We start from the raw sequence: 1,153,433 nt of genomic DNA, 5'->3' as shown, positions 1-1,153,433 counted from the left end.
GCACGTTCACGAAATATCGATGCGGCGCTCGCCCCATTGAAAATGAATGGTGTGTGTGTTTTGAATTACTTCAGCGATTAATTATTACCAGCCAATCAGAGGCACTACCGAGCGAACACAGAGACTTACTGCTTTGCATATGGAAAATCTGGTCTAATGTCTACTGGCGAAAAGCACAGTTGTCCCCAGCCAGTAAATCTCCTTTTTAGGAGTTCATGCGTGCGCACCTCATGAACGAGCGTGTACAGAACATTCTTCGTATCCGTTTCAGTTCAAACTGAAAAAACATTACCGAAATCATTTCATTTTCCTGTACATTGCTATCTGGCTGCTCTAGCACCATGGACAGTGCCAGCCCTTTACCAACAAGGTGTTACGCTGGGTCAAGTTTTAAGAAAGAAAGTGCTGACCGCAAATGCATCCAACACAGGTCGGGCGTCCATTACACACTGTGTCCCACCGTGGGACACAGTGTGTAATGGGCGCCCGACTTTCAACACCTGGGAACAGGTGTGAAACGGCCATGACATGTCAACCGCCTACAGCTACTGGCTGTCTTCCTAGCTTTGAGAGCTTTTCATTCCGATATTGTGAATCACCACATTCCGATTCGTTCGGACAACACAACAGTAGTGGTGTATATATGTTGCCATGACACGCTGGCCCACGTATGGCCATCAAAATGCAAGCAAGCACTTCCCCCATTGCGCCTCCACTCTGTCTTCAGCAAAGTCTGGGTGGACATGGAAACAGTTCTGTTAATAGCGCAGAAATGGCCCAATCAGCCATGGTTTCCGTAAATTATAGAGATGTTATCCAGCTCGCCATGGGAAATACCGCTGAGGAGGGATCTCCTCTCTCAGGCGCAAGGCACAATCTGGCATCCCCAGCCCAAGCTGTGGAACCTGCATGCGTGGCCCCTGAATGGAGTGCGCCAAACGTGCCAGAACTGGCGCATTCTGTCATGAACACCATTTTACAGGCCAGAGCGCCGTCCACAAGATGCCTCTACACGCTAAAATGGAATGTGTTCACTGACTGGTGTCTCTCACATGGCAAAGACCCAATAAGCTGCCCCATACACGAAATTCTCATATTTCTTCAAGAGCAATTAGAAGTAGGACTCACTCCATCAACGCTCAAAGTGTATGTAGCGACTATATCTGCGCATCACGCACATGAAGCCGGCGCTACTATAGGCAAGCATGATTTAATCAAAGTTCCTTAAGGAGCAAGACGATTAAACACACATCGGCCAGCTAGAGTCCTGACTTGGGACTTAACTTTAGTCCTAAAAGCTCTCGCAGAGCCCCCCTTCGAGCCTTTCAACTCTGTTGATTTGTGCATGCTCTCCGTTAAGACCGCACTACTGCTGGCTCTGGCCTCTGTAAACGGGTCAGTGACCTGCATGCACTGTCAATCGACAATTCATGTCTGGAGTTTAGCCCAGGTCTTACAAAATCCACTGTCAAACCCAGAACAGGCTATGTGCCTAAGGTCCAAACCACGCCCTTCAGAGTGCAGGTGGCTCACCTTCAGGCCTTCTTCCCTCCTCAATTTAATTTGGATGAGGAACAATCACTGCATTTGTCATGCCCTGTGCGGGTGCTACACGCATATGTTGAACGTACCCACCAGTTCAGACTGTCTGATCAGCTCTTTGTATGCTATGGAGAATGCACAAAAGGAATGTCCATCTCCAAGCAAAGACTTTCTCACTGGACTGTTGATGCAACTGCCCTGGCTTATGAGTCGCAGGGTAAGACTTGCCCAATATGTGTTAAAGCACACTCAACTAGTGGCATGGCCTCCTCATGGGCATGGACGAATGGTGTGTCCTTACAAGACATGTTTTGCAGTAAGATGGTCTTCTCAAAACACATTTGCAAGGTGTTACAACCTAGATCATCTCTCTCTTGACAAGTCCTCTCTGTTTAGAGCTCTTACTATTTCATTGGCCAAATATATATACTTATGCTCCTCCCTTTTAGGACGAGCCCTCCATCTTTTTACACAACCGTCTGCATTCAGGCAGTTGTAATTTACCATAAGTCATGAGCACTTACATTGTAAATAAACTCCATTCCCGACTGTGTTCGCGAAGGAGTTAATTCATACTATATGACTATAGTTCATATATTCATTCTGAGTGATCCCCTCTTGGCCCAACACGAGGGTCACTCACTGCGGCATACTCATGTCGGGCGCCATCCCACGAGACTGCAGCGTCATGTTTCCTTTCTGGGAGGTTATGTCGTGTAGTGCGGCGTGATGGGATTCTGTTCCACATGTGTGTTAATAAATGCAATATCAAGTGTACTGAGTCGTAAGGGAACATCTCAGTTACGTACGTAACCTCGATTCCCTGAGATGAATGCTGGCCGCACTACAAGACTCAGAGTGCTTGAGGTATGAGCAACGCACTCCTCGTTCTCGGTCAGAAATTCTGTGGAAATGGTGTTTGTGCACCTGCTTTTATAGCGGACAGCTTCGCACCAAAACAGGCAGGGCTCAAACACCATAGCCAATATTAGAATACTGCCATTATTGTAGAGAGGTTTCAACTAGGTCGTGTAAGAAGGCACTACCCATATGCGTTAATCAACGCAATGTCTTGTTCCCTTCGTCTCAGGGAACTGAGGTTACGTATGTAACTAAGACATTTTACATTATCAATGCAAATAAAAGTTGCACTGCGTGCCGTGGACAGAACCAGAATAACCTAACGCTGACAGAGCCTGATGTAATTTTCCCCCACAAAAAGCTTAGACTCAAATCATTATGAAATCTGAAGGATAAAATGCATGATATAGACTTGGCTTGGAAATTCAGTTAAACAGTCCTTTCTAAGGTGATTTGGTGTGCAGAAGAATATAAACAGCATGTCAGTTTTACTATATGCATGCAATTAAGATAAAGGATTGAAATTAATACTAGCTTCACGGATACGAAACCAAAATAAAGTGCTTGGTCATTTGAAGTCATTAATCTAATGGGATTCTGGGTTCTTCAGCTCTATTGTAACATAATCCAAGCTTTGTCCCACTTTCAGAGACCCAAGTTTTTTTTTTGTTTTTTTTTTTTGTTTTTTTTCTGTACTCAAAAAAATAAAAAAGTCTCCATGTGAGAGCCACCCCCAAGCCCAACAATCATTTACAAAATTATCTCAGACATTTACAATGTTCTCAGGACAGAACAGAAGTAATCTTCGACCTCCAATTCATTATTTTCATTACATTTGGGTCATGCTCTTAGGGACGGAGTGATGTAACATCATATTTTTGATTTTTAACTCTAAACTTGTACAGTAAACACAGTGTGCATGGTTAAGAGAAGAGGACAAAAGACGGTACATAAAACGATAAGCAAAAACAAACATAATGCTTTGAAAACGACTTAATCATCCAGTCTTCAATCCAATGTTTTACAAAAAAGCCCCAGGACAGGAAAATCTTTTTATGAGCATTCATTTCTCCAAATCCCTTGCAGGCAACAAAACGACTTCTTGAAGAAGAGAAGAGCAAGTAAAGACTTACAGCAAACTGATCATCTAAAAACTCAAGTATCAGTGATTGACTAGTCGCAGATTTGACTAAAATGAGATCACTTTCATTTGACATCACATTTCAATAACATTCCGCCGTGCGTGCATTAAACATTTCAATGACATGCCGGATAAGAAAACATGAATTTTTATGAATTTGAAGAACACTTGAGGAAAGAGTTTTTAATAACGTTACCAATTTAATATTCAAAGAGCAGAAAGTGCAATAAAACACTAAAATGTTATAAAGATGCTACACAAACGAACAATTACAGATGTGCATGTTCTTCTCAAGATCGAAACATAAGAAACGCCCACAAAGGATCAAAATAACCCGTCATGCAGACAATTTACATTCAAAAACTTCAAAGTACTACACGTCCATGGGCAGAGGATGATTATTCTAACAGGCTGACACATCAGACAAAAAAAAAAAAGAGAGCAGACACAGAGCCTTGACTCAAGCACATGCAAAATTCATTACTGCCTATTTCAAATCAAGTCTCTATGGCACGAGCTGGCAGAGCTGCTCGGATATTTCTCTACATTCTTATACAGACTCAATCTGTCCGTAAAGTTTCACAGAAACATTTTAAATTACATGCACTAAAAAAAAAAAAAAAAAAAAACAAGCATCCCACTTTGCTTTTGTCCCGACTGGTTTTGACACTCATACTTACACACGCTTTGCTCCTGTAACCACACGAGAAACGTAAAAAACCAGGAATGCTCTGGTTTGTCAAAGCATAGAGATTTTAATGCTATAAAACACTTGCTGGGGGTGTAGATAAAAATCACAGACCACACGAAACTTCCAACAGAACTGCAAAACTCCCTAAACACCAAACTGCACCGCTTCTTATATAGTCTCCTTCTGTGCTGAAGGTAGTTTTTATACAAGCAACAGAGCTTTGAGACCTACAAATGTCGATGTTTTTAAAACACATTTCTGTTTGTTAACTCAAATAGGTTTGAACCAAGAACATGTTGATAACTCAGATTTTCCTCAGAGCGCGGTTAGCGCGGCTAGCGGTAGCATTTCTTCAGTTCTGAAGAGGAACAACCGCCCTTATTTGAAAGAAATCACAAAACACGACTCACCGATACATTTTTCTTTGATACAGCTATCCGACATGGAACCTTGAAGATTTAGTGAGTAAAAAAAAAAGAGGCGAACTCAATATCTCGTTGACAGCATCACTCTCTCAGCCGCCATCTTCACTCGGCTATGATGCTGATGGCTCGAGAGACGCTCTACCTACAGAAAACTCTGGAAGGAACCAAATCCCTCCTTCCGATTGGGGGAAACCACTGACACATCAAAACTTCACGTGACATTATTTAAAAGTATTTTTAAAACATGAAGTTCATGCTGGATAAGTTGAGGTCTTCCAAGTGAGGCTGTGGAATGCTTAGAGCAAATATATCCCGAATATAAGATGTTAAGAGATAAATCAGTTCACATTAACCCCTGCAACTTGGTAAAATTGGAAAACTTGTTTGAGTGCACCTCCAAACAGCTTTAGGTAGGGCCCAAACGAGGACCGGTGTGAGATTGTCATGCATATTCATTATACATTTGAGTTTTTAATGCACATCCTACCTCAACTTTTGTGTTAGGTGGTTTAACGATCACAGTCTAATAAGTTATGAAAAAGTTGTACCGTGCACCCAAATTAACTGTGTATTCAATATGCAAAGCTTCTAGGCCATGTATCAGTCCCCTCTGTTGAACTGGAATTCGCGTTTGGCCGCCACAAAAAAAAAAAAAAAAAAAAAAAAAAGTGAAACAATTTGATTTGTAACCTTCTAGCGCTCCCAGACGGCAAAAGAATCCTGGTACAACGTTGAACTCTAAAATGTCAATGTTCTCAATGAGGAAGCATTTCTATGCACTGCTTTATAAAAAAAATAAAATAAACAACTACTACCATATACTAAACATTATAAAAGCTAGTAGATAATAACCTATTTTAGTTACAGGCACCTGTGATCTATATTTGTATTGCTACAGGGAGGGACCCAAATCAAACATGAACAGATACAATTAAAAACTATTAAGTGTTTTGATTTATCTTTATTAAGTAAATACTACAATTTTAATATTGCTTTGTTCCAATTTAGTTTTTCTAAATTTTCCCCCATTTATTCTGGATTACAGCCTTTTGCAATCAGCACAGTTTATATATTTATATGTATGTATTTTATGTTTTTTTGTTGTTTGTTTTTTTTTCAACCAAGCTACACTTGAAGAATACAAAAATATCACAGTACATTTTCTACGCAGTCACTCTCCACTTAAGAGTTCCAAAGTTGGGGCTGAGCTGATGCTGGAAACATGGGAATCTGACAGTGACATTTATTGACCACTCAACTACGCTAGACCAAGGGAAGCCGTTAACATTTTACAATGAGAACAAAAAAGCTCATGTGTGAGGCTCGACCAATTCTGGAAATATGAAATTGCACAGATACGAACCTGTATCGGAAATGACATTTCCAATAGCTGGATTTCACATACAAATGAAACCAACTTAAATGACAGGAAGCCCTAATTGTTTTGGACTAGTCTCATTTGTAATTAAAATGTTAAAGCTGTGTAATCTGGTCCAGCCAGACTTCTCTGTTCCAGCACTCAAGCCACCAACAGTTGACTGGAAAAAGGAACTCACAAATCAGTCAGTAATAACATTCTTCCATTCCTCATCCTGCTCTCTGCAGACACACCATACATATACAAAATATTAAAAACAAATGATAAAACATTGAAGAATCCTCACCCGTACTTTGATTATTGTTTCATAATAAATGTCTCTTTAATTCTTTCAATAAAGTTTGTTTTTTCGCATGTTTACACTGCCATCCAATATCCAACATTGAAATCCTTTATGACTGGTGGAGGCTCTGCTCTCCAGGGTAGAGGAATGTTGTAGTAGGAGTCTGACACTTAGTGTTTTTTTTTAATTTTTTTTTTTAAACTGAACCAAATATCAACATAGCAAGTGAAAACCTTTGTCCCCTTATCAACCATCTAAATGAACTCAGGGTGATCACAAAGCACAGAAATCAGTGAATGAAGGATGTTAGGACACAGATAAAACATAGATAGCCATTTAGTTGTTCGACAGTACACACCAAATAAAGAAAAGATAAAAAGACAAATCGGACACAATTTATCAACTCGACAAAGGGGGGACCCATCAACTGGAGTAATTCACTTGCCCCAGTAGCTCTGTACCACATTCTCATGACTTTATGTTCTGTCATGTGAGTGGGCTTGTACAGGAAGTTGGCACGGCTGCACTTCCTACAAAGGGGAACGGAGAGACCCGTGTGGGATTGTGTAAGTGGTCTGGGGGATAGCTGCAGGTGAATGAGTGTTCCTTTCCCATTCTCATCTCTAGAGAGCATTCAAGGTGAGAAGGTTGCCATCTCCAAAGAGATCCTTTGCCATAGCTCCTTAGTCTGTTTGCCCCTCTTCAGGTTCTGCAGCACATCGTTGAACTGCATCATGCCCACTGGTGTCAGGCAAAACGCCCCGCGGGCACTTCGGATGATGTTCACGAAGTCGTCGTAGTCTGCTGGAGTCAGATGAATTAACCTATGGTGGATATACTGAAACACATACAAGCAGACATCGAATTAAGAGGGTAAGTCATACAGTCATTTGATGCTGGAGACATTCCTATCAGGTAATCTACTGTTGTTGCAACTCATTTTGGAAGTTCTAAATTATTGTACATAAATTCACACCATTAACCCATTTAATCCCACCGGTTACATTTGTGACTGAAATTCGTTTGAATTTTGAAATTTTATAATAAAGATAAAAAAAAATACCCCTAAAAAAATATTGTCCCTAAATGTAAAAGTTAATTTCTTACACTGTTTGGTACATATATTGTTTAAAGAGTCTATTACAGATTTATTATTAAAATTGCTCTGGCTTATATAAATCATGCTCACAATTGTAACCACTAGAAAACAGCCTAATTTTTGAATAGGAAACTGATTGAGACCCATTATAAAACTGTGCATGTGCCTGGATTTGACTGTACTAAAGAGTATCACGAAGCAGTCGTAGTACGTATGCACTGAATGCATCTATACAGGCTAGAGTATACTTTGAAAGGCTAAAACACTCACCTGTACATGAGACATAACAGTGAAAAAATAAATTACAAATTGCATACCCTAGACCTCTGCATTAATGTGATGCCTTTTCGTGGTTAAATACAGCAAACAGTCTATTGTCAATGGATGGGTCTCAATCCTTTTAAGTACTTGTGTAAGACATAAGGATGGCTCTACCCTGAGCCTCTTAATAAAATGTAAACAAGTTAGAAAGTGTCATGTCCCTGGATGTTTATAGGGACACATAGCATATGGAGTGCATTTCCCACCAGCGACATACAAAATGACTCTGTGACAGTGAGCGTAGATTTCCGCTTAAGTACTGCCTCTGGATCCCTCATCTCATTAGGCACACATGGAGACAGTGGATTAGAACTGGCACAGTCTCCCTTCCACATTTACCTTACACTAATTTCCGAAGATTTACAGTGGCAGACGCATGGTTCTCTCTCTTGATCTGGGCATTTTTCAATGCAAGACCAATACAACAGTATGGTGGCCACTTGCGTAGACATATGTGTAGTTTGCCATTGCAACAACTTGAAACCTCTCTGAAAGAGCAAAACAGACTCAAAGCCAGCTAGCAGGTACTGTAACTGTGTGTATAAGGGGGAGATGGCATGTGTGTGCTGCTCCTCTAGGAAGCAGCTCTTGGCTTTGGGCTGTCACTGTGTGTTTGATGCTCACTCATCGGTATGCCCTATCCTGCGAACACACTCAGAATCCCTCTCTAGCTTTAACAATCCAGAATTGTTCATGCACAATTTATATTCAGTGTGGGCGACAATGCCGTCATAATCCAGCCCAGGCACCACTCAAAATCCTCTAAAACTCAACTCAAATTCTCTACTTGAAACTTTGAAGTCTAACCGAAAAGAAAACTGATTGATACTGTTGCTGAAGCTAAATCGAAGACATTTTAAAGACTTTAAGACCACCTAGGCCTAAATTGAAATGTAAGAAATTCTCAGAAACATGTCATCATATTGTTTTGATCAACTTTGGCATGATTTTGGGACGGGCTACCTGTTTGTTTAACCAGTGGCAGACAACATTCAGGAAACCTGCTTGAAAATCAGAATTTTTGCAATCCTGTTTGTTGCCACCAATGCTGCAAACTTCAAACTTAACGTTAAAGCTACTTGAATGCAACGAGAAATCAATATGTGTTGCTGTATTCCCTCATGCAACATTTCATGCTATTACATTATAAATTTAAGACTTTAAGGCCTTAATTTTAAAAACAAATAAGAACAAATTAAAACTAAGAATTGCAGAAACCCTGAATACAAGGTCAAAAACGACAAAAAGCTGTCACAGCTTATTCAAGAAGGAACGACTGTACATCATTTGTAAGTTTAATTTGAACTGCTTTTGTCAGTGGAAGAATGTGTTCCTGGATCATCATCAGGGTCCAGATTTATTTCTGTATTTTATCCCATTAGCAACGTTATTAGTAACTATGTCAGCATGATTAGTTCCCCATGGTGAATCTTGGGGATTTGTGAATCTGTACCTGTAAGTAGGCCTGCTGGCAGCGTTGCACAAGCTGTTGGAAGGCAGGAGTGCGGAGATGTGCGTGGATATGTGCAGGGTTTAACCTCTGCAGAGCCTCCATAATGATTTCCTGCAGGACAAATGGACTCAGAACACCTTTTGCTGCCCCAACACAAAACTGGTACACGTGGTTCACACCTGCAGAAAGATGTATGCAGGAGAAAGTTTTAGGAAACAAGAAGTAATCTGATTGAAAAAAAAAATGCTGAGATAAGAGATAATTTTAACACTACTGTAAAAGCAGGTTTTGTTTTACATTTAATGCACTTATGGGGCAGCTGTACAGAAATGCAAATAAACGTTTATAACATAGAATTTTGACACTGTTTTAAAAGTATAATATTAGATGTTAACATGAGACTGGTGTGATAGACTCGGAAACCAACCTCTGATTCCCAAACTAGTCCAACCTCAAAAAGATGATTTAGATCAAATAATAAAAAGTTTAAGTAAGTGCTTAGATTTATAAAAAAATTAAAATAAAAAAAACATATTTCTGCTTTTAAACCCCCCAGTACAATTTACCCTTAGACTTCCATTGTAAGTGCATTACTGTTTTTGTTTATTTATTTTACAAACTGATGGACAAGTCGAAATGTAAATGACAAAGTAAATGTAACAATGCCACAAATGGGGACCATTACGCAAGCAAACAGACAAACCACTTGCTTGATAGGATCTCTAACCTCAACATGTCAAAATCTTTAATCCATTATACTTCAACATTTAGGAGCATAAAATCTAGCCACATGTCTGTGTGTATCTATCTGTATCGGTCTACAGGTGCATCTCAATAAATTAGAATGTTGTGGAAAAGTTCATTTATTTCAGTAATTCAACTCAAATTGTGAAACTCGTGTATTAAATAAATTCAATGCACACAGACTGAAGTAGTTTAAGTCTTTGGTTCTTTTAATTATGATGATTTTGGCTCACATTTAACAAAAACCCACCAATTCACTATCTCAACAAATTAGAATACATCATAAGACCAATAAAAAAAACATTTTTAGTGAATTGTTGGCCTTCTGGAAAGTATGTTCATTTACTGTATATGTACTCAATACTTGGTAGGGGCTCCTTTTGCTTTAATTACTGCCTCAATTCGGCATGGCGTGGAGGTGATCAGTTTGTGGTACTGCTGAGGTGGTATGGAAGCCCAGGTTTCTTTGACAGTGGCCTTCAGCTCATCTGCATTTTTTGGTCTCTTGTTTCTCATTTTCCTCTTGACAATACCCCATAGATTCTCTATGGGGTTCAGGTCTGGTGAGTTTGCTGGCCAGTCAAGCACACCAACACCATGGTCATTTAACCAACTTTTGGTGCTTTTGGCAGTGTGGGCAGGTGCCAAATCCTGCTGAAAAATTAAAAATGAAGTGCTCCAAAATTTCTTGGTAAACGGGTGCAGTGACTTTGGTTTTCAAAAAACACAATGGACCAACACCAGCAGATGACATTGCACCCCAAATCATCACAGACTGTGGAAACTTAACACTGGACATCAAGCAACTTGGGCTATGAGCTTCTCCACCCTTCCTCCAGACTCTAGGACCTTGGTTTCCAAATGAAATACAAACTCCAGTTCTTCTTCTCCTTAGCCCAGGTAAGACGCCTCTGACATTGTCTGTGGTTCAGGAGTGGCTTAACAAGAGGAATATGACAACTGTAGCCAAATTCCTTGACACGTCTGTGTGTGGTGGCTCTTGATGCCTTGACCCCAGCCTCAGTCCATTCCTTGTGAAGTTCACCCAAATTCTTGAATCGATTTTGCTTGACAATCCTCATAAGGCTGCGGTTCTCTCGGTTGGTTGTGCATCTTTTTCTTCCACACTTTTTCCTTCCACTCAACTTTCTGTTAACATGCTTGGATACAGCACTCTGTGAACAGCCAGCTTCTTTGGCAATGAATGTTTGTGGCTTACCCTCCTTGTGAAGGGTGTCAATGATTGTCTTCTGGACAACTGTCAGATCAGCAGTCTTCCCCATGATTGTGTAGCCTAGTGAACCAAACTGAGAGACCATTTTGAAGGCTCAGGAAACCTTTGCAGGTGTTTTGAGTTGATTAGCTGATTGGCATGTCACCATATTCTAATTTGTTGAGATAGTGAATTGGTGGGTTTTTGTTAAATGTGAGCCAAAATCATCACAATTAAAAGAACCAAAGACTTAAACTACTTCAGTCTGTGTGCACTGAATTTATTTAATTCACGAGTTTCACAATTTGAGTTGAATTACTGAAATAAATGAACTTTTCCACGACATTCTAATTTACTGAGATGCACCTGTATATCTATCGCCAAGTTAAAGGAATGGCATTGAAATGTCAATAACTCTGTTAGAGACCTGCTGTTATATCTCCTCCCTCTTCTCAGCTGAAGGCAAGGTAAAATGGCAAGGCATCATTTACAGACGATTTCACCATCTCAGCTATTTTTGCAGATAACAGGAAATAAAACAATTTGAGAAAACCTAAAGCCATATTTATTGCGTGCATACCGAGACGTGCAGCCAAGCCTAACAGCCACTTGACGTCTTCCGTGTATGGCGGACTACGGGAGAAGTTGTTTGGATGATCGTTGTGAGCCCTCCTTCCCAACATCTCCAAGGCCAGCATGCCTAAATGGGGGTGGGAACATTTCACAGTCAGCATTCAGCCACTGTACTGATCAAGTATAGAATTGGCTCATGCACCCAACGTCCTAATCTTCTTTGTGAGTACGGAAGTCATGCCTTAATTAATATTTCTCACTGTGAGAGTTCTTTGTCAGTCCTGCAACATGGACTCAACCGACCACTCCCTCACCTCTCTTGATAATTAATCACCACAATTCAGGACCAGATGGATCCTAATAAGTGCAAAAAAGCAACATAAGGACAGGCAAGCCATGCCCTAAAGGATCTATGTAATCAGAAATCAGCCTTCCTTACCGACTCTGTAGGCTGAGTGTAGATAGTGAAGCCCCTGCTGGCTGATTGGTTGACTATGTTGCTCGTCCTCTATTGGGAAGGGCGTGCTGACCAGTGAGGTGGGCTGGGATGAGAGTCCTGGAAGAGAAGCCCCCTGAATAGCCTGGATGGTAGAGCCCGAATGTACTCCTGCTGGGTAAAACAAAGACAGGAAAATGTTCAGGTGGCTCTAAGACAGGGACTGAAAACGGTTCAAGGGACGAAAATGAAAACAGAAAACAAATGAAATTTTTTGCAGAATGCAACCTAAAACGGGAACAAAGTGATTTTCAATTGTTCCGGAGTGAAAACTTTATTTTTAAATGTTTCTAAGTCTTCACAGAATTATTAGATATGATGCATTGGTACAAGACTAAGAAGCAGATCTGTAATTAAAATTATACCTAATTGTTAGTTAACAGTATGCTTATGATTTCTATACTGATAAATCCTAAAAAGACTTTTTTGCTTATTTTCACTTGTTTTGGTGAGGCAAGTGGCTTATTTTGGGCTTGTTTTTCCAGACCAGTTTGCCCGTTTCTCTTGCGAGATCTGGCAACAATGCAATTGGTATTTCACCTACCCCTTAGCACAGAGTACTGTCCTTTTAAAAAGTACGTTATTAACCGTTCTTTTATTTTAACCGGTTACCATTTGGAAAGGAGGCTGCAGAACTTCTGAACAAAAATTAAAAATAGTTTTTCCTCAAAATGAACAAAATCGAAAAACATTTAATTTGTAGTCCCTGCTCTAAAATAGAATAAACAAAATCCCTTGAAGGCAAATCAGATAACATTGCAGCCATATTGAAAACACCTCCGGACAACCATTTCCAGTTGAGCAAGTACTATCTGCTTTAATGGGGAAAGGCCTAAATCTCAAATTGTTTTCAGACTGGTCTAGGTTATGTGCTTGCACCTTCTAGAGTAAACAAACAGGTGATAAGCTGTAAAACATGTAAGGCAGGACATGCATTCCTACAGCCTCCATACAGTGCATTGCAATGCCTCTATCAAAAAGGTGACTGGCTCTTTAAATGTAAGGAGGGACAACAGCTGCCATATTTAGTGTTACGATTTCTCTTATTCATTTGTATGTACACTTCAGTAGTCCATCTCCTGAGTCCTAAACTTCCTAATGTCTCTGGAATAAAAAGAGTGCTGATTGCCTTTGAAATCGCAAACTACAATTCCCAAAACTAAATAATCTCTTGTAATGAACTGGTGAATTCTGCACTGAATTAAAGGTGCACCAAGTAATTTTAATGCATGTTTCATTTGGTGACAGGACAGTGGTCTTAGTATAAAAAAAATAGCTTTTTCTAGGATAATGATATGACTGAATTCTCATCATTTTAGACATCTGTCAAAAGCTCTAATTATTACTTCACGTCCAAATTGGAACTTAGTGTACCTCAACAGATAGGATGCCCAAACTTTCAGTGAACCTTGAGAGTGAGATTTCATTGACCATTTTTTTTAGACACCTATGCACTCTATTATGTCCTCTTTCCCTCCTTACCTGCCACAGTAGTGCTGAGGGGCAGTGCTGCCTCTGCGGTGTGGTATGGGTGGACGGCAATCTGGGTCATGGACGGCATAGGAACTCCAGGGAAAGTGACAGCGGTAGCTGCCATAGGAGGATGAGGACCAGTGGCCACTGAAAATGGGTACTGAGCCCCGATAAAGGCAGGGTGCATTCCCTGAAAAGACAAACAGATGCACTTAAAGCCAGGTTGATGTGCCTCCCTGAGTCCCTAGAGTTATATATCCATGGCATTACAATCATAAGTCATATAATAAATTTAGGAATAGCGGTAAAGATTTATTATTATAACCATAAAATCAAACTGGTTTGAATCTCTTGTTCTCATTCATTTATATTCTGCCAGGGATGTCTTGAGATACAGAGCTAAGAATCACTGACTGCCAAGCTTCTGCATTAGTGTTTAAATTGAGTAGTTATCACCTTCAGTTAACATGAAGAACACAAACAACATTACAAGCTGTAATAAAAAAATTGTTATAAACAGTATGAGATCCATTAATCATGTCATAAGGAAAGAAACAGACGGCGCTCGTACTTGTGGGTAAGCAGCCCCAGACACGGGGAAGACAGCAGGACGAGGGACATGCTGAAGCGGGTGGCCCAGAAATTGTGGGGTGCAGACAGTGGGCAGATGGGTCTGAATGGTGGTGTAAGGATGCAGGCCTTGAGCGTGCGCCATGGCTGAACCGGGCAGTGCGTGTGACTGGTAGATGGTGGAGCCGACGGAAATGACAGGTAATACAGCAGCCGCTGTTACTGTTGTAGTTACTGCTGCAACACCTGATGAATCCAAGGCTCCGGTGTTTTCCAGGATACCACAGCCTCCCTCTGGGGGCGTTCTCCCAGCTCCACCGTTGGCCCTGCAGCGCCCAGAACCCTCTCTCTGGGCCCCTGAGCCGCCACCCACAGTTTGCTCATAAAGCCAATACCACTGGTGAGCCACCTCAAACAAAACCTCGGGATATACACCTCCTCCCTTTGCTGCCTCCTCAACTGCCATGCAGGCTTTCTCCAACATCAAGTTATCCTGAGGAGAGAACAATGCAGAGAAATGTCAATAGGAAATTATTACACAGTAATGACGTGCAAAAGCAAAGATATGTGCCAAGTGTAAGGATGGTTTCTTTTTCACAAGTACAAAGCGTACTTCATATCTGAATGGTCCAAAATTGTTGTTTAAAGGTGCTGTAAATGATGTTAGCCATTCCAGAACTTCCACCACTTGCCACTGAATTAGACATGCTCTCTTTCCTAAGCCCCCTTCTCCAGAGTCAGGCAGAAAAAACCTAAAGGTGTAATGGTTACCTAAAAAAAAGAATCTGGGGGGGCCTGGGTAGCTCAGTGAGTAAAGACGCTGACTACCACCCCTAGAGTCGTGAGTTTGAATCCAGGGCGTGCTGAGTGACTCCAGCCAGGTCTCCTAAGCAACCAAATTGGCCCGGTTGCTAGGGAGGGTAGAGTCACATGGGGTAACCTCCTCGTGGTCACTATAATGTGGTTCTCACTCTCGCTGGGGCACATGGCGAGTTGTGCGTGGATGCCACTGAAAATAGCGTGAAGCCTCCACACGCGCCATGTCTCCGCGGTAACACGCTCAACAAGCCACGTGATAAAATGCGCAGACTGATGGTCTCAGACGCAACTGAGATTCGTCCACCATCACCCGGATTGAGGAGAGTCACGACATCACCACGAGGACTTAGAGTGCATTGGGAATTGGGCATTCCAAATTAAAAAAACAAAAAAGAAAACAATAAAAGATTCTGGATGCAGCCTGCGTCAATCTTTTTTTTATTAACTTTTTACTGAGTCTAGGACTGTCACAGAGACAGGTGTGATATTTCAAGGCACTAACATCAGTGATATCTAGCAGGTATTCGGGATAGACTTTTTGCATGTCATTTAAAAAAAAAATGCTTGCAGCACCTTTAAAGGTGCACTCAGTAATTTGTTTTCCTCATTTAAAAAGTTTTAATTTTAAAGAAATGAATAGTAATATTGAAAGATACAGTATGTATGAAATCATGACCACTCATGTAAGATGAAGAGTTCAGTCATATCAGTAACCTTATAAAAGATATTTTATTCTACATGGGGCAGGGGCGCCCTCATGGGGGCAGTCAGGTTAGGATCATATGACCAGCTGAATTCTACTCGCTTCATCTCAGTAACTGCCCTGTTATTGGACACTTTCATTCATGGATTAAATTAATCCTGGTTTACTGTGCATAGTGAATTTCTACAAAAGCACTGGTAACTGAAAACTACTGTGTTTGAATGATGCTGCATCCAGGCCACTAGGTGTCACTGGCAGGCACTGAAAGTCACTTCGACATACTCCAAAAAATTACTGAGTGCAGCTTTAAGAGCCACAAAATTATCAAAAGTAGAGGTAGACGATATATTGGCTCAGTGCCGATTGTTGCTTTTTAGCAAAAATCTACATTATACTGATAGTTTTTCATTTTATTATTTCTCTGTGTCCAGCGCTGGAGGATTCTACCATTAGAATGGCTTGGTTCAACAGTGTAACAGCGGCCTCTAGAGGTTAAATAAAAACAAGGACACCTTCTATGAATTTGCTGTATCTAAATCTTTCATCATTGACAATATTAATCTATGTTTTTATTCTCACTTCAGTGCATATTTTGTTATTATTTTAATTAGATAATCAAGTGTCCTACACTGAAGCTAAAGCACGAAAATAAAAATGTGACTATATAGAAATGTATCTTGTCAGCACATACATCTCCAACTTCATATCTTGTGAATAATAATAAACCTTATTCCTCATTAAACCTCATCTGGTGAAATATGTATGCATATATTATTATTTTATTTGTAAAATACAGGCTGTAAAAAGTGTATAGCCTGTATAGCAAAGTCTCCATTATTTTAAAATAAATTCCCTGGTGTATTTTGGGCTTGTTTATAATTAAAAGTCCTGTGTAATGTATCATCATTTTTTTCTTTTTTCTGGTTATTACTGGGATTTTGGTTCAATAGTAAACTGCATCTGGGATTTTATTAATTTGACACTTGTAGCCTCTATGGCTACATTCACACCGCAGCTGAAAGTGGCCCATGTCTGATTTTTTATTTTTTTTTTTTACACACACACGACACAGATCTGTTAACTGGATGACCATGTGACCAGCCAAAAGCACTTTGAATCTGACATGTTCAAATCTGATCTGGGCCACTTTCATGTGGAAATAAATCAGGTATGTATCTTATTTTTTTCCCCAAAGTGTCTTAACAGCCAGGTCAGATTTAATGTGATTTTTACTTCAATCTATCTCAACATTCATAATTTGTGCTCTTGAATTCCGGCATATATAGGTGTGTTATGGTTTAAAACTTTTAATTGCAAGTCATATCTTTTCTAGTTAATGCATTCATTTCTTTTTTGAAGAAAGAAAATTCAATTAAAGGCTCAAGAGTTGCGTTCAGTGATTCATTTGGACTACATGTACTAAAATATGCGCATTAAAAGATGCAGAGATAGATTTATGCAAGTGTTCTACTCATGTCACTCATGCAGAAAACACTTTCTATATTTCTCAAACTGCATCAAAACGTGAATGCGAGCATGTCAATGGAAATCTGAAATAATTATAGACAACTCTTCTTGCATTCATAAACGTTTTGCTGTTTTTCCTGCTGTTCTTTGATTTCGCTCTTAAGTAATATTACACACTGACAATTAAACAGCACCATACAAAAGCAAATTACTTTATTTAAAAATACTTTTTCCATCAAGACGGTATTTCGCCATCATTTGCTGACACATTATTAGATAGGTGGTCTATCCGTTAAAAAAAAAAAAAAAACACAGCTAATTACATTTTTAAATGCAATTTAATAGATTATTCATATTATAATATTTAACATGCCAGAGTTTCATACACATGCTCAGGGTGTGTTATACGCATGCGGATCAGTTAACGAGTGTCGGCTGTTCAGGCCAGTTTCCAATATGGCCTACATTTAAAATGTTGTGTGAACAACCTTACAACAAAAAATAAACCAGATTTGGTCGAAATATCAGATTTGGGTTATATTCAGCTGCGGTGTGAACGTCGCCTATATCTGTGCCTGTCATAGGAAGCTGGATGAAATAATCTTGATAAATAAAAAAAAATAAAAAAACATTACACATAGACTATGCCTCTGCTCTGCTGGTTATGTGCGGGGAACGTGGGCTGCGCTAGACAGTACCTGCTCTTTGCACTGCACCAGAGCTCTTTGTATCTCGTTGGGGTTGAGGGCATGAGCGTGAGGCAGGCAGCTTAAGGCCAGCTCTGCAGCAGCACGCACCATGTTGGGATCCCGTGCTCGTGATGCACGGTCTGCGAGTGATGCCACCTCTGGAGGCGTGAGGTGCCCATCCCAGCATTCCACCAGGATGTTGAGGGCAGCACTCCCGATCTCCATGGCCTGGCCTGTGTAACAAGATGGAATGTAAAACAGAATTTATCCATCTTTGAGGTCAACAGTTTAGTACTTTCATCATAATTCTGAAACGATGCACTAACTCCAACCATTTGTATTTTAATTAACTGTATTTGGATATCAAGGCTTGACAATTTTAGTATCGCTCACTCTCATCAGAACCATAAAAGTCCTCTCACCTGTAATCCAGGATACATGTGAGGAATAAGTCCTTGACAGCCAGTTGGGAGACACGAAATTATGCAGGCCGAGGGCATACAGGCCAATCTCAAAGGCACACAGATGCAGGTTGCGGTGGGGCCCCTGGTGGCCTCCACTGGCAGAGGGTTGGGTGAAGATGGATGTGGAGCTGTTTCCTCCAGCTTTAATCAGCACAGTCTTGGCAAGCTCAAAGTAAAAATGGGCAGCTGCCTCGGATGGCTGGTTGGGCACATGTGGAGCGTGGCATTCAGGCCGACGGCCTTTATACCTAAGAGAGAAAGAGACGATGTGTGTCATAAACTGCAGATATATAGATACATATAGGTCAAAATAGCATAAAAAAATCTTTCAACACTTTTAGCCATTTGATGCTATTTGATACACAGCTAAATATTTATTTATTTACTCTGATATTGGTTCAAATGAACCATAATTTCAGCCAAACAGTCATTATAGCAATTAGTTTTAATGCAAGAAATAAAACAGTAAAAAATCTATTTTGTCTAAAGGAAGATAGATATTTAATTATTTTAATTTACCTGCACTAATATAACAATGCAGAGTAAAATCAGCAATAATATTTTCCAGCATATATTTATACTAAAACATTTCTATTTTACATATATTTTTAAAAGCGCCAGGAGCATTCAGATCTTCACGATGTTGCACAATTTATTTTATTCTTCACCTTTGCAGTCAAAACAAGACCAAACCCTCAAAACGGACAAGAAAAGGGCAAAAACAGTCTAGGCTTGTCTCACCTGCTGGTATCAGTACTCTTTGCTCTGGCTCCTCCTCCAGCCCTGCGTGAGCCACTGGATGACGATGAGCCCAGCGAATCAGAGGAAGAGCTGCTGATGCTGTCACTGTCCTGGCCTCTCCCCCAGGAAGCTGCTGTCCAACCCCCTCGAAGTGGGCGTCGACTGAGAGTTGGGGAGCTGTCTGAGGTGGTCTCTGGAGCACTGCTGTCAATGCTTGCCATGCCTGACAAAACACAGGTCAAATGAAACATGACCTCAACAAATCCTTAAAGGAATAGTTCACCCAAAAATTAAAATTCTCTCATCAAATTACTCACCCTCATGCCATCTCAGATGTGTATGACTTTCTTTCATCTGCTGAACTCAAATTAAGATTTTTAGAAGAATTTCTCAACTCTTTTGGTCCACACAATGCAAGTGAATGGGTGACTCCAGTGGTTAAATCAATGTCTTCAGAAGCAATATGATAAGGTGTAGGTGAGAAACAGATCACTTTCACATTCTTCTTTTTGTGTTTATGGTGATTCACATTCTTCATTCATAGCATCCCCTACTGTGCAGGGAGACGAATTTCTAGCAAAAAAGGACTTAAATATTGATCCGTTTCTCACCCACACCAATCATATCACTTCTGAAGACATGGATTAAAACACTGGAGTCATTAAATACTTTTATGATGCCTTTATGTGCTTTTTGGAGCGTAAACATTTTTGCACCCATTCACTTGCAGTGTATGGACTTAAAGAACTGAGATATTCTTCTAAAATCATAATTTGTGTTCAGCAGAAGAAGAAAATTCTGGGATGGCATGAAGATGAGTAAATGATGAGAGAGTTTTTGGGTGAACTATCCCTTTAAAACCTTACTTTCAAATGTATTTTTGCATACAATAAACAGTAAAAAGAGAAAATATTGCAAGATAAATGGCTGAATTGATGATGTATAAATCCTTCAGATGGTTGATGACCTCTTATGACATAAAGAGCACAGGTGCTGCTTCAAATAAACACTTCTGTATCTCTCTTACCTGTGTGTTTCTTCTTCTGCCGTACAGGTGATCCCCAGCAGCGTGTGCCATATGCCCCACGGCCCCCCAGTGCCAGACGACTAGGCACAGTGCCCTCAGGTTTGAAGGGTGCAGCTTCACTCTGCTGCTCGCAGGGGGTTGACTGTGCACCTTCTGCCAAAACATAAATATGAGAGATATTAATATTAAAAAGGGACACTACAAACACCACAAGGTAAAACACAGCTGTAAATACAACCAGTAGAAGTTGTATTTACACTCAGTTGCACTTACCTCAAACTAATCTAAGATGTACAATATTTAAGCAAGACAGCATTTGTAAATGTCCGTGAGGACAGGTCATTCAACAATGTTCCCACTTCTTTTGACTGAAGAATTTAACTTTTCCAGTTGTTTGTAGTTACAAAAAAAATTTTTTTAAATAATTTTATAGAGATGACACTAACAAAGAGCAATTTTTAGCCAAATGAAATATTTTTAAGGTGAATGTAAAACATTTATATTCACTGTAGAAATATCCATGACTTTTGCCAGCTTTTTATTATAATTACTTCTCCAGGCCTTTCAACATTCCCTAATATTTCCAGGTTTTCTATGACTGTTGGAATGCTAAATCAATCATCAACTATTAGGACTACATGACTATGCTCTTGTTAACAGATCGTGGCGTTGGTTCACCTTGATCTCTATTGTCACCGATGCCCTCTCCCGTTGCTGCACTCTGAACTCCAGCACCCGTTAAACCTCCCTGCTGCCCTGCCACTCCTCCACTGGTCACGCCCTGCACAGAAGCTGATGTTGCTGAAGAGGTGTGTTTTGATACTCCTCCCGTGGTACTGCTGGCACCATGGGCGGCATGTTTGGAAGGGCTCTTCTGGCTGCTGGTGGCTGGTTTGCTCGAGTAAAAAGAGCTCAGAGTCTGAGGCTTATGGGTCTGGCTCTCACGGTCAAGGAGCTTATCCAGAATCTACACAGAGATGAAATCAGACATAAACATTTCACAATATCAAAAACAAGGCATCATTACTACCTTTCAAAGATTAAGTCAATGATGGTTTATGCTTCTTCACAATCAAAATTAGAACCAAGAGTCTCATTTGGCAGTGGTTGCTCTAAAAGGGCTTTTAGCCCATGTCTATTAGCTTAGAAGCCATCTATATGATAGTTTACTCCTTAAAAGGTGCACCAAGTCATTTTTGTGCTAACACTGACACCGAGTGGCGTGGATGCAGCATCATTCAAAAGCAGGGTTCGTACAGATGCTTCAACGTTAAATTCAAGGACTTTCAAGGACTTTCCAAGCACATTTGTATTTGTTTTCAAGGACTATGCTCGAAATGTCATTAAAACTAATTATTTTTGTTAATTTTAAATAAAAATATTTTAACCATTCAGTTAATTATTTTTATAAAACACCACTTATTATAAGTACAACAATAAGCATCTTTACATATTCTCACAGTAACAATTCTTGGTTCATTCATGATGAAACTGATGTGCAATTGTAGTGTGCTCCCTTAAAACGCACTTCGCTTTCCAACAAAAGTGAATAACTGGGTCTGTAAACAGTAGTCCATATGACTCATGTGCTGTGTTCCATGTTTTCTAAAGTCACACAACAGATTTATGTAAGGAACTGACCGAAATTGCAAATGGGTCATTCTCAAAAAAATTTGAATTTCCAACTTACAAAATATTGAAATTTTCCATTTCGTTCAGTTTTTGCCTATAAACGCTTAGGGTAAACATTTTGTAACATGTTGACATTAATTTGTATTCATAAAAGGACAACTTGGCTGTTGTTCTCTCTTTTATTATTTAATTTTGTTTCACGAACGAAGCAAGTTAACACTAAGTTAACACTAATGAGGGTTAAATGGGTTACAACACCACATTTTGAGGGTTCAATGGGGTACAACACCAAATATTTTTGTGTGAAAATGTTAGTTAAAATGTGAATAACTTTTTAACATGCTAGGAAAAATCACTATATGCATATTTAAGCATCCTTTGAACTTGAACCTTAAATTATTTTCTACAACTTTTTGTATTAAATTTTTTTTTTAAACAAAAAAAAAAGAAAAAAAAGTTTTAACATTGATAAAACCGATAACATGAAATCAAGGGACAAATATTCTTTTTAAATTATTAATAAAATAATTTTGTTTTGCTTTTTTGCACAGATGTTTGGCCTTGCACTAATGGTTTTTTTTCATGACTAAAAAAAGTAAAGGGACATGGTCAACATATTTTGATATTGACCCAAATGTTGTCAGAAATAACCTATTTTGTGAGACACAAAGCTTTCTTTACAGAAGGGGGCACTAGACGGCTCACAAAACTGCATCCTCCATTGATCTGCATTCAGATCATTCAAAACATCTCATATAATTTTTTCACCCTGGAGAGTAAATTGTAATTAAAACTGATAGTTGCAACAATTCATATTTGTTAAATCCGCAACAGTAGTATCGATCAAATATATATTTTTTAAATCCTCCAGTAACACTTGATTGTGATTGGCCCATTCTGAACAGCGCTGCCAAAAGTAACATGTGCCACGTGACAGCGCCATCTATGCGCTGCTCGCTTCAGCAGTGGTCTAATGGTCTGTCGTCCTGTTTTTCCGAAAATAACGAAATACATTTCATTTATTAAATGATTTAAGCAACGTATTTTAAGATTTTCTATAATTCAAGAACATTTTAAGCACCTCTTGGTAAAAATTGCTATTTTCAAGGGTTTTCCAGGACTTAAATTTGAAAAAGCCAAATTCAAGTACTTCAAGCACTTCAAGCACCTTGTATGAACCCTGCAAAAGTAATTGTTTTCAGTAACCGATGACATTGAAGGAATTTACTTTTCACAGTCAAAAATGCATGACTGAAAGTGTTCAATAACAGGGCAATTACTATGATTAAGCGAGTAGTATTTGGCTGGTCATGTGATTCTAACATGGCAGCCCCCAGGAGGGGACCTACTCCATGTAGAATAAAACAGCTTTTATGAGGTTACCGATGTGACTGGAGTCCTCATCTCACATGAGTGGTCATAATTTTATATATATATGTTTCAAAATTACTTTTCATTTCTTTAGGAGTAAATCTCTTTTGATGAGGAAAAAAATACTGAGTGCACACCTAAAGCTGACAAAATTTACTTTTAGCAGAAAAACATTTACAATTTTTCTCTTCTGGAAATGGACCACAAATACTGATGACTTTCACTACACACTTGAAAATGAAATGCTCTCTAGAATGAGAATGTTCCTCCCCCCTAATACCACCTGCAACCTAGCAAGTAGCTAATCATGGTTGATGGCTTTGACATGACTAAAGTTTACTGGCCTTTCTAAAATAAGAGATGAGCCCTTTGATATGTCCCACCCAACAACATTCATGTTTCAAGCAATATGACGGTAAGAAAATTATGACCAGATTTAAAAAAAATTTATGGACTATTCCTTTAAAACTTTGCATAGTGAGCAGATGTATAAATTAGATGCATAATTCCAAAGCTCGTGCCTTTTTTAGCTTGCTTTGGTCATCCTTATAGGTGATCATCAGTGCTAGAGCCAGATCTCCTTTCTCTCTCCTTGTGCCTTCACATAACAGAGGATGCTCCGCCTCACTGACGGTTGTCTTCATACCTGAAAAAAAAAAACAGACAGAGTAGAGCAGAACGAGAGAGAAAGAGAGAAGGAGAGACTATTAAAACACAGAAAGAGAGAGAATGTCTTGGGCAACACACAGTAGTGCTCTATAGTTTTGTGTGTTTCACATCAATGGCTCTTACCAAGAGCTGCTACAGCAGCCTCAAATCCCAGCTCCTCATCTCCTGGCATCTCGTTGTTACGATTACGGCTAGGAGGTCGAGAGCCCGTGGGGGAAACCACTGTGTGAAAGGAAAGAATAATGATAGATGTTCATGGGAGAACCAGGAATTTTGGGGCTCTTAAGGAGCATTTTTAATAAAGTGAAAAAAGGGCAGATGGGTGCCTTACCCGGGGTGCAGAGTACATCAAATATGAAGCTAGCCAGCATGAGGGGCAGAACAGGCCGGTAATCACAGAAGTTTCCATCACGGAGCTGCTCGGCTCTGTCCCTTATGTAAGTCATCTCTACAAGACCAAGAGGAATCTTCTTCAGCAGAGCCACTACTTCTGACTCCTGATATGCCAGCTTCACCTAACACAAGAGCACAGAACCTCAATATCCAATATGAAGTTTGGTATAAGCTGAAACTGGTTTTGCCTGTTGTTTCCAAACTAAAGCTCCAATCAAGAATTGTACTGTGTAAAAGTTTTAGGCACTTGTGAAAAATGTTGCATAGTGAGGATGTCTTCAAAAATAATGACATAAATAGTTTTCATTTATCACTTAATGTCATACAAAGTCCAGTAAACATAAAAAAAGCTAAATCAATATTCAGTGTGACCACCTTTACCTTTAAAACAGCACCAATTCTCCTAGGTACACCTGGACACAGTTTTTCTTGGTTGTTAGCAGATAGGATGTTCCAAGCTTCTTGGAGAATTCACCACAGTTCTTCAAACTATTTAGGCTGTCTCTATTGCTTCTGTCTCATTATGTAATCTCAGACTGACACGATGTTCAGTGGGGGGATTTGTGGGGGCCATGACATCTGTTGCAGGGCTTCCTGTTCTTCTATACTAATCTTTACTATTTGCAAAAGTAATGTTTGTGAGTCTAACATTTATATTTCCTATTGACACACTAAAGCTGAAGATATAAATAACCATCTTAAGACAAATGCTTTTGTGAAACATACTATGTGTCCAAGACTTTTGCACAGTAATGTACTTCCTACTTTTAGGTCTAAACAGACATATCCCAACAACAAACTGTACTGTCAAACTAGCAGATGATTAGAAGGATCAGAATAGCATAATAGCCCGTTTTACCTCAAGGGCTTTAGTAGAAGCTGGTGGTCTCTGCAGCTCCAGGGAGAACATGCCAGTGTTGAAAGCCAGGTTATGGAGCTCCAGCCTCTCGCTCAGCACAATCAGCAGGAAGGCAACTTTAGACAGGGTGTTAGTTGCCACCTGGGTCTGTTTACTAGTCGACACCTTAATCTTTTTACTCTAAGCAAGACGGGGATAGATTCAGTTTCAGAGGCGAACATTAACATGTACCTATGCAACATCTGAAATTTCTGGTTTTTGTACCTTTGTCTGTGGTTGCTCCACCTTGAGGTCGGGAGGGTTATCCAGCAGATCTCGAGCAAGTTCAACAGCCAGTCGGCACGCTTCATTACTGTAGCCGTGAGCGTAGAGAGCCTCTGCACAGGCAAACAGCACCTGCAACACACCATTATACCATCGCTTCAATGCTTTGAAGTTCTGCACTATCAAATCAAAATCAGAGAAACTTTAAGTAAATAAAGTTCTTTGAGCTTTTAACAATTTTTTTTTTACCTCCATCCTACCCTCCTGCTCCAGAGGTTTAATCCCAGCAAAGATGTCTGGCTCTTCTTCATGGTTGCCATCTGCAACCCCTCTATCCACTCCCTCTTCTGATGCAGCACTAAGGTAATACGCCTGGTAGTCGTCTTCACCGAGAGCATCTCCTCCAGATGCTGACTCAGCTGCTTGAGGTCCAGGTGCCCCTGAGGCCCCACCTCCCTCACCCTCTCTCTGGCCTCGCTGCACCTTGCTGGTGACTGATGTCGAGGGCCGAACATCGTCTACTGGGTCCTCGTCTCCCCCATTCTCATCCAGGTCTGCCTCCACCTCTTTCTCCATAGCTACAACTACTGTGGTTGGTATGGAGCTCTCCTTAGAGAAGCAGGCATGGGCATTAGCAGCAGAGGGCATGGCAGGGTGTGCCACATGCTTGGTCTCAAATGTGCGGTCTTTAGTAACATTAGCGCTGCTGTGTTTGCGTGGCTCTCGGAGCAGGGGGCTGGGTGAGGGCAGCATCTCAGGAGGGGGAGGAAGGAAATCGAAGGTGTTACTGGCCTCCGCCCCCAGCGCAAGGTTAGAGCCGTCATCCAGACTGAGCTCTGCCATGTCAGGTTCTAGAGAACTGTCCTCACTGCTGGTTCGCCGCTTAGCACTGGGATGCTTTCCGCCGACAGTACTTGAACTTCCACCAGAGCCCTTGTTGCTCTGCGTTAGCTTAGCTTTACTTCCAGTTGATGGGGAGGAGCCACTGGTTTTATACATACCTTTTCCTCCCTCCTCAAGTGAAAGAGAGACTCCACCACCCAGACGAACTAGCACCCCACCACTGCTCACCCCCGACACTCCTTTCCTCTTGCTCACGATTGTCTCTTTGGGGCGGACAGCCACCTCCTTTTGGGGAGGATGGGAGTTGCTCCGTGACTTGTGTTCAGAGGAGGTAGCTTCGGCAGTTCCACTGCGCATTCCTCCTCCAGGCTCCTGAGGGTCCCCGCTAGTCCCAGCTTTAGCACCTCGCTGCTGCTGCACTGCCCTGGCCCAACAAAATGAGGCATTTTTCTTATCTGCGTTGCAATAGGTGATGCCAGGCAAAGGGTAGGCCACCTCCCAGTTGAAGTAGCAGCATTCCACAGCTGATTTGAAGCCCTGGAAGAGTTTGTCCAAGGACTTACGGTGCTGCCCCCGTTTCACTATCTCTATTACCTTCAGGTGCCACTGCTTCAGCTGGGCGGCAAGTTCCAAACGCCTAAAGAATCAGAAAGACCCAGCCAGCAAATGAACATTAATATACCTAAATATGGACAAATATTCCTCAGGGCTTTGAGTGCATAAGCCGAAAGATTTCTCAGATCAAAAGTTACATCATACAAGGATCAGCAGCTCTTTTGAGCTTCACCGGATCTACTGAGTTTCTCACCTCTGAGGACTCATTGTAGGGTCTAGAACTGCAAGTCTCCATAAGACCACCATTTCATCACACATACTGGCACAGGCATGTGCTGCAACCTCTGTCTGCCCATTACTGCGTCCTGTGTGCCCACTGGCACTGCTGTGAGAGGCAGATGTCCTCACACTATACCACCAGCCAATGATCTTAGAAGAAGAATAGAGAGATCATGAAATTGTCATCATTACAGTACAACAATCATTTGAATCCTTAGTTTAAAATGCATCTCTAATCCAGTGCATAGGAGATACAGTCAGTCATCGACAGATGTTTGGGAACACTTTTTAAAAAAAAAATATTTTGAATTCTAATATGAAAATAAATACACTATTATTAATTATGCAATTACTTATGCAAATTAATTTCAGTGTAATGTTAGCCCAAAAATGTACTATTTATAGTGGTATAATGATTCACTCATCTCATGATTCGGTTCACGATACTGAACTCACAGTTCAGTTCGGTTCAAGATTCTTTAAATTAAAGCTACACTAACTAAATGTTATTAATGAGAGAGTGCAACAATAATCTATCTTCCAACCCATGTCTTGTCTTTACCCAAATACACTTTGATAAACCTATAATAATGATTTATATTTTAGAGCTGTCGGGATGGATTTTGCGGGAAATTGCATACATACGACATTCGCCCGTGCGTGTTGACGTCATATCTGTACACAGAGAAAATAAGCTCCGGCTACTGTAGTGCGTGTGTGGGAGTAGCGTGAACCTGAAAGTTTGTTGTCACAACAAACGAGAAAAATTGACCATGGATCATTCAAAACGGCGAACCTCTGTGGAATCACCGGTTGTAAAAACAAAGAAAAACAAAGGGGGGGGGGGGACTTAATACCAAGTGAATAACAGGGAAGTTACAGCCTGTTCTCAATACACAGTCAATGGGTCAACATAAAATAATGTAGGGAAGGTAGCATGTTGTGCGGTGTGACATGCTAGACTCCATCTACATTAAAAAGCATTTAGCTACTTCTTTAATAACGATTACAGACGCAATATAATTGAGAGACTACATGGAATATTTGTACTTTAAAAAAACCCATTTAACACACTGCAGGACCATTTAAAACGAATGACTATAGGCAAAAAGTTGATTAAGTGAAAAACTGCTCCTTAAATCTTCACTTTATCTTCAAGATTCACATAAATGTTAAGCTTAAATATAGATGTTGATTAAAAACAAGTTCATGGATATGTTTTAATTCATCTACCCCATTACAATATTAGCAAGGTCAAAAATTAGAGTGTTTGCAAACATTTGGCTGTAGATACTGCATGTCATGGATCTTCCATTGCTTGACTGTGGGCAGGAATGTGATATTCTTTTGACACGCAAGTGTTCACATAGGAATGATGCAATTTCTTCATGCACATGAAACTCTCACCCTGGGTGTAACGTGTGTCTAAGTGAGATTGTGTACCTGTTCATAGGTGAGACACTGTTCGGTGAGGATCTCTAACAGGGGAGCAGCATTACTGTCTCTCCTCTTAAACATCTCTCTGACAATGGACAGAAGGTTCCAAATGCCCTCTGGTTCTCTTCCTCGCAGAGGCCGCAGCAGACAAGCCCATTCTGCAGCCGCTGGAGGCTCAGTGGACGACAGGTACATTGAGTTCACATCACTGAGAATGACAAGCGACAAACCGAGAGAACAGTTAGTTCGGTCTTGTTGACTCCATGATGGGATATATTAAAGACCCCATTAAATCAAAACTGGTGTTTTGTGGCTTTAAGTCAGTCTATTAGCTTTGAAGCATTCTGTAAGCAAGTGTGCTCATAAAAGGTTAAAATACATCAAACAGAGGACAGAAAACTGTGCCTGTTAAGCTATTTAATGGGGTAGTTAAAAGGTTGCTGCTGAAATAAATCAGTGAAAAAAAATGTGAACAAATCTTAAATGGAAATCATACAATCGCTTTCACACCACAATCAATAAGGAAAGTGCTTTTCTGTAATACCTAAAAATAAATGTATATTAATATCACAATGCTTTAGGGAGTCACGTGACGCTATGCGAGGGTTGATCGCTTAGAGGCGAGCTTTGCTTAAACTTTGCTACACTTATTTTAAGCAATATTAACCAATGAGAACTGTAATAGTTTTGTTTGATAAACTTTGCTGGGAAGGCAGGATGTTGAAAAATTTGAAATCGTCGGCCTGTGGGGACATTAAAAAGCACTTATGTTCTCACGCGTTGGACACCTCGCAGGATCAAGATGGCAGAGGTCCAGTGTATAGTGACAGCATGACGTAGGTCAGGATACCTCGAACATTTATGCAGCAATAACGAAAATCTCGACCGATATGGAGAGCCTTGCAGAAATACATAGAATGGTTACATCTATGGAAGTGAAACTTTCCACCCTGAACACAAGAAGGGATGATATTGAAAAACGGGTCGAGTTACTGGAGGTGGCCGAAAGAGAGCTACAGGCTAACCTGCCTGCTTCCAAGGCTGATGTGGAATGGGTGTGGGAAAAACTAGAGGATATGGAAAATCAGAGTAGACGTTTTAATGTTCGTTTCATTGGAATCCCAGAAGGAAAGGAAGGTCAAGATTTGGTGCAGTTTTTGGAGGGGCTTATTACGAATTTGATCAAGACTGCGGGCTTGAGATAGAGCGTGCGCGCACAGCTCTCGGTCAGCTTCCCAAGGCAGGTGACAGACCCCGATCTATCCTGGCAAGATTATTGCAGTCGGCTGACAGACACTTTGTTCTACGAGCAGCGAGGACTAAAGGCAAGTTGTGCTGGGAGGACCACAACATCATAGTTTTTCCGGACTTTGCTAGAACTACTCAAACGAAGCGGGACGGATTCAAAGAGTGTAAAAAATTACTGCACCAACAGAGAGTAAGCTTTGCACTGCTTTATCCTGCTAAACTGAGAATTGACACCAAGGATGGATGCAAGACTTTTACATGTCCACGACAAGCTATGGCCATTAAATCAATGGTGTGAATGGGTAATTATGTCTGCACTCGATCAACGATACAGGACTACACATTGTGCATTTTACTGATGCAGCCCGAGAGGGTTTGTTGTTCTCTTGTCTGCCCACTGGCTCCTGCCTGACTCTTTTTTTTTTTTTTTCTCCCTCTGTTGACTTGCTGTTGAGCTCATTCGTTCACTTTGTGGGTTCGATGCTATTGTTTACTGGGCCTATTTTATTTTTTATTTTATTGAACACATGTACAGTTTAATGGCATGGTTTATGCTAAGGGAAGAGAAAAAATAGTGAGATATATATATATCTCACCAGACTTGAGCAATTTGGTAGCAACAGTGTCACAGAAAATCTCGTGTGCAACTGTTATGGATGAGGTTGAAGCACACTTTTTTCTTTTTCTTTTTTTTCTGTTCTGTGGGTTAAGGATTTTATGGTTATATCAATGTTGGATAGTGGTCTATATAATTTAGCCTTGAGTACACAATTTTTCTTTGCATGTCAATATGGCACACTTTAATATACTGTAGGTAAAATGTTTCTCTCCACGTGGAATGTTAATGGGCTGGGGCACCCTATAAAAAGGAGGAAGGTGGTATCTTTTCTTAAGAGTAAAAAATCTGATATAGTGTTCCTTCAAGAAACGCAGCTTTCTCCGCAGGAAGCTGAAAAACTTGGCAGGGCATGGGGTGGGCATGCGTTTTGTAGTGCCAGTTCGAGTAAGAGCAGGGGAGTCATCACAATGATAAGCAAGCATTTACAATTTAAATGTCTCAAACAGATCAAAGATAATTTAGGAAGAGTCATTGTTTTGGCTGAAATACAGGTTAAAATCTTATTTTGGCTAATATTTATGCACCCAACGCTGATGAGCAGAACTTTTTTACAGATCTTGAGGTAAAGTTACAAGCAGCTGGGATCCTTCATGATATGGTTTTGGGTGGTGACTTCAATTTTTTTATGGATCCGGTCCTTGAGCATAGTGTGTAGACCCTTTAGAGCAACATTGACACTACAGAGGATATGTAAAAATCTTGGTCTTACAGACATTTGGAGACTTCTGAATCCATCTGGGAGGGACTACACCTTTTTTTTTTTTTCATCAGTTCACAAGATTTACTCTAGAATAGATTTTTTTATATATATCTAAATCACTTATTCCATCTGCCACTGACTGCTCAATCGGGAATATTTTAGTTTCAGATCATGCTTTGGTGTGTTTAGAGATGTTGCCGCATATAGAGAAAACCATATAGATGCGCTTTAATACATCCCTTCTACAGAACCCAGCATTTAAACAAATGTTAAAGACAGAAGGCAATGTTTATGTAGAAACCAATTGGTCCTCAGTGTCCTCTGTGGGTGTGGCATGGGAGGCGCTTAAGGCAGTTCTTAGGAGGCAGTTCATACAATATGCCTCATTCATTAAAAAGATCAAAGCACAGGAATTCATAGAATTGGAAGAGTATTAAAAGTGCTGAAACAGAGCTGAAGTGCTGTATGTCATCCAATGGCCTTAGAGAGTTGAGCAAAGTTCAGCTAAAGTATAGGTACAATACTATTTTATCACAGAAGGTAGAGTTTTGGTTATTCAGGGAAAGTCAGACATACTTTGAGTCGGGGGACAAAGCAGGGAAACAGCTTGCCAGATACATAAAACAGAGAGATTTTTTCCACCATTCATTCAGTGAAGTCTTCTGGAGGCAATATATTTACTTCTGCTACAGATATTAATAAAGCCTTTAAATAATTCTATTTCGATCTTTATAGTTCCACGTCTGTCTACCAATAAGGATATTAGCAACTTCATAGAGCCATTAGAACTCCCTAAATTGACGAGTGAAAAAGACTTTCCTGACTCAGATATTTTATTTTATTTTTTATCCCCTTTTCTCCCAAATTTGGAATGCCCAATTCCCACTACTTAGTAGTTCCTCGTGGTGGTGTGGTTACTCACCTCAATCCAGGTGTCGGAGGACAAGTCTCAGTTGCCTCCGCTTCTGAGACAGTAAATCTGCATATCTTATCATGTGACTCGTTGTGCATGACACAGCGGAGACTCCCAGCATGTGGAGGCTCATGCTACTCTCCGCGACCCACGCACAAATTACCACGCGCCCCATTGAGAGCGAAAACCACTAATCGCGACCAAGAGGAAGTTACCCCATGTGACTCTATCCTCCCTAGCAACCGGGCCAATTTAGTTGCTTAGGAGACCTGGCTGGAGTCACTCAGGACACACTGGATTCGAACTCGTGACTCCAGGTGTGGTAGTCAGCATCAATACTCATTGAGCTACCCAGACCCCGACACGGATATTACTTTGGAGGAGTTTGTTGAGGTAATTAAAGCCTTCCCAACAGGTAAGGCACCAGGGCCAGATGGTTTTGCCGCAGAATTTTTTAGATCTAGTCTCAGAACTGGCTCCACTTATGTTAGAAGTTTACACAGAGTCATTAAAGAAAGGTGAACTACCGCCAACCATGACGCAAGTCCTGATAAGTCTCATTCTTTAAAAAAAGATAAGGGCTCAAATGAATGTAAAAGTTATCATCTAATTTCCCTGATCCAGTTAGATGTAAAAAATATTGACAAAAATTCTGGCTAATCGATTAAGCAGAGTAATTACATCTATTATACATATACAGCTGAAGTCAGAAGTTTACATACACCTTAGCCATATACATTTAAACTCAGTTTTTCACAATTCCTGACATTTAAACGTAGAAAACATTCCCTGTCTTAGGTCAGTTAGGATCACTATTTTAAGAATGTGAAATGTCACTGGGGCCTGGGTAGCTCAGCGAGTACTGACGCTGACTACCACCCCTGGAGTCGCAAGTTCAAATCCAGGGTGTGCGGAGTGACTCCAACCAGGTCTCCTAAGCAACCAAATTGGCCTGGTTGCTAGGGAGGGTAGAGTCACATGGGGTAACCTCCTCGTGGTCACGATAGTGGTTCTCGCTCTCAATGGGGCGCATGGTAAGTTGTGCATGGATCGCAGAGAATAGCATGAGCCTCCCGTGCTGTGAGTCTCCGCGGTCTCATGCACAGCGAGCCATGTGATAAGATGCGCGGATTAAATGTCTCAGAAGTGGAGGCAACTAAGACTTGTCCTCCGCCACCCGGATTGAGGTAACCACGCCACCATGAGAAACTACTAAGTAGTGGGAACTGGGCATTCCAAATTGGGAGAAAAGGGGATAAAATAAAAAATAAAAATATGAAATGTCAGAATAATAGTAGAGAGAATGATTTCAGCTTTTATTTCTTTCATCACATTCCCAGTGGGTCAGAAGTTTACATACACTTTGTTAGTATTTGGCAGCATTGCCTTTGAATTGTTTGTACTTGGGTCAAAATGTTTTGGGTAGCCTTCCACAAGCTTCTCACAATAAGTTGCTGGAATTTTGGCCATTCCTCCAGACAGAGCTGGTGTAACTGAGTCAGGTTTGTAGGCTCCTTGCTCTCACACGCTTTTTCAGTTCTGCCCACAAATTTTCTTTCGGATTGAGGTCAGGGCTTTGTGATGGCCACTCCAATACCTTGACTTCGTTGACCTTAAGCCATTTTGCCACAACTTTGGAGGTATGCTTGGGGTCATTGTCCATTTGAAGACCCATTTGCGACCGAGCTTTAACTTCCTAGCTGATGTCTTGAGATGTTGCTTCAATATATCCACATAATTTTCCTTCCTCATGATGCCATCTATTTTGTAAAGTGCACCAGTCCCTCTTGCAGCAAAGCACCCCCACAACATGATGCTGCCACCCCATGCTTCATGGTTGGGATGGTGTTCTTAGGCTTGCAAGCCTCACCATTTTTCCTCCAAATATAACGATGGTCATTATGGCCAAACAGTTCAGTTTTTGTTTCATCAGACCATAGGACATTTCTCAAAGTAAGATCTTTGTCCCTATGTGCACTTGCAAACTGTAGTCTGGCTTTATGGTGGTTTTGGAGCAGTGGCTTCTTCCTTGCTAAGCAGCCTTTCAGGTTATGTCTATACAGGACTCGTTTTACTGTAGATATAGATACTTGTCTTCCTATTTCCTCCAGCACCTTCACAAGGTCCTTTGCTGTTGTTCTGGGATTGATTTGCACTTTTTGCACCAAACTACGTTCATCTCTAGGAGACAGAATGAGTCTCCTTCCTGAGCGGTATGATGGCTGCGTGGTCCCATGGTGTTTATACTTGTGTACTATTGTTTGTACAGATGAACATGGTACCATCAGGCGTTTGGATATGGCTCCCAAGGACGAACCAGACTTGTGGAGGTCAACAATTTTTTTTCTGAGGTCTTGGCTGATTTCTTTTGATTTAACCATGATGTCAAGCAAAGAGGCACTGAGTTTGAAGGTAGGTCTTAAAATACATCCACAAGTACACCTCCAATTCAGTACACCTCCAATAAGAAGCTAATTGGCTAAAGGCTTGACATAATTTTCTGGAATTTTCCAAGCTGCTTATAAGGCACGGTTAACTTAATGTATGTAAACTTCCGACCCACTGGAATTGTGATATAGTCAATTAAAAGTGAAACAATCTGTCTGTAAACAATTGTTGGAAAAATGACTCGTGTCATGCACAAAGTAGATGTCATAAATGACTTGCCAAAACTATAGTTTTCTAATATTAAATCTGTGGAGTGGTTAAAAAATGAGTTTTGATGACTTCAACCTAAGTGTATGTAAACTTCTGACTTCAACTTTAGATCAAGTGGGTTTTATTTGTGGTCGTAGTTCTACTGATAATATTAGACGTTTTATAAATATTATGTGGTCAGTAGTGAATGATCAGACCCCGACCGCAGCCATCTCACTTGATGCCGAGAAGGCATTTGATAAGGTGGAATGGGACTATCTTTTTAAGATTTTAGAAATGCTTTTATTGTGTGGATTAAGTTACTTTATAAACAACCATTAGTGGCAGTTCAAACTAATATATATATATATATATATATATATATATATATATATATATATATATATATATATATATATATATATATTTTATTTTTATTTATTTTTTTTTTTTTTTTTATACAAGAATCAATAAAAAGTGTTAATAACAATATTACAGTGCTTTAGAATATGGATGAAAACCGTATCCTAGAGTTTAACAGGTTAAACCAGTCTGACTGCTTTTACCTAAACACAACAGGTGAGGGGCCACAGAACTTGTGCAGGGTTTTCTTGATGTTGTCACTGAGGGTGGACTCATCTAAATACCAAGTGCTCTGATCAGAGGCTGAAGGGCCAGCAGTAGGATCTGTGAATCCAGGAAAAGTAGGATTTGACAAGGTAACAACATTCCAAACCTAACATCTTCACAGAAAATGAGACAGAAATAGTTTTAGACATTATAGTGTGGCTATTAATTGCAGTAGGTCAGTGCATACCTGGGGCTCCACACACTGTGTTAATAGCGGTAGACTGAGAGGAAAGGAGCTCATCCAATAGACGCTGAGCAGTCGGCAAAATCTGAAGATACAAAACAATGAATCAGAATACAGTCCGAAATGAACATCAACACCAAATGAGACAAATTAAAAGAAAAAATATTTGTTTTGAGCTCAACAAAGGTATTGAGTAAGAAAAGGAGATGAGATTTGTCCACCTTAAATTTTAAGTGTCTTTGGGTAAGAAGGTTATGAAATTAATTCTAACTCTCCCTTTCCCCAAGGTTTAAATGTCCAATAAATGTAGAGTGCACTTGAAAGCCTGGTAACGTTACCCATATCCAGCAACAAATAACTGCTTTGCACCTATAAGGACAATGAGGCCACTGTGTGCACTTTATCACCATCATTTAGAGTCTTGCAAGACACTTTAATGCTCAAAGAAGCCATGAAAAATGAGACCATCTCTACAATTATAACAGCAAATACATAATGCATGCCTCACCTGCTGTGGGAGTTCACTGATGAGGTATTGTGCGAACTTCTGGAGTTGATCTCGCTGTAATCTGGACAGGGACTCTGACACAGGTGCTCGAAGACATACTGCAGATGCCTATGGCACAACACAAACCAAGAGTCACTCACAATTGAAGTCGATGTCCAACGTAAATAATTCAAAATCAAACTTCAGTGCTTTACTAATGCCAAGAAACCTGGAGCAGACTGCTCATTAACAAACACTCTGTGCATTTCTAATATGTCTGGAGGCATTGATGCCTTCAGGTGGATGTCCCAGTGTGCCCATCACCTGGTCCTCTCCTCCAGGTTCTGACTCCTCCATCATGGGCAGAAAACCCCTCATTTGCAAATGTTCCATGCATAATATATGAGCTCCAGACAGACATGCTTTGAGCAGATCACAGCTAATTCATTCTTTAGCTCATAGAGAGGTTATTAAAGAGAATGCAATGTCCCATGGGTGTCCTGTGTCATGAGCGACTGGAGTGAAATGTGTTGGCCATGTCTGAGAAACCAAGGCTATGTTTGGAATAGAACACTAGCTTACTTCTTACTGAATACTATGCAGTATACTCAGCATATTGCTTACTATATAAAAAAATAAAAAAAATGTAAGTGAAACAGTAGGCATTATTTGATGAGACATATTTAAGTCGTAAGTCAGTAGTAAGCAACACTGTTGTCACATGATCTATTCACATTGCACGTTTAATTCCGTGAGTGGCATCCAGTTATCATCTTGGAAAAACAGTTATTTGGCATTTGTAATCCAAATGTGTGTAAAAATGTTCAGTAGTCCGATCAAATAATAAAGGTGAATTCCAAACGGCATTTCTGCACCCTAGAAGGGCACTGCGGGAAGGGGCCGCCACTCAAAGTGTCGATCAAAACGAAGTATCGAAGTAAGGCATAAGGATGATCACTTTTGATTGGAATTCACCCCAAGTCTTCAAATCATGAAAGAGATCCCTGCTAATATTACTTCCAGTTTATTAGTCAAAGTGGAAATGGAAGATTAAAGCGATAGTTCACCCAAAAATGAAAATGCATTATTTACTCACCCTCCTGGCATCCCAGATGTGTATGACTTTCTTTCTTCTGCAGAACACAAATTAAGATTTTTCAAAGAATATCTCAGATCTGTAGGTCTTCACAATGGAAGTGAATGGGTGAACTTTCATTTTTGGGTGAACTCAAGTAAGGTAGAATATCTGCATACTATATACACTGCAGCAATACCAAGAGAAGTGTGTTAGTATACCATTTCAAACATAGCTTGAGAATGGGGTGTAAAGGAGGTTGGATGAAGAATGGACCTGGAGTTCTGCACTGGGGAGGATAAAGAGTACGGAAATGTTTAAGATTCCTGGTCAACACCCAAGTAAGACACACTGAGCTGGGATGGATTATCCATGTGGCTGAAACACTTCAAAATACTTCCATAATAAATATCAGAAATGACCCATTTGCAGACATTTCACACCAAGCGCACTCTAAATGACCATTATCACTCTTCATTTCTAGCCAAATCTAGGTATTGTGAAACTGCAAGTCGTTTTCCTTTGAGTTCTTTCAATACATGTCAATTCCTGCAAACGGAAAATGTGCATCTGCCAAAATTATAAGCATTATGTCATTAAGACATGATAAAATACAGCATTCTGGTAAAAAGTTAGCCTGTAATTACCTTGGTACTATTCCAAAGTTGTTTTGGGAACATTATTTTCATTATGGTTATGAGAAGGACCATTTCTAGTGTTTACAGCCCAGTTCAGTAAAATGTTTTCTAATGCATGTTCCCAAAGCAGTTTTGACCAGTGCAATTAAGATATTGGGATGCATTGGTGCAAACGGAGCTGTGAGGACAGTCTCGCAGCTCCCTAGATGTGAAAACCACACAAGCCCACTCAACAAGTTAAAGGACACAGCAAATATGGAGATAGAGAGAGGTCTAATGACTGACACACATAAATATACACCTCTATCACTACTACATATCATAATCCAGTAGTGTCAAGTTTGATAAAACAAAAGAGTTTGTTTTTACAAAGTACAGTGTCAGGTCTCTATCTTTGTCATATTCTACTACGACAGATTAGGCAATTAAAAAAAATGCAATAGTGCTGAGGCAGGAATGCATATTACTTTGTGACTCTGGCTTGCTCTGCGATACAGTTGAGTAGGTGGACTAAATGTCAAGCCCCAAGCATTTGAATTTCAAGCTGTGATGCGAGGAAATGATAGGTACCCACCTCAGACACCAGCCTCAGCATGTAAAGCTCAGTATGAAGAGATACTACAGCAAGATATTAAGACACCCAAGCCTTAGGTGTCAATGAATTACTACACGCACACTTAAATACCTGTGTGTGGCTGATAAAGGTGACAAAGAATCTTTTAGCAGTACTAAGCCTATGCTGTTTATTCTACTTGCAATAGCAGATTAAACATCAGAACCTTTCGTAATAGACAGGGCTGCACAATGATGGTAAGTTGTGGGTGAATTAAATATAGGATACATTCTCAAAGCCATTTGCCAAGAGACTGTTCAAGAAAAGACACACCTATCATCTATAACTATGAGTGCGTTTACATGCACTTTAAAAGTCTGATTTCAATCGGATAAAAGCAATAATTCGTCTTTTTAAAATGTCATGTCAATGTCATGCAGACTTTATCATCCACTGTGAGAGCTTTGGAGGGCTAAAAGGTGTGGGGCTCAAACTTAACGTTTATTCGGAACTCACCTTTTCATTAATTTTTATTGGAAATTCTGTTTGTAAAATACATTTTTAAATAAATGTTGAATAAAACAAAACAAAAATTGAAAAATAAAATGTCTTTAATAAAAACAAGTATAAAAAACTTTCATGATCTTACGTGGACTATTTTCACCCATTCCATCATAAATTACAATAAAAGAGGATAACAAATATGGCCAAAGTTGTACAAGGCATGTGTGATGAGGAGGGCGGCATGGCCAGGCCATGAAGGTGCACGGCCGGCGCTGAATCAGATGATCAGTGGGAGAGCAAGATAAAGGGGAGCCGGAGACGCCGGTTCGGGAGAGAGAGAGAGAGAGATGCATGCGGCCGCGCTGCATGCGTGTCTGTGTGTTTTATGTTGTTTTAAGTTGAGTTTTACATTAAACTTTTTGTTGACTGTTCAGCCAGTTCCTGCCTCCTCCTTGCCCGTCCTTTAACTGTTATAATGGTGCCAAATCCCGGGAGGGAGGAGGGATGCGCTGTCGTGGAGACCTCAACACTGCCGTCTGCCAGAGGAGCAGCTGCGGCCGTCTACTACGGGAAGGAGGGGTCGCTGCCCGTCACCGAGTGCCGGAGGAACCGCTGCGGTCCGCCGAGAAGGGGAGGAGCGGTTCCGTCCACCAGGGGTCGGAGGGCTCGCTGCTGTCCACCGGGGGAGTGGTTGAGGGCCAACAGTGTGTCCAGGGACCGGCGAGAAGTTTCTCTCTCTCTCTCTCCTCTCTCTCTGTGTGTCTCCCGCTCGCCCTTTCCCTCTACCCATACCTCCCCTCGTCTCTCCCCCAGGTTCCCAGGAGGCAGGGTGGACCACCGGCTGACAGAACGGCAGGAAGGGCAGCAACAGATTAGAACAGTTTAAGAATTCAGACAAGAAATACCAATGATTGCAAGGAAAATATAGAATACCCATGTTTTCTTAATCGTCTATTTATTCACGACACCTCTCTTCAGTCTAAATGTTATTATTACACTTCACACAGCGATTAGAAGGATGAAACTGAAGCAAAGCAGAGCTCGTATCAGAACAATCCGGGAACAAAATTGCAAAATCTTCATGTCTTTGGACTTCTCCATAAACATAATGGATAATGTACATCTGATCTACACCAAAATCAGCACGTAAAGAATGTAAGAGACGCAAATGGCTGTAAAGTTGTCCATGTTGTTGTGACTGTTGTCACAGTAGTTGACTTCTTAGATGCGCTACTATGATGCAAACGGTAAACCGGAAAACATCTTCATCACCTCCTCAGCTGACATCCATTCTTCAGCGATTCGATTCCGCATGGGGTCATGTATACTTGGACAGAGATTAAGACTGTAGCTCGACAATGCTAAAACCCATGGTAGCTCGATTATAACTGCCCATGTAAACATACTCTATGACTCTTCCATGCCATTCTAGGTTTGTTTTTTTCCCCCTTTTTGTCCATTCCATTTGTGCACAAATTTATATTCATTGTACAAACTTCCATGACTTTTAATATTTAAATCAATTTATTACGAATTTATTATTAATGACTTATAGACATGTGGAAAACAGAGTACAATAATAATACAGTACAGAGTATTATAAAACAGAGTATATAATACAGCGTATGCATTACAGTATAAAGGCTAGGGTGTGCTTCGTATTTCCGTGTGTTGTTACATTTCGCACACAGTCGAGTGCTCAGCCATTCAAAGTACACTCTTTTGACCACAAGCTCATATGGACGCGTACAGCACGTTCATACTCTTTTAGTACAGTCAATGGCAGGCGCATGCGCAGACGACCAAACCATGGGAGTAAAAGTTTATGCAAAATACGTTTGTTACAATTTCCCCTAGTGGCAGCAAACAAAAGACAAAGCCCACATGCAAATGCAAAATGCCACCCACGGCCTGGGCTGCTGGGTCTTTCTAACTGTGGCAGGCCTTCCTATGAGGAGGGGGATATCACAATAGTACAGATCCTTCCCTCCACCCTCCTGACCCACAGGGAGGCTTCAAACCTAATCAAAAGCTTCTCAGTGCTCTCATGCCCAAGGTCACTCTACACAGATAGACGAAACCTAGAGATGGATCATGCATGTGCTGTATGTGAAATCTACCCCACAGATATATTCATATGAAGCAGGCCATTGTGCATATTCAAATGCTTGTGCTTACATTGTTTTAAAATATACTGAGAATCATTGCTTGTTTTTATTTTAATGCTTTCATTTTTTTCAAGTTATCTGTAAAAGTGGTGCAAATGGGTTTGCAGTGTTGGTTCAACAACAGACACATTAAAACTTTATTACAACAATATTAAGAGTTTAATTTCCTTCTGATGTGATTCTCCTAATGTTTTTTTAATTTTAAGCTTCCTAGTTCAATTTAGATCAACATAGGGGGCATTTCCTTCAGTACGTTTACATGCATTTAAAAAAAATTGATGAAATCGCACCAGTCTGATTTTTGCAAAGTCGGACTAACAGACTTGGAATATGCGACTGTAACTCAGCTGTCCAGTATGTACACACGTTAATCAGACCACAGTTGGCCTCGTCATTGCGCACTTGCATGCTCTGACACAATTCCTCAGCTGAAATCCTTCCTTCAAATTTTCTATTATGCATTGTGTCATGAATACTTGGACAGAGAGATAGAAAGACTGAAGCTCAACTATGCAAAACCTTCTGTAGCAATTCTAAATGCGCATGTAAATTTACTGAATGACTGCACTTCAAAGGAAATATGAAAAACCACAAAAAAGGAGAAAGATAAATACTGGAGAACACTTCTCTCATCTAAAATCCCTTACATTGTGAATTCTGAAGAGGCAGAGGGCCACAACGTGGGCACACCATTTGGCTCCCGCTCCACACGTGCAGCTGCAGGAAGTGATGCGGCAGCGGTCAAACATTACGGCCACATTGTAAGCTCCTTTTGATTGGCCAGCCTGAGGTGACACTACTGTGGCGCTGAGGTGGAAACCTGTTTAAGAGAACCAAAGAAGCCTGTCAGTCGGTGTTAACACATTTAGTCACAAAACTAGTTCACAGTTCCTTTACACTCTGAATAAAAATTTCCAAGGGGTTTGGGGAGTCAATGATGGTAAAATACCATTTAATAGAACTAACTTTTTGCTTCGTTTTTGGAGATATTGTTCTGCCAACACGTCCATTTTACCTGCCATGCCCTTTTAAAATAAATCTATGTTTGCATGTTTAATCAAAGAAATAAAGAAATGGGAGCCTACACAAATACACCTTTCCCTGATACGAGGTGGTCTTTAAAATTTTGGGGGAACATCGTTTAAAACACTGTTGTTAGACTGAATGATTTAATAGGTATTACACTGTACAGACCATACAGGAAATGAAAGACATATGAGATAGATAGGAGAGAGAGAGAGAGAGAGAGAGAGAGTGAGAGAGAGAAAGTGTGTGTGTGGAAAGTCGAGTGTGAGGGTTGGCCAAGAGCTTTTACCCACTGGACAGTGGCCAGCACTCCTCTGGCCAGTACGAGCAGAGGTGGGGGCAGTGGGTGGTTTCAGCTTATAGCCGCTGCTCCAAATTCAATGGGCCAACTTTACTACACTGCCTCTTTTTCTTTCAGTCTACCTGTCTGTGCCAAAGGCACCCCTCTACTCTTTTATTCCTGACCTACATTCTCCAGTCAGCCATCCCCACTAAAACAAAAGGTCCAATGAATTTCATAATAAATTCTGTTAAAAAAAAAACCTTTGTAATAAAACAGTGTCTTTCTTAAATGAATGAACAGCTGGCTGGGCCAACAAGCACATCATGACCGCAAATGTCACTGGTTTATAACCAATTATATGTAAATGACAGAATTTATTGTTAAAGGAAAATCTAAAAATGAACAATTCTTTATTTACTCACCTCATGTCTTTGTAAATATGTATGACAGTCCTTATTCCAGAATGTTAGCCTCAGTCACCATTTAATTTAATTGAATCTACAATTTTCAATACAATGAAAGTGAACGGTGACTGAGGCTCACATTCAGCTTCGCATCTTTTGTGTTCCACACATACGGGAACAACATGAGGGTGAGTAAATGAAGAAAGAATTAAAAAACATTTCTGAGTGAACTATCCCTTTAACGATGGTAAACCTGATGCTCCTGAGTGGTATAACTAGAATTTAGCTCATATATACAATGAACAATTAAGTGACTGAATGAGTCTACTTGACAATTATCCCTGCGGGCAATTCAGCAAAGTTTTTTAATAGATTAATAAGTCTGCAACAACAACCAGGGAGTTTTGGGCATGTCAGGTACAGGCTGATCCTTAGAGCTTAGTCTTTTTAGCATTACATTCTCACTATGAGGGTAAACAAAGTGCAAAGGCAACAGTTTTGGAAGCACTTCCTTTTTAGGTGCAGCTGTTCTGTGTAAAGAGTGTTCTGTCTCAGCTCTGGTTGAGTGGCAGAGTATGTTTGATTTGGCCATGAGGGACAGTTATGAGATAATTTAAATGGGTGGCCAATGATTGGCCAGGCCAGCTAGAACTCTTATAAGTCTTTAGTATCATAAAATTGACCACAATCCCCCTCTAAAAGTGTGCTACCGCAACTGTGAACAACAAGCAGGGAGTAAAAACCCACATAAACCAGAGGAACAAAGTCCTAGTGTTGTCAAAATGCAACCAAAAACGTGGAAGTTTGCTTCTGAGAAACAAAGTATTTGGATTTTAACCTTACTGAAAGGTAGATCTGTTTGAACAGCACGTGGTGATTTAGGGTGCTTTCACACTAGCACTTTTGGTGCGCACCCGGTGTGGAATGATGTCAAAGTTGGGTTAGTTTGGATAATGTGAACGCTGTTTTCCGAATTCGGGTGCGCACTCGGGAACCGCACCCGAGTCCGCTTGAAAAGGTGGTCTGGGGTTACGGTTCATGTGAACTCCAGTATGGTTCACTGCTGATATGAATGCTATCATACCAAATCATGGAAGTGAACCGCTTGTGATGACATATCATTTGCATCTTTGCAGGCTTGCAATCGCAAATATTATAATTATTTCTCATTCCTGCTTGTGTCCAAATACACCGCCTTCAGAGAGCACCTCACATTCTTCACGTCTCTTGCAATGCATCCACGTGCTTGTGGCAGAGAAACACAAATATTCATCACATCATTGCATATTCAATGCATCCGCAGGAGACAAACACAAGTGTTGTTCTGTGCATGGTAAGTTTTTGTGGTAAATCCAAAGAGACAAACTTTAATACTTCACTTAACACAGTGACGTCTTCTCGAGTTTTTACCTACAGTGGTAAACAGCTGCCGCTTGTACTCACATTGATAATGTAATCGGACCACGGTTCGGACTCAAATAAAATTATGTGAACAGAGCCAGCGCAGGCAGCAGGAGGGGGAGGAAACGAATTCAGGTTCGGTCCAAGCAATCGAACCAAGTGCGAAAGCACCCTTAATGTATCATTATGCACTTTACTATATTAGTGATGACTAAAGTTACAGTAGATTTTCAAATTGATACGAGGAAATCTATGTGCCAAATCTTAACTTGGCCAATCGAAGACCGACATATCAGTCTATCAATAATCATGACACAGCTCAAAGTGATGTTGTAGCCTTTTAAAAAGCTGGCCGGACTAAAGGCAGTATAAACACTCTGTGAATGGGAATACAGGACGACTCCTGCAGGGTGTGTGCATGTGTGCGGGCTGGGTCAAGCTCGGGCCAGCTACATCATGATGTGCCTCTGCTGTACGGCCCACCGCCTCCAACAATAGCATTCAATTACATAGCCTGTGCTCAAAACACTTACACACACACTTAGCCTTATGTGCAACGCCTCGGATTCCTTCTCAAGCTATATGAAGACTTAGCATTGAACAAGTATCGAGTAAATCAGAGCAAAAGGCCAGCACTTTAGGGGTCAGATGAGTCTAAACATAAGCATGATTTAACAGTGATAACTTTTGTAGGTAAACTATTTAGTCTCTGCACAAAAACAAGTGGGTGCAAATAAATTAAGACTCAGTGCAGTTGAGCAAATTACCTCGAGCAACTTTTATAACCAACTGATCAAAAGCAGCACTTATAACTGGATGATGTATGTGTTAAGTAATGGTAAATGCTTTTGGTGGAAGTGTGGGACGTCTTTGGTTTCTCACCTATCTGCAGAGGGTCTTTCACAGCTCTCACCCTATAGAGCTGCTCACCACGCTGAAACTCATCAGGACTACCATTAGCCAAACATGAATATAATCTGAAAATACAGGGAGGATAAAGAGATTAAACAGAGCAGACATTTAAGCATTCAACAGGTCATCTTGTCATTCTGTAAATCTTAAGTTACTCTGGTAATGTTGTGCTTTCAAAATGAAGCTTAAAATGTAATCAATAAGATATAAAGTTTGGACAAATGAAATAGAACTTGATCCTAACTGAAATCGCCATGGTCACTGGTAACAAATAAAATAGGATTCTAGAGTTAGGAGACTTCTGTAATACACCCCTAGTTGTCCACTTCCATTCACTATGAAAAGCTACATAAGTATAAAAATAAAAAAAACAGAATATAAGAAAATATATGAATTCATGCACACACAAAGCTGTTATAAGGTTTGTAGGGTTTCACCTGATGTCCTCCTCATTTTCTGGGAAGCTCCAGTAGGCGATCCGTAATTGTAGCTGCTCAGGGACAGGAGGATAGACCTTTTCCACCACCTCAAATGGAATATGGAATGCCACCTGCTTGGCTGACAGCTCCACCAGGGGGATGACTTGTCCATCTATGAAAAGGAAGTAAAATCTGGGTATTTGTTTGTGCTTGATGCTCTTGCAGCTGCAGGTGAACTACACTAAAAAGAAACAGTGAAAAGTAACAAAAATTCAAAAGTAGGGGTGGGTAAAAATATTGTTTTTCCCGATTAATTGCGATCTTCATTTGAATGATCTTGATATTGATTCTTAAATCCCAAGATCGATCTTTCACTCAATACGCAACCCTCTACTAAAATGAGAGGAAATCACTTGCATCTGCAACCAAATATTGCACTATGCAACTGAAGTGAATATATTTGGCAACTGGCTGGTAAATGTTTACATTTCACTCAACAGTAATTGTTAAGTTTAGTCGTGAAGTGTTCAGCAGCTAGATCCATTCACAGCGTGTTGAGAGTAAAAGTTGTTCCGTGAAATGTGTGTCCAAGATGAGAATCACGCAACCCATTTGTCATTGAATACTGAATCTCTAGTTAATATGCACTCCTCTACAGATGCTCTTGACAGAAATGCAGTTTTTTTTGTTAAAGAGACAGTACCGGTTTTAGCACGTGTTCAACAAATCAATGTAAACAATTGTAAATAGTACAAATTATGCAATTTAACAATAAATATGTAACAAAAATTATATATGAAATATAATATCTTATTTATTGATTGAATACCTATTTTTAAAAAGCCAAAATGTGAAAAAAATATATATATATAACTAGTCAAATTTATATTTTCCTAATGTACCTTGTTAAACAGTCCACTGTATAATTAACAGCATAAGCTGGGAGAAAATTAATTTTATTTTAAGCAAAAGGGACATTATAACCGAATCAGAATGAGCTTTATTGCCAAGTGTTCTCATGTACACAAGGAATTGTATTTGCTGATAGGAGAAACAAGTGCACACAGAACATTACAGTCAGACACAGAACATAAAACAAGGTAAGAGTATAAATAGACATACAAATAATAGGACATAAAACAGAATGGCGTATGAACATGTGCAAGTGGTAGTGTATGTGCAAGGTAGGGGTATGTACAGTTATTGAATTAAATGTGTGAATTTATATATGTACATGAGATATGTATTTACATTATTGCACAATGGGGGAGTCCTGAGGCAGTTTAATTGCTCGAGGAAAATGGCCTGAGGGTAAAAACTGTTCTTGTGCCTGGATGTCCTGGTGCTCAGTGCTCTGAAGCACCAGCCAGAGGGCAACAGTTCAAAGAGGGAGTGGAAAGGGTGTGTGGGGTCCAGAGTGATTCTACCTGCACACTTCCTCACTCTGGGAGACGTACGGGTCTTGGAGGGTGGGCAGGAGGGCAACAATAATCCTTTCAACAGTCCTGACTGTCTGTTGTAATTTCCTTCTGTCTGATTTGGTGGCTGAACCAAACTAGACCGTTAGATGCACACAGGACAGACTCGATGACTGCCGAGTAGAACTGTGTCAGCAGCTCCTGTGGCAGGCTGAACTTCCTCAGCTGGCAAAGGAAGTGCAACCTCTGCTGAGCCTTCTTCACAATGAAGTCTATGTGGGTGTCCTACTTCAGGTCCTGAGAGATGGTAGAGCCCAGGAACTTGAATGACTCCAGTGCTGTTCAGGATGGTGAGGGGGTTTTTCTCCTGCAGTCCACTATCATCTCCACTGTTTTGAGTGTGTTCAGCTCAAGGTTGTTGTGACCGCACCAGACAGCCAGCTGATCAACCTCCTGTCTGTATGCAGACTCGATACCGTCGTGGATGAGGCCGATGAACGTGGTGTCATCTGCAAACTTCAGGAGCTTGACAGTGAGGTCTTTTGCTGTGCAGTCATTTGTGTACAGGGAGAAGAGCAGTGGAAAGAGAACGCATCCCTGAGGAGCACCAGTGCTAACAGAGAGGGTCCCAGATGTGAGTTTCGCCAGTTTCACAAGCTGCTGCCTATCTTTTAGAAAGCTGGTGATCCATCAACAGACTGGGGTGGGCGTGGAGAGTTGGGTCGGTATGGTTGAGAGAAGATCAGGCATGATGGTATTGAAGGCTGAACTGAAGTCCACAAATAGGATCCTTGCACAAGTCCCAGGTCTGTCGAGGTGTTGCAAGGATATAATGCAGTCCCATATTGACAGCATCATCCACAGACCTGTTTGCTTGGTAAGCAAACGGAAAGGGGTCCAGTGATGTCCTTCAGGTAGGCCAAAACCAGTCTCTCAAACGTCTTTATGACCACAGACGTGAGAGCAACAGGTCTGTAGTCATTAAGTCCTGTGATTTTGGGTTCTTTGGGGACCGGAATGATGGTGGAGCATTTGAAGCTGCAGGGAACCCCACACTGCTCCAGTGATCTATTGAAGATCTGTGTGAAGATGGGGGCCAGTTGGTCAGCACAGACATTCAGACAGGCAGATGAAACACCGTCTGGGCCTGAAGCTTTCCTAGCCTCACTTCCCTCGCATGCGTCTTTTTGATTGCTTGTAGAGCACCACTGCACCTCCAAATAAATGTCTAATAAAACATCTGAATAATCAAACACCGGCAAAAAATTATCAGGTATGCTCTGCTGAATATTCAGCAGTTCAGCCCTGGTGAAACTGATCGGGAAAGAGTGACAAAAACATGACAAACAAAAGTAACAAAAACACTAGAGAGCTCCACACCGAAGCAGCCATCTGCGGCACCATATTTTTTATAACTGAAATAAACCCATATGAATCAATACTGAATCAAAATGGAATCGAATTGAATCGGGAAATCTGTATTAATACCCAGCCCTATTCAAAAGCCCCAAATAAAATCTTAAACTGAAATCAAATTAAGGCTAACAGCAATATCACTCAAAAGCCCAAAGTATACTTCGGTCAGACACAAATGCTGAGCGTCCGCATACAGGAAGTGTGACGCTATTTTCGTCATCAGCGTATGCGAGCACTATACGCACACAGCCCGATTTTTCTAACCGCACATCTTTGAATGCTCAGAACATGCATGTGTCTCTAATTATTTGCACAAATTAGTGTGTCCACAAGGAGGCCACACTCACCGTTGAGCCGTTGCTGACACGAAGAAGCGCTAGAAGTAGATTTAATAGCCGGTAAACAAAAGGAGACGAAGGTGGAAACATCAACAGTGGATGTGCATGTCAGGAGTGTGTGTGTGAGGAGATCAGGAGATACCTGCATTTGTATAACTTGATTCTGAAGCACTATAAAGACATCTTTATGGATCTTAAATTCGGAAGAAAAAAAGTCCGGTGATCCATAGCACGTATGCGCCGACCGCCTGTGAACACATGCATGGTCAAATGAAGTATACTTTGACAGGCTCGCGCTCGACTGCACGTAGACGCTGAGTGTTCACGTCAAAATCAAAGTAAACTTTGGGCTAAAGGCAGTCAGATTAGTAGGTTTAAAATACAGATCAAATATAATGATTTTTGGACCAACCTGACAAAATAATTGCTATTCTGTAACATACATTTCCAAGCCACTCTGTGTTACAATCATTCATTCAACATTCAACTATCTGAAATCATAAACAAATAAATTGTTTAAAGAGCACCTATTATGGTTTTTCAAATATTACCTTCCATGTAGTGTGCTATATAGCTGTTTGTGAATGTAAAAAAGTCTGCAAAGTTTCAAAAAACAAAGAGCACGACAAATGGAGTTATTGGCTGTGTCTCGTTTGGAAGGCTGCATGCTAGGTAGGACGCGTCCTTTGAAGGCTGCAGCATAGCGAGTGTCCTCCTTTAAACAAGTCTCGTTTAAACGAGACGGCCTTTGTAGGACAAACGGAAACATTACGTATCATGGTTGCTATGACAGCACACCACTTTAACAAGCGTGAGCGCTTTGAGTGAGAAGGGAACAAAGTCCCTCTGGAAGGGAATGCATGAGGTACATTTTAGGAGAGTTGTAATGATGTAAAGAGAAAAGAAAATAGATTTTACAGGTGTACTTTTAGTTTAATACTTTAATTATATATTAATATAATTATACATATTATATACTCTGCACCCATCTACAGAGGTACTTCAACTGTTACTTGCGTTTGAACATCATATTTACTGGCAAATTGCAGTTATTTCTTAGACATTTCTGTTGAAGCAAAGAATTGTGGGTTGTGAGTGCCCACGAAGGATACCCCTCATGCATCCTTCGAATTCCCGTGAAAGAAGGTCGCATTCGAAGTGTCCTGCTTACTTTTCTGAAACGAGACAGCCTCGATGACGTATGCGGCTGACAAATGCGACCTCCGGAGGACGCAGCCTTCCCAACGAGACACAGCATTGACTCCCAAAAGAAAGAACCGATTCTGAATACCTGACAAGTCGTTAGTAATTCCAAACTTACTTCCTGTACTAACCTACATAATTTGGCTGCTTGTGAACAGCTTTGACCCTCCCTCAAACTCTACACTAAGTGGTAGACCAATCACAACAGACTGGGACATCTGACCAATCTGAGCAGAGTAGGCTCTCTAAAAGAAGGAGTTTAGAGTTTAAAAACCATAATAGGTGCTCTGTAAACAATAGCCACATAGATGCCTTCAAATTGAGAGAACAGGCCTGAGAAGGAGAAATGAGGTTCAAGACCTCAGGAAACCTATTTTGTTCAAAACCAAACTGTTAATTTACATTTAAGGCTAAATAGAGAGAAAACAGGACCGCTGCCAACTGGGACTAAACACTGTCCGCCTACTGAGGTGGGGGGTTCCGGTATCCTGCAGGGTCCTAGATTCAAGAAACCAATTTCCTCCAGACAGTGATAAGAGCCAAGTAGCCAAGCTGCGAGTATGAAAAACAGACTAAAAGATACTCCTTAAGGAACAACTTCCAACTATTCATGCCTAAAACCTAGAGTGAATTCAGCCACAGGTTTCAGAGGTAGCTTTCATTCGTACAAGGAAAAGTTGTGAGATGAAAATAAATCCCTAATGGATGATTGCTTTCAAGGGATGGGCTGACTGTGTCATGTGGGCTCAATGCTCCCAATCCTACAAATCTTTTCTTTTTTTGGAGGAATAAGAGAGAATTCATTATCAGATATATAACCAAATGTAATTTTCTCTAATGAGCCACAGGGCAATACTGACACATACCCATGTCATTAAATGTTACCAAGCTCCATCTGAAATGAACACCAACAATCCATTGCACTCTGTCACCTTAGAGCTAGATCTCACATTACATTAACAGAGAGAGTGCACTGATACCCAACTACATGCTCTATCATACTAGTTAAAAGGGATAGTTCACACAAAAATGACAATTCTGTCATGTGTTCACCCTCCATGCTGTTCCACACATGTATGACTTTCTTCCATGGAACACAAAACAGATGTTAGGCAGTGTGTTAGATTCAGTCACTCACTATTCACTTTCACTGCATCCTTTTTCCATACAATGACGTAAACCTATCAACTTACATAAAAGACCTTATGAAAGCTTGAAATGAATTTCTATATAATATTTTAGAAGTATAATAAAGTATTAGATCTTTAGTAACGGTGTTGTGGATTATTTAACATAGGGACATATTAATTTTTCGTTTTTTAGAGACTTCTTGATTTTGCGCTACACAGCGCATTATGGTAACTGCATATTCACAAGATACGCATTTAGTGTGCAACTCAAGCCAAACGCACACCACAATTTAATTGTACTGTATAACACTGTTTCTTGTACATATGACAATAAATCCTTAACTTGAAGGTGCAATATGTAACAATTTTCATGTAATATTCACCCTTTTTTTGCCAATGTGTGAACGGCTTGTAATGCAACTTAAAAAATGAGCCCTTCCCAGACTTCCTAGGTTGCCTATAAAAGCCTGTAGACTGATTTTCATGCGAAGGGAGCAGGTCGCTTTTGCCGGGAAAATCCAAAGGATGTGACTTGCCTCAGTGCTTCTCTTCCGCTATTCAACAGCGACAACAAACTGTAACACTAGGTAACGTTATCTTAGAGATGAAATCCAGCAAACGTCTGGCTCCCAGCACAACACCGACTCCTATACAAACTCTGAGTAAGCCAAAAAATAAAAAAAACATTTATCTACTGAATTCAGTCTGGCTAAGCGGGAACGTGATCGTGGTCGAGTGAAAACTAGAGTGAACATCGGCAGGGCATTTGATTCCTGGAGGGAGCTTCGTTTGGTTTTGGGGATCAAAACAGACCCTGAATTGGCGTTCTTCTTATTGGACAGGTAAGCTTACATAACTGCAAAGCATGTGAAATATAGTGCCATAAGGATTGATCTGTGTAATTTTAGCTAAACTACAATAATACATGAAATGAATTCTAGACAATGTTCAAGATAATGCAAAAAGACCCATTCATTAGTGTAACATAACTTGGTTATACAGAAAATATATACATTCTATTATTATAAAATAATAGCAAATCGATATATCAAAATGACAGTTGTGATGGAATCACATCAATACTGAATTGTGTCAACACATTTATAACACAGTCTATTTTATAAACAGCTACTGTCATCATCCACCAAATTTAGCTAACAGCTATTGATAAAGCTGGCTGGCTAGCTAGCTAGCTAACGCCGACATAGACTATCGTATAAATTCAGTCAATGTATCATGCAAAGAAAAGTGATTACTTCAATCTACAGTCTCGCATATTCAGACCTATATCCACACTTTGTTTTAGCCCTGTTCCAGCACTGGAGAGTCAAATATAATATACAGTTTCAAAGTTTATAGTAAAACAATCAGAACTGCGTAATTTTAATTATGCTACCTCATCTGTCAGCATGATGCCGGTGAATCACGTTCAGTCTCTTTGTACGTTACATCATTGTTTTGGCCAATGCTCACTCACTCGCGTCCCTATGAAGTGTGTGCCCTAGTAACAGGTAGCTGGCTGCAGTTCACTTAACGGCCACAGGTGTCATTAATAACAAGCGTTACTGAATCTTACATACTGCACCTTAAACGACTAGGTGTATCAACTACATGTCCATTCGTCCCCAACTGAAGTTACAATTCCTAAATTCCTTCACAAACTAACACACAGGAGAGTTTATTCTTGATGACATGTCAACAAACATTAAAAGAAAGGGCTCATGCCAGAAAATAAACATAAGTTATTAAAAAGCTCTTCTGTTTACCGGGGCTCACACACGGGGCAATCCTCACAATACTCTCTCAAGTTCAGCTGTTCAAACTCTGTTGTGCATTCGCTTCATTGCAGATGTAATTTGTAATAATATATTTATTCTGTTGATGGCTTGTTTATCTCATATATATATATATATAAATATAATATATATACATATCTATGATGCATTTGAAAGTAGGCGATTATAAAAGTGCTTCACCGGGGATCGGCGCTTTCGTCTCGTCTCGACATGCAGCTTAAAAAATCCTCACAATAATAAGACTGGATCATTTGAATAAACAAGGTTTTATTCAACAAGATTTTTCTTCTTCCAAAACATTGTCAGTGCATTGGTGATATCTTGCAGTGTTGTTTATTTCTCGTCATATTTTCGTCAACAATGTCTGAATTAAAACTGTTAAAATTATTCTCATAATCCTGTCTTTGTAAATGGAATCAGCACACACATTTGTGTGTGTAATTTCGTTGATGAAATTAACCGTGTTCTGGATGTGTATTGAGTGCGACTGGCAACATAATTCACAAAAAATTAAAAGCATCTGACAATTGAAAAGCTTTCAGCAAAGGTAGGACTGAACTATTTAATTATAGTCCAGCTATATAGTGATATTTAATCATGTTGAATGTTGGAGTTTAACAACATTAACCGAATCTGACATCTGGAATATTTTTAGTCTTTGAAGTTAGTGGCGTATAAGATCGGCTGTATAAGTCCAATAACAGACAGAAATGGTAAACCAATGCAAAAACTTTTGCATTTATTTTTTATTTATTTTGTTTATTTTTTTTTTTTTTTTTTTTGAGTATTTTGTGATATTTTACAAATTAAAACTTAATTTATATTTTGTGTTCAATGACGCACTTTTTAAAGTTTGATGCGCAATAAATTCGTCATTTGCGAGCACTCCCTCCCAGTGTTGCCAACTAGTTTCAATGGAAAGTAGCTAAAGCCTGCTCGAAGTCGCTAAATGACATCATACGGTAATTAGCATATCCGTGACATCATCGCGTCTCATTTGCATTTTGCAGTGTCCACCCTTTACATTTGTTTGCTTCTCTGTGCTTACCGTACATACTGTAATACCCTATTAATTCCCTATATCTATCAATCACTCAGACAGAAAGTTAGAAGCGACAGAAACTTTCTTTTCTCTCACACAGCGCTCAGCCATAACAAACCACTATTATTTTATTGTCTAAGTAAGTGTCTGAATTCATAGAGTTCAGAAACAGGAATGAACAACTGTCTAAAATCTCTTGTGATTAAGTGCATGAAAAGAATAAAAATGAACAGTCAAATTAAACTCTTTAAATTTAAAACAAAAGGGAGCAAACAATACAGATTCGTCATTGGTCCTTGACAACGCTGTTTGCACACGCGCAGCTCATTCAAGTCTATGTCAGCTGCCGTGCGGTCAACTGTTTGTGCTGCTCCGCCTTCTCAGCTGCTCACCTCTCTCTCTGTCAGTCTCACTGAACAGAGTAGACGCAGAGAGAGGTGTGCCTCCGAGTCCGGGCAGGAAAGCAAGACCACGCACTCGCGGGGCAGTACTGGCGACTTCTACGGAAGGTAGCTAAGGGTTGTCCAAAATGTCGCTAGATTTGTCGCTAGGTGCTTTTTTGAATGAAAGTTGCTAAAGAGGTCTGAAAAGTCGCTAAATCTAGCGACAAAGTCGCTAAATTGGCAACACTGTTCCCTCCCCCGCCCTACAACCACCGCATTACATTGTTCACAGGTGGTGATTGGCCCTTAACCACCATGGTGGTAAAAATTTATTGAAGGCTGCATTTCTCAGAGTCTGCAAAACTATTAAAATTTTACCATTCTCCTGTCTTCACACAATCTGTGACAAGTTTCAGCTGTCAAGCAAAGCAAGGTAATGAATGATGCTCATATAGTAGAAACCACACTTCACCATTATCAGACACCCACATAACCGACTGTCACTTTGAAAAGAGGAGACAGTAAACTACCTTGGTCATGAATAAAACAGACCACAAGAAGATAAAATAATATGTAACACAGACAGTGGGAGTCACAGAGAACGACAACACTGGGCACAGGTGATTCATTAAAGGTACTGCCAACAAACAGCTGCTCAGCAACAATAAGTGTTAGTGAGAGATCCCAATGAATCAGGTGGCACACTCATAGCCAGTTTTGGCTGACTATACACCATGGTGACCAATAGAGGACGAGTTAACATAGGCTGCTAGACAGCTTTGTCTTTTGTTAGCCAGTGAATAGGTGAGACAACATCTCATGCTTGGTCTGACATCCCACTGCTCCAAACCCTACTGCCCGACAACGAGAACAAAGACACCTGGCTCACAGAGTGCTATATAAACAGCCACGTCTGAGTGATCGCGTTCTGTCAGTTCCAGTGCCAAGAAAATGGGCTTTGGGCATGTAAAATACCTCTTATTTACTTTTAGAACTGATCCAGATAAAAAACCAGGGGGATTTGGTGTCTCAAACTGGACTGTGCAAGATCAGCAGCATTATGCAGATCGATCAAATGGGGTTTTTTGTTTAACCACACAACCCTCTGCTCTGAGGCAGTGACCTGCACAAGACAAAGCTCTTCTTACATCCCTCTGCTCTACTCCACCCCAACCCCCCATCATACTCGCTCTCTCTCTTAATCTAAACTCCATTACTAACACAACGCCTCCTTTTCCAAACCTCCCTAAACATAATCCTTAACTCAAAGTTGTGCTGCAATGACCAAGCTTTAGCCGTACTAGTTAGACAGAAATCAGTGTTGAATAATGTAATATTCAAGGTTAAATTCAAGTTAAGCTCAATCGGCCACATTTGTGGCATAACGTTGATTACCACAAATTTGACTTGTCCCTCCTTTTCTTAGAAAAACAAAAAAGAGGTACTTGCAATGAGAATGAACAGAGCTAATTTTTGGAGGGCTTAAAAGCAGACATGTGAAGCTTATTTTATCAAAGCACATACATTAATTCTTCTGTAAAATCTTGTCTATTATTTGAGCTGTAAAGTTGCTTAAATGGCAGTTTTTGCAGGAATGCAGGGTTTACTGCATTACTCGCCATGGCAACAAAGTTGTAAAATTGGATAACTTTACACAAAAAAGGTTAGGAAACAATTTTATCAAAGAAAAATCATATTAACAAACTTTTGAAACTGAGTATTTTAATGTTTACGGATTGGCCACATTAACTTCCATTGTAAGTGCCTCACTTTAACCCAGATTTTTGCTTCTTTTTTTTTTTTTTCTAAGGAGGGACAGTACCAAATTTATTTTTGTGGTAATCAACATTATACCACATATTCTGCCAGCTGAGCTTAACTTGTACTGACCCCAGAATGTTCCTTTAATGTAATAGAATGTTTACAAATGTTCTATAAGTTACAGCGAGATCAATGTGAGTGTAACCAGAAGGGTAACCTGTATTTTAAAATGTCTCTAGTTTACAAAGACATTCAATTGGGAAACGTTTTAGCCTATGTTTTAACTGATATTCACAATAGGGTTATGGGGGAATGTTTTGACTTGGAACCTCAGAACAGGAAAAGTCACGTGACAGTGTCGTCTATAAGTTAAGAATACATTCTAAGGTCAAAAGGGCAGTCAAGACACGGTATGTAGTGATCACGCTACAATAGCAGCACATAAACCACTTCGCTACTCACAAAAAAAAGATATTTGTATTACCTTTAATCTTCACAGTGGGTGAATTTGGACCGGCAGACTGTTTCCTCCATCCTCTCCAGTTCTGGCAGAGACTTTCTGGCTCAGAAATGAATGAGCAAAGAGAGTCCTCCTCAAAACGGTCCGAGTCTTCAAAGGAGAACCTCTCTCCGTCTTCCCACTCAGCGAACATCAGTTCCATTACATTCGCTGTGTACGGTTCTCACACGGAGACCTGAAGACTTCAGCTAAACGTGCCTCTTTGCTTTTGTTGTTTTGAGAGAGTGACACTCGCACTCGGGCGAGTTCCAGCAGGGGGAGGGGAAACTCAAGCTCAACCAAGGAAGTCCCTGCGAAGTCTCAAGAAAACCACTGTGCTTTTTGACTCTTTCTTTCAAAAATATGTCAAAATGGAGCACTTGCACATCACTGCTATCATATTAAAGCTTCAGACGTGCAGTTATGTGTTGGTAATCCATCGTTTGAGAATGTGCTTCATTTGTTGGAGATGGTCAGGTGTCTAGTTTGTGACTAAAGTGACAACTCATATCTAAATATTCAATCAACTCAAACAGTGTTATCAAATATATTTCTTGTGCCAAATAACAGGTGTCTTACATATTTATGTGTGAGTGCAAGTTCATTCCCAACGTAGACTCAAACGACAAAAACACCGCAGAGATATATTGTTTGGACCTTTGATGAGGTATATATCTATCGCATTAGTCGGCGATAAAATAATAAAATAAGCCCCCTCAAAACAAACCAACTCTCCAGTGGTCTGAAGCCTGTCCCACTATTGCTTTTAAGTTGGAAAAACTACACAGCAAATAATATTCTCTGACAGCACGAGCTGTAGTTACTCGCTTGCATGTAAACATACGTTAGTAATGTTTTAGGGGGTTTGTGAGGCAGAAGTTATGTATTTCTCTGGATTTAATTTAACCCTTCACCTCTGTTTGTCCAATCAGCTGAGCTTTGAGTCCCACAGCAGCTCCACGGCTAACAAAACAAGAGAAGGAAAAGGGTCCCTAAATAAACCTGTGACACTCAATGAGTTTATTTATTTTAAATGAGAACAGGTCACAGTAGTAACCCCATTTGAACCCAAAACAACTCAGTTGCTGTAATTTTATTTCGACCCCCCAACACTGTTCGAGGTAGCTCTGCTAACTCTGAGAGGCTAGTCGGTTAGCGTGCTAGCTTTCCGGCTAGCCCGAAATACCAAACACTTTCAGACTACTGCGTTCAAAAACATGACAAAATAAACTGGCAGCACCCGCAGACACGAGCTGTACTGTGCCCTAACATACAACCTGATGGAATAACACTGTTTCAATGTTTTGACACGAACGTCTTGGTCCCTACACCGAGTGTTTTCGAGCCACTGGTTACCCAAAACAAACAAGCAAGTGACAGTGCTCTTATCTCAGCATTGTGTCTCAGTGTCTCTCATAGAAAAGTCAGACGAGCAAAATGCACATCTGACCGCTCGACCAGGCCAGACGTCCATCAACGGCAAACATATTTAATATTCTTTATGCCACATCTAGCTGCCTCTTGTATTTATTTCTTGTCCTTTGTATGTAAAAGCTTGTCAGCCGCTCGTCTTGTTGTGCCACCGGCCGGTTCTTGTCTAGTCCTCCGTTTATAAGTTCCTCTCTCTCTATCCCCACGACGAACTCCCGGCAGCCACCGCTCTCTGGATCCAAAATGTCTTTCTTAAGCCGACAATTCGGAATCGAGATCCCCCTGTTCTCTCCGTCCTGACCCCCCTCCTCTCCTCTGCTCGTGAAGATGGTTCTCCAGCATCAGCTGATCCGCACTTCCGCTCGACATTAAATCCAGACAGTCAAACACTAGTTTCTCCGTTTAAATGATTTGTATTTGCACAATAATGCATGCATTCGTTTGTTCAGATTCAAGTATTAATGTACTAACTCATACATTTGTAATACATTTCAAATATGTGCTTTTTGACCTTGCAAATATATGTAAATATCAACAAATGAATGCATGATTTGTTGTGCAACAGGGTAACCTTGGGTAGCCTGGATAGAGCTTCTCTGAGCAATGCACACCTGAGTTTCTGTGATCATATTTGTTGTATTGGTATGACACAAAAAGTGACCTTTTTTCTTAATTTCACCATTAACAAGAATCTTTTGTGTTCATGTTTTTATTTGTATTTATGTTCCAGTGTAGCTCGTTTCACCAATGCATACATGAATTTTGAACATACAAACACAATGTTGGAGATTAATATAATGATGCTTTAACATTACGCAATTGCTTGTTCATTTTTGCATTCTCATCATCATTCCCAGTTGATGAAAATAAGGAGCATACAAGGACAGACATTCAAATCTTTTTCTGCTATGCTGGGGCCAATTTGATGTCTAAACATTCCTAAGAATGTAAAGTTTTGATAAACATGTTTAACTATACAATAATAATAATAATAATAATAATCAGCCTAATTTTAACATTTACACATTTCAATTATATAACAAATTTCCATCGAACTGAATTGAGTAATCTTCAAATAGTGTACCTATTATGAATTCAAAATAAATGGGAAACATTTGACTAAAAGTAATGAGGAAAATCAACTTTTTAAAACTTAGTAAACAAAATTAAAACTATAGTTTGGTAAATGGAACAGCAACTATCTGTTTTTACATTAAATGAACTAATTTTATACACAAATTTTGTATTTATTTATTCATTGGAGCAATAAGACTACATTTGGCTTAATGCTAAACAGCCATTTTTACAGCAGGGATTGCAAGGAACTGTTCCAACATGTGTCAACATGTTTTACATGACATTATGTCATTTAACATTACTAATCACTAAGGTGGTCTTGTCTTTCTCTCTTATTTCAGCTATTCTAGATTGTAACGAAACAGTAGATTTAACAGCACAACTGATGCACCTAATTTCTTTTGTCATTAAAAGAAAAAAATCTTTTTGTTATGTAAATAAATACCACAACCATATTGCCTGAATACAGAAAAGGTTTAACATTGCAGGAAGCAAATAGCAATGTAATATAACAATTCAAGCCACTTTCAGCTGAGAAGTATGTTAACAGATGACAGGTCACCATCTCTTACTTTAAGCAGCATGTACTGATAATGTCTTACATCAGGTTTTTGCCCATTCTCCCTCATTATATTTTTTTCTCTGGAACTATTGGTTGTACTTTTAGGTTTAGAACATGGTTGTGTTTAATATGCAAGACTTTTATCCTGGATGTTAGTCTGTTGGGATTGCAATTTTCTCTGTGTTATGCATGTACCACATGCCTAACAAAGCTGGTTAACAGTCCAGTGCTTCATATTAATCCAACATTGATATCATCACACCATTTTTTGGGTTGGGGCAATGAATACTTGGGGGGGGGGGGTGCAATCTTTGCACTCCCACATGTATAAATTAAATGAAAATAAATTTTTCTGACACAGATTTTCCAAAATGGCATTCCCCGCCCCACTTCCACTTACTGTACATGGCATGAAGATTAGTGCAAAATGACTTATTTACAAAAGCTTACTCATCAAAGACCTTTCAATAAATGAGAACTCTGTTCACTTAAAGGGATAGTTTACCCAAAAATGAAAATTCTCTCATCATTTACTCACCCTCATGCCATCCCAGATGTGTATGACTTTCTTTATTCTACAATACACAAACAGAGATTTTTAGAAGAATTTCTCAGCTCTGTTGATACATTCAATGCAAGTGAATGGTGGCCAGAAATTTGAAGGTCAAAAAAGCATATAAAGGCAGCATGAAAGTAATCCATACGACTCCAGTGTTTAAATCCATGTCTTCTGAAGCGATTGTTGTGGGTGAGAAACAGAACAATATTTAAGTCCTTTTTTCTTATAAATCTTCACTTTCACATTCGTCTTCTTTTGGTGACTCACATTCTTCATGCATATCACCATCTACTGGGCAGGGAGGAAAAAAGGACTTAATAGTAAAAAAGGACTTAAATATTCATCTGTTTTTCATACACACCTAATAATATATCACTTCAGAAGACATGAATTTAACCACTGGAGTCATATGGATTACTTTTATGCTGCCTTTATGTCCTTTTTGGAGCTTAAAGTTCTGGCCACAATTCACATAACAGAGCTGAGATATTTTAAAAATCTTCATTTGTGTTCAGCAGAAGAAAGAAAGTCATACACATCGGGGATGGCATAAGGCTGAGTATATGATGAGAGAAAGAATTTGGGTGAACTATTCCTTTAATGTAGCTCTCCCTCAAAAACATCTCACCCACTTCTGAGATCTGTGGCTTCAAATTCATGTGCACTTTCATGAATGTTTCTTCAAGTGTACAAAAATGGAATTAAAATGGCATGGTGCAAGTAGTAAAATGTGCAACACATAAAATGGGATCAAACCAGCATTACAGCTATTGGCCGGCTGGCGAACCCTAAGAGGCATTACATAATGTATATACTGTCCAGTACAATGTATTAAGTGGCTTTAATGTCAACACTGAAACATCACACTTTGGCAGGGCTTTGGGTGACTTTCTCAATCCACTTCAGGAACCTGCTGACCCTTGTATAAACACCAGGATAGGTGGGGTCACCACAACCGTGACCCCAAGAGATAATTCCTGTGAGCATCCAGTGCCCACCTTCACCCTGGCACACCAGTGGCCCTCCACTGTCACCCTGACAACTGTCTACCTGGCGATGGTTTGATAAGCTGCCAGCACACAACATGCGGCTGGTGAAGCGACTGCCATAGCGTTTTTTACACTTCCAGGAGGGCAGTATGGGAACCCAGGCTTGCAACAGTGTTCGGGAATACTCAGAGCCTAATGGACACAACATGAGAAGGGGTATTAATTACATTAGAATATTTTCTTTTCTTTTTATCCTCTCCCTTGAAGGTCCATGATATCCTAAGAAATATGAAGTACCTGTAATTCCCCAGCCAGTAATAACACAAGCGATGGGCCTCTTCCCCCTTTTGTTGCTCTGAGCTGGAAGGCAAACTGCATTAGTGTGCGGGTTAAAGGCCACACATTTCCCATCTGTGCCCTTCAACTTCAGCAAGGCAATATCATACTCCCAACCCTGGCTGTGGTACTTCCTGTGGATGACGATACGCTCGGGAGAAAGAGTGCGCTCAAAGTCGTCCCTCTCCTCTGTGTGGTAGTCACCAAGCCGTAACACATAACGGGAGGGATCTGTGCCAAACCTGAAAGAAAGAAAAGGGGAAAGAAAATAAACAGGGAACGAGAAAACAGATGTCCAAAATGTGTAAAAAAAATTAAGAGCACTTAATATGAACTACAGCATGTTCACCAAAAATCTGATATGAATGAAATACTGTACATTGTAACAGTGTAAATTTATTCTCTATATAGACACTAGATGGCAGTAAAGTCTCTCTCTCACCTCTTGAAGCAATGAGCAGCAGTAATAATCCAACAAGAATTGATGAGAGTTGCCCCACAAAGTGGATGGGTGCCTTTTGATTGAGACCTCAGCCATAGAGATACTTGCCATGGCCAGTCCCCCCTGCATGACCAATACAGATGCTTTTAGGACTGTTCAGATTATGCATATGTAAAAAATAATGTTATTGCCACTATGTGCTCTTTACTCAAACCTAATTTGCTGTTTGCACTATCAACACACCGGCTTGTAAGAGAGAAAACAGCTTTTGCAGTGAAGAATAAAACAATTAATGCAGCAATACATTAAATGAACTTTATTGTCATTCTTTCTATTGCAACTGTAAGTAAGTACAGTATATACAGTAGAGTTCCCCTGGGATTACAGTGCAATATAATATAATAACAATGGCAGCTGGCTCTAGATATCACAGTAAGTAATAAACAATAAATATCGAGAGTACTGAATACATTGTTGAGTGAAAAACAATGTAAAAAGTAAACCCTGATTCTAAAATTAAATCAAAATGTGTTTTCTCAATTAGTCTTGTTTTCCAGCAAAATAATTGAAACAACCTGAAACCATCTATTTAGGGTTATCTTTCTACTTGAGAAAGAAAAATAGCATAAGACCTGTTTTAAGAAAAAACATCTTGAATTTAGTTAGTTAGGAAAGTTCACCCAAAACTGAAAATATAAAGGCAGCATAAAGGTAATCCATAAGTTTAATCAATGCCTTCTGAAGCAATCTAATCGGTTTTGGGTGTGAACAGCTTAAAATATGACTCCTTTTCACAATAAATCTTAAGGAAAAGGCTATTTGCACTAAGTGCAAATAACAACAGATGCTATTTACACAAACTTTAATGTTGTGGGGTTGTTTTTCTGCCAGAGGTCCTGGACATCTTGTTCGGATACATGGCATCATGGACTCTATCAAATACCAACAGATAAAAAATCTAAACCTGGCTGCCTCTGCCAGAAAGCTTACAATGGGCCCTGGTTGGATCTTCCAGCAGGACAATGATGGTTCACTGACCACAAAATCAAGGTTCTGCCATGGCCATCCCTGTCCCCTGACCTGAACCCCATAGAAAATGTGTGGCGTGAACTGTAGAGGAGAATCCACCAACATAGACCTCTGAATTTGAAGGATCTGTAGAGATTCTGTATGGACGAATGGTCTCAGATCCCTTACCAGATGTTCTCCAACCTCATTAGGCATTATAAGAGAAGATTCAGAACTGTCATCTTGGCAAAGGGAGGTTGCAAAAAGTACTGAATAAAAGGGTGCCAATAATTATGGCCAATGCATTTAGGAGAAAAATATTTATTTAATAATGAGATATTTCCCCTGTTTCAATTGTTTTACTTCAATTAAAAGTAAGCTACACTACACTTCCTAGCGCCATCTAGTGCTCTGCAAATGTGTCAAGCACTAGGAAATATAATCAAGCTTGAAATCATGATCGTGCCTAGAGACTGCAATGCCAAGATGTACAGTGAAAAAGGAGTTATATTTTGGTCTGTTTTCACCCAAAACGCTTCAGAGACATTGATTAAACCACTGGAGTCTTATTGATTACCTTTACGTGGCCATTATGTGCTTTTTGGAGTTCCAAAGTTTTGGTCACTGTTCACTTGCATTGTATAGACATACAGAGCTGAGATATTCTTCTAAAAATCTTCATTTGTGTTCAGCAGAAGAAAGAAAGTCATACATATCTGGGATGGCATGAGGGTGAGTAAATGATGGGAGAATTTTCATTTTTGGGTGATCTATCCCTTTAAGCATAAAACTAACCCACTAACATTTTCAGAGATGGTGCTTAAAACAGGAATTTGCCAACGCGGTCAGAAAATTCAACTTAATATAAGATGTATTCTCTTAAAGCAAGTCATACATAATTACATTTTGCTTCTCAAGTAAATTTCTCTTATTTTTTATTTTTATTTTTTATCCCCTTTTCTCCCAATTTGGAATGCCCAGTTCCCACTACTTAGTAGGTTCTCTTGGTGGCACGGTTACTGACTTCAATCCGGGTGGCGGAGGACAAGTCTCAGTTGCCTCCGCTTCTGAGACAGTCAATCCACGCGTCTTATCACATGGCTCGCTGTGCATGACACTGCGGAGACTCACAGCACGGGAGGCTCATGCTACTCTCCACAATCCACACAAAAATTACCACGCGCCCCACTGAGAGCGAGAACCCCTAATCGCAATCACAAGGAGGTTACCCCATGTGACTCTACCCTCCCTAGCAACCAGCCAATTTGGTTGCTTAGGAGACCTGGCTAGAGTCACTCAGCATGCCCTGGATTCGAACTCATGACTCCATGGGTGGTAGTCAGCGTCAATACTCGCTGAGATACCCATGCCCCCCAAATTTCTCTTATTTTAAGGATTTTAAGGACAGCATGACAAGACAAAAATACAGATTATTGTTAGCAGTATATTTAAATTTCATTACCGTAGAGACTTGTCTCCTCCAATGATCCTTCTTCGCCGTCTTTGTGTGTTGGGTCTCAGACCACATTCTTGCTGTTTTTTCATGGGCTCAGTAATGTAGTCACAGATGACGCCTGCATCTTCACTGTGTCTGCAATCATGGGCATCTGAGCCTAGAGCTGAACACTCACCCAGCGAAGCCTCTGTCCCAGCACACTTCACATTATCCAGATGGATTGGTCCCTGGCCCTCACCGAAATAAGCCATGGAACGGGCCTTGGAAGCACCACTGATATTGAAAAGTATGGGAGAGAGGAACAAATTAATTGTGTCTGTAGGTTTCATAAGTGTCTTCTTCCTCTTGTATGATCACATGAAACATGCTTACATGAATCCTAGTTGTTTGCAGACTATGCCTGCATTGATGTCATCCCAACCATCGTCACACACACTGCCCCACTCGCCGTTAATAAACACCTCCACACGGCCCTCCTTACGGCTCTCGCCATCCACCAGCCTTACCAAGGGACCTGGAAACACAGTATAGCTAGAAACAGTATAGTAAAGATTTGGACAAGTGGTGAACATTTAAATATAGAACATAGAACATAGAATGAAATCAGTTGAATTTTTTAGTTAAAATTATTGGCTTTTTTAATTTAATTGGCTAAACTGATTCAGAATAGAGAAAATAAGAAGCTGCCAAGCTGCCATTTAGCATCAAATCACTTCTTTATTGCTCTTATCAGAGCAATAAATTACTAAAGTACTTGGAAAATAATTTTCTTTAAGTAAATAAATTACTTAAAGGTGGATTCAACTAACTTTTACATGCATCCTAACAAGGCACGATGCAGCAAAAAGTAATATTCCTGTTTTCACACTGAGAGCAAAAAATGCTGTGCAAGGTGACAAAATCTAAGCTGATTTCTGATGTTTGACATACAGCTATGTGGAGCTGGATTTTGGACAAATGCAATTTCAACATGGCCGGATCTACTCAGCGTGACAATACAATAGTCTCAATAGGTGAATCCATTGAAGAAATGCCCAGGTCAAATTTCACAAAAAAAAAAAAAAAAAAAAAAGAAAGAAATCATATTTTGCATGAAAAATTAAGACTATTTTTAGGACCATTAAATATTATGCATTACAATTAAGCATACAATTTAGCATATTTTCCTCCCAACTTCTCAGTAATGAGAATCTATAATAACAATTAGTAATAAAAATCATTCTGTCACACAATTATATATATTTTTAATTAAAATCAAAATAAATTAAATTCAGACAGACAGACAGAAAGATACTGTAGATAGACAGACAGCCTGATAGATAGACAGATAGATATTTATTAGACTTTATTTTAATTTTAGGGTGAAATACAATGCAGAAATATCTTAAAAGTTTCTGTGCAATTCATTCTATTGCCCGTCACTTGTCGAGGCTGGTTAGGAACACAGATTAACATGAAATCGATTTATTGCTTGTTGCTTTATTGCATCATGTCTGGTTAGGACAACGTGTTACTCTTTATGTCAATAAAATGGATAAAAGTGTTTGCATAGGGTTTATGCACCTGTGACAGGAGGCACTTCAGGAATTTCCAGGAACTCTCCTTCTCTCGCACAACGTATGCCCACATCCTCACTGTGGGAGCAGTCATGATGCCCCCACTCACCATGAGCACAGTCCAGCAGAGAGCTTTCACCCCCTTCACATTTCACCTCATCCAGCAGGATCAGCCCTGTGCCTTCACCATACATCCCATCTGGAACCAGCTCAGCACGCCCTCTGTTGGAAAAATAATAGTATTGCAGAAATAAATCACAGAGCCTGAACTGTGAAGTCATGTTGTGTCAGCTTATGCAGTGAAAGAAACAAAAAATAAAAAAAACTTTAAAAATATATATACTTATATTTATATTTTATTTTGATGACTTGGAATGGATAGTCCAAGGGGGGTACTTTAAAGAAGCTAACATGTTAGCTCATTTTGAACAAGTTTTGAGTCACTGTATATTAAGTCACTGTATATTAATTCCTATGCTTTTTAATAATTCTGATATCTTTATGATTATGCTAAAATCTGTAAAATTTGTATATAAAAAAAATATATTAAGTGTGTCCTACATTTCACTGGTAGTGTATAAAAAAAATGCAATTCACCAAGCAAAATAAACAACCTACCGGTAACCCAGCTGTCGACACACCACCTGGGCATGGCGTCCAGTCCAGTTGTCATCACACACTGTGCCCCACTGTCCAGCATGATACACCTCAAGGCGCCCTTCCCACGGGCTATCAGCTCCCACTAGACGTAACACTCCATCTACAGCAGCATTAGCATTGTTAAGCAATGTACTTATCAACACAAAAACATAAAAAAAGAATAAAAAACTGATAACAGGGCAGGACTTTTGCTCCCTACAGTATTTTCAATGTGTTATCAATAAGGATGTTGATGTTGTTGTCGGACATAGTTCTAATCTTCACCTGTATATGGGTTGCAGGACACTCCGGCATCCTCCATGTGGTCACAGTTGTGCCGGCCCCAAGGCGCATGAGGACATTCCTCAAGAGAGAGCTCATTTCCTGTGCATTGCACCCCATCCAGGAATATAGGCCCAGTGCCCTGCCCAAAGTGTGCCCATGTCCATGCCTTTGGCACACCACTGAAAAAACAAGCACTGCCTGTGATTCATTCCAATATCAAAACCACAATGTAGATACATTTGTTATGAATATAGATTAGGGAAATAGACAGATTGAAAACAGGATAGAACTGCCACACTAAAACAGTGTATGGTAATGTAGAAAGTGAACACAGCAGTTTATTTAGATTTATTTGTGTATGTGTATGATGGTTTAGGACTGCTCTAATCCCAAGAGAAAATAGAACTGAAGGGAGTGTGTTAAAGGGATGGTGGAGGGTCAAATCAGTGTCTCCGAGTGAATCCTGGCACCCCATTAATCATTCATGCACTTCTTCCATTCATCAATATTAATAAAGTTCACTCACAGGGTGTGTGCGTGTGTGTGTGTGTGTGTGTGTGTGTGTGTGTACAATAGGACTGCCCTTTTAGCCAACTGATTTGTGCATTACATCCACAGTAACTCTCAGATCTGGTAAATCCTTCAAAGGGATAGTTCACCCAAAAATGAAAATTCCCTCATCATTTACTCACCCTCATGCCATCCCAGATGTGTATGACTTTCTTTCTTCTGCAGAACACAAATGATGATTTTTAGAAGAATATTTCAGCTCTGTAGGTCCATACAATGCAAGTGAATGGGTGCCAAAATTTTGATGCTCCACAAAGCAAATAAAAGCGTCATAAAAGTAATCCATACGACTCCAGAGTTTTAATCCATATCTTCAGAAGTGAAATGATACGTGTGGGTGAGAAACATTTAAACAATGTCAATATTTAAGTCATTTTTTCCAAGAAATTCTTCTCCCTGCCCAGTAGGTGGTGATATGCATGACGATGTGAATCGCCAAAAACACAATAAGAATGTGAAAGTGGAGACTGACTGTGCAGGGAGGAGAATTTATAGTAAAAATATACTTAAATATTGATCTGTTTCTCACCCACACCCATCATATCGCTCCTGAAGACATTGATTTAACCACTAGAGTCTTATGGATTACTTTTATGCTGACTTATGTGATTTTTGGAGCTTCAAAATTTTGTCACTCATTCACTTGCATTGTATGGACCAAAACAGCTGAGAAATTCTTCTAAAAATCTTCATTTCAGTTCAGCAGATGAAAGAAAGTCATACACATCTGGGATAGCATGAGGGTGAGTAAATGATGACATAATTTTCATTTTTGGGTGAACTAATCCTTTAAGCTAAATTATTTATGGAAAGCATTTCTAAATATCATCTAAACAAAAAAAGCACACAGTAACATCTGATGACATTCTCACTTTATAAAGCATAAAACCATATAAAATAGATTAGAAGAACTTGTAAAAGATCAATGGGCATAGTGTATATTTCCTTGTATTAAATGAATATTTCACCCAAAAATGCCCAAAAATTTGCTCTAAACCCATATGACTTTCATTCTTATGTGGAACACAAAAGGATTTTTTAAAAGTCTTCACAGAGTTTATATGCAATAATGAAAGTGAATAGTGATCCCAGTCTGTCAAGCTTGGAAAAGACAAAAAACTATTAAAATAAATACATAAATAAATACAAAATACAACCACCATAAAATCAAAGTAATCAATATTACGCGATTAGGGTGAGTAAATACAGGTGCATCTCAATAAATTAGAATATCGTGGAAAAGTTCATTTATTTCAGTAATTCAACTCAAATTGTGAAACTCGTGTATTAAATAAATTAAATGCACACAGACTGAAGTAGTTTAAGTCTTTGGTTCTTTTAATTGTGATGATTTTGGCTCACATTTAACAAAAACCCACCAATTCACTATCTCAAAAAATTTGAATATGGTGACATGCCGATCAGCTAATCAACTCAAAACACCTGCAAAGGTTTCCTGAGCCTTCAAAATGGTCTCTCAGTTTGGTTCACTAGGCTACACAATCATGGGGAAGACTGCTGATCTGACAGTTGTCCAGAAGACAATCATTGACACCCTTCACAAGGAGGGTAAGCCACAAACATTCATTGCCAAAGAAGCTGGCTGTTCACAGAGTGCTGTATCCAAGCATGTTAATAGAAAGTTGAGTGGAAGGAAAAAGTGTGGAAGAAAAAGATGCACAACCAACCAAGAGAACCGCAGCCTTATGAGGATTGTCAAGCAAAATCGATTCAAGAATTTGGGTGAACTTCACAAGGAATGGACTGAGGCTGGGGTCAAGGCATCAAGAGCCACCACACAGACGTGTCAAGGAATTTGGCTACAGTTGTCGTATTCCTCTTGTTAAGCCACTCCTGAACCACAGACAACGTCAGAGGCGTCTTACCTGGGCTAAGGAGAAGAAGAACTGGACTGTTGCCCAGTGTTCCAAAGTCCTCTTTTCAGATGAGAGCAAGTTTTGTATTTCATTTGGAAACCAAGGTCCTAGAGTCTGGAGGAAGGGTGGAGAAGCTCATAGCCCAAGTTGCTTGAAGTCCAGTGTTAAGTTTCCACAGTCTGTGATGATTTGGGGTGCAATGTCATCTGCTGGTGTTGGTCCATTGTGTTTTTTGAAAACCAAAGTCACTGCACCCATTTGCCAAGAAATTTTGGAGCACTTCATGCTTCCTTCTGCTGAAAGATGCTGATTTCATTTTCCAGCAGGATTTGGCACCTGCCCACACTGCCAAAAGCACCAAAAGTTGGTTAAATGACCATGGTGTTGGTGTGCTTGACTGGCCAGCAAACTCACCAGACCTGAACCCCATAGAGAATCTATGGGGTATTGTCAAGAGGAAAATGAGAAACAAGAGACCAAAAAATGCAGATGAGCTGAAGGCCACTGTCAAAGAAACCTGGGCTTCCATACCACCTCAGCAGTGCCACAAACTGATCACCTCCATGCCACGCCGAATTGAGGCAGTAATTAAAGCAAAAGGAGCCCCTACCAAGTATTGAGTACATATACAGTAAATGAACATACTTTTCAGAAGGCCAACAATTCACTAAAAATGTTTTTTTTATTGGTCTTATGATGTATTCTAATTTTTTGAGATAGTGAATTGGTGGGTTTTTGTTAAATGTGAGCCAAAATCATCACAATTAAAAGAACCAAAGACTTAAACTACTTCAGTCTGTGTGCATTGAATTTATTTAATACACGAGTTTCACAATTTGAGTTGAACTACTGAAATAAATGAACTTTTCCACGACATTCTAATTTATTGAGATGCACCTGTAGTAAATGAATTAAAATGTTTGTGTGAACCTTTAATGGTATAAAACATACATATGAAGACATGTTCATATTGCTTACCCCCATCTCAACTGTCTACAGACCACTTCAGCATCAATATCATCCCATTCGTCATCACAGATAGTTCCCCATCTCCCGTTATGATACACCTCCACACGCCCCTCAAAATCCTCAAGTCCTCCCACAAGCCTTAGGGGGGCACCATTGCCTAAACAAAACACTTTAATCAATTGAAATTCACTCAGTAAAAACTGAAGTGGAGATTGATGAATTATTAAAAGATGAACAAAGTTCTTAGTATAACATCTATTACAGGAGATGTCACACTATAATCACAGCAGAAGCTATACACATCAGAAGGGAATCCCTTTTAGGTCTTGCATGTATGGCAAAAAGATATGAAAGGTAAGGCAGATGTATGCGTGTATGTGTGTGGTAAAGGATGGGGACATGTATAAGGACCCTTGGCAAACCCCCAGGGCTCTCAGATTGCTTTCTCCTTCCTAATGTTTCTGTGTGAATAATTCACAGCTCTCTCTAAATATACCTGACCCTCTTCCAGAAGCTCCAGCTACATCCCACTACACACACACACACACACACACACACACACACACACACACACACACACACACACGAGCAGTGTTGATATTTTCTGTCTTCATTTAGCTCCACAGAAGACATGTCCACTCTGTTGCAATGATAGACATAGAAGTAGTCTGACCAGATACAAGAAGCTCAGCTGTTGGTTATAAGGTGTAACTCTGAGCAGTGAAAATGAGAACATGTGACAAAGATAACTTTTCCTGACTTGAGAGAATTTCTTCAGTCTGCTTAATTCTCCCAACTTAAATATGCATTTTTCAATATACTGTAAATATGTCAGTGTATGTCTCCTCTGACAAACACAATATACAGTGGCCCCAAAAATCTGTACACTTAATTTAGTACATGTCCATAGGTAATGTGATGAACTACAAATGTGGTTACTCTGCTTGGACAACTGTGTGAATTTGAGGGGAACAGACTTCATACATCCACTAAAAATCACCTTGGGACCAGCTGGAAAGAATAATTGCAAAAATGGCTCCAAACAATAACATTAGTTCTGAGAAAAGGTCTGGCACTGTTTGTTTGCAGATTCCACTTGGTTTTATATACATTTTAAGTGTCCAACATTTTTGGGGGGCTACAATTAATAAGCATAAACCATAAGAAAGAAATGCAATACTAATATATTCTTGGCAGAGTGGGTAAATAAAGACACAGGAATAATAATCATAACACAAATAAAACAAACGTACCCTTAGGTACAGCACACACCACTCCAGCCTCATTGCCATGGTTACAGTCGGCAGAGACATATTTCCGTCTCCGGCACTCCAGCAGAGAATTTTCATTGCCATGGCAGCCAAGACGTTCAAAGTGGAAGAGGCCAGAACCAGGTCCAAAGTAGGAGTGCCGAAGTGCAGTGCCGATTTCACTGTATGATATTAGCAGGTAAAAGATACCATCAACTATGTGTTAATCAGGTAAAAGCCTCTAGCTGATAATGAATAGTGTTTGCAGCTCATACCCGAGCCTCAGTTGTCGACAGATTACACTGGCATCTCGGTCACTCAGGTGGGTGTCACACACTGCTCCCCATTGGCCATTCAGGTACACCTCGAGACGGCCACTCTTATTGGACAAACCCCCCACCAACCGTGCTGCACCTGGAAAGACGAGTGGGGAATACATGCAAAATCAAATGTATTCAGTCATTTAAATCTTGAAAAACTGCAACACTGCAAAAAATCATATTCCTAAAAAGTATCTTGGTCTAAATATCCTAGCACAAGATAAATTCTATGTTTTTGTACAACTCTTTGAAGTAAATGAATCGTGCTCGCTCTCTTCCAATGTTTCGCTCGTAAATGACTGTGTTTTTTGACGAATCAGTTGAATCAATGATTTAATGACTCATTACACAATACATTACACACATTTGTCGCAACCTACTGGTGTAAAGTAATCTACTGAATGTTTCAACTACAATCGAACTAGCGACTACAGTGTAGTCGAGCTACAGTTTTCATCTGTCCAAGAATACATGACACAATATGTAATCAAATATTTTCTAGTTTTTTGGTGACTTTTTTCAAAAGTTTGCCATTCCTTGTTTTTCGTCTGTCCGTGTAGTGATAAAAGTTGCACATCACCACTGTCTTTCGGAGCATGCGCACGATGCAGCTGATTGTGCTTCAATTAACTTGTATGATTAACGTGTATACATGCAGGATGAAGCCGAGCATTATCTAGGTCTGTTAGTCCGATTTAGCAAAAATCAGACTGGTATGATTTCAGTCGGACAAAAAAAGACAAATTATTGTTATAGCCTAGTCCACCTGAAATCAAAAATTTAATGTGCATGTAAACATGCTGAGTAAACGAATCTGAAAGAATCTCTTTGCTGAATGGATTCAAAAGACTTGAGTCAGTGTCTTGCACTATAGTTAAAAACTTAAATGAAGCAAATTAAAGGTGCTGTAAAATTTTTTTATTTTTTATTTTTTATTTTATGTCAGGCAGAAAACGTCCCGATTACCTATACCTATAAGATATCTCTGAAATAGGTACCATGAAATATCACATCAGTCTCTGTAACAGCCCTAGGCTTGGCAAACAGTGGGAGAAAAGATGTCCTCGGGCTGCGGTCAGATCATTTGTTTAGCCGATCAGAAGATTTTCTGCCTGTCAATCATTGTGCACGTTCTTGAGGCAGCCCATATATGCCCATATAAGTGTTGGTACAGTGTTCTGCTCCTTCAAAACACTCAGTGTCGGACAGCAAAATGCTCAGGAGGACCCATCACACTCAATTTGCTCCAACACAATGATCTCTAGTTTTTGTGTGTGTGCACATGTCTTTGGAGTGTGTGGTTTTGGAAAGAGGGGGAGTGGCTAATTCAACAGTTAGTCTGGTGGAAGATCCAGAACGGTTAAAATCGCTTCCAGAACCTTTAATATGTTGCTGCCACATGTAATGCTTAAAGACATGAATTTATAGACAGTATACACACGCTAATCACTTGAGTCTGTAAGCGTGTTTAATATTATTACACCAAAAGGGAAAAGTATGAGGAGTGAGGCAGGCAAAGATAAGCATAGCTCACACAGATAAGGCAAACAGATGTCAGCACCAGCTTCGTATACAACTGCAGACACAGATAGACGATGACAGAGCAGCACAAAGAGATACAGAGACTGAACAGACACTTTCCAAATGGAGGCAAGAGAAACAGCGCAAATGCACACACTATTGTATGTGACATGAATCTGATTGATGATTTGTTAATAAAAGCATAGACAAGCTAAATAGAGGACAATAAAAAGAGAGAACAGACAGAATCCTTGACTGCTGCTAGCTCACTGAAAGACAAACTGTGGATGTCATGCCCGTATTTTCCATGGGAGAAAAGCACCAGGCAGCTGAACAAATTGAAGCAGCAGAGCTTATGTTCACGAGACTTTATCACTGCTTACAGCACACACTGGGCAAGATAAAAATATGTATATTTTTGCGACTGCTGCATGTCATTGACCATCTCACAGAGATTCAAATTGTATTTATTCAGTTCCCTGAAGCCGGGTTCACACATCCTCCGTGAACGGGGCGTGAGCGCCGTGTTTCGTTTCGGCACCCATAATAACAGATGACACTGTTGACACGTTTGCACTGCAAGCGCGAGTTGCGAGTGACGCATCCCAGAAGTGTCCCAGACGCAGCAGTGAGCGGATACTTTTGCCGTTGGGCCTAATTTTGCAGCATGGCTCACGCTGAGCTCAGCGGCTCTGGGTGCAGTACAACACTAAAATAATCAAGAGATTATAGGAAAGACACAAAAGCAAATCAAACTTATTGAAACCGAACCTATAGAACACTACAATTTGAATGTCTGCATGCAAGTAAACTCAATAAAATAACTTAATAAAGGAAAGAATTAATAAACTGCCGGACCTTTTGCCATTCTGTGTATATAGGTGTTCAGTTTAGACAAAACAGTAACTAATCACAACCAAGTGTGCTGATAAAGATTAAGTGCAAGTGACTGCCCACTGTTGTCTTTGAAGCAGCAATAACCTCAGCTTATTACAACCTTATTAAAGAAAAAAATTGGCCCCATAGATAACTTTATTGTCTGCACATAGGCGCTGCTGTTTCTCGCAGAAGAGACGCGGCCAATGTGAACGTCCAACGTGACCACCACGCTCATGGAGAATGTGTGAACCCAGTGTTAAGCACAGTCTGATCTAATTGATCACTCCCACTGATCTATAATATTTCTGTGATCGCTTCCTATTTCCTATATAGTGCATTGTGTGACAATCACAATAGATAATAGTGAACGAGTGAGCAATTTCACATTTTGGCAGAGTTCTATTCATGGTAAAACTATCTTATGGAGAAATAACTCTCTCTTGGAGAAATGTAAACCATTTTATTTATTACATTTTGTTAGGTGTTTTTCTTTTCTTGCCTATCACTTACTGTACACTAAACATGGACCTTGGTGCCCCCTCAAAAGAAATAGGTACATGACGCCCCTGGCAGTAAGTATGCTCCCTTCAAGTGGATGTGAGAAGCTTGTAACTCCGAGTTGGGCATTTGTTACAGCTACTTGTCACGCATTCAAGTGGGAAACAAAATACAGAAGAAGCCAAACATAAACAAATATGCAATTATCGACAGCAAAAGCTATTTTTTTGTTGTTACTGTGAGTGAATAAACCTGCATCACTTATACACAACATGCATGATTTATTAATGTATGGTATGAAATTATTAATTAATTTTCTTATCAAACCGAGAAAGGTCAGAGTCATTAGTTGACTGTCATAAACTGTATAACAAACTAATATTGTTGAAATAAAGTACAGAAGTTGAAATATCAGCAAAATCATTGCTTTCCATCATCTTTCATGTCGACATGCCCTTTCCGATGTCCCAGCTTGGAAACTTGGGTATCATCTAGAGTTCTCAGTTTCTCACTCGTTAATACAGCTTCGCTTGATTATTCATTTGTTTGAAACTCGTAATTACGATATATCCGACTCCACTTGAAGGGCACATTAATGTAACCTAGTTTCCTGTACAAAAACACCTACAATAATCTATGACAGTTATGACACCAATAGACACAAACTTAAAGGGGCCATGACATGAGGAATGACATTGTACTATAAAAACATACTGTAAGTTTCAGATTTCAAAACTTTGTTCTCCATGCAAAAAGAGCATTTGTTGAAACCAAGCTGCCAAAACGACTGGTTCTATTCTTCCTCCACATTGTGATGTCACACTGTGGTAAACATTTGTATTTGGCCGCCTCCACAACAACACATCAATGACAACTTTGCCTTATCACATCCGTAGCCCACCCAGTAGTGGTGAGCAGTGATATGGCGAGGAAATAGCAGGTCAGTCAAGAGCAGAGAGCCAATCATAATAGTGGATGTTTACAAGGAGAAGCTTTACTTTAAAAAAAAAAAAAAAACTTATTTTTACTTATTTTTATAAGTGAACCTCAAGGAACATACAGTATTAAAATAATAAAAAAGGCATATCATGACCCCTTTAAACAAATAAACAAACACCACGGCCAGTGCAATAACAACTTGCATAGGTCAAATGAGTCTAGACTAGAGCCACACGTAATGATAACTACAAGATCACTTTTTTAAGCTGTTGGTTGACTTGTCAATGGCTTTCGTTCATCTCTGACCAATGGTAGACAGGGGGGCTTTTGCTAAAGGCTCAGAAATTATGCACTTCAGCTTTAAATTGAAAGTAAATCTTTTGTAAAATATCTAAAATGTGGAAAGCCACAAAGGAGGACTCACCCTGGTTGCAGTCGCAGTAGGCCCACCCGATGGCTCCTGACCTCTGTCTGAAGAAGCACCAGGGGTTGGACTCACGGTCAGGGTTTCTACAGTAGTTGTGGTCACCCAGCCCACGATTGGGGTATTGCAGCATGTAGTCTGGAAAATCAGTCCATTTAAGACAGGAAGAGCCAGAATCCGTCTGAGACACAGATCCATTGTAATAACCCAGCTCAGTGAAACCCTCAGAGCAGGACAGAGGGACTATGACAAACACACACATACATACACAGTTTATCAGTTAAACTGAAAGGGCATAACAAAGACAACTTTTATTGCCACCAATGAAAAACTACTTTGGCATGAATACATTTAAAAGCATGGACTAAAACGACAGGGGTATCCGTCATGTCAAATCTGCAGGTGTTCTAAAGCTAAGTTGCTCTTATTAGATTTCTCCCATTTTAACTGTCATTCTTTTAGTCAAAACCCCTATAGTCTCTCTGGGCGCAGAGGGTGCAGCACTGCTGGAGACTGCAAGACCTGTGTGTGTGTATGGTTTACAAACAAGAACACAAAAAATATCAGCATTATGAAATTATTCTGATTTGCTACTGTCCTTTTACTTGCATGCATCAGTAAGTAAAATAATCAAGAGGAAGAATCGTTCTTGCAAATGATTCTTATCAAAACCTTGAAATCATTAAACTAAACAAAAATGGAGACCATATTATGTGCTTTATTCAAATCTTCTGCAAGAGAGCATTCTCTCATAAAGTTGATGTTTAGCGGGCAGCCAAAAACAGTTTGGGCTGACAACAATTCGTTCAGCATTCACAACATAGTAAATTAAGTCTAATGCTGTTCCCCATATACTGCCAGTCTGTTTTTTGCATGTCTAAAAATGTGAATGGAGAGGAGGAAGTTCTGGTCTTTGTGCCCTGTCATAGAGCAAGCTTAACAAGAGTTCAAGGTCTATTGAACATTTACGTATTTTCAGATGAGATACGGATGTTAAATCCATCCACCCAGACAACAGAAGAATGCTAAAATACAAGAAGTCCCTTTTTTTGTGTTGTAGTAGCCTTTTAAAAGGGGAATGATCTAAGGTTTTAAAGAGTAAGCATAGGTGGTGTTTTTAAAGCAATATTCTGGGTTCAGTAAAGGTTAAGTTCAATTGACATAATTTTTGGCATAATGTTGAGTACCACAAAAATGTATTTCAATGCATCCATATTTTTTATTTTAAAAAAAAAGGGAAAATTGAAGTTACACTGAAACACTTACAATAGAAGTGAATGGGGCCAATTGTTGGAGGGTAGAAATGTGAAGCTTATAATTATATAAAAGCACATACATTAATTATTCTGTTAAAACTTGTTTATTATTTGAGATGTAAAGTTGTTTAAATCGCAATATTTGCAGGATTAAAGGATTTATGATATTAAGTCGTCATGGCAACGAAGCTGAAAAATTGGACATAACTTAACAGAGAAAAGGTTAGCAAGCGATTTATCACACTAAAATCATGTTAACATGCATATTGTTTAGGTCTTGTGGCTATACCTTTGAAACAGTGAGTATGTTAATGTTTACGGATTGGCCCCATTCACTTCCATTGTAAGTGCCTCACTGTAACTCAGATGTTTCTATTTTTTTTTTTCAAAAGAAAAGTCTATTTTATTGTATTTTTTTATTTTTTTTTTTTGGTAATCAACATTATGCCACAAATGCTGATGATTGATCTTAAATTATATTGACCCCAGAATATTCCTTTAAGGGAATTAGAGATTTGCTAAAATAATATAATTCAATAAATAAAATATAATAATAAAAAAAAGCATATAATTTTTTATTAAACTGAAAATTAATCCAGGCAAGAAACCAAAATTGTACAGAAAGGCAAAGTACTCCACAACAAATAAATGAAAACAAATGAATGTCATGAATGTTCGTCTGATGTTTTTGTGAAATAAGAGCTTGTAAGATTTTATGGGCATGGTATCAGGTTGTATTGTGCTGGATCAAACAGTAGCCAGGCTAGGTGTTAAACCCTGAGTGAGTGAGTGAGAGAGTGTGAGAGAGAGAGAGAGAGAGAGAGAGAGTTGAGAACGTCTCCCACCTTCATAAAGCCCCCTGTACATGCCTCTCATCACATATCCAGAGCTTTATAAGCCAAAATGCATACAGAGGTAATGCCAGAAAAGTACTCACACCTGCGAGCATGCGCTTACAAATTTACACCCAGCGGACACTTAGGCCAACCCTATCTCTGCTTGTTTAGATTACTTTAAGATAGACTTAGTTAGCTGGCACTAGAGTGATGGAGAGAAAGCCATCCTGAATGGCTAAGAATATTACAGCAGAAGCAAAACCATTCTAGCCCAGGAAACTCTATTAAGGCCTCCTCTTCTGTCTATATTATTCCAAATATACTATACTTGTAAACAAACACTGAAAGAAACCTGACGCAGTATAATTTCACATCTTATTAAAAAAGCACTGCATGTTTATCATCAGAGAATTGTATTGGATTTCTCTCCAATGTGAGCTGTTTTTAAAACTCCATCCATTATGATTGTCTTTATTTAAATCAAGAAAAGTGTGCAGAAGAGGATGCCTTGGGTATTTGACATTTATGAAATGAAAAAACAAAACAAAAAAAACTTTTCATTATATCATCGTTTATGAGCTACAGTATAATAATAATATCAAAAGGGTGTCCATGATGGTTTGGTGTTATTTTGTCATTTTAAAGTCTATTTGTAGTTTTAAACCCACGTCTGTTTAATCATATGTAATAAATATATTGTTTGATATTTATTTAGGCCAGTGTCAAAGGAAAATGTCCATTCTATGGCAAACTGAATGGATAATAATGTGTAAACTAAATTAACCTACAGCAGAAGTCTATGAGCAGAAAACAAGAGCAATGGAGAAAAGATTGAATCGTTTGTGTTTCTTTTAATGGCTTTAGGAAGACTGGCTGGCCTTCTGTACACCATTACGACTGTAAATAAGCCCAGCACACCTCTAACAGTTTCAAAAACTTGTTTAGGCATTACATATACTTTCCATTCTTGTACAATCATAGGTTAATAGTTCAGCACAGCCAAATATTGTCTTGCTCATACTGAAACGCGTGACAGCTCAGGTTCTTTGCTGTACATTGGTGTGTACATAAAGCAGTTTGCTGAAATAGTATCAGGGTAAAGTTCCACTCATATTTCCCATGTTATTACGGTTATTGACTACCAACAAGACTCCTGATATCACAATATCACAAGGGACTAAATATTTGAGAGGCTGGTGAATATCACAACTGGCCTATGTAAAATTAATCTACTGATGAGGCAATCCTAGAAGAATCTCACACTGCCCCAGCATGAACTGGGAGTAGGTTGAGGGTTCTATGGAAAGGCTGAGTGTGTCTTAGCGTCCTGCCCTAAGGATGTAAGCTCACAAACCTGTCCAGGCTTGGAAGGCAAGGAAAGCAATAAAGTTCATGGAATAAGAGTATGACACATGAAATATATACAAATAGTGACATTTTCAATATCAAGTTAGCTACTCTTCAGAATCCATCAATGCCACAGTTGTTTCACATCCATTCACTATCATCAGTGAGTGTTTGTGCTTAGGTCATATTACATGCAAATTGAATATTGTGTTACTCCCTGCAGCAATCTTGTCTGAGCGATTGTTGCGGTTGAGTATTTCTTTAACTCTGCCGTAGGGAACCATCAACTTCTTCTGACAGCAGAGTGGCTTTGCATCAGTAAATGCTAGATAGATATAGTGCCAAGCACGGATGTGGTCTTTGGCATTGACAGAGATGCTTTTCACCAGAACAAAATACAGTGACATTTCAGCCACAACCAATATTGAGTACGTGCCTGAATTAAGTGGCATAATTTAATTTTCCAAGCGAATTATCATACAAAAGAGATGCTGGTACATGACCAATTCTTGGGAATTACTGAAAGATAGGAAAGACAAAGGAAATTCTAGACGGATAGTGTCAGGATTCCAGCTTGAACCTTCATTTAACCTCTAACAAATATTGAAATACACAGACAGACTCATCTCTGAGTACCTACCTGAGCTCTGCAGTGTATTCAGGATGACTATGTTTGGTCCTGCCTTTGAAGACAAGAAAACAAAAATCAGCTCACTTCTTTTCAAAAGAGTATCAACTATGGTACTGCCACTACTATGCCAATGTTTATTTGTTTTTCGGACATGTACCATGATAGAATAATCATCATCTTTTTTTCAGTTTTGTTTGTATACGTTATCTGATTTACAGCCGCCAGCCTGGAGGGCTTTCTCCTCAGTGGAAGGCTATCAAAGGTATCCATTGCTTTACGACAGGGAAATGTCACATAAAGACACACGTTAATAAAGAGCAGCTTTGCTATAGTTGTACTTCAACTGAGATCAAAGCATGTTTTCATGACCATCAAGACATTACTGCTACAGTGAGCTGGGTGTGATGAAGGGAATGAGCATTACCCTGATCTCACACCATGACAACAGTCCCGTAGCTTCAGTATGCAGCGTCATTGCTTAAAATGTGAGCATTCTACTTTTGGCACGTCATGTAATAAAAGTTCCTCAAACCTTAAAGAAATAGTTCACCCAAAAATGAAAATTCTCTCATCATTTACTCGTCCTCATGCCATCCCCCCCACACACAAAATATTTTTAGAAGAATATCTCAGTTCTGTTGGTCCATTCAATGCAAGTGAATGGTGGCAACAACTTTGAAGCTCCAAAAAGCACATAAAAGGCAGCATAAAATTAATCCATATGACTCCAGTGGTTTAATCCATATCTTTAGAAGTGATATGATAGGTGTGGGTGAGAAACAGATCAATATTTTAGTACTTTTTACTATAATTTCTCCTCCTTGCCCAGTAGGTGGCGATATGCACGACGAATGCGAATCACCAAAAACTAAAGAAGAATGGCTCTTAAGTGAGGCGAGAGCTCTTAGAACAGCTGGTGAAAGTGGACATTTATAGTAAAAAAGGACTTAAATATTGATCTGGGTTTTTTTTTTTTACCCACGCCTACAGTATCATATCACTTCTGAAGACATGAGTTTAACCACTGGAGTCATATAGATTACTTTTATGCTGCATGTATGTGCTTTTTGGAGTTTGAAAGTTTTAGTCACATTCACTTGAATGGACCAACAGAGCTGAGATATTTTCCTAAAAATCTTCGATTGTGTTCAGCAGATGAAAAAAGTCATGTACATCTGGGACGGCATGAAGGTGAGTAAGTGATGATGAGAGGATTTTAATTTGTGTGAACTATTCCTTTCAGGCTTCAAGTTTGCATGCCACACTTTACCGGTTTTGAAAAAGACTGATGTTCGACTGCACTGTATGTAAACGTTTAGCATATGTCGAAGTCTTGCAGGGTAGTTAAGGTAGGTTTTTTCATAAATATATTCAGTTTTATAAATATTGTATATAAATACAAAATACCAAGGGAATAATCAAGAATTCTAATCTATAGGCTAGCCTATATAATATCAATCAATGCAACATTCAACTGTATGGACGCGGATTAAATGCATCTGCATGGCTCTTTATAAGCAGAAATATAAAAAATATCGGGGCAAAGTCCACTTCTCTGTACACCACAGAAAATGAACAAAGACCTCATGAGACTAATGCCTACTGTAAGAAAGAATACCAAAACACTTTTACTTCACACACGACGTGTCTACTGAAGCTAAAAGCATTGTCATCTTTAAAATTGAATACACATGCAGAATGAGTAAGCTACATGATGGGACATTTCGCAAGTCAGCTTTTACTCGCACTATTATTTCACAGGAAGAGAATGTAAAAATAAATTTAGTCATGTATCACATTTGTCAGCAAGCTTGTGCCGCCTGCAAAGCCTAAACTCCTTCAAATAAATCACAACCAGTTTGACTGTTTGAGCCGAGAAAAACATACACACACTTCTGTCAACAGAGTAAACTGAGTTTTACATACCTCGCCATAGACACAGATAGAGAAATGAAAGACAGTAGCGATAGAGAGAGTCCCACTGATATCCATCTTGTCATTGGCAATACATCCCGCACAACTGTCCCATCATTATCGCTGTCCACGGTTCCAAATTCACCTTCATACAGTGAATGCGTGATGCCTTCTCGCCTCGACGTGTTTTATAAATTGGTGTTACAAAAGAAAGAACAGATGAAATGATGAGACATAATATAATCTTAACTTCTAAAACTCCGACGAAACGACTGACACCCCTCTCATGCTGGGGTCTGACTGAGGAAAGGAGGTGATCCTGAAAAAAAGACACCGCCGCTCCAGCAGCCCACAGACCAGACGCTATACGGACGATTATGCAAAATAAACATTTATGGAGCACTATGCATGCACGGCGAGGTGACCACCCAGCATTTATATTTATTAATATTTACATTTTGATATATGCAATAGGCCTATTTAAGAGTCATAGTAAATTGTTATATTAAATATTTACTCCTAAATGTATACAAATATAAAGGAATATTCCGGGTTCAAACAACAAGCACATACAAGTCCCTCGTTAATTAAAAATAAAAGGCAAAAATCACGTTTACACGAAGGCAACTACAATAGAGGCGAATAGGGCCAGTCCATAAACGTTAGAAAACACACCGTTACAAAAGTAAAGCCACAAGACGAAAACGATTTGTATTAACATTATTTTAGTGTGATATAATTGGGGATTTACCGAGGTTACGGCATTTTTTCAGATTCCAGAGTTTACCTTACGTCTTCATGACAACGAAGTTGTAATAGCCTACTGGATACAACTTTACAAGCTTAATAAGTGATTTTAACACACTATTATCATGTTTACACATACACCGATCAGCCACAACATTAAAACCACCTGCCTAATATTGTGAAGGTCCCCCTCATGCCGCTAAAACAGCGCCAACCCACATCTCAGAGTAGCATTCTGAGATGATATTCTTCTCACCACAATTGTACAGAGTGGTTATCTGAGTTGCCATAGACTTTGTCAGTTCGAACCAGTCTGGCCATTCTCTGTTGACCTCTCTCATCAACAAGGCATTTCCGTCCACAGAACTGCAGCTCACTGGATGTTTTTTTGTTTTTGGCACCATTCGGAGTAAATTCAAGAGACTGTCTTGGGTGAAAATCCCAGGAGATCAGCAGTTATAGAAATACGAAATGGCCATTGTTAAATTGCATTAATGTTAAGCGAGGTTTCAGACAACAAAAAACGTTAACTCACTGCACCAGAGATCTGAACAGATAGTTAGTTAATAAGTTAATACGTTTAAGAATTATAATTTTATTTATTCCAGTCATTATTGTAGAGTTCTCATGGTCAAAACTGATACACTTTGTCCTGGCATGTAATGTGACCCAGCACTGAGTAGTTCTCCCTTGATCTCCATTTTCTGATAACTGAAAATGGCTGGCTGGGATAAATTATATTGCTGGACAGAGCATGAAACAGTAAGAAGATTTAATACAATAAACAGACTGCCTGGCTGAACAGGTTGCACAACTCAATTTTGCAGGGGAGATATAGAAAACGAAGACCAAGACAATGAAATGACAAACATTCAGATTAACAATGGAAATAATGTTGGTACAGATATATATTATTAATCATAATAGTTCCAAAAACTGCCACACAATTACATGCTCTGAAAAAAGGATTAAGAATGCTATATTCTTGGATCTGAGGTTGACGAATAATCCTTCCTTTCCGCTGTTTTAACGGGATGACCTATTGTAGTGCAGTCAGTAAAATCTAGTAATCAACAAAAGCACAGCCTTGTGGATGCAGCTCATTTGCTTTGTGAGCATCTGCTAATGTGGTTGTGACAAACTGCATTCGGCAGTGTCTGAGTCTCAGTGACAAAGTTCTTTGCCTGCTCATTTCCATTGCTGCTTTTTGGAAAACTTTTCCACACACTGTTCTCATCAGTTTGCTAGTCCAGTAAATCCTAGTCATATACTCAGACTAAAGACCCCATATTACATCTTCCATTCTTTGACCGAGCTATGTTTGTGGTCCTAGATTTCACTGCGCAGGTTAGGATATCGCTTCAATAAGTTTGTGGCTTCCTTTGGCAAAAGTCGACCCTGACCTCCCTGCTTTCCTTTGGACTTGTTCTGCGCCTGTAAGAAGTGACATATGGAAACCATGTTAGTTGTGTTAAAGAACTATGGCATGTATTTTTACATTTAGACTCAAGACATTTTTATTTTCTGTAGCTCTTAAGGTGTAATGTCTACAAATAATTTGAATAAATATTATTAATACCACTGGATCTTAATCAAGGGCAGTAGTTTTACACAAGCCATTCCAATTAGCTGATCAATATCAACCTCGCTAGTAAATGTCTAACAGGAAACAGCACTGTCAAGTGGGAAGTGTGTTTGTTACGACTTCGCCATAACCAGGAACCAGCAGACAAAAATGTAGCTGGTCATACGTCCTAATTACCCATTTCCATGTAGTCATTAAAAGCATGTGTAATTAAGGCCATTAAATCACTGCCCCATTTTAACTGCAAATCAGCAGGGTGGGTTACTGAGGAGGATTTCCTGAGGACCATGAGTTGCATGCCTGCAGTACCTGGGTCTTTTCTACACATGTGTAGAAAGCTGAGACTTCTTTAGAGCAGACTGCGTTGTTAAAGTCGTTCTGTTTCCAGCAAGCCATCAGTAATGACATCTCCGTGACACAGGTGGCCTCTGTAAAAGAGTGTATCATAATATAAAGCTCAATTATATTTGCAATTATTTTGTCACAAAGGGATTTCTTAACGTAATGGGTTTCTTGCAATCAGCTGCAGCTCTTTGATGTTTCCTAAAAAGTCTTGATTTAAAGGGCCATGAAACCACAAAACACACTTTGAGATGTTAACAGATACAGTATGTACAGGTTGCAGTATGTATTGATAGCACTCAATGTGTTTATTGTTCAGGGGAAAGTGTTTTTTTTTTCTTCGTGCTACTGGTTTAAAAACGAAAGTTGAAGCAACGCCACAAAAATGAGGTTTCTGCATAAACTCGGAATTATGATTGGTAGCACGCATGTAAGTCAATAGATTCTGAGGGTTTCTCCACAATATTCATGAGAAGGAATGCTTCCATCCAATCACAGTGCTGCCTCATGCATAACCTCACATTACACCAGAGAACTGAAACTCTTGGATGTGAACAGCTGTCCCGGGCAGGCGCAAGACTTCAACAGCACTCGCAGAACAGACATGAGAGGCAACTTTTACACTAAACAACTGATAAGATCGAAATCACTCATCAGAATCAACCACAGTTCATAACTGGCCATCGTGAGTGTTTCTTGGCTGCAGTTCTGCTACTTGTGCTCCAAACATGCTGTTTATGAGCAGAGGTTGTTAGACAGAACGCTGATTCCATCGGTTCTTCTCTGTGTGTCTCATCATGGACAAGATTACCTGACGGTTTGTTCAAAATAGGGAAGTTAATTTTTAATCGAAAATCTATTAATTGTCGTTAATAATTTGATCGATTAAGCTTATCAATCATCGATTCATTAATTTTAGGACAAATGCGTTCAGTAATCATGCAGTCAGGCTGTCTATACAGTCACCCTGTCTAGGCTCTTCAAGGCACTTCAGTGTGACTTTAAAGTACAACATGAAAACAAGCACTGCTGATCTCCTTGTTTCAAGTCAGCAATCGTCGGGAAAGCACAAAGGCATATTCAGCTGATATCTCACCATCACCTTATAAACGGTATGTTAAGGAATGTGTTTATGCAGCGTGTTATGATTTGACTTAATTTTTTCAAATAAAATATACAGTGCATTCAGAAAGTATTCAGATCCCTTCATTTTTTTCACATTTTGTTATGTTGCAGCCTTATGCTAAAATCTACATCAATCTACACTCACCCCATAATGACAAAGCAAAAACCAGATTTTGATAACTTTGCAAATGTATTAAAAAGAAAAAACTGAAATATCACATAAGTATTCAGACTCTTAACTCAGTACTTAGTTGAAGCACCTTTGGCAGCGATTACAGCCTCAAGTCTTTTTGGGTATGATGCAACAAGCTTTGCACACCAATTTGGGGATTTTCTGCCATTCTTCTCTGCAGATCCTCTCAAGCTCTGTCAGGTTGGATGGGGACCGTCGGTGGACAAACATTTTCAGGTCTCTCCAGAGATATTCAATTGGGTTCAAGTCCGGGCTCTGGCTGGGCCACTCAAGGACATTCAGAGTTGTCCCTAAGCCACTCTTGCATTGAGGATATCTCTGTATTTTGCTGCGTTCAGCTTTCCTTCAAACCTGACCAGTCCCCCAGTCCCTGCCGCTAAAAAACACCCCCACAGCACGATGCTACCACCACCATGCTTCACCGTTGGAATGGTATTGTGCAGGTAATGAGCGGTGCCCGTTTTCCTCCAGACATGATGCTTGGAATTGAGGCCAAACTGTTGAATCTTGTTTCTCACAGTCTGAGAATCCTTTAGGTGCTTATTGCAAATTCCAAGCATTCATGTGTCTTGCACTGAGGAGAGGCCACTCTGCCATAAAGCCCAGATCGGTGGAGTGTTGCAGTGATGGTTGTCCTTCTGCAAGTTTCTCCCATCTCCGCACATGATCTCTGGAGCTCAACCAGAGTGACCATCGGGTTCTTAGTCACCTCTCTTACCAAGGCCCTTTTCCCCCGATTGCTCAGTTTGGCTGGGCGGCCAGCTCTAAGAAGAGTCCTGGTTGTTCCAAACTTCTTCCATTTAAGAATTATGGAGGTCACTTAAGACTGAGTTACATTAAATAACTGTAAAAAATAAAATTTAGATCTGATAAATTATTTTCTGTCCAGGGAGTACAGTGTAAATAAATGTGTATTTAAATGGAGATATTGTGTGTGTGTATACCAAATCACTGAAATTAGATCAAATATTATGAATTTTAAAATAAAAAGATAAATTAAATCCTAATAAATTGAATTAATTAAATAATAAAAAATAAAAAAATCCAAAAATTAGAAACCAAGTCCTTTTGAAACCTGACACCCTTTCCAACCTGTGAAAACTGAAAGCTCTAGGAACCTCTCTAAAGGTTCTAGACCTTTCAGTTTTTACAGTTCAATATTTACCTATCATTTACGCAATCTTTGTAAAAGCTATTTATAATAACATGGTATGTGAATCCCCTTACCATTTTATTTAATACTTAAGATAGTTTACTTTTTCCACGTCTAACAAGACATTAGAAATCACGTGTACTTCAATGAAGTACCTCACCTCCTTTTCGCAGCCTGCGGTTCGCGACCTCATTCTTCAGCGCCAGAGGTTTGATGGGTCTCAGCACGGGTCTGCCATGCTGCCTGCTCAACAGTTTGGCAACCTTCTCTTGAATCACAGATCCACTTTGCATCGCCATTCTTTAATGTCAACCCCTGAGACGTTACACTAAATACAAGATAAAAGTGAAAATATATGCTATAACAATATAACATTCAGTAACGAATGTCAGTTAATGTCATCGTCTTCCACTACTTGTTCCATGTCCTCTCATGTAAGTCGCCATGTTTTGTCGGAAAGCATTAACGTCCTGTTGTCATGGTTACTGCTGCTGTCACTGTTGCAAAAGTGTCATTACGACAATTGTAGTGCTGCCTGAATTGTTTTTATTCCATAAACATCAGCGTTATACAATTTATTTGCATGATAAACATGATAAACATTAAGCATTATATAATAAGGTATGTATAAAACTACTTATGAATCTGCTGGAGACATTTTCAAATTACATTAGCTGACATATTGCATTTGTCCAGAGACTATTTATTTAGCTTTTGTCTGATATTGGATTTTGCATCATTTGAAAAGCTTCATAGTCTGAATCTGTACATAAAACCTAGTGCAAACTAAAGGAGTGGTTCCTCTGTAACAAAAACTGGACATGCACTTAATTGTAAACATCAGGACAGGATGCCTGCAGGTGATGCAGGTTTTCCAATAAAATTTTTACTCAGGATATGGTTACAGACACAGCAGGATTCTGTGATAGTGTGCAAGACAAACCAGAACAAACCTGATTTTCAGCTGGATTCAAAAGACAAAAAGAGCCAGTGTAAAATGCATGTTCTTTATATCAACATTTGTCAAAATTAGCTTATTTATTTCCTTCTAATGGTTACCAAAACTTTACAAAAAAAATGAGGCATTAACTTCAATATCAAACTACTTTTTCTACATCAAAACATGTGTATACCAGTACTGCTTCCCTTCCATCCCCATAATACAGGGTGTTAAGATTAGATATTAATCCTTTTAAGAAGCAACACACTGTAAAAAAAAAAAAAAAAAAAAAAGGCAGCTGTGGTTTCCAGAATAACTATGTAATAAAGACAGTAAAAATGTATACAACTTTACAGAACAACCTGTAAATTTCACAGTTTAAAACTATTGTAATTTACACAACCACGATGGCACTGTTAAAAAAAAAATTACTTTATAATGTATTGTTAATCACTGTAAAAATGATAGTAGAGCACATGATGACATGAAGTTCACCAATAGTGGCACTTTCAGGAATAATGACCAATGAACATGTAGAAACAGTGCTCAGTGTCACTCACACAAACACTAAACACCACCAGGGTAACGCATGTGAAATTTAAAAAATGTAATAAACATTAAACTACATTAACTATAAAACAGAACACCCCAATGTATGTAACTGATATTAAAAATAAGAAGAAACATAACTATTCCCATAAAATATAATGAAATATGATGGGTTATGCAGGGAATTGTGGGAATGCCCGATTATTGTTTTTACTGTAATAAAAACATTTTTTACTGTAAAAAGTACATGTACTCTCTTGTTGAACATAATGTACATTTTTACCATTAATTATACAGGAAAATCATACTTTTAAATCTAAAAATTTTATAAAAAAAAAAACATTTATTGTAAAAACTACTGTATCATCTTTTAAAATATATTAAAAAAATGTGCACTGTATATTTTACAGTTAATACTCTTTAATCAATTAGCTTTTTTTCTGTAGTATTTTTTTACAGTCTTTACCATTAAAATTACAGAAATGTTTACAGTGCATATTAAGACTTAATTATCTGAATGAATCTTAGAAACAACAATGAAAAATATCTCGACACTGTTACCATAGCTGCTGACTCCATGAGAAGCATTTGAAATTATGGGACATTTGTCAATCTAAATGTGTGTCAAAATAATTGAGGCTTGTTATTCTAATTCCAATTAGAATTATAATTATTTTAATATAATTCCCTGCAGACCGAAATTCCCCGCTGTGCACAGAGCCCCACTTGCAAAGACTTTGAGTTTTTAATTACTAAATTAAAACATTAGCACAAAGGCATCGGATTATCTCCTCTAATTTTGTTCTCCTGTGCAGTTTCTGTAAATTCAAAATAGCATTCATTTTAAAGAGTGATAGATTTTGTTAGATTGAGGACGAGAGCTTGGCTGAGTCATGCCATAGTAGAGATAAAAGGATTTATGCTCAGCACAGGTGCATAGCCAGGTTTATGTGTAAATATTAATCATTCAGAAAATGGCTTCAACTTGGCTTCAACTTCAACTTCGACATTTAGAAACATCCAGTTAATATGAAGATAAAGGTTTGTCAGGCTGTAAATCTTTCAAAGTGAGTAATGCAACATGGTATGCTTTTAGGAGTATTTGCAAGGCAAGTCAGATTTCTTCATGAAATCTTTTATTTTGACACATTTTCACCTTTCCTTCCCACCACAGGTTTGCTTCAGGGTACTGAAGCTGATGGACCCCAAGAGGTTTGCAGCTTGTACTCAGATCTGCTCTGGTATTCTGACCATGTCTTTGCCTGTCTGTAACCTTGTGTAAAAGCTTAGTTTTCAGCCAGCTGGAACAACTATCTGAATCATAAGCTGGCTGTTACCATTTTTGCACATGCTTAGATTGGGAAGTGTTTCTTGAATGTTAAGGATTATTTGTGATGCAAGTAAATACTGTATACTTTTGCACAATTTTACCAAGGTAAGTAAAAAATAATGGGTGCGCACTAAAGACACAGTGTTTAGTTACACGAGACTACATATTTATAATTAAGAAACGTGGAATTTAGCCATCATATAAGATTTTTTATAATGTAAATCAAATTGCAGCACAGGGCACACAAGTCTTGCTCTGAACTGTGAGTGAGAATTAGTTTTTCTCTCCTTTCGGTTTTTGATGTGCTAGCAGATTCTGTTGACATGGACAATACCTTAAAAAAAGAGACAAAGAGTGCCCCTCCCTGAACCCCGACCTTCCCTGCTCTTGTTTGCTTGACTGAACTAAACTCAATGCCCTGTACACAGAACATTTTTCAAGAATTTTTGTCTTTTTGGTGAGACGCTGTCTTCTCTGAAACTCAATAATAAATCATTCCCTGAAACAGTTTCATTCAAGCTTCATTCAACAAGCCTTACAAAGCTGCTTTTCTCTTAGAACTAGGCCTGGGCTATTGGACTATGGACATACTGATGCAAGTTGGTTTGTATCAGGACTTCATTGTCATTTGCTCTCTCAATGGGGATTTTAGGAAAATCTCTCCTCCCATTTATTTGCTTTCAGAGGAACATGGCGAGTTCTCTAAATGCTTTGTGAAATATATTTTTGTGCCAAGAAATCAAGAAATACATTTTGAGAAGTCTGAACTGTTCTGAAAACCTCAATGTACAATGGTGACCCATAAGTAACTAAGAAGAAAATTTGACCACATGAATAAATGAAATTTTACTTGAACCTTGCTCACCTGATTTACTACCTCCGATTTGGGCTGTTCCCTCTATAATTAATAACTTAACAATTGCTTCATAAATATTACAAACCAAAAAGTTCTGAACTATCTCTGCTTTTTGCCAAAATGTAACCATGTTTATCTCCCCCTCACATAGGTCTAACCATGTTTCCCTGATTCTCTCTCAATTTTCTTTCTAAAAGAGGTGGAAAAACATTTAGCTTAAGTCTCAGTGGCACGCTCAGCTGTGCTTACCCAATGGATTGCATACATACCACAAACATACCAGATCTACTAGAGGTCATGACATTTCCCTCCCTCATTGTTTCGCTGGGTTACAGAGTGGTTTTGACTCTACCTTCCTGCTCTGTAAGGTGACCCTAAAAGAATGCATCTATATCTCCTTTGAGACCCCTTTCCTCACATGATCTCTACAAAATTTAGCATATGTACATGAGTGACATGGGTGGTAATTGGTTAATTTAAGCCTTTGAGTCAATGAGTTGTGTTGATTGTACATAAACATTAACAAAATATACATGGAGCACATTGAAGGAAGCTGAAGATGCTGAATAGATCTGTTCTCGGACTGTATATTCAGTAATGATATGAAAAATAAAAACTGAGGTTGCTGTTGCCATCAAGCTATAGAAGTTTCTTTGGTTTCATGCAATAATAGTTCCCCATTCTAATTTTGGAATGCGTTTAATGGTTGTCAGTGGTTGTGTAATACCAGCCACGGCCCGTGCATTTTAAGTCTAGGCCTTCAGTACGATTCATGCCATTAAGAAAACACAGTTTCACAATGAATAAGACACTGTATGCCTATTATACATTACGTGGCAGTCAACTAATAATACCAATTTACATTTTAAAAACACGTAAACGCACGAAAGACAGAACCAAGGAGGTCTAAGACCAAGAAAAAGCTCTCTAATAATATTTGCGATTTAAATTTTGCTTGCAATATATTTTGTTTCGTCAGGGTACACGGTTACTTTTCAAAACTTGATCCGACACTGAATGCTCAAGCAGCCTAATTTACACTTAGAAAACTCCTGATGTTGCTATAATAATGCAAAAAGCACTTACTAATTTGCTTGAAGTGAAAATCAGTCTTGTTTAATTAATCAATCGCACGATCATGCAGAACATCTCAGGTTTGTAAATCCATAAGGATCTCTTTCTCAATGGCAATACCAGCAGTGATGACAGCCGTCTCATCAGCAAGATCTCGTGCTCGTCGCTTTCAAATTACGTACATCACTTAAAGCGTGATTGCGTCACTCAAGGCCAGCTAGAAGGCCTGGACTGGGACATGTCCTAAAGACCACACCCACAAGAACAAATAAATCAATCTGATTGGCTGATGAATCTGACAGTCTGACTTTAGATGTCTATTCACTTGCACTGTTGGTGGATTCTGTGGAAATTCTGAAGGCCTGACGGGGTGGAGCTCAGACTCACATGCTGCTTCAGCTAAGGAGCTCGGCTTCGGGTATGTGATTTGTGAAACAGTTGTCACACTTTGCTTGTAAGCATCGAGGAATAAATTCTGATTGGATACATTTTTTTGTTTTTTTGCAAAAAACAAAAGAGTGGAAAGCGATTGAAAATACATATGCAAAAAGGTCAATGATTATGAAAGGATGAAAAAATATTTATTTATTAGGCATGTTACGCCAGCAGAGAAGGCTTTGCTGGCCCTGAGAAATCGCCATTCTGTAATACATTGAAAGGCATGTTGCAAAGAAAGAATGGAAGGCTTTATATAATATAATTAAACTCTGTATAACTTGCAGTCGGGTGAAAAGGAATTAACACTGACTTTGAGGATTTAAGAGAGCTTAAGTTTTATGTGCCCTTAGTCTTGTAGTGTACACTAGGCATTAGACCACATTTAAGATGCTTTTCGGGAAGTTCAAACAAAAGTGGTCAGCACTAAATATAGGTGTAAATGAGGTCTAAAATGTTTTGTGATTGGATCACAAAAACCACATACGGAGGTAGTCAAAAACGCAGGTGACCACAGCGCATTTGAGATGTAAACGCTAATCCGTCCAGAATGTTTCCTGGTCAGCAGCAAAGCACCACCCCTCACCTGTCAATCAACCGCAGTGTTTACATTTTGGTTACGAGCGCCTTTAAAAGGAATTAACCGTCCTATCAAAAAATTAAAAAACAGATACAAACACAAGCACGACAACTTCACAGATTTCCTTCTTTGTGTTTGAAATCAACACAGTTAAGAAGAAGAAACATCTGAAGCTCAGATTAATATAGGTAATCCACTAAAATAATGCATAATTCTACTCGAATTGTTGCGTTTGTGCCGAGACACATATTAAAGGGTTAGTTCACCCAAAAATTCTCTCATCATTTACTCACCCTCATCCCATCCCAGGTGTGTATGACTTTCTTCAGCAGAACACATTTGAATAAAATTAAGAAAATACTTAGCTCAGTAGGTCCTTAAAATGCAAGTGGCTGGTGATCAGTCCTTTGAAGCTCCAAAAAGAACAGACAGTCAGCAAAAACATCATCCATACGACTTCAGCAGTAAAATGAATGTCTTCTAAAGCAATACGATTGCTTTTGGTGTGAAAAAAAATCAATATTTAAGTACTTTCTAGCTATAAATCGTAGCTTCCGGTCCGGTAATCATGTTGGTATGTTTCAGATGTTTCCCCTGCCCACCAACTTTGAGCACTTGACTTGCCTGCTCCAAAACTCAGTGGTACCAGCTCCAATACAGGACACCTTTTAAAATGTGTAATATGAGATTTTTTATTTTCTGTTATGTCAGATTTCATTACAATGTCATGTCTTGAAATGAAAGTGCAGTACAAAATTTAAATAAACTGTAACTTTGTCTTTGGGTTGACTTAAAAATGAAAATTCTGTAATTTACTCACCCTGATGTTTTTTTTAAAACCTGTACTATTTAGTTTCTTCTGTGGAATATGAGAATACATTGTTAAATGTAGATGCTGCTAATCAGGCTGAAATGAAAGCGAGGCTGTCAGTCCCTATCATTATTCCTGAGATCTCCTTTTGAGTTCCTCCCACAGAAGAAAGTCAGTCGTTTGGGTTTAGAACAACATGTATATGAGTATAAATTATGACTCATCTCATTTGACAAATTATTTTTTGTCATTTAGTTGACAGATCTTTTATTGAGTTCTACCAGGCATTCTGAGGTAAATAGGTTTTAAAGAGTGTCTGTTTTTTTAACACTTTAAAGCAAGTCTGTTGGCTAGAAGGTATGATTTGTTGCTTACAAATTACAGGTTGTCATGCAGGTAACTACAAAAGACAATAAATTTGAGTACACGTATTTACACACACAAACACTGGAATTTAACATTACAACTGGAGTGCTTGCATTTTGCTCGATTTTGTTGTACATGAACATCTTCATTGCCACGTCATAGTGTTGTATAATTTGTCTGGGACGGATACTCCTAGTTAGGGTAAGAACATTCTGCACAAATGATTGGAAAAAATAACAGTTACACATTAAAGTCCATTACTGTACAGAAAAGAACATGCTACACAAACAAGATTGGGCCATGGAGCTTTGTGATGTCTTACCACCAGTAGCACAAAAGTCCCACAACTGTTTCCATCTTTTTGTGATGTGTAGCAGAGAGCACCAATTCTTCAGTATCTTTGCAACTCTTTTATTATTATTATTATTATTATTATTATTATTGTCTTCCTGTATCTCCCAGCCCATACACTTCCTGAGAAAATAAGTGAAACACGCATTGTTTTACAGGGTTCAAATAATTATTTCTTGTGAGTAACATTGGACTGGTCTGCCATAACAGTAAGTGCTAAAAATATAAATCCTTTGAAATATTACATCAATTAATTTGTATTCTTTTTAATACATTAACATAATGTGAAACCAAATTATTGGCATAGCAGAACTTTTACACTGTGTAATATAGGGTATTGATTTATGGTTTGTGCTCCTAAGATCATCTAATATGATTCATGTTTTATAAAGGCACTATCTGACTTACTGATCTTTTGTAATGTGTAGTAGTGTGTCTGTTTGGATCTGCCATGTAACATTAAGAGTAAAGGTTTTGACGACACATTTCAGTCAAGAAACCTGGTTAAAATTCAAATAGCAGACTCATACAGTCAGCCAGATTAGCAATAAAGCTAATGATCAGGACACTCCACAAATGGGCAATTTTCAGCTGTCGACATTTAATAAGGCACTGCACATTTAAAACCAAGAGAAAATGATACGAATCACAGTATTCCTCTGATGATGTTTGTGGCCTTGGAGCTTATCTGTATGTAATTGATTCCATGTTCATGAGAGCTGTGACTCTGGTTCTGCCCTGATAGTAAAACGAAGCATGATTGGTTAAAGATAGAACGTGCTACAATTGGTCCGAGTAATGTGGCCGATATCTGATTGGCTTGAGTAGACGATGGGTGGAGTCCACCTATTTGTAGATTTTTGTGCACATCTTAACGCTAGATTTGTTTCAAAATCGACAAATGCATGTGGCGATCCGCAAATAAATGCGCAAGATTCACAAATGAATGCTGGACAGTTGTGTTTGTGAGTTAAAAAATATATTTGAATATTTTTGCAAATTTGCATATTTCATTTGCAATTCTCATTTTATTTATTTGTGAATTCACTTTATTTTTGTGAAACTCCTTACATTTATTTGTGGATCTTATTTAATTTATTTGTGAACCAATTTTCTATTTGTGAATCTCTTTCCAATTGTATGTTTATATGCAACAGTTCCATCTCTATACCCATTCAGCTGATGAAAACACACTGCGTGATCATGAGGAAGGATTACATCAAGATGTAGATTGGAATGCAGGTGCGGAATTTATATAAATAAAATAGTCTACTCCTCTCTCGCCGTTGCTGGCATGCCAGTGATTACCCCTCCGAGTGCCAATGCTGGCATGTGTGCCATAGGTTGTCGACCCCTGATTTACTACATACATACTGTATTTATTTTAATATTACTTTTATCTTGCTTTCTTTTAACTATTTTAATTTATATTATTTAATGTGCCAGACTTCACCAGTTTGACATTGATTCTTTCTTTTACAGTATATCATCTGATTTTATAAATTTCTCACCTCTCATTTTAGGCAAATTGATCTCATAAATGTGGTCTTCTCATTATGCAGTGTATTATATTTTATATGCAGCGTTGACTCTGTTATGATAATGGGAGTGTTTTAGAGGAGTCCCTGGGGAGAGTAGGAGCCCTCTGAGAGTATGAGGATGATGAATTTTTGATGAGCTGTCATGGTTGGGGCACTTTTTTCAGATGGCACATGATATAGCACGGACAGATATTGCTCCCTATAGAACATGACACCTTATATGCCGAACACAGAAAACTCAGAGGGAGACAGTTCAGAGGCTCAGAGACATTACTTGCACACACATACTGGATACACACGTTCATTTGTATACAATTTTGAATAGTCTAAAGTGAGTGCTGTATACTGGAAATCAGATATAAATACACACTGTAGGATGTTATATTAAAATTCCTTGTGTTACTCAAATACTGTATACTCCCTAAAGAGAACACAATAACAACATTTCTGCCAGTGATAAAGAGGGTTTTTCATCTTAGAGTACTAAATTAAGTCTTCACCTTTATTATTTATTAATACATTTAACAAATGTATTATTCAATTAATTACATTTAATTCATTAAATTAAGGTTTTGACAACCTGTATGACTTTCTTTTTTTCTCTCTGTAGAACACAAGAAGAGAAGTTCTGAAGAATACTGATGCTGCTCCTTTTTCACTTCAATAAAAGTGAATTTGGACTGACAGTATTTTGTGTTTCACAGAGAGAAAGAAAGAAAGTTTGGAATTATTGGAATGATATAAGGGTGAGTAAACGATGACAGAATTGTCACTTTTTGGGCAAACTATCCCCTTAATATCATACTGGCATTGACAGACATCGTCAGCTAATACCAGAGTTCAGTATGAGAAGAAATTGAAGGTTTGTCCATAGGGAATATGGGGAAATGACAAAAGTGTGTGTGTGTTTGGGTGTGTGTGTGTGTGTGTGTGTGTGTGTGTGTGTGAGAGAGAGAGAGAGAGAGAGAGAGAGAGAGAGAGAAAGAGAAAAGAGAGAAAGAGAACAACACAGAAAAAGAAAGGAGAAGAGTGGGACAGTCTGGTCTCTGGGAGGCTTGTCTGGAATGGTGAATTGATTAATGCAAGGTAGATCCATTAGCTAATGAAGTCTGTCTGGTCAACAGTACATTCTGTAAAGCAATTACTTCACCTCTGTCTCATATCTTTTGACTTTGTTCCTCTGCAGAATTGCTGGGCTATTGCATCATTGATTGGTATTATTTATTTGTTTTAATGTATAATTTCATTATTGCTAATGCACATTATTGTGGCCATTGTTCTTTAGAATCGGAATCAGAATGAGCTTTATTGCCAAGTATGCTTACACATACAAGGAATTTGAAACTTCCAGTGGACAAACAATACAGCAACAAGACATAGATAATAATAATAATAATAATAATAATATATAGAATAAAAATGTATGTACAATATACAAATACAAATCTGTTATATACAGAAGCAAGGGAAAGTAATGGCAGAAGAGGTATGGTATGTTGGATAAATATAAAAAGACTAAGCTGTGTATTGCACATAATTATTGCTCAATGGGGCAGTTTTAACTTCATGAGATGGATAGCCTGAGGGAAAAAAACTGTTCCTGTGCCTGACGGTTCTGGTGCTCTGTAGCGCCGGCCAGAAGGCAACAGTTCAGAAAGGTAATGGGCAGGGTGAGTGGGGTCCAGAGTGATTTTTCCAGACTTTTTCCTCACTCTGGAAGTGTATAGTTCTTGAAGGGAGGGCAGGGGGCAACCAATAATCCTCTCAGCAGTCCGAACTGTCCTTCTGATATCCGATTTCGTAGCTGCACCAAACCAGACAGTTACTGAAGTGCAGAGGACAGACTCAGTGACTGCTGAGTAGAACTTTATTAGAAGCACCTGTGACTTTAAAGGCTGGCCTAACCTATAAGACATTAAGTGAACTTCCATTTTGCTTTCATATTTGTCTGTTAGAAGAGACAGCTACTGTACTGTTCCAGATTGACAAGCCAGTCCTGCCACTGTGTCCATACAGTAAATGAGAATAATATTCCCATTAAATTCCATATGAAAAGAAATAACAATCATCTTTAGGAATGGACATGCAGCTTAATTTTTCAGGACTTCCATTATTGCTTCACTGCTTTTCCTCACATGATCTGATTGTTTTAATTACATTACCAATTATGACAGTCTAATGGTTAACTTAAGTGTTGTCATAAGGGTTCATTTTGCATATATTTGATAGGGAAGCATTCTTTGTTTCTTCTGACTTCTTAATGTGTATGTAGCCTATAACTGGCTAGATACATTTTCTTTGAATTAAAATGATAATATTGTCCCAGGGATATGTGTTCTTGAATTGGCCAATACAGGTGAAACAACACACAAACTGAATGCATCTTTCAGGTCAGAATGGACGTAAATAGTGTGTCATTTGACTTTTTGCCCTAACCCTTATCGTTTCAGGGAATTATTTATTATAACCCTTATAGGCAGGATAGGCCTCAGTAAGAGCTTCAGTAAAGTTGTATAAGCAGATGTAAGCCCTCTGAATGTTTTTTGCTGTCATGTTTTGTCTGTTGGGGTTTCAGATTAGTGGCAGTTCCAAATCACTCAGTAGACATAAACATGCAGTCTATAGAGTTGTTTGATGTCCATGTATGTTTATAAGGTAGAATATGATCTTGAATGACAAATTGTCCCATAAATTATCTTAAAAAGACTTTACAATAAGGTTCCATTAATTCATATCAGTTAATGCATTAGGTGTCATGAACAAACAAATAACAATAAAAAATTTTACAGTAAAATTTAATCTTTGTTAATGTTAGTTAATAAAAATACAATTGTTCATTGTTAATTCATGTTAGTTTATAGTCAAGTAATTTTTATTTGTATAGCGCTTTTCACAACACACATTGTTTCAAAGCAGCTTTACAGAAATCATGCATTAACAAAATGAAACTGTAATATCTATAAAGTCTTAGAGTCATCATTGTGTAGTTTGATTAAATATGATTGTAAATTGTGTATAAAAATAAATAATAAAATAATAATTGTATTTAGAATCCCAGTGAGCAAGCTGAAAGCAACTGTGGCAAGGAACGCAAAACTCCATAAGATGTTGGTTAATGGAGAAAAATAACCTTGGGGGAAACCAGGTTCACTGTGAGGGCCAGTTCCCCTCTGGCTAAACAGCATGAATATAATGCCAATATTAGTTATTTATGTGCAGTTAAAGTCATGGTTTAAAATGAGTAAACCAAGTAAGTGTTAAGGGCCAGTGTTTAAACAAAGATTTTGTTTGAACTATAAGATTAATGACTAATGTCTTTGAAGTTCATCCTGAATTAACTGCAGAAGTTCACATAGATGCATTGTCCTTTGTTAGTTGGCTGATGAAGGCTTTTGTTGGCAATTAATTGATAGTCTATGTATTCCATTTTAAGAGTGTAGTCCATCATTAGACCAAGGTGATCCAGGCAGAGATGAGTAAGGTGCATCGTAGTTCAACCGGCAGGTCATTTCGGTGAGGTCTATCCTAAATCCAAGGTTCAGGCAGTGGCGTATGAATTATCCCATGTCTTATTGTTGGAGTTGGCATCAGGTCATCCTCTGAAGTCCATTGTAATAGACTGAAGTGATGTCTGGCTGGCACCGGCTGCATTTAGTCGTCACCACTCAGAGCAGTGGAGTCCGACACCAAGCAGGAGCATATATAACTTAACAATATTTCTGAGGTGGAAGAATGCTGTTCTACAAACAGGAAATTTGATTTTCAAAGGATAGATTGGTATCAAATATTACACTGTAGAAATCTTCGTTGTAGAAGATGATGTAACAGTACGTCCATCGAGAGTTATATTTTAGTGGCTTGTTTTTAGAGGTTTTTTGTCCAATAATTAGTACCTCTGTTTTGTTGGAATTGAGTAGAAGGAAATTTCTGGCCATCCAATCTTTGATTTCATTGATACACTCTGCTAATTTGGGGAATTGTGAAATTTCGTCAGGTTTCGAAGAAATATAAAGTTGTTTATCATCAGCATAACAGTGGAAACTTATTCCATGATTCCTGATAATATCTCCCAGGGGAAGCATATATAAGGAGAAAAACAGAGGCCCTAACACTGATCCCTGTGGCACTCCTTACTTAACTTTAGTTTGATTTGACAATTCCTCGTTTATGTAAACAATGTGTAAGCGGCCTGCTAAATAGGACCTAAACCATGCTAATGCAAATCCACAAATGCCAATATAATTCTCAAGCCTATTCAAGAGAATGTCGTGATCTATGGTGTTGAAGGCAGCACTAAGATCTAAAAGCACTAGGAGATAAATGAAGCCATGTTCAGATGATAAGAGCAAGTAATTTGTAACTCTGATAAGTGTAGTCTCTGTACTGTGATGGGGCCTAAATCCCAACTGAAATTGTTCATATATACTATTTCTCTGTAGAAATGAATATAGTTGGGAGGACACTACCTTTTCTAGAATTTTTGACATAAATGGGAGATTTGAAATCGGTCTATAATTAGCCAATTCTCCAGGATCAAGCTGTGGCTTCTTAATAAGCAGTTTGATAACTGCCATTTTTAAGTTTCTTGGGACATGTCTTAGGGATAGCAAGGAGTTAATAATATTAAGAAAAGGTTCTGAGATTACAGGGAATACCTCTTTTAAGAGCTCAGTTGGTATTGGATCTAACATACATGTTGTGGCTTTTGATGTTTCGAAAAGTTAGCTCTTCATGACCTATGACAGCGAAGGTTTGAAGTTGCTTGTGTGGAAAATTACGAGACACTGTTTTATGAGGTACTGTGACAGATGATTGCATAATTCCAATTTTATTTCTGATGATTTCAATTTTATTAGTAAAGAAATTCATGAAGTCATTACTATTGTGCTGCTGTGGAATATCTGGTTCAGTTGAGGCTTTATTCCTAACCAATTTAGCCACAGTACTGAATAAACACCAAGGATTGTTGTGGTTATTTTCTATGTGTTTGCTAAAATATGCTGACCTGGCAGCTTTTAGTGCCTGTCTGTAGCTACAGATACTATCCTTCCATGCACCACGAAATACCTCTAGTTTTGTATTCTTCCACTTGCGCTCCATTTTACGAGCTGCTTTCCTGAGAGCATGAGTATGATCATTGTACCATGGTCCGGGGCTTTTTTCTTTAATTTTCTTTAATCGAAGGGGGCAACACTATCAAGAGTGCTAGAGAAGACTGTATTTATATTTTTTGTTATTACATCAGGTTATTCTAGACTTTTTGGCTTACTGAGTATATGAGATAAATCTGGAAGATTATTAGTGAAGCTGTCTTTAGTGGTCAAAAAATACTTCTACCTGAATGATAGCATGTTGTAGACTGAATAACATTAGCTGATCGCAGCATACAAGAGACGAGGTAATGATCTGAGATGTCATTGCTCTGCGGCAGAATTTCTATTGTATCAGCATCAATTCCATATGATAGAATTAAATCTAGCATATGATTATGGCTATGAGTTGGTCCTGTCACATTTTGTCTGACTCCAAGAGAGTTGAGAATATCAATAAATGCTAATCCCAATGTGTCATTTTCATTATCTATGTGAATGCTGAAGTCACCAACAATTAAAGCTCTATCCACAATAACTACTAGATCAGATAGAAAATGTGCAAATTCACCAAGGAAATCAGAATACGGCCCGGGTGATCTATATACTGTAGCAAGTGCAAAAGAGGACAGAGATTTTTTATTTGTATCTGACGGTGTCACATTAAGCATTATTAGTTCAAAAAACATATATCCTGTCCTCTGAGTAACACCAAAAACTGCTTCCTGACCTGGCCCCAGTTAGTCAGATAATATCACTATTAAGACTATGAGCCAAATTACTAAAGAGGAGAGCGGCACCTTCCCTGGCGGGATGGATTCTGTCTCTCTTTAGTAGGTCAGGTCTACCCCAGAAACTCTTCAAATTGTCTTTAAATCCTATGCTATTCTCTGGACAACACTCCAGCCATTCAGTGACACTAATCTACTATAAACCTCGTCACCACGACGAGCAGGGAGGAGGCCAGACATATTACAGTGTCTGACAGCATTTTTGCAAGTTCACACACCTCTTTAACATTATCTCTATAGTGATCTCTGACTGGCGGAGCTGGACATCGTTTGTGCCAGCATGAATAACAATTTTAGAAAATCTACGTTTAGCATTAGCCAGCACTTGTAAATTTGATCTGACGTCAGATGCCCGAGCCCCTGAATGCATTTAACAATAGTGGCTGGAGTCTCTATTTCCACATTCCTTACAATAGATTCTCCTATAACAAGGGCGCTTTCAACATGATTCTCAGTGGGTGCATCACTGAGTGGGGAGAATCAATTGGAAACCCTAACAGGAACAGGAGAATGATGTCGCTTTGTTGAGCAAGTATGCTGCCGAGATGTCACCCAAATGCCCTGCCGTGGAGGCTCTACAGCCAGAACCAAAGTGTGTGTGTTGCTCGCTGTCCTACCCGCATCCGAAACAGTATCTACCGGCTTCTCTTTCTCAATGACCTCTACTAGCATTCGGATGCGTGTCTCTAACTCATTAACCTTCTCCATCAGCCTGACTAATTCCTTACATTTATCACATGTAAATCCCTCACTGATGATGGAAGAAGCTATAGTGAACATGTGGCATGCAATGCAGGAAGCAATAACATGAGCAGATGCCATGACTTGCCGCAATTGTTTGTTGTTGTTATGATTGTTCTTGAGCGGCGAGTGTTTGAGATCAGTATGAATCCCTTCAATATGAATCCCTTCAAATGCAATTGTTTGTTATTATGGTTGTTCTTGATAAGCGGTGCTTTGAGCTTGATGCAATAATCTGTGTAACAGAGTAGAAAACAAGGAAAGATGCATGCAGTTTAATCGCAATAAAAACTGAAAGTGGATGCACGTGGAAAGATGCATGCAGTTATAGTGCATTAACTAATGTTAACAAATACAACTTTTGATCGTTTACATTGTTAGTTCATGTTAACTAATGTTGTTAACTAATGTTAACAAATGGAACCTTATTGTAAAGTGTTAATATTATCTCTAAACTGTATAAACAGTGCATAAACTAACTCATAACATTATAAATGAATGAGCTTTATTTAAAAGTCCTTTCTCTGCTGTTCTGCACTTGCACTTCTCTGCCATGCAAAGGCAAGTTGCAGTTAATTTCATCAAAATTGAGTTAAAATCAGGCTAAAATCATGTCTCTTAGACTATGACATGTCCTGTGGTAGATGGGTTTGGCTCAACTATGCTCAGATTAAGAGAAAACAGTGTGAAAATGACAGTAACTACAAAATCCATGCTAAAACCATGGAAAATCATAATATTTACGGTATTGAATTTGTATGGCAGTTCTGCTTTACGATTCTAGTACTCCAGTGTAATTTTGTGCAGGAACACTATTTGTATTGTTGTCTCTCTTTGATTAATAATAATAATATATTTATTATTATACAATTATATTTACTATTATTTCGCTGCATTAAATGTAGCAATACTTTGAAATCTTCATCATTTTAATCGACCTGTTATATATCCACAATGAGTCTGTATGTTATCCCACTAACCAACTGTAATCACTGACATATTTGCATCTCCTATTAGCATGATGCAAGCCTATGTGAGCCAGTGTTCCAAAATTTGTTCTGGCCATGCAACTTTGTACATCACACGCGCAAAAATGGTCATGCAAAATCATGACAAACTACAATTTTACTGAAGCATTCTATGTAAAATACATCAGCAACATGCTGGAGTTATTTTGGGACTCACTGCCTGATTAGTTTCTTCTAAATGATTGCATATGAATTGCTGTTTATTCTACGCTGTTGCTTCCCTCTGCTGATGGTATGCTACATTTCATTCAGTTCATTTTACTGCAGGGAGAGCCCACATTAAAGGGATAGTTCACCCCAAAATGAAAATCTTCTCATCATTTACTCACCCTCAAGCCATTCCAGATGTGTATGACTTTCTTTCTTTAGCAGAACACAAACAAAGATTTTTAGAAAAATATCTCAGCTCTGTAGGTCCATACAGTGCAAGTGAATGGTGATCAGATCTTTGTAGCTCCAAAAATCACATGAAAGAAACATAAAAGTAATCCATGACTCCAGTGTTTAAATCCATGTCTTCAGAAGCTAAATAATAGGTGTGTGTGAGAAACACACTGTAAAAAGAACACTGTGAAATGTACAGTAACTGGCTGGCAGCAATTAGCTAGTAAGTTGCTGTCGTACATTACACAGTATGCTTAATGTAAATTTAATCACAGTACCTATAAAATACTGTAATTGTTATTACAGTAATAATCACAGTACTGTAATTGTCATAAGAGTAATAGGATGCAGTATTTTTTATGACAGCAAATATTATACTACTGTAACAGGCATTACTGCATTCATTTTAATACTGTAAATTAATAACTGTAAACTAATTACATACTGTAAAATGAAGACACTTTTTTCACAAAAATGACATTTATTGTTTATTTTCAATCAACTTTCAACATTTTTAATTTGAAAATACATAGGCACTAAATAGATTTAATTTTGTATTTTTCATTTTGTATTTTTGATTTTGTAAACATTTTTTATTTTGTAAAAAACAACAATACTTTCCTGAACATACAAATCCTTCCTCTTTGTTCAAGTTACCCTGACAGTGTAAACAGCATGGCCTGAAATTCTTTTGTTAATCTTTCATGCATATTTAGAGAGTTTTAAAATTATTTCAAATTAGTTAATTTGATTACTTCTTGAGTCAAATATAAAAGAAAGAAAAATAAAAAACAAAGGGAAGGAGTTGTTAATCATAAAGATGTGTGCAAGTCCTCTATTGTTTTAAATTTGCTTTCTGAGACTCACTGGCAGTCACATGTATCCTAGTAACATTGATTCAATGTGAAAAAACACACAAAAACATCACTTTAGAAAACTCTGTCACACAAGATATTTTCAAGTAATTCTTTACAAATAAAAAAGGTAAAATCCAAGCACTGGAAGCAATTAAAATGTTCAGTTAAAAGTGGAAATGTATAAAAACACCAATTAAATATGAACAAAAAACTGTAGAATTTTAAACAATAAAATGTCTAAGACTGACTTTATTGTTCCTGAACTGTATTCTTCCTGAACTGGATATTTCTTCCTGGGCTGGAGTCTTCTACCTGCAGTGGAAGGAATTAGTTACTAATGTAGAAATGTATAGGCAAGACTGATGGCTCTATGACAATTTTTGTTGACTCATTACTTCCCATTAGAAATACCACAATATGTTTCTACTACTGACAACACTACATAAAAGGGCAGTAGCATGGTACAACAGTACACACACACACACACACATACATGTTGGTGCAGCTATCCTTATGAGGAATCTCCATAGACATAATGATTTTTATACTGTACGAACTATAGATTCTATCCCCTAACCCTAAACCTACCCCTAAACCTAACCCTCACAAAAAGCTTTCTGCATTTTTACATAAAAAACAAAAAAATAACATGGTTTAGTATGTTTTTTAAGCGATTTAAATTATGGGGACACTAGAAATGTCCTCATAAACCACATTTATAGCATAATACCCTTGTAATTACCAGTTTGTAACCTAAAAAAATTTCCTCGTAAACCACTTAAACCTGCCCACACAACCTTTTTACTCCAGTGCCAAAAAGCAGCGCATCCTCCGTTGCTAGTTCTAATGTCACATTTTCAAATTAGCATGAAGTCTCGGACTGTATTTAAGTAAGAATCTGTGGCAGAAGAAAGTAGTTCCTTTCATAAGAGCGTTTTAGGGACGAAAGCCAGAAAATGTCTTGAGATAAAACCCTGAACGATGTCTTAAGGTGTGGTAACCGTGATATAAGCGGAATAATTGACTCCGGCCCGTTAAATCGTTTCAAAATAATGCACACCTGAGGTGTAACTCCGCTGCATGTCGGATATGCAGCGGAGTTACACCTCAGGTGTGCATTATTTTGAAACGATTTAACGGGCCGGAGTCAATTATTCCGCTTATATCACGGTTACCACACCTTAAGACAATATATATATATATATATATATATATATATTTGGAAAATTATATTAACATGTACATTATATATACAAACTTAAATTGCACAATTAAATTATAGTCAATAAATAAAGAAAATGGCAGAATACCTGCAGATTGCTGCTTGTGCTATTATACATAATTCCTCATTTCAAATTTATCCCTCCCCTCCTAGTTTTCATTGATGCAAAATCATCAATGTCAAATCAGCCCAGCAATCACAAGGTTGATACTTGTTTTCTCAAGACCACTGAGTCGAACCAGTGTCACGGTGTACCTATACTGTTAATTATGGTTATCTTATGTTTGTTCAGAATGTAAGAATGCATTAGGATTATATATCTATAATCCTAACCATTTAGAGCAAAGTTACCTTGCTGAAGTCAAAGGCTGAAGAAAGTGTGGAATCTTGTCAGTAAGCACTTGCAACAAAATAGTGTGGAGAAAACCATGTGGCCATCAGCATATTGTTATACTCCCAACATCTGTGTAACTGTTAACATTATGGAGGACATAAACATGTCGGGTCCTCCTCTGTCTGCGTGATAACAAAAACTAGAAAATGCCTGTTTTGGAAATAATGCAAAGTGTACTATCGGCAAAGACAGATTATTGTTTCTACTGTTGGGAAAAATATATTTACTGTAGAATTCACCCGGCAAAGAAATTTGACCATGATTCTTTGCAGATCTACAGCAACATGCTGTATACAGGTTCTACAGTAAACATTTGTTCATTATACAGTAATAATGCTGTGAAAACTACAAAAATTTGTTACAGTGCAGATCAAAATTGAAGCCCTTTTTTATTCTAAATCTCCACTTTCACTTTCACTTTTACATCTGAATGTCACATGTGGTGCCTGTTTAGTTTCACTTTCACATCTGAAAGTAAAAGTTAAAGTAGAGTTTAAGAGTAAAAAGGTCTTAAATATTGTTCTGTTTCTCACCCACACCTATCATATTGCTTCTGAAGATATGGATTTAAACACTGACGTCGTACGGATTACATTTATGTTTCCTTTATGTGATTTTTGGAGCTACAAAGGTCTGATCACCTTTCACTTGCATTGTATGGACCTACAGAGCTGAGATATTTTTCAAAAAATCTTTGTTTGTGTTCTGCTGAAGAAAGAAAGTCATACACATCTGGTACGGCATGAGCGTGAGTAAATCATGATGAGAGAATTTTCATTTTTGGGGTGAACTATCCCTTTAAGAATGAGCAATTAATAGTTATAAATTGAGACAACTTTTCTATAGATGAAGAATCTTATTAGTGTCCCACCAGCTTGGCTAATTTAGAACATATGGCTATTTTCAAATGAAGTTTCCTAATTAAATGTAAATCATTTAATTGTAGCCATAACAATCTTTGCGTAATTTGTCCAAATGTCATTATTCTTAATTTGCTGCATTGCATCTGATATTCCTTTGCAATATTATTTTATTACTGTCACTAAACACTTATGGATGCATTCCAGTGGGTCATGTCCAGATATCTAAATAAATCTTCACCACTGAGACAGCCCTGGTAATGTCTTGATAGCTGCCAGACCCCCTGGGTCACAGACTCAGTGTTCATATTTTATGTATGCCTGTTGTCATACCAAGGATGGAGGGTATAGAACAGGAATAAAAAACATGGCTAAGAATCTGAGAGTTGTGTGTCAGCCTCAGCGTCTCTCTCAAGCTAATTGTCTACTGATGAGCTTTGAGCAGCTTTAGGATTTAGAGTGTATTATGAGGAGGCAGGAAAGGAGGGAGAGGCAGTAAGAATACTGCCAGAGAGCTGAGGACTGGGGCGGGGAGGATTGCATCTGCGAGAGAGAGAGACAAAAATAATAGGGCATGTGAATTAGCCAAAGTGGATGCAGCGTCACTGAGAGGCACAGAGTGAAAGTGAGAGAGTGAATGATAGCGAGGGTCTGAAGGAATACGCATGTGTGATCAGAGCAAACAGGAAAGGAGCAGAAGAGAGACAGGGGGTCTACATTGATTTCAGGCAATCTCAGCACTGGAGCCTTACGTCCCGCCTCGAGGAGGGCTGCCTCTCTGACCACACACACACACATATAAACAGAGTCACCAAACGCAGCTGCAGAGATACAGACGGATACCGAGAGGCTCTGAGGGAGACTCTGTTGTCATGGCAGATGTAGGTGAGTGATTAAAATCTTTTCTCTGTAAATCCTCTCTGTGCTTTTGCGTTGAGCCAAACAAATCAGCCATACAATTACAAGCAGCATGTGTCCTTCCAGGATGCTGCTGCAAGTTTTAAACCATAAGGAGGAGAAAATCACACGGTATAACTTCGAATAGATGCTCTAAGTGATCTTTTCTTACTGCTTTTCTCTAAAGGTCATTGGTTAAGAGCAGTGGAATTGTGATTAGCCCTCTAGGTGAGTTAAAGTCCCATTGTTTGAGAGGTGTATCCTCAGTGTGTAGGTGTTTATATAAGGACATGCTGGGAGCCAGACACCCAGAGTTAATGAGAGCCTCTGGGTATCCTCAACCCCACCCATCTCTCATACGCACTGCTGCTTTTTACCCTACCCTTTACTCCATTAATAGGAAGGGATAATATCGCAAGAGAAGAGATGTCCATTGTGCCTGTGAATGGATCACAGAGTGTGGGGAATAGAGAGACATGGTTGTATCTGATAGACACCCTCTGTGTCTATTTTCTCTCTGCTTACCAGGGATTATCAGGGTGATTACTTACAGAAGAGCCACAGAATCTCTCGCTCTCTCCTTCAGGTTCTGTTTGGTTCTTATGGGTGCGTCCATCATACTGTGCACAGAGGAAGACTGTAGGCATGACCTATAATGTTGTGTGTTGTATATACCATGGATGAAAGTGGAATCTATGATGGTTTTCATTCACTTCATTGAGTTTCAGTGATGAATATCACAGTAGATTGCAATAAAATCACATTGACATGTTTGTCCACAAGCTAAATTACTCACAGAAAACACATAAATAGTTTTGATTTGATCTCAAAAGCAGGGAAAAATTTTATGGGGTAATGTTATTCATTTTGTGATCTGCATGTTATGCATTGCAAGACTTGTTGAATCCAGATAATCTTTACATGTCTCATTCTCCAGCACATATATTCACTTTATGGACTCTTTTCACATTTTCAGGTTTGGAGCGTGGAAGTAAACTATAGCAGTAAATGGGAGACGACAGGAAAATAAAAAATTTTTGCGTTCCCATTTGCTCCAAAACAAATACACTATTAGGGGAGAGTGGGAAATGATGAGCTGATTTTTACATATGTTGTCCCTATAAAAGGAAAAATTAGAAATGAATAGAGCTACCTTTATTTCAAGTTGTCTGCTATCACTTGATATCATGCAACTGAGGCTGTGACAGTAGCCTGGATATACACCAATATGCGTGATATGTAATTTTGTACCTAAATACATTTGCTTTGGCACAACTGTCAGGAAAACTCAAATGTAAAAAAAAATACTTTGGTCAGCAAAAACACTTTTTGGTATAAAAACATACTTTTACAGTACATCTTTTCCCATGTGCTTCTCCTCTTCACATCCAGATTATGAATACATCCTGCAAATTATGGAGAATTCCTGTTTACAAGGTCACATGACAAAAATGTTGCCTAGATACAGGGGGTGGGTCAACTTACCACGGCTCATCTTACTCCACTTACTCCATTTTGTAAATCTTTTGGAAGTGGGAAAAATGGGGTACGGCAGGTCAGAAGAGAGAGAGAAAAAAATGCCAAATTTACTGTCACTGCTTCAGCAGCTGTATTTAAAACCAAATCACAGCTGTGTTGACTAGTTTTTTTCTAAATTAATGCCAGGGTAATATAACACAAAGAACAATGTTATACATTTACATTAAAATAAAACAAATTAAAAACCCTTGATTTATGATACTATATTCAGGGTTGGAGAGTAACGGAATACATGTAATGGGATTATGTATTTAAAATACAAAATATAAGTAACTGTATTCCACTACAGTTACAATTTAAATTATTGATAATTAGAAAAGAGTTACATTCAAAAAGTATTTTGATTACTGCAGAGATTGCATTTTATTGTCATTTGTTTCATTTAATATTTAGTCCTTTCAGATGGAAAACATTTATACATATAAATGATGCGATCCAAAGTGCATTTGAACAGCGGTGAAACACTTTCTTATGACGTGTTACATTCATACGAGCAGACAGAGAAGTAAGTTTGAAGTACATTTGGAGCAGAAGAAATAGAAATAAACCTTGTGTAAATTGTCAGATTTATGCTAAGCTAAAATGCTATTTCTAGTCATTTTACATGCATGATCATATTTTGTTACCAGGCATGATCACATTTTGTTATCAATAAAATTCACATTGGATCATAATTTTTTTTTTCTAGTAAGACCTTTGATATTAGGGCAAAAAATCATATTCTTGATAATTTTTGTATTGTTTTCCTGTAAAAATATCTAAAAATGCTTAAAACAAGATCAATTAGATTTATCTTGTTTTAGAAACAACACTGCATAAGATATTTCGGTTTTTCAGAGAATGTATTTTTAACGTGTATTTTGTGTTACACTACTGGCAGAGTTTTTATAGTCAAAAGAAGTGAAAAAAATCTACCAGTGCTGAAGAAGTAATCCAAAGTATTTAGAATATGTTACTGACCTTGAGTAATCTAACAGAATACATTACAAGTGACATTTTACATCATGTATTCTGTAATCTGTAGTGGAATACATTTAAAAAGTAACCCTCCCAACCCTGACTGTATTAGGCGAAAACGTGTTATTAAAGTCTGTGAAAAGGGTCCATTTCATAATATTAATGCAAAATTCACTGAATGCATGTGACCATAATATAAAATGTTTAATCCCCATGACAAATAACTCGAAGACAAAATTATATTTGCTTGTTGCTTTTGAATGTAAAGCAGTGTTGTTTGTGATGTGGTGGTGATGCTGTGTGATTTTGTTTCAGAATCTCTCAACGAGGCCCTGAAGGCCATCAGTGTCAGCACAGAGCTGGTGGAGGAGGAGTTGAAGCCCCATCTGGATGTTCTGCTGAACCTCCTATTGGAGAAAAGTGAGTATCTACACCCATACCCATTAACTGCCCCTAGATCTTTTTATATCTCCACCGCTATTTATCTGTCAGCCTATCCATCCATCCATCCATCCATCCATCCATCCATCCATCCATTCTGTTTTAATCTCCATTGCAGCATCCAGTCCTGGTGAAATGATCCATATGAGAGCCTTTAAAAATCTGTTATTACATGTGTAGGTGACGTAGTGTTGTTTGTCAGAAGCTCTTTTGAGTGGGGGCATCATTTAGCACTGTGCTCATGGTGTGAACTGCTATTTGTCTCTGACTCCTTGAAGTAGTGTTTGTTCATGTTAGTGTGTGGAAAGACAATCAAATGTAGGGGGCAGCAGAGAGTCTGTTTATCTTCCGTTTATTGGTGCACAAGAAGAAGACCAGTAATCCATATTTACATTTGAGAGAGAGAAAGAGAGAGAGAAAAGGAGAAGGAGAGAGGGGGAGGGGGAGGGGGGTAATCTCATTAATCTGTCTCTCCCATTCTTCATTTCGTTCCCCATCTTCTGCTCATTCTCGTTTCTACCAGAAATTAGTTTGCACAAGCTGTTCCTTCTTGGCAGATTTCTTGTGCTTTCAGATTGCAGATGCATCTAAAAATGGAAGAGCAGCCCCCACAAAAGAAAACAAAGTCCATGGTACCATGGTAGCTAGGCTTCCTCTGACAGCTTGACCTACCACCCTGGCCTTTGTGGATGTCTTTCTTGAGCAGAACATGCTTTAATGACACATTTCCTCCTACTAGCATCTGTGCTGGATCTCTGTCGCTGTCTCCAGAGCAGATAGCCATCTACCACTTTGAATCTGAGTGGATTACTCTGAGGGCTTGCTGTCAGAGCGAGCATCTCTGAAGTACACAATACAATACATGAATGAGGAGATAAAAGAAAAACTAAAGCAACAAGAAAAATAAAAAGTGGCTTGAAACTGATTTGATATACAGTAGGTGAAATAAAGGTAATTCATGCTAAGCTATGAAGACTCATTCAGCTGGTTTTATTCAATGGTGATATCAATTCTACAAAATTTTATTTCTATAAAAACAGATTTCCTTGCTTTCAATGAAGCATACAAGATGTTCTTTGGTACATTCTCAAATCATGCTGGGATAACATGGAACAATAGATTTTACAGAAACATGAATCCATTCCACCATAAATGCATGCAGTCATTAAAGCAAATGCAAATGGACTTGCCATATATTAAGAAATGTTAATTTTTAAATTAGACTTTTCACTCAAAGTGTTAAGCTGATAATATAATTTTTAATAAAAATAAAAACTGTATTAAATTAGAAAAAGCAAAATAGAAGCATTCTTACAAGTGGACTTTTGAACCCCACTTTTTACTGTATATGACATTCCACTTAAGATATGCACATTACATACATAAATACAAAATAATCAAAAGCTCCATATCTGTTCCCAGAGAAAGGAACAGCAGAGAAAATAGCTTCCAGTGGTGTTCTGCCCATACTGGCTCAAGTCCTGAGGAAGAAGAGTCCCCTCACTTCTCAGGTTACCCTGTTGGTGGCAGAGGTGGCCAGGGAAGGTAAAAGAGATACATCTTTAACATGTTTTACAGACCATTTGATAGATGTGTGTATTTATGTGGTCTGAGGGACTAAATGTTCCCAACATGACTGTACAATTTCAGTAAAAGGGACTATAATGCTACAGAATAAGATAATAAGATTAATGTTTTATTTCACGTTATAATGCCAAAAGGTGTCTATAAGTAGGAATAATATGTGTTATTAACTAATCTGTATAACTAATCTGTTAGTAATTATATGTAGCTTAATTAAAGAACAACAGAAAAGATGGCAAATTTGTGTTTGTGTGTTCGTGTGTGTTAGCTGCTGTGAGGGAGCGCTGCATTGAAGCAGGTCTGGTGACCGCGTTAGTGCCTTTACTGAAGAGCTGTAACCAGGACCAGTTGCTGCACACCGGCCGAGCAATTGGACGTATCTGCTTTGAAAATGGTGAGTGACACTGTTAATGTCCATCGCTGAATTAACAGACAGTTTTAAGTCAGACAAAAGCAAGCATGCAGCGAGCTGGGATAAATCAAATGTATGTGTGGCATCAGGGGCGTGGTCGAGCGCCCATCCGGAGAAAGACACCGGCCCCTACCTCTACAGTGCCCCGCCGCTCTCCCCCTCAGGTGGAAGTGCCCGCCGATGCAGGTGCGGGCATGGCGTCTGGGCCGGTCTGCTGGGGTTGCGGGGATCCGGGGCACTTCCGGGATCAATGCCCGGTGATGGAGCTGGGAACGGTGGTCCGGATCCCTGAAGCCCCGCAGGCTGCCCCCGACCGAGCCGGAGTGTACCGGATACCGGTAAGAATCAAGGGGGGTACTCACCAAGCATTGGTGGACACAGGTTGTAATCAAACCACGGTTCACCAATGCTTGGTTCAACGCGGGGCACTGGGCACAACCAAAAGTGTGAGGGTGAACTGTGTGCATGGGGATATTCACAGTTACCCTGTGGTGACCCTTGTGATTAAATTTCGGGGGACAAAACATAGAGTGGAGGCCACGGTTGGTTCCTGCCTCAACCATCCGCTGCTTTTGGGGACTAATTGGCCTGAATTCAGAAATGTATTGAAGGGAATTTGTGCGGATGGGTCCTGCATAAAAGCACTGAGATGTGAAATGTGCGATGCTCTGGCAGGGGAGGCGGTGCCGGGGCCATCTTCATCAGCTCCACGTCAGGATGACCTGAGGGGGGGAGAGGCTGCAGCCCCTCCCATCCTCAGGGGATTTCCCTTTGGAGCAGTCACGAGATGAAACCCTCAAGCACGCCTTTGACCAAGTGAGAGTGATCGACGGTCAACAACTCCAGCCGAGTGTCGCACTTTCATATCCCTATTTCGAAATTATAAACGAGCTGTTGTATAGAGTGATGCAGGACGCTCAAACAAAGATAGATACAACCCAGCTCTTGATACCGCGGAGCCACCGTGAAATGGTGTTCCAGGCGGCTCATTATAATCCCATGGCAGGTCATCTAGGGGAAAGGAAAACACTAAACCGTCTAATAGCCCGTTTTTATTGGCCGGGCATTGGCGGCGATGTCCGCAGGTGGTGTGCGGCTTGCCGTGAATGTCAGCTGGTGAATCCGCTGGCCACCCCAAAAGCACCATTGCGCCCCCTTCCGTTGATCGAGGTCCCCTTCGAGAGAATTGGCATGGACCTTGTAGGGCCATTGGAACGGTCAGCGCGCAAACATCGCTTTGTATTGGTCCTAATGGACTATGCAACGCGATATCCTGAAGCAGTGCCTCTGTGCAACATCTCATATACGTCATAGTGTTGCGGAGGCACTTTTCAAAATAATCTCCCGGGTGGGAATTCCGAAAGAACTCCTCACCGATCAGGGCACAATCTTTATGTCATGGACACTACACGAGCTTTACGAATTATTGGGCATTAAATCAATCTGCAACAGCGTTTACAATCCACAAACAGATGGCCTGGTGGAGCGATTTAATAAAACCCTTAAAAATATGATTCGTAAGTTTGTGCATGAGGCTAGAAATTGGGACAAATGGCTTGATCCCCCGTTATTTGCAGTACGAGAGGTCCCGCAAGCCTCCACGTGTTTTTCCCCATTCGAGCAGCCGCGTGGCATGCTGGATGTCATATGTGAAGCTTGGGAGGAGGGACCTTCAATCAGTAAAAACGAAATTCAATACGTTCTTGATCTTAGAGCAAAACTCCACACCTTTGGGCAACTAACACAGGAGAATTTGCTCCAAGCTCAAGAACAACAGAGCCGACTGTATGACAGGGGAACTCGGCTGTGGGAATTTGCACCGGGAGATAAGGTACTCGTATTACTCCCCACATCGAGCTCCAAATTACTCACCAAGTGGCAAGGACCCTTTGAGGTCACACGACGAGTGGGGGTTCTCGATTATGAGGTTAAGCGAACCGATAGAGGGGGCGCACGTCAAATATTTCACCTCAACCTCCTGAAATTATGGAGGGAGGCGGTCCCTGTGACGTTGGCTACGGTAGTTCCGGAAAGGGCGGAGCTCGGGCCGGAGGTGAATACAAAACCTAATCATAACACCCCGGTCACTTGCGGAGACCACCTCTCACCATATCAGCTTGCAGGGGTTGCCATGTTGCAACAAGAATTTGCAGATGTGTTCTCCCCTCTACCGGCTCGTACAAACCTCATCCAACACCACATCAAGACCGAACCAGGAGTGGTGGTATGTAGCCGACCAGATCGCTTGCCCGAACACAAAAAGGAAATAGTTCGCAAAGAATTGGATGTGATGCTTGGTATGGGGGTAATAGAGGAATCCCACAGCGACTGGTCCAGCCCGGTTGTTCTAGTTCCCAAGAGCGACGGGTCTGTACAGTTCTGTGTGGATTATAGAAAAGTCAATGCGGTGTATAAATTTGACGCATACCCAATGCCCCGTGTTGATGAGTTGCTCGATCGGTTAGGTACTGCTCAATTTTATTCAACATTGGATTTGACAAAGGGTTATTGGCAGATCCCCTTGACACCAATTTTCTGCGAAAAAACAGCATTCTCCATGCCGTTTGGATTGCACCAATTTGTGACACTTCCGTTCGGTTTGTTTGGGGCCCCGGCTACGTTTCAGCATCTAGACGACATTATCATTTACAGTAATGATTGGCAGCGGCACATGCAGCACCTGAGGGCGGTCCTGAGATCACTGCGGCGGGCGGGGCTCACAGCAAACCCCAAGAAGTGCGCGATTGGGCGGGTGGAGGTACGGTATCTGGGGTTCCACTTGGGTCATGGGCAGGTGCGTCCCCAAATTGACAAGACTGCTGCGATTGCGACCTGCCCGAGACCTGTGGAGTCATTACAGTATGAGATTAGACTTGGACTGCAGTGGCTGTCATTGCTCATGAGCACTGGACCTAGATGGCTTGTATGCGATGGACCTGGATACCTGTGGCCAGGGCTGTTTGTGTGCATTAGACCTCAGTGGCAGAGGTTGGGGCTGCTTAGGTGCATTGAACATGATAACTGTGGTCACGGATGTTCGGGTGTATTAGACCTCAGTGGCAGAGGTTGGGGCTGCTTAGGTGTGTTGGGCCTGGATAGCTGTGGCAGGGGCTGTTAGGGTGCATTAGACTTTGGTCGCAAAGGTTGGGGATGTAAAGGTGCGTTGGACCTGACAGCTGCAGCCAGGGCTTTTCGTGTGCATTAAATCTTGGTGGCAGAGGTTGCCGCTGCTTAAGTGCATTGGACCTGATAGCTGCGGCCACGGCTGTTCGGGTGTATTAGACCTCGGTGGTAGAGGTTTGGGCTGCTTAGGTGTGTTGGACCTGGATAGTTGCGGCCAGGGATGTTCGTGTGCATTATACCTCGGTAGCAGAGGTTGGCGCTGCTTAGGTGCATTGGACCTGGATAGCTGCGACCGGGGATGTTTGGGTGCATTAGACCTCAGTGGCAGAGGTTGGGTCTGCTAAGGTGCATTGGACCTGATAGCTGTGGCCCGGGCTGTTCTGGTGCATTAGACATCTGTGGCAGAGGTTGGGGCTGCTTAAGTGTGTTGGATCTGATAGCTGCAGCCAGGGCTATTTGGGTGTATTGGACCTCGGAGGCAGAGTTTGGGGCTGCTTGAGTGCGGTGGACCTGGATGGTGGTGGCCAAGACTGCTTGGGTATGTTGGAGCTGAATGGCAGCATCGAAGTCTATTCAGATGAGTTGGACCAGGATGGCATCAGCCAGGAATTCTAGTGTACATAGGGCCTGGATGATGATGGCCAGAGCTGCTTAGATGCTCTGGGCCTCAATGGCAACTGTCAGTGCTGCTCGTTTTCCTAGGGTGAAGTAAAAAAGTAAAATCTAAATTAAAATACACTACAACCAGAAATTCTTTTTTTGTGTGGTTGCATTAATTTCAGACTTTTTTTGTCAAGACTCAGCTAGTAATAACCTGGTAATTTTCCTAAATCTTTTGGCTCCAATCATAGCTCCAATCTCTCTATTACTTGCAGCAGTACATTAAACATTTCTCTAGGATCAGATAACATTAGAATGGGTGCACTAATCAGCTTGGCTTTAGATGCCTGAAATGACCTCTAGCATTCTACAGTCCAGAATAATAGGATACATTTTCAGTCAGTCTTTGTAAGGGAGCCAGCTCAGCAAAGCCTTAATTGTTGTAGTCTACTTTTTGTTGCAAGGACTGAATCATCTCAAACATCTAACCCTTAAATGCCTCCACAACAACTCCACTATTCTACCTCCACATCCCTCGCCCTGGAATCACAAGCTAGTTTCCTCTCAAAATCCGTAATAAGCTCTAATAAGCTAATAAGCAGTCACATTTATTGCATGCTCTAACCTGGAGGGGCAGAGTGGATTAAGAGCACGATATAGAAGACCAATGATTAAAAAGCTAGAACATACATAGGAAGAGAACAATGTTAAAAGACAGGAATGTCTTAGCACCAAGCCAACATCACAGCAAGCAAAAATCCAAAGCATCATACATATACTGAGCCCAAATTAACAGCAAAACAACTGCTCTTTTTCCCATTTATATATTTGCATCATCTCTCTTGATGCCTGTCCCTCTCTTGCCGGTCTGTCCCTGTGTGTCCACTCACCTACCTTTCCCATATCTATCTCTCTCTCAGCTGTTCAGCAGACACAGCTGGTGGAGAATGGAGTCATCCCTAGGCTGGTGACAATAATGCAGCAGTATCCCGAGAATGACCTGCTGGTAAACGTCTGCCTGCTGGCACTCTGCAACCTCGCAGATGTGGGTAAGACAAATATAAAGTGAGCGTGGGAGCTCTAAAATCATGTATAATAAAAACACTAGCTGTCTGGATATTATCACACTGAGGCAACTATTTTTATAGCCTTGCCACTGCACTTCATCCCTTCTAGCCTGATAATCTTATTTACAGAAAAGCTTAGATATTGTTCTCACCATATCTCAGTTGGAAATATCAAAAAGGATTTAACATTTTTTTGGTTTTAGTGTTGACTTTGTAGTAATTGCAATTTTCACGCTCCGTTTTCTCTAAATTTGAGCATAGTTAAGCCAAACCCATCTGTTACAATAGGGTCATAATTCAGTTTAAAAAACTTTAATTTGGCAAGAGAGCTCAGAATGTTTGTCCTAAAATCGTGAGTGATTTTAATGTATGTCCAATTTTATATCTCATCATGTGTGCTCAGATGCTGCACGTGAGGCCCTGGCTGAAGTGGGTGTGGCGGAGGTTTTGACCTATCAGTTAAAACGGGCACCAGATTCAGAACGTCGACACCTCATTCTGGAGGTTCTTGGGTCACTCGGAGAGAGTGGTGAGCAAAATGTCCAAAACAGGGCCATATGTGCAACTGGATTTAACCAAACAATCATTCTTAAAGCAAGCTTTGGATCTATCTCGGGCCTCAGTTACCATTGTGTGATGATGTCTAGAAGTGAACTACTATAAAAAGGTCCTTGTGTGTGTCCTTGCAAATGCCTGTGCAACCACATGTACATGTCTCTTAGATGGTCTAAAACTGCAGTTTGTGGAGATGGGCGTGCCTGAGGCTCTCTCTGAAATGATTCGAACTCTTCAGGGTGGCTCTGACACACATGACCTCTGCAGCATCAAAGTGGCTTCAAACCTTATAGTGTCCCTCCTACTGGGAGGTACGTCGCTTACTTCAGCACTATAACTCACCATGGATATTTTTTATATTACTAAAGTCACATAGTACAGCCTATAACCACTTGTGTGTGTTATAGGCTGACCAAATGTCACCGCTTAGATCTTAAAATACTGATATTTTATATTTTAAGCAAACATTAAAGTGGATGAAAGATTGATAAAACTCAGAATCATTTTTTTTATTTAAGTCTTTTCTGCCTTCATCTGCTTTTTGTTACAGATGAATCAATGCAGAAGTGTTTCGGGGAAGGTACAGGGACAGTGTATCAGGATGTTCTGTCTTGGCTGCAGTCATCAAACACTGAGCTGCAGTTGTCAGGAGCTCTGGCCATTGCTAACTTTGCCAGAAATGGTGATGAGATTATTATGGAGTTTTTGTGGAGTGTGGAGGTTTAGTCTGACTTTCAGTTTTTGCTAATGTGTATGATGAAAACAGCTCAAAACAGTTCTCTTTTTTGCTCTTAGACAGAAACTGTGTGAAGATGTTAGAATTAGGGGTCGTTCCTCATATTCTGGACCTGTTGGAGCAGCATGTAACAGAGGGAGATGTATCTGTACAGCACGCTGGCATCAGTGCACTTAGAAATCTCGCCATTCCAGGTTCTTTTCAGTTCTTTTCAATGTAATTAAATATGATAAAACTGCCTTCTGTAAATACATACATTATTTGAGAAACATTGTCCAAGTTCCATGAAAAAACAAGCATGAGTGATCACCAACATGTGTTAGGCTTAGAACGTCGGTCCATCATTATGATGCAGGTGTTCCCCCGAGGCTTTTTGACTAGCTTAACCAGCAAGACTTGCTTGGCCAACCAGCTTTAGCAGAAAGACCATGCTGGTTAAAAGGTTTACCAAGTTTTGCTGGTGAACAGCATTGCATTGCTGGTCCACAAACTAGACCAGTATCAAAACAACACTAACAAGCATAAACCAGTCTAGACCAGAATGGAAACTGATGTTAATCTAAGAGTCTTTTCAGTACGGATATCTTTCCCATTACATTCAGTCGTAGGCCACGTCCACACTAATAGGTTTTCGGGTGAAAATTGATTTGTCTACGTTTATACATCTACACTGAAACAGTGTTGTCTCACTGAAAATGGCATTTTATGAAAATTCACAGCAGCGCCATGTTTAATTTTTGATTGGAATGAAAACTAGGCTGTGAGGGATAGACTTATTGTCTCTTCAAATGGTTGTAGTACTGTTGTTTAAAGTGTTTTGGATTGTTCGATCAGTAAGAACCCCCCCCCCCAGAAAACACAAGTGGAAAATTAGATATGATCTATGAGCTTTATACATCTTTATACAGTGTATTGTGGAGAGGAGGGCGGCAGAAATGGAAACCAAACGGACTTACATACACTCCAAATTCAACCAACTACATCATCCTGGGAATTACCTAGGGAAATAACCCAAAAAGGGTGCACAAGTTTGTTACAAGAAAGAAGGCAAGAGACGTGCGTACAATTACAAAAACAGATGTCTTTATTTCAATTTACACAAGAAATAATAAATAGGTAAAACATTTATCAGCTGAATTGAACAAATATTATGCTCGGATGCCCAAGAGATGCCTGTAATCCACCATCAAAACAAAATAAATAAACTTAGCAGGGTTGAGGCTTACCAGCAGTGGGGTAGGCAAGCTGAGAGCTTTGTTAGTCCCCTAGAATCACATCACTCACACCCATACACACTCAAGTGAGAGATGCAAGATGCACGCAGCAAAACACAGCACTCAGTGATGGAAATACCACTACCACAGAAATGGGGACAGCTAGCCTCCCTACTCCAGGGGCTACCAGCTCCTGAAAGGAAAGGAAAATTAGCCAATGGATATCAAACAATATTCCACACTCATTTTTGTCAGAACAGAGCTTCAGAATGTTAAAAGGGCTAATACAGAGTGGAGCACATCACTACATTGGCTTTAAACACCAAAAAAAAAAAAAAATAAAGAAAAAAAAAAAAAAAAAAAAAAATATATATATATATATATATATATATATATATATATATATATATATATATATATATATATATACAAAATATATTAAACTGAAAACACTGAGCTTATGCTAGAATAACCAAAATCAATACACAAAACAAGGGAAAATTAATAACCAACTAATTTACTCAAAAACAAAATACATGATAACAAAATGCATAACAGAAACAAATAGACAGCCCCGGGCACAACGCCCAAGGAACAAAAGGAAACCAGTAGATTAAAAACCGCAACAAAACGGTGTGAAAGTAAACTAACATGCTCCATTAAGAGCACGTGAAGCACACTGCTGTTTCCAACACTGACGTTGGGTGGAAAAAAAAACTTATATGCATGTATACACACATATATACATGCATATATAAAAAACACACAAAAAAAGAAAACAAATGTGATGAAACAATAGCAAAACAGCAGTGCTGTCACAACTGTAGTGTCATCTGACTATAGGCTATATCCACCCGACCTGGCAGCCCAGACAGAGAGAGGGATAGAAACACCCTCAAGCATGCAAATCATCCTACCAGAAACAAAACAGCAAATTATTAAAAATAAAATGAGCCAAGCACTCAGTGAAAATAAACATTCTAAACATACAAACCAAAGAGTGGTCACTGAAAACGATAATACAGTATATGCGGTTGTTCAGGTCATAGTTACAGCAGCCTGTAGCAGACATGCATTGTACGAACCAAGCTGGAATGTAAACAGAAGCATGAATTGCTGGGCACATCACAGCCTCTCAAAGAAACAGCTTTTAGACAAATAAATCCTCATACCTGGAGGACAAATTGGCAGCCAGCACACAGCAGAGAGACAGAATGGATCTGACACCAACCCAGCTGCACAGGTAAACTAATATTAGCCAATGAATATACACTGGCAGCAAGTTAGACAAAAACCTACCAAAACATACCTTAGGCGGAGCCAAGTGTCACCAAAAAGGGGCTGTAGTAACAGTGATGCATATCCAGGTGGCATGTAGCAACCCTTAAATAGGCAGGCAGTGACTGTTGAAAGGCTGTGACTAGTCATTGTCATGACAATGTCAACGAGCCACTAATCCAGGGTGGCTTTAACATACCCTGCCACAAGTGCATGCCTAGACTGTAAATCTATCCCTTATTCTCAGTTATCTTCCCATCCAAAAATCAAATGACACTGCTGTGAATAAGGTCGATGCTCTCTAGTACTGCATACATTGGTAAATGATGATGTGAGGAATACTATACATATAAGTAACATGGCCTTAGTTTGGGCTTAGATTTGTCATCTTGATCTCTCTGTTTTCCTGATTTTAGCTTCCAATAAGGTGCGTATGTTGGAAGATGGGGTCACTGAGAGGATCAGGACACTTCTGCGCTCTGATATGCCCCCTGTCCAGTTCAAATTGCTGGGCACTTTGCGTATGATGGTGGATGGACAAGGTGATAAGACAGAAAAACAGAATTTGTGTGTACTGTTGGGCCACAGATTGATGAGACTAATTTGAAGCTTATTCAACAATGGTTATGGTTATAACATGGATGGATATATGAACGATTAAACTTTTTAGGGAATGAAATTCTGTCTTAAATCATGTTCACAAGGCAGTGTGCAACTAGTCTTGTATGTTATGATGGCAATAAGTTGAAGAAGAGGAGGACATAAAAACAGCTATGCTATAATTTTAGACAAAAGCTTTGTTAAGATATACAATTACATGCCAACTAACTAAGATAAATTAACGTTTTCTAGAACTTTACACTGTTGTTGAAATGTAGGGTATGTAGAGGCTATAATTTCCAGCCCTTCAATGAAGTGTGTTATTTCAGCGAGAGCCCTTAGACACCTCAGTGCACAGACAAAAGGCCTGCAACAGCTTTGTCACAGTAAATTGCTAGCTACACTCAAGTGAGAATTTCTCTTGACGAAGGTGATCTGAGTAACTAAATACAGGAGTAAATAAGCTCTAAAGCACTGCCACACTGTGGCTATTTTATCTTATTCGTCATATATCATTTTGTATTGTAGTAACAATTACTTTTTCCCATTTCTACGATACTTTTCATTTTGGTTCTTTACTGTCTCTCTCTGTCTCTTAGAGGAAGCGGCTTCAGTATTAGGGAAGGATGAGGTTCTTTTAGCTCGGGTCATGGAATGGTGTGAGGCTAAAGATCATGCTGGTGTCCGGGGCGAGGCCAACCGCCTTTTAGCAGCTCTCATAAGACATAGCCGAAACCCTGTGAGTTTTAGACACATACACACATAGGGTATAATGGTAGTCATTGCCCCAGTTTCTCTAAAATATTCCCCTATCTTGTCTTTACAGGAAGTCATCCACACTGTCATTAAAGCAAATGGAGTTCAACATCTCATCTCAATGGCAACCATTGAGCACGTCATCATGCAGAATGAGGCTTTAGTTGCTTTGGCCATTGCCTCTGCAATAGACATTGGTAAGAGTATATTAACAATTGTGAATTGTTTTAACATGAAATGTTAACATGTTAACATGAACACCAGCAAAGGACTGTTAGCCAGTGGCAAACACAGCTTTAAACAAACAAGACTGAGTGTGGAAAAAGTTGTTTTATTTCATTATTGCACATTTGCATTGAGTTTGTGCTTGCATTTCCCGTGCGGTTTTGATGGAGAAATATAGCAACTGTTGTCTTAATGTACGAGTGAGATGAATCAAGAGCACTGTTGCATTAACTTTCACTATGAATATTAACTTCACAATTAATTAACCAAATTATTACACACAAGCCAATTATTTTGTTTTCCTGGAACTGAGTACATTAATGTATTAATTATGAAAAAATTGTGAGATTTATCCTGTTAAATATTTTAATCGATCAACAGCCCTTATTTATGTACAACATTGGAAAGAAGTAGCACTTGCTCTTTTGTACACTGTGGCTCTATCAAAGAGTAAAATTTAAAAGCTCCTTTACCTCACAAATACAAGACTGTTTGAGTGCTTTATTAGAAGTCTTTTGCTTGTATGTTAGTCAATGAACTTGTATTATATGCTCTCCAAACATGCTTTTTTTTTTTTTATCTCTAACAGCATTGTCCACTTCCCATACTTAATATTACTTTCTCTCCCTTGCAGAGGCAATCCAGGAACCATTTCGAGATGCAGATCTCCTGTCCACCTTGCAGAAAATGCTAGATGACCCAGTTGTGGCTGTGGAGGTCAAATTCAGCGCTTTAGGCCTCATCTGCAGCCTTGCCAACTCCAGTTAGTACCTAGACACTGTGGAAGGGGCAAAGTTAGAAGTCAATTTCATCCTATATTACAGCTTATTAAGAGTTATTAGTACAAGTAATCAAATATTTGTGAAGATTGAAATTACTGTGAACAGAAACCCCTATTTTCTAAACTAAACTATATCCTCCTCTTTCCTCTCTCTGTCCTCTTTGTCCTTCTCTCCTTCCCCCATCCCTTTCTCCCCCACAGGCATGTTAAGGGAACAGATAACATTTCTAAACCTAAAGGACACCCTGTCCAAACTGTCCACTCACACCAGCACAAAGCTGGCTAAGCAGGCGGACACAGTGATGGCTGTTCTTTCTGAAACTAGCTAGACTTTACTAGATGTAACAAATTATTACACATCATAACAATAGCACTACCACAACAGACTTCTGGCACAGTCATCCTTCTGACACACATGCACACGTGTCATTTCTGGGTTAATTTCTGACATTTCATCCCTACAAGGAAAGTGAAACACACACACAAACACACACACGGCTGGTGCGGCTATCCTTATGCCACACATAGATTATATCCCCTAACCCTACCCCTAAACCTAACCCTCACAAAACACTTTTGTGAAAAAAAAAAAAAAACACAAAAAAAAAAAACCACATCTTTTAGTAGGTTTTTTAAGCAATTTGAATTTGGGGACACTAGAAATGTCCTCATAAACCACATTTATAGCATAATACCCTTGTAATTACCAGTTTGTAACCTGAAAAAATGTCCTCGAAAACCACCCAAACCTGCCCACACACACACACACACACACACACACACACACAGCTACTCCATCCAGCTAGGCATAAATCAGACCAAAGCGATATAAATTTATCATGCCTACTTTGGAGGAAGGTGATATGATTTCATCATCTTAAGTAAGGAAAAAATCAGTTTGTACATGATAGAATATGCCATTTGTTGTCAGCTGACCCAGGAACAGGAACACTTGGAAGAACATTGCAGTCTGCTGTTATCATCCATCAAAGAGCAGTAATGAACCTGCTGCCCTCTAAAACAAGCTCTGAAAAAGAATCAGCTCTGTAAATTCCATGGGTTCTTTATCTGTTCTGCTATGTCCATTTGCAAATAACTTAGTAAATATCTGCATACAAACATGCAAGTTATAATGCTAATTTATTGTCCACTGACTTCCATGGTAAGAACACTAGATCTAGCAAAGCTCCTATATCTGTATCTGTGAGTTTAATGTCTAACCCTGGAAATGAATTTAACAAACATGTAATCTTTTGTTTTACAACAATGTACCACACTAGTCAAGCAGTGTTAAAGGGATAGTTCACCCCAAAATTTTAAATTGGTCATCAGTTACTGTACTCACCAATGGACAGCCTCAGTCCCTGTTCACATATATTGTATAGGAAAAAGGAGTAGCGTGAACACGGAAGAAAGTCACACAGGTTTGGAACAACATGAGGGTGATGACAGTGGGTGAACTGTCTCTTTCGTGTTATGTTGTATTTGTCTTGTGGTTTCTTTTATCAGATTAACACTGCTAAACCAATATTTAATGTTTCAGTTATGTATTGATGAATGAAAAAAATAATGGTTAGAAAAGAGAAAATATGTCTCGGGTCGTGATGTCTATTTTCATATCATATAGCTGGCCTTACTACTTTAGTTTTCTGGTGTAGGGCTTTTTGATGCAGATTCTTTGATCATGTTGATCATTATTTTCTAGCTAGCCATGAGCACTAAACACTTCTCAATCTCCATATTGTGAAAGCAATAGCAAGAAATGTATCAAGAACAGTTCTTGAGCTTCCTAAGCATGCATTTAAAAAAAGCAGTTGTCATTAATACCTCTAGCAAGTGTTGTGTAAATACTGTTGTTGTGTTTGCATCTTGTATCTTCAGTACGTCTTAACCTTCACATGTTTGTTCAGTTTCTGTCAAGCCCATACCTCACATAATAGACAAAACATATCAATTTAATGACTATTGTGTAGGGGGGAAGTAATGCTTTGCTTCAACCATGTCTTTGAGTATATGGCCTCTATATTTCCCAGAGGGAAATAGCCCAAGACCAAGGATCAACTTTTATTTTTTAACAAGCTAAATGTGTGCTCCCACTCTGACGGAGCTTGGCCATGGCCAAATAAAGGCTTCATGTAGCTCCGCAGTTCACCAAAATGATTTAGAAAGGCTTTTCACAGCTGGACCAATGGCACAATCTCCATCAGTCCTTTATAGCTGCTAAGCTATTGGGTGTTGATTACATTTTTTAATAAATATAGACTATTTTTGTGTGTTAAGTGGATGGTGTACCAGAACTGCTTGTTTCTGGCAATAAAGTGCAACTATAACAGAGAATGTCTTTGTGTGCTGGGTACTGCTATTTTTTATTGCCTGTAATGATATAAGATGGATGGTAATACCCAATGTACCATGGTACTGAATGATTACCATATTCATATACCAAGGTAATATCACTTTATTCCAAGGTACTTCAAAGTATACCATGGTACTACTATCATGCATGCAAAAATCATGGTAGTACTATAGTACTTCTTGGCACTTTCTTGTATTTCTTAATACTGTGTAATTATTAGATGAAATGTGATTAGATCACAAAGCTATAAAAATTATTCACATCTCATTCTCCTTTGTGACCACTAGATGGCGAAAATACTTTGACCAAAAGAAAGGCTCTTATGACCCTATCTCGTTTCAAAAGGCAAGCTGTCACTGCAGAGAGAGTGAATTAGTTATATATTAATTATAATAATGCTTGTTTGCAAGCACAGCTCTTTCAATAGACTTAGGGAGCAAAATATTGATTGTCTTAATAAAGAAAAATCAGTGTAATGTAATTAACTAAATTTATTTAAAATGTATGGAAATCTAATTTTATGCCAGTTTATTTATAGAATTTGATTACTTGTTATTCATGGTAACACAATAGTTTAATTAACTTGTGTAATCAAGTCTTAAAGGTGCACTCTGTAACTTTTTGTTTGTGTCATCTTGGACTTCAAAATCAATAGATTTCAGTTACAGATACCATTGTAGAAATTCACTATTCACAGTCAGCCATGATTAATTTAATCCATGAATGAAAGTGTCCAATAACAAGATGGTTACTAAGATTAAGCAAGTAGTATTCAGCTGGTCATGTGATTCTTAAATGGCAGCCCCATGAGGGCACCCCTGCCCCATGTAAGTAAAACAGCATTTATAAGGTTACTGATATGACTAGAGTCCTCATTTCGTTTGAGCAGCCGTGATTTTATACATATGTTTCAAAATTACAATTCATTTCTTTAGGAGTAAAACTTTTTTAATGGGGAAAAAATTACTGAGTGCATTTAACTGGGTTATTTAACTGGCTTTCTTGTTAGTCATTCTAGAACCTTCAACTGTTCAACCAATGAGATTTTTAGGCACCCAGTTAAATTGACATCCAGAAAGGTGTAGGGTTCTTTAAAGGATGCCTGAGACACACTGGAGACCAAAGAGGTCTAATATACCTGGAGAGCGCTATCCATTGTTGTTCCTGTTCATCTCAATAACATTGTTTGAATGGTGCATGAAGGATAGGTGTGTTGCTATACTGTATTTGCTTTATAGACACTCAGTTCCAGAAATATTTTTTTTTAATAAGCCATAGGCTAAATGCCAATTGACTGATTACACAGAAAAAGATAAAATATTTCATGTTGACAGAGAAAAACATAAGTCTATTTTACGCTGTAAAGAAGGGCCCTCGAAAATCACAAATATACAGGCAATACTATAATCAGAGTCCGTATAACACCATATATATATGTTTAATCTGTAGATGATCTTTGTCTTATGTAAAGACAGTGTAAACAAACATTTAGCTTTTTAGTTACTGGTCAGCTTGGGGTGTTTATTCATGTGACAAATTACAAAGACGCAGCTACAGGAACCCCTATCTCTGAGGTTTTGTGTACATATTTACATTAAACAAGAGGTGGACATGTTTAACAGAAACTGTGGCGGGTGAAACATATGGGCAGGAGATTGGTACAGTAGGCCACATGCTCAGAGTTCATCCATTCTTATCTCTCCATTTCACACAAGCCACAGCACCCAGCTGAGCCTAATCAGTGTGTTCCTCCAACATACTACAGTACCTCCCCCTCTCTGCTGTTTCTCAGCAGTCCATCACTACCATAAACTTCACAGCTCACCAAATAATCTCACTCACCAGGATAAAAATCACAGGTGTATTTACTATTTACTAAGCAAACATTTAAAATCCTATTTTGAAAATGATATTGCATTAGATAAGAAAATATATAAACCAAGTGGCATCTGTAAATAAATGATGCTCAACCTTTTCTGAGAACTAACTTTACTTTTTTAAAACCTCATTTTCATTTATTTATAATCGAATGGCAGCAAAGTGATTTTTAGTGTATATATGAAGTAAGTTCCCCTCAAGTTCACACAGGTGTCCTAACACTGTAACCACAAGCGTAGTTCATCTCAATAACTATGGACATGTTCAGCTAATGTCGGACAACCAGATATTGTCTAAATACTTTCTTCATTTTGAGCAGTTACAGAAACATTCAAACCAGCCTGTCTGGCACCAACAATCATGCCATGGTCTAAATCACTGAGATCACATTTTTCCCCATTCTGATGGTTGTTGCGAACATTAACTGAAGCTCCTGACCCGTATATGCATGATTTTATACATTAATCTGCTGCCACACGATTGGCTGATTAGATAATCGTATGAATAAGTAGATGTACAGGTGTACCTAATAAAGTGGCCAGTGAGTGTATATACAGTATATATATTCATCATATATATTATAATTAAAACGTAAAATGTTATTTATTTATTTATTTATTTTTTTTGTGAAATGCTTAGCTTTAAAGGTCTGCTTGTGCTGTATGTGAAATAAATGCCACTTGATTAGATATTTTGTTATCTAATGCAATGATATTCACACATTTTTAAGTGTGGCTTAAGTATCCAAATATTTTTTGGGGCCACTGTCTTAAACCAGTTGATGTCTCTTAACACAATTATAAGGTTTCTACCTCCCTGAGATGAAAATCAGAACATACTGTACTGATTTATATTAATCAAGCAAAAGCAGCTGGACTGGTTTTCCTCTTCAACTTGTGTCACAATTAATTTGAGAATTTGCAGCTGTGACACTCATGTCACAGTTATAATCTAGCATGGCCATGCCTTTAAGCAGAAACACCCAGAATCAGACCAAACAGGTTTAAAAGAAAACGGCATTGCTATTTTCAAGGACTTCAAAACAGCAGATACAAAGATTATCGATCCATGCAGCAAGAACAAAGATTTTTAATGTCTTTGTCTTTCAGCAAGTCATCCTATCTCTTTCATCTTCAACTTAATCAGTGCTTGTGGGGTGTCAAAATGTGACCTCCACCGATGACAGATCAGAGAGAGGTTAAACTGTTGATCCTTTGCGTTATCAACTTTCACAAGTCAACCAAAAGTGATGAAAAGGAAAGAAAGAAAATAAAAAATGTTATATATCCACTGGATGTAGACATCTAATCACCACGGGTTTACATAAAATTACAGATTTGGACTCCCAGAATCCCCAGCATAGCTGCAGTGATTTATCTGTCTTCTAAATGTGCTGCAGTACAACTACTGTAATTCACTTCTGCTTTTAATGAGAAGCTGATTGAACACACCCTGCAGTTAAAGAAAACATCATGTCATTCAAAATGGTGGGTGAAATGAGGATCTCTTCACAATTGAAAATTAACTCAAATTAACTAAAGCTAGTTACATGGAACAAAATTTAGAAGCATACTTCTTTTAAGGAAACAGTTTACACAAAAATGTCTTTCTTCAGTAAAAATACAAAAGTAGTTATTGTTTTATTGAGAATGTTAACAGGGCAGTGTGGGTGTGGCTGGAGTTCAGATAGGCGTGGGAACATTGAACAGGAACAATCCTCTGCTCCAAGGGAAGAGAGCGTGGAGGAACAATAGTGCCCTTTGGAACAGTCATGAATCAAGCTTGAAGGACTATCTTTAAAAAGGGAAAGTTCAAAGTCACTTTAAAGGACACCTGTGATAGACACAAAAGACTCGCATAGGACCACCAACGCACTGAATTCACCGTGCAAGGTAAATAGAAAATGATTACATTGAGCTTAAATGATAATTCACAAAGGAAATACTTAACTGACAATCTGTATAATGTGTAACTATGCTTTGCCGCTGGGCCTGCTTTTGTAAATAAAATGTATTGAACAGTGCAGTCTAAATGCAGCTGTTTAAATCTAAATGTGAATTAGTGTTTTTCTGCTTGTGTTGATACATTCTGTCTGATGTGAAGATCATGTACAGTACTTTACAATAAGTTTCATGTAACACTTTACAAAAAGGTTCTATTTGTTAACATTAATTTATGCATTAGCTAACATTAACAATTAACAATGATTTTACATTAGCCTATTTATCAGTCTTTGTTAATGTTCATTTATCCAAACACTGTTGATTATAGTTTGTTCATGTTCATAATGCATTAGCTACTGTTAACATATATAACTTTTAATGTAAAATGAATTCATATATGAAGAAACTAACATGAACAAAGATTAATAAATGCCATAAAAGTATTGTTCATTTTTAGTTCATTTTAACTATTGCATTAACTAACGACATCAAATACAAACTTATTGTAAAATTACCAAAATATCAAAATGTTTGCAAGTGACACCACTTTTTTTGTTTTTGCTAATGTAAACATAACTGATGTGGGGCAAAAAGGTAGGCTACACTTTAAAACAAAGTTTACCTTTAAATATGATGGGTAAGGTAATTTTATTGTGATATTGTGTCAAGAGTTTTAGTGTTACCTCATTCCCTATTCGTTTTCAACAAAATTCGTGGTCCTGCTAGATTTTTGTTACCACACAATCAACCTGTAAAATACAATAAATGTACTTGCTTAAAAATACAGCTGATAGGAGGTGTACATGTAACTCCGTTTAATGTATCTCTATGATAAATTAGAGCTTCTATGAATTTGAGACTCTTGTCTAATTCTCTCTTTCTATTCCTCTCTGCCTTTCATTTTTGTCAAGCTGAATGGTTGTTAGCTGTTTGTTTATTAGACATATTGCTTAAACTTGTTTATATCTGCTGCCCTTTATTGTCAGGCCAGCAGTGTTTTCTTATCAACAATGCAGCTGAGAATGCAATCTCTGAGCATGTAGTGGCCTTTTATTCTGTCATACAGACCAGAATTTGAAATAGCTGTAAATAAGGTCAGACCACTAATTTTGTCCCTGCTTACAGAAGAATAGTATTGTGATTCTATTCTTTAATGTGAATTTTCAGTAAACCTTCCAAATTGTGTCTGCAGCACATGTAAAATCCCCTTATTCATTTGAAAAATGGACATCAATAGAGGCCACGTCCATTTTACTGTAAACACTAACAAAAGGTAGCATTAATTCTCATAAAAGACTGGTAATTGGTGCTGGCTGCATTATGTCTGTAATCTCTCTGCGACAAACTGTTGGTCAGTTTCTGTTTTCTGTATTTAGACAGACAGACAGGCAGACAGATGCTAATAGTTAGATCATGTTAACAATTTGTACTGTGGCAACACTAATTTCCCCTTGAAGTGATTCATTTTTTTTTTAGTAATAAAGCTAATAATAGATTATAAATGTTTATTAATTAAGCTATAAATATAATAAAGCTATATAAAATAAGTAAATATAAAAAGTTTTGTAAAAAAAAAAAAAAAAAAATGATAAAAATAAAGAGAAAAATGAAGGAAGTCATTAGCTGTGTCCCAAATGACACACTATGCACTTGCCACTTACACTGTGCCATGTAGGGAATACATTTTCAAAGGGTAATGCTATTTTCTTAAGGGATTTTGTATAAAACTAGAACAACCCCTAAAGAGTATGCTTGCCCTATAAAAAATACGCCATATAAAGCTCTAAATACTTCAAAGGGGTAACTAGATTATATTTCTCCTGTTAACTGGAACACCCAGAAATCAAATAGTTATTGACTGAAGTAATTGACTGCTTCAGAAATAACATGTTTGTTTTAGTCCACAAATGTGTCTCAGGTTTCCCAGTGTTCATTATTCAGGCTTTACTTTGGTGATCCCATTTTAGTGTGTACATTCAGAGAGATACGTATTATCACAGTTACAAAAAGAAGAAAAAAAAAAAAGATTCATCTCAGCCCCATTGAGAAATTTTGTTTCCATAGCAACAAGGGGAGATTGATGGTTAGGCGGAGAGACCTGAGGAGGGAGCAGCAATTCTTTGTAAAGAGAGGGGTGAAAGAGAGAAATAAACTCCCCACTGTGTCTGTACATAAGAGAAAGTCAAAGGCATTTGAAGAATAGACAGAGAAACAGAGAGATGATTTAACTATACAACTGTACAACCATTGATTTCCTTTACATTCATTCATGTGTTTCCCTTCTATTTTCATTCAGATGGCTAAAGAGGCAAAAATGCTTGTAGCTTAACCATCACTGCACCTCCTCTTCACCATATTCTCCTCCTCCCATCAGTATCCAATCCCCTTCAGCCCTTCTCTCCAGCCCTCCACCACATCACACATATAGTCTTTCCCCACAACATCCACCCACACGCACAAACACAGCCACACACATTTCTTCTTCATTTCTCTCCCTCACTCTCTCTCTTACACACATACACGCCCTCCTGCCTGGAGATTTGAAGATGTGACTTAGGCTGGTTTGTAATCAGATGAAAGAGGAGTATAATCTAGAAGCCATCTTTTGCTCACTGCTGGAGTGGGGATGTTGAAGGCGAGGACAAGGGCCAGGATGAGTGACATGTGATGGAGAGATTGTGAAAATAAGAGACTGCAGACTGATTCTCCCTTTAAAACAACCTGGACTGACGCCACACTCTTGGGAGTCTGAGATGACCGCACAGACCATTATAGAGAGAGTGGGCAGGTAGAGACGAGGCAGAGGAGACAGAGAGGACAAAGATCAAAAAGGATTTCAAACTGCAACTGTGACTGGGACACAAGGTACGCATTTCTTTTGCTTTTGGCAACACTGTCTGGCACCATTTGTCCTGGTTGTGTGTGCAGATGCACAGAGTTGAGATTTCACCTTGCCAAGTATTCTTAGATTTTATATAAAAAAAATTAAAAAATAATAATAATAATACAAAAAAAAACATGTGTGCAGGCCTTGAATGAATGAATAATGAGAGGCAGTGCCTTGTCTATATCATAAAGTAGTACATTCTTTTGGATGGATGACATAGAACATTAATACAATTTTATAAAAGAGTATGTTAATGATCATACATTAAAAATATATATTTGAAGTGACTTAAAGTGTACACTAACAAATTACAAATTTCTGTCTAAAAAGGGTTATATTATAGCTTTTTCTTAATGCCACTAAGAATTTAAAGAGACAATGAGCATGTTATACTGTGTCTTATGCCTAATACAGGAGACTGGACATAATTTTTTATATACTAAATGTATTTTTCCCATCTGTTGGTTACATATGTTACATATCGCTGAAAGTCTGGCACAGTGAATAAAACAGATTTTAATTCACTTCCTTCCCTGTAGTCACCTAGAGTACCAAAAAGTGTTGATTGGGTTGTTGGCTCTATAATATAAATATCTACATTGTTATCTCTCTGAACAACAACACCACACAAACTGTAATGTATTCAAGGGACTGTAGTGTGAGAGAGCAATCCCAGAGGAATTCAGAACCTTGTAGGTGGAAGCTGTTGAATATTCTACCTCTAATGCACAAAAATAGTTCCCATAAATCCCAGGCTAAAACACAATGGTTAAAAAAATGCCATTGACAGTAAAAAATGCTTAATTGACATTATACTGAATAAATTCTCAATGATCTGTACAGCATGCAAAGGTATCCTTGACTTTGTGGACTCTATACTTAGTAAAGTACTTAAAAGTGAAGTATGTGATTTCATTGCCATGGACAGGGCCAAATGAAATTGTAAAAATAGTGATTGTTTCCAAATCGTACTTGTCCTTCCTGCCCCGGCCCTCACCTTCAATTGTTAGGACAAACAGGTTGTACCACCCCTCACGCCATTGGTTAAGAGGTTGACATGTCAGACCACTCAAGCAAATAATGTTTTGATATGCAGAGACTTCAGCAAGCTATCTGTAAGCTGACTTACAAAGAGCAACACAGCATTTTAAAATTGAAAAAAATTAAACACTTCACCTTTAAGCAAAATTCAAATTCAGCATTAAATCCTGTTGTCAATTCTATACATATGGTGACTCTGAATACCTATAATAGACCTTAATCACACTTTATTTTACGGTGTTCATGTTCCTATGAATTTACCTAGGAAATGACTGAGTAATATTAATGAACTACATGTAATTACTGTGTAAAGATTTTGTGCAGTTGCTTGCACTTACATATTATTATTTTTCATTACTTTATTATAGTAATAATAGTAACATGTAATATGTGTAACACGAACACTAAGTAAAGTGTTACCTAGACTTTTTTCTACTACCAATAAGATAAAATGAACCAGTTTACCTAAGTTTTCCATATGCAATAAGATGACTCCAAACATCTAGTCAGCAAAAAATAAATACAAATAATAATAATTATAATAATTAAAATAATAATAATAATAATAATAATAATAATTTCAAAGCTACAAATAGAAATACTATCTTGTCAACATACACTATATGGCCAAAGATTTGTGGACACAATATGAGCTTGATAAACATTTCATTTTAAAACCATAGGCATCAATTCCCACTTTGCTGGTATAACAGCTTCTATTCTTCTAGGAAGGCTTTCCACCATACTGTACTGTATGTAGTAACATGGCTGCAAGGATTTGCTACCATTCAGACACAGGAGCATCACTGAGGTCAGGCAGTGATATTGGGCAATGTGGCCTGGCTCACAGTTGGTGTTCCAATTTACCCCAAAGGTGTTCAGTGAGGTTCAGGTCTGGGCTTTGTGCAGGCCAGTCAAGTTCTTCCAAACCAGACAGAGTAAACCATTTCTTTATGGACCTCGCTTTGTCCACAGGGGCATTGTCATGCTGGTATAGAAAAGGGCTCTCCCCAAACTAGCCACAAAGCTGGAAGCACACAATGCCCTAGAATGCCATTGTACGGAGTAGCAAAATGATTGTTAGTGAATAACAGTTTGTCTTCACTGGAATTAAAGGAGTAACCATACTCCGTAAAATAATGTACTTTTGCAACAGAGCAGCAGGCTGAGTAAAGTAACTCAATCAATTCAACCCATGTTTTATTCATTGAAAATATTCAAGGCCCTTCACATTAAAAACACTCTTCCTTCACCTTCAGCAGATTTCCAATGGCGGAGACTGGGCGCACTGTTTCGGAACGGTTCCAACCTTGGGGCACAATCCCGCCAGAAACTGTTGTCGCAGCTGAGTGCATTGTCTCTCTCTCGAAGACTTCAACAGATGTCAAGGTCTTCCTCCAACCTGAAGAACTACTAAAGAGCTCAACTGAAGCATCATGCTCATCAAAAGACCTAAAAGATAGTAGCCAGAATGCCGCACAAGCTTGCAATACCATCTCTGACTGTATGACTGGCCAACAAGATTCAAGTCGCCACTGTATTCCTGAGCCCCACATGTCTGATGGAGTGGGTTCACAGCCAAGAGACATAACGAGCCATCAGAATAAACGGGCATGTAGAGCATCACTGACAGTGCACAGAGAACATGTCTTATTCCCTCACAAGGACCTGAAAGAAAACAGCCAGTTATCAATACAGAGAAGCCATTCTGACAGTTTGCAGATTTTCAAAGAAAGTGCTGCTCCTCCGCACTGCTGTGAAACTGGTTCATTGTTTTGCCATGGAAAAGACCAGGAAGCTTGTGCACAGTCATTCCCTTCTTTAGTGTGTAAACAGGCCATGCCTCTTCAGCAAAGCAATACGGTTACCATGTCCACCAGAGCAAGAAGTAGTGGATCAGGCAGCCCGACTCAGCCAGCGAAACAAGGCTACATTCAGATCTGCCCATCTGGCCAAATACAAGTGCCTAATGAGATCATTCCAGAGTCCACCTGTCCCAAATGTGAAGAGGCTGTTTGCTGTAACTCACACTTCCACCATGGAGCTGTAGAGGACACATTTGCTGCATACTGTCACCCCCAGCCCATTCCTGCCCCGGCTCAGCTGCTGCCACACTTAGTTGGGATGGAGGAGACCTACAGGGGCCAGGTAGCTGCAGGCAGCTTGCTAACTCTCCCTCGGCTCATCTCCTCTGTCAGCGAGACGGGATTGGATAGAAAGCGACTGCTCCACTGTTGCAATCTGGATTGTTCTTGGCCAGGTCCATTACATCCAAGTGGGACTCATATGGATGGAAAGACCACAAGGGAAGTGGAGACCATGACCTCACAAAGAGAACTGAGGGATATAGGGGTGCAAGTGGGTCAGGACTTAGAGGAACCTCCCCAGCACATGTTCCCAGAGGTGTGCCTAGTTGAGGAGAAAACGAATTTGAGTGGTAAAATGGTGTCAAAGAGTCACAAGTCCCCAGTAAGGGAGGTGAAGTGGGATGCAGAGGGCATGACTTGGGAGGTGTATGGGGCCTCGGTTGACCCTGAAGAACTTGGACATGCAATTCAGCGACATCTGGAGCTGCAGATTAAAGAGACTATGGGAGTAGCGGCAAAGCTCTCGCGTCAGAACACAACAACATCTCAGCACAGCTCAGGATCAAAGCATAGGAGAAAAAAGGGGTTATTGGAATTGATTCGCCGTCCTGGCTGTTGTTCTCGCACCACCAGTGCCGTGGACTAAAGGGCCAGCCATACTTGACTGAGACCTCAAGCAGACATTTATAATGCTCTTGGATAGGGCTTTGAAAGCCAAGTGAAGAACAAAACTTGGTCAGATTACAATAAAATAAAACTGTCCGGGTTTAGACAGGTAAGTAAAAAAGAACAAAAATAGGTAATTTGTAGCAACAGTACTCAGTATTTGTCCTTGAATAACAGAACTGTGTAATAAGTATTTGGAACAATCATGTGCCTATGTCTTCCTTTGATTTCTAAAACCTCACTTAATAGTTGAAGTAGTTTTTTCTCATGCTAATGTTGAATAATTTAGAGAAATTGTGGGTTATTTCATAATAGAGAACTGCTATCCTTGGTATGTGTTTTCCATCATTCAACAAAGTTGATTCTGAAGTTTCTGTCTTTCATCAGTCTATGTGGGTTTGTGTCCATTAAACCAAAAAGTTTTTTTTATTTAATTTTTTGAAAGCCCTGTGATTGAGGTTAGAAAATACATGAACGGTGGCTCCACCTGCTGGTCAAATCATTACAGTAACACTGAAGTTAATGAAAACATGTACATGAGTGACAGTGTTTGAAAATTGCTTAATCCAATCTACAATTAAATATTACAATAGAAGAGGCATCAGAAGTGTTAATTATTAAAAAGAATTAAGCTTGTGAGCACAAAATGTGATCTAAAATGTAATATGAAAAATAACATATAATGTTTTTATTTTTTTTTTCACTTTTAATGAAGAATTAGCATTTGATTAAATGGATAGTTCACCCAAAAATGAAAATTCTCTCATTTACTCACCCTCATGCCATACCAGGAGTGTATGACTTTCTTTCTTCAGCAGAACACATTTGAAGAAAAATACAAAAATATCTTAGCTCACGATTTCGAACGATTTCGCCTCAACGCCATCCGACCAGCTTAAAATAGGGGAAAAATCCTGTCCGGTATTGATTCGATACGGTGACAACCCTAATTGGGAGTAAACAAACATATACAAATAGAGATCTGAATCAAAACCAACAAAGCTTCTGTACAGCGTTCTTTCTACTCAATTGTATACAGCACTGCTCTTCCGGGTGTGTCGCATGTGCGTCAGTTCTCGCGTGAACATGCGTATACTGCTGCTGACCGGAAGTGATGCTTTATAGTTTAAAAGTACTTAAATATTTATCTTTTTCACACCAAAAGTGATCATGTCTCTTTGGAAGACATTCATTTAATTGCTGATGTCTGTGATTTTTGAACCTTCAAAAGAGAAATCTCCATTTACTTGCATTTTAAGGACCTGCTGAGTGATGTTTTTCTATTTTTCTTCAAATGTATTCTGCTGAAGAAAGAAATTCATACACATCTGGGATGGCATGAGGGTGAGTAAATGATGAGAGAATTTTCATTTTTGGGTGAACTATCCCTTTAACTACAGTACAGCATAAAAAGGATGTTGGCATATAATTTTCAAGGTGATCAATTGTTTGTCATGCATTGTGAAAACCCTTGGGCTTCTGGAAAATAACAGAGAGGATTTATACAGTATTCTAAGTAACAAGCTTTAACACTTGGACGTAGAATTGTGTAATAGAACAATGTACATACATTATTTGTCAAAGCAAATCAAATGTGCCACCAGCAGCCTTTTTTTTTTTTTTGGTCCATGTATTCTATTACAATAAAAGCAATACTCCACATCATATGTGATACGAACACTCAGTAGGCTATATGTAATCCTAAACATATTAAATGTTTTTGTGGCTACATTATATCAAGTAACCACTATGCTTGCAAACTGGCTGTACATTGCTTTATATTAACTATAACATGACTTTGCTTGTAGCTTTGAGTATTGTCTACCACTATTGGGAGATTACAATGTTTGAACAGAATTTTGAAACATTTATGAAACAAGAATATCTGGATAATTTATCCCTTATTTCACTATGGTTGCGCTCTCATCATCTCATCATTTCATGATCAGTTTTGGTCTGGTGCTGAACCAAATTTGTCATTACAAGTGTCATGGTATAACTTAAAATGAACTGATCACGTTGTTTAGGCTGTATGTTTGTATTTTATTTTGGCATGCATTAGGCAAATTTAGGATTAGACGAATGGGGTCACACCCAGAGTATCATATCAGAGTTTTCTGGGGAAGATGGATTTGTATACAAAATAGTCATACTCTAATTACAAATCATTAACCTACCAGGTAAAACTGCAATAAATAAACAAACACTGGGCATAATGGCATATAATTATAAAAGAGTAAACATTCAAATTATTGTCACATTTCATAATGTTGACAGTACATTCATAAATTACAAATATTCATAATACGTCATTTCTAAATGTCTAAAATCTGGTGCTTATTTTAGCAGTCAGTGTTTTAAAAACCTGCCGTCAATTTTAAGACTCTATACACTTACGCATCAATCAGATCGTGACTGTAGCTCCTCTAAACTTTGCACATAGCCTTGGTTTCCGACAGTAGTACAGACCTCATCACTAGTACACCTAGCATGGTTTTAATAATAGCTAATTCATCTCCAGCACGCGCAGTGGTGCCTTACATAACAGATGCGTTTTATTTGATCTCACTCATGATAGTGAGATATCGTGAGATATTCTGTGGATACGGGCATAACCGGAGGTAAGTACCCCATTAAGGCTAAAGATAAAAAAGGATTTAATTGACATGCATGACGGGTTGCTGCAGAGGTGTAGAATTTGAGCCACATCGTACAATACAACTAGATATACATCGTCGCGACATTGCATTGAAACGCCTTGCGTTTGAAACAAGGCATCAGTCGACCGACGCCGAGCACAGCTATTGTCTCATATATATATATATATATATATATATATATATATATATATATATATATATATATATATATATATATATATATATATATATATATATATATATATATATATATATTACTCTTATTCGTATTCTTATTATTTTTTACACATAACGGTGTCTGTCAGATACGGATGGCAAATGTTAATTTGGTACATATAATGTGTAGAATCGTGTTTTAAAAAAACAATATAAATTATTGATATCGTTACCATTTTGAATTTGTGACCATGCAAATGATGTGTACAAATCGCATTTTCTCATCATAAACTGTATTAAGCGTCTTCTACATTGCAATACTAGGATTACTATAGGTTAGGAAAATGTATCGTTTGACCTCCCAAGCAGGTATTGTGAACATGTCTGTATTGACCTAGTTGAGCAAAGCCAGTAAGATTTCTATTCATTATTTAATGTTCCATAAAAGAAGGTTATACAAAAACGTTTAGATGTGATATTTTACCGCTTCATAAAACAAAAGACAGTAAATATTGTGATTATAAGGTGAGTATTAAAACTGACAGTTTTAATAGGCTATTCATGAAGGAATGAGATATTAGATATTAACTGTTGAAATTCTATCAAAAGGCTTTTGCGATACAGAAGACAATAATAATCACCAATCAGACGAAGTGAACCTAAACAGGCAAAAAAAAAAAAAAAAAAAAAAAAGAAACCTTGCTAATAGTAACTTGCTTTAATAAGTCCCCCAAACGTATTTGGACTTTTAAAGGGATAGCTCATCCAAAAATGAAACATGTCATTATATACTTACCATAATACTGTTCCAAACCATAAAGTATATAGCCTAATTTTTTTAGATATACATAAAACTTTTGTTTTCCAATGCAATGATGCACTTGTGTTTTATCAAACATTAATATATACCTCGGGTATTTAGCGACCCGGCATGTACTGTAAATCTATTACAAATGGATCTACAAAATTACGCTACACATAACACATAAGCTAGACAAAAGCTACACAGATGTATTTTCTCTGGCACGTTTTGAGTCTAAATAGACACACAACTTACATAAATTCAGTAGTACACCCAGATAACGATAGCCAAATCATACTGTTCATGTGTTACACTTGCTATAGTTTACTTCCATATTGCTTCTTCGTAAAATAGCAATGTCAAATGTAAATCAAGTCGATTACTGAAACATCAGCGCCATCCTGAGTAAGAAACAGCTTGTTTAATATGTACGTATACACGCATATGGAATATTGATAATTCACCACTGTCACATAGAAAATCAATGTGATACAGTCATTTGCATGAATATAGTTCTCATTTATCTTGTAATGAACAAATAAATGGATATCCTGTGATAGTAAACTTATATAGAAATGAAATAATCCATCCATTCATCTGCCTTTCCCTCTCCCTGTCCTATATGTACCATTTGCAGATGCATTCCAAACAGCGAGTCAGAGACCACATCTGTGTTCTTCCACAGTCTTTTAGTTTTTCAAAGCTTATAAACAGTACAATCTCATGCTATTAATGGACGCTTTCTTGATGAGGGCTATGATGAAGAAAATAATTTAGATTTATGAGAGACATATGTTTGTTAAAACACCATGCTTTTCATTCATTCCTAGGGTCTTCCAGAATGAACAGGACTGTAGCCACCTGCTGGATATTTCTCCTGCTTTCAGCATACATGTGCGACCAGGTGATGTCCAAAGGTGGCAGAGGAGGTGCCAGGGGATCAGCACGAGGCAGCGCCCGAGGAGGCCGTTCATCCCGCACTCGAGGCTCCCCTGCTGTACGGGTGGCAGCGGCAGCAGCGGCCGGTGCTGCAGTGGCACTGGGAGCTGGAGGATGGTACGCATCAGCCCAGCGTCGACCGGACGACAGCTCAGAGCGTGGAGATGATTACTATAGCAACAGGACAGACTGGGAGCTATACCTAGCCAGGACATCAAGTGCAACAGTGCATGATTCCATTACCACTAGACTTTACGCTCTGCTCCTGCCAATAAACTTTGTGATGTACTTTGCCCCTTGAGGCAGTTTAAAACAGATTTGACACAGCTTAATAAGCTAGGCTATATACTGTATGTTACTGTGCAACAAATTTATTACACCAATGTTTAATAATGTGTATTTTGTTGCACGACGATAAGCAGATAAAGAAACATTTCAAAACCACTGTATATTTAGTTAGCAACTAAGCATTTTAGTAATAGGATCTGAAAGGTTGGAGTGCATAGTTTGCTTCAATTGAAGCATTAGTAACTATACAATTATAGACTACTTAAATTATGCTGGTTATTACTTAAATCATGCACCGGATGGCACAAATACTGTGTTAATGTTGTGCTGCTGTGGAGAAGCACCACTGTCCTTGAGCATCTGAGATTTACATAATTATAAACCTTTTGTATGAACCTTTGCCTGTTTACCAATGTCTATGTTCACATTTAACTGTAATAACTGTGTGTAGTTTTAAGGATGCTGTAACAATTTGAGAACTCTATTTATCTGTAACTGTACTTCTGTTGCTGTGAAAACATCCATGTTTTTGTCATGCTATGAAATATTGATCTATTTGAAGCATTTTGTATTTCTAGTAGACACTTTTGATAATCCACAAAGCAATGTGAATGCAGTATCTATTAGAGGTGCAAGTGAAGAAATTAAGAAGTGTTTTTATATATAAAGTCACTACACAAGTTCTATTTGCCAAACATTAGATATAAATATAATAATATTAGAAATTAAAGCAATTGTGTGCCAAATATTTCATTAAACGGATGCACTAGTCTGCAAAAGTATATTATCAGCAGATGTAGAACTGGAAATCAAATGATTATAAGTCATTTTGTGTTGTTTAATTGTAATCCATGCTTTTTTATAAAAACTTACACATACAAGGCAACAATGCTGTTAAAATTACACCAGGATATATGAAACCGAATAATTTATTGCAGCTTCAAATCCAGTCAGGAAAAAACACACTCAATTCTCCTTTTCTGATAACTGTAAACACAATACACAATAAAACAAACATGTGTCCAAAATCCCTTGTGCACCCTCTTTTAATTAAAACATTAAAAGTAATGTGCGTATCTTATGTGCTCAGTGTCCAGCCTTGAACATACACACAGTAAAGTTAAGTTGCCATTGCAATAGTCCACCCAATTGCAATGACAAAAAACGTCCATGTGTTTTAGTCAAACATCACTTTTCCAAGTTCTCCTTTCCGGAATGCTCTGATGAAATCATATGCTGCTGCAGTGTAGTCTGGTAATTGGACTGTAATATTACCTAAAGGTTTGATGAGTTTATTATATACATCACAGAAATTATGGTTCAAAAATAAGTGTATGCTTTAAATTAAGGGAGTTACAAAATGATAAAACACATCATACTCTGGCATCAAACAAGATTTAAGTTCTAAAAGTGAACTATTACCAGTGGAAACCATTGAGGTTGATTAAATAATTGTTTGAATTCACTACAATTAAAACTTGAGCGCCTTGACTAAATTAACTCAACAACCCCAGTGATAGCTTTCATACGCTGTCTTGCCCAGCTTCACAGCTATACACCTTACCACATGCTGAATAGCATCACAAGGCTCTTTAAAATCATACTTCTCGACGTAACTTCAGATGCAATTGTCACAAGCATTAGTGATTACTTGCAGCTTTATAAAACACACAAGAAATAATTGTTTACTGATTATAAAATAGTTTTTTTAGAAGCATCACTACACCTACCAAAATCTTTCCAGTCTGTTGAGAGAAACCAGCAGATAATCTGCAGTGATAACCTCACCAACTAAATGATCCAGAATGGTACCTGTTTCAAAAGTAGACACATTCATAATCTTACAATTACTATATTACAGCAATAAAGTTACCGTACACAAAAAATTAATTATTGTTTTGGAACAGTGTAGGCTTACCACATAAAGCAAGTTTCATTCCTGTCTCTATGTTCTCTATTCTAGGTGGCAGAACTCCTGGGGTGTCAAGCAAATTAATTATGGGTCGCTCACAGACCTAGTACAGAACAGGTTTAATTTAATACTAGAGGAGCACATATCAATCCAACTGAATTCACTAATTAAATTATAATTAATACAATAACCTGAATTCTGGTCAAGACAGCTTTTGTAATTCCTGGTTCACCTCCAACTTTGGAAGCTTTGCCTAAAAGCAATACATACTGTACTTCCAGTGTTTACTGTTCATTTGTTAGGATTAATTAATTAGATTTTTTAAGCAGTAAAATCTAATCTTCACTCCAAAAAAAAAGGTATTAATTAAATACCTTTTTTCAAATAAGTTCTTCTTACAGCGCTAATCAGTGATGACTTCCCCACTTTTGGCACACCAATGACCATCAGGCAGTAACTTCTCTCCTGCACACAGATGAAAAAGTCGAATAACTTTATAACAAAATGCAAGCTGCCAAATATATAACTGTAACAATTTTCCAAACTCACCACTTCTCTGTGAAAACTTGACCATCTTTCTATCAACTCTGTCACGAGAGGAACAATCTGAAAAGATCACAGAACATTGATTAGACACAAGGGTTTGATTGAAATTAGAAGATGTGAAAATGTCTCCAGTCAGGCTTTTATAACCAACATCTGAAGTAATGTCTCTCACCTTTTTTACATTCTCATCTCTTTGTCTTAAACAGTCTGTAAACAAAACATTCCTCAAACCTTCCCAAGTCATTTTAGAATACTCTGGTGGCAAAAAAACAGCCAGTTATATTCCATTTTATCTGCATACCACTTAAGTACTTTAAGATCATCTTGCTTAAATTTAAATTCAAAGCAGTAACAAAATGCATAAGATCATGTGACCTGCTTTTTTGATGTGTCTGCCAGATCCATCTTATTCAGAACAAGTAAATGTGGCCAGACATCAAGGCTCTCTTGAAATAATGAATTTCTTCCAGAAAATGGTATGTTGGCCAGTTAAAGAAGTTTTAAGAGGAAAACAATGGGGTTCAAACATTCAAAAGGCACATTCTCTGCAATAAAAAGGATATTCATGCATTATGGATCTCTGTGATGCAGTCAACCTTCGTATACTTGCTTAGCAAGAGAAAGGCACACTGGTGAGCATTTCTATGCAGGACAAGATGGAACAACATGACATATTAGCTAGAAACTATTTAGACATTTACAGTACATGTGACTGACTAAACATGTAACTAAATATTATAACATTATTTCTGCATCTTCTCATGCTATATATAAAAGTTATATTTCTTGACCCCTGCCTCAGAGAACATTAAAAAAAACACGAAACTTCACCTTCTACTGTCCTAACAACTGTAAATCGCTCTTTATTTATTAATTTTATCATGTGATACGCACCTTTAGCCATATGTCCAGGGAACCAATGCGCCACCTCTCGCTCACCAAAGTCAAACACTGTCCTAAACTTGGCAGCACTGAGTAAAGAATGATAAATCCTCATTGTAGCCGCTCGGCCTGTTTTGGCTAAAGACTCTATTTGCAAGGTCAAGACCGCTAGACCTTACATATGAAGACTTCTAACGGATTTGAAAAAGTGTTGAAAACATCTCACTTCTATTACTGAGGCCATTCTTCTTCTGTGATATTACTGTATAGATGGAACAGCAAACACCGCCACCTCCTGTATTGGAATGAGAATTACAGGACGGAATGTTTAATATACGGCTCTGAAAAAAAACTGAGACCACTCCAAAATGATCAGTTTCTCTGGATTTACTATTTATAGGTATGTGTTTGAGCAAAATGAACATTTTTGTTTCATTCTATAAAGTACTGACAACATTTCTCCCAAATTCCAAATAAAAATATTATAATTTAGAGCATTTATTTGCAGGAAATAACAACTGGTCAAAATAACGAAAAAGATCCAGTGTTTTCAGACCTCGAATAATGCAAAGAAAACAAGTTCATATTCATTTTAAAACAACACAATACTAATATTTTAACTTAGGAAGAGTTCAGAAATCAAATTTGGTGGAATAAACCTGATTTTCAATCACAGCTTTCATGCGTCTTGGCATGCTCTCCACCGGTCTTTCATATTGCTGTTAGGTGACTTTATGCCACTCCTGGTGCAAAAATTCAAACAGCTCGGCTTTGTTTGATGGCTTGTGGCCATCCATCTTCCTCTTGATCACATTCCAGGTTTTCAATGGGGTTCAGGTCTGGAGATTGGGCTGGCCATGACAGGGTCTTGATTCAGTGGTCCTCCATCCACACCTTGATTGAACTGGCTGTGTGGCACGGAGCATTGTCCTGCTGGGAAAAAACAATCCTCAGAGTTGGGGAACACTGTCAGAGCAGAAGGAAGCAAGTTTTCTTCTTTTAGGATAACCTTGTACGTGGCTTGATTCATGCGTCCTTCACAAAGACGAATCTGCCCGATTCCAGCCTTGCTGAAGCACCCCCAGATCATCACCGATATTCCAAGAGGCCTTCAAGCCACAGTATCTCGCACCCACTGTGAAATTTGGTGGATGATTGATGACGATCTGAGGGTGCTTCAGTGAGGCTGGAATCGGCCTCAAGCAATCAAACAATGCCGAGCTGCTTGAATTTTTGCGCCAGGAGTGGCATATTCTACAAATAAATGTTCTAAATGACAACGTTTTTATTTGGAATTTGGGAGAAATGTTGTCAGTATTTTATAGAATAATAATAATAATAATAATAAATGTTAATTTTACTCAAACACATATGTATAAATAGTAAATCCAAAGAAACGGATCATTTTGCAGTGGTCGCTTAATTTTTTCCAGAGCTGTATATATATATATATATATATTTAAATAAATTCACGTCAATAAATAAATAATATAATTATTAATATAACAATATAATATACGATTCAGCCAAATTAAATGTACTGAAATTATTAAAAATGTTCTAAAACATGCGTTTAAGCAAGTCTTGTAGTGGGGGCTACATCCTTGAAAAAGTCTCGACGTCTACCACACAAATCTAAAGTAACGCCCTCCACTGCCAGAGTCAGAACAATCAGTAAACTTGCGAAATAGCCTATAAACATTAATTTGATACAATGAGTAGCCTTGCTATTTTCTTTATTTTCCTTTTTGTGGCGATGATACAGATGAAGGGTATGTGTTTTCAATCTCAGAATTATCTGACAAGCAATTGGCATCACACCACAACGCTACGTATTTTTTCTAAACACATTTTCAATATTTTTTTAACTGACTGAAAGTTTTAAAATCCTCCTCTGACTTACAATGAGAGAACGTTCACATTCAAAGTTTGCGATGCCAGCGATAGAGTTATATTTGTATATTAGTATATTTGCATACAGAACTGCTACTACTTGCGACTATTAATTAAAAGTAACCCGTAATTGGGAACTCTCTCAATCAGTCTCTCTCCCCTCTCCCTCCCTCGTGTATTTGTGCTTTCAAACTATTAATTAATCAACTTTAATCTTTATTTTTAACACTGTTCTGTTGCTGCATTGCGTGTACTGGTATTTCATTAAGGAAATGCAACTCTGATTACAGCCTTTGGCAAAGAGCCAGGAGTCATCCAGTCTCCACCATGAATTCCACCCTCTATTTAAATGTAACAGGTGTGCGCACAGGTGTGCGTTTGAGGGTGTGTAGTTAATTGACGGCCGCCCTGCTGTGAGAACAGTAACTAGAGTCGACAAAACGTATTTACCGAATAGTTTTTATTTTTTAATTCCAGACTTTTCACAGGTGAATCGAAAGTAATTGGTGCACGTTGTTCACATCACTCAAAATGAATGTAACTGAATTTCAGCTTCCTCTGACCGAGTATGATTTCGAGCGCCACTTTGATGAGAGGGTTGCCATTGAATGGATGCAAGACAACTGGTAAGAACAATTGTTGTTTGCAGTTTCATTTCGAGACGTAATTGGGTGTTATATATATATGCATGTATGTATGAACTTCTGGTACTTTTAGAAAGTTTTTCATACTCTCACTTATTTAATTGGTTTACTAACAATGTGCAACAGTTTATGTTCATACATCACAGAAGATAAAAAAAAAAAAATTTTTTTTTTTTGTGATGGTCATGAATATTTCCATTGAAATGTCATTTCCACCACATCTCAAATTCTGTATTGGTTTTAATAGACTTCAGTGGTGGAAATGACGGTGATGGAAACTACATTTTTAACGTTTTGACAAAATGTCCATCCCATTTCTTGCTAAGGTGAAATTCAACATTTCATGTAGCCTATCCTAAACACAATTAAATGTTCACTCTTTTGGACAAAATGGTGAAATTACAGCTTGATTGGAAATGACGCACAATGAAAATACTCACAAGTGGTATTTACCTTGAATTTGTTTTCTTCAATCATCTCGTCTCAAGATATTCACTGACAGCATTTGTCAACTTCGTTGGTGGCAAAATAGTTTGGTATTGTGGAAGTGACTTGATTTAAATTCGCATTTGTGTAGAGCAATGCACGGTCCACCTTTTTCTAATGTTACTTTTGTGTGTTTGTGTATTATTATTATTTTTTTTTTTTTTAGGAAAAAGTCATTTTTGTTTGGTGGTGTGTATGTTGTGCTTGTGTTTGGTGGGCAGCACTTTATGAGGGAAAGACAAAGACTTGATCTGCGGAGACTATTGCTGCTGTGGTCCCTCAGTTTGGCCGTCTTTAGGTGAGTAAAAGCTAGTGTTCCGTTTATGTACAGCATCATACTGGCAGCAGAGCATAAACTCACCTCTTTAGCTTTATTAGCGAATAAGGTTTTTTTTCTTTTCTCCAGACACCGTGATACATAATGGAGATATAATACTCGATACAGATATAATACACTTAATAGATAATGCATTGTATCTTAAGTCATGGTAATGTTTATTTAGTGACTTCTTCCAGTTATGCTCTACCCTAAAACATTTAATCTGCAAGATATTGCTCTTGTAGTCATTTTGAATCTGTCTGAATCAGAATCACTTTTAAAAACCTTATCCAGTAATCACATATGTCTTGGAAAAGTCATGGAAAGTCATTGGGGGAAAAGTGTTGGAAGTTCATGAGCTTGTAATTTTATTAACTCTTTCATTTAAATACTGGCCATCCACGATGTAATTTGAACAATAAATAGATGGCTAATTCCTGGGTCACTTTTTTTCTCCATCTTGCGTGGTGCCATGGACCGACTGTAGGTTTTTACACTTCTTATAGGCCCACATTGAGTATTGCATTCCATATCAACCAGTTTTACTCAAAGGACACTATCTATTGTTAACCTGTAAAAAATGTTTTGAAACATGATAATTAAAAAAAATTCATGACAGTGACATATTTGAAGAGGTATTGAATTACAGCATATTTGAAACTATAGTTAGCTCTTTTTTTCTTTTTTTTTTTTTTCTTTTTTTTTTTTTAAATTTCCTTCAGCTGCTATTGTTTTAGGTTGGGTTTTGTTTCACTTGGGAGTTGTTTTAGTCCCACTTCAAAAGAGGACTGAAATGACAGGTTGATAGGCACTACAAAGTAACTGTCAGTAATTGTCCACCAATGGGCATGGTTGCTTTTTGAAAGGAACAAAGAAATATTGTGATTGGAGGGCTCTAGTCACATACTTTCACCATTGAAGTATTTTAGTATTGATTTCAATTTAACACAAACTGAAGCCAGGCCTGCTACCACTAGAGGGCTGACTTGTTGATCATGGATACCAGTGTTTACTTACACTGTCATGATGGATGAAGAAGAGTTACCATGATGCTGTATATTTGTGACAGGAGAGGGTTGCTCTTATGCTTATTTTTTTCTTGTTCTTTCAGTATCATTGGAGCTTTGAGAACTGGGTGCTACATGTTATACGTTCTCAGTACCAGTGGTTTTAAACAGTCTGTTTGTGATCAGAGCTTCTATAGTGGACCAATTAGCAAGTTCTGGGCTTGTGCCTTTGTGATGAGCAAGGCCCCAGAGTTAGGTGAGCTCTGAAGCAGAATGTTTTGTGTCTTTTTACTTCTTAAAGGATTAGTTCACCCAAAAGTAATTTGTAATTTTCTCGTTCAAAACCCATATGACTGACTTCTGCAGAACTCAAAAGGAGATGTTTTAATGAATATTACAGCTGGTCTTTTCAATACAAAAGGTTAAATATAATGGATCACTTTATAGCTTAAAGGATCCAGAAGTATCAAAAGTATAGTCCATGCAGCTTCAACATGATCACACGGGAAGTCAACATGTTGTTTCCTAGAGTTCCAGTACCCTAGGATCGGCCACATTATGCCAACTCGCTGACAAGCACCATCTCCTATCAGACGTTTTTGCATCGGCTCCATTGCATTTACCTCCCCCTGGGGCTCGTTGCACCAGCAGTGTGGGAGACCCAGGTTCGGATACTGCCCTGAAACCAGGAAGTTATCGAGTTTGCATAATCAGTGACAAGTGTGATTCGGAGGCTGCATTTTTCACTCTAACATTGTTATTCCACTGATGGTTTGGTTTGGGGTTTAGATTGGGGGGTACAGTTTATAAAAATATGCATTCTTCTACTACACTGTATTACAGCCTGTACAGCTGAAAACTAGCTTCACTACTCTTTAGGCGCCCCTCAGTGGACAATACACCTGGGAAATGGAGCTCGCATGTGCCCATATGCCCAACAACAACACTTATCGCTTTGGCCATTGGGGGCAGTGTTTCAAAAGGCATATGATTGATTTTGGTGAGCACAATTTCAGACATTTTTCAGCGACAGTCTTGACATCCAATCATGAGTCCACTGCCTTAGTATTTAAAAAAAAAAAAAAAAAAAGTGGTGTAATAGTTGTTAAAATATCTCCAGAGAGTCTTGCAAGTTTAAAACACAAAGGGTTTAATTGCATGTAATTTTGCCAACTTTTTGATACTTAAAAAAATATAAAAAAAATCTTACCTCAAGGCCATTCTTTGAATTCTAACGGTATTTTTACCCATCTATTCACCTTGTCAGGGGACACCATATTCATCGTCCTGCGCAAACAGCGACTCATCTTCCTGCACTGGTATCATCACATCACTGTGCTGGTCTATTCCTGGTATTCCTACAAAGACCAGGTTGCTGGTGGCGGCTGGTTCATGACCATGAATTACATGGTGCATGCGCTCATGTACAGCTACTACGCTGCTCGAGCTGCACGACTACATGTCCCGAAACCCTGCGCCATCATCATCACTTCCTCCCAAATAGCCCAGATGGCCATGGGGCTGGCAGTAAGTGCGCTGGTGTACCGATGGATGCAGGATGGGGATTGCCCTTCTTATGTAGATAACATCATGTGGGCTTCACTTATGTATCTCAGCTATTTACTCCTCTTTTTGTCTTTCTTTTATCAGTCTTACGTGAAGGGTTCAAAGCCCACGGGCATCAAAACTGACTGAGATACAGACTGGATGATTCGAATGTTGTGTTAATTGTTCGTTTAACATGTATGTTAGAGTCTGGTTATATTAAGCTGTTTCAGGGCCTTTTTTATTGTATTGGTTGACCAAAGAATGTAAAGTGCAACTTCATTTTGTGGTTCTGAACAGCAAAATGACTTGCCAAACTTTTTTTTAGGGTGATTTTTAAGTCCTCCGACTGCTCTTACAGGCCAAGATGCCTAATCTTCAAAACTCCATATTTGTTTACTCTTGTAGCAGTCATGCCCTGGGCCTGAACTCATCTGACATGTGTGGTGTTTTTTGGATTATGTGCTAAAATCCCTAATGTTTGTTTTGTATCTGTGTACTTGTGCACCTTTCATTGGGCCACACAATGTAAAAAATGGTATCCATTAAGTAGATGTTCTTCTGTCCCTGTGGGGCGTGTAGGATTAGTGCTTGCATATACCATGCGCTTCAACCTCATGATGTTTTAGAAACTTGAAATATCTGTGCTGACTGGTTGGACAGGTTCCCATAAATTTGTTGGTGGACAGTGTTTAAGCTGGAATTCTCGATGCTCCAGAATGACGACACCCATTTCCCCCTCAGTCCTGAGGTCACTGCAGCTCAAAGTTACTGAAATACCTGTTTGAGGAATAACTGATAATTGGCTCTCACTTGCCCTGGAATAACACATGGGCAGAGTCAGTATGAAATGTTCCTTAGTTCTGAGGTTTACAGGTTTTGTGACTATTGCTGTGACGGTGTCCGAATTTGTGCTTGATGGGGCAGTTATACTTTAGCCATCTGTATGATTATGTTTCTTGCATTAGTCAAATGTACAGTTGTATTTGTCTATTTAACTGATCACATTTGGGAAGTAGATATTAGTTGAAAGATTTATCACCTAAATGGTTAAGGAGGTGTTGTCACATTCCAATGAGTTAAGGTTCCCCCTTAAATGGATATTTTCTTTAAATATTGTATTCTGTACTAGACTCTAATGTCTGATCAACCTTACCTGGTATAATTTGAAATGTTGCTGCTACCCCCTGCAAGATTTGACCAAAAATGGTTTTATTCTTGTTTTCCCTGTCTGTTTCTTAGAATCATCATTTTATTTCAAGTCTGAGGTGGTTTTTTTTTTTTATTTTTTTTATTCCTCCCCTGTTTCAAAGACATTTTGACCATTTTAGAGGTTTTATGACTAATTTTTTACATCTCAATATGTGAAAAGATGTTATAAAATGGCAGCCATAGAATCATTTGTTCACATTGTGTTGTTCGAAACGGCTAAATTGAATGTATGTTGGTGTAACTGCTATGAGCATTTGAAGATGAGTAGCACTAGTCCCCACTAACAACCTTTTTACAGCTGTCTTTTTTTTTTAAAGGAGAAAATTAGGAGCCTAATGCATGGGTTTGTGGGGTTTTTTTTTTTTTTTTTTTTTTTCTCCTTGCTGATCAGGTTTACAAGTTTAGCCAATATAAAGGGCTGTGACGTGTGTCCCCATGATTAATCATTTTAGTGTATTTACTGTAAACGAATAAAGTTTATTTGTCTATGTATACAAGTTGTTGAACTTTCCATTGACTAATACTGTCAGCTAAGAGGCTCCCAACTGAGCTGACATATTATACATTTACACAAGCTTAGTTTGTGACAAACAGGACATTAATATATTGCTGTCAGAGTGAATGAGTTGATTTAGATTAATTCTGTCTGGTCACTAGGGAGTGCTTGCACAAAGGTGGTTCTAACTTGTGGCATTTGATTGGCCTGCAATGAAACTTCTATGAAATGAAAGTTATTTATTTTTTTTTAAAGTTCACTTTTGAAATTGGGCTTGGTACACTTACCCTATTTTTTTTTTCCCCAAGGGGATCTTCATATTAAGGTCCTCTGCATCAAAGTATGCAATCCCATTATTTGGGTGCCAGTTCCCGTCAGAAGTGCCCCTGCTATAACCTGGGATTATGTGACGTGCTCAAGGGCTTTATCAACTGTGAAACAGTGAATCTGAATTCAGTGTCTGGTTCGTTTCTACTTTTTGTAGTAGTTCGGGACAGGTCTTTTATCATGCCTCTACCACCGACCCAGTTCCCAGAAGTAAACCAACAAACATTCATACAGATCTGCTCTCTAAACATAATGCTGAGGGCGGTGCTGTATGCAGTTTCATCCCCCATCATATTGACAGATTTGGACAGCAGAATCTATTCATTACATTTAATGTGCACAATATGTGCCCATTCATTAAGTTTACATTCTTTGTCAAATATGTCTGAAACACTTACACAATTTCAGCCAATCAGGGGAGAGAGGCCTAAAGCTAAATATTCACTACAGCTTATATTTTTTTTTTTTTTTTTTTTTTTTTACATTTAATTATGGAGAGACTCAACAGCCTTCTTAAATTGCTAAACAAAAGTATTAAGTGATTTAGCTTCTCAGAGGGTAAAATTAGAAACCGAACTGCTATAAAGTTGAATACCTACTTTTAACAGGATTTGCAACATGAACATGAATCACCTTTTTGTTTGAATGTGTGATTTTAGGTAGAGCTGTTCATCACAATGAAAAATAATAAAAACAAAAACATGCCACAATCTTAATGCTGCTGAAGGTCACTGCTATACCTACTGTACTGCTTATAGTACAGCTTGATGAGGTTTCAGGGCCAAAAAAAAAAAAAAAAAATCACATTTTAAATATGGACATAATCCAATCCAGAAATAGGATATGCTTTTAAGAAACTTACTCTGAATGGGATATATTTGCTTACATTCTAAAGTGCTGAGAACTCTCAGATTTGCACATTTATCTTAAATCAATGTAAGACCTTTGATGGGATTTAAACCGCAGCAGAACGCAGTATCAGCCAAGAGGGACATGTTTGATTAATTGGGGGGTGGGGGGGTAAATGCTTTGCTTTGCTTTTGTTTGAGATTTTCTGAAAGGATGAAAACCTTATAAATGAAATGCAAACTTACCAAACAAATACAGAAATATGTGACTGGCCCTGCACAGAAGTTTCATTGAAATGTAATTTGAAATCACCTTAATCAAAATATCTGAAGAACATTGACTTAAAAATGATTAATTGCTGATAGCTAACCAGATAATAATAATTACTTATAATTTACTTTTGATAATTTACTTTAGCTTATTGAAATGGATATGTTTATATTGATAGATATGGACATCATTTATCAATTCATTCAGGGTTTACTTGATTACTATCAACATGAACTGGTCATCCACCCCATGTCTTATTGGTTTGAAAGGTCCCTCTGTGATTTTTGGGTTCAGTTTGCTTTAGTCTGGTTTAATTCAACAGTTCATCTGCATTGACAAGCTTGACAGGCACCTTGACTATGAAACAGTCCCCCCTCTGGATCCTCTGCAGTAGAGAGAGGGAGTGACAATATGGAAACCCATGTAAACGTTCCAATTAATCATTCCACAATTCGCTGTCCTTGTTATACTTTTCTTCAAAAATGATTCTTTTATGTTCCATTTGAAAAGAGATCAGAGGACACAGAGAGATGTTTTCATGGCCCTTTGCTTAAACCCACGTTAAGCATGATGCTAATGTCTTTTGTTGGTTAATATTTTTCTTGAGTCCATTGTTGTATTGATTACAATGCATGAATGGAGAGTAATTAGAGGAAAACACACCATTAACACACTTGGCCAGTAAGTGTAATTCTATACAAACTGTTTGATTAATGTGCCTAAACAAGCCTTCTGCATTAACATACAACTTGTGTTAATGATTTTCCATTGAAAAAAAAATTACAACTGATTTTAAAAGCACAAATTCACCTCTCTCTCTCTGTCATATATATATGTGTGTGTGTGTGTGTGTGTGTGTGTATGTATTTTATACAGGGGTTTTAAAAAGGAATTACATTTCATTAGCTAGAATGAAATCAAGAAAGGAAATTGTGTGAGAGGATGTTGTTAAATTCAGTTGGTTTAAGTCACCTTTTTACTGTCTCTGACGACTGTCATGTTTCTCCCCCAGTGGCATTCGTAACCTTGCCATAGAAACATGTTACAATAACAATTTTTGCAAAATGATTTTTATGTGGCCTGTACGTATCGCGAAAGTTTCCTGGTGGAATAAACGCTAGAGACACTAAAACAACAATGACTTTTATGCCCTTTCACTCAAATCACGAGTAAAACAGCAAATTATCAGTTCATAAATACTTCACTCTGTTCCTCACACAATGCTATCTTATGACATATAAACACTTTTACTATAGCACACAACACATTTTAACATTTGCATTATATTACCAACTACACTTACAAGCTTATTTAAGTGTGATCAAATTGCACGGTAAGTCAGCTGATAGAGTGTTGCATATGCGATACAAAGGACCGGGGTATGAGTCCTGAAGAGCACTCGGAGTATGAGTCGATACGTAAGCCCAAAGTGTCATAGAAGCACCACAAAATGATGCAATTGTGTTTTTATCTCACATTTGCTTTTTATGACACTATCGGTTGGGTTTAGGTTCAAGGTTTAGGGTAGGGAGGGCGGTTTTGTTGATTTAAATCTCAATAGAAAATTAACCTTAAAAACCTCATCTCTTTGGGAGAACATTTCACTCGCTTTTAGAGCCACACAGTGGACATTTAACCTCGGAACTGCCCCGAGACGTGTAATGAACCATATAATTTTATTTTGCAAAATTGTTGTCACAGTCACACAATGTTCATTGGATGGGAGAAGGCACTCACGAATTGCGATGTCAGAGCACCCAGCCCCTTGAGAAATAGAGAAAGATAAAAAAAATAAAAATTCAAAATAAGCCTTGAATAAAGTTAGTAATTTTGTTGGTTTTGTGAATTGTTTTGAGGTTTGCTACCAAACCTTGCTGTTGTATAATTAATATTTAATCAGATTCCATAATTTTTTGCTGGTTTTATAGTTATTATTATCATTAATACTTGCCTAACAACAACAGCAATAATAATTCAGCAAATAGGGAGTAGAAATTCATAGATATGATTTAAATATGAAGGCAAGTGTAGAATTAAATGTTATGTACACCATTTATTTACAAAAGCATTTTGTTTTTATATATATATATTTGCAACTTGAATGATTGTTTGACTTCATAACTGTCCAATATGCAGAAGTAGCAGGCATTTAGAATAAAGTTTAAGACAAAAAACGTCTGTGTTTCTCACTTTGTGCTCATAGTTTTGAATGAATTCATCACATTCAGTCAAGTGGTCACATACAATCTAGTCGCACAAATCAGAGATGTTCATGAGTCTTTCATCTGAAGTCCGAGTCGAGTCTCGAGTCACCAAAAATGACAGCTTTCATTAGCCTACATCTTTTTAAATTGATTTTAACATAAAAATCCTATTTGTAAAAATGCACTGCACAGCCAAGAGTAAATACTGACATTTCTGAGAAACTTTAGCTATAAATCTACCAATAATAATCCACTGGTCGCATCATTGTAAATAATAAGAAGGGCTTTTATAGGTAGTTGTGTTTCTGACCAGTAAAATTGATTGATTGTGAGTTTTTTTTTTTCTAAAATAGTTCCATGCATAGGGAATATTAAGTCAAAGTGATTCAGGGATTATATATGATTCACATTAAATGACCTTACAACAGCACTAATGACTTCTAATATCATTCTATTTATTATTTTTTTAAGCTTGTTATTCTTACTAGTTCTCTTAATATAATTGTTACACCATGTATTTATTATTATTATTATTATTATTATTATTATTATTAGAAGTAATAGTAGTCAGGGCAGTAGCTAGTGAGGTGAAAGGTTGTAACGATTCTAGGGGCCCAAAGGTCCAGGGTTTCATTTAATATTTAGTCCTTTCAGATGGAAAACATTTATACATATAAATGATGTGATCCAAAGTGCATTTGAGCAGAGGTGAAACACTTTCTTATGATGTGTTACATTCATACAAGCAGACAGAGAAGTAAGTTTGGTGCAGAAGAAATAGAAATAAACCTTGTGTAAATTGTCAGCTTTATGCTAAGCTAAAATGCTATTTCTAGCCATTTTACATGCACGTTACCAGGCACATGTTACCAGGCACGATCATATTTCTTTATCAAGAAAATTCACGTTGGATCATAATTTTTTTCTAGTAAGACCTTTGATATTAGGGAAAAAATCGTATTCTTGATAATTTTTGTTTTGTTTTCCTGTAAAAATATCTAAAAATCCTTAAAACAAGATCAATTGGATTAATCTAATTTTAGAAACAACACTGCATAAGATATTTAGGTTTTTCAGAGAATGTATTTTTAACATGTATTTTGTCTTACGGCACTGGCAGAGTTTTTACAGTCAAAACAAGTGAAAAAATCTACCAGTGCTGAAGAAGTAATCCAAAGTATTTAGAATACGTTACTGACCTTGAGTAATCTAACAGAATACGTTACAAATTACATTTTACAGCATGTATTCTGTAATCTGTAATGGAATACATTTCAAAAGTAACCCTCCCAACCCTGTGTGTATGGTATGTATGTATGTATGTGTGTGTGTATGTATGTGTGTGTGTGTGTATATATATATTATACAGTATTTATATAAATAAAAAAACCAATCATCTGTGATTAAGTATATTAACTGTTTTAGGTAAACAAGTTCATAAAAGAGTTTTATAATTGTCAGTATTATAACTGCAAATCTGCAAACCTCCATAACGGTTTTTCCTGGTGATAAAACAATGAACAATTCTTCCATTACTCAATAAACATCAGATTGGAAATAATTCATTGATTACACAAAATACTGTAAACTACATGCAGATAAACCAAACAAGATCTGACTAACATATAAAACCTTAAAATCTTAGAAAAGTTACTAATGTCTTGACCACTGATTCTTCACTTGTTTATTTTTGCAGTTTTTGAAAATAATTTTAAAATACAGCTATTAACGTTATATAGTCCTCTTTAAACAGATAATATTCATACTGAGTAACATATCCATCTAAATACAAAAGCTGTTAATGGACACTGTAAAGAGAAGAATTATTCTCACACCCTCGCCTTCAAAGAGTGTCTCCCATTTCTTTCCTATTTTGTACATGAGCACTTCTAATGGGGGAGGAGGGGGTGAAAGGGGGGTCATGGGATAGGTTCTAGAGGACACAGGTATAAAAAACTACTGTAGGGGTCAGAAATCAAATCCCCAAGGAGCATCAGACAAGACAGACCTTCACTCTCAGCCTTGAGAATCCTGTAATCTTACAGGATTACCAGTGAAGACGGAACATGTGGAAAGACAACATTACTGGTATGCATAACATCGAATGGGATTTTCACATTTAAGCTCTTCACATCCTGTTAACATTTTCACTAGATTCTACATTGATTTTATGCTGCATACATTAATGTAGAGAAGTATCTGATCATTACACTTTCGTACAAGTATTCCATGGTGCATTGATGTTTTTTGTATTTACTCTATATATATTATGTCTGTGCAGTTTAGTTTGAACTAAATGAAAAATGGCAGTCTTGACAAGTGATAACACCATGTTTAGCATGATACTGATTTTGATTTTATTCTTTAGATGTATCTGCAAAGATATCTGGAAGTGGCGCTGTATCAAGGAGTGCCAGTCGCAGGAAAAGGACAAGTTTCTCAAAGGAACACGTAGAGCTCCTGCGTGCCACATTTGAGACAGACCCTTACCCAGGAATCAGCCTCAGAGAGAGTCTCTCCCAAACTACAGGACTGCCAGAGTCTCGCATACAGGTGGGTCACGATGGCCCATTATGACATATTATTGAATATGTGCAATCACACGCTGCATTCACTATCCATGCTGAAAAGACCAGCAAATGTTTTGGATGCTGGTCCTTAGTGTGGGATGCTGGAGTGCTGTTTACTTTTTAAACAGACTCACCAGCAAGACTTCCTTGGAACCAGAACTAGCCTCACCAGCATAACAGCTAGTCCACCAGCTAAAAGAGCACCAAACCAGCACTAACTAGCAAAAAACAGCCAGGACCACAATGGAAATTCATACTGGTTTAAGCTGGTCTTTTCAGCAGGGAAATTATCTCTTGCTTTGTCTTTATTGAACATGTACAAAATTACACACACAAAAAAGCAGGTCAGGTGTTATGTTAATAAGGCCTTATGTGAAAATCTAATGTTTGCTGTTGTTGATATCAGTATTGTTATCCCTGTATTATCACTTCAAAACTGAGATGACGTAAGCGTCTCTCTCTGTGTTTATCTGCCATTTAGTTTAGTAGACTGTACAGCCTGTAAACAAAGGACATACCAAGCATAGATAACCATTCTGACTATATTCCACCATGGCGGATGTCATTTAACAATGATTAACCTGAAACCTTAAACTTTTCACAGGGAAGCTCTTATCTGTGTGCACTGGATGGTTGGCTCTAATCTCTCAACTGTATTCTTATGAAGCTGATCCCACTTTATCTTGATGTCTCTGCTCACAATAGGTATGGTTCCAGAATAGGAGGGCTCGCACATTGAAATGCAAGGATGGCAAGAAACCAGTCTGGCAATCCGATGCACCTTTGCCAGCCTACAGTGCCATGCAGAATTCACCGGTACAGCTACACTGTACTAGTGGGGAGGGCAGTGAGTCTGGTACGGTCACTGTGCCTTCTTGCACTCCACCACCAGCATACCCCAATCATATTAAACAGGAGATAGAAAGGGATGGACTTTATGGGTGTGACATTCCATCCTCCATGTCTGTTGGAGATGATTCAGGCTATTGCACCCCTTCATATGGACATCATCAGGGCAGACCTATGAATACTGGCAGTCCTTCTCTTCTAAGCCCAGAGCATCAGATACCCCCTAACTGGGCTGCAAGGTATGACAGGAGGACATCTATGAGCCCCATGTTGTCCTCCTTTCATTTCGATGCTTATGGCTGCAATAAGAGCTCCAGTCAGGGCTTTTACTACTCTCCATCTGAGAAACATCACATGCCCAACAGCCTCCAGCCACTGAACCCTGTTACCCCAGACTCAAGCTGCTGGGAGGGTGATTTGGAGGGCACTACCTCAGCCTCCAGCTCCTTTTGTGTGGAGAACCCAGAAATGGATGGGATAGAGAGTCAAGAGGAAAGGGGCATTCACCATGGCCCTTTGCCTGAGCTGCCGGCCTTGTCCCTGCAGGAGATCCTGGGAGAATTGCAAGGAGACTGGTGGCAAGGACAAGGACTAAACAGCCACTCATCTGAGGATCCTCATGCCTTTTGCTGAGCTAAATTCTGCCTCGTACCATATACTGTATTTAAAACTATTTATTCAATGTGTTTATTTACAGAGGACTTGCCTATATAATATATTCATTGGCTTATCAAAAAATGAGATTTGAAATGTTTTCTGAGTGATCAAATGGGCTTCAAGTGGTTCAGTTGTTAAGGCAAAGAATCATATTTATTTTCATTTTTGCTATTTATTCAATGGTGTAAAATGTAATCACGTGGCTTTGTGTAGATTATTTACAAACATCTTTATTGACTTTATTGAATTGCTGCACTTGCATTGTAATAAAGATGCTTTTTCTCATTTTCTCTCAAATGCCGGATCAATACAATTGTTCTGCATATATTAATTTATTCTATTTTTACTTTAATAATTAGATAACCTCAAAGCCACAAAACCTTGATAATCATGAAAAAGCTTTTTGGGTAATTGCACAATGCAGCATTCCTGTCATTCATGAGGTGAAATATTTGTTTGTGGTGAATTCTATCACTTTTTTGACATGAATCAGTAAGTATATTTAAGATGTAACTCCAAATATTTCTAAAAAGACCACTTTTGATACCATGTACAACTTTGCAACAAAACTTTTGTTTTTGCTAAAAAAAAAAAAATAAATAAAAAAAAGAACCTAATTTTAAAATGTGTATGCACACAGGTGATCTGATCTCTCATCACAATTAGAACAACAGCCATTCATGTTTCTGTGCTAATTTATTTAGTTTACACTCTTGGTCAAAAATGTACCTTACAGCTAAAAATAAAGGTGGTACAACAGCAACCCTTAGTGGATGAATCACAGAAATACATACACTTAACCAATTTTAGAACAGCTTGACTGCAGGCTCTACATCTGAGCAGAGAAAAACATAATCATGCATATATGTTAATGTTTCATCCAGAGGGAGGATATGCTGGAGAAAATTATACTTAAGGGAATTCTTGGTGGAAAGTTGGATAAAAAGGATTCAGCTGCAAACACATAAAGTGCTGTTGCCAGGTAATTGTATACAAAACAAAGCATATTTATGAAAAGTAAAAAAAAAAAAAAAAAAAAAAACATTATTTGATCAAACATTTACATAAAAACTTGATGGGATTTAAACAAAAGAATGACTGCCACTATCAAGTGGGTGTGTATGATTAATGGGTGGTGTGATAGGACTGTCATCCATGAATTTTGTGAAATATATCTTATATATATTCATGAATATATCTGTCATGAATCAGAAAGTGTATTGCTAAAAAACAACACAAAAAAGTTTCTCCACTTATGATGAACTGATTTTAGTTTTGAGGCGATACAACAACCAAAGATTTGTTACATAACTGTCCAAAAACAAAACAAACTAAAGTAAATAAAACAAAACAAAACAGAAATTGTCACTCTGACTGGCTTTTAGAGAAAGCAGTTAACAACAACAACAACAAAAAAAAATCATAATTTAAACAACACTATTACTATGCTTGAAATGTTTAAATACTGTATTGTTTAATTTTTATGAATGTGACCATAATCATTTATATGCCCCAAAAGAGTTTGTTCTTGAATCTTTGAATTAAAAGTTACTCTTTTACTTATATTGCATGAATAATGCAAAAAGCTACATCGAATAGTTGTACATAATAAACTACTGTAGGCCTAAATATTAAGCTCTTGTCTGAGTTTTGGTGTTATCTACCTGCACCAGCTGCTTTTGATTTGTGAACTGTTTACTTTTTGTTTTCAGGGGATAAACTGTCTTTTGTTTACTTCTAGAAAGTTTGATGTATACAGTAAGTGATTTGCATAAAACCACAGAAGGTCTTTGTCTTTTTAGTTCTTGCAGCTCTTTGATCTACCAACAGGAGCAATTTGATTTAAAGTGGGTGGAACCATCACTAATGGGCTTTGGCCACGTGGTAAAAAGGTTTGCAAGATTAAAACATATTTTTATAATATGTTAATATACAAACTCTGAAATTATAGACAACAACAGCAAAGGTATTGTAAGGGCATAAGGTACATACTGGTCTTGGTTACACAACCTCTTTTTTTATATGCTTTAATGGTTCCCTGATGGTAAATGAAATATGTCTCCTCCATCTGTTGGTGATGTCTCCACACTCCACAGACTTTTTACATTTACTAGTATGCCTGCCTGCCAACAACATGTCTCTCTCCATATAGATCTCTCGTCGTTCACAAAATGTGAAAAATGCTGGCTTCTGTCGAGGAAATTATCCAATAAAGAAAGACTCAAGAGAAGTCTTTGTATCTTTTCACAAGAGAAGAAAGTTTATTTCGGTACCTGGTAAAGTTCTCATACACAAGTGCAAGAGGCTTGAGTGGAGAAGTCCCGAAAACAAAATCAACCAAACACACACATTAGAAAACACCTAAATGTCAGCTCAAACTCAACCCAATTGAACCATTATCATCTAATGATATATTTCATTTCAAATACTAAATAGGATTTCAAGTGACAATTGGACAACATTTTTGTAGAAAATGGTAATTCAGTGTATCTCTGAATGCCTGAATGTAATCTAAAAACACACTGTGCTTATCACCCTCACAGTGGTGGTGCAGTGGAGAGAGCTAATCAGACAATTAAACAAAATTGATGAAAGTGAAACAGAACTGGCATGGGCGCAAGCTTTACCTCTGGTATTGATGTACATATGGTGAACAGACTGACAAGTCTCAGTCCACATGAGGTGTTGACAAGGATACCAATAAATATCTTTGCAGGTACAGGGAAAAGACAATTGCTGTCCGAATGTGGAGCCCTGGATGAAGTGATGGTTGAGAAACATGTTGAAAAATCTTTTGAGAAATCTGCATTCACAGGTGAAAGCTGCCCTCCTGGAACCAGGAAAGGGAATGATCCATTAGCTGAACACAGGCGACTGGATCCTTGTCAAGGACTTGAGGAGAAAGGCTTGGCACTAACCACGTTGGATGGGACTGTGGCAAGTGATACTGACCAATTCAACTGCAGTACAAGTGGCAGAGAGAGAAACTTGGATACAAGTGTCACATTGCAAAAAGGTGACAAGGAATAACCAACACGATTGAGGGTTCCAGGTGAAGTGTTATTAACCGCTTCCTGGTTCACCTGCGTTGCTGCTGCAACGGCTCGTAAAGAGACCACCCAGCAAGAAATAAAGTGTTAGCAAGGAGACTGTGATGAGGGAAATTGTATGCTACCTGTGAGTGTATTAAAGGAGGAGGTAACACTGAACAAGAATCACATGATCGTCCAGAAGTTAACAGCAGGATGCAAGGAAGCGGGGTGAGAAAGAGTATTCATTTTTGATAGGGTGTGATCATTACAGTATGTGACATCCTGCATGTGAGATCTGAAGCAGAAACCCATAATTTTTTGTACTGATTCACAATGTGATTGATGTAGCATTTACCTGTAAAGTAAAATTGACAACTGTGGCATGGAAATGTAATATATAGATTTGAAATGCGGTAAATCCCCAGAAAACTGTTTTCAGGAGATTTAACAGAGAGTTCACTTTGCTGACCCAAAGCTGAAGGGGCTATGAGATTTAAAGCTCTGCTTAAACAGCTTAAAGTAATTTGCTGAATGTAAAGAGAATGTTGAGAAAGAAAGGCAAAGTTTGTGTTTTGTTGTGTGTGAACGGTGAATGCAAGAAGGGGATGGTAGGAGTGGAAGAGGTTTTCTGTGATGCTTTGTGAGAAAAGCAGTTTAGAAATATATATTTTTTATAATTATCACTATTCTTACGGTCGAATAATAACTTAAAGTTAGTGTGAGATCCTGAGAAAAAAAGAGAACAACTGATATTTATGGGATATAAAAGGTCATTGAAAAGAATCAGTGTGGAGAGAATTGAAAATACTCTCAGTCTCAATTTGCTCAGTTTCTTCTTGAAATATAACAGCAGTGGAAAAGCGTGTGGAAGCGGAAGCATGTGGATATAAAAACAGAGGGGAGTGGATACAGAAACACCCAGGACAGAGAGGTGCGGCAACATTGGTGTGTGCACATGTTAAGTCACCTGTGTGTTGAGGTTGTACAGAAATGGTTCCACCTCTTAAAAACTAAATTGTGACTAATCGTGCGTTCCATTCATCTCGGAAGTCAGAGGTCCGTGTAATTTTCTGAGTTCCGAGACCGGAACTGACAAATGGAATGCCCCCCGATGTCGGAATTCCTACTCGGAAAGTCGGATGAACTCAGAGGACCCCGAGTTCAGAAAGCTAGATGGCTGCGAAGAGCATCGACTGTAGTATGCTGTGGGTTTAAAGTTTTTTTTTAGCACTTTTGTCTTTTTTGTGTCCAATTTAGTAAGTCGTATTCACAATACTGTATTACCGTTGCCTATAGGCATGTTGCTACGATCCTGTTATGCGTGAATTACCGCGTAATGTGTTGTTTATAAACTGGAACAGCTAAAATTGGCTAGGTCGCTGCTGCTAACAACAACAATGGTTGCTGCTGCTACAAGAACACTGCCTAACGTTACAAACCGTAAAAGTGTTTACACATAAACCCCGTTAGGCAAATTTATATTGCAAATATAAGTTTGCACTTCCATAGGGCATTGCCCTTTGTTTACACCGCTGGTTCGATTAAAACGTGGTTAACATACGTGGAAACATTAACATACCTTCTCCGCTTTCTGTCATCTTCCTCGAGGTGTCTTATGTGAAGGGCATACTTATTTTGTAGCTCTCTGTATTCCAAAAGAGCTAGTGCAACAATTACTTTCCTGGAGGCGTCCATCTTTTTTCCCGACTTGTCGTGTTGTGTGTAATGGAACGCATCCAACTCAGATTTTTTGTTTTTTTTTAATGGATATGACGTTGATCCGAGTCCTGAGCTCCGACTTCCGAGACAAATGGAACGCAGCATAAGACCAAAATGGCAAAATGGCAATTGCGAGTGGGGTGGCCAATGGGATGGCCAGGCTTCGGTGCATGGTGGCCACAGCCACCTCTGGCCACCCCCTAGAAAATTAAACTCAGGGAGGTGTGTGTGAGCTGATAGGGTCAGAATGTTGCATGTTCATTCCAGATGCAAGCATAGAAGTAGAGGATTTGGTAAAGTGGTCCACCAAGAGGATACTCAGACACATGGGATTCTTGGTTTAGTGGCATTTTTAGTTCAGTAGGTGGAGGTTTTAAACATATTTTGAGTTTTTTAGGTGCAATTGCCTTTGCTGTTCTGTTGATTTTTGTTCTGATCAAGATAATCATATTTTGTTGCAGACAGGGAATGAAAGAAGCATGTAGAGATGATCGAGGGAGTAAGAAAGTGGTTGTGAGAGATCCGCTATACATGTGTGAGACTAGTGAATAGATGGAATTGCAAAAATTTAGAGAAATATAAATTGATTCGAGAAATAATTGATTTCATGGGATTTTATTATTTTTATTACTTTCATTGTCGAATGTTCTGAATAATTTTTGCTAATCGTGTGATCCTACTCACTCGTATAACCATTTTTGAGAAATTTGTAGTTTTTAATGAGTAGTTTGAACATTTCGAAATATTACAACCATATAGCCACCTGCTGATTTTATTGATTGTGATTTAATTGATTGAATAAATTTTTTTCTCTTGCAGGTTTTAAATTCATTTTCATGTACTATGACTTCGTTGCATTTATGATATTAATGTTTAGATGTTACCTATTTTGACCCTTGCGATTCTGATAATATGTGTGAATGTACCACAAGTCTTTATGTTATGTTTAGCCACTTGGCACCTCACAGACAGCTCTGAGTTCCTTAGTCAAGGCCAACACACACACACACATGCACACATCAGCAGAATCATAGTCAACGACTCTCATTCTAAAATGTCATTTTAATACCTTAAGGGATTAATATTCAACTTAACATATAAACATTAATATCATAAATGCAATGTAGTCCCATACTTCTCAGGCAGTAAAGCACCAAGGTACGAATCTGAGTCCAATGTTTGTGTGATGCCCCTCTACTGAGATGCCTCCACCTGGATGATTTTTGAAGGCAGCATAGATGAATCCTTTACTGCCTATGGTATATAAAAAATCCTAAAGTGCCATTTGAAACAATACAAATGATATCTGGTGGTCACTGTTTGTTCTGGGGTCTCTCTCTTTTTTTTCTTTTTTTTTTTACTACATTGCAGGGTGTGTGATTTTGAGGATGTCTGGCTTTTCCTGAACATTTCAATTCAAACATCATTGTATACATTCAAAACAAACAACAAGGAGGAAAAGGTTCTTTTGGTTCTTCTCTTCCTCTTGGATGAGACTACAAGGGATGTGACTCATGCTGTTGCCAAGTACAGACTGTTATTTTAGTTAAGAGCTGTATGGAAAGAGATAAAGACTGGAGAGAGAGAGAGAGAGAGAGAGAGAGAGAGAGAGAGAGAGAGAGAGAGAGAGAGAGAGAGAGAGAGAGAGAGAGACGTTTAGTTGGACAGGGCGGGTAGTGATGGAAAGGTCGGATCATTTGACTGACTTGGATCTTTGTGTGTCGTTCAGCAAAATGAATGTTTATTCAAGTCATTTCGTTCATTTGAGTAGAATTAAATTAAAATGTTACATTTTCAATAGCCAAATCCCCCCCAACACGTCTACTTACGCAAACTTTGATTATAGTCCCAATAAGGAAAAAATGATAATGCAGCCAAGGACAAATTATGAGAAACAGAAAGATTATACAGCCGTATACGCTATGTGTCACGTGACAAAAGAACGAACGACTGGGACCAGAAGACTCGAGGGCTGTGTCTCGTTTGGAAGGCTGCATGCTAGGTAGGACGCGTCCTTTGAAGGCTGCAGTATACCGAGTGTCCTCCTTTAAACAAACCTCGTTTAAACGAGACGGCCTTCGTAGGACAAACAGAAACGGAACGTAACATGGTTGCTATGACAGCACACCACTTTAACAAGCGCGAGCGCTTTGAGTGAGAAGGGAACAAAGTCCCTCTGGAAGGGAATGTTTGAGGTACATTTTAGGAGAGTTATAATGATGTAAAGAGAAAAGAAAATAGATTTTACAGGTGTACGTTTAGTCTAATACTTTATTTTAATTATATATTAATATAATTATACATATTTTATACTCTGCACCCATCTACTGAGGTACTTCAACTTGGGAATTAACATTCCTTGCGTTTGAACATCATATTTACGGGCAAATTGGTGTCATTTTTTTTTTTTAGATATTTCCGTTTAAGCAAAGAATTGTGGGTTGTGAGTGCCCACGAAGGATACACCTCATGCATCCTCCGAATTCCCGTGAAAGAAGGTCGCATTCGGAGTGTCCTACTCGCTTTTCTGAAACGAGATAGCCTCGATGACGTATGCGGCCGACAAATGCGACCTCCGGAGGACGCATCCTTCCAAACAAGACACAGCCGAGAGGTGAACTAATAATTTCTGTTTCCTGTGTGAGCAATGCATAGCGTATACGGCTGTCACGTGACAAAAGAACGAACGACTCGGACTAAAAGAGTTGAAATGTGAACTAATCATTTCTGTTTCCTGTACAGCGCCTATGCGGTTTTCACGTAACTAACGAACCGTGGTTGCGCAATGTGCATGCGCGGCCAACACAAAATGAACGAATCACTCTCTGAGACTACTAGTTCTTCTGAGTCACATAAAATATTCAACGACCCATCACTAATGAGGGGTGGGGGTAGTCTGCAGAAAAAAGATGCCTAAATATGTATTAACGTATCAAATTAGTTCGTTATCTATTTCTGCCTGGCTTTAGCACCAGATTAAATATTTGCATGTCTAATAAGTTAACCTGAAATCAGAACAGCTCTACTTTAAAGTGAACTTTCCAAAAGCAGATTGCATGTGTTGTGTAGTGAGTATTCATTTCTCATGCAGGGAGTACCGGGCGTGTCTTTATCACACTCACAGTCTCGCACACAACGTCCTGCATTCGTGTGTGTGTGTTGGGCGGTAGAGTGGAGTTTTCTCAAACTATAACCAATACGGAAGCGTTGTGTGACAAACAAAGAGGTGAGCCTTTTATTATTTCAGTAGTGTATTACTGCGTAATAATTAACATTTCATAACTCGGACAAAACTGAAGGTTGACAGAATCGTAAGCACTTGTAAGTGTTTTCGTCGCGTTTCGAACGCGGAGTGATTCCGCGCGCTCGCGCACTCTCCTCTCAGCACGTAAATAGCTTAAACAGCGGGTTTATTTTCAAATAGTTCATTGAGGAGTGGAAATGTAATAACAAGGATTTGTTGAAGGTCTTATAAGTAGAGAATATGTTTAAACAAGTCGTGAAGCGAAAAATAAATAGTTGGCTAGGAAGTTATACCGAAGTATCTAGCTGCTAGCTTTGTTGTTGCGTTTACCTCATAGACATATTTTATCATATATTATCATCAGTTGTCAGGGAAATTCTTAGAGATTCCCTGCATTAACCTTTTAATGTCCACATTCGTGGCTATAGATTGATTGTTGCATTAGCAACTGCTTCTAAGTAGTGAGCTGGCAACTTTGCTAACCACTAGCCACTTAGCTATCTGGTAAGAGTAAGAAGTAGGAGTGAAAGAGCGTGTGAGCCAATTTGTCTGTGTAATAATCTGTTACTTACTGTAAACTCATGTTGCAGCCACATGTGTTGTTGTCTATAGGGAACTGAAACATCCCCTTTCATTAAGAAAGCGTAAATTGTGCAATGAATTGTGTAATTGTCCAGTGTTTTTAGGATGTGATGCAATTATGTTTATTTCAGCATTATTATTTTTTTAAAACAAAAATAATATAACCGATCTCTCCAAGTGTTTTTAGTTATGAGCTAAGCATTTTCTCCCCCCAATGTCACAGAAGAAGATGCACTATTACAGATATGAAAATGCAGAGGTCAGCTGTTGCTACAAATACCTCATGTTCAGCTACAACATTATCTTCTGGGTAAGTTGATATTTTGCTCATCGGCACACATAAGTGCTCACAAACTGGCCTCTCTCGTCTTCTGTCAGTCATGATTAAATGACCACCCTTCTAGTTTTGAAGTTAGATAACATCAATTGCCAACTTTTCTGTCACTCTTGCTCAGATAACATCATCTTCAGGCCAGGCCAATTTTTCATGTTTATCTGTTCCAAACTTAGTTGCACAGTGAGTTAGCACCCACAGATGAACCTTTATCAAGACAAAGTCAGACCACTAATCAGAATCAGCTTTATTGCCAAGTATGCTTACACATAAAAGGAATTTGTCTTGGTGACAGGAGCTTCCAGTGTACAACAATACAAAAACAGCAGCAAGACATAGATAATAATAAAAAATAAAACTAATAGCTTCTGGGAACGTGACGTCAGCAACGCAATGCATGTTGGGACTTTAGGACACGGAAGCTGTGGTGGATACTGTGTTGTATTGGAAATAGATGGTATAGTTTGTATTATACAGATAAAAATATGTAACAATGGTGAATGCTTGTTGTGTAATTAACTGCCATGATCGCACTCAAGACCGGCGTGGAAACCGTATTTCAAATGGAGTGCGATTGGTCTTCGTTCGGTCCATTATTGTTTTTTTTCCTTTTCTGTTTATTATCGCCGTGTACTAATATCTGATAACTGATAAGCGTGTCCTAAAACATGGCGGCAACTACCCAGAATGCAATGCGTAGGGGCATAGTTTCCCAAGCTCTATTATACACATACGTACAGTCACATACATACACACATACACATGGGTAGTGCAAATCTAATACAATCTGTTATGTACAGTGCAAATACAGATCTGTTATGTACAGTGCAAATTAGGGCTGGGACGATTCATCGACGTAATCGATGTCATCGATTACAGAAATATGTCGATTTGCATAACATGCTTCGGCACGTCACAATGGAGTAATTACAATGGCAGCACCCGGTTTAAGTATGGATTCCCCCGAAGAACAAGCTGCAGCTAAAAAAAACTCGCCTGCGGTCACCTAAAGCGTGGGAGTATTTTAGCCAGAGACCCAACAATGTGGTGCTGTGTAAGCTTTGCAAATTGGAAATGGCTTATCACAGCAGTACAACTGCCATGAACGAACACTTGAAGCGAAAGCATCCCAGAGCACTTTGTCAAGATGGCAGCAAGGCAGCACCGTAAGTCCTGTTTACTTTTTGTCCCCACCCAAGCATGACATATTAGTATTACAACACATGTTTCTGTTAGTAGTAGTCACTTTAAATTGATTTTCTAAATGTTTCCTCATCGCCCCCATGTTAAATGTAATTTCTGCACCGCTACTAACGTGGGGTGACCATACGTCCTCTTTTTTCCGGACATGTCCTCTTTTTCGGACCTTAAAAAAGCATCCGGCCGGGATTTCTAAATTTGCGAAAATGTCCGGGATTCGGCTTTAGTTGCATTATGATGTGCATCTGGTCTAATACTTCATTGTGTGTGCGTGCATATTTGCATTGCTTTAACCCCTCTTTGTAAGTCCCGCCTTCTCGCACAACAATTGGTCAATTATAAGAGGCTTGCAGCAACTATTAGCAAAATTCCTGCCTGTCAATCTCTCTGCGAATGCGCGAAGCACTGTTGTGTTCGGCATCAAACAGTTGCTTGACAGCAGCAGCAAATGACAGCTGAGTGGAAACAATGCCCAAACGAAAGTGCAAATTTACAGAAGATTTGCAAAAAAATTCCCATGCTTTCGTCCAGGTCGAGATCCGTAGGAAGCAGAATGTATGACATGTAAAGCTGGCACTTATGTGTCAGTTGCTAATAAAGGTGCAAGTGATTTAGAAGCACACATTAGCTCTGCAAAGCATAAAGGGTCAGCAAAAGGTGAAAGTTCATCAGGTAAATTAACGGACTACTTTTTGCAACCAGGTACAATTTTTATCACATTGCTTAATTTTCCATGGCCATTCAAAATAATACTAATAGTAAATGAAGGTACACTCATAGCATCAAATATTTTATTTTAGTACATGGACATTCAAAAGAATGTTGGAAATGTTTATATATATATATATATATATATATATATATATATATATATATATATATATATATATATATATATATAAATTTATGTTATGCTAATAGATTGTCTTTTTCACTGTATTAAAGTTTGCATTCATATTATCACTGTTTTTTGATACAGAATAATGCCCTGCAGTGCACACTTTGTTTCTTGTACATTTGTTTGTGTTTTAGAGAAGATGATTTAATAAAATATTGAAATATTAATAAGACAAGTTTTGTATATTTATTTTGGGTTATTTCATTGTTATATTAATCAAGTAATAATTATAAAAAATCTTTAGAATAATCGGCAAATTAGTCATTAGATTAATCGACTAATCGGAAAAAGAATCGTTAGATTAATCGATCAAAAATAATCGTTAGGTGCAGCCCTAGTGCAAATACAAATCTGTTATGTACAGTGCAAATGTTTTTTGTTTTTTTGTTTTCAGAGGAATGTAATGGCAGAAGAGGTTGGATATGTTGGATAAATATAAAAAAGACTAAACTGTGTATTACACATAGTTATTGTTCAATGGGGCAATTTAACTGTTCATGAGATGGATAGCCTGAGGGAAAAAATTGTTCCTGTGCCTGACGGTTCTGGTGCTCAGAGCTCTGAAGTGTCAGCCAGAAGGCAACAGTCCGAAAAGATAGTGGGCAGGGTGAATGCGGTCCAGAGTGATTTTTCCAGCCTTTTTCCTCACTCTGGAAGTGTATAGTTCTTGAAGGGGGGGGGGCAGGGGGCAACCAATAATCCTCTCAGCAGTCTGAACTGTCCTTTGTAGTCTTCTGATGTCTGATTTTGTAGCTGAACCAAACCAGACAGTTATTGAAGTGCAGAGGACAGACTCAGTGACTGCTGAGTAAAACTGTATCAGCAGCGCCTGTGACAGGTTGAATTTCCTCAGCTGGCGAAGGAAGTACAACCTCTGCTGGGCCTTTTTCACAATGGAGTCAATGTGGGTCTTCCACTTCAGGTCCTGTGAGATGGTAGTGCCCAGGAACCTGAATGACTCCACTGCTGCCACAGTGCTGTTTAGAATGGTGAGGGGGGTCAGTCTTGGGGTGTTTCTCCTAAAGTCCACAATGATCTCCACCGTTTTGAGCATGTTCAGCTCAAGGTTGTTTTGACTGCACCAGTCAGCCAGCTGTTCAACCTCCCTTCTGTATGCAGACTCATCGTCATCTCGGATGAGGCCGTTGACAGTGGTGTCGTCTGAAGTGCAGGTTGAATAGCAGGAGGGGAGAGGAGGTGGGTTGCAGGAGGTGTTGGTGTTTGTGTGAAGTGAAGGTCAGAATGGGTGTGGGGTGTGAGATTGGGCCTTTCAAATCTGCAGTAGAACACATTCAGGTCGTCAGCCAGTTGTTGGTCCACCACAGGGTTGGGGGTAGGAGTCCTGTAATTTGTGAGTTGTTTCATGCCACTCCACACTGATGCAGGGTCGTTAGCTGAAAACTTGTTTTTCAGCTTCTCAGAGTATCTCCTTTTAGCCACTCTGATTTCCCTGTTCAGTGTGTTCCTGGCCTGATTGTACAAGACTTTATCCCCACCCCTGTAAGCATCCTCTTTGGCCTGACGAAGCTGCCTGATTCTGAATATTCAAAAACCGGGAAAAGATTGTCTGGTACATGCTGTCGAATGTTCAGCAGTTCGTTTCTGTTAAAACTGACTGGAAAAAGATGACTAAACACACCGGACAAACAAACAAAAACCACAAAAGAACTGAGGAGCTCCACACCGAGGCAGCCATCTGCGGCGCCATCATGATGATGGCGCCATCGTAATGATGTCAGGCTTCCAGATTTATGTCAACAGGAAATATGCCTGTATTTGTGTAGTAAGGTATATTCTGCATGGCGTGACCTTAATGGGGAAGCATGGGAGGAGTTTGAGGGTTCTGAGATGACTGTTCTTAACCCCTGTTTTCCTGTTTTCAATATTTTAACATGGGTTCTGAGAAATGGATGTTTCTAATACTGTATAGTGTATGGTTCTTAATATTTAATGTCATGGTTTAGATATGAATTGTATGGGGAACTGTTCCATTTTTAATTTTTTTTATGAGGCTGTGCTGTGAGCACGTTTTTTTGTAATGCCACACATAAAATACTACTGCTGAAATAGTGTCCTGACAAATCACACCAGTCTCTCTGACAGCACTACTAGGCTCTGTATATGGCAAAAAGAGTCAGGGTCCTGCACTTTTTTTAGCCAATAAGATATGAATAAAGAACTTGAATAATATGATGCAACATTACTTTCAGTAATATGTCTCATTAACCTTTTGTGCACCTCAGCTGGCCGGAACAGCATTCATCGCAATTGGCTTCTGGGCCTGGAGTGAAAAGGTGAGTAGAAATCTGTGTAAAGGCATTTACTAAAGCACATGGGAAAGAGAGAGTGGACTAGACCTGTATTAGTAGAAATTGTATTTTTGCAAATGTTCTGTAATCATCTCTCATATCCACATTTTCTACCTAGTTATTTTTAGTAGGCACTATCCACATACCTAGCAGGCTTTCTAAAAACCTTTGTGAGTTTATCTTAGCAACCCTCTATGATTATGTTGGAGAAAGAATTGGTTAGTACATTTTTGTTTTTACTCACCAGACTAAATTATGCTTACATGTCATTACATTGATGACATGTAAGCATAATGTAACTAAAAAATATATGAAGCAAACTGAGAGAGGGGGCTTCTTCATATATATTCACGCAATATAGTATATTGTAATTTTTTTTCTTTATAATTTTAATCACATTTTAGCTTTTTAAAAATGTTCAAATTTCACATTCTTTCAATTTATATGATGTCATGAAATCACATTTTAAGCTGTTGTCACTGTTTGAAATTTTGTACACATTTTTAACAAAATTCACAAGGTAGGAACCAAATAATGAAAATTAGGGGTCACAATTGTGGAATTTGGCTGACAATTAATTGTCAAACAAATAATTGCGATTATGATGATTAATTGCCTGATTTAGGGCTATGATGATTAATTGTCTGTTTTAGGTGTTTCATGAATATGACGATTAATTACCATACAAACTCACTATGTGTGCTTCATGCACACAACAAAGTCATTTATACAAATTTAGCTGGGTCATATAATAAAATAAGGGTATATGATTTCCTTTTCAGGCTTCAAAAATTTATGAATGACAGTCAAATATAAAAGTATAAAATGTAAAATAATATTTAATTATCAAAATATGTCTAAATAACTAAAATATATGTCTCTTATTTGTCCGATTTACTTTTGATCCATTGGATTTATCAGTGTTTTGTTTTCTTTGCTTCTTTTGTAACCCAGCCAACCTGTATAGATATTATATTATATTATGCAATAGTAAAATATTTCTGCCTTAAATTCTTCACTTTCACACATTATTTTAAGGCTCTCTGATTAACTCACAAGCCCTTATTTCTCATGAAGGAAGACTCTGAGATTCTGTTTCTTGCATTTTATCATCTCCACAGAAATAGAGCAGGGCATCTCCTCTGTCTCACTGCGTGTTATTAACACTACGTGAATAAACAATGACCACGGACATTTGCCATTACATGGCCGTTAAGTGAAACTGGAGCGCTTTGCGTTCACAAAATTAATACGTTTATACCTTGTTTATATTTTCGCGGGAGTTTGGCGCAAGCCTCTGTAGATGGCGTGAACATCAGAGCGCTTGAGAAGTGGTTCATCTTCACATGCTCTCAAGACAGCTGCTCTTGTGACGTCCGCGGTGCGGTTACCTGAGATGCTTGGAATTCAACTGAATGAGACACGAGTGCTTTTTCCTGCGCGTTCATGAGACAGCATGCAGGGAAAGACGAGGCTGAATACAGCTTAATCAACTGCTTTTTATTCAGTAAAAGGGCCTCGGTGCTTCGACACTACACAACTCTATCACTGGCGAGTGAAATGTTAATATTTTGTTGCCAGTGGCTAATAACAGACGTTTTTTGGTCGCATAGTGCGAAATTTACTCGCATATGCGAGTGATTTACTCGCAATGTAGAGGGCTGCTTAATGAGTGCAAAGGTGTTTGAGGGGCTTTGAGAATAACAACTAGTGCTAATGGGTGCTTTGATTTTTTCCACAGGGTGTACTATCGGATCTGACACAAGTAACACGTCTACATGGTTTTGACCCTGTTTGGGGCGTGCTTGTGGTGGGCACTGTCACATTTATTTTGGGCTTTGCAGGATGTGTTGGAGCACTCAGGGAAAACATCTGCCTCCTGAAGTTTGTAAGTACCCATCCTTCCTCTGTGATACTGAGAGGCCATCATATTGTTTTCTTTTCTACTAAGTTATACAAAACACCAGTATTCCTCATTGCAACAGTATGTGGAATTTTATTCAGATTAAGGTCGCTGAGCTTTGATGACATGCTTTTTGTCCAAGTTTCTGAAACGGGCTAAAATAGTTACAATGTTGCATTTTCTTCATGGTTCGTTTGGCTTTCACAAGGTTATATTTTAAAATGGACCAAAACTGTAAAATTTCCATTGTGGTTATTTTTATCCGTCATTAGTTGCTTTCGCATTATTTCTGCGTTGAAAAGTAACTGTTGTCGTGGTCACGGAGCTCTCTCTCCCTCTCGCCAACATACTTGCACACACACACTTGCGCACACTAGGGTTGCGTGATTTACCGTTACTAACAAAGTATCGTGATACCAAAAAATTTAAACGGTACGATATTATCTTGTTGCTAATTTCAGTGCCATCTTACAGTATGCTGTCTTTAGCAAAATAATGAGATGTGACAGTTTTGAGATGAAATCAATGACAATTTGGAAATAAAATAAAAAACCTCTGGATATGGCCAAGTGTGATCATTAAACAGCAGAAGGATGTAATTGAATTAAATATTATGCAGTCACATGCAATGCACGCTACAGAATGAACAAGAGGTGCCACTCTGCTCTGTCATCTTCACAAGCATGCTCACACACTCACACAAATGCAACACACTACTGGTGCTTAATTTTCATGCAGTGTGTTTAGAGTATAAATGGCTGTTAACACTTAAATGAACTATCCGGTGCAGCTCTGAGATTTCAGCTCGAGAGTCACGACAGGATTATCCCAGCATTAATGGGAAGCTTGATATAACTTACCTGTAAAAAACAGGAAGAACTCAAAGGTCTGTCAAAATAAAAGTCCTGCTAACATGAAAGCTCTATTCTACTGGATGCTTGAAATTGAAGACAGAAAAATATAACTACTGTATAAAAATATAATATTCAAAAAGTAGCAATAATACTCATAATAACAATGATATAATATTAAATGCTTGTTTTAATATTATTATTATTATTATTATTATTATTATTATTATTATCTGTAAGCAATATTACAATGCAAGTGCTTTATCAGCATGTTGTGATTAGCAACATAGCAGCCTTGTGCCACAGGTAATCAGAATTTTTTTTCATTAATACTGTGAAGCTCTGTTGTGCAGAATTTTATTTTTTTAGTCTTGTCAGTTCTTCAGTAAAAGAAGCTCATTGGTCACTTGAAGAGAAGACCCTGCCTTGGCAATTGAACGATCTTTTCAAGCAAACCGGATGTGTTTTTTCAGTTTTTGAGGCCATTTAGTCATTAGCTAGTCCTGGCGTTCAAGTGATTAACAACCTCCCTCTGACAGATGCTAGTGCGTGCTTCGTCTCCCTACACCTGGCCGGCAATTATGTTAATGTGGCTCACACGTTAAATCACTAGAAAAATCGGCTAGAGTGCCACCGGCTTTTGGGATGAGAACAACTACAGCATTGATTACACCAGGTGGATATGGCATAATCTGAACAACACATGACTAACTTGCCAAGAAACTGTCACATTGCTAAATGGTGGACAGTGTTTTCAAACATTTGTAGCAGATTTTGAATTACCATAATGTCACTTAAATAGACTCTAATCTAGGACAAGCTTTATCTGTCCATGCCTTCTCCACAATGAAAAAAACTGATTGTGAAATTAGTCCCCAGATCTACTTACAAAATGCACAATTTATGTTAACAGTGTCAAATGCAGTTCTTTTATCTATCTCCTTGTTTGTCTTGCAGTTCTCTGGAGTCATTGGGTTAATCTTCTTCCTGGAGCTGACGGCTGCAGTGCTGGCATTTGTGTTTCAGGGGCAAGTTAGGGGATGGATAAATGATTTCTTCTTGGCCAATGTGAAGGCTTACAGGGAAGACATTGACCTACAGAACCTGATTGACTCCATTCAGAGACTAGTAAGTTTGAGAGAGTTTTTAAGCATACTGTATACCAGCGGTCACCAAAATTCGGACCTCGGCTTGGTTCCATCCGGACCGCGAGACATCTTGACATTTGCTTCCCCATCTCACCGTTTCTATACTTCAAGTGATCAGCACGACAAAACAACGGAGCTGTGTACAACGCAAGCGCTCGGGCACAGACAGCACAGATCTTTCAACGGTGTATCCTCAAATTACAGAACATGCTTCATTTTATACCTTTTCGTGCACTGTGCACAGAGTTGCAGATGCGGTTATTTTAACGACAGTAGACTATAGCGGAGAAATACAGTGAGCAGCAATATAGATGGTTACTGGCATCTTTCGTAAAACACACTGCAAAAAACAAGAATGAAGCAAAGTGAATTCAACTTCATGTGTCTGAAATGAATCCGACTGTTCAGCTAAACCAGGTTTGTGATAGGACAATGTGCTTCTAGAGCGCCTTTAAACTATAGTGTTTTTTTTCTGTCTAAAATTATCAGCATGTTTCGAGCCTTTCACAAACAGATTATTTTTGTGAAAATTAATCATAGATCATCTCTCACATAATTGTCAAGGAAAAACAACCAAAAATGTAATTTTACTAGTAGCATAGTGGAGTTCTCATGAGAACATTTCCATTATTTGATAGTCTGACCATTTATAGGCCTACTTAACTTTAGCTAACAGTATTTTTAAGCTTCACTGTTGTGCTGTACATTGTTTGTGTTTGGTAGATTTTAATTTAAAGGAAAATATAAAAAATGGTCCATTCAGACTTTAACATTTTCAAAATTTTCTCTCAGGGGATACCCCTGAAACCCATACAATATATTTCCTTAATAGTCACAAGGCCTCCTATGCTGCTTGAGTATCTAAAAATATTCAAACACAAATACTGAACAGTTCATTTTATCTTTTAATATTTATAACAAAGTGCTCTTGATTGATGAACTCATTGAAATATTTTAATCTTTTGGTAGAAGATCCCAGAAACCCCATTACTTTGGCTTTGGCTCTGGAGCTCCGATGTGCTAATCCTTGCCCAGTTTTAAAGAGACTGTTTTGACTTTGAAGTTTTTTTTTCTTCTTTTACAAAGTACTATTACTGCCAACTTGGAAATTTACAAAAAGGTCTACTATTTAAAAGAATTAGCATTTCTTATGTAATTTCATAGCTATACTGACTACTAACGCCATGTAGGTTATTGTCCGGACCTTTGCTGTGAAGGAAATTTAGAGACCGGACCTTTTGGAACTTAAATTGAATGACCTTGCTGGATACTAATCCTCCCTCAACCACTAAAATGTGTTGTTGTAAATACTCACTCTGCATTAGGGTTGCTCCGATACCAAAATTTTGCCTTCGGTACGATACCAGCCCTGGTACCTCGGTATTTATACTAAATCGATACTATAATCAAAAAAATAAAAAGTCTCAGATTTTTGATGAAATTACACAGAAAATGACTTGATTAAAAGAACTGCATAAAGTCTTACAGATACAAATTACGTGTTTTTGTTTTAATTTTTCTGGATTCATTGTTAAATGTTTTAATTAAATGTTATGATCAAATGGTGTTTAATCAAATTGATATAAACAGTTTTAATCAAATAAAAATAGAATTATTATTATTTTTTACAAAATAAATGTATTTTATTTTTGGTGAAATAAAATGCTGCACAACAGAGCTTCACAATATTAATGAAAACATTAATGAAAAAAAAATCTGATTACCTGTGGCACAAGGCTGCTTGCATTTGTGAAATTGCATACAGATAATAATAATATTAATAATAATAATGCAACCATTTAATATTACATAATTGTTATTATGAGTATTATTGCTACTTTTTGAATATTAAATATTTTTATACAGTAGTTATATTTTTCTGTCTTCAGTTTCATGCATCCATTTGAATAGAGCTTTCATGTTAGTGGGACTTTTATTTTGACAGACCTTCTTCCTGTTTTTTTTGTTGTTGTTTTTTCTTCTCCGCTTTTACTCCCAATTTGGAATGCCCAATTCCCAGTGCACTCTTAAGTTCTCGTGGTGGCGTAGTGACTCGCCTCAATCCAGGTGGTGGAGGATGAATCTCAGTTGCCTTCGCATCTGAGACCATCTATCCACGCATCTTATCACGTGGCTTGTTGTGCGCATTACCGTGGAGATATAGCGTGTGCGGAGGCTTCATGCTATTCTCCGTGGCATCCACGCACAACTCCCCACGCGCCCCACCGAGAGCGAGAACCACATTATAGCGACCATGAGGAGGTTACCCCATGTGACTCTACCCTCCCTAGCAACCGGGCCAATTTGGTTGCTTTGGAGACCTGGCTGGAGTCACCCAGCACGCCCTGGATTCGAACTTGCGACTCCAGGGGTGGTAGTCAGTGTCTTTACTCGCTGAGCTACACAGGCTCCTGAGTTCTTCCTGTTTTTGATGGGTTAGTTATATCAAGCTTCCCATATGTGCTGGGATAATCCCATCGTAACTCGTGAGCTGAAATCTCTGAGCTGCACCGGAGGAATTTGTCATTGATTTCATCTCAAATTTGTCACATCTCATATCATTTTGGTAATGACAGCATACTGTAATATAGTACTGAAATTAGAAACAAGATGATATCGTACCATTTATATTTTTTTGGTATTGCGATACTTCGTTAGTAACGGTAAACCGTGCAACCCTACTCCGCATGCCATCCACCACATATATATGCACAATTTTGACTCATTGTGCTACTCCACGTGTGCTACAATATTATTTTGTTTACCAACATTATTGACTCCTTTTTATTTATTTATTTATTTATTTTTATTATTTGTTCCTCAGACATTTAGACCTGGAGCTTCTTTAACAAAGACTAAATTTGTCCTAAACACAAATGTTGTTTTGTTCACAGAATCATTGCTGTGGAGCTAAAGACCCCAACGATTGGGACCTGAATGTGTATTTTAACTGCTCAATGAGTAAATCCAGCAGAGAGAAATGCGGAGTGCCTTTTTCTTGCTGCCTCAATGACCCTGCTGTAGGTTTCTCTCCACAGAATGCTTTTACTGTTATACAACATACATTTTCATATTTGATAAGATTAAGTAGTGTGAAATATTTCCTGTGATTTAATTTTCATGACCTATGGCCTTTCGTCACAGGATACAGTGGTGAACACGCAGTGTGGATATGATGTTAGATCATCTGGCACATTGGTGAGTGCACATTGCACAGTTCGACTTATGTAGACAGACAGTATGTTCTTTGCCATTATTGACAAAAGTTCTGCTTTAGTACACATTTAGATGAAATATGAAAGTTGTGGACTGCGTTCCTTCAACAGAAAGTGGGGTAAATGAAAACATTTGTCAGTTTCCACATATTATCGAAAAATGTGGGGAAACAGTTGCTGAAATTAAAGCCAAGTTTTCAAGTTTATGAGTGTCAGTCTTGCTAGTCTTTCAGCAGAAGTGAAAGTGGCAAAAGAGAGAATAATCTTTTGTGTTGTTCTGATGGCAGCTCCAATCTGTCATTTTGAAAAGCCCATTTTCACAAATAGAGTATGTGAATAGTTATTCTGTTCTTCTGCTCTCCAATTGTAATCATTCTCTTTTTGCACTCTGTTCTCCCAGTTGTAATTTCCCTACTGCCAATATGTACACAAACTGAAATAACTTGTTTATGATGTGGTTTTCACTGCAGACTTACTGCTGTGTAGTTCACTTCAATATATGGCTGTGTTAATTGTATAAGTACTCTATTTTACTGTCATTAAGTGCTTACTTATTACATGAATAAACACAAACTGTTTTTATTTTGGATTTACAGTCCCAGTGGAGCAGCACCATTTATGTCAAAGGATGCATTACAGCTTTAGAGGACTGGCTTCCACGGAATCTCTACATTGTGGCCGGAGTCTTCATAGTCATATCACTGTTACAGGTATTGGAAGTGCTTGAACTGTCAGAGTAAAATATATACTGCATGTAAAATATATCTTACAGCTACCCATTCCTTGAACACTCTTATTTCCACACAACAACCAAAAGCCATAAAACAGTAACACTACTGTGTAAATAGAAATATTGAAAATTCTATACTAATTCTGATATAATTATTAGAATGAATAGAAAGTTGAGAACATCTAACATCAACAAATGTCCCGAAGACAGTACTCTAATGCATGCCTTGGTTTTAAAGTAAATCTGAAGCTAATGTTGGGTCTTGTCACTCTGCTATTAGATGGTGGGAATCTTCTTGGCAAGGACATTGATTGGAGACATTGCAAAGGTCAAATTTAATTATTACTGAGCTCTTATAACTGTGGAAGCAACTGGAAAGCAGTATATGGAAAAAGATGTGGACCCTGTTTTATGACTCTGCCTCTTTTTTCTTCTGCATCTACTTTGTGGTGGCCAATCACATGTGTGGAGAAAGGGACTCCATTCACTGGACCACATCTTTATTGTTTCTTAAGACCATTTATTGAATCCGGAGCTGCCTAGCTAATTTGGATACCGTCACAGGTGTGCCTTCGCTCTTCTACAAGTGTTTCTTGGATAATTTAGCTCCAGGTCTCTTTTTTGTTTTTGTTTTATTGACCCACTATTAAGCAAACATTTGTATCTTTTGAAACCACTAATAACCAAACATTATGGAAATAATGGGATCTTCTATCAACAGACCATAACCTGTAATCTAACCTGAGATGTAATTATAATCATGAACAAAAGCGAGTAGGCCAACCAAGCTTTAATTACTGAAACATATCTGTATGGTCCTCTTGCACAGTCTGCTAAACATTGTGTCATGACTTTTCTATTGTCAACAGAATTGAGAATTAGTACAGAAGCACTATAAGAAGATGCTTAAATGTAAATGTACATATTTTTTCTCTGACAAAAAAAAAAAAAAGTTTAGAAGAGAAGGGAGCCTATCTAATGCATCAGTCGATTTTCCGTTTGTGATTCTGTATTTGATCATGAGCACCTCACCTAAACTGTTGTTTTCAAGTGGAGCCTTTGAATGATGTGAGATAATTTTATCCGTGGAACCATTTGAACATGTAGCTTTGCCTGTGATGAATTTGAACTCATTCATTTCATATAAGAGCGGTGAGACCCATAGAAATCACTTAAGTTTGATGGTAGTCACCATATGTTATTTTTTGAAGTACACATGCCATTGCCTTGAGATGTCAACTCTTACCTCATTGTTTCTACTTTTGACAGGTGACTTCATGCACAAACGAAGGTTGTGCCTTTTCATCGATTTAGAAATGTACATTGTTCCTTGCGTTACATAGATCGATTGAAATCAATATTGTAACTATTAGGTTATTGTTCTATTAGAATCTTGGCTCTTTTTATTTTGAAATTGATATAAGGCAATGTGTAAGTCATTCCATATCAGGTAATGTTTTCTGCATCAATTTGGAAACCTAACTGCCATTAGAACAACTCCTACTTACAACACAAACATTAATGCTGAAGTGTGTTATTTCTGTGTCACTCGTGTAGCTAAATAGATTTTATTTCAGAGATTCCAAAATCTGTTCATTGGTTGTACAAAACGATAGTCCCGCCCCAAACTAACACCATTGAGAAAATCTTGCTGCGTTTGGCTGAACAAACCTCTCAAACAGAGAAATGATTTAATATTGACACAGAGCCATAGTCTTAAACTTATATGTGAAATCTACCTACAAATGACTTATTTATAATTGACACTGCATATTAAGCTGGGATATTACATTTTTTTACATAAAAAATTACATCAGCAACAATATGCATTCTGATAGAAATGTGAACACCTGCCTGTCTTTATCACTCTATAGCCCAAAGAATCCTCCTGTGAACACTTCTGGCTTTCCTTTTCACAGTTCTATTGTTGTATACTTCTGTAAAATGACCTCTACAAGAAAATAATGGGGAAAAAAGTTAATCTTCTAAATGCAGAGTGCACTATTTTGTAGTTTTTTTTTCTTTCTTTCTTTTTTCCCCGGAGTGTGTGTATGCCACTGTGTAGTGTTAAAGGTATAATTCACCCAAAGCATGTTCCAAACCCATATGACTATTTCTTCTGTTGAACACAAAAAGAGAAGTTAGGAAAAATGTTCAGTCGTAGTCACCATTAACCACAAAATGTAAGTGAACAGTGACTGGGGCGGACTTAACATCTTCATGTACCATGGAAAAAAAGAAGGTCATATGGGTTTGGAACAACATGAGGGAGAGTAAATGATGAAAATGTTATTTGTGGTTGAACTTTAAGACTTGATAGAGTGTTCACTAAAATGCAGTACAGTTTCTCCTTTTTTCATGAAGGGACTTTTTTTGTTGAATATGTGATTATCTTTGTAAATTTTTTCATAATTCCTTTCATTTTTATATGCAATAAATACATTTGATCTTAGTTATCACCGTCATTGATGTCTTTTAAGGTTTGTGACGCCCATACCAGCTTTGTTTGGGTGTATTATTATGCTGCAAATATTTGTGGTCAGACATTGGTTGTCAGATCAAGATATAAAACATATAAGTTTAAATATGTTTATAAATAGGTTTAATTATGTAAAACTGGTTTCCAAACAATTTTCATAAATACGCATTGCATGCAAACAATATTATTTTGCTTCAGAGATGGTCTATGGGACATAAAAATGTTTTTTAGCAGAGGTTAGACTATGTCCATTTTGTTTTATAATATGTTGCTTAAAAAATAACATTAGTGTTGCTCCTAATTTTGCACAGCTCATTATACAGGGACACTGGGGGTTTTCTTTTGTTTGTTTGTTTTTGCTATAAAAATAGACCATACATTAACCGAGTGTCTTCGAGGAAAATAAAATTATTGTATTATATTATTGTCAAGTTTATGTGTTTTGTTCTTGTTTTCATGTCTTTTATTTTCAAGTTTAGTTCCTGTCATGTCATGTGATATCCTGTTCCCTCATGTGATCTTGTCATGTGTTTCCCCTGTTCATGTGTCTTGTTTTCATTGGTTCATTGTTTGATTTCTTTGTTATTAGTCTTGTCTTTTCATTGGTTTAAGTTCATTTAGTCTTGTTATCTTGTTTATAGTTTATTCTTGTGATTGGTTGTCTTGTTTACCTGTTACCCATGTACTTGTATTTAAGCCCTTATGTTTGTCATTGTCTAGTGTCGGGTATTGCGAATGTAACTTTGTTGTTTTGTTCAAGCCAAGTTCAGTTCATAGTCTAGTCTAGTCTAGTCTAGTCTAGTCATGTCCATGTCCATGTCATGTCCATGTTTAGTTCACGTTTGTAGTCAGGGTTTTGGGATTCTACGTTTGAAAAATAAACTGCACTTGGGTTCGTCACTTCATCATCATCGTCCTCATCATTGTCTTTGCCAGCATCGTTACAGAATACCTGACCGCTCATAATGAACCCAGTAGTTCATCTCCTTCGTCTACGCCAGGGGAGTCGTCCCCTGGAGGAGTATGTGGAGGAATTCTGTGCTCTTGCCTGCAGGGTGGATTTTAATGAGCTGGTCCTCAAGGACTGTTTCCTTTTCGGACTTAATGAGCTGATTTCCTCTTTAATGCCTGACGGTCGGTGTGCCAACGGAATTGCTCGGTATATCGACCTTGCCCTACTGATGGGTGGTTCTCCATTTGGCCGCCACGGCCAACGTGCCCGCCACGGCCAGCGAGCTAGAAGCATTGTCCGTCCCAGAGCCAGCGTTGCCAACTTCGGCCACACGGAGGAGGAGGAGGAGGAGAAAAGCTTCCATTTCCAAGTCCCTGCCCATGTACATGACCACGGAGGTCGTCTCCGAGTCTCTGCCCATGTACACGACCACGGAGGTCGTTTCCAAGTCTCCGTACATGCCCACGACCACAGAGGTCGCTCCCGAGACTCCGTACATGCCCACGACCACAGAGGTCGCTCCCGAGACTCCGTCCATGCCCACGACCACAGAGGTTGCTCCCTAGACTCTGCTCATGTTCATGACCACTGAGGTCTTTTCCCTATCATCCAGGACTCTTAGTCTCGAGCCTGCCACGGTTTCGTCCCTTGAGCCTCCCATGGCTCCACCTTCCATGACTTTGCTCCATGTCATGGCCGCCAAGCCCGAGTTCCACGTCATGGCCGCCAAGCCCGAGTCAGCTCCAGGCTATGTCACCGCCGCACCTCAGCCTGCTCCATGCCATGTCTCAGCCAAGCCCCAGACTGCTCCATGCCATGTCACAGCCAAGCCCCAGACTGCTCCATGCCATGTCACAAGCAAACCTCTGCTCCACAGTCCAGGCCCGCCTCTGCTCCACCGGGGACCTCCATCCCTGCGGCTCCGCCTTGGTCCTCATCCCCATCGGCTCCGCCCCTCGAGCCTCTCAGGGCCCCACTTTCCGTTGGCTTTGCCCTGTCTCGCCAGGCCATGCCCTGTCTCGACAGGCCACGTCTCAAGGTTGTCTTGTTTACCTGTTAGTCATGTCCTTGTATTTGAGCCCTCATGTTTGCCATTTTCTAGTGTCAGGTATTGTGAATGTAACTTTGTTTTGTTCAAGCCAAGTCTAGCCAAGTCACGTTTATGCCAAGTTCAGTCTAGTCTAGTCATGTCAAGTTTATGTTTAGTTCACGTTTGTAGTCAGGGTTTTGGGATTCCACGTTTGAAAAATAAACTGCACTTGGGTTCGTCACTTCATCGTCCTCATCATGGTCTTTGCCAGCATCGTTACAATTATCAATGTGTTCATAAAATAAATAAATAGAAATAGTATCAGTTTTTGGGTGTATTAGAAGTATGGTAGAATTGACTGGAGCAATTAAGTCTAAATAACGTGGTAGGAAGTTAGGAACAATGTCTCCCAAGAGCTCTATTAGAAATTTCCCTGTTGTGTTAATCCTGGTTTGACAGGAGAGTAAGAAAAAAACAACTTGAACAATATAACAGAAAACAATAGGCTTTTAAAATTCAAACTTTGCTGTGTGTTATGACTTCTGAGCTCAACACTTGCAGAAAAGAAAGGGGCACTTTTTAAAGGCCGTTATATTCTTGCAAAAAGCGGCATTGCGGTGCAGTTGCCCACTCTTCCCATTCACAATGTTTTACTTTTTCAGCCAACACAACTAAGCATCTCTCATTTTTTTTTAGTAATTAAATTTTTCCATTTGAATGACTTCCAGTATATGAATTACAAGCACAAAATTATCCTGGAGAAACGTCGGGTCTCTTTCTTAGTGGTGATAAAGCAGGATTCCACTGTCACCTCTACATTAGATTTGAACCCCTTTGACAACCAGTTCTGATAACAAAGGCTCATTATGGCCTTCTCTAGCAAGGTTGAGAGGGTAGGAACATAGTGTGGGATAATAAAAAAATTAGCATTGCCGCTCTGTAGGGTGATGTGCAGGTATTTTGTTGGATCAGAAGATCTAATTCAGTGGAAGGAACAAAAATGCTATCTCGCTCATGGAAAAAGCCCCAATGTGCAAAGGAAAGACTGAGGAAGCAACATTTTCCTGTTTTTGTTTAATCAGAGCTTCCGTAGTCACAGTAAGGTGCTTTGAATACATTGTTCCAGTGGTCACACAGATCACTATTTACCAAGCTATTTGCAACAATATAACAATCTGAAGCACATTCTTTCTTAGGAACACAAAATAAGCATTTGGTTTCAGGTGTGTTTTTGCTTGCATTGCATCAGTGTATTTTGACTTCCATGCATCAAAAGAAGAAAATTAGAATACTATCAGCTTCCACACTTTTGCCTCACGTGTCAGCTTGAGACAAGTGTGTAATTGTAGGTTGGTCTGTAATACAAGCTTTAAATGTGTCATAGTAAAAATGTTTCGAAATTGTAACATGGCAGTGTGAGTAATAGTGCCAAAACTAATGGTTTACAAAGTCGTAATCAGTTGTTGTTGCGCCTATAGTGTTCATTTTCTTCAGAAATCTACTGTAAAACGTAGAACGTGGCACGTAGAGGTCAGATGGTAAAAATGTAGTTATAGTAATGTTCATTCTATGAGACTATGTTGACAAGACCACTCATCTAAGGAAACCGTACAGTATAAAGTTCCTTTTATATCTGGAAAGATTAAGTCCACCTTTCTATTTGTGAAGATAATGCAATGTAAATCCATCCTGGCTTCATGTTAATAATACCTACCAGAGTTAACCAGATGGCAAAATCATAAGAAATCATGCAAGTTGGCTTGTACTAAAAATGTTCAACTTTTGTTCTTTGTGGAGAATAATCAAACAACCAATGAACACAATTTCTAATCGGTACAATTCAGCACTTTTTTTCCTCTGTCTAACCACTAATTTCAAACCTAAACCTAACCATAAAGTCTGACCCCTTACCAAAACTCCAACCATAAACCTAACTAGGATTTAAATTTTAAATCAGTCAAGAAGAGGCCACATTTGTGCTCTTTAAATTTCCATGTAAGTTAATAGGAACCGGGGCTGTCATTTTTTGGTCAAAAAGTACCAATAAAGTAATCGATTCACCATATTCGAAGTCCTCCCAAGCCATAGAATAGCTTTGAAATCTGGTGTATTCAAATCTGCCACTCTTATGATACATGTAAGAACTACTTTGGTTGCATACACCGAAAGCCCTGCTTATTAGAGTAGAAAAAACTGAGCTCAAACTTCACTGGTTCTCGTGTGTAGGGCCAATGTGGTAAATTTTAATGTGCAAGATTTGAAAGCTATCATATGACAAGTGAATTTAAATGTATTGAAATATAGTGCACAATTTGCATAGACTACTTTTATTTTATTTGTACTTTTTATTTTTTTGGGCTCGACAGTCTCATTAACTTAAGACGTTTGCTTTCAGTTTTGGGGAGGAACTACTAAGATTATTAGGAGTTTGTCATGAGACTATGTTGGTAAATCAGAGGCAGGATATTAGAACCAGAAGTCTTTTTTTTTTTTTTTTACTATTTTATTTGAAATGCAGTGACCCACAGTTACCAACTTCCTGCTACATTAGCTGCCCTTTAGTGGTTAGCCTTTGAAGTCTTTAGTAGCATGTGAGAAGTTATGGGAAAAGTCCTCCAAAGTCTACAGAGGGACCAGTCCGTGTGCAGGCCTCCAGCAGCAGTTCTTTCCCTGTAGTTGTGATGACTTCCTCCTAGGAATTGACAGTTGTTAGCATTATGCAATCACACCTGCGTTCTTAAAACAACAGTGTGAGATTTCAGGGATGTTGAACTCAGAAAAATGACAGAAAATCACAGCAAAAAAAAAAAAAAAAAAAGCCTGAGAATCATCATCGTGCTAAAAGAGATAGTTCTAAAATTAGCTTTCTATATGTCAAATGTAATTTGCATATTCAAACGTGTCAAATCTGGCTTGGAATAGTGAGACCAGTCTTTGTAGGAGCACTACTGTGTCTGAAGATAAATCAGAGCTGCTTTCTTTTTCTTCAGGGATTGTTATTGTATTCTTTCTGCATGTTTTTTTCTATCTGAGCTAAAGCCGTTTTAATTTCATATATGTTGACAGGTTCTCTACAGCGTTATTTATTTATATTTTTACCATATTGCAGAGGCGTGAAGCGGGAAAGCTTGTTGACAGTTGTACAGTGTCGCCTGCATTTGCATTTAACTAATGTCAGAGATTTCACAGTTTGTGACTACATCTTTGACAGCTTTCCAGACATTGAAATATGTATCCATGGTTACACAGGGTATGCTGCAAAGATGTGTGGCTTATAAAGATGGCAAAGCAAGCACACAGTTATTGAAAGTTGTCTTAGTGCAGATTATATTACAGTGTTTGATAAAGGAATCAGTTTGACTCCTAATCCATTTCTCAAATATTTTGATGTTAAACCACATTTAGAGCTTTGAGAGACTTTAAGACTGACCAAACTTTAATCCTGCACATTCTGGCATGTATTTGGGCCTCTTTTCAGTGCTAACATTCTGGAGAATGGTGAAAATGCCTTTTCAGGGGCCGTTCACGCTGTTCGGGCAAAAGCGGCACTTTTTTAAATGCTGTGTCAAGTTAAAAAAAAAAGCTTCAAATTTTAATAACGCGTCTCTACATCTGCGTTCTGCTTTATTCATGGTGCTGCATCTAGCTGTTAGCAGCAGATGCCCTAATCCCATCCCCATTCTTAATCCTAACCATGAAGCCTGTAAAGCTGAGTAGCCTGTCAGGAACAATGTATTGCACCTTTCTGTTATCGCAGTGTTTTTGTAAGCTGGAAGCACAGGCATTTCAAAATAAGAGTCCCCAGTGTTTTTTGGGCCCATCAAAGTAAGGAAAGACTAAGAATTCTTTTTAACATTCAGTAAATCTATTTAAAAAACTTCCAGTTAATTGGTTATCTGCCTTTTCCACCACCTTAGTTATATTATCGATACTGGCAAAATCACTATCGGTTGACATCTAGCAAGGATGCGTTCGGTATGAACAGACACTAACCCTAACACTACATGCACAAGAAAAACTGCACAGAAAGTAATCATTTCCTAATTGTTGATGAATTTATATGTTTTTATTGTACATGTTCACTAGTAATACTTTTAACCAATATTTGAAATGCTACTTCTTTTGGTTAGTGTGGAGACATTCTAATACAAATCGTTTGCTTTTTTTGAGGCAAAAACTTCCATTTAAGCAGGAGTCACACATAGGCCTGTCACGATAACTACTTTTGTTGGACGATATATTGTCCCAAAAATAATTGCGATAAACGATATTATTGTCATTTTAAGACCACTTTATGCCACTGATATAATGATAATATAATAGCATAATAATGCAAGTACACCCTTTCAAAGATTAATGATCTTTTAATTCTTAAGAATATTCAGACATTGGAATTGGCCCCTCCCCATCTCCAACTGCGGTATTTGTTCCCAGCTTGGAAACCTGGATGGGATGGTTATGTTTAAGATGAGCGTTTAGGTTAGTTGTATTGCCACTTTTCGTTGCCACTGTTTTTAAACAAAGTCGACATACTAGCTTGTTCACGTTGATGGGCTCTCCTCTCTCATATGGCTTAAAGCCAAAATGTTTCCATACCGGAGCTGTGGAATACGGCTTTGAAACCAAGTCCATTTGGAGTTATTCTTCCAAACTATCTGGCTGGAATTAGTTGTCAGGAAAACACCTATTAAAACGCCTATTACCCTCAAGTAACGCATAATCTTCACCTGTCGCTGTCTGCTTTGTGTGTGTGGAGGAGCTGCCTGAGCCCCGCATCTGACACAGAGAGCAGATGAGAGGACAGAAGCAGCATGACTGGCTAAAATGTTGGTGACATTCATTCTTATGTAAACAAACACATGTAAACACAATGGGCAATATCGAGGTCAGCAAAAATGATCGAGGTCGTGTCCATATATCGTACGATAAGTCGATAATGTAATTATTGTGACAGGCCTAGTCACACACTAGCTTTCTCAAGTTGTTATTCCACTCTTTTACCTTGTGGAAGGCAATAAGGTCAGCAAGGGTGGCATGACGGTTTTGGTCCACACCCAGAAAGCTGTAATAATCCTCAGAGGCATCGATAAGGAAATGCTTGAAACCACTGGCTGTGCGATAGGACAGTGTGTAGCCCCATATCCTCTCACTGACCCGCACCAAGAAAGAGCCCTCAGTAACATTCATAAGTAGCCTCTCTGAGTCCTCTCGAGAGATAATCCCTTTAGGTTAAAATCATGGATAGACATGGTCAGTGGAGAACTACACTTGAAAAGCTTCCATTTATAATGCTTTTTATTTTTTTTATTTTATGTTTTTTTTTTTTTTTTTTTTTTTTATATAAAGTCTACACAAATTCAAACTTACAAAATAATTCACTCAGTTTAATGTTGTTTCAAACCCATATAACTTTTTTTCCCATGGCACATTATAAAACTTACAATTAACTTTCATAGCATTTTTTTTCCCCATACAATGAAAATGAATGGTAAGTGAGGCTGTCATTCTGCATAACATGTTCTTTTGTGTTCCACAGAAGAAAGTCATATAGGTTTGGAACAGCATGAGGGTGAGTAAATAATAACAGAATTAGATTTTGGGTGAACTATCCCTTTAAGTCTGTCCTGTTTATTGACTTTTAAAGAATAGTTGTGTTGGTATTTCTGCCGTTTCCATTGTAATCATGTTATCTCAGTAATAAAGACATCAGGTACCCGGAAGAAAGTGGTATAGCATGTTTTTTTCCATGTATCTGTACCAGTAGTGTTGGTGTAAATCTACACCTTGGCTTGTGTATGTGTATGAATAAGGGTCTGAATGAATGTGTGTTGGTCCCCTTATCTAGATGCCTCTATTCAGAATCAGACTGGCCTATGGTATGTTGATCACGTTCCATTGGAATTTCCAACACTCAGAAACCTATTAATCTGCCCTCTTCTCATTTAACCAGAAGTCACACACTGTAACCCATTCTAACATGACAAAGTTGCAGAACTCACGCCAGTAATTAGCCTAGCAAAGCCTTTGAATTATTGAGGACTCCTCTTGTCTGTCCCTGTGCAAAAGCAGACTCAGATACACACACCACTGCTCTCCATCTGTTGGTTGCCCAGTTTCTAGTTTTGAAAAAAGGGACACACAGTCCACGCTCCATTTCTTCTTTCCTTGTGGATCTGGATGACCGTGTGTACAAGAAGGTGAAAAGGCAGCTCATCTGCTTGAGAGGTGCGAGCAAATGTGTACATGCTAAAACTGCTTGTTTTCCAGGTTATTACTTATGGAACACTAGTCAACCACATTCTGCAATTAATGTTGACATTTGGCAAGCTATTCATGTTGCCTTTGCGCACATGTAATAGGTGGTAATGGATTTTAATGTATCATATCGGATAACAGGAGACACCAAAGAGGTAATTTAGAAACCTTACCGTGAAACCATTGGGCGATAACATTGCTGTTCCTTTCGTATCCAGCATTTTTTGGCTTCTGCTCCTCAGTGAACCAGAGTATAACTGACTCCCTTGAACAGGGTCGTGGTGCTCGCACCCATGAAGGGCTAATGGGAAATAAGGGCACTAATTTACCTTGATATGATGCATAAGTGTTGCATATGTATTAGTTGATTTATTACTAAATTATGTATATTAAATGTGATTAAATGTCAAATGTTTTGATTAATTATGCTCATCAAGACAAGTAGATACCCTGCTAAATTTCCATTCTGGTCCAAGCTGGTTTATGCCAGTTTGGTGCTGGTCTAGCTGGTGAAGCTTTCTGACTTACTTTCTTATGCTTCACGCAAAAGGAGATGTTTAAATGAATATCACGGTAATATTCAGTGCTTTACTTTAAAGATTAAAAAAGGACCCAAAATGTGTAAGTCCATTCGTCTTGTGCATCATGTTCCAAGTCTTTTGAAGGCATATAAAATGTTTTGGTAGGAAACAACCTGTTTACATGCGAGCCACTGAACTAGCTTCTCTCATATCGCTCATTAAGGGCCGAAACATACTCCACACAAGTACATGAATGCAGACACATCTAGCAATGCAAGCTCGATTTCATGTGTCATTGAGTTCTGAAATGTGTCGGACCTCAATTCATAACAACGTAACAGTGTGTTGCATTCTCAGCTTTGCCACAAGGGGCGCTATAGTAAGATTAGTGTGAACTGTCTGCTTATACGGTGAGTTTTCTCTTTCAACTCAACTGCTGTCAGTTCACCTCCTTTTGTGTTCCACATAAGAAAGTAAGTTTGAAACAACATGAGAGTGAGCAAATTATTACAGAATTTGTATTTGTTTGAACTATTCCTTGAAGATGGTTAACCAAGTTAAAAAGCTTGCTGGTTAAACTAGTTAAGAAGCCTGGTAAAAGTACAGTACATAGGCACCCCATGCTGGGGGCCAGTGTCCAAAAGACCACATATGTTGGTGATTAGGAATTTTTTTTTTTTTAAAACAGGGTACTGACAAGTAAGTAGTATAGTTTTCGTTCAAAGTCACGTACTGTTCTCTACAGAATGGTTACCTATCCATTAGTGGTTGTGTTGATGTTGTACTATGTCTGCGGCTTTGTCTGCGCCGATACAGGGGTGGTTCTGCACGCTGAAGGCTGGGCCTGGGTTGGACTTCATTGCTGGAGACTGGACTTGCAGATGGTTCAATGAAAGTGCTTTGTCTCCGGTGGGGGTTGGCTTTATTCATGTGGGTCTGTTTCTGGAAGTGGCCGCTGATGCCAGCCACATGACCTTTCTCGATGGCTCGTAGTGACTGACGCTTATACTCATCTCTGGCCCAACGAGCCTTCCTAGTCATCTCCTCATCAGCTGCTTTGGAGCGGTGCACTAAAGAAGAAGGTGAGGAATAGATGGATGAAGAAAGACTGACTTGAGTGGATTGGAGGAAAGATTTTCACAAATTTTAAATGTACTACTGTCCCTGTGTATCCAAGGTAGGATTGCAACAGTGTTCTTACAGTTTTACTTAAATTGGGATGTAAAGCTCACACTAGGGACTTAGTAACTACTAGTTAGTTTGTAACTAACTTTGTATTTAATTTGGTTGCACCATTTGTTCTTAAAATAAAACTTATTTGGTAGGTCATAAGCTCTCTGTTAAGTAATGTGTAGTCACATTATATGACGTTTACCTTTTTTGATCCAATAAGCAACCTTCAAATTTGTAAACTGTGTTCAAAAGCTGTGTATTAAAGTTTTATCTTGTCAAAAGATAAACAAATGATCATTTATTATACTTCTTTTGCCTGAAGTAAATGTAAACTACAGTATACTCTAAAATTAATTAGGGGCAATTAATAAACGCAATATCAATAACATTATACAATAAACTAGAAGAATTGACATTTATATATTTCAGAATACATTTGTTTTGTTGAAACCTGGTATATAATGACACTGGGTGACGCAAAGAGGGCTGTTTGGAAGTTCACCATTCACAAAGTGGTTTTGTGCTGAAGAGCAGCTAAGAGCCAGTTATTCAGATAATGTCAGCATAATCATATATGTTTACAGGATTGAAGTTGGCCACACAAAATATGGGCTAACTTATGTAATTCAGTGAGTCTGACATTTTATTCCAACCATTATTGGTGGTCGAGGCTTCTGTAATTATTTAGTTCTTACACTGGGTTAAGTCTCAACTAAGTTTAATGGTGCAACACAAATATTTAGCAGTATTTAAGTTGTATATTTTTATGTATTTAAGTACACAAGGCTAAAGGCCTGAGGATACTTTGGTTGTCCGTGTTGCTGATTGGGCCTTTAGTTGTAACTTGTGCACAGCTGGTGCCCCTGGCTCCAGGAGACTAAATGTATTTGTATTGTTTAAAAACTATTAACATGGAAAAAAATTGACTTATGTCATTGGCTGTTTCATGACAGAGAGAAGCTGAAGAGATTTTGATTTTTGCAAAAGCTAAAAAGAAAGATAAGGAATGAATGGAAGAAGGGATTTGAAAAAAAGAAAATTTAGATGAAATGTTTTCATTCAAGAGAGGCACTCACATTGTTCCTCCCACTCTTTGTCACATTGTTCACTTTTTTTCTGTTCCAGCTCAAGGGACATGTACAGCTCCTTGGCTCTTTGTTCCTCTGCATGGCGTATCTCCACTTCTTCCCTATGCTTCTCCTCTTCCTCTTGTTTCTGAGTGAGAGTAACAGAGAGAGAGAGAGAGCTGATAAACCATCACATGCGCCTCAGTCCTTACTTAACCTCAGTATGTTGTTCTAACTCTTGCAGCACTAATGAATTAGCACCAGTGGCTCATTAGCTGTGTTGAAATGGAAATCATTTGGTTGAGTAAATTAATCCTTGAGGACACAAACATGTGGCAGCATGGTTGTTTGAAATTCTTAAGCTGTGTAATTACTGCCATAGGTAATTACCAATGAGGTGTTATCTAAAAACTGACTGGACCACTAGATTCTGCAGCTGCAGTCAAACAGCACAAACGTAGTTGTGGTCATGACATTTAAAGGGATAGTTCACCCAAAGAGGAAAGTTCTGTCATCATTTACTCATGTTGTTTTAACCCCATATAACTTTCTTTCATGGAACACAAAAAGGAGATGAAAGGCAGTTTTTAATTTTAATCCCCATTCAGTTTCATTGTATTTTTTCCCCATTCAACGACAGTGAATGGTGACTGAGGCAATTCTGAAAGAAAATCCATTGTTCATCATATAGCCTAACTGCAGCACACCTAGCTAATGACAAAGTCTAAACCATGTTTGTTCACTTATGAGAGAATCTACCTTCTTTTCACTATTCACCATACTTAGACCCAGTTTTTTCAAAGATTTCCTGAGGAGTACTGTGAGAGGAAACACTAAAGTTTAATGACTCGGCACTTTCCAGTAAGAAGGATGATCTGTGGGCTGTGATAAATGAGCTCTTTAATATTTGACAAGTTTCTTTAGAAGGTCTCATTACCAGACCGCAAATCATCTCTGACCATCAAGGCCTCTTTGGGAATCTGCAGTGTGAATATTGAAAAATGGTCCCACTACCACCCTTGTGCTCCCCAGCTCCTCCCACATTCTTCTGTTTTTCACTTTTTCTCTCTTTTAAAAGATAATACCATCAGCACACCTTCTGAACAACTAATTGTGCAGCATTGGAGGTACTGTTAGGATCTAAACCCCTCTTCAAGATTAATTAACGTCTCCCCTTTTGCTTTAACATCAAAACAATTTCCCATTCTTACTAAGTTGCCATGATTTTGCCCTGTTGAATTACCATGAATCTACATTTTACACTATGTTTCACACCACAATATGATTTCTACTTTTCACTTCATCTGAGGCCAAAAAAAGGCACCAGTTGTCTGTAATTCACCTATAAATTCGCTTAGCCTCAAACCGGGAAAACACATATGACGATCGTGACAAACATTGGAACACACATACACTATGTTGGAGATCTATGAACCCAAAATTCTCAGTCCCAGACTTTGCCATTGAGGCAGTAGGTTTCCCTCCTGTTCGTTTTAGATTGAGTATTGATCGCCTGGTTGCTTTCCTCATTGTTCTCTGTCTCTTAAAGAGAGCAACAGAGGTACAGAGGGCCTTCACATACAGCAGACATTCCACACACTAACCTAAATAATTTAGGTTGGTGGTAAAACAACATCCAGCAAATGGATGTTGGACCCTAAAGGTGGACATCAATGCAAGTCTCTCTAAAGTAATTGATCACTCGGATTGTTTTGTGGTTCCCACTGCTAGGTTGGGTCCCCCTTATTCTCTAGCAGATGGTTTGGATCGGGATGAAACACTGGCAACAATTCTTGTCATCTTGAATGACAAGATGCCAATTAGTGCATTTTCATTTTGCAGCACTGTTAGAAGTTTCAGGGGTTTGTTGATCAGTCACCTTCAGTTTCTCCCGTAGGCGTTCCTCTTCTTGTTTGGCTGCCTTCCTGTCCTCAGCGTCTTCCTTCCACTTTCCTGTGACTAAGCGTGCTTTTTCCTTTGTGATGGCATTTCTGAACTTTTGCTTTATCTCTTCTTCTTTTTTCCGCCTTGGAAAGACCCAAAAAAATAAGGATGTGGAAAATATTTTCCAGCAACTGGGATTAAAAGTTCACTGCTTGATTTAACTTTTATGTCTGTGCATTTTCTTACAAAGTATGCTCAAGTATATTTGAAAGAGTGAAATTACATTTCTGTATGCAATACTACATTGCCAAATCTCTACAGCAAAAGACTGCACATATTATGCTTTTTCTTATGAAATGAGATTCTTATCGAATCAGAGATGTAGAAATCCTCATTCAATTGCTGTACAGTTCACAGTACTCACCAGAGCTCTTGGGCTTCTAGCTGAGCCTGTCTCCTGGCGCTCTCCTCCATCAACTCCTTGACAATCAGCTCATATGGTCGGTCTCCAGTGGCCTCTCCCATCACCCAGACCCACACTTCACCATCAATCCCCTTTAGCCACTGAACACTCTTTGTGTTTTCTAGAGACAGAGACAAAGGCAGAGTTTTTTCTTGAAGATGTGAAAACCAGCCCACACATGTTTAACTACAGTGTTTTTCAACATTAACAAAGGAATTTAGACCATCTAAATGTTTTTACACTGTATTTACATACTACGTAGTATATAAAGTATACTGATTGATCAATACCACGTTCCATGCATGCTAAAATCCAATATATACTAACAGCTATGATGTGAAACTCCTGTTCACCATATAACTGTGCAATACACATAGTGGATCATTATTTTTGTTGCACAGCAATGTTCTGCTATGATAGGGAGGAATTATTTCCCTATACCAAATGGCACACTTGATGTGGACTTGGGGTCTTGTGGACTTGCTATGGCTGCTGTGTGCATAATAATATTTGTGTCATGTAGTAACCTTTTTATAAAAGGAATAAGTTACTCAAAGCCATACTCAAAGCCATTTATGAGCACAACTCCCTTTAGCCATGACTATATTAACAATTAAGCACAGCTTCTCATACAGTATCTTATTGCTTCAATAAAGCATCCCAAGCATGTGTCTTATTATGTAAAACAATGACTTTTTGACCATTTATCTATGAGAAAATAAGTGCTAAAATACAACAAAAAACTTTTTGTAGGCCTGGAAGGGAAGGCTGGTTTGTCGGACCCACCATCTTTTTTCTTGGTCAGGAGGTTCCTTTCCCAGGCTCCTCCTTGGCTCTCACACTCTGTCCAGCGTCGCACCTGCTCTTGACGTATTTTGTAGAAGAGAATTTGTTTCTGCTCCTCGTTCAGTTCAGCCAGAAGCTCCGGATCTACAAACATGTCTCTCAAAATCTGTTGCATCATTCTGGACTGCCAGAATCACCTCACCAGGAGCACACTGGGAGAACTGCCAGATATATTTGGAACAGAATTGTTTAGGGTCAAGCAAGATGACCATGAGTTAAGTAATATTTCAACATGCTTGAAAGGAGCAGCCTGCAACATCTGGCACTTACAAGCCATGAACTGTTCTTTAACAACTGATTTTTATTGTGTTCATGGTAACGCCTTACAATCATGTTCTGTTTGTTATCCATATTAAATGTATTTATCATTAACTAACAATGAAAAATTATTTTTTACAGCATTTATTAAGCTTGGTTAATGTTAATTTATAAATATATTGTTCATTATAAGGGAATGTTAGTTCATAATGCATTAACTGATGTTAACTTATACAACTTTTAATGTAAAAATGTATTGGTGTATGTAGAAATGAACAAAGATTTAGTGCTGTAAAAGTTGTTAATTGTTAGTTTATGTAACTAATGAAGTTATACAGTTTACGAATGCAACCTTAATGTAAAGTGTAACTGAGTTGTAACACTATGTCTTTGGCCTTTATAAATCCTTTGCAAAGCTTTTAACAAGTGTTACACACACACACACACACACACACACACACACACACACACACACACACACACAACAAACAAATAGGTAGCATTCTTTAGCACTCTGTTGTCTGTGTTCCTAGGTCAGTACATTATTCATCTTACTGACCTTCTCCGGCTGCTTCAGATCCCTCTGTGTCTTGCCAGCATGGAGGTTCTTGCTGTGTCATTGAAGAGTAGAACCCAGCCAGGTAATTGCTGGTGAAGACAGTTGCCCAGTGTTATGTTCCATCACTGAAGGTCGGAAGTGTCCCACAGGTGAGCGGACACAGGCTGTTGTCAACTTATATTGAAACTGGATCTCTCTCCCTCTCTTTCTTTTGCTCTCTCTCTCCTCTGCACGTGTGCACACACACACACCAGATAGAGAGAGAGATACTGGTAATGTAATTAGAAACCTCTCTGTTGCCCTATTTTGGGTTCTTCTGGGCTCATTGCTCACTTCATTATGTCTGTCCTCCTGTGATACACTGCTAATGCCTTTGTAAAAGAGGTTTTGAATTATTCTGTAAGCTGTAAGCAGAATTAATGTTGCTATATACTGAGATGCTGTGCTTGCCATGAGGAAATTATTAGTTAGTATTTTTTTCAGTCCTTTAATTTTCTGTCTTAGTAATATCATTTTTAGCATTTCCTCCCTAAATACACAGATTGGGAGAGAACACGGCAAATCCCTGTGACTTTGAAATTGTGTGTCTGTAAGTCTTGGAAGTGTGTTGGTGTACTCCATTTGCATAGTGTCTTAGTCTTCAGTTTACACACATTCAATCTCTCTCTCTCTCTCTCTCTCTCTGTGTGTCCTTTGTTATCTTTGTTTTTCAAGTTTATTGTTACTTTTATCTATATTTGAATTGATGATGAAATAAGTATTTAGCTCTCATTTTTATATAATAACCTATATTTTCATATTCAGATAACAATGTAAACATAATCTAATATTTATAATGTTAAAATCCCCATACATTTTTTTTTAAAGATTTACTGTTGCAGAACACAGCAAGCTATATTCTCCAAAGAAATGTAAGAGCTGATCATAGCAGTTGATCGATAGTATGCCATTGTGAGTTGAATCCAACAAAAGTAATCATAATAATGATCGACACCGACAGTCTAAATGCAAAAGTAGCACTTTAAAATATTTTTTAATGAATTGCTTTAATGAACATTCTATAAATATTCAGTGTTTAACTGATAAGTTAATGCATTCAGTTAGAAAGTTAGAAAGTCATTAAACTTTTATTCATATTTTCATACACGGTGACATTACTACTTGTTTGTTTTTCATTTTCTCTTCTAATGCATGTTACAAATATGAACAACTACGAAAAAAATACAGATGCTGTCTGGCAGTCAAGGTATAAAATTCTGCATAGTTTTCCTCTTCAGTACTTAAAAAGTCAACTTATCTCTCAACAAGCTTAAGCCCCAGGCATCAAGACTGTAATGACACATTAGATATTTACACATTTAATGTGTGTGTGTGTGTGTGTGTGTGTTACCAGATGAGAGTCAACCAGACCGATGTGAAGTGTTTCTCGACTTCTCAATACAGAGGGTGTAGAATAAGAACTCCTAGTAAGACCCCCTGGTCTCAGGGATTTATGCTTCTTATTTTTCCTTTAGAAGTAACTCACAGTATGAGTTTGTTTGATTTGTGCACAGAATGATGGGTGAGAATATGGTTTACAAAATGCATTTGTTACCTTAAATATCTATTTCTACTTGATCAAACCCTTAAACATTACTTTAAATTGTGTGACCTAATGTAGTCAGGTTGACTCATATTATCATATTAAATAATATTTTTGACTTGGAAACCAGTTAAAGGAATAGTTCACCCAAAAATGAAAATTCTGTCATTACTGACTCATCCTCATGTTGATCCAAACTCACATGACTTTCTTTTGTCCATATAACACAAAATTATATGTTAGACAGAATGTTAGCCTCTGTCTCCATTCACTTGCATTGCATCTTTTTTCCATACAATAAAAGTGAATGGTGATTCTGACTACTATCCCCTTTTTTGTTTCACATAAGGTCATATGCATTTGGAAAAACATGAGGGTGAATAAATAATGACAGAATTTTCATTTTGGGGTGAACTTTACATTTCATTTTGATATTATGAAGCACATTTTTTAGGATACTTGACAAAGCATGTTTTACAGTGTAGACAGCATGTGTATGAGCATTTAGTAATTTAATATTTAATTTTAATATGCTATTTCCCATCATTCCTCTGACCTTAGCTATTTTTATTTAGGCTGTATTTTCTTTGTTCCTTTGAAGAATGCACATAATGTCCACACATTACAGACATGTGTGGTATACCCGACAGGGGGCAGTGTTGAGCTAATGTTGAGCAAGCCATTTGAGATGAGTCGGTGTTCAAAACAGCAGCACTAATAAAGAACAAGACTTTCAAACAGGAAGGACCAATCAGAGCCAAGGCTGTCACTGCTTGCTTGGCACTGGTCTACCTGTTGGTCACAGTCTGCTGTCAGGCTTTCACTTATGGTGTTTGCCAGTCTCTTATTCACACTGGCTGTCTTGCTCATTCTGCCTCTATGTCTCCCATGTCTTCCATCTGTCCTTTCACCTTTATGTTTCTTTATTCCTCCCAGTGACTCGTCGGCTCCTTACCCCCCACACACTTTCATATACCTCTATCAGTCTTCCTCCCTTATTTTCTATTTTTTATTCCTTTCTAGTACTATACTGTAAATGGACTAATCAATGAAAATAAATGGCCTTTTTTTTTAAATGATGAACTGTTCAGACCGAATGCATTCCAATGCTAAAAACGCTAGACATAGCACATTGAATAGAACAGAACACAGGTGTTTTGAGACATTTGAAGTTGAAGTTCTTTTTTTAATTGACATGGCGTCCAAAAATGTGGCACTACTCCTCAAAGACATCAGTTTAGTGCATGTTTTCATATAGATACAAAACTGTGTTTAGTGTGAACATGTGATCGAACCCTTAGACATGAAACAAGATGTAATATAAATGCAATATAAATACACTATGTGGCCAAAAGTTTACACCAAAATGTGGCTGTATCTGCTTGCTGAGTGGAAGAGTTTCCATTCTTCTGGGAAGGCTTTCCATTAGATGTTGGAACATAGCTGCAGTATAAAAGCAGGAATTTATCCAAAAAGTATTTAATGGGATTTAGGTCTGGGCTTTGTGCAGGCCAGTCAAGTTTTTCCACATCAGACTCATTAAATAATTACTTTCATGGACCTCACTTTGTGCACAAGGACATTATCAAGCAGAAACAGAAAAGTGCCCTCCCCAAACTGATCGCAACAAAGTTGGAAGCACACAATTCCCTAGAATATTATTGTATGCCGTCGCATTAAGATTTGTTCTCACTGGAATTAAGTGGCCTAGCCAAACCATAGTATTCTGTCTCATATAGCCTCATAGACACAATTTCTACCTTGTTTACAGACCTATACTGACAGCCCACCTGCAATGCTCATGTTGCCTTGGGCTATGCACAGCAGCATATACAATAAATTAACTCAACAATAAGAGCCTTCAACAGACAATGATTGCATCTGTTGCACACTGGGCAGAGAGATGAAGGCTGTGCGGATCAGAGACAACTAGAAGAGGGGAATTAAAGGAGTGGATCAAACGCGCAGTGAGAGAAGTGTGGTAGAAGTTAGCAATCAATCTGGCTGTTTGAGTCACTGAATGATCTTTACTGGTCCAGATAGATAAGCTGGGGCTCTGACAGGTGTCCCTGTTGTGTGATCTCTTTCTCTCATTTGTTCTCACTCTTCCTTCTTATTCAGCAGCATTATAGTTCTATTATAGAAGCTTAAGTGGATGTGTGGAGACATGCGTATTGACATATAGATTTGTGTGAGTGTCAAAGAGATACATTGCCTTTAGTGAAGTGCTAAAACATCTACTGTATATCTCTTTCTAAGCACACAGAGATGCACCATAACATTTAATGTTTGTGTGGTGTATGTGTGTGTATACACACATTTGTGTGATGTTCATAAATACAGCCTCAAACTATCAAGACAAACAGCAGGGGTGCCTGTAATTTGAGTCAAATTAAATTCCCTAAGAAAAAATCCTTCCTCCTGCTGTTAGTGTGGTGAAAGACTCAACCCATTGGAGATTGTTTCTCTGCAATCATGACAATTTGTGGTTTTGAATTTGTGCACCAGAACATGTTTGTTTTATCATACAAGTACCTCGCTACACCTTGAAGATCATTTGACTATATAAACTGCTTTGAAACATTTGGTGGAATCAATGTAAAGAGATAAAACATTTTCCACTGTTCAAGATTTGTGTGGGTGTTTACACACATCATGCTAACCTCTAAACGCAAGTCTCAGCCAAGCTCAAAATGTACAGCAACATTACAACTTATAGAATTCATAAACTTCAGTAAGATACCACAATTGAGCCAGCAATAGTTCATTTTATTATCAAAACTGAGAGTGGAAAACAATGCATCTACTTAAAGGAATAGTTCACTTATAAATTAAAGTTCTGTCACAATTTACTCACTCTCATGTCGCTCCATTGTCTTATGCGGAACACTAAGGAAAATATATGAATGGATATCCTGGTCTGTCTTTTCAGTACAAAGTCAGTTGATAGTGACTCACATTAAAGCTCCAAAAAGTCAATGAATGAGCTTCTTTCATAGTGTTCATGAAGTAGCAACGGTCTCTATCAAATGCCATTGTATTGAATAGAAAGGCCTGCATATTAATGAAAATAAAAATCTTTTTGTGTTCCGCATAAGAAAGAAAGCCATATGGGTTTGGAATGATATGAGGGTGAGTAAATTATTATTTAAGTACTTTATACTATAAATTCTCCTCCATGCTCAGTCAGTCTCCACTGTAACTTTCACATTCTTCTTCTTTTTAATGCATATCGCCCCCTACTCGGCAAGGGAAATCATTTCTACCAAACAAGGACTTACAGTGCATCCGGAAAGTATTCACAGCGCTTCACTTTTTCCACATTTTGTTATTTTGCAGCGGGGGCGTGGTCAAGCATCTCTCCGGAGAGAGAGAAAGCGGTAAGGGCGCTTACACCTGAGCTAAATTATGTCTAACACCTGTCTCTAATTTCAGTGAGCATGGGGAGAGCGGCATAAATAGGGCCACGCAGCACTCAGACGAGAGAGAGAGACTGGACACAAAAAAGACGAGCCAGAACCAAGATTTTGGAATATGAAAGTTTACTTGTGAAACAGTGTGTGATAGTGTTTAGCTTAGTGTTTTAGGAAAGACTGTGTATCGGTGTTGTGAAGAGGGAATAATAAAGCCTCACCCTAAGAAGGAAAGCTGCTTCTCGCCTCCTCTTTTACAGCAGCCTTATTCCAAAATGGATTAAATTCATTATTTTCCTCAAAATTCTACAAACAATACCCCATAATGACAAAAATCACATGTACATAAGTATTCACAGCCTTTGCTCAATACTTTGTTGAAGCACCTTTGGCACCAATTACAGCCTCAAGTCTTTTTGAGTATGATGCTATAAGCTTGGCACACCTATTTTTGGGCAGTTTCTCCCATTCTTCTTTGCAGGACCCTCAAGCTCCATCAGGTTGGATAGGGAGCGTTGGTGCACAGCCATTTTCAGATCTCTCCAGAGATGTTCAATCGGGTTCAAGTCTGGGCTCTAGCTGGGCCACTCAAGGACATTCACAGAGTTGTCCCGGAGCCACTCCTTTGTTATCTTGGCTGTGTGCTTAGGGTCGTTGTCCTGTTGGAAGATGAACTTTTGCCCCAGTCTGGGGTCCAGAGCGCTCTGTAGCAGGTTTTCATCAAGGATGTCTCTGTACATTGCTGCATTCATCTTTCCCTCGATCCTGACTAGTCTCCCAGTTCCTGCCGCTGAAAAACATCCCCACAGCATGATGCTGCCACCACCATGCTTCACTGTAGGGATGGTATTGGCCAGGTGATGAGCGGTGCCTGGTTTCCTCCAGACATGACGCTTGCTATTCAGGCCAAAGAGTTCAATCTTTGTTTCTCATGGTTTGAGAGTCCTTCAGGTGCCTTTTGGCAAGCTCCATGCTGGCTGTCATGTGCCTTTTACTGAGGAGTGGCTTCTGTCTGGCCACTCTACCATACAGGCCTGATTGGTGGAGTGCTAGAGAGATGGTTGTTCTACTGGAAGGTTCTCCTCTCTCCACAGAGAAATGCTGGAGCTCTGTCAGAGTGACCATCGGGTTCTTGGTCACCTCCCTGACTAAGGCCCTTCTCCCCTGATCGCTCAGTTTGGCCATGCGGCCAGCTCTAGGAAGAGTCCTGGTGGTTCCAAACTTCTTCCATTTACGGATGATGGAGGCCACTGTGCTCACTGGGACGTTCAATGCTGCAGAAATTTTTCTGTACCCTTCCCCAGATCTGTGTCTCGATACAATCCTGTCTCGGAGGTCTACAGACAATTCCTTGGACTTCATGGCTTGGTTTGTGCTCTGACATGCACTGTTAACTGTGGGACCTTATATAGACAGGTGTGTGCCTTTCCAAATCATGTCCAATCAACTGAATTTACCACAGGTGGACTCCAATCAAGTTGTAGAAACATCTCAAGGATGATCAGTGGAAACAGGATGCACCTGAGCTCAATTTTGAGTGTCATGGCAAAGGCTGTGATTACTTATGTACATGTGATTTTTTTCGTTTTTTTAATTTTTAATAAATTTGCAAAGATTTCAAACAAACTTCTTTCATGTTGTCATTATGGGGTATTGTTTGTAGAATTCTGAGGAAAATAATGAATTTAATCAATTTTGGAATAAGGCTGTAACATAACAAAATGTGGAAAAAGTGAAGCGCTGTGAATACTTTCTGGATGCACTGTAAATAATGATCTGTTTCTCACCCACATCTATCATATCACTTCTGAAGATATGGATTAAAATACTGGATTCATGTGGATTGCTTTTTTAATGCCTTTATGTGCTTTTTGGAGCATCAAAATTTTGCCACCCATTCACTTGCATTGTATGGACCTACAGAGCTGATATATTCTTCTAAAAATCCTAATTTGTGTTCTTCAGGAGAAAGAAAGTCATTCACATCTGGGATGGTATGAGGGTGAGTAAATGATGAGAGAATTTTCTGTTTTGGGTGAACTATCCCTTTAATAGATGTGTGAAATCTAGACAGAAGATAGCGGAAGAAGATTAGGGCTTTCAAAACATATAGCATAAGATCAAAATCTCACCTTGTCTCTCCGACAACAGACAATTGCTTTCCTGTATTGCTGTATCCCTTACATTCCCTCTTCAGTGGCAAGGCAGTTCACTCCAGAGATTTGACATGCTTCTATAATGGTGCAACTGTGCTTGTGTTCATTTTTGTTATTTGAAGTCTCACCAGAGCTGCTCATTCTGCCCCCACCCTCAATGAAACCAGAGAGGTGCCCCAATTCTGCACATAGAATGCTCTGGATATCTTATTATCAGCTTCTGTAAACCTTGAGGTAGCATGTAATAAGCAAAGCCTATTGTCTTCTTTCTTATCATTTGGCTCATTGAACAAAATATACACCAGGTAGAGGACCGAGTCTGCAGTTCACTCCCTATTCTATCTATTTCAAAAGCAGAAATATAAACAACATTAATACAACAGTGCTATTATTATGCATCTGGGCCACAGAATTAGTGTGTTTGGAGCCACAAGCATGCAGTTATCACAGTCCCAGTATGCAAGGGTATAATTAGTGTATAGGATGCTCTGGTTGACAGTTCTTATCTTGACGATCAGTTGTCAGCTCAATAAAAATGTATGTCTCTCATGAAAAACTTTGGCTGGGTAAAAATCTCTCCCCTGAGAGTGACTTATCCAACACTTAAATTAAAGGCCACAGCTTGAAAATCCCATTTGGACTCCATGTATTTATGCAGTACCAAATTATCATTGCTGGCTACTTGCAGATTATTAAACAAAAATGCAAGTGGGTGGAGTGAAAAATATTGCCTTAAAAACTCCCAGTGAGCAAGACAAAAGTAACAGTGGCAAAGGAAATCTCAATAAGAAGTTATATAGATAAGAAAAAAAAAAAAACACCTTCTTGGACTAAGACAGAGGTTTTGTTACCTGAAAGATTTTGTTGTTGTTGTCATTTTCTGAATTTTAAGAACATTGATGGACGATCCAAACCAGGGTCAGAAATTACGAGGGGCTTAGGCGAAAATGCCACCTAAGTGACAAAAAATGCCCCCAAACTTTTTGCATGGCATAAAACATAAGATATAATTACTCAAATATTTAATTACTTAAAATAGATAATTTATGTTAATAAATTAGTTAAATTGAAGTATTTGACATTATTTTTATGCCCTCATAAAGGTAAAAAAAAACAAACGCAGGGGCAGATATTGTCGTTTAATCGAAAAGTTAATTTCTGACAAGTTTATTTATAAGTAAAATTACATATAAAAACTTTTATTTTAAAAATGAGCTGGGAGAGAGATGCAACCTAACCAAGATTGATAAGTGACGTAAAGGTGTTTTTTATTGTCAGTTCATGTTAACTAATGTAGTGAACTAATGTTAAAGTACACAACCCTATTGTAAAGTGTTTCCTAAAAGTGTACTGATAATTGATTATTGATGGACTTCTGCAAATGCCATGACTTGGTGCTTTGTAGTGGGTGAATAGGAAAGCAGCCAGGACAGAACCTTTTGGTGTTACTGGGGTGTTACTCACCACCGTTGCCGACACACATTCTTGGAGCCGCATGAATGGCTGCCTGCCAGTAAGGTCATCTATGATTCAGTAGACTGTGGAGGCATCCACTTGCATCAACCTGAGCTTGCTCCCAAGTTGAAGAGGCAGAATGATATGAAAGAATGATGAAAAGTCAACAAACAGAATACTGACAGTGGTGTCAGCCTTTGCCAGGTGCGAATATAGGCCCTGTGAAGTATACAGATCAGGGTGTAACTGACATCTGTATATAATGGCCCCCCAAAATGACTTCGACTCATAAACCACACTTGTCATGTAATGCATTAAACTGTCTGAGTGCCATTGCATTAGATGACAAAATATCAAACTAAGAGCCCTCTGCAAGTAAATGATGCCAGTGTCAAGCAATGATGTTTGAAGTCAGTTCCCCGCAAGCTCACACAGGTGTCAGAGTAACCACAGGTGTAGATCATCACATGAATGATGGTCATGTACCACTAATGTTCTAAAGCCAGAAAGTGTTAAAATATTTGTATATATACATACACTGGCGGCCAAAAGTTTGGAATAATGTACAAATTTTGCTGTTTTGGAAGGAAATTGGTACTTTAATTCACCAAAGTGGCATTCAACTGATCACAAAGTATAGTCAGGACATTACTGATTTAAAAAAAAGAACCATCACTACTTGAAAAAAGTCATTTTTGATCAAATCTAGACAGGCCCCATTTCCAGCAACCATCACTCCAACACCTTTTCCTTGAGTAATCATGCTAAATTGCTCATTTGGTACTAGAAAAATCACTTGCCATTATATCAAACACAGCTGAAAGCTATTTGGTTTGTTAAATGAAGCTTAACTGTTTGTTTTTGAGTTGTTACAGTATGCAGTAGACTGGCATGTCTTAAGGTCAATATTAGGTCAAAAATGGCAAAAAAAAAAAAAGAAACAGCTTTCTCTAGAAACTCATCAGTCAATCATTGTTTTGAGGAATCAAGGCTATACAATGCTTGAAATTGCCAAAAACTGAAGATTTCATACAAAGGTGCACACTACAGTCTTCAAAGACAAAGGACAACTGGTTCTAACAAGGACAGAATGAGATGTGGAAGGCCCATATGTACAACTATACAAGAGGATAAGTACATCAGAGTCTCTAGTTTGAGAAATAGACGCCTCACATGTCCTCAGCTGACAGCTTCATTGAATTCTACCCACTCAACACCAGTTTCATGTACAACAGTAAAGAGAAGACTCAGGAGTGCAGGCCTTATTGGAAGAACTGCAAAGAAAAAGCCACTTTTGAAACAGAAAAAACAAAAAGAAAAGGTTAGAGTGGGCAAAGAAACAGACATTGGAACAACAGATAATTGGAAAAGAGTGTTATGGATCTTAACGCCATTGAGCTTTTGTGGGATCGGCTAGACTGTAAGGTGCGTGAGAAGACAGCCACATCTATGGCAAGTGCTACAGGAAGTGTGGGGTGAAATGTCACCTGAGTATCTGGACAAACTGACAGATAGAATGCCAAGGATCTGCAAAGCTGTCATTGCTGCACGTGGAGGTTTTTTTTTTATGAGAACATTTTGAAGTAGTTTAAGAAGTTCTGAATTATTTTTTTTCAAATTGTAATAGTAATTTTTTACATTATTAATGTCCTGACTATACATTGTGATCAGTTGAATGCCACTTTGGTGAATAAAAGTAACAATTACTTTCCATAAGAGCAAAATCTGTACATTATTCCAAACTTTTGGCTGCCAGTGTGTGTGTATACATATATAAATTGCTTGAAAAGTGTTCTTGAAATACGTTTAAATACGTAAATACATCCACTTATTAAAGTTCATAGAGAATTTTCCTCACATGTCCCCACTCTGACAGCCAATTGACCATAGGCCTAAGGGAACTCCTTCACTAATAAAAAATACATCATTCTTTTTTAAAAGTGGGGCTAAAATTGACAGAACTGTGATCCTAATTCCAACCCATCTAATACACAGAGAGGCTCCTTCATCCATTTTAAAAAGCTATTATATAACACTGATTCTTTTAGCAGAATAATTATTTAATACGATGCATTCCTTGCTCACTCTTTGGCTGATGTGTACTGGAAGTGTTATCGTCTAAGAGGTAGAAGCCAGCAGAGGGAATTGAGGACAGGTCCGCATGATTGCTTTTTTAACAGGGTTACCCTCAGGGCCACTGTCCTTTCAAATGCACTCACTGATCATCCTTTTTCAACCTGACTGCAACAGGCACCTTAATATTCTACTCATAATGGTGCTCATTTATGCATGCACATTTTCATTTTGTCATTTATTAATGCTCGCATAGCTACAATTTCACAATAAGCATAAACAGTGTGTATAATTGATTCTATCTAAGCTCACAAAGACATAAACTGAGAAATGTAGAAAATTACTAATCTTCACATTAGCTATTTTATATGGGATATTTTATTTTGGATAATAATATATCAATGAAACAAGACCTCACAGAAACTGAATGACTATGCAATGAAGATATTTGCTGGTCAGAAACATCAGTCTAATTAAATCATGTATGGTTTATGGATGACCATTGAATCCTTCTACTCACTTAGCCATCTATGTGAAAGAGGTATGATAATTCTAGACATAGAGACAGAACTAACTAATTTCATTTAAGCCATGCATGGTTATGTGTGGTCTTTGGACAACAGTGTTGCATTAGGTTTGCGATTCATGTTTCAATATGTGAGAATGCATTAAAATAATTGCATTTAGTTAAATGATTAATTAAAAATGTCACATTGCTGGTGAATAATATATTTTTTTGGAGTCAAAACACATGTTTTTAGAGTGCTTTAGTAATCCCTGTCCAAACTGGAATCCCAAGAACTATGCTTTAAACAGCAATGTTCAACCCTCTGTAGCTTCGAGTAGAGGATCTTGAAGTATTATGGCCTGATGCCTAATGGACTGGCAGTCATTTATTTACAGCTTCTTTTCCAATTAAGCTAATAAGAATAAAGTAATATTGTTTTTTATTGGTCCTAATTCTTTCCAGCAATTTTCCTCCAATTTAATGATCCTTTAATGCTGCACTACATAAGTTTTTCTTGGTTGAAATGAACAAAAATCCATTACTGAGGGACTACATAAATAATATGTGTTCAAAACCCTGTCGTTGGACAAAACCCTTACTCTGATTCACTACGGTATGCATACTGAAGCATATTTTGAGCTGTCAGGTCGAATTTGGTGTTAAATGGCAGACTTACTGTATGTCATTTGTCCTTGCGTCGTTTTTGATGTTTGTAAACATCAAAAAGAAGGGCCAGGTACTGTGTTCCGTGGTTGTGGTGGCTGGGGAAGTTACGGCACTGCAGTTTGAGAACAACAGCAGCAGGCCAGCAGTCTGGAAAGATGCTTAACTGTTAACAGTTTGGCAGAGTTGTTGTTTACTTGCTATAATGCCTGGATATGTATTCTGGTAGGGTTTTTGAAGCTTATAATGAATTGCACATGACTCGAGGATATTGTTTTTACAGGTCACGAAGTGTTTAAAAGGTTTCTTTTTTTTTTCATATTTACTAATACTGCTGACTTCTGAGTATTTTCTCACATTATTGCAGTGAGTGTGTGTGTGTGCATGTTGCTGTTTTCTCATTTATTTTATCCTGGTTGCAGAAATGCACAAGTTGTTTTATCATTGCCCACTGCCCTTATAGCAGATAGTCTGTTTAAACAATGGTCAATTTAAAATTGCATATTAAATGGATGTATGTATTTTGAATGTATTTTTTGTTTTTTAAAATACAGTATATCGATTTCATAGCGCAGTAATGTACATATTAATTTGTTTAGCGTGTATATAACTCTTATAACCTTCCAAAATAACTATAAACTAAATTGAACTTATATCAGCCGTATCACGAGTTTCACCTCTTAAATTTGGGATATGTGTACTACAATATAAACATTAATATGTGATGAATATTACACTTGAAGAATCATATTAAACTATGTAAATTAAAGTGTTGTTTTTCTTTCTCAAAGCATGTAATATCTCAGTTATAGATGTGTAGTTGATCAGCATAATATAAAATTAAAAATAGCACATCATGATGACTCTGGTTCAGCAGGTGAATACATTATCTCTGAGTGATCACATGCAAAGTCCAGGGAACCTCAAACCATGAGGTTCCTCTGCGCAGAAGAGCTGTGCCGAAACAACGGATGTAAAATATTCCTCTGCAAGTGGCTTGCAATTTTAGGTTTCAACCACAGATGTCAATAGAGAGCCCAAAGTACTGTAGTGCAGCTTTAAACTCATTTTATTGGATAGCCATTGGGTGATCAAAGGACCGTGGGTCTTCAGAGTCTGCTTGGTGTAGTTTTGACTTTGGTCATTGATGACAATTTTTCAAGCTAATATACTGTGTGTGTGTGTATACATATATATGGCACTATCTGACCCTATCCTTAGCTATTTGGTCCCCTCAAAATCCAGATGGCAAAATTGGTGTCTGATTCCTCTAGTCTGACATCTTGTATAAAAAGTTCTGCACATCTAGTAATTCTTCAATATCCTTGTCTCAGAATTTGTTACAATTTGGCTGTAAATATGACATTTCACAAACTATAATGCCATATATCTTTTGTGGAATGGTATGGTTCTGAATTCCACAGCTTGCTGTGAGGTAGATCGAGAGCCACTGGTATATCACATATTTTTGAGAAGCACATTCAGATTATTGTAGTAGTGACAACTCAGCAAATCACAGGGGTTGTGCTTACTCTGTTGCAGCCCACTTAGTTTTCAGAGGCTGTTTGAGCTGCTAGAGAGATGTTGGTTGAACTATTCCTTCCAAAACAAAGAGTGAACGAACAGCTAAAAATCCTTTTATTTATTTTATTTGTTATATGTTTACAGTCTTAAATAACATATAACGATACAAATACAAATAAAAAATACATTCTCAAAGAAGTTAAAAGAGAAAAAAATATTTAAAAAATTAGCAAATTGATACATCTATGTGTGATGCTCCTGTTCTACCTGCTTAGTACGGGACTCAAACTGGCGTCTTTGGAATGGGAGGCAGGTGCTCTAACAAGGAGGCTAAAGGCTACAGTCTCTAGTGTCATTCGCTAGTGCACCTTTTGAGGTCAGGAGAGTGAGGTTTATACACATTGCACAGCTATCTATCAGCTGGCCACCGTTACATATGTTATCAGGAGGTCAGGCTGCACAACATGAAGCATTTTCAAAACAGCATTTTTGTGCCCTTGAAGGGCGCTGCGGGACGGGGATGCCATTTGAAGGGTCATTCCAAAAGAAACAAGACTGTTAGTGAGGGGTACGTTCATACAGTAATGCCATGCTCCCTCCAGAGTGCCCACATCAAGAGCTCTGTTCTTCGGAGTGAGTAGGGCATAGGGATGATCACTTTCAATTGGAATTAATCCATGATCATATGGAAAGTTGCTATCAAGTGTTCCAGTACCCTGACATCGGCCATATCATGTCAAGTTAGTGACAAGTGCAGTCTCCCATCAGTCCTTTTTGCATTGTTTCATGTATGTTTAGCCTCTCCTGTGGCACGGCAGTAGGTGCATTGAGTCAGCAGCATGGAAGATCCAGGTTCTTATCCCACATTGAAACCAGGAAGTAATCACATTTACATAATCAGTGACGAGCACAATTCAGAGGTTCAAGGATTCACAAGGTGTTTTTCGAGGTGTTGAATGCACTCAGACTTTTTACAGGCTCACACTGATTTCATGAACATGTGGTTGGACTACATTGATGTCTGGTGTATAATTCAGCCAGTAGCTGAAACAGTAAGACAGAGAATAGAAATATGAATGTACATGGCTGGACCTTTGAAGGCTGATGAACAGGTGGTAGAAATTATTAAATATATATAATCACATATTGGAAGAGAATAATGTAGGGCGATATTTCTTATGAAAGCTCTTTCTACTGCTTTCAAGAACTCTATTAATGGTTGTCTTTGTTTCTGTATAGCAAATCTTAAATGCAGCATAGAGGTACTTAGTGAGACTAACGGGGTTTGTGACAAAGTCCTGATGTTCCCTGTGGACATCTGGTGGTGTTCGTTAATCTGTTATTTATGCATTAAATAATTTTAGCACTTTACAGTACATCATCAGTTTATAAAAAAATTTTTTTTTTGAGGTTTAAACTTTGGGGTTATGCTGTATTAATTAAATGATGTGAATAGATTTTTAACACATAGCTTTGCAATGTGTCTAGATAATAATGTCTGTGTAGTAAAGGTGAAAAAAGGATGCATATTTTAGTGTATTCTTTCAAAAGAGAAGAAGTAGATAGATGTTGATCAGATGAAAATATGGAATGTTAAGAAGGAGCCATAAAAAAAATAAAAAAATAAAAAAATAAAAAAATAAATAGCCAGCAGTTGCTAAGTGAATCTGTTTTTTATGTTTTCAATGAGAGACTGTGAACAACAAGTTTCAACTTCCCTCAGGAGAAATTGATTTGTGAGAGCAGGAACAATGGAAGGAATATTGCCACTTCACCCTCTCAGACAGGACAAAATAAGGTCCCAGCAATTCATACAAATTTTTCCTTAGGCACTGTATGTACTCTGTTAAACAACAGGAATAATATTTTCAACTGGAACAATCGGGAATTTTCCTGGTTCAATACAAGTTTGGCTCAATCGACAGCATTTGTGGCATAATGTTGATTACCACAAAAAATATTTTGACTTGTTCCTCCTTTTCTTTAAAAAAAACAAAAATCTGGCACTTACAATGGAAGTGAAAGTGGCTAATCTGTAAATGTTAAAATTCTCACTATTTCAGAATTATAGCCACAGGAGACAGGATGTTAACAATATGCATGTTAACATGATTTTATTGTGATAAATCACTTACTAACTTACTAACTGATATTTTGGTTTCCGGTGACTTAACAGATCTTGACTACAATTACAGCTGAAATTGCCAGTGCTTCTCCAAGGCACGCTTTTGAATTTGATGCAAAAATGGAACCTCAATCATGGACCACATTATGGGCTTGACATATGACTTTCTGGCTGATAACTTAACACCTGTGTGGTAATTGTGGCCCAGGGGAAGAGAGGTTCATATAACTACTGTAAGAGGTACAATTGTCAGGACAATGATGAAGGGAAATAAAAATGGATGGAACACAGCTCTGCATTTTGACTCTGCATTTATGATCATCATGATGGCGCCGCGGATGGCTGCCTCGGTGTGGAGCTCCTCAGTTCTTTTGTTGTTTTTGTTTGTTTGTCCTGTGTTTAGTAATCTTTTTCCAGTCCGTTTTAACAGAGACGAACTGCTGAACATTCAACAGCATATAGCTAGACATTTTAGTTGGAGGCACAGCTCTGCTGTTCAAGAGACGCAGGCGAGGGAGACGAGCCGGTGCGCTGGTCAAAGTATTTTGATTCACTAAGTATTCACTTAGTGAATCTCCACTCTCTTCCTAACAAAACAGACAAACTACATCTCCTCACCCACACAAACAAGGACTTTTCAACCTCTGCTGCCTTGTGCTTCACAGAAACCTGGCTGAGTGAAGCCATTCCGGACAGCGCGTTACATCTGCCGGGCTTTCAGCTGTTCAGAGCGGATCGCATCGTGGAGTTAACGGGGAAAACAAGAGGCAGTGGAACATGCTTTTATATCAGTGAAAGTTGGTGTACAGATGTAACAATGTTAAAGAGGTTGTGCTGTCCTAATTTGGAAGCACTCTTTATTAACTGTAAGCCTTTGTACTCGCTGCGGGAGTTTTCCTCGTTTATTCCGGTGAGTGTGTATATCGCACAAAACGCGTGTTTGAACACAGCGCTGCAACAGCTGGCTGATCAAATCACAGACACAGAACAACAATACCCGGACTCAGTTATTATTATTCTTTGGGATTTTAACAAAGCAAATCTCACACGTGAACTGCCCAAATACAAACAGCACATCACATGCCCCACCAGAGACAGGAACATACTGGATCATTGTTACACAACAATAAAGGATGCATATCGCTCTGTCCCTAGAGCAGCTTTGGGACTCTCTGATCACTGTCTGGTTCATCTTCTTCCAACCTACAGGCAGAAATTAAAATTAACCAAGCCAGTAGTAAGGACTGTAAAGAGATGGACCAATGAAGCAGAGCGGGAACTACAAGCCTGCTTCGATTGCACAGATTGGAGTGTTTTTGGGACTGCAGCCACAGACATGGACAAGCTCACAGATACTGTTACATCATATATCAGTTTCTGTGAGGATATGTGCATTCCTACTAGGACTTATTTAATGTTCAACAATGACAAACCGTGGTTTATAGCAGAGCTCAGGCAGCTTCGTCAGGCCAAAGAGGATGCTTACAGGGGTGGGGATAAAGTCTTGTACAATCAGGCCAGGAACACACTGAACAGGGAAATCAGAGTGGCTAAAAGAAGATACTCTGAGAAGCTGAAAAACAAGTTTCTGGCTAACGACCCTGCATCAGTGTGGAGTGGCATGAAACAACTCACAAATTACAGGACTCCTACCCCCAACCCTGTGGTGGACCAACAACTGGCTGACGACCTGAATATGTTCTACTGCAGATTTGAAAGGCCCAATCTCACACCCCACACCCACTCTGACCTTCACTTCACACAAAAACCAACACCTCCTGCATCCCCCCTGCTCCCCCCTCCTGCTACTCAACCTGCACTTAAGATCTGTGAATATGATGTGAGCCGCGTCTTTCGGAAACAAAAGACGAGGAAAGCTTCAGGCCCAGATGGCGTCTTACCAGTGTGTCTTCGATCCTGTGCTAACCAGCTGGCCCCCATCTTCACACAGATCTTCAATAGATCACTGGTCCCATGCTGCTTCAAATGCTCAATCATTATTCCTGTCCCAAAGAAACCAAAAAAATCACAGGACTTAATGACTACAGACCTGTCGCCCTGACATCTGTGGTCATGAAATCATTTGAGAGACTGGTGTTGGCCCACCTGAAGAACATCACTGGACCCTTTCTAGATCCCTTTCAATTTGCTTATCGAGCAAACAGGTCTGTGGATGATGCAGTCAACATAGGATTGCATCAAATCCTGCAACATCTGGACAGACCAGGGACATATGCTAGGATCCTTTTTATGGACTTCAGTTCAGCTTTCAACACCATCATCCCAGCTATACTCCAGAATAAATTACACCAACTCTCTGTTCCCATGTCTATCTGTCAGTGGATTACCAGCTTTCTGATGGACAGGCAGCGGCTTGTGAGAGAGGGGAAACTCACTTCTAGCACCTGTACAATCAGCACTGGTGCCCCCCAGTTATGTGTGCTCTCCGCACTACTCTTCTCCCTCTACACCAACGACTGCATCGCAAAGGCCCCCTCTGTCAAGCTCCTGAAGTTTACAGAGGACACCACTGTCATCGGCCTCATCCGAGATGACGATGAGTCTGCATACAGAAGGGAGGTTGAACAGCTGGCTGTCTGGTGCAGTCAAAACAACCTTGAGCTGAACACGCTCAAAACGGTGGAGATCATTGTGGACTTTAGGAGAAACACCCCAACACTGACCCCCCTCACCATTCTAAATAGCACTGTGGCAGCAGTGGAGTCATTCAGGTTCCTGGGCACTACCATCTCACAGGACCTGAAGTGGGAGACCCACACTGACTCCATTGTGAAAAAGGCCCAGCAGAGGTTGTACTTCCTTCGCCAGCTGAGGAAATTCAACCTGCCACAGGCGCTGCTGATACAGTTTTACTCAGCGGTCATTGAGTCTGTCCTCTGCACTTCAGTAACTGTCTGGTTTGGTTCAGCTACGAAATCAGACATAAGAAGACTACAAAGGACAGTTTGGACTGCTGACAGGATTATTGGTTGCCCCCTACCCCCCCTTCAAGAACTATACACTTCCAGAGTGAGGAAAAAGGCTGGAAAAATCACTCTGGACCCCACTCACTTTGCTAGCTACCTTTTTGAACTGTTGCCCTCTGGCCGACGCTTCAGAGCTCTGAGCACCAGAACCGTCAGGCACAGGAACAGTTTTTTCCCTCAGGCTATCCATCTCATGAACAGTTAAATTGCCCCATTGAGCAAAAACTATGTGCAATACACAGTTTAGTCTTTTTTATATTTATCCAACACATCCAACCTCTTCTGCAATTTCATTCCTCTGGAAAAAGAAAAAAACATTTGCACTGTACATATCAGATTTGTATTTGCACTGTACATAACAGATTGTTTTAGATTTGCACTACCATTTGTATGTGTGTATGTGACTGTACGTACTGTATTTGTATAATTATTTTTCATTTTTTATTTTTTATTATTATCCATGTCTTGCTGCTGTTTTTGTATTGTTGTACACTGGAAGCTCCTGTCACCAAGACAAATTCCTTGAATGTATAAGCATACTTGGCAATAAAGCTGATTCTGATTCTGATTCATTTGTTTATCCAAACCTAGATTTTTTCTTAAACCACAGGGTTCAGGAATAAATATTACTATTGAATGATGAACAATTGTTATTGATTCCATGCAGAAAATCACATAGACATAACAGAAAATGCAAAATCAAACCACATGAAATCATAACTTTCCCCCCCTGAACATTAACCCCCCCACCCCCATCCGACACAAACAAGCACTCTAGTGGTCAAAAGCCAACTGACAAAGACACACAAACGGACAATAAAACAGAAAATATTTAGAGACATAAAAAATAAATAAATAAAAAATAAAGAATAAATAAGTAAAAAACAAAAACAACAAAAAAAAAACACCAGTCCCTCTCTGCTGCCCCTCCCCGAGAGCCCTCCAAAAAGGCCAGATAGCCACCCCACTTCCTGATGTAAATATCCAGGTTTCCCAGCCTTCTATACACCATCTCCTTAAACGCCGCCACCCTGCCCAACTGGGCACACCACTCACGTAACAATCCCCTGAGGATTACCCGCCTGCCAATCATCAAGCAGGTCAGGACCCAGCTCTCCATATATCTATCACCCACATTCAGGACCGCCCCATCACCCAAAACACACAGTCTGGGGCAAAACGAAAACTGAGTGTCAACCATGTCACACACGAAGCTCTGAACCCTCAACCAAACTCTTGGATCTTAACACATCCCCAAAAAACATGGGTTGTGTCCCCATCTTCTGATTGGCATCGCTAGCAGGTGTGTGTGTCTTTAAAACCAAGCCTATACAATCTAGAAGGGGTCCAATAGAATCGATGCAAAATCTTAAATTGCATAAGGTGCACCCTTGGGGGTGTATGCTACTCCCAAAAATAGTACAGAGCAGGTGGCGCAGCTGTAAATACCTAAAGAACTGAGATCTGGGAATCCTAAAATGTTGAGCTATGTTTTCAAAAAGCACTCCACTCTCATATAGGTCACCGACAGGGTTGGGAGGGTTACTTTTGAAATGTATTCCACTACAGATTACAGAATACATGCTGTAAAATGTAATTTGTAATGTATTCCGTTAGATTACTCAAAGTCAGTAACGTATTCTAAATACTTTGGATTACTTCTTCAGCACTGGTAGATTTTTCACTTGTTTTGACTATAAAAACTCTGCCAGTACAGTAAGACAAAATACACATGTTAAAAATACATTCTCTGAAATACCTAAATATCTTATGCAGTGTTGTTTCTAAAACAAGATAAATCAAATTGATTTTGTTTTAAGGATTTTTAGATATTTTTACAGGAAAACAATACAACAGTTATTATCAAGAATACAATTTTTGCCCTTATATCAAAGGTCTTACTAGAAAAAAAGAAATTATGATCCAACGTGAATTTTCTTGATAAAGAAATATGATTGTGCCTGGTAACATGTGCATGTAAAAAGGCTAGAAACAGCATTTTAGCTTAGCGTAAAGCTGACAATTTACACAAGGTTTATTTCTATTTCTTCTGCTCCAAACGTACTTAAAACTTACTTCTCTGTCTGCTCGTATGAATGTGACACATCATAAGAAAGTGTTTCACCGTTGTTCAAATGCACTTTGGATCACATCATTTATATGTATAAATGTTTTCCATCTGAAAGGACTAAATATTAAATGTAACAAATGACAATAAAATGCAAAGTAATCTCTTCAGTAATCAAAATACTTTTTCAATTTAAATTGTAACTGTAATTATTGTAGAAAAGCTCTTTTTTCAGGGCAATGGAGGAGTCAGGAGAGAACGAAGCAGGTTCAAGGTCAGTTCTTTTATTAACAGTATTGTTTCACACACACGACGGTAACCGTCGTTATGAACATCAAATAAACTCAGAAGCTCTGTCTGATGTAACTTTCTGGTCACTCTCTCTTCCCCTCTGAAGCTCTGGCGGGCCTTTTAAGTCTCCCTCCCATCGCTATAATGAGAGACAGGTGTTAGAGATAATTATGAGCCAGGTGACGAGCCTTACCGCTCTCCCTCTCCCGCAGACCGACACATAACCACGACCCCCCATGCCACACTTATATTTTGTATTTTAAATACGTAATCCCATTACATGTATTTCGTTACTCCCCAACCCTGGTCACCGAGCATCTTAACCTCCCTCACAATCCACTCTGACCAGCAGAAAGGGGACTTATTAATACGCAATTTTGGGTTCAGCCATATGCTCAAGGCAACATTTAAATAAATGTCCGAATTAAACACTCTGGACACTTTTGTCCACACTGCGTGCAAATGCGAGATAACGGGGTGTGACTTAACTTCTCTGGTTAGTTTAATAGATGGCAAAATAGGGGCAAGGACTTTCTGTTCAGTACAAAACCAGGGAGGGCTCTCTCAGGTGGAAGCGACCAATGAGCCAAATGTCTGAGACCGAATGCATAATAATAAAACAAAATCTTGGGTAGGCCTAACCCATCTTTATCAATCAGCCTGTGTAACCTATTGAAATGTAATCTGGGACATTTACCATTCCAAATGAGGGACTTCGCTATACTATCAAATTAATAAATATTACTATTAAATTGGTTATGATTTATAACCACTGCAAACAGTTTCATATTTTTTGGTACTATTTAAAAATCTCAGTTATGCATTTGTGGAACTTTTATTCCAGACAATCAGATTAAACCTATTCTTGTTTTAAATATTTTAATCCATCTTTTTCCATTTTATTTATTGTACATCTCTACAACATATCAATAAGTTATATTATATTATATTATATTATATTATATTATATTATATTATATTATATTATTCTGTCAGCAATTCTGCTGAAGTCACAAAATTGGACACAAAAAATTACCAAATCTTATAAATGAAAATTCCCCTTCCTGCCAATAGTTTCTTTGCTATTCAGGTTTCTTCAATATACTTTAATGCTGAACTTTTAACATATCTGTACACCCAACCTTAGTGTATTGTCAAAATGTTAAAGAGGAAACTGGCAATCCCCATCAAAACACATTTAGGCCTCATTAAAGGGATAGTTCAGTTTTATGCTCCAAAAAGTACAAAGGCATCATAAAAGTAATCCATATGACTCCAGTGCTTTTTATCCATATTTTCAGGAAAGATATGATAGGTGTGGGTGAGAAACAGATAAATATTTAAGTCCTTTTTTTGCTTGAAATTCTTCTCCCTGCCCAGTAGGGGGCGATATGTATAAAGAATGTGAATCACCAAAAACACAAGTAGAAGAATTTAAAATGTATATTTCTCATAAGGGCTGCAACTAATGATTATTTTGATAATCAATTAATCCAATTATTATTTGAACGATTATTTGACTATTTGGCGATTATTGCAATGATTAATCATTAGCTCTTAACCGATTATTCAGCTTGTGCCCCGACTTAAAATGTTGTATTAAACATGCTTACTAACAATAAAGAGGACAAATCATCTTTTAAAAATACCTCTAAATGACATTCACTGAATTAAAGAAAAAAAAAGACTTTTTATTAAGTTTAATTCAGTACAGAAATTAACCGCAAAAAAAGTGTTTTTGTCTTGTTTTCCATTTAAAATTGTCTAAAAATCCTTAAAACAAGATACATTTACTTGAGAAGCAACATATAAGATATTTAGACTCTCTAAAAGCAAGTCTAAATATCTTATATGCTGCTTCTCAGGTGAATGCATCTTTTTAAAAAGATTTTTAGATATTTTAAAATATTTGTATTTTTAATATTATATTCAACATTCTTAGATAACAATGTTTTCTTCTGCAGTATAGCTGCTAAAGGAAATGTACATAGTATTAAGGGAGTTTTAGATATTTATATTGGAAAACAAGCCAAAACAAAAACAAATCAAAAACGTTTTTTGTTGCAGTGTATAATGGGGTGAACACTACCTCTCTCACCTTTCTGTTCACTTCAATCCATCTTTATCACACACACACACACAAAAAAACTCTCTCTTATTAATAAAGTTGCATATTGCCAATTTCTTCACGATAAGAAATGCACAGTGACACATATATTATGATTCAATTAGTCGCGAGCCATCACGTTATAATATAGCTGCATCAAGCATGCGTGCTCGAGGGATGAGCGTCCCCATGCCAGAGTGTGCCTCAACTGGTGCAGTTTCAATCTCTCTCCCTTAGATTGGGACATTCTTGCAACTCATAGAAGAGGCGCTGACCGCACAGAGAAATGCCAGTTTCAGAGTTTGTAGTTATTTACATGATCTGCTTACATGATTTACACGATTACTTGAACTTTAATAAAGTTATAACGCATTAAATATAACTGCATTTAAGATGTAACGCCGGGGTGTTTCCTTTAAAGTAGCTCGACATGCAAGTTTTGCTTAAGCGGAGCAGCAGCTCCATCTCAACTTATTCTACAACAAGAGTGCTTTTGTATTTACTTATTATGTATTTTTCATTATAATTCCCTCACACTTTGTGATCTACATCACCTGAAGCTGTTTGGAAAGTTTAGAGTGCATCTGGACTGTGAGCTGTGTAATTTTTCCTCTCCTCAGTCAGACGTGAACTGCAATGCTGCTCTTGTGCGTCATCATTAGTGTTTAATGTGATCTCATGTTATGTTAAATGAGATCAAACGACTATTCAACAATGAACATTTTTGTTGACAATTTTTTATTGTTAATGTTGTCGATAACGATAATAATCGTTTCAGCCCTATTTCTCACCCACACCTATTATATTGCTTCTGATGACACAGATTTAACAACTGGAGTCTTATAGATTACTTGGATAATGCGATTTTTGGAGCTTCAAAATTTTGGCACCCATTCACTTGCATTGTATGGACCAACAGAGCTGAGAAAATTCTTCTAAAAATCTTAATTTGAGTTCAGCAGATGAAGGAAAGTCATACACATCTGGGATGGCATAAGGGTAAGTAAATGATGAGAGAATTTTAATTTTTGGGTGAACTATTTCTTTATCACGTATACCATAGAAATAACAAGACATGTCCTTGATCCTGTGCACATAACGAATTAGATCTCACATGAGACATGCATACATTCATCTTCAAGGAGATGTTGTAGAAATGCCTCTGGCTTCTGTGAACGGTAAATTGAAAGTCCCCGTGCCTTGACGAACGCAGTTTTCTTTGGTCTGTTAACGTATTTCCTACTGAAACAAGTCGAATGGCTCCTTTATTTAAAAATAGCCAATAGGTTTAGTTTACATCGCAGTCCCCAACAAAGCCACACGCACACTCACATTCTCCTGCTGCTTCTTATGCAGGAGCCAATGTTCAGCCCTGGAAAGTGAGAAGTGATCTCAATACCGATTCTGACCGTTTTTCCACTGTCTTGAGAACTGAACGATGATCTAACTCACCACGCTGCTACATAACCGATCGACAAACAAATACAGTGTATCACAAGTCTCTGTTTACAACGAGGCTAGAGCCGTTGTGCAAGTCAATAATAATGATAATAATAACAATACGTTTTATTTGTATAGCACCCTTCCAAGTGCTCAAGGTCACTTTACAAGAAAATTACAAATAGGGACAATACAAAGTGTAGAGGAAAAAAAAAAGAAGATAAAAAGTACAACAATTCCAAAAACTTTTGATGGAGTTGAAATGATGGGAGAAAAGATGAGTCTTTAATTGAGATTTGAAAGTGAAGAGAGAGGTGATGTTGAGGGGTTTAGTGGAAGTAAGTTCCAAAGTTTAGGAGATGAATGGGAAACAAGTGAGTAAAAGATCAAATTTGACAATGTTTTGTATCACAATACATTTAAACATAAAGAATAATACACTTACTCATGCTGTACATCCCAAGAAATCTCTGAAAAATGCCTGCATTAAAAATATGAATAAACTCCAGCAACTTTCCTCTCATCCAGTTCCCGCGCTGGCGCTTTTATTCAGAAGGGATCAGCCTTATGCTCTATTACCCTTGAAAACAATTACCCTCTACTATGAGAGCTTCAGAGGGTTGAAAGGTGATAACAGTCATTCAGAACTCACTTTTTAAGTCATTCTCATTGGAAATGCTGTTTGGAATTACAGTACAGCATGGATTGTGCTCCCTTCAAAGTGCCCAAGGTATTATCAACGCATGTGAGGACACAGCCATGTGAGCTGAACAGATGTTGGGAGAGGGTGCGTTTTCATTCTAGAAAGTATTTGATTTGAAAATGTTTCTCAAAAATATTTGACGTTATGTTTTTTCCTGGGTTTTCTTAGCTGAAAGAGAGAGATGCAGATTTTAAATGCTTTTATCTTGTGAAAACGAATTTCGTCAACGTTAAAAAGTACACTAGCATATAGATGACATTAACACTAACAGAGATGGACTAAAAGCAGCAAAACTATCATTTTGAATTCACTGAGTCTTTAAATCCTTCATTTCACAAATGTACATATCAGGCATCACTTACAGCGCTATGGCAAATTGCTGAATGCTGAATTTGTTTTGACTGTAATAACTGGCTAACATTACTGCTTTGAAATGAACAAACTCTGACATTTGTGACTGGGAGGACTTTCTGAATCAGCTGTATGTTTGATTTTGTTGAAGGTTAAGCCATTTTTTTGAGTAGACCATTTCAGAATACTGAATGGACATTTTCTGGCTGTTGCGCACATTGACTCTTGTAATTAGCCACTATGATTGAGGATGGAAATGGAATTTGTTTAGCCTGCACATCTCTTTTTGTGCAACTAACTTTAAGCATTATGCAACATAACCAGAGGTGGGTAGAGTAAAAAGTACAATTACTCAAGTAGAAGTAAAAGTAATAAAGTTAAAAATTAATCGAGTAAGAAAGTATCCAATTAAAAGAATACTCAAGTAGTGAGTAACTAGTTACTTTCACATATAATGCAATGGATGTTTGCTCTCCTATATTCCAGTACATGATACACATTTAACATGCATTACAGAATGATTATTATTATTAATAATAATAATAAGATTTATTAATATTATTAATATCTATTATTAATATTATTGTTAATAATGGAAATTATACTATAGTCCAAAAGAGAGGGGAAGCTTGCACACAATGTGTAGAAAAAGTCTTACAATTTTTTAGTTTATTGAGGCCAAAAAGTGCTCAGTGCAAAGACAAAACATTTTCGATTTACATCATCATCAGTGTCCCATTATTAATAGCACACCTGATTCCATTTATAAAGAGGGGGTATTTACCGTATTTCTCCTAATAGAATTGACTTAAAAATATACAAATGTTTACTAAATGTTATAGACATATATTGCCTCTTTATATGGTATACAGGCATTCACATATATTATACTAAAGTAACAAAGACAAGTTAGAGATAGAGAAGGACACTAATTACATAAAAATTACATATACACAAATTACCCATTATATTATTATATCACAACCATATACCAATAATAGTCATTATTCAAATAATTGTTGTATGCATACAAATCAGTAAGGAATTATATTTTGTGTCATATACATTATACTTCGAGAAATGTCAATTGTCAATACAAATGCTGATCATGCATAATTCAAAAACATGGGCATAGTACAGCAATCACCCGATATTCAAAAATGTCTACACATATTTCCAAAAGTAAACTGTACATAGTTATATTTGCAAATATACCATGATTCAAACCATAAGCATGTGCAAACAGAGATACGTCATAATAAACCTATAGAAAACAGCTGACGGACAAATCTTCATTCATTCCCAGGGGATGTAAAGATTTTAGGTGAAATATCATTTGTATATTTTTTTAAGTCAATTCTATTAGGACAAATATGGTAAATATCTCTCTTTATAAATGGAATCAGGCGCGTTACTGTTAACGGGGACATCAATGAAGATGTAAATCGAAAACCGTTTGTCTTTGCATTAAGCACTTTTTGGCCTCTCAATAAACTAAAAATGTAAGACTTTTTCTACACATTGTGTGCAAGCTTCCCCTCTCTTTTGGACTATAGTATGAGTTTCTGAGCTTACGCACCAAAGCTTCTTGGAAATATAAGCCCTTTCAGTATTTGGCGCGGAGGTCTACAGCTTTTGTTCTGCTGTTGGTTTTCTACTACGAGCCAGCGTCCACAACTGCATACACTGAGTTGGATTACTATGTCATCTTTTGAAGAAATAAGAGGCCTTACGGACATTCAAGCCAATACCCGTTCTTACACAGATGAAGATATCAATAGCATTCTTTTTCCTGATTCGGAACCTCGACAATGCCAGATCCCACTAAGGATGATCTCACTCGAAAATTAAAATATCTGTGCTCTAAGGAAATTAGATTGTAACTCCATGGTGCGCCTCTCAGTGAGTATGTGAGATCTAAGAGAATTCCGAGGGGATGATGCATTCAAAAAGTACACTGTAAAAAATGCTTGTAATTTTAAAGGTAAAAGACTGTAAAAATGCTACAGTAAAAAAGCGTTAATTGGTTAACGTGTAGTTACCTTAAAATATACGGTAATTTTTTTTTTTATTAAGAAAATACATGTAATTTTACAGTAAAATTTGGTAAAAAATTTTTTTAATGTCAAATATGATTTTCTGTAATTAACAGTAAAAATGTATATTATGTTTAACAAGAGAGTGCATGTACTTTTTTACCGTAAATTATTGTTAAAATTATGGTAAAAAAACAAACAAAAAAAAAAAACAATCCGGCGTTCCCAGAATTCCCTGCGTGACCCGGTTCATTTCATTATATTTTATGGGAATAGTTATGTTTCTTATTTTTAATATCAGTTATGTACATTGGGGTGTTCTGTGTTATATTTGATGTCATTTAGTTAATGTTTATTACATTATATTCATTTCACATGTGTTACCCTGAAGGTGTTTAGTGTTTGTGTGAGTGAGACTGAGCACATCTTTATTGGTCATTACTTCAGGAATAGCCTCTACTGATGAACATCATGTCGTAATGTGCTCTTTTGTAATTACTATGGCGATTAACAATACATTATAAAGTGAAAAGCAGATTTGTACAGTTTCAGAAAGTTAATATAAAGTTTATTATATAAAGAATTTAAACGAAGGTAATGCACAGTAAAATATACAGGCATCAAAATTACATCCCGTAAAGCCTGAAACGTGGTTACCGTATTTTTTACGGTGAATTTCTGGCAACCACAGCTGCCAGTTTTTTTTTTTTACCATAAATTTAACAGGATTTTTTAATTGTATTTTAATTTCTTTTCTTATTTTTATTATTATTATTTTTTTTTAACAGTGTACCGAAGTGATGTGTAAAATCCTAAATAAAGCCTCATTGGACCTGATGGTACTCATTATAGAGTTTATGCATCAAGAGTTAATTAATGTCCAGCAAGAAATTGTTGAAACCAGGGATAAGATGGGCACTTCTAGCCACGATGCGTTCTTTTAAAGAAGATGTACAGAAGAAGAAATTAAGCAAGCTTCATCAGAGACACCATTGATTATCATGACGGGAAAGTTTCCCCATGGCGTCTGAACTCTACTTGGTCTAATAAACCCCCCAAAATAGATTTTTTTATGCGAGAAAAAAAGACCATAACGTACCCCAAATGTGAGACCTCCTCAACAGTGACAGTACAACACTCGACGAGGAGGTGCGCGCGGTGGAGGACGCAAGGACCTTGAGTCAGTTGAGGAGAACACGCAAGTTCTGAACTTAGTCTTCAATTTATCCAACACCAGCCTCTACTGCAGAAGAACAACTGCTCAACAAAGGTTTGTCTTATGTCCCTCCAACATCTACGGATCCCTTTCAGCTGAAAATTGAAATGTTTAAATTCTATAGATCCATGAAATTGAAATACTTTTACTATAAAGATGTTTTACAGAGACAAGATCAGCCAATGTCTGGGAATAAATCATTTAGAGCTAAAAGTTATTTTTGTCCTCCTGTTAATGCAGCAGTTGAAACTTTTTGCAATTTGGTTGATGCGGATATTGATAAAACTCTGAAGTTACCCAAGCCCAAGTATTGTGGTTTGAAATAACACAATATAATATGGAAACCTGCCGATAAGGGCGGGGGTTTGGTTCTAATGGATAAAAACGACTATATCGCTGAGATTAAATCACAACTTTCAAATGATATGTTACATGAAATTGGACTCAAATCCAACTTCGCTTTTCCAAAAAGAGATTGATGCCTTTTTGCATGATGCATGTGATAAAGGTTTAATTAGCTCAGTGGAACTGAAGTATCTTATTAAGGATATTCTGGTAACTCCTGTCATGTATGTCTTGCCTAAAGTTCATAAATCTCTGATTCATCCTCCTGTTCGCCCTATAGTGGTTTCCAATGAAAGTCTTTTGGAACCCATATCTCATTATGTTGATCGAATTCTTAAACCTTTGGTGGAACAGCTTCCATCTTATTTGAAGGATACGGGTGATTTTATACAACAGCTAAAGGGTGTTAACTTTGAAGGTTGTGATGCAAATATCTTTCTGGTCACATTAGATGCCGTTTCTTTATATAACAACATCCCGCATGATATGGGTTTGGAAGCTCTAGAGTTTTTCTTTGAATCAAGAATTGATAAAACTCCACCGTATAATTTTATTCTTGACATGATGTCCATGCTTCTTTTTAAGAATTATTTCTTATTTGAGGATCGCTATTATCTCCAGAAACAGGGAGCTGCGATGGGTTCAAAATTCTCCCCAGACTGTGCCTGTTTGTTTATGGGTTTTCTAGAAAAAAAAAAAAAAGAAAAAAAAAAGGGGGAATAATAACCCTCTTTCCAAATACATTTTGATGTGGAAAAGATACAGTATATCGATGACGTTTTTTGCATTTTCAGGGGATTTAAAGAAAACGGAGGACTTTTTGATCTTCCTCAATAACATGACTGATTCTATCAAATTGAATGCTGAAATATTTTTTTGGATACAAGAGTCCGTTTGCATTTAGGATCACTATATACGACATTATATACAAACCCCACTGACAAAAACAGTATTTTGCATGCATCGAGTTCGCACCCATCACATTAAAAAAAAAAAAAAGAGTTTACCATACACACAGTTTTTGAGAGTAAAGCGTATATGTACGACAGAATCGGATTTTGAGACAGAGGTAGTAAAAATTTATATGCAATTTCGCCTCAGGGGCTATCCTAAAAAGTGGCTAGACGATGCTCTCTACAGAGTTACTATTCCTCATTCACCCAAAAGCAATAGAAAAATATCTGTGGTTTGTACAACAACCTTTTCTCGACAGCCAAGAAATTAAAGAAATAATCAAAAAACATTGGTATATTTTAAAGAACGATCCTATTTGTTCCCATCTTTTTCAGGACCCTCTGCTCTTTGCACATTCTAAAAGTTTTTGAGATTTTTTATTTAAAGCAGACACTTTAACTTCATATAATAGAATGATGGGCGATTGGATGAATCCATTGGTTTTTTACCATGATTGAATTGCGCCGCCTGTAAGAATAACAACAGAAAAATCAGCTGTATAACAGACAGCGTATACAGTATAAAACAGTTTGTCACTTGTAGTTCTGAGAATGTCATTTATCTAATTACCTGTCCATGCAACAAACAATATGTGGGGAAAACCATTAGACAAATTAGAACACGTATAATTGAGCATATGAGAGCCGTGAGAAGGAAAGATCAAAAATCTCCAATTGCACGCCACTTTTTAGAAGCTGGTTATTCGGTATCTGCTTTAACTTTTTTGGTTATTGAACAAGTTAAGCGTCCACATGTGGGGGAAATATAGAACGGATACTCCTATAGAAAGAATCCCGATGGATAGTTCACTTAAAATCTTTACATCCCCTGGGAATGAATGAAGATTTGTCCGTCAGCTGTTTTCTATAGGTTTATTATGACGCATCTCTATTTGCACATGCTTATGGTTTGAATCATGGTATATTTGCAAATATAACTATGTACAGTTTACTTTGGAAATATGTGTAGACATTTTTGAATATCGGGTGATTGCTGTACTATGCCCATGTTTTTGAATTATGCATGATCAGCATTTGTATTGACAATTGACATTTCTCGAAGTATAATGTATATAACACAAAATATAATTCCTTACTGATTTGTATGCATACAACAATTATTTGAATAATGACTATTATTGGTATATGGTTGTGATATAATAATATAATGGGTAATTTGTGTATATGTAATTTTTATGTAATTAGTGTCCTTCTCTATCTCTAACTTGTCTTTGTTACTTTAGTATAATATATGTGAATGCCTGTATACCATATAAAGAGGCAATATATGTCTATAACATTTAGCAAACATTTGTATATTTTTAAGTCAATTCTATTAGGAGAAATACGGTAAATACCCCCTCTTTATAAATGGAATCAGGTGTGCTATTGTTAATGGGACACTGATGATGATGTAAATCGAAAACGTTTTGTCTTTGCACTGAGCACTTTTTGCACTTTTTGGCCTCAATAAACAAAAATTTGTTAAGACTTTTCCAAAGCTACTTGGATATATTATCCCTTTCAGGGTTTGGCGCGGACGTCTACAGCTTTTGTTCTGCTGTTGGTTTACTAATAATGGAAATTGTTCATAATTCATGTTGTTCCAAACCCATATGACTTATTAAATTAAAGGGAAAGTTCACCAAACAAATTTAAATGCACTCATTTTCTCACCCTCATGCCATCCCAGATGTGTATGACTTTCATTCTTCTGCAGAACACAAATGAAGCTTTCAAGAAGAATATCTCAGCCCTGTAGGTCCATACAATGCAAGTGAATGGTGACCAGAACTTTGAAGCACCAAAAAGCACATATAGGCAGCATAAAAGAAATTCATACGATTCCAGTGATTTTCAGAAGCAATATCTATAACAGGGGTCGGCAACCTATAGCACGTGTGCCAGCATTGGCACGCGGAGGGTTAATCACTGGCACACCAGCAATGGCGAGAGAGTATTAGACTATTTTATTTATATAAATTCCGCACCTACTTTCCAGTCTACATCTTTATGTAATCCTTCCTCGTGAACATGAAGCGTATTTTCATGAGCTGAATGGGAGGCTAAACAAAAAGTAAAAATGTGACGAGACTGTAGTATACCCAACAGACTCGTGCAGCGTGTTCAAGCAGTTTGCGCATCACAAACCGGCAGCGCTTCACTTTTGATTAATCGCACGAGTCACACTCAAAATTAATTATTTTTTACCCCACACTATGGGGTTCAAAAATCTGAGTCTATTCAAAATATAAATAAACCTGGAAATAAAGTTTTAGGATTTTGCAGGTGCGATTCACTGAAATGGTCTAAATAGTTGATCGGCTTGTGATGCGCAGCCCGAATCTCGCCACACTTTAATAGTGTTTAACCTCCCATTCAGCTGATGAAAACACGCTGCGTGATCATGAGGAAGGATTAGGCTACATCAAGATGCAGATTGGAATGCAGGTGCGAAAACTATTTAAATAAAATAGTCTGCTCCCCTCTCAGTGTTGCTTGCATGCTAGTGATTATGCAGCTCTGTGTGATTTTTAAAAATGTATAACATATAAGAAATATTTAAGATTCCACATAATTTCGTGATCAGTTATCAGAGGTGGGTAGAGTAGACAAAAACTGTACTCAAGTAAAAATACAATTACTTTAAAAAAAATATATAATTACTCAAGTACAAGTAAAAGTACTAACATAAATAATTACTTGAGTAAGAGTAAGAAAGTATTCAATTAAAAGAGTACTCAAGTAGTGAGTAACTTGTTACTTTCACAAATGACATAATAGATGTTTACTCCCTTATATTCCATTACATAATACACATTTAACATGTATTACAGTATTATTATTATTATTATTATTATTATTATTAATGGAAATTCTGTCATCATCACCATCATGTTGTTCCAAACCTGTATGACTTTCTTTCTTCCATGCAACACAATAAGGAGGTATTAGACAGAATGTTTGCCTTGGTCACTGTTTACTTTCAGTGAATGTTTTTTTTTTTTTTCTCCACATTTTGAAAGTGAATGGTGACCGAGACTTTCAGTCCCCAACATTCTGACTAACATATTTTGTGTTCCACATAATACAAAGCATCACACTGGTTTGGAACAACATGATGGTAGGGATATGATGACAGAATATTAAATTATGGTTGAGCTATCACTTTAAAGAGATAGTTTACTCAAAAATGAAAATTCTCTCATCATTTACTCACCATCATGCCATCCCAGATGTGTATGACTTCCTTTCTTCTGCAGAACACAAATTAAGATTTTTAGAAGAATATTTCAGCTCTGTAGGCCAAAATTTGGATGCTCCAAAAAGCAAAAAGGCAGCATAAAAGTAATCCATAATATTCCAGTGGTTAAATCCATATCTTCAGAAGTGATATGATAGGTGTGGGTAAGAAACAGATCAATATTTGTCATTTTTTGCTAGATAGCAGGGGGCGATATGCAGAGAAGAATGTGAATCACCAAAAACACAAGAAGAAGAATGTGAACCTGATCTGTTTCTCATCCACACCTTTCACATCGCTTCTGAAGATACTGATTTAACCACTGGAGTCTTATGGATTACTTTTATGCTGATTTGTGTGATTTTGTTTAGCTTTAAAATGTTGCCACCCATTCACTTACATTGTATGGACCTACAGAGCTGAGAAATTCTTCTAAAAAATCTTCATTTGAATCCAGCAAATGAAAGAAAGTCATACACATCTGGTGTGACATGAAGGTGAGTAAATAATGAGAACTGTAATTTTTCGGTGAACTATCCCTTTAAGGGCTCTTGTCAGATCTGGATGAATTTGTCAATAAGAGAGGTTTGGAAACATTTCTAGTAATTATTACAGTGAAAATGTCCCACAAGGACAAATATAATGCTGAAATATAAACCAAAGCAAGATCATGTTTTATTAATGCCTACTTTCGCTATTTCATAGCTTTTAAAGTCCTGTGCGAATTCTTATTTCAGTTTAGTTACAGTTTTATGTGTTGTAAGTATTTAGATCATTAGTTCTGTACAGCAGTACCTCCGCTCTCTAAACACAGTGTATGCAGCCTGCGTAGGGCACCAACCCCGGTCGTGGAACACTCGCTGTGTCTGACACTGCCCCCATCCACTATATAGTGCATTATTTCGAGTGTCCGCCATTTTGTAGGAGTGTCTGAATTCTGAGTGAGCCATTCGTTCCCTGCTTTTGCTTACTCATTATTACCCACAATGCACTTTAATTTCGAGTGTACATTTGATGTACACTCGACGACGGTTAATTGCCCACAATCCAACACGGGGAAGACGTACGAGCTGGGAGTTTACTGCTTCCTTCACTCCTGCAATGTTTTATTTCATGCTGAATGTATTAAATTACTTTTTGACATATCATTACTTGATTAAAATAAAATAACATATAGAGAGACAAAACATACAGATACATTTTAAAATATACTCTTTATTTGAGTATGTGTTTACTCTTTATATTAACACACAGTATATATAAAAACTGACAAACAGAATGAAGATTTATTGTATTAATATATTATTAAATAAGAATAACAAGTAAGGCCCAAGTATTTTAAAAGTTCATATGTGATGTTGTTTCTGTGACAGCCCCAGAGATCCGACACTTTGTGTATACGTCAGCGTCCGAATTCACTCACTCATTTCGTTCACTCACTGCTGAGATATAGTGCACTAACTGCCATTAACTATATAGGAAACAGTGAATGAGTGAACAATTGCGGACACAGCCAGTCTCTCTTCGCCATACGATCACCTCGAGCCGGCACATCTTTCACGCACGTGCTCCGCGCACCTCGCTGTGCATGCGCATAAATTCTGTCCGTTCGCGCTTCAGTTGTCGATCACGCGAATGGCAGAGCAAAATACATTTATTTACACTTAACTTGGATGTTTACATGGATTTATACAGTTAATCCGCCTGAAGTAGCTGCGATAGTTTCCAGTACCCCCCAGCAGGCGCGGGATAAATGCGTAAATACTGCTCATGACATGCGGGACGTGGGACAAAGCACACTGATATATTGCTGCACTGATTTAAAAATGAACACTTAAAAACTGGTCATAAGAGCCCACTTACATTATCACCCTGAAAATGACCATCTCATTACACAGAAAAGCCCATGTTAGCATTAGAGCCAAAACTTACCTCAGCGTGCTGCCTTAAATTGGAGCAGTGATTTTAATCTTGAAAGATCAGCTTACCTTGGTGTTAAATGAAGGCATTGCATGACGAAACAATTCTTTTTTTTTCACTGTGTGGAGCGAAGAAAGTGTTTCACTGCAGTGATTGAGTGACAGTCTGTGACAGCAGCACACGCAGCTGTGAACTTCCACTTGTCCCATTCAATATTCTCTCAATAAATTACACATGAATTAAAATTAAACTCAGTATTGTAATGACAGGGACGCCACCCATTGTAAAGAAGTAAAAGTAAAAAATATTTAATTAGAAATTTACTTGAGTGAGAGTAAAAAGTACCAACTTTTAAACCTACTCTAAAAGTATTTTTTTTCAAGTAAATGTAACGGAGTAAATGTAGTGCGTTACTACCCACCTCTGTCAGTTATCAAATAAGTACATTTGTGACATTAACTGCGTTAACTCATTTTGTACAAAAGGATAGGTTTTCTTTCATTAAAGATCTTTCAAAAGATGCTTTGTGAATTCACATGTAGGATCATGATTATATAATTTTCACTCAAACTGTTATGCTGATAATATCATTTGTAAAGAAAATAAACGATTAAATTAGAAAAATGGAAAAAAGAAACATTTTCACAAATGGACTTAAACTTCGGAAAATCACATAATGAAAAAAAAAACTATTTCACGGGGTTGGAAGAACATGAGGGCAGGGAAATGATGACAGAATATTAATTCAAGATGAACTTTCACTTTAAGGATGCTTCTCAGATTTGTACGAATCTGTCAATTAGAAGAGAAGTGTGGAAACCTTTTTCTAGTAATTATTACGGTGAAAAACATGAACAATGTCACACAGTCCCAAGTTATATATAATGTTTGATTATACACTGAAGCAAGATCATGCTTAATTCATGCCTTCTGTCGTTATTTCACAGCTTTTTATGTCCTGCATGAATTTAGTTCAGTGTAGCTCCAGCATTGTCAGTGTCTAAATAATTTAGATAATTAGTTCTGTACACTAAGGGTAAATTGCACCTTTTCTCTGTGTTTGGAAGCTTATTTTCCATAAAACAAAGTTGCCCGCATCTGTCAAATGCTGTGCACGCATCAACCTTGGACGTGCAGAAATCTGCACTTAATGTGGATGTTTACAAGGATTTATACAGTAGGCACTGATATAAAAATGTTAACTTAGAAACTGAGTGTAACGTTGTTGCTGGCTGCAGTGATGAAGACGATGATGAAGTGTAGAGAACCCAAGTGCAGTTTATTATATAAGTGAAATCCAAAAACCCTAACCATAAATGTGATCTAACAAAAACATGAACTTGACATAAACTAGACTTGACTATGGCTTGACAACAAAGTTACATTCACATCTACATTCACATTCAATACTTGACAATGGACAATGGCAAACATGAGGGCTTAAATACAAGACATGGGAGAACAAGAACCAATAAACAGATAGAACTGATAACCTAACAAGACAATTAACCAATAAACCAATGAAAACATGACACATGAACATGGAGGGAAAACATGAAATCACATGACAAGGGAACAGGAACTAAACTTTTCAAGTGACCGACTGGACCAAGGAGGAGCCGGAGGGACGAGGGACCCCAGCAAAGCCGACAGGCTGAAGGACCGCAGTGTAGCCGAGGGAACGCCGGGCTGAGGCAGTGTCGAGGGACCAACAGGCCAAGGTGAAGTTCAGGGCTTGGAGGGTCCAGGCGGGGTCGGAGGGCCGAAAGTTCCCCTTGCCTGCTCAGGAGAATTAAGGGTGGGTATAAGTGTGGGAACCATCTCCAGGTCCAACAGCTCAGGTGTGGCTGTGACGTGGCATGGAGCAGGCTGAGGCATTGCTGTGATGTGGCATGGAGCAGGCTGAGGTGTTGCTGTGACGTGGCATGGAGCAAAAGATGGCGCTAGCTCAGCGACCATGACTAGGAACTCTGGTTTGGCGGCCATGATGTGGAACTCTGGCTCGGCGGCGGCCATGTCGTGGAACTCTGGCTCGGCGGCGGCCTCCCCCACAGTGAATGTGGAACCAATGATCTGCAGGGCGAGGTCGATATATTGAGTCAGGCTGAGGGAACTGCGACCGCCAGGCATCAGAGTGGAGATCGGCTCACTCAACTTCACCCTAAAAATGTCCTTGAGGGTGACCACATTAAAATCCACCTGGCTGGCCAAATCGCAGAATTCCTCAACATAACCCTCCAGGGGATGATTCCCCTGACGTAGCCGTATGAGTAGAACTGCTGGGTTCATAGTGAGTCAAGTATTCTGTAACGTTGTTGCTGGCTGCAATGATGAAGATGATGACGAAGTGTAGAGAACCCAAGTGCAGTTTATTATATAAGTGAAATCCAAAAACCCTAACCATAAACGTGATCTAACAAAAACATGAACTTGACATAAACTAGACTTGAGGTCATAAGAGTCCATAGTTACAGATTCACGCTGAAAATAAATGAGTATCACCATGACACAGACAAGCCCAGATTATTTCAATCTCTAAAAATTACCTCAATGTGTTTTCTTAAATTGGAGCTGCAATTTTAATCTTGAAACATATCCTTGTCTTGGTGTAAAATGAAGGCATTATATGAAGTGAAAAAAAAAAAAAATTTGTGCACTTGCTGCTGTAGTGTTGATCGCGACTTGAGTGACAGCGTGCAGCAGCTATGAAGTTCTGCTGTCGTAAGAGTCCCATTCAAAAATCTCAAATTATGCATTTACTAACAATTATTAAATTAAAACCAGTAATGTAACGACAGGAACGCTACCCATTGTAAAGTAAAAATTTTTTATCAGAAATTAACTGGTGTGAAAAGTACCGACCATAAAACATACTCAAAGTAATTTTTTTCCACAAAGTTACTAAAGTAAATGTAACCAGTGGCGATTTTAGGGGGTGGCCTGTGGTGGCCTGTGCCACCCCTGAAATCTCATTGGCCACCCTGTGGCCACCCCAGAACTGATTGGTAGTTCATCATGTTCATCAACACCAGAACGAAGAACCAATAGAAACACCTGTCAATCAAAGATGACATCTCAGGTCATTTGTTGATTTAGAGCCACACTGACCCAGGGTCAGTTTTATATTTCTGACCATTATAGTAGTGGTGGGACTGAAGCTGTGTGAGCTGATCTTTGATCAGTGGGGGGAGGGGCAGGCCGCAGGTGGCCAGGCAGGTGCCGCAGGTCGTGGGCAGCGGGCGCCAGGTCTGGAGTATAATGGTCAGTCAGAAGCACGAAGCTGACACGAGCTAGCGTCTACCTCCAACTTCCAATGAGTTGACGACGTCGATTTGTGGTCAAAAAGAAAGCTGTTATTTGAGAGGTATGTTCATCTAATCTAACGTTTAATTTATCCCGAATTTCCATGTGAATGTGAAAACATTTTTTCATTGTTACAGTAGCTAGGTTAAAGAGTAAGCTAGACCCTACACCACCCATTCAGCATGTTATCTTTATATTGACATGAAATATGAAATGCCACGTTTTCTGATTTAATGACGGAGGTGTGTAAAGCGTTTTACATTTGTATGTGTTCAATAGCTAAAGTTATATTTATGGCTAACCTGTGTGTGAAATGGAATCTCTTATGAGCTCTTTATGTGTATTATTGGTCAGTCAGACCAATAAAATCTTCAAAGTTTTTATACCTTATTTGACATTTTAAATATGCAGAGGCAGGGCAAATTGCACTTAAATGCCACAAATGATTTGACTAACTATTTTATTTGGTAATGTTCAAAGTAATTGAAGCTATCAGAACATGTGGAAAATAAACCTGAGTAGACACTGTAAATAGAGTTTTGTTTTTTACTGTATACAGAGCTCAATCTGCAATTTTGGGGTTTCCAGACAGACACCTATTATAGCCCTCGTAGCCAAATTCACACACTGATTTGTACCCAATTTAACAATATTTCTGCTGGACAGTGCAGTTATAGCTAATAAATGAATGAATAATCGATTGAATGATTGATTGAATTGCGCCTCAATCAGTTATCACCTGTACTTGTATCTTTTTATGATTATACACTATACCTGATATTATACACAGATTAATTCTCTACGAGAATAGCTCTTAAAAATGTGTAACTGACTTTTCCTAAACAATTACTGATTTAAAAATGGATGTTATGTTAAAATAACCAGAGATTCCCAGAAACTGTAATAGGTTGAAATAGAACAGGAATAGAAAACTGTCAAACGTCAAAACAACAGTCTGATATTGAATACAAACAATTCAGTGAATGCTAACATGAGTTTAAGAATTCATTTATTCTGTTTAGGTCTGTGCCCCATCTTGGCCACCCCAGTAAAAATGTCCTGGATATGCCACTGAATGTAACGGAGTAAATGTAGCATGTTACTACCCACCTCTGAACATAATCTTTGAGACCAAGTACCAGTAATGAAGACTTCTAAACAGAGATTGAAAGGATGTTATCCTGCTGCATTCGCAGAGCTAATTGAATGCCTTCCCTTTGAGACACACACACTCAGAATAATTTCCATTATTTTTATTGCCTGTATGACAGTAATGTCAAGGGCTATGTAATGCCATGTTGATATATTCATGAAATAAATTGTTCACACTGTTTTCACAGTAAAGAACGTGTTCCAGATGCCTACTAATTTTTAAATGAGGATGAATATAATGTTCACTGCCAACAGAGCTTAATTTGTCAGATACCTATATATACTGTTCTGCATCTGAATGAATCACGCAAACTGTGAATGCAAAACAACACAAAAACAATATTTGTCATGGCAAGAGACACTGGGACAAATCAGATGATACAGGGTGAGATAAGGTTCTTGCAGTTGGCTCGCTGCTATCTCTGCATTATTGTATTTCAGCAAGGGGGTGCCAATGAAGTGAACCAACACTTTTTGCCATAGATTTAAAATGAGTAATATTTAAACATATCCTAAATATACTGCTATATGCTGTATTTACAGTATGTGCAGCTGATAAAACCTTGCATTAACCTGAAAATCATCCTATATACAGAATAAAATTAGTGTGGTTCATGTCATTTGTCACCAGAGGCCACTGTTTTATTTTTTTTGGCAGATTTGTGTTGAGTTCATGCATATATATCTAATTATATGCTGTTCTTGACACAGTCAATACTTTGTTTTCAAAGTGATGATTTTGTGTCATTGAAAATTCTAGCTTTTTACAGTGTATCTGGAAAGTATTCACATCGCTTCACTTTTTCCACATTTTGTTATGTTACAGCCTTATTCCAAAATGGATTAAATTCATTATTTTCCTCAAAATTCTACAAACAATACCCCATAATGACAACATGAAAGAAGTTTGTTTGAAATCTTTGCAAATTTATTAAAAATAAAAAAACGAAAAAAATCACATGTACATAAGTATTCACAGCCTTTGCCATGACACTCAAAATTGAGCTCAGGTGCATCCTGTTCCCACTGATCATCCTTGAGATGCTTCTACAACTTGATTGGAGTCCACCTGTGGTAAATTCAGTTGATTGGACATGATTTGGAAAGGCACACACCTGTCAAATAAGGTCCCACAGTTAACAGTGCATGTCAGAGCACAAACCAAGCCATGAAGTCCAAGGAATTGTCTGTAGACCTCCGAGACAGGATTGTATCGAGGCACAGATCTGGGGAAGGATACAGAAAAATTTCTGCAGCATTGAAGGTCCCAATGAGCACAGTGGCCTCCATCATCCGTAAATGGAAGAAGTTTGGAACCACCAGGACTCTTCCTAGAGCTGGCCGCCTGGCCAAACTGAGCGATTGGGGGAGAAGGGCCATAGTCAGGGAGGTGACCAAGAACCCGATGGTCACTCTGACAGAGCTCCAGCATTTCTCCTCTCTCCACAGAGAACCTTCCAGAAGAACAACCATCTCTGCAGCACTCCACCAATCAGGGCTGTATGGTAGAGTGGCCAGACGGAAGCCACTCCTCAGTAAAAGGCACATGACAGCCCGCCTGGAGTTTGCCAAAAGGCACCTGAAGGACTCCCAGACCATGAGAAACAAAGATTGAACTCTTTGGCCTGAATGGCAAGCGTCATGTCTGGAGGAAACCAGGCACCGCTCATCACCTGGCCAATACCATCCCTACAGTGAAGCATGGTGGTGGCAGCATCATGCTGTGGGGATGTTTTTCAGCGGCAGGAACTGGGAGACTAGTCAGGATCGAGGGAAAGATGAATGCAGCAATGTACAGAGACATCCTTGATGAAAACCTGCTCCAGAGCGCTCTGGACCCCAGACTGGGTGAAGGTTCATCTTCCAACAGGACAACGACCCTAAGCACACAGCCAAGATAACAAAGGAGTGGCTCCGGGACAACTTTGTGAATGTCCTTGAGTGGCCCAGCCAGAGCCCAGACTTGAACCTGATTGAACATCTCTGGAGAGATCTGAAAATGGCTGTGCACCGACGCTCCCCATCCAACCTGATGGAGCTTGAGAGGTCCTGCAAAGAAGAATGGGAGAAACTGCCCAAAAATAGGTGTGCCAAGCTTATAGCATCATACTCAAAAAGTCTTGAGGCTGTAACTGGTGCCAAAGGTGCTTCAACAAAGTATTGAGCAAAGGCTGTGAATACTTATGTACATGTGATTTTTATTTTTATTTTTATTTCGTTTTTTATTTTTAATAAATTTACAAAGATTTCAAACAAACTTCTTTCATGTTGTCATTATGGGGTATTGTTTGTAGAATTTTGAGGAAAATAATGAATTTAATCCATTTGGAATAAGGCTGTAACATAACAAAATGTGGAAAAAGTGAAGCGCTGTGAATACTTTCCGGATGCACTGTATATGCCCAGTCCCATTCAACACTGATGCATATTACTGAGCATAATTGTACTGATCGGACAGTGTGTTTCTATGTATGTTTTACTATGAGTACATGGTGTGGAGTGTGGACAAATTTCTCAACTTCTTTCTCTTTCTGTCTCATGCTCTCATTTCACTCTCTCAGATCTGGTTTAAGTGGCTATGAATTTTCTGAGGTGGCCCTTGGGTGGAGTCCTTGGACATGACAGGGAAGGAGAGTTCTGTTAAATGGAGCTCCAGCAGAGCACTAACCTCCATTTTTCTCCCCACATGAAAACACCACCATTAGTTAAACACAGAAAATACTTGAGGGAACATCACAGCTCTCAAAAAGACCACTGATTTGTGATTTTTTTTTAAATGTACTGTATTTATATATAATATTTATTTTTACATCCATTAACGGCAACTAAAGGAATACAATGATATAATAAAAAAATTCCAAAAAACGTTTGGTAGTGAAGAACAAAAGACACAAAGATATGTGACAGGGGCAATTCTAGGATTTTAATCTTAAGGGGGTTCAGCTCCCCAATGACACTATAAGATGTGGACATTTAATGTATTACATTCTGTTGCACAGATGTTGTTTTGTTTTTTAAACTGTGTTAACATAATTTAAGCTAGCCAGCTAATATTCATTCAGAATATTGCCATTTTGAATAATAAACATTTATAAAGTTATAAAAATGAACAAAATGCTTGAATAATATAGACAAGCCATTTATTATTATAACTCTCTGTTTATAGGCAAATATGAGCTACCTCAAATAGAGATTAGATTAAGTTTATAACCATCAGAGAATGTTGGTATCTGATTTGTAATCTATATAATAAAATGTGTGTTTTAAAGGCTCACATAGTGTTTAAGAATGATGACACCAATGACACGGATGTTTCATCTTTCACTCATGATAGCCTACAATGGCTCCAAAATGTGTTTGGATATTTAGACCACATTTAAAATGTCTGAGAGGCATTGCATTAGATACAAAATATTGTCATCTGCAAACAAATTATACTAGACGTTTTCTCAGGACTAATCTTTCTCACAGTTCAGAGCCATTTTTGCAAACACTTTTAACCAGTTGGTTCCCCACAAGTTAACACAGCTGCCAAGCAGAGCACCTACATGTGTAGTTCATCATATTAACTATAGACATGTTCTACAAGTTTGACTACTAAGTGTCTAAATTATTTTTGTCTTAATCCCCACTACGAGTACCTTTTGAGAGGAACAACTGTTGATTGTGTCTCCATTGAAGATTAATGATAAAGGAGAGGGAGGAGAGCTGGATGTCTCTGGGAAATGAGCCAGATTCATGCACCATCATGCAACATCAGAGCACATGCATTACTCACTTGTAGTTCCAACTGAATTTTGTAGTTGTGGCCAGGTGTATTGTAAGGGACACTGTGACGAGTAGCCTTTTTGAATACATACTGTCAGTAACAAACACATAATACATTTCTCTTTAAAAAGTGATGTGTTATTATAACTTGTATTGGGTTTGAAACCTATGTTCACTCTTAATGATCCCTCTTGCATTCTAATTTACAAGCTGACCATCACCACATCTATTTATTACACGGATCTCTGGATACTCGATTCTGAACGGTCGATGGCACCATAGCGGTCTGATATTTCTCCGCAACAACCGCAATCCGAGTATTCACGAGCCATCTTCCCTGCTTCTCGATCACTGTGCGTTCTCTACAAGTAAACAAAAAAATAATAATTTCAACTCAGATTAATGTTTCATGTGCATTTATTTATTTGGCAAGAAGTCATAAGTAGTAATAAAAATTAATAAGATGCATAATGTGCAATCAGACGTTCGTTAATTACAAAATAAAAACCAGCAGAACTCTGACGCAAACCGGAGGTAGATTTCAGCTGTTCAGCAATTTATTTCTTCTCACATATAGTAATTACATAATTTTAACGTAAATCAATGTTTCATGTCCATTTATTTGTTTATTTGGCAAGTAGGGTTGTAATAGGCTGAATAATGAGGAGTGAGATGATCATTTTCACAAAATAAACACCTAGAGAACTCCGACGCAAACAGGAGGGGGATCTTTCATTGTCACTGTAAATTTATCTTTGATAAGGTAATTGAAAATAATAAATGGTGCACCATTGACAGCTGTCTCATCAAAAGCAAAGAATAATCACAGACTTGATAAAATAGATTTTGAAAGTCATCATCTTAGAGGATATTTACATCTTTCATATGAAGTAAAAGAGGACAATACATCTTAATTATGTATGATTGACTGTTTATGTTAACAGGACACAAATGTCTGTGATGTGCTATTCTACTTGCACAAGACACTTTTCTCATCCTTAACTGTCAGCAATAATTTTACTGATAGTGATAGACCAATCGAAGAGAATAAAGGGGTAGAATACTTGTGTTAAAAGAAGAAAGCCTTTAGTTAAATGCATCAATTTAGACTAAACATTCATTTGGATGATCGCAGTATACTCAAAACTTCACACCAAAAGCTATTACTAATATTGTCAGGAAAGTGACAAGTGAAATATCAAAATCTCTGTTGTTATTTCCAGTTGGAGCATAGAAACTTTATTGGAAATTCATGCTGGGCATGATTGCTATTTAGACTTTCCTTTCATTGCTTGAAATCTGCAAGTGCAATTTTGTCAGTGTTCTCATGTTTCAGTCAGAATAATAGTTAGAAATGATGACATGGTCGGACAATATAATTGAGAAGACATCAATTTTCCTGCTTAGATGCAACACCTTATTACGTCTGTTACAGAAAGGAAGGCATTGCAGTGTGATTAGGCTCAAAAGCAATTGATATAGCTCACATTTATCTGAAATAAAATAGACACACTGCTGAAATAATGAAGACATTCAGATTTAACTTTTTGCCCAGTCATGCTATTGGGGTATTAATTAGAATTTGCATACCACTGTAATTTTAGATTTATCATATAATACAAGATATGATATGACAAATATAGGTTCTTCTCACTTTTTTTTAATTCTTGACAGAAAAACAGAAAAGTTAATTAAATGCACAGTGCATCCTTACTGTCAATGATTTAAAATAATAAAAACAATATTTTAAATAGTGTCTTTATGTTTACACATACAAAAAGCCATTATGTTTACACATATATTTTAAAGTTTCAGAGACAAAAATGTATCTTTTGGATTTGTAACCTTTGAAAAAGGATCAAAATAAGATTTTGTGCATTTTAAAAAGATAACATCATACATTCCAAGTATTTCGGAAATGAAGTACAAGGATGAAAATGAGCTTATAAGCAAATGGAAATGCTAGATGTATTAGAAAAAAGGGAGAAGCTGAGTGATGTGAGGGAATATTTTAGCAGTTGTTAGACATGGCACACAGTTCCTATAGGACCATGCTTCATTAAGACCGGGATGTGAGGCCAATATATTCTGGATCATATTACTTGAGCATATACACTTCTCTTATCTAACAAATAATTAAATTAGTATGGGCATGTAGCGAATACTTAAATGGAGAAATACCATATAGCACACATATGATAAAACTGATCCATTGCAAAAGTAAGTCTATTTTGTGAAAGAACTGATGAGAAAATTAAACTGCATGGTTGCACTGGTTATTTACATGTTATGCACAGGTTTTTTTCATCTTGTGTTTATGAACTACATTTTTGGTTAATGTCAAGATATGACAAAATAACATGCAGGAGAGGTCTGAGAAATGAATATACAGTATGTGTATAGCTGCAAGCGCAATTAGTGGAATTCAGCATGTATATAAAGTTAGCATAAAGAAGTAAATTAAATGACTTAATAACTTCAGTTTTATAATTGAAAACTGTTGACTTTTATCTATAATATTGCAGCTCAACACTGACACCCTTAAGTTCATATTCAGAATCAGAATCAGAATGAGCTTTATTGCCAAGTATGCTTACACATACAAGGAATTTGTCTTGGTGACAGGAGCTTCCAGTACACAACAATACAAAACAGCAACAAGACTTTTAAAAAATAATAAAAAATTGAATAAAAAATAAATAAATATTGAAAAGAAAAAAGTATATATAGAATACACAATAGACAATATATATATATATATATATACAGTTGTGCTCAAAATTTGCATACCCTGGCAGAAATTGTGAAATTTTGGCATTGATTTTGAAAATATGACTGATCATGAAAAAAACCTGTATTTTATTTAAGGATAGTGATCATATGTAGCCATTTATTATCACATAGTTGTTTGGCTCCTTTTTGGCCCTGATCAAGAGTTTACATACCATTGAATGTTTGGCCTTGTTACAGACACACAAGGTGACACACACAGGTTTAAATGGCAATTAAAGGTTAATTTCCCACACCTGTGGCTTTTAAAATTGCAATTAGTGTCTGTGTATAAATAGTCAATGAATTTGTTAGCTCTCACGTGGATGCACTGAGCAGGCTAGATACTGAGCCATGGGGAGCAGAAAAGAACTGTCAAAAGACCTGCGTAACAAGGTAATGGAACTTTATAAAGATGGAAAGGAAATAAAAAGATATCCAAAGTCTTGAAAATGCCAGTCAGTACTGTTCAATCACTTATTAAAAAGTGGAAAATTCAGGGATCTCTTGATACCAAGCCAAGGTCAGGTAGACCAAGAAAGATTTCAACCACAACTGCCAGAAGAATTGTTCGGGATACAAAGAAAAACCCACAGGTAACCTCAGGAGAAATACAGGCTGCTCTGGAAAAAGACAGTGTGGTTGTTTCAAGGAGCACAATACGACAATACTTGAACAAAAATGAGCTGCATGGTTGAGTTGCCAGAAAGAAGCCTTTACTGCACCAATGCCACAAAAAAGCCCGGTTACAATATGCCCGACAACACCTTGATACACCTCACAGCTTCTGGCACACTGTAATTTGGAGTGACAAGACCAAAATAGAGCTTTATGGTCACAACCATAAGCGGTATATTTGGAGAGGGGTCAAAAAGGCCTATAGTGAAAAGAATACCATCCCCACTGTGAAGCATGGTGGTGGCTCACTGATGTTTTATGGGTGTGTGAGCTCTAAAGGCATGGGGAATCTTGTGAAAATTGATGGCAATATGAATGCAGAATGTTATCAGAAAATACTGGCAGACAGTTTGCGTTCTTCTGCACGAAAGCTGCGCATGGGACGCTCTTGGACTTTCCAGTACGACAATGACCCTAAGCACAAGGCCAAGTTGACCCTCCAGTGGTTAGAGCAGAAAAAGTTTCTGGAGTGGCCATCATAGCCTCCTGACCTTAATATTATCGAGCCACTCTGGGGAGATCTCAAACGTGCAGTTCATGCAAGACAACCAAAGACTTTGCATGACCTGGAGGCATTTTGCAAGATGAATGGGCAGATATATCAGCTGCAAGAATTCGGGGCCTCATAGACAACTATTACAAAAGACTGCATGCTGTCATTGATGCCAAAGGGGGCAATACACAGTATTAAGAACTAAGGGTATGCAGACTTTTGAACAGGGGTCATTTCATTTTTTTCTTTGTTGCCATGTTTTGTTTTATGATTGTGCCATTCTGTTATAACCTACAGTTGAATATGAATCCCATAAGAAATAAAATAAATGTGTTTTGCCTGCTCACTCATGTTTTATTTAAAAATGGTGCATATATTACGAATTCTCCAAGGGTATGCAAACTTTCGAGCACAACTGTACGTTAACATGCACCCCCTTGTTTTGAGCACAAGCCTAAAAGGATGTAGTTCATCCCCACATTGTATTACAGGCATAATTTTGGTCTCTTTTGAAAGAAGACACTTAGAAATTTGTTGTTAAAAAGTAAAAATCAATTAAAGTCATGAAAGTCACGGACATACAATGGGCCCCATCGACCGCTGTTTTTTCTCTTTTTTCAACAGCCATCAGAATATAACCCCAAAAGACATTTTGGTATCCTGTGGTAATTATTTTCAACCCACTGGCTACACAAGCTATAAATGTTGTTGGTTGTGGAATACAATGCCACAATTTGATAATGCTGTCTTTATTACTTATCTCATTAACAAAGATGATTTCAGAATATATCATACAAATTACAGTTTTGGTGAAAGAGATTTCTACATTTTAGAGAGATAAAATTCCTGCAATGCCCCTTAACTAAGTAACACATTAGTTTACGTTATATGTTTTGAATGTAGAAGACCTTCAATTTAGCAATTCAGTCCATCTCCACTGATCAACCGAAGGCATTTACAATGTAAAGTAATTTTAATTTACTGAAAATAAATGAATGCTTTGCTTTGACAATCAAAATCGAGCCAAAATGTATCTCACAATGACAAGGCATAAATAGAATACTTCTTTAACATTTACAGAGCCTCTCCTCTTCACCTGTCATCATTTGAATCTCATCTTCTTTAATGCCAGTGTGGTTTGTGGGTTTGACTGACATGCTGGATTACAAAGAAGCTGCTGTTTTCAAGGTCTCACTGACAGCAAGCATGTAAGCCAGTGAGTTGTTTGTAATAATAACAAACTTCTCTTTGAGGTATATTGTATACAGAAGCAAGTGAATGACAGGTTCACTTTGTAATTTTGCCAATGGAAGAGTAGACTGCAATTGTATTGTAAAATACAACGGCACAACGGAACACAGTAGAGGAGGAGCAGATCTAAATGTAGCATTATTGATAAAAAAAAAAAAATAATATAAATATACAAATACAAATATGGACAAAACTTGATAAGAACTCATGAAACACATGAACAAAAAAAGTCACCAAACATACCTAAACATGAGCATCATTAAAATGAATCCAAATAGAACAGATAAATAACAGGTGATTTATTTCAGTATTTAGCTAAACATTAAAATAAAATAAAAATAATAAGAAGCCCTAAATGCGAAACATGCAGGGGACTCTTGAACTTTGCTTAGTGAATCGGACGTACCAATATTACATATGAGAGGGGACATTTTAGGACAGTGTGTTTGATTATTGTTTTAGGGCACTCTGCAGTAAAGCAGCAGGTGCAGTACGTGTGTCAAAAAATTAAAAAAAACAGCGACACAGTGTTTTGTTGCACTAAGCTGCTATTGATTGGAAAAAGTACTGGAAAAGCTGCACTATTTTGAAAACAGCTGAGCTACTCGCACACTACAGACAAATGTAGTTAAAGGGTTAGTTCACCCAAAATTTTTAACTCTCTCATCATTTAATCATCTTCATGCCATTCCAGATGAGTATGACTTTCTTACTTCTACAGAACACAAATTAAGATTTTCTCTCAGAGAACTCGATAGTAAGGAATAACATTAGTTAATTATAGATACGTTTCCCTTGGTGTAAGCCCCGTCCTACGGTTCGGCGTCAGGATTCTCGCTCGAACCATCAGAACCTGCCAGAAGGTGATGACGGCAGGGTAGAGGAGCTACCCCCCACAACAGGACGGGACCTAAACTGGTGTTGTTGGGGTGGAGGTGGGTGAAGCAACGTGGCATACGAGCAATGAGAGACAACTGTGGGACCTTATAAGGCTTAGGCTAGATAATGATTGGATGAGATTCTGGAATTGAATGAATGAATGACGTAATGCTACTACTAGTCATCTGCGAGAATTATCGCTTAGGATTCCATTTCTCTCAGAACTCAATAGTATGGAATAACATGAGTTAGTTATAGATTCGTTTCCCTTGGCATAAGCCCCATTCTGTGGTTCAGCATCAGGATTCTCACTCGAACCATCAGAACCTGCCGGAAGGCAATGACGACAGGGTAGAGGGGCTACCCCCAAAAGGAAATTAGAACCTAATTTAAACTTATGTCCCCACAAAATGATAACTAAGCTAATAGTTCAACTTAGACGACCAGGTCTCAGGCAAAGGAACGTGAAAGAAGTTAGTTAAGAAGAAATATTAGTACTACCTTGAATATAACCTTATATGACTAGCAAACATGAAACCCTTACAAATGCATGTAATGTGCCATACCCTACTGAAAGATGACTAGCTTTATGAAATGGCATAGTTTTCAATGTGTCTGTGAAAATGGAATGCCCATGGAATGGGTGGCATTGCTTCGTGATGTGTCCATGAAACAGACTGCCCATGAAATTGGTGGCATTGCTTGTGATGTGTCCGTGAAACAGATTGCCCATGAAATGGGCAGCATTGCTTGCGATGTGTCTGTGAAACAGATTGCCCATGAAATGTATGGCTTCGTTTGCGATGTGGAATGGTTGACAATGCTTGACGTGTCCCAGCAAACAGTGTACCCATGCAAAGTTGTGGCAAGCTGTAATATGCTGAATATATACATGTAGATTGATAAATACGATCAAATAATTAAGACATTATTAGGGCAGTGTAACCAACAATGCAAATACCTATACTGGTATGTTGAAATGACATCTTATGAAAAGGAAAACATTGGATAACTGCAATACATGATTGGTACATCCCATATGATTTAAAATATTCTGATTGGCAGCAATTATGCATGCTGTGCTAAGTTTCCTTATTCAGTTATGATGATGTGCAGTTGCCTACCGCTAGATGTCAGTAGGCAAGCAGCAATGATTGATCCTTCTGTTTAAGAGAGAATGCGATAGTAAACATTTTTAGAAATCATGCAAGATATGATGTTAATGTGAGAAAGGGACTACAATGAAAGCATCAGCAGGAAATATAATTAATCAGAGAAACAGCAGTGATAATCCTGAAAATTCTGGCATTCAAACGCAACCACATTCGGAAATAAATTGCAGAGAGAAGTGCCAGGTAACTGTCACTGCCCCCTGAGCATGCCTTCGAGGCATCTGTGGTAAGCAGATCAGCTGTACTGAGAAAAAAGGTGTACGGTGTCGATCCTGCCAGATTGAAAATTAATTTAATTACACTTCCCTAGTTTTCCACATTCACTGAAAATAACACTTAGCTGTTACTACCCTTCATTTGTGTCTCCACACACTGAAGACAACACCTATCTGTAACACTACACCTAGGCCCTTAACCCTGTGCAGATCTGTGTCAGCTCTCTCCCTAGTCTTCCACTAAAGTGTGCCAACATGTCGCTGAAGACTGACTCCACGGACCACTGAAAAGGCTTGGAGGTGGGACTGAGTGTCATGCTGGAAAACAATCACCAGCTCTGTGGCTCACAACTTCATAGGCCAGATGAAACTGAGTGACAACAACGCCACCCATCTGACACAGGAAGTAAATGACCTAAAGCTGCAGTCCACAAAGACCGAAAAGGTGGTAACGCATGCCATGTGCTGCATAGACCAGCTAGAAGCTGAAGCCCAAGATCGCCGCAAGGGTCTGAACAACTGAAACAATCATCAACGAGAGATATCGAAAGGCTCCAGGAAGCCCTGACAGCTGCCAAGCACAGAGAGCAGCAGGCTAAAGCTACCCATGAGGACCTGGAAAAGAAACCCCAGCACCTCGACAAGTCGGCAAGGAACATTGACAAGTTCACACCAAATCCTGCTGAGGGTCACAATATCCATGCTTATCTGCGTGACATAGGCTTCCACCTGCATATGAGGCCTCACATGACTAACAGAGACACTTTCTACCTACTATGAAGAACATCCAGTCTTGAGGTGCGAAGTTTCCTTGACAGACAGCCAGATCACACGAAGTCTGACTACCAACTTCTAAGAGAGGCTCTGATTAAAGAATTTTCAGACCCAGAGTCTGAGCAAGAACTGTTTACTGCCCTGAACACTAAACAGGGTCGAAAAGAGACCATATAAGCCTACTACCATCAACTACGGCAAGCCTACTTCAAGTCCTGGAACGAACCTGAGATGGAAGAAGAAATCAACTTCAAAGCCATCTTCCTCCGAAACCTGCATTCCACAGTGAGCTATAATCTAGGAGGCCCAGCCTGTCCTTGCACTATCACAGCTCAACAACTGCATGACTTAGCATATAAGGCTTATGTTAAACAAAGAATTTCCTTAAGAAAGGCTCCCAAGGCGTCATCAGCCTCAAGCCTTATCTCTCAAAACCCAGGGCTGACATTAGAAGATATGCAGCATCAGAGCAAAGCCAGGTTCTTCAGCACAGAGCGGAGTAAATCCCATGGCGACCAAGAGTGTGACCCCCACATCAACGCCAGACCCAGATGTATGTCCAACCGTTGGGAGAAACCGTGAAACAAACCACATCCCTCAAGCAATCCAAAAGAAAGGACAACATGGGAACCCAGATGGACGTTAAAAGGCAACCGACAATGAAAGCCATTTCCACACTGTGCAGACAGACACAGAACTGAGCCTGCACAAGAACAAGATAAGCCACCAGCAGAAGACTCACCAGAACTGCTGAAGCTACTCACAGCATACTTCGAGCAGAATCCACCCAAGGCAGAACATAAAAACTATTCATACGTATCCAGTCTCGAACAATGACAGGAACGCAGGTGCCAGGCACAACAGTGACTGACACGGCACCGGCTTATGGACCAAAAACTCAGCCATTAGCCTTAACCTCAACCACATCTTAACTCACAACATACAGAAACTCAGTCATACAGAAGCTCATGACGAGTCATATACAGACATCAAGAACTGTGTGAAAGACTTCCATGAACTGTGGCTTTATCAGCACCCACAGTCACCTAGATGATCCAGATTAGCCAAGACACAAAGCGCCAATCTTCAAATGGGTCCACCGAAACAAAGTCGACAGACAAGAGCTCCGAAAGCCCAGAAAAGGGGGGAGCTTGAAAGTCTCACACACAGCTAAAACAGTCTGACATAGTTCAAACTGTTCTTACAATACACCACTAACACATCCAACCACTATAGGAAAATATCAAACTGTTTTCCTCATAGATAAAGCACCCTACACTACCTGAAAACCCTAGCTACCCTACACTAAGTTCAAACAAGTACACACTAACCACTCAGCACTGGTTGTGTTAACTTACCACACATTATGATAGGAAACACTCACATTCCTCTTCAATAGGCAAAATGCTAATGCTAATCCAATTAGCCAGCAAGAAAGTCAGTGGCATTATATCAGGACTGACTCCTTATGCTTTTCGTTTATGAGCCACCATGAATTCATTAAGCATCCAGAAAGCCTTGTGCGAATAAGACATTTGTCTGGGATATGCCATGAGAGTTTGGACCAAAAACAGTCCCAACTAAATTGAAGGAACTTACCATGTTATGCTACACCATTGAACCATGCGGATCAATTTCCATAAGAACGCGATACTTCATTTTTATGATTTAGCCTTTCGGTACTTCCCAAGTTAAGAGCGTCAAAGTAAGCTCAATCTGTCTTGTTTTAAATGGGTACTCCATCACCCTTTGTTCTGAATCACGACAGAAATAAGGTGGACGGAATTCACCTAACTGAACTGACTCTAATCAATTTCATGAACGATCACTCGTATTCACAACGGTTAACCTTAATAAAATATATATTACCCTTTACCGGTTTCCATACCACTAAGGATAATTAAAGTTGAATTTAAAACCCAAGCAATCGTAAGAGTCCAAGTAGCATCAAAACATCTCAAGATTCATCTGAACGCTACAGCACCTACTGAATAATTCATTATTCTTCACCAGTGCTTTAGCTATGATGGAGGTGCTGTCTTGTAGTTTGTTTGTATTTGTCTTTTTCTTCTGCCTATGTTCCAGCAATCGTCATTGCCCACATTTCGACCATTTCTGCTCAAAGGGGGGATATGTAGGATCGGAGCAGCCAGGCAGATGTAAATTAAGAAGAATTAAGACAAAATTACACCAAGATGGCCTATAATTCTGGGAAATTCCTCTAAGCATTAAGAAGCAAGAAATTTTGACTGGTGACAAGGAGTCTGAGCTAACCTGCATTTGGCCAATGTAACTGTCACAAAACAAGGGAGGGTGTCCAGAAAAACCCAACCTTTACCCAAAACCCCCACAACTGGCAAGCACATTCCAGAGAAAGAACTGTAACCATATAAACCTGGGGTTTCCAGAAATCAAAAGAAGCTCCTTTGTTCTGTTCATTCAGTCAGAACACATGAACACTTAAAATTATATACTGAAAAACAATCATGTGACAGTAAGCCATTATACCCATCACATGCTTAAAACTTATCATGCAAGACAGAGAGATTGAACAGACACGCACTGGATCTGAACCATTGAACTGTTTTAAGTTGGACACAAACTTTTGTTTTTCTTATCTCTTCAAAAGACAATTTTTACAGATTTTACAATGCATATACATATATTATGAACTATAACACTATAAAAAGACACCATCGTATCATCATTCTACACTTCACAACACACATAACCTAATTTCATATGCTAAGATGCATCACATGATGCCTAACTGTGGTTAGAATCATAGAATTCATTATTCTGACCTCATGCATACATGATGCTCAATTATACAATGTATAACAATGTATATTCAAATGTTAATGTGTAGAAAGTATGTCATGTTTCATATGTAAATGCTTGCCTGTTTATATAGAGAATGTTGATGTTAACAGATGTCATGTCTCTTGCACTGATTTCATTATATAAAAGTCAGGATAAAAGTATGTTCACTGACAAACCTTAAGAACAAAGACTCATTAATCACCTTCAGGATAAAGAGATGATCACATGGTATCTGAATATCTGCCTCTGATTGGCTTAGAGCCTCTTTTTCTGGATGTGACCAAACAGAAAGTGTTAAAAAGACCAGCCAAACCCTTCCTCGGAAGGAGTTCTCTGCTCTGCTCTACGACTAACACACATGATGGGGAGTCTCGAGCCTCACTTCAAAGCTCCGCCTGATCATTCCAGCACCGAACCATCCAGCATCCAAAAACATCGACGGAGAACAACCAAAACTTTCTACGGACCCAGCCAAAGAACCAAAGCAACACAACGCAATAAACCTCCAGACTTTGCTAGAAAGTGCTGGTGTTTTATTTAAATATTTAGGTAACATGATCAAAATTGACTGTGGTACATTTTGATAAATAATCTCGTCAACTGATTCTAAAAGGTCTACACTCCGTGCTCAAACAATATTTCAACATATTTGTGATATTATTTTCAATGGGCATGAGAATAGTATTACTCTAAAGAGTTAACAGATGCATGATATCATCTATGCATGGACGAGTGATCAGACAGACACCATAATTGTTCCTTCAATATTCCTGAATTAATCATAATTCCCTTCTTGAGCTAAAATTCCTCGCAAATAAATTGTGAGCAGATACAACAGGTCTGTCGTATTACATATTTAATGGTGGAGAATTTTTATTCAGATTTCTAATCTGATCGTTTTCATTCTTCATATAATGGTGGTCGAATGCGGCCAAGATTCCTAAACTAATTTACATATAAATTCTTACATATTATTGGTGATGAATGCTGGCAGTTTTCCCATGCGCAGCTTTCATGCAGAAGAATATAAATTGTCTGCCAGTATTTTCTGATAACATGCTGCATTCATATTGCCATCAAATTTCAAAAGATTCCCCATGCCTTTAGAGCTCAAACACCCCCAAAACATCAGTGAGCCACCACCATGCTTCACAGTGGGGATGGTATTCTTTTCACTATAGGCCTTGTTGACCCCTCTCCAAACATAGCGCTTATGGTTGTGACCATAAAGCTCTATTTTGGTCTCGTCACTTCAAATTACAGAGTGCCAGAAGCTGTGAGGCATGTCAAGGTGTTGTTGGGCATATTGTAACCGGGCTTTTTTGTGGCATTGGTGCAGTAAAGGCTTCTTTCTGGCAACTCGACCACGCAGCTCATTTTTGTTCAAGTATCGTCATATTGTGCTCCTTGAAACAACCACACCATCTTTTTCCAAAGCAGCCTGTATTTCTCCTGAGGTTACCTGTGGGTTTTTCTTTGTATCCTGAACAATTCTTCTGGCAGTTGTGGCTGAAATCTTTCTTGGTCTACCTGACCTTGGCTTGGTATCAAGAGATCCCCAAATTTTCCACTTCTTAATAAGTGATTGAACAGTACTGACTGGCATTTTCAAGGCTTTGGATATCTTTTTATATCCTTTTCCATCTTTATAAATTTCCATTACCTAAAAGACGCAGGTCTTTTGACAGTTCTTTTCTGCTCCCCATGGCTCAGAATATAGCCTGCTCAGTGCATCCATGTGAGAGCTAACAAACTCATTAACTATTTATACACAGACACTAATTGCAATTTATAAAGCCACAGGTGTGGGAAATTAACCTTTAATTGCCATTTAAACCTGTGTGTGTGTCACCTTGTGTGTCTGAAACAAGGCCAAACATTCAAGGGTATGTCAACTTTTGTTCAGGGCCATTTGGGTGATTTCTGTTATCATTATGATTTAAAAAGGAGCCAAACAACTATGTGATAATAAATGGCTTCATATGATCACAATCCTTACATAAAAGACATTTACATTTTTTTTTTTTTTGCATGATCAGTCATATTTTCAAAGTCAATGCCAAAATTTCACAATTTCTGCCAGGGTATGCAAGCTTTTCAGCACAACTGTATGAACATGCCCAAGCATTCTGAGCTACTAATTCAATTTCTGTAATGTTTAGGCACCATACCCTACCACTAGGTGTCACAAGTTACACAGCAACGACAATACTGGCCCTTTTAATGAAGATGTGATTGTAGGCATCTGAAGAAAATCAAAGCAAGAATTTGTGATTTAAAGTGGGATAGGAGCGAATAGCAGAAAACGTGAAGCATCAGCTGAACTTAATGGATATAATCAACCACGTACACTAAAAGTAGTTGTGCATAATCAACATGCATGATTTATGAGTATTTACCCTGATTCCCCGTTACTGGTATATATTTAGGCATACAACGCTGATGTAAAAGATGTAAACTGTGTGACGCAGTCAAATGGCTGAACGTGAAAATCGGTGTCCAATGTGCATAGAATACTTTTGTAATGTGAAACATTTCTGCAAAATGAACATTGCCACTTGAAAAGCGATTGGTGATGCAGATAATGAATATGATTTTCAATGAATCGAGGAACACTGACAGCAAAAAGGTCTACACCCCAAACGCCACCAGCTATTTGTTTGCAATTGTTTGCAATTGTTCTGTCAAAAGATGGATAAACAGAAAACTTACGTGTCTTGTTGGATGAAATCGGGAGTGTGAGCATCGAGGTGAGTAGCTATACGATGTATAATCCAAATGTTGAGCGACTGTTGCTTGATAGTGACCGCATAGCGTGTACTATGCTTGTGTGTTATACTCAGATGCGAGTGAAGCAACACGGCATACAAGCTGTGGGACCTTATAAGGCATAGGCTAGATAATGATTGGATTTGATAGGTCGGCATGAGAAACAGATCAATATTTATGTAAATCCTTTTACTATAAATCTCCACCTTTGACCAGCCCCAACCAGTAGGTGGCTGAATGTGTAATTTAAAGTCACTTCCACACCAGAATGTGAAAGTGAAGATTGATAGTAAAAAAGGACTTAAAGGAATGTTCCGGGTTCAATACAAGTTAAGCTCAATCAACTGCATTTGTGGCATAATGTTGATTACCACAAACATTTCTTTAAACTTGTTCCTCCTTTTCTTTAAAAAAGCAAAAATTGAGGATACAGTGAGGCACTTACAATGGAAGTGAATGGGGACAATGAAAGTGAATATGGCCAATTTTTGGAGGGTTTAAACACAGAATTTTTTTGTATTATTTGAGCTGTAAAGTTGATAAATTGTAATTTTTACAGTCGTTTTAGGGTTTTAGGGTTACATTGCATTACATTGTCATGGTAACAAAGTTGTAAAATTGGCTATACTTTTACACAGAAAAAGTGTGATATTTTATCACACTAAAATAATTTTTACACACATATCCTTTATGTCTTGTGGCTATATTTGTGAAACAGTGAATATTTTTATGTGTGTGGATTAGCTACATTAACTTCCATTGTAAGTTCCTCACTGGAACCAAGATTTTTTCTTTTTTTTTAAGAAAATGATGGATGAGTCAAAATTAATTTTAGTGGTAATCAGTTTTAAGCCACAGATGCTGTCAGTTGAGCTTAACTTGTATCGAACCCGGTACATTCCTTTAAATATTGATCTGTTTCTCACTCACACCTATTATATCACTTTAGAATATATGAATTTAACAACTGGAATGATGTGCATTATTTTTATGCTGCCTTTATGTCCTTGGAGTTCTGGTCACCATTCACTTGCATTGTGAGGACCAACAAAATTGAGATATTCTTCTAAAAATCTTTATTTTTTTCCTGCAGTAGAAAGAAAGTCATACACATCTGGGATGGCATGAGGGTGAGTAAATGATGAGAACATTTTCATTTTTGGGTGAACTATCCCTTTAAGTTATAGCGTCACTGCTTTTACATTAGTTTCTCCCCAACATTGACAGAGATGTATGTACATATGTAGATGATTGTGTGTGAATAGTCAGCAGTTGGTGTAGTGTGTCTTTGATAGATTGTATTTCTGGTTTAGATAGGAGCTTCTGGTGCAATAGCTGTTTGTAGAAAAAACGGCTGATATGTGATTTGTGTAAAGATAGACTCTACCTTTCATCTGCATTAAGGCACTTATTAAAAGGTAGCGATTTGTCTTCTCTTTTAGCTTGTGGAAGAAAGGGAAGGAAAATGTACTCTGGAAAATAATTGATTTAGTAGAATAAATGGAGCTAATGTGCTGTAATATTTATCTCCTCTTGATTAACGAGCCAGTTGGTGGTGGTGGGTAACCTTATTTGAATGCTACCCAACACCTTTGCTCACTTGTATTTCTTGCTCCCTGACTCTCCCAAACCCTCTTTGTCTTCACAACTCTGACTCTCTCTCTCTTTCTCTCTGTCTGTAGATGAGAGATGATGGTCCTTACACTGGGGCAGTATTACTTTCACTGGCATCATTTTGAGTGTCCTCCCACTCACATGAAAAGCGACTGTAATGAATTGATCTGCCTACCTTTAATCTGATCACTAACTTTCTGATTTTCAGTGTGTATTGAGTCTTTCAATCATATGCAGTATTAAACAATTGCGTTCCATTTGAATTCATTTCTATTCAAATCAGGCTGCCTTCAATGTGTCTCATGATCAAAAGACTTTCTGATGTCTTGAGTATGCAACAGATTACAGTAAGAGAAGAGTTGTATTCTACACTGAATATTAAGGCTCAACAGAACATGGTTCAAACTTGATATCTTATATGCCACAGTTATCCAACCATTTTTATGAGTCAGGCTTAAAGGAATAGTTCAAACGAAAAGATAATTCTCTCATCATTTACTCACCTTTTTGTTGTCTCAAACTCATATGACTCTCTTCTGCGGAACACAAATGAAGGTATTTTAATTGAGATATGAGGGTTTTTTTGTCCATACAATGCAAGTTGTCATGGTTACTTGTGTAACCTCTGTTCCCTGATGGAGGGAACAAGACATTGTGTCGATGTAGTGACACTAGGGGTCACTCTTGGGAGCCCGAGACACCTCTGGTCTTTGATAAAAGGCCAATGAAAATTGGCGAGTGGTATTTGCATGCCACTTCCCTGGACATACGGGTATAAAAGGAGCTGGTATGCAACCACTCATTCAGGTTTTATGCTGAGGAGCCGAGACAAGGTCCGGCCATTTCAGCGGGTAGTTCAGCGTTGTGGCAGGAGGGACACAACGTCTCGTTCCCTCCATCAGGGAACGGAGGTTACACAAGTAACCATGACATTCCCTATCTTTCACTCACTCGACGTTGTGTTGATGTAGTGACACTAGGGGTCCCTATACGAAACGCCACAACTGGCTGAACTGTGTTACGTGAACTGTCGGTGTGTGGTGGGCAGACCACTGTGTGCCTCATAGCCAGCACACCAGGTCGACAAGTAACCTCCCCCAACATAGTTATGAGTGTCGAATGGCCCTTTGGGGACAAGTCGTTTACCCAAAAGATAGAGACAGGCTAACCCAGTCGTGGTCTCTTTTCCCCTTCTTTTTTTCCACTCCCTAAAAAAGAAGGGGGATTATCCGACTGGGCCGCCAGGTCTAGTCGGGGAGTGTCCCTCCCAAGGGGAAGACACCGTGGAGACCACACCTCGCCCAAAGAGAGGGGGGGATATTTATGTGGAAAAATATGTCACATGGTCTTTCGGACCATGTGGAGAGTCTTCAAGGTAGATCCTACCCAATGAGGGAGGAGGTACTACAAACATGGAGACTGGGGCAGAGGGGTTCTGCCCAAGGAAGATGCAGTTTGCCAACAGGGAAACGAATTAGCGGAAGATATATATCGCATGGGGTAAGCCTTACAGGGAACCGCCACATGCGGAGCACCTACCCCAGAACAGGACTCTTAGTTAGCACGTGTACTGGGCCGGCAGCGAGTCTCTCCGAAAAGTCGACCGCCACAGGGCTCGGAGGAAGTCAACCAGGGAACAAAGTTTGTGAACACTACTGGGAATTAATGGCACATGACTTGAAGTGCATTAAGTGCACTGAATTCAACAGAATTCACGACAGGCTACACTCAGGGGAGAGTGGAGACTCCACCCCCAGGTGGTCCAGCTGATTTGGAATCGATTCGGTCAAGCACAGATAGACCTGTTTGCTTCCTGGGAATCCTCTCACTGCCCACTTTGGTACGTCCTGACCGAGGCACCCCTCAGTATAGATGCGCTGGCACACAGCTGGTCCCCGGGATTACGCAAATATGCGTTTCCCCCAGTGAGCCTACTTGCACAGACCCTGTGCATGGTCAGGGAGGACGAGAAGCAGGTCGTCCTAGTAGCACCCTACTGGCCCACCCAGACATGGTTCTCAGACCTCACGCTCCTCGCGACAGCCCCCCGGTGAATTCCCCTGAGGAAGGACTTTCTTTCTCAGGGACAGGGCACCATCTGGCACCTGCGACCAGACCTCTGGAATCTCCACGTCTGGCCCTTGGATGAGACGTGGAAGACCTAAGTGGCCTATCACCCACGGTGGTAGACACAATCATTCAGGCTAGGGCTCCCTCTACGAGGCGCCTGTATGCCTTGAAGTGGCATCTGTTCGCTAAGTGGTGTTCTTTGCGACGCGCCAATTGAAGACCCCCAGAGATGCGCAGTTGGATCGGTGCTTTCCTTCCTGCAGGAGAGGCTGGAGGGGCGGCTGTCCCCCTCCACCTTGAAGGTGTATGTAGCCGCCATTTCGGCACATCACGATGCAGTGGATGGTAAGTATTTGGGGAAGCACAACTTGATCATCAGGTTCCTGAGAGGCGTTAGGAGGTTGAATCGTGAAGACGTGTTCACAAGCTGTGATCCCTGGATGACTTTCCTCCTTAGCCCTGGGGCAGACGAGTTTGCGGAGAAACTCGCTGCCGGCCCAATACGTGTGCTAATTAGGCCCTGTACTGTGGTAGGTGCTCCACATGTGCTGGTTCCCCGTAGGTGACCCCATCTTCCGCTAAATCTTTCCCTGTCGGTAAACTGCATCTTCCTTGGGCAGAGGCCTCTCTGTCCCCCATAACCATGTTTGTAGAAACTCCTCCCCCCCTCGGGTAGGACCTACCATGCAACTTCAACACATGACATACTTCCGACAAGACTCGTTATGACCATGTGACGTATTTCCACTCAAAATACCCCCCCTTCTCTGGGCGGGGTGTGGTCTCCGCGGTGTCTTCCCCTTGGGAGTGACATCCCCCCGACGTAGACATTTATGGCCCCCAGTCGGTTAACAAATTCCACTCTTTTTGGGGAGAAAAAGAGGAAAAGAGGCCATGGCTGGGCTAGCCTGTCCCTATTTGTTGGGCAGTCGACTTGTTCCCGAAGGACCGTTTGACACTCATAAGAGCGCTGGGGGAGGTTACGTGACGGCCTGGTGCGCTGACTATGAGGCACACAGCGGTTTGTCCATCTCGCACCACCAGTCCACGTAACACAGTTCAGCTAGTTGTGCCGTTCTGTATAGGGACTCCAAGTGTCACTACATAAACACAATGTAGAGTGAGTGACAGATAGGGAACGTCCTGGTTACTTTCGTAACCTCCGTTCCCTGATGGAGGGAATGAGACATTGTGTTCCTCTTGCCACAACACTGAACTACCCGCTGAAATGGCCGGGACCTTGTCTTGGCTCCTCAGCACAAAACCTGAATGAGTGGTTGCATACCAGCTCCTTTTATACCTGTATGTCCGGGGGAGTGGCATGCAAATTCCACTCGCCAATTCCCATTGGACTTTTTTCAAAAACAGAGTTGTTTGGGGCTCCCAAGATTGACCCCTACACTACACTACATCGACACAATGTCTCGTTCCCTCCATCAGGGAATGGAGGTTACGAAAGTAACCAGGATGTTTTCATTTGCTTTTTATGACACTATTGGTTCAGCTTATTTTTAAGGTCAAGGGTAGGGAGGTAGGTTTTGTTGATTTAATTCTCGATAGAACATTAACCTTCTACCATTAACCATTAATATAAATCATCTTTTCAGAAGAATATTTCACTTGCTTTTAGTGCCACACAGTGGATATTTCACCTCAGGGAACTGCCCTGAGACTTGTAGACAAAACCCAGCCCCTTGAGAAAAAAAAAATTAAAAATAAACTTTGAAGAAAGTAATGTTGTTGGTCTTGTGAATTGTTTTCTGAGGTTTGCTACCAAACCTGGGTGTTGATCATTATCATTTCTGGTTTTATAGTTATTATTATAATTAATACTGTAGTTGTCTAACTACAACAATAATAATTCAGCAAATAGGGAGTAGAAATTCATAGATATGATTTAAATATGATGGCAAGCATAGAAATAAATGACACGTACACATTTAATTACAAAAGCCTTTTGTTTTTATATATATATTTTCTGTGTGAATGATTATGTTTGACTTCATAAATGTCCAATCTGTAGGAATAGCAGGTGTTTAGAATACATTTTAGGACAAAAACTGTCAGTCTTTCTCACTTCGTGCTCATAGTTTTGAATGAATACATCACATTCAGTTGGGCAGTCACATACGGTCTAGTCACACAAATATTTCAACATATCTGAGCTCAAATCAGATCTGAAATTCCGCCTCTGCAGATGGTCGGAACTCCACACGGCCGCCGTGTGACACTCTGAAATGACCTCTGGTCTGTCATCTGTCGTTTTTCGGATGCAATGAAAAGGCGGCTTCAGTCCAGTAAGACAAAAGAAAATTATTGCAAAAATGTAATGAGTACTTTTCAAGTTTAAATGAAATTGTAAGGAGTAAAAAGTACTATTTTTTTATTTGGAAATATAATTAAGTAAAAGTACAAGTATTCAGTTTAAATTGCACTCAAGTAAAGTACAAATTCCAAAAAATAATACTTAATTATAATATTAAAGTATTTTTACTCAATTACTTTACACCCCTGTTGGTAGCCACATAGTTAATAATTGGATTATAGAAACTTAGTGAAAAATATTAACCATTGCTCTTTAAAGAAATGCAAATCTACAAATATGTAATTTAGATATTAAAGTGAAACATTTGACCTCCTGTTATGGATTTTCCTGATCAGTCTGTAAAGGGATATACAGTACAGACTATAAACTGCACAGTATATCATTTTGTATATTCCACCCTCCACTTTCACTACTGTAATTAAATCCATGTTGAGCTTTGTAGGTTGTAATGCCTTGCTCCATAATGTTTAATATGTACAGTGGAGCTCAACAGTTTTCTATTTTGCATTTTTCTATTATTTTTATTACATATTATACAATATTAGCAGCATAACAATTTGAGTGAAAAGTCGAATTTGAAAATGAACAAAAATGACAGAAATAGAGCAGAATCTGAAATATTTCTTATTCATTGTACAGTATGTCATTGTAAACGTTCCAGCAAGAAGGAAGCGGGAAGCGGTGTGGCAGTCCAGGTAAGTCTATTCAGGTTTATTCAGTGTTTTCAGCTTCACAATCAGAGTTTTGACTTTTCAGCTTCACAATCAGAGTTTTGGCTTTTCAGCTTCACAATCGACGAATACATTTTAGCTTCACAACAAACATACGCTTTAGCTTCACAATAAATATACACTTCAGCTTCACAACTTCGTGTTTCTCTGTCACTGACTCTCCCTGTCTCTTCGGCATTCTCGGCAGCCATTTCAAGCCTGCCTCTGTCGTCACTGTAATGAGACACAGGTGTTAAGCATCAGTAATCACCAGGTGATTGCCCTTACCACTTCCTCTCTCCCCAATGACAGACACACGACCACATCCCGCTCCACAGTCATATTGATTCTTTGTTTAAAATCCAACAACTTTTTGTTCATTTCCAGGTTTAAATAAAATTTTGAATCCAGGATTTTCAATGTTGACTTTTGAACCCCACTTTATGTGTGAATAGCGATATTGAGACTGAATACTGATTTGTGCATGACACAAATATCTCTCAGTCTAATTTTAGGTTCAGGTACAAATCATGTATACAAAGGCTACAAGACGCTGAATAACTTTTGTAGTTGTGACATGAACTAGAAGAGAACATGTTTCAGAATTCCATAGGTTAGAGCCAGTCCATCATTTTCAGTAAATTTCACATGCAGCCGTTCCATTAGACTTGGCACTTCTCAGATGGAACTTCGTCTTAAATTTCTCTCTTGTAAATGATGGTAAATGAGTCTTTGATCAATGGATTTTGTCTGGTGCTTGCATTCCAGGAAGGAATTGTTTTAATAGGCAGTATGAGAAATTAATCAATCCTGAAAATAAAAGGCAAAAACTGGAATGAGCCCTTGCCTAAAAGCTTTGATGTTGTCTCCACTTTGTGTCAAAGAGTTCAGTTTACTCAGTATTCCTGTCACTCAGGGTGTATTATGTCTCTCTTTGCTGTTTTCCGATGACTAATCCAGTGATTCAGGAAAGGGAGAATGGGGAAGGCACTTAGGATTTTAGATGAGATTCACTGTCAGGACATTGGTCAATCGAAGGCTCCACTCTGACGTGAGAGTAAGGATGGTCTTCCTTTGTGCAGTTGTAAGCTAGAGTTGCAATGAAAATTTTTATAGAGCATCAGTGACAGCAACATACTCAAACATGTAGTCATAAGGGTTTGTGATTGGTGTTTACACTGCTTGTAGTTAACTCTATCTAGCTCTGTCAGTGTGTACCTTGATCATCAAAAGTGATGCAGGCCTGTTTTAAAAGTAAGAACGTTTTTCCGTTCTTGATTGATCGAATTTAGGAACATATCTTTTTGCCACATCTGTCAAAGGTGAGTAAGGTGAGGTGAGTTTTGGCGGAACCAACCAAAATTATTTCTTACAAGCCAGGAAACTGTATTTTAAATTATTTAATTGTTAATTTGATTGTATTTTTATTTACATTTTTGCAATTGACAATAGAATTATTTAATGTTTTTTTTTAATTTTTTTTTGCATATTGACAAAGAGTGCAAGTCATTGTGTCATTCAACACATCATATGTGAGATGAGCTAGTCTCCGTCTCTTGGATAAACTGCACCTGTCAGGGGTCATAACAAGAGGAATTAAATGACATGTTTTAGTTCATTGTACTATAAAAACATACATGTACATTTTAGAAATCAAAACTTCCTTCCTTAATGCAAAAAGAGCATTTGTTTAAACCAAGCTCTCAAACTCTCGTTCTCTACTTCCTCCACATTGTTATGTCACAATGTAGTAGAAATTTGCATCTGACCACCTTCACAACAACACATCAATGTCTATTTAACCAAATCACTTCCATAGTCCCACCCAGTAGTGGTGAGCAGTGAGATGGCAAGGAGATAGCAGAAGAAGAAGAGCAGTGGGTGTTTAATGTCAAGTCTTAAAGGAAAAGCAGCATCAAAACCGACCATTTCAGACAGAGTGTCTAAAGTATATATATATGACTCAGTTTTGTGCAAAAAACTTTACTAATATTATAAGTGGACCTCAAGGAACATATTAAAATAATAAACAAAGGTATAACAGGACCCCTTTAAATTTTCTTAGATTTCCAAGATTTTCTTTACTTTCAAAATTGTCATCATATCAAGTATAACAGAAACCCAATACATTACAGAGCACTCAGATATTCACTCAGAAGAGATGAACTCTTTGTTATCTGAATACAACTTTAAGGGAGTTTGATGAACGTGTCTTGTTTTTATGGTCCCCAAGTTTCCATCCATAAATCCTTTGATTTCCTCAAGGTGAGATGTTTCCCACAGGATGTGGATCTCATGGTCGAAAACAGTACAGCCAAATGATGCAGAGAGACAAAGACCCTTCCAGGTGTGTGTCACTGTCATTCTATGATGATGATGAAAAGCTTTACTTCATACTTCATCTTCGTTGTTCAGTGTTCTCTCTAAAACATCAAGGCAAGACCTTTTTTTATTACACATATGATCTTGTGTTTTATAATTTTGAATATAACAACTGCTCACAAAAGTAAATATACTGTATATCACAATGATGCCTGTCAGCAATCCAGCAGGTTTGGGTATGTTTACATATTCTCTGTGACAGCAACCATTGTATTATATCACATTAACACTTGCCTTTTAGTTCTATTAATTTGCACATACAGTAACTGTTTCTGAAATTACTTTTAGGCTTGATGAATCAATTTGCTTGTACAATTTAAACCATTTGCTTTGAAACTACCCTTTATTTTGCACTACAATGAAAACATGAAAATTACAAATTACCAAATTACATAATCATTAAAGCTGTGTTAAGTGTGTAATTTTGGCGCCACTGGTGCCACCAAACAACATTGTAAAAGTAAACATTGTTTTAAAACAGCTTTCCAAATACACCCACTGCCCCTAACTCTTGCCATTGCCTGATTCAGTGTAGTTGTATCAGGCTGGACAGGCCTTTAAAACAAAAAGAAGAAATTTTACAGTGCCACAGAGACACAATAAAAAGTTACACACTTCTTCTTTAAGCGAAACACACTAACAAGACTCAGTATTTTGCTAATCTGTTAGACGCAATCTTTTGTAGACCACATTATTAAAACAGATCTGATTTTTTTTTTCTGTGTTATCAAGCTTGCATGTGTTTTTATACCCACAAACCTTTAGTGAATCAGGGCCTTGGTAGTAAAATCTGATATGAGTATTTATACAAAACAAATAGTCTCAAGTATAGTCACTTAATCACTATGTAACTAGAGTAAGTAAAGACTTTTATTGTACCTTCAAAATGTTCTAAGGTTCGAAGGTGCCTAAATGTTCTCTCATATCTTTCAGCTTCAAAGAAAATGTATTTTCCTCTGTTTGCTGAGGCATTGTTGAAAGCACTATTTCTGGGAATTCTGTGGCTCCCTTATCCTTGTATCTTAAGTGCACTAACCAGCACTTTCTTCTTGTCTCTGAAAAAAGTTTCCAAACTGTGATAAGAGCTTGTTTCTCACAGAACAGGTAACACCAGTCGAGCCATTGTTTGATGAGGCTGAGCTAATGGAGTCCTATGATGTATAATAAGACAAATGACTTTGCCTCTCTCTGACTTATCTCTGCTAATTATAGATAGGCCAATATTAGCTTTAGTTTTAATGTCCTTGTTCCACTGGAGTTGCTCTCCATTAATTAACAACCAATTTTTCAGCATGTGTTTCAACATTAAGTTGTTCTCATTCTTTTCAGCACACACATGCCTCTGTTCTATGTAAATAAGGATTATAATAAATTGTGCCTTGAAATAAAAACATTGGTGATATTTGCCTGGCACACTTAACGTTGTGCTATTGTAAACTGAGCTTTATTTAAAAGAGATGTTTCTATATTTTCAAGCAATTACAGTATGGATGTTATAACTGGTGGCAGAATGGCCAGAAGGGCAGCGTCTCCCCTCCAGAGATGGGGGGGTGGAGTAAGCCTGTCCGGATGGCGCCCCGGCCTGAATCGGGCGGTGTAGGAGTGTGACGAGGAGGATGACGTGGCTGGGCCGTGAGGATGCACGCCCGGCGCTGAGTTGCCTAATCAGCGGGAGGGAGATAATGGAAGAGCCGGGGACACCATAGAGAGAGAGAGAGACACACACACACACACACGCAGCCGCTCTGTGTGTTTATGTTGCTGTGTTTTCAGTTTATGTTGGTGTCTCATTAAAGTTTTGTTGATTGTTAAAGCGGTTCCCGCATCCTCCTTTCCCGAACTGTTACAGATGTGTATATAAAATAAACGGCTACTTGATAGCCATTGGATTTGTATCTTGACTAGACAGGATGCACAATGTGGGCCATATGGCAGCAACTTACCTTCTTCATTTACTGTATAGGTAAGATAATTTGACTATCATTAGATCGCCTGCTCACTGGTGTATGACGTTACTTGCCTAGAATGTCTACAATTGAGATCCAAGATCATTCAGATTCAGATTCTTGTTTTTATGATTGATAAAAACATCTTGTCTCATCTTTCTAAAGTCTGATTTGTCTCATATCTTAATGATTGTGCAGATGTTAATATAATTCTGGAATTTATTCTGTTCAGATTCTCATGTAGAATACCAGTCTCAGTCAATAACTCAGTTGCACTGAACATAGTTGTCTGTTTTTCTATATGAAAAGGAGTACTAAGAGATTGAGTATTGTTGGAAGATATGATTTCAAAAGCCCAAGTCAATTTTTCATTTATTTGATAATTTTTGGTAACTATTCTTAGGCCTAAGTCTATAGCTACATGGTACTTTTTAAACACAAAATAGTGTGTTTATTATATATTCCTTGTTATTACTGCTTCAAGGCAAGTGTTATGGAGAAGAAACAATTGAAGCATGAAATTAGCTCATGCCATCTATAAGAAAAAGTCAATATATTACAAAAATTTAACTGGAGGATTGGTCTGGGTTGGCTGAACAAATGCAAGAAGCAAAATGCCCTGATTCCGTTTAAGCACAATTTAAAGACCATTGCTTGAGGAGTTAGAGATTGTACACTTGTTTTCTTATCTCCTGAGCCAAGCAAATGGTCATTACCAGAGGAGCAGTTCACAGAAAGCAGGGAAAATTGTGACGCTAAGGGCAACATATTTGGCATTAACTCAAAATTTATGAAAATCTGTAATCTGTGAATGTGTGGTGAGGGTTTAAAGGTTTCAACACATTTATAAAAAAAAAATATAAAAATATAAAAAAATTCCAATAAGCAGTCAGAAGAATGAATTAGGAGAGTTTTTGGATTTATGTGAAAAAGCATTTATTATATGAATCAGACAATGTATGGTTTCATGGTTACAGAGTGTTAGCAACTTGGCAAAATTGTATATATGACTCAGCCAGAAAGGTATATTGCAATTACTGCTCATTGATTTTGTACTTAATTTTATTCAAATGAATGAAGAGTAATTTTGTACTTCTCAGATGTATACTGAAAAATAAGCAATTTAAGTCAAGAGCATTTGCCACTCTGGCAGCTAACAAAGTTCCACTAAAGGAACTGTACAAAAAATATATACAGATAAATTTATACTTACTGAGCAACATTTTACAATGTTCCAATTTTCTATTACTGTAAAGCCTCATCTTACAACAATAAAGAATCCAACAACTTAATTTAATTACTTATAGACTAAAACCTGTAAGTAATTATATCATTCATTATTGTATAGACTGAAGGGTGGATATTTTGTTTTCTGAGTACAAAACATTGATTATCTGTCAAGCAACTCAATTTAACATGAGCAAGATGGAGATCTTGATTAAAGCGTTGAAAAATGAATCAGGATATTTAGCATGATGTCAATTATAATGCATAAAAAGTACTCAATACTTCTTAATTTGAGTGTCTCAGACTAAAAGTAAATTGATGAATGGATACATATCTGCTTCATCCCATCTGATTTGTTGTTCTTAACGGAATAGCTCACCCAAAAATGAAAATGTTGCTATTATTCACGCATCTTAATGTTCAAAACCTGTTTTCTTTCTGCTGTGGAACACTGAAGTATCTTGCAGCACAATGATTGATCTTAAAAGGAATATTGATCTTAATCGAAATATGGCAGAAAAAAATAAAATAAAAATGCTAGGCACTAATGTATGTTGATCACAGTTCTTAAGCTTGCATTCAAATAGATGTCAATTTGCCCAATGCTAAAAAATTAGAGGGAGCCATGTTGGGGTACTTTACCTGAAAATTTTGAGGACTCCATGTTTCTATTCAGATGAAAGCTGGTTAACTGCAGCTACTTTGGTGGAGATTGTGTTTCAGGAATTGTAGCAGAAATAAAAGCTTAAAGCCCCTCCAATTTATGGACACTGAGTGTCCATACAGGGTCTCTATCACTTGGTCTACTTCTCTTGTCACATGCTCTCTTGCTCTCTCTCTCTCTCTCTCTCTCACTGTGAAAAAATAAATGAAACTTATTCAAAAATGTTGGTCTTTAATGGGTTGTACAGAAAACACAGAAAAAATTAGCTGAATTGGATTGCAATCAGAATTTCGCCCTTGTAATGTTCGGGCAAGGCAGGACAGGCTGAAGACAGGAAGACAGGAATGGACGAGGACGAGACGATGATGAAGTGAGAACCCAAGTGCAGTTTTATTTTAGAAAGTGCAATAAATCCAAAACAAAACAAACATAAATGACAACATTACATCAACAATACTCGACAAAGGACTAGAGAACATGAGGGCTATAAATACACAGACAAGGTAAACAAGTTAACCAATGAAAATACAAAACTGATAACAAGACAATGAAACATGAACCAATAACAAGACTAAACTAATAACAAGATAACAAGAATATAAAGCAATGAGAAAAAGGCACATGAACAAGAGGGAAACAGGATAATCACATGACTAGACAAGGAAGTGAACTAATTTCAAAATAAAAGACCTGAAAACATGAACAAAAACATATGCCGTGAACACTAGCAGTGACAGGGGAATGACCTCCGTGGTCGTGACCACTGGCAGTGACAGAGGAACGACCTCCGTGGTCGTGAACACTGGCAGTGATAGGGGAATGGCCTCCGTGGCCATGAACACTGGCAGTGATAGAGGAGAAGGAGCCCTTCTTCTTTTCCGCTCATGGATGGCTGTGAGCACAGCTGTGGGAGATTCGGAATGCGGAGTCATGGGAGGTTTGAGGGGCAGAGCCATGGGAGGCACGATGAAGAAAGTCTCCAGGACCACCGAGGATGGGGAGAAAGTGGTCTCCGGATGAGGCTTCAAGAACTGGCTCATGGACTGTGGCAGGCGTGGACATTGGCTCGTGGACTGTGGCAGGCGTGGGCATTGTCTCATAAAAAAGAAAAAGAAAGCGTAACCATGCCAACTGGCATGGATCAGCACGGAACTGTGTGGTTTTGCGACGAGAACTGTTTGGCTCAATATTGGAAAAGTGGCTCTAGTGTCATTGGGGGCTGAGCCCCCCTAAGATCGAAATCCTAGAATCGCCTCTGGTGTAGTCGATAAAACACTTTAATAATCATATTAAAATATAATTAAAAGTGTTGTTTATCTTCCTCAAAGTAAGTAATATTGGTTATAAATGTTTAAGTGAATAACATAATATCAACATGAAAATAGCTCGTCATGGCTACGTTCCATTCAGAAGTGATCATCCCTATGCCCTATTCCCTTTGAAGACTTTACCTTCCATTCTGAGAGCTTTGAAAGGCTAAAAGGTGTGGGGCTTAAAAATAAGGGTAATTCAGAACTCACTTTTTAAGTCATTTTTATTGTAAATTCAGTTTGAAGTGATCTTACAGCATGACTATCTTGATTGTTCTCCCTTCAAAATGCCCTTTGGAGGGTGATTTATGCTGTTTGGAACGTAGTCCATGATGCAGCTCTGCAGGTAATCTCTGAGTCTTCGCTCAAATGAGATTAATCCACTACAAGAGCTGACATAAAGTGTTCCTCCGCAAGTAAAATTTATTTGTGTATGTTGTAATTAACATTAACCAAAATTAATTAATAAATGCTGTGAAAGTATTGTTCAGTGTTAGTTCATGTTAAATAATGTTGTGAATTAATATTAACAAATTGGAACCTTATTGTAATGTGTTACAATTTCACAGATGTTGTACAATTCAGCTCATGTATATCATGCTACTAAGTGCCACAGTAACAATTTGTGTATGACTTTCAAAGATTTGATGACACTTACCTTGAAAACTTTGGCAAAAGGTTATTAGTTCTTCCTCAAATATGCTTCTTGTATCAACCCAGTACTTTGTAAACAAGACTTTTATTTCCATGCGGATTTGTGCACTCTGCGATTCCTGGAGGTTGTGTGCTAGAGTGCTGGAGCCGTTTGGGATTTCGGCTTTATGTCTGAGAAGATAGGAGTGCGAATGGACACTGGAATCCTCCTGTTTGTCGCCCTCCCCCTGAGCGAAAGCTTGAATCTTGTCGGACATGCTCTGAGGCCTAGCTTGGCGGCCATTTTCTGGCTATTAAAAAAACACTGTATGAGAGAATTCGTCGTTGGAGGGTAAGGAAAAAAAATGGGTCCCTTTGTCCCTATTGTCTTTTTCTGTGTCGTTCTGGGAGAATGCACATGAATAAGGCAATGGAGGAGCGACCTTGGCCTCTCTCTCTCTCCCCTCTCCATTCGAAGCACTGCTTGCAGCGGAGGGGATCATGCATGGAATGGTGAGCCCGGCCGCAGAACGAGGGTGCTGGAATAAGAAAATATTCCCCAACTGAGTGATGGTGAACCAACGCGCGGAGTGCTTCGTCTGTGCCATTATTCTCTAGGGATTCTATCAGGAGATGCAAGGTATTTTAACTTGTTTTTCTTTCGCCCATTTCATGGATTACGTGGGCATTCTGGTGAGAGAAGAGATGCGCACTGCTGTCTCTGCTCGATTTTTCGATAGTTGCATGGATGTCGCTCTTTTCAGACAGCTGTCGACGATGGTTTTTCAGTCCAACCAAGGGCATCAATAAGGAATGCCTTTGAGTTCACCGGCTCCATTTGGACTTTCCCTCAATTTCCCCTCTGCGGCTCGAGCTGGGGAACGAGTTGGTCAAGGCGATGCTTTTGTTTGTGAGTGTGATAGACAATGGACTTTGTGCCTCCTTCTACTAATCTACTAAGAAAAAGCTCCTTCCTACATGTATCGTGTCTCACAGACGAGCACTTGGTGTTCGTATCGGTGCCGTTCAGAGGACCACAATCTTCTGACAAGCCAAAGCCTGCTAAAGTATTTATTGATGAAGTGGAGTTCACTATTGAGTCAAGTTTGCCATTCTCACACCACGAATGCTTGAAGTTGTGTCTGAATAATGTTTAAAAAAAATTATGTTGAGCATTCTCAACTAAATTTTCTATCCGGTGTGCAAAAACGCTTTGTCTCAAGTACTACACGTTGTTCCCCCATTGTATGCTGGGACCAGTTTAGAGTCTAAACCGTTTTTCAGTTCACCAGTTTAGCTCAGTTTCCCCTGTAATTTGCGCTGGCGAACGAGCATTGAATATTTCAGCTTGAGTTTTGCCTCTGCCTCCATGACCAAGGGTTTCGGAGCACACGTAATATAACTCAATGCACAAGAAAATAGGTCTACACATGAGCCTGAAGAGCATGCTGTGTAATGAAGGGTGAGCCCTCATTCAGTGAATGAAATTGGACCATATAAACATATCCGTTTCTACCCTGTTTGCCCTTCGGTCAGTTTTGGGATGAGTTCACCATTGTACATGCCTCAAATGCCCAACAACCAGAATATAGTTCAGTTTTCCTCTGCAGCTTGCTCTGGGGAGCAAACATTAAAAAAATGCTTCCCGAATTCAGCCTATGTCTCCATGACCAAGGGTCTTGAGACATGCATAACAGAATTCAAAGTTCATTTACATTTATGCATTTGGCTGACACTTTTATCCAAAGTGACTTACAGTGCCCTGATTACAGGGACAATCCCCTGGAGCAACCTGGAGTTAAGTGCCTTGCTCAAGGACACAATGGTGGTGGCTGTGGGGATTGAACCAACAACCTTCCACTTACCAGTTCAGTGCTTTAGTCCACTACACCACCACCACTCCAGTTCATCAAGCACAAGCATACACAAAACACATAATGAACGTAAGCACCACGCATTGTCTCCCCATAAAGAATGCTGGGGCCATTGTGGTGAACCAGTTTTCTCAAATAAAAATTCCCCCCAATGTTCACATACTCTTCCCCATTCAAAATAACAGGGAAAAGGTTTATTCTGTCAGCATCTCTGCTGTAAATGTATTTCAGGGCGCTCATCATTTATGCCTGAATACAAATAAGGAAGAAACATGATTAAATCCCATTCAACCAGCCACAGTAGTAGAGGCACAAAGGCCCCCTCCGCTGTGACACTGATTGTGGGGCAATCTTCAAAAGTAAGCCAAGTGTGCCATATAGTGGTTACATGTCACGCTACAGACAAGAGGCATGCATTAATTCCTCTGTCTGCCCGTCTAGCAGCTTGGCAGCAGTTGCAGGGCATTTCAAACTGGGCACTTCGAACAACAGAGCATGGTTATGCCATTTAATTCAGGTGGGCTCCACCAGTATTCAATGGGGATGTTCCGACAGATGTCTCTGTTCGGGAAACCCTGTTATTGATTCAGGAAATTCACACAGAGAATGCAGCTTTTACAGCAGTTATTTTCTGGTCTTAAAAAATTAAATGTCAATTCAGAATGCTGACGCAGTAACAAATGTCATAAGAACAGCTGGGGGACTGGTTTCTGACAATAGATTTGAAGGACGCTTATTTCCATATTCTGATTGTGCCGAAACAAAACTGGTGTTTTACTCAGATTCACTTTTGGGAGCAAAGCATACCAATTTTGCGTCCTTCCATTCAGACTTGCGCTGGCACAACGCACTTTCAAAAATGCATGGATGCAGCTCTGACACACTTGAAGCTTCAAGGCATCCATGTTTTGAATTATCTCAAAGATTGGTTGGTGTAAGCTCACTCAGAGACTTTGGCTGCCCAACATCGAGATGTCGTCTCAGCCATTTGTGCAATCTAGGACCGCGTGTAAACTTAGACAAGAGCGTCCTGTTGCCAGGGCAACAGACTCTGTTTCTAGGTGTGGAGCTGGACTTGCAGTCGATGTAGATGCGCCTGTCTCCAGCTCGCATTATGTCATTAACCCTCTGGGGTTGACGGACCCGTTGGCGTGTCCTGCTGGATTTTTTCCTCATAACAGCGGAAACAACTTAAAATACTCCATCATTTTTGGGCATACAGATAAGTGTAAGACATCATTAGAGACTATAAAGGGTCTAGTTTTATTTGTATACACTCACAATAACAACAAAACCTTGTGCTTTTGTAAAATAAAGAAAATAAACAGGGTGCGCTTTCAGCCGTCTCTTTCTGAAACACGTCACAAAAATGAACTGAAACTCCGCGAATACTTATCAGACAAACACGAACATATGTATACTTTTAAATAAAACAATTCAAATTTAAAACAAATATTCTCCTGCACTGTAATCTGTATGAAACAAAGCGATGTACAGTTTCTCCTGGCTCAGCTAATTATCACTAATGTGATCACACCCACCAGCAGAGCGCGCTATTCATGCGGTAATGTGCTGAGGCGATCAATGCAAATGGTAAACACCCCCAACAATGCCTTAGAAAACATCAAGTTCATTCACTTTTCTGCACGTTTGGAAGATGGCACACTACACAGGTGAGGAAGCTCCTGGATAGTGACGAAGAGTTCACATTTTCCACAGAAGAAGAGTGGGAATCCGACAAGGAACATTTGCATTTTGAAGAGCGACTTGATCCATCCGAGGATACAATTTCGGATGAGTAAGTCTTTACTTACATATTAGTTGACATGCTATTTTATATAAACATGTACATATTTTACTAGTTGGACTATTTCCAGACTTGCCAGCCAGGATTCAGAGTATTGAAATTTGAAATATGTCCTAATAGGCAAGTTTTAGTTACATTTAAATGTTGTTTCGACAGGTAATTAAATTGTATGCTGTATGATATCAATATGATATGTAATATGATATAAAAATAATATTAATGTTTAGATTATATTTTAACTATTGTTTATGCTGCCTCATTGTCATCAACGAAGCTTGTGCTTGCAAATATCTGTTTGGGTGTAAATGTGTAAAATGTGCTGTATATATGCCCATATTAGAAAATCAGCATATTAGAATGATTTCTGAAGGATCATGTGACATTGAAGACTGCAGTAATGATGCTGAAAATTCAGCTTTGAGCACAGGAATAAATTGCATTTTACAATATATTCAAATGGAAAAGTTATTTTAAACTGTAAAAATATTTCGCAATATCACTGTTTTTGCTGTATTTTGGATCAAATAAACTTCTTTTAAAAACATTAAAAAATCTTACAGATCTAAAAACTTTTAAACAGTAATTTAGATCTAAAGTTTTTAAGTCTTTATGTAAAGAAATTGTATAGTCAGATTACTTCTTTTAACTTAAACTTGATTTTGTGAATAAGCTACAAACAATACATTCAATCATTAAGTCTCCTCACATTCATTCTCTCTCAGGGGAGGGGTCTTTTTCTCCTCAGGTGTGAATCACATCAATATTCATGATCATCCATGCCTTCTCGCATATGGCCTTTCTAACACTAAAAGTGTCTTACAAAAGTTAAATGACTATATTGTTTTGTATGAATGAGTGATCAGGATGGTTTTCACATCATTTTTGTAGCAGAAACTCTAGGCTATAAGATCCAGTTCTCAAAAGTCTTGTGAACAAATGTTTAGTATGTGTTATATGGCCTTATTTCAGTGACTTAAAATTTTTGTTTTTTCAAAAACCACGCATAAATGTTATTTTCTCAAAAATACAAACATGTACATACATGTTGTTCACATATTATTGTAGCCCAGTTTGTGCTGAGTACAGTGTTATCAGACTTTAGCGATTAATATGTTTTTAAGCAACTGAAAAAAGCACAAATGTCAAGGCATGTCAAAACTTCTCCAGGGCCCAAAACACCCTCAGACCCCAAAGGGTTAAGCCAGTGTCTAGCGATGTTCAGAGTGGGACGTGTTCTCCCTGCAAGAACATTTCACAGGCTTTTGGGGCTCATGATCGTGCCGACTACTGTCATTCACCGGGCATGTTGCATGCAGGACGTTTTCAGTGCTGGATGAACTCCACAAAGGGAGTTCAACCACTGATGCACGCGCTTTGTCCCTTCAGAGTGACATGTGGGTGCTACCAAACTCTGCTACCATGGAAACGGACCTGCCTTTTGATGTCGGGCATTCTGTTGGGACAGGTGTGTCACGCAAGGTTATAATGACAAACGCCTCCTCCATGGGTTGGGGCGCTGTACATAAAGGTCATCCAGCCTATGGAGTCTGGATGGGCCAGTGGCAATATTGGCACAAACTGGCCGGAGATACTCACGGTGCTGCTGGCGTTAAAGTTTTTAATTCCGGAGATTCAGGACAGTCATGTCCTCATTCGGTTGGACAATAAGATGGTGGTGTCCTACATCAATCACCATGGAGGAGTGTGCCAGCCTTAGCATGGCACGTCACATTCTTCTGTGGGCATGGGACAATATATTATCTCTATGAGTCATACATGTTCCAGGCCAGTTGAACTTGTGGGTGGATCTCTTGTCCAGACAGGGCCTGATGCTCGGAGAATGGACATTACATCCTCAGATTATGGAACAAATCTGGAGGAGATTCCGCAGAGCGGAAGTGGACCTGTTCGCTTCAAGTGAGATGTCGCACTGTCCCCTCTGGTTTTCTCTCTCACACCCAGCACCACTGGGCATCGATGTGTTGGCGCATCAGTGGCCAAGAGTGCGTCTTCACACGTTTCCACCGATCAGTCTGATGCACACTGTTCTGCAGAGGGTTCGGGAAGATCAAGGCCATCTAAGGTATAGTTTTTGACTCTGGTGTCTCTCCTAGAAAAGACACCTTTGGAGATTTCAGTCAGAGCGAACATGTTGTCTCAGGCATGGGGCAGAATTTGGCACCCCTGGCCGGACTTGTTGAAGTTATGGGTGTGGCCCCTCAATGGGGTGCTCTTTTGAATGATGGGTTATCCCCTGCTGTGGTTGATACCATTCTAAATGCTAGAGCTCCGTCACCGAGGAGGCTATATGTTTAAGTGGCATATTTTGCTTCTTGGTGTACAGTGCAAAGTGAAAATCCAGTTCACTGCCCTGTTGGTACAGTGCTGGAATTTTTGCAGGAGCGTTTCAGGGCCAGGGTTGCCCTGGCAACGCTTAAAGTCTATATTGCTGCTATAGCAGCTGAGAATGCACTTATCAATGGAGTCTCTATTGGCAGACATTCTCTTGTCTCTCGATTTATACATGGGGTACGCAGGTTTAGAACTTTTGCATCAATAAGCCAATGAGACAGTCTTTGCTTGGACACCGAAATACCTCTGTTGCAGCCACCAAAGCACACAAAAAACTGCTCTGACTTATGCCAGTGGCTAGTACGGTCATGTAGGAACAGAATGTGTGTTAGGAATTAAATTAAACTTGTCTGCATTCTACGTCATTATAATGTAGGAATTTTGGTTAATATAGATGTACACTGTACGTATTAAAGTGACGCATACCTCCATCATTATGTAGGGAAATTTATAATGGAATTAGCCGCGTTTGACAACTATTAATAGAAAGATAAATGACAAATAATTAGATTATTTGTCTGAATAAAATTCTCCACAATTAAAATTGTAATACAGTGTCTCGTTGTATCCGCTCACAATTTCTATTGTAAGGAATTAGCTTTAATAAGGGAATTATGATTAATTCACTTATTGGAGTAACATTATTCTCATGGCTAATTGAAAATAATATGACACACATATTTTAGGTATGAACTTTGAAGCAAGATCTTTTAAAATCATGTGACGAGCTTATCAAAATATACCACAGTCAAATTATATTTGAATGCAAACAAGACTTTATTGCTAATCTAAACATAAAAACTAATCTAACACATACAAACATGAAGGGTATTCAAAGGTTGTGTTAAGACCTTGTTTAGGCTATTTGCCCAAGGTTTTTTCTACGTCATTTCACAGGCTTTCTCTCCTCCCCCATTTGAGTCAGAGGAGCATGAAATGATAAATATGCTTTGCCCCTTTGACCATACTAGCCAGTGGCATAAGTCAGAGCAGTTGTTTGTGTGCTTTAGTGGCAGCAACAGAGGTATTTCGGTGTCCAAGCCTGTCTCATTGGCTTATTGATGCAATTTTGAGTGCTTATGAAGCACATGGTTTACCTTCGCCTTCGGGTATTCAAGCCCATTCTACGAGGAGCATGGCATCCTCATGGGCTTTGGTTAGAGGTGCGTAGAGGTGCGTATGATGGCAGAGTGGTCCTCTCTGCATACATTTGTTATATTTTATAATCTGGATAAGGGTTTGACTTCTACTTCCCAGGTTCTCTCTGTTGGAACAGGAGTAAATTCATAATTCCTTTTATTCAGATGCTTTAGCTCACTTTTGTGCTGCTATATGCTTGCCACACGGGCTTAGACAGTTGGCAGCTACTGTTCGCATGACGTGAATGTATTTAGTTCCCATGGCGATCATACACAGCTTGAGATCCACAAAAGGGAACATCTCGGTTATGTATGTAACCTTGATTCCCTGAGGGGAATGAGACACTGTGTTGCTGGCCATACTCTCTAACAGCTGCATAGGATCGTGTCTTTTGCAGAAAATCTGACTTGATGGCATGAAAGCTCCCGACGGGGTCAGATATATGATAAGCTTGAGATGAAAACTGTTGCTTGCAGAATGGGGTCTTATTGTCAGAGACAGTCAGGCCCCTGTAGTGCTGAATATACAGTCACTTGCTGGGAGTGTGTCAGTACATTACTCACCAGACATCTTACAAAATGTATGTACTGTAGCAAATCTCAGCACTTAATAACATAATAATAAATATAGCTGCAAGCAGCAATTCCGGGGGCCAAGCAGACCAATGGCAGAAAATGTGACTGCTGAAAATCAACGCTTGAATGCTATATTCAAAGCGGTTTAAAATCCATGAACCAAATTACTTATAATGAAGTAGAATTTCATTTCACTTTCGACCAACAGGTGGTATTGAGACCAAATTGATATGGTATTGTCAGGCGGTGATTATATCGGCACAATATAAAGTGTTGTGTCGATTAACCAAAGCGTTGAAAAGATACAGCCTCAGATTATGTTTGGCATCTTGGCATAAAATTCGTTGTTGCATTATATGAGAATGGTTTGGTCTATCAAAAAGCTTTTGATTACTTTTTGAAGCATGGTGTAATGATGATGTAGGCCACATTTGGTAAAGGTCCGATGAACAACCTAGGACTAGTCCGCAAATGTAGACATTATTATGTAATCTCAAATATTTCATGAATGATTTTACTGACACCAATGGTTCTTGAGGCGAAGTTGGTCAAAATGAGGACAGCTATAAATATGAATTACTTGTGTTTTTGTGAAACACTGCACTAAACAAAACCGTTAACGCGCATGTAAAATGTAACAGTATGAACCGGTGGCCAATTTAATTGTCAAATTTTGAAAAAAACCTCTTGGGCAAAGAGTCCACTGCTTTTCATTCCGATTGGCCTTTGTTAAACTTGTCTAATAGCTGAATTGTCCAAGTTTACGGCCAATGGCAGCCATGTTCCGCAAGCAGCAATACCGGGGTCAAGCCCATCATCGGCAGCTTGAGCAAACAAAGAAGTATGATCACAAGTTTCAAGTCAAGATCAGATGAATGCTGTAGGAGTTAGCAAAAGTATAATTTCAATGAAATTCAAAATGGTGGACAGGCAATAGGGCAGCCCATGAGAAATATGGCATAATTTTCATAAATATAACACGAGAAACTGGATGAGACCAGTCTCATGAACATAGGCCAAATTATTCGATTATAGGCCAAATTATTCATGATTTTAGGCCACACTTTTAAGTAATTATGAGCAATGAAATCAATTTTTCATATTTCTTGACCAATATGTGGCACTGTTCCGAAACTGCTCAGGTATCATCGGGGTATGATAGCTATCACATGCACCAAGTTTCGTTTTAATAGGCCAATGCATAACCAAGATACAGCCTTGTTTGGTGTGCTCGCCATCAAATTAGTTGATGATTGGCCAATGGTGGCCATGTTCATATATATACATGACTGTCCTCATGGTCAATGATGGCAACTCCCACAAAGACACTGCATGCAAATTTTGAAGTCAATCGGACCAACAATTCCGTAGTTACAGCCACTTTTCACATTGTTTCCTGTTATAGCGACACCAAGTGGCCAAGCCCCGCAACTTTTTCTATGTGTTCTCAGATTGAGCTCTTATATAAGAGTGTCAAATTTGGTGAAAATACTTTATTCCATTTAAAAGTTATATCTAATTACGTAAAAGCGGAGACAACTTTTAAAATTGTTGGCCTGCTTTTGGCCCTTAGAATCTAAATTTTGCCATATTCCTCCACATATCAAAGAACTTGCTTACAGCTATTCTACTGGTTGTGGTTTTATTCTGATCAGACAAACAGCCTAGAAGCAATTCGCTAAAGTAGTTTTGGAATTAATTTTTAAAATGGCAACAGGCCATAAGGTGAACCATTGCAAATATGGGATTTTTTCACTCTGCAAGTCCACATAAAGAGATCAGTCTTGTGAAAATAGACCAGCGCCATTAAAAGTTGTAAGCTCACGGGGGCCTGGGTAGCTCATCGAGTATTGACGCTAGGTCTCCAATGCAACCAAATTGGCCAGTTGCTAGGGAGGGTAGAGTCACATGGGTTAACCTCCTCGTGGTCGCGATTAGTGGTTCTCGCTCTCAATGGGGCACGTGGTAAGTTGTGCGTGGATCACTGAGAGTAGCATGAGCTTCCACATGCGGAGTCTTCGTGGTGTCATGCACGACGAGCCATGTGATAAGATGTGCAGATTGACGGTCTCAGAAGCGGAGGCAACTGAGACTTGTCCTCTGCCACCCGGATTGTCTCTAGAACTTACAGTTCAAAAGTTATTAGCATAAACATGAGTGAAAATTTGGACCGTTGATGGCGCAAGGTTGAGATAAAGACTCCAAATTTGCTATGGTATCACTGCAGACTGTCCTCTACATGTGTGCGAAATTTCATAACTTTCCCATGAACAGTTCTATGGGCTGCCATAAGAACCATATACAGAATAATAATTATAATAAATATAGCCGTAAGCGGCGATTGTCGGGGGCCAAGCACATATGGCGAGATGACCAAAATAATCAAATTTGACAGAAAATATACTGTGGATGCTGTGGACAGCTATTTTGGTGTAACATTTCACATGCTTTGAGCACAGTTGCAAAAATAGGATTTTCTTAAGTTATAGTGCCCCCTAGCATCACAAATGAATGAACTCGGCATGCTTATATCTTTGGAATGAATCAAGGCATCTAAATTCTTTTGATATTTTTTTTTTCAAGAGGGTCTGTAGATGATATATACCAAGTTTCGTGAGAATCGGGCAGATGGCCTAGGACGAGTTCTAAAAAGTAGGTTTTTCAAATAAATCGAAATTGTAAAAAAAAGTTTCTTGTGGAAGTGGAAATTCTAGATGGAAATGAAATCAGATATACATTTTGTAGGGTTTGTGTAGGGGGGTTCCCAGAGGCTTCTGGCCCATGCACCACTGAGCAATGCAATTCAGAATTAGGTTTATTTTTCATTCCATTAGTTTTTTATCATGAGTATCTGTAAAGTTTTAATGAACTTTGCCAAAGATTGTCCTAGTAATTGCTCTTCAATAGTGCATTTTAGTGCAAAGTACAGTGCAACACCCTTTCTACTTGTGCAACATGTCGTCTACAAGCTCACATGCAGTTAGTGATGCGGCATCATACTGCAGTCCCATCAAGATTGAAATGGCATGAAGATGGGTCCTCCCATGGCTATAGTCTCATTAATCTAAAGCAAGGTACAATGCCTGGGGATCAGTGACTGAGCCATTTGGCAATTTTATCAACGTTTAGGTGTTTATATACTGCACATTCATAAAGCTCCTGACAGCATGGTGTGTTTAAAGAAAGAAATAAAATCTCTATATTAATGGCACTCCTCTCGCGAGTAGCTTATTCTCGAAAATACGTGAATGAATAAATGATGGGAAATGGAATGGTTGGAGCATGTTGTACAGTGGGATAAGATAACAGTGAAGGGCCCTGTGGTGGGGCTAATCTATACACTTTAAATTCAGGTTTCTGACAATAGACAGAGTTTAACCAATTTATCAAGTCAGTAAAAACAAATGGAGGAACAAATTGCAATAGAAATATGATACATATAAAGTGATTAACATCATCCCTAAAGAAATAAATGCAAATGTTTTATAGTGTGAGTGTGGAAAGACTGAACTGGACACTGGCTCATACTTTACAGAACTCAGCTGGACATTGATCAGTTTACATCTGTCTGTGGGGTTTAGATCAGTGAGATGCCCAGAATGGAAAGGAAAATAACTATGATTTGTTTTATTCGAACAGTACACAGAACACATGCATCATTTACTCATTACATCTGACTTTTGTTTACAGGTGTCATGAAAAACACAGAAAAAACAGGCCCAGACAATTGTATCTATAGTCACATAGCAAATGTAATGGAACTAATGGAAAATGTTAGACTATTATATTTTTATTTGCAAATATTTTAATTAAAGAATAAAAGTTAACTAAATATATAATCTACATTTTTCCTCAGCTATTATATTACTATGCTTGCGCACACATTTATTTGACTTCTGTATGCTCTAAATCCATATATTATAGCTAATTACTGACTTCATAATGAGACTCCCCATATTAATCATTTTGCCTCTGGGCAAGATCTTTTTCAACTCAATGGATGTCTCTTATCATGGTGACAATGTGTGTTGTGAATGTATTATAGTAATGTATACAAAATTATCTCTTTACTGAGTGTATCTTACAGCTGTGTACCCTGTACTTATGAACAGGTTAAGACTGTTTGATTGTGAGGGTGGCACAATGACTGACCACCGATGGATCTAACATGAACATATTTCTCAGCATAGAAAACTATTGATTTCTTTTTTAACTTCTCTGTGCTTCAATATTGATTCAGTGGCTTAGCTTGAGGGCATTTCAAAAGCAGTTTATTGTGCAACCTTTGTCAAGAGGGTGTTTTATTTAGACAGAATTTCATACCATGTCATCAAATGCCACTTTAAAATCTCAGTGGCCCTCAAAATGTTCCTCAGAGATAAAACTTTGGAAATATTTTTTTGTTTCCTTTGAAAACAAAACTAAACATGGGTGTCAGTACTATTCTCTATTGCCTATTTATCATGAGAACTAAACAACTGAATAAGAAAATTACACTTCATGACATGTTTTGATTTGATTTGATTTAAATGCAAATTGCTTAAAAGATTTGACTTATGCTAGACAGAGGACTTTATTCAATGTCTCTCCAGTTAGATTACACTAACCTGAGTTAGATCAAGTAGAAATAGATCCTTGAGGTAACAACTGCAGGTTACCATTTCTTCCAGTACAGATTTATGCTCCCCCTGTCTTTCTCCATTTCACTCCCTTTCCCTCTCATTCACCATAAGTGTCATGTGTATTTTGTTGATTCATGTCTTTTATTTTGAAAAGTTTAGTTCCTGTTCCCTTGTCATGTGACTTCATGTTTCCCTCTATGTCCATGTGTCATGTTTTCATTGGTTTATTGTTTAATTATCTTGTTAGAGTTCTGTTTGTTCATTGGTTTATGTTCTCCCATGTCTTGTATTTAAGCCCTCATGTTTTCCATTGTCCTTTGTCAAGTATTGAATGTGAATTAATGTAGATGTGAATCTAACTTTGTTGTCAAGCCATTGTCAAGTCTAGTTTATGTCAAGTTCATGTTTTTGTTAGATCACGATTATGGTTAGGGTTTTTGGATTTCACTTATATAATAAACTGCACTTGGGTTCTCTACACTTCATCATTGTCTTCATCATTGCCAGCAGCCAGCATCGTTACACTAAGAACTTGAATGCATAACAAAAAGATATTTACGGCACCTCAACTTCATTGCCTAGTCCACCTATCCAATTTGTCTGCAAAAAATACTCCTAACCATAATTGCATACTGAACTGCATACAAATAGTGACAAATGAAAAAAATTAAAAAGTATGGCAAATTACATATTGAATATACATTTTCATAATATGAATCATGGTGTTACCAGTCTGTGACGTGGAAGCTTGGAATCTTTGTTTAGAGTCCATGTGCAATTTTATTGCAGTAAATGAAATAACAGCATCAGGAGAATAAGAACAGTTTACAGCATGGTTGACATTATGCAGAGATGTAAACAGTTTGGGTGTAGTAACATATTCCGTTACTTCGTTCCAAAATGCAAGCCAAGGTCGGCGCACATACAGAGAGTTCAAACAATAGATAAAGCATGTGATGTTCAGGCACAGGTTTCATATATGTATACAGTCCTGATATAAATCCATAAACCAGGAAACAGGCGAGGATCTTACACAGGCAAACGGTCCACAGGTATATCCACAAACGATAAGATGTGCAGAGGTCAAACACAATAAAGCAGTCCAAGTAATAAACCATAAACGGGTAACAGGCAAGAGTCAGGCACGGAAAGGGAGGTAATAATGTAGACAATGCTCTGTAGTGTTTGCGGGGACAAAACAAGATTTCGCACTGAGCATACGATACACAGTGTTTATATAGCCAAATGCTAATGGACTAACAAGAAGCAGGTGAGTGAACAGTCAATACTCGTGCAAAGGGGACCACTGGTGGCACTCGAGGGAACCAGTTTGGATGGCAGGTGTAACAGAGCTCCCCGCGAGTGGCTCCTGACCAGTCCACCAGGTATTGGAGTGAGCGACCCCGATGATGGGAATCCAGGAGCTTAATGATCAAGAACACCTTCTCACCTTCCACCATCGGGTGGTTTCTGGATTCCTGGTTCGTCATCCCTCCTCAGGCCACCAGCGGGTTTTAACAGGGAAACATGGAAAGTAGGTGAGATGCAATAATTATCAGGGAGAAGTTTAAATGACACTGGTGTTACTTGTTTGATGATTTTGAATGGACCTACATACCTGGGACTAAGCTTGCAGCATGGTAGCCAGAGATGAAGGTCCCTTGTAGAAAACCAGACTCATTGTCCGGGTTGATAAGCAGGAGCTGGACGATGATGACGATCGGCCTGTTTCTTTTGCCGATGTATAGCTCTCTGGAGATGCACGTGGGCTTGATCCCACACTTATTCACTTCGTTGCATCCAATTGTCAATGGCAGGAACATCAGATGGTTCACCAGGCCATGGGAATAAAGGGGGTTGTTATCCTAGTATGCATTTGAATGGTGTGAAACAAGTGGAAGGCTTGATATGCAAGTTCTGAGCATGTTCCGCCCATGGAAGGTACCGGCTGTAATCGGACTGGTTCATTTGACAATTTGTGCATAAGTAGCATTCCAATTCCTGATTGAGGCATTTGGTTTGTCCATTGGATTGTGGATGGTAACCAGAGGTTAAGCTAATGTTGACATTAAACTGTTTGAAGAAGGCCAACCACACTCGAGAGGGGAATTGTGGTCCTCTGTCAGATATGATATCTTCGGGGAGGCCGTACAGTCTGAAAACATAATTAAACAGGGTTTCTGCAGTTTCTAGTGCTGTGGGTAGTTAGGTCAGTGGAAGCAAGTGACCGGCTTTTGAGAATCGGTCGATTACGAAGAGAATAGCTGTATTTCCCTGTGACTCGGGAAGGTCAGTAATAAAGTCAAGAGCTATGTGTGACCATGGGCATTGAGGAAGGGGCAAAGGTTGTAGAAGACGAGCAGGAACTTGCTTCGATGACTTGGATGTGGCACATATTTGATACTCACGTACATGGGTTGTTGCATCAAAAGTGAGTGATTTCCACCAGAATCTGTTTTGAAGGAGACAGATCGTGGCCTGCATGCCTGGGTGACCAGAACACAACGATGTGTGAACCCATTTGAGCACTTGTGGTCGCATGTTGGCAGGAACATAGGTCTTATCGGTTGGGTATTTGGCAGGTGGAAGAACTTGGATATTAGCCTGGATCAAGTCATCTATGATTTCCCAGTGCACAGGAGCTATCACCAGGGAAGAGGGTATTATGGTTTCATTGTTGATGGTCGATTTGTCATGTATTTAGTGTTCTTAGAGGCTGGTCGGAAGGTGATAGTGAAGTCGAATTGGGTAAAGAACAATGTCCACCTGGCCTGACAGGGATTTAAGTGCTTGCCTGCTCGAATGTACTCAAGATTACAATGATCCGTGATTACTTGAAATGGGTGCCTAACTCCTTCCAACCAGTGCCACCACTCATCAATTGCAGCCTTCATGGCTAATAGTTCCCGGTTACCAACATCTTAGTTCCATTCTGCAGAGGAGAGTTTACAGGAGAATAATGCTCAGGGAAATATTTTAGCTGGGTTACCATGTCGTTGGGAGAGAACTGCACCAATACCGATGTCAGATGCATCCACTTCTAGGATAAAGGGTAATGTAGGGTCCAGGTGATGAAGTATGGGCACACTTGCAAAACATTTCTTCAGTTCCTCGAAGGCAGCAGAGGCAGCTTGGTGCCGCTGTAGATGTTTAGTGGCTCCCCGGAGAAGGGAAGTAAGCGGTGTGGCTACTGAACTGAAGTTTCTGATGAAACATCTATAAAAATTGGCGTATCAAGAAATCGTTGTAATTCTTTCACAGTTCTTGGTTGAGTCCAATCCAGGACATATTTTATTTTGGAGGTATCCATAGCCACTCCATCTGGTCCAATTATGTACCCAAGGAATGAGATGGTTTCTTTATGGAACTCACATTTCTCGGATTTGGCATATAGTTGATGCTGGATGAGGTGTTGAAGGACTTGGCGTACCTGTTGAACATGTTCTTCAGGTGTGGAGGAATGTATCAGGATATCATTGATATACACAATAACCCCTTTGTTGAGCATGTCACAGAATATTTAGTTGACAAAGGATTGGAACACAAAAGGACAGTTGGAAAGGCTGAAGGGCATGACCAAATATTCATAGTACCCTGCACAGGTGGAAAAGGCTGTCTTCCACTCGTCCCCCTCACGGACACAAATAAAATTGTAGGTGTTGCGTAAATCCAGCTTGGTAAAAATGTTGGCAGACCTGAGTTGTTCCAGAGCAGCAGGCACAAGGGGTAATGTATAACAAAATTTCACAGTGATGTTGTTGAGACCTCTGTAATCTATGCATGGGTGAAGAATCTTTCTTTTCGATGAAGAAAAAGCCAGCTGCAATGGGTGAATTGGAAGGACAGATAAAACCCTTCACCAGCGCTTCTTCGACATATTCCTCCATCGCTTTGGTTTCTGGCTCAGATAACAGGCAGATGCGTCCTTGAGGTGGAGATGTACTGGGAAGCAGGTCAATAGCACAATCACTAGGACGATGAGGAGGAAGCTGGGCAGCTTTGACCTTGCTGAAGGCTTCGGAAAGATAAGCATATTTCATAGGTGAACCTGGTACTTACTCAACTAGAACAGAAGAAATGTTGGTACTACAAAGTTTTAACGGGGAAACAGGGGTCAGACAGTAATCAAAACAACTAGGGCACCAGCTTGCAATTTGACCATCCCTCCAGGTGACAATGGGGTTATGCTTACGAAGCTGTTGGGCCTCATGTATTCAGATAGAAGACAAAGGCAGGCCTAACACAGTCGTAAAACCTAACTCAGCCCCCACATACCAAGTCATAAATCTTACTGATAAAAACCGTGCCAAAATCAAACAAAGGGAGTCCAAAACAGACTACAAATCCCATGAAGCCTTGCTCACTAAAGGATCAAACTCTCAACTCCTATTGGATGCGGCACACAACAGAACGCACTTCAACCATGACATCATCGGGAGTAGAAATACCTAAAAAATGCTTCCGGGATTTGCTTCCAGCAACTTTGTTAGCCGTGTATAGATGCAGCTCATCGCTGCTCTCAGATGCAACCTCGTGGCACAAGGAAGTAACGTCCAACTTAAATCTGTGGCCATACAATCTCCATCTCGCTGGACGAGTTGAGATTACTCTGTGTTCAACCGAACACTCTAACGGATCCGAAGGAGACCGCCGAGCAATCCGCATCTTCATCCGTTTGCCTGCAGAAGTGAAGAGATTAAAGATTTCTCTTCCATCTTCAATCAAGTCGACATTTCTGATTTCTCCGCCAGTCCGCCGAGAATCAGCAGCCGTACCACCCGCCGACAGAGTGAGGAAATGGCCTCCCGTCATCACCCGAGCCTCGAGGAACCGAGTCTGAGTTAAAGGACGGATGAACACACATTCTGCATCCTCATGCGATTGAAGTAAGAGGTTTACGTCTGGGCAGAGATAGAATATTATAGTGTGTTATTCTTGTGCTTCAACGTTTTTGCTTGTACAGTTTACGGACCGCCATGTCCACTCATTATTAATACTCAGGGTATTAATTATCACAAATTTGATTTGCTGTATTGTGGTCCAACCATCCATCGCGGGTAAGAACAGCAAACTGAGTTTATCCATTAAAGAGTCAAAGAACGTGGGACTGTTTACGAGCCGTCCAACGCGTCTCTAAGTGATAAACTAACAGCTGCTTTCTCTCCCACGATCGCAAAATCGGCTTTGGGGCCGTCACTTAATTCTCTCTCTCTCTCTCGTACTAACCACACACACACACACACACGCACACACACACACACACAACCCCTCAAAAACATTCTGGCACACATTTTTGGCTCGTAGATAGCTTCGTGCTAAAGCTCAGCTTTGTCCCTAAGCTAACGTACAAGCGGATACACGCGGTAACTGGTAGACGCCATTGACTGGTTTCTCTCCGCCCACATTCGCGGCCATATTCCCTGGCCGGAAGTCTCACGTGACATACTCTCCACGAGAGTCACGTCTGCCATTTTGTGTGCGTCCCTCCTTACACACACACACACACACACACACACACACACACACACACACTCGCTCTCACACACACACACACCCTCATGTGTTATAGCATTATTTTGATTTCCATATCTAATCATAGTCTGTAGTTATAAATCAGAAGTTTATTGACTGCATTGTATTAATTATTAATTGATATTACTGCATAAATAAACTTTGTTTATTTTACAAAGAGAAGTGTTTTGGTTTGTTTTGCATATGCCTGTGTCATGCTGACGCGATGTCAGTGCTCGGATTCAAGCCTTCATTCATTGTTTTTTTCCCGAAAATCGATATTCTTCGGATGTCGATTTTCCTAAGAAAACAATCTAATATTGAGACTGTTATACTATCTGGTTATTAGTCCCTGATTCCAGGGTGGTGCCCCGTCAATGTTAATCCTTATTAATATTCTGTTGATTTTTGATAATTGATAATTATCTTTGATGATTGTTGAATTTGAATGATCAATAAGCTAGTGTTAATTTTAATTAATGTTTCATCGATGTTAACCATTAACGATTATCTTTGATAATTGTTGATTTAAAGGATTAAAAAAGCTAACAATGATTCTCATCAATGTTCTATTGATTTTAATAATTAATAATTATCTTTGATAATTATTCATTATTGCTAATAACCAAACCCACTCCTAAACGTAGTGCACTACATTTACTGGAGCCTCATATGAGGTTTTATTGAGTTAGATTCAATTAATTAATTTAAATATTAATTAATAACTAAAGAAATAATTATTAATTATTTCTGATAGTAACACTGATCTAAACAACCAGTAAAGCCCTACAAAGCCAAGGCAAACCAAGGATAACAGGATTTTTGGGGGAATGGATGACTATGAGCTGGATATCCTCTCTATGTAACAGGCCAACTTGCAATTATATGGTTTGAGAAACTTGACATATGGAGCCCGTGCCCAGTGGACAACCATCTAAGGCTGTGACATGTAGAGAAGTACAGTGAGTAACAGGTAACTTATATTTCCCCACCAAATTCTGGTCAATAATATTGTCAGCTGCCCCAGAGTCAAGTAATGCTTGAAGTTCTATTTTTACGTTATCATGCGATATTATAATGGGTAATAGCATCTGACTAGTAGTAAGGAGTTGAGAACAGTTCTCACCAGAGTCTTGTCTGAGGCTAGGTGGTGACCGGAACATCCGCAGTAGAGATATAATTGAAACTGGAAACAATGGGCCTTCTCCTCGGGAAATTTTGGTATGACCAATTTGCTTGGGCTCAACAGGGGTGTTGTCATATACTGGAGGCAAGACTGCAGACACTTTTATGATAGGTTGGCAGGAACGCATTAAGTTGTCCACTCGAATGGCTAATTTAATAGGACTCTCATAACGACAGGCTAGTTTTGCTTGAAGCTCAGCATTAAGTCCTTTAAGAAACAGCAATTTTAGTGTATCATCCAGCCATCCAGTTTGTGCTGCCAAGGTATGAAAGTTCAGATCAAAATCCTCAGAAGCATGGTTACCTTGTATGAGCATCAGTAAGGTCTCACCAGGTGACTGGCCACCTGCTGGGTATTCAAACACCTCCCTAAAGTGTGCTTGAAACTGTTCAAATGAACACTGAATATTGTTCTCGCTTTCCCAGATCGCGGTAGCCCGGTCGAGTGTACGCCCAGTGAGAAGTGAGGTAACAAAAGTGACTTTAGCTTCTTCCGATGGATATAGATGTGGTTGTTGCACGAGAAATAAAAATCTGCATTGCATGAGGAATCCTCGGCAATTATCAATGAAACCATCATTCTTCTAAGGAAATGGTAACCGTGAACTCAACCTGGAAATGCTGGCTGACGTGGAACCGGAACTGTTTGCTTCGGTGGGCGCAGATGGTGTAGTTGTTTGTGTGGGCCGTAAAGATCGCATCAATTCCTCGGTGAGAGGTAAGTTTGCATAACTATTCACAATGTCGGGTTAATGTGGTGGCTTGTGATGTGACCACGGTTTGAAGGTGGTGAAGTTCTGCTGGATCCACAGTGGCTGAAGTCTTCTGCAATGTGGAGGCTTGGAATCTTTATTTAGAATCCATGTGCAGTTTTATTGCAGTAAATGAAATAACAGCATCAGGAGAATAAGAACAGTTTACAGCATGGTTGACATTATGCAGAGATGTAAACAGTTTGGATGCAATAACACATTCCGTTACTTCGTTCCAAAATGCAAGCCAAGGTCGGCGCACATATAGACAGTTTAAACAATAGATAAAATGTGTGATGTTCAGGCACAGGTTTCATACAGGTATACAGTCCTGATATAAATCCATAAACCAGGAAACAGGCGAGGATCTTACACAGGCAAACAGTCCACAGGTATATCCACAAATGATAAGACAGGCAGAGGTCAAACACAATAAAGCAGTCCAGACAATAATCCATAAACAGATAACAGGGAAGTGTCAGGAACAGAAAGAGAGCAATAATGCAGACAATGTTCGGTAGGGTCTGTGGGGGCAAAACAAGACTTTGCACTGAGCATATGATACACAGTGTACATATAGCCCAATGCTAATGGGCTATCAAGAAGCAGGTGAGTGAACAGTCAATATTCAGGTGAAGGGGACCTCTGGTGGTGCTCGAGGGAACCAGTTTGCCAGCTGCAGGTGTAATACAGTCATTTGTTCTCATACTCACTGATCTTCTGTCACTCAAGCATGAGATGACTAGACTTTGAAGTTAGAATGTGCTTTGTCTTAAATCAAAATTACAACTCAAATTCAAATGCTAATCTAAGTGCTGTCATTTTTTAGGCAATAATTTCACAGTGCTGTCATGAAAAATGCCTTTTATAGTAGCCTTAGTGTGGATGTTTTTGTCAAATATCTAATATATGTGCATGCCAGTTGTGTAACGGTTCAAATTTCACATGGTTCGGTTTGTATCACGGTTTTAGGGTCATGGTTTCGGTACGGTTCGGTAATTGTTATGTTCAGGGGAAAAAAAAAATATATCTGCCAAATCCAAAGTAAAAAATTACAGACATTTCAAGAGATTTGCCCTCACTACAAATCACCATGGTTTTACTATAGTAACCATAGTTTAAACATTATATTTGTGGTAAAATCATAGTAACCACAAAATTAACATGGTTACTGTCATGGTTACAATACTATAGTAAAATCAAGGTTACTATAAGGAAACATCATGGTTACTTGTGTAACCTCCGTTCCCTGATGGAGGGAATGAGACGTTGTGTCGATGTAGTGACACTAGGGGTCACTCTTGGGAGCCCGAGACACCTCTGATCTTTGATAAAAGGCCAATGAAAATTGGCGAGTGGTATTTGCATGCCACTCCCCCGGACATACGGGTATAAAAGGAGCTGGTATGCAACCACTCATTCAGGTTTTATGCTGAGGAGCCGATATAAGGTCCGGCCATTTCAACGGGTAGTTCAGCGTTGTGGCAGGAGGGACACAACGTCTCATTCCCTCCATCAGGGAACGGAGGTTACACAAGTAACCATGACTTTCCCTATCTGTCACTCACTCGACGTTGTGTCGATGTAGTGACACTAGGGGTCCCTATACGAAATGCCACAATTGGCTGAACTGTGAACTGGCGTGAACTGGCGGTGTGTGGTGGGCAGACTACTGTGTGCCTCGTAGCCAGCACACCAGGTCGACATGTAACCTCCCTCAACATATTTATGAGTGTTGAATGGCCCTTTTTGGGGACAAGTCGACTACCCAAAAGATAGAGACAGGCTTAACCCAGTCGTGGCCTCCTTTCCCCTTCTTTTTTAGGGAGTGGAAAAAAAGAAGGGAAAGGAGGCCACGGGAAAGCATGTCGTCATCTCCACGTCAGCCTGTGACTGGGCAATCGTCCCCGAAGGGAGGAGCCCAGCTGAGGCTTCCGACTGGACGAGCCCGCTCTCCGATGCTGCGCTCGAGAGCTCATCACTTTCGCTGGCTCCGAATAAGAGGTTGAACTCACTGTGAAACAAGCCGGCGGACTCATCCGGAAGCCTGATTGGGGCAGACGAGCGTGGGATACCCGGCGGAGGCGGTCCCATTGGGGTCCCCAAATCACCCCCAGTGCTAGCCGCGCTGGCCTCATACCCGTGGGTAAAAGGACCGAGGGTTTCTTTCTTACGAAAACGAGCCACGACCGCAACGTTGCCATGGACATATCCTCGCAATGAGAACATGACCATCCACGAATGCTGTCTCCACGTACAGCAGTGCCCAGACACGAAAGACAGTGATCGTGACCGTCAGAAGGCGAGAGATAACGAGCGCAACCAGGAATAACACACAATCGGAAAAGCATCTTTAGAAAGACGCGTCTTTAAAAAGACGTTCCATGTGTGCCACTCTTTTAGAGAAATATACTCTTTTAGAGAAATATACTCTTTTATTTCTGCCGAAGCGCCCAGGGGCATTCTCTGCAGTGCACCAGTGCAGAGGGGGGAAAAGCCGCTGAAATGCGCCGTCAGATCCAGCAGAGGTGAATGAACAGTAGTATTCAGCTCAGTGAGCATGAGTGGTTGCATACCAGCTCCTTTTATACCCGTATGTCCGGGGGAGTGGCATGCAAATTCCACTCGCCAATTTTCACTGGCCTTTTATCAAAGACCAGAGGTGTCTCTGGCTCCCAAGAGTGACCCCTAGTGTAACTACATCGACACAATGTCGAGTGAGTGACAGATAGGGAACTGCAGTATTAATGTTGTAAAACAATGGTTAATTGTATCAAAACTATGATTTCTGCCAAGAAAACAATGGTGACAGCAGTCATTGTTACTTCAATCATGGCTACTACAATATTACTATAGTAAAACCATGGTAAATTTTTGTTAGGGTCCTTAACTAAAAAAAAAAAAAAAAAGATTACTAACTCAATATTTTTACTTTATACTTATATTATTATGCTACATGCATCAACATAAAGTGCATTTCAAATTCAACTCAATGTATATTCAACGTTCAGAATCTGTACATCACTACAGAATAAATAAACTTGCTATTAAAATTAATACGAGAATGGATGTCATAACGCGGCTCGAGTATTTTAATCATATGCGGAAATCCTACATCTTCATCACTGGAGTAAGGGCAACATAACTTTGGCTATGAACACCCCAAGCGCTTTAGTTCTAGTTTCATGTCTGTCCTAACTAGCACCAAGTGCCTGCTTAAAGACTGAAGGGAGTGTGTCTGTGTGCAGTTTAGGGCTCATCTGCGGCTCTGTGTGCACCGCGTGCTATATATCCTCAGGTGATGTCAGTGTAAATAGCTAATCAAATATTGATGTATTACCAGTATACGGCACTTGCGTCAAGCAATGTCTGCGAACAGTGCCTGTTCTGTAAACGTTTTTGTAAACGACCATTGCTGTTGTAATTGACTGCATAAAGAAAAAGTTCCCAGACAGGAGACTTAAATGATGCAGGGGCTTCTCTCTTGTGGCTTGTTTTCTCCGCTTGCCATTTTGCCAACTAACGTTTACAGAACTGTGATGTCATCAACTGATTTAACATGCTAACAGTTAATAGGACAGCTTCTCTCTGTAGAAAGTTGGCCCACATGATACACAGGCAGAGTGTGTCCATCTACAGAGCCATACAGGTGCATTAGCAGAGGTTACAACTGCGCATGTCTATTTGGCGCTTTATTTTCTTCGTCAGACTGTATGATCCAGATGTGTTATTAAACTAGAGATGAACTGCAGAGCAAATGCTTTACAAGAATTGAGCATCAAAAATTTGTGCTTTGGATACATTTTCAGAGGAGTGACTAACAACACACACTGACTGATTGAAAGTCATTTCCTCAACATGAAAACAATGATTGTGCATTTACAATAGGAGACCTCAGGAGAGAAAGGAGGGAGGAGCAGCAGCAATGCCATACTGGCAGATTTTTCTGTTGTTGTTGTTGCTGTTGTTGTTAGTCACTTGCAAAAAGGATTGAACACTTTTTGGGCTATGGCCACAGAGTGACAAGAAAATTAAGGGCATCGAGTGAGGTTTGTATTAGCTCTTACTCTCAGTTCAATAGAGGCAGAAAACCCACTATTGGTACAGTGGAGTTGAAGGAATAGCTAGACACAGATTCAACCAATTACATGACACGAAACTGTGGCTTTGTCACCAAATGTCAGTCATGACATTTTGCCTTTTGACTGGCTTAAAGACCAAATCAAGACAAACAGGAAGACCTTTCAAACAGATACGTGCAAAGATGCTGACATCTAAATGCAAAGACACTGACATTGCACTAAGTGAAATTGCTCTTTAAATAAATAAATTAAATAAAGGAGTAAACTGACAGATAGGCTATTACTTAATCTAAAAGGTATTCCATATGCCTTAAACATACATTATATATAAAACTATAGGTCATATAGTACATTTTCAAATTCCAGTATGATTTGGGAAATATTCAAATATAGTCCTATGTTACAAATCAGCAAAAAACATATATGAACATACATTTTCTAAAAAAGATTTTTTTTTTTTTTTTTACATACATACATTGTATCAGATTTCTGTATGAGTTTAACCTGAAAATTAAATGTAAATGGAACTGACTGGACTAAAAATATGAAAGAAACCCCCAAGATGGCACTCTGCCTCCTCATTTCAAAAGTCCACCACACGCCACTGTATTCTTGTCAGGGGAATTTTCAAAACAGTTTGTAATTCTTACACCATCTAAAGCCTGTTTCTTATGCCAATTTTGATGCCAGTACCACTCTGTGCTTGCAGATGAAGTATTCTTTTGAAACCCAGTCGACAGTAGAAAATGGACATAAACATTTCCATGTCAAAGATACATGAAATTGAACTTAGACCATGTCTTTTCACATAATCAGTTATTTTAATTCCCTGCTGAAAACACCAGCATTGCTGGTCACCAGCTTACGTTGTGTTCTGGGTGCTGGTCCCAAAGTTTGGAATGCTGGTGTGCTGTTGTCCCCAAAAGGCAATTTCTTTTTTCGGGTAATCTCATTCAGATATGAATTTGTACTAGAACCACGTGTCACTCATATATCTTCATTCCTATAAGGCACTTTCTCACCTACAGTCCTGGTACTTTTCCCTTAGTAACTTTCTAGATAAGAACTCTTTATAGGAAAGGGAAAACCATGGAGAATTTCCCATCTTGCATTCACACTCACCAAAGTAACCCCCCGAGTGATGTCATGTAATATCAACCATTTTTCTTGTGAAGTTATTTGCACGTGCGATTCCTTAGCAGCAACAACAACAAAATCAACAATACCAATGGAGGACGCCGGGATCGGAGTTACTCTTTTGTTAGGGCTGTTTTATACAAACTTTGGCTGCATTGGAAAATGTAGGCAGCTGCCTAATCAGTTAATTGTTTAAACAACAGAGTTTTTGGATGAATGGAACTCTGAACAGTTTGAAAAGCACATTATTTCATCCTACCTTCATCCATCCTTATACAGTCTCTATAGGCAGCATTTTCCCATTTTTGGATGCAGCCTGTGTCTTCAAGATACAGTTTAAACTGGGCTTGTGAGCCGTGCGTGCAGTGCTTCATGCTGCAGCTGGAGTGAGAGATGAGACAAGGCAGCGAAAGTACTCTTTAACGACGGAGCACATGCTGAACTCCGCTGACAACATGTTGAAAATGCACTATAAACCTATTTATCTACACAATCTTTTATGATTAAGGCTTTTATGACTCAGCTCGAATTACTGTACAGAAATACTCACTCACAGAAAAACCCACTCTCGATAAACGTCTGATTATTTATATCCGTCATCCCAGGAAAAATTGTATGTAGTAATCACTTCATTTTCTGTATAGTCAAACAGTCCAAACATACAGATGCGATGAAAACTAAAAAAGTGTGTCTTCCAATTAAATCACATAGACACATATGTGAAAAGGGTGATTCTCTTTGGATACTTTGTTTGTTATATGTTATTTCTGTTAAGGTAATTGTAAAATTAATGCAATCCTCTGAGAAGCAGGCTAGCAGCTAGTTTGTTTACAAATGGCGGCTGTGGAGCTCCTCTCCTTTCTCAATGCTTTGTGCATCATAGATTTTTGACCAATCACAGGCTGCAGCACCTCCCACAGTCCCTATAGTACCTACAAAAGTACCTACCCCGGAATTGGAGCTAAAAATGTCCCCTAAAACAGCTTCGAGGAACTATAGTTCCTATAGTAGACCATACACTACAAATATTCAATCTTGAATTAACCCAGTAGACATATCAGTAAGGTCAAATTTGGGCTGTTACTTAGAAACAGCTTCAAACCCTCATGCGAGTCTGTCGAGGTCTCTATATTAGCACTTCTAATCTCGTAATTTTACACATTTCAAGTTTATCAGCCAAAAACAGCTTTAAAAAGAATAATGTCCCTCTGTGCCTACCACCCCTGGCTACTGCACACCTGTTTGCACCTACCTGCAGCCTTAACTAAGGGAGGGACAGCTGGAGAAAATATATAAGAAGCCAGTGTGCCAGCTCTAAATCCTCCCTGAATGGAACTGATAGCACTGCACTATTTCTCAAATTGACAGCTGAAAAAAAATAAATAAAAAAAAAATACAATCTGTATTCAATCTGGCATTGAATTCGAATTCGAAGGCCCCCATCGCCCAGAAACTAGGAGTGTCAATAGATAAAATACTTAAAGGTGCACTCAATAATTTTTTCCTTATTAAAAATGCTTTACTTCTCAAGAAATTAATTGCAGTTTTGAAACATATGAAGGAAATCACTTTTACTCTTGAATTAAATTAACCATGGCTGACTTAGAATAGTGAATTTCAACAATGGCATCTGTAACTGAAAATCATTGATTTTGAATGATGCTGCATCCACACCGCTAGGTGTCAATGGCCATGCACACACTACAAAGTTTTTGGAGTGACAACCACATTTAAATGCAGGAGTGAATCCCCTAAATTGTTGTTCCGTGTCTGCACGGAATTCAGGACTGACTCCCGCAATTGCAATGATTGACAAGTGATCACCATCGCAATGCTACAGCATCTCATGCATTTGAACAGGAAACATACTGTAAATGCCACCAGTTTAACCCATTAATGTTAGACGTATTATCATCCGGCAATATTTAGTTAGCTGCATTCGACAGAACAGCTGCTGATCTTAAACTGGACTGTAATGTACGGGTTACCCTGAGACCGCAGTGCTGATAAGAGAAACTACAGTGGAGAGAGAGAGACTGGAATATGTGATTGAATGAAGACACAATACCTCTGTTTGTGTGATTTACACCAGGAGAAGACGGACACATCTCATACGTGCTGTTGACGTCATTAACAACTAGTTATTGAGTTCGGTTCTGTACACTCTGCGTGGAATTTATGAAAATGCAGTTGTCACTACTTGCATTTTCCGGGAGTTAATTCAGTTGTACAATATGGTTGTCAGTCCTGTATTTTATCAGACTGTGCATGTAGTGTACAGAACAGAATTAGGCACTCAAAGGTGAACTGACAACCCACTTTAGCTGCAGTGTGTACGTGGCCAATGTGTCCAAGATCAAAACAATAAAGTTACAGAGTGGACATTTAATCATAATTAATTTCATTATTCCAAAAGTTTCAGGTGCTGTCAGTTTTACACAGGTACACAGCCAGTATGACAGTGAAGGCACTGATAAATGAATTGAATCAGAATCAGTTTAATTACACCGGAGTACACAGAGGGAAATCAAGTTTATTCAGCGCTTTAGTATTTTAACCTGATCAATGCCCATTACCATGTACCACACTTCTAGCATACTCAGTGATGCATTACTGACCTTCAACACATTTCCTCTCTTTAGCTAAATTTGGTGTGACTGACAGTAAATTTCACTTTTAAGGAGCCACAGACTATCAAAATAACCCTGACATCAACTCCAAATAGTCAAAAAAGCTATTTAGTGTAGCAAAACCTGTGTTGCTATAGTAACCCGTGTGGTCTTCATTTTGAAGAGTAAGAGGGGTGCATTGGAAAACGTCATGGTTACTGGTGTAACCTCCGTCCCCTAATGGAGGGAACGAGACGTTGGTGTCGATGTAGTGACACTAGGGGTCACTAGGGGTCACTCTTGGGAGCCCGAGACACCTCTGGTCTTTGATAAAAGGCCAATGAAAATTGGCGAGTGGTATTTGCATGCCACTCCCCCGAACATACGGGTATAAAAGGAGCTGGTATGCAACCACTCATTCAGGTTTTAAGCTGAGGAGCCGATATAAGGTCCGGCCATTTCAGCGGGTAGTTCAGCGTTGTGGCAGGAGGGACCAACGTCTCGTTCCCTCCATCAGGGAACGGAGGTTACACCAGTAACCATGACGTTCCCTATCTGTCACTCACTCGACATTGGTGTCGATGTAGTGACACTAGGGGTCCCTATACAAAACGCCACAAGGCTGAACTGTGTTACGTGAACTGGCGGTGTGTGGTGGGCAGACTTGCTGTGTGCCTCATAGCCAGCGCACCAGGTCGACACGTAACCTCCCCCAACACAGTTATGAGTGTCAAACGGCCCTTTTTGGGGACAAGTCGACTACCCAGAGACAGAGACAGGCTTAACGCAGTCGTGGCCTCCTTCCCCTTCTCTTTTTCCACTCCCTAAAAAAGAAGGGGGATTATCTGACTGGGCCGCCAGGTCTAGTCGGGGGGTGTCCCTCCCAAGGGGAGGACACCGCGGAGACCACACCTCGCCCCAAGAGAGGGGGGGATATTTAAGTGGAAGAATACATCACATGGTCTTTCCAACCATGTGGAGAGCCTTCAAGGTAGATCCTGCCCAATGGGGGAGGAGTTACTACAACATGGAGACTGAGGGGCTCTGCCCAATGAAGACGCAGTTTTCCAGTAGGGAAATGAACTAGCGGAAGATATAGATCGCATGGGGTTAGCCTTACAGGGAACCGCCACATGAGGAGCACCTACCCCAGAACCGGGCTCTTAGTTAGCGCGTGTACTGGGCCGGCAGCGAGTCTCTCCGAAAACTCGACTGCCACAGGGCTCGGAGGAAGTCAACCAGGGAACAACTTTTGTGAACACTACTGGGAATTAACAGCGCACGTCTTCAGCTCAAAAGGAGGTGGAAGGCGCTATGTGCAAGCGATACACCCAGCCGGCTATCCCGGGCTTATCCGCTTGTGTTGCGTGCCACTACCTGGGATGAAACCGGTTCCACCCGGAGGTTGTAGAACCTTGCAAAGGTGTTGGGTGTTGCCCAGCCCGCTGCTCTGCAAATGTCTGTTAGAGAGGCACCTCTGGCCAGGGCCCAAGAAGCCGCTACACATCGGGTAGAATGGGCTCGTAGCCCTACCGGGGGCGGCATGTTTTGGGCGAGACATGCCATAGTTATGGCGTCAATGAGCCAGTGGGCGATCCCCTGCTTGGAGACAGCGCTTCCTTTCCGCTGTGCACCAAAGCAGACAAAGAGCTGCTCAGAGATTCTAAAGCTCTGCGTGCGATCCAAATAGATGTGTAAAGCGCGCACCGGACACAGCAACGACAGGGCTGGGTCTGCCTCCTCCTGGGGCAGCGCTTGCAGGTTCACCACCTGGTCCCTAAAAGGAGTGGTGGGAACCTTGGGCACATAGCCCGGTCGGGGGTCTCAGGATCACGTGAGAATAGCCCGGACCGAACTCCAGGCACGTTTCGCTGACAGAGAATGCTTGCAGGTCACCTACCCTCTTGATGGAAGTGAGCGCAGTCAGGAGGGCAGTCTTCAAGGAGAGTGTCTTAAGCCCGGCTGACTGCAAAACTCAAAGAGGGCTCTCTGTAGACCCTGAAAAACTACAGAGGTCCGATGAGGGAACAAGGCGTGGCCTGGAGGGATTCAGCCTCCTGGCGCCTCTTAGGAACCTGATGATCAGATCATGCTTCCCTAAGGACTTACCGTCGACTGCGTCATGGTGTGCTGCTATGGCAGCAACGTACACCTTCAAGGTGGAAGGGGACAGCCTCCCTTCCAACCTCTCTTACAGGAAGGAAAGCACTGATCTGACTGCGCACCTCTGGGGGTCTTCCTGATGGGAAGAACACCACTTAGCGAACAGACACCACTTAAAGGCATACAGGTGCCTCGTAGAGGGAGCCCTAGCCTGAGTGAACGTGTCTACCACCGCAGGTGGGAGACAGCTTAGGTCTTCCGCGTCCCGTCCAGGGGCCAGACATGGAGATTCCAGAGGTCTGGGCGCGGGTGCCGGATGGTGCCCCTTCCCTGAGAAAGAAGGGCCTTCCTCAGGGGAATTTGCCCGGGGGGAGCTGTCACGAGGAGCGTGAGGTCCGAGCACCACGTCTGGGCGGGCCAATAGGGTGCTTACCAGGACGACCTTCTCCTCATCCTCCCTGACCTTGCACAGGGTCTGTGCGAGCAGGCTCACTGGGGAAAACACATATTTGCGAATGCCAGGGGACCAGCTGTGTGCCAGCGCGTCTATGCCGAGGAAGGCCTCGGTGAGGGCGTACCAGAGCGGGCAGTGGGAGGATTCTTGGGAGGCGAACAGGTGCACCTGTGCCTGACTGAATCTACTCCAAATCAGCTGGACCACCTGAAGGTGGAGTCTCCACTCTCCCTTGAGGGTAACCTGTTGTTACGGCGCGTCCGCCGAAGTGTTGAGGTTGCCCGGGATGTGAGTGGCTTGCAGCGACTCGGTGCTGCTAACTCCATTGGAGGAGACGGCGGGCGAGTTATGACATACAGCGGGAGCGCAGACCGCCTTGGCGGTTGACATATGCTACCGCTGCCATGCTGTCTGTCCGAACTAGCACGTGCTTGCCCTGGATCAACGGCCGGAACCTCTGCAGGGTGAGCAGAATTGCCAGTAACTCGAGGCAGTTGATGTGCCAACACAGCCGCGGACCCGTCCCAGCCCATTTTGGAGGCGTCTGTCGTGACCACGACACGCCTGGAGACCAGTTCTAGCGGAACACCTGCTCGTGGAAACGAGAGGTCGGTCCAAGGGCTGAAAAGATGGTGACAGACCGACGTAATGGCCACGCGGTGTGTCCCGTGGCGCCATGCCCGTCTCGGGACTCGAGTCTGGAGCCAGTGCTGAAGCGGTCTCATATGCATCAACCCGAGCGGGGTGGCCACCGCCGAGGACGCCATATGCCCCAGGAGCCTCTGAAAATGTTTCGGTGGAACCGCTGTTTTCTGTTTGAACACCTTCAAACAGGCCAGCACCGACTGGGCGCGCTCGTTCGTAAGGTGCGCTGTCAAGGAGACTGAGTCCAACTCCAAACCGAGAAAAGAGATGCTCTGAACCGGGAGGAGCTTGCTCTTTTCCCAGCTGACCCGAAGCCCTAGTCGGCTGAGGTGTGAGAGCACCAGGTCCCTGTGTGCGCATAACCCGTCTCGAGAGTGAGCTAGGATTAGCCAGTCGTCGAGATAGTTGAGAATGCGAATGCCCACCTCCCTTAATGGGGCAAGGGCAGCCTCTGCGATCTTCGTAAAGATGCGAGGAGACAGGGACAGGCCAAAAGGGAGGACTTGTACCGATACGCCTGACCCTTGAACGCAAACCGCAGGAAGGGTCTGTGTCGAGGAAGGATCGAGACGTGAAAGTACGCATCCTTCGGGTCTACCGCCACGAACCAATCTTGATGCCGGACGCTCGCTAGAATGCGTCTTTGCGTCAGCATCTTGAACGGGAGTCTGTGTAAGGCCCAGTTCAGTACTCGCAGGTCCAAGATTGGCCGCAACCCACCGCCTTTTTTCGGTACTGTACCGGCGGGTGGGGCCTCGCGGCGGGGCGGAGCTTGAGGTGCCACACCACATCGTGGCCGTGCTGAGTCCGAGGACATCGAAGCACTTACCTGGCTACTTGTGACCACCCCTGGAACAGCCTGGGACGGGGGAGGAAGAGGCCTGTCCTCATGACCCGTGGAGACTGTCACATCGGGGGCGGATTTGTGCCACATCTGGGCGCTCAGGGCGGGAGACCGCCGCTGGAGCGCCAACCTGCCAAATGGAGTGGTGGACGGTGGTCGTGATGCCAGCCGTACACACCGAATATGTGACCCAGAGAACAAGGAAACCACTCTTGCGGAGCTCTTGAGTACTGCAGCCACTTGGGCATGCAGCGCAATTAAATGCAAAAGGTAACAAAAAGAAGATCTGCTTACCAGCTCCAGAGCAGCGGGTTTCATTGTCCCTGGGTCGCCCGTCTCAGGGGCGCTTCGAAGACCTCCGTGGGTTCTTCGGTGCCGGCTGTGAGACGGGTGGTGTCGGCTTCCTTCGGTGGGCTCCACGCCGGGGCAGGGCCGGAGGGGCGGGCTGCGGCGGAGCCGGTGCAGTCACCGCAGGGGGACGCCCTCGGTGATGAGTAGATGGGGTGCGGGATCTTGAGCCACGCCAGGGCAGGACAAGCCGGCTAGCATCCATCTACTGCTCTACCATCGAGAACCGCTGGGCAAAGTCCTCGACGGTGTCGCCGAATAGGCCCGCCTGGGAAATGGGGGCAGCAAGGAATCGTGTCCTGTCGGCCTCACCCATCTCGACTAGGTTGAGCCAAAGGTGGCGCTCCTGGACCACTAGTGTGGCCATCGTCCGCCCGAGAGACCGCGCCGTGACCTCCGTCGCTTGGAGAGCGAGGTCGGTCGCCGAGCGCAGTTCCTGCATCAATCCCGGGGCGGAACTACCCTCGTGCAGTTCCTTTAGCGCCTTGGCGGACTTGCAGGAGAGCCATGGCGTGCAGGGCGGAGGCGGCTTGTCCAGCAGCGCCGTAGGCTTTGACCGTCAGAGACGACGTAAACCTACAGGCCTTGGACGGGGGCTTTGGGCACCCGCGCCCGGTGGCGGCGCTCTGCGGGCATAGGTGCACCGCGAGCGCCTTTATCCACCGGGGGATTGCCGAATAACCCTTGGCCGCCCCACCATCGAGGGTAGTGAGAGCGGGGAAGCTGAAAAGATCGGGACCGGGCAGTAAAAGGTGCCTCCCGCGACCTTGTCAGCTCTTCATGCACTTCCGGGAAGAAAGGAACGGGGCGGGGCGTGGCTTTGAGCGGCGCCGCGAGCCCAGGAACCAATCACAGAGCCGCGAGGGTTCAGGGAAGAGCGGTGAAATCCACTCTAACTGACGCTCGCGGCTGTCCGGGAAAGCATGTCGTCATCTCCGCGTCAGCCTGTGACTGGGCGATCGACCCCGAAGGGAGGAGCCCAGCTGAGGCTTCCGACTGGACGAGCCTGCTCTCCGATGCTGCGCTCGAGAGCTCATCACTTTCGCGGGCTCCGAATAAGAGGTCGAACTCGCCGTGAGACGAGCCGGCGGACTCACCCGGAAGCCCGATCGGGGCAGACGAGCGTGCTGGGGAATGGGAGGTCCGCGGGGGAATACCCGGCGGAGGCGGTCCCATTGGGGTCCCCAAATCGCCCCCAGTGCTAGCCGCGCTGGCCTCAAACCCGTGGGTAAAAGGACCGAGGCGGGAGCCTCTGGGGTGGCTCGCTTCCTTACGAAGGCGAGCCGCGACTGCAACGTTGCCATGGACACATTCTCGCAATGAGAATGTGACCATCCACGAACGCTGTCTCCGCGTGAGCAGTGCCCAGACACGAAAGACAGTGATCGTGACCGTTAGAAGGCGAGAGATAACGAGCACAACCAGGAATAACACACAATCGGAAAAGCATCTTTAAAAAGACGTTCCGTGTGTGTGCTCTTTTAGAGAAATATATACTCTTTTAGAGGGGAAAAATGCTCTTTCAGAAAATATACTCTCTAGTTTTTCTGCCGAAGCACCCAGGGGCATTCTCTGCAATGCACCAGTGCAGAGGAGGGAGAAGCCGCTGAAATGCGCCGTCAGATCCAGCAGGTGAATGAACAGTAGTATTCAGCTCAATGAGCATGACCGTTCGGCTCCGAAGAGAAAATCTGAATGAGTGGTTGCATACCAGCTCCTTTTATACCCGTATGTTCGGGGGAGTGGCATGCAAATACCACTCGCCAATTTTCATTGGCCTTTTATCAAAGACCAGAGGTGTCTCGGGCTCCCAAGAGTGACCCCTAGTGTCACTACATCGACACCAACGTCGAGTGAGTGACAGATAGGGAACTACTTACTAGCATCCAGGCCATGCTGAGTTCACTGGCTCACTGTCTGATATCATTTCAAATAAACAACACAATTAAACTCTGTGTCACATATTCCCTGTTTTTTGTATTGACTTTTATGTTGTTTAGTTTCCATGTTTCTGTTTCCTGTTAGTTTGTAGTCCTTTTGTAGTTTCATTTTATGATTTGTTTTCCCAGATTGTTTCCACAGGTGTTCCTCATTCCCTTGTTTGTCCCTGTGTATTTAAGCCCTCGTTTTCCCTGTTTCCTTTGTCAGTTTTTACATGTATTGTCATGTTCTGTACTGGGTTCCCTGTGTTTTGTTTTCTTTCTTATTCTGAGTTACTTTGTTCATCTTTTGTTTCTATTAAAGGCTGCACTTAGACCCTCCATCCTAGCCTGCCGTGTTACAGAAAACTGACCAAAAAATGGATCTAGTGGCCATAAGCATTCTGCTCCTTCAACAAGGGGACCGTCTAGTTGAGGATCACGTCCGTGAGTTTTTAGAGCTGGCAAATGTAGTCCACTATCCAGACCGCTCTCTGGTGGTTTTCTTCCGGGCCAGTCTGAATAGTGCACTGAGAGAACTGAAGCCTCCGGCTGATCCTCACTGGACGCTCGTGGAATATGTGGAGAAGGCTCTGGAACTTTGCGGTTCCCTTTATACAGTAGATTATGGCGGGAACCCCGGGCCAAAACCTGCGTCTTCGGCTCCCTTGTTGAAGCCCTCCACAGCCCCTATCTCGAAGCCCTCCATGGCCCCTGTCTCCAAGTTGTATGATCTGCCACTAATGTCGGTGCGTAGGTCCATGAAGACCCTACCTCAAAAATTGTCTGCACCCACACCTGCCACAGTCAACGAGCCAGCGCGCACGCCTGCCACGGTCAACGAGCCAGCGCCCACGCCTGCCACGGTCAATGAGCCAGCGCACACGCCTGCCACGGTCAACAAGCCAACGCCCACGCCTACCACGGCCAACGAGTTCCCAGCCAGAGCCAGCGTTGCCAGCCTCGTCCGTGCCAGAGCCAGCGTTGCCAACCTCGTCCGTGCCAGAGCCAGCGTTGCCAACTTCAGCCATCCGGAGGAGGAAGAGAAGAAAAGTTTCCGTTCCCAAGTCCCTTCCCATGCCCAAGACTACAGAGGTCGTTCCCAAGTCTCTTCCCGTGTACACGACCACGGAGGTCGTTCCCGAGTCTCTGCCCATGCCCACGACTACAGCGGTCGTTCCCGAGTCTCTTCCCATGTTCTTGACCATGGAGGTCGTTTCCCATTCATCCAGGACTCTTTGCCTTGAGTCTTCCGCGGCTCCGCCCCCAGAGACTATACCTCCAGCAGATCCGCCCGCTCCCCCAGAGACTCCTCCTACAGCTGCCTGACCCTGTCTCGGCCCTGCCTTGAGGTCATCCTTGAGGTCATCTCCTTGGTCTCCTGGCTGTCCACCTGATCTGCTCTGGTCTCCTTGGTCTCCTGGCCGTCCGCCTGATCTGCTCTGGTCTCCTTGGTCTCCTGGCCATTTGCCTGATCTGCTCTGGTCTACTTGATCCTCCGAGCTTGCAGCATCGCCCTGGCTCTCCATCCCTCCGGCTCCGCCTTGGTTTCAAGCCTCCCTGATTTTGCCTTGTTCCTCTGCTCCCCTTGCCCTTGTACCCCCTTGAACTACCTGTTTTCCCCCACACCCCATGGACAATTATTTATTTATTTATTTATTTATTTTTTGAGCGTCTGGAATCCGCTCCTTATAAGGGGGGCTCTGTAACATATTCCCTGTTTTTTGTATTGACATATGTTGAAATTCTTGTTTAGTTCCCATGTTTCTGTTTCCTGTTAGTTTGTAGTCCTTTTTTGTAGTTATATTTTATGATTGGTTTTCCCCTGATTGTTTCCACAGGTGTTCCTCGTTCCCTTGTTTGTCCCTGTGTATTTAAGCCCTTGTTTTCCCTGTTTCCTTTGTCAATTTTCACATGTATTGTCATGTTCTGTACCGGGTTCCCTGTGTTTTGTTTTCTTTCTTATTCTGAGTTACTTTGTTCATCTTTTGTTTCTATTAAAGGCAGCACTTAGATCCTCCATCCTAGCCTGCTGTGTTACACTCTGCCCTGTAGTCCACAGGCAAATTTTTTTTTAAAACCATGCTTTGAATACATGGTCAATGTTGTTTTCAATGTTTTATCCTTAAAGACTGTGAGGATCTACTCCTATGTCATTCACTGTGTTCCCTCTCATACAGAAATACCCATTGTTTTTCTAACACATTGGACATGCATTTACCGCTCTGTCACACATGTTTTCCAGAGAATCTCTGAGATAATTTGAATGTGTTATTCAGTTTTGCTTTAAATTAGTGCCAGTTCTCTCAGGGATGTGAGAACCCCCCCAAAAAGTCAAAAGAAATGAAAAATGTGAAGCAGAGGATAAAATCATATCCCAAAAGGTTTAGTTACACAAGGAATAGAGCTATGAAAGGTAAAATGCATGAATTTTGATTGCATTGTTGACTGAGGACCAGTGTAGTGTATTCTCTGTGGAGTGTTGGCTAGGGCCTGAAAAATGAATAGGATACTTGAGAATTCCTTGAAATGCCCTTTTTTATCAGCTTATTTTATGATTGCCATTCAACTGTTGCAAAGGCTGACAAATTGTTTGTCAATTAATTACTCTGAGTGTGCATGCATATTTAGATAAAATATATGGATTCTAATTTTTAATTTCAGACATACATAATATTTAATAATTGTTTGCTGAATTTTTGATTGTGTTCTTGTAGTATTTGTTATATTTATTTGGATGATATAAAACGTAGTTTGGTAATGTGGTTGGTAAAACAAATTGAATCTTTTTCTGAGCTAATACGTCTACACTCAGAAGGGCTCTGACAAGCTTTCACATTATTGTTTGTCCTCAGATTTCAACAAACAATAACACTAAAGCACATATATAGTGCATACATTCACACTTAACTACTTTGCATTGTGGTTTGGAAAAAAACCCCATCTGATTAAGACCTTGTGAGAGGAGAGAAAAAAGGTAAATCTTCACTAGAAATAATTTGGGGAAAAAAAGAAACTAATTATTAGCACTATTTTCAGACATCCAGGCAATGCAGTCCTGGTGTGGACCTTTAAACAACCATTTCTTACACTCTGTAAATCCCACTTGATTGGCTTTATTCACATGGTAGCCAATGGAAAACAACTGTGGTTAGCTGACTACAGTGTATGTACAGTATTATCAACAGATGTCTCCACACCTATGTGGTAACCTGGGTTCAGACCAGAGCCCTGGTCAGTCACACCCCATTATGTCAACAACATACCACTCCATATGGTTTAAAAAGGTGTCTCTGTATCTCACACACTTCAGTTCTTACACAGACAGAGGGAAGGGCAGGAAACAGAAAGGGGGTCTGCGTCCACTGTGAGGGACTGAACACAGGGACATTACAGTAAAGGACATCTAAAAAGATTAAAAAATAATAATAATTAATAATTTGTAAATTATCATATTTGGAATATCCACAACTCATTTATGCATGCCATATTTTAGTTTACTGTAAGTCGTGAGGGTATGTTTTCAATAATTAGTGGTGCTTTTAAAGTAAGGCATGACTATTAATATGGCTCATACTCAGGAATTTTTTGAAATCATGCCGCACTGCTCCCTTTAAGATATATATATTTTTAAATAATAATAATAAAAAAAATAATAAAAAAACAATATATGAAAATAATTTTCTGTTTGACCTATCTTTCAACCAGTTCTGATATAGAACTGAAATGAGACAGCACTAATTTTAAACATGCAGGCAATACACTTCCCCACAGGGGAATCCCTGCTGCCATTTTGGATGTCTGTTCCACTTCGTTTAGCCAAGGGAAGTTTCTGTTGACTGACCCTCAACCCCTCGATTTTGAATGCGGGAGTGAGCCTATTCAGATGTATGCTTTAGGCAGCTCCATATCCCACAATGCAACTTGACTGTGACATCACAGCAGATTGCGCTTCACCTACCCCCACCCCACACAACTATAGTGAATGATATAATTGAAAGCTGTTTACAACTGTATGTGAAGTTAGTTCAATTAAGCAGTTTAGAAGAGTTATATTTAGATTTAACCGCATAATACTTGTAGCTACCTTAAACTGACAGTCATAGCCTGTGTATTAATTGCAATGTTACCTTTTTTGTTTGTGTCAAATTTGATAATCCTTTCTAACAATTAATTAAAAAAAAAGTAATATAAATATGACAGTATTTATATATAAACCTCTGAAATGGCAACTAAACTTTACCAGGACCTGTGATTGCAAACATCTCTGAAGACGTTGTTTTCTCAGGTACAAAAATTGCCAAATAATTCCACATAATGACATCTGTCCTATTGCAAGAGCGATAATGAACTTATCAAGTTATCAAGGGCTTATGCTGTGTTCCATTCAAGTTCCACTGCACCCATCCTTCACCATCCAGACCCTGATCACACATTCATTGTCGAAGTAGATGCCTCTAACACTGGTATCGGAGCCATCCTCTCCCAGTGGTACGGTACACCTCTTAAACTCTTCTCATGTGCCTTTTACTCACGCAAACTCTGCCCCACTGAACAGAACTATGATGTCGGGAATCGAGAATTATTAGCCATGAAAGCAGCATTCGATGAATGGCACCATTGGTTGGAGGGAGCCAAACATCCTTTCCTCGTCTTGATGGATCATCGGAACCTAGAGTACTTACATTCAGCCAAGAGACTCAACCCTAGACAGGCAAGATGGGTGCTATTTTTTTACACGCTTCAACTTCGCAGTCACATATCGTCCCGGCTCTAAAAACATCAAGGCCGATGCTCTCTCTCGCCAATATGAATACTCGCTTTAAGCTCCAACTGAAGAACCCATCTTGCCACCCACAATGATCATCACTCCGGTACAATGGGACATCATGACAGAGACAACTGTTGCTCATTCCAATGATCCACCGCCTCCCGACTGCCCTCCTAACAGAACCAATGTCCCACTCCCATTACATAAGAGGGTTATCCAGGGGGTTCACTCCTCACTCAGCTCTGGTCATCCGGGTATCACCGCCACTCTTCAGTTGGTACGCAACCAGTTCTGGTGGCCCACCTTGCAGGCAGACACCATTCGTGATGTCCAGAACTGTTCCACTTGCAACATCAACAAATCATCTAAACAACTTATTGCAGCCTCTATCCATACCTCAACTTCCACGGTCCCATATTGCCATAGATTTTGTCACGGATCTTCCTCTCTCTCAGGGTCACACCACCATTCTCATGGTAGTAGATCACTTCTCTAAGGCTTGCTGGTTAATTCCTTTATCCAAGTTACCTACTGCCTTTGAAACTGCTTAACATCTATGCAACTACATATTCAGATTCTATGGTCTACCTGAGGACATAGTTTCTGACCGAGGGCCTCAGTTAACCTTCCACTTATGGACAGCTTTCTTCCATCAACTGAACATAAATGTCAGCCTAACATCTGGGTACCATCCACAATCCAACGGCCAAACTGAATGCATGAATCAGGAGTTGACCCGCTTCCTAAGAACCTACTGCAATCAGAATCAATCCGACTGGAGCTGCTATCTACTTTGGGCTGAATATGCCCAGAATTCCCTCCGCAAACCATCAACTGGTCTAACTCCCTTCCAGTGTGTTCTTGGTTTTCAGCCTCCTTTATTTCCCTGGTCAGGGGAGCCACGGACCTTCCTACCATCAATGACTGGCTCCTCAGAAGCGAGGCCACCTGGGATCAAGTACACGTCCATCTTCAACGGGCCGCCAGGAGACAAGAGGAACAAGCCAATCGTCATTGTCGCCCCAATCCTGAATACAACCCCGGTCAATGGGTCTGGCTCTCTACCCGTGATCTAAGACTTCATCTACCCTGCAAAAAGCTCAGTCTCAGGTATGTTGGTCCTTTCAAGATACTCAGAAAAATAACTCCTGTATCATACCACCTTGCCTTGCCTCCCACTTATTGCATTTATCCCACTTTCCATGTCTCATTGCTCAAGCCCACTGTTCGCCCAAGAGGGAAGGAGGAAGAGGTCGGGGACCAGGGCCCTCCACCCATCATCGTGGATGACGAGGAGGTCTATCAGGTATGAGATCTCTTGGATTCCAGGTGCCGGGGCAGAACAATGCAATACCTTGTTGACTGGGAGGGGTGCGGTGCGGAGGAACGGTCCTGGGTTAATTCTGAGGATATTCTCGACCCCACACTCATTGCAGAGTTTCATAGGACTCATCCGCTTAGACCTGCTCCTCGACCTAGAGGGAGACCCCGGCATCGCCTGCCTCCTCGCGTCAGGAGCCGCTTGCGGGGGGGCCTCTGTCATGAATCCCGCCTCTGTAGTTCCTCCCACTCACCACCAGAGGGCTCTATCACCTGAGTATTGACTCTAACTTTCCGGACTCCATTTCCCATAATCCCTGTACCTGGCACTGATTATCTCCTCACCTGTTGATCTACTCAGCTATTTAAGACTCACTCTCACTCTCTGTCTTTGTGAAGACTTGTTTTGCCCTGGCTGACATTTCTGAGCAGTTATCTGTATTTATTGCCTAACCTGTATATGATCCTGGACTGTTTACCTTGTTTTGACCCTTTGCTGCCTGCCTACTGTTACTGCTTTGTTTACCTGGAGATTACCTGTGATTGCCTGCCGCCTGCCCTGACCTCTTGTCTGTCTCTCCGATTTACCTTGGATACTACTATTGCTGGTTACTGACCCCTGCCTGTCTATATTACTACATTTACTGTTAATAAATCTGCACATGGATCCCAACACCGCTGACTCATCATTACAGAAACAAAACTGCAACACTCCTGTTAGCTTAGCAGGGGTTCAACTGTCACCAGAGACGTCTTCTAGCAACCCAATTGGTAAACAATGCTGCTACGCTAACATTTGTGCTACAAGTGTATGATTATGAAAAGAGAGTATAATTTACCATGTTTTATACACCAGGTGTTTGTTAAACAAGCTTTAATATCATGTAATGTAGGAACTTTGACTACTTTATCAATATTATTTAATAAAAGTGAATGTTTATCACTAACTTTGTAAATCCCTTTGGATGTCGACATGTTAGTGTGACATCACGCACCTGCATCTCGGTGAAATCGGAGTTGAAAATTTCCATATGAGTTTCCAAGTTGGAATTCCGATTTCAAGTGGTGTTCCATTGCACTTTTTCCAGTTGGAAAATCCGACTGCCCAAGTTGAATGGAATGCAGCATTAGGCTGTCCCTAACAAAAATCGAGAGTTCATGACAAATATGCAGCATGTTTGCGGCAAATTTGCAATGAATGTTTTTGTAAGGGGTTCCATTGCAACCCATTGCACGGGTTCCACCAGTATTGGGCACTTGCATAATGTAAGCAATGACGTACATCCGAGTCCATGAGACGGAGGAAAGTTAGCGAGTGGAGGGCATAAATATCTGAAGTGGAATGGAGCCTTTCAGGAATCCAAGCCATACTTAGGGACCAGTAATATCATAAAGACTTGGGGTGGGTTCTTTTTATGTGGCCAATATTAAACCACATTGCAACAACCCAGAACATCCTAGCAACATGGCAACATGACATTTTTGCATGGGCCAGCACCACTCACAAATGTAAAAATCTAGTTTATGTCCTATTAAGTTCATTGTTTTAAATGATTCACTTTGAATTTCTGAGCCAAAAGAAACTATATTTGTAGCTGATTCCAGGGATGAACAAGATATCTGCTACCCTCGGACACAGAGAGAAACATAAATCTTTCAGTTAAAACACACTGGAGCGCTCACCTGGCCCAAAAGCGCATTTTGGATCACCACGGATCTACAATTTCCAGAATCCTGGAGGATTTACCAGGAAAATATCTCTGCCAACTGGTTTGTGCCACAAAGAGTTGTTTGAATGCTTTCTCTCCTCTCAAGAAACTCCAGCTTTGATGTCACAAATGACATCACTCAGCGTTATTCTGGCTTCAGTATGCCAGTTTCTGACAGCGGTTCTCCATTCATTCCTCCTGCAGCAGCAGCAATACCACCTAAACTCTGCAGCCAAATATTAGCAGGTAACGACATCAGTTTGACTTGGCAGCAGCAGAATGCATAGAGCAGATCTTGTCCACCAACACCAAGCCTACTCCACTGTCATCACCTTATATAAAAGTGTTACCAGAATATTTAATCTATTTCCAAAAGTTGTCCTAACTGAAATAATGCTGTTTTAACAACAACATAAAGGAATGTAAAACTAGAGTAGTTATTTCTTATGGTTTTTAAAAAATGGTCCTCATGTAACCATTGCATCACCCAAACATAGTTCACAACTCACAATATTCCCCTCTAAATGTGTTACTTATTGTGACCTGACTGTGTACCTGACTGGACTCTCTATGAAAGCATATAAAAAAATAAAAATAAATAAATAATAATAAAAAAAACTCTATGGTGCTTTGCAGCTTAAGTCTGGGGAAACAGGGTCTGGATTTTTTTCACTTTAACATAAACTCTTTACTGGCATGGCTTTGGTGGAAGCACGCCTGGACTTTAGCATGTCTACCATTCTTAATCTTTATATATGGAAAGCTTATAGCCCTCTTATGCTGTGTCTACTTCAGGAAGCCTAATGGGATGGGAATGCTGGCCTCTGACTTTTGCATTTTGTATTGCTGTCATTTCATCTGTGCATTTTACTATGCACTGTCACTAATCTCATATAATGCAGCCTTCCTCCATTAAGTCAGGTCAGAAATACAGTCTTTTAGGTGCTTGGATCATCCGTCAGCAGCATGTCTGTCATCTAACTGTCTGCGCCTAGAATGCATCATTAAACAAGGCAATGGGCTTCTCAATAAACTCCCATTCAATTGGATGTTTAAATTCTCTTGTGAACTCTAATAAGAAGTTGTCTTCACGTACCTAATGTTTAGTTCCCTATCTGTCACTCACTCGACATTGTGTCAATGTAGTGACACTAGGGGTCACTCTTGGGAGCCCGAGACACCTCTGGTCTTTGATAAAAGGCCAATGAAAATTGGCGAGTGGTATTTGCATGCCACTCCCCTGGACATACGGGTATAATTGGAGATGGTATGCAACCACTCATTCAGATTTTCTCTTCGGAGCCGAACGGTCATGCTCATTGAGCTGAATAGCACTGTTCATTCACTTCTGCTGGATCTGATGGCGCATTTCAGTGGCTTCTCCCTCCTCTGCACTGGTGCACTGCAGAAAAACTAGAGAGTATATTTTCTGAAAGAGCATTTTTCCCCTCTAAAAGAGTATATATTTCTCTAAAAGAGCGCACACACGGAACGTCTTTCTAAAGACGCGTCTTTTTAAAGATGCCTTTCCGATTGTGTGTTATTCCTGGTTACGGTCGTTATCTCTCAACTTCGGATGGTCACGATCGCTGTCTTTCATGTTTGGGCGCGACACACACGGAAGCAGCGTTTGTGAATGGTTCATGTTCTCACTGCGAGAATATGAGCATGGCAACGTTGCTGTCGCGGATTGCTTTCGTAAGAAAGCAAGCCACCCCAGTGGCTCCCCGCCTCGATCCTTCTACCTACGGGTATGAGGCCAGTGCGGCTAGCACTGGGGGCGATTTGGGGACCCCAATGGGATCGTCTCCGCCGGGTAATCCCCCGCGGACCTCCCATTCCTCAGCATGCTTGTCTGCCCCAATCGGGCTTTCGGATGAGTTCGCCGGCTCGTCTCACGGCGAGTCTGGCTTCTTGTTTGGAGCTCGCAAAGATGATGAGCTCTCGAGCGCAGCATCGGAGAGCGGTCTTGTGCAGTCGGACGCAGAAGCCTCAGCTGAGCTTCCCCCTTCGGGGATGATCGCCCAGTCACAGGCCGATGCCGAAATGATGGACAGGCTTTCCTGGGAAGCCGCGAGCGTCGGGTTAGAGTGGAACCCTCTGCTCTCCCCTGAACCCTCGCGACTTGATGATTGGTTTCTGGGCCCGCGGTGCCGCTCAAAGCACCTGTTCCCCGCTCCAGTGCCATTCATCCCGGAAGTACATGAGGAGCTGACGAAGTTGTGGGAGGCACCTTTCACTGCCCGGCCCCGACTCCACAGTTCCCCTGCTTTCACTACCCTCGATGGCGGGGCGGCCAAGGGCTATACGGCGATTCTCCCGGTGGATAAGGCGATCGTGGTGCACTTATGCCCGCAGAGTGCCGCCACCTGGCGTGGACGCCCTAAGCTCCCGTCCAAGACCTGTAGGCTCACGTCATCCCTGATGGCTAAAGCCTACAGTGCTGCTGGACAAGCCGCCTCTGCCCTGCACGCCATGGATCTCCTGCAAGTCCACCAAGCCAAGGCGCTGAAAGAACTGCACATGGGTAGTTCCGCCCCAGATTTGATGCAGGAACTGCGCTCGGTGACCGACCTCGCCCTCCAGGCGACGAAGGTCACGGCGCGGTCTCTCGGGCGGACAATGGCCACACTAGTGGTCCAGGAGCGCCACCTTTGGCTCAACCTGGTCGAGATGGGCGAGGCCGACAAGACATGGTTTCTTGCTGCCGCCAATTCCCAATTGATTTCGCCGCACGCCCAAGTGGCTGCGGTACCCAACAGTTCAGCAAAAGAGCGGCTTCCTTCCTCCCTGGGTCACATACCCGGTGCGTACGGTCATCACCACGACTACCGTCCACGGGCTTTTTCTTGCAGGATTGGCGCTCCAGTGGTGCCCTTTCCGCCCCTGAGCACCCAGCTGTGGCACACAGCCGCCCCCGATGTGGCAGTCTCCACAGGTTACGAGGACAGGCCTCTTCCTCCCCCGTCCCAGGCTGTTCCGGGGTGGTCACAAGGAGCCAGGTAAGTGCTTCGATGTCCCTAGACTCAGCACGGCCACGATGTGCTGTGGCACCTCGCGCTCCGCCCCACTGCGAGGCCCCATCTGCCGGTACGTCCGATGACGTTGTCCCCTTGGTCCCCCTTGTGCGGAATTTGGATGCGTGGCTTGCGCTTTCCAATCCATTGCGGTGGCTGATCCGGACCGTCCGACTCGGCTACGCGATTCAGTTCGCCAGGCATCTGCCCAGGTTCAGCGGTATTCACTTCACCTTGGTCAAGGGCGAAAACGACGCCACCCTGCACGCGGAGATCGCTACCCTCCTACGGAAGGACGCGATAGAACCTGTCCCTCCAGCCGAGATGAAGAAAGGGTTTTACAGCCCCTACTTCATCGTACCGAAAAAAGGCGGTGGGTTGCGGCCAATCTTGGACCTGCGAGTACTGAACCGGGCCTTACACAGACTCCCGTTCAAGATGCTGACGCAAAGACGCATTCTGGCGAGCGTCCGGCATCAAGATTGGTTCGCGGCGGTAGACCTGAATGATGCGTACTTTCACGTCTCGATCCTTCCTCGACACAGACCCTTCCTGCGTGTTGTGTGCACACAGGGACCTGGTGCTCTCACACCTCAGCCGACTAGGGCTTCGGGTCAACTGGGAAAAGAGCAAGCTCCTCCCGGTTCAGAGCATCTCTTTTCTCGGTTTGGAGTTGGACTCAGTCTCCTTGACTGTGCGCCTTACGAACGAGCATGCCCAGTCGGCGCTGGCCTGTTTGAAGGCATTCAAACAAGGAACAGCGGTTCCACTGAAACTTTTTCAGAGGCTCCTGGGGCATATGGCGTCCTCAGCGGTGGCTTTCCACTCGGGTTGATGCATACGAGGCCGCTTCAGCACTGGCTCCAGACTCGAGTCCCGAGACGGGCATGGCGCCACGGGACACACCGCGTGGTCATTACGTCGGTCTGTCACCGTCTTTTCAGCCCTTGGACCGACCTCTTGTTTCTACGAGCAGGTGTTCCTCTAGAACTGGTCTCCAGGCGCGTCGTGGTCATGACAGACGCCTCCAAAACGGGCTGGGGTGCTGTTTGCAATGGGCACGCAGCCACCGGCCTCTGGACAGGCCCGCAACTGCATTGGCACATCAACTGCCTCGAGTTATTGGCAATTCTGCTCGCCCTGCGGAGGTTCCAGCTGTTGATCCAGGGCAAGCATGTGTTAGTTCGGACGGACAGCACGGCAGCAGTAGCATACGTCAACCGCCAAGGCGGTCTGTGCTCTCGCTGTATGTCACAACTCACCCACCTCCGGAGTCAGCAGCACTTCAAGCCGTTGCAAGCCACTCACATCCCGGGCAACCTCAAAACTACAGCAGATGCGCTGTCATGGCAGGTTTCCCTCAGGGGAGAGTGGAGACTCCACCCTCAGGTGGTCCAGCTGATTTGGAGTCAATTCGGACGGGTGCAGGTGGACCTGTTCACCTCCAAAGAATCCTCCCACTGCCCACTCTGGTACGCCCTCACCGAGGCTCCCCTTGGCATAGACGTGCTGGCACACAGCTGGCCCCCTGGCCTATGCAAATATGCGTTTCCCCCAGTGAGCCTGCTTGCACAGACCCTGTGCAAGGTCAGGGAGGATGAGGAGCAGGTCATCCTGGTAGCACCCTACTGGCCCACCCAGACGTGGTTCTCGGACCACATGCTCCTCGCGACAGCTCCCCCCTGCCGAATTCCCCTGAGGAAGGACCTTCTTTCTCAGGGACAGGGCACCCTCTGGCACCCGCGCCCAGACCTCTGGAATCTCCATGTCTGGTCCCTGGACGGGACGCGGAAGACCTAAGCAGTCTACCACCCGCGGTGGTAGACACGATCACTCAGGCTAGGGCCACCTCTACGAGGCGCCTCTATGCCTTTAAGTGGCATTCGCTAAGTGGTGTTCTTCCCGACGTGAAGACTCCCAGAGATGCGCAGTCGGATCAGTGCTTTCCTTCCTGCAGGGGTGTACGTTGCCGCCATAGCAGCACACCATGACGCAGTTGACGGTAAGTCCTTAGGGAAGCACGACCTGATCATCAGGTTCCTAAGAGGTGCCAGGAGGCTGAATCCCTCCAGACCGCGCCTCGTTCCCTCATGGGATCTCTCCGTAGTTCTTCAGGATCTACAGAGAGCCCCCTTTGAGCCTTTGCAGTCAGCTGAGCTTAAGGCACTCTCCTTGAAGACTGCCCTCCTGACTGCGCTCACTTCCATCAAGAGGGTAGGTGACCTGCAAGCGTTCTCTGTCAGCGAATCATGCCTGGAGTTCGGTCCGGGTTACTCTCACGTGATCCTGAGACCCCGACCGGGCTATGTGCCCAAGGTTCCCACCACCCCTTTTAGGGACCAGGTGGTGAACCTGCAAGCACTGACCCAGGAGGAGGCAGACCCAGCCCTGTCGTTGCTGTGTCCGGTGCACTCTTTACGCATCTATTTGGATCGCATGCAGAGCTTTAGAGTCTCTGAGCAGCTCTTTGTCTGCTTTGGTGCACAGCAGAAAGGAAGCGCTGTGTCCAAGCAGAGGATCGCCCACTGGCTCGTTGACGCCATAACTATGGCATATCTCGCCCAAAACATGCCGCCCCCGGTAGGGCTATAAGCCCATTCTACCCGATGTGTAGCGGCTTCCTGGGTCCTGGCCAGAGGTGCCTCTCTAACAGACATTTGCAGAGCAGTGGGCTGGGCAACACCCAACACTTTTGCAAGGTTCTACAACCTCCGGGTGGAACCGGTTTCGTCCCAGATAGTGGCATGCAACACAAGCGGATAAGCCTGGGATATCTGGCCGGGTGTATTGCTTGCACATAGCGCCTTCCACCTCCCTTGGAGCTGAAGACGTGCGCCTTTAATTCCCAGTAGTGTTCACAAACTTTGTTCCCTGGTTGACTTCCTCTGAGCCCTGTGGCAGTCGAGTTTTCGGAGAGACTCACTGCCAGCCCAGTACACGCGCTAACTAAGAGCCCTGTTCTGGGGTAGGTGCTCCGCATGTGGCGGTTCCCTGTAAGGCTAACCCCATGCGATATATTTCTTCCACTAGTTCATTTCCCTGCTGGCAAACTGTGTCTTCCTTGGGCAGAGCCCCTCTGCCCCAGTCTCCATGTTTGTAGTAACTCCTCCCCCATTGGGCAGGATCTACCTTGAAGGCTCTCCACATGGTTGGAAAGACCATGTGATGTATTCTTCCACTTAAATATCCCCCCTCTCTTTGGGCGAGGTGTGGTCTCCGTGGTGTCTTACCCTTGGGAGGGACACCCCCCGACTAGACCTGGCAGCCCAATCGGATAATACCCCTTCTTTTTTAGGGAGTGGAAAAAGAGAAGGGGAAAAGAGGCCATGACTGGGTTAAGCCTGTCTCTATCAATGGGTAGTCAACTTGTCCCCAAAAAGGGCAATTCGACACTCATAACTGTGTTGGGGGAGGTTACGTGTCGACCTGGTGTGCTGGCTATGAAGCACACAGCAATTCTGCCCACCACACACCGCCAGTTCACGTAACACAGTTCAGCCTTGTGGCGTTTCGTATAGGGACTCCTAGTGTCACTACATCGACACAACGTCGAGTGAGTGACAGATAGGGAATGTCATGGTTACTGGTGAAACCTCCATTCCCTGATGGAGGGAATGAGATGTTGTGTCGATGTAGTGACATTAGGAGGTTCGCTCTTGAGAGCCACAATGACCTCTGATTTATTCAGAGAAGGCCAATGAGAACTGGTGAGTGGAATTTGCATGCCACTCCCCCAGACATACGGGTATAAAAGGAGCTGGTATGCAACCACTCATTCAGATTTTCTCTTCGGAGCCGAGCGGTTCTATTCATTGAGCTGAATTCATCTGCTGAGTTCATTCACCACTCTCTGCTGGATCTTACAGCGCATTTCAGCGGCTTCTCCCCCTCTGCATCAGTGGTTTGCAGAGAATGCCCCTGGGTGCTTCAGCAGAACATTTAAAAGAGTATATTCTAATAGAGTATATTTTCTTTCTGAAAGAGCGGCACACACGGAATGTCTTTTTAAAGACGCGTCTTTTTAAAGATGCCTTTCCATTTGTGTGTTATTCCTGGTTGCGGTCATTATCGCTCTGCTTCCGGCGGCCATGATTGCTGTCTTACATGTCTGGGCGCTGCCCACGTGGAGACATCGTTCAGGGATGGATCATGTTATCATTGCGAGAACATGACCATGGCAACGTTGCGGTCGCGGCTTGCATTCGTAAGAAAGCAAACCACCCCAGCGGCTCCCCGCCTCGGTCCTTCTACCTACAGGTATAAGGCCGTGCCGGTTAGCACTGGGGGTGATTCGGGGACCTCAATGGGACCACCTCCGCCAGATATCCCCCTACGGACCTCCCATTCCCCAGCACGCTCACTTGCCCCGGTCGCGTGCACGGACGAGATCGCCGGCTCGTCTCAGGGCGAGTTCGACCCCTCATTCAGAGCCCAGGAAGAGGATGAGTTATCGAGCGCAGCATCGGAGAGCGGGCTCGTCCAGTCAGACGAGGCTTCGACTGGGCTTCCTCCTTCGGGAATGGTTGCCCAGTCCCAGGCTGATGCGGAAATGAAGGACATGCTTTCCCGGGTGGCCGCGAGTGTCAGGCTAGAGTGGAACCCTCCACTCTCCCCGGAACCCTCGCGGCTCGATGATTGGTTCCTGGGCTCAGGGTGCCGCTCACAGCCACACCCCGCCCCTGTTCCTTTCTTCCCAGAAGTGCATGAGGAGCTGACAAGATCATGGTAGGCACCTTTTATTGCCTGGTCCCGATCTTTCAGCTCCCCCGCTCTTGCTACCCTCGATGGCAGAGTGGCCAGGGGGTACTCAGTGATCCCCCAGGTGGATAAGGTGCTCATGATGCACTTATGTCCGCAGAGCGAAACTCCCATCCAGGGCCTGTAGGTTTACGTTGTCCCTGACGGCTAAGGCCTACAATGCCACTGGACAAGCCACCTCCGCCCTGCAGGCCATGGCTCTCCTGCAAGTACACCAAGCCAAGGCGCTAAATGAACTGCAAAAGGGTAGTTCTGACCCGGGATTGATGCAGGAACTGCGCTCGGCGACCGACCTCGCTCTCCAGGCGATGAAGGTCATGGCGCGGTCTCTCGGGTAGACGATGTCCACCCTTGTGGTCCAGAAGCACCACCTTTGGCTCAACTTGGCTGAGATGCAAGAGGCTGACAAGGCACGGTTCCTTGATGCCCCCGTATCCCAGGTTGGCCTATTCGGTGACACCATCGAGGACTTTGCCCAGCAGTTCTCACGGTGAAGCAGCAGACGGAGGCCATACATCATATCCTGCCCTGGCGCTGCGCAAGACTCCGCACCCTGTCTGCTCATCGCCAAGGGCGTCCTCCTGCTGCAATGACATTGGCTCCGCCACAGCCTGCTCCCATGGCCCGGCCCCAGCGTAGAGCCCAGCACAGGAAGCAGACGCCACCCATCTCACGGCCGGCCGCAAAGAACCCAAGGAAGGCTTCGAAGCACCCCTGAGACGGGCGACCCAGGGGCAAGGAGACCTGCTACACTGGAGCTGGTAAGCAGACCACTCCATCCCCCAGTGGAGGGCCAGGAGGAGAATCTTTTGTTTCATTTTCATTTAATTGTGCCACATGCCCAAGAGGCTGCGGTACCCAAAAGTTCAGCAGAAGAGCAGTTTCCTTGTTCCCTGGGTCACATGTCTGGTGTGCAAGGTTGTCATCACGACCACCGTCCACCGTCTCATCTTTGCAGGTATGGCACTCCAGCGGCGGACCCCCCGCCCCTGTATGCCCAGCTGTGGTACAAACATGCCCACACGAGATTGGGTACGGTGGACTACGGGGACGAGACTCCTCCTCCCCCCCTTCAGCCAATCTTATGGTGGGCGGCAAGAGCCAGGTAAGTGCTTCAATATTCCTGGACTCAGCATGGCCACGGGGCTCGGATCCCCTCGACGTGGCACCTCGAGCTCTGCCCCGCCATGAGGCCCCACCCGCCGGTACATCCGACGTGATAATTCCCTTGGTCCCCCTTGCCCAGTGTTTGGGCGTGTGGCTCGCGCTTTCCAACCCATCGTGATGGCTGGTCCGGACCGTCTGACTTGGCTATGTGATTCAGTTCACCAGGTGCCCACCCAGGTTCAGCGGCATCCGCTTCACCTCAGCGAAGGGCGAGAATGCCGCTACCTTGTGTGCGGAGATCGCTACCCTTCTGCACAAGGGCACGATAGAGCCTGTCCCTCCTGCCGAGATGAAGAAAGGGTTCTACAGCCCTTACTTCATTGTACCAAAGAAAGGCGGTGGGTTGCGACCAATCCTGGACCTGCGAGTACTGAACCGGGCTTTGCACAGACTCCCATTCAAGATGCTGACGCAAAAGCACATTCTAGCAAGCGTCCGACATCAAGATTGGTTTGCGGCGGTAGACCTGAAGGACGCGTACTTCCACGTCTCAGTCTTAGCTCGACACAGACCCTTCCTGCGGTTTGCCTTCGAAGACCAGGCGTACCAGTACAAGGTCCTCCCCTTTGGCCTCTCCTTGTCCACTCATGTCTTCACGAAGGTCGCAGAGGCAGCCCTTGCCCCGCTTCGGGTCAACTGGGAAAAGAGCAAGCTCTCCCTGGTTCAGAGTATCTCTTTTCTCGGTTTGGAGTTGGACTCAGTCTTGATGACAGCGCGCCTCACGAACGAGCGCGCACAGTCGGTGCTGAACTGTCTGAAGGTGTTCAGATGGAGAATAGCGGTTCCACTGAAACACTTTCAGAGGCTCCTGGGGCATATGGCATCCTGAGCGGCAGCCACACCTCTCGGGTTGATGCATATGAGACCGCTTCAGCACTGGCTTCAGACTCGAGTCCCGAGATGGGCATGGCGCCACGGGACACATCGCATGACCATCACACCGGTCTGTCACCACCTCTTCAGCCCTTGGACAGACCTGGCATTTCTACGGGCAGGGGTTCCCCTAGAGCAGGTTTCCAGGCACGTCGTGGTTACAACAGACGCCTCCAAGATGGGCTGGGGCACCGTATGCAATGGGCACACAGCCGCCAGCTTCTGGACTGGCCCGCGGCTGCGTTGGCACATCAGCTGCCTAGAGTTGTTGGCAGTACTGCTCGCCCTGCGGAGGTTTCGGCCATTGATCCAGGGCAAGCACGTGTTGGTCCGGACGGACAACACAGTGACGGTAGTATACATCAACCACCAAGGCATGTCACAACTCACCCACCGTCTCCTCCTCTGGAATCAGCATCGCCTCAAGTCACTACGAGCCACTCACATCCCGGGCGACCTCAACACCGCAGCGGATGCGCTGTCACATTAGGTTACCCTCAGGGGACAGTGAAGACTCCACCCTCAGGTGGTCCAGCTGATTTGGAGTCGATTTGGTAGAGCACAGGTAGACCTGTTTGCTTCCCGGGAATCCTCCCACTGCCCGCTTTGGTACGCCCTGACCGAGGCACCTCTCGGTATAGACACATTGGCACACAGCTGGCCCCCTGGACTACGCAAGCATGTGTTTCCCCCAGTGATCCTACTTGCACAGACCCTGTGCAAGGTCAGGGAGGACGGGGAGCAAGTCATCCTTGTAGCACCCTACTGGCCCACCCAGACATGGTTCTCAGATCTCATGCTCCTCGCAACAGCCCCCATCTGGTGAATTCCCCTGAGGAAGGACTTTCTTTCTCAGGGACAGGGCACCATCTGGCACCTGCGACTAGACCTCTGGAATCTCCACGTCTGGCCCTTGGAAAGAACGCAAAGGACTTAAGTGGCCTACCACCCGTGGTGGTAGACACAATCACTCAGGCTTGTGCTCCCTTTATGAGGTGCCTGTATGCCTTGAAGTGGCGTCTGATCGCTAAGTGGTGTTCTTCCCGACGCAAAGACCCCCAGAGATGCGCAGTTGGATCGGTGCTTTCCTTCCTGCAGGAGAGGTTGGAGGGGTGGCTGTCCCCCTCCACCTTGAAGGTGTATGTAGCCACTATTTCAGCTCATCACAATGCGGTAGATGGTAAGTACTTGGGGAAGCATGACTTGATCATCAGGTTCCTGAGAGGCGCTAGGAGGTTGAACCCCTCTAGACTGCGCCTCGTCCCCCCATGGGACCTCTCTGTAGTCCTTCAGGGTCTACAGAGAGCTCCCTTTGAGCCCTTGGAGTCAGCTGAGCTTAAGGCACTTTCTTTGAAGACTGCCCTCCTGACTGCGCTCACTTCCATCAAGTGGGTAGGGGACCTGCAGGCGTTCTCTGTCAGCAAATCGTGCCTGGAGTTCAGTCTGGGTTACTCTCACGTTATCCTGACACCCCGACCGGGCTATGTGCCCAAGGTTCCCACGACCCCTTTTAGGAATCAGGTGGTGAACCTGCAAGCGCTGCCTCAGGAGGAGGCAGACCCAGCCTTGGCGTTGCTGTGTAGAGCTTTACGCATCTATTTGGATCACACACAGAGCTTTAGAAGCTCCGAGCAGCTCTTTGTCTTCTTTGGTGGACAGCGGAAAGAAAGCACTATCTCCAAACAGAGGATCTCCCACTGGGTCATTGACGCCATTACAATGGCATATCAGGCTCAGGAAGTACCACCCCCTGAGGGGTTACGAGCCCACTCTACCAGGAGTGTGGCGGCCTCCTGGGCCCTGGCCAGTGACACCTCTTTGGCAGACATCTGCAGAGCAGCGGGCTGGGCAGCACCCAACACCTTTGCGAGGTTCTACAATCTCCAGGTTGAGCCGGTCTTGTCCCGAGTAGTGGCAGGCATGAGCAGGAAAGTTCCAGGACAACTGGCCAGGTGTACTGCTTCCGCATAGCGCCTCTCCCCTCCCTTGAGGGGAAGATATGCACTCTTGACTCCCAGTAGTGTTCACAGACTGTGATCCCTGGATGACTTTCTTCCTTAGCCCTGTGACAGTTGAGTTTGCTGAGAACCTTGCTGCCGGCTCAGTAAGTGCGCTAATGAGGCCCTGTACTGAGGTAGGTGCGCTGCATGTGCTGGTTCCCCCGAAGGCAACACCATGTGATATTTTAAGCAAAATCGTTTCCCTGTCGGTAAACTGCATCTTCCTTGGGCAGGGGCCCCTCTGCCCCTAGTCACCATGCTTTGTAGAAACTCCTCCCCCTTTTGGTAGGACCTACCATGAGACCTCTCCACATGACATACTTCCGACAAGGCTTGGTAAAGACCATGTGATGTATTTCCACTCAAAATCCCCCCCCCCCCTTTTTGGGTGGGGTGTGGGCTCCGCGGTGTCTTCCCCTTGGGAGTGGCACCCCCCGACGTAGACACTTTGGGCTCCCGGTCAGTTAACAAATTCCACTCTTTTTGGGGAGAAAAGAGAAGGAAAAGAGGCCTCGGCTGGGCTAGCCTGTCCACCTATTCGTTGGGCAGTCGACTTGTTCCTGAAGGACTGTTCGACGCTCATAAAGAACATTGGGGGAGGTTACATGACGGCCTGGTGCGCTGGCTACGAGGCACACAGCAGTCTGCCCGTCACACACCGCCACTTCACATAACACGGTTCAGTTAGTTGTGGCGTTTTGTATAGGGACCCCTAGTGTCACTACATTGACACAATGTCGAGTGAGTGACAGATAGGGAACGTTATGGTTACTTTCATAACCTCCATTCCCTGATGGAGGGAACGAGACGTTGTGTCCCTCTTGCCACAACGCTGAACTTCCTGCTGAAATGGCTGGGACCTTATCTCGGCTCCTCAGCACAAAACCTGAATGAGTGGTTGCACACCAGCTCCTTTTATACCCGTATGTCCGGGGGAGTGGCATGCAAATTCCACTCGCCAATTCTCATTGGCCTTTTAAATAAAAAGATCAGAGGTGTTTGGGGCTCCCAAGAGTGACCCCTAGTGTCACTACATCGACACAACGTCTCGTTCCATCCATCAGGGAACGGAGGTTACGAAAGTAACCATGACATTGTCCTTTGTCTTTAAAGACTGTAGTGTACACCATTGTATGTAATCTTTCGTTTTTTGGCAATTTCAAGCATTGTAGAGCCTTCATTCCTCAAAACAATGATTGACTGATGAGTTTCTAGAGAAAGCTGTTTCTTTTTTGCCATTTTTTACATAATATTGACCTTAAGACATGCCAGTCTGTTGCATACTGTGGCAACTCAAAAACAAATATAAAGACAATGTTAAGTTTCATTTAACAAACCAAATAGCTTTCAACAGTGTTTGATATAATGGCAAGTAATTTTCTAGTACCAAATTAGCAATTTAGTATGATTACTCAAGGATAAGGTGTTGGAGAGATGGCTGCTGGAAATGGGGCCTGTCTAGACTTGATCAAAAATGACTTTTTTCAAATAGTGATGGTGCTGTTTTTTACATCAGTAATGTCCTGACTATACTTTGTGATCAGCTGAATGCCACTTTGGTGAATTAAAGTACCAATTTCCTTCCGAAACAGCAAAATCTGTACATTATTCCAAACTATTATTATTATTATTATTATTACTATTATTTATTTATTTATTTGATAATAATAAAACCTTTTGTTTAAAAATAAATCACTCACTCTTGCATTATTCAACATTGAAGATTCATCTTTATTGAAAAAAATAAAAATGAATTAAATTAAAAGAAAAACAAACTATTTCAGTTGAGATGGCAATAATAATAATTTCTCACATGAATGAACAGAAATTTCCTTTCTCGAGTTTGAAATTGCACATGTCAAGGGGCTGTTATTCAGAACCATGAAGTTTCACTTGCACTTGTGTAACACCATTTTGCACAGTTGCGGAGTGTGTATACTGTTGAAACAGATCTTGCAAAGATGACCCTTCAATGTACAGTCTTCAGTCATTATTTCATTAAGTTGTCACATTTACTGCACCTTACAGTCTGGAATAAGTCAAAATGACAGCATAAAGTACCATACATTGTAATTACTGTGCCAAAACATATTTCAATATACTCAAGCACTTGTAAACAAAATATTTTCCAGCTCAAATGAAACATTTCAATTTAAAATGAACTTCAGCTGTAACATAGAGAACAGTTATTTGCTGCTACCTGGATATGAATGAGTCTGTTTTATAGATCAGTTAGTAATGTGGCATCATCTTAGTTGCATCAGTGAAGTTTTATACACTCAATATTGGACTTCTAGCATGACTTAACCACCTGTCTAGTAAAAAAAAACCCCGAACATTTACACAATTTGAAAATCAATAAAAAAATCAATAAAAAAAATAAAAAAAAACTGACCACCAGTGGGCATGCCATCTAATAATTTTAACTCTAACGTTTTCAGCTGAGAGAAAATGAAAAGGCAATTGATTTGAAAACAGAAAGGATATGGACGTTGATGCAGAAATTAGTCACTTAAAACAAAGTAGATATAAGACTCTGACTAATTGCTAAGTTTACTGTAATAATTGATGTTTTAAACTCTATTAAATCATTTTCAAGTGAGGTAGAAAAAAAATAAAAGGAAAGGACATCCATGCCACTCTTTCTTTTAAGACATGCAATGCATAGGGGGCCTGGGAATCTCAGCGAGTATTGACGCTGACTACTACCCCTGGAGTCACAAGTTCGAATCCAGGGTGTGCTGAGTGACTCCAGCCAGGTCTCCTAAGCGACCAAATTGGCCGGTTGCTAGGGAGGGTAGAGTCACTTGGGGTAAATTCCTTGTGGTCGCCATTAGTGGTTCTCGCTCTCAGTGGGGCGTGTGGTAAGTTGTGCATGGATCATGGAGAGTAGCATGGCATCACAGCACCCTTTCATATGATGGTGGTAGTGTTTTATAGTATAGCTTGACAGACAAGCTGTCCACGTAGCTATTCACGGGTAGTGGCATTGCCTCAGCCAGGGAAATTTCTTATAAGATCAAGTGAGAATCTTATCTGTATGCCCTTATAGCCCCTCTCCACGACAGACTAACTTTTACTTTGCTTTCTTACCAGGAGACGTTTTGTTTTATCTTAGCTTTGGGTTAGGGTTGGTAGGGTGGACACAGCTTCTCTGATGAAAGATAAATTCAAGATGCATTGAAGACAAAGAAGAATGCCTATAAAACAGAGCCACATCTGGCAGTCTTAAAAATGTTTGAAGAGGAACAACAGCACATTGAAACAAAAAGATAGAATTGCAGAAAGACATCCAAGATATAATGCAGCCATTGATCATACCAAATCTGTACTATTTAGACTGACCTATAAACTTAACAGACCATTCATTTGTTTTTAAAGTTGATACACCAGGATTTAGGTTGAAATCAGCAGACATGTCAATTATGATGTCTTATGCTCCATGTAAATCATTAAGGGCATGTAACTTCTGAATACAATTGTGACATTTATCAAAGACTGTTAAAAACCCACTGCCTGTCTTCATGGCTTAACTCTGCAAAACAATACCATCAACATGCACAATTGTGTGAATTGGGGGTCAGAAAAAACAAAAAACACAAAAACAAAAAACCAAAAAACCAAAAAAAAAAAAAAAAAACACATAAGAAACAAAGAAACAGTTTCACCAACAATTCATTGTTCATTTTTCTTTCTTACCACATTTGGTTGAAAATTCACAGAAATAGTCTGTCTCAATCCAAAGCTAGGTGTGCAGTACGATGTGCTCTGTTCACTTAGCTTATCTTTACTTAAAACTGAACCAAAATGAATTTAGGAGTGAATGCACAGAGGCACAGAAAACAATGCAGATTGCTCCACAAACTTACAGACACACCTATTTTTTTCCAATCGATGACTTGGAGGTAGTGCTTAACTATCAGTTACCTCATTCCTGGATACGATTATCATTTAGAAGTTTTGTCTCATTGTAATCCGTGTTCCGTTTGCACTGTTTTCAAGGCAAATGGAGCCATATTCCGTGGCAAGGCAGAGGACAGTGACTGGGTGGGTGATAGTAAACACAGCTGTTGCAGGTGCAAAACACAAGATTGTGTGTTGGACAAGCTTAGGTTGGCTGCAAATATGGAGTGGAACAAATGAAAAAAACAAATTATTTTTGTTTCTTTTGTTTGTCTTTTTCCTTTTGTCATTTATTTTAACCACCGAGCATTGAGTCTTCAAAGATGTGGAGGAGCTGATACATTAAATAAAGTTTCTCATTCCCATATTCCTTTTTTTTGTACTTGGTCACCAGATTGAATTCATATATTTATATCCATTTATATATATTTATGTAAATTTTATACAATTAAAAACACCATGGAGATGTCAGACTATTTGGTTTCTTTTTCTAAGTAGAAGTTTCTCCTTAAATAAATGCATATAAATAAATAATCTTTTCACATGTTCGAGACTGTTACTCTCTTATACTTCTACTCACAGCAGGTCCTCAGAATTGTAATGATAGGTTCAGTGGTATCCCAGTTTGGCAGAGCATTCTGAAGTCTGCTGTCCAAAACACGAGGGATGTTTGCGGTTATTCCGGTTGACCCATCCTAACCCTCTCATTGGCAAGGCTTTGTAGCATCTTTGTGTGTGTCTCTCGGGCTCACTAACTGAGTCTCTGTAGGGCCAAAAGAGGCCACTCCCGCTTGCCCGCCTCCATTTGCTAAAAGGATGCACACAGTCTCTTTGGCCCCCTGAGGGATGGAACCATTGACTTCCTCTTGTTTCCTCTTGGCATGTGCTAGGGCTCTCAGCTGTTCCTGAGCCTCGTCTAGTAGAGAGGCTACTTCTGCTCGTCTACCAGCCATTCTATTGGACATTGTTGCATTAGATTGTTGATTGACAGCAGAACCATCCACTATGCTTTCCAGGGGAGCTGAACTGTGGCTGCTTCCATTAATAGTGGCTGTTTGCATACAGGAGACCTCGTCCTGGTAGGAATGGACAGAGGGGATGATAGGGATAGAGCAGGGCCGGTATGGAGCAGGAGGACTTTGGCTACAGGGGCTCGACCTGAGGCTCCTAGCAAACCTGTGGTCTAAGTGACTGCCCCATGATATAGAGGATTGTGAAGCTTGCATATTGTAAAATGAATCCTGATGTAGGTCGTTTACTGGGCCCAAGATATTCCTGCAATGAGAGAGGAAAAGAAGGGTGTGTAACAGAGTGAAATATATATATATATATATATATATATATATATATATATATATATATATATAAAAAAAAAAAAAAAACAAGGGAAAAAAAGGAAAGAGAGAAAGAAATAGAGAGGGAAAATGCTTGAAGAGGGTGTCAAGAATGGAGGTTTTTAGGAATATGTTTGCTATATCCTATGAAAATGATGAATATTAGTTGGCAAAAAATCCAAATTTACCCTATTTATTTTCTTAATGCATGTTACTGATACAATTGTGAATGATTCATAATTGCATATTTGTTCTTTTTTTTTAATTGTCCTTATAATCTTTAATCGAAATGTAATGACCTGCTCTTTTGTTGATGTGACTTCTCTGATGACGTATGCAAGAACGTATGGCAGGTAAAGGTAAAGTTCATCCAAAAATGAAAATTCTCTTATAATTTACTCACCCTCATGCCATCCCAGAAGTGTATGACTGTCTTTTCTTCAGCAGAACACAAATTAAGATTTTGGGAAGAATATTTCAACTCTGTAGGTCCATACAATGCAAGTGAATGGGTGCCAACGTTTTAAAGCTCCAAAAAGTACATATATAGCCATTATAAAGATTATCCATACAATTCCAGTGGTCTAATTAATGTCTTCTGAGGCAAAACTCTTAGTGTGTGTTAGTAATACATCAATATTTAAAACTTGTTTTAATAAAAATTCACGAGGGTCGAGGTCAAACGCGTTGGCAATTTCATGTGAGTACTGGCGCATGAAATACGGAAAAAAAATAAAATAAAACGGAAGTGCAGTGTTGTTTACAACAGAGGAGCATAGATAGTCATACATAGATGCCTCATTCGGTTGGTTTGGATACATCAACTGTGGTGCCATCTTGGAAAGGTCAACAAAGAGAGCTGTTTGAATCTGTTTGAATGCAAGTGAGTTGAGGAGATGCCTCAGACCGAACTCCTTGCTCAGACTGCTACATTACCTGCTTTTGTGTGGAAACATTATTGCAGTCCATAGAAACAGCTGCTAATAAGGTATCTACGGATGAATATCTATGCAGATGAGGCTTTCGTGCTTGCATCACGCAAGAGGCAGTTTGAACTCCACCCTCGTCAACATACAAACCTCAAACTGGCCGGAACATTTTTAGTAAAACTTTTTAAATATTAATCTATTTCTTACACTCACCTAGCGTTCAGCTTCAGAAGACATTAATTAGATGTGGAATCGCATGGATTATTTTTATGATGGCTATATGTACTTTTTGGAGCTTCAAAAAGTTGACAGCTATTCACTTGCATTGTATGGACCTACAGAGCTGAAATATTATTCTTAAAATCTTCATTTGTGTTCTGCTGAAGAAAGACAGTTATACACGTCTGGGATGGCATGAGGGTGAGCAAATTATGAGAGAATTTTCATTTTGGGGTGAACTATTCCTTAAAGCCAATAGTTAAAAGGTTTTAGTCAGTTTTATCTCCTCCCCTTCAACAGCTTGTCATGTACACTAACCTGTCGTCAAAGCAGCAAATGCAGAGAGGGTAAAGATGTGTATTTCCGTCTGTTTCACTCCCAAAACCTAAAAACTGCCTAGGTTACGGCCCGTGAAATTATACATTTCAAGGAAGGAGGAATAACGGCAAATTTGAGGTTGTGTTCGAGGCATTTCACAGCTGAATGTTTCCAGAGGTGATCACTTCAGAATGGAACTCGAGTCGGATGTGAAGAAAGTGACAGGAGTTTCTTCATATTTTGAATACAGGCATTTTTGGGAGGTAGCTTGAGATGTACAGCATGAGTAAGTGTTCTTTATTCTTTATATTTAGTGTAATGTGATTCAAAATGTTGAAATATTGTCGCTTGTTTCACATTCATCTGCATTGGACTTGCACACCAGCTCCAGTCTTGTCATAAGCAAAGACCGCAATGTGCTGTGTGCGTTTGTGATCAGTTCTCTGTTTCCCTGGTAACCGGCTTTGGCATAAGCAGCATGGTGGAAAGTGGTAGGTGTTTGCGTGGCTTTGCCAGGCTGCGATGTTAATTTCCTGTTTCAGTAGAAAATACAAGTAAATACACCAAAGAAAACTGCACTCGTTGAGGCACTTCAATGCAACTTTAACATGAATATGACTGGCCATATTATAACTGGCCTTATTATGTCTGGCCATATTATGTCCGAAATACCTGGCATGAATGTCTTGTAATATAACTCTTTCTCGCAATCGTGCTGTTGTAAAGAATATGCTGGGCTATTTAAATGGAAAGGCTATTAAGTATAAAACATTAAGAATCAAACAATTACAACACATTTAGGTGTCTCAGGTTGTTTGTCTGGATCCAAGATGGCTTCTCTGACTCATTATCATTTAGTTAAGACGGGTTTTAGCTGGTTTCCTGATTCAGAATGTGCTGCCCCCTCGTAACAGTCATTCTTAAGTAAGTCTGCTGATAATCTGCATGCAAAATGCTTTTAAAAGCGATGAAAGCAGAAGTTTCATCTAACCAGACCTTTAGTAAACTAATCTCTTAATTTAGGAGCAATCGGTATTGTTCCCCTGACTCATTATCTTTGTGTAATAATTCATAATCCCTGACAAAAATGGCTTTTCTCACAGCATCAATATTTAACCAAGCGCTGCTATTTCTCATAATGACCGAGTCAGAGTTAAGCCTCAATCAAGAGTAGTAAAATTGTCTGATTCCATTTTCTATACAAAAGAAGATATGGCCAAAATGTAGAGCATTTCATCAGGACATGAATCATCCATTCTATAACTGATATATCAAGAAGTAAAAGCAACACAATTGATGCATGGATTAAGCTTCATGTCATCTTCAGAGTGTGTGAGATTTTAGTTCTTTGGACTGCTGATGTCAGACAGCAGGGTTAAAAATATATCTGTTTTTAATGACATTCCTACTGTTCTCTCCTGCTGAGCACCTCTCTCCAGTGACCCTTTCACTGTCTCTCCTCTGCTTATATAAATGTAAGGAAGACACTTGCTTTCTGAATCCCATGAAAGAAGGACATTTCCTACAATTTCAATAGTTAGAAAGCAGGCTGCAATTTACCTTTCTTATAAGCTGTCAATGAATATCAGTGAATTCAACACAACCTTTAAGGTTTAGTGTCGCGGGTCTCAATTTGGCCCAATAATATGCAAAATTATTAACATAATAAATAAAACTTCTAAATAAACAACAGCAGAAGTACTTTTCCAGCCTAATACATGGAACACACACTGGGCTACTTAGTTTGATTGGGTAAATGGCTTTTGATATCAACAACTTAAAATATGGAAGCATTTTATCCTCCCTTTTAAAAGTTGATTAGCCTATCCTAATTGGTCTCCCAACTACAGTATGCACATTTATATGTTTTGTTTAGATAATAATATTTTTATTATTCACATTTAACATTGCCTTTCCCGTTTTCTGCAACCCTGTCAGAACCAACCTGTGAACCAACCCACCAAAGCACTGGTTTAGTGGGTAACATCTGAAAGGAGTGATAGTGTCATTGGGCCCTATTTTAAAAGCACTAGCGCAGTGCTATGCTTTCAGTCATAAGTGCAAAGTCAGTGGGCATGGCCATGAAATTTTGGTATTTTCGTGTTGGCATGTGCTAAGTCTAGGCGTAAGTGGGTTTGGCTACATTTTGCTCACAAAGTGCAAATGGACTGGGCCAAGTGCATTTAAATTCAGAATTTCTTCTCTGGTTATTGCACCATCTGCGTCCAATTATATAGTCCATTCCCTGTCAAGCACCAGCGATATAAGCAAAGTCAGCACATTCAAAAGAAGTTGTTAGTGTAAATGGACTGTATTCAATGAATTAGATGAATACAAATTTGGACTTTTTGTGTATTGACTGCATCCTTGTTGAATGTCAGGCATATATCTATGACAGTGACATGCTCCTTTTATATGCATGGAAAATGTGGTCTTCGTCAGGATTTGGATGTACTGTATGCTCCATTAAATTACAGAGAATGTAAGTATTCTTATTATTAATCATAGTATTAATTGTAGTAATCACTTTGTATTAAGTGTTATTACTCATTTTCATCTACTGACACATAAATCATGGCTTTTTAGCAGTGATTGTATCGGCACACACTTCACTTCTACCAGTCAATTTTAATTTGAAAAATTAAAACAAAACTATTTCTAAATTCAAATTACACTTCAAATGAACCAAACATATAATCAAAATAACAAGGTGATAAAAAAACAAAACAAAAAACAACAAATCCAAACCTCTACAACTTCTTCCACCGGCCTCTTTTGCAGTGATTTAAAAATCACTCTACAACAGGTGGAAAAATACTAATATAAATTAGATCATAAATACAATTGTAAATATAATATAATAATAATAATAATAATAATAATAATTGAAAAATAAACCATGATCTATCGATAATTTAACACAAATCTCATAAATGTTTGTTTCATAAAACGGCAGTCGTCAGGGACATCATTTGATGTTCCACTATATTTTCAGCGTTTGGACATTAACTTTATTTCCAAACTGCAAATGCAAGAACTGAGTTTAGACTTTGCACTGAAAACAGATCATAACATCTCTCAGACATCATAGTGCAATGACCTGTTTCTCAGGAAAATAGCTAATTGTGCTTTGCGGCACTTCATTAACATACAATACAACCACAGTTTGCGTGCATACACCCACAGATAGCGTGAACACTCCCACCCACAGCCACTTGCGCTTTGCGCTGGCATGAAAATTGCACTTAGAATGAGCGCTCTCATAAAAATAATGTTTATCATAAAATATTGCGCACGGTCTTTGCATGTTGCCATGCACCTAGCCCAAACATGAAAATATATCCCATAGTGTTAGTTTCAAATTATGATTTATAATAATTATGATTTGTAACATATAACAATTTCATCTCTCTAAACTTGTACTTTTTTTTTCATTATTAGGCTACGGGAAATAGCTATAAGGGCATCAGGGTCATGGAATATTTTCATAGCATGTATAATGTAGGTAATGTATAATGAACAGCCTGGCCTCTTTGATACCCTCTTTCTGAGAACACTTTGATGAGCAAACACTTGCTGTAAGAGACAAAGGGAGCTGATGAGGTCAGGGTTTAGAAACTGACTTTGTCAAGGAAACCGGTCACGGTGAAAGTAAACTTGTGTCAATAAGCAGGAAGAAGGGAGGCTGCAATCAAACATGTAGTTTTTTCAGTTGGTTTAATTGCTTGGTCCAAACCTGTGTTTGATTCCATCCCTCTTTCCCTGCCCCCGCCGGTCTCTTTTGACATGATTATTTTGATGTATTATTTAGTATTATTTGCGTCAAACCGTGGTATGTTTGCATCATCAACATGAGTACTAGTCCCAATTTCCCTGTGGGAAGTATTTGTTCCTTTGAATTTACAACAAAAGCTTTCAATGCACAAAACAGCATTTGCATTTGTGTGCCAAGGACGTATTGCAAGAGACACAAAGAATTCAAGCTGCTCTCCAAAGTCAAATTATTTGGATACAGGCAGTTTTTAAAAATGCATTATACTATAGTAAGTTTGACTGAAAACTGTACCCCAGAACACATTTTCAAGTGGACTTGGGGTGTGAGAAACCAAACACAACTGAACCGAAATGTCAAATGGACTCAGGTCTGCACAAATACTCCAAAATTTGTTGTACATAACAGTGTGACTTCAACACATGGCGTTATAAACAAGTAATTATAAATTATGCCTATAAGTATACTACTTGAAGTACTTAGCTCGAAGGAATCCAAGCAACTCAAGGAGGCTGACAGGTAGCCTACCTTTATCTAAAAATACTGAAAACAATAACACAGTGCAAAATTTGTTCCCTGCATAAGCCATTTTAGTGAGATAACAGTAAGCTTTCTGGGACATAAGGAATGAGACGGCAAAGATTTTTTTTCTGCTGTCATATGCAAAACAGTTCTATAGCGCTCTATCTCCCTCCCTCTCTTTTTCTGTCACTCTTCTCCTGTCTCGCTCCCACTCTTTCCTTCTCTTTCCTGCATCCCAGCCTGTCTCTATGGTAACCAGTCTCTCTCCGGCAGAGGAATATTCTTATGCAGGCTGGAAGGCTGGAAATAGGCCAGTACTGAGACACTGTTGGGGCTCTAGTAGAGCTTTTAAAGAAAGGCAGGTCCTTTCTGCACTACAAAGCCTTCCTGTATAGCAAATGAACACTAAATAGACCAAGAAAAGCCTGGAGTCTGTGTAGGTTGATAACTTGGCCCATTCTGTAGAACTCATAGAGGACTGGCCATTCTATTGATATATCACTGGCTGTTTAATTGGCTACGACAGTGTGGTTTTTATTAGCCGTGAAGCTTCTCGAGAAGGCAGGACTCCCCAGTGCCCTCCTGTCTCAGTGAGTCATGTCTGCATGCAGAACTTCAATAATAGAGCTCAGACTAGCCCGCTTGTTGCACCCAGATTCAGCATAGAGACAAGCGCACACACACACACACACACACACACACACACACACACACACACACACACACACACACACACACACACCACATAAAACTAGGGAGCAATTATAAAACAGGTTTTCTAACATGTACACAAAGTTATTAAAGAAACATTCTGGGGAACTCTATTTTACAACAGACTGCAGATAATAAAATCCACACTTGCTGCTATTTTCCTCTTAAACGGCACTGCATCTTATAAGGAAATCAAATTAACAAATAAATATTTCTGTATTCAAGCTGGACAGAAATGCTGCTTTGTGAAATTTTCTTGTATTCAAAGCCAAGACATTGACAAAGAGAGAGACTGAAAGATAGAAAAAGGGTGAAAGAACAGTCTCGTCTTCTGGGTTGTGTGGCAGAAGCTGTTGTTTAAAAACTACAGACTGGCCCATAAATCAGAGAATAAAAGCAGCAGACAGAGGGGTTATGAAAGAGCCAGACAGTAGCTCTGTTCCAAAACCTAGTGAGCTGACTTGCTACCTACCACCTTCTGTACATAGACAGCTACCTCCTAAGGCAGCACCCTAACCATGGAACCTCATAAGTGATCGATTTGCAATGTTCCACATAGGCAGCAGTTCCACATGACACACAAATAGTGCTCTGCATGGGACGCTGGATTTACAATTGATTTCAATAGTCTGACAAGTTTACACTCTAACATGTACAGTATTACATATAATATTAAAATGCATTCTTGATTACACAGAACAATTGCTATATGTAGATACTTTCCAGTATCAAATAAAGGTTTATTTATAATCTTGGACTGTTTTTCCCTGCTGAACTCATCGCAAGGCATTCTGGGATTGCCTTTTCCACGAAGGAAACATGCTGCCTTAGAATTTGTCTAAAACAAGGTCTCTTTGGGGGCATATGGCATCCTCAGCAGTGGCCACTCCACTCGGGTTGATGCATATGAGACCACTTCAGCACTGGCTCCAGACTCGAGTCCCGAGATGGGCATGGCGCCGCGGGACACATCGCGTGGCCATCACGCCGGTCTGTCGCCGCCTCTTCAGCCCTTGGACCGACCTCACATTTCTACGGGCAGGCGTTCCCCTAGAGCAGGTCTCCAGGCATGTCGTGGTTATGACAGACGCCTCAAAAATGGGCTGGGGCGCTGTATGCAACGGGCACGCAGCCGCCGGCTCCTGGACGGGCCCGTGGCTACGTTGGCACATCAACTGCCTCGAGTTGTTGGCAATTCTGCTCACCCTGCGGAGGTTTCGGCCGTTGATCCAGGGCAAGCATGTGTTAGTTCGGACAGACAACACGGCAACGGTGGCATACATCAACCATCAAGGCGGTCTACGCTCCCATTGTATGTCACAATTCGCCCACCGTCTCCTCCTCTGGAGTCAGCAGCACCTCAAGTCGCTGCGAGCCACTCACATCCCGGGCGACCTCAACACTGCAGCAGACGTGCTGTCACGACAGGTTACCCTCAGGGGAGAGTGGAGACTCCACCCTCAGGTGGTCCAGCTGATTTGGAGTTGATTCAGGCAGGCACAGTTAGACCTGTTTGCTTCCCGAGAATCCTCCCACTGCCCGCTCTGGTACGCCCTGACCGAGGCACCTCTCGGTACTGACGCTCTGGCACACAGCTGGCCCCCTGGACTACGCAAATATGCATTTCCCCCAGTGAGCCTACCTGCACAGACCCTGTGCAAGGTCAGTGAGGACGAGGAGCAGGTTGTCCTGGTTGCACCCTACTGGCCCACCCAGACATGGTTCTCAGACCTCACACTCCTTGCAACAGCCCCCCCCCGGTGAATTCCCCTGAGGAAGGACCTTCTTTCTCAGGGACGGGGCACCATCTGGCACCCGTGACCAGACCTCTGGAATCTCCATGTCTGGCCCCTGGATGGGACGTGGAAGACTTAAGTGGCCTACCACCCGTGGTGGTAGACACGATCACTCAGGCTAGGGCCCCCTCTACGAGGTACCTGTATGCCTTGAAGTGGCATCTGTTTGCTAAGTGGTGTTCTTCCCGACACGAATACCCCCAGAGATGCGCAGTCGGATCGGTGCTTTCCTTCCTGCAGGAGAGGTTGGAAGGGCGGCTGTCCCCCTCCACCTTGAAGGTGTATGTAGCCGCTATAGTGGCACACCACGACACAGTGGACGGTAAGTCCTTAGGGAAGCACGACCTGATCATCAGGTTCCTGAGAGGCACCAGGAGGTTGAATCCCTTCAGACCGTGCTTCATTCCCTCATGGGACCTCTCTGTAGTTCTTCAGGGTCTACGGGGAGCCCCTTTGAGCCCCTGCAGTCAGCTGAGCTTAAGGCACTCTCTTTAAAGACTGCCCTCCTGACTGCACTCACTTCCATCAAGAGGGTAGGAGACCTGCAAGCATTCTCTGTCAGCGAAACGTGCCTGGAGTTTTGTCCGGGCTACTCTCATGTGATCTTGAGACCCGACCGGGCTATGTGCCCAAGGTTCCCACGACCCCTTTTAGGGACCAGGTGGCGAACCTGCAAGCGCTGCTCCAGGAGCAGGCATACCCAGCCCTGTCGTTGCTGTGTCCGGTACACGCTTTACGCATCTATTTGGATCGCACGCAGAGCTTTAGAAGCTTTGAGCAGCTCTTTGTCTGCTTTGGTGGACAGCAGAAAGGAAGCGCTCTCTCCAAGCAGAGGATCGCCCACTGGGTCATTGACGCCATAGCAATGGCATATCACGCTCAGGACGTGCTGCCCCCGGCAGGGCTATGAGCCCATTCTACCAGGAGTGTGGCGGCCTCCTGGGCCTTGACCAGTGGCACTTCTCTAACAGACATTTGCAGAGCAGCAGGCTGGGCAACACCCAACACCTTTGTGAGGTTCTACAATCTCTGGGTGGAACCGGTTTCGTCCCCTGTAGTGGCAGGCACAAGCAGGTAAGTCCGGGACAGCTGGTAGGGTGTATCGCTTGCGCATAGTGCCTTTCAACTCCCCTGAGCTGAAGATGTGCACTGTTGACTCCCAGTAGTGTTCACAAATTGTGTTCCCTGGATGACTTCCTCCGAGCCCTGTGGCAGACGAGTTTGTGGAGAAATTCGCTGCCGGCTCAGTACATGTGCTAACTAAGCCCTGTACTTGGGTAGGTGCTCCACATGTGTTGGTTCCCCATAGGTAACCCCATGCGACGTATATCTTCCGCTAACTCGTTTCCCTGTTGGTAAACTGCGTCTTCCATGGGCAGAGGCAGAGGATAAGAGGCCACAACTGGGCTAGCCTGTCTCTATCTTTTGGGCAGTCGACTTGTCCCCGAAGGGCCGTTCGACACTCATAACAGCGTTGGGGGAGGTTACATGTCGGCCTGGTGCGCTGGCTACGAGTCACACAGTGGTCTACCCGTCACACACCGCCAGTTCACGTAACACAGTTCAGCCAGTTATGGCGTTTCATATAGGGACCCCTAGTGTCACTTCATCGACACAACGTCAAGTGAGTGACAGATAAGGAACGTCCTGGTTACTTGCGTAACCTCCGAGACATTGTGTCCCTCCTGCCACAACGCTGAACTACCCGCTGAAATGGCCGGGACCTTGTCTTGGCTCCTCAGCACAAAACCTGAATGAGTGGTTGCATACCAGCTCCTTTTATACCCGTATGTTCGGGGGAGTGGTATGCAAATACAACTCGCCAATTTTCATTGGCCTTTTTTCAAAGACCAGAGGTGTTTCGGGCTCCCAAGAGTGACCCCTAATGTCACAACTATGACACAACGTCTCGTTCCCTCCATCAGGGAACGGAGGTTATGCAAGTAACCAGGACGTTTAGTAGAGCTGGGGTACTCAAGTTTGGACTCGGACATGAGTCTGAGTCATGAGTCCAATTTTAATGGACTTGGACTTGGAATTGTCACGGATTCGGATGCATTTTTACTCAGACTTGACTCGGACTCGAGCCTTTGGGACTCTGGAGTCCATGACATTTGTGATGCAATGAAAAAAATAAAAAAATAAATAACAAAACAGAAATTAATGAACACATATCTGTCTGCATGCAGCTGTATTAGCCCCTGAAGTTGTAGACATACCCAGAGTTGTTTTACTGTGTTTAAGCAACCACATGCACACACACACACGCACATGCACAGGCACACTCATCAGTCAACCAATATGCTTGAATGTTACTACAGAGACTACTGTATAACATCGACTACCAAGGTGGCTGGCATGGCGAAAACATAAAGACGGGTATGTAACCAATGTAATAGAAACTAAACAAGGCAGTTTCACATGACATGGGACCTGACAACTGGTAAAATTGCATGTGGTGATTTTGCAGCCAAGACGGTGCTCGCATTGCGGTTTCATTGTGGTTAAAAACTTAAAATCGAGAACATCATTGAGTCAAGTCACCCACATCATGTCTCTTGCAGTTAACTAAAAACAGAATATCAAAATAAATATACATAAAAATATTATTAATATTGGGTATTAAGTCTTTTAAGGCATAATTTATCTATACATGTAGACTTCTGTAGTCTCTTGTGGTCCATGCAGTGTTGTCAGCTTGAAGTGGTCCATAATAGCTTGATGAAATAACTGTGTAACTTTTTAAATAGTCGGGGGAAAAAAACTTATTGCTAAAGCAGTCAGCAACTCTAAACAGATAAACATAAATAGGTGCTATTTATTATTGATTGACTATTTTCAAAGCATTGAAGAACTGCTTAAAATACATTATTTTACAGCATTTGTCCACCATTCACAACATTCAACCATGCACAATAACATTTTTGGATATTTTGGGCAGTGAAATATTTTGTTTAATTTAATTATAGACTATAAAATAAATGCATTATTCCATGACAGAGTTTGTGTATGAAGCTAAACTTCTTGTTACGAGATGAATTTAGTTGGTTATGACGTTTTTATTTTACATTTTTATTTTATTTTATTTTTTATTATAAATCACCGTCTTTTTTTAGCCTACATAACTGACACTTTTAAAGGACAATTCTGTTAAATTTATGACTCAGAATTATTATTCTCCATGTTTTTGTGGTTAAAGAAGAGCTCAATGAAATTGTCTTTGGTTGGTATTTAAAGATTTCAGACAGATTGCAGACCGACACGGCTGCCGCTCAAGCAAATATAAAATAAAAATAAAAATTTTATCTTCTGCGGCAGCAGCTGCGAGATGCACATGGACGCATCAGGGATTTAGGTACACAAGCAGCATGCAGAACTGCCCTGCATTGTGCGGTTTCCCGCAAATTAACTAGAAAATCATGTCCGTGACGACATGGCCCTAATATTATCAGTGGGCTTTTCCAGTGTTTTTGGATGTAGCATTTGCAGTCAAATCGTGAGATGTAACTTCTCAGTGAGTGCCAATTACTACTGTGTTGACTCATTTGTATGTACTGTATTTTCCCAAATCAGTCGGCAGAAGCAGAAAAAAGATTCAGAAAGAAATCTCAGTATAGACTATTATTTCTTTAGATAGGGATAATTTTAAATAAAACAAAATTAAATTGAATTGACAAATTGAAAATGAAGTAGAAATAAAAACTAAGTAAAAATTTGAAACATAATAGCCTTGGTTGTAATGACTAATGCAGCTTTCACTTTATTTAGTCTATGTTTGAGTGGAGGGGAAAAAGCAACAAATAAATGAAATGTCAACAGAACACAATAAGAAGTGTGTTGAAGGACAGTTTTGTTTTCATACACCTAAAGCATATGCTTTCATTCTGAAACCACTTGAAGATTGTTCAGCAGGATACTAATCATAAAATATATATATGAAAGGCAACAGAGGTGTTTTTGTTACATTTATATTGACAAACTGTTTTTCTTAGTTGTGAAATTTGAAATAAGCTTAACATATTGATGTTGAGTTTACGGTTATAATTTGAATTCAGATTCATGAACAGATTCATTCGGACTCGACTCGGCCTATTATGAACTCGGTCTTCAGTCCGACTCAGCTCCTTTTGGACTCAGACTCAACTTGGACTCGATTGTTTAAAGACTCTTGACTTGTCTCTGACTCGATTAAGGTGGACTCGAACCCAGCAATACTGTTTAGAAGTTACATGTAACTTGTTGTGAATTCCTCATGTTTAGAAAAGGATATTGCATTATGTGTAGTGCGTTTTAAGGAAACGTTTTCATAGACCTTCACACTCGTGCCATTTTTAATGGGAATGACAATGATGCTGTAAGGGATAAACTTACCATCTCTTCAATGGCACAAATGCTAGAAAGCTCCTAGATTACATCTGATTTCCACAACTCAGATCAAAGATGCCACTGCTGTGAATAAGGTCTAGAATGAAAGCTATATATTCTGGCGTGCAATTTAGTTCAAGTTCACCTGTTCATTCCCTTCACTGTCTGTGCAGATATAAGTTGTAATGTTACTTTTATGTTGTCGATATAGTGATCTCATGTGCACAGAATGTGTTTGAGAGAGGTTATTAACCCTTGAGTAAAGTTAATTTTTCAAGTGCCCAGCTCTTGAAGCTCATGCAGCTCAAGCGTGGATTTCCCAAACATACTATGACTGGATTATTTGAATCAATTATTTCTATATTTGTCTTTAAATAAATAAATATTTAAATAAATAAACAGTGTTAGTGCATTCTTAATATCTTGCAGTATTATTTTTTGTCTTTATTTAATTATTTTTGTTATGTGCTGTGCTGTCTTCACAAGTTAGAAATAAAGAATTGTCTCCATTTCAAGGTCTTTAACATCACAGGATGATGCTGTGAAGCAGTACTTTCCTATTGTCTTTGTTTGGTATAATAAAACTTGAACTTGAGCTGGCCAGACAAAGTTCAACCGAGCATTGAGAAACACCTGAGATTATTCAATAAATTATGCTAATTTTTACCTTCACTTTGTCTCCTGCCTTCTGCTATATTCCCCTGCTGCCTATGCCTAGCTCTTGGACTGGTAGAAGAGTTAACATAATAAGCTGTTGATGTTGACTGGTTTTGGATATCAGACTAATCTCTGATATTTGAATATCTTATGAGAGACTTGGGAGACTGGATCTAACAGTCCTGGCGTTGTCATTCAGGATGGACGATTTCACATTCATGAGGCAGGATGGATGATCTAACAATTAAAACCATTTGATTATTGTAATAATGCAGCTTTTTCATCTTGTCTTTGACATCATTGACAAAATAAAAATTAAAAACGTAATTTTTTAAAAATGAGATTGACACTGCAGACTTTGTGTTTGGAACACACATATAATGCCTTATAATGCTGCCTCTGTAAGTTTAGGAACAGAGTGTCATCCACCAGAACTCAAAAGGACATTACCCTTCTTCAAAAAATAGCTCTCTGCATGTAATTTTCATTGCATTAATGCATCCCTACAACCAGAGAATCAAATACTAAAGTTGAATCTGTTAGAGCAGAACTATGCACAAGCATTAAATAATTAGCAAGTGGCACATGCTAATTATTTAATGCTTGTGCATAGTTCTGCTCTAACAGATTCAACTTTAGTTTTTGATTCTCTGGTTGTAGGGATGCAGGCTAGCAGGCTAAAATTACTTTTTAGCCTGCAGCAAAAGTAATGTTTCAACCTAACCTTCTCACTGACTCCTCTGAGCTGTCTACTTCCTGCAGGTGCTGGTAGGCGGGACCAGACTCTTGTGATCCTCCAATGGCATTGAGACATCCTCTGGTTATGGGTGGAGTTTTGCGGGAACCAGACTGAAGAGCAGGACGACAGGTTTGATCTGGACTGTGACAGAAGGAACTGCTCCTGAAAAAAACAAAACAAATAAATATCGCATATATGCTATAATTTAGGGCTTCAGACTGTAGTTTTGTATTTAAGCAGTAAGGTAGGACAGCTGTGCTATATTGTAAATACTGTCATAGTTAAAAGGCATAGTTAGGCATGACACAAAGCAGAGTTCCCGAAAACCCTTTACATGTGACTATTCACATTATAAGCACAGCCTTGTGTACCTCATTGCTTTTATAAAATGGTTACTTTATTTTAATGATTTATTTTATTAGGAAAATGTATTAAGATCTATCATTCTGCCAGAAGATATTATCCCTGACATAACAGAATGTAGACAAAAGACATATCGAACAGGTATGGGTGGGTTTATTGTTATTTTGCAATGGCAAAATGCCTTGTCTAATTGAAATTTATAATTTAGATTCAGAACTATGCGTTTTATAATACCTTTTAATCACTTTACAATATTTTAGTCTAGATATAATAATACAGCCTTGTAATGACAATGTAAAACAATATTGATCTTTATAGACTTTGCAATTTTTGTTCTGCTATTGATGTCTGTTTGTGATGAAAAATCCTCAATGTGAACAGCACATGTGATTCTCTCTCTTTCTGTGAATTTTTAGCCAGATCCATAGCATTAAAATATTTTACACTCACTTTCTCTCTCTCTCTGTCTCCATCTGGTGTGCTGAATGTTTTACAAAGAACATGTGTCCATAATGCTTGAATGAACAAAACTCAGGAATACAGGCCTTGGTCTGTATCCCTGCATCTGTAGTCTATCAAATAAATTTTTTTACTAAATATATTTCCTCTATCATAAAAAAATGAACCACACTGCAGATGAGTCACCTGGTTTGCAATTAGATATTTATGTGATACTGCTAGCCAGACTAAAGGGAGATGTTGTATATGCATTTGCACTGAATGGGGCCACATTAACATAGAGATTAATTGACCTATCAAACCGCTGGCAGTATGGAGCACATATTTGACTATTTGGTGAGAATAGCCTGAAGAGGAATTTCGGGCTCAATATTAGCTGAGTCTCCAACAAAGTGATAATTCGCTGCATATCTAAGTCCTTCATTATGCTGAGACAAGTGCAACCAGTTAGATTGTGATGATCTTTTGAAGACATGGGCAATAGAGTGAGGGCAAAGGCTGTTTGCAAACAAATTACAGGAAAAAAATATGATTGAATGAATGCACTGAGCCACAAACAAAAACAGAGCGTGGAATCAGGGCTTAACGTTTAGATAGAAGAAAGTATGAGGATTAAACAAGGCTGAAAGGATTTGTGTCTAGGCCATCAAAGACCACCCCCACCCCTCGCCAAAGCCCCATGATATGCACAAGCTCACGTCCACACTCTCTCTCTATCTTTCTTTGAGTTTTCCTGAGGTTTTCTTTGTTAGTAACCACAATGTAAGAAAATATTTAAATCTGCAAATATTTCAGTGAATCCACTGATACACATTTAATAAAAACAGTGGTCATAGATTACATTAAAGGAATAGTTCACCCAAAAATGTAAATTCTGTAATTATATACAAAACACAAAAGGAACATTTTGAAGGATTTCCATACAGGTCTTGATCCTTAATAATATCAAACATCATTGGTTCCAGAGTGTTACCTTTGCTTGGAGAGCTGAATAATTATTTGCATTACTGACTTGATTTTAGAGTGAATAAAGACTTACATTTTGGTCTGTTCCTCATGCAAAGCTCTTGTATGGTTTCAAAGGACTTAGCATATAGCAGACAAGTCTTTTTACTTGATGTGAATACTTTAAATCAATATAGACAACTGAAGCAATCTGTTGGTGTTGGCCATATGGTTCTGTTCTGGGAAAACTCCCTGCCCATCCATACAGTCATGCATGCATCAAATACCCCCAACCCTGTACTGTATTGTTACAGTAATCATTGCTAATATTTTGCTTGTAATGCCATTAAATCAACCATGAAAAATTAAGAATGAAGATATGTGTTTAACAATAAAACTGAGAATTAGCTGTGATGCTAATCTTCAGTAATCTCTCCTCTGCTGTGGATGCAGATTTGCATATAGATTATTCCCAGAAGTAATGTCAATATTATCATACCTGGGATGTTTGCCCTGTAGATCAGTAGAGGCATCAGTGTTCTGTGCAAAACTGGATTCTCGAACAGTGCCTATATGAGGTGGTGTGGACTTTGTGGGTTTATAATACTGTAAAAACAAAAAACACACAAAAAACAAGGAGAAATGTTAAATATCATGTTTTCAGTGGGTGATTTTATGAGTTGTCACCTAATTTATTTAATTAAGCAATATCATACAAGCAAGAGTGCTATTTTAATAAAGATCAGCATGACTGTGATGCGGCCGTAGCTGAAGGCACGATGCCACAGGTAATCATAGCCACCTTCATTTACAGCAAATGCTTTTAAACAAGCACTTTACCAAGCAACCTACAGACTAGCTGCCTTTGTTTTTCTTTTTTACTACAAATTGCTACAAACACAGGCAAGTGTAGTAATACAAACAGTGAAGCGCATCAATGCTGTTACTAAATGTCAGTGCTCTTGGAATGCCTCTTGTCCAATTAGATTAGAGAACAGTAACTAAGTAATAATATAATGTATCCAGTTTGCGTAAAGTGCACATACAGGATTCTGCTCTACTTCTTCCCTTGACACTTGGCCTTGACAAAGAATCTGTGGCTGATGTTTTGAAAATCCAACAGACATCTTTGGAACCTGCAGACAAATCCAATTTAAATTTCACACCTTGAAAATCTTCCTCATAAAAGCCCATTTCTGCTTTAGGCAGAATGCAGTGAATTATCCAAATGTCAGAGAGATACTTTATCTCCTTTAATATCCCACCTTCACTCCATGGTGACAAATAGAACAGAAGAGAGAGGGAGTGTAGAGGAGAACTGATGGCTGATAGGGGATCAGAGTAGGGAACCAGAGTCACTCTAATTAGGTAATATGTGGCGTAGTGGACTACAGCACTGAACTGGTAAGCAAAAGGTTGTTGGTTCAATCCCCACAGCCACCACCATTGTGTCCCTGAGCAAGGCACTGAACTCCAGGTTGCTCCAGGGGGATTGTCCCTGTAATAAGGGCACTGTAAGTCACTTTGGATAAAAGCATCTGTCAAATGCATAAATGTAATATAGCACTTTCAGGCTAGGTAAATCCAATGTTGCAATAGCTTCTTCTATGGAACTTGTTTGAGAGAACTTGTGAAGTGCAGAAAAGGTTGTATTTATGTAGCTAAGAGACCATATTTTGTGTGCTTTTCCTTTCTTCGTCATGGTTGTAAAAAACAAACAAACAAACAAAATAACATCTGAAAGGATGAACAGCATAGTGCTCAGAATGTAAAGGTTCCCTAAAACATTTATCTCCCTATCTCCTTAAATCTTACTAAAATCATAGGTTCCATACATGACAAATCTCTTTTCCTTTTTTAATAACAATTGTTTTCTATTTGGCAATTATGACTTGGGGCATCAGGTCTGAATACAGCTATTGTGTTATTCAGGCAACAGCCAAGTGAATTCAGACAAAATGTGCTAGTCCTAAATTCTTAATAAGTATACACAGCATTATCTGTTACTTTGATTTTTTTTTCTTTTTCTTTGATTCAGTATGCATATACATGTCAAACAGGGAAATTATATCAAATAAAATAAGGTCTGAGGGGGAAAAAATAGCCTAATGATTTTTTTTAATAAATAATAATAATAAATATAGCTGCAAGCACCATGGGCCCAATTCCACCCAGTGGCATTCTGAAAACAATGCAAGGTGGACACATGCATTTGGCATTTTACATTCTTCTAAACAATTTTGAAGCAATTTGGGTAAATATAAGAGGACTATTTTAAAGTGTGTTGTAAGAGCCACACTTCCTGCTGCCAGGTGGTGGTACTATGACCATGAACCAAAATAGTCACATCCATGTGATTAGCCCCCAAGTTGAAACATACATCTAAATTTTGATCTAAGTCACACATTGCATTAAGAAGATAGGCGATACTTCCTGTTTCCAATTTTTCACCACTAATTTAATGCCTCACCATGGCAACACCATTTGATATATCAAAAATCTGTTCACAATTTAGCATCTTCAATGTCTTGGCATAATATTGTCTAAATATGGTGAAATGAATCCCCTAGGAGGAGTTTTTAAAAGTTCAGAGACTGCAATTTACAGAAAATCCAAAATGGCTGACTTCTTTTTGGGTGGATCTAATAACTATAATTATGAAAGTTGTCCAGCTTGGTGAGAAATATGTATGTACCAAGTTTGGTGACTGTAGGTGAAAATGGGGGTGCTACACAGGCTTACATGCCCATTTTAAAGGGGGCACTACAGAGCCCCCCTGCATGCCCATGTGTGAACTTTTGCCCAGACCTAATGGCCAACGACTCTGATGTGTGTGCAAAATTTCATGAAATTTTAAGCATGCCAAGTGCCACAAAATACCCAAATATAGGAAGAAATGAAAAATAACAATTAATGTGTTGCCATGGCAAAAATCCCTTTACAATTTACATCAGCAGTGTCTTGACATTATTCTAAAGAATTTCCAAGCAATTCATGTAAACATAAGAGGGCTATTTCAAAGACTGTTAACAGTGCCATACTTCCTGCTGCCAGTTGGTGGCACTATGACCATGACCCATAATAGCCAAATAAATGTGATCAGCCCCATTACCAAACATACAGCTGAATTTTCATCAAAATCACACAGTGCACACAGAAGATATAAGGCACTTCCTTTTTTTCCATTTTCGCCATAAATTTATTGCTGGTATTGCACAAATTTGGTGCCAGTCACATGAATCCCCAAGGAGGAGTATTTAAAAGTTCAAATACACCTGAATACAATACAACATCATGTAATTTGATCCTTTGCCATGACAACACTTTTCAATATATCAAGAATCCCTTTACAATTTTAAATCAATGGTGTCTTGACATTATTCTAAACAATTTTGAATCGATTTGGGTAAATTTAAGAGGACTATTTCAAAGTCAGTTGTAAGTGCCACACTTCCTGCTGCCAGTTGATGGTGCTATGGCTGTGACTCATAATAGCCACATAAATTTGATCAGCCCCCATTACCAAACATACAGCTGAATTTTCATCAAAATCATACAATGCACACAGAAGATATAAGGAATTTCCTGTTTCACATTTCCCCCCTTCATTTATTGCATTGCCATGGCAACACTGTTCAATATATCAAAATTATGTTCATAATTTAGCATCTTCAATGTCTTGGCATAATGTTGCCTAAATTTGGTGATAGTGACATTAACCCCCTAGGAGGAGTATTCAAAAGTTCAGGGCCTGCAATTTTGCAAAAATGCACATTCAATCCAAAATGGCCGACTTTCTGTTGGGCGGCGCTAATGACTGTAATTTTGAAAGTTGTCCAGTTTGATGAGAACAATATATGTAGCAAGTTTAGTGACTGAAGAAGAAACTGACCCCACCACTTTTGTCAAAAGGTGGTGCTACAGAGTTCCCCAGCCACGCCCATGTGTTAACTTTTGCCCAGGCCTAATGGTCAACAACTCTGATGTGTGTGCAAAATATCATGAAAATTCAAGCATGCCATGTACCTCAAAAACATGTTAATGTACATAAAAAGGAATAATGACATTTAATGTGTTGCCATGGCAACACTATTTAAGATATCAAGAACCCCTTCAGAACTTTAAATCTGCACTGTCTTGACATTATTCTAAAAAAATTTAAGCAATTCAGATAAACATAAGAGGGATATTTCAAAGTCTGTTAAATGTGCCACACTTCCTTCAGCCAGTTGGTGGCACTACGACCATGACCCACAATAGCCACATCAATGTGATCAGCCTGCAATGCCAAACATACGGCTCAGTTTTGATGTAAATCACACGATGCACGCAGAAGATATGAGACGCTTCCAGTTTCCCATTTTTGTACATTATTTTATCGCGTCACCATGGCAACACCATTCGATATATCAAAAATCTGCTTGCAATTTAGCATCATCTATGTCTTGGCATGATGTCGCCCACATTTGTTACCTGTAAAATGAATCCCCTAAAAGGAGTATTTCAAATTCTAGAGCATGCATTTTTCAAACAATGCAAAATAGCTGACTTCCTGTTGGGCGGACCTTATGACTGTCAGTACAAAAGTTGTCCGAATTGATGAGATCTATATATGTACAAAGTTTGGTGATGGTAGCTCAAAAGGGATGTGCTACAGAGCCCCCCAAACATGCCCATCTTCTAGGTGGCGCTACAGAGCCCTCTCTACATGCCCATATATGAACTTTTGCCAAGCCCTAATGGGCAACAACTCTGACGTGTGTGCAAAATTTCATGAGTATTTGAGCATGTTAAGCCCCCCAAAAGCCCCCAAAACCTTGGGAAAAAAATCCCTTAGAAGAACAATAGGGTCTCCGCACTTTCAGTGCTTGGGCCCTAATAATCTTTAGAAGAACAATAGGGCCTCCACAATTTCAGTGCTTGGGCCCTAATAATAATTCTTAGAAGAACAATAGGGTCTCTGCACTTTCAGTGCTTGGGCCCTAATAATCTTTAGAAGAACAATTGGCCCTCCACACTTTCAGTGCTTGAGCCCTAATAATAATAATAATATTAATAATAATGCTGGAACTCTTATTGTACAATCTGATTCACACTGATGCACCTGCTGTGAACATGGGCATAAGGCTTAATACATGCAGTCTTGCATACTGGTTCCTCAGTAGGACTGTTAGACTGCAACGAGTGGGATGTTCGAGTAATGGACATTTTAATTTAACTGCAAAATAGTGCTGGGCTTCTAATATGCCAGACCACCACCTAATCTGAGTTTTATGATTAGCATGATGTGTCCCAAGGTAGATTTTAATTGTTTTAAATGCCAGAGAGGAGTTTCTGGAGTAAATGTAATATATTTGACAGGGTTCCGGTGAGTTTGAATTGTACTTCCATGCTGACCCTAAGATACAGCTGCATGTCGGTTTTAAATTGAATTTCTTAAACACAGAAATCAATAACTTTGAGGTATATGCGGGGGTAATGCAAGAGATAAATAATTTACATTTACAGTACATGACACAGACAAGACCACAATATCGTCCAAGAGAAGACTGTATACTGTAAACTACTTAAGTGTTATTTAATGTCTGTTTGTAGGCCGTGTGCTGAACCTTTAGTAAATTTTGCCTGGGAATGAGTGAGATGCATACAAAATATACACTCAACAAGCACTTCTGCTACTGTAGCCCATCCACCTCAAGGTTCAGTGTGTTGTGCATTCTGAGATGTTATTCTGCTCACTACAATTGTTCAGCGGGGTTATCTGAGTTACCGTAGCCTTTATTTCAGCTCGATCAAGGTGCTTCCTTCCACAGAGCTGCCATTCACTGGATGTGTTTTTTTTTTGTTTGTTTTTTTTGACACCATTCTGAGTAAATTCTTGAGACTGTTGTGCAAGATTTTATACATTGCATTGCTGCCACACGATTGGCTGTTTAGATAATCGCATGAATAGGTAGGTGTACAGGTGTTCCTAATAAAGTGGTCGGTGAGTGTGTATTGAATCTTGATAGGGAACCCAAAAGGTTAAGACTGACTTTTAAATGTGATAGAATAATATTGCAGATCAATAACCTTATGACAAGATTTCACAGACCTCTTTAAGTATGTTGGAGCCTGAGGAGTCTCTATATAGTTTTCAAGTTAAGGCAAACATCAATTATAGATAAATGTGTTTACCTTTAAAAAAAAATTAATAAATAAATAAATTAAAAAAAGACTATGCCCTCTTAATGGGATAGTTCACCCAAAAATGAAAATTCTTTCATTATTTACTCACCCTCATGATATCCCAGGTGTGTATAACTTTCTTTCTTTACCAGAACATATTTGAAGAAATACAGAAAAATATCTTAGCTCAATAGGTCCTTAAAATGCAAGTGAATGGTGCTCAGATTTTTGAAGCTCCAAAAAGAACAGACAGTCAGCATAAACGTCATCCATATGACACCAGCTGTTAAATTAATCTAAACCAAAACCAACGAAGCTTCTGTACAGCATTCCTCCTTCTCACTTGTAAACAGTGCTGCTCTTCCGGCTGTGACTCATATGTGTCAGTTCTCACGTGCTTCAAATGCCAATGCAATTACGTCACATGTGCGTACCACTTCTGACAGGAAGCATGATTTAGAGTTAAAAAAAGTACTTAAATATTTATCTTTTTCGCACCAAAAGTGATCATGTCGATTTAGAAGACATTCATTTAACAGCTGGTGTCATATGGATGACGTTTATGCTGAATGTCTGTTCTTTTTGGAGCTTCAAAAATCAGATCACCATTCACTTGCATTTTAAGGACCTACTAAGCTATTTTTCTATTTTTCTTTCAAATGTGTTCTGGTGAAGAAAGTCATACACACCTGGGATATCATGAGGGTCAGTAAATAATGAGAGAATTTTCATTTCTGGGTGAACTATCCCTTTAATACAGCTTAACACAAGTGTTTCCCACAGTGTCAAATCTGATACATCTAGGGATGTTTCGATACCATTTTTTTAAAAATAAGTATGAGTACCGATACTTTCTTTTTGGTACTCGCTGATACCGAATCCGATACCTGTTTTTTATTATTATTATTATTTTATCATAATTTTCTGAAATATATTTAAAGTTTATGATTAAAATAGTGTTTAAATAAATGAATTCATTAAAACTTTAATCAGTTAAAAGTATAAGAATTCATTTTCAACATCATATTGTATTTTTTTATCAAACAGCACAATCCAAGATACAACATTGGAATTATTTTTGTCAAATGAAGTGCTGTATAAAAGAGCATCACAGATGTGAGATATTGCTTAAATATAATACAATTAATATTGATGTATAACTATTATTATTATTATTATTATTATTATTATAAGTAGTAGTAGTATAGTGAACTTTTTCCCTTTAAATTAATTTTTTTGGTTTATTTTCTGCCAGATCTTTTATTTTGAAGAGTTTCTGTGTTGTTATTACCATAGAGCTCTGACATTATGGCTTCTTAATCCAGAAAAGCTGGTCGCAACGTGATTCAAGGTGATTATTAAACTGCAAATGCTGCTATTTAATTAAATGAATATGTAGTCTGTATGTGTGTCGTGCTAAAAAGTGAATCAGTGCTCTGCCTGCTCTATCTGCTACAAACAGAGCATGTGATGCTCATGATGGTGTTTCCCATTTGAGTCAAGGAGCACTACAAGGTACAAGACACAACACCGGCTCCACACATTCACATGCACTCACATTTTAAGCACTGCACATGCAAACTATTTATTTATCTCAATATACGCAGCTTTTGCTGTCAAATAATTTCACTAGGATATAACATGATTTTGATTTGTGCGCTGAATGTTTAAATAATGACATTCATACGTCAGATGGTATAGGATTTTGGTACTGGAGCATTTTTACGAGCACGAGTACGAATACATGAGTGTGGTATCGGACCTGATTCCAATACCAGTATTGGTATCGGGACATCCCTAGATACATCACCTATATCGAATTCAAGGAAGTCAGCAAAACTGAGCATCAAGGAACAGTGTGAAATTAAATTGCCTACTTTAATTATGCTTTACTTAGTAAAGGTCAGGAGAAATAGTCACCGCAAGAGAAATTTGAGGTGATTCCATTATGTCTCATTGAAGTCAGACAAAATTTCAAAAATATTGATATTAGGGGGTTTTCTAATGCAGATATGTGTCCAGTGTTTGACAGGTCAATCTACCTATTCTATTTTCATTGGTACACTGTAATTGTTATTATTTGAAAAGACAGAAGTTGGAAAAACAAACTAGCCTCACAGGTTTTTGTCATCTGCTTGACTATCCTTGTCACTGGAATTTTTTTTATTGCATTGGCTGGCATTTGCATATCCCTTGACAGTGTGTGATTGCTGTAGCGATTAAACATCTCACTGTGTTTGAGTGACATTCAAATTACCACTGTGTTTGCCATGCAAATAGCCTGTATCAGCTTATCTGTGATGGATCTGCTGGCTGGAGCGATTGAGAGAGTGATGAATGTTAACAAAATCCTGCAAAGGGATGCAGGGAAGGTAATACACTGTCTACATTGTCTAAGAGATTGGACTGGCACACAGGCTCTGTGCTAAGAATGATCCAGTAATCACAAACCCTAAATAATTGACTAGCATGACTTCCATTATCAATGTGGCTGTCCTCAGAGAGTTACACATCCTAAACAGCTTTGACAGAGACAATACTGCTGTGAGCTGAGTGCTGTAAAGTGTCAACTGTTCCTGGTTCTGATTGCTGATGAGCAGAGAAGGAGATCTGTCACAGAGGTGCTTACTTTCTGGAGCTGCAGGCCTTGCTGTGGCCTGAGGCTGGGCTTGGGGGTCAGACTGGAAGAGGTGAGGCTGTAATTTTTCTGGTTGCGGCTCTCTTTCAAGTGGGCCTGGAGCTTTTCTCTCCGACTCCTGCAGGAGGCAACATAATGTGATTAGTGTATGGAAAATTATGGGCTGTGACGATATTTACTCATAAACAGGCACAAACAGATTTGTATGCACAGAGGCAAGTATTGAATGTGTAGAATAAAACAAAACAAAACGTATTAACTTAGAAATGAACTGATTTTGTATAAAAAAGTTCACTCAAATTGTTATGCTTATAATTTGTTATGAAAAAAAAAGAAAATAAAAGCAAAATAGGAGCATTGTCACAAGTGGACCCTGACTTGGAAACCTAAGTCTATTTATTTTTTTTATTTTTCTTTTGACAAATGCAGTTTTTAATGTACACTGAAAGTAGTGGCATAGGGCAGATGACTGGATGCTCGAAAGAAAAAAAAACTTTACAAATCATTGGAATCTTGTGCCTATAATGAGGACCTATAAGTTTCAACACATAGCAAAGTGAAGCATGCCATGGGCCAAAAATGTTTTAGTTCATTCCTGTTGGAAAGGTGGCCAATAGAGCTTTAGTGTGAAAGTAATTATGTTCCCTCCTCCAGTCATTATGTTTATGGGTTTCCATTGTGGTAGCTCTTTCCTCTAGCTTGTTAAATTATGCCCCTTTAAAAAAATAAACATAAATGATATGCCCTGGGGAAAAGCTCAAGCTTTGATTAATTCTGAAGTCCACTTACTTGTTCCGACAGTAGAGAGCCATACAGAGGGTGCCTAGAAAGCTGATCCCCATGGCAATACATGTGATAGACACTTGTCTTTTGTACACCTCCTTGCTCTCTGTTGGGACGAAACAAACAAAGGAAGGACATTGAGCAAAACATTCCCTGTTATACAAAAGCACGTTCATAGCACATTTTCAAATACTGTATGTCTACACAGGAACATTGGCAATGGATACAGTGCACAACTAAATGTTTGCTGTTGAAACAGAGTTACTGTAGCTAGAATAAGAGAATAAAACATGGTTCATTGCTCAACTGGGTGCTTAATTTTCCAAAATGCTAGTTTGCTATGTGAAACAATTCATGTGTAACAGCCAGGAAAAAACTGTTATCTCAACAACACAGTTGGAAATCAAGTCATGAAAGTAATTAGTTGAAAAGAGTAGAGTAATGGATGCTTTTCTTAGGGATGGATGGCACAGGACAAGTGTTAAATCCTAAATGGACACTATTATGTGTGAAAAATAGTAGCTGTCATTTCTCATATGAAAGAGTTAATCACGCCAGCCTTCACAACTATTAATAGGTAATCAATCAGATTATGCTCATACTTTACAAGAGGGTGCCACAAACTTCACATCAGAATGGGGATAATGAATGCGTGGGCTACGTGGTGTGAGTGTGACAAGAAATAAAACCATCACATGAGCTTCACAATGTCAGATTTAATGAAATCTGAAGAGCTTCTTCTTTATATTACCATGGCGAAGTCATCATGGCCAACCAAAACAATATAGATGCAATAGATTATTCTTAGATTCACTTTGACCCACAAACTCACTAAAAAGATAAATAAATGAGAGTGCAAGAACGAATCACGTCACATTTTTCTTTGTTGCTTTCATTACTTATTCATCTGCATGCTTTTTATGTTTTACAAATTGACTTACTATCCAATTATATCTGTGCCATTATACTGTATGTCCACCCTCACCATAATTAAGTGACTGAAAATCCTGGGACACAGAAAAAAAAGAGAGAGTGGTGGGATGTATTAGCTCATCCACTCTTTACATTCTCCTCCCACTCCAACACTTTACCTCATTCTCTTCCAGGTATCATTTCACAAATCATTTCTCTTTCAGGTATCATCTCTCAAAGAGGAGAAAGTGATGGGGAGGTTATGAGTGATGGGTTATGTTAATTTCTGTAACGTATGTTGGCTGGAACTGCTGACAATGATGACGATGACGAGGACGTAAAGATGAAGAACCCAAGTGCAGTTTATTTAGAGACTGTGAAAACCAATAACGCTGACTACAAACATGAAGCAATCATAACATGAAACTGGACTATAACGTGACTAGACTTGACTTGACTTGGCTTGACTTGACCATGGCTTGACAAACACATCCGATAACATTCAGTACTCCACAAATAGACAATGCAAACATGAGGGCTTAAACACAAGACATGGGAGAACATAAACCAATGAACAAACAGAACTGATAACAAGATAATTAAACAATAAACCAATGAAAACATGACACATGAACATGGAGAGAAAACAGAAATCACATGACTAGGGAAACAGGAACACATGACATGAAACAGGATCTAGAATTTCAAAATAAAAGACATGAATCAACAGAATACACCTGACATATCCCCCCCACTAAGGGGTGGCTCCTGACACCCCAACACATAAACAAAACACGTAATACATGACATAATTCACAGTTCTGTAGGGAGCGGGGGGGGGGGGGTGTGTGTGTCTTGAGGCATGGGGCGTGGTGTGGCGAGAAAGGGCGAGGGGCATGGGACCAGGGCAAAGTCCGTGGGAGGTGAAGCCATGAGAGGCTCGAGGGGCGGAGCCATGGAAGATGGAGCCGTGAGAGGCTTGAGAGGCGGAGACTTGGAACGTGGTGCCCGGAGAGTAGCCGAAGACTCGAAGGGCCAGGGTGGAGCTGATGGCAGGGAGGACCAAGGCGGTGCTAGAGGCTCGAAGGAGCAAGGCGGAGCTGAGGGATCGAAAGACCAAGGAGGAGCCAGAGGGACGAGGGACCCCGGCACAGCCAACAGGCTGAAGGACCGTAGTGGAGCCGAGGAAATGCCGAGCTGAGGCAATGTCGAGGGACCAACAGGCCAAAGCGAAGTCCAGGGCTCAGAGGGTCCAGGCGGGATCGGAGGGCCGAAAGTTCCCCTTGCCTGCTCAGGAGAACTAAAGGTGGGTATAAGGGTGGGAACCATCTCCAGGTCCCACTGCTCAGGTGTGACTGTGACATGGCATGGAGCAGGCTGAGGCGTCGCTGTGACGTGGCATGGAACAGGCTGAAGCGTCGCTGTGACGGGGCATGGAACAGGCTGAGGCGTCGCTGTGACGGGGCATGGAGCAGGCTGAGGCGTCGCTGTGACGGGGCATGGAACAGGCTGATGCGTCGCTGCGACGGGGCATGGAGCAGGCTGAGGCGTCGCTGCGACGGGGCATGGAGCAGGCTGAGGCGTCGCTGCGACGGGGCATGGAGCAGGCTGAGGCGTCGCTGCGACGGGGCATGGAGCAGGCTGAGGCGTCGCTGCGACGGGGCATGGAGCAGGCTGAGGCGTCGCTGCGACGGGGCATGGAGCAGGCTGAGGCGTCGCTGCGACGGGGCATGGAGCAGGCTGAGGTGTCGCTGTGACGTGGCATGGAGCAAGCTGAGGCGTCGCTGTGACGAGGCATGGAGCAGGCTGAGGCGTCGCCGTGACATGGCATGGAGCAGGCTGAGGCGTCGCCGTGACGTGGCATGGAGCAGGCTGAGGCGTCGTTGTGACGTGGCATGGAGCAGGCTGAGGCGCTCTGGCTCGGCGGCCATGTAGTGGACCTCTGGCTCGGCGGCGGCCATGTCGTGGAACTCTGGCTCGGCGGCGGCCATGTCGTGGAACTCTGGCTCGGGATCCGCCTCCCCCACAGTGAACGGGGAACCGATGAATCGAAGGGCGAGGTCGATATATTGAGCCAGGCTGAGGGAACTGTGATCGCCAGGCATCAAAAAAGAAATGGACTCATTCAGTCCAAATCTAAAACAACCCTTGAGGGCAACCTCATCAAAGTCCACCTGGCTGGCTAGACCGCAGAAGTCCTCAACATAGTCCTCCAGAGGACAATTCCCCTGACGTAAGCGCAGAAGCAAAACCGCTGGGTCCATGGGAGGTGGAGTATTCTGTAACGTATGTTGGCTGGAACTGCTGACAATGATGACGATGACGAGGACGTAAAGATGAAGAACCCAAGTGCAGTTTATTTAAAGACCGTGAAAACCAATAACCCTGACTACAAACATGAAGCAATCATAACATAAAACTGGATTATAACGTGACTAGGCTTGGCTTGGCTTGGCTTGGCAAACACATCCAATAACATTCAATACTCCACAAATACAGGTGCATCTCAATAAATTAGAATGTCGTGGAAAAGTTCATTTATTTCAGTAATTCAACTCAAATTGTGAAACTCGTGTATTAAATAAATTCAGTGCACACAGACTGAAGTAGTTTAAGTCTTTGGTTCTTTTAATTGTGATGATTTTGGCAAACATTTAACAAAAACCCACCAATTCACTATCTCAAAAAATTAGAATACATCATAAGACCAATAAAAACATTTTTTTTAGTGAATTGTTGGCCTTCTGGAAAATATGTTCATTTACTGTATATGTACTCAATACTTGGTAGGGGCTCCTTTTGCTTTAATTACTGCCTCAATTCGGCGTGGCATGGAGGTGATCAGTTTGTGGCACTGCTGAGGTGGTATGGAAGCCCAGGTTTCTTTGACAGTGGCCTTCAGCTCATCTGCATTTTTTGGTCTCTTGTTTCTCATTTTCCTCTTGACAGTACCCCATAGATTCTCTATGGGGTTCAGGTCTGGTGAGTTTGCTGGCCAGTCAAGCACACCAACACCATGGTCATTTAACCAACTTTTGGTGCTTTTGACAGTGTGGGCAGGTGCCAAATCCTGCTGGAAAATGAAATCAGCATCTTTAAAAAGCTGGTCAGCAGAAGGAAGCATGAAGTGCTCCAAAATTTCTTGGTAAACGGGTGCAGTGACTTTGGTTTTCAAAAAGCACAATGGACCAACACCAGCAGATGACATTGCACCCCAAATCATCACAGACTGTGGAAACTTAACACTGGACTTCAAGCAACTTGGGCTATGAGCTTCTCCACCCTTCCTCCAGACTCTAGGACCTTGGTTTCCAAATGAAATACAAAACTTGCTCTCATCTGAAAAGAGGACTTTGGAACACTGGGCAACAGTCCAGTTCTTCTTCTCTTTAGCCCAGGTAAGATGCCTCTGACGTTGTCTGTGGTTCAGGAGTGGCTTAACAAGAGGAATACGACAACTGTAGCCAAATTCCTTGACATGTCTGTGTGTGGTGGCTCTTGATGCCTTGACCCCAGCCTCAGTCCATTCCTTGTGAAGTTCACCCAAATTCTTGAAACGATTTTGCTTGACAATCATAAGGCTGCGGTTCTCTCGGTTGGTTGTGCATCTTTTTCTTCCACACTTTTTCCTTCCACTCAACTTTCTGTTAACATGCTTGGATACAGCACTCTGTGAACAGCCAGCTTCTTTGGCAATGAATGTTTGTGGTTTACCCTCCTTGTGAAGGGTGTCAATGATTGTCTTCTGGACAACTGTCAGATCAGCAGTCTTCCCCATGATTGTGTAGCCTAGTGAACCAAACTGAGAGACAATTTTGAAGGCTCAGGAAACCTTTGCAGGTGTTTTGAGTTGATTAGCTGATGGTATATCAAAATATTCTAATTTTTTGAGATAGTGAATTGGTGGGTTTTTGTTAAATGTGAGCCAAAATCATCACAATTAAAAGAACCAAAGACTTAAACTACTTCAGTCTGTGTGCATTGAATTTATTTAATACACGAGTTTCACAATTTGAGTTGAATTAATGAAATAAATGAACTTTTCCACAACATTCTAATTGATTGAGATGCACCTGTAGACAATGCAAACATGAGGGCTTAAATACAAGACATGGGAGAACATAAACCAATGAACAAACAGAACTGATAACAAGATAATTAAACAATAAACCAATGAAAACATGACACATGAACATGGAGGGAAAACAGAAATCACATGACTAGGGAAACAGGAACACATGACATGAAACAGGAACTAGAATTTCAAAATAAAAGACATGAATCAACAGAATACACCTGACAATTTCTCTGTTCTTTCATTTTAAGCCTGCTATTATTCCCCATACTTTTAAAGATATCATCAATCCTCTTAAAATATCTGTCTCTCTAAGTCTGACATGCCTCTGTACAACCTAAATAAATGTATTTCTTCATAAAAGTGAATATTTTACTTTGTACAGTATACATGATGCACAAAAAACACAAACAAAAACTGTTTGTTGGGTTAACTGTTGTCCTTTTTTGAAGCTTACAAGGATAATGTGTTTTGAATATATTTTACATTGATTGGACTCTGAAATATTGATATTTCAAATATAATTCTTATACTGATGTTGTATTGAGAGAATCAATCCTCAAATAATACTGGTACCAAGTGTTTTTTTAAGCATATGTTTATATGAAAATGAATGCCTATCATAAGCCATGAGGTTGAAAAATGTAACTGTGTTAGCAAACAGTCATGTAGGATAGTAACTCTGTGTGACACTTATGATTTTGCTAAATTAAAAGCTGTAGGGAATCGATCAAAAACAATTGATCATGTTGTTGTTAATAAAGAATAAATAAGTCATGATCATTTGCAGTTTATTTTGTGTAAATAATGGCTTTCAAAAATAAAATAAAATGGCTTTAAGTTCCCATTTTAACCTCAGAAATAACAAACACATTTTTTATTTAATAGAAGTATTTGTGGTATTGGCCTTGGAAGTAATTGGAATTCAATTGAAAATAAAATAAGCGCTATCACCACTATCATATGATAAGTGGGCAAAGGATTCATATCACGTAGACTAGTCCAAATCCCACAATTTTGTCTCAACTTTTACATTGTGTCCTTGAGAAAAGTACTTAATCGCCTGTTGGGTCCAGTGGCACACTTTTAAATGTGTGCTTCTGAACTTTGACCCCTCTTTTGTGAGTGCACAATATTGTGGTATCATTAGTTTTCGTAGACATTTGTATGCAAAGTGTTGGATACGTTTGGATAGGCACTGATGTGCATAATATCATCAATGTATGAACAGCTTCAACAACAAACCCTTTAATGGATTTACAACTTTAGGAACAATAAATCCCTATGGTTCATAGATGATTATACAACCATAAACAAAGAGTGCAAATTACTTCACTTTTATTAGTACCTCCTAGATTTAAGTTACAAATATATTTGACATTTTATAAATCTTTCAACAAAAATATCTTGAGAGTAAATATAATATAAATGAGAAATATAAATGAGAGTCCCACAGTCAGATTGTGTCTGAATATTGAATTTGGCCATTTGCGGTGGTACCCTTGTAAAGGTTACAGCTAATCTTCATAGGATTCATAAACATTTGTACAGTACGTCTACAAAGTCAAACAAACGTTAAAGGGTTGATATTATTTGTACATTTCAGTATCTATCCAAGCGTACAAAATACGCACACTTGTATAGATACACTGGCACTATTGCCACTTAAACCACAGCTGGATTTCATAATTACACATTTGCACTTCCACAATTGCCATATCTGCTGCTCTAATTGGATATATATGTAATTTCATCACTAATTGTTGAAAAAAGAATAGTTTTTCACATTCTATCAGGAAGATTTGCAGACTTGAGTGAAATTCAAGATGACATTTATTTGATGAATATAAAACAGAAAATGTAATGTCTCTCTTTGCTGTAAGCCCCGTCTGGCGGTCTGAAGAATTTGTACTCGGAACCATCATATCCTGCTGGAGATAGGAGGCAGGAGCGAGGAGCCTACCCCCGTGCAGAACGGGACTCAACTGGTGGTGGTGGAGTGGTGGAGGTTGCCGAGTTAGCACACTGAAACAGTAATGTGATAGATTGTGAGCAGACTTATAAAGCAATGGCTTACATGTTATTGGCTAGGAGTTACCTAGCTAATGGTGCGATGATGGACAGCTGCTAGTCTTCCCACTAGAACTACGCTGCACTTACATTTCCTGAAAAATGCAATTGTGGTAAATACGATCAATGAATTTAAGTCTGTAATTAAGTTGATTGCACCAATGATTTGGGAGCAACACAAAATGTATCTCAAATATGTGGTAACCAACGCAGGGATATATGCAACCGTCTCTGTAAAAAATTGTAAATTTGCCTCATATTGATTCATGCTGCCACAGATAGGAAATACTATACAACTACAAGACTCCTACTAATGACATCACTGCACTGCAAGCTCTGAATATTTTAGTCTTCTTGGACTTAAATGTGCCCAGCATATCACTAGAAGTCTGAGACACATTTTCAGTTAGCTGTGAGAGCATTCCAAGAAACTTAATTAAAGGGGTCATGTCATGAGGAATTACATTTTCCTTCATATTTTGACATATAAGAGGTCATTGTACTATTAAAACAAATGTGTCAGTTACTGATGTAACCTCCGTTCCCTGATGGAGGGAATGAGACATTGTGTCGATGTAGTGACATTAGGGGGTTCACTCTTGAGAGCCACAATGACCTCTGATTTATTCAGAAAAGGCCAATGAGAATTGGCGAGTGGAATTTGCATGCCACTCTCTGCCCCGGACATACGGGTATAAAAGGAGATGGCGTGCACCACTCATTCAGTAGCCGAGAGAGAGTCCCGACCATGTCAGCGGTCAGTTCAGCACTGTGGCAGGAGGGACACAACATCTCGTTCCCTCCATCAGGGAACGGAGGTTACATCAGTAACCAAGACGTTCCCTATCTGTCACTCACTCAATGTTGTGTTGATGTAGTGACACTAGGGGTCCCTATACTAAATACCACAGGCCCGATCTTTACCTGTTGGTACCCAGTAACACTCGGGCTGAAACTGGTTTTATGCGGAGGTTGTAGAACCTCGCAAAGGTATTGGGTGTAGCCCAACCTGCTGCTCTGCATATGTCTGTTAGAGAGGTGGCAATCTCCAGTGCCCAGGAGGACGCAACACCTCTGGTGGAGTGTGCCCGAACTCCCAAGGGGCACGGCAGTTCTTGTGATTGGTAAACCAAAGATATGGCATCCACAATACAAAGGGCCAGCCTCTGTTGAGACAGCCTACCCCTTCTGCTGTCCTCCAAAACAGACAAAGAGCTGCTCCGAGCATCTAAAGCTTTCCGTGCGGTCCAGATAGATGCATAGGGCACGAACTGGACACAACAATGATAAGGTCGGGTCTTCCTCCTCTGAAGGGAGCGCTTGCAGGTTCACCACCTGATCTCGAAAGGGAGTGGTGGGAATTTTAGGCACGTAACCAGGCCGAACTCCAGGCATTCGCTGGTGACAGAGAGCACCTGCAGGTCCCTAACCCTCTTGATAGAGGTGAGCGCTACCAGGAGGGCCATCTTCAGTGACAGAGTGCTGAGCTCGGCCTCCTCCAGGGGCTCAAATGGGGCTCTCTGTAAGGCACACAGGACCACAGAGAGATCCCAAGAGGGAATCATGTGCGGTCTAGGAGGATCCAACCTCCTCACGCCCTTGAGGAACCTGATGATCAGGTCGTGCTGCTGCGAGGGTCTCCCATCCAGTGTATCATGATATGCTGCTATGGCAGCCACGTACACTTTCAGGGTGGTGGGAGACAGCGGTCTCTCCAGCCCCTCCTGTAAGAAGGACAACACAGACCCAACTGCGCAAAGACGCCAATTCAGAGCGTACAGCCGCCTCATGGAGAGGGCTCTGGCCTGAGTGATCATGTCAATCGCCACTGGCAAAAGGCCTGCTAGGTCTTCCACATCCCATCCAGGAGCCAGACGTGGAGGTTCCAGAGGTCTGTCCGTGGGTGCCGGATCGTGCCCTGCCCCTGAGTGAGAAGGTCCCGCCTCAGGGGAATACGCCAGGGAGGGGCTACTGCCAGGAGCATCAGGTCTGAGAACCAAGTCTGGTTGGGCCAGTATGGCGCAGTATGGATGCTCCCCATCCTCCCTGACTCTGCACAACGTCTGTGCAACGAGGCTCACTGGGGGAAATGCGTATTTTCGCAGACACCGAGGCCAGATGTGTGCCAAGGCATCTGTGCCGAGGGGAGCCTTGGACAGGGAGTACCAAAGGGGGCAGTGAGAGGACTCTCCGGAGGCGAACATGTCCACCTGTGCCTCCCCAAATCTCTCCCAAATCAGCTGGACTACGTGGGGGTGGAGTCTCCACTCTCCGCAGAGCATTACCTGTTGTGAGAGCGCATCCGCTGCACGATTGAGGATGCCCAACATCTGCTGACTCCAAAAGAGGAGGCGGCGGGCGAGTTGCAACATGCGACATGAGCGTACGCCACCCTGGCGGTTTATGTACGCAATGATCGTTGTGTTGTCCGTCCGGATGCTTGCCCTGAATCAAAGGACAAAGTCTCCACAGGTCCAGGGATACTGCCAGCAACTCTAGGCAGTTGATATGCCATTGCAGGCGGGCCCCGTCCAGAGCCCCGACACTGCATGGCTGCTAACTCAGCGTCCACTTCGTCCTGAGCTCTACCGCCCGAGAGCGGGAGCTCAGTAGACTTGTCCACTTCTGAAAGCAGCAGCCCACCCTCTGATGCTGCGACCGATAACTCATCATCATCGCGAGCCCCGATCGAGACATTAAATCCACCCTGATGCGGAATGAGCCAGCGGATAGACTCCCATAGCCACTCCCAAATTGCCCATGGCGCTCGCCACCCCTGCCGCCTGTACTTCAACACAGGACAGACTGGGCTGGGGAGCAGCCGCGGTGGCTCTCTGCTTCACAAAGAAAGAAGAGAGCCATGACCGCAACTTTCTCATGGGCATATTCTCACAGTGAGAACATGTCCCATCCACAAATACTGTCTCAGTATGCTGGCGACCCAAGCACTTGAGACAGATTTTGTGGCCATCCGATGAGGAGAGATAACAGCCACACCCAGTAGCACAAAGGCGAAAGGACATCTTTAAAAAGACGCCAACCGTCTGTGTGAGCTCTTTTAGAGGAAATTACTCTTTTAAGAAATTGCTTTTTTACATCTGTGAAGTCAGCTGCCGAAGCGCCTAGTGGAAGAACAACACTCGACCGTGCGAGAATGAGACCGCTGATCTGCACCTTAAATCCAGCAGCATGTGAAACGATGTGATGGGACGAACACAATGCATGCATTTGGCTCCGAAGAACAAATCTGAATGAGTGGTGCACGCTGTCTCCTTTTATACCCATATGTCCGGGGAGGAGAGTGGCATGCAAATTCCACTCGCCAATTCTCATTGGCCTTTTCTGAATAAATCAGAGGTGATTGGGGCTCTCAAGAGCGAACCCCCTAGTGTCACTACATCGACACAACGTCGAGTGAGTGACAGATAGGGAACTAAGTTTTAGACTTATTCATGAGAAGCATCAATTCGGATTTATAAAAATGTTTTGGCACATTTTCTCTATGGATTCTTGTGAGAACCAAGATTCAGGCTTTGCAAGGAAACTTGTATTCAAAGATGAAGCAGTGCCAACTATACTGGACACGACAGTAATGCCGGTGAATCACAAATGTTTTTCTAATGTTTAATTTGCCTGAGTTTGTTTGATGTTTGATTAATTATATTGTAATTATAAATGCATAATAACCTATGATCAGAACTCCAATGCGGAGCAGATTGTACATATTTCACACTTACCAAAGAAATTCTTCACGAAGTATCGATTTGAAATTAAATAATTTATTATGTTAGAAGAATGCGGAATGCAACAAAAGACAGTGGTAAAGTATATGCTATTAAGGCTGCTAGCTGTCTTAACTGTCTCGTGTTAGCAAGGATGTCCTGTATTTTCGCCAAAATGAACTTGTCAGGACACCCTTTGTCCCGTGATTAAGCGACTATTCAATTAAGGGAGACCCCCATTTAGGGTTGACCGGGAAATTGATTGTGCGAGGGAATCCTCACCCGGCGAACATCTCGTATTTGTAGACATGGGAAGTGTATAAATAAGAAGAAAGACAGGGGAAACCTTCAAGCCCACACTGTCTCTTATAACTCTCTTTACAGCTGAATACAGATTTATTAGCCTTTCACATTCATGACTTGTGTTAGTGTGGACTATTTTGACTGTTGTCAGCTTTACATTGCATTATTTTATCACCAAACCTTGTGTTTGAATGATTTAAAAAAAAAAAAAATACAAAAAAAAATACAAAAAAAATAATAATATATATATATATATATATATATATATATATATATATATATATATATATATATACATATATTATATATATATATATATATATATAATATATATATATAGATATATATATCACAAAGTTAAATTTTATTTTGGTAAGGCATAAATTCAAACGTCTCTTTTCTTTGCTGACCACTGCTCTGTAAGCACCAAATAGCCTCAAACTTTATATCAAATCTTACCATGGGTTGTTAGCTTTAAAATTAGTTAAATAAATCACTTGTTTACTTGTTTGTTAGCTTGCTTGGGTGAATAATCCATTGTTGTCAGAAGCCAAGATATTCAACAAAACAGTGTGGAAGCTCTCAGCACTTCAAAAAACTTGTCTATGGGTAAGTGCTAAAATTTGTTAGAGCTACGTTTCAAATCTGTATAATGTGATGGAAGGTGATAGAGGAAAAAAAAAAAATTCTACAACCCCAAACAATTCCAAAAAAGTTGGGACAGTATGAAAATGCTAATAAAAACAAAAAGGAGTGATTTGTAAATTATATTCACCCTTTGCTATATTGAAAGCACTACAACTAAACTGTATTACCTTGTGAATTTCATTGTTGTTTTATATACAGTAATTTCAAATCAGATGATTGCAACACACTCCAAAAAAGTTTTGACAGTCGAGCGTTTACCACTGTGAAACATCACATTTCTTCTAATAACACTTATTAAGCATTTAGGCACTGAAGACACAAGTTTTACATTTAAAAAGTGGATTTTCCCCCATTCATCTATTATGCAGGTCTTCAGCTGCACAATTGTACGGGGTCTTTGTTGATGTATTGTGCACTTCATAATGCACCACACATTCTCTGCTTAACAGTTTTTATTGATTCACATAATTGACAAAGAAAAGCAAAACATATATTCACAGAATCAACATTTAACCCCCATTATTCCCTTTCCCCCTCCCAATCCCCAACCCCACCCTGACCCTCAACAAATATCCCTGTGGTCACACTTGAATATACACACACACACACACAAATAAATAAATAAATAAATAAAAATGAAAAAAGAAAGAAAAAAGAATATATATATATATATATATATATATAGTATAGTATATATATATATATATATATATATATATATATATATATGTAGTGTAGTTTTAAATGTGTATGATTATTTTATATATATATATATATATATATATATATATATCATACACATTTAAAACTACACTTCTCTCACCACTGCTCCTCTCCGAGAGCCCTCCAAGAAGGCCAAGTAGCTGCCCCATTTTTTATTAAATGAATCTAAATTGCCTAGCCTTCTACATAACATTTCCTCGAATGCCACCACCCTCCCCATCTCTGTACACCACTCTTGAAAGGAGGGAGCTCCAGCTGACTTCCATCCCCAAAGAACAATCTGTCAGCAAATCACAACACTGGCTAGGACAATTTTTTTTTATATATCTATCCCCTATATTAATGACTGCCTCATCGCCTAAAATACAGAGTCTGGGGCAAAATGAAATTTGAGTGCCCAATATGTCACACATAAAACTCTGAACCCTCAACCTAAATTCTTGGATCTTAACACACCACCAAAAAACATGGGTTGTGTCCCCATTTTCTGATTGGCATCGCCAGCAGGTGGGTGTGTCATTCAGACCAAGCCTATACAATCTAGTGGGGGTCCAATAGAATTGATGTAAAATCTTAAATTGCATAAATCGCACCCTTGCATCTCTAGATGTAGACTTGACATTTTTTTAGAATCCTAGCCCACAATCCCTCCTCCAATACCAAGTTTAGATCTTTCTCCCATAATCTCTTGCGAGAAGCCGAAGCTCCGTCCCCCAGACTCTGAATTAGCAGGGAGTAATACACTGATGCCTCATGACCTTTTCCAAAAGCAGTAATCACCACTCCCAGAGTATCTGCCGCTTTAGGGGGGTGTATGCTAATCCCAGAAATAGTACAGAGTAGGTGGCGCAGCTGTAAATACCTAAAGAACTAACACCTGGGAATCCCAAAATACTGAACCATATTTTCAAAGGATCTCAAAACTCCACTCTCATATAGGTCACCAAGCGTATTAACCACCCTCTCAATCCACTCCGTCCAGTAGAAAGGGGACTTATTAATATATAATTTTGGGTTCAGCCATATGCTTTTTAAATAAATGTCCAAATTAAACAGTCTGGACACTTTTGTCCATACTGAGTGCAAATGCGAGATAATGGGGTGTAAATTAACTTCTCCGGTTAGTTTGATAGCAAGCCTTTGTAATGGCAAAATAGGGGCAAGAACTTCCTGTTCAATACAAAACCAGGGAGGGGCTATCTCAGGTGGAAGCGACCAATGAGCCAAATGTCTGAGACCGAATGCATAATAATAAAACAAAATAGCCCACCTTTGTCAATCTGGCCTATGCAACTTACTGAAATGTAATCAGGGACGTTTACCATTCCAAATGAAGGACTTCGCTATGCTATCAAATTGCTTGAAATAAGAGAGGGGGACATCTATAGGGAGAGACTGTAGCAGGTAGTTGAATTTTGGAATACAATTCATTTTAATAACATTAACCTTCCCAATCATAGATAAATGTACTGAAGCCTACCTGTCAACATTGCTCGAAAACCTTTTTATTAAAGGGTCAAAATTAACTAACTAAATCACACAACTTTGCTGGGAATAAAATAACCAAATACTTACAGCTGAAAAGCCATTACCAGATTAAGACCAATTAACTCTGTATCCTGAGAACTTAATGATTCTGTGGGGGCAAGGCATAGATCTAGCGGGGTCAGAGACAAATAATAAAATATAATCTGCGTGAAGTAAAAGCTTATGCACTACGACTCCTGCCACCACCCCTGGAAAATCATCATCCTTTCTTATCGTGGCTGCTAATGGTTCCAGGGCAAGACAGATCAATAAGGGGGAAAGAGGGCAACCCTGCCGGGTGCACCTATCCAGAATAAAATAATCTGAAATTAATCCATTCGTTTGTACTGCCGCTTCCGGGTGTCTATAAAGTAACTTAATCCATCCAATAAAAGTATTCCCAAACCCGTACATTTCCAAAATCTTAAAAAGATAATCCCATTCTACCATGTCAAACGCCTTTTAGGCGTCAAGTGATATGGCAGCGACTAGAGTTTGATCATTCGCCACTGATCACATAATATTGATGAAACTACTAATGATATCAGAAGAGCTACGGCCCCAAATAAACCCCACCTGATCTATATGTATAAGAGTATATTTACTTAATCAGTTAGCCAAAAATTTTGACAATATTTTAACATCTAGCTGGGAAATTGGACGTTAACTCTTACACTCGATTGGATCTTTGTCCTTTTTAAGAATCAGACTGATCCGGGCTTGTGTCATGGTTGGCAGAAGCTTTCCATTCTTCTAGCAAGAAAAATTCTCTGAGGCCATTAGATGACATTCTGCACTTCAGCTCTGCCTCTGCACTTTTAATATTCCCTTCCAATTCCACAAGTTCTTGTGCTTTGGATTTTTTGGTGAAAGCGGCATACTTTGTAATCTGGCCCCTAAGAACCTCCTTAAATGCCTCCTGAGCCATGCCCACAGAGGATGCTGAGGACCAGTTGGTCTCCATATTGACACTGATTTCAGCCTTTAGCATTTGTTGGAATTCAGAATTTTGCAAGAGGGATACATTAAAGCGCCAACTATATGATTTCCTTTTCTTCGTATGCAGCACCTCTAAACACACCAGGGCATGATCTGAGACTAAAATGTTTCCAATTGAGCAATCAACAACAGATACAATGAGGGACTTAGATATATATAAAAAAAAATCTATTCTAGAGTACATCTTATGGACTGATGAAAATGTATAGTCCCTACCAGATGGGTTCAAAAGTTGCCAGATATCTGCAAGACAAAGATTGTTACACATCCTGTGAAGCGTCAATGTTGCTCTAGGAGGCTTGCACACTTTTGCTTCACTATGATCAAGGACTGAGTCCTTCAAAAGATTAAAGTCTCCTCCCAATATTATATCATGAGGGGTGCCAGCGGCTTATAACATCCCTTCAAGATCTATAAAAAAGCCCTGATCATCGACATTAGGTGCATAAGAATAGCCAAAATAAGACTTTGTCCCTGAATTTCAGCTAAAGCAATAATGACTCTTTCGGATTTATCTTTACTCTGTTTGAGACATTTGAATTGTAGATGTTTACTTATCAGTGTAATGACTCCCCTGCTCTTACTCAAGCCAGCACTATAAAAAAATAAATAAAAAATAAATGCCCACCCCATATCTTTCCAAATCTTTCAGCTTCCTGCGGAGAAAGGTGTGTTTCTTGAAGAAACACTATATCATATTTATTACGCTTAAGAAGATAAATAACCTTCCTTCTTTTTATGGGGTGCCCCAGCCTATTCACATTCCACGTGGAGAGAGATAATCCATTCATATTAACATTTGACATACTGGTCAAAAGCTTTGAAACACTTATTCTTTATTATATTCCAACCCCCCCCCCCCCCCCACACACACACACATTTTAGAATAATAGTAAAGTCATCAAAACTATGGAATAACATAAATGGAACTATGGGAATTATGTTGTGACTAAACAAAATCCAAAATAAATCAAAACTGTGTTACATTTTAGCATCTTCATAGTAGTCACCCTTTGCCTAGAATTTGCAGACATGTACTCTTGAAATTTTCTCAACCAACTTCTTGAGGTATCACCCTGGGATGCTTTTTAAACAGTATTGAAGGAGATCCCATATATGCTGGGCACTTATTGGCTGCTTTTCTTTATTATTTGGTCCAAGTCATCAATTTCAAAAACTTTTTTAAAATTACATTTTAGTTTTATAATGAAATAAATTAATATGGTGGCACAATTATATTTTTGTCTACAAAACTAATTTCAAACATTTAAGCATACGCTTTCAGATCAAAAGATTGTTAGGATCATGAGAAACGTTTCAGTCGTGTTTCAAAACTTTTGACTGGTAGTGTATAAGAAAAAATAGATTGTGTGTCAAAGACAAGATTATAATGACCACATTTCAACATTAGTGCAACAATCAGACCCCGAACATCCCTTAGAACCAAAAAAAACGAAAAAAGAAAAACATGCGCATTAACCCCGCGCACGACAGCGCCAACTGGTGTCCATCCCTCCAAACTCAAACAGTCCATGCATGCCTGCGAGAGCCCCCGCGACAACCTTGCTGTTGGATTTCTCAAGTCCGGTGTTTCTATACACATTTTGTGAGACAGAATTACACAGCACAATATAATCTATAAAACAAACTCCAGCCAATAGGCAGAATAAACACAAAGAGCGTGTAGATTCTTCCATAAAACTGTCCTGAAGGTGTGTTATTCTACAAAATAAACTCCAGCCGCTAGGCAGAACCAGCACAAAATGAACATGGAGAATCTTCAAACAGTCAAACGAACGTTCAGTGAGCTGGTCCACTCAGCTGCAACATGAGTAAGCAAATGACTGACTTACTCCAATGACTTTGCAAGAAATAATCCACAAAATAAACTCTAGCTGATAGGCGGAATAAGCACAAAGAGCATATAGATTCATCCATAAAACTGTCCCGAAGGTGTGTTGCTCTACAAAATAAACTCCAGCTGCTAGGCGGAACCAGCACAAAAAGAGTGCACAGAATCTTCAAACAGTCAAGCGAACGTTCAGTGAGCCGGTCCACTCAGCTGCAACATGAGTAAGCAAATGACTGACTTACTCCAATGACTTTGCAAGAAATACTCCACAAAATAAACTCTAGCTGATAGGCGGAATAAGCACAAAGAGCATATAGATTCATCCATAAAACTGTCCCGAAGGTGTGTTGCTCTACAAAATAAACTCCAGCTGCTAGGCGGAACCAGCACAAAAAGAGTGCACAGAATCTTCAAACAGTCAAGCGAATGTTCAGTGAGCCGGTCCACTCAGCTGCAGGGTGAGTACCACAATATGACATACTCACTCCATTGACTTTCTGAAGGACATCGCTTGCTGTGGGCATGTGAATGTTTTACGGCCATCCTTAGCATCTCTTCTCAATTTGGCAGGGAATATCAGTGCAAAAGTGACCTTCCGTTGATGTAAAAGTTTCTTGCATTCCTTGAATCGATCGCATTTCACTCTTGTCGAGTTCGCAAATTCTGGGAACAAGAAAATGCTGTGGTTCTTCCAAGAAAGACTTCCTTTACTCCTCACCTCATGTAACACAAGATCTTTATCGGATGATCTCAGAAATGTGGCCAGAACTGATTGGGGCCTGTCTCCCTCAGCGGATCGCCGAGCCGGAACCCTGTGAGCTCGCTTGATTTCCAGCTTATGGCTTGCTATGTCGAGCAGACTCAGGCCCATCCAGGAATTCCACCATATTCTGTCCTTCCACTCCCTCAGGGACTCCCACGATATGGACGTTATTCTCCCAGACACACTCCAAATCCACCTTGGTCGCTAGCGGATTAGCAGATAATTCCCTCTCCGATGACTCTAGATAATCGATCTGTTTCTCAACATCCCCACTCTTGTGACCACATCAGTAAGTTTAGCCTCCATGACAGTGATCGATCAACGTATCACAGCAAGATCCTCCAAGTCAGCAATGATCTTCGTCAACATTGCCGACATGTTCAACATCTCTCGCCGCATTTCCCGCATCTCTCCGACCAAATCGACTCCCAGTCCATTGACCTGCTCAGGGATGTCAGCTTGAGCACGTAAATGTCTTTAATGTCTCCAGAGCCTGAGGATTTTGAATTCTTTGACATATTGTCCTCCTAGAACAGTTATGGAACAGAGTGTATCGAATCTCACCGGTTTATGTCATAAAAAGTATTAAAACTAGCAAAGTGCACAGAGCTCACCATTCACACGTCCGATCCTCACATGGCGTCACGTGACTCCGCACCACACATTCTCAATTGGAGATGGTCAGGACTTCAGGCAGGCCAATATAGCACCCGCACTCTCTGCTTATTCGGCCAGTATGTGGTTTGAAGTTGTCCTGCTGAATATTCCGGGACATCCCTGGAAAAGACGGTGCTGGATGGAAGTATATGCTGCTCCAAAATTATTACATATCTGTCTGCATTAATGGTGCCCTTACAGATGTGTGAGTTACCCACTGCACTGATGCACCTCTGTCCCATACAGACACTGGCAGTGTTGGTCAGGATGGTCCTTTTCCTCTTTGGCCCGGAGAACACAACGGCTGTGTTTTTCAAAAACTATTTCAAATGTGGATTCATAAAACACGGTTCTTCTTTCCATCTAAGATGAGGCCGAGCCCAGAGAAGTCGGCAGCGCTTTTGGACAGTGTTGATGTAGGACGTCTTATTTGTATAGTAAAGTCTTAACTTGCATCTGTGGATGCAGCAGCGAATGGTGTTTACTAAAGTAATCCCAAGCCCATGTTCATCCATTACAGATGAATGATGTTTTTTAAGACAGTGATTTCTGAGGGATCAGAGATCACGCAACACACTCTCACGGCGAAATCATCAGAATTTGTATGACTTTTCTAAATTTGGCTAATTCGTATGATATTGTGTGACTGCACTCGTTTGAATTCCTATGACTTTCACTACAGCCAATGACGTTGCTGGACATCGTTTCCATCTAATGCATGACAGTTACTTGCTTCTGTCACACACAACAGCTTCCTATCATGTTTACACACTCTACTGATTGATTAAGTTTAGATAAGGGGTTTGAGTAAGGGCATAATATTAATAAGTATGTCCTTAACGCCTCTTGCGCGGAACTCACACTTCTGCATTAGACATCCAGGAATTTACACGTGATGAAGTCGTACGAGTTTATGCGGACAACATCGTGCGAGGCCACACAAAATAGCCAACTTGTAAATCATGTAAAAATTTTCATGAGATTGGGTTGGATCACGCACATTCAGAAGTTGTTTTCGTCTTGGCCTTTACTCACCGAGATTTGACCATATTCCTTGAATATTTGAACTATATTGTGCACTTTAGAGGGTGAAATGCCCAAAATCCTTCCAATTTACCTTTGGGGAACATTGTTCTCAAAGTGCTGGATTATTTGCTGAAGCATCTGTTGGAAAATTGACAAGTCTCAAATGATCCTTACTCTTGAAGGACTAGATTGTTTTTGGAGGCTCCTTATATACTATGACATGATTGCCTCACCTGTTTAACATCTCCTGTTTCACATTGCCTTGTTATTTTAACTCGTCGAATTGTTATTAGTCTTAAATTGCTCCCGTCTCAACTTTTTTTGTAGCGTGTTTAAATCATCTAATTTGAAATGACTGTACATAAAAAAATACAAAAATAAATAATAATAATAATAATAATAATACTAATAATAATAATGAAATTCACAAGGTAAAATATTATAAACTCAGCAAAATATAAATGTCCCTTTTTCAGGACACTGTATTTTAAAGATAATTTTGCAAAAATCCAAATAACTTTACAAATCTTTATTGTAAAGGGTTTAAACAATGTTTTCCATGCTTGTTCAATGAACCATAAACAATTAATGAACATGCACATGTTGTTAAGACACTAACAGCTTACAGACGGTAGGCAATTAAGGTCACAGTTATAAAAACTTTGGACACTAAAGAGACCTTTCTACTGACTCTAAAAAACACCAAAAGAAAGATGCCCAGGGTCCCTGCTCATCTGCGTGAACATGCCTTAGGCATGCTGCATGGAGGCATGAGGACTGCAGATGTGGACAGGACAATAAATTGCAATGTCCATACTGTGAGACACCTAATACAGCGCTACAGGGACACAGGAAGGACAGCTGACTGTCCTCGCAGTGGCAGACCACGTGTAACAACACCTGCACAGGATCGGAACATCCGAATATCACACCTGCGGGACAGGTACAGGATGGCAACAACAACTGCCTGAGTAACACCAGGAACGCACAATCCCTCCATTAGTGCTCAGACTGTCTGCAATAGACTGAGAGAGGCTGGACTGAGGGGCTTGTAGGCCTGTTGTAAGGCAGGTCCTTACCAGACATCACCGGCAACAACGTCGCCTATGGGCACAAACCCACCTTCGCTGGACCAGACAGAACGGCAAAAAGTGCTCTTCACTGCACCGGGTTTTGTCTCACCAGGGGTGATGGTCGGACTCGCGTTTATCGTAGAAGGAATGAGCATTACACCGAGGTCTGTACTCTGGAGCGGGATCAATTTGGAGGTGGAGGGTCCATCATGGTCTGGGGTGGTGTGTCACAGCATCATCGGACTGAGCTTTTTGTCATTGCAGGCAATCTCAACACTGTGCGTTACAGGGAAGACATTCTCCTCCCTCATGTGGTACCCTTCCTACAGGCTCATCCTGACATGACCCTCCAGCATGACAATGCCACCAGCCATACTGCTCGTTCTGTGCATGATTTCCTGCAAGACAGGTATGTCAGTGTTCTGCCATGGCCAGCGAAGAGCCCAGATCTCAATCCCATTGAGCACGTCTGGGACCTGTTGAATCGGAGGGTGAGGGACATTCCTGGACATTCCCCCAGGAATGTCCAGGAACTTGCAAGTGCCTTGGTGGAAGAGTGAGGTAACATCTCACAGCAAGAACTGGCAAATCTGGTGTCTTATTTGTTGAATCTTTTTATGTTCATACAAATATTTACACATGTTAAGTTTGCTGAAAATAAAAGCAGATGAAAGTGAGAGGACGTTTCTTTTTTTGTTTTTGTTTTGTTTTTTGTTGAGTTTATAATGTTTAGTTGTAGTGCTTTCAATATAGCAAAGGGTGAATATAATTTACAAAGCACTCCTTTTTGTTTTTATTATCATTTTTCATACTGTCACAACTTTTTCGTAATTGGGGTTGTAGTACTTCCTGCCATCCAGTGGAATAAATGAAGACTTTTTGCTTGAAAATTGAGGACACAGAACTGAAATGGCAATTTTTGTAATTGAAAAAATTTAAAATTTAATAATGTCATTTTTCAACAACAAACAAATTTCTTTCATAAAATTCTAAGCATATTTATTAATTATTTAAAAAATTGTCTTAACATTTAGGGGGTTATCTGTAAAATGAGACCATTTTTATGAAATTAGTCCACTGTATTTGTGAACAGGGAGCTTTTAAATTTGAATGTGAAAATTTTCTGGCGGCAGCCCAAAAAGCCTGCAGAGCGTAGGATGTTAATTCTGTACTACAGGTAAAATGGAGCATTTCAGACAGAGGGCTAAACACAGGGTAGAAAAAGGTAATGTAATACTACATTATGACTATTTTATTGTGCAAGACTTTACTAACATAATAAGTCCACATAATAAGGCTTATATAATGACAATGTACTGTATTTGTTGATCATAAGAGAAAGTTAATGCAGCTCTAAGTGTGCACCCAGGCTTAATTATTAATCATTCTAAATTACTAAATCAGCTAAATCTGTAATCAGTGTAAAGATGGGGTGAAGAAAACAGGTAAGTGATCAAGTGACAGAACCCCCTGTTATAGAGACACATGCCAATGTAGGCCACAAGATCCCAATTCCAAATAAAGTGTGATATTTGCGACAGGTCCTAGAATAATACGGATTTGTGCCCAACAAAAAAATTAAAAGTCACTTTTTCTCATTTATCACACTTACAAGCCTTTTGCCATTGCTTGCAGCTTAATAATAGAGCATCTTTATTTAGCTGTATAATTCCACTTGGTATCACATATTCTCACAAGTTACTTAGCTTGCTCTCACAGCTGTACAATTCAAAGGGGTCATGTCATGGATTTGCATGTGAAAATGATCGGTGGAGAACTTGCGGCAAGTTTGTGGCAAATTTGCCATGAACTCTTGATTTTGAAGGGCACCGTTTTTCAACAACACTGTTTTTTTCAACAGACAGTTTTTATTTGTATTATTATTATATATTTTTTTGGCTTCTCTTCTGCCAGGCCTGAGGGTATGTATATAGGCATACATGAATACAGGCATTTATTTTTCAAATTGTGTTACAACAAAAACATACATAACATCCATGCTGAACCATTAAATGGGTTCACTATATATATATATAATAGATAAAGATAAAGGAGAAAGCAGGAACCGGTTTCCACAGTTCACGTAAGTCCGATTTATTCACAAATAACCAGCAATCGCTGTTCAGCATCACTCAAATAAACAGTCTGCTTTTCAGCTTCACACAACACAAGACTCTCTCTCAGGGGACAGACACGAAGACTCTGGTCTGCCTGTCTCTCTCCTCTCTCTGTAAACTGGCCGTCTTTTTATCTCCCCCAACTCTCACTGTGAACATAGAGATGGTAATTAGTCACAATTCATCTCAGGTGGATGTCCTTACTGCTTTCTCTCTCCCCAGATGGGTGCTCGACCACGCCTTCACCTCCACATACCCTCACCACCCAACTCAGGCTGGGGGAACTGTCCAGACTGCCCACACCCCCCCTTTTTTGGAGAGGAAGTCCACGACAGCCATCTGTGCCCCCGGTCTGTGGACCACCTTGAACTTAAATGGCTGGAGTGCCAAATACCAACAGGTGATCCCGGCATTGGCATCCTTCATGCGGTGGAGCCATTGGAGCGGGGCATGGTCCTAACAGAGGGTCAATGCTTGTCCCAACAAATAGTAGTGGAGAGTGAGGACCACTCACTTGATGGCCAAACACTCCTTCTCTATGATGCTGTACTTCGTCTCTCTCATAGAGAGCTTTCGACTAATGTACAGCACTGGGCGCTCCTCCACCTCTTGGGACAGAACAGCACCCAGCCCCCTGTCCTATGCGTCTGTCTGTAAAACAAAAGGGAGATAGAAATCAGGGGAATGCAGAAGTGGCCTGCCACAAAGTGCAGCTTTTACCTGCGTGAAAGCTTGTTGGCATGATGCCATCCACTAGACCGAGTCTGGGGCTCCCTTTTTAGTAAGATCAGTCAGCAGGCTGGTGATGTCGGAAAAATTAGGCACAAACCTTCGATAGTAACCGGCCAGCCCCAGAAACTGTCTCACCTCCTTTTTGGTCTTGGGTCTCAGGCAGGTCACAATCGCTATGGTTTTAACAATTTGAGGTCACACCTGCCCATGACCCAAGTGAAACCCCAGATACCATACCTCCACCCATCCAACTGCACACTTCTTCGGGTTTTCTGTGATCCTTGCTTGTCGCAGTGACCTCAGAACCGCCCTCAGATGCTGCATATGCCGCTGACAATCATTACCATAAATAATGATATCATCCAAATATGCAGCGTGCGGTCTGAGGATTCAGTCCATAAGACATTGAAACATAGCCGGGGCCCCAAACAAACCAAATGGAAGGGTCACAAATTGGTGTAATCCAAATGGTGTGGAGAAGGCCGTTTTTTCACGGGACATTGGCATTAAGGGGATTTGCCAATATCCCTTTTTCAAATCCAGTGTCGAATAAAAGTGAGCCGAGCCCAACCAATTGAGCAGTTCCTCAATACAAGGCATTGGACACGCGTCAAATTTAGACACCGCGTTGACTTTTCTATAATCCACACAGAACTGGACAGAGCCATCGATCTTAGGTACCAAAACCACCGGGCTGGCCCAATCACTGTGGGATTCTTCTATTGCACCCATATTGAGCATGGCCTTTAATTCTTCCCGTACTACTTTTTTCTTGTGTTTGGGTAAGGGGTAGGGACGACTATGTACCACTACCCTGGGGGTTGTCTCGATCTGGTGTTTTATGAGATTACATTTACATTTACATTTATGCATTACGCTTTTATCCAAAGCGACTTACAGTGCCCTGATTACAGGGACAATCCCCCTGGAGCAACCTGGAGTTAAGTGCCTTGCTCAAGGACACAATGGTGGTGGCTGTGGGGATTGAACCAACAACCTTCCGCTTACCAGTTCAGTGCTTTAGTCCTCTACACCACCACCACTCCTATTAGTGCGGCCGGGGAGAGGCGAGAAGACGTCAGAGAAATTATTTTGCAACCTGGCAACCTCTGTACGTTGTGACGGTGAGAGGTGGTCTTCGCAAGGGACCAGGGTGAACTGATTGGCTTTTAGACTTACCTCCGGGCCAAGCTCCTCTCTCTCCAGAACTACCATTGCCAAGGACACAGGGACCGCCTCTCCCCATGGTTTTAGTAGATTGAGGTGGTAAATTTGATGTGCCCCGCCCCTATCCATATGCACTACCTCATTATAGACTTCCCTAACTCGCCATGTGACCTCAAAGGGCCTTTGCCACTTTGCGAGTAATTTGGAGCTCGATGTGGGCAGTAATACAAGTACTTTATCTCCCGGTGCAAATTCCCGTAGCCAAGCTCCCCTGTTATACAGCCGGGACTGACTTCTTTGTGCCTGTAGCAAATTCTCCTGTGATAGTCGCCCCAATGTGTGGAGTTTTGCTCTCAGGTCAAGAACGTATTGAATTTAATTTTTGCTTTGTGAAGGTCCCTCCTCCCAATTTTCCTTCATGACATCTAACACGCCACAGGGCTTATGCCCATACAATAATTCAAACAGGGAAAACCCCATGGAGGCTCACGGGACCTCTCGTACTGCAAATAACAGGGGTTCGAGCCAACTATCCCAATTCCGAGCATCTTCGTGCACGAACTTACGAATCATATTTTTAAGGTCTTATTAAATCGTTCGACCAAGCCGTCTGTTTGTGGATGGTAAACACTTGTCCGAATCAATTTAATACCTAATAATTCATACAGCTCGCGTAGTGTACGTGACATGAAAATAGTGCCCTGGTCAGTGAGGATTTCTTTTGGTATCCCCACTCGGGAGATTATTCTGAAGAGTGCCTCCGCAACACTATGTGCTGAGATGTTGTGAAGAGGCACTGCTTCCAGTTATTGAGTTGCATAATCCACCAGAACCAACACAAAGTGATGCCTGCATGCTGACCATTCTAATGGCCCGACGAGGTCTATGCCAACTCTGTCAAAGGGAACCTCGATCAACGGAAGAGGGCACAATGGTGCTTTTGGAGTGGCCAGCGGATTCACCAGCTGACATTTGCACCATGTTGCACACCAACAGCTAACATCCCCGCGAATACCTGGCCAATAGAAACGGGCCATGAAATGGCTTAGTGTTTTCCCCTGTCCCAAGTGACCTGCCATTGGACTATGATAAGCCGCCTGGAACAACATTTCCTGATGGCTCCTTGGTACTAACAACTGGGTTATATCTTCTTTTGTCTGAGCGTCCTGCATCACTCGATACAACCGATTGTTTATAATTGAGAAATACAGATATGTGAGTGCAATGTGTGGCTGACCATCAATTAATTTCACTTGGTCAAATGCATGCTTAAGAGTCTTGTTTTGCATCTGCTCCAGAGGGAAATCCCCAGCGGGAATTCCGCTAAGGGCTGGGGAAGCTGAGGCTTCCCCCTCCCTTACGTCATCCTGACACGGAGCTGATGTAGATGACCCCGGCTCCGCCTCCCCCATCAGCGCATTGCACACCCCACACATGTCCCACTGTATTACAGGACCCATCCACACATAACCCCTTTATCAATTCAGGAAAAGCCGGCCAATTAGTACCCAAAATTAGTGGATGGATGAGGGGGGAACTAACCACAGCCTCAATGTTATGCTTTTGTCCCCGAATAGTGATGGCCACTGCAGGATAATCGTAAATATCCCTGTGCACACACCTCACCTTCCCCCTATTGTTCGAATCCAATGCCCCATTTTGAACCAAGCATTGATGAATAGAGGTTTGGTTACAACGTGAATCCACCAAGGCTTGATACGTACCCCCCCCAATACTCACAGCTATTTGGTACATCCCAGCTCGATCGGGGGTGGCCTGTGGAGTGTCGGGGACCCGGATCACCGTCCCCACCTCCATCACTGGGCACTGTTCGCAGACGTGTCCCAGCTCCCTGCACCTCCAACAGACCGGCCAAAACCTCACATCCACACCAGTGCGTAAGAATGGGTAGAGCAGGGGGAGAGGGAGACAGGACAGTAAGCACATCCCTGAGGCCGGGTCACCAGTCTTGGGGGATTGTTCCACCGTTTCCAGGAGAACGGGACAGGTCGGAAAGAAGGAGGGGAGGGGGAGAGATGACAGGGAGAAAGAGAGGCTTGCCGGCCCCCAGGTATGCCGCTAAATGGTCCTCCGCCAACTGCACGGCTTCATCCAACAATGCCGGTCGGTGTCACTGGACCCACTCCGCAGTTCATTTCAGTAGTTTGGTGACGAATTGTTCTAGTACCACGAGATCGATGACACCCCCGATGTCGCTGGACTCCTTGGCCAGCACCCACCGCCGGCAAGTGTCGTGGAGCTGTTGAACGAAGGCAAACGGGCGGCCGACTTCACTCAGCATCAGGGTTCGGAACCACTGCCGATGTTCTTTGGGACTGTGGCCAACCCACCACAGGACGGCTTTCTTCAGCTCAGGATACCTCAGGAGGTTGTCGACCGGGAGTTGTTGGGCCGTGAGTTGGGCCTCCCCGGTCAGCAGTGGTAGGAGGTGGACTGCCCATTGTGCCATTCCAGAGCTTGGGCCGTGCGCTCAAAGAGCTCATCTTGCGCCCCCATCTTTGCCAGCGTCACATGGGGGTTCGCTGCTGCCGGGGTCGTGGTGTGCACCCCCCCCACAATACCAAGAGTACCAAGCTCCACAATGCCAATCAGTCCTCCTCTTGGCCTCAAAGGAGCACCTCGAAGCGCTGTTGCTGCTCCGCCCACAGATCCATGAGGGCCTGGTGTTGTGCCTCGGGGGATCGAAAACACTTCCTCCAGTGGCAAAGATGACTCCATAGCAGCGTACCTTCCTCCTTATCCCGGGTTTCGACACCAGTGTAACAAAGGTTCAGGTTGGGCAGATAAAGGAGGGAGCGGGAACTGTTTTCCACAGTTCACATGAGTTCGTTTTACTCACAAATAACCAGCAATCACTATACAGCTTCATCTCAAAACATAAGACAGCTTTCCAGCATCACTTAAACTCAAACAGAAAAGATATGGAAGAAAGTCTATAAAACTCACAAAAACTAAAAACTAATAGGTTCTGACTTCCCACGGGTCTAGCAATAATTTTACTTTAGTAAGTTAAAACTTCTAATAGAAAGATCATTTACTTTATATATCATTACAGCATCCCTGCTTATTTTTATTTTTTTCACCAAAAAATTTCAAAGAATACTTTAATTTCTTTCTTCTACTATTTCTCTCATCCTCATCCTCAAAGACCTGCACGAATTACTCTACCCTCTTTCATTCATATAGTCCACTCTTTGCCTTTGCTGCACAGAGGAAGTGATACTTTCTTCACAGGAATCATTCTGAGCTCTGAGTGTGCACATGGCAGCTATCAAACCATTGCATACAAAAAAAAAAAAATGCAAAAGTGAAAGCTTAAACAAGCTATCATGCTGAGTCCTACAGCTGTGTGAGATAAATGAAGTTCTGAACATGTCTCAGCATTCATGTTCTTCTTTTTTTAGATGGCAGAATTAAACACTTAGGCCCTGTCCACTGTTTTGCACTAATGTGGGCTCTGCAGCGGTCTACTAGCCCAGGGGTTTTCAAACTGGAACATTTCACATATAAAAGTGTAAAAAATGAATAAAAAAAGCTTGAAAAAATGTTAAGTTAAAATTTTTTGCATGAATAAGTGTCTCCTTAATGACTATTTACCCTTACTGTATAAGCATCTTATGTATGTATTTATACAAAACTGTGGTCTATTCTGTCAGTTGAAGGATTTGAGACCATAGTTAGAAATTTCACATGTAAACCTGATTTGATTACTTGAGACAACTGGGGTCTTCCATGTATCTTTTTTCCCTCTCAAAGAGCTCTGATTGTGGTCAAGGTACTAAACCTCCTCCCAGGAGCCAGATCGCTCTTCCTCACTTGGTGCCAACCCAGAGAACCCCTCTTCATATCAAAGTACTTCTCCCTCTAAATGTACCAGCCAGTGTCCCGGCTCTGATGTAAAAGCCACCAAGTTCTACTCTTGTGTTTAACCATGGATTTGAAAAGGGGTGATTAATAACCAAAATTTACATCACTATATTTAATAATGTATACTAAATAAATACTTGGTTGACAACAATATACATCACAATATACACATATAATATTAAGTGTAACACATAAATAAATGTTACATTTAAATCTAGACCTCAAAAGAGACATTTTTAATTTTTCATGAATTGAAATGATACAAAACCTGAAGTGCTGGGTTCAGGCCTCTGTAAGACAGTAAGACCATGGGCTCTATTTTAAGAGTGCTACGTCTTAAGCACAGTGCTATGCCATATGTCATGTCAGTGGGCACGGCCAAGGAAGTTTGGTAATTTTGTGCAAACTAGGTGTAAGTGGGTTGGCAAAATGAAAATGTCTTAGTTACTGATGTAACCTCTGTGCCCTGATGGAGGGAACGAGATGTTGTGTCAATGTAGTGACACTAGGGGTTCGATCTTGAGAGCCCCAATCACCTTTGCTTAAAATAGAAAAGGCCAATGAGAATTGGCAAGTGGAATTTGCATGCCACTCTCCACGCCGGACATATGGGTATAAAAGGAGATGGTGTGGAATATTTTTTATCAAGTTAAATATAAATTAATCAAGTATAATCAATGTAAATTTAGATATTTTATTCTACAATTATTTCTGATGGTCAAGCATGTATTTTACTGTGTGGATTTGTGTGTAGAGGCCTGTGAAAATGAGGCCCTCTTAAAAGGGAATGTGTGCTCACATTTGGTACTCATATATAGTAAACTTGAGTCTTATGTTTTGACACTAGAGAAAATATAGGATAAGCCCTTAAAGAGGTTCCAGATGGTGAAGCCTCCTTCAAATAATTTCCTGTTCCTTTGTTAAAAATAACAGACTGAAGACACAGAACACAATCTATGGAGTGTATTGGTCACGCCCTGGTGGATTATGTGTATATAGGCATGTTTAAACACAAACAGTTCAGTTACTCTGCAGACTGTTACCCAGTTACTCTGGGTTGGCTTTGTTTATCTCTGATAATAAAGTCTATATTCTGGCATCAAAATCTCAAGACTTTGAGTGATTTTGCACTGAGGTGGCAGAAGCCACAACAAATTGGCACCCCAGATGGGACACTGGAAAGGAGCAGAGTGGAACACCACGACGGGCTAGCTGGACGAGCAACTCAAACAGTGGCCACTTAAAATGGTAAGCATTTTTTGCTTATATAATTAGTTTGTGTTGCTTGCCAGAATCTGCCCGTGGTGGTAAGGACATTCAAAAAGCTCCTCCAAATTAAAAAAAAAAGAAAAAAAAAGAAAAAAAAAGAATAAAGTGTTCTGATTCCAGAAGAAATAATTGCATGCAATGATCTGGTTTTACTGTTAAGAGGGCCTTGATGGATATTAGTAAATAAAAACAGATCAAATTTAAAGAAGCTGGGTAGGCAAGAAATCCTGCAGGTCACCTAAGAGAGGTGGCAGAATAGTTGCAATTTAGAATTTTATTGTATTCTTTGAGAGCTCTGTGTTTATAAAGGCCTTGTGTTTGTGTGAAAGTTTCTGTGTCTGTAAGAGTGTTGGTGTGACTGTGGATGTATGAGAAAATTAGTTCTGTATCTTGTGGACAATTTATTGTCACAATTGAGAGGACAGTATGAGAGAATGAGCCCTGAATAAAAAATAAAAAAGGGACAAAGAACGTCTGTATGAGCCCATACAACTGGGACAAATATATATGAGAATATATATGTATGAGAAATAATGAGCCCAAACAAATGAGACAAGTATATATGAGAATATATATGTATGAGAAACTTGAAGTATGAGAAATTTGAGCCCCACACAACAATAAAGTGCCTTTTATGAACTTATGTACTGAATGGTGAAAGTGAAACAAATTAGAAAATTTGTTTCAAGTTATTAGCTTTGCAGATTATTGTAGTAGGAAATAAACTAAAATAGTAAGATATACTATTTCCTTTAAATTTAATGAGTTATCTAAATGAATGGTGATAAAATAATTTTTCATTCTTTGTTTGCCAAGTAGAAATAACAGTGAAAGAAATAAAGACTCTAAGAAAAAGTAACTGTTATAGTGGTTTGGCACTATATATATGCAGAGTGATCCTAAAAGTAAATTGACAATATACAGGAAATTTGTACATGTATGTGGTATAATAATTAATACAATTAAATTGCAGGTTAAGTAGATAGGAAAGATTGGTTATAAATAAATAAAAATAACTGAATTTCTTTAGGAAGATCATATTAATTGAACAAATAAAATTGTCCAAAAATAAAAAATAGCCACAAATATTGATACAGTGATATATTTTTCCTAAAGATAGGATTTGGTGTATTATAGGAAAAATCATGGCAGCCACTCCTGTGGACATATTAGGATTAAAAAATCCATTGTGTAAAGAACTTATCGATAAACTCTCAAACAAATGGCAAAAGATAACCAAAGATATGATAACAAAATGGCCAAAGGAAGGGACATTTGATGTAGCATTGTGCGAGAAAATGGAAACATTGATAAAAATTATAAAACTAAAGATGAGAGTAAAAAAAAAAATCAAAAGAGAGAAACAAAAAGGGAAAAAGTGAAAGAGGTGCTAGCCCTGTTCAAAAAGGAAGGAGAAAATTCTATGAAAAATTTAAGACATGCAAGAAAAATACTGAAGGATGCAGAAAAAGAGATAAGAAAAAAGGAGAAATCCTTGTTAAACCACCTCCATATGTGCCCTCAGAAGGTTCCCAATACTCAAGGGAACTGTAGAGGTTTTAGGAGAAATGCAGATGGAGGGACATGTGGAGTTAAAAAAAGAAAGACAAACAAAACTGGGAGTGAGACCGAAGAAGAAACAGGATAGAAAAATTGAGAGAAACTTGCCTTTAGATTGTTATGAACAGGCACGGACAGCGTTAGAGAAAATAAAAGTGTAGTATGAAAAAGAAAAAGAAGTTGGCAACAGCCCTTTCAGGGTCCATCTCAAGGCCCAGTAAACCCTTGGGGAGGTCCAAATCAAGGATATTAGGGATTCCCAGAGAATCCTACAGGGGAGAGTCAGCTTCCAATTTTAACAACCAATGCTGATCAAGAACCTATGCTGCAGGTTAAAATAGAGGGAAAAACCACACCCATGCTAGTAGACACAGGAGCGGTTTACACGTGTGTAAATTCAAATTATGCCTCACATCTCCCCTTGTCTGGAAAATTTGCAAAGAAAGTAGGATTCTCGGGACAAATGCAGCTAATTCCTATGACCGCTCCAGTGTGTCTACAAACTAAAAACAAAAGTGCAGCTACACCTATCAAATCAGACTCCTGTTAATTTGTTAGGGAGAGATGCATTATGTAAATTGGGACTTCACATTTTGTTTTCTTCGGAGGGAGTGTATATAGACTTACAGGGAATAAGAACTCAAATGATGATTTCTGAGCCAAGAGCAAATGTGTACTGGATAGGACAGATAGAAAATGATATGAGACAGACAGTTAATAAATGGGAAAAGTTTATTGAAGCACAGATTCCTGAAACACGGTTGTCAAAATCAGAATTTCACTGTACAATGATATATGATCCTGCGAGAGATGCAAAAATCGAAATGGCAGGAAGGAACTGAAAGAAAAAAAAATCGAAATGACCTCACAATACACCATAATAGGTAAACAGGGAACAGCTTTGAGTGTAACTGAGAGTGAATTTGTAAAAAATTGGTTTAATGTAGCAGATTCTGCTCCACATGTATCATTATATGTAGGAAAAAATTGGAATGCAAAAGATTTGGGGCCAATGATGAAAAAAGCTAAACAGTGCCAATGGGAACCAACAGTAAATCCATTGATTTTTCATTCTGCTGACAAAAATTACATATAAAATTTGTGTGAAACTATATTGATGGGTACTCCTCAGGAAGTAGTCATTAGTAAAAAAATACAAAAGCAGATGATAACAACACCCAAATTGGTAGAGACTATTGATGCTGAACTGTTTAAAGAAGTGGAGCGTCAGGTACCAACTGAGTTATGGTCTCAGCATGACACAGATGTAGGACTGGTAAATTCAGCCAGCCCAATAAGAATATAACTTAAGCCGGGTGCACGACTGCCAAGAAAATCGCAGTACCCTTTGTGGCCTGAGGCTGAAACAGGCATAAAAGACACTATTGAAGGTCTAGTGAAAGCAGGAGTGTTAATGGAAACAAACAGTTACTGTAATACTCCAATTTTTCCTGTGATCAAAGCAAACAAATCTAAATGGCGCCTCGTTCATGACTTACGAGCAATCAATGATATAGTAGAGCAGGGGTGTCAAACTCAGTTCCTGGAGGGCCACAGTCCAGCAGAGTTTAGCTCCAACCCTAATTAAACACACCTGAATCAGCTAATCAAGGTCTTCAGGAGTGCTTTAAGATTACAAGCAGGCATTTTGGAGCAGGGCTGAAACTAAACCCTGCAGGGCTGAGGTCCTCCAGGAACCAGGAGTTTGACACCTCTGTAGTAGAGGATTGGCCAGCTGATGTTCCAAACCCGCACACACTGCTGAAAAATGTCCCTCCTGATGCCAAATACTTTACTGTGATTGATTTATGCCTTTTTCAGTGTTCTGGTAGCAGAGGAAAGTAGACACTTGTTTACATTCACATATGCTGGTAAACAGTACACCTATACCAGAATGCCGCAGGGATTTAAACACTAACCACATATATTCAGTCAAGTTCTCAAGGCTGATTTAGAAGACCTAATGATAGACAGTACTCTGCTGCAGTATGTAGATGATTTGATGATTTGTTCCACATCATTGGAACAATGTCATAGAGATTCTATTAAAGTACTTACTAAATTAGCTCAATGAGGTCACAAGGCATCCAAAACAAAACTACAGTATTGCCAACCACAGGTTGAGTATTTAGGACAATTGATCTCATATGGCACAAAAGCTATAGCCCCAGATCACGTAGAAGGCATAAGTAAAACACTATTGCCACAAACAGTAGGACAGATGATGACTTTCTTAGGAATGACAGGCTTCAGTTCTGATTGGATAGAGGAATATGCAGTAAAAACAGCTCCACTGAGAGAAATCATGAAACAAGCAGGATTGCAAAATGTAAGTACTCCACTAAGATGGAATACAGATGCGATGCTAGCATTTGAATCTATAAAGAAAGAATTACAAAGGGCACCTGCCCTCTGTAATCCCGACTACACTATACCGTTTCACCTGTATGTGGCAAACAGAGCTGATGGCTATGCATCAGCTGTACTGATGCAAGAGACCTGCAGTGGTAGGAAAAAACAACCCATAGCTTACTATAGCTCTAAGCTGGACAATGTAGCGCAAGGTTACCCACCATGTTACCGACAAGGCCTTGCAGCAGTATATTACGCATATGAGAAAGCATCTACATTAACTATGGGATACCCAGTAACCATTTATATGCATCATAAAATTGTGGAGTTACTAGAACAAGGAAAATTTGTTCTGACTCAAGCCCACATTCTAACATATTCATCATTAATTACATATCCAGATTTTACCATTAAGCGATGTAATACAGTTAATCCAGCTGAATTGATTCCTTTGGCTTATGAAGGTGAGCCACATGACTGTGTGGCTAATTCATTGGCATTCACTAGGTTACCGCCAGATCTTGAGTCTACGCCAATCTCTGAAGCAGAAGTCACTTACTTTGTGGATGGTTCCAGTTTTAGAGATTATTTGGGAACTCATACACGATACTCAGTAGTAAAGAAAAACATGGATGAATTTGTGCCTGTAATATCCCAACAGTGTGTACAGCCTTGCTCTGCTCAATTAGCAGAATTAAAAGCTCCCACGACTACGTGTCAATTAGCAAAGGGACAAACAGCAAATATTTTCACAGATTCAGTTTATGCTCATGGCGTATGTCATCTGTTTGGAGCAGTGTGGAAACAGAGAGGCTTCAAAAAGAGTGATGGAACTCCCATCCAACATGCTGAACAGATAGGTCAATTAATTTCTGCTATGATGCTACCAAAATGATTAGCAATCATCAAATGTCAGGCTCATAAAAAAAAGGAAATGTCATTAAGGGTAACAACAAAGAAGATTTGGAAGCTAAAAAAGCATCAGGATGTCAGGTAGCAATATTAGAGCCAGTAGTTCTTATAGAACCACAACCTCAATTGGATGATATTATTCAAATTCAACAACAAGCAGGTCCTTATGAACACTCCATGTGGCACCAAAGAGGAGCCACGAAAGACACACAAGATATTTGGTGTTCACATGAAGGACAGATCGTTGCACCAACCACACTTTTAAACATTCTTATTCCAGATGCGCATGGTTTTGACCATTGCGCAAGGGGGGAAGTGATAAAAAAAATTAAACAGCAGGGATATTGGTCTCCATACTTACATGCAATGATAGACGATTTTCTGTCCACATGTGAAGTTTGTGCCAAAATATCAATGTTAGGAAAGGAACAGCGACACCAATAGGCCACATACCAATACCAGGTGATGGATTATGTGGACATGATAAAGCGAGTACAAGGCAAAAGGTATATGTTTGTGGTAATAGACAGATTTAGCAGATGGGTAGAAGCAATACCATCAGCAGATGAGGGGGCAGGAACAGTAATTAAATTTCTAAAAAGAGAAGTGATCCCTAGATTTGGAATACCATCAGAAATAAGTTCAGATAATGGATCAGCATTCATTCAAAAAACTGTAAAACAAGTATTGCAACAATTGAGAATAAAACAGAGGCTAGGGTGTGTTTATCACCCACAATCCCAAGGGATGGTAGAAAGGGTGAATGGTACCCTCAAGGCCAAACTTAACAAAATATGTGAAAGTACTAAACTCAACTGGATTGATGCTTTACCTCTTGCGCTAATGAGCTATCGCACACACTTAACACAGCATGAGATGCTTACGGGTCGACCCATGCCTGTGCCACATTGCAGAGGTCCCTACAAAGGACCCCCTCTAGAGCAATTGCAAATGGAACTTAGGTCTTATATGAAGAAACTAACAAGAAAAGAGAAAGGAGCCCAAAGAGGAGACAGAGACATCTTGTCCAGTCATCACGTGACCAGTGGAATGAGCCCAGGAGAGAGAGGGACCTTACAAAGTGGTGACAGCTACTTCAACAACAGTCCAAGTGGAAGGAAGCACCACCTGGTATCATCTAAACCACTGCTCAAGAGTTCCCAGGGTAAGGAAGGAAAGAGAAGTAGAGAGACTTGAAACAGACAATACAGAAGAAAGTGAGGAGAGACCAGAGACAAAGGACGAAAGAGTGCAGAATGGCAAAAGCTCAAAAAGAGATGCACAAACAGCTGAGCAAAGCAGAAAGAATCAAGAGAGTGGAAGGAATGAGTCCAATAGCATGTCTAATTATCATCAAATATTTACTGCATCTGATACTCCAAGCTCAAGCCACAATCAATACCACCCAAGCTTCTCTACTACAAGCCCAAACTACAGCCAACACCACTGCTCAAAATTTCAACCAGACTTCCCTACAATTGATTTTTCAGCCCTCGGTCAGACCCAGTAACAACTCAATAATAACCCCAACAGAACAAGAATTGAATAAAGAACAGAAGATATCAAAACAACATAGAAACATTAATAATGATATCAATAGTAATGAAAAAATTAATGAATTAGATAGTTTATGGGAAACAGCGCAAAATAACGAATGGTACGAATGGGCAACGTTTACAGCAAGAGAGACAAGTATGGAAAATAGCTTACTGTGCTCCAAATCACCCTTAAACAAGGTAATAGTAGTTCAAAATCCACATGACTATCAAAAATGTGCTGAATTTAATAGAAACTTTTGTCATCTAGAAAAGCATTTTAGACCCTACTGCTAAGCTGAGTGTTTGGCTTTTGCAGGTAATTCCATCCTTAAGGAGCAATTTAATAAACCACATTGGGGAGATTGGTGTAGATATTGGGATGTAAAAGAAAAAAATAAAATAAAAGAAAGAAAGGTAGAAATCCCAAAATGGTACAACATAGATTATAGCCAAGAGTATGCGTGCTATAATAAGCCTGAAGGAACTCTTGATATGGCAGAATTCAAGGGAAGATGTGCTACTGTTTGGTACTTAGACAAAACAAATGCTTGGCAATCAAATGTACCTGTAAGAGCCCCAGTACTTCAAGAACAAGGATTAGGAAAGGGAATAAAAATATATCCAGAAGAATGTGAAAATCAAACTATAGCATTACCTTCAATAGAGTTATATGAGATTACATGTGATTTTTATTTTATTTTTAATTTTTAATAAATTTGCAAAGATTTCAAACAAACTACTTTCACGTTGTCATTATGGGGTATTGTTTGTAGAATTTTGAGGAAAATAATTAATTTAATCCATTTTGGAATAAGGCTGTAACATAACAAAATGTGGAAAAAGTGAAGCGCTGTGAATACTTTCCAGATGCACTGTATATAGATTCAATTGGTCAACCCAGGAATATACCTAATGAATTTAAGGCTAGAGATGAAGTCAAAGCAGGGTTTGAATCAATATTCGTTTGGATCACACAAAATAAAAACACAGAATGGATCAATTATATTTACTATAATCAACAAAGGTTTATTAATTACACTGATGATTCTTTATATGCATTAGGAGAACAAGTACATGAAACAAGTAGGATGACATGGCAAAATAGGCAGGCTCTTGATTGGTTATTGGAAGACAAAGGGGGTGTATGTGTTATGTTTGGAGATCAATGTTGTACTTTTATACCAAATAATACTGCTCCAGGAGGAACATTTAGTGAAGTCATGATTAAATTAAAAAATGTAAGAACCGAAGTTAAAGCAAATGCTGGAAGAGGTAATCAAATGTGGGATTGGTTTGATCTAAAGTTAGGAGCATGGGGGGCATGGTTTGCTAAATTGGGAATGTTTTTGGAATTGCAATAATGATAGGAGGGCTATTGTTTTGTTGTGTACTTCCTTTATTGAGGTCACTAGTTATCAAAGCCACAGTTAAGCAAATGGAAATGCTAGGATGTCAAGATAATGGGAAAATGATATTAGAGGGTAACCGAAGTGTATATTATCAGGATTGGCTTTATAAACCAAATTGGGATTCACAAACATTGGATGAGAATTCAAGTACCTCAAATGAAGACGAAGAAGATTAATAAAGATGAGCCACACCCTGGGTGTAAGTGTTAGCCTAACCTCTCCCCAGATGGTGACCCTCTACGATGCGCAAAGTATCTGGGTTGAAGCTATGTACACTACAAAAAAGAACTCTTGATTATTATGAATATTTTGTTTTATGTTTGATATACTCTATGTAACTATGACAAACACAAGCAAGGCTTATATGTTTCATTTATTGAATGAATATGGAGACAGAAAATATACTCTATTCTTAATCAAATTTGAATGGAGATGTTTGGTTCTGTAATCTCCACTGGAGTGCGGTTGCATGATCTGGTCATTGGTAGTGAAGCTGTGTGAGTTAATTGAGTCACTAGATAGCATAACTGAGGCGACTGAATTATGAAACTGCACTCTGAGTAAAGAAAGTGAAGGTGTAACTTCCAAAAGTCACAGAGGGGGATATGTGGAATATTTTTTATCAAGTTAAATATAAATTAATCAAGTATAATCAATGTAAATATAGCCATTTTATTCTACAATTATTTCTGATGGTCAAGCATTTATGTTTATACCCACCATTCTGTGTGGGTTTGTGTGTAGAGGCCTGTGAAAATGAGGCCCTCTTAAAAGGGAATGTGTGCTCACATATGGTACTCATATATAGTAAACATGAGTCTCATGTTTTGACACTAGAGAAAATATAGGATAAGCCATTAAAGAGGTTCCAGATGGTGAGGCCTCCTTCAAATATTTTCCTGTTCCTTTGTTAAAAATAACAGACTGAAAACACAGAACAAAATGTATGGCGTGTATTGGTCATGCCCTGGTGGATTATGTGTATATAGGCATGTTTAAACACAGACAGTTCAGTTACTCTGCAAACTATATAATAATAAAGTCTATCTTCTGGCATCAAAACCTCAAGACTTCGAGTGATTTTGCACTGAGGTTGCAGAAGCCACAACAATGGCGTGCACCATTCATTCAGATTTATGCTGAAGAGCCGATAGAGAGTCCCGGCCATGTCAGTGGCCGGTTCAGCGCCGCGGCAGGAGGGACACAACATCTTGTTCCCTCCATCAGGGAACAGAGGTTACATCAGTAACCAAGATGTTCCCTGTTTGTCACTCACTCGACGTTGTGTTGATGTAGTGTCAATAGGGGTTCCTATAGGAAACACCGCAGGCGCTGAACCATGTCATGAGGTACGGAAGAGTGGACATGAGCAAGCTGCTGCGTGCCTCGCAGCGAGTGCTCAACCACGTCGTGACCTTCCAGCGAGTTAGGTAAGGCGTCTCCCTAGTCCCGTTAAGGGGGGAGGAGGCACTTACTCAAGGAGGCTACCGGCAGAGCCTTACCTGATTGCTGTTAAGCAATTTCCGCTGAGCACTTTCTAGAATAGTGCTGTGAAGTGCTCTTCCCTCTCCAGGAGGGAGTGAACTACGGAGACCACATCCTACCGGAGGGAGGTTAACATGTGGAGAATACCTCACACGGACTTACCAACGGGGAAATTCACATATGGAATGATACCACCAGAGGACCCTATCTACAGAGAGGGTATGCAGCAACAGTGGCTGAGGCAGAGAAAGCTCTGGCGAGGGGAAACACAGGGTTCATCTACAGGGAAACCAAACAGTGGAAACTCATCATACGGGATTACCAATGGGAATCACCATGTATGGAGCACTGAGCCCGACCACACGGGCTCACCTGAAAAGGTGTATACCACGAGTACTGGGCCTGGTGCCGTAACTCCTCCGCTCAGTTCGTCACCGAACAGTGCTTAAGAATTAATGAGGCATCCGGGGTTCACTGGATTCGGGGAACTGTTGTGGACAAAAGGCACACATCATCACCTTTGAAAAAGGGGAAAGGCGCAATGCAAGCGGTACACCCAACCGGCCGCCCGGCCTACCTGCTGTTTCCATGTAACACTCGGGTCGAAACCGGCTCTATGCATAGTTTGTAAAACCTCACGAAGGTATTGGGTGTAGCCCAACCCACAGCTCTGCATATGTCTGCTAGAGAGACCCCCCTTGCCAGTGCGCAGGAGGACGCAACACCTCTAGTGGAGTGCGCCTGGATTCCCAAGGGGCACGGCAAGTCCTGCAATTGGTATGCGAGGAAAATGGCATCCACAATCCAATGGGTCAGCCTCTGCTTGGGGACAGCTTTCCCCTTCTGCTGCCCTCCAAAGCAGACAAAGAGCTGCTCCGAGCATCTAAAGCTCTGTGTGCAGTCCGGATAGATTCGCAGGGTGCAAACTGGACATAGCAACGACAAGGCCAGGTCTTCCTCCACTGAAGGGAGCACTTGCAGTTTCACCACCTGGTCCCGAAAAGGAGTGGTGGGGACTTTCGGTATGTAACCGGGCCAGGGTCTCAAGATCACGTGAGAGTGTGCCAGTCCGAACTCCAGGCATTCGCTGGTAACAGAGAGTGCCTGCAGGTCCCAGGAGGGCCATCTTCAGAGACAAAGTGCTGAGCTTGGCCTGCTCCAGGGTCTCAAAGGGGGCTCTCTGTAGGGCAGGTAGAACCTCAGAGAGATCCCAAGAAGGAATCAGGCACGGTCTAGGAGGATTCAACCTCCTTGTGCCCTTGAGGAACCTGTTGATCAGGTCGTGCTGTCATGAGGGTCTCCCGTCCAGTGTATCGTGGTGAGCTGCTATGGCAGCCACATACACTTTCAGGATAGAGGGAGACAGTCGTCTCTCCAGCCCTTCCTGAAGGAAAGACAGCACAGGCCTGATGGCACATCTCTGTGGGTTTTCCCCATGGGAAGAACACCAGTTCATGAAGAGACGCCACTTCAAGGCATACAGTCACCTTGTAGAGCAGCATCAGATCCGAGAACCTAGTCCAGTTGGGCCAGTATGGCGCAACGAACAGGACTTGCTGCTCACTGCACCCAAGCCCAAGTTCAAGGTGCCTGTCATGACCACAACACACCTTGAGACCAGCTCTAGGGGAACACCTGCCCATAGAAACACCAGGTCCGACCAAGGGCTGAAAGTCTGACGGCACTGTGGCATGATGGTCACACGCAGGGTGCCGTGGCGCCATGCCCACTTCTGGACTTGAGTCTGTAGCCAGTGATGAAGCGGTCTCATATGCATCAACCCGAGGGGGAGAACCATCGCCGAGGATACCATATGCTCCAGGAGCCCCTGAAATTGTTTCACTGGTGCCGCTACCTTCTGCCTGATGTCATACTGACGCCAGGATGTGCATTCTGAACAGAAGCCTGTGTAAGGCTTTGTTCAAGGCACGCAGATCCAAGATTGGGCACGACCCTCCCCCTCTCTTGGGCATGATAAAATAAGGGCTGTAAAAGCCCTTGCGCAGCTCGGCTACGGGGACGGGCTCAATTGCTCCCTTCACCAGAAGGGTTGTAACCTCCGCCCGGATGCACCCTCATCCTGCACCGTAATGGAGAGTATGCCACTGAACCTGGGCAGGCGTCTAGTGAACTGGATCGCGTAGCCGAGGCAAATCTTCCTGATGAGCCACCGTGAGGGGCTGGAGAGCACTAACCAGGCCTCCAGCTTCCGCGACAGTGGCTCCAAGGGGACGACTGGACTTCGCGGCAAGGCAGAGCAGGCGCCTCACCTGGAAGACAGCCCAGGGGGGACGTGCTGATCCGCAAGCCCACAATGGTGGCCGGTGACTGGGGTGGGCAAGCTACCCCAGAGATCAGCACACTTACCTGTTCGCCGGCTGTCTCTCGATAGAGAACGAGGGAACGGTAGGTACTTGTGTTCGCCTGATTGACCGGAAAGACTTCCAGCACCTGGCCGTCACGAGTGCGCTGGCCCAGGGAATGAGGAAACTGCTCTTTTATTGACCATGTAGGTGCTGAGGCCCAGGGGGCCCTCGGTGGTATAATACTCACCACTCGCTGGCCCAGGGGTGACAGTGGGGCTGGAGAGATCACCCGGGCCAGACCGGTCAGGAGTAGTTGCCACACCCCTGGGCTGCCCGTGTCAGGACCGCCTTGAAGCCCGTCTGGGGTTCTTGGGGGCCGGCTGACCGGCAGGTGGAGCTGACTTCCCGTAGGAGGATCTTCTTCTCTGAGGCCGGCATACGGGCTCTGATGGTGCGGGATCCGGGGCTGGCACTGCAGGGGAACAGCTCTGGCGAGAAGCAGATGGGGTGCGGGACTTCGGAGGCCTGAAGGCTGCCGAGTCGCACCGCGGCAGGATGTGCTTAATTGCCTCAGTCTGCTTCCTCACCGTCGAGAACTGATGGGCAAATTCCTCGACGGTGTCGCCAAAAAGCCCCCCTTGGGAGATGGGCGCACCGATGTTTGCAGCCGCCCGGGCAAGCACAGCTGCCATGGGCGGGAGCTCAGAAGATTTTTCCGCTTCCAATAGCAGAAGCCCACACTCATGTGCTGTGATTGAAAGCTCATTCTCGTCGCGAGCCGAGAACGACACATTAAATCCACCCTGAGGCGGACCGCCTGTAACGCTCGACAGCTCTTCCGGATAGAACGAGCGTGCTGGGGGATGGGATGTCCACATCCAGATCACCCGCGGTGCTTGCCGACCCGGCCGGCTGAGCATCAGCCCAGGACGGACCAGGTTGGGGAGCAGCCGCAGTGGCTCCTTGCTTCATGAAGGAGGAAGTGAGCCATGACCGCAACGTTCTGATGGGCATGTTCTCGAACGGGTTTACTCAATCAAATGAGTGCAATGAACTTATTAGGGTTTTCAGTGAAGAGTGCTGACAGAGGTGAGTATATCTTGGAGAGTTTGATTGGACAAAGAGAAAAAAAGAAATCAAAATACTGATATCAAAGCAATAGAAGAGCCTGCTCCTCTCAATCAAAAACCTTCTGGAAGAGGCATGCTGCAGGCCTCTTCAATGTAAATTGGAAATCAACGTGAACAAAATCCATCTGGCTGTTACCCATACTTGCCCATCGATCTACAGCCCTGGGAATCTTTCAAGCTCTATAATCAAAATACTGATAGATGCTTCTCTCTCCATGGCATGAGATGATGTCACGTTAAAGTCAGTCAAGTGCTCTTTGCATGACAATATTCTTAACAGAGAAAACACAAACATATAAAGAATGACTAAGCAAGTCACCCAAAATTTAAAATCCTTTTCTGATTTACTCACCCATATGTCTTTCCAAACCCATATGAATTTATTTCTACCGTGAAACACAAGAAGAGACATTTCGACAAATGCTGACCCTGCTCTTTTTTTATTATTATTTCTTTCCATACAATGAAAGTCAATGGGACTGAGGCTGTCAGTCCTTAACATCTCCATTTGTATTCCACAGAAGAAAGAAATTCAGTTGGGTTTGAAAAACTATTCCAAGAATATTGAACTGTGTCATAACTAGATGCTAGAACAAGCAATAAAATCTCTTACATGTAAATCTAAGTATAAAGGATCTTAATTTGTGGGCAATGGAGAAGTCAGGAAACAACCAAGCAGGTTCAAGGTCAATCCTTTTATTCTTAAACATACACAATCGACTGTAACCGTCGATAATAAAGAAATCGGTTCAAATAAAACTCTGTGCCATCGTATTTTCGGGTCACTCTCTCCCCTCTCTGATGCTCTGGCATGCCTTTTCAGGTCTCCCTCTGCCATCACTATAATGAGAGACAGGTGTTAGAGATAATTATGACCCAGGTGACGAGCCTTACCGCTCTCCCTCTCCCACGGACCGACACACGACCACGCCCCCCATGCCACACTAAGTTTTTGACTTAACCAGCCGAGACCGTGACAAGCGACAGGCTATTTTGCAGACAGATCTCACAGTAAATTCAGAAACAATAGGTTGACTTTTCTTGTGCTAAACTTGGTCTGTGGTTATGGAAATTTCAAGCAGTGTCCCCAGTGGTCAAAGTGGGAAGTGTTTTTGAATGTAAGGGCATGTGTGAGCTCCAATTTCAGGGTGGAATGCCCACAGAGGGACACAACATGGCGACTTCTCGAACATGCCGATCATGTTGCATTTTGTCGAGTGCTGGGTAACCATGTCCATTGAAAAATCTCATTGGTCCAAAATCACACTCCACATAAGTGTACACTAAACATCAAATATCTTCTTATTAGCTGTGATTGTGTCACGTCATGCAACAGTTTCGCATTCTGTATGAACAGACTGATTGTTTGTCATGGGAAACTTGTTGAATTGCACCTGGTTGGGATATGTTGTTATAAAGAATCTGAAAGAATTCGTTTAGATTGTGTGATGTACATATGCTTTTCTGTATTTTATTTGCCAAAAACAACTAAAATATGTACACTTGCATAATCTCGTGATTTATCTAGAGAACTGAACTCCTAGCTTACATATTTCTGGTCAAACTCACAGTACATTTTATTAGACCATAATATCGGAGTTACTCGTACAGACAGTAACAGTAACTGGCAGGCAGTGTGCTGACACCTCAACAGTACATTTATAATTTGCCCTCCATTACTAATCACTGAACACAAGTGCAAAAATTTATCTTTTTATTATGGGGGAATATTTTCCCCTTGTAACTGATTTTCAGGGGTAATGTTGCATATCATCCATTTATGTCAAATATTTTAAATGAATCAATAAATTGAAATGGTCCCTATGGTATATAAACCCATAACTAAATAAGCCTAGAATAGAATATTGTGAAATACTGTATATCAAAGGTTAGATAACCATTATTATAAAAAGGAATGAGGAATTCACTACAGGGGCATTTTTTTTTTTTTTTTTTGGCCCTATATTTTAAATACCTGGAAAAATTTTGCTACTTTTGGTGGCATTCTTGCTTCAAGCCCTTATTTTCTGACCCTGCCCTACAGCGCATACATAGCCACAATGTAAGTGAACTTATGTCTGTTAAGCTTTGATAAATGCAGCACAACTTGTTCATAGGCATTCTACTCCAGTCAAATCTGTATGAATCAGCTTCATCACTTAAATAGATCCATTCAAATACGAGCTCATTCTTAAAGAATCTAGGACTTATACATAGAAGCTATTTGTTGTGAGAAGTCAAGAAGGGAAAATAGCATTTTAGCCCACATACAATGAACAGTCAAAAGGCATAACAACGTTCACATTCAAACACATGCAATCAAAAGAGAGGCACGGCTGCACAAAAGCAGACACACGGCCGCCTCGGCTCACATACAATCTGTAAGCATGATTCATCACTGTGCCAATACGAAAAAGCTTTCTTTTTCTTACCCATGAACTCAATGCCCAAATGATCCACTGCTCCAGCGAAGATAGGTGAGGGCAGCATTGCGGGGGGGGGGGGGGGTTGGAGAGAAAGAGAGAGAAAGCAGATGTGAAAAACACTCATTGTTTGCATTCTTTTCTCAAAGCAAACACATTTAAAGTGGGTTACTATTTACATGAGAGCCATGTACTAGCTCTTATGTGTACAACTTATGTGTAAAACCCATGCTTGGCCCCATTATGTGAAGCAACATAATGGTTGAAATGTAGAGCGAGTCTTCCATTCAACACTTACAGATAAAATAAAGCCATTATAGCTACCATTGATTGTGGATGGAGAGCTGTTCATGACATTCATGAAACAAACCTTTGTTATGGATCAGGATGTAGACCAGCAGTTACACTAACACTGCAGTTCCAAGGCCTGATTTACAAAGTAATAAGGTATGTAGGGTTTTTCCCACGCATTTTGACCAATAAATTACCATAACTTTTTCATGACTTTTCAAGTCGTTCGTGATTACTGGAAACAGATATACAAAACAAAACAAAACAAATAGAAAAACAAATAACACAACATATTTATCATATATGCTATAGGTATAAACCAGAAAAAATATTTAGTATAGAAATTTCCATGGCTATTCCATGAATTTTTGAGATTCTATTAATTGCTTATGACTTTTCCAAACATGGAAATTGCAATTCTAAATGTTCCTGATATTTTCCAGGTTGACTGCGGGAACCCTGGACAGCTGTGATAAGATCATTGATTTCATGATTTTATTGTCTTTGCCTTAAGCTAAAAGATTTCACATATTCTTATGTCTCATGCAAATCAGGTCCTTGGAATGTATCTTCAGTTTTTCTGAGAATTCCCAGGAGCTGAGGATATGGAGGCTGTGCTCCTTCAGGTATGCTCTGTCTCTGATTTAGGAGAGCATGGCATTTTATTTGATTTTTGCTTCTCTTTAATACAGATGGGTAAATAGGATGAACTCTGAGTAAAATATTGTATCTCTCGAGGATCTGTGAATGTGTTGACAGCAGAAGGATAAGAACCATGCTCTTAAAAAGAGACATTGGTCAGGCTCAAAAATTCTATTTAATTTTTTATTTACAAGACATTCTCTACTCCTTCTTGGCATGCAATCAAATTGGGGTGGTTTGACTGTATAAGAGTTTAGAATGCTGCTCTGAGTTTGAAGGTTCAAATACCACCTAAAACATAATTCAGATTTCACAGTCTGACAGAAAAATTATGTCATAGTAAAATGTAGAAGAACATGACTATAAGTGGTGGCAGTCACAATGTGGGTGTGTTGCTACAAACTTGCAGAAGTTAGATTGGTGCCCTTGGGAGTCTGTATTTGGGAAAGCTAACAAACTCATTGAATTCTCTCCAGAATGTCTTTTAAAACTGTCAGTAACCACAACAGAATATATAAACATAACCTGTAGGCATGCAACTCTCTATAATGTTGTGAACAATCCATGGTGAGATGAACTTTCATCCGTATCAAATGTAAGCTTTATGAGATCATTGGCTGTGTGCCGAGAATTCCGATCTTACAGGAAAAAATGAGCGAGTAATGTGGCTATTGAGCATAAAGGTGGCTGTGCTGTGATGTTATAATGTGAGGAAAGACAGACTGTAAGGCAGGTGCAGACTGTAGGGTTTCAAGCCCATTTACTTCCCTTATTCACAAACACTCACACACAAGGAGCCAAAAATAAGACCTTCTGAAGTTGCTTGTTAAAAGCTATGAGCCTTTAGGGACATTTTCTCCTTCTAAAACTTCCCTCAAAACAACCAAGGACTCTAACACCCTAATTGTTCCTTCTGTTACTGGATGCTCAGAATAAAATCCCTGGCCACTTGATTAAACATAAAGAATCAAGTTTTTACCATAGTTGGCTCATACTGTATATTATAGCTGATTTTATGCAGCGCTCAGTATCTCACTTGAGATCATTTCTGTCGCTGAGACAGAAAGGAAGATGGACATGGCTGCTGATGCTTATCTTGTCATCATTGAGAAAAACACTCACATTAAATTGCTTCAGTCACAGGTGCACAGGGGATGTGCCCCAAATTGTTCTTATTGTCCCCTGAAGTCGAACAGGGATGAGGGCTAGCATTGAAAATGAGACAAAACATTAATCTATTAAATTAGACTCTCTCGGGTATTTATCTGTCTTACCATGGAGAGCTTTACAAAGTCTTTCTGGAACTTTGCAGAAACTCTTTTCTGTACCATTTCAAGGATAAGTGGGGTGATTTCTTCTTCTAAATGTAATTGCACCCTGTAGCCTTGTAATGCTATTGTTAATCCATTGTAAATGCTAAGGCTTTGTGCAATGCAACATAATAATAAGGACTAAAATACTGTCAGACTAATGTTATGTCTACCAACTGTTGGACAAAAAATAAATAAATAAATAAATAAACACAAAAAAAGATAAAATTGCTAAACACATTTTGTTTGACTACCACACACACACAGTGTCTGAATCAACTGCTTTAAGGAGGCATTTAATTTTTCCCCCTATCACTTTTCTTTTGTCAGTAGACACACACACCTCCACTGACAACTCCCTGTCAGAAATAAGACAGATTCCATTTTGCCAGTCCCAGACACATTTTAAATGCTGTCACTTTCAGATCTTAAACATGACTATGAATGAATGGTTTACTTAAATATTGTCTTTACTTCCATTATTGCCTCGTACTGATCAACCTTAAAAATAAAGGTTCTTCGATGGTCCCTTAGGCAGCACTTTAGTTTCAGTTTGTAGTTTGTTTTGTTTTTTTTGTGTTTTTTTTGCTCTTCTTGAGTTAGCTGTATAGTTCTTTTGAGATTAAAAAGGCCTTGATAATACATTAATTTATTTAGATCAGTGTTTTGGTTTCTAGGATTTTTTAATTAATAGTTCACCAAAAAATGAAAATGCTGTCATCCTTATGTTGTTCCAAAATTACTTTCTCTCTTATGCAATAACAATAGGTTTTGGTGAGGATAAGATTTGCCTGAAAAATGACTAATATTGCAGCTCTCTGTCTGGGTTAACGCCCAGTGCACCATAAGTCATAAATTATAGCTTCAAATCTATAACAGAAAATAAGAAATAACTGTGTGCATACTGATAGAGAGATGTCCCCATTCCTTGAATGTTAATTTGGATTTACGCAGTGGTTGTGGCAGAATGTAATACAACTCAATGAGTCTTACTGAGGCCCCACTGGGTAACTGTTCACAGTTGGTTCAATGTTAATGCTTTATAACAATTACAAAATATAACAGAAACCCTGCATTTCAGAATGATGACATTATATGCAGAATTTAGATCAGTCTGACCTTATTGAAGTGTCATTACAACAAAGGGTGATTGAAGAAGTAGGTTAAAGATAGAACTAGAGATATTAGTCTAGAGGAAGAGAGACAGGGTTTTATCTGTAGAAGCTTTACAACAAAAACTAAAAGGTTTCTGCACTCCTGATGCCAAGAGAAGGATGTAAATGAAACCATGAGAGACCATAAACTCTTTACCCATACCAGCCTTAGGCTACACATGACCAGCTGAACCCCATTTACTTACACCAACAACATCAGAATCAACGCTTGGATGAATTTCGGATGCATGTGTGTGTGTGTGTGTGTGTGAGAGAGAGCTTTCACATGTGAGTGGTTGGTTTTGACATCACCATTGCAATAGAATCTGTTTAGATTCAATATCTAAAGTAGAGAATAGCCCTGAGCAGTCTTAGAGTGATTCAGTTATTCATCCCTGTGATTTTCAATATTCCTCAGATCCAGAATTGTTTATCCAAACATTGATTAGTTGTAGATATGGAGATACACTAAGTGCATACAGGAAACAAGGCATAGATTAAACAGAGATAAAAATGCTTTGGACTAAGTGATAATTCATCAGTGAAGAATTTTAAAGTATGCATAAAACAAAGGAATTCTGCTATTGCCAAACATACAGCCACATCTGCTACATTTTCACCAAGGCTAAATGTGAATGGTATTGCAATGAGTTTCTAGAAGTATCTAAACCTGAATACTAATTTATATATATTTTTGGAACATCTATTGGTCCAGGGTCATTATTGTTGTATGTATGCCTAAAGATAAGTCCTCAAATGACCTTGAGCTTTGAGAGAGATGCAGGATTGCTCTGTCCCAATGTAGCCACAAATATTACAGATAACATGACAAAATGGGGGTTTCCCCAAGAAACTGTTTGCTGAACAACTGGTCAAAAATGAAGTAAATCAACATGCTGTAAAGACATTAAACTTGCTTTTCTCTCACTCTCTAACACAAAGACATGCACACAGGTCACCCCTGGTCTTTATCTGATCTCTCCACCCTACCCTCTCCTTCCCTGCGCAGTGGTGTATTAATTGAAAATGTGATTGATATCTTCAAGGTTGTCTATAGACTCCAGAAGTCCAGCTGGGCTCCTGCTCCAAAAGATGATAATGATCTGTTTTGGAGATTTGCCATTTTGGGGAGGATCATAAACTACTATCACTGTTCATTCAAATATAAATGAATAATTACAAAATCAGATACTTTAACATTCCATTTAACCACACACATTCTGATGAATGTTGGAAATCTAATATTTAATAAATAACATAGATATTAATATCTAATATGTCCTTTTGCTCATGATCTTGTAGCTCTTCTGCTTCTACTTTAAAATGAAATCATGGACTGCTGTGCTATATTTTCTATTTATTTTTTTAATTCCATTAGTGTTATTTCAAAGTTTTGAGGACTTTGCTGTTAATCTAAAATATGAAAAAAAAAAAAAAAAAAAAAAAAATAGTAATAATGAAGATTGAGTAGATGTGTCCAAACTTTTGTCTGTTATAATGTATATCTGAACTGTTGTGAATAAGCTGTACCAATGGCAACAGTACCAATTATGTCTACTTAAAATTGCCTCATCTGTTCTCTTTTATTGTATTATTTAACATATTTGCATGAATTTAGGTCCCATGTATGAGGTTTCTGGGACAGGTCAGAAAATCAGCTCTTTTCATACCAAAAATAAAATAAAACACAGAATAAAGCAGCATGGCCTCTCTTCATCCTCTCATGTAGTTATTTTCCTTTGCAATTTTTTTCTAATACACATGGTAATAAGTGCAAAAAATTCATAAATAATCATGCTGACCTGGCTGAGCAGTACAACACAGCTGGACAGCGAGAGTGTTTTGCCACCCCCCTTTACAAATCAGAGATTACACTAAGCTTCTGAAAGGCCAGGCACAACGTTCACCCATATCCCACCTGCTTTCACTGAGAATGCCACCACATCCAGACCTCATGGCTTTAAAAGAGAAAGCGGGAGAGAGAGATAGAGAGAGAGAGAGAGAGAGAGAGAGAGAGAGAGAGAGAGAGAGAGAGAGAGAGACAGTGAAAGACTGAGTGTGTGTCATAAAATGGGAGGTGTTAAAACTGACAAAAGGTTTTCAGACCACATGCAAGTGCATTCTCATAATGCTTAAAATTACTGCATGCTATAACTGTTTAACTGGTCTAATTCTGCTGTCTAATTCCAAATTAATGCACTGAAGTAAAAAGCAAATGCAGCCCAAATTAAATTTTGAAGACTGTCATGATGATCTATAAACTGGATGAACAGTAGTTCATATATTCTGGGTTCAATACAAGTTCAATTGACCGCATTTGCAGCATAATATTGATTACCACAAATTAAATTGACTCGTTCCTCCTTTTCTTCCAAAAAAGCAGCAGTGAGATACAGTGAGACACAATGGAAATGAATGGGTCCAATCTGTAAACATTGAAACACTCACTATTTCAAAAGTATAAACACACTGTTTACGTCTTGTCTCAACATGATTTTAGTCCGATAAAATCACTTACTAACGGTTTGTGTAAAGTTATATCCAATTTTACAACTTTGTTGCCTTGACGATATAATGATGTAACGTTGATGCAGGCAGGCTGAACAGAATGAAGATGATGTGAGAACCCAAGTGAGGTTTATTTACAAGATGCATAAAAACCATGAACTAGAATAAAGGCCAACATTACACAAACAATACCTGACCAAGTACAATGGCAAACATGAGGGCTTAAATACATGGTCATGAGCAAACAAGATAACAAGACAACCAATGACAGGACAGAACAAAGAAACAAGATAACAAGACTAATAAACATGAATCAATGAAAAAAACAAGACTAATAAACCAAGAACCAACAAGAACAAAACACATAAAACAAGATGATCACATGAATATACAAGACAGGATCACATGGGGGGAACAGGAAACCACATGACAAGAAACAGGAACAAGGAAACACTGAACTAAACTTCCAAAATAAAAGACATGAAAACAAAACAAACAAAAACACACACAGACGTGACAAATGTCAACAAGTCCCAAAACCCTGAAATGACTGTAAAAATTACGATTAAATAAACGTTACAGCTCAAATAATACACCAGTTTCAACAAAAGAATGAATGTAAGCGCTTTTATAAAATGACAAGTTTTACATTTCTGCCTTTAAACCCTCCAAAATCGTCTCTATTCACTTCCAGTGCAAGTGCCTCACTGTAACCTCGATTTTTGCTTTTCTGAAAGAAAAAGCATGCAAGCACGCTGTCACTTAAGGGTAACAGTCTGGTTGTGAGTGACTACTCAGTTTACTGCTTAAGGCTAAAATCTGCCTCAAGGACCTTTTCTCAACCATTTGAGACAGTTTCATGACATACCAGTGGATGACAGAGGGAGAGAGAGAGAGAGAGAGACAGAGAGAGAGAGAGAGAGAGAGAGAGAGAGAGAGAGAGAGAGAGAAAAGCAATATCTAAACTGAACAGCTGAATGGGACAAGCATTGAAAAGGCCACCGTTCTATACAGTCATAATAATGACAGTTATTACGACGAGAACAAGTGCAAAATGGTCTAGTCTCGCTGTAGCTCATAGGTCATGCTATACCAGATCTATACATGCATAAGGGAAAATGTTTTGTGGCTTGTGTACTTTAAATAGTATTACAGGAATCTGTAAACCTTTTGCACTGCACTAGCCTTACAATGGGCTTATACCCACAGCATATGAATGTTTCTTGCCTGATTTTGCACTCAAGAACCATATACTGTGCCAATCACTACTTTATTTTACTGATACTCCACCAGGATCTGCTACAGAGACCCTTGCAACAGGCACGTTCCATATATGTATTTATGTTACATGTGTGATGTATGTGTATTGAAAAGCATTCTGCAACTGCCACACCAATGGAACTGTTCAAGTAGTACATCTTACTGTCTTACATACTGTGTAACATGTGTAGTGTATTATTGTGTATATATATATTGTGTATCATGTGCATTATGTGTATACTAAACATAGTCTGGGTATTGCATATTCTGTACTTCTTGTACTTATGTCTTATACTGTGGTGGACTACATAACCAATACACACTTAATTAAGTACACACTATTACACTAATATATATATATATATATATATATATATATATATATATATATATATATATATATATATATATATATATTATAATTAATACAAATTATTGTACCTTTAGTTGTACAACAACAAGGCACTAATATGTACCCTTTCGGGACATATAAGGTAAAATAAATTCCAATTGACCTGTAAAGGATACACTTTTATTTTCCTTTTTTTTTTTCTGAACAGTGTATGGTGTAGCATCAATAAAGTATTTTGACTGGGAAATAAACAGGCCAGTTTGACTGATTTCTTTCCAAATCAAATAATTGAAATCACTTTATTGTCACTATAATATACATCATATGTATGTACAGTATGTATAGTACACATGTACATTTTTATACATTGTACACACATGTATTGTAGACTCTATATACAATGCCATTAAGAGGGTATCCAGTTCTACATTGTGATCAAAAGTACAGACCATAAGTTTGCCCTCTGAAAACTTATAGCTACTGTATATTTAAGTATCACAGATGTCTATGTAAGTTGTACTCCACTGTGAGCAAACAACATTAGGAGCAAGTATGGTTTGTTCACATTCAGTATAATCATTGTATGTCTATGAGTAAAGTGTTTCAGGGAGTGTATCAGGCACACTCAGCATCCTAAAATGTGATACAATTAGTCATTAAGATATCCATTTCCAACACTTCACAACCATTAGAGCCATAAAAGCATCATCAGCTGAACTGCTGTCATGACCTTTATTCTCACTTTGTGGTCAGAAGTACCATCAGTTTAAGCAGAAAGAAAGATACAGTTGCCATAACAGCTGCCATTACAAGTGAGATGGCAGAGTTTGTCCAGCATTCCGAAGTGCAAATTATCACTCTTTTCTGTTAGTAGATGGATATGCTGAGACAGCTGGTGACAGACACAGCAGGATGGAACCAATCACTGTCCTTTTACTCTCTTTGCTATTCATCTTACATCAGACTTACAAAAGTCTTCTTATGAACTGCCAGACAGAGTATGCCTGTCAGCACTAACTCAGCTCTCCATTGTTTGTCATTGTAAGGATGATGCTGTGTTCCTCCCAGGGCATTATGGGTAATGACTCTGAAGTGCTCATGGTTTGTGAATAAAGGTGAGGAGAGTGCAGACAGTAGGATGCCTTTGAGGTTGATTGACGGACTAAGGGACACTGGGGAGATTGAAAGGCTTAGGAAGAATTATTAAAGGAGCGCATCATAATGTTTAGACCCTAAGGAGGCCAGAGGACTAACGGCACCCAGCGCAGTGAAATGAGAAGAGGAGTTCTGCTAGTCAGGTAAGACAGGTGTTTGTGAACCCAGAGACATTTTTATTGCTCACAGGTTTCTCTTTCATTGCTGATGAGACAAAGGAAAAGTTCACTCAAAAAATAAAATTGTGTCATAATTTACTCACCCTTATGTTGTTCAAACCCTGCATGACTTTCTTTCTTCTGTGACACACAAAAGGAGATATTTGGCAGATTGTTAGAGATTGACATCCTCCGTCACTATTCACTTTCATTGTATGAAAAAAAAATGCAATGAAAGTGAATAGTGACTGAGGTTAACATTATGCCAAACACCTCCCTTTGTCTTTCACGGAAGAAAGAAAGTCATACATTTAAAATGCCCTTTATAATATTATATAGTTGCTGTACAATATATTTAATTTTGAATAAACACAAACAAAACAACCCTCATATTGATTCATTCCTGAATGTTTCACTCGCCCATCTTTTTCATTGGATCAAAGAGGATCGAAGAAAGAGAACGGGGCCGTTCACACAGAACGCACCCTTGTGCTACAAGAAAGCTAGATGCAGCACAAGTTATAGAACAGAACGCAGGTATCTTGAGACTTGTCCCGGTGTCTTAAAAAATGCACACTCCTGGACGAGACACTGAACAACAGCAAGACGCTTTATGGTCAAAGACATCCATCTAGAGGACAGGAAAACAATGAAAAACAGTACGAACGGACACAATGCGTACATTGTCATTGGGCTTGCCTACAATTCCTAAGTTCCTTACCTCGCTTCAGGCAGTTCAGCAATGACTGCGTGCGCTCGCTCATGAGGCGCACCATCATAGAGACTGAGTCTAACTCCAACCCGAGAAAAGAGATGCTCTGTACCGGGGAGAGCTGCTCTTTCCCCAGTAGACCTGAAGCCCCAACCGGCTGAGGTGCATGAGCACCAGGTACCTGTGTGCACACAACAAGTCTTGAGAGTGAGCTAGAGTCAGCCAGTTGTCAAGACAGTTGAGGATGCGGACGCCCACTTTCCTTAGCGGGGCAAGGGCTGCCTCTGCGACTTCCGTGCAGACACAAGGCTATAGGGTCCGACCAAAGGGGAGGACCTTGTACTAGACATTGAAGTACTCACCCTTCAGGTCTACCGCAGCGAACCAATCCTGATGCCGGACGCTCGCTAAAATGTGTTTCTGCGTCAGCATCTTGGACGGGAGTCTGTGCAAGGCCCGTTTCACAACTCGCAGGTCCGAGATTGGCTGCAACCCACCGCCTTTCCATGGTAGGATGAAGTAGGGGCTGTAGAACCCCTTCTTCATCTCGGCTGGAGGGACAGGCTCTACCACGTCCTTCAGCAGAAGGGACGCGATCTCCGCAGGCAGGGCAGCGGCGTTCTCGCCCTGCATTTGAGGTAAAACGGACGCCACTGAACCCAGGCGGGTGCCTGGCGAACTTAATCGCATAGCCAAGTCGGATGGTCCCGGTCAGCCATTGCGACGGGTTGGGGAGTGTAAGCCATGCCCCCGAGATCCGGGCGAGGGGGACCAAGGAGACAATCACGACAGACGTACCGGTGGGTGGGGTCTCGCGGCGGGGCATGACCCGAGGTGCCATGTTGAGGGGGTTCGGACCCGAGTCTGGGTCCTGGCTCCGGGTACCCACCATAGGACCGGTCAGTGACGGGAGAGGAGGGAACTGTCCTCATAATCTGTCACAACCACCCGGGCGGGTGTGTTGTGCCGCAGCTGGGCGTGCAGGGGCGGGGGGCCTGCCTCCGCAGCGTCATGCCTGCCATAAATGTGCGGTGTCCGGTGATCGCAATAACGATGGCCATAAACACTGGCTGTGTGACCCAGGAAATGAGGAAACTGCTCCTTTTCTGAACATGTGGGTACCGCAGCCTTTCGGCATGGGGCGAATCAAGGTGCATCAAGGCACAGGTGCACCGCAACCGCCTTATCCACCTGAGGAATCGCCGAGTACCCTCTGGCAGCCCCACCGTCGAGGGTAGTGAGAGCGGAGGAGCTCAGAGACCGGGTCTGGGCAGTGAAAGGTGCCCGCCACAACCTCGTGAGCTCCTCATGCACCTCCGGGAAGAAAGCGCTCCAAGCCCAGGTACCAATCATCAAGCCGCGAGGGTTCAGGGGGGAGTGGAGGGTTCCACTCCAGCCCGACGCTCGCAGCTGCCCGGGCAAGCATGGCCGCCAGCTCAGCATCGGCCTGCGACTAGGCGACTGCACCCAAAGGTGGGAGCCCAGTCAAGTCCTCGGTGTCAGAATGGACCAGCCCGCTCTCCGATGCTGCGATCGAGAGCTCATCCACTTTGCGAGCACCGAATGAGATTGCAAACTCGCCCTGAGACGCCCACAACGTTGCCATGGTCATGCTCTCGCAGTGAGAACATGACCCATCAATGAACGCTGTCTCCGCGTGGGCAGCACCCAAGCACGTAAGACAACGATCGTGGCCATCGGAAGCAGAGAGGTAACGACCGCAACCAGGAAATAAACACAGATGGAGAGGCATCTTTTAAAAGACGTTCTCCGTCAGTGCCACTCTTTTAGTAGGGAAAATATACTCTTTTTATTGCAAGAATATATACTCTTTTTGACTGTCAAAGCGCCCAGGGGCGTTCTCTGCACTCCAGCAGTGTGTGAGGGGGAGAAGCCACTGTAATGTGCCATAAATCCAACAGCTTTTGTAGAGGTGAATGGATCGGCGGAGGAATTCAGCTCACTGAAATACAACCGCTCAGCTCCAAAGAGAAAATCTGAATGAGTGGTTGCGAGCCAGCTCCTTTTATACCTGTATGTCTGGGGGAGTGGTATGCAAATTCCACTCGTCAATTCCCATTGGCCTTTTCTCAAAGATCAGAGGTGTTTGGGGCTCCCAAGAGTGACCCCTAGTGTCACTACATCGACACAACTTCGAGTGAGTGACAGATAAGGAACCACTGATTCCCTTTTCAGTAATCAGATATTACAATCATCAGGGAATCTGGGTGACTGGAATGAGGGAACTGCTCTTGTGAAGCTTTGGAAATCAGGAGGCAGTTCTCAAAGTAACAATAACAAAGAGATGACTCAACAAATAAACAGCAGGTCCCCACTGAGACACGCGCAATTGAGAGCTTATAGGTTGCTGTCAATCAAACAGAATAGAAATGTAAATAGCACAAAGAGGCGGTAGGTATTAAACCCTGAGTGCATAAATCGTGTTGTACATGATTGCTGTAAATCAAATGCATTGAGTACTGCAAGATCGATGCTAGATTAAGTTATCACATGAAAATAGGTTTCTTTAATGCAAAATGATGACTGTTTTCAGGCAGGCAGCTAATAGAAACCCTATACACAAGGCTGAAAATTAGTTTTGCTATAAGCATTTTATTTTCAGTCAAGGTATGTAAAAGAGAAAAACTGCCCTCGATATTTTTGTAATCTTGCCTACATGGCAAGTTGCCAGGGAGACAGCAATGTAAGCAAACACTGTGACAATATGCACTAGAAATCAGCATATAATTAGCATATACTTCATTATGAGGCAGATTGACAAGATCTATATGTCACTGTAAATGACCCATCCAACAGCATTACCTCAGACCTGAATAAATATTTTACAAGTGTGAACATGCTGAATTTTACAGGGCCCTTCCAGATGAATTGCAGCAATCAATATAAATTCCCCTTTACGCTTGTGTTATTCTTTCCCACGGCTTAAGGTAAATTGGTTCAAGCAACTGCAATCTATTGGTTTTGTTGCCCTAACAATTGTGCATTTGCATCTTTGCCAAGTTTGTATTATGATCAAAGTCAAAACCTGATCAAATGACACATCCAGACATTCATGAGTATTCTTGAAGGGCAAGATTATGTGAAAGTTATTTTCTTTTCTATGTACAGCTCTGAGCTTACACACAGCATGTGAATTTTTTTTTTTTTTTTTTTTTGTGGTAATTGCACATAAGCATAGATACAGATATAAAGCTCAAAAATGGTGAAAGGATGAAAAACAGAACATTATTGTGTCTTCAGTGCTTGTTCTCCATTAATGTTTTTCTTTTCTTTCTTATTTTAGCTCTTTAAACACAATAGCAACTGATGGCTCTAGGAGCACACCCACATAAAGAAAAATCTCACTCTTCCCTTTCCCCTTCTCCTGTAAAGGTGAGAAGGTATGTGTCTTTGTATATTGTGCATGTGAGTCTCGTCTTTCCATCAAAAGATGGGGGATAAAGAAAGGGGGAGAGATATCCCAGTTTCGCTTAAAATACGACAAGATTTATGTGTTCCAGAAAGAAGATTTTGATCTCCCAAAGTCAAGCAATAGAACGCAATGAAAAAATCATCTGCTGAGAGGTAACAGATAAGAGAATCCAGGGCTTGTTTCAAATAGGGAATCTGGTACTGTCTTCAATCAACTGAACAAACTTAATTTGAAGCTTTCATAATTCACACTTGGAGCGCAGCTGGTGTGGAGTTTTGCCTTTCAAATGATTGGCTCTGCCAGCTTGATCTTGGTGAAATTTGAGAACTGATTGTATTAATTCAACATATACTTCTTGATCTTGGGTCAGGTGTTCCTTTGATGAATATGTATGACATTGGGAGACATAAACTGGTGATTGGTAGAGCATTAAAGAATGCAGATGACTGGGGGCCTGGGTAGCTCAGCGAGTATTGATGCTGACTACCACCCCTGGAGTTGCGAGTTCGAATCCGGGGTGTGCTGAGTGACTCCAGCCAGGTCTCCTAAGCAACCAAATTGGCCCGGTTGCTAGGGAGGATAGAGTCACATGGGGTAACCTCCTCGTGGTCACGATTAGTGGTTCTCGCTCTCCGTGGGCTGCGTGGTAAGTTGTGCATGGATCGCGGAGAGTAGCATGAGCCTCCACATGCTGGGAGTCTCCGTGGTGTCATGCACAACGAGCCACGTGATAAGATGCGCAGATTGACTGTCTCAGAAGCGGAGGCAACTGAGACTTGTCCTCTGCCACCTGGATTGAGGTAACAGCGCCACCACGAGGACCTACTAAAGTAGTGGGAATTGGGCATTCCAAATTGGGGAGAAAAGGGGATAAAAAATAAAAAGAATGCAGATGACTAAAGAGTGTATTAACTTCAACTTATCCTACCCCAAGATTTGTTTATGCTTTACTCATGTACAGGTCAAGGGGTCAGGGTTTGACTAGTTAGCATGGTCTAATTAGCCTCCACAGGTACATGCCGTAACTATACAGTTATGGAAACAAAAAGTGTCTCTCTCAATTGACGGCCATTAAAAAGCAGCCATGTATTCTGAAAAAAAAATAAAAAATAAGTATAATGAAGTAAAATGAAGTACATAAAGTAATGAATAATGAAATAAATTAGTTTATACTTTATTTCATGTTACAGCTGAGCAACTGCCAATGAGATAAATGGGAATGGTAATTTAGACATCTTTCTTGCTAGTTTTACCTCTCATTTTTCTCAGAAAATAATAAAATAAAAAAATACACTAAAATTCATAATCTTGTGAAGCATTCAGTTTCACTTATGTATCGTTTTCTGCATTTCACATCTTATACTGTAGTATGGTGAAATAATTATAGAAACGTGTTTGTGTTAGAGAAAGATAAACAGACAGAGGTGGAGGGATAGAGACACAGAGAGACAGGAAAAGATGTATAAAAATGTGTGATAAAAGCCGTGTCCATCAAACTCAAGGACACAGGTTGATCCTGGGTGTTCCTCTCTTCTGTGAATGTTGCTTTCGAGAATGGCGCACAGCAGAGATTTTGGCTGTGTGTGCCTGTCCTGTCAGTGAATCATTACTGGCATCTTAAGCTATAAACACTGTAAGCCTGTCTGCTTTTTTTTCTGAACAGCAAAAGAAACATCCATGTAGCAGGGAGGCCAGTGAGATTACAGGAAATGATGGGGTGGAGATTTAAGCAGTGGAAACCAGGTTTTAAACCCCCCACAAACAGTAAGTCATCCTACCCTATGTGAACTGTATGTAGAGGGTAACATGTACTGTATTAAATGATGTGTCATGTCTGAATGCCAACCATAAAATATGTGCATCACTTTTATTCCACAATAGCCATTTGTCACTGCACTAAATTCTCCTTCAACAGAGCTATTATTGTCTGAATTGAGTGGTAAGCTCATTATTCACAATTTGCATTTGTGACACGTCTGAAATTGGTTACTCTGCTGTGCTTAATTTAAAATAGGTGGCTCCTTGTCTCTGTGGCATAAGAGGTAAGAAGTGGCTGAGACTTGGGAGACTTTTAGTTCAAATCTGTGCCAGGGAGCCATTTAGAAGATTACAGTGTTGTTCATAAACCTTCAAGTGAAATAGAACAAAACCGAACAAGAATCAGAGTAAAATATTGGTAACAATTTACAATAAGGCTGCATTTGTTAACATTAGTTAATGCCTTAGTTAACATTAGTTAACGCAGTGCTGGTCCTACCCCATTTGGCACCCTAGACGAGACATGGTATTGGTTTGGTTTTGGTACTTTTAAGCACTTTCATGTAAGTGTTTTAAACACTTTTATTTAGAAAGTATCTTTACCTGCAGTAGACAGTCCTTCACAGGCTGCACTCGCAAATGACCTTCATTAATGGCAAATGATTGAATGCAGCTGCAGGTATTGTTTCAATGAATTGCAAGTAAATATTCAATTCATTCATCGTTGTTTTTGTTCTTTGTCTTCTAAAGCATCCCGTTACTGTTTTACTGCATGACAAAGAGCTTCAAACTATTCAGCCTGCACGTTAGACAATTGACTGAGTAGAACTGACCCAAAAGACTGATTAATTCACGCATCGGGCATCACTTCGATTCACGAGCCCCACGCTCGTGAGTCTATGGCCGTGTAGTGATGTCCAGTTTGTGAATGAATCGTTCTTTTGAACCGGTTCTTTTTAGTGAACGAGTTCAACTAGTTCACCAAATCGGACTGAATCGTTTGAAACAGTTCACGTCTCGAGTCAACACCGATCCACAAGTTACTCTATCTTAACCTGCCTCTCGGATGTGCCTGACACTCCGAATCGAAATGAGCCGATAACTGGGAGTAATATGATCCTAGAACTGGTGATATCTACATTTGCCAACTCTTCTTTGCAATGAACCACTCCAACTAGTTCACAAATCGGACTGAATGCTCGGGTCACAACAGTTCTCGTGTCAACAGTACACTGAACTGAGAATCACCTCTTTCGGAGGTGTCCAACATACTGAGAACCGATGAGCTGCTGACATTGAGCATGTGTGTGATTAAGGGGTGAAATGTATGTTTCAGGTGTATTTTGCTGAACAACAGGGAGTGTAACAAATAAAACATACTGGAAATGTTTATGACTTGATTGTATTACTGTTTTATCAACAAATGAAGATGATTCAGTCTACAGCTCTCCAGTCACAGTACATTGAGTCGTTTGCAGCAGTTCTCAAGTCAACAGTACACTGATTCAAGGACAACAACTTTCGCGTTAGCAGTACATTGAGTCAATCACAGAAGTTTGCGAGTCACCAGTACACTGAACTGAGAATCACCTCTTTTGGACATCAGTGAGCAGCTGATGAGCATGTGTGAACCGGGGACTTGAATGAGGGGCGAAACGTTTCAGTCATTTTACTATTGAGTATTGTGCATGCAGATTATATCTGAAGTTGTGATGAGCTGGATCATGGTTCTGTAAAAAAGGGTGAGTTGTTTAAGACTAGTTTAATCACTTTTTATGCTTTAAACATGTATAGAACATCCACATTTGTATATCAGTGTCAGTATTGGGTGCTTTAGGAACAAAAATTTAATGTAGGATGTATTGTAAGATCACTGAATGAAACACTGATGACAATAAACACACTTATTATTATAACCTAATTAAATACAATTTTATAATCAGCAACATGCCCTTACATATGGCTTTATTGAATGTGTTTGTGCGTGTATTCTATGATGCTGGCGTATTAGCATTATATATAGTGACGTCATTACATGATGACATCAATGAACTGGTGAATCGTTTTTTTGAACCAGTTCATTGAAACGAACCGTCTGAAAGAACCAATTCGTGTTCACAATGGCATAATTTCCATCCTACTCTCACTGTTTTTTGCCAAACACAGGTATAACAGAAACAGTAAGAGTAGTATGGTAGTAAGGCATTTAGTACACAGTCTGTTTGTTCAGTGGGGGGTGCCACAACACCTCATCTGAACACACAGGGCACATTTTGTTCGACACAGATTGAACACATACAGTATTTATTGGCTCGGTAGATCGGCGCCCATGAATCAATGCCGCCATAGGTGCTCGCCTATGTCGCCTAATGGGTTGACCAGCCCTGAATTAATGCATTAGTTAACATGAACTAACAATGAACAACACCATTTACAGCATTTATTAATCTTGGTTTATGTTATTTAATAAATATATAGTTAATGTGAACTAACAAGGAACAACACCTCTGTACAGTGTTTATTAAAGGAATGTTCTGGGTTCAATACATGTTAAGCTAAATTGACAGCATTTGTGGCATAATGTTGATTACGACAAATTAATTTAGACTCGTTCCTCATTTTCTTTAAAAAAAAAAAAAAAAAGCAAAAATCGAGGTTACACTGAGGCACTAACAATGGAAACACAGATATGTGAAGCTTAAGATTTTATAAAAGCACTTTCATTAATTCTTCTGTTAAAACTTGTTTATTATTTGAGCTGTAAAGTTGTGTAAATTGTCATTTTTACAGGTGTTTTAGGGTTACGTTGTAATGGTAACAAAGTTGTAAAATTGACTATAACTTTACACAGAAAAGGTTAGTAATTGATTTTATCACTAAATTCATGTTAACACACATATTGTCTTGTAGCTATACTTGTAAAAGTGAGTATTTTAATGTTCAAAAATTGGCCCCCATTCACTTCCATTGTAACCTTTATTTTTTTTTATTTTTTTAAAGAAAAGGAGGAACGAGTCAAAATAAACTTTTGTGGTACAAAACATTATGCCACAAATGCTGTAGATTAAGCTTAACTTGTATTGAACCCAGAACATTCCTTTAATGATAATTTATATGAAAATATATATAATAATATAGTGTATACTAACACATTTCTCAACATTGAAAGGTGTATATGATAAAATTCATTGTGGAGGAGAAAAGCTGGCAGGATATCGAAAGAATTGTCACTCACCATGTTCCTGGGTGATATTTTACTTAATGTGTTATTAATGTTTGTGGACTCTTAATTAATGATAATTAAGTATTTTAATGCATATTTCTGAACCTTATTATAAAGTGGAAACCATTCGAACATCAATTAATGCGTTACTAATGTTTGTTGACTCTTAATTAATGATAAATAATGATAATAAAGTATTTAGCATATTTGTGAATCTTATTGTAAAGTGTCACATATTTCAGCATTACCTAATGTGTTACAAATGTTTGTAGGCTCTTTACTAACATTATTTAACAATAAAAATGCATTAATTTGAGGTATTAACAGACCTTATTGTAAGGCAATTCACACGTTACAAACATGTGCAGGACATTTATTAGCATTTCATAGCAAAGGTAACATTCTTTAAAATATCGAATCACTATCAAATCAACTATCAAAACCACATATATAGTTCTGAGAAAAATTTTCTGCACTGTGCAGAAGAATAGTAATACAAAAATTAAAATCTTTAGCAACATACATAAGAATAGGAAAATGTCAATACGTTTTGCACGGGAGAACTCCGCTCACGTTAAATTAAAGTTTAATCCTTAATTTGCAACTTTATCGTTTCTTCCACGTTGGGTCCATTCATAATACTTTGAAAAACCTGCGATTGATGGAACAGGATTCCCGAAGTGATCATCCAATCAAAGCAGTCCATGCTGAATGGGAGTTTCAGCGACCCTCCCGTTTCCGTGGTAACACTCTTTGGCATTTTGGGTAATGTAGTTGTTCACCAGCTTATATTATAGTATATAATATAACTTATATTATTAACATTAAACAAGACACATACATACTGTAAAGACGTGTTATTTGTACGTGTTAGTTGACATTAACTAATGCATTGAGTAATATTAACTTAAACAACTTAAATGTTAAGAAATTTATTATTATATACTTTCATATAAATTAACAATAATCACTGTAAAGAGGCGCTGTTTCTTGTTAGTTCACATGAATATAAATTAACATAAACCAAGATTAGTAAATGCTGTAAAAGGTTGTTGTTCATTGTTAGTTAATGATAGTTAATGCATTAAGTTAACTTATACATCTTTTTAATGTTAATAAATGTGTTAGTATATGTTAGCGTCACACATATATGTTTCTGCAACAGCCAGTTACGTTACAAGATGCCGGATTCAAATCGGCTTTCGCGTCGACACAATCTGCGTTGGTCAATTGCCTGTAATTTATATTCGCTCAAACAGTTACTCATACAGTCTTTTAAACCACAGAAAAAGTTTGTTTTATATGCATACATCCAACTTGTCACCAAAGTACCACAATAAAAAGTTTACAGCTCTTATATGCACAGTCAATACATCAAACGCGATCTTCCTCCGATGCGTGCTGCCATTTGTTTACATTAGTAGCGGTTGCCATTCGTCAAATAAACAGCTATTCAAAGAGTATTTTCAAGCACATAATACATTTATTTTATGTAACAAATGGCCTAATTGTCACCAAAGTACTACGTAACAGTTCACAGCTTGCATATGCACAGCCATCATATCTAAACGTGATCTTCCCATGCACGCAGCCATGTCTACTTATTAGGTGCAAATGCGGTTTTCATTCACACAAACAGCAACTCAAATAGTCTTTTCGGGTATAGAATACGTTTGTTTTCTAAAACAGACAGCCAAACTATCACAAAAGCACCACGATAACAGTTTAAAATTTGAATACTCACAATGAAAACATGATGATCGAGTATAATTATCCGGTGCCGCAAAGTCTGTTTACATTAGTGCTTGTCACACACACATACACACACCAGAGCATGTGAGCGGAGCGGAGCATTGAGCAGAGCGGTGATAATTTCATCTGAGCGGAGAGCACCTTTTTGAAGATTCCGCTCCGCTCACTCAGGCCACTCAGTGCCGCTCACTCAACCCAGAATGCGCTTTGTGTTATGCTGGTTTGGGAATCTGCGAAATAAGCAATAGGCCTGAGGTTATGGAGTTCAAACATTGTTTTAGTGAAGTTGCAAACATTATAACCTAAATAAATGCAAAGTATAAATCAAAGCTAAGAATGAGGAAATCGAAAGGGAGTGTGGACTGTGGAGAGACCGTAAGAATTAGCAAATATTCATTTTGGAATCGCACATCACATTGCCAAAGAGCACGAGGATGTGCTACGCGAGCATGGTAGTGCAGCAAAAGGTGAACTAGTAGGCTACACTACTATTCGATAATAAATTAATAGATAAGTAATGTATCTTGTTGTTTTGCCATCATGTCAGTGCAGCTGCCAGCTAGATGCAAGCCCAGTCCTGTGGGGTTGCGAATGTTAGAGCACCCTCAATTGAATATGTAAGCTTAATAATACTGTACATTGGCAAAGCATATTTCCTTGAATCCCGGCGAACACACACAAAAAATATCTGCATCAAAACCAATGAACATGTATGGTCTTACAGATCAGTGTGTTCTAATTTACAGGTGGAGCATTCTGCTTTCATGCCTCCATTGTACAATTGAGCATTTGATTAGTAAAAATTTCCACTCTCGCACAGAGAATTTCATAGCGGAATTATCTAACTTAATCGACCACCTGTTGCTTTTGATTTCTGCTTCGGGATAAAGTGGCACATTTACTGCTGGTCAGTTTCCCAAAGCCAAATCCACACCTTAACGAAAAGTGAAACGTAAAAAAAAAAAAATTTATTCTAGATTAGTGGTTGCAGATAACATCTTAGACATCGCTTGCTGCATTCATGCGCAGAGAAAAAAGCTATAAATGATTGAACGTTAGAAAAAAAATAAAACTCTTCTTAAACTAATAATTGTATTTGTTATTAGGATCATCAAATGTCATGGTTACTGGTGTAACCTCCGTTCCCTGATGGAAGGAACGAGACGTTGGTGTCGATGTAGTGACACTAGGGGTCACTCTTGGGAGCCCGAGACACCTCTGGTCTTTGATAAAAGGCCAATGAAAATTGGCGAGTGGTATTTGCATGCCACTCCCCCGGACATACGGGTATAAAAGGAGCTGGTATGCAACCACTCATTCAGGTTTTATGCTGAGGAGCCGATATAAGGTCCGGCCATTTCAGCGGGTAGTTCAGCGTTGTGGCAGGAGGGACCAACGTCTCGTTCCCTCCATCAGGGAACGGAGGTTACACCAGTAACCATGACGTTCCCTATCTGTCACTCACTCGATGTTGGTATCGATGTAGTGACACTAGGGGTCCCTATACAAAACGCCACAAGGCTGAACTGTGTTACGTGAACTGGCGGTGTGTGGTGGGCAGACTTGCTGTGTGCCTCATAGCCAGCACACCAGGTCGACACGTAACCTCCCCTGACACAGTTATGAGTGTCGAACGGCCCCTTTTGGGGACAAGTCGACTACCCAAAGCTAGAGACGGGCTTAACCCAGTCATGGCCTATTTTCCCCTTCTCTTTTTCCACTCCCTAAAAAAGAAGGGGGATTATCTGACTGGGCCGCCAGGTCTAGTTGGGGGGTGTCCCTCCCAAGGGGAAGACACCGCGGAGACCACACCTCGCCCAAAGAGAGGGGGGATATTTAAGTGGAAAAATACGTCACATGGTCTTTCCAACCATGTGGAGAGCCTTCACGGTAGATCCTGCCCAATGGGGGAGGAGTTACTACAAACATGGAGACTGGGGCAGAGGGGCTCTGCCCAAGGAAGATGCAGTTTGCCAGCAGGGAAACGAACTAGCGGAGGATATAGATCACATGGGGTTTAGCCTTACAGGGAACCACCACATGCAGAGCACCTACCCCAGAACAGGGCTCTTAGTTAGCGCGTGTACTGGGCCAGCAGTGAGTCTCTCCGAAAACTCGACAGCCACAGGGCTCGGAGGAAGTCAACCAGGGAACAAATTCTGTGAACACTACTGGGAATTAACGGCGCACATCTTCAGCTCAAAAGGAGGTGGAAGGCGCTATGTGCAAGCAATACACCCGGCCGGCTATCCCGGGCTTATCCGCTTGTGTTGCGTGCCACTACCTGGGATGAAACCAGTTCCACCCGGAGGTTGTAGAACCTTGCAAAGGTGTTGGGTGTTGCCCAGCCCGCTGCTCTGCAAATGTCTGTTAGAGAGGCACCTCTGGCCAGGGCCCAAGAAGCCGCTACACCACGGGTAGAATGGGCTTGTAGCCCTACCGGGGGCAGCATGTTTTGGGCGAGATATGCCATAGTTATGGCATCAACGAGCCAGTGGGCAGTCCTCTGCTTGGAGACAGCACTTCCTTTCCGCTGTGCACCAAAGCAGACAAAGAGCTGCTCAGAGACTCTAAAGCTCTGCGTGTGATCCAAATAGATGCGTAAAGCGTGCACCGGACACAGCAATGACAGGGCTGGGTCTGCCTCCTCCTGGGGCAGCGCTTGCAGGTTCACCATCTGGTCCCTAAAAGGGGTGGTGGGAACCTTGGGCACATAGCCCGGTCGGGGTCTCAGGATTACGTGAGAATAACCCAGGCACGTTTCGCTGACAGAGAATGCTTGTAAGTCACCTACCCTCTTGATGGAAGTGAGCGCAGTCAGGAGGGCAGTCTTCAAGGACAGTGCCTTAAGCTCGGCTGACTGCAAAGGCTCAAAGGGGGCTCTCTGTAGACCCTGAAGAACTACGGAGAGATCCCATGAGGGAACGAGGCGCAGTCTGGAGGGATTCAGCCTCCTGGTGCCTCTTAGGAACCTGATGATCAGGTCGTGCTTCCCTAAGGACTTACCGTCAACTGCGTCGTGGTGTGCTGCTATGGCAGCAACGTACACCTTCAAGGTGGAAGGGGACAGCCTCCCTTCCAGCCTCTCCTGCAGGAAGGAAAGCACTGATCTGACTGCACATCTCTGGGGGTCTTCGTGTCGGGAAGAACACCACTTAGCGAATAGACGCCACTTAAAGGCATACAGGCAACTCGTAGAGGGGGCCCTAGCCTGAGTGATCGTGTCTACCACTGCGGGTGGTAGACCACTTAGGTCTTCCGCATCCCGTCCAGGGACCAGACATGGAGATTCCAGAGGTCTGGGCGCGGGTGCCAGAGGGTGCCCCGTCCCTGAGAAAGAAGATCCTTCCTCAGGGGAATTCGCCAGGGGGGAGCTGTCGCGAGGAGCATGAGGTCCGAGAACCACGTCTGGGTGGGCCAGTAGGGTGCTACCAGGACGACCTGCTCCTCGTCCTCCCTGACCTTGCACAGAGTCTGCAACTGGGGGAAATGCATAATTGCATAGTCCGGGGGGCCAGCTGTGTGCCAGTGTGTCTATGCCGAGGGGAGCCATTGAGGGCGTACCAGAGCGGGCAGTGGGAGGATTCTTGGAAGGCGAACAGGTCCACCTGTGCCCGTCCGAATCGACTCCAGATCAGCTGGACCACCTGAGGGTGGAGTCTCCACTCTCCCCTGAGGGAAACCTGCCGTGACAGCGTGTCCGCTGTAGTGTTGAGGTTGCCTGGGATGTGAGTGGCTCGCAGCGACTTGATGTGCTGCCGACTCCGGAGGAGGAGCGAGAGTGCAGCCCTAGTCGGCTGAGGTGTGAGAGCACTAGGTCCCTGTGTGCGCATAACACGTCTTGAGAGTGAGCTAGGATTAGCCGGTCGTCGAGATAGTTGAGAACGCGAATGCCCACCTCCCTTAACAGGGCAAGGGCAGTCTCTGCGATCTTCATAAAGACGTGAGGAGACAGGGACAGGCCGAAAGGGAGGACTTTGTACTGATACGCCTGACCCTCGAACGTGAACCGCAGAGAGGGTCTGTGTTGAGGAAGGATCAAGATGTGAAAGTACGCATCCTTCAGGTCTACCGCCGCGAACCAATCTTGATGCCGGACGCTCGCCAGAATGTGTCTTTGCATCAGCATCTTGAACGGGAGTCTGTGTAAAGCCCGGTTCAGTACTCGCAGGTCCAAGATTGGCCACAACCCACCGCCTTTTTTCGGTACGATGAAGTAGGAGCTGTAAAACCCTTTCTTCATCTCGGCTGGAGGGACAGGTTCTATCGCATCCTTCCATAGGAGGGTAGCGATCTCCGCGTGCAAGGTGACAGCGTTTTCGCCCTTGACCAAGGTGAAGTGAATACCACTGAACCTGGGCGGGCGCCTGGTGAACTGAATCGCGTAGCCGAGTCGGACGGTCCGGACCAGCCACCGTGACGGATTGGAAAGCGCAAGCCATGTGTCCAAATTCCGTGCGAGGGGGACCAAGGGGACAACGTCATCGGACGTACCGGCAGGTGGGGCGGAGCGGTGGGGCGGAGCGCGAGGTGCCACAGCACGTCGTGGCCGTGCTGAGTCTAGGGACATCGAAGCACTTACCTGGCTCCTTGCGACCACCCCCGGAACAGCCTGGGACGGGGGAGGAAGAGGCCTGTCCTTGTAACCCATGGAGGCTGCCACATCGGGGGCAGCTGTGTGCCACAGCTGGGTGCTCATGGGCGGAAAGGGCACCGCTGGAGCTCCAATTCTGCAAGAAAAAGCCCGTGGATGGTAATCATTGTGATGACCGTAACACCGGGTATGTGACCCAGGGAGGAAGGAAGCCGCTCTTTTGCTGAACTGTTGGGTACCACAGCCAATTGGGCCTGCGGTGAAATCAAGCAAAAAGGCAACAAAAGATTTTCCACCCGGCCCTCCACCGGGGGATGGAGTGGTCTTCCTACCAGCTCTACGTGAGTGGGTTCCCTCGTCCCTGGGTTGCCCATCTCAGGGGCACTTCAAGGACCTCCGTGGGTTTTTCGGCGCCAGCTGTGAGACGGGTGGCGTCAGCTTCCTGCAGTGGGCTCCACGCCGGGGCCGGGGCCAAAGGGGCGGTATGCGGCGGAGCCGGTGCAGTCACCACAGGGGGACACCCTTGGCGACGAGCAGACGCACCAGGGCAGGATGTGCCGGATTGCTTCTGTCTGCTGCTTCACCGTCGAGAACTGCTGGGCAAAGTCCTCAACGGTGTCGCCGAATAGCCCCGCCTGGGAAATGGGGACAGCAAGGAACCGTGTCTTGTCGGCCTCGCCCATCTCGACCAGGTTGAGCCACAGGTGGCGCTCCTGGACCACTAGTGTGTCGGTCGCCGAGTGCAGTTCCTGCATCAAATCTGGGGCGGAACTACCTTCGTGCAGTTCTCTCAGCACCTTGGCTTGGTGGACCTGCAGGAGAGCCATGGCGTGCAGGGCAGAGGCGGCTTGTCCAGCAGCACTGTAGGCTTTAGCCGTCAGGGACGACGTGAGCCTACAGGGCTTGGACGGGAACTTAGGGCTTCCACGCCAGGTGGCGGCGCTCTGCGGGCATAAGTGCACCGTGAGCGCCTTATCAACTGGGGGAATCGCCGTATAGCCCCTGGCCGCCCTGCCATCGAGGGTAGTGAGAGCGGGGGAACTGCGGAGTCAGGGCTGGGCAGTGAAAGGTGCCTCCCAAGACTTCGTCAGCTCCTCATTCACTTCCGGGAAGAATGGCACTGGAGCGGGGCGCGGCTGTTTTGAGCGGCGCCGCAAGCCCAGAAACCAATCACCAAGCCGCGAGGGTTCAGGGGAGAGTGGAGGGTTCCACTCTAGCCCGACGCTCGCGGCTGCCCGGGAAAGCATGTCCATCATTTCGGCATCAGCCTGTGACTGGGCGATCGTCCCTGAAGGGGGAAGCCCAGCTGAGGCTTCTGCGTCCGACTGGACAAGCCCGCTCTCCGATGCTGTGCTCGAGAGCTCATCATCTTCACGGGCTCCGAACAAGAAGCCAGACTCGCCGTGCGACGAGCCGGCGAACTCATCCGGAAGCCCAATTGGGGCAGACGAGCGTGCTGGGGAATGGGAGGTCCGTGGGGGGATACCCGGCGGAGACGATCCCGTTGAGGTCCCCAAATCGCCCCCAGTGCTAGCCGTGCTGACCTCATACCTGTAGGTAGAAGGACCAAGGCGGGGAGCTGCTGAGGTGGCTTGCTTTCTTATGAAAGCAAGCCGCGACCGCAATGTTGCCATGGTCATGTTCTCGCAGTGAGAACATGAACAATTCATGAACGCTGCCTCCGTGTGGGTCGCACCCAGACATGAAAGACAGCGATCATGACCATCCGAAGTTGAGAGAAAACGACCGCAACCAGGAATAACACACGATCGGAAAGGCATCTTTAGAAAGATGCGTCTTTAAAAAAGACATTCCGTGTGTGCGCTCTGTTAGAGAAATATACTCTTTTAGAGGGGAAAATTGCTCTTTCAGAAAAAATACTCTCTAGTTTTTCTGCCGAAGCGCCCAGGGGCGTTCTCTGCAGTGCACCAGTGCAGAGGAGGGAGAAGCCACTGAAATGCGCCGTCAGATCCAGCAGAGGTGAATGAACAGTGCTATTCAGCTCAATGAGCATGACCGTTTGGCTCTGAAGAGAAAATCTGAATGAGTGGTTGCATACCAGCTCCTTTTATACCCGTATGTCCGGGGGAGTGGCATGCATATACCACTCGCCAATTTTCATTGGCATTTTATCAAAGACCAGAGGTGTCTCGGGCTCCCAAGAGTGACCCCTAGTGTCACTACATCGACACCAACGTCGAGTGAGTGACAGATAGGGAATATGATTTCATCAAATATATATACAGTATACTGGACAAAATCTAACTTTATACAGGGCAAATATATTTTATTTGTTAAATCCATGGTTAAACCCTGCTGTACATATAAAGTGCACATGTACAAGACATGATCGTTTGACACATAGTCCAGACTCACTTTATAATGCTTTAAAAATATCAAGGAAAAACAAAAGGGGCACATGGTATCTACTAATGTAATAATTATTATATAAATAACCACAGTTCTTTAGATTGCATATGATTCGTACATATAAAATTGTAGGGAATATTAATAAAGCAACAACACTGAAAAAGAGAAAAACATTCACTGCTCTTTTCAGGATAACTTAATAAACCCTTTAAAACTGAACAAAAAATGAGGATGAGAAATTGATCATTTTAATTAACAGACCCAAAGTCTGATAGCATTAAATCAGAAACGTATTAATGTATCAAATCTACAGTATAATCATTCCGCGGAGACAACTGAAAAACAATTATGAATTTCACTTTACCTGCAATATTTTATATTTTATATATTTCACCCAGAGCGGCACCTCAGCCCATATGGGCAAAGGGGCAGTTGCTTGGGCCACTGTACATGTTTGGAACCAAGTATACTACAGAGAAATTTAATGTCAGAGCGGGATTTGGGCCGTGAGCGGCTGAGCAGAGCGCACATGCATGGAGCGTGTTATTGAGTGGAGTGTCACACCGCTCCACTTTGCTTACATGCTCTGACACACATACATACACACACACACACACACACACACACACACACACACACACAATGTCTGAGAAGTCAAACAGCGCATACAGGCAAACCGAATTACTGATATTATTTGTTTATTTATTTTTTACAGATATAAAATTGAAATAAATAAAACAAATACAGTACAGCAGACATAACCCATTTGTTCATGTTTACTATATTATATACACTATTTTATTTTATGACAAGAAATAAAATAATAATAATAATTGTAAAAAAAAATACTCCTCTACACTCTGCCCAACTCTACCAGCTGTGCAGTGTCACGTGCAAAAATAACTCACTCCAAGGGGCACGCAGGGGAATGTAGACCCTACTCATGAAAAGGTTAAATGATGCATTGTGGGTTGTATAGTCATTTAATAATTTTTGCAGATGAAAAGATAATACGGCTGCCAATCAATTAAAAATATAATCAAATTAATAACATGACAGGCTGAATAATCAAATTAATTGCAAATAATCTCATCTATCTGCAGACAAATCCTTCAAATAAAGATAATTCAAGCACACAATTGTGGCAAATGAGTAAAATATTGAATGGACATTACAAAATGGCTTTAATTGTCAATATATTGTTTAATCTAGTTCCATGTCTTTGAACATAAGCCTATCACAGCAATCAGTTGTATAATAGAATTTGCCAATCTGTCCATGGTACACTAAGGGCCGTTCACACAGGACACAATATATATATATATATATATATTTTTTTTTTTTTTGCTTGTATATATTCACTTGCATTAGACTGATGTTTCTGTGCTATGCATGTCACATTTGTAAGACAAATGTTTCAAGGTAAAAGTAGTTTCACTTAAAAAAAAACGTGTCTTGTATTTTGTTTCATTACGTTGTGCTCCAACAGCTGTTTATGAGCACGTCCTGTTTGAATGGCTCCTTACACATTCTATGCTGCCTGCTCTTGATTTGTTACCTGTAGTAGCAGCTGGGCCTTAGCTGACTGCTATATATATATATATATATATATATATATATATATATATATATATATATATATATATATATATATATACACCGTGCATCCAGAAAGTATTCACAGCGCTTCACTTTTTCCACATTTTGTTATGTTACAGCCTTATTCCAAAATTGATTAAATTCATTATTTTCTTCAAAATTCTACAATCAATACCCCATAATGACAACATGAAAGAAGTTTGTTTGAAATCTTTGCACATTTATAAAAAAAAAAAAATGAAAAAAAAAAAATCACATGTACATAAGTATTCACAGCCTTTGCCATGACACTCAAAATTGAGCTCAGGTGCATCCTGTTTCCACTGATCATCCTTGAGATGTTTCTACAACTTGATTGGAGTCCACCTGTGGCAAATTCAGTTGATTGGACATGATTTGGAAAGGCACACACCTGTCTATATAAGTTCCCACAGTTAACAGTGCATGTCAGAGCACAAACCAAGCCATGAAGTCCAAGGAATTGTCTGTAGACCTCCAAGACAGGATTGTATCGAGGCACAGATCTGGGGAAGGGTACAGAAAAATGTCTGCAGCATTGAAGGTCCCAATGAGCACAGTGGCCTCCGTCATCTGTAAATGGAAGATGTTTGGAACCACCAGGACACTTCCTAGAGTTGGCCGCCTGGCCAGATTGAGCAATTGGGGGAGAAGGGCCTTAGTCAGGGAGGTGACCAAAAACCCGATGGTCACTCTGACAGAGCTCCAGCATTTCTCTGTGGAGAGAGGAGAACCTTCCAGAAGAACAACCATCTCCGCAGCAGTCCACCAATCAGGCCTGTATGGTAGAGTGGCCAGACGGAAGCCACTCCTCAGTAAAAGGCACATGACAGCCCGCCTGGATGAGAAACAAAGACTGAACTCTTTGGCCTGAATGGCAAGCGTCATGTCTGGAGGAAACCAGGCTCCGCTCATCACCTGGCCAATACCATCCCTACTGTGAAGCATGGTGGTGGCAGCATCATGCTGTGGGGATGTTTTTCAGCAGCAGGAACTGGGAGACAAGTCAGGATAGAGGGAAAGATGAATGCAGCAATGTACAGAGACATCCTTGATGAAAACCTGCTCCAGAGCGCTCTGGACCTCAGACTGGGGCGAAGGTTCATCTTCCAACAGGACAACGACCCTAAGCACACAGCCAAGATAACAAAGGAGTGGCTACGGGTCAACTCTGTGAATGTCCTTGAGTGGCCCAGCCAGAGCCCAGACTTGAACCCGATTGAACATCTCTGGAGCGATCTGAAAATGACTGTGCACCGACGCTCCCCATCCAACCTGATGGAGCTTGAGAGGTCCTGCAAAGAAGAATGGGAGAAACTGCCCAAAAATAGGTGTGCCAAGCTTGTAACATCATACTCAAAAAGACTTGAGGCTGTAATTGGTGCCAAAGGTGCTTCAACAAAGTATTGAGCAAAGGCTGTGAATACTTATGTACATGTGATTTTTGTTTCCGTTTTTTTATTTTTTATAAATTTGCAAAGATTTCAAACAAACTAACTTTCATGTTGTCATTATGGGATATTGTTTGTAGAATTTTGAGGAAAATAATGAATTTAATCCATTTTGGAATAAGGCTGTAACATAACAAAATGTGGAAAAAGTGAAGCGCTGTGAATACTTTCCAGATGCACTGTATATATATATATATCTCTGTCTTGTGCTGTATTGTATTATTGTGCACTGGAAGCTCCTGTAACCAAGACAAATTCCTTGTATGTGTAAGCATACCTGGCAATAAAGCTAATTCTGTATCTGATTTAAAATGCCTACTTAATTCTCGAGACCTCCATCTGCAAATATATTGTTTTGAATAATTCCGAAATAAAACAGAACAAATATGTAGGTTTATAAATGTTTTATTCGGCTACTGCCATTAACATCTCAACATATAGCAAGACCTCGATAATCCTCTGCAAACTTCGGCAGTTAGTGGGACTGGCTCATTCGTTTTTTTTTTTTTTTTTTTGTTTTGAGTCAGACAGTTTGACATACAGCGTAGCAAGTCTTGCATCATCAGCTCAGAACTAAAGTTCGATTCAGTTCGATTTTGTGAACTGGCTCGACAGGTTACTTGCTGGGAATCAGCTCAAATGAACGATTTGTTCAAGAATCAGACATCTCTAATGTAGTCTAGATCTGTAGTCTAAAATCTAGTGTCGATCTGTTCGGTCATTCTGAAAAATTATGACATTTTACAAAAAACAAAACAAAAACATTCTTTTTCAGCAACTAATCAGTCCGTCCAATCACCATTCAGTGACATCTGAACATGTGTATGCTATTCCTTCTTGACAGGATATAAAACACTGTATGCGATCCTGTGAGTGGCCAGGATATGTATGTAGCGGGTGGCATGCACGTAGAATGGGTAGCACGTGTGATGGCAACCAGGGGCTGCAAAGATATATATATAAACTGGCCTGCACAAAGCAGGAGAACATTCTCAGAAACATTTTCCTAACATTTCAGACAATTATTTTAACTTTCTTAACTTACAATACATGCATTAGTTTTAGCTCTAAATGCTATGCCTCGTGGTAGCATTTACGCAACAAAGTTTCTCAACTAAGTTTACTCAATAAACAAGCTTACGTTTCTGATTCTCATTTATATTTAGAATAAAAGATTAAACTTACCGATTTTCTCGATAATTAACTAAACTTGTTTTCTTTAACTAAACTTGTCTTCTCTCAGGTAAGTATTCTTCTCTTTTTCTAGAGCTTTAGTTTAAGATTAAACTAATCTTTTCTATTTTTCAGACTTTTACTGCTATAAATTCCTAACAGCACAGTTGGTCTGCATCTTGTTGCTCTTCGATTCTTCATCTGTTCTGTGTCTGGCTGTGCCTCGTTTGGAAGGATGCGTCCTCTGGAGGTCGCATTTGTCGGCCGCATACGTCATCGAGGCTGTCTCATTTCAGAAAGTGAGTAGGACACTTCAAATGCAGCCTTCGAATGCTACCTTCTTTCACGGGAATTAGGAGGATGCATAAGGTGTATCCTTCGTGGGCACTCACAACCCACATTTCTTTGCTTCAACGGAAATGTCTAAAACAAATGACCATAAATATGATGTTCAAATGCAAAGAATGTCAGTAGATGGGTGCAGAGTATATAATATGTATAATTATATTAATATATAATTAAAAGAAAGTATTAGACTAAACGTACACCTGTAAAATCTATTTTCTTTTCTCTTTACATCATTATAACTCTCCTAAAATGTACCTCATGCATTCCCTTCCAGAGGGACTTTGTTCCCTTCTCACTCAAAGAGCTCACGCTTGTTAAAGAGTGGCGTGCTGTCATAGCAACCATGTTATGTTCTGTTTCCATTTGTCCTACAAAGGCCGTCTCGTTTAAACGAGACTTGTTTAAAGGAGGACACTCGGTATACTGCAGCCTTCAAAGGACGCGTCCTACCTAGCATGCAGCCTTCCAAACGAGACACAGCCTCTGTCTGCATTAACTCTAGGGTGGAGTCAGCGGCTACAGCAAGATTGGCTGATTGGATAAATCACATTTGCAGCGCTGATCCAGAATCTTATTGGTCAAGTTTATCTGCAATATATTTTACATATATTTGCAAGTATTAATAATAAATATACAATTTTGCATATTTTTCTGACTCTTTGGTTTTCATTCTGTTTCTAGTTACTTGTCTTAATTTCTTCACATTTTTTAGTTAAATATGCACTTTAGTTAGTTTTAAGCTTATATCTTAGAATACAGTTTACTCTGATTTTACATCTGGGTTACATGTAGGCATGTACTGTAATCAAATGCAAATTAACGTGTTCAGTAGAGAGCAGTGTAAGCTTTCTATATTCAGCTAGCGGGACACTATCATCTTGCACCAATTACCACGTACATAAGGCACATCCTTGAATAGTTAATTTTATTCGTCTTTATGTAAAATGGGACTGATGAATGCGTATGAGAAATCATAATCATGTTCTATTTGTGACTTATCAAGTGGGCCTACTCACTGCAACAACATGTAATCACTACCTGTGAACACACCGATGTAAATGTTTGCATGCAGCTATACACACAAAGTCATTGCCTCATTTAAGAAAATGGTATACATCATTCAGAAAAGAAACATTCAGGTTTGGTAAGAGAGTGTGAAAATGCAGCCATTAGAGTGGGTGGGATAATCTAGAAATCTGTTCCTGTCAGGAAAATATGAAAATGTTGTGACAATTTGGTAAAAACAAGGTTTCTATGACAACAGTGTCTGTAAGATACAAACTGCAAAGCCTTGTTTTTATTGGCAAATGACTGCATAAATGCATTATGGACCACTAGGGTTAAGCATTTTTTTGGGAGAGAAACTGAAAGTTATATAGCCATTTCTATCTATTCACATCAGTGACCCTGTACACTCATTTCAAAACAATTTCAAAATTGTTGTATCATACATTTATATGCTGTATTTCATTTGAATCCAGAGATTTGGATCTGCTAGAGTAGAAAATGAATGTGTTTGTATGTATCTAATTCACTGTCTGGTTTGGTGCAATATGACTGCAGACTCAGCATGACCTTCTGAACTTCCACACAGAGCTAAAGCAGGCTTTCTTTGAAAGATTTCCTTGTTAAAGCCCCTCGTGTTTGCACGATCCTAATATGAAGACATCTCATCTTAATCCATGAACATTACACACAAAGTCACTGTACTGTAATAATATAATTATTTGTCATTTATCTTGCTTATAATGGTTATCGAACGCGACTAATTCCGTTATAAATTTCCTTACATAATAATGATGTAGAATAAGGACAGTTTAAATTAATTCCTAGCTCACATACTGTTCCTACAACTGATTGAAGTAAAATACAAGAAAACTCACTTGGGTCAGACAGAATGGAGTCAGTCTTAGGCAGGAACTGGTCACAGCGAATACCCTGGAAGCCCTCTTTACACCTGATTTGGAACAAAATAAATAAATAAAATGAAAGCCACAATTAGTGAGTAGCAGACCTTTTTTTTTTTTTTTTTTTTTAAACTAACGTACAGTATATGGATGGGCTTTGCCACTTTTTTTTTCTTTTCAATCCAATACCTAATACTTACAGTATAAGGCCAATTTCACTAATATCAATACCAATACTGATACCTCTATTAAATGGCACATTGTTTGCAATTTCTGAGGATAAAATGGGTATTTATAGCCATTTTTACATTATTCACATTCACATTATTAATTAATCCTTTTTGTATATCCATGTTGTATAGGTCAAAAATACAAATGATCAGACTTCTATTTTTGTTTATTAAAAACAATACAGAACATGATCAATCTTTTAACAACTTTTTATTCGATACATTTATAACAAATGTCACACAAACCTTTAATAATAAATGTCACATTTAACTTCATTATTTATTGTGAAATAATTCTAGATGATGTTTCCCTGCCTCTCTGTTATTAGTAATTGGCAAGTGATCACTATGAGTGCTGTCCACTGTCTATTTTCACTTTGAAGCTTATGCTACACATGTTAAATAAATAATATGATCACTAATTAAAAAATGTATAAATCTTAGACACAGCATCCAAATCAAAAGTATTGAAAGATAATACCACCCATCCCTGGTACAGTCCCAGCTAACAATTTTTGGTTCCCAAAATGTTTCTGGAATGTTAATTTATGGTTTTAAATTTAACTTTAAATTTAGAATGTTAGGCATTGTTTAGAGACAAAACAAAACAAAACAAAACAAAACACCTTTAGCTTTGTTAGCTTCCAAAAAAGGATTGAAGCAGCAACTTTCCAGTTATCAAACATGAGCATAAACCACTACGCCACCCAGTGTTGGGTAAGTTCCTCTAAAAAAGTAATTAATTACTAACTACTAATTACATCTTCTACAGTGTAATTAGATAGTGTACTAATTACTCTGTCTGAAAAGTAATTGCATTACTTATTACTAATTACTTTCTAAAACCCTAATCAACCTCGACCAGATGAAAAATACAAGTATAGACATGAAACTATTCTTTTAATTCTTTTAAATAAATCATAAAAAAACAAATAAAATAGCCAAAGAATTTAAGGGGGCAGTGTTAAATTAGAAAACATATATTTTAACAATGCATTTCAATTTTAAATTCACTATTGTTTTATATAGAATTTCTCTATAGTCTATACAGTATTTAATGCAATTACATCAGAAGTAACTGTAATTAAATTACTGAAACATTAAGAGTAATTCATTACTTTTTTCAATGAAAAAGTAATTTACAGTAATTAATTACTTAGTAATGCATTACACCCAACACTGACGCCACCCCACACCACCCCATCAGACCAAATAAACCATCACCAGATACCAGCAGTGTTGTCTGTGCATTTCATATCAATGAATTTCTAAGATATGGATAAGCTAATCAGACTGTAAAATGTTATAGTGCATGGTAGTAATCAGATGGGAAATCCAAACTTGCCATGTCACGCATCTGTTACAGATGGCAGTAGACTGATTTGAAAAACACGGGCACTATGAGCTTGCTGACTTTCTGCCTCAGCACAGGCCTGACTGCCTGAAAAAGACCTTGTAGTCTTCATTAAATATGGAAATGAAATGCTTGTCTTTTACATATGAAATATGTATGCCGTGTCCTTCTCAACTGAGCTCTTTGCTCTCTCACTCTGTAACTGCCTATGTCTTCCTCTTCCTACTGTCATCACTTTATCCTAATTTTTCTCTCACTCCTTGACTTTTCAAAGACACTGGAGGCTAATCCCGCTTTCAGCTGGTTCAGTCAGGGGAGCAATGTGACAAAGAAAAATGTCCCTGACTCTAAATGGCAGAGTACAAACAGAGCATATGCATATGCCATGCACATGAGCTTAAACAGATAACATAAGCCTCTGTTGGATGTACCGAACATTTTATCCCTTTTACAGAGGATAAGTACTGCACATTCCTTTTATTGTTAGGTTTTCAATAGAAACAAATACCCATTCTTAAGACCAACACAGCACTGTTTCTATTTTATATGTACACAATACATGCATAAATGGAAATGGCTCGGCAGATTTCCCTGATTTATTGTGACAATTTGACATTTCACAAAATGTTCCCAGCCTGGAGCTAGAGAAGTCAATTAATTGTTTATTTTTGTCTTCTTTTTTATTCTTTTTGCTCTCTAAAAGATTCAGAATCTACACAGATTTAGCCTTATTACAAATAATCTGTTGCTACTGTATGTTCATGGAAACAGTTTTTAATTTTTGGTCTTTAGAAGTCTTTCTTTACAAAGAAAGAATTTGTAATGGAACCAGGCACAGGTTGAGATCCTGCTCATGTCTTTTATGGTGGAACATCCCAGAACAGAGACAGTTAATGAAGTTGCATAATTTTGAATACATTTGAATAATTTTAAATAGTTTTTTCCCAGTAATAAAACCAAAACCCTAAGCTTACCACAATCAACGAGTCATTCATGAAACTCGAGCAGAATAAATATATGTGTAAATCATTCGTAAAACCATTCTTATGTAAATCATTGTATGTGACGGTTTATGCAAGAATGATTTCACAAACTTTTTCTATATAAATTCACTCTGTTTGTGTTTCATAAATGAGGCCCATTGCTTACATACTGTAAATAGCAATACAGATACATTATTGTTTGCACACTTGTTCAATCTTTAAATTTGATGTCAGCAATTATAATCCCTTACTCTTTCTGAACAAAAGATATGAATATCATACTCAAACTAATTGAATGTAACTGTCATATGTGAGGCTTTAAAAATATAAATACTATACACTAATTGCACACACGGTGCTACAGAGTACTAGGACTCAGTAATCAAATGAGCACCACAAATGGGCGACTGTGTGCTTTACACAGTACATAGGTCATGCCTAAAAGATCTTTGATCAATTAATCTCTCCCCAATTAATGTGTCCACAGGCAAGTGGAGCTGATAAAGATCTGCAAGATAAGAAACTAGTGCAGTACAAATTTAGAGAAAGGAGGATCATTAAAATAGAGATCAAATGCTGAAGCAGCATTGTAAGGAACAGTCATTATGGGCACAGTATGAGCTGTGGCAATTGGCAAACAGTGGCAATTAAAATGTGGGGAGTAGAAATAAAGTGGTAGAGGTGTGGAAATATGCCCAAAAGACTTGCATGGCTCCACATTTCGGCTGTTTCTCCCCTTTTATCTCACCCAGCACATACAGTTTGTTTACAGGCTTAATTTATGTGGATAAATGATACATGTTTAACGCAGTAGGAGGCTTCCTGTTGCTCAGCGTAAGGTAGAGGCCTGTCTTTCACAAAAAGCTTCTCTCTCTTTCTCTGGCACATTCACAGTCTCTTATGGCAGGGTGTTTCATTTATTTTAAGAAGTATATTAATATGACTAGATGTGACAAATACTTTTGATTGACCATGCTTGATCGACCATCATTAGTCCTGCTGTTTATATCTAATGTATTTCTTTTTTTCTCCCACAGGGACATGTCATCTTGCAGAAACCCCTATGTGGAATCACGCCTTTCTCGTGCATAATATAAGCCTATAAATTATATACAGTATATACAGTACACACACACACACACACACTACACACACATGTTGGTGTGGCTATCCTTATGAGGACTCTCCAAAGACATGATGATTTTTATACTGTACGAACTATAGATTCTATCCCCTAACCCTACCCCTAAACCTAACCCTCACAAAAAACTTTCTGCATTTTTACATTTTCTAGAAACTAGAAATGTCCTCATAAACCACATTTATAGCATAATACCCTTGTAATTACCAGTTTGTACCCTAAAAAAAAAATGTCCTCGTAAACCACCCAAACCCACCCACCCACTCACACTCACACACACACACACACACACACACACACACACACACACACACACACACACACACACACATATTTACTGTGCAAAAGATTTAGTCACTTGTGAAAAATGTTGAACAATGTCTTAAAATATAATGCCATAAATAGTTTCAATGTATCAATTAACATCATACAAAGTCCAGTTAACATAATAATAATAATAATAACAAAAAACCCTAAATCAATATTTGGTGTGACAACCTTTTGCCTTCAAAATACCACAAATTCTCCTAGGTACACCTGGACACAGTTTTTCTTAGTTGTTGGCAGATTGAATGTTCCAAGCCACAGTTCTTCTGTCTATTTAGGCTGTATCAATTGCTTCTGTCTGTTGTATATATATATATATATATATATATTATGTGTCTTTCTGTCTCTTACCAAAACGCTTCCCCCTAACCCTTTAATTTTCCTTGGAAAATATTTATTAGTCACTGAGACCTACAAATGTAAATGCTAATATTTCTCAAGAGCCCAGAATGTACAGTGCTAAGTGTTGCCTGGCTTTTAATTAGCACCACAGTCATTAATTAGCAGGAACAAATGGGGGAGGGTGTGCTGAAAGGAGGCGTAGATCATTCTAACTCAGAGGAGGCAGCTTTACAGGCAAAGATAAATATAAATATCAAGCCTCAAGCTGTCAGTTTCTTACAGAATGTGAGAAGAACATGCACATCTATCTATCTATCTATCTATCTATCTATCTATCTATCTATCTATCTATCTTATATACAGTACATGATGTGCTGATTGTCACAAATAATCACATATTTCAATATTCACTGAGAAAGGCCCCCAAATAAAATGTTATATTATATAATAAAATTATAAAAATAATACATAATACAAATTATAATTCAGATAATTCAAATTCATGATATCATACTGGAACAGTTCGGGAAAGGAGGATGCAAAATAACAATCAACAAAACTTTAATTAGACTGAACATCAAACTGAAAACACAGCAACATAAACACACACACACACACACCCACACACACCCACACACACAGAACAGCTGTACGTGTCTCTCTCTCTCCCTCTCTGGTGTCTGAGTAAGCAACTCAGCGCCGGGCGTGCATCCTCACGGCCTGGCCACGCCCTCCTCCTCGTCACACATACACATATACTGTGGGAGCAGAAAAGCATTTAGACAATGAAAAAGGAGGCATAAAAGTCAAATACTGTTTGATTTATTTCCATCTCATTGAACCTAACCCAGTTATTGGCCAAATTCCTCTGCAATATTTTTAATTGGTGGTCTGTTTACATTGACATTATATAGACACTTTTGGAACGTCTAACTTTGGTTTTGTCGCATCTCACTAGTTTTTAGTGTCTCTAGTTATAAGTGCTGTGTTTTAGGACGCAGTGTCTACTTAAATGTAGTTTTAAACGTAAAAAAAAAAAAAAATCATAAAAATAAATCATCTCGACAGCCCTGCATTCTGTTGTGGTCAAGAGACCATCATCTGTGGAAGGCTGTGGTGTATAAGGCGTGTTGCCTGTACAGCTGGAGCACTGACTGCCCCCTACAACCACAGATTTGGAAAAACATGAAGGTGGTACATCAAGCTTGAAATGCTCCATTGATAGGTACATACCTTATTACGGATCGATGTATGGGTCAATTAATTGCATTATTTTGTATGCTTTATTTTTCATATATCTAATTAATCACACTACATTAACAAGTTAAATCGTCAGCCCTACTTTTAATTGAAAAGTAAACTATTTACAATTGGAGATGGTAAATACATAGGGTAAAGAACAGATACTTAATTAAATGGGACAGATAATTAGACAAATGTTTTTCTCAGAGTACTGTATTTTGTGGCTCACATACAAATGTTTTAAAAGCACTGGGAGGGCATTGATTCAACCATATACACAAGTGCAACAGTGGGTGAAAGACTTGGGTGCAGTTCCAAGCAACATAGCAGTATGACAATTACAATGAACATCTGATTTACACATAACACAATTTACACATCTTGTTACACAACACAATATACAATATACACCTAATGATATACAATATACAGTATACACAACATAAGAAGACTGTATACAATAAAAACACAGTGCCAACACACACACACATGTGATAAGTGGAAATAAATATGAAGTGTTGTGTTGACATTCAGCTGTTGGTTGATAGTCAGTTGCCAGTGTGTTTTTAAGAGAAGTATAAAATGTAAGTCCAGTCTGAGGCTAATAAAGTACAGTGCTGATATATGTATCATGAGCGATCAAGAGTTCAAAAGTCTGATTGCTTGGGAGAAGAAGCTGTCATGAATTCGGCTGGTGTGAGTCCTGATGCTGCGATGCCTCCTGCCTGATAGTAGCAGTGAGAGCAGCCCATGGCTAGGGTGGCTGGAGTCTCTGATGATTCTCCAAGCTTTTCTCACACACTGCCTGGTGTAGATCTCCTGGAGGGAGGGAAGCTCACCTCTGATGATGTATCTGGCTGTTTACACTATTCTTTGCAGGGCTTTGCGGTTGAGGGTGGTGCTGTTGTCTTACCAGGCAGTGATGCAGCCAGTCAGGATGCTCTCTACAGTGCTGGTGTAGAACTGTGTGAGGATGTGGTGGTTCATTCCAAACTTCCTCAGCCGTCTCAGGAAGAAGAGGCGCTGGTGAGCCTTCTTCACAATGGCCTCAGTGTGGACGGACCATGTGAGTTCCTCAGTGGTGTGGACACCGAGGAACTTGAAGCTGTTGACTCTCTCCACCGGTGCTCCATTGATGGTGATGGGGCTGTGTTCTCTGTCTTTTCTCCTGAAGTCCACCACAAGCTCCTTGGTCTTGTTGACATTGAGTGAGAGGCTGTGCTCCTGACACCAGCGTATCAGAGTGTGCACCTCCTCTCTGTAGGCTGTTTCATCATTGTCAGTGATCAGGCCTACCACCGTCATATAATCAGCAAACTGAATGATGGCATTGGAGCTATGTGTTGCCACACAGTCATGTGTGAACAAGGAATACAGGAGTATGCTGAGAACACAGCCCTGCAGGGCTCCAGTGTTGAGGGTCAGTGATGAGATGTTGCTGCCCATTCTAACCACCTGGTGTCTGCCTGACAGGAAGTCCAGGATTCATCTGCACAGCGATCTGTTTAAGCCCAGAGCTTGGAGTTTCACATCAAGCTTGGAGGGCACTATTGTGTTGAATGCTGAGCTGTAGTCTACAATCAGCATTCTCACAAACACTACCGGTCAAAAGTTGTGAAACACTTACTCATTCTTTATTTTATATATATATATATATATATATATATATATATATATATATATATATATATATATATATTTTTTATTATTTATTTATTTATTTATTTATTTATTTATTTATTTTTTTCACATTTTAGAATAATAGTAAAGTCATCAAAACTATGGAATAACATAAATGGAACTATGGGAATTATATTGTGACTAAACAAAATCCAAAATAAATCAAAACTGTGTTATATTTTAGCATCTTCAAAGTAGTCACCCTTTGCCTAGAATTTGCAGACATGTACTCTTGACATTTTTTCAACCAACTTCTTGAGGTATCACCCTGGGATGCTTTTTAAACAGTATTGAAGGAGTTCCCATCTATGTTGGGAACTTATTTGTAGCTTTTCTTTATTATTTGGTCCAAGTCATCAATTTCTAAAAAATGTTTTTCTTTTTTTTCTTTTTTTTTTATTTTTTTTTATTACATTTTAGTTTTATAATGAAATAAATTAATATGGTGGCACAATTATATTTTTGTCTACAAAACTAATTTCAAACATTTAAGCATATGCCTTCAGATCAAAAGATTTTTAAGATCATGAGAAACATTTCAGTCAAGTGTTTCAAAAGTCTTAACTGGTAGTGTATATGTTCCTTTTTTCCAGGTGGGAGAGAGCAGTGTGTAGTGTAAGTGCAATGGCATCATCAGTGGAGCAGTTGTTGCGGTAAGCAAACAGCAGTGAGTCCAGTGAGGCAGGCAGCACAGAGCAGATGTAATCTGATTAGCCTCTCAAAGCATTTGCTGATGATGCGTGTCAGAGCAACAGGACGCCAGTTATTTAAGCAAGTGATTTTGAGTTGCTTTGGTTCAGGCACAATGGTGGATGTTTTAAAGCATGTGGGGACCACAAACAAGGAGAGGGAAAGGTTGAAAATGTATGTAAAAACAGCAGCCAGTTGGTTTGTGCACGCTCTGATGACGCGGCCCGGAATGCCGTCTAGACCCGCGGCTTTACGGATATTCACCTGTTGGAAGGATCGGGTTACGTCCGCTACAGAAACAGAGAGTGAACTAACCTCTGTAGTTTCGGCCGTGAGAGCTCAATCCGCGAGGGTGTTGTTATTTCCCTCAAAACGAGCATAAAAAGTATTCTTATCTGGGAGAGAGGCAGCGGTGTTCACGGCGGAGTTTTTATTCCCTTTGAAGTCCGTGATGATATTAATTCCCTGCCACATGCTTCTAGAGTCGGTGTTGAACTGTCCATCAATCTTGTCCCTGTACTGGCGTTTGGCAGCTCTTTTAGTTTTGCGGAGGTCATAACTGGCTTGTTTATGCTCCTCCGCGTTCCTGGATTTAAAAGCGGAGGTCTGCGCATTAAGTGCCGCACGAACTTCGCTATTAATCCACGGTTTCTGGTCAGGGTAGATCCGTATTTTTTTGGTCGGCACTACATCATCTATGCACTTTCTGATGAAACAAGTTACGGTATCAGCGTAGACCTCGATTTCGTCATCAGAGGCGGACCGGAACATCTCCCAGTCCACGTGAACAAAACAGTCCTGTAGCATAGAATCTGATTGGTCTGACCAGCACTGGATCATTCTGAGGGTGGATGCTTCCTGTTTCAGTTCCTGCCTGTAAGCGGGCAGAAGGAGAACGGAAGAGTGGTCCGATTTGCCAAATGGTAGGCGGGGGAGGGATTTGCAGCCATCCCGGAAGGGAGAGTAGCAATGGTCCAAAACCCGGTCCCCTCGTGTGTTGCAACTGATGTGTTGGAAGTATTTAGGTGCGATTGACTGGAAGTTGGCATTGTTAAAGTCCCCAGTCACAATGAACGCAGACTCAGGGTGCACGGTTTCCTGCTCACTTATACTCCCATACAGTTCCTTGAGTGCCGGTCAGTAGCCAGAATGGTCAACACAGAAGCATGAGGAATTCCAGATCAAGAGAGCAGAAAGACTTGATAGAATGTACGTTCCTCTGATAACACCAGGATTTGTTGATCATAAAACATACACCACCTCCTCTGCTTTTACCTGAGAGGTCTTTCACTCTGTCCGCTTGGTGCACTGAGAACCCCACAGGTTTGATGGCTGAGTCTGGTATCTCCGCAGACATCCAAGTTTCTGTAAGGCAGATAATGCAGCAGTCCCTTGTCTCTCTTTGGAAAGAGATCTGCGCTCTCAGCTCTCTCTGCGAGAGCTTGTTGTTCAGAGACTCAACATTTGCCAGTATGGTGGTCGATTTGCGCGACGTCTTAGTCTGATGAGAACGCTGGCTCTCCTTCCCCTTTTCTGGCTATGCTTCCGCGGCCAGTTAGCCCAGACAAAGGGCTCCGCTGTCGTGTTTGAAAAGAGCGCATTGAGGAATTTAAAGTTCAGTTTTCGGTGTGCTATTGAAGAACCAATGTCCAAAAGTGTTTGTCTATCATAGACAATAAGGCAGACGACATCCAAGACGAAAAACACAAGAATTGTAGACAAAACAAACAAAAAACTGCAACACTGGGTCAGAGCTCGCAGCGCAGCAGCCATACTCGGTGCCATCTTCAATTTATATAATTAGCACATATTCACATTGTGGGCCCTATTTTAAGAGCACTAGCGTGAAGCGCAGCACAAAGTCAGTGGGCATGGCCATGAAGATTTGGTATTTTCGTGCAAGCATATGCTAAGTTTAGGCAAAAGTGGGTTTGGCGAAATCACCCACACAACGCGCAAATGGGCTGGGTCAAGTGCAATTAAATTCTGAGGGTTTTCTCTGGTTATTCCACATCTGCGCCCTATTATATATTCAATTCCCTCAAGCACCAGTGATATAAACAAAGACAGAACATTCATAAGAAGTTGGTAGTGTAAATGGACTGTATGCAATGAATTAGAAGAATAGAAAATTACGTTCTACAGTGCATTAACTGTGTCCTTGAAGACTGTCTGGCATATTTATATGACAGTGACACACTCCTTTTAAACGCATGGAAAATGTGATTCTCGTCAGAATTTGGATGAAGGCTCCGTTAAATTACAGAGAATGTACGTATTATTAATCATTTTAATCTACTGACACACAAATCATGGCTAGTATTAACAGTGATTGTACTGACACACACTTCACCTCTTCTGGTTGATTTTGATTTGAATGAAATTCATTTACTGAAAAACAGAAAAAGTAAACCATAATATTTTGAAATTCAAATTACACTTCAAACAAAATGAAAATATAGTCAAAATAACTTAAACTTTAATTAAATAAAATTTAAAATCTTCAATCACTACAACAACAGATGGAAATACATATTGTAAATAAATACAATTGTAAATTTAAAAATAATAATAATAATGATAATAATAATTGAAAAATAAACCATGACCTATAGGCAATTAACACAAATCTCATACATTTTTGTTTCACATAATATGGCTACAACTCTGATCCTCAGGGACATAATTTGATGTTCCACTATATTTTCAGTTTGGAACTTTATTACCACCTGCTGGTGAAATCTCCAAACTGAAAATGCTGGAACAGTTTAAACTTTGTGCTGAGTTAAGACATGGTTTTCAGACGTCTTAGGGCAATGACCTTTTTCTCAGGAAAATAGCAATTTGCGCTTTACACCATTTCATGAACACACAGTACACCCACAGTGTGTGTGCATACACCCACAGTAGCGCAAACACTTCCACCCATTCCCACTTTTGCTTTGTGCTGGCACGAAAATTGCGATTAGAATTAGGGCTCTCATGAAAATTTCATAAGACGTTGCGCACGGTCGTTGTACGTAGCGCTGCGCTTTCCGCACTCAATAAAATAGAGCCCCATATCATCCAATGAACTAGGCTGAACACAACCAATGTCTCCATTATTGTTAGTTCTTTTTTAGCTAAAAAAAAAACGAAGGTACCTACTGTTTCCAATTTCACTGTGAGATCAGTCTGTTGTGTCTAGACAGTTAAAACAATTACTTTAAAGTAGGCTACTCACAATTACACAACTGGCATGATGATCAAGGCATTTGAAGCTTACATTTACATTATACGAATGTGGGAGAGTAGAAATGTTATCTTTTGCTTCATACCAAAGTTCAAGTTTTGTGAACTCTGAGTCTGACCTGCAAATTCATAGAGTGAAAACAAAGTGAATTGACTAATAGAGGATCTAAATGTCACAGATTAGCCACTTTTCCACTATCGGGCCAGTGCGAGCCAGGGCCATAAACTGGTCAGCCGGGGCCAATAGCCTCGGACCTCAAGACACAAGACCAAAATCGCTCTGCATTCCCACCATCGGGCCAAAAGCCCCGCAGCGATGCCCTAAAACCCACCCTTATTGATACGATGCCCTGGTGCAAACATCACACACCCTGCCCATTCCACATGCCAAAACAAACAAGCATGTTATCTAGATTGAATTAGTTAAAAATGTTATCGATTCACAGTCATGTAAGCACAGCATAGTTCTAGCGGGAAGACTAGCTGAACATCATTGCACCATTAGCTAGGTAACTCCTAGCCAATCACATGTAAGCCAATGCTTTATAAGTCTGCTCACAATCTATCACATTGCATTTCAGTGTGCTAACATGGCAACCTCCACCACCTAACCACCACGAGTTGAGTCCCGTCCTGCACAGGGGTAGGCTCCTCACCCCTGCCTCCTATCTCCGGCAGGATATGACGGTTTCAAGTATGACTTCTTCGGACCACCGGACGGGGCTTTCGCCAAAGAGACATTACATTTCTGTTTTATGTTCAACAAATAAATGTCATCTTAAATTTCACTCAAGTCTGCGAGTCTTCCTGATAGAACTAATATATACATACATACATACATGGCTGGTGGGCAAAAAAGTTAATTTCCCTGGAAATGGCACTTGCCAGTAATTGGACAGAATGCAGTCGATTTCAGGAAATCATACATATATTGCATACATTCAGAAGCAACATGCTGATTTCCCCTATGATCATGTTGACCATATAATAGCCCTGGTATCATTAAAAATTCCTTAGAATTCTGTTCATAGCAAACTCCTCATATACCTCTTTCTTAAATGAATACATCATGGTAAATATGTGGAAGATTAACACGGGGCAATCTATTTGTTAAGTGACAAGCTGTTTCCTCACAAAAGTAATTTATTCAGCATACCAAAGCATCTACTCCATAGACTTCCATTCAAACAGAACAGCCTCTGTTCTCACTATTGGGTATTATGCTTGTTTGAACTAACCTTGTAGACACCCCTGGAGGGAGTGACTGGTCTAGCTTTATCCCTGCAATCTAATTGTAATGTAGATATTCAAGGCCGAACCATGTGCAATGGGCCTGTAACTAGCGTAAGGTACTTAATTTCTGACCTTCAAGCTTCGAGATTAATTTAATAGTCATTTAGTGCCAATATAGGTGTACAAGAGAATACAAAACATAGTTTTACGAAAGGGCTAAAGCGTGCAACACAGGACAACACTTATAACATGCAACAGTTGAGATACCGACAGCAGACAAAGTCTTTCTAGCAAGTCAGTCCACTGTCGGCCATCTTTGGAATGCTCTCGAGAGGCTATTTCCAGTCATGCCAGTGCAGCTCCTATCTACTTAAATGGACAAAGACCAAAATCTCAAAAACGGTAGGTCAAGATTGTGATCAAAAAACATATTTCAAATCAGCAAAAAAATCTGACAATACTGGAATCATAAATTGTGATTCTTAACCTCATATTACGCTAAAAAATGAAATTTCTATGGCTTGTATAGCTTATGTGCATGCACGTTCTAGAGTTGATTGACAGGTGATGTCTGTATCTAAAAGGTGATTGTCTCTTTTAACTGTAAGGCGGGACTTCCTTTCTACATCCGTTGACCGTTGGGCTCTCAGAGCTCCTTGGTTGAGCATTACAATTTCTCCCATTAATGTTAATAGAAGTGGCCCATCTCTAAATAATCTCTGCAGTAGCCTATGTAAAAAATAAAGTTAAAAAAAGTGTTTACAGGAAGGAATAATAGATTCATTAAAAACAAGTAAAAAGTATAGTGGAAGTGGTGTTCCTTAGCAAACAATTCCTTAGCAAAGTATGTAGAGTTTGTTATTTTTTTAATAATAACAAACCCAACATCCATCTTGTGCCAACAGCCATATGATGGTAGTGCAGGCTCTCATTCTAGCCAGACTGATGTCACAGTGAATTTGGTAACAATAGGTTGACTTTTCTTGAGCAAAACTCAAGCAAAACTGTTTTTGCTACCGAAATTGAAAGCACAGCCCCAAGTCACTGAAGCGGGAAGAGTTTTTAAAATGAAAGGGCAAGTGTGTGAGTTTAAGTTCCAGTGAATTGCCCACAGAGGGGTGCCAAAAGCGAGTTCTAAAGCAAGTTTTTTTTTAGCTATAAAGGATGTACTAGAGTGAAGAGGAATGCATATTTTATTAACTCCACCCCCAAACCCAAACCCCGACCCTAAACCTAAACCCGAAAAAAGGGAACCACCGAATTCGCTTGTCATTGATTTTGAACCGCATGCAAAAAAAAGTCTGATGGGAGATGATGCTTGTCAGTAACTTGGCACAATGTGGACTGTCAGGGTGCTGTAACATTTGGAAGCAACATGCTGACTTCCCGTGCGATCATGTTGTTCTAGCTCACTCTCACAGTTATACTGACATACAGTAGTATTGTATAGCATGGTATTGGTAATTGCGGTACAAACCAGTTCTTTTCTTCTTTCTTTAATCCATATGCTGCTGTAGGTGCCGCTGGATTCTGTGTGTCATTCATGTTAAATACTGTTCTCTTGTCTGGCTTGGACTCATTTGCTTGTCGCAAAATGGAGCGAAGGTGGCATCTCTCTGGCCTGAATGTACATCATCAGGCTTGGAAAGACCACTTGCATGAATATAAGGCAGAAATTGTATCCGCCAGGTCCCGTTATTTTTCTCAGATAATTGTCAATAATCAAAGAAATCCCAGACAACCATTAACAAATTGCTCAAATGTAACAGTTCCTCTATTGTGCCTGCTTCAACTGACCTCTGTAATAGATTTCTTCATTTTTTCAGCACCAAGATTGACTATGCTCGTAAATGCATTCTTAATACTCCTGTCTCATCTGCTTTCTTATTTCTCTGGCACCTCTTTCTCAAATTTCTCCTCACTTAACCCTGGTTTCTCTTGGTAATGAGGTATCACAAATGAAAGCTGCCACTTCCATAGTTGATCCTATTCCAACTTGTTTGTTTAGATCATGTTTCGCCTCTTTGTGTCCTGTTGTCTTGAGTATAATAAATGACTCCCTGTGCACTGGTGTTGTGCTAGCAGCATTTAAAACTGCTGCTGTAACATCTGTACCTAAAAAGACTAACTTGGACTTGGACAATCTTAACAACTTTCATCCAATTTCTAATCTTCCCCTCCTTGCAAAAATTTTAGAACGAATTGTGACTTCTCAATTATACACTCATCTCACTGTAAACAATCTTTTTGAGCCCCTTCAATCTGGCTTTCGCAAACTCCACAGCACTGAAACGGAATAAGGTCACAAATGACTTGTTAATAGCTTTGGACTCTGGCTGTCTTTCAATTCTGATCCTTCTTGATGTCAGTGCTGCTTTTGACACTGTAGATCATTCTCTTTTACTCACTCATCTTGAGTCTTTGGTGTTAATGATACTGCATTAAACTGGTTCAAGTCTTATCTCTCAGATCATCAGCAGTTAGTTTTCTTCGGTGGCTGTAGGTCCAAAGTTGGTTTGGTTAAATATGGTGTTCCTCAGGGATCGATTTTGGGCCCCTTACTTTTTAGCATTTACATGTTTCCCCTTGGTCAGCTCTTAAGATCACTTGGTCTTAATTATCATTTTTACACAGATGACACCCAGATTTACATCCATTCAAAACCTGGTGATTGTGTGGCTGTTGCCTTTCTTGCACAAAGTATTACGGAGATAAAAAAATGGATGTCTCTAAATTTTCTTTGTCTCAACAGTGACAAGACTGAGGTTATGCTCATTGGTTCACCCCACCAGCTTTGTAAAGCTGGTTCTTTAACCTTAAATATGGATGGCTCTGCTCTGGATTTTCAAACAAAATTTAAAAATTTGGGGGTGATATTTGATGCAAATTTAACATTTGATCCTCATGTCAAGAATACTGTTAAAACATCATTCTTCCATCTCAGAAACATTGCAAGACTGCACCCCATGTTATCATTCTCGGTGGCTGAAAAACTGATCAATACTTTTGTATTTTTCTTGTATTGATTATTGCAATTCTTTACTTGTTGGGGTCTCTAAATCTACCTTAAATAAGTTGCAGTATGTGCTGCTAGAATCTTGACTAGGACCAGGACAAGTGATCACATCACTCCTATCTTGGAGTCCTTGCACTGGCTCCCTGTCAAATTTTGTTTAGACTTTATAATTCTCATGCTTACCTACAAGGCTTTGCATGGTTTGGCCCCTCAATACTTGTCTGAATTTCTAAACCAATACACTACAATGCGTGATCTCCGCTCCTCCGAATCTGTTTTTTTAACTGTTCCTCCTACTCATCTACGTTCTATGGGTGACAGGGCCTTCTATTCTTTTGCTCCAAAACTGTGGAACTCTCTTCCCTCTGAGGTTAGACAAGCTGAATCTTTTAGTATTTTAAAATCTTCTCTTAAAACTCACTTTTTTAGGGTTGCTTTTCTGAGATTATTATGTGATTATTATTGTATTCTTTTTAAATTGTTCTGATTGCATGTTTTCTTTTTCTTTTTTGTATTTCAATTTATTTTTATTGTTCTCTTGTAAAGCGCTTTGAGATGCAACTTTTAAAGGTGCTTTAGAAAATAAAGTTTATTATTATTATTATTATTATGCTTCCACTCTTGGCGATTGGTGGCGATATTTCTAGCCTCATCGATGGTCATTCGCTGGTTCCGTAGATCTTGCTCAATGTGTTTGAGCCACATTTCCTTTGGTGCTGCTCGTTGAACCCTCCAGTGGACAGGTCGTTCTTGCCAGAGGAGCTTGTGTGGTAGCTGACTGGTGTTCATTCTGCAGATGTGGCCAAACCATCGCAGTCTGCGTTTTTGTATTTGTTCTTCAACTGAAGGTTGATGGTCGCACCTTGTCCAAATAGTCTAGTTATGATGGCGATCACAAAGAGAGACACCCAGGATCTGTTTCAGGCATTGCATTTGAAAAACCTTGAGCTTTTTCATGTCTGGTTTGAGCGGAGTCCATGTTTCCGAACTGTACAGGAGAATTGGCAGGATCAGTGTTCGGAAGAGGCGAATTTTGGTCTTGATGGAGATATTGGCCTTCTTCGAGAGGCACCATTTGAGCAAAGCAAACGCTGCTGTTGCTTGGCCAATCCTGCTGTGGACTTCGGTGGTAGATGCCACTTTCTTCTCCTGCACCAGCGATCCCAGGTATTTGAATTCTTTCACCTGTTCAATTTGTGCTTCATTGAGGTGAATGTTGGCCTGTGATCCATCCGTGGTTATAACTTTGGTCTTGTCCGTATTAATTCGTAGACCGTAGGATTGGGCTATGCGGGAAATGCGGTAAAGAATGTTGGTAACCTCTGCATCCGTGTCTGTGAATATGGCACTATTGTCTGCGAACATCAAGTCGGTCAGGTAGTTGTTTATGTCATACTGAACTCCGCGTCTGTTCTCGAATGCTTTCCTCATAATGGCATCAATCATGATATTGAAAATCAGAGTAGAAATTACATCTCCCTGGCGGACTCCAGTTTGGATAGGAAATTCCTTGGATAGTTTGTTTCGGATCCGCACCCTGCTGGTTGAGCCTTTGTATGATGCTTGGAGAAGTTGGATGATCTTTGGCATCACGTGCTCATTCTCCAATGTCCTCCATAGTTTGGGCCAGTGAACACAGTCGAATGCGGATTTGAAGTCGATGTAGACGACGACAGTTCGCTTTCCACACCTGATCCTTTTTTTTTCTGCCAGTTGAGGAATGGCGAATATTTGATCGGTGCAGCCCCGATGTGGCCTGAATCCTGCTTGCGCTTCCAGGCTGGTCTGTTCATGATGTTTCTGCAGTCTTGATTTTATGACCTTCATGAACACCTTGCCGATGATTGAAAGGAGACTAATGCTGTGGTAGTTCTTGCATTCCCGGCTATCGCCTTTCTTCAGGATTGGCATGATGATGGCTTTCTTCCACGCTGATGGAACGTGTTCCGAGTGCCAGATGTATGTCAGGAGGACATGGAGCCTTTGCAGCAGGATGTCTGCTTTATGTTGTGCAATAGTTATCTCATTTTATTTGCCTCTCGTCACATCTGCTGGCAACTGATGAAATTGCATGTTAAAAGTTTAAAGGACACCTGTCACGGGCTTAAATTTGGTGGTAAAATAAACACAAGTGCACACACAGCTTGAGTCAAGCTGGTAGAAGAGGCTTTTACCCTTCTTCAGGAAGCAAAGAGTGAATTCGTTTTCCATCCGTCTCCTCTCAAGTTTCAAAATGAGGAAGGTCAGATGAAGGTGAACACAGCAGCATAACACAAGTTGAGATATCTTTTATTTTCAGGTTTCAGAGTGTAAATTATTTAAGATTTTCCCTCTGATTTGAAAAGGCAGAATGGGAGGTTAGCCAGAAAAGAGAGGAGTAAGAGAGGTCTCACAGGCTACATGCATTCATGTATACAAATTACACCCAGCACATTAAAGTTGAGGCAAGACAGCATTACTTACTCTTCCCAAAGACCAATAGATGGTGTTTTCATGTTATAGCTTTTGCTCCTGGTCCAATTAAGATCAGATCACAAGCAAAGAAGCATGTAAATAATAGATAAAAGAGCATACTCTGAGTGAGCTCAAAGGATAGATTAGGTCAGGTCGTCATTATCAATGCCAGTTCATGCACATACATTGGTATGTGGTCGAAGAAGAGGTTGTCTTAATGTCAAGACTGCACGTTTTAGCCCATGGTAAGAATAAAGAATTCCAGATATTTTTTGAATGCATTTGATTAGTCCAAATTACTTTAGTTTTCTTCATATTATCTTCTAACTTTCATCCTCAGAGGGCAGTGATATTCCAGGGTGTGAAACACAATTATTTCCCAAAGTCAAAAGCAGCAATGTGAAATCAGACCCTCTCTTGACAGTGATCAGTGCTATTCAATCAGCTCAGAAACAAGATTATTTCTGAACTAACGTGGTCAAAAGAAAAAGGCTGAATATTGCAGAGAAGGATAATTATTTTGCACCGACACTGAAGAGCAACTATTGTATTAAAATAAGAGCTTTTTTTAATAAATGCAAATTATTGCCAGGAGAGATTCTAATAATCATAATCTGATAGCACACACTGAGGTATGAAATAAAATACATAGATTAATGTACTTTTGCAGAGTTTTAACAAAAAAATATTATGCTATCAAATTAAACTTTAACAGACAGATTGGATGAATGCAGATAGATGGGTTGATTCCCGCAACACTGCTAACTATGCAGCTAAAAAAAAAAAAAAAAATCAATGGGGGAGAAAAAGATCTCATTCTGAGCCCCCAAAATCATTCTAGCATGAGTGAGGAAGCTCATTAAGTTGACAGGGCAAAGAGGAGAAGAGGAGGAAATAATTAGAACATCAGAAGAAGACACTTACACAGCTGCTCTTGCCTGCCTTGGGACTGGCTCTACAGTTTAATATTAATTACACACACTCAAACACACATGTACATAGTACTCTCACACACTCCTAAACATCTAAGTCACTCTGCTAAAATAAGAACATCATGGTTACTGGTGTAACCTCCGTTCCCTGATGGAGGGAACGAGACGTTGGTGTCGATGTAGTGACACTAGGGGTCACTCTTGGGAGCCCGAGACACCTCTGGTCTTTGATAAAAGGCCAATGAAAATTGGTGAGTGGTATTTGCATGCCACTCCCCCGAACATACAGGTATTAAAGGAGCTGGTATGCAACCACTCATTCAGGTTTTATGCTGAGGAGCCGATATAAGGTCCGGCCATTTCAGCAGGTAGTTCAGCGTTGTGGCAGGAGGGACCAACGTCTCGTTCCCTCCATCAGGGAACGGAGGTTACACCAGTAACCATGACGTTCCCTATCTGTCACTCACTCGACGTTGGTGTCGATGTAGTGACACTAGGGGTCCCTATGCAAAACGCCACAAGGCTGAACTGTGTTACGTGAACTGGCGGTGTGTGGTGGGCAGACTTGCTGTGTGCCTCATAGCCAGCACACCAGGTCGACACGTAACCTCCCCCAACACAGTTATGAGTGTCGAACGGCCCTTTTTGGGGACAAGTCGACTACCAAAAGATAGAGACGGGCTTAACCCAGTCGTGGCCTCTTTTCCCCTTCTCTTTTTCCACTCCCTAAAAAAGAAGGGGGATTATCCGACTGGGCCGCCAGGTCTAGTCGGGGGGTGTCCCTCCCAAGGGGAGGACACCGCGGAGACCACACCTCACCCCAGAGAGGGGGGAATATTTAAGTGGAAAAATACGTCACATGGTCTTTCCAACCATGTGGAGAGCCTTCAAGGTAGATCCTTCCCAATGGGGGAGGAGGTACTACAACATGGAGACTGGGGCAGAGGGGCTCTGCCCAAGGAAGACGCAGTTTGCCAGCAGGGAAACGAATTAGCGGAAGATATAGATCGCATGGGGTTAGCCTTACAGGGAACCGCCACATGCGGAGCACCTACCCCAGAACCGGGCTCTTAGCTAGCGCGTGTACTGGGCCGGCAGTGAGTCTCTCCGAAAACTTGACTGCCAAAGGGCTCGGAGGAAGTCAACCAGGGAACAACTTTTGTGAACACTACTGGGAATTAACAGCGCACGTATTCAGCTCAAAAGGAGGTGGATGACGCTATGTGCAAGCAATACACCCGGCCGGCTATCCCGGGCTTATCCGCTTGTGTTGCGTGCCACTACCTGGGACGAAACCAGTTCCACCCGGAGGTTGTAGAACCTTGCAAAGGTGTTGGGTGGTGCCCAGCCCGCTGCTCTACAAATGTCTGTTAGAGAGGCACCTCTGGCCAGGGCCCAAGAAGCCGCTACACCACGGGTAGAATGGGCTCGTAGCCCTACCGGGGGCGGCAGGTCTTGGGCGAGATATGCCATAGATATGGCATCAACGAGCCAGTGGGCGATCCTCTGCTTGGGGACAGCGCTTCCTTTCCACTGTGCACCGAAGCAGACAAAGAGCTGCTCAGAGAGCCTAAAGCTCTGCGTGCAATCCAAATAGATGCGCAAAGCGCGCACCAGACACAGCAATGCCAGGGCTGGGTCTGCCTCCTCCTGGGGCAGCGCTTGCAAGTTCACCACCTGGTCTCTAAAAGGAGTGGTGGGAACCTTGGGCACATAGCCCGGTTGGGAGTCTCAGGATCACGTGAGAATAGCCCGGACCGAACTCCAGGCACGTTTTGCTGACAGAGAACGCTTGCAGGTCACCTACCCTCTTGATGGAAGTGAGCGTAGTCAGGAGGGCAGTCTTCAGGGAGAGTGCCTTAAGCTCGACTGACTGCAAAGGCTCAAAGGGGGCTCTCTGTAGGCCCTGAAGAACTACGGAGAGATCCCATGAGGGAACGAGGGGCGGTCTGGAGGGATTCAGCCTCCTAGCGCCTCTTAGGAACCTGATGATCAGGTCGTGCTTCCCTAAGGACTTACCGTCAACTGCGTCGTGGTGTGCTGCTATGGCAGCAATGTACACCTTCAAGGTGGAAGGGGACAGCCTCCCTTCCAACCTCTCCTGCAGGAAGGAAAGCACTGATCCGACTGCGCATCTCTGGGGGTCTTCGTGTCAAGAAGAACACCACTTAGCAAACAGACACCACTTCAAGGCATACAGGCGCCTCGTAGAGGGGGCCCTAGCCTGAGTGATCATGTCTACCACCGCGGGTGGTAGGCCACCTAGGTCTTCCGCGTCCCGTCCAGGGGCCAGACATGGAGATTCCAGAGGTCTGGGCACGGGTGCCAGAGGGTGCCCCGTCCCTGAGAAAGAAGGTCCTTCCTCAGGGGAATTTGCCAGGGGGGAGCTGTCGCGAGGAGCGTGAGGTCCGAGAACCATGTCTGGGTGGGCCAGAAGGGTGCTACCAGGATGACCTGCTCCTCGTCCTCCCTGACCTTGCACAGTGTCTGTGCAAGTAGGCTCACTGGGGGAAATGCGTATTTGCAAATGCCAGGGGGCCAGCTGTGTGCCAGCGCGTCTATGCCGAGAGGAGCCTCGGTGAGGGCGTACCAGAGCGGGCAGTGGGTGGATTCTTGGGAGGCGAACAGGTCCACCTGAGCCTGACCGAATCGACTCCAAATCAGCTGGAACACCTGGGGGTGGAGTCTCCACTCTCCCCTGTGGGAAACCTGCCGTGACAGTGCGTCCGCTGTAGCGTTGAGGTTGCCCGGGATATGAGTGGCTCGCAGCGACTTGAGGTGCTGCTGACTCCGGAGGAGGAGACGGCGGGTGAGTTGTGACATACAGCAGGAGCGCAGACTGCCTTGGCTGTTGACATATGCTACCGCTGCCGTGCTGTCTGTCCGAACTAGCACGTGCTTGCCCTGGATCAACGGCTGGAACCCCCGCAGGGCGAGCAGAATTGCCAGTAACTCGAGGCAGTTGATGTGCCAACGCAGCCGCGGACCCGTCCAGAGGCCGGTGGCTGCATGCCCGTTGCCAACAGCGCCCCAGCCCATCTTGGAGGCGTCTGTCGTGACCACGATGCGCCTGGAGACCATTTCTAGGGGAACACCTGCTCGTTGAAACGAGAGGTCGGTCCAAGGGCTGAAAAGACGGTGACAGACCGGCATAACGGCCACGCGGTGTGTCCCGTGGCGCCATGCCTGTCTCGGGACTCGAGTCTGGAGCCAGTGCTGAAGCAGCCTCATATGCATCAACCCGAACGGGGTGGCCACTGCCGAGGATGCCATATGCCCCAGGAGCCTCTGAAAAAGTTTCAGTGGAACCACTGTTTTCTGTTTGAACGTCAAACAGGTCAGCACCGACTGGGCGCGCTCGTTCGTAAGGCGCGCCGTCAGGGAGACTGAGTCCAACTCCAAACCGAGAAAAGAGATGCTCTGAACCGGGAGGAGCTTGCTCTTTTCCCAGTTGACCCGAAGCCCTAGTTGGCTGAGGTGCGAGAGCACCAGGTCCCTATGTGCACATAACACGTCTCGAGAGTGAGCTAAGATTAGCCAGTCATCGAGATAGTTGAGAATGCGAATGCCCACCTCCCTTAACGGGGCAAGGGCAGCCTCTGCGATCTTCGTAAAGACGCGAGGAGACAGGGACAGGCCGAAAGGGAGGACTTTGTACTGATACGCCCGACCCTCGAACGCGAACCGCAGGAAGGGTCTGTGTCGAGGAAGGATCGAGATGTGAAAGTACGCGTCCTTCAGGTCTACCGCCGCGAACCAATATTGATGCCGGACGCTCGCTAAAATGCGTCTTTGCGTCAGCATCTTGAACGGGAGTCTGTGTAAAGCCCGGTTCAGTACTCGCAGGTCCAAGATTGGCCGCAACCCACCGCCTTTCTTTGGTACGATGAAGTAGGGGCTGTAAAACCCTTTCTTCATCTCGGCTGGAGGGACAGGTTCTATCGCGCCCTTCCGTAGGAGGGTAGCGATTTCCGTGCGCAGGGTAACAGCGTTTTCACCCTTGACGAAGGTGAAGTGAATACCGCTGAACCTGGGCGGGCGCCTAGCGAACTGAATCGCATAGCCGAGTCGGATGGTCCGGATGAACCACCGCGATGGGTTGGGAAGCGCAAGCCATGCATCCAAATTCCGTGTGAGGGGGACCAAGGGGACAATGTCGTCGGACGTACCGGCAGGTGGGGCCTTGCGGCAGGGCGGAGCGCGAGGTGCCACAGCACATCGTGGCCGTGCTGAGTCTAGGGACATCGAAGCACTTACCTGGCTCCTTGTGACCACCCCGGAACAGCCTGGGACGGGGGAGGAAGAGGCCTGTCCTCGTGACCCTTGGAGGCTGTCACATCGGGTGTGGATTTGTGCCACAGCTGGGCGCTCAGGGGCGGAAAGAGCACCGCTGGAGCGCCAATCCTGCAAGATAAAGCCCGTGGACAGTAGTCGTGGTGACGACCGTACACGCCGGGTATGAAACCCAGGGAGGAATGAAGCCGCTCTTTTGTTGAACTGTTGGGTACCGCAGCCACTTGGGCGTGCAGTGAAATCAAACAAAAAGGCAACAAAAGATTTTCCACCCGGCCCTCCACCGGGGGATGGAGTGGTCTTTCTACCAGCTCTAGGTGAGTGGGTTCCCTCGTCCCTGGGTTGCCCGTCTCAGGGGCGCTTCGAAGACCTCCGTGGGTTCTTCGGTGCCGGCTGTGAGACGGGTGGCGTCGGCTTCCTGCGGTGGGCTCCACGCCGGGGTCAGGCCGGAGGGGCGGGCTGCGGCGGAGCTGGTGCAGACACCGCAGGGGGACGCCCTTGGCGACGAGCAGATGGGGTGCGGGGTCTTGAGCCGCGCCGGGGCAGGATGTGCCGGATTGCCTCCATCTGCTGCTTTACCATCGAGAACTGCTGGGCAAAGTCCTCAACGGTGTCACCGAATAGGCCCGCCTGGGAAATGGGGGCAGCAAAGAACCGTGTCTTGTCGGCCTCGCCCATCTCGACCAGGTTGAGCCATAGGTGGCGCTCTTGGACCACTAGTGTGGCCATCGTCCGCCCGAGAGACCGTGCTGTGACCTTCGTCGCCCGGAGGGCGAGGTCGGTCGCCGAGCGCAGTTCCTGCATCAAATCTGGGGCAGAACTACCCTCGTGCAGTTCTTTCAGTGCCTTGGCTTGGTGGACCTGCAGGAGAGCCATGGCGTGCAGGGCAGAGGCGGCTTGTCCAGCAGCGCTGTAGGCCTTGGCCGTCAGGGACGACGTGAGCCTACAGGGCTTGGAGAGGTGCTTAGGGCGTCCACGCCAGGTGGCGGCGCTCTGCGGGCATAAGTGCACTGCGAGCGCCTTATCCACCGGGGGAATCGCCGTATAGCCCCTGGCCGCCCCGCCATCGAGGGTAGTGAGAGCAGGGGAACTGCGAAGTCGGGGTCGGGCAGTAAAAGGTGCCTCCCACGACTTCGTCAGCTCCTCATGCACCTCCGGGAAGAATGGCACTGGAGTGGGGCGCGGCTGGTCTGAGCGGCGCCGCGAGCCCAGAAACCAATCATCAAGCCGCGAGGGTTCAGGAGAGAGCAGAGGGTTCCACTCTAGCCCGACGCTCGCGGCTGCCCGGGAAAGCCTGTCCGTCATTTCGGCATTGGCCTGTAACTGGGCGACCGTCCCCGAAGGGGGAAGCCCAGCTGAGGCTTCTGTGTCCGACTGGACAAGCCCGCTCTCCGATGCTGCGCTCGAGAGCTCATCATCTTCGCGGGCCTCGAACAAGAAGCCAGACTCGCCGTGCGACGAGCTGGCGATCTCATCCGGAAGCCCGATTGGGGCAGACGAGCGTGCTGGGGAATGGGAGGTCCGCAGGGGGATACCCGGCGGAGGCGATCCCATTGAGGTCCCCAAATCGCCCCCAGCGCCAGCCGCGCTGACCTCAAACCCGTAGGTAGGAGGACCAAGGCGGGGAGCCGCTGGGGTGGCTTGCTTCCTTACGAAAGCAAGCCGTGACCGCAACATTGCCATGGTCATGTTCTCGCAGTGAGAACATGAACCATTCATAAACGCTGCCTCCGTGTGGGTCGCGCCCAGACACGAGAGACAGCGATCATGACCATCCGAAGTTGAGAGAAAACGACCGCAACCAGGAATAACACACGATCGGAAAGGCATCTTTAGAAAGACGCGTCTTTAAAAAGACGTTCCGTGTGTGTGCTCTTTTAGAGAAATATACTCTTTTAGAGGGTTAAAACGCTCTTTCAGAAAATATACTCTCTAGTTTTTCTGCCGAAGCGCCCAGGGGCATTCTCTACAGTGCACCAGTGCAGAGGAGGGAGAAGCCGCTGAAATGCGCCATCAGATCCAGCAGAGGTGAATGAACAGTGCTATTCAGCTCAATGAGCATGACCATTCGGCTCCGAAGAGAAAATCTGAATGAGTGGTTGCATACCAGCTCCTTTTATACCCGTATGTTCGGGGGAGTGGCATGCAAATACCACTCACCAATTTTCATTGGCCTTTTATCAAAGACTAGATGTCTCGGGCTCCCAAGAGTGACCCCTAGTGTCACTACATCGACACCAACCTCGAGTGAGTGACAGATAGGGAACTGAAAATTCATCATCAGGGTTTTAACTGAATGCGTGTTCTGGGAAAAAAAACGCCTGTTATGTGAGCTTTGTTTCTCAAAAACATCATACATTACTTGAGGGCACTTGTAAGAGGTATCAAAATATTTTCAAAAAATCATTAAGACCATTCATCCTTGTGTTAAATTAAAAGCATTCTTTGCAAAGATTTTTGTATGATAAATGTCGATTTTCGTTACACACAAATAAAAGTGTGATCTGTTCGTTACAGTAAATTTTAAGGGCAGATAGCTGTGAAGTGTTTTGGAAATTTTTGCTTCATAATCTTTGGGCTGCACACAGAAAATGTTTGCAACCAAGCCAAATTCAATAAAGTCCAACTCACCAACAATAAGTAATTTATTGTTAAAACATGGTTACCAGCTTATATCGCAACTAGCAGGCTTGTTCTGTGTTTGGGGTCCTGTGAGTTCCAAGGGTAGCTATTCTAGTTTTGCATTTTCTTTTTGAATACTATTTTCTTTACATATTTTGTTTAGCAATGGTTTTGATAGCTACAGTTTAGTTTTAAATGTATGGACATAATTTATTTCAATATGTACATATATACAGTATATATACAGGTGCATCTCAATAAATTAGAATGTCGTGGAAAAGTTTATTTATTTCAGTAATTCAACTCAAATTGTGAAACTCGTGTATTAAATAAATTCAATGCACACAGACTGAAGTAGTTTAAGTCTTTGGTTCTTTTAATTGTGATGATTTTGCTCACATTTAACAAAAACTCACCAATTCACTATCTCAAAAAATTAGAATACTTCATAAGACCAATAAAAAAAACATTTTCAGTGAATTGTTGGCCTTCTGGAAAGTATGTTCATTTACTGTATATGTACTCAATACTTGGTAGGGGCTCCTTTTGCTTTAATTACTGCCTCAATTCGGCGTGGCATGGAGGTGATCAGTTTGTGGCACTGCTGAGGTGGTATGGAAGCCCAGCTTTCTTTGACAGTGGCCTTCAGCTCATCTGCATTTTTTGGTCTCTTGTTTCTCATTTTCCTCTTGACAATACCCCATAGATTCTCTATGGGGTTCAGGTCTGGTGAGTTTGCTGGCCAGTCAAGCACACCAACACCATGGTCATTTAACCAACTTTTGGTGCTTTTGGCAGTGTGGGCAGGTGCCAAATCCTGCTGGAAAATGAAATCAGCATCTTTAAAAAGCTGGTCAGCAGAAGGAAGCATGAAGTGCTCCAAAATTTCTTGGTAAATGGGTGCAGTGACTTTGGTTTTCAAAAAACACAATGGACCAACACCAGCAGATGACATTGCACCCCAAATCATCACATACTGTGGAAACTTAACACTGGACTTCAAGCAACTTGGGCTATGAGCTTCTCCACACTTCCTCCAGACTCTAGGACCTTGGTTTCCAAATGAAATACAAAACTTGCTCTCATCTGAAAAGAGGACTTTGGACCACTGGGCAACAGTCCAGTTTTTCTTCTCCTTAGCCCAGGTAAGACGCCTCTGACGTTGTCTGTGGTTCAGGAGTGGCTTAACAAGAGGAATACAACAACTGTAGCCAAATTCCTTGACACGTCTGTGTGTGGTGGCTCTTGATGCCTTGACCCCAGCCTCAGTCCATTCCTTCTTGAATTTTTCTTGAATCGATTTTGCTTGACAATCCTCATAAGGCTGCGGTTCTCTCGGTTGGTTGTGCATCTTTTTCTTCCACACTTTTTCCTTCCACTCAACTTTCTGTTAACATGCTTGGATACAGCACTCTGTGAACAGCCAGCTTCTTTGGCAATGAATGTTTATGGCTTACCCTCCTTGTGAAGGGTGTCAATGATTGTCTTCTGGACAACTGTCAGATCAGCAGACTTCCACATGATTGTGTAGCCTAGTGAACCAAACTGAGAGAACCTTTTGAAGGCTCAGGAAACCTTTGCAGGTGTTTTGAGTTGATTAGCTGATTGGCATGTCACCATATTCTAATTTGTTGAGATAGTGAATTGGTGGGTTTTTGTTAAATGTGAGCCAAAATCATCACAATTATAAGAACCAAAGACTTAAACTACTTCAGTCTGTGTGCATTGAATTTATTTAATACACGAATTTCACAATTTGAGTTGAATTACTGAAATAAATGAACTTTTCCATGACATTCTAATTTATTGAGATGCACCTGTACTATAGTATAGTTAAGAAATTAGTTGGGGACCGACAGAACATTTTCAGAGTTTAGATATACATCCAACATAATCAATACCTTTGAGGAAAGAAGCCATATCTTTAGTCCCCTATCTGTCACTCACTCGACGTTGGTGTCGATGTAGTGACACTGGGGGTCACTCTTGGGAGCCCGAGACACCTCTGGTCTTTGATAAAAGGCCAATGAAAATTGGCGAGTGGTATTTGCATGCCACTCCCCCGAACATACGGGTATAAAAGGAGCTGGTATGCAACCACTCATTCAGATTTTCTCTTCGGAGCCGAACGGTCATGCTCATTGAGCTGAATACTACTGTTCATTCACCTGCTGGATCTGACGGCGCATTTCAGCGGCTTCTCCCTCCTCTGCACTGGTGCACTGCAGAGAATGCCCCTGGGCGCTTCGGCAGAAAAACTAGAGAGTATATTTTCTGAAAGAGCATTTTTCCCCTCTAAAAGAGTATATATTTCTCTAAAAGAGCGCACACACGGAACGTCTTTTTAAAGACGCGTCTTTTTAAAGATGCTTTTCCGATTGTGTGTTATTCCTGGTTGTGCTCGTTATCTCTCGCCTTCTAACGGTCACGATCACTGTCTTTCGTGTCTGGGCACTGCTCACGCGGAGACAGCGTTCGTGGATAGTCACATTCTCATTGCGAGAATGCGTCCATGGCAACGTTGCGGTCGCGGCTCGCCTTCGTAAGGAAGCGAGCCACCCCAGAGGCTCCCGCCTCTTTTACCCACGGGTTTGAGGCCAGCGCGGCTAGCACTGGGGGCGATTTGGGGACCCCAATGGGACCGCCTCCACCGGGTATCCCCCCGCGGACCTCCCATTCCCCAGCACGCTCGTCTGCCCCGATCGGGCTTCCGGGTGAGTCCGCCGGCTCGTCTCACGGCGAGTTCGACCTCTTATTCGGAGCCCGCGAAAGTGATGAGCTCTCGAGCGCAGCATCGGAGAGCGGGCTCATCCAGTCGGAAGCCTCGGCTGGGCTCCTCCCTTCGGGGTCGATCGCCCAGTCACAGGCTGACGCGGAGATGACGACATGCTTTCCCGGCAGCCGCGAGCGACGGTTAGAGTGGATTTCACCGCTCTTCCCTGAACCCTCGCGGCTCTGTGATTGGTTCCTGGGCTCGCGGCGCCGCTCAAAGCCACGCCCCGCCCCGTTCCTTTCTTCCCGGAAGTGCATGAAGAGCTGACAAGGTCGCGGGAGGCACCTTTTACTGCCTGGTCCCGATCTTTTCAGCTTCCCCGCTCTCACTACCCTCGATGGTGGGGCGGCCAAGGGTTATTCGGCAATCCCCTGGTGGATAAAGGCGCTCGCGGTGCACCTATGCCCGCAGAGCGCCGCCACCTGGCGTGGGTGCCCAAAGCCCCCGTCCAAGGCCTGTAGGTTTACGTCGCCTCTGACGGTCAAAGCCTACGGCGCTGCTGGACAAGCCGCCTCCGCCCTGCACGCCATGGCTCTCCTGCAAGTCCGCCAAGGCGCTAAAGGAACTGCACGAGGGTAGTTCCGCCCCGGGATTGATGCAGGAACTGCGCTCAGCGACCGACCTCGCTCTCCGAGCGACGGAGGTCACGGCGCGGTCTCCCGGGCGGACGATGGCCACACTAGTGGTCCAGGAGCGCCACCTTTGGCTCAACCTGGTTGAGATGGGTGAGGCCGACAGGACACGATTCCTTGCTGCCCCCATTTTCCAGGCGGGCCTATTCGGCGACACCGTCGAGGACTTTGCCGAGCAGTTCTCGATGGTAGAGCAGTAGATGGATGCTAGCCGGCTTGTCCTGCCCCGGCGTGGCTCAAGATCCCCCCATCTACTCATCGCCGAGGGCGTCCCCCTGCGGTGACTGCACCGGCTCTGCCGCAGCCCGCTCCTCCGGCCCGGCCCCGGCGTGGAGCCCACCGCAGGAAGCCGACGCCACCCGTCTCACAGCCGGCACCGAAGAACCCACGGAGGTCTTCGAAGCGCCCCTGAGACGGGCGACCCAGGGACAACGAAACCCGCTGCTCTGGAGCTGGTAAGCAGATCTTCTTTTTGTTACCTTTTGCATTTAATTGCGCTGCATGCCCAAGTGGCTGCAGTACTCAAGAGCTCCGCAAGAGTGGTTTCCTTGTTCCCTGGGTCACATATTTGGTGTGTACGGCTGGCATCACGACCACCGTCCACCACTCCATTTGGCAGGTTGGCGCTCCAGCGGCGGTCTCCCGCCCTGAACGCCCAGCTGTGGCACAAATCCGCCCCCGATGTGACAGTCTCCACGGGTCATGAGGACAGGCCTCTTCCTCCCCCGTCCCAGGCTGTTCCGGGGGTGGTCACAAGGAGCCAGGTAAGTGCTTCGATGTCCTCGGACTCAGCACGGCCACGATGTGGTGTGGCACCTCAAGCTCCGCCCCGCCGCGAGGCCCCACCCGCCGGTACATCCGATGACATTGTCCCTTTGGTCCCCCTTGCGCGGAACTCGGACGCATGGCTTGCGCTTTCCAGTCCGTCGCGAGGGCTGGTCCGGACCGTCCGACTCGGCTGCACGATTCACTTCGCTGGGCATCCGCCCAGGTCCAGCGGTGTCCACTTCACCTTGGTGAAAGATGGAAACGCTGCTACCTTGCGCGGAGATCGCTACCCTCCTACGGAAGGACGCGATAGAACCTGTCCCTCCAGCCGAGATGAAGAAGGGGTTTTACAGCCCCTACTTCATTGTACCGAAAAAAGGCGGTGGGTTGCGGCCAATCTTGGACCTGCGAGTACTGAACCGGGCCTTACACAGACTCCCGTTCAAGATGCTGATGCAAAGACGCATTCTAGCGAGCGTCTGGCATCAAGATTGGTTCGCGGCGGTAGACCCGAAGGATGCGTACTTTCACGTCTCGATCCTTCCTCGACACAGACCCTTCCTGCAGTTTGCGTTCGAGGGTCAGGCGTATCGGTACAAGTCCTCCCTTTTGGCCTGTCCCTGTCTCCTCGCATCTTTACGAAGATCGCAGAGGCTGCCCTTGCCCCGTTAAGGGAGGTGGGCATTCGCATTCTCAACTATCTCGACGACTGGCTAATCCTAGCTCACTCTCGAGACGGGTTATGCGCACACAGGGACCTGGTGCTCTCACACCTCAGCCGACTAGGGCTTCGGGTCAGCTGGGAAAAGAGCAAGCTCCTCCCGGTTCAGAGCATCTCTTTTCTCGGTTTGGAGTTGGACTCAGTCTCCTTGACGGCGCACCTTACGAACGAGCGCGCCCAGTCGGTGCTGGCCTGTTTGAAGGCGTTCAAACAGAAAACAGCGGTTCCACTGAAACATTTTCAGAGGCTCCTGGGGCATATGGCGTTCTCGGCGGTGGCCACCCCGCTCGGGTTGATGCATATGAGGCCGCTTCAGCACTGGCTCCAGACTCGAGTCCCGAGACGGGCATGGCGCCACGGGACACACCGCGTGGCCATTACGTCGGTCTGTCACTGTCTTTTCAGCCCTTGGACCGACCTCTCGTTTCCACGAGCAGGTGTTCCGCTAGAACTGGTCTCCAGGCGCGTCGTGGTCACGACAGACGCCTCCAAAATGGGCTGGGGCGCTGTTGGCAACGGGCACGCAGCCGCCGGCCTCTAGACGGGTCCGCAGCTGCGTTGGCACATCAACTGCCTCGAGTTACTGGCAATTCTGCTCGCCCTGCGGAGGTTCCGGCCGTTGATCCAGGGCAAGCACGTGCTAGTTCAGACAGACAGCATGGCAGCGGTAGCATATGTCAACCGCCAAGGCGGTCTGCGCTCCTGCTGTATGTCATAACTCGCCCGCCGTCTCCTCCAACGGAGTTAGCAGCACCAAGTCGCTGCGAGCCACTCACATCCCGGGCAACCTCAACACTTCGGCGGACGTGCCGTAACAACAGGTTACCCTCAAGGGAGAGTGGAGACTCCACCTTCAGGTGGTCCAGCTGATTTGGAGTCGATTCAGTCAGGCACAGGTGCACCTGTTCGCCTCCCAAGAATCCTCCCACTGCCCGCTCTGGTACGCCCTCACCGAGGCCTTCCTCGGCATAGACGCACTGGCACACAGCTGGTCCCCTGGCATTCGCAAATATGCATTTTCCCCAGTGAGCCTGCTCGCACAGACCCTGTGCAAGGTCAAGGAGGATGAGGAGAAGGTTGTCCTGGTAAGCACCCTACTGGCCCGCCCAGACGTGGTGCTTGGACCTCACGCTCCTCGTGACAGCTCCCCCCGGGCAAATTCCCCTGAGAAAGGCCCTTCTTTCTCAGGGAAGGGGTACCATCCGGCACCCGCACCCAGACCTCTGGAATCTCCATGTCTGGCCCCTGGACGGGACGCGGAAGACCTAAGCTGTCTCCCACCTGTGGTGGTAGACACGTTCACTCAGGCTAGGGCTCCCTCTACGAGGCGCCTGTATGCCTTTAAGTGGTGTCTGTTCGCTAAGTGGTGTTCTTCCCATCAGGAAGACCCCCAGAGGTGTGCAGTCAGATCAGTGCTTTCCTTCCTGCAAGAGAGGTTGGAAGGGAGGCTGTCCCCTTCCACCTTAAAGGTGTACGTTGCTGCCATAGCAGCACACCATGACGCAGTCGACGGTAAGTCCTTAGGGAAGCATGATCTGATCATCAGGTTCCTAAGAGGCGCCAGGAGGCTGAATCCCTCAGGCCACGCCTTGTTCCCTCATCGGACCTCTGTAGTTTTTCAGGGTCTACAGAGAGCCCCCTTTGAGTTTTGCAGTCAGCCGGGCTTAAGGCACTCTCCTTGAAGACTGCCCTCCTGACTGCGCTCACTTCCATCAAGAGGGTAGGTGACCTGCAAGCGTTCTCTGTCAGCGAAACGTGCCTGGAGTTCGGTCCGGGCTATTCTCACGTGATCCTGAGACCCCCGACCGGGCTATGTGCCCAAGGTTCCCACCACTCCTTTTAGAGACCAGGTGGTGAACCTGCAAGCGCTGCCCCAGGAGGAGGCAGACCTAGCCCTGTCGTTGCTGTGTCCGGTGCGCGCTTTACGCATCTATTTGGATCGCACGCAGAGCTTTAGAATCTCTGAGCAGCTCTTTGTCTGCTTTGGTGCACAGCGGAAATGAAGCGCTGTCTCCAAGCAGAGGATCGCCCACTGGCTCATTGACGCCATAACTATGGCATGTCTCGCCCAAAACATGCCGCCCCCGGTAGTGTTACGAGCCCATTCTACCCATGGTGTAGCGGCTTCTTGGGCCCTGGCCAGAGGTGCCTCTCTAACAGACATTGCAGAGCAGCGGGCTGGGCAACACCCAACACCTTTGCAAGGTTCTACAACCTCCGGGTGGAACCGGTTTGGTCCCAGGTAGTGGCACGCAACACAAGCGGATAAGCCCGGGATAGCCGGCTGGGTGTATCGCTTGCACATAGCGCCTTCCACCTCCTTTTGAGCTGAAGACGTGCGCTGTTAATTCCCAGTAGTGTTCACAAAAGTTGTTCCCTGGTTGACTTCCTCCGAGCCCTGTGGCAGTCAAGTTTTCGGAGAGACTTGCTGCCAGCCCAGTACACGCGCTAACTAAGAGCCCGGTTCTGGGGTAGGTGCTCCGCATGTGGCGGTTCCCTGTAAGGCTAACCCCATGCAATCTATATCTTCCGCTAGTTCGTTTCCCTACTGGCAAACTGCGTCTTCCTTGGGCAGAGCCCCTCAGTCTCCATGTTGTAGTAACTCCTCCCCCATTGGGTAGGATCTACCTTGAAGGCTCTCCACATGGTTGGAAAGACCATGTGATGTATTCTTCCACTTAAATATCCCCCCCTCTCTTGGGGCGAGGTGTGTTTTCATTGGCCTTTTATCAAAGACCAGAGGTGTCTCGGGCCCCCAAGAGTGACCCCCAGTGTCACTACATCGACACCAACGTCTCATTCCCTCCATCAGGGAATGGAGGTTACACCAGTAACCATGACGTTACACATTAACCAAAATTGTAGGAAACAATGTATCAGCTCCATTTACAGTATCTGCCACTTGTTGATTCCTGTGCCCAGCTGACAAAAAAGAAGATGCATGCTGATGATGGCAAAAGGGAGCTCTAATGTGTAATTTACACAGAACCAAAGGCACATCAGAACTTTTAAATACACAAAAGGAACAAGAAACTTGGACTCAGCATGCCAGAACAGTCATAGCAACAAAAAATGGTCTGAAATGAACCAAATCGCACAAAAATTATATTAAAGTTTATTTTTACATGAATGTAGAATGCTCTGTCGTCTCATTATAATGCCATCTGCAGGTGGGATGTTTTCTCCCACCCAAATTATTCCACCACATGAGAGCTTGATGACTGCGAAAAACAATTTTTTTTTTTTAAATTACATGTATTATTTTAGTTTAAAAACAATAATTAAGTTTTTAATTTAATTTACATTCATTATTTTATGGCAGTCTACAAAAATGTTCTTAGATCATCTTAGCTTATTTTTTGGGGGGGGGGGGGGAGGATAGTGCACATCAGGCAAAGGGAGAAAAGATGAGGGATAAAATGCTTCAGTTCCCTGCATATTGCCTGGGTGCTGGGTTGGCGGATGCCAAGTGAGCCCAGGCTCCATCTGGCCATGTTTGCACAGGGCTCTGAGGAAAGAACTCCAATGATGAATCCCTGTTCACTCCAACGCTGACAGATGCCTATGGCTTACACAGAAGACGGAGACGGAGAGAAAGAGAGAGAAGGGGAGAAAAAAAGAGTGTATTTCTCATTACCTAACTAGTGCCAGGAACTTATACAATAACCCATGTGCCAGCTTGTGTATTGATGGGATGAAGACTCAGGCCTGTCTAAGAGAAAAACAGAGCTTGGCATAAAAGAGTCTCTTGGTGGGAAAATGCCTAGCTTTTATACCTGATGGTGCATTGAGTCATTCACCATTAAGTACATCTGGCCATTTGCACTCTCTCTCACACACACACACACACACACACACACACACACACACACACACACACACTCACTCACTCACTCAGCATAGCAGCTGCCACAGGAGAGTACATTATCTACAACCACGTTTAGGTGACATAATGAACAAACAGAAGAATGTCATGTATCTCTTTGTATGGTGATCTGTTGTCAAATAGAATACTTTCACCCACTGCAGTGTCCAGAAAACAATAAATTATCTACTACTATTGGGGAACATTACTTTTAAAAGTAACATGTTAATAATATTGCATAAGGTGCTAAAAACTAATTATGCTACTGTACTAATCAGATAAAAATAAAAGAGCAATCTGATTAAATAACGTATGTTACTTCCAATACTGTCTATTTTGCATAGAGTCATAATAGGAAGCCCAATTTTCAATGTTATCTTTAAAATCTTTTTTTTTTTTTTTGTGTGTGTCAGGAATATTTATAGTCACACAGTAAAGGCCCCTTCACATGACTTGCTTCAATGTTCCCTAATGCATCGAACTCCATGGAGCGAATCTTCAGCTATTGCCCCCTGTGCCACTTTGCTTGCAGGTCAAGCACTGTAATGTTTAAACCATTTTAACATTGCCCCACTTGCTGCTGAACTTCACAAATGCTAACAACAATTAACAGACAATTCATATGATGTGTGCAATATCTGTCTTAACAATTTAAGGTCAACTTTGCACCAATTTTGTGATTTTCACATATGAATTTGCCTAAATAGAGAAGTCTTGTAGAGTACAGATAATTATGAAAAATTATTTTTGATGTCATTTTAGTCATGGTTCCCCAGTTCTTGAACAAATTTAAATTCACCAAGAGTGTCCTGAAACAGTAAAGCTTCGTAACCCAAGTGCAGTAATCTTTTTTCTAATTTGGCAATGCATCAAAGCAATCATCAGGACTTTTTTTCTGTTCTAAGCTCAAATACATGTTTTCACTGTTTACTTTTCCTGCTTTCTTACTACTTATCAGCCTAAAAAAAAACATTCTGTGACAGTATCTGCAAATGTGGAGGTCAAAGCAGCACATGGTGTTTGCGTTAGATGGTGCATTTAAGCACTGATACGCAAGTCACATTAAAATGAAGAATATTGCGTAAATGACCATGTTGAAAGGTTAGACAGGCCTCCAACTATGTGGGGGTTTGCTGTTTACAGCTCATGGCTCCATTCAAAATCTGATCTGGTTCTGAAGTGGGTGGTCTTCTGCTTGTAATCGACACTTACAATTTGAGCAGGCAGGAATCTCCCATTCTGCTGATACTACGCTCATTGTCACAGCTCTTAAACAGCCGGTGAACATCTGGTACTTGTTATGCAATCAAATACATACTGCCCCGCACTTATATTAATCATAGCTCGTTCGCTGACATCTGGGAAGAGAACATGCACAATGACTGATAAAAACAAGTATTGCCAGTGATTTATTCCCTTCACTTTAATTTACTTGAACAGTTCCTTAGTGATGACCACACTACAGTACACATAATCTACATTAAAAGTGGTGCATGCCTTGCAATATGCATATATGCAGTATATAAAAATTATATTATAAATTATTAGAAAATCATCAGCTTCTATCAAATACGCAGACACATTAATTATAGACCTGGTATAAACAGAATAGGATATAACATATCTTAATTTAATGTAAATGTAATAGTAAACAAACACTTAGAGCCTCTGAAAGAACTGAACATTTTATGGGAATTTGAGTTTAAATTACATTATTAAAACATTATTAAACTGAAATTTAAAATTAAATTATTATTATGATGCCATCGAAGGTCATTTGTTAAAGCAACACTATGTGTTCTGTGCAATTAAATGAGTCAGAGCCTGGGGTTTCAAGATGAAACTTTTTAGAGGTGCATATACTAAAGATTACAAGATTCACAAATGGCAAACTTTGCCATCAAGCTTTTGGAATGTCAAAGGCCAGCTGTCTTACCAACATTTTCTTGACTGTAGTCACTATTTGAATGAATACTACTAACTAAAGAATAAGTAGTTTAATATTCTATCCTAATAAATAGTAAACCCCGAATTTGATGTTACCACTAAGTTTTGAGGTAAAAATGCTAAAATGGCTTGGCACTCAGGTAAAGTTGCTTTGAATTGTACATTACTGAAAGTTAGTATTTTGTTTTTTTTTTTGTTTTTTCACCAAGAGACCACCACAAACATTTGGAGCTTGAACCCCTACCAGAACAACTGTTAGATAAAATAACAATCATACCTCTTCACAACTGCAGTGATCAAAGCCATTTGTGCATCACATATTCGTTGCCTCTGGTGATATAGGAAAATACTACCCTTCACTGGTGCTTTTATTGTAACAGGAGTGCAGTCAATTGTGCCAATTATATTTGTAAAACCAGTAATAACTACAAATTGTCTAGTCAAGTTTGTGTAGAAATTCTAACAAGTTTGCTGGAAATCGTATACTGTTTTAAAGCCTAATTTATATAAAGCAAATACCCAATATTTATAAATGACACCCAGAATGCCTTCCCTAGACTCTTTTGTAAGTGTTTTTATAAAAGTGCCTTCGGCCACTTTCATTTACTGACATAATGGGCAGGTGCAGCACCATGTCTTTTTAGGTGCTCCAGACCAATAATCCTGCACATAAAGCATATAAAATACAGATGCCAGTCAAGAGATAGCATAAAAAGGGCATAAAATGAATAATCCCCCCACACCCCCCTTTGCCTTTTTTTCCCTGTTTTTTTATTTTGTATTTATTTATTTTATTTTTTTAGTTTCTTCCAATTCAGTTTCAAGGTGCTGGACTTGATTAGGCTATAGGTTCACATCTAAAACCTTTTAGAAGCTTTTGAAAATGTATCGTGAGTAATTTACACTGCATGTCTGGAACTTATTGCCAATAAATGTATTCCTTTTCAGTGGCTCAGGAAATATTACAGTAGTAAAGCCTGTTTGGGAGAAGTGCCAGCAAGTAAAATTAGACCAGTTTTAACATGGCTGTTTAAAATACTATGGGCTGTCCACTGCCACAAAAATCATTGAGTCATATTCATGAAACATGCACAGAAATAATTTATTTGTAAATGTTCATAACACCATTCTTAGGTAAATAGTCCTATTTATTTAAATGAATGTCAAGTTATACATTTCATTCATATAGCGAAGGATAATATTCTAAGAACGCTAGAACTACTATAAGCATACAAAAAATATATATTTACGACTTGTATCGTACTCTTAAAATCAAATGATGTAATATAAGGAGGGATGGAAATGCAATGAGTCATAAAACAGATTTTTGTTTGTCTATTGCCATAGCAATCATTTTAAATATAAAGACATAAGCTTGGCAACTGCACAGGCAGAAACATATAATAAACACTATCCACATTTCTATGTATTTCATAACTCTCTTTCACTAAACATCAAACAATCTCCAGCACTATACGGGATGTGGTCCATATAGTGGACTACATATTAATATACTGTATACCCAGACATGCATAGATTTAAATCAGGATAAAAAGAGACGCCCGTCTCACAGGAGCTTCTGGAATTACACTGAGAACTCAAAAATGAAGGCTGCAACCTTCGAACAAATAAACAAAGATGAAAGAAAAAGCACCACATTCTGTGGTAATTTGGCTGTTTAGTCAAAAGCATCTTCTTTTAAAATAGACTTGGAGGGAATATAGAACAAATAAAAGACTGCTGACCAATGTTTATTTTCCCTGACTGATACCAAGATGAAACTGCCCTTGGTAAGCTTCTGCCCTGTCAGTTCTAAACATAAAGAAAATGCAATCCATTTGTTGTATTCTTTGTACAACTGCCATTCCTTTCTTCCAGGTCTGCTTGAAAAAAAAAATCTATAAGACTCATTTGCTGAGGTTCATTTGCTCATAGTACAGCTCGGGTCTCTCCTTGGCCTTCTGTTTCCCCGAGGAGATTTTTCTTCAATAGTTCTTTGAAACAACCTTGTGCCTAATGATCCAGCATGACCTTAGCCAGGTTTAATTAAATAATTAATGGCTTGATTCCTTTCATTAGAGACACAGAATGAGTCTTTGCCCTGAAAGAAGCTCTGTAGAACCACACGACTGTTTCCCCATTCCCAAACCAGCTGTCCAACAGACAGTGACTAACACAACACCTATAAACGTCCTTTATGAGCACAGCACTGCAAACTCAGTATTGATGAGTGGTTGAAATAATGGAGCTGCCCATTTTCTTCTGCCAGTAATGGTGATTGCTGATTTAAAAGGAGCATTTATTGGGATCCCTGTCAAAAAACATTTCAAACTGTGGTGTAAAAGTTGAATGAAAAACATATTACAATGAAAGCATAATAGTAAATTCAAATGGTAGAGTATACGTTTTGACAAATGATATTGGCACAGCAAGCTGACACTCTATTTAAAATTTGATGTGCATTTCTGTGTATGTGGGTGTGGGTGGGTTTGGGTCGTTTACGAGGAATTTTTTTTTTTTAGGTTACAAACTGGTAATTACAAGGGAATTATGCTATAAATGTGGCTTATAAGGACATTTCTAGTGTCCCCATAATTCAAATAGCTTAAAAACATACTAAATGATGTTTTTTTGAAAATGTAAAAATACAGAAAGTTTTTTTTTTTTTTTTTTTTGTTTGTGAGGGTAAGGTTTAGGGGTATGGGATAGAATCTATAGTTTGTACAGTATAAAAATCATTATGTATATGAAGAGTCCTCATAAGGATAGCCACACCAACATTTGTGTGTGTGTGTGTGTGTGTCTGTCTGTTTGTTTGCAGTGTGCTATGAATCTCAGACTGCACATTTTGCAGCTGAAGTAGCAGAAAGAGATTCTGTTTTCTCTAAGCAGCTCAGAGTCCTATTACTGCCCCATCACCGGATTTTCAGCCCTTTTCAAATGTAATGGATGACTGAAGGCTTTGGACCCACATCCTTTTGCCCCCAACACATTCTGAAAGGCCATCAAATCCCCACTGAATGTCAGGCAAATACAGTATTTTGAGGCATAGTCTCAAGGATGCGAGACCCTCCAAGTGTTCTATAGTTTTCAAAAATCCAAAGATAATGCCAAAAATCCAAAGTTAATCCTAAAATCAAATATGGAACATTTTAGTACATATCTGTGGATAACCAGGCATTTACATAAATTTGGTCTGTAATCAAAACTAGATTAAAACCAGATTTTAAAATTTTTGCACCAGGGCATTGCTGTGCTGTTGTTTAGATGTTCTTGGTGGTTGCTAAGGAATTGCCAGGTTGTTGCTAGGGTATTTTGGGTGGTTGCTAACTCAAAATAGTCAAGTCAAATTTATTTGTATAGTGCTTTTCACAACAGACGTTGTTTCAAAGCAGCTGTACAGGAAATTAAGCTATAATGGAAAATGAATGAATACAATGCCAATATTAGTTATTTATGATTAGAAATATTAGTGGCAAAGTAAGTAAGTGTTGTGGGTCAATGGTTAAACAAAATGATTTGGTATGAACTATAATTTTTAGTAATAAAGTCCTTGAAGTCATCTCGAATTAACTGAGGAAATACACATAGATGCATTGTCCTTTGATTTTGGCAGATGAAGGCTTTTGTTGGTGGTTAATTTATTTTCTATGTAATTAAATTTTTAAGAGAGTGTTGTCCCTCCTTTGACCCCAAAGGCTTTATAGTATTTTTGTACTTAGATATGACTTGAGTCCCTCCTCCAATCTAAGTTTATAGGATATTTTCACAATTTATATCAACTGCCCAGCAAAAATCAGAAGTCTGATTGCTTATAAAATTAACAGCAATCCTCCCCTATCCAAAGCCGCACAATTTGAAGTGGGGAATAGTTATATTTATACTTGCCATAGCAAGCACCAATAAATAACAATGGAAAAACAGCAGTTGGTGAAGTGGCCAAGAACAGAAGGCATTTTTCCAAATGTCCTTTTTTCTGGCTAGAGGACTAATAGGTGACCATGTTGAATTTTTTATTTAGATTGTGATTAAGGATACTTTAATATCATTTAGTTTTTTTCACTCCCATATTTAGGGGTGTCAGATTAGATAGTATTAATTGTAAAATGTATTTAAATAAATTGTATTAAGACTTGCACATTTGAATCAAACAATACCTAGATGTTATCTTTTAAATCAATTTCACTCTCATAAGCAGCAGACTTCAGTAGTAAACATAATCTCTTCTTTATGCATGGCTTCATTAGTGTGATGTACTATTCTGTGGTACTTACAGGCGACTGGAATATAGCTCTGCTTTTTTTCCCCTATGCTCTTGCCACCTGGTTACCAAGGAAACAACCTCCATACCATATAGTTGGTGTTCTATTGACAAATCAGTCTCAAGAAATCTGTCCACCATCTTGTTACTGTTCCCCTTTATCTGAAAATCTCCTACACTGTTAATGATGTCAGTGGTCACAGAACTTAGAGGCCACAGATTACTACACAGCCAATAATGTGCTTATTAGCTTCTGCTAGTCAGTCACATCAGCAGATCTCAAGCTGTGAATGAGGTAAATTTCCTTATTATGGCCCCTATTATACTCCTTAAATACAATGCATTCAACATGCAAATAGATCTACTCTTCGTCAAGAACAGGCATTGTTTCTTACATTTTGGACATAAAAGTTATGAACTGGTCATGATCAGTTAGCCAGTAATTTACAATAAAAATCTGTTAACTATCAATGCATTAAACCTTTATGGTACATTTTTATATAATTTTTCTTTACTTTCTTGCTGTAAAAAAATTAATAAATAAATAAAAACCTTGCATTGTTGGAATTGATGCATTGTTAGGCAGTGTTACGAGCCCATGCTCTTTTTGCTTTTGTGTTTCCTGTGTGAGTCTGCCAATTAGATGAGGGCGGAGACTCTAATAAGCTACACCTGAAGTCTTGCCTATTTAAGAAGTGCTGGCTGAACTTCAGGCTGCCCCAAGAAATCTTCTTCAGTATTTGCTTGCTGATGTTTTGATTTTGTTTCTTTTAGAAGTATGGTGAGTTTGTGTCTTGTCAAATCAATCAAATCAAATCAAATCACTTTGTCACACAGCCATATACCCAAGTGCAATGGTGTGTGAAATTCTTGGGTGCAGTTCCGATCAACACAGCAGTCGTGACAGTGATGAGACATATACCAATTTACAATAACATCAAATTAACACAGCACAATTTAAACGTCTGATATACACATAATTACACACAACAATATACAAATAATAACATACACTGTACAGTATACAATACGCACTGTATAGATACACATTATTCAATAAAAATAAAAAAATAAAAAAAAATATATAAAAAAGTATATATAGTAGTATATATAGAATGTACAGTATTGTACTGTATTGACATTCAGGCTGTTGGTTGATAGTCAGTTGTTAAGAGAGAATATAATATAATAATAATATAATTTATGACAGTCCGGTGTGAGATATAAGAGTAAGGGTAATAAAGTGCAGTGCTGATGTATTTTGATCGTGGGAGATCAAGAGTTCAAAAGTCTGATTGCTTGGGGATTGAAGCTGTCATCAAGACGGCTGGTGCGGGTCCTGATGCTGCGATACCGCCTGCCTGATGGTAGCAGTGAGAACAGCCCATGGCTCGGATGGCTGGAGTCTCTGATGATCCTCCGAGCTTTTTTCCACACACCGCCTTGTATATATTTCCTGGAGGGAGGGAAGCTCACCTCCGATGATGTGTCTGGCAGTTCGCACCACCCTTTGCAGTGCTTTGCGGTTGTGGGCGGTGCTATTGCCGTACCAGGCGGAGATGCAGCCAGTCAGGATGCTCTCTACAGTGCAGGTGTAGAACACTGTGAGGATGCAGGGGTTCATTCAAAACTTCCTCAGCCATCTCAGGAAAAAGAGGCACGGGTGAGCCTTCTTCACAACGGCCTCTGTGTGGACAGACCATGTGAATTCCTCAGTGATGTGGACACCCAGGAACTTGAAGCTGCTGAACCTCTCCACTGGTGCTCCATTGATGGTGATGGGGCTGTGTTCTCTGTCTTTTCTCCTGAAGTCCACCACAAGCTCCTTGGTCTTGCTGACGTTAAGGGAGAGGTTGTGCTCCTGGCACCAGTGTGTCAGAGTGCACCTCCTCTCTGTAGGCTGTTTCATCATTGCAAGTGATCAGACCTTCCACCATCGAATCATCAGCGAACTTGATCATGGCATTGGAGCTGTGTGTTGCCACACAGTCATGTGTGTAGAGGGAGTACAGGAGTGGGCTGAGAACACAGCCCTGTGGGGCTCCAGTGTTGAGGGTTACTGAGGAGAAGATGTTGCTGCCCATTCTGACCACCTGGCGTCTGCCAGACAGGAAGTCCAGGATCCAGCTGCACAGCGAGCTGTTTAAGCCTAGAGCCCGGAGTTTCACATCAAGCTTGGAGGGCACTATGGTGTTGAATGCTGAGCTGTAGTCTACAAACAGCATTCTCAAATATGTGTTCCTTTTTTCCAGGTGGGAGAGAGCAGTGTGTAGTGTAAATGTAATGGCATCATCATTGAAGCGGTTGCTGCGGTAAGCAAACTGCAGTGGGTCCAGTGAGGCAGGCAGCACAGAGCAGATGTAATCTCTGTTTAGCCTCTCAAAGAATTTGCTGCTGATGGGGGTCAGAGCAACAGGATGCCAGTCATTTAAGCAAGTGATTTTGGATTGCTTCAGTACAGGCACAATGTTGGATGTTTTAAAGCATGTGGGGACCACTGACAAGGAGAGAGAAAGGTTGAAAATGTCTGTAAAAACACCAGCCAGTCGCGCACTCTGGTGATGCAGCCCGGAATGCCGTTTGGACCCGTGGCTTTACAGATATTCACCTATTAGAAGGATCTGTTTACATCGCTACAGAAACGGAGAGTAAACTAACCTTAGTAGTTTCAACCACGAGAGCTCTCACCGCAAGTGCGGTGTTATTTCCCTCGATACGAGCATAAAACGTATTAAGCGGAGGCAGAGTTTTTATACCCTTTGAAGTCTGTGATGCTATTAATTCCCTGCCACATACTTCTTGAGTCGGTGATGTTGAACTGTCCTTCTGTCTTGTCCCTGTACTGGTGTTTGGCTGCTCTGATTGTTTTGCGTAGGGCATAACTGGCTTGTTTATGTTCCTCTGCGTTCCCGGAATTAAAAGCGGAGGTCCGTGCATTAAGTGCCGCACAAACATCACTATTAATCCATGGTTTCTGGTTAGGGTAGATCCGTATTGTTTTGGTCGGCACTACACCATCAATTCAATTCCTGACACGTTACATAACGTTACGGTATCTGCGTAGACCTCGATGTCATCAGAGGCGGACCGGAACATCTACCAGTCCACATGATCAAAACAGTCTTGTAACAGAATCTGACTGGTCCGACCAGCACTGGAGCTTTCTGAGGGCGGGTGCTTCCTGTTTCAGTTTCTGCCTGTAAGCGGGCAGAAGCAGAATGGAAGAGTTGTCCGATTTGCCAAATGGTGGGCGGGGGAGGGATTTGTAGCCATCCCGGAAGGGAGACTAGCAATGGTCTAAAACCTGGTCCCCTCTTGTGTTGTATCTGATGTGTTGGAAGTATTTTGGTGTGACTGACTTGAAGTTGGCTTTGTTAAAGTCCCCGGTCACGATGAACACGGCTTCAGTATGCACGGTTTCCTGCTTACTTATACTCCCATACAGTTCCTTGAGTGCCTGGTCTATGTCGGCTTGTGGGGGGATGTACACAGCTGTGATAATGACTGCTGTGAATTCCCTAAGTAGCCAGAATGGCCAACACAGAAGCATGAGGAATTCCAGATCAGGAGAGCAGAAAGACTTGATAGAATGTACATTCCTCTGATCACACCAGGATTTGTTGTTCATAAAACATACACCTCCTCCTCTGCTTTTACCTGAGAGGTATTTCACTCTGTCCGCTCGGTGCACTGAGAACCCCACCGGTTCGATGGCTGAGTCTGGACCCTCCGCAGACATTCAAGTTTCTGTAAGGCAGATAATGCAGCAGTCCCTCATCTCTCATTGGAAAGAGATCCGTGCTCTCAGCTCGCAGAGCTTGTTGTCCAGAGACTGAACATTTGCCAGTAGAATGCTGGGTAGCATGGGTTCATTTGTGCATCTTATTATGACAAGAATGTCGGCTCTCCTTCCCCTTTCCTGGCTACATTTACGCGGCCGGGCAGCCCAGACAAAGGGCTCCACTGTCATGTTTGAAAACAGTGGGTCGGCACTGAGGAATTTAAATCCGGTTTTTGGTGTGTGATTGAAGAACCAATGTCCAAAAGTGTTTGTCTATCGTAGACAATAAGGCAGATGACATCCAAGATGAAAATCATAAGAATTGTAGACAAAACAAACAAAAAACCGTAACACTGGGTCAGAGCTTGCAGCACAGCAGCCATAGTCTGCGCCATCTTGCTTGTCCTTGGTTTTCTTCATTTTTGTAAGTAAACCTCACCCACTTTGTTTCGTCCATGGCCATTGCTGATGCTTTTGTTTTCTTATTTTTATGGCTTATTATGTTGGTCCCATAATTGAGTCACAATTTAAATTCGAGGCTCATCCGGGATTAATTCAGTGGTAGTTTATACAGATTACAAACCCCCCTTTTTTCTTTCTTTTTTTTTTTTTTTTTACATCGGATGAGAAACAATCAATGGTTAATACGCTGGAGTTTATTTTTACAACCCTTTGATTTGGACATCTGCAATATACGTGTTAAGGAAAACATAATTTATGACACCTTATCCCATGTATAAATTGTTCTGCTTAAGGTGAGTAACATACAGTAACTATACCCACAATTTATTTACTTAAGGGTGAAGGTGTTACGTGCTTTTGCACTTATTTGTGGTGTTTTTGTATGTTACCGTCGGTTATTTTTTCTTTTTTAGGTGGCATTGAGGGAAGGGGATCTCTCCATTCCTGAAAAGACCTATGACGTCACTGGGAGATTTTGAAAAAAAGCCACGAGGGTGTTAATGGCATCACTCTCTCTCGCGTGCTCTCCCTCGTTTCCGCTATGGCGGCATTGCCCGCTTTTCACTCATGGCTGGAGTGTAACAGCTAACATGCTCTTTTGATCATTTGTTTTCTTTAACCTTATGCTATAACCAGGGTTGGGGAGTAACGAAATACAAGTAATGGGAATATGTATTTAAAATACAAAATATAAGTAACTGTACTACAGTTACAATTTAAATAATTGGTATTTAGAATACAGTTACATTCAAATGACAATACTTTGCATTTTATTGTCATTTGTTTCATTTAATATTTAGTCCTTTCAGATGGAAAAATGTATACATATAAATGATGCGATCCAAAGTGCATTTGAACAGCGGTGAAACACTTTCTTATGATGTGTTACATTCATACGAGCAGACAGAGAATTAAGTTTGAAGTATGTTTGGAGCACAAGAAATAGAAATAAACCTTGTTTAAATTGTCAGCTTTACGCTAAGCTAAAATGCTATTTCTAGCCATTTTACATGCACATTACCAGGCATGATCATATTTTTTAAGAAAATTCATGTTGGATCATAATTTCTTTTTTGTAGTAAGACCTTTGATATCAAGGCAAAAATCGTATTCTTGATAATCACTTTTGTATTGTTTTCCTGTAAAAATATAAAAAAATCCTTAAAACAAGATCAATTAGATTAATCTTGTTTTAGAAACAACACTATATACGATATTTTGGTTTTTCAGAGAATGTATTTTTAACATGTGTATTTTGTCTTACTGTACTGGCAGAGTTTTTATAGTCAAAACAAGTGAAAAAAATCTACCAGTTCTGAAGAAGTAATCCAAAGTATTTAGAATACATTACTGACTTTGAGTAATCTAACAAAATACATTACAAATTACATTTTACAGCATGTATTCTGTAATCTGTAATGGAATACATTTCAAAAGTAACCCTCCCTATAAAAGTAACCCTGGCTATAACATATATTTTTGTTCAACTGAGCAGGTAGGGGTATTTATTTATTTTTTTCTTTGGTACACGTTTGTTTATTTAGTGGAGACCAGGAGAGGGAAGCAGTGGCCCAGAAGACTCATCTGTTTTTTTCCCCCCTTCATCGGGAGCCAGGTAAGACCTTCTGAGGATAACAGGTGTTGTTAGGGTGCTTTGCTTTGGTTCTTTCTCTGCTCACTAGTTTTTGTGTAATAATTACTGGAAATGTATTTCTTTTTCACTTGATCAATGTTTAGTATTTTTATTTTTTTCATTTTTTTAGTTTTGTTTGGATTATACTATTTATTGTTTGGAATAAAATGTAAGGCGTTGGTCGTCTAAAAAGCAAAAAAAAAAAAAACAACAACATGCTAAAAAGGACAGGTTAGCTGAATACATAAACTGTCAAAAAACTAAGAGTTAAGAAATCTAACTCCTGTTGGAAAACAAAGAAACAGAATATAAATCTTCCAGGTAAGCTTTCTTACATATGCTTGCTATTTTAATCTATTTTGACTAAACAAGAGACAAACTCACCATCCTTCTAAAAGAAAATAAATCAAAACATCAGCAAACAAACACTGAAGTGGGTTTCTTGGAGCAGCCTGAAGTGCAGCCAGCACCTCTTAAATAGGCAAGATTTCGGTGTAGCTTATTAGAGTCTCCGCTCCCATCTAATTGGCGGACTCACACAGGAAACGCAAAAGAGCAGAGGATCGTAACACCCCCACCCATAAAACATTAAATAATCCCAAATTAATTAATTAAGTACAGATAAACCACCTGCAATACCTGCACATATACCAACAGTCTGTAACAAAATTAGCAAAAGCACAATACAGACATGTCCAAGGGATAATGGCAGTTCAGCAGCAAGATACAGGAGTGGTGTGGATTTAAGGATGAAAAGAACATCTGTGAACTTAAAACACATTTAAAAAGAAACTTTAAAACACACTTAGGCCAACCTTAAGAACTTGCTACCTGCTACTGACATTGAATTCAGCAGTAACTCCAGCAAGAGCAGGAGTAGCAGTAGTTTCAATTGCGCTAAAGGCCTAAATTTCTAGTACTTTCAAAGGCAGGATCCTTACCATTTAATTTTTTTTTTTCTGATACAAGAGATGTACCCTAACAAAACCTAGTGCAGAAACATACAATTACTCAAACAAGACTCTACCCCATAAACCAACCCAAAATGATGGCCAGACAAAAGCGACTTCAAAAAGACAGCATATCAGTGGTCGTGAAGAGCCACCATTCCAAATGTCCCAAAAAAAAAAAAAAAAAATGCAGCAAATTTCCCTTGTCTCGCGAGCAACTTGTTACTGAGCAGAGGAAAGATTCAACCATTTTTTCCCTCTTTGAGAGTGCTGTTCCTGTAGGGGAACTTGAAAATGTATCCCAAGGGCACTTTGTTGAAGGTGGTTAGTTAATGAGGAAGTGGAGACCTCTGACTGCATCTGCTGAAGATGTTGTTAAACAGATAGTAGTTCTGACTGCATTTTGCTCTGAAATTCTAAGTCTTGCTCATGAAAATCCGTTTGCAGGTAATGTAGGGGTTAATAAAACTTACGATCATGAACTCCATCATTTTTTCTGGCCTGCTATGAAGGGCGATGTAGCGTATTATTTTAGAAGCTGTGATGTCTGTCAAATTATAGGAAAGCCGAATAAGAGTATACCCCCTGTGCCATTACACCCATTTCCAGCAATTGGTGATGTAATAATTGATTGCGTAGGCCCTTTACCTCATATGAAGTCTGGAAATCAATATTTGATGACAATTATGTGTACCTCCACACGATTTCCTGAGGAAAATCCTCTGAGGAAAATTACTGCGCCAGTTATTGTGAAGTCTCTTATCAAATTGTTTTTGTTGTTTGGGCTACTGTGTGTTGTTCAAACCAATCAGGGCATGAATTTCATGTTGCATGTGTTCAAACAGGCTCTGGATCAGTTGCACTTCCAACATTTTACATCTAGTTGTTATCATCCAGAAAGCCAAGGAGCACACGAATGGTTCCACCAGACTTTGAAATCATTGCTGCGAACATACTGTCTGGAATTCCAAAAAGATTGGGACAATGGAGTGCCTATGGTAATTTTTGTGGTAAGGGAGGTCATGCAAGAATCTTTGGGCTTCAGTCCCGCTGAGCTGGTGTTCGGACACAGTCCGTGGTCCATTGAATTGTTGAAGGACCATTGGTTCATTGATCCGACACCAAATGATATTCTTGATTATGTCTCAGAGTTCCGGTTCAAGTTGCACAGAGCATGTGAAAATCTAGGAAAATCTAGCGATGTCACAACAACAAATGAAAAAAAGTATAGATCATAATGCAAGACTTAGTTTTGTTCCTGATGATCAGGTACTAGTGTTGCCTGGGTCTGCATCATCCCTGCAGGCCTGTTACTATGGACCTTATCATGAGGAGAGAAAGGTAAGCGAGCTTGACTATGCTATAGGTACACATGACAGAAAGAAAAAGTCCCGACTTTGTCATATTAACATGCTTAAACCATATTATGAGAGATTGCCAATTAGGTTAAAGTGCAAACTTCAGGTTCTGTTAGGCAATGCTTTGTATAAACAAGGCCTGTTTGGTGAAGAAGAGAAAATGTTAGAGGATTCTTACTTAGTGGAGGTTGGCTCAGAAGATCTAGCGATGCAAATTAGGAAAATGGAGTTGTAAGCTAAAGAGCACGAACGAGTTGTGTTGAAGGTGAAGGAGTAATTGGAGTGTGAGAGAGAATGACAGCGAGAACGTGGGAGACATGAACTTGAACTGAAAAAGCTCAAAATTGAACAAGCTTGTCGACTTTAAGAGCTCGAACTGAAATGAGAAATGGGTGTAACGGGCTCTCTTGATTTTGATGCGAGTTGGAACATACGCATTGTTCCCCCTTTTAAAGAACAAGAGGTTGACACATTTTTTGCTCTTTTTGAATGTGTTGCAACTAATTTGAAGTGGCCGAAAGCCCATGTTATTGCAGTGCATCTTTAAAGGTAAGGCTCAGGAAGCGTATTCTTCTCTATTGATTGAGGACTCTCTAGGTTACGAACAAGTGAAGGTGGCCGTTCTTCGAGTTTATGAATTGGTTCCAGAGGCTTACCGCCAAAAGTTTTGTAATCATCACAAAATCGAGAATGATACATATATGTTGAGTTTGTTAGAGAGAAGGAGTTGATGTTTTATCGGTGGTGAGCTTCTTTGAAAGTAAAAACTTTTGAAGAGCTACGCGAATTGAATCTTTTAGAAGAATTTAAAATCTGTTTACCTGAATGTGTTATGAAACAATTTTTGAAATGTGCTGCTGCTGTTTTTGTTGATGAATATGTTCTTACACATAAGAACATGTTTATCTTGGCTCATAAGTCTCCATCTCATAGCAGTAGTTGCAGGTTTTCAAAACGTAGTCCTTATCAGACTTTGTCTGCTGAGAAGCAGGCAGAAAATTCAGACAAGTCCTTGTCCTCATCTGTTTGTTTCTAATGTAAGACACGTGGACACATTATTGCGGAGTGCAATGCACTCAAAAAGAAAAAAAGTGTCCCAAAACCAGTAGGTTTTCTTATGACATCCTTGCCACAGTTGGCTTTTAAAGCTGACACTTGTAAAGAGCAGGGGCTCGTAACAGGCAGTTATTAAACAAAATAATAATATGATGTGTTTAAGCCACATAACATTTAATGTTCTATATTAAGAAAATGAGTATAAAACAATGCAGACTGATCGCATAGAAATTATGTAAATGAGGCAATATTTTTGCAAAATGAAATTATGTGGTTCATTACACATTTTATGGCAGTTTCAAGGTGAACTGTCCACTGAGGGGCACTAAAAGTGAGTTAAGAGTTCTTAAATGACACATTTATTTATTTTTCTTATTTTAGGTAAAAGCTTTATCAAGCTTAAATAAACAAAACCTACCTCCCTAACCTACACATAGTACGTAAACATTAGTGTTATAAAAAAGCAAATGTGAAATAAAAAAGCATTCACCTTAAAAACCTAATCTATTTTTTGAGTTTTAAGTTAACAAACAGACATCCCTACCCATTAACCTTAAACCTAAACCAACCAATAGTATCATAAAAGCAAATGTGAGGTGAAAATGCAATTGATGAAGCAACCATGTCATTCTGTGGTGCTTCTATGACACTTTCAGCTCACATCTCAATTTACATGCTATGTTGGATTTGTAATCCAGTCTTTCGCATCACACTCTACCAATTGAGCTACCACACAACCTCATAATGTTTGAACAAGCTTGCAAACGTAATTGGTTATGTAATGCAAACATTAAAATTAGTGCTGTCGAAGTTAACACATTAATGCAAAATTTGTTTTAATGCCACATTTTTTTTAACGCCATTAATGCAAAATATGACCATTTGAACAAACCGTAGTTCATGAGAATTGATTCACACAAATGCCGCAAATGTCACATGCATTGACCATCAGGAAAACAGATGGTGGAAGACATTATGTTGATACCTGCGTCAAGCATTTGATCAATGTAGCACAGCAGTAGAACATGCCTGCAAAGCATAGATAGACCTTGGAACTTTGTAACATGATTGCAGCAGCAAGACAGCTGCCATTTGAACACCTGCCTCGCACTGTGAGGCGCAGTACAAAAGTTGTGAGGTGCAGTGTGAGTGCGAAATGAAAGTGTGAGTGCGAGGCGATTGTCTGTGTTCCGTAACTGCTACCGGGTCCTTGAGTAACGTATACTCCTGCCAGTAAAGGTAGCCGGTGGAGTGCCCCCCTAAGGAGTTGGTGCTCTACGCAGACTGTGTAATATGCATATAGGGAGCGCAGCAGCCAAGTGTGCTCACGTACACAAGGATTTTTTTTTTTTTTTTTTGGGTGATAGGAAAAACAAACCAGTGCACACAGAACATTATAGTGAGACACAGAATATAAAACAAGTTAAGAGTATAAATAGACATACAAAAAAATAGGACATATAACATAGAATGGCGTATGTACATGTGCAAGTGTTAATATATGTGCAAGGAATGGTATGTACAGTTATTTCATTAATTATGATTGAAATTACATATGTACATGACATATTTATACATTATTGCACTATTTGAGTCCTGAAGGCAGTTTAATTGTTTATGTGGTAACTGGCCTGTGGCTAAAAATTGTTCTTTTGCCTGGTTGTCCTGGCGCTGAGTGCTCTGTAGCGCCGGCCAGAGAGCAACAGTTCAAAAAGGGAGTGGGCTGGGTGTGATTCTACCTGCATGTTTCCTCACTCTGGAGACATACAGTTCTTGCAGAGTGGCACCAATAATCCTCTCAGCAGTCCTGACTGTCTGTTGTAGTTTCCTTCTGTCTGATTTGGTGGCTGAACCAAACCAGACAGTTATAGATGTACACAGGACAGACTAAATGATGGCTGAGTAGAACGGAGTCAGCAGCTCCAGTGGCAGGTTGAACTTCCTCAGCTGGTGAAGGAAGTACAACCTCTGCTGAGCCTTCTTCACAATGGAGTCTATGCGGGTGTCCCACTTCAGGTCCTGAGAGATGGTAGAGCCCAAGAACCTGAATGACCCACTGCTGCCACAGTGCTGTTCAGGATGGTGAGGGGGGAGTGCGGGGGGATTTCTCCTGAAGTCCACTATCATCTCCACTGTTTTGAGCGTGTTTAGCTCATGGTTTTTGTGACCACACTAGACAGCCAGCTGTTCAACCTCCTGTCTGTATGCAGACTCGTCACTGCCGTGGATGAGGCCAATGACCGTGGTGTCATCTGCAAACTTCAGGAGCTTGACAGAGGGGTCCTTTGCAGTGCAGTCATTTGTGTACAAGGAGAAGAGCAGTGGAGAGAGAACACATCCCTGAGGAGCACCAGTGCTAATAGTGAGGGTCCCAGATGTGATTTTCGCCTGTCTCACTAGCTGCTGCCTATCTGTCAGAAAGCTGTTGATCAACCGACAGATTGTGGTTGGCACAGCGAGCTGGGTCAGTTTGGCTGAGAGAAGATCAGGCATGCTGGTACTGAAGGCTGAAGTCCACAGATAGGATCCTTGCATAAATCCCAAGTCTGTTGAGGTGTTGCAGTATATAATGCAGTCCCATGTTGACAACATCATCCACAGACCTGTTTGCTCATTAAGCAAACTGAAGGGGGTCCAGTGATGTCCTTCAGGTGGGCCAAAAACCAGTCTCTAAAATGACTTCATGACCACAGACGTGAGGGCTACAGGTCTGTAGTCATTAAATCCTGTGATTTGGGGTTTTTTGAGGACCGGAATGATGGTGGAGTGTTTGAAGCAGCAGGGAACTTTACACTGCTCCAGTGATCTATTGAAGATCTGTGTGAAGATGGGGGCCAGTTGGTCAGACTTTCAGACAAGCAGGTGAGACACCGTCTGGGTCTGAATCTTTCCTAGTCTTTTGTTTCCGGAAGACCCGGCACACATCCTCCTCACAGACCATAAGTACAGGTTGAGTAGCAGGAGGGGGGTTCCAGGTGTTGGTATGTGTGTGTGAAGTGAAGATCAGAGAGGAAGAGGGGCGTAAGACTGGGCTTTTCAAACCTGCAGTAAAACACATTCAATGCATCAGCTATTTGTTGATTCTCTACAGAGTGAGAAGGAGGTGTCTTATACTTGGTAATGCTTTTCAGGCCTTTCCAAACAGATGTAGGTTCGTTGGCTGAAAACTGTTTTTTTCAGCTTTTCAGAGTAGCTTATTTTAGCCACTCTGATTTCCTTAGTCAGTGTGTTTCTGGCCTGGTTGTACAATATTTTATCCCCACTTCTGTAAGCATCCTATTTGGCATGACAAAGCTGTCTGAGTTTTCCTGTAAACCATGGTTTATCATTATTGAATGATAAAAATGTCCAAGTAGGGATTCACATATTCTCACAGAAACTGATATATGATGTCACAGTATCTGTGAGCTCATCCAGGCCTGTGGCTGCAGCTTAAAAACACTCCAAACAGTGCAGTCAAAAGCAGTCTTGTAGTTACAGCTCTGCTTCAATAGTCCATGTCTTTACAGTCCTCACTACAGGCTTAGCTGATTTTAGTTTCTGTTTGTAGGTCGGGAGAAGATGAACCAGACAGTGATCAGAGAGTCCTAAAGTTTCACATGGTACAGAGCGATATACATCCTTTACAGCGGTGTAGCAGTGGTCCAGTATATTTCTTTCTCTGGTGGGGTATATGATGTGTTATTTTGGCAGTTCACTGGTGAGGTTAGCTTTATTAAAATCTCCCAGAATAATCATAAGAGAGTCCAGGTGTTGTTGCTCCATGTGTGTGATGTGATCAGCCAGCTGTTGCAATGCTGCGTTCACGCATGCTTGCGATGATCACACTCACCAGAATAAATGAAGAAAACTCCCGTAGTGAGAAGAAAGGCTTACAGTTGATGAAGAGCACTTCTAAATTAGGACAGCACATCCTCAATGCTGTTACATCTGTACACCAACTTTTGTTGATGCACAAGCATGTTCTACCACCTCTCGTTTTCCCCGATGATTCCACACTGAACAGCCTGAAACCCGGCAGATGTAGCATGCTGTCTGATATGGCTTCATTCAGCCAGGTTTCCATAAAACACAGAGCAGTGGAGTTAGAAAAGTCCTTATTTGTTTGAGTGAGCAGAAGCAGTTAGTCCGATTTGTTGGTGAGGGAGCGGACATTCGCCAGATGAATACTCAGCAATGGAGTCCTAAAACCACGTGGAAGAATCTTCACAAGCACGCCGGCTTGCTTTCCTTGCTTGCGTCTCTTGGAGTACTTGTAGAACACCGCTGTGCCTCCAACTAAGATGTCTAATAAAACGGCCGAATATTCAAACACTGGCAAAAAATGATCAGGTATGCTCTGCCGAATATTCAGCAATTCATACCTGGTGAAACTGATCATTAAAGAGTGAAAAAAACATGACAAACAAACAAAAGTAACAAAAATGCTAGAGAGCTCCACACCGAAGCTGTTACATCCCCTCTTTCTGTTCACACAATATCCCCTTCCACTGAGTATTAACCTTCAACTGGACTACACTTGCCAGAATCCCCTTCCTCCTGCCATTGACTCTTACACCTGATTCTCATTCACTAATCAACTCCCAGTGTATTTATTCTCTCCTCTCACTGCACTTCACTGCGAAATCTTGCCAATTCACCCCGTTGTCTTGCATTTCTGAGCATTTATTATCTATTGCCTGCCTATTACTGATTACTGCCTGTCCCTTGGATTACCCCTTTGTTTACCATCTTTGTTTTTTTACTTTGCCTGGATTGCTTACCTGGTTTTGACCTCTGCCTGTTTGACTTCGATTGTTATTAAACTCTGCACATGGATCTTCACTCTGTGTCTGACTCTGACTCATTACAGAAGACTTCGCCGAAGTCGAATCGGAGTCAGATCCAGCGGAGTTTTCCTATCTTCAAGCTGCTTTCACGTTTTAAGCTGAACAGCTGGCAGCTCACCACCGTCAACTGGGACAGCTTTCCTCTACCATGGAAGAGGTGTTAAGTTATTTGTGCACCGCTCCCCCAACCAGGTCTCCTGCACCAGCTGCTAATCCAGTCCCCACACCATCATTGGCTGCTCCCTCGGAAGCTTCTCCGCATCGGCTGAATCTTCAAGCTCCTCATCTTGCTCTCCCGGAGAGATTCAACGGCACGCCAGGTCAGTGTGATGTTTTTTTTTTTGCTGCAATGTAGTATTAATATCATTCAAGCTCCTTCCTGCTTCCCCACTGAGGAATCCAAGGTGGCCTTTATTACCTCTCTGCTCACAGGTCGAGCATTGGACTGGGCTACGGCAGTATGGAATAAGAATAGCGAGATACATAACTCTTTTGAAGCTTTCTTTTTCCAGTTCAAAAGTGTTTTCCAGAAACCAGTGGGTGGCGAAGACATGTGTGATCGCATCATTCGCTTTACACAAGGGAGTTCAATGGCAGCGTACTATGCACTTGCATTTCGTACTCTCACAGCGCAAACCGGATGGGCTGATGCACCACTCAAAACCATCAACCGCTACGGACTCACACTTCAACTTCAGGTAGAGATGGCCAACTGAGACGAGAACCTCTCTCTCGACCAATTTATAACTCTCTCCATTAAACTGGACAATTTGAAGCAGAGCCACACTCCATTTACCCTGTCTTTACCTCCTCAACTACCTGCCATAATGCCTCAACAGGAACCCATGCAGTTGGAATGCTCTTGTCTGTCGAGGGAGGAACGTCAAAGACACATCCAACACAAACTGTGTCTGTACTGCAGAGAACCCGGCCATTTTCTGCAAATCAGACCTGCAAATTTGCAGGTTTTCTGCAAACCAAACCTGCAAATATATCCTATTATTTGCCAGTGATGAAGAAAGTCTTTATTAAGTTCAATACGTGTGCAGCTTGTGAATGAATTCTGCAGGTAAAGAAATTTCCAACCAAATGAGTTTCAAAACACTTGAAGTACCACGACATTACCATGTTTTTTGGACATGCCCCATTACCTGGGAGCACCAAGATAATACAATGGTACGTGAATGTGGTAATATAGCAAAGTACCATGGTATTTTTTTTTTTTTTAATTACCTTCAGTCACCATGTAAATACAATAGTATATGAATATGGTAATCATATATCAAATTACCATGGTAGTAACATGGCATTCTTTGAAGTACTTTGAAGCACCATGCAACTACAGAATGGTGCATAAATAGTTGCATATCAAAGTACCATGGTATTACCATCTGATACCATCAGATATCACATTGTTAGTGCCCAGATGTGTTCTTACACACACACATACACAAGGAATTTGGCCTCTTATCAAAAGCTTCCAGTGCATACAGAAATACAACAGCTAGACACAGAATTACAGGATAAGATGAATAGTATACTGTATTACGCAGAGTTTTTATACAGAAATGTGCAAATGAAATTGTTTAAATGGGGTATGGGTTTATAGAGGTAGTAGTATAAATATCAAAAAATAAAATTGTAAAAATCGTGATTTTTCATATTGAACACGTGTTTGTAGTGGTAGTAGTATAAATATGAAACAAAATGTAAAAATATGTAAAAATAGTGATTTACATGTTGAACACATGGGTTTGTATAGGTAGCATGTCTAAACATGAATTTTTTTACGTGCACATGCGTATTGCACCTACTGTATACTTGTATTGTAAAGTTTGATGGAACGTTAGGAAGGAAGTCCCAAGAGCTTGATCTAGGTGTGGCTAAATAGAGTTTTATTAAATAAAGTACAACGTAATGGTGTAAACATAGGAACAAAGAAAACATCCACGATGGGAAAACACAGGAACAAAGGAAACATCCACGATGGGAAAACACAGGAACAAAGGAAACATCCACGATGGACACTGGTCATAAACAAGAGGTCAAACACATAACAACTGACAAAGACTAAGCAAACAACAGGGCATTAAATACACAATGGATAATGAGTAATGAAAGACAGGTGAAAACAATCGAGGACAGCTGGCAGTGATGAGGGCAGGAAATTATGGGAAGTGTAGTCCATGGGAAACAGATGACAGGGCAAAATACAAGGCAAACAACAGAGAATCATAACATGTATACTGTATTGCACTAAACTGTAATATACTGTCCCATGGCTTTTATAAACATCATGTGATTACATCTTTTAGGTGTTTTGTCTATGACAGTATGCTCTGTGCATCTGCGGTTGAAAAAAAATTAAGTAGTTTAATTGTTGCAAGCTACATTTGGCGTGTAGCTTGTAGTATAACTTGCTACTACTTCTGAAGTGTAGCATTTAGCTTAGCTTAATGTAGCACTTCTCAGTGGAAGGAGGAGTTGAGAAGCAGATTTCCTGGTTCAGGTAGGCGTTTTTATTTTCCTCACTGCAGCACATACACACTCTCAGGGCTTTACGTTGTTGGATAACACAGTCTAAAAAACATCCACAAACTAGCTTACAAAATACACTCTCAACTTTGTAATAATAATAACTTTTGAGTTCACAGTCCGTGCCCAGGCGCTCTCTCTCCCGTCTAACTGCTGTGTGGCTCTATTTATGCCGCTCTCCCCGTGCTCACTGAAATTAGAAACAGGTGTTAGACATATTTTAACTCAGGTGTAAGCTCCCTTACTGCTTTCTCTCTCTCCGGAGAGATGCTTGACCACGCCCCCGCTGCCACACTTAACTAATCTTTCTGTTGAGTAGTTGGTAGCTTAGCTAGCTAAATTTTGAGTAGCTTGCCCAACACTGTGCATAGGAACTGACATCCATGAATAGCATCCATGGATAAACATGTTATTTTGTGCCACAGGTTTCCGAGAAATATTTGCTTTGCTGTTTTAAACACTGTGTACATACAGGCGCATAGCATAAGTATCTATTTACATGCAAATAAGAAGTGCTGGGATCTTCTGTGCCTGTCTGTATTTGGTGTACAAGAGATGAGGGATGCATGCTGTTCTGTAGAAAGCTCATTCATGTCAGATGACGTTGGTAGAGAACCTCACACTTGTGTTTTATTAATCTCAGAGCAGGATGTTAAAATAAAGCCTTGGTCCTTTGTCCCTGAAAAAACTCAATCTACGGTAGAAGTAGTGAGTGTATAGAATGGTCTATTACTTGGTTCACCTTGGCTAGAGGATAAACAAACAGAAAACCAGCTTTGCAAAGTAAAGATGACAGGAAACTGCATCTATTTATAGGTTAAAGCCCCTCAACAGAATTATGATTTGTAGTTACACTTTGTTGCCATGGCAACACCTCTGTAAAGGCCAAACAATCAGTCAAAGCAAGTATAATAGAGGACAGTTGTGAGTCCCCTGAAAAAAACCTGCAGGCCTCCTGCTGATTGGTAGAGATAAGGGATACATAGCGAGCTCTCTGGTCAAGCATGCGGTTGAGGATTTCGATTGAAATCCTCCCATGGCTATGACCTCTCTGGCTGTGGGAGGGGTTTTATTTGCATTCGTCTGTGGGGGTTTAGCATTTGCAGGATTTATGATGGTGCGCAGAGAGGCAGTATTGTTGCAGTGGGGGCAGTTAATTACTCTGATTAATTGATGTTTTGATTTACATGTAAATAGGGGAAGCTGTCAGTACTTGACACCCAGGGAGAGATGGCATGAAAGTGGATTAGTGTTGTAGGAGCATACAGGCTATCATTAAGCTTGAGAATTCTAATGTAATGTAATGAGGAGCTTATCCAGGCTACTGCTCAGGTTAAAATATTAGTTACAAAGACGCGCGTTTGACGAAATGTGTGATTATATTTTGAAGAACAGATGAAAGAAAAGCTGCCGATGCACGTCTGATTTGATATGTGTGCGCAGTGAGCTCTGCTGTTCATTATCAACATTGCTGTGGCCATAGTTACAAGAAAACAGGTAACTGTTGCATTTATCCATGCAAGGTGTTGTAGAGAAAGCAGTGTGTTGTGTGTGGCACCTAGAGACACATCAGAAACTAAATGATCGCATTTGGTTAAATAAAGACTAATGCAGGGTTATTCAAACAGTACATGTGCATGGCTACACATTCATGTAATGCCACCAGTATCTAAGGATCCTTTTCATAAACATTACGCAAAGACTGGCAGAGAAATTACAGTATAAAGGTCTAAGGCCAAGTGTAACAGATTCCCGTCTTTCATGTTTTTTTTATTTTATTTTTTTATTTTTTATTATTATTATTTACCTCCCAGTAATGTTTTTCTATCAGTTATGGATTTATAGGCTTTTCACCTTAAATTTTAGGACAGTTGAGAGAGACAGTAAAGTGGAGGGAGTGAGAGAGGGGGTATGGGATCGGGGGTGTGTACCTTTCTGCACAAATCTCTTATGTTACGTAATCATGTGCATCATCTCTGGCTCCTTCCAGTACTGTTTTGAGAGACTGTAATGTTGCGTAAAAAGTAGGAACATCTGTCTTTCACTCCCGGTTGAACACTAACTAAGAACAGCAGAACAAAGGGAATGTGCTGAGGAAGAAAACTGCCATAAGTATGCTCGAGACAATGAAATGAAGGGCAAAATTAGAGAATGACGAAATGCTTGCTGTTCTATCCCAAATGGACAAAGACTTCAATTCAACCATGAACATGTTTTTTCTAACATATTGAGTAAAATGATTTGATGATTAAATAAGATATTTAACATTTTATTAACAAGTTTGACATGATTAATTGCAGGATTATGTCGTAAGTGCAGCAAGACTTGAGGCTTGTTTAAGGTGATATATGCAAAACAACCCACTTTGTGTCTGAGAGGTGGATCAGCCTTTCAGGCACAAATCAGGGCACCTTTCAGCAATGGACATTTTGTTCCGAGACTGGGCCCCGAGCATACTATATTTGATGAGAAGAAGATGTTGTGTGAACTCTCAAATAAGAAGTTTGTTTGTTTGTTTGTTTTAAAGAGGGTGTGTGTCCTTGAGACTCCTTTTGAACAGCACTATCAATAAGATTAGACAGTTGATTTTAGCTTACTTTTCCAAGACTTTGTTTCATGGAAATAATAGCTGTGGGTAAAATCAATTCAATACATAAATAAAAAGGAGAGCAGCAGTGGGTGTCATATTGTTGAAGAACACATGAATATTTAAATAGGACCACCAACTTTGCTGAGGCCAGCCTCAATATATTTATTTGATTAGCTTAAAACAGCAGCAATAAAAACAACATTCTCATACTAATTCATGTGTGTGTTTTTGCTGTATTTTTCTCTCTTGGAATTCATTACCACAACGATTACCAGCAGCTCCCAGTCACCATTCAACCTTCACAAAGAGACCCACACAAAACTATATAAGCCTACAGACCACAACAGAGAAAAGATCGAATCACCATGGCGGGGGCCATTGCATCTGAAAAGCTTTGACAAATGTAGCAAAGAATGGGTCTGCACTTAAAAATCTACCATCTACTTTAAAATCTACTTTAGTCACCCATATTAAATAATGATATACAGTGTTCCCATTTTGGACATTCACATTACAGAATATAAAATCAAGTGCCATTTTATTTTAAATACAAATTGTTCAAGCCAAACATTTCACAAAAAGAACTTTGTTACATTACAAGTTATAAAATAATAGAAATTTTGTTCAAAATTCACAAACAGTATTTGGACACTCTGGTTGTCAAATGTTAGTGGTGCATAATATACACTATAAAAACAAACAAAAAACAAATATATAAGAAAGAAAGATGACAAATTATCCAAAAATAAGATGACTATAAATAATATGCGAACAGATAAAATATACATGAAATATGCTTGTTGCTGTATTCTTGGACTATAATAGACTGCCACCTGTCCAGGGTGTTTCCCTGCCTTCGGCCCGAGACAGCTGGCATAGGCTCCAGCACTCCCCGAGACCCTACATAGGAAAAGTGGCTATAGAATATGGATGGACAGATGTATTTTTGTGGGTATTGTTTTTGGGAAACAATCTAAAAAAATACTTATAATACAATGCATAAACTTGAGTCTTTGATTAAACTTGGTTTAATAAATAGTGTTAATATGAACTTTCAAAAATAAAAGTAGCCTATTTCATGCTTATTTACAGTGCAAGTTCAAAGGTATTTCATATGCCTTCCCGAACAGAAATCTGATTTATGGCAATTAACATATATACAAAACTATAGTTAATTTTGTTTGGGCATATATGTACATAGCCTATTCAAATGAGATGATAATAAACTATGATTTAAGGAAAATATATGTTACATATTGGAGAACAGCCATTTTTAGTATTTTGAAATATATGTTATATGTATATGCATATATGTGGAAGAATGTGACTTTTTTTATATCATATATTTTCATTAAGGCCTACTTTTTATACCATATGTTGTGTTAAATCAGATGATTTGCATGGGTTTAACCTGAAAGCTATATAAATGTTAAATTAAATTGAAATAGGAATTTACATTGGAATTTACATTTTACATAAAAAAAAAACAACAACAAAAAATTAAAAATTAAAAATGGAACACTGAGATGGCACTCTGCCTCCTCATTTCAAATGTCTGCCACATGCCACTGATAGATATATATATATATACACACACACACACACCGATCAGCCAAAACATTAAAACCACCTGCCTAATATTGTGCAGGTCCCCCTCGTGCCACCAACACGGCGCCAACCCGCATCTGAGATGCTATTCTTCTCACCACAATTTCACAGAGCGGTTATCTGAGTTACCACAGACTTTGTCAGTTCGAACCAGTCTGGCCTTTCTCTGTTGACCTCTCTCATCAACAAGGCATTTCCATCCGCAAAACTGCCACTCACTGGATGTTTTTTTGTTTTTGGCACCATTCGGAGTAAATTCTAGAGACTGTTGTGCATGAAAATCCCAGGAGATCAGCAGTTACAGAAATACTCAAACAAGCCCATCTGGCACCAACAATCATCCATGCGATTATCTAATCAGCCAGTCATGGGACAGCAGTGCAGTGCATAAAATCATGCCGATACGGGTCAGGAGCTTCAGTTAATGTTCACATCAACCATCAGAATGGGGAAAAAATGTGATCTCAGTGATTTGGACCATGGCATGATTGTTGGTGCCAGAATGGAGAAATAGCAGGGGAGAAAACTTTAGAGAGACAACATAGAACTTATATTTCTATCTCTGAATGCCAGTAAAGGAAATGTGCCCATACTCAACGCTTTGTTCCTATCTCTGTTTTGTCTGCAACAGAGTATTTTTCTGCCCTACAAAGCAAAAGAGCTTGCATCTGTATCAGTGCTTTATTAGTGCTGTATAAGTAGTAATAGGGACTTCATAATTAAATGTATGTCTCCTTCAACACTCAATAATTAAAAAAAATGTTCTGCAGTCATATTTGACTGTATGAAGAAATTTTTATTTAGTATTTTGATGACATTGTCTTAGTCTCAGTTGCTTTCTCAGTTGCTCAAGATGATGCTCATCTTGATAAATTCAAGGAGAACATGGGAGCGTACTCGGAGGAGCAAGGCAAGCGCTTCCATCAGGATATACTGGACTTTGAACGCCGCTACCAAGGACAGTATAACAAGAACATGATGGGAGACTACATTTGGGGGCTGATTCGTGAAAGTGATTTAAAGTATAATCGTAAATCTCGAAAAACTACTCACTTCTAAATCTTTAGTCATTTTTGTATTACTTTAGTATAAATACATGTTAATTTGGATTCATATGTTGTTTTTTTCCTGACTTTGTGAATGAAGACCGTTTTCTCATTGGAAATACGTACATTTCAAAATATCACTGTCCTGGTCACACAAGCAAAGTTTTTGGGGAATAATAGCCATTTTCTATACTTTTGAGGCATAAGCAATTATGAAATAACACTTATTACCCAGGAACAAAAATTGTGTTACATAGTGTTGTCTTCTTTTGTATGTGCAAGTTGTTATGTTGCTATGTTGCTTACAATAAAACACCTACAGTTACAGTAGGTGAATAAACTTTATTACTTTGCTGAATCATTTTGTGTTGTGATTATATTAATACATTTAAATATTTATTGAAAATTGGTGTGTTTTTTTTTGCTCTGTACCAGCTCAAAATTCTGTGTGAAGACACAATGCTGCACTAAAGCAAGACTAAATTATGCCTGCTCTGACCCACCTCAGCCCCTAGTATCAAAGTAAGTTCTGATGCTGCATTGGTTCTGTGTAAATGGAATGCAGCATCAGATCAGCCTTAAACTTTGTTGTTGTCATGATAGCGCATATAGCCTACAGTGTTTCCCAATCCTGGTCCTGGAGTAACCCCAACACAGCACATTTTGCTTGTCTCCCTTATTTAACACACCTGATGCAACTCATTAGCTCATTAGTAGAGGCTCCATGAGCAGAACTGGGTGAGTCAAATAAGTGTGACATCTAAAATGTGCAGTGTTTGGGGGGTAATCCAGGACCAGGATTGGGATACACTGGCCTACATTATTTCATATATATATATATATATATATATATATAAATAAGTATAATCTCATATTTTCATTCACATCACATTTCTATAATCATAATTTTATAATAATAATAATTACAGAGAAGTTTACTGTCCAGGGTGGTCACTGGCAGGACACTCCAAAAACAACTGACAACATTTCTCACAATAAGCCACTTTCTGGTGTCCATGTAAACATAGTCACTGCGTGTAATAAAACTTAAAAATCGGAATCTGCAAACATGATTCATACATGCTGGGGGCACTGCAGTAGATTGAGGTAATTTGTTTTCCGTTTCACTGGGTGTTTGTGTCGTTGAAGTGATCTATTTCTTTGCTTTTGTAGAGGAAACAAATCCTCATCATGACTTTCATCTGAGACTGAAGAATTCATTGTTGTCTCAGAAGTAGTCCCCACTGAGAGAGCTGCTAAAAGTCCACTTGATAAATTCCTTAGATCAATAGAATAATAGCTGCAGAAAGAGCCAATAAAACAAAATATTTATTTTACACCCCCTCACCCTGGCAAGACAACACATCTGAAGCGAATGACTGAAAAAAAAAAAAAAAAAAAGAAAAAAAAAAAGAAAGAAAGTTTGTGACATTTAAGCTTTGTTTTCTTTATCTTGATTTTAATTGCAAAGACAGGCATAAAGGCCTTTCACTTTTTTAAGGGGTTTTCAAAGGACTGGCATGTGAATATGGATGCACTCTGATACAACCCAAAGGAAAGGCTGACAAAGACCTTTCAATCCCTTAAACCCTATTCGGACAGGATTATTTTGACCAACATATGTCAGTGAAGTAATTATTACTGTGGATGTCTGTAATGTTTACCATTGATTCACACGGGATACGCGATGTCTGTAGAAATATGAGAATGCTTAAGAAAAACAAGCATCGGTCCTTAAGTAACAGCCAGCGTTATCTGAAGTTGTGAAGTGCGTCTTACATTTTCTGGTGTCTTTTCATTGGCCAACATCCACTTTAGACACTTGGAGAACTTGAAATTTTTTTTAGATATTTAAAGGGCTCACGGCTGGAAAGTGCAGATGCACTGGCTTTTTCCCATGTCAATTTGCACAAGATTAGTATAATCAGGGGTTATTTTTACAGTGTTTTATAGTAGGTAAAATACACTGTAATTTTATTGCCGTAGGAACAAGCAGTCCGGAAAAAGTATGGAAAAATTACTGACATGACCAATTTGCATGGGCTTTAGAGACTAAAAAAGGGCCAGTCCCTTTTATTGGTGTAATTAGATTAATAGCCATGTCAAAGCCAAGGTGTAAAGGTTTGGCTGGTTAGCATGACCCAGTTAGCCTCTGTGGGGGTAGATGCATTAACTGCACCATCTGGTTCCAAAAAGCAGCTTTCTCCATTGACGATCATTTAAAAGTAGCCAACCTGGTCTCATAGAATCGTGTTACTTTAACTACATTTTTGCAAAATGAGTTTTAAGTTGCTCGTTGTACGCATCACATCACTTTCCTGGTGAAATGACATGAGAGGTGCAACTGAGTTTTATTCCTTTCACACAAATCTTTAGTAAATTGGCAGATTATTTATCAGTTCATAAACTGAAAACTGAAGTCCTGTTCCTCACACAATGCTATCTTATGACATCAAAACCCTTTTACTATAGCACATGACTTGTAAGGTGATAAATGTTAGCATTTGCATTACATGACCAACTACATTTAGAAGCTAGTTTGAGCAAAATAAAGTTGAGTGGTATCTTAACTGATATCTTTGCAATACAAAGGACTTGAGTACGAGTCCCACGCAGCATGTGAATTGACACGTGGGCCAAAAGTGTCATAGAAGCACCAAAACATGACATGGTTGTTTCAGCAAATGCATTTTTAATTTTATATTTGCTTTTTATAAGGTAGGTAAGGTTTAGGTTTAAGGTTTAAAGGTGCCCTCGGTAACTTTTTATGTATGTTGTATTGGACTTTTCACTGTTATGCCGACGATACCCAACTTTATATTTCTTCAAAACCTGACGAAATTTCACAATTCTCCAAATTAGCAGTGTATCAATGAAATCAAAGATTGGATGGCCAGAAACTTCCTTCTACTTAATTCTGACAAAACAGAGGTACTAATTATGGGACCAAAAACCTCTAAAAACAAGCCGCTAAAATATAATTTGACTCTCAGTGGATGTACTGTTACATCGTCTTCAACAGCGAATAACTTAGGTGTTATATTTGATACCAATCTGTCCTTTGAAAATCAAATTACCAATGTTTGTAGAACAGCATTCTTCCACCTAAGAAATATTGTTAAATTACAACACATGCTCTGTTGCTGATGCCGAAAAACTAATTCATGCGTTCATGACCTCAAGATTAGATTATTGTAATGCATTACTGGGAGGATGTCCAGCTAGATTAATAAATAAACTTCAATTGGTTCAAAATGCAGAAGCCAGAGTGCTGACTAGAACCAAGAAATATGATCATATTAGCCCCATTTTACCATTGTTACATTGGCTACCTGTTAAATTTTGTATTAATTTTAAAATTCTGTTAAGTACATACAAAGCTTTGAATAGTCTAGCTCCGCAGTACTTAAGTGACCTTCTACCACGCTATATTTCATCACGTTCATTACGATCGCAAAATTCTGGCCTGTTAATAGTTCCTAGAATATCAAAATCCACAAAAGGAGGTAGATCCTTTTCATATTTGGCTCCTAAACTATGGAACAGTCTCCCTAACCCTGTTCGGGACGCAGACACACTCACTGAGTTTAAGTCTAGACTAAAGACTCATCTACTCATCTATTTAGCCAGGCATACACCTAATTTATCCGTCAGCTCATAATTAGGCTGCTTTAGTTAGGTCTGCCGGAACCAGAAACATTGATCATGATCTATAACTCTGCAATAAATCGAATGGCATCTATGCTAATATTATTTTATTTGTATCCCTGTCTCAACCTCAAGACTCCTATCCTGAGGTCACCAGAACTGGCTGGATCCAGCTCCATTCCTGCTTCCTGTTGGACTCCATTGCTAAGTGTCTCTGAGTGATGACAACAAAATGCAGCCGGTGCCAGCCAAACATCACTTCAGTCTATTACGATGGACTTCAGAGGATGAACTGATTCCAACTCCAACCATAAGACATGGGATCATATGCCATTGCCTGAACCTTGGATTTAGGATAAACCTCACCGAAATTACCAGCCGGTTGAACTGCAATGCACCTCACTGATCTCTGCCTGCATCACCTTGGTCTAATGATGGACTACACTCTTATAATGGAATACTTAGACTATCAATGAATTGCCAACAAAAGCCTTCATCAGCCAACTAACAAAGGACAATGCATCTTTGTGAACTTCTGCAGTTAATCCAGGATGAACTTCAAAGACATTATTCATTAATCTAACAGTTTTTCCAAAATCTTAGTTTAAACACTGACCCTTAACACTTACTTAGTTTAATCATTTTAAACCATGACTTGCACTATACAAAATTAAGTAATATTGGCATTATATTCATGATGTTATCCAGAGGGGAACTGGCCCCCACAGTGAGCCTGGTTTCTCCCAATGTTATTTTTCTCCATTAACCAACATCTTATGGAGTTTTGTGTTCATGTATCTTTTAGAGTTCTGGATGAAGTCTTTTTTGTTTTTTAAAAAAAAAAAAACAGTACAGTGGATATAAAAAGTCTACACACCCCTGTTAAAACAGCAGGTTTTTGTGACGTAAAAAATTAAACAATGATAAATCATATCAGAATTTTTGCACATTTAATGTAAAAATTACAACCATGCCACTGAAAACTAAAGTGATACATTACAGAGGAAAAAAAACAAAATTTGAATAACCTAACTGCATAAGTGTGCATATCCCTGAACTAATACTTAGTTGAAGCACCCTTTGATTTTATTACAGCACTCAGTCTGTTTCGATAAGAGTCTATTAGCTTGGCACATCTTGACTTGGGAATATTTTCTCACTCTTCTTTGCAAAAATTCTCCTGTGTACGGCCCTTTTCAGGTCCCACCACAGATTTTCTATAGGATTCAGGTCTGGGCTCTGGTTGGGCCATTCCAAAACATGAATCTTTTTTTTTTTGTTTGTTTTTACTGAAGCCATTCTTTTGTTGATTTGGATGTGTGCTTTGGATCATTGTCATGCTGAAAGGTCTCTTCATTTTCAGCTTTCTAGCAAACGCCAGAAGATTCTGTGCCAAAATTAACTGGTACTTGGAGCTATTTACGATTCCCGCCACCTTCATTTTATAATTAAGTTCCAGCTGAAGAAAAGCAGCCACAAAGCATGATGCTGCCACCACCATGCTTCACCGTGGGTATGGTGCTCTTTTGCTGATGTGCTGTGTTGTTTTTGCACCAAACATACCTTTTACAGTTTTGGGCAAATAGTTCAATCTTGGTCTCATCAGACCATAACACATTTTTACACATGGTTTTAGGAGACTGGATATAGGTTTTTGCCGGGCATGGATGTTTTTTTTGTTTTTTTTTTCGTCAGAAAAGGCTTGGTCTTGCCACCCTGCCCCATAGCCCAGACAGATTAAGAATACGGGAGATAGTTGTCACATGTAGGGAGCAACCAGTACTTGCCAGAAAGAGCTGCAGCTCCTTTAATGTTGCTGTAGGCCTCTTGACAGCCTCCCTGACCAGTTCTCTCTTTGTCTTCTCATCAATTTTGGAGGGATGTCCAGTTCTTGATAATGTCACTGTTGTGCCATACTTTCTCCATTTGTTGATGACTGTCTTCACTGCGTTCCATGGTATATCTAATGACATTTTTTTGTAGCCCTCACCTGAGTGATATCTTTCAACAATGAGATCCTGTTGATGCTTTGTAAGCTCACTGTGGCCCATGGCTCTTGTAGTAGCATGCAACCAAGATGTTAGAAAAATCCTACAAGAACAGCTGAGATTTATTTGGAGTTAATCAGAGTCATTTCAGGTGAAGACAGGTGTGTACTATTTCACATGAGCTTGATGATTGGTTGATTCTGAACACAGCCACATACCCAATTATAAAAGGGTGTGCACACTTATGCAGTTAAGTTATTCTAATTCTTTTATTTTATTTTTTTATTTCTCTGAAATGTGTCACTTTGGTTTTCAGTAGCATTGCATAGGTTGTAATTTTTACATTAAAGGTGCAAAAAGTCTGATATTATTTATCTTTGTTTCATTTTTTACATCATAGAAACCTGCTGTTTTAACAGGGGTGTGTAGACTTTTTATATCCACTGTAGCTGCAAGCAGAAATTATCAGAGTTCAAGCTACTTAGGGCCTTTTAAGTGCATACGAATAATCATGAAATGCAAAAATTAACTGGTTAACAATAGACAAGTACTGTTGTACAAAATTCCTTGTAAGTCATGATAATGGACTGGTATTGTCACAGGATGTGATGTTTTGGTGAAGAGTGCAGGAATTGTATTTTTTGTTTGCCATGATGTAACTGTCATCAGAATGAAAGTCTGGTTATTATGATGTGTTACATGAAACTTGGATGTGGGATATTTCTACTTGATATCTTTGATGTTTGATCATAAAGGCATTTCATTGCATGATGGTCATAATATAATATAATATAATATAATATAATATAATATAATATAATATAGCAGCAATCATCAGGAGCTAAGCACACATGGACCTTATTCACAGTACCACCATATTTGTTTTTTGACGGGATGAAAATGAGAGTGAAAAAAAGATTCTTTCCAAAATAAATAAATAAATCATTAGACAACAAACTCCACAAAGCACATGTTGTGAATATTAGATGTGATCTAAGACCTTTTATAGACCCTAAAATATCTAATAATTTTCACTTATATGCACTTTTATGTTTATATTTTATATACAATTATACATAGTAGCCTAATAAAAGGCATTATTTACCTTTATATATTTTTACTTAAACATTTGTTTTGCCAATGAACAAAGTTCATGGCTCAATTTTTGAACCCAGCAGAACACTGCATAATGCTAAAATATCACTGTGGGACCTAGTATGGCAGTATTGCCATCTTAAAAATGATAAACACTGACCTCTTTAAAGCACAATAAAATAAATGACAGAAAATAAACATTAGTTCTCTATCAAAACACTCAATACTATTCAATTAAATACTTCGCCTGATAATATTAAATTACTTTTATATGTTTAAAGCATTGTTAATCATTTTAATTTAATAGTATTACATTATTAATTAGAATAAATCTTTTTGACTTTTCAGTTTTATTTTAACTATAACTAGAGGTTGCTGGTCCATGAAATATCTTCTTCTGTGAGAGTGCAGATGTCACCCAGATGGCACACGTACATCTCAGAGATGTCTGTTTTAGATATTTTCCTCTGGAAAGCATTACAATCTAATTAACATCTGCTAAATTAAAAATATCAGATTTACAAACTCTAAATCATAAACGTCTCAAAAACATCTGCTTAATGTCTTATTGACATCCGAGACACACTTATTTATATAAGTCTTATAGACATATTGCAGATGAGCAAACAACCTAATAAATAAGTCGTCCAGATGTAAACACACATCAAATAAATGTCTGGGTGATTTACGTGTGCTATCAGGGCAGCTTCTCCTATCTTCACCACGGGTGATGTTAAAGCAGAACAAATAGTGGGATTATTATTTAAAAAAGATCTATCCATGGTTCCTGCAGATCCTTAAAATGTCTTAAAATCTCTTAAATTAAGTTTTCCCAAATTTAAGGTCAGAAAATCTCTTAAATATCTTAAATTATACAAAAGAAGTCTTAATTATCATTTAAAGAGGTCTTAAATTTGGAGGCAGAAAGACAGGAATCGTGATATGACCTAATGTGATAATCAAACTTCAAAATAATATGACTTATTTAAATAATTGCATGCACTGTGTACTTCAAAGTGAAAACGTGGCACTGTATTTTCTCCAAGCACGTGGGGGCTTGTGAGTGTTTCCAGCTGTTGCAAAGCAGTTTACAATCATTAGGCCATATCGGAAATTTATGACAAGCGATCACTAATGATCAACTGTTGTTGATGATATAGTGTTGATGAAATATAACAATGTTTACTTTTAATTGTTTATATTGTAATACGCTGTAGATCATTGTTGGAGTGCATGTGCACAATCTGTTTGAATGAGCAGCTGGAAGCAGTGAAGCACAAACATTTCAAAATAAGAGTCCCCGGTGTATTTCAGCCTATAAAGTTAAACGTTCCGCATTGTGAATTAAACCTTTTTTTTATTTTTTTTATTTTTATTTTTTTATATCCCTAGTTATTTGTAGTTTGTTTGAACCATAAAATGCATCTGGAACTTCATTCAATTTGGAAAATTTTAGCCTCTTTCTGGCCCTCCCATCACAGGAAGTAAAGATGAAGAACATTTAATATAGGCCACTAATTTGAAAAACTATTTTCAGATTGTTTTTCTCTTAATACATTATCGTATCAAATATCCAATACTTGTCGACATCTAATTTGTATTTATTTACATAATGGTACATAAACCCAGTAGCGGATTTAGGCATGGGCGAAATGTGTCGTTGCCCAGGGCGGCATCTTGCGGGTTGGTGACAGCATCTTGCGTGGGGCGGCGCCTGGCACCCCCCCGTCAACAACTTTGGGGGCGTGTTGAAGCGGGTTTTGGGTTTTGCCCAGGGCGCCATACAAGCTAGAACCGCCACTGCATAAACCAGTTTTAATGTGATCTATATGTGGTAAACATGTCTTAAGTATTTAAAACTTGCATATAGCCTACCCTGTTTTACTGATAAGCAATGTTAAGGCCATGTTGCATGCATGCCCCTGCCTGTTTAAGTAAGAGTCTGTGATACATGATTTATTTTGAGATTGTGTGGGTTTGTTTTTGGATGGGGAGACAGTATAAATTTTATTTGTTCAGGTCTTGAAAAAGGTCTTAAGTTTGATTTTAAAACTCTGCAGCAACACTGCTATCAAGCATCTCATATGCGCTGGTCCATCTGTTTACTCTGCTAGTATAAGTATCACCTGCTTGAAATTTGTCTGATGAGACGTCAGGTGCACGCACTCATGCTGACAAGCGAGAGATCGCAATAAACAACAGCCAATGAAATAAAGAGCTCAAAAGGAGTGAAAGACATTGGGAAGAAGCAGACAAAAAATTAGTCTGTGAATGAATTTCGGAATGGTAGTTTCACTTGGAGCCGAATATCATGTGGTTGAAACACAGTCTATAATCCCAATATTACCATATTAAATTGTATTCGGGGAAGAAGCAACAACTATGAACTTTGGTCATATGTATGAAAACAGTTTTGAATAATGATGCAGAGAGCCCAACTCAAATCTTATGTATGTTTGTGGAGTGAACTCAGCAGCATAAAGCGTGTTTTACATTTTCTGGCATCTTTTTAAACAACATCGCTGGAAATTCTGGTTTACAGGCTTTTTACCAAGGCTATTTTTTGCAGGCTATTAATATCACCAAGACTTATTACAGGGCATTTTATAGTAGATAAAACATGCTGTATTTTTATTTTATTTTTTTACCAGTGCGCTGAAATCCGAACACAATTGGTCAAAAATAAACATATTACCTTATGTTTATGGTATTGATGCCTTTTAAAAGAATAGTTCAGCCAAATATTAAAATCCTCTCATCATTTACTCACCCACTCCAATGGTGCGATCCGCAACTGCTATGCACGCAATGATAAACACATCAGTCTGGTTCACAAATGTGTTAATCTTCTGTTCATTTAATGAATTGTTCAGAAAGACTCACAAACAGTTGTCATTTTGAGTCATTCTAGCAAATTCTTCACTGAATCTACAGAATGGTTAAACATAATCTGACTCTGACTTTTAAAAAAAAAATGTCAAGTTATCATTACTTTCCTAAAATGTCCAACTTGAAATGAACAGAGATAAGTATGTGCACTTGAGGTACGTGAGACTTAGTTAAGAAACATAGAAACATAGTTAAGAGCTTTAAAAAATGTTGTTGCAATTACAAGCGACGATCACCTGTCGCATGTAACTGCTCTAATTAAGTGCCGAATTAACGCTGTCTTCTCATTTCTTCTCGAGAGAACCGTCTTTGTCCCATGTCCCATACAGAGAAGCGGCAATCACATCGACACCCAGATGAGCCATCGCACTCGCGCCCTGAATTTGAAAGGATACATTGCGGCTCATGGCCAAAGATTTCAGGCCATAATAAATATAAATAATATGATAAATGTTTCTCAGAGGGCTGACGGCATATTCACTGTTCTCTTACAAAGTTATTGTAAGGTCAATTTAATAGTTATACGACCTCAGCTGTAAGTTTCAAGTCAATCTATAACTGAGATTTAAATGTTAAATCAGTGTTAAATCACTAAGCATGTTAAAAATGAGCTGAATTAAGATGCACAGAATATTTAACCATTATGTAATCCATGCAACAATGTAATGACAGTCAGACAGTGGAGCATAATGGGCTTCAAAAGATTTTCTGATTTATAGGGGCTTTGGCAAAATATGGTATGTTAGAATTTCTGTGGAATCAGACATTTACCGTTTTTGTCTTGTAGCTCCCTCTGATAGACAAACAGTAAAACAGCCTGTCTATCTCCATATTTCTAACTGCTTGAAAATGCAGTTGTAAAAATAGCTATTTCTTCTGTAATAGCACTGCCAAATTTATTAAATTTTGCATGTTACCTCAGAATGTTCTTTTGTGCATGCATATTAAGTTTTGTTAAGTTTAAAAATTGTGCTCACAAGCAGGGACGTTACTAGAGATTCATATATGGGGGGCTAAGCCTCCTTTGGGGGGTCTGGGCATACTACCCCAGGATTTTTTTAAAGCCACCGAAATGTCTTTTCATCATGTATTTTTAGAGTAACAAAGGTGTAAAATCTATCGAAATAAGGTTATTTTTGGTCAAGGTTGGCTAAAAGTATACCTGTCTCATAGTTTGTGTTAGACACTGATCTATCCACTCTGTCTCCATCCAACACCAACAAAGTAAATTAAATTATAATAATACATTAATAACTATTCATTTTGGGACTCCAGAGAATCTTTCTGCATTGGTTTGTTTCCGATCGGCGAATGGCCTAGGACTAGTTCGAAAAAGTAATCTTTTAAAATGATCTCAAATATTTATTGAATGTTTTGTTTCACACCAATGGTACTTAAGGCAAAGTTGTTCAGAATGAAGAGATCTACAATATGGTATGAATAATGTGTTTCTTTGTGAAACACAGCGGCATATACAATGATTTACACGCATATAAAATGCGATAGCACCTCCCAGTGGCCAATTTGTTTTCAAATTTTGCACAGACCTCTTGGGCCAAGAGACAAATAGGCCTACCAAGTTTAGTTCCGATCGGCCTTATATAACCCTATATAAAAGCTGCTAAAACCTGATTGGTCAATGGCAGCCATGTTTTATCAAGATATGCAGATGTCCTCATCTACCTTGTTGGCATATTGGACAAAGACACAGCATGCAAAATTTCAAGTCATTCGAACCAACAGTTCCATAGTTAGAGACATTTCTAGAATTGTAATTATTATTATAGTGCCACCAAGTGGCAAATCACAGTAAAATGTATCTTGTGTCCTCACTTTGATCCCCTACAAATTTGTCTCAAGTTTGGTTGAGATTGCTCATTGCGTTCAGGAGTTATAGCCTTATAAGTGTATTAGGTTCCGCCCACAAGATTTCATTGTTCTATTATAGGCATGCAAAACATAAACTTCAATTTTTTTAATATATATATAATTATTGATATAGGGACTCCAAACAATCTTTATAAACAAGTTTTATTTTGATCGGACAAAAAACCTCTAACTTGTTCGCAAAAGTAGGTTTTTGAAATAATTTATGATGTTAAAACAATGATTTGATTGACAGCAAAAGTTCTTGAGGCAAAGTTGTTCAGGGTGAGAAGACCTATCTAACTATATGAATTACTTAAGTATTTGTTAAACACTGCTAGACATACAGCCATTTCTGTGCTAGTAAAATGTGATAGCACCTCCCGGTGGCCGATTTAAAAAACATGTCATGCAGATGTCTCTGACCCAGAGTCGAATAAACCCATGAAGTTTCGTTTCAATCGGCCATTACTAACCTTGTCTAAAAGCACATGATTATTAATTGGCTAATGGCGGCCATATTTTTTTAGATATGCAAATGTCCTCTCAGGAATTGATGGGGTGCTGGTCAAAGAAGCTACACACAAAATTTCAAGTCAATCGGTGCAACAATCTTATAGAAAGAGCCATTTACATGTTTGTTCAAATTATAGCGCCAGCTATATATATTTTTTAAAATGTCACCGCCCTACATTAGTATGTCAAGTTTGGTGAGGATATCTATTTCCATTCAAAAGTTATATCCATTTATATCCACTAACCAACAAGTAAAATTGGCCCGCCTACTACGGATATTTTGGATGGGCGTGGCCATCCTGAATTTAAATTTTTTTTTTTTTTTTTTTTTTGGATAATTATTGCTATTGGGACTCCAATGAATTTTTCGGCACTGGTTTGGTTCTGATCGGTCAAATGGCCTAGGACTATTTTGCAAAAATCGATTTTTGAAAAAATCGAAATTGCAAAAAAAATTTCATGATGGAAATTAAATTGGATAGCCATTTTGTTCATCTTGAGCGAAGGAATTCAATGATACAAGACACCTGAGTGTGTGACATATGGTTCAATTTGTTATGGCCATTTTTTTATATGATTGTTTTGATCACTGTAGCGCCACCGTGTGGCCGATTGCGGTGAAACTTTGCATCCTCCAGGTCAGCTGGAGGAAAGTTTCACCTGAAAGTTCTAGGACTTACGGTTTGGTCTGCATGATCAGTTTTGCGGCACAATAATAATAATAAATATAGCTGCAAGAAGCAATTATTGGGGTTCAAGCACTGTAGGGCCTTTAAGCACATGTTCTGGACTATATTAGGCATTTTTCAAACATTATGCAACAAAGACAATGTACAAATTGCATAAAAAATCATGGTAACATTGTTATATCCACTTTAAATTTTGTCATTGTTATAGTGCCACCAAGTGGCTGAGCTCCATTTATTTGTATGTTTGTCCTCAGAATGAGCCCTTACATAAGTGTGCCAAATTTCGTGACAATATCTCATTCCGTTTAAGAGTTATAGCTATTTAAGTAGCAGTGGCTAAGTCAACTACTTATATTTTGCATGCTGTCGACACGTAAAATCATAAGTTAATTTTTTTTTGATAATTATTCATAAATAGACTCCAGAGAATCTTGTAGCACTTGTTTCATTTGGATTGAGCGAAAAACCTAGGACTAGTTCACAAATGTAGGTTTTTAACGTAATCCCAAATATTTAACGAACGGTTTGACGGACACCAATGTTTCTTGAGGCAAAGTTGTTCACAATGAGGGGCTATCATATGATATGAATTACTTATGTTTTTTTTTTTTTAAACACTGCATTATATACAACCTTTAGCATACACAAAAATGGTGATAGCGCCACCCAGTGGCCGATTTTTCAAAAACTTTTCTTATTTGTTTCTTTTTTAAAGACACTGCATGCAAAGTTTGAAGTCAATCGGACCAATGGTTCCATAGTTACAGCCATTTTCATGTTTTTCCCTGTTATAATTCCACAAAGTGGCAAAACTGCACAGATTTTAGTGCGTCCTCAGATAGAGCCCATACATAAGTGTGTAAAGTTTAGTGACGATATCTCATTTCGTTCAAGAGTTATAGCCATTTACGTAAAAGTGGCCACACCTACTTCCTGTGTTCTCACATATCGTAGCTAATGTGAATCGAAAGTTAAAATTTTTTTTAATAATTATTGATAATGAGACTCGATAGAATAATTTGGCATTGGTTTGGTCCCGATCGATCGGCCTAGGACTAGTTAGCAAAAGTAGGTTTTTAACGTAATCTCAAATATTTAACGAACGGTTTGACGGACACCAATGTTTCTTGACAAAAAGTTGTTCACAATGAGAAGAAAGTTTTTTTTAAAAACACTGCATTATATACAACCGTTAACATGCACAAAATCGTGATAGTGCCACCCAGTGGCCGATTTTTTAAAAACTTTGCACAGACCTCTTAGACCAAGAGTCAAATAGGTCCACTGAGTTTCAGTCCGATTGACCTTTGTTAACCTTGTCTAATAGCTGCTGAAAGCTGATTGGCTGATGGCGGCATGTTTTTAAACATACGCAAATGTCCTCATAGACATTGATGGTACCTGAGACAAAAACACTGCATGCAAAGTTTGAAGTCAATCGGACCAATGGTTCCATAGTTACAGCCATTTTCATGTTTTTCCCTGTTATAGCTCCACCAAGTGGCTTTTTTGTGTGCGTCCTCAGATAGAGCTCATACATAAGTATGTCAAGTTTAGTGAAGATATCTCATTTTGTTCAAGAGTTATAGCCATTTACGTAAAAGTGGCCACATCTACTTCCTGTGTTTTCACGTATCGTAGCTAACGTGAATCGAAAGTTCAAACTTTTTAAAATAATTATTGATATTGACACTCCATAGAATCGTTTGGCATTGGATTGGTCCCGATCGGATGAACGGCCTAGGAAAAGTAGATTTAGCAAAAAATCCAAGATGGCTGAAAATTGTTCATGCCGGAAATGAAATTGGAAATTAGAAATTAGATAAGACACTTGAGTCTGTGACAAATTGTTAAAAAAGTTATGGCCATTTTTCTAAAAGTTTTTGTTTTGCTCACTATAGTGCCACCGTCTGGCCGATCGGGGCGAGACTTTGTGCCTGAGTGGCGACCTGTAAAATGCTGTAACAACATATTTTTTCAAAATTTAGTTATGACCGAAATTGGATCTCTTAGACTCTGATCTGTCATTACAGATGGGTTCATACTAATGAAGAGCATAAAACTTAAAAAAAATAAATAAATAATAAAAAAAAAAATTCAGAGACATATTTTCTAGTTGTGCACATGCATCAAAACATTTTTGGAGATGTGTGTTTTCCATGATTTTCAACTAAGCTCTGAGCCAGAGAATACACAGATAGATTATTTTATAATCTACATTTGGCTGGACAATCAAAAAAACTTTGGAACTATTTTTCTTGTTTTCATTGTTGGCATAGTTACTGCATTTTGGCTTTGTAGGGCAGTATAGACCTCTTTGGTCAAAACCTGTGGAATTGCTCTCTCTTTTGGATGTAATGCCAGCAGTACCACTAACCAACAACAGGAGGAGGTGTGGAGACAGAAGAGAGAAGGAATCAGGCAAAAAAGAACAGAACAGTGCAGAATGAAGGCAGAATGAAGACAAGTGGAAGCAGTGAATAAATGAACAAATGTTGTCACAATTGAAGTCAAGGAGGTACTCCTTGATTGCAAGAGAGGTCTGATTAGGAGAGAGAAGACAAAGCTGGCATGAGGAGGGTCTAGACAGAGGCACTTCCTTGGAATCATTTCTGTTCACCTAAATGAGGTGGAAACAATGAAGGAGCAATTGTGAAAGAGAAGAGGGAGTATAACTGTAGATATAGATAAATAATTTCATGAAAGGTGGGGTGGGGGAGGGGATTCAATTAATATTAAATTAGCCTTGCATATCGATCGCACGGCTTCAGCTGAAATGGCCATGATGCATCTAAGAAGGATTGAATTACAGTCACATAATCGCCCAATTATAACCAACTGCAATCCAGTTTAACATGGTGCTATCTGCGCTGGTATTTCCACATATTGTAATTCAAATGTAATTATGGCTTTTTTTTAATATAAATTAGACTAATTATAGATACACACTATTTGCCTGGTGAAATTAATTTGTCTCCCTGTGTTAATGGAATTTTGTTTAAAAGAGATGTTGTGTAATTCAACAAATCATGATCATATGACAGAAAAGAACATTATAGCAAAGTATAAGTCTGGACATTTCGAAATTTTAAAGAGCCGATTCAGGTGCCTGGATTGCAGTGGTGCAGCAGTGCTGTGTGTGTAAAGATTACCCTGGCGACCACTAGGGGTTGCTATGTATGTTTATTGTTCGTGTCTTTCATTTGATTATGTGTTTTGTAGTTCTTTTCCTTGTCTTTGTTAACTGGTTCTTGTGTTTATTAGTTCTATCAGGAAGACTCGCAGACTTGAGTGAAATATAAGATGACATTTATTTGATAAATATAAAACAGAAATGTAATGTCTCTCTTTGGCGTAAGCCCCATCTGGTGGTGCTCGGAACCGTCATATCCTGCCGGAGATAGGAGGCAGGGGCGAGGAGCCTACCACCATGCAGGATGGGACTCAACTGGTGGTGGTGGGGTGGTGGAGGTTGCTGTGTTAGCACACTGAAACACAATGTGATCAATTGTGAGCAGACTTATAAGGCATTGGCTTACATGTGATTGGCTAGGAGTTACCTAGCTAATGGTGTGATGATGTACAGCTGCTAGTCTTGCCGCTAGAACTACACTGTGCTTACATTTCCAGGTGTTCTTTGTTTTCTCATTAGTTCTATGTCTATTTAATCCCTGTGTTCTCTTGTGTTCTTTGTCAGTTCTTGTCCTTCATGGATGTTCGTAGTGTGAGTTTAATTCAATTTTTTGTCTCGCCTGAGCCTTGCTTTGTGTTGTACTTTAAATTTTCTTTAATAAACTGCATTTGGATCCACACCCTTGCTCTCTGAGACTCCATTACATTACAGAAGAACTGACCTCCTATGGATCCAGTAGCAAAGCTCCTTTGCCTCCATCAAGGAGCTCGCACCATTGAGGAATATGTGGCTGACTTTTGTGAGATCTCCAGTCTTCTGAACTGGGACGAGGTAGCGCTAAAGGACATTTTTAGGCATGATCTGGAAGAGCCCACCCGGTCCGATATGCCAGGTGGCAGAGTGGGATGGTCTCTGGCACAATTTATTGATGTTGCTATGTATTTAAAAGGATCGGATCTTACAGTGGGTGAGATGCCTGAGTCTATGCCTGAGTCCATGCCTGACTTACCTCAGCCTGTGACCTCCAAGAAGAGGAGGAGGAAGAGAGGTAGAAAAGCTGTAGTTTTCCTGGAGCCACCAGAGGCTGCTGCAGCTCCCTATTCTCCAGAAGTGGCCTTCACCCCCTCTGCGGCCACTCACCTGGAGCCGGCAGAGGTCCCAGTCACAGTAGTGGTCTCAACCTTGGCTGTCCCACCTCCAGTGGTCTCAGTGGTCTCAACCTCGGTGGTCTCAGCCCCAGTGGTTCCAGTGGTCTCAACATCGGTGGTCCCAGCTTTTATGGTCCTGGTGGCCTCAACTTCGATGGTTCCCACAACGGTGGTCCAGTTCACCACAGCTTCTACATTGCCAGTTACTCTGACCACACCTGTCACGGACCACGAGCCTGTGTCTATGCCTGCCATGGACCACGAGCCAGCATCCACGCCTGCCACGGACCACGAGCCAGCGTCCATGCCTGCCACGGACCAAGAGCCAGCGTCACGCCTGGCATGGTCCACGAACCCGCGTCCACTACTGCCATGAACCATGAGCCAGCGTTCACGGCCTCGACCCCTGAGTCTTCGCTTCCTGCGACCTCGACCCCTGAGTCTCCAGTGGATCCATCTGCTGAGTCTCCAGTGGCTCCGCCCTCAGACTCCCCATCTGCTCTGACCTCTAAGCCCTCTGAGTCTCCTGTTGTCTGGACCCTGCCTACATATTCTGTTCCCTGGAACCTGCCAGCCTCTCCTGGCCATCAACCTGGTCCGTCTTGGTCTCCTGGCAGTCCACCTGGTCCACCCTGGTCTACTGGCCATCTGCCTGGTCCGCCCTGGTCTCCTGGCCATCTGCCTGGTCTGCGCTTGTCTCCTGGCTGTCTGCCTAGTCTGCCCTGGTCCCCTGGCCATCTGCCTGGTCAGCCCTCATTTCCTGGTTGTCCTCCTGATTCCCCACGGTCTCTAGCATCCACTCCTAAACTTCCATGTTCTCCATATCCATCTGGGTCCCCTACTCTGTCAAAGCCCCTTGGTGTCCTGCTTCCTCATGGTCTTCAGCTCCACTTGTTCTCCTCCTGTGGTCTCCTGGTCTGTCTTGCTTACTTATGGTCTCCTGCTCCTGTTTTGAACTATTTTGTTGTGTATGTGTTTAGGAGCATCAGGAGCCACTCCTGAAAAGGGGGGCTCTGTAAGGATTACCCTGGAGAGTGGTCATGAGGGGATGCTATGTATGTTTATTGTTCACTTTGTGTCTTTCATTTGATTATGGGTTTTGTAGTTCTTTTCCTTGCTTTGTTCATTGGTTCTTGTGTTTATTAGTTCCAGGTATTCCTTGTTTTCTCATTAGTTCTTTGTGTTTTAATCCCTTTCTCTCATGTGTTCTTTGTCAGTTATTGTCCTTCATGGATGTTTGTAGTGTGAGTTTCAGTTCAATTTTTTTTTTAAATTTTTTTTTTATTAATTTTATTTTTTTGTCTCTCCTGAGCCTTGCTTTGTGTTGTACTTTACCTTTTCTTTAATAAACTGTGTTTGGATCCACACCCTTGCTCTCTGAGATTCCATTATGTTACAGTATGGTCTCTAAGTAAAGGGCTTGGCAATATGGCTACACCAATTATATCTCAATGTTTTTCAGCCAAGTGTTGATATTCACTATACAGTATATCTCGATTATAATGTATTAGCGAAATGCCTTAAAAGTAATTTGCTTTGTTTTCAGAGGAACCATGATTTCAACTAAACAGCCATTGAATGAGAAGATTCAAAATGTTTAATGCATGAGGTAATAATCTAGTTGAAAATAATATTTCAACATTTCAACTAAATGAACACAAGGAAGAATTATTTAATTGTTTTCATTTAAAGCATTATTTACCTACATATAATTTACTAAAACATATTTGTGAATTAATTTCCTCACTTACTTTTTGGGGCCAAGTTGAATATTTTATAATACTGAATTATTATTGTGGGAGCCATTCAAGTTCATTATTATAATATGAACACGTATTACTACTATACTGAGGATTAGATTTATTTATATATACAAAAGTTAAGTGTTTCTGTCATATTTATTTCACCTGGAACTTTTATTTTGGTGGAACACTGAAAGTGCACTGTAGTGCCATTGTTATTTTTTTTGTTTTTTTTTTGACAGTTTACAGTGTTTCTCATTACAAATCTGGTGAGACGCTGTGATTTCCTTTTTTTCTGATTTGTACAATAACTTGTAGCAGTTACAAATGTATGGAATTGCGTGACTGCATGAACATTCACAATGTACATTAACCACTCTGAGACTTCAGAAAACAGCATACCCTGAGAGCTCTTTGGTATCATTAGCCCCGCTAATCATCTGCAAAATAACCATGATTATATAGTGAATATTCAATATACTGTATCACCCAGCCCTACCTCCACAACCAATATGATCACACAGGAAATTTACCTGTTGCTACTGAATGTTCCGGGACCTTGACATCGACCTCATCTTGCTGAGTTACTGACATGATGAATATGAGAAGTTTGTATAAATTTGCATCAGGTATGTCAGGTATGGCATTGAAGTTATTGCCTGTAGCCATGAACTTAATCTTTCTTTTTTTCAAGTTAAATATCATATAAACGGGCAACAGTTGCCAAATCTCTGTCATTGATTATTCACTTTGGTGGTTTGATATTAAATCTGAGGCGCAGAAACAAGATTTCAAAGATCAAAAATGCAAAGGGAGATGCCAGTAGAGGGGATGCCAACCTAATAGTGCAAATCATTCAAGACAACCATTCAGAATGTGCTCATAAACTATTAAAGAACCGCATATCAAAGCTATAGACTTGAGAGAGATAAATCTCAGTATATTTTTGGCCTCTCTATTTAAGAAAAACATAAATAAATAATGAAATCAAGTAATCTTTCTAAATGCCCTTTTTCATTCTCATCCAATTTCCCCACATCATTTATTCATTAGCCATATTTATTTAGGCAGCAAACCCTCACCGGCCGATCAATGGCTTATTTACTGAGACGGGGGAATCTTAGAAAGCACAGTTTTATTAAGGGCATTGAAAGTCAAAATTAAATAGGCTCTAAAATGAACCCAGTAACCTAATGGATCAGTGATAAAGTAATTTGGTAGTCAGTGAGCACATGACAGCAAAGAGCTAGAGTTGAGGAGAGAGTATTGGACAAACATGAGCACACAAACACAAATATATTTTTTCTCTTGTTTTTCCTTTTGGTACAATGCTTTAATTTTACAAGTTTCCCCTGCTTTTGACCAGCAAGGTTTGTTAGTTCCAATTCATATGTTCCCTATCTGTCACTCGACGTTGTGTCGATGTAGTGACACTAGGGGTCACTCTTGGGAGCCCGAAACACCACTGGTCTTTGAAAAAAGGCCAATGAAAATTGGCGAGTGGTATGTACATACCACTCCCCCGAACAAACGGGTATAAAAGGAGCTGGTATGCAACCACTCATTCAGATTTTCTCTTCGGAGCCGAACGGTCGATGCTCACTGAGCTGAATACTCATGGCTGTTCATTCACCTCTGCTGGATCTGACGGTGCATTTCAGTGGCTTCTCCCCCTCTGCACTGGTGCGCTGCAGAGAACGCCCCTGGGCGCTTCGGCAGAAATAAAAGAGTATATTCTGAAAAAAAAGAATATATTTCTCTAAAAGAGTGGCATACACGGTACGTCTTTTTAAAGATGCCTTTCCGTTTGTGTGTTATTCCTGGTTGCGGTCGTTATCTCTCGCCTTCTGACGGTCACGATCGCTGTCTTTCGTGTCTGGGTGCTACCCACGCGGAGACAGCGTTCGTGGATGGGTCATGTACTCATTGTGAGAACATGACCATGGCAACGCTGCGGTCACAGCTTGCCTTCGTAAGAAAGCAAGCCACCCCAGCGGCTCCCCGCCTCGGTCCTTCTACCTACGGGTATGAGGCCAGCGCGGCTAGCACTGGGGGCGATTTGGGGACCTCAATGGGACCACCTCCACTGGGTATCCCCCCACGGACCTCCCATTCCCCAGTACGCTCGTCTGCCCCGATCGGGCTTCTGGATGAGTCCGCCGGCTTGTCTCATGGAGAGTTCGACCTCTTGTTCGGAGCCCACGAAGGTGATGGCTATCGAGCGCAGCATCGGAGAGCAGGCTCGTCCAGTCGGGCGTGGAAGCCTTAGCTGGGCTCCTCCCCCTTGGGTATGGTCGCCCAGTCACAGGCTGATGCGGAGATGATGGACATGCTTTCCCGGGCAGCCACGAGCGTCGGGCTAGAGTAGAACCCTCCGCTCTCCCCTGAACCCTCGCGGCTTGATGATTGGTTCCTGGGCTCGCGACGCCGCTCACAGCCACGCCCCGCCCCAGTTCCTTTCTTCCCGGAAGTGCACGAGGAGCTGACTAGGTCGTGGGAGGCACCTTTTACTGCCCGGTCCCGATCTTTCAGCTCCCCCGCCCTCACTACCCTCGATGGTGGGGCGGCCAAGGGGTATTCAGCGATCCCACGAGTGGATAAGGCGCTCGCGGTGCACCTATGCCCGCAGAGCGCCGCCACCTGGTGCGGGCACCCGAAGCTCCCGTCCAAGGCTTGTAGGTTTACGCTGTCCCTGATGGCCATATGGCATCCTCAGCGGTGGCCACTCCACTCGGGTTGATGCATATGAGACCGCTTCAGCACTGGCTCCAGACTCGAGTCCCGAGATGGGCATGGTGCCGCGGGACACATTGCGTGGCCATCATGCTGGTCTGTCGCCGCCTCTTCAGCCCTTGGACCACCTCACATTTCTACGGGCAGGCGTTCCCCTAGAGCAGATCTCCAGGCGCATTGTTGTTACGACAGATGCCTCCAAAACGGGCTGGGGCGCTGTATGCAATGGGCACGCAGCCGCCGGCTCCTGGACTGGCCCGCGGCCGCGTTGGCACATCAGCTGCCTCAAGTTGTTGGCAATTCTGCTCGCCTTGCGGAGTTCTCGGCCGTTGATCCAGGGCAAGCATGTGTTATTTCGGACAGACAACATGGCAATGGTGGCATACATCAACCGTCAAGGCGGTTTACACTCCTGTCGTATGTCACAACTCGCCCGCGTCTCCTCCTCTGGAGTCAGCAGCACCTCAAGTCGCTGTGAGCCACTCATATCCCGGCGACCTCAACACTGTAGCGGATGCGCTGTCATGACAGGTTACCTTCAGGGGAGAGTGGAGACTCCACCCTCAGGTGGTCCAGCTGATTTGGAGTCGATTCGGGCAAGCAGAGGTAGACCTGTTCACTTCCCGAGAATCCTCCCACTGCCCGCTCTGGTACGCCCTGACCGAGGCACCTCTCAGTATAGACACGCTGGCACACAGCTGGCCCCCTGGACTACGGAGATATGCTTTTCCCCCAGTGAGCCTACTTACACAGACCCTGTGCAAGGTCAGGGAGGGCGAGGAGCAGGTTGTCCTGGTAGCAACATACTGGCCCACCCAGACGTGCTTCTCAGAACTCACGCTCCTTGCGACAGCCCCCCCGGTGAATTATCCTGAGGAAGGACCTTCTTTCTCAGGGATGGGGCACCATCTGGCACCCATGACCAGACCTCTGGAATCTCCATGTTTGGCCCCTGGATGGGATGCAGAAGGCTTAAGTGGCCTACCACCCGCGGTGGTAGACACGATCACTCAGGCTAGGCCTCCCTCTACGAGGCGCCTATATGCCTTGAAGTGACATCTGTTTGCTAAGTGGTGTTCGACGCGAAGACCCCCAGAGATGTGCAGTCGGGTCGGTGCTTTCCTTTCTGCAGGAGAGGTTGGAAGGGCGGCTGTCCCCCTACACCTTGAAGGTGTATGTAGCCGCTATAGTGGCACACCGCGACACAGTGGACGGTAAGTCCTTAGGGAAGCACGACCTGATCATCAGGTTCCTGAGAGGCACCAGGAGGTTGAATCCCTCCAGACAGCGCCTCATTCCCTCATGGGACCTCTCTGTAGTTCTTCAGGGTCTATGGGGAGCCCCCTTTGAGCCCCTGCAGTCAGTTCCTGACTGCGCTCACTTCCATCAAGAGGGTAGGAGACCTACAAGCGTTCTCTGTCAGCGAAACATGCCGGGGAGTTCAGTCCGGGCTACTCTCACGTGATCCTGAGCCCCCGACCGGGCTATGCGCCCAAGGTTCCCACGACCCCATTTAGGGATCAGGTGGTGAACCTGCAAGCACTGCCCCAGGAGGAGGCAGACCCAGCCCTGACGTTGCTGTGTATGGTGCGCGCTTTACGCATCTATTTGGATCGCACGCAGAGCTTTAGAGTCTCTGAGCAGCTCTTAGTCTGCTTTGGTGGACAGCGGAAAGGAAGCGCTGTCTCCAAGCAGAGGATCACCCACTGGGTCATTGACGCCATAGCAATGGCATATCACTCTCAGGACGTGCCACCCTGGCAGGGCTGCAAGCCCATTCTACCAGGAGTGTGGCGGCCTCCTGGGCCTTGACCAGTGGCGCCTCTCTAACAGACATTTGCAGAGCAGTGGGCGGGGCAACACCCAACACCTTTGCAAGGTTCTACAATCTCCGAGTGGAGCCGGTTTCATCCCGTGTAGTGGCAGGCACAAGCAGGTAAGTCAGGGGCAGCTGGCCAGGTGTATCGCTTGCGCATAGTGCCTTTCACCTCCCCTGAGCTGAAGACGTGTGCTGTTGACTCCGAGTAGTGTTCACAAACTGTGTCCCCTGGATGATTTCCTCCGAGCCCTGTGGCAGATGAGTTTGTGGAGAAACTCGCTGCCAGCTCAGTACATGTGCTAACTAAGCCCTGTACTGGGGTAGGTGCTCCGCATTTGTTGGTTCCCCATAGGTAACCCCATGCGACGTATATTTTCCGCTAATTCGTTTCCCTGTTGGTAAACTGCATCTTCCTTAAGCAGAGGCCCCTCTGCCCCAGTCACCATGTTTGTAGAAACTCCTCCCCGTAGGGCAGGACATACCATGGGACTTCTCCACATGACATACTTCCGACAAGGCTCAGCAAGACCATGTGACTACCCCCCCCCCCAACTCCCCTCCCCCCTGGGTGGGGTGTGGTCTCCGCGGTGTCACTCCCAAGGGGAAGACACCGTAGAGACCACACCCCGCCCAGAGGGGGCGTATTTTGAGTGGAAATACGTCACCCCCTGACTTAGACCTGTTGGCCCTAGTCGGTTAACAAATTTCACTCTTTTTTTGGGGAGAGGAAAAAAAGAGGATAAGAGGCCATGACTGAGCTAGCCTGTCTCTATCTTCTGGGCAGTCGACTTGTTCACGAAGGGCCGTTAGACACTCATAACAACATTGGGGGAGGTTACCTGTTGGCCTGGTGTGCTGGCTACGAGGCACACAATGGTCTGCCCGTCACACACCGCCAGTTCACGTAACACAGTTCAGCTAGTTGTGGCGTTTCATATAGGGACCCCTAGTGTCACTATATCGACACAACATCGAGTGAGTGACAGATAGGGAACGTCCTGGTTACTTTCGTAACCTCTGTTCCCTGATGGAGAGAACGAGACGTTGTGTCCCTCCTGCCACAACGCTGGACTACCCGCTGAAATGGCCGGGACCTTGTCTCGGCTCCTCAGCACAAAACCTGAATGAGTGGTTGCATACCAGCTCCTTTTATACCCATATGTTCGGGGGAGTGGTATGCAAATACCACTCGCCAATTTTCATTGGCCTTTTATCAAAGACCAGAGGTGTTTCGGGCTCCCAAGAGTGACCCCTGGTGTCACTACATTGCACAATGTCTCGTTTCCTCCATCAGGGAATGGAGGTTACGAAAGTAACCAGGACATTTTTGCACCTCCATTCTCCCTTTCCCCCCCACATTTCATGTCTTTTCTTTGAGTTGCATTACAGGTTTCATTTACAGAATCAGAATGATCTTTAGTGCAAAGTGTGCTCACGTACACAAGGATTTTTTGGTGATTGGAGAAACAAGCAAGTGCACAAAGAACTGTAACATCTGCTTCCTCCAACCACCAGAGGGAGCCCTCACCCGATTACTGATCACACTCCATTTTCTTCTACAGTCATTTCCTGTTGGCTATGTATAAATAGCCATGCCTATCCATTGTTACTTTGCAAAGTATTGCCAGTCTTACCTGCCTTACTGAGTGTTTTCTCCATCGCCATTGTGATTGTTTCATGTTATGACCTTTTGCCTGTTTACTGGACTTCACATTTTGGATTGTTGTTTTTGTCTTGATTGCCCATTTGGACTGTCTATTTTTGATCTTCGAATTTTGCCTGTATTTTTTGACCATCCGTTTGCTTGTTGATTTGGATATTAAACTTCTGCAAATGGATTCAAACCCACCACCAATCCTGAGTTCATTACAGAATACTTTGCCTGAAATGAATCCAGCAGAAGTATCACAGCTCCAGGCGGCTTACGCATACCAGAGTGATATGCTACAAGGGTTTCAAGAGACTTCTAAATGTTCATTTATGATGACTCTGCTCACTGATAAAGCGCTGGATTGGGCATCGGCTGTGTGGGACAATGATAATCAGATACAAACCTCTTTTGACTATTTTTCCCAGCAAATTCAAGATGTCTTTCAGTATCCTGCGGGAGGGCAGGATATTTCAGTACAGCTGTTGCACATACGCCAAGGCAATCGATCAGCAGCAGAGTACGCCATCCAATTCAGAATGCTAGCAGCTCAGAGTGGGTGAAATGATGTGGCACTAAAAACAGTGTTTCGAGAGGGACTTAACCATGAACTACAAGCGGAGTAAGCATGCAAAAATGAGACCATGAACTTATTACAGTTTATCACCATGGCTATTAAATTGGATAACCTAATTCGTAATAAACCCCGCTCCAAACAACCCAAAATGGCTTCCGTTTCCACGCAAGATGCTGCTTTCTCTATGCCTCAGTCCACAGAACCCATGCAAATCGGTTATACTAGAGTTTCATTAGAAGAACGACATCATCGTCTACAGGAACATCTATGCTTTTACTGTGATCAACCCAACCATCACATCAATACTTGCCCCAACAAAGTCAACAGCACCTTAAAGAAAAGGGTGAGTAATGAATACTCTCTCACTCACCTTCATCATAATTTCACTCTATCCGTCTCCATTGAGCACACTATGTTTCAGTGCTAGTGGATTCAGGGGCTGCAGTCAATTTAATCCAAAATTATCTCGTTCAGGAACTCAAAATCCCTACAATGCCATGCATCCCTTCAATTAATATTACAGAAGTCGACAATGAACCCATAGGACAGGGCATAACACAACAAACTGTCCCAATCACTCTACAAGTTGGACTATTTCACACTGACAAGATCTCACTCTACGTTATCTCTTCTCCCAAGAATCAGATCATTATCGGCCATCCATGGCTAGCTATCCATGACCCTAGTATTTCCTGGAATTAAGGTGAACTCAGTAAATGGTCTCATTACTGCCAGGAACACTGTTTTAACTCAAAGATCACATTACCATGTTTTACCATGAGCATGGAAAGCCCAGAGACTCACAACACTACAGCTATTCCAATTGAATACTCTGAATTCTCTGAGGTCTTCAGCAAGGCAAAGGCAACCAAACTACCTCCCCATCATCCATGGGATTGTGCCATTGAACTTCTCCTGAATTCTGCACCTCCAAAAAGCAAAGTTTACCCCTTGTCACGTCCTGAGACTCAGGCTATGGAAAAATACATTGAAGAAGCCCTAGCCTCAGGTTTTATCTGTCCCTCTACATCTCCAGCAGCGGCAGGTTTTTCTTTGTGGAGAAAAAAGATGGTGGACTAAGACCATGCATTGATTACAGAGGTCTCAATACAATCACAATAAAGAACAGATATCCACTTCCTCTCATCCCTTCAGCACTAGAACAACTCCGTGAGGCACGTATCTTCACCAAACTAGATCTTCGAAGTGCCTATAACCTCATTCGTATCAGAGAAGGGGATGAATGGAAGACTGCCTTCCTCACCACTAGGGGGCACTATGAGTGTCAGGTCATGCCATATGGCCTTGCTAATGCGCCTTCTGTCTTCCAGTCGTACATAAATGAAATCTTCAGAGACCTCTTGAACCAGTTTATCATTGCATATATTGATGATATCTTAATCTATTCCCAAACAAAACAAGAGCACATCCAACATGTTAAGACAGTCCTAACCCAGCTCCAAAAGAACCAACTCTACATCAAAGCTGAAAAATGTGAGTTCCATACGACCAGCACCACGTTCTTAGGATACATCATCAGCCATCAAGGTGTGGAGATGGACCTATCCAAAGTCAAAGCAGTCACCGAATGGCCACAGCCTACCACCATCAAAGAACTTCAATGATTTCTTGGTTTCTCAAACTTCTACCGAAGATTTATCAGGAATTACAGCATCATTGCAGCTCCACTAACATCACTACTCAAAGACAAACCCAAGAAACTTCAATGGAACGAATCAGCTAACACTGCCTTCAACACCCTTAAAACCAGCTTCACTACTGCACCCATCCTTAAGCATCCAGACCCAAGCTTACCTTTCATCATTGAAGTAGATGCTTCCGACTGCGGAACTGGGGCTGTTCTCTCTCAAAGACATGGTACGCCAGGCCGTATGTATCCATGTGCCTTCTATTCTAGAAAACTCACGGCTGCTGAAAGAAACTATGATGCGGGCAATAAAGAACTACTTTCCATGAAAGCTGCAATGGAGGAATGAAGACACCGGCTAGAGGGAGCAGAACATCCATTTCAAGTTATCACCGACCATAAGAACTTAGAATACATCAAGAGTGCCAAGAGACTCAATCCACGACAAGCCTGTTGGTCTTTGTTTTTTACCAGATTCCAGTTCACAGTTACCTACTGTCTTGGAAGCAAGAAAAGCAAGGCGGACACTCTCTCTAGAAGATATGACCCTACAAACATTCAAAATAACCAAGTCTCTATCCTTCCCCATCAGTGGTTGTAGCCCCCATTCGTTGGGACATCATGGAAGAGATACAACAGGCACAACAAACAGATCCTCCTCCACCTAACTGCCCACCAACCAAGCAGTATGTCCCAAGCATTCTCCGACAACGTGTGATCCAATGGGTCCATACATCTCTCAGTGCTGGACATCCAGGTATTCAGCAAACAATTACCTTAATACACAACTCATTCTGGTGGTCTGACATAATTAAAGATGTTACCTCACATGTCATGTCTTGTCCAGTATGCGCTCAGTCGAAAACACCCAGAGAACTACCGGCTGGACTCCTGGAACTCCTACCCATTCCTCAGAGAACCTGGTCCCATCTATCAGTAGACTTTGTCACAGATCTACCCAACTCCAACAATTTCACTACAATTCTTGTAATTACTGACGTTTCCTAAGGCTTGCCATCTTGTTCCACTGAAAGGTCTTCCCACAGCCATGTAAACAGCCACTGCACTGTTCCATCATGTGTTCCAGGTGTATGGATTACCAGAGGACATTGTCACGGAGCGGGGCCCTCAGTTCATGTCAAGGTTATGGCAGGAATTTTGTAAACAGTTGGACATTAATGTCAGTTTAACCTCAGGCTACCACCCACAGGCTAATGGGCAAGTGGAGAGATTGAACCAGGAGATTGGATGTTACCTCAGGTCATACTGTAGTCATGAACAACAGAGGTGGAGTGAATTCCTTCCATGGGCAGAATATGCCCAAAATTCATTAACTCATTCATACACAGGACTTACCCCCCTTTCAATGTGTGCTGGGCTATCAACCTCCCATGTTCCCTTGGTCTGGTGAATCATCTGCAGTACCGGCGGTGGATGACTGGATTAGGAGGAGTGAACGGGTGTGGGACAGCGCTCATGTGAGGCTCCAACATGCCATTTGTGCTCAAAGGATCCAGGAGGACCACCGGAGGCGTCACCACCCCAACTACCAGACAAGGCACAGAGGGTCTGGCTTTCCACAAGAGACCTGTGTCTACGACTACCCAGCAGAAAGCTCAGTCCCAGGTATGTAGGTCCATTTCGTATCATCAGACAAATAAATCCTGTAACCTATAGACTTGATCTCTCCTTCATTTCATGTATCATTGCTGAAACCGGTCCACCCTGCATCTGGCCCCGAAACCACGGAACCTGAACCTCCACCACCCTTGGAGGTTGATGGAGCCCCAGCATATTTGATAAAGGAAATCATGGATTCAAGAAGAAGAGGGGGCCAGATGCAATATTTGGTGGATTGGGAGGGTTACGGACCAGAGGAGAGATCCTGGGTAACTGCCAGGGACATTCTGGATCCTTCCATTATCCACGATTTCCACCGAACACACCCTGACCGCCCAGCACCCAGACCAAGGCGACGCTCCAGTCAAATAACACCGAGAGGTGTTCGTGGTGGTGGTGGTGGGGGGGGGGGGTTATGTAACATATGCTTCCTCCAACCACCAGAGGGAGCCTTCACTTGAATACTGATCACACTCCATTTTCTTTTACAGTCGTTTCCTGTTTGCTATGTATAAATAGCCATGCCTATCCATTGTTACTTTGCAAAGTATTGCCAGTCTTACCTGCCTTACTGAGCGTTTTCTCCATTGCCATTGTGACTGCTTCATGTTATGACCTTTTGCCTGTTTACTGGACGTCACATTTATTGGATTGTTGTTTTTGTCTTGATTGCCCATTTGGACTGTCTATTTTTGATCTTCGACTTTTGCCTGTATACTTTGACCATCACTTTGCTTGTTGATTCGGATATTAAACTTCTGCAAATGGATTCAAACCCACCACCAAGCCTGAGTTCATTACAAAAACATTACAGTAAGACAAAATATAAAACAAGGTAAGAGTATAAACAGACATACAAAAAAAATAGGACATATAACATAGAATAGCTTCACAAGTGTTCCAGCGCGCTTCCCTCGCTTGCGTCTCTTGGAGCACTTGTAGAACACTGCTGCGCCTCCAACTAAGATGTCTAATAAAACAGAATAATCACCGGCAGAATAATCAAACACCGGCAAATAATGATAAGGTATGCCGAATATTCAGCAGTTCATCCCTGGTGAAACTGATCAGGAAAGAGTGACAAAAAACATGACAAAAAAACAAAATTAACAAAAATGCTAGAGAGCTCCACACCGAAGCAGCCATCCGTGGTGCCATCTTGTTATTACGGCCACATACTTTCAATCTCTGAGGCTTGATGCATCCTCCGGTAGAGAGTGAATAAAGTCTAATTACTCTTTAACCTTGACTTTCTCTCTCTTTCTTTCAGGCTCCAGGATACACGTGTGCTCAAATGCACATGTACTCATGCTCAAACACACATACAGTTAAACAACACAGGTCTTAATGCATGTGTTCATTTATATTCCTATATGTGACGGTGCACAACCTTGTAGAACCTTTGCTTATTTTTTACTAGAAGTTAACTACGGACAACTAGGCCTACATAATTGTTAATAAGCTTATTCTCAAATGAATTTTATTACCGAGTAACTTGATTAACGTATACATTGCTGCATATCATAACTTTATTATGAAGTATTCTCTTTAGAAATGCACTGCATTCTAATCTGTATTTAATATTAATATTTAAAATGATGATCACCTGACAACTTTACAGGAAGTACAGCACTCATGTATAAACCACAAGGATATTGCTTACAGTACAGAGTCCTAAAATAACTCTCATCTGTCTCATTACTGGGCCTGTGAGGTCCACTAAAGTTTAATAATAATAATAATAATAATAATAATAAAAATTATAATTATAATTATAATATAATAATATATAATAAATATTCTTTCGTCTTTAACTCAAAGATCATATCAGTAGCCTACCAAAGCTATGACAGCAGTTGCCAGGCAACTGACTGGAGCTATTGTACCTCGAGCAGCGGTTCTGAGGATCTCAGACTTCAAGAACTTAATTCATATCATCTAGTTTAAAAGAAGTTAGTGGCAAAATTATCCTAGAGCAGAATATTTTTTCTCCTTACAGGCTTGAAACAGAACACACCTGAGTAGTACACTTAAGGCCAATGGGCTATAGAACATGATGGCACTATAAGGCTATAAGCAACTGGCATCCTTATTTACACCCATGAGCTCAGGAGTGTGCTTCACCAACGACATATGTCTCTTCTTTTCTCTGTTAGAACTGAAGACATAAAAATAAAGTTTGATTCTGCTCAAAGCCAAAATGCGACAAAACGTGGCTGGACTGGTCCGATGCCTTTTGCCACTTCAGAGATTTATAAATTAACATAACACAAAGCCTATGAGTTTGAGCAGTTCCATTTCAGTTCAGGTATGGAGAAGAAAACAAGGAACAGACATGAAGGAAACAGCGGAGCTAAGCTGAGGAAAAAAGAGTTTGAGCTTAGAATATCAAACCCAGGGCTGCAACTGTGATAACACAAAGCCACAGCACATTGCCACTTTTAATCAGTGCAGGGACAACTGGAAAAGTTGAAGAAAATGAGAATCTGGAAAAACAGTGTCAAAGCAATCAAAACAAAGGAGCACATCTTCTAGACTGAATAGGAAAACAATGACTTGCTGATGCATCCGATTCAAACCATGATTGCAACTAGCTCCACATAATGTTGCCATGACAGTGAGTTGGTGAAAAATAAGTTATTTCCAGCATATTCCTAGAATAATAGAGATCTGTAGCAATTTTATTTTTAGATTTTTCTGTAATATTGATCAATTTTGATATAACCAGAATATTACAATAAATCACAAACATATGTTGTGCGACTTTCAACATGTTTGCTGTACAGACATTGCCACTGAACACAACTGAAATAAATTAAACATGATGTATATTTTCATTAAATAAATAAATAAATAAATAATGCCCTGAATCCATAAAAAAAAAACAAACAAAAAAAACAGTTGAGGTGCCTATTATAGGGCCCTATAATTTCTGCAAAGTGGAAAAAAACAGACGGAATTACGGAATCCAGTCATAAAAACGGAATCAACTATAAAATTTGACATGCTTGGGATGAAATGAATATATAGATGCACAATTAATCAAATTAAAATCGTGACGTCCTAGTGTGCTGATTAAAACACAAAAGGCTGAGATTTAATTAAACAAATCTGCATGAGCTGCGAGCTTCAACAGTAATTGAGAAGTTGCTGCTTATACTGTACATACTGTAAAAAATTGCCATGATTTTAACAGTATTTTTTTTACAATAATATACTGTATTCAGTAGTTTACTGTAAAATCCATGCATGCTAGGTCATTTTCTGTCAAACGCAACAAATTACTGTGAAAAAAGAAAGTAGAATATCACACTGCATTATGGGAAAATTGTGTTTTGTCTGAAGATACCATGATGGTGTTTAGTGTTCCCTTTGGATGGGACCTTATGTTATTTATTTCAAATTCAAAAGTTTCTCCCAGTTGGTGCAATAGTGTTTAAGAACACAAATTATTGTACTAAAGTATGGAAAAAAATGAATAATTTTGATCAATTACTGATCAATCAAAATTAGTAATTTTTTTCAGGCATGCATAGATATCAACATTCAGCATATAAAACTCAATGGTGGTGACAATTAACAAACACTGCAGATAAAAAAAAAAAAAAAAAAAAAAATTGTAATAAATTTTAGATATACTACTGTACAATATACCATGCAATACTATAAGTCATGCAACTAGGAATTAACTGTAAACTCACACTAAATATGTTTACAGTACACTAACTGCATAATTAACATCACTTGCACTCTCTTTGTGTATTAATGACAAAATGCAGAGAACTTTATTCACAGTAAAACATCCAGCACATGCAGAATATATTTATATAATTAAATAATCACCTTTTGCAGTTTAATAAGCACATTAGCCCATATAGCACACTGCTTTTCCGGAGGTGAGAAGTGAAGTTGTCAGAACATCTTCCGCCGAAATGGCAAAATAAAAGCTCCATGAATAAATTACAAGAAGAAATACATTACTTCTGTATAGTAAAATGAAATATTCAATGTAATAGTATCAGTAATAATAATGACATTTATAATATATCAATTATAATTACATTATATTGAAGCAATATCTCACAAGCTAGAGTTGCATCACTGCTTTCATTAATACTGTGATGCTCTACTGTGCCGCACTGTATTTGACCAAAAGATAAATAAAAATAAATAAATAAATAAATAAATAAATAAAATTCCTATGTTGGGCTTTGGATTTTGCTGTGAGTATCAGTATAGAAGCACTTAATTTGATAAAAATAATGCAATGGTATATTGAAAAGTAATCGTTCTGTTCTCATTTGATAAAAATTATATGAATTAATTTGATTAGACAGTTTGTTTTTAAATGATAAAATATAATTAAACTTTAAAACCCGGAATTCAGAGAAATAAAACAGAAAACATGGAATAAATAAAAAGAAAACAAAACAGAATTAAAATTAAACAGAAAACAAAATAAAAAAAATCAAATGGATTTCATAGGACCCTATTAAAGCTGATAGATATATCATTGCCTCTGGTGTGGAGACAGCTGTAGGCTGTCCCTGGCAGGCAATGCTGCAGGAATACTATATAAGCTCACTGCTGTTTTCTGGCTGGGGATAATACTGCTGCTACTGCATGTCTATGAAACCGGTTCTACAGATCTGCCCTCTTCATTACATTAATTCCCAATGGAATAACCTAGTGACACTTTAGTATCAGGCTCCCATAAGTCCCTGGAAAATATGACACAAACAATGGTGCATAAATTGGTATATGAGGTCATAATTGCATAGTGTACAAGAATTAAATATCCAAAGAGGCATTGAGCAAATTAGATGAAACCACACATCTTTTTAGAAGTCTGTGGTATAGTAATTATGACATCTGTTGTGAAATAGCTTTTTTATATTAAGCTATAAAGAATGTTATCAACCTCATGTATGTGACTATAAATACAGATACAACATGGCACAGTGCCGGGCTCAGGAGCCCCATATGCAATAGACAAGAGGAGAGAGAGTGGGAGAGGAAGATAAAAGTCTCTATATGTGTATAATCCCTGTCTCTGTTGTCACAGGTTTTTAGGCACATGAGTTAAGGGAAAGTATTATGTGATGTCCCTCAAAGACGATCTATCCACACAGATTTAATAAGCACATTGTGGCCAGTTCATTTTACATCACACCACATTGATCTGTCCCTTTTACATCTACACAAGCTTCCATGCGGTACACAAATAGAGCACAATTAAGTTACTTTGTCACCACAGTAAAACCTTCAGTCTTAGTTCTACACTGTCCAATACCTTAATATTACCCAATGAATGCAAACATACCCCTCGTGACTGCTCTTTACAGCTTTCTAAGTGCTGTTTCATACCAATAGCATACTTTGGAAATCTTTAGAACATTTACCAAATGATGGTGAGGGTGAACTCCATTATATCTGTTGTATATATTGTTATACAAAAAGCTGCAAAATGTGTACACTATGTCTAGCATTTAGGCTGCTAATTATTATCAGCATTTTCATTGTTATTTTATTGTATAGTGTCCATGTTACACATACACACACACACACACACACACACACACACACACACACATATATATATATATATATATATATATATATATATATATATATATATATATATATATATATATATATACATACACACACACACACACACACACACTACCGGTGAAAAGTTTTGATACACTTACTCATTCTTTATTATATTAAAGAATTCTTTTTTTACATTTTAGAATAATAGTAAAGTCATCAAAACTATGGAATAACATAAATGGAACTATGAGAATTATGTTGTGACTAAACAAAATCCAAAATAAATCAAAACTGTGTTATATTTTAGCATCTTCAAAGTAGTCACCCTTTGCCTAGAATTTGCAGACATGTACTCTTGACACATTCTCAATCAACTTCTTGAAGTATCACCCTGGGATGCTTTTTAAACAGTATTGAAGGAGTTCCTATCTATGTTGGGCACTTATTGGCTGCTTTTTATTTTTATTTTAATTTTATTTTATTTGGTCCAAGTCATCAATTTCAAAAACTTTTTTTTTTATTTTTTTTTTTTTTTAATGAAATAAATTAATATGGTGGCACATTATATTTTTGTCTACAAAACTAATTTCAAACATTTAAGCATACACCTTCAGATCAAAAGATTTTTAAGATCATGAGAAACATTTCAGTCAAGTGTTTCAAAAGTTTTAACTGGTAGTGTATGTATATATATGTAGGGTTACTTTTGAACTACAGATTACAGAATACATGCTGTAAAATTTTATTTGTAAAGTATTCTGTTAGATTACTCAAGGTCAGTAACGTATTCTAAATACTTTGGATTACTTCTTCACACTGGTAGATTTTTTCACTTGTTTAGACTATAAAAATTCTGCCAGTACAGTAAGACAAAATACACGTTAAAAATACATTCTCTGAAAAACCTAAATATCTTATGCAGTGTTGTTTCTAAAACAAGATAAATCTAATTGATCTGTTTTAATGATTTTTAGATATATATATTTTTTTTACAGGAAAACAATACAAAAATTACTATCAAGAATAAAAGTTTTGCCCTAATATCAAAGGTCTTAATAGAAAAAAAGAAATTATGATCCAACGTGGATTTTCTTGATAAAAAAATATGATCGTGCCTAGTAACGTGCATGTAAAATGGCTAGAAATAGCATTTTAGCTTAGCGTAAAGCTGACAATTTACACAAAATGTATTTCTATTTCTTCTGCTCCAAACTTACTTCAAACGTACTTCTCTGTCTGCTCGTATGAATGTAACACATCATAAGAAAGTGTTTCACCGCTGTTCAAATGCACTTTGGATCGCACCATTTATAAATTATATATAAATGTTTTCCATATGAAAGGACTAAATATTAAATGAAACAAATTACAAAAAAATGCAAAGTAATCACTTCAGTAATCAAAATACTTTTTGAATGTAACTCTATTCTAATTACCAATGATTTAAATTGTAATTGTAGTGGAATACAGTTAATTATATTTTGTATTTTAAAAACGTAATCCCGTTCCATGTATTCCGTTACTCCCCAACCCTGTATATATATATATATATATATATATATATATATATATATATATATATATATATATATATATATATACAAATATATATATTATAAAATATATATGTTGTAATATATGTTACAATAATACTACTCCATTATTCCATAGTTATTACTTATAATAACAATGCAATTACAAACAATTAAACAATTTATACAGTAAGTGCATTTAATTAGTCTATGAAAATACAGAGTAACAAGGAAACTGTAATCCAAAAAAAAAAAAAAAAAATTGTGACTGCATTTCTAGTGCATGAATGTGTAGCTGAAGCAAACAAAAATAAATAAATGTATGGTTTGTTTATTATCTAGCAGTTATTTTTTTTATTTATTTTTATTTTTTATTTTTTTTTTTTATAGATACATTCTACCCAGCAGTTATGAAAGTGCAGTCAAAGTTATTGTGCAATATGGCACATGCATTTCTAAAGTATACATACCTTATTTATAATCACACAGACATTTTTGCATTCATATATACATTACCCAGCCCTCATTCTGTTTTGTCCAATCATGATCTCTCACAAAAGAAAAAGTGAGACCAGAAAACAAAATAATAACACATGTAGAACTACAACTTGTTGATTCTGTATGCTCAGTACAACCATTTCATATTATAGCCTGCACTATCTAAAACATCATTAGGTCATCAGTGAGACAATAATTGCACTCTCCCAGTGTGCTATCTTAGGACAAGGGTTTCAGCCATTCTACTTCCATGAGACTGAGCCGTTGAATTAGCCATGCCCTCTCTTTCCAAAACACCACACTCCAAAGATAAAATTAGCTTTATTGAGGCCGACATCATGCTGAAACGGTTGTTTAAAACAACAGCAGCAAAACAGCAAACTCAACAGACAACTATTATGAACAACAAGGCTTAAAAATGGCATTAAACTTAAATAATTCGCTGCAATTACAACACTATGAGAATGCACAAAATGAATGACAGGTCGAAAATATCATTGGCCCATGGACACATTTTTATTTGCTGTTTACAGAGTCTAGCGCTATCACAGAGACAAGTGAGATATCCTACAATACTTATTTCATAAATATCTTTCAGGGAGTAGGGAATATTTTTGCATGCCTTACCATGAATAAACCTTTAACATTTCCTGTATACAGTGAAATTCTTTCTGTACTAAAATCTAATGATTTTATTATTATATCTGGATTTGCAATGTTTCACCAGCACAAAACGGGAAGAGAGACATATAAAAGCTTTCTTGTACACTATGGTTAAATTCCTTTGAGGACTAAAGGATTGAAGATGCATTTTTTCATATCCAACCAAACTATAAACACTACACCATTTTGTTTTTCTTCACATGTACTAGCCAACTGAAATATTAGGCTCACAGCATTCTGATGCAATTGGAAGGGTTAAAAGTTGCTCTGAAAAACCTTGCCATGGCTACTTCTGGTCACAGAGATTTTCAAAGAATTAATTTTAAATTTGACAGAGATGAAAGCATGTTCATGTGTATTCCATTCAGAGCATTCACTTGGCGATTGATCTCAGAACACTTTCTTTTATGTGTATGAAGCACTTCATTCACTTCAATACATAAGAACGGACTCAAGATGGCACCGAGTATGGCTGCTGCGTTGCAAACTCTGACACAACATTGCAGTTTTTTGTTTGTTTTGTTTACAATTCTTATGTTTTTTGTCTTGGATGTTGCCTGCCTTATTGTCTACGACAGACAGACACTTTTGGACATTGGTTCTGCAATTGCACACCATAAACCGGACTTCAAATTCCTCAATGCCGACCTGCTGTTTACAAACACGGCAGCGGAGCCCTTTGTCTGGGCAGCCTGGCCACGGAAATGCAGAAGGAAAAGGGGAAGGAGTCCAGAATCCAGACTCATCAGAGTAAGACGTCGCGCAAATCGACCCCTGCTACCCAGTATTCTACTAGCAAATGTTCAGTCTCTGGACAACAAGCTCTGCGAGCGCGGATCTCTTTCCAATGAGAGACGAGGGACTGCTGCAATATCTGCCTTACGGAAACTTGGATGTCTGCGGAGATTCCAGACTCAGCCATGGAACCCGCGGGGTTCTCCGTGCACCGAGCGGACAGAGCGAAAGACCTCTCAGGTAAAAGCAGAGGTGGTGGTGTATGTTTTATGATCAACAAAACCTGGCATGATCAGGGGAACGTACATTCTATCAAGTCTTTCTGTTCTCCTGATCTGGAATTTCTCATGCTTCTGTGTCAACCATTCTGGCTACCGAGGGAATTCACAGTGGTCATTATCACTGCTGTGTACATCCCACCACAAGCCGACACAGACCGGGCTCTCAAGGAACAGTATGAGAGTATAAGTGAGCAGGAAACTGCGCACCCTGAGACCGTGTTCCTTGTGACCAGGGACTTTAACAAAGCCAATTTCAAATCAGTTGCACCAAAATCCCACCAACACCTCAGTTTCAACACACGAGGGGACCGGGTTTTGGACCATTGCTACTCTCCCTTCCCAAATGGCTACACCTACCATTTGGCAAATCGGACCACTCTTCCATTCTGCCCGCTTACAGGCAGAAACTGAAACAGGAAGCACCCACCCTCAGAATGATCAAATGCTGGTCGGTCCAATCAGATTCTACGCTACAAGACTGTTTTGATCACACGGACTGGGAGATGTTCCGGTCTGACTCTAATGACGACATCGAGGTTTATGCTGATAGCGTGACGTGTTTCATCAGAAAGTGCATAGAGGATGTTGTTCCGACCAAAACAATACGGATCTACCCCAACCAGAAGCCATGGATAAATAGCGGTGTTCACACGGCACTTGATGCGGGAACATGGAGGAGCATAAACAAGCCAGTTATGCACTCCGCAAAACTATCAGAGCAGCCAAATGCCAGTACAGGGACAAGATTGAAGGACAGTTTAACACCACCAACTCTAGAAGCATGTGGCAGGGAATTCACATCATCATGGACTTTAAAGGGAATAAAAACTCTGCCGTGAACACCGCTGCCTCTCTCCCGGATGAGCTAAATACTTTTTATGCTCGTTTCGAGGAAAATAACACCGCCCTCGTGGAGAGAGCTATCACAGCTGAAGCTACAGAGGTTAGTTCAATCTCCGTCTCTGTAGCGGATGTAACCTGATCCTTCCGACAGGTGAATATCCGTAAAGCCGCGGGTCCAGACGGCATTCCGGGCCACGTCATCAGAGTGTGTGCGAACCAACTGGCTGGTGATTTTGCAGACATTTTCAACATTTCCCTCTCCTTATCTGTGGTCCCCACATGCTTCAAAATGTCCACCAATGTGCCTGTATCAAAGCAATCCAAAATCACTTGCTTAAATGACTGGTGTCCTGTTGCTCTGACCCCCATCATCAGCAAATGCTTTGAGAGACTAATCAGAGATTACATCTGCTCTGTGCTGCCTGCCTCACTGGACCCATTGCAGTTTGCTAACCGCAACAACCACTCCATTGATGATGCCACTGTATCTACACTACACACTGCTCTCTCCCACCTGGAAAAAAGGAACACTTATGTGAGAATGCTGTTTGTAGACTACAGCTCAGCATTCCACACCATAGTGCCCTCCAAGCTTTATGTGAAACTCCAGGCTCTGGGCTTAAACAGATCGCTGTGCAGCTGGATTCTGGACTTCCTGTCAAGCAGACGCCAGGTGGTTAGAATGGGTAGCAACATCTCCTCATCACTGACCCTCAACACTGGAGCCCCACAGGGATGTGTTCTCAGCCCACTCCTGTATTCCCTGTACACACATGACTGTGTGGCAACACATAGCTCCAATGCCATCATTAAGTTTGCTGATGATACGACGGTGGTAGGTCTGATCACTGACAATGATGAAACAGCCTACAGAGAGGAGGTGCACACTCTGACACGCTGGTGTCAGGAGCACAACCTCTCCCTCAACGTCAGCAAGACAAAGGAGCTTGTGGTGGACTTCAGGAGAAAAGACAGAGAACACAGACCCATCACCATCAATGGAGCACCAGTGGAGAGAGTCAGCAGCTTCAAGTTCCTGGGTGTCCACATCACTGAGGAACTCACATGGTCCATCCACACTGAGGCCATTGTGAAGAAGGCTCATCAGCACCTCTTCTTCCTGAGACGGCTGAGGAAGTTTGGAATGAACCGCTACATCCTCACACGGTTCTACACCAGCACTGTAGAGAGCATCCTGACTGGCTGCATCACTGCCTGGTACGGCAATAGCACTGCCCACAACCGCAAAGCCCTGCAAAAGGGTGGTGCGAACTGCCAGACGCATCATCGGAGGTGAGCTTCCCTCCCTCCAGGACATATATACCAGGCGGTGTGTGAAAAAAGCTCAGAGGATCATTAGAGACTCCAGCCACCTGAGCCATGTGCTGCTCTCACTGCTACCATCAGGCAGGCGGTATCGCAGCATCAGGACCCGCACCAGCCGACTTCATGACAGCTTCTTCCCTCAAGAAATCAGACTTTTGATCTCTTGATCTCTCACGATCAATATACGTCAGCACTGCACTTTATTAATCGTATTATCTCACACTGGACTGTCATAAATTATATTTTCTCTTAACAACACACTGGCAACTGACTATCAACCGACAGCCTGAATGTCAATACAGTACAATACAACCTACTGTATATTCCATATATACTATATATACTATTTTTATTGTATAATGTGTATTCTATATTGTGTGTATGTGTAGTCTATATTGTGTGTACTGTTTACTGTAAATTGTATATTATTTGTATATTGTGTTGTGTATAATTATGTGTATATTAGATATGTAAATTGTGTTGTGTAAATCTGATGTTTATTGTAAATTGGTATATGTCTCATCACTGTCATGACTGCTATGTTGCTCGGAACTGCACCCAAGACTTTCACCCACTATTGCACTTGTGTATATGGTTGTGTGACAATAAAAGTGATTTGATTTGAAGAGATGCATTCATTCAACAGACCAAAAGTAGACAGAAGCTGTCAGGAAAAATTGCATAACTGTTCTTCTATTCTACTGACATACTGTTAATGGTAGAAACAGATACTGTTGCGACGTGATGCATTTCAGCTATTATTCTCTTTTTAGAGGAGAGTGGGTGAGAGCAAAACGAAGAGGCGTAATTAGACAGATTTGAGTTTCTCACAGCAAAAGGAACACATTACTGATGTTTCATGTCGTTCTCATGGTGCCTTTCTCCTCTTATTTGTCTGCATTATTTCTAGCTCACACAGTTTAGAGAGGCTACAGCCTTATGAACCTTGTCAACAACCTAGAGAATGCACAGAGCAGACTCGTAGAACAAAAGAATAAAAGTGATGATAGTACAGCCAGGCTGGCTGAAGAGGCTACCTTATTTAATTATCTTTGGGGTCACTGTAGACACAGTTGTACTATAACATCATGCTAAACAGGTTAGGAAATCCATTGTGAAGGGCCCTGTGCATTTCATGAGAAAACAAATGCCACGACTGTTGTGGAAACCATTGCGATGAAATGAACCATATTTCAATGTGAGGTGAGAAACTGTGTTTGTTTTCTAACCCTGTCTGGAGGCTATTGTGCTACCTCTTTTGGGTCTTCAAATCTTTGTTGATTCTTTTAAATTCCATTATGTTAGTCTGCGTGGCCTGCAGCTTTGTGGAAATAAAACTTGGCCCACACTTCCATGGGAACAGGTGCAAGGTCACTTGTTTTAGTTGCTATTTTCTTCTTCTTCTTCTTCTGCTTCTTTTTCTTCTTTCCAATAACAGCTTTGGAATCGAGCCACACATGTTTATCCTTTAGTGTTACTGGTCAAAATGGTTTATTCTCAGAGTGGTCCCAGAGAGGTTGTTGTTTTGTTTCTTTAGAAGTTGTTTGAAACAAAAACAATGTGTGTCATCTGTGTGTCCTCAAAAAAACATAGAAACAAAATGGGACCATTAGCTCTGTCAAAACATATGACAATAAATAGCAAAGCATTATCTAAAGAAATAAGCACAGAAAACTTTTACTGCCTTAAATAAAAGTATATTTCAACCTAGTCTAGAATGAACGGTACTATAACTACATAGTAACAAACTGAGTTTTACGTGCCACTTTCTACGTTTCTGCACAGTTTCCTGGTGAAATGAATACTAGAGGAGCTACAACAACTGTGCCTTTATTAACTTTCACACAAATCACGAGTACAACGGCTGATTATGACTAAACACTTATTTTTCACACTATTACTCACACACTGCAATATTATGATATTGAAACATACTCTTATGCATCATTTGAATAATGACACATTTTAGCGCTTGTATAACAGATCCATTTACTTTTACACATTTTATCCAATGTTATTTTCTTCTGCAGTAGCTCACCTCAAAGTGTGTTGGACTTTGGACTCTGAAGTATGCAGTTCGAGCCCAGCCAAACACGCAAGCTGACACTTGAGACAAAAGTGTCATAGAAGTGACACGAAAATGACATGGTTGCTTCAGAAAACGTGCTTTTCATTTCACATTGGTTTTTGGACACTATCAGTTAGGTTTAGGTATTGGTTAAAGGTAAGGATGTCTGTTTTGTGTAATTTTAATTTTTTATTAAATTAGGTTTAGGTTAAAGTTTTAGGTTAGGGATGTACCTTTTACTCATTAAAAGTTCTGTCTAATATTCACCTTAAAAACCTTGTCTATTTACGACACCATTTCACTTACTTTTGGCGCCCCCCTCTGGATATTTCACTGGGAAACTGCAGAAAAACGTGTATTGAAGTACATGATTTCATTTTGATAAAGAAGTGGACCAGGCAAAATGCGACAAGTTTCCAGTAACAAGCAATTTGTTTGTCCACACTGAACATGAAACTGCTGTGCCACGTGATACAACATCAGCCAAACGAAACATGTTTGATGTTTAATATACTTAAAACAAATGTTACGTGGCACAGATACATTTTGAATAAATGTAAATATAGAACAGTTCATTATTATTCAAGCAGAATATTTAAGCACTAGAATCTGCAACATTATTTTGCAATACTAGCACATTACAATATACAGTATAACAAGCATAGCTAGTATCTAGAATCTATGTCATCTTGGTATGGATTATTTTACTTTGCCATTATCTAAAAAAATAAATGTCTCGTTATAAGATTATTATTATTTTTTTTTTTTTTTCAGTCTTTTCATTGTCATGGCAACAGGTCAATTAGTTTTTAATTGAAAAAGCTTTAAACCATATAGTATTAGAAACTGAAGTCGTTGAGCATTACTAAAAAGTGTGAATTTGATAAGTAAAGTTGGTGTTGGTACGAACAGAGCGGTTCTGTGAATCAGGCTCATGAATACATTTGATGTCCTGTTGTGTTCATGAATAGAGAGGTTTTGTTGTGTGGCTCAGTGATGGATGCCACAGCTAGCGGCATGACATGCTCGCCATTACTCACAAGCAATGAATTCTGGGTTTTAGTTGAGACAGAAAAGATCTTGGGCTACATCAAAAGCTCTTCAGTGTGCAATAAGGCAGATGCCTTTCTAAAACAAAGTGAAAAAGAATGACTCAGTTTCCTTTCTGGCTTTAGCCAACTCCAATTTAGTTGCTGTTTGATTGTGGCTCTAATTTAGGTTGAGGTGAATTAGGTTTCCATAATCACACACAAACACTTTCAATTCCATTTCTCTGAAAAGCAAAAGGTTATTTCAATATAGAGAAAGCAGTAATGCATTCATATCAAATACAGGAAGACGATACAGGACTATTGTGTTATACTCTCACTGATATCAGCTTTGTCAGGTTAGCATGTTGGAAATAATATGCAATTGCCATCAGATATTACTTATGGGAATGACTTGTGTCTTCTTTCATCTGCTCCCACGAACTTTCCAGGTATGTCAAATAGTCTTGTAGTTTGCATGCATTCTTAGTTCCTTAGCTCAGTTTTTTTCACACTGATGCTCCATTATTAAATGAAATACGCACACAGAATCAGAGCTTACAGCACTGATTGTTTCGCACATCCTTCATGTTTGCAAAGGGCAATTAGTGTCATGAGGTTGAAAGAAATTGAATGTAATTTATTCCGTTTTTATAGGTCACCCAATTAGAGTTGGGTGAAGTTCTTTACATTCAATACCAGTTGTATTCACCTACATCTTTTTCATACATAACTACAAAAATGTTTAATAACGTAGCTTGCTGCAATGTCATTGGTATGCAATGGTATGTTTTGTAGGGAGGACATAATGACTTAGAAGTCAAGGCCTTTCATTTTATTGTATCTGCATTCATCTCTCCTTTAGATATATTATCAAACTCCACATTGCTTAATAGTATTACTGCTTATATGCATACCAAGCAGTGATACTGCTGTAGGACATTACACATCAGAGGCTCCAAAACAAAACAAAAAATGGTATGTTAATGAAATTTAATGTCAATATTGTACAAGATAGCTTTGAAACAGATTTGAAAAAGAATATTGTCCTCTAAAGCAATTTAATATTCCTCCATGTGAGACATGTTGATATGAAAAAATTAATAAAAATAAAAAAAGGCAAATTTACTCTAAAAGTATTACAATATTTTTGCTAGCTTAACAGGAGGTACAGGAAGTTGTCAAAACCTTAGAAAATTGTTGCTGCATGGAGGAGCTTAAGAGTGTTACTATAAACCCCTCTTAAAGAAAAAGTGTCTCTGAGTGTGTCTGTGTGTATACTTGTACTCAACAAGCTAAATGATAGGTTCAGAGTAAAACGAGCAAATAAACAAATATATCTGGTACAAGGCAAGAGTAAATGCCTTGGCAACAGCTCACTGAATCGCTAAGAGATCTTGACATGACGAGAAAGAGAGAGTTGAGAGGGGAGGCAAACACCTGCATGGGGAATTTTCAAAACTTTTTTACACATTTGAAGGTTGACAAGTTGATGCAATATTGAATAAACAGAGCATACTTAAAATTAGTTGTGAAACTTGCAATGTCTCCAGGCTATTAAGAACAGACGTTATTTGCAGAGAAAACAGTTACACCAAAAAATAAACTTTACAGTATTTTCCTTTGTTTCAGAATGCTGAGATCTGAAAAGTTTTCAAGTGAAGGAGTAAAAAGAAAGAAAGAAAAACGAGTCATGTAAAATGTAGAAAAAATTTTTGATGTTGGAGATGTGGTGCAGTGGTGTTGTAGCGAGCCTGCTTGTCTAAGTCTAGCCTACGTCACATCTGTATAATAGCTTCCTGTCTTTCTTCGCAGTGCTATCTATTAAAAAGCACATAAACTCTCATAAAACAAAAATGTATCCTTTTTTAAAATACAGTAAATGACAGAAAACACAAATAATACATTGCCTAAATATGCTCACAACGGCACTCAGAATTTACAAAACAAAAACGCAAATACATTCACAGCTGGAGAGCTGCACAACAGAATAAAACATCTGACTTGCGGGAAGTAGATTGCTGGTAGGGTACAGAATAACAGTTATACCATCAAAGTGAGACACACTGACAGACCTGTACGGTGCAAGAACAGGATACAAACACCTTCCAAGATAAGAGGACAGGATAGGTAGATGCAGAATGCCCTCTAGACTACAAAAATCAATATCGCTCCTGTGCTCAGAACTATAAATAGATTGATAGATGTGACGAGAGACAGGCATTTCTATCCTTTCTGTGACATACCACTATAACAGTAATCAGTTTCTTAATACCAAATAAAATGTTTCAAGGTTTGATGAAAAGCACATATGCTTTTGCGCCCCATGGAAGCTTGCTCAGATTTTTTTAATTATCTTTTCATTTGCTCTGGTTGGGTTATTTATAGCAGAAAATCACTGTGCCTTCTCATGATTGCACACAAATGCAATCCAAATTTTGGGCGAAAGAAGGGTTCATTTGCATTTATTTGCATGCAATTAGCACATCAAACTTCTCGACGTGAAAGGGATGTCTTGCTTAGAAACTGCATTTCTCTTGCCCTCAAGTACTCTAGCAGCTTTGAGTTTATGTGACCTTATGTGCACATTAACAAAGAGTTTTCTCATACTGCCTGTCTTTACTCATGGTCTCCTTATGTCTGTCAGTGAAAGCAGACAGCAATAATACTGCATGTGGGTTTGGAAGGTAAACACTGCTTGTTTAGAAGATATGCCAATTCTCAGGTTTTCAGTGAATTAGTGTTTTTACAGTTTTTGTGTGTGGATATTTGTGTGATATTTGTGTCTCTTTTTGATCAAACCTCACACTTAGGACCTAATTTACTAAGATTCCAATTAAAAGAAACAATTATTTGGATGCAATCCTAATTGAGTCCTTTTTGTGGGTGATTTATATATATATATATATATATATATATATATAAGCACAAATAGCTGCATATGCAAATAGGTTAGATGTTTAAATGGAGGCTTCCTTATGGAAATTACTTGCAATCACAAATTACTTGTGGTCAGGGGAAGCTGATATTTGGGGTTTAGCCCAGAACACTTTTTTGTCCCTTTTGGCTCTCTGTCATTCAGTGCACATTGTATAGCCTACTATTCATTTGTCTGGTTAGTTTAGAAGAAAGCAGGCTGTTAATAGGCTAAAACAGGTGCTTATGAGAAAACAAATAGTTGCTATTTGCCAAAGTTTGCATCTGGATGGACCAACTCAACAATAACTCACCAGCACAGGAATTTTGACCGTTCACACATAGCTGCACTTCTTCTTGCATTAGCTCTTCTTGAATGCGTGCACATACACATGAGTTCTTGAAAGCAGCCGCCAAAAAGTGTGTTGATGCTGAATTGAGTTGATATTTAGAATGATCGATACTGTAGAAAGACTAGTTTCATTAATTTATAAACTATATATATTAATTAATATTAAAGTATAATAAATATAAAACTAAAAATTCAATCGAAAACATTCAATCTTCTGTAGTCTACATTAGCAGATAATTTCTGACAATTTGTGCTATCAAGTTTGCACATTTTTTGTTGTAAAACCTTAAATGAAGGGCTTAGTGTATAATGTTTGCTTCCTAAACACACAATGTTTGCTTATTTGGCCTACTATTTACAACAGGAAAAAGGAACTACACTCTGAATTGCACTGGTTGCATGCATGTTAATTGGAATTTTCCCGCTATTTATCAAGCAAAGCAGCTAATACAATTGCACAATTATCTTGTTAAACCATATTAATTAGAAATAACAATGGAGTCAACACAAATCAATTGAAACTTCAAAAGGGAAGGAAATTGCATTCTGACTGAACTCTAGCCTTGGGCGAGTGTGGGGCTAGATTAACAGAGTGATCCTAATCATGACTTAATCATGGAGAATTATTCACTAAAGTGGGCTTCGGAGAAAGGGCTGGTCATGATCAAAGCATCACACTACGGCTCTATGGCTCTCTCAGTGAGAGGAAAAAGTTCCATGAATATCAGTGAATGGCTACACTGTATATGTATGGAAACACACTAGAATTATAATGTCATAGTATAATAATGTTATAGTATAAACACTAATAATTACACAATATATCATTATAATGAGCTAAACCATCATTTTGTAATCTAAATAACTATGAGATGTGGAGTCCATGAACTCCTCAAATTTAAGCCACATGCAATTTTGCATGCTATTATCTGCAGTATATAGGAGACAAAGTGTGTGAAGTTTGAGAGCATAATGCCTTTCGAATTATTTATCCATTGGCATAAAGTAGAATCCACTTCACATCAGACCAACAAAACTAAGATTTATCATGATAAGATTTTGTTGTTAACTTGCTGTCCTTAAGGAAAACGTAGACCTTGAGAAGAAGTCTCTATAGCACAAGGCCATGCTCCTGCTGTTTGTATTGTTCCACTGGATAATTTATTAGCGCCACAAGCAAAAGTGGTGTGTGTGTGTGTGTGTGTGTGTGTGTGTGTATGTGTGGAGGCAACAGATATATCTAAGCACACACATCAACACTATACCATTCAACACAAAGAAAACAGAAAGATTGAATGACTGCTGGCGAAGTTAATGTATCTGCGGCAGAGAAAATGAAAATAATGGGAGAAAAAAATAAATAATAATATAACTCCCACACATAAATCCTTTTGCATTTCCTGTTCATTCTAAAAAGTTATTATTTTTTGTTCTTTATTGAGTTAAGCAAAGCTTCAGTATGACAGGTGACAAATGTTTGAAATGAGTTATGAAACAGAATTTACATTCTAATTCAAGTGTGTGTGAATCCAGCCTTCTATACGAGTGATTGAAATTACAAGTACCTTCAATTTCCAATAATTTCATCCTCGTTAAGAAGATGCTCACCTGCAGCAGCGAATAATAAGCACTCTAAAATCAGAAGTGCTGCTCTCCCATTCAGACGACCTCTTCTTTCATCACCCTCATTCTTTTCTTCCTTTCCTTCATCCATCCATGCAAAACGGCTCTTATCCACTCCTATCTTTTGATGTATTTTCCAACCCTTTAACGTCTCTCATGGTTTTCTCCATAGATCTCCAAATCTCTTCAAATTTTTTCCTTGTCTCATATACGCTCTGTTCCAAAGCCTTAGTGAACTGTCTATGGAGGCAGCAAGGCATCATAAGTGCACTCCCAGCACGAAGGCTGTTCCAAAAGGTAACTTGAGGCAACTTAATTATGCAGCCACATAAGATACCTTGTTTTGGCCAATTACTAAGGTAGCATTGCATGTATCCTTGTATCCACAGAGAAGGCAATCCGAAAATGTATTGCGACAATGAAATCGAGGACAAGGCGAGAGAAATTTTGATTCTTAATATATTTATGTTAATATAATACTTAATAAGTTTCATTAAAAACAGTTCAGTGTAAATAAAATGAACAATTTCACCCAATATTTGTTTGTCCTATATTAATTTTTATGGCTATTGCAGGATCAGGCATTATCTTAGCAATATGCTACAGTCAAACTCTATTGAAATCAATTGCAGGTTAAGTCTCGTGTGCAGGTGCACAAAGTTGTTGCAGAGTGTTCAAAATCGGTCACTTGTGAGGTTCCATGACCATTAGGATGTTGCCTTTGAATATATTCTAATCCAATCTCTCTTTTCTCCAATTTTGTCCTCTTTGCTCTGTTGAGATCTCTTCACAATGCCTATTTGGAGTATAATTTACAGAGGCTCTCTGTTTGGCTACAGAATTTGTACTTTTTACAATCACCATTTAAGCTTGCATTTTCCAGCTGTCTTTCTGCTATAGAATCAATTTCATATGATAATGGGAGATGCAAAAAGGCTAAAGGTTGCAATTTCAGTGTCTTGTACATTTCAATGATTAGACCTATTAATAGCATTTAGAGAGGGGCAATGAAGCCAGGGATAGGATGCAATCACGTTGGTCCAAATATATGGTCACATGCCTTGTAGTGCTGCAAAATATTTGACAATTAATTAATTTGCTGTTTACTTGTTCGATTACACCGAATGTTTTTTTCTTTTTTTTTTTTTTTTTTAAATAAATGTATTCTACTTCTTGCATTATGCAATATAAAGCACTTGCATTCTTTCTACAGCTTGCGTTGTGCACATTATTTCTGCTGCATCTTCCTTTGTGGCCTTCACCATGTTTCAAATGCACCTTTTCCATAGGAAAAGGCTTGCGTGCACAGTGCAAAGACCCTACTAATCGATAATGAAATTTGTCTATTTAATTATTTGAATTGATTTAATGGATCAGTTGTTGTAGCCCTATTATTAGGAGAATACTGCTTGTCCAGACATGTCAAACATCATACTTCCTGTTCATCCAGTGATGGAAAATAACATTGTCATAACTTTGTGCAAGACAAAATCAAATCAAATCAAATCACTTTTATTGTCACACAGCCATATACACAAGTGCAATGGTGTGTGAAATTCTTGGGTGCAGTTCTGATCAACTTAGCAGTCATGACAGTGATGAGACATATACCAATTTACAATAACATCAGATTAACACAACACAATTTAAAGTCTAATATACACATAATTACACACAACACAATATACAAATAATAACATACACTATACAGTATACAATACACACAATATAGATACACATTATGCAATAAAAAAAAAGTATATATAGAATGTACAGTAGGTTGTATTGTACTGTATTGACATTCAGGCTGTCGGTTGATAGTAAGTTGTTAAGAGAGAATATAATAATAATATAATTTATGACAGTCCGGTGTGAGATATAAGAGTAAGAGTAATAAAGTGCAGCGCTGATGTATTTTGATCGTGGGAGATCAAGAGTTCAAAAGTCTGATTGCTTGGGGGAAGAAGCTATCATGAAGTCAGCTGGTGTGGGTCCTGATGCTGCGATACCGCCTGCCTGATGGTAGCAGTGAGAACAGCCCATGGCTCGGGTGGCTGGAGTCTCTGATGATCCTCCGAGCTTTTTTCACACACCGCCTGGTATATATGTCCTGGAGGGAGGGAAGCTCACCTCCGATGATGTGTCTGGCAGTTCGCACCACCCTTTGCAGTGCTTTGCAGTTGTGGGCTGTGCTATTGCCATACCAGGCAGAGATGCAGCCAGTCAGGATGCTCTCTACAGTGCAGGTGTAGAACCATGTGAGGATGTGGCGGTTCATTCCAAACTTCCTCAGCCGTCTCAGGAAGAAGAGGTGCTGATGAGCCTTCTTCACAACGACTTCAGTTTGGATGGACCATGTGAGTTCCTCAGTGATGTGGACACCCAGGAACTTGAAGCTGCTGACTCTCTCCACTGGTGCTCCATTGATGGTGATGGGACTGTGTTCTCTGTCTTTTCTTCTGAAGTCCACCACAAGCTCCTTTGTCTTACTGACGTTGAGGGAGAGGTTGTGCTCCTGACACCAGTGTGTCAGAGTGTGCACCTCCTCTCTATAGGCTGTTTCATCATTGTCAGTGATCAGACCTACCACCGTCGTATCATCAGCAAACTTAATGATGGCATTGGAGCTATGTGTTGCCACACAGTCATGTGTGTACAGGGAATACAGGAGTGGGCTGAGAACACAGCCCTGTGGGGCTCCAGTGTTGAGGGTCTTTGAGGAGGAGATGTTACTGCCCATTCTAACCACCTGGCGTCTGCTTGACAGGAAGTCCAGGATCCAGCTGCACGGCGAGCTGTTTAAGCCCAGAGCCCGGAGTTTCTCATCAAGCTTGGAGGGCACTATGGTGTTGAATGCTGAGCTGTAGTCTACAAACAACATTCTCGCATAAGTGTTCTTTTTTTCCAGGTGGGAAAGAGCAGTGTGTATTGTAGATGCAATGGCATCATCAGTGGAGCGGTTGTTGCGGTAAGCAAACTGCAATGTGTCTAGAGAGAGAGGCAGCACAGAGCAGATGTAATCTCTGATTAGTCTCTCAAAGCATTTGCTGATGATGGGGGTCAGAGCAATAGGATGCCAGTCATTTAAGCAAGTGATTTTTGATTGCTTTGGAACAGGCACAATGGTGGACGATTTTAAAGCATGTGGGGACTACAGACAAAGAGAGGGAAAGGTTGAAAATGTCCGTAAAAACACCAGTCAGCTGGTTCGCACACACTCTGATGACGTGGCCCGGAATGCCATCTGGACCCGCGGCTTTGCGGATATTCACCCATCGGAAGGATCAGGTTACATCCGCTACAGAGACGGAGAGTGAACTAACCTCTGTAGCTTCGGCCACGAGAGCTCTCTCCGCAAGGGCGGTGTTATTTCCCTCAAAACGAGCATAAAAAGTATTTAGCTCATCCGGGAGAGAGGCAGCGGTGTTCACGGCGGAGTTTTTATTCCCTTTAAAGTCCGTGATGATGTTAATTCCCTGCCACAAGCTTCTAGAGTTGGTGGTGTTAAACTGTCCTTCAATCTTGTCCCTGTACTGGCGTTTTGCTGTTCTGATAGTTTTTCAGAGAGCATAACTGGCTTGTTTATGCTCCTTCGCATTCCCGGAATTAATCGCTATTAATCCATGGCTTCTGGTTCGGATAGATCCATATTGTTCTGGTCAGAACGATGTCCTCTATGCACTTTCTGATGAAACACATTACGCTATCAGCGTAAAGCTCAATGTCGTCATCAGAGGCGGACCGGAACATCTCCCAGTCCACGTGATCAAAACAGTCTTGTAGCGTAGAGTCTGATTGGTCCGACCAGCACAGGATCATTCTGAGGGTGGGTGCTTCCTGTTTCAGTTTCTGCCTGTAAGCGGGCAGAAGCAGAATGGAAGAGTGGTCCGATTTGCCAAATGGTGGGCGGGGGAGGGATTTGTCATCCCGGAAGGGAGAGTAGCAATGGTCCAAAACCCGGTCCCTTCGTGTGTTGAAACTAATGTGTTGGTGGTATTTTGGTGCGACTGATTTGAAACTGGCTTTATTAAAGTTCCCGGTCACAATGAACACGGCCTCAGGGTGCGCGGTTTCCTGTTTGCTTATAATCCCATACTGATCCTTGAGTGCCCGGTCTGTGTCAGCAGTGATAATGACCGCTGTGAATTCCCTCGGTAGCCAGAATGGTCGACACAGAAGCATGAGAAATTCCAGATCAGGAGAGCAGAAAGACTTGATAGAATGTACGTTCCTCTGATCACACCAGGATTTGTTGATCATAAAACATACACCACCACCTCTGCTTTTCCCTCAGAGGTCTTTTGCTCTGTCCGCTCGGAGCACGGAGAACACCGCAGGTTCAATGGCTGAATCTGGAATCTCAGCAGACATCCAAGTTTTCGTAAGGCAGATAATGCAGCAGTCCCTCGTCTCTCGTTGGAAAGAGATCCGCACTTTCAGCTCGCAGAGCTTGTTATCCAGAGACTGAACATTTGCCAGTAGAATACTAGGTAGCGGGGGTCGATTTGCGTGGCGTCTTACTCTGATGAGAACGCCGGCTCTGTTTCCCCTTTTCCTCCTGCATTTCCACGGCCGGGCAGCACAGACAAAGGGCTCCGCTTGCGTGTTTGTAAACAGCGGGTCGGCATTGAGGAATTTGAAGTCCGGTTTATGGTGTGTAATTGCTGAACCAATGTCCAAAAGTGTTTGTCTGTCGTAGACAATAAGGCAGACAACATCCAAGACAAAAAATATAAGAATTGTAAACAAAACACTACCATGTTGTGTCGGAGCTCGCAACGCAGCAGCCATACTCTGCGCCATCTTGAGTCCAGTAAAGATTTATTTCTTCTCCAACACAAATTATCTCTTTTCCACTCTATACCTCTAATCTGACATGCCAGAGCATCATATTGCATCTCAGGATAGCTTTTCATGGATGAGTTGTTCTGAACTAAAATGAAAGGAACCATTTTCTTTGCACACAGTTGTAAGTTTTACTTTGACACATATCACATCTTTGCTATCTTATTCCATAACATGGCTGGATGAATATCACATGGAAACCCACTGTTGTGCTCTGTTCAGCATGGGAAGGTCATGTTGGTCCTGATAAGAGGAGGGCTTTTCTCTGCCTTAGCTTTTAGCACAGCAAACTTGGCTTATCCACAGTGGCAGAAACTTCAAAGGCAATATGTGTATCAAAGAATGCAGAATATTTAGTGAAAGGAAGGGAAATCAGGCAAAGCAGGGCAAAACGTCTGCTGAGGCAACAGGGCTATGATGTTGACATAACCCCCTTTTTAAATGGGCAGTTCAATGGCTATCCACAATTCACCTAAAACTCTCAAGATAGCAGTGGTTGTTGTAGTATTAGCACCACAGAGGCAAGGGGAAAGGTGCAATCTTTATAATGCTTGTATCAGAGGCATGCAAAGCTACTTGAATCTGTCCTTTGGGGCTGTGTGCCCCAAACACAGACTAACAGGATCCCCACTGCTAACAGAAAAACAATAAACCTTTCTAATTTAGAGCTTACCGTTAACATATATTAGATTGAATGGTCCCCAGTTTGCCAAAATGGGCTACTTATTGGTGAACTGGATCAAGGGTTCAGACCAGAGAAAAGCCTTCTATAATGTCTTTGGAGTGCCAGCTCTCACTGTTCCGGATCAATAAATTACAAATTGTAGGAGAGATACATAGAAATGGCTTTCATTTAGATTAATTTTCCTCTCATTGATTCCAGACATTCCGTGGCAGGTATTTTGTTTCATCTGATGGGTTTTGATGTTTTAGCAAAAAAATAAAAAAAATAAAATAAAATCTGTATCATGTGCATACATCTTAATAGATACATTTATGTCTCTCTAACTCACTCTCACTCACTCACTCACTCACTCACTCACTCTCTCTCTCTCTCTCTCTCTCTCTGCTTATTCATGAGACAATATTTGTCTGCATTCATAATCCCTCATCAGACAAAACATCCCATCGCAGATACTCTGTATATTTGCAACAAAGCTTTAGGGAGTAGCTCTAACTACAAAATTCACATTCAATTTAAAACCTTCGAACACCACAGCCTCTTGAAATTAATCTCATGGTCTTGCTGCCTCCCAAAAGTTCAGTAAGACCATAGACCCTCAGCAGTGTATACGTGGCCACCCATCAGCTGCAGTGGTATTGGCAGGGGACTTTTCTAAGGTTCAACTCTTTTTTTCAGCCCCATGTGGCGGAAAACTATCAGGTGGGATTGGTGCAATGCTGCTGTGTCAGTAGAGGTTTACCATCTCAGTGCTAACAAAGAGTCAAGCTTTTACACGCTTCCCAGCACTTAAGCAGAAATCCATTGCTGACCTCCTGGATAGGATAAGTAACAGTGACTTAGTTACAGTAGACTTTGAGCCACAAGGCAGTGTTGGCCTAGTCGAGACACAGATTTTCTTTCATTTCTGCACAACTCCTATTGCTCTTTTATTTCCACTACTTTTATTTGAATTAATTTTAATAAGTTTTACAGTAGTCTGTTAATTTAAAAAGAAAGTTGTTAATGGGATAAAGGTGTTTACTGTGATATTAAAACATACAGTACAACTTTCAGAACTCAAACCTTCTTTCTAAAAAGACCATTTATTGAAACTAAGTGGCTTGTTTCATATTTCAATACTTTTTCAAAACATTTTGACAGATGAATACATTTGAACAAATGACCACCCATGTCATCACTGCCTATTTTGTGTTCAGCAACTCGGCCTGCCATGTCACATCGAGGGATTATGGATGAAATAGTTCAGATAATATTATTTCTAACACTAGAGAAACTAATGATGTGGGAAAGACTGTCAAACTTGTGTTGTACCTGGCTGCATGCAGCCACTGCCACTCTGTAGGCTATATCCTTTTGAAGGATGCTAAAACAAGAAATGAGCAGCGGGTTAATTTTTTCGGGTGTAATACAAAAAAAGGGCCTGTTTAATTCTAATGGTCAAAGAGAGGGTGAAAATTTATCATAAAACACAGTAAATTCAGACTGTTTCTGCCAGACCCAAACATTGATACGAACAATTTAATACGACTAGCTATGGCTGGTGTTTTTACGGACATTTTCAATCTCTCCCTCTCCTTGTCTGTGGTCCCTACATGCTTTAAAATGTCCACCATTGTGCCCGTATCGAAGCAATCCAAAATCACTTTGCTTAATTAACCCTCAGGGGTCGACGGAAACAATTTAAAATACTCCGTCATTTTTGGGCATTCAGATAAGTCTAAGACATCATTAGAGACTATAAAGGGTCTACTTTTATTTGTGTGCACTCACAATAACAACAAAACCTTGTGCTTTTGTAAAATAAAGAAAATAAACAGGGTGCGCTCTCAGCCGTCTCTGTCTCCATGAGCATCTTTCTGAAACACGTCACAAAAATGAACTGAAACTCAGCAAATACTTATCAGACAAACATGAAACATATGTCTTAAAATGTCTACTTTTCCCCTAGAGCAACACTGACACTTCACAGGATGTGTAAAAATCTTGGTCTTATGGATATTTGAAGACGTTTGAACCAATCTGGTAGAGACTATACATTTTTTTTTCATCAGTCCAAAAGATTTATTCTAGAATAGATTTTTTTTATATATCCAAATCCCTCATTTCATCAATTGTTGATTGCTCAATTGGAAATATCTTAGTCTCGGATCATGCCCTGGTGTGTTTATAGGTGTTGCCACATATAGAGAAAAATAAATCATATAGTTGGTGCCTTAATGTGTGCCTTTTGCAAAATCCTGATTTCCAACAAATGTTAAAGACTGAAATCAGTGTTTATATGGAGACCAACTGGTCCTCGGTATCCTCTGTGTGCGTGGCTTGGGAGGCACTTAAGGCAGTTCTTAGGGGTCTGATCATACAGCATGCCAAATTCATCAAAAAATCCAAAGCACGAGAACTTGTGGAGTTGGAAGGAAATATTAAAAGTGCAGAGGCAGAGCTGAAGCACCGTATGTCATCTGATGGCCTCAGAGAATTGACCTGATTGAAATACAAATATACTACTATTTTGTCACAGAAAGTGGAGTTTTGGTTATTCAGGGCAAGACAGTCATACTTTGAGTCAGGGGACAAAGCAGGGAAGCTTTTGGCTAGATATATAAAGCAGAGAGAGTCTTTTTCTACCATTCCCTCAGTGAAATCTGCTGGTGGTGAAATTTTTACCTCAGCCATTGATATTAATAATGCCTTTAAAGAGTTCTATCTTGATCTTTATAGTTCCACGTCTTTGTCTACTGATGAAGATGTTAGAAACTTTGTGGAACCATTAGATCTTCCTAAACTGAAGACTGAGCAAAAAAAAAAAAAAAAAAAAACGCTCTTGATTCTGAGATAACCTTGGAGGAGCTTGACGAGGTAATTAAGTCCCTACCTACTGGCAACGCTCCGGGGCCAGATGGTTTTGCTGCAGAATGTTTTAGATCCTATGCTACGGAACTGGCTCCACTTTTGTTAGAAGTTTATACTGAATCATTAAAGAAGGGAAAGCTTCCTCCAACCATGACACAAGCCCGGATCAGTCTGATTCTTAAAAAGGACAAAGATCCAAGCGAGTGTAAAAGTTATCATCCAATCTCCCTGATCCAACTAGATGTAAAAATGTTGTCAAACATTTTGGCTAACCGATTAAGTAAGTTTATGACATCTCTTATACATATAGATCAGGTGGGGTTTATTCGGGGCTGCAGCTCTTCTGATAACATCAGGCATCTCATCAATATCATGTGGTCAGTAGCGAATGATCAGTCTCCAGTCACTGCCATCTCACTTGACGCCGAAAAAGGCGTTTGATATGGTAGAATGGGATTATCTTTTTAAGATTTTGGAAATGTATGGGTTTGGGAGTACATTTATTGGTTGGATTAAGTTACTTTATAAACACTCCGTAGCAGCGGTACAAAAAAATGAATTCATTTCAGATTATTTTACTCTGACTAGGGGCACTCGGCGGGGTTGCCCTCTTTCCCCATTATTGTTCTGTCTTGCCTTGGAACCATTAGCAGCTGCGATAAGAAAAGAGGATGATTTTCCAGGGGTGACGGTGGGAGGAGTGGCGCATAAGCTTCTGTTTTACACAGATGATATTTATTATTCGTCTCTGACCACACTAGATCTATGCCTTGCATCCACAGAATTTTTAATTCCTTTTCCAAGTTCTCAGGATACAAAGTCAATTATTCTAAATCTGAAGCTTTGGCTTTGACAGCGTATTGTCCAGTAACGGCCTTCCAGCTGGGCGCCTTCCAGTGGCCCAAACAGGGCATTAAGAATTTGGGAATTTTATTCTCAGCAAATTTGTCTGATTTAGTCAGAGTTAATTTTGATCCCTTAATAAAAAGGTTTTCGAATGATGTGGACAGGTGGGCTTCATTACACTTATCGATGATTGGGAAGGTTAATGTAATTAAAATGAATTGTATTCCAAAATTCAACTACCTGTAACAATCTCTCCCTATAGATGTCCCCCTCTCTTATTTCAAACAATTTGATAGCATAGTGAAGTACTTCATTTGCAATGGTAAGCATGCCAGGTTAAATTTCAATAAGTTACATAGGCCGATTGACAAAGGTGGGTTAGGCCTACCCAAGATTTTGTTTTATTACTATGCATTCGGTCTCAGACATTTGGCTCATTGGTCGCTTCCACCTGAGAGAGCCCCTCCCTGGTTTTGTATTGAAAAGGAAGCTCTTGCCCATATCTCACCTCTGCATAGCCTTTCGATCAAATTAATTGGAGAAGTTAAGTCACACCCCGTTATTTTGCATTTACACTCGATATGGACAAAAGTGTCCAGAGTGTATAATTTGGATATTTATTTAAACGTAGCCTCAAGCATATGGCAGAACCTTAAACTATGCATTAATAAGTCACCTTTCTGTTGGTCAGATTGGATTGTGGGGGGGGTTAATACACTTAGTGACCTATATGAGAGAGGAGTATTGAGACCTTTTGAAAATTTGGTTCAAAATTTTGGAATTCCCAGATCTCAATTTTATAAGTATTTACAGCTGCGCCACCTACTCTGCACTGTTTCTGGGAGTGGCATGCACCCCCTAGTGCGGAAGATACTCTGGGAGTGGTGATTACTGCTTTTGGAAAAGGTCATGAGGCATCAGTGTATTACTCCCTGCTAGTTCAGAATCTGGGGGATGGAGCTTTAACCTCTATCAAGAGATTATGGGAGAAAGATTTTAATTTGGTACTGGAGGATGGAGTGTGGGCTGGGATTCTAAAAAATGTCAAGACTGCATCTAGAGATGCAAGGGTGCAACTTATACAATTCAAGATTCTACACAGATTCTATTGGACCCCCTCTAGACTGTATAGGCTTGGTCTTAAAGACACACCCACCTGCTGGCATTGCCAATCGGAGGATGGAGACATGGCCCATGTTTTTTGGTGGTGTGCTGACATTCAGGAATTTTGGTTGAAGGTACAGAGTTTTGTATGTGATGTGTTGGGCATTCAAATTTCGTTTTGCCCCAGACTCTGTGGCAATAGATACATAAAAGATTGGGTCCTCACCAGTGTTATGATAGGCAGGCAGATTGTTTAAAGGGGTTGGAAGTTGGTGGGAGCACCCTCAATTTGGGAGTGGTGCGAGGAGATGGGAAGGGTGGCAGCCTTCGAGGAGGTATTATGTAGCAGGCTGGGGATATGGGATTCTTTTAATGGGAAATGGGGTAAATATTTGATGTTTTTGGGGGGCTCTCGGAGTAGGTCTGTGGAGAGAGGAATATAGTTTAGAGTTGTATGTTTATTATATGTGTATGTATATATGTGTATGAGAATGTGTAAGTGTATATGCGTATATATATATATATATATATATATATATATATATATATATATATATGTGTGTATGGGTGTTATAGAATAATGATGGTAGTGATGAGTGAATGAAGGGGAATGTGTGGTGGAATATATGTGTATGTGTATATATATATATGTATGTGTATTTTATTATATATATATATATATATATATATATATATATATATATATATATATATATATATTTTGTTTATTCATTATTGTTATTATTATTATATTCTCTGTATAAGTGTGTACTTAGGTAAGACCACTGGGATGTTCGTTTGGGGTCGGGTGGGGTTCTTGATTGGGGAGGGGGAAGTAGTTGGAGTTAATGTTGATTTATTGTATATATGATTTGTTTGTTTTGTTTGCTTTGAAAAAATCAATAAAAATGTTGATCACAAAAAAAAAAATAATGTCTACTTTTAAATAAAATAATTCAAATTATAACAAATATTCTCCAGTAATGTAATCTGTATGAAACTGAAGAGATGTACAGTTTCTCCTGGCTCAGATAATTATCGCTAATGTGATCCCACCCATGCGCAGACGGCACTATTCATACGGTAATGTGCTGAGGCGATCAATGCAAATGGTAAACGCCCCCAACAATGCCTTAAAAAGCATCAAGTGCATTCACTTTCCTGCGCATTTGGAAGATGGCACGCTACACAGGTGAGGAAGCTCTACAGATGGTCCTGGATAGTGATGAAGAGTTCACATTTTCCTCAGAAGAAGAGCGGGACTCCGACGATGAACGTTTGCATTTTGAAGAGCGACTTGATCCAGCCGAGGATACAATTTCGGTCTTTACTTACATTAGTTGACATGCTATTTTATATAAACATACATATTTGACTAGTTGGAATATTTCCAAACTTGCCAGCCAGTATTCAGAGTATTGAAATTTGAAAAATGTCCTAATAGGCAAGTTTGTTACATTTAAATGTTGTTTCGGCTAAAGCAGGTATTTAAATTGTATGCTGTATGATATAAATGTGATATGTAATATGATATAAAAATAATATGAATGTTTAGATTATATTTAAACTAGTGTTTATGCTGCCTCATTATCATCAACGAAGCTTGTGCTCGCAAATTTCTGTTCGGGTGTAAATGTGTAAAATGTGCAGAAGAGACTTCTTTTAAAAACATTAAAAAATATTAACGGTCTAAAACTTTTAAACAGTTGTGTAGGTCTAAAGTTTTTAAGTAAAGTCTTTATGTAAAGAAAATATATAGTCAGATTACTTCTTTTAACTTAAACTTGATTTTGTGAATAAGCTACAAACAATACATTCAATCATTAAGTCTCCTTACATTCATTCTCTCTCAGGGGAGGGGTCTTTGTCTTCTCAGGTGTGAATCACATCAATATTCATGATCATCCACGCCTCCTAGCATATGGCCTTTCTAACACTAAAAGTGTCTTACAAAAGTTAAATGACTATATTGTTTTGTATGAATGAGTGATCAGGATGGTTTTCACATCATTTTGTAGCAAAAACTCTAGGCTACAATTCAGTTCTCAAAAGTCTTGTGAACAAATGTTCTTGTTTTTTAGTTTTTTTCAAAAACCATGCATAAACGTTATTTTCTCAAAAATACAAACATGTACATACATGTTGCCCACATATTATTGTAGCCCAGTTTGTGCTGAATACAGTGTTATCAGACTTTAGCCATTAATATGTTTTCAAGCAACTGAAAAAAGCACAAATGTCAAGGCATGTCAAAACTTCTCCAGGGCCCAAAACACCCTCAGACCCCAGAGAGTTAAATGACTGGCATCCTGTTGCTCTGTCCCCCATCATCAGCAAATGCTTTGAGAGACTAGTCAGAGATTACATCTGCTCTGTGCTGCCTGCCTCACTGGTCTCAGTTTGCTTACCGCAACTACTGCTCTACTGATGATGCCATTGTACTTAGACTACACACTGCTCTCTCCCACCTGGAAAAAAGGAACACATATGTGAGAATGCTGTTTGTAGACTACAGCTCAGCATTCAACACCATAGTGTCCTCCAAGCTTGATGTGAAACTCCACGCTCTGGGCTTAAACATCTCGCTGTGCAGTTGGATACTGGACTTCCTGTCAGGCAGACACCAGGTGGTCAGAATGGGCAGTAACATCTCCTCACCACTGACCCTCAACACTGGAGCCCCGCAGGGCTGTGTTCTCAGCCCACTCCTGTATTCCCTGTACACACATGACTGTGCCATCATCAAGTTCGCTGATGATATGACGGTGGTAGGTCTGATCACTGACAATGATGAAACAGCCTACAGAGAGGAGGTGCACACTCTGACACACTGGTGTCAGGAGCACAACCTCTCAACATCAGTAAGACCAAGGAGCTTGTGGTGGACTTCAGGAGAAAAGACAGAGAACACAAGCCCCATCACCATCAATGGAGCACCGGTGGAGAGGGCCTGCAGCTTCAAGTTCCTGGGTGTCCACATCACTGAGGAACTTGTGTAAATCTGATGTTTATTGTAGATTGGCATATGTCTCATCACTGTAATGACTGCTATGTTGCTCAGAACTGCACCCACTGTTGCACTTGTGTATATGGTTGAGCGACAGTAAAGTGATTTGATTTGATTTGACTAATTTTAATTTCCCTGATAGCAAATGTACATAACCTAGACGTCTATTTGATGTGTGTTTACATCTGGAAGACTTATTTTTTAGGTTGTTTGCTCATCTGTAATACGTCAATGAGACGTTTCCTCATGGATGTCATTTAAACGTTCAACAGATTTCGTTGAGACATTTATGATTTAAAATGTTTGTAATCTAATCTTTTCAAGATGTTTAGCAAATGTTAATTTGAATGTGATGCTTTCCAGATGAAACACTCCTGAACAGACTTCTCGGAGATGTTTGTGTGCTATCTGGTTTGTAATGTTCAAATGAATAAATCTTTTTGATGTGAAATGTGTAATGTCATTTGTTTTCATTTAAATACACATTTACATTACACTGTATGTCAATTTCAAAAGATGCATACCACTCCTTTTTAAACATTAGTGAGTGCAGTAAAATGCAGTCAAAAAATTCAGTGTTGGTTAGGTTCGTTCCTCTATGTGGCCCTGACAGTAAGTAGTTATACAATATATCCTGCTATATATCTAGTTTCTTTTGATAGTTCTCACACTATGATTTGTTTGCATGCAGCATTAACATTCTGCAATGCAAACGTGGAAAACATGTCAATCAACTGAGCGAGTGACTACTTTCCTGCACTCTAAATTTGCTAGAGATTTGTTTACTTATTGCTTAAGAGTACCCAGGTTAACTTTAAGCAAACCAAAGTCAAGAGAAAAATATGCACACATCACAGTCTTTCTCAGTGCCAAAAACAATTATGAACTCAGTTTGTACTTATCTTGGGGCTTTTACACATGAGTTACTCTGACAAGCTTGGCTGACAACATGCAACACTACAGGGTTTATAAGCTTGACACAGTGACATCTATGATCAATAAACCAATACATAACTGAATAAATAATTTAATATTGCTATATAAGTTTTGTTGAACAGTTTATCTGTCTTACAGTGTTTATACTTCCCATCGTTTATTAATTGTCAAGCCAAATGTGAATTATTACATTTTCACACTTGCTTTCTCTGAATCTGAGCATAGTTCAGCCAAACCTGTCTGTATCAAATCAGATCATAGTTTAAGAGACCCAAATTCGGTCATAACTCAATTTTGACAAAATGTGTAACTGCATTTTCCCTGTGCACGGCAGTATACTTCCCACAGATCTGGGCAGGTTGTGTTTTAATGTCTCAGACAGTCGAGTGATAGCTTAGATGAGGAAGCTTTTCAGGATTTCTAAGAGGTAGTAGAATGAGAAGAGAATGAATCATACAGAGACAATTACCCCAGGAGGTGAAACGAAGGCAATAAAAACAGTAGATAGAGTGGCTTTCTGCTGTTGTTGTGAGGGACTCTAGGAAGAGTGAAGTGGATGGTGTAATTTGCAAGTGAACCAACATAATCCACAAAAAAAGATATCATGGTGAAATTCGATAGATTATTCTTCTTTTACGCAAACTTTTTCTCAAACCTGTTTTTTTTTTATCAAGAGTTGATAAGCATGTCCTATAAGACACTTTCAACTAGAGCCGTTGCTGTGGACCTGAGTCTGTTTGTTTAGTTTGGTTGGTGTTAAAGCTATTTATGAACAATTATTATAAAAAACAATCCGTCCAAACCCATCCTAAGTGAACTATTTCTTGCTGACAGAAAATGTGCATCTTTGCATGCTCCAGGTCACACATATTATATTATAATGCATTTCTCAAAAAGGCTTGTCTTTGACTTAATTGCCTTCTTAGCATTTCTTGTAATACAGTCCTGGAAGACAGATTCAAGTGCTGTTCTATGCACGTGAAGTTCTGGTAGCAACTCCAACGGAACAAACACTTCAATAACACAGTGATACTGGAGTCGTGGTACTCAAGTTTATGATGCAAACATTCCATTATTTGAACCCTGAAAGTACAACAGAAGAACCAGTCCCATTGCCAAGGGTGGGCATTAAGGGGCAGTGACACCCAACCTCAACAAAAACACCCCACCTCGAACAAACAGTGTTCTTCTCCTTGGGAAAAGTGCCAAAGGCCGGTTCTTTTCTTTGGGAAAGTTCCAAGGTTCTTTTCTGTTCTTCTTCTCTTCTGAAAAGTTCCAGAGTTTTCATGTTACCATCACATTAGTTCCCAAAGATAACACCCTGGAGACCACGAGGCCCCTCATGTGTACTCATCTTCTAAGTCCGCGAAGTCTCTAGAATATAGAAGTTACAAACTTCTTCTGCAGCTGCCCCCAAGGCTCCGCTGGTCTTTCCATCATCAATCCAGCATGTGTAATTGATTTCTTCTGAAATCGACACTCCAGCTTCATTGGAACTTCATAACCTGACACAACAAAGACCTCCCTGAACCAAACCAAAGGAATTCAAAGACTGCAACACAACATGCAAGTAACCTTCAGACTTTTGCTGAAATCTTGTGCTTTAATATAAATTGAATAATTTTTGGTCAGATTTCTAATCTGATCATTTGTCATTTATCCTACAACAAAATTTCCTCTCTTCGCTTAAATATGTTAATATTTGTAACCTTTGCAAACAATTTGCAGCAACACTATCAAACCTAACATAAAGGAACACTGATCTTCCCAAGGGTAACTTAAAATAACACAGTCATTTAACATATAACTGCATATTTAACACTAAACGGAACTTGAAACAGAATTATAATTCCAAATTACTTGACAATTAATAAATGACAATTAATAGCATCCATAAATAGTCCCTAAACCTTGCACAGACCTACCTAATTAATTATTCAAACACAACAGCCAATAGCTAGTCCCCAAGCATAATCTACAACAGCAGCTGTAACCTTACGTAACACGTGATTCCTGTGTGCACTGCAGTCTCATAATAAAATGTTGGCTGTGTTGTGATTCTGCATAGTAGCAGCATGGATAAAAGAAGCTGTTTAAAGAGTCATAATCAACTTTGACCAACAACAACAGAGGGCGAATCAGAGTGGAGAGTGAGGTGGTAGGAGGAGGAAATGGGCCTATCAAGACACAGGCATCGCATCGTCATTGACAGAGCAACAGGTGGTCATGCTATCGCGAATACTAACAATAGTGGTGTTGTAAATAGTGTTGTTTATATTTGTGTTTTTTGGTTTTGGTTGTTTTATTATTGTGTTGTTGGAATTGAAGAACTTTAGGTGTGGGTGGCGATGCATGTTAACTTAGTGTTTAGGCTTATATGTTACATAAATGTAAATGGGATGTGGTGTAATTTAGTACTTTATGTATATATTTATAATGCAATTGTTGTAGGCTGGACTATTTTGTTTGTATGGTGTTTTGGTGTTATGAGATGTTTTATTATAGAACTTGGTCTTTTTCAATTAACTACTGGTTGGGTTGTCTTGTATAGTTGTGTAGACATTGTTTTGGTCTATCTCTGGGTCTCAAATCTTAAAAAAGTGTGCCCTCCTATGAAAACAAAATGCCCCCCGAATCAATGTGTTCTGGTAATGACACTGAGAAGAACAGAGACCTGTGGGGGCAGGGGGAAGTGTGTAATCGAACTCTGGTTCGGACCAAATTCCTTCTAAACTCTAACTTGATATATTAGCACACTGACAAGTACCAATAGTGCCTATCAGAGGTGGGTAGAGTAGCCAAAAACTTTACTCAAGTAAAAGTACAATTACGTAAAAAAAAAAAAAAAAAAAAAAAAAAAATATATATATATATATATATATATACAAATAATTACCCAAGTAGAAGTAAAAGTAATAATGATAAAATTTACTTGAGTAAGAGTAAGAATGTATCCAATAAAAAGAATACTCAAGTAGTAACTACTTACTTTCACATATAACATAATGGATGTTTACTCTCCTATATTCCAGTACATGATACACATTTAACATGCATTACAGAATGATTAATAATAATAATAATAATAATAATAATAATAATATTGTTAATAATGGAAATTTTCATCATTCACCACCAAGTTGTTCCACGCCCATATGACCTCTTTCTTCCATGCATCAAATTAAAGGGATAGTTCACCAAAAAAAAAAAAAAAAACTCTAATTTTCTCACCCTCATGCCATTCTAGATGTGTATGAATTTCTTTCTTCTGCAGAACATCTGAAGAATATCTCAGCTCTGTTGGTTCATACAATGCAAGTGAATGGTGACCAGAACTTTGAAGCTCTAAAATGCACATAGAGGCAGAATAAAAGTAATTAATATGACTCCAGTGATTTTCAGAAGCAATATGATAGGTGTGGGTGAGAAACAGATAAATATATATAACTTTATAATATATAAAGTCCTTTTTTTACTATTAATTTTCCTCCCTGCCCAGTAGGTGGTGATATGCACAAAGAATTGAATCACCAAAAACACAAGAAGAAGAATGTGAAAGTGGAGATTTATTAGTAATAAAGGATTTAAATATTGATCTGTTTCTCACCCACACTTAGATCCCTTCTGAAGTCATAGATTGAACCAGTGTCATTTGAATTCCTTTAATGCTGCCTTTATGTGCTTTCTGAGCTTCAAAATGTTGATACCCATTCACTTGCATTCTAGTATAAACTAACAGAGCTGAGATATGGTTCTAAAAATCTTTGTGTTCAGCAGAAGAAGAAAACACATCTGGGATGGCATGTAAATGATGCAAGAATTTTCAATATTGGAAAAAATATTCCTATAAGGAGATGTTAGACAGAATGCTAACCTTAATCATCATTTACTTTCACTGCATGTGTTTTTCCCCCTTCCATATTTTGAAAGGAAATGGTGACTGAGACTGTCAGTCTCTAACATTCTGTCTAACATCTTTTGGGTTCCACCGAATACAGAAAGTTTCACGGGGTTGGAAGAACATGAGAGCAGGGAAATTATTATATAATAATAATTAAAGGCTGAACTATCACTTTAAGGATTTGGACAAATCTGTCAATTAGAAGAGAAGTTTGGAAACCTTTTTCTAGTAGTTATTATGGTGAAAAACGTGAATGTCACACAGTCCCAAGTTATATACAATATTTAATTATACACTGAAGCAAGATCTTGCTTTAAACATGCCTTCTGTCTTTATTTCACAGTTTTTTACATCCTGCGTGAATTTTGTTCAGTGACAGTCCAGCATTGTCAGTGTCAAAAGAATGTAGATAATTAGTTCTGTACACTAAGGGTAAATTGCACCTTATCACTGTGTTTGGAAGCATGTTGTCCATAAGACAAAGCCGCCTGCATCTTTCAAACGCTGTGCACGCGCCAACCTTGCAAGTGCGATAGGCAGGGCAAAACATTTGCATTTAACGCGGCTGTTTACAAGGATTTATACAGTAGGCACTGATATGTTGCAGCGCTGTTATAAAAATGCAAACTTAGAAACTGAGGTCATAAGAGCCCATAGTTACAGACTCACACTGAAAATTAATGAGTATCACCATGACATAGACAAGCCCTCATTGTCACAATCTCTAAAAGTTACCTCACCATGTTTTCTTAAATTGGAGCAGCAATTTTAATCTTGAAATATATCCTTGTCTTGGTGTAAAATGAAGGCATTAGGTGGAGTGAAGAAATTTTTATTTTGCACGCTTGCTGCTGTAGTGTTGAATGCGACTCGAGTGACAGCGTGCAGCTGTGAAGTTCCGCTGTCGTAAAAGTCCCGTTTAAATTACGCATTTATTACCACTTATTCAATTAAAACCAGTAATGTATCGACAAGAAAGCTACCCATTGTAATGAAGTACATTTTTTTCATCAGAAATTTACTTGAGTAAGAGTGAAATGTACACACCATAAAACATACTCATAAAAGTAATTTTTTTTCCAAAAAGTTACTCAAGTAAATGTAACTGAGTAAATGTAGCATGTCACTATCCACCTTTGGTGCCAATACAGTTGGTTCTTTTTTTTTTTATTTCTTCTTTTTTTTTTTTTATCCCCTTTTCTCCCAATTTGGAATGCCCAATTCCCACTACTTAGTAGGTCCACATGGTGGCACGGTTACTCACCTCAATCTGCGTGGTGGAGGACAAGTCTCAGTTGTGTCCACTTCTGAGACCGTCAATCCGCGCATTTTATCATGAGTCGTTGTGCATGACACCGCAGAGACTCCCAGCATGTGGAGGCTCATGCTACTCTCCGCGATCCATGAGATTACCCCATGTGACTCTACCCTCCCTAGCAACCGGGCCAATTTGATTGCTTAGGAGACCTGGCTGGACTCACTTAGCACACCCTGGATTCGAACTCATGACTCCAGGGGTGGTTATACAATTGATTCTAAATATGTCAACTCATGTCAGCCTGATCTCATTAATATACATAGCTATTTTTACGTTAATATTTGTAACATTTAAGTGTACATGTTTGTACATTTCTTTAGACACTAAAACATACAATATGGATGTTTGAAAGCATCTAAAACATCATTTTTTTTTTTACATAATTACAGCTTTAGAAATATAAAATATTGATGAATCCATTACAACTTTATTTGAATTCATGAATCGATGATAAATATATTTGTACATTTTTACTCTTTTATATATATTTTAAATCCCTTAAGCCTACCCCAACCTCTAAACATAACCACATTTCAACAATATAAAACATGTAACAAGCAGATTAATGTACACTAGCAATATTTTTTGTTACAATATATTAATTTATATATGTTTTACAGCCGCTAATCCCACATCTACTCCTAAACCTAACCATTTATTAAGCATATAAAACACGTAACAGGCAGATCAATTTAATCGTAGTAATTTATTCAGAAAAATGGCAAAATTTAGTACAAAAGTAGTCCAAAGGGCGATGTGCTGCATCCGATGTGCTCCCTAATAGCATACAATAGCATTGTGTGAGATAGAGAGTAAAATGTAAGTTATAAATCACTGTAAATCTTTTCCTGATGCACTCCAAAATGGCACTGTCAAATCTCATTCAAACATATACATGGCAGAATACGGCATGCTGCAAATGGTCAAGAGACACTTGAGAGCCAATGAGCATTCAACATCACTGCCATAAAACTGCTGGTCGTAATGCTTGAGGTGGCAATTTTGTAATTTTTAAAACTAAACCAATGCGGGTTGACGGTTACAGCAGACACGACGGCGCTAAGGCAGATGGAGACGGACATCGTTGAATAAAAGGCCTGAATTTAAGTCTGATCTTCACAGAAAGCAGTCTGAAGATTTGGATTATGGCTAACAAATGTATGAATTAATTTTATTATTGTTTTATGGTGCTTTTTGTGGTTTATTTTTTATTTTTTATTTTTCTTTGGCATATTCTGAACACTCCTTTTGTGGCCCATGGCAAACAAAAATAAAGTTAAATGCTTAATAAATGATTAAATGAATAAATTATTTTAACATTTTAAAGTTTAGTCTTGGTTAAAGTGATATAATCCTTCAAAATGTTGTATAGGGCAGCAGAAATCACACAGAACTGAATGAAACCATTAAAATGTCATATTATTATGTCAACTGTATTTAATAAATGTTAAGGCATTTAAATTATATCATTGATTATAAATTAAATGTAATTAACTGATTAATTCTATGAATTATTCAATATTAATCAATTCAAACAGTACATGTAAACATTTTTACGTTTCTATACGTGTTAATATGTAAAATGATGACATTTAGATGCTGTCAATATTGTATGTTTCGGTGTCTATGCAAACGTAAGAGAATATACGTTTGCTAGAACCAGACTTTATGGAAGAATACATATGAATTCTCAAGAGATCACGTTGCATAAGGCATTACAACACACATTGTTGGGCTAAAATGCAAAACCATGTACATTTTGATGTAATCACTTGATGTAATCCTTAACATCCTCCTGTTCCTATAGTGTTTCTGTAGATTATGTAGATGAGCCTATGGACCACATAACAGCTCAAGATTTCACTTGCTCAATAAATCTAGGTCAACAGACAAAAAGGGATTGCTTTATTTGGTGCAGCTAAGGAAACGGGATTCTCTTCCTGCCATGCCACTTTTTTTACACATGCACAACCACAAAAAGTTAATTTTATCCTTCAAGCATTTGACACATCCTCACAGTGAACTGTATCGATGGGTCACCATCTTATTCCTATTTTCACACAGTTGTTACTCTCTCTCTCCCTTCATCTGTCTGCTAATCTCTGGCTGACCACAATTACTTCTGATTTATGGAGTTCAACTGAATATATTTTTTAAAAAATAATGTTTTAACAGGTGCATTAAAGACTCACACATGGCTGAAAAACACAGTCACTGAAAGTTACTCAGTTTGTTCTCTAAAACAGGGACAACCTGCCAATATCAGTCAGTATGTTTACATGCACTTAAAATTGAAAATTCAGTTGGACAAAAACAATAATTCCTCTTTTTAAGATGTAATGTAAATGCTTTAGTCTGACTGAAATTGTACCTCTTAGATTTTTGTAAAGTTGGACTAAAAGACCAAGATAATACCATAATAGCTTGTATTCTTCCAGCAATGTATACATGTCAATTGGACCAAAACTGGCCATGTCATTGTGTGCATAAACACTCCAAAAGTCTGGTGACGTGCAATGTGTATTTAACACTTCCTCAGCTGACATCTTTCCTTCAAATTTTCGATTATGCAAGTGTCATGTACTGTATACTTGGAGGGACAGATGAAAACTGTAGTTCGACTATGCATAAAACCCTCTGTAGTTTGATTATAACTGCACATGGAAATGTACTGACTGAGTTTTACATCTTTGACACAAATGTCCACTTACAGTGATAGCACTTCAGCAAATAAGTGAGTGCAAACAAGCTAAATGAGAAAGTGATTGGTTGTACAGTTCAAGCACAATGTTTTGAGACTGCTGAATGAGAACCAGTAAATGTAAAATGCAATATATTACCAGCCAATGTAGAATGCATTCTAGGTTACAAAAAGTTGATTATTGATGCAACCTTGCATAATCCTATTTTAATAAAAAAAATTTTAAAAAAATGTCAGTCTGTGATGGGTTCAACCAAAGAGAGCAGCAAGTAAAACTCTTCAAGATCTCATTTGAAACTCTAAAGATCTAAAGATCACTAGGATCTTTTTCTCAGGAGAAACATTGAAGAAGCAGGAAACTTCAGCAAAGGTTACAAAAGCTCAAGCACACACTCTGGAAGCTCAGTTAATACAGTTACTCCACTAAAATTCTGCCCTAATAATTCTGCTCTATAGATCATGCTTGCCAGATTAAATGTATGTATAATTAACAGTTGGATGCACCACTTTTTGCGTGCTTTCTTTTTGCTCTTATAATTTTTTGTGCTTTATAATCATGCAGTACCACACTGATTTAATGATTAATGTATGCAGTCATTAAATCAGAGACCCTCCCCTCGAAATCTGAACACAAGTGGTCTGAAGAGACACATATTACCAGGTGTAAATGGCAATGTGTGATCAGGCAATAAACAGGACACACAACACGAGTGTGTGTTAAAATGGCTTTCTTTTTTATTCTGTCAATATGATGGACAGCATTCAGAGTTATCCGTCTATGGTTTTTTAAAAAAAAAGTAATTGTGAGATAATTTTTAGTTAATGCAATCCTTGCCCATGGCCCATGTCAGTGCACATACACCACTACCTTATCAAGTGTATCAAGGCTATATGCCCAGTTCTGTGCAACCACAATGTCATTCTTGCATGTGAACTCCTAGCTGTATTGGCAACAAAAGCATGGCATTCAATACAACATTATGCTCAGCTTTATGTGAATGATTAGAAAGGATTTGCTCTGAAAAACTTATTCCTCTGCAAAACAAAATTAATTCAGTTATTTATCCTTTCAGTAGAATCTAAGCACTCTCCCTGAAACAACCCCTGCCAAAGACCTACAGAACCAAAGTCCCAGTGAACTCATCTTTTGAAATTGACGCTGCCTTGCTTTGACAAACAGATGGATATATGGACGCCCTTGGCTGAAAGGAGGACAGGGAAGTATGTTCTGGGAATTAATCAGAGGCAGATTATTTGAACTAGTTAAGCTTTACCCAAATAAACGGGCCACCTAAAACAACATCACCAATTACCTCATTTTAAATGAAGACACTTGGCTTCTGCTATTTCTTGGCTCTTCAGTTTCAAACATGTGTTCCATTAAGCAAATTGAGGAAAAGGCTGTTCATACAAAACCCCTGACAGTGAACCCTCACATCCAGAAAATGTTATTTGAAATGGTGCATAGGGATCCCACAAAATGTGATAAAAAAAAATAACAAAAAATCACCATTTTGTGAAGCCTATTTTCAACCTTGAAAAAAACTCACATAGCCGATGCAAGTATCTAATGGACTTCTGCAAAATGCCACTTTTAATTAGCAGAAAAGGGACCTTAGGCAGCTCTCAGGCTATGACAGAGCTGTCATTGTTAGCATGACTAAGAGCTTCATGCAATGGCAAGAGTCCCAGAAAGGGCTGGGGGGCTGAAACAAAAGGGGAGGAGGAAGATGGTGAAGGAAATGGTTCAAACTAATTTAGAGAGGAGAGTGAGAGAGATTGACTGACATATTGTTCCAGAAGGATTATTCTGTCAGTACTCTGGGCTGATCAGCTCGGTTCTGTCTTTTTTGTTGTCCTTGTGCTTACTCTACCTTTTGTGTTTTTGTTTTGGTTGACTGTGCCATGTACTGACTGTGATCACGGGGTTTTCCCACAGGGGCGATCTCTGTGGTTGCTCATCAGCACAGTGAGTCACACCTGTTCACATTCCCATTGATTAATTTGCTCCCTATTCATTCCCCTTGTGTGTGCTGTTCTGCGCCAGATCATTGTTTGCCCTTGTGCCTTCAGCATCCAGCTGGTTAACTGTCTGTTCCTGTTGGTTTGCCCTATTCTGATTATCTGTTGGCTCCTGAATTCTTGGCCTGTCTGACTTCCCTCCCTGCCTGCCCCTGCCTGGTTCTGGTTGCCCATCTCTAGCCCTCCTGGTCTCTGCCCTCAGCCCATCTCTGGCCCTGAGTAAGCCTGCTCCCTGTCTGGTTCTGGTTGCCTTGCCCTCTTCGCCCCTGTTAGGATTTCTGCCTGTCCCTGACCCTGCCTTAACCCGCTCCCAGTCTGGTGCTGTCAGACTTAGCCCCTGGTACCACTGCCTATCGACTTCTGCCTGTCCCTTGACCACGAGCTGTCTGTTCTGCTGTCTTCATAGTCCACCTGCCCTGTCTGCTCTACTGGCTCTGATCCTTGCCTGTCCTCAACCACAGAAACAGACTGCCCCTTCTCTGCCCTGTCAGCCTGGTTTACCTGCCTGCCTGCTGCCGAGTGGCTCTTAGATTGATCCTGATCACGCCCTCTGGGGCTTATTTTGCGTTCTGCCTGTTTTGTTGCCTTAATAAAGCTTCTCAGTGAAACACCTGCATTTGGGTCCTCTCTGCTTCACTGCTTGGCAGAACTATCTGGCCAGCATGGACCTAGCAGGTGAAGACCCAGTGAGATCAGCTATTGCCCAACAGGGGGCTCTGTTGGGCTTTCATGAAACCAACTTTCCTCCAACCGAGCCATGGAGCTGATGGCATCCCAGTTTGCTGACCTCACAGCCCATCTCCAGCAACTTCATTCTGACAGGGACTCAGCCCGGGCCGCTGCTGCTTCCGTCGCTTACCCTCAAGTTTCTCGACAAGCTCCTGAACCCCGAGTCAATCCTCCTCCTTACTAGGATGGGGATCCTGCTGTCTGTTGAGCTTTCTTGACTCAATGTTCTGTGTTCTTCGCTCTCCAACCAGCCATTGGTACTGGTGATCATAACTCCTGTTAATGACTCTCCTTCTCACACTTGTTCCTTTCTGGTGGACTTTGGGCAGAGGGCAATTTCATGGACTAGTCTCTGGCAGCTAAGTGGGGACTCCCTACTACTCATCTCCACACCACTATGACTGTGGTTGCACCTCTCCCAGATCTCCCAGTGTACTGGCCCGGTAAGTCTTACCATCTCAGGCAATCACCTACTGGCAGGTCTTCAGTAGGTCCCAGGCTGCATCTCTCCCTCCTCACTGTCCCTATGATTGCACCATTGACGTGCTCCTAGGCACTTCTCCCCCTCGGAGGTGGTTGTACTCCCTCACTGCCCCCGAGTGGGAGGCCATGGACAAGTACATCAGAGAGTCTCTGGCAGCCAGCTTCATCCGACCCCCCTCTTCCCCAGAGGGTGCGGGGTTCTTCTTCATGGAGAAAAAGGATGGATCCCTGTATCCCTGCATCGATTATCAGGGGCTGAACAACATTACCACTAAGAACAGGTACTCCCATACCTTTAATGTCTTCAGCCTTTGATTTGTTGCAGGGAGCTGTATTCTTCACAAAGTTGGACCTCCACAACATATACCATCTGGTCCGCATCAGAGAGGGGGATGAGTGGAAGACAGCGTTCAACACCCCCACAGGGCACTCTGAGTACCGGGTTATGCCCTTTGGGCTGACCAATGCTCCGGCCATCTTCCAGGCCCTGTTCAACGATGTGCTTAGAGACATGGTTAACAAGTTTGTCTTTGTGTACCTGGATAATACCCTGATTTTTTCTCACTCTCTCCAGGTGCACATCAAGCATGTCAGACAGGTGATGCAGTGACTGCTAGAGAACCAGCTCTATGTCAAAGCTGAGAAGTGCTCTTTCCATGTGCGGTTGGTTCCATTGCTGGGGTTCATTATTTTGGCAGAGGGGATCTACGTAGACCCAGCCAAGATAAGGGCCATCTCTGTCTGACAACTCCTGATTTACGCAAGGCTCTTCAGCGATTTTTGGTATTTGCTTATTTTTATAACCGCTTTGTGTGCAATTATAGCCAGGTCGTTGCACCCTTGAGGGCTCTCACCTCCACAAGAACTACTCCCTTCCTCTGGTCCCCCCAGGCTCAGGCCACCTTTGAAAGGCTTAATGCCTGTTTCTCTTCTGCCCCCTTTTTGTCTTGTCCAGATCCTGAGTGGCAGTTCATTGTGGAGGTGGATTCCTCGGAGGTCTGGGTCAGGGCAGCCCTTTCCCAGTGGTCCCCAGAGGATGGTAAATTGCACCCATGTGCCTACTTCTCCCATCACCTGTCCCCAGCTGAATGGAACTATGACATTGGGAACAAGGAGCTGTTGGCAGTGAAGCTGGCCTTGGAGGAGTGGCGTCATTGTTTGGAGGGGGCGACGGAACCCTTCTTTGTCTGGACAAATCATAAAAATCTTGAATATATCCATTCCACCAAGAGGTTGAATTCCCAGCAGGCTCGCTGGGCATTGTTTTTCGGGTGCTTCAGCTTTACCCTATCTTACCATCCAGGCTCCAAGAATGTGAAGCTGGATGCCCTGTCATGCCAGTTCACTGGTCCAGATGACAGCTACACTCCCAATCCCATCATCTCTCCTGAGCGGGTGGTGGTGGCTGTCATTTGGGAAATCGCGGCATGGGTCAAGGAAGCTCTTGGGTCGGCTGGGGCTATGGTATATTTTTATTTAATAATTTAGTATGTAACTATATTAAGTTATTATAGTGTGTTATATGCATATAAATTGAAATAGTTATGCTTTTGCTAGTGTGAAATAATATATAATAATTAGGTGCTTTGCAGCTAGAAAAACATTATGTGATCATGAGTTCAAATGGAACATCCTGTTTTTGAGCAAAAGACAATTGACTCTTTATTATAAAGAGCATGCATCTGCTCATATGGCAAACTCAGAGTAACACAGAATGTATACAAATGCATCCTAAAAATTATTTTGCTGATATCACATGGAAATATGCTGAGGAGAAAAACACATGTAAACAAAGGAACTACACATAAGTACATCCTATATAAGCCTGTCATAAATTAAGGAGGGCAGAAGCCACAGCACTTCTCCCCCAGCCGGGTGGTACTTTGCATCTCCAGAAATCTTTAACTCGACTGCACTTCGATTGCTGTTTTGAGGGGTGCCTAGAGGGTCTATTGTTTGTGCCTAAATCAGTCTGGCCCTCAGTCCTCCAGTGGGGCCACTTGTCGAGGCTTGCTTGACATCCACAAGTGAGGAGGACTCTGGCATCCATCCGCCAGCAATTTAGGTGGCCTTCCATGGTTGGAGAGGTCTGGCAGTTTGTTGTTTCCTGCTCGGTCTGTGCCCAGAACAAAACTTCCAACAAGCCTCCCATTGGTCTGCTCCAACCCCTCCCCATCCCCTTCTGTCCTTGGTCCCATATTTCCCTGGACTTTGTCACAGGTATTCCCCCGTCCAGCAGAAATACTGTCATCTTCACTGTGGTGGACTATTTTTCCAAGGCGGTTCACTTCATTCCCCTCCCTAAGCTTCCCTCTGCTAAGGAGACAGCACTGGTGGTGGTACCACCAGCACCACGTCATCTGGATCCATGGTCTTCTGGTGGAAGTGGTCTCTGATAGGTGCCCCCAGTTCATCTCCAACTTTTGCCTCTACCAGTTTGTTGTCAGATTTCCATCCACAGACGAATGGGCAGTCTGCTGCCTGTCCTCCCATAACCCCTCCTCCTGGAGCCAATAGTTAACGTGGGCTGAATACGCTCACAATTCCATGCCCATCTCATCCACTGGACTCTCCCCGTTTCAATGAAGCCTGGGCTACCAGCCTCCTCTCTTTCTCTCATGGGAGCCTGAGGCCGCAGTTCCCTCGGCTCATGCTTTCATTAAGCTGTGCTGGCGCACCTGAAAAAGGGCTAGGGAGGCTCTTCCCCAGGCCGGGGGATGCATCAAGATCTCTGTGGCACCTAGTGCCGATCCTGGAGAGGGGTACTGTCAGGACTCCGGGCTGATCAGCTCGGTTCTGTCTATTTTTGTTGTCCTTGTGCTTCCCCTACCAATTGCGTTTTTGTTTTGGTTGACTGTGCCATGTGCTGACTGTGTTCATGGGGTTTCCTCGCAGGAGCGATCTCTGTGGTTGCTCATCAGTATGATGAGTCACACCTGTTCCCATTACCCTTGATTAGTTTGCTCCATATTCATTCCCATTATGTGTGCTGTTCTGTGCCAGATTGTTGTTTTCCCTCGTGCCTTCAGCATCCAGCTGGTTAACTGTTTGTTCCTGTTGGTTTGTCCTACTCTGATTCTCTGTTGGCTCCTGAATTCTTGGCCTGTTTGACTACCCTTTCTGCCTACCCCATCCTGGTTCTGGCTGCCCATCTCCAGCCCTCCTGGTCTCTGCCCTCAGCCCATCTCTGACCCTGAGTAACCCTGCTCCATGTCTGGTTCTGGTTGCCTTTCCCTCTTCGCCCGTTAGGATTTCTGCCTGTCCCTGACCCCGCCTTAGCCCGCTCCCAGTCTGGTGCTGTCAGACTTAGCCCCTGGTCCCATTGCCTATCGACCTCTGCCTGTCCCTTGACCACAAGCTGTCTGTTCCCCAGTCTGCTTAGTCCACCAGCCCTGTCTGCTCTACTGTCTCTGATCCTTGCCTTTCCTCAACCACGGAAATGGACTGCCCCTTCTCTGCACTGTCAGCCTGGTTTACCTGCCTGCCTGCTCTTGTGTTAGTCCTGTTTGCACCCTCTGGGGCTTATTTTGAGTTCTGCCTGTTTTGTTGCCTTAATAATGCTTCTCAGTTGTTAAATACCTACATTTGGGTCTTCTCTGCTTCACTGTTTGAAATATTCTTGACATACAGTACTGTGCAAAAGTTTTAGGCACTTGTGAAAAATGTTGCATAGTGAGGATGTCTTCAAAAATAATGAAATAAATAGTTTTCATTTATCACTTAATGTCATACAAAGTCCATTTATCATAAAAAAGCTAAATCAATATTCGGTGTGACCACCTTTGCCTTTAAAACAGCACTAATTCTCCTAGGTATACCTGGACACAGTTTTTCTTGGTTGTTGGCAGATAGGATGTTCCAAGCTTCTTGTATAATTCGCCACAGTTCTTTTATCTATTTAGTCTGTCTCAACCGCTTCTGTCTCTATATGTAATCTCAGACAGACACAATGTTCAGTGGGGGGCTTTGTGGGGGCCATGACATCTGTTGCAGGGCTCCCTGTTCTTCTAATCTAATATTTTCTATTTGCAAAAGTAATGTTTGGGAGTCTAACATTTATATTTCCTATTGACACACTAAAGCTGAAGATATAAATAACCATCTTAAGACAAATGCTTTTGTGAAACAACTTATGTGCCTAAGACTTTTGCAGAGTACTGTATAAAGGAACATGGAATTGTCGTTAGTCTGAAACCATAGTGCCTCCCATCCATAGAGATTCCATTTATTTCTTGAGTGAACAGCAATCCCACCCTTTCCCACCAATGCAGTCACAGGAAGTGCTGTCATACCTGCAGTGTTTGTGTGGGCCACTCAGGGTCTCGATGACAAAGCACTCCCCGTCATTCAGGCAGTAGGCCAGGTCTTTCTCCTGACATGGCTTGAAATGCTCAGATTTCAAAGGCGGTAGAGTTGGTGATGCTGAAGGACAAAGAGGAAAAGAGAAGAAAATTATGCCAGGTAATAGGCATATCGGTCAGCCAAATGAGTAGAAAGATTAGGTTAATGATGCTGAAAGCAAAAAAAGTTACTAAAATACATAATATAGAGTACAATGCCACATATATGTTGCAATCATTTTAAATAAATACCAAATAACCATAATCTACATTTATGTTACCAGACACTTTCTTACTAAAGCCAAAATAATATAATACCATAATACCATTTAATTGCATTATATTAAATTAGAATGTATATGTTTAATAGAAGTTTTCAAATATCAAAGCACATATCTCTTTTTGGGAAAATACAATACAATAATAAAAAATAAAATAAAAAAAATGAACCATCTTATGCTGTCTTAGCCAGGCCCCTGGACTGGCCAGGCTGGTCTGGTTTAGAGGGTTTTTAGGCACTTGTCTGGGAGAACAGTTAAAACCAGCCAGCTAAACCAGCTAAAGACCAGTTTGGTCACAAATTCCATAGATCTTTTAAACCGTTCCGTTGTGTGAGAAAATTCCAGACAACCATTTTCAAAAAAGAACCAGTAGTGTACCGGTATACTGAACACCCACCTTTTGATTATAAAAATGAATATTGCCATGGGATTACGATTTTTTACACTTAAAAATGCACTTCATCTTGAAAGCGTGCCACCTACACATTATATCAATGGTGGTATACAGTAGATATAGTAAACCCCTCATTTTGAGAAAAAAAAAAAGATAACTAGAATACGACAAAGTTTATCTGATTGAAACAAGTACATAATCATGGTTTTATTCAAAAACAATTTTATTTCCAAATATACAGTATATGTCAATCCAATCCCATTGACTTCCACAGAAAAGGTCCCAGAACATCTCTAAGAATCAGAATATCATAGAGACTTGAGGATGGTCCCTTTTGACCTGTGCCAGTAAGCAACCATCTTGCAACCATTTAGCAATGCCCTAGCAACCACCTAGCAACACCCTAGCAATGCCCTAGAAATAACCCAAAACAACCTGACATAAATAGGTCTATAAGTAATCCTGACAATTTACAGTAATAAGATTTTTTAACATATTATTTTTTTCCATTGTTGTGGTGAATCCAAAGGCATTTTGAGTAAATACAAGACTAAGATAAGATGTTTCACTGTTTTTAACTCTTAAACGGGTGACCAGGAGAAACCAGCTAAAACCCGCAAACCTGCTCTGGCTGGTATAGGTATTTTTTCTAGCAGGGATTGAACAATCTTCCATTGGGTTATTCTATTTTATGAAGCACTGACAAGTACTGGTGCATGTGGCTCAGAAGTAGCTCACCATATTAAATTCAATACCTTTAAAAAAAAAAAAAATAATTCACCAAAAGTAACAATCTGAGACTCAACATCTCAGATGGCAAAAAAAAAAAAAAAAACTGTAACAGAGCACTGGATAACCACCAGATAATCCAAGAAACCTTGTCCCAGAGCCATACCACTCTGGGACAAGCAACCAAATGTTTCCTCATTACTCTGCCCAGTAGGCCTACAGCTTGTTATAACTGACAGAGAGGGGTCTTTTGTACAGTGTGCATGAAGCTAATGTGTATGAGTATGGAGTTTGGTTTGCTCCCTATCCATTACAGGGGGATAGTAGATAAGACGATGAAGTAATCACTCTCCCTAGTTTCATAGGATTACTACAGGAGGCAGTCCACTTTTTGGCAAAAAGACTTCATTGTGAATAATGGCGCTAAGTTCACTTCGATGGAGGTTTGCTAAAGCCAGTATAACGTTGCACTTATTAAAGTCCTCACAATGTGTGCTGAATACAGTACATGCAAACAGAGCTAAAAATATGACCTGAGAGAAGTTGATTAACATTAACAGACTGAACGTAAATAACCGCCACATGGTTACCATGGATACAAACCATAAAGTGAGAGAAAGAAGACTGCATGGTTAGGTGGAAGAAGGTCGCCTGTTACAGAACGATGAACTAACAAGATTGACCACAAAGTGAAGGATATGACTAATTACACTAAATATATGTATATTTTTTCCTGGAACATTGCAAAACTTGTCTTTGCAAATACATTCAAATTACTCTTGTAATTGGAGAGGCTATTTCTTGTGAGGTAATAAGCTCAAATATCTGCAGGAATTCAAACCTTATTGTAATACTGAAAATTCCTCATTCATTTATCATTAATTTGCCTAACTACTGTATGACTGTACGAGATCATTGCTTTCAAAGACAAGTTTGTTTTAAATGGCTTGAATGGTAAATATATATATTTTTCATTATACTAGTCAAATATTTATTGTATAAAACAATTCAGTTGTGTTAGTCAATTACCAAATCACTCTATCAGAAAATGTTATATTAAAATGGACAAAGGCAGCATTTGCTACTTTTGCATGATTTTTTCGCAATGACTAATAACATTGTCTGCATATCCACACCAAAATTAATTTCAGATGTGGGTGATATCACATTTGCTCTCATTAATTTTACAATATCCACCCAGCCATCTGAGGCTAATTTGGCATGTGTTCAGGCAACCAGGTGACAGGACACCTCCAAGGAGAGTCTTAGGACCTTTATAAATAAAACTGTTTTTAATAACAGTAAAAAAACAAACAAAAAAAGACCACTCATTTTCTAATAACATATCTAGGTTCATGGCGAGCCCTTATGACAAATCATTGTCTAAATCAATGTAAAGAAGTCCTGCTTTGTGTTCAAAGCAAAAAAAATAAATTAAATAAATAAATAAATAAATAAAAAAGCTTGAACAGTGAACAAGATCTTCATAAGTCATCCCTCAGAACACTGATGACATTAATACCAGCTTAGTAACCAGTCAGCTACATTACTGAGCTCTTGGTGTCCACAGAGTCTGGTTTCATATAAGCTGCTAGTTTACTCTGTCAGGGGTGAGCTAGGGCCAAGTGTCTAAGAGATTTGAGATCTACTCAGAGCCTGACATCACCTCTATCTTAGTTTGCTTCTGTGGGCAGAGGCAGGTGTTGGGTGTTAAGGGATGGGATGTGGATTCCCCTGGGCCAAGCACTGATGCCGTCTCTCAGATGTTCCCCCAGAGTGCCTGGTGGACTGACATACAGTGAAGGTCACAGAGAATTGATTAGCTCACAAACAGCAATATAGGGAGAGCTCAGAGGGGACAGAGAGAAGTGAGGACAACACTCTGAGGTGGTTATTTATGCATCTCACTGAAATGTTACTGTGGCAGCGGGGGCGTGGTTGAGCATCTGTCGAGAGAGAGAGACAGCAGTTAGGGTGCATACACCTGAGCCAAATTATGACTAACACCTGTCATTAATTGTAATGAGATTGGGGAGAGCGGCATAAAGGGACCATGTCAGCGCCAGATCGAGATAGTGAGACTGGGTCGAGAACTTTACTGTGAAGCTGATGAGTTATTGTGAAGCTGATGAGTTATTGTGGAGCTGTAAACCAGAGAATTGGTCAATTAAAAGTTCCCTACCTGTGTTTGAAGAATCCAGTACCCAGTGTCCTTCCTAGTTACACTGGTGCCGAAACCCGGGATCTGATTTGAAGACTGCACGCCCCATGGAGTCCTTCCCTCTGACCAACATCATCAAGTCCCTCGCTGACCTAGATCACACCCATCAACAGGCTCTGCTTGAACTCCGCCAAGATCAGGAATACCGCTTCCATGAGGTCCTTAGCATTCAGGCAGAGGACCGGCAGGTCATTCGGAGCCTCCTCTCCCAGGAGAAAGCCCCGGTAATGACCCCGGACAACAGCAGCCCCGTGCCCCCACCCACGCTGTTGAAGATGGGGGCAGAAGATGACCCTGAAGCCTTGCTTAACATGTTTGAGCTTACCACTGAAATCTGGGGCTGGCTGCATGCTCAGTGGGCGGCCTGGCTCATCCCTCTGCTGTCCAGGGAAGCCCAGCTTGCAGCACAACAACTGCCGGTGGCTAATCTCCTGGTCTACAGTGATCTGAAGAACACCATCATGCAGCATGTCAGCCGGAGCCCAGGCTTTGGGCACAACTAAAAGGGTGAGGGTGAAATGTGTACATGGGGATATTCACATCTACACTGTGGTGACCCTCGTTATAAAATTTCGGGGAACAAAGCATAGAGTGGAGGCCGCGGTTAGTTCCCGCCTCACCTATCAACTGATTTTGGGGACTAATTGGCTGATTTCAGAAATGTGTTAAAGGGAATATGCGAAGATGTGTCCTGCACAAAAGCGAAGAGATGTGAAATGTGCGATGCTCTGGCAGGGGAGGTGGAGCTGGGGCTGTCTTCATCACCTCTATGTCAGGATGATGTGAGGGGGGAGAGGCTGCAGCCCCTCCCATCCTCGGGGGATTTCCCAAAGGGGATTTCCCTTTGGAGCAGTTGTGAGACGAAACCCTCAAGCATGCCTTCGACCAAGTGAGAGTGATCGATGGTCAACCACTCCAGCTGAATCTCGAACTTTCATATCTCTATTTCGCAATTATAAATGAGCGGTTGTATAGAGTGATGCAGGATGCTCAAACAAAGGAAGATACAACCCAGCTCTTAATACTGCGGAGACGCCGGGAAATGGTGTTCCAGGAGGCTCATTATAATCCCATGGCAGGGCATCTAGGGGAGAGAAAAACACTGAACCGACTCAGCGATGTTTGCAGGTGGTGTGCAGCATGCCATGAATGTCAGCTGGTGAACCCGCCGGCCACCCCAAAAGCACCATTGCGCCCCCTTCCACTGATCAAGGTTCCCTTCAAGAGAACTGGCATGGACCTCGTCGGGCCATTAGAACGGTCAGCACACAGACATCGCTTTGTATTGGTCCTAGTGGACTATGCAACGCGACATCCGGAAGCAGTGCCCCTGCGCAACATCTCAGCACACAGTGTTGTGGAGGCACTCTTCAAAATAATCTCCCAGGTGGGGATTCCGAAAGAAATCCTCACCGATCAGGGCACAACCTTTATGTCACGGACACTATGCAGGCTTTATGAATTATTGGGCATTAAGTCAATTCGCACCAGTGTTTACCATCCACAGAGAGATGGCCTGGTGGAGCGATTTAATAAAACCCTTAAGAATATGATTGGTAAGTTCGTGCATGAGGATGCTAGGAATTGGGACAAATGGCTCGATCCCCTGTTATTTGCAGTACGAGAGGTCCCGCAAGCCTCCATGGGGTTTTCCCCATTCAAGCTGCTATATGGGCGGTGCCAGCATGGCATGTTTGATGTCATATGTGAAGATTGGGAGGAGGGACCTTCAAACAGTAAGAATGAAATTCAATACATTCATGATCTTATAGCAAACTCCACACCTTGGGGCAACTAACACAGGAGAATTTGCTCCAAGCTCAAGAACGACAGAGCCGACTGTACAACAGGAATTTGCACCAGGAGATAAGGTACTCATATTACTCCCCACGTCGAGCTCCAAATTACTCACCAAGTGGCAAGGACCCTTTGAGGTCACAAGATGAGTGGGGATCTCGATTATGAGGTAAAGCGAACCGATAGAGGGGGCACACGTCAAATTTATCACCTTAACCTCCTGAAATTGTGGAAGGAGGCGGCCCCTGTGACGTTGGCTACGGTAGTTCCGGAGAGGGCGGAGCTCGGGCCGGAGGTAAACACAAAACACAATCATGTCACTTGCGGAGACCACCTCTCACCGTACCAACTCGCAGAGGTTGACAAATTACAACAAGAATTCACAGATGTGTTTTCCCCTCTACCAGGTCACACGAACCTCATCCAACACCACATCAAGACTGAGCCGGGGGTGGTGGTACGTACCCGTCCCTATCAATTGCCCGAACATAAAAAAAAAAATATTTCAGGAAGAATTGGATGCAATGCTTGATATGGTAGTAATAGAGGAATCCCACAGCGACTGGTCCGGCCCGGTTGTTCTGGTGCCTAAGAGCGACGGGTCTGTATGTTTCTGTGTGGATTATAGAAAAGTCAACGCGGTGTCTAAATTTGATGCCTACCCAATGCCACGTATTGATGAGTTGCTCGATCAGTTGGGCACTGCTCGTTTTTAAGGGTTATTGGCAGATCCCCTTGACACAAATATCCCGTGAAAAAATGTCTTTCTCCACTCCGTTCAGATTACACCAATTTGTGACACTTCCATTCGGTTTGTTTAGGGCTCCGGCCACGTTTCAGCGCCTCATGGACCGAATCCTCAGAACGCATTCGGCTTACGCCACTGCCTATTTGGATGACATCATCATTTATAGCAATGATTGGCAGCGGCATATGCAGCATCTGAGGTTGGTTCTGAGGTCGCTGTGATGGGCAGGGCTCACTGCAAACCCTAAGAAGTGCGTGATTGGGTGGGTGGAGGTACGGTATCTGGGGTTCCATTTGCGACCTGCCCGAGACCCAAGACCAAAAAGGGGGTGAGACAGTTCCTGGGGCTGGCTGGCTATTATAGGAGATTTGTGCCTAACTATTCGGATGTCACCAGCCTGCTGACTCCAGTGGACGGAGCAGTGCCAACAGGTGTTTAAGCAGGTTAAAGCTGCACTTTGCGGGGGGCCGCTTTTACATGCACCTAATTTCTCTCTCCCTTTTGAATTGCAGACGGACGCTTCAGACAGGGGGCTGGGGGCCGTACTTTCGCAGGTGGTGAATGGGGAGGAGTGCCTGGTGCTGTACATTAGATGCAAGCTCTCCTTGAGGGAAACAAAGTACAGCACCATAGAAAAGGAGTGTCTGGCCATCATGTGGGCGGTCCTCACTCTCCGTTACTACCTGCTGGGGTGGGCCATCACTCTCTGCTCAGATAACGCCCCACTCCAATGGCTCCACCGCATGAAGGATAACAACGCGTGGATCACCCGGTAGTATCTGGCACTCCAGCCCTTTAAATTCAAGGTGGTCCACAGACTGGGAGCACAGATGGCTGTCGCCGACTTCCTGTCCAGAAATGGGGGGTGGGGGGGTAGTGGTAGGCAGTCCGGATGTCTCCCCGGCTTGAGTCGGGCAGTGGGGATATGTGGCAGTGGGGGCATGGTCAAGCGTCCATCGAGGCATTTTTAAATGTATTACTGTTTTAATCACATTATTATTTTTATAATTAATTGTACTAAATAACGTTAAATTGAGAGCCATAATAATCTGTAAAAACCATCTAACATCCAGCATTAATTTTATCATTGTGTTAAATACAGCTCTACTATAAAAAATAAAAAAAATAAAGTATCTGGCATCTAGCTGTTTCACTGTTCAATACTTTGTAAAGCTTGGCCAATGAATGTCCCCATTCTGTCAACAAAAACATCAACGCTGGTGACATTAGAGAAACAAGTCAACAAAAAAGCTGCTTATCTTTGAATACTCATATATGGCGAAATGTCAAATCTCTGATGAAGCTACAGCAATCCAACAGCGGAATTCATTGATATGGATCTCTTCTCAAAAAAGATCACAGTTTACAAGCAGAGGCTTCAATAATTTGTTTGATCAGAGAAGTGATGCAGTGACTGGCTCCACTGGCCTTGTCCTCGGGCCACTTGAATTCCTTTATCACAAAGAACTTGTTGTTCGCTAAATACATCAGAAAGTGCTGACAATTCCCAAGCATTCCAGGTGATTTTAATGTTTTCTATCTGTCTTGCTCTCTCAACCTTCTCTCTCCCTCCATTTATCATCTGAATTAAGAGGTCAACATCAGTTTTCTATCACAGAAAGAAGGCCATCTACCACGCTGCAATTGCGCAGTGCTTGTGGTACTATACTGTTGGCTGACAGGCTCAGGTTTTCTTTTTTTCTTATTTATTTCCCCTCTGGACAGTTATTTAAAAGTCCTCTTGTAGCACAATGGCCTGGTTTACATCCCACACCACATGTAGCCCAGAGCACTAAGAGAAGGTAAAACCCAAAGAATACTGTAAGTGATAGGAATGATGGATGTGACCAGATGAAGAGGAATTCAGTGGAAAACACAACAGAGACCAATGGAAACTGGGAACACGATTCCTCATAGGAAAGAAAAATCATCTTAATTTGATGAGATATCTGCAATATAACTATTGTTTCTTCTAGAAAGCTTAAATTGAGATGAAATGGATAGTATACAGAGATTTGTGCTTTTCAGATGTTTATCCAAAGAAAAATAGATATATGTCTAATAGAATAATATGTCTCATAGAATTTCATAAGTGATATCTACAATGTCCCAATTTGTGCCAATCTGAGATACCAGGTCTGCAATCATAAGTCAGAGATCTCAAAATGAGCTCAAATATCTCATTACAAATTCTTCCAAAATCAAATGATCTAAGCTAAGCTATTCACATATATTGTCTCATTGTGTCTCATTTTTCTGAAGGTATTTTTGGAGAAACATCTGAGACAATTTTGTTGAATCAGATCTCCAATAGATCTCCTGCAGTTGTAAAGAGAAACCTGTGAGAAATAAAATTTTCCACCCACACTCAAAACAGGTAGTAGTTGCCATCTAAATCAATCTTCCCACTGCTATCAGACATGAATGCATGAATGCATTTTCTGCCTTATCCTGTACAGTACATGTATGATAGCCACACAGAGGAGCCTGATATACACATCAGCACACAGTATGGTTCTAGACTGATGATACCCCTTTTTCTAAGCTACTCAGTGAAGATAACAAGTCTCTTCTTACCCCCTCTTCTACCTTCTTATGCAATGTCATTTATCGGCACAATAAAAATGATTAAGCACCCAGTATCCTACCAGGCATAAAGGCTGACCACAGCCAGCATGGTACATATGTCTCTCTGTGTGTCTGTGTATGCGTGTGTAGGCCTATGCTGAAGCACACTTCTTTCTGCTTTGTGTTTCTGATCAATGGCAGTCATGCAGTAGAGTACATATGATCAATGGACAGCATGCAGGCAAAGCTGATACACCAAAGGGAACAGAGCTATGTATAAAGAGCTAAGTTAGCTAAGAGAGAGAGAGAGAGAGAGAGAGAGAGAGAGAGACTGTTTCAAAACCTAGTGAGCTGCCTACGTGGGCAGCATTTTAAGATATCATTGGCACATTAATGATCAAGGCTGTTCCAAAAGGTATGAATGTATTTTGCTTCCTACACACATTTTTCTTCCATTTTCGTCATCTAAATTCTGGTTTTGTTTTGAAGTCAATCAAAATGGAATACTTCTGAGAGCACAGAAAGTATTTTTCACCAAGAGGTATAGAGTCCACACCACCACTTTACAATGTGAAAATGCTAGAGGTGTTTTGCTGTCACTGCAAATGTTATTTTTTCTGACACCAACAGAGGTAAATTGGACATGCCAGATCACATTTGGACAGTTATGACACACTGCACTTTTTCATGATACAAGCGTTTAACCCTTTCGCATGTACGATCAAATCAGTGTGATTACAATAGGCTGGGCTCAGACGTGTACGATCAAACCAGTGCAATCTGCATTCGTGCTGCTGTTTACAAGCAAAAGAGGTACTGAAATTGTTGTCTTAATTAACCAGCTGCTCAAATAGTCTTTTCTAGTCACAATATCTTTATTTTTCTATGTCACAAACTTTCAAACAATCACTAAATAAAAGTATAAAGCTGTTACCGTTGGAGCTGACTTTTTTGATAGAGCGCTGTGACCATTTTCTGAACGTCTAACAAAAGATATACAAACTAGTTAGTCCACTCGAGCCTTCTCCCATTTCATCCATCATAACCACTTCTGGGGGTGGGAAAGTGGAAGGGCTAGGTTTTTAGAAACTTCTATGCTCTGTAGGATCTCATGGGCTGAAGAATCATTAATTTCCACACTCAGAGGCCCCTGGAAATTCCTCAAAAGCCATAAAACTAGTCTGACATGACTAAAGTCTGACATGACCCAGCTAAATGAGATAAGGATGACCATCTTTGTAACTTAATCATCTTGAGAAACAAGGGCAGATCTGTCCGAACACACACTTGGAAAACCCCCACCACTGGAAAACACATTCCAAAAGAGAGTTAAAGAACCATCACCCTGGAAACCCATGAAAAGCTAAGATACTCTATTCTGGACAATAACCAATTTGACACACTTAAAATGAGACATTTCCTGGGGAATGCCTGACCATCATACGCTAAAACTCACCCAAGACAATAAGAGCTTGATTACTTGAAGAAAGCAGGCTTTTTTTGAAAGGATTCCTTGGCATTATCTTTAGCAGAATAAACTAATGCTCATAACTTCAAATGTACAAATACATTTTTCAAGTGTATACTAGTGTATCTCAGGACATCTCATCTTAATCTAGGAACTTTGACACAAATGCAAAATTGACTGTAATGTCATTTTATCCTGCACCTAATCTGCTAAATTGCCTAGAACGTTCATTTCAAGGTTTAACCTAGTCATAATCCTGACAATTATGTTTTTCATAATATGCAATGTATTATTAATGTTTAAAACTAACAAACTAATTTGTAGGAAGTTTTATCATGCATTATAACTAAATAATTGTAATTTAATAGAAAAGTGTGTCATGTTTAATATGGAAATGTTTGCCTGTTTATGTAGAGAATGTTGATGTTAACAGATGTCATGTCTCTTGCACCGTTTTCAAGATATAAAAATTAATGATTAAACATATACTATTTCAAGTGAGAATTGTCAAGAATCCTTTACACAAAGGATTGTAAATCAACTTTGAAAAGGACAGACAAAATGACCATGTGACTCTGAAAAGTCACTTGTGATTGGCTCAGGACACCTTTGGGGTGTGGCCAATTTCAGCTCAAAACTTTCCTACTAGGAGAGGTTTTCTCTCTTCTTCGGCTCTCTTGCTTCTTCCACTTCCTCTGCAGCTCATTTTATCTCCGCGCTCTTGCCCTCATGGCTTGTAGCCTCCGTGCCACATAGAGTCCAAGGAAGATCGAGACACGAAGTTGCAAGGAAGCCTCTCACTCTCTGCTCTACGGTTCACACACATGACGGGAGTTGTGAGTCTTCCTTGCAGAAGGCCTCTCTTCAAAGCCCCACCTCATAATCCATCAATGCAACAGACAAGGAACAATCTATGATCATTAACAGAGGTCCAAAACATCGACAGAACCAAAGAACCAAAACAACGCAAGGAAACGCAACGACACGCAAGTAGCTCTCCAGACTTTGCTGAAAGTACTGGTGTATTATTTAAATACTTCGGGTAACCCAATTGCAAATCGAGTTAGACTCAAAAAAGTATAGAGTGGTTTCCAAGGCATTGTCTGTAAAATTCCATAAAGTTCATTTTCTCTGTGCAGATCATTTCATTCACCTGTTACACTTCTCACCAACCTGTTTTATGTTTGTATGTGTTAGATTAGTTTTTATGTTTAGATTAGCAATAAAGCCTTGTGTCTATTAAAAGATCATTTGACTGTGGTATATTTTGATAAATAATCTCATCACCTGATTTTAAAAGATCTTGCTTCAAAGCTCATACCTAAAATATGTGTGTGATATTATTTTCAATAAGCCATGAGAATAATATTACTCCAATAACTGAATTAATCATAATTCCCTTATTAAAGCTAATTCCTTACAATAGAAATTGTGTGTGAATACAACGAGACGTTGTATTATGATTTTAATGGTGGAGAATTTTATTCAGACAAATTGTCTAATTATTTGTCATTTATCTTTCTTATAATGGTTGTCGAGCATGACTAATTCCATTATAAATTTCCCTAGATAATAATGACGTAGAATGCGGACAGTTTAATTTAATTCCTAAGACACATTCTGTTCCTACAGCTCCTCCTTTTGTATGCTTCTATGACGAGACTCAGAATCCATCTTGCATTGCAACAAAAATATGGTGGCACGCATAGCCGGCAAGTGCATTTGTGATTGCATCTTATCCATCATAATCAATCATTATAAGCATCTAAAATCCACATTATATGTTTGATAATATATAATCTGACCTAGTGCACCTGTATTGATATAATCTGTCCTCCAGTGCATTCTCTGTAAAGTGTTAGGTAAGATTTGTTTTAATTACATCGTAAATTAAAGAACTTACGCTGGGGGATCCGACAGTACAGGAGAAACTCACGTGCGAAAAGGTTTGTTATATGTGGATTTCAGTTTTATTTTAGTTCCAACTTGTTAATAATTTGTGTTAAAATGTTTAGCTGACTTGCAATTTCAAACAATGACAGCTCATCTTATTACAAATGCAATTTCAAGACATTCAAGGAAAATACACTTGTACTTTTTGAAATTCTTTTGTCACCCCGCAATTTTTGATTCATGATTAAAATAGTTAAAGTGGCATATAAAATAAAACTTTCACTTTCACAGGTATATGTGTGTGTGTTTGCATAGCTTATATAGCAGCACTCCCCTTCCGGATTTGAGACATAAAAATCTGCTCACCTTATATACTATAACACAATGTGAGAAAGACATGAGAAGATGGCCAGATGCGTACTAAGGAGAAACTTTAATGACTTTGTGTTGTCTCTTGGATTTTTATGAGCACAAAGGCATATCAGTACATCCACGGTGTAAGGGGAATTGTATCTTTTGGATTTATGAAGTACTCTTATTTTAAAATCTTCAACTTACAGTTGATATGACATCCCTTACAAAAAATCTAAACTAGCTTGCAGCAAATTTGCCACTCGTTATCTTCACATGTAAATGAGCTTTTGATTCGCTACATTTGTTTGCCAGAAGTTTGCAGCTCTTCACCGGTAGTGGTGAACCTCCGGCAAACCTTTGGCAACAATGGACAATTTGCCACAAATTTGCCATGAACTCATTTTCATAAGGGATCCCCGAAACACATTACAATACTCATGATAAGTTTGGCAACTCTTCAATACATAAATCGACTTCTCCAGGTAATTACGCTTAGACATACCTATAGAGCTACAGCTACACTGGAAGTTCAAAGACAACATTTTCAAGATGGCTGTGTGCTTGTTTCTCTGGTGCATGAGGTAAATAAGACATCTAGTTTTGGTCAAATTCTAAGACAAAATGACATATTTCCTTTGCAGAGAAGGCAATGGCAAAATGTATGCACCAAGCTCACAAAAAAAATAAAAATAAAAAAAAAATAAAAGAAATTTGTTAATTTAAAAGATAGTGGACAATATGAGAGATATGTTGATTAAGAATACACTGCTATTTTTATAAACTGAAAATGATAGATAAAAACAGTTCAACATATTTAAAAATGTACAATTTAACTGAATATATTAATTATTGAATGTAATATAAGTACATTTATTTAAAAAAAAAAATCACTTTTCCACTTTTTATTTCAATTTATTTTAGGAAATTGCATACAGATAATTAGCTTAGAAACATGCTAACATTAATGAGTCAAGTTTCCTGTTAGAAATATTTGTGTAGTGCACAGAGTAGCTGCCTTGGTAGAGTTTTCCAAATTAGTCACTTATGAAGTTCCGTCTCTATTAGGATGCTGCCTTAGAGGGTAGTAGAGTGTTGAAATCGATACAGCTTGGTTTTGGAACAGACCCAGAAAGTGTATGTGTAACATGCCTTAAATGCCTTAGGAAGGCTACAGTTATGTTAATATCACTCAGTATCTAGAAATGGCATCTACCTCCTGCTCAAACACACTCTCTCACTCACAATGGCTGCTGAGATGGGTGTGTTCTGTGCACTGCTGCATTGCAGATGTTTAGAAGAACAGCAGTGGATGTCTCAGCCGTGTGACAGAGAGGACTTCAACATGCACTGATTTAACTGACTATGGTTTCACAAGGACACACAGGCTGTCTAAAAGACTAAAACGAGAGATCTCTTACGAGAAAAAAATAGGTGCTGCTAATGTGAGCTTTTATAACAGAGGCTTATGTTACTTTGCCTGGCATGTCAATAGTTTTAGCTGTGTCTTATGTGTCCATCTGCTATAGGACAAGAAAATGGATCTCTCTGTTCATTATAAAAACACAAATGCAATCTCTCTCTCTCTCTCTCTCTCTCTCTCTCTCTCAAACTCAGATGTGTTAGCTGGCTGGCATTTGTCCAGTCTAAACATAACCCTCTTTTCATACATTCTTTACTCCATATCTCTCTTTCTCTCTCTCTCCATCCATTCATCCATCTATGCCATGGTCTCTTGGCCTTGGTCCAATTCTAACAGTGTGTTCTGTCTTGATTAGCAGTTGGGGTAAATATCCACAGCTTTATTCATAGCTATGGTCCCACAGCTAAAGAGCATTAGCCTTTTTAACAAACACACATGCCAGCTAGTCTGTACAGCACTCATCTATAGGGGCCAAGGTGAAATCAAAGCAGTTGGGACCCAAAATTATCCCTGTACCCCTCTCTCCATGTCCCACTTCCTGTCTTTCTGTCTATTTAATCTGCTGGCATTGTTAGACCTGGCTTTCTTCATTCAGGATGAAATCAGAATAAATGCACACAGGTATACACTAGGGGTTGCAGACTGATCTTACTGTGAATTTGGCAACAGTAGGTCAAAGGTTTGGTGCTGAAATCAGTCTGTGCTTACCAAAATTTAAATCACTGCCCCCTAGCGGACGAAGTTAGAAATGTTGTTGAACGTATAGGCAGGTGTAAGCCCTATTTTCTCGGTACAATGTTCACAGAGAGGTATTTTTAGTTGTAAATTATGTAATACAGTCATCAAGATTGCATGTTTTACAACCCTATTTTCCAGAAAAGTTGGGACAGTAAAAAAATGAAGTGATTTGTAAATTCTATTTTGCCATTGTCTGCTGGGAAACCACTTCTGAATATACGTGATCTCCGATCCCTCAGACATCACTGTCTGAAAAAACATAATTTGAAAAACTTTGCTAAACCTTTGTCAGTCAACACCATTTGCTGCTGCATGTACAGATGCAAGTTAACTTTACTATGCATCAAAACTGTCCAGAAGCACCATGACTTCTCTGGGCTTGGTCTCATCTGAGATAGAAAGTAGAACAGTGGAACTGTGTTTTGTGGCCCAATGAGTCCACATTTCAAATAGACCATCCAAGCTGTAATTAATGTCAGGTTCAAAAGCCATTGTCTGTCATGGAATGGGGGTGTGTCAGTGCCCATGGCATGGGTAACATTCACATCTGTGAGGGCCCCATTAATGCAGAAATATATGTACAAATTTTGGAGCAACATATACTGCCATCAAGACGTCATCTTTTCAAGGGACGTTGCTGCATTTTCCAGTAGGAATACTGCCAGCATTACAAGTGCATGGCTGCATAAGCAGGGAGTGCGGGTGCTTGAATGGCCTGCCTGTAGTCCTAATCTGTCTCCAATTGAGACTGTATGGTGCATTATGAAGCAAAATACGGCATAGAAGATTCTGTTCAATTCTGCTGCTAACGACCTGTATAATAGATGAATGGGGAAAAAATGTGCTTGCTATACTTAAACTTGCCTTCAGTGCCTAAACACTTAATAAGTGTTAGTAGAAGAAATGCTGATGTTACACAGTGGAAAACACTCAATTGTCTCAACATTTTTGGAGCGTGTTTCAATCATATGATTTGAAATGAGTGAATATAAAAAAAATAAATTATTTTATTCACAAGACAAAACAAATAATATGTTGTTGTAGTACTATCAATATAGCACAGGGTGAATAGATTTCACAAATCACTCCTTTTTATACTCATTTTAAATCATCTGATTTAATATAAATATAGCCTATATTTCCAAAAAATAATAATAAAAAAATTCACAAGAGAAAACTTCAAATAATGTGTTGTTGTAGTGCTTTAAATATAGTGCAGAATGAATAGAATTTACAAACTTCTTTTTTGCTTTTATTAGCATTTTCCATATCGTCCCATCTTTTTCGGAATTGGGGTTGTATTAACTTTACCCCTTAACCCAAACCCCAACCCTAAACCTAAATGTGAGTGGAGTAAAAATAAAAATTTTGAATGAAAATGCAACCTCCGAATCACATTTATTATTGTTTATGTGAACGTGATTACTTCCTGGTTTCCATGGGACCAGAACCTGTGTCTCAGAGGTTGTATTACTAGAGGAAAAGGTGACCACATATGAATGGATGCAAAAATGTCTTATTGGGGATGGCACTTGTCAGTAATTTGGTAGAATGGGGTCGAATTCAGGTTACATAAACTTTTGGAAGCATCAATTTTAATCATCTTGAGGGTTGCACAGACTAGTCAATTTGTTTTAGCACTCGTCTCAATGAGGTTTGATGTTATTGATGTCACAATTTTTTATCTGTGCTCTGTATACATGAGATGATCAATTTCTTTCTGTTCATCATATAAAGTGATCACATATGAGTGGTGCTTGTGACTAATGCTGCAACTGTTTGTTGTAATAGACAGTTATAAGTGAAGAGCAAACTAAAGTCAGCACTCCTAACAGAAAATGTCCTATCTCTGGGGTATGATGTGTGCATTCAAAATGTCACACAATGTCCTCTATGCACATAGAGACAGGTGGCAGTGAAAGTAACTAGTCTTTGTGTTGGAAACGGGGAGCTTATAAAGGGGAAACACTCACTGCTAATTAAACTACAGAGTGCTGGATAAAGTGCATTTTAGGAACATAAAATGTGCTCTTTTATCCAATAATGGAAATTTCCATTGTGGATGATGCCAAACTGTGAATCAATTCACAACGTTAAAGTAGTCATTTGTAATGTATATCAGATGGAATTTTACCCTCAACAAGACCATTTCCATTTTAATTTGTTTGTGCATCACCTTCAGTACTAATTATTACAAAATCATTGCTGCTTGACATATGATTCACTAATCACTTTTCTAGCATGACTAACTGTAACATACACTATTTCTTGGGGTAGGTCTAATTTGAAATTTGGAGAAGACAAACTACTTGTGTTGCGCCTGTCAAAAGATGATAGCCTTACAAGGTTGCAAGGTTGTTTTACTTTAAGGTATAATGCATTAAGCATGTGTTACTATTATTATTATTATTATTGTTATTATTGTAAAGTTTGGTTGATTGTGCTCGCATGAGGATAAGTGAAGAAGAAATTATGTTTTACCATTGCAAGAACATGCCAGTGCTGGATTAATTGTCAGTACTCTTAATTGCATTGACATTGATATTTGTAATGTGAGCATGTTGTTATATACTGAGTGTTTGTTAATATACAGATATTAGTAATAACATTATTAATGTAATATACAGTCCAATGTTTTTTCAGATGCTGTGATACAATGCAGATGCAATTATTTAATTGATATTATGTCTATTAATTTCAGAAACCTTGCACTTGTCCAGTATTAACCTTGGTGTATTCATTAAACGTGCAATATTACATGACACCCTGTAGAGATCAATGCTAAATTATAAAACCAATCGTTCCGACTATATGTTCTGATGGGACAAGTCGAGTTTTAAGCCATTGTAAAATTACTATAAACCCACACCTGTCACCGCACATTCTGTATTAATACTCCAAAGCACATAGGTGAGTTCATGCGAGAATTTGGAAGCGGCACTTATTTACAACAGAAGAATGAACGTCATGTGAGAGTTTGGCCATTTCAAACAGCATCAGAGCCCTGGACGGAAGCGCAGTTTAAAGTTAAAAATGTTTTAATTATAAACTTGTTTCTTACATAAACCTATCAATTCGCTTCAGAAGACATTCACTGATTGACTGGAGTCATGTGGATTACTTTTATGTTGCCTAAATGTGACTTTTGGACCATCAAAGTGCTGGCACCTGTTTACTTGCATAATAAGGACCTGACAGAGCTCTATCTTCTTCTAAAAATCTTAATTTGTGTTCTGCTGAAGAAAGACAGTCATACACATCTGGGATGGCATCAGGGTAAGTGAATAATGAGAGAATTTTCTTTTTTGGGTGAACTATTCCTTTAAGATAATTGTGGCGCACAGTATAGCTTTATTTACAGGTGTCTCATATTAAATCTTTTTTGGGGAGGACAATTCACTTCCTTTCAAACATTGAGAGGGGCACATCCCCCCTGTCCCTTAATCTATGCCTGTGCTACAACTGATAGACAGTCATAATTCACCTTAATCTTATAGGACAGAGATTGTTTGACCACTAGTTGTTGCGATACAATCATCCCAAACTGGGTCATTGCACAAAACACACACAAAGATGTTTTAGGATCAGTATCTCAATGTTTTGAAGGTGTTTTTCCTCTTTTTTTTTTCTTCCTTTACATAGGATAGATTGATCCATTGTGTCTGAATCCTCTCTCTGGAATTGTGTTCCTCCACAGCCGAGACATGCACACCATAGCACTCACTTTTAACAGACTGAAAGACATCAAAGTGTCAGTACCTGTGTGAAAGCAGAAATCTATAATCTACTAAAATTCATGTATCTTGCTCCTGGTATATGGCAATGGAATGATGGCATGTATGCATACTATCTATCCATCTGTCCATCTGTTTGTCCGTCTGTCCAGTAAGTTCCAGTCCTTTGATCTGATTAGACAAGCGGCTTTCCAAGAGTGTTGATATTTAGTATAACATCACTTGGACTCTTCGCTGTTTTCATCACTCCGCTTTTCGTTATTCTTGGCATTCTAGGCAGGCTTTCAATTCATGCATTGCTCTGCGACACAACAGTTGATCCTGCTTTGGTGTCATGTAGAACTATTTTCATTAGAGAAGCAACAATAAATTAGCCATATTGTGTAACTTCTTGTTTATAAAACATTTGTATAAAGACATTTCACAAACATGCTGTTATAGTCATACTTGCTTATGTGATATTGCTTAAAACTATCTTTCTTTCCTTTTCTCTCTCCTCAAAGCACAAACATATCATGACGGTTTCTAGGTAGGACAAAAAACCGTTGCATGTCATAATTCATAACAAGCAACACCCTTAAGGAATCTTTCAACATGCAAACAATGACTTCTGCACAATCAAATCAAATCTGAGTTTTATTTCATCACCCCCACATTACACCCTAAATTCCCTTATCAATGTGCTGGCTGTCTTCATGTGTGTGCACTAGCGTGAATTTCTTAATTAAACTCAAGAGAAAGTTGTTATTTTTGGGACTAGTACAGCTTGTACGTTCTGCCATTACTTTACTCTCTATGCATGGTTTAATGGAAGAAGAGAAAGAGGGAGAGAGAAAATGTGAAAATAAGTGTGTTTCCTTTCACACTCTGTTTCATTTTTGTTTCTAACAGGTTCAGTGAGCACATGGAGTGCTGCTTTTTTTTATACTGTAATGTGGGACAAGCATTCTGGGGCTCTTCTGATTAAATTGGCATAGGGAGTTGCTTGCTGTGTTTTGAGTACAGACAGTGTGCTGGATAAATATTTGTACTGGCAAACACAAAGTTTCCCAATGTGTAAAAACTTGCACACACCTCTCCAATAACAGTTCAGTTACACCCAGAGAGTGTCGCTGTGTATGTGTGTTTGCATGTTTGAGGGAAGCAAGAGAATAGTCCATTGAAACACATATTGGGATATGATTTCAGAGGAGCAAGAGAGGGAGGCTCATGAGCTCGAAGGATTCTGTTTTCTCAGAAAACCAGCAATCCAATAACTGGCCTGCAGAACATGGTCTCAATTCTGTATGTTGCGGAATTGGAGATTATTCTTCCAAAAAACAATTTTTTTTAGCCTCCCCATTTAATCCCCCTGGTTTGAATGTACCTATGGCCTTCTGTTCTAGATAAATCTGGATTCACTCGAACTAAAAAAATCAAACACAGAGCAATGACATAAGGTTTATGGGTGCACATGAATAAATAAAACAATAGGTTGTAGGCTCTGATCAAACATTTAGAAGGTGGTTACGTAAAAACATGTACAGGAAGCAATGTACGTCAGATCTACAGTCAGGTCATGAAACACCTACAATACATCAAGAAATAACATCACAGAACTAAAACAAAGAACACAAAACAGAATAGCTATTCTTCCGTAAGTGTTGTTCTAGCACAAGTACATTTTCGTATGTTTGCATAGAGACAGTCTACATACATACAGTCTAGGCAGCATATTATGCAGGCCCGCTCAAACACCTGAAAAATTACCTTGAAAAATTGTAGGTAATGCCTAAAATTTTTTCGCTAAAAGCAATAAGCACGCGCAATCTCCAGATGTCGTTACACTATCGGGTTTGAACTCTATCTCTTGGGCCCCCCCTCTGTGGCTGGGTCCCTGAAAGCTCTCCCCTTTTTCCCCCCTTATGGGCGGCCCTGATTTTATGTACGGACAACTTTAAAGATGAATAAATGTTCATAAATCATTAATGAATCCATGAATATTAAATTCATGGACTGAATTGGTTATCTTATTGCATTTGTTATCAATTAAATGATCAATGCCACCACATTTATTTGTCACAGATGATACATTTACCTAATTTGAAATGAAAAAGGTTTCATTTTGTTCTGTGTGATTTCTGGTGCCGTATTCAACTCATTTCAAAGTATTATTTAAGTACGACTTTTTTGGACCCAAGATGGCGCCGAGTATGGCTGCTGCGTTGTGAGCTCTGACACCACATTGTAGAGTTTTGTTTGTTTTGTTTACAATTCTTATGTTTTTTGTATTGGATGTTGTCTGCCTTATTGTCTCTAACAGACAAACACTTTTGGACATTGGTTCACCAATTACACACCGTAAACCGGACTTCAAATTCCTCAATGCTGACCCGCTGTTTACAAACACACCAGCGGAGCCCTTTGTCTGGGCTGCCCAGCCGCGGAAACACAGGAGGAAAAGGGGAAACAGAGCCGGCGTTCTCATCAGAGTAAGACGTCGCGCAAATCGACCCCCATTACCCAGTATTCTACTGGCAAATGTTCAGTCTCTGGATAACAAGCTCTGCGAGCTGAAAGCGCGGATCTCTTTCAAACGAGAGACGAGGGACTGCTGCATTTTCTGCCTAGCAGAAACTTGGATGTCTGCTGAGATTCCAGATTCAGCCATTGAACCCGCGTGGTTCTCTGTGCGCTGAGCGGACAGAGCGGACAGAGCGAAAGACCTCTGAGGTAAAAGCAGAGGTGGTGGTGTATGTTTTATGATCAACAAATCCTGGTGTGATCAGAGGAACATACATTCTATCAAGTCTTTCTGCTCTCCTGATCTGGAATTTCTCATGCTTCTGTGTTGACCATTCTGGCTACCGAGGGAATTCAGAGTGGTCATTATCACTGCTGTGTACATCCCGCCACAAGCCAACACAGACCAGGCACTCAAGGAACTGTATGGGATTATAAGCAAGCAGGAAACCGCGCACCCTGAGGCCGCGTTCATTATGACCGGGGACTTTAATAAAGCCAGTTTCAAATCAGTCGCACCAAAATACCACACATTAGTTTTAACACACGAGGGGACCGGGTTTTGGACCATAACAGTCCATAACAAACAAACAGTCCATAACATACTCTCCCTTCCGGGATGGCTACAAATCCCTCCCCCACCCACCATTTGGCAAATCGGACCACTCTTCCATTCTGATCTGCCCGCTTACAGGCAGAAACTGAAACAGGATGCACCCTCCCTCAGAACAATCCAGTGCTGGTCAGACCAATCAGATTCTATGCTACAAGACTGTTTTGATCAAGCGGACTGGGAGATGTTCCGGTTCACCTCTGATGACGACATCGAACTTTACGCTGATAGCGTAACATGTTTCATCAGAAAGTGCATAGAGTACGTCGTTCCGACCAGAAAAATATGGATCTATCCGAACCAGAAACCTTGGATTAATAGCGATGTTCGCGCGGCACGTGATGCACGGACCTCCGCTTTTAATTCCGGGAACGCGGAGGAGCATAAACAAGCCAGTTATGTCCTCCGATCAGATCAGCAAAACATCAATACAGGAACAAGATTGAAGGACAGTTTAACACCACCAACTCTAGAAGCACGTGGCAGGGAATTAACATCATCACGGACTTTAAAGGGAATAAAAACTCTGCTGTGAACACCGCTGCCTCTCTCCCGGATGAGCTAAATAATTTGTATGCTCGTTTTGAGGGAAATAACACCACCCTCGTGGAGAGAGCTCTCACGGCTGAAGCTACAGAGGTTAGTTCACTCTCCGTCTCTGTAGCGGATGTAACCCGATCCTTCCGACGGGTGAATATCCGCAAAGCCGTGAGTCCAGACGGCATTCCGGGCTGCGTCATCAGAGCGTGCGCGAACCAACTGGCTGGTGTTTTTACGGACATTTTCAACCTTTCCCTCTCTTTGTCTGTAGTCCCCACATGCTTTAAAACATCCACTATTGTGCCTGTACCAAAGCAATCCAAAATAATTGCTTAAATGACTGGCGTCCTGTTGCTCTGACCCCCATCATCAGCAAATGCTTTGAGAGACTAATCAGAGATTACATCTGCTCTGTGATGCCTCCCTCACTAGACCCATTGCAGTTTGCTTACCGCAACAACCGCTCCACTGATGATGCCATTGCATCTACAATACACACTGCTCTCTCCCACCTGGAAAAAAAGAACACTTATGTGAGAAAGTTGTTCGTAGACTACAGCTCAGCATTCAACACCATATTGCCCTCCAAGCTTGATGAGAAACTCCGGGCTCTGGGCTTAAACAGCTCACTGTGCAGCTGGATCCTGGACTTCCTGTCAAGCAGACGCCAGGTAGTTAGAATAGGCAGCAACATCTCCTCATCACTGACCCTCAACACTGGAGCCCTGCAGGGCTGTGTTCTCAGCCCACTCCTGTATTCCCTGTACACACATGACTGTGTAGCAACACACAGCTCCAATGCCATCATTAAGTTTGCTGATGATACGACAGCGGTAGGTCTGATCACTGACAATGATGAAACAGCCTAAAGAGAGGAGGTGCACACTCTGACACACTGGGGTCAGGAGCACAACCTCTCCCTCAATGTCAGTAAGACCAAGGAGCTTGTGGTGGACTTCAGGAGAAGAGATAAAGAACACAGTCCCATCACCATCAATGGAGCACCAGTGGAGAGAGTCAGCAGCATCAAATTCCTGGGTGTCCACATCACTGAGGAACTCACATGGTCCATCCACACTGAAGCCGTTGTGAAGAAGGCTCATCAGCGCCTCTTCTTCCTGAGACGGCTGAGGAAGTTTGGAATGAACCGCCACATCCTCACACGGTTCTACACCTGCACTGTAGTGAGTATCCTGACTGGCTACATCTCCACCTGGTACGGCAATAGCACCGCCCACAAACGCAAAGCACTGCAAAGGGTGGTGCGAACTGCCAGACACATCATCGGAGGTGAGCTTCCCTCCCTCCAGGACATATATACCAGGCGGTGTGTGAAAAAATCTCGGAGGATCATCAGAGACTCCAGCCACCCAAGCCATGGGCTGTTCTCACTGCTACCATCAGGCAGGCGGTATCGCAGCATCAGGACCCGCACCAGCCGACTTCATGACAGCTTCTTCCCCCAAGCAATCAGACTTTTGAACTCTTGATCTCCCACAGTCAAAATATATCAGCACTGCACTTTATTACTCTTATATCTCACACGGGACTGTCATAAATTATATTATTATTATATTATATTCTCTCTTAACAACACACTGGCAACTTACTATCAACCGACAGCCTGAATGTCAATACAGTACAATACAAACTACTGTACATTCTATATATACTATATATACTTTTTTATTTAATAATGTGTATTCTATATTGTGTGTATTGTATACTGTACATGGTATGTTATTATTTGTATATTGTGTTGTGTGTAATTATGTGTATATTAGATTTTAAATTGTGTTGTAAATCTGATGCCTATTGTAAATTGGTATATCTCTCATATCTGTCACGACTACTATGTTGCTCGGAACTGCACCAAAGAATTTCACACACTATTGGACTTGTGTATATGGTTGTGTGACAATAAAAGTGATTTGATTTTGATTTGATTTGATTTTGACTTTAAATTAAAAAAAAAAAATTGTAATGTTTAAATTTCAATTTAAAATGTTAACGTTAATACAACTTTATTATCGCTTAATCATTACTTAATAATTTATTTTATTTAATTTGTATTTATTTATTTTCATTTATTTATTTATTTATTTTTGTTGTAGGACACAAAAAGTGCTTTCTGAATATGCTGTGGCTTACAAAAAATTACCATAAAATGGCCATAGAGAGTTATAAGTGTTCATTGTAAAAAAGGTAGTTCATCCAAAAATGAAAATTCTGGCATCATTTGCTCACCCACGTATCGTTCCAAAACTGTATGACTTTCTTTCTTCCATGGGACACCAAAGGAGAAGTTTAAGAGAATGTCTAAACTGCTCTTACATACAATTATAGTGAATGGGGACCAGGTGCTGTCAAATTCCAAAAAGGACAAACAAGCCAAATGACTTGTAAACTATATACTACATCCCAAGTCTTATACAGCCTTGGTAGCTTTGTGTGAGGAACAGGTAGAAAATAATTTTTTAATGACTGAAAAGCTTGCCTTGAAAACTGTGTTTGACAGTTATGGTCACCATTCATTTTTATTGTATGGTAAGAGCTTAGACATTCTAGTATAAATAACTTCACTTCTGTTTAACTCAAGAAAGGCATGAGGATGAGCAAATCATAACATATTTTTTTTTTGTAGAACTCATTTTAAACTACTTCTGGCAATCGCTGTTATGTGGCAGTATTTGTTAAATACATGTAAAGCATGTCACAATACAGACTAATTACCCTTTATGTCATACATTTTTCTTAATAGGCTGAGTACCAGATTAGTTGACATATTATGTCATAAGCATTAAAGAAGAGCCAAGCGCCTAATGCAGCTGCCAAATTCCTCTTCCACTAAACTTGAAAAGCCATTTAACAACTTCAAACAATCTTGGAGCTGCTTCATTTTTGATAATGCTGAGATGAAATAATTTTTTCCTCAATTAGATTTTCTTTGTACTCTCATTTCAGCGCAATAGATATAGTAGAGGCTGACATCTAGCTTGCTTTCTAAGTTTTTCCCTTTGAGGACAAATTCTTGCGTTAGGGAAACAGAATCTTTTACCGCCATCTCTTCATTAAACAGAATTATAAATCTATTGGAAAATATGATCAAAACAGTCATAATAAACACATCTTGTGAAGTATTACTAATACCAAGCACATGTTGATGGCAGATAATGAATTATACATAGCTTTCTCAACAGCATCTATAGAGATTTAAATAACAACAGTTTAAAAAGCAGTAAGGAATGTGTCTATTTGTCATGACAAGGGAGACTCTGTGTCTATGTGTCACTCGGAAAAAGACAGCAGTCACTCAAAAACAAAGGCGCACAGGATGCTGAGACCTGAAACAGGACATGGCTGGCAGGGAATTATGAACGACAGCTGTGTATCATCTCTTCCTGACAACATTCCTTCAAAAGGATGCTCAGTGAGCCTGAAATTCTTCAGGAAACAACTCATTCTTTGTGTTCTGTTTTTGCAGTATTCCAGGTGATTTGGAGGTTTATTTGACAAGGTGTAAGATCTGAGGAGCTCGCAAACAGAAGAAGAGTAAGATAAATTATACAGAGTCTACCCCGAAATTCCTCAACGTCATAAATGAAAGAATCTGCCAAGATGGTGCCCTTAAAGTCTGAATTAACCTTTTGTAAGGATGCACATCTGTTTATTCTCAACCATCGTCTGAACAAAGGAAACTTTTCAGGATCGCACATAACCTTACTTTAGACCGCTCCTCACTCTTGTTATAAATCAGGAAATACCCCCACACTAAATGGTTATCACATGACATGGCCATCTCGACCATCTGCAAGAGACTCTTCTGAAGAAACCTCCATGGTTGCTATGGAAATCTAAGACACTCATTTGTCCTTCGATATAAACAATTTGCTACACTTAAATTAGACTAATAAGGGAGCATGAGACATTTCCTATGGAATGCCTGACCGTCATATGCTAAAAACTCATCCAAGACAAAGGAGCTTTAAGAATTGAAGAAAGCAGGCTTTCTTTGAAATGATCCCTTTGTATTATTTTTTTAGCAGGACACAAAACTAATGCTCTGCTCATATCTTCAAATGTACAAAATAAACTTTTCAAGTGTATACACATATCAGGACATCTCATCTTAATCCAGGAACTTTGACACAAATGCAAAACTTACTTTATTGTAATTTTATCCTCCACATAATCTGCCAAAGTGCCTAGAACTCTCATTCAAGGTTCAACCTGATAATAACCCTGACAATTATGTTTCTCATTCAAGGTTTAACCTGATAACAACCTTGACAATTATGTTTCTCATAATGTGTAATGTATTATCTATGTTGTAAAACCAATGAATTAACCATTATGATTTTTAATCAGGTATTTTTGTTTTGTAACTTGCATGTTGAATATTCATGAAAGTATGTCATATTTACTATCGTTGAGTTTCATTTTGCATGTCTCGAATGCTAATGAAGTGTATTTTCTACTATTTCTTTTTAACGATTTCATTATATAAAAGTTCATGATTAAATATTGCCCAATTCTGAGCGGGAAACAGAAACCGCAAGAACAAAGACCCATTAATCACCTTCAGAAGGAGGGACAGAGAGATGATCACATTTAAAGTTCAGTTTTCTCTGTACAGATAATTTCCGTTCACCTTCTGTAACAGCTCACTTACCAAACTGTTTTATATTTGTCTATGTGTGTTAGTTTAGTTTTTATTTTGTAGATTAGAAATAAAGTCTTGTTTGTATTCAAAGAGAACTTGACTGTGGTATATTTTGATATATAATCTTGTTAATTGATTCTTAAAAGATCTGCGCTCCATGCTCAAACAATATTTAAACATATTTGTGATATTATTTTCATTGGCCATGAGAATAGTATTACTCTAAAGAGTTAGCAGATGTGCCATATCAACTCAGCGTGGCTGAGTGATCAGACGTACACCTTAATTCTTTCAATATTCCCCGAATTAATCACAATTCCCTTCTTGAGCTAAAATTCCTCATATATAATTTGTGAGCAGATACAACAAGCCTGTTGTATTTAATATTTAATGATGGAGAATTTTATTTAGATTTCTAATCTGATCGTTTGTCATTTATCCTTCATATAATGGTGGTCGAACGTGGCCAAGATTCCTAAACTAATTCCATTATACAATTCTTACATATTATTGGTGATGAATGCTGATAGTTGTAAATATACCCTGCCACAAAGTTGCTAATTTCCTACAACTATGTTAAATCATCTTGACTTATCTCCCTTAAGGGGCTACCTTACAAGTTTTTTTTTTTTCAAAGCACCTTTTGACCTCCTGAATCTCAAGAACACCAAGAATCACTGTAAAATTGCCACAACAGTCTTTCTGTGTATAGTCTCATTCTTCACTACTTAACTTATATTACAGATGGACTTACTATTCCAGAAGCAAGATGGCGCCGTTGGCATGCCATCAGCTACTTGGTTTGCTCCCGTTTTTATTTATTTTTATGTGTTTTATTAGTACCTTAAGGCAAGGAGTTCTGGACCTTTTAGTATATGATCGACAAGCACTTCTGGACATTAAAGCCACGACCGAATTTCGGTTTCTAGACCAAGCTAAGCAAGGATCATATTAAGCTCCCCCTCCCCTACTTGAATCGATACCTGCACTTCTTCATCGGCAGCCATGTGTTACCCGAAGACGGCATGGAAACCGAGGTAGTAAAGCCGTCAAACTTAAATCAATCCTGGCGGCTCAGCACGAGTGAAATTCCATTGCACAAAAAATGGCCGGAATTTGGACTGTCTGCTGGCATTTGCTGGAACCATCGTATGGTTGGAATATTCCTCTTAGTCAGGATACAACAGCCCAGCCCTTTTTATATTGACCGCCCCACTTTTGCCGTGTGGATATGCGATACCTGTGCTCGTTGAGTCGGGCACCACAAGAGCCGGATGATTCGGTAATGCTGAAAATTGCTTTGATCAACGCCAGATCAGTGGTAAATAAGACTTTTATCTTAAATGACTTTTTTGCCTTACAAGGTCTGGATGGACTATGTATTTGTCAGGTGTATTCTGTTGATTCATGTCTTTTATTTTGAAATTCCAGTTCCTGTTTCAAGTCATGTGTTCCTGTTTCCCTAGTCATGTGATTTCTGTTTTCCCTCCATGTTCATGTGTCATGTTTTCATTGGTTTATTGTTTAATTATCTTGTTATCAGTTCTGTTTGTTCATTGGTTTATGTTCTCCCATGTCTTGTATTTAAGCCCTCATATTTGCATTGTCTATTTGTGGAGTATTGAATGTTATCAGATGTGTTTGTCAAGCCATGGTCAAGCCATGGTCAAGTCAAGTCAAGTCAAGTCAAGTCAAGTCTAGTCTAGTTTAATCCATGTTCATGTTTTGTTTTGTAGTCAGGGTTATTGGTGTTCACGTTTGAAAATAAACTGCACTTGGGTTCTTCATCTTCACGTCTTCGTCATTGCCATCATTGTCAGCAGCCAGCACACGTTATAGAACACTCCATCACCCATGGACTCAGCAGTTTTACTTCTGCGCTTACGTCAGGGGAATCGTCCTCTGGAGGACTATGTTGAGGACTTCTGTGGTCTAGCCAGCCAGGTAGACTTCAATGAGGTTGCCCTCAAGGGTTGTTTTAGATTTGGACTAAATGAGTCCATTTCTTTTTTGATGCCTGGCGATCGCAGTTCCCTCAGCCTGGCTCAATATATCAACCTCGCCCTTCGATTCATCGGTTCCTCGTTCACTGTGGAGGAGGTGGATCCCGAGCCAGAGTTCCACGACATGGCCGCCGCTGAGCCAGAGTTCCACGACATGGCCGCCGCCGAGCCAGAGTCCCACGACATGTCTCAGCCTGCTCCATGCCAAGTCACAGCGATGCGTCAGCCTGCTCCATGCCAAGTCACAGCGACGCTTCAGCCTGCTCCATGCCACGTCACAGCGACGCCCAGCCTGCTCCATGCCACATCACAGCGACGCCTCAGCTTGCTCCATGCCACGTCACAGCGACGCCTCAGCCTGCTCCATGCCACGTCACAGCGACGCCTCAGCCTGCTCCATGCCACGTCACAGTGACGCCTCAGCCTGCTCCATGCCACGTCTCAGCGACGTCTCAGCCTGCTCCATGCCACGTCACAGCGACGCCTCAGCCTGCTCCATGCCACGTCTCAACGACGTCTCAGCCTGCTCCATGCCACGTCACAGCGACGCTTCAGCCTGCTCCATGCCACATCACAGCGACGCCTCAGCCTGCTACATGCCATGTCACAGCCACACCTGAGCAGTGGGACCTGGAGATGGTTCCCACCCTTATACCCACCTTTAGTTCTCCTGAGCAGGCAAGGGGAACTTTCGGCCCTCCAATCTCGCCTGGACCCTCTGAGCCCTGGACTTCGCTTTGGCCTGTCGGTCCCTCGACATTGCCTCAGCTCGGCATTCCCTCAGCTCCACTACGGTCCTTCAGCCTGTCGGCTGTGCCGGGGTCCCTCGTCCCTCTGGCTCCTCCTTGGTCTGTCGGTCACCTGGCTCCGTTTTGGCTCTACGATCCCTCAGCTCCGACTTGCTCCTTCAAGCCTCTAGCACCGCCTTGGTCCTCCCTGCCATCAGCTCCACCCTGGCCCTTCGTGTCTTCGGCTACTCTCCGGGCACCACGTTCCAAGGCTCCGCTCCTCGAGCCTCTCATGGCTCCACCTTCCATGGCTCCGCCCCTCGAGCCTCTCATGGCTTCACCTCCCATGGACTATGCCCCCCACCCCCCGCTCCCTACAGAACTTTGAATTATGTCATGTATTACGTGTTTTGTTTATGTGTTGGGGTGTCAGGAGCCACCCCTTAGTGGGGGGGATATGTCAGGTGTATTCTGTTGATTCATGTCTTTTATTTTGAAATTCTAGTTCCTGTTTCATGTCATGTGTTCCTGTTTCCCTAGTCATGTGATTTCTGTTTTCCCTCCATGTTCATGTGTCATGTTTTCATTGGTTTATTGTTTAATTATCTTGTTATCAGTTCTGTTTGTTCATCGGTTTATGTTCTCCCATGTCTGGTATTTAAGCCCTCATTTTTGCATTGTCTATTTGTGGAGTATTGAATGTTATCGGATGTGTTTGTCAAGCCATGGTCAAGCCATGGTCAAGTCAAGTCAAGTCAAGTCTAGTCTAGTTTAATCTATGTTCATGTTTTGTTTTGTAGTCAGGGTTATTGGTGTTCATGTTTGAAAATAAACTACACTTGGGTTCTTCATCTTCACGTCTTCGTCATTGCCATCATTGTCAGCAGCCAGCACACGTTACAGTATTACTGAAACATGGCTCACGACTGGAGAGTTGAGCCCGCTTCCTGAACTTCTACCACCTGAATGCAAGTTTTCAACTCACCACATACATCAGGCTGGGGAGGAGGTTTGATTTCTATTTTTAAAGATAATCGCAAGTGTAATACTCTATTGACGGATGATTTTAAAAGTTTTGAACTGCAATTGCTGATATTAGAAATGGACACCGTGATTTACAGTCCACCGAAATTCCATAAAGACTTCATAAATTAATTTTTACATTTTCTTGGGGGTATCATTCCAAATTTGTATAAACTGTTAATTCTCTGAGATTTCAACATACATATGTGCTGCCCATCAAACTCATTAGAAAACAAACTCACCAGTCTCATTGAGTCCTTTGATTTAGTACAGTGGGTGAAAGGCCTGACCCATCTACACGGACATACATTAGACCTGGTGTTAACCCATGGTCTATACATCAATGATATGGAATTGGGAGATTTTGGCATTTCTGATCATAAGTCTATCGTGCTTTCTGTGCCTCTTACATCGTATACAGATAACGCTGTTAAACCCAGGCACCGGTCGAGAATACTGACATCTACAACCAGCAAGGAATTTTCTGCTGCTTTCAATGAGGCGATTAAAGCCTCAGAGATACATCTACAAAATTGAAATGCAGTTGAGCACCTCAGCTGGTTTAACTCTGCCTGCACTACGATTTTAGATGAAGTGGCTCCTTTCAAAGCTAAACATCAAAAACCCAAGCCTGAACCGTGGTTAAACGAGACCATACGGTTTCTAAGACAGGCCTATCGACGAGCAGAAAGGAAATGGAAGAAAGATAAACTTCAGGTTCCCTATGAAATATTAAGGAACTCACTTTCTACATTCCAGCAGGCGATGAGAGCAGGAAAGTCAAAATACTTTGCGGATCTCATTGAAAAGAACTGCAATAACCCTAGAACTCTTTTCAATACCATAAATGCAGTAGTAAACCCAGCTGTCAGTGTATTTCCTCAGTGTGAATCAGCAAATTTGTGAAATAGTTTTCTGCAATTCTTTAATAACAAAATAAGAGACATAAGACTTAACATCACACCCTCCACCTATGTTCTGGCTGGTCTGTGAACGTGTCATGTGGTTTTTAATCAATTTATAGTGATATCTCTATATTCTCTGCAGGAAATTGTAGATAAGCTGAAGCATACTGGCTCTTCATTTGATGTAATTCCTCCCAGGCTTTTTAAAGATGTTTAAGTCAATCAGCACTAACCTTTTAGATTTGATCAACAAAAGTCTTGAATTAGGAATTGTACCTGATCATTTGAAACATGCCTGTGTCCAGCCACTGCTTAAATGGACAAATTTAGACCAAACTATTTTATCAAATTTTAGACCCGTCTCTAAACTGTCATTTATTTCAAAAATACTGGAGAAGGCAGTTTTTCAACAACTTTACAATTTCTTGGAAGACAATGATATTTGTGAAATGTTTCAATCAGGCCTCAGAGGACACCTCTCTACTGAGACTGCACTGGTTAAGGTGTTAAATGATGTACTGTTGACTGTGGACTCTGGTAATTTTTAAATGCTTGTGCTCCTTGTTCTAAGTGCTGCTTTTGACACAATTGATCACACAGTTCTGCTCTCTCGTTTAGAAATTATGTAGGCGTCCAAGGGAATGCTTTGAAGTGGTTCCAATCTTATCTTAACAACAGAAGATACTCAGTGAATATAGGTGCATTCTCATCTAGTGTAGCACCACTTACTTGTGGAATTCCACAGGGCTCCATTCTGGCACCTATTTTATTTTCACTGTATATGCTCCCATTAGGCACGGTTTTTAAGAAATATGACATTTTGTTTCATTGCTATGCAGACGATACTCAAATCTAACTTCCATTCAAACAAAACACAAATTGCTTAGACACTTTTCTGATCTGATCTAAAGGCCTGGCTGTCCTTAAACTTTCTAAATTTAAATGAAAGTTAGGTGATAGTATTTGGCCCCTCTAAGACACAAAAAACACCTAACATAGATTTTGGGCCTCTATCTCTATATGTAAAACCGTGTGTAAAAAATTTGGGAGTTTATATGGATAGTGCACTGAAATTTGACAAACAAGTCAGTTCAGTGGTCAAATCCAGCTTTTTCCAACTAAGATTGCTGGCAAAGATGAAGACCTTCCTGTTTTTTAAAAACTTTGAGAGGACTATCCATGCTTTTATCACGTCTCGGCTCGATTATTGTAATTCACTTTACACAGGTATTAGTCAAGTTTCCCTTTCTAGGCTCCAAATGGTGCAAAACGCAGCAGCAAGACTCCTAACTGGAGTTAAGAAGTATGAACATATCACACCAACGTTGATATCACTACACTGGCTGCCGGTACGCTATAGAATTGAATTTAAAGTTCAAATAATGGTTTTTAAATCTCTCAATGGTCTGGCGCCATCCTATCTCACAGACCTCTTGCCAGAACATTGCTCAGGGAGATCTTTGAGATCCTCAAATCAGAGACTTTTAGTAGTGCCAAGGACCAGATTAAAACTTAGAGGGGACCGAGCATTTTCAGTAGCAGCCTCAAAACTCTGGAATGGTCTTCCTGAGTATCAGGACTGCATCGACCATATCCAGTTTTAAATCACAACTTAAAACATATTTGTTTGTGAAAGCTTTTAATCAGTGAGGTGTTGGTTCTTTTTTTGCCATTTTTTCTATGCCCTAGAGATGTATTGCTGTGGATTGTTTATTTTATTTATGTATTTTTGATGAGTTATAACTTTTAGTTTATTATGTACAGCACACTGGTCAACAGCTTAGTTGTGCTTTATAAATAAAGTGACATTGACATTGACATTACTATGCACCAGCATGATCACATGGGAAGTCAGGATGCTGCTACTAAAACTTCAGGCAGCCTGACATCAGCCCCATTTTGCAGAGTAACTGACAAGCGGCAACTCCCTTCAGACATTTTTACATCAATTGGTTTACATCAAGTCTTTTTAACATCTCCTGTGGCGCAGTTCATAGCGTGTTGCCTCAGCATCATGGGAGACCCTGATTCTCATCCTGCGTTGAAAGTATGAAGTAATTGTGTTTGCATAATCGGTGATGAGCGTGATTCGGATGTTTCCATTTTCTATTTTGAAGATAACATTTTCACACCACAAATGGTGAGGGTTGGGGTTTTGGGGCAGAGTTAATAAAATATGCACTCCTTTAAACTGTATTACATCATTTACAGCTAAAAACAACTTGCTTTACAACTAGCTTTAGCAACCATTTGTGGGAATTTCACTCAGAACTCAGCCTGTACATTTAAAAAAACTTCCCACTTAACATGACGCAATGCGAGGAGCAGATGTGTGAGCGACTAGCTCTGCGCACTTTGCTAGTTTTTTTAAAGTATTTTCATGTTATAATCCGGTAACATTTGATACACCCCGTTACATATTTATTCTTTGAGGTAAACATGGCAAAGAAGTCAAAATCCTCAGACTCTGGAGACATTAAAGGACACTTATGTGTTCAAGCTGAGGCCTCTGACGGAACTGCGAACCGGGGACTCGATTTGGATGGCACGTCGGGAGATGAAATCCAGCGTCAACTGTCCAACATCTCGGTGATGCTGACGAAGGTTGATGCTGACGAAGGTTGTTGCCGACTTGGAGGATCTCGCTGTAATACGTCGATTGATTAAGGCGATAGAAACAAAATTCTCTGAATTGGTCACAAGAGTGACAGAAGTTGAAAAACGAATCGATTATCTGGAATCTTCGGAAAGGGAATTATCCACTAATCCGCCTGCGTCCAAAACAAACTTGGAACACATTTTGGAAAAACTTGAATATTTCGAAAATATGAACCAAAGGAATAACATACGAATTTTTGGAATTCCTGAGCATGAAGAGGGCAGAGATATGGTGAAATTCCTTGATGAGATCTTCCCAAGTCTGCTCAACATAATAGGCCATAAACTGGAAATCGAGTGAGCTGCTGAGGGAGACAGGCCCTGATCAATCCTGGCCAAATGTCTGAGATCATCCGATAAAGATCTCGTGTTGCGCCAGGCGAGGAGCAAAGGAAAGCTTTCTTGGAAGAATCACAATATTTTCTTGTTCCCAGACTTTGCGAATTCGACAGAGAGAAACACGATAAGTTCAAGGAATGTAAGAAACTCTTACATCAACGGAAGATCACTTTGCACTGATGTTTCCGGCCAAACTGAGAATAGACACCAGGATGGTAAAGTATTTTTATGCCCCAAAAAGGCACTGGCCTTCATACAAACTATGGGTGAGTAAACAATTGGGCATTTCTTATGTGAGTGGACTGACTCGCTGTTCAATGTCTCGACTGTCCAAGGAAGCTGGGTGCCATTTTTGTTTCTTTTTGCGTTGGCTCCGCCTAGTAGCTGTAGTTTGTTTTGTGGCATGACACTCCAAGAAACTTTTGCATTGACGGAAGAATGTTTTTACACTGAAGTTCCCGGCCAGATTGAGAATGAACACTATGGATGACCTCAAAATATCTACATACTCACATAAAGGACGTCTTTTATAAAGTTGTCAGTCTGAGTAAGTCATAATGTATTTTTTTTATGTGGCCTCCGAGTGAATTTGACACTTGATCATCTGAGGAACTGGGATGCCTATTTTGTTTCTTTATGTGCTGGCTCCGCCTAGCGGCTGGAGTTTGTTTTGTTGAATAATACTCCTCTGGGTCAGCTGTGGATGAATCTGATCGTTCTTTGTGCTTGCGCCTCCTGTTGGTGGGAATTTGTTTTGTGGAGTATTTTTTAAGGGACATTGGAATGATTACATCATCTGTTGCACTCATAACAGCCGGCTCACTGAACACTTGTCTGTCTGTCCGAGGAAACTGTACGGCTTTATTTCAGCTGGAGTTTGTTTTGTGGAGGAACACACCTTCAAGACAGTTTTGTGAATGAATCTACACGTTCTTTGTGTTTATTCTGCCTATTGGCTGGAGTTTGTTTTACAAAGTATTTTCTGTTGTGTAATTTTGCCTCACAAAACCTGTGCAGAAGCACCGGACTTGAGCAATCTGATGGTAAAGTTGTCGCGGGGGCTCTCGCATGCGTACATGGACCTTATGAGTTTAGAGGGATTGATGCCAGTTGGTGCTGTCGTGCACAGGGTTAATGCGCACGTTTTTCTTTTTTCTGTTTGTTTTGTTCGGGGGGAAGTTCGGGGTTTGATTGTTGCATTAATGGGAAATGTGGTCTGTATAATCTTGCTTTTGACACACAATTTTTTTATTTTATTATATCAATATGTCAGTTGTTAATATGAGTGGATTGTCTCTCTCCACATGGAATGTCAATGGATTGGGGCACCCCATAAAAAGAAGGAAGGTTATTTCTTTTCTTAAGCGCAAGAAATATGATATAGTGTTTCTTCAAGAAACGCATCTTTCACCACAGGAAGCTGAACAAATTGGGAAGATGGGGTAGACATGTTTTCTTTAGTGCTGGCTCAAGTGAGAGCAGGGGGGTCATTATATTGATAAATAAACATCTACAATTCTAATTTCTCAAACAGATTAAAGATAAAATAGGAAGAGTCATTATTGTTTTAGCAGATATTCATGGGAAAAGGTTGATTTTGGCTAATATTTACGCACCTAACGCTAATGATCAGGGCTTTTTTATAGATCCTGAAGGGATGTTGCAAACCGCTAGCACCCCTCATGATATAATATTGGGAGGAGACTTTAATTTATTGACGGACTCAATACTTGATCATAGTGAAGCAAAAGTGTGTAAGCCCCCTAGAGCAACATTGATGCATCACAGTCTGTGTAAAAATCTTGGTCTTGCAGATATCTGGCGACTTTTGAACCCATCTGGTAGGGATTATAAATATTTTTCATCAGTTCATAAGATTTATTCTTGAATAGATTTTTTTATATATCTAAGTCCCTCATTCCATCTGTTGTTGACTGCTCAATTGGAAACATCTTAGTCTCAGATCACGCCCTGGTGAGTTTAGAAATGTTGCCACATACAGAGAAAAAGAAATCACATAGTTGGCGTTTTAATGTATCCCTTTTGCAAAATCCTGATTTCCAACAAATGTTAAAGACTGAAATCAACGTTTATATGGAGACCAACTGGTCATCATTATCCTCTGTGGGCATGGCTTGGGAGGCACTTAAGCCGGGATCATACAGTATGCCTCATTCATCAAAAAACTCCAAAGCACGAGAACTCGTGGAGTTGGAAGAGAATATTAAAAGTGCCGATGCAGAGCTGAAGCGCCGAATGTCGTCTGATGGCCTCAGAGAATTGACCCAACTGAAATATAGATATAATACTATTTTGTCACAGAAAGTGGAGTTTTGGTTGTTCAGGGCAAGACAGTCATACTTTGAGTCGGGGGACAAAGCAGGGAAGCTTCTGGCTAGATATATAAAACAGAGAGAGTCTTTTTCTACCATTCCGTCAGTGAAATCTGCTGGTGGTGAAAGTTTTACCTCAGCCATTGATATTAATAATGCTTTTAAAGAGTTCTATCTTGATCTCTATAGTTCCACATCTTCGTCTACTGATGAATATATTAGAACATTTGTGGAACCATTAGAACTTCCTCAATTGACGAATGAGCAAAAACATTCTCTTGAATCTGAGATAAACTTGGATGAGCTTGACGAGGTAATTAAGGCCTTGCCTTCAGGCAAATCTCCAGGGCCAGATGGTTTTGCCGCTGAATTTTTTAGATTTTATGCTACAGAATTGGCTCCACTTTTGCTAGAAGTTTATACAGAATCATTAAAGAACTGAAAGCTTCCCCCAACCATGACACAAGCCCGGATCAGTCTGATTCTTAAAAAGGACAAAGATCCAAGCGAGTGTTAGAGTTACCATCTAATTTCCCTGATCCAGCTAGTTGTCAAAAAGTTTGGCTAATCTATTAAGTAAAGTTATGACATCTCTTATACATATAGATCAGGTGAGGTTTATAAGGGGCCGCAGCTCTTCTGACAACATTAGGCGTTTCATCAATATCATGTGGTCAGTGCCGAATGATCAGACTCTGGTCGCTGCCATCTCACTTGACGCCGAAAAGGTGTTTGATATGGTAGAATGGGATGATCTTTTTAAGATTTTGGAAATATATGGGTTCGGGAGTACATTTATTGGTTGGATTAAGTTACTTTATAGATACCCTGTAGCAGCGGTAAAAACAAATGGATTAATTTTAGATTATTTTACTTTGAATAAGGGCACTCGTCAGGGTTGCCCTCTTTCCCCATTATTGTTCTGTCTTGCCCTGGAACCATTAGCAGATGCGATAAGAAAGGAGGAGGACTTTCCAGGGGTGGTGGCACATAAGCTTTTGCTTTACGCAGATGATATTTTATTATTCATCTCTGACCCTACTAGATCTATGCCTTGCCTCCCTAGTATTATGAATTCCTTTTCTACGTTTTCAGGATACAAAGTCAATTGGTCTAAATCCGAAGCTTTGGCTTTGACAGCGTATTGCCCAGCGATAGCTTTCCAGCCGGGCGCTTTCCAGTGGCCCAAACAGGGCATTAAGTATTTGGGCATTTTATTCCCGGCAAAATTGTGTGATTTAGTTATAGTTAATTTTGACCCCTTAATAAAACAGTTTTCGAGCGATGTGGGCAGGTGGGCTTCATTGCATTTATCTATGATCGGGAAAGTTCATGTTATTAAAATGAATTGTATTCCAAAATTCAACTACCTGTTACAGTCTCTCCCTATAGATGTCCCCCTCTCTTATTTCAAGCAATTTGACAACATAGCAAAGTCCTTCATTTGGAATGGTAAGCATCCCAAATTACATTTCAAAAAGTTACATAGGCCGATTGACAAAGGTGGGCTAGGCCTACACAAGAATTTATTTTATTATTATGCATTTGGTCTCAGACATTTGGCTCATTGGTCGCTTCCACCTGAGAGAGGCCCTCCCTGGTTCTGTATAGAACAGGAAGTTCTTGCCCCTATTTCACCATTGCAGAGCCTTTTTATCAAATTAATCGGAGAAGTTAAGTTACATCCCGTTATCCCGCATTTGAACTCGGTATGGACAAAGGTGTCCAGAGTGTTTAATTCAGACATTTATTTAAATGCTGCCTCGAGCATATGGCTGAACCCCAAATTATGCATCAACAAGTCCCCTTTTTGCTGGTCAGAATGGATTGGGAGGGGGGTTACTACACTCTGTGAAATTTGGTTCAACTTTTTGGGATTCCCAGATCTCAGTACTATAAGTATTTACAGTTGCGCCACCTGATTTGTACTATTTTTGGGAGTGGTTTACACCCCTCTAAAGTGGCAGATACTCTGGGAGTGGTGATTACTGCTTTCGGAAAAGGTCACAGGGCATCAATGTATTACTCCCTGTTAATTCAGAGTCTGGGGGACGGAGCTTCAGCTTCTCTTAAGAGATTGTGGGAGAAGGATCTGAGCTTGGTATTGGAGGAGGGAGTGTGGGCTAGGATTCTAAAAAATGTCAAATCTGCATCTAGAGATGCAAGGGTTTGCCTTATGCAATTCAAGATTTTTCACAGAGTCTATTGGACCCCCTCTAGATTGTATATGCTTGGTCTTAAAGACACACCCACCTGCTGGCGATGTCAATCAGAAGATGGAGACACAACCCATGTTTTTTGGAGGTGTTGTAAGATTCAAGAATTTTGGCTGAAGGTGCAAAGTTGTGTGTGTGATGTGTTGGGCACTCAGGTCTCGTTCTGCCCCAGACTCTGTATTTTTGGAGATGGGAAGGTCATGGATTTGGAGGATAAGTACATGAAGGACTGGGTTTTGACCAGTGTGATGATTGGTAAGCAGGTTATTTTGAGGAGTTGGAAGTCGGATGGAGCACCCTCGTTCCTGGAGTGGTACGCGGAGTTGGGGAGGGTGGCTGCCTTTGAGGAGGGGTCGAGCAGAAGGATGGGAGTTAGAGATTTTTATAATAAGAAATGGGGCAATTACCTAGCATTTTTGGGGGAATCTCGAGAAGGGGTGGTGGAGGGAGTAATTTAGAGTTCATATATATATATATGTACACTTGATTATTGTATTTTTTTTTGTGTGTGTGTGTCTATATTCTATTGACCACAGGGGTGTTCGTGGGGGGGTCAGGGTGGGGTGGGAGTTTGGTAGGGGGAGGGGATATGGTGGGGGTTTAATGTTTAAAGTGATTGATTCATTATATACATGTTGTTTTTTTTTGTGTGTGTTAATTTATAAATCAATAAAACTTCCCACTTCAACCACTGGAGGCAGTGCTTAGAATTTAGACTAAGTTTAGCTCGAGAAATGTCAACCTACTGTTGCCGACTACACAGTTGCTGCATACGAATATCCATAATTCCCTACTATATAGTATGCCAAATACAATGCCAATGGTGTATATCCGAATCCTCAGTATTCATGAAGCAGTAAATGAGAAATACCTGGATGACCTACCATTTCCGGAGAAATTCTGAAGTGCAGATCGACGGGACAATTTACCGTCCCATAATCCCTTGGGCACTGAAGAGATGTCACGTTAAAAATGCTGGATTTAAAAGAACGGCAGAGAACCCCACATCAAACTGGTCTTTTCAACTGTAAGTGAGACATACACCAATAAAGTTGTTTCTTGTACTTAAATGGTGCTTGTTTAACAAAACTAGAGCAGATTATTTCCGCAGTTATTGTTCTTAGGTCATATATTCGTGTTACAGGTCAATGTCCACTTCCCGGATGAAATATGGCAGAAACTAAAATCAGCTAAGCCTGTAGTAAGGACTGTAAATAGATGGACCAATGAAGCAGAGCTAGAACTACAAGCCTGCTTTGACTGCACTGACTGGAGTGTTTTTGAGGCTGCAGCAACAGACCTGGACAAGCTCACAGATACTGTGACATCATATATCAATTTCTTTGAGGAAATGTGCATTCCTACTAGGACTAATTTAACATACAACAATGACAAACCATGGTTTACAGCAAAACTCAGGCAGCTTCATCAGGTCAAAGGATGCTTACAGAAGTGGGGATAAAATCTTGTACAACCAGTCCAGGAACACACTGACTAAGGAAATCAGAGTGGCTAAAAGAAGCTACTCTGAAAAGCTGAAAAAACTGTTTTCAGCCAACGATCCTGCATCTGTGTGGAAATGCCTGAAAGACTCTACCAACTACAAGACACCATCCCCAACACTGTAGTGAATCAACAATTGGCTGATTACCTAAATGTGTTTTACTGTAGATTTGAAAAGCCCAGTCTCACACCGCACACCCACGCTGATGCTACTCTAACTTCACTTAAGATCTGTGAAGAGGATGTGTGCCGGGTTTTCCGGAAACAGAAGACAAGAAAAGCACAGGGCCCAGACAGTGTTTCACCCACTTGTCTAAAATCCTGTGCTGACCAGCTGGCCCCCATCTTCACACAGATCTTCAACAGATCACTGGAGCAGTGTGAAGTTCCCTGCTGCTTCAAATGCTCCACAATCATCCCTGTCCCAAAGAAACCCAAGATCAAAGGACTTAATGACTATAGACCCATCACTCTGACGTCTGTGGTCATGAAGTCATTTGAGAGACTGGTGTTGGCCCTCCTGAAGGACGCCACTTCACCCTTTCTGGATCACATGCAGTTTACCTATCGAGCAAACAGGTCTGTGGATGATGCAGTCAATATGGGACTGCATTACATACTTCAATATCTAGACAGACCAAGGACTTATGCAAGGATACTATTTGTTGACTTCAGTTCAGCATTTAATGCCATCAACCCCACTTTCCTGTGGACTAAATTAACCCAGCTCTCTTTTCCTGCCTCTATCTGTCAGTGGATCACCAGCTTTTTGACAGACAGGCAGCAGATAGTGTGAATGGGGAAATTCTCCTCCAGCACATGTACAATCAGCATTGGTGCTTCCCAGGGATGTGTAATTTCCCCACTACTCTTCTCCCTGTACACAAATGACCCCTCTGTTAAGCTCCTGAAGTTTGCAGATGACACTACAGTCATCGGCCTCATCCAAGTTGCCGATGAGTCTGTATACAGAAGGGAAGTTGAACCGTTGGCCATCTGGTGCAGTCAAAACATCCCAACCCAACACCCCAACGTTACCACCGCTCACCATTCTGAACAGCACTGTGGCACCAGTGGAGTCATTCAGGTTCCTGGGCACTACCATCTCACAGGACCTTAAGTGGCAGAACCATATAGACTCAATTTTGAAAAAGGCCCAACAGAGGTTGCACTTCCTTCGCCAGCTGATGAAGTACAACCTGCCACAGGTGCTGCTGATACAGTTCTACTCAGCAGTCATTGAGTCGGTCCTTTGCACTTCTATAACTGTCTGGTTTGGTTCAGCTACCAAGTCAGACATCAGAAGACTTTAAAGGATAGTTCGGACTGCTGAGAGGATTACTGGTGCTCCCCTACCCACCCTGCTATAACTGTACATATACAGAGTGATGAAAAGGGCTGGTAAAATCACTCGACCCTATAACGTCTGTGTAAGATCAGTGATGGCTAATTACACTTTGTTTGAAAAAAACTTTGTTTGAAAAAAAAACCTTTTAGCCTTTTGACATTTGCATATAAATTACTGACCTGGCCTCCATGTTTACATTTATATGGGTGCTAAATTGCAGATGGTCTTTATCACTATCAAAAGGATGCTAAAACAGGTCTCCTCTGAAGTGTCTCCATCAAGCTTCAAACACATTCCACCATAATGGGTGACCCCCCCCCCCCCGTGCCAGGCACCAGAGCAGTTGTCTGCCTCCAGTAATTCCAATACACGTCACACACACACCTAAAGACATTTTCTCTATTTAGGCCATAGTAAGCAGTTGTAAATGTATCTGCTATATGCATGTGTTGTATGTATATTCCCCTATCATATTAACTTAGTTAAAACCCTTTACTTGTATTAGTTAGACGTTAAATGCCTATATTCAAGTGTATGAGTGTATCTCTGCTTTAATATCGTCTGGAGGTTACCTTCTTGGTATCAAAATGATCTTCCCTTTATTTCTCACACAATAATGTACACCATGTGATCGTGAAATGCATCGAACAATTCTTACTATGTTTTGAATTAAAAGCTGCACTAGCGGTCCAGATCAGCAATAAAATGCGAATGGGCCATAAACGGAGACAAAGGATGTTTCTCCCGCTCAAAATGCATGCCTCTGATTGGCCACTCCACCCACAAAATGGGTGCGGCAATGAACTATCAAAACTCCAGAGCGCAGACTAATCATCGCTCAAAACTTCTTCTTCTTGAGACCAACCCACTCCAAAACTCTCTCTTGAGTTTAACCTTCTGGCAGTGTTTACCTTCAAGTAACTTTGTGGATTTCCTGTGGACTTCTTCAACTCACTCCTAAAGAAATCATCGAGAACCTCATCTACCGCATCAAGACTCTTATTCAGCAACAAACCAATGTAAGTAACCATTTACAACTGATTAGATGCGCGTTTAAGTTTGAACCCCTTTTAAGGTGAATTGTGCCTCTGATGATTCTCATTTAGGTTGTGGTTAACTGACGTGAAATATTGCCATTCTGTGCTCTTCTCTCTCTCTTTTCCTTACTTTCCTTCATTCTATATATGTATGTTTGCTTAGTTTGTTTGTATGTTAGTTATAGTTTCATTTATTAAATCCCTTATATTCACAATTGATTGTCTCTGTGTTCCGCTCACAATTCAAAGTCACTGAATGTTGCTCCTTGCTACATGCTAAACTACTGCTAGCACTGTATAAGTAGGAAGACTATTGTTCCTTGGCCAGGAAAGTAATTTTCCTAGAATTGATAAATAATTATATTGTCTGCTCGCTGGACGGACAGATCAAGTAATTGTAATATCGATTCTGCTACAGTTAATTCTAAGATCTAATCTAAATATTTATTATTGATTATAACCAGTTATAATTAATTATAAATAATTCCCTTTTAAGCTAATTCGCTACAACCCCATTCACCCAGCACACTTCCTTTTCAAACAGTTGACCTCAGGCCGGCACTACAGTGAACTGAGCACCAGAACAGCCAGGCACAGGAACAGTTTTTCCATCAGGCCAGCCACCTCATGAACTATTAAAACAGCCCACAAATACTTTCCTTTTGTAAATACAACCATGTGAAATATTCAATCCATCCATTCCTAGTTATATCTATATTTCATTTATATTTTCTTTAACATATCCTACCTCTTCTTCAATAATAACAATAATAATAATAATAATACATTTTATTTGTAATGCGCCTTTCTTGTACTCAAAGTGCTACAGTACATTACAATCACAATTTTACAATATAATCTACAATAACATTAACAACAATCAGAGCACATAAAAATAATAATAATAATAATAATTTAAAAACCTGATTAAAAAAAGTACGTTTTAAGCAGTTTTTTAAAACATTCAAATGAAGGACCACTCCTAATGGAAACAGGTAATGAGTTCCACAGCTTTGGAGCAATGCAATAAAAGGCACTACCACCCATAGTTTTAAATTTTCAAAGAGGCTGATATAGTGTAATAGTACAAGCAGATTGAAGAGAACGGGTGGAAGTATAGGGTGTTACCAAATCACAAAATGTAAACTGGAGCCAGCCCATGTACTGCTTTAAAAGTTAACATAAGAATTTTAAAATCAATACGAGATTGAACTGGGAGCCAATGTAATTGAGAAAGGACAGGGGTAATGCTGATGTGAAGATGTGCGAGTCAGAACACGAGCAGCTGAATTCTGTATATATTGTAACCTCTTAATTGAGTTTGCCGGTAGACCTACAAAAAGTACGTTATAACAATCAAGCCTGGATGTAATATAGGCATGAATAAGCCTTTCTGCAACAGGCAGAGAAAGAAAAGGCCTAATACGGGCAATATTTCAGAGATGGAAAAAGGCCACTTTTGTAATGTTTTTAAAATGTGTATTAAAAGCTGTGCATCAAAGATTACACCCAGGTCCCGCACCTGGTTTGCATGAATAATTGAACTGTCATCCACATAAAGTTCCAAACCATTACATTTACTCACAGCATTCGGAGTACCAATTAAAAGAATTTCAGTTTTGGAACAATTCAGTATCAAAAAATTATGTTTCATCCAGGTCTTGATTTCTGACAAACAAGCAGAGAGTGTTGAAGATGCTAATGAGCAGTCTGGCTGAGTGCTGATATAAATCTGGATATCATCAGCATAACAATGAAAACCCAGCACAAACTTCTGGATAATCTGTCCAAGAGGCAACATGTAGATACTGAACAGAATAGGACCCAGAACTGACCCCTGCGGAATCCCCTGTCACATTGGAACTGTCTGGGATCTATTAATGCCAATATAGACAAACTGTGAATGCTCATATGTAAGATTTAAACCAATTGAGAACAATGCCAGAAAGGCAGATCCACTTTTATAGTCTGTCCAACAAAACTGTGTGACAAATAGTATCAAATGCAGCAGTGAGGTCTAACAAGACCAAAATGCCACAAGCCCCTGAATCTGCTGTAATGAGGACATTCATGACCCTCACAAGTGCAGTCTCTGTACTATGTCCAGACATAAACCCTGATTGAAAAGGTTCTAATAAACAGTTCATAGATAAATGTCTTTACAGTTGACCAGTAACCACATGTTCAAGAATCTTTGCCAGAAATGGTAAATTTGAAATAGGCCTGTAATTGGACATGTCAGCAGTTTCACTTCCAAGTTTTATGGACTGGTACAACTGCTGCCATTTTAAGAGCAGAGGGGACAAACCCAGTTTCCTATCTATCACTCACTCGATGTTGTGTTGATGTAGTGACACTAGGGGTCGAACTTGGGAGCGCCAATCACCTCTGATATTTGAGAAAGGGCCAATGAGAATTGGTGAGTGGAATTTGCATGCCACTCACCTGGACATATGGGTATAACAGGAGATGGCTTGTATCCACTCATTCAGATTTGTTCTTCAGAGCCGATCAGTGTAGAGCTTCCACTGGCATTCCATTCACCTGAAAGAGTGTATAAGCTGTTGGATATATGGTGCATTTACAGCGGGTTCTCTCTCCTCGCAAAGATAAGTGCAGAGAACGCCCCTGGGCGCTTCAGCAGCCACACTAAAAGAGTAATTTTCTCTAAAACAGTGAAGCACTGATGGAGAGCGTCTTTTTAAAGATGACTTTCTGTCTATGTGCAGTTCCTGGATGTGGTCGGTATCTCTCTTCCTCTTATGCCACGATCGATGTCTCACGTGTATGGGTCGTAGTCACGCTGAGACAGCATTCGTGGATGGCTCATGTTCTCACTGCGAGAACATGACCATGGCAACGTTACGATCGCGGCTTACTTTCTTTCATATAGGGTAAGCCACTCCAGCCGCTCCCCGTCCTGGTCCTTCTGCTTGCATGCACAAGGACATGGCAGCTAGCGCTGGGGGCGATTTGGGGGCTTCATTGGGAGCATTTCCGCCGGGCGAATCCCCACAGACCTCTCATTCCCCAGCATGCTCATTTCCACCGGTCGAGTTCATGGATGAGTCAGCGAACGCTGGGCAGGGTGGGCTTAATATCTCATTCGGGGCTTGAGATGAGGATAAGGTATCGATCACAGCATCGGAGAGCGGGCTTTTGCAGTCTGACGCTGAGGACTCGACTGAGCTCCCACCATCTGATGCAGTCGCCCAGTCAGAGGCCGACTCGGAGCTGATGGCCATGCTTGCCCTGGCTGCCGCAAGTGTCGGGCTGGAGTGGAACCCTCCACCCTGCCCTGAGCGCTCATGGCTGGACAATTGGTTCCTGGGCTCAGAGCACCGCACACAGCCATGCTCTGCCCCAGTTCCTTTCTTCCCAGAGGTGCATGAGGAGCTCACGAAGTCGTGAAGGGCACCTTTTACTGCCCGGTCCCGTTTCGTTAATTCTTCCGCTCTCACTACCCTCGATGGCGGAGTGGCCAGGGGGTACACGTAGGTTCCTCAGGTGGAGCAGGCGATTGCGGTGCACCTGTGCCCGCAAAACGCCGCCACCTGGCGGAATCATCCTAGGCTCCCATCCAGGGCCTGTAAGTTCACGTCGTCCTTGACGGCAAAGGCTTTCAATGCTGCTGGGCAGGCCGCCTCTGCCTTACATGCCATGGCCATCCTGCAGGTCCACAAGGCCAAGGCTCTGAAAGAGCTGCACGAGGGTATTCCTGACCTGGGATTGATGCAGGAGCTGTGCTCGGCAATCGATTTCACCCTGCGGGTGACGAAGGTCATGGTGCGGGCTCTCGGGCAGGCGATGTCCACTATGGTGGTCCAGGAGTGCCACTTGTGGCTCAACCTTGCAGGTGTCGCCTATAAGGTTTGCTTTCTTGATGCCTCCATCTCTCAAGGTGGCCTCTTCGGTGACACTGTCGAGGACTTTACCCCAACACCGGCTCCGCCAAAGCCCGAGCCGACAGCTTGGCCTCAGCGTAGAGCTTCCCACAGGAAGTTGATGCCCCCGTCCCTTGGTCTGGCTCCAAGAACCCCAGGAGGGCTTCGAAGCATCCCTGAGATGGGCGACCCAGTGGTGAGGAGACCCACTGTCAACCAGGAGGTGGTACACAGACCACTTCATCCCCCAGTGGAGGGCTGGGAGAAGAATCTTTTGTTCCCTTTTTTTATGATTTTGCCGCATATGGTTTTATGGTTTCCTCATTCTCTGGGTCACACACTCGGTGTCTATGGCCATCGTTGTCATGACAGCCATACATCAAACACTCACAGCAGGGACGCTGCGGATACGAGTCCTCTGCCTTCGCACACCCAGCTGCGACATACACATACCCACGATCAGGCATATGTGACGCCATGAGGACGCCCAGCCTCCTCTCCCATCACAGATCGGTCCTTTGGTGGGTACATGGAGCGAGGTAAGTGCTCTAACATCTCTCTCAGCACAGCCTTGAGTTCGGGATGTGAGGCCCTTCGATGTGGCAGCTCCTGCTCCGCCCTGCCACAAGGCCCCATCCGCAGGTATGTCAAAGGCGATTGTCCCCTTGGTGCCCCTTGCATGGAGTCTGGAGGCATTGTTAGCGCTCTCCAACCCGTCGTCTGGCTCGTCTGGACAATCCAACTCAGCTATGCGATTCAATTCGCAAGGCGCCCGCCCAGGTTCAATGGCATCCGTTTTACCTCAGTAGCAGGCAAGGATGCCACTGTTCTACGTACGGAAATCGCAGTCCTTCTAGAGAAGGATGCAATAGAGCCCATCCCTCCAGCCAAAATGAAGAAGGGGTTTTACAGCCCCTACTTCATCATACCGAAAAAAGGTGGTGGGCTGCAGCCAATCTTAGACATGTGAGCTTTGAATCGGGCCCTGCACAAGCTCCTGTTCAAAATGCTGATGCAGAAGTGCATTCTGTCATGCATCTGGCATCAAGATTGGTTCGCGGAAGTAGACCTGAAGGACGCGTACTTTCATGTCTCGATTTTTTCTCGACACAGACCATTCCTTGGGGTTGCCTTCGAGGGTCAGGCATATCAGTACAAGGTCACATATTTCTACGGGCAGGGGTTCCCCTAATCGCCAAGGCGGTTTACACTGACATTGCATGTCGCACTCGCCCGCCATCTCCTCCTTTGGAGTCAGCAGCGACTGAAGTCATTGTGGGCCACTCACATCCCAGGCAAACACCATCGCGTGGCGGACGTGCTGTCATGACAGGTGACGCTCGGAAGAGAGTGGGGACTCCACCCCCAGGTGGTTCAGCTGATTTGGAGTCGATTCGGCGAAGCGCAGGTAGACTTGTTTGCTTCCCAGGAATCCTCCCACTTCCCGATATGGTACTCCCTGACCAAGGCCCTGCTCGGCACGGACGCGTTGGTACACAGCTGGCCCCGGGGCCTGCGCAAATATGCATTTCCCCCAGTGAGCCTGCTTGCACAGACTCTGTGCAAAGTCAGGGAGGATGAAGAACAAGTTGTGTTGGTGGCACCGTACTAGCCCACCCAGACTTGGTTCTCGGAGCTCACTCTCCTCGTGAAAGCCCCTCATTAGACACTATCACTCATGCCAGAGCTCCCTCTATGAGGCAGCTGTATGCCTTGAAGTGGTGTTTGTTCGTGAATTGGTGTTCTTCCCGAGGTGAAGACCCACAGAGATGCGCAGTCAGGAGAGGTTGGAGGGGCGGCTGTCCCCCTCCACCTTAAAAGTGTATGTGGCCACCATAGCGGCACACCATGGTGTAGGGAAACAGTATGTGTGAGCTAGGAATTAAATTAAACTGTCCTTATTCTACATTATTATGTAAGGAAATTTATAATGGAATTAGTCGTGTTCGACAACCATTATAAATTAGATAAATAACAAATAACTAGATTATTTGTCTGAATAAAATTCTCCACCATTAAAATTGTAATACAGCATCTTGTTGTATCCACTCACAATTTCTACTGTAAGGAATTAGCTTTAATAAGGGAATTATGGTTAATTCACTTATTGGAGTAATATTATTTTCATGGCTTTTTGAAAATAATATTACACATATTTAGGTACAGTTTTGAAGCGAAATCTTTTAAAAACAGGGATGAGCTTATTTATCAAAATATACCACAGTCAAATTATCTTTAAATACAGACAAACTTTATTGCTAATCTAAACATAAAACTAATCTAACACATACAACATGAAACAGGTTGGTGAGTAGTGACAGAATGTGAAATAAATGATCAATACATAGAGTCTGTTGACAATGCCTTAAGAACCATCTATCCTTCTTTGAGTCTACATCGATTTGCTATCGGATTTGTAACTAATACACCAGCACTTTGAACAAAAGTCTGGAGATGTACTTGCGTCTCATTGCATTTCCTTGAGTTGCTTGGTTCTTTGGCATTTGAAGAAAGTTCATTTCGTCGATGTCTTGGACTCTGTTATGATCGCTGATAGTTTGTTGCCTGGATGAAGCGAGGCCTTCTGCAAGGAGGATTCGTGACTCCCGTTGGGTGTCTGAACAGTAGAGCAGCGAGTGAGAGGCTTCCTCAGGACTCCGGGTCCTGAGTTTTCCTGAACTCTACATGGCACGGAGGATCTGGAGCTGAAGAGCTGCAGTGAAAAGCAAGTGATGAGTAGAGAAGAAGCAGTGAAGAAAGTAAGACAGCGTGTTCTTCCTGTTTAGGAATGTTTGAACTGAAATTGGCCGCACCCAAAAGGCGTCCTGAGCCAATCAGAAATGGCTTTTCAGAGTCACATGGTTGACTGGTCTGTCCTCTTCACAGTTGATTTACGATCTTTTGTGTGGTAAATTCCCGCTCAAAATAGTGAATGTTTAATCATGAACTTTTATATCTTGAAAACGTTGCAAGAGACATGACATTCGTTGTCAACAACATTTTCTACGTAAACAAGCAAGCATTTACATACTGTGACATACTTTCATGGGTATTACACGTGTAAGAAACAAAACATGAAAATCCCTGATTACCAATCATACTGATTAATTCATTGGTTTTACAACATGGATAAAACATTACACGTTATGAGAAACCTGATTGTCACGGTATATTATCAGGTTAGTTATCATTCTTAGTAGAATGAGATGAATAATACAAGATTAACGATTATACTTATTGATTTGTTAGTTAGAAGTGATTACAAATCACTACACATATTTTAAAAGGTACATCAGGCTATAATCATTAATTTGTCAGTTATAAAAGTAATCACAGGTCAAAGTAATTTTCAGAATTATCTAGCGAGGCTAGGTATGGTGTACATTGTAGGTTTAAATGCATTCTGTACATTTAAGAGGGTTAACTCAGTGAAGGTACAACGTTCATGGATTCCTTCACGAGTCTCCGTTTCCTGATATGGCTGTGGATTTATGCATTTAAGGTCACAAGGTCTTACTTGGCCATTTGGTCTTACAGAGGGTTTAAGTTTGTGGAACAAAGAAGGGTTGTCCATATAGGTTAGCTCTGTCATACAAACCCTAGTTTGAGATTAAGCAGGAATGGTGGAGACGGTCTCCTTCAGCAATTTAGGTGCCATGGACTCATTTTTATGACTCTCTAATGGCTTGGTGGGGGAATCTCTCTGATCTGTGGAATGTGGTGTTGTGTTCATTTGATGGCTTCGTTCGTGGATAATCCTACAACGATGCGGTAGACAGTAAGTCCTTTAGTAAGCACAACCTGATCATCAGGTTCCTTAGAGGTGCCAGGAGGCTGAATCCTCCTAGGCCATGCCTCATTCCCTCATGGGACCTCTGTGTAGTCTTGCTGGGCCTACAGAGAGCCCCATTTGAGCCCCTGGAGTCAGTCGAGCTAAAAGCCCTCTCATTGAAGATGGCCCTCCTGACTGAACTCACTTCCATCAAGAGGGTTGGGGACCTGCAGGCGTTCTCTGTCAGCGATATGTGCCTAGAGTTCGGTCCGGCATACACTCAAGTGATCCTGAGACACCGGCCGGGCTAGATGCCCGAAGTTCCCACTACTCCTTTTAGGGATCAAGTGGTGAACTTGCAAGCACTGCCCCGGGAGGAGGCAAACCTAGCCTTGTTGTTGCTGTGTCCGGTACGTGCCTTGCATGTTTAAGTGGACCGCACAGAGAGCTTTAGACACTCTGAGCAGCTCTTTGTCTATTTTGGGGGACAGCAGAAGGGGGTAAGGCTGTCTCCAAAGAGGATTGCCCACTGGACAGTAGATGCCATTGCTTTGGCATACCAGGCCCAGGGTGCGCTGTGCCCCCTGAGAGTACGAGCACACTCCACTAGGAGTGTGGCATCCTCCTGGGCTCTGGCGAACGGCGCCTCTCTAACAGACATCTGTAGAGCAGTGGGCTGGGTGACACCCAATACCTTTGCGAGATTTTACAATCTCCAGGTTGAGCCAGTTTCGTCCCATGTGTTAGCAGGTATAAACAGGTAAATATGCGGGCAGCGGGCTGGGTGTACCACTTGCAAACAGCGCCGAACCCGGGATGTCTTTCCTCCCCCAGCACCCTGCAGCAGGCGAATTCGGCAGAGGAATTCGATGCCAGACCCAGTACTCATGAAGTATGCCCTGTCAGGTCAGCCCTATGCACTTGGGATAGGTGCTCCATATGTAGTGGTTCCCTGTCAGTAATCCCATATGAGATGTTTCCCACGGTACAGTTTCCCTGACAGTAAACCCGTGTCTTCCCCTGGGCAGAGCTCTGCTCTGCCACCAGTCACTGTGCATGTAGAGCTCCTCCCTTCCAGGTAGGACCTACCACAGGGACTCCTTTCCATGTGTAGTACTTCCCGGTTGGTAAGTCCATGTGATGTGCTCTCCACATGTTAACCTCCCTTCGGGCAGGATGTGGTCTCTGCAGTGTCCTTTCTCCGTGGGGGAAAAGAACACCTTCCCCGGTGCGAACATACAGTATCTTGGTCCCAGCTAAGTGAATTTTCATTTTCAAAGAGGAAAAAAGAGAAAATGTCAAAACAGCTCATGCAACCTATTCCCACTGTAAGTACGTTTTGCCCCCCCCCCCCTTGGGGTACGAGGGACTATGAGACTTATGTGGGCCGTTGGGAAGTTACGATGGGGCTGTGTGCACTTGTTACTAGGCATGCGGTAGCCTGCCTGCATCTGCACCGCCGATCCGCGTAACACAGTTCAGCTGGTTGTGGCGTTTTATATAGGGACCCCAAGTGTCACTACATCAACACAACGTCGAGTGAGTGACAGATAGGGAAAGTCTTGGTTACTGTTGTAACCTCCGTTCCCAGATGGAGGGAATGAGACATTGTGTCCCTCCTGCCACAACACTGAACTACCCGCTGAAATGGCCGGGACACTGTCTCGGTTCCTCAGCACAAACCTGAATGAGTGGATGCAAGCCATCTCCTTTTATATCCATATGTCCGGGGGAGTGGCATGCAAATTCCACTCGCCAATTCTCATTGGCCTTTTCTCTAATTATCAGAGGTGATTGGGGCTCCCAAGTTTGACCCCTAGTGTCACTACATCGACACAATTTCTTGTTCCCTCCATCAGGGAACGGAGGTTACACAAGTAACCAAGACGTTTCAAGTGAAACATTGACAATAGTAGTGATATGGGGAACAATTGCTGGCAAGCATCGTTTCAGCACAACAGTAGGAAAAGGATCAAGAATGCAGGTAGTAGAGTTCATCATAGAAACCAATTTTAAAATAAAATCATTATTAACAACAGTAAAACTTGAAAATACAGGAACCAGAGAATGAAGAGGTAACAATTCCACAAAGTCAGAAAATCAGGCAGAAGCAATGGAGTTGCAGATATTTTCAATCTTACATGAAACATAATTAAGAAACTCATTGCACTGCTCAGTAGTAGAACAACTAACATTTCTGATAGGTTTAATAAGATTGTTAATTGTTCTAAACAAAACACCAGAGTTTGAACCACTACTGCTGATGAGAGTTGAATAGTATGCTGTTTTATCAGTTTTAGGAGAATTAAGGTAATCAGTGTGATGTTGCTCAAACATCAATCTATGAACTGTCAAACCAGTTTTCCTATATTGCCGATCAAGTTGCCTGCCAAGAGCCTTCAATCCACGTAGCTCAGATGTATACCATTGGAGATGACCTCTTAAAAGAAACAACATGTTTTTTCAAAGGTGCAAAGTCATCCAATAACGATGTTAACACATTATTATATTGGTCAACAGAGGACATGACTGATAGATCCCCAAAGGCATGAGTGAGAAGGTCATGATCAATGTCTCTGATTTTCCTGAAATAAACAGTACGTTCATTTACAGTCAAAAATGAAGGAGGAATCAAACAGAAGGTAAGAAGCTTGTGGTCACTTAAACACACATACGTACTCTCAAGTTGGGCAATAGCCACACCCAAGGTGCAAACCAAGTCAAGTATATGACCGTTTATATGTGTCGGAAAGTTAACACACTGAGTGAGGTTGAAACACTAACACATCCATAAAACTCAGAGTATTGTTACAGTTCACATTGTCTACATGAATATTGAAATCACCAATTAAAAAATAGCTGAGCAAATTGCACTGGTATGTGTTAACAACTCAGTAAACTCAGAGAAGAACACCGGGTTTAGTTTGGGAGGACGATAAATATTTAAAACAAGAACCGGTGAAGGACCATTCAGTTTAAACACCAAACATTCAAAAGATGAAAAACAAGGCAACATAACTTCAGTAACTAAAACATCAGATCTGTGAATGACAGCAAGTCCACCACCTTTACCGGTGGATCGTGGCCGGTTAATGTATGTGTAGCCTGGCAGGGCACACATATTAAGATTGACACAGTCATTCGGCTGATACCAAGTCTCACAGAGGCAGAGAAAATCCAGTTTATTATCCATAATAGTGTCACTGATGGAAGCAGCTTTATTGTTTATAGAACGAGTGTTCAGTTGTGCAAACCTTATTGTCTTGAGGCAAAATCCTCCACTAGATGCAGTACGCTTCTGAGGATAAGAGAGATTAGCAAAGCAGACACCACAAGAGGCTGGATAACGATGATCCGTGCATCGGTGAGACCAAATCGAGTTGTATGAAGATTCCGACGGGAACCCTGTTTAACATATTTTGGCCGGCGTAGAAGATGTAACGATTTCACCGTACCCAACACAGAGGTATCAGGAGGCAAATGGTGTTCAAGGTAAAAAAGTTCATCCTTGGAGTATTCCTACATGGTGAATTCCAGGTGTTCAAGAACTTTCTTGCCGTACACTCCACATAAAATCACTAAACAGATAAAAAATGGACAGCACACCCACATATTGTCAGCAAATAACACTAAATTGTCAATGTCAATACATCACCTGCACATAACTGTATATCTGTATATAAAATATTCGAACAACATTATTGCTCTATTGTATATTTCTCTTTTTTCATCTATTATATCTTGTTTTTTTATGTCACTATATGTAAATATGTTTAAAAGTATATGTTTGTATGTATGTATATATGGTTGCATTTGCACTTCTGTCACCATGACAAATTCCTTGTGTGTGTAAGCATACTTGGCAATAAAGCTCATGACGGAGCACCTCCTACTGTCGCATGCACAAATAACACCTGTCTCACATCAGCACTCTGCTCTTGAGGCAAACAGCTGCATCATTGCGATGGCCATGGAAGAACATGCATTATTTTCTTGGAAATTTCAACATTATTCGCTCTTTAAAAGAGAAAAGAGAAACAACATTAAAGTTAAGTGGAATTTATGCCTTCCAGCTGTGAAGATGCTCTCATTATCCAAGGACCTAGGAATTTGAGTGTAATAATAGCCACACAGAAATCACATTAGCTAGGTTGGCTAAAATTAGTTAATGGGTTAAAATGAGTTAGCCATAGTGCTCAAAGAAATCCGTGGCCCTCATCATTTGGTGGGAGCAGGAATAGCTGCCAATACTGACACGATTTGTGCATCATTGCTGGTACGGCATAGAAATCCCCCAGGTGAACGGTACTCAAAGCTTAATCCTTTAAGAAAAAAAAAAGTTTTGAATACAACAACAATACAAAAATCAACTGAAAAAATACCCATGGAAAACCTGCTATGACTTTCTCTCATTTTTCACCTCTCATGACTTTGCATTCCTGATTATTATTAACAAATCCAAATTGTAGCATGGTATTTTCCCATCAACGTTCTCGGGAGGGCGCATATGTAAACGCATTCTGCGGGAGACACTGACGTAAACACAGAGAGTGTGCGCAATGGCTAAACCTGTCCATGTAGTGCATGATCATCAAGTGAAAACGTTCTGCTCTAACCCCACCCCCCTCTCAGATGACTACCAGGGGCCCAGCGAAACAATAAGCCCAGGGGCACAGGACTACCTTAATGCGGCCCTGTTCCTGCACCATACTCATGTCGTTTGTTAAGCCAATGTTAGTGTGATGGGCTGCTTAAATGAACAGAGAATTGTTTACACACTTTAAAGGAAACAGCCTACAAATCGCTTGCTTATAGTTGTCTATGCATATACATTAAGGCAGTATTTTAACATTTAAAAAAATTACACGCATCACCTTGAACATTGTGAATCTATTTCTCTCTTTATTCTCTGTTTATTTCTTTCCCTATCTCTCTCATCCCCTTTTCCACCTCCAATTTGTGGTTGGGAGTGATGATGGAGAGGTTGCGTCAGCTCTTCTCTGCGTTTTTTCTTTATTGTGGTGCTGGGCTGATTTAAGTGCAGAAGATACAGAGAGCTGTATTTCTTAAAGAAGCCCAAGGGGAACTTCAGTGCGCCTTACTGTCTTTGTACCAGCTGGAAGTTCAGGGCTCAGAGAACAAAACAGGGCTAAAGAGGGCCAAGCTGCGTTTAGAATCATAACAAGCAGTCAATAACAATTAGAAGCTGATAACAGTCCCCATGTCCTCTGTGACAGATGTCTTTTTCAAACAGAGAGCCATAGGGAAACACAGCAGGAGCAAAGCGTGCTGCAACCAAAATAGCAGGTCCGAGGAGAGCAGCTCCAAATGGACCACAGTATTATGGAATGACTTTGCTGACTATGGGTCAAATAGAGAGACACACTTTTAGTCAGAGGGTCAGATTTGGTCAGAGGGGGGATTACTGTTTAAGACTTTGAAAACCCCTGGTTTATTGAAATGAATATGCATTACAACTCCAAATAGCAGGGAATAAAGTACACAGCTGTCTATGAGCCTAAATAGTGCAATAAATGGATCTTCAAATGATAAAATATCATATTTATGCAACCTAGTCTCATAAAATGAACATTAACTACATTTTTGCACACTGAGTTTTGCACACCTCGTTCTATGCTTTGTTGCATTTTTCTGGTGAAATTAACACTAGAGGCGCTACAACAACTGTGCATTATATTCACTTTAACACAGATAACAAGTACAATGGCTGATTATGACTTATTAACACTTACTTTCACTCACATACTGCTATGTTATGATTTCAAAACACTTCCGCTACAATGCATCATTTGAAAAATGATACACTTTAACAATTCTATTACAGGCTCATTCCCATTTACACACTTACTTCAATATTAGCTTGTGTGGTAGCTCACCTGCTAGGGTGTTGGACTTTGAACTTGAGATATTTACATATCATATTTACAGTGCTGGGCAATCTACTCAAAAAAGGTAGCAACTACAAACTACTCAACAGAAAAATTAGTTAAGCTAAGCTAAAAGCTACACTATTTTAGAGAAAGTAGCAAGTTACCCTACAAGCTACACGCCAGAAGTAGCTTGCTACATTTAAACTACTTCATTTTTTTTCAACCGCAGATGCACAGAGCATACTGTCATAGACAAAGTACCTAAAAGACGTATTCACATGAAGTTTATCAAACCCATGGTACAGTATATTACAGTTTAGTGCAATACAGTATACAAGTATACAGTAGGTGCAATACGTATGTGCACGTAAAGAAATTCCAACAAACAATCAAACAAACATGTAAATTCATATTTAGACATGCTACTTATACAAACCCATGTGTTCAACATTTAAAGTAACTATTTTTACATCTTATTTTTCATATTTAGACTACTACCTCTACAAACCCATACATATTTGAACATAATTTCATTTGCACATTCCTGTATAAAGACTATGCGTACATACAGTATACTATTAATATATATATATCCATCTATACAATACAGAAATACAGCAGCTAAACAGAATTACAGGATATATAACCAGAGGCCAAATTTGTTGTGTGTGTGCGAGTGCGTGCGTGCATGTGTGTTTGTGAGCACATCTGGGCAATAACAATGTGATTTCTGATGGTATCAGATGGTAATACCATGGTACTTTGATATACAGTTACCATATTTATGTACCATTATGTATTTGCACGGTGCTTCAAAGTACTTCAAGAATACCATCTTACTACCATGGTAAATTGATATATGACTACCATATTCATATACTATTGTATTTACATGGTGCTTCAATGTAATAAAAAAATAACATGGTAATTTGCTATATGATTACCATATTCATATAGCCTACGACTGTATTAACATAGTGCGTCCAGGTAATGGTACATGTCCAAAAAATATGGTAATGCCATGGTAATTTTGTGTGTGTTTTCCTGTAGGCTAATATGTGTTTTGATACTCATTTGGTTTTAAAATGTATTTACCTGCAGAAGTCGTTTACAAGCTGCAAATGTGTTGAACTTTATAAATACCTTTTTCATCACTGGCAAACGATTGCAGGGTTCGTTTCCATTGATTGTAGATCCACTGCAACCAGCGTTATCTTTAGTTTCCATGTTATAAAATACTCTGTGAGTTTATTGGCAAGTTAGAATCATTAGAAAATGATTCAGCAGAGTGCGCGCAAGCTTTCTGAGTCATTCAGATTGAATCGCGAACCGATTCAGACTGCTTTCCTATCACGTGTGACCAATTCATTTTAAAGAACCGACACAGACGAGCAATTCATTTGTGATCAGACATCTTATATTTGATCAGAGCATGTGTGCGGAGTGTTGAGTGGAGTGGTTATAATTCCACCTGAGCGGAGAGCGCCTTTTTGAAGATTCCACTCCGCTCTCCCAGGCCGCTCAGTGCCGCTCGCTCAACCCAGAATGCGCTTCGTGATATGCTGGTTTGGGAATCTGCGAAATAAGCAGTAGGCCTGAGGTCATGGTGCTCAAACATTGTTTTAGTGAAGTTGCAAACCTTATAGCCTAAATAAATGCAAAGTATAAATCAAAGTTAAGAACGAGGAAATCGAAAGGGAGTGTGGAGAGTTCGTGAGAATTAGCAAATATTCCTTTTGGAATCGTACGCGTCACATTGCCAGAGAGCACGAGGATGTGCTATGCGAACATGGTAGTGCAGCAAAAGGTGAGCTAGTAGGCTACACTACCATTCAATAATAAATTAATAGATAAGTAAGGTATCTTGTTGTTTTTCCATCATGTCAGTGCAGCTCGCAATATACAATTTATACAAAATATACAATATATTTATTTGATCATAATATGCATAACTATATACTATTTATTAAAAACAGGCTTACATAAAAGAACAGGCTTTTATGTTGATAAAGAACAAAAAAAAAGATATATATATATATATATACATTTTCAGTCCAATGTTATATAACAAAGAGAGATAAGGTACTATTCTTCTTTTAAATGGCTTACTCCAAGTAATATTGGATTTAGAGGTTGACAAAGCAGCAGACCCGAAAGGGCAACTATGGCAAATATACCAGGGGACTACATATAAGGCACTTGAAGACCCGACTTCAAAATACATTGAAATGTCTCAAAAACAGTAGAAAATAATCAGATGGCTTCCAGACTCTATTACTACTACTATTACTGGATGGTATCACTGTCAGATTCAGCAGTGGCACAGGAATAATTATTTCATAATGTCTCAGAAAGCAGTGATAAAGGAGCAGTCAGTAACTTCAAAAGGACCTGTTTAAGGACCTTTTTTTATTACTTAAACAGTAGCAAAAGGATGGCAAAATACTATCAGGCTGTAATGATGCTATAGAGAGGAGATTAGGTATGAACCCAGGTGCGGGAGCTTTATTCAAAGAGTGCAGGACAACTGAGAAAACATTATAAATGTCTTTACTGTCACTTTTGATCAATTTAATGCATCCTTGCTGAATAAAAGTATTAATTTCTTTAATTTCTTTCCCCAAAATAAATTCTTAATAACCCCAAACTTTTGAACGGTAATGTATAATGTTACAAAAGATTTTATTTCAGATAAATGTTGTTCTTTTGAACTTTCTATTCATCAAAGAATCCTGAAGAAAAAAAAAATGTACACAATTGTTTTCAACATTGATAATAATCAGAAATGTTTCTTGAGCATCAAATCAGCATATCAGAATGATTTCTGAAGGATCATGTGACACTGAAGACTGAAGTAATGATGCTGAAAATTCAGCTTTGATCCAAGGAATAAATTACATTTTACTATAGTATTATTGTTATTATTTTACATTTTAATAATGTTTCACAATATTACTGTTTTTATTGTATTTTGGATCAAATCAATGCAGGCTTGGTGAGCAGAAGAGACTTTTGAACTTTAAACAGTAGTGTACATCCAACAGAATAATTCTAGCATTATTTACCAATGTAGTATTTACTACCCTAAAAACAACTGGATGACACTTTGTGATAATAATGTTTGTTTCAAAAGACTTGTTTAAATGCATGAAACTAGTTTATTAAATATTAAAAATATAAATTGTGACAAGACAGGCTGTCAGTCTGCGTGTTAGTATTGGTGGGGATTTTTCAACGATTTCAGTGCAATTACATTGTTACGTCAGTAGGTGGCGGCAAGGGACTATTCAACCATTTCAGTCAAAAAGGCCGCTTTATTCAGGAACAAACAATGCTATGGTTATCAATATGTCAGTTATTGCTATTTCAAGAGTGAATCCCGCCTTTATATGCGGATATAATTCCCGAAACTTCACAGCGTGTACATGGCCGTTGGTCCTCCTATTAGCAGCATGAAAAACAAGTTTTATACAAATTCTGAATGGATTATATATAGCATAGAAAGTACACAACGAGAACTCCCTTTATAATCACCAAAAAGCTGTCACACATCTTCATCGCGATCTCTAGCACCCCCGTAGAACCAGGCCTATTAATAATAAAAAATGAGTAAGCCTACATTTTCCAATATATGCAAGGAATACAAAAGCCCTGACATGGAGTAGATAGATATAGTAGAAAGATATATATAGAGAGAAAATTACCCCTCAAAAAAGTCAGTAAGAAGCTTTAACTTCCGGACTGCGAGTGGAGGTTTATTATTCTCCATTTTTTAGCTAAAGTTAGCTTCACCTGAGCGGCACCATGCAAGCAGTCATGTCAACGATGTCATGCGCTTAGCGGTCTTTGTGGGTCTCTTACATTTTAAAGAGACATGACAACTAGCCTATAAACAAACTTAATATAAATTATTGTAAATAATTAATTTACAAAATTTACTGTGTCCACTGCATGAATTTAATCAGATTTGTCATTATTATTTTTACTAAAATATAAGTATATTGGGGACCCCCCTAAGTCTATTTTTTACTTCTTATGGGGGGTCCCAAATGCCTTATGGGGGGTCCCGGATCCCCCCTGCCCCCCCCTCAATTCGAGCATTGATTATTGCCATAAACGACTCGAACAAACTTTAAAGTTGAAAAGATTGTAGTTTTCTGGGTCGGTTGTATCACTCGGGTCCAGTTTAAACTGAAAAGCTCAAATTTGCGCATATGCGAGTTTCCGTGACAACGCACATATGTTTTATCACTTGTAGAGGCATGTTTGATGACTTGTTTAAAGTAAATAAAGGTAATTAAAACTGAAAACAAATGTTATGGCATTATTTGAAGATGTTCAATGACATATGTGTTAACAGAGAAATATTTGACTGATTACAAATGATAAGGAAGGTCTGGTAGACCCGATTATCTAACAGCTGTTGTAAACCAGTCCAAAATAAACAGCGAGAATTTATATACTAAAACACAACAATACAATCACATAATTTCAGATGTGTATGTTACTAAGCATTTAATAATTTAATAAATGTTGGCCTATATTCTATATTTCACTCAGAGGGGCACCTCAGCCCATGTGGGCAAAGGGGCAGTTGCTCGGGCCACTGTAGCTACCCCCTGTGTACGTGCTTGGACCAAGTATACTACAGAGAAATTTAATGTCGGAGCGGGATTCGAGCAAATGCTTTTTTACCGGTGACCGTGAGCGGTACTTGAGCGGAGCGTCTGCTTTGGCCGTGAGCGGTTTAGTGGAGTGCATACGCATGGAGCGGGTTACTGAGCGGAGTGTCACACTGCTTCGCTCACGTGCTCTGGTTTTGATTCAAAACGGCTGATAGGAAACACCAGGTCCAAGGCATGATATAGCTTTTGTCAACGCTACATCACTATCTAGTCAAAAATATAGCTTTGCTACTGAAAAGCTACTTGATTTAATAACTAGCAAAACTAATAGCTTCACTATTTGTAGCGAAGCTACTGCCCATCACTGCATATTTATATATATGTACAGATGTATATTTATCTTATATCAGTACTATGTGCCATGTATATTTTGGGATTTGTTGGTGCTCTTGTAGTAACTTTATAAATATTTTGATGTTTCATGTTTTCTTTTTTTTTTTTTCTCCTTGTCTAATGCCCATGCTGAAACCCACTGAAAGAAAATTTCACACAGGGATAAATTAAAACATTACTACTATTATTGGTTAGGTTTATGTTACAGTTTTAGGTTATGGGGTACGTTTTACTCATTTAAACATCCATCTAAAATTCACCTTAAACTTGTCTGTTAACAACATAATTTGTCTCGCTGTTGGCACCCCCCCGCTAGACATTTAACTTGAAAACTGCAGCCAAACATGTAATACAGTACGTAATTTTGGCTTGCAAAAATGTGGCCATATTCATGTAATTGTCATGAGATCAGGATGTTTTGAAGTCTAACAAAAATTAGCAAACTGTCAATGCCTGTAACATAATATTCTTTACTAATAAAAAATAAATAAATACTTAAAGTGCCAAACCAGATATGTGCTTGTCCCGGTCAAGTTCACATTTCCATGAGACAACGAACGCAGTAGGTAGTATTCTATTACGTCATCAACACACCCCTGCCCCCATATTGTCCGTAGACATGCGTAAACAAAGCAACGCGTTTCTCTGGTAGGCTACTTGTGAGAGAAACAAAGACATTGGAAACATTATGACCGTTAAAAGCATTAAAGTATAGATGGAAACCTTGGATAAAGATAAATATGAAGATAAACTAAATTGGTGGATTTGATCCTTCACGTGCTGTGTGTAAGAATAACGTTTCTGATTCTGATATCCTCATTCCTCAGTATTTGATGCACACTTTTAGAGCTTACACGATTCAGGAACTAGACATTCAAGTCTGTAGAATCATGTCATTATTTCTTCTGTGGATGGGTGCTGGACATTAAACTGAACTTTTACCAGTGGGAAAGAACAAACAAAAAGACAACCACATTAGTGCCATCGCGAAAGTATGTTACTGTGACGAGGAGGAAGGCGGGGCTGGGCCATGACTATGCACGCCCGGCCCCAATCAGGCTAATCAGCCGAGGAGATGGATAAGTGCAGCGGAATGCAGCAGTTCAGGCAAGAGAGAGCCACACGCAGCTGCAGAGTGTGCGTTTGTGTTCTGTGTCTTTTTGTTTAAATTAAATATTACTTTGACTGTTCAGCCGGTTCCCGCCTTCTCCTTTCCCATTTGAACCATGTTACATTGGTGCCGAATCCCGAGAAGGAGGAGGGATGCGCTGTCATGGAGTCCTCGCCACTGCACAGCCGCAGCCACCGCCGGGTGACAGAGGAGTTGCTGCCGGCCACCTGGATGCGGAGGAACGGCCGCCGTCCGCGAGGGGAGGAGGGGCTCACTGCCGGCCGCCTGGAGCGGTGGAGCCGCTGCCTGGGGCGGAGGAGTTCCCTACCGGCTGCTAAAATGCAGAGGGCCGTTCCATCCGCCAGGGGTCGGAGGACTGGCTTCAGTCCGCTCGGGGAGGAGTGGCTATCATCCACCAGAGGGTGGAGGAGTGATCGAGGACCAGGCGACGGCATGTCTGGGAACCAGCGAGCAAGTTTTTTTCCTCTCTCTCTCTCTCTCTCTCTCTCTCTCTCGCTGTCGCTCCATTTTGCCATTTCCCTCTCCTCTTTTTAGTTTTTCCCTACCCTCGTCCCCCTCCCCAGCCCTAGAGAGGCGGGGAAAAGCCTGCCTGTAGGGGGGCCAGAAGGGCAGCGTGTCCCCCCCCCCCCCCCCCACACACACACACACACACACACACACACAAAAGGGGGTGGGGGGGGGGGGGGGGATGTTCGCCATGCCGGGGATTCCCCGGTCTGATGCAAAAGAGGGAGGATTGTGACGAGGAGGAGGGCGGGGCTGGGCTGTGACTATGCACGCCTGGCCCCTGATCGGGCTAATCAGCCAAGGAGAGGGATAAGTGCAGCGGAATGCAGCAGTTCGGGAGAGAGAGAGCCACATGCAGCTGCAGTGTGTGCGTTTGTGTTCTGTGTTTTTTTGTTTAAATTAAATATTACTTTGACTGTTCAGCTGGTTCCTGCCTCCAACTTTCCCATTTGAACTGTGTTACAGTTACCAACAAAAACAACACACTGTAGCACATGCTTAATAATAGAGCTAAATATTTCTTCTTAAAGATGTGAGCAAACTTAATTTATGCAAATGCTACTCAGTACAAATAAAGATATAAAACATGTAACTATGTCTGGCCTATGTATTTGTTGCCATATGCAATTGAGCCCAATATATTGGTCGAATGTTTTAATTGAACTATCACTTTTATCTGTTTCTCAGAACCAACACCTGCCATGGGATTCACCTCCATTGTAATTGTGTTGTACACAGTTTTAATGAAGATTTAATTCTGCTGTTAGCTCACTTTATTAACAGTGTTCAGAGATTATGAGAAATAAAACTGTTAAACGAGCTTCTTGTGTAATCATTACTTTTGTTTATTGTCATTTTACATATCCATAAGCATTTCATATTCATAAATCAAGAAGGGTCTCTTTATTCCCATTATTCATAATCTCATAGCTCTGTTAGACATGTTGATATTGGCTGTATTTACAATGACTGAGAGTGTTTCCTTCGGACTTTAGAGATGAGACTCTGCCAAGTTCTGTATGACGTGGAATGTAACATTGTGTACATGGAAAATAAATGTAATAAAACACTGTCAAACAGCAAGGGTGCTTTCACACTTGGTTCAATTGCTTGGACCGAACCAGAGTTTGTTTCCTCCACCCTCCCCCCGCCCCCGCTGGTCTCTGTTCACATCATATTTTTTGGCTCTGAACCGTGGTCTGAATACGTCATCAACGTGAGTACAAGCGGCAGCTGTTTACAACTGTAACTAGGCAACAACTCAAGAAGACATCAGCTTCGCTGTGTTAAAGTATTCATCTCTTTGGATTTACCACCAAAACTTTACATGCACAAACGACAATTATGTTTGTCTGCCACGGATGCATTGAATGTGCAATGATGTGAAGACTGCGAGCTGCTCTCTGAAGGTGATTTATTTGGACACAAGCTGGTATGAGAAATTCATTAAACCATAATAATTGCAATCGGGAGCCTGCAAAGACACAAATTATACATCATCAATAAGGGTTCACTTCCATGATTTGGTACGATTGAGTTCATATCAGCAGCGAACCACACCGGAGTTCACATGTACCATACCCCAGACCACCTTTTCAAGTGGACTCGGGTGCGGTTCACGGGTGCGCACCCGAGTTATGAAAACAGTTCACACCACCAAATGAACCGAACATTGACATTATTGACACACCAAAAGTGCTAGTGTGAAAGCACCCTAATACTGGAGTATTCAATAAATAAATAAGAGTCTACACTATATACCTTCTCACAAGAGAAGAAAGCAAGCTAACTTGCTAATGCTAACTGTCCAGAGTCCTGAATGCTTTATGTAAACAAAGTACAGAATGCTAATCTTGTAAGCTCAATATTACATTTATTGTCATTCAGCGTTTACACAGGAGTACAAGAGATTTACTAAAGAGTTAAGATGGCAACAGAAGTGCACATACAATCAGGAGAAACAGCCAGATAAACATTTGCTTGCCTATAGACTATAATGGAGCCTTTAGCTGGCCGTCAGTCTGTATAACTCCACTTATGTAACAACAGGAGATATCCTTTCAGTTCACGGATTTACCTTAAAAAAACATGATCAGAATACACCCAGCTGAAAGTTTTTTTGGGTAACTACGTAGCCCTTCTTACTAAGCACTCTGATTTCCACTCCTTTGTTTCTTTACCTGTTGGTCACAACTGGTTACCTTTTAAAAATCAAAACAACTGTCCTGTTTATACATTATATAAACTTGATAGTTTATACCACACTTTAAATACTACACTAAACTTTATATGGTATTATTTAGTAATACTCTTTCTCCAACTGTACCAACAGATTAAACGTTTTGAACTGTGTTTCCATACATTATGTCGACTGCACTTGTTGTGACGTCATCAGAGTACTATCTATATTGTCGTGTGTGGAGTTACACTGCTTCGGGAATCCTTAACTTTTAAATGGTTTTGCATTTAACTTATCAAATTATTGTAAGCAAGTATGCACACCAAAGCAAAAGGGGGGAAAAAAGCATTTGCTTACCATTTATCAGATGCTTAAAACTTTGCTGGTTGAAAAACTGGAATCGTGAGTGAAAAACAATAAAAAAATATATAAACGCAGGACAACGGATAATACAGAATGCAAGTGTTTCGAGGTGCATTTATAAAAAAAATAAATAAAAAAAAAGTTATTTTTAACTTGACACTGTCTAAAAACAAATCAGGTTGTTCTGCGCGAGTTTCTGAAAAAAAAATTTAAAATAGCGAGATACGCAGCAGCGGTCAAAGACGCCCGCCTAGCGTATGTTTATACAAAAATAAAAATAAAAATTGAAAAACAGCACAGATGCACGCAAAAACAAAAGTGAACAGTTCTTAACACCAGTGCTTGGAGTGGGTGGGTACTATCCTGCAACTACAGTACCTGCAATTCTTTAATTTAGTCAGAGTACCGGCAATTTTTCTTTGCATACCACCATTTCCCAGTGTATCCCGGTACAATATAATTTCTTTATTTAATGTAATACAGTGGATGATTTGATGCAGACCACCAATTTATCTGACCCTCCAATGGATTTTGATAAAATTGCGTCACAGTCTAAACATCTGAGCGCTCTCTGCGCAAAGTTTAGCGGTGAGTTTAACAACACATAGGTGGTCATCAGAAACGATCCGTGGTCTAGTTCCAGACTGGAGTGTGCTTGTTTAAGCTTGTCTGAGCTTAGTTCAGTTACACTGCTCTTTAAAACATGAACAAGCAACTTTTAGGGGAACACATTTTATCGTGTCTTATTCAATTAAAATGTATTCATGCAAATTGCTTAAAATGGTGCAGTCAAAACAACAGACTTAAAAAAATACTTCACAGCTGTGACAGAAGTGATGTCAGCTCATATGCATGAACTTTTTGAACAAAACATAAATCAATGATGAAAACCAAACCTTTAAAGAAAGTGCACATAAACGTTTGCTTTTATTCTCCATTCTTCAAGTGTTAAACAGGCGTGTCTCATCTGTTCTGGGTCAGTCGTGCTTGTTAAAAGTGATAAATACATACATGCATCTATCCTGATTGTGTTTGGTTCTATAATCAGACTTGTGTCAGAGTTCTCAATCCCAACCATCATCAAATCAGTTTGTTTTCTGCTTACCAGTTATAATCTCCACAAATATCTGTCTCCTGCACAAACTCACCATATGTGCAGGACAAGAAAAGGCTCATTTCCCCCTCCTGAATGGGAGGACAATAAAAAAAAAAAATAAAAAAAGGAAGAACAGGCATTGCATTTTTTCATTATTTTATCTAAAAAGACAGTTCTATGTTAGACTGCCATTGTTTTCTTGTGTGGGTTAATATGGTCAAAAATATACAGACTTAAGCAGATATAAATGTTATTCCTCTCTTTTCATAAACAATAACCCATTTTTATCTTCATAGTAAAGTTAATCGAAACCTATTGGTTATTTGAGGGTGTTCTTTGGCCAGATCTTAAAAAGGAATTTATGGCCAGACCTTAAAAAATATTAATGAAATACCCCTTTCTATTTTAATGTAAACAAACACAAATTATTAACAGTGTTTTGTTTTTCATGTTAACGTGTTAGTTACAATGAAAGTGTTAGGTAAGAAAAATATGGAAAAATACTTGGCCCCCATTGAGTTTTCATCTGGATAATCTGGCCCTTGAAGAAAGTAGTAGAAGAGCCCTGCCATATAGTAATGCCCACATTTATTTATTTATTTTTAAATAAACATATCTTGTGAACAGAAGTGGTGGTCTTCAAGTATCATTTACCAAAAAAATAAAAAAATAAAAATAATAATAATAATAATCAAAACCTGCACTTTTTTCTTCCACTTTAAGCACTGCTTAACACGCCTTATGCTTGAAAAACTGTCCCGTCCCTTCAGGCTCATGTCGGGTTGCGGACATCCATTGCCCGTGTATAATAACCAAATTATGATTTTGGGCGAATAGAGGCACATTGAATGGTTAACCAAATGTTGACTCTAATTTTTAACACTGTAAGTTCTTCCTTAATTAGCACAATGAAGCCCAAGATTAACACATGGGAAAAGAAAGAACAAACTTATGCAAGTAGCTTTCACACTAAAAAACAAAGACGGAATGAAACAGGGTGGCAGAATAATGAAACTGACAGATAGAAGAGACTACAATTATGCTTAACTTATTTCTTTAGGTATTAAACTGCAAACACAAACAGGAGCCTTAATTAACTTAACTTGACTTAATTATTTATTTTCCCAGCATTTCTATCATCTAATCTCTCTGTGAGCAAAGCCTCAGAAAAATTACCTCTAAATAATTCCAGTGTTTACAGAGGAAAGGTTAATAAAGCAATTAAACATTTATTTAAAAGGAAAGAGAAATCAAAAGTGATCAAACAAAAGTCAGCAGACTCTGCTTCCTGTTTCTATATCAGGCCACAGGTACATATTTTTCCTACTGTGTAGGGACAAGGAATGTTTGCTGCATGACGAGTTCTGTGAGATCTGAGAAACTTCTTATACATGAATGCATGTTTCACTCTTTGCATGTTTTCATTCAATATTATAATTACTATGTAATAACAATGTAACAATATGGTTCTGACAATATCACAATATTTGTTTACATATAAACTGCACCCATTTAACTGTTCCATTGTGCTGAATATGCACAGATCCCCTCCCATTCAAAAACTTAGATTGAGGCTGTGACGCAAAGAGGCATTAAAACATTTTACTGGTTGCAAATGTAACCTATGGGAAACTAAAGAATCAAATTGGATCAGCTCTTAAAAAGAACAAGATAAAGTAACATTATTTATTTACTTTATTTATTTATTTAGACATTTAACTAACACGCATTGTGGGGGGAAATGAATTTACAAACCAAGAATAATTGCATATTTATTTTACATTTTACATTATCTATTTTATTGTAACAGTGCTTTAAAATCTGCAATATATAATGTGACTCAATCAGTTACCAATTTAAAAATAAAGCTCTGTGTTTACCCACGTTTTGTCACAATTGTTACCTCTTACATGTTTACTTGTCCTGTAAGAATTATTTTTGATAAATCAATAATAGACTCTTTAAACAATACCAAATGTGGTATTTTTTATTTTTTATTTTATTAAAATGGCCTTATTCGTATGACACAGACGTCAACTTTCAGAGGGGCACAGTGGAATTAAATCGCTCTGGTCATGAAACCGTTTGCATCACTCATGTAATAATGTTCACATAAAATCAAGACAGTCTGCACTGTTATTGTCTTTTCATATGCTCAAACACACATGCACACAGAGGTGTGACGTAATTGGAGGCTGAGAGCTATAATTAATTCGCCATATGGGGCTGTCAGGTCTCCATCCTCAAAGGAAGGAGATAGGGAACATCCTAAAATATCATACCTATATACACACACATACACACATATAACAAGCAGTGATAATATCAACAAAGCTGCTGCATCACATTTTATAAATAATAGAAAGAAGGGAGATAAATCCATTTGAATGGTCTGATGCTTTCTGATGTGAGTAATGTGAGTGCTATTTGTAGAGTTGAGAATTCTCTGTGAACTGAAAAGCATGCAAATACATGTACACATATACCAACACAATCATTCTGTCACATTTCCTGTAGGGCAGGCGCACATATACAGTACATCTAAGCACACACATTGTGCAAACCAAGTCCCATTATATCTTGCATTGCTGAGCAGATCTGATCTCTCTCCCTCCTCTCTCTATCCCCACATGTTTGACTTTGTACATCAGTTGGAAGAATTCTTGTTCAATAAATCTACACTATTGTATCTGTGTGCAGTAAATAAGAGAGTACAGTTGAGGAACACAAACAGTGTTGCATAAGTGTTTACACTTGGGGAAATCAACCTACAGTTCAGTACAAATGACTTATTTATAGTTGTCTCTGCGTAATAAAGGAATAGTTCACCCCAACATGATAATTCTATCATCATTTACTCACCCTTATGCCATCTCAAACTCGTATTACGTTCTTCCATGGAACACAAACAAAGTTATTTTGATGGAAATAGGATGTGAATATATTCATACAATGCAAGTCAACAGGGTCCAAAATTTCAAGCCCCAAAAAGGACACAAAAGCAGCATAAAGTTAATCCATTCACTTTAAGTGGTTTAAGCCATGTCTTCTGAAGAAATTCAATCGGTTTTGGGTAAGAAACAGACCAAAATGTAACACCTTTTCCCAAATAAATCTTGACATTGCAGTTGTGCGATCATGATTTAAAGCTCGATTACACTTCCTTGCACTTGACAAATATGCAGAGTGCGTTAACATGCACAGAGCGGGTGCACAGCACTCTATGCATGCATAAAGCAACCCCACTGACGTGCATTTTAGGGAAATTCAAATCATATCTTCATCAAAATATGTTCTGTAGAAGAAAGAAAGCGATATGAGTTTGAGATGGCATAAGGGTGAGTAAATGATGAGAGAATTTTTATTTTTGGGTGAACTATTCCTTGAAGCTGGGTAGAGAAAGTCTGTTAATATACAAAAATATAACACACTTTACCTTTAAGAGAAAAATTACATACATTCATATTTGGACACAGGAATGGTTTGTGAGGATTATTCTCTCATCAATAATGACCTATGATGCAATGTGCAGGCAAGCACACACACTTAAACTCACAGGTGTAATTAATCTCTGACTTTTCAAACAGGTGCTCTGACATTCTCTATAAAGGGTGACTACATAGACGAGGGTTCCCCAATTAGTTTTCAATCTGGATCTCCATGTTCTCCATGGAACCGTTCCTGCTCATCTCCAAACGGGACCTACTCCCTGCACTTTCCCTAATTGCAAATTCAGTTATTAGACCTGTTAGCATTAATATTGTTATTGTTCTTCCTTTGATTAATGGGGTTCAAACTGTACCTGTATTAACTGACATATACTCCCCATTCAATGAGAGAAGTGACAGAGATGGGCTGAAGCAACCTCTGATGTTGGGACTTTACTCTGCTGTTGCAATCCTGAGGCACTGATCAAGATGTGCACTATACTGGTTCTTGATGATATTCATTATAGAAAATGATGACTCACAGATATAGGTGCAGCTGGCACCCCTGAAAATTATATAATTGAACCGTTTGTACTGCAAACACCTGGTATGTTTTTGAAAGGCTGCTTATGGAGTTTTGTCTTAATATACATTATTTAATGTATATCATATTCTCCTGGCATTAAAAATAGCAGAGAGGTTCGGCAATTCGTTTGCACTAAGTTTGCACTAAGTTCGTAGTAAAAATATCCCATAAAAAGAATCTTTATGCAATATTTTACTGTACACAAACAAACTTCGGAACCACACTGCTATTTTTATTGCGAGGAAAATATAACAAAGTATTGCAATAATTTCAAAAAAGTAAAGACCGTGAGCCAGTGATTTCTTACTTTTAATATTAGGCCTATGCATCGTATTTTTTACTGTACTATACATGCTATTCTTGATGTGTACTATTGTGCATGTGTATTTGCATCACAGAACCTTGTGTTATATTATCCAGGCATTAATCCAGACATTATAAAAAGAGTAGTTGGGTTCAGGAGTCTGTTTACTCGTAGCAAAATACATGTTCAAATATAAACAGGATGATATTTATGCAACATGCGTCAACACCATGGAAAGAACATAATGAAACAATTATGTCAAAATAGGTAAATAAATGCCTTAACAGCATTCATCTAGCATTCACAGCTGGGCAGGGCAGGAGACTAGGAAAATGTTTGTAGAACAGCAACAATGCCACCTACTGTACGAGGGTGAAATTGTATTTGGTTTTTATTTTTCACGGACTCTGTGTGTGTTTCGCCAGAGGTTCGTCTCGCAAAATCACCACAGATTTGGTGTGATCAGGCCTTTGACGTGGGCCAAACAGTTGTCTCTCGTGGGCCGGATCTGGCCCGCGGGCTGCCTATTGAGGAACCCTGACATAGACCTTCTAAACAACCTTTACACACATCAAAACAAAATTCCATGCAAATATGGACATTCATCCACATGGCTACTTCACTTGCATTTTAGGACCTACTGAGCTAGATATTTTTCTTCAAATGTGTTCTGGTGAAAAAAAAAAAAAAAATTATAATAAAAAAATAAATAAATAAATAAAAAATTCATACACACCTGGTATATCATGAGGATGCGTAAATAATGAGGGATTTTTCATTTTCGGGTGAACTATCCCTTTAATGTATGTTTGATGAGGATTGCTACATATATGTTGCCATGTGAACATGATTTTAAGCTATTTATATATTTGTTGTTTATTAATTTGTCTACAGTAAAAGAACTGGGTTGCCAACATTTTATATCAGAGAATATTTATATGCCTGACACTAACGTTAACCTGAGTTGATATTGCATCTAATTTGGTTTTATCCTCTTTCTAATGATTGATCAGATAAAACACATCAGTAGTATGGCATTCTTTATGGTTAATTCGTTTATAAATCAAATATGGATTAGACTTTTTGGTAACACTTTATAATAACTTTCATTAATAAATCATTTACAGACATATAATGCTTAATAGATCCAGTTGTTAATGTTTATTCAGATATTAGAAATATGAGATATGAGATGTGCTTGTTAATGATTACTAATGAATTTAACTAACATTTACATAATGCTTAAAAGTTCATTAGTAATGTAAATTCAAATGCTTACAACTGATTTTAAACTTTAATTGCTATATGGCTTTGCACTTTTTAACATCTAGAAATAATTTTAACAAATGATACACAATGATAAACATAATTTGTTAACGTGCATTTGAATTCTTACAAATATATTTAAACATTCATAAATGATTTATAAATGAGGTCATGCACTATTTTACATTTACAAGTGTTATTGTGTAATTATTCATCAATGCAACACATTTACTGTTTGTTTGGTAATGTATGCAAGCATGCTTTTAATAGTTACATATCTTTACAAATCAATTAATAAATTGTTCATATTTTTGCAGTACCCAATCTAAAGTTGAAACTATTTATAAATTGTAAATGTTTATAAAGGTTTACTAATGATTTTTAGTACCTTTATGGGCATTGGACTTTGAGCTACTGTAGCAAATTTTGTGTAAGGGGTGGTTTGTTAAATGTTGTTGTATACTTGATACAGACATCAACAACACATAATAACAAGAACAACCCACATTGAAAGAAAAAACTTTTATTGTTGATAAAAAAAAAAACCCTAAAAAAACAGGACTCAATTGTGCCATATATCACAATATATCACAATAAATCACATCATATACAGTATGTCATACGGTTATTTGTAAATTTAATCTTTCAATGTATTTTACCTGGAAATTACCAATACAGATTCTGACTAACAAACACATGTTGTTCCCTTTCGTGGAACTCGAGCTGCGTATGATCGCTATGGGACACTGTCCGAGTGTCACGTCTGAAGCCCACAATTTATTGTTTGATGCCGCTTAAGCGACTCCCACTAGGGAGCTACTTCTTTGGCTCCATAAAGGCGCTCACTTTCGCACCATCGAGTCAGATTTTCTGTTCTTTAGTGCACAAATCGTCTATGCCTGTGTTTGTTTCTAGTGATTCACGTTGAAGCAAGGATTATTTTTCTTCCTTTTGAGTGGCAAACACATAAAGATGTTGTTGACACAGCGTACATTTCAAAGCAATTTCAATATGTATTTTTCCAAATATTACAAGGGACTGATGAGGACAACTGCGCTTCGTTTAGGCTTGCAATTTCTCACCACAGGGAGTAATCCCCACTTGTTCCAGTTCTACGGCCTCCAGATTTGGAGCTCTGTGTGCTGGAGCCGTTTGGGATTTCAGCTTTGTGTCTGAGAAGATAGGAGTGCGAACGGACACCAGAATCCTCCTTGTGTTTGTCGCCCTCCCCCTGTGCAAAAGCATGAATCTCGTCTGACATGCTCTGAGGCCTAGCTTGGCAGGCATTTTCTGATGAACAGGTGCGAGAGACCATGCATGTCGTGAGCTGTCACTATTAAAAAATGCTGTATGAGAGAATTCATCTTTGGGCGGTAAGGAAACAAAATGGGCACCTTTGACCCTATTGTCTTTTTCTGTGTCGATCTGGGAGAATGCACATGAATAAGGCAATGGAGGAGCAGCCTCGACCTCCCCGTTTGAAGCACTGCTCGTGGCAGAGGGGATCATGCATGGACCGGTGAGCCCGGCAGCAGAACGAGGGGGCTGGAATAAGAGAATATTCCCCAACTGAGTGATGGCAAACCAATGCATGGAGTGCTTCATCGGTGCCATTATTCTCTCAGGATTCTATCAGGAGATGCAAGGTATTTTCACTTGTTTTGACTTTCGCCTGTTTCGTGGATCCTGTGGGCGTTCTGGTGAGAGAAGAGACGTGCACTGCTATCTCTGTTCGATCTTTTGATGGCAGCATGGATGTCACTCTTTTCAGACAGCTGTTGGATCTACACATGATTGTTTTGCAGTCCAACCAAGCGCATCACTTTAAGGAATGTCTTTGAGTTCACTGGCTCCGTTTGGACTTTCCCTTGACATTCTTCCCTGTTCAACATGCAAGGAAAGTTGTTTTATTCCATGAGCGTCCCTGCTGTAGATACTTCAGGGTGTTTTTTTGTATACATGCCTGAATATAATACAGGCAAAACATTACTCTCATTCAATCGGCTGTAGTAGTGAAGGCACAGGTGTCTCCTTCCGCTGTGCCACTGCTTGTAGAACAGTTGGCAAAAGTAAGCTAAGAGTGCCATCTAGTGGTTACACTTTGCACTACAGGAGCTAGCCATGCATTAATTCCTCTGAATGCCCATCTAGCGGCTTGGCAGCAGTTGGAAAACATTTTGAAATGGGTAATTCGAATGATAGAGCATGGTTATATCACATCCCATTCTGGATATTTGAATTTCACTAATGAAACGTCAATTCAGAATTTTGACTCTTGAAACAAATAATGTCACAAGTACAGCCAGGGGATTGGTTTGTGACAAAAGATTTGAAGGACGCTTACTTCCATATTCAGATTGCACCGAAGCACAGGCGCTTTTTCAGACTCGCTTATGGGGGCAAAGCGAACCAATTTTGCACCTTTCTTTTTGGACTTACTCTGGCACCACGCACTTTCATGAAATGCATGGATACAGCTCTGATGCCCTTAAGGATTCAAAGCATTCACATTTTGTATTATTTCGATGATTGGTTGGTGTTAACTCACTGAGACAGTCTGGCTGCCCAACACAGAGATGACGTTCTCAGTCATCTGAGCAAATTAGGGCCTTCTCAGTCATTTGAGAAGTGAACCTAGACAAGAGCATCCTATTGCCAAGGCAACAGACTATGTTTCTAGGTATGGAGCTAGACTCACGGGCAATGCAGGCATGCCTGTCTACAGCATTCTTTCTGTAATTACACCAGTATCTAGCAATGTTCAGACCTGTTCTCCCAGCGAGAACATTTCACAGGCTTTTGGGACTCATGATCAGTGCTAAGTGGTAACGACAGACACCTCCTCCATGGGTTGGGGTGCTGTATACGGCAGCGGCTGTATTGACACATACACTGTCTGTAAATGTTCACAGTGCTACTCCATCCTGAGACTGGCACATCACATCCTTCTGTAAGCACAGAACAATGTACTGTCTCTACGAGCCATACATGTTCTGGGCCGGTTGAATTTAGGAGCAGATCTCCTATACAGACAGGGTCTGTTACCTGGAGAATGGACATCACATGCTCAGATTGTGGAACAAATCTGGAGGAAGTTCGGCAGAGCGGAAGTGGACCTGTTCGGTTAGAGCGAGACATCGCACTATCCCCTATGGTTTTCTCTCTCGCCCTTGGCAGCACTGGGCATCGATGCGCATTTATGGATGTTATGGGTGTTTCCCCACAACAGGGCGCTCTTTTGAATGATGATTTATCCCCCACTGTGGTTGATACCATTCTAAATGCTAGAGCTCCATCAACAAGAAGGATATATGCGTTTAAGTGGCATATTTTCGCTTCTTGGTGTACAGCGCGAAGAGAAAATCCAGTTCACTGCCCTGTCGGTACAGTGCTGGAATTTTCTGCAGGAGCATTTCAGGGTAACCCCGGCAATGCTTAAAATCTATGTTGCCGCTATAGCGCCTGAACATGGGTTTATCAATGGAATCTCTGTTGGAAGACATTCTTGTCTCTCGTTTTATGCACGGGGAACGCAGGCTTAGACATTTTCGTCCCGTCCACGTCCCTTTATGGGATTTATCTGTTGTGTTACAGCCACTCTCAGGAGCCCCATTCAAGCCCTTGACAACAGTTATTGGTAAGTTTTTGACTCTTGATATGGCCCTGCTAGTGGCATTTGCATAGTTTAAGAGAGTTAGTGATTTGCATGCCCTGTCGATCCCTTGTACATGGATTTTGTGCCAGGGTGTTCAAGGGTTGTGTTAAGACCTTGTTTGGGCTATTTTCCCAAGGTTATTTCTACGTCATTTCATTCGCAGACTATTCATTTTCAGGCTTTCTCTCCTCCCCCATTTGAGTCAGAGGAACATGAAAGGTTACATATGCTTTGCCCAGTTCAGGCACTGCGAGATTATGTTGACCATACTAGCAAGTGACGTAAGTCAGAACAGTTGTTTGTGTGCTTTGGTGGCCGCAACAGAGGTGTTTTGGTGTCCAAGCAAAGACTGTCTCATTGGCTTATTGATAAAATTTCGAGTGCTTATGAAGCATGCGGTTTACCTTTGCCTTTGGGTATTCGAGCCCATTCTAGGTGGAGCATGGCATCCTCATGGACTTTGGCTAGAGGTGCATCCTTGGAGGACATTTTTATGGCGTCAGGGTGGTCCTCTTCACATAAATTTGTTATGTTTTATAATCTGGATGAGGGTTTGACTCCTAATTCCGAGGTTCTCTTTGTTGGAACAGGAGTAAATTCATAATTCCTTTTTTTAGATGCTTTTGCTCGCTTGTGCGCCGCTATATGCTTGCCACACGGGCTTAGACAGTTGGCAGCTACTGTTCGCATGGCATGAATGCATTTTGTTCCCATAGCGATCATACGCAACTCGAGTTCCACGAAAGGGAGCGTCTCGGTTACGTACGTAACCTTGGTACCCTGAGGAGAACGAAATGCTGCGTAGTTGGCCACACTCTCTAACAGCTGCATAGGCTTGTGCTTTTTGCAGAAAATCTGACTCAATGGCGCAAAAGCGAGCGCCTTTATGGAGCCCGTGACATAGCTCCCTAGGGGGACGCCATCAGCCAATAAATTGGCGTGACTGTATAAGGGCTTCAGACCACGTGACACTCGGACAGTGTCCCATAGTAATCATACACAGTGTCTTGTTCCCCACAGGGAACCAAGGTTACGTACGTTACCAAGACGTTTTCTGGATCTTCCATTTTCGAGCATGTTCAGCAGGTCTTGCAATAAACGGGTATTACAGTAAAATGTTAATGTCATTTAAAATAGCTCAACAGTGGTTGAATTTCACGCCTTGGAGCAGGCGGTCATTCTGTGATTTCTGATTGGTGGATCCATGAAGGCCCTTACTTTAGGAGGATTGTGGGTAGTGTACTACTTCACCAGGAATTCGGCCTTTGCTCTCGTTTGTTGAGAGAATCTCGCGACTCGCCACATGATCTGCCGCCACAGTGCAGGAGAAAGATGAAACATTCAGAGAAGTCTAGCTCAATGAGAAGTGCTTAATGTGAGCAGTACGATATCCGTAGCATTTCCCTTCGCTGTCCGACCAGTGGACAGTCAACGTTTACCCATCGACCGGGAAGAGGGGGTGTTCAATAGAAATTTATATTTTGGTAACTCTTTTTATTTGCTTTTACACAAGGTAAATACTTTTATATTTTTTAGATTTAGATTATTTGTATTTAGATATTTAGATAAATATATTTTTATTTGATTACTAAGGTAAAACATTTATTTGTATAACATTTATTTGATAAATGATCATGTATTTTTTTTTTTTATCTCTCTTGAAAATGTGACTGATTTCTCTTCTTGATTTATGATTAACCATTCTCTATTTAAGGATACAGTACACTATAAAAGTGTTATTGATGCAATAAACACAAATTTTTGCTCCCAAAGTCTTATTATTGTTATTATGCGTTATTAATTTCTGTAGAATTAATATCTGTATCAAGAACTAATGTAACAAGTACAGCTAAATTTAACAAACCACCCCTTACACAAACTTTGTTACAGTAGTAAGTCCAATGCCCATAAAGGCACTAAATAATCATTAGTAAACCTTTATAAGCATTTATAATGTATGAATAGTTTCAACTTTATACTGGGTACTGCAAACATATGAACAAATTATTAATAATTGTAAAGATGTGTAAATAGTGAAAGCATACGTGCATGCATTAACAAACAAACAGTAAATGTGTGGCTTTGTCAGACATTGGTTACTAATAAGCTGGGCATTAATAAATATGTTGTAAACATGAAGTGTTTGAAGTGGTGAAAAATACTAATAATTTCTGAAAACATTTGTGAAAATAAAAACATGCATGAGCTCATTTATAAATCATTTATGAAAAAGTTTAATGACATTTGTAAGCATTCAAATGGACATTAACAAATGATCTGTTTGTCATTATGTAAAATTAAAAAAAATTGTTTATTAATGTTAAAAAGTGCAAAATCGAGTAGGAATGATAATGAAAGCTTAATAACATTTCATTTATATTAACTAATGATCTGTTAAGTATTATGTAATGTTAGTTAAATTAATTTGTTAACATTAACAAGTGCATTATCTCATATTTCTAACTATTTGAATATACATTAACCAATGATCTGTTAAGCATTAAATAATGTTTGTTAAGGATTTATTAATGAAAGTTATTATAAAGTGTTACCAACATTTATTATTATAGAAGCTCAACAATATACTACAATATCACATATGAACAAAGCACAACATTTATGGTTCTAACAAAAATGCGACATGCAACAGATCAACTTAAAACATCAATGAAAAATGTTTTTTTTTTTTTTTTTTTTTTTTTTTTAAACATATAATTTGGTTTTCTTTCCTTTAAAGAGGAATTGCAACTGAGGGCCTGGGTAGATCAGTGGTAAAGATGCTGGCTACCACCCCTGGAGTTCACTATTTCGAATCCCAGGGCATGCTGAGTGACTCCAACCAGGTCTCCTAAGCGACCAAATTGGCCCAGTTACTTGGGAGGGTAGAGTCACATGGGGTAACCTCCTCGTGGTCGCTATAATGTGGTTCGTTCTCAGTGGGGCACGTGGTGAGTTGAGCATGGATGCCGCAGTGGATGGCGTGAAGCCTCCACATGCGCTATGTCTCCATGGCAACGTGCTCAACAAGCCACATGATAAGATGCGTGGGTTGACAGTCTCAGACACAGAGGCAGCTGGTATTTGTCCTCTGCCGCCCAGATTGAGGCGAATCACTACATGACCACAAGGACTTAAAAGCACATTGGGAATTGGGCATGCCAAATTTGGGGAAAAAAACAAAAACAGGAACTGCAACTGAATGCACTTCATTTTAAAAGAAAAAAAAACTTCAGCAAATTCTTATTTTGTTATTAATCACATTAACTGCAAAAATGATGATAATTTTTTAAAAATGCAAAAGCAAAAAAAAAATAAATAAAAAAATAAAATAAATAATAATAAAAAAAAAAATCAATGCAATATTCTTTGGGCCCCCCTTTCTCTATATGCATGCTCCCTCATTTAGTCAATGTTGTTTTACATAAGAGCTTTGTGTTGATGGAGTAGACGTCTGTGGTTTGTTGATGTACTAATGAGTCCACACATTATACCACAGCGCAGTATTTGTAAACATCGTAGTGCAAGCAAGGGCATTTGTACAAGTTGAATGCCATAAACATAATTACCAACTCAAGCTTGTCAAACAATTCAATACAATAAATCTACTTCATAAAGAAATACAATTAAAGAGGAAATACAAACAAATTAAAGGCATAATAAAAGGACACTTATTTTACATGCTCTACAATCTAGTGTTAGAAGGTGAAGGTTATAAAAAAAATAAAAATAAAAAAAAAATTACTTTTTTGGCACAGAATTAGTATAAGTTGTCAATGACTAGACGATGACAATATCCTAAATCATTGCAACCTGTTATTATCAGTAAGTAAGACCATGATAATTTGTTTTTATGTTAAAATACTTTCTTCTATCCCAGCATAATATGCAGAGTTTGTAAATAAGCCATTTGTAGCCCATCAAAACATTGCTGTTTTTATTTGAGCATCCCAACCAGCCCAAAATAAGAGCAGTGGCTAAAATAATGATGACATTAGTTTTGGCAGAGACAGTTCATCAGAGACGGACCACTGGTATTAAAATGAATGGGAGAAATTGGAATACCCAACTGCCAACGGATGTAGTAAAGGAAGTCCCGCCTTGCAGTTAGATTTGGTGCACATTTAACGTCAATGATGATGCCCTCTCATGGTTTTCTTACCTAGCCTCAGAAGTTACCACACTCACTCAATATCTCTCTTTATATCGTTCTCTCTCTCTATGTCTTTCCTCCACATTGTCTAAAGATATTTCCCAGAAAGTACCATCTGGAGAACCACTTTAACTAATCTAAATATTAACACATTTATGTCTGTGGACAGAGAGCAAAAGAGCGATGAGCATTACTCTGAGAACAGCTCACTCCCGTCATCCTTGTCTTTAAGCGCTCACTCTCTATCCTCCCTTTACCTCACACTGCCCCATCTGACTCATACATGACACGTTATTGTTTCTAAGAATGAAATGCACAGATGTTACACATTCACATCTATAAATGGACCACTGGTTTTTCATACATCATCTCTGCAATCACTAATTAATCCTTCAGCCTTGCCGTCTTTCCCCTCTCTCTTTCGGTTTCCCAGCAGGAGTTTGGGAGATCTTGATAGCAGGCATGACAGATTGAGGTCAGAAAGCGAAGGATACCGAATCTGACAATCTGAGCACTGGAGAGAGATGGGCTTTTAGGCTGGTTTCACACTTGGTTCAATGCTTGGTCCAAACCAGAGTTCAATTCCACCCCTCTTCCTTTACAGGTCTCCTTTCATGCTGCCTTATTTGGATTCAGAACCGTGGTATGCTTGCATCATCACTGTAAGTGTTTGTTCCAAAACTCAGTGAGCTTCCTTTGGAGGCAGCATTTTAAGGCATCATAGGCGCGATCCCGACACGAAGGCTGTTCCAAAAGACAGGTATCTTAATTTTTCTGCCTCATAAGATACCTCATTTTGGCCGAATTCTATGGTACCATCATCCGATTCCAGAATGCACCATAATGAACTTGTTGGAAAAAATATCCAAGATGACGGACGAAGCGAGAGAAATTTGGATTATAAATATACTCATAATCCATTAAAAACTTAAATTATCGATAAAAAAATGGTTTTATATCATAGAAAATTGACCATTTTACCCAAAATATATGTGTGCTATGCTATGCTATGCATATTCATGCTCATTAGTGGATTGCGTCTTTCCAATCGCGTCACCCGTGTTGAAATCCGTTGCGAGCCGAGTCTCTCGTGTGCTGCATGTGAGGAGTGCTATTTGAATGATGTGTGGAGCTGCTGCCTATGTAAAGTGTTCCAAATCGTCTCTTATGAGGCATCATTACAGTAAGGACGCTGCCATAGAAGACAGCTGCCTATGTAGGCAAGAGACAACAAGGCAGCTCACTAAGTTTTGAAGACCCTAAGTATCACTGACTACTTGTGGCAGCTGTTCACCGCTGTAACTAGGTAACAAGCACAGAACGACACTTGCATTCGTCTACTGATTGCCACGGATGCATGGCAAGAGATGCGAAGAGTGCAAGCTGCTCACAGAAGACAATGAATTCAGAAACAAGCAACAATAAGAAATTAATGGTATTCAATTAATTGCAAACAGGGGCATGCAAAGGTGGAAATTATTCATAATTAATTGCATGTTAGGACTGATTGCTTATAATTATTGTGAAATATATCATAGTTCACATGTACTGTACCCCAGACCACCTTTTCAAGCAAATTCATGTATGGTTTGCTGCTACAAAACAAATTCGGAAAACCACTTTCACATTTTCCAAACGCACCAAACTCTGACATCAAACCGCCTTGGGTTGGCACCAAAAGGTCTTGTGTGAAAGCCTTCTATAAAGCTAGTTTGCAGGTTAGAGACATTTTCTTGTGGCAAACTGTTGTAGACACTTTGTATAGCACTGTAATCTTTGTCACCCTTCCTGCATCATCCTAATACCTGCACACACACACACACACACACACACACACACACACACACACACCCCTGAAATGATCCCTTCCTTTCTGTTTATTTCACTGGAGAAAATCAATAGCTATACTATTAACTAGGGTCTGAAAATCTGCTGTGCTTATGTGGATCTGACAGTAGCAGATTTACCTTGATTCAATTTGCCGATCCCTCCTGTGGAGCCCATGGAACAGAGAGGCTCATCTCTCGCAGGAAGCATTCATCCATATCCAATGCACGGAGAATGGAAAACATGCACCTAGTGTTCAAAGCCCTTCACATGTCTGTCTAGCATCAAGAATGTTTGGAAGTGTGAACGCGGTTTAGAGAACCATTTTAAGCTCTCAAAAAAAAAATAAAAAAAAAATAAAAATAAAAAATAGAGAGAGTATGAGAAAATGTGGTAAAGTTAAGGGCAAGAGCCTGGTTCATCCTTGGACATATTCATTCATTTAGCTGCTCAGGGTTAGAAAATACTCTGAAAAATAAAGATGGATAATGAATATATTTACAGTATATCAGCCAATAATTCTGACAACTATTATTTTCACTTTATTATTTTATAAATTGTAGAATAGTTGTAGACATTATACGCGAGATTATAGCTGTGCACTCCTGTGGCATTCTGTCAAACAACTTCATTAAGGTTTTTGAAATAGTAAAGGAGTTCCCATGCTGGGTACTTATTGGCTGCTTTTCCTTTACAATCTGATCCAAATTAGTTTTTAATTAAAATGTTAGTTTTGTAAAGGAATTCTTACATAGACACCATTTATATCTGTCCACAAATCTAATAATCAAGAATTTAAGCCAACATAAAGCTAACATTATATGCAATCTGCTTCATAGATCTAGATCATAGTGGGTTTAATATCTAAGTCAGAACTCTTCCATTAGTCAATTTAAGTGACTGTGCATTCAGACTGACCTGCCTCATTGAGGTTGTAACACATTTTATAATTATGCAAGCTAAACTCAGCAAAAAAAGAAACGTCCTCTCACTTTCAACTGCTTTTATTTTCAGCAAACTTAACATGCGTAAATATTTGTATGAACATAAAAAGATTCAACAACTAAGACATAAACTGAACAAGTTTCACCAACATGTGACTAATAGAAATGGAATAATGTGTCTCTGAACAAAGGGGGGGTCAAAATCAAAAGTAACAGTCAGTATCTGGTGTGGCCACCAGCTGCATTAAGTACTGCAGTGCATCTCCTCCTCATGGACTGCACCAGATTTGCCAGTTCTTGCTGGGAGATGTTACCCCACTCTTCCATCAAGGCACTTGCAAGTTCCCGGACATTTCTGGAGGAATGGCCCTAGCCCTCAACCTCCGATACAACAGGCCCCAGACATGCTCAATGGGATTGAGATCCGGGCTCGTCGCTGGCCATGGCAGAACATTGACATTCCTGTCTTGCAGGAAATCATACACAGAATGAGCAGTATGGCTGATGGCATTGTCATGCTGAAGGGTCATGTCAGGATGAGCCTGCAGGAAGGGTACCACATGAGGGAGGAGGATGTCTTCCCTGTAATGCACAGCGTTGAGATTGCCTGCAATGACAACAAGCTCAGTCCGATGATGCTTTGACACACTGCCCTAGACCATGACAGACCCTCCACCTCTAAATCAATCCTGCTCCAGAGTACAGGCCTTGGTGTAACGCTCATTCCTTCGACGATAAACGTGAGTACGACCATCACCCCTGGTGAGACAAAACCGTGACTCGTCAGTGAAGAGCACTTTTTGCCAGTCCTGTCTGGTCCAGCGAAGGTGGGTTTGTACCCATAGGCGACATTGTTGCTGGTGATGTCACCTTACAACAGGCCTACAAGCCCTCAGTCCAGCCTCTCTCAGACTACTGCGGACAGTCTGAGCACTGATGGAGGGATTGTCCAGGTGTAACTTGGGCAGTTATTGTTGCCATCCTGTACCCATCCTACAGGTGTGATATTCGAATGTACCGATCCTGTGCAGGTGTTGTTACTTGTGGTCCTTCCGGTCTCCCTGTAGCACTGTCTTAGGCATCTCACAGTACGGACACTGCAATTTATTGCCCAGGCCACATCTGGAATCCTCATGCCTCCATGCAGCATGCCTAAGGTATGTTCACGCAGATGAGCGGGGACCCTGGGCATCTTTCTTTTGGTGTTTTTCAGAGTTAGTAGAAAGTCTCTTTAGTGTCCTAAGATTTTATAACTGTGTTTGTAAGCTGTTAGTGTCTTAACGACCATTCCACAGGAGCATGTTTATTAATTGTTTATGGTTCATTGAAAAAGCATGGAAAACATTGTTTAAACCCTTTACAATAAAGATTAGTAAACAAAATTGTTAAAATACAGTATCCAGAAAAAAGGGATGTTTCTTTTTTTGCTGAGTTTATATTCTATCAAATTACACAGTTAGGCAGGAGAATCTGGGAAGTTCTGATGATCAGAATGTTTTACACTAGGAGTGTTTGTACACAAAATGCAGCAGCTTATCCTGTTGTGTTTGCACTCTCAGGATTATCAGGTGGCCTCTGGCAGCCATCTTGCCTGAGAGCCAATAAAAGACCAGTAGGTTAGAAGAGAAATATATGCAGAGCTTGGTCTTACAGACACTGCAATGTCTCATTTGCACATCAAGGACAAGCTTCTTTCAATATCTTATCTTTACCTAAACATGCAAAGACAATCCATGTTGGTGTGAGTGTAAAATCACATAGCATCAACAAATGCTTTAAAATCTATTGTCTTCAGTTCAGCAACATTCAGCTGTATCTTTCATGAACACTTTTCAAACAATCAGGATTTGTTTTCAAAGACTAAGGCAGCATTGACGCACCACAGTGCCATAAGATCAGAGCTCATCTTGACTGTTTAAGCTGAATGCATACTGTAGGATTTGTGCCTCGTGTTTGCTTTCTGAGATAAAATTTGCAGATCATAAAAGATCTCTTTTGACACAGGGCAAAATCTGCAGTCTTGGGGAAAATCGCTTAGTGTGATGTGCCCACTGATGGCTGTTTAATTGACTTTCTGAAGCATAAAAGTTTCAGAATTTTTAGGCCACTTTCTTGCAGTGTCAGTGCTCCAAGTAAACACTGTCAATTGTGAACAAAGACTTAGCTTTGATATGTCATACAGTAAAAGACCATTAATATTACATAGTATACTGGGACATTTACCCAATATCTCCCTGGGGTCGTTTTGTGCAATCTGACAAGCAACAATATAGGGCAGCAAATGTAGCACTGTATACAGCTTGATTTAAGCTGAAATCAATTTAAAATTCTGGACATTTACCCATAAATTCTAAAGACAAAGTATTGCAAAAAAAAAAAAAAAAAAAACCCTCAACAGCACCTACTATGCCTTCTAGTTAATTGATTATCCTATATCTCAGAATGCTACCTATAACAGAAATATTCAATTTAGTTCGGAGAGTACTACAAACAAAACTGCACTCAGGTTTCTAAGCTGAGAGTGTAACAGAAACCCAGACCCGAAGGCAGGTATTTATTAACACAGATTAAGGAAACAGGTGAATATCAGTCAGAAGATATTGAGCAGTAATGATGAGCAGTAACCTGATAACAGTTTGTATTGATGTAGGGAATGAGAGTCCTTGAAGAGCCACACACACACAAAACTAGTAGGAGACATCGCTGAATGTCAGTGGAGTGGAACTTTGGAGAGTAGCTGGGGAACAGTAAGTAGCAGGTAAGTGAGTCTGTATTCCATGGGAGACCAGACATTGATTGAGGAGTGAGTGAGGCTTATATTAGGGAACTGATTGGCGTGGTGATGGGAGGCAGATGCAGGTGATTAGTATTCGGGAGCGAGGGAAGGTTGTGTGTGTGTGTGTGTGTGGCGAGAGAGTCTGGTGAATCCGTGACAAAGAGTTTCCCGCCAAAATGATTTAGGTATGTTAGCCAGACCTAAAAATGCAATCACTGCCTTCTGCTCAATTTTAGAGTCTAAGGAGTTAAAATGCCAAAACACAAAGCTTGCTGCATATCAAGAAATTAAGTAAATTGCCAGATTACAGAACTCTGCTCTTATTAGATACATGTGCATACAAATCAAAACATCAATTAAAAATTTTCTCACATCATGGGTGGTCTGCCAATTTAACTGTTGCACAAGTGAAAATTACACCTCACAAGCAAGCAGTATGTGTGTTTGTGTGAGTGTGTGACAGGGAGGGAAAGCATCTGCATGTGTGTTGACAGCATAAATTTGCATCTTATCATACTTTATGTTTTAATTAACAACCATAATGATTGCAACAATACATCTCCCATGAAAACCATGCTAAACAAAGCTTGGGTGACAGTCTTCTGAACAGACTGTCAGACACCATTAGTCATTTTAAGTAGATAACAGCTATTGAAGCAAAACTAAGTGTAAACTAAGTGTCATAGTGTAATGTTTAATTTGGCTGTAGAGCGAGAGTCTTTATTTATTTGTGATTAAATCTACACCAGCATTAGTTGCTCTGGAACAGAGTTTTCTTCTTCTTCCTCATTCTCCTCTTCATCCCCCAGAGAGTCCCTGTTCTCTGCATAAAGCTTTTTGAGTATAGTGTTAGAAAAACTCTATATACTGTAAGTGTAACGTTTGTTCGTTCATACATTTAAACATTGTGTTTTACTAATATTTCATACTTGTTGAGATTTTTAATAATAAATAAATTCCACTGCAATTCCAGGTCAGATGATTTGTAAAGATTTGTAAGTCTCTAAAGTTATACATTATGTAAATAATTTTTTATTGTATATTTCGCTGTCTATCTAAACATACATTAATGTCAGTGCATACTTTACATACATATAAATGCCTAAAAATACAAATGAGACCGCTCTGTAAACACACACACACACACACATACACTGCCTAACTATCTCTTATCATAGAAACCCAGACACAAGACCATGGCAAGTGTTTGTGAATCAATACTGGGAAAATATTTACATTGTGTTTTTATGTACCTCTTTGCAGATGTATGAGGGAATAGAGTAATTCACGGGAGGCAAATGTTTTTATGATGTCTTCATGTATTCCAGGGCTAGTCAACTGGTGGCCCACGGGCCAAATCAGGCCCGCCAATCATCTTTGTCTGACCCTCCGACTGATTTTTTTATCAAATTGTCTCGCGTTCTGAAATACCAGAGCACTCTCTGTGCAAAACTCAGCGTTTATAGGTGCGAGCCACAGCAATCAGTGGTGAGTTCAATCAACGCCCCCTTCGATTACAGAAAATTAAAGAAAAAAGCCCAGCACCATAGCGCAATGATCACACTCAAGAGAGCAGCTCGGAAGTGGAAGAATACAAAATTAGAGGTATTTCGTGGTGCATGGAAGGATAGTGTCTGTAGCTACAGATAGGCACTAAAAGCTGCCAGGTCAGCATATTTGAGCAAACTTATAAAAAGGTGTTTATTCAGGACTGTGGCTAAATTGGTTAGGAATAAAGGCTCGAATGAACCAGATATTCCTTCGCAGAACAACAGTAATGACTTTATGAATTTCTTTACTGATAAAATTGAAATAATCAGAAATAAAATTGGAATTATGCTATTGTCTGTCACAGTACCACAGAAAACAGTATCTCATAATTTTCCTCATGAGCAACTGCAATATTTCGCTGTCATAGGTCATGAAGAGCTAACAAAACTAATCATTAAAAGCCACAACATGTATGTTAGATCCATTACCAACTAAGAGATATTCCCTGTAATCTCGGAACCTCTTCTTAATTTTATTAACTCCTTGCTATCCTTAGGACATGTCCTAAGAAACTTTAAAATGGCATGTATCAAACTGCTTATTAAGAAGCCACAGCTTGATCCTGGAGAATTGGCTAAATATAGACCGATTTCAAATCTCCTGTTTATGTCGAAAATACTAGAAAAGGTAGTGTCCTCCAAACTGTTAATTTCTACAGAGAAATAGTATATATGAAAAATTTCAGTCAGGATTTAGGCCCCATCATATTACAGAGACTGAACTTATCAGAGTTACAAATGACTTGCTCTTATCATCTGATTGCGGCTGCATTTCTCTTCTAATGCTTTTAGATCTTAGTGCTGCCTTTGACACCATAGATCATGACATTCTCTTAAATAGGCTTGATAATTATGTTGGAATTAGCGGACTTGCATTAGCATGATTTAGGTGCTATTTAGCAGACTGCTACCACTTTGTCTGTGTAAACAAGGAATTGTCAAATCAAACAAAAGTTAAGTATAGGGATCAGTTTTAAGGCCTCTGCTTTTCTCCTTATATATGCTCCCCCCTGGGAGATATTATCAGGAATCGTGGAATAAGTTTACACTGTTATGCCGACGATACCCAACTTTATATTTCTTAGAAAATCGACGAAATTCCACAATTCTCCAAATTAGCAGTGTATCAATGAAATCAAAATGGGATGGCCAGAAATGTCCTTCTAATCAATTCCAACAAAACAGAGGTACTAATTATTGGTCCAAAAACCTCTAAAAATAAGCCGCTAAAATATAATTTGACTCTCGATGGATGTACTGCTACATCGTCTTCTACAGCGAAGAACTTAGGTGTTATATTTGATACCAGTCTGTCATTTGAAAATCAAATGTCCAATGTTTGTAGAACAGCATTCTTCCACCTCAGAAATATTGCTTAGTTATGACACATGCTCTCTGTTGCTGATGCTGAAAAATTAATTAATGCATTCATGACCTCAAGACTAGATTATTGTAATGCATTACTGGGAGGATATCCTGCAAGTTCAATAAATAAACTTCAATTGGTTCAAAATTCAGCAGCCAGAATGCAGACTAGAACCAAGAAATATGATCATATTAGCCCCATTTTAACATCGCTACTTTGGCAGCCTGTTAAATTTCGTATTAATTTTTAAATTTTGTTAACTACGTACTAAGCTTTGAATGGTCTAGCTCCTCAGTACTTAAGTGACCTTCTACCACACTATATTCCATCACATTCATTACGATCACAAAATTCTGGCCTGTTAATAGTTCCTAGAATATCAAAATCCACAAAAGGAGGTAGATCATTTTCCTATTTGGCTCCTAGAATAGTCTCCCTAGCACTGTTTGGGACACAGACACACTCACTCAGTTTAAGGCTAGACTAAAGACTCATCTATTTAGCCAGACATACACCTAATTTATCCATCAACTCACAATTAGGCTGCTTTAGTTAGGTCTGCCAGAACCAGAAACATTTATCAGAAACATTTATCATGCTCTATAAGTCTGCAAAAAATATTATGGCATCTACATTAATATTATTCTATTTGTTTCCCTGTCTCTTACCAGAGCTGGCCAGATCCACCTCTGTTCCTGCTTGATGTCGGACTCCACTACTATGTGTCTCTGAGTGATGACGACTAAATGCAGCCAGTGCCAACCAGACATCATTTCAGTCTATTATGATGGACTTCAGAGGATGAACTGATGCCAACTCCAACCATAAGACATGGAATACTTCATATGCCACTGCCTGAACCACTGCCTGACTTACCTTTATAGACCTCACCAAAATGACATGCTGGTTGAACTGCGATGCACCTCACTGATCTCTGCCTGCATCACTTTGGTCTAATGATGGACTACACTCTTAAAATAGAATACATAGACTTTCAATTATTTGCCAACAAAAGCCTTCATCGGCCAACTTATAAAGGACAATGCATCTACTGTATGTGAACTTCTGCAGTTAATCCAGGATGAACTTCAAAGACATTAGACATGAATCTTATAGTTCATACAAAATCTTTGTATAAACACTGGCCCTTAACACTTACTTAGTTTACTAATTTTAAACCATGACCTGCACTGCACATAAATAACTAATACTGGCATTATATTCATACTGGTTAGCCAGAGGGGAACTGGCCCCCACAGTGAGTCTGGTTTCTCCCAAAGTTACTGTTCTCCATTAACCAAAATCTTATGGAGTTTTGCGTTCCTTGCCACAGTCGCCTTCGGCTTGCTCACTGGGGTTCTAAATACAATTATTATTTAATTATTTATTTTTATAGACAATTTACAATCATATTTAATCAAACTATACAATGATGACTCTAAGACTTTATAGATATTACAGTTTCATTTTCTGTTAATGCATGATTTTCTGTAAAGCTGCTTTGAAACGATGTGTTTTGTGAAAAGCGCTGTACAAATAAAAATTATTTGACGACTTAAAACCTATCAGAATATTAATAAATGGAATAAACAACTCTTCCGCAAAGTAATATAGTTCATTAGTTTCTGTAGATTGTATAGTTCCCATGAAACGTAGACAGTTACTGCATTAACATAGTTTAGCGGCAATTTAAAATGACTTTGAACACTGCTTATCCAGCCGGATATCAGAGTCAGAGATTTCACATTTAGTTACCGTTCTGTTCATGAGGACTCTTATTTTGATATGGTTATTGTCTTGTTATTAGTTCGCCCCAAACTTCATTTCCCATGTTGCACTGCCCTCATCACAGCCATCTGTTCTCTATCTTCCTCACCTGTTTGTGTATATATACCCTCTAGTTTCTTTCAATCATTGTCAGTTCTTATGTTACCTACTATTTTACCATGTATGTTCCTTAGATTGCTGTTAATGTGTTTATGGTATTGTTTGGTTCTTTGTATACTCCACACTGTTTTGTATAACCTTCATCACATTCATTATAAGCCTGTGTGTAGATCCATCATCTCCCATCTCATCTCTGCTACAAATCGTGACATTCTGAAGTTGAACCATCCCATTTAGTAAAACATCAATACCCTTTCGTTACTGATTAGCTTGTGATGAATCAACTAAATTAATGATTAAAGTGAGTGTAAAAGTTATGTTAAAATTGTGTTTGTTCAGTCTGGATAAATCGTAGCTTCTCAACCTCTCTCCCAAATACACTCTCATGCACGGATCCACAGATGGCATTAACAGCAGTTGGTCAGTGTGCTGAAGCTTATTCCTCCATAGGCACTATATATAGTTGCAAACTGGATTCCCTATGTAGGCTTGGTTAGTTAAATTCTCAAATTCTCTCAATGTCACACACAAGACTGGACATTGAAATGCATACAATCAAGTAAAAATTAAGGAAAATTGGCAAGAGGTATCTAAATACGAATATAGTAACAACTATCAGAACTGAATACTTCATTAAACAGCACCAACTCCATCAACTTTAATGATACAATACACAAATCTGCATTTTGCATCTACGTTTCATGTTAAACTCCATAATGCATAATGACCAAATATAGTGAGTCAGAGCTATTGAACACTGCAATGTGGCAGATTGTTAAGATGTTTTGTAAAATTAATTTAGTCTAATTGCATTGATAGCACAGAGGTCAAACTCGAGAATGTCACATAAGCATAAATGCATTTACAATTCAATATCATGATTAAGCTGAACATATATCCCCTCTAATACACACACACACACACACTCACACACACACACACACACACACACATTTATTCCATATGAAGAGTGTCTGAATGTATTTAAAACCAATAAAGACATAAAAAAGACATCTAGGACAAAAAATTCCAAGATGATCTATTAGTCTTCTGAACAGTGTATCTTCTTAAAATGTTCAAAATAGAAGGTTTTGTAAATTTTTATTTTTATTGTGTGTGTGTGTGTGTGTGTGTGTGTGTGTGTGTGTGTGTGTGTGTGTTTCCCTTAATTGATATGTCATATGGGGAATGCTTTCATGTATACACAAAAATATAGGGAGGTGTTAATGCAAATAGGTTAAATTCCACCAGCAAAGTGTTTTATCAGTCCTGAAAGTCATATCAGGAATGACAATTGTGCATGCAAATTAATACCACTGAAACGCAGGTGTTAATCTGATTCACGTGAGGCAGTGAGCAACATAAATAACATTATCACATGCAAAATATTCCTTTAAATATATGGCTGTGTCCATCCTATCTGCACACATGGCTATTTGCACAAATATTCTTAGTAAACTTAGTCTTACAGTAGAAACTGTCAGATTTAAACAACCAGTTATCTTTTCTTGTACAGTACAGCACACAGATTTGCATTCTAACAGGAGCAATTTGAAATGGTTGAATCTGTTTGCTTGTGCTTTCATTTATACTGATGCAAGAGGTCTGGGTAGTTGTGCATCTTTATTACTTACAAAAAGGCATCAAATACCCACAACAAAACTTAAGTTTGGGAAGTGCCGCACACTGTAGATGGTACCTAGGGACTTTCCTGCAGACTAAGCTCTCAAATGCCTCTCAAACTCAGCAGGAGTTATTCCTAACAATATGGCTGCTTCTAACACAGTCTGTCTCAATAGGATTTAAGCAATTATTTTTGAGTGTTACAGCTCAGCTCAAAACAATAAAACTGTATCAATATATAACGTCAGCAACAGTTGCCCTTCAGCAAAAAAAATAAAATAAAAATATATATTAATAATAATAATAATAATAATAATAATATTTTTCAGTTGTACCACAAGCAACAATTGAGCAGACAAAGCAAAGCTTTCAGGTTCCCAGTGCCTGAGGTAAGCAGCAGCATTACAGTCATCTTAAGAGAGACTGTGATGCCTGAGTCAGATATCTCTTAGCTGGATGATATCACACCTGATTAAAGGAGAGGACGTCAAGTTTGAGATGAGTGCTACTATCCCTTCTGTCATCTGTGAAAAGCTGGCAACCATTTCCTCTAAATGTTTCGTCTTCACCTGTCAGTCCTGTCTTTCAACGTCTCTGAAGTCTCAAAATTCTCTACCTTTAAAAATTCTTCTACAACATTTTATACAACTGTTAGTTCCGGTCCTCTAATCTGAATGGACAAGCGGCATTCCAAGAATGCTGATATTTAATACATCAACACTGGGATGCTTCAGTGTTTGCATAACTATGCTTGTCTGTGTTTGCTGTCATTCTAGGGCTGTCAGTCCATGCATTGCTCTGCAAAAAAGCAATGACTGATTGTGCTTTGGCTTCATCTGGAACCATTTTCATTAGTGGAGTAAAAATAGACAACATAACTGGCCATATTGTGTCTAAAATATAAGTTACTCAATATTAACTTTTTTTTTTTTTTTTTTTTTTAAAACAACTGTGGTATGTATAAGTGTGGCTTGTGAATAAATTACAGCTGTACTAATATTCGTACAACAGCACTCTTGCTTTTGTGATACTGCTTAAACATGTCCCATAAAAAAATAAACAAAACATTGTTCATCTCGCCTCGTATATCAAAGCGTGACATTAGATACAAGCTTGTTTAAAAAATCTGACAAAGCCAGCGGAACAGTGTGAGCATACGAAAACCCTCTTGTAATATATGGGCTTATTTGTTATTAACCAGAGGCACGGTTTCATTGGTTGTTCTGTATGTCAGTCACACCCACTTGATTGGGTATAAAACATGCCTCTGTATGTGTGTGTGGTTGAGTTGAGTTCTGCAAGTAAAGCAGTGAGTTAAATGCATTCCAGTGTCCTGTCTTGATTTCTTAAAAGTAAGCACACCGTAACATGGAAATGTATTATAGTGGCGACGGGGATTTAAAGCAGACATGAGATAGACTGTTTTAGCTGAAAAATAAATAAGTTACAACGGTGCACTTGCCATGTAAAAGGAATGAGGCACTAGTTGGATTAAACAGGTGTGCAAGCATGGAGGCGGTGCAGGTTGGCCCGGTGGATGCGTACAGAGAGTCAAGGGAAGACTTTGAATCCTACCTGGAGCGTTTTGAACAGTGGATGCTAGCCAATGATGTCACAACTGAGAAAAAGTTCGGCGTTTTTCTCTCAGTTATCGGTGCGGAAACTTATGGACTGTTGAGGAATTTGGTCAATAACAAAACCAAGCTCCATGTCCTATGATGAGCTAAAAACTGTGCTCCAGGTAGGTTTTTGCGGAACATTTTCACTTCCAGAAATGGAACCAAAAAGAGGGTGAGTCAGTGGCAGATTATGTTGTGGCTTTGAGACAATTATCAGTTAATTGTGCTTTTGGACAGTGTTTGGGAGATGCACTAAGAGACAGATTTGTGAGTGGACTAAATTCGGAATCAATGCAACGCAAATTGCTGAGTCAAAAAGACTTAACATTCAACCAGGCATGTGAAATTGCGTCATTAATGGAGTTGGCCTCAAGGAACACGCTTGAATTTGCAGGAAAGACAAAGGATGCAGCATCATTGAATGCAGTGTGAGAAGCAAAATATTTTCCTAAGAGGGGAAAAGGGCAGTTAAAAAGCATTACGGATTTTTCAAAAGGTACAATTCTAAAAAAAAAAAAATCATCCTTACTGGGCTGAAATTGGCTTGAGACAATTCAGTTAAATTGGCAGAAAATTTTCAAGGTTGAAAAGTTGAGGTGACTGAGGACCCAGCTGTAAAATTCTCTAAGAGTAGCAGTGGAAAATGAGCTGAAGAGACTTGAAAAAATGGGCATAATCTTAAAGGTTGAGAGGAGTGAATGGCCAGCATCCATTGTAGCTATTCCAAAAAGTGACAAGACCATCTGCATATGTGGTGATTATAAAGTCCCTATAAATCAGAGTCTTGACGAGGAGACCTACCCATTGCCAAACACAGAGGACTTGTTTGCGACCTTGGTGGGAGGGACATTGTTCATTAAACTTGATCTGGCACATGCTTACCAGCAACTGAAATTGGATGGTAATTCAGAGAAATGATTCAAGCTCGGGTCAAGTCTCGAGTCTTGAGCCTTTGCCCCGGACAGTGAGCCACACGTTTACACTATCCTTAATACAGGATTACATTAACATGCGTACTACTGAATCAACCCCTGGTTAAATACCATATGGCCATTCAAAGGTAAAGTATGTAAATATTCGATGTTGAAATACTTTCTCCTATCACAGCTTTATATGCAGAGACAGCTATAAGTAAGCCATTCATACATTGATTCATCAGGATTGTTTAAATTCTGTTGCTCTGTGGTGCTATTAAAACATTGCTCTATTTTTTTGATGATTCCGACCAGCATGACATAACAATATTGGCTTAACTAATAGTGTGAGTTTGGGGTGGGACAATATGCTTGTTTGAACAATGGCAAATGGGGGAGTGTTCTAGAAACATACTTTAACACAATCATTGTATTTGCAATTCCGTTTGGTGTTGCTAGCTGCACAGAAACTGGCCAAAGACATCTAATAAGTTACTGTTTATGCATTTGCTACGAGAGAATTGATCTCGACCAATGACTCGTAATGGTTAGTCATCTCCCCTCTTTTTTTCTTAAAAACATCCTAATTGTGAATTTCTATGCTCCTTTAGGCTACCTGCTTCCTATCCTCAACAAAACAACAATGTAAACATATACAGTTGAAGTCAGAAGTTTATATATACCTTAGCCAAATACATTTAAACTCAGTTTTTCACAATTACTGACATTTAATCGTAGAAAACATTCCCTGCCTTAGGTCAGTTAGGATCACCACTTTATTTTAAGAATGTAAAATGTCAGAATAATAGTAGAGAGAATTATTTATTTCAGCTTTTATTTCTTTCATCACATCATTCCCAGTGGGTCAGAAGTTTACATACACATTGTTAGTATTTGGTAGCATTGCCTTTAAATTGTTTAACTTGGGTCAATCGTTTTGGGTAGCCTTCCACAAGCTTCTCACAATAAGTTGCTGGAATTTTGGCCCATTCATCCAGACAGAACTGGTCTAAATGAGTCAGGTTTGTAGGCCTCCTTGTTCACACACACTTTTCAGTTCTGCCCACAAATTTTCTATAGGATTGTGGTCAGGGCTTTGTGATGGCCACTACCAATACCTTGACTTTGTTGTCCTTCAGCAATTTTGACACAACTTTGGAGGTATGCTTTGGGTCATTGTCCATTTGGAAGACCCATTTGCGACCGAGCTTTAACTTTCTGGCTGATGTCTTGAGATGTTGCTTCAATATATCCACATAAGTTTCCTTCCTCATGATGCCATCTATTTTGTGAAGTGCACCAGTCCCTCTTGCAGCAAAGCACCCCCACAACATGATGCTGCCACCCCCATGCTTCACAGTTGGGATGGTGTTCTTCAGCTTGCAAGCCTCACCCTTTTTCCTCTAAACATAACAATGGTCATTACGTCCAAACAGATCAATTTTTGTTTCATCAGACCAGAGGACACGTCTACAAAAAAGTAAGATCTTTGTTCTCATGTGCACTTGCAAACTGTAGTCTGGCATTTTTATGGCGGTTTCTTCCTTGCAGAGCAGCCTTTCAGGTTATGTTGATATAGGACTCGTTTTACTGTGTATATAGATACTTTCTGTATACTATTTCCTCCAGCATCTTCACAAGGTGCTTTGCTGTTGTTCTGGGATTGATTTGCACTTTTCGCATCAAACTACGTTCATCTCTAGGAGACAGAATGTGTCTCCTTCCTGAGCGGTATGATGGCTGCATGGTCCCATGGTGTTTGTACTACTGTTTGTACAGATGAACGTGGTACCTTCAGGTGTTTGGAAATTGCTCCCAAGGATAAACCAGACTTGTGGAGGTCCACATTTTTTAATTTGATTTTTTTCTGAGGTCTTGGCTGATTTCTTTTGATTGTCCCATGATGCCAAGCAAAGAGGCACTGAGTTTGAAGGTAGGCCTTAAAATACATCCACAGGTACACCTCCTATTGACTTAATTTAGCCAATTAGCCTATCAGAAGCTAATTGGCTAACTGCCTAAATGCTTGACATCATTTTCTGGAATTTTCCAAGCTGCTTAAAGGCACAGTTAACTTAGTGTATGTGAACGTCTGACCCACTGGAAATGTGATATAGTCAATTAAAAGTGAAACAATCTGTCTGTAAACAATTGTTGGAAAAAAAAAACATTACTTGTGTCATGCACAAAGTTGATGTCCTAAATGACTTGCCAAAACTATAGTTTGCTAATATGAAATCTGTGGAGTGGAGAAGGTGAGTTTTAATGACTTCAACCTAAGTGTATGTAAACTTCTAACTTAAACTGTACAGGTATATATATATATATATATAAATGTGGTCTGAAAAAAATCCTAAAAGAGTTTAGACATGGCCATGACATTCTGTGCTCAAGTCCTTAGATGACACTCAGCCATTGAGGAAAGCTTTCATATTGTCCTTGTGCTGCTGTAATATTTGCCAACCCCTTTCTCACTTCTCCTGCACAAATCTACAGGGGCCTACAGAAGAGGCCAGACTTTGCATTTAACGAGCCACTCAGCCTGCCTTTGTTCTGGAAAAACAGCCACATTTCAGCCATTTTCAGCCCTCTCTCTCTCTCTTCATCAGGCCAAAATGGGTTCTTTTTCAGCCAATTACCTGGACTGCCTATCAGTTAAAGGTAATGGAGCGGGGTTCTTTGATTAAAACATGGGGCGGTGAGAAGCTGTCAGATGATGCATTAAAGATCTCAGTGGGAATGTCCTGAATAAGTGTTAAAGGTCTGCGTGTGTGTCCGTGTAAGTGGGCCATGTGTCTAATCTGATGGGATGCTGCTATACTTTTTATTGAAAGGTGAACTGAGTGATTTTTAATTTATTATAGCAACAATTCCTTCTTTTCCCAGCTTAATATGCAGGCACAACTATACGAAATCCATTCATAGGTGAATTCCCCTTACAATTTCACAAAAACACTGTGACTCTGTGGCACTTTTTAAACATTGGTCTATTTGTTTGTCCATTCTCACCAGCCAGACATAGCAACACTGGTTTAACCAATGACGTGAGTTTAGGATGGCACTATCTGCTTGTTTAACCAATGACAGATGAGGGGAGTGTTTGAGAAACCTGATTTAAAATAGTTATTATTTTTGCAATTCTGGTCCAAACAGATGTGATTTTGAAGATTAATGGTCCATCGAGTTTTAAATCAACAAAATTCCTACCCTAAACCTTAAACCTAAACCTAACCAATAATGTCAAAAAAGGAAATGTAAGATAATAAATGAGATCGCTAAAACAACCATGTCATTTTGTGGCCTTTCTATGACTCTTATGGCACACGTGTCGACCCGCATGCTCTTCAGGACTCCTTCCTCAGTTCTTTACGTTGCAAGTGCAACGGTCTATCAGTTGGGCTACTGCACAACTTGATTGTGGCTGACACGTTTGCAAAAATTTACTGTAGGCATAGTAACATGATTCTATGATACCTGGTTGGAAATTTCATATCTCACCTTTAAAAAACATAGAAGAAAAAGCAGAGGTTGATTTTAGATTGTAGCTGCTTTCTCAGTTTACAGTCCTTATAGTTTACCATCCTATTTTCTTCACTGTCTAGCGTAAAATTGGACATGATAACTCTTAGTCCAGGCACATTGGCTTCTATCAGGTAACCAGAGGTGAGTAGTAATGTGCTACATTTACTCTGTTACATTTACTTGAATAACTTTTTTGGGGAAAAAATACTTTTGAGTAGGTTTAAAAGTGGGTACTTCTTACTCTCACTCAAGTAAATTTCTAATGAATTTGTTTTACTTCTTTACAATGGGCAGCGTTCCTGTCGTTACATTACTGGGTTTATTTATTGAGAGATTATTGAATGGGACTTTTACGAGATCAGAAGTTCACACAGAGGCATGTGCTGCTGTCACAGACTGTCACTCAAGTCATTAGTGCTGCAGCATTAAACTCTTCAAAGTGAAACACTTTCTTTGCTCCGCACAGTGAAAAAAAAAATAGTTTCGTCATGCAATGCCTTCATTTAACACCAAGACAAGCTGATATTTCAAGATTAAAATTAAAGATTCAATTTAAGGCAGCACGCTGAGGTAAGTTTTGGCTTAATGCTAACACATCTGTGTGAATGTGATGGTAATTTTCAGGGTGATTCTGTAACTGGGATCTTATGACATCAGTTTTTAAGTGTACATTTTTAAATCAGTGCAGCAATATATCAGTGCACCCTCGTCCCACATGTCATGAGCTGTATTTACGCATTTACCGTGGGGGTACTGGAAACTATCTCAGCTGCTTCAGGCAGATTAACTATAAATCCATGTAAACATCCAAGTTAAGTGTAAATAAATGCCTTGGCTCTGCTGTTTGCGTGATTGACACATTAGCATTTCTACGCCTGCACAGCGAGGTGTGCGGGGCGCGCGCGTGAGAGATGTGCTGTGTGCTGTGAGTGGCTGTGTCCGAAATCGTTCACTTGTTCACTATTTCCTATATTGTGAATGGCAGTTAGTGCACTATATCTCAGCAGTGAGTGAACGAAATGAGTAAGTGAATTCGGACGCTGACGTATGCACAAAGCGTCGGATCTCTGGGGCTGTCACAGAAACAACATCACATATGAACTTTTAAAATACCTTACTTGTTATTCTTATTAAATAATATATTAATACAATAAATCTTAATTCTGTTTGTCATTTTTAATATATACTGTGTGTTAATATACAGAGTAAACATTTGATCAAATAAAGAGTACATTTTACAATGTATCTGCATGTTTTGCCTCTCTATATGTTATTATGTTATTTTAATCAAGTAATGATTTGTCAAAAAGTAATTTAATATATTCAGCATGAAATAAAACTTTGCAGGAGTGAAGGAAGCAGTAAACTCCCAGCTCGTACATCTTCCCCATGGTGGATTGTGGGCAATTAACTGTCGCCGAGTATACATCAAATGTACACTTGAAATTAGAGTGCATTGTGGGTAATAATGAGTGAACAAAAGTAAGGAATGAGTGGCTCACTCAGAATTCATACAATCCTACAAAATGGCGGACACTCGAAATAGTGCATTATATAGTGGATAGGGGGCGGTTTCAGACACAGCGAGTGTTCCATGACCGGGGTTGGTGCCCTACGCACTAGGCTGCATACTCTGCATTTAGAGAGCAGAGGTACTGCTGTACAGAACTAATGATCTAAATTCTTTTGACACTGAAAACGTCCTGGTTACTTTCGTAACCTCCATTCCCTGATGGAGGGAATGAGACGTTGTGTCGATGTAGTGACACTAGGGGTCACTCTTGGGAGCCCAAAACACCTCTGATCTTTGAAAAAAGGCCAATGGGAATTGGCGAGTGGAATTTGCATGCCACTCCCCCGGACATACGGGTATAAAAGGATCTGGTATGCAACCACTCATTCAGGTTTTGTGCTGAGGAGCCGAGACAAAGTCCCGGTCATTTCAGCGGGTAGTTCAGTATTGTGGCAGGAGGGATACAACGTCTCATTCCCTCCATCAGGGAATGGAGGTTACGAAAGTAACCAGGATGTTCCCTATCTGTCACTCACTCGACATTGTGTTGATGTAGTGACACTAGGGGTCCCTATATGAAACGCCACAATAAGCTGAACCTCCCCCAATGCTCTTATGAGTGTCGAACGATCCTTCGGGAACAAGTTGACTGCCCAAAAAATAGGGACAGGCTAGCCCAGTCGTGGCCTCTTTCCCACTCTTTTCTCCCCAAAAAGAGAGGAATTTGTTTACCGACTGGGGCCATAAGTGTCTACGTCGGGGGGGTGTCACTCCCAAGGGGAAGACACCATGGAGACCACACCCGGCCCAGAGAGGGGGGTGGGGGGTATTTTGAGTGGAAATATGTCACATGGTCTTACAGAGTCTTGTCGGAAATATGTCATGTGGAGAAGTCCCATGGTAGGTCCTACCCAAGAGGGGAGTAACTCTACAAACATGGTGTCTGGGGACAGAGGAACCACTGCCCAAGGAAGACGCAGTTTACCAACAGGGAATCGATTTAGCGGCAGATATACATCACATGGGGCCACCTATGGGGAACCAGCACATGTGGAGCACCTACCCCAGTACAGGGCTTAGTTAGCACATGTACTGGGCCGGCAGCGATTTTCTCCGCAAACTCATCTGCCACAGGGCTAAAGAGGAAAGTCATCCGGGATCACCACTTTGTGAACACTACTGGGAGTCAACAGTGCACATCTTCACCTCAGAGGAGGGAAAGGCGCTATGCGCAAGTGGTACACCCGGCCAGCTGTCCCGGAACTTACCTGTTCGTACCTGACAAAACACGGGACAAAACCGGCTCAACCCGGAGATTGTAGAACCTCGCAAAGTTGTTGTGTGTTGCCCAGCCCGCTGCTCTGCAGATGTCTGCTAGAGAGGTGCCACTGGTCAGGGCCCAGGAGGCCACCACACTCCTAGTAGAATGGGCTCATAGCCCCATGGGGGCGGCACGTGCTGGCCGTGATATGCCATCACGATGGCATCAATGACCCAATGGGTGATCCTCTATTTGGAGACAGCGCTTCCTTTCTGCTGTCCGCCAAAGCAGACAAAGAGCTGCTCAGAGTTTCTACAGCTCTGCATGTGATCCAAATAGATGTGTAAAGCGTGCACCAGACACAGCAACGCCAAGGCTGGGTCTGCCTCCTCCTGGGGCAGCACTTGCAGTTCACCATCTGATCCCTAAATGGGGTCGTGGGAACCTTGGGCACATAGCCCGGTCGGGGTCTCAGTATCACGTGAGAGCAGCCTGGACCGAAATCCAGTCACGTTTCGCTGACAGAGAACACCTGCAGGTCCCCTACCCTCTTGATGGAAGTGAGCCCAGTCAGGAGGGCAGTCTTCAGAGAGAGTGCCTTTAGCTCGGCTGACTCCAACAGCTTGAAGGGAACTCCCCGTAGTCTCCGATGGACTACAGAGAGATCCCATGAGGGAATGAGGCATGGTCTGGGGGGGTTCAACCATCCACTGCATCGTGATGTGCCGAAATGGTAGCTACATACACCTTCAAGCACCAATCCGACTGAGCATCTCTGGGGGTCTTCACATCGGGAAGAACACCACTTAGCAAACAGACGCCACTTCAAGGCATACAGGTGCCTCATAGAGGGAGCCCTAGCCTGAGTGATTGTGTCTACCACCACAGGTGGTAGGCCACTTAGGTTCCAGAGGTCTGGTCGTGGGTGTCAGATGGTGCCCCGTCCCTGAGAAAGAAGGTCCGGGGGGAGGGGGGCTGTCGCGAGGAGCGTGAGGTCCGAGAACCACGTCTGGGTGGGCCAGTAGGGTGCTACCAGGACGACCTACTCCTCGTCCTCCCTGGCCTTGCACAGGGTCTGTGCAAGTAGGCTCACTGGGGGAAATGCATATTTGCGTAGTCCTGGGGGCCAGCTGTGTGCCAGCGTGTCTATACCAAGGGGTGCCTCGGTCAGGGTGTACCAAAGTGGGCAGTGGGAGGATTCCTGGGAAGCAAACAGGTCTACCTGTGCTTGACCGAATCGACTCCAAATCAGCTGGACCACCGGGGTGGAGCCTCCACTCTCCCCTGAATGTAACCTGTTGTGACAGCGCGTCCGCTGTGGTGTTGCAGTTGCCCTGGATGTGAGTGGCTCACAGCGACTTGAGGAGCTGCTGACTCCAAAGGAGGAGACGGCGGGCAAGTTGTGATATGCAACGTGAGCGTAAGCCGCCTTGGCGGTTGATGTATGCCACCGTTGCAGTGTTGTCTGTCCGAACCAACACATGCTTGCCCTGGATCAACGGCCGAAGCCTCCGCAGTGCAAGCAGTACTGCCAACAACTCAAGGCAGTTGATGTGCCAACGTAGACGCGGGCCAGTCCAGGAGCTGGCGGCTGCATGCCCATTGCATATGGCGCCCCAGCCTGTCTTGGAGGCATCCGTCGTCACCACAACGTGCCTGGAGACCTGCTGTAGGGGAACCCCTGTCCATAGAAATGCTAGGTCGTTCCAAGGACTGAAGAGGTGGCGACAGATCGGTGTGACGACCACACGATGTGTCCCGCGGCGCATGCCCATCTCGGGACTTGAGTCTGAAGCCAGTGCTGAAGCGGTCTCATGTGCATCAATCCGAGCGGTGTGGCCACCGCTGAGGATGCCATATGCCCCAGGAGCCTCTGAAAGAGTTTCAGTGGAACCACTGTCTTCTGCCTGAACACCTTCAGACAGTTCAGCACCAACTGTGCGTGCTTGTTCTTGACGTGCGTGCCGTCATCGAGACTGAGTCCAACTCCAAGCCGAGAAAAGAGATGCTCTGAACTGGGGAGAACTTGCTCTTTTCCCAGTTGACCCGAAGCCCCAGTCGGTTGAGGTGCCTGAGCACCAGGTCCCTGTGTGCGCACAGTAACTCTCGAGAGTGAGCTAGGATCAGCCAGTCTTTGAGGTAGTTGAGTATGCGAACACCCACTTCCCTTAGCGGGGCAAGGGCTGCCTCTGCGACCTTTGTGAAGAAGCGAGGGGACAAGGACAGGCCGAAGGACCTTGTACTGGTACACCCGGCCCTCGAAAGCAAACCTTAGGAAGGGTCTGTGTTGAGGTAAAACCAAGACATGGAAGTACGCGTCCTTCAGGTCTACCACCGCGAACCAATTGTGATGCAGGGTGCTCGCTTGAATGCGATTTTGTGTCAGCATCTTGAATGGGAGTCTGTGGAAAGCCCGGTTCAGTACTCGCAGGTCCAAGATTGGCTGCAACCCACTGCCTTCAGTACGATGAAGTAGGGGTTGTAAAACCCCTTCTTCATCTCGGCTGGAGGGACAGGCTCTATCGCACCCTTCCGTAGAAGGGTAGCGATTTCCACACGCAAGGTAGTGGTGTTCTCGCCCTTCAACGAGGTGAAGCAGACGCCGCTGAACCTGGGTGGACGCCTGGCGAACTGAATTGCATAGCTGAGTTGGACGGTCCGGATCAGCCATCGTGACGGGTTTGAAAGTGCGAGCCACGCGTCCAAGCTCTGGGCGAGGGGGACCAAGGGGATAATCTCGTTGGACGTACTGGCAGGTGGGGCCTCGCGGTGGGGTGGAGCCTGAGGCACCACATCGAGGGGGCTTGAGCCCTGTGGCCATGCTGAGTCGAGGGACATCGAAGCACTTACCTGGCTCCTGATACCCAGCATAGGATCGGTCGGGAAGGGGGGAGGAAGTATATCATCCCTGCAGTCCGTCGGAACCATCCCGGTGTGGGCATGCTCCAGAGCTGGTGAACAGCTGGGTCTCCTTGTCCCTGGGTCGCCCGTCTCAGGGGCGCTTCAAAGCCTTTCTCAGTTTCTTGGCGGCCAGCCGTGAGACGGGTGGCATCTGCTTCCTGCGGTGGGCTCCACGCCGGGGCTGGGCCATGGGGGCGGGCTGCGGCGGAGCCGGTGCTGTTGCTGCAGGACGATGCCCTTAGCGACAAGCAGATGGGGTGCAGGGTCTTGAGCTACGCCGGGGAAGGGTATGTTGAATGGCCTCCGTCTGCTGCTTCACCGCCGAGAACTGCTGGGCAAAGTCCTCGACGGTGTCGCCGAACAGGCCAACCTGGGAGATGGGGGCGTCAAGGAACCATGCCTTGTCAGCCTCTCTCAACTCGACCAGGTTGAGCCAGAGGTGGCGTTCCTGGACCACCAGGGTGGACATCGCCCACCCGAGAGACCACGCCGTGACCTTTGTCACCCGGAGAGTGAGGTCGGTTGCCGAGTGCAGTTCCTGCATCAATCCTGGGTCGGAACTACCCTCTTGCAGTTCTTTCAGTGCCTTGGCTTGGTGTACCTGCAGGAGAGCCATGGCATGCAGGGCGGAGGCGGCTTATCCAGCAGAGCCGTAGGCCTTAGCCATCAGAGACGACGTGAACCTACAGGCCCTGGATGGGAGCTTCAGGCGCTCTGCACCTTATCCACCTGGGGGATCCCCGAATAGCCCCTGGCCACCACACCATAGAGGGTAGTGGGGGGGCTGAGAGACCGGGATTGGGTCATGAAAGGTGCCCTCCACGATCTTGTCAGCTCCTCATGCACCTCCGGGAAGAAAGGAACCGGGGCCGGGCACGGCTGTGAGTGGCGCTCCGAGCCGAGGAAACAATTGTCGAGCCGCAAGGGTTCAGGGGAGAGTGGAGGGTTCCACTCTAACCCGATGCTCGCGGCTGCCTGGGCAAGCATGTCGGCCAGCTCTGCATCGGCCTGCGACTGGGCGACTGCACCCAAAGGAGGAAGCCCAGCCGAAGCCTCCGCGTTGGACTGAACGATCCCACTCTCCGATGCTGCGCTCAAGAGCTCATCGTCTTCCCGTGCCCCGAATAAAAGGTCGACCTCGCCCTGAGACGAGCCGGTGGTCTCATCCGAGAGCCCGACCGGGGCAAGCGAGCATGCTGAGGAATGGGAAGTCCATGGGGGGATACCTGGCAGAGGTGCTCCCATTGAGGTCCCCAAATCGCCCCCAGTGCTAACCGCCGCGACCTCATACCCGTAGGTAGAAGGACTGAGGTGGGGAGCCACTGGGGTGGCTTGCTTTCTTACTAAGGCAAGCTGCGACTGCAACGTTGCCATGGTCGTTCTCGCAAAGAGGACAAGACCCATCCACGAACGATGTTTCCGCAAGACAACGATCATGGCCGTCAGAAGCCGAGAGATAACGACCGCAACCAGGAATAACACCCAAACGGAAAGTCATCTTTAAAAAGACGTTCCGTGTGTGCTGCTCTTTTAGTGAAGAAAATATACTCTTTTAGAATATACTCTTTTTGTTGTTTGTTTGTTTCTGCCGAAGCGCCCAGGGGCATTCTCTGCACTGCACCGGTGCAGAGGGGGAGAAGCTGCTGAAATGTGCCATAAGAATCCAGCAGAGGAGGTGAATGAAAATTGTGGAGAATTCAGCTCAATGAATAGAACCGCTCGGCTCCAAAGAGAAAATCTGAATGAGTGGTTGCATACCAGCTCCATTTATACCCGTATGTCCGGGGGAGTGGCATGCAAATTCCATTCGCCAATTCCCATTGGCCTTTTTTCAAAGATCAGAGGTGTTTGGGGCTCCCAAGTGTGACCCCTAGTGTCACTACATTGACACAACGTTGAGTGAATGACAGATAGGGAACTGTAACTACAATGAAATAAGAATCCACACAGGACTTTAAAAGCTATGAAATAGCGAAAGAAGGTATTAATAAAGCATGATCTTGCTTTGGTTTATATTTCAGCATTATATATAATGTCCTTGTGGGACACCGTAATAATTATTAGAAATGTTTCCAAACCTCTCTTATTGACAAATTCATCCAGATATGACAAGAGGCCTTAAAGGAATAGTTCACCCAAAAATTTTAATTCTCATTATTTACTCACCCTCCTGCCACCCCAGATGTGTATGACTTTCTTTCATCTGCTGAACTCGAAGATTTTTAGAAGAATTTCACAGCTCTGTAGGTCCATACAATGCAAGTGAATGGGTGGCAATATTTTAAAGCTAAACAAAATCACATAAGCCAGCATAAAAGTAATCCATAAGACTCCAGTGTTTAAATCAATATCTTCAGAAGCGATGTGATAGGTGTGGATGAGAAACAGAGAAACAGATCACCTTCACATTCTTCTTCTTGTGTTTTTGGTGATTCACATTCTCTACATATCGCCCCTGCTGTCTAGCAAAAAATTACAAATATTGATCTCAACCACACCTATCATATCACTTCTGAAGACATGGATTTAACTACTGGAGTCTTATGGATTACTTTTATGCTGCCTTTATGTGCTTTTTGGAGCATCAAAAATTTGGCCAACAGAGCTAAAATATTCTTCTAAAAATCTAAATTTGTGCTCTGAAGATGAAAGGAAGTCATACACATCTGGGATGGCATGAGGGTGAGTAAATGATGAGAGAATTTTCATTTTTGGGTAAACTACCCCTTTAAAGTGATAGCTCAGCCATAATGTAATATTATGTCATAATTTCTCTACCCTCATGTTGTTCCAAACCAGTGTGATGCTTTGCATTATGTGGAACACAAAATATGTTAGACAGAATGTTAGGGCCTGACAGTCTCGGTCACCATTCACTTTCAAAATTTGGAGAAAAAAAAAAAGAAAATCACTAAAAGTAAATAGTGACTCAGGCAAACATTCTGTCTAATATCTCTTTATTGTGTTGCATGGAAGAAAGAAAGTCATACAGGTTTGGAACAACATGATGGTGAATGATGACAGAATTTCTATTAATAATAATTCTGTAATACATGTTAAATGTGTATTATGTAATGGAATATAGGGGAGTTAACGTCTATTATGTCATTTGTGAAAATATCGAGTTACTCACTACTCGAGTACTCTTTTAATTGGATACTTTCTTACTCTTACTCAAGTAATTATTTATGTTAGTACTTTTACTTCTACTTGAGTACAGTTTTTGTCTACTCTACCCACCTCTGCAGGTAACTGACAAAATGAGATATATTACATCCATACATTTGAGTGATATAAAGAATGAGCAACAAAGTGCATGATCAGGCGTACATCCGGTGGAGAATTAGGTAGTATTTCTTGTTTGGTTTGTTTGAATATAATGGCTGTATCCTCGTTTCTCCAGTCCCTCATGCAATATATAATATATTTCCATGTTACAGTGTGCTTACTTTGAAGAAAAGTATATTTATATATATATAGCACTCCTCCCCCTTTAGATTTGAAACCTTATTTAAATACTGAACCTTTAATTTCAATTTAAGGTACATCAGAAAACATTCCAACTTTCTTTCTTTTTTTTACTTCATGACTGGTTTACAGTCCATTAACAAAACAACAGATTACAGATCCAGTCTTTTTGGAGCAGTATGAGTCCTTTGTGGGTATCTGCACACAGGTTTTTCTGGGGAACCTGCACACTCAGGAATTGGTGAGATTACAGCCTCAGTTTCCACTGAGGGTTCTGACACAAGTTTCGGCACTGACACACTTTCATCAACAGGTGGGGTCAGGTTTTCACTGTCACAGTCCATCATTTCACCCCTGTTTGATCCCTCCTGCTCATCGGGTAGAATGTTTCCAACCCCAGATCTCCAGGGTAACATGTGCAGTGCACAGTGCGCTTTCTTTGCCCCTGCTGTATGAGTTAATTTAAGGATAGTGTAAACGTGTGTCTCACTGTCCGGGGAAAAGGCTCAAGGCTTGAGACTTGACCCGAGTTTGAGTACCCCCCCCCCGGACTGGATTAGTTTTGATGGAATACATAGGAGGAGATGGCAAAGTGGAGATATGCCAGAAACACTGCCACATAGAGGTAAGCAGCTGTTTATATACTCTTACTCTGGCTGTGTGATTGGTCGGATTAAATGAACTTGCTCCTCCCGAACCTTGTTAATGAAACTACAATTCAGTAGTTTGCAAGTTAATGTAATCCTGCATTAAAGATAGTGGGATTGTGTAAACATGTGTGGCTCGCTGTCCGGGGCGAAGGCCTCGCACTAGGGTCCGTGTCGGGGATAGGAAACTGGGAAGTGTAGGATAGGTAGAGATTGGAGAGTGAATGCATGTTGAAACACTGTAAGGACAGTGGTGGTATCGGCCACAGGGAAATGAGCTCTGTGAGAGCTGTTGTGCGCTGGAGGGATCATTACACCCTAACGCAGTGGGCACCCCCGTGGAAGGGCAGGGTCGCCCCGGACAGAGGCGTGAATCTTAGCTGCCCAGACTGACCTTAAGTCTCCCTCCAGGCTTGGTTGGTTCGACGGATGGGCTCATGTGGCGGACAGTGCAAGCCCCTTGGGAGGAGACTCAGCGGCTACTCAAGCAAACAAGCCCATCATGCGTTCGAACGGGAGGGGCACTCACTGCATTTGACAGGGGAGTCGTTCCAGGCCGTGAATGGGAGAGCCCACGATACAGATAAATGTGAATAGCTCCCACTGCGTTCGGGTGGGAGATCCCACTGCTGATTGAACAGGAAAGCCCTTGAATGGATTGTGTTGTAGGGGTCTGCAATGCCTTATCACGTGGGCCTGGGTGGAGGCGTGATTCCTAGCCACTCGAAACTGACCTTGGCCCCCCTCCAGATGCAATGGAGGAGCACTCATGGGGTTCTAATGGGGGAGTCCTTGCTGCACTTCGAATGGGGAGCCCATGATACAAATAAACGCGAGTTAGCTCGCACGCTTTCGAAATGGAGAACCCCCTGCTTCGATTCGAACGGGAGGGCCCTTGAGTGTTTGTGGCGGGTCCGTCCAGCAATTTAAGATGGGAGTGCTCAGGCCTGGCCGGAGGGACCCCTGCAGCATCTAAACGGTGGGCCCAGCCTGGATGATTGACAGGGATAAGCAAGCATCCCCCTAACCCTCATCGTGAACGCCTCGTGGTTAGCTGATGAGGGCTTGTTGTGTATTTCTGATGTGGAAATGATTAGAATGGATATAGCTGAGAAATCCATCAGATGACCAGCGGCCCAGTGTGCATATTAGATGCTCAGACACGCCTTTGTGGGCTGCTGTGGTTATGGCGCCAATATGGAAGGAATGTTCTGGGATGCCGGATTTGGTCAGAACGGATTAGAGGTGTTTTGGAACCAGACTCAGAAAACTTCTTGATTTTGTCGTCGACGAAGAGTGGATAGAGAGGGGTTTGGTTTGAGACCCCTGTAATGGAGGAAGTGTGCTAATAATAAGGTGAAGAGGGGAATGGGTTTGAGGCAGGGTTCTCCAGTGGAGGCGGCCTCACATGGGAATCCGCCCAGTGGCCCATGGATATTGCTATTTGAACGGGCTGAATCCTTAAGCGCTGGACCACACAGTGTTCAATGGAAGAGCGTGTGATTCATGTGAGAACGTTTTATGCTACAGGCAGAAAATAGGTTGCATGGAAAAAACAGAGGCGTAGGAGCGGAGAAATATTTTTTGAGGATGGATGGTGCGCTGACTGCATGTAGGGAGATGTGTTTTCGAATTTCCCCACAATTAGGTGCAAGACACCTGCAAACTGGCTTGTACGAATGCTTGTTGAGAGACATGGTAAGAGTGCCATCTGCGGACACCTTAGGCTTAATTGTTAGCTAGATTAAGTGACTGGAACATATGTGAAGCAATGTCAGGATACGGGCTTGCATGTGCATTTGCGATATGAACGGGCTGGGTCCTTGGTGCGGGACTGTACTGCATTCAAAGGGAAAGCATACAATTCATGGGAATGTTTTAGCTGTATTATTACTGAGCTCGCTCGGAGCTGCAAGGCAGCTGGGTCCGCAGGTGTGGGCCCGTACGACATTCAATGGTAGAACAGTTCATTCTTGAGGAAGTGATTAAATGCTGATTTTTTTAAAGGGACCGGGACCAAACAGAATTTAACCGGAGGAGCCTGTGTTTTGTGTGAAAAGTTTATGCTGCATATAAATGAGAATTCACTCTGCAAAAAGAAATGAGTTGAGATATCAAGCACGGCATTCTATGTGAGGGCGTATGTTCGAATGAAATTGATTGGTGCAGAGGTGCTGGCTTATGGTGAAATATCTAGGGAAGATCTAATATGGCCCGATTGTGTCGATCACTAGATGGGTAATGGTTCGCTTAGTATGGGTGGCACAATGTAGGTTACGGGGCCGTGGATGCTTAGGCTTGAAAGATGTGCCGCAGTTGCAGCCCTTGAACGGCGCATTGCGCTGTTTTGCAGTGTAGTAAGAGTTTGTTGCATGGCCCTAAAGACACCATGGTTACGGCGCATGGACAGCGTATTTGCGCCGTTTGCGTTGTAGTAGGAGTTGTCGCATGGCCCGAAAGACACCACAGTTCCGGCCCTTGGACAAATATTATACTTGTTCATATAGATGACCTGTAATAATTCTATGGAAAACTGAAATATTGGAGTGTAAGCGAGGAGCCGAGCTGAATCATCCGGTGTCAATTTAAGCCTGTTAATTTAGACTTGGGTGGAGCATAAGATTATGACAGGTTGCTGAACGCCAAGTCATGCATCAATTAGGTTCTATGGTCGATCTTGTTAAGAGTTTGTAATCCAATGATTCGGGTAAAAGTAGAAGACTGTCTGTAAATAAAGTGATAGTTTGTAGAAGCACTTGCTTCGTGTATCGGGGTTGCGAGGCGAGCTCGAATGCTGTGAGGAGGTGAGACACATTTGAGGAATGATTTATGAAAGAGTGTGACATGGCGTGCAATCCACCTCTTTCAGGGCCGAATTCGGCTTGTGTCTATTCGGACAGAGGCTGTGTATAGCTATAGTGAGCTGTAGAGTTCTCAGAGCGGGAGCTGCTGCGGCAGCGAGCTTATGCTAAAATAACTGCGTCGATTTGAGATGTTGTAATTAGAGAGACTGTTAATGCTTAGAAACAAAGTGAATAACAGCATAGAATAGTCATTAGAATAAAAGAGCTTTGGCTCTGCATTGCCTACAGAATACGGGAGGAATGGACTTGCAATTAATCATTATTGGAGGATTCACTTGTGGCCATTCATTCTTTAGGAGTATTACCACTGCCTGCATAGGTGAAGCGTCGCATAGCAGTAGTTTTGTGAGGAGGGAATGCTCCACTCGACCCCCGGAGAATCGGAGCCCAGGCTTCAGCTGGCGCTGTGTGTTCAGCTCCTCCTGCTTTTGTGCTGAGCTTTTCAAGCTCCGGTGCGTGAGGAGTTTTCTCCGATGAGCTCGGGTGCTGCGAGGAGGTGAAATGTATGTCAGAACAGGTGCTCCTGCTGTGGCAGCGAGCTCGCACTAAAATGTCTGCGTTGATTTGAGAAGATGTTGTAATTAGTGTAGGGGTCGTTTGGAAAGAGTTTGTTTGTTGCATGATTGCCCCTGATTTCCAAATTGAATAAATAACACTCCGAAGGGTGCTTTGAAGGCAGAACAATCCTAATAGTCATGTTGGAAGGTGACATCGAACGGAATTGCTGAATGGATCGCGCCCTAAACTGAAGCACCTTCGCGCAATGATTTGCTTCGGTGAATGGAGATTAGGAAGAAAGCCCTATTATTAAAAGCCCTAAATAGGAAGCCCTATTTGCATTTTATTCTGGCCTTCCAACTATCACAGAGTAATTTATACAGTTGGTTGTGTACTGAATCAGTGGTGGCATATTTTTATTGATATTGCAATAACACAGAAAAAGAATCACCTTGAAGTTTTGCATGCTGCTTAGGTATTATTAGCCGTGCTATAGAAGCTGTCAGAACATCAGGATGCAACAACCCAGCTGTGAAATGTACAAAATCACCAATTTCTCACAAATGCGCATTTAGATACTGACACTGACTAGTGTAGACGTGCCACTGTGGATGCCTAGCTACCGTAGTGTGAAGGTAAAACGTGAGCTCTTTATAAACCCTGCAGAGAGTCAGACATCCCAGCATGCTCAGCTTATCAGTTTCAGTATGGGAATATATTAACTTCGGTGGTGGTGCAGGAAGGTGGTTTACAAGTCACTTTATGCATGTCCGCAACTTCTGTTCCAGTCAAGGAGGCTTTTTCAAGTTCACAGATTAATCTCCTCAGGTCCTGTCTTTCACTGGACCACGTTGAAAAAAAAATGGTCTGAAACTAATGAGATTGGCGAAAAATCGTATTTTTTTAAAACAAATTTATATTATACAAAAGTTATTGAAAACACACTGCATTATGACACCAAATTGTATTCATCTTCCACTCCATAAAAAACGTTTCTAATTTTCAAGCCATGAAATTAATCGTTATTCAAAAACATCTTGTTATTAGATAAAGTATAGCCAAAAAAGGAATCTTTTTTTTTTTTGCGACATCATCTAACGCAGGTTTCTAGAAAGTAAACAAGCATATTTACCTTCTCCAAGGTTAAAGCATTGTGGAATGGAGTAAATACTGTATGTGACCAGCTGAAAACCTAGCCTGGTCTACCAGGTTGCAGCAACCTGTTCCGAGACTGCTGGTCGCAGACACACACAAGAACTTGCAGGCTTCAAGAGACACGAGGAGAAGGCAAAGAATTTGACGGCAGTTCCGCTTTGTGCAGGTTTTAATAATATTTTTTATGTTTATTTTTTTTATTTTTATTTTTATTTTTTTAATCCAAATTAGTTGTATTACATAGACCTATTACTTGCATCACGTAGTAATACATTTACATACATACATACAGTAACGGGCTCCACAGTGGGGACAGCGGGGTTGATGATGTAATCGCATATCACAATATTTCGTTATTTTTTTATATAAAGAAATCACTCAACCTTAGTCCACACTAATCTGTTTTCATACCATGAAAATGTATGGTGATTGAGGCTGTCAGTACCTAACATTCTGCCTAACATATCCTTTTGCATTTCACAGGAGAAAAAGTAATACTGATTTGGAGCAACATGAGCTTGAGTAAATAGCAGAATTTTCAGTTTTTGTGGTGAACTCACCTTTAAGACAAACACATACTAAACCAATTATAACAAACACAGATCTCCTATCCAGTAATCTAGCAAAACAGTTGACAAGATCAGCAATGTGCCTTGTTTAATACTAGTGTTTCTGCCATACAAACAACAAAAAAAAAAACATACAGTACATTGCCAAATTTGGCAAATACAAAAGTTTTAAAGCCTTCCACAACAGAGACCTTAATTTTCTATTTTCTTGTTAGAAAAAAACTGCACACCTAGCCCAAATAACCATAGCCCCATAATTTCTAGTTCATGTCTTCTTGTACTTTTTGGCCATAGGGATCTAACAAGCACTTTTTCTGTCCAACAACTCAGTCTCTGTAAACAGAGAACTATGAGGAGGTGTAAGGGCAGCCAATGTTCACTTTTAGTCTATATGTGACTGACTAGAATAGCTTTTTCATAATGAAAGAGCTTCTACTCTGTCAGGTAGTTCATAATGACAGCTTTCAAAAGCACTCAAACAAAACAAACACATACGCACCCAGCAGGTGGGCAGCGCATGTGACTCTGGCAATGTATAGAAACAGCTGCTCTACATGACAGGATGAAGGAAATGAAAAAAAAAAAAAAAAAGAATAATAAATGTGGGAAAGAGGGGTGATGCATATCCTCTATATAAAAACGTGTGTATATAAAGGTACTGTACATCCCTTTCTGTAATTCTATTTCAATGTCATGTCAGTAGATGTAAGAAAAGCATACCTGAATGCTGTGTACTCTGCAAGGGCAAATACCGGACACAGACATGATCATAAGCAGTGGAATACTGTGTCACATATTCCCTGTTTTTTGTATTGACTTTTATGTTGAAATTCTGGTTTAGTTCCCTGTTCCTGTTTCCTGTTAGGTTTTGTAGTCCTTTGTAGTTTCATTTTATAATTGGGTTTTCCCCTGATTGTTTCCTCAGGTGTTCCTTGTTCCCTTGTTTGCCCCTGTGTATTTAAGCCCTTGATTTTCCTCGTTTCCTTTGTCAGTCTTCATCTGTATTATGCTGTTCTTTCTTCCCTGTGTTTTGTTTCGTTCTGTTCTGAGTTACCTGGTTTACTTTTATTTTATTAAAAAGGCTGCATTTAGATCCTAATACCTCTACTGTCTCATCACATACTGAGGGAAGACTATAGTTTTGCATCTGTTACTTTTTGACAGTGCCATTCTGGGCAATGATTCAATGCTGACTAAATGTCTGCGATCTTTTTGGTGTAAACCCTGTTTACAGTGCTTTATTTTCATGTGTTGCTCACTGAACCAAGCAATTACATAAATGTCATGTTGAAAAGCAAATCTTACTGTTCTAAATGCAAGAGTGTTGAATCAAATCAACAAAAAATGCCAAGAATGTAATGTATTTCAGTGTCAAAGGTCCATATTGGCTATGTATTATTTAACTAAATACGTTCTTTCAGTTTTGAAAAAAAAAATAAATATATATATATATATATACACTGGGTTGGGAGGGTTACTTTTTAAATGTATTCCACAACAGATTACGGAATGAATGGTGTAAAATGTAACTTGTAACGTATTTAATTAGATTACTCAAAGTCAGTAATGTAATCTAAATACTTTGTATTACTCCTTCAGCGCTGGTAGATTTTTTTCACTTGTTTTGACGTTAAAAAATCTGCCTGTACAGTAACACACACACAAAAAACAAACAAATTTAAAATACATTCTCTGAAAAAATACTAAATATCCAGTGTTGCTTTTAAAACAAGATAAAGAAAATTGGAAAATTAAGGATTTTTAGATAATTTTACAGAAAAACAAAAACATTCTGATCAAGAATGAGATTTTTGCCCTAATATCAAAGGACTTACTAGAGAATAAAGAATGAATGTTCTGTAGTTTTTCTTGATAAAATATATGATAGTGTCTGGTAACAGGTTATGTAAAATTGCTAGAAATAGCATTTTTGCTTAGCATAAAGCTAAATATTCACATGACAATTTACACAATGTTTATTTTTATTTCTGCTGCTCCAAACATACTTCAAACTTCTCTGTATGCTTGTGTGAATGTAACACATCTTAAAAAAGTGTTTCACCGCTGTTCAAAGTCTCTTTGAATTGCGTCCTTTATATGGATAAATGTTTTCCAACTAAATAGAAAAAATATTAAATGAAACAAATGACAATAAAATGCAAAGTAATCAAAATACTTTTTGAATATAACTGTAATCTGATTACCAATTTATTTATCTATTTATACTGTTACTGTAGTGGAATACAGTTACTAATATTTTGTATTTTAAATAAGTAATCCCGTTACATGTATTCCATTACTCCACAACCCTGTATATATATATATATATATATATATATATATATATATATATATATACACACACACACACACACAAATAATTTATATAACACATTTTAACTATGTTTATATACTTACAGAACATTCAAAAATAGAATAAAATCAAAATAGAAAGTGATGGTGCTTGCAGGAGCAATGTTAAGATAAAGGATAATAGCACACCAAAAAATAAAACCTGTCATCATTTTGTTACAATTCACTGTTGTCTGCCCTGTGTTTTGCCTCTGTCATCTGTTCCCCCCGGACTACACTTCCCATAATCCCCTGCTCTGATCACTTCCAGCTGTTCCCCATTGTTTCTCACCTGTGTTTCATTTACCTCATTATTCTTGTGTATGTATTGCCCTGATGTCTGTTTTACCTTTGTCAGTTGTTATGTGTTTTGACCTCCTGTTCTTTGACCCGTTCCCATCGTTGATGGTTTCTCTGTTCCTGTGTTTTTCCCATCATGGATGTTTCTTTTGTTCCTGTGTTTACCCCGTTAATCTGTACTTTGTTTATTAAATACTGTTTTGCTGCATTTAGAACCTGCTCTTGAGACCTTTCTCAGTGTTACAGAACAACTGACCAACCAAATTGGATCTAGCAGCTCCTTTTATTCAGCTGACCTGAGCCAACTTACCCGTCCAGGAATATTCCCGTCTATTTAGCATCCTTGCCAGATACAGTTTTCTGATTCGACCCTAAAATCCATGTATCAAATCGGTCCCATTGCACACCAGTAGAGGGAGTTGCCGGCGACTGGAGACTACACGTGGGAGGAATATGTTGAGTTGATATTCGAGAGATTCGCTTCAGTGGATCCTCAATCAATCCTGATCCTAGCTTCCGAGTCAGCCACGTCTGAATCCGCTCCACGTCACAACCACATCACAGTCTGCTCCGCACCATGTCACAGCCACGCCTGAATTTGCTCCATTCCATGTCCCAGTCAAGTCTGAGTCTGCAGCCCAGCCTTCTGCGACTCCCTGCTAGAAACCTTCTCGGCCCTTGTCTCCAAGTTGAATTATCCACCTCTGATGTCGGTGCGTAAGGTCATGAAGACCCTTCCTCACAGCTTGTCAGTACTCTTGCCTGCCACGGCCAACAAGCTGCCAGCCTTGCCCATCCCTGAGCCTGCATTGCTAACAGAAAGTCTTCTGTTCCCAAGTCTCTGTCCATGCCCACAACCACGGAGGTCACTCCCGAGACTCTGCTCATGTTCGTGACCACTGAGGTCATTTCCCAGTCATCCTGGACTCTTAGTCTCCTTCCATGGCTTCGCTCTTAGAGCCTCCTATAGCTCCGCCTGCCACGGCTCCACACCTCGAGCCTGCCACGGCTCCACCTTCCACGGCTTCACCCCTTGTCTCATATGGCTCCGCTGTCCACGGCTCCAGTCTTTAGACTGTGGCCATCTCCCAGGTCTCCTGACCCTGTTTCAGCCCTGTGGCCACCAACCAGGCCTCTTGATCCAGTCCCTATCCTGAGGTGGTTTTCTGGCCATCTGCCAGATCTGCTCTGGTCTCCTGGGTCTCCTTGCCAACCGCCTAATCTGCTCTGGTATCCTTGGTCTCATGGCCATCTGCCTGATCTGCTCTGGCCCTCTTGGTCCCCTGGTCGTCTGCCTGATCTGGTCTCCTGGGTCCTCTGGCCACCTGCTTGATCTACTCTGGACTCTTTTTGTTCTCCGGCTCCATCTTGGCCCTGCCTCCCCTTCCTGCCCTCTTTGGGTGTCAAACTGCCTGTTAAGGGGGGGTTGTAACGATTCACTGTTGTCTGCCTGGTGTTTTGCCTCTGTCATCTGTTCCCCCCGGACTATGCTTCCCATAATCCCCTGCTCTGATCACTTCCAGCTGTTCCCCATTGTTTCTCACCTGTGTTTCATTTACCTCGTTATCCTTGTGTGTGTGTGTGTGTGTGTGTGTGTGTGTGTGTGTGTGTGTGTGTATATATATTGCCCTGATGTCCGTTTTACCTTTTTGTCAGTTATGTGTTTTGACCTCCTGTTCTTTGACCTATTCCCATTGTGAATTGTTTCTTTTGTTCCTGTGTTTACCCCATTAATCTGTACTTTATTTGATTAAATACTGTTTCACTGCATTTTAGATCCTGCTCTTGAGACCTCCCCTCAGTGTTACACCTTTACTCATCCTACTCTTTCCAAATCAGATTTTATTTATTATTTTTTTTTATAAATACTTTGACATTTATAGTGCAGTTTGTATGCATTCGGACAGTGAAACATGGCCAAATGACTCTGAGTTATCAAGGGTCTGACATATGAAACTAGTTTTTATTTTAAATTTTATTTTCTTGTTTTTCAGTGCCCAGACACAGTGGAAGAGTGGCAGCAAGTAGCCGCTGGGTTCCAGGCTCAGTGGAACTTCCCAAACTGCCTGGGTGCTCTGGATGGGCAACACGTCAACATTTGCCCCCCACCAGGAACTGGATCAACATTCTTAAACTACAAGCATACATTTTCCATAGTTCTACTGGTACTGGTCAACAGCAATTACAGATTCCTGTATGTAGATGTCGGTTGCAATGGGCGCATTTCAGATGGTGGAGTGTTTGGTGGATGCTCACTGCAGGATGCCCTGGAGAACAGAACATCAAACATCCCTACCCAAATTGACAAGGAAGGACCAGATCATGACACTGTCCCAGGAAGATGGAGACAAGACCCTGACCTACGGCAGGCCTCCCTGCCACACACAACCAACAGTACAACACAAGCCAAACAGCTCAGGGATAAACTATGCCAGTACTTTAATTCAGACATTGGTGCGGTGCCCTTTCAGTGGGGCAATATATAGCATGTGTATATGTATGCAACGTATAGAAAAAGTGTGAATATAGTACACTGACAAACTTGTTTGTTTCTAGTACTTGGCCTTGGTTTCAGTTTTATGACTATGGTCTGAAATTGCAAAATAAAGTTTTGAATTTTCCATCATACTCTTTTGTAATCCTTTTTGAAAAAGAAATGTGAGTGCAAGTATCTTTTACCCAAAGTCAAAGCATTTTATTTTTCAATGTGCAGTACAATGGGCAATACAATTCTTATAAGGCAAAGATATAAAAAAAAATTGTAGATACTTAAAATACAAAATATAATTGTGCAGGAAATATTATATAAAATACAAGTGTGCATGAAATATTTACAATATGCACATCTGTTTTTTTTTTTTTTTTGTGCTTTTTGCCATAAAACATTACAGGTGTGTAAACTGTCCGTCAGAGACTTCTAATGCATGGTTCTGGCCCACTGAATATGAAGAAATGAGAAGAGTGTTCTGTGTTCACTCTTGATTTCATCGTTTGCTTGCCTCATCACTTCCGTTTTTCTTCTTGTGCACTGGTTCGCTAAGCTGAACAGCCAATCAGAATGATCTGATGAGCTCCGCCACCGATTCAAGCTCAATCGGCCGAATAAAAGCCGACAGGAACCGACTTCAGCCGACTGTGCGGAACACACCGCAAAAACTAGCCCGACAGACGCTCACTGACAGCCCGACACTGGCCAACGGCCCACCATTGGCTTGGTGTGTCAGGGCCTTTAGGGCTATATGTGGTCCGAAATAGATGTCCACCTTGGGATAAATTTGGACCAAATCAGACGGACTAAACAAAGCCCAATTTTCAATGACTATTTTTGGGCTAACTTAAGGCCATGACGGCCGACCAGATTTAGTCCAAAAAACAATGTCCATATGATATCTGGTGCTTGGTGGGAAGCTGTGTCTCATTTCAAAGGCTGCGTACTAGCTAGGACGTGTCCTTTGAAGGCTGCAGTATACTGAGTGTCCTCGTTTAAACAAGCCTCGTTTAAACAAGACGGCATTTGTAAGACAAACAGAAACAGAACTTATCATGGTTGCTATGACAGCATGCCATTCTTTAACAAGGGTGAGTGCTTTGAGTGAGAAGGGAATGTATGAGGTAAATTGTAGGAGAGTTATAATGATGTAGAGAGAAAAGAACATTTATTTTACAGGTGTACTTTTAGCCTATAATACTTTAATTAAATACTGCTATAATCATACATATTATATACTCTATACCCGTCTACTGAGGTACTTCAGCTTGGGAATTAACATTACTTGCATTTGAACATATTTTCGGACAAATTGGCGTAATTTTTTTTAGACAAAAAATGTATTTCCATTGAAGCAAAGAACTGTGGGTTGTGAGTGCCCACAAAGGATACACCTCATGCATCCTCCGAATTCCCGTGAAAGAAGGTCGCATTCGAAGGCTGCATTCGGAGTGTCCTACTCGCTTTTCTGTAACGAGACAGCCTCAATGACGTATGCGGCTGACAAATGCGACCTCTGGAGGACGCAGCCTTTGAAACGAGACACAGCTATAGAATTAAGGAATGAGAGGATCGTGACTGTGACTGCCAAGCTCCAAAAGCACATAAAAGCACCATAAAAGTCTTCCATATCCCCTGGTTTTTCTGGGTCAAAAAATGGTCTTCGGTGGTGCTTGACGTAAAGGGTCATCAACATAATTGCAATTAATTAATACTTAAAATATTTACTTAATTGTGTTTCCAATTTACACTGGATATGAGTTATATAAGCATCTGGAAGCTTTTGACAGAATGTTTTACTTTAAGGTGCTACAGTTTGTGAAATCAAATAAAACTTGTACTAACACCTTATTTTTATAGGACTAGTTATACTATTCTGACTGTACTCCTGAGACAACCAATTTACTGAGTTAAGACTATGCTTTGTTTCCTGCTCCATAACAGATATTGTTTTGCATTCATCAGGCTCTGAATTATTTAGGTAACCTTTAGGAATCTCTGGAGGCAAAAAAGGCCAGTTTATTTCCTAATGTCAAACATCATTTGAACAGAATCATTCGAATCATATATATCAATATTCAAATTACACATCATTACCCTTACTAAAATGTATCACGTTTTACAGTATTAATGGTACAAAAAAATAAAATAAATTAAAATAAAATCATAATAATAAAAAAAGGTTTCATATTAAATAATCTATTAGGTCGAAAATAGATTTATTATTATTATTATTACAGTAGATTTTCTAGTATTTTTGTTGCAGTTGTAGTTGAAGGTCCTAAATGTGTTTCGGCTACTATATACTGTATATATTTAAGCAATATCACAGTGTACAGTACACAGTGAAGTGTCCGAGTGCTGATGGTGTGAGACCATCACTACTCATGGAATGTCTCTCGTCCAATCAGTTTCGAGGACCGGAAACTAACTGTTGTTTGTATTTATATATATAACATGTACCATTATAATATTGTAAAATGTGATACATTTTAGTAAGTGTAATGATGTGTAATTTGAAAAAATAAATAAATAAATAAAATAAAATAAAATATATATATATATATATATATATATATATATATATATATATATATATATATATATATATATATATTTGCGCATGGCAGACCATTGTCTCTTTTCTGTGCTGTTTATAATGTCAGGGCTATCTTGCTGATTGAGAGGGTTGATCCTCTTTATAGCGCTTAAACATGAATTCATCTCAAAAGAATTCAAATGGATTACAAAAGTTTTGTGGTCTGTGGCTTTATTTTGAGGAAAGTCCGGTTGTCACGTGTTCTCTCCAGAGTGAGAGTAGGCTTGTGCTACACACATAAAAATCATGCTTCAATCATGCTGTGCAAGCACATGTTTCAGAAGACAAGCATAATCAGCCTGTATAAAGCGCAGAACACTAACTCACTAAATTTGCATAGAATTCTTTTTTCTAAAAAATAAAAAATGAATGCAGGAAAAACCCTTCCATATCACTCGTGCACAATATTTTAAGTCTGCTGAAGCTGTGTTGTGTGATGAACACAAATATTTAAGTATAAATATTGAAGTGTTATATATATATATATATATATGTATATATACACATATATACACACAACAGTTAGGTCTGGTCCTCGAATCTGATTGGACGAGAGACGTTCTATGAGTAGTGATGGTCTCACACCATCAGCACTCAGATGCTTCACTGTGTATATCACTCCGCTTGTGTTCATGCCGTTCTATACCAAAGTGTAAGAGCAGTGCAGATGTGTTAAGAGCCATCTGTCTCTTTACATTTAATTTTGTGACATTACATATTTTAGCCAGCAGGTGGAGGCAAAAGACCATTTTTGTGGGTAATATAAGCCAGTTGGCAACGTGAAGTGAGTCAGCGTCACTCAGTGTTTATATTCAACAGCACTCCATGATCTACACTACTAATGCTAGGAAATAGCTTTAAATGGCTTTAAACTAACAACTTCAGCATCAAGGCTCATCACAGCTGAGAGACACAACAGACTGATTAATTACACAAACTCAAGGCGCTTACTTCTTACCGGATTTTCTACATTGGAGAAGACAAATTGGCGGAGGAGATTGCGGTTTCTATAGTGAAAGACTCTTGCACACCGGCTACCAAGAAATAGAGAGGAATACCCCCGCTTGGACGGCTATTTTTCCAATGAGAAAATAGGATGCATTTCACCAGAATTACATTATCTTCAGAAAACTGACTAACAGACTACAGCATCATCATCAGCTGTTCATCAGCACATGCTCCATATATCTCTTTCCCTCTCTCTCTCTCTCTCTCTCTCTCTCTCTCTCTCTCTCTCTCTCACACACACACACACACACACACACATCCTTGTTTCTCCAATAACATGTTAGAAACAGCCCAAGCTGTGATACTAGTAGTCCTGAAGTGATGTTTTTAAGAGGTTTGGATGCATCATTTGGTTTGAACCAGCAACGGCAGATTCTGATCCGTCACACTTGCAGTCATGCTATATGGCCCTAAATCAGCACTGCTGTTATAACCTACAGCACTCGGCCTGCGGCCTTGTGCCTGCGGCCGAATCACAGCATATAGGGCCATATCGCACTCTTGCTCGTGTGATATTGCTTAAATTTATACAGTATATAGTAGCCTAAACACATTTAGTACCTTTAACTACAACTGCCACAAAAATACTAGAAAATCTACTGTAATAATAATAATAAAAAATCTATTTTCGACCTAATAGATTATTTAATATGAAACCTTTTTTTATTATTATTTATTTATTTTATTTTTTTATTTATTTTTTTTTGTCAAAAAACAACATGTACCATTATAATACTGTAAAATGTGATACATTTTAAATTGTTTTGGTTTGTGAATGGCACAAGTTTCTCTTGTAAACAATGACTCGCTTCCTGACTCCTCCTCCACGTGACGCGTGACCTTACCAACCAGCTTACGTCATCCCTCTCATGAGGGATTGGTAAGTGCTTTTTGCATTGTTATAGCAACATCAAGAATTTTCTAAGTGTAAATTAGGCTGCTGGAGCATTCAGTGTCGGATCAAGTTTTGAAAAGAAGTGCTGCATTCCGTTCAACTCGGAAAGTCAGATTTTACAACTTCCTACTAGGAAAAGTGCAATGGAATGCATCTTGAAGTCAGAATTACAACTTGTAGGTTCGTGCAGAAATTCTCAACTCCGAGATGCAGGGGCATGATGTCACACAAACATGTCGACACTCAGGGAGATATACAATGTAAGTGATAAACATTCACTTTATTAAGTAATATCGATAAAAATGATATTAAAGCTTGTTTAATAAACGCTTGCAGAAACAGGTGTATGAAACATCGTTATCTCTTTTGATAATCATACACCTGAAGCACAAATGCTAGCGCTGCAGCATTGTTTATCAGTTGGGTTGCTAGGAGACATCTCTAATGAGAGTCAAACCCCTGCTAAGCTAACAGGAGCATTACAGTTCCGAATATCGGGGAATGGAATACATTTATGATCGGAGATATCAAGTAGGAATATCCCACATCAAACTTGCATGGAACGCAGCATAACCTGTGTACCCTGATGAAACGAAATTTACTGCAAGCAACATTTAAATCACAAATATTATTAGATAGATTTTTCCAGGTATTATAGACCTCCTTGGTAGATTCATATGAAAAATAATGATTTTTGAATGTCTGTTCAGGAGACATTCATTTCACAAAACAGTCATGCTGCAGTTAAAATTAGGCTTGCTTGAGCATTAAGTGTCATTTCAAGTTCTGGCTTTCGTGCGAGGACGTGTTTTTAAAATGTCAATTGGTATTCTTAGTTAGCTGCGACATAATGCATGATGCCCAAAGGCATAGGGTGTCTTATTCATTGTGAAACTGTGTTTTCTTAATGGCATGAATCACACTGAAGGCCTAGACTTTTAATGCATGGCCCGCCACTGTTTAAATATTTAATTTAAAGTTGCCCTCAAAGTTACCTTGCACAAGGAATGTGCTAAATAGCTTGAGATGTGTGAGTCACTCAGACTACTCACTTTACTATGGTGTGTGGTTAAAAAGCCCTTATGTGGCAATTGAGAGTGCAGTGGTTGGATATCAGCATGGGATATGTGCTAAATGTGATGACCGTTGTGCTGAAGCAGACAGGGAAAATGGTCAGTTTGAATAAGCTTCGGGGGAGAGACGCATGTCAGAGTCTGTCACAGCAATGTAAGGAATGCTTGATAAGTCACAAAGTATGTGTACTCCTGTGTGTGCATGCGTGCATGTGTGTGTGTGTGTGTCTTTTCCACCTTCGCAGAGACAGCAAAATGACCATGACGGTCCATGCTCTGACTGCCTGACTGCACATTGCAGCCAATGTGTCAATCACTTCTGAAGCTCTCCAGGTCTTTGTGATAGAATCCTCACAGTACAACAATATAAGTTAAACCATTTGCAAGCCTGCATGAAACTTACTTCATAAACCATGACCGTTAACTTGTCGGTCAGATCTCAAATTTAGCTTTTGCCTTTGGCTCAGACTTTGTTCATTCTACATAAATTAAATGTCTAGTGCAAGTACTCAATCATCAGTTACTGTAATTATGCCCAACAGGATGTTATGAGTTATGCCTCATAAAATGCAATTATGGAACACACTTACAGCAGCTTTATTAAAATATACCAAAGAATAGACAAAAAATGTCTCTGCACTTAAATCTTCAACTGACGTGTCCCATAATGTAGCTGACATTAAATACTTTTGGGAAGTTAATATGTTCTGTGGTGTAAAATCTTGTAAATGTATTATGCATGCAGCTTTTATGACTTCATATTAATTGAGACAATGTGGAATATTTGAACTTTTATATTTAAATTGTCACACCCCAGGATCATTTAAACTGAACTAGTGAAGGCAGAAAGGTGATTAAAAATGATGAAAAATTGCAAAAGAAATGGTGACCAGTTATACAAGATATAACATTTCTCTTAAACATCTATATAACATAAAATCTTTTAGGAAACCACTTCATGATGCTACCTTTGAAAGACATTTGAATTTCCTGTTAAACACTGCAATGGTTCTGCCTGACACACACTCCCTCTCTCTCACACCTACATAAACAAATGCACATTACCTAGCTGTACAATGTCTTTATGGACTCATTCAACCATACTGAATTAGTTTGTATATCTGGATCCTGTGGGATGTTGGCTACATACCCACTGTTGCAGTGATACTGATGTGATAGAAGGTTTCCTGGGTGATGGTGGCATCAATGCTAATGAGTTACAGCGACTGGACATTGGATTACAAGCTTCAATGCGCTGCTCCGCCCCTTCATCAATGATACAGATAGGGCATGGCCAGTCACTGATGGGTATATTCAGCCATTTACATTTACATTGCATTACATTTACATTTATTCATTTCTCTGTGACCTGCGCTCATGAGAGGGATGACGTAAGCTCGTTGGTAAGGTCACGCGTCACGTGGAGGAGGAGTCAGGAAGCGAGTCATTGTTTACAAGAGAAACTTGTGCCGTTCACAAACCAAAACAATTTAAAAACAATATAAAATAAAATACAAAATAATTTCCAAATAATAATAATAATAATAAAAAACAATGTAAACAATGACACGCTTCCTGACTCCTCCTCCACGTGACGGGTGACCTTACCAACGAGCTTACGTCATCCCTCTCATGAGCGCAGGTCACAGAGATGTACTGAAGCGAACATTTGTAGTTAAAACGTAATTAAGTATTGTTTTGTTTCTAAAAATAATCAACCATTTGGGTTCAGAAGACCTTTATTTGTGGATTATTTTGATGCACCCTAAATATGCATTTTGGACCGTCCAAAAATGGAGGACATTCTCTTGCATTGTTTAGAGGAGGAGGCCTGAAATGAAATCCTAAAAATCTTAAATTCTGTTTTGATGAAGAAAGAAACTCAGATACATCTGAGGGTGAGTAAATTATCAGCAATTTTTCATTTTTGGGTGAACTATTCCTTTAAGGAGACAATAACATAATAAGATCCCTTAATAATCAACATAATCATCCCTTAATGATCCATTTAATGTCTTATGTGTGTCTGACTAAATGTACTTCTCTCCTCTCATACTCAATTCAAATGCACGAGTTGGATGAGTTTGTCAGATGAGTATGTTACATTAACATAGTAGTTCAAGTTAGAACAAAATAATCTTTATACACACTTCAAAGGGTTGGACACACTTGACATAATCTATTTTGGTCATGATCTTAAGAACATTTTTATCTAAAATATTATGCTTAAATGCTTGAAATTAGATTTATAGACAAATATCTACATATAAATGTTTTTATTTATGTATTTATTTATAATGGATAGAAATATCCCATTGTCAGTCAGCATGTAATGGATGAGTTGGACCAAGATAGTGAAGGAAAAGAGCCAACAAGTGCCCAGCATACATGGGATACATGTACATACATGTTAAGTAAGGGATAATGCACTTCCCATCGGGTGGTTTTTCGCATCCATTTCATGCATTTAAAATCATTTAACGCACACCTAGTCATGGATTATCCATCTTATACCATGGCCACTTGCCAGAATTGATTAGTTACAACTGTCCTACATTTTTGCAGTGCAAATATAGTCTGGAAGACTAAAAAATAACAGCTAATTTTATCTAAGGGTTGTTAGATCTACAGCTCTGCCTGTTCTAAATCAGACACAGAGAAAAAGTAGTGTGACCACACACTTGGTCAAATCCAGAAATAATAATATCTACAGAATGCAGAGGCATAGGCACTCCTGAGAAAATGTATTATTTATTGTTTTATTCATAGTAATTTTCACATTCTAGTGGCTATAGGTGGCACTTCAGCACAGCAACATAACATACACAACACATTACAGTTTAAATCATCTTGCATCGCTTTGCCAGACAGCAAAAAAAAAAAAATCATTTTTATAGGTTCTGACTTCCTTCTCTCACTCTCTGTGCAAAACAAGTTGAATTCCATTATATTAGCTATGCTGATGAAAGTGGTTAAGAAATGTTTTCAATTGCTATAGCTCACTCTGCTTGCTCTGTAATGTTATGTTGCTATGGTTACACATTAATTAACAGGGTGATTAAATCTGACCAGAAATACCTGTGCATTCAATGGTTGAACTGCACGAATTCCAGCCAATCAGAATCGAGTATTAGAACAGATCATGGTATAACTAGTTTTAATTTGTTATTTTGTTCTTGTTTAATTTCATAATATTAATGATGGTGCTAACTTTCTAAATTGTGGAAAACAGTAATAATAAAGAATGAGTAGGTGGTAAAAGTTTGCATGATAATGTACATTTCATTATATGTATATTTTGTTCTTCAATTTGTCACTCATCAGTATCACATAATGTTCTCCTTTACCACCATGAACCTCCAAATGCATTTTGTAGGGTGTACATTACAATACACTGTTTATTGAACAGTCTTTTATATGGTGCAAAGACATAGCTAGTGTGAGAAAAAATTCCACTGTATCAGTTACACATGGCAAATAATAGAACCAGGCTGTTGCCAGAGCTGAGACTGCGGATCTGTTGAAAAAAACAAAAAAAAAAAAACAATATGACTACAGAGAAAATGAAAAATCACAGTCTATAAATCACTCATAATGATGACAATGAGCACTGCGGGATGTATCACAATGAATGCAAGGGAAGCAAAAGGAGCAAACAAAAATAGGAAATACACAAACACATAACGTAAAAAATCAAGCACTTTAGAAGGAAAAATCACTTTAAGACTGTTTCATGGAGGTGCCAAAACCTCAATCTACTGTAGTACTGGAGGCTGTTCAAATTGATTGTGCTCAATGAATTTTTTGAGAGGAACTATTAGTAAAAGTGTTATCTGCAATTTATAAATATCAAATCTTGGTATAGAGCTCAGAGTGATGTGCTCACTAATAACAGCATACATCCACAGACCAAAAAACAACTCAGTGTCAAACAACTCAAAATAATAATAATAATATCAATTTTTTTTTTACAAAAAAAAGATTTTACAAGCGTTGTTCTGAATGCACTCAGGCCACAAGCAATATCATCGCATTAGCTACACAAGAGGAATGGAGAGAAAATGCAAAGAGTGAAGAGGTGAAAGTTATGAAAGGAAAGGTATAAAGGTGAAATAAACAGAAACTTGTCAGCCAGGTTGGATTGGTCATTCTTTAATATGTCCATTTACAGATCACAATTCATCGAAAGCTAAGCCATGAACAAGCACTTTGAAATCGCAGAGGCTCCTAATCTATCTATATCATCTATCTATCAAATGGGGGATGGGAGGGGTTTAAGGAACTCTAGTAGTATATCAGGCCTAATATTTATTATTTATGCACTCACGCACAGACTCATTGAACACATATCCTATATGCGATAACTTCTATATATAAATAAAACATAGATGTAATTATATGTTTTTGCCTATTCAAATATACAAACTCAAAACTAGAGATACAGTGCTGCCAACTTTATTCAACATTTATGCAAATGCATACAGAGACACATTACTGAGACAATTACTGTTTAATAAGTCATGGGACCCAATCAGCTAGGGTTATAGATATATCGCTGGCATGTCTATCTATGTTTCTGTCTGTACACTGTAGCTCATGCCCACAAGCTCATGCACACTGAGCTTAACTGCTATGCCGGTGCCACATCTACAAGTGTAATGCTACTAGCCTACCACCAGAGGCCACAATCGATGGTTAACTGAGCATTCTCCATATACACTCATCATAATTAACTGTTTCTAAACAGCCTATATATAGGTCCAGCTGTGCTTTAATAGATCTATGCAAATATGCATTTCTTTGCTATATTTATTTGGTTCCTCAGAGCATTTCTGTGCGCTCGCTCCTAGTTTGTTTTATTCTCCCTAGTTTCGACTTCTATTTTGAATGCTCTACACTGGATATTGCCGCTGTGTGCTGACTTGGACTTGTTTGGCTTGTTAGAACCTGGAAAGTTTTTATTTTTATTTTTTTATTTTTTTATTTTTTTGTGCTTTTTGTGCCTCGGTTGGATTTGCAAGCCTTGATTGCTTTAAATAAACTGCACATTTATACTTACTTAAAACCATTGCTTTAAAGCCGGAGTTGTTATCCTCTTCCTATTCTCCTCTTTTCCTTCCTTTCTGCCAAAATATATGGGGAGATATTGCTCATTTAGAATGCTAATATGCAAACCACATAAACATCCCTATGAAAATAGAGTGAACATTCTATTCTGGGCATTTTTTTCCCCTGACCAAAAACATGCATATTCATAACTTAACAGACAGATAGCCTCATAAGTTGTGAATATGTATCAGGGCCATAGTTCTATTGAACATTTAAAACGTTCAGTTCAAAGTATGGTCAGCCTTAAAGTTTAAAGGTTCACGCAACACAAATCTTTAGCTAGATGTATTGAAAACGTGCTTATTGAATGAGAATGGCAAGGGTAAATGTCGGAGTACAGAGAGAATATGCTAGAGTAAAAGATGTGGATCCAGAAAGAGAGAAATAAAGAAATGGAGAGGGGTGATTTTCTTCTGGACAAGTGAAGATTAATTCTACCATCAGATAGAGTGAGAATGTTAGTGGAAACATTTCAATCCATTTTGATTTGCTACTGTACAAAGAATCAAGGGGGGGGGGGATAATGAGACAGCCCTGTAAAGCCTTCTCTCATGTCCACTAATACAATCTCAAGTCCTCAAGCTCCCTGGCCTGCAGCTTCCCTCATGGGCTCCAGAGGCCCTTGATGGATTCTACCCAGACCCTGCACATCTTATTGCAATTTTATTCCTCTATTTTTATTCCTTTTTATTCCCTTTACTGCCATCTATTTTCATATTTCCTCTACAAAGTCCCCTATTTCACTTTAAAAACTTTTGAAATCTATGATTTCTCTCTTTCATCTTATGATTATTTTCTGCTATTTTGTGCATCTGCTTCACATCATCTCAAACCTCTCACATTTTCTGGCTTAGTGAGATTTTGTTATTTTCTTCCACAAATCTTTCTTCTTCTAAAAAATCTTCCTGCTCCTGTTTGCTGGTGTTTTGTGATGAGAGTAATAGATTTACAGGATACACTGTAACTGCATTTGATCTCCAAATGCCTCTCTTTAGTCTAAATTGTGCACTCAGTAATTTATTTATAATTTTTTTTTTTTTATGTTATGCTGGCAGATAGCTGTGCTATTGGACTTACATGTACAAACACCTAGCGGTGTGGATGTAACATTACGCAAAAGCAATAGTTTTCACTATGCCATTATTGAAATAAGCTATTCACAGTAAGCCATGATTAATTTACTCTGTGACAGTGTCCAATAACAGGGTGAATTCCAAGATAAAATAAGTAGCACTCGGCTGGTCTTATGATCTCAACATGGTGGCCCTCATGATGCCACCACTCCATGGAAATTAAAAGAGCTTTTATTAGTCCACTGATATGACTGTACATGCTTTTAACCCTATTTATTATCCCCCCCCCCCCCAAAAAAAAAACTACTATTATTTCTACTATTAATAAAACTTTTGTTTGCATAAACTTGACAACTTGACAAATTCCCAGATGTTTAATTTGGAAGTAAACGCAAGTTCCACGCACGAGGCGTTAAGGACCTACATATTAATATTATGCCCTTACCCAAACCCCTTATCTAATCTTAACCAATCAGTAGAGTGTAAACATGATATGTGACAGAAGCAAGTATTTGTCACATATTAGATGGAAACAATGTCCAGTGATGTCATTGGCTGTAGTGAAAGTCGTAGGAATTCAAACGAGTGCAGTCACACGATAACATACGAATTAGCCAAATTTAGAAAAGTCATACGAATCCTGACGATTTCACCATGAGTGTGTTGAAATTTATTAAAAAGGAAAACACCTTCAAATGAATATTCAGGGTTCAATAAAAGTTCAGCTTAATCAACAGCAATTTTGGCATAATGTTTATTACCACAAAAATGGTTTACTTGTCCCTCATTTAAAAAAAAGAAAAAAAAAAAAAAAAGAAAGAAAGAAATCTGGGTTACAGTGTGGCACTTACAAAGGAAATGAGTGGGGCCAATCCATAAATGTTAAAATACTCACTGTTTCAAAAGTGTAGGTACAAGACGTAAACAATATTTGTGTTTACATGATTTAGTGTGATAAAATCAGTTTCTAACCTTTTCTGTTTGAAGTTATATCTGATTTTACAACTTTGTTGCCATGAGCACATACAACGCAGTAAACTCTAAAACCCTAAAACGACCATTAAGAAAAAATGGTTTAAACAATTTTACAGCTCAAATAATACACAAGTTTTAACAGAAGACTTAATGTAAGTGCTTTAATAAAATTATATGCTTCACATTTCTGCCTTTAAACCCTCCAAAGATTGGCCCCATTCTCTTCCATTGTAAGTGCCTCACTGTAACCTCTATTTTTGGAAACGTTGAAAATGAGGGAAGAGTCTAAATAATTTTTGTGGTAATCAACATTATGGCACAAATGCTGTTGATTGAGCTTAACTTGTATTGAACCATGAATATTCCTTTAAAGGGGTCATGACATAATGAATACAATTTTCCTTGATCTTTTGACATATAAGAGGTCATTGTACTATAAAAACATACTGTAAGTTTCAGAACTGAAAACTTCCTCCTTAATAGAAAAATAGCATTTATTTAAACCAGGCTCTAGAAACGTCCGTTTGGAATTTGTGGAGCTTGTTACATCACAAGGACCAAATACATCTGCATAATGACTGCCTCCAGCAAGACATCAATGCCTATTTTTTTGTCATTGCACCTTTGGCCCCGCCCACTGGAGCTGGTAGATTTTTTCACTTGTTTTGACTATAAAAACTCTACATACATTCTCTGAAAAACCAAAATATTTTATGCAGTATTGTTTCTAAAACAAGATAAATCAAATTGATCTTGTTTTAAGGATTTTTAGATATTTTCACAGGAAAACAATACAAAACATTTTCAGGAAAGAGGAGATTTTTGCCCTAATATCAAAGGTCTTACTAGAAAGAAGAAATTATGATCCAACATGAATTTTCTTGATAAAAAAAAAATATGATCGTGCCTGGTAACGTGCATGTAAAATGGCTAGAAATAGCCTTTTAGATTAGTGTAAAGCTGACAATTTACACAAGGTTTATTTCTATTTCTTCTGCTCCAAATGTACTTCAAACTTACTTCTCTGTCTGCTCGTATGAATGTAACACATCATAAGAAAGTGTTTCACCGCTGTTCAAATGCACTTTGGATCGCATCATTTATATGTATAAATGTTTTCCATCTGAAAGGACTAAATATTAAATGAAACAAATGACAATAAAATGCAAAGTAATCTCTTCAGTAATCAAAATACTTTTTGAATATAACTGTATTCTAAATACCAATGATTTAAGTTGTAACTGTAGTGGAATATAGTTATTTATATATTGTATTTTAAATACATATTCCCGTTACATGTATTCCGTTACTCCCCAAACCTGCATGCGCATAGATGTCTTTTCTGTCATCTGTTCTTAATAATATAATAAAGTGTTTCTTCAGGCGTGTGTCTGTGTGTCTACAGGCAAATTATTTGCAATATTAATTTGATAATAATAGCCTAATAATAATAATAATAATAATTTAATACATGGGAAAACTAGCCAAATATCGTCTTGACATTGTCAAAGGCATCAGCTACTGCCGATCACTCTGACCATCATCGATCCCCGAGATCATCGTCTGTTGGCACAACCCTAATGTGCATTTCTTTCTTTAAATTAACAAAATGTTCAGACAGTCTCCTTGCTGGTTTTTCCGACACATTCAGGATCATAACAGCTTTTGCCGGTGTCACTGCGGCTCGCTTGATGTGCGCGCTTGTAAAATTTATATTTTAAAGGCTCATTATTACGGTTTAGTATTTCTCTGTAATGTAGAACTGTGTTAGCAATGTTACTTATAACATTCTTTCTCAGCCCTGGAACTCAGAAATTTTCTGATTCCCCCCCCAAAATATATTCAAGTAATTAAATTAATATCATAAACGTTCGACTAGTCGACTAATGGCTTAAATTAACTCCTACTAGTCGACTAGAAAAATCTTTGGTCAGGGGCAGCCCTAATTTAAACAATGTTTTCCATGCTTGTTCAATGAACCATAAACAATTAATGAACATGCACCTGTGGAACGGTCATTAAGGCACTAACAGCTTACAGATGGTAGGCAATTAAGGTCACAGTTATAAAAACTTAGGACACTAAAGAGACCTTTCTACTGACTCTGAAAAACACCAAAAGAAAAATGCCCAGGGTCCCTGCTCATCTACGTGAACGTGCCTTTGGCATGCTGCACGGAGGCATGAGGACTGCAGATGTGGCCAGGGCAATAAATTGCAATGTCTGTACCGTGAGACGCCTAAGACAGTGCTACAGGGAGACAGGAAGGACAGCTGTCCTCGCAGTGGCAGACAACATGTAACAACACCTCCACAGGATCGGTACATCCGAATATCACACCTGCGGGACAGGTACAGGATGGCAATAACAACCGCCCGAGTTACACTAGGAATGCACAATCCCTCCATCAGTACTCAGACTGTCTGCAATAGGCTGAGAGAGGCTGGACTGAGGGCTTGTAGGCCTGTTGTAAGTTGGGCTGGGATGATTCATCGACGTAATCGACATTGTCGATTTGCATAACATGCGTCGGCGCGTCGCAATGGAGTAATTAAAATGGCAGCGCCCGGTTTAAGTATGGATTCCCCCAAAGAACAAGCTGCAGCTAAAAAAAAACTTGCCTACAGTCATCTAAAGCATGGGAGTATTTTAGCCAGAGACCCAACAATATGGTGCTGTGTAAGCTATGCAAATTGGAAATGGCTTATCACAGCAGTACAACCGCCATGAACGAACACTTGAAGCAAAATCATCCCGGAGTGCTTTGTCAAGACGGCAGCAAGGCAGCACCATAAGTCCTGTTTACTTCTTGTCCCCACCCAAGCATGACATATTAGTTTTACAACACGTGATTCTGTTAGTAGTAGTCACTTCAAACATGGACATGTCCTCTTTTTCGGACCTTAAAAAAGCATCCGGCTGGGATTTCTACATTTGCGAAAATGTCCGGGATTCGGCTTTAGTTGCATTATGATGTGCATCCGGTCTAATACTTCATTGTGTGCGCGCACATATTTGCATTGCTTTAACCCCTCTTTGTAAGTCCCGCCTTCTTGCACACCAGTTGGTCAATTATAAGAGGCTTGCAGCAACTATTGGCCAAATTCCTGCCTGTCAATCTCTCCGTGAATGCGTAAAGCGCTGTTGTGTTCAGCATCAGACAGTTGCTTGACAGTAGGAGCAAATGACAGCTGACTGGAAACATTGCCCAAAGGAAAGTGCAAATTTACAGAAGATTTCCACAAAAAATTCCCATGCTTTCGTCCAGGTCGAGATCCGTGGGAAGCAGAATGTTTGACATGTAAAGCTGGCACTTATGTGTCAGTTGCTAATAAAGGTGCAAGTGATTTAGAAGCACACATTAGCTCCGCAAAGCATAAAGTGTCAGCAAAAGGTGAAAGTTCATCAGGTAAATTAATGGACTACTTTTTGCAACCAGGTAAAATTATCACATTGCTTCATTTTCCATGGCCATTCAAAATAATAGTACTAGTTAATGAAGGTACACTCATGGCATCAAATATTTTATTTTAGTACATGGACATTCAAAAGAATGTTGGAAATGTTTATTTATTTATATATATTTATGTTATGCTAATAGATTGTCTTTTTCACTGTATTAAAGTTTGCATTCATAGTAACACTGTTTTTTGTTGCAGAATAATGCCCTGCAGTGCACACTTTGTTTCTTGTACATTTGTTTGTGTTTAAGAGAAGATGATTTAATAAAATATTGAAATATTAATGAGACAAGTTTTGTATATTTATTTTGGGTTAATTAATTGTTATATTAATCAAGTAATAATTATAAAAAATCTTTAGAACAATCAGCAAATTAGTCGTTAGATTAATCGGCTAATTGGAAAAAATAATCGTTAGGCGCAGCCCTAGTTGTAAGGCAGGTCCTTACCAGACATCACCAGCAACAATGTCGCTAATGGGCACAAACCCACCTTCGCTGGACCAGACAGGACTGGCAAAAAGTGCTCTTCACTGACAAGTAGCAGTTTTGACTCACCAGGGGTGATGGTCAGACTTGCGTTTATCGTTGAAGGAATGAGCGTTACACCGAGGTCTGTACTCTGGAGCGGGATCGATTTGGAGGTGGAGGGTCCGTCATGGTCTGGGGCAGTGTGTCACAGCATCATCGGCTAAGCTTGTTGTCATTGCAGGCAATCTCAACGCTGTGCATTACAGGGAAGACATCCTCCTCCCTCATGAGGTCCCCTTCCTGCAGGCTCATTCTGACATGACCCTCCAGCAAGACAATGCCACCAGCCATACTGCTCATTCTGTGCATGATTTCCTGCGAGACAGGTATGTCAGTGTTCTGCCATGGCCAGCAAAGAGCCCAAATCTCAATCCCATTGAGCACATCTGAGACCTGTTGTATCAGAGGGTGAGGGCTAGGGCCATTCCCCCCAGATATGTCCAGGAACTTGCAAGTGCCTTGGTGGAAGAGTGGGTCAACATCTCATCCCCCCCCCAACAAACTTGTTCAGTTTACGTCTTAGTTGTTGAATCTTTTTATGTTCATTCATACAAATATTTACACATGTTAAGTTTGCTGAAAATAAAAGCTTTTTTAATTATTCAATTATGACTGTTTTGGTGCAAAAAAAATAAATAAATAAATAAATAAAAAAAAAAAACTTTTACTTACATTATAAGTGGACCTCAGGGAAGATAATAATAATAATAAAATAAATAAATAAAAAGTATGCCATGACTCCTTTAATATAATGAGAAAACAATACAAAAAAGACAAAAAGACATGCTTGGTGATAATGTAAGTTCAGCTTGCTGCAGTAAAGATCAATGATATATACCAGAGTATTTTTATTTTTCATTTTATTATTATTATTATTATTATTATTATTATTTTTATACCAATGACCCTTATATATGATGATTATTAAATAAAATATGTAATTTGACAGTGTATCTTTTAAGAGTAATGTTACATGTATAAACCTACAGTATACCACAGTTCTACACCACATGGCTTGTTTATGTTGATTTGCTACCTATACACGTTTGCAACAAAACAGCTCACAATGTTGATGACAACATCAATGTTCTTGTCTATGATTATCAGGATATTATTGGCTATGAATAAACATGGTGGTTTACATTAATGAGTTAGCTTTTTAACCTTTGCTGATCTCATTTAGATTTCTGGACTAGGTTTGCATGGCTCACTACCCCAGCATTGTTTTGGATTAATTAGAGGGCGACTGGTAATTCCTTGACTTAAACTAAGAGCAGGCTTCAAATTAATTTCACACTCCCTGATGATGAGAGAAAAAGGAGAGATTTTTAAGTATGTGACATCTGCAGTTGAGGTAGAGCAATCTTTACAGCACACTAGAAACATATCTTCGAGTGATGCAGTAAGAAAGGCCTGGCACGGAAACCCTTGAGTGGTCAGAATCTCCACCACACAGTTCATCTCCTTAATTTCATCACTCTCTCTCTTGCCCCCTCTTTGCCTCACTTGTCTCTCAATATCTCCCTGGTAAAAGGGGGCAGAGTTGCCATTTAAGACCATATAGAGTCCATCACTAAGTTGTCAGAGAGGGGAGACCCTTTGCGATAAGCCATTAGGTTGGTTTTCTACCCCATTTCAATACATACCATCAGCTGTCCTCCCTCTATGGTGGTTTTCAAAAAGTAGCGTAGCACCTACAGCTTGATCGTAGAGGAAAAGTCTATCTCTGTCTTCCTTCAGTTACTTTATTACACTGTTAATCGCAGTGTTGGGAATGCTTCTTTGAAACCGTAGCTTCCCTGGTTCATTTAAAGAAACCATCTGCACAAACCAATTCATTAAATGACTCAGACTTCACAACATTGCATATGAGAGAGAAATTACATTTCAAAAGAGTGTCTTAGATTACCGCAAAAGATGCAATGATATACTGTATTGCAAAGATGTGTGCAAAATACAGTGTGACAAAAACACACGTTAGAACTACTCATTGGAAAAAAAATAGCTTGTTTCTGGAAAAGCTCCACTACAAAAAAGCTGCACTACATTCACAATACTGAAAAATGTTGCCAAGTTTGTAGCGTTGCTACATTTAGTTACTTACTCCCCAACAATGCTTAGGCTATTACACAGTCATGATCTGTGAAGGCTATGTACATTATTCAGAATAAGTTTATCCCTCCATAGTTGGCTGCCCTTGATGATCTATGTGAACACCAATGACCCAAGTTCAGCTAAGAAACTCTATGTCATGCAAGCTGATAGGTTCAAGAGCTTGTTATCTGTTACCCAATCGGCTCACTCACATGTGACACGTTAAGTCAATCAGCTTAAATGGTGTAAGATGACTGGTCCTTTGATATCTAATCAGGCAGACAATCAATTTGCATCTATCTCTTTGTGTAACATTTTAATGGCTCAGTTTTACAGACAAGCTGGTTTCATTGCTGCATGCTGCAAGAGTTTTTTCCTCTGAAAATGTTTTTTTTTTTTTTTTTTTTGTTCAGGTGGTTTGCTGGGGTTCTTCTATCAGCTTGTACGGTAAGGTATGATTTTGGCCATGACACATAGAAGCACATCTTTAACAAGGTAAGCCCTAGCCAAATCTGGCTGGCACACATCTCTATCTTAGGTCAGTAGATTAAAGAAATCAACACAAACCTAGTCTAAGTCAGTAGATAAATAAGCTCTGGGCTTTCCTGGTTCAGATACACAATATGAGTTAGGTCACTATGCATTTAACCTATTCGGCCAAGCAAGGGTTGTTTGTGGTTGTGTTATGAGTCTTGTGCTGCTTCCCTGCTTTGTTGAGGGATTGTTTGTAATGTCTATTTGTGCAGCGGCATGTTCATACATGATCGATGCAGCATATCCTGCATTTTGTCTAAATGTGCAGCAGCAGCCACATGTCCACATGCTTAACTCAGTATGTCTGTGCGTTTCCTAGCAGTAGCAAGTCTCTGTACTTGCTCTACAGCAGCAGTGTAGTAGCAGATGTAGTCTGCCAAGACCAATATCCTATCAATATGTCTGACATTAACATGCTAAAATACTAAATGTTTCTGAGAGCTGTCACGACTGAAATGCATTTATCCAACTACATACTTTCATGCACCAATATAAAAAAATAAAAAATAAAAATAAAAAAAATGCTTCGGTTAAATGGACTTGCAAGGAGTGCGTTCTAAGAAAACCTGAGTCTTTCATAAAAAGAACAACAGTGGCTAGGAAAGAAAGTGGGAGAGCAGGACAGCTGAATGAAGAGGAGATTAGTGGCTGTCAGAGCTTTGGACAATGTGCACTAATGGTAAGAGTAAACTCACAGTGACAGTAGCAGCTCTAATGTTATGCAACAACACATTATGTTACAGTACAGTGAACACTAATGCTTACTGTACAGCAAAGTATTGCAAAAGATGTATCTTGAGAAAAGAAATGAAGTTAGGAATTTCAGAAAATAGTGCAATATGTTATTGATTTTAGCGATTTTGTGGTAATATGAGAGAATGCCTATTTATAGTGTTTATTTCTCCTAATGTGTGTAAAAAGGCAGGAAAAAAAATAAAAATAAATTCAGAGAGTAAAAATGCCCATCATGAGCCATCGCTAAAAACAAGGATTTTGTTTATCTCATTTGAAAGAGGGGATAATGTGAGCCAATTTGAGTTTTGCAAGCAGAAAGGTCAGCCCAATACATCATGTCTGGTTGAAAATCGGGGCTTGGAAATATCAGACTCCCCTCTGAAGTGTCAAACATGGCAGTCTGTCAAATTGGCCCGGTTGCTAGGGAGGGTAGAGTCACATGGGGTAACCTCCTCATGGTCGCTATAATGTGGTTAGTTCTCGGTGGGGCGCGTGGTGAGTTGAGCGTGGTTGCCACGGTGGGTGGCATGAAGCCTCCACACGCGCTATGTCTCCGTGGCAACACGCTCAACAAGCCACGTGATAAGATACGCGGGATGACGATCTCAGACGCAGAGGCAACTGAGATTCGTCTTAAGCCACCCGGACTGAGGCGAATCACTACGCGACCACGAGGACTTAAAAGCACATTGGGAATTGGGCATTCCAGATTGGGAGAAAAAGGGGAAAAATCATGGCAGTCTGCTGCTGTAAAACAATGCTGCTATTTCACTAGTGCTATCAACAATAAAGGCTCGATATATTAGTCAGCCACAGACAAATTGCTTTAATTATCACAGCACCAAGAAGAAGATCCGAGCCATGTGTTACTCCGTAAGCATCATGTATAATACTTTCATGAATGATCTGCATGACATATTGTAAATTGTTACCTATATAAGTCTCCATTTATTAACATTAACAACATTAGTTAACATACACCAACAATGAATTTTTTTTACAATACTTTTACAACATTTATTAATATTGATGTTAATTATAATGCTAAATGCTAATTTCAAAATATACAATTTTTTTTTTTAAATCAAAAGTTGTATATGTTTACATTAGTCAATGAACTACGAAAAAACTAACATGAACTAACAATGAACAGTTGTATTTTTTACTAACATTAAAAAAGATTAACAAATGCTGTTAACATATATTGTTAATTGTTTATGATACCTAATGCATTAACTTCTGTAAACGAATGGAACCTTATATATATATATATTTATTTATTTTTTACACTACAGGAAATGGAAACTGTTTCTGAGTGTCTCTCATGAAGATACTTATTCAAATTTAGTACAGTACATTGTGACTGAAAATAAGCCTCAGAACATGTATTATATTATTTGTACATGTAGTCTTAATGTTTGAATTTAATAAGATAACCAACAAATATGGATTGGTAATGACCTCAGCAGGGTATAAAATATTGTAAAGATGTAGATTAAAAAAAAAAAAAATCACTTAAAGCTGCACTACCTATGATTTTTTGGTTAAAAATTAACATACAGTATTGCCATTATTGATTGAGTACATAAACAATGCTCTTACTTTACACCAATTCACTATGGTAAGCCTATAAAAATGTGCAAAATCACTGGCTTATTTCATTCATGCTTGTGTCATAACGTCATGTCCGTAAACACAGAAAAGAAGAACTGCCTGTCACGTGTTCCGGCAGGAGAAACTATTCTCTACTTCAGTTCAGTCAAACTCGAACAGTTCAAGAGAGCATCACTGCAGTCTGGATGGATGTATATCTGTTATCCGTTTGGTGAAGTTGTTTACCTGCTATAATGCTTGGATATATTGTTTCTGGTAGGGTTGTTGAAGCTTATATTGGTTGTCATGCAATACTTGTGTGTTAACCGATAGCATTGTATTCATGTTGTTGGGGTAAGTTACTGTGACATATTTACTAATATGTATGACTTCTGAAATTGACTTCTTGTAATTGTTATATTGCATATTTAAGCATATTTTTTTCATCTTTAACAAAGTATATTTTAACCCCATGATAATTGAATCTTCGTTTTATGATTTTAGTTTATGGTGTTATTGTGTGCATTGCATAGACATACTATTGTAGTATTACTGTTCACTTGCCTTATCAACTGAGGCTGTGCAATGTAATATACAAATAACAAAGTCGTCCATTGAAATCGTATAAGCCATATGATGAGTTTCACCTCTTAAATTGATGTGTAGTACAATACAAACATTAATAGTAGATAAAACATTTGACTAATCATTCAAATATATGTGGTGATTGAGGGGAGTCCCCTGTTCTCTATGTAAAAGCGCTTTGAGTGTAGTGTCAGAAAAGCACTGTGTAAAATTCATTTATTCAAAATATGTAAATAAGAGTGTTGTTTATCTTCAAAGCAAGCAATATTTCAGTTCCCTATCTGTCACTCACTTGACGTTGTGTCGATGTAGTGACACTAGGGGTTGCTCTTGGGAGCCCCAGACACCTCTGATCTTTGAGAAAAGGCAAATGGGAATTGGTGAGTGGAATTTGCATGCCACTCCACCGGACATACGGGTATAAAAGGAGCTGGCTCGCAACCACTCATTCAGATTTTTTTCTTCGGAGCCGAGCGGATGATTCACAGAGAGCTGAATTCCACTGCCAGTCCATTCACCTCTGCATGTTGTTGGATTTACGGCACATTACAGCGGTTTATCTCCCTCGTGAAACGGATTGAGTGCAGAGAATGCCCCTGGGCGCTTCGACAGCCTAAAAGAGTATATATTCTTGCAAAGAATATATTTTCTCTAAAAGAGTGGCACTGACGGAGAGTGTCTTTTTAAAAATGTCTTTCCGTCTGTGTTTATTTCCAGGTTATGGTCGCTACCTCTCCGCCTCTGATGGCCACGATTGCTGTCTCACCTGCAAGGGCCGCACCCACGCTGAGACAGCGTTTGTGGATGGATCATGTTCTCACTGCGAGAACATGACCATGGCAACGATGTGGTCGTGGCTTTCCTCCTTCAGAGGGAAAGCCACTCCAGCTGCTCCCCACCTCGGTCTTTCTACCTACGGGTATGAGGCCACATCGGTTAGCACTGGGGGCGAGTTGGGGACCCCAATGTGAGTGGTTCCACCGGGTAATCCCCCACAGACCTCCCATTCTCCAGTACGCTCGTTTGCCCCGGTCGAGTTCTGGGAAGAGACAGGCGACTCGCCCCACGGCGAGTTTGATGTCTCATTCGGGGCTCTGGAACAGGATGAGCTCTCGATCACAGCATCGGAGAGCGGGCTGATCCAGTCGGATGCGGAGGACTCGACTGGGCTCCCACCTTCGGGTGTGGTAGCCCAGTCTGAGGCCGACGCGGAGCTGGTGGCCATGCTTGCCCGGGTGGTCACGAGCGTCGGCTGGAGTGGAACTCTCCACCCTGCCCTGAACCGTGTCGGCTTGACAATTGGTTCCTGGGCTCAGAGCGCCGTTTACGGCCGCGCCACACCCCGCCCCGGTCCCATTCTTCCCGGAGGTGCACGAGGAGCTCACGAAATTGTGGCAGGCACCTTTTACTGCCCGGACCTGATCTTTGAGCTCCTCCACTCTCACTACCCTGGATGGTGGGACGGCCAGGGGGTACACGGTGATTTCCCCAGGTGGACAAGGCAGTTGCAGTGCACCTGTGCCCACTAAATGCCGCCACCTGGCGGAATCGTCCGAGACTCCCGTCCAGGGCCTGTAAGCTCACGTCATCCCTGGTGACCAAGGCTTACAGTGCCGCTGGGCAGTCCGCCTCCACCCTGCAAGTGCACCAGGCCAAGGCACTGGGAGAACTGCATGAAGGTTGTCCTGACCCGGGACTGATGCAGGATCTGCGCTCGGTGACCAATCTTGCCCTCCGGGCGACGAAGGTCACGGTGCGGACTCTTGGGCAGGCGATGTCCACCTTGGTGGGCCAGGAGCACCACCTGTGGCTTAACCTGGTCGAAATGGAGGCCGACAAGGTGCGTTTCCTTGATGCCCCCATCTCCCAGGTTGGCCTATATGGCGACACCGTCGAGGATATTGCCCAGCAGTTCTTGGTGATCAAGAAGCAGACGGAAGCTATCCAACACATCCTGCCCCAGCGTGGATCAATGTCCCACACCCCGTCTGCTCGCTGCTCATCCGGCCAAGGTGTAGAGCCTCCTGCAGAAGCTGATGCCCCCGTCTCATGGTCTGCCACCAAGAACCCTAGAAAGGCTTCAAAGCGCCCCTGAGACAGGTGACATGGAGACCTGTTACAAGTTTGGAAGTGGTGAACAGACCACTCCATTCCCCGGTGGAGGGCCGGGAGGAGAATCCTTTGTTTTCTTTGATTTTGATTTTGCCGCATGCCCGAACGGCTGCGGTACCTAAAATTTCAAAGAGTGGTTTCCTCATTCCCTGGGTCACACACCCGGACACCACACATTCACGGAAGGCACGGTGCTGCTTGCCCAGCTGCGGCACACCCACACCCACACCCAGGCGGTTGTGATGAGTCACGAGGACGGTCTCCCTCCTCCCCCATCCAGTCCTATGGTGGGTATGTGGAGCAAGGCAAGTGCTTTGATGTTCCCCTCAACACAGCCATGAGCTCAGGATGCAAGGCTCCTCGACGTGGCATCTCCTGCTCTGCCCTGTAGCGAGGCCCCACTCGCAGGTACGTCAGATGCGATTTTTCCCCTTGGTACCCCTCACCCTGTGCTTGGAGGAGTGGCTAGCGCTCTCCAACCCGTCGCGATGGCTGGCCAGGACCATCCGACTCGACTATGCGATTTCAGTTCGTCAGGTGCCCTCCCAGGTTCAGCAGCACCTGCTTCACCTCGGTGAAGGGCGAGAATGCCGCTGCCCTGCGTGCGGAGATTGTGACCCTTCTGCAGAAGGACGCGATAGAGCCTGTCCCTCCAGCCGAGATGAAAGGGTTCTACAGCACCTACTTCATCGTGCTAAAGAAAGGTGGAGGGTTGCGGCCAATCTTGGACCTGCGAGTACTGAACCGGGCCATGCACAGACTCTCGTTCAAAATGCTGATGCAGAAACGCATTTTGCCGTGCATCCAGCATCAAGATTGGTTCGCGGCAGTAGACCTGAAGACAACATACTTCACCGTCTTGGTTTTATCTTGGCATAGGCCCTTTTTGTGGTTCACCTTCGAGGGCCGGGCATACCAGTACAAGGTCCTCCCCTTCGGTCTGTCCCTGTCACATCTTCACAAAAGTCGCAGAGGCAGCCCTTGCCCCGTTAAGGTAAGTGGGCATTCGCATCCTCAATTATCTTGATGACTGGCTGATTCTAGCTCACTCTCGAGACTTGTTGTGTGCGCACAGGGACCTGGTGCTCGGGCACCTCAGCCGGTTGGGGCTTCGGGTCAACTGGGAAAAGAGCAAGCTCTCCCCGGTTCAGAGCATCTCTTTTCTCGGGATGGAGTTAGACTCAGTCTCCGTTAGCGTGCCTCACAAGCGAGCACGCGCAGTCGGTGCTGAACTGTCTGAAGTCATTCAGGTGGAGAACGGCGGTCCCACTGAAACAATTTCAGAGGCTCCTGGGGCATATGGCGTCCTCGGTGGCAGTCACACCACTCAGGTTGATGCATAATGAGACCACTCCAGCACTGGCATCAGACTTTAGTCCCGAGATGGGCATGGCACCGCGGCACACATCGCGTGGCCATCACGCCGATCTGTCGCCACTTGTTCAGCCCTTGGATGGACCTTGCATTTCTGCGGGCAGGGGTCCCCTTAGTGCAAGTCTCCAAGCACATTATTGTTATGACAGACGCCTCCAAGCGAGGCTGGGGTGCCTGCGGAGAGCCCTGTTTGAGCCCCTAGAGTCAGTTGAGCCAAAGGCGCTCTCATTGAAGAATGCCCTCCTGACTATGCTCATGTCCATCAAGAGGGTTGGGGACCTGGGGTCCAGTAGGTCCGGTGTACTATCACGTGATCCTGAGACCTCGACCGGGCTATGTGCCCAAGGTTCCCATGACCCCATTTTGGGATCAGGTGGTGAACCTGCAAGCACTGCCCCAGGAGGAGGCAGACCCAGCCTTGTCATTGCTGTGTCTGGTGCGTGCTTTGCGCATCTACTTGGATCGCACGCAGAGCTTTAGATGCTCTGAGCAGCTCATTGTCTTCGGAGGACAGCGGAAAGGGAGGGCTGTCTCCAAACAGAGGATCACCCACTGGGTCATTGACGCCATCGCTTTGGCATACCAGACCCAGGCCGTGCCGCCCCCCTTGGGGCTTCGAGCACACTCCACCAGGAGTGTGGCGGCCTCCTGGGCCCTGACCAATGGCACCTCTTAAGCAGACATCTGTAGAACAGTTGGCTGGGCAACACCCAACACCTTCATGAGATTCTACAATCTCCGGGTTGAGCCAGTTTCATCCTGTGCGTTGTCAGGTACGAACAGGTAAGTATGCGGGGCAACTGGCCGGGTGTACCGCTTGCGTACAGTGCCTTTCCCCTCCTGGAGGGGAAGACATGCACTTTTCCTCCCAGCCGAGTTCACGAGACTGTGAACCCTGGATGTACTTCCTCCTTAGCCCTGTGGCAAGCGAATTCGGCAGAGAAATTCGATGCCGGCCCAGTGCATGTGCTAGTAGGTCTTGTACTGGGGTAGGTGCCCCGGTTGCCCATGAGTAACCCCATGTGATGTATCTTCCGTGGTATGGTTTCCCCGTTGGTAAACCTGCGTCTTCCTTGGGCAGAGTTCCCTCTGCCACCAGTTGGCGTGTTTGTAGAGCTCCGTCCCCTCCGGGTAGGACCTACCATGGGGACTTCCTCCACATGCGATACTGCTGGTCGGTAAGTCCATGTGACGTATTTCCACACAATTACCTCCCCTTCGGGCAGGGTGTGGTCTCCGTGGTGTCTTTCCCCTTGGGAAAGGACCCACTCCCCCCCCGACGAGGATGCTAATGGCCCCAGCTGAATGATTTCCACTTTTTGGGGAGAAAAAAAAGAAGAGAAGAGGCCATGGCTGGTGCGGCCTGTCCCCATTATGGGCAGTCAGCTTGTCCCGAGCTGCGGGGGACCGTACAACGCTCGTAGAGCATTGGGGGAGGTTTCGTGAGGGCCGGGTGTGCTTGCTACGTGGCACACAGTGGCTTGCCCGCACCTGCACCACCAATCCACTAACACAGTTCAGCTAGTTGTGGCATTTCGTATAGGGACCCCTAGTGTCACTACATCGGCACAACATTGAGTGAATGACAGATAGGAAACATCTTGGTTACTGTCATAACCTACGTTCCCTGATGGAGGGAACGAGACATTGTGTCCCTCTCGCCACATCACTGAACTACCCGCTGAAATGGCCGGGATCCTGTCTCGTCCTCAGCGCAAAACCCGAACGAGTGGTTGCGAGCCAACTCCTTTTATACCCGTATGTCCGGGGGAGTGGCATTCAAATTCTACTCACCAATTCCCATTGGCATTTTCTCAAAGATCAGAGGTGTTTGGGGCACCCAAGAGTGACCCCCTAGTGTCACTACATCGACACATCTCGTTCCCTCCATCAGGGAACGGAGGTTACGACAGTAACCAAGCAATTTTAAATGTTTAAATCGTATTACATAATATCAACATGAAAATAGCACATTATGACTCCGGCTCTGAATATCTTCCAGTCATGATCATGTAATGGTAGCCAGCTAGTATGTGATAGCTGTGCAGTGTGTAAACCTCACTCTCCTGTTCTTAACAGATGCACTAGCGACAGGCTAGAGGCCATGGCTTTTATAGCCTCCTTGCTAGAGCGTCCAGCTCCCATGCCAGGGATAGTCGGTTCGAATCCTGCTCAGGGTGGGTCAAGTAGGACCGGTTGACACTGGTGCCAGGTTGCAATTTTAAGTTTCAACCACAGATGTTGCTAGAGAGCACAAAGGTACGTAGTGCAGCTTTACTTAACTCAGTCAGTCAATAATTTTACAGGCTGACTATAATCAAATGAATTTCCTTTTTTCCACATGAAACTCACATTTGAAAGCTTCAATTAAAAAAAAATTGATATAAAAATGCCATCAGCATGAAAAATTAAACCTAAAAGTTGATTTACCCAGATAAACTAAGCAGATTTGCAGCCAATGACATTGGACAGCCAGGCAATATTGATCCTTTGAGGTCAGTTTACTAATTTTATCTTTTCTCATTTGCATCTGCCATCAGATCAGTGACCAGTCAGAATGACAACAACTTTTACGCTTTAGCATAACAATGTCCCTGTGCACAAAGTGAGATCCAGAAGAAATTTAGTTATTCTGGTATGGAAGAATATGACTGGCCTACCCAAAGGCCAGACCTTAACCCCACCGTTCTCCTTTGGGATAATAATAATAATTCCTTAGATTTATATGCACTTTTCTAGGCACTCAAAGTGCTTTACATAGGCTAGTGTGGGGGGAGGTTTCCTTAACCACCACCAGTGTGCAGAATACACCTAGTCGATGCGATGGAAGCCACAATGTGCCAGAATACCCACCACACACACGCTATCAGTGGAGAGGTGAGTACAGTGATGTATTCTTGGGATATACACCGATCAGCCACAACATTAAAACCACCTGCCTAATATTGCATAGGTCCCCCTCGTGCCGCCAAAAAAGTGCCAACTCGCATATCAGAATAGCATTCTGAGATGCTATTGTTCTAACCACAATTGTACAGAGCGGTTATCTGAGTTACCGTAGACTTTGTCAGTTTGAACCTGTCTGGCCATTCTCCGTTGACCTCTCTCATCAACCAGGTGTTTCCATCCGCAGAACTGCCCCTCACTGGATGTTTTTTTTTTTTTTTTTTTTGGTAAATTCTAGAGACTGTTGTGTGTGAAAATCCCAGGAGATCAGCAGTTAAAGAAATACTCAAACCAGCCCGTCAGGCACCAAAAATCATCCATGCGATTATCTAATCAGCCAATCCTGTGGCAGCAGTGCAGTGCACAAAATCAAGCAGATACGGGTCAGGAGCTTCAGTTAATGTTCACATCAACCATCAGAATGGGGGGAAAAATGTGATCTCAGTGATTTGGACCGTGACATGATTGTTGGTGCCAGATGGGCTGGTTTGAGTATTTTTGTAACTGCTGATCTCCTGGGATTTTCATGCACATCAGTCTCTGGTTTGAACTAACAAAGTCTACGGTAACTCAGATAACCGCTCTGTACAACTGTGGTGAGAAGAATCGCATCTCAGAATGCTATTCTGAGATGCGGATTGGCACTGTTTTGGCGGCATGAGGGGGGACCGACACAATATTACGCAGGTGGTTTTAATGTTGTGGCTGATTCCGTGTACGTATAGGGGATAAATAGGAAGCCATGATGGATAGAGGCTAATGGGAAAATTTGGCCAGGACACCGTGGATACACCTGTACTCTTTAGTTTACGAGAAGTACACTGGGATTTTTAATGACTACTGAGAGTCAGGACCTCAGTTTAACGTCTCATCTGAAAGTGGGTGCCTTTTTACTTTACAGCGTGCTCATCACTATACTGCGGCATCGAGACCCACACAGACCGAAGAGTGAGCATGCCCTGTCGGCCTCACTAACACCTCTTCCAGCAGCAACCAAAGTTTTGGCCAGGAGGTCTCCCATCATAGTAGCCAGGCTAAGCCTTACTTGGCTTTAGTGGGTAACCAAGCAAGAGCTGCAGGGTGATATACTGCTGTTGGATGAATTGGAATGCCAACTGCAAGCCAAACCCCAATCACCTAACATCAGTGTGCAACCTCACTGATGCTCTTGTGCATGAGTGGGAGCAAATCCTTGCTGTCATGTTCCATCATCTAGAGGAAAGCCTTTTCGTAAGAGTGGAAGCTGTTAGGGAGGACCAATTCCTAATAATTTAAATGGTTTTAAAATTAAGTGCTCAACAAGAACATTTGGGGGTGGTGTTCGGGTGTACACATACTTTTGGCCATTTTGTGTATATGTACATCTTGCACATCTTACGCACAGCTCATGTCATGAACAGATTTCCACTGGATCTCCTCATGGGAGATTATGGTGTCGTGTGATGGCAGGGATTCAAGATATACATCAAAGAGTCAATCACATCAAGGCATATTCCCTGTCTATCCAGCAATGAGGAACTGGAAGTTATCGAGCTGCGTTCTGTTCCCAGATTTTCCATGGCACCATGCTGGGCAGCTATCCAGGCACTGATCAATGACTAAGTATTGCTGGCTCGCTAGCTGCTGGAAAACACAGACTAATTGAGGACTTGGAGTGAAGCCAGGCAAAGAAATTTGCACAGTGATGAGATATCCTCTGCCACAATTCATAATGTGCTATTGGCATGGGGGGAAGAGAGATTGACTGACTGGTTTTCAGCAGTAAACATGGATGTATCGCAATTTGATGTGGCTGCATGATTTTGAGATTTTTTACCCATTTGCTTTTTTAGTCATTAATCAGTGCAAATGTTCTGCTGATGGCCTCTCCATTATGTGTAATTTAATCTTGTCTTTTCTCTCGATTTCAATGGTAAATGCTACTCAAAGGGAAAGAGAAAAAGAGAGATGAAGAATTCACTCATAATCTCCACTCTGCGATATAAACAGCTCACATTATAAACAGACTAAATTGCTGATGACAACAACAGGCAGATTTATATTCAACCACAATGAGGGACAGGATGTCATGCTGCAAGGGAGACTCACAACCCCTCTGTTCATTTACGCAGATTTAAATTACAAATACACCAGAAAAATCTTTTGGGATGGCAACAGGAAAAAGATTTTGGGTGAAGTGACCCAATTAAGCTCACCAAAATCTAAGTTTGATATGTTTTCTTATAGAAATGCTAACAGCTTTAGAATAGAATGAGTAATAAATCAAAGACTAATCTCTCATCTAAACACTCATGTTGTGATAAACTGACAAAATTAAGTTACTTTATTTAACTGCCAACGTGAAAAGTCTGGAGTGGACTTATTTATTTGGAGTGGTCCCATTTAAGCCCACATGTGTTCTTAATAAGCCCACCATGCTTTTCAAAATGTACTTCCTTCACATTAACTAAATAAAAACCTCAGTTTTGATTTAGATATTTAGATTTACACCTCACAAATCATAAACTGTAAATGAAATATTTAATTCTTGAATCTGATAGTCCTTATAATTCTTTTCTTATTAATTTTCTCCCTGGAATGAAAATAGATTCAGTATGTAGAGATGACAATGAATTCAGTTTAACATGAGTTTCAATGGGTTATTTGCTCAGTTCAAAGGCACTGTTCCTTATAAGCCCACATGAAAATAAAGTTATATTTCTAGATTGTAATTACAGACAGAGCACTAAATCTTGTTTGAGGTCAAGAAACTCCTTAAATATTTTCATTTAATGTGGTCATAAGCAGATTTTATTAATTTATTTTATTTTACTGCATCTATCTTTGTGAGCATCACTTAGGCAGTGTCCCGCACTAGCTCCAGATACTCATCAAATCCATCTTTTCAAATACAAAGAATTGTTGTTAAATACAAAGAAAATAAATTATATCAAGTATCATTTGATTTATTAATCTCTTAATTTAACTTTTTTATAAATTTCTCATCCAGTGTGTTCATCTCACTCCAGAAAAATAGCTTTTTTTGAGGTAATCAAAAACAGTGAAGTTTTGGAGCAACTTCCAAAATGGCTGCCGAACAGTGGTAGCACATGTTTCCAAATAACTCAAGAACGAAACGTTTGATTGGCTCCAAATAAAAAGTAAAATGATACCAACAAATATGTGCATTTCCTCTGCAACAAATTTTGTTTTCTCTTGCTTTCTGTTTTTTTAAATATATATAATTATAATAATAATGTATTATATATATATTATTATTATTATTATTATTTATTTATTTATTTATTTATTTTTATAAAACAGTAAGTGGGCTTAATTGAATTACTTCCCCCTAACTTACAGCATTGAATCCTGAGGGAAAAACAAAGAAAAAGTGTAACCCTTAGAAAAAAATCTAAACTAGCCGCAAACTTGCTGCAAATTTGCAACAAATTTGCCGCTCGTTATTTTCACATGCAAATGAGCTTTTGATTTGCCGCAAATGTTTGCCAGTAGTGGTGAACCTCTTGCAAACCTTTGGCAACAATGGACAATTTGCCACAAGTTTGCCGCAAAGCTCATTTGCATGTGAAAATTATCATTGGCAAACTTGTGGCAAATTTGCCATGAACTCTCGATTTGCGTTAGGGAAAACCTCAGAGGTGAGAGAGAAGAGAAGATGGTGAGATGTAGAGGAGAGAGAGAAAGAAAGAGGCAAGGGATTAATGGTGATAGCTGGGTGAATAAAAGAGAGAAGGATATAGTGAGGGAGAAAACGAGACATGCAGAGAGATGAGCAGCAGAGCGAGAGAGATAAGAAAAAAGGGAGGAGCTGGTTGATGTGATTTTCTCCAGTGAAATGTCTGTTCTGTTTTTTTTTTTTTTTTTTCATTCTCACTCATGTAATTGCCAATTAATCATTAATATTATTCCAGCGCATAGCCAGGAGCCAAACATCCTTGAGTGTGTGACGTTCTCCTGATCACTAAGTCATTAGGCACACTTCTGTGCACACACACACACACACACACGTTGGTGTGGCTATCTTTATGAGGACTCTGCATAGACCTAATCATTTTTGTACTGTATGAACTATAGATTCTATTCCCTAACCCTATACTTAACCCTCACAAAAAAAAAAAAAAAAAAAAAAAACATTTAGTATGTTTTTTTTTTGGGGGGGGGTTTAAGCGATTTGAATTATGGGGACCCACAACAATACAAAAACAGCAACAAGACTTTTAAAAAATAATTAAAATTGAATAAAAAATAGATAAATATTGAAAATAAAAAAGTGTATATATAGAATACACACACACACACACATCACATATATACACACACATATACATATACACTTACAGTATATACACAAAAACATATATGAATATATATACATACATACACACATATATACACAAAAACATATATGAATATATATATACATACATACACACACATACACATACGTAGTGCAAATCTAAATACAAATCGGTTATGTACAGTGCAAGGGAATGTAATGGCAGAAGAGGTAGGATGTGTTGGATAATATAAAAAGACTAAGCTGTGTATTGCACATTAATTATTGCTCAAAGGGGCAGTTTTAACTGTTCATGAGATGGATAGCCTGGGGGAAAAACTGTTCCTGTGCCTGATGGTTGCTCAGAGCTCTGAAGCGTCGGCCAGAAGACAACAGTTCAAAAAGGTAGTGGGCAGGGTGAGTGGGGTCCAGAGTGATTTTTCCAGCCTTTTTTCTCACTCTGGAAGTGTATAGTTCTTTGGGGGGTCAACCAATAATCCTCCCAGCAGTCTGAACTGTCCTTTGTAGTCTTCTGATGTCTGATTTCATAGCTGAACCAAACCAGGCAGTTATGTGAATGTTGTACAAAGTAAAATGTATCTATAACAACGTTATCAAAGTGAATAGCAGGCACAACAGCACTACAATAACATGGACCACCATCTTGATTGTTTTGGTTGAAAGGATCACATGTCTGCGTCACATGACAACAAATATGTCATCGTTTTCAGATATATCCATTTTCCCAGTCCACACTACAACGTGAATACGTCATTTTCAAATTTATCCACTTCGGAAAGCTTTTTAAAAAGCTTCGTTTTCACTGACAAAAACACAGTCTCAGTGTGGAGGCAAGGCCAAAACGTAGAGAAAAAAAGATGCATTTTAAAACAAAAAATTATTAGTGTGGATATGGCCTAATTTTCCTTGTTTTAGAGACTGTTTATGATTTTGGACTGTATACGTTTTGGCAATATCTTTTTAACAACATAAGCATTCCGACTAGCACATAATCTGTATGTTCACTTTATTGTCTGTGAAGATTTATTATGTAATCTATAATATTATCTAAATATGTTGTGGATATACCTGATTAATCTCATATATAGCCTAAATTATGTAGAATGTGTTCAGCTCTTTCTACACATTTGCCTCAAGCTGGGAAATCCCAAAAATACTTGAAAAAAGACTTGATAATTTAAATCAACAATATTCAACCATGTTTTTCTTCTTCTAAAAACATTGTTATTGCATTGGTAAAATATTGCAGTGTTGTTTATTTCTCATAAAATTTTCGCAAAAGTATGTTTTAATAAAAATAGTTTAATTACTGTCATGATGCATATTTTCCAACTTGTCTTCATTATTGTTAACAAAATAAAAACACTTTGTCAATTAACATTTTCATCAGTAATTACATTTGATGAGATAAACTTGATCATGGTATAAGTAATTCATCAAATGATGATAAAATTATGAAGAAGGGTGTAACCAGACTCATATCCAGACATTTTCTGTAGCCTATATAAGCAAACTTTCTGCATTTTCAGAAGAGCTAATTCAGAAGCCTGGATTGCAGTATGCAGTGATGTTGCACAGTTACAATAAAGAATGCCAGACTGAGGTAGTTGCACTGTTTAAATTGTGTTCAACACAATTTTTTGGCTGTGTTTGTGCCGTTACCTGATTTGCATAATTTATTTAGTGAATCGGGTGCTTAAACAACACAGACAGGATATGCAAATATAAAATGTTACCAGTGAGTACAATTCATTCTTAGTGAATTTCCCCCTCAGCACTTAGCATATATCCAGTGAGGCTGGTTTATTATCTTCTGTTTTTCCTATCTTCATCTCTCCAAAGAGCCGCATCAACATAGCTTGGCATGATTTTAGGCTAGTTCTTGTTTCATACCAACATGAAACATTCGATTAAGGGAACATAAAAATCAAATCTTTCCCCAGAACCTCAGCAGGAACCCTGGGTTGTGGTACCATGCGCAATATTATGTCTTGGTGTGTGGTGAATTGGACACACTCTAATGCAGATGTGCAGGGCATCTACATACACACAGCAGGCAGCCCTGCTATGTGGAAAGCTAATTAGATTGATTGAAAAGCTTGAAGTGGGTAAAGATGCCCCAATTGGCTATGTGCAACTGACTTGAAATATAAGGATTGGTATTTGTCATCAGTCTGTGTCTATTAAAAACAACTGGCAAGATGTACAACCCCACAGAAATGCTGTTCCATATTGTAGATCACATCCAAACGTGGTCAGCAAGAGATGTGATTATAAAAACGGAGACAGTGCGCAACAGCCAAAGCGACAGCCGCCAGGAAGTGCATGTTAATGAAATAACTGTTTGATAACGGTTTATATTATTTTTTTTTCTTGCAACATGAGTTGAGACAGGGGATTTAAGACTAATATCAATCTGACGAGTTGGAATAACAAGGTGATGTGAAACAGAATATGTCAAACAGGCAAGGCAGTTGTGTTTTGGTATATAAGGAGCCTCCAAAAAAAAGCCTAGTCCTTTAAGTTCAAGGATGGGTCTGGCTCGCCAATTTGCCAAAAGATACATCAGCAAAAAATCCAGCACTTTGAGAAAAATGTTCCCCAAAGAAAAATTGGAAGGATTTGGGGCATTTCACCCTCTACAGTGCACAATGTACATTAGTTAAAAGATTAAAGGAATTCGGTCAAATCTCAGGGAAATAAAGGGCAAGGCCGAAAACCACTTCTGAATGTGTGTGATCTCGGATCCCTCAGACGTCACTGTCTTAAAAACAGTCATGCTTCTGTAATGGATATCATGACATGGGCTCAGGAATACTTTGGTAAATCTTTGTCAGTCAAAACCATTTAATGCTGCATGTACAGATGCAAGTTAAGGCTTTACTATGCAAAGCAGAAGACATAAACACTGTCCAGGGGGCCTGGGTAGCTCAGATTATTGATGCTGACTACCACCCCAGTTCGAATCCAGGGCATGCTGAGTGACTCTAGCCAGGTCTCCTAAGCAACCAAATTGGCCCAGTTGCTAGGGAGCATAGAGTCACATGGGGTAACCTCCTCATGGTCTCTATAATGTGTGGTTTTCGCTCTCAGTGGGGCACGTGGTGAGTTGTGCGAGGATGCCGCGGAGAATAGCGTGGGCCTCCACACGCGCTATGTCTCTGCGGTAACGTGCTCAACAAGCCATGCTATAAGATGCGTGGATTGACTATCTCAGACATGAAGGCAACGGAGATTCATCCTCTGCCACCCAGATTGAGGCGAGTCACTACACCACCACGCGGACTTAGAGCGCATTGGGAATTGGGTATTCCAAATTGAGGAGAAAAGGGAAGAAAACAAACAGAAATGAAATGTCCAGAAGCGCTGCCGACTTCTTTTGGCAACAATGAAGGCACCAAACAATTGTACAGCTGATGACCTACATAATAAATGAATGGGGGAAAATGCTGCTTGCTAAACTTAAACTTGTCTTCGGAGTTGCGTGGCACCATGTGAGGGTCAGACGTGTGAACGGCGAGCTCTGCACATTTTGCTAGTTTTTAATCCCTTTTTATGTCATAAACCGGTGAGATTCGATACACCCTGTTCCATAACAGTTCTATGATGACAGTATGTCAAAGAATTCAAAATCCTCTGGCTCTGGAGACATTAAAAGACACTGTTCTCAAGCTGACACCCCTGACAGGGCCACAGACCAGGGACTGATTTTGGATGGTGCGGCGGGAGAGATTCAGCGTCAACTGTCGAGCATGTTGGCAATGCTGGCGAAGGTCATTGCTGACTTGGAGGATCTTGCTGTAATCGAAAGATCAAGGCCATGGAGACGAAATTCTCTGAGTTGGTTACAAGAGTGTTGGATGTTGAGAAACGGATCGATTATCTGGAGTCATCGGAGAGAGAATTAGCTGCTAACCCACTAGCGGCCAAGTTGGACTTGGAGCGTGTTTGGGAAAAGTTGGAAGACCTTGAGAATCATAACCAGCGAAACAACGTCCAAATTGTTGGAATTCCTGAGAATGAAGAAGTTCCGAGATATGGTGAAATTCCTAGACGAGCTCTTCCCGAGTCTGCTCGGCATAACAGGCCATAAGCTGGAAATCGAGTGAGCTCACAGAGTTCCGGCTCAGAGATCAGCTGAGGGAGACAGGCCCTGATCAATTCTGGCCAAATTTCTGAGATCATCCGATAAAGATCTCGTGTTATGCGAGGCAAAGAGTAAAGGAAGGCTTTCTTGGAAGAACTATAGCATTTTCTTGTTCCCAGACTTTGCAAATTCAACAACAGTGGAATGCAAGAAACTTTTACATCAACGGAAGGTCGCTTTTGCACTGATGTTCCCAGCCAAATTGAGAATAGATACTAAGGATGGCCGCAAAATATTTACATGCCCACAGCAAGCAATGTCCTTTACAAAGTCAATGGAATGAGTAAGTTATTGTGTGATGCTCTCGATACAGCCAAGTGGACCTGACTCACTGAACATTCTCTTGATCGTCCGAGGAAACTGGGTGCCGCCTTTGTTTCTTTTTGTGTTGGTTCCGCCTAGCGGCTGGAGTTTGTTTTGTGGAATAACACTCCTTCGGGACAGTTTGTGGATGTATCTGCATGTTCTTTGTGCTTATGCCTCCTGTTGGATGGAGTTTGTTCTGTGGAATATTTCTTGCAAATCATTAGAGTGATTAGGGCATCTCTGACATCGCTGAACATTCATTTGATTGCCCGAGGAAACTTAACAGCCATTTTTTTTTTCTTTTTTTTTTTTTTTTGCTGGTTCCGCTAGCGGCTGGAGTTTGTTTTGTGGAGGAACACACCTTCGGGATGGTTATGTGGATGAACCTACACATTCTTTGTGCTTTTGCCTCATATTGGCTGGAGTTTGATTTGAGTAGATTATTTTCTGTTGTGTAATTCTTTCTCACAAAATTTGTATAGAAACACCGGACTCGAGAAATCCGACAGCAAAGTTGTTGTGGGGGCTCTCGTAGGCGAGTTTAGAGGGATGGACGGCAGTTGGCGCTGTCGTGCGCGGGGTTAATGGGCAAAATTTATTTTTCTGTTTTATTTTGTTCGGGGGTTAATTCGGGGTTTGACTGTTGCACTAATGTCGGAATGTGGTCTTTTATCATTTTGTTTTTGACACACAATCTATTTTTTCTAATATGTCAAAATATCAAATGTTAATATGAGTGGATTGTCTCTCTCCATGTGGAATGTGAATGGGTTGGGGCACCCCATAAAAAGAAGGAAGGTTATTTGTTTTCTTAAATGTAAGAAATATGATATAGAGTTTCTTCAAGAAACATCTTTCCCCACAGGAAGCTGAAACATTTGGGAAGATATGGGGTGGACAAGTTTTCTTTAATGCTGGCTCAAGTAAGAGCAGGGAGTCATTACATTGATAAGTAAGCATCTACAATTCAAATGTCTCAAACAGATTAAAAATAAATTAGGAAGAGCCATTGTTGTTTTTGCTGAAATTCAGGGGCAAAGGTTGATTTTGGCTATTATTTACACACCCAACGCTGATGATCAGGGCTTTTTTATAGATCTTGAAGGGATATTGCAAGCCGCTGGCACCCCTCATGATATAATATTGGGAGGAGACTTTAATCTTTTGATGGACTCAGTCCTTGATCATAGTGAAGCAAAAGTGTGTAAGCCCCCTAGAGCAACACTGACGCTTCACAGGATGTATAAATATCTTGGTCTTATAGATATTTGGAGACTTTTGAACCCATCTGGTAGGGACTATAAAAAATTGTTTTTCATCAGTCCATAAGATTTATTCAAGAATAGATTTTTTTTAAATATTAAAAGTGCAGAGGCAGAGCTGAAGCGCCGAATGTCATCTGATGGCCTCAGAGAAGATTGAAATACAGATATAATACTATTTTGTCACGGAAGGTGGAGTTTTGGCTATTCAGGGCAAGGCAGTCATATTTTGAGTCGGGGGACAAAGCAGGGAAGCATTTGGCTACTTATATAAAGCAGAGAGAGTCTTTTTCTACCATTCCCTCAGCGAAATCTGCTGGTGGTGAAATATTTACCTCATCCATTGATATTAATAATGCTTTTAAAGGATTCTATCTTGATCTCTATAGTTGCACGTCTACGTCTACTGATGAAGACATTAGAAACTTTGTGGAACTATTAGAACTCCCTAAATTGAAGAATGAGCAAAAAAATTCTTGATTCTGAGATAACCTTGGAGGAGCTTGGCGAGATATTTAAGGCCTTGCCTACAGGCAAGGCTCCGGGGCCAGATGGTTTTGCCACTGAATTTTTTAGATCTTATGCTACAGAACTGGCTCCGCTTTTGTTAGAAGTTTATACGGAATTATTAAAGAATGGAATGCTTCCACCAACCATGACACAAGCCCGGATCAGTCTGATTCTTAAAAAGGACAAAGATCCAAGCAACTGTAAAAGTTACCATCCAATTTCCCTGATCCAGCTAGATGTAAAAATATTGTCAAAAATGTTGGCTAACCGATTAAGTTATGACACCTCTTATACATATAGATCAGGTGGGGTTTATTCGGGGCCACAGCTCTTCTGATAACATTAGGAGTTTCATCAATATTATGTGGTCAGTGGCTAATGATCAGACTCCGGTCGTGGCCATCTCACTTGGCACCGAGAAGGCGTTTGATATGGTAGAATGGGATTATCTTTTTAAGATATTGGAAATGTACAGGTTTGGGAGTACGTTTATTAGATGGACTAAGTTACTTTATTGACACCCTTCAGCGGCAGTACAAACAAATGGATTAATTTCAGATTAATTTACTCTGGATAGGGGCACCCGGCAGGGTTGCCCTCTTTCCCCATTATTGTACTGTCTTGCCCTGGAACCATTAGCAGCCACGATAAGAAAGGAGGATGATTTTCCAGGGGTGGTGGCGGGAGGTGTGTCCCCCTCTCTTATTTCAAGCAATTTGATAGCATAGAGAAGTCCTATGATAAGCGTCCTAGATCACATTTTAATAAGTTACATAGGCCTACTGAGAAAGGTGGGCTAGGCCCACCCAATATTTTGTTTTATTATTATGTATTCAGTCTCAGACATTTGGCTCATTGGTCACTTCCACCTGAGAGAGCCCCTCCCTGGTTTTGTATTGAACAGAAGTTCTTGCCCATATTTTGCCATTGCAAAGACTTTCTATCAAACTAATCGGAAAAGTTACACCACGTTATCTCACATTTGGACTCGGTATGGACAAAAGTGTCCAGAGTGTTTGATTTGGATATTTATATCAATGTTGCATCAACCATATGGCTGAACCCTAAATTATGTATTAATAAGTCCCATTTCTGCTGCTCAGAGTGGATTGTGAGGAGGGGTTACTACACTCGGTGACCTATATGAGAGTGGAGTGTTGAAATCTGTTGAAAATTTGGTTCAACATTTTGGGATTCCCAGATCTCAGTTCTATAGGTATTTCCAGCTGCGCCACCTGCTCTGTATTGTTTTTGGGAGTAGCACCCCCCCCCCCCAAAGCGGCAGATACTCTGGGAGTGGTGATTACTGCTTTTGGAAATGGTCATGAGGCATCAGTGTATTACTCCCTGTTAATTCAGAGTCTGTGGGACAGAGCTTCAACTTCTCTCAAGAGAAGTCTTTTATGGGAGAAAGACTTAAATTTGGTATTGGGGGTGTGGGCTAAGATTCTAAAAAATGTCAAGGGTTCGCCTTATGCAATTCAAGATTTTACATAGATTCTATTGGACCCCCTCTAGATTGTATAGGCTTGGTCTTAAAGACACTCCCACCTTGGGTGCTGACCAGTATCATGATTGACAGACAAATTATTTTAAGGGTTTGATTGACAGACAAATTATTTTAAGGGTTTGGAAGTCGGACGGAGTGCCATTTCCGAAGTGGTGTGCAGAGATGGGGAGGGTGGCAGCTTTCGAGGAGGTGGCAAGTAGAAGGCTGGGGTAAGATTTTCTCTCAACCTAAAATTAGATTCGGCTGGGGCCTTTAAGTGCTCATAAAATGTGCCGGGGAAGGTGTTCTTTTCCGTTCCTATTCTTTCAGGGGGAAAAGGCCCCGTGGAGGCCACACCCTGCCCTGAAGGGGAGGGTAAAAAAGTGGCGAATACGTCATATGGGCCTAAGGCTGCACATGGAAGAGGTGTGGCGGTAGGTCCTGCCCTTCATAGGGGAGGAGCTCTACAAACACAGCGACCGGGGCAGAGAGGGTTCTGCCAAGGCAGACGCGGGTCTATCGAAAAAGGGAGACCGTACCATGGAAGATACATCACAGGAGGTTACCGGTGTAACCGAGACCTGTGGAGCACTTACCCCAGTACAGGGCACGTTAGCACATGTACTGGGTCCGACTACAAATTCCTCCACTGAATTTGTGAGCCAGAGGGCTAGGAGGAAGGATATCCAGGGTTCACAGTTCGTGAACACGCATGGGAGAGAAGAGCGCATGGCTTCACCTCGTGGAGGGGAAAGGCGCTGTACACAAGCGGTACACCTGGCCAGCTGCCCCGCGTAATGAAACGTACTTGTTTGTACCTGAAAGAACACGAGATGAAAACGGCTCAACCCGGAGATTGTAAAATCTTGCGAAGATATTGGGTGTTGCCCAGCCCGCTGCTCTACAGATGTCTGCTAGAGAGGTGCCACTGGCCAGTGCCCACGAGGATGCCACACTCCTAGTAGAGTGTGCTCAAACCCACAAGGGGGCGGGCACGGACTGGGACTGGTCGGCCAAAGTGATGGCATCCACAATCCAGTGGGCAAGCCTCTGTTTGGAGACAACGTTCCCTTTCCGCTGTCCACCGAAGCAGACAAAGAGCTGCTCAGAGCGTCTAAAGCTCTGCGTGTGATCCAAGTAGATGTACAAAGCACGCACCAGACACAGCAACGATAAGGCTGGATCTGCCTCATCTGGGGGCAGCGCTTGCAGGCTCACCACCTGATCTCTAAAAGGGGTCATGGACATAGCCTGGTCGGGGTCTCAGGATCACGTGAGAGTCTTCCGGACCGAACTCTAGGCACTCTTTGCTGACAGAGAATGCTTGCAGGTCCCCGACCCTCTTGATGGAAGTGAGTGCAGTCAGGAGGGCAGTCTTCAATGAGACGGCCTTTAACTCAACTGACTCTAGGGGCTTGAACGGGGTTCTCCGTAGACCTAAAAGGACCACAGAGAGGTCCCATGAGGGAAAGAGGCGTGGCCTAGGAGGGTTCAACCTCCTGGCGCCTCTCAGGAACCTGATGATCAGGTCGTGCTTACCGAGAGACTTACCTTCAACAGCGTCATGGTGTGCTGCTATAGCAGCTACACAGACCTTGAGAGTGGAGGGGGACAGCCGCCCGTCCAACTTCTCTTGCAGGAAGGAAAGCACTGACCCGACTGTGCACCTCTGTGTGTCTTCGCTACCGGAAGAACACCACTTAGCTAAGGTACGCCACTTCGGGGAATACTTGTAGAAGGAGCTCTGGCCTGAGTGATCGTGTTAACCACTGAGGGCGGTAGACCAGTTAGGTCTTCCGCGTCCCGTCCAGGGACCTGACATTGAGATTCCAGAGGTCTGGGCATGGGTGCCAGAGGGTGCCCCGTCCCTGAGAAAGAAGGTCCTTCCTAGGGATGAGGGGCATGAGGTCCGAGAACCAGGTCTGGGTGGGCCAATACGGAGCCACGAGAATGACCTGCTCCTCGTCTTCCCTGACCTTGCACAGAACCTGTGTGCCAATGCAGAACCTGTGCAAGTAGGCTCACTGGGGGGAACACGTATTTGCGCAGCCCCTGGGGCCAGCTGTGTGCCAGCGTGTCTGTACCGAGGGGAGCTCCCGTCAAGGCATACCAGAGCGGGCAGCAGGAGGATTCCCGGGAGGCGAACAGGTCTACCTTTGCCTTGCCGAATCGACTCCAAATCAGCTGGACCACCTGGGGGTGGAGTCTCCACTCTCCCCTGAGCGTCACCTGCCGCGACAGCGCATCTGCTGTGGCGTTGAGGTTGCCAGGGATATGAGTGGCCCGCAGCGACCTGAGTCGCCGCTGATTCCAGAGGAAGAGGTGATGGGCGAGTTGCGATATGCAACGAGAGTGTAAACCGCCTTGGTGGTTTATATAAGCCACTGTCGTCATGTTGTCCGTCCAGACCAACACGTGCTTGCCCTGGATCAATGGCAATAGCCTCCGCAGGGCGAGCTGTACTGCCAGCAACTCGAGGCAGTTGATGTGCCAATGCAGGCGAGGTCCTGTCCAGGAGCCAGCGGCTGCAAACCCATTGCACACGGTGCCCCAACCTGTCTTGGAGGCATCCGTCATATCCACGATGCACCTGGACACTTGCTGTATGGGGACTCCAGCCCGCAGGAATGCATGGTCTGTCTAAGGGCTGAAAAGGCGGCGGCAGGTGGGCGTGAGAGCCACACGATGTGTGCCGCGGCGCCATGCGTACCTCGGGACTCGGATCTGGATCCAGTGCTGTAGCGGTCTCATATGCATCAACCTGTGCGGTGTGACCACCGCTGAGGATGCCATATGCCCCAGGAGTCTCTGAAAGTACTTCAGTGGGACCGACATTTTCTGCCTGGATAAGTTCAGGCAGTTCAGCACCGACTGCACGCGCTCGCATGTGAGGTGTGCTATCATTGACACCGAGTCTAACTCCATGCCGAGAAAAGAGATGCTCTGAACCGGGGAGAGCTTGCTCTTTTCCCAGTTGACCCGAAGCCCTAAAAGGCTGAGGTGCGTGAGCACCAGGTTCCTGTGTGCACAGTAACTCTCGAAAGTGCGCTATAAGCCAGTCGTCAAGGTAATTGAGTATGCGAACGCCCACTTCCCTTAATGGGGCAAGGGCTGCCTCTGCGACCTTCAAGAAGATGTGAGGGGACAGGGACAAGCTTAAGGGGAGGACCTTGTACAGATATGCCCAACCGTCGAACGTGAACTGTAGGAAGGGTCTGTGTTGAGTTAAACTCCTGGGGGTCTTCGTGGCCGGCCGAGAAGCGGGGGGTGTCCCTCTCCTGCGGGGGGCTCTACGCATCTCATCCGGCTCACGAGCTCCGAAAGAGACATTAGGCTGGCACTGAGGCGAGCTGCCTGTCTCATCCCAGAACTGGACGGGCGCAAACGAGCGTACAGGGTAGTGGGCAGTCCGTGGGGGTTTACCCGGCGGAACCGTACCCACTGAAGCCCCCGAATCGCCTTCAGCGTCAACCAGGGCGGCCTCGTACCCGTAGGTAGAAGGACCAGCAGGGGGAACAGCTGAAGTGGCTTTCCCTCGAAAGAAGGAAAGCCATGACCACAACGTTGCCATGGTCATGTTCTCGCAATGAGAACGTGAACCATCCACAAACGCTTCCTCAACGTGATTTTGCCCAGGCACGTGAGGCAGTGATCGTGACCGTCAGAGGCGGAGAGGTAACGACCGCATCCAGGAACTGCACAGAGACGGAAGGGCATCTTTAAAAAGACATTCAACGTCACTGTGCCTGCTCTAATAGAGGAAATAAACTCTTTTAAAGCACTGTCGAAGTGCCCAGGGACGTAGTCTGCAGTGGAGTGCAGAGTGGAAAGAAAGCCACTGGAATGCTCCGTATATCCAACAGCATACGCTTCTGAAGAGGTGAATGGATCAGTAGTAGTATTCAGCTCGCTGAAATACAACCGCTTGGCTCCGAAGGAAAAATCTGAATGAATCCGCATACCAGCCTCCCTTTTATACCCGTTTGTTGGGGGGAGTGGCATGCAAATTCTACTCGCCAATTCTCATTGGCCTTTTCTCAAAGATTTGAAGGTGTCTCTGGCTCTCAAGATCGACCCCTAGTGTCACTACATCAACACAACGTCGAATGAGTGACAGAAGAGGAACTGTTATATTCTAATGCTCTTGTAGGGTGAAAATAACTTTTTAATGGAGAAAAAAAAATGCTGTACAGTTGCAACAAGTTAGGGGCCCAGAGTGCAAAGTTGACAGGCGGCCCAGAAATCCTAATGGTGCCCTTGGTTGTAGTGCTTTCAATATAGCACACGGTGAATATAATTTACAAATCACACCTTTTTTTTATTAGCATTTTCAATACTATCCCAATTCCTACATTTTTTTAATGAAATTAGTGTCCAAACAAGTCCTAACACTCTCCTAAAAGAAAACTTACCATTTTTAGAATTATAACATAAAACATTTTTATTATTATTTTATTATTAATGTAATTATTAATATACATTATATTTAATTATACAATTTGTAACTCTCTTTTTTTTTCACTTTCGGAGAGCCATTCATTTTGTTCCCAATCTACAGCTATGTGTACACATTCACAGAAAATATGCATCCTACTTGTGATGGTTACACTATTTATCCATGACACCACTATGCAATTCAACTGTAAGGTCACTGTTTCCAGAAAGAACTATTGCTCTGGTGCACAGATCTAATTATGTGTAAAATCTCAGATGTCATGTGTTGACTTCAAGCAGCAAGAAAGTCAATACAGTCCTTATTTTATTCTATATAGCACTGAAAAAAAATCCTGTCTTTTATAGATAGTGGAATCTCACAGAAGCACAACAACATGAAAATCAATCACACATATCAAAATAAAGGTTCACAGAAGAAACATAAAACCAATGCTGTACACACATACTTGAAGACACACCTCCTTCATAATCCCCTCAAACAAACACACATAGACCCACAATAATGTTAAGGCCTATGTGCTCCCAGAGTTCATCCAACATAACTGCCCACTCTCTCCCACCACACAGTCATATGTCATCCTTGTGTGAAGGTTCACATCTCTTCCTATATTGCTTTCCTCTGTACATCCTCCATCCCACCCCAGAGATACCCCCTAAATCAACAAGATTACCAGCTCTTTCCATTTGCTGCTGTGTAAAAAGCATATAGTAGGTATAGAGTGAACATGTGTGCATTTGTGTGTGTACATCTTCACACACTATGCCTCTGGATGTAAATGTCATAAAGGTAGATATTATAGCACAGGAGGTTTAAAATACCTGATGAGTGCTGTCTGTTAGCATTAACATTCAGTGCAATGGCAGCTGCTCAGCTGGTGCATGCAACCCTAGAAATATGTAACATGTATGCTGACATCTTTGCTCAAGGGCACTCAGTTCCGGAAACTTTCATCCCGCCTCTGAGGGCCATTCTTCAGATGGGCCTACAATGGGAGTGGGCAGGAGAGAGGAGAGGTGCAATTTAATAAGCCTCGTTTCGGCAGCGGTGATGTGGCATATTTGATGTAAACATAGCCTCATCACCACTAACAAAAAAAATGGCTTTCCTCTCCTCGGAAAGGCGGCTTCTATCTCCTTGTGTGCACACTGGCATCCTCGCAGGTTCTGGAGCAGAGCCGGGAGGGTAACGGCCGAGTTAGATGTGTCGTCGGACACGTATCCCCGGCGTGAGTTAGTCAGGGGATTGGAACACACGTCGCTGCCGACAGGCAAGGAATGCCGGGCCGCCTTCCCCCTCACACGCTATGACCCCAGGATAGCATGAACTGCTTGGAAGAAGCTGCCCCTCTTAACCCGAAACATAAGAGGGGAATGCATGTTATCGCCGGACCCCTGCCCACATCTTGGACCATTTCTTGGACACATGCCCGGGAAAGCATGTCCGTCATTTCTGCATCAGCCTGTGACTGGGCGACCGTACCCAAGTGGGGTAGCCAGCTGAGGCTTCTGCGTCCGACTGGACGAGCCCGCTCTCCGATGCTGCACTCGAGAGCTCATCAGCTTCGCGGGCTCCGAACAAGAGGTCGAACTCGCCGTGAGACGAGCCGGTGGACTCATCCGGAAGCCCGATTGGGGCAGACGAATGTGCTGGGGAATGGGAGGTCCGTGGGGAGATACCCAGCGGAGGTGGTCCCATTGGGGTCCCCAAATTGCCCCCAGTGCTAGCCGCTCTGGCCTCATACCCATAGGTAGAAGGACCGAGGCGGGGAGCCGCTGGGGTGGCTTGCTTTCTTACAAAAGCAAGCTGCGACCGCAACGTTGCTATGGTCATGTTCTTGCAATGAGTACATGATCCATTCACAAACGCTGTCTCCATGTGGGTCGCACCCAGACACGAAAGACAGCGATCGTGACCATCAGAAGTTGAGAGATAACGACCGCAACCAGGAATAAAACACAAACAGAAAGGTATCTTTAAAAAGACGCGTCTTTTAAAAGACGTTCCGTGTTTGCCGCTCTTTTAGAGAAATATACTCTTTTAGAAAAATATACACTCTTATTTCTGCCGAAGTGCCCAGGGGCATTCTCTGCAGTGCACCAGTGCAGAGGAGGGAGAAGCTGCTGAAATGTGCCGTCAGATCCAGCAGAGCTGAATGAACGGTCAGCTCAGTAAACATAGACCATTCGGCTCCGAAGAGAAAATCTGAATGAGTGGTTGTATACCAGCTCCTTTTAGACCCATATGTCCGGGGGAGTGGTATGCAATTTTCATTGGCCTTTTATCAAAGACCAGAGGTGTCTCGGGCTCCCAAGAGTGACCCCTAGTGTCACTACATCGACACAACGTCGAGTGAGTGACAGATAGGGAACTAATATTAAATTTTCACTTATATATTCCCAATATTGTAATTATATCTGAATTCTAAAGACATTATTTCCATTAGGAGAAAACAAGATACAAGACATCAGAGATCACCAGATTTTTAAATCAACATTGTTTATTGTAAAGAACATACTGTATATGGCTGTTAACAAAAAGTGCATTTAAATCTCAAAAAACAGTTCTAACTCAGTGTTGATCAGATTTGAGGACCGGAACTAATTGTTGAATAAAATATAATATAATAATGTGAATAATACTAATTGTAATAATAAATAATGATTAAATAATGACTATTAATCTCAGCAGCCAATAATTACCCACACAAAGCATATTGTGGAACAAACCATTTTGTGAAGTGAAGCTATATTTACCTTGCATAGATTTGTTCATGGTTTTGAAGATGAGGGGATGTCACACAACATGTGTATATTGGCATCTGCCTAATTTGGATAGCTTTTACCAAGCAACAGATGAATTTCCACCAAAAAACCAGAGAGTTTGGAAATGCAGCCTTCGACATCAAAAACAAAATATCTGGGAAATGGTTTCTCCTCCCTTTAAGAAGTGGATAAGTTTGCTATTACATCTATGCACCATGAAATGGTTAGTTGCATTTTATTATTTGGAATCAGCATTGTTTTTTTTTTTTCCTGCTGTCACATTTTTGGGGTCAAAACCTACCAATTAAGAACCACTAAACCATCTAGAATGAAGATTGAGGTATTTAGTGGTAGAAATTGTCACCTTTTGTTATCCTGAAAGTCTGTCTTTAAGATGGAGTTATGGTGTGCTTTGCACACAACCTAGCCAAACTCTTGCAGTGTCCCATCTGTCATTAATTCCTGTAATCGGCTCACCCTTACTGTTGTGAAATTTCCTGTAAGACTTGACCTCTTTTCCATCTCCCTCAAAGAGCAGACACTGGCTGACTTACGAGCCTGGCATTTACCAGCTCCCTACTTTAATGCTTTATAAACACCAACAAGGGATGAGATTAAGAGCAAGAGAGAGTGAAAGATGAATTTGTAATCACAACTTAATTTCGTTAATCAACCAGATAATATATTTACTGTGTGTTTGTGTGTGTGTGTGTGTGTGTGTGTGTGATGTATGTATATATATATATATATATATATATATATATATATATATATATATATATATATATATATATATATATGTGTGTGTATATATGTATACCATGGGTCTGTTGAATGTTTGATTTTGATTGGTTCATGGACGTTCTAAGGTGTGCAGATATTTTTCTGTAAACGCACGGCTATGAAGTAGTTCCATGTCTTGACTGCATACCGGTTCCATATCACTTCACCAAATTATTTCAGTTATTTCAAAGAGCCATATAGGCCACCACAGCAAAATAACAAATTACACCAAAGACATTGGTTAAGTACATTGGATAAGAATGACAAACAATGTCTATAGTATCCTAAATTTATTTCAATTTAGTTTGAAAAGCACCCTCGCGCACCCTCTCTCTTTCATAATTGTCTCACTAACACACACACTGACACACAGTACATGCACGCCAACACACACGTTAACGCAGCCCACGGCTTGATCAAAACAACATTTTCTAAATTTTCTGAAATATTTGTGGAAAACACCCTCACGCTCCCCTTCCCTCTCTCTTTCGCTCTCACACACTCCCACACACATGGACACGCATAGATATATGCATTATGCACACACTTAGGGCGCTTACACATTAGGGAAAGCTTAGACGGAGCATTTGACGCATGGGAGTACATAAGGTCTGTTTGGAAGGCGTGTACCACAGAGGTTAGATGTGGTCACATATACAGATGGCTACTTAAAATGTATCTTTTTGACAATGTAGCCATAAACATTGAAACTCTTCTCCAGGCTCTCTCGACAATTATCTTTTTAGCCTGACAAAGAGAGATAATCGAGTGCAGGGAATGAATACACCACATGTTCGAGTTTGTCCGCCATGTTTTTTTTCTATTTCACAGTGCAACTAGGCCCACCTCTCCGAGATTCCAGTTGGTCAACTGATGCCTACACAGAGTGCATTGCAGTAAAAGTTGAACTAGTGAGTTATTAAAATCCAGCCTCTGCTTTTTTTAAAAGTCCCCATACCTTAAACAGTTCTTTTTAAAACACACACACACACACACACACACACACACACACACACACACACACACACACACACACACACACACACACAGAGAGAGAGAGAGAGAGAGAGATAGAGAGAGTCTGCAGTTCAGTACAGCCCATAATAAGAGGTCTCTTTTACATTAAGTCAAAAGTGTAAAAAAACAAAAAAATATTCTTCCCAACACAAGGAATTTATTCTTCGAAATCAGGACAAATAAGCTGCAGCCAGGTAGGTGTGTGTGTGTGTGTGTGTGTGTGTGTGTGTGTGTGTGTGTGTGTGTGTGTGTACAGGGCAGTGGTGTGGCAAGAGCTTTTGATAAGGACAGAGAAGTTTCTGTCAAAAATGCACCAGGAGCCATTTATCTCACACCAGCCCATGTCCTGAAGACCAGAAAGTCAGTGCAACTCCCGTTTCGTTGTGCTATCTGCAAGATGCAATAACTAATTGAGATCAAATGAGGTAGCTGGATTTTTGTAGTATAATGGCTATTTTTTATGCCTCTATTTATGCTGTTGCATATAGGGACAACAAAAGAAAAGGAAAAAAAGGAGAAAGAAATGTCAGCACACTTTGTCTTTCTCCAAGTTTTCATTGGTGAATTAAAACTGATTTTTATCATCTTTGATCATCACTGCTTTAATGTAAAGTTGATCAAGTTAAGAAATGTTCATAAATGTATTAATAAATCCAGTTAATAAACCCGATGGCATAGTTGCAATTTTATGTGATTTATGAAAAAAATTAAAAATAAAAATACAATATTTTGAAAAGGTTCATGTACAGTATTTTAGTCTAGGAACTGAACCCCAGTACTTCTACATTAAGAGTACTACTCTTATCTCTTTAGACTCTTTAGATATTGCATATTTCTCATTTCTAATTGTGTATACTGTAAGAAGATGCTGAGAAGAATTAGCTGCCTAACTATCCTCAAAAACTGAAATTCACCATCCACATGCTGGACCAGATGGACAATGGAGAAGCAAGTCAAATTATGCATGTTGTGTTTCTGCTGTATGCACTGAACTAATTATCATGTGACTCACAGAGTTTGCACACATGCATTCACACTTACTTAGACACGCATAACCAAACCTACATGTGCAATCCACGGATTACATGGCCATGTGCACAGAGTCCTAATGGATGTGTATAGGCAGGACAAGCATGCTGTAAATATTCAGATCTCCATCTCATTTTAGCTTTGCATTCGGATGGCTTTTAACATTTCCAGCTTGCAAACATGTCTCACCTCCCTCTTCAGCAATTCATCGGTTGAGGGAGTGTTTGCTGAGAGATCATTTCTGCAGGTATCACTCTGTCATTTTGACTTCAAGAACAGAGGCAGCAGAGAAAAAGCACCTTGAGAGTCATCATGATTTGGACTAAAGGAAAATACTGCAGAGTGACTGTGACAATGAAATAATAAGGAGATAATAACATCAATTAATTAAATTGTGACTCCAAGGCTAAATCATTCATCTCATTTGGTTGGAGAAGTGTTTATTGAAAATAAATTGCTGTAAAAACACCTTCTGAAATTTGTCAAATTTCTTTTGTGCAGCTTACACATTTCTAGGGTTCCATTTTACCTTGATTGACTAAAATGGGGTTCCTCAACTTAACCCTCTATTATAACACCAAACTGTTTGCAGACCCCAATCAGAGAAGTTGCTTTTTCCATGGAAACAGAGATGATGCACACTCTGATATAGCATTGTACATGACACAATCAAGTCACTCTATAAACACAAACTTAATGAACTAGATTTAACAATATAAGATTAAAAAAAAAAAAAGAAAGTGAGAGGTAGACAGGTGCTAGTCTCGTGTTCTAAATTCTCCTCAGGTCTACAGTGCCATCTCTGGTAGAGGGATGTGATGTGAATCATTACCTGCATGATTAATGGGGCGTGAGATGTGCCATGTCTTTGTTTTCTTTGATTGTTTGGCAACAGTATATTTATACAATGTGAGCAAAAATGCTGGCTAAAAATATGCTCTCAGGCACTGTTATATTTTATCAGCTTGTGCAGGCTGTTGGGGGAAAGTGCTAGTTATTGCTAAGTCAAGGCCTATGGATGTGTGTACTTGCATGTGTGCGGTGCATATTTGCGTGCCTCTCCATTTGCTCATCCATCCGCTCATCCATCCATATGTCCATCTACCCATCCATGCATCCAACCTTAATATGGGAAAACCTCTCAATATTTTCCCTTCATTCATCATTCATAAACTTCTTTTACTCTTCCTCTTTCATCCACTCAACTCTTATGATTGCGTGTGTGTATGTGTGTGTGTGAGACAGAGAGGGTTAGTTACAGCAGTTATCGGGACAGATGTGAGGGATGAAAGAGGCACTCTCAGCTCCATCCCTGAGACTATTCTAATTTTAGATCACCCTGCAATGCAGGTGACACACAGTTTAACTACCATGCTGAAGTGCACACACACACAAATGACAGCTCTCCTCTTGACACAGCCAGAAAGATAAATAGCTTTTAGGTATGGACCTATTCCATGTTTTACAGAAAGAGTACAAGTACTGGTACTTTTTTCTTTGATACTCTCTGGTACGAATACCTTTACCCAAGGATATAGCCACAGATTCAAAAAAAAAAAAAAAAAAAAAACTTTTCACTTTTGCACCTACACATCAGTCTCATACCACCAAAGTTCTCGCTCTCACTTTTCTCTTTGCGTCTTCACACTGCATCATAGCCACCTCAAATTTGGCTGTTGTCATGACAATCAATGCACACATGTGGTTTCTGTTAGCGATGCAACAGTACACTTTTAAGTGTGTGATGTATTGTTTCCTGTGACTGTAAAGCCCTGTAAGTACATTTTATGTAGTCTCTGTGCATTAAATACTCTGTAAACTAACCTTTTTGTGATATTTAGCATTTCTGTGACCCCTGTCAGTTCTTTTCTGCTTTTACTTACAGTACGTACATATGATTTTTCTCTGGGTAAAACTGATGTTTCGCCTTTAATTTTGTTGAACCACAAGTAAGTGTAAAGTGAGCACACATAATTTGAGGATACTCATCAGAGGCAGAGATGAGCGAGCAAATTGCTTACACTCTTCTATGTGTCCTCAATCTGAATTGCTTGACAAGACCTCTGTTGCATGTCAAATTATTACACGAATCACAGCATTCTCATCGCTCTGGCAGAACTCTAAAAACTGGAGACTGCAGCACAGTACCTGTAAGAGGAGCAAAAATAATGAAACAAGCTTAAGTTAATTTACCCTGTGGTGTCTCATATTGCTTTTTTATTAGAAACTGCTCTCCCTAGATCTTAAAAATAATAGGCTACTGTCAATTCTTTTGATTACAGCGACAAAACGTGCACAGTTTTTGTGGTCATAAAGAGATTTGATTTTTGCCCTTTCCTTTATCTATTCATGACCATTCTATCAATTATATTATAAATGAATGATTTATTCTTCTGAGGCAGTGAGTGAAATTTGGCTCAATCATCTGATTTTCTCATTTGAAAACCCCTCTGGTTTAAAAGGACACTGCACAAATTACTTCAAACCATCACGGCTTTGTCTCAGTTATTTTCTTTTTCTCTTTTTAAAAAGATGAGGTGGAGCCTACATTCTCCATCAGTGATGTCTAAGGAAGATGAGAGGTCTCATCTACTCCATTTGAAGCACCATATGGCAGGCAAAGGCCTGTATAGAGCATTCCAAATCGGTCTCTCATGAGGTTCAATGACAGTTAGAATGCAGTCTTAGAAGGCAGCTACCTATGTAGACATTCGGTAGTGATGCAACTTACTAGATTTTGGAACAAAGCTAGTATGCATGGTTGAGTGGGAGGAAAAACACAATGACAGAGGAAGAAAGTAGACTAGATGTGAAGGAACAGGTCAGTTTACGTTCAATAAATGAATTACAGCCCTGTGTTGAAATGTAATGCTGCCTTTGGGCTTCAAAGTAAACATTATCAGCCCCCTAAACACAGAGAGGTGTTGGAGTGACAGAGACATGAGTGACTCAGTTCAAAGGACAGTGCTCTGCAAATGACCAGCATCTGGGCATAAACCATCACCATGACAAGGATCATCAATATGCTGAAAATAAATGCTTGCCACTTTATATTACTCATCCACTAGTCAGAGTAATTCATGGGAGTCTCACCGAATCATGCTGGAAGAGAGAGAGGATAAGCAGCATCCGTGATATTTGTTTACGGCAGATGGCTTTCTAATGCATGGATGGGCCCAGAGCCCTGGAGTTGTGAATTTTGAGCCCAATGGATTGTTTTACCAGTAGACCTGTGGCACTAGTATTCAGCTTTCATTTAGCTCCAGTGCTGTATTCATCTTCAGCAAAGCCAGATAGAAAAATGCAAACCAAACATGCAATTGGCCTAGCATGCCAGCAGCAGATGAATTGCACTGAATGTGTCAGTGCCATTGACTACTGAGTGAGAGTAGTGGTGGTATGTTGGAGTATTAAATATGCAGACAATTGTGGAGCTGAAGTGATTTCGCTGGAACTCTCACAGTGGTTCTTCTTCCTGGATTCAGTTAGTCTCTGCTAACTACACTGAACAGGAAGTAATGGACCTTAGTCAGGGTAGATGCCATATTTAATTAGACACAAATGAAAATGAGGCTGTAAGGGACAGAAGTCCATTCAATGTGTGGTACTTTCTTAATGTCTTATGACACATCTATCCTAGCTGACCACCTTAGACCAGTATGAATTTCCATGTTAGTCATGGCTGATTTATGCTGGTTACTGCTGGTCTAGTTGGTAGACCAACATGGCCTGGCTGTTTACTGGAGGTACATGAGCATAGCAGCATACTGGTAGACTGATCGCACTGTAAATTTGGCGAGAGTGGGTCAAAAGTTATGCTTCTGAAATTGGTCCGTGCTTACCGAAATTCGAACCACAGCCCAGCACGAAGCTGGAAGTGTTGTTGAATGTTTGTGAATGTGTGAGCTTTGTTTTCAGGTGAAATGTTCAAAGCAAGTATTTTTAAATGAAAATTATGTAATACAGTCAACAGGAATGCATATGTTATAGGGGTGTGCAGCGAAGCCAATATCTGTATTTGTATCTGTATTTGTTCATATGACAAAATTATCTGTATCTGTCTCTGTATTCGGATAGAACCGGGTGTGGGCAAGGCTTAAAGCAGAAGCGCGTCAAAACTAAATTAAACGCCCATTTTTAAGTGTTACTCTTACATGTAGAGTTTCTATTAATAAAATATGTCTTGTATTTGCCTTTTCATAATAACAGCCTAATAATAATAATAATAATAATAATAATAATTATTATTATTATTATTATTATCATACAATTATTTAAAAAAAAAAAATATTCTTTTTTTTTCTTACCAGATGAAGCTGAATTTGTAGGCTACATTAACTGTGGAATATGTTGTTAACTGTGGTTTCTCCTGCTATTTCAGATGTTAATAATCTGCATGAAACAGTATTTTCGTTTGTCTGTGCATGAATAACAACATGGTGATTGACATTTTTGTCAAGCAAAAAGATGAAATGTCATGCACACATTTTGCAGTGAATAATAAATACAAATTCAAACATTAAAATAAATGAAAATAAAATCAATATAGCCTACAAACAGGTGAAAGTCCTGTAAGTCTATCAGGAATTTTTACGATAGGACACCATTATTTAGTTAATAATAATAATAATAATAATGTAACATTTATATAGCACCTTACCAGAGTTCAAGAACACTTAACATGAGTCGCGTGGTGACATGCGAGGGTTAGACGTATCAACGGCGCGCTCTGCGCACTTTGCTAGTTTTTAATTGTTTTGTGTCATAAACCGGTGAGATTCGATACACTCTGTTTCATAACTGTTCTATGAAGACATGTCAAAAAATTCAAAATCCTCAGCCTCTGGAGAAATTAAAAGACACTTACATGCTCAAGCTGATACCCCAGACAGGGCCGCAGACCAGGGACTCAGTTTGGATGGTGTGGCGGGAGAAATTCAACATCAACTGTCCAGCATACGAAGGTCGTAGCGGACTTGGAGGATCTTGCAGTAATACGTCAATCGATTACAGCCATGGAGTCTAAATTCTCTGAGTTGGTTACAAGAATCGGGGACATTGAAAAACGGATTGATTATCTGGAGTTATCAGAGAGGGAATTAGCTGCTAATCCACTAGCGACCAAGATACACTTGGAACATGTTTTGGAAAAACTGGAAGACCTTGAGAATAGTAGCCAGCGAAATATCGTCCGACTTATTGGAATTCCTGAGAACGAAGCAGGCCGAGATATGGTGAAATTCCTAGACGAGCTCTTTCCGAGTCTGCTTGACATAACAGGTCATAAGCTGGAAATTGAGTGAGCTTGCAGAGTTCCAGCTCAGAAATCGGCTGAGGGAGACAGGCCCCAGTCAATTCTGGCCAAGTTTCTGAAATCATCCTATAAAGATCTTGAGTTATGCAAGGTGAGGAGTAAAGGAAGGCTTTCTTGGAAAAACCACAGCATTTTCTTGTTCCCAGACTTTGCGAATTCGATGAGAGAAATGTGATCGATTCAAGGAATGCAAGAAACTCTTACATCAACGGAAGGTCGCTTTTGCACTGATGTTTCCGGCCAAACTGAGAATAGATGCTAAGGATGGCCACAAAGTATTTACATGTCCCCATCAAGCATTGTCCTTCATAAAAACATTGGAGTGAGTAAGCCATGGTGTGATTCTCACATTGCTTCCAAGTGAACTTGACTCACTGAACATTCACTTGACTGTTTGAGGAAGCTGGACGCCTTCTTTGTTTCTTTTTGTGCTTATGCCTCCTATTGGATGGAGTTTGTTTTGTGGAATTTTTTATTTTTTTGCAGGACATTGGAAAGATTAGGTCATCTGCTGCACTTATGAAACAGCCAGCTCACTGAACATTCATTTGACTGCCCGAGGAAACTGAAGATTTTTAATTTATTTATTTTGTATTTATTTATTTTGTATTTTAATTTTTTGTTATTATTTATATGTTTGTTTTTTATAGATTTTCTTCTGTTATGTAATTCTGTCTCACAAAATTTGTGCGGACTTAAGCAATCTGACGGCAATGTTGTCGCGGGCGCTCTCGTAGGCGTACATGGACTGTTTGAGTTTAGAGTGATGGATGCCGGTTGGCACAGTTGTGCCAATAAAAAATTCCCGAACCCATATATTTCCAAAATCTTAAAAAGATAATCCCATTCTACCGGTTATAAGAATCCCATTTCACAACTGTTAATGTGCGTGTTTTTCTTTTTTCTGTTTGTTTTATTCTGGGGGAAGTTTGTGGTTTGTTTGTTGCTCTAATGTTGGAATGTGGTCTTTCTAATTTTGTTTTTGACACACAATCTATTTTTTCTAATATGTCAGATGTTAATATGAGTGGATTGTCTCTCTCCACGTGGAATGTGAATGGGTTGGGGCACTCCATAAAAAGGAAGGTTATTTCTTTTATTAAACGTAAGAAATATGATATTGTGTTTCTTCAAGAAATGCATATTTCACTGCAGGAAGCTGAAAAATTTGGGAAGATATGGGGTGGACATGTTTTCTTTAGTGCTGGCTCAAGTAAGAGCAGGGAAGTCATTACATTGATAAGTAAGCATCTACAATTCAGATGTCTCAAACAAACAAGCAAAGGCTGATTTTGGCTAATATTTACGCACCTAACGTTGATGATCAGGGCTTTTTTATAGATCTTGAAGGGATGTTGCAAGCCGCTGGCACCCCTCATGATATAATATTGGGAGGAGACTTTAATCTTTTGATGGACTCCATCTGGTAGGAGCTATATATTTTTTCATCAGTCCATAAGATTTATTCTAGAATAGATTTTTTTTTATATATCTAAGTCCCTAATTTCATCTGTTGTTGATAGCTCAACTGGAAACATCTTTGTCTCAGACCATGCCCTGGTGAATTTAGAGGTGTTGTCACATATGGAGAAAAATAAATCATATAGTTGGCGCTTCAATGGATCCCTTTTGCAAAATCCTGAATTCCAACAAATGTTAAAGGCTGAAATCAGTGTGTATATGGAGACCAACTGGTTCTCAGTATCCTCTGTGGGTGTGGCTTGGGAGGCACTTAAGGCAGTTCTTAGGGGTCGGATCATACAGTATGCCTCATTCATCAAAAAGTCCAAAGCACGAGAACTCATGGAGTTGGAAGGGAATATTAAAAGTGCCGAGGCAGAGCTGAAGCACCAAATATCATCTGATGGAATCAGAGAATTGACCCTATTGAAATACAGATATAATACTATTTTGTCGCAAAAGGTGGAGTTTTGTCTATTCAGGGCAAGACAGTTATACTTTGAGTTGGGGGACAAAGCAGGGAAGCTTTTGGCTAGATATATAAAGCAGAGAGAGTCTTTTTCTACCATTCCCTCAATGAAATCTGCTGGTGGTGAAATATATACCTCGGCCATTGATATTAATAATGCTTTTAAATAATTCTATCTTGATCTTTATAGTTCCACGTATTCGTCTACTGATGAAGATATTAGAAACTTTGTGGAACCATTAGAACTCCCTAAAATGAAGACTGAGCAAAAAAATTATTTTGATTCTGAGATAACCTTGGAGGGGCAAGGCTCCGGTGCCAGATGGCTTTGCCGCTGAATTTTTTTAGATCTTATGCTACAGAATTAGCCCCACTTTTGCTAGAAGTTTATACGGAATCATTAAAGAATGGAAAGCTTCCGCCAACCATGACACAAGCCCGGACCAGTCTGATTGGAAAAGATCCAAGTGAGTGTAAGAGTTACCATCTAATTTCCCTGATCCAGCTAGACGTCAAAAATTCTGGCTAACTGATTGAGTAAAGTTATGACATCTCTTATACATATAGATCAGGTGGGGTTTATTCGGGGCTGCAGCTCTTCTGATAACATTAGGCATTTCATTAATATAATGTAGTCAGTGGAGAATGATCAGTCTCCGGTTGCTGCCATCTCACTTGACGCCGAAAAAGCATTTGATATGGTAGAATGGGATTATCTTTTTAAGATTTTGGAAATATATGGGTTCGGGAATATTTTATTGGCACAACTGTGCCTAACCCTAACCCTATGTAATCTTAGAGTAAAAACGCAGCACTCGCCATTGTTTATGCAAACGCGATTACTTCCTGGTTCCCAATGGACCAGAACCTGTCTCGGATGTTGCTTGCATAATGTGCTATCAGTAGTGCTAGAGAGAATTGTATTTACTGCTGAACTGATGCAAATAAAATTTGATGGGGGATGCTGCTTGTTAGTAATCTGGTACAACGGTGACAATTTCACAGTATATAAACATTTAGAAGCAACCTGTTGATTTTCCCATGATCATGTCGGCATCCCGTGCTGGAGACTTTCATCTAAAACACAATATCTGCTGGTAACTAGCATTTTTTAACAACATATTCAACTCAAAAACAAACCTTTTCAACAGTCATTTCGTGAAATATCACAACCAGTAATTAAGACAAAATAATACTGCCTTTGATCATATTTAAAATTAAACAGGAATTATTTAATATTTTTTTAGAACTGGTTTTCATAGAAAGATGAGTGTGTTATTGAGGTACACAACCACACAATCACTATGTCTCTCCTTAAGAGCAAACTAATCTTTTTGCTCCTATCATGCCCTGAAATAAGAGGTGGGAGCTTCAAGGCATGTGTTAAATAAGGACAAGTACGAAGACTAATCAGCTTATATTATGGATGTCATTATAGCAACACATTCTGTGGTGACTCACTTTCTATCTGGTGGCTGTTGAGCATGTCTGGACATGACATGGGTCAAATGATGTGATGCTTCATATGAGGGATGATGGGATTAGCAAAAGGAATATACATTAGAAAAAGTCACTGGTTCTCTGATAAAGGCCACTGAAATGATGTTTGCACTGTATTGTAAGAAGATTAGCTTGTGACATTATTTGTAGATTGTAGCTAAACAGTCATAGTTGAAATGCCAGGGGATTACTCATAGAGTGATTTTTTTTTTTTGGTTGGGGTTTGTCAGACAAGCTCACGCAAACATGAGAAATACACGTAGATGAATCTATGCAATAATTTTTTTTTCTCAGTCTCACCCACTCTGCTAGCATTAGCTTTAACAGAGATCAAGCACCTTACATGCTGGGAGGGACCAAAACAGAGTAATATGGCTTTTATAGGGATAGTATTTTGATCCCCTTCAATGTCCTATGGCCTTGCCATGTTTGCGATTTCGCTTTCACTTTAGGACATGAACATGGAATGGCAAAAATCACTGTTTTCAAACAGATTTCAGAAAAGTCCCCCTTTCTTCCATCGGTTGTACAAACAGTTGCCCTACCCCAAACTCACACTCTACTGTATGTCAAGCCAATTTTGCCGTGTTGGACTGGACAGACCTCTCAAACAACCAGAGGAATGTTTTGGTAATGCCACAGAGCCAGAGTGTTACACTTCTAGGTGAAATCATCCTACAAATAGCTTATTTTTAGTTGACTCGCATATTAAGCTGGGACATGAGAATTCTAAGATCTAAAAAATTATAGACATTTAACCAGCAAGAAAAACTGGCCAACCAGCATTATAGGAATGTTCCCTATCTGTCACTCACTCAATGTTGTGTCGATGTAGTGACACTAGGGGTCACTCTTGGGAGCCCCAAACACCTCTGATCTTTTTTTAAAAGGCCAATGAGAATTGGCGAGTGGAATTTGCATGCCACTCCCCCGGACATACGGTTATAAAAGGTGCTGGTATGCAACCACTCATTCAGATTTTCTCTTTGGAGCGGTTCTATTCATTGAGCTGAATTCATCTACTGAGTTCATTCAGCTCTCTCTGCTGGATCTTACGGCGCCTTTCAGCAGCTTCTCCCCCTCTGCATCTGTGGTTTGCAGAGAACGCGCCTGGGTGCTTCGGCAGAACATTTAAAAGAGTATATTCTAAAAGAGTATATTTTCTTTCTGAAAGTTGCCTTTCCATTTGTGTGTTACTCCTGGTTGCGGTTGTTAACTCTCTGCTTCCGATGGCCACGATCGCTGTCTTACATGTCTGGGCACTGCCCATGCGGAGACATCATTCGTGGATGGATCATGTCCTCATTGCGAGAACATGATTATGGCAACGTTGCGGTCGCGGCTTGCATTCGTAAGAAAGCAAGCCACCCCAGTGGCTCCCCGCCTCGGTCCTTCTACCTAGGAGATAAGGCCGTTCCGGATAGCACTGGGGGCGATTTGGGGACCTCAATGGGACCACCTCTGCCGGGTATCCCCCACGGACCTCCATTCCCCAGCGTGCTCGGACGAGATCACCGGCTCATCTCAGGGCGAGTTCGACCCCTCGTTCAGAGCCCGGGAAGAGGATGAGTTATCGAGCGCAGCATCGGAGAGCGGGCTCGTCCAGTCAGACGCAAAGGCTTCGACTGGGCTTCCTCCTTCGGGAATGGTCGCCCAGTCCCAGGCTGACGCAGAAATGATGGACATGGTTTCCCGGGTGGCCACGAGTGTCGGGCTAGAGTGGAACCCTCCACTCTCCTCGGAACCCTCGCGGCTCAATGATTGGTTCCAGGGCTCGGGGCACAGCTCACTCCCCGTTCCTTTCTTCCTGGAAGTGCATGAGGAGCTGACAAGATCGTGGGAGGCACCTTTTTAATGCCTGGTCCCGATCTTTCAGCTCCCCTGCTCTCGCTACCCTCAATGGCGGAGCGGCCAGGGGGTACTCTGTGATCCCCAAGGTGGATAAGGCGCTCGCGGTGCACTTGTGTCCGCAGAGCACCGCCACCTGGTTTGGGTGCCCGAAACTCCCGTCCAGGGCCTGTTCAGCAGCGTCCGCTTCACCTCGGTGAAGGGCGAGAACAACGCTACCTTGCGTGCGGAGATTGCTACCCTTCTGCGCAAGGGTGCGATAGAGCCTGTCCCTTCAGACGAGATGAAGAAAGGGTTCTACAGCCCTTACTTCATCGTACCAAAGAAAGGCGGTGGGTTGCGACCAATCCTGGACCTGCGAGTACTGAACCGGGCTTTGCACAGACTCCCGTTCAAGATGCTGACGCAAAAGCGCATTCTAGCAAGCGTCCGGCATCAAGATTCGCCTGGGAAAAGAGCAAGCTCTCCCCGGTTCAGAGCATCTCTTTTCTCGGTTTGGAGTTGGACTCAGTCTCAATGACGGCACGCCTCACGAACGAGCGCACACAGTCAGTGCTGAACTGTCTGAAGGCATTCAGACGGAGAACAGCGGTTCCACTGAAACACTTTCAGAGGCTCCTGGGGTATATGGCATCCTCAGCGGCGGCCACACCGCTCGGGTTGATGCATATGAGACCGCTTCAGCACTGGCTTCGGACTCGAGGACACATCGTGTGACCATCATGCCGGTCTGTCGCTGCCTCTTCAACCTTTGGACCGACCTGGCATTTCTACAGGCAGGGGTTACCCTAGAGCAGGTCTCCAGGCACGTCGTGGTTACAACAGACACTTCCAAGACGGGCTGGGGTGCCGTATGCAATGGGCACACAGCCTCCGGCTCCTTGACTGGCCCGCAGCTGCGTTGGTACATCAACTGCCTGGAGTTGTTGGCAGTACTGCTCGCCCTGCGGAGGTTTCGGCAAGCACGTGTTGGTCCAGACAGACAACACAGCGACAGTAGCATACATCAACTGGCAAGGCGGTCTATGCTCCCACTGCATGTCACAACTCGCCCGCCGTCTCCTCCTCTGGAGTCAGCAGTGCCTCAAGTCGCTACGAGCCACTCACATCCCGGGTGACCTCAACACCGCAGCAGACGCGCTGTCACATCAGGTTACCCTCAGGGGAGAGTGGAGACTCCACCCTCAGGTGGTCCAGCTGATTTGGAGTCGATTCATTCGAGCACAGGTAGACCTGTTTGCTTCCTGGGAATCCTCTCACTGCCCGCTTTGGTACGCCCTGACCGAGGCACCTCTCGGTATAGACATGTTGGCACACAGCTGGCCCCCTGGACTACGCAAGTATGCGTTTCCCCCAGTGAGCCTACTTGCACAGACCCTGTGCAAGGTCAGGGAGGACAGCGAGCAAGTCATCCTAGTAGCACCCTTCTGGCCCACCCGGACATGGTTCTCGGATCTCACACTCCTCGTGACAGCCCCCCCCCGGCGAATTCCCCTGAGGAAGGACCTTCTTTCTCAGGGACGGTGCACCATCTGGCACCCATGACCAGACCTCTGGAATCTCCACATCTGGCCCTTGGACAGGACGCAGAGGACTTAAGTGGCCTACCGCCCACGGTGGTAGACACGATCGCTCAGGCTAGGGCTCCCTCTATGGGGTGCATGTATGCCTTGAAGTGGCGTCTGTTTGCTAAGTGGTGTTGTTCCTGACGCAAAGACCCCCAGAGATGCGTAGTTGGTTCGGTGCTTTCCTTCCTGCAGCAGAGTTTGGAGGGGCGGCTGTCCCCCTCCACCTTGAAGGTGTATGTAGCCGCTATTTCGGCTCATCACGATGCGGTAGATGGTAAGTACTTGGGGAAGCACGACTTGATCATCAGGTTCCTGAGAGGCGCTAGGAGGTTGAACCCCTCTAGACCGCACCTCATCCCCCTGTGGGATCTCTCTGTAGTCCTTCAGGGTCTACGGGGAGCTCCCTTTGAGCCCTTGGAGTCAGCTGAGCTTAAGGCACTCTCTTTGAAGACTGCCCTTTTAGGGATCAGGTGGTGAACCTGCAAGCGCCTCCCCAGGAGGAGGCAGACCCAGCCTTGGTGTTGCTGTGTCCGGTGCAAGCTTTACGCATCTATTTGGATCATACGCAGAGCTTTAGAAGCTCCGAGCAGCCCTTTGTCTACTTTGGTGGACAGCAGAAAGGAAGCGCTGTCTCCAAACAGAGGATCGCCCACTGGGTCATTGATGCCATCACGATGCCATATCAGGCTCAGGACGTGCCACCCCCTGCGGTGTTACGAGCCCACTCTACCAGGAGTGTGGCGGTCACCTGGGCCCTGGCCAGTGGAGCCTCTTTGGTAGACATTTGCAGAGCAGCGGGCTGGGCAGCACTCAACACCTTTGCAAGGTTCTACAATCTCCGGGTTGAGCTGGTCTCATCCCGAGTAGTGGCAGGCATGAGCAGGTAAGTTCCGGGACAACTGGCCGGGTGTACCGCTTGCGCATAGCACCTTTCCCCTCCGTTGAGGAGAAGACGTGTGCTCTTGACTCCCAGTAGTGTTCACGGACTGTGATCCCTGGATGACTTTCCTCCTTAGCCCTATGGCAGTCAAGTTTGCGGAGAAACTCGCTGCCAGCTCAGTAAGTGCGCTAATGAGGCCCTGTACTGGGATAGGTGCTCCGCATGCTCTGGTTCCCCGAAGGCAACCCCAAGTGATATTTTCCGCAAAATCGTTTCCCTGTCGATAAACTGCATCTTCCTTGGGCAGGGGCCCCTCTGCCCCTGGTCGCCATGCTTTGTAGAAACTCCTCCCCCTTTGGGTAGGACCTACCACTGGACCTCTCCACATGACATACTTCTGACAAGGCTAGGTAAAGACCATGTGATGTATTTCCACTCAAAATACCCCCCCCCCTTTTAGGCGGGGTGTGGTCTCCGCTGTGACTTCCTCTTGGGAGTGAAACCCCCCCCCCGACGTAGACACTTTGGGTCCCAGTCAGTTAAAAAATTCCACTCTTTTTGGAGAGAAAAGAGAAGGAAAAGAGGCCTCGGCTGGGCTAGCCTGTCCACCTATTCGTTAGGCAGTCGACTTGTTCCTGAAGTACTGTTCGACGCTCATTAAGAATGTTGGGGGAGGTTACGTGATGGCCTGGTGCGCTGGCTACGAGGCACACAGCAGTCTGCCCGTCACACACGCCACTTCACATAACACAGTTCAGTTAGTTGTGGCGTTTTGTATAGGGACCCCTAGTGTCACTACATCGACACAGCATCGAGGGAGTGACAGATAGGGAATGTCATGGTTACTTTCGTAACCTCCGTTCCCTGATGGAGGGAATGACAAGTTGTGTCCCTCTTGCCACAACGCTGAACTACCTGCTGAAATGGCCGGGACCTTATCTCGGCTCCTCAGCACAAAACCTGAATGAATGGTTGCATACCAGCTCCTTTGGCATGCAAATTCCACTCGCCAATTCTCATTGGCCTTTTAAAAAAAGATCAGAGGTGTTTGAGGCTCCCAAGAGTGACCCCTAGTGTCACTACATCGACACAACATCTCTTTCCCTCCATCAGGGAATGGAGGTTACGAAAGTAACCATGACATTTTGTTGGCCCACTATTTAGTCTAACATTCAAACAGCATAAACCAGCTTGGACCAGCATGAGAATTCTTTTTAGCAGGGAAGCCTGTATACACTACACACCATACTGAGAAGTTATGTATGAACTCCACCCAGGACAGTATTCTCTAGTTTTCACACTAAGAGAGACAGCAAGGACCTGACACTGTGAACCTCAGAGGGCTCTAAATGCAGCTTGATTCCCTCCCTCAACGGCTGTTTGCTGGTATGGACTGTATGGCTGGGTGAGGAAAGGGGAGACCAGACCACCCCACAGGTGCTCCCCTCCTGGTCTTCAGCCAGCTGGGGCTCCAGGGAAAGGCATTGAAGAGACAAGATGGCTTTCATATGCAAATCAAATGCAGCAGGAGACCTTTCTGTCTTCTCAAACATATTTTTTCTTTTCATTTTACCCCTTTTTTTCTTCCTTCTTATGCTAGAAAGTACCCAGACAGCACAGCTCATAAAGTCCCATGTAGGCGGCCACATGGGGTGCAAAAATTTACCGCATTACAGGAAAGCGCAAAACATCAGTGTCACCATTCTGAATTAATTTGCTTCCTAGTATTGGGTGAATCACATAACAGATCTACAATAAATGTCCTTTATCTCATGCTTGTTCCAGCATGACTGTGTCTTCCTATGAGTTACTTCTGAGTTGTTTAATGTCACATTTATAAGCAAAGAATGTGAGCAGAGTGAAGAGGAAGCGGAGCGAGGAGCGGCGTTGCAGGATTTTGCCTGAAGCGGAAGGAGCTGTGAGATCATGACTGTAACAAGTACATGGGCTAATTTAAGTGTTTTAATTAAGCATAAATATTTCTCTCAATATTGCTTCTTTATTTCTTTGTTAAATATATATTATGCCTTAACTGTGAAAAAAAAAAAAAAAAAAAACATTAAAAGAACTTTACAATGGATCGGTATCTGGGCTAAATTTTGCCATGTAGTCATCATGGAGTGAGGTTTCTCTTACCTGTGAGCTTTGAATGGGAAGGGGAAATTGCTGTCACTCCAATCCAATCACATTCTCTTTTTCTAAGCATCAAAATAGCAGAGAACTAACCTTTTAACCCACAACAAACAAACAGGTTGTATTCAGCTATGTCTCTGACTCATTACCGTTCCTTTGTGAGTTTTACAGCGATAACAAGCAAACGAAACTTGAGGAATTGGCTATTCATCTGTACATGCTGTGCTTATTTCACTCTGTCTTCTTTCCATCCTATTCCTTGATCTCACACATGCTTGCAAACACACAAGCAAGTGCAAATAAACACCTGTATGGCAGCCTCCACCATGACCATAAAAGGCAACACTGAACTTCACACCCAAAACACACAGGAATAGATAAAAACTCTCTCACTCATCAGTGTGCATCACAGCACTCTTCAGGGAACACATTATCCTCAGAGCAATATTCTCTCTTTGCTGATATGTCGAAAAAGCTCTGCCACGTTCAATCAGAGCTCTGATATAAGACAAAAAAAACAGTGCTGTCAGTTAATGTGCAGAGCATAATGTATTAGTGATGATTTATCAGTTATGGAATTAACCCTCAGGCTACCCTCTACATTAATCTAAATTTTACATTTGAAAACAGCGTTTTTATTTTTGAAATGCTTTCCGTCCACACTGCCATTTTCAAACATTTTCCAAAAGTTGTATGTCCACACTGAAACGTATGAAAACGCATAAATCTTCTTACTGCTGGAGTAAATTTCCTGTCACCTTTGAAGTAATGCAATGTGAATGTTGTACAAAGTAACATTTATCTTTAACTATGCTATCAAAGTGAATATCAGGCACAACAGCGTCACTATAACATGGGCCACCATCTTGATTGTTTTGGATGAATGGATCACATGACTGCTTCACATGACAACAAATACATCATCGTTTTCAGATATATCCGTTTTCCCAGTCCACACTACAACGTTTTCACAGCGTTTTCAAATTTATCCACTTGGGAGAGCGCTTTCAAACAGCACAATTTTCACTGTCAAAAATGCAGTGTCAGTGTGGACGGAAGGCCAAAACTTAGAAAAAAAGATGCATTTTCAAACAAAAACATATTAGTGTGGACATGGCCTTAGAGACCCACTTGTGTAAAGCAATGAAAAATATTATTATTATTTTTTTTTTCATTAAATATGGGTTCTGTCTCTTTGGATATAATATTGCAATATTTACATTTACATTACATTAACATTTATTCATTTAGCAGACGTTTTTATCCAAAGCGACTTACAAATGAGGAGAACAATAGAAGCAATTCATCCAACAAAAGGGGCAACAATATAATAAGTGCTGTAATACAAGTCTCACATAGGTTAGAGCAGTTTTTTTTTTTTTTTTTTTTTTTTAAGAACATGAAGGTAGTGCTTTAGTATGAATGGGTTAGGTGTTCACGAAAAATATATGTTTTTAGCTGTTTATTGAAAGAGTCTAAAGACACAACCGCGCGGGTGGAATTAGGCAGGTCATTCCACCAGCGGGGAACAGTCAAGGTAAAGGTCCAGGACAGTGATTTTGTGCCTCTATGAGATGGCACCACGAGGCGCCATTCAGTCTGAAGTAGTGAGTTTAGATTGTGGGGTGCAGAGCTAGTTGTTGTTCTGTAAGAAAGCATCAATGCCTTGAACTTAACGCAAGAAACCATTGGCAGCCAGTGCAATTTGATGGAGAGAGGCGTGACGTGCGCTCTCTTGGGATCGTTTGTGAGAAGAGATTTATTAATGACTTGAGTGAGTGCAGGTAAGATCGAAGGAGAAATAGCTTGAAGGAGGTGGGAGGGGATAGGATCAAGAGGGCAGGTAGTAGGATGGCTGGAAAGGAAAAGTTTGGAGAGTTCCGCTTCTGAAAGGGGAGAGGAAGAAGGAAGAGTGAGTGTGTGTGATGCTAATATGTGTCCATTGGTTTTTGACCATAATTGACCGCTGATGGTTATTATATCTATGCAAAATGTATCAAAGTCATCAGCTGTTAGAGATGATAAGGGAGGATGTGGGCAAAGGAGAGAGTAAAATGTTTTGTTAAGAAGTACTGTTAATTTTATATTGTTGATAGTATGATTTATTTGCAGTGGAGACGTTAGCAGAGAAGGAAGAGAGGAGTGACTGATACATACTTAGGTCAGCAAAATCTTTTGATTTGGGCCATTTCCTCTCCCCTGCTCTGGGTTTAGAGAGATGTTCATGGAGAACATCGGATAGCCAGGGGGTGGAGGGTGTAGAACGGGCTGACCTTGATGAGAGGGGACAAATGTTATCTAGACAAAATGTTAAAGTGGAGCATAGAGAGTTAGTAGCATTATTTGCATCAAGTGAGGAGAACAGGTTAGAAGGAGGAAGTGAGGATGACACCATAGAGCAGAGACGGGAGAGCGAGAGTGACCATAGGTAATGGGTACTACATAATCTATTTACATGCTTTGGGTCTCTGATGTTTAAGGAGAAATGTGCATTTTCTTGCTGTTGTATGTAGAAACATCTCAAAATGTGTCATGCTGGTGAAGTTACAAAGTTTGATGGCAGAGGCACTTCCTCTATTTTAGCCACTCAGGAATCACCATTCAATAAAGCTCAATTGTATCCTTGGCAGAAAGAGAAGTAACACTCTGAATTCATCACATTTTAATTTTCATCAGTGTTAATTTTTTTATATCCACCTGCTCTGCACAATCATCCCTCTCATGTGATAAAGCCATCACAGATACTCCACTCCAACTGCACCCCACACCAGTGTCTGCTAATGAATAAACATGATCTTAATGCACAACAAAAGAACCATAACTCTAAATGGCATTAGCACGAAAGGGAGAGAGAACAAAGCCAACCAACATTCTCACAACAGCTCATTACAACCATCCACCAGTAACTGCAATGTTATTGTGAAAACACTCACCATTTACAACTTGCATCACATTTGTGCTAAAAATTTAGTTATTCTACATGAAAGATTTCATAAATCATAATGGAACTTGATGTGTCACAAATATTATTTCTAAAAGCACTTACCCAACTGTATTTATTGACATAAGAAGATTTGCTCAGAACAATGAATCTGAATAAGATTCAATGCCTCCACTGATTATGAAGTTCACTGGAGGGTTCATTGTTGATTGTGTTTAGGGTAATAAGAGGTTGGATCAGGAGAGGAAATTAAAAGCTTAAAGAGTGCATTACTGTGGAAAGGCCCTGTGGCACTCAGAAGTTAATAGAGGCATACCTGCAAAGAGCCTTAAAGGAATAGTCCATCCAAAAATGAAAATTCTATTCTATAATTTACTCACCCTCATGTCATAAAAAAACAAAACAAACTTTATGAACTTCTTCCTTATGTGGAAAAGGATACATTTTAATTAATATAAAAATTAAAACAATGGCAGTTCATATTGGCTCATTTGAAAGCTTAAACAAGGACTCAAATGTATCATAAATGTAGTCTATGCGGACTGTGTGTCATATAATTCTTCTGAAGCCATACAATAGGTTTTTGTGAAAAAAATCACCCAAAATTGAAGTTATTTCACTGTGAAAATCTTGACATTGCATGTTCATTAGTGCATGAGAGCTCTTTCACTGGCATGCCTGTTCACTCGAGAACTGACGAGGTTTTTAATGCTAAACAACGCAAGTTCTCATGTGAATATGCTAGCCACTATGAACGAGCTTCTCTTGTTATTATAATATAAAGCCTAGGAAGTGAAATTTCCCAAGAATTAATTAAGTAATTGTAATACAAAGATATGGAGTGGTATTACTCCACATTACCCATAGTTGGCTGTGGAGTCAGAATCTGGCAACCTCGGGTTACAAGGAATTGCTCCAGTTTGTCAGTGAGCTGGCTGTTTGAAGCTGAGGAGGTCATAACTGCAGGGCAGAGAAAGCACTCCCACCCCCTGTTCCGCATGCTTCAGGGTTCAGCCAGCTCCTTCATGCAGGCAACCCACCTCCAAACCACTTTCACGCTCTGGAAACAACCAGCCAGGCGAAAATTGGTTCAGTCAGGACTGAAAGTGGGACGAATGGGAGGATTGCAGTGTGGCGCTGAGGTCCAACAGACCAGGAAACCACAACAGCCTAGAGATGTTTAGAAATGCTGCATTCAGCCATAGAAGGAATCATAGAGGCATGTACATATCAGGACTCTGTATACTCACTCCATGGCTTCCTTTAGAAAATAGACGTTTCCTTCCCCTTGCCTGTAGGGTGATGTTGCTCATGGTATTGGGGAATAAACAACTTTTCCTTTTATAGCACTTTAAGCTGCTTATTTCTCTGATATCATTAACCTCTGATATGGGAGTGGGTGGTTGACCTCACCCACAAAAAGAAGAAGACTTCTGAAGACCTCTTGTTTTTGACAGGTGGAGGGGAGATTTCTGGAAAGCCTCTGTAAACTGGCATCCTCCTATCTTGTATACATTTCTCTCCCACTTTCCTTTGCAAGAAATCTTAAAGGTTACAGTCACATGGGGGGTGAACAAAGTAGAGGGAAATAGTGAAAGTTTCTTGAAAGCATGTCACATTATCTTGCCAAAACAGGCTTTTTTTAGATGGTCTTCTTTTCTTCATCTGTCACAGATGGCAGATCTTAAAAGGCATATGACGTGATATGAGGACAGAAAGATGGAAAGATAAAGCAAAAGTATCTGTAAATGCAGAGAAGAGGAGGGAGGAGAAAAGAAAATGCTCTAAATACTTTATACTACCCTCCAAGCACTCAATCAATCAATTGTGGCAGTTCACCGTCAGTGCCCTCTGTTGCTCTATTTCGAACATTACTGCAAATAAAAACACAGAAAGCTAATCTTCCCCCCTTTTCCTCTGATGCCTTTAAACAATGAACATTCAGTGCTAACAAGTTTGCAAGTGGATTCCAGTCACGATGTGGCGCCTCAACAAACACCTCTTTCATCACTTCTTATTTTAAATCCAGACACATTCTCGCTCTCCTTCAGCAGATGATTTCATGCATAGTCTTATCAGCACCAATCAGTCACTGCACAAACTGCCTCCTTACCCTTCTTTTCACCTCTTACCCTAACACGGCAATCACCTCATACCATGACAAGTTAAGCCCTGATATCCCTTGAGCAGCCATTTAGCTCTGCCACCTAGGAGAGAGATTACCCTAGCCGCAGTTTCACATTTATAAGGCAGACAGAACGAGTAGTTTTGACCTAGTTGTGGAATAGAACCTTTGTAATACACTTTCATCAAAGCACTTTTAAAACCTCTGCCCAACCCCTGTCCATGATTACATCATCACACATACACAGGCTTAGCAGCATGAAAGTTGACCCTGTTGATTCAGCTCACTTAAAAGACATTCTTATTTTCTCTGTCCTACTTCATTCTAAGAGTCTGAAAAGTCTGTGAATTGTCTGTATCTCTGCATTAATTTGACCTATAGCCTACTGAGGGCCAATCTTAACATGTACTAGTTTGTCCAGTCAAGTTTGCAACACAACACAAGTCTTTTCACATGTTTTTTTTTTTTTTTTTCTGGAATAAAGACTTCTGATCTAACATAAGACTATAAAACTGCTGAAAGTCATTTGTATTTTGTGTTTTCTTGCTTGAATTATAGATCACAAATATTGTCAAGTAAATTTTTGACTTGCCTAATCTACAACCCAAAATTTAATCTTCAACATTGGTTTTATAGTAAAGGCTGGATTACTCTACCCAACTTCAACAACAATAAGTCAGTTCATTAGTCAGCTCCAGTCTGCAGATTTTGTGCCAGTCAGAGTTGTAAGATTTCACAGAAAATTGCAAACATAAGTCAGCATAGAAGTAATCCATAAGACTGCAGTGGTTAAATCCATATCTTCAGAAGCGATATGATAGGTGTGGATGAGAAACAGATCGCTTTCACATTCTTCTTCTTGTGTTTTTGGTGATTCACCTTTTTCTCTGCATATCGCCCCCTGGGCTGGGAGAAGAACTTCTAGCAAAAATGACTTAAATATTGATCTGTTTCTCACCCACATCTATCATATAACAGCTCATCATTTAATGAATTAACCACATGTCTGCTAATTTTCAACATATTTTACACTAAGCAATTCTTTTGGAGTGAATTATGTGGAGTTTATTATGATAAAATTGCTGTTTTATAAGAGAAGTCACAGCAGATTTTATGACCGCAAGGTGTCAGTATACGGCTCTCTCCATCCATTTGGATAGCATCAGCAAACTGACGTAAAATGCTAGTTGACCGTTACAGCCATTACACTCCAGTGATAGAACCACGAAGGTTGTTATCTCAGTACTATTTGATCTCTGCATTGGCTCTCAAGTGTCTCATGACCGTTTGCGACATGTCATATTCTGCGATGTATATGTTTGAATGAGATATGACAGTGCCATTATGGAGTGCATCAGGAGAAGATTTACAGAGATTAATAATTTAAGTTCAACTCTCCACCTCACACTATGCTATTGTATGCCGTCAGGGAGCACATCGGATGCAGCACATCGCCCTTTGGACTACTTTTGTACTGGATTTTGCTATTTTTCTGAATAAATTATTGTGATTAAATGTATCTGCCTGATATGTGTTTTATATACTTAATAAATGGTTATGGTTAGCTTTAGGAGTAGGATTAGTGCCTGTAAAAAAAAAAAAAAAAAAAAAAAAAAAAAATATATATATATATATATATTGTAAAAAAAAAATATTGCTACTGTACATTAATCTACTTGTTGCATGTTTTTATACTGTTGAAATGTGGTTATGTTAAGAGGTTGGGGTAGGGTTAAGGGATCTAAAATATCTATAAAACAGTAAAAATGTACAAATATATTTATAATTGATTCATGTATTCAAATATATTTGTAATGGATTCGTCAATATTTTACATATCTAAAGCTGTAAATACGTAAAAAAAAAAAAAAAAAAAAATGTTCTAGATGCTTTCAAACGTCCATATTGTACGTTTTAGTGTCTATCCAAACGTACAAACATGTATGTTTATATATTACAAATATTAACGTACAAATAGCTATAGGGGCGAGGCCAGAAATCTCCAAATGAGTGGACCTTGGTGAAGCACGGTGGACCTCTATTCTGTGCTTAATTTCATTGTGAATATAATGAAGCTCGCCCCTTTCCTCAGCCTTTATGAGACAATATTCACTCATTTACCTAATACTTAGAGCTGCATAATTACATGTATAATAACACTAATATATATATATATATATATATATATATATATATATATATATATATATATATATATAAAAATTTATATATACAATTATTACGTTTATTATTAGGAATTTGCCTTAATAGGGCATATTGATGCAAGTGACACCATCTCATGCCTTTGGTGGATTTTATTCTGTTTAAACACATTGAAAAGTGGTGGTCAGTCCCAATAACCATGCTCACACATGTTCCACCACAACCACTCTCTCGGCTGGCGCAAATCTTAATCTTTATGGATGAACAATACAGGACAGGTATACAATAATTAGACATATTATTTAAAATATAAAGTCTGTACCTTTTTAAACACATTGAAAAGCGGCGGTCAGTCTCAATAATCATGCTCGCGCATGTTGTATAATGAGGATGAACATTAAATCAAACATTACTACACATAAAACATGGTAGCTTGAGAAGAGAGCATACAATACACTTTCATACATGACAAAACAAAATACATGTAGATGTTAACCCCCCAAAAAATAAGATAAAATTAATTAAAATATGTTTCCCGGGAGCACTCACCCACCACAACCACTCTCTCGGCTGAGACCCAACCGGAACCATTTCGCTACACAGCACCAGCCAATGGGTGGAGAGTGCAGCTTAAATATAATTAAAGGGTCATACACAAAATTAAGTAAAGCAAGTGGAAGCACCTTTCTGACCCTGTTACACAATGAAAAATGAAATGGCCATAGAAATAAATATAACAAATAAAAAATAAGAGATATTGCAATAAACATTATAATTAGACACTTGCAGTCCTCCTGCTTTTCACAGGTGTTGGCTGGGTTTCCCAAAGCACTAAGAAGAACATTAGTAGCACCTACAGTTGAAGTCAAAAGTTTACAGACACTTGGGATGAAGTCATTAAAACTATTTTTTTAACCACTCCATAGATTTCATATTAGCAAACTATAGCTTTGGCAAATCTACTTTGTGCATGACACGAGTAATTTTTCCAAAAACTGTTTACAGACAGATTGTTTAACTTTTAATTGACTATATCACAATTCCAGTGGGTCAGAACTTTGCATACACTAAGTTAACTGTGCTGGAAAATTCCAGAAAATGACGTCAAGCCTTTAAACAATTAGCTTCTGATAGGAGGTGTACTGAATTGGAGGTGTACCTGTGGATGTATTTTAAGGCCTACCTTCAAACTCAGTGCCTTTTGCTTGACATCATGGGAAAATCAAAAGAAATCAGCCAAGACTTCAGAAAAAAAAATTGTGGACTTCCACAAGTCTGGTTCATCCTTGCGAGCAATTTCCAAATGCCTGAAGGTACCACATTTATCTGTACAAACAATAGTATGCAAGTATAAACACCATGGGACCACGCAGCCATCATACCGCTTAGGAAGGAGATGCATTCTGTCTCCTAGAGATGAACGTAGTCTGGTGCAGAAAGTGCAAATCAATCCCAGAACAACAGAAAAAGGACCTTGTGAAGATGCTGGAGGAAGCAGGTAGACAAGTATCTATATTCACAGTAAAATGAGTCCTATATCGAAATAACCTGAAAGGCTGCTCCGCAAGGAAGAAGCCACTGCTCCAAAACCACCATAACAAATCCAGACTACAGTTTGCAAGTGCACATGGGGACAAAGATCTTACTTTTTGGAGAAATTTTCTCTAGTATGATGAAACAAAAATTGAAATTTTTGGCCATAATGACCATTGTTATGTTTGGAGGATAAAGGGTGAGGCTTGCAAGCTGAAGACCACCATCCCAACCGTGAAGCATGGGGGTGGCAGCATCATGTTGTGGGAGTGCTTTGCTGCTGGATTGACTGGTGCACTTCACAAAATAGATGGCATCATGAGGAAGGAAAATTTTATGATTACACCAGTTCTGTCTGGGCCAAAATTCCAGCAACTTATTGTGAGATGCTTGTGGAAGGCTACCCAAAATCTTTGACCCAAGATAAACAATTTAAAGACAATGCTACCAAATACTAACAAATTTTATGTAAACTTCTGACCCACTGGGAATGTGATGAAAGAAATAAAAGCTGAAATAAATCATTCTCTCTACTATTATTCTGACATTTCACATTCTTAAAATATAGTAGTGATCCTAACTGACATAATACAGGGAATGTTTTCTACAATTAAATATCAGGAATTGTGAAAAACTGAGTTTAAATATATTTGGCTAAGGTGTATGTAAACTTCTGACTTCAACTGTAAGTAGTACATAATCTCTACGGTGCATTTCCCAAAAGCATCGTTATCTAAGTAAAAACGTTTGTAAATTAACTCTCCTTTGGCTGACGTTCTGGGCTTTGTGAGCTTCTGCAATGTTGCAAAATATTTCTTTTGATTAGTAGTCTATGTAAAAGAAGTGAAAAACGCAAGTGAATCAGATGTTCTATTTAACAGCTGTCCTATAGCTTTGGGGAATGTTACATTCAAATGTCCTTGCATCCTGAGATGGTCTGAGATCATATTCAGCATTCTCATAGATGACACTATTGCAAATTGTTCCCTGATTATGAACAGGGAGGAAATATTGAGAGCTCGTCAAATGTGCATTTTCCGAGACACACTCGCACTGTGCGCGTGCGCGTCAACTCACCAGTAAACCTCTAAACACACAGCGAATCAGAGAAGCGCATCGACGGCTTCTCTTTCGTCTGTTTTCCAAAATATGATCAAGTGTGCTTCTTCAAATGTGCGTATTTGCGTCTAACAGCATTTTAAGTTTTAAAGGTCACCTGCCACATAGTTGCGGGTAGATGACAAGCAAAATTACCCGCTAATTTCATACCGTGCCATGTCATCTACAGAAACATCTACCACACGCTCACGTCAAATAACAATAATAATAATAAATTAAGTGAGACAAAGTGTGGATACATTATCTTGGTGCTAAGCGCAGTAAGCAGATATGTTTACAGGCATGAGTGTGGAGAGCTGCACACTGCAGGGAAAATGAGCAACTCGGTAAACGCAGCAACCCATTTCAGTTCACCATAATCATATCAAACTTTTTATTTGAAATAAAAAAATAAAAAAAATTCTAACTATATTTATAACAGGAATATGATAATTATCTTGCATGTGAGCTATTTTGCGTGCGACAAAACACAGTTTATTTCTATTTGCAAACTGTTCTTATATTCCTGCGGTTTTGATTGGGTGGACCAGCTGTCAGTCTGGGTGGACAAGTGCCACTCTGGCCCTTATGTGGCCTCATGCCTGCTATGTATAATAATGAGATCAGGCTGGAAGAATAAGTCAAACAATAGCAGCTTTCTGCTGTCTTCCTCACTCTCCACTGCTAGTAAAATAATGAGAAAGTGTAGTTCATTAAGGTTAGATCACAAGAATAATATAGTTCCATCCCTTCTTGTGTGTTTAGATTAACCCTGCCTGGCCTTTTGATTGTGTTTTGCCTCTTTCTGGCACATATTAAAATGGATAACTTTGGAAATCACAAACTGATTATGTTAGGCAATATAGGGGAGACAGTGCTAGTTTTCACACTTTTTACTCCATTGAAAATGTCTTAAGGGTAGCTTTATTTTTGAAAGTCAGTTTCTGCATAGCCACTTACCTTTAACTCTTTACCTAGCTCTTTAACATTTTCACCGTTTTTGCCCCCCAAAAAAAGATACAGTTCATGGAACACACATTGATCTTTTGTGACAACATGCCCCCTGGTAGCCCCAATTCGCAAGCTCTCTGCCGGCTAAACACTGCCTTGTGTTTGCCGTTTGATGTTGCACCATTTATATGTGGCCTGTGCCATGAGAGCTGCAGGTAGTAGTGGTTTGTTTCATCACAAACTCAATAACTAATATAGTGTCATGTGCTGTCAACATGGCAGCGCCCATGATGGGCTGACCCACTGCATGTAAAATTAAACAGCTTTTATTGGGTCACTATGACTGGAGTATTTCATACTCATTTCATATGTACATCTTTTTCAACATGTTTGTAAAAAAAAAAAAAAAAAAATGCTATTCATGTATTTATGTGTAATAAAACTTTAATTAGCTTAATAAGACTAACTGAGTGCACCTTTGAATTCCATGTTCAAATTATTGGAGAAAAAAGAGGCTGCAGAGTAATATGAGAGACATACTAGAACTAGAACAGCTACAGTATGTAGGAAATTTATTTGTATGTATATATATATATATATATATATATATATATATATATATATATATCATTCCTTTCAAATAATTACATTTATGCATTTTCAAATATATCTCATTCTGACTTCTGTATATTTGGGTTGAGCTGATTGTCTGTTACACTTCGGCCAAACTTTCAGTTACTAGACAGAAAATAAGCACAAAAATGACACTAAGACTGGATAATGAATGACAATGAAAATGACAGGTACCAATTCACTCTTTAACCCTCTGTCTCTCTGCAGAGCTGCCGTATGGCAGAGCCTCAGGCCAAAGTAAGTGGAGAGATACAGGGCAGAGATGACTAAGCTGTCAGAGCAGAGCAGACAGGAGACAGTGTTTCGAAATAAACATACAGAGCAGTAGCCAGGCCATTGTATTTGGGAGGCACGTGTCAAGGCGCTTGACATGGATGTGAAATTTGAATTTGAAATACTTTCTCCATGCCACCTAAAATAGACTCTATTAAAACTGCCTTCAGTCACAATATCCACATCAACATTCCCAGTATTTTGTGGTAATAGCACTGAAATCAGTAGGACCTCTGCTGCCATATTGACTTGTTCACATTGCACTTACCAGTAAATCTGATTTGTTTTTTAAATCCAATATTTAGCTGTCCAGACAGTGATGAAATCAGATCCGTTTGTTCAGACAATGTAGTCAGTTTTTCAAACAGTGCAGACAATGACAGTGACAGAAAAATATAGCAGAAAACTTGAAATTTTGCCTCTGGTCATGAATCTCTCTGTGGCGCTGAACTCTTGAGTTTATAAGAAAACATCAGAAAGCTTCAGAGTTTATTTGCACACTTATGCATATATTCATTTGCTCATTTACCATTCATAGTAAAACCCACATTTGAGCATATATGAGTGAATGCGCTTGGTGCATCACTTGCTACAGTCACGTCACATCCTGATTGAAATAAATAAATAAATAAAAAATCTGAACTGACCATTCAGGCTGTAAAGCATTTCTAAAAATCTAATTTTAATCAGATTTCAAATCACAAATGGGTGTAGTTTGGAATTATTTTTTACTGGATTGTATGTGTTTTTGGCTTTTCATACTACAAACAACTCAACCAGCAACCTGAAAGCACAACAGCTTTTATGTTTTGCAATCTTAAACACAAAAAGGGCAGAAAGGGTAAAGCAAAGACTCAACATTTCAGCATTTAAACTTTCTGTGTTGATGAAAAATACTATGCTTTCAAAGCCTTCAAAAAAGTTATTGTGAAACCACATTTCCCACAAACCACCTAAAGCACTAATCTCAAAGCAACGACTATTTCTCCACCAACAGCTCTGTGCCTAGATTGCAAACAAGGCCAAAAACAAATTAGAACTTATGGCTTCAGAAATAAACACTTGGATATGTGGCATTGTGCTTTACCAGTCTGAGAGTAAATGGGATTTAGGGAGACTTACCTGTATTTATGAAGAGCAGCAGTGGTCCAGTGAACAGGCCAGCATAAAAAAAGAGAAAAAGAAGAAAACATAAATATAACTGCAAGCAGTGATAACCACAAGAAGACAAGAGGGCTATTTCAAAGTCTGTAAAAAAGTGCCATACTTCCTGCTGCCAGTTGGTGGTGCTATGACCGTGACCCATAATAGCCACATCAATGTGATCAGCCCTCATTACCAAACATACAGCTGAATTTTCATCAAAATCACACAATGCACACAGAAGATATAAGGCTTTGCCATTCTGACATTGTTAAAAATATCAATTTAGTATCTACAATGTCTTGGCATGATGTTGCACAAATTTGGTGCTAGTCACATCAATCCCCTAGGAGGAGTATTTAAAAGTTCAGAGCTTGCAATTTTCAGAAAATCCAAAATGGCCGACTTCCTGCTGGGCGGAGTTAATGACAGAGTATGAAAGTTGTTCGGCTTTATGAGAACTATATATGTACCAATTTTGGTGACTGAAGGTAAAACTGTGGGTGCTACAGAGCCCCCCCTTACATGCCCATTTTGAAGGGGGTGCTACAGAGCCAGCTCTCAAAAATAATAACTGTTTATTTGCATTTCTTATCTAATATTGTGTCAAAATGTATTATTCTTTGTCAGTCCAATCAAATAATGGGTAAAGAAAAAGATTAAACTGCCATCTGTTTGTCTTCCTTTCATAAAGAAAAACATTAGTGTCCAACTCCACATCTAAGTTAAAGAAACAAGCTATTTAGATTCACAAGTGGAGGTGTAGCAATTCAGATAAGATAATAATGACAAATCACACTTAATTCCTCCAATTGTGCCTTGCCTTTATAAATATGTATTCTAAGTATTCTTGTATTCTGAATACGTTACTTTTATTTGAAGTAATTTGGAATACTTTACTGTATACATTTAAGAGAGAGTATTCAGTATTCAGCCAAGAATACTTTCTTAAAGTAATCCGCCCAACCCTGGTTGTACTTGCTATACTTTACTTTTATGTTGTTTCTTCATCAAATCGCAATGTCAAATGCAATCAAGTCAATCACTGAAACATCAGTGCCACCCTGAGTAAGAAATAGCATGTACAATATGTACTGTATGTGTATACGCATATAAAATACTGATAGTTCATTCACTGTTGATAATTCATTGTTGCACAGAAAATCAATGTGATACAGCAGAGGTCTTCAACAATTTTCGGACAAAGGACCCCTTGGTGGATAGAGAGACGGAGCCAATTTTATTGTATAAAATTGAGTGTTGCATTTTATGCCTATAAATGTTTTATGCCTTTATGCCTGTGTATGATAGGCTACCATATTATTGTATGTACATACTTTATTATGTTTATATTGCAAAGCTTTTGAAATAATCATTAAATAATGTACAGCAGGGGCCTGCAACTTTTCTGACATGGTTACATTTTTCATTTCCCATGTTAATCACTGTACCATACCCCCTCCTTAATAAAAATAAAAAGACAGATAGATAGACAGACAGACAGACACAGATAGATAAAAAGATAGACAGACAGACCCTGTCTATGCAGAATATTTTTTTTATAAGGTTACTAATATGGAGTCTTCATCTTCACTTCATGTGAGTGATCAATTTTATTGATTGAGTGATCAAAATTTAATTTTATTAAGAGTAAAACTTTGCAATGAGGAAAACAATTACTGAGTGCATCTTTAATTATGTTGTTTTGAGAGTCACCTTCTTGTGTGTGTGGAACGTTAAGGACCGTGCATGCCAGCTTGAAAATCTCAGCGGTAACTATTTATTTACAACAGGCAAGTAGGCTATTGTTCTGAAAGCAAAACGCAACTAGTAATAAAATAAACTGTTGGCTGTCATCTGCTGAACCGCACAATGCATAGCAGACTCATTTACTGACACAACCCTCTGCTGCAGTGCTGCTGAACCTGATGTGTGTCGCGCTTTGAGCGGCTCGTGATTATCATGGGTGCGTGAATGGTTTGTCTGCGCTGTGTACTTCTGCTGACTAGCTCAGTTTTGTCACACACCAGGATGCACGAATATGAGCAAGGATTAAAAAGAAAGAGGAAGTTTTGGCATGCAGGTGCAAGGAACTTCAACATGTCAGTGGATTAAAATACACTTATCTCTAGCTATCGCTCGTGTGTGAGTGATTATTACAAAAACCAATGATGGATCAAACAATAATTTGCGGACCCTCTGCAGTACCATTGTGGACCCCCTGAGGGTTGTGGACCCCCTGTTGAAGATCCTTGTGATATAGCATAAATTTGTATTCATACAGAACTAATTTCTCTTGTAATAAACAAAGAAACAGATATCCTGTGATAGTAAACTTATATAGATATAAAATATGCACTCTGCATCGAAGCCCCATTTGGGTGTTTTGATTTTTAAATGGTATAAAACTATCTAAAAATAGTCTAATAGGCACTGAACTTGTCTAAATATTGTATGTAAATATGCACACCAGAGTAAAAAAAACAAAAAAGCACTGAAACTTTGCTCGGCGAAAAAAAAAAAAAAAAATCCTAGAATCATATTTAATGGTGTAACAGCCAAATTAAGTCCTCTTTGCAACCTGAACTTCTTCAAAAACAGCACAACAAATGAAACACAATGCAGGTGTTTTGAGATGCGTTTATAAAAATTAAAGTTCTTTTTAACTTTACTTGGTGTCTCAAAATGTGACGGTCCTGCGTGAGACGCTGAAAGAAAAAACAGTGAGATTCAGCAATCAAAGACGTCCGTCCAATGCATGTTAACAGTATATAGAAAAAAAAAGTGCAGATGCACACAAAAGCATGAACAGCCCCTAACTGCCCTATACTTGAAAAACTGACCAGAACCCGCCCGGAAAACCCAATGGTTTTCTCAGAACTCGTCAAGTTAGGGTCGGGTTGAAGACCTCTACTGCACTTCTTAAATAACCGAATAGTGAATTTGGTATCTGAATAGTGGTGTGTCGAACGGTTAACCGAATGTCGACTATCTCTGCACATCCCTAGTTCATACTACAGAATGAAAACGCTGCAGTATTTTTAGGCTTGAAATTATAGATCCCAAAGATGGATCTATAGAATATATAGTCGCAAAGGTGCCATGGAACCGAGCTCTTATTAAGACAATTGAAAAGACAATAAAGGCAAGAAGTGTACTCTCACACGTGGACGCAGAGGCAGGACCTATGTGTTTGTGATTCTCTGAGGAGAGTCAGAGAGGAGATGAGATTGCACATGATGAAGCGCAAAAGATATGCGTCAGAGAATAGCAAGCAAAGGATAGGCAGAGTGAAAAAAAAGTGGGAGGTACAGACAGATAAGTGCAAGCAATAGAGAGAAAAAGAGATTAAAAAGGAGAGAGAGAGAGAGAGAGAGAGAGAGAGAGAGAGAGAAACAGTTACACCCAGTAGACTGATAAATTGGCTGTTTAAATAAAATGTAAATGCTACGACTTTCTTATATCCTGAAAATTATATTCAGATTTGTCTTTTTGCTACACAATCCAAAATAGTCCAAACAATCATAACTTGACAACAAGGAGGAGTCAATATGTTGGCTATGAAAATAAATAAGCAATGTGTATTTCAGGAATCTCGACCAACCCAACATAACATCATTGATTCAACCAATGGCATGAGATGGATCAGCACTATACGTTTGGCTGACTGAAAGCCAAGTGTTTTTGGAAAACTGTTTCAAAACAATAATTTTTGAAATTCCGTTTGGTGACAGTAGTAGCACAGAAATGACACACTTCAGCTTTAATTGACGAGAAATCTTTTGCAATCCAGATGGAACCAATCGGGGGTCCAGATCATGACATAAGCGAAATGAACAAAGTGAAATGAGGTCCCTTTAGGAAGAGTGCAATTAGTGCATTAAGTAAAAAAAAATAAAATAAAATAAAATAAAAATACTGCTTCACTTATATGAACTGTCTGAACGAATCGATTCACTTAATCATTTTTAAGTTTTGGTCTTCCCATGAGAGAGAGAGAGAGAGAGAGAGAGGATGGTTCTGGCAAGTGCAAAGCAATGCTGTGTTTTATCATGTTACACCATTACTCATTGTAGGTTGTTACTGGCAAGGCAATAGTGTTGTGAAAAAGGGTTAACTACTGTTACACTACTGTATAATGTCAGTAGGATAGTGGCTCCCCTTACTTTTCAACATTGAAACGGAGGACGACACAGCTCATCGGGACACCCCAGAGCACACTGCTACCCTAGGCTATTTTGCCTATGCCAAGATCTGCCACTGTGTTTGAATACAATGGAAACACTGTCAATGAGAGACTGGATTCACTTATTTGTAAATTAGTGACCAGAAATCCATTATGTGGCAAGTGATCTGTTTGGTCGCTGTCTCATTAGGCTTTGTATGTGGGTAGTATTTCTAAGAGTGATATGGTGTACTTCTGTAAAGCTAACTTAAAAAAAAAAAAAAAAAAAAAAGGAAAAGTGAACTGAAGAGCTACATGATTCACAAATCACACAAATTGTTCAGTCTGGTCATGTAGTCAAGACTGGGGGTGCACACAGGCAGCTAATGAACATCTGTCTCATTAGTGTGGCATAAGTGTCTTACTACAGTCCAAATATGGAGGGAGATGAACCATTCCACTTCATGAGTCTAATACAGTGGCTGCTACAGCTAAATATGTAATATTTTCACCTTATATCACCTCCCTGATCCTTATTCCTTCTTTCTTGCCCTTCTCATTCAAACTTGCCACTGGTGAGCCTGGCAGTTAGAGGGTTTAACCCTGTTAGTGTGTTGAATGCTAATTAAGGAGTGAATCCCAGTGAAGCTATAAACACACATCCATTCAACAGCAGGAGATGGGGTGAGATTGTGGGGACTGAGGGGGGTAAGGCCTCCATGATGAATTGACGCGTAGAGCGCTCAACTACTCGCTCTGATGACTTTTTAATCTGTCTCTAATCACTGTGACATAAATTTGCACAAGAGATCAGTGGGGGAAGGGCAGGGGATAAGAGAGAAAGAGAAGGAGAGAAAACTTATAATTGTATCATCTGTAGCAGTAATGTTTTAATGATTATTGAGCCATAGCTTGTTTTGGTTAGCTTTGAGAGTTACAACCCACAACCCACAAGTGCCTGGAGCAGATACTTCAATCATGTGAAACTACCTATAGGGATGATGAGGAGGGGTGAAAGAGAACTGAGGAGCGATTAGGTCCTCACAAATGGAAAATGAATATGAATTCCGTTTAGACAACAATTTATGGATAAATGTAGAGCGCAGTGTTTATGTAGCAACCAAGGAGGCCTAAAATACCTGGCCTGCTGTAGGATCCCGCTTAAGATGCTAGCAGTAATTTGGAATTTGGTAGCTGGTTTCTTAATACTCTAAAGCTTGACCAATCTGGCTGACCAGCCACCATGTTCCAAAAACCAGCATGATCGCCTTAATCTATGACCTGCTGGCAGCTGGTTTGTTGCTGGTTCAAGATGGCCTACCAGCTTGGACAAGGTAATGACCTGCTTGAGCAATCTATTGGCTAATGGCTATCTTAGACCAGCTAAAAGCAGCTACTATGTTCCAAAACACAACTACCACCTCCAAAACTGGAGAAGGTTCTGTTGGCATTCCCATTCATCTCAATGGCAGTTACTCGGCTGGTTCAGGACCCCTTGGAAGTAATGTAAGCAGCCTGCATGGTGCCATCTTGACTCATGGGCAGTCTGTTCTGGAAACAATTGGTTTTGAGCCAATCACCTGTCCAATAAATGTAATTTGACTAATCAGACTGGATTTGCAGGAAAATTATGTCAATGACGTCTTGAGGGATGGCAGTGGAAGAGTAATTTACAGTATATTCATGAGGGAAGCAATATCTGTTTGGAATTTTCAGTAATATTCATCACAAAAGTGATACCTGATAAGTCAGAGAAAATTAACCCAACCCTAACTCTAACCCCACTCCTAAACCTAACCCTAACCAATTAGGTAGAGCTTTCTACATAAATATGTATAAGTCTTCCCCTGCCATCCTGTGTTTTGGAAATCAACGTCCTGTCAACCCTAAATGGCTGATGGAGTTACTATTCTACCAGTGCAAGAGCTGTGATGTCAAATGCAACAAACAGGAAAAAATTTCAATTTTTAAGAAAAAAAAAAAAGAAAAGAAAAAAAAACTGTAATTGGTATAACATCTACTTTAATATAATGAAATACTTGCAATAAATATAACAAAGATTATTTTGTCGGAATACATAGCTTTTACATATTCTTAAATGGCCATCATTGGAGAAAATTGCTTTTTGCCTGCAGAAAGGTGTAGTTACAACATCTACCAGCAGGGGCCAACTGGACCATGCTAACCAGCAAAACTTTAATCCCTTAGTAGGGATAGGCAGTTTATTTTTCTTCCCAAATTTTAACTCTGTTTAAGCACTAGACCCCCCTTAGCTGGGATATGTGAAAAAAAAATAATTTCACTGTATATGTGCAAATGTATAATGTGTGATAAATAAATATAATTATTATTAGCAAACTGAAGATGTTCCAAGCTTCTGGGCAGCTCAGGATCTGTCAATAACAGCTGTACAGCTATCTCTCACTCACTTTAAAGGAGTTCCACATCTCTCTCTCTCTCTCTTCCCAAAGGAGCAAACGGGGCACAGGCAGGCTAATCACCTTTAATGTGAGGCACAAGCCAGGGCTGCAACCATGGCAGATAATTGAAGAGATAGTGTCAAACCAGCAATAAAAATTCATGCCAGCAATTGGCAGCTGAGTTAGACATGGCCATGTAGGGACCTGGAATGTGAGCCAATGTGGCTACTGACTCCACTCCAATTTCCAGGTCTTACTCAGGGGAAAGAATAAGTTAAAAAAGTTAAATGAACCAAACCATATTTCATGACTGAAAAATGAGTGACATCTCTGCTGTTAAGAGAGGCATAGCTGGTCACCAGCATGTGCTGTGTTTTGCATGCTTGTGCCAAGCACAGGCCGCTAGTGTGCTGGTGTCCCCAGCAGACTTCTTAATGGTTTTGTAAGAGATTTTTTTTTTTTTTTTTTTTTTTGGAATCCAATGCATGAAATGTCCCTACTATCTGACATAAATCACAGAAAAAGGTGTCCTGAGAAATCACACAAGTGACGGTTCTTGGCTCTGTATCAAAAACAGCAAAAAAGAGTCATTGGGCCAGACAGTACTTTTGTAGCTAATCAGAAATGCTATCTGAGTTATTGCACAATCAATGCACCATCCAGTTTTCTTACATGTTTGACATTAGGAGGGCAGGGTTAAAGAGAGTGGTTGTGTCATTGAAGTCAGCAAAATTTCTAAAATTGCTTATAGCTCCTTGTAGCACCTAGCTTTACCAGCCAGTTCAACCAGGTTCACTATCAAGTTTTGCTGGGTAAGGCCTCACGTAAGTTGGGACGTAAAGTTCACACTAAGGGCTTAGTAACTACTAGTTAGTTTGTAACTAAGTCAGTGCTTAATTTGGTTGCATCACCTGTTCTTAAGGCAAGACTTAACTAGAAGGTCGTAAGCTCTCTGTAAAGTAAGGCGTAGTTGCATGATATGACATTTACCTGTATTTATCCAATAAGCAGCCTTGAAATTTGTACACAGAAGTGTTAAAAGCCATCAATTTCAGTTTGATCTTGTTACGGTTGATGTTCAAACCTTGTTTGCTCACGTAACTGTCAGATGTAATAAATTATATCCCCATTGAAATATAATACGTAATAAAACAAGATTCATTAATGGTATATTTAGCCTATGTAAATAACAATATTTAATAACTGTATCTAAAACGAATAAGGGACAATAAATAAATAATTACTTATACAACAGGCTGGAAATATAGACATTTATTCATTTTAATATCTTATATATATCATATATGTTGAAACTTGACAGCGGGCGGCATACACAGGAAAGTGCACCATTAGATCGGTTTCATGCTGAAGTAAGTTTTTTACATAATGTTTTCTCCCTTAAATGTAAACGAGTGTAAATTCCAACCTCATCATATACATGTCTAAATAATTGGAGCCTGTCAACCAAAACATGAGCTCATTGATGTCATTAAATGAGTCTGATTTTTTATTTCAACCATTACTCCTGGTCGGAGTCTTCTGTAAATATTTAGTTTACACATATGGTTCGTCCTACCTAAGTTAAATGATGCAATGCTCAAATATTTAGTAGTGCGCAAATTGTGACTTAGTGCCCATTTATGCCACAACTAGGCTAAGTTGTAACTTACGTATAGCTGGTGCAACCGGCCCCTGGTGAACAGCATGGGCATACTTGTCCACCAGCCAAACCAGCACCTATCAATCATAAATAAGCCAAAACTCCCATGGCAAATCATGCTGGTCTAAGCTATTTTTATTTTTATTTTTATTTTTTTTAGCAGGGATTAAACAGAAAATTTTGTCAAAACAGTCAGATTATAAATATTATATTTACCAACGACTTAAAATAGCATGCAATTGCAGTTGGAAAACATTACTGGAGGCACAGAGACTTGATAATCTATGGAACTTCTTTGTTTCTATGTCTGGGCTCTGCATCTTGAGAGTTAGAGTGTGAGTGTATCCAATTTGTGAACAGGATCAGAGGGGTGGCAGCTGCCTGTGAGTCCTCCTCTCTGGATCCTGCAGTAATTGGGAAAGGAGTTTGTTTGAGAATTAGTAGCACTCACCAGGGAACGAACAACCTCCAGTGATAAACAAACCACAAAAAACAGTGCAATGAAATCGAGCTCAGGGAATACAAAGCAGGAACTCTAGCAAACACTGAAATACATTATGTGTGTGTGTGCGTGTGTGTTTGTTAGTAACAGAGCGGTGAGAGGAATCAGTAAATAAGCATAGAGTTTTAGTTATATTGTGTGTAATGTATTACTCTGTATGTAGGATTTGCGCGAACAGGCACAATGTGCATGCGTTTTAGTCAGTCTGAGTCTGTTTATACTGAGCAGTGGCTGTGCTCAGGTGTCCCAAGGCATTTAATCATTTCATGGATCAGCAGCTGTGAGAACCCTACCAGTATAAACTATGTGCCCCCAATGTACGTCTACACAAGCACTGAGGGTCACACTCTGATGCACTTCCCACAAGTAAATAAAGATGTCCACATTACACATTTGTGAAATTTAACTAAAAGTAGCTTTTTTTAACTGTTATTAACACATACACACACACACAAATACTTCTTATTACAATTTATATGTTAATGTATTATTGTGGACTAATTGATGGAAAAATCTCAGGCAATGCATTACATCCTCAGAGACTATTTAGCAGAGACCGGCCACTTCTATTAAAATGAATGGGATAAATTGGAATGCCCAACAGTCATTGCATGCTGAAAAGGAAGTCCCGTCTTACAGGTAAAAGAGCAATCATCTTTTAGATACATACATCACCTGTCAATCAACTCGAGAACATGCATGCGCATAAGCTACACAAACCATAAAAATAGTTTTTTTTTTTTTTTTTTTTTGCGTAATCTAATGTAATGAAGCAGACTTTATTATACGAATGTTGTCAGAATTTTGTCAGACTGCTGATTTGAAATTTTCTTTGATCATAATCTTGACCAACCATTTTGGAGGCCACACGAGATGGTCTATAGCCTACCTGGTCACAAAGAAACACATTACTATACCTACATTTTTGGCAAAATGTCCTTTACGTCACTTGTTATATGTATCGGGGTAGTTTCCTAGTGAAATGAACACTCACTAAAACAATAATGACTTTTCACAAACACTTGCTTTTTGCCCTGTTGCATTACATAACCAAATACATTTACAAGCTTGTTCAAATGCAGTCAAATTGCATAGTAGCCAACTGATAGAGCGCAAGAGTCATCTGATAGAGTGTTGCACTTGCTATGCAAAGGAGGGCGGCACGAGTCCTGTCGAGCACATGAGTCAACACTTGAACCAAAAGTATTATAGAAGCACCAAAATATTATATGGTTGTTTCAGCATTTGCATTTTCCATTTCACAATTACTTTTTATGACACTAACGGTTAGGTTTAGGTTTAAGGTTTAGGGTATGGAGGCATCTTTGAACTTTCACCATAAAAACTGTTTGGGAGAAATTTTAACTTACGTGTAGCAACACTCAGTGGGCATTTCACTTCCAATCTGCCGCGATATGTGTAAGGAGCCACGTAATATCATGTTGTAAAAATGTGGCCATGATTTCCATGAGATCATGGAACACTTTCTATAACAAATATAATCACAACTTCTGACACAAGAAAGTTTAGCACTCAGTCAATACCTAAAGCCGTTTTTTGTGATGCCAATGATCTAAATCTATGTTGTCATAAATACTAAAAGTCACACAGTGAAAATACAAAATTTTAATTTGCAGCCTTTTTCAAAGTTTGTTGCAATAAACATTCATACATATATTTCTCAATTGTAGTGCTTTCTATTAAAATGAATGAAACCACCTATCACAGTGCAGTGGTTCAATGATTTTTGTTTTATATTATGACAGTTTATACACCATTGGGGCCCATTTTCATAATCTTGCCTGGGGTCTGACAAACCCACGGGCAAGTAACAAACATGCCATAACAAAACCTCCTTCCTCAACCAGGCTCACCAGAAAGACTATGCTAATTCAGTAGTAACACCAGCTACGTTTTGATGGCGAATACTGTAGCAAAACTGACATTAAACAGCCTGGAATTCTTGCTGGTCTAAGCTTGTCTTTGTAGCAGGGATAGGCCTACCATTCGATTGTTATAGAGCACAGATACATTTTAGAACTGATAATTTGATTTGATGGGTAGAATGAAATAAGGCTGAGTGTAGAATTGACAGTGGCACCATTGTAGACTGACCAGCCTAAACACATAGATACAATATATACTCATACTATACAACCATATAGAAGCTGTTCCTTTACCTTCCCTTGCATCAAGCTCATCTTTCTCTTATTGTGAATTTGTAAGCATGTGCATTTCTACGTTTCTAGTTTTGGTCATTGTTTCCCTAGGATCCTGACTAGGACCAGAACAAGTGACCACATTACTCCTATTTTGGAATCCTTGCACTGGCTCCCTGTCATGTTTCGTGTTGATTTTAATTTTTTTTAAATCTTATCTAAAAACATACTTCAGGTTAGCTCTTACTTGATTATTTTAGTTTAGTTTTTATATTTTTATGTTATGTATTCTCATATGCATGTTTTATTGTGTTTCTGATTTATTGTTAATTGTATTTTGATTAATCCTAATGTTTTGTATTATTATATGTTTGTTCTTACTGTGTAAAGCACCTTGAGAAGCTACTTTTAAAGGCGCTATATAAAATAAAGTTTATTATATTATTATTATCATTATTGATGCCTCATGCTCTCTCTCTCTCTCTCTCTCTCTTTCCTAGTCCACTAGACAGGTGGGCCTTGGACTCCTGGGGCTTCCATTCAGTCAGAGGAGAGAATAGCAAGAAAAGGCTTTGATCAGACATCAAAGAAAGAGACTAACCAGAGACAAAGTGCATACATTCACACATACACACATGGGCACATGCACAGTTGGGTTCCTCCCTATGACCTGCACATCAATGAAAAGACAATAATGAAGTCTGGCATAGACAATGATGTTTTTAGCTCCAACACAGAAGGCCACTAACTGATAAGAAATTAAATATTAAAGTTAATTAGGTTGATTTACCAGCTCTAGTAACCAGCCAAAGGGCAACTCTTGTTCTAACATGCATTTTTGAAAGCTATAGCCACATGACTTTTGCTGCAGATGTTGCTTTTGTTTAGCAAAGCACATAGCACATTTCGGTACAACATCTCAACAGATGGAGAAAATCAGAATAGAGAACAGAAAGCAGCAGAGGTGGGTAGAGTAGCCAAAAACTTTAGTCAAGTAAAAGTACAATTACTTAAAACAAATAATTACTCAAGTAGTGAGTAACTAGTTACTTTCACGTATAACGTAATGGATGTTTACTTTCCTATATTCCAGTACATGATACACATTTAACATGCATTACAGAATGACTAATAATAATAATAATAATAATACATTTTCATCATTCACCACCATGTTGTTCCAAACCCATATGACTTCTTTCTTCCATGCATCAAATTAAAGGGATAGTTCACCAAAACAATTAAATGCTCTCATTTTTTCACCCTCATGCCATCCCAGATGTGTATGACTTTCTTTCTTCTGCAGAACACAAATTGAGATTTTTGGAAGAATATTGCAGCTCTGTTGGTCCATGCATTGCAAGTGAATGGTGACCAGAACTTTGAAGCTCCAAAAAGCACATAGAGGCAGCATAAACGTAATTCATATGACTCCAGTGATTTTCAGAAGCAATATGATAGGTGTGGGTGAGAAACAGATAAATATATATAACTTTATAATATATAAAGTCCTTTTTTTAATATTATAGGTGGCGATATGCACAAAGAATTGAATCACCAAAAACACAAGAAGAAGAATGTGTGGAGAGCGGAGATTTAAATATTGATCTGTTTCTCACCCACACTTATCATATCTGAAGACACAGATTGAACCAGTGTCATTTGAATTCCTTTAATGCTGCCTTTATGTGCTTTCTGAGCTTCAAAGTTTTCGTACCCATTCACTTGCATTCTAATATAAACTAACAGAGCTGAGATATTCTTCCAAACATCTTTGTGTTCAGAAGAAGAAAGAAAAAAAGAAATAAAAATAAAAACACATCTGGGATGGCATGGGGGTGAGTAAATGATGCGAGAATTTTCAATTTTGGAAAAATTATACTGTAAGGGATGTTAGACAGAATGCTAACCTTAATCATCATTTACTTTCACTGCATGTATTTTTCCCTCTCCATATTTTGAAAGGGAATGGTGACTGAGACTGTCAGTCCCTAACATTCTGTCTAACATCTTTTGGGTTCCATAGAATACAGAAAGTATCACGGGGTTGGAAGAAAATTAGGGCAGGGAAATTATTATATAATATTAATTAAATGCTGAACTATCACTTTAAGGATGCTTCTCAGATTTGGACGAATCTGTCAATTAGAAGAGAAGTTTGGAAACATTTTTCTAGACATTATTATGGTGAAAAACTTGAACAATGTCACACAGTCCCAAGTTATAATGTTTAATTTTACACTGAAGCAAGATCATACTTTATTCATGCCTTCGGTCGTTATTTCACAGCTTTTTACGTCCTGTGTGAATTTAGTTCAGTGTAGCTCCAGCACTGTGAAGTTCCGTTGTCGTAAGAGTTCCATTCAAAAATCTCAATAAATTATGCATTTATTAACACTTATTAAATTAAAACCATTAATGTAACGTCAGGAACGCTACTCATTTTAACGAAGTAAAAGTACATTTTTTTCATCAGAAATTTACTTGAGTAAGAGTGAAATGTACCCACCATAAAACATACTCATAGAAGTATTTTTTTTCCAAAAATGTACTCAAGTAAATGTAACGGAGTAAATGTAGCACGTTACTACCCACCTCTGGAGAGCAGTGACTTTGCAGAACATGAGAATCAAAGTAGACTCTGTGACCTTTCTCTCTCACTCCTTCATCCTTCAGATCTGCTTATTTTTGAAGCAGACTTACATTTGAGTTTGAGAAAAGCAGGACGTCCACAAACCTCCTAAACCCTCCATCTGCTAATCTTCATTAAATTCACAAGTCCCAAGAAAAGCAACAGAACTGAAGCCAAACCTCCCTGTACCTCAGTATTAAAAGACTGAAATCACAAATAAAAAGGGAAAAGTACAGAGAGAAAAAAAAAAAAAAGATTAAATTGATATGACGAAACAAACCATTTTATTTATAAGGTATTTAACTGCCTATATACAGTATTCACTTGAAGGTAGGGTAATATGTAAGTGAAAAACTGCAATGCATGCAAATCCATTGGCAATCAAATTTTGCATAATATCTGTAATTCATCTGCACTACCCAACAAAGCCTAAAAGTAGTAACTATGCCAACAGTAAAACTGAATAAAAAAAAAAAAAAAGAAATATAAAAATAATGCATAGTCTCATTCAGTTTTCTCTAAATCTGAGACTAGTTTAGCCAAAGCCATATGTTATGGGACAGATTATAGTCTAAGAGACCCAATTTGGGTAGCTGTTGCATTTTGCCTTAGCAGGGCAGTGCATGTAGCATTGCATTTAGCATACAACTGGGAATATTTGAATGCAAATTTGCCCTGCAATGTTTTCATTTTGGTTTGCAAGACAAAAGTGTACAGTTTGTACTGAAAATGAATGATCATATTGGAAGTGTCCTTCAAAGTGAAACTATGCTTCCTTTTTATGCATCTATATTATTTGTGGTTATTTAAAAGCAATACAATTTTTTTCATATCATAAAACATACTGTTTATTTCTAAAGTAATTAACTGAATATATATTAACCTGAAGATAAAGTAATATGTAAGTTGAAATGTTCTGATAAAAAGAACAACTCCATCAAGTTTTGCATAATTTTAATTCATTTGCAGGTATGCACGCTAAAACATTTTTTGAGAGTATATCTTTCTGGCATGTAGCAAATGTGCATGTATGCACATGTACATGTCTGTGCATAATTTATGATTTATGTGTGAGAGCAAGAGAGAGAGATAGTCTGTATGTGTGTGCTTATAAACATGCACGTCACAACAGCATGTTCACCATTTCCTATTATTCTCTCTTGGCAGAATGTGCAAAGTCTTATCAGCATGTAAGGAGATAGCTGTCAGGATTGCTCACGCCTCATGCTCAGCTACTTAAGACAACCCCTCCAACCCATTAACGTACACTCCATGTGATTTACAACCTCGACACTCTGATACACCTCACGCCATCGGGAGCACAGAACACATCGGACAGGGGTGACATGATGGCGCCCAGAACATGACATATCACCCAAAGACTTTTCTTAAACCTGACACTCCCACAGTCAGCGATACAATGAATCCAACGCCACTGCTTTAACAAGGAAGTGGACACATGACAGAGAACAGCAGCCAGTAAAAACAGAGAGTACCATCTGTGTCCTGTAGTTTTGCACTACTTGAGAGGATTGGTGTGAGAAAAAAGGGAGACAGAGCAAGCTGTTCAAAGAGGGAGGTGATAGCACAAACTCAAGTATGGTTTGGACTCACTGCAGGACTCTGGACTGACATGTTAAATCATTATCTTTAACAAGCTTTGTTTACTGTGACTCAAGGGTGGTATTCGTGCAAGGCTCTTGTAATGTCAACATGATGTTGTAGAGCTTGATGGACCATCACGTAAAATTAATCAAGCATGACTAGGAGTGTACAAATGTTAAAGGGATAGTTCACCCAAAAATGAAAATTATTTAATCATTTACTCACCCTCATTCCATTCCAGATGTGCATGACTTTCTTTCTTCTGCTGAACACAGACACAAAGATGTTTATAAGAATATTTAATCTATATTCCAAGTGAATGGATACCAACATTTTCAAGCTCCAAAAGGCACATAAAGGCAGCATAAAAGTAATCCATAAGACTACAGAGGTTAAATCCATTTCTTCAGAAGCAATACGATAGGTGTGGGTGAGAAACACATCAATATTTAAGTCCTTTTTTATTATAAATTCTCCTCCCTGCCCAGTTGGTGGTGACTGACAGTAAAAAAGGACTTAAATATTAATCTGTTTCTTATCCACACCTATATATCATATTGCTTCGGAAGATATGAATTTAACCACTGGATTACTTTAATGCTGCCTTTATGTGCTTTTGGACTTCAGAGTTCTGGCCACCATTCACTTGCATTGTATGGACCTACAGAGCTAACAATTTCTTCTAAAAATCTTTGTTTGTGTCCAGCACAAGACAGAATGTCATACACATCTTGGATCGCATTAGGGTGAGTAAATGATGAGAGAATTAAAATTTTAAGGTGAACTATCCCTTTAAATACGATCTAGTTTGTCTGGAACTGACAGAAACTGAATTCAAAACGGTTACTGTATGGAACAGAAAATCTCCTTTTGTGTTCCACAAATAAATAAATAAATAAGAGCATTTTGGTTTGGAATGACATGAGGGTGAGCAAATAATAAAATTTGAATTACTAAAAAGGGAATGAGCATGTACGAAGTGTCCCATATAGTGGAACTAGGCTTCATGTTTATGCAAGTAAATGCTTATTCAAGGCGATTAAAATTTTCATCATATTCAAAATTCCAATATTTTTCAGCAAAAGCAATGCAGTAATTCAACAAAGTAGCCATTTTAATGCAAACATAGTCTCTAAAAAGCAAATGGAAATGCACGTACCAGCAAGCTTTCTCCATAATTTTTTAAATTATTATTATTTTTATTTTTAATCCAGTACGCATTAGCATATGAATAGAGGTGCTACTGCATAAGCAGGGTTGGGGAGTAACGGAGTACATGTAATGGCATTACATATTTAAAATACAAAATATAAGTAACTGTATTCCACTACAGTTACAATTTAAATCAATGTGTAATTAGAATACAGTTACATTCAAAAAGTATTTTGATTACTGAAGAGATTACTTTGCATTTTATTGTCATTTGTTTCATTTAATATTTAGTCATTTCAGATGGAAAACATTTATACATATAAATGATGCGATCCAAAGTGCATTTGAACAACGGTGAAACACTTTCTTATGACGTGTTACATTCATACGAGCAGACAGAGAAGTAAGTTTGAAGTAAGTTTGGAGCAGAAGAAACAGAAATAAACCTTGTGTAAATTGTCAGCTTTACGCTAAGCTAAAATGCTATTTCTAGCCATTTTACATGCACGTTACCAGGCACGATCATATTTTTTTTTTTTATCAAGAAAATTCACGTTAGATCATAATTTCTTTTTTCAAGTAAGACCTTTGACATTAGGGCAAAATCTTATTCTTGATAATATTTGTATTGTTTTCCTGTAAAAATATCTAAAAATCCTTAAAACAATTGGATTTATCTTGTTTTAGAAAAAACACTGCATAAGATATTTAGGTTTTTTAGAGAATGTATTTTTAACGTATATTTTGTCTTACTGTTCTGGCAGAGTTTTTATAGTCAGAACAAGTGAAAAAATCTACCAGTGCTGAAGAAGTAATCCAAAGTATTTAGAATACATTACTGACCTTGAGTAATCTAATGGAATACGTTACAAATTACATCTAACAGCATGTATTCTGTAATCTGTAGTGGAATACATTTAAAAAGTAACCCTCCCAACCCTGTGTATAAGGCACTGTTTGAACAAGCTGTTCATGTTAAACCAGCATACAGCTGGGAAAAATTATTTATTTATCAAGTTCCTCAAGCATAGAAAGCTGAACATTTTCTTATTAATTTGATAGACACAATAATGGAGCTGGGATTTATTGGAGTTGGCAAGCACATTGTCCACACAAGACCAGTGCTCTCTCTTTCCCTTTTTTGTTCATTTTTCCTTTAAACTGTCCTTCTGTGAGTTCTTTTTCATATTTTATTTTCAGTCTCATGTTGTCTTTGAGGTTGAAATCAAGGACTTCTACTTCGTCTGTGCCTGAGCTGGGTGAATTGATTTCATCTTGATGAAAGATTGTTCTTTTTAAATGTCTGTCTGTGTGTGTGTGTGTGTCAATGTGTGTTTGTGAGCACATTTATCATTTTGTTTATTCATGTGCATCATTGTGGATGTTTAATCCGAAAAGCTGTGCGTGTTCTCTCATGGTTGGAGAATATTTCAGTGTCCTTCATAAGAGATAACCAATTGACTGTTTCCTTCTACTTCATTTACCAGCCATATTGCTGAGGATGACATCACTAACTCTTGTAATCAATTATTCATGAGAGAGTGCAGGCCTCCGGGAGATTACTGAAAGTCACCTTTTAATTACTAATTACTTAATTAAGACTAAAGATTAAAAGGAGGTGGAAACTTTGAAGTGATCAGTGTCTGCTGCCATTCAAACTGAAAGGTAAATGTCTGTTTCGTTATGTTTTAAAGAAGAAAAAAATGCTCAGTTTGTTATAATGGAGGCTGCAATGGATTTCCCCATGTGAATACTTGTTTGTCACAACTATGCTGTTTCACGTGAACAAGTTCTTTATAAATGCTTTGTAAATAGTCACATAAATGTTAGTACACATACTGATTTTTTTTTTTTAAATGCTTCTCTCAAAGTCACCAAAAATGAAGCTTTGTTTTTCAAAAAAAAAAAAAAAAATCTCCCTGGGGTGCATGCCCTCAAGCCCCCCTAGATATTAAAGGGGGTCACACACCGGACGTGTCTGGCGGACGACATGACGCGTTCTAAAATTCAAAACAACTGTTTTCAATGAAGGCATGTAGACCGCCACCACTGCTCGGCTTCTGTCGGTGGCGCCCAGCTAGGACTCCGGAGGCTGCTTAAATTTCTGCCATGCCACAGAGCGCAACTCGCATATTTTCCATTAAATTCGACCCAAATCATTATCAAAAGACATAGATTATTTACTCTAGTGATGCTCATTCTTGAAGAAGGGAAAATCCCTGGTAACTTTTGTGTGTACTGTCTGCCACCTGAACCGCATCGACGTGCCCTGTGTTTGATACCTGTGCCGTGTCATAACTGCGACGCGGTATGGCGCTTCTCATCTGGTGTGCGACCGCCTTAAGGGTACTTCTTTAATTGGTCAGGTGTCTCTGTGTACCCAGAGAAGAAATCCTGCAGGCGCCCCGGATTTCAGTAACAGACTTCATTTCATAAAAATATACTTATATTTAAATATGCAGTGATAAGATGCTTACAAAAATTACGTGATTGTATAACAGGTAGCCCACTTATTTTAGCATTATACGCCTTGGCATTAAAATTTGGCAATACTACATTGACACATGTGATGGCACCCCTGCTTGTTTTCCAAACTAATGACTTTAAGGACCTAAAGTTGAAACAGCTCATGTTGATGGAGATACATTTCAACAAATGCCTGCACCTCTTCAGGCCTCTCAAGGCCTTCTTTGTGGTTTTAAAGCAAAATCAAAAACATAGCTAATGAAGAGTCATTTAAATGTAGAAATGTTTGTTTACAGTTCTGAAAATGGGAAAAGCAATGCTCCCCTTGCTGTAGTATTTATAATGTCAGAAGCTCTGTGTTGAGGCATGCACTTCTTTGGCCAGGCATGTGTCTAAGAGAAGGGAGCAAAGAGATTAGTTCTACCTGCAGCATCAAGAGTGGAGAACATTTCCATCCCACCAAAACAACTGTAATCTGCTAGTGGGTAATAATCTCAACCATAAATACATATGGATCCCAATGATGAAACTGAGGGAGAAGCAAGAAAATTGGCATAAAAAATAAAAATAAAAATCAATCAATCAAAACACAGAGGCAACAATGACCTCAATATGGTCACACTGGTCTTTTTTAAACCTTGAGGCCCCTGCATTCTGTTCCATTCAATTAAAGCTGCATCACATTATGTTCTTATCAACCCACCCTATTGGATTCAGTCTTTTCAGTGATCATATGCCTTCAAAAGACTTGGAATATGAAGAAAGAGTGGCATATACTACTTTTGAAATGATTGGGTACTTTATTCAGTGTTAAAGTGAGTCCCTATGTAAAAAAAAGTTTCAGAACTCAAAACTTTCTCCTCACTTCAAAAAGAGCATTTGTTGAAACCAAGCTGCCAAAACGACTTGTTCTCTACTTCCTCCACACTGTGATGTCACAATGTGGTAGACATTTGCATCTGACTGCCTCCACAATAACACATCTACGCCTACTTTACCTCATCACCTCCAAAGCCCGCCCAGTAGTGGTGAGCAGTGAGATGGCAAGGAGAGAGCAGGTCAGTCAAGAGCCAAGAGCCAGTCATAACAGCGGACCAAGATTTACTAGGTTCACTATACCACTGTGGATCAAGGAAGGATGTTATACATCAGCTATTGTACTGGAGAGGTAGTGATGCAAGATACAGATGTTGTAACAGATTAATCAAGCCTCAACATCTATTCACAATGTATAAAAGGTGTAAATACTTTTTTCAATGCATAAACAGAAACAAAATACAATGTGTTCTATCGGCACTAACTATGAGCCACATACAGTCAGTGGCGAATTCTCAGGGCCAGCAAAGCCTTCTCTGCTGGCCTAACATGCAAAATAAATACATATTTTTCATCCTTTCATTCTCAGTCACCTTTTTGCCTATGTATTTTTAATCACTTTCCACTCTTAATTAATCTACAAACAAATAGAGAAAAATGTAAAGTTTATCCAGTCATAATTTATTCCTTGATGCTTACAAGCAAAGTGTGACAGCTGTTTCACAAATCGCATGCCCGAAGCAGTGCGTGAGTTGAGCTCCAGCCTGTCAGGCCTTCAGAATTTCTTCAGAATCCCTCAACATTGCAAATGAATGGACAACTAAAGTCAGATTGTCAGATTCATCTGCCAGTCAGATTGATTTATTTGTTCTTGGTGGGTGTGATCTTTAGGATATGTCCCGGTCGAGGCCTTCTAGCTGGCCTTGAGTGACGCAATCACGCTTTAAGTGATGTCATTTGAAAGCGAAGAGCGCGAGATCTTGCTGACGAGTCGACTGTCACTGCCTCATCACCACTGAGAAAGAGATCCTTACGGAGATGTTCTGCATGACCGTGCAATTGCTTAATTTATTAAACAGGAAAGGAGGACTGATTTTCACCTCAAGTAAATTGGTAAGTGCTTTTTGCATTGTTATAGCAACATCAGGAGTTTTGTAAGTGTAAATTAGGCTGCTGGAGCATTCAGTGTCGGACCAAGTTTTGAAAAGTAGTGCTGCATTCCATTCAACTCGGAAAGTCAGATTTTACAACTTCCTACTAGGAAAAGTGCAATGGAATGCATCTTGAAGTCAGAATTACAACTTGTAGGCTCACGCAGAAATTCTCAACTCCGATTTCGCCGAGATGCAGGGGCATGATGTCACACAAACGTGCTGACACTCAGGGAGATATACAAAGTAAGTGATAAACATTCACTTTGTTAAGTAATATCGATAAATGAGTTCGTTTCCACATTACATGATATTAAAGCTTGTTTAACAAACGCCTGCAGAAACAGTTGTATAAAACATTATAATCTCTTTTGATAATCGTACACCTGAAGCACAAATGCTAGCGCTACAGCATTGTTTATCAGTTGGGTTGCTAGGAGACATCTCTAATGAGAGTCAAACCCCTGCTAAGCTAACGGGAGCGTTGCAGTTCTGAATATCGGGGAATGGAATGCATTTATGGTCGGAGATATCAAGTAGGAATATCCCACATCCAACTTGAATAGAACACAGCATAACCATGTACCTTGACAAAATGGCTTTCGTGTGTGGACGTGTTTTTAAAATGTCAATTGGTATTACTAGTTAGCTGTGACATAATGTATGATGCCCAAAGGCATAGGGTGTCTTATTCATTGTGAAACTGTGTTTTCTTAATGGCATGAATCACACTGAAGGCCTAGACTTTAAATGCACGGCCCACCACTGCATACAGTATATTCAGTTTTGTACCGTGCCAATTCTAGTGATAAGCCATTGATGAAATCAAGCCTTTAAGCATTTGAAGGGAAATACTAATTTATCCCTGCTGCCCAAAGCCGATTTTAGACTTTACCATGCAGGCAAATCAACGACAAAAAAGCACACACAAAAACCTCTTAAACTTGTAACATAGGCTTGATACACTTGTTAATCAGCTATAGACAAGAACTTGAAAAACAGCAGAATTGGCAATCATCCATATGGGCTCATCAAATCAAACCAATTGTATTGTCACACAACCATATACACAAGTGCAATAGTGGGTGAAAGTCTTGGGTGCAGTTCCGAGCAACATTGCAGTCATGACAGTGATGAGACATACAAATTTACAATAAACATCAGATCTACACAACACAATTTACATATCTAATATACACATAATTACACACAACACAATATACAAATAATAATATACAATGTACAGTATAAAATACACACAATATAGAATACACATTATACAATAAAAATAGTATATATAGTATATATAAAATATACAGTAGGTTGTATTGTACTGTATTGACATTCAGGCTGTCGGTTGATAGTCAGTTGCCAGTGTGTTGTTAAGAGAGAATATAATATATGACAGTCCAGTGTGAGATAATAAGATTAATAAAATGCAGTGCTGAAGTATATTGATCGTGAGAGATCAAGAGTTCAAAAGTCTGATTGCTTGGGGGAAGAAGCTGTCATGAATTCGGCTGGTACGAGTCCTGATGCTGCGATACTGCCTGCCTGATGGTAGCAGTGAGAGCAGCCCATGGCTCGTGTGGCTGGAGCCTTTGATGATCCTCTGAGCTTTTTTCCCACACCACCTGATATATATGTATCCTGGAGGGAGGGAGGCTCACCTCCAATGATGTGTCTGGCAGTTCGCACCACCCTTTGCAGGGCTTTGTGGTTGTGGGCGGTGCTATTGCCGTACCAGGCGGAGATGCAGCCAGTCAGGATGCTCTCTACAGTGCTGGTGTAGAACCTTGTGAGGATGTGGTGGTTCATTCCAAACTTCCTCAGCCATCTCAGGAAGAAGAGGTGCTGATGAGCCTTCTTCACAACGGCCTCAGTGTGGACGGACCGTATGAGTTCCTCAGTGATGTGGACACAGAGGAACTTGAAGCTGCTAACTCTCTCCACCGGTGCTCCATTGATGGTGATGGGACTGTGTTCTCTGTCTTTTCTCCTGAAGTCCACCACAAGCTCCTTTGTCTTGCTGACGTTGAGGGAGAGGTTGTGCTCTTGACACCAGTGTGTCAGAGTGTGCACCTCCTCTCTGTAGGCTGTTTCATCATTGTCAGTGATCAGACCTACCACCGTCGTATCATCAGCAAACTTAATGATGGCATTGGAGCTATGTGTTGCCAACACAGTCATGTGTGTACAGGGAATACAGGAGTGGGCTGAGAACACAGGTCTTCGGGGCTCCAGTGTTGAGGGTCAGTGATGAGGAGACGTTGCTGCCCATTCTAACCACCTGGCGTCTGCTTGACAGGAAGTCCAGGTTCCAGCTGCACAGCGAGCTGTTTAAGTCCAGAGCCCAGAGTTTCACATCAAGCTTGGAGGGCACTATGGTGTTGAATACTGAGCTGTAGTCTACAAACAGCATTCTCACATAAGTGTTGCTTTTTTCCAGGTGGGAGAGAGCAGTGTGTAGTGTAGATGCAATGGCATCATCAGTGGAGCAGTTGTTGCGGTAAGCAAACTGCAATGGGTCCAGTGAGGGAGGCAGCACAGAGCAGATGTAATCTCTGATTAGTCTCTCAAAGCATTTGCTGATGATGGGGGTCAGAGCAACAGGATGCCAGTCATTTAAGCAAGTGATTTTGGATTGGTTTGGTATAGGTACAATGGTGGACATTTTAAAGAATGCGGGGACCACAGACAAAGAGAGGGAAAGGTAGAAAATGTTCGTAAAAACATGTCCGTGTTACGTCCGCTACAGAGACGGAGAGTGAACTAACCTCTGTAGCTTCGGCCACGAGAGCTCTATCCGCGAGGGCGGTGTTATTTCCCTCGAAACAAGCATAAAAAGTTTTTAGCTCATCTGGAAGAGAGGCAGCGGTGTTCATGGCAGAGTTTTTATTCCCTTTGTAGTCCGTGATGATATTAATTCCCTGCCACATGCTTCTAGAGTCGGTGGTGTTGAACTATCTTTCAATCTTGTCCCTGTACTGGCATTTGGCTGCTCTGATAGTTTTGCAGAGTGCATAACTGGCTTATTTATGCTCCTCCGCGTTCCCGGAATTAAAAGCGGATGTCCGCGCATCAAGTGCCATGCGAACATCGCTATTTATCCATGGTTTCTGGTTGGGGTAGATCCGTATTGCTTGGTCGGAACAACATCCTCTATGCACTTTCTGATGAAACATGTTACGCTATCAGCATAAACGTTGATGTCGTCATCAGAGGCCGACCGGAACATCTCCCAGTCCACGTGATCAAAACAGTCTTATAGCGTAGAGTCTGATTGGTCCGACCAGCACTGGATCGTTCTGAAGGTGGGTGCTTCCTGTTTCAGTTTCTGCCTGTAAACGGGCAGAAGCAGAATGGAAGAGTGGTCCGATTTGCCAAATGGTGCGCGGGGGAGGGATTTGTAGCCATCCCGGAAGGGAGAGTAGCAATGGTTCAAAACCCGGTCCCCTCGTGTGTTGAAACTGATGTGTTGGTGGTATTTTGGTGCGATTGATTTGAAATTGGCTTTGTTAAAATCCCCGGTCACAATGAATGCGGCCTCAGGGTGCGCAGTTTCCTGCTTGCTTATACTCCCATACAGTTCCTTGAGTGCCTGGTCTGTGTCAGCTTACGTTTACATTTATGCAATTGGCAGACGCTTTTATCCAAAGCAACTTACAGTGCACTTATTACAGGGACAGTCCCCCCAGAGCAACCTGGAGTTAAGTGCCTTGCTCAAGGACACAATGGTGGTGGCTGTGGGGATCGAACCAGAAACATTCTGATTACAAGTTATGTGCTTTAGCCCACTACGTCACCACCACTCCATAAGATCCAGCTTGTGGCGGGATGTACAGAGTTGTGATAATGACTGCTGTGAATTCTCTCGGTAGCCAGAATGGTCAACACAGAAGCATGAGAAATTCCAGATCAGGAGAGCAGAAAGACTTGATAGAATGTACGTTCCTCTGATCTCACCAGGATTTGTTGATCATAAAACATACACCACCACCTCTGCTTTTACCTGAGAGGTCTTTCGCTCTGTCCGCTCGGGGCACAGAGAACCCCGCGGGTTCGATGGCTGAATCTGGAATCTCAGCAGACATCCAAGTTTCCGTAAGGCAGATAATGCAGCAGTCCCTTGTCTCTCGTTGGAAAGAGATCCGCACTCTCAGCTCGTACTGCTTGTTGTCCAGAGACTGAACATTTGCTAGTAGAATACTGGGTAGCGGGGGTCGATTTGCGTGACGTCTTACTCTGATGAGAACGCCGGCTCTCCTTCCCCTTTTCCTTCTGTGTTTCCGCAGCCGGGCTGCCCAGACAAAGGGCTCCGCTGCCGTGTTTGTAAACAGTGGGTCAGCATTGAGGAATTTGAAGTCCGGTTTATGGTGTGCAATTGCAGAACCAATGTCCAAAAATGTTTGTCTGTCATAGACAATAAGGCAGACAACATCCAAGACAAAAAACATAAGAATTGTAAACAAAACAAACAAAAAACTGCAATGTTGTGTCGGAGCTTGCAACACAGCAGCCATACTCGGTGCCATCTTAAGTCCGGTAGTCAGTGAACAAACACACAATTGTGGCTTTTGAATTTAGTTAAAACAGCCAAATAAAACAGTTTTTCCCCCCTTTTGTTCTGATTTCTACAATGAAAACTGTGACTGTGACATCAAACACCCCACTAACCTAGCTGTTGAAAATTTTTATTATTGCACAGCCACTGTTTTCTCGCTGTCTAAGAGGACTATTTTTCATCAAACACTCCTATTTCATTCCAGCTCTTCATTACTCCTGCACTCTCTCATAAGAGTGGCCTTCTTGCAGCAGCACAGTTAAATATGTGTTTGTGTGAAGACGGGCAGGCCCAGTCAAGACACAATGACTCACTTTAAATGAGTGAAACTATTACAGCACTATTTTTAGCCTCCATGTTGGTGCTTTTTCATTCCCCCCCATTCCCTCTATTCATTTGCCCAAATATTGGTCCAGCTTCTCGTGTTTTGCAAGCACCGCAGTGGGGCTGCCGGTACGTTAATCAATCGCAAAAGGCAGCATAGCATAGAGTGAGATTCAATCTGGAACATGTCAAATGGAGTGTCAGGCAGACCAGGTAGACTTGTCACAGCCACATCTGAGCAATCTTGTTTCTGAACAACAAGCGACAAACACTTAGGTTAGTGAGGAAATGAATAAGGAATTCTCCATCCATCTCAGTTCTCAGTATCCCTACACTTTACCACAGGTAGCTCAGAGCAGGACCTCGAAAGATGGAATCAGATGACAACACAGCAACTGTAGAGGTGAGTGTACTGGAGTCAATAAATAAAAAACTGGCAATCTTCGAACTCTTGCACCAAGATGTAAAAGACTTAAAATCTAGCCTGGAATTCAGCCAATCACAAATAGAATTGCTGCAAAAGGAAAACAATGAACTGCAAACAAGGGTCAATACTCTCATAATGCAAACTGACAAAATTTCAATGGAAAACAAAACAATTAAAGAAACCATACTTGACCTACAATGTCAATGTCACCCAAACAAACACAAGATAACCCTGAAGAAGAGATTAAAGAATTCATACACTCAGCTTTAAAGATACCTAAAGTAACTGTTGAGAAAATCACCTTTTACTGCGTCCACCGCCACAAAAACAGCAAGAACGCTGATACCAAATGATCCAATAGTCACAAATTTTAACACTACAAACACAAAGAACTTGTAAAAAGCAAAGGCAAACAATTGCGAGGAATGCACTTCGGGATCAACTATCAATATACACAAGAAATCCAAGAAAGATGGAAAAAACAAATACCAATCATGAAACCACACAGAAACAAGGGAAAATTTGTATCGCTCACCGTGGACAAGTTATACACCGATCAGCCACAACATCAAAAGCACCTGCCTAATATTGTGTAGGTCCCCCTCATGGCACCAAAACAGCGCCAACCTGCATTCTGAGATGCTATTCTTCTCACCACAGTTGTATAGAGCAGTTATCGGAGTTAACATAGACTGTCAGTTCGAACCAATCTGGCCATTCTCTGTTGACCTCTCTCATCGACAAGGCATTTCCGTCCATAGAACTGCCGCTCACTGGATATTTTTTGTTTTGGCACAATTCAGAGTAAATTCTAGAGACTGTTATGTGTGAAAATCCAAGGAGATCAGCAGTTACAGAAATACTCAAACAAGCCCGTCTAAAGTAGGGATCCAGAAACATTTCTAAAATTAGTTGGCAAAGAAGGACCTTTCCTGTCAATGTGGCGTAATGGGTTAAGGCCTGAAATACGGAAAGGAGTTTGTCTGAAACATGTCGGTCTATGTACTCCATCTGACTCTGCTGTAAGTGTGGAACAGTTACTTCCTACTGCTAGAAATGTTGCTCGAATTGATAATCAAACATCTAAATAAATTAGAGTTATAGTTTCTGGCAATCCTGAATCACTAAAAATAGGAAGAGGGGAAGTTACTCCAAAACCTCAACAAAGAGGACCTCAACTAACTGACATATGTAGATATTGTGGTAAAAAATGTCACTGGGCTAACAAATGTAAAAAGAAAGAGAGAGAGATCAGGCTGCACAAGGCTATCGACCTTTGCCTTACAATCCTTCTCACTCTGACATGATTGCTCAGTTTGTACAGCTGTCGCCTGATGTCCAGCAGCAACTGCTGAGAGTGGTCCCAACAGCCAAGGGGTCAACACAATTGTGAAACTAGATCATCCCTCTCTCAGGGCCCTTGAGGGAGTGGTAATCTGCAAGCTAGATGGCTTGTATGTAAGGGCACATATTCAAGATATTGAAACTGATATCTCTCTGCAGTTATCCTCAGAGATAATACATGCTACTGGAGCTACAGGAATAAAAACTGTGCTAAGGCAAACTCAGCCAATTACTTTGAACATTAGGCCAGTTGAAATTTCAATGCCTTTTTGGATAGGAGACGTTACTCAAGCTTTACTGGGTATGGATGTATTAATGTCATTCAACTCCAACCTAGAATTCAGAAATGGGAAAATGACATGGAAATTGAGAACATTAACTAAACAGAGTGTTCAAAATCACCCCATCTGGACTGATAACAAGACTGATTGATATGGAACCTGTCATTTTTAATGGCAAATCTCAGCCCTGTATGAAACAATATCCTTTAAACCCAGCTGCAGTGACTGGTATTCTGCCAGTGATTGAGCAACTAACAAAGGACAAAGGAATTGTCATAAAAATTAACAGCACCAGTAACAGTCCAGTGTGGCCTGTGAACTTACGATAGACTATCGTATAGCTAATCAATACATAGACAAAATAACTCCTTTAGTGGTAGATCCTTCAACTGTTTTTAGCACTGTTGATCCAAAACACAAATGGTTTTCAGTAATAGATATGGCCAATGGGTTTTGGTCAGTTCCAATTTCTGTGTAAGTTCAACCTTGGTTTGCTTTTACAGTTCAAGGTCAACAGTTTACTTTTACTCAAATACCACAAGGGCTTCACAATTCCCCTACTATATATCACTAGGCATTAAAAAGACATTTGGATGAATTCAAATCAGCAACTACTGTTATTCAGTATATGGATGATATTCTGATCTGTTCATAAGATTTAGAACTACATAAAGCTGATGTGAAACAGTTGCTTGATTTTCCAAATATTTAAAGGACATAGAGTAAGTTTGAAAAATGCACAGCTCTGTCAGTTGGAGGTTGTGTATTTGGGACAATGCTTAACTCAAGGTGAGCGTAAAATCACCCTGAGTCGCACTGAGGATATTAAAGCTCATCCGCAACCAAAAACAGTCCGAAATTTGATATCCTTTCTAGGCCTGTGCAACTACTGTCATAACTGGATAAAAGGGTATGCAGAGAGGACACGACCTTTAACCAGAATGCTTAAGTGTAATCCCAGAGCACAAGATGATGTCACATGAGACCTTGAGAGCCAATCAGCATTTCAAGATCTAAAACAAGCTCTATGCTCAGCACCAACTTTAGGCATTCCTGATAGCAGAAAGCCTTTCAGAACACGCTGCTTTCATACTGCTTGTCACTCACAAAAGCAGTGGCAACAGCACAGCATCAAGTTTTAAATGCGTGGGGACCTCCTCCAGAGGGGGAGCCAGCACAATTAGTATACACAGCATTGTGCCAGGTTAATTAGTATATGTTAAGAAATTACAACATGCAGGTTTAGGAAGGTCCATTCACAGTCCTAATATTGGACCAAAAACCTCTAAAAATAAGCTGCTAAAATATAATATGACTCTCGAAGGATGTACTGTTACATCATCTTCAACAGTGAAGAACTAGGTATTATATTTGATACCAATCTATCCTTTGAAAATCAAATTACCAATGTTTGTAGAACAGCATTCTTCCACCTAAGAAATATTGCTAAATTACGACACATGCTCTCTGTTGCTGATGCCATTCTAATTCATGCGTTCATGACCTCAAGACTAGATTATTATAATGCATTACTGGGAGGATGTCTAGCAAGATCAATAAATAAACTTCAATTGGTTCAAAATGCAGCAGCCAGATTGCTGACGAGAACCAAGAAATATGACCATATTAGCCCCATTTTATCATCGTTACTTTGGCTACCTGTTAAATTTCGTATTAATTTTAAAATTCTGTTAACTACGTACAAAGCTTTGAATGGTCTAGCTCCGCAGTACTTAAGTGACCTTCTGCCATGCTTTATTCCATCACGTTCATTACGATCGCAAAATTCTGGCCTGTTAATAGTTCCTAGAATATCAAAATCCACAAAAGGAGGTAGATCCTTTTCATATCTGGCTCCTAATCTATGGAATAGTCTCCCTAACACTGTTCGAGATGCAGACACACTCACTCAGTTTAAGTCTAGACTAAAGACTCATCTACTCATCTATTTAGCCAGGCATACACCTAATTTATCCTTCAACTCACAATTAGGCTGCTTTAGTTAGGTCTGCCGGAACCAGAAACAGTGATCATGATCTATAACTCTGCAATAAATTGAATGGCATCTATGCTAATATTATTTTATTTGTTTCCCTGTCTCAACCTCGGGACTCCTATCCTGAGGTCATCAGAACCGGTTGGATCTAGCTCCATTCCTGCTTCGTGTTGGACTCCACTGCTACGTGTCACTGTGTGATGATGACTTATAGCAGCCGGTGCCAGCCAAACATCACTTCAGTCTATTACGATGGACTACAGAGGATGAACTGATGACAATTCTAACCATAAGACATGGGATCATATGCCATTGCCTGAACCTTGGATTTAGGATAGACCTCACCGAAATTACCAGCCAGGTTGAACTGCGATGCACCTAACTGATCTCTGCCTGCATCACCTCGGTCTAATGATGGACTACACTCTTGAAATGGAATATATAGACTATCAATTAATTGCCAACAAAACCCTTCATCAGCCAACTAACAAGGACAATTGCATCTATGTGAAATTCTGCAGTTAATCCAGGATGGACTTCAAAGACATTAGTCATTAATCTTACAGTTCATACAAAATCTTTGTTTTAAACACTGACCCTTAACACTTACGTAGTTTAATAATTTTACAGATGGGAATTGCACCCCCCCCCCCACAGTGAGTATGGTTTCTCCCACAATCGTCTTCAGCTTGCTCACTGGGGTTATAAATACAATTATTTAATTACTTATTTTTAAACACAATTCACAATTGTATTTGATCAAACTACACAATGATGACTCTAAGACATTATAGATATTACAGTTTTATCTTCTGTCAATTGCTGATCTTCTGTAAAGCTGCTTTGAAACGATGTGTGTTGTGAAAGGCGCTATACAAATAAAAATGACTTGACTTTTAGTCACTCCATCGGCAGTTAAATTAATGGGTAAACTTAGATGGATACATGTTAGTCATTGTAAAATTGCAACAAGGACTGAGAATGAACAGGGTGAATCGCTGTAGACTGGAGTCATCAAATCCCTTTATTGTCACTCAACCATATACACAAGTACAGCAGTGGGTGAAAGTATTGGGTGCAGTTAAGAGCAACATAGCAGTCATGACAGTGATGAGTCATATACCAATTTACAGTATACAATACACACAATATAGAATATACATACACACAATATAGAATACACAGTATACAATAAAAATAGCATATATAAAATATACAGTAGGCTGTATTGTGCTGTATTGACATTCAGGCTGTCGTTTGATAGTCAGTTGCCAATGTGTTGTTAAGAGAGAATATAATTATGACAGTCAAAGGTAAGATTAATAAAGTGCAGTGCTGATGTATTTTGATCGTGAGAGATCAAGAGTTCAAAAGTCTAATTGCTTGGGGGAAGAAGTTGTCATGAAGTCAGCTGGTGCAGGTCCTGATGCTGTGATACAGCCTGCCTGATGGTAGCAGTGAGAGCAGCCCATGGCTCGGGTGGCTGGAGTCTCTGATCCTCTGAGTTGTTTTCACACACCGCCTGGTATATATATGTCCTGGAGGGAGGGAAGCTCACCTCCGATGATGTGTCTGGCAGTTCGCACCATCCTTTGCAGGGCTTTGCGGTTGAGGGCAGTGCTGTTGCCATACCAGGCAGTGATGCAGTCAGTCAGGATGCTCTCTACAGTGCTGGTGTAGAACCATGTGAGGATGTGGCGGTTCATTCCAAACTTCCTCAGCCATCCCAGGAAGAAGAGAGCTGGTGAGCCTTCTTCACAACGGCCTCAGTGTGAGTGTGAGTTCCTCAGTGATGTGTACACCGAGGAACTTGAAGCTGCTGACTCTCTCCACCGGTGCTCCATTGATGGTGATGGGTCTGTGTTCTCTGTCTTTTCTCCTGAAGTCCACCACAAGTTCCTTGGTCATGCTGAGGTTGAGGGAGAGGTTGTGCTCCTGACACCAGCTTGTCAGAGTGTGCACCTATTCTCCGTAGACTGTTTTATCATTGTCAGTTATCAGACCTACCACCGTCGTATCATCAGTAAACTTGATGGAATTGGAGCTATGTGTTGCCACACAGTCATGTGTGTACAGTGACTACAGGAGTGGGCTGAGAACACAGCCCTGCGGGGCTACAGTGTTGAGGGTCAGTGATGAGGAGATGTTGCTGCCCATTCTAACCACCTGGCGTCTGCTTGACAGGAAGTCCAGGATCCAGCTGCACAGCGAGCTGTTTAAGCCCAGAGCTCGGAGTTTCTCATCAAGCTTGGAGGGCACTATGGTGTTGAATGCTGAGCTGTAGTCTACAAACAGCATTCTCACATAAGTGTTCCTTTTTTCCAGGTGGGAGAGAGCAGTGTGTAGTGTAGATGCAATGGTATCATCAGTGGAGCGATTGTTGCGGTATGCAAACTGCAGTAAGTCCAGTGAGGTGGGCAGCACAGAGAAGATGTAATCTCTGATTAGTCTCTCAAAGCATTTGCTGATGATGGGGGTCAGAGCAACAGGACGCCAGTCATTTAAGCAAGTGATTTTGGATTGCTTTGGTACAGGCACAATGGTGGGCGTTTTAAAGCATGTGGGGACTACAGACAAAGAGAGGGAAAGGTTGAAAATGTCCATAAAAACACCAGCCAGTTGGTTCGCGCACGCTCTGATGACACTGCCCAGAATGCCATCTGGGCCCGCGGCTTTACGGATATTCACCCGTCAGAAGCATTGGGTTACATCCGCTACAGAGACAGAGAGTGACCTAACCTCTGTAGCTTCGGCCGCGAGAGCTCTCTCCGCGAAGGCAGTGTTATTTCCCTCGAAACAAGCATAAAAAGTATTTGGCTCATCCGGAAGAGAGGCAGCGGTGTTCATGGTGGAGTTTTTATTCCCTTTGAAGTCCATGATGATATTAATTCCTTGCCACATGCTTCTAGAGTCGGTGGTGTTGAACTGTCCTTCAATCTTGTCCCTGTACTGGCGTTTGGCTGCTCTGATAGTTTTGCGGAGGGCATAACCGGCTTGTTTATGCTCCTCCGCATTCCCAGAATTAAAAGCAGAGGTCCATGCATTAAGTGCCGCGCGAACATCGCTATTAACCTATGGTTTCTGGTTAGGGTAGATCCGTAGTGTTTTGGACGGAACAACATCCTCTACGCACTTTCTGATGAAACACGTTACGCTATCAGCTTAGACCTCGATGTCGTCATCAGAGGCGGACCAGACATCTCCCAGTCCGCGTGATCAAAACAGTCTTGTAGCATAGAATCTGATTGGTCCAACCAGCACTGGATCGTTCTGAGGGCTGGGTGTTTCCTGTTTCAGTTTCTGCCTGTAAGTGGGAAGAGTGGTCCGATTTGCCAAATGGTGGGTGGGGGAGGGATTTGTAGCCATCCCAGAAGGGAGAGTAGCAATGGTCCAAAACCCAGTCCCCTCGTGTGTTGAAACTGATGTGTTGGTAGTATTTCGGTGCTATTGACTTAAAGTTGGCTTTGTTAAAGTCCAGGTCACAATGAACGCAGCCTCAGGGTGTGCGGTTTCCTGCTTTCTTATACTCCCATACAGTTCCTATACTAAAATTTCCTCTAACAACGAAAACTGATTAATGGACAATTCACCATTTTCCAAGTTTTCCAGATCATCACCAATTTCTGTGATATTTGTGTTATCCTAACCAAGGCTGTGTTCTTTATCGTCTCTATGATAGGTGTTTTATTTCTTTCTGAAAATTCTGCAGCAAGTATTACCATCCCAAAATTTGTGATCGGTGACCTTGCAAATAGCTTACATCCACCTAATGCTTCAATGTATGCTCATCAAAGCAATTACTTGTGGAAATTGTTAAATCATTCGTCAAATGTTAATGGGGTTTCTAACTTCTAGGTGTGTGCTGATGTTCCACATTCATCGTTTGCTAATTTAACAATTAACGGTTTGTCTCTTAGGACAAAAGAAATGTAAAACATCAGACTAGTAGGTCTTCAAAATATGGCAGCTTTAGACTACCTTTTAGCTAAAGAAGGTGGCTTTGTGCATTGATAAGTGATCAATGTTGTACAAATATTCCAGATGTTCAACAAAACCTGACAGATGTATTAACCCATATGACAGCACTGAGAAATGAAATGCAAGCTCTGAATTCCAATGTCAAACCTGAAGGGTTCAATCTCATCAAATGGTTAGAAAACAAGTCCACAACTTTGAGTAATTGGAAAAACAGTTATATTTGTATAAATCTGTATTATTTGTTTTACAATTCTTTTTAAATGCATTGTATTATTCTTCATTAAAATGCTCAAAAGATGTTTTGGCCTATGTCAAATTGCAACCAACTCATCAAATCTGGATAATGTTAAGCATGATCTTTTGTTTACTTTGTAAATCTTGATAAGTGCTAATACAAAGAATGAAGCTTATGACCTGTCTGCTTAGACATGCAGAAGGAAAGAGTGTGGACTGGACATCCACCCCCTTTATTGAATGATTAGTATGTTATGAATGTCTGATTGCTTAATTAATCATTTGGGCTTAACTAATGATTAAGAGGGGGAAATGAAGAAACACAGAATGTAATGCTCTATGTACACTACCGGTCAAAAGTTTTGAAACACTTACTCATTCTTTATTATATATATCCTTCACATTTTAGAATAATAGTAAAGTCATCAAAACTATGGAATAACATAAATGGAACTATGGGAATTATGCTGTGACTAAACAAAATCCAATATAATTCAAAACTGTGTTATATTTTAGCATCTTCAAAGTAGTCACCCTTTGCCTAGAATTTGCAGACATGTACTCTTGACATTTTCTCAACCAACTTCTTGAGGTATCACCCTGGGATACTTTTTAAACAGTATTTAAGTTCCCATCTATGTTGGGCACTTATTGGCTGCTTTTCTTTATTATTTGGTCCAAGTCATCAATTTCAAAAACTTTTTTTTTTTTTTAATAAAATTTTAGTTTTATAATGAAATAACTTAATATGGTGGCACAATTATATTTTTGTCTACAAAACTAATTTCAAACATTTAAGCATACGCCTTCAGATCAAAAGATTTTTAAGATCATGAGAAACATTTCAGTCAAGTGTTTCAAAACTTTTGACCGGTAGTGTATATCTGTTACTGACAAGAATTTAGGCACTGCTCTCTGTAAGGTCAGGGTCAAAAAGGTCAGATAAGGTTCTGCTCCTATTTCGGAAGCTTTCAAAATACAACCTACACATCCCTGCAGCAGGGTGCTTTGCATCTTACCTTGTTTGTACATTTTCTAAGAAGGGAGTTGCAAAGGCATGCATAAACCTGTATATATAAAGCACCTATTCTTACTTAAGCAACAGACGGACGGACACAACGGACAACAGATGTCCGGAAACAATGGACAACAGACAAAGACAACAACTACAATGACGAAGAAACAGATAAACATCTCTGTGTATCACCAAGAAGAACTATATGCAATCTGATGAACTCTAATAAAATCCTGCCGTCACATCCTCAATGCATGCATCCCACTTCATTTTCCATGTATGATGCATACCTTACTTTAATGTTCAAATCTTCTGTCATGTATTTCCTGAGTTAATTGTCAGCTAAGATCTGGTCCACTATACATGCTAAATATCACTCTGTCTAACTGGGGAATGTAAGGTCTGTGCAAGTATTGAAAAGAAAAAGAGAAGACCAAAGTAACATGAAAAAGAGATACTATACTACTGCCTAAATGGCACAAATAAAAAATGTTTTTTGGAATGTGAGGGGCATCAATTCACCAATTAAAAGAAAGAAGGTATTGAACCAATTTAGAAAACTAAATGGAGACATATGCCTACCACAAGAAACCCACTTACTGGAACTCAAACATAAAAAAACTTAAAACTTCACAATGTACACAAATATATTCAGATTCTTATAATACAAAGAAGAGAGGAGTTGCAATCCTGATTAATAAAAACATACCAATTATCAAAAATACCTCAATATCAGATCCAGAAGGGTGCTACATTATCATCAATATCTCTATTTACAATAAAGATATGACCATTGCTAAAATTTATGGGCCAAACATAGACAATGCAGTGTTTTTTCATAACCTTTTCTCACTGATTACTGATGTCTGACAATCAACAATCATCATTGGAGGAAACTTCAATACAATCATTAATCCTACATTAGACAGATCTAATAATTCAGACCACATAAAAAAATTGCCACTCCACAGATGATATTAAACAATACATGAATGAGCTTGGTTTTGGTGATAGCTGGAGACTAACAATCCCACTTCAAGAGAATACATGTATTACTCACCTGTTCATAAATCATACTCGTGTATAGATTTCTTCTTAAGAAGTAGTTCCACTATCTCAGACATTTCAAATACAGCAATAAACCCAATCATCATTTCTGACCACGCACCAATAACATTAACTCTTCATGACAAAAACAATAGTAAAATCACACAAAGATGGATAAACATCTCTACTAGAGTGGGCATCCTTCCTCGAAATAAACAATACACCGGGCATGTCCGTGTCAACATATCGGGAAACCGCAGAAGTAGTATTAAGAGGGAAAATAATATCATATTCCACACACACACACACACACACACACACACACACACACACACACACACACAAACAAGGAATTAGAAAAAGACTTGGAAAATAAACTTAAAACACAAAATAACACACTCTCACAAAATTCTAATGAACAGACACTCCAAGAATTAAGTTAAAAACCAACTAGAAAAAATTTATCCACAAAAAATACAATTCCAAAAAAAAAAAGAAAAAAAAAAGATTAAGAACCACATATTTTGAACATAATGACAAATCTGGAAAATATCTTGCTAGCTTACTTAAACAAAATTAAGAGAAAACACTAATATCCACAATTCAGAATCCAGAAAATAAAATCACCTATAATTCAGAAGAAATTAACGAGACATTCAGAACATTTTACAAAAGGAAAACTGCAGAAAAACTGAAATTTTTTAAACAACATAGTCTAACCTACATTAAATCCTAAACAAATGGCAGCAATAGAAAAACCATTAATAGCAGATGATTACAAGAAGGCCCTTTTTTCACTATCAAATAACAAAGCTCCAGGTTTAGACGGCTCCCCATCAGAATTCTATAAACACTTCTGGTCTACAGTTTCGCCACTATTCTTGAGAATGACAACAGAAATCGAATGCAATTCCTCCATACCACAACATATGGACACAGCATTAATTTCAGTTCTGCTTAAACCAAATAAAGAGCTATCTCTATGCTCCAGTTATCGCCCTTTATCTCTTAGCACAGACATGAAAATAATCAGCAAAGCATTAGCCACATGCTTAGAATCTGTCAAATCATCTACACCATGATGGCGCCGCGGATGGCCGCCTCAGTGTGGAGCGCTTCTATTGTTTTGTTATTTTTGTTTGTTTGTCCTGTGTTTAGTAATCTTTTTCCAGTCAGTTTTACCAGAGACGAACTGCTGAACATTCGACAGCATACACCAGTCAATATTTTCCTGGATTTTGAATATTCAGACATTTTGTTTGACATTCTAGTGGGAGGCGCGGCTGTGTTGTTTAAACGTGCTATGAGACGCAGGCGAGGGAGACGAGCAGCCTGGTCAGGCTCCATCGGCGTGGCTTTCAAACAACGCTGCCGAGCATTCATCTAGCAAATCTCCGCTCTCTCCCTAACAAAACGGACGAACTACATCTCCTCACCCGCACAAACAAGGACTTTTCAAACTCTGCTGCCTTGTGCTTCACAGAAACCTGGCTGAGTGAAGCCATTCCAGACAGTGCGTTACATCTGCCGGGCTTTCAGCTGTTCAGAGCAGATCGCATCGCGGAGTTAACGGGGAAAACGAGAGGCGGTGGAACATGCTTTTACATCAGTGAAAGTTGGTGTACAGATGTAACAACGTTAAAGAGGATGTGCTGTCCTAATTTGGAAGCGCTCTTTATTAACTGTAAGCCTTTTTACTCGCAGCGGGAGTTTTCCTCGTTTATTCTGGTGAGTGTGTATATCACGCCAAATGCATGTTTGAACACAGCGCTGCAACAGCTGACTGATCAAATCACAGACACGGAACCACAATACCCGGACTCAGTTATTATTATTCTTGGGGATTTTAACAAAGCAAACCTCACACGTGAACTGCCCAAATACAAACAGCACATTACATGCCCAACCAGAGACAGAAATATACTGGATCACTGCTACACAACAATAATGGATGCATATTGCTCTGTTCCTAGAGCAGCTTTGGGACTATCTGATCATTGTCTGGTTCATCTTCTTCCAACCTACAGACAGAAATTCAAATTTGCTAAGCCTGTATTAAGGACTGTAAAGAGGTGGACCAATGAAGCAGAGCTGGAACTACAAGCCTGCTTTGACTGCACTGATTGGAGTGTTTTTGAGGCTGCAGACACCAATCTGGACGAGCTCACAGATACTGTTACATCATATATCAGTTTTTGTGAGGATATGTGCATTCCTACTAGTACTTATTTAACATTTAACAATGACAAACCATGGTTTACAGCGGAACTCAAGCAGCTTCATCAGGCCAAAGAGGATGCTTATAGAGTTGGGGATAAAGTCTTGTACAATCAGGCCAGGAACACACTGAATAAGGGAATCAGAGTGGCTAAAAGAAGATACTCAGAGAAGCTGAAAAACAAGTTTTCAGCTAACGCCCCTGCATCAGTGTGGAGTGACATGAAACAACTTACGAATTACAGGACTCCTGCCCCCAACCCTGTGGTGGACCAACAACTGGCTGACGACCTGAATGTATTCTACTGCAGATTTGAAAGGCCCAATCTCACACCCCACACCCACTCTGACCTTCACTTCACACAAACACCAACACCTCTTGCAACCCACCTCCTCCCCCCTCCTGCTACTCAACCTGCACTTAAGATCTGTGAAGATGATGTGAGCCACGTCTTTCGACAACAAAGGATAAGGAAAGCACAGGGCCCAGATGGCGTTTCACCTTCATGTCTTAGATCCTGTGCTAACCAGCTGGCCCCCATCTTCACACAGATCTTCAATAGATCATTGGAGCAGTGTGAAGTCCCATGCTGCTTCAAACGTTCCACTATCATCCCCATCCCAAAGAAACCAAAAATCACAGGACTTAATGACTACAGACCTGTCGCCCTGACGTCTGTGGTCATGAAATCATTTGAGAGACTGGTGTTGGCCCACCTGAAGAACATCACTGGACCCTTTCTAGATACCCTTCAATTTGCTTATCAAGCAAACAGGTCTGTGGATGATGCAGACAACATAGGATTGCATCATATCCTGCAACATCTGGACAGACCAGGGACATATGCAAGGATCCTTTTTGTCGACTTCAGTTCGGCTTTCAACACCATCATCCCAGCTATACTCCAGAATACATTACACCAACTCTCTGTTCCCTTGTCTATCTGTCAGTTGATTACCAGCTTTCTGATGGACAGGCAGCAGGTTGTGAGACAGGGGAAACTCACTTCCAGCACCTGTACAATCAGCACTGGTGCCCCCCAGGGATGTGTGCTCTCCCCACTACTCTTCTCCCTCTACACCAGTGACTGCATTGCCAAGTACCCCTCTGTCAACCTCCTGAAGTTTGCAGATGACACCACTGTCATCGGCCTCATCCGAGATGACGATGAGTCTGCATACAGAAGGGAGGTTAAACAGCTGGCTGTCTGGTGCAGTCAAAACAACCTTGAGCTGAACACGCTCAAAATGGTGGAAATGATTGTGTACTTTAGGAGGAACACCCCAACACTGACCCCCCTCACCATTCTAAACAGCACTGTGGCAGCAGTGGAGTCATTCAGGTTCTTGGGCACTACCAACTCACAGGACCTGAAGTGGGAGACCCACATTGACTCCATTGTGAAAAAGGCCCAGCAGAGGTTGTACTTCCTTCGCCAGCTGAGGAAATTCAACCTGCCACAGGCGCTGCTGATACAGTTCTACTCAGCAGTCATCGAGTCTGTCCTCTGCACTTCAATAACTGTCTGGTTTGGTTCAGCTACGAAATCAGACATCAGAAGACTACAAAGGACAGTTCAGACTGCTGAGAGGATTATTGGCTGCCCCCTGCCCCCACCTTCAAGAACTATACACTTCCAGAGTTAGGAAAAAGGCTGGAAAAATCACTCTGGACCCCACTCACCCTGCCCACTACCTTTTTGAACTGTTGCCTTCTGGCCGGCGCTTCAGAGCTCTGAGCACCAGAACCGTCAGGCACAGGAACAGTTTTTTCCCTCAGGCTATCCATCTCATGAAAAGTTAAATTGCCCCATTGAGCAATAACTATGTGCAATACACAGTTTAGTCTTTCTTATATTTATCCAACACATCCAACCTCTTCTGCCATTTCATTCCTCTGGAAAAAAACAAAAAACAAAAAACAAAAAAATTTGCATTGTACATAACAGATTTGTATTTTCACAGTACATAACAGATTGTATTAGATCTGCACTACCCATGTGTATGTGTGTATGTATGTATGTGTGTGTGTGTGTACGTATGTGTATAATTCGTTTTTATTTTTTATTTTTTATTATTATCTATGTCTTGCTGCTGTTTTTGTATGGTTGTACACTGGAAGCTCCTGTCACCAAGACAAATTCCTTGTATGTGTAAGCATACTTGGCAATAAAGCTCATTCTGATTCTGATTCTGATCTCTCATCCATCCTGACCAAACAGGCTTTATAAAAGGACATCATTCATCAAACAATACGCGTTGCTTATTTAACATCATGAACATCTGCAAACAACATAAAACCATTACAGTCATTGTATCACTCGATGCCGAAAAGGACTTTGACAAAGTAAACTGGCACTTCCTTTATTCAACACTTGAGAAATTTGGTTTCAGAAAGTCATTCATAAATTGGATAAAAACACTATACAGCACACCGATGGCCTCAGTTATCACAAATGGTATCATATCATCAGCTTTCCAATTACAGCGAGGGATGAGACAAAGGTGCCCACTCTCTCCACTACTCTTTGCATTATTCATAGAACCTTTAGCTGCCGCCATAAGATATGACAACATCATAGGCTTCGCATCCAATAAAACCAACCATAAAATTTCACTATATCCTGATGACATTCTACTTTATCTGCAAAATCCAGATAGATCACTAACAGAAATCATTCAACTCATTAACGATTACTCTGATATATCTGACTACTCTATAAACTGGACCAAATCTACAATCCTTCCATTATATCAAAATTTTGCAAATGCAAGAATACACAACACCCCAATTAAAATAGGTAACTTTACATATTTAGGAATACACATCTCCCCCAACCTCTCAGGCTTGTTTAATCTCAACTTCACCCCAGCATTAAAAACAACAGAAGATGACCTACAACGTTGGATGAACCTACCACTGTCCATCATAGGACGAACAGCCACCATCAAAATGTCTATATTGCGAAAAATCAATTATCTCTTCACAATGATCCCGATACAACCTACGAAAAAAAATTTTTTGATACACTACACCACATAATAGGTCAATTTTACTGGGAAAATATGAAACCTAGAATTAAACGCAATACATTATAAAAGGGTAAAGACCAAGGAGGCCTTTCTGCACCTAATTTTCAGTTGTATTATTTAGCAGCTCAATTACAATATCTTAGCAAATGGACTAAAAATAACCACTTTCACAACCCATGGCTACAATTAGAACAATCAATATGCAAGAAATGGCAATATCTGACCTACCCCACCTTAGCGACACAATCAAACACCACAGTTTATTTCAAAACACTGCTATTCAGACAACATTGACAGCATGGTGGAAAATTAACAAAATAACCAGTCACTCTTTATCACCACATATCTACTCACCAATATGGCATAACACCGATTTTACTATAACAAAAATTGGATTAAAAAGGTATCACACACTTACACCATCTCTACATGGACAATAACTTTATTACATTCTCAGAACTGACAAAGAAATACAACATAAATAAAAATAAATATACTATTTTTATCTACTATTTACAAATGAAAAGTTCTATCAAAGAAAAAATAGGAAGCACACAATTAATAACACCACCACTTATTGAAATTATTAATAAGATTAGTAACTCCACAAAATTATTATCTAAGTTATACAATTTACTATTATCTTTTGACACATCATGTTCAGTACCAGTCACACAATGGGAACAGGACCACAATATCACTACTGATAATAATTTCTGGAAACAAATCTGTAACAATATGTTCCGTTTTAGTATAAATACAAATATACAATTAATTCAATACAAAATCAAACACAGAACACACCTAACACAACATAAAATGTTTAAAATGGGGATAGTAGATTCGGTCAAATGCACACACTGTACTCTCAACATAACAGGCAACTATCTTCATGCACTATGGTCATGCCCATCCATTGCTTCATTCTGTAAAGAAATTATCACTAAAATATCAACCTTCTTCAAATGCGATATTACTGCAATTCCATCCAAATGCCTCCTAGGAGACCTCTCAACAATAACTTCTACAGTCAAATACACAACTCCACTTCTTTTGTCTCTAGCTATCGCCAAGAAAACCATTCTCATTAACTGGAAAAATAAAAGCCAAGTATCTGTCACACAATGGCTACAATTACTTAAATATCAAATAACTAAAAAAAGTTTATATATATATATATATATATATATATATATACATACATATATATATATATATATATATATATATATATATATATATACACATATACATACATATATATATATATATATATATATATATATACATACATATATACATACATACATACATATATATATATATATATATATATATATATATATATATACATATACATACATATATATATATATATATATACATATATATATATATATATATATGTATATATATATATATATATATATATATATATATGTATATATATATATATAAAACTGCATCTGTACTGAAGAACAATTAACATCATAATTCTCTAAACCGCTTTTTAGCTCAAGAATTTGCACACCCTTTGCAGAGTTAAATATTTATTATATTGTATTATAATAATTTACTGTATTATATTACAAAGTTTGCATATCACGAAAATGCATATGTATATTTACAGTGCTACCTTTAAGAGCTCTAAGAAGGTCTGCGCTGGGCGTCCTACTTGGGGGTTTGCATGACTTTGGCTCTTGGCGTGGTGTATTGCCCTCATGGGAGTCGATGAGAACTGCCTATTTTATTTTCCTTCTTTCCTCTCTGGTGTGATGATTGGGTCCCACAACTCACCCTGAATCTCTGAGATGGATCTCAACATCAGAGATTCACTATTGGGAAGCACTTTATTAGTCATTAATCACTTTAATTTCCTCAATTGTCCCTTAGTTTTCCGTGATGTCTGTGCAGGATCCACTGGTGGGTGGCACCCTGATGTGGAGAGAATGCATGAAGACAGAGGAAACTGTAATACTCTTGGGGGCAGAGGGCAGTTCTTGACCGGTCAAGCGAAGTGGGAAATCTGGACAGCTATTATGGAGGATGTAGGCGGTTGATGATTTCTGTGGGGGCGGCGCACAGGGCTGGGAGCCGGGGGTGTGTGGGCTTTTGGGCGGGATCGGTTGATCGGGATACATATATATGTAGGAACAGTATGAGTGTTAGGAATTAAATTAGACTGTCCGCATTCATTATTATGTAGGGAAATTTTAATAGAATTAGTTGCATTCGACAACCATTATAAGAAAGATAAATGACAAATAATTAGATTATTTTTCTGAATAAAATTCTCCACCATCAAAATCTTAATACAACATCTCGTTGTATCCGCTCACAATTTATATTGTAAGGAGTTAGCTTTAATAAGGGAATTATGATTAATTCATTTATTGGAGTAATATTATTCTCATGGCTTATTGAAAATAATATTACACATATATTTTATGTATGAGCTTTGAAGCAAGATCTTTTAAAATCAGTGACGAGATTATTTATCAGAATATACCATAGTCAAATTATCTTTGAATACAAACACTTTATTGCTAATCTAAACCTAAAACTAATCTAACACAAACAAACATGAAACAGGTTGGTGAGTAAAGTGACAGAATGTGAAAGAAATGATCAGTACAGAGAAAATTAACTTTATGTAGTCTATAGACAATGCCTTAAGAACTATCCTTCTTTGAGTCTAAATTTATTTGCAATCGGATTACCCAAAGTATTTAAATAATATACCAGTACTTTCAGCAAAAGTCTGGAGATGTACTTGCCGCGTTGTTGCGTTTCCTTGTGTTACTTGGTTCTTTGGCTCTTTGTAGAAAGTTTGTTCCGCCGATGTCTTGGGCCTCTGTTAGATCGTGGATGTCTTTTGCCTGTTGTGTCAATAGATGATGAGGCGGGGCTTTGAAGCGAGGCCTTCTGCAAGGAAGACTCACGACTCCCATTATGTGTGTGAATTGTAGAGCAGAGATTGAGAGGCTTCCTCAGGACTTCGTGTCTTCGCTGCAAGCCACAAGAGCAAGAGTGCGGAGGAATGAGGAGGGAAGACCAAAGACTTCTTCCTTGGTACCAGAGTCTTGAGTGTAGACTGGACACAGCCCAAAGAGGCTCTAAGCCAATCAGAGGTGGCTTTTCAGAGTTAAATGGTTAACTGGTCTATCCTTTTCAAAGTTGATTTACAACCCTTTGTGTGAAGAATTTTTAAAATTCCCGCTCAAAATAGTACATGTTTAATTATGAACTTTTATATCTTGGATACAACTGAATATATCAAAAATTAATTAACATAAACATTCATGAAATGCAGAAAGAATTACAACGATAGTAAACATGAGGTGTTTTATCCTGAATAGTTACCATTCTAAGTAAAAATGACATGAATAACACAAGATTAAAGATTATAATCATCGATTTGTCAGTTATAAGTGATTACAAATCACTACACATTTGAAAATGTACATCAGGCTATAATCATTAATTTGTCAGTTATAAAAGTGATCACAGGTCAAAAAGTCATTTTCAGAATTATCTAGCAAAGCTAGGTATTGTGTACATTTTGGGTCCAAATGCATTCTGTACATTTTATAGGGTCAACTCAGCAGTACTGTGACTTTGTGTGAAATGTTCCTGGATTAAGATGTCCTAGTATTAGAATCATGCAAACGTGAGGGTCTTTACAGGGAAACCTGCTTTAGGTCTGTGTCTTTAATTGGCCCTTGAAGCGGTGGGGGGTTTTCCAAGTGTGTGTTCGGACAGATCTGCCCTTGTTTCTCAAGATGTTTAAGTTATGGTCATCCTTATCTCATTTAGCTGGATCATGCCAGACTTTAAGGATCCATTTTATCAGTTTCTTGTTTATGACTTTTGAGGAATTTCCAGGGGCCTCTGGGCATGGAAATTAATGATTCTTTGACCCATGAGATCATTATATATATATATATATATATATTAATATTTGAATGTATAGTGCATATCCGTATGTATGTGTGTGTGTGTGTGTGTGTGTGTGTGTGTGTGTGTGTGTGTGTGTAAGTTGAAGTCAGAAATGTACATACACTTAGGTTGGTCATTAAAACTCATTATTTAACCACTCCACAGATTTCATATTAGCAAACTATAGTTTTGGCAAGTTGTTTAGGACATCTACTTTGTGCATGACACAAGTAATTTTTCCAACAATTGTTTACAGACAGATTGTTGCACTTTTAAATAACTATATCACAATTCTAGTGGGTCAGAAGTTTATATACACTAAGTTAACTGTGCCTTTAGGCAGCTTGGAAAATTCCAGAAAATTATGTCAAGCCTTTAGGCAATTAGCCAATTAGCTTATGATAGGCTAATTGGAGTCAATCGGAGGTGTACCTGAGGATGTATTTTAAGGTCTACCTTCAAACTCAGTGCCTCTTTGTTTGACATCATGGGAAAATCAAAAGAAATCAGCCAAGACCTCTGAAAAATAAAATTGGACTTCCACAAGTCTGGTTCATCCTTGGGAACAATTTTCAAACCCCTGAAGGAACCACGTTCATCTGTACAAACAATAGTACGCAAGTATAAACACCATGGGACCACGCAGCCATCATACCGCTCAGGAAGGAGACGCATTCTGTCTCCTAGAGATGAACGTAGTTTGGTGAAAAAAGTATATATAAATCACAGAACAACAGCAAAGGGCCTTGTGAAGATGCTGGAGGAAACAGGTAGACAAGTATCTATATTCACAGTAAAACGAGTCCTATATCGACATAACCTGAAAGGCTGCTCAGAAAGGAAGAAACCACTGCTCAAAAACAGCCATAAAAAAGCCAGACTACAGTCTCCACGTGCACAATGGGACAAAGATCTTACTTTTTGGAGAAATGTCCTCTGGTCTGATGAAACAAAAACTGAACTGTTTGGTCATAATGACCATCATTATGTTTGGAGGAAAAAGGTGAGGCATGCAAGCCTAAGAACACCATCCAAACCGTGAAGTATGGGGGTGGCAGCATTATGTTGTGGGGGTGCTTTGCTGCAGGAGGGACTGGTGCACTTTACAAAATAGATGGCATCATGAGGAAGGAAAATGATATGGATACACTGAAGCAAGATTTCAAGACATCAGCCAGGAAGTTAAAAGCTCGGTCACAAATGGGTCTTCAAAACGGTCAATGACCCCAAGCATACCTCCAAAGTTGTGGCAAAATGGCTGAAGGACAACAAAGTCAAGATATTGGAGTGGCCATCACAAAGCCCTGTCCTCAAGCCGATAGAAAATTTGTGGGCAGAACTGAAAAAGCATGTGCGAGCAAGGAGGCCTACAAACCTGACTTATTGTGAGAAGCTTGTGGAAGGCTACCCAAAACGTTTGACCCAAGTTAAACAGTTTAAAGGCAATGCTACCAAATACTGACAAAGTGTATGTAAACTTCTGACCCACTGAGAATGTGATGAAATAAATAAAAGCTGAAATAAATCATTATCTCTACTAGTATTCTGACATTTCACACTCTTAAAATAAAGTAGTGATCCTAACTGACCTAAGACAGGGAATTTTTCTACGATTAAATGTCAGGAATTGTGGAAAAACTGAGTTTAAATGTACTGTAGTATTTGGCTAAGGTGTATGTAAACTTTTGACTTCAACTGTATACATATATACAGTATATATATGCATGTGTGTGTGTGTGTGTGTGTGTGTGTGTGTGTGTGTGTGTGTATGTGTATATACTATATATATGTATGTGTATGTATCAGAATCAGAATGAGCTTTATTGCCAAGTATGCTTACACATACAAGGAATTTATCTTGGCGACAGGAGCTTCCAGTACACAACAATACAAAAACAGCAACAAGACTTTTAAAAAATAATTAAAACTGAATAAAAAATAGATAAATATTGAATAGAAAAAAAGTATATATAGAATACACAATAGACAGTATATATATATATATATATATATATATATATATATACACACATACATATATATATATATATATATATATGGTATATATATATATATATATGGTTGGGGGCGGGGGGTACACTGGTGGCCAAAAGTTTGGAATAATGTACAGATTATGCTGTTTCGGAAGGAAATTGGTACTTTAATTCACCAAAGTGGCATTCAGCTGATCACAAAGTATAGTCAGGACAGTACTGATGCAAAAAAACAGCACCATCGCTATTTGAAAAAAGTCATTTTTGATCAAAACTAGACAGGCCCCATTTCCAGCAGCCATCACTCCAACACCTTATTCTTGAGTAATCATGATAAATTGCTAATTTGGTTCTAGAAATTCACTTGCCATTATATCAAACACAGTTGAAAGCTATTTTGTTCGTTAAATGAAGCTTAACATTGTCTTTGTGTTTGTTTTTGAGTTGCCACTGTATGCAATAGACTGGCATGTCTTAAGGTCAATATTAGGTCAAAAATGGCAAAAAAGGAACAGCTTTCTCTAGAAACTCATCAGTCAATAATTGTTTTGAAAATGAAGGATATACAATGCTTGAAATTGCCAAAAAACTGAAGATTTCATACAAAGGTGTACACTACAGTCTTCAAAGACAAAGGACAACTGGCTCTAACAAGATGTGGAAGGCCAGATGTACAACTAAACAAGAGGATAAGTACATCAGAGTCTCTAATTTGAGAAATAGACGCCTCACATGTCCTCAGCTGACAGCTTCATTGAATTCTACCTGCTTAACACCAGTTTCATGTACAATAGTAAAGAGAAGACTTAGGGGAGCAGGCCTTATGGAAAGAATTGCAAAGAAAAAGTCAATTTTGAAACAGAAAATCAAAAAAAAAAAAGGTCAGAGTGGGCAAAGAAACACAGACATAGGACAACAGATAATTGGAAAAGAGTGTTATGGATCTTAACCCAATTGAGCTTTTGTGGGATCAGCTAGACTGTAAGGTGCGTGAGAAGTGCCCGACAAGACAGCCACATTCAATTAAATTTAAGATGTAAGAGTTGTCAGCACGTTGACCGGAATGAGACTGTATCTACAACACATTTGTAGCTGTTTTGTAGCTCTAATTCTATAGATGAGTGAAAATGATCTTAAATGCATTCAGATCAATGTAATCTCAAATCATCAGGTGCTAAGTATGGCAAATTATGTATTTAAGAGTTTATGGTTTACAAAGAGTCATGAACAAGAATAATATGATTGCAGAATTTCATATATACCACAACTGCCAAAAATCCTGGTCTCATGACATGTTGAAACAATTAGTACGAGATGGTTTGTACCATCTTGGCTTTTATTTACATACCTGTAGAAAAAATAAAAAAATACACGAGCCAACGAACGATGATTAATCCCTAACCTAAACCTAACCATAAAGTCTAAACCCTTACCCAAACTGTAATCTTATCAATGATTTTAACAGGAAAATCACTGTTGTGTACCACAGAGAAAAATAAATTCCATTGTATCATCGCCATGTTGTACAGTATGTTATTATTTTTCCATCTCGTACAAATTATTACAGTTGTCTTGAGACTATGTCTCATCTTTTGCAGAAACTAGTCTTACATGTGCTGGGGAGCCCATAAAGTTTAGGTATGATTTGGCATATCCCGGCCACCATTAAGATGATGTCTGTCTGTCTCCGAGCCTCTGGACCTACAATCTTTCTAAACAATTCATCTTCACATCACTTGACAGGACACCATGCCCCATTTGTTTTACATTCCACATTTTAAATGGTATTTTATGTAGAATCAACCTTTTTCCAAGACACACTACAGTACCACCTATCCTACTATGTCTGTCTTTAATTCCTACCCTCAGATGTTCTGTATAAACCTACAAATATTGTAGATAGATGGATTCTACAGTAGAAATCTACTGAAGTCAACAATCTGTATTGTTTAATTGGGTAACAGCCTGGTTCAAACCGAGCAAAAGTTTCATCATCCACAGTGTTAAATACTGAGCTTACAGCAATAAGTGCCATAATTCCAGCTGAGTGGGCATCTGTTCACTGGCACCACTCTGAACGGCACGGAAAACTGCGTGTGTACTGTTGTGCATGTGTGTGCTTTAGTGGAAGGATGTGTTTGTGTTAAGAAGATCGACTGTGGGGTTGGGGTCATATTGGTTTGTGCTGTTAAGGCTTGATCTGTGGCATTTAACTGTGTCATTCACAGCTAAGTTCAAAGAACCTCCATTTCAGTCATGACAACTCGGAAAGTTTTTTCATGTTAACGTGGGTATGATATATTGATAGGATATTGGTTTTGGCAGACAAGATTTGCTATGCTGCTGCTGTAGCAGAGCAAGTACAGAGACTTTCTACTGCTAGAAAATACAAATACATAGCGAGTAAGCATGCGGACATGCTGCTGCACAATTTGACAAAATGCTACACATGCTGCATCAAGCATGTATAACAAGCTGCTGCACAAATAGAAATTACAAACAATCCCAATGTAGCAGATCTATGCAGGGGGAAGCTGGGGTGGAGGGGGGTTTCAGAGAAAAACTCTCACAGCTTGCTGCAGAGAGACCAGCTTCTCTCAAAAACTGGGCCAATTAAATGTTAGTCAAATAGAGGGACACAAGTTGATTGGCACCCAAATATATGTCAAAGGATCAATCAGCTTACACCATGCAAGCCGATTGGCTTAACATGTCACGTGAATGACATATAACAAGTCAAAGAACCTATCAGCTTGTGCCACAGAGTTTCATGGTTGAAATTTTTTCATTTTAGTCATGACAACTCTCCGAAAAATTTGGCATGTTAATGTGGGTATGACATATTGATAGGTTATTGGTCTTGACAGACTAATCTGCTATACCTCTGCTGCTGCAGAGCAAGTACAAAGTATTGCTACTGCTAGAAAATACACATATGTACAGATTTAGCATGTGGACATGCTGCTGCTGCTCCACAATTATACAAAACACAAGACATGCTGCATCAAACATGTATGACAAGCTGCTGCACAAGTAGACATTACAGACAATCCCCCAAAAAGCAACAAGGCTGCACAAAACGCATAAAACAAAAACACAACCCCCCAACTAAGCAGATATATTGCCAAGACATGTGTACTGCTGCTGCTCTGAAGAGCCACGTGCGCAGAGTGAATGATAGCTCAGAGTGCCTTGGCCACAGGCCAAATTGTGTAAATGCTAATGAACTAGTTTTCTATGACCCCGTTTACACCTGGTATTAAGGTGCGTATCAGGTGATCCGATCACACATGGTCAGGCAAGACATATCGCTGTTTACACCTGGTCACTTACCACTGATAACGTAATCAGATCACCAAAAACACATCTTAATATCTGGTGTAAATGGGATCTATGTGTGCCTCAGCCTGCTTAGCCGAATGGCTTAAACAGCTAGTAATCTAACTCATTATGTGTACCTGAGCCAGGAACGCCCAGATATTATTTAACTAGAGACTTAAACTAACTATGTGTTGATTTATTTAATCCAATGACCTAAGATAGTGATGTGTGCTAGATTTGTCTAAGGCTTACCTTGTTAAAGACACACTTCTATGTGTTATGGCCAAAAGCAGACCTTACCGTGCAAGCTGAGAGAACCCCAGCAACTACCTGAGGAAATATCATTTTCAGATAAAAACTCTCACAACACACTGCAGAGAAACCAACTTATCTGCAAAATTGAGCCATTTATTAATTATTAGACAAAGAGACAGACAGATATCTGCGATTTCTCATGACATCTATTTCTGTGAAACCTGTCAGATAGTATGGATATTTTAACTTTTAACAAAAAAGTTAATGGGTCTTGACCAATTGCATTCATGGCATGTCTGTCTCATTTGTATAACCTACAACTCAAACAAGGTTTGGGGATGACTCAGGCCAACTACACCAAGCTGATAGAACCCCAGCAACTACCTGAGGAAATATCATTTTCAGATAAAAACCTCTCGCAGCACACTGCAGAGAAACCAACTTATCTGCAAAACTGAGCCATTTATTAATTATTAGACAGAGAGACAGACAGAAATCTGCGATTTATCATAAAATCTATTTCTGTGAAACCTGTCAGATAGTAGGGATATTTTAACTTTTAACAAAAAAGTTAATGGGTCTTGACCAATTGCACTCATGGCATGTCTGTCTCATTTGTATAACCTACAACTCAAACAAGGTTTGGGGATGACTCAGGCCAACTACACCAAGCTGATAGAACCCCAGAAACAACCTGAGGAAATATCATTTTCAGATAAAAACTCTCACAGCACACTGCAGAGAATGTCATGGTTACTTGCGTAACCTCCATTCCCTGATGGAGGGAACGAGACGTTGTGTCAATGTAGTGACACTAGGGGTCACTCTTGGGAGCCCGAGACACCTCTGGTCTTTGATAAAAGGCCAATGAAAATTGGCGAGTGGTATTTGCATGCCACTCCCCCGGACATACGGGTATAAAAGGAGCTGGTATGCAACCACTCATTCAGGTTTTATGCCGAGGAGCCGAGACAATGTCCGGCCATTTCAGCGGGTAGTTCAGCGTTGTGGCAGGAGGGACACAATGTCTCGTTCCCTCCATCAGGGAATGGAGGTTACGCAAGTAACCATGACATTCCCTATCTGTCACTCACTCGACGTTGTGTCGATGTAGTGACACTAGGGGTCCCTATACGAAATGGCGCAACTGGCTGAACTGTGTTATGTGAACTGGCGGTATGTGACAGGCAGACCACTGTGTGCCTCTTAGCCAGCGCACCAGGCCGACACGTAACCTCCCCAACATAGTTATGAGTGTTGAACGGCCCTTTGGAGACAAGTCGACTACCCAAAAGATAGAGACAGGCTAGCCCAGTCGTGGCCTCTTTTCCCCTTCTTTTTTTCCACTCCCTAAAAAAGAAGGGGGATTATCCGACTGGGCCGCCAGGTCTAGTCGGGGTGTCCCTCCCAAGGGGAGGACACCGCGGAGACCACACCTCACCCAAAGAGAGGGGGGATATTTAAGTGGAAAAATACTTCACATGGTCTTGCTGACAATGTGGAGAGTCTCATGGTAGATCCTGCCCAACGGGGGAGGTGTTACTACAAACATGGAGACTGTGGCAGAGGGGGCTCTGCCGAAGGAAGACGCAGTTTGCCAACAGGGAAACTAATTAGCGGAAGATATACATCGCATGGGGTTACCTTATAGGGAACCGCCTCATGCGGAGCACCTACCCCAGAACAGGGCTCTTAGTTAGCACGTGTACTGGGCTGGCAGCGAGTCTCTCCGAAAACTCGACTGCCACAAGGCTCAGAGGAAGTCAACCAGGGAACATAGTTTATGAACACTACTGGGAATTAATGGCGCACATCTTCAGCTCAGAGGAAGTGAAAGGCGCTATGTGCAAGTGATACACCCGGCCGGCTATCCAGGGCTTATCCGTTTGTATTGCGAGCCACTACCTGGGACGAAACCGGTTCCACCCGGAGGTTGTAGAACCTTGCAAAGGTGTTGGGTGTTGCCCAGCCCGCTGCTCTGCAAATGTCTGTTAGAGAGGCACCCCTGGCCAGGGACCAGGAGGCCGCTATACCCCTGGTAGAATGGGCTCGTAGCCCTACCGGGGGCAGCACGTCCTGGGCGTGATATGCCATAGTTATGGCATCAATGAGCCAGTGGGCGATCCTCTGCTTGGAGACAGCGCTTCCTTTCTGCTGTGCACCAAGGCAGACAAAAAGCTGCTCAGAGATCCTAAAGCTCTGCGTGTGATCCAAATAGATGCGTAAAGCGCGCACCGGACACAGCAACGACAGGGCTGGGTCTGCCTCCTCCTGGGGCAGCGCTCGCAGGTTCACCACCTGGTCCCTAAAAGGGGTCGTGGGAACCTTGGGCACATAGCCTGGTCGGGGTCTCAGGATCACGTGAGAGTAACCCGGACCGAACTCCAGGCATGTTTCGCTGCCAGTGAGCGAAGTCAGGAGGGCAGTCTTCAAAGAGAGTGCCTTAAACTCAGCTGACTGCAAAGGCTCAAAGGGGGCTCTCTGTAGACCCTGAAGAACTACAGAGAGGTCCCATGAGGGAACGAGGTGCGGTCTGGAGAGATTTAGACTCCTGGCGCCTCTCAGGAACCTGATGATGAGGTTGTGCTTCCCTAAGGACTTACCGTCCACTGTGTCGTGGTATGCTGCTATAGCAACAATGTACACCTTCAAGGTGGAAGGGGACAGCCGCCCTTCCAACCTCTCCTGCAGGAAGGAAAGCACTGATCCGACTGCGCATCTCTGGGGGTCTTCCCGTCGGGAAGAACACCATTTAGTGAACAGACGCCACTTAAAGGCATACAGGCGCCTCATAGAGGCAGCCCTAGGCTGAGTGATCGTGTCTACTGCTTAGGTCTTCCGCGTCCCGTCCAGGGGCCAGACATGGAGATTCCAGTGGTCTGGTCGTGGGTGCCATGGTGCCCTGTCCCTGAGAAAGAAGATCCTTCCTCAGAATTCGCCAGGGGGGGGACTGTCGCGAGGAGTGTGAGGTCCGAGAACCACGTCTGGGTGGGCCAGAAGGGTGCTACCAGGATGACCTGCTCCTCGTCCTCCCTGACCTTGCACAGAGTCTCACTGGGCAAGTAGGCTCACTGGGGGAAACGCATATTTGTGCAGACCAGGGGGCCAGCTGTGTGCCAGCGTGTCTATGCCGAGGGGTGCCTCGGTCAGGGTGTACCAGAGCGGGCAGTGGGAGGATTCTTGGGAGGCGAACAGGTCCACCTGTGCCTGTCCGAATCGACTCCATATCAGCTGGACCACCTGAGGGTGGAGTCTCCACTCTCCCCTGAGGGTAACCTGCTGTGACAGCGCATCCACTGTAGTGTTGAGGTCGCCGGGGATGTGAGTTGCTCGCAGAGACTTGAAGTGCTGCTGACTCCAGAGGAGGAGACGGCGGGCGAGTTGTGACATACAATGAGAGCACAGACCACCTTGGCGTTTGACATATGCTACCATTGCCGTGTTGTCTGTCCGAACTAACACGTGCTTGCCCTGGATCAACGGCCGAAACCAACCGCAGGGCGAGCAGAATTGTCAGCATCTCGCGGCAGTTGATGTGCCAATGCAGTCGCGGGCCTGTCCACAAGCCGGCAGCTGTGTGCCCGTTGCAAACAGCGCCCCAGCCCATCTTGGAGGCATCTGTCGTGCACCTGGAGACCTGCTCTAGGGGAACACCTGCCCGTAGAAACAAGAGGTTTGTCCAAGGGCTGAAAAGACAGTGACAGACCGGCATGATGACCATGCGATGTGTCCTGCGGGGCCATGCCCATCTTGGGACTCGAGTCTGAAGCCAGTGCTGAAGCGGTCTCATATGCATCAACCCGAGCGGGGTGGCTACCGCTGAGGATGCCATATGCCCCAGGAGCCTCTGAAAGAGTTTCAGTGGAACCGCTGTTTTCTGTTTGAACGCCTTCAAACAGGCCAGCACCGACTGTGCGCACTCGTTTATGAGGCGTGCTGTCAAAGAGACTCCAAACCGAGGAAAGAGATGCTCTGAACCGGGAGGAGCTTGCTCTTTTCCCAGTTGACCCAAAGCCCTAGTTGGCTGAGGTGTGAGAGCACCAAGTCCCTGTGTGCACACAACATGTCCCGAGAGTGAGCTAGGATTAGCCAATCGTCGAGATAGTTGAGAATGTGAATGCCCACTTACCTAAACGGGTCAAGGGCTGCATCTGCGACTTTCGTGAAGACATGAGGAGACAAGGACAGGCCGAAAGGGAGGACCTTGTACTGATATGCCTGACCCTCGAATGCAAACTGCAGGAAGGGTCTGTGTCGAGGTAGAATCGAGACGTGGAATTACGCGTCCTTCAGGTCTACCGCCAAGAACCAATCTTGATGCCAGATGCTCACCAGAAGGCTTGTCCAGCAGCACCATAGGCCTTGGCCGTCAGAGACGACATAAACCTACAGGCCTTGGACAGGGGCTTTGGGCACCCGCACCAGGTGACGGCGCTCTGCGGGCATAGGTGCACCGCGAGCACCAGGGGGTTGCCAAATAGCCCTTGGCCACCCCACCATCGAGGGTAGTGAGGGCGTGGAAACTGAAAAGATCGGGACCGGGCAGTAAAAAGTGCCTCCCACGACCTTGTCAGCTCTTCATGCACTTCTGGGAAGAAAGGAACAGGGGCGGGGCGTGGCTTTGAGTGGCGCCGTGAGCCCAGGAACCAATCATCAAGCCACGAGGGTTCAGGGAAGAGCGGAGGGTTCCACTCTAGCCCGACGCACGCGGCTGCCTGGGAAAGCATGTCGTCATCTCTGCGTCAGCCTGTGACCGGGTGACCGCACCCGAAGGGAGGAGCCCAGCTGAGGCTTCCGCGTCCGACTGGATGAGCCCGCTCTCTGATGCTGTGCTCGAGAGCTCATCACTTTCGTGGGCTCCGAATAAGAGGTCGAACTCGCCGTGAGACGAGCCAGCGGACTCATCCGGAAGCCCAATCGGGGCAGACGAGCATGCTGGGGAATGGGAGGTCTGCAGGGGGATACCCAGCGGAGGCGGTCCCATTGGGGTCCCCAAATTGCCCCCAGTGCTAGCCGTGCTGGCCTCATACCCGTGGGTAAAAGGACCGAGGCGGGGAGCCTCCGGGGTGGCTTGCTTTCTTACGAAGGCAAGCCACGACCGCACCGTTGCCATGGACATGTCCTCGCAATGAGTGCATGACCCATCCACATACGCCGTCTCCGCGTGAGCAGTGCCCAGACAGGAAAGACAGTGATCGTGACCGTCAGAAGGCGAGAGATAACGAGCGCAACCAGGAATAACACACAAAGGAAAGGCATCTTTAAAAAGACGCATCTTTAAAAAGACGTTCCGTGTGTGCCGCTCTTTTAGAGAAATATACTCTTTTAGAGAAATATACTCTTATTTCTGCCGAAGCGCCCAGGGGCATTCTCTGCAGTGCACCAGAGCAGAGGAGGGAGAAGCCGCTGAAATGCGCTGTCAGATCCAGCAGAGGTGAATGAACAGTCGTGGGAATTCAGCTCAGAGAGCATAACTGTTCGGCTCCGAAGAGAAAATCTGAATGAGTGGTTGCATACCAGCTCCTTTTATACCCGTATGTCTGGGGGAGTGGCATGCAAATACCACTCGGCAATTTTCATTGGCCTTTTATCAAAGACAAGAGGTGTCTCAGGCTCCCAAGAGTGACCCCTAGTGTCACTACATCGACACAATGTCGAGTGAGTGACAGATAGGGAACCAAGATTAAAGCTTCTAGGTTAGTGCCACAGGAAATAAATCTGCTGGAATGAACTGCCAAATTGGAGGTTTCTTCTCTAAGGCAAACTTTGAGAAGGAATCTCCTGGATTGTGTGTGTAGACTGCGTTCAATCTATTCACCATTTCAGTATTCTGATCCATTAAGGAAATGCTGTTTGCTAAGGATGTAAGGGCTTCACAGAAAAGATCATGTAAAACTACTTAATTGCAAAAGACAAAGAGAGAGAGAGAGAGAGAGAGAGAGAGAGAGAGAGAGAGAGAGAGAGAGAGAGGAGGCAGGGATAATAAACACTCCACTCCAAAATCTCAATCCCGGAAATGAAGTAGCTTTCTCCAGCTTGGTGGAAACCTTGATGATTCTATTCACTGAGAGAGATTACTAAGAATGTCTATGAGTAGTTCAACAAATGTTACCTTTATACCATTTTGATGGCTGCTTGGACAAAAGAAACATCTCTCCACAACTGTGTAAAACAGTATGTAGTAGTGGTCATTGTTTTAAGACTACAGTACACATGTAGCATGGCTTCCCCTAAAATTTCATAACAAATGTGGCAATAAAAAGTTTAATATATGTACAAATAATTTATGTAAATTACATATTATTTCTGCATTTCAATATTTTAGTGAATTAAAACTGTAAAATTTTACACATTACTATCGTACTGTACTTTCAGGTAAAACAAACCTTTTTTTTTTTCTTCTTTTTTTACATAAATGAGTACACAGAAGTCAGTGGACAAATGGCCAGCAGAGCTCTACTGAAGCCATGCTTCAATGGGAGTCAATGGCAGGTACCTTTATACAATTGGATTTCATGGGAGTAAAGATCTGTGTTCATAGGTGAAGAGGCTCTATATACAATTTTTTTTTTGGTCCCACCCGGACGCCATGCATCTCTAATAGCCTTTGGGTTTGGACAAAGCCTTTGATTGCCTATTGGACGTTGAGCTTTCAATCAATATATTTGTGTTTGTCTGGAAGCCTGTCTTCACTATATGCAGTGATGGGCACAAATACATGAAAATGTATTTAAAATAAAAATACAAAATACCTCAGTTTGAATGTATCAAAATAAAATACCAAATACTGTCTGGAAAAAAAATATCAAAATGAAATACAGTATTTGAAATACATTAAAATTGGCCATTCAATGAAGTATCACTATTAGGCTGAAATCTATCTGGACCTATTCTGAATGCAAAGAAAATTTTGGTGTACAACTGCTTAGAAACTTTTGTTTTCATTTCTCCTACCTCTTCAACCAATTAAAGACAATTATATTAAGTACAGGTACATGATTACAAACTTACGAAGTGTTAAATGCCAAATAGCAGCAATTTCTATACTTATTATTTCTGTCCAGGTTAAACTACAGCCTGCTTTTACTTGTGGCGAACCCTATTAAATGAATCACTTGTAAAACAGTGGGTACTATCAAGGAGTAATGCTTTACACACTTGACTAGCTTGTAAATACACAAGCAGTTACTAACACCAACAACCGATTAGCTAGCAAGACTGACTAGCTAGCACTAATGTCCAATGCTAGTGCTAACTCTATTTTCCCCTTGCCAGTGCTCTTTTATTCCTTCATGTTTACTGAAGGCAAATCTGAATGATGTTCCATTTTAGCTTGCTAGATAGCGATCTAGCTAACGATACCTAGTGAACTCGCTAATGACAGTTAGACTAGCTCAATAGCTTCCTGCTGACTAGTTTTGATTTCCTCACTGTTGACACGCATTGCATTAGCTGGCGAGAAGTATCATGGCTACCTTAATATTTTAATGGAAATTAAAAAACAGTAGCCAGCAATTATTATGTTTTTTGCAACAAGTAGAATTGACCATCACATCCTCATGTTATCTTATGCTGTGTTCCATTCAACTCGGAAAGTCGGATTTTCCAACTTCCTACTAGGAAAAGTGCAATGGAACGCCACTTCAAATAGGAATTCCAACTGGGAAACTCATGCGGAAAGTTTCAAGACGTACCCTTCAAGTGGAGTCGGAAATATCGTAATTACGAGTTTCGAGCACATGAATGACCCCACGAAGTTGCATTAACAAGTGGAAAACTCAGAATTCTAGATGATACATGAGTTTCTGAGTTGGGACGTTGGAAGGGGCATGTCGACATGAAAGATGATGAAAAGCAATGATTTTGCAAAATGATTTCAACTTCTATAATTTATTTCAATAATATTAATTTGTTATATATGACAGTCAACTAATTACTCACCCTTTGTGGTTTGTTTTAAGCAAATTAATTAATAAATATGTTAGATACCATGCATTAATAAATCATATGTCGTTTATAAGTGTTGCGGGTTGATTCACTAATGTTTATTCACCGATACAACAGACAAAGGGCTTTTGCCGTTGTACATTGCGTGATTGTTTAAGTTTGGATTCTTCCGTATTTTGTTTCCCACATGAATGCGTGACATGTCGTTGTAATGAATGCCTGACTTGGAGGTACAAGCTTCCTGTGCACTTGAAGGCAGCATCCGATTTCAAGATGCAGGTGCATGACATCCACAAACATGTCAGCACCAGGGGAGATATATAGTCTCTGAGATATACAAAATAAGTGATAAACATGAACTTGTATTAAGTAATATCGATAAATATGTCCAAGTTCTTACATTACATGATATTAAAACTAGTTTAACAAACGCCTGCAGAAACAGGTATATAAAACATGGTATATTATACTCTCTTTTTTTAATTTTTTGTACACCTGCAACGCAAATGCTAGCGTTGCAGCATTGTTTATCATTTGGGTTTCTAGTAAACGTCTCTGGTGACAGTCGAACAGCTGCTAAGCTAACAGGAGTGTTGCAGTTTTGTTACCTTACACGTCATCTTCCGAGCATCTGGCACTGGAATGCATTTATGGTCGGAGGTCAGAGATATCAAGTAGGAATATCCACATCCGATTGAATGGATGCAGCATGACTCCATATTACCTTGTAGAAAAGCTAGATGGAGCCGTTCTCTCTGACATCTGCAGCTCGTGTGCATGAAATATGGGGTTAGGGGGCATGCCTGAACTAGTTGATATAGGAAATCAGCAGCCTAATAATGAGGTTGACTAGCACAAAGTATTTTATTTATTATGAAAATAAACAAATACCAAACTTAAATGTATTTAAATACAGATTACATTAGATTTTTTTCAAAGACTTTAAAATACAAAGTACAAAATAGTATTTTGTATTTCAAATATGTATTTCAAATACATATATCTGAAATACTGCCCATCTCTGACTATATGATGATTGGTTGAGGTCTCAAATAAGCAGAACTCTGCAACAAATGGCCAATAAATTGTGATGTACATGATTTGAGTTTGCTAACATGGGCTTTCACTTGGCTGTAATGCAGTCCTCTTTCTTGTACTTTGGAACACTATATTGCATTTCAGAGAGACTATTAGCATCTATAAAAGCTTTTGAATTAGACAGTCTTTACATAATGAGGTTTGTATACTAATATTATCCTGCAATGATTGCACTGGAACAACATCAAACTTAAGATGATTTAGCCTCATGAAATGCAGAAAAAAAACATTAAATCTATAAATTAATGCTGTTTCACTTTACTGGTAATGAGCATTCAGTGTTTTCACTGAGTATAAAGTGTTCAGCTAAAAGTAAAAATATATTATTAGTAGGGCTGTCAATTGATAAAAAATGTTAATCAAATGAATTACATGATATGTTGATTAATTAATCAAATGAATCACAGTTAATCACATTTATAAACATCTGCGATGAAATCCCTCAAATAAAAATAATTCAATATATAATAATTAAATAATTATAAATAGTTATATTTAAATATTTATAAGTATATATAATAAATATAACAATTCAGATCATTAAAATGCATTACATTATTTTGGCAGATGAGTAAAGCATTTTTTGGTTTATTTCCATACTGATCATAAGCCTATCGTTGGCCTATAGTCCACAATAATTTTTCAATCTGTCCGAGATAGATTTATAATATGGGCTTTTCTAAGGAGGCATCAATAAACTAGTTTCCATCCACTTTTAGCGCTATTTTGTTATTGACAAAGTGAAAATGCGTAAAACAAATTTTGCCGTCTTCTGCCTGTTTCCATTCAAATGACCTTTTATCAATAAAAATGGTGTGCGTGATGACATCATGCCTAAAAAAAAAACACTTTCACATAAGTTTTGGTCTTTTTTTTTTTTTTTTTTTTTTACAGAACAGGGTAAAGCTAATTTTTTTCGTTTGGTAATTTATTTTTTTAATTGAATGCTTTTTTCGTTTGGTAATTTATTTAATTTCAAACAGGGAATTTTGCCGGCATTTTTTCAAAAGTAAGCTAAACAATAATTTTATAGAATTGGGCCATGTTAGTGTTCCAAAAAAGCACACTGATGTTTTTCTCCTAGTATTGTGTATTTATTTTTAATTTTAAACATCTTTGTGCACAGAAATTATATGTTTTTTGAATTGTGGGCTAATTCCGTGATTGCCGTCTATTATTTTGAATGGTGTGTAAAAGCAACTTTAATATATAAACGGATGTCTACCCTGATTAAATTAATCGCAAAGAGTGGCCATTCATTTGTTCTCTGTGCATTTGTCAACGTGCATGATACGAGATATTTGTGTTGGCACTCCTGGAAGTGTCATGTTTGTAGCATCAGATCTATATGCCGTTAAGATCAATCCATAATCACGTACAACAAATTAGCTTTCAAGCATGTATACTGTCGTCATGATTAACACAGATTGGGTAAACTCTGTCATGTGACTACATTTTTACATTTTCTCGACAAAAAGTGTTTATAAACCAGTTTTTCACGACATTTGAAGTATCGACATAGAGTTTATGCGCTAGAGTTAAATGGAAAAATATTATGTTGACACTTGTGACAAGTCGTTTCCATCAGCTTTATTTTGATGTGCTAAAACTTTTTTCGCAAAAAATCCTTGGATGGAAATGTAGTTATTGTAAACATGCTCACTTTGATTGCGTTGCGTCATAAACACAGTGTTTGTGGGTCGCTGTGACAAGTTAAATGTAGTTTGAAACTTCAATCTCTGCATTCGGAATTGAGAATGTGTTCTCATCTTGTGCTGTCGATTGTGTCAAGCCAGCCTGAGTGTGGTTTGTTCTCTGTACAGCTGCGTGTTGGATGTTTTTACTCCCCCCCTGCTGAATTGAAATGGTAGGAACATTCCTTATTACAGTTTGAGGACATAATTAATTGCAGTATTTTTTTATTAACCTTATTTTTTATATAAATAATCGCACTGAATTAACGTGTTAACTTGAGAGCCCTAGTTATTAGTACTTAATAATTAACTTCAAATGCTAATCACTTGACGATTCTAAATGCTTAATGCTGATGAATGTAACTTTTTCTGTTAAAATACCTTCTCTTATCCTAGCTTAATATGCAGAGACAATTATTAGTAAGTCATTCATAGTTGTTTTTTGTTGTTGTTGTTGTTGTTTTAACTGTAAGTCTTTCTGTGGCACTACAAAATTCATGTGTTTGTTTAGAGCGTCCCGCTGAGACCCGCCCACACCTCGTTACTCAACCAATGGTGTGAGTTGGGGGGTGGGACTATCTGACAGTTCAAACAACAGCAGTTCAGTTGCAGTCCGTTCGGTGGCGCTAGTGTCGCAGGAATTACATACTTCAGCTTTCCATCTTTGATCTTTTTTAAGGGTTCAATATGCAAACAATGCTGCCCTCAAAAAATGTTTTGTCCTTTATCCAAAACCCTCCCTAATGTTACTTCTCAATTACAAACTCTCCCCACCCCTCCAAAAAACCAATATGTCTGAAGGACCTCAAGCAGTTACAGAGCTAGTCACCTTCCATGATTAGCACTTGAATTTAAATTAAAACTGAAGTGAAGAGGAGCCTGGCAGAGGCAGTGTGGAGGCATGAGCCTGAATCCTTTGCTAGGTAATTACACAAGGTTGAGTAGGTTGAGATGAAGCTTCAGAGAAGCATGGACAGGTGCGAAGAGAGCCAGCATGGCGTGCTGACAGGAATTGGTCCTTTGAAGGTGAAGGAACATAAAAGAACATGTGTAATTATGAGAGGAACACAAGCAGTCCAGATGTAGAATGTATGGTTAAGCTAAAGTCTAACACACATATAGAGGAATATAATTAGCATTTTCGAACCATGGGTTCCCTCTTGATTTTCCTATGGGTTTTTCATACTGGCAATTATGTTTGTTCTTCAACATAAACTACACACATTCATTCCCCAAATGTGAATTTTGAAGCCGCCATGTCTTTTTTTTTTTTTTTTTTTTTTACATACTCATGGTAGTTGTCCATATTTAGCAACTTGTTAGTAATATACACTACCTGTCAAAAGTTTTGAAACACTTATTCTTTATTATAATTTTTTTTATTTTTATTTTTTTATTTCACATTTTAGAATAATAGTAAAGTCATCAAAACTATGGAATAACATAAATGGAACTATGGGAATTATGTTGTGACTAAACAAAATCCAAATAAATCAAAACTGTGTTATATTTTAGCATCTTCAAAGTAGTCACCCTTTGCCTATAATTTGCAGACATGTACTCTTGACATTTTCTCAACCAACTTCTTGAGGTATCACCCTGGGAAGCTTTTTAAACAGAACTGAAGGAGTTCCCATCTATGTTGGGCACTTATTGGCTGCTTTTCTTTATTATTTGGTCCAAGTCATCAATTTCAAAAAATTCTTTTTTTATTTTTTTTTATTACATTTTTGTTTTATAATGAAATAAATTAATATGGTGGCACAATTATATTTTTGCCTACAAAACAAATTTCAAACATTTAAGCATACGCATTCAGATCAAAAGATTTTTAAGATCATGGCCTGGGTAGCTCAGCGAGTAAAGACGCTGACTACCACCCCTGGAGTCGCGAGTTTGAATCCCAGGGCATGCTGAGTAACTCCAGCCAGGTCTCCTAAGCAACCAATTGGCCCGGTTGCTAGGGAGGGTACAGTCACATGGGGTAACCTCCTCATGGTCACTATAATGTGGTTTGCTCTCGGTGGGGTGCATGGTGAGTTGTGCATGGATGCTGCGGTGGATGCCGTGAAGCCTCCACATGCGCTATGTCTCTGCGGTAATGCGCTCAACAAGCCACGTGATAAGATGCGCAGGTTGACGGTCTCAGACACGGAGGCAACTGAGATTCGTCCTCCGCCACCCGGATTGAGGCGAGTCACTACGCCACCACGAGGACTTAAGAGTGCATTTGGCATTCCAAATTGGGGAGGAAAAAAAAAAAAAAAACATTGCGGCTTCGAAATTCATGTGTGTCTAAGTATCTTGAAATTCCAGAGGGAACTCAGGGGGAATTAACCTACCAGGTTCTCCTTCAAATTGATGTCATGGCTGAACTGTTCTATGAGGTTTTGAGTTCAGAACTAGACTGATTCAGCTTAAAGGGATAGTTCACCCAAAAAAAAAAAAAAAAACACACACACACAAAAAAAAAAAAAAAAAAAATTCTATCTTGATTTGGTTGGGTTTTGAACTTGACTGCTTTTCTGCTGTTGAAACACAAAAGGAGATGTTAGACAGAATGTAAGGGACTGACAGCTTCATTCAGAATTCGCTTTCATTGCATCTTTTTTCCCTATGCAATGAAAAATCATGACCGAGGCTGACTTTCTGCCAAACATTATGCTGTCCTTTTGTGTTCCAATGAAGAAAGAAAGCCATACGGGTTTCGAAAAACATGAGGGTGAGTAAATGATGACAATTTTCATTTTTGGGTGAATAATCCCTGCAAGTGGGTTTTGTGGCATTGGTGTATTGTGTCGATGAGTATTGGTAGGTGATGTTAGGATATAATTCAAAAAGTTATTTATCAGGTGCTAAAAAGCATATTACCCATCAGGTTCGTTTACAGTGATGCAAGCAAGTGTGAGCTTAGCAATGTGTGGGTGTGTTTCGCTTCATGGGATAAGATGAGATATTCACACGAGAGTGTGTGTGTATGCTTGGATCTCATCCACCATTCAGTAGTTTCTGTAGCAGCTCTTTGTAAAAGAACACCCTCCTCAGAATAGTGTCCTGTCAGCTGAATGCAAGAGAGCAATGGGTGATGCATTATCTTTAGAATGGTGGAGCCATACTCAACAATGAACTAAAATGCACAACAAGCAAAGAGCTTTCCTAATCTCATATTAATGACATATGCACTGCTGTTACAGTATGCCACAGGAGCCACAAACTCTCTCTGAGTTTTATAAAGACAATAGAATATGAGTTATGAGAGAATTATGGGGAAAATATACATTCAGGTTAAAAATGCCTATCTAGAGCCACCTTTACACCTTCAAAGAAAGATGAATCTTAAGCAGAAAATAAACCAGGAAAAGGAGCCTTTGCACAGAATTTTTTATGCAGCATAAATGTATTTACGCTGCAATCACCACTCATTAAAGGGGTCATGGCATACAGCCATATTTGAAACTCAGTCGGAAGAAAATGAACAAGCTTTACATTATAATTTATAAAACTACATTTCAGGGTTAACACATAAAGTATACCCAACACATTTATTCTGAATGTATCAAAATGTTCACTCAAGCACAGCAACTATCAAACAGTCATGACATTTCATGACTGGTTCACAAGCAATCCACTCTGATATGAGCCAAAAATATACAATACATGCTGAAATGTTCAGAATACGCAAATTTAATACAGTCCATGGTGATGTTGGGTGCTTCAACCATCTTCAACAGGCCAAAGCAGAGAGGGTGGTCTTCACTGGAGCAACATCTCACATCTTCCGTGTTTGTATACACACAGAACGGCATGTGTTTCTCCCAGACATCGATGGCAGCTGAATGAGACACGCTTTTAAAAGTTGCACTTGTACCGCTCTTAAAACACGGCGCACATCGCTGGAAATGTATCAAAACAATTAAAGACATCAATCTAGTCCATGTTTACAAAAGACCAACAATGAAATATAACACAGATGGGTGCAAAAACGGTCCAGGACGCCTTCAAAACAACAGGAAACAGCATGAATGAAACACAATGGAGGTCTCATTTTTAGAGTCATTATGTAGATGTATTTGGTCCTTGTGACGTACAAGCTCCACAAATTCCAAACGGCCTGTTGCTAGAGCCTGGCTTAAATAAATGCTCATTTTCTATTAAGGAGGACGTTTTCAGTTCTGAAACTTACAGTATGTATTTATAGGACAATGACCTCTTATACTGTATGTCAAAAGATCAAGGAAAATTTGATTCCTCATGTCATGACCCCTTTAACAAATAATGTACCACACTCTTCAGAGATGAATGCTGATTCTTGTGCACAAACAGCAGACAAGATGCACACTGATTGACAGTGTTAAAGTCTGTAATCTTGTGAAAATTAAGTCTTCGTGAAAAGCTTTGTGAAAATCTTATATTTAATATACAGTATTTAAATGCACCTTTCACGTACTGTATTTTTATATTTTGCACACACTCACATTGCCTTAAGTCGTCTGTGTGCTTTTTTAAAGTTACATTTGCATTGATTCATTTAGCAGATGCTTTTATCCAAACTGACTTGGCCTCATCTAAACAAATTAAGGAATATTACAACATAAGCATTTTATCCTAATGAGACCGATATCTCAGACGTGCTGCAATGGTTTAAGATCAGATGTGTTATCACTTGAGACTATTGCTCATGGAACAGTATGGTATACTGTATAATTCCATCACTGAGGTGAAGTGAAAACAAAAGTTCAGGAAAGTGATTTTGTGTTGGTACCACAAGGCACCATTCACTCACTGAAAAGTGATTGGAGGTAGGAGGGTGCACATCCAGTGACTGTTAAGTACGTAAAACTTGATTCTGGCAGCAATTGGCAGTCAGTGAAGTAAGACAATAAGAGGTGTAAGATAGACTCTCTTGGGTTCATTGAAGACCAAACATACCAAAGTGCTCTGAATCATTACCGTTCTGGATTAAGTTACTGTACCTTAAGAGAGCGTCAAATGGCCTTGCTGTGATTGTGTATTTTGTGTGTGTTCTCTGGCATTTCTCTAGCTGAAGAATAGTCTTCTGCCATACTAATTACCTGCCTCTAATTACAGTACCTGATACACTCAATGGCTTACAAAGTATTGTAGATTTTTCCCATGTGAAAACATTCTATAAATGTATTTATTTTATTTTATTTTACTAGTAAAACCAATAACAATGTCTAATTACAAGCTGTAAAAAAAAAAAAAAAAAATGTTTCTTATGTAAAATGGCAGTATGTTGGCTTTTTCAAGCCAACATAATTAAAGATGTAATCAGGTGATCTGAAAAACCTGACCTTTAGCACTTGTGGTGTAGGTAATAAGAACTTGTGCTTCTTGCAGGAAAGCAAGAAAGTTTTAAAGGGGAAAAGCAGAATGTTGTATCAAGCGAAATATGATGTGCTCTAGTGCCAGTAACTCAGGGTGAGACAGACAACAGGTGAATGATGGAAAGATGAGGAGGAGCCAAATGACTGCTGAGGGGCAGAACATCACATTAGGCAGAGAGATGGGGACTCTTCTAAAAGACCTCCTGGAAAATTCTGACGCCAATCACAAATATCATTCTGACACCACACACACAAGCCAGCTCCAAAAATCTCAGCACAAAAACATGAATAGTGCCCAGTTACTGCTAGCTGCCATGTATCATTAAAAAATGGGCTAACAGAGCCCTCTCTAAATAAAATCTGTGTCAAACAGTAGAGAGACATTTTTTTTTTTTTTTTTTTAATGACTTGAGTAAATGTGGCATGGCAATTTAGGCCCAAAAATTCTTCAGATAGTTGACAGCATCATTATTAAAGGAGTGCCTTTCAGTTAGGGCAGTGAGTCAGTAAGAGCAATTTTTAATCTATGAAATATTTTAGTGCCGAGCATAACTTGCAAATATTAGATTCACCATAAAAATGTCCATTTCTTTTTCAGGCCTTGAAAACACAATTTAAAAATTCCCTAATACTTCCATATTTTCCATGATTGTGGGAAGTCTTAAATTAGGGGAAAATGCTGTAAGTTTTCAAATTTCTAACATTTGATTGGATGTTGTGAAAAGCCGGGAAGCTGTTGGCAAGCAGTTTTAGGATTTCAGATGATGTGCATGTGTTTGTACACAGCTGTGTGCTCTGAGGGCTGTTTGTGTGTATCCAGCAAACTTGGAAAAGCGATCATCCCTCCTCAAAAGAGCTAATCCCCTCTACTGTACATCGACAGCAAAACCTCTTAGTACAAACTGCAGATCCCAGGCTCACCTGTCAAGAGCAAAGTAACAGTAAAAACTTATAGCAGCCTACTCCTCACTTAAGGACAGGTCTTATACAGACAGATCAAATTTGTTTCTTGTCAGTATGAGCTCAGTTTAGTATTGACCTCGCAAACTCTGCCAATGGTCTGAGGATCTGGTTATTTTCACTGCTGTCCTTCAATTACACATCTGTGCAAATGCGTGCACACATGCATATACTTCTATTGTTATATAAAACGAATGACTACACTAACCCTAACCCACACCCAACCCATAGCCCTAAAATAATTTTAAAAATCAGTATTAGCTTTATTTATAAATATATTTTTTCAATTGAGTATGTTGCTGGATGTCTCCAAAGAGAAGTCTTTTTCACAATTTGGGACAATTTTGTCCCCAAACTATACTGCAGCTGAGTACTGTATGTGTACACACATGATGTACTGTAGGCTGGCTTAACATAGGAGTTCTCAGCCTAAAACACTAACTCTAAGCCTTTCTGAACAGCTTCCCATTGAACACTAAGCTGCTGGTTTCCACTCCCATTTTCTGTGTAAGCGTATTTGCCATAAGAGGAATGTTTAAGATCCATTAAATAGAGTCAGACAAACTCACATCCCTTTGAAATAAATGCAAATTTGAAAATAATCATGATGCCAAGAAACACTCATTGCAGGATCAAACGAATGTGCCTCCTTCATGCAGGCAGACAGATCTTCTAAGTTCACAGCTTTTCTCTGCAATGAAAAGGGTTAAACAATTGTGCTATTATATATTCCCTTTAAGAACTATGACACCCCAAGCAGTATTCAAGATCTTAACTCTGGTATTGCATCAGAAAGGAGGCTGAAGTTTTGAATGTTCTTTTGTGTTACTTGTTTTGAACATTTAGGTAAGTCAAAGTTATGCTTACAGTGTTTATGAGAATGTTGACCCCGTTAACACCTAAAATTAAGATGTGTCTCGGGTGATCCAATCACATGTGGTCAGGCAAGACACATCGCTGTTTACACCTGGTTGTTTAAATGCGTCTCCTGTGACCACTTGTGATCGATTTTGAGGGGAGGGACTCTGTTTCATGATGACATACATCAATCACTATGGTAGTGTGTTACTGCATGAAATTAAAGTGCAACAAATTCAGAAAAGAAAAAGAAATCGCAAAAACAAAAAAAAATTGCTGTTTCTCCCAGATGCTTCTGAAATTAACATTTTAGTGGATTACCTGTATTAAAGGAGCTTCAGATGTTTGTGCTTCTCATAAGTGTCCCTACATATTGATATCAGACACTCTGAAGAAGGTCGGTGAAGTTCTTGTGCTTGTGTATGTATTTGCTTTTTTTTTTTTTTGATCGAACGGTTATTTCCTTTTAAAGACGCTCGTAACCGGCAAAGTGTAAACTCTTGTTTTAGTGCAGCGGTTGATTGACAGGTGAGGGGTGGTGCTTCACTGCTGTCTGGGACACATACAGGATGGGTTAGCGTTTACACCTCAAATGCGATGCAGTCACATGCATTTTTGACCACATTCGTATGTTTTTTTTATGATCCTATTACAAAAAGTTTTAGACCCCATTTAGACCTGTATTTAGTGCTGACCACATGTGATTGGATCACCCGTAATGCATCTTAATACCAGTTGTAAATGGGGTCTTCAAGTACCCTAATTTTTAAGTAATCTTCAAGTAACTTTTCTGTGTTGTTTGTTAAATGCATTCTGTAGACGTGTTCAGTTCTGTTTTTTTCTGACCTATGTCACCTGCTGCAGAGACAAGGGCACAAAGAGAGAGCAAACCTACTCTGGTTGCAACTTATAATGAGTTGACAGATGGGCCCATGTGACCTTGCCAGGCTGGGTTCCGGTTCACGACAGCATGTATCCAGTGGCAACATATGCACTGGCAGGTATGTCCTGGAATTCTTCCGATAGCTTTGTTAAGAGTTCAAGTTCAGTGACCCCTAGTGAATCCTGATGGAAAATAAAGTACAGAGAAAAGACAAGAATGCAAATTTAGGGGGACACTGGGGCTAGTTGTCACACAGGGAAGCAGTTACATGGGCTTTATCTTAACTATAAGGTTTTAAGTCAAATAATCAATTACACAAAAGTGTGTTCTGTATGTTGGTTTCAAACACCTAGTTCAAAACCCCCTTAAATCTTAACATTTGCTGGGAATTCTGTTCTATGGACTAAAATTCCAATATGATCACATGTTTGTTATGGGTTGGTTGGGTAAACAAGTGAAAACAATAAAATCACACTGGTAAACATTCAGGCATGGGTCAACTATATAATGAAGGTAGATTTTTAATGGAAGGTTAACAAACTGTTTTATCGGGACAAGGATATTTTTGAAAAAATGTCAGGTCAGGGCAAGTTATCACATTTCACAATTTATTAATTACAATATTTGTGGCTAAAAGAATGATTTAATATTTTTGTATGTTACATTTTTTGTTGTTTTGTACATTTTTGTTGCTTCATGACTTGTACTGTTTCTTATAAGCCCTATAATATGCTGTTTAATGGCAAGTTCCATTGTGACAATTTACAGTATATCTTCATTCCTGGGCAATAACAGGAGAAATGTTCAATGGCTTTTTTTTTTTTGTGGCCAAGACATCGAGGTATGTGGCTATCCTGAAATTAAATAAAAATAAATTAAAAATTAAAAACAGAGAAAAATTCACTGGACAGTGTGACAACCAACCCCGTTCTCCTCTATATTGTTGAATCTCTCTCTTTTTCTTCCACTTCATCTCTGCATAAGTGTGTGTGATGGCCAACAAGTAACATCAGACAGCGGAATCCTTATTGATCCGGTCTGTGGCAGTGAAATAGCCTCTGTCAACACTAAATCCCTCTTACTGTCACTCTTACCTTGGACAACCAGTCCCTCTCCTCCAGTCACTCCCTTAGGAATATTCATGAGTGTGTGAGAGTCTACATGAATGTCAAAACCTCCAGCATCAGCTGTTATTCTCAAGTAGAGCAAAACACTTTCACAGGGAGGCAAAAGACAGCTAAAAACGAGCTACAGTGCCCCCAAAAAGTATTTGGATCCATAAGCCACACTTGAAAATTTTTGAATTTTAAAATTAAACATCAAATCAAGTGGAATCTGCAAACAGAGTCAGTTCACCTTATAGGTGCCGATCATCACATTAACTATGCAAATGTTCCATTAACATTTACAAACCAAATACTTTGAAACTTTTTATTATTATTATTATCATTTAAAACCCAACAAAAATGTTTCCCATGCAAAGTGTGTGTGTCACAGAGAAACTCACAGAGGCAGGGATATGAACTCAGGGTTTATTGAACAGGTGAATGAAGCAGCGATGTAAACAACAGGTGAGTAAACCCAGATACATTAGAGATACAAACAACAGGTAAGTAATATCCAGACAGGGAAATAATGCGATATACAGATGAATGGTTAACTCACAACAGTCTTTTGATATTTGCAGGAAACTTAAACGACACAGGAGAGTCCAAACATTGGAGGATAAACGGAGGATGAACCAACACGAAACACAGACGAGGATAACAATAACAAGGTAAGTATATTAACAGGTATGTTAGACAAAACTAGGAAGTCCATAGTCTCAGGTCCACTGTCACAAGAAATCATATGCTAAGTAAATACAGTCTCCTGACATCTAAGACCAATCATATCTTTGAATAAAATCCTGTTCCCCAACACAACCATCTCACACAGCTGATTCCATTCACTATGCTTATATCTGCTTCTTTGTATTATGTGTATTTGATAACATTAAGATCCTATCTGACAGCTGCTCCCATTAGAATGCTCTATTATTCAATACCCGAAGCAAACATTTAATGTTACAAAGTCAAACAAACTCAGGATTCTCTAAATCATATCTGAATGTAAACATGCAGTGAATTGACATATATCCACCAGATGGGCACTGCCATAATTCACATTCTCTGCTTTAAAATTACTTTTTCAGTCTCAAAGAATTATGGCCAAGGGTTGGAGGGATCAAATCTACACATCTATGTGAACACTGTACAAAAGACCAAAGATTTCTATGCTTTTATAGACTACTGTATGAAGGAAAGCACTAGTAATGAATGAAAAGATGAGGTCCATTGTTGCTTGCAAGATCTATAATATTGAAAGAGTCTTGTTTCACCAGAAATAAGAGAAAAAAAAAAGAGAAAAAAGAAGAATGTTGGGTGGAGAGGGCAAGAAAGAGGGGTACACAGAGATAAAAGATGAGAAATGCGAGTGAAAAAAAATAAAGCTCCCTTAAGCTCAATCACACCTCTTAATACTGAAAGACCCAGCAACCAGCAAGGTCCCCAATACCTAACCTGGGAAATGCCACCATATATTGAGATCTGACAGTTTAGGTGCTGCTGACATTTCAAAGACTCATCAAAAGGTCAAAGTGATGTTTGAAAGGTACAAGTATAGAAATAAAAGGCAATGTGTAAGGTAAATTGGGACAAGTTAGGCAGGCACAAGAAGCGTAAAACCACAAAATGCTACACAACACAACAAACGCTTCAGCACACCATTGATGTCTTTAGACTATGTAGGTGCACTTGCTTTGAGACATAATTTCAGTAAGTCTGCACAATTTAGGTGTAGGTGTATTCATCTATTGCAGGGGTCGGCAACCCTAAGGCTTACGGGCCACAATCGGTACATGAAGGGATAATCATTGGCACACAATTCATAAGAGCATGAGAGATTAATATCTATGTAGATCATTTTAGCAATTGTGAATTCCCTCGCATTTGAATGTCAAACTATCTCTTGCAGTAATACTTCCTCACTGACACACAGCGTATTTAATTTAGTTGTGAGCTGTATGGAAGCCAAACACACAAACTGAACAACACAGCATGGATAAACTATATATACCACACAGCACAGATAAAACTACTGGACAAGCAAGCCACAGTTCACAAAGAACATGTTAATGCATCCATCTACACAATTTTTAATCATTGGTCTGTTTAGGGTGTAACCACTATAGACATTGAGTGGGACATGTACCCTCAACATTTTGATTTGTGGTTGACTTGGATGGTTTTAATAGTTGACTTTTAAATGATTACATTTGGTCTCCCCAGTCCTGAATATCTGATTATGTACTCGGGATGGGCAGTATTTCAGATGCATGTATTTGAAATACAAAATACAATTTTTTACTTTGTTTTTTAAAGTCTTTGAAAATAATCAAATGTAATTTGTATCTAAATACATTTTGGTATTTGTGTATTTTTCAAAATACCTAAAATACTTTGTGCCAGTCAACCTCTTTATTAGGCTGCTGATTTCCTGTATCAGCTAGTTCAGACATGCCCCCCAACCCCAACTTTCATGCATGCGAGCTGCAATGTCAGAGAGAACGGCTCCACCTAGCACTGGGTGAGTGAATTTTCTGCGTTCCTGCAAGGAAATATGAAGTAAAATAAGGTGAGGATGTGATGGTCAATTCTACTTGCAAAAAAACATAATAATTGCTGGCAACTGTTTTTAATTTCCATTAAAATAGGTAGCTATGATACTTCTCGCCAGCCAATGCAATGCATGCTAACAGGGAGGAAAAAGTAGTCAGCAGCTGACTAGCGAGCTAGTCTAACTATCGTTAGCGAGTTCACTAGCTATCGTTAGCTAGATCGCTAGCTAACAAGTTAAAATGGAACATCATTCAGATTTGCCTTTAGTTAACATGAAGGAATAAAAGAGCACTGGCAAGGGGAAAATAGCTTTAGCACTAGCACTGGACATTAGCGCTAGCTAGTCAGTCTTGCTAGCTATTTGATTGTTGGTGTTAAGGTGATGTCTCACTAGCCGATTTTTTCCAATGATTTTCAGATGTTAGCTTCATTAACACAATTGCTGGCCAGGCAGAGGGAGACAGAGTGCGCATTAGCGTCTCTCAGCAGGAGGTGTTAATCACTTGACTGTCAGGACTCACTGCTGAGTTAATGGCTTCAAAGACTGAAAAAAATAAAACATAAAACATTATAACTTTATGATTGTTTGGGTTATGTGGTATAGTGATGAACAAGAACCATTTCATTAAGAGGTCTGTGTGTGGTAGATGTGGGTTGAGCATCCAGCTCTAATTGGATTGGAGGCTTTAGGTTAAACCACTGGCACCATAAAGCTCAAGGTAAATGACTCCCATAATCTCCCTCTAGTGAACAACCTCCATGTCAGTCAGTCACTGACCTGAACCCAGTCTATAAACGACGGCATTACAGATATTGTGACTCCTTGAGCTCCTCACATGCGATTAGCATTTATTAGATTGTTGGCCTGATCACGACCTACAGCTCATATAATCTTTCACATCTGTGTAGTTCACGCACACATAACAACTTGTGCCAAGAAATGGGTTCCCATAAAGTTATAAAAATATTTCAGAAGAACCTTCCCAGTTACAAGATCTACCTACACCCTCCCAAAAAACATGTACAATAATACACAAACATGCACAAACACATGCACATGTCTCCTCATTTTTTTCAAAGTGCATTAAAGCTAATGGCTGGCCATTTCAAGGGCATTATCAGATACAGTGAATGAGCTAAAATGCGCATCAGGCTGATCTGCAGGAGACAAGTCATTTGTCTGAGTGACAGGTACAAGTTTTCCCTACAAACCAATCAGCACTTGAATATGAAGTTCAATGTTTCAATGTAAAACAAAACCCCCAGGATTCACTTAAAACTACACCATTTATGAGCGGAAACATTTTCCACAATCACAATACTACCATAAAATTAGATTGTTGATTGCTGAGATTGCCCCTGTTCCTGTAGCTGCTAGCGCTCATGTTTGTAGCCTACTAGCCTGCTTAGCATAGTTTATCTTTCTATTTTCAGTTAAACAAAATTGGAATTACGCATCCGTCTGACACAGCACCCCAGCAGACTAAAACTATTCCCTATGAGCAACTTCAATCCTCCCCATCATAGTTCAGAGACTGCACTTATCTGAGTTACAAATGACTTGCTCTTATCATCTGATCGCAGCTGCATTTCTCTTCTAGTGCTTTTAGATCTCAGTGCTGCCTTCGACATCATAGATCACAACATTCTCTTGGATAGGCTTGAGAATTATGTTGGCATTTGTGGACATGCATTAGCTTGGTATAGGTCCTATCTCTCTGACCGCTACCACTTTGTCTGTGTAAACGAGGAACTGTCGGATCAAATTAAAGTTAAGTATGGAGTGACACAGGGATCAGTTTTAGGGCCTCTGCTTTTCTCACTATACTGTATATGCTCCCCCTGGGAGACATTATTAGGAACCATTGAATTAGTTTTCACTGTAATGCCGATGATACCCAACTTTATATTACTTTGAAATCCGACAAAATTTCACAATTTTCCAATTAAACAGATTGTATAAATGATATCAAGGAGTGGATGGCAAGAGATTTTCTTCCACTCAATTCTGATAAAACAGAAGTACTAATTATTGGAACAAAAACCTAAAAAAATAAGATGCTAAAATATAATCTGACTCTTGATAGATGTACTGTAACGTCAACTCCTACTGAAAAAAAAATGTAGGTGTTCTATTTGGTGTCCTTTGAAAAACAAATTTCCAATATTTTTAGAATTGCATTTTTCCACATCAGAAATATTGCCAAGTTACGACACATGCTATCTATTTCTGATGCAGAAAAAATAATTCATGCGTTCATGACCTCAAGACTAGATTATTGTAATGCATTACTAGGTGGATGTCCTGCAGGTTTAATAAATAAACTTCAGTTGGTTCAAAATGCAGCAGCGAGAGTGCTAACTAGAACCAAGAAATATTATCATATCAGCCCCATTTTATCGGCATTACATTGGCTACCTGTTAAGTTTTGTATTAATTACAAAATTCTGTTAATTACTTACAAAGCTTTGAATGGTCTAGCTCCAAAGTACTTAAGTGACCTTCTGTCATGCTATAATCCATCACGCTCATTACGATTGCAAAACTCCGGCCTGTTAACAATACCGAGAATATCAAAATCCACAAAATGAGGGAGATCATAAGAGAGCAAAAGAAAATGTATAGTCAGATTACTTCTTTTAACTTAAACTTGATTTTGTGAATAAGCTACAAACAATACATTCAATCATTAAGTCTCCTCACATTCATTTTCTCTCAGGGGAGGGGTCTTTGTCTCCTCAGGCGTGAATCACATCAATATTCATGATCATTCACGCCTTCTCACATATGGCCTTTCTAACACTAAAAGTGTCTTACAAAAGTTAAATGACTATATTGTTTTATATGAATGAGTGATCAGGATGGTTTTCACATCATTTTGTAGCAAAGACTCTAGGCTACAAGATCCAGTTCTCAAAAGTCTTGTGAACAAATGTTTAGTATGTGTTATATGGCCTTATTTCAGTGACTTAAAATTAGTGGGGTTTTTTTTTTTGTTTTTTTTTAAACACCCATAAATGTTATTTTCTCAAAAATACAAACATGTACATACATGTTGCTCACATATTATTGTAGCCCAGTTTGTGCTGAATACAGTGTTATCAGACTTTCGCCATTAATATGTTTTTAAGCAACTGAAAAAGCACAAATGTTAAGGCATGTCAAAACTTATCCAGGGCCCAAAACACCCTCAGACCCCAGAGGGTTAACCCTGCTTTAAATTGAATAGCATCTATGCAAATTTTATTCTGTTTCTTTCCCTGTCTAAACCTTGGGATTATATCGGGATTATATATCTGGGTTACCAGAGCCTGCCAGATCCATCTCCAGTCCTGCCTGATGTCCGATTCCCACTGTGTCGCTGAGTGATGACCAACTGCAGCATGTGCCAGCAAGACTTCACTTAAGTCTACTAAGATAGACTTCACAGAGGATTATTTGATACAAACTCAAAGACATGGGATTCTTCATGAGCCACTGCCTGAAGCATGGGCTCAGGATGGAGTTCACCATAATTACCTGCGATAAGCTTCCAGCCGGACTGCGATGCTCCTCACTGAATGATATCTATACCAACTTGGTCAAAGGAGGGACAACACTCTCTTAAACTACATAGACAATTAATTAACCACTAAAAAATGCCTTCATCGGCCAAAATCAAAGGACAATGCATCTATGTGTATTTCCTCAGTTAATCCGGGATGATTTAAAAGACTTTAACACTAAAACTTATAGTTACATATACAAAACATATAAAATAATTTTGTTTAATCATTGAGCCACAACACTTACTTAGTTTACTAATTTTAACCAGTAATAGTTCTAAACATAAATAACTAATATTGGCATTATATTAATTCATTTTCTGTTATAGCATAATCTCATGTACAGCTGCTTTGAAACAATGCCTGTTGTGAAAAGCGCTATACAAATAAATTTGTATACTTGACTTGAGATGTATTTATTAATTTATTTTTTTCTTCAATTGAGGGACAGGGAACATTACTGTTAACACCTTTCTTGGGGAAGTGAGGTGATAAAGATCATATACACAAATTAAAAATAGTTTTTAGAGAGATTCAAAGAAAGTCCAATACATATCCATCAACATATAGACAATAAAACCAGACAGTATTTTGGAGTTTTTTTGTTTTGTTTGTTTTTTACTGGTCCTCAGAACTGGTGGCAAAGAAGATGTGGTCATCCCACTGTTAATCCTCACTAACTTCACTATCAATTAACAAAACACAGATTGAACACCCCTGCAGTGTCCCTGCTAGTAGCTTTTTATTTATTTGAGTTTAGCTTGGCAGACAGTCTATTACTGGTGCGAGAAACTGTTGTCAAAGCAATGGATTTGGAGGCGAGCCAGGCACCAAACCAGGGAGCCATCTTAAGCTGAATAGCTGTGAATAAAGCATACCTTTCAAAGTACTGGCTATAAAAATAAAATTTAAGGGTCTGAAGCTGGATTAGTGGCCAGAATAAATCTGCCATTGAGCGTATGAGTGGCACTTGAGTGGATTACCTTGTAACTTTCCATATATATATATATATATATATATATATATATATATATATATATATATATATATATACACTGGCGGTCAAAAGTTTGGAATAATGTACAGATTATGCTGTTTCGGAAGGAAATTGGTACTTTAATTCACCAAAGTGGCATTCAACTGATCACAAATATAGTCAGGACATTACTGATGTGAAAAAACAGCACCATCACTATTTGAAAAAAGTCATTTTTGATCAAATCTAGACAGGCCCCGTTTCCAGCAGCCATCACTCCAACACCTTATCCTTGAGTAATCATGCTAAACTGCTAATTTGATACTAGAAAATCACTTGCCATTATATCAAACACAGTTGAAAGCTATTTGGTTCATTGAATGAAGCTTAACATTGTCTTTGTGTTTGTTTTTGAGTTGCCACAGTATGCAATAGATGGCATGTCTTAAGGTCAATATTAAGTCAAAATGGCAAAAAAAGAAACGTTTCTCTAGAAACTCATCAGTCAATCATTGTTTTGAGGAATGAAGGCTACACAATGCTTGAAATTGCCAAAAAACTGAAGATTTCATACAAAGGTGTACACTACAGCCTTCAAAGACAAAGGACAACTGGCTCTAACAAGGACAGAAAGAGATGTGTAAGGCCAGATGTATAACTAAACAAGAGGATAAGTACATCATAGTCTCTAGTTTGAGAAATAGATGCCTCACATGTCCTCAGCTGACAGCTTCATTCAATTCCACCTGCTCAACACCAGTTTCATGTTCAACAGTAAAGAGAAGACTCAGGGGTGCAGGCCTTATGGGAAGAATTGCAAAGAAAAAGCCACTTTTGAAACAGAAAAACAAAAAGAAAAGGTTAGAGTGGGCAAAGAAACATATACATTGGACAACAGATAATTGGAAAAGAGTGTTATGGATCTTAACCCCATTGAGCTTTTGTTTGATCAGCTAGACTCTAAGGTGTGTGAGAAGTGCCCGACAAGACAGCCACATCTATGGCAAGTGCTATAAGAAGCGTGGTGTGAAATGTCACCTGAGTATCTGGACAAACTGACAGCTAGAATGCCAAGGATCTGCAAAGCTGTCATTGCTACACATGGAGGATTTTTTGATGAGAACTCTTTGAAGTAGTTTAAGATGTTCTGAAAATTGTTTTTCAAATTGTAATAGTAATTTTTCATGTTATTAATGTCCTGACTATACATTGTGATCAGTTGAATGCCACTTTAGTGAATAAAAGTATCTATTTCTTTCCATAAGAGCAAAATCTGTACATTATTCCAAACTTTTGGCCACCAGTGTGTGTATATTATATATATATATATATATATATATATATATATATATATATATATATATATATATATATATATATATATTGCTGATATAAACAGATATAAACAAAAATTCTGCTTAAGCAGATATTTAAGGGATATTTTACCCAAGAATGAACAATTTCCCATCATTTTCTCACCCTCATGCCTACATAAATGTGTGATTTTCTTTCTTCTGCACAACACAAACAGATTTTTAGAAGAATATCTCAGCTCTATAGGTCCATTTAATGCAAGTGAATGGTGGTCGGAGCTCTGAAGCTCCAAAAAGCACATAAAGGCAGCATAAAAGTAATCTTCTGGAGCAATATGATAAGTGTGGGTGAGAAAAATATCAATATTTAAGTCATTTTTTACTATAAATTCCCCTCTCTGCCCAGTAGGTGGTGATATGCATGCAGAATGTGAATTGCCAAAAAAAACAACAAAAAAAAACAGTTAATGTAGCCTACATATTGAGCTTCATCTGGTAAGAAAACAAATAATATTTTAACTAAATAATCATAGCATAAAAACGTCATCAACAATAATAATAAATAATAATAATAATAATAATAATATGCATGTAAATAAAAATAATAATATAATAAAAATAACATTAATGAACTGTGACCAAGAACATGCCATTGCCAAAAGGAACAAGGAAAGAGAGCACTTAATGGTGGAAAAATGGCTTCAACCTTACTGAGTATGATTTTTTTTTTTTTTTCTCTAGTATCAAAGACATGGAATGGGGCTTATGGATTGTCAAGCTCACTCCTCCAATCCACTTATTTGCTAAAGAGATTCACATCTGGCTCTTTCATCTGGAGCAGCAGATCTAGTGTATAGGTTATATAGATCACGATCACGATGGTTGTCTTGTCGTCCAGTATGTTTTGATGTTTTTAGTGGTAGAACTTTAATTAGCTTGCTGTGCTTTAGATATTAGATAGTTTGTCATGTACAATCAGCTTGGGAAAGCTGCATTTTCACATTCATTCACAACCGCAACAAGTGTTGCATTTTTAAGATGTCAAGTCAAAAACAGCTAAAAAAAAAAAAAGAAAAAAAAAAGAAAAAAAGCATCTTGAAAGTCCTGCATTATGTTCCATTCTATTGGGTTACATATAGCTGTTTTTGAACACAAGAACACTAGCAATGTAAACGCCCTCTAAGAAGAATTAATTCTGATTGTGATTAGGTGAACTCAAAACCAGCATTATTATGCAGGGCTATATAGCTAATATTCAATGCACAGTTCTCTTTAAAGCTTCCCCACTCTCCTCAGTAGGTGGTTTTCCAGCTGAAAACAAGTTTGACCCCAATACAAATGCCCTTTTAGTTTCAGTAATAGTCCCTGTGATGTAGATATTGTTTTTATAAAGACACCATATAGAGGCTTTAAGTCAAAAATAGTCCAAATAGTCAATTTCTTTAACAGGCTGCTCTGCCTTCAAGACATACTGTACACAGACCTGCATAGGAGCCACTATAACTAATACTTCATCTGCTTTCAATGCTGTAGAACCCTCTTGGGATAACAGCAAACTAGCATGCAAAACACAACATATGATGGTCTTTTTTTGCAGGGATATATAGTTTGGTTCAAAGTTAATCCAAAAAAGTTAAGCCAAAAGATTTTTAAAACACAAGACCAACTTTTCTCTCCATCTTTGTGTGACTGCAAAAATGCTTTATAATTATTACACACTAAACCTCAGGTACCTTGTACCTGATACACTCAAATTTATAATCACTGCCAGATGTACAGTATATGCCATCATCGTCTCATACAGTAATTGGCTTTGTTTGTGTTTGCCCATTTCAGCTGCACAAACTCCTTAACTGAATGAATTCCAAGTTTTAAATAATCTTGATGCAAAACTGCACAGACACATTGATAGGTAAAGGGATAGTTAACCCAAAATAAAAGGTAATGTTATGTTAGGCTCAATGATAGCCTCAGTCACCTTTAACTTTCACTGCATAAAAAAAAAAAAAAAAAGAAAAAAGAAAAAGAAAAAGAAAAAGAAAAAGAGAGATGCAATGAATGTGACTGGAGCAGTAATTTGGTTGTTTTACAACATTTGGTTGTAAGTTCCATGGAACATCATACAGGCGTTAAACAAGATGAAAGTGTCACGAACGCCGGTGAAGATTCCTCAATCGACCACCGGAGGTCTCACGCACCTGAATATTAACATTGAACTACACTTCCCAAGTGCCCACATGCCTGGACTAATTACCCTACACCTGCCTCATATCACTCAGACTATTTAAGCCTGATGTGTGTGTTCATTCATTGCGAAGTTTTGTTTGCCCTGGCTACATTTCTGAGCGTTATTATTTACTCTGTTGATCTACCCGTGTTTGACTCTGTTTTGGATTTACCTTGTACAATTCTCTGCTGCCTGCTTATTACTGTGTTTGCCAGGACTATCTTTAATTGCTGTTTTGCTGTCTGCCCCAATCCTTTGCCTGTTTGACTACGTTATTGCCCTGTCTCTGATATTGTTGGTTGCCCTGGTTGGTTACCCACGCCTGTTTGTACTCTGAACTTGTTGTGTTAATAAACCGCACATGGATCCCACTCGGGATCCCACTCAGAGTCAGTGTTACAGTAAGAAAATGACTGAATTTCCATTTTTAAATGAACTATCCCTTAAATTAAAGAATGATAAAAAAAAATAAAAAAAAACACAAAGAAGAAAAGAAGGGATGATCATTCCAGTACTGCTACTCTTGGCAACGGTGCACAGAAACGATCTTTACACAATGCTGCCCTGGGGACTACACTGAGATTGAGTGATTGAGAGCTTGTGTGTGTGTGTGTGTGTGTGTGTGCGCGCGCTTGCACATACATGTATGACATGTCTCTCTTCTTCACTGACACTGCCAAAGAAGACATGTTGGCACGTACTAAAGCGCACTCTACGAGATCTGATTTGTCATTGGATACTGCCTATCAAGGTGAATTCAGAATAGTCTGGAACACAACTGATTTATAAGACTAGAGGCTGTGACTCAGAGACTTTAAAAATCACCTGACAGAAATGTATAAAAAAAGAAATCTCACAAAAGTTTCCCACAACTCATCTCAGACGGGTTTCGAAGACATTTACTCAATATGCCAGAATCCTGTAAGAACAGGATCTACAGCTGATAAGGGAACACAATAAGCTTGGCCAGTTATATGAGGGATTTGGGTTGTCTGATGCTATGAGCGTTGGAATAAAAAACAGTGTTCTTAAAGTTATCCACTGCAAACATCTAATGGGACTTTTACAGGAGGGATTTGATAAAGTATCAGGAACCTGTAATTGGTGAAAAGTCGTGTTGTCTTTGTTTTGTCATTTAATATAAAACTCAAGAGTAAAGAAAAAAAAATAGATCAATAAATAACAGATTTGTTTTCAAATTCCCAATAACACTAAGTTGACAGTGATATCAGGGTCATGATGGCAGGAAACGTGTGAATGGGTTGAAGGCTGACATGTTCTCTGGTTTGTTTGTATACATGTTAGAATTTCACAATTCTATGTTTTAACACAATATCACCCACTAAACACAGCCTCTGATATATATATATAAAAAAAAATATCTTAGGAAATATAAATGGTGATTAACTATTTCACTAGATAGTAAATGAGATAATCAAGACAGTGATTCTCAACTGGTGGGCTGCGACGCAAAATACCACAGGCCTTTTCTTATAGTGTTGTGCACAGCAGAGAGAGAACAAATGCTAACTGCAAATAATAAACTGTGCATAGTTATGATAGCAAAATAAATATTTTTATCAATTTAAAAAGGAAGTTTTTACAGTAGTTTGGTGCAAATTTATCAGTCATTTGGTAGAAGCTAGCCAAATTAAACAAATGTCAGCATGGACAGGTTGCGTGGCATGCCCTCATCCTCAAAACCATGAACAAAACTATGCAAGACAAATTAAACCAGACTACATTAAATAAAGGTTTACTGGTGAGGATAAACATGGTTTGTGCTGACCAAAATGTGTTTTCTATGAATTATTGGAAGTCGAGAGCATGAAACCATCGAACAAGTCTGCTGAGTTCAAAAATTGTTCATGGTAACATTCATAAAATACCCTTAATACATTAACAAATCCAAAAGTGCATTTCAGTTTGATTTTAAGGTCATTTTGTTTACTTTCGTTTACTTTACAAAAACTATTTTGATTCTGTGTTGTGTCACCAATTGATGTTCAGTATAAAATCTGGGTTTTTAAGCAAACCCGGTTTTAAAACTCAAAAAAATGAAAGACTGACAAAGCAATTAAATAAAATTCTTGCTTTTTTACTAATAGTAATAATTCAATTGTCCAAAATTTGTTCAATATTTTTTTATGGGGCACAAGATTGTTGTTCCAGTTACAATGTTACTGAAATAATAATAGTTGGATTGTCAAATTCCCAAATGCAACCCATATACATAAATGATCGATATCGACTAGGCTGAGTTTATGTATTTCCTGTCCGACAAATGACCATTAGCAGTTCACCTACACTATGCAACCGTTAACAGCCGTTCAAAAGCTACTTTCTTTTTCTTTGTTTGAGAGTAGGAATTAGTAGACACTCCTGCTTTGGGCGGTTATTTCTATAATGAGTACACATGACCATTAAAATCCTTCTGCACCAAGGTTTCCTATGGCTGTAATGTTCCACAAATTACTCCTAATGGTGGATCCACATCCTCACATTTCACCTCTGCCACTCATGTCTTCAAAAGTGTTTTGTATTCATCTCAATTTCCTAGACTGCCTGGCGAGGGAGAGACTTTGGGTTCAAAGTGTGTGTGTGTGTGTGACAACTTTGGTCTCAACCAAACAAATCCATTGGTAATATGATATTAGTTTCAGCTAGTTTTGGTCCTCTGATCTGATTGGACAAGTGACTTTCCAAGAGTGCCGATATTTAGTATAACAGCACTGGGGCACATCACTCTGCTTATCTGTTTGTGGCATTCCAGACAGACTGCAGTTGATCCTGCTTTAGCTTCATATGGAACTATTTAGTTAACAAAACAAAAATAGACCAAATAACTGGCCATACTGTTTCTAAAAAGTATATTAACTTTTTGTTTATAAAACTGTTGTATACAAGCAATGTCACCAAGAAAGATTCTGTACTTAATTTCAGCATGGACATTATTCAGCTTAAGACACACACAACGGCAAAAAGCAAACATATTTCTATATACAGTAAAAAATGAAGCAGTTTACTCAGAGGTGTTGTTCTAAAACACTATAGTCCAGACAGCAAAATGAGGTCCTGTTAAAGCATTTTCTTTTATTTTTAATCAACGCATCTCCTATACTGATGATTCAAATAATGTTGCATCAATAAACATGAGATGCTCAAACTTGTTTAAAATTTTAATGTGAATTAATAAGAAAAGGCGAGAGAATTGAAGTAGTGCATCTGCTGTTTCCCAGAAGGAAGATGATTTGAATGAATAAGTTATCTCCCATTCAAAGCATCCAGTACTGTTGGTGAATCTCTGTCAGCCATCCAGAGAGACACATGTCCACCCAGAGGGGAGTGGATTCTTCCTGAATGATGCTACTAATGCCCCTAAAAGTGTTTCATTACTTCAATAGGAAATTTACCTGTGTGCTTGTCACCTTGAGTTGTGCACCTGAATGCATAATTCTAACAAAGGTAGAAAAGTGATTTGTGGGTTATGATGTAAACAGTGGATATCTGGGAATTGATTGGTCTCCGTGCTCAAGCCTTTGACATTATATCGACCTCTGATGTGTCTTATTACAAAGAAATTCCTTACTCTCATTATAATGACATTAATTACAAGATTTTACTGTGATTAAGTAATATACCGCCAACATTTTCTTATGAGAATTTGTCACAATAATAAGAGGTGGCGAATTTGTACCAATTCAACTTACACATGAACCAAAATAACATACGCTTTACAAGCACGTGGTCAGAACCCACTTTCTTACATATTACACATAAGGGCTTTTAACATTAATATCATGGTTATATTTACGCTCTGGGTAGAGTGAGGTGATACATTCTAGGGATGGGTATTCGGTTAGGTTTTAAAGTTACGGAACAATTGCCACATTGGGAACTACAAGCACACAAGAGAAACGTCTCTCATTGGTGGGTGTATAATTCACAATAGTACAAGTTTGCGAATTCGTACCAATTTGAACAATCTCATTTGTACAAAATTTTACATATTGGTTCAAATTAGCCACTTCTTACTATTGTGACAAATTCTTGTGAGATCGAGTTGAATACCACACCTAAATGCAGACCTCTTAGGCTTTAAAAAATTATATCAACCCAAAGGAAAGAAAAATCACAAATGAGACCTCTTTCTTCTAGAGCTCCAATTAGATTAAATGGAGTCTTTTGCTTTGTTTTTTATTTATTTTTATCTTTTGCTTCTCAGATTTTTCTCCTGAGAAAAGAAAGTTTCAGATGAGATCTCAACAATGCCTCAAAATGTTCACAGATTTGACAAGATACCGAAGACTGCAAACAAAAGTCAGAGATCTCAAAATGAACTCAAATATTCCTCATAAAACATTTTTGAGCTATGGTATTCACATTACTTTTATTTACTCTTACTGTATGTCAACAAATGACTCGTTTATGTCTGTTTTCATTTCTCCTAAAAGATATGTGAACTGAGACAAAGCTAATACTTAAACATAACATAACTGAGAAGTCTATGTATAGGCTCCTGAGCTATGAAAGAGCAACATCTGATTAGTAAAATGTTTCTCTGGGAAATCATTGGCCAGTGTAACTTAAAATATTACTTACGCATTGCTCACTCTGTTAGACATAGACAACACTTGTTTAGAACTATCACAATGTTAAATACTCATGGTGGTACTTCAGTTTTTCTGCTGTACATGACTAGTGTTGGGTAAGTTACTAAAAAAATGATACACTAAAAATTACTAACTACTTCTCTAAAAAATTATAATCAGATTACTTTACTAATTAATACTTTTCACATTGAAAAGTAATCACATTATTTTTACTTTAAGTTACTCTCTAAAACAAATTTTTCTTTTGTTTTTCCGCTCAATAAATTCAAAATAATGTCTATTTTCTCCATGTTCATTGTCGCACACCCTTCAGCTGTCACAGAAATGCAAACAGATGTACAAATGAACATATGAATTTACATTTTAATTGTATTACACATAAATAATATTTGAAATATTTGTAACCCAAGTAATGTACTTAAAATAATTACTTTCATTAACTATGTTTCCATCCAAGGTTTTTTTTGTTTGTTTGTTTTTTTTTGCGACAAAAGGTGTAGCGCATCAAAAAGTTTACAGATATAGCTGATGGAAATGCAATTTATTGCTAAAATTTCACAAGTGTCGACATAATATTTTTCCATTTAACTCTAGTGCATAAACTCTATGTCAATACTTCAAATGTCACCAAAAACTGGTTTGGAAACACTTTTTGTCAAGAAAATTGGCATTAATGCAAAAATATAGTGTCACATGACAGAATTTACCCCAATTGTTAAACATGCATGTGTTAATCATGATGACAAGGTATACATCCTTGAAAGCCAATTTATTGTATGTGAAGCATTACTCACACTGTTATGGATTGGTCTTAACAGCAAACCTGCACAGTTCTGATGCTGCAAACACATGCACTGCGTCATGACACTTCCAGGAGTGCCAACACAAATATCTCTCATGCACCTGTCATCAACAAGCGCACAGAGAACAAATGAATGGTCACTCTTTGCGATTAATTTAATCGTGGTAGCCATCCGTTTATTTATTAAAGTTGCTTTTCCACACCATTCAAAATAATAGACGGCAGTCATGGAATTAGCCTACAATGCAAAAAACATATAATTTCTGTGCACAAACATGTTTTAAATTAAAAATAAATACACATTACTAGGAGAAAAGCTTCAGTGTGCTTTTTTGGAACACTAACATAGCCCAATTCTATAAAATTATTGTTTAGCTTGCTTTTGAAAAGATGCCGGCAAAATCCCCTGTATTAAATTAAATAAATTACCAAACGAATAAAGAATTAAATAAAAAAAATAAAATAAAAAAATTACCAAATGAAAAAAGTAATATTGTTAGGCCTATATAATTGCCTTTTCTTTCAACAAACTTAAATTAGCCTTACCCTGTTCTGTAGACAAAAAAAAAAGTCGGCTGAATGACTCTCAGAATGTTCTACACCTTTTTCAAGACTAGATAAAACTATTTGTCCAGTGCTGAGTTCACTTTCAGAAAACTAGCTTTTGAAAATTTTTAAACTTTTAATGAGGCCCTAAATGCTTTTTGGGATTTTATCTTTCCTTTAGTGTGTAACATAGCTCTTTGTGCATGAAAAAGGTCTGTAAAGTTTCAAAGCGCAAAGTCCACCAAAAGGAAGTTATTCTCACCCACAGACAACACTGCTCAAGAACTACAAGAAACAGCTGGATTGTAGTCCAGCCATTTCTTCCGTAAGGTATCAACATCACTATGTAACACATTTGCATAATGCCCGCCTAAGGGCTACTTTGGCCCACCCTCAAACAAAGGTAGTTACAGCCAAGGCCAGGATGAGTTGGGTTAGTGTTGTCGCCATGTAAAGAAGACACTGTTTTCTTTACTGCGAAAGCAAAACCTCTTTGTTTGGACTTCCAAAAGCAGACGAATTGAAGTATCAATGGTTAAAATGTATTTTTACCACTATTCCTCAGCAGTACAACCACAACCAATGCCGAATTTTCAAATCGGTTACTCCTGAAAGATGGTGCAGTTCCCACTTCGTTGGGACAATCTGGTGCTTCAGTATCACAACCTGTAAGTATGCTTGATTATTTGTAGATTTATCTGCTACCAAGAGTTCAAATGTGGAGTTTTGTGTTGTAGCTACGGTGTAAACCCAGTGCACAGCTGAAGGCCTCTGCTAACCTGCTAGCTAATATGTGTTGTGTTGAAATAGTTTTGCTAATCAGCTGCGGGCCCAGTTTTACCTACAATTGTGTAGAATTATGCAGATTGTTTGTCATTCTTGCTATCATGAATAGTGATCAAGTGTGGAGATGGATTTTTTTTTTCAAACAGTCATTTTACATCTACAATCCACGGTAGTACTCGGCTAACTTGCTATGTTATGTTATTGTTTTGGTAAGGGTGTACTATTCAGCTGTGGGCCGGCTTTTACCTAAAACTGTGTAACAAAATGGTCGATCTCAAGAGTCTTATATAATTATATAATTACAAGCTGTAATGTTACGGCCGCTATCCACGGTAGTCCACAGCTAACTTGTTCGCTAACCAGGAGTAAGCCTCTGCTCTCTGTTCATTAGAGAAGGGAAGATCGGATCATTTTACTGACTTGAATCTTTGAGTCTCGTTTAGCAAAATTAACATCTTTATTCAAGTCATTTAGTTCATTTGAGCAGAATTAAATTAAATTGTTACATTTTCAATAGCCAAATCCCCCCCCCCCCCAACACGTCTACTTACACAAACTTTGATTATAGTCCCAATAAGGAAAAATTTATAATGCAGCCAAGGACAAATTATGAGAAATGGAAAGATTAGTTCACCTCTGAAATCTTCTTGTCGGTCGTTCGTTCTTTTGTCACTGCACAGCGTAATACGGCTGTCACGTGACAAAAGAATGAACGACACGGACCAGAAGACTCGAGAGGTAAACTAATCATTTCTGTTTCCTGTGTGAGCAATGCATAGCGTATACGGCTGTCACATGACAAAAGAACGAATGACTCGGACCAGAAGACTTGAGAGGTGAACTGATCATTTCTGTTTCCTGTGTGAGAAATGCATAGCGTATACTGCTGTCACATGACAAAAGACCGAATGACTCGGACCAAAAGACTCGAGAGGTAAACGAATCATTTCTGTTTCCTGTGTGAGCAATGCATAGCATATACGGCTGTCACGTGACAAAAGAACGAACGACTCGGACCAAAAGACTTGAGAGGTGAACTAATCATTTCTGTTTCCTGTACAGTACCTATGCGGTTTTCACGTAACAAACGAACGGAGGGTGCGCAATGCACATGTGCTGCCAACACAAAATTAAAGAATCACTCTCTGAGACTATTCGTTCTTCTGAGTCACATAAAAGATTCGTTCAAAATGAACGAATCGTTCATGAACGACCCATCACTACTGTTCATATCTCGGGCAAAAAGTTTGGCTACACCCATTCCAGCAATAGATGCACTATGTGTCTTACTTGAAGCTTTGTTAGGTTCACAATAATCAACAGTGTACTTGTAAGAAAGCTACAAAATTAAAATGTACCACTGTGAAACGTCCTGCTCAAGTCGTGCTCGTGAAGGTGGTTCGGGTCGATCAGCTTGTTCTTCCAAACTTTCATTATCGGACTCAGACTGGGCTTTTTGGAAAGGGGAGCTTTAAAGAGACAGGAGGTAAATCAGAGTGTTTCGGCCAGAGTATGAAGAACGGGGAAAAGAAATGTACAGTATGAGAAAAATAATGTGTTTTTTGAACATTAAAGCATGTAAACCTATTCTAGTAGACCCCCAAAATAAAATTATGAACTCTTATGAATATGAGCTCTTTCAATATTTTAAATCTAACCCTCTTTACCTCGGATCGCATTTGCTGAGCTTCTTCAGAAAATGTAAATTGCAATTTTAGATGACAATCAAGTTCAGTTGGTCATTAAAAGTTGCTGGACAAATATGCAGGACATAATGCAGTTGTGTTGGCAATGCTTTAGATTAGATGATTGTTCAAAATAGCCTGTGAATATCAGGAATGCATTATATGTAAACCCTGATATTACACCACATCTATTTTTCTTCAATATCTGTGCAAACAGCATATGCACATCAATGGTCCTTATACCTGACAAATGGTCCGAAATTTTTCCCCACTACTTGGTGCAGGTTGCCAGCTTGAACAGGACCATGACGATTCTCTTTCGGGTCAGAACTGGTGGCAACCTGCGATAGGTGCAACATCAGGACCAATGTTACAGTCCTATCAGAAGGGCAACTGTTCCCTTTTGATTGCAATTCCTCCTCTTCTGATTACATTTACTTGTGAAATTAAAATGACAGTATTCGACAAAGTGTTTTTTAAGCATGAATTCATCACGCACACCATTTTTAGTGATAAAAGGCCATTTGAATGGAAATTTTGTTAAGTATTTTCACTTTGTTGATAACAAAACAGTGCAAAAAGTGGATGGAAACTAGGCTATAGAAAGTCAGTAACTATAATCTGATTACAAGAATTTAAAATGTAATGTGTTACACTACGTTTTGTGCCTAAAAGTAATTAGATTACAGTTACAAATTACTTTGTAATCCAATTACACCCAACACTGTACATGACCAATGTGCTCAATTGTGGAACACATAAATGGAAGGCAATTGAAATGTAAATTGTAAACTGGGGTGCAATTCTGCTACTTAAAATATTAAAGAAAATAAAAACCCAGACAGCAATTCCTGAACACAAGGGCTGTTTAGAGGCAACATATAGCATCTTGGGTATTTATCACTATAAAGAAGGTACCTAATGCCAAATTTGCAGTAATTGCATTCCAGAGTCCAAGACAAACCAAAGTTGGCGACACCACAGAGACAAGAAGGGAGAGATTGCTTTTGGAGCAGCTTGCTAATCTATTTAATAGTCCTTCGAGGACTGTTGGAAGAGATAAGGATGTAGACACCAGCACTCTGCTGATTTATGGGCAGCCAGTACATGAGTCCCTGTGGTAACGTCTGGACTGGGGTCGCCAGTGATAAACTCAGAGGTAAAATTATGACATTGCGAGGACATTATATTTCTTATGGGCACAAGGCTTTTCTGAGTTGAGTTTGGGCCACCATGCCGGACAAAACAATACAGTCTAAAGTTCCATTTTATTAAAAGAAAGTCATCATTTTAGAACAGAGGAATATGGTAATGGAATGGAAGCACAATTGTTTGGTATGCTACTCTGAATTATTTTGACTTCAATGTTTCCAGTGGGAATGTTGTTTCCTATTTTTATTCATGCCTTATTGAACAGCATTTTATGTTTACCAGTATGGCATACTTTCTGTTGATTTCTTCTGTAAGGTAGTTAAGAAAGGCACAGTGCCAAAGAGATAATAATGTTTTGAACCATCAAACTTTCAGCCAGACATCCAAGTTCACTCGAGCCAGTTCCGATACAATTCTCAGCCAGTCTCAGCTCATTGGTTTATCATGGGCAATGGCCCGCTCTCACTGGTGGCTGCGACCTTGTGTAAAGCATAGTGAAGCTACAAAGCATGTGTGCATTATTTACGTACACCACACAACCTCAGCAAACAATGAAGGATTAATGGTCTGTCTCACGAAGACAGGTGTGGCTCTGTTTCCCCCCAATGAAGGTGAAAGCACCAGCATTTATCCAACATAAAAATGGTCTTTCAGCCAGATGTGCGAAAAGTGTCCATTACCTCAAGACAGAAGCAATAAGCACCATTCAATAAAACATTAGCGCAGACCCACTAAACTGCTTCCGACTGAGATATTTTCTCCCAATTTTTGTCCTGAGGTCTAATTTCTTCTAACGGCCCTAATCCAAAGGAATGAATGTCTGCTTGTGGGTACTCCAGCATTGATTACAATTTTCTCATTTCCTCTCTAGAGAAGTTTGTTTATGAGGAAACTCAGTGTAGAAATTTCTCAGTGTAGAAATTAAAGCAATCCAGTTTAAATCAATCTACAGTGGCTCAGCTGCACCCAGATCTCAACGCACAGTCATTTGTTTCATATCAGTTGAGCAATCTGAATGGAAAAAATTTGAGAAGAAGAAAGGCTCAATACATTCTCCCAATGTGAGCCAACAAAAAAAGGCATTTGTGTTAACTGAAAAAAGGAGGCAGGCTCTGTCTTCTACAGTATTTGTAAGACATTGACAGCAAACACAGACTTTCAATTCCAGACAGTCTTTGAGAGTTAGAAAATAATTTTTTCTTTTGCAAATTTGATGGAAATGCAGCTGGAGGTGTAGAGGGCCATTCTGAGTTTTGAAAAAATGAAACCAAAGGTCAGGCTGTGAATAATGATGTGCACTGAAATTATATTTCTTGCGATGTGGTCAGAGAATGGGTGTGTGTGAAAAATATAACTACAAAAAAGAAAAGAAAAAATTGTCACTATTGAGATTTTTAAATACCCAATGTGGGGACCCCTCAAAGCATAATGAGCATATTATCTTATGATTTAATTTGCCTATCTTGATTCTACTCTACTGTGCTTACACAGACTTTGATGTCAAAAATGATACTTAATGTCAAAAAGGTTGCCAACCCCTGGTATACACGCTCCATTCATAAGACTCACCTCCAAGTGGTTGACATATTTTTAGACATCTCCAATCTACAACTAACCTATCCATTACATGTGTCCTGTCATTTCACAGCCTCAGAGTTTCCAGATAGGATCTAGCAGGCACAATCAGACCATAATAGACCATGAAAAGGACTTTTGAAGTCATGTATTAATGTATTTTGAAGTCATGCACTACCTTCTCTTTAGGTATGAGAGAGTAAGAAATAAAAAAAAGCATGCTTTCACTTGGTCTGATTAATCAACTCTGAAAATAGTGACACTCGGTTACAGCTGTGGGTTCCCAGAAGCTTCCATAGGTATCATCTTTAAGGAGAAGACAGAGGCGTCTTTGTCTCTAGAATCACTGTAATGACCATAGATGTTCATTGTTGAAGAAAGCCATGAAATATCTGGCAGAGATTTACAGTGTGGCTTTCAGAGACAAGATGTCGTTACACAGATAAGCTTGTGCCTCTCTTCACCACCCACCTGATTGTCTAAATCCAAGCCCTGCACTTCAGAACCTCGCTAATCACCTACACCTGACAACATGTCTGATTTATCTGTAGCGGGGTGACTTTAATGCAAGGCTAAATACACATAAATGTATGCCTTCTAAACATTTGGAGCCACAACAATATGCACAGTGCAGAAGCAAATCTGAAACCAAATCAATTTAAAAATTGAAAGAAAATAGCATTTATTATATATCCCACACACACAGTGGCCCCAAAAAGTATTTGGACACTTCCACTTAAAAACGCCTGAATGTCATTGTATTGGATAAAACATCTCAAACTTAGTGGCATTTGTAAAGTAATGATACTAGGCATTTTCTCATCTATCATGATACTCTGTAAATATATTTCATCCATTTTTATATGTGGCTTAGTTGTCCAAATACTTTTTGGGGTTACTGCAGTTGTCCTAAACCATTTTGGCTATAAAACTATTATTTACAAAAAATTCTGTCAGTTCCCGAAATGGGCAAGGTCAATTGAAATAGAAAAGCTTTCTCTGTGATGGTCCAACAAACCAGAGGTATTTGTTTTCCACAATCCTTTAACAGAGACTTCTCTTCTTGGCTTTCATCCTCCTATCTCTCCATCAGTGAAAAGCAGTGGGAAATGGAGAGTGGGTTTAACACAAAGGTCAACTTGCTGATCTCGCTCTTGACTGATGGGTCAATGTCTGACTGCCATTCTCCCTGGGCTATACCAGGCAGTTAGTGTTTAGTGCATGGTGTCTAAAAGTCACCATGCAGACAAGCAGGAGATCGATGTATGTTCGATGATTTTATTGATTTAATCTCTAATGGAGGCCAATCTGTTCAGGCCACTACTGCAGAGGGGAAGTGAGTTTGGTAATCCTGCTTTCACAAGAAATGGCCTATAATTGCACATATCTCTTGAAAACAGGGCACCCTTCAATAGGTACAGTGTGACTCACAGCAATCAGGCCTTATTCTCTTGTTCCCTCAGACTCACTTTTTATCACTGTGGTTCTCTTTTATCTATGCATTCTTCTCCCTTTTTTGCATTTGTCACACCCATCTTTCATCCCTTCCACCAAGTCTTCTATTGTCGGCTAAAGTCAAGGGTGATGCACCAATCCGCTTGGTGCCTCTCAAGGCCCACAGGAACAGAAATTTAAGAACAGCTATCCAAGAAGAGTGTGCCAGGAATACCAGATGAGCTTGGCAGCCATTGTGTGAGATGGATGTTGGGTCTCAGACAAGATGGTGCCCCCTGCCTCTCTGTCAAAACCAGATGGGTGTTGCTGAGGAAAAATTTTTTTGGTAACAACAGCTGTTCTAAAAAAAAAAAAATCAAGCAGAGAATTCTACATTTAGCACTGTATATTACAAACAAAGAAGCTAAAATATGTTTTAGAACAAAAAGGTTTGTATACTCTCAGACCTTTTATATATATATTCAGACCTGAGCCCTTAGGAAGTACAAAACAAGTTTGCCTGAACAAATAGTTGACTAATCGGCCGTAAGGATACCCTGTGCATTTAGGATGTTTTTGGGTCCACCTGACTCCAATCGGATACGTTTCTTAGGGGGAGTTCACAGTAGATGCGTTTTTGCATTTAAAAAGCTAGACAGATCTCATCAGAATGGAACTTAACGCAGTCATAAAAACATTGCGCACATATGTGAGATCCTGAGAAAACAGTGAGACATGTCACAACAGTTGAATTGGTTACTCTAATGCATGTTTATATAGAAGGAAAAAAAAGAACACATTTAAAAAATTGCACAGATTGATGCAGAATAATGCATCCTGTGTGAATGTCCCCAATGTGTATGAGTGTAGTGGGATGAATTTAAAGATGCAAAAACTTTTCAGAGAGGATTTTTACCATGCAAACGGTCAAGCACAGCACACTACTCAAAATATAGGAAATCATATAGCCAAAAAGACACAACAATAAAGTCACTGAACAGACCTATGCCTCCTCCAGAACCCTGTTCACTTTTCCATACTACTCTGAATTGGAGTGCAGCCAAAAATCTTCTTATTAGCTCGTGCTCCTGACCCACCAGCCATCTGCTCTTCTCTACAGCGGAATACCTTGCGAATGCTAAAAAAATTGGATTATAAGTGAGTGTCAACCATGTAAAGGACATTATGAGTAATTATTTGGAGGAAGAGTTGCAATATTGCTTTCTCAAGTGGGGAGTCCAGTGGCTAAGACCTTTATTAGGCCTATGGATTAACACTTCATTAATCACATGAATTATATTTATGTGGAACTATATATATATACATATACACACAGTATATGTAAGTGATAATCCAGACGATTTTAATTGTACTTCGCGGAGGCAACCGCTTCACGTCGGGTGGTTCTTCGCCTCCATGTCATGCATTTAAAATCGTTTAATGCAAACCTAGTCATGAATTATCCCTTATACCATGGTCACTTGCCAGAATTGATTAGTTACAGCTGTCATAGATTTTTTTGCAGCACAAATTTTGACTGGAAGAACAAAAAATAATGGTTAAATTGAAGGGTTGTTAGATCTACAGCTCTGCTTATTCTAAATCAGACAGAGAGAAAAAGTAGTGCAACCATACACTTGGTCAAAACTGAATTTAAATGCACAATCCAGAAATAATAATATCCACAGAACATAGAGGGGTTGGCACTCCAGAAAAAAAAAAAAAAAAAAAAAAAAAATATATATATATATATATATATATATATATATATATATATATATATATATATATATACATTATTTAATTTTTATTCATTGTCATTTTCACATTAATATGGAAAAACCAACGTTACAAATGTGGGAGTGCCAGTACAAGTACCACTTACTGTATGATAAGGGGAAAACCATTGAAAACACTCTGGAACCTGCAGATTTTGACCTGTGAGACATTGATATGGTCTCCATCAAGGCTGCACAATTGACTGAATTAAGAATGAAATCGCAATTTGTCCTTGAACGGTAGCGCTTCACCGCAAATGTAAACAAACAGCGCTTCTCCTTCAGCGTTTGAGTCAGAGACGTTTGAGCGTGGGGGGCCTCTAGTGGCTATAGGCGGCACTTCAGCACAGCAACATAACATACACATATTACAGTTTAAATCGTCTTGCATCACCTTGCCGGGCAGCGAAAGACGCATTTAATAGGTCCTGATTTCCTTCTCTCACCCTCTGTGCAAAACAAGCTGAATTCCATTATATTAGCTATGCTGACGAAGGTGGTTAGGAAATGTTTTATGTTATGTTGCTATGGTTACAAACCATAGTATTAGTATTGTACGGTGATTAAAACTGACCGGAACTACCTGTGCATTCAACGGTTTGAATCGCACACATTCCAGCCAATCATAATCGAGTATTTGAACACACCATTGTATAAATATACATATATATATATTTAGTTTAAGAGCAAGCAATGTATTGTAATAGGTGCATTATTATGTATTGTGATGATGTATTATAATGCAATGATCCAGGATTTTTGTAAATATAATGGCTTGGGCAACCGTAATATGCATTTTCTACACTGCTTTATTTTTCTTTACTTCCACTATCTATTCCTTACAAGACATTACCATACATCATTGAAGCTGTACATACTGGTGATAAAACATGCCCAAATGGCAATACTTTTATGACTAAGAAAAGTAGTCATAAGCATACAAACCCCTGAGAAACATGACAATCATACATAATTTAACTGTTAAAAAAAAAAAAAAAAAAAAAAAAAAGGAAATAAAGGGAATACAAACTCAATAGCATAATGCCAAAAATGATAAAGTCAGACTGTCAAAGAGTGGGAGAAACTGTTTTTTTTTTTTTTTTTGGTTTATTTGTTTGTTTTAGGGTGATTTGCTGCATCCTTGACTGATACAAGATTTACCCATAATCATGCATCTGTGTATTTGCAATCAGTTACTCTTGCAAACAACTCACTATATTAAAAAACTGTTGTTTATCATATTTTTTTTAAATAAAAAACAAAAGAATAGGGCTTTCTGGAGAGTAGGTTCCTGAGGGACAGTGACAAACAGACTTAAAAACACACAAACTCAAAAACCCTTCTGAGTATGTGTACTGTATAGTATTCATGAAGGAACATGATTTTGCTTGACAGGAAATTAATTACACTGAGGTAAAGCACACACTCCAGCTAAAAGACACACTAAAGTCAAAGCTTGCATATGTGCTAAACTAAATGAATTATAACGAGGTTATAAAAAGCTGTTCCCTTTCAATTCAGTTCACTCGACATTGCTGTAAGCACTATGGGGAGTGTCCTTCACAAGACCTTGTTGAAACCCTTATACAATCACGCCAATCCTCTGATTGGCAATGGTGTCTGAGCCCCGCTGCTTTAGGTACGCAGTCGGCCTATATAAGCGGGCGCTCAGACATCATTTCTTCAGAATTTTCTTCCTTCAAAACTGCGATCTTCGTCTTGGAACCCTTTTTGCTTCGCAATCGATATACACTTACAGCAGATGGAACTTCTCAGCAAGATGCGAGCAGGACAACACGTCAACTGTGCTCAGCACCTGCACTGAGAGGCTTCTGTGTGTTCTGGTGAAGAGTTCTCCACATCGCCATCGAAAACGCTCTCGGTGAACAGGTTCTTTGCTTCAGACGCTCGTCACTGATCAATGCGGCACTTCAGCGAAACTCCTACCTGCTTCCCACAGTGCTCTGGCTGGAGTTAATGTATCCTTTTTATATATACAGTACTGTGCAAAAGTTTTAAGCACTTAAGATGTTTCACAAAACATTCGTCTTAAGATGGTTATTTATATCTTCAGCTTTAGTGTGTCAATAGGAAAAATAAATTTTAGACTCCCAAACATTACTTTTGCAAATAGAAAAGATTAGAATACAAGAACAGAGCACTCTGCAAGAGATGGCGTTGCCCCCACAGTGCCCCCCACTGAACATCGAGTCAGTCTGGGATTACATGAAGAGACAGAAGCAATTGAGACAGCCTAAATAGATAGAAGAACTGTAGCAAATTCTCCAAGAAGCTTGGTACATCCTTTCTGCCAACAACCAAGAAAAACTGTGTCCATATGTATGTACCAAGGAGAATTGGGGCTGTTTTAAAGGCAAAGGTGACCACACCAAATATTGATTTAGCTTTTTTATGTTTATTGGACTTTGTATGATGTTAATTGATAAATGAAAACTATTTATGGCATTATTTTTGAAGACTGTGCAACATTTTTCACAAGTGCCTAAAACTTTTGCACTGTACTATATATATATATATATATATATATATATATATATATACACACAATATTAACTAAAGAGCCGCTTGCGTGATACGCATCTTTTTAAAGATACCGTTCTGCAAGTTTTCCCTATGCGAACGGCACATCCCGCCGCCTGACGAGCACGAGAGCTGTGTTCCCTGCCTGGGCTGTACCCACACACAAGCAGCTCTCATGGAGACAGACTGCCCTCACTGCAAGGGCATGAATCTCTGGTCATTGCACTCTAGGATCGACCTCGTTCTGATGGAAGATTTAGCCTCTCGTGCCTTCCCACCCGACTCTTTTGTGTTAAATCTCGAGGGACCACATGAGGAGGCACAGCGTGGCAGTGAGGTTGAGCTGGAAGAATTCGATGAGGATTTTGTGCCAGCGCAAGCCCTGCGAGCCCCCCAAACTTACGATCTAACATCCTCGCCTGTGCAATATGTGCGTGATGAGTTCCGGCCGTCTATTGGAGCGCACGGCCTCATTACGTTTGGTGGTCTGATAATGGGGATGATGCTGTGTCACTCACAGCTTCAGGCGAGTGGTCCACGGAAGATGTTGCCACCCTTATCTCAGCTTGGATGAAGAACTTGCACACGCCACAGATAAGAAGCTTCTTCGCGTCCTTGCGAGAGCAGTTGAAGAGCTCGGTCTTGAGTGGTCTCCTCCAGAAGAGCCAGAAAATCTTGCCTGGATGAATGGTGTGGAGGAGCACACCATTGTTCCCTGAGGTCCATGCAGAGTTCACAAAGACCTGGCGTGCACCTTACTCTACACGCATTCAGGTCGGAGGTGCTGCCATCCTCACTAAAGTGGACCAAGCCGAGGAAAAAGGCTACTCAAAGCTTCCCCCGGTGGAACAGGTGGACGCAGCTTACCCCTGCCATAAACAATGGGATGGAAATCCTGCCCACCCCTCCAAGCCGTATCGACTGACGTCCGCACTGGTTGGAAGATCTTATACAGCCAGAGCTGTGGAACCTACATGTGTGGCCCATGAACGGAGCACATCGTATGAGCCAGAATTGGCTCAGTCAGTGATGAATACCATTTTACAGGCTAGAGCACCGTCCACGAGATGCCTCTATGCACTTAAATGGTGCGCTTGCAAATTGGTACTGGTAAAGGCCCATTGAATTGCCCCATAGCTGATATTTTGACATTTCTTCAAGAGTGGCTGGATGCTGGTCTTACCCCGTCAACACTCAAGGTTTATGTAGCGACTATCACAACATACAGTACCACGCCCTGGGGCTGGCCTATCAATAGGCAAGCATAATCTAGACATAAAGATCCTTAGGGGAGCAAGGCATCTGAACCCCTCTCGTCCTGATATGGTGCTGACTTGGGACTTAAATCTGGTGCTGAATGTGCTCACAAACTCCCTATTTGAGCCATTGGAATGTTGAGCTGCGAGTGCTTTTCTTAAAGGCCGCACTCCAATTGGCTTTGGCCTCATTTAAACGGGTGGGTGACATGCAGGCGCTGTCGACTGACAGCTCATACCTGGAGTTTGGTCCAGATCTGTTAAAATCCACCATTAAACCTGGAAAAGGCTACATGCCTAAGGTTTTATCAACACCCTTCAGGGCTCAGGTGGTTTGTTTGCAGGCCTTCTTTCCCCCACCATTTAATTCATATGAAGAGTAATATACAGTATGCATATGTTATGCCCGGTGAGGGCATTGCATACATATTTTGAGCGCACCCGTCAGTTTAGACTGTCGGATCAGCCCTTTATTTGTTATGGAGGATACACAAAAGGAATGTCTGTCTCCAAACAAAGGCTTTCTCACTGGATCATTGATGTGATCGCCCTCGCTTACGAATCACAGGGTGTGAATTGCCCGATTGGTGTCAAAACGCATTCAACCAGAGGCATGGTCTCTACATGGCCGTGGGTAAACAGTGCGTCCTTACAGGCAGCAGGATGGTCCTCACAGAACACGTTTGTGAGATTTTATAACCTGGACATGGTGTCCATCTCCTCACAAGTTCTCTCTGTATAGAGTGCTTCACACATTCAAGCAGGTGAGCCCAAGCCCTTATCATGATTGGGCTACCGACAGTAATCAACAAAGCCACCTAATTATATGCTGTTGAACTGCCTCTTTAAAAGTCATAAGCACTCCCATAAGAAATAAAACCTACTTTCATAACCTTGTTGTGCGAGGGTTAATAATCCATACTGTGTATATCTATATGGTTTATATAGATCCCAGACTACATTAATTTACATCTGGCATCCACCATATGGGACTATTCATATACACTTTTATATGACTTATAAGTCATCAGCCTGTGGCTTGTGACTACTTATGAATATCTCTATTTAGTGTTATAACTCTGGGAGTGTAATGTCATGTAGTGCGGTGTGATGGGATATCGTTCCCCATAGCAGGAGCTGGTATGCAACCACTCATTCAGGTTTTGTGCTGAGAAGCCGAGATAAGGTCCCGGCCATTTCAGCAGGTAGTTCAGCATTGTGGCAAGAAGGACACCTAAAAGAGTGGAATTTGTTAACTGACTGGGAGCCGTAAGTGTCTACGTTTTGGGGGGGGGTGTCACTCCCAAGGGGAAGACACCACGGAGACCACATCCCGCCCAAAAAAGGAGGGGGGGGGGTATTTTGAGTGGAAATACGTTACATGGTCTTTACCGAGCCTTGTCGGAAGTATGTCATGTGGAGAGGTCCCATGGTAGGTCCTATCCAAAGGGGGAGGAGTTTCTACAAAGCATGGTGACCGGGGACAGAGGGGCCCCTGCCCAAGGAAGATGCAGTTTACCGACAGGGAAACGATTTTGCGGAAAATATCACATGGGGTTGCCTTCGGGGAACCAGTGCATGCGGAGCACCTATCTCAGTACAGGGCCTCATTAGCGCACTTACTGAGCCAGCATTGAGTTTCTCCGCAAACTAGACTGCCACAGGGCTAAGGAGCAAAGTCATCCAGGGATCACAGTCTGTGAACACTACTGGGAGTCAAGAGTGCATGTCTTCCCCTCAAGGGAGGGGAAAGGCGCTATGCGCAAGTGGTACACCCGGCCAGTTGTCCCGGAACTTACCTGCTCGTGCCTGCCACTACTCGGGACGAGACCGGCTCAACCCGGAGATTGTAGGACCTCGCAAAGGTGTTGGTGCTGCCCAGCCCGTTGCTCTGCAGATGTCTGCCAAAGAGGCGCCACTGGCCAGGGCCCAGGAGGCTGCCACACTCCTGGTAGAGTGTGCTCGTAACCTCGCAGGAGGTGGCACGTCCTGAGCCTGATATGCCATCGTGATGGCGTCAATGACCCAGTGGGCGATCCTCTGTTTGGAGACAGCGCTTCCTTTCTGCTGTCCACCAAAGCAGACAAAGAGCTGCTCTGAGCTTCTAAAGCTCTGCATGCATTCCAAATAGATGCGTAAAACTCGCACTGGACACAGCAACGCCAAGGCTGGGTCTGCTTCCTCCTGGGGCAGCGCTTGCAGGTTTACCACCTGATCCCTAAAAGGAGTCATGGGAACCTTGGGTACATAGCCTGGTCGGGGTCTCAGGATCACGTGAGAGTAACCCGAACCGAACTCCAGGCACGATTCACTGACAGAGAACACTTGCAGGTCCTCTACCCTCTTGATGGAAGTGAGCCCAGTCAGGAGGGCAGTCTTCAAAGAGAGTGCCTTAAGCTCAGCTGACTCCAAAAGCTCAAAGGGAGCTCCCCGTATACTCTGAAGGACTACAGAGAGATCCCACGGGGGACGAGGCGCGGTCTAGAGGGGTTCAACCTCCTAGCGCCTATCAGGAACCTGATGATCAAGTCGTGCTTCCCCAAGTACTTACCATCTACCGCATCGTGATCAGCCGAAATAGTGGCTAAATACACCTTCAAGGTGGAGGGGGACAGCTGCCCCTCAACCTCTCCTGCAGGAAGGAAAGCACCGATCCGACTGCGCCTCTCTGGGGGTCTTCGCGTCGGGAAAAACACCACTTAGCGAACAGATGCACTTCAAGGCATACAGGCGCCTCATAGAGGGAGCCCTAGCCTAAATGATCGTGTCTACCACCGCGGGCGGTAGGCCAATTAAGTCCTCCGCATCCCATCCAAAGGCCAGACGTGGAGGTCTGGTCGCGGGTGCCAGATGGTGTCCCGTCCCTGAGAAAGAAGGTCCTTCTTCAGGGGAATTCTCCGGGGGGGGGGGGGTGGGGGGGGGCTGTCACGAGGAGCATGAGATCCAAGAACCATGTCCGGGTGGGCCAGTAGGGTGCTACTAGGATGACTTGCTCCCCGTCCTCCCTGACCTTGCACAGGGTCTGTGCAAGAAGGCTCACTGGGGAAAACACATACTTGCGTAGTCCAGGGGGCCAGCTGTGTGCCAACACATCTATACTGAGAGGTGCCTCGGTCAGGGCGTACCAAAACGGGCAGTGGGAGGATTCCCGGGAAGCAAACAGGTCTACCTGTGCTCTACCGAATTGACTCCAAATCAGCTGGACCACCTGAGGGTGGAGTCTCCACTCTCCCCTGAGGGTAACCTGATGTGACAGCATGTCCACTGCAGTGTTGAGGTTGCCCAGGATGTGAGAGGCTCGTAGCGACTTGTGGCGCTGCTGACTCCAGAGGAGGAGATGGCGGGCGAGTTGTGACATGCAATGGCAGTGTAGACCGCCTTGGCTTTTGATGTATGTTTCCGTTGCTGTGTTGTACGTCCAGACCAACACATGCTTGCCCTGGATCAACGGCCGAAACCTCCACAGGGCGAGCAGTACTGCCAACAACTCTAGGCAGTTGATGTGCCAACGCAGCCATGGGCCAGTCCAGGAGCCGGCGGCTGTGTGCCTGTTGCATACAGCACCCCAGCCCGTCTTGGAGGTGTCTTTTGTAACCACGACGCACATGGAGACCTGCTCTAGGGGAACCCCTGGTGAGGGGGACCAAGGGAATGATCACATCGGACGTACCAGCGGTGGGGCGGAGCTCGAGGTTCCACATCGAAGGGATCCGAGCCTCGTGGCCGTGCTGAGTCCAGGGACATCAAAGCACTTACCTGGCTCCTGCTGCCCACCATAAGATTGGCCGAAGGGGGGGAGGAGGAGTCTTGTCCACGTAGTCCACCGGACCCAATCTCGTGTGGGCGTGTTTGTGCCACAGCTGGGCGCACAGGGGCAGAGGGAGCGCCACTGGGGCGCCATACCTGCAAAGATGAGACGGTGGGTTCCACTCTAGCCCGACACTCGCAGCCGGCTGGGAAAGCATGTCCGTCATTTCCGTGTCAGCCTGTGACTGGGCGACCATTCCCGAAGGAGGAAGCCCAGTCGAAGCCTCTGTGTCTGACTGGACAAGCCCACTCTCCGATGCTGCGCTCAATAACTCATCCTCTTCCCGGGCTCTGAACGAGGGGTCGAACTCGCCCTGAGATGAGCCGGTGATCTCGTCTGAGCATGTGAGCATGCTGGGGAATGGGAGGTCCATGGGGGGATACCCGGCAGAGGTGGTCCCATTGAGGTCCCCAAATTACCCCCAGTGCTAACCGGCACGGCCTCATACCGTAGGTGAAAGGACCGAGGCGGGGAGCCGCTGGGGTGGCTTACTTTCTTACGAATGCAAGCTGCAACCGCAACGTTGCTATGGTCATGTTGTCGCAATGAGGACATGATCCATCCACGAATGATGTCTCCACGTGGGCAGCGCCCGGACACGTAAGACAGCGATCGTGGCCATTGGAAGCGGAGAGATAATGACCGCAACCAGGAATAACACACAAACGGAAAGGCATCTTTAAAAAGACGCGTCTTTAAAAAGACGTTCTGTGTGTGCCACTCTTTCAGAAAGAAAATATACTCTTTTAAATGTTCTGCCGAAGCGCCCAGGAGCGTTCTCTGCAAACCACAGATGCAGAGGGGGAGAAGCTGCTGAAATGCGCCGTAATATCCAGCAGAGAGAGGTGAATGAACTCGGCAGATGAATTCAGCTCAATTAATAGAACCGCTCGGCTCCGAAGAGAAAATCTGAATGAGTGGTTGCATACCAGCTCCTTTTATACCTGTATGTCCGGGGGAATGGCAAGAAAATTCCACTCACCAATTCTCATTGGCTTTTTAAAAAAGATCAGAGGTGTTTGGGGCTCCCAAGAGTGACCCCTAGCGTCACTACATTGACACAACGTCGAGTGAGTGACAGATAGGGAACAGTTATTATGTTCGAGATTCCATTTGGTGAAATTACACACTTCACCTTTGACTTTGGTTCAGACATACAAACAAAAAGATTAATAGAGCGACTAAAAGTGAAGGAGAGATGGAGAAAAAAAGAGAATATTAGGGGCTGTTGACACCAAATTTGTTTTTGCATATGTCCATGCGTTTTTTTCCAATTGTTTTCTTTTGTAAACATGCGCTGTGTTAAGTTAACTCTGTGTTAATTTAAAAAGAACTTCAACTGTTAAAAATTAATCTCAAGACCAGTGACTAAAAACTGTTCAAGCAACAAAAACGAAAAGCTTTTTTTTTTTCTTCAGATAATTAATATGTCAAATCCACATATGTTCATCACTTAACCAGTATAAAGACTATTTCAGTTATGTTGTGGTTTATGCTGCATTCAAGTCCTCCTGGGAAGTTTGTACTTACAAGGTCAGAAGTCATAATTGTGATGTAATATGCGCTCAAGTGATTTTAGCAGGAAAGAATAGGCCTGTTTTGCAATTACCTATTTTTTTCTTTTTCACTTTTTTGACTTTTCTTTTTCACTTTTTTAGCGCCAATGCAACAAAATAAAGACTATTCACGTAGTTCAATGCTTTTAATTGATGCTTCATCTGTCTTATTTTATCATTCTTGTGCAGCCATATGCTGATGGGAAATGTTGTTTTGTTGCACAAGCCTGTCACCTCATAAACCAGCTAAATTAGTCTTATATTCTGGCAAGCTATGTACTTCATCAATGGTACAAAAATGCTAACTTGTACATTCAAAACCATACTATTAAAATCCACAAGTAAAATATAATTACTGTATGTCCAATACCAGTTTGCTTGATTCTTGCCATGATTCTTTAATTGATACATCCCCAACTCTGAAAATTGGGGCTCCAAGAAAATCCTACTGGGAATTCTGACTTTTTTCATGTGTTCTCTTCTTGTAAATATGATCATTCAGACGTGGCATGAATGCACCCTTAATTCATAATGTTTACTTTATGCTATTTTGCATCAGATAAGTAGTACATTTACTCGCTGACTGAATTGGTCAGAGGAGTTCTTGAGTTAAATTCTCCTAATATAGGCTCCAGCACGGCACCGGCACTCAGCTAAGTTGACATGGGTATAATTAGCTGTGCCGTAATTCATGCAATTTATTGTACTTTTGAAATTTACATCAATTTAATATATGTTACTTTATAACTTTCCTTAAAGTATTTTTCTCATGAGCTACTTTGACTTTTACTTGAGTCAATTTCCATAAAGGTATCTTAATTTCGTCATTTGCTTAAGTATGACGAATGGTTACTTTATACAACACTGATGGGAAGGCATATTAAATACTTTTTATCTTACACTGTATATAAGCATGCTATAAAATGTTTGTATGTTAATTTTAACAAACTATTTAAGTCAAATCAAAGACTCATCATGTTAATGCATTTTATTTATTACATTTATTTAATTAATTTTTTCATTGATTAAAATAAAATAATACCTACATTAATACAGCAACAAGCATGTTTCATGTATCTTTTATCTGTTCGCTTATTATTTTTTATAGTCACCTTATTTTCAGATCAGTCATCCACTTATGATGTGCTCACTAAAAACTGCCTCACTGACACACCATTACATGTTTCATGTAATAATTAAAATACGTCACACCACAAATGTGATTCTAATGGTGAAAAAACTATACACTTTCCATTACGCATTCAAATAAATTTTAAGCTAAAAAAATTAATAAAAAAAATCATTTTATTAACGACTCACCTGTAGCATATCTGCACTAAGACTTCACAGATTCTGTAAATCTTTCCCCACACAACTGCATTAAAACACCATTAGAACACCTGGCTACACACTAAAGAAAGCTCTGATGGAGTGTTTAATGAATTCATAATATTGGGTTTGAGGGTGTGGAAAGAGTCAGCGAACTGGATATATCCGTAAACTGGACCCGCATCTCTGAAATTCTAGTTGGTCAATGGATGCCTATGTAAGAGTGCATTGCAGCACAACATTGTCTAAACTTTTAGTTGCATGACAGAACATGACTTTCACAAAAACTTGCATCAGTTTCATCTATGTCCTTGCAACATACCATATCCATCAAAATACATTCACAGCATTCTCTGATGTAGCTTAAACTCTATTGTGTGCACCCTTAGCTGCACCTGAACCACAACCAATATTGCATACCTGCATATGTATTTGTATGTCTTGTTACCTAGACTCTGACTTTGCATAACTGCATGATTCACATGTCTCTGTACTATTAACCTTGTCTGCACTAAAGACTGTATTCTTGCATTAATGTGCATTTGCTCACAGCAACACTTGTCAACCTGCTCTAAATCCTGCCCTCTTCCATGATCCTGTGCATGTTTCACTCTTTATTTACAGTTCTGCCTTCACTCACCAGCCAGTGCCAGCCAGCATAATTTATTACCACACAATCTGTCAATCAAATCACAATCCTCCATTCCCTCACCCAGTGACAGACTCTCAAAGTCTGCAGTGCTGAATGTTTAGCATACCAATCAGCAGCTCTACTCAACACAAGAAAGCAAGGTACAGATGAAGGGAGGGACACAAGAAAAGATTGGAAGATGAGGCGAATGAGGAAACAAGGAAATCATAGATGAGAGAGAGAGAGAGATCAAGAGGCATATAGTAGGGATCAAGAAAAAAGGACAAATAAAGAAGAAATGTGTTTAAAAAGGATTAAAGGTTTAATGGAAGTCTATTTCATAAAATAAAATTCTGTCATCATTTACTTACCCTCATTTCATTCCAAACCTCTTCGACTTTCTTCCATGTGAACACAAAAGAATAAATTTTCAAGAACGTATTATCCATTTTCCATTCAATTGCATGAATGGTGACTGGATTTTTAAGCCTAAAAAGGATGCAAATACACCCAAAAAATAAATCAAGTGGTCCATACAATATGTGCAATACATTCCAAGTCTTTTAAAGCCATACAATAACTGTATTTCAGACAGAGGCTGAAATTTAAGCCACTGTTCTCTTTAATTCTTGATATATGCCCTGCATTCATGAGAGTATTTGTGAGAAACAGTGATGTCCAATTTTTTTTTTAATGAATTGGTCTTTTGAGTGAGATCTTTTCAATGAATCAGTTGATCTGGTTTATGAATGACTTGTTCACAGATCGGACTGATCAGGTTCTCAAGTTCAACTCACTGACTTGATCTGATTGCAACTCGGTTCTTGAGTTAACAGTTCACTGCAGGGGAAGATTAACACTGAATAACATTTAGAATTTTGGTTTGTTTCTAACCCAAAGCTATCCCATGACTTCAGTCCTGTGAAATACTTTTATGATATTATTTGTCGCTTTGCTTTTGTTTGTTTTTGTTTTATTCCCCCTCTATTTTTGCGAGCACGCATCTTTTACATGGTTTTCGTGAAAGTATTAATTCTAAGTGCAATTTCCGTGCCAGTGCAAGTGTCCATGGGTGGAAGTGTTTGCACTATCTGTGGGTGTATGCGCGCAAACTGTGGGTGTATTGTATGTTAATGAAGTGGAACCAAGCGCAATTTGTTATTTTCCTGAGAAAGAGGTAATTGCTCTAAGATGTTTTAGAACCATGTCTGTTTTCAGTGCAAAGTCATAGAAGTATATAAATATGTCATAAGGATTAAAAATGAAATAAAGGTGAGTAAATGATGAAGTATTTTCTTTTTTTTTTTTTTGTGAACTAAGCCACTCTATTCACAGGCTGCTGTTAAAGCGGCTGAGATAAAACCAGAGCATTTGTACAGAATCTCATGCAGGCTAGAAAAGTATAGCAGAGCTTGAGGTGGGAGCATGACCAGACAAAATCCACACAACCTGAGTCTCCTTCCAACCTGATTCCATCAATACTGACGCTTGCTAAAGTAGCACACCACAGAAAAGTTATTTTCACACATGGGTCAGACAGTATGCAACGTTTGATTCCGCAGGTGTCTGTGAAAGAGAAATCAGCTTCAGGAACACCAGCAGATTTTTCATAAGAAAACTGACTTAAAATAGGTATGAACTAAAGCAAACACATAGATAGATGCCTTGTGCTATGATTAGGTGTGGGTGTGTGTGTGTTTGGGCAAAATGACATTACAGAGTATTTCAGGTAGAAGGATGGACAATAAATAGAACATAAAGAGTATTTTTCATTCTGCCTCTCACATGAGATGTGGTTTGGCTGGAGAGGCAATATTTAATCTCTGCCTCCATGGGTTAAATTAAAATGATCAGAATTAAAGTTTTTTTGTACATAGCTGACAACATAACTGCTTGCTGATATTCAGACAGCCATATTTATATTTGAATAATTCTGCCGGACTCTCATATAGTCATGATTGAGACTCACAATTCACAAATCAGGAATTTGCACTAAACACTTTCCACTTCCCGTGTTAATTAATTTGACCCACAATGTTTTTTTTTATTTATTTTTTTTTTTATTTTTTTTTCGTGCAATCAATTCCTTAATGTTTTTTATGTGAATCACTTTGAGTTGCATTTGGTGTATGAAATGATTAAGTGCTTTAGAAATATAATGCATGATTATTATCATTTATATATATATATATATATATATATATATATATATATATATATATATATATATATATATATATATATATATGCACACACACATTATTATATATATATATATATATATATATATATATATATATATATATATATACATACACTTTCGGCCAAAAGTTTGGAATAAAGTACAGATTTTGCTCTTATGGTAATAAATTGGTACTTTTATTCACCAAAGTGCCATTCAACTGATCACAATGTATAGTCAGGTCATTAATAATGTGAAAAATTACTTTTTAAAAATACTATACTAAAAAAAATTCAGAACTTCTTAAACTACTTCAAAGAGTTCTCATCAAAAAATCCTCCACATGCAGCAATTTTTGGAAGCTTTGCAGATCCTTGGCATTCTAGCTGTCAGTTTGTCCAGATATTCAGGTGACATTTCACCCCACACTTCCTGTAGCACTTGCCATAGATGTGGCTGTCTTCTCACGCACCTTACAGTCTAGCTGGTCCCACAAAAGCTCAGTGGGGTTAAGATCCATAACACTCTTTTCCAATTATCTGTTGTCCAATGTCTGTGTTTATTTGCCAAACCTTTTCTTTTTGTTTTTCAGTTTCAAAAGTGGCTTTTTCTTTGCAATTCTTCCCATAAGGCCTGCACCCCTGAGTCTTCTCTTTACTGTTGTACATGAAACTGGTGTTGAGAGGGTAGAATTCAATGAAGCTGTCAGCTGAGCACACGTGAGGCGTCTATTTCTCAAACTAGAGACTCTAATGTCCTATTGTTTAGTTGTACATCTGGGTCTTCCACATCTCATTCTGTCCTTGTTAAAGCCAGTTGTCCTTAGTCTTTGAAGACTGTAGTGTACACCTTTGTATGAAATCCTCAGTTTTTTGGCAATTTCAAGAATTGTATAGCCTTCATTCCTCAAAACAATGATTGACTGACGAGTTTCTAGAGAAAGCTGTTTCTTTTTTGCCATTTTTGACCTAATGTTGACCTTAAGACATGCCAGTCTATTGCATACTGTGGCAACTCAAAAACAAACACAAAGACAATGTTAAGCTTCATTCAACGAACCAAATAGCTTTCAACTGTGTTTGATATAATGGCAAGTGATTTTCTTGTACCAAATTAGCAATTTAGCATGATTACTCGAGGATAAGGTGTTGGAGTGATGGCTGCTGGTTTGGCAAGTGAATAATGGACAGATTTAGCTGTTTGCTGTATATATACAGATTTGTAAGAGTGCTGACAGCTGAGTTTAACACAGATTTTTAGGGGTGCTTAGATGAAAGACTGGGGTGCTGAAGCCCCCTAAATAGGGTCTAGAATTGTCTATGTTTAGCAGTATATCCATTTGTGTTCAGTTCCCTTAAAATTTAATATTTTTATCTAGGATTCTGCAGGAGACAAGAACAGGTAGTTCAGGCTCACACATCATTAATTAAGAGCAGTTGCTGCAGGCCATTCATCCCAGCGGAGAAGAGGGAGGACTGGACCACGGCCATCTGCAGAAAAGGAGCATACACTGACAGCTGAGAGATGAGAGCTTGCAGAACCAATGCACCCACTCTAACACATACCATACACACACGAGTGCTCACACAGCAGAACAGTAAAACACTTAAAAGCATGTTAAGTACATCTGCACATGTGAAATGAGATCAAATGTCAGTGTATGTAACAAGAAGTTACAATGAAAAAGCAATAAGTTGCTATTATGAATGTGGATTACTGTCTCACTGCTACACATACTTAGTGCATGCATGCATGGTTAAGAGTGTGCTAGTGGAGTGGAGCGATGGCAATTTGAGCAACCCCTCCCCGCTCAAAGTATTCTTTCTTCACTCGCCTGGGCACAAGATGTATTAAATGAAATAATGTTGGAGCAATTTCCATACACTTGCAAGGGTGATACATTAGTATAAGTCTTTGAAATTTTGAATAGACTACTCTCATCAGGGAAAGGAAAAAGACATATTACCCACCTTAGGTTTTTTTTTTATTTTTTTTTTTTATATATATATATATTTTACATAAATGCATCATTTTTTTTTTTTTCCCACATATGTTTTTAAATTGCACAACAAATCTTTGGTCACATTTGTATTTTTACATATTTTATTTTTACACATTTTCTTATATTTGTATTTTTGATTGTGTCTTTCTGATAATATTTACCATATTTCATCCTGACAGCTAATCAATTCACACTCTTTAATACATGATTGATTCTTGCTGACATACAATTGCATTTTGGACTATTAACATATTTGATATGCTTGTGATGGAGCGGTTTCCCAAAAATGCTCCGACTTGAAATAAAAATAATTCAAGCTCAAAAACACACAACTCCCACACTCTGGAATGAAATATAAATGAAAGAATTTAAAGCTTAATTAATAGATTTGTATAAATATCCTTGGATCTCTTGCGAACTGTTGTGAACCTTACGTGAGTTGAAACAAGCAAACTAAAGTGAAACAGATAGGTATTGATGGTGAGGCTGACAGCTGCTGCCTTTTGTTCAAGATTCTGATCAGCAGGAGAGGACTCTGAAAGCCAAAAGCTATTATTTTCTCTTCATTTAATCACTTCTTCATGCATTAGCAAGACATTAACTGTGGACAGTGTTCTAGACAGCATTAGGCTTGCCATATAAAAACAGTCACAGCATGTTTAAAACAACGTTTCCCCTCAAAATGCTTTAAAACATCAGCATAACTGCTTAAACATTGTGCTGCAGAGACCAGAGTCTGTCCAAATGGCCACTCTTTTTCTCTACCTCTGGAATGAGGAAACAAATGGGCCGTGCGTGGGAGGCATCTGCCGAGAGATCATTATTTAATTATTGAATCAGTCAAGGGTATTTTAAGTTTCATGGCCACACATTAGCAGAAGATAACGCACACCATCACACTCACACAAACATGCATTAGATTTAGCAGGGGAGTGCAAAGTTTACACCACATGTAGACAACACTTTGCCTGACCTACATAGAAACAGCAGATCACTACACTCAGAGCAGGTCCCCCTGCAAGGAACTACATGGGCCTGCCCAGGATCCCAGGGGAATAAAGACAGACAATGTACTGTAGTACAACACACATCATTTGATGGACTATGCCAACTACTGTGTTCCAGACTGAATAGAGACACGGGGTACCCTGCTCAGCACACTCGCTGAGATGTGGGTCGACAAAAGGTAGTGGGCTTGGGCTATAGTTTAACAGTAGTGGTTTGGGGGCAGTGGTGGCTCAGTTGTTAAGGCTCTGGGTTACTGATCAGAAGGTCAGGGGTTCAAGCCCCAGCACTGCCAAGATGCCACTGTTGGGCCCTTGAGCAAGGCCCTTGACCCTATCTGCTCCAGGGGCACCACATTGTGGCTGACCCTGCACTCTGACCCCAGCTTAGCTGGGATATGTGAAAAAAAAAAGAATTTCACTGTATATGTGCAAATGTATAATGTGTGATAATTATAATTAATAATAAAAAATTAGTAGAGAAAAACATAAAAAAGCAAATTTAATATAAGAACTTCATTATATTCATGATCACAGGCATATTAATTTAAGAGGAACTGGTGACTGCATGTGGTTTTGAATGATTGTGGTGAAGTATGACTGGATAATAAGCAGGGAGATGTGTTGGGGAAGCTACTTAATACTAATAGTAGTTTTTAAATTGGGAAGCTACAGTTTCAAAGAAGGTAGACTACTATTAAGCTATCCATTTAAAAAGTAATTAGCTACTATACTGTCGAAGTTGTAGCAAACTACACTGAAGTTATTATAGGAAATATATTTTTAAATATATAACTACAACTATTATAATTTATCTTTCACTCTAACAATTTGGATGACAGCATAAAACTTAAACATGCAAATTTGCACTAAATTTAACTAAAAAACAAAACAACAACAAAAACAACTAGAAAACACTCTAACATGCATAAGTCAAAAACAAGCAGAATTTACCCAAAAAAAAAAAAAAAAAAAGACAATCTGCTGCACAGGGAATTGAGCTCATTAAAAACGAATGTCCCGAACAAACGAATTGACTCAAATGAATCTGAATTCCCAGAGCTACATATGCGACAATGGACAGTTTAAGAGTGTGTTTGATTATTCCATCAGTTCACTTGGCTGTAAAAATCTGTGCAGAATGTAATATAAAAACCAGCGAAGTATGCCATTTTGTCGAAGAACACCAGTATTCATTGAGAAAACGTGCTTTTTACTGGAAAATCTACACTGTCAAAGCTGGGCTTCTGTCATGCCACTGAAAAATGTAGTTTAGTTAGTTACTCCCCAACACTGGTAAGGAGACATGACTATAGGTCTGTGAGCATGTGAGAAATTCTCCTACAGTCTCTACACAAAAGCTGAGCTAGTCTCTCTCACTGTGCACTTTTAGGCCATGCAGTTTCCCCACAGAGGGCTGTGCTGTGTTCCAGCCTCTTTCTGTTGCTCTCTGTTTCAGCTTCTTTCTTTTTCCTCTCTTTTCCTCCCTTTCTATTTCTTCAGTTCCTCATTATCTTCCCTCCAGCTCTGACTAATGTGCTGTATAAAGAGACCCTCTCCCCAGCATGCTTTTAACTCAGCAGAAGAGAAAATTCTCAGGACTCCAAGTTATGCGCCATTACGCCAGCCTTCTGTGTGGTGTGGGAGACCCCCTCCTCCTTTCAGCCACCATTCCAAATGCCCTGCGTGCTGTGGCTCAATTCATATCTGTCTGTTTCCTGGAAGAACTGTGGAGTGTGTCTGACTTTTCCAGTTGCACATTAGCCTCAGTGACAGGCATGTCATACTTGAGCTGAAATCTCCCATGCAGGGTTTGCACAAAGCGGATTTTGTATGTGTGTGCTATCAGATTTACACAGATTTTCACAGACCTTTCCTTTTAGAGGAGCAATGTACAAAATAAGCCTGTTAAAACATTCAAAGCATATGAAACTTTTACATTTTCATTGTCTCAATTAAAGTGGTTATGTCACAAATTGTAAAATTGTCTTTGTTATTTGGAGGTCATTGTACTATGAAAACCTAATTTGACTTTTAGAACTCAAAACTTCCACCCCAGTAAATAAAAAAGACCATTTATTGGAACTGAGCTGCCAAAATGGCTTGTTTTGTACTTCCACAACTTTCTGACAGATGTCAAAAATAGCAATTAGTTTTTTGGAAACTTGGTCCATCCAGTTATGGTGAAGTAACAGAGTAAGCAGTATAGATAATCAGAGGAAATAATGATAAGAGCTGTTGTAGCTATTTTCTGAAACTAAAAACTATGGGATTTGTTTAATGTTTTTTTTTTTTTTTTTTTTTTACATTTAAATTATTATTATTATTATTATTATTATTATGTTTACATTTATAACAACATTTATGTTCTTAATTAATTTATATCTGTAATTTATCACCTGTTGTTGTAGTGTGTGTTTACATCATAGCAGAAGAGTTGAGTTTGGGTTGGTAAATGTTTGGATTTTGATTTTTATTTAATTTTTATTTTTTTATTTTTTTGACCACTTTAATATTTTAATTTCCTTTTAAATGTAATTTTAATTTAGATTTTTTTTTTTTTTTTTTTTTCGTTTCAAACTAATTTAAATTTTAAAGTAAAATAGACCATTGGAAGTAAAGTGTGTGTGAAAATGATCATAGATCCCATGTCCTAACCTGGAAGGCCAATACTGGAGTAAAATATATGGAAATTCGGTCAAACTAGTGCTGTTCATAGCTGTGTGTGGCACTGCATATTCTTCTGAACAATCCTAACGTTAGAATTAAGAGTCTGAAGTTCATTTTTAACAAGGTCTCTGATCATGTCAGTCTGACCTTAACACTTTATAAGGCACATTTCACATTACATTGTGAACCTGTCACTATGTAATTCAGGCTTTGCAAAGAATCTATTGTTGAAAGAGTATGAGTGCTGTAGGTAATCACAGCAGTGCTGATTTAGGGCCATATACCACGATTGTGAGTGGGATATTGCTTATATACAACAGTTCAATGAAGAAGTACATTTTAAAAAATGAGGAAAAACTGAGTACGGTCACAAAAAATGCATTTGTGCATGGAACTACTTTCTTATGCGATGGATCAGAATCTGCCATTGCTGGTTCAAACCAAATGATGTGTACAAGCCTCTTAAAAACATCACTTTAGAACTAGTATTACGGCTTGGCCTGTTTCTAACAAGTTATTGGTTTAACAAGCATGCATGTTTGTGTGTGTGTGTGTTTGTGAGAGAGAGAAAGAGTAAGAGAAAGAGAAAGAGAAAGAGACTGACCATGTGCGATTACCTGCCTCTGTTGCCACTCCCAAGCAGAGCATGTAGAGTGTTAGTCAGCTTTCTGACGAAAATGTCATTTTGGTCAAATGCATCCTATTTTCTCTGTGGAAAAATAGCCATCCAAGAGGGGGTCTTCCTCCCTATTTCGCAGTAGCTGGTGTGCAAGAGTCATTCACCATAGAAACCGCAATCTCCTCCACCATTTTTAACAGTATGTCCTCTCCAATGTGGAAAATCCGGTAAGAGGTAAGTGCCTTGAGTTTGTGTAATTAATCAATCTGTTGTGTCTCTCAGCTGTGATGAGCCTTAATGCTGAAGTTGTTAGTTTAGAGCTGTTTAAAGCTATTTCCCAGGTTTAGTAGTGTAGTATTAATCTGAAAAATCACGGAGTGCCGAAGAATGAAAATACTGACTGATGACAGCGCTGACTAAATGCATGCACGTCACCTCAGCTGACTCATTTACACACAAAAGTTGTCTTTTGCCGCCACCTGCTGGCTAAAATCTGCTGTCACAAAAATAAAGAGACACATCTGGTTTCTTACACATCTGCACTGTTCTTACACTTTAGTTTAGAATGGCACAAACACAAGCGGGGTGATACAAACAGTGAACCGTCCAAGTGCTGATGTTCTGAGACATCAGTACTCATGGAACGTCATATATATTTACACATTATGTCACACTATGGTCCTAATAAATTGCCCAACGTGGACTTCTGCTGTTGTAGCCCATCCTCCTCAAGGTTCGACATGTTTTGCATTCTGAGATTCTGTTCTGCTCACTACAATTGCACAGAGTGGTTATCTGAGTTACTGTTGCCTTTTTGTCAGCTCAAACCAGTCTTGCCATTCTCTGTTGACCTCTCTCATCAACAAGGTGTTTCCGTCCACAGAGCTGCCGCTCACTGGATTTTTTTTTTTTTTTTTGGCACCATTCTGAGTAAACTCTGTTGTGCGTGAAAATCCCAGGAGATCAGCAGTTACAGAAATACTCAAACCAGCCCGCCTGGCACCAGCAATCATTCGACAGTCAAAATCACTGAGATCATATTTTTCCCCATTCTGATGGTTGATGTGAATATTAACTGAAACTTCTGACCCATATATGCATGATTTTGTGCATTGCAGTGCTGCCACATGATTGGCTGATTAGAAAATCGCATGAATAATTAGGTGTACAGCTGTTCGTAATAAAGTGTTCGGTGAGTGTTAATATATATATATATATATATATATATATATACATATACACACACACACACACACACACAGTATATACAGTATATAGTGTATATATATTAAGAGTTTAGTCTGCATCGTGTCCCCTTCCTCTTCACACTATCCATGACCAGAACTGAAATATTTCAAGCCTGTTAGTCCCCAATATTACTGTTGCTGTTGCACGGTCTTATTTTATTCTTAATCAATATGGCTGCAGCCATTTTCCAAACATTGCAGCCCAAGGTGAAAAACTTAATGTGACAGTGGGAGAATTAAACAATAATTGGCTTTTAGAGCACAACTCTGTCCACTGTGCAGGCAAATCCTTTTTTTTTTTTTTTTTACATCATAGCATACTGTAAGTATACAAACCTAGAAGCACACACAAATATGTATAAAGTTACACAAGCCTTTGCACTTATATATTTGCATAACACATACACTGTATGTATGCACATATACATTATGATTACATTTGAAACCTAAAGAAAGTTGTAATTCGATCAGGTCTTTATTACTATTCAAAGCAAGTCACAATGATTCAGCACCAGTGGGTGTGGACAGCTCCACAGTATACTTTCAGCACCACAGAAAAAGACAGCTTCCCAATTCAGTTCTGTTTTCAGCACTGGTGAATTATGACAGCTCCAAGCACCCCTGATGTTTCAACACCACAGCCTGCAGACAGTTCCTGCAAATTTGAGCTGTAACAGCACCGGGCAGCTCCTAGCAAATGTCCTCCCAAATGAGCTATTATTCTCCCCAAGGAGTCAGGAGAATCTCAGTTTAACCCAAAGAGGCTTTCTCGCAGCTCTAAAAAGCACATATGAAATAAGTTGATCACTGTTTGCTAAAACTTCTAAATACACTGTTTCAGAGTGATTGATGTACTTTGAAGATGTCTTGTCTGCTCAAGTCTGCTGAGGGGTGCTCTTCAAATAAATGGAACACCACAGAGGCAGTGAGGAATTAGAGACAAGGCCAAACTCTTCCCCAATAGCATAATTCAGGTCTGGAGCCAGAGATTAGTTTACAGAGCAAACAGATAAGAGGTTGCTCTCAGCAGTTGGGGAAAGCATGTCTTTTTGAAGCCTGTGGAAGAACACAGAGACATGGCAAATTACAAACAACAGCCACGAATTGGATTTGAGTGTATGTGGATAAAACAGGATAAAGAATGTTTGTTTGCATTGTGGAAAACAGGATGAAGAGTGTGTGGGAAGGGAAGGGAAGGGATAAGGAGAGGAGACATTAATCAAGTACAGCTGTGAATGCAGAAAAGAGATGAGACTGGACGAGATGAGATCAGAAGAGGCTAGGCGAGAAGAAGCAAGGGGAGAAGAGGCAAGATGAGACAGTGCGGGAACAGACGGGACGAGAAGAGAAGAGAAGAGAAGAGAAGAGAAATTCAAACCTGGAACGTTCTTGTTGAATGTATGGGCACTTGTACGCTCCTGTGTCCGGGTGAAGTGACCACAGATTGGTGCCAAAAGCAAGTTGTAAAGCAAGTTGTATTTATAGTTATAAATTATGCAATACAGTCAACAAGAATGCATATTTTATTATTTGGAAATGCACGAATATTGACTACAAAACGAATACCAAATGAATCCGAATAATAGAAAAAATATTCGGAAGTCTGATCATCCAACGAGCACAGGCATTAAGCGATATTTTAAATAAACATATCGAAATTAAAAACAATGATGAGTCTGTGAAGCCAATATTACTACATTGTAAACCTTATGAATGAAAATGTGCATGGCATGATTTCAAGTTCATCAGATGGCCGTGGTCTCGACTCCGTTTCAGTCTCCGTTAATTGTGCACGTCTCAGAAATATAAAATTGTCATGAGTAACGTTAACTAAGATACTATGTTATACACATTTTCCACTTTTTAAAATGCCTGATAATACATAAACAGCAAATGTTTCACACGATTCACACGTAAGGATTCATAAACCAACCTGAGCGCGATGTTGAATTCCTGACCAGAGAAGTGATGATTTTATAGCGGAGCTCGTCTGCCCTTCTCTTTAAGCTGACCACATTTACATCCATATCGCCAGTGAAGGTAATTACATGGTTTAGCCTTTATCCCCAAACAGTATAAATGCCCCAAATAGGTTTAAATCCTTGTAAATCTATTCAAAATATTCCTGCACACGGAGGATTGCAGAGAAACCAAAACATGCACTTTTTTCCACATTTCTCTTCTAGAAACATAGAGACTCGCTCTTGCTATTTATTCCACTGCATTTCGCTAATTCTGCACTGCACATTTTGCACAACTAAATAATCATGTCCTCCACATGATGTTAAAATATGTGCACAGAAAATAAGCCTCGAGTGTAGCCTACCATTAAATGTTCTGATATAGATTTACGGTGCTATCACCTGTTTATAGGCTTAATTATTATCATTTCTTTTAAAGTTTGTATTTGTAGGCTATTTAATATTTGCTGCAAATGTGTGCTTGACCTTTCACAATTGCTTGACACCTCTTGCCTCCAGAGTAACATTTTACTTGCACACTCCACAGGCATAGGCTAAACGAAAGTTCTGTTTCAGCAGATATTAATGTCAGAAATACCAGGAGAAACCAAATTTAAAAACACATTCCACAGTTAATGTAGCCTACATATCCAGCTTCATCTGGAGAGAAAAAAATAAAAAATATATCAATAATATAATTAAATATTAATAATAATTATTAGGCTATAATAATAATAATAAAATAATAATAATAATAATAATAATAATAATATATAGACTGGCCTATCTGAGGCATATTTTATATACAGAAACTACACCGATCAGCCACAACATTTAAACCACCTGCCTAATATTGTGTAGGTCCCCCTCGTGCCACCAAAACTGCACCAATTTGCATCTCAGAATAGCATTCTGAGATGCTATTCTACTCATCACAATTGTACAGAGCAGTTATCTGAGTTATCGTAGACTTTGTCAGTTCGAACCAGTCTGGTCAATCTCTGTTGACCTCTCTCATCAACAAGGCATTTCCATCCACAGAACTGCTGCTCACTGAATGTTTTTTTTTTTTTTTTTTTTTTTTGGCACCATTCTGAGTAAATTCTAGAGACTGTTGTGTGTGAAAATCCCAGGAGATCAGCAGTTACAGAAATACTCTCACCAGCCCATCTGGCACCAACAATCATCCATCCAATTATCTAATCAGCCAATTGTGTGGCAGCAGTGCAGTGGATTAAATCATGCAGCAGTTCATTGGATGGAAATGCCTTGTTGATGAGAGAGGTCAACAGAGAATGGCCAGACTGGTTCTTTGTCTACAGTAACTCAGATAACTGCTCTGTACAATTGTGGTGTGAAGAATAGCATCTCAGAATGCTATTTTGAGATGCAGGTTGGTGCTGTTTTGGCAGGTGGTTTTAATGTTGTGGCTGATCGGTGTATAAATGTAAGACTGCTGGTTTAAACTACGCCTACATCCGGTTCTATCCAAATACAGAAACAGATACAAATCATTTTGTCACAGTAACGAATACAAATACAGATAATGGCTTTGCTGCACACCCCTATGAGAGAATATGACCAATAAGTAGAGGTGAGCAGAAGCAAAGAGAAAAAGAGGACTCGAAAGCAACAATCTGGGTGCTCCAGAGAGTCTAATTAAAAATTAAAATGTCTCGTGTTTCTTTGCTGTCACAAATGCCGTCAATATATAACCTCCTGAAGGGAAAGTCACCTGAAGGGGTCAAACCAGATGAAAGAGCTATAGTTCTCATGCTAAGATCTCATTAAAACATCATGTCACATATCACCATTAGCACTTGTGTCCTTTTGTGTCACAGGACACAAGTGTGGGCCCTAATATGCTTGATGTTGAGTGAAAGAAATTGAGACTCATGTCTCTTCCAATTATGAATTCTTATTGCAGTAAATGTGGTATTTTTATAGCGCGGGAGTTGTATTTAAATTGAACAGTATGGGATCTTGCTTAAATTAATATCTAACAAATAAATAAATCATTTGTTTACATTTATTGAATGATATATCAGTGATTCTGAACTGGCGGGCCATGACCCAAAAATTGGTTGCAGATCGGTTCTGATAGGCTTGCGAACATCAGGATAAAAACATTGCTAAATGAAATTAATAAAAAAAGCAAGTAACCATATAATTGTGCACAGTTAGGACAGTAAAATAAATAGGCTTTTCAACTTTAAAAAGCAAGGAGTAAACGCTTTCCGTATTTTTAGTTGATAACGTCAAAGGCAGAGTATCCAATTAAATTCTGTTTCATTTTGCCACAAATTCATCTGTCACTTGAGAGAACAAGCTAAATTCAACAGATTCTGACATGGGACAGGTTGGAGACATTCCTTCATCAAAACCTATGAACAAAACTATGCAAGGTAAAAGAAAATACAACCCAGACTACATTAAATACAGGTTCACTTGCAACAAGGAGACACAAGGTTTGTGCCAAGAACAAATCTGATTTGTGCTGTCCATTATTGGCTGCCAAGAGCATGAAATCATACAAATTTTATCATTTAGAAACAAAACACTTAAACTACAGTATAAACACAAAAAGTTAGTAAAAACTAAAAAGTTTTCCTTTTCAGCCAATGTCAGGTTAATAATTTTGCATATTCTTGGACTAAGGCAGTAAATATTAATTTTAATTATTGTTGTTGTTGTTGTTATTATTACTATTATTATAATAATTATTATTAATAATAATGTATTTATTTGCTGTTGTTTTTTTTGTTTTTTTGTTTACTTTTGTATGATACACAATTCTGGAACACTGGGTTGGAGTGTTGGGTCACCACCAAAATCTGAGTCCTAAAGCAAAACCTATTGAGAACCACTGCATAAATAATGCACAATAAAGCTGCATTTATTTTATGGCAGATATGTGAAGTAGAATAGCCCCTGGAAATGCAATGCTTGATTTACAGATTTGGAGTTGGGGTTTAAACTGTTTCACGCTTGTTTCCACATGGCAGATGCCCACCTCTCTCTCTCTCTCTCTCTCTCTCTCTCTCTCTCTCTCTCTCTCTCCCCCTCCCTCCCTCCCTCCCTCTCTCTCTCCCTCCCTCCCTCCCTCCCCCCCCCTCCGCTGCCTATCATTGGCACAACACCTTTGTCACACCTCTAGCACTCATTGCTGACTGGCATATTGATTCCATGGTTACCGCATGTATTACACAGCCAACATGATTAGCTGAATGAATGAATGAATGAATGTTACATTTATATAGCAGATTTCTGACACTACACACAAAGTGCTTTACAAAGTGAACAGGGGACACTCCTCAATTACCACCAGTGTTCAGCATCCACTTGGATGATGCAACGGCAGCTATAGTGCGCCAGTACGCTTACCACACACCATCTATTGGTGAAGAAGAGAAAGTAGAGTGATATAGCCAATTCATGGTTATGGATTATTAGGAGGCCATGATTGATAAGGGCCAGTGGGGGGAATATTGGTTGCCATGCTGAGCAGACACCTCTGATTGGTTGCAGTGAAAAAGAAGTAGCAGGCACATTGGCTGAAGAGGCTGCAAGAGGATGTGAGTGCTAATTGGTTACTGTGGATTTGTGGAAATCTGTGACTGGTTGGAGGTGTGCTGTGCAGTAAGCTGCAGTTGTGCAGTGGATGGTATGAATACTTTAACAGGTGTGAGACATGGGGGCCTGGGTAGCTCAGCGAGTAAAAACGCTGACTGTGTGACTCCAGCCAGGTCTCCTAAGCAACCAAATTGTCCCGGTTGCTAGGGAGGGTAGAGTCACATGCGGTAACCTCCTTGTGGTCGCTATACATGGGCTAACTTCCTTGTGGTCGCTATAATGTTGTTTTCTCTCGGTGGATCGCGTGGTGAGTTGTGCGTGGATGCCGCGGAGAATAGCCACCACACACGCTATGTCTCTGCAGTAATGTGCTCAACAAGCCACATGATAAGATGCGCAGGTTGACGGTCTCAGACGCGGAGGCAACTGAGATTCGTCCTCCGCCACCCGGAGTCACTACGCCACCATGAGGACTTAGAGCACATTGGAAATTGGGCACCCCAAATTGGGGAGAAAATAAAAAAATAATAAAATAAAAATAAAATAGGTGTGTGACACTAACAGGCCAAGATACATTGTCAGGCCTCAGTTCCTCTCCCCTGGCTGACAGAGTAACATATACAAAAAGCGCACGTGAGAGAGAGAGAGAGAGAGAGAGAGAGAGAGAGAGAGAGAGAGAGAGAGAGAGAGGGTGGGGGGGGGGGTGGATGCCTGGAGTGATGTGCCGCAATATTGATGAATGATTCAGTGTGGATCTAATGGGGAGGGGCACTGTCAAACACTCTCTCACACAAACACACACAAAGGACAAGCACACTTTGTGAAACAAACATACAGCCATTAAAGGGTAGTACTTTAAAATTAGGTTCAATTTGTTAATATTAGTCAACAACATTAATTAACATATACAACAAATAGCAATGAACAATAATTTTATAGCATTTGTGAATCTTGGTAAATGTTACTTTCAACATATACTAACACATTTTTTTAAGTTTAAAGTTTTATATATGTTAACATTAGTTAATGCACTATAAACTAACATGAACTAACAATGAACAATTGTATTTTTATTAACTAACATTAACTAAGATTTATAAATACTATAAATACTAAATACTAATATATATATATATATATATATATATATATATATATATATATATATATATATTGTTCGTTCATTATACCTAATTAATTTACTAATGTTACCTTATTATAAAGTGCTTCTCAATTAAAGTACACTAGCAGAAGGTGACAGAAAATTGTATCTTCTTCATATAAACACAGACATCTTGATAAATGTTCAAGGGATAGTTCACCCAAATTGACTAAAATTAATAAAAATGACGTGAACAAATAATATTGACCAAATTTAAATGAAATTTTCATAAACTACTACTACTACTACTACTAATAATAATAAATAAATAAATAAATAATAACGTGAGCAAATGATGACAAATGATTTTTCAAATCATTTTGGAGTAAAGAAACCAGGTAGATTTTTGTGGTTGTAAGCTTTCAAAGACATACTGTATAACTATGCAGATATAGCCAATGCAGATTGCTTGTAGATCTGAGGAAATATACTGTACGTCATGTTTTTGCGCTAAATTAAAAAATGGGTCACCAGTGACCCACCGTCGTTAAGAGGTTACAGAGGTACATCCTGTGTCATACTAAATTTAGATAAAAACTCAAATAAGATTGTCTCTCAGAGATTGGCATGGCATAATTAACCATAATCAAACATTTTAAGAAAGGAAATTAGTCTACATCTTTCGTATTGTCATTATTTAGGCAAAATAAGCTTTCCAGTTAATTCAATCTTCTCCCCAGAAGAGTTTGCAGAAGTCACCTATGAATAAAGCACTCAGTACTAACCACACATCTTTCCACAGTATGGTTTCAAGTTCATTTATAAAATACTAAGCATGTGCTACATTCTTGCTCACAGTTCAAAAACGTTCACCAAGTACGTGGTGGAGGAAAGTAGCATACCGTTTGCCCTCCTGGGGTTCAAGGTTTGATTTTCTGTCTTTTTTTTTTTTTTTTTTTTTTTTTTGACTTTTGTATTTAGTCATTTGAAAGCCTGGAAAAAAAAAAAGGTATTACTGTCAGCACAGGCAACAATTACAGCATGAGGTGCTAGATAGTAGTAATATAAATCACACAGCCCCTGCCTGACAGCATTTAAGTTTAATAACTACCTATGGATAAGAGAGATGTGTTAAAATGACTAGTGATGATAGATGAGTCTCTGTGAGGTCAAATGCAGGATGGATAGATTGCTGGGGATGGGAAACACATGACAGAGGGAAAAAAAGAAGCATTCGAAGCATTCAGAAATGCAAATGTATATGTTTGCATTTTGAGTTACAAAATGCTATGGAAGTCAATATACAGTACTGTAGAACTCATATAGATGATGATATTAGTGAACTACTGGCCAAAGAATGTGACTTGTATTAACTGTTCTCTTCTGTTTTCCATTGACTAAGGAATAGCCCGATGATCCAATATCTGTACTACGGTAGGGACTCATTAGCTGTTGTTTAAGTTATTGTAATTTACACAATACATTCATTATTTTATTAGTCACACTGGTAATAAAGCATCTGACATGAACAAATAATATGAATGCAAATGCAATGCTTATTTTATTCGCATAAATTTTAAAATAACACACTTATACAGGGACACACACATTTATTCACACTGTAGACTTGATGATACATCACCAGAACCAATGAAGAAACATTTAGCTTTGGGATAGGCCTAACAATGCATTATGTTTCCAAGCAGTGTAGCTCTTGAAGAGTATGTACAAACTCAAGCAAAGGAGGATCAGTATGCTAAGAGTGAATATACGCTGTCATGCACAGCACTCCCACTTGCTCACCTGACCAGTACAAACTTAATACTGTGACAAGAGAGTGTTTTATGCCCCATTAATCTTCACTTTTGAGCAAAGGCCCTGCTCCCCTTGGCGCCCTGCTGTGAATGCTGGAAGATTTGTGTGCTGTGGTTCCCAGCAAAGAGTGGGAAAGGAAGTGAAGAATCTTAGCAAAAACTGCACAGAGACTTAAATTTATCAAAACTCCACATATACCTTGGGGTTCCAAAGTCACCTGCTGTGAAGAGTCCACTTAGAAATTTTGCATTTTTCTAATTTAATAATATCAGAATTTGTATTTGGTATGTCCACCTTTAGCTTTAATGACAACATACACTTGAGCTGGCATGGGCTCCACTGTTTGTGTAAAATCTGATGATCCATGTTTGTCCAAGTATGGTTTGATAATGTTCCAAAGAGCATCTTATGTGCTTGTAAGGAAATCTGACATTTCATAAAAAGGAGTTTGTCAAGTCACAAAGACCCTGTTTACACCTGGTGTTAAGATGCGTCTCGGGAGATCCTATTACATGTGGACAGGTGAGACACATCACTGTTTACACCTGGCCGCTGCACCTCCTGTGATCACTTGTGATCAGATTTGGAGGGAAGGGACTCTGTTTCATGACAACATATATCAATCACTATATCAGTGTGTTACTGCATGATAATAATCTGTAACATAATCAGAAAAGACAAAGAAAGCGCAAAAAAAAAAAAAAAAAAAAAAAAAAGGCACGCTATTTCTTCCTGATGTAGCTGAAAGCACAAAATCAACATTTTGAGCAAAATTGTCTGTTATTTAGTGGATTAGTTGTATTAACCTGAGCTGCAGATGTTTGTGCTTCTCATAAGTGTCCCTGCATGTTGATTTCAGACACACTGAAAAAGATCTCTGAAGTTCTCACACTTATGTATATATACGCTTTTTTCATTTTTCCAATCGGGCAGTTATTTCCTTTTAAACCGCTCATAACCGACAAAGTTTAAACTCTTGTTTTAGTGCAGTGGTTGAATGGCAGGTGCGGGGAAGCACTTCACTGCTGCCGGGACGCATACAGGATGGATTAACGTCTACACATCAAATGTGATGCGTTTACATGCATTTTTGACCACATACGCATGTGGTTTTTGTGATCCGATCACAAAACATTTTAGACCCAATTTAGACCTGTATCTAGCGCTGGCCACATGTGATTCGATCACCAAAAATGCATCTTAATACTAGGTGGAACTGGGGTCAAATTTGCTTATTTGATTGGTAACCTTAATAGTGCAGAATCTTAAATAGATATTATTATTTTTTTATATATTTTTTTTTTCGAAATCCTAAACCTTTCTTTTAATCTCCAGGTTTAAATTATATTTTGAATCACAGAATTTCAGTGTTGAACCCAGCTGTATGCACACAGCTCAAACCACTTTTAACACATAGAATCACAGTACAGCATAGAATGTTGAACATATCCACAAAAATGTAAAACAATCAAAACATATAATACAGTACACTACAATACACTACTAAACAAAATATTAAACTGTACAATCGACATATACAAATCATTAAATGTCTCAGTGGACATTGTTACACATTACTGGATGGTGCAATTATTTAACCCCTGCAGAGACAAAGGACAAAATACAAACACTGTCTACATGACACACTGAGCCAATAGCCAAACCAGCAGTGAATAATTACACACATTTAGATAAATGACACGCAAAAGAGAATATGATCAAATTTAATTTAGAAGCAAGAACTGATTCAGCTCAGAGCGCAAGAAAAGTGTGATAGTGAGCTTCATTACTCTCATCATGGTATGTACGTGCGGTCAGTTAGCTAGTACTTAAACTCTGTGGACTCAGAAATAGCAAACCAACATCCAAATGAGATCTTGCCTCGATGCCACTCCAATGATTTATGTTCCGCAACTCAAAGACGCCATTTTTATACTAAGGGGTTTCACTAGACCTGGATTAAAGGGGCTGTCTGCCCTTGAAAAGTTATCTTAATTTCTACAAACTGAATCCCTTCATGCTAGAAGGGATATAGGTTAATTAGGGTCACACACAGATGTTAATCAAATCACAAAATAAAATGCACCCTAACATCCAATATACTGTAACTTTGCATTATGATTTGGCACTAATGGGCTAAACCCCAAATGTAGTTGCTGTGCTCTGCAAATCATTGTGCACAAAGCTCAAATCTCGCAGCAGAAAATATAAGGAAATGTCACGAAATCTCATGCTTTTATTCCCCAGCTTGTTGTTAGTCTTGGTGTATTGGGACTAAGCTGTTCAGAGATTATTAGATGCCCCATTTATGCCCTCATGGCATACTACAAGATAGACCCTCCACACTGGGCTGATGAAACTACAGATAGGTAGGGAAGGAAGAAAGAGGAAGAGATAAAGCAAGGCTGGAGAGGAGAGCAAGAAAAGGATGCCTAGCACTTGGCCAGCCATGATGGCACCTATCTGTAGGGAACTTTATGGTAACAGAGAGAGAAATCAGGCGCTAAGCCTCTTAGCTGAGATTTACATGACGCTCTGCATGGCCCTGTGCACAAATGCCCGACTTCCCGCTACCCTGACGCGCTGAGGAAGATAAGGCAAGAAATAGATAACAATGATACGTATGATACATGTGGAACAGGAAACAGAGATATCAATAACAGGGTCTTTGCTAAGAGGCTAATCAAGCCAAAATATATAAAACAGTATACACTAGCTTTGCTGTGTGTGAAAAGAAAGGATTTATCAGACTTGCAGCATGTGCCAATCCCTTTCAATAAAATTTGTTAAATCACATTTCAGGCACCAGTGACTGTAAATAACACTTTTGTTGAATGGCAAGAGAGTAGTGATGGCAGGTATTGTAATTTGTTTAAAGGGCAGACACTGCCACTGTCATCATGTGCATGGTAGAGCCATTTCTAGACAGAGCTTTGACTGACATTTCACTTGCACACTACATCTGCTAATAACCCTCAGCTTCTGACCCTTGACCTCTCCCCAGGCACTCATAATAGAACAGGGCAGAGCAGGGTTAGAGGCGAGGTGATAGAAACCTCTTATTGACAGCATGCAAAGAAGAGATAATGAGTCACAGTGGAACCAAAGCAACAATTTTGTTTCAGTAACCAAACCAAAACTCAGTTTCACAGTAAAGGCTAGTCTGTTTGTGATTGTTTACGTGTTATATTTATGCATTTGGCAGACGCATGTATTCAAAGCAACTTACAGAGCATTCAAATTATGCATTTTGCAGTATACGTGTTTCGTAAGAATCAAATCCATGGCTTTGGTATTGCCACTGCCATGCTCAATGAGTTGAGCTACAGGAACTCAATGTATTTGTATTAAAAAGAGCTATTTATATAATGCGCTCTGTGCCTCTGTTTAAAATGTGGCAGGCACTGAAACAAGGCAGGCGCTACAAAGTGCCCCAGGATGGAACATTTGCCCCAGGAAAAAAGGCAACAAATAAACTGATCCACACACATACAGTACAAAGGCATAGAGACAAATTTATGCATGTTGAAATGATAGTGAGAAATTATTTTTGGGGGATTGTATGAAACCTGGAAAGCAAGCCCCCCTCCCCTCCTCCTGTTCTAAGCATGCTTTGCGATTTAATATGACATAGATGTGTTTTATCAATATGTACATGTGCACACTGAACATGCAAGCGCAGTGTTCCTGAATGTCTTAATTTAAAGCATGCTTGAATAAATCATCAAATTTTGTCAAATAATGTCTGAGAATTGTTTGGAATCTTTGCAAATGATTTGGGATATAAACATAAATATATCATTTGAAAGCTGAAACCTTCCATTTTACTGTCATGCATACATTTCAAAATCCTGGGTCAATGCAACTCAAAATGATGGAGCAGGTCACATTTAGTTTTCATGACCATTTGTCAACCTCTCTCTCTGGGTGAAAAAATGTTTATGTTTGGACTGAAATGATCAAGGAGCTTTTTTAAAATGTAAATGTAAACTTCAGCCACACATTTTTAGTGTTGGGATCCAACAGACGTAAATGCAGAGCAGCAGGTGCTACACAGTTAGAAACAACACAAGATTTGACAGACTTCACCACAATTTACTCTTATCAGTAGTTTCTCTTTAATTAGAAATAATAGTATGTATCCTTCCTCTTTCTTCCTTCCCTACCTATCTGTAGTTTCATCAGCCCAGTGTGGAGGGTCTAACTTGTAGTATGCCATGAGGGCATAAATGTATCCTGCCTCCACAATGACCTCACCCTGAACTTGTTTATCTCAGCAGATCAAGGAAAATGTTTGTGTAAAATTATGTGTATATTACACTGCCATAAGATGTGCTGTTCTTCTGTAAAAAGCATTGAATCAAACCAAATTCGTATGAAAAATATGCAATCATACACTGCCATGAGATGTGCTGTTCTTCTGTAAAAAGCATTTAATCAAACCATATTCATATGAAATATACATAATCAAGATTAATTTTGTCATGCACCTTTAAAAGGCTCCAATGAATGCTGTTTCTCATATGTCATTTATCTTATTTGAAGAATGAGCTGCACACACACACAAACACTCACACAAACACATGCAAACACACAGGGATCTCAGCACTACAAGTACTCAAAGCACTTATCAACTCATCTCATGAACTTATTGCTCCCATTTAGTGTGGTTTTCATGAGACTGAGCTTTAAAATATACACACACAAACAAACACACATATAGTAGCTGATTTGCACACTCACTGTCTGTCAAGCTAAGAGAGACTAATGCATTCATCAATCCTTTATAAGTATTTGCTTACTGCGCTCAAACAAACACACACACATGGACGCATACATGCACATACACACACACACACGCATACATGCACATACACACACACACACACACACACACACACACACACACACACACACACCACTAGTCTCTCTCTCTCCCCACTAACACATTAACTGCAACCATCTGTATAAAGACTTTTATAAACCATTTACATATTTTTTTTTATTATAATAATTATTATTATCTGTCCTTCCACTTCACATCTGCCACTCAGAGAGGCCACCTGTGTCCAGAATGACTATGATAAACAGATCCTGTCCTACACACACACTTCACTAACAATATTCATACACACCTACAGTATGCAGATATGACACCAAACTAACTACTGTAAAAGAATCGGGTTCTTGGGGTGAGAAAGGAGGAATCGGGAACGGTGAACTTCAACTCAAATGGTATGTTTTACTAATCAGAACAAAAACACTCTCTCGCAACACTCTCATGCCACACAGGCTCAGCGGGTGTGTGTGTGGGTCTCTCTCCTCCTCTACTGGCGTCTAGCTCACTTTTAACTCCATCTCCACTCTCACTGCAATGACAAAGAGCTGTTAGAGACAATCATTGACAGGTGATGATCCTTATAGTTCTCATCTCCCGATCTCGCTCTCCATTCACAAGCCAGCGCTCGACCATGCCCCCACTACCACAACTACACTTAGATGTATTTGCTCTAAACAGGGTTATTTTTATTTTTTTGTTGCTGTTATTTACTTTATTTATTTATTTTACTCATTTAGTGATTATAAAATACAACAAAATGTCAGACTGATATGGTATCTTTCAAATGCACTGTGGTTTTAGCCTCATGCATATTTATAATGTCTCCTCAGCGTCAGCTAATCACAGGCTTAAATAAAGGTCAGGGAGAGGGGTCACAGAACAGCTGGTGTTTGGGATGGCTGACCAAAACAAATCCTGATACACATACATCCAAATTGGTAAAAGGTGGGTGGCACTGCAGCTGGCTTAAATATATAGATTACACAACAGGTAGCGCAAAACTATTTTGTGGAAACCCTGCAGAAAATGCCTTCAGAGATGTTTAGAGAAACTGGGGCACATTTGATACTGTCAGCATTAAGGCTGGAGCCTGTTTATTCCCCATTTCCTGCTTTGCCTTGGTATCGCATTTCAGACCATTACCGGCAAAGGCTGACCATGTGAGAGATCTGTCATCCTCTACTGCCATCCATATCTCCATGGCCCCTGGTCTTACACTCCATCACAAGGAAAACAAACACACACACACATAAACAGACAAACTGTGCAAACTGCAGAAGCAAGGCCAGCCAAGATGAGGCAGAAATATCTGACATGCACAGACTACATTCTACACCTGTTTAAAGCTGTCTGTCCATGACTGTCGAGTATGCTCTGAAAGACAGGTCCATCTCTTTGACTGAGGGCATTATTGAGTTGTTTACAGTGATGATGTCACAGTCTGTGTCGCCAGAGCAGGGATACATTTGACCGTGTTACCTGAGAATATCAGTGCAGAAGGATTAACATCAATAAAGGTTCAGTCTAAGACGACACACCCACAGTCAGTTCACTGGTAAATTCTAATCTGACTGGTTGGCTCTACAAAACTTCTGAGAGTAAAGACAGACAAATTTTTTATGTCCAGCTGAAAACAAAGTTATGTTTACAAGCTACCAAGATAAAACAAGTACTTTTGAGAAAGAACTAATCATAGGCTTTGACAAAGTTTGCCAGGTTAGTGACGTAAAAACGTTAAAAGATATGTCGAATTTTGTTTGGCATTTACTTTATTTTCTGTACTATAAAGTATTGTAATTGCAGTCTTCACATAATTTCCTCTATTTTCTGGGTGTTTTCTGTCCAATTGTTTACAAAGAGTGCCACAACATTATTTAACATTATTAAAAAAATAAAATAAAATAAAAAAGATCCAAGATTGAAGTGTCACTACAAACATACAACATTAAAGCAAACCCCTGGACAAAGGCTGTCATGTTTGATGTAGTAGAAGTACTAAGATACAAGGTATTTGTATCATTTAATGCTGTGTGAGCACATTATGTGGCAACCAAATTTCCTGCTGAGATTAAAGGTACATGTGTGATGGGCTCATCATGCACACAAAGTGCAATATGGACCCTGAAGAAGGTGTTGGGTTTTATAAGAGATGTTGGAGACTCAAAAGACTCATGGTTATTGTCCATCATCTATATATATCTTCAGAAGGTGACAAAAAGTGCATTGATGTGTTTAAATGCATTGCACACATTGTGTCACAAGCGCACACACACACACACACACACACACACACACACACACACACACACACACACACACACACACACACACACACACATTTTTATATCATGGTGGGTAATTTTCATTTATTTAAATTGTTTTTAGATTGAGATAATTATATTTTATCTTCATTAACCATGCCCCTACCCCTAAACCTAAAACAATATTAAGCTGTTTCCTCAAGGAGATGTGATTTCAGAATTTACTATTATTGGGCAACATTTCCTTCCCACAATACAGGAAAAACATGACCCACGCACACATGACTCCTGTCATTAGGGACCAATAGCTGCTAGTGTGCCAGCTTCATAAAGGGCCATACATCACCCTATTACTAAGCCACAAAATAATTCCATTCAGCCATCTGAGCACTGCGCCTTCATCTTAGTGCCTGCCTCTCCTTAAAGGTTAATAATTGTTTGGAACAGGATGCCTGGGGGTCTTAGAACACTAATGAAGGTGAGAAGGGTTCATGCAGCTCAGGGAAGTTACTACAAGTTAAACAAAAGAAAGACAGAAAATCATAAATCAGTCTTCGTGACCATGTGGAGATGAAGACAGGCTCCTTTCTCAATAGTTTTACATCACTATCAAGTCAAGTACCAGGAAGGACAGATGGACCAGGCCAATGGGGCCAGTGCCATGTGGCCTCTGACTACAAGCACAAGAGTAACTTCTGAAAATGTTATTGCAGCTTAAATGTTATAACTATAATACATTCTTATCCTTATACAATCTTAAAGGAATTCCAGGTTCAGTACAAGTTAAGCTCAATCGACACCATTTGTGGCGTAATGTTGATTACCACAAAAATTGTTTTGAAACGTCCCTCCTTTTCTTAAAAAAAAAACAAAAAAAACAAAAGCAAAAATTGAGGTTGCAGTGAGGCACTTACAGTGGAAGTGAATGTGCCCAATTTTTGGAGGGTTTAAAGGCAGAAATGTGAAGCTTATCATTATATAAAAGCACTTAAATTAATTATTCTGTTAAAACTTGTGTATTATTTGAACTGTGATTTTGATTAAATGGTCATTTTTACAGTCATTTTAGGGTTTTATGGTTTGTTGACATTACATCGTCATGGCAACAAAGTTGTAAAATTGGCAATAACTTTACACAGAAAAGGTTATTAATTGATTTTATTACACTAAAATCATGTTAACCTGCATATTGTTTATGTCTTGTGGCTATACTTTGAAACAGAGTATTTTTACCATTAAAAATTGGCCCCATTCACTTCCATTGTAAGTGCCTCACTGTAACCCAGATTTTTGCTTTTTTAAATAAAAGGAGGGGCAGGTCAATATATATATATATATATATATATATATATATATATATATATATATATATATATATATATGTATGTGCTGTCTATTGAGCTTAACTTGTATTGAACCCAGACCATTTCTTTAACTGAAACTTTATATCTTGATTTTGTAAGTTTCTCAAATTGGCAACATTATCTCTCATTTATTTGCAATATAATGACTTGTTTCTTTGACATCTCGGCAAGAGGGGGGCCTCCAATGTGGCTGGTGATTACAGGGCTTGCAGAACTATAATCCAACCTTGGTACCAAGGAACTATTTTCTTTACTAATAACTATTGTGTGCCATTGACACACAGTGAGAGGTTAAAGGGTTAGTTCACCCTAAAATGAAAATTCTCTCATCATTTACTCACCCTCATGTCATCCTAGATGTGGATGACTTTCTTTCATGTGCTGAACACAAACAAAGATTTTTAGAAGAATATTTCAAATCTGTAAGTCCACACAATGCAAGTGAATGGATGCGAAAATTTTGAAGCTCCAAAATCCACATAAGTGCAATATAAAAGTACTAAAGATGACTCTGGTGGTTAAATCCATATCTTCTGAAGCGATATGACAGGTGTAGGTGAGAAAATCATTTTTCCTTCATTTTCACTTTCTCCTTATGTTTTTGGTGATTCACATTTTTTCATGCATATCTCCCCCTATGGGCAGGGAGGAGAATTTATGATAAAAACTTAAATATAGACCTGTTTCTCACCCACACCTATCATATCATGTCTGAACACATGGATTTAACCACTGGAGTCATATGAATTACTTTTATGATACCTTTATGTGGATTTTGGTGCTTCAAAATTTTGGCACCCATTCACTTGCATTGTATTCACCTACAGAGATGAAATATTTTTCTAAAAATCTTCATTTTTGTTCTGCAGAAGAAAGAAAGTCATACACATCTGGGTTGGCATGAGGGTGAGTAAATAATGAGAGAATTTTCATTTTTGGGTGAACTATCCCTTTAATAGTCATACTAAAAGTGACCTGAAGCCCAGATGAGATGCTGCAATGCAAAAGACAATGTAGTGCTGTTCTTAAAAAAATAAATAAATAAATAAATAAATAAATCCAGAACACAGTCTGAAATTGTGAGATCTGGACGCTGTTAGTCTGGTAATTGAATGTAGAAGAGCTCTGGGGATTTAAAGGTTCATCAATTTGTTCTACAATTTTACAAAAGATAGTGAGAATAGTGAAAGTGAGAAAAAAACAAAAGAATAAATATAGCAAGTTTAGCTCCAAAACATGTTTCAAAATCGGGTCCTTTTCTTAATAGGAGCAATGCAGTCAGACAGCATACAACTAGGGCAGGGCGGATGCATAAGAGCTCACTGTGCAACTTGAGGGAATTTGTCTCTGTAAATAAAATATTACGTCTCTAATCTGTAATAACTCTCTCTTCATATTTATTTCTCTCAGTCTCTCTCTCTTTATCAGTGAAATGTCCCTGCCTCCTCGCTGTCATCGAGATAGATATCAGACACAGAAATTATCCTTTTCCTAAAAGGGCCACCATTTTTATTTTAGATTTTGTATTCAGCCAGTGTATAGTACAGAGGTAGTGAACTGCCTTCCTGTGGAGAGTGAGAGATAAAGACAACCTTTCCAAGACTTTGAAATGACAGGACTCAAAGCAAGAATTGGTGCCTTTTCTCTGTTAATAATGTGCTATTCAGTAAAACAGGGTAGGCTATATGCAAGTTTAAAATACTCAAGACATGTTTTCCACATATGCATTATATCACGTTAAAACTGGTTTATGTACCATTATATAAATAAATACAAATTACAGGTCGACCGATATTGGATTGTGCTGATTCAATAATGTGTTGAAAGAAAGCCAGTTAATCTGCCAATAGTTTTTAAAATTGTAGCCTATATTAAATGTTCTTAGTCTTTCCTTCCTGTGATGGGGAGGGCCAGACAGAGGCTACAAGAGTCCAAATTGAATCAAATTACAGATGCATTTTATGATGCACTTCTAACTTAAAGGCACTTTAACTTTGAAATACACCGGGGACTCTTATTTTGAAATGTTTGCGCTTCACTGCTTCCAGCTGCTCATTCAAACAAATAAGGGATATAAAATGTGTACTCCTACAATAATCTTCAACATATTTCAATATAAATAATTAAAAGTAAACACTGTCATATTTCATCAACACTATATCGTTACCAACAGTTGATCATTAGTAATCGCTTGTCATACATTTCCGATATGGCTTAATGATTGTGAACTGCTCTGCAACAGTTGGAAACACTCACAAGCGTTTGTGTTTTGTTTAATAAAAGTATTTTTGGTTGATAACCCGGTTCCCGCTTCCTCCTTTCTGATGAACAAGAGACCTGTCTGCCACAGTGGTGCCAAAACCTGGGATTGGAGGAAGACGCGCCGTCAGAGAGCCCTCGCCACTGACGGAGGATCGCGACGCTGAGGAGACGATCGATTCGGTGGTACTGGAGCAGTTCGCCAGGAGGTGGAGGAGCCCGCTGCCATCCGTGTTTTGTTTATTAAAAGTATTTTTAGTTGATAACCTGGTTCCCTCTTCCTCCTGTCCAATGAACAAGAGACCTGTCTGCTCCATCATGAAATACTGAATAAATTCTACCAGAAGACAAAAACTGTGACAAAATCTATACAGTCTGCAAGAGTATGAGAGCCATTACAAAACTATTATCTAAACCCACACAAACTTTGATCTGTCGCACACACACACACACAAAAAAATAAAATAAAATAATAATCTCTGCGCTGCATGTTGATTTGTCACTCTGTCACACATTACACACACTCTCTCAATTACTAATTTAACACAAAGACAAACACACACACTCCGATCAATCGCCACTCTACAGTGTCACTCAGGAAATAACAGCCAGTCAGACGCAAATGAACTTCATTCAGAATCAGTGTCTCTCTCAAGGCTCCTCGAAAGCTGTCAGTCATGTCCTCCACACTGCCTCCATTTTTTGCCATACCCGATGAGTGTTGGGTACAGTTCCTGTGACTCCCTGATAGTACTAAATGGAGCAGAAATTGAGCGGAAGGTGCAATTCATTCCTTGACATAACACTGTTATCATTACCGCTCTTCTTCTCTCTTGGCTGTCCCCTTCACATGGAACTAAATTGGCAAGTGTTTCACAAATGTGAAACACACATTTCTGCTGGCACATAAGGCTTGAGTGACAGAGGATGCTATGTTCTGTGATTGTATAATTAATTATTTACACTGCCTATAGAAAAAGAGTGTACTTCAGGTCCAAGCTGTAGAATATCATATGTATAATTTACAGTGTCCTACATGGATGGAGAAAGGGACATAGGAGGCAGTGAGAGGGTCTTATGGGGCTTACCATAGGCTGACCATTCACCTGTCAGTCTAGAAAAGCAGCAGAGTAGGTGGACAGGCATATTATGAGATGTGTTAAGAGTGTTGAAAGAGAGGGCGGGATTCGGTAGTTTTATGGGATTAAAGTCAACCGAAATCAAATTGACCCTATTTGCTTTTTTATGCTTCTGGACTTATTGTGCACAATTTATCAATGCACACTATAAAGACAAAAAAATGTCTTTAAATTTTACAATCAAAATATAACTTGCTCCACTTCTGAACAAATTTCTTTTTCACATAGGCCACATGTGCTATTAGATGTTTACTAACAGTCATGTAGCTATTTAGGCTGTGGCTAAGTTTGATTAGCATACTAGCTTACTACTCTTACAATTTTTTACAGTATATAGTATATAGTATGCATACTCATCATAGTATGCGACTTTTCAGTGGCATGGAGCATGCCGTGTGTAACAGAGTACAATGCAATATACTGTAGCATACTACATCTTGAAACATTTATCGCTGCTTATTTCATGGCTCTCTTCAATACTCGATTCTGATTGTTCAATGGCGCCATCTAGTGGTCTGATATTTCTCTGTAACAACCGCACATCCACGTATCAGACCGCTCATCCGGGTATTGCGAGTCATCTTTCCTGCTTCTCGGATCACTGTGTGATCTACAGTATATAAGTAAGCTAATAAAATAATTTCTACTCAAATCAGTTTCATGTGCATTTTTTTTTATTTATTTGGCAAGTAGTCTTGTTATAAGATGCATAATGAGCAGTCAGACGTTCATTAATTACAAAATAAACACCAACAGAACTCTGATGCAAACCGGAGGTTGATTTCAGCTGTTCAGCAATTTCTTTTGTCTCACATAATTACATAATTTCAACGTTGTGACGAGGAGGAGGGTGTGGCCGGGCCGAGACGATGGGCGCCTGGCGATGAGTTGCCCCAATCAGCGGGAGAGAGATAAAGAGGAGCCGGAGATGCCAGTTCGAGAGAGAGAGACACACAGAGCTGTGTGTGTGTCGACATGTGTATTAGTTATGCTGAAAAGTAGTTTTATGTTTTGTTTTGTTTATTAAAAGTATTTTTTGTTGATAACCCGGTTCCCGTTTCCTCCTTTCCGATGAACAAGAGACCTGTCTGCCACTTTATTAAAGACTTTTAATAAACAAAACAACATAAAACTGCTTTTCATCATAACTCAGCACCAGGCATCCATCGTAACGGTCCAGCCATGCCCTCTTCCTCGTCACAAATGTAAATCAATGTATCATGTCCATTTATTTGATCATTTGGCAAGTAGTCTTGTAATAGGCTGAATAATGTACAGTCAGCCGGTTGTTAGCGCAAAATAAACCTCTTCAGGATGATACAAGACACCTCCACTTCATGTCGGGGTCCTGATCACCCTGTCGAGGTTTATTTTGCTATAACAACTGGCTGACTGTACATTATCCCTTACATAATGTGTTCTGTTTCACATACTATTTAATCAAAAATAGTATGCAGTATACATAATGTGTAGTATTCAGTAAGTAATAAGCTAGTATTGCCCATATCTGCCAACACTCCCAATCTGACCGGGTTTTTCCCATTTTTCCACCCCTGCTGTACTCTCGATTGACAATTTCTCCTGATAAACTTCTGATTTTCCACTTCCACTCTTTGCTCATAAGAATGTATTAGACCTCCAGGTAGGGTCGCCACCCATCCTGTAAAATATAGGATCATCCTGTATTTAAATATTAAATGATGCGTCCCGTATTGAATCAATACTGGTCAGATGACGTCATGGCGAAATCGTTCCAGCTAGTTGATTTAACATTACACAAGTCGGAAATTTTTCATAGGGTAGGTAAGGGGTCATCTGAAAAGCCCACACATTGCGCCGAAAGTGCTAATACTGTGGAGCGTGTGGTAAGGGACTGTTTAAGAAGTCCACACACTGTGCTAAAACTATGGATTTTTTATTTTAATTTATTTATTTTTTATTGAAAAACAGAAGGTTCAATATAAATGTTAAATAAGATGTACACAAGTACACAGATCAAACAATGTATAAATACAATAACTGAGTCATAAAGACAAGAAGAACAAGTGTAGGGAAAAAAATAATTAAAATAAAGTAAATTAAAATAAAATACTTAAAGCTACACAATGTAACTTTTTTTTGTTAAAAAATAACTAAATGTTATTGAGAGAGTGCAACAAAAATCCATCTTCCAAACCATGTCTTTACCAAAATACACTCTGATAAACCTATAATAATGATTTATATTTCAGAGCTGTTGGGACGGTTTCGCGGGAAATTGCATACATACGTCATTCGCCCATGCGTGTTCACGTCATATCCGTACATTGAGAAAATAAGCTCTGGCTACTGTAGCGTGTGTATGGTGTGGGAGTAGCGTGAAGCTGAAAGTTTGTTGTCACAACGAATGAGAAAAATTGACCATGGATCAGTGTTGTAGTCAAGACCACCTAAACCAAGACCATGTCAAGACTAAGACCAGAGTGTATCAAGACAGAGACAAGACCAAGACTTTGAGGGGTTGAGACCAAGTCAAGACCAAGACCAAGGCAGGGTGAGACCAATTCAAGACATAGACCAGACCAGTGTGAGTCCCACACTGCATGACAAATTAGGTAGCTTGCGCACCTAGCTAGGTGGCAAATAGCTGGCAAGAAACTGAAACTAGCACCCTAAAAAACAGTAAATACATAGGTAGCTAATATATATAGCTAATACTTGCTGAATCTCTTTGGGTGAGGGGTGAAGATGAGTTTAGTTACAGATGCTGCGTTCCATTCAAATCAGATGTGGGATATTCCACTTGATATCTCTGATCTCCAACTAAAGGCATTCCAATACCAGATGCTCAGAAGATGGCATTAAAAGAAACAAAACTGCAACACTCCCATTAGCTTAGCAGGTGTTTGACTGCCACCAGAGATGTCTCCTAGCAACCCAATTCATAAACAATCTGCAACGCTAGCATTTGTGCTACAGGTGTACGATTATCAAAAGAGAGTATAATTTACCATGTTTTGAAGACTCTGCAGAGTCTTTAGTCTAGACTTAAACTGAGTGAGTGTGTCTGCATCCCAAACAGTGTTAGGGAGACTATTCCATAGTTTAGGAGCCAAGTATGAAAAGGATCTACCTCCTTTTGTGGATTTTGATAGTCTTGGAATTATTAACAAGCCAGAATTTTGTGATTGTAATGAACATGACGGAATATAGCATGTCAGAAGGTCACTTAAGTACTGTGGAGCTAGACCATTTGTATGTAGTTAACAGAATTTTTTAATTAATACGAAATTTAACAGGTAGCCAATGTAACGGTGATACAATTGGGCTAATATGATCATATTTCTTAGTTCTAGTCAGCACTCTGGCAGCTGCATTTTGAACCAACTGAAGTTTATTTATAGAACTTGCTGAACATCCTCCCAGTAATGCATTACAATAATCTAGTCTTGAGGTCATGACTGCATTAATTAATTTTTCAGCATCAGCAACAGAGAGCAAGTGTTGTAATTTAGCAATATTTCTCAGGTGGAAGAATGCTGTTCTACAAACATTGGAAATGTGATTTTCAAAGGACAGATTAGTATCAAATATAACACCTAACTTCTTTGCTGAAGAAAACAACATAACAGTACATCCATCGAGAGTCAAATTATATTTTAGCAGTTTATTTTGAGAGGTTTTTGATCCAATCATTAGTACCTCTGTTTTGTCGGAATTGAGAAGAAGGAAATTTCTGGCCATCCAATCTTTGATTTCATTGATACACTACTAATTTGGAGAACTGTGAATTTTCATTGGGTTTAGAAGAAATATAAAGTTGGGTATTGTCGGCATAACAGTGGAAACTTATTCCATGATTCCTGATAATATCTCCCAAGGAAAGCATGTGTAAAGAGAAAAGCAGAGGTCCTAAAACTGATCCCTGTGGCACTCCATACTTAACTTTTGTTTGATTTGACAATTCCTAGTTTACACATTCAAAGTGGTAGCAGTCTGATAAATAGGCCCTAAACCATGCTAATAAAAGTCCACTAATGCTAACATAATTCTCCAGCCTATTAAAGAGAATGTTGTGATCTATTGTGTCAAAGGCAGCAATAAGATCTAAAAGCACTAGAAGAGAAATGCAGCCGTGATCAGATGATAAGAGCAAGTCATTTGTAACTCTGATAGGTGCAGTCTGTACTGTGATGGGGCCTAAATCCTGACTGAAACTGTTAATATATTCCATTTCTCTGTAGAAATGAACAGAGTTGGGAGGACACAACCTTTTCTTGTATTTTTGACATAAATGGTAGATTTTAAATCGGTCTGTAATTAGCCAGTTCACTAGGATCAAGCTGTGGCTTCTTAATAAGCTTTTTGATAACTGCCATTTTAAAGTTTCTCGGGACATGTCCTAAGGATAGCGAGGAGTTAATAATATTAAGAAGAGGTTCTGAGATTACTGGGAATACCTCTTTTAAGAGCTTTGTTGGTATTGGATCAAACATACATGTTGTGGCTTTTGATTTTTTGATACGTTTTGTTAGCTCTTCATGACCTATGACAGCGGAGGATTGAAGTTGCTCGTTAGCAAAATTATGAGACACTGTTTTCTGAGGTGCTGTGACAGTTGATTGCATAGTTCCAATTTTATTTCTGATTATTTCAATTTTAGAAAATTCATAAAGTCATTACTATTGTGCTGCGACGGAATATCTGGTACAGTTGATGCTTTATTCCTAACCAATTTAACCACAGTACTGAATAAACACCTAGGATTGTTGTGGTTATTTTCTATGAATTTGCTAAAATATGCTGACCTGGCACCTTTTAGTGCCTGTCTGTAGCTACAGACACTATCCTTCCATGCACCGCAAATACCTCTAATTTTGTATTCTTCCACTTGCGCTCCATTTTCCGAACGTGAAAATGTTGTTGTGACATGGAATGGAGCAGTCTGAGGCATTGCTGTGACATAGCATGGAGCAGGCTGAGGCGTTGCTGTGAAATGGCATGGAGCAGGCTGAGGCGTTGCTGTGACATGGCAACATTCCTCTCTCTCCCCTCTCTGCTTTCTCTCTCCCTTTTGTTATTCCCCACCCCCCCTTCCCTTTCTTCTCTCTTTCATCCTGTTCCCCCTCCCAGGCACACTGATTTGATCTGTAAATTGTGATAGGAATAAAGCATCAACTGTACCAGATATTCCGTCGCAGCATAATAGTAAACACTTTATGAATTTTCTTAAATTGAAATAATCAGAAATAAAATTGGAACTATGCAATCAACTGTCACAGCACCTCAGAAAACAGTGTCTCATAATTTTGCTAACGAGCAACTTCAATCCTCCGCTGTCATAGGTCATGAAGAGCTAACAAAACGTATTAAATTTGATCTGATGTCAGATGCCCGAGCCCCCGAAATGCATTTAACAATGTTGGCTGGAGTCTCTATTTCCACATTCCTTACAATATAATCACCAATTTTTAGGGTTATTTCAACATGATTCTCAGTGGGTGCATCACTCAGTGGGGAGAATTGATTGGAAACCCTAACAGGAACGGGAGAGTGGTGTCAATTTGCTGAGCGAGTATGCTGCTGAGACGTCACCCAATTGCCCTGCTGCAGAGGCTCTGGAGCTGTAACCAAAGTGTGTGTTGCTCACTGTTCTACCCACATCCGAAACAGTATCTACCGGCTTCTCTTTCTCACTGACCTCCACTAGTGTTCGGATGCATGCCTCTAGCTCATTAACCTTTTCTGTCAGCCTGACTAATTCCTTACATTCATCACATGTGAATCCCTCGCTGCTGATGGAAGAAGCTATAGTAAACATGTGGTATGTAATGCAGGAAGCAATAACATGAGCGGATACCATGACTTACTGCAACTGTTTGTTGTTTTTGTTGTTATGGTTGTTCTTGAGCAGCGAGGGTTTGAGATCGATGTGGTTCCTAATCAGCAGATGTTTGAGACTGAGGCAATAATCTGTGTAAAACACAGTGGAGAAAACGAATGCACGCAGTCGAGACGTGAGATGTAGACAAGCGGAAAAAAGCGAAAAAACAAAACAACAAAAAACAAGAGAAACAGTAGAAAAGCAGAAAAACCCGAAGCACGTGGTAAAATGGCAAAGAATAAAACAATGAATGTATAAGAATAAGAATAAGCAATGTTAAGCAGGCTAGCATGCTACAAACACTCGTGCAGCGTGCCATCAGCAACAGGACCAGGAAGTGACGTCACTGGGGTTCACCTATCACATCCTCAGCAGATATCAGGTAAGACTGGTTCAGACGTCAAATGTGCTCCATGAAGATTACAGTACCTCAGAATCTACACATCATATCATGGTGTTTTTGGACTTGTTTAAAACAGGAGAATTTGCTTTTAGTAATTGTATGTAACAGTTTCTTATATTCTTTTTATGTTTCATTAGAGAAATGCGACAACAAAGCCACATTTGTTCATAACATCTGTAACTATGCTTTGCACAAATAAACAGATTTTAGTCTTTGAGTTGTTATGTTCCAGTACATTATGTTTTGTGAATGTTTAGTGCATGCATGTTTGTCTGTCTGCTTTGTATTCTGCTCTCCTAGGATGAGTAGCGGCACCTGATGTTAATCAACGCGCCTGAGCGTCTTTGTCTTCTGATTGGCGCCTGTGGCCATGTGCTCTGATATAAAAGCTGTCCAGTTTGGAGTTACGACAGAGACATTTTCTCCGCAGTCTCTCTTGCTGAGTCACTTTCTCCTATCCCAGACACTGGATCATTTCTCCTTATGTTTATGTACCGTGTGAGGTATTGTAGTTGTGTGTAATGTTTTGGCAAGAGAGTTTTGTTGCACTGATTGTAATTGGACATTCATTGTTATCCCTGAGTGCAGGGCGAGTTGTTTTATCTTGTGTTTCTTTATTTATTTAATGAGTTAATTTTAAGGAAGCTGTAGGGAGGTGGGCACCAATTATTTTGTATATCTTTTTCTCCTGTTTATGGTTAAAGTGGGAGTGAGGTTTAGTATTGTCTTTTGTTTGCGCCTTTGTTTTGTATATACATTATTTAGTTGACTAACACAGGTAGACTTCTTTTGTTATTTTGGCATTGCCCCCTCCTGAAGTTAATTTATTGCTTCCATGTAAAATTCTTATGTTTCTTTATGTCTCTGTTCTCTTCTGTTCCCACAATAAAACTTTATTGTTGATTTGATAAATTGTGTTTGTTAAATAGTGCTGGGACAGGAAAACCAGGGCTATGTAATGTAATTTGTTTAAATTATTTAGTTTCCTTAACTTTTACTTTATAACTGTTCCTCCTCCTCTAGCCTAGACAGGGGAGGTCGTAACAGAATTGGGGGCTCATCCTAACAAGAGATCTCATTTTAGGAGATCAGGAGAACTGGGACATCGCTGGTGTGGAAGCTTGTACGTTCGTAAATAACTCAGTTCGTTTACGATTGCAAATGCCAAAAATGGGTAAGTTATTTACTTTTCTTTGTTTGGCTGCTTTTGAATGCTTAAAAGGGGGGAGGAGATCTATACAGTAGTGGAATATGGATTTTGACTTGATTAGTTTTACGTTGTCTCCAACGCTAGAGGAATTTTATCGGTGTAGGAAAAGAGACATGCTGTTAATAGCTGACTTCTTTAATATGTCTGTTTCTAGAACAGTGAGAAAGCAAGCCATCAAAGAGGAGTTGTATAAGCAGTTGGTGGAGGCAGCTATTTTGCCAGAACAATTAGGGGAGAGGGGTGATGAATTGGAGCCAAAAGTTACATAGTGTTGCTTTAAAAATACATGTAAATAAACACAGATATACACATAAATAAGATAAGAAGATAAATAATCGATCAGTTAAAAACAGCTTAAATGCCACTAAGAACACACTTTAGCAAATGGCACCATTTATTATTTTGTTCATTTTCTTCTCTCTCTGTACGAACGATTCCGTGTGTAGTGAAGAATAAACAATTATTGTTAAGGAGCAAATGGTTTTGCTTCACCGAACACTAAATTTAAATCATACCTGACATATTTAAAATGATGTATATTAAATCACATATCATGCATATTAGATCACATTACCATAGCATTCATTTATGATATTTCTCTCTTTCTGCTCTGACTCATGTGTACAGTATGTGAGTAGTCAGAGCTGTGAGGCAGAAGCTCAGTGGGATTCCATCAGTAACATTTGACAGTTGGCTGAAATGGGAGAGTGACAGCACGAGGGCTGACGTGTTCACCCCTCTGCATGCCTGCCACATCTGAGTGGGAAGACAATGCATATGGCCCCTAACGGTCACCATCCGCACTGACCACTGCCCCCATACCATACAGCCACACAAAATGTTCAGGGCCCACACCAATTCCACCATTTATCAAAGAGATCAAAATGTATGTGTTGTGGTGTTTATACTAATAACATTAGTTAACATGAACTAACAATGCGCAATACTTTTACAGCTTTTATTAATCTTAGTTAATGTTAATTTCAGCATATATTAATACATTTCTCAAATCAAAAGTTGTGTTTGTTAACATTAGTAAATGCATTATGAACTAACATGAACTTACAATCAACAATTGTATTTTTATTAACTATTAAAAGATTAATAAATGCTGTAAACAATATATTGTCAACTGTTTGTTCATGATACCTAATGCATTAACTAATATTAACGACTAAAACCTTATTGTAAAGTGTTACCAAAAAGTGGTTTTATAGTATGCAATATTTTGTTTATTTCCATATTACTGAACTCATGTCATCTGCCTATCATTGGCTTACAGTTCACAGCAATCTATTTTGCAATTTAATCAGTCCAAGATATATTTATTATGAGGGCTTTTCTAAGGCACACCTGTGTCAGACGCTTTCGGAGCGTCTCGTCTGCGGCACGTCATAAGTAGGGCTGCAACTAACGATTATTTTGATAATCGATTAATCTAATGATTATTAGAATGATTATTCGACTATTTGGCAATTACTGCAACAATTAATCATTAGCTCTTAACCGATTATTCAGCTTGTGCCCAGAGTTAAAAGGTTGTATTAAACATGCTTACAATAAAGAGGACAAAATCATCTTTTAAAGATACTTCTAAATGACATTCACTAAATTAAAGGGAAAAAGTACTTTTTATTCATTTTAATTCAGTAAAGAAATTCACTGCAAAAAATCCTATTGTTATCAAGTGTTTTTGTCTTGTTTTCCATTTAAAATAGTCTGAAAATCCTTAAAACAAGATACATTTACTTGAGAAGCAACATATAAGATATTTAGACTTGCTTTAAGATAATGTATCTTAAATATAAGTGTATTTTGTACATAAGTGTATTTTTTTTCACTTGGTTATAAGACAAAATATACTTATATTCAACTTCTATTCTCTAAAAACAAGTCTAAATATCTAATATGCTGCTTCTCAGATGAAAGCATTTTTTTTTAAAAGGAATTGTTTATATTTTAAAATATTTGTTTTTTTTAATATTATATTCAACATTCTCAGATAAAAACGTAAAAAAAATTTTTTTTTTTTTAAATCTTCTGCATTATAGCTGCTAAAGAAAATGTACATTGTTTTAAAGGAGTTTTAGATATTTATATAGGAAAACAAGCCAAAACAAAAACAAATAAAAAATGTATTTTGTTGCAGTGTATAATGGGGTGAACACTACCTCTCTCACCTTTTTAAAAAAAAAAAAAAAACTCTCTCTTATTAATAAAGCTGTGTCTTGCCAATTTTCTTCATGATAAGAAATGCACAGTGACATATATTATGATTCAATAAGTCGTGAGCCATCATGTTATAATCTAGCTGCAACAAGTGGGCGCTCGAGGGATGAGTGTCCCCGCAACAGAGCGTTCATCAGCCAGGTGCAGTTTCAATCTCTCCCCCTTAGATCAGGACATTCATGCAACTCATAGAAGAGGCGCTGACCACACAGAGAAATGCCAGTTTCGGAGTTTGTAGTTATTTACATGATCTGCTTCCATATTATTTGAACTTTATTAAAGCTATAACGCAATAAATATAACTGCATTAAAGATGTAACGCCGGGGTGTTTCCTTTAAAGAGCTCCGGCTCTGCTTATTCAACAACGAGAATGCTTTTGTATTTACTTAGTTTGTATTTTTGCATTATAATTCCCTCATATTTTGCGATCTACATCACCTGAAGCTGTTTGGAAAGTTTAGAGTGCATCTGGACTGTGAGCTGAGTACTTCTTCCTCTCCTCAGTCAGGCACGAACTGCAGTGCTGCTCTCGTACGTCATCAATAAAGTTTCATTTGATCTCGTGTTACGTTAAATGAGATCAAATGACTATTCGACAACGAAAATTTTTGTAGACAATTTTTTATTGTCGATGTTGTCGATAACGTTGACTAATCGTTTCAGCCCTAGTCATAAACATACCATTTTTAGGTCACTGTGTCAAGTTAAACATAGTTTGTAGCTTAGAAAAACACGTCTTGAGATCCCTGCGTTCGTATCTGCACTCCATCAAGCTGTGTTTGAAAGCAAAAACGTGTTCTCATCTTGTTTTGTCTGCTGTCAGTGAGTGTGGTTTGTTCTATGTATAACCGCAGTGCCCAAACAGCTGAAGTTTCGCCTACTGCCCCCTGGAGAAAACAGGTGGTACTTCAAGCTTGAATTGCTCAGATGGAAGGAATATTCCTTATCACGGTCCGGGGACAAGATTACTTGCGTTATTTTTGATAACATGTTATTTTTTATATAATTAATTGCACTGAATTAACGCGTTAAATCTACAGCCCTAATATATATATATATATATATATAAATCCATTACCCTGCTATATGCCAAAATCAAGGAGGGAATGGATCCTATGCTAAACAGTGCATAATAATATAAATAAATGTTATGTTATGCTAATATGCTTCAGTGTTTACTGCATGATGAAGCGCAAAAAGTACAGAAAAAAAGAAAGCACAAAAAAAGTCAGGACACCGTTTCTGCCAGTCCTCCCTGGCTATACTTGCATTTAATCTAAATGCAAACATTATGATAATTCTCAGTTATTTTTGGTAAAATAGGCCTACCTGTTAACTGAGCTACAACAGTAAATTACAAAAAATATATTGGAAGATATATATATATAAATTTAATAAGACATTATTACATAACAGCGGATAGGACTATGATTTGAAGAGCCAGCTCAGAGCATTCCAACCATCCCCTATTTTTAAATGGAAATATGGGTAGCCTATTATACTGGGGCATAGAACAGGAGGCTACTACGCAGCAGTATTGTGTGCCTTATTATCGGACAAATCTGAAGGCTATGTGTAAATTCTGATTTTAAATTCACTGGTTGAGCTTTTGAGAGAGGAGCATTCATCGTGAAATTTATATGATGAGCAAGTCGCTCACACCCAAGCGCCTTGTGCTCGATCGCTCGCTCTCACAAAAGTAAGCCTATTTCTTTACAGTGTAGGTCTATGCCCCTACAGTCTTGTAGATTTATGGTTATTTTCGTTATTTCTGTAAAATTAACTGAACAATTTAACAGCAGTGAACTCTTATTTTGTCTCACGGCCTTGAGGAAGAGTGCTGGTTGACCAATCAAAAGAAAGGGCCATTTCAGGGCCACCCACATATGCAAATTCATTTTTCACCTCTTTTAGTTTCTTTTTAGATGGAATCAATTTATCAAAACGCATAGTGTCTTGTGGTCATTTTTCCAATTTCCTATTTTTAACTTGAGTATAAAATCAAAAGTATGAAATACAAGTTGTTATTTGTTTTTTTTTTAATATTGGTTTTGTAAATTATTAATGCAATAAGTCGTTTTTCATTTTTTCCAATTTTTAATTCTTAATTGAAAATGAAAAGAACTAATGATACACGGATTCTGTGTAAATTGTGACAGAATTTTCATTTTTTGCTATACTACTATACTACCAGCTCAGGGATGAAATTGAATTATGAAGCTGTCCCTAAAATTAAAAAAAAAAAAAAAAACTAGCAAAGGTCCTAGGTAGGAAAGGGTTCAATGGCTCCTCTAACCAAGCTCAGGAACAGAGGAAAGCGCTGTGCATGAGCAATCAGACTTATCACATTAAAACTGATCCCAGTCAAACTGCTGAGTGGCAAAAGTCTCGTAGACAGTCACACATGAATCAATATCTCATAACAGACTCTGTGAGTGTGATGCACTCTTTTATCCCTTAGGTAGCATTGATAGGAGACAATGCAAATCAGCCACAAACAGGCAAACACATACAGCAAACAACTGAAATTGATTTGCAGAGAGGTTGTTCCATGTGCCACTACAGAAAAGGCTTGCACATCAGCTTAAAACAAATTTATTTATTTATTTATTTATTATTAATCAGTTACACTGCAATAAGTTTGTATTTGTTAACATTAGTTAAGTACAGAATCTAATATGAACTAACAATGAACAATACTTACAATACAGAACTTATTAATCTTGGTTAATTTTAAATCAATGTGATCTCATGAGGTTTGTATTTTAACGTAAAGATTCTAGCATCATGCTGTTGAAATTCAACATATACTATACTAATACTTTTTTAAAACAAAAAACTGTATACATTAACATTAGGTAATGCAGTACGCACTAACATGAACTAACACTGAACAATAGCATTTTCATATATTAACATTAACCAAAATAAAAAAAAAAAATCCTGTAATAAAATTTTGTTCATTGTTAGTTCACGATAACTAATGCATTTAATAATGTTAACAAATACAGTAGAACCTTATTGTAAAGTGTTACTAAAAAATCTATATTGACTACAGAAATGTCAACGACTCTTTTCGATTTTGTTGATTTCTATGGCTTTGCAAGGCCCAAAAATCACAAGGTTTCCCATGTCCCAGTGGTATAAATTTATATTCATCTTAATTTCTAATGTAGTGCTATTCCATCAACACTTTATAATTGTTATATTATTATTGTAGTAGTTTTTGTTAGGTCCAGACAGTGTGTCTCTGAAATACCTCCCTAATGAATACTGTGTCTTTAACCAAAGGCATCAACAGTCATTAGGCTTGGTTGTGGTGAGATCTTACTACACCACTTTAAAAAGTGCATGGCTGGGTTATTCAATAGCTTTTAATCTGCAACAGAAATAATTAGGATTCACAGTAGTGTTATGTGCCTTATACTGGTCTGTATTTTTGGGCTGGGGGAAACATTGTCCCTGAGCTCGGATTGGCTGAGCTCCAGCAGAATGGTTTGTTGAAGGTTTTTATTTGTCATTTCACTCAGCTCTATTTTAAGGTCACAATGTGGTATTAGGCTGTAAAGCCCAAACACCATCAAGTGACCAAGGAAACCAACAAAACAACATACTATTTCTATGTCTACAGATGTTAAAGTGCTAGAAGAAGGCCTGCAAAACCACAGGTGAGACTAGAGAGAGGACATGAGAGTAGTGTGAGAGGCAAAAAGCAATAGATAAAGCCAAGGAGAGCAAGGCTAATTAATATAAAAATATAAATATTCAGACTGCCTGCAGAGAAACTTAATTTAATTGCGCCAAATGCACAAGATGAGTATTTCAAACTGTCCAAGATTACAAACAACTGTACTTGTAATCTTGGACAGTTTGAAAAACTCATCTTGTGCATGTTTCAATGGGAACCGTGCACACGAAAAATGGCATTTGTCTGTATCAGGAAGCATCATTAAGACTTAATGTAGTTAATTGAGAGCTGGGTGAATTCAATGTCATTAACAAGTACCTCTGCCTTATTGAAAACAATGAAAGATCCATTTCCAAACCGTGCTTATAATGATCCTCTAGCCTATATGACTGAACTAGACGCACAATCCCTGTGACAGAAACTAAACCTGTGGTAATGAAGACAAAGCTTCCTCCTCTTTTGCCTCCAGCATAGCTCATGAACAGCTCATTGTTTTCTTATAAACACCCCATGCATCTTTTATCCCCAACGATTTAAGCCGTGCTCCTGTGAGGCATATCTGTTACTCCCAGAAATGAAAAAGTTTCATTTATCAAAATTGCTGTGGAAAAAAGAGAGTACTAATCGGCCCAGGATTCATGAATGTTGCACTCTTTGGTGCGGAACTAAATGGAAAATGCAGAAATTATTTGCATTTGAACCCAAGTTCAATACATCACAAATATCCTAGTGGGCCTTCAGCAGTTTATAATCATGACTGTTATTTTTTAAAAGCCATCCCTTCATGCAAATATGTCAGCTGTCAAAAAAAATGTTATGCTGAATTTTAGTCATACCTGTAAAAAAGCAAATCATTTTGAATATGAAGTGGTGAAATGGTTGATAATGGCCTTCATTTCCATAGCATTCAGCACACTGAGAATGATAATCATTGGCAAAAATTAGATTACCTGCATTGTGAGCCAGAAAAAAAAAATCAGGATTAAATGGACTAAGAAAATAAGATGACTGCATGGCACTTCATCCGCACAGTTGTTTAGTTTCATTGTCAGCAGCCGGTTACAACTTGCAAGAAACTCCTTAAGTTAAGAAACCCCTTTGTAAAAATAGCATTGCAATTATAATTAAAACATTTTTTGACCTAAAGGGTTTCTTGTGACTTGGCCCTGAGCCTTACTGTGAAGGCATGTTGGTTTAATAAACTAAATCATGTAGAAAAAGGATCAAAGGTTCAAGGTTCATTTCCTTGTACAAATAAGGAAAGCAATGGCCAACTTAACAGAAACTGCAAGCCAATAAATTAACACTCCATTTCTCAGACACACAAAAAAGGATAAGGCTTCATTAATAGTCCAGGTTTAAACTTAATGTCCTACCAAAGTCCATGTCATGAGGAAAGATATGGTGAATATTACTCTACTTTTCTTGAATGCTCCAAAACAGGCTCTTCTGTGGAGGGGGAACCAGGGGTTGTAAGGTTTTGACTGGGAGAAGTAATGTGTACCCATGTTTAGATTCCATTTCTGGCATGTTCTACATTCTGACATTCTGAGTCTAGTCTCCACAGTCTGCTTTCATCTTCCTCTCCTCCACCTCTATTTATAAAACACTGCACATTTCTCCCTTTCCCTGATAATTTTTCAGCATACCCTTGTCAATTATTCACATGCTCTCCTACATATTGAACATGTTTCCCTTTCTAAGCATTAATATTTAAGGCTTCATCCCTCCTTTAGGACATCTTATAAGGATAAATCAAAGTAACATTAAAATGTTTTAGAGATGGTCTCAGTGAAATTAAGCTCTAATGGTGCTGGAAGAGAGGACTTTTATGGCTTTCTATTAGAGGAGTGTGACAGATGAGACAAACAAAGTTCTCTGTTTCAAACAAATGAATTCTGAACGATTATAGCTCAATTAGCACAGGAAATTATTTAGTGTCATACAGGACAGTGTAGTAAATATTAAATGCTATGTGGTAGATGACATGAACTAATCTACGCAATCAGCCTGTTGTTACAAAACAAAGGAAGAATCAATGGTCATTAAATGGCAGTCAGCCGGAACCAAGAATCGTGTCAGCCAGATTCAAGCAAAGCTTGATTATGTTATATAACTCAACAACATGTCAGGTCATGTAAACTCTTTAAAATTTTTAACTTTCCACAAAACAGTCACACAAAAAAAGTTCTGGCAAACTTGCCGCAAATTCGCCACTCACATTTTCACATGTAAACAAGCTTGCTATTCACCTTAAACGTTTGCCAGACGTTTTCAGCTCTTCACCAGTAGTGGTGAACCAGCAGCAAACCTTTGGCAACAATGAAGAGTTTGCCGCAAAGCTCATTTGCATTTAAAAAAATATTTTATTTTAATTTTTTTTGTAACACAAAACCCAATCAGCACACTAAGTTTTTGCCCTGCAAACACCTTAAAGGAATGTGCTGGGTTCAATACAAGTTCAGCTCAGCTGAAAGCATTTGTGGCATAGTGCTGATCACTACTCAAATATATTTTGACTCTCCTCCTTTTCTTTAAAAAAAGCAAAAATCTGTGTTACAGTGAGGCACTGAATGAGTGAAGTGAATGTGGCCAATTTTTTTAACATTAAAATACTCACTGTTTCAAAAGTATAGCCACAAGACATAAATAATGTAAGTGTAAACATGATTTTATTGTGATAAGTCACGTACAATCCTTTTCTGTGTAAAGTTATAGCCAATTTTACAACTTCATTACCATGTAGTGTCAACAAACCCTAAAACCCTAAAACGACTGTAAAAATTACGATTTAAACAACTTTACAGCTCAAATAATACACAAGATTTAACAGAAGAATTAATGCAAGTGCTTTTATAAAATTATAAGCTTCACATTTCTGTGTTTAAACCCTCCAAAAAGTGGCCACATTCACTTTCATTATCCCCATTCACTTCCATTGTAAGTGCCTCACTGTAACACAGATTTTTGCTTTTTTTATTTTTTTTTTTTAAAAAGGAGGAACGAGTTGAAATAATTTTTTGTGGTAATCAACATTATGCCACAAATGCTGTCAATTGAGTTTAACTTGTATTGAACCAGGAAGATTCCTTTATGTGTCGTTTCCGGCAGACTATTCAATGTGTGCATGTCTTAGGTTACATTTATGTATGTTTACTAATGTCTGTTTAAATGTTGTCCTCAAAACTGGAGGAAACCTCAACCATTTAAAGGTGTCATGTAAACATATTTGTCTTGTCAAGTTTTTTTATTTATTTTTTTTTTTTTTCAAAAACAGGCCACTCAATTCATCACATCCAATCTTGGGAAATATTATTCTAGGAAAACAAAATTGTGTTTTTACCTGGTTTCTAGCTCTAAGCTAAAATCCTTATACAGGTGAGCAGTAATGAGTTTTAAGATGAGCTGCAGCTGTGAGCTCTCAAAAGCATTTGGGTCACACATGGCTTAGTTATCTTTTTCTCTGTGATATTAATAAAGGCGGGTAATTGTTGCTGGGGGATATAAAGGATTAAGCTATCCACTGTCAGACAGTTGCAATGGTAATGAATTACAACCACAGTATCTGATAAGGACTTATGACATCTCATGAATTCCACAGTTTCTTTTTTTATACTACCGTGGGTGGAGTGGGGTCTACATGGCAGTAGCATATATACAGTACAGAGGAAAAACAACAACATCCATAGCAAGTGGTCTCATTGTGCTGGTAAAAGTGATGCTACATTTTACAAAACTGTGCTATCCAAGGGTAAAAATAAATAAATGAATAAATGGGGTTAAAAATATTTACCAATTAACAAACTAAATTAGATTGTACAGTTTAAATATTCAAAACATGCATCTTCAACATAAAAAAAAAAAAAATTAAATAAAAAATTATATATATATATATATATACACACACACACACACACACACACACACACACACACACACACACACTACCGGTCAAAACTTTTGAAACACTTGACTGAAATGTTTCTCATGATCTTAAAAATCTTTTGATCTGAAGGCGTATGCTTAAATGTTTGAAATTAGTTTTGTAGACAAAAGTATAATTGTGCCACATTATTAATTTATTTCATTATAAAACTAAAATTAATTAAAAAAAAATTAAAAAATAAACACATTTTTTTTTTTTTTTAATTGATGACTTGGACCAAATAATAAAGAAAAGCAGCCAATAAGTGCCCAACATAGATGAGAACTCCTTCAGTACTGTTTAAAAAGCATCCCAGGGTGATACCTCAAGAAGTTGGTTGAGACAATGTCAAGAGTACATGTCTGCAAATTCTAGGCAAAGGGTGACTACTTTGAAGATGCTAAAATATAACACAGTTTTGATTTATTTTGGATTTTGTTTAGTCACAATATAATTCCCATAGTTCCATTTATGTTATTCCAGACTTTATTATTATTCTAAAATGTGAGAAAAAACACACATACACAAAAATAATAATAATAATAATAATAATAATAATATATATATATTATATATATATATATATATATATATATATATATATATATATAAAGAATTAATGTTTCAAAACTTTTGACCGGTAGTGTGAAAACAAAAATCAAAACAAAATTTTACTTATTTATTTATGGCTCTAACAACAACAACAACAACAACAACTATTATTATTATTATTATTATTATTATTATTATTATTATTATTATCGTTGTTGTTGTTGTTGTTGTTATATAAATATAATACACAGCAGACTTCTTTCAAAAGAAAAGTAAGTTTTCTTTGGATTATAGTTCAAGCAAAAGCATTTTCCATAAATGGAGGCAAATTAATCTGGATTAAGCAGGGAGAGTGAAGTAATCTCAAAGAGTGGTGAGGCATGGCAACCTCTTACTGCCAGACACTGTCATCCACCGGCTGAATTCAAATACAGGGCTCTTCAAATTATATTAGGACATTCACAGAACAATAAACATAAAACCTTATTTACATAAAAGGTCGCTATTATCCTATGAAATTTATTCAGACGAACTGCCAAACAAACTGGACGTTAATACGCACAGGCTTTCCACCAGATGAACATAAATGCGATCATTAATTGTAAACGCATCTGTATCAGGTCTTTTTGATAACTACAAATATCGATTCGTGTTCATTATATTACAACAGCAGAATCTCATTTCGGCACCACACCTTGGTGTCGCGGTCTGTTATTCACACCGAACGCATGCATTTTGCGTCCGTGCGCGTTGTTTTTCAATAGCCTAGTTTTTGTGTGTAACCATGCGCTAGACAGAGATCTCTGGCCGTTGTGCCGCGTTTTTTAGAAGCCATGTCAAGTAAAAAAGAACTTCAACTGTTAAAACGCGTCTCGAGATACCTGCGTTCATGGCGCTGTCTATCTTTTTTAGAGCAAATATGCGTTCGGTGTGAACGTCCCTAATACCGTAAGCAGGTGCTCTCGGTCGGACATGATGACGCATAAATCAATTTCTGCTCGCGTAGACAATTCCAATGTCATTGATAGTTCACAGAATGATGCGAGCGCAGCATTGTAGAGAATAGAGGTTTGACAATAGCATGTATGAATAACAGCTAAAGTGTTGTTTAATAGTCGTGATATCGCTTGTAATTCCACACAAGCCAAAGCGCAAAATAACAGTAGTCGTAATAATTGTGATGGAAATAAGGTTTTTTTTATTTATTTATTTATTTATTTATTTTTATGACAAGAGCAGTTATTAAACCCGACGCGATAAAAAAGGACTTATTGGATTAATCATCACCCTCAAGCTTCTTCAGAGAGGACAGTCCTTGAAGCTGTCTTTAAATGATGATAAAACAGGAAAAATGTGCGTGTATTTATACGATGTAGGGCTCCGTCTTTAGACACTGTCGCCCATAGCTCTTCTAATAATCCAAATACGAGGAGAGAATCAGTAATTGCGGAGCTAAAGATATATTTTCTCTCAGTGATATTCCCTGACTGGTATCACAATAAACAAGCTCTTTGATGTGCTTCAGTCTTTGGAAATATAAATCAATAAACAAGAAAAAATTGCGCTATAACCAATTCCGCGAAACCTCTTTAAAATAGCCTATTCCGACTTTATCGCAATGATATCATGATCAGCAGAATAACTCATAGTGTTTCGGTACTGATTGCAGTCATTAATCAAACGAATATCTTTCTTTTTTAAAGGTGTGCATAAGCCACGTTATGGAATTTGGTTATTTCAAGCAGACACTAGGGGGGAAATGTGCATCCTGGCAAATCTATATATAGCTAAATAATCATATACTATAAACAGTTGAATGATTTTGAAACTGAGATCACCATATGTACTTCATCTAACTCGTGTATGTTTCCCTGTTGCATATTTGGAAACACAGGGAGTGGTCGGAGCCGCTGCTTGTCATTAGTGTATCTGCCCCTCCCTGGCGACATGAAAAAGGGGACTGCGCCTTTAGCAGGGAGTCCTTCAGGCTTTGCCTTTGGTACGTTATAATACTGCTTTCAGATGCAAAGCCATATATGAATTACATTTACCACTGCCCTTATGTAAGACTTTATATGCAAAATGATGTATATGATTTGCATTCATTACTTTATTAATATCCTAGGTAACCTTAACACGTTTTGATGAGGTTCACTCACATAATCATTTACATCTATTAAGATATAATAGTGCTACCCAGTAATTACTACTTCAATGCATGATCCCCTCATGAATCCAGGTATAAACAGAGTCTTCCATTTCAGTAAATGAACACAGTGCTAGAATGACTTCACCATGTCATTAGAATAATATTAATGTTATGTATTCATACAAATTCCACATCACCAACAGTCCCACAAGATGATAAATTGAACATTTATTGCCAAAAGCAAAACCAGCGAGAACCAATGAAAATGTATAAAACTCACGTGTCTTTTGGCTGACATGTGTTCGACCAGGTGTGGTCACGTGCCTCTCAGTGGATGGCTGCTCTCTGGTCCACATTTGGGTGGAGTCATTTAGAATGGTGGGGTTGGAGGGAGAGGGACTCGAGGTGGACGTTTGGACAGTAGACATGGTGGTGGAGACCACGGTGGTCGCAAAGGTGGGATTGCGTGTGACAAAGCGCATAGAGGGGCTCTTCTGTGTCACCTGGTTGCCTGACGCCCCGCCACCTGTAGCGGGAATGTTTGGGGGGCTTCCTGTTCGAGTTCTGCCCTGCACCACTGTGGTGACAGTGGGGCTGATTGAGCTGACCCCTCCAATAGTGGTGGTGGTAGTGATGTCAGATCCCTTAGGAAAAGTGCTAGGCTTAGAAAGAAAGATGGGGTCCTGGCCAATACCCTTGGCGTCTACCAAGTCTGTTGGTAAGTAGTCTCTCACCGAACCCACTACAATCCATTTCAGCAGCATCAGACTGAGCCCCAGGCCTATGAAGCCGATGAGAAGTGGAACCACGCAGAGCCAGGTCTGCTGGCGAGGCCATAGGGTGCAGGTCCCACACCTTAATACCCCACCCCGCACAGGGGCCTGGCCTTGTTCACGTCCACCAGAGCCACCCCGTCCCTCTGGCTCCTCCAGAACCATAGCCCCCGAATTGTTCACAGAGCTGTCACTCATCTTGCCTGTGGCACGCTAAGGGTTAACCCAAAGGCCGGGTGCTCGGCAGACATCGGCAGCACAAAGCAAAACACCGGCCAGCAATGCCATACTTTGAAATAACAAAATCCAACAGCAAGAATACAGAAATAGTTACGGACACAGCAAGGCAGACATTCCCTAAATCACATCCACACAATCGCCACACAATCTCACAATCAGACATGCGCATACACCCAATAGAATTTCGGAGATAGAAAAATCAGAATCCAGCAAGGGACAGTCCGTTAGTCCAGTTCCAGTCTCGTCGATCAATGTGTCCAGATGAATTCCAGCTCGCAGCTAGACAAGGGTAAAAATCCTTTGATGTTAAATAAAGATGCTGAGCAAAAGAGGTGAAAGGGAAGGGTGGAGTGAAATCATCTGCATGTTGATGCTGAACAGCATCTGATGCAGCAGCACTCTCTTTCGTCAGATTATCAAATCCCTCTTTAGCAGAAGACACCACTATTAAAGTCATTCTCTGATCTCATATCTCCTTTCATTGTGAATATTAATTCATTTGATCAGGAAGTTATCCCATAAAACTGGCTCATTTTATCCTCTCTGGCTCATTCTTTGTAATTCCTTCTTCAAGATCTCGACTGAACTCAGGATCTTGAATTGGTACGCTGAGTCAGCTTTACATATCTCAGAATGCTGGTCCCTTCACAGAGGAGCACTCAGCATTGAACGTGATGCAAAATGTCCCTTTCCAAGACAGAAGATCCTGCAGATTTACAGAATCCTTATGAAAGCAGGGACCCAAATACACAAGCAATACTCCAACTGAGCAATAAAACAGATCCAGCCGAGGCAGAGGCATGTATCACGGTTCCCAGGGAACACAGGATCAAGCAGGAGACAGAGGACAGTAATGTCAAATGCGTTCTCGTGGCTGAGCGGCGTCTGATCAGCAACCCGCCACCAATACAGCGAGCCGTTAATAACGTATGGAGCAGCAGTGCACTCAGCCTCTATCTACATTCCTACACTGAGAGAGAGCAAGAGAGAATTAAGGAGAGAGAGAGAGGAAAAGGAGCGGAGGGATGGAGAGAGGAAGGGAGGAGGGATGAGTGAGTTTGTCAAAGACAGACAGAAAGAGAAAAAGAGGAGGGTATAAAAATTACAGCATGCAGTTCTGCCATGAGACAACATTCATCCATTCCTCATTATGGTTTTGTTTGTCTGTTGTTTGTTTTGCCTGTCTATTGCTCTCTCCTAGGGCTGGCATTTCCAAAGTGTCTGGACTAGCGTGTGTTCCTGCTCTAATCTCCTATGTGGTTTTTCTGCGGCTCTAGCCTTTCTGTGCCTACGACACTGCAGCCAGACACACACACAGACACACACAGACAGCCTTCTACTCTTCCCTACTGCTGACGCCAGGACAGAGAGGAAGTTGTTAAAATGACACCATCTCTTTATTTACCCCTCCCCCCATCTTATTGTTTTAATTTTGTTCTTTTTTTTTTTATTGTTGCTATTATTATTTATTATTATCATAATTATATTTACCTTTTTTGTTAATGCTTTAGTAGTATGTCATGCCAATAAAGCTAATTTGAATTTAAGACAGTGAGAGAAAGAGAGAGGCACTGCACCTGCTCTCTTCACAAGAACATTCCCCACCCCTTTAGAGAGAGAGAGAGAGAGAGAGAGAGAGAGAGATGCATCAGGCATAAGAGAGGGAGGGGGAAATGAGAAGTGATAAGTATAAGAGTTAAAGGCATTCACAGCAAAGGGCGAGAGCGTGAGCAAGAGAAGGTATGAGAGAGAAATGAAGAGATCCATGTCAGTACTCTGCCATATTAACACAAAAAAGTCGCACGACGATGTCAATTGCACGACCAGCCCCTCCTCACACTGTGAGAAGACAGAATAGAATACTGCATATATATATATATATATATATATATACATACATACACACACACACACACAGGTATATATGTATTAACTATATATTTAAATGTTAGTTATAGTCCTCTAACTTGACTGGGAATGCAGCATGCTTGCATTTACTATGTATATAGTATACTAAATCATGCATTTTAATTATATTATTCTTAGCCTGCTCCCCCTTTCTTCTGCCTGCCTGACTATCCACATTTCCACCACTGGCAGTGTGCAGCCAGCAAGTTTTTCTAATTTAAACAATTATTTAATTCCACCGATAATGCTAAAAACGCATTAGGGTACAACGGGGCTAAAGCCTCCATGGGGTAAAAGGCTCCATTGATTTTATTTTCACCCAAAACACTAGATAGCAACAAAAACTACCACAGTAGTTTCCTAAACACCTGTTTGTCACTATGGACTGCAAAATATTCCTTATCCATGAGATCTTTGCGTGTAATGTCTAAAGTTTGATTTTGAGGCAATTTGATCTAATTTTTAATATTTTTTTTTAAATATTGCAAATTTATGTAACTAATGAATATCCTGGAAATTAACATTTCTTTTGAAACAAAATACTTATTTATCATTTTCAGTTTTGTTTAAGGTCACTAATTCAAACATTTTTCAATAACTGTCCAATAAGTGAAAGGATAGCATTTGGGGTAAAAAGTCCCCCTGTTGCAGGGGCTTAAGGCCCCTATTAAACACACTGTTTTTCTCAAAGTGAGGCGAATATATTTGTTATGAAAAATTTTCAAAATGGGCACACATTGACTCATCCAATCATAATAGAGATTAGTTTTTTTTTATAGAATACTTGAGATGTAATAAAATGCCAAATGTATTTTAAATTAACAGGAAATGATTGACTTATTTTGAGTAAGCATCATTTTTTAATTTGTTAATTTGTTACTCAAAAAAGCATCTTGGTGTCTCAAAATTAATTGCATTAGTGCATCAGGTACTTTATGTTTCTTTGTTGACTACCTAAATAGCCCTTTAAATAAAACAAAAATCTTTTTTGTGTTTTAATGGCTTTATATTATTTCTAAGTACAGATTTTTGTTATTTATAACATTTGGAAAGAATAGCAATTTCTGTTATTGAGGATAGTAACATGTATTATCAATTTGACAATTGGGGTCAATTGTCAACTTGACCCCAGGGAAAACTAACACAATTTCAAACATTTAGAAGGATTTTATTTGCAAAACATCAAATCATCATCATCATCATCATCAGAACATCAGTAAGAAACACATAACAGTTCTTTATTTACAAAATAAAAAAAAACACCTATAAAAATTAAATTTGAGCATTGTGTCAGGGATTGTTCTATGCCACTGTAAGTGCTATATATGCAAATATGTATGTGTGAGATATTAAAAAAAACAAAGTTATGTAGTCACCAAAATTAGTTTGAAAGAATACGAACAGCATAGACAGAATATGAACAGCATATTATTTTTCCTACATTCCACCAGAAGGTACAGTCCAGCCTTTTGTCTGCACTACTGTGCACATGATGTGCAGCAGCCGCGGGCCGTGCATTTGAAGTCAAGGCCTTCAGTGTGATTCATGCCATTAAGAAAACACAGTTTCACAATGAATAAGACGCTATGCCTATCACACATTACATGGCAGTCAACTAGTAATACCATCTGACATTTTAAAAACATGTCCACACACGAAAGCCAGAACTTGAAACGAAAATTAATGCTCAAGCAAGCCTAATTTTAACTGCAGCATGACTGTTTTGTGAAATTAACGTCTCCCGAACAGACATTCAAAAATCATAATTTTTCATGTGAATCTACCAAGGAGGTCTATAATACCTGGAAAAATCTATCAAATAATATTTGCAATTTAAATGTTGCATGCAATAAGTTTCATTTCGTCAGGGTACATGGTTATGCTGTGTTCCATTTAAGTTGGATGTGGGATATTCCTATTTGATATCTCCAACCATAAGTGCATTCCATTCCCCAATATTCGGAACTGCAATGCTCCCGTTAGCTTAGCAGGGGTTTGACTCTTATTAGAGATGTCTCCTAGCAACCTAACTGATAAACAATGCTGCAGCGCTAGCATTTGTGCTTCAAGTGTAAGATTATCAAAAGAGATTATGTTTTATACACCTGTTTCTGCAGGCATTTGTTAAACAAGCTTTAATATCATGTAATGTGGAAACGAACCCATTTATCGATATTACTTAATAAAGTGAATGTTTATCACTTACTTTGTATATCTCCCTGAGTGTTGACATGTTTGTGTGACATCATGCCCCTGCATCTCGGCGAAATCAGAGTTGTTTCTGCACCTACAAGTTGTAATTCTGACTTAAAGATGCATTCCATTGCACTTTTCCTAGTAGGAAGTTGTAAAATCTGACTTTCCGAGTTGAATGGAACGCAGCACTACTTTTCAAAACTTGATCCGACACTGAATGCTCAAGCAGCCTAATTTACACTTAGAAAACTCCTGATATAACAATGCAAAAAGCACTTACCAATTTACTTGAAGTGAAAATCAGTCCTCCTTTCCTGTTTAATAAATTAAGCAATCACACGGTCATGCAGAACATCTCGTGTTTTTAAATCCATAAGGATCTCTCTCAATGGCGATAACGGCAGTGATGACGATCTCGCACTCTTCGCTTTCAAATTACGTACATCGCTTAAAGTGTGATTGCATCACTCAAGCCTCGACCGGGATATATCCTAAAGATCGCACCCACCAAGAACAAATAAATCAATCTGATTGGCTGATGAATCTGACAATCTGACTCTGGATGTCTATTCACTTACACTGTTGAGGGATTCTGTGGAAATTCTGAAGGTCTGAGGGGGGTGGAGCTCAGACTCACGTGCTGCTTCGGGCATGTGATTTGTGAAACAGCTGTCACACTTTGCTTATAAGCATCAAGAAATAAATTCTGACTGGATAAACTTTTCGTTTTTCTCTATTTGTTTGTAGATTAATTAAGAGTAGAAAGCGATCAAAAATACATAGGCAAAAAGGTGATTGAGAATGAAAGGATGAAAAATATTTATTTATTTGGTATGTTAGGCCAGCAGAGAAGGCTTTGCTGGTCCTGAGAATTTGCCACTGATGTGCAGAGAGTGTGGGCGTGCTCCTTGCAGACGTATTTCTTGCATTTCACACAGGTGTTGCTGGACTTGGAGTGATTTCTGTTGGGACAGACCTGGCACCTGCCACGTTTCCTGCCTGCAGTTTGAACCACTGGGATGTGTGACTCCATTTGGATGTCCTTCACAACTGTTGCAGCAGCTGTTGATGCTCTTGGAAGGCACCGTCTTCTCTCGATATGAGGTTTCACCAGCACGTAAACCAGCTGCTCCAGGAAAATCCTCCTTCGACTCAGTTTTACACTGTTCCAGTCCTTGTTTATTTTGCTCCATAATACAAAGGCATTGTAGGCACTCACATCAATGATGTTAAAGAAAATGGCAAGGGGCCAACGGGCAGTCATGCGTCGGCAGCTGTCTGTGACCTTGTCAAGATTATCAACCCCTCCCTTTGTCTCGTAGTCCAAGACCATTTGTGGTTTTCTGTCTTCTCTGGTGCTCAGGACAGCATCTTTGTGCATGGTGCTCATCAGCAGGACATTTTCCCCTTTCTTCAGGCAATAGGAGACGACAATGGCTCTGCCAATGAAGGTAAACATTGAAGATTATACCTTCCCGTTCTTTATCACAAAAAGCTCAGAGAAAAGCTCCAGCTTGTTTTTTCTCACTGTCCCCAACATGGTAACCTTCCTTTTCAACAGTTCCTCACACAGTGCGTATGATGTGAAAAAATTATCACATGAAATGTCATGACCATTCAGTCCTTCAGCCATGTCTAGTACCACTCTCAGGCCCTGATTTTTTTTAGGTGCTTCCCCAGGCGATTTACCAGTGTACACCTACATTTCCAGGCATAGCTGGACTGTGCATCACATGCTGCACATATTTTGATACCATATTTGGCAGGTTTGCTTGGTATGTGTTGTCTGAAGGGACAGTGCCCTCAAAATGCAACCAGATATTCATCCACAGTGACGTGGGGGCCTGGGTTGTAAAAAAGGGTAATCGCTGGAACCACTTGTCCCACACATCCCACATTGCTGCAAGTTTGTCATGCTCTCATCGGCCCTGCCTTGTTTCTATGTTATCAAAGCATATGACATGGGAGAAAACATGGAATGTCTTTAGAGACATGGTGGCTGGAAATATTGCCCTTCCAGTGCCAGCATTCCAAAAGCTTGCTGTTGCTTCTCCTTTTGACTTGTACACTCCTGCCAAAATGAGCAATCTATGAGATGAGTTTGTCATCTCAAATATATCCTTTTCGAGTGATAGTGTTACGAAGAGCTCAAATGCTTATTTTATGTCTTGGACATGGTTAACAGCATATCTGGTGGGGCCTGGAACCATTCTGATGACATTAGAAGCACTAAGTCTACCCTGTCATTCAAGTGAGGAGAGGGACCATAATAAATTTCCATTTTTGAAAGGTAATGTGCCTTCTGCTGGTTGAGAGACAACAGGAGGGTCAACACTAAGAGTCTCATCCTCATCAGAGGAGGACGCCTCATAATCATGGTCCTCCTCAACATTATCCTCTGTCTTGACACATTCTCCTCTATGTCACTTTCACTGTCAAAGAACTGTGACAAAACCTCATTGACAGAAAACCTTTGGTTAGAGGTCATTTTCAATTGAGAGAGAGCATAAAGAGAGAGCCCACAGAGCACCAAGTGAAATGGTTTAGAAGGCTGCTGTGCAAGCTTTTATATGTTTGCTCCTCCCATATGTTGGGTGAACTATCAATGTCCTTGCAAGAATTATGTTTTCCCCTCCCCCATGTCGGGTGAACTATCAGCGCACTTACAGGTATGGTTATGTTAGGTTAGGGCCCTAAAGCAGAGGGACGTTTTTTGAAGATTATACAATTTTATGTTATAGTGACCTCAATATCATCCAAAACAACCAAAACAAATGTGTATAAAATTTGTATATTTCTTATATGTTTTATACAGCTAAAACAGCCTGGGGTCAAATTGACCCCAAAGAACACTAATGCTACAAAATGTGTACAGGACATTGAAAACATATCATCATGTTAATTTTATGTTTACCCAGTTGTCCCCATTAAAATAGGAAAAGTCAATAAATAAGAAGAAAAAAAAAACAAAAAAAATGTCAATTATGTATTTAGAGATGTTAAACGTTGAATGAGGTCAAATTGACCCCAAAGATAATAGGAGTGTTAAATCCCCTAGGGGCCTTTTACCCCAGGTGTTTTAAAAAAAAAAATAATAATAATTTTAATCAAAACAACCTTCCGTTATTATTTATTTTCACAAAAATGATGTTGCTCCATCAATATTCAATAAAAATTAAAAACAATTCAACATTGATAAATTTTATGACCAGAAAAAAAGGTAAATTTAGCCCCGTTGTACCCAACAAGTAAAAATGCACAAAATAAACAGCACAGTTTACACTGTACAAACAAAAGATGCCTCATATATCAAATTGTGTACTCAAGGAGCTTAAATATTTAAGTCACTGTTCACTTTCAAATCAAATCTCAAATCATTGCTCAGTTCTCACAGAACACAAATCAAATATGACCACATGTCAAAAACATCAAACCTCATTGGTTCTTGCCAATTTGATTTGTAATCTGTTTATCTGTTGATCAATGATTTGATTAGAGAGTGAAAAACAAAATTTTAGTCTGTTCATCATTCATAGTTATTGTATGTCCTCAGAAGACTTGGCATATGATGCACAAAGATGTATGGACTACTTTAATGCTATTTTTTGGGTAATTTTTAAGATTTTGTAAGCTAAAGTGAGACACTTTAAATCAGTAATCAAGACATTCTTTAAGATGTCTCCTTGTGTTCTGTAAAGAAAGGTCATATGGGCCTGGAACAACATGAGGATGAGTAAATTATAACCAAATCTATTTTTTTTTTTTTTTTTTTTTTTCTTTGTGAACTATTCCTTTAAGCCTTGGGCTTTGTACATTTCTGAACTTTTTGCAAGGATGCCCTGGGGTTCTCCAGAGGATTCCGCCAGTGTGGCAATATGAGAAACCCCAAAGGTTGCCTCAAGTACCTTTTCAATTTTACAGTGTATTTGCACAACAACTAAACAAAACCTAACAAGGTGCAGTGGTATATAACTTGTTCGTGGTCCAGCTGTATGATACATGGAGACTGAATTAAATTAACTGGTTCAAACATTTCAAGAATATATTTTTTGTCCATTACATTGTGCTAGTTGAACTATTCATTAAGCAAAATCTACATTTAAATTACCTTTGCTAACTGTGCTTAATAGGGTGGGCTCTTGATATTAATTTTACTTTTATCACCATGAATTCAGTATCATGTATCTGTTTCAGTGAAATCTGTCTCCACAGTGTATGCACCAGTTACTCGAGCTCCACATACAGCATTACATGACAGGACTGCTGCTTAGATGATGACCGCACCTCTGGATCTCTGTGGCACAGCATGACTTTCACAACCTCCAGAACAATGAGGAAACCTCACCACTGTCTGTTTCCATGCTCTCATGTGGAATTCTCTGCATCTAAATAAGTATTTCCCAAAATCACTCTTAGGGGAATCTATAAAGAATGAATTGCACTCATTGATAGTGCTGAATATTTAAAAACTGTTTATAATACCACATACAAAAGTGGTGCAACTGTTCACTCCTCTATATTTCTCTATAAATGATTCATCACGAACACCAATTAACTAATTAATTATAATTTGTATCCATCTATGCTTCATCATACTGTGCTCCCTTAGGATTATCCCGCTAAAGGCATTGCTCCTACATACAGCAAAGACACTTTGTTTGGTAGTCCATGCTTGACTGGTGAGTGAATATTTTGTAATCAGGCATGCATCTGAGCTATTAACAACAGTGAGAGCTGTATGTGTTTCTACCTGTCTGACTTAGGATGCATCAACCTGCCAGTTCGAATCAACTCACTGATTACACTACCCCTGCCAAGGGCAGCATGCACCCCAATGCAAATGTGTACGTGCACTCTCACACACACTTCATCCTTTTATTGACCCCCATTTCCTGTCTTTCTTGTTCTATGTTCTAAACCCCAAAGCTGTACGCCCACACACTGCTGTTCCTGAGGTTGGAGGAGGAGAAAGCACTTTGTCTGTCAAGCACTCCTGAGAGTCTGTAAAAGCCGAGGCATCCCTGTCTAAAGAAAATGCGTAGAAACACAAGAACACATATGCGCGGCAACCAGGCGGAAAGCACCAGAATCAAGAGCATAACAAGAAAGTTCACACTCGGACACTTTCAACTCAGGCAACCCTCAAGAGAGCAAAGGTCAGTTAGAGCCATTTGTCAAAATCACTTTTCTACTATGGATTTTAAATACACATCTGAATGTACAGTAGATGTGTTTTTTTTTTTTTTTTTTTTTTTCATCATCTGGCTAAATGGTTCTGAGCACGATTCTAATAGCATTTTCACTTGAGCATGGTCAAAGTCTTTTTAGCATGTCAGGCCCTCATTTGACTCTCAGACAAACCTGTACACACATGCCAAAACAAACCACACATGTCTAAGTCTGAGTCTGACCACTGTGTGAAAAATTTTATGCTAGAATTAAGATGTTTAAAATAAATGACAAGTAACAAAATAATTGTCTTTTCTGTGTAGGACAATCAGATTTGACTGTGGCAGCATAGTCAAGTTTGACAGCATACTGGAGCATCATTGCAAAATCTGATGTAATGTCTAAATATTCAGAGATCAGCCAGTGCATGCAGCACTGAAGCCATCTACTGGCCATAATTGTAATTTCATGTTATTGTTATTTCAGCAGATGTCACCAGAGACCCCCAATACATCACATATTTTGATGTTTTCACAATCTTTCAATTTACTGAAATAATTTTTTTTTTTTTTATTGAAGTACAGATATCATAGATGTACTTATTTTATACGAAAATGAATGGTGTAATCTTTAAAAATATCTTTAAAACAAATCAACTGTATGTTCATTTTAAGTGTTACTTAAGTGTGACTCACAAACAACCAATGCACAAAGATTAAGAAGGCAGAAGGCAACTTACTGGGTTGTGGAACAGAGCTATTCTCAACATCTTTTACCCATAAAGCTTCAGTTAACACAGATTTGATCCTGCACCATGATGCCTAGACTAAATGCTCATTACACATCACTGCAGTCATCTCTTCAGAGGTAGTAAGCATACACAAAAGGATAAGCAGATATCACTGGCCCAGAGACCACAAATCCATATATGCATGGGCCAACAGAGCTCACTGGTGTTATCCATATATTATGGGCAGAGCAAAGATTATTAGACACGCAGCTGTCCAGATGAGTGAGGGTGTGTGTTATGGTGGAGGTGATTAGGTTGGGAATTAATGTGAAGGGGTCACAGATGGAAAATCACAAAAGTGAGATGAAGGATTAGAGTGAGTCGACACAGCTTTAAAAAGGTCATCCATCCAATGTGCTGACATTTTTGCTGCAGAACGACAAAACATTACAAAGGTGGCAGAGACATGGACTGGTCAGGGAAATTTATAAAGATGATTTGTGATTTTGTACAAACAATGACAGTAAAGTAGGTTAAGCTTAGCAGGTTAATACATGCTGTGACTGATTCATGCATGCAGGCAAAATGAAACCATTCGGATTTCTCTCAACTGAAATTCAGGTGTGAACTGTGCTATCATATTAACCTGTTGCCATTGCCTCATTTTCTGAGCTCAGGCCTGAATTGGATATACTCAATAGAAATGACTGTAGTCCATCAACTCTTTGTCAGTCATAATTGTGGTCTGTTGACAGAAGACACTTGTACGTTTGTTGCCCACATGTCAGAATTTATTTAAGTCATAAAGAAAAACAGTTATAAACGCTCAAATTTAAAGGAATTGATCTGAAAATTATATTATATTAATAAAATATTTTTATGAAAATATAAATGACTCTGACCTTATAAGCAACTAGAGACACAACGGAGCTCAAGCCACAAGTCTTATAATGTTATATTCAAAATATGATTATGATAACTTTATGATAACTTATCATTTCACCTTATTTTTGCCTACTATGGCGAAGGTTAGCATGCTAGCATAAGCTTAGCTCCATGATAGCAGCATGTAAACAATACAAATTAAACACAACATATATCTTAGTTTCAATTATCATTGAGTGGTTTTAACAGCTTCTGTTACTGATCTCATGTGGATTCCATTCATAGAATGAAGCATAAAATGTTTATAGAATGTGGTGGTGGCGTAGTGGGCTAAAGCACATACCTGGTAATTGCTGGTTCAATCCCCACAGCCACCACCATTGTGTCCTTGAGCAAGGCACTTAACTCCAGGTTGCTCCAGGGGTATTGTCCCTGTAATAAGTACACTGTAAGTCACTTTGGATAAAAGCATCTGCCAAATGCATAAATGTAATGTAATGAATATGCAGCCAATAGCAAACAGCAGGTTCAGTAACAAATGCAGAATTCTTCGAGTATACAGACATCAAACCTATAAAAATGTCAGTGATCCTTTTGAAAATATAGACAAACCATATATTTTCAGAATGATCTATATATTCACGACATATTTCATAAGTCTAAATGTTATTATTACGATTTACACAGTTCTTCTATGGTAAGGGATGTGGAATACCTATCATGTGATCTCTGACATAATAAATCATCTTGTTCTACACTCCATATATGGATCAAATCTTGCCCGCAGCTCCCTCTGTGTTCCTGGTGCAATAGAATGCACACTATATAAGAGTATTAGAGTGCTGTAGTGCTTCAGATTGCATAATTTGGTAGAAAATTAAAATGAATTATGTGTCTGGCTAAAGAAATATAATACTTATAAAAATCCATCATCATTTCTCTAAATGTGCACACTTTTGGACTAAAAGATTTAAAGGAGGTTGTTTAGTGAAGCCATTAAATGACAAGTATACTAGATCTTACATGACTGCAGATGTGTTTGAGGAATTATTTCATATTTCATTATTTCACTCTTTACATAAATTATGAAAATACATTAGCAACATAATTTTGATCATGAAACTGCTTTCAGTCATCAAAGCATGAGATTTAGAGCTTCCATATTATGTATTGGTTTTTAAGATTACTCAACATTTAACCTTTTTAAACATGCAGTTCATGTAAATGGGCGTTCAGATGGGTCAACATAACGGGTCTTGTTCACTAATAATTGTGTACATAGGCTACTTTTGTGTGCAGGAAATGTTCTTCTCAAGCAAAATTCCCACTGGATCGACAACATGTTGTCAACCTTAGTTCTAATGTTAATGAATCCAGAATTTTAAAAATAAGTGTGTACATGTCCGCAGTTAATAATTAGCATAATACACAACCATATAAGGCCTTTCTGCACAACCTCGCTTGTACAGCCATCTGTCACTCTTTGCACACGTATCCTTGTGCTCTTTAAAGAGTAAAGACAAATGTATGCACCTTTTATATGGCCAAGATTGGCTAGATGTTTATGCAAAACATACACCAGATTGAGCAATAATACACATCATTTTTGTTATTGAAATAAATTTGAAGACACTAAGTTATTCAATTTCCAACAATAACTAGGGCTGGAAAATTTAACATGTTAATTTTTGCGATTAATATTTTTAGTTTAAGGTGTAAAAAACAAAAAAAAAAAAAAAAAAAATATATATATATATATATATATATATATATATATATATATATATATATATATATATATATATATATATATATATATATAAATTCTGCAGTATCTGATTTTTGTTTTTGTTTTTCTTCTTCCTGAAACTTCACTTGATTAAAGAAAGGTGCCCAGAGTTCCTGGCAGGCTGCTCAGTCTTACAGGCTTAGATTAGGGTGGGGGCGGGGTTTGGGCATCTGCTGCCTGCAAGGAACAAACCCAGGCACCTTTGTACTATGGGCGAAATTGCACTAATGTTTTCCTACACTTTCTGTGGCTACAATTGACATATATGTATACATCTTCAGGAGGTACATGCTGGACTGCACATCCTATCAAAAAAACTGATTGTGTGGAGCAGTGCAAGCTTATTCATTACACACAACGAATGTCCTGAGTATAAAAAACATGGGAGCTGTTTTAATGTATGGAGAATGAAGACTTCACAAGTAAGCAGTGAACCAGGTGTGCAAGAGATACGGGCAAGCTGCCGTATCTCTTCACATTGCCCGAAAACGCTCACACGCTTTCATCTGAACGAGTATCAAAAGCGAAATCGCATGAGTGAGACCTAGCGTGTGCACGATAGAGACTTCAGCAAGCTGCAGACAGGTATACTTGTAGAGACTGAACAGCAACCAGAAATATAAAAATAAATAATAATAAATAATAGTTTTGAGATTTTAAACTTCAGCAAATTACACTTCAGCATTCAATTTATTTTATATCAGTATGTATAGTGTCTAATAATGCATTGGCAATGTACACTAAAGTTTCTCTTGCTAATAAAGTTTGATATGAATGGAATCTGCCCATTTGACCCTATTATTAAAAAAGTCCACTGTAAAACGGCAGAAGATTTTGCCCAAATTGTAATTACAGCATGTCCACTGATTTTATTGCATGTATACATATACTTGTATCAAATATTAATACCTGTAAAACTGTTTCTAATTAACTCTAGCTGAAAAATATAATAATAATAATAAATGTACATATTTAAATAATTAAAATAAATTATGACTAACCAATTTCTTGCAAGTTCTTTGAGACAAAGTATAAAGTAAATATATTTATGATGATTTTTTAATGCTTGTTTTAATGTATCGTACCATAATTTAATCATGATTAATCACAGAAAACTACAGGGCACCAAGAACCATGGTCAATGCAGACAGACAACCTAAAAGTTTATGCACGAAAAAATGTGAAAAAAGAAGTAGTTTACTCCCTCATGACTAAAGCGGTATCTCTAAATGATGAAAATGGGCTGTAGGCTACCTATTATTATCTACAATGCTATTATTTTATTTTATTTTAAATTATTCAAAAAAAATATAATTATACTAAATTTATTATCGGCTGCTCTCGTAAGAATAATGCAACCTCTGAGGCTGGGGCAGACTTCTGGGATCGCATCTGCTAACATCTGCTAACAAAGGTGTGATCTAAACCTGTTTACATTAAATAAGCATGCTCCTGAGCAGGTTTGAGCTTACAGACCTGTTGTCATGAAAGCAACTCCAAAATGTTCTTTGAGGAACATAACAATCCAGGATCAGGTCAAAACATCAACAATGAAATCCAGATAACTCCCCAGCTGTTTCCAAAACCAGGAAAATGCTGCCTCCGGAGGCAGGAAGGGACCAAGGCACGTCCGAATCCAATGTTCATGTCACATCCTGTCTACTGAGATACCTTCATCTGATCGAATTTTGAAGGCAGCATAGATATATCCTTCGCTGCCTATGAAATCCCACAATCCTGTGCACACGGATCCACAGTGGTTGAGCTGAAGAAAGAAAAAAATGGCGGCCAAAGAGGCAGTTGAATTTGTGTATAAATGTATGTTTTTATTCACTTTCCCAACTTTTTATTCCATTTCTATCAAGAAAGTAGTATTGTAGTTATTAAATATACACTTGGTTATTGCCAAAACTCTCTTGATTTTGTTCTAGATTATTAGACAATTCAGTCCAACCGAACAACAATGAAGCAGATGCTTTATCTTTAGTGGACACCAGATGGCGATAATCAGTTGCTGGGATGCTAACAACGATGTGATGTTATGCTGCCTCAGTAACCTGTCCGAAACCAGTTTCTGGAGGTACAGCTGTGCTCAAAAGTTTGCATACCCTGGCAGAAACTGTGAAATCTTGGCATTGATTTTGAAAATATGACTGATCATGAAAAAAACAAAAAAAATTAAGGATCTTTTATTTAAGGATAGTGATCAAACCATTTATTATCACATAGTTGTTTTACTCCTTTTTAAATCATAATGATAACAGAAATCACCCAAATGGCCCTGATCAAAAGTTTACATACCCTTGAATGTTTGGCCTTGTTACAGACATACAAGGTGACACACACAGGTTTAAATGGCAATTAAAGTTTAATTTCCCACACCTTTGGCTTTTTAAATTGCAATTAGTGTCTGTGTATAAATAGTCAATGAGTTTGTTAGCTTTCACATGGATGCACTGAGCAGGCTAGATACTGAGCCATGGGGAGCAGAAAAGAACTGTCAAAAGACCTGCATAACAAGGTAATGGAACTTTATTAAGATTGAAAAGGATATAAATAGATATCCAAAGCCTTGAAAATGCCAGTCAGTACTGTTCAATCACTTATTAAGAAGTGGAAAATTCAGGGATCTCTTGATATCAAGCCAAGGTCAGGTAGACCAAGAAAGATTTCAGCCACAACTGCCAGAAGAATTGTTCAGGATACAAAGAAAAACCCACAGGTAACCTCAGGAGAAATACAAGCTGCTCTGGAAAAAGACAGTGTGGTTGTTTCAAGGAGCATAATACGACAATACTTGAACAAAAATGAGCTGCATGGTCGAGTTGCCAGAAAGAAGTCTTTACTGTGCCCATGCCACAAAAAATCCCGGTTACAATATGCCCGACAACACCTTGACACGCCTCACAGCTTCTGGCACACTGTAATTTGGAGTGACGAGACCAAAATAGAGCTTTATGGTCACAACCGTAAGCGCTATGTTTGGAGAGGGGTCAACAAGGCCTGTAGTGAAAAGAATACCATCCCCACTGTGAAGCATGATGGTGGCTCACTGATGTTTTTGGGGTGTGTGATCTCTAAAAGCACGGAGAATCTTGTGAAAATTGATGGCAAGATGAATGCAGCATGTTATCAGAAAACACCGGCAGACAATTTGCATTCTTCTGCACGAAAGCTGCGCATGGGACACTCTTGGACTTTCCAGCACGCCAGTGACCATAAGTACAAGTCCAAGTTAACCCTCCAGTGGTTACAGCAGAAAAAGAAGGTTCTGGAGTGGCCATCACAGTCTCCTGACCTTAATATCATCGAGCCACTCTGGGGAGATCTCAAACGTGCAGTTCATGCAAGACGACCAAATGACCTGGAGGCATTTTGCCAAGATGAATGGGCAGCTATACCACCTGCAAGAATTTGGGGCCTCATAGAAAACTATTACAAAAGACTGCACACTGTCATTGATGCTAAAGGGGGCAATACACAGTATTAAGAACTAAGGGTATGCAGATTTTTGAACAGGGGTCATTTCATTTTTTTCTTTGTTGCCATGTTTTGTTTTATGATTGTGCCATTCTGTTATAACCTACAGTTGAATATGAATCCCATAAGAAATAAAAGAAATGTGTTTTGCCTGCTCACTCATGTTTTCTTTAAAAATGATACATATATTACTAATTCTCCAAGGGTATGCAAACTTTTGAGCACAACTGTACCTACGCAACAACACGAACGCTGTCTGTTGAGTCATTAACTGATAGGGCAGCGAGGCAACAAGACAGCTATCTTTGGTTTCGGACACAGCTCCTAATCAACATAAAAAGGGTTACAGATTGCAAAGTGATAATGAACCAATCAGCTGTGTGTAAAGTGACATCACTGACACAATGAAGTCACTACATTTTTTTATCCCCTTTTTCTTCCCAATTTGGCATGCCCAATTCCCACTACTTACTAGGTCCTCGTGGTGGCGCGGTTACTCACCTCAATCTGGGTGGCAGAGGACAAGTCTCAGTTGCCTCCACTTCTGAGACAGTCAATCCACACATCTTATCATGTGGCTCGCTGTGCATGACACCACGGAGACTCACAGCATGTGGAGGCTCATGCTATTCCCTGCTATCCACACACAAATTACCATGCACCCCATTGAGAGCAAGAACCACTAATCGCGACCACGAGGAGGTTACCCCATGTGACTCTACCCTTCCTAGCAACCGGGCCAATTTGGTTGCTTAGGAGACCTGGCTGGAGTCACTCAGGACATACTGGATTCGAACTCGTGACTCCAGGGGTGGTAGTCAGCGTCAATACTCGCTGAGCTACCCAGGCCCCCGAAGTCACTACATATTAAGATATAATAAGATGGTTTATTTGAGAGATCCTGGAACCTTGTATCTTTTGAGCAGCACATTAAAAATTTATTATTGTGTTTCTTTGCATTTCTTTAAATACTGTTCCTGTATGCAGTGCGTGATGCTGAGAACTTTGGGAAAAAAAGTGTTTGTAAGGTGATTCTCACACTTTAGGTAGGCATTCATAGTCTTTCCACATTAACAAATCTACTTCTTAAAGTTATTTTGTAGACACAAAGTGACATGGCTCACACTTAATTTACATTAGGCTTTTAATTTAAATAAATATAAAAGCTTTTAAATTTTGAATAAATATATAGATTTTTATAGATATATAGATTGCTTGTATGTTCTCATTGTGAACCTGGATACATTCAATTACACATTATATTCAGTTCTTTTTTTCTTCACAGAAGCAGCTGTGTTTCTTGTTGTGTAAATGTTCAAATTCTTCATATTTTCATAATGATCTCTTGATCTTCAGTGGAGACGTAAATCACGCTGAATGTCTTGTGAGAAGTAAATTGCGCCGAAAAGCTTCACCCATTGGCTCTTTGTGGCAAACGTCACTCATTCATGTGCACAAGCTTCAGGGATACCCATGAACTCAGGATCAAACTCTGAGTTTGTAGCAAGGGTCTTGATATCGCCAAACCCGCTCTTTCTGGTTTGTCAACCTGAAACTTGAGTTTGTTCAACTAGCTTTGTGAAATAGGCCACATGTGTCTGGTGTTTGTTTATATTGTCAAGTTTTGTTTGTTGGAGGAATCAATGGGTGAGTTTGCCGTGTCCCTTTTCTCTCTCAACTCTGTGTTCTTATTTACATTCATTGAACATGCACTCTCCATTTCTCATCATGCACAGTATAACTACATATGACAATATATTACCAATGTGTGGCGCTGTGGTTTCATTTGGTTGTTGTCCTAAATTTATACGTAAGTTAAGTGCAAACTTTTTCATGAATCGTGATTTCTGTATGTAAACGTTCACACTCAGTTTTACTGTACAAGTACATAAAGGTGAATTAGACCTACCGTTGATTTTGTGTTGTTTTGTTGACAAGAATAGCATTCAGGTTCACACAAACAGAAAACCAGGTACTCATCTCCATTTAGAGTGGTGACAGAAATCGACAGGCTGTAAAGGAGCAAAGTCTTTTCATCAGTTAGTTTTCAAAACAGAGGCAGGCTTAGTAGCCTAGAGGGGTCAAGACTCTGATAACTGGAGAACTCCCACAGGGACCAGGGTGGATGAATAATGGCATGCAATAGAGACCATTGTTGGCTAAAAAATAAACCTTGATGCATAATGAGCCAATGAACAAAGATGGCAGATTCCACAAACATCATGTGCCAGCAAAGCCACAGCCATTATGAACGTGAATGCTAGCGAATAGCTTTCTCTATAGTCTTATAGACCTCCTCGGTTCTAACCTTAAAATTTTCAATTACACAATAATGGCAGGTAGTTTTAAATGAGAAGCAGCCTTGGTTACAGTTTTCCAGCCAACATTTTGAAGCTATGTATTTGCAACTCAGGGAAACTAAAAGACTGTTTTGGTGTTGTTTTATTTTTCTCAAGATCAAGGGTAACCTTGGTAAAATGTTTAATATTTGTGGGGAAAGCATGGCACATTGTAACAATGTTGTGCTTGATGTACAAAATCATACAATTAAAACAGATATCATAATGATATTCTCATTTATTTTGGTCTTCACATATTGTGCTAATGTAAGCCATTGACAATTACCGACAAACAAAGTCAGTTTTCTCAGCCAACTAAGCAGAGTATTCGTTACTTCCAAATTTAATTTACGTTTTTCCATCTACTGTTCAATTTCCATTACTCTGAATTAAACACTTGATCTTTTTGGCTTATCTTGTTAGCCTGTGTTCCCTATCTGTCACTCACTCGACATTGTGTCGATGTAGTGACACTAGGGGGTCACTCTTGGGAGCCCGAGACACCTCTGGTCTTTGATAAAAGGCCAATGAAAATTGGCGAGTGGTATTTGCATACCACTCCCCCGGACATACGGGTATAAATGGAGCTGGTATGCAACCACTCATTCAGATTTTCTCTTCGGAGCCAAACGGTCGATGTTTACTGAGCTGACTGTTCATTCACCTCTGCTGGATCTGATGTCGCATTTCAGCGGCTTCTCCCTCCTCTGCACTGGTGCACTGCAGAGAACGCCCCTGGGCACATCGGCAATAAAAAGAGAGTATATTTTTCTCACTGCGAGAACATGACCATGGCAACGTTGCGGTTGCGTAAGAAAGCAAGCCACCCCAGCGGCTCCCCGCCTCGGTCCTTCTACCTATGGGTTTGAGGCCAGCGCGGCTAGCACTGGGGGTGATTTGGGGACCCCACTGGGACCACCTCTGCCGGGTATCCCCCCACGGACCTCCCATTCCCCAGCATGCTTGTCTGCCCCAATCAGGCTTCTGGATGAGTCCGCCGGCTCGTCTCACGGCGAGTTCAACCTCTAGTTCGGAGCCTGCGAAGCTGATGAGCTCTCGAGCGCAGCATCGGAGAGCGGACTCGTCCAGTCGGACGCAGAATCCTCAGCTGGGCTCCCCCCCTCGGGTGTGGTTGCCCAGTCACAGGCTGACGTGGAGATGACGGACATGCTTTCCCGGGCAGCCGCGAGCGTCGGGCTAGAGTGGAACCCTCCGCTCTCCCCTGAACCCTCGCGGCACCTTTTACTGCCCGGTCCCAATCTTTCAGCTCCCCCGCCCTCACTACCCTCAATGGCGGGGGCGGCCAGGGGCTATTTGGCCATTCCCCCGGTGGATAAGGCGCTCGCGGTGCACCTATGCCCACAGAGCGCCGCCACCTGGCATGGACGCCCAAAGCTCCCGTCCAAGGCCTGTAGGTTCACGTCGTCCCTGACGGCCAAATCCTACAGTGCCGCTGGACAAGCCGCCTCCGCCCTGCATGCCATGGCTCTCCTGCAAGTCCACCAAGCCAAGGCGCTGAAAGAACTACACGAGAGTAGTTCCGCCCCAGATTTGATACAGGAGCTGCGCTCGGCGACTGACCTCGCTCTCCAGGCGATGAAGGTCACGGTGTGGTCTCTCGGGTGGGCGATGTCCACCTTAGTGGTCCAGGAGTGCCACTTTTGGCTCAACCTGGTCGAGATGGGTGAGGCTAAGGCTTTGGAAAAAGTCAAAATAAAAGTCTTTATTATTTCTTATGCCCTATTTTGGATGGGATTGTCTGAAATGTCTATAAAGTAATTATTACTGTGGACATCTGTAATGTTAAATATTGATTCACAAGGTACAAGCGATGTCTGTAAAAATCACAAAGATAGGTGTGTCTACTGTTGACAAGAGTGTGTATGTTCAGGCTGGTTTTGGATTGACCTAAACAGTACATGCATGACAAACACTGGTTAGAAACATTCACACTAAAGCTTCCAATTTTTTTTTGCATCAATCCTCAAAGACATTCTGTTCAAAGCATCAGACTTCACATGATCACAGAGGAGAAAACTCAATGTTCTTTCACCCCTAGTGAGAAAGTCAACAGTCTGCAGAAGAACTTTTACACTAGGATATTACCACACACTCTGAATTCCCAGTGATGTGAGTGAATTGAAAGCAATATGTAATGTTGGTAACATTATTTATACTGTATATAATGTGGAACTACTAAAATACCTATACTAATCATAATGAAAATGTAAGATAATTGCTTTAAATTGCACATAATCCTTTAGCTCACTGAACAATTTTAGATTTGTTGAAAAATACTTATATATATATATATATATATATATATACAGTTGTGCTCAAAAGTTTGCATACCCTTGGAGAACTGGTAATATATGTACCATTTTTAAAGAAAACATGAGTGAGCAGGCAAAACACATTTCTTATAATTATTATGGGATTCATATTCAACTGTAGGTTATAACAGAATGGCACAATCATAAAACAAAACATGGCAACAAAGAAAAAAATGAAATGACCCCTGTTCAAAAGTCTGCATACCCTTAGTTCTTAATACTGTGTATTGCCCCCTTTAGCATCAATGTCAGCATGCAGTCTTTTGTAATAGTTGTCTATGAGGCCCCAAATTCTTGCAGGTGGTATAGCTGCCCATTCATCTTGGCAAAATGCCTCCAGGTCATGCAAAGTCTTTGGTCATCTTGCATGAACCACACGTTTGAGATCTCCCCAGAGTGGCTCGATGATATTAAGGTCAGGAGACTGTGATTGCCACTCCAGAACCTTCACCTTTGCCACTCCAGAACCTTCAAAGCTAAGTTCACCTTAGCCTTGCGCTTAGGGTCACTGTCATGCTGGAAAGTCCAAGAGCGTCCCATGTGCAGCTTTCGTGAAGAAGAATGCAAATTGTCTGCCAGTATTTTCTGATAACATGCTGCATTAATCTTACCATCAATTTTTACAAGATTCCCTGTGCCTTTAGAGCTCACACACCCCCAAAACATCAGTGAGCCACCACCATGCTTCACAGTGGGGATGGTATTCTTTTCACTATAGGCCTTGTTGACCCCTCTCCAAACATAGCGCTTATGGTTGTGACCATAAAGCTCTATTTTGGTCTCGTCACTCCAAATTACAGTGTGCCAGAAGCTGTGAGGCATGTCAAGGTGTTGTCGGGCATATTGTAACCGGGATTTTTTGTGGCATTGGCTTCTTTCTGGCAACCCGACCATGCAGCTCATATTTGTTCGAGTATCGTCATATTGTGCTCCTTGAAACAACCACACCATCTTTTTCCAGAGCAGCCTGTATTTCTCCTGAGGTTACCTGTGGGTTTTTCTTTGTATCCCGAACAATTCTTCTGGCAGTTGTGGCTGAAATCTTTCTTGGTCTACCTGACCTTGGCTTGGTATCAAGAGATCCCTGAATGTTCCACTTCTTAATAAGTGATTGAACAGTACTGACTGGCATTTTCAAGGCTTTGGGTATATTTTTATATCCTTTTCCATCTTTATAAAGTTCCATTACCTTATTACGAAGGTCTTTTGACAGTTCTTTTCTGCTCCCGATGGCTCAGTATCTAGCCTGGTCAGTGTATTCACGTGAGAGCTAACAAACTCATTGACTATTTATACACAGACACTAATTGCAATTTTAAAAGCCACAGGTGTGGGAAATTAAACTTTTAATTGCCATTTAAACCTGTGTGTGTCACCTTGTGTGTCTGTAACAGGGCCAAACATTCAAGGGTATGTAAACTTTTGATCAGGGCCATTTGGGTGATTTCTGTTATCATTATGATTTAAAAAGGAGCCAAACAACTATGTGATAATAAATGGCTTCATATGATCACTATCCTTAAATAAAGGACAGATTTTTTGCATGATCAGTCATATTTTCAAAATCAATGCCAGAATTTCACAATTTCTGCCAGGTTATGCAAACTTTTGAGCACAACTGTACAATATAATATATATATATATATATATATATATATATATATATATATATATATATATTAATGCTCATAAAATGGCTTAATATTCTGTAAAGTGTTCTAAAATAGAGGTAATTATTGTTTTGTTGTGTTTGTTTCTGATGAATTACTAGACATTGCACTAGGGTACTAACAAGTTTCTGAAAAGCTCAGAAGAGAAAATATTTTGAGATACAACTTTGACTTACATTCATATTCTAGACCTGAGGTCCATCGGTTAACAGGATTTAAACCCACTAAAAAGAGTTGTTAAATTTCTGGTAGCTGACATGCTAAGCAGATCTATCGGTTTAGTCCATGTGTTCTCAGACATAAAGCTTTGTTGGATCTGAATCAACTCCTCAGTTTTAAGAGGTGCTGCTGCAGCAGCAATACATATTGTCTCAATTCAGTGAACTGAAGAGAAATCAGATATTTAGCGAACACACAATATGCAAGAAATTGTTAATAAACTTTTTGTATGCAAATTACATCAAAGTACATCAATAAAACATTTCCTTCTGCAAATATTGTGCAATGCAGAAAAAGCAACATTCAAGCCATTGTATATATCCTGTTGCTCAGACCCCCATCATCAGCAAACGCTTTGAGAGGCTAATCAGAGATTACACCTGCTCTGTGCTCTCTCTTCTTATTTTATGTATACTGTATATTGTATATTATTAGGTGTATATTGTGTTGTGTAACAAGATGTGTAAACTGTGTTATGTGTAAATCAGATGTTTATTGTAATTATCATACCACTATGTTGCAATATTATATAAATTGATAAATTCAATTTAATTTAGTTTTATTTAAAATTATCTCTATCTAAAGAAATAATAGTCTATACTGAGATTTCTTTATGAATCTTTTTTCTCTATCTGCTGACTGATTTGGGAATATACAGTACATACAAGTCAACACAGTAGTAATTAGCACTCGCTGAGAAGTTGTCTCACGATTTGACTGCAAATGCTACATCCAAAAACACTGGAAAAGCCCACTGGTAATATTAGGACCATGTCATCACGGACATGATTTTCTAGTTAATTTGCGGGAAACTGCACAGTGCAAGGCAGTTCTGCATGCTGCTCGTGTACCTAAATCCCTAATGTGTCCATGTGCGTCTCGCAGCAGCTGCCACAGAAGATAAAATAAATATAATAATTGATATTTGCTTGAGGGGCAGCCCCGTTGGTCTGCAAACAGTCTGAAATCTTTAAATACCAACCAAATAAAATTTAATTGAGCTCTTCTTTAACCGCAAAACATGGAGAATAATAATTTCGAGTCATAACCTTGATACACAAGAATAACACACTATAATATTCTATCTCTGCCCAGACGTAAACCTCTTACTTGAATCGCATGAGGATGGAGCTAGAATGTGTGTTCATCCGTCGTTGACTCCGACTCGTTTCCTCGAGGCTCAGGTGATGACGGGAGGCTGTTTCCTTGCTCTGTCGGCGGGCGGTACGGCTGCTGATTCTCGGTGGGCTGGCGGAGAAATCAGCGACGTCGACTTGATTGAAGATGGAAGAGAAATCTTTTCTCTCTTCACTTCTGCAGGCAAACGGATGAAGATGCGGATTGCTCAGCTGTCTCTTTCGGATCCGTTAGAGTGTTCGGTGGAACACAGTGTAATCTCAACTCGTCCAGCGAAATGGAGATTGTATGGCCACAGTTTCAAGACGGACGTTACTTCCTTGTGCCACGAGGCTACACCTGAGAGCAGCAATGAGCTGCGTCTATGCACGGCGAGCAAAGTTGATGGAAGCAAATCCCGGAAGCATCTCAGAGTTATATCTACTCCCGATGACGTCATGGTTGAGAGGCATTCTGTTGTGTGCCTCATCCAATAGGAGTTGAGAGTTTGATCCTTTAGTGAGCAAGGCTTCATGGGATTTGTAGTCTGTTTTGGACTCCTTTTGTTTGATTTTGGCGTGTTTTTTTATCAGTAAGATTTATGACGGAGTGTGTGGTCAGGCTTTTATGACTGTGTTAGGCCTGCCTTTGTCTTCTATCTGAATACATGAGGCCCAACACGTGTCATGTAAAACTGCCTTGTTAGTTTCTATTACATTGGATACATACCCGTCTTTATTTCTTCGTCGTGCCAGCCACCTCGGTAGTCGATGTTATACAATAGCCTCTGTAGTAACATTCAAGCGTATTGGTTGACTGATGAGTGCCTGTGCACCTACGGCCCAGCCCTGGCTGTGAATAATGGGGCTTTTCCACTGCACGTTACAGCTCGACTCGACTCGACTCTGCTCGCTTTTTGGGGGTTTTCCACTGTGGATAGTACCTGGTATCTGATACTTTTTTAGTACCACCTCGGTCGAGGTTCCAAGTGAGCCGAGCATGTCAAAAACCTGCAGATCACTGATTGGTCAGAGAAAATCATCACTACCAGCATCACTGGATTTGCGACATGGGACATCAACCCGCTAGTTTTTTTTAAAGTTAGCAACAGCAACAGCAGTATAATTTGTTCACGCGACTTTCAAATTGTAAAAAGAAATGGCTGTGCACCAAACCACGCCGTGGTTAATAAACAAGGTGCAGACGTTCCTCTCGTTAGCGACAAACGAAACGACGCAAAACGAAAAAGTCTTTTAGGAAGTGTTTCAGCTTTTGGACGCACATGGCTACCACCAGAACTACCAACAGTGTCGGGAAAAGTAAAAAAAAAAACTTAAAAGTGACTACAGAACCATCAAGGACCACAACAGCCGGAGTGGTTCAAACAGAAGAAAGTGGAAGTGGTTCGACCAAATGGACGCTATCTATTGCAATAGACCGGCGAGCAATGGGAGGGAGAGTGCCCTGGACTCAGCCACGGCGTTGTTGGAGTCCACAATGGAGGATGGTACGTTTTGTTACGTTAACTCTATATTCTACTTAAAAGCTTCACTTTATTCAGTTGACCAGCTACTGGAAAGCTTGCTTCTAAAACAACCAGGCCAATTTAACTGTTACACTTGTGTAAAATCACCATGCAACAACTGCTTTATGCAGCACAATGAGCTAGTAGCTAACAGCTGTTTATGGTCAGTAATGTTTATGTCGTGTTTAAGATGATGTCATGGCAGTAGAGGCGGCGCAACTATGACGATCAGCCTATAATTCCACCCACTTTGAGGCAGCACTAAACTGCAGTGGAAAAGCAAGCTCAGAAAAGTAAAACGAGCAGAGTCGAGTCGAGTCGAACCGTAACGTGCAGTGGAAAAGTGGCATAAATATATATATAGTACTGTGCAAAATTTTAGGCACTTGGGAAAAATGTTGCATAGTGAGGATGTCTTCAAAAATAATGCCATAAATAGTTTTATCAATAAATAGATTTATCAATTAACGTCATACAAAGTCCAGTAAACATAAAAAAAGCTAAATCAATATTTGGTGTGACCACCTTTGCCTTCAAAACAGCACCAGTTCTCCTAGGTACACCTGGATACAGTTGCCCTTCTGTCACTCACTCGACATTGTGTCGATGTAGTGACACTAGGGGTCGCTCTTCAGAGCCCCAATCACCTCAGATCTATGAGAAAAGGCTAATGAGAATTGGCGAGTGGAATTTGCATGCCACTCCCCTGGACATACGGGTATAAAAGGGAGCTGGAATGCAGGATTCATTCAGATTTTTTCTTCGGAGCCGAGCGTTTATTCCCGGCTAATTCCCCAGCTCGCTCGTTTGCTCCTGTCCAGTTCCTAAATGAGACCAGCCCGCCTCATGGCCGGCTTGACATCTCTTTCGGGGCCCGCGAGCAGGATGAGTCTTTGATTGCTGCATCGGAGAGCGCACTGGCGATGTCGGATGCCGAGGACTCAACTGGGCTGCCACCTTCAGGTATGCCTGCCTAGTCTAGGCCGCCGCAGAGCTGACTACCATGCTTGCCCGGGCCGCCGCGAGTGTCGGGTTGGACTGGAACCCTCCAGCCTCCCCTGAGCCCTCGCAGCTTGATGATTGGTTCCTGGGTTCAGGGCACCGCACAAGGCAAGATCCTGCACCCCGTCTGCTCGCCGAGGGCGTCCCCCCCTGTGGCGGCGAAAGCCCAGGTGGCTCCGCCTCAGCCCGAGCCTAGCTCTCGGCCCAGCGAGCCCCCCGCAGGAAGCTGACGCCCCCCGTCTCTCGGGCTGGCACGAGGACCCAGAAGGCTCCTAAGCGCCCCTGAGACGGACGTCCCAGGGAGCAAGATGTCCGCTACAGAGCTGGTATCCAGACCACTCCATACCCCGCTGGAGTGCCGGGAAGTAAATCCTTTGTTTCCTTTGCTTTTTTGTTCGCCGCACCCCGAACGGGCTGCGGTACCTAAATTGTCAAAAAAAGAGCGGTTTCCTCACTCCTTGGGTCACATAATCGGTGTTCACGGCCGCCGTTGTCACGGCCACCAGACACCGAGCATTCGTAGCCAGAGCCCCGCGAACGTGGCCCCCCTGCCTTCGCATGCCTGGCCGTGTCGCACCTATGGCCAACCGGTTGTAACGAGTCTCAAGGACAGCCCAAGAGGCCCTCCTCCTCAGTCGCTAACCCACCCTATGCTGGGTACGCAGAGCAAGGTAAGTGCTTTGAGGTCCCCCTCAGCGCAGCTGCCTCGGGTCGAAGCAATGCTCCTCGATGTGGCGTTGCCTGCTCCGCCACGAGGACCCACCCCCAGGTACGTTAGACGCGATCTTGGACACGTGGCTAACGCTTTCCAAACTATCGCGGTGGGTGGCCAGGACCATCCGACTCAGCTACACGATTCAGTTTGCCAGGCACCCTCCCCGGTTCAGCGGCATCCGCTTCACTTCAGTGCAGGGCGAGAACACCGCCACCCTGTGTGCGGAGATCGCGACCCTTCTACGCAAGGGCATGATAGAGCCTGTCCCTCCAGCCAAGATGGGGAAAGGGTTCTACAGCCCTTACTTCATTGTGCCAAAGAAAGGCGGTGGGTTGCAGCCAATCTTGGACCTGTGAGTTCTGAACCGGGCCTTACACAAACTCCCGTTCAAGATGCTAATGTAGAAACACATTCTGGCGTGCGTCCAGCATCAATATTGGTTTGCGGTGGTAGACCTGAAGGACACGTACTTTCACGTCTCAGTTCTACCTCGACACAGACCCTTCCTATGGTTTGCTTTCGATGGCCAGGCGTATCAGTACAAGGTCCTCCCCTTCAGCCTGTCCCTGTCCCCTCACGTCTTCACGAAAGTTGCAGAGGCAGCTCTTGCCCCGTTAAGGGAAGTGGGCATCCGCATACTCAACAACCTTGATGACTGGCTGATTCTAGCACACTCTCGAGAGTTGCTGTGCACGCACAGGGATTTGGTGCTCAGGCACCTCAGCCGTCTAGGGCTTCGGGTCAACTGGGAAATGAGCAAGCTCTCCCCGGTTCAGAGCATCTCTTTTCTCGGCATGGAGTTAGACTCGGTCTCAATGATAGCGCGGCTCACAAGCGAGCACACGCAGTCGGTGCTGAACTGCCTGAAGTCATTCAGGCGGAGGACAGCGGTTCCACTGAAACACTTTCAGAGGCTCCTGGGGCATATGGCTTCCTCAGCGGCAGTCATGCCACTCGGGTTGATGCATATGAGACAGTTTCAGCACTGGCTTCAGACTCGAGTCCCGAGATGGGCATGGTGCCACGGCACACATCACGTAGCTATCATGCCACTCTGCCGCCACTTATTCAGCCCTTGGACAGACCTTGCATTTCTACGTGCAGGAGTTCCCCTACAGCAAGTGTCCAGTTGTGGTCACCACAGACTGGGTTGTCACATCAACTACCTAGAGTTGATCCAGGGCAAGCACGTGTTGGTCCGGTCTGACAACACAGCGACAGTAGCATATATAAATCGCCAAGGCGGCGTACACTCTCATCACATGTCGCAACTCGCCCGCCATCTCCTCCTCTGGAGTCAGCAGCGGCTGAGGTCGCTGTGGGCCACTCATATCCTGGGCAGCCTCTACACCACAGTGGACACACTGTCGTGGCAGGCAACGCTCAGTGGAGAGTGGAGACTCCACCCTCAGGTGGTCCAGCTGATTTGGAGTCGATCCGGCAAAGCACAGGTAGACCTGTTCGCTTCCCGGGAATCCTCCCACTGCCTGCTCTGGTATTCCCTGACGGGAGCCCCCCTCGGGACAGACGCGCTGGCACACAGCTGGCCCCAGGGGCTGCGCAAATATGTATTCCCCTCAGTGAGCCTTCTTGCACAGACCCTGTGCAAGGTCAGGGAGAACGAGGAACAAGTCACCCTCGTGGCCCTATACTGGCCCACTCAGACTTGGTTCTCGGACCTCACGCTCCTCACGACAGCACCTCCCTGGCGGATTCTCCTGAGGAAGGACCTTCTTTCTCAGGGACGGGGCACCCTCTGGCATCTGTGCCCAGACCTCTGGAATCTCCATGTCTGGCCTCTGGATGGGATGCGGAAGGTCTAAGCCGTCTACCACAACAGTCATAGACATGATCACTCAAGCCAGAGCTCCTTCTACTAGGCAGCTTTATGCCCTAAAGTTGCGCTTATTCGCGAATTGGTGTTCTTCCCTAGCCAAAGACCCCCAGAGATGTGCAGTCAGGTCAGTGCTTTCATTTCTGCAGGAGAGGCTGGGGCGGCTGTCCCCCTCCACCTTGAAGGTTTATGTAGCCGTGACGCAGTCGATGGTAAGTCCCTTGGACAGCACGACCTGATCATCAGGTTCCTCAAAGGCACCCGGAGCCTTAATCCTCCCAGGCCATGCCTCTTCCCCTCATGGGATCTCACCATGGTCCTCCTGGGCCTTCAGAGAGCCCCATTTGAGCTGCTGGAGTCAGTCAAGCTGAAAGCCCTCTCCTTAAAGACGGCCCTCCTGATTGTGCTCACCTCCATCAAGAGGGTGGGGGACCTGCAAGCATTCTCTGTCAGTGACACTTGCCTGGAGTTCGGTCCGGCAGATTCTCACGTGATCCCGAGACCCCGACCGGGCTATATGCCCAAGGTTCCCACGACCCCCTTCAGGGATCAGGTGGTGAACCTACAAGCACTGCCCCGGGAGGAGGCAGACCCAGTCCTGTTGTTGCTGTGTCCGGTGCGTGCTTTGCGCACCTACTTGGATCTCACGCAGAGTTTTAGACGCTCTGAGCAGTTCTTTTTCTGCTTTGGTGGACAGCGGAAAGGGAACGCTGTCTCCAAACAGAGGCTTGCCCACTTGATCGTGGACACCATTGCATTGGCCTACCACCCTTGCGGGTTCGAGCACACTCTACAAGGAGTGTGGCGTCCTTGTGGGCACTGGCCAATGGCACCTCTCTAGCAGACATCTGCAGAGCAGCGGGCTGGGCAACACCCAATACTATCGCGAGATTTTACAATCTCCGGGTTGAGCCGGTTTCGTCCCGTGTTCTTTCAGGTACGAACAGGTAGAGTTCGGTAATACGGAACAGCTGGCTGGGTGTATCGCTTGCATATAGCGCCTTTCCCCTCCCCTGAGGCGAAAACATGCGCTTTTACCCCCAGTCGAGTTCACGAAGTCGTGGACCCTGGATGTCCTTCCTCCCTAGCCCTATGATTCACGAACTCAGCGGAGGAGTTCACAGCCAGCCCCACTACAGGGTCTAATATGCCCTGTACTGGGATAGGTGCTCCACAGGTGCCGATTACTCCCTGTAACCCCTGTGATGTATATTCCGTGGTACAGTCTCCCTGTCGGCGGACCTGCGTCTCCCTTGGGCAGAGCTCTCTCTGCCCCCGGTTGCTGTGTTTGTAGAGTTCCCCCCTCCCCTTTTTATCATGGCAGGACCTACCACCGCACCTCTTCCATGTGCGGCTGCTGAGCCCATGTGTCGTATTGCCACATGTTGACCTCCCCTTTTGGGCAGGATGTGGTCTCTGCAGGGCCTTTTCCCCCTGAAAGAATAGGAAAGGAAAAGAACACCTTCCCTGATGCGTATGATAGCGTTAGATGGCCCCAGCTGAATATAATACTCTGTGGAGAGAAAACATAGAAAGAAAAGGCAGTGGCTGGTGCGGCCTGCTCCCGTGATAGTTACATCGCTTCCCCCCCTTAGGGATGTGGGAAACTACATGATGTCTTTTGGGGCATTGGGGGAGGTTACGTGCAGTCTGATGCACCTGCTATTACATACGCAGCAGCTTGCTTGCACCTGCATCGGCAGTTCATGTAACACGGTTTAGTTGTTGTGCCGTTTTCATAGGGACCCCTTGTGTCACTACATCGGCAAAAAGTCGAGTGAGTGACAGAAGGGGAACATCTCAGTTACTGTCGTAACCTTCGTTCCCTGATGTCCCTCTTGCCACAACGCTGTATTAGCCGCTGAAATGGCCGGGACTCTGTCTCGGCTCTTCAGCACAAAACCTGAATGAATCCTGCATTCCAGCTCCCTTTTATACCCATATGTCTGGGGGAGTGGCATGCAAATTCCACTCACCAATTCACATAGGCCTTTTCTCAAAGATCTGAGGTGATCGGGGCTCTCAAGAGCAACCCCTAGTGTCACTACATCGACACAACATCTCGTTCCCTCCATCAGGGAATGGAGGTTACGACAGTAACCGAGATGTTTTTCTTGGTTGTTGGCAGATAGGATGTTCCAAGCTTCTTGGAGAATTTGCACAGTTCCTCTATCTATTTTGGCTGTCTTAATTGCTTCTGTCTCTTCTTGTAATCCCAGACTGACTCAGTATTAGGTGGGGGAATCTGTGGGGACCACGCCATCTGTTGCAGGGCTCCCTGTTCTTCTATTCTATTCTCTTTGCAAAATAAATGTTCAGGAGTCTAAAATGTATATTTCCTATTGACACACTAAAGCTGAAAATATAAATAACCATCTTAAGACAAATGTTTTTGTGAAGCATCTTATGTGCCTAAAACTTTTGCACAGCACAGTACTGTATGTATAAGTGCTGCATTAAAACCTAAGACAATCTGTTAACATTATTTTATTTGTCCCTCCGGAATATATGTTTCAAAACGCAGGACTCAACACAGTTTCTCACACGCACTCTGCTTAAATATTAATAAAAAAAATACATGCTTGTTTCTTTCTCTTTTACATGAGTAAATAAATACTCAACATCATAAAATGCTTGAGAAAAGCATGCATCAGTCCAGTTGCAACAGTCAGCGTTATCGGATGTTTTGAAGCACTTCTTTTGAACAACATCCACATCAGACACTCTGAGAATTTAAGAAACAGTGATATTTAAAGGACTCAAGGCCTGGAAAGTGCAGATTTATGGGCTTTTTACCAACATGTAAATTTGCACGGGATTAATGTGATCAGGGGTTATAATTACAGGCCGTTTTATTGTAGGTAAAACACGCTGTAATTTTTACCGGTGTGGGAATGTGCACTCCGTAAAAAGTCTGGAAAAATTACTGATGACCTATTTGCACAGGATTAAAATTACAGAGAAGCTCTGGTAATTATTACGTTTCCCCATGTCCCCTTATAAAACGAATCCAGTCCGAACAGGGCTTTAATGTTATTATGATTTAATTTGTTTGTCAGATATGCTTGTATTCGCGCAGCCTCCCCCAGGCATGTTGGAGCCTTAGGTGGCCGCCTATCACCTATAGCAGGGGTCAAGAACTTTTTTTTTTTGGTTGATGCATTTTTTCGAAAGAGCCATAGCAAAAACTAATAATTTACTATTTTCAAAAAACAAAGTTTTTCAATAAAATAAAATGTTTATTATGCCCATAAATATTTTAACGAAAAAAAAAATTCTTGATATCCGATTATATCGTCAACCCCCTTGCCCAGGGTCAGAGAATATTTTTGCTTTATTGATTTAGCTTTGAAAATGAAATTAATGTATTGAAACACAAAAAACTTAAACAAAAGACATTTCTAAATTCAGAAATATAGAAAAAATTAAAAAGCAATTAAAATAACAAAGTGATCAAAAAATCTTACATATAACCACCTCCTCAAATCCAAACATTTACCATCTCCAACGGCCCCATTTGCCATCACGCAAGCATCCGTCAATGACAACATTTGAAAAATTACTAATAGTGTATAAATTAAGAACTAAAGACAATTATAAATGTAAAGATAATTATAATAATCATCATAATAAATAAGCCTAATAAATTCCCATGTGTTCTCAAAAAAATGCTAACTTTTTTTCAAAAATGTTTGTATTGCGTTTTGGTAATACAGTTAATGCTGCCTAAATAAAATAAAATAGAACTCCAATTTTAAGTTCAAGGTGTCTTGTATTATTTTATGATAGGATCACTTTGTTTTTGTTTAATACATACACACACACACACACACACACACACACATATATATATATATATATGTTACTAAACCTGCAGTGTTGCGTTCACAATGCTTAATAACCGCAAACTGCTCTGTGGAATTAAAGCAAAATTCACTGCATCTCCTAAGACGATCGGAGGTCATTTGCAGCATTCTCATAGACGACATTGTTCTTGCAAACAGTTTTCAGACAAATGAAACAGAGAAAATGGAGTGATAACTCTTTACATGCGCGTGTTCAATGAGACAGGGTCCCGCTGCACGCCTCTGAATAAACAGCAAATCAGACATGAGCATTGACGGCTTTTCTTTTGTCTGTTCTTAAAAATATAATAAAGGGTGTTTCTTCAAGTGTGTCTTTTTGACTAACAGCATTTTTTGTCATGTGTCACTCCGAGACGTCTTACAGGTCACCCACCTGTTGCAGGTAGATGAGCAAATTTACTCGTGCATGAAATACCTGCATTTGGACAAGTTGCTCGCGAACTGGATTGAGCCTCGTTGCATTTGGAGGGTGGCGGGTGCTATTTCACACCCTGGGCGCACATAAAAAATAACAAACATTTGTAAAATCGCTTGTAGAAAATGCTCTTAACCACTAAGATCAATACCTATTGGCAAATGAGGCCCAGAACTCTATGCATGTGTGTGTCTTGGAGAAGCACTTTCATTGCACTCGTGAACAGCAGAGTTCACTGTGCACACATATCAAATCAGACGTGCATCGGCTGCTTTTCTTTCGTCCGTTCTTCAAAATATAATCACACGTGTCGTCAAACACACGTCTTTGTGTTTAATTTCTTGTCATATATCACTCCGATAAGTCTTACAGATCGCCAGGGGCAGACTGGGAGGAGAAATCAGCCCGGGATTTTACATACAAACTGGCCCAAAAGTTATTGAGCAGGGGGAAGGGGGTTTGGGTGTTCTGTCCCAAAAGTTCTGCATATCACTGCCCCCTTCGGCATATTGTGGCGCCATTTTGTGGCCTGTTCTGCATAACGCGGCGGTCCAATTCAGCTTATCGCGGCCCATTCTGCCCACTTTCGTGGCCGGACCACCGGGAAAAGTCCCGGTTCTCCCGATGGCCAGTCTGCCCCGGCAGATCGCCCTCCACAGTGGCTGGTACATCAGCAAAAGTACTCGCCATTGCGCTTGAAAAATCCGCATTTGGTAGGCTGTACGACAAATTCGGGAGAAAGTAAATCAAAACAGTGTCATTGACTTCAAGCTTTGCAATTGCACCCACACTTTCTGCAGGAAAATTATCTCTAGAATGTTTTAAATGATCATGTGTTGGTGAATGGTGAGACACCAGGCGAGCCATTTCATTTTTAACAAAGAGCCACTTGTGGCTCACGAGCCATAGGTTCCCAACCCCTGACCTATAGGATGGGCCGGCACTGCGCACACCATTACTGGGACCTCCAGTGCCGCTTCTTGTCACATTATTATTATTGCACACCTTGCTGAATAATGCTGACTCCTGACAGAAATGCAGAAAATAAGTCATGAAAAATATTGCTTTCTGTCTATTTAAGTTTTTAAGGCTTACTTTGTTTAACGGATGGCAGAAACAGTGCTCGTCAATTTCATGTTCAAATTCACGTTTTGTTAAAATTAAAGATCTCAGAAATTAAGATAAAGTTGACATAATGACACAAAAACCTCACACAGAGTTAATATAAGCAATTAATCTGCAAAATAACCAAACTATCCTATCTCTTTTTCGAGGTGTTGTGTTTATTGGCCCTATTTAAAATATGTACAGGAATTTTATAATTTTAATTGCTGTAAAACTATATACAGTTGTGCTCAAAAGTTTGCATACCCTGGCAGAAATTGTGAAATTTTGGCATTGATTTTGAAAATATGACTGATCATGCAAAAAAAAACCCAAAAAACTGTCTTTTATTTAAGGATAGCGATCATATGAAGCCATTTATTATCACATAGTTGTTTGGCTCCTTTTTAAATCATAATGATAACAGAAAATAACCCAAAAATCAAGAGCACAATACAACGATACTTGAACAAAAATGAGCTGCAAGGTCGAGTTGCCAGAAAGAAGCCAATGCCACAAAAAATCTAGGTTACAATATGCCCGACAACACCTTGACATGCCTCACAGCTTCTGGCACACTGTAATTTGGAGTGACGAGACCAAAATAGAGCTTTATGGTCACAACCATAAGCGCTATGTTTGGAGAGGGGTCAACAAGTATTGTTCTCCTTGAAACAACCACACCGTCTTTTTCCAGAGCAGCCTGTATTTCTCCTGAGGTTACCTGTGGGTTTTTCTTTGTATCCCGAACAATTCTTCTGGCAGTTGTGGCTGAAATCTTTCTTGGTCTACCTGACCTTGGCTTGATATCAAGAGATCCCTGAATGTTTCACTTCTTAATAAGTGACTGAACAGTACTGACTGGCATTTTCAAGCCTTTGGATATCTTCATATACTTTTCCATCTTTATAAAGTTCCATTACCTTGTTATGCAGGTCTTTTGACAGTTCTTTTCTGCTCCCCATGGCTCAGTATCTAGCCTGCTCAGTTCATCCACGTGAGAGCTAACAAACTCATTGACTATTTATACACAGACACTAATTGCAATTTTAAAAGCCACAGGTGTGGGAAATTAACCTTTAATTGCCATTTAAACCTGTGTGTGTCACCTTGAGTGTCTGTAACAAGGCCAAACATTCAAGGGTATGTAAACTTTTGATCAGCGCCATTTGGGTGATTTCTGTTACCATTATGTTTTAAAAAGGAGCCAAACAGCTATGTGATAATAAATGGCTTCATATGATCACTATCCTTAAATAAAAGACAGTTTTTTTTGTTTTGTTTTTTTGCATGATCAGTCCTATTTTCAAAATCAATGCCAAAATTTCACAGTTTCTGCCAGGGTATGCAAACTTTTGAGCACAACCGTATATATATATATATATATATATATATATATATATATATATATATATATATGTGTAGAGCTTTACTGTTTGTTTAGATCAGTGTTACTATCAGAAATAATTAATAATTATTTCTTTAGTTATTAATTAATATTTAAATTAATTAATTGAATCTAACCCATTAAAACCTCATATGGGGCTCCAATAAATGTAGTGTGCTACATTTAGGAGCGGGTTTGGTTATTAGCAATAATCAAGATTTACCAAAGATAATTATTAATTATTAAAATCAATAGAACATTGATGAGAATCAATGTTAGCTTTTTTAATCCTTTAAATTCACAATTATCAAAGATAATCACTAATCATTAACATCGATGAAACATTAATTAAAATTAACACTAGCTTATTGATCATTCAAATTCAACAATTATCAAAGATAATTATCAATTGTCAAAAATCAATAGAATATTAACAAGGATTAATATTGACGGGGCACCAGTCTGGAATCAGGGACTAATAACCAGATATTATAACAGTCTCAGTATTAGATTGTTTTCTTAGGAAATCAACATCCGAAGAATATAAAAAAAAACAATGAACGAAGGCTTGAATCCGAGCACTGACATCTCATCAGCATGACACAGGTGTAAGCAAAACAAATCAAAACACTTCTCTTTGTAATATAACAAAGTTTATTTATACAGTAATATCAATTAATAATTAATACAATGCAGTCAATAAACTTCCGACTTACAACTACAAACTAAACAGTGATATGATTAGATATGGAAACCAAAATAATCCTATAACACATGAGGGTGTGTGTGTGTGTGTTTGTGTGTGTGTGTGTGTGAGGAGGGACCCACACAAAATGGCGGACGTGACTCTCGTGGAGAGTATGTCATGCGAGACTTACGGACAGAGAATATGGCCGTGAATGTGGGCGGAGAGAAACCAGTCAATGGTAGCTTAGGGACAAAGCTGAGCTTTATCACGAAGCTATCTACTAGCCAAAAATGTGTGCGAGAATGTTTGTGAGGGGTCGTGCGTGCGTGTGGTTAGTACGAGAGAGAGAATAAAGTGACGGCCCCAAAGCCGGTTTCGTGATCGTGGGAGAGAAAGCAGCTGTTAGTTTATCATTCAGAGACACGGTGGACGGCTCGTAAACCGTCCCGCGGTCTTTGATTCTTTAATAGATAAACTCAGTTTGCCGGTCTCACCTGCAATGGTGGAAATACACAACAGTCCAATGTGTTTGGACTACAATACAGCAAATCTCATTCGTGATAATTAATACCCTGAGTATTAATAATGAGCGGACACGGGGGTCCGTAAACTGTACAAGCAATAACCTTGATACACAAGAATAACACACTATAATCTTCTATCTCTGCCCAGATGTAAAGCTCTTACTTGAATCGCATGAGGATGCAGAATGTGCGTTCATCCGTCCTTTAACTCCGACCCGGTTCCTTGAGGCTCGGGTGATGACGGGAGGCCGTTCCTCGCTCTGTCGGCGGGCGGTACGGCTGCTGATTCTCGGCGGGCTGGCGGAGAAATCAGCGACATCGACTTGATTGAAGATGGAAGAGAAATCTTTTCTCTCTTCACTTCTGCAGGCAAATGGATGAAGATGCTGATTGCTCGGTGGTCTCCTTCTGATCCGTTAGAGTGTTCGGTGGAACACAGAGTAATCTCAACTCGTCCAGCGAGATGGAGATTGTATGGCTACAGTTTCAAGTCGGACGTTACTTCCTTGTGCCACGAGGCTGCACCTGAGAACAGTGATGAGCTGCGTCTACACACGGTGAGCAAAGTTGCTGGAAGCAAATCCCGGAAGCATTTCAGAGGTATTTCTACTCCTGATGATGTCATGGTTGAGGTGCGTTCTGTCGTGTGCCTCATCCAATAGGAGTTGAGAGTTTGATCCTTTAGTGAGCAAGGCTTCATGGGATTTGTAGTCTGTTTTGGACTCCCTTTGTTTGATTTTGGCGCGGTTTTTATCAGTAAGATTTATGACTTGTTATGTGGGGGCCTGAGTTAGGTTTTAAGACTGTGTTAGGCCTGCCTTTGTCTTCTGTCTGAATACATGAAGCCCAACATATATATATATATATATATATATATATATATATATATATATATATATATATATATATATATATATATGTTGGGCCTCATGTATTCATGAAATATGAATAGGTAGCAGGTAGCCTGCATCTTTACCACTGAGCTACCCAGGCCCCCGTAAAACTATATTATTAATTGCTCATGATACCTAATGCATTTCCTAATATTTACAAATACAACATTATTGTGTTTTCCTGTAATTAATATACTTGCTGTTTCCATGGCCTCATTAAAATTAAAGATCTCAAAAAAGAATTCAGATAAAGTCAACATAAAGACACAAAAACCCCACACAGAGTGAATATGAGCAATTAATTTTCCATCATCTCATATTAATTGAGACACTAGTTCATTTCTAGAAAGTTTTACATTTAGAAAAAAGTTGAAAGGTAATTAAAATGGTGAAAACTTGAAATACTGAAGAAATGCTGACTTGTCACAGCACCTAAAATACACACTTTGATTTACACATGCTATACATTTTAACCTAACATCTTCATGTTGGGAAAAAAATAATAATAATAAGTTATGAGTTATTGTCATTTGTCTTCTTTTGAGCTATAGAGTGCTTGTTTTAGTGCTTTCTCGTCAAGAAAATAATAATAAATATAGCTGCAAGCAGCAATGTGGATTCCTCCTCAAAATGGCAAATCATTTAAAAATTGATCAGTAGAGGGTTGGGGTTAACCCTTTCACACATACCATAACACTGGTTTGATCATTCCAGAGTGGTCCCTGGGGAGTACCATCAAACCGGTTCGATTAGAACATTCGTGTCTGACATCATCAACTGGCAAATTTTAAAATTCAAATCTGCTTCCTGAGTTTAGCTGCCGCTGCTACAGAGAGGGATTGGCTAAGCAATGCCATTTACATGCCTTACACAGCTGCTTGAACAATCTTTTTAACCACAGGATGTTTATTTTATGTTACAGGCATTCAGACTAAAGCAGCAGACTACACATTTACTGCTCAATCCTCACAGTGTATAACCGTACAAAACTAACTGAAACTCACCATAAAAGCTGTTGTACTGTTTAGCAGCTACATAGAAAGAGACTGGCTAAGCACTTGTCATTTAAATATATAAAACAGCTGCTAGAACTCTTTTTAAACCATAGAATATGTTTATTTTATGTTACGAACATTCAAACAAACACAGAATACAAGTTTACTGTCCATATACATACACTGTGTACTCGTGGAAAAACTGAGAAACTCACCAAACCTGCTGTCCTGCTGCTGCTGCTATGGAGAGAGAGACTGGCTAAGTGCTTGTCAGTTATGTCTAAAATAGCTGTTCAGTCTTTTCAAACACATGATAAAATAAATGTATGTAACGGGCATTCAAATAAACACAGAGGTATTAGAATACAAGTTTACAGCGCAAATCATATGACAGCAGCAAAAATAATTGAGAAAAACGACCACCTTTCAAACTTAATGTTTTATTCACATGAAACAAATATTATGTTGACATGCTCTGGACACTGAAGTCTGCATTGCAATGTAAACAATCAGCAATTTTACCCCTCCTGGACCTCAAAGTCAGACCCCGCCTGCATCTCCCACAGAGGTCTAATGCTGAGGAGATCAGGAAACAAACCACTATTCCGCAGAACAGCTAGAGAAAACACCACCTGGAGTGAAAGGAAAGCTGGCAAAGTGGGTTCTGACTAATGTAGATGAGATTAATGTAATAGAGCTTCTATTGTAGTTTTGTGTGATGGTTACACTGGATCCACCACTGACATCCACCACTACGAGGGACTTGGGATCTCTGCGTCCGTTGCCATGTCCTTACTGGCCCCTTACTATTGATAGGGCACTCCAGTGATTCCCCGCAATTCAGGATCAGCCTGATGAGAGGGCTGCTTGAGGAGCACAGTTCAGGGGCCGTCCTGCCTCAGACAGCCAGGCATTTCCCCTCTGAAGTTCCTCAAACCACTTCCCAGGGTAGCAGGTCCAGGCGGCACTGCAAGGTCTGTCTCCAGCACACGGAAGACAAAGAAGAGGCACTTTAAAAAAATACATATTGTGCCGTTCAACACTCCCTTGTGTGTTACTCCATGCTTTGAGGAGTACCACACACTCAAACATTATTGAACCTATAAAAGGTTGTTTAAATGTTCTTTATAGTTAATATGTAATGTTATTTTATACTGCTTAGTAAATATTATTATATGTATATTATTATTTATTTATTTTTTCTTTTTTTTAATGAAATTTGCAAGTAGTTCTTAAAATTATTAACTAACATTTCATCATTATTCAATATGTCATTTATTATGCCTCTTGATGAAGCAGAGCCAAGTAACATAGTTCTTCACATCGTGCAGACTCAGGACATTTACAACTTAAAAGTGAATAACACTCCTTTCAGCAAGTTTTTGTTCCTCTCCATGGATGAATCAGTGACAAAGTGGAAGGGCAGGCTGAAACCGATTTCACATTCTTTCTTTGTGTGTGTGACATGCACACTGAGTATTTGCAAGACATGATTATTTATATCAGATCCACCACAGACATTCACCATTATGAGGGGCTTGAGATCTCTGTGTCTGATGTAATGATCTTACCGCCACCTTATGTGAGGAAGGATACTGGTATACCAGTCCCACATTCTCCCAGCCATGTTACAGGGCCTGTGGTACAGGGGGGCAAATAGGATGAGAATGACCATGATCACCTGAAAAATGACCAAAGAGAAAGCAGAGTAGTAAAGTAGTAAGGTACTCACCGAGTACATGAGAGCTGTGCAACACTCCCTTTTGTGTTAGCCCATGTTTTGAGTACCACACAATGAAGCATTACTGAGAACTGTGAAATAAAATAAGCAAATGTTAGTTATGGTTATATTTCAATTGTTATGTATTGTAAATTCTGTATTTTGTCCTTGTAATTGGTTTATAATCTATGAAATGTGTGCATTGTGGGCTTTTGTTTCACACAAATGCAATGTAATTGAATGTTATGAATGCTATTTAGTAGCTGTTATGGTTATGTTGCTTTTATTTGTTAAAATATTTATATTTATTTACATATAAAACATTATATTGATATTTATAAAAAACTACTTTTATTATCTATAAACACATGCATATAAAAAGCATAGATCAATAGATAAAATTAAATAAAATCTAATTTTAAGAATAATGGTACTACGGAACTTACAGAGCAAAGATACATGTTTTTGACATCATGTGGCTATTTTTCTATATTCCCTATATACTCTAGTAACACATTTGAACATCTAATGGTGATGGAAGGAAACGGTGTGACTATACTGCATTACAAAAGTCAAAAATAGTAACTATGCCAACACAGAAACAAAAACAAAAATGGCTTCAAACTTTATTTTAATTGTCCAGCCAACTGTCATACTCTGTTTGTTGGAATATGAGCATAGTTGAGCCAAACCCATTTGACACAAGACAGATCATAATCCAAGAGACCCGATTTCAGTCATAACTCAATTTTGTAAAATGTGTATTTTGCCTTTGTATTAGAGTTTATTGCTGATGAATTACATATCATGCTACTCTCAATTGCAACCCATTCCTAATATTAGCATTAGAATATAGGCTATACCTCACACAATAGCATTTGATCAAAGTGAACATGATAAAACATTAGATATGTGCAATATGCCCACAACATTACACAAGCAGTGCACAGCACGAACCATTACGTAAACTACATCACAGTACGATAAATACAGATCATAAACATATTATTCATGCATTTATCATGGTCTACACATGTTTGCCAACAATTTTCAACAATTCTCAATCGAAAAACACTTCAAATGTACTCACCAGTAGCAATCCTGTAATGCATTGGCAGAAAAGTTGCACATGGGAGTGAAATTCAAAGCCCGAGAAAATAAAAGAAATAAATGTCAATATAAACCGTTGGTTAAAACATTTATTATAGTTTATACATGTTTTAAACCAACGAGGAAGGTTTTAAAATGAAGAAAAAAGCGAAACATGACTTGCAACGCTTACCTATACTCTGTCCTCCAGCTCCAAGCGAGACGGGTCAGCAGTGAACCGTCATGTGACTGCCCAGAGTGTCACATCACAAGCTTGGTGCGTCACACTGGAGTTTAAAATTTGATATGTTGTAAAATAACCACCGAAAAAAATTCACGCTTGGGGCATCAGTTAAATCATTTAGAATTTGCGTGTGAAAGGATTAAACCCTCCCGATGGAGGAATCCTAAAAAACATGTCTTTCTGTCTGAATCCTAAACGAAAACTTATGATTGTGGTTGGATTTCAACCTGTGCCCCTTCACTTACCAGCACAACGTCTTAGCCAAGTTAGCTATTCACACTGCTGAATAGTACTGCTTTCAGTTTCTGTATAAAAAAGAACCAATGTCTAGCATTGTCAGATTTGGCCCAAGTTCAAACAGCTGTAATTCAGTCATCTTTTGACATATCAAGGGGACATTTTGCACGGTACTTCAGAGTGATGTCATCTTGAAAAACCATCAGTCAAAGGTTTGAAAAACCATCAGTCAAAATGACATTTAATTTATTGACATATATATTGAGGCAATGTGGACATTTACATAAATACGCCCTTTTCAGCAATTTTGTATTGTATTCATTTTGCTAGGGTTCAAGAGAAGAAGATTTTTGTAGGTTTTCCCAAATTTTCACTGTACAGGAAAATCCGTCATGGTGGACCTTATGGGTCCTTGAGGCTTTTTTGTTCCCCATGAGAAATGAGGCAAGTACACCAAGTTTCAGAAGAATTGAACAAATGAAGTGGAAATGCCAACACTTTGAAAATGGGACATTTGGGCGTGGCCTGTAGTGCCCCCTAAGGGCGAATGTGGGCCATTCTTGGTGTGGGGGTTCCCGGTGGCCTGTAGTATCAATGTGCCAAATTAGACAATTTTTGACTGGTGACTTTCTGAGATATTGGGGTGCAAGGAGAATAATAATAATAATAATAATAAAATCACCAATAACAATAGGTTTCCTCCTACCGGAGGAATCCTAATAATAATCCACTCATCACATTTGCAGAGGTTCTATGGATGTTTTAATGGCCCTGCATGTATGCATCTGTCTGCAGCAAATTTTGTCCAATTTAACTGAGGGCGCTTTCAGACTAGTGCTTTTAGTTCACACCTGAGTTTGTTTGATGCCAGAGTTCATGTGAGCTCTGGTATGGTTTGCAGTTGATATGAACACAATCTACCCTAACCAGGACTGTATTTATGCATAGGCATTCTAGGCATGTGCCTATGCTTGCACATCCGGGGGTGGTGGTACAATGTCTTTTCTTTTTTCTCTTTGTCTCTTTACATTGTTATTACTCTATCTGGTCCTCAGGCTGATATTTGATAAAATTGCCACGTATTCTGAAATACCAAAGTGCTCTCTGCGCAAAACTCAGCATTCATAGGCGCAAGCCACACCAATCAGCGGTGAGTTTAACAACGCTCAATGGCGCATGCAACAGCATTCAGCCATCATCAGTTGTCTGGACCGGAGCACACGTTTAAGCTTTTCTGGCCATAGTTCAGTTACACTGCTTTGCTAAACATGGATCATACCATTTGGGTAAGCATTTGATTGCATCTTATTCGATCAAATGTATTTATGTAAATTGTTTAGTTGTGTGGAGTGCTGTCATATCTACCGGTGTCAGCTCATATGCACATCTCAGGCAACAAAAGAGAAATCGATGATGGAAGCCAAACTTTCAGAGAAAATGTGCAGAAAAGTTTGCTTTTATTCACTATTCTTGAAGTGTCAAACGGGCGTGTCTCATCTGTTCAGGGACTGTAATGCTCGTTAAAAAAAAAGTGATAATGTGAAACTGATCCAACAAATATCCTAATAATATATTTGGATCTATATGCAGCTGTGACTCAGCTCTCTCAATCATGAACAGCATCAACTTTGTTCTTTTTTTGCCAATGATTATCACCACAAATATCTAGCTCTTGTACTGGCTAGTGTGTGCAAATTCACAATATTTGCAGAACTAATTTTCCCTCACTGAATGTGATGTTCCTGTATAATCGAGAGAGATTTTCTCTTTTTCAAAAAAGAAAATTGCATTTCATTGTATTCTTAAAATGACAGTTAAAAATGACAGTTCGTAATGGCCATTGTTTTCATATGTGGGTTGATATTGCAAGAGTGCTTTAGCAAAAACAAGAACAAAAACAAAAGCCTTAACATGTTAAAATTATCATTGTTTTTTGTTTTTGTTTTTTATTATTTTATTTATTCATTCACTCATCCATTCATTCAATTAAAGTAAAAAAAAAAAAAAAATCATATATATATATATATATATATATATATATATATATATATATATAATGATGCATAATCTTTGCATGCCCCCACACTTACACCACATTTTTTTACAATTAATTTATTTATTCATTTATTTATTTATTATGAATGTTGGGCCTCATGTATACAGATAGAAGACAAAGGCAGGCCTAACACAGTCGTAAAAACCTAACTCAGGCCCCCACATACCAAGTCGTAAATCTTACTGATAAAAATCAAAACAAAGGGAGTCCAAAACAGACTACAAATCCCATGAAGCCTTGCTCACTAAAGGATCGAACTCTCACCTCCTATTGGATGAGGCACACAACAAAACGTCCCTCAACCATGACATCATCAGGAGTAGAAATACCTCTGAAATGCTTCCGGGATTTGATTCCAGCAACTTTGCTTGCCGTGTGTAGATGCAGCTCATCGCTGCTCTCAGGTGCAGCTTCGTGGCACAAGGAAGTAACGTCCGACTTGAAACTGTGGCCATACAATCTCCATCTCCTGGACGAGTTGAGATTACTCTGTGTTCAACCGAACACATCTTCATCCGTTTGCCTGCAGAAGTGAAGAGATTAAAGATTTCTCTTCAATCTTCAATCAAGTCGACATTTCTGATTTCTCCACCAGCCCGCCGAGAATCAGCAGCCGTACCGCCTGCCGACAGAGCGAGGAAACGGCCTCCCGTCATCACCCGAGCCTCAAGGAACCGGGTCGGAGTTAAAGGACGGATGAACACACATCCTGCATCCTCATGCGATTCAAGTAAGAGGTTTACATCTGGGCAGAGATAGAATATTATAGTGTGTTATTCTTCTGTTTCAAGGTTTTTTGCTTGTACAGTTTACGGACCGCCATGTCCGCTCATTATTAATACTCAGGGTATTAATTATCACAAATTTGATTTGCTGTATTGTGGTCCAACCAAACTGGACTGTTGTGCATTTTCGCCATCGTGGTTGAGACCGGCAAACTGAGTTTATCCATTAAAGAATCAAAGAACGCGGGACTGTTTACGAGCCGTCCACCGTGTCTCTGAGTGATAAACTAACAGCTGCTTTCTCTCCCACGATCGCAAAATCGGCTTTGGGGCCGTCACTTAATTTTCTCTTTCTCTCTCTCTCTCTCGTACTAACCACACACACACACACACACACACACACACGCACACGCGACCCCTCACAAACATTCTGGCACAGATTTTTGGCTCGTAGATAGCTTCGTGCTAAAGCTCAGCTTTGTCCTTAAGCTATCGTACAAGCGGATACACGCGGTAACTGGTAGACGCTATTGACTGGTTTCTCTCCGCCCACATTCGCGGCCATATTCCCTGGCCGGAAGTCTTGCGTGACATACTCTCCACGAGAGTCACGTCCGCCATTTTGTGCGCGTCCCTCCTTACACACACACACACTCGCTCTCACACACACACACACACACCCTCATGTGTTATAGGATTATTTTGATTTCCATATCTAATCATATCACTGTTTAGTTTGTAGTTGGAAGTCGGAAGTTTATTGACTGCATTGTATTAATTATTAATTGATATTACTGCATAAATAAACTTTGTTTATATTACTAAGAGAAGTGTTTTGGTTTGTTTTGCATACGCCTGTGTCATGCTGACGGGATGTCAGTGCTCGGATTCAAGCCTTCATTCATTGTTTTTTTCCCGAAAATCGATATTCTTCGGATGTCGATTTTCCTAAGAAAACAATCTAATATTGAGACTGTTATATTATCTGGTTATTAGTCCCTGATTCCAGGGTGGTGCCCCATCAATGTTAATCCTTATTAATATTCTATTGATTTTTGATAATTGGTAATTATCTTTGATGATTGTTGAATTTGAATGATCAATAAGTTAGTGTTAATTTTAATTAATATTTCATTGATGTTAACAATTGACGATTATCTTTGATAATTGTTGATTTAATGGATTAAAAAAGCTAACATTGATTCTCATCAATATTCTATTGATTTTAATAATTAATAATTATCTTTGATAATTATTAATTATTGCTAATAACCAAACTTGCTCCTAAACGTAGCGCACTACATTTACTGGAGCCCCATATGAGGTTTTATGATAACCCAATATGAGTGAGATTCAATTAATTAATTGAAATATTAATTAATAACTAAAGAAATAATTATTAATTATTTCTGATAGTAACACTGATCTAAACAACCAGTAAAGCCCTACACTATAATTAGTTTTTTATTCTGGAAAAATTGGCTGGTCGTTTATGGCACGAAATATTTAACATTTGACAGCTTATACTCAAATACTTATATATAGCTGTGTTTGAATAAAAAAAACATATTTATACATTGGCCTCTTTCCCAGAGCAGGAGTCGTAATGCCTTCATTGGGATTATTGCCACAAACACTTTATAACCTTAATAACTTTTGTAATAACAAATTTGAGATAAACATGTTTAAAAAAATTATTCATGAAAAAAAAAAAAACATGGAATGACATCCTATTTTGATTCAGTCCATTTTTACTGCTTGTTTTACTGTAGCTGAATAATTAAACTTAGTGTAGAACCCCTGTCTGATTGGTGGAACCAGAATTTACTGCCTCTCTTTTGAATGTCAGTCAAAAGAGGGAATCTGCCCAGTTCTGCCCTAAAACCCAGATTAGAAGTACTTCTTTGAACTCCCAGGATATTTTTACAAAATTCAAGGTGGAAGATTTCAACTGGACTTTTGCCCTGGTCTCATAATTCAGTTTATATTTTATTTATATTTCACTGCCATACAGAAGGATGGGTTTGATGATGCTGTCAAAAATTTTCAGCCACAATTTAATAGGGAGGTTAAATTTAAATAGTCATTTTCTTATGCTATAAAATGCCTGCCGAGCCTTGTCTGGGTTAGGGTTAGGGGTCTTTTACTGCTAGGTCAAATTGTCCAGAGGCCGAAATTGTCAGACCTAAATAATTAAAATTAGAAACATGACTAAGCTTTGTTACCCCAAGTGTAAAAACATATTTTTTGTTTGAAAAATGATCAGTTTTGACTTGTTGGTAATGCCCGATTACTACAGTAATTTTCTTGAATTGAGAGGCTTTCACGTAATCCCTCTTCAGTAGGTGAGAGCAGCAGCAGGTCATCTGCGTACAGAAGACATTTGATTTCTCTGTCTTCTAGTTTGAGTCCAGGGATACATGAGTTTTGAAGCATTGTGGCCAATTCATTTATGTAAATATTAAATAAAGTTGTATTTAGGCTGCAGCCTTAGTCTGGCTGAAATAATCAGTTTGTGACTGTTATTTATTTTAATGCAGCATTTGTTGTCTTTGTACATGTCCTTTATTAAATCATAAACCTTTCCTCCTAATCCACTCTGAATCAGTTTTGGGACAACCCACCATGCCAAACTGAATCAAAGGCTTTTTTTTAATTAATAAAGCAGCCAAATATTTTTCCTTGTTTCGTTTGGTGGACATGTGCGTGTATAATTGCGTTCAGTGTGTAGATATGATCAGTTGTTCTCTGTTTTGGCATGAATCCAATTTGACAGTTGTTTAAAGTCTTTTGTTCTTGGAGATATTGGACTTTTCTGTCATTCATTATACAACAGAATAGTTTACCAAAGTTGCTGCTCACTGAAATGCCCCTGTAGTTGTTTGGGTTAAATGTGTCTGTCACGTTCTGTCTCCCTCATGTTTTCCGTGGACTCTTATTTTTAAGTTTCCTCCTGGACTCCATTTCCAACAGTGCACTGCCCTTATCACCTCCATCTGTTCCACATCATCCTCACCTGTCTTCTATTCCCTCATTAGTTCCTTTTGTATATATACCCTCCAGTTTCGTTCATTCATTGTCAGTTCTTGTCTGTGTAAGCTTGTTGATTTTGTTTATGGCATACCACGTTGTTTTGTATTGTTTTCATTATTAAAGCCTGCATATAGATACATCACCTCTCTTGCCTCTCCTTCATCCTATCCTACACAACTTGTGACAGTGTCATCCTGTTTGAAGATTGGGGTGATTTGATTTTCTTTCAAGTTCTCAGGAAAGTGTCCTGATTTTAAGAGCAAATTAAATAATTTGAGAATGGCCTCATTTAGTTTGGGGCTGCCATGTTTCAACATCTCATTGCATATTTAATCTGAGCTGCAATATGTATATATATTTTTAAGGATTTGATTTTGACAGTGATATGGGGTTGTCAAAATGACTTAATTGACCCTCCTTTATTGTGCATTCCAGTTTATATAGTTGGGAATTCAGAATTGTTTGCATGGGGTTTTGTTCATTTTGTATATAAAGGTTTCCAAAATGTTCTGTCCAGGTGTTTGGGTCACAGATGGGAATTTGTTCTTTGTTGGACATATTTAAATTGTTTCATAATTCCCAGAATTAATTTTGATTAACTGCTTCTATTTTGTTGAGCTGTCATATGTTCTGCTCTTTTGCTTTTAAGCATTTGTTGATAGATGGTATGCATTAATTTGTTGATTTGCAGGGTCTCTGTGTTTTTTATTTGATAAGTTTTTTACATTTGACATTCCTTGTCAAACCTGTCAGTTTTAACAATTTTCTTTTTACTCCTGTTCATTTTAATTTTTTTCAATGATTTGCTAGCAATTGTGAAAAAGATTTTATTTAATTGTTTTGATTTAGCTTCATACTGGGCTGGACTATCTTTTCTCCAGAATAATCTGGTTGGGTGGGGATCCAGTTTAGACTTCTGATCTGAAGATGGTAGAAGACTGGCTGGTATCGCAGCATCAGGAACGGCACCAGCCAACTCTGACAGCTTCTTCCCCCAAGCAATCAGACTTTTGAACTCTTGATCTCTCACGATCAATATACATCAGCACTGCACTTTATTAATCTTATTATCTCACACTGGACTGTCATAAATTATATTCTCTCTTAACAACACACGGGCAACTGACTATCAACCGACAGCCTGAATGTCAATACAGTCCAATACAACCTACTGTATATTTTATATACTATTTTTATTGTATGTGTATTCTATATTATGTGTATTGTATACTGTACATTGTATATTATTATTTGTATATTGTGTTGTGTGAAATTGTGTATATTAGATATGTAAATTGTGTTGTGTAAATCTGATGTTTATTGTAAATTGGTATATGTCTCATCACTGTCACGACTACTATGTTACTCGCAACTGCACCCAAGACTTTCACCCACTGTTGCACTTGTGTATATGGTTGTGTGACAAAAGTGATTTGATTTTGATTTTGACTTGTTCAGACTAATGACAATTGACAGTGGTCTGAGAAAGGTAGCTGTGGCATCACTATGAAGTAATTTATCTTGTTTTGGTCTAGATCTGTGGTGTAGTCCACTGTGCTTCTGCCAGAGGAGCACTTTACTGCCGTTCACTATAGAGACCCATGCTTTTACAGAGCTGCAGAATTTGCTTTCCATTTTTGTTAATCGTGTTATCATAGCTCAGATGTGGTTTAGTAGCATGTTTGTTTTGATGTATATTTGTTTTATTAATAATAAACTTATCACCAAATGAACTAATATAATCCAGTTCTTTCTCAGTTCTTGCATTCAGATCCTCTTTTATTAGGACTGAAACTGAATGATCAGATTGTAATGTAGAGATGATCTCCTCACTATAACACGGTGACTCATGTGGGGGTATGTAGGAGTCACACAGGTAAGTATCCTCATCTGAACAAATAAGTTCCTTTTTCATTTTCATCCAAATATGTGTTCTCCCTTTTTTAACAGGCTGAATGTAATGGAAAATATGTTCTTTAAACCAAACTATAATTCCTCCTGAATCTCTTCACTGATGATGTATATAATCCTCTGTAGTTTGAAGGAGTGTAAGTTTAGTCTAATCGAGTCTAATCGACTTACTGTCTTAATATTATGATATCTGAAATGTATACAATATTTACAAAATCAGCGTTCTTGCTTTTTTTATTCCTAAGGCATTAGAAAACATACCCTGGATGTTATACCGTGTGATTTTAAGTGATGACATTGTGATTTTACCAGAAACAAGAATTTATGATTCATGACCCAATCATATTATGAAATACAGAATTAAATTAAATACATTAGAATGTCAATTGTATATCAAAAAAATACAATAACATAAATTAAGAAATAATGAATATGCTTAAGGACTGTTAATTAACCTAATAGACTGTCACATAAAAATTTAAGCATGTTTTATCTGGCTGAAGTCGCTTGCGTCTGCAATACCTCTTCCTGACACAACAGTGTAGCTGTCTGTCTGTCTGCCGGCATGCTGTCTTACCCACTCCTCATGATAAGGGAGAGTGTTATGGGGGCTTTTCAGTGTGACGTCCTTGATTGTTTTAGCAAATATTATCATGCCCTCTTGGTGAATGTGGAGACGTCATATAGGTGCTCATGAGTGATGCGCTGATGCTTTGCTATGTGTACATTCGGCATGAGTGCACACATATCAGTTATCTCTGCATTAATGGCATTGATGGTATTTTGTGGAACATCTCTGTGAGGCAGAAATGTAAAGATGATGACTTTGGCACTGGGGTAGATACCTCTAGCTGTTTTCACCATGTTGATTAGAGCTTTGGTGACGTCCACTCTCCTGGTGCTGAGGTCGTTTGTCCCAGTATGCAGTACAATGTGTGAGGGTGCTCCCAATTTACCTTCTCTCAGCAGCTTTAAAGCAGAGTGAGAAGTGGGACACCAGAATTTCCTCAAATTTCGTCTCTGGTCAAGGTGGTTGCCGTTAGAATCACAGAGGATGACGATGTTGTGTTGTCTCTTCTCTTCTCTGTTGCAGCTGATAGATGTTGTGGTATGTGGATATCTCTGTCTGGTGCTGATGTCTTTTCTCTTGGAGTTCTGAGAAGCCTGAGAGACCTGAGAAACCTGTAGGGTTGCAGGGGATGGGATGGTGTGTGTTTGTGTGTTGACACACTGCTGGTGTTGTGCTGAGTTTGTGATGTGTTCAGGAGAAGAGGTGTTGAGTGTCTGTGTCCTGGCACACTGTTGCTGTTGTTCTGTGGTTGTGATGTATTCATTGCTTGTGTGTAGCTGTTGTCTCATCTCCTCCAGTTGTTTCTCCAGCATATTGCTGTGTTGATCTCTCTCGATCAGCTTCTCTCTCACCCTCCTCAGCTCCTCTCGTAGCTCCTGGTTGTTCTCCTCCAGCTGTCTGACAGCAGAGCAGAGCTGTTGAAGTTGTTGTATGCTGAGGTGGCTGGTCTGGTTTTGGAGCTGGCAAAGTCTGTTGGTATTTTCCTCTTTAAACAGGAAGTAGTCCTGCTCCAGCTCAGTGATATTGTCTCTCAAGGCCTTGATCTTTGGAGATGCAGGAGAAACAAGGTGTCTGTGTGCTACAGGGGTGCTTGAGCTGAAATCAGTGTTTGTGGCTGTTATGTTGTAGGACTCTACACTGCTCATCACCTCGTATCTTTTTCAAACTTCTGAACCTCCATTTTAAAGTCTCTGAAATTCTTCTGGAATTCATCAAGGCTGGGTTCTGACCCCTGGACCATGACTGTACCATTGTGATACAAGTTCACAGTCAGCTTTATCTCTTTCTCACCCTCTAGAGTGAGTTGTCTACCTTCACTGATGCAACCTTTTCTGCTGCAGTTCATGGCAGTTATGAAAGTGCTGTGCCAGGCTGATGGCTGATCAGTGAAGAAGAGCAAGTTACACGGACTCTGTTGGGTTCTGGTCCACTGTAATAAGACAGTAGTATCTCTGGGTTCTCTCTCAGGATCATTTATGCTGGATATCTTATTTCCAGCTCCTCTTCATTTTTGAAAAATTCTACTGCCTTAGGCAGGCCCAAGCTGTGATCAACTGTTTTAACTGCCATGGAATGTTATCCTGGCTAGCAGTTAGCTTGAAGTATTGATTATATGTAATTTTTTTTATGTGATCTCCAAGTTTCTTAGAGGTCTTACCTTAAACATCGTCTGCCTCTTTTGATCTTAGTTTAGTTTCCAATCATTTAAGTATTGTTTGAGTCATAAAAACATAAATTTTCTGGCAAAAATTCAAGTTACAATAGGAGCTGATATTTTTTGCTGCCAACTGCCATCGGAACTCTCCATGAATAGGCGATGGATGGATGAATGGATGGATGGATATATTTTTGTTTGTTTTCTGGCTTGTTTTAGAAAGGGAAAATAATAGACTGAGTACAATTCGACTCAGAGCAAAAGTTCACCTCCCACTGTGAAGCTGTTCAAATATGAATGAGCTTTTAAATATTTCCATTTTGTCTGTCCAAATCTGGGCTTTTGGCATCAAATATTATTCCATTCTCTTTATCTCTTGCATTTGCTCACTCACTTGCTCATTCAATCAGTCACTCAGTCACTCCTCAATCACTCTCTCTTGCTCACTCTCTCATTTAGTTACTTACTCTCTCGTTTGGTGTCTCTCAATCAGTCACTCACTTTCAATCTCTTCTTTCCATTTTTGATCTTTGATGCACACATTGACTCCTGCACTGCACTGCACTGAAAATAATGAGAAACTCTCACTTCTCCTCACTATTGCTGTCCTTTGCTAAGGAACCTGCTGAAGCTACAATGCAGTGTCAGCTGCAGACCTGCTTATTAGCTTGATCTTCACATGAACCCACACACAATCATGGCCCTTTACCACCAAATAGTGATGGTTCGCGAGCCGAGCTGGTCCTCGGCTGGATCACGGCCGGGGCAATCTGGAGCCTATCACAAACCGGCCGCGCTTTTCCACTGACTTCAGAACCGAGTGGCAATGTAACAAGTTATGTGACTACCTCACCTGCCCACAAAGAAGCATGGAGTGTGACAGTGTTTGTTTACATATTTTTCTCCTGTTTTTGGGGACATATTTAAACATACAGAGAAATGCAATCCAACATCATTAAATTTATCAACAAAATTGCCAGAGACGACATCTACACTCAAGATGACAGGTGACGTGGGAGGTCACGTGATGCCATGCAAGTAGCAGACGTGTGAACGACGAGCTCTGCGCACTTTGCTAAATTTTTAATTATTCTTATATTATAATCTGGTGAAACTCGATACACCCAGTTACACATTTGCTCTTTGAGGTAAAACATGGCAAAGAAGTCAAAATCATCGGGCTCTGGAGACATTAAAAGACACTTATGTGTTTAGGATGAAAGCTCCGGCAGGCCTACAGACCGGGGACTTAATTTGGATGGCGCGGCGGGAGAGGAGATCCAGCGTCAGTTGTCCAACATATCGGTGATGTTGACGAAGGTTCTTGCTGCCTTGGAGGATCTCGCTGTAATACGTCGATCGATTACGGCGATGGAAATAAAATTCTCTGAGTTAGTTACAAGAGTGTCGGATGCTGAAAAACGAATCAATTATTTGGAGTCATCAGAGAGGGAATTATCCACTAATCCACCTGCAACCAAAGTTGATTTGGAACGTGTTCTTGAAAAGCTTGAAGATCTTGAGAATCGAAGTCGCAGGAATAATGTCAGAATTGTTGGAATTCCTGAGCATGAGGAGGGCAGAGATATGGTGAAATTCCTAGATGAGTTTTTCCTGAGTCTGCTCGACATAACAGGCCACAAGCTGGAAATCGAGCGAGCTCACAGAGTCCCAGCTCACAGATTTGCTGAGGGAAATAGACCTCGATCGATTCTGGCCAAATTTCTGAGGTCATCCGATAAAGATCTCGTGTTGCACCAGGCGAGGAGCAAAGGAAAGCTTTTTTGGAAGAACCATCATATTTTCTTGTTTCCAGACTTTGCGAGTTCGACAAGAGTGAAACGCGATCGGTTCAGGGAATGCAAGAAACTCTTGCATCAGCGTAAGATTACTTTTGCATTGATTTTCCCGGCTAAACTGAGAATAGAAACGAAGGACGGTCAGGCAATGTCTTTTATTTAATCAATGGATGAGTAAACCATTGGATGTTTCTCATGTGAGTGGGTCGACTTGCTGTACTTACTCTTGAGGAAGCTGGGTGACATTTTGGTTTCTTTTTGCGTTGGCTCCGCCTAGCGGCTGGAGTTTGATTTGTGAATAACAGTTTCCTTAAAGAAGCTTTTGCATTGATGGAAGATTACTTTTGCATGGAAGTTCCCGGCCAGTTTGAGAGTGGACACTACGGATGACCGCAAAATATCTACATGCTCACACAAAGGATGTCTTTTATAAAGTTGACGGACTGAGTAAGTCATGGTATATACTTTTATGTGGCCTCCGAGTGAATTGACCATCCGGGGAAACGGGATGTTGGTTTTGTTTCTTTTTGTGTTGGCTCCACCTAGCGGCTGGAGCTTGTTCCATTTACGGGACACTGGAATGATTACGTCATCCGCTGAACTCATAACAGCTGGCTCATTGAACATTCGTTTGTCTATCCGTGAAACTGAACAGTTTTATATCAGCTGAAATTTGTTTTGTGGAGGATCACACCTGTAAAACAGTTCTGTGAATTATTCTACATGTTCTGTGTTCATTATTCCTTTTGGCTGGGGGTTATTTTACAAAGTATTTTCTGTAATGTAATTTTGCCTCACAAATTTGTGAGGCAAAATTGAGCAATCCGATGGCAAAATTGTCGTGGGGGCTCGTGGGCGTTCATGGACCTTTTGAGTTTAGAGGGATTGTCACCGGTTGGCGCTTTCGTGCGCGGGGTTAATGCGCATGTTTTTCTTTTTTCTGTTTGTTTTGTTCGGGGGGAAGTTCGGGGTTTGATTGTTTCACTAATGGGGAATGTGGTCTGTATAATTTTGTTTTTGACACACAGGTTATTTATTTATATTATATCAATATGTCAGTTGTTAATATGAGTGTACTATCTCTCTCCACATGGAATGTAAATGGGTTGGGGCACCCCATAAAAAGAAGGAAGGTTATTTCTTTTCTTAAACGTAAGAAATATGATATAGTGTTTCTTCAAGAAACACACCTTTCTCCGCAGGAAGCGGAAAAATTTGGGAACATATGGGGTGGACATGTTTTTTTTAGTGTTGGCTCAAGTAAGAGCAAGGGAGTCATTATATTGGTAAACAAACATCTACAATTCAAATGTCTCAAACAGACTAAAGATAAATTAGGGAGAGTCATTATTGTTTTAGCTGAAATTCAGGGGCAAAGGTTGATTTTGGCTAATTTTTACGCACCTAATGCTGATGATCAAGGCTTTTTTATAGATCTTGAAGGGATGTTGCAAGCTGCTGGCACCCCTCATGATATAATATTGGGAGGAGACTTTAATCTTTTGATGGACTCAGTACTTGATCATAGTGAAGCAAAAGTGTGTAAACCCCCTAGAGCAACATTGACGCTTCACAGGATGTGTAAAAATCTTGGTCTTATGGATATTTGGAGACTTTTGAACCCATCTGGTAGGGACTATACATTTTTTTCATCAGTCCATAAGATTTATTCCAGAATAGATTTTTTTTTTTTTTTTTTTTTTTGATATCCAAGTCCCTCATTTCATCTGTTGTGGATTGCTCAATTGGAAACATCTTAGTCTCAGATCATGCCCTGATGAGTTTAGAGGTGTTGCCACATATAGAGAAAAAGAAATCATATAGTTGGCGCCTTAATGTATCCCTTTTGCAAAATCCTGAATTCCAACAAATGTTAAAGACTGAAATCAATGTTTATATGGAGACCAATTGGTCCTCAGTATCCTCTGTGGGTGTGGCTTGGGAGGCACTTAAGGCAGTTCTTAGGGGCCGGATCATACAATATGCCTCATTCACCAAAAAAATCCAAAGCACGAGAACTTGTGGAGTTGGAAGGAAATATTAAAAATGTCGAAGCAGAGCTGAAGCGCTGTTTGTCATCCGATGGCCTCAGAGAATTGACTCGATTGAAATACAGATATAATACTATTTTGTCGCAGAAAGTGGAGTTTTGTTTATTCAGGGCAAGACATATAAAGCAGAGACAGTCTTTTTCTACCATTCCTTCAGTAAAATCTGCTGGTGGTGAAATATTTACCACAGCCATTGATATTAATAATGCTTTTAAAGAATTCTATCTTGATCTCTATAGTTCCACATCTTCGTCTACTGATGAAGATATTAGAAACTTTGTGGAACCATTAGAACTTCCAAAACTGACAACTGAGCAAAAAAATTCTCTTGATTCTGAGAAAACCTTGGAAGAGCTTGGCGAGATTATTAAGGCTTTGCCTACAGGCGAGGCTCCGGGGCCTGACGGCTTTGCTGCTGAGTTTTTCAAATCTTATGCTACAGAACTGGCTCCACTTTTGTTAGAAGTTTATACTGAATCATTAAAGAATGGAAAGCTTCCTCCAACCATGACACAAGCCCGGATCAGTCTGATTCTTAAAAAGGACAAAGAGCCAAGCGAGTGTAAAAGTTATCGTCCAATTTCCCTGATCCAGTTAGATGTAAAAATTTTGTCAAAAATTCTGGCTAATCGATTAAGTAATGTTATGACATCTCTTATACATATAGATCAGGTGGGGTTTATTCAAGGTCGTAGCTCTTCTGATAACATTAGGCGTCTCATCAATATCATGTGGTCAGTAGCAAATGATCAGTCTCCGGTCGCTGCCATCTCACTTGACGCCGAAAAGGCATTTGATATGGTAGAATGGGATTATCTTTTTAAGGTTTTGGAAATATACGGGTTCGGGAGTACGTTTATTGGATGGATTAAGTTACTTTATAGACACCCAGTAGCAGCGGTACAAACAAATGGATTAATTTCAGATTATTTTACTCTGGATAGGGGCACCAGGCAGGGTGGCCCTCTTTCCCCATTATTGTTCTGTCTTGCCCTGGGACCATTAGCAGCCGTGATAAGAAAGGAGGATGATTTTCCAGGGGTGGTGGTGGGAGGTGTGGCGCATAAGCTTCTGCTTTACGCAGATGATATTTTATTATTTGTCTCTGACCCCAGTAGATCTATGCCTTGCCTCCAAAGAATTATTAACTCCTTTTCTAAGTTTTCAGGATATAGAGTCAACTGGTCTAAATCCGAAGCTTTGGCTCTGACAGCGTACTGTCCAGTAACGGCTTTCCAGCCGGGTGCTTTCCAGTGGCCCAAACAGGGCATTAAGTATTTGGATATTTTATTTCCAGCAAATTTGTATGAAGAGTTAATTTTGACCCCTTTATAAAACGGTTTTCAAGCGATGTGGGCAGGTGGGCTGCATTACATTTATCTATGATTGGGAAGGTTAATGTTATTAAAATGAACTGTATTCCAAAATTCAATTACTTACTGCAGTTTCTCCCTGTAGATGTCCCCCTCTCTTATTTCAAGCAATTTGATAGCATAGCAAAGTCCTTCATTTGGAATGGTAAGCATCCCATGTTAAATTTCAATAAGTTACATAGGCCGATTGACAAAGGTGGGTTAGGCCTACCCAAGATTTTTTTTTATTATTATGCATTCGTTCTTAGACATTTGGCTCATTGGTCGCTTCCACCTGAGAGAGCCCCTCCCTGGTTTTGTATTGAAAAGGAAGTTCTTGCCCCTATTTCGCCACTGCAAACCTTTTGATTAAACTAGCCGGAGAGGTTAAGTCGCACCCCGTTATTTTGCATTTGCACTCGATATGGACAAAAGTGTCCAGAGTGTTTAATTCTGATATTTATTTAAACGTAGCCTCAAGCATATGGCTGAACCCTAAACTATGTATTAATAAGTCCCCTTTCTGTTGGTCGGATTGGATTGTGAGGGGGGTTAATACACTTGGTGACCTATATGAGAGTGGAGTACTGAGACCTTTTGAAAATATGGTTTAACATTTTGGCATTCCCAGATCTCAGTTTTACAAGTATTTACAGCTGCACCACCTACTCTGCACTGTTTTTGGGAGTGGCACGCACCCACCCCCAGTGCGGCAGATACTCTGGGAGGGGTGATTGCTGCTTTTGGGAAAGGTCATGAGGCATCAATGTATTACTCCCTGCTAATTCAGAATCTGGGGGACGGAACTTTGAATTCTCTCAAAAAATTATGGGAGAAAGATCTAAACTTGACATTGGAGGAGGGGGTGTGGGCTAGGATTCAAAAAAATGTAAAGTCTGCATCTAGAGATGCAAGGGTTCGCCTTATGCAATTTAAGATTTTACATTGATTTTATTGGACCCCCTCCAGATTGTATAGGCTTGGTCTTAAAGACACACCCACCTGCTGGTGATGTCAGTCAGAGGTTGGAGACATAACTCATGTCTTTTGGGGGTGTGTTGAGATCCAGGTGTTCTGGTTGAAAGTTCAGAGTCTTATATGTGATGTATTGGGCACCTGGCTTTCACTTTGTCTCAGACTCTGTATTTTGGGCGATGGGGTGGTCATCAACGTTGAGAATCAGCACATAAAGAGTTGGGTCCTAACGAGCTTCATGATCGCCAGACAGGTTATTTTAAGGGGTTGGAGGTCGGTTGGAGCACCCTCATTTCATGAGTGGTCTATAGAAGGCTGGGAAATCTGGGGTTATTTGATAGGAAATGGGGCAGATATTTGGCCTTTTTGGAAGGCTTTCGGGGAGGGGTAGTGGAGAGGGATCTTTAGTTTTAAATGTTTGTGTGCAATTTGATTGTTTTTTTTTTTTGTTGTTGTTGTTGAAAATATGCTTTTATTTATTTATTTATTACGTGTGCGTGTTTTTTTTTTAAATATATTTATGACCACTGGGGTGAGTGTTTGTGTCGGGTGGGGGTGTTCAGGGGAAGGGTTTAATTGTATATAATTTGATTCCGCATTTTCTGTGATGTTTATGTAATTTGTTGAATGGAATCAATAAAAATTGTTAATATCAAAAAAGATGACAGGTGACGTAATAACATTATTTTTATGAACTTTTAAATGTCGCTTAACTTGTTAAGTACCATAAACTGTAACAGTGGAATCGTGATTAACATTGGTGTAGCAGATGGTTATATTTGGATTTTTGCCATAGCATATACTGTAAAATTATGTTTATGTCTTGATTGAGAATCTCCACCAGTTTGTTTAGAAGATAGCAGCGATCTTCCTAACAAAGTGAGTAGATGGCCAAAAGTGTCCTAACTGAACAAAATAATGCTCAAAATAAGATGAGACGAGTGTAAGGAAAGCTAACAAAGCTTGCAGATGTAATAATTTGCCAAGATCAGCCACAGAAGACACCGGGGTTTCACTGTTCATTGTTTGTCTCAAGTGTGACTGACTGAATTAAATGCCCAGGTTAGTTAGCTGGCTGCTCGGTGTCCAAGACATTGCTTCGCTGTCCCCCAATATTTTTCAATTCGACTATGATTTGGTGAACCGTCCAATTGAAGCTGATGTGCATCATTTCATATCTCCTCTTATCCCCTTTTTTTTTTCTTTGCGATCTCTCTAGTTTATCTTGGATCTCTGTAGAAAACCAAATCACAAATACAAAGCTCGTTTCATCCGCGTTTCCTGAATGCTTTCTATTTCTGACATTTTTGTGGATTCTTATTGTTATAGAGTGAAGAAGTACTTGCTGCAGATGGTATCTGGCCAAAATGTTGTTGTTTGGAAAAACTTTACCTGGCGATGAAAAATTTGTCCCACCCTTCTCCCCCTGACGTAATCGGTTCTTTTGCGTTGAGACCAGCAAGCTTTTGGGGCCAGTGTGGAACCAGATTTTATGCCTCGGAACAGCCTTTTCTGCGGTGGAAACATGCAGAACAGTTCGAGAATTCGCACCGGCCACAGGAACCCGAACCATGTTGGTGGAAAAGGGCTATCAGTGTCTAAGAGTACAAACTTTGACCAAAGCACACAATATCCAGGAAGGATAAAAAACATTACGGATATGAAGCAGGTAGAAAAGGAACCACTTCAAGCCAGTTCATACATGTTGTATGAAACAATATGAAATCGTACACACACACTGTCTTCAGTACTTTGGGCAACATTATGTAACATCTGGTATATAATTTAATTACAAGTGTTACACTAAGTCTGTCTGAGGAGCTCAGAGTATTTTCTGTAAATCAGAGTCAAGAGCTTAAAAGCATTTTAGCCATGGCCACATGCCTATGGCTATATAAACTCTACAAGGTCATGAAAGACTAAATAGCTCTCAGTGAACAAACAATAATTGACAATGACTTTATATGTATGGTCTGCTTTCAGATGCTTTTCATTTTAAGCAATATAGGGTACATAAATTGCAGGGTGAATCACTCAGAGCAATCTGCAGTTGAATGTCTTGCTCTAAGATTCAATGGTCTCTATGGTGAAGAGTATAGGACTGTTATTTCAGCAGCTATTTAGTTTCTGGGTGAACCCCACTTGGGATAAAACTAGCAACCTTTACATCAGCAGACCTTATTCTCAAACATTAGGCTGCCATCACCAATTAAAACAATAGTCCTTGGCTGCTCCTTTCCATTCAGTGGCAGCAGACAGTAACAAGGGGTAGTCAAGTTCCAAAAAATGACACTATGTTTCAAGTTATTTTGGAATATTGTACTATAGCTCTCAAATTTGGTGCTTCAAGACACATTGCACCAGGTTTGATGTCAAGTACATAAAAGGGCTTTGTTTTTTGCATCAGTGTACATTTTATCGCTTCAGTGTACGAAGGTTTATCAGCATGTAATCTGAAGTAATTTCCAGTCTGTTCCTCACACAACGCTATCATATGTCTTCAGAAGACTTGGATTATAGCGCACAAGTCATATGTACTACTATTTAGGTGTTTTTTTTTTTTTGTTTGTTTTTTTTTTGTTCTTTTTGGTCACTGTTGTCTTGGAAATAAGTGGCTTGGACATCCTGCAAAACATCTCCTACAGATAAAGTCACACATGTTTAGAACAACATTTTGAAACAATACATTTGTCATTTTTGTATGAAATATTCCATAGCTATTAACTTAAGCATCCATATTAGGTGAGGAATAAAAAAACTACTGTTTAATTTAGAGGTGGAAAATGGAACTAGTGACGTGTGAAATTGACGGCTGATCCAAAACTGTCATGTCTGACTAATTTTGGATGCTTGAGAGATGGTTCAGAATCACTATAGACTCATCTGATCTCACCAGGGTTCTTTGGGTGTTTGACTTAACAGCAGTTGTTCCTCTACTATTGATTTGCAGACAGAAGACATTGTTTGCATCTGAATCTTCCAATGGAGCTGCGAGCAAGAGAGTACTTCTCTTCTGATCCAAACTAGCACTGCTCCTCAGGGAGTTAACATTTCTCTTTCAACTGTTCTAACAGTATGTCTCTGTCTGTCTCTTGTTGTGTGTATATGTGTGTCTATGTGTCCCCTATTCAAACATTGCTTCTGACTTGGGGTGCTGGAATTTAACCCTAATATCCCCTGATGATGCTACACCACTTTAAATTATTTATAGCAAAACTCCCCACACTAAACTCTCATTTGCCATTTTCTATGTCTAGCTACTTGAGGAGAAGGACATCACAGGGACAGTCCCTGCAGGAGAGCTGACTGTCTGTCAACTAAATAGAAATAGCCATCCTTGGCAGAGAGATAGAGGGGGAAATATTGGTATCCCAGAATTTAAGTACCAAGACTCTGGGCAGCACTGAGTTACACATAAAATAACATTAAAACTCCTGCAAAAGTAACCGAGGAAGATATTTGTGTGCACCTAACAGAGGAAGATATCTGTGTGCACCTAACAACACAAATATATATAAAGAGCCAGAGGATGGCCGCAGGCCTCTCTGACTCATATGATAAAATATTTATATTAGGTTACACAGTCACCGTTTAGTAGGACATAAGAGAAAGATAATGACATCAGGTTAAGCATGTTTTCCTTTCCTATTTTTTAATATTATTTTATTCTGGAATGCTATTAACAACCCTTTTACTTACTTGCTTTCTCTCTCTTACTAATTGGATATGCTACACATTTGCACACACACTGTCTCTTTCTTGCTGACTGTAAGCTTTTTAGGCCTGAACATGCTCAAACAGGTCAATGTGTTTTTGGTATTGAGGGGAGCAGTTATGTGCTGGATAGGCAGCTCTGGTGCCAGTTATCTGGGATAGCAGTCAATCTAGATTAAGTCTAAGATGAAATGCACAGAAACACCCATAGTCTGATCATTGACCGTCTTATGCATATAGTACACAAAAGTTTTGTTTTTTTTACAATTCACCAGGAAACAAAGTTGTGTTCACAAAGTACGGGTTAATACTTACAGTACGTTTACATGTACTTTAAAAGTTTGTTTTCATTTGGACTAAAACAACACTATTTTCTTTTTTAAAATGACATGTAAATGCTTTAGTCAACTGAAGCCATATCAGTCCGTTTTTTTGTGAAGATGAACTAACAGTCCTAGATAATTATATTGTAGCTCAGCTTTGTCTAGCATGTATACATGTGTTAATCAGACCACAATTGACCTCGGCATTGTGTGCATGCTCCGAAAGACAAAGGTGACATGCAACAGGTATCATACCAGCTTGTAGGGGTGCACCGATCGATCGGCCGATTGTGCCTTGATTCAGGGCCGAACTTTTTTTTTCACACACTGCCACTCTAATGAGCACTTGCTCAGCACTCATAGTAGGGCTGGGCGATATGACGATATACTGTATATCGTGATGATGATATAAAGTGTCAATCGATAGAGATTTTGCTTTATTGTGTATTCGCAATATGTAAATATCTTACTACTTAATACATGAAAAAAATACTTCATAGAACGGGACGACTCCCAAACAAGTCAATAAAATGGAGAGGAGCTTGTTATTAAAACATCAGTAGTGTAGGTTCACAAAAGCCAACACAGAACAGAAAAATGTAATGTGCATAACGTGTCGCTCAACGATAATCACAAGCAAAATTGGTCAATTATTTTTACATTTAAAAAAAACAAAATCAAATTGCAAGTGTTTAAATGTATAGAATATTTACAGTATTTCCTTTAAGAAGTTTTTAAATCATTTTGGATATTTTCTGCAAGAAGTGTTTATTTTAATTTATCTATTTATTACTTATGCATAATTTTCTTTGTTGCATTGTTACATTGCATCCTGAGTTTCTTGAAGAAAGTTAATACAAATAATTATTTTGGTCAACAACTTATCAGACTATGTGGCATAATGTTTTTTTTTTTTTGTTTGTTTTTTTGACTATCTTTGTCAAGTTCCATATAAAGAGAAAATTATATAAGAGGAAGAACTTATAAATATTTAATTCACTGACTGGATTATCCAAAAATAGGCATTACAATATGGATATTTAATATTAGTGCTGTCAATAGATTAATTTTTTTTTAATCGCGATTAATCTCATGATTTTTCATAGTTAAAAGTGCTGAAATGTGACTATATTTCCTGACTAAATGCATTTATTTCCTTCTTTGGAAAGAACAACACGATAGAGCAAAACAATTTGTAACAATAATGCTTTTTTAACATTTTCCAAACTCCACAGTACAAAGATAGATATTCACTACAATGGCACCAATTCAAGTAACATTAAACATATACCAAAGTCTAAGTGTGATGTTGGCTGATTGATAGAACTACTATTCATTGCAATGCGCATTACATCTCTTAAACCCCAAAAGGCTGTCTTTACACTTTGGATATGGAAAGCACATGATTTGTTTCAGGGCAGCAAGAGCCGCGTTGAACTCCATATGAAAAGCGCGTCTTGTTCTGCTTTTATCTCTGGCACTGCCGATGGAAATATAATTAATTCGAATTGTCTGGTAATCAATAGCTGACGCTTCAGAAGCTCGGCGGCAACGGGTGCAAAGTTGAAATTATGTTAAATATGAGTGGAGCGTCAACAGACCCTCCACGGGAGAACAAGTTGTGCATGCTTGTGAGAATTGACATGTTTAAGTGCTAAAATGCTGACTTACAGTACAAAAGACGCAAAGGACTTAACTTTTGTGACAAGTCCCATCAACATTTGTTTGATAAGACTCACTGTTGTGTGTTTGTTTGTAGTGTGTATACGAGTGTAATGTCCTTGCTGGACACATCGCAAGGGTTCCGCCCTCTAATCAGTGTTCAGAACTCATACGGAGCTGAATAAAAAGTCAGAATCTAATGTCACATCAGTACATGCCTTAATCGCCATTAAGAAAAATTAACGTGTTATACATTTTAAATTAATCATGTGTTAACGTGTTAACGCTGACAGCACTATTTAATACATTAACAATTTTTTCTTGATTTTCCAAAAAAATTACAATATTATGATAGGCTATATATCGTTATTGTTATATAAAATTACTCATATTGTGATTTAAAAACCAATGTCCTTACCAAAAATCTCAATCTTTATTACAAAACCAGCAAAATAGCTTTAAAAGTATCATTTGTGCCAAAACCCTTCAAAGATTCGCCTTCAGCGCTGGCACACAAGGGAGCCTTCATTATCCTCTCCTTTCACTCTGCTTCTCACTCTTTTGGAAGAGAGAGTCATTAAGAGGGCCAGTCACCCCTCTGTCCCTTATCGATAGAGTGACGATAGCATTGCTATGATGATAAACCTGCACTCCCTCACTTCTACTCTTTTCTTTAACGTCTTTCTCCCTCCTTTATCAGAAACATCACATGATTCTCTACAGTGCATTCTTCATGAACCCCACCTCTTCCTTAATGAGATTTATATATTATTTTGTTTACCTGGGATGTTTAAAGCTGGCCCCATGTGGCATGAGTATAACATGACAGAAGAGAGGTCTACTTCAAAGGCAGCCACCTATGAAGAGAAGAAAAAAAAAGGTGATGAGGGTGAGCGAGTCTGTCCACCTCCATCACACTCATTAAAGAGGATGGATCTATTCTCTAGAGTCAGCAGACGTTCCTCAGCATATGCTGAACTCTGGATGTCCTGCTCAGGTAGGAGGAATGTACCCAGAGGAATACTGGACTGGGAATACTCCACCACACTGATTTATAGGATGATGATGTTTTGTTTAGTAGATCTGAGTCTGAAAACTTGTTGATAGATGATTATTTCTGATTGGCACTTGAAGTCAGTGATGCCTCATCACCGCCTCTCGTCAACCTGGAGGACCTGAGGGATTCCCTTGTTTATTCCCATGTGTATCGTGGGTCTCAGCCTCTACCCATTTTCGTTATATCCCCAGGATACTCCGCCCCCCACCCCCAACAAACTGTTACTGTACAAACTTGGGTTAAGGGTTTTTTAAAAATCTTATCTCCTCTCTGACCCTAACTCCTCCTAGACCTTTCAAATTACACAAACCAAACTCAGCGCAGTCCTTCAGATTCTCTGTCTATCTATCTTTCTGTCTTTCAATAATGCCTGTTTAAACTTACACCTAAACATAACCTGTAAACTCTCAATCTTATAAAACTATTTTAAACTTTCAGGCTTTGTTAAGCCAACATCAAGGTTTGCCTTTACAAACTTTTTTTCTAGTTAAAATAAAATTAAAGACATATGGCAGACAGATGGAATGTAATCTGCAGGAATTATGGGCACAAGGGACACCCCAATTTCCCAATGTCAGCATTTCCACGCCCCAAAACTAGAAGCATGAGTAAAGACATCGGGAGTCTCCCTGAGATAATTCTGTTGAAAGCCTGACTCAGAACATTACTATTTTTACAGATGTAATTGACACTGGCATATTGGTTTAGCCAATTTTCAACAACAGTGAAAAATAACTGTGTTTTTAAGTGCCTTCTGGTTAATTTTCTCTTTATCACAACACTCAATTATTATTTATTTTTTATTTCAAATTGCGACAGCAAATATCATGTAACATTATTTATTAAAGATCCTGAATTTTTTAGCCTGATGTACCTGACAATACTCCAGGAGCTTCTTTGAGAGATTATATCTTTAAATGTGCTTGTAACTGTACTCTGGCTCTCATACCTCTGTTTCTCTTTTCTTTCAGCCTAAGAAAGCCCAAGATTAAGAATTCTGAGAAAAGAAAGGCATGACGAGAGAGAGAGAGAGAGAGAGAGAGAGAGAGAGAGAGAGAGAGAGAGAGAGAGCAAAATTGAGGGTATAAACTATGGCATCACCGATATGCACTCGCTGTTATCCTCCAGTGGGTGAGAGCAACATCCAGCCTGTAAAACCACTCCTTACTCACTCACAACAACACACACACAATCTCTGTTCCCAGGTAGCTGGGGGTATGTGGGTAGCAGGGCAGGGCCGAGCAGCATCTGGGCAGAGCGAGGCCAGGAAGATAAGTGGTGAATGAGTTCCACCTGTGTGCCACACCAGTCTCACGTTCCAGTGAGGGGTGGTGGGAGTATTTAAGGAGAAGATACAGCGGCAGATGGGGAGAGAGAGAGACGCATGAAGCTGTTTGTGTGGATGCAACGTGACTGCGGGGAAGCAGTGCGTTTGGTATTGTCTTTTTAAGTTGTAAAATAAATGTCTTTATGTCTGTTTGTTAAGCTGGTCCCAGCTTCCTCCTTGCCCATCTTGTGAACTCATTACAAACACAAAGGCACAAAACAGTGTACTTAGTGTTTTTAATGAGCAAATTAACTGTAATCCCATGAAGCACAGTAAATGACAAAAAATAAAAATTAATAAATAAAAACAATGGAAAAATATACAATTATTGATTTAATGTTTTTGATTAAAAGTATAGAATCAATATATTTTATGTTCATTTCGAAATATTTAGATATGTACAAATAAACAAGTACTGTAGTTTGAAAGTAGGGAAACCAACTCCATTCCTTCATTGACAGTGCAGAGTTTGTCGCAATGCATTTGGGTTTGCCTTCTCCACTAAGGATACATATGATGCTACCTTAGAATTTGGCCAAATCGATATGTCTCAAAATGCAACATTATAAAGCTGGCTATGTTTGGAACAGTCTGGAACATACCTATGATGTCTTAAAATGTTGCCTCTGTAAAAAGCTCAGTAGGTTTTGAATCAGAGCCACAGACATTCACATCCAATGGCATTCTAGTTAGCAGTCTTGGTTAGGGTGGAGAAAAACATTCATGCACACACCCACACACACCAATCTGCAAATATACACACAGGCATGTGCTCGCACACACATATGCACAGAGAGAGGAGAGTGGGGAGAGAGATGTTCAAACAGATTGATTTGGTGAGGTGGAGCAGAGAGTTTCACAGAGCCATGCAACTGCTTCCTAATAGATCACAGATGCTCTCTCTATCACCCTGATCACACATTCACACACATTCACATTTCCAGCGGTCATCGCTTTTGATGGATTAATGTGTTAAAATGGGATCTGTTATATCTGAGATATAAGAAAAAGATAAACCGTCTGGTGCTACTCAAAGAAAAAAAAACATGATGTAAATGCTACTGTATAGCAATTGGCCATCTTCCCAAACAAACAGAGAATTGTTAGAATGGCAGCCAGGCTGTTCTCAGATTCCGCCTGGTTGAAAGCAGCTGTGATAAAGGGAGTCTGTGTGAGGCCGATTATTCCGCTGGGCTGAAGAAACAGCAGCTTTGGTACTTCCTCTCCTTTTGTTTACCTCTAAACTGCCCCGTTTGCTCCGGTGCTTTGACTAAAGATATGGAAATGACATCTTAACAACTGTGGCATACAAAATGGTTGATCTGTTCACTTTCTTAGCCTAATAGTGGATTGCGGAGTAATAAAACAATATTTGCAAATATACAGTACCAGAAAACTTTAGAGGAGAATGCCATTACTGTGCCTGTAAGGCAGCATTGTATTGCTATTCCTCAAACAACCTGGGCTGCGTTTCCCAAAAGCTTTGTAAGCCTAAGTAGATCATAGAAACCATTGGCTCCAATGGTCTTTACGATCAAATTAAGCTTGCGATGCTTTTGGGAAACACAGGCAAGGTCAGTTTTTGTTTTTTCCTTTAAAGGGATCATGTCATGAGGAATACAGTTTTCCTTGATTTGTTTTCTTTTAACATACAAGAGGTCATTCTACTATAAAAACATACTATAAATTTCAGAACTCAAAACCTAATCATCAAGCGATAAGCATTTATTGGAACCAAGCTGCAAAAACATCTCGTTCTCTACTTCCCTACGTCACTAGGGGGCACATTAATTCATGACCGCCTCTATAGCAACAACATCAATGTCTACTTTACATCATCGCACTCTTGGCCCTGCCACTGGTGCTCAGTTTGAAACAGAGAGAGAGCAAGACAGACCAAGGAGCTCTAAAGGGACAGACAGGCCTCTTAACTATTCCTGAACACCAAAGGGGACCCATCTGGACTATTTTGAATTATTTTTGTATATAAACATGCACTAGACAGATGTCTTTGACCGTTGTCATGTATCTAGTGTCACTTTTAAAAGACATGGTGTCAAGTTACAACTCTGAAAAGGAGACTCTATTCTCTTTCATTCAGCTGATGCATCATGTTGTTTTGAGCACAAATGCATCCTGGAAGCGTTCTTTCGCCCATCTGTGCTATTTTTAGTTGTTGTTGTATGTAAACTGAATTACTAGATGGACGTCTTTGATGACCTTTTTGATGTGTTACTGGCGATGTGCGCATCAATGCAGGATGATACTTACGTGTGATTGTGACCATGCTTTGGACTGTGTATGTGCGTCGTGTGAATGTCTCATCAGCATTTTTCAGCATGGATTTTATGTTTTTTTGGCTTACATCAGCGTGGATTGCTTGTGAACCAGTCATAACATGAGTCAAGCTTTGCAAAGGAACTGTTATTGAAGGATGGGACAGTTAAAAACACTATTGGACCCGATCGCAAAACCGTAAGTAAACAGCTTCATTCATGAATATTTCAAATGTCATTACTGTTTGAGAGTTTATGGTGCTGCTTGAGGGAACAGTTTAATATATTTGGATGCAAAGTGTTGGATGTGGGTTATATGTTAATCCTGAAATCTGTTTTGTAATGTTGTGGAGATTGTTTATTCTCTTATGACTGTGTTTAAATTATGGCTGTATTTCACTGGGTGTTTCCGTTAAATTTAAAGGAGGCGCTTAGGCCAAAACCAAGCGTTTTAGACAGAGGGCCAGAGACAGGTTGGAAAATGATCATATATTACAAAATTATGACTGTTTAGGTGCAAAAAAATACTAACATTATCATTGGACTTCAGGGAAGATAATAAAATTATAAAAAAAGAGTATGTCATGACCCCTTTAATCTTCAACCCTTCAGCCCAAAACGCTTAACGCACAAATATCATTCAAACATTGTTTAGTAGATTATTTCAGCCTTAAGGCTAATTTAGATTTACTGGGTATACAGGCTTCTATTAGTTTGCCTAAAAAAATATGACGAAATACACTGTTGTTTTTGTTCTGTTAAGGAGATATTTCTCCTGTTTGCGCACATCCCTGAAATTGTTTTCCTAAGAAAACTTGGCTCGAAGAACGTCGATAATTGCCTAAACTAATCATGGATGTGTTTTTTCATCATGATCATACAGGATATCGCCATGTTGCTTCCAAAAGTTCCAGCATTGCCCCTGTCATGCCAAGTTACAGACTAGCACCATCTGCTTTTATTGTGTATGCATAATGAATGATGACCCAAGATTCTGAGGTTCCATTTTCCACAAAAGATTACATTTATACCCCACTGACGGTTAGGTTTAGGGTTGGGGTTTGGGGGTAGATTTAATAAAATATGCATTCCTCTTTACTGTATTATATCCTTACAGCTAAAATCATCTCATTTAACAACTTGCTTTTGGCGCCCCTCTCTAGGCATTTAATTTCCTGCCCTTACACTCAAAAATACCTTCCGCTAATATAAACGCAGGCTATGATGCTTTAGTTTGTTCAGGAGAAAAACTGTATAAATTAGGTGTGTTCATATAAAACATTTAAAATAAAACATTATTAATTACACAATTATTTTTATCAATACTTTTCAGTATGTTTAAATTTCTCTTACCTCGTCCACCATATTTGATCTATTTATTTATTTATTTGCTTGTTTGTTTGTTTCCCAATGAGCTCATCGCTGTGCTTTCTGAGATTGCCTTCTGCAGGAAGGGTACATGAATTTGGCTAAAACGGGATATCTTAGAAGGCAGCATAATTAAAAAGACAACCTTTTGGTACAGCCTTTGTGTCAGAAGTTAGCCTATTATGCCTTAGAATGCTTCCACTGTAGGCAGTTCACTAGGTTTTGGAATGGACCAGATGTCACCTGAATGGCATGTCAACCAACAACATACCATTACTGCAGGACAACGACCAATAAAAGGCTAAAAATTGTCAGTCTAGGGGAGGCAAATGTCATCAGTTCTCATGTTTTATTAATGCATGTTTATTTTTGTTTTTTCACATTTTCTCTCTTTCAAAAGGGTTAAAATACTGAAACTCTGCCCCTTGCCAGTCTTGGCTATAAAACAGCTGTGCAATCCTCCTGTATTATTGTCAACTCTTAAAAGGGACACACTAATTGCACTGTGTGGATCAGTGTTTGATAAAAAGAGACAAACTGCCACATTCATGTAAAGATGAGTGTCCATGCACATAACTGCCGACACACACCAATATATCCTCAAATGGATAGCAAAAAAAAAAAAAAAATCACTGGCCAAAACAATGGCTTTAAAAATGCTGAATTATGAGGCATGATGAGCATTTGAGCTGTGTCAAAATAAGCATGGCATTTACAGTGACATTCTGACTTAAACTGGCCAGTAGAGTGAGGGCAGTTAGGATAAGCAACTGCCTCCATATGGTATCTCTGGGGACAAAGGCATAGTGCAGGCTTGGCACCATGTCATAGCTCACCCCTTACTGAACTACAGTATTAGGGTCAGCTGAAAGGTTAAACCCCCTTTTCAGACTGTAATGTGCCCACCACCTCCACATGTACAGTAACAACACACCCTCCAAGCCTGAAGATGCATGTGGATATGGATGAATGTGAGACAGTCGCTCGGTTAATATCAGCATGGTGACTGACAACACAGCCCTGCTAAATCTCAGCAAAGCAGGAGGGTTGTGTTGGCAGACATTTAAGGGAGGTTTGGCAGGTTTGAGGTTTTGGAGAAAGGAAGGGTTTATTTTCACCTCCACATTCATGATGATTCAGAACGATCAGTTTCATTATCTTGATTTTAAGGGGTATTGTTGCCATTATTAAAACAGAGTATACCAGTTGAAATTTGTTCCTGAGTAACAAAGCTAATAAAAAACAGAGAGACTATTTGAGCGAGTCTTCAAAGTCTCTAAAGTCTGAGTGAACTTTTAACGAGCCAAGATGTTTAAAATGTTTACCTAATATGATTCAAGTGGTTCTCAACTGGTTTTGCTACAAGTGGTGACCCAACACAGTACCAAAATTGTGTATTGTGTAGGCCTGGCAGATATATTGATTATTAACTATATAATCACAATGATTTTGTGTCATGGGAGGATTCATTCTGCTGGTTTGTTTCTGTGTGCCTCCCTTTAATGGAAACACCCAGTGAAATACAGCCATAATTGAAACTCAGTCATAAGAGAATGAAAAATCTCCACAACATTACAAAACTAAATTTCAGGATTAACATATAACCCACATCCAACACTTTTCATCCAAATATATTAAAATGTTCCCTCAAGCAGCACCATAAACTATCAAACAGTAATGACATTTGAAATATTCATAAATGAAGCTGTTTACTTACGGTTTTACGATCGGGTCCAATAGTGTTTTTAACTGTCCCATCCTTCAACGCTCATTACCACCCGCTGCTTGATTAGCTCGGCACCTGCACACTATCTTCTCTCTCCCTTATAAGCAGCCCTTTTGTGTGAGTTCAGTATCGGATTGTTCTCTTGTTGTGTGCTTTGTTCTCACGCTGTTCTCTGTATTTTTTTAGTCTGGATATTTTTGCCTGTTTTCCTGTGCTCCAGCTATTACCATCAGCTCCATTCACCAGGATTACTCACCTCTGTTTCTCTCTGCTCCAATCATCGCCATCTCACACCCTGGAATATACATTACCTCTACTCTCTCCCCGCTACAACTCTTCTTCCACCTCATCTCTGGACTGTTCCGTTGTTTGTTCTACTTCATATTTTTTCATCATATACCTGAACTTTTCACTCAGTAAACATTGTTATATTTTTACTCCTGCATCTGGGTCCTATTTATAAACTCGACATAATGATCCGATCAAGATGGACCCAGCAGGACTCGCTCAGATACAACAATATCTTACCAACCAGGAATCGCGCATCACCCAACAGGAGGAACTGGCTAAAACCACCAGGATGGCCATCGAGGCTCTGGCGGCGCGATTCACCGAGCTCTCATCTATCATCCAACAGAGTCCAGCACCCAGTGAGTTCCCTGCACCCACACCGCCACCACCAACGGCTATAGAACCAGCGATGCCGCCCATGCTTCGATCCGAACCTTGCATCAACCCACCAGAGAGCTATTCGGGTTAGCCGAACTACTGCAGAGCATTTCTGTCTCAATGTTCTCAAGCTTTTGCTATGCAGCCATCTGCTTTTCCTACTGAAGGTTTCAAGGTGGCATATGTCATCTCATTACTGTCGGGCCGAGCATGCCTTTTGGGGTACGGCGTTGTGGGATCAGAAACATCCTTGTTGTTCCTCGTTCCAGTCATTTTCCAGTGAGCTACTGAAGGTCTTCGACCGTTCGGCACATGGCAGAGAGGCTGCCTGAGTATTAGTGGAACTACGACAATGTATTTTGTCTGTCTCTGATTACTCCATAGAGTTTTGCACGCTGGCAGCCAGCTGTAACTGGAATGAGGAGGCGCAGTGGGACTTACTCCTGCATGGGTTGGCTGATCGCATCAAGGATGAGATTTATGCTCTGGACTTACCCAAGACCTTCGATGAGTTGGTCGACCTCGCCATTCGAGTGGACTCACGTCTTCAATGTCATTCACGCTTGGCACTAGCTTCTCATCCAGAGCACACTCCCAGCATCTCTCCGCCACCTAGGACTTCCTGTCTTCACGGTGCAATCAGCCAGTAATCAGAAGGAGAACCCATGCAGGTGGGCAGAGCTCGGTTGACCCGGGAGGAGAGGGATCAATGACGCACTCTATGCTTGTATTGTGGATCTGCTGGTCATATGTTACATTTCTGCCCATTAAAAGACAGAGCCCACCAGTAGTCCAGAGGTTACTGGTGGGTGGATCTTCTCTACGTAAACCCTCTTCATCTACTCTCCTCCCGGTACGGATACCCTTCATCATTCCTGGTAGACTCCGGAGCAGAATCTAATCTCATCGATGCATCCCTGGTCAAATCCCTCAAGATTCCTACCTCCACACTTGAGCACAAGATTCTGGTTAATACCCTCTGTAACACTCAACTCACCGAAATCACCCAGGTTACCACCACCATCAGACTCATCATTTCTGGTAACCACACTGAACTCACGTCTTTCTATATCATTGACTCTCCCCTGGCTCCAGTCGTCTTAGGTCACTCCTGGTTATCCTCACACAATCCCCACATTAACTGGTCCAGAAACAAAATATTGGTTTGGAGCATTTACTGTCATTCTACTTGTCTTTTGTCTGCTTCTTCCCCTGTTTCTTGTTCTTTGTTGCAGGATGAGCCGGTGGATGTTTCCCGTGTTCCTGTGGAGTACCATGACCTGAGAGAGGTGTTCAGTAAGTCCCGTGTTGCTTCTCTTCCTCCGCATCGTCCCTACGATTGCGCTATTGAGCTTAAGTCAGGTACGTGTCCCCCTAAGGGTGGTTTATACTCACTCTCAGCTCCTGAGAGGGAGGCCATGGAGAAATACATTTCCGATTCTCTGGCAACTAAGATCATTAGGCCCTCTTCTTCCCCAGCTGGCGCGGGGTTCTTTTTCGTGGATAAGAAGGATGGTTCCCTTCATCCCTGTATTGACTATCGTAAGCTGAAAAACATCACGGTGAAGAACACTTACCCTTTGCCATTGATGTTTTTGGCGTTCGAGCGTCTGCAGGGAGCCAACTTTTTCACAAAATTGGATCTCCTCAATGCCTATCATTTGGTCCACATAAGGGAGGGCGATGAGTGGAAGACTGCTTTTAACACCCCTAGGGGGCATTTTGAATACTTGGTTATGCCTTTCGGTCTAGCCAGCGCCTCCGCAGTCTTCCAGGCTCTTGTTAATGACGTGCTGAGAGATATGGTTGATAAGTTTATTTTTGTCTACCTGGATGACATTTTGATTTTTTCCCATTCTCTCCAGGAACATGTTCAGCACGTCAGACGAGTGTTCCAATGGCTGCTAGAGAATGGGCTGTATGTCAAGGCTGAGAAGTGTGAGTTCCACTCCCGATCCGTAAATTTTCTGGGATTCATTGTGTCACCGGAGGGAATTCAGGTAGATCCAGCTAAGGTTAAGGCTGTGGTGGATTGGCCAACCCCGGATTCTTGCAAGGCCCTGCAGAGATTCCTGGGTTTTGCCAATTTCTATCGGCATTTTATTCACAATTACAGCCAACTAGCCACGCCTCTGACTGGTCTCACCTCTGCCAAAACTGAGTTTCGGTGGTCTCAGGAGGCCAATTTAGCCTTCACCAAACCCGATCCTTCTCTTCAGTTTGTGGTAGAGGTGGACGCATCGGATGTGGGGGTAGGTGCGGTACTCTCCCAACGAAGTCCCTCTGATGACAAAATGCATCCATGCACCTTTTACTCCCATCGTCTTTCTCCCACTGAATGAAATTATGATACTGGCAACCGTGAGCTGCTAGCTATCAAGTTAGCCTTGGAGGAATGCTGCCATTGGTTAGAGGGGTCTGGGGTACCTTTCATCATCTGGACTGATCATAAAAACCTTGAATACATCCGTTCTACTAAACGTCTGAATTCCAGGCAGGCTTGGTGGGCTCTTTTTTTCGGTCATTTTGACTTTACCATCTCTTACCGTCCAGGTTTTAAGAACATCAAACCGGACACCCTGTCTTGTATTTTTGATCATTCCGAGGGACCGACCTCCCCAGATTCCATCGTTCCTACCAAAATGGTGGTGACGGCGGTTTCTTGGGAGATCGAGTCGAAGGTCCGCACCGCCTTGCAAGGGGTAACGCCCCCATCTAAAACCCCATCAAGTCGTTTTTTTGTGCCAGAATCAGTTCGCTCAGACATCATCCATTGGGGCCATTCTTCCAAGTTAGCCTGCCATCCTGGAGTCGGGCGTACTCTGGCTCTAGTCAAGCAGAGGTTTTGGTGGCCATCCATAGCCCGTGATGTTTGCCTATTTGTTGGTTCCTGCTCTGTCTGTGCTGTTTCCAAGTCTTCCTGTACCCCTCCAGCTGAACTCCTTTAACTGCTGTCGGTGCCTTCGAGACCCTGGTCCCACATAGCCCTTGATTTTGTTACAGCCCTTCCCCCTCGCAGGGGTTCACAGTCATCTTGACTGTGGTGGACCGATTCTCAAAGGCAGCGCATTTCTGCCATCTACCCAAATTACCCACAGCTAGAGAGAGACAGCGGTTGCTGTCATTGATCACGTCTTTCGAATCCATGGCCTCCTGACTGACGTGGTCTCCAACAGGGGGCCCCAATTTGTTTCCAAATTTTGGAAAGAGTTTTGTAAACTACTGGGGGCTACAGTTAGTCTTACTTCTGGTTTTCATCCCCAGAGCAACGGACAGGCCAAGCAGGCTAACCATGGTCTAGAGAGAGCTTTATGGTGTGTGGTCTCTCACAACCCTATGTCTTGGAGCCAGCAGCTCACATGGGTGGAGTATGCACACAACTCGTTGCTAGTATCATCCACAGGCCTTTCTCCGTTTCAGGTTAGTTTAGGCTACCAACCACCTTTGTTTTCAACACTGGAACCCAAAGTCGCAGTCCCATCCGCACATGCGTTCATACAGAGGTGTCGTCACACTTGGATCAGAGCCAGATGGACTCTCATCTAGGTGGGATGACGCACTAAGGCCCAAGCGATCGCCACCGGTCTAAGCCTCCCGTGTATTTTGTAGGTCAAAAAGTGCGGCTTTCTTCTAAGGATATTCCTATGCGTTCAGTTTCTAATAAACTCGCTCCCAAATTTATTGGCCCTTTTACAATTACCAAAATCATTAGCAGTTCGTCTCAAATTACCCCCAGCGTACAAAAGGATTCACCCCACTTTCCACATTTCCAAAATTAAATCAGTCATTCATTCTCCCATTAATCCGCCTGCCCCTGTTCCCCCACCGCCGCACCTCATAAACGGGGAACCCACTTATTTGGTCAAGCGTATTCTGGATTCTAGACGGAGGGGGCACGGTTTCCAGTACCTGGTGGATTGGGAAGGTTACGGTCCAGAGGAGAGGAGTTGGGTCCCAGCCCGGGACATACTTGACCATTCTCTCATTGACAGCTTCCATCAGCAGCAGGTCACCCACCCTGAGCATGCCGAGAGGCATGTGTAGGGGGGAGGTACTGTCATGGGAGGATTCATTCTGCTGGTTTGTTACTGTGTGTCTCCCTTGTGTTGTTGCTGGTGGAGAGTTAATCATGCGGCAGCATTGCCCAGCAATGCTCATTACCAGCCGCTGCTTGATTAGCTCGGCACCTGCACACTATCTTCTCTCTCCCTTATAAGCAGCCCTTTTGTGTGAGTTCAGTATCGGATCATTCTCTTGTTGTGTGCTTTGTTACTCGTGTTCTCATGCTGTTCTCTGTATTTTTTAGTCTGGATATTTTTGCCTATTTTCCTGTGCTCCAGCCATTACCATCAGCTCCATTTCTCACCTCTGTTTCTCCACCAGGATTTCTCACCTCTGTTTCTCTCTGCTCTAGTTGACACCGTCTCACACCCTGGAATATACATTACATCTACTCTCTCCCCGCTGCAGCTGCCGCCGTCAGAGACCTCCACCTTCATCTTCTTCCACCTCGTCTCTGGACTGTTCCATTGTTTGTGCTACTTCATATTTTTTCATCATATACCTGAACTTTTCACTCAGTAAACACTGTAATATTTTTACTCCTGCGTTTGGGTCCTATTTATAGCTCAACATTTTGCTGGCAATATAAAATTAAGCAATACTGTGAATTTTGTAATGATTTTAATGCGCTTTTTATTTGGCTATAGCAGATCATTAGACTAATTTCAAAATTATTCTGGGGTGCACAAATAATCAAAATAACATCAAAATCATGAAATGGTCTTATACTGTATGATTAAGGAGTAAAATCATAACCTGTCAAATATAGAATGCACTTTGTTTTCAGCCAAAATAAATGTTCCAGGTGAAGTAAATAATATGATATAAAACAAATCTAACCCTCAAAATAATAATAATAGTAATTCAGTGTTAAGTCGCTGTTCATTTATTTTGGTGCTGAAATGTATTTGACAGGATTTGTGTCGTCTTTACACTTTCTTTTCTTTAAAGCAAGCAGCGGCTTATTATCTTATTTCAGTGTGAATCCTCTCCTTTCCTGTCATTATAAAAACTTTAAGAAACGAAAGGAGGTTTTACATTGTTCATCGGTAGCCACAAGTTCCGTATTTTCAGTGGGTGAAAGGCGGTGTGGGCGGTTGAACAGATCAATGTAGCAGCGCTTGTGTTCACGATACGTCAGCCTCTTTATCTCTAATAACTGCTTACTTTATACACTGTGCAAGATGAAGAATATTTCACTTTTCGTGGCTGTGGCTTGTCATTGACAATACCACAGAGGTAACTTGAATCAGCTGTCGTTTAACTTTAATTTATATATATATATATATATATATATATATATATATATATATATATATATATATACACTACCAGTCAAAAGTTTTGAAACACTTGACTGAAATGTTTCTCATGATCTTAAAAATCTTTTGATCTGAAGGCGTATGCTTAAATGTTTGAAATTAGTTTTGTAGACAAAAATATAATTGTGCCACCATGTTAATTTATTTCATTATAAAACAAAAATGTAAAGAAAAAAAAAGAAAAAAAGTTTTTGAAATTGATGACTTGGACCAAATAATAAAGAAAAGCAGCCAATAAGTGCACAACATAGATGGGAACTCCTTTAATACTGTTTAAAAAGCATCCCAGGGTGATACCTCAAGAAGTTGGTTGAGAAAATGTCAGGAGTACATTTCTGTAAATTCTAGGCAAAGGGAAAAATACTTTGAAGATGATAAAATATAACACAGTTTTTATTTATTTTGTATTTTGTTTAGTCACAACATAATTCCCATAATTCCATTTATGTTATTCCATAGTTTTGATGACTTTACTATTATTCTAAAATGTGAAAAAAATAAAAAATAAAAAAAATAATAATTATAATAAAGAATGAGTAAGTGTTTCAAAACTTTTGATCGGTAGTGTATATGTTTTTTTGTTTTGTTTTTTTTCAGTTCCTGTCTGATCTGATTGGTCACATATTTCCATATAGTGCATTGTGTGGCAATCACTATAGAGAATATTAAATGAGTTCTATTCATGGTTACACTGTCTAATGGAGAAATAACTCACTCTTGGAGAAATGCAAATCATTTTATTTAGTTAACTTTTAGAAGCTTTCACTTACACAGGATTGCCTAATTCAGAGAAAGGATACATGTTTCCTCTCTCTACTGAGCTGAAGCAGTTGTGGGCATTGTTGCAGAATGGGGTTGCAGTAGCTGACATTGGTGCCCCCTCAAACAAATATGTGCATGACACCCCTGATCGTCAATAGGGTGAAAAATATTGAGATATTATTACTTTAGACAAATTGACCAGCCCTGTTGTTGTTAAAAATTTAAACAAACAAACAAAATTGTCCTTAAAATTATATTTGTAATTTATTAATATTTCCATAAACTGCACAAGACCAATAACAAGCAAAAATAATAATCTGACTAAATAGCTAAATTTACACTTTTGGTTTCAACATGTCTCTTTTTTATGATGTTTTATGATCTGAGCAGCAACGTCCATTGTGGTCGCACAAACTAAGTTTATGTTTATCCTTGCATAGGTTTATTCGTGGTTCAAGGATGAGGGCATATCACGCAACCAGTCTATGTTGGCATCCTCCTAATTTTGCTAGCTTTGATCAAGTGACAGATGAATTTGTGCCACGGTGTTGGGTTGGAGCACAGCACAGCCCTTCACGTCAACAACAAAACAGCATGGGAAGCATTTTCTCCTCCCTTTTAAAGGTTGATAAGTCTATTTATTTTGCTGAACTAACTATACACAATTATATGGTTAGTTGCAATTTATTATTTGATTTAGCATGGTTTCTCAATGCTGTTCTTGACCCTATCAGAAATAATCGGTCATGACCCACCAGTTCAGAATCACTGTATTAATCAGCTACATAGGCTATCCATTACAATTATTCTTGGGATCAGTATGATTTCACTCAAGACAAAATGGAAGAGATTTCATAGTAATAATCCATAATGAAGTTAGCTTATAACCTTACCACTGCAACTCTTGGTGAATTGAAGAAAGAGAGACAGCATAATTATCTATAGAAGGCCTGTGTGCTACATCTGTTCAGAGAATCTATTTCTAATACAGGTGTCAGCAGCCATAGGCGCTCACGGGGCTGTCAGGGAGCCATGACAAGCGAAGCTTAGAAATGGAGCAGAGAGGTCCACTGTGTATGTGTGTGTGTGTGTGTGTGTGTGTGTGTGTGTGTGTGTGTGTGTGTGTGTAGCTATTTTGAAATTTCCATTTCAAACGGATGACCCAAGGGATGAAGACAACCTGCAGCAAACACACATACTTGGAATTTCAATAGGAGCCGCAGCAGAGTCACAGTCACAAATTTTGCTCAAATAATGGTCACTGAATTGAATCAAGTCAGGAGAGAAAAGAAAAAGGATGTCTAGTACAGTAGATCCCTCCCTCTTATTCAGTTCATAAAGCACAGTATAATGTAATGCATGTTACATAATTAGAATACTTTTTTTCGTAGTAACACATAAAAGGTACACAGTAGGCTTGTGATGAATGCCTTTTCAACGCATCGATAATAAAGATAAGAAAATATTCCCGATGATTATTGATCTATATCAGCATTTTTTCAGATATAAATATGGCTAATCATTGCACAAGGTTTTTTGTCTCTTCATACATACAGGTATTTCTCAACACAACTTTGGTAAAGTGTGGGCAGCAGGGTAACTTAAAGGGCGTCGCACACCGGACACATCTGGCAGACGACATTGCGTTCTAAATGCCTAGCTACGACTCCGGATTCTGCTCAAAATTCTGCAGGGCCACAGAGCGCAACTCGCATAGTTTACTATTATATTCAACACAAATCATTATTAAAGGACATAGATTATTTACTCCAGCCATCACTGGATGATATTTTGTGTACAAGTATTTTTCATATAACCAACACAATGTATTTTCAGTTACAAGTATGTCTTTTTGTGGTTTGAGAAACTGAGATGCAGAGAAACTGCATGAAAATGCTGCAATTTCTAATTGTTCAGTTTACACAATTACACCATTTTCATACATTAACCTGCAAACTCATCAACGTCACTTTGTTCATTCTAGGAAAATAAAATAAAATAAAATAAAATAAATTAATAAATAAAAATAAACTTTGTAACTTTTGTGTGTATGGCGACTAGATTCACAATTTAGGACTGCCACCTACACAGCATCAATGCGTCCTTCAGTACAGTAAATGTTATATCACCCCCTTGTGGTTTTCCAAAGCTATTACGCCAGACTACAATAAAGGGAAGGCCAGCTGACAATTGGAAAGCACTCCTATTAGGCTTGAAATTTAAATGTCAGTTAAAGTTAATATATCGATGCCTCAAAAACAAACTGAGAAAATAGTGCAGATCAATAATCGATGTATCAGTATTTTACGACATTCCTAGTGTGCAAGCATTGAAGAAGTTGTTGTAGTATGTGTGAGCATGATGGTATTGTAGTTTAGGCAACTTCCACTCTAATACCATTCTGGTTGAAAACTCACTGATTTTGGCATGTTCAAGCTTCTCATCCACACCAGAACAGCGTTTTACTTCACCAAAAACAGAGATGTTCAAAAACACTCTAGTATCACATACTTTGGAAAACAATGCCATTAGGAAACTGGAAATCGAGTTTTCCAATGAAAATATATTAGTTTTTATATGCTCTTAAGCTGCGATCACACTAGGCTTTGAGCATGCAAAATTATTTTGGACACCGCAATGGACAGGAAATTATGTCACGCTCATGGGCTTTTGATTTTATTTTTATTTATTTTTTTAAATTACAATTAGCAAACAATATTCCATTCAAAATATTATTATATTCCATTGCAACAATAAAAACATGCCGCTTTGAAATATGGATTCTTTATATTGTGCCAAGAGCTCAGTGTGTGACGTTTTGACTTTCTATTGGTCACACGACTTCTCTTAGTAAGAATTCACAGGTCAGAGTTAACCAAACATTGGAATGCAGCTGAATGCAAAATGTCTTCACATAAGCTTGCATTTCCGGCCTCCCTCGTTTGGATGCGTATGAATGCTGAAAAAAATTGTGTGACGTGGCACAACTGTCAAAGACACAAAAACATGCTCTGTGTGAACGATTCCTTAGGGAGTGTGCTTCATGCTTATCAGTCACGCACAGAGTGCAAGTTTTCTTTCAACCCACCCTGAGATTTGCTTAAAAAAAAGAAAAAGAAATACTGCTGGTAAACGAATATAATTAAGAGTTCCTCAGTCGAATCGAGTTGTACTCATTTTAAGTAGACAAAATAACAGATTTTGCGTGTTGCCTTAGAGCTGCAGTGGATTTGCTTTGTCCTGGAGCATGCAAGCGCAACTGCCATAAACTGCCATTGTCTTGACAAGACGTGTATGTCTTGTTTTCTGATAGTTGAGCCCATGAATTTATGTAGAAAAAAAAACAAACTATAAAGACATTTTTTGTCAGAGAGAGAGAGAGAGAGAGAGAGAGAGAGAGAGAGAGAGAGAGAGAGAGAGATTGAAGGGAAATATCATTATTAAACAATTAATTTTTTGCAAATCTTGTTAAGTTCTTGTTTAAGCTTCATTATGCCATTGTTTTAGTCTAATTTTACTGGCTTTTTATGTTACACTTCATTTGAGTCTACAGTATGAGTAGATTCCCCTACTACTTGTTACTCATTAAATCAGAGATATGAGCAATATTTTTACTACAGATTAGAAAGACTGGTCTCATTTATTTATTATTTATTTTATTTTGGGTCTTTTTGGAACCCTCCGCTCTCCTCTGAACCCTCGTGGCTCGATAATTGGTTCCTGGGCTCGCGGCGCAGCTCACAGCCACGCCCCGCCCCAGTTCCTTTCTTCCCGGAAGTGCACAAGGAGCTGACAAGGTCGTGGGAGGCACCTTTTACTGCCCGGTCCCGATCTTTCAGCTACCCCGCCCTCACTACCCTCAATGGTAATCCCGAGCACGTGTTAGTTCGGACAGACAACACGGCAATGGTGGCATACATCAAACGTCAAGGGGGTTTACGCTCCCGTTGTATGTCACAACTCGCCCACTGTCTCCTCCTCTGGAGTCAGCAGCACCTCAAGTCACTGCGAGCCACTCACATCCTGGGTGACCTCAACACTGCAGTGGATGCGCTGTCACGACAGGTTACCCTCATGGGAGAATGGAGACTCCACCCTCAGGTGGTCCAGCTGATTTGGAGTCGATTCGGGCAGGCACAAGTAGACCTGTTCACTTCCCAAGAATCCTCCCACTGCCCGCTCTGGTACGCCCTGACCGAGGCTCCTCTCGGTATAGGCGCGCTGGCACACAGCTGGCCCCCTGGACTACGTAAATATGCATTTCCCCCAGTGAGCCTCCTTGCACAGACCCTGTGGAAGGTCAGGGAGGATGAGGAGCAGGTCATCCTGGTATCACCCTACTGGCCCACCCAGACGTGGTTCTCGGACCTCATGCTTCTCAAGACCTGCAAGTGTTCTCTGTCAGCAAAACATGCCTGGAATTCTCTCACTACTCTCATGTGATCCTGAGACCCCGACCGGCTATGTGCCCAAGGTTCCCACGACCCCTTTTAGGGATCAGGTGGTGAACCTGCAAGCGCTTCCCCAGGAGGAGGCAGACCCGGCCCTGATGTTGCTGTGTCCGGTGCGCACTTTATGCATCTATTTGGATCACATGCAGAGCTTTAGAGTCTCTGAACAGCTCTTTGTCTGCTTTGGTGGACAGCGGAAAGGAAGCGCTGTTGCCAAGCAGAGGATCGCCCACTGGCTCATTGAAGCCATAGCAATGGCATATTAAGCTCAGGACGTGCCACCCCCGGCAGGGCTACAAGCCCATTCTACCAGAAGTGTGGCAGCCTCCTGGACCTTGACCAGTGGCGCCTCTCTAACAGACATTTGCAGAGCAGTGGGCTGGGCAACACCCAACACCTTTGCGAGGTTCTACAATCTCCGAGTGGAACCAGTTTCGTCCTGTGTAGTAGCAGGCACAAGCAGGTAAGTCCGGGACAGCTGGCCGGATGTATCGCTTACGCATAGCACCTTTCAACTCCCCTGAGCTGAAGATGTGTGCTGTTGACTCCCAGTAGTGTTCACAAACTGTTTTCCCTGGATGACTTCCTCCGAGCCCTGTGGCAGACGAGTTTGCGGAGAAACTCGCTGCCGGCTCAGTACATGTGCTAACTAAGCCCTGTACTGGGGTAGGTGCTCCGCATGTGTTGGTTCCCCATAGGTAACCCCATGCGACATATATCTTCCGATAATTCCTTTCCCTTTTGGTAAACTGCGTCTTCCTTGGGCAGAGGCCCCTCTGCCCCAGTCACCATGTTTGTAGAAACTCCTCCCCCGTAGTGTAGGACCTACCATGGGACTTCTCCACATGACATACTTCCGACAAAACTCGGCAAGACCATGTGATGTATTTCCACTCAAAATACCCCCCCCCCCGGGCGGGGTGTGTTCTCCACAGTGTCTTCCCCCGATGTAGACCTGGTGGCCCTAGTCGGTTAACAAATTTCACAAAAACAAGAGAGGATAAGAGGCCACGACTGGGCTAGCCCGTTTCTATCTTTTGGGCAGTTTACTTGTCACCGAAGGGCCGTTCGACACTCATAACAGCATTGGGGGAGGTTACGTGTCGGCCTGGTGCGCTGGCTACGAAGCCTACAGTGGTCTGCACGTCACACACCGGCAGTTCATGTAACACAGTTCAGCCAGTTGTGGCATTTCGTATAGGGACCCCTAGTGTCACTACATCGACACAACGTCAAGTGAGTGACAGATAGGGAATGTCCTGGTTACTTGTGTAACCTCCATTCCCTGATGGAGGGAACGAGACGTGGTGTCCCTCCTGCCACAATGCTGGACTACCCACTGAAATGGCTGGGACCTTGTCTCGGCTCCTCAGCACAAAACCTGAATGAGTGGTTGCATACTATCTCCTTTTATACCCGTATGTTCGGGGGAGTGGTATGCAAATACCACTCGCCAATTTTCATTGGCCTTTTTTCAAAGACCAGAGGTGTTTCAGGCTCCCAAGAGTGACCTCTAGTGTCACTACATCGACACAACGTCCCGTTTTTTTTACCACTGTCACCAGAGGCCAAAGATGGTAGTGTTGATAAATATATGGGCATGCATGAGTTCCAGAGAGATTTTGGATCCTTGTGAGTCATCTTGTTCTGTATCTCTTGAGCTCTGTTATAGGTCTAAACTGTGACCTGATTAAGACAAAGATGGAGAATGACCAGACACCAAGATATTGAATTATGTGCTCAGACCAAATGAGATGGGACAGAAATCTGATGTACTGCTTAAGAACAGAACATGCCTTTTGCCCTTAAACACAAGTAGGTTGTGAAGGACAAGTAAATGGATTTCAATGGATTTGTATGTCTATTGTTGCAATAAGCCATTTTGGATTGCTTCTAAAATGTGGTAAAAAGCACAGCTCAGAGAGACAAGTCCTGTGTTGCACAATGATTGAGAGTTATTATATAAACCTAAAGCATTGATGTTTAAATATAGTGTTGGTGATGTCTTGTCTATGTGTATACTTGTATTTGCTGTGTATAACTGTGTTTGTGAGGTACTATGACCCTCCTCCGACAACACTTCAAGGATCTCCATGGGAAGCATGCTTGTTTCTAGCTCTTTGAATTTGGAGAGAAATTAATTACTGCATACACACACACACACATACACACCTTACAGACAGGGTATGTTTAAGATGTACATACAGTATGCTCTGTTCCAAACCGTTCCAAACCGAGTGATCCTAAAGGAGGAAGCATTTGAATTGCTTCTTAGGCTTGCTCCTGAAGCAAAGGCTGTTTCTAAAGTAGTAAATATAACATATATAAGCTATAGGGTATATACAGTCAGATACTTTCTTTAAACCAAATTCTAAGGCAGCATCACATGTATCCTTCACGAAGAATACAATCCCAGAAAGTTAGCAGAGGAAGTGAGATAAATGTAGATTATAAATAAACGTATATTTGATTTAGTACTAAAAAAGTATAAATAAAATTGTTTAGTGTAGTAAAAATGCATTATTTAGCACATTTGTCTGCACTGTTTTAATTTTGTAATTTCTTTCTCTTTTGCTTATTAGAGAATCACAAGTTAGCTAATGTAAACTCTATAGAGCACAACAGTGCCCGCCCACCTTTTCAGCCATCTGGGACACGGAAGCATTTTTTGCAAAGACTTTTCATTAAATACTCCATAAAAGAGTTGTAAGCCATGAACCAAATCAACCAGCTACGAGGTGAATCACAACATTACAAACTTTGTTTTGAGGCAAACAATTATTTGGAAATCTGAAAAAAAAAAAAACAAAAAAAAAAAAAATAATTGTTTATAAACATATATAAATTTTGCACATTCTTGTTCCTTAGACTTAGAACTTAAGTCCTAATGTAATGATCAAGATTGCTGAAAGTTCCACTTTTAGGGTCAATTTATAATGGGAAGGGTTCGAGTCTCAGTCCTAAAAATGTTTAGGGGATACCTAGGTAAGTATAGAATGCATGCAGAACATTTCAGGTTTGAGACTTCTCTTAATTGGTTTTTTACTTTTATTTTATGAGGGCGAGAAAGTGCAATTTTTTTTAACATTTCCCCTCACTTTCAGGTTGATTATCTCTGGAGGGGGACCAGATAGGAACCTAATATTTTCACATATATAAGTCATCTATGGTTGCATTCAGCTGTAAAAATGTTGAGATTAAGCCTCCACTGGTTACAGAGCTAGGGCTAGTAGAAATCTTGGGAAAAGCCTACTTTATTCATGCATTTTGAAAAATATATAAATATTATATATTATTATATTAAACAGATGTAATATAAGCATAACAAAAAATGAACAGTATTTTACAGTAATTATGTTTATGATTGGCATACCACAATTTCAAGCTACATGTTTGATTAGAAGCTGTGAGATATCCTCACTCAGTCTCTCGGAAATATTGTGGGAGCGTCCAGTGGCTGTTGTCAACTTGGCAGGTGTCAGTTTTCTGAGAAGATTGTTCATGGGAACCCACGCTTTGTCCTCAGTAGATATATTGAATGATATTCTTGGTCCAGGTGGGTGGAAGAATTTTACTAAAACATCAGTTTTGCCATGCGAATACATAGAGGTAATCAAAAAAAAAAATAAAAATAAATAAATAAATGAAAAAATAGGACAATTAAAAATGGTCAAGCAACCAAATTTAAAATTATTGGACTTCTTCAGATGGACTGACCCCATTGTGAAAGAAAGGAAAATTTAAGGAAAAGAGTATTTTGGACAATTTGAACAATTTGAACAATATCTCCTTTTGTGTTTCATGGAAGAAAGAAAATAATACTATAATGTCAAAATAAAAGACATGAATCATGTGACATGACAACAACCCCCTTTCCCTCTAACATTACATTTTTACTCGACTGATGGTTAGGTTTCAGTTCAGGATTTTGGGTTGGGAGGTAAAATATGCATTCCTCTTCACGGTACTACCGCCTGTACAGCTCAAAACAACTCACTTCACAACTTGCCATTGGCATCCCTCCTTGGACATTACACCTGGACAATGCAGCTCACACGTGCCCATACACCCAGCAACACTTACCGCTTTGGCAACTGGGGGCAGTGTTTCGCATTTCTGTAAGCACAGACTGATTTTAAAGAAAAATCAACCTACTGTTTCCGATTTCACTGTGAGATCAGTATGGTGCCTTTCTGTGTCAAATGTTGCATTTATTCAACATATTGAGATGATTTAATTGAATGGCATTACAATCTGAGCTCTATTATATTACCTAAATGATTGTGCAACATGTTAAAACATCAGTAATTACAAAATGTGGTATAACCATCTAATTGACCAAAAACTTCAGATAATTAGTGTACCTTCAAAGAGCTGGGAGTTTGTTGTCCCAAAAAGCTATTTTGGACCACTGCCAAGCAGGATATTAAACACATCAGCAACCACCAAGGGATGCTCTCTTCTCCAACTTCTAATGAAACTGGCCAAGGAGCTTAACTACAGCAAACATAAGTAACTATGTCAGCAAGAACATAAAGTTGACAGGCCAGGGGATTCTGGTTTACATAACTGAACACAAAACACTCACAAATTACAGCTAGCTGTTCGGAAAGTAATCATATGTGTCCAAACAATTTAATCATGAGTTACAAACACTTAACTAACAGGTTCTGGAACATAGTGTACTTTAAAATTGCTTTCTCAGCTCTTTGTGAGCAGGAAAGTGTCAAGGGACCAGACTACTTAAATGTATCCCTATGATTTCTGCGATGTGCTGTGATTTAATTAATTAAATATACAGTCTGCATGTGCTGTGCACATCAGAGTGAATATGTAAAGCTGGCTGCTCATACACCAACAACACCACATCATGAGCATCATGCGTGCTTTGTGTGTAGTAGATGACGAAGAGAAAATCGTTCATTAATCTTGAAGTGTGCAGCACTTGCAATCTATTTATTTATTTAATAAAATTTGCGATTTGATACACATATTAGGCCATTAATTAAACTGCTTATCCAGGGTTGAGAAGCTGTCATCAAAATTATGCAAAATGAAAGTGCATCATTCATTTTTTCTGGCAAAATAAAAGCTCATTTTAACTAGACACGTGAAATTAAAGAAATCGTGACAGAAATACATTACTCCTGTATAGTAAAATATTAATATTCAATGTAGTAATAAATAATAAAAAATTATAACAATACCAATAATATATAATAATACTTGCATTATATTTAAGCAATATCTTACAAGCAAGAGTGTTGTTTTACTGAATAAGGTTTCATCAATGCTTTCATTTAGACTGTGATGCTCTGAATAAAATAATATAATAAAATAATAATAAAAAATAACTCCAATGTTGTTAAAATATATTATATATTAAATATAAAAATAACTCCTATGTATATACTGTGTATATATATATATATATATATATATATATATATATATATATATATATATATATATATATATATATATATATCCTTGTGCGACCCTGCGGCCTCATGCGAGGACTCGCTATTTTGGATTCGCTATACACAATGCATAATTTACATTTATTGAAACCTACAGCATGCTGTTCAGGACACTCTAAGGAGTCATTTAAGGGTTAAACTTCTGACGCACTGAGTCACATGACAAAACACCATGGCATCAACTTCCGTGAACTGTATCTATGGGTGCAGTGCCAACAAAAGTGCCTCTGGTTAGAAACCATTTTAAATTTTTTTCACTGAAACCTGTTTGGTTGTAAAGAGTAGCATCTCTAGTTTCGTTTGATATGATGTTTTAAATATTTAGTTCATTTTTCACACTTTGACGCGCTGATAAACATGAAGTACTCGGATGAGTGCTGTGGAGTGGTTTTCTGACAGATGTTCCAAAAACATAGTAACAAATCTGTGGGTCATTTCACTTCATTTTAATATAAATTTTGTTATACTTTATTTTGTTATCACTGTACAATATGGTTCTATTCATTAACATTATTAAATTCATTCCTATATATTTACTATACATTTTTACATTGAGAATAAATGTATTCATGCAAAAGCTGAAAAATTTTGCTTTCAGGTGCTTTAGATGGAGTTAGGATGAAAATAAGGTGCTTTTCGAACTGTTCTGAGACCAGTGCAGACAGACAGCACACTGGAGGTTAAGTCATTCACTAAATAGGGAGCAAGGGAGCAAGGGTGAATCCTAAAGATTTCTGTGCAGCCAAGTGCATTCACTCCTAAAATCCGACCAACAGTTCAGTTTCAGGCTGCAGACGATTTTTGGACCACTCAACATGTTTGGCAGACATGGGACAATGGTAATAAGTACAGAGATTCAGAATTTTATAATGCAATATTTTATTTTAACATGGTTGGCAGTGATTTGATGATGCTGGCCATTACTTTTAATAAGAATGATTAATTCAGCTTTATAGAAAATCAGCTGTAATGTCTATAACATCTCAAAAACGTGAATAACCAACACCCCTGGACACATAATAAACTATATGTAAAAAAACAAATTGGACTTTCTATAGCTTGGTATTATTTAAAATTTTGCAACTTAGACCCACTGTCCTCATATGAGGAAAATGCACACAGCAGTCACACAGGGGTCTCAGGAGGATATATATATATATATATATATATATTTATATATATATATACACACATATATATATTAGTGCTGTCAGCGTTAATGCATTATCGCATGCAATTAATTTAAAATGTTTAACGCGTACATTTTTCTTAAACGCGATTAAGGCATGTACCGATTTGACATTAGATTCTGCCATTTTATTCAGCTCAGTGTGAGTTATAAACACTGTTAGAAGGTGGGGCCTTAGCTTTTTAAGTGTCAGCTAAGGATCACCAGACAGTTCAGATAAATTATCTTTATATTGGAAACGTCACTGCTAAAAGCAGAACAAGACCCGTGGCACAAGGAAGTAACGTCTGACTTGAAACTGTGGCCATACAATCTCCATCTCACTGGATGAGTTGAGATTACTCTGTGTTCCACCGAACACTCTAACGGATCCGAAGGAGACTGCCGAGCAATCCGCTTCTTTTTTGTGTATGTATATATATATATATATATATATATATATATACATACATACACACAGAGTATGTATGTGGTCGAATGTAAAGTAGAAACATTGCACATACTGCATCTATTGTAAATGCACTGTTTACATTTGATTTGTTTGTTTGTTTTTTCATAACAATTACATACATTTGATTCCCTATCTGTAACTCACTCAACGTTGTGTCGATGTAGTGACACTAGGGGTCACTCTTGGGAGCCATGTAAGTACTTCAATGTCTCTGAACTCAGCATGGCCATGACACAGTGTGGCACCTCAGGCTCCGCCCTGCTGTGAGGGCCCACCCGCCGGTACGTCCAACGAGATTGTCCCCTTGGTTCCCCTCGCCCGGAGCTTGGACGCGTGGCTTGCGCTTTCCAACCCGTCGCAATGGTTGGTCCAGACCGTCCAACTCGGCTACACGATTCAGTTCACCAGGTGTCCGCCCAGGTTCAGTGGCACCCACTTCACCTCGATGAAGGGTGAGAACGCTGCTACCTTACGCGCGGAGATCGCTACCCTCCTACGGAAGGATGCAATAGAGCCTGTCCCTCTGGCCAAGATGTAGAAGGGGTTTTACAGCCCCTACTTCATTGTACCGAAAAAAGGAGGTGGGTTGCAGCTAATCTTGGACCTGTGAGTACTGAACTGGGCATTACACAGACTCCCGTTCAAGATGCTGATGCAAAGACGCATTCAAGCAAGCATCCGGCATCAAGATTGGTTCGCGGCAGTGGACCTGAAGGATGCGTACTTCCACATCTCGATTCTACCTCAACACAGACCCTTCCTGCAGTTTGCATTCGAGGGTCGGGCGTATCAGTACAAGGTCCTCCCTTCCGGCCTGTCCTTGTCCCCTCGTGTCTTCAAGAAGGTCGCAGAGGCAGCCCTTGTTAAGGGAAGTGGGCATTCGCATCCTCAGCTATCTCGACGACTGGCTAATCCTAGCTCACTCCTGGGATGTGTTGTGTGCACACAGGGACCTGGTGCCATCCTCTCGCACCTCAGCCGACTAGGGCTTCAGGTCAACTGGGAAAAGAGCAAGCTCCTCATGGTTCAGAGCATCTCTTTTCAAGGCTTGGAGTTGGACTCAGTCTCGTTAACAGCACATCTCGCGAGCGCGCACAGTCAGTGCTGACCTGTTTGAAGGCATTCAGACAGAAGACAGCAGTTCCACTGAAACTGTTTCAGAGGCTCCTGGGGCATATGGCATCCTCAGCGGTGGCCATTCCACTCGTGTTGATGCATATGAGACCGCTTCAGCACTGGCTTTAGACTCAAGTCCTGAGATGGGCATGGCACCGCGGGACACATTGCATGGCTATCATGCCGATCTGTCACCGCCTCTTCAGCCCTTGGACCGACCTCACATTTCTAAGGGCAGGCGTTCCCCTAGAGCAGGTCTCCAGGCACATCGCGGTTACGACAGATGCCTCCAAAACGGGCTGGGGCGCTGTATGCACTGGGCATGTAGCCGCCGGCTCATGGACGGGCCAGCGGCTGCGTTGGTGTATCAACTGCCTCGAGTTGCTGGCAATTCTGCTCGCCCTGCGGAGGTTTCAGCCGTTGATCCAGGGCAAGCATGTGTTAGTTCGGACAGACAACATGGCAACTTAAGCATATGTCAACCGTCAAGGCAGTCTGCGCTTCCATTGTATATCACAACTTGCCCACCGTCTCCTCCTCTAGAGTCAGCAGCACCTCAAGTCGCTGCAAGCCACTCACATTCCGGGCGACCTCAACACTGCAGTGGACGCGCTGTCACGGCAGGTTACCCTCAGGGGAGAGTGGAGACTCCATCCTCAGGTGGTCCAGCTGATTTGGAGTTGATTTGGGCAGGCACAGGTAGACCTGTTCGCCTCCCAAGAATCCTCCCACTGCAGGCTCTGGTACGCCCTGACCGAGGCTCCTCTCGGTATAGACGCGCTGGCACACAGCTGGCCCCCTGGACTTCGCAAATATGCATTTCCCCCAGTGAGCCTACTTGCACAGACCCTGCGCAAGGTCAGGGAGGATGAGGAGCAGGTCTTCCTGGTAGCACCCTACTGGCTCACCCAGACGTGGTTCTCAGACCTCAGGCTTCTCGCAACAGACCCCCCCCCCCGGCGAATTCCCCTGAGGAAGGACCTTCTTTCTCAGGGACGGGGCATCATCTGGCACCAGCGACCAGACTTCTGGAATCTCCATGTCTGGCCCCTGGACGGGACGTGGAAGACTTAAGCGGCCTACCACCCGAGGTGGTAGACACGATCACTCAGGCTAGGGCCCCCTCTACGAGGCGCCTGTATGCCCTTAAGTGGCATCTGTTCGCTAAGTGGTGTTCTTCCCGATGCGAAGACCCCCAGAGATGCACAGTCAGTTTGGTGCTTTCCTTCCTGCAGGAGAGGTTGGAAGGGCGGCTGTCCCCCTCCACCTTGAAGGTGTATGTAGCCACTATAGCGGCACACCACGACACAGTGGATGGTAAGTCCTTAGGGAAGCATGACCTGATCATCAGGTTCCTGAGAGGCGCCAAGAGGTTCAATCCCTTCAGACCGCGCCTCGTTCCCTCATGGGACCTCTCTGTAGTCCTTCAGGGTCTACGGAGAGCCCCCTTTGAGCCCCTGCAGTCAGCTGAGCCTAAGGCACTCTCCTTGAAAACTGCCCTCCTGACTGTGCTCACTTCCATCAAGAGGGTAGGAGACCTGCAAGCATTCTCTGTCAGCGAAATGTGTCTGGAGTTCAGTCCGGGCTACTCTCACATGATCCTGAGACCCCGACAGGGCTATGTGACCAAGGTTCCCATGACCCCTTTTAGGGATCAGGTGGTGAATCTGCAAGCGCTGCCCCAGGAGGAGGCAGACCCAGCCCTGACGTTGCTGTGTCCGGTGAGCGCTTTACACATCTATTTTTACGCATTTATCTTTGTCTGCTTTGGTGGACAGCGGAAAGGAAGCGCTGTCTCCAAGCAGAGGATCGCCCACTGGCTCATTGACGGCATAGCAATGGCATATCATGCTCAGGACGTGCCGCCCCCGGCAGGGCTACAAGCCCATTCTACCAGGAGTATGGCAGCCTCCTGGGCCTTGACCAGTGGTGCCTCTCTAACAGACATTTGCAGAGCAGCGGGCTGGGCAACACCCAACACCTTCGCGAGGTTCTACAATCTCCGTGTGGAACCGGTTTCATCCCGTGTAGTGGCAGGCACAAGCAGATAAGTCCGGGACAGCTGGCCGGGTGTATCGCATGCGCATAGTGCCTTTCACCTCCCCTGAGCTGAAGACATGCGCTGTTGACTCCCAGTAGTGTTCACAAACTGTTTTCCCTGGATGACTTCCTCCGAGCCCTGTGGCAGACCAGTTTGTGGAGAAACTCGCTCTCGCTCAGTACATGTGCTAACTAAGCCCTGTACTGGGGTAGGTGCTCCGCATGTGTTGGTTCCCCATAGGTAACCCCATGCGACATATATCTTCTGCTAATTCCTTTCCCTGTTGGTAAACTGCATCTTCCTTGGGCAGAGGCCCCTCTGCCCCAGTCACCATGTTTGTAGAAACTCCTCCCCCGTAGGGTAGGACCTACCATGGGACTTCTCCACATGACATACTTCCGACAAAGCTCAACAAGACCATGTGATGTATTTCCACTCAAAATACCCCCCCCCCCCCCCTCTGGGCAGGGTGTGGTCTCCGCAGTGTCTTCCCCTCTTTTTTTGGGGAGAGAAAAAAAAGAGAAGATAAGAGGCCATGATTGGGCTAGCCTGTCTCTATCCTTTGGGCAGTCGACTTGTCCCCGAAGGGCCATTCAACACTCATAACAGTGTTGGGGGAGGTTACATGTCGGCCTGGTGCGCTGGCTACGAGGCACACAGTGGTCTGCACGTCACACACCGGCAGTTCATGTAACACAGTTCAGCCAGTTGTGGCATTTCGTATAGGGACCCCTAGTGTCACTACATCGACACAACGTCGAGTGAGTGACAGATAGGGAACGTCCTGGTTACTTGCGTAACCTCCGTTCCTTGATGGAGGGAACGAGACGTTGTGTCCCTCCTGCTACAATGCTGGACTACCCGCTGAAATGGCCGGGACCTTGTCTCGGGTCCTCAGCACAAAACCTGAATGAGTGGTTGCATACCAGCTCCTTTTATACCCGTATGTTTTGGGGAATGGTATGCAAATACCACTCGCCAATTTTCACTGGTCTTTTTTCAAAGACCAGAGGTGTTTCGGGCTCCCAAGAGTGACCCCTAATGTCACACATCGACATGTCTCATTCCCTCCATCAGGGAACAGAGGTTACGCAAGTAACCAGGACGTTTTACTGTTATTCTCTCTAAACATTACATATTGTTGGTGGTAATTTACAGAAGGCCCTTAGAAGGAAAAAAAAAACAGACTCTGACTTGTATCACACTTCAGATGGTCCCTGTTAGCACTGAGAGGCAGTGTTTCAGCCATAGCACATGGTGACTCCAAATGAAAAGGATAATGATCTCTGTCCCCTTTCACCAGTTTTTTCTAAGTCTAGCTAGTGTGCACTGATTTGACTTACCAGTTAAAACCAACTCTGATTAAAAAGCATTTAGAACAAAGCTGAGGCCACAGCTAATCTGACAAAGTACCAAAGAGCTGCTTAACCTTCTTCATGCAGTTTTCTGAAATGCACAGATTTTATGAAATACGCATGACCATGGCAGGCAGAAAACAAATTAATCTTACAACAAAATGAAAAAAAATAGATGGATTCCATGAAGCCATGGAACATAAAAATTATTTAATCTTCATCAGCTCTACTTGATGCAATATAAGGTCCAGTGTTCTGCAGTCAAGCAAGAGCTCAGGCAGTGCTAGATCAGAAAATTGGTAGCAGAGGGTGTTTTTTTTCATCCTGTCTTCACAAACAGGGCTCAAAAAATAAATAAAAGACCTCTCTGCAGAGTTTTTTTCTGTTCCACTCAAATTCAGACGGATGTCCTGGAAGAGATGAACACAAATAAAACCTGATACCCAGTACTCGAGCAAAGCCCCTCCATTTTGTCTGTGTGAATGATTTTCGATTCAGACTAATTCTCAGACTAATCGATCTGAGGGTTGCCACAACAAAAGTGATGATTTTCCACTCAGGCACATATACAACACAACCACCAGAGTCGATTGTTTCCACTCAAATCTAGACATATTAATCCAGCACTGTTACCGCAGCCCGGAGACAAACCGAGTAAGGGTTATAGAGACAAATGCAGAGTTGTTGCTTTACCTTATAATAACAGTATCTATGGTCTAGTCTGGACTGTATTTTGTCCTTGACTGGTCTTAGGCAGTGCTGAGTTGGCCTCTGGTGACAGAAAAGTTTTGTGGGCATGCACAAAATACTTTTGAACACTTAAGTCACATTTAATGTATGAATTTCAATATCAAACCAAGTGGCATCTGTAAATGATGCAAGACCTTTTCTCTGTAGTTTTTATTTTATTTTATTTTTTATTATTTGCAATGAATTGGTCCCATGGCAATTTTCAGTGGATGTATGACAGGTGTTCTAACAGAGATTGCAGGTGCAGTTCATCACATTAACTATGGACATGTTAAACTAAGTGTGCACCCAGAAAGTATCCCAACAATGTTTTGTCTTGATTTTGAACAGTATTTCTAACGTTTCATCATTTAAAACCTTAACAGTCTTCTTTATGTGAAGTGATTTACTTTAATGCCACATGGTTTGACATTTGGTTACATAATACAAAGACATTCACACATTTTTAAGTGTTCAAATACTTTTGGGGACCACTTTATATTTCACCCATTATACAAAGTCATTATAGGTAATTATTGAGCACAGAAACATAAAGAAGCCGGGGAGGGGGGGGGGGGTTACACTGCTGAAGCAGTTCCAGAGGATTTAGTTACTTTGAACATCCTTTGAACTGTTTTTCGGCCCAGTGCCCCAGAGCTTGACTCTGATAATAGTGTAGTTGAGATGTATGTTTCCACCAAAAGGCACAGTGGAATATGTGTTTTTTATTAGATAAACTGTACTGATGTGATCTAGGGTCAAATCTCTGGGCAGACGTCCTTACAGGGGGGTCATATCATGAGGAATCAAATTTACTTTGATCTTTTGAGATAAAGGAGTTCACTGTACGATGAAAACATTCTGTAACTCACACAACTCAGACCTTCCACTCTAGTCATAAACACACCATTTATATATAAATATAAATATATATATTTATGTATGTATGTGTATATATACACACACACACACACACATACATATATTTTTAAGCAATATCACACGAGTGCGATATGGCCCTACATCATTACCTACGGCACTCGGCCTGCAGCCTTGTGCATGCGGCCGAATCACAGCAGTGCTGATTTAGAGCCATGTAGCACGACTGCGAATGTGATATTCAATGAACAAGTAAATTTAAAGTACAGTCACAAAACACATTTGTGCATGGAACTACTTTCTTACACGACGGATCAGAATCTGCCATTGCTGGTTCAAACCAAATGATGCATCCAAGCCTCCCAAAAAATGTCACTTTAGAACCAGTATCATGGCTTGGGCTGTTTCTAACAAGTTATTGGAGAAACAAGGATGTGTGTGTGTGTGTGTGTGTGTGTGTGTGTGTGTGTGTGTCAGAGAGAGAGAGAGAGAGAGAGAGAGATTTATTAACTCTATTTTTTATTTATATAAATGAATTGGCCGCAACCCTTCAAAAGTCACCTTGCCCTGGACTGATCTTAGATGGCAGAGAAATCAAATGCCTCCTTTATGCTGACGACCTCCTGCTGCTGTCACCTAATGAAGAAGGACTACATGAAAGCCTCTCGATTTTAGAAAAATATAGCAGTGTTTGGGCCTTACCAACAATCATGGAGAAATCCAAAGTCATGATTTTTCAGAAATAAATTGCATTATGTACAATTAATATATTTTTACAATCTGAAAATCTTCGATAGCATCATCAAACCTGTACTTCTATATGGCTGTGAAATCTGGGGCCCCAAATATAAATTAAATTATGAATCCTGGGATAAAAGCCCTGTTGAAATTCTTCAGCCAGAATTCTGCAAAAAACATCCTGGGAATTCACAGAAATGCTCCAAGTCTGGGTTGTGGAGCAGAACTGGGCCGGTTCCCTCTCCTCACTGAAATCCAGAAGAGAGCAGCTAAGTTCTGGTTCCATTTGTCAGACACACCTCCAGATAACTATCTTCAGTGTTCCTTTACACACAGGGCAGGACACCCAGGCTGACCCTATACACTATTTAGTGGAAAAAATATAAACTAAATTCATCCATCCAGTTCAGACTGGCAAACCTGAAACAGACAGAAAGAACAACCTAGGAAGAATACATACATACCGAGATGCACTTCCTCACACACTGCCCTAAATATGAGACAATTAGAAACACTTACTTTACACAAATAGCTCATATTCTACCTGAAATGATTTAGACAAACTCTTGTATCTTATGGGAAAGTAGAGTGTATTCAGCTGGCAGTGCAGTATGTGTCTTCCTGTCATCATATGACAGAGAGAGGCTGACCCCTCATGATATTAGAGCTCTATTGAAACTGCTATTTTAATTTCTTTTTTCTTCCCTTTCTCATTGCTCTCTGTGTTTTACTTTGTCATTTGTTTGTATTTTATTTTATTATCATTATTATTTATTTATTGTATAAACATATGTTTTTTTATGTTTGTAATATGTTTATAACTCAATGCTTAGACAACATTGTACATTGTATACGGTCATGCCAATAAAGCTAATTTCAATTTAATTGAATTGAATTGAGAGAGAGAGAGAGAGAGAGAAAGAGAGAGTGTGTGCGATCACCTGCTGTTGCCACTGTTCCCAAGCAGAGAAGCTGTAGTGTGTTTGTAAACTTTCTGAAGATAATGTAATTTTGGTCAAAGGCATCCTATTTTTTCTGTGGAAATATAGCCGTTGAGCAGGGGTATTCCTCCCTATTTCGCGGTAGCCAGTAGGCAAGAGTCATTCACTATAGAAACCGCAATTTCCTCTGCCATTTTGAAGAGAATGTCCTCTCCAGTGTGGAAACTCTGGTAAGAGGTAAGTATCTTGAGTTTGTGTAATTAATCAGTCTTTTGTGTCTATCAGCTGTGATGAGCCTTAATGCTGCAGTTTTAGTTTAAAGCTGTTTAAAGCTATTTCTCAGCTTTAGTAGTGTAGTAGTAATCCGAGAAACCACAGAGTTTTGATGAATAAAAATACTGACTGACTGGCGAAGCACGTCACCTCAGCTGATTCATTTACACGCAAAAATGGTCTTTTGCTGCCACCTGCTGGCTAAAATCTGCAATGTCACAAAAATAAATGTAAAGAGACACACCTAGCTTTTTACACATCTGCTCTTACACTTTAGTTTAGAATGGCATGAACACAAGTGGAGTGATACAAACAGTGAAGCGTCCAAGTGCTGATGTTCTCTGAATGGAGATTAAGCAAGTAACCAGGACGTTTCCTGTTCTTAGCTGACAGTATTGGTACCCGGAGGGGTCTTCTGCTGCTGTAGCCCAACCACCTAAATGTTTGACGTGTTGTGTGTTCAGAAATGCTTTTCTGCATAGCACTGTTGTAAACGCATGTTTATTTGGGTTACTGTCACCTTCCTGTCAGCTTGGACCAGTCTGGCCATTCTCCTCTGACCTCTGTCATTAACAAGCCATTTTTGCCCACAGAACTTCTGCTCGCTAGATGTTTTTTTGTTTCTCTTTACACTCTTGAGACTGTTGTGCATGAAAATCCCAGGAGATCATCAGTTACTAAAATACACAAACCAGCCTGTCTGGCACCAACAATCATGCCACGGTCTAAATCACTAAGATCACATTTTCCCCTTCCCCATTCTGATGGTTGATATGAACATTAAATGAAGCTCCTGACCCATATCTGCATGATTTTATACATTACACTGCTTCCACATGATTGGCTGATTAGATAATCACATGAATAAGAAGATGTACAGGTGTACCTAATAAAGTGGCCTGTGTGTGTGTAAATATATATCTGAATGCATGAGTTTGCATCCCATTTTGTCCCAAAGTTTAAAAATTGCTTTCAGAATTTATAAATACAGGATGCATTTGAGTGAATTGTTGTAAGTGTGCTGCTCAGGACAAAACTGGTACTCATGCACAACTATCACAAAAGACACGAACAGTAATTGATCAATGACGAAGCAACACACCATATTAAGAACCAAGGGAATGCAAACTTTTTAACAGGATCATTTGTGGAAATTTTGTTATTATTGTGTCTTGTGGACCATATGTAAATAACTGTTAGTCAAATAGCTTCATCAGGGCAGTACAAAATAAAAAACAAAATGCAATTTGTGTGAGCCCTCTCTTTTTTTCCCAATGAAAAACATCTTGCAGATTTTGCAAGGAGGATGCAAACTTATTGTAACACATCAATGGAAAGGAGGCGAGAACCAGCTTGATAATATAAATAATATTTAATTAAATAAAAAGACACACAAACACATACAGGGCAGCTGCCCATAACTGCCGTCTTCGGTCGCCTTTATCCCTCGCTCGCCTCATCAGGCTGATTAGGGTCCAGGCATCCGTCATTCCACCCAGCCCCGCAATCCTCCACGCTTCACTCCTCCCTGCATTGCCTCAGGCCGGGGAGCCCCCGGCATGATGTACATCCCCCCCCAGCTTTCCGGGGTGAGGGGTGTGCCTTGCGCCCCGCCTGCTGGCAGGTCATCCCTGCCTTCCTCGACCTGGGAGGAGACAAGAGGGGAAAACAAAACAAAAACAAAACAAACAAAAAAAAGGCGAGGGAAAGGCCAACACAGAGTGACAGCGTGAGAGAGAGAGGAGAGAGAGAAAAAGCTCACTCACTGGTTCTCTGATGCGCCGTCGCGTGGTCCCCAATCACTCCTCCACCCTCTCCTCCCTGGTCGGACCGGAGTCAAACCTCCGACCCCCAGTGGACAGAATGCCCCTCCGCTTTTCTGGCGGCACATGGGGACACTCCTCCACCCCTGGCAGCGACTCCATTGCTCCAGGCGGTCGGGGAGTCCTATCCCTCGCTCACCTCATCAGGCTGATTGGGATCCAGGCGTCTGTCATTCCTCCCAGCCCCGCCCTACACTTATGAAATCAACTGTACATAAATATATTATATATTAAATAATTGCTTCTAAAGCAACCTTGATGAGCAGAAAATGATTTGAGAGGTAATTAAAGATCACAGTCTGGCTGCAATGATTGGGAGGTGGAACAAGCAACACATCTCTGGCTGCTATTTGCAATCAGCTCAGAAACGAGTACAGTCACACTCTTCTCCCACACTCCCCACGGGAGTACAAGCAAAAAGGAATGAGAAAAGCAGGTGTCCTAAAGGGGGTCTTGAATACACTGTCCCTCACAGTGGAGTGCCTGAGGAACCTGAGGTATAAAGACAGACCTCTTACAGGGAAGAGACAGTGAAAAATAGAACATTGGAAGTGATCCAATACAAAAGTAAACATGTCCTTTTTCCATTACTGTAAGTTGTAATTCTTCATTTGTAACTAACAGGTCATATCACATACATCAATTTCCTTGCTTCCTTCCTGCTGATATATCATTCATTAGTACCAGCTTTGCGTGAAATGAAGAAAAAAATCATATTTGGAATTAAGCATTTCATACAGTGAGGGTTGTATAAACATCATGGTTACTTGTGTAACCTACGTTCCCTGATGGAGGGAACGAGACTTTGTGTCGATGTAGTGACACTAGGGGTCACACTTGGGAACCCGAGACACCTCTGGTCTTTGATAAAAGGCCAATGAAAATTGGCGAGTGGTATTTGCTGCCACTCCCCCAGACATACGGGTATAAAAGGAGCTGGTATGCAACCACTCATTCAGGTTTTATGCTGAGGAACCGATATAAGGTCCGGCCATTTCAGCGGGTAGTTCAGCGTTGTGGCAGGAGGGACACAACGTCTCGTTCCCTCCATCAGGGAATGGAGGTTACACAAGTAACCATGACGTTCCCATCTGTCACTCACTCGACGTTGTGTCGATGTAGTGACATTAGGGGTCCCTATACGAAACGCCACAATTGGCTGAACTGTGTTACGTGAACTGGCAGTGTGTGGTGGGCAGACTACTGTGTGCCTCATAGCCAGCACACCAGGTCAACACGTAACCTCCCCCAACATAGTTATGAGTGTCGAACGGCCCTTTTTGGGGACTCGACTACCCAAAAGATAGAGACAGGCTTAACCCAGTCGTGGCCTCTTTTCCCCTTCTTTTTTTCCACTCCCTAAAAAAGAAGGGGGATTATCCGACTGGGCCACCAGGTCTAGTTGGGGGGTGTCCCTCCCAAGGGGAAGACACAGCAGAGACCACACCTTGCCCAAAGAGAGGGGGGATATTTAAGTGGAAAAATACGTCACATGGTCTTTCCAACCATGTGGAGAGTCTTCAAGGTAGATCCTGCCCAATGGGGGAGGAGTTACTACAAACATGGAGACTGGGGTAGAGGGGCTCTGCCCAAGGAAGACGCAGTTTGCCAACAGGGAAACGAATTAGCGGAAGATATGTAATTGCATGGGGTAAGCCTTACAGGGAACCGCCACATGCAGAGAGCACCTACCACAGAACAGGGCTCTTAGTTAGCGCGTGTACTGGGCCGGCAGCGAATCTCTCCGAAAACTTGACTGCCACAGGGCTCGGAGGAAGTCAACCATGGAACAACGTTTGTGAACACTACTGGGAATTAATGGCACACATCTTAAGCTCCAAGGGAGGTGAAAAGCGCTATGTGCAAGCGATACACCCGGCCAGCTATCCCGGGCTTATCCGCTTGTGTTGCGTGCCACTACCTGGGACGAAACCGGTTCCACCCAGAGGTTGTAGAACCTTGCACAGGTGTTGGGTGTTGACCAGCCCACTGCTCTGCAAATGTCTGTTAGAGAGGCACCCTTGGCCAGGTCCCAGGGAGCCGCTACACCCCTGGTAGAATGGGCTTGTTGCCCTACCGGGGGCGGCATGTCCTGGGCAACATATGCCATAGTTATGGTGTCATTGAGCCAGTGGGCGATCCTCTGCTTGGAGACAGCGCTTCCTTTCCGCTGTGCACCAAAGCAGACAAAGAGCTGCTCAGAAATTCTAAAGCTCTGCGTGTGATCCAAATAGATGTGTAAACACAGCGGACACAGCGACGACAGGGCTGGGTCTGCCTCCTCCTGGGGCAGCGCTTGCAGGTTCACCACCCGGTCCCTAAAGGGGTGGTTGGAACCTTGGGCACATAGCCCGGTCAGGGTCTCAGGATCACATGAGAGTAACCCAGACCAAACTCCAGGCACGTTTCGCTAACAGAGAACGCTTGCAGGTCACCTACCTTCTTGATGGAAGTGAGCGCAGTCAGGAGGGCAGTCTTCAAGAAGAGTGCCTTAAGCTCGGCTGACTGCAAAGGCTCAAAGGGGGGTCTCTGTAGACCCTGAAGAACTACAGAGAGGTCCGATGAGGGAACGAGGTGCGGTCTGGTGGGATTCAGCCTCCTGGCACCTCTTAGGAACCTGATGATCATGTCGTGCTTCCCTAAGGACTTACCGTCGACTGCGTCGTGGTGTGCTGCTATTGCAGCAACGTACACCTTCAAGGTGGAAGGGGACATCCTCCCTTCCAACCTCTCCTGCAGGAAGGAAAGCACTGATCTGACTGCACATCTCTGGGGGTCTTCCCGATGGGAAGAACACCACTTAGCGAACAGACGCCACTTAAAGGCATACAGGCGCCTCGTAGAGGGGGCCCTAGCCTGAGTGATCATGTCTACCATGTCTAGACCGCTTAGGTTTTCTGCGTCCCGTCCAGGGGCCAGACATGGAGATTCCAGAGGTCTGGGCGCAGGTGCCAGATGGTGCCCTGTCCCTGAGAAATAAGATTCTTCCTCAGGGGAATTCTCCGGGGGGGGGGGGGGGGGCTGTCGCGAGGAGCGTGAGGTCCAAGAACCAGGCCTGGGTGGGCCAGTAGGGTGCTACCAGGATGACCTGCTCCTCGTCCTCCCTGATCTTGCACAGGGTCTGTGCAAGTAGGCTCACTGGGGGAAAACGCATATTTGCGCATGCCAGGGGGCCAGCTGTGTGCCAGCGCGTTTATGCCGAGGGGGTCTCGGTCAAGGCGTACCAGAGCGGGCAGTGGGGAGGATTCTTGGGAGTCGAACAGGTGCACCTGTGCCTGTCGAATCGACTCCAAGTCTGCTGGACCACCTGAGGGTGGAGTCTCCACACTCCCCTGAGGGTAACTTGTCATGACAGCGCGTCCACTGTAGTGTTGAGGTTGCCCGGGATGTGAGTGGCTTGCAGCGACTTAAAGTGCTGCTGACTCTAGAGGAGGAGACGGCGGGCGAGTTGTGACATACAACAAGAGCGCAGACCGCCTTGGCGGTTGACATATGCTACCATTGTCGTGCTGTCTGTCTGAACTAACACGTGCTTGCCCTGGATCAATGGCCGAAACCTCCGCAGGTCGAGCAGAATTGCCAACAACTCGAGGCAGTTGATGTGCCAATGCAGTCGCGGACCCGTCCAGTGGCCGGCGGCTGCGTGACCATTGCAAACAGCACCACAGCCCATTTTGGAGGCGTCTATCGTGACCACGACACGCCTGGAGACCAGTTCTAGAGGAACGCCTGCCCGTAGAAATGAGAGGTCGGTCCAAGGGCTGAAAAGACGGTGACAGACCAGCGTGATGACCACGCGACGCGTCCCATGGTGCCATGCCCATCTCGGGACTCGAGTCTGGAGCCAGTGCTGAAGTGGCCTCATATGCATCAACCCGAGCGGGGTGGCCACCGCCAAGAATGCCATATGCCCCAGGAGCCTCTGAAAATGTTTCAGTGGAACCACTGTTTTCTGTTTGAATGCCTTCAAACAGGCCAGCACCAATGGAGAGATCTGCTTATCAGCTCCAGAGCAGCAGGTTTCGTTGTCCCTGGGTCGCCCGTCTCAAGGGCACTTTGAAGCCTTTCATGGGTTCTAGGCGGCCACGAGACGGGTGGCGTCTGCTCCCTGCGGAGCCGCGAGGGTTCAGGGAAGAGCAGAGGGTTCCACTCTAGCCGACGCTCGTGGCTGCCTGGGAAAGCATGTCGTCATCTCCGCGTCAGCCTGTGACTGGGCATATATATATATATATATATATATATATTGGACAAAATCTCACTTTTTGCAGGACAAATATTTTTTCTTTGTTAAATCCATGGTTAAACCCTGCTGTACATATAAAGAGTGCATGCACAAGACATGATCGTTTGATGCATATAAAGTCGAGATTCACTTTATAATGCTTTAAAAATATCAAGGAAAAACAAAGGGGGCACATGGTATCTTCTACTATAATAATTATTATATAAATAACCAGTCCTTTAGATTGCATATGATATGTACATATAAAATTATAGGGAATATTAATAAAGCAACAACACTGAAAAAGAGAAAAACATTCACTGCTCTTTTCTGGATAACTTAATAAACCCTTTAAAACTGAAAACAAAATTAGGATGAGAAATTTAATTTACAGAGCCAAAGTTTGATAGCATTAAATCAGAAACCTATTAATGTATCAAATCTATAATCATTCCGTGGAGACAACTGAAAAACAATTATGAATTTCACTTTTACCTGCAATATTTTTCCTGGTACCAGTCCATGTTTTCATTATTGGCATAAATGACTCGAACAAACTTTAAAGTTAAAAAGATTGTGGTTTTCTGGGTCGCTTGTATTGTTGTGGAAAAAATTTTAAGATTCTTTCCCTCTTTGCAAGACATCTCTCAGAGTCAGGGGTTCCAGATGCCAAAGGTAATAGTTTACTGAGCAACCAATAAACCTGAGAAGGCCAGCTGTCCGTTCTGGCTTCACTGTTCCACACTTCCAACTTTATACACTTCTGCTATCTCTTCTGAGTCCATAAATCACTCAACCTGATTATCTCCAACCAATGAACTTGCATCTTACATCATTTCAGCACGCCACCATTATTTCTTAGACCATCTGACTTCTTTCTAATGGTGGAAACCTAGCAACTTATCTAATTTTTAAAAATAATATTTATTTTTAGAAAGTGTACATTTCAAACAGACAAAATAATTTAATAACAACACAATTAGTCTCTTGTCATTAACCATAATGAGCTTCTCGCTTAATGACTATACTGCACATCATGAGTGTATGTTTTTGCTCTGTATGTTGGCTGAGCATGTTCCACACACGTGCTTTTCTCATTACAATTGGTTATGTCACATGTACATATCTCTAACTTATATAATGCTTGTTAATACTTCTATTTCTATGATTAATACTGAAAATATACCATATATATCCCCCCTCTGAGATTTTCTCACAGTCTCACCCCTATTGCCCTTTCCCAGAGTGCAACCTCACAAGTCAGTCTCCTTCATTCTTGCCAAGTGACCAATATAAGTCACACATTCCTCTACCAATGACTGCTCTTATGAGACTGCACTCCGGAGGAGAAATAAGACCAAACATCTCCCTCCACATTTGACTAGGAGGAAGTACAAGATCTAATCTCCCTACCTAAATTCTTTCTTGGGGGTTACCTTAATCAAAAACAATCAGCTTTGTGTATACAAGCATGTGCATGCAATTTTAGGCTTGCGTTATGTAGAATACCTCAGTGATTACATTTATGTTAGTAGATTAACATACTTCAGTGTTTAAACAATATTAGTAGATTACTCAGAATGATGGTACATCCCACAGTGCCAGAGGAGCTCACAGACATTCCTGGTAGCCTGGAGTGCTATCTGGTGGTGTTGGAGTAGACAGTGTGTTTTTAAACCACAAGTAGAGTCTTACGCTTGCTGCTAAGCACTGAGATGCTCGTTGATCCTTTCTTCTTTTCCTCTTGGCACTATAATGTGTCTCAGTGTTTATCAAAACTTATACATGTATATGTTTCAGTGTAAAGTAATTTACTCAATCATTATACATTCTAAAATGATTCAAACTCTACTTGATTAAAAATTAAACATTATAGTTAAAAGAAATGATAACTGAACTTAATGAGTAAAATTAAAATAGTAAATGAATAATAACTTCAGCAAGGGGTATATGCCAAAATAACAAACATAACACCCTCTATCTTCCTGCCTACTCTATCCAATCTAGAGTTCTACCTAATTTTATGATAAAAGAAAATACAATGAATATGACTCCCTTACTGTCAGAAACAATAGAAAAGTAAAAATAAAGAGTCAAAAATAAAAAAGGCTCCCCTTCCCTACTAGTCTTAAAATTCATCCAGCTCATCCAGTCCAGGACCTATGGTTATGGGATGCATAGTGGCTGCAATGTCAATCCCAGAATGTCTCACAGACACATTGACCATCTGTTTGGCTGCCACATTAGCCATCATTGATTTGAGAAGAGGCACAATACAACAGAACAGCAACACAAAAATAGCAAATGCTGTGGCTATCATTATTCCCACTGAATTAGCCATTGTCTCCATGACCCAAATAGGTTATCAAACCAAATTCCAAATTATTGGTCTCTTCCTGCATTCATAGTCACTTCCTCTCTTAAATTTTTCAACTTCTTCATTGCTGCTGTAAAAGAGCCATCAGGAGCTGTATTGTTTGGGATATAAGTACAACAGTCAGCTCCAAACATTATACAGACACCTCCCTTTTCTGCCAATAGCCAATTCAGAGCTTGTCTATTTTGCCATGCCATTTTGCTTGTAGCAGCTAACTGTTCTCCTAAGGCTTTTAAAGCTTCATCAGTGTAATTTATGAATCTTTGCTGATTATAATAAATGTAATTGATCCATTCTGCATTCTTATTGGGCGTTATCCACACAAATATAGATTCAAAGCCTGATTTTATTTCATATCTGGCTTTAAATTCCTGTGGTATACCTCTGGGTTGTCCAATTGCATCTAAGTAAACATTAGGGTCTGGTTTGTATGCTCTCTTTACTCTACGTTTGTTCTGGACAATTTGTCTTGGTTCAGTCTGGGCTTCAGATTCTTGGGGGTCCCACGTTAACAAGGTTACTTATCGCACTAGTCTCACTCTGGTGCATATTCCTTTCCAATTTCTTGGTAATATAGCTCTCAACCGTCTTCCTCCGCAAATCCAAAAATAATCTGCTATAGCTACTGTTTGTTCCTCATAGATTTTCATGAGAGGGGCAACAAAAGTTTGGTTTTCACAGTTTACAAGGCAAGTTCTTGTGAGCTTACCCGCACATCTTGGACACTCTATTCTGCCCTACAAAGGCAAAAGACCTTAACTCGCTAGAGTGTGGAACTGAGAAAAATGACTTTAAAGTTTTTTAGTTGTCCAGCCAAATGTATTATAGGTAGGACACTGAAAATCTGGCAATTAGATGTTTTAGTAAAGTAATTTATCTACATAAAAAAATCTTGAGCTCAAACTTTACTTTTGACCCCTATTTTGAAGTTACTGTACTCTGCCTTTGTATTGTCTGCAAACAGTGAGAATTCACTCCAAGGCAAAAGGCAGTAACTTCCACATTATCAATATTTTGTTGCTGATCACCATTTACAAAATCATTATAGTAACATCTGTATAAAATCTAGTGATCATGGCATTTATTTTGGATGATTTACAATTATTTATAGCCATGTACTTATTGCTATCCTGTGCTTTGGTTGTATTCTGATGGCATTTTTAATACATTAGACATGACACATACCTCCATAGCGGTAAAGAATATCTTCAATTGGTGTGCAGCAAAACTAACAGGTTGACTGCAGATAGGTGACACTTAATTACATGAATAAATACAAGATAAGCATATTTCTAATGAGTAAATATAATAATTTAATTAATAATGGAATGCAAAGATATAACAAATCATGTACAAATTTAAAATGCATGGATTGGAATATGAGATAATAAATACAGCCACAGGCCTACAAGTTAGTGCCACAGCTGGTTAATCAAGGGTTAAATTTAGCTACCATACTCTAATGCACAGCTCTCTGACTGGTGGACTGGACTGGCCAATCTCAAAGGCTATAATATAGAGTATGTGACTATATTTATTGTTTTTCTGAATCTGACCGTAACTGACATCCAGACAAAAAGTTATACATGTGGTTGGATACCGTTTTGAAACCAATTTATTTATTGCAGTGTTCACTAACATAAAAGGATACAAGACATAAGTTAGCCTAAGTGCTTTTACATCAAATTGAATGACAGTAGTCTAGTCTAAAAGATCGACTTGTGGATTGATGTGAATGCCAGCAAGTAGGAATAATGCTCAGAAATCAGAATGCTTGTGGATTGTTGTGGATTAAACATCTGCGATGGCATTCATTGCCATGGATTTTATCGGGTTACTAGAAAAGGTAGGACAGATTTAATTGTGAACTGTTACTACTGATTTTATGTGTGATCATGCTACGCTGTCATGGCATTCGAGTCCACACTCGTGCAACTAGTGAGCAGCCCCAGACTCACTGACACTGATGTTGACAGCAGTCACTGATAGGCTGGCACTGACTGAATAATCTGCATTATGAAAAAAAAAAAAAAAAACTTTGAGAATATTTACGATTACTTATTGCTGGCAAGTTATCCAGTCTTTGCTTGTTTACAGTGCTTTGTTATATGGAGCAGTTTGGTAGCCTATTCATTGGATAGCCGAGCAGCCTATTTATGCTATAGGCTGCTAGCTAGCTAAATGAAGTAGATTGCGAACTATCTATTTAATTAGTTTGTCTAATGCATCTTTTGTATTACACACTTTCTTACCTTGACCTTTATGTCGGCATTTCAAAGCCATCTCAACCATCATTTTCCCTTAAACGCTATAGAAAAACACTCAACAATATTTGTTTACTACACTTTTATTCAGGTATCGTGTGTGTCAGATTGCTTCAATGACAGATGTATGACAGTACACAGGCTACACCGTAATTTAAACGTGATAAACTTTAATGTAAAAACAAAGGCAGAGTACAGTAACTCCATGCCGGCACAGTAACTTCATTTTGATGTACGGCAAAACAAAGGCAGAGTACCCTAACTCAATTTGAGCATTCCAAAACAAAGTCAAAGAGCAGTAATTGGAGTTACAGAGTTCTGCCTTGGTTTCTCTTGGGCTTTTGGAAGTTACTGTTAAGACAACATATTATTTTCTTGAAAAAAAACTACGGAATTGACTCAAGATACTTATCCACATGATAAAGGAGGTCTTGAAAGTCTCAAAAATATCAATAACTCAATAACAAGTTAAAGCCTTTTGCCTTTGCACGGCAGTATTAGTGTAAAATTCTCCTTTATCGGCCGTTACAAACAATGTTCTACTAAACTTTAACACTTCTCCTTGATCATACATTTTTTCATCTAGATGCCAAAGTACCACACAGTTTCCTTGAAATTCTACCATATCTACCTCTCCTTTGGATTTATTAAAACACTCATATTCTAGTTCTCGATTTATTACATATGTTAAAGGAATTTCCCTTTTTCTTGTATCTATTCGAATATCTAAACGTTTACAGTCATCCCCCCATCCTTCCTTGTTGTAGTATTTTTCAAAGTCTGGATTTCCTAGGAATGCCAGACATTCAGCGGGACAAAAGGATGATTTTTCCCATTCAACACATCTTTGTGAATAATATTGTGCACAATGCATATAATCATAATGGTTGGAGACTACAGTGAGCTTCTTCATTGTTGATGGTGAACATAACACACAACCAGACATTCCTGATTGTTTTACTGTGTATTCAGCCCATCTAAACCAGTCATTTTGGTGTGCATTTTCTAACAGTCTTTCCTTTCTCATAGGTAGGTCAGCATCATAATCTGTATCTTCATAAATCATTGTTAATGGCGGTTGTATAGGCTGGAATGAGGAAGGTTGTGGTTTAGAAGCCTGATGTTGCACTCTTGTGGTCTGATAGTTTTCTGTATGCTTAAGTCTTTGATTCTGTTGGCTGTTCCTCATAATCATAGTCATCATATGAGGGGTCAAATGACCTCTTTTTAATAGATTTATTTAATTGAGTACCTTGTGTTGATTCAGTGCCATTATGGGGACCACTGGATTTGTGAAGGGAACCATTCTAGGTCAGCAGGGTTGAGCATGGGAAACTCAACATTCCATGGGTCTTCTGGAGATTGTTCTCTGGACGGCCTTGGGTCTGGGGTAACTGCTGCATCAGGTGTACCAGCATTACTATCAGTGTCAGGATTTCTCTCACCTTCCTGTCCTGTCTCCACTGCCTGTGGTACATCCTCCTGCATCTGCCCTTCATCTCCTGTCTCAGCATCTTCAGTTGCCCTAGAATGAGGTGTAACAATATTACTACCTTCTCCTTCCCCTTGTTCTTCCCTTTTTTGGTCATGAACTTCAGCTTCTCTTTCAACCTCAGGGGAAGTCACGTCTGAGTGTTCCTGTTCCTCTTCTGCTCTATGTACCTGGCCTTGTGGTAGTGTTGGCATATGCGCTCTGGTGCAGTGATTTAAATGATACCACATTGTGTTACCTTCTACCTGTACTGCTGTTGGGGTTGCTCTTACTACTTTAAAAGGTCCTTCCTTTCTGGGTTCATTCCATCTCCTCCTAAAACTCTCAGGTACACTTGGTCTCCGGGCACTATTGGACAGGGTGCTTCTTCTTCTTGTCTGGGTCCCCTGTTCTGTTCATGAGAATAAATGGCTTCATGTATAGCAATTAGTTGTCTCATGTAAGCCCTTAATTCCATCTGCAACTGTTCTAGAGGTGGGCCTTCATAGGGACCTCTCAGGTATGGTACTGGCATGGGTCTTCCTGTTAGCATTTCATGCGGTGTTAAATTAGTGATTCTATTGGTCTGCATGCGGTACTACATCAATGCAAGAGGTAAAGCATCAACCTAATTTAGTTGAGTGTCAGCACAGATCTTGAGAATCTTAGCTTTAAGAGTTCCATTTACCCTTTCTACCATTCCCTGTGATTGTGGGTGATAGATGCATCCCAATCTTTGTTTTATCCTTAGGTGTTGTATCACTGTTTTCACTGTTTTTTTAATAAATGCTGAGCCATTGTCAGAACTAATTTGAGATGGTATGCCAAATCTTGGAATGACTTCCCTGGTCAGAAATTTGATCACAGTTTGAGCTCCCTGGTCTGCTAATGGTACTGCTTCTACCCATCTGCTGAATCTGTCTATTATCACCAACATGTATCGTTTGCCTCTTACTGATTTTAACATGTCTACATAATCCATTACCTGATGTTTAAATGGTCCTTCTGGAACTGGTATGTGATCTGTTGGTGCAGATGTGCCCTTCCTGACATTATGTTTTGCGTAGATTTCACATTCAGCTAAAAATTCATCTACCATTGCCTGTAGATATGGGGACCAATATCCTTGTCGTTTTATTTTTCTAATCACCTACCCCCCTTGCGCAATGGTCAAAACCATGCACATCTGAGATTAGAATAGTAAGAGGTGCTGTTGGAGAAACCATGTGTCCTTCATGGGACCACCATATGACATTTACATCTCTACTTGCACCTCTTTGTTGCCAGACTGTGTGTTCATAAGGGCCAGCTTGATATTGCATTCGTGCAATATCATCCAATTGAGGTTGGGGCTGAATCAAAATTGATACAGGTGCAATTACTGCTACTTGGCATCCTGAGGCTTTTTTGGCATATAAGTCAGCAGCATTATTACATTGGATGACGAAATCATTGCCTTTCTTATGTGCTTGGCATTTAATGATGGCCAATCTCTTTGGATGCATCATTGCTGAAATTAGCTTAGTTATCTGATCAAAATGCTGAATTGGAGTCCCATTACTCTTTTTAAACCCCCTTTGTTTCCAGACTGCCCCAAATAGATGGCACACTCCATGTGCATAGGCTGAATCTGTGTAAATGTTTACAGTTTTGTTTTTAGCTAGCAGACAAGCCTCAGTGAGTGCTTTTAGTTCAACCAGTTGTGCTAAGCATGGTTGTTCACAATGCTGGACCACAACTGGAACAACATTTTTGTCTTCTCTCTTGACAATGGCATACCCAGCATGATTCCCCAAATGGTCTCTAAAGCATGACCCATCAACAAAATAGTCTATTTCTGCATCATTGATTGGTGTTGATTCTAGGTCTGGTCTTAAACGAGTAAAACCTAGGGATTCAATTACACATTCATGAGGTGTTCCTTCTCCTTCTAGAGGAATGTAATTGGCTGGATTTACTGTTGTGCATCGCCTTATGGTAACGTCTGGGTAAGTTAGCAGTGTTGAGTATGTCAAACACCTAGCTTGAAATAAAACAAATCTTCCTTGTTCCAGTAATTCTGTAACTTTATGGTGAGTGTAAATCACTACTGGGTACCCCACTGTCACAGAAGAGGCTTTGTAATAGGCATAGTATACTGCAGCGAGCCCCTGATAACATGGTGGGTAGCCTTGTGCCACATTGTCCAGTTTGGTGCTATATTAAGATATTGGTTGCTTTTTCCTTCCACTACAGATTTCCTGCATTAAAACAGCTGATGCATATCCATCCCTTCTATCTGCTACATACAAATGGAAAGGTTTGGTATAATCTGGGGTTGCCAGAGCAGGCGCTGTCTGAAGCTCTTTTTTCAATGACTCAAAGGCTATCAATGCATCAGTATCCCATGTTAGTCGAGCTCGAAGATTCTGATGCACTGTTTGTTTCATCAATGCCCTCAAAGGGGCTGTTTTGATAGCATAGTCTTCTATCCAATCAGCACTAAACCCTGTCATTCCTAAAAAGGTCATCATCTGTCCGTGGTTGAGGTGCTTTACTAATTCCTTCCAATTGACTGGGTGATATAGCCTTAGTTTTGTGTGCAATAATTCACCCTAAATATTCTACCTGCAGCAAACAGTATTGCAATTTCTTTTTAGAGACCTTGTGGCCTCCCTCAGCCAATTTAGTAAGTACCTTGATGGAATCTTAGTGGCATTGTTCTAATGTTGATAAGCAAATCAGCAGATCATTTACATACTGTATTAATGTACTATCAAGTCTGAGATCCTCCAGATCAGTTTTTAACACTTGGTTAAACACATGTGGTGAGTGCTTGAATCCCTGGGGCATTCTGGTATAAGTATACTGTTTACCTTGATAGGTGAATGAAAAAAGATGTCTGCTTTCTTCTGCTAGAGGAATGCTGAAAATGGCAGAACACAGATCAATCACAGTAAACTAATTGGGAGCAGGAGGAACATTAGTCAACAGCGTATGTGGATTTGGAACTTCTGCAGGCCAGTCTTCTACTACCTCATTAACTGCTCTCAGATCATGCACTAAATGCCATTTTGATCTATCTGCTTTAGCAACTGGCAGTATGGGTGTATTACAACAGCTTGATGTTTCAATCAGTACCCCTGCCTTAATTAATCCCTCAATAGTCTTTTTAATACCTTCTACAGCCTCTTGTTATAATGGATACTGCTGTTTTCTTGGTGGTTGTGTTCCTGGTTTGATTTTGATTCTAATTGGATTAGCAGATTTCAATAAACCTACATCTGTGTCATGTTGAGACCACACTTCAACTGGTACTTGCTTTTCCATTTCCAACATTAATTCAGCTGTTTTTGAATCTGGCTTTTCTTTTTCTTTAGTAGTAACCACAACCCTTGGAGTACCTGTCATGACAGTAGCACACAAGATTTTTAAGTATGTTTTGTTTGGTGATTCAAAAATCAGAGGATTATCTTTTCCTTTCCATTTTATCTTCTCTGCTCTCTACATCATTGGTCCTAATTCTTTTGGCTGACTTCCCTTACTTACATATAAGGTAACGTGTAGTTGAGTCTGACACTTGGAACCATTTTTCAATGAAGCTAAATTTTTCAATTTGCAGTGCAGCTCCCTCTGGCCCTACAATTATGTACTGCTAATTCAATGGAACTTTTTTCTTTTGTGTCATTTAGCCACTTCTTTTCAAGCTCTGGGTCCCTGCTCTGATCATATATTATGGTACAATGAAATGTACACAGATTCACAGAGCTGCACTTCAATGTATCTTCCCCAATTGTTTACTGTATCCACTACCTCTTTTCCTAAGTCTCCTAACCAGTATATGTTGTCTTGTGGCTCTTGGAGTTCTTGGGGTTTTGTGACAGTCAGTTGTTTGATTCCCCTACTGTCTATGAATATTCCCTCTGAAGAGCACCATATTTGTAAGTTCATTTTACATATAGCATCTCTTACCAACAGGTTGACAGGTGTCTGTTCTGATATTAGAATGGAAATTTTTATTTCTGTATCTTTTACACTTATACTTACTGGAGCCGTCATTGGAATTAGCTGCGTTTTTTCTCGAGAATCCTACTGTCTTTACATATTTTCCAGACTTGGGGAGGTGAGAGGCATAATTTGGATTTATACACGTGAACATGGCTCCAGTGTCTAGCATAACTGGTGTTATCTTGCCCTCTACTTTAACCTGCAGCATAGGTTCTTGATCAGCATCAGATGATATCATTGGAAGCTGACCCCTCCCCGTAGGACCCTTTGGGCACCCCTAGTAGCCCTGTTGTGGTCCACGCCATGGGTTGAGGTACCTTGTGCTTGAGCTTGGTATTCTTGCTACCAAGGATTACCGCTTGGGCTTGGTGGCTGGCCATTTAGCCATGGATTACTGCTTGGGCTTGGTGGTTGTCCATTTAGCCATGGATTAACAGGGCAGTCTTTTTTGCTGTGTGCTGGCTGATTGCATCCCCAACATACTCCTGGTGGCCCATAATTTCTTGGGCCGCTGTTCTGTCATCCTCTTCCCCTTCCTCCTTGGGGCGGTCTGTTCCAGTTTCTATTATTTGGCTTTCTGGTTTTACGTAGATTACCACTGGTGCTGGTGGCTGTGATGCAATTCTAGGGGTTGGTATTGCATTCTGAGTGACAGGCACAGGGGGCATTGATACAGTCTGGGCAGCAGGTGTAGACACATTTACAGGGGCCATCACTGCTGATTGTTCTTCTCCTTTCTCTTTCATAGCAGCTTGAATCTTTTTCTTTTTCCCTGTTAATTCTTCGAGCTGCAGTTGTGTCCGTTTCCTATGTAGTTCTTTTTCTTGATGTCTCAACTTTGCTTCATTCTTCCTGTGTTGTTCCACAGCATGAGTCACATGTTCACAGAACTCTCTGTGTGTTTTGGAGTTCAGTCCAACTACATCCTCCAATTTGTCCTTTACTGGTGCTGGCATATCATCCACTATAGCAGTTCTGAATAGTGTTGACATCACTTCATCTTTCTGTGGGTCTTTATCCAGGTCTTGCTTCCATATTCTCAGTTGTCTTTGAATCAAAAATCAAATCAAATCAAATCACTTTATTGTCACACAGCCATATACACGAGTGCAATGGTGTGTGAAATTCTTGGGTGCAGTTCCGATCAACATAGCAGTCATGACAGTGATGAGACATATACCAATTTACAATAACATCAAATTAACACAGCACAACTTAAAGTCTGATATACACATAATTACACACAACAATATACAAATAATAACATACACTGTACAGTATACAATACGCACTATATAGATACACATTATTCAATAATAATAAAAAATATATAAAAAAGTATATATAGTAGTATATATAGAATGTACAGTAGGTTGTATTGTACTGTATTGACATTCAGGCTGTCGGATGATAGTAAGTTGTTAAGAGAGAATATAATATAATAATAATATAATTTATGACAGTCCGGTGTGAGATATAAGAGTAAGGGTAATAAAGTGCAGTACTGATGTATTTTGATCGTGGGAGATCAAGAGTTCAAAAGTCTGATTGCTTGGGGGAAGAAGCTGTCATGGAGTCAGCTGGTGCGGGTTCTGATGCTGCGATACCGCCTGCCTGTTGGTAGCAGTGAGAACAGCCCATGGCTCGGGTGGCTGGAGTCTCTTATGATCCTCCGAGCTTTTTTCACACACCGCCTGGTATATATTTCCTGGAGGGAGGGAAGCTCACCTCCGATGATGTGTCTGGCAGTTCGCATCACCCTTTGCAGTGCTTTGCGGTTGTGGGCGGTGCTATTGCCGTACCAGGCGGAGATGCAGCCAGTCAGGATGCTCTCTACAGTGCAGGTGTAGAACCGTGTGAGGATGTGGCGGTTCATTCTAAACTTCCTCAGCCGTCTCAGGAAGAAGAGGCGCTGATGAGCCTTCTTCACAACGACTTCAGTGTGGATGGACCATGTGAGTTCCTCAGTGATGTGGACACCCAGGAACTTGAAGCTGCTGACTCTTTCCACTGGTGCTCCATTGATGGTGATGGGACTGTGTTCTCTGTCTTTTCTTCTGAAGTCCACCACAAGCTCCTTTGTCTTAGTGACATTGAGGGAGAGGTTGTGCTCCTGACACCAGTGTGTCAGGGTGTGCACCTCCTCTCTGTAGGCTGTTTCATCATTGTCAGTGATCAGACCTACCACCGTCGTGTCATCAGCAAATTTAAAGATGGCATTGGAGCTATGTGTTGCCACACAGTCATGTGTGTACAAGGAATACAAGAGTGGGCTGAGAACACAGCCCTGTGGGGCTCCAGTGTTGAGGGTCAGTGATGAGGAGATGTTGCTGCCTATTCTTACCACCTGGCGTCTGCTTGACAGGAAGTCCAGGATCCAGCTGCACAGCGAGCTGTTTAAGCCCAGAGCCTGGAGTTTCTCATCTAGCTTGGAGGGCACTATGGTGTTGAATGCTGAGCTGTAGTCTACAAACAGCATTCTCACATAAGTGTTCTTTTTTTCCAGGTGGGAGAGAGCAGTGTGTATTGTAGATGCAATGGCATCATCAGTGGAGCGGTTGTTGCGGTAAGCAAACTGCAATGGGTCAAGAGAGAGAGGCAGCACAGAGCAGATGTAATCTCTGATTAGTCTCTCAAAGCATTTGCTGATGATGGGGGTCAGAGCAAGAGGACGGCAGTCATTTAAGCAAGTTATTTTTGATTGCTTTGGAACAGGCACAATGGTGGATGTTTTAAAGCATGTGGGGACTACAGACAAAGAGAGGGAAAGGTTGAAAATGTCTGTAAAAACACCAGCCAGTTGGTTCGCGCATGCTCTGGTGATGCGGCCCGGAATGCCGTCTGGGCCCACGGCTTTGCGGATATTCACCCGTCGGAAGGATCAGGTTACATCCGCTGCAGAGACGGAGAGTGAACTAACCTCTGTAGCTTCGGCCGCGAGAGCTCTCTCCACGAGGGCGGTGTTATTTCCCTCAAAACGAGCATAAAAAGTATTTAGCTCATCCGTGAGAGAGGCAGTGGTGTTCATGGTGGAGTTTTTATTCCCTTTAAAGTCCGTGATGATGTTAATTCCCTGCCACATGCTTCTAGAGTTGGTGGTGTTAAACTGTCCTTCAATCTTGCTCCTGTACTAGCGTTTTGCTGTTCTGATAGTTTTTCGGAGGGCTTAACTGGCTTGTTTATGCTCCTCCGCGTTCCCGGAATTAAAAGCGGAGAAACCGCAAATTAAGTGCCGCGTGAACATCGCTATTTATCCATGGTGTCTGGTTCGAATAGATCCGTATTGTTCTGGTCGGAACCACGTCCTCCACGCACTTTTTGATGAAACACATTACGCTATCAGCGTAAAGCTCGATGTCGTCATCAGAGGCGGACTGGAACATCTCCCAGTCTGTGTGATCAAAACAGTTCTGTAGCGTAGAGTCTGATTGGTCCGACCAGCACTGGATCGTTCTGAGGGTAGGTGCTTCCTGTTTCAGTTTCTGCCTGTAAGTGGGCAGAAGCAGAATGGAAGAGTGGTCCGATTTGCCAAATGGTGGGCGGGGGAGGAATTTCTAGCCATCCCGGAAGGGAGAGTAGCAATGGTCCAAAACCCGGTCCCCTCGTGTGTTGAAACTAATGTGCTGGTGGTATTTTGGTGCGACTGATTTGAAACTGACTTATTAAAGTCCCCGGTCACAATGAACACAGCCTCAGGGTGCGCGGTTTCCTGCTCACTTATAATACCATACAGTTCCTTGATTGCCCGGTCTGTGTCGGCTTGTGGTGGGACGTACACAGCTGTGATAATGACTGCTATGAATTCCCTTGGTAGCCAGAATGGTCGACACAGAAGCATGAGAAATTCCAGATCAGGAGAGCAGAAAGACTTGATAGAATGTACGTTCCTCTGATCACACCAGGATTTGTTGATCATAAAACATACACCACCACCTCTGCTTTTACCTGACAGGTCTTTTGCTCTGTCCGCTCAGTGCACGGAGAACCCCGCGGGTTCAATGGCTGAGTCTGGAATCTCCGCAGACATCCAAGTTTCCGTAAGGCAGATAATGCAGCAGTCCCTTGTCTCTCATTGGAAAGAGATCCGCGCTTTCAGCTCGCAGAGCTTGTTATCCAGAGACTGAACATTTGCCAGTAGAATAGTGGGTAGCGGGGGTTGATTTGCACGGCGTCTTACTCTGATGAGAACGCCGGCTCTGTTTCCCCTTTTCCTTTTGCGTTTCCGCATCTGGACTGCCCAGACAAAGGGCTCCGCTTGCGTGTTTGTAAACAGCGGGTCAGCATTGAGGAATTTGAAGTCCAGTTTACGGTGTGAAATTGCTGAACCAATGTCCAAAAGTGTTTGTCTGTCGTAGACAATAAGGCAGACAACATCCAAGACAAAAAACATAAGAATTGTAAACAAAACAAACAAAACACTACTATGTTGTGTCGGAGCTCGCAACGCAGCAGCCATACTCGGTGCCATCGCAGCAGCCATACTTGGCAAATGTAGGCAGTGGGGTTTTCTGTGTCATCTATTGGTTCTCTTTTCAGTAGTTTAGGATGAATTTGTGCTGGGTAGTCTTTTCATAGGGCTGTCCATATCTTATTGCAGCTTTTGTCAAAAGGAACTCCATCTAGTCCTGTGTTGTCTATTGCTTGCTTTAGACCCGCTGCATCGAGAATATCATTCATCTTAGATCCCCCCAGATATTTAGCTAGTAGGGCTTTGATATCTCCAGTAGCTAGGATTTTTCCTGTTGTTTCTTCTTCAACTACTCTGATCCATTTTCTGGCCCCCTCATGGATGTCTGGAAGGCGGGCTATCAGTCCATCAAGGTCCTGACTGGCCCATGGTATATACTCTCCTTGTGTTCCTTTGATTAGAATTGGACACTGTTTTGTCAGATATTTGCTGGGTTTCTCTGCATCACTGGGATATTGTTGTTGCTCTTCACTGTATGGTTGCATATCGCTGGGATATCTTCCGGGTTGATACATATGGTCTGTATCTTCATCAGGTATGTTTATGTGTCTTGATTGTTCCTCAGGTAGACCCAGGCTGTTTACACATTCGCTGGTTAAGTGCACATTGCTTGGATTTTCACTTGGTAGATGCATGCTTGTTGTTCTTACCAATCTCTTTTGTAGTCCTCTTGTCCAGCATGTCTTCTCTTTTAGAACATCCTCAAGAACCAGTTTGCCTGTAACATATTTATATTCTCTTTTAGGGCTTGGAGTTAACAGTCTGTGTTTTTCTTCAGATTCCAATCTTGTCCAGTTTCTTCTTTTTACTGGCTTCTCTTTAGCTAATTGCTAATTGCAGTCTCTATTATCTCTTGTTCCAAATATTTTAGCTTTTTTTTTTTAGGTTTCTCTTAGGTGTAGATTTTTCTTGTGGTCTGTCTTCCTCTTCTATTTCATGTTCATTTCTCAGTCCGTCTTGTCTTTGTGACATATCCTGTTCTTTTTCTTGTTTTTCTCTCATCCCTGCTAATGCTGATGTCACATGCTGATATGCAATCATAATTTCCGCATCTTCTGATGTTATGTTTCCTGCCTCTTCTTTGTCACCTTCCCCTTCACTTTTCCTTTCACTGCTTTCATCTTTTATGTCTATATTCCCTGTTATTTCTACTGTTCCTGATATGGCAGGCATTTGCTTTGCAGGTTGTTCAAGAGGTGGTGCATAGGGAGGTGGTCTCTCCATTTTTTTCAGTTTTAACATCTAATGGTCTTTTTGCCTGATTTTTTTGTCTGATTTTTAAATAAATGCAACACTTCTTGTTCTTTTTCTCTTTTGTCTTCTCTTGTTTTGCTCGTTTTTAGCTTTGTTATTTTTTTATTAATGTCTCCATTTCTCTACATATAGCCACATCAAATGTTCCCTCTGCTGGCCATTTGGTGTTCAAACCTTTTGTTCTGTTTTCCCACTTTTTAGAAACCTTCCTTATGATTTCTCTGCATACCGGAATGTCTGTGCATATCTGTTCCACAGGTGTTAATGCCATTATTGTCTATTATTAAAATGTGCTTTATGTCTTTATTAAACCTCTTTAACCCCAGCTTGTTCTCACTATTAGCCTAGTCTTCACCAGGTTGGTCAGATGAGGACCACTAAAAGTATCCAACCACTGACTTCCCCTGGGCTTTTGCTGGGTTGAGGACTTGTTATTGTTCTTAATTAATTTTATTAGTTTTTCTTAGGTATTTCAAAACAGAATTTATTTGTTTTCTATTCTATGGTTTCACAGGTAATTCCTCTGCTCCTAACCAGTGTGAACTATTCTGCATCCAGATAATGTCTCTTCTTAAGGTAATTATATAAAAACTCCAAGGCTCTTCTACAGCAAACCAGTGGCCTGTGGCAGTTATTCCACCTGCCCAATGCATAAAAGTGAGAAACGGGGTTAATTCTACTTCACACCCTCCCCATGGTTCCACAGAAACATTTAGTTAACTTCTATCACATTATGCTAGATGAAAAGTTCAAGGAAGTTAATTAGGGCTTCCCTTTCTTCTTCATTTAATATCCCCCTCCCTCTTTTCCCCCTTTTTCTTCCTCTTTTATTTTTGCTTAAATCATTCATCATTTACAACAGTGGTTTCTAAACATCACTTATTATTTACAAAAAGTATTTGCTAAGTATTTTGTTTTTTTTTGTTTATCTTCTCCTTCCTCCGTATATTTCTACTCACACGTGTCGTATCTGTTCTGGATTTCTCATGCCAATTTCTATATCCACTCTCCCTATTGTCCCATTCGTTGTTTAGACGCATTGTCTTTGCTAAACAACACCCTGATTTTCCACTGCACTGGTCTTATGTCTGAGCTGACATTAAGGAAAATGTTCTTCAGGACAGATGCTCCTCCCTCTCCTGGTTTTTCTGTTGGGTGGATTCTGTAATAGGGAATTTCACTTTTGAGATAAGGAATATACACTAAGTTGAATGGTATTCTCGTCTCTACCCTCATTTGTCCCAGTTGGGTTGGGCTTAACATGTAAAGTCCCTCCAGCTGTTTTACCAATGGCTCAACTGTTAGATGTCGATTCACAATGGCTGGCCAGTCAACCCACGGCCATGCATATTCTATCTCCTTCAGATTTGTGATTCTGGTCAATTTTCTCAGTAGCTCTTTCTCCTTCTGTTCTGTTAATTCTTTTCTTTCTCCTGCGTAATCTACATATTCAGATTCTCTCAAAAAATGACTGCTAATCCCTCTTGTTTCTATTAATGTTTTTTCTAATTCTTCTTCTGCTTCATCTTGTCTTTGGGAAACTTCTCTTTCATAACCTTTTAGTCTCTGCATTTTCCTTAGTTGGGGGACACTGGAAAGAAAAGAAAATTCTTCTCTGTCCTTATCTATTTAGCTATAATTTTCCCTGCACACACACACACACACACACTAATTAGTCTCTCTGCTCTTTCCTCTCAGCTTGTTCAAACCCCTCTCTCGGTCTCTCTCTCAGGGACAGCACATCACCTAATTAGTTTTGAGAGAGAAAGAGAGATCAAGCAACAGCCGTTTTTATTTCTTTATCAATAATCGTATTTCTTTGTCTGGATCACACCAGCTACAATTTGGATGATGTCCAAATAGTCGACAGAGCCAATTTCTTGGAACATTTTTAGTTCTTGGGATAATTTTTCTAACTTTTTCTCAATTTATCCATTACCCATTTTTCATTTAATGAACACAGGGTCTAATATACCTGTTTCTTTATATTACAGCACACTCAACTGCACACTTACATACACAACACAATGTAATGCAATCAGCAAAAGCACGCAGCCCAGCCAACACAAGCACAGTATAATTAAAACCAGCAGCATATATAAACAGACAATGCAGTCAATTCCACACATATTTCAACACAACACATATATACATTTCTCAATAAACCTCTACACTCTACTCAGCCCTGGCTTTAACCCTCTGGGGTCTGAGGGTGTTTTGGGCCCTGGAGAAGTTTTGACATACCTTGACATTTGTGATTTTTTCAGTTGCTTAAAAACATATAAATGGCTAAAGTCTGATAACACTGTATTCAGCACAAACTGGGCTACAATAATATATGAACAACATGTATGTACATGTTTGTATTTTTGAGAAAATAACGTTTATGCGTGGTTTTTGAAAAATCAAAATTTGTAAGTCACTGAAATAAGGCCATATATCACATACTAAACATTTGTTCACAAGACTTTTGAGAACTGGATCTTGTAGGCTAGAGTTTTTGCTACAAATATTATGTGAAACCATCCTGATCACTCATTCATACAAAACAATATATTCATTTAACTTTTGTAAGACACTTTTAGTGTTAGAAAGGCCATATGCGAGGAGGCGTGGATGATCATGAATATTGATGTGATTCACACCTGAGGAGACAAAGACCCCTCCCCTGAGAGAGAATGAATTTGAGGAGACTTAATGATTGAATGTATTATCTGACTATTCATTTTCTTTACATAAAGACTTTACTTAAAAACTTTAGACCTACACTACCGTTTAAAAGTTTATAGATCTGTTAGATTTTTTAATGTTTTTAAAAGAAGTCTCTTCTGCTCACCAAGGCTGCATTTATTTTATCCAAAATACAGCAAAAACAGTGATATTGTGAAATATTTGTACAATTTAAAATAACTGTTTTCTATTTGAATATACTGTAAAATGCAATTTATTCCTGTGATCAAATCTGAATTTTCAGCATCATTACTGCAGTCTTCAGTGTCACATGATCTTTCAGAAATCATTCTAATATGCTGATTTTCTAATATGGGCATATTTACAGCACATTTTACACATTTACACCCGAACAGATATTTGCAAGCACAAGCTTCGTTGATGATAATGAGGCAGCATACACACTAGTTAAAATATAATCTAAACATTCATACATTCAACAACATATCATACAGCATACAATTTAAATACCTGCTTTAGCCAAAACAACATTTAAATGTAACTAAAACTTGCCTATTGGGACATATTTCAAATGTCAATACTCTGAATACTGGCTGGCAAGTCTGGAAATAGTCCAGCTAGTAAAATATGTACATGTTTATATAAAATAGCATGTCAACTAATGTAAGTAAAACTAAATTACTTACTCATCCGAAATTGTATCCTCGGCTGGATCAAATCGCTCTTCAAAATGTAAACATTCATCGTCGGAGTCCCGCTCTTCTTCTGAGGAAAATGTGAACTCTTCATCACTATCCAGTACCATCTGTAAAGATTCCTCACCTGTGTAGCGTGCCATCTTCCAAACGCGCAGGAAAGTGAATGAATCTGATGATGAACTTGATGTTTTTTAAGGCATTGCTGGGGGCATTTACCATTTGCATTGATCGCCTCAGCACATTACCGTATGAATAGCGCGCTCTGTTGGTGGGTGGGATCACATCAGCGATAATGAGCTGAGCCAGGAGAAACTGTACATCGCTTTGTTTCATACAGATTACATTGCAGGAGAATATTTGTTTTAAATTTGAATTGTTTTATTTAAAAGTAGACATTTTAAGCTTTCTTTAGACATACAATATATTGCCAAAAGTATTCGCTCACCCATCCAAATAATTGAATTCAGGTGTTCCAATCACTTCCATGGCCACAGGTGTATAAAATGAACCACCTAGGCATGCAGACTGCTTCTACAAACATTTGTGAAAGAATGGGCCACTCTCAGGAGCTCAGTGAATTTCAGCGTGGTACTGTGATAGGATGCCACCTGTGCAACAAGTCCAGTCGTGAAATTTCCTCGCTACTAAATATTCCACAGTCAACTGTCAGTGGTATTATAACAAAGTGGAAGCGATTGGGAATGACAGCAACTCAGCCACGAAGTGGTAGGCCACGTAAAATGACAGAGTGGGGTCAGTGGATGCTGAGGCGCATAGTGCGCAGAGGTCACCAACTTTCTGCAGAGTCAATCGCTACAGACCTCCAAAGTTCATGTGGCCTTCTGGACTCTAGAGCAGTGGAGACGCGTTCTCTGGAGTGACAAATCACGCTTCTCCATCTGGCAATCTGATGGACGAGTCAGGGTTTGGCGGTTGCCAGGAGAACGGTACTTGTCTGACTGCATTGTGCCAACTGTGAAGTTTGGTGGAGGGGGGATTATGGTGTGGGGTTGTTTTTCAGGAGCTGGGCTTGACCCTTAGTTCCAGTGAAAGGAACTCTGAATGCTTCAGCATACCAAGAGATTTTGGACAATTCCATGCTCCCAACTTTGTGGGAACAGTTTGGGGATGGCCCCTTCCTGTTCCAACATGACTGCGCACCAGTGCACAAAGCAAGGTCCATAAAGACATGGATGAGCGAGTTTGGTGTGGAAGAACTTGACTGGCCTGCACATAGTCCTGACCTCAACCCGATAGAGCACCTTTGGGATGAATTAGTGCGAAGACTGCGAGCCAGGCCTTCTCGTCCAACATCAGTGTCTGACCTCACAAATGCGCTTCTGGAAGAATGGTCAAAAATTCCCATAAACACACTCCTAAACCTTGTGGAAAGCCTTCCCAGAAGAGTTGAAGCTGTTATAGCTGCAAAGGGTGGGCCGACGTCATATTAAACCCTATGGATTAAGAATGGGATGTCACTTAAGTTCAGATGCGTCTAAAGGCAGATGAGCGAATACTTTTGGCAATATAGTGTATGTTTCATGTTTGTGTGATAAGTATTCGCGGAGTTTCACTTCATTTTTGTGACGTGTTTCAGAAAGATGCTCGCGGAGACAGAGACGGCTGAGAGCGCACCCTGTTTATTTTCTTTATTTTACAAAAGCACAAGGTTTTGTTGTTATTGTGAGTGTACACAAATAAAAGTAGACCCTTTATAGTTTCAAATGATGCTTTACACTTATCTGTATGCCCAAAAATGATGGAGTATTTTAAGTTGTTTCCGCTGTTATGCGGAAAAAATCCAGCAGGACGCGCCAGCGTGTCCGTCGACCCCAGAGGGTTAAATACTTCAAAACTATATAGGATTTTCACATCCCACTTCTGGGAGGACCCACTTCTGGGTACTCATGCTACTTCTGCATGGTCTGTTAATGCCCGTTCTCTCAGCGGTGCTGCTTTGAGACGCAGTGCCACCATCAATTTGCGGGCTCACTACCCCTCAGCCAGTTCAAGGGCCTCTATCTTAGTGCAGGCTCCCTCTCATCACTGGGGCCCCGCTGAGAGCAACATCCACAGAATTTTTGTGCACTTCAAATTATTTTACAATATCTATTTACATTTGCATGCACAATGTTTCAAATCTGGAACCCACTTTCTATTTTAGCCAATTAGTAATTCAGTTAGGCTCGGACCAGCAAGGCTTTTTAGAGCAACCACTTACTAGGTCAGACTTACATCAGATCACACAAAAACACAAGCAAAGTGCTTACCTCAGTTTTGGCGCCAGTGATTTTGTGCAATCCATGCCAGTAGACCCTCCGTGGTTCCTCCACCCTCCTGGCCTTGATTCTGGTCCCTTCGTTATCACCAAGAATATGTTGTGGAAAAATGTTGAAGATTCTTTCCCTCTTTGCAAGAAATGTCTCAGAGTCAGGGGTTCCAGATGCCAAAGGTAATAGTTTATCGAGCAACCAATAAACCTGAGAAGGCTAGCTGTCCATTCTGGCTTCACTGTTCCACACTTCCAACTTTATACACTTCTGCTATCTCTTCTGAGTCCATAAATCGGAAAACCTGATTATCTCCAACCAATGAACTTGCATCTTACATCATTTCAGCATGCCACCATTATTTCTTAGACCATCTGACTCCTTTCTAATGGTGGAAACCTAGCAACTTATCTAATTTTTAAAAATAATATTTATTTGTAGAAAGTGTACATTTCAAACAAACAAAATAATGTTATAACAACACAATTAGTCTCTTGTCATTAACCATAATGAGCCTCTCGCTTCATGACTATACTGCACATCATGAGTGTCTGTTTTTGCTCTGTATGTTGGCATGTTCCACACATGTGCTTTTCTCATTAAAACTGGTTATGTCACATGTACATATCTCTAACTTATATAATGCTTGTTAATACTTCTATTTGTATGATTAATATTGAAAATATTCCATAGTATCACTCAGGTCCAGTTTAAACTGAAAAGCGCAAATTTGCGTGTATGCGAGATTCTGCGCCACTGCACATATGTTTTATCACTTGTAGAGGCAAGTTTGATGACTTGTTTAAAGTAAATACAGGTCATTTAGAACTGGAATTTTTAAAGGCATTATTTGAATATGTTCAATGACATATGTGCTAACAGAGAAATATTTGACTGATTACAAATGATAAGGAAGGTCTGGTAGACCCGATTATCTAACAGCAGCTGTAAACCAGTCCAAAGAAATACAAAAACAGTGAAATTTTATATACAAAAACACAACAATACAATCACATAATTTCAGATGTGTATGTTACTAAGCATTTGATAATTTAATAAATGTCAGCCTATAGTCTATATTTCACCCAGAGGGGCACCTCAGCCCATGTGGGCAAAGGGGCAGTTGCTTGGGCCACAGTAGCTACCCCCTGTGTACATGTTTGGAACCAAGTATACTACAGAGAAATTTAATGTCGGAGCGGGATTTGAGCAAATGCTTTTTTACCGGTAAGCGTGAGCGGTACTTGAGCGGAGCGTCTGCTTGGGCTGTGAGCGGCTGAGTGGAGCGCATACGCATGGAGCGGGTTATTGAGCGGAGTGTCACACCGCTCCGCTTCGCTCACATGATCTGCTGATTATAAGCAAGTCCTTTGAAGATAACATCAAAAGTTAAAGGTTTGATCTAATTTATTTATTTATTATTTTGCTATACTAACTATACACAATTATGGTATATGGTTAATTGCATTGTATTATTTGCCTTTAGCATAGTTTTAGGACAGTAAATATAATCTGATCATAAGAATTTAAAATGTTATGTGTTACACTACTTTTGACTAAAAAAATTCAGATTAGAGGAACTAATTTCTTTGTAGTCTGATTACGCCCAACTCTGGTCACGACCCACCAGTTGAGAACCACTGTTATAAAGTTCTGTCTCATTCCTTAAAACACACACACCTCATTTCCCCCAGACAAAAGGATTAGTCTACAGAGCATGATTAGGATAACTGCACTAGGGCAACCTCTTCCTATTCTACCACAAAGACACACACACACTCGTTCCACTCTAGCTCTGTCTCTCTCTCATTTCACACCTCCATGTCTGTCTGAGAGTGTCTATGCTTCCTCTGGCTCTTTTTGTGCATGCCAGTCCTCCAGAGGCAAAAACTTTTTGCATGTTGATGTCAGGCAAACTGGAGAAGGTCTGTGAAGTCTTATAGTATAGTTCATGCATAGTAGAGCAGTGTATATATATATATATATATATATATATATATATATATATATATATATATATATATATATATATATATAAAATTTTATTTATTTATTTATTTTTATTTTTCAGATTTCGGATGTTTCCTTTTAAAGCAAAGTTTGAAAGCCTTTTTCTAGTGGAGTGGTTGATTAATAAGTGAGTAGGCACTTTTTCCACTCTGACCAAGATGCATCAGGACACATTAGCATTCACAGTACAAATGCATCTGCTGCATATGGGTAATGTAACTGATGCACAACGTGTCTATAGAGGGTTTTTCATTAGTTAATTTTAAATAGCCCTGCTTTATGACATATGCTTTTTTAAAAGTACAAACATAGCATATAGTCTCTCAATTAATCAGGTCATAAAATGCTTAATAATTATAAAAGAATTAGCAATATGCTGTTTAAAAGTCTTAGAGTATAGCGTGGACCGCAGGACATGTCAGCTTCCTAAAAGTATTTTTATATCAACTACCAATATCCGTTTCCGACTACCTCAGAATGTCGCTTAAGTGACTGGATCGCATCATACCCTTACCAGTGCCCAGATCCCCCAAGACGGATGTTAATACCAGGCGTAAACAGGGCCATAGTGATGAAGAGCACATTTACTTGCACCTGTTCGTTTACGAGGCAACACTTTGGCATTCAAATAAAGTCTCCATCTGCCATGCCATCAATTAGAACTGTTCTGTCCCAACTTCCCAGCAGACACACTAATAATATACATTAAGCAGCCCACGTTGAGGGATGAAATTAGCATTAGACCAATTCACAGCCTGTCCAATTGGAAATACATTTGCATACTCTGGAAGGCCTTCTTGCATAGAGCAGCCCCTGTGCTAAACAGATAAGGACATTAAAGCACCAGCGAGTCAAGGCTCGCTCTCCCTCTTCCCTCATTAATATTTTCGGGCCTTTTCATCTCTTGGCTGAACCGAGTGTCTTGGGAGAGAAGTGTTAAACTTATCTTCGCAATTACCGCTTAACTCTGAGAATTGTATCATTTCTCAGAGTAATATAGCACAGGGCCGCTGAAGAAATCTCATGAGCTTTTATGCACATTCACAGTGTTACACCAGCAGCGCCTGCTATCTCTCCTGTACGCCACCAGAGGTCACCATCTCCAGAGTACTAACTTCTCACGAGCTACATTTCCCATAATCCTCCGCTCAGACTGATTACTCTCACATCTGGTTATTCAAGTTCCCTGTTTTATCGCATTCAGTGCGAAGTCTTGTTTGCCTTGTCAACATTTCTGAGCGTTATTTACCCATCCTGTTTTCCCTGTGTTTTGACTCCTGCCTGTTTCTCGTATTTCCCAGTCTGCTTGTGAGTTTTGTGGATTTATTGCCTGTTTACTGGATTACCCTTCTGCCTAACGGATTTACTTGGTTTGCCTTGCTGTACTGTTTACCTGTGTATCGAACTATTGTCTGTTTACTGGATTATCCTTCTGCCAATCGGATTTACTTGGTTAGCCTTCCTGGACTGTCTGCCTGTGTACCGAACCACTGCCTGCCTCTTTTCTCTGTTGTTTTGTTACTTTGTTTTACTATTTATACTGTTATTAAAATTGCATATGGATCTTAACACTAGTGCCTCGGCGTCCTTGCTACACACAGAGAATAATACAATAGTATGCAGCAAAAGGAATGTTATTATTAGAGAGAACTCTTCATCAAGACATTACTCTGTCTAAACTCCCATACTGCTCTAGCACATTAATGCTGCCACACACGCTACAGGATGGCACACTAGCTTTTGGTCTGTGTGTAAGACTCAGCCTGATGTAATGCAAATGATTTATTTAGCTTGACAGAGGATTGTTCTTCTAGAGTCAATACAACCATGATTAGCTTCTGGTCTCAGAACATGGTCCATCCCAGCACCCACTGATTGTGCTTTGGGAACCTTGTTAGCTTTGATGTGGAATGCTGAGGGAAAAAAATGTCTCTTGTTGCTTTAAGCATGTAAAAGTTTCCTGTCTGTCACTCACTCAACGTTGTGTCGATGTAGTGACACCTGGGGTTCGATCTTGAGAGCCCCAATCATTTTCACATAAAATAGAAAAGACCAATGAGAATTGGCGAGTGGAACTTGCATGCCACTCTCCGCCCCCGGACATACAGGTATAAAAGGAGATGGTGTGCACCACTCATTCAGATTTTTTCTTCGGAGCCGAATGCATGTATTGTGTTCGTCCTCTCACCTTTCGCTTTTGATGCGCCCATCTCCCAAGGGGGGCATTTTGGCAACACCGTTGAGGATTTCGCCCATCAGTTCTCGACGGTGAGGAAGCAGACCGAGGCGATTAAGCATATCTTGCCACTGCACAACTTGGCCGCCTTCAGGCCTCCAAAGTCCCATGCCCCATCTGCTTCTCGCCAGAGCCATTCCCCTGCGGTGCCGGCCCCGGCTCCCGTACCATCGGAGCCCGTATGCCGGCCTCAGAGAAGAACATCCTCCCGCAGGAAGTCGGCTCCACCTGCCCATCAGCTGGCCCCCAAGAGCCCCGGACAGGCTTCAAGGTGGCCCTGGCACAGGCAACCCGGGGATGAGGCGACTGACTCCGACCGGTCTGGCCCAGGTGAACTCTCCAGCACCACCATCGCCCCTGGGCCAGCGCATGGTAAGTATTATATCGCTGGGTGCCCTCTGGGCCTCGGCATCCACATGGTTGGTAAAACAGCAGTTTCCTCATTCCCTGGGTCAGCACACTTGCGACGGCCAGGCGCTGGAAGTCTTTCCGGTCAATCAGGTGAACGCGAGTACCTCCCGTTCCCTCATTCTCTGTCAAGAGACAGCCGGCGAACAGGTAAGTGTGCTGGTCTCTGGGGTCGCTCGCCCGCTGCAGTCACTGGCCACCGTTGCGGGCTTGTGGAGCAGCACGTCCCCCCTGGGCTGTCTTCCAGGTGGGGCGCCTGCTCTGCCTTGCCACGAACCACCCTGCCCAGGCATGGTAAGTCCAGTCGTCCCCTAGGTGCCGCTGGCGCAGAGTCTGGAGGCCTGGTTAGTGCTCTCCAGCCCCTTGCTGTGGCTCATCAGGACAATTCGCCTTGGCTACACGATCCAGTTCACCAGACACCTGTCCAGGTTCAGTGGCATCCTCTCCACTATGGTGTGGGGCGGGGGTGTGTCCGTCCTTATGGCGGAGGTTGCCACCCTTCTGGCAAAGGGAGCAATAGAGCCCGTCCCCATAGCCGAGTTGCGCAAGGGCTTTTACAGCCCTTATTTTATCATGCCCAAGAGAGGGGGAGGGTCACGCACATTCTATACAGGCTTCCGTTCAAGATGCGTCAGTACGACATCAGGATTGGTTCATGGCCATCGACCTGAAGGACACGTACTTTCACTTATCGATCCTTCCTCAACACAGTCCCTTTCTTTGATTTGCCTTTGAGGGACGAGCATACCAGTACAAGGTCCTCCCCTTTGGTCTGTCCCCTCACATCTTTACCAAGGTCACAGAGGCTGCCCTGGCCCTGCTGGGGGAGAAGAGCATTCGCATTCTCAATTATCTCGACGACTGGCTAATCCTGGCTCACTCGCGAGATCTATTGTGCTTCAGCACCTTGACCGACTCGGGCTTCAGGTCAACTGGGAGAAGAGCAAGCTCTCCCCTGTGCAGAGCATCTCTTTTCTCAGTATGGAGTTGGACTCAGTCACTCTCAAGGCATGTCTTACGACCAAACGTGCTCAGTCAGTGCTGACCTGCCTGAAGACCTTCAGCCAGAAGGTAGCGGTGCCAGTGAAACAATTTCAGAGGCTCCTGGGACATATGCCATCCTCGGCGGCGGTTCTCCCCCTCGGGTTGACGCATATGAGACCGCTTCAGCACTGGCTACAGACTTGAGTCCCGAGGTGGGCATGGTGCCACGGCACCCGGCGTGTGACCATCACGCCACAGTGCCATCAGACTTTCAGCCCTTGGTTGGACCTGGCGTTTCTACGGGCATGTGTTCACCTACAGCAGGTCTCAATGTCGCTGCGAGCCACTCACCTTCCGGGCGTCCTCAACCGTGCAGCGGGTGTGCTCTCATGGCCCTTAACGCTTTGTGGGGAGTGGGGACTCCACCCCCAGGTAGTCCAGCTGATTTGGGAGAGATTCGGGGAGGCGCAGGTAGACCTGTTCGCCTCCCAAAAGTTCTCTCACTGCCCCCTTTGGTACTCCCTGTCCAAGGCTCCCCATGGCACAGGTGCCTTGGCACACAGCTGGGCTCAGGGGGCCGTGCAAGTATACGCCTCCTCCAGTGAGTCTCATTGGACAGACTCTGTGCAAAGTCAGGTAGGATGAACAGCAAGTCCTGGCCCAACCGGACTTGATTCTCGGATCTAATGCTCATGGTAGTAGCACCTCCCTGGCACATTCCCCTGAGGCAGAACCTTCTCACTCAGGGGAAGGGCACACTCCAGCACCCGCAGCCGGACCTCTGGATTCTCCATGTCTGGCTCCTAGACGGGACGCGGAAGATCTAGCAGGTCCTAGCGGGTACGTGGCTGCCATAGCAGCTTACCATGACACACTGGACGGGAGGCCCTCATGACAGCGCGACCTGATCATCAGGTTCCTCAAGGGCACGAGGAGGTTGAGTCCTCCTAAACCGCGCCTGATTCCCTCTTGGGATCTCTCTGTGGTCCTACCTGCCCTACAGAGAGCCCCCTTTGAGCCCCTGGAGCAGGCCAAGCTCAGCACTTTGTCTCTGAAGATGGCCCTCCTGGTGGTGCTCACTTCCATCAAGAGGGTGGGGGACCTGCAGGTGCTCTCTGTTACCAGCGAATGCCTGGAGTTTGGGCCAGCACATTCTCACGTGTCTACATCTCGCTTTTCGACTGCATGCATACATTTCTCCTCTGTGTTTTACACAGATTATTGCATCAATCTCAAACCTCTGCTGATCAGGAACCACCACAGCAACAACAAACAACTGTGGTAAGTCATGGCATCCACTCATGTTATTGCTATGCATTCCATGTTTACTATAGCTTCTTCTGTCAGCAGTGTTGGGCTTCATGTATTCAGATAGAAGACAAAGGCAGGCCTAACACAGTCATAAAAACCTAACTCAAGCCCCACATTCCAAGTCGTAAATTATACTGATAAAAATCACGCCAAAATCAAACAAAGGGAGTCCAAAACAGATTAAAAATCCCATGAAGCCTTGCTCACAAAAGAATCGAATTCTCAACTCCTATTGGATGAGGCACACAACAGAACGTCCCTCAAACATGACATCATCAGGAGTTGAAATACCTCTGAAATGCTTATGGGATTTGCTTCCAGTAACTTTGTTCACCGGGTATAGATGCAGCTCATCGCTGCTCTCAGGTGCAACCTCGTGGCACAAGGATGTAACGTCTGACTTGAAACTGTGGCCATACAATCTCCATCTTGCTGGACGGGTTGAGATTACTCTGTGTTCAACCGAACACTCTAACGGATCCGAAGGAGACTGCCGAGCAATCTGCATCTTCATCCGTTTGCCTACAGAAGTAAAGAGATTAAAATTTCACTTCCATCTTCAATCAAGTTGACATTTCTGAGTTCTCCGCCAGCCCGCCGAGAATCAACAGCCGTACCGCCCACCAACAGAGCGAGGAAACGGCCTCCCGTCATCACCCGAACCTCAAGGAACCGAGTCAGAGTTAAAGGACGGAGGAAAACACATTCTACCTGTGTCCTCATGCAATTCAAGTAAGAGGTTTACGTCTGGGCAGAGATAGAATATTATAGTGTGTTATTCTTGTGTTTCAAGGTTTTTGCTTGTACAGTTTACGGACCGCCATGTCCGCTCATTATTAATACTCAGGGTATTAATTATCACAAATTTGTTTTGCTGTATTGTGGTCCAATCAAATTGGACTGTTGTGCAATTTCACCATCGTGGGTGAGACAGGTAAACTGAGTTCATCCATTAAAGAGTCAAAGTATGCGGGACTGTTTACAAGCCATCCACCGCATCTCTGAGCGATGAACTAACAGCTGCTTTCTCTCCCACGATTGTGAAATCGGCTTTAGGGCTGTCACTTTTCTCTCTCTCTCGTACTAACCACACACACACACACACACACACACGCACGCAACCCCTCACAAACATTCTGGCACACATTTTTGGCTCCTAGATGGCTTATTGCTAAAGCCCAGCTTCGTCCCTAAGCTATCGTACCAGTGGATACACGCGGTAACTGGTAGACGCCATTGACTGGTTTCTCGCCGCCCCCATTCGCGGTCATATTCCCTGGCCGGAAGTCTCACGTGACATACTCTCCACGAGAGTCACGTCCGCCATTTTGTGCGCGTCCCTCCTTACACACACACACACACACTGTCACACACACACCTTATGTGTTATAGAATTATTTTTATTTCCATATCTAATCATATCACTGTTTAGTTTGTAGTTGTAAGTCGGAAGTTTATTGACTGCACTGTATTAATTATTAATTGATATTACTGCATAAATAAACTTTGTTTATATTACAAAGAGAAGTGTTTTGGTTTGTTTTGCATACACCTGTGTCATGCTGACGGGATGTCAGTGCTCGGATTTTCCCAAAATAGATATTCTTCGGATGTCGATTTTCCTAAGAAAACAATCTAATATTGAGACTGTTTTACTATCTGGTTATTAGTCCCTGATTCCAGGGTGGTGCCCCGTCAATGTTAATCCTTATTAATATTCTGTTGATTTTTGATAATTGATAATTATCTTTGCTGATTGTTGAATTTGAATGATCAATAAGTTAGTGTTAATTTTAATTAATGTTTCATCGATGTTAACAATTAACGATTATCTTTGATAATTGTTGATTTAAAGGATTAAAAAAGCTAATATTGATTCTCATCAATGTTCTTTTGATTTTAATAATTATTAATTATTGCTAATAACCAAACTTGCTCCTAAACGTAGCAGACTACATTTACTGGAGCCCCATATGAGGTTTTAATGAGTTAGATTCAATTAATTAATTTAAATATTAATTAATAATTAAAGAAATAATTATTAATTATTTCTGATAGTAACACTGATCTAAACAACTAGTAAAGCCCTACAGCAGTGAGGGATTTACGTGTGATAAGTTTAAGGAATTAGTCAGACTGACAAAGAAGGTTAATGAGTTAAAGACACACATCCGAACACTAGTGGAAGTCAGTGAGAAAGATAAGCCGGTAGATACTGATTTGGATGCGGGTAGTACAGCAAACAACACACTTTGGTTCCGGCTGTAGAGCCCCCGCAGCAGGGCAATTGGGTGACATTTCGGCAGCATACTCGCTCAGCAAAGCAAAACCACTCTCCCATTCCTGTTATGATTTCCAATCGAATGTTAAAGAGGTGTGTGAACTTGCAAAAACAATGTCAGACACTGTAATATGCTCTGGCCACCTCCCTGCTCGTCGTGGTGATGAGGTTTATAGTAGATTAGTGTCACTGAATGGCTGGATGTCTGAGTGGTGTCCGGAGAATAGCACAGAATTTATAGACAATTGGAAGAGTTTTTGGGGTAGACCTGACCAGTTAAAGAGAGATGGACTCCATCCCTTCAGGGAAGGTGCCGCTCTCCTATCTAACAACATGGTTCATAGTCTTAATAATGATAATATTTGACTAACTGGGGCCCAGGTCAGGAAGCAGACAGAATGGCGTAACCATCCATCTGCAAGCTGCATTGAAATGTCACACAAGTCATATAAACTAAAACACATAGAGACTGTATCACCCAGATATCAAATAGAGACTGTGTCTGTTCCCCGAACTACCAAACACAAACCACTCACTAAATCATTTAGAAAAAATTTGATTGAGGTCCAAATAGAAAATAACAAAAACATTGAAAGTAAACATCATATAAAGGTAGGGCTACTAAACATTAGATCTCTTTCAACCAAAGCACTAATTGTAAATGAAATTATTACAGATCATAGTTTGGATGTGCTCTTCTTGACTGAAACCTGGCTTAAACTGGATGAATATATTAGTTTAAATGAGTCTACTCCCCAAGATTATTGTTATAAACATGAGCCTCGTCTGAAGGGTCGAAGAGGAGGTGTTGCTACAATTTAGAGTGAAGTTTTTTTTTTGTTACTCAGAGGACAGGATACAAGTTTAAGTCTTTTGAACTAATAATGCTTAATGTGACATTGTCAGATATAAATAAAAAAATCTGTCATCTTTTGCCTTTGTTACAGTATATAGATCACCTGGGCTGTATTCTGATTTCCTTGGTGTATTTACAGATTTTCTATTATATCTAGTAGTTACTGTGGATAGAGCTTCAATTGTTGCTGACTTCAACATTCACATAGATAATGAAAATGACGCATTGGGATTAGCATTTATCGATATTCTCAACTCTCTTGGAGTCAGACAAAATGTGACAGGACCAACTCATCGCCATAATCATACACTAGATTTAATTCTGTCATATTGTGTTGATGTTGATACTATAGTAAATCTTCCGCAGGGCGATGGCATCTCAGATCATCACTTCGTCTCTTGTGTGCTGTGATTAGCTAATGTCACTCAATCTACACAATGTTATTGTTCAGGTAGAACTTTCGACCACTAAAAATAGCTTCACTAATAATCTTCCAGATTTGTCTCAAATACTCAGTAAGCCCAAAAGTCTAGAAGAACTTGAAGTAATCACAAAAAATATTAATACAGTCTTCTATAGCGCTCTTGATAGTGTCGCCCCCTTCGATTAAAGAAAATTAAGAAAAAAACCCCACACCATGGTACAATGATCACACTCATGCTCTAAAGAACGCAGCTTGGAAAATGGAGAGCAAGTGGAAGAATACAAAATTAGAGGTATTTTGCATTGCATGGAAGGATGGTGTCTGTAGCTACAGACAGGCACTGAAAACATGCAGGTCAGCATATTTTAGCAAACTCATAGAAAATAACCACAACAAACTAGATGTTAATTCAGTACTGTGGCTAAATCGGTTAGGAATAAAGCCTAGACTGAACCAGATATTTTGTCGCAGCACAATAGTAAGGACTTCATGAATTTCTTTTCTGATCAAATTGAAATCATCAGAAATAAAATTTAAATTATGCAATCATCTGTGACAGCACTTCCGAAAACAGTGTCTATAATTTTCCTCACGAGCAACTTCAGTCTTTCGCTGTCATAGATCACGAAGAGCTAACAAAACTTTGTAGCACTTTAGTTTAGGGATCAGAAATTAGACAGTAATTCATGACTAATAATTACATTTGTAAGTGACTAGTTATGTTAGACTGTTTGGCATTATAAAGTATGTATTAAGCCTTTATTGGCTGATTTATTATTCTTGCTTTATAGCCCCTTCATATTTGCTTTTGTCATAACAATGAATTTATTACCTAAAAACAAAACATATCAATAGCTAATATGATGCAAACTACAGCCTTTATAGGTTCTCAGTACTCTGTGTGAATGTGCGGCTTAAAAGTATGAGATACATGTAGAATGCATATAGTATTTAAACAAAGCAGGGAAGGTTAGGTTTAGTTTAGGGGTAGGGGTTGGGGTTAGTGTAGGGTGTTTGTGGGACTCTAAATAATTACAATGAACATTCTGAGGTGAGGCCCCTATACTGTATGATAGTATTTCATTAGGGGTGAAAATAGCATCTAACACTATTTGCCCTTAGTGCAAAGATGATGCTTTTTGTTGCTATTTACACTAAGCAACAAAAGTCTCTGCCTTCTACATTTATTTTATATTTATACATTGCAGATTCACATAGTGTAATGAGAACCTATAAAGGATGTATTTTGCAATTGGTATCTTTTGTTTTGATCTAATAAGTTAATTGTTAAGAAAAAACAAAACAAAAGTAAAGACGCTATTAGGCAAGGGTAAGAAATCAATGAACAAAGGCCTAATTGACTTAACCAGTCCCTTACAAGTCCAATTATTAGTCATTAATTAGTGACTAATTTCTGATCCCTAAAATAAAGTGTTACCCAAAACTTATCAAAACATCAAAAGCAACAACATGTATGTTAGATCCAATACCAACTAAACTCTTAAAAAGGGTGTTCCCTGTAATCTCAGAGCCACTTCTTAATATTATTAACTCCTTGCTATCCATAGGATATGTCCCAAGAAACTTTCAAATGGCAGTCATCAAACCGCTTATTAAGAAGCCACAGCTTGATCCTGGAGAATTGGCTAATTATAGACCGATTTCAAATCTCCTGTTTATGTCGAAAATACTAGAAGAGGTAGTGTCCTCCCAACTATGTTCATTTCTAAAGAGAAATGGTATACAAGAACAATTTCAGTCAGGATTTAGGCCCCATCACAGTACAGAAACAGCACTTATCAGAGTTACAAATGACAAATATCTTAACATCTGATCGTGGCTGTATTTCTCTTCTAGTGCTTTTAGATCTTAGTACTGCCTTCGACACCGTAGATCACAGCATTTTATTGGATAGGCTTGAGAATTATGTTGGCATTTGTGGACTTGCATAGCATGGTTTAGGTCCTATTTATCAGACCGCTACCACTTTGCCTGTGTAAATGAAGAATTGTCAGATCAAAAAAAAGTTAAGTATGGAGTGCCACAGGGAACAGTTTTAGGGCCTCTGCTTCTCTCCTTATATATTCTTCCCCTGGGAGATATTATCAGGAATCGTGGAATAAGTTTCCACTGCTATGCCAATAATACTTTTATATTTCTTATAAACTTTATATTTCTTTGAAAATTAGCAGAATGTATCAATGAAATCAAAGATTGAATGGCCAGATATTTCCTTCTACTCAATTCAAAACAGAGGTACTAATTATTGGACCAAAAACCTCTAAAAATAAGATGCTAAAATATAATTTGACTCTTGATGGATATACATCTTATGTGTTATACTTGATACCAATCTGTCCTTTGAATATCTAATTTCCATTGTTTGTAGAACAGCATTCTTCCACCTCAGAAAGATTGCTAAACTAGGACACATGCTCTCTGTTGCTGATGCTGAAAACCTAATTCATGCGTTCATGACCTCAAGACTAGATTATTGTAATGCATTACTGGGAGGATGTCCTGCAAGTTCAATAAATAAACTTCAATCGGTTAAAAATGCAGCAGCCAGAGTGCTGACTAGAACCAAGAAATATGATCATATTAGCCCCATTTTATTGTCATTACATTGGCTACCTGTTAAATTTCGCATTAATTTTAAAATTCTGTTAACCACGGACAAAGCTATGAATGGTCTAGCTCCGTAGTACTTAAGGGACCTTCTACCATGCTATATTCCATCACGCTTATTACGATCGCAAAATTCTGGCCTGTTAAATGTACCTCAAATATCATGGATTTTGTCATTAATCTTAAAGTTCATACAAAATATCAATTTAAACACTGGGCCTTAATACGTTTTTAGTTTACTAATTTTAAACCATGACTTGCACTACACACAAAAAACAAATATTGGCATTATATTCATGCTGTTTAGCCGGAGGGGAATTGGCCCCCACAGTGAGCCTGGTTTCTCCCAAGGTTATTTTTCTCCATTAATCAACATCTTATGGAGTTTTGTGTTCTTTGTCACATCACCTTCGGCTTGCTCACTGGGGTCCTAAATACAATTATTATTTACTTAATTATTTATATTTATACACAATTTATAATCATATTTTTATCAAATTACACAATGACGACTCTAAGACTTTATAGATATTACAGTTTCATTTTCTGTTAAAGCATGATTTTCTGTAAAGCTGCTTTTAAACTATGAATTTTGTGAAAAGTGCTATACAAATAAAAATGACTTGACTTGACATCAATGTACTGTAACTGCAAACATGCAGTGCAGATTTGTTTATCTGTCTTTAGCTTTGCCTCCTATTCAGAGATCACCTAGTCCTGTTGCTAATGCCTGCACAATGCTAAGACCTATTTTAAAATGGAAATAAGGCATTAATTAAGCATAATCTCTGCAGCTGGGTCTGTTTCTGTTTGCCTCAAGCCTCATTCAAGCCAGTTTGGGAGTCTGCAACACTTAATCTCTCTGTTTTTGCTGATTTATTAAAAATGTCAACAAACTGTCATTTTTGTCTCTTAGATCTAAATATTGCAGTTGGCACCAAAGAACAGTTCTGATCCATTTCTTCAAACACTTTGTCTCTCTGGTGATGTCCTAAATTTGTTTGTTTTTCAGACATCAGGTCAAATAAGTTTTGTTAATTTCTTTAGTGTTGTGCCCAAGGCTTGTGTGTTCCAAAAGCATCTTTTGTGTGTGTGTGTGTGTGTGTGTGTGTGTGTCTTTGCTACTGTGTGTGTATAAATGTTACTGTTCTGTACCACTGAAAAAACGCAAAACGTAAGGTGATTGTATGTTTTTTTTTTTTGTTTTTTTTTTTTAAATACTTCTACCTTTATATGCAGAAAACTATAAATAAGGGGGAACTTACACTTGATCACTTCATACATTTTCACTGAACACATAGCTATCCGATCATGAAAAGACCAAGTGTAAATGCCCTACCAGATGCATTTGAGACGGACAGCAATCTGATCACCCCAGACCATCTCAGTAGGTCATTTGAGATGCATACAAGATGAGTGCTTTTGAGGCAGGACTGTCTGTTTGTCTTACCAATGTACAGTAACTGGGTGTACAGCACTACAGCTATCCTGTAGACCATTTCAAGGATGTAAACAAAAACAAAGGAATTAGAATGCTACTGACCCAGAAACATATCTTGTATCATTATTGGATCCTTTAAATAAGGCTCTGAGTTAACATATATTTTCAAAGAACATCAAACGTTTACCTGAAGCGACTTATCCAGACGTGTTGTTGATACTGAGCGTCTACACAAGAGAAGCAATGAAACTGTATCATAGTTTAGATGCTTACAAAGATTTCCTCAGCAAAAAAGTCAGGAATTGGATCACTCCTGTTATGATCAATGAAGCCGTTCAATAAACCTGTCTGTGTGACCTGTGGATGAGGTAAGGTTTCTTTTTTAAATATATATATATTTTTTTTGTGTCTCTTTCTCTGCACTAGCTTCTATACTACACCAGCTACTCTGAGAACTTAGCAGTTCCATACTGCAGATATTGTTGACTTTTGTTTGACAAATTGTTTGTTATTTTCTGAATTTGTCGTTTTGGATAAATGTGTCTGGTAAATGACTAAATGTAAAAGTACATTTCTTGAGCAGCTTCATTCATTATAATAGGTGCAGTCTACAGTCACTTTTAGAGCCTATAATGAAATACTCTGACTTAACTAGCCAGCTAAACTCTACCTTTCAAATGTACTATTAGTTGGCATAAATGTTGTTCACCTACCAGAAATAAGATGTGTGCTACAGTTGTTAGTACTGCACGTATCCAGCCATCTCGCTTCATTACAGCGATTCAAGCATCCATTTATGGTTGCTCTTTCTGCAATCTAAACACTTTAACTTCCATTAGTTCCAGGCATCCACAGATGATACAGCCACCAAACAACGTGGTCCACATATTAATGATGATATTAGATGACAATCGTGTTAGTAATGTTAATAGTGTTAAAGTCACTATGAATGAAGCGCCACTGTTGTTGTTTTGAATAAGTTTGACAACTCGCTGGAAATGTTCAAGGGACAAAGACTTCACTACCTTGAGCCCTTGAAATGGTCTACACCAGCCCGGTCATTTTTTTATTTTTTTTTAACTTATTTTGTCTTCATACTTCAAAAAGTATGAACTACTTTTTTAATGATTTACTGATATGTTTAAACTGTTAACACATATTTACACTGGCGGCCAAAAGTTTGGAGTAATGTACCGATTTTGCTGTTTCGGAAGGAAATTGGCTTTAATTCACCAAAGTGGCATTCAACTGATCACAAAATATAGTCAGGACATTACCAATGTAAAAAACAGCACCATCACTATTTGAAAAAAGTCATTTTTGATCAAATCTAGACAGGCCCCATTTCCACAGCCATCACTCCAACACCTTATCCTTGAGTAATCATGCTAAATCAAATCACTTTATTGTCACTCAGCCATATACACAAGTGCAACAGTGGGTGAAAGTCTTGGGTGCAGTTCTGAGCAACAAAGCAGTCATGACAGTGATGAGACATATACCAATTTACAATAAACATCAGATTTACATACAATTTACATATCTAATATACACATATTACACACAACACAATATACAAATAATAATATACAATGTACAGTATACAATACACACAATATAGAATACACAGTATACAATAAAAATAGTATATATAAAATATACAGTAAGTTGTATTGTGCTGTATTGATATTCAGGCTGTCGGTTCATAGTCAGTTGCTAGTGTGTTGTTAAGAGAGAATATAATTATGACAGTCCAGTGTGAGATTAATAAGATTAATAAAGCGCAGTGCTGATGTATATTGATCATGAGAGATCAAGAGTTCAAAAGTCTGATTGCTTGGGGGAAGAAGCTGTTATGAAGTTGGCTGGTGCGGGTCCTGATGCTGCGATACCGCCTGCCTGATGGTAGCAGTGAGAGCAGCCCATGGCTTGGGTGGCTGGAGTCTCTGATGATCCTCTGAGCTTTTTTTACACACTGCCTGGTGTAGATGTCCTGGAGGGAGGGAAGCTCACCTCCAATGATGTGTCTGGCAGTTCGCACCACCCTTTGCAGGGCTTTGCAGTTGAGGGCAGTGCTGTTGCCGCACCAGGCGGTGATGCATCCAGTCAGGATGCTCTCTACAGTGCTGATGTAGAACCATGTGAGGATGTGGTGGTTCATTCCAAACTTCCTTAGCCGTCTTAGGAAGAAGAGGCGCTGGTGAGCCTTCTTCACAACGGCCTCAGTGTAGATGGACCATGTGAGTTCCTCTGTGATGTGGACACCGAGGAATTTGAAGCTGCTGACTCTCTCCACTGGTGCTCCATTGATGGTAATGGAGCTGTGTTCTCTGTCTTTTCTTCTGAAGTCCACCACAAGCTCCTTACTGACATTGAGGGAGAGGTTGTGCTCCTGACATCAGTGTGTCAGAGTGTGCACCTCCTCTCTGTAGGCTGTTTCATCATTGTCAGTGTTCTGACCTACCACCTTCGTATCATCAGCAAACTTGATGGCATTGGAGCTATGTGTTGCCACACAGTCATGTGTGTACTGGGAATACAGGAGTGGGCTGAGAACACAGCTCTGCAGGGCTCCTGTTTTGAGGGTCAGTGATGAGGAGATGTTGCTGCCCATTCTAACCACCTGGCGTCTGCTTGACAGGAAGTCCAGGATCCAGCTGCACAGTGAGCTGTTTAAGCCCAGAGCCCAGAGTTTCACATCAAGCTTGGAGGGCACTATGGTGTTGAATGCTGAGCTGCAGTCTACAAACAGCATTCTCACATAAGTGTTCTTTTTTTCCAGGTGGGAGAGAGCAGTGTGTAGTGTAGATGCAATGGCATCATCAGTGGAGCGATTGTTGCGGTACGAAAACTGCAGTGAGTTCAGTGAGGCAGGCAGCACTGAGCAGATGTAATCTCTGATTAGTCTCTGAAAGCATTTGCTGATGATGGGGGTCAGAGCAACAGGAAGTCATTTAAACAGGTGATTTTGGATTGCTCTGGTACAGGCACAATGGTGGACGTTTTAAAGCATGTGGGGACCACAGACAAGGAGAGGGAAAGGTTGAAAATATCCGTAAAAATACCAGCCAGTTGGTTCACGCACGCTCTGATGACGTGGCCCGGAATGCCGTCTGGACCCACGGCTTTATGGATATTCACCCATCGGAAGGATCAGGTTACATCTGCTACAGAGATGGAGAGTGAACCTACCTCTGTAGCTTCGGCCATGAGAGCTCTCTCCATGAGGGCAGTGTTATTTCCCTCGAAACGAGCAAAAAAGTATTAAGCTCATCCGGGAGAGAGGCAGTGGTGTTCACAGCGGAGTTTTTATTCCCTTTGAAGTCTGTGATGATATTAATTCCCTGCCACATGCTTCTAGAGTCAGTGGTGTTGAACTGTCCTACAATCTTGTCCCTGTACTGGCATTTGGCTGCTCTGATAGTTTTGCAGAGGGCATAACTGGCTTGTTTATACTCCTCCGCGTTCCCGGAATTAAAAGCGGAGGTCTGCGCATTAAGTGCCACACGAACATCGCTATTAATCCATGGTTTCTGATTGGGGTAGATCTGTATAGTTTTGGTCAGTACTACATCATCTTTGCACTTCCTGATGAAACACGTTATGGTATCAGTGTAGACCCTGATGTCATCATCAGAGGCAGACCAGAACATCTCCCAGTCTGCGTGATCAAAACAGTCTTGTAGCATAGAATCTGATTGGTCCGACCAGCACTGGATCGTTCTGAGGGCGGGTGCTTCCTGTTTCAGTTTCTGCTTGTAAGCAGTGCACAGAGAACCCCACGGGTTCGATGGCTGAGTCTGAAATCTCTGCAGACATCCAAGTTTCTGTAAGGCAGATAATGCAGCAGTCCGTCGTCCCTTGTTGGAAAGAGATCCACACTCTCAGCTCACAGAGCTTGTTGTCCAGAGACTGAACATTTGCCAGTAGAATACTGGGTAGCGGGGGTCGATTTGCATGCCGTCTTAGTCTGACGAGAACGCCGGCTTTCCTTCCCCTTTTCCGGCTGCGTTTCCGCGGCCGAGCTGCCCAGACAAAGTGCTCCGCTGGCGTATGTGAAAACAGCAGGTCGGCATTGAGGTATTTAAAGTCCGGTTTTTCGGTGTGCTGTTGCAGAACCAATGTCCAAAAGTGTTTGTCCATCGTAGACAATAAGGCAGACAACATGCAAGACAAAAAACATAAGAATTGTAAACAAAACAATCAAAAAAACTGCAATATTGGGTCGGAGCTCGCAACGTAGCAGCCATACTCGGCGCCATCTTGAACTACTGCTAATTTACTAGAAAAACACTTGCCATTATATCAAACACAGTTGAAAGATATTTGGTTCATTAAATGAAGCTTAACATTGTCTTTGTGTTTGTTTTTGAGCTGCCACAGTATGCAATACACTGGCATGTCTTAAAGTCAATATTAGGTAAAAAAAACCAAAAAAAACCCCGCTTTCTCTAGAAACTCATCAGTCAATCATTGTTTTGAGGAATGAAGGTTATACAATTCTTGAAATTGCCAAAAAACTGAAGATTTCATACAAAGGTGTGCACTACAGTCTTCAAAGACAAAGGACAACTGGCTCTAACAAGGACAGAAAGAGATGTGGAAGGCAAGATACTAAACAAGAGGATAAGTACATCAGAGTCTCTAGTTTGATAAATAGATGCTCACATGTCCTCAGCTGACAGCTTGAATTCTGCCCGCTCAACACCAGTTTCACGTACAACAGTAAAGAGAAGACTCAGGGGTACAGGCCTTATGGGAAGAATTGCAAAGAAAAAGCCACATTTGAAACAGAAAAACAAAAAGAAAAGGTTAGTGGGCAATGAAACACAGACATTGGACAACAGATAATTGGAAAAGAGCGCTATGGATCTTAACCCCATTGAGATTTTGAGTGGGATCAGCTAGACTGTAAAGTGCATGAGAATTGCCCTACAAGACTGGAAGCGTGGGGTGAAATGTCGCCTGAGTTTCTGGACAAACTGACAGCTAGAATGCCAAGGATCTGCAAAGCTGTCATTGCTGCATGTGGAGGATTTTTTGATAAGAACTCTTTGAAGTAGTTTAAGAAGTTCTGAATTTTTTTTTTTTTCAAATTGTAATAGTAATTTTTCACGTTATTAATGTCCTGACTATACATTGTGATCAGTTGAATGCCACTTTAGTGTATAAAAGTACCAATTTATTTCCATAAGAGCCAAATCTGTACATTATTCCAAACTTTTGGCCACCAGTGTACATCATAAGAAAAGCTTTTAGAATAAACTAAATAAATGGGGTTGTTTGATTTAGGAAAGCTATTTGCATTGCCTGTTTTTAAAGGTTGTTTTTTAAGGCTCTTTTATTGTGTTTGCTTGCTTAATAGATTCTTTTTTATTTATAATATTTGAATTTTTCATCTGAATTTTCATATCATTGATTTAATGAATCATTCATTCCTTCTTCATCTAATTCTTCATTTTCTTTCTCCATACAGTGTTTATCTTTGTATCAAAGTGAGGTAATGAGCCAAGACAGCCTTTCTTTTTCTGAAGAAACACAAGCTTTCTCTCTAATTGAGTCATACTGAAAGTGTTAGTGATATTTGAGAGACACGCAAGGAGAAAAACATTCCTGTGTATGACATTATTGTTATAGTAAAATCAGTAAATTGCATCCCAGAGTGTGAGAGTTAGTCAAGGATCCACCACATTTGTTGAACAATATCTTCCAAACTGGACCCGACTCCACATGGAGACCATGGTGGGCCTGACCCATTCAATTATGAGCTTGGCCCACCCTGGTAATCAACTCCCAACTGTAAGGCTCTCATCCTCAGTTATTTGAGCCACCTTACATCCTATAGTTGGAATTGGTCCTTCCCCTAAATAATACTTAAAGAAAATAATAGGCTCCAAACAGTGAATAAGGTTTTTTTTTTTTTTTAACTTATGTGACAATGATTAACTAATATTAGATTCCAACAGAGGGAACCATAGTTTGTGTTGCTCTTCTTTACTTACACATATTTTTTTTCTGTTCTCAATGTTGTTCTGTAGTTATTGTTGATTAAAGTATGTCCTAAGTTCTGCATCTTTGTGTTAAAATGGCTTCCATTTGGCCTCTGAAGTATGTTCTTCAAGCTCCAGAGCAAACCAGGAAGCCGAAATGTTGACATGCGTACTGAGGTTTCATTATTTGCGGGACAGTTAACAAATGACTGCTGCTAATATGCAGTATGGTGATGTGGTAATTACGTGCATGATTTATTCTGCAGTCTAGACTGTCTATTTAAGACAGAGGATACCCTTCAGGGCCTGGCTGGCATTTAGCCTCCACTCTGTGAACAGTCCATATTGAAAGAAAAGCAGATTAGTTGAGAAACATCTTTGTCTAGTGAGGCAATGTCAGTGAGGACAGGAAATACACTCTCATCTGGACTAGGTTCAGTGATAAGTCATGGATATTAACTGTCAAAGAATGCACATTAAAGCAAAAGAGTAAATGTTTACTTGCTAAAGATTTGTTCTGTAATTGTTGGGGAAATGCCACTAGCATGATAGAGATTAGCTTTGTTTTTGAAACATATGGGAGGAGTCACCACAAATGAATTTCATGATTTCACAATATCTATTTTATTTATAGGAGTGATGGAATCAGATAACATATTGACTTCCAGAGCTATTTTAGCAACACATACTTAAGCAATACCACACTAGCAAGAGTGCTGTTGAATTGAACAGTACAACAGCATGAATACTTGTGTGATTATGCTTTTAAAAGTACTGTAATAAATGAAGTTGATATCGAGTAACTTCTATTTTAGACACAACATTACCTGTTATTTTGTCTCTGTTTCACTAATGAAAATAGCTCCAAATGACGCCAGAGCATTAGCAACCATTCTGGTAGATTGCATTTTAAAAGGAGCATTAGATATGCTGCCGCCCCATTTTGACAAATCAGAAAGTGCAATGCAGGTTTTTTGAACATGGTAGCATGGTATCACCATCGTATTCTTGGATTAGCACATAAAATCCAATGTATATATAGATATAGCAATCATATAGTACCATGGTTTCTCAAAGTACCATGGTGTTACCACAACACATTTTTGTTAGGGACATAGAAGTATGTGTAGATGTAAATCAGACTTTATACCATTTATTAAAGATGACATCACACCAACCTATTCCAGCTCACATAGGGCCTGGCATAGAGAGCAAGCTCATAACTTCCTCTACATTCAAATGAAGGGAGGGACCCACAGGGTGCTGTCAGAGGTCAAAAGGCCTCTGGACAAATTTACTCAGGAGTGGCTGGGAGTTCACAGGCCCATCTGCACAGTACACCTGCTGGCCCTGAAAGCAATGCTAATGAACCCACAACTCACCAGCACTGCCATCATAGCCCACCTTTCTCTCTCTCTCTCTTATTGTTCCTTCTCTCTATGACCAAAGTCAGACATATGGAAGAGAGGGTCTCTGGCTGTGGCCAGGCGAGCAGTGATTCTGGCAAACGGCGGTGAAAATCAGACAAACGCTCTGCAGGTAACCTTCAGCTCAGCTCAAGAACACCGACTCAATCTGTATACATGGATCCGTTATTGTTGGGCTCAAAATCAAATAACTCTCACCCAACACTGACAGGGAAATTGCTACTTACAGTCTCTGGGCCTTCACTTGTGCAGTCTCCTTCAATATGCAGGTTGGCTTTATCGGCTTCCCAGTGATCCCAGGAAAAAAAAAAATTAATAGAGGCTTATCAAGGTGGACAGAGAATGACTCTGACATTTTCAATTCTCTGTACGCAGCCCCAAGAGATTTTCAGATTCCACAAGGTCACAGAGCTGCCCTCACTGACAAAACCTTAGTGAATTATTTGGTAGTATAAATGTACATGGTATGGTATAAAGTGCCTGCGTACCTCCATAATTATGTAAGGAATTTTATAATGAAATTAGCCACATTCGACCATCATTATAAGAAGGATAAATGACAAATAATTGGATTATTTATCTGAATAAAATTCTCCACCAATAAAATCGTAATACAACGGCTCGTTGTATCCACTCACAATTTCTATTGTAAGGAATTAGCTTTAATAAGGGAATTATGATAAATTCACTTATTGGAGTAATACTATTCTCATGGCTTATTGAAAATAATAGCACAAATATTTTAGATATAGTTCTGAGCTTTGGAGGAAGATCTTTGAAAATCAAGTGACAAGATTATTTATCAAAATATACCACAGTCAATTCATCTTTGAATACAAACAAGACTTTATTGCTAATCTAAATATAAAAACTAATCCAACACATACAAACATGAAAAACAAGTTGGTGAGTAAATTGTAACAGAAGGTGAAAGAAATGATCTGTACAGATAAAATAAACTTTATGGAGTCTAGAGACAATGCCTTGAGAACCATTCGATAATTGTTTGAGTGTACCTTGATTTGCAATTAGATTACCCAAAGTTTTTAAATAATACTCCAGCACCTTCAGCAAAAGTCTGGAGATGTACTTGCAAGTCGTTGCGTTTCCTTGCATTGCTTTGGTTCTTTAGCTGTGTCAGTAGAAAGTTATGTTGTTCCATCGATGTTTTGGACCTCTGTTAATGATCGTAGATTGTTCTTTGTCTGTTGCGTCGATGGATGATGAGGTGGGCTTTGAAGCGAGGCCTTCTGCAGGGAGGACTCATGACTCCCGTCTCTTGTGTGAATCATAGAGCAGAGAGGGAGAAAGGCTTCCTCAGAACTTCGTGTTCCAACTTTCTTGGACTCTACATGGTACGGAACTTGAGGGGCACCGGAGGGAGGCTACAAACAGAGCGTGGAGGATAAGAAGCTGCAGAGGAAAGGCAAGAGAGGAAGCAAGAGAGCCACAGTTCTTTCTTGGTAGGAGAGTTTTGAGTTGAGATTGGCCGCACCCCAAAGGTGTCCTGAGCCAGTCAGAAGTGCCTTTTCTGTTCCTCCTTCTGGGGTGATTGATGAGTCTTTGTCTGTGAAAACTCCCATTTCCCGCTCAAAATAGGGAAATATTTAATCATGAACTTTTATATATCTTGGATACAACTGAATATATCAGAAATTCCTGAAATGCAGAAAGATTCTCAATGATAGTAAAGATGATGTTCTCATCCTGAACGGTTACCATTCTAGTCATATGACATGAATAATAATAAAAATAAAAAAACTGATTAAAGATTGTAATCATCAATTTGTCAGTTAAAAATGTGATCACAGATCATCTTCAGAATTATTCAGCAAGGCTTCTAGATTCTGTGCATTTTAGAGGGTTAAATCACAAGTACTGTAACTGTGTGAAATGTTCATGGATTACATTGATATATCCCAATGTGTGTATACACTTGAAAAGTTCATTTCTATTTTTGAAATTATGATCAGATCATTAGTTGTGTCCTGCTAAAGAGAAGTTCAACAGTTCAGATCCAGTAAATCTGTTCAATCTCTGTGTCTTGAATAAGGTTTTATGCTGACCATCACCTCTGCCCTTAGGGTCTCTTTGTTGAGCTGGACATGTCATAGGGGTATTCCCTGATTTACAACATGTATGAGTAAAGGACTTGGTGCGTCCACAGAACTCTCATTATTCTCAAGACAGTTGACACTCAACAGATGCTGCAACCTTAGACTTGCCGGCTCCAGTCTGAATTTTCTTAGCTTCTTAATGCTTATAGGAATTTCTGGTGTTATAGGCCATCTTGGTTTAATTCTGTTTTTAATTCCTCTTAATTTCCTTCTGCCAGGATGCTCCAATCCTACAGAACACACAAATACAAACTCTCACACAGACAACAAACCCTTATACAAATAGTTGGGACACAACCCAAAACTTGGATTCATTTTATCACCACTTTTTTATTTGCTAGGCACTGCATCATAGTCAGAAAGAATCTGTCCCATAAATGCTTCCATAAAAATGTAAAGGTTGTCGAAACCAATTTAAGGCTGTCGGATCCCTTTCCTGCCTTTCAACCCAAATAATGTCTCTCTCCTTTACATACTAAAACACAGACTAATTCATTTCATATGTTTATGTTTTTTGGCTATGGAACTGAGAGAACTAACCCTGATTTTCTCAGACTATGTCCTAAAGCAGTGATTCTCAACTGGTGGGTTGTGACCCAAAGGTCTATTCTGATAGGGTTGTGAACTGCAGGAAAAAAATGCTAAATCCAACTAACCATGTAATTGTGCTTTGTTGGAAAGCAAAATATTGTAAATGGGCTTGTCAACTTAAAAAGGGAGAAGAAAAATCTTCCCATACCCTTTGTTGTCGATGTCAAAGGCATGCGTCCAATCAAACTCTGCGATATTTTGGTGCAAATGTATCTGTCACTTGGTGATATAGCTAATACCAATACAATATTTAGCACAGTGTTTTTCCCATGCCTAAGGCTAATAAAACACACTTCTGCTTTAGTTTATATATTTACAAACTTGTATCTTTTCTTATTCAGGCAATTAGGGCTGCACAACTATAAATATATATATATATATATATATATATATATATATATATATATATATATATATATATATATATATATGTGTGTATATATATATATATATATATATATATATATATATATATATTATAGCCAATTATTTCCCTTGATTTTGTAATTGTGATTTTTAATGTCAATAAATAGAAGTAAAATGTAATACTTATTTTTTTTTTTCATATTCATGAAGGCTACACAGCCAAAACAAGCTGAGAACTGTTGAGCTGAATTACTTTATACATCAGTAAATAAACTTCACATTGGTCCACTTAGTAGCATGACAAAACTAAACTTTTATTTATTTTTATAAAAATGTACACTAATTGAACAATGCAACAATATCTGAACACCCCCATAATAATTAGTCACTCACTGCAGGTTTACACCCTTTGAGACCAAGAGTAAGCGTGAATGCAGTGATGCTCCGCACACACTGTCATGAATACACTCGTTATAAATGCTTTATTACTGTGCCCATGCCTTGTGGAAGCATTCTAGTTTTGTTGCATTGCTTGTTTGCAGTGATTCTCAATAGATGATTTGCCATTGCCGTTTCATTGCTCAACAGATATGTCTGTGAATGGTTAGACTACTCAACCGCTGCAAAAACAATGCAACAGAAGACTTAAATGTGTTTCACAAATCAATTGTTGGAGCCGTAATAATAATATCAAACACTTTTTTTATTAATTGTACAGCCTTACAGCCTATGTCATGTTAATAATTTTGCATCGTGTTGGGCCTATGCAGTTCATGGTAATTTTAATAACCTGAACATAAGTTTTAATACTGTAATATTTATGTTTACTTTTTGAACAATTAACAGTTTTGGTACAGTGTTGGGTTGACACTTGGTGTCCAATGTAAAATCTGGGTCTTGAAACAAAAGCACTTGTGAATCACTGTCCTTAAAGGAATGTTCCGGTTAATACAAGTTAAGCTCAATCGACAGCATTTGTGGCATATGTAAAGACACCAACACGGGAGTTGTGATGAACCCAAATGTGGGAGTTTATTTAAAGGAAACTCAGGAGAAACAGGTAAGTTGTGTATACAGGGAATCACAGGATAGGAATAAAGTCTTTGACAATAGACTTAGGTCAAACACAGGGCAATGGTAGTAGGCACGGATCCATAAGAGGAAACACAAAACACGGCACTTGCCGAAAACAGATAACTTAAGCTTCAAGCTGGCATAAAGGTGAGTTACTTCTTTCAACAGGGAGGTTGGTATAAATTACAAGGCTTGAGGTTCACACAATGTAAACAAAGTCACATATCCAGCATAGACACAGCGGGGTGAAGTGAAACCAGGAAGTAACACTCAGGCAAGGAGTCATTCATAAATGTCAATGTGTAGGAATCACTCAGGCTTCATGTTAGTCATTAATCTTGTAAGAGCAAGCAGTTCATCAACACACGAGTGGGGCGAATACTAGTAAAGCCGGCATGCCATACACTCAGAATATACAAAGTCACTTATCTTGAGAAACTGAACAGGGCATCGAAGCACAGGTAGGTGAATTGCAGAGTTGAGCTGAGGGTTAGCTTAAGTGCGTGTCCAAATGAGGTGAAGATGAGCTGCAGGTGTGAGTGATTAAAACGCAGGTGAGTGAGACCGAATGACTGACGGTGAGGGAGTGCCCGGTGCCATCATGACAGTACCCCCTCCTCCACGGGCCGCTCCTGCGGACCAACGATCCAGACATCGGGGTCAACCTCTTCCCCGAGGCGCTGGGCAGTTAGGGTGTAGGGCGTGGAATCTGGTGAGTAGAGCGGGATCAAGGATATCATCTCTAACAACCCACAACCTTTCCTCGGGGCTGTAATCTTCCCAATCGACCAGGTATTCGAGGCGCCTATCACGACGTCAGGAATCAAGGATGTCATTGACCAAATAGGCTGGTCCATCATCCAGGAGAAGCGGCAGTGGAGGACCATCAGCAGCACTGGACTCTGTTGGGGAATCAGACAAAGAAGGTCAGTGAGGCTTTAAGAGTGAAACATGGAAACTGGGGTGAATACGATAAGTGTTGGGGTTGATTTGTTTGACTATAGGGAATGGGCCAATAAATCGGGGACTTAACTTCTTGCAGGGTAGACGTAGCCGGATATCCCTGGTTGAGAGCCAGACCTTCTGCCCAGGTTGGTACTGAGGTGGTGTTGATCTCCTGACATTGGCCTGGCTCTTCTGGCACTGTACTGCCCTGCTCAGGTGGACGTGAGCCACATTCCATACCTTCTTGCTCTCCTTGAACCAGTGGTCCACAGCTGGAACCTCCGATGGATCTCTTGTCCAGGGAAACATGGGTAGCCGAAAGCCGAGCACGCACTGAAAGGGTGTTAGACCAGTAGCTGCCTGCCGCAGGGAGTTCTGTGCGTATTCGGCCCAAGGTAGAAACCAGCTCCAGCTATGCTGATTGGCGTGACAATACGTCCTCAGGAAGCGACCAATTTCCTGGATCTTCCTCTCCACCTGCCCGCTATGTGGATGGTAACCAGAAGACAGACTCACAGTCACACTTAGGAGATTGAAGAAACTGCCCCATGCCTGTGAGATGAATTGCAGACCCCTGTCCGAAACTATATCCTCAGGTATTCCAAAGTTTCTGAATACATGGTGGAATAGCAATTTGGCTGTTTCCATGGCAGTGGGTAGTTATTTAAGGGGGATCAAATGGCAGGCCTTGGAGAATCTATCCACCGCAACTAAAACACAAGTGTTACCTTCGGACTCAGGTAGGTTGGTGATGATGTCAGATCCCAAGTGTGACCATGGACGTTGTGGTACGGGCAGTGGGAGGAGTTTGCCAGCTGGTAAGTGGCGAGGAGATTTGGTGATAGCACATTCAGGACATCCTTGGGCGTATGTCCTGAGACATGCGTGGCCACCAATGTCTGGACCGGAGGAGCGAGAGGGTTTGTTGGATACCAGGGTGACCAGTGACCAGAGAGGAGAGAATTGATTCAAGAAGGGTGGCTCGAAGTTTGACAGGAATGTAGAGTTTACCCTCGGGACACTCAGGCGGAGCAGGATCTGTGGCGGAGGCTTGAGTGATCCGGTCATCCAAAGCCCATTGCATAGGGCACATGAAAATCTCCGATGTCAGGATAGTCTCTGTTTTCATGGGGTTGGTGTCGGGAGAATGTCTGTGAGACAATGCATCTGCCTTGGTGTTCTTGGATCTGGGGCGGTAGGAGATCGTGAACTGGAAGCGGGTGAAGAACAAGACCCATCGGGCCTGATGTGGGTTCAGCCTGTGTGCCTTCTGGAGGTATTCCAGGTTCCTGTGGTCGGTGATTACTAAGAAGGGATGATGGGAACCCTCAAGCCAATTGCGCCACTCGTCCAAGGCCAACTTTATGGCGAGTAGTTCTCTATTCCCAATATTGTAGTTCTGCTCTGCTTGAGATAACTTCTGGGAATAGAAAGCACATGGGTGCAATTTTGCTGGGTTCCCTTGCTGCTGAGATAGTACTGCGCCAACTCCCATGGAGGAAGCATCGACCTCAACCACAAAGAGGAGTTCAGGATCTGGGTGGACTAGTACAGGGGCAGTGAAATTTTCTTCAATTTGAGGAAGGCGTGAGAGGCTTCTGGGGTCCAGGATAGGTTCTTGGGTCCCTTTTTGAGTAGGGAGGTCAGAGGAGCAGCAATGGAGCTGTAATCACGGAATAATCTTCGATAGAAGTTTGCGAATCCCAGGAAGCATTGAAGATCCTTGAAAGTTTTAGGAGTTGGCCATGATTTTACAGCCTCCACCTTTCCCTGAACCATCTGGATTCCTTGCGGGCTGATGTTGTAACCCAGGAACTGGACATGGCTCAGATGGAAAGAGCACTTTTCGGCCTTGAAGAACAACTGGAACTTGCACAGACGCTCTAGCACCAGGGCCACATGCTGATGATGGTCGGTCAGGTTCCGGGAGTAAATCGAGATGTCATCTATATAGACAAGGACAAAATGGTGGAGGTACTCCCGGAACACCTCGTTCATAAAGCCCTGGAATACGGAGGGGGCGTTGACCAGGCCATACTGCATAACTCGGTACTCATAGTGTCCTGTTGGTGTCACAAAGGCCATCTTCCACTCATCCCCCTCCTGTATACAAACAAGGTTGTAAGCACTGCGGAGGTCAAGCTTAGTGAATACAGTTGCTCCTCTCAGCAGTTCCAGGGCAGCAGGGACGAGGGGAAGGGGATACCAGTACTTGACTATGATGTTGTTTAAGCCCCGGTAGTCAATGCATGGTCTCAGACCTCCATCCTTCTTTTGAACGAAGAAGAAGCTTGAGGCGGCAGGGGAAGTGGATGGGCGAATGTAACCTTGGGCTAAAGCTTCCTCAATGTAGCCTTCCATTGACTTCTGCTCTGGGAGTGACAAGGGATATATCCTTCCTCTGGGCAGTGGTGCGCCCGGTAGAAGTTCGATGGCACAGTCCCATGGTCAATGTGGAGGAAGCTGGGAAGCTTTCTTGGGGCAGAACACGTCAAGATATGGCTGATAACAATCAGGGATATCCAGGGACCGTCGCTGGCTGGGCTCTCGATGGTCATAGAGAAGACATTCACAGGCTTGACAATGGATGAGATTTCCTCCTCTCTCCTGTGAGGATGAAGTACTGAGTGTATACAGATTTTAAAACATTTCTGTCCCCATTGTAGGATTTCACCAAACTTCCAGGACAGGACCAGGGAATGCTCACACAACCAAGGACGGCCCAGAATGATATCTGCGGTTGAGCCCTCCAGAACCATAAACTCAATGTCCTCCATATGCATAAAACCCACCTGTAACGTTACCGGGGTGGTATGGTAACGGATGTACCCCTTACCCAGCGGGTGACCAGTCACAGAGTGTATGGGGAGGTTGTGTCAAAGGGGACCTTTTAGAGTAGGAGCTTGCAGCAGAGGTCGTCTGCGATGAAGTTCCCCATGGCCCCGGAGTCAAGGAGCGTGGTGACTGTTGTAAGACTGGCAAAGAATTGTCTGCATCACTTCTGGGAAAGTTAAGAACTTGTGAGATAACATTGTCATAAAACTCACACACAAAAGGGACAGCTACACCGAAGTGGTACCCCCTGAGAAGACATACCCCATTGATTAGGGACCATAAAATGCACATCACACTCACATCTGCTCTCTCTCTCTCACCTCAGGTCACTTTAAGGACACCAAAAACTAAGTTATGACTTATCATGTACTGTAATGTAAGAAGGTTTTTGATCATACATGTTTGTTATCATTCAAGAGGTAACAATGCAACTGGTAAAACGGTCTCATTCCCTTTCAGCAAAGTCAAATTGCAAGTAAGATTTAAGAACTTAGTAAAATACTGTATTCTATCAGAGAATGCCCCCCCAGGGACCAGATGCTATAATGCAGATTAAGTGCATTCTTTTTAAACATCAAACACTCAGTCACAAGTTTGAAAAGGTCTACCTTCAAACCCCTAAATTGTAAACCAAAACCTGAATAACATCATACACACACACATCTGAAATAACAATAGAATCGTTTGGTACTTAAAGAAAGATGGCAGAGGAACTCGGGGAATCTGTAAGCCAGATCTCCCATGCTTTGCCGTTTGCATGTAGTTCCCTATCTGTCACTCACTCAACGTTGTGTCGATCCTTCCTGCGGGAGGATCTTCTTCTCAAAGTCCGGCGTACGGGCTCCGATGGTGGGGGAGCCGGGGCTGGCACCGCAGGAGGATGGCCCTGGTGAGAGGCAGATGGGGCACAGGACTTCGGAGGCCTATAGGCGGCCGAGTCACGCCACGGTAGGATGTTTTATGGCCTCCGTCTGCTTCTTCACCGTCGAGAACTGATGGGTGAAATCCTCAACAGTGTTGCCAAAGAGCCCCCGTTGGGAGATTGGCGCATCAAGAAAGTGGACCTTCTCGGCGTCACATATCTCCGAAAGGTTGAGCCACGGGTGCCGCTCTTGGACCACCAAGGTGGACATCATCTGGCCCAGGGCGCACGCCGTGACTTTCGTCGCCCGTAGAGCGAGGTCAGTCACGGTACGCAGTCCCTGCATAAGCCCTGAGTCGGTCCTACCCTCGTGCAGATCTTTGAGCACCTTGGCCTAGTGGACCTGCAGAATGGCCATGGCGTGCAGGGCGGAGGCGGCCTGACCTATGGCGTTGTAAGCCTTTGCCATGAGCGACGAAGAAATCTTGCACACCTTGCTCACGGCGCTCGCCGACTCAGCCGCCTGAGTCTCAACCCAGGACAGACTGGGTCGGGAAGCAGCCACAGTGGCTCTCTGCTTCACGAAGAAAGAAGAGAGCCGTGACCGCAACATTCTCATGGGCATGTTCTCGCAATGAGAACATGACCCCTCCATGAAAGCTGCCTCGGCGTGCTGGCGACCCAAACACTCGAGACAGATCTCATGGCCATCCGGTGGGGAGAGATAACGGCCACACCCAGTAGCACAAAGGCGAAAGAACATCTTTAAAAAGACGGCAATCGTTTGTGCGAGCTCTTTTAGAGAAAATGTACTCTTTTGGGATATACTCTTTTAACACCTGTGGACTCAGCCGCCGAAGCGCCCAGGGGAAGCACAACACTTGATCGTGCGAGGGTGACCGCTGATATGCACCATAAATTCCAGCAGCAGAAGGTAAGGTGACGGGACAAACACACATGCGCTCGGCTCCGAATAACAAGTCTGATTGAGTGGTGCACGCCATCTCCTTTTATACCCGTATGTCCAAGGGGAAAAGTGGCATACAAATTCCACTCGCCAATTTTCATTGGCATTTTCTGAATAAAGCAAAGGTGATTGGGGCTCTCAAGAGCGAACCCCTAGTGTCACTACATCGACACAACGTCAAGTGAGTGACAGACGGAACTGGCTTACAGTGGGGCACTTATAATGGAAGTGAATGGGGGCCAATTTTGTGTGTGGCAGATAGAGACTTCGAGGGGGAGGGTCTCTTGATTCGGACACAAGTGGTTATTGAAAATGCATCGGAGACACATGGGAATGCTAGATGCAAATGGCAATCTGTCACAGCTGTCCACCGGTGATCGGATCACCCAAGACCAATGTTATAGGTCTGAACAGGGCCATAAACATAAGACAGTCCTACTGTGTGCTTCAAGGTTATTTATCGATGATACATACTTCTGTGCGTTAATTCAAAAAAAAAATTTTTGTATTTAATAGCTAAATTCCAGGTGAAAAACTAAACCACCCATGATCCTGAAGAGCCAGTGCTTACCAGTCAGATAATCGTGGCCAACAAAGCGCATCAAACAATAACTGCAGCAAACTTCCACTTCCATATAGCACTGCAAATTATGTAATTGAATCTGTCTCCCTACACTCTCAAACTAATTGGGTATGTGTATTTATACACTGGCGGCCAAAAGTTTGGTATAATGTAAAGATTTTGCTGTTTCAGAAGGAAATTAGTACTTTAATTCACCAAAGTGGCATTCAACTGATCACAAAGTATAGTCAGGACATTACTGATGTAAAAAACAGCACCATCACTATTTGAAAAACTCATTTTTGATCAAATCTAGACAGGCCCCATTTCCAACAGCCATCACTCTGTTGGGCCTCATGTATTCAGATAGAAGACAAAGGCAGGCCTAACACAGTCGTAAAAACCTAACTCAAGCCCCCACATTCCAAGTCGTAAATTATACTGATAAAAATCATGCCAAAATCAAACAAAGGGAGTCCAAAACGGAATACAAATCCCATGAAACCTTGCTCACTAAAGGATCGAACTCTCAACTCCTATTGGATGAGGCACACAACAGAACGCACCTCAAACCATGACATCATCAGGAGTTGAAATACCTCTGTAATGCTTCCGGGATTTTCTTCCAGCAACTTCGTTTGCAGTGTGTAGATGCAGCTCATCGCTGCTCTCATGTGCAACCTCGTGGCACAAGGAAGTAATGTCCGACTTGAAACTGTGGCCATACAATCTCCATCTCGCTGGACGAGTTGAGATTACTCTGTGTTCAACCGAACACTCTCCAACAGATCTGCAGGAGACCGCTGAGCAATCCGCATTTTCATCCGTTTGCCTGCAGAAGTGAAGAGATTAAAGATTTCTCTTCCATCTTCAATCAAGTCGACATTTCTGAGTTCTCCGCCAGCCCGCCGAGAATCAACAGCCATACCGCCCACCAACAGAGCGAGGAAACAGCCTCCCGTCATCACCCGAGCCTCAAGGAACTGGGTCAGAGTTAAAGGACAGAGGAAAACACATTCTACCTGTGTCCTCATGCGATTCAAGTAAGAGGTATACGTCTGGGCAGAGATAGAATATTATAGTGTTATTCTTGTGTTTCAAGGTTTTTGCTTGTACAGTTTACGGACTGCCATGTCCATTCATTATTAATACTCAGGGTATTAATTATCACGAATTTGTTTTGATGTATTGTGGTCCAACCAAATTGGACTGTTGTGCAATTTCGCCATCGCGGGTGAGACAGGTAAACTGAGTTCATCCATTAAAGAGTCAAAGAACGCGGGATTGTTTACGAGCCGTCCACCGCGTCTCTGAGCGATGAACTAACAGCTGCTTTCTCTCCCACGATTGCGAAATCGGCTTTAGGGCCGTCACTTCTCTCTCTCTCGTACTAACCAGACACACACACACACACACACGCACACGCACGCGACCCCTCACAAACATTCTGGCACACATTTTTGGCTCCTAGATAGCTTAATGCTAAAGCCCAGCTTTGAACCTAAGCTATCGTACAAGCGGATACACGCAGTAACTGGTAGACGCCATTGACTGGTTTCTCGCCGCTCCCATTCGCGGTCATATTCCCTGGCCGGAAGTCTCACGTGACATACTCTCCACGAGAGTCATGTCCGCCATTTTGTGCACGTCCCTCCTTACACACACACACACACACACACACACACACACACACACACACACACACACACACACCTTATGTGTTATAGGATTATTTTTATTTCCATATCTAATCATATCATTGTTTAGTTTGTAGTTGTAAGTCGGAAGTTTATTGACTGCATTGTATTAATTATTAATTGATATTACTGCATAAATAAACTGTTTATATTACAAAGATAAGTGTTTTGGTTTGTTTTGCATATGCCTGGTGTCATGCTGACGGGATGTCAGTGCTCGGATTCAAGCCTTCATTCATTGTTTTTTCCCGAAAATCGGATGTCGATTTTCCTAAGAAAACAATCTAATATTGAGACTGTTTTACTATCTGGTTATTAGTCCCTGATTCCAGGGTGGTGCCCCGTCAATGTTAATACATATTAATATTCTACTGATTTTTGATAATTGATAATTATCTTTGATGATTGTTGAATTTGAATGATCAATAAGCTAGTGTTAATTTTAATTAATGTTTCATCGATGTTAACAATTAATGATTATCTTTGATAATTGTTGATTTTTAGGATTAAAAAAGCTAACATTGATTCTCATCAATGTTCTTTTGATTTTAATAATTAATAATTATCTTTGATAATTATTAATTATTGCTAATAACCAAACCTGCTCCTAAACGTAGCACACTACATTTGCTGGAGCCCCATATGAGGTTTTAATAAGTTAGATTCAATTAATTTAAATATTAATTAATAACTAAAGAAATAATTAATTATTTCTGATAGTAACACTGATCTAAACAACCAGTAAAGCCCTACATAATAATTGGTGCCCCGTATGAGGAATCCTACATGCCAGTTCTGTCACAGTATGTATGCATAAGAATCCAAAGTAATAACTTGAATCATTACTTCAAAGTTAACACTGATCTAAACAACCAGTAAAGCCCTACAACTCCAACACCTTATCCTTGAGTAATCATGATAAATTGCTAATTTGGTGCTAGCAAATCACTTGCCATTATATCAAACACAGTTGAAAGCTACTTGGTTCGTTAAATGAAGCTTAACATTGCCTTTGTGTTTGTTTCTGAGTTGCCACTGTATGCAATAGACTGGCATGTCTTAAGGTAAATATTAGGTCAAAAATGGCAAAAAAAAGAAACAGATTTCTCTAGAAACTCATCAGTCAATCATTGTTTTGAGCAATGAAGGCTATACAATGCTTGAAATTGCCAAAAAACTGAAGATTTCATACAAAGGTGTACACTACAGTCTTCAAAGACAAAGGACAAATGACTCTAACAAGGACAGAAAGAGATGTGGAAAGCCAGATGTACAACTAAACAAGAGGATAAGTACAACAGAGTCTCTAGTTTGAGAAATAGACGTCTCACATGTCCTCAGCTGACAGCTTCATTGAATTCTACCCGCTCAACACCAGTTTCATGTACAAAAGAAAAAAGAAGACTCAGGGGTGCAGGCCTTATGGGAAGAATTGCAAAGAAAAAGCCACTTTTGAAACAGAAAAACAAAAAGAAAAGGTTAGAGTGGGCAAAAAAAAACAAAAAACACACATACATTGGACAACAGATAACTGGAAAAGAGAGTTATGGATCTTAACCCCATTGAGCTTTTGTGGGATCAGCTAGACTGTAAGGTGTGTGAGAAGTGCCCGACAAGACAGCCACATCTATGGCAAGTGCTACAGGAAGTGTGGGGTGAAATGTCACCTGAGTATCTGGACAAACTGACAGATAGAATACAAAGGATCTGCAAAGCTGTCATTGCTGCACATGGAGGATTTTTTGATGAGAACTCTTTAAAGTAGTTTAAGAAGTTCTGAACATATTTTTGTTTTTTTCAAATTGTAATAGTAATTTTTTACGTTATTAATGTCCAGACTATACATTGTGATCAGTTGAATGCCACTTTGGTGAATAAAAGTACCAATTTCTTTCCATAAGAGCAAAATATGTACATTATTCCAAACTTTTGGCCGCCAGTGTATATGAGGATTTTGCATTAAAATTACAATATGTTGATTCTATACTTATCAACACATTTAAATCAGTAATTTTATATTATGATTTTAATTTGATTACTTCACTCGCAATGATATGGGATTGTTGCTGTAGTTACTTCATGGGAGACACAAGTACTCCGTCTTGTACCTTTGCCTTTTTGTCCAATTTTTGCTTTTTTGCTTTTATTTAAATTGTTATGTTGTGATTTGGGGCTGGTTGGTTTGGTTCATTGCTTGAACACTTTTATAAAAGAATATGAAATCCCTATGAATACAAATAAATAAATACATAATGGGGAAAATACTTTGGAAATAAGACTGCTGAAAAAGTAGATGGCACTTTTAATTACAGCTTTGAATTTAGCGCATCCAATCAGAAATTAGAGTCAGAACTAACCATTGAGGAATAGCTCAGGATAGTCGCTACTGAAGGGTTGAGGACTGTGTGTGTTCTTGTGGTGCCATCAGCCAGTCAGCACTGCCATGACATCAGTTTCCTAGGGCCTTAAAAAACCTAGTCCCAGAACTTGGTGGCCATGAGCAAAGATGTCAGGTTTCAAATTGCGTACTTATGGGGGGGTCATCTGCCAGGCGAGCAACTACAATTTAGATGAATAGGAATGCTAACCGATAGCTTTCTCCAGGTATTATCCTCCTGAGACCTGAGCGTGACTGCTGTATAAATTTTCCATTTCCATTTTTGATTTGTAACTAGTAGCATCTAATAAACTTGCAAAAAAAATAAATAAATAAATAAATAAATAAATAAATAAAATAAAATTCTAGAGCAAATAGTTTTCCTAAAAATGGATGTCCACATATGTGGAAAGCGGTACTAATTTGTGAAATTTTAAATAATACCAAGCTATAGAAAGCCAGTTTTTTTTTTTTAATCAAATTGTTCATTATGTTTCCAAAAGTGTTGGTTATTCATGTTTTTGAGACGTTACAGACATAACAGCTGATTTTCTGTTAAAGCTGCTGCGGAACAATGTGTATTGGGAAAAGCACTTGCTTCGCAACAAAATTCTAATGTTCTCTCTTTGCACTGTCAAAAAAATAAAATAATAAAAATATAGCCAGTACTGAAGCATTTTACCAGTAAACCATAATATCTTAAATAATTCAGATTCAAAGTAATGACCAGCATCATCTAATCACTGCCAACCATGTTAAAATAAAATTTAGCATGATAAATTCTTAATTGTACTGATTACCATTGACCCATGTCTTCCAAACACGTTGAGTGGTGCAAACATCAACTGCAGCCTGAAACTTAGCCGTATGTTAGGAGTGAATGCATTTGGCTCCATAGGAAAGCTATAGGATGCTCCCTTGCTCCCTATTAAGTGAATGACTTAAACTCTAGTGTGCTGCCTGTCAGCACTGGTCTCAGAACAGTTTGAAATGCACCTTATTTTCATCCTAAATCCATATAAAGCCTCTGAAAGCAACATTTTTCAGCTTTTGGATGAACCTATTGATTCTCAATGTGATAATGCACATTAAATATAGGATTTCTAAGGAAAAACAGCACTTTTAAACACTATAGTGTACATTGTGTTTAGCATTGTGGCATTTCTTGATAAATCGCTCATATTTTAAAAACGGCACATTGGATAAATCTAGAGACTCTAGTCTTTTGACTCAAACAGGTTTCAATGTAAAAACTCAATTAGGTTTCTTACTAGATGTGGTTTTGTTGCCGTTTCTCCCAAAAACAAACTCTGCTGTGAAAGGTGCCATGTTTTGTCACATGAAGAGAAAGTTTAACCCTTTAATGACAGCCCAGAGTTTCCTGAACTGAGATCATTCAGTTTAAATGAAGTTAAATTATGTGTTGCATATAGCAAAGCCAAAATACAATGTCCACACATGTGGACGCTGTGTCGCATGAGTTTAAAGTCATCCTTGGTTTAGACAGGAAATTAACATATGTCTCTGTCTTTATGGTGCTGTTTGTAAACAACATTGGAGAACTCAGAGTCAGAAATTTAAACACACAAACAAACACTCTTTTCTTAAAAAACATACACATTCAATGGCTTTGATGAGTGCCAAGGGCTTTTCTAGGTGTCGTTCTGTAATCCTGCAATTGGAGTATTTCTGTCTGAGCGGAGAAATGGCAAGGAAGTTAAGCACGACTCAGACATCTCAATGTCTAAGACACTTCAAGCTCTTTATTGCTGTTTTTCTGTCCTTCTTTTATTGTGTGTGTCTCTCTATCTGCCTCACTGTGTCTATCTCTGCCTTTCTATCATTGCAGTTGTGTATAGATTACATACATTTCTTCTGGCATTACCTCCATGGTAACAGAAAACAGTCTTTTTATTTTTATCTCTTTATATCCATTTAATGTGCTGTGTTGCGCTCACTGCAGGCAAGGTCATTGTAGCACATTAAATATAATCACAGTGCAATACAGATGCAACCTCATAACAACAGGGATCTGCCTTTTCCTACAACATTCTATCCATAGGATCTTCACTGATAAGAGTCACCATTCCCTCTAGAGAGTTACCTTAGAGATGAGCAGCACAGGCACAGCAGTTTCTTTCCTTCCAAAAACAAAAACACAACAGCATAGCTCAATAATAACCACACGTGTTTCAGCAGCCTGGTTTCAAAACCAACCAGCTCCGTGAAGAATCACATTACAACTTTTGATAAATAATAAAAAAAATTAAAAAAAAATAAAAAGGTTTTGATGTCTTTTGAGGGAACAAATGAGCCAGTCATCCAATAAAGCATTACGAATTATGCATTTGAATCAGAATCATCTTTTGCATCTTTGTAAAGTATTGTTCTGTCATAAAGCAACAAGCTTGCCTACTAAACCTCACATTCTTGGTGATTTTCTATTGTTTCCATGGTAACATCAAGTTCTCTGATTGGTGGATCTCGCTTCAGGATTGTGGGTAGTGTAGTTTTTTTTTTGTAGGAATTTGGCAAACACATTATTATTATTATTATTATTATTATTATTTTCCTGTTTTTTTTTCTCTCTTTTTTTGTATGTGTGTGTGTGCATTTGTGTGTGTGTTTAGTAGATTAACCTATGGCCAACAAAAAAGGTTGCTATGGCAATGCTTTTCTTTAATTGACTTTGGAGTATGACTTAACATGGGGCCTCACATGCACAGTTTAATTCATATTTAATTGTGACAGTAATAGCTAAAGAAAAAGCACTTTGTCTTCTAAGAGATTGATAATGCTTTACTGATAAGCATATACAGTAATTGGCATCTATATAGGCAGTGTATGTGTGTTTGCTTTTTGATGCAGTGCATTGCTATACTGCATGTTCACAGGAGCCAACAGTTTTTCCACCTTTGAGCATGTGTTAACACCCACGTATCTTGTGTTTATTTTCAGCCGTGTCGTCTTTCACAGGTTGCTCCTTGACAAGTTTTTTTTTTTCAACACCTCCTTAGACATACATTGTGCTGAGAAAGAAGAGCTTGAGATGAGGTTCACTTAAAAACTCTGTAGCCAAAGCCCTAAAGACTTTTATTTAGTTTCCAAGTATGATTTACAGTATGTCTATTTATGTTGCTATTTTGAGGCAATAATCAAAACAAAAAGCAATTGGAAGATATTGTCTCTTAATACTATAAAAGTAAATGTAAAATGTTATCAAAAGCTCGGTACAGCACTGCTAAGCTCTGACCAAGAGACCAACTCAGACCAACAGATGTAACAAACCAACCTACAATATGTGAAATAATGTCTCAGAACCAGGTTGTAGTACTCGAGATCAGTCTTGTTTTGAAGATCTCGGTCTCATCTCGGAATCAACCGCATTTTTACTCGGTCTTATCTTGGTCTCAGACAAAGAGGATTCAGGATTTTATTTCAAGACCGGTCAAGACCACAACTGCGGGGATATCACTAAATTGCCTGTGCGTTGTCTGATTTATTTGTTAACATCATTACTGTGATTGGTTGTACAACTTCCTGCTTCAAATACGAGCAATAACTTGACTCATTTCTAATTAGACATTTTTGTTACTGTTAATGGCTGTCACCCCTCCCCATCCCCCATCACACACTCCAACAAAGTGAAACTGTAGCTGTCTGAGAGATGTCAGCCAAATCTTCTGTAATACAATTTGGCTACCAGTGTTTCCCAACCACTGTGCCCACTAGTATGCCATGAAAGATTGTCAGGTGTGCCATGGAAAATTATCAAATCCCTCAAAACAAATAAGTTTGTCCTTTTCTGCATATCGCAGCGCCGTTTTGCGGCCCTCTTCAGCCAGTTGCGGCACGTCCGCATAATGCGGCAGCCCGTTTCAGCTTATCGCCGCCCGTTTGGCCCCGTTTCGCGGCCGGCCCACCAGGAAAAGTCCCAGTTCTCCCTATGGCCAGTCCGCCCCTGCCACAAAATGTTGCTTCATCATCACACTTGTAGTAAAAACATTCAGTCAGTGAACCGAATGAATGAATAGCATACAACAGGTGTATTGTTTTACTCACAGACTAAAAGCTGTTTATTTGTGCACAGCATAGAGTTACAGATGTTATGAACAGATATGGCTTACTTGTCACGTTTCTCTCATGAAACATAAAATAAACATGAGAAACTGTTACATACGATTACTAAAAGCAAATTCTTCTGTTTTAAAAAAGTCCAAAAACACCGTGATTTGATGTGAATATTCTGAGGTACTGTAGAATATAATCTTAACGGAGCGCGTTTGACATCTGAACCGGTGAATGGAGGCCGGGCAGCTGCTCCCGGGTCCTAGTGCCTGAGGGGTCCAACCTCTGTCAGTGCGACTTATGTATTTTTTCCCTCTCTATCAACAACGTGATTATGACCTGGTGCGACTTATAGTCAGGTGCAATTTTATTTCCGGAAAATACAGTAAATAAATAAATAATTAAAACAATTATTTGCTGTGCCATTGCAAGAATTCATTTGCAAGAACAAATCTACAAATTAGAAAAGACACAAATTTGTTGTTTTTTCATGTTCCAATTAGCGCTTTTGGAATCTGTATATGCCATACGCAGCATACCTATGTTACTTGCGTTTTTTGCATAGCCGAATTTCAAACATTATGAGTTCACGCTACTAAGACAAACAGAAAACATGGACACCTTCTTGAAAAGGAAAACTATCGATGATGGTTATGTGGGATAGTGGTGTGCCAAGGGATTTTTTTAATCGTAAAAAGGTTGGGATACACAGCAGGATGTAAATGCTTACCGAGACGGCTGGGACCACGTCAAACTTTTATCGGCACTTAGAAAGGAAGCATAATGAAAAGTAAGCTAAGCGTACGTGATGCTAGCAAAGCTAGCTAGCTAACGTTAGCAATCTGTCTCTTGCTGCATTCCACTCAAATCGGAAAGTTACTATATTGTTTAATAAAAGACAGAGAAAAGTGAAGATTTGAGTATTGAATAATTGTTTGATATATTCTGTACTTATGATGGTTTCTAGGGAAGAGTCATCCAGAAAACCTGGTGTGATGCTTGCACAAAAATTTTACTGTTTTAGGTGTGTTGGGCCTCATGTATTCAGACAGAAGACAAAGCCAGGCCTAACACAGTCCTAAAAACCTAACTCAAGCCCCCACATTCCAAGTCGTAAATTATACTGATAAAAATCGCGCCAAAATCAAACAAAGGGAGTCCAAAACAGACTACAAATCCCATGAAGCCTTGCTCACTAAAGGATCGAACTCTCAACTCCTATTGGATGAGGCACACAACAGAACGTCCCTCAAACATGACATCATCAGGAGTTGAAATACCTCTGAAATGCTTCCAGAGTGACTTCCAGTGACTTTGTTCACCGAATATAGACGTAGCTCTTTGCTGCTCTCAGGTGCAACCTCGTGGCACAAGGAAGTAACGTCCGACTTGAAACTGTGGCCATACAATCTCCATCTCGCTGGACAAGTTGAGATTACTCTGTGTTCAACCGAACACTAACGGATCCGAAGGAGACCGCCGAGCAATTCGCATCTTCATCCGTTTGCCTACAGAAGTGAAGAGATTAAAGATTTCTCTTCCATCTTCAATCAAGTCGACATTTCTGAGTTCTCCGCCAGCCCGCCGTGAATCAACAGCCGTTCCGCCCGCCAACAGAGTGAGGAAACGGCCTCCCGTCATCACCCGAGCCTCAAGGAACCGGGTCAGAGTTAAAGGACAGAGGAAAACACATTCTACCTGTGTCCTCATGCGATTCAAGTAAGAGGTTTACGTCTGGGCAGAGATAGAATATTATAGTGTGCTATTCTTGTGTTTCAAGGTTTTTGCTTGTACAGTTTACGGACCACCATGTCCGCTCATTATTAATACTCAGGGTTTTAATTATCTCGAATTTGTTTAGCTGTATTGTGGTCCAACCAAATTGGACTGTTGTGCAATTTCGCCATCGCGGGTGAGACAGGTAAACTGAGTTCATCCATTAAATAGTCAAAGTACGTGGGACTGTTTACGAGCCGTCCACCATGTCTCTGAGCGATGAACTAACAGCTGCTTTCTCTCCCACGATCGCGAAATCGGCTTTAGGGCCGTCACTTCTCTCTCTCGTACCAACCACACACATACACGCACGCAACCCCTCACAAACATTCTGGCACACATTTTTGGCTCGTAGATAGCTTAAATGCTAAAGCGCAGCTTTGTCCCTAAGCTATCGTACAAGCGGATACACGCAGTAACTGGTAGACGCCATCTCCGCCCCCATTCGCGGTCATATTCCCTGGCCGGAAGTCTCGCATGACATACTTTCCACGAGAGTCACGTCCGCCATTTTGTGCATGTCCCTCCTTACACACACACACACACACACCTTGTGTGTTATAGGATTATTTTATTTCCATATCTAATCATATCACTGTTTAGTTTGTAGTTGGAAGTCGGAAGTTTATTGACTGCATTGTATTAATTATTAATTGACTTTGTTTATATTACAAAGAAAAGTGTTTTGGTTTGTTTTGCATACGCCTGTGTCATGCTGACGGGATGTCAGTGCTCGGATTCAAACCTTCATTCATTGTTTTCTTAGGAAAATCGACATCCGAAGAATATCGATTTTCGGGAAAAAAAAACAATCTAATATTGAGACTGTTTTACTATCTGGTTATTAGTCCCTAATTCCAGGGTGGTGCCCCGTCAATGTTAATCCTTATTAATATTCTATTGATTTTTGATAATTGATAATTATCTTTGATGATTGTTGAATTTGAATGATCAATAAGCTAGTGTTAATTTTAATTAATGTTTCATCGATGTTAACAATTAACGATTATCTTTGATAATTGTTGATTTAAAGGATTAAAAAAAAGCTAACATTGATTCTCATCAATGTTCTATTGATTTTAATAATTAATAATTATTGCTAATAACCAAACTTGCTCCTAAACGTAGCACACTACATTTACTTGAGCCCCATATGAGGTTTTAATTAGTTAGATTCAATTGATTAATTTAAATATTAATTAATAACTACAGAAATAATTATTAATTATTTCTGATAGTAACACTGATCTAAACAACCAGTAAAGCCCTACAGGTGGATGATAAAACTTGGAAAATGAGTGTTGAATAAAGATGATTAAGTTGATTTCTGCTCCTCAGTGTTTGTTTGCTCATAGAAAACAAAGTAAAATTCACCTTTGCAATGCCTTTTGATTTTTTTATCAAGACATTTCTCATGGTACACTGATACACACACACACACACGGCAATAAAAAAAAAAAAAAATTCTGTGGGTGTTTTTATGGGAATGTGGATCTTTTAGATCAATTTGAGGAGTGCCTATGGTTTGCATGTTCCACATTTTATCGTAAGTGTGTCATGCAGTTTGGGACTTGCACTGGTCTGGTCTTGGTCTTGACTCGGTCTCGCCCTGCCTTGGTCTTGGTATCGACTTGGTCTCAACCCCTCAAAGTCTTGGTCTTGCCTTGGTCTCGATACACTCTGTTCTTGGTCTTGACTTTGTCTCGGTTTAGGTGGTCTTGACTACAACACGCTCAGAACCTTTGACTAAGCCAAATAAGAGGTTTAAAATGACTTATAGTAAAATATTACAAGTACATTAAAATAAACATCTAAAAGGTAATGTACAAAAAACAAAACAAAATTTTTATTTTTATTTTACACAGGATAAGGGAACTGTCGAGTCACAAATACTAGGAAATTATTATTAACTGAGCTTTATGGGTTAAGTCTATGTGCAACTAAAAACTATTGTGAATGTATTTTTGTATTGCTAGATAATGTCTCCCTCATTTTACTTAACGTCACATGTCATACTGTATAAAATCAAACAAGAAAGCAGATTAAAATTTATTGCGTTGCTAATAGAAAATTTGCTGAAAGAAGTCTTTAGTTTCCTACAAATTTTTATTAGCTGAAAATTTTGAACTTGGTTTAAAACAAATTTAAATGGTCTAAACAAATTAGTTTTGCAGTTATTCAAATAGTTGTTTAAAGAATTTAAATCATCATCCAATCAATCCATCATGTTGATTATTTTTTCTTGGTTCATAGAACATGTCTTGTTTAGGGCCTTCAAGGGCACCAGATCCATTCGATTGCCTCTCATTCTTGCTTTCGCACCAAGAAATTCCTCCTTTCCGCCGAGACATACCATACAACCAGGGTTCAATATACCCCCCACCCCCCAGACCTACCCTACGTCCAAGGCCTAGGCTATCAATCTCTGCCTACCACCTGTCCAGTGTCTACCCTTAAAACAATCCTCCAACAACCCCACCCCCCTTCAGACAAGCTTATTGGATGCCACCCCTTTCTCGACCCTTCCCACCCCTGGCAAAGAATCCTGGACACACCACTAGAGAGGCAAGCCACGAGACTGCATCAGCACCCCCCTTCCAAAAAGCCCTGGATAAGGACAGAGTGGATCAGCATAAATAATTTCTCCCCACCCCTTTCCTCTTCTACATGCTACCTCACCACATATCGCAATTGTTCGCTATTCCTACTTTCTCACGTCGGCCCACCACACTTTTTCTCTTTTTTCTCCCCTTTTCTCCCCAATTTGGAATGCCCAATGCACTCCAAGTCCTCGTGGTGGTGTAGTGACTCCCCTCAATCCAGGTGGTGGAGGATGAATCTCAGTTGCCTCTGCGTCTGAGACCGTCAATTCGTGTATCTTATCACGTGGCTTGTTGAAAGCATTACTGCGGAGACATAGCGCGTGTGGAGGCGTCACGCTATTCTCCGCGGCATCCACGCACAACTCGCCACACGCCCCACCGAGAGTGAGAACCACATTATAGCGACCATGAGGAGGTTACCCCATGTGACTCTACCCTCCCTAGCAACGTGGCCAATTTGGTTGCTTAGGAGACCTGGCTGGAGTCACTCAGCACGCCCTGGATTCAAACTCGTGACTCAAGGTGTGGTAGTGAGCATCTTTACTCGCTGAGCTACACAGGCCCCCTTCATCTTTCCTTCTTAACCAAAGCCAGAAACTCCTTTTTTTCTGATTCCTCTGCCATTTCCTTCAGAGACTTCTTTAACACTGATCCAAAAACACCAATGTTTCAATAAACTCTCGACACTCTACCTCGACAGGGTAAGTGGCAACCTCTATCCATTTTCCCTGCAGCCAGATCAGCATATTTTAGCTTCTTCCTCTAATAGGCTGCCTCCAGTCCCTCTTCCCATGGGACAGTAGGTTCAATCATTATGACTTTCCCAGCTGATGCTGACCATTACACTATGTCCAGCCTCAAGGAGGTAATGGCAATCTCAGAAGGAAATTTTAGCTGCTGGCCAAGGTCGACCACCATTAACCAATCACTTCAATGTGCAAGGATTGACCTTTCCTCCCTCTGTGCATTGCCTCACTTTTTAACAAACTCAAGGTACTTCCTCTGAGGAGCATGATGGCCTTTGTTGGCCTTTATTCTACACATCTCAATGATCTCTGCCAGCTTTTGCAGAACCTGATCATGCCACCACCTGCATTGTCCTTGTGCCAAGGTGGTCTTGCACCCAGCCAACATGTGCTGCAGATTTGCTCTTGGGGCCTCGCATTGGGGACAACTCATCTCTTTACCATACCACACTGACAAATTTCCAGGGCTTGGAAGAGTGTCATAGGTGGATCAATTAGACAAAAATAGCTTCCATGGGTCAGCCCATCCTAAAACTCTATTAGATGCACCTTCCCATACTTTCCAGCACCCTTGCTGCTGCTGTTGGCTAACTGCTAGAATCACATACCCTCCCTCTTCTATCTTAGTTACATCTGTCACTACCATTACTTTCTTCTGTTTTTAAAGGCTGCTGACCACAGTTTGGGAGCCATCCCCCATCCAAGGCCTACCTGATTGGGTTCTTCCAGAAATCTCTTGCTAATTCAGTCTTGAAACCCCCGTTTATAACCTCCTCTGCCTTCCAAGCGCAGCCTGTTTGGACTAAGCTTGACAAGCCCTCACTGACTGATCTTTTAATTCCCTTAGTTCTGAGAACAGCCAGGTCTTCTCCTGCTTGTAACTCAGGGTGATGGACTTTAAATGGCAATTGTAAGGCATTTCTTCCAAACAATTCTGTGTCTGAAAGACAACGCGGAAAGCCCAGCCACATCCTGATGTAACTGTTGGCCTTGGTGTCCATTCTTGCAGCTGCTGCTGCAGTGATCTCACACACCTTTAGCAGCCACATCAGGTGATGATTCAATGTAAATCTGTAACACCAGACCTTGTATTTGCCTGGAGATGGCAATTGTCTATCTTATCCAAGCCCTTTTTCAGCTGCTTCAGAACCAACCCAGCCATGTGTTTATCTGACAGATCTGCTGTGTATTCTCTCCCTAAACTTTGAACGGGCTGCTTTGCCAGCACCGGAATTCTTTCACCATCCACCTCAAACGATATCTGGTCGCTTCTAATCGCCTTACGAACAGAAAGGCTACATGACTTTGCTGGCTTGATCTTCATCCTGGCCCATGCCAAAATCTCTTCCCGCCTTTTTAAGAGTCTGTTTGTACGTGCAGCAGTCTGGAGGATACTTGTGACAACATCCAGATAGTTGCGCAATGCTGGCAATCTCAACCCAGATTGTGCACATATTCCTCGGGCCATCTGTCTGGCACCAATTAGGATGATCTAGAATGCAGCTGTGGATGGGAGAGATGAACATCCCCTCGCAATCCCTTTTCCAGTTGCTGCCATCCAGTCATGTACTCATGTGTTGCATGACATATTTTCAGGTCCCCATAGTAACTATCTACCAAGCTCTTAATACACTCTGGTACATAGAAAAACTCCATTACATAACTGACGTGCTGGTATGGAACCGATCCATAGGCATTTTACAGGTCGGGAAAGATTACAGATTGCATTTCTTGTCTTTCTTGGTAAACTGGGTCTGCTCCCATATTACTGACACATGCTCCACATATCCAGGAAAACCTGGTACACCTGTCTTCTGGCAGCTTGTGTCTATGTATCCATTCTTCGGGAGGTAATCAGACATCCTCCTTGCTACCACTGAAAATAAAATCTTTCCCTCCACATTCAGTAGAGCAATACTTGTAAACTGACTTATGTTGGTGGATTCCAGTTCTTTGGATATAAAGATGGCCACTTCCCTTCGCCTTTCCAGGGGTATGCGCTGCTTCTTTCAGGCAACTCTAAGTAGTCTCCTTAACAGTTTAAGAACTGTTGAACAACGCTTACACAACCTATAAGGCATCCCGTTCGGACACGGGGCTGAAGTTTCCCTGGCTTTATTTACCACTTGCCTGATCTCACTCAGCTTGGGTGGAGCTACATCAAATCCCACTACTGGCTCTGCTGGTTGTGGGACATATCCAGTTGAGCCTAGCAAGCTGTCTTTATGGGGATCCCCTAGTTGTTCTTACATGTGATCTTCTATATCTTGCTTTGGCATCACTAGCTTTCCACTTCTCTTCTCTTCAAGAAGATTTCTGGCTAATTTAAAATGATCCTTGATGAATTTCATCCTCTCATGCTCCTTCTTTCTCCGCTGTCGAATTCTCTCTGCCCTCCTCAAAACTGACAACCTAGCCCTTATACCATCTCATAATACCTTCAAGCCCTCATTTTCATGTTCATCTGCTCTTCTCCATGCCTTTCGAAGCTACCTCCACTCTTTCACCAGCTGAAGTATTTCCTTTTCTCTCCTACCCATCACCTTGGAACCACGCTTCTTTATTGACATTTCCCTAAATTTACCAACACATTCTTAATAAACAATGCCACTTAACATATTAAGCTTGGCCTCCACCTTTCCGCTGTGTGCAGTCTCCAAGGTGGAGCACAGGTCTGCTCCAGGCTTCATTATCATTAGATCTTGGCCAATTAATTAGTTTCCTTCTCCCTGGCTCCTTTTCATTGTCTTGCCTTCCCTCTCTTGTCTGTGGGTTAATCCTCCTGCAGCTCACCCCACGGGCATGACGTCCTGCTGGCGGTACTGGTCTTCTTGGTGACCCTCCACAACAGTGGATTCAGTAATGCTGTAGTGCTCAACCAGGCTCTGTATCCTTCTAGTCTAACCTGCTGCTGCAGTGCAAGGTTGTGACTGGCTGTTCCTGCCACATTTCCTCCTTCCTTGATGAATCCGCAGCCCCTTTTAAGTCGTTTCCCTCATCCACCCACAGCTGCATTTCCTAAAGATCCTTTGCTCATTATCCATGGCCGTTCCAGTTGTGTCCGTAGAGTCCATTCTAATTGGTCCATCTTCCATCACACCTCTCACAGGACCACCAGTCTGTTTTCTTGTATAGTGCTCATAGTTAGTTAGGGTGTCCACTGTATGAGGACCTGTGGGTAAGGTAACTAGCCTGCTAACCCCTGTGTAGACTTTCCTGCAGTTAGTCAGTCTTTCCTGACAGTCTTCCAGTCTTCCCTGAACTCCAACTGCCCCATTCACAGTAGTCGCTGGTCTCCCAGAATATTACTCAGATGCAGTTAATGTCTAAACCTGCTGGTCATTACTGCTTGCTGCACCTCCGCCTGTGCCGGATTATTATAATATTATAGAGTACATGTTATCATGTACATACTGTATATTTTGGTGAACCTAACATTTACATGTTTTATTTCTTTAAAAGAAACTGAATGTGTGTTAACTACAAGAAAGAGGGATCATTATTGATTTAAATTAAATTTTAAGTAAGTTTTATGAGTTTTAATTTCCTGTGTAGGAGGACTAACAAAGCAACATCAAAATATTTTAAATTACCTCCTGGAACCTTCTTAAATACCACCTGGGGTGAGCGTACACCTGGATGGGAATCACGTATCTAAAGCTTCTTAGATCATTATAGCATTTTGGTATTATCTGATTTTGTTTTTATAATCTTTCTATACCACTCTAGGTCTTGTACAACTTCCTAAGATTACCTCCCAGTGTGAAATGTGTTGTCTCTCAGAGAATCTAGGAAGGTAAAGAAATTACCACAAACGTATTATTCAAATATTCCATTTTACCTTTAAATCACATTGTGCTTCTGCTGATATGTGTACTGTTTTGCTTTTTCTGGTGAAAGAGGAATAAACTGCACCATCAGACACTTTCAGAACTCTTCATAGTGAAGTAGAGGTCTTTGATTTTATATCTAAGAATATCTTTAATATTGTCAAACTTACTGGCGTGTTTATCCAGGGATTAAGCTGATTTGTTTATGCCAACTTTATGCTGCTGGAAATGGAAATTAATCAGTGGAAATTGACAGAAAGAAAACAACATTGAGAAAAATATACCAAAACATAAATATATCAACCACACACATTATTACATTTCAAAGAGCATAAAACATAGTTGAATATATAGTACATACTGGTTGTACTCCTTTACCGCTGGTGGAACTGGGATGTCCTTCAATGCCCAGTGCTGCACCTTTGACCCTTTTTTACAGCTCGCTGCCTCACATCTCAACAGTTCACACAATGAAACAAAGAGTCACACACACCTCCCCCACAGGTCAGCAGTAACACCTCAAGACACACACACACACAACTTATATTCTTATATTCAACTTATATATTTTATTTTCGTGTGTGTAAATATGTATGCATGTATGTATATTCACTGTAAATACTGTATGCTTTAGCAATGTAAAAAATATTTATACCATGCCAATAGAGCTATATGAATCTGAAACAAACAGTGAAACAAAGGGGTAATAAAACTTCGCACACGCACAAACAAATACAAACACCTCCCGCAAACAGTTCAACAGACTCACTGGGGAAACTCACGACAAAAGGTAATCTACAAAATGTGTATTCATAATTCAAACTAAAACTTATTTATGTGGAATATACAGTAATATATGTTATATAATATAAGAAAATACTTACTTGTCGAGAGTAATGTCTCCTCCCTCCAGAAACAATGCCTCTGCCTCGGAGTCAATATATGATTCATCACTATTTATTTTGAAATTTCATCCCCAGACTTGTCTCTTTCACACCAAGTACATTCTTCCAGCACATCTTGGAGCGAATATTTTGTTTTCCTTGTCTGTTTCACCATAATTCACCTTCCAGAAGCGTCAACAGTCACAAAACTACACTTTTCACCTTTTGCGCACGGACGCACAAAACACTTTGCAATGGTTATCTAGCTTTACGCACGGACTTCTTAGTTGTAGCTTTGAAACTTCCTACTAAAGCTGCATATCATTGTTTTCAGAATTTCATTGGCTATACGATGTGCCAGTCATCCATACAATCAGATGCAACTGGCTCGATCTTTACACCAAGGAAAAGGGGCAGGCACTTCCTTTTGATGCGGACTCTCATTGGCTATTGAAGGCTATGGACAGGACATGGAAGCTCCTATTGGGTCAAATGAGGTGTCAATCGAAAGGTCAGCATGCAGCAGCCATTTTGATTTTTTGGACCTTTGCCAACAAGACCTTTTTGTGGGGATGTTATGAATCAGTGAACTACTATGAGGCTTCATAGGTGAGTTGCCTCAATTTTGTTATTGTTTGTTTATATGTTGGGGTCTGACAAAGACATTGATTGTACCTGCTGTTGTGATTATATCTTGAAATGGTTTACATCAATAGAATCACAAGAATCTTAGCTTTCCAAAGTTATGTTTCATGTGTACTAACGTACACACAACAGTTGTGTGCATCGCATAGTTTTTATACTTAACATGCGACGGCCCGCCCGCGGGAATTCCAACAGTTTCAATAGAGGATTGTTCTCTTAGGAAAGTCGACCTCCACATTCAAAAGGAAAACAATGAAGGCTTTGAATCCGAGCACTGACATCCCCTGCCAGCCCTTGACACAGGTGTATGCAAAACAAATCAAAACACTTCTCTTTAAACTATAACAAAGTTTGTTGATGCAGTAATATCAATTAATTACAAACAAAACAGTAACATGATTAGATATGGTAACAAAATAAGCCTATAATACATGAGAGGAAGGTATGTGTGTGTGTGTGTGTGTGAATGGGTGTGTGCGTGTGTGTATAAGGAGTGACGTGCACAAAATGGCAGATGTGGCTCTCCTGGAGAGTAGGTCATGCAAGGTTTCCAGCCAGAGAATATGGCCGCGATTGTGGGCGGAGAGAGGCTGGTTAATGGCCTGTTTAGCGTGTGTCTCCGCTTGTACGATAACTTAGGGACAAAGCTGAGCTTTATGGCCAAGTTATCTACTTGCCAAATGTGCGTGCGGGTATGTTTGTGAGGGGTCGCGTGTGTCTGTGGTTAGTACGAGAGAGAGAAAGAAAAGAGTGACAGCACCAAAGCCGGTTTTCACGGTTGTGGGGGAAGGCAACTGTTAGTTTATCACTCAGAGATGCGGTAAACGGCTCGTAAACCATCCAACAGCGAAGTCGACTCGGTTGAAGAAGGAAGATAAATCTTCTTTCTTCACTTCTGCAGGCAAACGGGTGAAGACGAGGATTGCTCGGCGGTCTCCATTGGATCCGTTAGCGTGTTCAGTGGAACACAGAGAAATCTCAACTCGTCCATCTCGATGGACATTGTATGACCAAAGTTTCAAGTCGTACGTTACTTCCTTGTGCAACAAGGCTATACCTGAGAGCAGCAGAACTGCGTCTAGACATGGCACGTAATGTCGCAGGAAGCAACACCCAGAAAGATCTCCGAGGTTGTTATACTCCTGATGACGTCATGGCTCATCCAATAGGAGTTGAGAGTTCGATCCTTCAGAATTTCACACATAGGTGTAAAGTGAACAAGGCTTCATGGGATTTGTAGACTGTTTTGGACTCCCTTTGTTTGATTTTGGTGCAGTTGTTTTATGACTGTATGTAGGCCTCAGTCAGGCTTTATGACTGTATGTAGACTTGCCTTTGTCTTATATCTGAATACATGAGGCCTAACAGAGGGTTTCACTTGGAAAAAGAAATCAGGTTATTTCTGAAGTCACATCATATGCTTATAGCTAGTCCATTTCCTTTTATATGTATGGCTGAATTAGAGCTATTTTTTTCTTTAATGATGATCCGTTCACAATGTTGCCATTTGGCAGATGTTTATGAAATTGAGGTCTAGCTGTTCACATGCTATTTTTATTGAATACAGTTTCTTAGGTGAGTAACTGGCTTCAGTGGAAATAACTGTAATGAATGGCTGCTAAACATCTAAACACACACAGTATACACACTTAAATATCTAAGCAGAGTAAAAGTACAGAAAGATGAGCTACTGTATGTTCAGAATGGAATATATACTTCAAACACTTTGTTTTTGTCACGTTTTAATTTTTTTTATTTATTTTTGTTTAAAATGTCTTTTTGCAGGCCGATCAAATGAGGGAAAAAAAGAGATCAGGCTGGAAATGGAAGATCAAGTCGAGCACATTGCATTGTGGGATACAGTCTTGCAATATCCTCTGTTGTATATGCACATTTTGGCAAATGTAGTAGGTCATATGGGGGCTTTATGTGTAAAGAAAATGTGCATACTCTGCACAGTATGTATGCTACATACTGCATATATGGTAAGATAAGTTTATTAGTACGCTATTCCATACATTTGAACTGAAAACTCACTGCAGTACAAATGCTTTGCTTCATTTAAAATCTAAACTTCAAGAAGTGTTTATATATATATATATATATATATATATATATATATATATATATATATATATATATATATACACACACACACACACACACACAAGCATTTGTTTAATAACTGACACAGTATGGAAACATCAAATATCTACTTAGGAACAGATTTTAGGACAGGCTTTGAGTCATAAATAAATAAATAGTGCAAAATACATATTAACAGTACTTTATACATGTACTTTATACAAGAAATTGATTAGCCAATCCAAAAAACTAGATAAATCCTCAAAATCAGCTGCATGCCTGAAGGAAAAAAAAATCACAGTGAAAAAATTTGAAAAAAATATCACAGTCCAGTTCAGAACCACAGATCAGGCCTTTGCACTTGTATTTTGGTCTCCTTGCAGGGGAGTTGTAGAGGAATTGGTTGATTCCATGGAACATCTGCCTACTGGCCCAGTCTAGTCTCAGAACAGCTTCTGCCCATTTGCATACTGTTGATGCTAATCAGTCATTCATTTAAGAATGTTAGCATGCCTCTTAGCTTTAGGAGAGGAAACACCATATGATAGGATTGGTATGTTTTTTTTTTTTTTTTTTCCTTCACTGCAATTCCAGATATTTTTTATTTATTTATTTATTGACAAATTTTATGTGAGATTTGCCCCTCTGAGATTTTAAAAGTCTGTTTTTTTTGCAGGTGTGTTTGAGTTTCCGTCTATGAAGGTTAGTTTATTTTCTCATTCAAAAGTTTCTACTTTCTACCCTAACTTTAGTTTTTTTGGGAATCTAGACAAATTTCAACTTCACTCTGAGTGTATATTGTGCGCATGTGTGTTTACGACTGCATTCTACATTTACTGCCCATGTTTTGTTTAGAATGAAAGTGGACACTTGTGTAAAATTATTAGATTTACTCCCACACTACCAAATTGGGTATTGTGTATGTTTAAATGAATAATTCATACAATTGTTAATCTTGGAGACTGTTTAAGAATTTCAGATACTTTGAAGTTGTTTTTTCATGATCAAGTTGAAAAAAACAACAACAATTGCTTCCACAGTAGTTTTTAATTGAAGCAACAAACACTTCGTGGTATCGTTTCAACTGTGTATGATGCTAGGGAAGCATTTATTTGCAGAGTTTGCAGTCTGAGTCTCCTGTGAGAGTGAATAATGGGCAGCCACAGGTTATTTCTTGTGCTGAAATACTCACTGTAATTGCATGGTCTCCGATGTACTCTCAGGATAGTTTTTAAATATATGGTTTTATAAGTGAAGTGATTATACTATAAAAAAGTTCTGTCAGGCAATCTAACAATTTGCTGCTTTTTGCAACATCTAAATTAACTGCTTTTTCCCACTTCCATAATATTATGACTAAACCAACCTGACTACCCAAGTAAATTTTAAAGTAAGGTAACAACTGCACATTGTCATTTATTTTTTTTATTTTTTTTTACAGTGTATTATCCATAAACTATACTAAATTCTTAGGTTTTTATGCAGAATGTTTATACCCATTCTTTGGGTACTTTATCTTGTCTTTTTCATGTTTTGTAGACAATTTGTGTATTGTGCAGACATGAATGCAAATGCCACAAGACAATACTGCTCTGGCACAATTGCTTAAGGTACATTGTGATTCAGTTTTTTTTTTCCCACTTAGGCTGTACTCAGTCAGAGTATTTGGAGTAATTATTATTATTATTGTTGTTTTTTATTATTATTATTATTTTTTTTTTTTATTGAATGTTAAAATACTTTCTCCCATCACAGCTTAAAAAACAGAGACAACTTTCAGTAAGCTATTATTATGTTGATTTTCCCAAAAGATAACAGACAAATAGCAATAGAGAAAATACATTGGCTGTGTTCGCACAGCAAGAAAAAAATCTTTGTCTTACTCAAATCTGTTTATGTTTTTGTAGTCTGAGCAGGACAAAAATGTATAAAATCCAGTTTTTTACAAGACTGATCCAAACCCATTTTTCAGGTGGTTTAAAATTAAAACAATTAAAATCAGATTTTTGTTCATGCATTTTAGCCTGAATGGTCAGATCAGATTTCATGTGGGCTTTTTGTTTTTCATTATTTGTTGTGCGCGATGGGTTGTTACATCAGGTTTTGTGATAAGAAGACTTACTGAGTTCCAAACGGCAAAAATGAGGCAAACAATATCAATGGCCACGATGCAGGATCATTACAAACTGAATTTTCAATCAAAATGACTTAAAAAGCGAGGTCATAATGACTATTTTACTACACCTTTTAGTTCTCCGAAACTGACACAGTGGAGTCTTTGAGGGTAATAGGGTATTGGGTTGATCACTTACGACTTACTTACGTCATGTATATGTTAAAGGGCAGTCAAAGCAGTGCAAACCTCTTTTACAGTAATACAAACTAGAGATCGACCGATATAGATTTTTTAAAACTGATACAATACCGATTATTTGTATGTTTACATATCCGATAACCGATATGCAGAACAGATTTTTTTAATAAATTTTATTTCTTTTTTAATTCATTTTTATTTTACAGAGAAAATATTCAACAGAGGAAAAAAGTGCAAAAAGTTTATATTACAATAATAATTACACACCATGTTTTTTATATAATAACTACAGCAACAACAACAATAAGCAGCAAACTAATATGAAAACATTTGATTTTAAATGGAGAACATAAAAAAACAACAAGGGAGTATACAGTGTGCGAGTGAGGACTATTAAATGCAGAGTAGATTGAAGTTGACTGGTTATTCATTTCAAGTAAGTGGCGCGCATGTTAATTTTAGAGTTTTCGGCGAGTGGGTGTTTACGATGTGTGTGTGTGTGTTACAGCATTTTGTAGCATCGGCGTACTAGTTGTGGATACCTAATGTGAGGGAACCTCCTTTCTTATCGGCTGTGCATTAATTGCTGGGACAATAATCCCATGCAACGTGATCTGATAAGTGTGCTGTTCTGGACAGCGCTGTTTGCTTCGCTCCTGGGTGTTCATTTTCGTCATTTCGCACCGCCAGTGCTTTGTTCTGCAGCTGCTCTGTTTTTTGTTTTTGTTTTTTTTCTCGTTATCTTGTGAAATTTTGGTTTGTCTTGTTTGGTTTTGTGAAAGTGGCATTGTGTTTTGTTATTTTGTTATTTCTGGTGTATTCTGTTTGTTTATATTCCCACCGCACCATGGAGAAGGGAGTGAGGTGAGTTGTTTCCCCCTTTCTAATCACTTAGTACCCTGCTGTATATATAATTTGGGGTGCCTGCTCCCTTTATCCAACTTGCTTATGCAGCCGACCTCTGGGCGGTGTGGTGATATATTAGATTGAGTTTATTATTTTCTGATTTATTTATTTTTTTTATTCTGTATTTGTGTTGAAAATGTATGTTTTGTGTCGTAAGAGTATTAGTGTGTATGATTCATTTTTGTTTTATATACAGGAGCTGAGGGCCACTGGAGTGGGTGTCCTGGTGGTGGGGTTCCTATTCACTGAGTGTTGTGTCCTTACCTGGTGGGGTGAGTATTGATGGCGTGTGGTGGGGTTGTGAATATTGATGGCGTGTGGTGGGGTTGTGAGTACTGAGTGTGTACTTTCTTGACTACCTCCCAACAGTCTTTTTTTTTTTTTTTTTTTTTTTTTTTGGTGTGTGTGTGTTTATATTCTTTCTTGCGTTAGTTATTTTCCTTTATTGCCAAATGCTTAATGTTGGGTTGGGTCTTTCCATTTGATTGGATAGATTTAAAGTGTTTTTAATTGTCAATAAAAGTGTATATCTTTTTATGGGAATCCATGCTTCCAACCATCTCTGTATACTGATAATGAACCTGTGAGCTTTCAATTGGATAGAAGCCTGTGGCTTACAGTGTGTTCCCAGGGTGTAAGTCCCTGGGTGGCGTAGTCAATGTAGGAAACTTTTGTTTTCTAGTCTAGTTTTATATTCTCTGCCCGTCAGACCGCTACGGTGGCAACAATCTGGCATAGTCAGCAGGATATCGGAAGTTTTGGTGGGCCCTTTTTGTGTTTTGTGATACAGAGCGAGGGATGTGTTCCTTTTTTTTTTTGTTCTTGGTTTTTCTCTTTTCTGACAGGAGCGAAGCAGCAGCATTGTATGGGCTAGTGGTATGCAGAGTGGATATTTGTCTCTCTGCCCTTGCATTTGTGTTGTGCCTCCCTCTTTGGTAAGTAGTGGTTCATGTAGTTAATGATGGAAGAAGAATTACTCGGGATTGTTGCCCAACTTAGAGCAGATAACGAGAAATTACGACAGGAGCGAATGGCAGGGGCAGGGCCTAGTGCTGCTATTGCAGGGGGCCCTGCTGCGCCACCTACTCCTCCATTTAGTTCCAAGTTGCAGGGTGCTTGTTGTCCGAGATCCTCCTGATGTGTTACGTAATCAGGTGCCGGGTGTTTTAGGGATGAATGTCCTTAGCCAGTGCTATCAGGGGCTCTTTGGTCAACATGGCCCTGCCCTTTTCAAGTTGCCCGAAGTGTCTAAAGCCCTTCGCTTCGTGTCACAAGCGTTGCAAGATTGCCAAGCAGCCGTCTCTTCATCTACAGAACTTTTCGGAGGTAGGGTGAGATTGCAGGGCCGTCTGTCGTGTCGCATTCCAGGGGGTACGATGAACTTTGTTTCCGGCCACCTGTTCAGATCAATATGTTAATCAGGTAGTATTTTTTTTAACCTCCAGAGTCTGGGCTACCTGATAGGCTATTGGCTTCCACAGCCCTGGTACAGGTCGTAAGGGGAATGGTGTATGTGCCGATCGTGAACGTTGGGGTTACTGACATAACGCTTTACCCCTGTTCTATTATAGGTACATTGAATAATGTCTATGTTGTGAGTTTGCCTTCTGGGGTTACAGAGGTGCCATCAGTTTTGGCGACGGTTAACTCCCAAGGTGCCTAGGAGGGCCTAGGGATACAGGAGCAGGTTGATGCAGTTGACTTGGCCAGCTTGTCAGTAACAGAACAGGGGCAGGTACTTCACTGTTTTAGCTCCGTGTTCTCCAGCCACGAAGGAGATCTAGGTTGTACGAACCTGATCTCGCATGAAATACCTCTCGCCGATGATGTTCTGGTTCGGCAGCACCATTGGTGTATACCCCTGACAGAGTACGAGATAGTCAAGGCGCATATTAACCAGTTATTGGAAGTGCATGTTATAAGGGAAAGTTGTAGCCCGTATGCATCACCTAATGTATTGGTTAAGAAAAAGGACGGTAGTCTCTGCATGTACATTGACTACCGCCAATTAAATGCAAAGACCAGGAAGGATGCTTTCCCTTTGCCGTGCATTGAGGAGACCCTGGATTCTCTGACAGGGGCCTGTTGGTTCTCCATGATGGATTTGGCCAGTGGGTACAACCAGGTCCATGTCGTGGAACGGGATCACCCTAAGACTGCCTTTTGTACTCCGTTCGGATTGTTTGAGTGGAACCATATGCCCTTTGGCCTTTGTAATGCCCCAAGCACTTTCCAACATTTGATGGAGAGGTTGTTTGGGGACCAGCAGTATCAATCATTGATCATGTACCTTGATGATGTGGTGGTGTTTTCATCCTCTGCTGGGCAACCAGTGTGTGGTGTTTACTGACAACAATCCCCTCAGTCACCTGACATCTGCTAAGCTGGGGGCAACAGAGCAGTGTTGGGCTGCTCAGTTGGCTTCCTTCGATTTTGAGGTTGAGGTATTTTTTGTTGGGTAGGGTCCCTGAATTTGTGGGAGGTGAGGTACACGAGTGGGTTATGGAACACCAGACCAGGTTTCAGGTGGCCTTCGAAGGGGCCCGCAAGCATTTAAGGGTCGTAGCAGATAGACGAAAGGCTCAGTATGATCAGCACATCCATGATGCACCACTGGAGGAGGGCCAACTGGTGTACCTCTGGGATTATAATCGATGGGGCCAACAGAAGATCAAAGACCTGTGGAGCACAGTGGTTTATCGGGTTGTGCGGGCTCCTACGGGTGGGGGCACATTGTATACCATCGCACCAAGAGATGACCTTGGGAAGGTAAGATGGGTGCATCGTTCATCGTTGAAGACTCGCTGGGGTAGGAACCCTTCTTTGGAGGACTCCTCCCCTGGTGTATCTCCCGATAGTGCCCTGACGAGGCAGGAGGAGTTACCCAGGGAGGAGATGGAAGATTTGTGGGTTTTAATGTCGAACTTCCTGCCGCAGGGGTGAACTCTTCTCCCACACTGGAGGTACCAATTACGGTGGGGGAGGGTCAACCTCTGCAGTAGTTAGTGTGGCCCTTGATGCCTCAGTCAGGTTCTTTAGCTGTTTTGGCGACTGTGTCGCCGAGTCACTCGAGTACAGGCAGGGGTGTAGTGCGACGCTCCACATGAACTACAGCTGGACAACATTCAAATCCCCACCACCTCCCGAGGGCAGTGTAAGTTGGGGATGGGGCCTTCGTTGCTCTTGGTACCACCTGAAGCAGTATTTCTGCCCTGTTTAGACCTTGGAACTAACTGATTTGCTCTTTTTCATCGTCAGGCAGATGACACAAAAAGGGTGGGTAGAACGTAGTGTGAGGTGAATGACGTAATTGATGTATTTCCGTGATGTGTTTAGGCCGGGCCTATGAGAGGTGTAGCAGGGGGTATTTAATCGGGGTGCGTACGCCGTATGGTGTGCGACTGTTTGTAAGACCCGCCCTGTTCCTTTGTTTGGCTTGACGTGCTGCAAGAGAGATATGCGTTGGCAAAGCGTTTTGTTTATTGCTTTGAGCTTCGGCTCAAATTAATGCTGCCTATTGCTTCTAACGTTGCATATGGGGAGTTTTTGTGTGAGTGAGGACCATTAAATGCAGAGTAGATTGAGGTTGATTGGTTATTAATTTCAGGTAAGTGGCGCGTATGTTAATTTTAGTTTTTGGCGAGCGGGTGTTTATGGTGTGTGTGTGTGTGTGTGTGTGTGTGTGTGTTACAGCGTTTTGTGGCATCAGCATACCAGTTGTGGATATCTAATGTGTGGGAACCTCCTTTCTTTTTGAAAGGACAATAATCCAGTGCAACATGATCCGATAAGTGTGCCGTTCCAGACAGCGCTGTTTGCTTTGCTTCTGGGTGTTCATTTTCGTCGCTTCGCCCTGCCAGTGCTTTTTTTTTTTTCTTTTTTTTTGTTTTTTTTTGTTATCTTGTGATATATTTGGTTTGTCTTGTTTGTTTGTTTGAAAGTGGCATTGTGTTTTGTTATTTTGGGCTGTAACTGTTGTGGTGTTAAATAGTTGGTTTTGTTTTGCTTTTCTTGTCTGGTGTATTCTGTTTATTAATCCCACTGCACCACGGAAAAGGGAGCGAGATGAGTTGTGTTCTCCTTTTAATCACTTAGTACCCCTCTGTGTATATATAATTCGGGATGCCTGCTCCCTTTATCCAACTTGTTTGAGGGATTTGGACAACCTCCGCTTATGCGATGATATATTAGATTGAGTTTATTATTTTCTTTTTTTTTTTTATTATTATTTATTTATTTTTTATGTGTAACAAAGGCTAGGCCTTTGAGTATTCTGTATTTGTGTTGAATATGTATGTTTTGTGTCGTAAGAGTATTAGTGTGTATGATTAATTCATTTTTGTTTTATATACAGGAGCTGAGGGCCACTGGAGTGGGTGTCCTGGTGGTGGGGTGGTGGGGTGGGAGTGTTTTGTCCTTACCTGGTGGGGTGAGTGGTGTGTGGTGGGGTTGTGAATATTGAGTGTGTACTTTCTTGGCCACCTTCTGACAGAGGGCCTCTTCTAAGTGTCCCTCAGCCCTGTACTGTTGTGTTTGTATTAGAAGCGTTGCGATTCATTGGTCAGCTTTAATGTGTATTTATTTTGTGTGAATGATTTCCCCTTTTTGATTTTTATTTATTTATTTATTTTTTAAATAGTGTTCCGTTGAATGCCCAACAGTTGTATGAGTAAAGCTATGGTAATAAAAACCATAATGTTGTGGTTATTATGGTTTTACTATACAAATACCATAGTTGAACTATGGTTTAACTAAAGTAACATTGTAGACTGTAACCATAGTTTTTTGGCTAAAATATTTTTTCTATAGTAATATTATAGTAACCATGACTGTTGTAGGCTAACCATGTTATGTTTTTTTGGTGAAAACCATGCTTTTACTATAGTAATATTGTAGTGACAATGAAAAGTATGTTAAGCAAAATTTTTTTGCGGAAACCATGGTTTTAATACAGTATACTGTATTATCTATTTATTTATTATAACATGTTTTTTTTTTTTTTTTTTAATGTCCATGAAGGAATAGGCTGAATCAAAAAGACAAAAATAAAAGCAAAATGGCTATATAGCATTTATAAGTTTAACATCACCCATAATAATTATAATAATAATTTTGTATTTATTTATTAATGTATTATAACATCTTTTTTTTTTTAAATGTCCAAAAAGGAATAAGCTGAAGCCAAACCTTAGTATGCCTACCCTCTTTACCTCTAGTTTTAGATTCTCTCTTTAAACATTCCCCTGTACAGTCCTATTTACAACTCATAAGATAAAAAAAGAAAAGAAAATATAAAGCAAAAAATGGAGCAAAATGGCTATAACATTTATACATTTAACTTCACCCTATCAAATAAATTATTTGTATCCAACATTACACTTTTTCAATTGATTCTAATTAGTAGGTAATTTGGTTGGCTCAGTAGAAATTTGGAGTTGTGTGTGTGTGTGTGTGTGTGTGTTGTTTTTTTTTGTTTTTTTTTTACAAAAATGGATAGGTTGTAGAAGTTTTTTGTTGTGCCTACGGAGGACTTACAAAGGATCAGCTGTGGAGTGTTATTGAACATTAAAAATTTGAGGTATCTTTAACTAAAAGAACTAAATTAAAACAACTCAGGAAAGTGGTAAAGACAGTTGAAATGTTAGTATCGACTCCAGATATGCAGTCTGAGGAAGGGCTGTCACCGTAGGGCTCCTCAGCTCCGCATACGGTTGCGGGCATTGAAACTGGTGGGTTAACTTTTTGAGCAGCAAAAGGAACTCATGAAAATTCAAAGTCAGGGACATAAATTAGATCGGCAATTAGAAAAGGTAAGAACTCGAGAATGGGAACGAGAGTGTGAGCTAGAGTTTGAAAAGTTTAAATCTCAGCAAAGAATTGAAAATATTACATTTGCACAAGAATTGGAACGTTTGAGATTGATTGATTGATTGATTGATTGATTGATTGATTGAGGGGAAAATGCCAAGCGGGGGTGCTGATTCCTCAGGTGACCAGTCAAGTTCAAATGTTGTCTGATTATCGACTATCATGAGTATGATTAAATTGTTGCCCAAATTTAACGAAAAAAGATCCAGACCTGTTTTTTCTTTATTTGAGAATATGACTGATGATAGAGCATGGGATGATTCTGAGCGCATTCTCTTATTGCAAAGTTTTTTGAGGGTAAAGCACAAGAGGCTTTTATTGCACTGTCAGTGGCAGATAGAAAGGTATATCTGTAAAAGATGCTGTTTTAAAAGCATATGAGCTCGTCCCTGAAACTTACCAACAGCTTTTTAGGGGTTGGAAAAAGGGGGAAAAACAAACTCATGTCGAGGTGGCTAGAGAGCTTACTGGCCATTTTTCCCATTGGTGTTTGTCTGTTGGTGTAAATTCTTTTGGAAGTCTTTGCAATCTAATAGTGCTGGAACAATTTAAAAACATTGCCCCCGACCAAATTGCCACATGTTAATGAATACAAGGTAAATATAGCAGCTGAAGCTGCAGTTCTCGTGGATGAGTTCGTGTTGACTCACAGAGGTAATAGTGACTATAATTGCAGGAAATATCACAAATATGAGGGCGGGAGGGAGGTCAGCTTCACCAAAGTTAGATCAGAGTCGAAAAATAGATCCAAACTCTACTTGTAACTACTGTCTGGAAAAGGGGCATTGAAAGAAAGAATGTCCAGTGCTTAAAGGTAAGCGTAAGTCTGCTATCGCAAGACCGGTAGTTCTTGTTTTCCGGCCTGCGTGCAGTCACGTACATCTGTAGGCATTTCTGGTAAAAAATCATCAGCTGTTGTGGGTGAACTCGTGTTTCAGATAGTCATGCCAGTTGACTTGCGTGACTTGGTATTACAAACCGCTCATGGTGATGTAGCCAGATATTTAGGGGTTAAGAAAACCTATGATAGAGTGATGCGCTATTTCTTTTGGCCTCTCTTGAAGAGAGATGTGGCTAGTTTTCTGAAAATATGTCATACCTGTCAACTAACTGGCATGCACCATTATATTCTGTTCCCACTTGAGCAATATTTTTTACATTTGATTACTGATTGTGTTGGTCCACTGAGTCTAAGTTGGGTCCCACATACCTTTTGACAGTCATGTGTCAGGTGACACGTTATCCAGCTGCGTATCCGTTACAATCCTTTAACACTAAGTCAGTTGTGAAAGTGTTAACCCAAATCATTTCAATCTTTGGTATTCCAAAAACTATCCAAAGTGATAGTGGGTCTAAATTCACATCTAGAATGTTCGCTCAAATATTGCAGCAGTTACAGTACTTGTTAAACATCAGAAAAGTAGCGCTTATCATCCACAGAGTCAGGGAGCTCTCGAGTGTTTTCGCCAAACCCTGAAGCAGTTATTGAGGGCTTATTGCACTGAGCTTAACAAAGACTGGGAAGAGGGACTCCGTGGTTGATGTTGGCCATGCGAGAAGTTATCCATTAGAGCACAGACTTTAGCCCCAATGTTTGGGCATAGAGTAAGCGGTCCTTTAACAACTCTGCAAGATGAGTTGGTAAAACCTGAGTCGCCAGTGAACCTGTTGGAGTATGTTAATGAGTTTCGACGCAGGTAAGTTGGACAGTGAAAATTTGGGTAAGGCCAAATCATAAATTAAAACCTGCTTTGATTGCAGGGCTGAGCGTAGAGAATTTAGCCCTGGTGATGAAGTGCTTGCATTGCTCCCCATTACAGGTTCACCCCTTTTAGTGAAATTTGTGGGCAATTATACAGCTGTTCGTCAGGTGTCCGAACAAAATGATGTGCTGCCAACCCCTGACCATAAAAGATCTACTCAGCTCTGTCATGTAAATCTATTGAAACCTTATTACAGTTGTGCATCCAGGTCAGAAGCAGCTGTCCAAGGTGCTGAAGTGAAGTCTGTCACGCTGGTCACAGGAAATGTGCCTACCTCTTCCTCGCATATGGTTGAAGCTTGCGCTGAGGAGGGGAATGTTCCTGATGACTGTGGTGTCCAGCCTCAGCTTTGTAATTCAGAAAAAATTGGCAGAGTTGGAAAATGTTCGGGCATTTGTCGAAGGTAAACTATGTAGTGAATGTCTCAATGAAATTTAAAACATACCAATTTAATGATCCTATAACTGAAAGAGAAGCATTTGCATTTATTTGGCACTTCAACATTTTGACGTGTATGTGAGGTTCAGTACCTCTGGTACCTGTTTTCTGATCACAATCCACTCACATTTTGACATTCTTTACATAGCCCAAATCAGCGTCTTATTTGCTGGGATTTGTTTTTATAGCCATATAGTCTGGAGATCCGTCATATTCGGGGGGTGGACAATGTTATGGCCGATACGTTGTTCCGTTCCCTGACTGAATAATGTTGCCGTTTTATAGTCTTCTCTCTCTCTCTATCTCTCCCTCTCTCTTTCCTTGCTTTCCCATGTTCTATTTGTTCTGTATTTTTCAAGGTGCCAGAAAATTGCTGGATGATGGGGCTGTGGATTGGTGAGCGGTTAGAGTTGTGTTGACGTCAGCTGGTTGAGTGTTCTGGTGACTGTACAAACATCTTTTATTTATAAGTAGCCTTATTAATTAAATGTAAAACATTTAGAATTAAATGTTGTTGTTTTTTTTTGGGTATGTATCCAAGGTTACAGAGTCCCTCTTCGAGGAGCCTCTGTTTTTTGTCCACCAGATGGCGTTGTCTCTTCAAGGGTGGAGTTTAGGAGCAGGTGTTCTGAATTACCTGAGATGAGAGCTGGAATGAGCAGCCCATAAAAAGGACCTTCTCCCCAGTGTATGCCTCCCCTCACTAGCACTTTGATTTGTTTCCATTGATTTTTTTTTTTTTAATATTTTGATTTTGTTACTTTGTCTTTAAAATAAATAATATTTTTTGTTTAAATATTTTCCTCATGTGGCCTCGCCTTCATGTTACTCTGCCTTGAACCGGTTGGTTTGTAACAGAGGGCATGCAAAACTTATTGCGAGGGCAAGCAAAACTATTTTATCTAGTCATCCGTATGTAGATGATGATTCATAGCAAAATAAAGTTTAGTAGTAAATGTTAATATAATTTAGGGAAATTGGTGGATCTTGTTAAAAGCTGCACTGGCATACGGTGGCCATTCTGGCATACAGCCAGTCATTCCGCTGGAACATGAGCATCAACCTGAACCGCAACTTTACAAAATAAACACAGGCAACTGAGAATTAAATTAAACCGTCATATTTTCAACATGCACTCATCCAAGGCTCTTCGAGTTGATTAATGTGAAGTAATGTTACGTCTTTTGTACTTTGCTGGATTTGTCTTTATGTGAGTTTGTCTCTGTTTCTTAGAGCTTAAAAAAACACACCAAGCATTTGTGTAACAAATCTCACTAGAGCATGAATGGCTGTTAGGTTTAATAAAATGTATTAATTCAAGCAATATGTTGCAAAAGCAAGTTCATTTACCTGTGGACAACCCCCAGCATTGTTTCCTCTCACACGCACTGCTGCAATGGCCGTCTTGCTTGCAATTTCAGAAACTCCTGCCAGATGATGCCAGTTATCGGCGGATCCGATATTAAAAAAACGGTATCATATTAAAGAAAAATGCCTGAATATCGGAAAAAATATAGGAAAATCTGATTATCGGTTTATCTCTAATACAAACAATGGCTTTACCCAAACAAAGAGATGAGCTATGGTGTGGTAAGCCACACCGGTTGTGAGCTACCACAACAAGATATGGTCTTGAATGTCTCACGCAAACAAGGGACGCTTGAGCTTTTTGAGTGCTTCAATACAGGATGGGGGTACCCTTCAAACATCTCACCGTCCAAACCTTTTAACATGCTTCAGTACCAGGACACAAAGCCTGCATGCTAAAATACTGGACATTATGCATCTCGTATGGGACCCTATAATTTTAGCCAAACTAGGAGACAGTTGTCAACTCTAGCAGCAACAAACATTCGTATGCCACCTCTCCCATTTTTTTTTTAAGCTGTTGTCTGTGGCGAATGTGCTCATATTTGGATATTGCCCTCATGAAAAACATAGTCAATGGGAAAACATCCATTGCTAAACTCTCATGCATAGTGAAAAGGTAACTTTGCATCATTACTATGACAACTAATATAGACTTGGTAGCAAAAGCAACTGCAGTTTGAACAGGAAAAAAAACTAATCTGATCTGGTCACATAACTTGTAATTGCAACAGTTAGTCTATAAAGTAGGATTTCCCTTGCAGTGTAAACAAAGCCAATGAGAACACAGTGTTAGGTTCTTTCTGCTTCTCATTTTACATTGATTGCACTGCCCTCATTTGCATTTCAGATGAAAGAGATGGATTAATTTCTTAAGTGCAGGTCATATACACCGATCAGCCACAGCATTAAAACCACCTGCCTAATATCGTGTAGGTCCCCCTCGTGCTGACAAAACAGCTCTGATCCGTTGAGGCATGGACTCCACAAGACCTCTGAAGGTGTCCTGTGGTATCTGGCACCAAGATGTTAGCAGCAGATCCTTTTTAAGTCCTATAAGTTGTGAGGTGGGCCCTCCATTGATCTGACTTGTTGGTCCAGCACATCCCATAAATGCTCAATCGGACTGGGGAATTTGGAGGCCAAGTCAACACCTTGAACTCTTTGTCATGTTCTTCAAACCATTCCTGAACAATTTTGTGGCAGGGTGCATTATCCTGCTGAAAGAGGCCACTGCTATCAGGAAATACTGTTGCCACGAAGGGGTGCATGTGGTCTGCAGCAATCTTTAGGTAGGTGGTACGTGTCAAAGTAAAATCCACATGATTGCCAGGACCCAAGATTTCCCAGCAGAACATTGCCCAGAGCATCACACTGCCTCCGCTGACCTGCCGCCTTCCCATTGTGCATCCTGCTGCAATCTCTTCCCCAGGTAAACGACGCACACGCACTTGGCCATCCACATGATCTAAAAGAAAATGTGATTCATCAGACAGGCTACCTTCTTCCATTGCTCCATGGTCCAGTTCTGACGCTACATGCCCATTGTAGGCTCTTTCGGTGGTGGACGTGGGTCAGCATGAGCCTTGGGCACCCATGACCCTGTTGTCCTTCTTTGGGACACTTTTGGTAGGTTCTAACCATTGCATACCGGGAACACCCCACAAGACCTGCCGTTTTGGAGATGCTCTGACCCAGTCATCTAGGCATCACAATTTGGCCCTTGCACCTCACGCCAACACATGAAATTCAAGAACTGACTGTTCACTTGCTGCCTAATATATCCCACCCCTTGACAGGTGCCATTGTAACGAGATAATAAATGTTATTCACTTCACCTGTCAGTGGTTTTAATGATGTGGCTGATCAGTGTATCTTACTGTTTAAATAATTTCAATATCAATCTCTGCCCAGCCCTGGCCACCAGTATCTCCCCCCATTGCAAAGAGTGTTCCACTCATTTTTTTTTTTTTTCTGTCCAGCTAAACAGCAGTATCACAGCAGCTCTGCCATTTCATCAGCAGACGCTAACATAGCTCTTCAGAGTCTGTCTCAAAAATACATAAATAGATTAAAAACCCATTTATTTCCTCTGAGTGCATATCATAGCAGATTTAGCAACTGAAATCATTTTGGAGGCAGTACTGTTTGGGAAATGAAACAAAAGTGCTCTGGCTTGCTCGTCACTTGACTCTTCAAGTGACTCTTCAACATCTTTAAAAGAGGAGAATTGAAAGGACAAATCAAGATACACAAATACAATCCTGTAGTTTAAATGTTTTTTTTTTTTTTATATATATATAAGAGCACTCTCTCAATGCTCACTTTTTATTTTTGCTCTTTTTTATTCTTGGTGAAAAAAGGGCAGGTTTAATGAAATTCTTCTTTTATTAACTTTTATCATGTTTTGATCAAGGTGCTCACGAAACTCTATGCTGTCCTTGGCGGTAGCACTCAAAAGCAAATTTCTGCCTTATGTGGCTAGTTATAAAATGCAAATAAAAAGCCAATTTATTTGTTTCCATGAGTGCATCAGCCAGAGAAAAATCTGTTCTGCCTGCGAGAGTAGAGAGAAGGTAAGCATGATGTTAATACGCTGTTTCGCGTCTGTTGATCATGTGAAAGTGTTAGTTTGTGTGTAAGGATGTGTTTGTATGCTGTGCTGTTTGGAGAAGTAGAGTTGTTTGTATTTGGTTGCTTTCATACCTCAGTGTATTTCAGTTGTTACTGTGTAGCAGACTGTAATAATTGCATATGGTATTGCAGTCACCAAAATAGCAATTCCACTTTTTGCAATGAAAAAGAAGAAATTGTATCTCTATGTTAGTAATTTCTTCTTATTTTTTTATTACTATTTTTTTTTATTTATTTTTTTTTATTATTTATTTATTTATTTTTTTGGCTTTGTTATATTAAAGGGATATTTCACCCTAAAATGACAATTCTGTTATCATTTAGCCACATGTTGTTCCAAACCCAAATTACTTTCTTTCTTTTGCAATGTGATGTTTTGCACAGGGCTCAGTCTCAGTCATCATTAACTTTTTATGGCATGAATAAATAAATACAAATAAATAAACAAATGGTGAAAGTAAATGGTAACCGAGGCTAACACTTCCTTACAATCTGCTTAACATCTCCTTGTGTTTCATGGAAACTAGGGATGCACAATGTATCTGCGGTCGATATATTATTGGCCGATAAACAGGAAAATCAAATGATTATTTTTGTGCCGATGTTTTATTTGATAATGTATTACGAACACAATCTAGAATAGTACATTTATCTTGAAATAATTCTCACAGAGTGATAGGAGATGGCTAAAAACACTAGTTTGTGAGTGAAATGAATGTGCTTGTATTTTATGAGTTGAGACTTTTCTAACGTTATGAGTCATGACTATTCGATCTGTATGACATCATCTATTCTCATTAAGACTGTTGTGTTCACATATAAGTTATTCAGTTGAACTGTCGCAGATGATCACTGTAACAAGTCTCTGTGAATTAGCACAATAAGCACAATGTGCATACACACAAACTACCACTGCACTCACATTCTGGCTGCTATCATAAATATTACACCATATATACAGGGATTAGGGTTTGTATTGTATTTTCTTTTTTTTTTTTTTTTTTTTTTTTTTTTTATGTTATATGTAGTTTATTGCCTCATTTTGGTTTACTGCATTATTACATCTGTTAGAAAATCATTATTCTATATCTGTCATCAGGATTACCATAAACACTCATATAAATGGGCACCATACAATTTATGCAAGTTAATTGTAATTTATTTCTCATTCAAATCAGCATACATCTGTAATTTTTTTTATTTTTTTTTTGTAATACATCTGCCAAACCTTAAATAGCAGCAAGTCCAAATTCCAAGCCTTTAAATTACAATGTTTTTTCAAAATTTAGCAACTGAAATGGAGCTTAAGTGTATTTCAGGCAGACCACGGAGTGCCAGCCGGCTCATCAGCTGATGCTTTGCTGATCTATGAACTCCACCTCCTACCAATTAGTCAGTACATATAAACTCACCATTCAGAATACACACCTGCTCTAGTCTGTCGCACAGACCAGCTCCCATTCACGCTCAAGCCAGTCTTGAGCCTTTCTGCATGCATCTTCTGTCCATACGGAGATTACCTCATCATTCAGCGCCATAGACTTATCATCGTCTTCCTGATCCCTTGTTCTGAACTCAACCATTGTACTGTATCACTATTTGTATTGAATTATTACCATATATTGGATCTGTCATCAATCAGTTTTTAATTTGCTTGTAAATTATCTGGTTAATTGTTATAGGCTTCGTTGGGGAGATTTGAGCCTCAGCGAGGTTTACCATGTGTTCAGCATGGAAGCTGAACCCCCTCAGAGTGGAGACTTTCTGCCAAAACTATTGTCAAGAGCTTGTACAAATAAATTCCAATCAAACAGAGTGGTCCTGACTGAAATACTGGTTATCGGCGTTGGCCACAATGAGCTGTGAATTATCGGTTATCGTATCGGCCAAGAAATTCCATATCAGTGCATCCCTAATGAAAACATTAGTTTGGAACAACGTGAGGGTGGGTAAATGATGACTGTTTTTTTGGGGGGGGGGGGGTGAACTGTCCCTTTAAGTTCTGAATAAGTTTTAGCATTATCATTGTTTACCCTGAAAGTCTATATGCCCTTATGTTTGATCCAATGGCTTTGTGTCTTTAGTCTGAGTTGTGTCTGTTTTATTTCTAGATTGGGGGTTTTCCCAAAGAGGATTAGTCCTTTATGTTGCCTTTGATCATTCGCATTAAGTCTCATTCACTGATCAGCATTTCAGATCTCTCTGCTGTCTCTGACTGTGATGGAGACCAAAATCTCATGAACTTCACTTCCCATCTAAACTTTTGAGTAGTGGAATATGCTGAGCAAAAGTGCTTCACATACTGAATGATCATCAATTCTTTTACAACTGAAAACAACATTGAATGAATTCTCAAAAATAGAGTGGCAAAATAAATGTTTAAGTAAGTTATTGTAAACTATAAATAACTATAGCAGGGTAACCTCTATAAATTTACATTAAATATATATGGAAAAAGGACATACAAAAAATATGTTAGATTTACATTGCTAAATTAAGCAGAAAATGTGTCATTACAGTCTGTGAAAAGGGTCTGTTACACAGTCTTAGAAATAGTTTCTTAAGTGGTTCTTTGCAGCACTTCAGGATGTAATTTCGGATCACCATATGCTTTTATCATCTACATTATGGCTTTGAATGTGAAACATCCTATAGGATTTTAGAGCAAGTCATATCTGTTTAATAAAATAAGCCATCTGAAGAAATATAGAAGTTCTTTGTAGAAAAAGTTTCACCTATGACATCAGGTAAAAGTGTGGTGGTGTAGTGGACTAAAGCACTGAAGTGGCAAGTGGAAGGTTGTTGGTTCAATCCCCACAGCCACCACCATTGTGTCCTTGAGCACAGCACTTAACTCCAGGTTGCTCCAGGGGGATTATCCCTGTAATCAAGGCACTGTAAGCTGCTTTGGATAAAAGTGTCAGCCAAATGCATAAATGTAAAACCCTTTTTAAATGTAATCAGAACCTTTATTTTTTTAGAGTATGCAGGAGTCATCCCCTCTCTTTGTCTTATCTTAATTTCTCAATCCCTTTTCTCTGTGTCTGTGGTTATGGCTGCAGAGTATGGGATGAATCTAGCATCAAAGTTATTCACAAATGCATAAACACTTATCTATAAATTTTATAAATGTCATACATGCATCTTACTATCCACAAACAAATGCCATTCAACTTGTGTCTGTGAAATTCAGAATTAAATGAATGTGCAGCGATTTGTACAAATAGAGACATATTTGTGAATACAAATGTTCCTTTTATTATAAATGTAACACAATTTGCATGTCTAACCAAAGGAAGACATTCCAAATTAAACACAAAATGGCCTTGTGAAGCATTGAACGTGCATTTGTGGATCAAGTGACACGCGTGCATTCATTGACATGTTTTTGTGTCTATTCTGTTTTATTTATTTGAATTTCGAGACTTTTGTTTCGCTGTTTTTACCATGGCCGACCCACACACAAACAACTACCAATGAATAAGTCCTAAATTCATCCAAAAGTGTGGGCACATCTACCCACCAATTTGGGACAAATTCGTGTTATTAGCTATATACAAATGTCTTTTTACTTGTGTCTGTGTAATTTATTATTACATGAATGCGCACCTATTTGTACAAATAGAGACATATTTGTGAATATAAATGTTCCCTTTTGTACAAATAAATCACAATTTGTGTATGCAACCTTATGAAGATGTTTCAAATTAAACACAAAATGGCCTTGTGAAGCACTGAATGTGAGTAGTTATAACCTATACTATGTGTCAAATTGATTGATTTATGACATGTGATTTATGACCCCCCTGTCACCCTTGATTGACAGGTATGTGTAATGTAATTTATGACCCCCTGTCACCCCTGATTGTCAGGCAGAAGATAGTCCGGACATGTTAAAAAACATGTTTGGACATGTTCTTCCTGGAGTGTATTGACCAGTCGTCGGATGTCAATGATTGTTTATGATGTGTTTATGTTAATGATGGCTTACCTCTCATCATTGTTCCTTCCTGGTATGCTTTTCACACCTACATCACTACCTACATCCTGAATTTGTTGTTTAAATAATGGTTTAAGATGCCATAGTTAAAACACAGAAGACACTCTGCAACTTTTTGTTACAATGGCTGCTCCGAGAACTCCTAAAACACCTAGAAGAGTGATGTGTATTTCACCAACAAGAGGACCTGTTGAAATGAGAGAGAAACTGACTTTTGCGCCAAGGAAAAAACTAAATTTTAGTTTGACAAAGTTTCTTCATGAAGATGTGGATTTTGCAAAACGTGATTTCTCATTGTCTGGTAATCGTGTAGGAAGATATGTGTTTGATAAGGTGATGCGGACTGTGAAACTCTATACTGTGGATATTGGAGATGATTGATCACAGGAACCCTGCCTGATTTTCCCTGCCAAAGACTGGTTTGTGTTTTACAATTACATTTGGAGAGATTTGAATGACTGTGGCGATGAGCCACTGTACATCGGTGAGTGGGACGCCATGACTCCTTATATTTTTTGCTGCAATGACAAGACAAAGCTCTGCGAAAGTGCATGGCCTATTCCTGAGTCTGAGCATCACATGTACTATGACATGAAATTTTTGTTTCAGCGGAAAGATGTTTGTATGCTTGACGACATTTTTACCTGTATTGACAAGATGTTTAGATGGTGTGACATGAATGATCACTACAGTTCTGTAAAGACGATATTGTTTCACCCTGAGCAGGGCATCAACAACCCCGAAGACCGCCTCTTAAGTCCGCCCCCATATTACAGCCATTAAAAACACCAGCAGTTTGGTACATTCGCTACATACATTCACCATGACTCAAGAATCTATGACTGTCTACTGCTACACCAACGCTCCTGAGACTGCACCGACAATGCCTGATGACAATGCAACACCGCTGGAGCCCCACCCACAAATTTGTGACAACAACTGGTTGGATACATTTTGCAAGGATCTGGGGTATCACAACTTGACCTTCCTTAAAACGCCATATGGCAACGCTGGAGCAATAGCTGGAGCTGCGGCCTATGCTGGGATTGATGACACAGACAGTTGTATCCGCTCTGACGGTTTCAAAATCACAAAGGCAACTGTCGTGGTCCTTCTGGAACATCTCATCAACAAAAAGCTGAAAGAACTCTGTTTGGGTTGCGAGGTGGACCATCCGAGTCAGATAGACATTCCTGCTTGTTTGAAACTGACACCTATTTCTTTGACGCGTACTTTGAGGAACTGTCACGTAATCTGGTTAAACCAGGACTTAAACACATCATAGCTCAAGCATTGACCCGGTGTGGTTTGAGGATTCACCCCCAGAGGATTCAGGGGGTGGTGGACACTATTATGCATGAACTGCGTGACGAAGTTTACATTGTGGAAAAGCTTCGTGAAGTCAGAGAGAAAGTTGTGGATGTCAGCAGCGAACAGATTGTCTATGACACCGTGGACAGCTGGAAAGGCTCCGCACAAGTTGCCTGTGTGTGATACTGAAATGGGGAACACATGCTGTCCAACAGGACTGGCAAAGTGTCTACTTGAACGTCGTATTAGATGTGAGTTGACCAACTTAATGTACAAGATCATTAATGACTGTGGTGATGTACCTGTTGCTGTAAACGAATTTGGTGTTGATCCCAAACGTTTAACAAATCTCAAGAAGCAAATGTCTGTTGTAAGAGGCATGTCAAATGAGTGGACAGATATGATGCGTATGTGTATTAATGCGGGCGAACCAATTTGTGCAACTATCAAAAAAATACTAGACATGGTGACTGAATGTGGCAGTTGTATTAGAATTGCTGACATAATCTGTATGTGTACGTATGTGACTGATTTATGTGTAATCACAGTGTCAAGAAATGACCAGACTGATGTTTGTGAAATTATTGAAACACTAGTTGATTACAGAAAAACATTGTGATGTGTATACATTTCTACAATACCATGATGCTGTATGATGCCAATGTTCTCTTTTACTGAAATCAAAACCCAAAACACTTAAACCAACTGAGTTATTCTTTTGTGGATACTGAAGTGACAATATGTCAGAAGAAATGAAAAATATTTATTACACACCATCTAACCCAGGATCTTTAGGAGGTAAAAAACGTTTAAAAGATGGTGTTTTAAAAGAAACAGGTGTTCGTTTAAACAATAAACAAGTTTCGGACTGGCTCGCCGGCGAGGATTCTTACACACTACACAGAACTGCCCCTCTAAAATACAAAAGGAATCGGGTTTTTGTCTATGGTATTGATATGCAGTTCCAGGCCGATCTAGTTGATATGTCATCATACGCCAAGGAAAATGACAACAATCATTTTCTGTTGATGTGCATAGATCTGTTTAGTAAATATGCATGGAGGCGTGTGTTAAGAACAAGAGCGGCGCCAAGGTGACTAAAGCTTTAGAATCTATACTGAAAGAGGGACGTGTGCCACACAAATTACAGACAGACAAAGGAAAGGAGTTTTTTAACAAGCATTTTCAAAGCATGACAAAAAAGTACAACATCACCCATTTTGCACCCGCCACAGAATTAAAAGCCTGTGTCATTGAACGGTTTAATAGAACCATAAAAGGTAGGATGTGGAGGTATTTAACAGCTACAAACTCCAAACGCTACATCGATATACTTCAAGACATCACGGCTGGATACAACGTCAGCTATCACAGAAGCATCAAGATGAGACTGGTTGATGTGAACAAAGAAATTGAATCTGTGGTGTTTCATAATCTATATGGGTCTAGTGGGAGTCACGGTGTCACCCCAAAATTTAAATATAAAGTTGGTGACATAAGAATTTCTAAAGTAAGAGGCCCATTCACAAAAAGGTATGAGGAAAACTATACGCAGGAGTTTTTCACTATAACAGTGTGCATCCCACACGACCCACCTGTCTACAGATTGTGTGATTATGACGGTGATGTCATCGACGGCGTTTTTTATGAGGAGGAATTACAAAAAATATTTGTGAACAAAAACAAGACATTTAAAGTGGAAAAAATTTTAGACAAGAAGAAACAAGGCCGGAAAACGTTAGTGTTGGTTCGCTGGCTCGGATGGCCTACAAAATTCGCATCATGGATCGACCAGAAAGAATTGGTTGATGTACAGAAGCCATAAAAAAAAAGACCTACATAGGTAGCACACGTTCATGTAAAAACCAACCATGACTGAGGGTGATTTTTATGTCATGCTGCCCTGCAATGCCTCGTTATCTGTTTATCTGGAAAACCGCATATCTAGTTATACAACCAGGTTAGCGAGAACTATAAACCTAAAAGGAGAATGGCAAGTTGGATTGATCGAATTTGAATATGCTGTGTCATGGTATACATTTAATGAGGAAGATGCTGCGTTCATTCTCAACTATGGTGAAACAACGGTGACAGATAGTGAGAAACACATCACCGACTATCCTGTTGAAGGCAAAGAGATAGAGATTTTCATCAGCAGCAATCAAAAGATATCAAATATACCTTACAGGTTAAAGACTGGATATTATGATGACATCCTTTTTTTGATCAGGGAGATCAATGCAAACCTGCCATCGCGGGTGAGTCTTGGTTATGACCATGTTAAAAACAAAGTGTTTCTGAAAGCCCCTCCGAAGACATCACTGACATTTTATGGAAATTTGGCTAATATTTTAGGATTAAAACCAGGGGGTTGCTATAGAAACTAGTAACCAAACTCATGAAAATCATAGTGTTGGGTACAAGCCTGTGATGTATGCACCCTATCAAGCAGACATAAATGGGGGGTTCTACACCATGTATATCTACACGGATATTATAGAATATCAATCAGTTGGTGATCATCATGTTCCGCTACTAAGGTGTGTACATATAGACGGTGAGAATAACAAGATTGTTAGTGTTAGATATGACAGACCACATTACGTATCAGTTAATAAATCATCCATCACCGAGATAACCATACAGGTGAAAGACGATCAAAATCAAGACGTACGTTTCAGTTACGGGAAGGTGTGTGATAAGCTACACTTCAGACCTGTGAAACAATTTGTTTAAAAATGGCATATTTCAACAATCACAATGCCGATCCCATGCGTTATGTGGCCTATTACCAGAATCAGACCAGCAATGGACTGATTCTGGTAAAAGGCCACATAACGGGGTTATGTGGGGTTATGTATGGAGCTGGTCTGGGGGGGATGTTTAGAGGACTCTTTAGAATGGCTATACCATTGCTAAAATGAGGATTTAGCATAGCCAAGCCACATCTTAAATCAGCTGCAAAAAACTTACTAAGTGACGTTGTTAGCAACACATTATCATGGTCTTTTAATGACAACAGTACTCAAGACGGATCCGGGCTAATGGTGATGGCTCGCAAAAGAGCATCTAGGCCACCAGGGGCGCGGAGGAGTGGCCAAATGCGGAAGAAAACAAAACATACACCTAAGAAAGTGTCAGTCATTAAATGCATGCGCAAGGAGACAACAAAACATGCTACATCAAAAAGAGCTCTGTTAAAACAATATTTTAGATCATGGCTTTGCTACACAACATGTCAGAAGAGTGTTTAAAAACCGAACTGGATCTGTTCACAGTGCCATTGACTCAAACTGCTATTGAAAAAAAATACTTATATAGAAGTACCACCATTATCAGCGATATCGGACTCATCACTTTTGGAGTTTTTTATCGCGGGGACTGGAGAGGATTATGTAGACCTAAACAACACATTGGTGTTTTTGCATCTCAAAATCTCTAATGCTGATGGCACAGATATTGCAGATGGAGCCCCAGTGGGTCTTATTAACTATGCAGGGGCAACAATATTTTCACAAGTGGATGTGCCGCTTGGAGACCGTCTTATATCACAGAGTTCTAGCACACATCCTTATCACTGCATAATAGAATGTCTTACCAATTATGGTAAAGATGCCCTTGAAACGCTTTTCTCTGCAGGGCTCTTTTACAAAGACACGGCTGGTCGTATGGATGTGGCAGACCCCGCTGGGGGTAATCACAGTCTCGTACCCATTCACAGTGATATTTTCTTTCAAGAAAAACTGATGCTTAACGGGGTGGACATTCAAATTTGCATGATGAGAGGTAAAGATGAATTCTGCTTGATGAGGAGCGACACTGTAGCCTGTAAACTAAACATCCTGTCAGCCTCGCTATTTGTGAAAAAAGTGTCTGTATCACCAGCTGTGAGATTGGGGCATGCACAAGCACTGCTCTCAAAAACTGCCAAGTACCCCATCAACAGAGTGTGCCTGAAAAACTTCTCAATTCCTGCAGGCTCACGTGTCTGCAATCAAGAAAACTTATTCTTAGGAACTCTACCAAAATCTGTTGTTCTAGTGATGACTGATAATGATGCGTTTACAGGATCCTATAAAAAAAATCCATTTGCATTTAAAAACTATGACCTGAAATTTTTGGCCATTTATCTGGACGGACAACAGCACCCAGCAAAGCCTCTGCAGCCTGAATTTGAAAGTGGTTCTGCAGTGCAGGAATTTTACCAGTTAGCATTGGCTTCTGGAAATCATCTTAAAAATCAGGCTCTATCTATTGATAGGGAGGACTTTCTGCAAGGCTATATCCTTTATGCATTCAATTTCACACCAGATGAGGAGTGCAGTCAGCACATATTGCTTATCAAGTCTGGAAATATTAGACTAGAAGCTCATTTTAGACAACCGCTACCCCGAATGATCAACTTAATTGTTTATGCCATATTCGACAGTATCATCGAAGTGTCAAATCGCTGACAGATCCTGGTTGATTACTATTAATATGTAAAAATGGACACTGTCCAGTTTACGACTATCATGGATAAGATCTCATGCAACATCCATTTTCTCTGTGTACTCCCATGTGACTATCTACCAAAAGACCCTTTAAGAAAATTACCATCAATGGTTATAATCAACACAAATCATTCAGGACTCCCAGGTGAACACTGGTTAGCCATCTACATAAATGAGGATGGTGTGGGGTGTTTTTTTTGACAGTTTTGGTAATAAACCAGATTACCCCCGCTTTCCGTCGATTATCAAAAACGTTCTAATCCGCAATTCTAGTGTGGTACAGCATTCATCAGTGCAAGTCCAAGATTATTCATCAGAGACATGGTCAACATTGTGTGTTCTTTCTCTACCACATGGCAAAGGGGTATGATTATGCTAATGTGTTGAAGCTGTATACCAATGACTTTATTAAAAATGACAAAAAGTGTCAGCTTTTGTGAAAAAACTAAAACAATCTCATTGTAATTAAAATGTTTTCAGGAGTGTTCAATGTGTTCAGACTGGTGAAATGTTTATGTCTTATGCTTAATATTTTCAATAAACAACTAAAGAACAGAAATGTTTTCTTTTGACTCTTTATTATACATACATCACATTCAACAATACAGATAATATCAAGATACCCGAATAGCCCGATCTTTTCATCTTCCCTGCCCTCACTACCCTCATTGGTGGGGCGGCCAAGGGCTATTCAGCAATCCGCCGGTGGATAAAGGCGCTCGTGGTGCACCTATGCCCGCAGAGCGCCGCCACCTGGCGCGGGTGCCCGAAGCCCCCATCCAAGGCCTGTAGGTTTACGTCATCTCTGATAGCCAAGGCCTACGTTGCCGCTGGACAAACCACCTCGGCCCTGCATGCCATAGCTTTCCTGCAAGTCCGCCAATGCGCTAAAGGAACTGCACGAGGGTAGTGCTGCCCCGGGATTGATGCAGGAACTGCGCTCGGTGACCGACCTCGCTCTCCGAGTGATGGAGGTCATGGCGCAGTCTCTCGGGTGGATGATGTCCACATTAGTGGTCCAGGAGTGCCACCTTTGGCTCATCCTGGTCGAGATGGGTGAGGCCGACAGGACACGGTTCCTTGCTGCCCCCATCTCCCAGGCTGGCCTATTCAGCGACACCATCAAGGACTTTGCCCAGCAGTTCTCGACGGTGGATCAGTAGATGGAGGCTATCCGGCATATCCTGCCCCGGCGCGGCTCAAGATCCCGCACCCCGTCTGCTCATCGCCAAGGGCGTCCCCCTTCAGTGACTGCATCGGCTCCGCCGCAGCCCGCCCCTTCTGCCAGGTCCCAGCTTGGAGCCCACCACAGGAAGCAGACGCCACCCGTCTCGTGGCTGCCAAGAACCCGTGAAAGGCTTCAAAGCGCCCTTGAGACGGGCGACCCAGTGACGATGAAACCCGCTGTTCTGGAGCTGGTAAGCAGACCTCTCCCTTCCCCAGTCAATGGCCGGGAGGAGAATATTTTTGTTACCTTTGCATTTAATTGCGCTGCATGCCCAAGTGGCTGCAGTACTCAAGAGTTCAGCAAGAGCTGTTTCCTTGTACCCTTGTACCTCCTTGTACACACCCCTATACAACTGCCATACAACATGCTGCTAAAGTGGTGTATCTAAATGGATCAAATTTGGTACACTGTATGAATTCATCGCGGTACTTCATGCAAGCCTCCCTGAGCAAAACGACATCATTCTTACCATACATAGCAATTTTTTTTTTTTTTTTAAATCAAACACTTTACCTGATACTGTAACATACCACTCATTAAACAGAGCCCTCTCTTTGTCAAACATTGTCTCATAGCCGTACAAATGCCTGTCCCGGTAGGGTCCTATGTAATTCTCATTTTCTAATCTGTTGAAATTGTGTGGAAAATAACCTTTCTCTGCGCAGGTTAGATTTAATGCAGCAGATGTCATGGCCATACGCATAGGGATGAATGAATAACTGTCAATAAAGCGCTGCTTGAATGTGTTGTCATACATTAAAATGATCCGACATCCTTGCATAGTGATTTTAAGTGTGAGTCCTGCTTTTGTGAAATATTCCAGAAGTATAAAGTTATCAAAACCGGAAGCATTGTGGGCAATCCACGCGAAATTCTGATAACGTGGATGACTAAACCTTTTAACAAGTTGTTCTATACAGTCTGGACCAGTGGCTGTGAACTCCACCCCTTTAAATGTAATGGCGCAAACGAAGTTTGCAACGTGTTTACCATTTACGTATTGTGTCTCAAAATCATAGAATATGTACTTGTCGCTAGGTGCCTTGAGCTTTATTGGTTGTATAATGCATTGATGTACACTGTCATTAATCAATTCCTCACCACAATGGATACACCGTTCAGCTGCACACTTGTGTGATTTGGGATTGGTAGCACTGACATGATAACGTCTATTACATTTTTGGCAGTATTTTATAACAGCACACTGTGCAAAATGTTGACCTAATGGCGGTTGCTTATGCATGTCATAACAATAGTCAGATTTGCAGTACTGCAAACAGTCGCTGCATTGCTTTGTTTTGATGGGGTACTTATAAAAATCAGGACCATTGCAGATATCGCAGACGTATTTGCAACGATGATCTCTACAGTTAGTAAAACCCTGGTAGCAGTAGTCACACACATATGGAGTGCCTATGAAAGCATTCAACTTCTTAATCATAAAAGAGTGGCCATTGTGCAGGTACAAGAACGCTGTTTTGTGATGTTGTGCATCATTGGACGTATATTTCTCCAACACACCAGTGCATGACCTATGGAAGACCACTATTTTAATGTGTAACATCTGTTCAAACCATGTGATATCATTAAACCCTATCTTATGCTGTTCTGAATACCCTCCATCTTCTGCATCGCCGCTGCTGTAGGGCTTTACTGGTTGTTTAGATCAGTGTTACTATCAGAAATAACTGATAATTATTTCTTTAGTTATTAATTAATATTTTAATTAATTAATTTAATCTAACTCATTAGAACCTCATATGGGGCTCCAGTAAATGTAGTGTGCTACTTTTAGGAGTGGGTTTGGTTATTAGCAATAATTAATAATTATCAAAGATAATTATTAATGATTAAAATCAATAGAACATTGATGAGAATCAATGTTAGCTTTTTTATCCTTTAAATCAACAATTATCAAAGATAATCACCAATCATTAACATCGATGTAACATAACTTAAAATTAACACTAGCTTATTGATCATTCAAATTCAACAAACATCAAAGATAATTATCAATGATCAAAAATCAACAGAATATTAATAAGGATTAATATTGGTGGGGCACCACCCTGGAATAAGGGAATAATAACCAGATAGTATAACAGTCTCAATATTAGATTGTTTTCTTAGGAAAATCGACATCCGAAGAATATCGATTTTCGGGAAAAAAAAAACAGTGAATGAAGGCTTGAATCCGAGCACTGATATCCCGTCAGCATGACACAGGTGTATGCAAAACAAACCAAAACACTTCTCTTTGTAATATAACAAAGTTTATTTATGCAGTAATATCAATTAATAATTAATACAATGCAGTCAATAAACTTCCAACTTCCAACTACAAAATAAACAGTGATATGATTAGATATGGAAACCAAAATAATCCTACAACACCTGAGAGTATGTGAGTGTGAGAGTGTGTGTGTGTGTGTGTGTGTGTGTGTAAGGAGGGACACGCACAAAATGGTGGATGTGACTCTCGTGGAGAGTATATCACGCGAGACTTCCAGCCAGAGAATATGGCCGCGAATGTGGGCGGAGAGAAACCAGTCAATGGTAGCTTAGGGACAAAGCTGAGCTTTATCACGAAGCTATCTACTAGCCAAAAATGTGTGTGAGAATGTTTGTGAGGGGTCGTGTGTGTGTGTGTGTGTGTGTGTGTGTTAGTAAACCGTCCCGCGGTTTTTGATTCTTTAATGGATACACACCCCCTTGTTTACACCTAGCTATAGTCACATTTAGATCCGTACTATCATCAACCCTCACATCAGAGTTACTTTACATTAACTTTTCAATCTGATTTGTGAAGACATCCACACTGTAATTATTGCTAGGTGACAAGACAGTGTTAAAATCAGTGGTTAGACTAGGCCCTCTCAATGTTATGTTAATTAACCCGCCATCCCCAGCCAACAGTCTGGAAAACGACACTATTCCGGACAAAATATTGTGTAAAAATATAGCGTAGGCTGCCAAGTCTGTGGCAGAAATCACACGCAGATTTATACGCTGACATATCTCCAAACTATTGAATCTGAGTCTCGGGACCACAGTATAACCACCAATATCACCACCCTCTCTTACAAGCATGTCAATATAAGTGGGGGTTAATCCCATGTTTGGTGCTGTAGGATCAAATGAATGATACGGATGGTTATCTGTACCCTCGCCCATCTGGTGAGAATTGAAAACACTGTCTAATGCTAAATTTGGATCTGGTTCTGGTTGATCGTCTGACATTGATCTCACAATGTTTAATAATTCTAGCAATGTACCAGTTGTAGATCTATTCATCTCCTCCATTGTCTGAATTAAGTAGTGCAATGTTTCTGTGTTGCTGCACTGTTCAAGAGGGATTTCACTGTCGTCGCATCGTCTAAACCTAGCTGCTGGCCCCTGATCACAACCATCCGACTCCTGACAACGTTTTGCCATTTTGAATCAGATCTTTTTTTATTTAAACCACACGTAGGGGTGTACACTTAAAATAACTAAGGAAACAACTAAGGAAATAAAACTAGCCCCATACAGTAAAAACAAAAACAGTACTGAAACATCAACTATTACAACCAACCTAAAACGACATATAGTGGGAATAAATGTTGAAACAATAGATGGTATAAAAAATACACAGTTAAAAAATAACTTTTTTACAACTCACCCGAGTTTCTTTTTAAGCATGAGTACGACCTGCTTTAACAAGTCCGTTGTCAGGTTTTGATCGCGGGCTGCTTGTTGGCTCACCCCACCATGCAAACGCTGCATCGCTATCATTTGTTTAATCCAGATACCTTGTTGTTGTAATGTGGCCGTCACAGACTGTTTCTGATAATAACCCTGCTTCTTCTCAAAGGTATCCAAGCACTCCTCAACGATGTTAAAGCGCCTCTCAATGGCATTAAAACGTCTCTCAATGGTCTTGAAACCATCCTGTATCAGTCCGATTATGTGTTGATTGTCTATAACGGGATGTGATCCCCATCTGTAAGTCTCCTGATTTGAAGGCAGAGCCTCAGGGTCAGAATCTGCCACAGACACCACGCATTCATTGGACTGATCATCCCGTTGTGTTTCTTTAGGTACCTGGGAAAATGCACAGGCATCCCACGATTCTATCAGTCCATCGCCCCATCGCCCCAGCTCCGAACATCATTTACATCGGTACCGCATGGTCATCCACAACCAACTCTGAAAAAAAGAAATTGTTAGGGATGATATATGAATTAGGAAAAAGATAAAATAATGTTTTTTAACATATTTAATTATGTAGGCTTTGAGAAGTCGTATTAAAGTCATAAAGTCAATTCATATTGTTATACTATTTAAGACTTCAAGCCAACATCAATATTTGTTCACAAACTTTAGCATCTAGTTAACTTCACACACACACGCACACACACACACATACACACACACACACATACATACCAGCTGAAACTCTGAGCGAACGTATTGACCGTTTCCGTTTGGAATAAAGTATCAATCGGTAGAAATGTTTCTATATCGTGGTATGCAAATATCTGTGCATGCAATGCTCCACTTAGCTGAAGGTTAGACTGATAGTGAGAGAGACGAATGCAGGACGACTCCGAAACAAGTCAAACGCAGGAGGAGGAATATATTTTTGCATTAAAAGGTGCGGTCTCACATTATTGGATGTGAGCCCTGTTTATGATACTCATGTACACAGCGTGCGCCTCAGCTGCTGTTAATTAATTACCATTGACAACTGCAAGCTTTCCTACCCACTGTTCTCCTGCAAGCACGGAGAGAGAAGCGATCGCAATTACATCAGTAATTAATAAATAACACCTTTGTCAACAGTGCATTTATATCAAGTAGACTAAATAGTTACCAAAACGGTTTCCAGTATCTAATGGAAGACAAAATCCAAAACAAAACAGTGATTGAGGGCTTTGCTTCAGAATCAAAGCAAATGCTTATATTCAAATAGAAAAGCCTATTTGTGCTTGTATTGAAAAATGATGTAGAGCAGATCAAATATTATTTTTAATATTTATTTATTGATAAAGTTTTTCATTGTAATGGACATGACAGGCCTTCTATTAGGCTACATTGGTCATCTTTTTAAATAAAAAAGGAAATTATTTTTCATATGTTTTTTGAATCACTTCCATCAAAATGGAAGTGATTCAATATCACACGTCGTTATTGAAAAAAAATTTAAACACAAAAATAGAAGAAAAAACAAAACAAATAGAAACACAAATATGTTTCTATTTGTACAAATCGCTGCACATTCATTTAATTCTGAATTTCACAGACACAAGTTGAAAGGCATTTGTGTATGGATAGTAAGATGCATATATGACATTTATCAAATTGATGGATAAGTGTTTATGCATTTGTGAATAATTTTGATACTATATTCATCCCATAGCAGAGAGGCTGTCTGGCCCTCAAAACTGAATGAGTATAATTAAATTACGTGCTCCTGGTGTGAACACCACTAACATTGTGCTATAAGATAAACCTGACTGATTGCATCTGTAAAATCCCTACTGTAATCTTAACTTTTCCAATCAATAACTCTAGAATTTAAGACAGATTTTAAGATGTGTAGCTTTGATTGTACTGTGGGTGAAGTTAAAATTGTGCTATTAGGCGATGGAGTCGTGTTTGGGAAAATTGCTGGGTAAAGAGCTTCTTACTGTGATACATTTGATAAGAGTGTGTGTACTGTAAGTGTGAGGAATTTAACACAGGGAGGTGTGGGAGAACTATGGGAGTTTATAGCAGCTGGCAGCTGAGCACATACTGTATACTGTGATATAGGTCACATTTACATGAACAAAAACATCACAAATCCACAAATCTAGATGAGATGCTTTGACACAGTTGAAAATTTCTTGGCAGGAGTTATTTCTGGTTACAGAACAGATGTAGATTGTTTTTAGAACCAGAGTGCTATTTAGACTATGGTTGTCATTTTAACACATTAATGTAGTGTTAAATTATATTTTAAGATAATCACTTAAGTGATTTTCCAACCATCAAACAAATTAAAGCTTTAAGTAGTACCATCATGTTTTTTTTTTTTTTTTTTTTTTTTTTTTTGAATATGCAGATAGAACACAAGAACTTTGTCTAGACGACCCCTAACTTCCATCAGATTTCGGTTCCACTTTATAGTAGGTATGTACACAATTACTACATTATTTCAAATGCTTATTATTTTTTAATGTAAATTGACTTTCAGTTATTGGTTCAGTTATAGGGTTGTTTAATGATTTGGGAATGAAATATACAAGATATTGACTTCTATAGCCACTTTTTGTAATATTCATTCAGTGCTTTCATCTGCTACAATAATGCAATGTCTCTGAGCTTTTTCTCAGCAAATATTCATATTAATGTGATTTATTGTGATTAACTAAAAAGGATATCATTATTTATTTACAAAACATGCATTTTTATTATTTATAGTAATTTATTTTTTATCAATTGACAGCAATAATCTGAACTATTTTGTTCTTATTCTTCGAATTGTAATGCATCATGAGGGGAGATCAGTTGGAGTCAGGCTTTTGCAATGGAGAGAATGAAAGAAAACTGGCATTATAAATGTCAAGGGAAATAACACAACAATAGTCCTATATTACAACAGGGGAAGTGTGTCATTACTGTGGACTGTAAATAATGAGAAAGAAATTAAGAAGAGAGTGATGGAGGCCCAGTCACATAAAATGCATTGTTGTGCCTCATGTATTCAGATAGAAGACAAAGGCAGGCCTAACACAGTTGTAAAACCTAACTCAGGCCCCCACATAACAATTCGTAAATCTTACTGATAAAACCGCGCCAAAATCAAACAAAGGGATTCCAAAACAGACTACAAATCCCATGAAGCCTTGCTCACTAAAGGATCGAACTCTCAACTCCTACTGGATGAGGCACACAACAGAACGTTCCTCAACCATGACATAATCAGGAGTAGAAATACATCTGAAATGCTTCCGGGATTTGCTTCCAGCAACTTTGCTCGCCGTGTGTAGACGCAGCTCATCGCTGCTCTCAGGTGCAGTCTCGTGGCACAAGTAAGTAACGTCCGACTTGAAACTGTGGCCATACAATCTCCATCTCGCTGGACGAGTTGAGATTACGCTGTGTTCAACCGAACACTCTAACGGATCCGAAGGAGACTGCCGAGCAATCCGCATCTTCATCCGTTTGCCTGCAGAAGTGAAGAGATTAAAGATTTCTCTTCCATCTTCAATCAAGTCGACGTTTCTGATTTCTCTGCCAGCCCGCCGAGAATCAGCAGCTGTACCGCCCGCCGACAGTGCGAGGAAACGGCCTCCCGTCATCACCCAAGCCTTGAGGAACTGAGTCTGAGTTAAAGGACGGATGAACACACATTCCACCTGCATCCTCATGCAATTCAAGTAAGAGGATTACGTCTGGGCAGAGATAGAATATTATAGTGTGTTATTCTTCTGTACCTAGGTTTTTGCTTGTACAGTTTACGGACCGCCATGTCCGCTCATTATTAATACTCAGGGTATTAATTATCACAAATTTGATTTGCTGTTTTGTGGTCCAACCACATTGGGCTGTTGTGCATTTCCGCCATCATGGGTGAGACTGGCAAACTGAGTTTATCCATTAAAGAATCAAAGAATCCGGGACTGTTTACGAGCCGTCCACCGTGTCTCTGAGTGATAAACTAACAGCTGCTTTCTCTCCCACAATCGCGAAATCGGCTTTGGGGCCGTCACTTAATTCTCTCTCTCTCTCTCTCATACTAACCACACACACACGCGACCCCTCACAAACATTCTGGCACACATTTTTGGCTAGTAGATAGCTTCGTGATAAAGCTCAGCTTTGTCCCTAAGCTACCATTGACTGGTTTCTCTCCGCCCACATTCACAGTCATATTCCCTGGCCGGAAGTCTCACGTGACATACTCTCCATGAGAGTCACGTCTGCAATTTTGTGCGTGTCCCTCCTTACACACACACACACACACACACCCTCATGTGTTATAGGATTATTTTGATTTCCATATCTAATCATATCACTGTTTAGTTTGTATTTGGATGTCGGAAGTTTATTGACTGCATTGTATTAATTATTAATTGATATTACTGCATAAATAAACTGTTATATTACAAAGAGAAGTGTTTTGGTTTGTTTTGCATACACCTGTGTCATGCTGACGGGATGTCAGTGCTCGGATTCAAGCCTTCATTCATTGTTTTTTTTTTTCCCGAAAATCGATATTCTTCGGATGTCGATTTTCCTAAGAAAACAATCTAATATTGAGACTGTTATACTATCTGGTTATTAGTCCCTGATTCAAGGGGGGTGCCCCGTCAATGTTAATCCTTATTAATATTCTATTGATTTTTGATAATTGATAATTATCTTTGATGATTGTTGAATTTGAATGATCAATAAGCTAGTGTTAATTTTAATTAATGTTTCATCGATGTTAACAATTAACGATTATCTTTGATAATTGTTGATTTAAAGGATTAGGAAAAGCTAACATTGATTCTCATCAATGTTCTATTAATTTATATCATTAATAATTATCTTTGATAATTATTAATTATTGCTGATAACCAAACCCGCTCCTAAACGTAGCGCACTACATTTACTGGAGCCCCATATGAGGTTTTAATGAGTTAGATTAAATTAATTAATTTAAATATTAATTAATAACTAAATGAATAATTACCAATTATTTCTGATAGTAACACTGATCTAAACAACCAGTAAAGCCATACAGCATCTTTCTCTCTCTCTCTCTCTCTCTTTTGTAGCATATCTCTGAGAAGAGTAGATTGGCAATGGGAACACCGTACAAGCAGTGCAACAGTACACAGAGCACAGGAAGGTGTTTGGAAATAAAGTTTCATCACAATAAGGGAAGCACGCATATTTTCAGAGAGATAAAAACAGCACTGATGGTTGTGACTTGTTAACCATCTGAAGAAAGCAGAATATCGGGTCTGGCATTCTTCCAATCTGCAGTATTGTTTATTGGGCAATAAATATAGTGCGAATGTGTGTGTGTTAATGCATGTGTGGCTCTGGGTGATGTATGGATACTAACAGGCAGTAAATAGGCAGTGGCTCTTGTGTGAAAAGGTCTCTTCCCATGCTGCCACTATCTTTGATTTAATTATCGGAAACTCATTGGTTGAAATATGCTCTGGTGTCTCAAGTCCCCCTTACACATTTTTACTGTTTACATAGAAATAAATAACCTGTGCACAGGAACACACACACGCAAATACACACTGTTATTGATCTTCAGGCACATGATGATATTGTACAGAGGAATTATCACTCTTATTGTCAGTCAACACCACCAACCTATTTCTGCCATGTACTGATCTTTAATAGTGGCATGATCTGTCTAATCTGCCTAACGGCAGAGATCCTATCAATATAAATCGTACTGCCAGATTTGAAAAGCACAGTAATTTTATTAACTCAGCACCAGAGTGTAAAGAGAAGCATTATGTTTAGTCTTTAGAGCAGTGCTATTATGGTCAATGGAAACCAGAACAAAGCAGAATGAAAACATTTTCATTAACTATAATAAAATTGAAAAGAAGCACAGCTGGTGGGGTGGAAAGACCACATAAAAATACAATTTCATGACTCAAAAATAACTTTTGAAACCTTTACAAGCTACCTTCATTAAACATAAAAATGCCACTAGATAACAATAACACAGGACTGCCCTGGGAAATTTCACAGTTAAATATATACAAAAGTGTATTCACATTTAATTTGGCACCCATGAAATACAAACAATACAGCTTAAGTAGTGACTACACAAGATGGCCCTGACAAATCTGACCATGTTAAACATATTTAAATGATATCAGTAATGACATTACATTTGGCAGCCATAATATACTAACACTTGAACTTACATAAATAATGACTAAATGTACTGACAATCTAAAACCAACAGTCATAGCATGAAAACTAATAAAGAAAACAAAACTAATATATAAACTAAATTCAGTGTTCAAAACTATAATAACATTGTATTAGTGAAATGACAACAATGTTCACTTCAAATCTAAATGAAAAGTTCCCTTTCTTTCAGACATTCTTTTGGTTTAGGTCCTAACATTGCAGGGTTTTTCACTCTGTTAGGCATTTAATGCTAAGGTTTATTTACATATTGGACACTAACATTAAAAGCAAACTTAAAATGCTCTACTATTCATGCCACTTTGACTTAATACAGGCTTTCTATATTTTTGTCTGGCTCCTTATGATTTGTAGCACAATAGTCAGATTGTGTAGGCAATCAGTGCTATTTACATTTAGTGCACATAGTCACTCTGTAAAACCAGCAGTTTTAAACATATTTTATTAATTGCATATACAGTACATAAGCTACTTGTCTCTCACACTGCACGAACCAGGGCTTCACCCACAACTTCTTTATTTTCAGTTGCATTCTTTAAAAGCAAACAACATGCAAAGATTTAATGTTTTTTAAAAAGATAAAAAGATTTAAAGTTTTAAAGATGCTGTCCAAACGTCACAATTAATTAAAGTCATAAAGAAATTAGTTAGAATCAAGCTCGAATTGATTATAAATTATTTAAAATTTATATTTACATAAAAAAATATATATGACACTGTCCTTGCCAAAACCGTCATGGTTACTTGTGTAACCTCCGTTCCTTGATGGAGGGAACGAGACGTTGTGTCGATGTAGTGACACTAGGGGTCACTCTTGGGAGCCCGAGACACCTCTGGTCTTTGATAAAAGGCCAATGAAAATTGGCGAGTGGTATTTGCATGCCACTCCCCCGGACATACGGGTGTAAAAGGAGCTGGTATGCAACCACTCATTCAGGTTTTATGCTGAGGAGCCGATATAAGGTCCGGCCATTTCAGCGGGTAGTTCAGTGTTTTAGCAGGAGGGACACAACGTCTCATTCCCTCCATCAGTAACCATGACGTTCCCTGTCTGTCACTCACTCGACGTTGTGTCGATGTAGTGACACTAGGGGTCCCTATATGAAACGCCACAATTGGCTGAACTGTGTTACATGAACTGGTGGTGTGTGGTGGGCAGACTACTGTGTGCCTCATAGCCAGCACACCAGGGCAACACGTAACCTCCCCCAACATATTTTTTGAGTGTCGAACGGCCCTTTTTGGGGATAAGTTGACTACCCAAAAGATAGAGAAAGGCTTAACCCAGTCATGGCCTCTTTTCCCTTTCTTTTTTTCCACTCCCTAAAAAAGAAGGGGGATTATCCGACTGGGCCGCCAGATCTAGTCGGGGGGGTGTCCCTCCCAAGGTGAAGACACCGCGGAGACCACACCTCGCCCAAAGAGGTGGGGGGGGGGGTATTTAAGTGGAAAAATATGTCACATGGTCTTTCCAACCATGTGGAGAGTCTTCAAGTTAGATCCTGCCCAATGGGGGAAGAGTTACTACAAACATGGAGACAGGGACAGAGGGGCTCTGCCCAAGGAAAACGCAGTTTGCCAACAGGGAAACGAATTAGCGGAAGATATATAAATTGCATGGGGTTAGCCTTACAGGGAACCACCACATGCAGAGCACCTACCCCAGAACAGGGCTCTTAGTTAGCGCGTGTACTGGGCCGGCAGCGAGTCTCTCCAACAACTTGACTGCCACAGAGCTCGGAGGAAGTCAACCAGGGAACAAAGTTTGTGAACACTACTGGGAATTAATGGCGCACGTCTTCAGCTCCAAGGGAGGTGGAAAGCGCTATGTGCAAGCGATACACCCGGCCAGCTATCCCGGGCTTTTTGCTTGTGTTGCGTGCCACTACCTGGGACGAAACCAGTTCCATCCGGAGGTTGTAGAACCTTGCACAGGTGTTGGGTGTTGCCCAGCCCGCTGCTCTGCAAATGTCTGTTAGAGAGGCACCCCTGGCCAGGGCCCAGGGAGCCGCTATACCCCTGGTAGAATGGGCTTGTAGCCCTACCGGGGGCGGCATGTCCTAGGCGACATATGCCATAGTTATGGCGTCAATGAGCCAGTGGGTGATCCTCTGCTTGGAGACAGCGCTTCCTTTCTGCTGTGCACCAAAGCAGACAAGGAGCTGCTCAGAGATTCTAAAGCTCTGCGTGCGATCCAAATAGATGCGTAAAGCGCGCACCGGACACAGCAACGACAGGGCTGGGTTTGCCTCCTCCTGGGGCAGTGCTTGCAGGTTCACCACCTGGTCCCTAAAAGGGGTGGTGGGAACCTTGGGCACATAGCCTGGTCGGGGTCTCAGGATCACGTGAGAGTATCCCGGACCGAACTCCAGGCACATTTCACTGACAGAGAACACTTGCAGGTCACCTACCCTCTTGATGGAAGTGAGCACAGTCAGGAGGGCAGTCTTCAAGGAGAGTGCCTTAAGCTCAGCTGACTGCAAAGGCTCAAAGGGGGCTTACCGTCGACTGCGTCGTGGTGTGCTGCTATGGTGGTAACGTACACCTTCAAGGTGGAAGGGGACAGCCTCCCTTCCAGCCTCTCCTGCATGAAGGAAAGCACTGATCCGACTGCGCATCTCTGGGGGTCTCCGCTTCGGGAAGAATACCACTTAGCGAACAGATGCCACTTAAAGGCATACAGGCGCCTCATAGAGGAGGCCCTAGCCTGAGTGATTGTGTCTACCACCATGGGTGGTAGACCGCTTAGGTCTTCCGCATCCCGTCCAGGGGCCAGACATGGAAATTCCAGAGGTCTGGGCGTGGGTGCCAGATGGTGCCCCATCCCTGAGAAAGAAGGTCCTTCCTCAGGGGAATTCGCCAGGGGAGTGCTGTCGCGAGCGTTTTTGCATCAGCATCTTGAACGGGAGTAAAGCCTAGTTCAGAACTCACAGGTCCAAGATTGGCCACAACCCACCGCCTTTTTTCGGTACGATGAAGTAGGGGCTGAAAAACCCCTTCATCTCGGCTGGAGGGACAGGTTCTATCACGCCCTTCCATAGGAGGGTAGCAATCTCCGCGCAAGGTAGCAGTGTTTTCGTCTTTCACCTTGGTGAAGTGGACACCGCTGAACCTGGGTGGACACCCGGCGAAGTGAATCGCGCAGCCGAGTCGGACGGTCCGGACCAGCCCTCGTGACAGATTGGAAAGCGCAAGCCATGCGTCCAAGTTCCGCACAAGGGGGACCAAAGGGACAAAGTCATCGGACGTACCGGCAAGTGGGGCCTCGCGGCGGGGCGGAGCTCGAGGTGCCACACCACGTTGTGTGGACATCATCTAAGGACATCGACACACTTACCTGGCTCCTTGTGACCACCCCCGGAACAGCCTGGGATGGGGGAGGAAGAGGCCTGTCCTCATCACCCGTGGAGACTGTCACATTGGGGGCAGATTTGTGCCACAGCTGGGCGCTCAGGTGTGGGAGACCGCCGTTGGAGCGCCAAACTTGCCAAATAGAGTGGTGGACGGTGGTCGTGATGACGGCAGTGCACACCGGATACGTGACCCAGGGAACAAGGAAACCTCTCTTGCTGAGCTCTTGAGTACTGCAGCCACTTGGGCATGCAGCACAATTAAATGCAAAAGGTAACAAAAAGATGGAGATCTGCTTATCAGCTCCAGAGCAGCGGGTTTCAGCGGGGAAGCTGAAAAGATCGGGACCGGGCAGTAAAATGTACCTCCCACGACCTTGTCAGCTCTTCATGCACTTCTGGGAAGAAAGGAACAGGGGTGGGGCGTGGCTTTGAGCGGCACCGCAAGCCCAGGAACCAATCACTGAGCTGCGAGGGTTCAGGGAAGAGCAGTGAGTTCCACTCTAGCCGACGCGCGCGGCTGCCCGGGAAAGCATGTCATCATCTCCGCGTCAGCCTGTGACTGGGCAATTTTCCCCGAAGGGAGGAGCCCAGCTGAGGCTTCCGACTGGATGAGCCCGAATAAGAGGTCGAACTCGCCGTGAGATGAGCTGGCGGACTCATCCGGAAGCCCGATCAGGGAAGATGAACGTGCTGTGGAATGGGAGGTCCGCGGGGGATACCTGGCGGAGGCGGTCCCATTGGGGTCCCCAAATTGCCCCCAGTGCTAGCCACGCTGGCCTCATATCCGTGGGTAAAAGGACCGAGGTGGGGAGCCTCTGGGGTGGCTTGCTTTCTTACAAAGGCGAGCCGCGACCGCAACGTTGCCATGGACATATCCTCGCAATGAGAACATGGCCATCCACGAACGCTGTCTCCGCGTGAGCAGTGCCCAGACACGAAAGACAGTGATCGTGACTGTCAGAAGGCGAGAGATAATGAGCGCAACCAGGAATAACACACAATCGGAAAAGCATCTTTAGAAAGACGCGTCTTTAAAAAGACGTTCCGTGTGTGCCGCTCTTTTAGAGAAATATACTCTTTTAGAGAAATATACTCTTTTATTTCTGCCGAAGCGCCCAGGGGCATTCTCTGCAGTGCACCAGTGCAGAGGGGGGAGAAGCCGCTGAAATGCGCCGTCAGATCCAGCAGAGGTGAATGAACAGTAGTATTCAGCTCAGTGAGTATGACCGTTCGGCTCCGAAGAGAAAATCTGAATGAGTGGTTGCATACCAGCTCCTTTTATACCTGTATGTCCAGGGAAGTGGCATGCAAATACCACTCGCCAATTTTCATTGTCCTTTTATCAAAGACCAGAGATGTCTCGGGCTCCCAAGAGTGACCCCTAGTGTCACTACATCGACACAACGTCAAGTGAGTGACAGATAGGGAACTAAAAACACAATAAACCACAAGTCACAAGTCTTACAATGTTCTAGTTCTAATCTGAGGGCAATAATGCTCCTACTTTGTGTTTTATGGATCATTTTCTAAGACAAGGTCAAGTGCCTGATATGCTGAAATCTGCTCTGTTGATGTTATCACAGTTACAATTACGAATGACATTACAAATCATGTACTGTATGATATGTTTTTAATTGAAAACACAGAATTTCGTCAAAAGGTGGGTAGTTTGCATCCTTGGAAATTACTGTCGATCTGTACAACATTTCAATCATAAAATATTGGACAAATATCTTATGTTTAGTTAGATACTTGCATGGCACTAACACACTTAACCTGAACCGCTTGCTGATGCATGGCCCTGGAATAACTAGATTCACACTTAGCTTGAATGAGTCCCGCCTTCTTTGATTTGATCTCAAACGACACTGATGAGCGGTGTCCACTGAGCACACTAAAAATAAACCTTAATGTAATCCTTGCAACTAATTTATGAAAGAAATATAGAGCAGTGCATAATGGACTGCAGCAGAACAGCAACAAGTATATCAGTTATTGGGGTGTGCACTTTGGCCATATCTAATTATTGGGGGAAACATAACCCCCTCAATGTGTATTGTGGTTATTTCCCTGTTATTGTTTCCTAGTAGCAGTAGCAATCTTCTTCTCATGAGAATGAGCTGTGATGCATTCAGCTTCAGTCTTTTAAAGTAGTATGGTTTTAGCCAACCTAGTCTCATAAAATAAACGTTACTATAACAAAATTTGTACGTGCCCCATTTTATGTTTGGCCGCAGATTCCTGGTGAAATGAACACTAGAGGCACTACAACAACTGTGTGTTTTATTCACTGTCACAAAAATCATGAGTAAAGCGGCTGATTATGACTTTATAAACCCTTATTTTTTGCTGTTTTACTCACACACTGTTGCAGTATGTTGGAATGTCAATACACTGTTACCGTAATGCATCATTTGAAAACGATACATTTTAACACTTGTAGGACAGACCCACCTACATTTACAAAGATTAGCTTGTGCAGTAGCTTACCTCATAGAGTGATGGACTTTGAACGAGCAGACCGCTGAATGTGAGATGAAATGTCATAGAAGCACCACAAAATGATATGGTTGCTTCAGAAAATGTGCTTTTCATGTCGCATTTGTATTTTAAAATGCTATCGATTAGGTTTAGGTTTTGGTTAAGGATTTTGCTTTTCACAGATTGTGGATAAACTTAAGTAACTAAGGGCTTACTGTCTTTCCTGTGTATTTTCTCTGTGTGTCTGAATCACATTAGTCCTTCAAAACTTAGGGTCTTAATAAACAAGACAGGGCTAAGGTCATGGTAATTAGCATTGGAGGGATTCTATAATGCATTGATCATGCAATGAATTACAACACAATAAACATGGCAGAGTCTGAGCTATAGTGAATCATGACAAGAGCACAGCACCACAGCATAGGCCTGTTTTCTTTCGTCTGTGCTCATCACATCGGACACATTCAAAACTGTGGCACATTCAACAGTGACGACATGCAGGTTGCATACTTCCAGGCAGGGTTTGAAATTAACTTTTTGGCACACCAACCACTGTGTAGTTTCCAAGGTCACTAGCCACTCAACATTTTCACCATCCAAAATCCCCTGCCTCGCAAAAAGTGATAAAGGTAACTGGAGACTGTAACTGCATGCATTTGTTTGGATAAAATTAATGATATTAACTAATGATATTAGATAACAAGACACAGGCGTAATGATTTAAGTCACCTTTAGAATATCTATGTCATGGACAGTTATAACAGGAGGAAAATCTCAATAATTTGTCCATAATTTATGGAAATTTTAGTCTCTTCATTCTAAATTGTACTTTCCTATATGAAGGTTTACCATTGTTCTACCCTTAACAGTGGCATTTGTAATAAAAAGGCCATTACCACAGGTAAGACCATGGATGGCTCCTCATTACTGTTAGGCTAATGTAGATAATCTTTTCTAAAAAAGAAACTATAGTATTTGTTATATAAAAAAAAAAATATTATTTAAAATAATAATAATAATAATAATAATAATAAAAACACTGATAGACCAAACACATTTAGAAACCTTTAATTACAACTTTTTCAGTTGTAATAATAATAAAAGTCTAATAGATGCAATCTAATAGACTAAATATGAATCTATACAAGTTGCTAGTTAGTGCAGAAAAAAAAAAAAAAACATTCATTAAAATTTTTTGTAAGGATGATGATGTGTATTTAATAAACTCATAATGTGTATTATTTGTTCCCTGTCTGTCACTCACTCGACGTTGTGTCGATGTAGTGACACTAGGGGTTTGATCTTGAGGGCCTCAATCACCTTTGCTTAAAATAGAAAAGGCCAATGAAAACTGGCGAGTGGAATTTGCGTGCCACTCTCCGCCCCGGACATATGGGTATAAAAGGAGATGGCGTGCATCACTCATTCAGATTATTTCTTTGGAGCCGAATGCATGTGTGTGAGTGTTCGTCCTCTCACCTCTTGCTACGCTGCTGGATTTTTACGGTGCATATCAGCGGTCACCCTCGCACGGTTGAGTGCTGTGCTTCCCCTGGGCCCTCCGGCAGCCTGAGTCTGCAGGTGCTAAAAGAGTATATTCAAGAAAGAGTCAATTTTCCTTCTAAACGAGCTTGCGCAAACGCTTGGCGTCTTTTTAAAGATGTACTTCCGCGTTTGCGCTACTGGATGTGGCCGTTATCTCTCCCCTCTGGATACCCATGAAATCTGCCTCGAGTGTCTGGGGCACCAGCATGCCGAGGCGGCTTTCGTGGAAGGGTTGTGTTCTCATTACGAGAATGTGCCAATGAGAACATTGCGGTCATGGTTTACTTCCTTCTTCGTGAAGCAAGGAGCCATCACTGCTGCTCCCCAACCTGGTCCGTCCTGGGCTGACGCTCAGCCGGCCAGGTCAGCAAGCACCGCAGGTGATCTGGATGTAGATATGGGAGCATTCCGCCGGCTCAGCCCCCGCGGACCTCCCAGCACGCTCGTTCTGTCCGGACGAGCTGTCATGCAATGCAGGCGGTCTGCCTCAGGGTGGGTTTAATGTGTCGTTCGCGGCGAGGATGAGCTTTTGGTCGCAGCATCGGTGGGTGGGCTTCTGCTATCAGAAGTGGACGAATCTTCTGAGCTCCTGCCCATGGGCGGTAGAGCACAGGATGTGGTGGATGCTGAGATGGCAGCCGTGCTTGCCTGGGCGGCTGCGAACATCGGGCTGAAGTGGAACCCTCCACCCTGCCCTGAGCGTTCGAGGCTGGATGATTGGTTTCTGGGCTCAGAGCGCGACTCACAGCTGCGCCCCCCCCCCCCCCCCCGGTGCCTTTTTTCCCAGAAGTGCACGAGGAGCTAACGAAGTCATGTAAGGCATCTTTTTTTGCCTGTACATGCTTCACGGGCTCGAACACTCTGACTACCCTCGACAGCAGAGCGGCTAAGGGATATGTTGAGCAGGCTGTCTCATTGATTCCTATGAAAAGCAGGGAGGTCTATTGAAAATAAAAAAAAAAAACAATTTTCATCCTAGGCTTTAGTCCCCTTAGTATGTCGATGTGTCAGCGTGTGAAATTTGGGGTCTCTGGGACCTCTGGGCACGCTGCCAGGGCGCATCCCTCGAGCAATTTATTCCGTTCATTTCTATTGGTGTTTTGTGGACACCCCTCAGAAAGCTCCAAATGACTCCAATTTGAAATCTTTAGTTTCTCAGGGGGCCCTTAGTAAGTGTGCAAAGTTTGAAGTCTGAATGACTTTGTTAAGTGCTTAATTGGCTGACTTGTGCATGAAAAGTGACAGTTATTTTTTCTATAATATTTTTCTTGATTTTTTTTAAAGTACTTCCCAAACTCTGAGGGACACGGCTTTTTAATATGCTGTTTCTAAGGGCCGAACGATGAATCCTTTGAAGCCCCCAGGTCTTAGCACCTAATTTAAGGCGGTCCACGAAACACCTATGGAATTGCATTGGTTTAATGGGCAAGTGGGCTGTCTAGAAAAGGGTGTTCCAAAGGCCACAGGACCTTGAAATTTGAGATCCTTGACTGTCAGGGCCGTCACACTTACAATCTAATGGGCTAAAATAGGTGTTTGGTAGACATCATTTTTATAACTCCAAGATAAAATTTATGACTCAAAATCACATTTAGATGACTCTGTGATGCCCCCTGAACAACATACACCCTTCAAAATTTTACTGTCCACGAACCACCTAATATTTTGAATGGGATAAATTGTACATGGGATCTCCATAACTCCAGACTGGGACAACTTAGACATTTCAAACCTGCACTCCTGTGCTCATCTCAGTCTCTTCTATCTATGGTTTGAATTTTGAGAGAATCAGAGAAAGTCCAAAATTTCATCCGAAAAAAACAAAAGGGGCTTGGAGTTTTTTTGCACTACATTTTTGACTTTCTCCAATCTTCTTGAAATTCACACCATAGATAGAGGAGGTTGAGATGAGCACAGAAGTACCAGTTTCAACTTGCTAGCTCAATCTAGAGCTGAGACATGGTGATCCCATGTACAATTTATCCCATTAAAAATTTTAGGTGGTTTGTGGACAGTCAAATTTTTAGGTTTTGAAGGGTGTATATTGTTCAGGGGGTGTCATACAGTCACCTAAATGTGATATTCAGTGAATTAATCTATCCCACACATTAGTCCACACATATGACTCAAAATCACATTTAGGTGACTCTATGATGCACCCTTCAAAACCTCAAAGTTTTACTGTCCATGAACAACCTAACATTTTGAATTGGATAAATTGCAAGTGGGATCTGCATATCTCAGCTCTGGGTTTAGCTAGGAAGTTGAAACTGGTACTTCTGTGCTCATCTATCTTTGGTGTGAATTTTGAGAGGAGAAAGTCAAATATTGTGTCTCAGGGTTAATACACATATAAAATAAATTGGAAATGGACATTTAGTATGTTGGTGGACTAAGGTGTAATAGACCAATACAATAAATTGAATATGGACATTTAATATGTTGGTGGACACAGTAGACCAATACAATAAATTGAAAATGGACATTTAGTATGTTGATGGACACAGGGGTAATAGACCAATACAATAAATTGAAAATGGACATTAAGTATGATGGTGGACACAGGGGTAATAGACCAATACAATAAATTGGAAATGGACCTTTAGTATGTTCGTGGACTTAGGGTTAATACACCAATACAATAAATTGGAAATGAACATTTAGTATGTTGGTGGACTTAGGGTTAATACACCAATACAATAAATTGGAAATTGACATTTAGCATGTTTTGGACACAGGGGTAATATACCAATACAATAAATTGAAAATAGACATTTAATCTGTTGATGGACACAGCGCTAATAGACCAATACTGTAGGGCTTTACTGATTGTTTAGATCAGTGTTACTATCAGAAATAATTAATAATTATTTCTTTAGTTAATAATTAATATTTCAATTAATTAATTGAATCTAACTCATTAAAACCTCATATGGGGCTCCAGTAAATGTAGTGTGCTACATTTAGGA

The 1,153,433-nt window shown here is 40.4% G+C and overlaps 12 protein-coding genes and 1 pseudogene across 27 annotated transcripts in view; 6 read left to right on the top strand and 7 right to left on the bottom strand.

The window, feature by feature from the left end:
* Nucleotides 1-4,806, bottom strand: part of LOC127414193 (bifunctional heparan sulfate N-deacetylase/N-sulfotransferase 2-like) — a 238,230-nt gene extending 233,424 nt beyond the window's left edge. For 3 of the 4 annotated variants that reach the window (XM_051652018.1, XM_051652017.1, XM_051652016.1), the window contains exon 1: nt 4,646-4,806. The gene's annotated coding sequence lies outside the window, so the exon portion shown is untranslated. The remainder of the gene's footprint in view (nt 1-4,645) is intronic. The other variant, XM_051652019.1, reaches the window with a different exon arrangement.
* Nucleotides 4,807-5,601: 795 nt separating this feature from the next.
* LOC127414191 (zinc finger SWIM domain-containing protein 8-like) lies at nt 5,602-58,016 on the bottom strand. Of its 3 annotated transcripts, none has more exons than XM_051652013.1 (26): nt 56,248-58,016; nt 45,295-45,448; nt 44,828-44,922; nt 41,479-41,651; nt 35,915-36,022; nt 35,410-35,491; nt 35,159-35,279; nt 28,482-28,683; nt 27,013-27,188; nt 25,611-26,841; nt 25,362-25,493; nt 25,098-25,277; nt 24,177-24,360; nt 23,969-24,067; nt 23,698-23,822; nt 20,852-21,140; nt 20,174-20,326; nt 19,147-19,369; nt 18,364-18,653; nt 17,951-18,174; nt 14,265-14,756; nt 13,703-13,883; nt 12,164-12,334; nt 11,732-11,851; nt 9,195-9,373; nt 5,602-7,159 (listed from the first exon to the last, which is right to left on the bottom strand). In XM_051652013.1, the coding sequence occupies exons 1-26, from the start codon at nt 56,423-56,425 to the stop codon at nt 6,956-6,958; spliced, it is 5,766 nt and encodes a 1,921-aa protein (XP_051507973.1). In that variant the 5' UTR covers nt 56,426-58,016; the 3' UTR covers nt 5,602-6,955. The 3 variants fall into 3 exon arrangements, 2 of the variants coding, with proteins under 2 accessions (XP_051507973.1, XP_051507974.1); XM_051652014.1 differs by having other exon boundaries at nt 12,164-12,331; XR_007892755.1 differs by lacking the exons at nt 5,602-7,159; nt 9,195-9,373 and adding an exon at nt 11,985-12,081 and having other exon boundaries at nt 11,734-11,851.
* Nucleotides 58,017-60,340: 2,324 nt separating this feature from the next.
* Nucleotides 60,341-83,117, bottom strand: LOC127414194 (neurotrypsin-like). Of its 5 annotated transcripts, XM_051652024.1 has the most exons (15): nt 81,846-83,031; nt 80,122-80,191; nt 79,929-79,971; nt 75,850-76,092; nt 71,544-71,682; nt 71,272-71,450; nt 70,028-70,175; nt 66,603-66,781; nt 66,297-66,438; nt 65,686-65,900; nt 64,495-64,636; nt 64,129-64,395; nt 61,659-61,781; nt 61,178-61,458; nt 60,341-61,072 (listed from the first exon to the last, which is right to left on the bottom strand). In XM_051652024.1, the coding sequence occupies exons 4-15, from the start codon at nt 75,980-75,982 to the stop codon at nt 60,753-60,755; spliced, it is 2,268 nt and encodes a 755-aa protein (XP_051507984.1). In that variant the 5' UTR covers nt 75,983-76,092; nt 79,929-79,971; nt 80,122-80,191; nt 81,846-83,031; the 3' UTR covers nt 60,341-60,752. The 5 variants fall into 5 exon arrangements, with proteins under 5 accessions (XP_051507984.1, XP_051507982.1, XP_051507981.1 ...); XM_051652022.1 differs by lacking the exon at nt 80,122-80,191 and having other exon boundaries at nt 81,846-83,117; XM_051652021.1 differs by having other exon boundaries at nt 79,929-80,191.
* A 38-nt stretch (nt 83,118-83,155) lies between these two features.
* On the bottom strand, nt 83,156-87,425 carry LOC127414210 (coiled-coil-helix-coiled-coil-helix domain-containing protein 1-like). The gene is made up of 3 exons (XM_051652074.1): nt 87,139-87,425; nt 84,475-84,593; nt 83,156-84,014 (listed from the first exon to the last, which is right to left on the bottom strand). Exons 1-3 carry the CDS (start codon nt 87,275-87,277, stop codon nt 83,910-83,912), a joined length of 363 nt encoding a protein of 120 aa, XP_051508034.1. The 5' UTR covers nt 87,278-87,425; the 3' UTR covers nt 83,156-83,909.
* A 20,378-nt stretch (nt 87,426-107,803) lies between these two features.
* On the top strand, nt 107,804-126,274 carry LOC127414199 (rap1 GTPase-GDP dissociation stimulator 1-B-like). The gene is made up of 14 exons (XM_051652056.1): nt 107,804-108,063; nt 110,887-110,991; nt 112,435-112,557; nt 112,865-112,990; nt 117,652-117,780; nt 118,202-118,327; nt 118,521-118,664; nt 118,904-119,035; nt 119,149-119,283; nt 121,998-122,123; nt 122,781-122,920; nt 123,008-123,134; nt 123,797-123,925; nt 124,145-126,274. The coding sequence occupies exons 1-14, from the start codon at nt 108,051-108,053 to the stop codon at nt 124,270-124,272; spliced, it is 1,683 nt and encodes a 560-aa protein (XP_051508016.1). The 5' UTR covers nt 107,804-108,050; the 3' UTR covers nt 124,273-126,274.
* Nucleotides 126,275-129,912: 3,638 nt separating this feature from the next.
* On the top strand, nt 129,913-138,632 carry LOC127414200 (uncharacterized). 2 transcript variants are annotated; one of them, XM_051652057.1, is made up of 3 exons: nt 129,913-130,069; nt 132,417-132,985; nt 135,311-138,632. In XM_051652057.1, the coding sequence occupies exon 3, from the start codon at nt 135,318-135,320 to the stop codon at nt 136,779-136,781; it is 1,464 nt and encodes a 487-aa protein (XP_051508017.1). In that variant the 5' UTR covers nt 129,913-130,069; nt 132,417-132,985; nt 135,311-135,317; the 3' UTR covers nt 136,782-138,632. The 2 variants fall into 2 exon arrangements, with proteins under 2 accessions (XP_051508017.1, XP_051508018.1); XM_051652058.1 differs by having other exon boundaries at nt 135,308-138,632.
* Nucleotides 138,633-141,260: 2,628 nt separating this feature from the next.
* LOC127414332 (shadow of prion protein) lies at nt 141,261-141,659 on the top strand. The gene has a single exon (XM_051652263.1). It carries the CDS (start codon nt 141,261-141,263, stop codon nt 141,657-141,659), a length of 399 nt encoding a protein of 132 aa, XP_051508223.1.
* A 34-nt stretch (nt 141,660-141,693) lies between these two features.
* On the bottom strand, nt 141,694-145,235 carry LOC127414209 (mitochondrial ribosome-associated GTPase 1-like). 2 transcript variants are annotated; one of them, XM_051652073.1, is made up of 9 exons: nt 144,999-145,235; nt 144,480-144,746; nt 144,277-144,359; nt 144,108-144,164; nt 143,933-144,023; nt 143,750-143,811; nt 143,565-143,661; nt 143,377-143,458; nt 141,694-142,921 (listed from the first exon to the last, which is right to left on the bottom strand). In XM_051652073.1, exons 3-9 carry the CDS (start codon nt 144,346-144,348, stop codon nt 142,918-142,920), a joined length of 465 nt encoding a protein of 154 aa, XP_051508033.1. In that variant the 5' UTR covers nt 144,349-144,359; nt 144,480-144,746; nt 144,999-145,235; the 3' UTR covers nt 141,694-142,917. The 2 variants fall into 2 exon arrangements, with proteins under 2 accessions (XP_051508033.1, XP_051508032.1); XM_051652072.1 differs by having other exon boundaries at nt 141,695-142,921; nt 144,277-144,649.
* Nucleotides 145,236-147,296: 2,061 nt separating this feature from the next.
* LOC127414205 (elongation of very long chain fatty acids protein 6-like) lies at nt 147,297-152,172 on the top strand. The gene is made up of 4 exons (XM_051652067.1): nt 147,297-147,505; nt 148,176-148,307; nt 149,440-149,591; nt 150,603-152,172. The coding sequence occupies exons 1-4, from the start codon at nt 147,411-147,413 to the stop codon at nt 151,028-151,030; spliced, it is 807 nt and encodes a 268-aa protein (XP_051508027.1). The 5' UTR covers nt 147,297-147,410; the 3' UTR covers nt 151,031-152,172.
* A 6,132-nt stretch (nt 152,173-158,304) lies between these two features.
* Nucleotides 158,305-160,252, top strand: LOC127414203 (paired box protein Pax-6-like; annotated as a pseudogene).
* Nucleotides 160,253-167,562: 7,310 nt separating this feature from the next.
* LOC127414204 (tetraspanin-14-like) lies at nt 167,563-184,384 on the top strand. 5 transcript variants are annotated; one of them, XR_007892758.1, is made up of 10 exons: nt 167,563-167,679; nt 169,115-169,201; nt 173,567-173,617; nt 175,374-175,520; nt 177,344-177,514; nt 180,429-180,554; nt 180,679-180,732; nt 181,346-181,459; nt 181,760-182,043; nt 182,749-184,384. XR_007892758.1 is itself a non-coding variant. In XM_051652063.1 (9 exons), the coding sequence occupies exons 1-9, from the start codon at nt 167,632-167,634 to the stop codon at nt 181,826-181,828; spliced, it is 867 nt and encodes a 288-aa protein (XP_051508023.1). In that variant the 5' UTR covers nt 167,563-167,631; the 3' UTR covers nt 181,829-184,384. The 5 variants fall into 5 exon arrangements, 4 of the variants coding, with proteins under 4 accessions (XP_051508023.1, XP_051508024.1, XP_051508025.1 ...); XM_051652063.1 differs by having other exon boundaries at nt 181,760-184,384; XM_051652064.1 differs by having other exon boundaries at nt 167,617-167,679; nt 169,118-169,201; nt 181,760-184,384.
* Nucleotides 184,385-186,850: 2,466 nt separating this feature from the next.
* Nucleotides 186,851-199,115, bottom strand: LOC127414202 (SH2 domain-containing protein 4B-like). Its single transcript, XM_051652062.1, has 9 exons — nt 198,967-199,115; nt 198,090-198,310; nt 197,265-197,424; nt 196,836-196,983; nt 194,966-195,104; nt 193,471-193,786; nt 192,369-192,496; nt 190,942-191,162; nt 186,851-188,632 (listed from the first exon to the last, which is right to left on the bottom strand). The coding sequence occupies exons 2-9, from the start codon at nt 198,265-198,267 to the stop codon at nt 188,540-188,542; spliced, it is 1,383 nt and encodes a 460-aa protein (XP_051508022.1). The 5' UTR covers nt 198,268-198,310; nt 198,967-199,115; the 3' UTR covers nt 186,851-188,539.
* Nucleotides 199,116-326,345: 127,230 nt separating this feature from the next.
* On the bottom strand, nt 326,346-928,718 carry LOC127414195 (pro-neuregulin-3, membrane-bound isoform-like). Its single transcript, XM_051652025.1, has 9 exons — nt 927,445-928,718; nt 573,540-573,669; nt 433,032-433,105; nt 399,897-399,923; nt 355,256-355,355; nt 354,458-354,584; nt 346,160-346,266; nt 343,879-344,055; nt 326,346-329,806 (listed from the first exon to the last, which is right to left on the bottom strand). Exons 1-9 carry the CDS (start codon nt 928,133-928,135, stop codon nt 329,236-329,238), a joined length of 2,004 nt encoding a protein of 667 aa, XP_051507985.1. The 5' UTR covers nt 928,136-928,718; the 3' UTR covers nt 326,346-329,235.
* Nucleotides 928,719-1,153,433: the final 224,715 nt, after the last annotated feature.

Source organism: Myxocyprinus asiaticus, chromosome 23, assembly GCF_019703515.2.
Source record: "Myxocyprinus asiaticus isolate MX2 ecotype Aquarium Trade chromosome 23, UBuf_Myxa_2, whole genome shotgun sequence".
Taxonomy (NCBI): Eukaryota; Metazoa; Chordata; class Actinopteri; order Cypriniformes; family Catostomidae; genus Myxocyprinus; species Myxocyprinus asiaticus.
The sequence above is the reverse complement of the archived record's forward strand: the minus strand, read 5'-3'. Positions and strand labels throughout refer to the sequence as shown.

Coding starts and splice junctions, on each gene's coding strand:
- LOC127414200 (XM_051652057.1), top strand. CDS start 135,318: ATGGCGGAGACTGGGCGCACTGTTTCGGAACGGTTCCAACCTTGGGGC.
- LOC127414204 (XM_051652063.1), top strand. CDS start 167,632: ATGCGACCTCCGGAGGACGCATCCTTCCAAACAAGACACAGCCGAGAG. Junction 169,202..173,566: donor GCTACAACATTATCTTCTGG/GTAAGTTGATAT, acceptor TGTGCACCTCAG/CTGGCCGGAACAGCATTCAT. Junction 180,733..181,345: donor TTAGATCATCTGGCACATTG/GTGAGTGCACAT, acceptor TTGGATTTACAG/TCCCAGTGGAGCAGCACCAT.
- LOC127414210 (XM_051652074.1), bottom strand. CDS start 87,277: ATGGCGATGCAAAGTGGATCTGTGATTCAAGAGAAGGTTGCCAAACTG. Junction 84,594..87,138: donor CCGCAGGCTGCGAAAAGGAG/GTGAGGTACTTC, acceptor ACTCTTTTACAG/AGGCCACCTGTGTCACGGAG. Junction 84,015..84,474: donor CATGTGTAGAAAAGACCCAG/GTACTGCAGGCA, acceptor CACTTCTTACAG/GCGCAGAACAAGTCCAAAGG.
- LOC127414202 (XM_051652062.1), bottom strand. CDS start 198,267: ATGATGCAACAGATTTTGAGAGACATGTTTGTAGATCCGGAGCTTCTG. Junction 197,425..198,089: donor CCTGACCAAGAAAAAAGATG/GTGGGTCCGACA, acceptor CTCTGTCTCTAG/AAAACACAAAGAGTGTTCAG. Junction 191,163..192,368: donor TATCGCCCAATGGTTTCACG/GTAAGGTTTCTA, acceptor TTTAACCTAAAG/GGATTATCTCTCGAGAGGAC.
- LOC127414205 (XM_051652067.1), top strand. CDS start 147,411: ATGAATGTAACTGAATTTCAGCTTCCTCTGACCGAGTATGATTTCGAG. Junction 147,506..148,175: donor GAATGGATGCAAGACAACTG/GTAAGAACAATT, acceptor TTTTTTTTTTAG/GAAAAAGTCATTTTTGTTTG. Junction 148,308..149,439: donor CTCAGTTTGGCCGTCTTTAG/GTGAGTAAAAGC, acceptor TTGTTCTTTCAG/TATCATTGGAGCTTTGAGAA.
- LOC127414209 (XM_051652073.1), bottom strand. CDS start 144,348: ATGACTTGGGAAGGTTTGAGGAATGTTTTGTTTACAGACTGTTTAAGA. Junction 144,165..144,276: donor GAGATGAGAATGTAAAAAAG/GTGAGAGACATT, acceptor TGATCTTTTCAG/ATTGTTCCTCTCGTGACAGA. Junction 143,662..143,749: donor CTGTCTTGACCAGAATTCAG/GTTATTGTATTA, acceptor GTTCTGTACTAG/GTCTGTGAGCGACCCATAAT.
- LOC127414194 (XM_051652021.1), bottom strand. CDS start 80,079: ATGGTACATGTCCGAAAAACAAATAAACATTGGCATAGTAGTGGCAGT. Junction 71,451..71,543: donor TGTCGACAACTGAGGCTCGG/GTATGAGCTGCA, acceptor AATATCATACAG/TGAAATCGGCACTGCACTTC. Junction 66,782..70,027: donor TGTAGACAGTTGAGATGGGG/GTAAGCAATATG, acceptor TTGTTTTTTCAG/TGGTGTGCCAAAGGCATGGA.
- LOC127414195 (XM_051652025.1), bottom strand. CDS start 928,135: ATGAGTGACAGCTCTGTGAACAATTCGGGGGCTATGGTTCTGGAGGAG. Junction 573,670..927,444: donor ACATGTCAGCCAAAAGACAC/GTGAGTTTTATA, acceptor TTTGTCCTTCAG/CATCACCAACTCTACCGCCT. Junction 344,056..346,159: donor CTACAGGGCAAACATCCCAG/GTATGATAATAT, acceptor TGTTTTTTTCAG/GAGCAGTTCCTTCTGTCACA.
- LOC127414199 (XM_051652056.1), top strand. Junction 110,992..112,434: donor GAACCTCCTATTGGAGAAAA/GTGAGTATCTAC, acceptor ATCTGTTCCCAG/AGAAAGGAACAGCAGAGAAA. Junction 119,284..121,997: donor TAGAAATCTCGCCATTCCAG/GTTCTTTTCAGT, acceptor TCCTGATTTTAG/CTTCCAATAAGGTGCGTATG.
- LOC127414191 (XM_051652013.1), bottom strand. CDS start 56,425: ATGGAACTGATGTTCGCTGAGTGGGAAGACGGAGAGAGGTTCTCCTTT. Junction 45,449..56,247: donor ACCCACTGTGAAGATTAAAG/GTAATACAAATA, acceptor TCCTTTTCATAG/ATGGACAAGTCATCCCCCTG. Junction 27,189..28,481: donor AGTGTCTCACCTATGAACAG/GTACACAATCTC, acceptor TCTTCTTCTAAG/ATCATTGGCTGGTGGTATAG.
- LOC127414332 (XM_051652263.1), top strand. CDS start 141,261: ATGAACAGGACTGTAGCCACCTGCTGGATATTTCTCCTGCTTTCAGCA.